Consider the following 1,153,433-nt stretch of genomic DNA (forward strand, 5'->3'; position numbering starts at 1 on the left):
GTTGATGTCAGTGTTAAACCATAATCTTGATGGAATGCTCCAGTTTTTTTTCAATTTCAGGGTGGCTATTTGATCAAGCATGGACATCATATTTGAGATGTAGTGCGAGGTCAGTTCAGTTCAGGAGAGGTGGTCATAGGCGCTGGGGAGGAGCGAGCATATATTTTCCTCTAGGTCGGCTATGGGAATCTGCCTTGGATTTCTAGACCATTTGTGGGGGTCTTGCGAGGGGGGCTGGAATAGAGCCTTTTAGGTTGATGTGGAATAGGATGTGTGGTGGCCTTATCAATCCACGAGGAGGATGTGGTCGATCGTAACTGCGTCACATTGAGCAATAATGGCATATAAGGTTGCTCCTTTAAAGTGCTTTTCTTCTGGGCAGAATAGGGTCAGATTGTTGTCCTGAAGAAGATTGTTTAGGATTAGAATTAGCGAATTGTTAACCTCATTCCAACGTAGGTTGAGGTCACCAAGAACTAGGTTGTTTGAGTCACCGAGCAAGCAGTGAGCAATCAGGTCCAACAAGTGTTCCCCGAAAGCAGAGGTGTTGCCTGGTGGATGGTATAGAAGATGGCAGAGTATTGTCGTTTGTCTTGATGTTGGTGGTAAGACATTCAATGGTGCTGTAATTGAAGGTGTCCATTTCCACAATGGCAATGGTGTTCTTATGTATGATTGCTATGCCTCCACCTCTTTGGTCTTTTCAGTCCTTGTTGATGATAGTGAAGCATGGGGGCACCAACATATCTAGGCTTGGTGCGGAAAACTCGTTTAGCCAAGTCTTGGTGATGAACACAATGTCTATGCATTGGGAGAGGATGGTTTCTGCTAATTCTGTTGCATGTTTGGAGGCTGATCTACAGTTTATGAGCATGCAGTTGGTAGTGGACTCTAATTGATGAGTTTCTGTACAAGGGGGGCCCTGGGTATGGTAGTGAGGAGGGCCGGGGGTCTTGGTGAGTTCAGGGCGCAGTGATCCCTTCCAAAACCGGTGATCACTTCGTTCTTGGATTTAGGGGAGGCTGTGGGGGGAGAGTCGAAGGTTAAATATAGCTCCACCACTTCCTTTGAGGACATAGCTGCTTTGGTTCTTCTAGTTCTGGTTCTCAGTGTCTGTTTCACTGGGTCTCTGTATCAAGGTCGCAGGGGGGTCGGGAACTCACTTGGGTTTGGCAGGTTGTCAGGTCTTAGATGGGTGGAGCTGTTCAAAGTGAGAGTCCGGAGAGGAGTTAGCGTAGTCTTGCTGGTCAAGTCGAGGTTGGTTAAGATTTCGCTCAGGCCCAGGGTTATCAATTTAAGGAGGCTTTCTAGAAGGGTGAGACGATGCTCCATGTTTATCCAGGGGGGGGGATATGGGGGACTTAGTAAGGACATCTTGGGAGAAGGTAGGCATGACTGTGTTGTGAGGCCTAATTGAGATAGCGCTGTCCGTGTTTACAAATGTAGGTAGGAGGAGCAGTGGGTCATGACGCCGTTTTGCCGTCCATTTGTCCACAGCAGGAGTGAGGTAGGTAGAGGTCTGAGATTGCAGGTGAGGGTCATTCCTACCTTGAATGTTAGGGTGATCGGGGGGAGGAGGGTGAGAGTGACACTCAGTGGGAAGTTGGAGCTCCTGAAACGTCGGGGCAGAGGTGCGAGTGGTGACTTGTGTAGGAAGGGTGGTTGTTCTGGTATATGACATGGGAATGGTTGATAGTCTCTTCTGGTAAGGTGAGCTAGCCGGGGGTACGGAGTAGGGCAGGGAAGGTAGAGGCATGTGCAAGGAGGCGATTCGCAGCGAGGGGAAGAGGGAGACAAAGGCCTCTAGATTCTCATTGTTGCATTGAATCAGGACTGAGCCGTTCGTGTAGATGGTCACCGAAGTGTTCCCGTTCCGTGACGAACAGTTAGTGAATGAGGTCGTCAGTTTGCAGCTAAAAGGAGTGGTCATAGTTTTGGAGATGGGTAGATGTGTTCTGAACGTGGAGGTCCAATTATCAGGTCGTTCTGTGTGGAAGATGAGGTCCATTTTTAATTGCCCTTTGGAGGAGCAGTGGTAGATGTCTGTGAAAAGTGTTTTGGGGTACTGTCAACGTAGTCTGTGTTTAAGGTTTCTTTTCGCTTTAAGTGAGAGGTTGGGGGGAAACTGATCGCGAATGAGTTTGGACCGTGAGGTTTCAGGTAGGTCAGTACAAGGGAGCTTGTGGAAGGTGGCATGCCGGGTGCCATTTTCTTTCTTTTTATTGATTGTATGAGAGGTGCGGGGGACTTTGATCTGCTTGTGGACATGAAGAAGTGAAATGGAGATCATTCTTGAGGGATCTGCTCTAGGTGGCCGATCAGGCTAGGTGAGTTAGTGCATTAGTCTGCTTCCAAATTGGTTGCCTGGTTGTAATGGAATGAAGACATTCTTCAGGGGTCAGATCTTGATGGAGGATCAAGCTTAATCTTTTACAAGCAATGCTTTAATTGCTGATGTGGCGTTGGGGAACCTTGGCGGGTGATGGTCCTGTTAGGTCACTTTCACTGGATCAGGGAGGTAGGGGTTCCTGACCTACTGAGCAATCCCTTAACTTCCATTCATGTTGGAGACTTCTGGTTCCAGGCGATGCTTGGTTGGGTGGACACCAGCCTGGACAGTTTAGTTGCAAAATTGCTGCGCGGTCCATTAGAGGGATTGTTGTGGAGTAGAGACGCTCCTCCCGTTGTCTGAGGTTGCTCCTAAGGGGTGATTAAGATTGCAAAGCCGCCATTTTAGGGTCAGGCATCCAGGTATGATTCGCAACGCGTCTGATTCATTGAGGGCAGGGCTCCTTCTCAGGGGCGAGTTGATGCACAAGGGCTCCAGAAGCTCACCCTTTCTGTGTATGGTAGGGTCACATCTGTGTGGTTATGCCGATCTTGGGCGTTCTAAGTCTTGGCTATGGACAGCCATTTTTGTACCAGGCAATAGAGTTATTTGTAGACTGGCCTGAGGTTCCTTGATGCTGGGACAGGCATCAGAGTTGTTTGTAAACTGGACCTAGGTTCCTTGATGTTGGGACAACCGTGGTCATCAGAGGGACGGTAGTTGCCTGAAAGAAAATCCTTTTTTTACAGGGGCTCGAGGTTTTGCTTGTGTAATCTTATTATCCGAGCGAGATCAATCGGTGGAGGGTAGTTGCCTAAAACCAAACCAAAAAAAAAAAAACCTTTTTTTAAAGGGACTTGAGGTCTCGCCTATGTGATCTCCTAATCCGAGCGAGATCCGTTGGTGCATCTGGGGCAGCCATATTGTGATTGGCAGAGACATATTTGTATTGTAGTGGTTGTGTTTACGCTCGTTCCTTTGACTGGAAATATCCCACAGGACTATGCTTGGTCTGAGGGACAGTTTAAGGTCTTGAAAGATGGGGTGTTGGAGCAGTGGTCCGATGTTCAGCTGTACCTGGTTTTCATCGGCGTGTGATCCATGGGTGAATCCATCTTGGGGTCAGGCAGTCTCCAGTTGAGGGACGGGTTCGGTGTAAGTCTGGTGGTAGCTACGTCTTAAACCAAGGTTGTGGAGGTAAAGGCTGAGCCTCGCTCCGATGAGTGAGAGCAGTGGTCCGATGTTCAGCTCCGATGTTCAGCTAGACCTGGTATTCGTCGGGGTGCGATCAACAGGTGCATCCATCTTGGGGTCAGGCAGTCTCCAGTTGAGGGACTGGGCTCGGTGTAAGTCAGGTGGCAGCTACGTCTTAAACCTGAGCTTCACTTCGATGAGTGGCGATGGGAGTTCTGTTTTTCAGCGGGACATAGTGCTCGTAAAGGAGAGCTCCATGGGATAGCCGTGCGCGGCCATCATGGGGTCAGGCAGTCTCCCTTGAAGGACGGAACTCTGTGCCGGACTGGTGGTGGCTTCTTCTCAACTCCGTATTTTGGGAAAACCGTGCCAGGTTGTCGGATTCGGGACTCTAGCGGGTCCCACTCTGGGCTGTCCAGGCGTCGCTTGTCTTTTCCGCTACAGTCACCTCTACTGGAACATTTGCCATCCTGGAGGTACTGGGGCGTGGATCGTCGTTTCCTAGGAGGACAAGCGTAGTTGGCATGCACGAAGTAGCCAGCGTCTTGTTATACGTGCGCATAAGGCTATCGTCTCGTTTTGCTTGCGCGCAGTGCAGTTTGAAGTAAAGGGTTTGAAGCGTCTGAGCTGTGAGGTACGGTAATGTGTATATTTAGCTGTATAGTAACATACTGAAGGCGCTAGTAAAGACCTCACAAACCTCCAGTTTGCCTGAGTATTCTTTGGAAGTCTTCTTATACCCAGTCTGAGTAATTTCGAAGTACGTGAAATATAAACATTTCCCAACAGTGGTTGACAATAGGAGAATTAAATTCACTTACCTTGTAAGAAAGGGTTGATAATCTGTAGTAGCTGATCTCTAGGAGTCTTAAACCTGAAGGAAGTAATAAAAGACAATTAGAGCAAATGAATCTAAAATACTACAAGAAAAGAGTAAAGTATGTATTAGAAAATTACAGTAAATACATGAGGACTGTTTAATGAGATTGCAGGATTAAGTAATCTATGTTATTATAGATTCTACTAACTATAGAGCACAGAAAGAAGAGAAAGAGAGAGAGAGAGTGCAGATTACAACTTAGAGGAAAAAGACACATGCAAAAAAAGAACAGAAGAGAGGCAAGAGCCAAGCGAATGATAAGTAGGCTGTAAAATGAGAATGGAGAAACACTAAAACATGAGAGTCAATGTAATATGTTGTTGCAGTAATCTACCAAAAACAACAAACAGAAGATAAAAAAAATCCAGAGCAAGTTCGAAGTTAGAAGAAGACCGATGAAGGCTTGTCAGTCTCTTCTCTGTCCCAATTCCCCTTTCCCCCTCTTGAGTTTCTTAGTCGTACAAGTAAATTATTGTCGACTGGAAAGTCGGAGTGGGGCATTGGGTTCTGGCATCGTTCTGCTCCTGTGCAAGAAGTCGAGCGCCATAACCTGACAGCCAGTCCTCTCTATATTGCGTCATGCGGGGTCCCTCCGATCCTTCAAGGAACCCCACAGTGTTTAAATTGTTTTGAAAGGATCTTCCCTCAGCATCTTCCGCACATGCCTGGAGATGCTACAAATGCTGACACAGTTGTAGAATCTGGACATTGTGTTCCTTCGAACACGGAGCGAAGGTTCCCAGTGCTGATTCATTAGCCTTGACTCAATCTGTTAATTTAGGGTGATCGTCTTTCAATAGGCTAATGTCTGTTGTGATCACCCCTAGTTGCTGTGCAATGGCTGCTTGAGATTCACAGATCTCTTGAAGGATACCATCCAATTTGTCCACTGAAGAAGTTGGGGAAGCACTGCCCCAGTCAAAGAGTGAGTGGGAGAGCCCTCGGATGGTTAGGAGTGGGAGCAGATTCGGGCCAGATGGGCTCCATCCTTAGTTTTAGTACACCCATTGTAGTCACCAAGGCGACAGTTACGTAGGGCCAGTGTGGGTCAGATGTAAAAAATATATAGGTAAGTTCGTTGTGTGCACTGCATGCACTTGATTTTAGTTTATGCTCCAAACCCTTGTTGCTGCGACTAACACTGTGGCCCAGTATTAAAAGGGTGCCATAGAGAGTAGCAGAGTGTATTACAGGGAGTAAGGCACGGTAGCACCCCATCTAGATGAACCAGCACTAGAGACATTGTAGCGGTCATGTAGTTGCTCTTTGATTAGTCACATGTGCACTCCTACATTAGGCTCAGTGGTCATTGTTTGAATTGATGTTAGTGCTGGGCATGGCCCCTTGTAGCAGGAAAAGAGTCTATATATTAGTGGTACTTTGAGGTAGAAGCAGGGCAAGCGCACAGCTTGTAGGTCAGCGCACCATTATTTTTCACCTGGTGGAAGAGGAAACCCCCAAGTATTAGCAGCCAACCACGGGGGTCGTCAATTCTCCACCCGTGAGAGCAACTGGGGGTCACAGATGCTCCCCCCCCCAGAACAACCTCTCACCTCAGGAGAAAGACCTTGGTGTACTGGGGTAGATCCACAATCCCAGTGTGCTTGATCCTTCGATCAGTCCACCCACTGCAGCTGTAGGGGCCAAGCTACTGTTCCCCAGAGACGACCGATGTGTTTCACAGACTCGGGCCAGACAGCTGTCTGATGCTACGGGTTAGCAGGGGTAATTACAGGAGGCCCCTGTAAACTTTCTTATTATTTAGTAAAGTAAATACATAAAAGAGACTGGCTCACCAACTCACAACCGTTGGAAAGTTCCAGACTGCATACACTCATACTCCTAAAAAGCAACACTCAGCATGTAACAGTCTGCCAATCACCTTGGAATAATAGCTTACACCACTTTGCCTCGTTATTCCTTCCTAAATGGCATACATTGTTTGCCTTCTTCTATAGCCCCCAAACAAGTGACTTGCCTTGAAGGCTGAAAAACATTACACCTGATGAAGCCTCACAGTACTTTGTACGCATACCAACAGATAAATATAGGCAAGAGGGCCCAATGTCCATACGTCAACAGTGTGTTCACAATTTAGCTGCCTAATGCTTTAGGATGAGAAAGCAAAAGCCACACAATTGATGGACTGAATGCAGAACAAATCAAAACATTCACCCCCAGTCAAGAGATCTGGGTAAAATCCATCATTCATTTGCTCACCATGCCACCCCAGTTTAGACCTGGCCATATGCAAATCAGTCTTGACCTGTGCCTCATGGGAACAGTACAGCCCAAACTGCTAAGCCAGGTCTTCCCTGGACCGGATACAAGCAACCTAGGAACGGTTTTAGGGTTCCACCCCTCTTCAGCCAGGATAGCTTGCTTTAGTCGTTCTCTTTCGGTGAGGGTTTAGTGTGCGGCTGGAAGCCATGGTTCCATTGGTACTGTTCCATGGTTGGAAGGAACACAATGCTTGCTGCTCTTCCTGCCCCATTTCCTACACCTTTCCCTCTCTCCAGTTCTTCCTTGTAGCTCAATGTACTTCTTTTCCTCACCTTTGACCTATCAACTCATCCCTTCCACCCTGCTAGTTGTTTGTTGACACCTGTAATAAAGCAGAGGCAAGGACTAGATGTCTAATGGAGATCTGAGATCTGCCTTTGCCAGAACAGTACTTTTGAGGATAGAACTTTGCTATCTCCTTGTAGCAGACTGTCCCTCTGTACCACCCCTCATTGCCCCACTGCCGGTATACCATTCTACTTCTCTTCCTGCCCCATTTCCCGAGTTCCCCTTCGGCACCTTTTTCTGAGTTTTTCCCATTCTACTCTTATATCCTCACGGAACTCTGCCCTATCTCTCCACTCTTTTGCATGGATTACCTAAACCTACCTGACCCTCTCCTTACGTCCTGCACCACCTACAAACATCTGTCCTGTGCACAGTCTGTTAGAGACAGTGCACTGAAGACTGCAGGGTTTTTTCTATCAAAGAAAGTAAAGACATGAGGATGCAGAAAGCTTTTGACATCCTGATACCACTCAAAACCACACAACAGAACAAAAGAAAAAAAAGCCTTGGAGAAAGTTAGAAATAAAAGACATAAAACAACAAATTAGAAAGCTGCAACATACCTGGCTCAACACAAACACCAAACAAGACAAACTTCACCTAAAGAAAATTAACAGATTATATACGTCGGCTATCAAAAAAGCTAAGAAAAGGTACTATTCAGACAGAATTCAAAACGCTAAATTTGCAAATAAAGAATTCTATAAAATACTCAGTGAATTTCGCAAACCAAATTGCCTAGAAGGAACTCACCCTGTTACTCAAGATTTCACAGACAAACTGGCAAATCATTACATGGACAAAGCAGACATGTTGGACTTGTACTTAAAACAGAAACAAATGTATATAAGCATTTGTTTTCACTATAGATTAGTATCTACCTTTGTGCATTACTTTGTATAAACATGTAAAATAATGATGTTGTTGAGAGAAAAAAATCATAATAATAAATATATAAAAATGACCTTTCGTCTACATGTACATACTTCCATTGTGCATCTATGTACCTTCCATGTAATTGGATCTGTGTGCCTGTTACTTTTCTCCTGAAAAACCATTTCGAATGCACTACCCTATTTCTCATTGTGTGTCTCTATCAACATCTGTAATCTACATATACTTACCTCCTTTATGTATCTATATACTTTGAATGTACTTATGGATCTATATATTTATCACTTTCTTCTAATTTAGCATTTCCAATGCACTACCCTATCTCTCATCCTATACATCTATCAATATATCCTCTACATTCACTCTCTCATTTATCCCAAACCCCATACCACTACTATGATCCCCAAAATAAACCTTTCTAGACTCTCTCCTACTCTACTGCTCCTTGCATCACCTGACACCTCTTTTTACTATACCGATCCCCTAAAACAAACCTTTCTAAACTCCTTCCCTGTGACTCCTCCTCTCCAAAACTCCTTTTTACTCATCCAAAAGCCTTGTCCTACTGCTAAGACCTAAACAATTTTTTTTAAAATCCTTTACTCTGTTATCCCTCCACTATCCTTTTCAATCAAAATTAACAGACTAACATGTGCACTTCTCAAATTCCATATTCAACTATACTAATTCACCACTAATCCTTTATTGGGTCCCAGAGTAGCGTGCTACTCGCCAATAAAGCGTCTCAACACCCCATCAGGGTTACAAGCGCTATATAAATGCAAACCTTTTCCCTTTTCTAGCCCTCCCGAACCCTTCTCATTCCAAATAACTGACTAACATATCCACCACTAAAATTACTTTCATGTTTCACCATACTAATTCAACATTAATCCTGATGGGTTCCGGAGTAGTATGTTACGTGCGCTTCAAAACCCCATCAGGGGTAGAAAACGCTTTATAAATACAAACCTCTTTCCCACTTCTATCCCGCCACCTACCCTTTTCTACCCAAATAACTGAATAACATATCCACTACTCAAATTACTTCATATTTTACTATACTAATTTTCAACAATCAGGGGTAACAAGTGCTATATGAATGCAAACCTTTCTTCCCTTTTATCCCTCCGCTAGCCTTCTCACTCCAAATAACTGACTAATATCCACCACTGAAATTACTTCATATTTCACCATATTAATTCACCACTAATCCTTTATGGGCTTCCTGAATAGCGTGCGTCATCACCCCATCAGGGGTAAGAAAACAAGTTACTTACCTGTAACTACAGTTATCCAGTATTGGAATCTTTCATAGATTCACATGCCTGATTCATTCCCCTTCGCCGAGGCGGGAGTCCCACGGTAACAATATATACAATAGCAGGGCCTAGAAATTTTAGTTTTGTAGTAAGCTGGAAAGACTATAGGCCCAACTAGGCCCAAAACTTAGAAGCCTATCTACCTCATTATGTAAAAAGAACTGAAACAGGAGTTCCAACCAATCAGCTGTCAGCACCCTCTAGACCCTTCCCTGGTGAGGCTGTTCTCCTCAGATTTTCCCAACACAAGAGAGAAGTATGTATCCCAAAGAAAGAACTGCCTTGCTGGGGTGGAGGGTGAGTGCATGTGAATCTATGAAAGATACCATTACTGGATAACTGTAGTTACAGGTAAGTAACTTGTTTTCTTATCCAGTATTGGGGTATCTTTCATAGATTCACATGCCTGAATCAGAATAGCAAGCAGTAAAACCATATCTGTTGTTAGCTAAAGGTGGGAGACAAACCGTAATTGTACATATCCCCCACACACCCGGAAGGTTATAGAGCACTAAAATGTAAATATACATATATGCAGAAAAAACCTTAATATAATTACGTTCATAATAAGGACAGCATTTGATAAGCAGAACATTACAGTAAATCATACATATTTCTATAACATCAATATAATGTGAGAGACCTAAAAAGTCTAACCTTAGTGAAGAAGATGCTGCAGCACCGCTTCTCCGACTGCTGTATCATCATGTGATGCCGACTGCAAGCAGTAGTGCTTTGTAAAAGTATGGACACTTTTCCATGTAGCAGCTCGGCAAATGTTCTCTAGCGTAAACCGAGCAAAAAAGGCTGTCGACGCTGCCATCATTCTGGTGGAATGTGCTTTAACCTTTCTGATTAAAGGTCTGTTAGCCTTCTCGTGACAGAATTGGATCACAGAGGATAACCATCTAGCTATAGTTGCTTTCGTCACTGCTTGTCCTAGCGTGACCTGTCCATAAGCAAGGAATAGCTGGTTAGATTTTCTTATGTCCTTAGTTTTTTGTAGATAGAACTTTAGACACCGTTTCACATCAAGTGAGTGCAGGGCCCTTTCTGCCGGTGTGACAGGATCCGGGAAAAAAGTCTATAGCTTTACCGCCTGAATAATATGAAATTGAGATGGTACCTTTGTTGTAAACGTATCTAGGACCCTAATTAAATATTCCCGATTTATGCCCTTATGTGGTTATAACAAATCATATCCTTATAAAGGCATAACAATCCTATCCATATTTAGTCATAGCCAATGCAGTCCAAATACGGCAAGGCTACTTCCTTAGACTCCTAGAAAAGGCAATGCGTTCTTTAAACAAACCAAACCTCCAGCAACCCGGGAATTCCCCCTGCTTTTGTTTTGATTTGTCCTAGTACTCCTGCGAGTCCTGAAAGAACTGCCAGTTCTTAGTGACAGTTCTTATTGACGTCTTATGTCCAACCATACGTCAAACACGGCACCTTCCAGGTATAAATATACCAGCATTTGCCTTAAGCAACACACAGTGGTTTGGAGAAGAGCGGCTATCTATTTACCCAAAGCCCAGCTGATGCGAGTGCCGAAGGAAGCCGTCCCCCCCATTTGACGCACTGAGAAAGACGCTGTCTTTTCTCATGCCGAGTAAATCCAGCTCCAGTGTTTCCAGTCACCCTTGCGGGTTACTGGGAGATCGATTCCTGAGAACGAGAAACAAGACCTCCTTCATTCTAAAACCAAGGTACGGAGCTGATTAGACCCAGATTCTTGGCAAAACTAACTTAACCTAAACTGCAACTCCCTTACTCCTTCCCACATACGAGGCTTAGGTTAGGTACACTGGGGTAGGCGTATTTTAGAAGCACCAGTTGAGTACGTTTAGTCAACTTTTATCATTGTATGTTACTGTATATATTTTATCCGTTTTAAGTATCATATGGCTCAGAAACCATATCAATGCTTTTACAGTATTATTTTATAATACTCCTTTTACTGTACGCGCTTTACTTTATGATAAGTATTGCAATTGTGGCAATTCACTTCTCTTGCATGAGAAAGAAGACTGCTCAATAAATAACACCTTTTATTGAAAACGCCCTTCTCTCTATTTCTCTGCACTCTGGTGAAACTAAGTATGCACGATTGACTGAGTGAAATAGCTATCTATTGTTTTCACACAACTCTGGAGATATACTCCTTATTCAGGAGGGAGCTAAGTTGTCATGTTTATGCGGTTGTCAGAAGCTAATCCCTTCTTGTCTAATCAGGGAAGTTAACTCCTCCCTGTTCATTCGAGAACGTTTCTAGTGAACTCTGAGCTAGTTGGCATACCTAATTAAGTCTAACATATTCAGTAGAGACCTAGTCGACCTCAGTCCTAAGTCTAAACTGCCGTTTATGTTATTCCAATGCGCAGAGCCTATTGGGAATATAGGAACTACACACATGGCGCCCAACGTTTGGTAAGGCGATAATCTAACGCGGAGATACTAGAGTAACTCAGTCGTGCTTTTTCACACAGACCCCTTTTCCCGTAAAAACTCCAATAGACGTCTGGAGTGGGTGAAAGGTTAATATCCGCCAAAACTTAATAGGAAGAGATTTCTATGTATTAGTTTTTAGTTTAGTCAACGTTAAAGGATACAGTGTTCCAAAATATTGTGCACCTAATCTTTGTTTCCTTGAAACTTGCTCTACAAACTTTCATTAAACAATGTCAAATCACGGCGACAACAACAAAACCGGTGGAGCCGCAGTAGATGCGAATCAACCGGTTTTAAACGTTACAGGGTTTAATGAAGAGAACGACCCGGATGCAATAATCATCCCGGCCAATATAAGAAAAACCATAAATATAAAACTTATAGAGAATGGAGTATCATCAAGAGGTGGTACAGTCGTATTTGTGGTAGAGGCACATGAATTTCGGCAGACAGAGGTATTCTATTCCTGGATACATTTTCCAGCAGCACATGCTGTAACACATGAGTTCCACTACTACAAAAAAGCGGAATCTCCAGAGAAATACTCTCCTTTCGAGGAAGTTGAAATTCCACTAAAATACGAAGAGTACCTGCTCTAGTTTAATGGCGCCCTAAAACATCAAAATCACATTAACAGGCTCGGTCCACTAGGTTGACCAGGAGCCACATGGTCGGTTCTAGCCAGCTATACACCACATCTCGACATTGAAAAAATGTCAAGCAAAGAACTCTTAGTTAAAATAAAAGAATTAACAAAAGCATATAGAGATTTAGTTCAATTAACAGTTGAAGGTACAACCTACCGACTAAATACACTAACTGAAAATCCTGAAAAGACTTTCATTAAAAATAATCTCAACCTTCAAAAGAAGAAGTGGGAGGGTAATAAACAAACCTCTCCCAGAGAAAAAAATTTCAGTCCAGAGGAAGGTCTCCCCAATGAAGAATTAGATCTCCAGAAGGGGGGGGGGCAAGTCTCCCCAAAGGGAGCCCTCTGAAAAAAGATACAACTTTAGTAATAGGGAAAGTTTGAGAAAACCAGACAGATATCAAGATATTGATACACGTCCCTCTCGATGTTTTCAGACTTCCTCACAGAAATCGGAAAGAAGAGGAGGGTCAGAACATAAAGAAGAGCACGTCAAGTCCAAAGACAAGGAACCTGCTCATCAAAGTTAAAAAATTACAATTTCCCAGAAAGAAGGTAGCCAGTATTAAAATAAAACATGCTGAGAATCCGGAGGACACAACTGAAAAACGGAGAGTGGGCCCAGACAATGCTAGACAGCGCAGCAGTAGTGACCATAGCTCGCAAGATCCTGATGAATCTTCTGGAGACAGTGGACAAGAATGAATACATTCAAGTGGAAACTGCAGACACCCAAGTTAGCGTGCCCCATAACAATATAAAATAACATTACGTATAGAGGGAGATAAAACTAGGAAAATAAAAAGTCTCTTTTGGGAGAATCTATCTAAAGGCTATGATATCCTTCTAGCAGAGAAAGACTGGCCACCAGAGTTTGTCAGGGAGTGCCCACATGGCGAAGAAATGATTATGCCTGCCTTCTCAAATCACATTCCAATTCATAAAAAATACACACTTGCTAGAAAATGGGCAGTGGCCCAACCCCCTGCATTATATAAAAATCATGTAGGGTGGGATGAGGATTCTCCTCACCATAAAATCCAGTTAAAAAATCAACCTACTGCACAGAGGCAGTATCCTGTTAAGCAAGAAGCTAAAAAACAAGTAAGAGAAATTTTAGATCAACTTGAATATCAGGGGGTGTTTGAAACATGCACCTCACAAATGAACAATCCTTTGTTTCCTGTCTCCAAGCCAGACGATTCATATCGTCTAGTTTTGGACGACAGACACCTAAACTCCTGCTGTAAAACATTTGCAGTACAAAACTCACACAGTACAGCACTAATGAATAACATTGTGCGCAAGAAATATAAAACGACATTAGATATTTCAAATGGTGTCTTCTGTCAGAACATAGCACCTGAAAGCAGATATTTGACCGCTTTCTCCAGCTTGGGGACCCAAAAACAATTTTGTCGTCTCCGACAGGGATTCAAGAACTGCCCAGGATTACATTCAGCCAGGGTAACAGAGTTACTACAAATTTATGATGATGAGGCATTATCCTATGTCGATGACAACTATCTTACAGACGATGACTTGGAGACTCCATAATACTTGGGTTCGCATCTGAAGGGTACAAATTCAACTTTAAAAAATCACGAATTGCCCATCTAACTGTCCTATTTTTAGGATATGAATTATCAAGTGAAGGCAAAAGCCTAGCAGACAACTTCTTAGAGAAGTGTGCAGTACTCCAAGCTCCAAAAACGCTGAAAAACTTACAATCAATACTAGGTTTCCTGAATTTCGGAAAAACATACATTCTAAATTATGTAGAGAGAGTTAAACCTCTCTATGAACTAATAAAACCTGATTTTAAACCAATTAATTGGACTCAAAAACACACAGAAATTTTAAGATCATTACAAACAGTCATGTTAACTAAAACAAAACTGCAAACACGAGCAAACAAACGCAACTTTGGAATCCGAGTCATTCCAGGAAGATACGGATTCACACACCTGACCTCTAATGAGGGAGAAACGGTACCAATAGCTTACAAATCACACTTGTACACACAAGCTGAAATTAAATTCAGTTCTACTGAGAAAATTCTAACTGCGGTTCAAACTGCTGTAGCAAAAGGAAGAGCCCTAGCCCAAGGGAAAAGGATATCTGTTTTAACAGCAGTATCAGCCCTTGAGGCAGTAACAAGACCAGGAATTCCAAATGCTATAGCTCTAGATCCAAAATGGATACAATGGGAAAATTCTCTTGCTACAGAAGACGTGAAACACGCTTTTGATATAAAAATGGAAAAACTAGAAAATCTGGAATACGAACATGAATGCCCCCTGTCAATCGAAATTCTACCTCTCGAACAGTGCACCAGTGTAATCTGCACGGACAGACTTGCACAACACTACGTTGTGGAAAAAAAATTTACAATGCTGCGTGCGCGATTGTTAAAGGTCGCTGGCGCTTAGGTAAATTCAGACCGATGGTCACTAAAACGGAATCATTCAGAAACTGTACAGCTCAGCGAGCTGAAATAAGATCTCTAAAGATGGCACTTGAAAATGCAGATCGCGAATTCCCGACACTAATAGTGTGCGATTTCCATTACTGCGTCCGGTCTTACAATAATTCCATGCAGACCGGGATAAAAAACGGTGACAAAGATGAGACAGGTGCCACAATAAAGCATAAAAGATTATGGAAACAAGTAGTTCTTTTGCAGAAAGGGCTACAAAAGACTCACGTGATACATACGCAGAGTCTTCAACGTGATGGCGTTCACGTTGCAGGGAATTCATTGGCTGACAGAGCACAGCGGCAGCTGATCACTCGACTTACGTAGCTACAAACAAGCGTACGAAAAAACAAAAAAATGGCGAAACACTGCTTGCAGTAATAACCTCAATGGAAGGCAATTATGCGCCGTTACCTCTAAACTATCCACTCGGCAATACATACATAATTGATGCAAACTCCGTTCCGTATGCTCAAATCCCTGGAGTGGGGATAGAGTAATTCCAAACAGGAACCGGAGAGTCTTCTTGATTGAAGAAGCGCACATGGGATTGGGTCTGAGGCACCAAGGGATCCTGAAAGCTCTAATACAATTACAATCAAAATACTGGTGGCCGGGGATGAGCGTGCAAATTTATAACTTTGCAATGAATTGTCAGGACTGCAACAGAGATAGCAGTTGTGAACCGGACCAGAAACTTGCCCAGACACCTCTATTAGACAGCATCAGGCTATCTATGCGCAGACATCCAGACGGAAAAATGCAATCCTATAATTATTAAGACGATATTCATTTAGATGTGGCCCCAGCGCTCGGCTGACGCCAGAACTGTTATGAAAAGATTTGCGAGTCTTTATGGCACATACGCAATTGGCGTGCTACATTCTGACCAGGGTCCTGCGTTTAGCTCTCGGGCTTACAAGGAGGCCATGGCCAGCATAGGCATTGCATAGCGGTATTCTAGTCCATTCCATCCAGAGGGAAATGCGGTAGTGGAGAGAACAAACCGTGACATAAAGCAATCTATAACAGCGAGGGTATTAGGTTCGGGTGACGCGTGGGTCAAACATCTAATAAGTGTCCAACGTAGTCTTAATAACATGCCAAGAAATTCTCTAGGAGGTATCAGTCCGTACAAACTTTTATTTGGTACTAGAATGATCATCCAGGATTTGGATTGTCAGACTTCAGTGGTGAAACAAAAAACCTTAGATATCAAAGATCATTTGGCTGTTTTATAGGACTTAAATGAAACAAGAAAAAATCTGAGTAACGAAAAGCTAAAGCCAACGACCACTGAAGAAAAACCACCTGTCCCAGCAAGACCTGTCTGGATTCCAAAGATTGGGGATCTGGTCAGAGAAAAAATCACGGTAAAGAAGGAATTTGGGCCTTCTTACAGAAAAGCAGTACCTGTCTTAGCTGTCAGCGGAACAAGATCAGTAGTACTACTGCCCCTTGCTGGTAAAAAGGAAAACCGAGTTGTATCAATCGACCTGGTGAAACCACAACCATGTGGGCAATAATTAGTAGTAGTCCCAGTGGACTCCCAAGAAATAGCAGAAGACCAAACCTTCCTACAATCCAAGAGGTTCAAACTGAGAGACTAATCACATTTGATAAACCTTCAGTGAATAATAAAGGACTATGCAAAAAAGCCATGGAACTTGTGCCTCTTGATACCCAAATCGCACCAGTTCGTCAAGAAACACCTGTCTACAACGATGTAGCCTCGGACTACACAAATGTAACAAAAGAAAATCCAAAGATCAATGGAAATCCGGAAGCAATTCCACCAATTGACAGACCTGCATCTCGCTACTTTATCAACTTTGATGACTTTTCCGATGATCCAAGGGAACATGGAGACAAGCCAGCAACAAAAACGTTCAAAGAAAAAATTACAGAGCTCTTTCATCAACTGAGAGAAATATATCTAACTTCAACATGGATTACATTATGGATTGTGTTAGGTGTACTTTTCCTCCTTCTATGGCTCAACATGGTTTTAAGTTTGGGTAGATTTATTGATGGAAAATATAGTACAATGGTCACAGCAAGTCAGAACATCAACTTGGTCCTGAAACCACACAGATCTTCTCACATCGAAAAAAGAGAACTATCATCCGTGAACATCACAGCCATCCCTATACCTGGTGGTATAGCATGGGACAAAACTGACTATGAAATCTATGGCCCGGTTGAGCTCTTGAAATATCCACACAAATTTAAAATCTCCTTATGTGACTTTGTATCACCTACTACTTTCTCTGATGATTGGGACTTTGACAATATTAATAATATGATGTCAGATTTAGAAATGTCAGCAAAATTTACAGAACATGATTATTTACAGGGTTCATTGAAATATGAGGAAATGTATTGTTTCAATCACTTTGGGCATCATTATCTGCATAAATCTGCTAATCCTAGAAATGTTTTCAGTTATAATCAGTGGGAACATTGTCCAACTCCGCCAAAAGGCAGTTCAAAAACATTTTTTGAAAATTTCCATACTTCTCAGGGTTTAATTACACTAATCCAGAAACGTTTTAATACAAAATGTTAAATAAGACAGGAGTGAAAAACATGTTGACAAATACTAAACTGATTTATTCTGAAACATTTTATGAAAAAATGTCTACATTTGGTTTTGAATTTTGGAAAAATAGCATTGAGACAAAAACCATCTGGGGTACAAAAGAGTGGCAGGTACAAGGTCTAGAATCATTGTTTAGAGCCTGCATGATCCCAGAACAAATAATGTTCCTGAATGACATCATTCAACAGACAACATGTCTTGGTTTAGCCAAGATAAAAGATTTAAACAACCCGTCTATACCAAACCCTATGCCTGATAGAAACACCGCTACAGATGAGGGGTTAGACGTGTCCTATATTTTAAAACAAAACAGAACAATTCCTGATTGGAACAAATGGTTGATCTGGCCCACAGACACAAATAACTGTCAAGATAGATTCATGAACAAAATACAGGGGTTCAAACAGAACAGGCCAGACCCAAGATATTCCCAGAGACAACATCCAGGGCTAGATACAACATACAGTGTAGGAAAACTATGCCTCGATTGGCTACAGAGATCCACACTTCCCGAAATTAAGCAACACTTAACTTTACTTAAAGAAGGTGCTGACTTGCGAGATTTCATAATGGGACCTCGCAAACAGCGTCAAAAACGTTTCATATACGCCGGTATATATGCAGCTTACAATGAAGCTTGGAAAGTAACACAAATTGAAACTGCGGAAAAAATATGAGAAATTGAACGTATTAATTTGGAAAAATCACTTTCTGTAGTGGACAATGGGTTAACGACTCTGTCCTCCAGAATGTATTCACTGGACAGCATTGTATCATCTGCTATTGATATAATAGAACAGGATATGCTAATGTTACAACATGGTCAATCCCAATTGCGTTCTATTGTACAGCTAGGCTGGACGTTACAAAACCTCCGTTCAGGCTACGTGCCATGGCGTCTAATCAACACGTCATTATTTTCAATCTTTAACCTTACTGATAGACAAATCTCCTTGGCACAAAAAGGAGCAGGCTATACGGTGCTGAGCATTGAAAAACTAGAAAGATTACCATTGACAATGTCAGAAAGACCTGTCATTGAATGGATAATACATAGCACCATTACAATCCCGATAACAACTTTTCAGTTTCAATACTGCCAAAAGTATATACCAGCAGGCCTGTATGAAAGGTTGGGTAAAGGATACATCAAATCAACCTGCAATTTACCTTATACACATAGATGTTATAGTGAAGGGAAAAAAGAGGTATTTCTTAGTGGTAACAAGTGTAAAAAATCACTAAGCAGTACACTTCTGTGTCAAGGTGTTAACTTGCATGGAGCCAGCGAAGGTTCATCAAACAACCTTTCATGTCATCTGAACGGCACCCCTGCTACACAGATAGAGCCCTTTTTCAGACAACTTTCCAACGGTAGCTATGTTATATTAAGTGACCACAGCTGTTGTGGCATGATGCCAGGAAAAGCCTATCTCGTGAGCGTTACTTCCAGGGTCATATGTTGTATACATGTATTGTATCCAAACAGCAATCCAGACATGGAGGCAGCAATATGGCCTTCTGTGAATATCTCTTCTATTCGAATTGATACTTTAAGCAGAATGAAGTCTATTCTTTTACAAACAACTGTGCCTTTAACGTCGACCAAAGAGACGTATGAAGGATTAGTTACTTACCTGTAATGCTAGTTCTCTTCCAGGGGTATCCTCATCAAAGTCAGAAGCATTAGAATATTCCCGCCCATGCGCGGGACCCTGGAAACACTATATTATATGTGCTCCACATATATATACTCATATATATATATAAAACTTATATATATATATAAACATGCAATAGCAGCCAAATAACATCAGAGCTGAAATATGCTGTGACGAATTTCCACCATAAATGAATAATAAGCATTAGAAACATGAGAAACAACACCAAAGATTGTTTAGAAACAGTTGTAATGCTCAGAAAGCAGCAGCAATTCTCATAACTAACTGAAAGCATAGAAAGCTTCCAGGCTGCATTGCAAACACACAGTCTAAAAAGACTGAAAAGCTAACCTGTAGCTGCATAGCAATAAACTGACACCGTGCCTTTAAGGCACCCATGACCCCGAGTATCCCATCATGCCTCAGGGGTGACAGTTAGGTCAGTTGTTCTTTTCGGAGACTAAAAAACCCAGTAACAAATAGGTTAACAATATCTCCTTATTAAAGAATGTCCTTTGCCCGGGGAGGCGGGAGGGTTGCTTATGACTTTGATGAGGATACTCCTAGAAGAGAACTAGGATTACAGGTATGTAACTAATCCTTCTCTTCCAGGGGATCCTCATCAATAGTCATAAGCATTAGAATAGAATAGCAAGCCTCACCTCACCTCCCTGAGGGCAAAGGAGTAACAATACAGTAATAACCATACTAAGCCTAGTAACAACTAGACTCGTACAGGCCGCAGGCTACCCAAATAGATTCCTCAAAGAGGCTTGTCCTACTTGAGTATCGGCCCTGGAATCAGATTCTAGACAGTAATGCCTCGTAAAGGTATGAACTGATTTCCAGTTTGCAGCCTTGCATATTTCTGACATTGGAATGTCATGCAAGAAAGCCACTGTGGCCGCTTTCCCTCTGGTAGAATGCGCTTTGGGTGACACCAATAAAGGCTTGCCTGCAAGCTGGTAGTCCAATTTAATGCAGGAGACAATCCATCTAGAGATGGACCTCTTGGTTGCTGGAAAGCCCGTTCTCATTGAACCATAGTTCACGAACAGCCGATCCGACTTCCTGATTCCCTGGTTTTGAGCACTCTCTTTAAATCCAAGGAGTGCAATGACCGCTCTGCTGGGGTCGCTGGATTTGGAAAAAAAAGAAGGGAGGGAGATGGATTGATTTATATGAAAATCAGAAACCACCTTAGGCAAGAAGGATGGGTGAGCCCTCAGGACCACCCTATTGTGATGGAAAACAGTATATGGTTCCTTCGCACAGAGCGCTTGTATCTCGCTTACTCTCCGCGCTGATGTAATTGCCACTAAAAAGGCTGCTTTCCAAGATAGATGTTGCAAAGATGCCTTGTGGATAGGTTCGAAAGGAGGTGACATTAACCTGGATAGAACCAGGTTAAAATTTCAAGGAGGAGAAGGATTTCGCACTGGGGGATAGACTTTTTTCAACCCCTAGAGGAAGTCCTTAACCACGGGAACCTGAAAGAAAGAAATCTGATTAGGCGATTTCCTATACGCTACTATAGCTGACAGATGCACTCTAATGGAAGCATATTTCAATCCAGAAGTTGCCAAGGAAAGGAGGTATGGCAGAATTACCTCTTTCTTCCCTTTAGTAGGATCCAGGTGATGATCCCTACACCATAAGTAAAACCTTTTCCACTTGAACACATAGGACGCTCTCGTGGAAGGCCTCTTAGCCTCCTTTAAAATGTTCATGCATTCGGGAGGCAAGTTCAGATGTCCATATTGCAGGACCTCAGGTGCCATGCTGTTAGGTTCAGTGATGGGAGGTTGGGATGCAGTATCCTCCTGTTCATCTTGCTCAACAGGTCCGACCTGCAAGGAAGTCGTCTGTGTGGACACACAAACAGATGCAGAAGGTACAGGTACCACCACTGCCGTGGCCAATCCAGAGCTATCAAGATCATCTCCATGTCCGACCTGAGGAGCTTGGACACTACCTTCGGAATCAGAGCCAGGGGAGGAAACACTTAAGCGAATGTTCCCGACCAATCCATCAGGAGAGCATTCCCCTGCGTCCCTGGCCGGTGGAACCTGGACGTGAAGGCGTGGCATTTGGCGTTTTCGTCGTCTGCAAACAAGTCTATGGCTGGACGACCCCAGCAACGAAAAAGCTCTTCTACCACTTCGTCGTTTAGCACCCAGTCTGGCTGATCTTCGAAGTGCCTGCTGAGTGCGTCTGCTTTTACGTTCAATTCGCCTGGAAGGTGCACCGCCACTACTGAGAGGCCTCGAGAGAGAAGCCAGTGCCAGATGGTTTGAGCCTCTCGGGAGAGTGGGCGAGACCGCGTGCCTCCTTGTTTGTTCAGATAGAACATGGTGGTCGTATTGTCCATCTGAACTTGGACTGAGTTGGACTCGATCGCTGGAAAGAAAGCTTTGAGAGCTAGAAATACCACTCTGAGCTCCAGCATGTTGATGTGGTATGTCTGCTCCTGCGCAGACCACTGACCTTGAATTTGAAGTGGACCCATGTGCGCTCCCCAGCCTTGCAGAGAGGCATCCGTCACTATAGACTGGGATGGAAGAGGTTGGTGAAAAGGCACTACCACCAGCACATTCCTCATCCGAGTCCACCATTTGATGGCATCCATCGTTGCTTGGGAAAGAGTGATACGATCTTCCCAACGCCCTGTCGCTTGGTCCCACTGGTCTTCGAGAGCCTGTTGCAGAGGCTGCATTCTCAGCCTGGCGTTTGGGATGAGAAAAATGCAGGACGCCATGGAACCCAGCAGGGATGCTACTTGTCGGGCTATTGGAAACCAAGACTCTAGCAGAATCCCACATTTCTGTCTCATGGAAAAAAGTCTCTCCTCCGAAGGAAACGCTTTTCCCAATTTTGTGTCCAGTACGGAGCCTAGGTAGTGGATGGACTGTGTCGGCCGCTGGACTGACTTCTCCAGGTTTACATGGAGACCGAGCCTGTGCAAAGTTGCAGATCGTGTGCTACCCGTACCCGCCGCCACCACTGCCATGCATTTGGTGAAGACTCGTGGTGCGGGCTTGAGTCCGAAGGGTAGCACAGTGTACTGGTAGTGTTTGTTCCCTACGACAAACCTCAAGTACTTGCGATGCCGCAGTGCAATCGGAATGTGAAAGTATGCATCTTGCAGATCCACCAAACACATCCAATCTCCGGTTTGAAGATGTGGGCATATTTGGTGAACAGCTAACAAGCGGAACTTTTCTTTGACAATGACCTTGTTCAAGAGACGAAGATCGAGTATGGGCCTGATCTTGTCCCCCTGATCTCTTTTGGGGACAAGAAAGTATCTGGAGTAAACCCCCTTTCCCTTTTGAGAGGGGGGAACTTCCTCTATAGCTCTTTTTTGTAGCAGGATTGTCACCTCTCTCCTGAGCAAGCTTAATTGGTGAGGGCAAGAGCTCTTTGGAGGAATGCTCCTTGGAAGCGCACAGAAACGTAGCATGTATCAATTGCGCAGTATATTCAGCACCCATCGATCTTTTGTGATGCTGACCCACTCTGCCAGGTGTTGTGAAGCACTTCCTCCCACTGGAGTGGGCAACGGCGCCAGAGGAAGCCACTGCTCAGGCCTTTCCTCCTCTCGTTGTGGTAGAGGACTGCTGGCGACCTCCTCTACCTCTGTTGGATTTTCCTCGAAACTGGGATTTCCCCTGGTTCTTATTTTGGGACCACTGAGGGGTTTGAACCCTCTGTTGAGCCCCTCTTCCCTTGCTGGTCTTGAAACGGCGTTTGAACTCTTTTTTCTTTTCCAAACCCACCGCCTTTACTGTATCCAGCTCTGTCTTCATACGAGTCATCTCTTCGTCAGCATGTTCTCCGAAGAGAGAGGACCCTGAAAAAGGAAGTTTTAGGATGTGATGTTTAGCATCCGGCTTCAAACCTGTGAGACGCAACCAAGCTAACCTCCTGGCACAAACCCCATGTGAGTAGGAGTGTGCCGCAAGAATTGCACCGTCCACTGCTGTGCTTATTAACTGGTTCGCCACCAGACATCCTTCTGTCATAGTTTCTTCGAAGTCCTTCTGGTCTTCTTTTGGAAGCTTTGACTTAAACCTCTCCATTGTGTCCCATAAGGCTCTATCATATCTGCCCAACAGTGCGGATGTACTCGAGACCTTCAGTGTGGAGACAGCTGAATTGCACACTTTGCGACCCCACGAGTCCTGTGATTTGCTGTCCTTATCTGGTGGTGCAGAAGAGGAAGCAAAAACTGCATGCGTCTTCCTTGCAGCTGCCACTATCACAGAGTCCGCTGGAGGGTCAAATTGTACAAAAACTGGGTCAGATGAAGCTGGTTTTTACTTCTTCTGTATGCGGGCCGGCACCGCTCCGATGGCTGCTGGGGTAAGAAAAACGCCCTTGACCGGATCCATAATCCCCGGGACCAAAGGCAGCAGCGGGCGAGAGACAGATGTTTTGTGCAAAGTTTCAAAAATTACTGTCGTAGCCACCTGGGGGACAGACATCTCAATGTTCAGATTCTGTGCTCCTCTTTGTAGGACATCTAGGTAAGTGCCTATGCCATCCACTGGAGAGGATCTAGATACAGGACTATCTGTTAGCGTAGGAGAGTAATTCCTCTTGGAGGACCTGGTAGAAGAGGTAGATGAAGTAGACAGAGTTCTTCGACGTCCACAGTGTGCACCGTGCCTCCTCTCCCGTGATCCTCTTGGGTGTTCTTCCCTTCTAGGAGAGCGAGATCTGACCAGATCTCTCTTTCTGGGAGAACGCGACCTTGCCGGGTCCTCTCTTCTGGGCGAATGAGATTTAACCGCATCCTCTCTTCTGGGAGAATGAGATCTAACCGGATCTTCTCTTCTGGGAGAACGGGATCTGGTTGGCCTTCTCACAGGCGATTTGCTTGCCTGGCGCCTGGGAGGACTGCGTCTGTCCACTTCCTCCACCAGCCTCTGGATAGGAGATCTGTGCTGAGGGCTGACATACTCTTGTAGTCGTCTGGTAGCCCCTGACTCTCGCCAATGATCCAATGACCTGTACCATCTAGGTGAAAGTCTGACCTCCGCAGCCGAGGGATCTAGCTGCCGCACAGGAGATCTGCGGACCTGGCTTCTGGATCTTGAAGATGTTGTCGAGGATCCAGAAGACTGTGACGTGGAATGGTGAGAAGCTGACTCCGTAACCATCATTACAGAGTTCCTCGACGACGATCGAGCTCTTTCTGAATGTCTTGACGTCGAGCGTTCCAGCGTCGAGTGCCTTTCCCTCGACGTCGAATGCTTCTTGGGAGTCGGAGGGAGCAACAATTTCGGCGTCGATCGATGCGAGGATCTACGATCTCTCGTTGCCGAACGGCGATGAACAGCTGACGGTGGAGCCTCCCTCGACGCCGAACGGCGATGACCAGCAGTCGACGGAGTCCTCTCTCTCGACGCCGAATGCCTGTGCGACGACGGCGGAGGGGTATTGGTCACCCTCGACGCCAAGCGTCGACGAGACGTCGACAGAGACTGCCTCCTCGACGCCGATCGATGTTTAGCTGTCGACGGCGGAGGGGTCTTGGTCCTCGACGAAGAACGTTGTTTCTTAGACGACGGCGGAGGGGTCACACTTCTCGATGCTGGTCGTTGTCTGGATGACGACGGCGGAGGAATGACCTCCCTCGAAGCCGATCGTCGCCGGGTTGACGACGGCGGAGGGGTCCTGGATCTCACCGCGACCATCGCCTGGTTGGCGGTAGCGGAGTCACATTCCTCGACGCCGGACGTCGCCCGGTTGACGACAGCGGAGGAGTGACCTCCCTCGACGCCGTTCGCCGCCTGGTTGACGATGGCAGAGGGGATTTCGACGACGGAACTGGATTCTTCGACATCGTCGACGTACCTGGTCTTCTCTTCGACGGCGAGCCCACCGTCGACTGTAGTTTTGAAGATAAATGACCCACCGGTGGTTCTTTTCTCAGCGCCGAGCCCGACGCTGAAGCTGAAGGGTGTGAAGACTTCTCTTTTGAAGATGTTTTAGTCTTCTTGGAGCCCTTCCTCACCGGAGACCTTCCTCTGGGTGACCTGTGAGCCAGGCCATAAATGCGAATCCTCTCCCTGTCTTTGAGAGTTCTTCCTGACAGGTGCTCACAATGAGGACCGGTGCCTGGATCATGATCCTCAGGCAGACACAGGATACAAACATTGTGGTTGTCTGATTTTGCCTTCTTGTTGCCACAACAAGGACATTTGTCAAAAAGTGAAGGCATTCTCAGTTGAAAATGCTCACTAAACTGACTGAAAAGGACAGTATCTTACTTGACAAGGTGTAAAATGTCAAAGTAAGTAAAAAAGTTGTTAAAAGTGAAGTAATTTTCCGTCAGAAACAGAAAATTAGTGGAGCTGTGTAACCAAGATCCTTCCTGAAGGAGCCGGAAAGAACAACTGACCTAACTGTCACCGCTGAGGCATGATGGGATACTGGGGGTCATGGGTGCCTTAAAGGCACGGTGTCAGTTTATTGCTATGCAGCTTCAGGTTAGCTTTTCAGTCTTTTTAGACTGTGTGTTTGCAATGCAGCCTGGGAGCTTTCTGTGCTTTCAGTGAGTTATGAGAATTTCTGCTGCTTTCTGAGCATTAAAACAGTTTCTAAACAATCTTTGGTGTTGTTTCTCATGTTTCTAATGCTTATTATTCATGTATGGTGGAAATTCTTCACAGCATATTTCAGCTCTGATGTTATTTGGCTACTATTGCATGTTTTTATATATATATGTTTTATATATATATATATATATATGAGTATATATATGTGGGGCACATATAATATAGTGTTTCCGGGGTCCCGCGCATGGGCGGGAATATTCTAATGCTTATGACTATTGATGAGGATCCCCTGGAAGGGAACTGCAAGTTGCAAGGACAGCGGCAGAGATACACACCCTATTATCGACAAATTGCCCCGTGCATTTCGTAGAAATGTTAAGCCAAATCTTAAACATGTCAGATACCAGATGCATCGCACATGTATTTAAGACAATTTTTTCGGGGCTGTTAGCACCCTTTGAAACAGTTCTGGGCATCTTACCGAATTTTGTGCATTCTCTTTTCGGTGGCCTGCCTCTTATTTTGGGACTCGTAGCAGGAATTTTATTTTTGTTCCTCCTGCTCCGATATGGCAAGCCAAGTCACAGACAAAACTCAGGCTACGATGGAAGAAACGATCCTAGCAATACGATCCCGAGACCGTATCACTAAGGTCCTAGGATTGGCCCGGTTAAGAGATCTGAATACTACCTGGTTTCTTTCATTCAGACCAATCTGGCAAAATTTCATCTTACCTGTGCTTCGATGTCTGCTATGCGGAGAAGAATGCGTGTTGGACGTCTGTCTTTCACTACCATCAGCAGTACCAATGGATATCGATGCTTTGCTTTGTCCGGTAACGACTCATGCAACGTGTTGTCCCCAGCGGCTACCGATTCTGATGGCGGCATTAGTTGAGACTTCACCATTACGATTAGGTGGCGGTGAAGTACGAGATGAAAGCGGCACCACACAGGTACAACCTTCTGTGAACATTGCTGATCTGAACACCGATGATGGCAATGCATCGCATATATGCACTATTTCTGAATTTTCAGCGTTGGCCCAACTTTCACCTACTGTTGTAGACAAATTTTTTACTGGCCTAGCTGAGGTAATGTTCTCTCCTAACAACGAGAATAATATTTGAAAAAACGAGCACACAGCATTCCCTGAACTCTGAATTCGGCCTTCACTTTTTATAAACAACACTACTGAAAACATTTGAAACAATTTTTTCGCATGAAAGCAAAATAATTTTTTCCCAATTTCCAAAATATTTACTTTTTTTTTGGCACATGATACTCTGCTTAAAGTAGAACTATTCTTAGAGAACAGAACTTCTATTTTTAGAGACTCTAGAGATAATATTTTTAAATCAGCCTCGAGAACATGTACAGTCTTGTATGAATATGTGATGAAATGGTCTCGACCTCTTTTTTCTGTATTAAGAGCCATTTCATGAATGTATATTTCGTGATTCATTCAGTCAACATTCTAAATGAACACACTTTTATTTGAATGATACCACTGCTTGAAAGCGTACAGTATAATACTCATTTTCGTGTATCTATACCATTTCAAATGCATTTGATGTATTTTGGGGTGGGCTGGAAAACACATGCATACCTATATGTTTATATATTGCTTAATATTTAGTAATGATGGACATTATACGTGGAGTGGGTGTTGTAAACGTATCTAGGACCCTAATGAAATATTCCCGATTTATGCCCTTATGTGGTGATGACAAATCATATCCTTATAAAGGCATAAGAATCATATCCATATTTAGTCATAGCCAATGCAGTCCAAACACGGCAAGGCTACTTCCTTAGACTCCTAGAAAGTACAACGTGTTCTTTAAACAAACCAAACCTCCAGAAACCCGGGAATTCCCCCTGCTTTTGTTTTGATTTGTCCTAGAACTCCTGCGAGTCCTGAAAGAACTGCCAGTTCTTAGTGACAGTTCTTATTGACGTCTTATGTCCAACCTTACGTCAAACACGGCACCTTCCAGGTATAAATATACCAGCATTTGCCTTAAGCAACACACGGTGGTTTGGAGCAGAGCCGCTATCTACTTACCCAAAGCCCAGCTGATGCGAGTGCTGAAGGAAGCCGTCCCTCCCATTTGACGCACTGAGAAAGACGCTGTCTTTTCTCCTGCCGAGAAATCCAGCTCCAGTGTTTCCAGTCACCTTTGCGGGTTACTGGGAGATCGAGTCCTGAGAACCAGATACAAGACCTCCTTCATTCCAAAACCAAGGTACGGAGCTGATTAGAGCCTTAGAGAATTCTTGATTCAGATTCTTGGCAAAACTAACTTAACTTAAACTGCAACTCCCTTACTCCTTCCCACGTACTAGGCTTAGGTTAGGTACACTGGGGTGGCGTATTTTAGAAGCACCAGTTGAGTACGTTTAGTCAACTTTTATCATTGTATGTAACTGTATATATTTTATCCGTTTTAAGTATCATATGGCTCAGAAACCATATCAATGCTTTTACAGTATTATTTCATGAAACTCCTTTTACTGTACGCACTTTACTTTATGATAAGTATTGCAATTGTGGCAATTCACATCTCTTGCATGCGAAAGAAGACTGCTCAATAAATAACACCTTTTATTGAAAACGCCCGTCTCTCTATTTCTCTGCACTCTGGTGAAACTAAGTATGCACGATCGACTGAGTGAAATACCTATCTATTGTTTTCCCACAACTTTGAAGATATACTCCTTATTCTGGAGGGAGCATAGTTGTCATGTTTATGCGGTTGTCAGAAACTAATCCCTTCTTGTCTAATCAGGGAAGTTAACTCCTCCCTGTTAATTCGAGAACGTTTCTAGTGACCTCTGAGCTAGCTGGCATACCTAATTAAGTTTAGCATATTCAGTAGAGACCTAGTCGACCTCAGTCCTACGTCTAAACTGCTGTTTATGTTATTCCAATGCGCAGAGCCTATTGGGAATATAGGAACTACACTACACCTTAGGAATGAACTTTGGATTGGTTCTCAGTGTTACATAGTCCTTAGAGAAATGTAGGAAAGGTTCTGCGATCGTGAAAGCTTGTATCTCGCTGACTCTCCGGGCTGAAGTGAGAGCTAGTAAAATAGCTACTTTCCAGGTTAGAAACTTCAGTTCAGCTCTGTGAATAGGCTCGAAGGGCCTCCTCATTAATTGGGACAAAACGATATTGAGGTCCCATTCAGGAGGTGGAGGTTAGATTGGAGGGAAAGCTCGGAATAACCCCTTAAGAAATTGCTTTATCAATGAGGAAGAGCATAGTGATGGCTTGTTAGAACTTTTCCTGAATCTGGATATAGCGGCCAGATGTACTTTATTAGAAGAGAATACCAGACCTACTTTGGCCAGCAACAGCAAGTAAGGAAGGATGTCCTCAGGTGGAGCCTGGAGCGGATGAATATTATTTGCTTCACACCAACTACAGAATCGTCTCCATTTAAAACAATATGTTCTGATGGTACTCTGAGCGCAGGCTTGAGATAAAATCTCTCTGCAGTCTGCAGAAATGTTGAGATCCTTAAACTCTAAGAAGTCAGGAGCCAGGCGTGCAAGTGAAGCGATTGAGGATCCGGGTGTAGAATCTGACCTCCTTCCCTTGTCAACATTGAAATTGTTGGTTTGAGACGAAGTGGAGGCTGTTGAGATAGCAGGAGTAGTTCTTGGAACCAGTACTGCCTTAGCCAGCGAGGAGCAATGAGGAGAAGAGTGCAATGTTCTCTCTTCATCTTTTGTAGTATCCTTGGTATTATCCTTGGTATTAAAGGAATCGGGGGAAAGGCGTATGCAAAGATTCCAGACCATCTCATCGACAGGGCATTTCCCCTTGACCCCCGTTGAGGAAATCTGCTGGCGTAGTACAGGCATTTGCTGTTCTGTCGCATCGTAAACAGATCCAGAGTTGGTGTGCCCCTTGTTTGAAAGATCCTGGCCACTTGATTCTGCTCTAGCTCCCATTCGTGGCAACCTGTGAGAGATCTGCTGAGGTTGTTGGCTAGAGAGTTTTGAACACCCTTCACATGTTCCGCTCTGAGGGTTATGCTGTGTTGTATGACCCACTCCCACATCTCTTGAGCTTCCGGTGAGAGGGAGAGAGATCTCGTCCCCCCCTTGTTTGTTGATGTAATACATGCTGGTGGTATTGTCTGTACGCACCAGCACTGAGGAATTTGCAATTCTCGGTAGGAACGCCTGCAGAGACAGGAAAATGGCTCTTAACTCTAGGCTGTTGATGTGTTTCTGCCGATATTGGTGAGACCATCGCCCTTGAATCTGAAGGTCCTGGAGGTGACCTCCCCAACCTTCCATAGAAGCGTCCGTAGTCAGGCTAAACTCCGGAATGGTTTGAAGAAACATGAGGCCCGGTGACAGATTGTTTCATCTTGACCACCAAAGAAGAGCTCGCCTCATTCTGGATGTCACCTTTATGCGATCGTGGAAAGAGCCTCCTACTTGTCGCCATTGTCGGTGCAATTCTTCTTTCAGAGGCCTCATCCTGAGTCTCGCCAATGGGACTAGACTGATCGCTGACAAGCACATCCCCAGGAGAGAAGCATATGTTCGGACCGAAAGTGACTTTTTTTGCTGAGATTAGTTTTGCCAGCTTTTGAAGTTTGATCTGTCGCTCCTGAGACAAGAACGCCTTGCAGCGTCGGGTGTCCAGCGATGCTCCCAGAAAAGTCAACACCTGACGGGGTTGCAGTTGAGATTTCTTTGCATTGAGAGTGATTCCTAGGTTTGAGAATAGACGGAAGGAGCTTTAGGCCGCTTGTCTTGTAGCCTGTCTCGATGGTCCCTTGAGCAGCCAGTCGTCGAGGTATGGGAAGACTTGTATTCCCTGCGACCTCAGTGCTGCAGAAACTGGGGCTAAACACTTTGCAAATATTCTTGATGCGGATTTTAGACCTTGAACTGAAAGTGGACGCCAGCCACTGTGAATCTCAGGTATTTGCGGTGTTTGAGGTGTATAGGGATGTGGAAGTAAGCATTTTCCAGGTCCAGAGAAGCCATAAAATCTCCTTCGTTAAGACAATTGAGCACATCTACCAACGTCACCATGCGAAAACTCTGTTTCTTTAGAAATTTGTTGAGTTTGCGCAGACCCAGAATTGGGTGCCACTTCCCCGACTTTTTTTTATGAGGAAGAAGTGAGAGTAAAATCCTTTTCCTTTTTGCAAGATGGGAACCTTCTCTATCGCATTCTTGTGGAGCATATTTAAAGATTCTTTGAACAGTAAGTGAAGACGAGGGGGAGGGGGACCCCATGGCGGGGTTGTAGGTGGTTTCTTTAAAAACTCCATAGTGTTTCCGTTCTTGACTAGGTCGAGGACCCACTGATCCGAAGTAATGTTCCGCTGGTAAAATGTGGAGATCTTCGCGCCCACAGGGAGGGGAGGATGTTGGACTGCCGTCCGGCAGAGCTCATTGACGTTTGTAGGAATCTCGTCCTTGATTGTTTGTTCATCGTCTTCCTCCCTGACGAGAGAAATTACTGGAGATAAGTTGTCTGTATGAAGATTGGTAGTATGGCTGTTTGTACTGGGATTGATACTGCCTGTTCTGTTGGTTGTGGTAATTTCCTCTGGAGGAAAAACCGCGACCTCTTGCCCCTCTAACAGAGCCTTTTTTATATTGCAGGGTACAAAGTGATTTGGCGGTGTCGGTATCTGTCTTAATTGCCAGAAAGGCGTTGTCTACCTACTTACCAAAGAGTGAGTTACCGTCGTAAGCCATATCCAAGATTTTAGTTTGAACTTCCGGTCTGAAGGAGGTAGCTAGGGCCAGCCCTGTCGTCTGAGGACTGCCGCACCTGCTAACTGTCTAAAGTTAGTGTTTGCGATGTCTACTGCGCAGTCTATTATTTCTGATGCCGCCCTCTCTCCTTCCAGCACTATTTTGAGTGCTTCCTGCTGTCGATCTCCTGGTATCAAATTTATGAACTCCGACCACATCTGTCAGTCATAGCGGGCAAGGATTGCTAAGGAATTCGCTGCTTTAACAGAGGCTGCAGCATTGGTGGAGAACTTCTTTCCTATAAGATCTAGTCTCCTGCCCTCCTTGTCCGACGGTGCTGAAATTGGAGTGGATGGATTATTAGACCTCTGTTGAGCAGTTTGAGATATTACAGAGTCCTGACGTGGATGGCCCAACAGACAAGATGGAGTGTCTGGCAGTGCTCGATACTTTTTCTCAGTACGAGGAAGAACTGCCGGAATAGATGCGGGGGTCTTCATAATGTTAAGACCTTACTTCCAGATAAAATCTATAATAGGTATAGCCCTGGTGATCTTCCTATACCCCTCTTTGAAATCATGTAAAAACAGCCTGCCTGCTCAACAGTTACTAGCAGTTGAAACCTTGTAGCAGCCCATTGCATAATATTATGAAAGCCGCCAATATCCTCTGGTGGGGAATCCGAGGGCTGCGGCACAGGAGGTGAAGGCATGGGGATTATGTAATCATCCCAAGGATCTGTAGGTGTATTGTCATTAGGCAACTTCCATCTTCATCTGAAGAGGAGGTATTCTGATCGTCTTGCGGTATAGGGTCCACGGTGTGTCTTGGTGACACTGGAACCTGTGGTGATGGAGGCCTAGGTACATCCACTGGTGCAGGAGGCACAGCTGGTGTGGATGTGTAGGGGGGAATCTTTGGCTGTAGTCTGCCAACATGGCCTGCAAGTCTTGAATTAAAGAAGGAGGGAGATGACTTGTCTCCGTCTCCTCCGAATGTGGAGGTCTGTAAGATTGTCTATAGCAAGGTGTAGACAATTCTTCCTGATAGTAATGCTCTTGCATATCTTCTTCATCCTCTTCCTGACATTTAATTCGCAATTCTGAAGGATAACCTTCTTCATCTTCATCCTCATCCGATTCCTCCTCTACACATGTTTCCAAAATGTGCGATGTGGGGAAATATTAGAATAGTCCTGCCTATGATAGGTCTTCATTTGAAAATGAGTATATTGCACTCTTGCAGGTGGCGTCTTGGTAAGCAGATGCGCTGAAAGAGGCTGGCTCATTGATGAGATTACCGCAGCCGAGCTCCTCGTCGACGGACTCGTCGTTGAGGGAGACGTTGTCGACGGTTTCACAGTCGACGGGACTGTTGTCAATGGTGACGTCGTCCACGGGGCTGGCGTCGATGGAATCTTCGTCGACGAGACCTCCGTCGACAGGGCTGACGTCGATGGGATATTAGTCGATGGGGCTGACGTCGACGGGACTGTCGACGTGGCTGTCGTCGACGGGCTCTTCGTCGACGATGTCTTTGTCGTCGACGGGCTCTTCGTCGTCGACGGCTTCGACGTCAATGGGGCTTTCGTCGACGATGCCTTTGTCAATGGGGCTTTCGTCAACAACGACTTCGTCGATGATGGCGTTGTCGTCATAGGAACAGTCGTCGACGATGTTTTTGAGGAAATATCCTTAGCCCCAGAAGATTTTTTAGAGAAAACCTTCGCTGACACCATAGGAGAGGTGATAGCAGAAGTAGACACCGTAACAGAAGAGCTTGAGGTCGTAGAAGTCACAGTTACAGTGTGAGATGACACCAGAGCAACAGTTTTAGCCTGGGCTGTACTCACAATTTTAGATGAAGATCCTGAAGTTGTAGTCGATGGAGATCCAAGGGGAGGAGTGGATGACCTCCTTGAGGGTTCTGTAGCTCTATGAAAGGATTTATGATGCTTCTTTCTCTCAGGAGAAGAGCAATCTTTGGATCTGACTCTTTTGCTTGAAGAAGATGACCTGTCTTCATCATCTGTAGAAGATGATTTGAGCCATAAAAGAACCCTTGCCTCACTGTCCCTGATAGTTTTGACAGGGAAAGTGCGGCAAATCCTGCAATCCTTCTCAATGTGAGAGGGATGAAGACAGTAGATGCAGTCAGAGTGCTGGTCATCCACATGGACCCTTTTTTTATTACAGGTCTCACAGGCCTTGAAAAGGGCTTTCTTTTCAGACATCCTGAAGAAAAAAGTAGAAAACTGAGTAGGCACTCAGGGAGACTCCCTTCCACACCACATGCGGTAAAAATCTGAGGAGAACTGCCTCAGCTGGGAAGGTTCTAGAAGGTGCTGACAGCTGATTAGTTGGAACTCCTGTTTCAGTTCTTTTTACATAATGAGGTAGATAGGCTGCTACGTTTTGGGCCTAGTTGGGCCTATAGTATTTTCAGCCTACTACATAAAAAAATTCTAGGCACTGCTATTGTATATATTGTTACCGTGGGACTCCCGCCTCGGCGACGGGGAATGATTCAGGCATGTGAATCTATGAAAGATACCCCAATACTTGATAACAAGCGCTATATAAATACAAACCTTTTTTCTCCTCTATCCTTCTGCTATCATTCCAAATCCAAATAACTGACTAACCTATCCACCACTTAAAATGTACTTGCATGTTTCACTATACTAATTCAACACTAATCCTCTATGGGTCCCGGAGTAGCGTGCTACTCGCCGAAAAAGCGCTTTGGCGCCCCGTCAGGGGTAGTACGTGCTATATAAATGCAAATTACAATACAATACAATACAATACAATTAATTCTAAAGTAAAAACAACATCACTATCACTGAAGGGGAATAGCTTGTGTGTGAATGGGCTCCTTGTGAGACAGCAAAATGCAGTTACTCAAAGCTAAGTTAACCAATGGCTTAAGTAGGCTGACCCACTGCCCAATGCTATGTGCTGTAGTGTGCAGAAGCAAAATATGAATGACACAACAACAGACCAATGAGGTGGCTGAAATTGTACATATTTTAGTAAAATCAAAAGTTCTTGGCTAATGGTGGACAAAGAAAATTATACACAAAGCGTAACTTCTTCATAAATTATTCACATATTTTATTGCTACAAGATCCACACTAGCAAATTACGTCAACAATAACTCCTTTTTTTAAACATAATGACGAGAACTGCAAGGACATCAGATTCTAACGGACGCCATGGGCTGACGTCAGAGCATCAATCGACATATCTTGTCACCCGGAAAATGCTCAAGTAGCACATCCACAAGTACAGGACTAAGATGCAGAGCTTGAAGGACATGCTTAGGTCCTCAGAGGGTGCGATACCTTGAAGAAGTAAGTCTGTAGGAGGAAGTGGGCTTTTACTAATTCGATTGAGGTTAGACCTGTCAGCCCTTTGGGTGGTCCCTCCTAATTTTTTTTTATTTTTATTTTACCCACCTTTTTGCCTTCTATTTTTTTTGTGTGTCCACTAAATTTTGGGTGTTGACCCTAGGTCTCTGGGCGCCTCATTATTACCCATTAGTAATGAGGTGTAGGTCCTCCTCTAAAATGGAGGAAGGTTCTCTCTAACAAAAAGGTGGCTTGCTAACCGGGGAGCTGGAGTCCAGGCTGTGGGTTGAGGAGGTGGACGAGCTGTGGAGGGTCTGATGGCCTCTTGGGGCTGCTTCCTTACCTGCTGATACCCTCTCTCAACCGTGGACCTCACCCAGCAGAACCATCCCCTAAGGACCTAACTGGAATAACAGAGGAGTGTGCCTATCCCAATAGGGTCCACCAGATAAGGGATAAGGAAGAACTGCCAGGTGAGGGCGGCTATGTCTGCCTCCTTTTAGGATTAAAACGCCCCTGTGAAGATAGTACCTATCTCGTGGAACTGGGTGGCTGGCACGAAAAGATACCCCGCTGTGGTCCTGAGACTCATCTGAGTTGCCCTAACCCGTGACTGCTGACTTACTTTGGCGTGGCTGGACTTCCGTGGTGCCGATTGCCCCGTGTCTGTGTGGCTCGGTGTGGCAGGTCTGCGGGGGCTCGTGAGGTGGGGAGGCGCTGCGCTGCGGTATTGGTGACGGCAGCGCCTTCCCGAGAGAGCCGCAGTGAAGTGAAGGGAAAAGGTGTGAGGCGGGCCCGTAGAGGGCTGGGTTCCCGATTGGGAGGAGCCTGGAGCTGTCGGAGGGCCTGCCCTTAGAGGTTCGTCACTTGCGGAGGGGTCCGGTGTGAAACTGACCCGGCGCTCGAGAGCAGAGCCCCCGGAAGAAGATAGGCGGAATCGGAGGAGGTCGGGAGTGGAGGAGTTCGGCCCGAAGGAGGGCGTGAGGAGAGGGAGTCGCACAGGAGTTGAAGCGCCGGAACGACAGGGAGACTCGCCTGTGGTATTGAGCCTGCTTTTTTCATACTGGGCCAGCTTTAATCTTTAACCCCTCCCCCGCCGAGTAAAAGCCAAACCCCTCAGGCCTTTGACAATAACGGGATCGACTCAGGACAACGTGAGACGCTCGAATTACTGAGAGAATTGCCATGGGGTGTTGAGCCTACCCTCCCCGTACTGGGCCCGTATTAACCCACAATTCCCCTACCCGAGCAAGAGCCCAAACCCTTCAGGCCTCTGTCAACGGCTGGGTCGACTCACTACCAAGTAAGCAGGGCTGTGGGTGGAGAAGTGGAGGCCACTGGAATCTCGCAGGAAATCTGTTCTTCCCTCATAACAAGTCAGTGAACTGAATAGGAACTGCGAGAGTGCCTACATTTGCGCTAGCCATAGAAAATGTACCAACTGAAAGCATGAATGTATATAAGATAGAAAATGTAACACAACTGAAGTAATGCTAAAGCTGTAACTCTTTTCCAAGCGCTATTGTGTAAATAAGAAAAGGTGTTCTTTAAGGGAAGCTGCATTGAAGGTGAAGCGATGGCAGGATCAGTTAATTGAACCTTTTCTTGTTGTAGGACAGCGGCTAACATCTATCGACGTTGGCTATGATGACATGCGAATGGTCTGTAACAATTCCCTTCACCAGCTAGAATCTTATTTAATTAAACCAAAATCAGAAAGGAGTGCTATTTAAAATTACTGTACTGAATTGATATAAAAGCTAAGAGAGGTACTCCAGTACTTTAGGACTTGTGCCAGGATGTATAATCACAGAGCCAAGTACCTTATATGGAAAATGATGAGATGTTAATGTGAATGCAACTAGAACCAAATTTTAAGAGTATATAAATCTTTTCTAAATTATTCTGAAAAGAAGGTGTGGTGTCATTTTTGAGTGGAAGTACGCTGGGCAACCAAGTTGAGTGTGACGCAAGTGCAACAATTTGCATTAGAGTTAGGCCTTACCACTCTGCTAAGCTACCCTAGATGGACCGGAGACCCCGGGTCCAACAATGAGTTGTTTTAGTAATGTTATAGCTTTGATTCTTTGTGTTTCCTATCCTCCGCCAACAGTGTGACAATAGGATCCACCCACATCTAAGACTCGATGAAGTAGTAGAGTCCCAACAATAAAGTACAGTTGGATAGTTGACAGTTGCATCCCTGCAAGCAAATTTGTTCACTGCAGTTTGTTTGTTCTCACACAAACACGAGGGTCTGAGGTTGAGGTTCGTATATTATGTCTGAGGTTGAAATGTTTTATGAATCACTTACTTTGATTTGGTGTCTGTGCATTAAGAGTGAAGCAGGGTGAATCCTGAGGTACTGAGAGAGAGTTAGTCTAAGGGATGGGGTGCTTACACTGGTATGATGGCTTAAGGGGATGTTCGCCTAATATAAGACAGTTTCTGAAGGCAAAGTATAATAAGCAGAGATCTAAAGCACAGGTCTAGAGAATTCTAGGTTTGTTTAAGCTTGAACCTTGATGATTTTACTTCTTTGCATAGTGTGCCCTAAATGTGGCCCTAGACATCATCATGGCAAAGCTGAATCTGAGTCTGCAGATGTAACACAGTAGGCACCACCTTCTGAAGGCTTTGTATGTGGTGGAGGGGAATTTCACCATGATTTACATTTTGCAAAACATAACTTAAAGCGAATGTAGGGTGTTCAAATTGGGTCAGGTTCTCAGGAGGTCTAGAAGCTTAATATCTCATACCCCGGGAACCGTGACTAGCTTTGCAGACGCCACAAGTTAAGTGTTGACAGTTGCTCAACACAGATCGCACTTTACAGCAGACCCATATGCTGGGCTTGCACTTTGGGCCATGACTCAGCACATTTAGTCCGAACACTCACTGTATATGGCCCTCCCTGAATATATCTGTGAACCACGATCAGTAGTCTCTAGACACAAGGGCTGAGTAAGTAACCCGCCCATAAGCCCTCTGAGTAAGTGGCCTTGTAATATTGGGGTGCAGTCCATCCATTACTTAAAACCCCTTCAAAAGCATCTGATTTCATTCGTCCTTTGGCTATGCCAAGCACATTCTGAGCACAAAGAATGGGTTTTGTTGAGACCCATTGTGCTCTGTGAGCTCACATCCCAGAACTATAAGGAGCAGGCAAATCACCCTGAGATAAGTATAGAGGCGTGTGATTGGGTTAGATACTTGAATCAGCTATAGGGTGAGGGTGAATCAAAGCCATAAGTGGCAACTGCTAATAACCCAATCCAAAGAACAACATTGTTTTCTGGCTATAGCAGGGCCGGACTGGCCGTAACGGGCACCGGGCAATCCCCCGGTGCGCCGCACTGGTGGGGGCCAGGTTTGGCCTGCAAAATCGGCGGCACCCCCAACGGGGGGGGAGGGAGGGCTGATCACTTTGCCAGGGCTGGTTCTGTTTCCCAGTCCGGCGAGGTGGAATTAGCTATTACTAGTCAAAAACAAATAAAGCACCAGGCCCAACTATTGTCCAGGGAGACTGTTATCACTCTGAGCCGAAGGTACAGGCACAAGATGTTGTAACTATGGTTCTTCATTTTGTGTCAGCAACCGGTGCTGTTCTGGGCTCATGGCAGTCAACAACAACCATTCCGCTTTATAAGAAGGGCAGCTGGCCAGCCCGGCCTACTATAGATCTATTTAATTGCTAGATGGATGCAAAATCGTAATCATGTTTACGTTGACTCTTAAGCCATCCTTTCTAATATTCTGTAGGATTTTAGGAAGGGTATTCAAATGGTCGACGAGGCCTTGAGGCTGTACTTGATATGTGTAAAATATATCAGTTTTAGCAGGAGCGTCTACAAGTCGGTGATTAGAATAAAATGGTTAGGGGTTCTGCCCACCTCACCCTCCCGTACCTGAGCAGGAGACATCCAAGGATGAAAAAGTAGAGAGAAATGGTACTGAAGGGATCAATCCACTTTTAATTATCAAACAAGAAACAATAATTTATCTTGTGATTAACACATTAAATCAAGGAAGAATATATATGAGTTCATATACACATATAAGGGCGGACAGCCAGAGAGGCACAACGGAAACCAGTGTATATACAGCACATCACATGTACATTCTATACAAATATACAAAACATATACAATATCAAGAACACTTCTATGTACCCTCAAGACAAAAAATATATACAATTATATATATATATACACACCAATTTACATATGTACCTCCTCTTAAAGTATAGTGGAGTATACAACTAAAAGGTAGTCCCAAATGAAAAGCACCAGGGGGTTAACACATATATCCAGCCTATATTTGTGTAGGTGCATCAATGAGAAAATCAAATCTTTCTTGAATTTAACTAAGGGACTCCGTTCAAAACCAAAGGTGTTGACGCAGTCGCGGTCGCATTTCAGCCAGATGATATAGACTTCATCAGGACATGGGTGCTCTAATAACAACAAATACATATATTATTTGTATCCTCTTTCTTATCAAAACAAGGAAACACATTACATTACAGCTGCAAAAAATAAAGATTGAAAAATCTCTCCCCCACAGGTGTGGAAATGCAGCGTCACTAGGTGATTCTATCAAAAAAGGTTTGGCAAGAAAAATAGATCAGACTAAATCAGAGATAGCTCCAAGATCAGAGATATTATTAAAATAAAAACCAAAGTAAAAGAGACTAAAAGCAAAGGACCACACCAACACCTTAAAGGCTGTAAAGCACAACCATGTGACAAGATCAAACACATTCAGCACAACAAGTTAAATTCCTTTAAATCCCAGAGTGTATAGGTACATGTGCATGCCAAGAAGTACATCACACATCTAATATCAGATATAAATACCTAGTCTTCAAAGCCCCGGCCCAGTCTAGGGCAATTTTATTAGCCAACCCACACTACCACCCAAGAGGGTGGGGTAGGTGCCACCTTCTCGGTTCAAGTCTCGAGAAATCTGCACGGGACAAACATATAAGGAGGCGAATCAATCACAGGTGCAGATCCATAGTCACAGATGTGTTCACTCTCACCAGATTATAGAGCAACAGTACTGGCAGTCATACCTTAATAACTTCAATGTGTCCGCCCAGAAAGATATATAGAATGAATGTAGTATGCGTCTCGGAAGTGGCTCAAGTCACACGATCTTCCTACCAACAATACGAGTCCTAGGAAGGGAAGAAGACAGGAATACAATACCCCGTCATAAGTCATACGGACCTCTTTCTTAGTCACACAATCACTCATGTCCACAAGGCACATAGTAAAGGTATACCGAAGAAAGACTACATACATCCAAGCTCTATCCTCAAAATGTCTCCCCACCAAAGATCACAAAGTCAGAGAGATGACTGTTTGTATATAGGGGGGGCCGGCTAGTTCCGAACAGATCTAGTTCAATACGGGGTAGAAGTAGTGGTTCTAAGTATAAAAAAAAAAATTTTTAAAAATCAATCGCATCGCCTACATTCAGTTCTCAGCCCTTTCAAGGGTCAAAATCGGGAGATATTACAGCCTCCCACTTGGAGCTCAAGGGAAACTTAAGCAGGCCGTACTAGCTTCTCCTCCCACAGTAAACTACACACCGACTCCTCAAGAACGGGCTCAGGCTAGCTAGCCGACGCGGCGTGTGCACACGGCTTGCAAAGGGCGGGGGATGGAGTACCTTAATTATCCAGCGGCTTTAGCAACGCGAGGAACCGACGTTCGCTGCAGCGTCTCTCATAGTGAATGCGCCCGCAAGAGTGCGGGCGGCCAGGTAACGCACAACCAAAAGGGGCGTGTCAACGTAGGACGGTGCGTCAAACCCGTCGATGACACAGAAAGGGGACTAAAGCTCTCAAATGGATCCGGAGGTCCGATAATTAGAAATGGGAGCTCATCTACCGGCATAAAACAATAACACGCACGGTATAATAGTCGACATCAGGTCAGTCTCGTACCATAGTGCCAAAGACACCACCAAAAAGGGATATGAATTCAAAAAAACAGAAATAAAGAATAAATAATAAATAGTCAATGAAAGAACAAATAAACACAGAAAAGGCCCCTAGTGACATCCACAAGTAGTGTGTAATCCATTATAACAAATTATAACATCTGCATTTCCACTGCTGGGTTCCCATTCTCAAGAAGACACCATGATCATACATGCCAGAAGCACACAAGTATCAAAAACAGAGTTAAAAGTAACCATAAATACATAAATGCCACTCATATTCAATCTGTGGCAGCGTGCAAAAAGTACATATTAGATACATAGTAAGATCACATCAAGATCAAGTATATATATATATATATATATATATATATATATATATATATATATATATATATATATATATATATATATATAAATATATGTATCTAACAGATCTATCCAAACATCAGTGAATCGGGCCATACCATATCACATTCTATATAGGCTCAATGAAGTCAAACACCAAAGTATAGGTTCAATGAATTCAGAGAACAGGATATATATAGTTCAGAAGTCAAGGCAAGGGGTCAATGTATTCAGATCAATGCCCAAATTTCATCACGCTCAATAAGTCCCTTTTTCAGAAGTATGGTATCTCTCTATTAGTCTTGCTTCTGTACGATTCAGCTTGGTGTCTAATTCTGTTTTATTTTTAGCCATGATGGTAATTAAAACTGCCCAAGTTAGATCTTCTTCATTGTGGTCTGCTTCCATATAGTTCTGCACTAGGGGCGCCCCAATGTACTTGCACCTTATGCGCGATTTGTGCTGTCCAATACGCATTTTAACTGCTTGCGTAGATTGCCCAATATAGGACAAATTACACGGACATGTCACTACATAGATAGCGTTCTTTGTGTTACAATTAGAGAAGGTACGCATCATATGTGTATGGCCATTGATGTCAATTACTTTCAAGTCTTTCGTGTTCGGACACACAGTACAATTCATGCAGCGGTAGTGTCCGATCACAGGTGGTAATCCTAATAGGCTCCTGGTATCTATTTTGTTAGTCGTCAATCTACTTGCCTTTACCAGGTGCTGCTTGATATTTTTTCCTCTTCGAAAGGCAAATAGTGGTTTGGGGCTATCTAAATGTTCTATAAGTCTCCAATTTTTTGAAATAATCTGTTTCACCTTATTAGCTTTTGGGTTAAATGTTAGGACGCAGGTCAAGGATGTGCCCTCTTTCTTTTCTTTGGGTGTTAACAAACTTTCTCGAGGCGTGTACTACGCACGTTTCAAAGCTGCTCTGACCAACTTCCTGGGATATCCTCTATTGCAGAGTTTATTCATTAGGGTATCCGCATTGTCAAAATAGTCGCTTTTGTTGGAACAATTGCGACAGATACGCAAGAATTGCCCATAGGGCAAGTTTTCTTTAAGGCTCCTGGGGTGACCACTACTGAATTCTAAGAGTGTATTACGATCTGTGGGTTTAGTGTATAGATTAACTTTCAAGTGACCTTCACTGTTATAGATCCATACATCGAGGAAATTGATTTTGTCATTACTGGCACTGATAGTGAATCTCAAATCCGTGGAACACGAGTTAAGCCACTCGTGGAACCTACTAAGTTCCTCATTGTTACTATTCCAGATGAGGAAAATGTCGTCGATGAAGCGAACCCATTTTGACACCAAGTGCCGAAATGGGTTCGCCTCACCAAAGACATACGTCCCCTCGAATTGATCCATCACCAGGTTAGCGATTTCCGGGGCAAAACAACACCCCATCGCGACTCCCTTAAGTTGTAAGTAAAGGGAGTCTTTAAAGGTGAAAAAGTTATTTTTCAGGCAGAAAGTCGGTGATTGTCGCATGCCAATAACAGCCTTATGGAATTAGGACTTGAGCAGCCCTGGCATAGTCTTGCACTTGTTAATGTACACAATGACTCTTTGATGCATACATACGTTACCTATAAGAAAAAGTTGCCTTAAACTATATTTAGATATGATCTAACCTGTAGGTCATACACTTTGTACTTTGAATTTAGGCTTAGTACATTACCAATGCAAGATTACATGTCCAATATATTTATTTATTTGTGGTATTTATAAATTACACATTCATTGCTGAGGGTATATCCCGGTACTAGAGCAAGATCTCATACAATAGAACCACAAGACAGAAGAAAGGCACAACACCCCAGAATAGCAAACTGCCAGGGATTCAACAATTTCCGAAGAAAAGCTAAATCAGAGGTATAGCACAGTTTAAGCGGAAAGGCGTTCCAATGGAAGACTGCCAAGTAAGAGACGGATCCTCACCATACAAATTCTAGTAATGCGTCTCCGAAGAATGATGGGCTGGTTTACTGATCTGAAGGATCTAGAGGGCAGACAGAGACAGGATCTGTTTCTCAGAACTCCAGACTGGTAGAATAAATTGCCCAATGCACATGACATATTAATTTGAAAACAGCTCTCTGTAGCATAGGCAGCCAGTGAAGACGTTTTAACCAGCCCTATGTAGGGGACCTACTGGGAAGATTGGAGATCAAATACACAGCCATGTTTTGTATGGTTTGCAAGCAGGTGGAAAGATAATTGGCCATCCTTGCATATAAAGCATTACCATAGTCAAGCCGACAAGTAACGAGTGCCTGGATTATAGTTTTGTTATTGACTCAGAATACAATAAAAAGTTCCACGAAGTAAGGGCAAAACAACTTCCACATATCACATTTACCTGGTCTTTCATAGAGAGGAAGATATCAATCTAGAAACCCAAATGTTTCAAATTTTTCAGCTTTGTGGTATGACCCAAAGCAGTAAGCCACAGAGAATCCACCTTGTTACTGTTAGCCTTCCCATATAATAAAATGTTGGTGCTCTCCCTATTAAGCTTTAGATAATGAGACCAAATCCAATCTGCTACTCCAGTGAGGCACCCCAACAGTCCCCTCCAATAGCTTCACAATTTTCTTAAATAGAGACATTTAACTGACTATCATCCACATATGAGATGATATTCATAACCCATGCTCTTACCATGCCTACCAAAGCGGTGATATAGATGTTAAACAGGATGGGACTATGGGACAAGCTCCATTTGTTTTTTTATAATAGTGGCAATATTAATATTAAGAATTCTTCGACTTAAAAGGCGGGCAGCTGAACTAACTGAGAGCGATTGCTCAAAAAAGAGCAACACCACTTCAAGATAATAGTATGCAGTCCAATCTTGGGCATTCTTTGCAACAGTAGATAGTAGGAAACCATATTAAAGGCTGCAGTAAGGTCTAGAAGGATAAGGGCGACTGATTTACATCCACACGGACCTTAATACTATCCATCACTGTCAACATCGTTGAATCAGTACTGTTATTGGCTCTAAACACTGTTTGTGAGGAATCCACCAAAATATTGTCCTCCAAATAGACAGTGAGTGTCTAATAGATTACAGAAGAGTATAGTAATGGCTGCTAAGACTGTTATTTAGGAGGTAGACCAACTATTTTACACTTCATTTTCTGCACAAAGTCACATACGGGAATAGAAAATTAGTCCCATCACTTAAGATCTATGGCGTTACAGAGTACACCAATGCATTAGATTTATGCTTTGGGCTGACTGGATATCAATATACTATGCTATGCGGGGATGTCCTCAGTTTGCAATACAAAGATGATCACTGACAGGGTCAAATTGTAGCTGAAGTGCTTACCTGTGTGTTGCACAATGCACTTTATATTTATTTGTAGAGTTAGACCTCATAATTGGTACTGTTGTTAATGTATCATTATTATTTGTATGCCTGCATAGTGTAGTTGATGCAATTAATGTGATACAATTGTACACATTGTTTTTTGGCTTTTAGCTGACAACAACAAAGACTGTCTGACTGACCCTGTGTTTTGCGCCTCTGCTAGAAATGCAGTTATTTGTGATGTTATTTGTGATGTGAACTGTGACACCATATGTGACAAGGTGTGTTAGTAGCTCTATGGGTGACTGATTCAGTGTGTGAATGGCTGTATGAGTGTATGAGTGGAAATGTCAGTGGCTGTATTAGTGAATGGGTGTCTGAGTGGCTGTGTGGTTGAGTGAGTGGATTTATGTGTAGATCTATAAATCAGTGAGTAGATGTGTACTAGTATGGGTCCATGAATGGGTTTGTGAATGGTAGTGTGGGAGTGGATGTATGAAAAATTCTATAGGGGTGTGGGTAGGTGCATTATTAATGTTTTGTATGATGTCATCAGTGATGTCATTTGAGATGTCATGAGTGATGTCACTGGCCATGTCATGAGTGATGTAATATGTGGTGTTATAAGCAGTGAATTGCGGGGGTGCGCGCGATTTATAGTTTGCTCAGATAACTATAACTGCTGAATTTCACTCGTTTTATACGAGTGAAATATGACCCTAACTATAACATCCCTGTGACCTTTGTTTTTTCAGTGAATCCCTAAGGTTTTTTAAATGCTAATTCCTAACTGTAACGCCCCTGTAACCTTTGGTTTTTTCAGTGAATTTCAAAGCTTTTTTACATGCTAATTCCTAACTATAACGTTCCTTTAACCTTTGTTTTTTTCAGTGAATTCCCAAGGTTTTTTTTTACTAGTAGTGGCGTTTGCTAAATGGTCGAGAAAAGGGAGCTGGCCCTCATACCAGTTCTCGGAAATTCCACTGTGTTGGTCTTTTAGGAAGTCCCTCTACAGTAAAGTGGACGTCATGCCCCAACCAGTAGTGTACCACGAGCCGCGTTTGCAGAGTGGTGGAGAAAGGGGACGTGGCCTCCAAAGACCTCTTAGCAATCCCGGTATGTGGGACTTATTGGAGATAAAAGGAGGGGTAGAAGGAGGCCTACTACCTCTCCTGTTATCCCCAGTAAGTTCCACACAGCAGGATTGCTAAGACCTGGTGGGAGGCCATGCCCCCTTTCTCTACCACCCTGCAAACATGGCTCGTGGAGCACTACCAGTTGGGGGATGAAGTCCCCTTGGCTCTTGAATGTCCGGCCAACTAGTCTTCCTGATACCTCCAGTAAGACCCGCACAGCTGTATTGCTGAGAGGTGGTCAGAGGCCATGCCCCCTTTCCCCACTACTCTGCAAACGCACCAGCTCGCGTACTGCTGCTTGGGGGAGGAAGTCCACTTTAGTCCTGAGGCCCTCGGGAGGCCAGAGGACCTCATCCCTCCATCAGCAGTGCGCTTGGAGGTGCATTAGCATAGTGATGGAAAAAGGGGGTGTGGCCTTTGACCACCTCTCAGCAGTCCCATTGTGTGGGGCTTAGTGGAAGTAACAGGAGGTCTTGTTCATCCGTAAGGACCGTCAGCAGCCAAGGGCACTTCATTCCCCCACTAGCAGCGTGCCAGGAGGCGCGTTTGCAGAGTGGTGGGGAAAGGCGATGGGGCCTCCGGCGAGTTGCCAGCTTTTTTTCTACTTTTGAGGAAGGGAGAGCGTGTTGCCCCCCTTCCCAGGACCATTTTGGGTCCCGGAGATCTCATCCACCAGGGCCTGACCCTTTTAAAAAAAAAATCTTTTTTTTTTTAAACAAAAACGAAAGGGGCCCCCCTCCTGGGCTACTTCGCCCCATCCCCCGGGGCATGACCCTTTTATTATTTGTATCTATTTTTTTCCTTTAAAAGAGAGGACCCCATACAGCCTCCCTCCTGGTCCATTTTTGGCCCTGGGGACCCCATCCTCCGGGGCCTGTTCATTTAAAGAGGGTGTCTCTAGGGCACCCACTCAACAATGGGACCACGGGGGAGCCTGAAGGTCCGCACAGTCCCGGCCAGCTCCCGCCTCCTGCGGAACCCGGCATTGCTTTTTATACACAGGGAGCTGCTGACATGCAGCTCCCTGTGTATAAACAGTAAAGTGCTCAACTTTCAGCAATCAAGAGTAAAATGCTCTCGCTTTTTGAAACTGGAGCACTTGTTTCCTATGGCATGGCGGGAGAGGTGCTCCCACCATGCCATCGCAAACTGCAGTGTCCCAGGGTTGGGGATGCCGGGACATTGCGGGAGCGGGCCCTGGGGGTGTGGCGGTCCCGGGGGCCAATTACGACTCTAGGAGGGGGGCGCGTGGCCCCCCTCATTCCTTGAGTTGGGTCCTGACCCGGGGAGGTGGCAGTCACTGGGGCACAGAACGGTCGGGAGGGGGGAGCTATACGGCCCCCCTACCATTTCTTAAATATAGAGTTTGGCCCGGGGAGGTTGTGGTCGCAGGGGCCGGGGGGCTGTGAGGCCCACCACATTAAACTGGTTTTGCCCTGGAGAAGCGGTGGTTCCTGCGCCCCCAGATTAAAATGTTAAAGCCCCGGGGACGTGGTGGTCCCCCCATATTAAAATGTTAAGGCCCGGGGAGGTGGTGGTCCCCTGGGCCATAGTGCCTCCCATACACCTTTTTAAAAAAAAACAATTATGGGAGGTGGCAGGCACCGGGGGTGCAGGGAGGGTGTGCTGACCCCGCACCTCTTTAATTATGTTTGCCTCAGGGAGGTGGCAAACCCTGAGGCACGGGGTGACTCATAGGCACCCGCGCATTAACTCATAAACTGCCCCAGGACCAGGCCCACCGGGGGTCTTTATTTAAAGAAGAGAGGGAGACAGAGCTTCATTTTTTTAAACATTTAAGTGGGAGTCGCGGACTCCCACCAAACACCTTTTCTTTTAAATTCTTTTTTGGCCTTAGGGGGGGTCCCCTTGGGACCTCGCCCCTGGAGACCTAGGGGGTCAGGTTGTTTCTACCCTGCCCCTTTTCTTTTCCTTTAATATTTTTCTTGTAACTCAGTTAACTGAGTCACAGGATGGCTGTCATCACTTCCTGGTTTGAAGTGTTGGCCGCCAAGCATATCTCAAGCACAAGATCGGAAGGGGTCACGGAGCCAACGTGGCCACAGTTGTATATCTGAGAAATCTAAAGACTGCTCAGGAACTACTGAACATATTTACACCATTTAACAAACAGTGTGCTTTCTCGACCAAGAGCTACCTTTCTGCCATATCTGGTGTAATTCGGTTCAGCAGATTGGGCTGTAGCCATGTCTAAAGTTTCCTATGGAAATTAATATGGGAAAAAAGCATTTTAGGACCTCCCTCCTTTTCTTGGCCTCTCGCTTGACAGACCACCCTGCGTAGGATGTTGAAGCATGATGATGAGACGGCGTTGATTTGTCTGGTCATCGATAGGGAGGAGTCTAGGATGAAGCCCAGGTTACGTGCGTGATCTGTAGGTATGGGTGCTGTGCCCAGAGCCGGTGGTCACCATGAGTCGTCCCAAGCCAAGGGGGATGATCCTAAGATGAGGACTTCCGTATTGTCCGAGTTTAGTTTTAAACGACTGTTCTTCATCCATTCGGCTACTTCTTTCATTCCTTTGTGTAGATTGGTTTTAGCGGTGTTAGGATCTTTGGTGAGGGAGAGGATCAGCTGGGTGTTGTCAGCGTAGGAGATGATGTTGAGGTTGTGTTGTCGCGCGATGGATGCGAGGGGACTCATGTACACGTTAAAGAGGGTGGGACTGAGTGATGACCCTTGTGGTACGTCGCAGATGACTTCGGTTGCCTCTGATTTGAATGGGGGGAGGCGGACTCTCTGGGTTCTTCCGTCGAGGAACAAGATGATCCAGTCCAACGCTTTTCCTTCTATTCCGATGTTGCTGAGGCGTTGTATGAGGGTATTATGACAGACTGTGTCGAAGGCGGCGGAGAGGTCAAGTAGGATGAGGGCAACTGTTTCTCCGTTGTCCAGTAGCTTTTGGATGTCGTCTGTAGCAGCGATGAGGGCGGTTTCGGTGCTGTATTTGGCTCGGAAGCCGGACTGTGAGGGGTCAAGTGAGTTGTTGGATTCAAGGAAGGCGGGGAGCTGACTATTGACGGCTTTCTCGATGACTTTGGCCGGGAAGGGGAGGAGTGAGATGGGGCGGTAGTTCTTAAGTTCAGAGGGGTCCGCTGTGGGTTTCTTCAGAAGGGCGTTGAGTTCGGCATGTTTCCAGCTTTCTGGGAAGGTGGCGGAGTTGAAGGAGCAGTTGATGACATCGTGGAGACGGGGTGCGAAGATGGAGTCTGCTTTGTTGAAAATGTGGTGGGGACATGGGTCGGTTGGCGATCCTGAGTGGATGGAGTTCATCAGGCGGATGGTGTCTTCAGTCGTGATTGGGTTCCAGGCACAAAGGTTGTGAGAGTGCTGTTTTGGTTCGGAGGTGGGTGGAGTGGGTTGTTCTTCGGACAGGTTTCCAAAGCTGTTATGAATGTCGGGGATTTTGTTGTGGAAGAAAGAGGATAAGGAGTCGCAGAGGTCTTGGGAGGGAGTGATGTCGTTGGTGCCGGCGGTGGGGTTGGTACATTCTCTGACGATGTTGAATAATTCTTTGCTGTTGTGGGTGTTGTTGTCGAGTCGATCCTTGAATGCTGATTTCTTGGTGGATCGGATCAGTTGGGGGTGTTTGCGGGTGGCGTCCTTGAAGGTGGTCAGGTTGTTAGTGGTTGGGTTTTTTCTCCAGGTTTTCGCGAGGGTACGACATAATTTCTTGGATTTCTTAAGGTCATCGTTGAACCAAGGGGCCTTTTTGCTACCTTGTTTGATCTGGTGGTTTTTCAAGGGTGCTAATTTGTCAGCGCTGTGGGTGATCCATTGTGTGAGTTTGAAGGCAGCTTGGTTTGGGTCCGATGATATGGCGGGGGGGTTTTGGTTAAGCGATGTGAGGAGTTGGTCGGTGGTGATTTTGTTCCAGTTTCTTTGAGGTATAGGTTGTGGTGGGATGTGGGTCGTGGTCTTTTTGTAGCTGAAGTGAACGCAGCTGTGGTCCGTCCAATGGAGAGCCGTGGTGTGGTCAAAGGAGATATGTTTGCTGGAGGTGAAGATAGGGTCAAGCGTGTGTCCGGCAAGGTGGGTGGGGGTGTCAACAAGTTGTTTGAGTCCGAGGTTGGCCAGGTTGTCCAGAAGGGTGATGGTGTTGTTGTCGTTATTCTTTTCCAGGTGGAAGTTGAGGTCTCCCAGTAAAATGTAGTTCTCGGAGGTGAGGGCGTGTGGGCTGATGAAGTCAGTGATGTCTTCATTAAAATTTTTGCGGGTTCCTGGTGGTCTGTAGATGAGGGTGCCTCTAAGTGTGGTCCTGGGGTCGGTGTGGATCTGGAAGTAAAGGTGTTCGGCGGTCGCGAGGTTATCGTCTGAGCTGGTTGTGATTAGGATGGTGTTGAAAGACCTTCACAGCGCTATTTAATATCCATTCGCTGTGATTTAAAAGCACTTCAGTGTGCTCCGGTTTTTGGATTCACCCGCATTAGTAGCAGCCTGCTGTCACCGTGAAGTGCTTTTAAATCACAGCGAATGGACATTAAATAGCGCTGTGAAGGTCTTCAATTTATTGGACTAGCAGGACCCACTGTGGGTTTTACATAAGTGTTTGGGGATCACGTGCTACAAAGCACCCAGGTTGCATTACTTAAATGTTAGCTTGAACTGCCTTTAACACTGCTTTGCCAATTGCCCCTGAGGAAAATGCGAAGTGCACTGAAACGCGTCGGGCGGACTGCAATGGAATGACGGTGATTGGTATTTCATCCTGAAATGCAATAAAGAACAGTTTTTTAACTGGCCTGCTGCCGAGTGATCCTTTGAAAACTGAGCCTTTGTGAAAAACAAATCAACACAACAGCTGCGTCGTGGAAGGAGCACCGCCTCAGGACGGTAGAGGAGCCGGTCTGCAGGGACCTTCCCTAATGGAAAAACGGTGACAGCAGGCTGCTACTAATGCGGGTGAATCCAAAAACCGGAACACACTGAAGTGCTTTTAAATCACAGAGAATGGATATTAAATAGCGCTGTGAAGGTCTTCAATTTATTGGACTAGCAGGACCCACTGTGGGTTTTACCAGTGGCAGCAATGACTTCAACTCCCATAAATGTTTGGGGATCACGTGCTACAAAGCATCCAGGTTGCATTACTTAAATGTTAGCTTGAACTGCCTTTAACACTGCTTTGCCAATTGCCCCTGAGGAAAGTGCGAAGTGCACTGAAACGCATCGGGCGGACGGCAATGGAATGACGGTGATTGGTATTTCATCCTGAAATGCAATAAAGAACAGTTTTTTAACTGGCCTGCTGCCGAGTGATCCTTTGTAAGCTGAGCCTTTGTGAAAAACAAATCAACACGACAGCTGCGTCGTGGAAGGAGCACCGCCTCAGGACGGTAGAGGAGCCGGTCTGCAGGGACCTTCCCTGATGGAAAAACGGTGACAGCAGGCTGCTACTAATGCGGGTGAATCCAAAAACCGGAGCACAATGAAGTGCTTTTAAATCACAGTGAATGGACATTAAATAGCGCTGTGAAGGTCTTCAATTTATTGGACTAGCAGGACCCACTGTGGGTTTTACCAGTGGCAGCAATGACTACAACTCCGATAAGTGTTTGGGGATCACGTGCTACAAAGCACCCAGGTTGCATTACTTAAATGTTAGCTTGAACTGCCTTTAACACTGCTTTGCCAATTGCCCCTGAGGAAAGTGCGAAGTGCACTGAAACGCATCGGGCGGACGGCAATGGAATGACGATGATTGGTATTTCATCCTGAAATGCAATAAAGAACAGTTTTTTAACTGGCCTGCTGCCGAGTGATCCTTTGTAAGCTGAGCCTTTGTGAAAAACAAATCAACACGACAGCTGCGTCGTGGAAGGAGCACCGCCTCAGGACGGTAGAGGAGCCGGTCTGCAGGGACCTTCCCTGATGGGAAAACGGTGACAGCAGGCTGCTACTAATGTGGGTGAATCCAAAAACCGGAGCACACTGAAGTGCTTTTAAATCACAGCGAATGGACATTAAATAGCGCTGTGAAGGTCTTCAATTTATTGGACTAGCAGGACCCACTGTGGGTTTTACCAGTGGCAGCAATGACTACAACTCCCATAAGTGTTTGGGGATCACGTGCTACAAAGCACCCAGGTTGCATTACTTAAATGTTAGCTTGAACTGCCGTTAACACTGCTTTGCCAATTGCCCCTGAGGAAAGTGCGAAGTGCACTGAAACGCGTCGGGCGGACTGCAATGGAATGACGGTGATTGGTATTTCATCCTGAAATGCAATAAAGAACAGTTTTTTAACTGGCCTGCTGCCGAGTGATCCTTTGAAAGCTGAGCCTTTGTGAAAAAGAAAAATATATATATATATATCAAAACAAGACGGCTCCTGCCGAGATACTGGGACCCGAGGAGGGGTGGCGTACACTCCGGCGGAGCGTGCCGGTGATTAATTATCCAAATCCTTTTAAGAAATCCAAACGTACGCTCTCAGGAAAATGAGTCAAAAACCACGAATGCTGGAACACAGGTTTATTCCATACAGCGCGTTTCGCCTTGCGGCTTGATCACGTGTAGAAAATTCAAAGACCAAACACAGTGATAAAGTTATTTACGAACATAGAAGAAGGACCAGCAGACTAGTAAAGTAAGTGGTGGCCATCTTAAGTTAGTCACATACTGAAGAAAACAGGCTTTGTTTACACAGTAAAAACATAATATGAATGTTCTCAGACAAGGAATATTGTAAATTACACAATATAAATTGTAAGTGCCCATATCTGATGAGAATAATCAGTGATCAGTACAATTAATATTGAGCTGCGACTCGTATCCATAGGTAAAATAATGGCAAGTGCCAAATCAGCAGAGGGACCATAGATTGCCATCTTAGAAATTCGTAAGACTAATTGTGCTACAACATCAAGTTGTTAAGATGTACAACAAAACAGATTGTCAAATCTAGTGAGAGCAATTTGATAATGTACACCACCGGTCATTGACTCAGAAGCAACCAATAATGTCCTCCGTCAACCAATGCTGGCCAGTGCCAAAACAGAAAGTCGATCGTCATCCTCTCTTAGATGTTCACAAATCAGTGAATAACATACGTGGTCTCAAAACAGGGAGTGCAAAGGAAAGGTACGCCCGTGAAGGTGAATGTTCGTGAAAGGGCCCCTTCCTTTCCTCCTAGAAAGAGAAGAGAGAAATAGAGTGAGAAAAAGTAAAATAAAAATAAAAAATCACAGAAATCCATATCTTCTAATGTTTCACATATTCAGTTTGCATTTTTTAAGAAACCATTAGAATATAGAAATATATGTGTGTGTATATATGTATGTGTATATATATATATATATATATATATATATATATATATATATATATATATATATATATATATATATATATATATATATATATATTGATTATGCGAGAACGAGGATTGATGTGTTTTGTTTTATCTGAAAATTGAAGCTCAAAAAATTCTTCACTATTAAAACTGGACTGGAAAAACCAACAAAAAGTGCACAGCCTGTTGAAACTGAGGCTCCAACGAGATTACAAGCATCAGATTTACAGACACTATTGACTATGCATGATCTTAGCAATGAACCAGGTGCAGTCAGTCCAACATAAATGCACATTGAGTCCACCCAACAAAGAATACAAAAAATCTATCTACTTCAAAAGGGAGCTGGAGAAAGCCCATACAAACCGAAATCCACATTTTTGCTGATAATGCCCAAAGACGCAGTCTAGACGTTTCTTGAATGCGTCACAGATGAAATCAAAGAATTACGCCGCCAAGTAAGCTACAAAAAAAGGCAAAATGGAACACAACAAAGTACAATTTCAAAACTTGATGAACAAACTAAGCAAAGATGTGGAAGTCGTTATTAAAAAATCAGACAAAGGCGGGAATGTAGGGCTGTGGCCGAGGAAGGACTACACACAAGAAGCAATGAGACAGCTTAACAACAAATGCTGTTATGAAAAAACAACTATGGAGGAATACAGCAAAGCAAAAGACTCTATAAAAAAGGAGTTGCAGCATTGGAAATGTGAAGGCTTGATCACCTCCGGTGAATTCCAATATATGTTTAATGAATATCCAGTCCTGCCAGTCCTTTATTTGTTGCCAAAGGTCCACAAAAATGTTACTCCCATTCCGGGTTGCCCTATAATTTAAGTCATTAAGAGCATGACTGAGCATGTGGAGGCATATGTGGATTATTTCTTACAAGATCTGGTTAAATCTCTGCCCTCATATGTGAAACATATGGGGGACTTTGTGAGCAAAATTGGGGACATTCAATGGACAGACAATCTGTCTCTAATAAAATTAGATATAGAGTCGCTGTATACCAGCATTGAACATAAAATGGGCATAATTGCTGTCAAACATTTCCTGGAGTCAAAATCATGGGAATACTACCAACATAACAAAATGCTATTGGCTTTGATTGAATGGTGCCTAAACAAGAATTTTTTCTCATTTGGTAAGGATATCTATCGGCAGATACAGGGTGTGGCCATGGGGGCCTACTTCTCTCCTAGCTACGTGTGTTTGCACGTGGGCTACTGGGAGGAGCGGGTCCTCATGGTTCAACACCGTGACGTTTTCTCAAAGAAAGTTTTACATTGGTTACGCTACATTGATGATCTTTTTATTGTTTGGAGTGACGGAATTGAAAGTGCGAAAGAATTTGTGAAAACTATTAATATTAACTGTATGAATTTGCACTTTACAGGGGGCGTGGCTTGGTGCCCGCGGATGGAAGCCGCCTAGATCGTAATTCTCCGCACCTGAGCCTGTATTTATCCTGTTGCAAAGACTCCCCGGACCCCCCTAACCCACCCAGGGGTCATAAGAAGAAGTTGTGACCACATAACACAATTTTGGTGCGGATCTGTGACTGTCGGCCCGAGAAATGGCGGCCTAACGGAGAAAGCGAAACTCGAGGTGGCCGGAGGCGCTCCAACACCAGCGCCCGGCGGAAACAAGTAACGGACGGCGGGTTGCGGGAAAAAGTGAAACACGACACGGAGCTGATGCTGCCAGAACGCGGGGTTTTTTTTTTATGGAAACAAGGGGGCCCCAAAAGGTAGCTAAGTACCAAGGGTATAAGTCATTTGAAGAAAACAAAGGTCCTGAGAAAATTTTTAGAGATATAAATAAATGTAATATAGAACCCGATAGGTACTATATATTTCTCCTGTCCAGCCGGACCAGGAATTTATTTAGTTGGAATCACAAGATAAAATTAAATACAAAGACAACAGTTACTTAAAGTAGGGCACAGTCCTGTACCGTACTAGTGAAGGAAACACAGTGGTAGAGAAAAGGAGAGGATTAGGAGAGAATTTTCACAGGCAAAGAAAGTGAGCAACCTGGACACTTTTTAAATCAGTGTAGGTAGTGTTCTCCAGAGTAGAGCATACACAATGATACACAATGGTTACATGTATGTCCACTTAAAAGAGTCGACGTTTCGACCAATTGCTCTGATTAGAAAGGATCATCATCAGGACTAAAAACAAGATTATATTGCCTGGTATAAATAGTACGTCTGTTTAGGGAAAGAACAGGGAAGGAAAAAGGACAATAAGGTTTTTTAGAAGGCAGGATTAGAGAGGTCAGCATTTTGAAGGGTTAGTACACATTTACAGTACTCGGAACCGCAGTGAACCTTTTGGTGTTATATCTCTTATAGTGCAGGTGCACAGGTGAGTCGGATCATGCAATCTACACAAACACATAAAATAACAGCACATTGTGACCCACATTGTGAAATGGTCGGTTTTACCGCGTGAACGTCGTGAGTGCGAATCGCTGTATTCAATTCTAGCGGGGGTTGTGACTGTTCAGGCGCATATACTCATGCAGTGAAAGGAGCTATGAACCGATAATTGTGCAATTGGCACTGTAACACCGCCAGGAGAAGTTGGGCGTGAGTATTGTGGGGTTGGTATGAGCAAGCATTGTAGATGCCTAGGAAACTATTAGGCTTACCTCACTTCAGAGGATATGCACTGCTGGGGGTTTTTATCATGCGGAACAAGAACCAGATACGGTTGCTCGGGGCTAAGAGTCTCAAATTATTGTATGGAGGCTGGCGCTGTTGATGAAAATAGAGAAGGGGGGGGGGATTAGTTAGCCCATTACGAATAATAAGTGCACTGGGCGCTGAGAGGGCTGATGACAGAGGACCTACCAAGGACTTCCGCCGGTCAGCAGCGTATTTAAGGAAGCAGCTTGGTATGAGATTAAACATAGCTGTGTGCGTTCTTGGGTTGATAGGAGATACGCTGTTGTGGGAAAAAAATGGGGTTATAAAAATTCATAACCGGACAGCCATAAAAGAAAGATGGCGGGAAACCAAGGTCGGGAGGGGAAGGGGGCTTACCGGAGTACTGAGCGATGTCAGGGTCCACGGGTCACGAGCGAGCGTGAATACGCCGGTGTGCTCTGTCGGCTTGGTAAACGAAGCGCAGCCGTATTGTTAAGGTCTGGGATCAGCAGTCAGGTGATCGCGGGCCTGGGTCACGTACATTAGGGGGTGTGAGGCGTAACAGGATGAGCATGCAAACGTGGTGGCCATCTTGGAGGGGTGAGTGATGAAGGGGAACTTGGGTCGTGAGTAACCGAAATTGTGCGTTTAAAAGACGGCGCAAGTGAATAGCGATCACTGGTGACAATCAAGTAAAATGTTAAAGAACTATTTAGCACATTCACATTTTTAGAGGCAATGTGGCAGTTGGTAAGTGTACAGTTCACATTGTCGAACTACAGAACAATTCTAGGACATTTCATCAAGGTGTAGGGTTCATTTTAAGCGGTCAAGTTTGTTTCTTGGTTCCAGGCTAAAGCAAGGTAGTCCAGTCCTCGCTCCTGTTCAAGCCGGTCCGTATGGTGTCAAATTGAATTATGCTCTTAAGTTCCTCGCGGTTCAAGAGTTGAGCTAGGTTGCCACCCCTTTGTGGCAATTTAAAACCTTTAGGATTGTCCACAGAATATCATCCTCGGTAGGGTTCTTTTCAGAGAAATGTTCGACCAATGGTGCATTAGGAGTCCTGCATCTAATGCGACTCCTATGTTGACAAATCCGGGTCTTGGCTTTCTGAGTTGTCTGTCCCACATACATTTTTGGGCAGGGGCACAGTATTGTGTAAATAACATTATTAGTATTACAATTGGAAAAAGATTTCAATTCAACAGTGACACCATTGTGACTGAAATTGCGTGCCTCAATTGTATAACCACAGACATTACACCCGCCACATTTTACATGTCCCAGCAATGGTGGAAGCCCCCAGTTTGATTCAATGGTTGATTTTGGTACACGGGGCAGGTAGGGCAGCTTTCACTAGATGGTCTTTGAGGTTCTTACTCTTACGGAAGGCAAAAAGTGGTCTCTCTAGATTAATGGGGCCAGCATTAATTGTGGGCCAGTGCTTGAGGATAGATTTTCAGATTTTATGCGACACAGGCGAGAAAGTGGTGACACAGGCTATTCTTTCTGATTTGTCACGTACTTTTGGTGTTAGTAAAACCTCTCTCGTGCAGTACCATGCCCTTTTGGATGCAGTCTTAACTAGCCTTCTCGGGTAGCCCCGATCTTTCAACTTGTTGGATAGGATATTGGCCTCCCTGAAGTAATCTGTTTTGCATGAAAAGTTGCGTCTTATCCGCAAAAATTGGGAATAAGGCAGAGATTCTTTTAGTGCCCTGGGGTGGTTACTGTCATAGCTAAGGATCGTATTCCGCTCCGTCGGCTTTCTGAAGAGGCGTGTGAGTAATTCACCTTCATTGTGGTAAATTGTAAGGTCCAGGAACGCAATTTGTGTTTTATCGTGCACAAGTGTGAATTTAAGATCTGCGCAATTATTGTTAAGCCAATGCAGGAACTGATGTAGCGCACTGATATCAAGATTCCATATAAGGGAAATATCATCGATGTAGCGGGGGGTACACTTTTTCTTGTATTGCAGATATTATACTTTTCTTGTGGGAACCAATCACTAAATCCTGAAGAAGGTGCTGGCTTCTAAAAAACATTATGCCCACCGAAACGCGTCTATGCCCTTTTTATTGAGCTTTCGTACTTTAGACTTCAGTGTAAGTAACTCTGGAAAAAGGAAGAAACAATTTGAGATCAGAGTGTAATTCTGATTATGGTCAACGTACTTGCCTCATGCGAATAGGATACATTTTTTTCCTTAAGCTTTGCTTCCCACCTGTAAGATGTTAATGGTCTATGCAATGATTTTTTAATATGATTTTTATTTGTGACTGTTATACGAACATGAATAGTCTTTTTTAATGAATTGTACTGTATTAAATAAATTATCTTTGTTTTAATTAAGTTTTCTTCATTGCTCTGGGATGAATGTGATGTGACAGCTATTAGCTTTGTGATCTTAAAGTGTACCCAAAAGGGAATTTTTTCCTGACGCACTTTACTTTATGACAAGTATTGCAATTATGGCAATTCACTTCTCTTGCATGAGAAAGAGAACTGCTCAATAAATAACACCTTTTATTGAAAACGCCCGTCTCTCTATTTCTCTGCACTCTGGTGAAACTAAGTATGCATGATTGACTGAGTGAAATAGCTATCTATTGTTTTCACACAACTCTGGAGATATACTCCTTATTCTGGAGGGAGCAAAGTTGGCATGTTTATGCGATTGTCAGAAGCTAATCCCTTCTTGTCTAATCAGGGAAGTTAACACCTCCCTGTTTGTTCGAGAAAGTTTCTAGTGACCTCTGAGCTAGCTGGCATACCTAATTAAGTCTAACATATTCAGTAGAGACCTAGTCGACCTCAGTCCTACGTCTAAACTGCCGTTTATGTTATTCCAATGCGCAGAGCCTATTGGGAATATAGGAACTACACTACATGGCGCCCAACGTTTGGTAAGGCGATAATCGAACGCAAGATACTAGAGTAACTCAGTCGTGCTTTTTCCCACAGACCCCGTTTTACCGTAAAAACTCCAATAGACGTCTGGAGTGGGTGAAAGGTTAATATCCGCCGAAACTTAGTAGGAAGAGATTCCTATGTATTAGTTTTCGGTTTAGTCAACGTTGAAGAATACAGTGTTCCAAAATATTGTGCACCTAATCTTTGTTTCCTCAAAACTTGCTCTACAAGAAACTTTCATTAAACAATGTCAAATCACGGCGACAACAATTAAACCGGTGGAGCCGCAGTAGATGCGAATCAACCGGATGCAGACCTTACAGGGTTTAATGAAGATAACAACCTGGATGCAATAATCATCCTGGTCAATATGAGAAAAACCATAACTATAAAACTTATAGAAAATGGAGTAACATCAAGAGGTGGTACAGTCGTATTTGTGGTAGAGGCACATGAATTTCGGCAGACAGAAGTATTATTTTCCTGGATACATTTTCCAGCAGCACATGCTGTAACACATGAGTTCCACAACTACAAAATAGCGGAAGCTCCAGAGGAATACTCTCCTTTCGACGAAGTTGAAATTCCACTAACATACCAAGAGCACCTGCTCTGGTTTAATGGGCCCTAAAACATCAAAATCACATTACCAGGCTCGGTCCACTAGGTAGACCAGGAGCCACATGGCCGGTTCTAGCCAGCTACACACCACATCCAGACATTGGAAAAATGTCAAGCGAAGAACTCTTAGTTAAAATAAAAGAATTAACAAAAGCATATAGAGATTTAGTTCAATTAACAATTGACGGTACAACCTACCGACTAAAACCCCAACTAACTGAAAATCCTGAAAAGACTTTCATTAAAAATAATCTTAATTCTCAAAAGAAGAAGTGGGAGGGTAATAAACAAACCTCTCCCAGAGAAAAACAGTTTCAGTCCAGAGCAAGGTCTCCCCAGCGAAGAAATAGATCTCCAGAAGGGGGGGGGGGGCAAGTCTCCACAGCGGGAGCCCTCTGAAAAAAGATACAACCTTAGAAATAGGGACAATTTGAAAAAACCTGACAGATATCAAGATATTGATACACGTCCCTCTCGATCTTTTCAGACTTCCTCAAAGAAATCGAAAAGAAGAGGACGGTCAGAACACAAAGAAGGGAACATCAAGTCCAAAGACAAGGAACCTGCTCATCAAAGTAAAAAATTACAATTTCCCAGAAAGAAGGTAGCCGGTATTAAAATAAAACATGCCGAGAATCCTGAGGACACAACTGAAAAACGGACAGTGGGCCCAGACAATGCTAGACAACGCAGCGGAAGTGACCATAGCTCGCAAGATCCTGATGAATCTTCTGGAGACAGTGGACACGAATGAATACATTCAAGTTGAAACTGCAGACACCTGAGTGAGCGTGCCCCATAAACTATATGAAATAACATTACATATAGAGGGAGATAAAACTAGGAAAATAAAAGGTCTCTTTTGGGAGAATCTTTCTTCTAGCAGAAAGGGACTGGCCACCAGAGTTTGTCAGGGAGTGCCCACATGGAGAAGAAATGATTATGCCTGCCTTCTCAAATCACATTCCAATTCATAAAAAATACACATTTGCAAGAAAATGGGCAGTGGCCCAGGCCCTGCATTATATAAAAATCATGTAGGGTGGGATGAGGATTCTCCTCACCATAAAATCCCCAAAAAAATCAACCTACTGCACAGAGGCAGTATCCTGTTAAGCAAGAAGCTAAAAAACAAGTAAGAGAAATGTTAGATCAACTTGAATATCACGGGGTGATTGAAACATGCACCTCACAAATGAACAATCCTTTGTTTCCTGTCTCCAAGCCAGACGATTCATATTGTCTAGTTTTGGACTACAGACATTTAAACTCTTGCTGTAAAACTTTTGCAGTACAAAACTCACACAGTGCAGCACTAATGAATAACATGGTGCGGAAGAAATATAAAACGACATTAGATATTTCAAATGGTTTCTTCTGTCAAAACATAGCACCTGAAAGCAGATATTTGACCGCTTTCTCCAGCATGGGGACCCATTAACAATTTTGTCGTCTCCCACAGGGATTCAAGAAAAGCCCAGGTTTATTTTAAGCCATCGTAACAAAGTTACTACAAATTTATGATGATTAGGCATTATCCTATGTCAATGACATCTAACTTACAGACGATGACCTGGAGACTCACTTGAAAAGAGTGAACACCATAATACTTGGGTTCGCAGCTGAAGGGTACAAATTCAACTTTAAAAAGTCACGAATTGGCCATCTAACTGTCCTATTTTTAGGATATGAATTATTAAGTGAAGGCAAAAGCCTAGCAGACAACTTCTTAGAGAAGTGTGCACTACTCCAAGCTCCAAAAACGCTGAAAAACGTACAATCAATTCTAGGTTTCCTGAATTTCGGAAGAACATACATTCTAAATTATGCAGAGAGGGTTAAACCTCTCTACGAACTAATAAAACCTGATTTTAAACCAATTATTGGACTCAAAAACACACAGAAATTTTAAGATCATTACAGACAGACATGTTAACTAAAACAAAACTGCAAACAAGCGCAAACGAACGCAACCTTGTATTCCGAGTAATCCCAGGAAGATGCGGTTTCACATACCCGACCTCTAATGAGGGAGAAACGGTCCCAATAGCTTACAAATCACACTTGTACACACAAGCTGAAATGAAATTCAGTTCTACTGAAAAAATTCTAAATGCGGTTCAAAATGCTGTAGCAAAAGAAAGAGCCCTAGCCCAAGGGAAAAGGGTATCTGTTTTAACAGCAGTATCAGCCCTTGAGGCAGTAACAAGACCATGCATTTCAAATGCTATAGCTCTAGATCAAAATGGATACAATGGGAAAATTCTCTTGCTACAGAAGAAGTGAAACACGCTTTTGATCCGAAAATGAAAAAACTAGAAAATCTGGAATACGAACATGAATGCTCTCTGTCAATTGAAATTCTGCCTCTAGAACAGTACACCAGTGTAATCTACACGGATAGATTTACACAACACTACGTTGTGGAAAAACAAATTTACAATGCTGCGTGCGTGATTGTTAAAGGTCGCTGGCGCTTAGGTAAATTCAGACCGATGGTCACTAAAACTAAATCACTCAGAAACTGTACAGCTCAGCGGGCTGAAATAAGATCTCTAAAGATGGCGCTTGAAAATGCCGATCGCGAATTCCCGACACTAATAGTGTGCGATTCACATTACTGCGTCCGGTCTTACAATAATTTAATGCAGACCTGAATAAAAAACAGTTACAAAGATGAGACAGGTGCCACAATAAAGCATAAAAAACTATGGGAACAAGTAGTTCTTTTGCAGAAAGAACTACAAAAGACTCACGTGATACATACGCAGAGTCTTCAATGTGATGGCGTTCACGTTGCGGGGAATTCATTTGCTGATGAGGCCGCGAAAGCAGCTGTACAAACGGCTTCCCTAGCTTCCATTACTCGGTCAAAAACAAAAATAGACAGCGAGATAATGTAAGCTGTCAGTGCTTCAGTAAAAGACAGTGGTAAGACACTCCCAAAAGGCTTTCCAGTAAAGTACCCATACAAAACTGATGCAACCAACGTTCCATTTGCTCAAATCCCTGGAGTGGGGGATAGAGCAATTCCAAACACGGAACACAGGTTAGGAATAATTTTAGCGGCACACCAAGGGCTCCCTTCTGCACATGCTGGTGTTTCCGCCACAGTATCATTATTAAAACAGAGATATTGGTGGCCACGCATGAGAAAACAGACTAGGGACTATGTTCTAGAATATGAAATATGCCAAAAAATGAAGGTATCAACAGTGAAACGACCAGCACAGACGCCCCTTCTAATATCAGATAAACCATTAGCATGTGTTTACCTGGACCACTGTGGTCCCTTACAAAGGGATGGCAACTATAAATATATCATGGTTGCAGTGGATTCCTACACAAGATTCATTTGGATGTGGCCCCAGCGCTCGGCTGACGCCAGAACTGTTATAAAAGATTTGCGAGTCTTTATCGGCACATAAGCAATTGGCGTGCTACATTCTGACCAGGGTCCTGCGTTTAGCTCTCGGGTTTACACGGAGGCCATGGCCATCATGGGCATTGCAATGCGGTATTCTAGTCCATTCCATCCAGAGGTAAATGCGGTAGTGGAGAGAAAAAACCGTGACATAAAGCAATCTATAACAGCGATTTGGGTGACGGGTGGGTCAAACATCAAATAAATGTCCAACGTAGTCTTAATAAGATGCCAAGAAATTCTCTAGTCAAGTCAAGTCAAGTCAAGTAGATTTATATAGCGCGCTACATACCCAGAGGGTCTCAAGGCGCTTGAGGAAGGGTGGGGAATTACTTGTCAAATATCCAAGTTTTAAGCTGCTTTCTGAATGCTAGGTGGTTCTGAGTGAGATGAAGGTGAGTGGGGAGTGAGTTCCAGGTTTTAGCTGCCAGGTAGGAGAAGGATCTACCTCCCATGGTGGTTTTATTGATGCGAGGTACGGTAGCAAGGGCTTGGTTGGAGGATCGTAGCTGGCGGGGGGGTGTAGAAGGAAAGTCGTGTGTTGAGGCAATCGGGTCCAAGTTCGTAAAGTGCTTTGTGTGCGTGGGTTAGGAGGCGGAAAGTAATCCTCTTATTGACGGGGAGCCAGTGGAGTTTTTTCAGGTGACTGGAGATGTGGTCTTTACGCGGGATGTCTAGTATGAGTCTGGCTGATGCGTTCTGGATGCGTTGGAGTTTTTTCTGGAGTTTTGCGGTGGTACCGGCGTATAGGGTGTTTCCGTAGTCCAGGCGGCTTGTAACCAGTGCATGGGTGACCGTTTTTCTGGTTTCGGTGGGGATCCAGCTAAATGTTTTTTTGAGCATGCAAAGAATGTTGAAGCAAGATGATGAGATGGCGCTGACCTGTCTGGTCATCGAGAGTGAGGAGTCTAGGATAACGCCCAGGTTCCGTGCGTGGTCCGTCGGGATGGGTGCTTTTCCAAGGGCCTCTGGCCACCAAGAGTCATCCCAGGCGGAGGGGGAGGTTCCTAAGATAAGGACTTCTGTTTTGTCTGAGTTCAGTTTCAGACGGCTATGCTTCATCCATTCGGCTACTTCTTTCATTCCTTCATGTAGGTTGGTTTTGGCGGTGTTAGGGTCTTTGGTGAGTGAGAGGATCAGTTGAGTGTCATCAGCGTAGGAGATGATTTTGAGGTTGTGTTGGCGTGCGATGGCTGCGAGGGGGCTCATGTATACGTTGAAGAGGGTGGGGCTGAGTGAGGATCCTTGTGGTACGCCGCAGATGACTTCAGTGGCCTCTGACTTGAATGGTGGGAGGCGGACTCTCTGGGTTCTTCCGGTGAGGAACGAGGTGATCCATTCCAGTGCTTTTCCTTGGATTCCGATGTTTCTGAGGCGCTGTAGAAGGGTGCTATGGCAGACTGTGTCGAAGGCTGCGGAGAGGTCGAGGAGGATGAGGACGACAGTGTCTCCATTGTCCAGTAGAGTTCGAATGTCGTCTGTTGCGGCGATGAGGGCGGTCTCCGTGCTGTGTTTGGCTCGGAAGCCGGACTGTGAGGGGTCGAGGGATTTATTGGTTTCGAGGAAGGCGGCGAGCTGGTTGTTGACAGCTTTCTCGATGACTTTGGCTGGGAATGGAAGGAGCGAGATGGGGCGGTAGTTTTTGAGTTCGGTGGGGTCAGCTGTGGGTTTTTTCAGAAGGGCGCTAAGTTTGGCGTGTTTCCAGCTTTCCGGGAAGGTGGCGGAGTTGAGGGAGCAGTTGATGACGTCTCGGAGGTGTGGTGCTATGATGGAACCAGCTTTGTTGAAGATGTGGTGAGGGCATGGGTCTGTAGGGGATCCTGAGTGGATGGAGTTCATCATGCGGATGGTGTCTTCAGTGGAGATTGGGTTCCAGTCATTAGGGATGTTCAAGGGGGGTGAAGGTCCTGCAGAGGGTTGGGTGGGTTGGTCTCCGGATTGGTTGTCGAAGCTGTTGTGGATGTCTGCGATTTTGTTGTGGAAGAACGAAGCTAGGGAGTCGCAGAGGGCTTGAGAGGGGGTGATATCGTTGGAGTTGGCTGAGGGGTTGGTAAACTCTTTGACGATGTTGAATAATTCCTTGCTGTTGTGGGCGTTGTTATCTAGTCGGTCTTTGAATGCGGCTTTCTTTGCAGTCCGGATCAGTTGGTGGTGTATGCGGGTGGCGTTTTTGAAGGCGTCCTTGGTGCTGGTGTTTGGGTCTTTTTTCCAGGCCTTCTCGAGGGAGCGACAGAGTTTCTTCGATTTCTTAAGATCATCGTTGAACCAGGAGGCGTTTTAGCTGCCTAGTTTGATTTGACGTTTTTTCAACGGTGCTAGGATGTCGGCGCTGTTGGAGAGCCATTGGGTGAGGTTAATGGCTGCTTGGTCGGGGTTTGAGGAGTGGACAAGGGGGTTTTGAAGCAGCGATGAGGAGATCTGGTCGATGGTGATTTTGTTCCAGTTTCTTCGTAGAGTAGGTTGAGGATGGTTGTGAGTTGTGGTCTTATTGTAGGTAAAGTGAACGCAGCTGTGGTCCGTCCAATGGAGAGCTGTGGTGTGACTGAAGGAGACATGTTTGCTGGAGGTGAAGATAGGGTCGAGTGTGTGACCTGCGATGTGGGTGGGGGTATTAACAAGTTGTTTGAGTCCGAGGTTGGCGAGATTGTCCAGAAGGGTGGTGGCGTTGCTGTCATTGCTATTTTCCAGGTGAAAGTTGAGGTCTCCCAGTAGGATGTATTCCTCGGAGGGGAGGGCGTGTGGGGTGATAAAGTCAGTGATGTCGTCGCTGAATTGTGCACGGGATCCTGGAGGTCCGTAGAGGAGGGTGTCTCTGAGTGTGGTCTTGGGATCGGTGTGGATCTGGAAGTGAAGGTGTTCGGCGCTGGTAAGGTTGACGTCTGAACTGGTTGAGATGCGGATGGAGTCCGTCCAAACTTTTATTTGGTACTAGAATGATAATCCAGGATTTGGATTGTCAGACTTCAGTGGTGAAACAAAAAACCTTTGATATCAAAGAACGTTTGGCTGTTTTACAGGACTTAAATGAAACAAGAAAAAGTCTGAGTAATGAAAAGCTAAACCAACAACCAATGAAGAAAAACCACCTGACCACCTGCCCAGCAAGACCTGTCTGCATTCCAAAGATTGGGGATATGGTCAGAGAAAAAATTGCGGTGAAGAAGGAATTTGGGCCTTCTTACAGAAAGGCAGTACCTGTCTTAGCTGTCAGCGGAACAAGATCAGTAGTACTACCGCCTCTTGCTGGTAAAAAAAGAGAACCAAGTTGTATCAATCGACCTGGTGAAACCCCAACCATGTGGCCAATAATAAGTAGTAGGCCCAGTGGACTCCCAAGAAAAAGCAGAAGACCAAATCTTGCTACAATCCAAGAGGTTCAAACTGAGAGACTAGTCACATTTGACAAACCTTCAGTGAATAATAGAGGACTATGCAACAAAGCCATGGAACTTGTGCCTCTTGAAACCCAAATCGCAACAGTTTGTCAAGAAACACCTGTCTACAACAATGTAGCCTCGGACTATACAAATGTAACAAAAGAATATCTAAAGATCAATGGAAATCCGGAAGCAATTCCACCAATTGACAAAAAAGCATCTGGCTACTTTATCAACTTTGATGACTTTTCCGATGATCCAAGTGAACATGGAGACAAGCCAGCAACAAAAACATTCAAAGAAAAAATCACAGAACTCTTTCATCAACTCAGAGAAACATATCTAACTTCACCATGGATTAAAATATGGATTGTGTTAGGTGTACTTTTCCTCCTTCTATGGCTCATCTTGGTTTTAAGTTTGGGTAGATTTATTGATGGAAAACATGGTACAATGGACACAGCAAGTCAGAACATCAACTTGGTCCTGAAACCACACTGATCCTCTCACATCGAAAAAAGAGAACTATCATCAGTAAACATCACAGCCATCCCTATACCTGGTGGTATAGCATGGGACAAAACTGACTATGAAATCTATGGCCCGGTTGAGCTCTTGAAATATCCACACCAATTTAAGATCTCCTTAAGTGACTTTGTATCACCTAGTTCTTTCTCTGATGATTGGGACTTTGAAAATATTAATAATATGATGTCAGATTTAGAAATGTCAGCAACATTTACAGAACATGAATATTTACAGGGTTCCTCGAATTATGAGGAAATGTATTGTTACAATCACTTTGGGCATCACTATCTGCATAAATCTGCAAATCCTAGAAATGTTTTCAGTTATAATCAGTGGGAACATTGTCCAAACCCGCCAAAAGGCAGTTCGAAAACATTTTATGAGAAATTTCCATACTTCTCAGGGTTTAATTACACTAATCCAGAAACGTTTTATTTCAAAATGTTAAATAGGACAGGAGTGAAAAACATGTTGAGAAATACTAAACTGATTTATTCTGAAAAATTTTATGAAAAAATGTCTACATTTGGTTTTGAATTTTGGAAAAACAACATTGAGACAAAAACCATCTGGGGTACAAAAGAGTGGCAGGTATAAGGTCTAGAATCATTGTTTAGAGCCTGCATGAACTCAGAACAAATAATGTTCCTGAATGACACCATTCAACAAACAACTTGTCTTGGTCTAGCCAAGATAAAAGATTTAAACAACCCGTCTATACCAAACCCTATGCCTGATAGAAACACCACTACAGATGAGGGGTTAGACGTGTCCTATATTTTGAAACAAAACAGAACAATTCCTGATTAGAACAAATGGTTGATCTGGCCCACAGACACTAATAACTGTCAAGATAGATTCCTGAACAAAATACAGGGGTTCAGACAGAACAGGCCAGACCCAAGATATTCCCAGACACAACATCCAGGGATAGTTACAACATACAGTGTAGGAAAACTATGCCTCGATTGGCTACAGAGATCCACACTTCCCGAAATCAAGCAACACTTAACTTTACTTAAAGAAGGTGCTGACTTGCGAGATTTCTTACTGGGACCTCGCAAACAGCGCCAAAAACATTTCATATACGCCGGTATATACGCAGCTTACAATAAAAGCTTGGAAAGTAACACAAATTGAAACTGCAGAAAAAATACGAGAAATTGATCGTATTAATTTGGAAAAATCCCTTTCTGTGGTGGACAATTGGTTAACGACCCTGTCCTCCAGAATTTATTCACTGGACAGCATTGTATCATCTGCTATTGATATAATAGAACAGGATATGCTAATGTTACAACATGCTCAATCCCAATTGTGTTCTATTGTACAGCTAGGCTGGACATTACAAAACCTCCGTTCAGGCCACGTGCCATGGCGTCTAATCAACATAACGTCATTATTTTCTATCTTTAACCTTACTGATAGACGAATCTCGTTGGCACAAAAAGCAGCAGACTATACGGTGCTGAGCATTGAAAAACTAGAGAGATTACCATTGACAATGTCAGAAAGACCTGTCATTGAATGGATAATACATGGCACCATTACAATCCCGATAACAACTTTTCAGTTTCAGTACTGCCAAAAATATATACCAGCAGGCCTGTATGAAAGGTTGGGTAAAGGATACATCAAATCAACCTGGAATTCACCTTTTACACATAAATGTCATAATGGAGGGAAAAAAGAGGTATTTCTTAGTGGTAACAATTGTAAAAAATCACTAAGCGGTACACTTCTGTGTCAAGGTATTAACTTGCATGGAGCCTGCAAAGGTTCATCAAACAAACTTTCATGTCATCTGCACGGCACCCCCCGCTACACAGATAGAGCCCTTTTTCAGACAACTTTCCAGCGGTAACTACGTTATATTAAGTGACCGCAGCTGTTGTGGCATGATGCCAGGAAAACCCTATCTCGTGAGCGTCACTTCCAGGGTCATTTGTTGTATGCAAATATTGTATCCAAACAGCAATCCAGACATGGAGGCAGCAATATGGCCTTCTGTGAATATCTCTTCTATTCGAATTGATACTTTAAGCAGAATGAAGTCTATTCTTTTACAACCAACTGTGACTTTAATCTCGTCCAAAGAAACATATCACCTGCAAGTTGCAAGGACAGCGGCAGAGATACATACCCTATTATTGACAAATTGCCCCATGCATTTTGTAGAAATGTTAAGTCAAATCTTAAACATGTCAGATACCAGTGGCATCGCACATGTACTTAAGACAATTTTTTCAGGACTGCTGGCACCCTTTGAGACAGTTCTGGGCATCTTCCCGAATTTTGTGCATTCTCTTTTCGGTGGCCTGCCTCTTATTTTGAGACTCGTAGCAGGAATTTTATTTTTGTTCCTTCTGCTCCGATATGGCAAGCCAAGTCACAGACAAAACTCAGGCTACGATGGAAGAAACGATCCTAGCAATACGATACCGAGACCGTATTACTAAGGTCCTCGGATTGGCCCGGCTAAGAGATCTGAATACTACCTGGTTTCTTTCGTTCAGACCAATTTGGCAAAATTGCATCTTACCTGTGCTTCAATGTCTGCTATGCGGAGAAGAATGCGTGTTGGACGTCTGTCTTACACTACCATCAGCAGTACCAAAGGATATCAATGCTTTGCTTTGTCCGGTAACGACTCATGCAACATGTTGTCCCCAGCGGCTACTGATTCTGATGACGGCATTCGTTGAGACTTCACCATTACGATTAGGTGGCGGTGAAGTACGAGATGAAAGCGGCACCACAAAGGTACAACCTTCCGGGACCATTGCTGATCTAGACACCGATGAAGGTAATGCATCACATATATGCACTATTTCAACTTTTTCGGAGTTGGCCCAACTTTCACCTACTGTGGTAGACGCATTTTTTGCTGGCCTATCTGAGGTAATGTTCTCTCCTAACAACAAGAATAATATTTGAAATAGCGAGCACACAGCGTTCCCTGAACTCTGAATTCGACCTTCAGTTTTTATAAACAATACTACTGAAAGCATTTGGAACTATTTTTTCTCCTGAAAGCAAAATTATTTTTTCCAAATTTCCTAAATATTTACCTTTTTTTGGCACAAGGTACTCTGCTTAAAGTAGAACTATTTTTAGAGAACAGAACTTCTATTTTTAGAGACTCTAGAGACATTATTTTGAACCAGCCTCTAGCACATGTACAATCTTGTATAACTATGTGATGAAATGGTCTCGACCTTCTCTTCTGTATTAAGAGCCATTTCATAAATGTAAATTTCGTGATTTTTTCAGTGAAGATTATAATGCACTACAGAAATTTTATCTGAATGATACCACTGCTTGAAAGCGTACAGTATAATACTCATTTCGTGTATCTATACCATTTCAAATGCATTTGATGTATTTTGGGCTGGGCTGGAAAACACATGCTTACTTATATGTTTATATATTTCTTAGCAAGTAAATTAGTAATGATGGACATTATACGTGGAGTGGGTGTTGTGAACGTATCTAGGACCCTAATTAAATATCCCCGATTTATGCTCTTATGTGGTTATAACAAATCATATCCTTATAAAGGCATAAGAATCATATCCATATTCAATAATAGCCAATGCAGTCCAAATACGGCAAGGCTACTTCCTTAGACTCCTAGAAAGTAGAACGAGTTCTTTAAACAAACCATACCTCCAGCAACCTGGGAATTCCCCATACTTTTGTTTTGATTTGTCCTAGAACTCCTGCGAGTCTGAAAGAACTGCCAGTTCCTAGTGACGGTTCTTATTGACGTCTTATGTCCAACCTTACGTCAAACACGGCACCTTCCAGGTATAAATATACCAGCATTTGCCTTAAGCAACACACAGTGGTTTGGAGCATAGCAGCTATCTACTTACCCAAAGCCCAGCTGATGCGAGTGCCGAAGGAAGCCGACCCTCCCATTTGACGCACTGAGAGAGACGCTATCTTTTCTCCTGCCGAGAAAATCCAGCTCCAGTGTTCTGAGAACGAGATACAAGACCTCCTTCATTCTAAAACCAAGGAACGGAGCTGATTAGACCCTTAGAGAATTCTTGAATCAGATTCTTGGCAAAACTAACTTAATTTAAACTGCGACTCCCTTACTCTTTCCCACGTACTAGGCTTAGGTTAGGTACACCGGGGTAGGCGTTTTTAGAAGCACCAGTTGAGTACGTTTAGTCAACTTTTATCATGGTATGTAATTGTATATATTTTATCAATTTTAAGTATCATATGGCTCAGAAACCATATCAATGCTTTTACAGTATTATTTTATAATACTCCTTTTACTGTAAGCACTTTACTTTATGACAAGTATTGCAATTGTGGAAATTCACTTCTCTTGCATGAGAAAGAGGACTGCTCAATAAATAACACCATTTATTGAAAACGCCCTGTCTCTCTATTTCTCTGCACTCTGGTGAAACTAAGTATGCACGATTGACTGAGTGAAATAGCTATCTATTGTTTTCACACGACTCTGGAGATATACTCCTTATTCTGGAGGGAGCAAAGTTGTCATGTTTATGCGGTTGTCAGAAGCTAATCCCTTCTTGTCTAATCAGGGAAGTTAACTCCTCCCTGTTCATTCGAGAAAGTTTCTAGTGACCTCTGAGCTAGCTGGCATACCTAATTAAGTCTAACATATTCAGTAGAGACCTAGTCGACCTCAGTCCTACGTCTAAACTGCCGTTTATGTTATTCCAATGCGCAGAGCCTATTGGGAATATAGGAACTACACTACAGGAAGGGGACCCTGGATAAATAAAGGCCACTCCATGAAGGGACATTTGCAATACTGAGACATTCTCCTTGGAAGGCCCGGTACATCAGAGAGCTGCAGGCTACAAACCTAGTATCCACGGACATGCTCCGAAGGCCAGCAAGGTATAATGCCATCGAGCTCTGGCCCCGTTGCATGGGCTGCGGGTCTGGTGGCTGGCTGCGGGACACTGGTGTTCCCCTCTGGTGGGGAAGTATACAAAAGCGGACAACTCATCAACAGGTATAGAACCGCCAAACCTTGGGGACATCATACACCGCCCGGCCTAATAACTTGCTACACTGGTAACGGGAAGCAGAGAGGGCGCCGACGGGGGAATCAGACCTTTAGCCCAGGGAGACCCACATACAGGGGAAAAGTTGCACCACCCAGGATTGGGACCTAATAGGGGGCGAACGACACACTGTTCTGGCTGTAGTGGGGGGAACGAGCGAGCCCTTTGACACTGTGAAACCCTAGGAACACTCTGGGCCAGACAGGTGAGAAGAGGGTCTCTAACTCTGTGACGACCCACCACGGGGAAACCTAGAGGCAAGAAAGAAGGCGCACAACAACAAACACAGAGATACCAATCACGGCGAAGAGGAAGAGCAGGACCGCCCATGCGACCCGCACCTGCAACTACAGTTAGACAAGATCTTGGCGGCGATAGTGGACACCAAGGCGACGCTGCAGCAAGATATAGCGCAGGTTGCCACGGGTCTAGGTCTCTTGCAAGCGGACCATGACAAGCTTGTGGAAAGAGTGACGGCGGTGGAGGACACGCTCCAGACCATGGGACCGGTGAAGACTGCCCTCAAGGCCACTATGACCGATGTTCTAGATCGGGTTGGAGCACTGGAGAAAAGGGCGGAGGAGGCAGAAGGGCGCAATCGCCAAAACAATATCCGCATAGTGGGACTGCCGGAAAAAACGGAAGGGAACGACATGGTGGACTACCTGGAGAATTGGCTCAAGACGGTGGTGGCTCCAGAGGGCCTGTCGACCTTCTATACATTAGAGAGAGCTCATAGAGTGCCGCTAGACCACCCCAACAGGGGCGACCCCCGTGACCAGTAGTAGCAAGGCTGCTACACTATCGCGACAGAGACCTCCTGCTCCAGAAAGCGCGATTGCAAGGCCCATACCAGGTGGGAAACAGCAAAGTAAACCTATTCCCGGATTACACATATGAAACTCAGCGGCGCAGGTCCTCCTTTTTAGCAATCAAGAGAGAACTGAGAGAAGAAGGGCTCCGATATTCGCTTCTGTTTCCGGCCAGACTGCGAGTCATTGTGGATGGCTCAACGAACTTCTTTGACACACCAGATGAGGCGTGTGTATGGTTGGAGCTATACAGAGCAGGTAAAGATGGAACAGGGCACAATGCGCAGATTACCACGGCACTTCCTCAGCAAAGGAGCTCAGGGAGGCTTCAACGTCATCAGAGGAGCTTAAAGAGACCGCTGTCGAAGAAACAGAGGCGGAACGATGAAATGCGCTCGATGCGGTGATGGCGCTGTCGAACACTCAGGGCCAACCATCTCCAGAAGGGACAGACTCCGAAAAAGACAGAGATGGCTCAGATGCTGACCAGTCTGAGGAGGATAGTGCACACCTCCCAAAGGCCACACCAGCCACGGCAGAGGGGTTTTCGGCCACTTGGACCATAAAAGATACAGGTCATAAAATCATTACATGTCAATGCTGCTTCTACATACTATGTTTTGGAAATATAATCAACATGTGGCACAGTGGCAAAGATAGCTAGGTAATAAAAAAAGCATTTCTTACTCTCAGCCTCTACACACTCAAAATTAACTAGATCATAATACATTAAAATTTAGTTTTAAAAACGGTTATAAATATTACATCATTAAAAACATCATACAAAAGGTGACCTCAGAGGGTAGATGGGAATGGCTAAAAAAAAGTTGTCACACAAAAAGTTAAAAAAGATAATAATAATCCTTATGTTATTTCAGCTTTGGGTTAAAATCTTGGGCTACATTTGACCCTAAAATTTCAGCCCCATTCTTTTCCTAATCAGGAATACATTAAATAGGAATCTACTTACAGAAAAGACTATAGTTTGTGATGAATCAGTTTTCAGTATGCGCTCAGCAACACTATAACGCCTTATGCCTAAAAGCTTACATAGGGTTCTGATCCAGCGGTTTCTGGCAGTTGTATACGCTGGGCAAAAAAATTATATATGGGCTTCATTTTCTATTTCTGATGCTACACATTTAGGACATGTGTTATTTCTTGAGCCCACCCCGTTTCCTTTCCAACTAGCCGTGTTGGAGCCTATTTGCAAGATACCATATCTAAACTGTAAGTATAAGGATTTAGCTAAGGGAGGTTCTATCTCATCCAAGAATGGCTCTAAGGAAGCTACATCTTTGAAAGCTAGAAATTTCACAGTTAGAGGCCCCACAGATGAATTGTGTATTAAGTTGTTATTTATGTGGGCCCAAAATATCATTATTAGCTGTTTTTTACCTAACCCCTTCAACACTGATGACGAACTGGGCTCGTCATGGCGTAGCCTCCTCGCACGCTGATGACGAGCCCAGCTCGTCACGTAAAGTGCGTTTTAAAAAATCTCAGCGTACGAGCGGAATTCCGCTCGCACGCATGAGGTTAATGATTGTAACTGTTGTGGATCGTCCCAGTAGTGTGGTAGGTCTAGCTTTTGCATCCACGTCATAACATGATTTAACCATGGAATATCCTTAGTTCGATTGGCCTTTAAGATTTCAACCAAGGAAGTTTTATAATGGATCAGTTCGGGGGTGGTCCAGATCCTGACCCGAAACAAAAGTGGTCTTAAAGCCGCATGATGGTCCGTACGTTTTATATTTAAATCCAAAGAAACTGGCAGCAAAGGGGTCCTGTTGGGAAGCTTTAGTATTTGCCTGTAAAATTTATTTTCTTCCCGCTCAAAGCTCTTGGCCCCAAATCTCAGCTCCGTAGAGCGCTGCAGATTGTGCTTTAAATTTGAATACCTCCAGTGTAGGTGAAACAGCCCTGCATGTGCTAGCCTCATGTTTTTTCAAAATTGGTACCGAGGTTCTGGACCATCATAATCCTGCTTTTTTCAATTTGACCTTTCCAGGTCATTTTGCTATCCAAGTTGATTCCTAGATAATTAAAACTGTCTACGTATTCCAGTGGCTGGTTATTTAAAACAAGGTTTTTAAAAAAAGATGTGTGGGGGTTTAGTGACATGTATTTCGTTTTACTGGAGTTTATTTCAAGTCCTTTTTGTAAACAATATCTGTCGAAGGTGTCTACTAGTGATTGAAGTCCCTTTGGTGTTTGAGATATTAGAATTGTGTCGTCGGCGAATAATAAAGCCGGTACCACCTCTCCCCCCAAACGAGGAAAATCATGCGTACTTTCTGATAGAAAGTCGGGGATGTCGTTTGCGTATAGTGAGAAGAGGGTTGGTGCCAATACGCACCCTTGCCTCACTCCTCTTCCCACCGGAATTGGTTTTGTTGATTCTCCCCCTGGCCCCCAACGCACAGTGGCATAGTTTACAGTATGTAACTTTATTAGTTGCCTTAGTATTTCCAAAGGGACCCCGATTTTCCTTAGGGTCTCCCATAGCTGAGAGTGAGGAACTAGGTCAAATGCAGCCCTTAAATCTATAAAGGCGACATAAAGGCTGCCCTTCCTAATTGTAATGTATTTCCAGTAAATACACATGAACCTAAAAACTTGGTCAAGTGTGCTTGTTTTCACTCTAAACCCTGCTTGAAACTTCGTTAAAATATCCACCTCATCCATCCATTCTGTTAGTCTATTTAAAATATGCCTAGCATAGATTTTTTGTAGTATGTCTAGTAAACTAATTGTGCGGTAGTTAGCTGGATCTTGGGGGTTGCCCTTTTTAAAAATCGTAACTATCTCAGCCCCTTTCCACGTATGGAGAATTGGAGTCCCAGCGGCTATCGAGTTGCACAAAAAATTTACATAAGGGCCCCAGACTTCTAAGTCGTGTTTTAATAAATCGACTGGGATCCTATCCGGTCCTGGCGCCTTCCCTGCTTTCATAGCAGGGAAGGCGCTTTAGTAGTCTCCTCCTGGCTAAAGTGCAGTACAGTGGCCAAACTATTGTCGTATATGCATTTTATTATTGTACATTCATCCCCACTATAATCCTGGTAGAGATTAGTGAAGTGGTCAACCCAGGTTTTCTCATCTAGGTAGAGATCTTTATTACTTTTCCCGGTTTTATTTCCCTTGGCAGTAAGGCACCAGAAGGCAGCCTGGTCTTTGCTTCTAGCGGCAGCTATTAGGTCCGACCACAAGTCGTTATCCCAAACCTTCCTAGCTTCTAGTAGTGCCTTTTTATACTTTTGCCTATACGTACTAATTTCTAAATAGCTCTTGTTTTTAATGGCATGTATAAGCTCCGTCTTAGCTACTCTACATTCCTTGCTGTACAGGGGTTGGCAATCTCATAGTGCTTGCTAGACCCTTTATCTTCCTGTTTGTACAATTTCGTCAGCAACGGGAGTAGAGCTTCTACTAAGGTGTAGTGTAAATGTAACACCTTATCGTCTCCTTCTTTTAATTCATGGAGTGGAGTAGCTATGTCTAAGAATGTGTTATAAATGTCTGCCATTTTATCATCTTTGGCTAGGATGTAGGGCCATTTTGTGGCTCTTCTATTGTTACTTATTTGTAGCTCTCCAGTAGTTAGTATACTCTCTTCCGCCCGTTTATTACTAGTTTTAAATCAATGAGATTCTAATACTAGTTCTAGAGGATAATGGTCGCTCTCCTCCCTGGTAATAATCCTCAGATCTATTGTAGTATACCATAGGTTTAAAGACAGCATTATGTAATCTATCTGGCTTAAGGAATTACATCTATGGAATGTCCATCTCCAGGTCTATCTGAGGGTAGGCGACCATTACACGCCCGTAGTTCGTGCTCTACTGTTAATTTTAAGAGTTGTGTCGCTGCTACTGTACATTTGGTCTCGCTACTATGATCAAGAGAGGGCATGTTATAAGCCAGGTCTTGTTCTTCAAAAAGGTCACCTATGCCTGTCATGGGTTCGTATTTGCAATCAAAATCCCCGCCGCAGATTACACCTGACTCAGCCTCTAGTAACGCTAGACAGTGATCCAGTTGTTCAATAACTGGTGATTCATTGCTACTGCTATGGGGTCTGTTATAAACATTGAATAGATATATTAACCTGTTATCACGCATTACAACTTTTAACCCCAATATATCAGGGAAGTCAATACATAAAGGGATTATATCTACTTCTAAGGTGATACTGATCCAAATGACTAAACCTCCTGAATCTGCCTCTACCACACTTACTCGGATTTACACTATATGTTTTCTAATCCATTAACACAGGTTTGATGTAAGACTGGGAAGGAGGGGGCAGCGGGAGGCAGCTGAGGATATGCAGGACTGGAGTTGCACAGGCCCGGAGGGACAGCCGGACTACAGACCGGACGCAGGCATAAACTCCTGGGTGTGAACTGTCAAGGGAGTTTGGCCCTGCACTGCTGAGGGGAGGGGGGCTATCAGAGGGGCATGACTGTAAAGGGCTCAGATGACCACTGCAATCTAGAGGAATGGTGGCGACTACCCATTGGTAACTAGTCCCCCCTCATTGCCCATAAGGCATGCCCGCAGTGTCTGCTGTTGGGCTTAACCGCTGTTTGACAGATGTCATGGTTTGGATGGGAACAGATGGGAGTTACTAGGTCCTGTTCTTGGGAGGGTGGGGGGTGTGGGACAGTTGGGGGGGAGTTGGGGAGGGTTCATTGCCGACGCAGAAACAGATGAATATTTTCGATTGAGCAGGAGGCTATGGGAGAATGGCTGAGTCAACTAACTTGAGATGTATAACCTGGAATGTGAGAAGGCTTCATACTTTGATGAGAAGGCACAAGGTTCATGCGTATTTAGTCCGCAGTGGAATACACATTGCGCTACTTCAAGAAACACACTTAACAAAGGCTGAAGGGATAGCGCTGCAGCGACGGTGGAGGGGCCAAGTATACATCACCACATACTCTGCATTCGCTAGGGGGGCATTGATTTGGATTAGAGCGGGGGTCCCTTTTCAGATGACTAGGCAGATGATTGACCCTGAGGGCAGATATGTAGCTATTGAGGGGAAGCTAAGGGGCAGGGACGTTGCCTTTTGTAGTGTATACGCACCCAATGTTGATCAGTTGAGTTTCCTGGCGGGGATATCTGGAACTCTAGCGCATTATCTTGTGAGTCCTCTAGTAATGATAGGGGACTTCAACTCCGTTGCGGATGTCTCCATAGACAGATCACACCCACCACTAGCAGACTCCCCAGTACATCGCTTGGCAAAGGTAGATTAGATTGGCAGACACGCTGGGGGCTGATAGACGCCTGGCGCGTGCAACACCCGAGAGACCGGACCTACTCCTATTTTTCTAGCATGCATGACCTGCACGTGAGGTTAGATGCGGTACTATGCTCCCCAGCGGTAATGCCAACTATTGTACGAACTGAATACTTAACCAGAACGATATCGGATCACAACCCCGTGTTAGTTACCATGGACTGGATGGCTGGGCTCTCATGCATCCCTACTTGGAAATTGCGCCCGAGGCGCTAGATGACCCACTTTACCATGCTGCGCTGGAAGAGGGGATAACACAGTATTTTGCGGAGAACGCTGGTACGACTGCGACAAGGGCGATAGAAGGGGATGCTTTTAAAGTGGTCATCAGGGGACTCTGTATGGGGAAACATGCGGGAATACGGACAGTACTCCTAACTGATCTGGACAAAGCTGAATCTAAACTACGAAAAGCAGAGAAAGCGAGACCTGGCCACCCTAAATTACAAGAAGAGGTTAGTGAGGCTAGGAAGGCAGTAGCGGTTGAAATGGAATGATTGCGCAGCTTCGACCATAAGGCATATACGATGAGAACGCATGCGGAGAGAGACAAAGCGGGGACCTTATTGACCTGGTTGGCCAACCCCACAAAGAGAGGTTCCCCCATACTAGCTTTGCAAACGGAGGGGGGTGACGTGGCCCATACCCGAAACGAAATTTTGCAGTGTTTCACGTACTATTATGAGACACTGTATAAAAGCAGACTAGAAGTCGGGGACCCTGCCATCAACACTTTCCTGGACGACTTGGCTTTGCCGGGACTAGGTCAAGATCAGGTGAAAGACCTGGGTAAAGATATAGAGCTCAGAGAAATTTGAGGTGCCATTAAGCGTATGTCCCATAACAAAACTCTAGGGCTAGACGGACTACCCATAGAATTTTATGGAAAATGTGTTGACCTGTTGGCGCCAAGGCTCCAGGAGGTTTATAAAGAGGCAAGGGAGTCGGGACAGTTGCCCCGGTCAATGCGTGATGCATTGGTGATTCCGCTATTGAAACCAGGGAGGGAGAGTGAGAACACTGCCTCATATAGACCATTGTCGATGTTAACCACCGACTACAAGATACTGAGCAGCATATTGGCTGCCCGATTGTTGCAGTACATGACCATGCTAGTACACAAAGACCAAGCTGGTTTCATACCAACGTGGAACACGACTTCGAACCTTAGGAGATTGGTGCGACTACTAGATGAAGATCACCCAGAAACCCAAAAACCAATGGTTCTGTCGGTAGATATCGAGAAAGCTTTTGATAGCTTAGAATGGGAATACCTATATAAAGTCTTGAGACGATTCGGTTTAGGGGAGGGCTATTTACAATGGACAAGAGTATTGTACACGTCGGCGGTGGCCAGAGTGCGAATAGGTTCACTGATATCATCGCAATACCCGACAGAACGAGGGACGAGACAGGGGTGCTCCCTGTCCCCGTTATTGTTTGTCTTAGCAGTAGAACCACCTGCGGTTGAGATTCGGACAGGGAAACACTACGGAGGCCTAGGAAGCAGAAGCGGGAAACAGTACATTACGCTATACGCGGATGGCCTATTACTCTTCCTTGACGCGGACAAAGCAATGGCAGGGGCAGAAAGCCTGCTCTCGGACTTTGGGGAGGTCTCAGGCCTGAAAGTGAATTGGTCCAAGACGTGCCTGTTCCCTGTGAGGCAGGGGGAGGCTGGACCCAACTTAGCCCGAGCGGTGCGATGGGAACCCACCTGCTTGAAGTACTTGGGCGTGCATGTCTATCACACGGCGGCGGACATGCTAGAAGGAAATGTGGGCCGCGGCGTGAGAGCGCTGAAAGGCAGCATGACCTTTTGGGCCATCCTTCCGTTATCGGTAACAGGCCGCATATCCCTCTTGAAAATGGTGGCACTGCCTCGCTTTCTATACTAATTTAGGACGCTACCTGTGTGGATACCTAGCTCCACTTTCAAATTACTGAAATCACTAATAGTGTCTTTTCTCTGGGGTATAGGTAGGCGCAGAATCGCACAGGCGACACTTATACGACCCAAGGCCTAGGGTGGACTGGCGGTCCCAGATTTTGAGCTATACTATATAGCAGCTCAACTGCAGATCTACACACAAGAAATAGCACGAGAATTCAGAGGACCAGAACACAAGAGGGGCAGAGGAACACTACGCCACTTGCTATCGTACATAGCTATGCAGCAGAATTTAGACCTCAGAGACCTTTTCACGGAGGAGAAAACAATCAGACTCTGCTGGAATCGTTCCCAACACAGAGCGGGAGTGTTGCATCCGTATGCACCTGAGATACCGCTTGGGATGGTGACGGCATCACCACACGGTGGAGATTGGTCACAATTGCAGATTTGGGAGGAAGCAGGGTTACAAATGCTAGGAGACCTGTATGAGGACGGGGCTTTGCTACCATACCATACTCTCCAAGAGAGGTTTGATTTGCCAAGAGGAGGTTACTTGTTACATGCCGCATTAATAGAGCGATACAGGCTCACTGGAAAGAAGGACTGATGGAACCTAAGACGACGATGGCCTGCCAGTACACCATGATGGCAGCAGGGACCTTTAAGGCGGTCACGGGCCTGTACTCTAGAATGCTCAATAAAGGCCTACCGCCCTTGGATACATTGAAAAGAAAATGGGAAACTGACTTAGGTAAAGATATCCCAGAGACAGCCTGGGCGCAGATAGTGCGACGAGCCTGAAAGAGCACGAGGAATGCAAGGTTCCAACTTGTTAACTTCTATATACTCCACAGAGCTACTTGACACCTGGGAAATTAATAGGGGAAAAGCCTAGAACCATGACAGGCACATCCCACGTTTCAACACATAGCCACTCCTGAGTATTCATGTTAAAAGAGAGCAGAGATGGTTGCCTGCGTCGGGGATGGAAAGTTAGGGGGGGGAGGGAAGTTATAGTTTTAGCAGAAATAAGGGAAAGAGATATGTCACAAAGGGTTCTGTTTCATCCGGTGTACCGATTATGAAGAAATAATATATCAACATGCCATATGAGATATAACAGCTGGGGTTTTTTTTGATCGATTCTTTGTGGATGCAATGACAGTTCTTGTGTAAGGATGTATGTCTGTTCTGCATAAATCCCAATAAACTACGTTTTGAAAAAAAAATTGAATTTGCACTTTACATCACATTTTAGACAGACCAGATTAGAATTTTTAGATGTTAGCGTTTTTACAAATGATGGTAGACTGGCTATCAATGCCTATAGAAAACTAACAGCAGGGAATGCAACACTGCATGCAACTAGTGCCCATCCTAAGCATTTAATTGCTAGTATCCCATTCAGGGGTAATCCTGAGATTGAAACAAATTTGCAACACAGTGGGGGAATTTGAAAGTTGCAAACAGGATACCCTGGCTAGATTAAGAAAGAGAGGATATACTAATAAAATGCTAGTTGATGCTGTCAATAACTCTGAGACGAGATCAAGAGAATCACTGCTGCCACAAAGAGATGATGGTGAGGTAAATCCTGTAGACACCAGTGTAGGCACACCCAGACTAATTACAAAGTATAGTCGACAAGAAAGGAAAATACAGTCCATAATCAACAAAAACTGGCCCATAGTACTGACTGATAATGTTTTGAATAGCAGACTCCCATCTAAACCAACATTCACGTTTTAGGAAAACACAAAGCATGGGGGCAATTCTAACAAAAAATAGTCCAGAGTTAGCAAGGGAAACCTGGCTGAAACCCAGACAAGGCTTCTTTAAATGTACATCATGTCGTGCGTGCAAGTTTGGAGTCAACACAACAGGGTACAAGACTCCTTTCAGAGAAAATGAGCTAATGTTCAAGGGCAATTACAACTGCCGAACGGATCAGGCAATTTATGTTCTCACGTCCATCTGTGGACTCAAGTACGCGGAAAGTACTAAACTGCAGGTGCATGTGAAAATATTGCAACATTTACGTGCAATTGTTAATAGTGATCCGGCCTATCGGGTCACTCGACATTTTAAAGAAGCACACAACAATGACGTCAACTGCTTAATGAACTTTGTCAAAAATTTCTAAGACAAAGAGAAACAAGATTTCTTTTAGAACTGGATAGCAAATTCGAACGGTCTTAACAATACAGAGGACATGCACACTTTTTTATAGTTGTATATATCTATGCCTTTTTTGTGATTTGTCTTTTTATGTGTTATTTTCGGACATTTTAACCTAGGGAGGTTGAGATAGCCTAGATATATTTTAACACATATTTTCTTTGTACATATTGAATATAAATTTTTGACATGTCCGACCCTGAATATGATGTTGAAAGTCAATCTGTCCAACAGGCTTGTTGGACAAATGAAGACTTTGATGGTACTAGACTTGTCCATTGTCCACCGGAAACTACTAGGGTGTAGACAACTTGCCTCTTGTTTTTAGACACCTTTTATATTACCTCTTTTTTTAATCAACACTGCATATATATTATTGGATATGCAAGTTCATTGCACAATGCACTTTAAAATGACATATAAACACGTAAATTTATGCACAGTTCACTTTATAAAATATATATGTATATACAGTTGACGTATACTATGGCACTATGCACTTTATATTTCAAGGAAACTTAATACTGTATTTAGCGGATATTAATTCATCTGTTTGTAGCTTTTAAAATTGCCATTTTGCACATTACTGTAGCCTCAAAAATACTATTTTGCTCACCATAGAAAGTTGATTACTAACGCATCTTAGCACTGCGCTCTATCTAGCAGCTGCTTACCTGGCTCGGTGCCCCCTGTTCCGTCGCGGCTTGTGCCATTTGTGCGGAGGGGATTACACCATCTTTGGAGGTGCCGCTTCCCCTGGAACAAAGAGGGTTAGCGTCCTAGCCTCAGCCCCACGCTTGCAGGTCCCGACCACAAAGCCCAGTGCGCCGAGCGGACGAGCGCAGCGGCGCGCCGAAGGCGCTCCAAAGTCAAGCCCGTCTGCGCCCGTCCGCTCCCGGCGACTCCAGACCTCTCGCGGACAGCACTGCAAAATGGGCAACATCAGGTATCGAGCGTAGAACTACATAGTCTCAATCCTCTCAAACGACTTATCTTTACAGCCCAGCTCCCCAGCACCCAACCAAAATCAACCATAGTTAAAGTACCAACACAAACAACCTGCCGCACAGATCACATCTCTAAACCCCAGTCCGACCTAGTTTGCCTATACTGCAATGCTAGATCAATAGCTAAGCACTCACAACAAATCTGGGCGCTCCTGGACTCTGTCAAACCAGACGCGCTGTTTGTTACAGAAACCTGGCTACAGGAGTCGTCCGGGCCAGACATCGCAGCAGCTCTGCCCCCAGCATACACAATACATAGGCTTGACCGCCCTGGCAATAAAAAAAAGGGGTGGAACGGCTATAATCCACAAGTCATCTATAAAAATCTATATAAATGACTCCTACCTCGAATGTTGGGGCGAGATGCTCATTGCCACTATGACTGTGGGCAATAAAGAATCATGGAAGATAGCCCTTATTTATAGGCCCCCTGGATCCAAGGCTCATTTCCTTGAGAAATTAGTGGAAGTAATAGCGCCCTATGTTCTTGCCACAGGAAACTTTCTTCTACTAGGAGATGTTAATTAGCATCTTGAACAAACCCTTGACCCTCACACCACAGACCTAATTACCAACCTGGATGCTTTACAGTTACGCTAGCGCCTCTGTGGTATTGTTAGCAGCGCTCTTGCAGAATTGTGCTTTGTAATTTCAGCCTTCAGCTGTGCCTGGCTGCCGCTTTGCTGTGTATGCGCTTTAACGTGATTGTGCTTACATTTTATGTTGCATTAGCGTTCTGGCCGATTTTGCTTCGTGATTACAGCCTCAGCTGTGCCTGGCTGCCGCTTTGTTCAGTAGGCGCTTTAACCTGATAGTGATTATATTGTTACTGCATTAGCGCGTTCTCCCCAAGCGCTCTGTTGTGCTCCCCCCTCCTCCATTTTGTTGTTGTTGTCGTGCGCAGCCCGCCCCGCCTCCCAGCTGAGCCGACCTCGCCCCTCCCCCCTTCACTATCCACTTATGACAGTGGCTTTTGCGCGCAGCGTTCACGCGCAGCGACCGCGCCCAACCCGCGCCGAAGGTGCGCCAAAGGTAAGCCCGTCTACGCCCGTCCGCGCCTGGACCGCGCCCAGCGCCATACCCCCTGGCCCCCGTCCCTCCCAGCCCTCCCGCATTACCTACGATGCCGCCACCCTCCTAGCCCTTAACCCCGGTCACGCCCCCAACTGCGTCCAAGCCGCTCCTGGACATACCCATGGACCTTTCTCCTGCTACTCCTGCAAATTCAGCGGCACCAACAACATCTCCGATACAACCACACCACAGATTCCCGACCCCAACCACCTACAATGCATCCTTCTCAACACCCGTTCGGTCCACAGGCACGCCATTGACCTATGGAATCTACTAGACACCATTTCTCCGGACATCGCCTTCCTTACGGAAACATGGATGAATGCTTCCTCCGCACCAGACATCACCATTGCCATCCCTGAAGACTATAAGATCACCCGCAAAGACCGTACCAGCCAAACAGGAGGAGGAATCGCTATCGTTCATAAGAAATCAATCCGCATCTCAACCAGCTCTGACGCCAACCTCGCTAACTCCGAACACCTTCACTTCCAGATCCACATCGACCCCAAGACCACACTCAGAGGCACCCTCCTCTACAGACCACCAGGACCCCGCGCAAAATTCAGTGAAGACATCACGGACTTCATCTCTCCACACGCGCTCCCCTCCAAAGACTATATTCTTCTGGGAGACCTCAACTTTCACCTTGAAAAGATAAACGACCACAACACCACCACCCTCGTGGACAACCTCGCCAACCTCGGACTTAAACAACTAGTCACTTCCCCCACCCACATCGCAGGTCATACTCTCGACCCCATCTTCACATCCAGCAATCATGTCTCCTTCAGCCACACTACGGATCTCCTCTGGACCGACCACAGCTGCGTTCACTTCACCTACAACAAGCCGAAACCCATCAACAACTCCCAACCTACCCTGCAAAGAAATTGGAACAAAATCACCACGGACCAAATCTCCGCATCGCTCCTTCGAAACTCCCCAGCCCTCTCTTCGAACGCCAACGAAGCCGCCACCAACCTCACCCTATGGTTATCCAACACCGCAGACACCTTAGCACCACTGAAAAAACGTCAAAGCAAACCTGGCAACAAGAAAGCCTCATGGTTCAACGATGACCTCAAGAAGTCCAAGAAACTCTGCCGCTCCCTTGAAAAGGCCTGGAAAAAAGACCCAACCACCAGCACCAAGGACGCCTTCAAAAGCGCCACCCGCACTCACCACCAACTGATCCGGAAAGCCAAGAAAACAGCATTCAAGGATCGACTCGACAACAACGCCCACAACAGCAAGGAACTTTTCAACATCGTCAAGGAATTCTCCAATCCATCGGCCAACTCCAACGACATCACCCCCTCTCAAACCCTCTGCGACTCCCTAGCCTCTTTTTTCCACAACAAGATTGCTGACATCCACAACAGCTTTGACAACCAACCCGGAAACCAACCCACCCCACCATCTGCTGACCATCTTCCCCCCGTGAACACCCTTAACGCCTGGAACCCAATCTCCACTGAGGACACCATCCGCCTGATGAATTCCATCCACTCAGGATCCCCCACAGACCCATGTCCTCACCACATCTTCAACAAAGCAGACTCCGTCATAGCACCGCACCTCCGAGACGTCATCAACTGCTCCTTCAACTCCGCCACCTTCCCAGAAGACTGGAAACACGCTGAACTCACCGCCCTTCTGAAAAAACCAACAGCGGACCCCACCAAACTCAAAAATTACCGCCCCATCTCGCTTCTTCTATTCCCGGCCAAAGTCATCGAGAAAGCCGTCAACAACCAGCTCGCCGCTTTCCTCGAAGCCAACAAATCCCTCGACTCCTCACAATCTGGCTTCCGAGCAAAACACAGCACTGAGACCGCCCTCATCGCAGCAACAGACGACATTCGAACTCTACTGGACAATGGTGACACAGTCGCCCTCATCCTCCTCGACCTCTCTGCAGCATTCAATACAGTCTGCCACAGCACCCTTCTACAACGCCTCAATAACATCGGAATCCAAGGAAAAGCACTTGAATGGATCACCTCGTTCCTCACCGGAAGAACCCAGAGAGTCCGCCTTCCTCCATTCAAGTCCGAGGCCTCTGAAGTCATCTGCGGCGTACCTCAAGGATCCTCACTCAGTCCCACCCTCTTCAACGTATACATGAGCCCCCTCGCGGCCATCGCACGCCAACACAACCTCAACATCATCTCTTACGCGGACGACACTCAACTGATCCTTTCTCTCACCAATGACCCCAGCACCGCCAAAACTAACCTACACGAAGGAATGAAAGAAGTTGCCGAATGGATGAAACAAAGCCGTCTGAAACTGAACTCAGACAAAACAGAAGTCCTCATCTTAGGTACATCCCCCTCTGCATGGGACGACTCCTGGTGGCCGGAAGCCCTCGGAAAAGCACCCATCCCGACAGACCACGCTCGGAACCTTGGAGTCATCCTTGATTCTTCACTCTCAATGAACAAGTCAGCGCCGTATCCTCTTCCTGCTTCAACATTCTTCGCATGCTCAGAAAAACATTTCGCTGGATCCCCTCCGAAACAAGAAAAACAGTCACCCACGCTCTGGTCACGAGCCGACTAGACTACGGAAACACCCTCTACGCGGGTACTACCGCAAAACTCCAGAAGAAACTCCAACGAATCCAAAACGCCTCAGCCAGGCTCATATTAGACATCCCACGCAACGAACACATCTCTGGTCACCTTAAAGACCTCCACTGGCTACCCGTCAATAAGAGGATCACTTTCCGACTGCTTACCCACGCACACAAATCACTCTACGACATCGGACCAGATTGCCTCAACTCTCGACTGTCCTTCTACACCCCCTCCTGCCAACTACGTTCTTCCAGCCAAGCCCTCGCCACTGTACCTCGCATCAACAAGACCACCATGGGAGGCAGATCCTTTTCATACCTAGCTGCTAAAACATGGAACTCACTCCCCGCTTACCTTCGCCTCACCCAGAACCACCTAGCGTTCAGAAAGCAGCTTAAAACGTGGATATTTGACAAATAATCCTCCTCCCCTTCCTAAGCGCCTTGAAACCCTCTGGGTATGTAGTGCGCTATACAAATTTTATGACTTGACTTGACTTGACTATGTACCAACTCTCCAAAGGTAGCGATCACACAGACCGACCCAGTTTTTTGGTCGGACCATTTCATTATAAAATTTGTTATAAATGGCTCTCAGGCCTTGGCAACTCGTTCGACCAAGCTGAAAAAGAGTAAGCCATGGAATAAGATCACCCTGTCTGCCTTTGCCGCCAATTTTTCCCCTCCTACCATTTCCCAAAGGACCAACCCTAGCCTAGCCACCATGAAACTTGAATCGGCAATCACTCTTGCATTAGATGACATAGCACCCATGCGCGAATCCAAACCTCCGAAAAACAACTCACCTTGGTTTACGCCAGAGCTGAAGCAAATAAAACACTCTACCAGGATGGCAGAAAGGAAATTGCGACACACAAAAAGTGTCCAAGACAGGGAAATATATAAAACCGCACATCGGCAGTATATGAAGGACATTGCTGAGGCAAAAAAAGTCTACCTAGGCAACAGGATCACATCAGCAGCCAACTCACAAAGAGAACTTTTTAACATTGTTAAGGAATTCACTAATACATCAGGAACGCAGCAGCCGCCCCGATACAAGGATTGGGTGGAATCTGTAGCCTCTTACTTTCATGAGAAAGTCAATGACATTCACAAACGCTTTCCCCAGTCAACGACAACAGACCAAACCACTACCCGGACGTCAATGGGCAAAACATCCCCAATGATCATTCTGTCACGCAAAGATAGTTCTCACCCTTTTTAGAAAATGAGGTGAACCAAATCTTGTTGAAAATGAAGTCTGGAGCCCCGGGAGATCCTGCCTCTCCGCAAGTTATATCTAAAATCTCCCCAGTACTGATCCCCATCCTAACCAACATTTTCAATCAATCCCTACTCCACTGTTCCGTCCCTAAGCACTGGAAGGAGGCAGTAATCAGGCCTATTTTTAAAAAAAAGACGGCTGACCCAGATCAACTTGTCAACTACCGACTAATCTCCCTTCTACCACTCTTTGGAAAAATGATGGAGGCTCTAATAAATAAACAGCTTATCACCCACTTGGAGTCCAACAAACTCCTTGACCCATCCCAATCCGGTTTCAGGGCATTCCACAGCACTGAAACGGCCCTGCTTGAGGTCGTGGACAATATAAGACTGTCTTTGGACTCTAAACAATCGGCTATATTGATCCTGCTGGACCTGTCTGCGGCCTTTGACACCATCTCGCATCGCGTTCTGTTAGAGCGCCTTGCAGAGGTCGGTGTCGAAGGCGCCGCACTTCAATGGCTGACAAGCTATCTCGGCAACAGGCGGTCCAGGGTCTAGTTAGGCTCCCACTCTTCCATTTTCTACGAAAATGACAAGGGTGTCCCACAGGGATCCATTTTGAGCCCGACCCTTTTTAATCTATATGTCTCCCCTTTGCGAAGATCATCAGAACATATGGTTTTGGAACCGTATCCTATGCTGACGATACCCAAATCCTCATCACTATCAACCAAAACCCTAATGATACAAAAATAAGGTTCAAAAACTGTATGGTCAGTATACAAGAATGGATGACCAGGAATTACCTTATGATGAACGCTGGAAAGACTGAGGTCATGCTATTCGGCAAAGCCGACCAAATCTGGTCATCAGACTGGTGGCCAGCTTCCCTCGGTCCTTGCCCAGTCCCCAAGCCCTTTGTCAGGAATCTTGGAGTAATCATAGATGATAAGTTAACCATGTCTGAACACATCAGGAAAACAGTGGGTAATAGCTACGGCCAAATGCGCAGTCTGAGGAAGATCTTCAAATGGATCCCACTTTCAGCACGTATGCCCCTAGTCCAAGGACTCATTGTCAACAGGATAGACTATGGCAGCGGTCTTCAATCTGTGGGGCCCGACCCCCAGGGGGGTCGTGGAGTCCTGGGAAGGGGGTCGCAGATTTTGCAGAGTGCATGGGCTGATCGAGGGTGCTCACGGCGGAGGCCTAATTCACACCGAGGTGTGAAAAACATCAACACCTCATTAACAATTAAAAGGTCTTTTAAAGACCTTTCAAGTACTTGGGTGTGACGGTGTGTGTGTCCCTGAAGCTGTTTCAGCCTGGCTCACATACACAAGCTGGGGGGAGCTGGGGTAGGGGGGGGCTGGGGGAGTGGCTGTAATTTAGCCCTTTGAGTTCAATGGATGTTGCGCACCTGGAGCTGTGGGTCCCATGACACGTCCCCCGCCCCCAGCAGGGAGGCACAGAGATGCCCTCCTATGAGCGGGAAAGAAGAAGGACGACGACGCAGAGAGATACTGATCCCCCACCCCCCCCCATGAGAGAGGCACAGAAAAGGTGGGTGGATGAATGATGGGTGGATGGATGGATGGGTGTAAGGCTGAAGGATGGATGGATGTGGATGGATGTAAGGCTGAAGGATGGATGGATGTGGATGGATGAAAGGCTGAAGGATGGATGGATGTGTGAAAAGGTGGGTGGATGAATGCTGGGTGGATGGATGGATGTAAGGCTGAAGGATGGATGGATGGATGTGTGAAAAGGTGGGTGGATGAATGATGAGTGAATGGATGAATTAAAGGGTGGATGGATGAATGATGGATGTATCGATGGAAGGATGAAAGGGTGGGTGGATGGATGAAGGATAGATTGGTGAAGGATAGATGTATGGATGGAAGAATGAAAGGGTGGACGGATGAAGGATGGATGGATGAATGATGAATGGATGGATGTGTAAAAAGATGGGTGGATGAATGAAGGGTGAATGGATGGATAAAAGGGTGGATGGATGAATGATGGATGTATGGATGGAAGGATGAAAGGGTGGATTGATGAAGGATAGATTGGTGAAGGATAGATGTATGGATGGAAGAATGAAAGGGTGGACGGATGAAGGATGGATGGATGGATGAAAGGGTAGATGGATGGATGGATGTGTAAAAAGATGGGTGGATGAATGATGGGTGAATGGATGGATGAAAGGGTGGATGGATGAATGATGGATGTATGGATCGGAGGATGGAAGGGTGGATGGATGTATGAATGGATAAAAGGTTGCATGGATGAACGATGGATGGATGTGTGAAAAGGTGGGTGGGTGGGTGGATGAATGATGGGTGGATGGAAGGAAGGGTGGATGGGTAAAGGATGGGTGAATGGATGGATGAAAGGGTGGATGGATGAATGATGGATGTATGGATGGATGGATGTGTGAAAAGGTGGGTGGATGAATGATGAGTGAGTGGATGAATGAAGGGTGGATGGATGAATGATGGATGGAAGGATGAAAGGGTGGATGGATGAAGGATAGATTGGTGAAGGATAGATGTATGGATGGAAGAATGAAAGGGGGGACGGATGAAGGATGGATGGATGAAAGGGAGGATGGATCAATGATGGATGGATGGATGTGTAAAATGATGGGTGGATGAATGATAGGTGAATGGATGGATGAAAGGGTGGATGGATGAATGGATGGATGAAAGGGTGGATGGATGAATGATGGATGTATGGATGGAAGGATGAAAAGGTGGATGGATGAAGGATAGATTGGTGAAGGATAGATGTATGGATGGAAGGATGAAAGGGTGGACGGATCAAGGATGTATGGATGGATGTGTGAAAAGGTGGGGGGATGAATGATGGGTAGATGGATGGAGGAAAGGGCGGGTGGATGGATGTATGGATGAAAGGGTGGATGGATGATGGATGGGAGGATGAAAGAGTGGATGGATGAAGGATGGATGTATGGATGGGAAGATGAAAGGGTGGGTGGATGTATGAATGGATAAAAGGTTGCATGGATGAATGATGGATGGATGTGTGAAATGGTGGGTGGATGAATGATGGGTGGATGAGTAAAGGATGGATGTATGGATGGAAGGGTGGATGGATGAAGGATGGATGTGTGGATGGAAGGATCAAAGGGTGGATGGATAGATGTGTGAAAGTGTGGGTGGATGAATGATGGAGGGATGTGATGAGGTCTAACAGGCGCATTTATGGTTGTCAAAAGTTGATGATGAGGAGTACCAGTTTCTAGAAACTTTTGTCGGAAGGGGGTCCTTACGCCTAAAAAGGTTTTACAAGGGGGTCTCGGCATCAAAAAGTTTGAAGACCTCTGGACTATGGTAATGCCCTTTTTTCAGCCATCAACTCAACACTACTGAATCGACTGCAAGTCCTCCAAAACACTGCCGCCAGGCTAGTACTAGATCTACCCCCTCGTACCCTTTCAGCCGCCTGCCTCAAGACTCTGCACTGGCTACCCATACAAACACGCATCAAGTTTAAATTATGCTGCCTAGTCCATAAAGCTGTAAATGGTCATGGACCTGTTTATCTCGAACACAAGCTCAAGACCCACGTCCCAAGCAGTACGCTACGCTCTTCCAGAAGGCCCTTCTCTCTGTACTCAGAGTTCGAACAGTCAGAAATGGAGACAGAGCTTTCAGTAAAACCGCCCCAGAAGCCTGAAACTCTCTCCCCATTCAGTTGAGGTTAGAGCCTGATCATGTGAAATTTCGAAGACAGATAAAAACCTGGACCTTCTAGCCAGTTTGAGCCCACCCTACTTCCTGGATCAGTTGGACATGAGGTTCCTTTGCCTGCTAGCGCTCTGAGACCTTCGGGTGATTTATGCGCGATACAAATGCAATAAAATGGAAAAAATGGAAATCCAAGCTCTACATGACTAATAAGCATTTAAGCCGAAATATGATCATTGCGTAATTTGCACATTGTTTTTTGGAATTAGGATTGTTATATATTATTGTGTGGTAATATGTATATTTTAAAATATTTTAGCATATTTATTTGAGTTTTAAATATTGAATATATTTGTTTATTATGTATTCAATCACATAATATCTATAAATGCGAGCATTCATGTTTCTTTAGCGACATAAAATACATGATATATGTTACCTCGTAAAAACAATGTGCCTAATATAAATGTAGCATAGTTGGTGAATATTATCTCAGTGCATTGCAAAAACGTCTCGATGTAAATAACATAGTATTTCTTCACTGATCATTAATAACGTGGTGTTGCATTTGAGAAAAGAAAAAAAACGTATACAAAAAATGGCTTACTGCTTACTCAGTATGTGATCAGGGGGACTTGATGCCCTAAACGCCTCGTGGAATGAGGAAGTGAAAAATTAAAAACTGCCATCTAAATGTCCTGGTGGTCCGTTTCTTCAGTTCGCCGTCTGGAAGTGCTGGATTATATCCTGTCATACGTTTAAACACTAAATGGAGGCAAAAGTTTGTCATTTTTGGAAAGGTGGGAACTTAACTATTTTCATTACACTTAACACTATGTAGAGAACAGCTCATGGCACCCCACTGCTATTACATTGAGGAACATATAACTCATAAGGATTTTATTCAATTGTCGGTTTATGTATTGTTACAGCAGGTGTTTTATCATGGAATCCAAACAAATTTATTTAAATCATTGTATGTATTTTCCTATGATGTTGGTAATTGTATTTACATATGTATTTATATATTTATATATATTTATATAGTCATAACTTGCTGCATTTATGCTGATATTTATTAATTTATTTATTTAAATTATTTAAATTATTATCAAATCCTCATTGATGCCGACAATGTGTAAAAGTTTGTAACATACCACTTTGTGAGCCACTATGGTAGTATTTTTTCCATATTCATTCAATACTATTGCCACCAATCAAAACACCAGGTTTTTTGCACTTGCACTTTAAAAACCAGCCTTCCTGTTCTCAAGTCGTCATGGGATCAAGGCCTCCGTTAAGGCTGAAACGCGTCATGCTGGCTGTTGTTGCTGTTTTCACTTGAAATAAAAAAACTTCACCTGCACTCCTGGGTCTGCTGACCGTTGTTCTCTTGGGAACGATCCTTCAAGCATCAAATATACGGGAATGGCTTTTCCGGTATTGAGCTGACCCCTTCTTCGCTACGTGGCAGATCAGCAGGAAGCATTCCTTTCGGGGACCCGGAAGTATCTCAAAAGGTTCCGGTGTGGAGTTGCTGTTCTTGCCCCCGGACCGCATGGACTGCCCCAACATCTAAAACGAAGACCGGAGCTGAGAGTCGGCTGACTCTCCTGGCGCTCAGGTACTCGCTGCGGTGGGCGCTTGCCAGCATTTTGGCCTGGAGAAGGAGTGTGCGGGTGACGGACTGCGGTATTGTACACGTAAGTCTGTCTCCCGGTGAGATACTGTATCTGATATCAACAGCAACAGCATGTCGGCGGATGCCTTGAGAAGCTGGGAGGAGGCAGCCGTTAATGTATTTGATGATTCCCCGGCTGGGGGGTCAACTGCATCTGTACAGACATCCGCGCTAACGGAGGGGGTCACAGGTTTGAGAGAACTTTATAAACGCCCTGAAAAGTTAATGAAAAGCGAACAGTCTAAGTGGTGGGAGCACCGATCCCTAAGTCGATACTTAGAAGTAGGGAGCATCCCACGAGGCCTCAGGGTCATGTTAGCGCCGAGCTACGAGCAACCGGATCCCAATATGTTAACTGATTGGGCTGAGTGCAATTTAGATTCATCACGCAAACTTGTAACTATATTGGTCAAATATGTAGAAAGCGACCGAATGGGGCTCTAAACCAAAATAGATGAATTGGAAGTGGAAATAAACAACTTGGGTGAAACTACTGAAGGGGCTAAGTTCAGAAAGGACATGCTAATGTGGCTAAGTAAAGAGGAAGACATCATTAAAAAACGGAAAGCTTTTAAATTTCAACGAGATAAGAACGACTACGAACAAGGTTGTGAATTTACGTTTGCCCGGAAATATGATGCCATCAAAGCCTCACACAAGCAGCCCCAGTTGCCCACTGGCTCAGCCAATGCAGTGGCAGCACAGCAACCAGCCTCTTCTTTTTCTGATTTGAGCTCAATTGCGGAGAGCGACTCTGACCCAGAACAAAATAGAAGCAGTGGCAGGTTGGGGTTTACAAGGTACTCCCTGGCGCAGGAGGTAGAGTGTATGCGCCAAGACCGACGGGATACCTTACCCCCAAGGAATCAAAAACAAACCAGCGGAAAAGAAGAAACCAAAAACGCTGGGAGCGCAGAAAAGCAGCAGCCCGCAGTAAAAACAAAAAAAAAAGAATTACAACAGTCGGTGGAAAAAACAATGAAAGATAGAATTATACCAGGAGCCACATCTGACAAGACTCAAGGGTTGACAGTGGACAATCTGGGCACCCTTCTAGACCTACAACAGCTGGGCAAAGAATCAGGAATTGTGCAATGCCCCACTTTACACAATGCTCCTGGCAGGACTAAATTCAACTTTGAGATGAAGTAGGCACTTGGCACACCTTATTTTCTCTTGATTTTCAGTTTTAAGCTTTCTTTCAGTCCGATATATTCAACCTATTGCGTGCTATCAGGTGTCATGGGGCTGCCTTTCCCCTATGTGCAAAGAACCTTAATAGAACGGGTAGTTACTCTATGACCTGATGCACAGCTAAAATTCATTAAACTACTATTCTTGATTAAACCACACTTTTACTCAGTTTTTTTCATTAATTTCACTTGGTTTTATTCACCATGTTATCTCTGTGATGAAATCATTATTCCATCATGTTTTGTCTTTTCATCTAGTTAATGACACATAAAGTATTGTTCATTTCCTATACAATTATTCTTTGGTGTGATGCTACTCACACATTAACACAACCCAAAAATGATTATAATCGACGATTGAGGAGTAGTTGGCCGATGCATTTCGGGACCCAGTCCCTTCTTCGGGGGCCTTCCTGTAAATGAAATGCATGTGTGTCACTTTATATGATTTTCAGTTTAACTTCTCAGTATTTACATATTTACATTTACACATTTAATCAAGGATCACTTTAAGTTTCAAATCGACCACCACTGCTACATATACTGGCATTTAATCTTTGCTCTGGAGTTTCTCTCTCATGTTTTTTGACTGTATGTTTCAAAATTCATCAGACTCTCTATCTGTGGATACTAGGCTAATGGTAGCTAACCGTTATCCTATAGTTGTTTAGAGATTGATATGTATGTCTGTACAAGTACAGAATTATCTAGCTGTTAGTTAGCTAGTTTAATACTAGGTCATATTTCCAAATTTTACGCAGCTGTTTAACGTGTGTGCAAAACCAAATAATCTGGATATGGGCCAGTTCGCCTAATGCTCATTTATGCTTCCAAATTATACACAGCTATTTAACGTGTGCTGCATTAGAAAATCTTTCCACGTTATATTCTGTAATGAAAAGATTTTTTACTCTATTACTGGTTTAGTGCTATAGTATATTAGAGATGTTTTTAAACTTTCTTGCTGATAAACAAACTGGATATCCTCTGTAGTACACTGGACTGATTTAAAAATGCTTATACACAATAATGCATAAAGACATAGATATCATATAGTGCTGTGATAAAGGTTTACCTTATCGTTCAGTGCTGTTTCCGTTGTGATAAAACAACGATTAGAGGTGTATGTATACGGGGAGCTGTGGGAAAAAATAAACCTAGTGTAACACAACAATGATAGCCGATCACTTTTGTGTAAAAGAGTTGTACGCTATACTGCTCATATCTTGCTGTATTCGGTCGCGTTCCTACATATACCCGCGCGAAATGGAATTGAAGCTTTCTGGTATTCCGTTCTTACTTCTACCTGTGGGGGTGAATGGGTATCGGTTCAGGACATTGCTACTTTTAGATGTAAAATCACTATTACATCCCAATCTGTATCTAGCTACACGTTAAGGCTGGATCTGCTTACCGGCTCGATGTAGCGTTCGGGGCTTGCACTTCCTCGTCAGTTACTCGATCTGCTGGGTGAATCTGACGTGTTGAAATCTCGAGAGATATTAAGCGCGTGACTTACATTTGAAGTACTTCCTATCTAGTAGATCAATCTTGATCTCTAATTTGGGCGCCATTTTGGAATGGTGTAAAAACGCGATGATTATAGAGACTAAAGGTTAAAGCTGTTCCCATGTGTTTCGTTTTAGGTTAAAAATATATAGAACATGTGTTGTTAGGGGTGAGTGTCTAATCTCGTTAATGGAATAGATCCTACTGATAAATCCTACATGCTGACAACTAATAAGTATATTAAATCCAGATTAGGGCGCCTAAGATTATCATAGTGCCAGGATTTTCTGTACACTAAATGGATCAGTAGCGGGATTATTTTACTACCTCATCTTTATCAGTTATATAAAATAATCATGTTAAGTGCATAACAGTGCATATGTTCTCCTGTTATAATGATCTCAAATGCACTGATGGAGTCAGTGGCAGGGCTGTGTTTATACCTGATTTTCATCAGTGGTATTAAGAAATCATATCATATACATACAGCACATATATTTTCTTAGTGCGTGGCCATTAGTATTACTGTTACTCAATATTACTGTCACTTGTCATTATATATATTATCAGTTCACAATGTAAGGTAAACAATTTATAACAAAATTATGAATGTACATTGTGCATATTTTGCACTTGCTCATATCAGTTATAGAAAACATCCCATATCCAGTTTATCATTTAACCCTAGCGGTTCCATAGTTTGGAATTTTTTAATTAACATTACTTCCCTTTGGGACAAGAATTTTTGATTATCCCTTCCTGGTTTAATTTCTATTTTCTCAATCACTACTAATCTTAACTGTGAGATGTTATGGTGCTTTTCTAACCAGTGGGTTGCTAGATTGGAGTTAGTGTTCTTATTTCTTATCATACTTTTATGTTCTCCAATTCTGATTTTCACCTTTCTTTCCGTTTTTACGATGTACATTAGTCCGCAAGGACATTTTATACTGTAGATGACAAAGTTAGAGTTACAATCTGCTGTTAATCTGAGAGGTATTTGTTCTCCTGTTCTAGGATGAGATACAAATGATTGTTGCATAACGTTGTTGCAGTGAATGCAATTACTGCATTTCTTCATCCCCTTGTATTGCAATATCTCTTTCTTGCTTTTTTTTTTCAATTCTTCCTTTAGGTTCCTGCTCCTTGTATATGCAAAGATTGGTTTTTCTTGAAATATGTTAGGAAATCCTCATCTTGTTGTAACAGTTCCCAACGTTTAAGTATGATTTTTTGGATGTTTCGAGATTTTGTTGAGTACTTGGAAACAAAAACATTATTAGACATTGAAGGTGATTTCTTTGTGCTTAATAGTAAACTTTCACAACTTAGTTTGTTCACTTTTTCTTCAGCTTTGTTGATGCACGTAGTGGGATATCCTCTTTGTTTAAATTTTACTTAAATCCTCCGCATGTCTTCTTCCTGAGCTTCAAGTGTGGAACAAATTCTTTTACTTCTCAACATTTGTGAAAAGGGTAGATTTTCTATCAATTGAGATGAATGAAAGCTTTTTAACAGTAATGTGTTGTTCCTTTCAGTTGGTTTAACATACGTTTGTGTGTATATTTTCATTTCTCTCTGTGGTATTTTTACATCCAAAAAGGAAATTTCTTCATTATTTATTGTATGAGTAAATTTTATCCTTGGTTTTTTTTAATTTAATTCCAGGATGTTGCTTTCAAGTGTCTCTTTTGATCCTCTCCAAATTAAAAATATGTCATCTATAAATCGACGATACATGAGTAGTGAAGTATTCCATTTTTTGTCTGTTAGGATATGTTTCTCTTCAAATTGCGCCATAAATATATTAGCGTACGTTGGTGCTCCTCCAAAACCCATGCTAGTTCCACTGATTTGTAAAAAGAATTTCTCAGATTAACAGCAGATTGTAACTCTAACTTTGTCATCTACAGTATAAAATGTCCTTGCGGACTAATGTACATCGGAAAAACAGAAAGAAAGGTGAAAATCAGAATTGGAGAACATAAAAGTATGATAAGAAATAGGAACACTAACTCCAATCTAGCAACCCACTGGTTAGAAAAGCACCATAACATCTCACAGTTAAGATTCTTAGTGATTGAGAAAATAGAAATTAAACCAGGAAGGGATCATTAAAAATTCTTGTCCCAAAGGGAAGTAATGTTAATTAAAAAATTCCAAACTATGGAACCGCTAGGGTTAAATGATAAACTGGATATGGGATGTTTTCTATAACTGATATGAGCAAGTGCAAAATATACGCAATGTGCATTCATAATTTTGTTATGAATTGTTTACCTTACATTGTGAACTGATAATATATATAATGAGAAGTGACAGTAATATTGAGTAACAGTAATACTAATGGCCACGCACTAAGAAAATATATGTGCTGTATGTATATGATATGATTTCTTATGAAAATCAGGTATAAACACAGCCTACCACTGATTCCATCAGTGCACTTGAGATCATTATAACAGGAGAACATATGCACTGTTATGCACTTAACATGATTATTTTATATAACTAATGAAGATGAGGTAGTAAAATAATCCCGCTACTGATCCATTTAGTGTACAGAAAATCCTGGCACTATGATAATCTTAGGCATATATGATATGATTTCTTCATACCACTGATGAAAATCAGGTATAAACACAGCCCTGCCACTGTCTCCATCAGTGCACTTGAGATCATTGCACTGTTATGCACTTAACATGATTATTTTATATAACTGATGAAGATGAGGTAGTAAAATAATCCCGCTACTGATCCATTTAGTGTACAGAAAATCCTGGCACTATGATAATCTTAGGCGCCCTAATCTGGATTCAATATACTTATTAGTTGTCAGAATGTAGGATTTATCAGTAGGATCTATTCCATTAACGAGATTAGACACTCACCCCTAACAACATATGTTCTATATATTTTTAACCAAAAATGAAGCACATGGGAACAGCTTTAACCTTTAGTCTCTATAATCATCGCGTTTTTACACCATTCCAAAATGGCGCCCAAATTAGAGATCAAGATTGATCTACTAGATAGGAAGTACTTCAAATGTAAGTCATGCGCTTAAAATCTCTCAAGATTTCAACACGTCAGATTCACCCAGTGGATCGAGTAACTGACGAGGAAGTGCAAGCCCAGAACGCTACATCGAGCCGGTAAGCAGATCAAGCCTTAACGTGTAGCTAGATACAGATTGGGATGTAATAGTGATTTTACATCTAAAAGTAGCAATGTCCTGAACCGATACCCATTCAACCCCACAGGTAGAAGTAAGAACGGAATGCCAGAAAGCTTCGATTCCATTTCCTGCAGGTATAGGTAGGAACGCGACCGAATACAGCAAGGTATGAGCAGTATAGCGTACAACTCTTTTACACAAAAGTGATCGGCTATCATTGTTGTGTTACACTAGGTTTATTTTTTCCCACAGCTCCCTGTATACATACACCTCTAATAGTTGTTTTATCACATACAGTCAAAAAACATGAGAGAGAAACTTCAGTATATGCCAGTATATGGAGCAGTGGTGGTCGATTTGAAACGTAAAGTGATCCTTGATTAAATGTGTAAATGTAAAGCACAAGTTACTACTTGTGTAACGATATATCTGTAAGAGACATTAGTTAGTGATAGATTCCTTACCTTAGAATATCCCCAGGCGTCAGACTGGATCCGGAAATTTTTGCGTAGCAATACCCCTGCGCGCTGTTAGGCGTCGTCTGCGGCTCCGCGTCCGTCGTCGGCGTCGTGAGCGCCGGGATGACGTCATCGGAGTATATAGACGGCGCCCATGCGCGCTGACGTCAGTTCTGATAACACAGCTTTTCCGCGCCAGATACGCAGAGCCATGATAGAACTAACACTGGTGCCATGAAACTAGGGCCCTGAAAGGGGATGACCTTAACCCTAAATATCGGTTCGCAGAACGGGGAGGATGGGAGGGCGGTAAGGAATCTATCACTAACTAATGTCTCTTACAGATATATCGTTACACAAGTAGTAACTTGTGCATCTGAAAGAGACACGTTAGTGATAGATTCCTTACCTTAGAATAGATACCCCAGCAATACCAACCCCGTGGTGGTGGGTCTGCGAACCAATATCACACCAGAAAGTCCTGGAGGACGGAACGGCCAAAGAAGCCATCCCTCCGGACTTGACTGTCCAGGCAGTAGTGTCTTGCGAACGTGTGCAGCGAGGCCCACGTGGCTGCCTGACAGATGTCCTGCAGGGGGACACCGCGGCCCAGGGCAGTTGTCGTTGCCGTGGCCCGAGTGGAGTGAGCCCGCAATCCAGCCGGGGGCTCCTTCCTCGCCATGGAGTAGCATGCTTGGATGCACAAGATGATCCACCTGGAGATGGTCCTCTTGTGTACAGCCTTTCCCTTCTTCGCGCCCACGTAACCAACGAAGAGTTGGTCATCCACCCGGAATTGGCGAGTGCGGTCCAAGTAGTAGGAGAGCGCACGTTTTGGATCCAGACGGTGGAGCCTCTCCTCCTCTTTCGAGGGATGCGGAGGCGGAAAGAAGGTGGGCAAGGTGATGGACTGCCCGATGTGGAAGGCCGTGACAACCTTGGGCAGAAAGGAAGGTCGTGTACGCAACACCACCTTATCAGGGTGAACAGACAGGAAAGGCGGAGAAGAAGAAAGAGCCTGGAGCTCACTCACTCTCCTGGCAGAGGTGATGGCAACCAGGAAGGCCGTCTTCAGCGTAAGGAGGCGAAGAGGACAGTTATGAAGTGGCTCAAAGGGAGCACACATCAGATAGGTGAGAACAAGGTTCAAGTCCCACTGGGGCATCACGAAGGGAACAGGAGGGAACATGTGTGTGATGCCCTTCAGAAATCTACTCACTATAGGGGACTTGAACAAAGAAGGCTGATCAGGTAGCCTCAAGAAGGCTGAAAGAGCAGAGAGATACCCTTTAAGAGTGCCCAGAGCAGAGCCCTGCTGGGCAAGGGAAAGAAGAAAGAGCAGCACTTCCGAAAGGGGTGCAGAGAGGGGATCCACAGCCTTTGCTGCGCACCATGCCACAAATCTATTCCACCGGCAGGCGTATACCGACTTAGTGGAGGGACGCCTGGCTGCCAGAATGATGTCACAGACTTCGGGAGGCAAGTCAAATGGCCTCAACTGCCGCCGCTCAATCTCCAAGCTTGTAGGTGGAGACTGGACAGGTTCGGGTGCAGGACCGTCCCCTGCTGCTGCGACAGAAGGTCCTCCCGAAGAGGCAGACGAATCGGGGGATCGACTGACATGCTGAGTAGCTCGGGATACCAGTATCTTCGAGCCCAGTCCGGAGCCACAAGGATAACCTGGGCCCGGTCGCGCTTGATCTTCTTCAGCACTCTGGGCAGAAGTGGTATAGGCGGAAAGGCGTACAACAGGCCGCAGCTCCACTCGCGACGAAAAGCGTCTCCGAGCGAGTGCCGCCTTGGAAACTCCAACGCGCAGAACTGCTGACATTGCGCGTTCTCTTCTGTGGCGAATAGATCTAACCAAGGCTCTCCCCACTGTCGAAAGAGACCTTGCGCCACGTCCGAGTTCAGACGCCATTCGTGATCCATCATGCACCGGCGGCTGAGTTCGTCCGCCCTGGCATTCAGAGAACCTGCCAGGTGTTGAACCACCAGAGTCACGCCCTGATGTTCCAGCCACTGCCAGAGGCGCAGAGCCTCCTGGCAAAGGGTCCACGACCCCACACCGCCCTGCTTGTTGCAGTACCACATGGCGGTGGTGTTGTCGGTGAACACTTGCACCACGCTCCCCCTGACAGAGGGGAGGAATGCCTTCAGTGCAAGACGAATCGCCCGCAGCTCCAGAAGGTTGATGTGGAGCCGGGACTCCGCCGGAGACCAGAGGCCTCTGATCTCCGCCTCTCCCATGTGGCCTCCCCAGCCCTGGAGGGACGCGTCCGTCACAACTACGTGCTCCGGCTGGGGTAGAGAGAGAGGTCTGCCACTGACCCAGTCGCGGTCCGTGAGCCACCACTGCAGTTGTCTCGCAGTGCCCTCCGAGATCAGGACATGATCGGACAGGTTGCCCTGATGCTGGGCCCACTGAAACTTCAGGTCCCACTGCAGAGCCCGCATCCGCCACCTGGCGTGACGCACCAGAAGGATGCAGGAGGCCATCAGTCCCAGAAGCCGCAGCGTCAACCTGACCGAGACCCGGGATAACGGCCCGAAGACAGGAATCAGAGCCTGAATATCCCGAACCCGCTGCTCGGGTGGGTAAACCCGAAACTGCGCCGAGTCGAGAACCGCTCCGATGAAAAGGAGCTTCTGAGAGGGACACAGGTGTGACTTCGGCACATTGATGGAGAACCCCAGCAAGTGCAGGAGGTCGGCCGTAGTCTGGAGGTGGCTGACGACTGTCTGGGGCGAGCCCGCCTTCAACAACCAGTCGTCGAGGTAGGGGAAGACTGACACCCCTTGCCTGCGCAGATGGGCTGCGACCACCGCCATCACCTTCGTGAACACCCGTGGGGCGCTGGTAAGGCCGAAGGGGAGCACGGTAAACTGAAAGTGCTCGTGGCCTACCGTGAACCGCAGGTAACGCCGGTGGGCCGGCAGGACGGGGATGTGGAAATAGGCGTCCTGCAAGTCCAACGCTACCATCCAGTCTCCTGGGTCCAGGGCAGCCAGGACCTGAGCCAAAGTGAGCATCTTGAACTTCTCCGTACGGAGGAAGCCGTTCACGTTCCGCAGATCCAAGATAGGGCGTAGGCCCCCTTTGCCCTTCTTGGGTACCAGAAAGTAGTGGGAGTAACAGCCACGTCCTACTTCTGGCCCAGGAACGCGCTCGATGGCCCTCTTGGCCAAGAGGGCCGAAACTTCCCCTTGCAGAAGTCGCAAGTGATCCCCCGACACACGGTGGCATTGAGGTGGCATGGATGGAGGGGAAGACTCGAAGGGGAGGGAGAAACCCCTTCGGACAATTTGCAGCACCCACCTGTCCGAAGTGACTGTATGCCAGTGGGAGAGGTGATGGCGAACCCTGCCTCCCACAGGCGTCACATGGGCCTGAAAACTCGGACTAGGAAGGTTTTGAGGCGGGGGCTGCTGAGGGAGGTGTGGACTGGCCTCGCCGCTGGCCCCGACCACCGCCACGGCGGTTCCCACGGCCGCCACCGCGTTGCTGAACATTCTGCGGCGCGTGGCTGACGGTCCGTGGTGGGGCGCCCCTTCCGTGGCCACGAAAGGAGCGAAAGGCACCCGATTGCTGGCGTGGGGCCGCAAGGCCCAAGGACTTGGCCGTGGCCCTGGAGTCCTTAAAACGTTCCAGCGCATGGTCTGCCTTGTCGCCGAAGAGGCGACGGCCATCAAACGGCATGTCCAGGAGAGTGGCCTGGACATCGGCCGAGAAATTGGCGGACCTCAACCAGGCGTGGCGTCGAACCGCCACCGTCGTTGCCATCGCCCTGCCCAGTGAGTCCGTGGTATCCAGCCCACACCGGATGGAAAATCGTGCCGCATCTCGGCCGTCCGCAAGGGTTTGGCTGAGTTTAGCCCTGACCTCCTCAGAGCATTGTGGCAGCACCTCCGCAACCGTGTCCCACAGAGTGTGGGTGTAGCGGCCCAAGAGACAGTTGGTGTTGACTGACCGGAGCCCTAGGCTCACAGACGAGAAGACCTTCTTCCCGAACTGCTCATATCTCTTGGATTCCCGATCGGGCGGGGCCGTCGGGAATGCGGTCTGGGAAGTGGAGGCCTGGATGACCAGGCTCTCGGGGGTGGGGTGGGTGGACAAAAAGCAAGGGTCGCCCGGTGCCGGGCGGTAGCGTCTGGCCACGTTCCTATCCACAGGGGGACCTGTGGCGGGCTTGGACCAAGTGCCCAGCAGAACGTCACACAAGGCCTCATTGAACGGCAGAAGGGGCTCCGCGGAGCCGGACTGCTGTTTGAGCACCTCAGTGAGGAGATTAGTCCTCACGGCCGCGACGGGGAGCTCAAGGTTTAGGGCCTTAGCTGCCTTCGTCAACACTACGCTGTAAGCAGAACCCGCCTCCGAAGCCACAGTCGGGGGCGATGTAAATCCAGTGTCTGGCGAGGTGTCAATACCACTGGCCTCCCCAAGCTCATATGTCCAGTCCTGATGTGACTGGCAATCACGTGCCAGAGGGTCCTCGGACCCCTCCCATTGCTCCTCGTCACCCAGCTCCTGGAGACCAGGATGAACAGCCAGGGCCTCCTCGTGGAGATAGAATTCTCCGATGGCCGACGGAATCGGCGCCCAGCGGCGCCCCTCCGACGCCTGAGGCGGACCGTAGGAAGCATTGGGGTCGGCAACCACTACGGCTGCCGGGGACGACACCTGAAGGGACGGCGCCGGTGAGGTCGTAAGGTCGACCGGCGAGGTCCCGGATCCGGAGCCGGATCCAGCGAGGTCGCGCGGCGCCGGGACCGAAGTCGCCAGCGGCGCCGGGCCCGAAGCACCCGACGTCGTCGGGGCCGAAGCGCCCGACCCGGAAGGACCTCCAGACGGAGCCGATCGGCCCGAAGGCGCCACGGGAACCGACTGAGGAGGGAGGGCCCTCATGGCCATGAGGTACCTCTCGACCTCCTCCTGCGACGCGCCGTGCCCAGGGACCCGAAGGTGTGGGGCAGGCGGCGACGCTTGCGACTCCCGCGGAGCCGCGTGGGCGGTGTCGCCCGAACCCCCGGCCGCATCGAGCGAGCGTCGGGGCGGGTCGGAGGACCGATGGTGGCGCTCCGACCTCTCATGCCTCTTACCTGAGGACTTGGATCCAGACGATCGGTGACCACTCCCGGAGCGTCGATGACTCCGACCTCGCGACCTGTCCCTCGACCTCCCGTGGGACCGGGACCGGGACCTGGAGCGGCGCGGGGCCGACTGCCTCAGCTCGAGACGCTTGCGGGACCGCTCCCGCCTAGCCTTCGACGTCAGGGCCCGGCAGTCGTCACAGGTTCGATCGTCGTGGTCGAGGCCTAAGCACTTCAGGCACCGGCGATGGGGGTCCGTGACCGACATGAGTCGGCCGCACTTCGAGCAAGGCTTGAACCCGGGCATCCCTGGCACCGATAGTCGAGAATCGACTAAGTAGAGGATCAAAAAGATCAAAAAGTTTTCAGTCAAAAAGTGACTGGGGGTAGAGCTTCTTCCGGATCTGCGCTAGCTGGCGCGGAAAAAAGAAGAACTGACGTCAGCGCGCATGGGCGCCGTCTATATACTCCGATGACGTCATCCCGGCGCTCACGATGCCGACGACGGACGCGGAGCCGCAGACGACGCCTAACAGCGCGCAGGGGTATTGCTACGCAAAAATTTCCGGATCCAGTCTGACGCCTGGGGATATTCTAAGGTAAGGAATCTATCACTAACGTGTCTCTTTCAGATTAAGTAAATACTGAGAAGTTAAACTGAAAATCATATAAAGTGACACACATGCATTTCATTTACAGGAAGGCCCCCGAAAAAGGGACTGGGACCCGAAATGCATCGGGCCAACTACTCCTCAATCGTCGATTATAATCATTTTCTGGGTTGTGTTAATGTGTGAGTAGCATCACACCAAAGAATAATTGTATAGGAAATGAACAATACTTTATGTGTCATTAACTAGATGAAAAGACAAACCATGATGGAATAATGATTTCATCACAGAGATAACATGGTGAATAAAACCAAGTGAAATTAATGAAAAAAACTGAGTAAAATTGTGGTTTAATCAAGAATAGTAGTTTAATGAATTTCAGCTGTGCATCAGGTCAGGGAGTAACAGTTGTTCACTACCCGTTCTATAAAGGACTAACTTAAAACCTAAGTCCACATATATGCCCCTTACGACACACGATAACATTGATATGTTTCAGGAACTAACAATCGCTATAATAAAGAAACTCCATATGAAAACCTTGGGGGACAGGAACAAACATGCAGAATTCAACAACAGCTACTCCCAGCTAGTGAGTAAATTACAGAGCAATGACAATATCATCGTGCGTCAAGCTGATAAAGAAGGAAATGTGATCCTATGGCCCGCACTCTATATATGGAAGAAGCATATGCACAACTTAATGATCATCAATGTTATAAACACTGCGACCTTGCCAGAATCAAATCAACTCAACTTGAATTCTATACACTTCTTATGGCTTGGAGGAGTGCAGGTCTTATCAGTCTTGATGAGTTTAAATTTATGAAAAATGACTTTCCGGTTTCCCCAGTAATTTATTTCATTCCTAAGGTCCACAAGGATATAAAGAAACCTCCAGGGAGACCAATTATTTTAGCAAGGAAGAGCTTACTGGAGAATACCACAATCTATATTGATGCCTTTTTGCAGGAAAATGTTAAATCATTACCCTCATATATTCAAGACACTAGTGACTTTTTGAGAAAGATATCTGATCTCACATGGCAGGATGATTATTGGTTCATCACCTTAGACGTTTCTTCCCTATACACTAGCATCCACCATGTGGATGGGTTAAGAGCCGTAAATCATTATCTAGGACGGAGGCTTATTGAGATGGCTGAGCACAACAAAATGCTGATCTGCTTAATATCTTTCTGTCTGAACAACAACCTGTTTTTGAATCAATATTTCCAACAGGTGAGGGGTGTTGCCATGGGGGCCTGCTTCTCTCCCAGCTATGCCTGTTTGCACATTTGTTGCTGGGAGGATAAGGTTCTTTATGGCATCCACCACATGTGTTCATCAAACATGTTGTACACTGGTATCGATTCATTGACGATATCTTTTTAATTTGGCGTGGTACAGAACTAGAGGCAATAGATTTTATATCCAAACTGAATGCAAACACACTCAACCTCACATTCACATCCAACATTAGTCAGGCGCAGGCATTTTTTCTTGATGTTGAGATCTATGTCAAAGACAAAAAAGTAGAGACAAAACTCCACAGGAAAATCACAGCTGGCAATACGCTTTTACACGCCACTAGTCACCACCCGGGGCACCTGATACGCAGCATCCCCTATGGGGAAATGCTGTGTATAAGACGTGTGTGCAGCTCTGACATTGAATGCCTTCTGGCCCAATCTGCCAGTAAAGATAGATTCCCGACTCGAGGTTACAAAGCTACAGTAATCGATTCAGCTATAACTAGAGCCAACAATGTTCCTAGGAATGACACATTGTTGAGTACAAAATCCCAAGTATCCAATGTTCCAGCTTCTCAACCGGTCAGACTGATTACAACTTATAGTCGGCAACACCAGTCACTTCGCAAAATATTGAATAAAAACTGGAGTCTGGTGTGTAATGACCCGGTAATTGGCCACCTCATGCCAGGCAAGCCTGATGTCGCACTTAGAAAAGCACGTTCCCCTAGCGATGCATTGGTTAAATCAAGCCCAGAACTACGCACTAATACAACTTGGTTAAACAACATCAAGGGCTTTAAGAAATGTGCAACCTGTAAGGCTTGCAAACATGGGGTTAACAGGACTAAGTACACAACTACTTTTAGTGATGTACCATACCACATCTCTAAACAGCTTACATGCCGCAGAGAAATTTGCAATCTATGTGCTGGTGTGTCCGTGTGGCCTGCAATATGTTAGTAACACCAATTTGCAGGTTCACAAACGGACACTTCAGCACATTCGGGCAATCAAAACCAGCGACCAGACATATCCAGTCGCACGTCACTTTAAGGACTGTTACGATAATAGGAGTGAGTATCTGAGGTACTTTGTGGAGGATCAAGTTTCCCCCCTATGTAGAGGAGGCAATCGCGAGTCCATACTACGTGCATTAGAAACTAGGTACATTATAAGGTTAGACACTCAGACTCCGCGTGGGCTGAACTCAAGTGAGGATTGCTTTACCTGCCTCTAGTATCCCTTTACTGTATGAACTATGGGTGTTCCCTGTCTGATACAGTTTCAATTTTATTCTATCTTTTTATAATATGTTACTGAAATATTTATATACATATTGAACTGCCCCTCCCTCCATGTATTTATCAGTATACAATGAGTATACTGTTTGAACCTGACATTTTATGCCATCATTTTTATTCTAAGATCTGTTTATCTGTTCTTTTTCTTCTATATTCACTTGCACTGAGCACATTATATCCTGTCATACGTTTAAACACTGAATGGAGGAAAAGTTTGGCATTTTTGGCAAGGTGGGAACTAACAATTTTTTTTACACTTTACACTATGTAGAGAACCGCTCATTGCACCCCACTACTATTACATTGAGGAACATATAACTGATAAGGATTTTATTCAATTGTCGGTTTATGTTTTGTTTTAGCAGGTGTTTTTTCATGGAATCCAAACAATTTTATTTAAATCATTGTTATGTGTTTTCCTATGATGTTAGTAATTGTATTTACATATGTATTTATATATTTATAACTTGCTGCATTTATGCTGAAATTTATTAATGTATTTATTTAAATTATTACCAAATCCTCATTGATGGCGACAATGTGTAAAAGTTTGTAACATACCACTTTGTGAGCCACTATGGTAGTATTTTTTCCATATCCATTCAATACTATTGCCACCAATCAAAACACCAGGTTTTTAGCACTTGCACTTTAAAAACCAACCTTCCTGTTCTCAAGGCGTCATGTGATCAAGGCCTCCGTTGAGGCTGAAACGCGTCATGCTGGCTGTTGATGCTGTTTTCACTTGAAATACAAAAACTTCACCTGCACTCCTGGGTCTGCTGTTCGTTTTTCTCTTGGGAACGATCCTTCAAGCATATATATATATATATATATATATATATATATATATATATATATATATATGTATATATATTTTGCGATGCAGAAATTCAGCAGGAAACAAGGAATTCAGGCGAGCCCACAAGGTAGTTGCAGCAGGTAAGTTTATTCCTGGCAAAAAAGACGACGCGTTTCGACCACGTCCGTGGTCTTGGTCACATGACCCACGTCTCCACAGTGCAGACATTTTAAAGGTGCATTACACATAGTCATTTACATAGATATAGAAGAAAGATTCTTTCAAACATGTTAAATGTCACATTTTGAAAGTATTATTAAAGGTGCATTACACATAGTCTTTTTTATCAATGTAAAAGAAAGATTCTTTCCAACATGTTAAATGTCACATTTAGAAAGTATTTTTGCAGTAAGTGATGACATTTGTGCATTAATTAAAACAGGGGTACTGCAAGTTGATTTGCAATGTTGCGGTCAGGGTATATTATGTTTAGAGTACATTGGTATACAATCATGGACGGGCAACATGGGTAACAGAGTTTAGACATACATGTCGAACAATGCATTGTGAAAGTATATCTATATCTATACTACTATTATAAAGAGAGAACTGTGTCTTTTGAGCCAGGTAAACTCGAAAAGTACACCACCAATCACAACACCCAATACAGCGTTGGAAAGGGGAGGTCCAGGAGATGGATATAGGCTATAGAAAACCACACCATATACAGTAGGGGGGGGGGGGGGACGTTAGGGGAAAAGTAGTCTGCATGGGCGTATGGATACAGTGATTGCGCGTGGCGTTCGGCGTCGTCACAGCGCTTGCGCGAGGCGCAATTGCGTGTGGGCGTGACGTCACGTCAACGAGACGTTCGCTGTCCGGACCGGTGCGCAGGAAGGAGCAAGGGAACAAAGCACGACATGCGGGAAGGAGCGGTGGCGCGGGACCGACACACAGCATTGGAGTGCCCAGCGTGGGGAGGAGCGGCGATGCTGGTGGGAGCGCAGGAAGAAGCAAGGGACACACACCCGACATGCGGGGAGGAGCGGCGGCGTGGGAGCTGGTATGTATGCTCTGCTGCTCCCGCTGATGGCCGCTCTGCTGCACATCTCCTGCAGCGGTGGGCCCCCAGCCCCTTCTGCCCCGGACAACGTCGGGGCGGGCTGCTAGTACTAATATAATAAAGAGAGAGCCCAAACCTTTGAGGCGGGTAATTTCAGGAATCACAGCACCAATCACAACACACAATACAGCGTTGGAAAGGGCAGTTGCAGCAGAAGGACATAGGCTATGCAGATGCCCACCATATACATTTAAAAGGTAAAAGAACCGTTCCAGCAAAGTACTCCCTTGTGGGCGTGTCTGCGTTGGGCTGTGGGCGTGTGCTGGGGGCGTGACAAACGCTGGGGGCATGTGCTACGTTCCGCCCTTCATGCCATGTCTCATATCATGTGCTAATCCCACCCTGCTCCCTTTAAATACCCCTGCACCCCATAATCATAACCCACCCGTACTCCTTAAAATACCCCAACACCCTTAAACACTAACCCATCTGAACCCTATAAATATACCCTGTACCCCAAAACCCAAACCTATCCGTAAACCCTAAAAATACCCCTGTACCCCAAAACCCAAACCTAGCCCTGAACCCTATAAATACCCCTGTACCTCAAAACCCAAACCTACCCCTGAACCCTAAAAATACCCCTGTACCCCAAAACCCAAACCTAGCCCTGAGCCCTAAAAATACCACTGTACCATAAAACCCAAACCTACCCCTGAACCCTAAAATACCCCTGTACCCCAAAACCCAAACCTAGCCCCGAACCCTTAAAATACCCCTGTACCCCAAAACCCAAACCTAGCCCTGAACCCTAAAATACCCCTGTACCCCAAAACCCAAACCTAGCCCTGAACCCTTAAAATACACCTGTACCCCAAAACCCAAACCTACCCCTGAACCCTTAAAATACCCCTGTACCCCAAAACCCAAACCTACCCCTGAACCCTAAAAATACCCCTATACCCCAAAACCCAAACCTAGCCCTGAACCCTAAAAATACCCCTGCACCCCAAAACCCATACTTATCCCTAAACTCTAAAACTACCCCTGTACCCCATCACCCAAAACTATATCTGTTATGTTAAAGTTACTTATAGAGCGCACTTACACCAAACGGTTTCATGGTGCTGTGAACAGGAGGTAGCAGAACCAGCAGCGAAGTGTTACTCGTGGGCCTGGCGGAACAAGAGAGTTTTCAGACGGGATCTAAAGTGGGGATAGGATGTAGTTAATCTAAGTTCCAGGGGAAGCGAGTTCCAACAAGAGGGGGCAAGGAAAGAGAATCTGAGCCCACTGTGCTTCTTGCGAATAAAAGTGGGAGTTGTGAGTAGAGCCAGGTGGGAGGAGCGAAGGTTACGAGAGGGAAGATAGCAGTGGAGCAAGGAGGAAGTAAAGGCTGGACCGATACCGGTCAGTGCTTTGAAGATGATACAGCCTAGTTTAAAGTCACAGCGTTTTGCTACCGGGAGCCAGTGAAGGCTTTTAAGCAGGGGGGACATGATGATGTCTAGGTTGGTGAAAAATGAGTCTGGCAGCCTAGTTCTGTATTAGCTGCAGATGGTGGAGCTGATAGGCAGGAATGCCAACGTATGGCATAGCCAATGCGGGAGATGACCAGGGCCAGAAGAGCGAGGGTTAAGGCCTCTTTGGTTAAAAATCTGGAGATCTTTCGAATTCTGCGCAGGTGGAAAAAGCAGGATGATACAACTGCGCTAATCTGGGGCTTCATGGATGGATCTTTGCAAATTATCACCCCCAAGCTTTATGCCGAATCAGCAGGGCAGGGAGGAGTGCCTAGGCGGGGGGCCTAAAGTTAGAGTTCCACGGGTTGGAGGGGCCTCCGATCAAGATCAGCTCACTCTTGTCGGGGTTGAGTTTTAAATGATTGGCCGCAATCCAGTCACTAATGAGGCACAGGGTGGACTGGAAATTATTAATTGAGTGATCTGATGGATCGATATCGAACACCAGCTGGATGTCATCTGCGTAATTAAAAGCAGTGACCTTGCTCCTGCGCAGGGACCGAATAAGGGGGGTCAGGTACAGGTTGAAAAGAAGGGGGGAGAGGGAGGATCCCTGGGGGACACCACAGGTCAACTTGACATTTTCCGCAGAGAAGTTGGAGAGACGGACGGCCTGAGGTCGGTTACTAAGGAAGGAGGAAATCCACCGAAGGGCCAGCCCCTGGATGCCGGCATCGCTGACACGGTCGATCAAGATGGTGTGGTCGACCGTGTCAAAGGCAGCCGGCTTTAGACCAGCTCATTCTACTGAGTTAGTTATTCTCTCAGTTATGGAGGCACTCAGAAGGGGAGCGGACCACAATATCAGCTAGGCCTTAGTGCTCCCAGATCTAGGAGCACTAAGGCCTAGCTGATATTGTGGTCCGCTCCCCTTCTGAGTACATCCATAACTGAGAGAATAACTAATGTTACTGGCTGATTCAAGCCAGTGTCTGACACTGGTAGCCTGACTGTCTAAGGAGTCCTGTTCAGTGGGGGGTGCGGCGCTAAGTAAGGTGCGAAACTCACAAGGTCAGCCCTACTCCAGTTTCTTGCCGAGAGATTCCCTGTGAGGACCTGTTTAGTATGGGGGGCACAGGCCAGGGAAAACATGATGATATAATGATCTGACCAAGGGCATGGCCAGTTTAAGGGTTGGGTGATTTCCAGATTAGATGTCCAGGCTTGATCCAAGATGTGTCCCTTAACATGCGTAGCGGATTGTATGTGTTGAATGCAGTTCATGCCAGATGGGAGGTCGGTAAAATCAGAGGAGTTGGAGCTCTCTTTTGAGTCTGTAGGCCAGTAGTTAAACTCGCCAATGATCAACATTTTAGAGTTATTGATTATTAATTGGGATAGCATATCACTGAACAATAAGGGGAAACCAGGCATGTGTTGAGGGGGGCAATAGACAAGGACACAGGTGAGAGGGGACAGGGAGGATACAAGTTTAAGAATGAGGCTGTTGACTGAAGGAATACCAGAGACGTTTAAGGCAGTGAACCTGAGAGAGTGATGGATAATGGCCGCACCCCACCTCCCAGCCTCCTTGGGGGTCTGTTGGCTTGGAGGATGTAGTAACCTGGGGGCACTGCCGCGAGAATGTCTGGAGTCGACTCCGCAGTGAGCCACGTCTCCGTGACGAACAGTATGTTGGGTCTGTCTTAGTCTAGAAGCTGGAAAATTTCTAACTGGTGTTTAACCAGGGAGCGGGTGTTTAGATAGCTGAGCAACAGGGTGGTGTTAGTTTTCCCTCTGAGAGAAGGGGTTGAGAAGCCTGGTGAGTGAGGAGGATTTGGGGGGAGTGAGCTACCGCAGGGTAACTGTGAATTCAGGAAATGTGGACCTAGTTCTAAAGACCCCCAGTGAGATGAGAAGGGCCTTAGTGCTAGGGCTAAGAGGCCAGTTGTCATGGAGGTGAATCAGCACTGAGGCTGTGTGGGAGATGAAATGGGCATAGCTCCCTGCCCCTTGCCCCGGTCGGCCGTGGACGGGCGCAGACGGGCTTGCCTTAGGCGAGCCTTGGGCGCGCCTGCGGCGGGCCCGCTGCCCGTGAGGAATGGCATGGGTATTAAGTAGGGGTAGGCTCTAGGTCATGTGACAGTCAGAGCACACCTCCACCGAACCCTGCCAGCTGCAAGCAATCTCCCACCGAAGTGCAGCTCGCGTCACCCTCCACAACAATCAGGGTAGGGGCCCTGTGGTGGAACGAGGTGCGGGCGCTCCTTCAAGGCGAAAGGGCGGCGGTAAGCGTTCCTGGGCAGGAGGTGAGTTAAAAAATGAGCAGCGTGAAGACAAGGTGAATTTAAAAGAAAGTACAGGCAGCGCGAAGATCCACTGACCTGGTCCGTTCACTGAGCGTGAGGAATGGCAGGCTACAAGTAAGGGTGGGCTCTAGGTCATGTGACCGTCAGAGCACACCTCCACCGAACCCCGCGAGCTGCAAGCAATCTCCCACAGAAGTGCATCGCGCGTCACCCTCCACAACAATCAGGGTAGGGGCCCTGTGGTGGAACGAGGTGCGGGCGCTCCTTCAAGGCGAAAGTGCGGCGATTAGCGTTCCTGGGCAGGAGGTGAGTTAAAAAATGAGCATCGTGAAGACAAGGTGAATTTAAAAGAAAGTACAGTCAGCGCTAAGATCCACTGACCTGGTCCGTTCACTAAGTGTGAGGAATGGCAGGCTACAAGTAGGGGTAGGCTCTAGGTCATGTGACCGTCAGAGCACATCTCCAACGAGCCCCGCCAGCTGCAAGCAATCTCCCACCGAAGTGCAGCGCGCGTCACCCTCCACAACAATCAGGGTAGGGGCCCTGCGGTGGAACGAGGTGCGGGCGGTCCTTCAAGGCGAAAGTGCGGCGATAAGCGTTCCTGGGCAGGAGGTGAGTTAAAAAATGAGCAGCGTGAAGACAAGGTGAATTTAAAAGAAAGTAAAGGCAGCGCTAAGATCCACTGACCTGGTCCGTTCACTGAGCGTGAGGAATGGCAGGCTACAAGTAGGGGTAGGCTCTAGGTCATGTGACCGTCAGAGCACACCTCCACCGAGCTCCGCCAGCTGCAAGCAATCTTCCACCGAAGTGCAGCGCGCGTCACCTTCATCAACAATCAGGGTAGGGGCCCTGCGGTGGAACGAGGTGCAGGCGCTCCTTCAAGGTGAAAGTGCGGCGATAAGCGTTCCTGGGCAGGAGTTGAGTTAAAAAATGAGCAGCGTTAAGACAGGGTGAATTTAAAAGATAGTACAGGCAGCGCTAAGATCCACTGACCTGGTCCTGAACCCTTAAAATACTTAAACACCCCAAAACATATACCTCAGTACCCCAAAACATATACCCCTATACCCATACTTACCTTATCCAAACATTTTTAAAAAACATGCTTTTACCATTCATGCATTTACAACGAATTTCGTTGTAAATGTATGCGTGGTAAAAGCATATAAAATGTAATGCCATGCGTTATAATGGCATTGCAGTCATGGTACTTTCGTAATGAAAGTATGCGGAGTGATGGTATGTAGAAAGAAAGTTGCAGAATAATGGGTGTTTACCCTCCCCCGGTAAGTACATTGGTGGCACGGCTGCCCACATCTCCAGCAACATACTCATATTTTTTCACCACCATTTGAAAAATTCACAGGTCTCTCTCATTGATGGCCAGCACCGACATATACTTTTAGACACAGCTCCCGCCACAAGTTCTAGAATTGCGAACTTTAGAGCTGGGGAGCTACGTTCGAATCTCGGCATAGCTCAACATCCTGCGATTTCAGGCAAATCACTTTGTCTCCCCGTGCCTACCACAAATGAATGTGTTCTTCTGTAATGTAAATTGTGCTCATGCCATGTTGTCGAGTTTGCGCTATATATTATTGCAAGGAAAAATAAAGTAGGGAAACTCGAGTTCACACACTACTGAACGCGCACTCTTAAGTGCCTTAGCAGTGCACTGTGAATCGGAGCATTTCACAGGCCTGTCACAGTTAAGAAATGCTATCAAAACGAAATCCTACAAAACAATATACTACTGGCCGGCAGCAATTTATACCCGGATAACGTCAGGACGGGCTGCTAGTATGTATGTATGTATATATATATATATATATATACATATATATATATTACCTACTGGCGATAGCCAGTAGGTATATATAGTTAGGATTTTTTTCCTATGGGACTTTTGAAAATTCTATGTCTAATAACTTTGGCGTTTGTGGACGGAATCGGCTGAAATTTTCAGGAAAATGGCACATTTTGTTTCTGAGCAGCTCCTGAAAATTTGGGGGGGGTTCGTCAAGGGGGGGCCGAGAAAAAAGGGGGGTCCCAAAACGCGTTTTTCCCATGTTAATTTCCATAGGGCGGTTGGACTCACTTTTAGCCCGAACGGCTGAATGGATTTCCACGAAACTTGGCAAAATTGTAGGGACTGGTACCCCGATGTGCCTTTGCTAGGTCTCAATATATGTGCTTCAGTGGATTTTGAGAAATTAACGTTTAAATCAAGATATATATCTGTAACAGCGCTCCGGGCAGCTAACCGGTTCGCGAACTTTTCGCGTATCGGAACTTTGCAAAGCGAAGCTGATTGGCTCTCCGGTGTCTGTCAACATTCTAAACAGTCCGGTGCGGCCGCCATCTTGTCTCTCGGTAGGATCGAGAGACAAGAGGAGGCCAAAACAAAGGGGGAAATGAAGGAAAGGGGGCAAGGTAGACCCCTCCTGACCCCCTAGGATTGATGAGGGGGATATTATAGAGCCACGCCGGGCCCAAAAAAAAAAAAAAAAAAATCCGATTTTTTCGCCGTAGAGACGCGTCTTGGTTCGCGAACCGGGCAGCTAACCGGGCAGCTAACCGGGAAGCTAACCGGCAGTGTAACCAAAAAAAAAAAAAAAAATCAGATTTTTTCGCCGTAGAGACGCGTCTTGGTACGCGAACCGGGCAGCTAACCGGGCAGCTAACCGGGAAGCTAACCGGCAGTGTAACGGGAGTCTGAGGAGTAGCTGATTGGCTGTCAATATTGTAAACAGTCCGGAGCGGCCGCCATCTTGTCTCTCGGTAGGATCGAGAGACAAGAGGAGGCCAAAACAAAGGGGGAAATGAAGGAAACAGGGCAAGGTAGACCCCTTCTGACCCCCTAGGATTTATGAGGGGGATATTATAAAGCCACGTGGGGCCAAAAAAAAACAAACGCCGTAGAGACGCGTCTTGGTACGCGAACTGGGCAGCTAACCGGGCAGCTACCGGGAAGCTAATCGGCAGTGTAACGGGAGTCTGAGGAGAAGCTGATTGGCTGTTATCATTGTAAACAGTCTGGAGCGGCCGCCATCTTGTCTCTCTGTGGGATCGAGAGACAAGAGGTGGAAAAAAAAAAGGTGTAAATGAATGAAAGGGGTAAGGCAGACCCCTCCTGAACCCCTAGGATTGATGAGGGGGCTATTAAAGTTCCCTGGGGGGTGAAAAAAAAAAAATTGCGATTTTCGCGGTAAAGGTGCTTCCTGGTACGTTAACCGGGCAGCTAACCGGCAGCGTAACGGTAGTGCGACATATTGTGTTTTTTGAACGTTTGTGATATGTGCACGTGTGGATTTTGTCTAATTAAGGTTAAAAAAATATATATATATCTTTAAGCGTGTTCTGGCGCGCTTACGTTTTGGGTTTGGTTTGCGCTGCAGAGACGATACGTCACGGTTATGCGATGCATCATGAGGCGTCTCACGGGCTACGTGATACGTCACTTAATAAAGAATATATTTTACAGCTATAGATATTAGCTTTTAAAAAACCAATGAAATTCACAGAAAAAACCATAGGTTATAGACCATATATAGTTAGGAATTTGCATTTACAAAACCTTGAAAATTCACTGAAAAAACCATAGGTTATAGACCATATATAGTTAGGGATTAGCATTTAAAAAACCTTATTTTATTTGCACAAAACCATTGAAATTCCATATATAGTTAGTTGCACTAACTATATATCGCGGACCCGCAATCCACTGCTAATGATGTCACATATTACATCATTCATGACATGGTCAGTGACATCACTGATGACATCACTGATGACATCTCAAATGACATCACTGATGACATCACTGATGACAACACCCAGTGACTGTATGTTTCTGTAAAGTTAAAATATGTCTTACATATTGAAGAATGAGTGGATGTATAAGTGTCTGGATGAAGGATTTAGTAGGTGCATGAATGACTGTATGAGAGAATGATTAAATGTGTCTCACTGAGTGCATGGGTTAGTGATTAAAGTGTCTTAATTTGGCAATCAATATTTATGTTCTTCTGTAAACTGCTGCATGTTTAAATCAGTAGCTATATCAGTAACTATATGGGTTATTGAATGGTTGCCCAAGTATTTGTATGGGAGACTGAGTGTGTGTGTGGGTGGCTGGGAGGTGTATAACTCTGTGCATAGATGTGTGAGCGGTTGATTCCCTAGGTGTATGGGTTCAAAGTGCATGTAGAAACAGCTGTATGGACAGTTGACTGTGTGCATGAGTATATTGGTGAGTGAATGGATATCTCAGTTCTACATGTCAAAGTAAGTACATATGTAAAACACACTCCATGTGAGAGTTGACATATATAAATAACTGAACATAAGAGTCAGTGAATGTGAGAGTGGCTGTATGAATCATTGTGAAGTTGTATCAAGGATTGTATAAGAGAGTAAATATGTGTTAGTATATGTTTGAATAAGTAAGGTGTGTATAACTGTATAGTTAAGGAAATGGAGATGTGATTGACTCTTTGCATGACTGAATAGGTGTGTGAGTAACTCCATGGATGTGTGACAGTCTGTGAGTGCCTGTTTACACTGAGTGTATCAAAGGTTATATTAGAGTCTGAAGATGTATTATCACATAAATGATATCATCAGTGATGTAATCAGTAATGTCAAATGAGATGTCAGTGATGTCATCAGTGATGTCATTTGAGATGTCATCAGTGATGTCATCAGTGATGTCATTTGAGATGTCATCAGTGATGTCATCAGTGATGTCACTGACCATGTCATGAATGATGTAATATGTGACATCATTAGCAGTGGATTGCGGGTCCGCGATATATAGTTAGTGCAACTAACTATATATGGAATTTCAATGGTTTTGTGCAAATAAAATAAGGTTTTTTAAATGCTAATCCCTAACTATATATGGTCTATAACCTATGGTTTTTTCAGTGATATATATATATATATATATATATATATATATATATATATATATATATATATATATATATATATATATATATATATATATATATATATATATATATATATATTTTTTTTTTTTCACAGAAAACACCATAGGTTTCAGATATGTTATAGTTAGGAATTAGCATTTAAAAATCCTTTGAAATTCACTGAAAAAACATAGGTTTAAGGCCTGTTATAGTTAGGAATTAGCATTTAAAAAACCTTCGAAATTCACTGAAAAAACCATAGGTTTTAGGGGTGTTATAGTTAGCTGGACATTTCACTCGTACAAAACCATTGAAATTCCTCCATTATAGTTAGTTGTACTAACTATAACTTGCACGCTCGCAATCCATTGCTGATGATGTCACATATTACATCATTCATGACATGGTCAGTGACATTACTGATGACATCAACAATGCCATCTCAAATGACATCACTGATGACATCATCCACGTGACAATCGGATACATCTCATCATACACTAGTATAACCTTTCATCACTCACTATTAAATATAAACCATTGACACACCAATACAAGTTTCTAACAACCCACTCAGTGATTCCTACATCCTAACTATAACATTTCTGAAACCTATGGTTTTTTCAGTGAATTTCCAAGGTTTCGTAAATGCAATTTTTAAATGTATCAATTGTTATATTTATTTTCTTGATACTGATTTACTACATTTTTTTAACTATTTATTTTAGATATTTTAATTTTAAAATTACATTATAATTACATTATAATTACATTATACATTACATTACAAAATATACTTTCTCAGAATGAATTACTTTAGTTTAAATACTATGCAAATAGGCAAAGGACTTTTAAGCACAGTAGTTACAGTTGTTGCGTTGGGCAACCCAATTTCAAACACAATGCAACATTGAGATCAATGTGAATTTCTAGTTAAATGCAATTAGTTACTTTATGGATTACTTTTCTAACCACAGGACTAGATCCTAGATTCAGTCCAAAGACATCTCCTGTAAACAGTTGAGTAAAAGCGTTTCGGTTACAGTAGTGATTTTTAAGGAATATTATTGTATTTTAAAAGTTGACAGAAATTTTTTCACATAGAATCACCAATGTTATCCTATGGGAGGAAACTCACTTAGCAGGTAAGTAGTGTTATCGTTACTTTTTCTTACTCAGTGGTGGATCCTGATGCAGCACTGGGTTCTCTCCTGATAACAGTTGAGTAAATTGGAATTCGTTGTTCGGATGATTTTAGGTGAATATTTAAAATTTCCAAAACTCGACACTAAGAAGAATTTCCAAATGAAACAAGTCAATGTTAGAGTACGGAAGGAAATTCAAGTTACTAGTAAGTATGGTTAGAATATCTTTTCAGAATCAGTACTGGGCTCAAAGATGCAGCACTGAGGTCTCTCCTGATAACAGGTGAGTTAAATCAGAATTCGTAGTACATCCAGTAAGCGCCACAGAGCTGCGTAGCAGAGAGATGTAAAAAGGGGCATGGCCTGCACCACCTCTCTGCAACGCAGCGCAGTGGCGCTTCCTTGAATGACCTGGTGGGCTACCTGGCCTCCATGGTCCCTCAGGTTTGAAGTGGAATTTTTTCCCCAACTTAAAATGCGCCACAGGGCGTGTTTGCACGCATCATGTCAGGCCACGTCTCCTCCCTTCAACACTGTGTAAACGCGCCCTGTCACCGTTCTAAGTTGAGAGATTAAGTCCCCTTCAATCCTAAGGGTCCCAAGGGTCAAACTAGCCCACTAGGTACCTTCAGTAAGCGCAACAGAGCTGCGTTGCAGAGAGGTGTAAAAAGAGGCGTGGCCTCTGAACACCTGTCTGCAACGCAGCTCCCTGGCGCATACTGGAGATACCTGTTGGGCTATTTGGCCCTCAGGGACCCTCAGTATTGAAAGAGAATTCATTCCCCAACTTAAAACGCTCCACGGGGCGCGTTTGCACAGTGGTGAAGGAAGGGGGCGTGGCCTGAGGTGATATGTCTGCAAACACGCCCTGTGGCACATTTTAAGTTAGAGAATGAATTCCTCCTCAATTCTGTGGGTCCCTGGGGGCCAACTAGCCCACCCGGTACCTCCAGTATGCGCCAGGAGGCTGCGTTGCAGAGAGGTGTTCAGAGGCCACGCCCCTTTTTACAATACTCTGCAACGCAGCTCCGTGGCGCTTACTGGAGGTACCTGGTCGGCTTGTTGGCCCCCAGGGACCCTCAGTATTGACAAGGAATTGATCAAGGGGCATGTGTGCAGAGTGGTGCAATGAGGGGGCTACAATCCAGTTAAAAAAAAAAATTAAGGAGGGATGTGTAGCCCCCCTTCTTTTTCAAATTTTTTGGCCCAGGGGACCCTATCTCCCAGGGCCAGCCCCCAATTTCTTTTTTTTATAAATAAAACATTGGGAAAGGGGACGCCTGGCCCCCCTCCTGAGGCCATAATCTCCTCCGGGGACCCCATCTCCCAGGGCATGGGCCTTTTAAAAAAAGAATTTATTTGGAGGGGAGCTGCCTTGCCCCCTCCTGTGGCCACTTATGGCCCCGGGGACCCAATCCGTGGGAAGGCCCTTTTATATATATATATATATATTTTTTTTAGGTAATTTTCATTTTGGAGACAGGGGCCGTGTGGCCCCCCTCCGGAGCCACTAATAGCCCCCGGGATCGCATCCCCCCGGGCTGGCCCACTCTGTTGGGGACAGTGGGGGGTCCCCAATCCCCCACGGTCCCAGCTGGCTCCCCGCATCCTGCGGGAGCCGGCATTGCTTTTCCACATGGGGAGCAGCTAACATGCTGCTCCCCATGTGGAAAAGCAATCTGCTTTGCTATTTGGAAGAGAGAGAGAAGGTTTCCTGCTCTCTCTTCCAAATAGCAAAGCAGTTTGCAATGACAGGGTGGGAGCTGCGAGGCTCCCTCCCTGTCATTGCAAATGGCAGTGTCCCGGGGGTGGGCACCCCGGGATACTGCAGGAGCCGGCCCTCGGGGGTGGCTGTCCCCAGGGACATCAAGGGCTCCAGGAGGGGGGGCCGCGCGGCCCCCCTCCCATCATTTGAAAAGCCCCAGGGGTGGTGGTCCCCGGGGCTTGGGGGTCCATAACGGACCCCCAAATTAGTGCTCTGGGGAGGTGGTGGTCTCCGGGGCATGTGGGGGGGCTCAAGCCCCCCACACAGGATTTTTTATTGAAAAAAATAGCCCTGGGGTGGCGGTCCCTGAGGCTCTGGGGGGCCGTGAGCACCCACATATATTACGAAAAAGCCCCGGCGACGGCGGTCCCCGGGGCATTGCGGTCCCCAGGGCTTAGGCGGCTTTTAAGCCCCCCACCCACTTATGAATAAGCCCCGGGGTGGCGGTCCACGGGCTTGGGGTCTTTTGATCCCCCCACCCACCCACTTATAAATAAAGCCCCGGGGGGTGGCGATCCACGGGGCTGTGGGTACCCCACCTTATCCAACTCATTGCTTCCGGGATTTGGTCCCCCCTGGGGCTAATAAGTAATATAGCGCGGGAGCTGCGCTTCTTTTTTTTTCCGATCGGCAAGATCCGCGCATCCTGCGTGGATTTTGCCGATTTAAAAAAAAATTGTGGGACCCCCTGAGCAGGCCTACGGGGTCAGGGTGTTTCTACCCTGCCCCCTTTTCGCGTTTTGCGCATTTTTGTTATAGGTTTCTTGATGGCTGCCAACACTTCCTGATTTGGAGTGTTGACAGCCAATTAGAATACAGCTCATGCACGGCAGGGTGCGCTTAGGGTGCGCGGTTTCACAGCGTCCATGGATATATATGTACTTTTAAATGTCATTTTCTCAGGAACTACTGAACGGATTTACACCATTTAAGCAAAAGGCACGAGTCTGAACTAAGGACTACCTCTTTGCCAAATTTGGTGTAATTCCGTTCAGCAGTTCGGGCTGTAGCTGCGCCTAAAGGTCCCTATGGAAAATTGAATGGGAAAAACACGTTTTAGGAACGCCCTTTTTTCTCGGCCCCCGCTTGACAAATGACCCCGAGACTTTCAGGATAGGAGCGGATCAGAGCGCCCCACAAGTTTTGAAAAGTTTGCGAAGATTCGTCAACCAGCGCCAAAGTTATTCCAAATAGAATGTTGCTGATTTCCTATGGAAAATAGGTCCTAACTATAACTACCTACTGGCGACCGCCAGTAGGTAATATATACACACATATATATACATTACCAACTGGAGGTCGCCAGTAGGTAGTTAGAGTTAGGACCTATTTTCCATAGGAAATCCGCAACATTCTATTCTCAATAACTTTGGCGCCGATTGACGAATCTTCGCGAAATCTTCAAAACTTATGGCCCGCTCCGGTTCGCTCCTATCCTGAAAGTTTCACAGTGATTCGTCAAGCGGGGGCTGAGAAAAAAGGGGGTCCCAAAACATATTTTTCCCATGCAATTTCCCATAAGAAACCTTAGTCGCAGCTCCAGCCCGAACTGCTGAATGGAATTACACCAAATTTGGCAAAGGGGTAGCCCGTTGTTCATAAAGGTGCCTTTTTGTTAAAAGGAGCACTGGCAATTTCAATAACTGCCAAAAGAAACAAAAAAAAAGAAATGGAGGTATGGACAAGGCGTTAGAACTTTATAATATCCAGTACTGTGAGTAAAAAAGCACTTGCACTTTGTATAATTGTCAAAAACAATAAGGCGCACTGGCACTTTAATTAAGTACAAATGATTCATTGACTAATAAATTGTGCAATGAATGGCCTGATACGTTTTAAAAATCAGATGTTGGCATTTAAGGAAATACAATAAAATATGCAAGGAATTACTTTTCCTGCGATGATTATTTTCTACTGCTACAATTATGGAAAACGTACTCTCCTGAGCAAGCATTATTAAATGTTGGGAAGTTTTAAATATTGGAACTTGCTGCATTTTAAATGTTATTTACCTTTAAACCAAATGTTTTAAGATGGCCGCCGAGTGTTGCAGTGTACTTACTCTGTGTTTACGTATAGGCTGTCGCCCATGTTCACCTTCCGAATTACAATTTTAACTGAAACAGATGATATGTCCACATCGTGAGCAAGGCAGCTTGAAGCTGTTGAAACGTGTCGATGTAATCATCACTAAAATAAAAATTGAGTGACTTTATCCTCCTGGAGTGCTGGCTGATTTCCGCAGAGTTACCGTATTTAGATATTGGAAACGTGGTGGATGTTTCTTTTCCGGCACCACTGGCGTTCAGGAAGCACGCCAGTAAAAATGCCAAACAGACAGTGGATCAATGAAGACAGGCATGCCCCCCCCCGTTTTGTTGCACTATAATACCGCCTGAAGCTGTAAGAAGTGTTTGTTTCGCGAGGGTGAACTCGGGAACGGTGGTCGGAGGATCACGGAAACGAAGGAGACTGCTCGCGGCTAACTTTGGTAAGCGAGGCAGGAGAAAGGTGCAGCGGGAGCCGGGTTGGGGAGTGGCAACGTAATGAAGTGAAAACTCGTGGCTTTAAAACGCCACTACCTGTACTAGAGGAAAGTCACCGAGTGGGGAAAAATGAGTGATGAGGAATGTGTAGCGAGGCAACAAGAAGCCTTGAAACTCTTTGATGAAGTAATGCGACCAGTGCAGTGTGATAGCGGGGTTGCCGCCCCTTCAGGATTGAATGATCTGGGAAAACAACTACATGAATTTGAGAAGCTGAAGAAAAGGGAAATCTCACGCTGGTGGGAAGTGGCATAATTGCGCCAATATTTACAGGTGGGGAGAGTCCCGTGGGGACTGCGAATGATGATTACCCCCACATATGAAAATCCTCAAGCTGAGATGAATTTCTGAATGGGCAGAAAATAGTGCTACAAGCTCCACAAATATGATACCTATTTTGGTTAAATATGCAGAATCGGAAAAAAATCAAGGAATTAAATGCGATTTTTGAAAAATGCGATGAAAAGGCTAAAGTAAATAAATTCAAAAGTGATATGAAAATCTAACTGGATACATACGAAAAGCGTATTGAGGATAGAAAAGCAACAAAGTTTATTCGCGACCGCCGTGATTATGAATCAGGGCGTATTCATACTTTCGCCAAGAAGTACGGGCTCAGAGCAAGAACAGGATGACCCAAGGGGAAGAGGTACAAGAGATGTAAGGCTTGTGGTCACAGATGAGTACCGTTTTATGCAACTGGAACAACAAACCGATCATCGCACAACAAGGGCCTGGGGAAGAGGAAAAAGCAGAGGAAGAGGAAACAGAGAAGAGGAAGGAGGAGAAGGTTACAGGAGGAGCGTCAGAATGGCATACAAACAGATCCATGTGCTCCCAAGGGAAGAAATCAACAAAGAAATAACTGATGGCAAGACAGTGATCAATTTGAGTACAATGATTTTAACCAAAGAGGATCAATCGGTGTTAGAACTGGGACTTAGCTCCTGTGATGAGAATAACTATGATTATCCAAACAGTGGCATGGATCTATACCGATTTATTAGAAAATTGAAGCTGTCAAAAATGCACCTAAACCAGAATCCTCAGACCCCTTCTAGAGTGGTAACTCATCCGAATGCACCCAATGACCCCAGTGGCCTAACTGTGAGTGATGTACCTGTCTTGGGAGACTTAATGGCACTATTTAACAATGATAGTCAAGAAGTAGAAAATGAAGCAATGGAAAATGCAGATTCAGGGGAAGCGCATAATGAGACATTAGGAAGAGAGGGTCATACCCCATTCCATTTACCTTCTAAATTTACACCACAAGGAGCACGAGATAATTTGGATATCTTTGGGGAGAATGTAATTAAAGATCTCAATAAATTGTATGGCAAGACGCTCCAAAGAAAAAGACAGTATAATCCTAGAAAATCTATGCGGCATAAAACAGTGGCAAGAATACAAAAAGAAGATGGTATACGAGTAAAACCCTCAGATAAGGGGGGTAACTTTGTGCTGTGGGGGCCTGAGCTATACAAAAAAGAAGCTCTAAGTCAACTAAATAACAGTGAGTGTTATTCCAAAAACAGTATGGTGAATTATAAGAGAATGGTTCTGTCAACATCATGTCAGGCGTATGGAAAAAAACAGAACAGTTCATTTATGATATGAAAGAAAGGGGGCGGAGCCGGGCGGGGACGCACCTGCGGCTGGCCTCCAACTTCATCTCCCACCTGGGCTTCCACCTTCTCTCCTGGACTTCTTGTCTTTTGTTCTGTCCTGACCGTCACCCTGCTGCTCTTGTCGGACAATTTCTCTGGACTCTAGCCCTCCTCCCACTCCCTCATCCTTAACCCTTTTCCCCGTGGATGATCCTCAAATGTTTCTTCCCTTTGCTTCATCTCCCACCTGGGCTCCCACCCTTAGAGTGTTTCCAGTCATATCCCTCCTGTGCAGATAGAAGATAACTCTAATGACTAGTATCCTATGTGACTCTTAGATTGTATCCATGTGTATCCCCTCCCTGTGTTTAGAGTTATAGCTGTAACGACTAGTCGCCTGTGTGACTGTTGGAATATAGCCAGATGTATCCCTTCCCCCGTGTGAAGAGATAACCCTACTCACTAGAACAAAAGAAACGCGCTCCTGAAATGTGTAACGTAATTGACTCTATGTAAAGTGCTTTGATAACATGTAACGGAACGGGTGCTATGTAAAGCGCTGTGATAACCTAATCGGTTCAAGTTCCTGAAATGTGTAACGTAACTGATGCTATGTAAACTGCTGTGATAACATGTAACGGAACTGGTGCTATGTAAAGCGCTCTGATAACCTAATCGGTTCAAGTTCGCGCTAGAGAAAACTCTAAAAATAAATAAAAAATAAATAAATAAATGAAGGAACAATTTTACATGAGGTTCGAAGAATGGAAACAGGATGAGCTAATCAGTTGGGATGAGTTCAAGTTTATTAAGAAAGGAAAACTTGTTTTACCAGTTTTCTATATGCTTCCAAAGGTGCATAAAAGCACCACTAATCCACCAAGGAGACCTATTATTTCCTCATGTGGTAGCCTATTTGAGAACGATTCAAAGTACATAGACTATTTTTTTAACCCCATTGTACGGACATTAACATCGTTTATTCAGGACTCAACAGATTTTCTAAAATGTATATATGATGTACGTAAGGACAAGAACAATATGGTATTAGTGACCCTAGATATTGCCACGTTATACACAAGCATAAGACATAGGGATGGCCTTAAAGCAACTGAGTATTTCCTAAATAGGAGACCTATAAGATTTGCGAAACAGAATTGAATGATTTTGGAACTAATGGAGTGGTGTCTAACAAAGAACATATCGCCCTCACTGATGCAAATTTACATCTTGGCTGGTGGGACGGAAAACAAAGTAGAACTGTTTATAAATTACCTGAACCAGAATATCCTGAATTTGAAGTTTGTGGGACATTTCAGTCGAGCAACTATAGAGTTCCTGGACATTTGAGTTATGCCACAAGGTGATAACATGGAGACCACTGTTTTTAGAAAACCGACAGCTGGGAACACCATCCTTCACGCTCATAGCTCTCACCCCGCACCATTAATAAGGAGAATACCTTTTGGGGAATTCTATAGGGCTAGAAGAGCGTGCAGCAATCCGGAGGAATACTCTAAAATAGAACAGGAAATTACCACTAGATTTATCCAAAAGGGTTATTCAGCTAATGTTATTAATGGGACAGCCATGAAAGCAAGAAAGCTAGAAAGACAAAAAGTGTTATTTGAACCATCAAAAACCCAGGTGAAGAAATTGAACAAGGGATCAGATGGTCAGAGAATTATAAAAACTTTTAACACTGAACATAAGGAAATCAGATCAGTATTAAAGAAACATTGGCATTTGGTGAGGGATGATCCGATTCTGGACCCCAAAATGAGTAAACACCCAGAAATAACGTTTAGGAAATCAAAATCATTGAAAGATCTGATGGTAAAGAGCGAGTTTCAGGAAAGGAAAAAAGGAACCTTTACTTGGCTCCAACAAACGATGGGTTTTGAAAAATGCTTTAAATGTATGGCGTGCCTATATGGGTTGAATCGCATGCATTTTAAGACATTTTTTAATAAAACTGTTGTGGTTAAAGGCTACCTAACTTGTAGATACTTGTTGCAATTCCCATGTTCAATGTATATATAGGGAGTACCACTCTTCTTGGCATAAGGTGGAAGACTCTGTTGGGATAGCCCAACACTGCTTATCCTCTGTTTTTCACTGGTTGGCCAATGCTCAGCTGAAATGCAATGAAGGGAAATCTGAGGTGCTGTTGTTTGGCTCCTTTCCTTCGGATTTCAGAGAGAGGCTTTGGCCTCCGGCCTTCCCTCATCCCTCAGAAAGAATTTGCGCCGTAAAAAACCTCGGCGTCTGGTTCGACCAAAATCTGAACTTTGTGACGCATGTGAAGAAACTGGCCGGCACCTGCTTTGGCATACTTAAGAGCTTGAGGAAGTTTCTTCCCCTATTGCCAAGTACTTCCAGAGAAACAGTGGTCCGAGCGCTAATTTTATCCCGCTTGGACTACGCAAATGCCCCCCTGGTCGGCTGCCCACGGTTCCTGGTTAATAAATTGCAGGTGGTGCAAAACTCTGCGGCCAGACTTCTTATGGGTCTGTCTCCCAGAGACATTGTACGGCCACATTTGTGTGTCCTGCACTGGTTGCCAGTTGAATTGCGCCTGAAATTCAAAATGCTGACAATTGCTCATCGTGCCCTGTATGTTATTGGCCCCATATACCTGCAAAAGAGATTTGCATTCTACGTGCCAGGGCAACTGCTTCGGCCTTCCACCCAATGGTTGATGCAGACCCCGAAGTTCAAGCGTCTCGGTGGCAATTCCTTTGTGCGCAGGGCCGGCTTAGCCTGGAATTTGTTGCCCTTAGCCCTGCGGATCATTCAAGACCCATTGATGTTCAAGAAGAAACTCAAGACTCTGCTTTTTTAATCAGTTGATTGGACATTGCCTTCTTTCGGGAGCTAGCGCCGGGACACTTCCAAGTAGCTGTGCGCTTCATAAATTTAATATAACATAACATCACAGACCTGTATATCAACGAATCCTACAGCACCGTAGAGCGATCATTAATAAGGATAGAACATATACAATTGCGAGGCACTTAGAAGCATATCATCAGAGCAATCCCTTGAGTTTGCAGTATAGCTGCTTAGCAGCAATTCCTAAAAGGAAGAAAGGGGGAGGCAGGGAAAGAGAACCTAGGAGACTTGAAACCTATTTTATCCTAGAGTTTAATAGTAAAGAGCCCATGGGCTAAATATTGATGAGGATCTGTACACCTGTCTTAATTACATGAAAGATGATATTAGATAGAATAGAGAAGTGCTGCACAGAAAGGAAAAATATGTTTTTACAATTTGTTATTTGAAATGGGCATGGGACAAAACAGACTCGATATTGAGCAATGATGAAAGTTTAAAATTGACAAAATGAAACAGTATGATGAATAAGTGCAATTGTTTTTATAATTTTGAGACGTTTTTCAGTATAGTAAAGTTGAACTGAGTGGATAGTAATATGTATAGGAATATAAAAATATGCATATGCATTTTAGAGAGAGAGGATATATATTTCTTATGAGATAGACAAGAGTGATCCCCTCATGTCTTTTGTTATGTTGTTTTTAAATAGTGTAGGATATTTATATATTTATTGCGATTTTAACAAAAATATATTTATTAGAACTATGCCAATAGAAAAATTACACTCTGATGACCATTTAGTTCATGAAGTTTTATGGAGTATGTAGAGAGGTACATGATTATATTCTTGTTTTTTTATAGAATTAATATACTGTGATGCACTTGTACTTTTAGTGAAGAAACTAAGGTATGGACAAAAAACAAGCACTTTATGATATTTTGTACTGTGTATGAATAAGCACATGCACTTTCTATAATTGCCAAAGGAAACAAAAAGGTAACTGAGGTATGGATAAGGCAGTATCACTTTATAATATCCAGTACTGTGAGTAAAAAAGCACTTGCACTTTATATAATTGTAAAAAATAATAGGGAGCACTGGCACTTTCAATAACTGCCACAGGAAACAAAAAAAAGTAATGGAGTTATGGACAAGGCATTAGCACTTTATAATATCCAGTACTGTGAGTAAAAAAGCACTTGCACTTTCTATAATTGTCAAAAAAATAAGGAGCACTGGCACTTTAATTAAGTACAAATGATTCATTGACTAATAAATTGTGCAATGAATGGCCTGATACGTTTTAAAAATCAGATGTTGGCATTTAAGGAAATACAATGAAATATGCAAGGAATTAGCTTTCCTGCAATAATTATTTTGTACTGCTACAATTATGGAAAACGTACTCTCCTGAGCAAGCATTATTAAATGTTGGGAAGTTTTAAATATTGGAACATGCCGCATTTTAAATGTTAGTTACCTTTAAACCAAATGTTTTAATTGGTCACCGAGTATTGCAGTGTACTTACTCTGTGTTTGTGTATAGTCTGTCGCCCATGTTTACCTTCTGAATTACTATTTTATCGGAAAAAGATGATATGTCCACATCGTGAACAAGGCAGCGTGAAGCTGTTGAAACACGTTGATGTAATCATCACTAAAATAAAAATTGAGTGACTTTATCCTCCTGGAGTGCTGGCTGATTTCTGCGGAGTTGCGGTTATCATATTTGGGGTGTGAGCAAGAGCACGGCTGTGCTTGAAACGCGTCGCAGCGGAGCAGGGCGTTAATAAAAAAGTATATATCGTGCATTCCGCCGTCTCACCTAGCTCCGGAGTAACACCCAGCCAGGGTAAGCACCACTCGGACACGGACAAGTAAAGTTTCTTTTCTTATTTATTCAGTGCAGAAAAAAGTCCATGACCTTTCGGCTCCACGAGCCTTGTTCACATGACAATGTCTGTTTGTCGGTGTCCACCTTTTAAAGTGCCAGTGATAATTACATTGATTACACGTGTGAGTGTTTGAGACATGGACATAGAAAACATACTCAGTTGAGGTTTTCAAACAACTTTTCAAATCGGGTACCTTAATTCCAATAAGACATAAATATCAGTGAAATACCAATGATACAAAAATCGGGTTTAGGTAAGTGCTTAAAGATATACATACATATAAATATACAGTTACTTGGGGATCCAATCCGTAACATTTAAACTCTGTATAAAAGTGTATGCACATATACAGATATGAAAACTAACTCATCCTGCACCGTTTTAGCCTTATATTCTTGGTAAAATACAAGTTTTATTCAAGGTTGCAGACATCAATTATAAGTCAATTAAAATAACATCACAGGTCTCCCCCAATTTTCAATGTAGAATGTCAGATGTAAATGATCAAGTTCAATACAAACTGTCAATAATAAAGTGCAAGTGCTTCTTTTGGTATTATACCAAATTGTGCAAATACGCTCATCAGAAGTGCAAATTTTGCAGTCATATATGTGCAAAAATAGCAGTTTAGGTGTGCAAAATCCACAATATGTGCAAAATATGAAGGTACTACTAATATCCAGTTGTATTGACCTAGTAACTGCAACAGTATCGATTAAACAGCAAACCCGTATGTATAACAACAATACCCTGTAGTACAGATGTGAATACCATTAGTATTCATGTTTCCCTTAATGAATAAACAATGCGGGGAGAATATTAGAGTACAGCCTGCCACCCTGTACCCACTAGTTTATATCCCTACCCTACAACAAAGTAACATACTGTTTTCCATAGTCCTGTTCAATAATTGAAAGTGAAAAAAATATTATATTGTGAATAATATTGACAGATTGACTGGGATTAAGAACCCACCACAATCTGAATATTTTCTATATGTGCTCCCTAATAATCAATGATTTCACATAGTTAACAGCAACATCAGTTTAAAATGAATGAATTTAAAAAATCGATCTTCTCTCCACCTGATATTTCCACAGTCTTTCCCATCAGGGTATTTCTGTATGAGAAAACCATTATGAAGAGTCCCTGCTAATTATAAAGGCAATTGTGTTTCTAGTTGATTCAAGGTAAACATGTGTATAGGTTCTCCGTGATGTTGAGGCCCATTGGTGACTTAGTATTAAGGAGTAGAATGTATTTGGTCTCCAGTTTCCTCAATTTAGCATCCCTGTCTCCACCTCTCTTACTGCTCATGATTGAATCAATCACCCAGTATCTGAGCTGAGTGTTGTCACTGCGATGGTATTCTTTAAAATGGCGGGCCACTGGGTAGGTGTTGTCACTGTTAGTAATGGCCCGCAGATGTTGAAGAATACGTATATGGACAGCATTCTTTCTGCTGCCCACACATTTCAGTGCGCAGAGGCATTCCAATATATACACCCCATACTCGGTTTTACATGTTAAAACCTGTGTGATGGGATGTTGAATATTGGTAAACCTGTCCCTATAAGTTTTTGTATTTTGTCCATGGCTGCAAGCCTTACAGGTTTTGCATCTATAAAAACCTTTATTTTCTTGCCACCAGGTTGATTTGACGTAGGGTTCGGGGTTAGTGACCACCACTTGGTCTCGAAGTGATGGTGCCCTGCTGAATGTGAGGGAGACTTGCTTGGGGAGGCTGTTGCCTATAACTGAGTCATGGGTAACCAAAGGCCAGTGTTTATTGAGTATTTTCCGGATCTGTTGATGTTGTCTGTTGTATCCGGTAATAACTCTAAAACAATTGTCATCGCCTGGAACCTCAGCCACTGTATTGTCTGACTTCTCCTCATACCTGCCGCTATTCCTAGTCAGCAGTTCCTCTCGAGAAAGAGCCATGGATTTATCCTTGGCCCTTTGAATCAGTCGGTTCGAGTAACCACGCTCCAAAAAGCGAGTAGTGCTCAGGTCCTGTGCTTTCTTTAAGTCAATAGGATTGCTGCAAATGCGTCTTAATCGCAACATCTCACCATAGGGGATGCTAGATATTAAATGCGGTGGATGTGCACTGGCCGCATGTAGTATGCTGTTACCAGTGGTTGCTTTTCGAAAAATCCTAGACTCTAACTGGCAATCCTTTATATACAATTCGGTGTCAAGAAAAGTCACACTTTCTTGGCTAAGCGTTGCTGTGAATCTCAAATTTAATTCATTCCTATTGATATCCTCAATGAATTTTGATGCATCATCCTTACTGCCCCGCCAGATAACCAAAATATCGTCAATGAAACGAAACCACTCAACCAAATTGTTGCGAATGTTGTGGCGATATTCATGGCCCAGGACCAGCTCCTCCCAAGCTCCCATGTGCAAACATGCAAAGCTTGGGGAGAAGCTGGCCCCCATTGCCACACCCTGTAGCTGGCGATACAGTTGTTGATTGTAGAGAAAGACATTGTTAGTAAGGCAAAATTTCAACATCTCCGGAAGCATTGCATTATGATCCTGGGCATCAATACCCCTTCTGGATAGATAATGTTCAATCGCATTTATGCCATCATCATGCGAAATGCTCGTGTAAAGCGAGGACACATCCAGAGCTATCAGCCAATCACCTGTAACCCATTCAACATCCTTGATTTTTAACAAAAAATCCCCGGTATCCTGGACATAGGAGCCTAATTATTGCACATACCCCTGTAAAAAATAATCTATGTAAACAGAAGTGTGTTCCAATAAGCTACCCCTGGCAGAGATGATCGGTCTGCCTGGCGGATTAGCCAGCAAGTTGCTTGTAAAGCAAAAAAGACGCACTCAGGAGTATTGCAGCAATCAGGATTTATTTGTCCAGATTTACACGCTACACGTTTCGGCAACAGCTATTGCCTTGATCACACATGAAAGGAAACATGCCGGAACAACATATTATACACCTTCCGGGTACAATCATCAACACAAAGGAGGTAACTGTGATTTGCCAAAAACACTCGGGTGAGGTTTTGACGATCTAACCTGACGAATAAATCCTGATTGCTGCAATACTCCTGAGTGCGTCTTTTTTGCTTTACAAGCAACTTGCTGGCTATTATGACTTTTTCGGCAGGAGTGGTCTGCCGAATGTGAGACGCCACCTGACTGGGGAGAAAGGATCCCGGAAGGACCCCGTTGTTGTTTTTGATATATATATATATATATATATATATATATACACACATACATATATATACATGACCTACTGGTGGTCACCAGTAGGTAGTTATAGCTAGGACCTATTTTCCATAGGTAAATCCGCAACAATCTATTCCCAATAACTTTGGCACGGGTTTACAAATCTTCGCGAAATTTTCAAAACTTATGGCCCGCTCCGGTCCGCTCCTATCCTGGAAGTTTCACAGTGATTCGTCAAGCGGTGCCGAGAAAAAAGGGGGGGGGGGCCAAAACGTGTTTTCCCCATGCAATTTCCCATAGGAAACTTTAGCCGCAGCTACAGCCCGAACTGCTGAACGGAATTACACCAAATTTGGCAAAGAGGTAGCCCTTGGTTCAGAAAGTTGCCTTATTGTTAAATGATGTAAATCCGTTCAGTAGTTGCTGAGAAAATCAAAAATAAAATCACATATACATTTAATGATAACAGTAAAGCGACACAAGTTTTAATGTTTAGCACAACAGCACTATTTTAGGTAGCACGCAATTTTACTATGAGATACAGTCATACCACGTTACGAATAAATTGCTTCATTGGGGCGTATATTCATGTATCATCAACGGTCTGGCATTTATGCAGCAATAGGAGCACTGCTCCGCAACACATTCAAATAAATATGATCTGTGACGTAGATGTATATGTGCCTAAAGTACAACCATGTTAATATTGAAGAAGGATGTTTTACAGCGCTTTTGCACAGTTTCTATGCCTATATTCCTCTAAGCCAGGGGTTCTCATAGTACGGCCCGCGGGCCTGGGGCGGCCCGGCAAGCCTTTCCTGGCGGCCCGCGGACCCCCGAGACATCAGACCTGTGTTTTACGTTTTTTTTTTAATTGTCTGCAGCAGCACGAGAGACTCTGCTGCTCTGTGGAAGCTGACGGCCGGGCGATCCTAGCAATGGCCAGAGTAAAGCTGCAGGGGCCTAAGAAGAGGTGAAATACAAAGGCCACATTCACATGCAAATGGTCTTTTAAAGACCTGTTAAGAGCTCGGGTGCGGCTGTGAGTGTGTGTGCGCCCCGGCTGGCACACAGGCAGGGTGAGATGACAGAGGGTGACAGAGGGAGTGGGAGGGAAAGGGAGGGGGACGAGAGGTAGTGAGTGAGAGGTAGTGAGTGAGTGAGAGGGAGTGAGTGAGTGAGAGGGAGTGAGTAAGTGAGAGGGAGTGAGTGAAAGTGAGTGAGAGTGAGTGAGTGAGTGAGTGAGAGTGAGTGAGTGGGAGGGAGGGAGAGGGAGGAGTGAGTGAGTGAGAGGGAGTGAGTGAGAGGGAGGGAGGGAGTGAGAGGGAGGGAGTGAGTGAGAGGGAGTGAGAGGGAAGGAGTGAGAGGGAGGGAGTGAGTGGGAGTGAGGGAGTGAATGAGAGGGAGTGAGTGGGAGGGAGGAGTGAGTGACTGGGAGGGAGGGAGGGAGTGAGAGGGAGGGAGTGAGTGAGAGGGAGTGAGGGAGAGGGAGCGAGTGAGAGGGAGGAGTGAGTGAGTGGGAGGGAGGAAGAGGGAGGGAGGGAGTGAGTGAGTGAGTGAGTGGAAGGGAGTGAGAGAGAGGGAGTGAGTGAGAGGGAGGGAGTGAGTGAGAGGGAGGGAGTGAGAGGGAAGGAGTGGGAGAGAGTGAGAGGGAGGGTGGGAGTGAGTGAGTGAGAGGGAGTGAGAGGGAGGGAGGGAGTGAGAGGGAGGGAGTGGGAGGGAGTGAGAGGGAGTGAGTGAGTGTGTGAATGAGAGGACGTGAGTGACTGTGTGGGAAGGAGGGAGTGAGAGGGAGGAGTTAGTGAGTGAGAGGGAGTGAGTGAGTGAGTGAGAGGGAGTGAGTGAGTGAGTGAGAGGGAGTGAGTGAGTGAGTGAGTGAGAGGGAGGGAGTGAGTGAGAGTGAGTGAGTGAGTGAGAGGGAGTGAGTGAGTGAGTGAGTGAGTGAGTGAGTGAGTGAGTGAGTGAGTGAGTGAGTGAGTGAGTGAGTGGGAGTGAGTGAGTGAGAGGGAGTGAGTGAGTGAGTGAGTGGGAAGGAGTGAGTGAGTGAGAGGGAGGGAATGGGAGGGAGGGAGTGGGAGTGAATGAGTGAGTGAGTGGGAGTGAGTGAGATGGAGTGAGTGAGAGGGAGGGAGTGAGAGGGAGGGAGTGGGGGGAGTGGGAGGGAGGGAGTAAGTGAGAGGGAGGGAGGGAGTAGGAGGGAGTGAGAGGGAGGGAGGGACTGGGAGTGAGGGAGTGAGTGAGAGGGAGTGAGTGAGAGGGAGGGAGGGAGTGAGAGGGAGGGCGTGAGTGAGTGTGTGAGTGAGAGGGCGTGAGTGACTGAGTGGGAAGGAGGGAGTGAGAGGGGTGAGTGAGTGAGAGGGAGGGAGTGAGTGAGTGAGAGGGAGTTAGTGGGAGTGAGTGAGTGAGAGGGAGTGAGTGAGTGAGAGGGAGTGAGTGAGTGAGTGAGTGGGAGAGAGTGAGTGAGAGTGAGTGAGTGAGTGAGTGAGTGAGTGAGTGAGTGAGTGAGTGAGTGAGTGAGTGAGTGAGTGAGAGGGAGTGAGTGAGTGTGAGTGAGTGAGTGAGTGAGTGAGAGGGAGTGAGTGAGTGAGTGAGAGGGAGTGGGAGTGAGTGAGTGAGTGAGTGAGTGAGTGAGTGAGTGAGTGAGTGAGTGAGTGAGTGAGTGAGTGAGTGAGTGAGTGGGAGGGAGTTAGAGGGAGGGAGGGAGTGGGAGTGAGTGAGTGAGTGAGTGAGTGAGTGAGTGAGTGAGTGGGAGTGAGTGAGAGGGAGTGAGTGAGAGGGAGGGAGTGAGAGTGAGGGAGTGGGAGGGAGTGAGAGGGAGGGAGGGAGTAAGTGGGAGGGAGGGAGAGGGAGGGAGTCAGAGAAAGGAAGTGAGAGGGAAGGAGTGGGAGGGAGGGAGTGAGAGGGAGGGAGTGAGTGGGAGTGAGGGAGTGAGTGAGTGAGAGTGAGTGAGTGAGAGGGAGGGATTGAGAGGGATGGAGTGAGTGAGAGGGATGGAGTGAGTGACAGGGAGTGAGTGAGTGAGAGGGATGGAGTGAGTGAGTGAGAGGGATAGAGTGAGTGAGAGGGATGGAGTGAGTGAGAGGGATGGAGTGAGTGAGAGTGAGTGAGAGGGATGGAGTGAGTGAGAGGGATGGAGTGTGTGAGTAAGAGGGAGTGAGTGAGTGAGAGGGAGGGAGTGAGTGAGTGGGAGTGAGTGAGTGAGAGGGAGTGAGTGAGTGAGTGAGTGAGTGAGTGAGTGAGTGAGTGAGTGAGTGAGTGAGTGAGTGAGTGAGTGGGAGTGAGAGGGAGGGGGAGGGACAGAGTGGGAGTGAGTGAGAGGGAGGGAGGGAGTGAGTGAGAGGGAGGGAGTGGGAGGGAGGGAGTGAGTGGGAGTGAGTGAGTGGGAGTGAGTGAGAGGAAGTGAGTGAGAGGGAGGGAGTGAGAGGGAGGGAGTGGGAGGAAGTGAGAGGGGGGAAGTGAGAGGGAGTGAGTCAGAGGGAGGGAGTGAGGGAGAGGGAGGGAGGGAGTGAGGGAGTGAGTGAGAGTGAGTAAGTGAGAGGGAGGGAGTGAGAGGGAGGGAGTGAGAGGGAGGGAGTGGGAGGGAGTGAGAGGGAGGGGGTGAGAGGGAGGGAGTGAGAGGGAGGGAGTGAGAGGGAGGGAGGGGGAGTGAGATGGACAGAGAGGGAGAGAGAGTGAGGTGGAGATAGAGAGGGAGGGAGAGGGAGGGAAAGGGAGGGAGACGGAGAGGGAGTGAGAGGGAGGAAAAGGGAGGGAGACTGATAGGGAGTGAGATGGAGGGATAGGGAGGGAAAGGGAGGGAGACTGATGGGGAATGACATGGAGGGAACGGGAGGGAGACTGATGGGCAGTGAGATGGAGGGAAAGGGAGGGAGACTGATGGGGAGTGAGATGGAGGGAAAGGGAGGGAAATGGAGGGAGAGAAAGAGAGAGAAAGGGAAAGGGAGGGAAATGGAGGGAGAGGGAGGGAAATGGAGGGAGAGGGAGAGAAAGGGAGGGAGACGGAGTGAGAGGGAGGAAAAGGGAGGGAGATGGAGAGGGAGTGAAGGGGAGGGAAAGGGAGGGTGATGGAGAGGGAGTGAGAGGGAGGGAGAGGGAGGGAAAGGAAGGAAAATGGAGGGAGAGGGAGGGAAAGGGGGTGAAAGGGAGTGAGACTGAGAGTGAAAGGGAGTGGGACTGAGAGTGAGAGGGAGGGAGACGGAGAGGGAGGGAGACGGAGAGCGAGGGAGAGAGAGGGAGGGAGAGAGAGAGTGAGAGAGAGGGAGTGAGACAGTCACAGTGAGACAGAGGAAGACAGGAGAGAGGGAGGGAGAGAGAGCTAGAGAGAGGGAGAGAGAGCTATAGAGAGGGAGTGAGACCGAGAGAGAAAGAGAGAGAGAGAGATGTGTGTATGCCGGGACGGCTCAGTGGACGAAGGCGTCCGCTGCAGGGATCTGTGATCAACCTCATGGTCAGTTTTATGTTGTTGCTCTAGCCCCGCCCCTCCCCCACTGACCCCGCCCCCACCGATGCGGCCCTCGGACACAAACCAAACTGTAAATTTGGCCCCCGAGAGAAAGTTTGTGAGTACCCATGCTCTAAGCATTCATGCAGCAAAGATTGATTCAGTTGGTTTGTTTGTTTTTTAAGTATCAGTATGAGTGTCTGTATGGTTTGGTGGGGGATATTACTTAGCATATAGATGCATGAATGAGTGACTCACTGTTTGTATGTGTTTTGAAGACAGCATGTGTGCAGAACTGTATGGGTGGATGAATGAGTGTATGGGTGTGTTAGTGAGTGAATGACTGTCTCAATAGTGTCTATATGAGTAATAGTTAACTATAACGGGGGAATTTCAATGGTTTTGTATGAGTGAAATGTCCAGCTAACTATAACATGTGTGAAACCTATGGTTTTTTTTTCAGTGAATTTCAAAGGTTTTTTAAATGCTAATTTTTAACTATAACGTGTGAGAAACCTATGGTTTTTTTCAGTGAATTTCAAAGGTTTTGTAAATGATAATTTTTAAATGTATTAATTGTTATATTGATTTACTATATTATTTTAAATTATTTACTTTTAGATATTTTATTTTTTAAATTACACTACATATTTTTTATATAAATTGAAAAATAAATGTTTTAAAAAAATTGAAATTGTAATATTTTTATATTTTTTTATATTGTTTTAATTTATATATATTTTATATAGCAGGCAATGATATCCTATGGAAGGAAATTCAAATACTGTAACTACGATTAGAATTACTTTACAGGATCAATAGTGGGCTGAAAGATGCAGCACTGAGGTCTCTCCTGATAACAGGTGAGTAAATCGGAATTCGTAGTTCGGCAGATTTTTGAGGAATTTTTTTAAGTTCCAAAACTCCACACACAGAAGAATTTCCAAGTAAAACATGTCAATGTTAGCCTATGAAAGGAAATTCAATTTACTGTAACTACGAATAGAATTACTTCTCAGGATCAATAGAGGGTTGAAAGATGCAGCACTGACGTCTCTCCTGATAACAGGTGATTAAATCAGAATTCGTAGTTCGGCTGATTTTTGAGGGATTTTTTAAAGTTCCAAAAGTCCACACTTAGAAAAATGTTCAATTGAAACCAGTCAATGTTAGCCTATGGAAGGAAATTCAAGTTACTGTAAATATGGTTACAATTACTTTTCAGGATCAGTAGTGGGCTGAAAGATGCAGCACTGAGGTCTCTCCTGATAACAGGTGGGTAAATCAAAATTTGTAGTTCGGCTGATTTTTGAGGAATTTTTTAAAGTTTCAAAACTCCACACTTGGAAGAATTTCCAAGTAAAACATTTCAATGTTAGCCTATGAAAGGAAATTCAAGTTACTGTAAGTATGGTTACAATTACTTTTCAGGATCAGTAGTGCTATGAATGATGCAGCACTGACGTCTCTTGTGATAACAGCTGAGTAAATCGGAATTCGTACTTCGGCTGATTTTAGAGGAATATTTCGCTCAATAGTGAAGGAAGGGGTTGGGGCCTGAGGAGACATGTGTGCAAACACGCCCTGTGGCGCGTTTTAGGTTGGGGAATATATTCCTCTTCAATCCTGAGGTCATCTGTGAGCCAACTAGCCCATCATGTACCTCCAGTTTGCTCCAGAGAGCTGAGTTGCAGAGAGGTGTTCAGAGGGCACCCCCCTTTTTACAACACTCTGCAACGCAGCTCTGTGGCACTTACTAGAGGTACCTGTTGGACTAGTTGTCCCCTAGGGGACCACTGGATTGAAGAGGAATATATTCCCCAAGCTAAAACGCGCCACAAGGCGTCTTTGCACACATGTCACCTCAAGCCCCATCCCCTACCTTCACCACTGTCCAAACATGCCCCGTAACGCGTTCTAAGTTGGGGGATTAAGTCCCCTTGCATACTGGGGGGGACCAACTAGCACACCAGAAACCTCCAGTATGCGCCAGGGGGCTGTATTACAGAGAGGTGTAAAAAGGGGCGTGGCCTCATTACACCTCTCTACAACGCAGCCCCCTGGTGCTTTTTCAGAGGGGGAACTAATTCCCCTTGCATACTGGGGGTCCCTGGGGGCCACCTAGCCCACCAGGAACCTCCAGTGTGCGCCAGGGGGCTGCGTTGCAGAGAGGTGCACCTCTCTGCAACGCAGCCCCCAGACACGTTTGCAGAGGGGGAACTAATTCCCCTTGCATACTGGGGGTCCCTGGGGGCCAACTAGCCCACCAGGAACCTCCAGTATGCGCCAGGGGGCTGCGTTGCAGAGAGGTGTAATGTGGCCACGCTCCTTTTACACCTCTCTGCAACGCAGCCCCCTGGCGCTTTTTCATTTTTTTTTTTTATTTTTTTTTTTTATTGATTCAGTTCAAAGCCATGTATACAAAAAATAAAGACATATCAATGTTTCAGATTAATAATTAACATATTCAACATACATAGACATAAAGGATTGAGAATGGTTTTAACATCAGATAAGTACAATCTAAACAGCAGCTTTATCTTATTTGAAAACATCAATAATAATAGCTAATGATCCATATAATCTATCAAAGTCTGCCATATTTTGTACCCTCTTTTCTTTTTCGTAATTGATTTAATGCGATAGAGATTAAACTCCAAATTAAAAATATTATAAAACTTTGCTCGCCACATTTCATATGTAGGTGCTTCAGGTTTTAACCACATTGATGATATACAGAGGAGGGCTACAGCCATAGCCATGAATATGATATATCTATTATCTTGATAACCTAAAAACAGTTCATTATCATTTGATAAACCAAAAATAATCATCTCTCTAGAGATTTTTACATCGCATTTTGTAATGTGTGCTAAAAAAAATTCTATGGATACAAAAAACGGTTTTAATATAGGGCAGTCTGAAAATATATGTATAATATCTGCCAAATCACATTAACATCTATAACATTTCCCACTGTTTGCATTACTCCATTTTAGCATTTTAAGTGGTGTATGATAAAGATTAAATAAAGTTTTATAATGTTGTGAATATAAATTGGCAGATAGAATAATTTTATCAGCCATGAATATTGATTCTTGAAAGGGTACTGCAGATGTACCTAGTCTCGTACACCATTTTGATACCTGCTGTTCCATATCATCCTGCTGTAAATTTAACAGGTAATTGTAAATGATCCCTATGTGTGTTGTTTTTTTTATTATTTCCATAAATTCATTAGGATATAGTGGTACAATATGTGGACGCTTTTTCAGAAGGGGAACTAATTTCCCTTGCATACTGGGGGTCCCTGGGGGCCAACTAGCCCACCAGGAACCTCCAGTATGTGCCACGGAGCTGCGTTGCAGAGAGGTGTAATGAGGCCGCGCCCCTTTTTACACCTCTCTGCACTGCAGCCCCCTGGCGCTTTTTCAGAGGGGGAAGTAATTCCCCTCGCATACTGGGGTCCCTGGGGACCAACTATCCCACCAGCAACGTCGAGTATGCGCCGAGGGGCTCCATTGCAGAGGTATAAAAAGGGGTGTGGCCTCTTTACACGTCTCTGCAAGGGAACCCCCTGGCCCATGCTGGAGGCTCCTGGTGGGCATAAGTAAAATCATAAGTATATATTGGAGGTGTTTACGGTAAGCTTACTGTAAGCTTACTGTACTCTGTACCTTCCCAAGCACGAGCTGCAACTGTCTGTCAACACTCCAAACCAGGAAGTATTGGCAGCCATCTTGTGCAGAATCGAGGCACAAGAAAGCTGAAAACAAACGCGCAAAACACGGAAAGGGGGCAGGGTAGACACACCCTGACCCCCTAGGCCTGCTCAGGGGGTCCCACAAGGACGCAGGGTACGCGTCTGTACACGTACCCCATAAAAAAAAAAAAAGCTGGTGTTATTTTTTTAAAAATTGGTATATTAAAAAAAAGTGTGGGGGGGCCCAACCGTGCTCCTGGGTCCCACGCTCTTCAACAGTCGTGCAGAGGCGGCTTAATTCTTTTATTATATTATTTTATTCTTCCCCGGCCCCCACCCCCACGCAACTCCCCCCAGCGCGACCCCACCCCGCGCAACTCCCCCCTCTGTTTTATTTGTGTTTATTTAACCCAAATTTCGGAAGAAGCAATTGAAATGACGCTCAAAACTGGCTTGAGGTGACGCATCTTTTATGAGTCCATATAGACATTTTAAAGTGCGTGTAATTTCCAAAGTAGCTCTCTAACAATGTTTACTTCTGACTCACTGACTTTAATGCCAGGGGTTTCTTCCTAAGGTGTGGGCTAGTGTTGCCATGATCAGGGCTATTTTGTTCTGAGGTTTTACATAGTGTTGGGGGCCAGAGATTCATTATTCTGCCCATTATTGGATGCATGCGATACAGTTTAACATCCGCTTTCATTTAACCGAAGTGTACTTCGAACATAACCTACAATTGTATTAAACTAAAGTACTGCACTTAAAGAACTGGTATATTTTTTGTTAAGGTGCTAAAAACGTTTCCAGGATGACGTAGTTAAGAAAAGTGCAGTGAGTTAGTGGCAAGGCATATAGAGATCTCAAGTTTCCCAGGTCCGCGCATGACTATCTCATCAATTCCAGGGTTTTTCTTTGCATTCTAAGCTTATGCATCATATTTTACAGCTGGGTAAACTGGACCACATTCCCAAGATGCAAAGGAAACACCTGAACTGGATGAGCTACGACACATGGACCTAGGGACACCGAGAGCTCTGCACGCAGGTTATTCAGAAGCTTTCCCACTATATGGACTGAGATACTTTCTTCTCCTTGCAGTAAATTGTCATTCAGTGTCTAACATATGGAATTGCAAAGTCACACACAAGCACACTACAAATAGAGAAAATCTGCCAGTGATGCTGTTTGTGATCTCGAGAGGGTTTTTCAGCTTAATGTGGTAGACCTCAGAAGTGATATTTCCCAACAAGAAACAGTATACAACAGCAGTTCAAAGGTCAGAGCATGTTAAGCTGTATATGAATTCACTGGGAGTGGTGCTATGGGCAGTTTTTGGCCATATTGCTTCTGTTGTTGGTCTGCACGTTTGGCGTCAGCATGTCTTTGTGCACGGATACTAGTTATGTTTTGGTAAGTATCAACATGCCTGTCCGTATTTTTGCTGTTTGTCCAACTATGTTTACTTGAGTCCCAAGCTGCACCCACCTCCAATGAGTTGTGAGATTTAACGGAAAGCAAACATGAGAGTACCCGGAGAAAAATCATTCAGTGTGTGTGTCATGACGTGAATATTGTGCTGTGTGTGCTGAGATGTACTGTGTGAGAGTTGGGTGCATTACTTGTGTGGGTGTGTTGTTGAGGGTATGTGGAAGTGGAAGTACTTGGACTAGCTACTAGAATTCAGAACCGGGAAGCTGGGTAAAACTGGGGGCGCTGTGGAAAACCAGAGAAAACAACATACAATAGGTGCAGTCTAGAGACACTAATAATGCTGTGATATGCAGTGCCGCACATCGGACTTCTAAGTGTATATGCAGTTTATGACCTGCTGATTGCAGGCTTCTGTGTGTATTTAGTGGGTGTGGGGGGGAGGACAAGTGCCTAGTGGGTGCGGGGAGGACATGTGCTGCTTTGCTACAGGGCTTCTCGGCCAGTAAGTCTTGTTCGGAGAGTTTATTTGGCATACAACTGGAAACCAAGCTGCACCTTAAAGGGCAGAATTTGTAGCGTGGGTACAAAATGCAAGGAGTTTGCGTGAGAGAGAAGTAAATGGTTAAAGTTTGCTGCTCGCGCCTGCCTCTGCAGCTACGAAGCATGTGTGGACTTGTAACCGGAGAGAATTAGCCAGGCATACAGCGAGACATGACTTGCAGATTAATATAAGATAGGAGACGGCAGCTGGGGGTGGGGTGGAATCAAACCTGGCAGATGTGGGGGCTGAACGTTCAGGCATGGAAAACAGGTGAGCAGTTGAGGATAGTACCTATGATGTTTATTAACCTTCTTGCTTTCTCAAATTTGCTTGAAAATGCACCACATTCCCACTCTTCTTTCAAAATTTTCTCGGATCCCCCTTAGGTTGTTTGGGCTCGCTTGCTCGCTCCACTCGCTCGCTGCAGTGAATGAATGAATGAATGATTACGCACTTGTATTGTGCATGGCTACCCGTAGGCATCCCAGCGCAGAAGTATCTAGCCATTCCTCCAGCTCAAGGAAACAAGAAGGTTTTAAGCTGTTTCCTAAAAGCCAGGTAGTTGGGTTCCCACCTCATGGCATCAGGGAGCTGGTTCCAGAACTTTGAAGCGTGAAGAGAAAAGCGACGGCCACCCATCCTAGTTCGCTTTATCCTGGGAATTTTTAGTAAATTCCTGTGACTAGATCTAAGATTTCATGGAATATGGTAGGGCAAGAACAGAGGTTGGAGCAGGGCAGGTCCAGAGGTAAAGATGGATTTATGAACTGTGCACATAGCTTTGAACAGAATCCTTTCCTGTACTGGAAGCCAGTGCAGCTGCTGTAAAGCGGGTTTGGCCGAACTCCGTGAAGGCATTCCCATGAGCAAGCGAGCGGCACAGTTCTGTACTGTTTGTAGGACTTTTGATGGTTCCCACAGGAGCACCCAAATACACTGCGTTCGCATAATCAAGGCGCGATAGAATAAGTGATTGGACCAGTAGCCACCTGGCTACAAAAGCGAGAAGGGTCAAAACCTTTCTAAGTAGCCTGATTATGCCAAAGCAGATTGCCGCTACCTTACGTGCCTGTACCAGAAAATTGAATTTTGGGTCCAACCAGACCCCCAAACTCTTAATTTGCTTCTTGGGGTCAGGGGGCAGACCTAGCGAACTAGGCCACAAAGGGTCTAAATTGATGGGTGCCAGATGTCCCAGCATCATGATCTCAGTCTTTGAGCCGTTAAGCTTCAAAAATGAAGTATCCATCCATTCTAGGACTTTATCAAGGCAAGCAGAGAGGTTGGGACCAGAGGTGTCATGTCTGGACAGGGCGACCACCAACTGGGTATCATCGGCGTAGGTGACCAACTGAACCCCCAGGGAAGAACCATTTGTGCCAACGGTCTCATGTAGATGTTAAACATGGTAGGGCTTAATGAGGATCCCTGGGGGATGCCGTACTGTAAAGGAATCTGTTTGGAGATTACCTCCTCCTCAAAGACAGCGATTGTTCTGTCTGTGAGGAAGGACAGGAGCCAGTTAAAGGCCAGCCCTGAGATCCCAACATCCCGCAGCCTCTGCATCATTATTGAGTGGTTGACTGTATCGAAAGCTGCACTCAGATCCAATAAAATAATTGCAGCACAGCTTCCGGCATCCACGATTTTCCTAACCTCCTCAATAACGGCGATGAGGGCTGTTTCAGTGCCTTGTTTACTCCTAAAGCCTGTCTGAGTGGGATGTAACATACCGTTAGTTTCCAGGAAGAAAGACAGTAAAATATTGGCGTGTTTTTCCGCCAGTTTGCTTATATCCGGTAGCAGAGAGATCGGGCGATAATTCGACCAGTCTTCTGGGTCTAGGTTTGGTTTCTTCAGCAGTGCCTTCACTCTTGCCTGCTTCCATGGAAGAGGCACCAGTCCAGCTGCGAAGGAGAAGTTGATTACATCTCGTAAAACTGGGGAAACAATTTCCACCACTTTATTGAGAATAGATGGAGGTGCAATATCGGCCGGAGACCCAGATTTCAGATTCCCAGAAGGACCTGTAGGGTGGGGAGGTCCAGGGGAGTAAATTCTTCTAGTTTACCGAACCTATCACAGGGGTCGAAGGTTCTGAAGGAACTGTCTGCTGAAACCTGGAATATATGTTGGAAACTTTTGCGGCAAAGAAAGCTGCTAACTCCTCACTGCGTTTCTGCGCATTAGAAGATCCTATAAGGGGACCTGTGGGGGACACCAATGATTTAAATATTTTAAAACCTTCCCTCGGAGAGTTGGAGGCAGAGATAATCTTGTCTGAGTAGTAGATGGATTGGGTGATTTTAATTATATTTTTATATACTCGAAGGGCGGCTCTATAGATGCTTTTATCAGCTGCTGCGAAGCCCTTCCTCCATTTCCTTTCCAGCTGTTTGCAAGATTGTTTGAGCAATTTTAATTCCGAGGAATACCATGCTTTTTTGTTGATACCAATACAATGGCAGACTTCTGTCTTAGGAAGAATAACATTCAATGAGGATTCTAACCAGTTGTCCAGAGATACATTAGCTATAGTGGGGTCAGAGCTAATGACTGGTGTGGCCTTACTAAGATTATTACCCCACTCCTCCAGAGGTAACTTCGACCAAATCCTAGTGAATCTTTTAGTTCTTGTAGCCGGAACTACTAGATCCTGAGGGGACCATACAAAGGACAGGAGCACATGGTTTAGTGCACTCAAACATACATTTTACACCTTACCACTTTCAAATATCACCAGCCGCCACTGGATTCTCGGAAAAAAGAACCTGGTGAGAGGCAGTCAAGTCACCCCATCCTGGATTACAATGGGTGTCTAGCTTTAAAAAATGTATAGGTTTGCCAGGTTTCCCTAGGTGCCGGCAGAGCTAGGGTTCAAAAACCACAGCTAGGCACTTTGCTAAAAAAGGGTCATTTTTCACTGTGAAATTGTGGTGAATCCATGTTGCGTTTTGCGCTGTTTCCTGTCACGGGCACTAGGCCTACCCACACAAGTGAGGTACCATTTTTCTTTGAAGACTTTGGGGAACTCGGGGTGGGTGGAAATGTGTGGATCCACGCAGATTCCAGAACTTTCCCCACAGAAATGTGAGGAAAATTTGTTTTTTTTTACAATTGTTTAGGTTTGCAAGGGATTCTGGGTAACAGAACTTGGTGAGAGGCAGTCAAGTCACCCCATCTTCGATTCCCGTGGGTGTCTAGTTTTCAAAAATGTTATGGTTTCCCTAGGTGCTGGCAGAGCTAGGGTTCAAAAACTACAGTTATGCATTGTGAAATTGTGGTGCGTTCACGTTGCGTTTGGAGCAGTTTCTTGTTGTGGGCACTATACCTACCCACACAAGTGAGGTACCATTTCTATCGGGAGACTTAGAGTAATTCAGATCTGTAAAGCAACTGTTATTACCTATCTACTTTTGATGCATTTCTGCCTTCCAAATGAAAGACAATGTGTAAAAAAGAAGTAATTTTGAAAAATTATTGATAATTCTCATGCTAGTATGAGTATTCCCAATTTCGGAAATGTGCAAATATCTACTGTTTCTAAACTCTAAATGTTGTTCCCATTTCAGAAATACATAGGTGTCTTTCATACCAATTTTTCCATGTATACATTTTCCCAGAATAATTGCTATATACCTGGTATATAATAAAAAAACATTGCAAGTCGCCGCTCAGTTTTTGGCTCTGGGTTCATCGGGTCCTTGGTGAACATACAAGTCATATGTAGCCCACAAACAGTAAGGTCCACCGGATGTAACGGTATATTGCTTTTAAAGAGCTGTCATAATTAGAAGCAGTTACAGGTGAAAACGTTGGCACAACAGGCTGTTTTTTTCAACTAATTTTCAATTTTTCCTATATTTAACTGTTAGTTTCTATAAAAAAAACCTTGAAGGATCTACACAAATGACCCCTTGCTGAATTTTGTCTACTTTACAAAAATGTACAGCTTTCCAGGATCCATTGTTGCTTTCATACCCATGTCTACCATTAACTGGAAGGAGGTTGAAAGCACAAAAAATAGCAAAAATAGGATATGTCCCAGAAAAATGCCAAAACTGTGTAAAACATTTAGTTTTTCTGACAAATGTCTATCATTCCCTAAAAGCTGGGAAAATTGTGATTTCAGCCCACAAACCCATTTTTTGATACCATTTGTAGGGAAAAACCCAGACGCTTTCCTTTGCAGCACTTTTTTCCCATTTTTCATCCAAAAACCAAAATGTTGCTGAATTTTGGCTAATTTCTGGGTCACCTCCAGGGGAATCCACTAACCCTGGGTACCTTTACAATCCCCAGGATGTTGGAAGAAAAGGACGCACATTTGGCATGGATAGTACCTTATGTGGTCAAAAAGTTACAGGGGCCTAAGCACGGACTACCCCAAATAGCCAAAAAAAAAAGGCTTAGCACAGAGGGGGAAAGGCCTAGCAATGAAGGTCTTAACAGGGGACTATCTTCTTGCCCTGAGAGACACTTTGATTATAAAGACACGAAAATAGGCATTTAAGAATACTTATGTAAACTTAAACTAACAAAAATACATGCGAACTGTCCATTGGAAGTAAATGAAGGAGATTCAATATCAGATCAACAAAATTAAGCATTGAACAGATTCCGGATATAAAACATCTCTTTGATCTGAGGTATGATCTTGATGACGATCACACCACGGAAAGTCAAGTACTACAAGAATTGGGACTGGAAGCAGCAAAGCATCCATCGAGCGGTCTGAAAAATAAATCTAAATTTTGCCCGTAATTATCTTCTGCCAATAAAATTGATCTGTTCTCAGAGAGTCATGAAAGAACTGGACAGCCTGGAGAAAACACGTAACAATAACAAAAGAGAGAACTTATAAAAAAAAACGTTTGGCACTGAAAACATTGATGCAGAACAGTAATATAATAATAAAGCCAGACGATAAAGGTGGAAACATAGTTGTACTAAACAGAGCTAACTATGTAAGGGAGGCTCACAGGCACTTGGACGATCTAACTTAGTATAAGAAGCTGGACTGTAATCCGATCAACAAAATGAACTTGAAACTCCAAATGAACTTAAACAGGTGGCGTACCTCAGGCTTGATCAATGATAATGAGCTTCAATTTCTTTTCAAGGAACATCCTACTATACCAACAATATATTTTCTTCCGAAAATTCATAAAACTCTGTGTTCCCCCAGGGAAGACTGATTGTTTCATCTTGTGAATCCCTCTATGAGAATATTTCATCATACGAGGATCATTACCTGGCATCAATGGTCCAAAATCTCAGTTCTTATATAAAAAACACAAGTGACTTCCTACATGTCTTGGCAAACACTACCTGGAACACCAACTTTATCATAGCTACAATCGACGTTGTATCATTATATACATCAATTGAGCATAAAATTGGCTTACAGGCATGTGCGTATTTCCCTAAACAATGTAATATCACAGAACTACAACACACAGCCATGCTTCTCACTATGATTGAACTATGTCTACATAACAAAGTCTTCCTGTTCAACCATGAATTATACCAGCATCTCTGCGGAACTGCCATAGGCTTTTCTTTCTCACCAAATAACGCTAATTTAACAATGGGCTGGTGGGAAAAAGAGGTTGCATGGGGTACAGAAAACCAACAGGCGCTTGATAAAATCGTACTTTGGGTACGATATATTGACGATTTATTCGTCATCTCAAATGGCAAAAAAGATGAGTTCATGGAATACTTTAACAAACTGAACCAAAATGATATTGGCCTGTCCTTCACATGTTCTATTAGTCTCACAAAGGTGAACTTCCTAGATACATCAGTGTACACTGACCAAGGACAAATTCACACAACTCTATTTAGGACAAGAACGGAGGCAAATAGTATTCTACATGGTACAAGTTTTCCCCCCAAGCCTTTACTTCATAGTATCCCTTATGGCAATTTTTGAGAATACGAAGGAACTATTGTTCTAAAGAAGATGATGCCAAAAATAAGATCCTGGAAAGTGTTGAGAGATTACAAAACAGGGGATACAGGCCAAGAGCATTTAAACACAAGCATACGCGAAATTGAAGAAATAACACGCACTGAGACGCTGATCCCAAGTGTGGCAAAAGAAAAAGGAAAAGAAACAGAGACACAAAAAGGAAAACAAACCCTGAGTTTTGCTAAACAGGTAGCTCCAAGATCGATTCTAATGTACAGTAACAAAAGTTCTAAGATCACACAAATTATTCAGAAATACTGGCACTTACCTGTTCAAGATCAAGACATTGGGGAAATTATCGGTGCACAAGCACCAGTAACATACAAAAAGGTACCCTCCCTACAGGACAAAATAGTCCAAAGCCAATGCCAAGAAAGACCTAAAAGGAATTGGCTACAAGAACAACAGCTGGTATTCCATAAATGCAACAATTGCAAAGCCTGCAAAATTGGGAGTAACACCAAAGAAATAAAGGACACAAAAGGAAGAACAATTCAAATCCACCACAAAATCCCTTGCACCCCCCAATTGGTGGTTTATGTTATCCAATGTGCATGTGGTCTAAAATACATCGGCAGCACCATCTGTATGCTTAAAAAATGGATTTTGAAATACATTCGTGCCGTTTCAAGCTTAGCCTTAAGCTTGCTTAAATCCTACCTTAATAATAGGTGACAGTTCGTTCAGATTGATGACTCTTGTTCGAAACATTTTTCACTCCCTTGTGGGGTCCCGCAGGGCTCATCTTTGATCCCTACGTTGTTCAATTTGTATGTCACCCCCCTACCGGATGTCATCAGGCAGTTTGGCTTCTCGCTAGTGTCCTACGCCGATGATACCGAGATTGTAGTTTCCATCTCAGGCAATCCGGATGAAACAGCGGCTCGCTTCAGACGGTGTATGACCTGCGTGGATCACTGGATGAGCACAAACTGCCTAAAGCTGAATGGAAGTAAGACAGAGGTGCTTCTCCTGGGCTCAGACTCCAACATTTGGTCTGAGAAATGGTGGCCCGACTATGGGAATACTTCCCATCCCAGTGCAAAAGGCTAAAAATCTAGGAGTCATCTTTGATGACAGCCTCAAGTTCCAATATCAAACCAATAAGGTCGCCTCTCAGGTACATCTAACTCTAAAACTAATTCAGAAGGTGAAACGTTACATTCCGCCAGCTGCAGTAACAACTTTGGCACTTGCTAGACTGGACTATAGAAATGCCCTTTATCTGGGCCTTCAGAAACAACCCCTGCTCAAACTTCAACGGGTTCAAAACTCCACTGCCAGGATGTTGATGAATATTCCTAAGTCCCAGTCTGTGTCCTATGGCCTAAAATAACTACACGGGCTACCAGTGAAGAAGAGAGTTGAATTTAAAGCTTTATGCTTAGCGTACAAGACCCTTCAGGGGACAGGACCCGAATACCTTAAACAGCACTTGTTATGGTATCTTCCAAACAGAACACTTCGCTCAGCTCCAAGCAAACTTCTTCAGATTCCCAAATTCAGGAGAGTGCGTTGGGGAGGAAGTAGTTTTCTCCTCCACACTGTTAAACTGTGGAACACACTTCCGTTATCAATAAAGAACTGCACAACTCTTCTTTCCTTTAGAAAGGCATTGAAAACCCGTTTTTTCTCGACCTAATCTATTTATTCACCTCTGGCATCCTCCTCCGCTGTAGCGCCTAGATGCCCCCGGGCATTCGAGCACTATATACATTTTACATTCAATTCAATTAAAAAATAAGGATTCAAATCATGCAACAGCAAGACACATAGCGACATGTCAGAACAATGACAGCCTTATCTTGGCTTTCATCCTTCCTGGCCCAACGGACCTATCAGATCTGGGAGAAGAACGCCCGCTCCTCCGAAATGCCCCTCCAATGTGGTGTGCCTCAGGGCTCTTCCCTGAGCCCCACATTATTTAATATCTATATGTCCACATTGGAGGAGGTTATCATCCCATTCGGAGTGAGCGTCGTCAGCTATGCTGACGACACACAACTAGTGGTGTCTTTGTCCCACCCCAAACAACAGAAAGCTGATCTCTTCAACTGCCTTACGCAGGTCCATCAATGGATGAATAGATCAGCCCTAAAGCTAAATGGGACAAAAACCGAGGTCCTCTTACTTGGCTCGAACGGAACCTCACTCCCCCTGGACATCTGGCCACCCTGTCTAGGTCCCCCCCCTGATCCAAAAACAGAGGTAAAAAGCCTGGGTGTATGGATTGATTCAGATCTCTCATTCACTTCGCAAGCAAAGAAGGTAGCAGGGACCTGCTTTGGTCTCCTAAAATCTCTGAGGAAAGTCCTGCCCCTTCTTCCCCCCAAATCCCAAAAACGACTAATTCAAGGTCTCATAATATCGAGACTAGATTACAGCAATGTGATTTATCTGGGCGCTCCTGAAGCGACCCTCAATAAACTTCAGAGAATTCAGAACACCGCTGCCCGGATTATCACAAACACCCCGGCCAGATCATCTGCTAAACCTGCTCTCAAACTCCTTCATTGGCTCCCCATAAGGGAATGAGTCAAGTTCAAGGCCTTGTGCCTTGTCTACAAAACTTTGCATAATCAAGGCCCCCCAGTCCTCAGCAACTTTGTCACCCCTTACATAACCACTAGATCCCTCCGTTCTAACGCAGAAAACCTCATCAATACCCCAAGATTCAGGAAAGCTCGATCAGGAGGAAGACGCTTTTCGGTACAAGCTGCTCGTCTTTGGAATTCACTCCCTCGCCTCCTGAGTCTTGAACCACAATATCTGCGCTTCAGGAAGCTGCTAAAGACGCATCTCTTTCCCTAGCTTTTTATGACCCCCCTGTTTGAACCCTCACCCCTGCTCTCTTCTGCTCTCAGCTCCTGGGCCTCAGGCCTGGTGAATTAGGGTTTTTAGCGCTGGGATACCTCCGGGTGACTACGCGCTTTATAAAAATAAATAATAATAATAATAATAATAATAATAATAATGACAGGAAACGCATAGAGTTGTATGGGTTTGAAACAGTTCCAAAAAGTGAAAGAGCTGGCGACAGAAAGAACATGCTTAGGCAACTGAAATCACCGTACATTATCAGGCTACACACTAAGATCCCCAAAGGCCTGAATAATGACGAGGAACTTCATGTGCACTTATGAACGCGTAGATGATGTTATTCTACTATAGAAATAATATCATGCCTCTTTTTCAAACAACTGTGCTAAATCAGGTAACAAGCTCCCTAGTACAGAGTTATCTATGTCAGCATGATCTACTACTAAGTATGACTATTAATGAGTATTGCTACTACTAGCATCGATGTCCGAACAACCTGTAGCCCAAGGCAGACTGGTAACAACACTGTGTTGAAAAATACGAGACTATATCAATATAATCACCAGTGGTTACTAAGAGTCATTCGCAGATCAAATAGAAGAAATTGTTGTGATAAGATTTCGGTATTCGAAAAAGCGATAGCATGCATTAAATTAATATAATGGAATAGTGACAATACTAAGCAACATAATGTACTGAACATTTAACTACTGCTTATTAACTGTATACAAGCTGATCCCATGTTAACATTTGTAAATAAGTCTGGCTTCTATAGAAAGGACTGGGTTTTTTTTGTAAAAAAACTACATCTCCCATAAGACCACATTATGGGCTGAGCAGGAAGTAGTATAAAACAGAATGAATGGTTGTGTCCTCCAACCGTGAGCAAGGTCCTGTGTGGCCGAAACGCGTCCGTGTGGCTCTGTATGTCACATAAATCATCTAAAGTCAGGATCCTGAGTGCTGCGTACCACACACTGTTAAACCTGGCATCTCGGCGTGGTTTCCCTTGACTTTTTACCTCTACTTCCCGTATTTTTATGCTGTACTGGGTTTCGTTATGCTGGCTTCGATGCTTTTGGCACTTTACCACTGCTAATCAGTATCAAAGTGCAAGTGCTTCCTGTGAAAATTGTTGTTACAATTGGTTCTCCCTGATTGGCATATTTGATTTACTGGTAAGCCCCTAGTAAAGTGCACTGCCACATCAGTGTCTGTACGCAGTTGTTAACTGTCATTTCGACTTGGCAACCGCACACACTTGTCAGGCCCTAACCATCCCTTTTTGTACTTAAAAGGCACTACCAAGGTACCCCCTGGGGAGGGTGCAGTATATGTGAAAGGTAGGACATGTACAGGTGTGTGTGACATGTCCTGATAGTGAAATACTGCCAATTTAGTTTTTCACTATTGAAAGGCTATCTTGCCCCATAGGATAGAATGGGAGTTTATTTATAACAGCTTATAAATATAACTTCCCATTGGAACAAGATAGGGAAAGTAAGTTTAGGCTCTCTGAACTCAGAATTTAATAACACATCTTTTAGTTAAAATGTTTTTTAAATTGCGAGTTTGAAAACCAGCTTCTAGAAAGTAGGCATTTTCTTGTTTAACCATTCTGTGTGCCTCTGCCTGTTTGTGTATTGACTGTCTGGTTTTGAAGTGACAGGGGCTGGGGAGGTACATTCTCTCAGACAGCCATCGGGGGGTTGATGAGTTTCCTGCCTTTCCTGAATGAGTCAGGGTGGGGCTAAATAGACCTGGGCTGCATTCAAAGTTGTGGGAGGAGATTTCCCTTGCACCTGAATAGGGCCTGTCTGCCTTACACAATGCTGTCTCCTCCTCCTGCCGGGCAGCTACACGAGAGGACAGAACTGGTTTGTACTGGGCTCAGAGACCCTTGCACAAAGAGAACAAAGACATTTCGGGGTATACGTATTAGACCTAAAACCCCTGAACTTAAGACTACTTCTGGAATCAAGAGGACCCTTTGCCAAGGAGAAGAGCTGGAGAAACTGAGAAGTACTGTTCCTTTGCTGTGTATCTAGGGTTGGCCTGCAGTAGCTGTTGCTGCCAAGGAAAGGAGAAGGACATTGCTGTGTGCTGTGTCCCTTGCTGGACGAAGATCTACAAGCGCTTGAGTAGAGTTTGCCTCCTGTTTTGAAGTTTCAATGGCACAAAGACTTCACCCCTGAACTTCCTTGCTGGGGGTTTTGACCTGCCAGGAGGTGCCTGTGACTGTTTTGGGCCTCTGGAGGTTGTTGCTGCTGTTGGGAGCTGGAAAAGCAAGACAACTACAAGAAAATCGACGCATCGCTCTTCTTGCTGCAGTTTTCTCGACGCAGCACCACAGTGCGAGAAGAATCTCCAAGCATCGCCGCGCCACTGCCGAAACCGACACAGCACCTCTCACCACTGCAAGAACCAATGCATTGAGGGATCGGAAATGAAGAAACCAACGCAGTGCGGCCGCTGCATCGATGGCCGACGAATCCCGGATTTTCATGCATCGTGCCTGTGCGGCAAGTTTTCCCGACGCATCACCTTCAGATCACAGTTGCCTCGGAATCGACGCATAGCTTTCCAACTACAGACCAGACCTGATGCACCGCTCTGCTGAGAGCAGCAGAACTGTTGCATTGTATCCTCAAGGTCGCAGGAAACTATGCATCTCTTTGTTTTTCGACGGCTCTCCTCGCTGCGGCAGTTTGGCCTTGTAAATTTTGTCGCCACATGTACATGAGAGAAATCACGCATCCATAGTTTTCTAAGGACCCAGTTGCTTAAAACCTTTTTTAAGTCATTTTATTAATACTTGTATGTTGGATTTTTGTCATTTTGTTCTTGTTGAGTTTAGATAAAGATACTTTATTTTTCTAAACTGGTGTGGTGTCCATTTGTGGTGTTATCACGCTAGTACTGTGTGTTTTGAGTACAATACTTTACACATTGCCTTTCGGATAAGTCTGTCTGCTCGTGCCAAGCTACCCGGCAGTGAGCAAGGGTTACCTAAAATGTGTATCCCCTTACCCTGACTAGAAGCAAGGGTCCCTATTTGGACAAAGGTATCTACTTCTGTCAACTAGAGACACACATTTCTATTATGCAGACAAGTCCACTATATTGCTACATTGGTTTCCTTCATGTGGACCAGTGACCAGTGAACAACGCCATGAAAATGACTTTTTTTAATTGTATTTGTAGACCAGTTTTGCATCTCTTTAATTTCACTTTCACTTATATCCACAAATTATTTTGCCTAACATGTCATCTGTGACTCCATGGTTGGTGAGGAATACCTTCATCTTATTAAACATTAAGCAGATGTGAGATGTTCTCAAAGTATATTAAGAGGTATATCTACACAATGGGGACTACACAAATCCTCCAACTGAAATAAAAACACATAAGCATTGTAATTAGAGATGTAACTGGCTGTTAAATAAGCTGCCTAAACAGTGAATATTGTAATAAACATGTACCTGAAGCAGGTGAAAGGCTAGGTCAAGCAAGAAAAACTTTTGTGAACGTGATAAAAAAAAAAATTTACCTTTCTACCACCGTTAGGTTCTTCTCCAGATTGTATGTCCAGTCTTTTAATTGCTTCGTTATATTCATCCCACAAGCCAAAGACTTTCTGCGGTGATTCTTTCACTAGAAGATGATCAAAGATTTTTTGTGAGGTTGCCCTAAGACAACTAAAAGTGCATTTTCTTCTTTTTATTCAGGATCATATTTCTTAACATCAATGTCAATTAAATAGTTTACAAAGTTTCTAAACCAAGTTTGCCATTTTAATAGTGGCTACCCTCGATTTTGTAAGAAGAGAAGTGGTTCTGCCATGTATTGGAGAGAAGCCATAAGTTAACGTTTATTATAGATAATAAAGATAATAATGGCATTCAAATAAATAGTGCTGAGACCAATGCCAAAGTGTTCTTAGAAAGCTATGTGAAATACTTCAAATCAAGGTTAAAGTGAGCACTATCTGTAAAAAGAGGCAAATAAATTAAAAGAACACCTTGGCAAAATGTGCAAGCACTACAAACGCAGTGTTAAGCATATGTAGTTGTCACGAGTAAACTGCTGACTTGAATGGAACTAGACAAAGCCTGAATGAGTTAACAGAAGCTTCATCATGTAAAGCAGTGTATTTTCCTCTAAAAATGGAAACTGCATGTTGACTATGATCTGTGTGAAAAGACTAACTTCACCTGGCACCAGTTAACCTCTTATAGATGGCCGGCATAAACAGAATAGATAAGTAGTGATGTACCAAGCTATAGGGTTGCATAGCCTTCATTGGAACCTGACATAACTCAATGGACGAGAAATAAACTCAGCAAGGATAAGGAGTCACATCTGACAGACTTCATTTACCTGCAACAAAAACTTTCGTTCATCAGATGCTCTGAATACCTTCCAAAATCCTGCCACAACCACTCAACCAGGAACAGCAGGGCTCTAGACGAGAAGAAAGCTGAAGATCTGTGGACGTTACTTCCTCCAGGTTGATGGCAAATATGTCATGTCTTGCACTGATTCAAACATAGTCGAAAGTTGATATACAAGAAACTTCTCCAAGTTTATTTGTCAGAAAGAGCCCACGATGCGGGTACACCCACAACTGATTAGTTTTTTCAACTGTCCCTTGGTTCCGGAATCTCAAGGGCAAGTTAAACTAGACATCAGAAGTACAAGTGCAAGAGCACAAGCCCAAACAGAACACAATAACATGCAGAAACCCAAGCTTGATATGATGTGGTGAGTAGATAGGTGAGCGAACAAATAATTATACAATTAAAGATTAAAACAATAAAACATATGTTCAGGGAGAATCGGATATACAACACAATTCTCTACAGACGGGGGATCTACAGATGGAATAAGAACATGAGCCAGTGGTCACTGCTAATGGCAAAAGGACAAAGAATATGTGTGAAGGTTACATGGGTTCACATAGGAGTAGGTCTGTGAGGGGTTTCTACATCCAAGGAAGATGTTTGAAGATGTTAGGTGAAAGGTAGACAGTGTGCCCGGGATCTGTGCATGAAGGGTTCTACAGTACACAATATGGTGCTATTTTGGCATGATAAGCCAGCCAGGTGTTGGCAAAGCAAAACTGTGGAGTGGGTGAGTGTCTCCATAAAAAGACAATGTGTGTGTCAGGTGGTCTGTGCAGATAGTGGTAGAGTTTAGTGCAATGCAAAAAGTCCACCTACTCCCCTTCACCTCTGAACTTCAGGAAATCATCTGTGGAATACACCAAGGATCTTCGGTCAGCCCCACCCTCTTCAAACCTTATATGACACCTCTGGCCAGAATCACCAAAACCCAACGACTATACAACATATGCTACGCCCACGCAACACAACTCTTCCTCTTTCTCTCCGCAGACACCACCAAGACTAATTTCCACCACTGCATGACAGACCGCCAACTAGATGAAGACCAACTACCTGAAGCTCAACATGTGCAAGACAGAGATACTGATTCTCGGAAACAAAACCTCCCCATGGGATGCTTTCTGGTGGCTCTCAGAACTCTGACCTACCCCTACTCCCACTGACTATGCTAGGAAGCTAGGCATCCTTCTGGACAACAATCTAACTGTGACAACTCAGGTGTACTCAGTCTCCTCGTCCTGCTTCTTCATCCTCCGCATGCTTTGTAAAATAGTCAAATGGCTACCCCAAAGCTCAAGATGCAACATCACCCAGGCCCTCATTTCCAGCCAACTGGACAAAGTCAATGCAGGGATCACAGCTCACCTCCTCTAATTACAGAACACTTCAGCCAGGCTTGCAGGGCCGGACTAAGAACCAAAACCGGCCCTGGCAAAGTGCTCAGCCGCCTCGCCCTCCCCACCCCCACGGGGGGTTGGGGATACCGCCGAGCTGTTTGCCAGGGCTGCAAAAACAGCCCTGTAACAAAAACGGCCCCCAGGGGCCCAAAACCGTTCCCCACCCGTGCGGCCCACCGGGGATTGCCCGGTGCCAGCTACGGCCTGTCCGGGCCTGCAGGCTTGTCCTGGAGCTCCCTAGAAAAACCCACATCACCCCCTACCTCAGGAAACTTCACTGGCTCCCTGTACAGAAAAGATACCAGTTCAAACTCCTAACCCATGATTACAAGGCCCTACACAACTGCGGACCCGTCTACTTGAACCACCATCTGAACTTCCATCAGCCCACTAGCCACCTCTGCATTCCTTTCTCTAACACTCAACCCCCTCACTCTTTCTCCTACAAGCAAAGACATAGAAGGAGCTACCCTTTCATATACAGACCTTCCCATCACTTCAAGAGTTCCAAAAGTCCATGTAGTCCTAGCTAGTCGGCTAATAAACTGGACCTTGCCAGCACCCGAATACCCTCATGTGAGAAAAGACGCACTCTACAAATCTACTGATTGATTGATTGAGATGTGGGGGGGGGGGTCTCTGGAGATTGGGCCCACTGCTTACATGACTTGTGTTTTTATGTTACCATATGTTTTTCAGACTACTTTGCTACAAAAGTGATATATGTAAGCATTTCATATTGCTCCAGCTGTTAAAGTCACTCTTTTGGCAATTAAGAATCATGAAAAATACTAATTTCTGAAATGAACGTCATGACATGGACAGAACTGTTTTTCTCAACACGTGATGTCCCTCTAAGTGTCACACATAAGTTTTTGCAAATATTACACAAACGCACACTGCAGAACTGTAAACGTGAGGAAACACAAAACTTCGTAGCAGTAATGGGTCAGCTGTTGAAGTTCAAGGTAAGGTATTTCATATATTCCACAGAACGATTTAGTACACTGAAATGATGTTTCACTATTCCCCTCATGCGGGAACGGATCACCGGCGGCCAACTGTCCTTCCTATTGCGACAAAAAATGTCCCCATTTGTTCGACACGAGAATGATCTCTGTCGCAGCACTTCTAGCTATGCGGCCTGCTGCGCTTCCCTCTGTAGGCCGCGGCTCTGACAGAGATACCTGACCTGCCCTTGTCAAAGACATTTCCACAGAGCTTGCTTACGCAGCGCTGCGCGCCGCAGGCCACGGCGAGGCCTATATAACGGCAGTCAGGAAGAGGAGAAGTGCGTGCATGCGTGAACGTGCTCGCGCCTGACGTACAAAAACCGCTGCCCTTCTTATTGGACCAAATACAGAAATCTCTGCCAATAGTGTCACAGGAATGGAAATTATAACGTAAAATGAGTATTTCTGAAGTGCGCCTCATCCCATTGTGTTTCAGCAGTCACCCAAGCAGGGCACAGGATAGAAATGGGTTGTGAGAGTTGGGGTGGTGGGCTGCTACAGACTGCATTGGACAAGCGATGCGGTCGTGAAATACGAGAACAGAAGAAAGGCTCCTCCAGCCAAGTTAATTGTGGCCGAGGGCCAAGCTCTGAAATGCATTGTGAAGATCGGCCCTTTACAAACATATTCATATTAAGGTAATAACATTAAGAATTCTAAACAAACTACAGTAGAGCTATGCCAACGTGACTATAAATAAAGCTTTTTTTTTCTCATAAATTAAAATAAAGGAAACTCAATTTGAATAAATAATTGGGGTGGAAAAATCTGCCTCCTTCAGCTGTGTGGCACGTTTAGCTTTAAAAAATATAAAGGTGCATCATTTGCCAGAAGTGTAACTACAAATTGGGGATAAAGTACCCCCTGATGTACATAATAAAGATATTGCAAGTCACAGAGTAGTTCCAAAACCATATAGAGGAGCAAGGACAAAGGCTGAGTTGCTTTATACGTTTATGGGACTGCAAGGTGACGTGCAATATCCTTGTAATGTATGGCAGGGGGTACTTTATCCTATACGATACATTGTCACACCATCACCTTTCCCACAAACCATTTAAAACCTTGGTGCGTAGCTCTTTTATATGAAAGAGCAAATATGTTTGCAAACATCAAGAATAAAAATAAAATCTCAAGTGCAAAATTCCACACATCAAAAAACCTGTTCAATATTTATTCCAAACAGATATGGGTAGAAACATGTATACCAATTCTCGCTATCTAAAAGAAGTGTAAAAAAGGAAATTTGGGTTGGTTTTTTGGCTACGCGCTAAACCAAGGGAAGACACAAATTGTTCTAAACCCAAAAATTGTGATGGTCGACCCAAGGGTGGTGAAGGGAGCGACATACTTGGGAGTCACAATTTCCTCACCGCTGGAGGAAGTTGTGGACATAAACCTCAAACCAAAGTTGAACACTATACAAAAGGATCTACGACGTTTAGATAATCTCCACTTATCTATTATTGGCAGGGCAAATGCAATTAAAATGGTGTATTTTCCCAAAATATTATACCTATTTAGGGCTGTCTGTTTAGAGTTCTTGAGTCAGTGGTTTACTATAATAGAACATACCTTTTCTAGATTTATATGGTCATATGCACAACCCCGCCGGCATTTAAATATCTTACCCTTCCTAAGAATAGAGGCGGGCTAGCTCTTCCCAACTTAAGGAGATATTACTGGTCATGTGTACTACTCTACAGTAAGGAACTACTGCAAGGGGGGGAAAACTCAGTGGAACATACCGCTTCAATCTTTCAGCTACTAGTGGGGAATTCCAGTTATGGCTATTTTTGGAGGCATACACACGACAGCTACCACAAAAAGGTCAAATTTCTGCTTGTCATTGCAAGCTACTAAAATAGAGCAGAAGAAAGAAAAGCAACATTCCTTTTTCGTTAATTTCAATAGCTGGTTCAGTTATGCTCTGCGACCTGACCTGCCTTTCACCTTGTCAGCTGGCTCTTGCAGTAGGCATTCTGACGTCAGAACTTGACTGTAATAACTTATAATAGTCAAGTTCTGATGTCTTTTCTTTATAATCGGCGATTGGGTGCGTTTATAAATAAATTAGGAACTGCTGTTTATACAGGGATTATCCCTTGTATTATAAATGAATAATCTTATTTTCTAGGCATCTTGGAAATTGAAACACATCTCCAATGCCACAGGTGTTCTTATATTACTATGGAAACAGTCAAGTAGGCAGAATTAAGTCATGACTGTGGTATGTGTTAGGTGTAATGCAGAATAAAACACTGATGAAAGGGAACCCAAAACTCATGTAATGTCATGTTGGCTCCACATTTTCTTATGAATCTGATGCATTGCTTCCTGAACTGAACTATCCCAAGCTGCCCGAGGACCAGATAGTTACTAGGTTCTGACCTCCCTTGTGCTTTTTCTGTTAAAAAAGTATAACTAGGAATTTTTCACAAGAAGTGTGATTACGTAATTAAGAATGTGGCCTAAAATATGAAATTCTAAATCAGAATTTAGAAGCTTTTATGTGGGTTTTCTATTAGTGTTGCCAAACATATCCTACAATACTGAAAGTATACAGTTAAGACTGAGCAATGGTCTTTACCCATGCTTAGTAACAATTATATTTATTCAATATCAGATGAATACTTAACAATAATATTATATAGTAAGCAATAGTATCATTGCCGTGAATAATTTAAACTGAAAATATTTCAATTTGGAAAATACGAGATTCTGAAAAATTCTGAAAACACAATTATGAAGAAAACATTGCAAAAGGAACTTTTTGAGTGTCTCAAATACTCTCGTTTTCCTCTTCTTATCACTTACCTATGCAATCTCTCCATTTTTGCTAGTCACTTGCACCCTTTCTTTCTCTGCACATCTCTCTTTCAGAGGTCCCTGAATATTTTGGGTGTCTCACACTTCATCTACTTCCTCACTGTCTTTTCTGTCTCTCCATCTGTCTGTACTTCCTTTTGTCTCGTCCACTATACCATCTCGTCATTCTCTCTTTCTCTTTCACACACACACACTTATAAATGCCCCACCTCTAAACACTGTATTTTCTTTTCTTTTTGCAAGATCAGCAATTCAATAGTTGTGTATATTCTTCACACACTTTCCCATATAAACGTAATGACAAATGGAACCTGTGGAACCATTGCTATGGGCATTCTGCAGAGGCCAAGGATTGAATGAACATGTAGTTTGAGTATCTTTATGTCCCAATGATAGTCTCTATCAGAAAGTCACACTGGCTTCGACCTCATCTCCAGACCTCTCAATTATGTCCCTCTATGAACTTCCTTTCATATCCTGAACTCACCCAGACATCTAGAATCAACTCAGCAAAGCAGCTGTATCTAGGACAAGACTTTTTCCCTATGTCAATGAGCTGAACCGGAGTCTGCACACACCTGCTGGAGCGCATCAGGCTTTCTCCTTGCATAAAGAGTGTTATGTTGCATAAGCCACCCATCAGCATGTCACTTGATGTCACAGGCTGATATGAGTCGACTCCACCCGTGCAGTTAAGACTGAAAAAGGGCGGAGAATAAAAGGATGTTTGGACACATATGGATGCCAGGCCATACCCAACACTAATGTGCCTGAGTGTTTACATGCAACAGCATTGGGGTCCCTTGGTGGTCGCAAAATCATTGACGGTCAGCCCGACAAGTGGACAGAACAAGGAGATGCTCGTCAACAAAGCTGATGCTACTCCCCTGCTCTCAGGGTCAGGTGCGGTTTATGAGCATAAATTCAAACAAAATTCCAGGGATAACAGTGTAAATTAGTTGTAGGCAGGTGGAGTGGGAGCATTTAATTACAGCAAAGGACACACAAATGATGGACGGAATGCAGAACAAATCAAGACATTCACCCCCAATCAAGAGATCTGGGTTAAATCCATTGTTCTTTTGCTCAGCATGCCAGCACAGTTTTTACCCAGACATATCCAAATCAGTTTTGACCCTGTTCCTTTTAAGAACCGTCCAGCCCAAACTGCCAAGCCAGGTCCTCCCTTGACTGGAAATAAGCATCCTAGGACCGATTTCGGGGTTTCACCCCTCATCAGCCAAGTTAGCTTGAATCCAGTGGCACAGTGGGCCCAGGACCCACATCTGGGCATACCGGTGCACTAAACAGCGAGAAAGCAAAAGACACATAAATGATGGAAGGAATGCAGAACAAATCAAAATACTCACCCCCAGTCAAGATATCTGGGTTAAATCCATCGTTTTCTGCTCACCATGCTACCCCAGTTTAGACCTATGTCCATCAATTGTTTTTTTTGCATTTCGTCATCCCGAGTGGGAAGGGTATGCCCAGACGTGGGTCCCATGCTCTCCATGCCACCGGAGTCAAGCTAGCCTAGCTGATGAGAGGTGAAACTCCAAAACCGGTCCTAGCATGCTTGTTTCCAGTCCTGGGAGGACCTGGCTTGGCAGTTCGGGCTGGACTGTTCCCATGGGGAAAAGGGTCAAAGCTGATATGCATATGGCTGGGTCTAAACTGGAATGCCATAGGGAGCAAAAAACGATGGATTTAGGCCCAGATCTCTGTACTAGGGTGAATGTATGACATTGTTCAGCATTCTGTCCATTCATTGTTCTTTTTGCATTTGTCACCCGGAGTAGGAAGAGTATTCCCAGGCGTGGGTCCTGTTCTCTTTATGCCACTTGAGTCATGCTAGCCTGGCTGATGAGAGGTGAAAACCCGAAACCGGTCCTAGGATGCTTGTTTCCAGTCCAGGGAGAACCTGGCTTGGCAGTTCAGGATGGACTGTTTACATAGGGAAGAGGGTGAAGACTGATAGCTGGGTCTAAACCGGAATAGAATGGAGAGCAAAAAAACTATGGATTTAGATCCAGATCTCTGTACTGGGGTGAATGTATGACATTGTTCAGCATTCTGTCCATCAATTGTTCTTTTTGCATATAATAACAGGCCAGATGCTGGGAAGGGGAGTTGAGCTCGGTCTGTACGTGCATGGCTCTTTACTTTCTATTAATTTTCTTATTTTTTTGTTATGTGTTTTTATTGTTTTTTAACATATTTATCCCCCCCGGACAGGTAGACATTCTACACATTAACATCATGTGTTTTACATTGTTCTTTTCATACATACAGAGTCCCTATTGAAAATTTACAAAATATATTCCCCGCATCACGGAAATCAACAAAGTAGTAACATACATTCGTAACGGCATAGATAATGATTAGTTTTGTGCGTCTCGCCATAAAGTAAGAGGAGTCCAGATTTTCATACCCCTTTTGCGTCGCAATCTGCCTTTTCGCTTATATATAGCTATCTCGATATTATACACAGCTAAAAGCCTGGCTAGCCACTGTTAAAAAGATGGTGGTAGCGGGTCAAGCCAAGCCGAGGCTAGGCATAGCCCAGGACTGCCATAGCAATGAATATAAAATCGTGGCCACTCTCAAGGTTGTCTGGGTCTTCTGCCCCAAGTACTCTTACTTCATGTGACAAAGTAACATTTCTGCGAAGGACTGAGGTTAAGAACCTCTCTATATCTTGTGTCAAAGGTGTTAACACTGGACAAGAGGCAAAGACATGAACGGAATCTGCTTTAACTAAATTACACCTCGGGCAGCATGTCCCCTTGCCGGTTCCCCATTTTGCGATCTTATCTGGTGTATAAAAGAGAAAAAAGCAGGTTTTGTAAAATTGCGTTTGGAGTTTAGTGGAGATAAGAATGGTTTGGGCTAACTGATAAGAATATAAAAATCCTTCCTTTGAGATTTCTAGTGTATTTTGCCACTTCATTGCCGTTTTATCTAAATCATCCGGGAGTTTATCCAACAATGAACCATAAACCCCGCCTATTGAGTCTTTCTTAGAATGTATTATTGTCTCTACTACCGTACATTTTTCCACGAATGTCCTTGCCCCATGTTTATGAATTAAGAAATCCCTTATTTGGAGGTACTTATATAAGTCCCGCCAGTCTAAGTCAAATTCTTCTTTCAGAACAATAAAGGATTTAATCCCTTGAGTAGTGTAAAAATCCCCTAACTGTGTTATTCCGAGATTATACCATTTATTCAAACAGTTATCCCTAAAAATTATTGGAGGAAGAATTGGATTGTTCAGTATCGGAGTGTAATGTGAAATTGGTCCTATTCCTAATATTTTCTTTACAACCTTCCATACCTTAACACTACTATATAATGTCTTAAATTTGACCTTTTTGTGGTAGCTGTCGTGTGTATGCCTCCAAAAATAGCCATAACTGGAATTCCCCACTAGTAGCTGAAAGATTGAAGCGGTATGTTCCACTGAGTTTTCCCCCCCTTGCAGTAGTTCCTTACTGTAGAGTAGTACACATGACCAGTAATATCTCCTTAAGTTGGGAAGAGCTAGCCCGCCTCTATTCTTAGGAAGGGTAAGATATTTAAATGCCGGCGGGGTTGTGCATATGACCATATAAATCTAGAAAAGGTATGTTCTATTATAGTAAACCACTGACTCAAGAACTCTAAACAGACAGCCCTAAATAGGTATAATATTTTGGGAAAATACACCATTTTAATTGCATTTGCCCTGCCAATAATAGATAAGTGGAGATTATCTAAACGTCGTAGATCCTTTTGTATAGTGTTCAACTTTGGTTTGAGGTTTATGTCCACAACTTCCTCCAGCGGTGAGGAAATTGTGACTCCCAAGTATGTCGCTCCCTTCACCACCCTTGGGTCGACCATCACAATTTTTGGGTTTAGAACAATTTGTGTCTTCCCTTGGTTTAGCGCGTAGCCAAAAACCAACCCAAATTTCCTGGCCTCGGCTTCGATGGTCAGCATTGCTACTATGGGATCTGCGGTAACTATGGCAATATCATCAGCGTATGCTAATGTTTTTGTAGCATACCCCTGTGATATAATAGGTGGTATGTTGTTGTTTTTCTCCAAGTAGCGAATAAAGGAATCTATGTATATTGCAAAGAGCAATGGGGAACAAGGGCATCTCTGGCGAGTTCCCCTAGAAATGATAATTTCCTTAGTTAGACTTCCATTGACAGATACGACCGCCCTAGGATTGATATACATTTTTTGTATTGCCTGGATAAACTTGGTTCGAAATCCCATTGACATCATTGCTTTTCAGAGAAACTGCCAGGAGACCCTATCAAAGGCCTTCTCTGCATCCAACAGAATTAGGGCCATAGGGTCTCCTGTAATCTCTGTTCCGTCAAAAAGCGTGATCACCCTCTGGACATGATTTATCGTTGACCTTCCAGGAACGAAACCGTGCTGACTTTTGGCAATTACCTCGTGTATTATGGGTGCAATTCGGTTTGCCAAGATTTTAGAATATATTTTCGAATCAGCATTTATTAGAGTTATTGGGCGATATGCCCCTAGATGTTCTGGGGGTTTCCCTTTTTCAGCGAAGATTAAAATTTTTGCCCTAGACAAGGAATTTGGCGGTCCCCCCCCCCGGAAAAAATATGGGTAATTAGATCTTTAAGACGTGTTTAATTTCGTCTATGAAGATAACATAGAACTGCGAAGGGATGCTATCCAGACTTGTTGCCTTCCCTTTTGGGAGGCTCTTGACTGCAGTCAATACCTCTTCCATATTAGGAGCTTGCTCTAGTGTCTGTTGCGTATTTACCTCGAGCTTAAACCTTCACAATTATCTAGGTACCTCTCAATTTCAATTGTGTCACCTTTGCAGTTCTCCGTATATAGTTCTTTATAAAATCTCCAGAATGCTTGCCTAATCAATTCTGAGTCTTTTAGCTGCCCTGCCACTGGATCTGTAATCTCCCTAATCAGATTTGCATTAACCTGTTGTCGCAATCGTACCGCCAGTTGATGACCCACTTGTTCATTAACTTCATAAATTAGTTCTTTTCGTGCTGTGGCTTTCCGGATTGCCTTATCTGTGAATATATTAGTGATTGCTTCCCAAGGCAGTTGCTACTTTGGCTAAGATGTTCTATAAATTTTCTGATGCTGTGCCCCGCATCAGGATGATGGTGTGAGTGCAAGCACATAGCATTTGAATGGCAGTGCACCACATTCCTTTCGAAATTTTTATTTATTAAAACAACCTTTAACAACTTAACAACCAAACAATATCCAGGAACAGTCCAAAGGTGGTCCTAGGGCCTGGTTTTCATAGTTATTAACATAACTAGTCATGCTGTCTGCAAGTTCACCTGATATGGTACATATGCTACAGGAAGCCCCTCGATTTTGGAGTGTACCTTTCCATGCCTGACCGGGGTCAGTTCTTACCTCTAGTGGAGACAACCTCGGCTTCTCACTTGCCAGACTTCGCTGGAGAGTTTCTCACTGGTACAGGACAATCCTCCCTTCTGTTCCTACACCTTTAATGGTTTGGGAATATTCCCTCATGCCACTTCTTGAATGCTGACATGTTCTTGGTTATTTGGCTTTTATCATAGCCTGCAGTGACCATGGTGCTGTGCCAGCAGGTAACAACCAAAGGGTTACTTCCAAAGGGCAGGCAGAATTTTCCTCCACTGTCTGACCAAAATGTCCGGCTCCTTCCCTTCCTTGGGGTGACTGGCTCGGTTGTTGTTTTGTTGTCTCCTCACTTTAGTGGCAGCAGCATCAAAGTAAACTAGTGTCCACGAGGGACCATGAAGCATTTCATTAAGTACTACTCTCCCAAACATGACACCAGCAGGTGATCGACTAGTCTTGCTGTGAGGGGTGTGCTGATCGGGGCAGAGGAACGTTGTGATCAACTTCTCAACATCCTTGTGTAGTTCCACTCCAATTCCAATCGGTTTGTTGGGGGTTCTAATTAGTGTTTCCCCTTCCATGTTGGCTTGTAACCAACACACAGTGATCTTCCGATGTGTAATAAATAATGAGGTTCACCAGGTATTCCTTAAAGTAATTTCCTTGAAAAGGCGGGCCGTTGTGTGGTTGCAGTGTCTTTGGCAGCTCAAGTAATGCAAACATTCGATGTAGCCAAGTACTGATCTGGTCAAATGTGGTTGTGGGGAGTATGTCAACCACTGTGATCTTGGAGTATTTATTGGATACCCCAATCATGTGGCACCATCAATGTCTTTTCACCTTCATTGAGGCTTCCCTTGATGATACGTGTGGGCCTGTTGAGCAGACTATGGACTTGGCACCACTGACATCTTGAAACTATCTCTTCCGCCCTTTCATTCATGGTGGGGAACAACACTTTGATGAGCCTGTTTTTAATTTAGTTTACACCTTTGTGCCCCCATGGGCAAGTAGTAAGATCTTTTTCCTGAACGTTTATGGAGTTATTATACGATATCCCCGAAGTACTATTCCCTCCTCTGTGCTGGTCAACTTGTCTTTTGTATGCCACAGGGGATTGAGCTTGTACAAAGATCAAGATTACACTTGACTGATGAGCATGCATATTGTGGGCGAGTGTCAGTTCTGGTTGCTTCTCCTATTTTTCCAAGGCTCGTAGACCGCGGGCAGCTTATTGATGTGGCCCACACAATTTATTCATTGACACCCCAATGTTCCTTCACTGTATTGTTTGACCTTTTGTCTGGGTGCCGTAATAGATAGTCCGATAAGTTTGAGCACTTGGGCTTTTATCCAAAGAAGAACTAGTACTTTTGAAGTTGCAGTACCCACTTTTCTATCCTTGGGGGTGGATGGGACACTGTGCCTGCAAACTGCAGAGTAGCAGAGTATAAGTTTGTGGAACATCAGAGTAAAGGTCTGTGGCCTGTAGTAACTCAGAAAATATATCCATACAGGTAAAGATGGAAATTGGTGCAGCCCCTCCGAATCGCTAATGCTACCTTTTCAATTTCGGCATATCGCCGTGTTAGTCATTGACTGGCTGGTGAATGTAATTGGTTGTTGCCCATCGTGCCTGCTTACTGAAGCAATACTGCTCCAAGTTCAACGGGGCTCACATCGACAGCCAATTCAGACTCCTTGGTAGGGTCGAAGCTGGCTATGGTTGTATCCTGCAGGAGGGCTGATTTGATACTCTAGAATGCCTCTTCCTCTTTTCATCCCCGGACCCAGGTGTTTGAGGTTTCGGACACGTTTCTGAGCAGACCAACCAGGTTGGTCTAGTTGGCATACTTGCCAACATTTTAGAAAAAGAAAGTAGGACATTTAAAAAAAATCGTTGGGAGAATGTATTTTTTTCCATTGACTTCTAATGAGGCCAGAATCTCGTCTATTGGAATATATCGGACATACAAGTGAACTGCTGCAGGATCTGATAACTTCAATGCAAACTTATGTTTTTCCCTACCTGTCAGGAGCACAGAGAAAGCTCAATGGCAGTCAGAGAGAGCATGAAATACATGTTTTGCACTGGCCAGCCTCTAGGAGCAGGTTATTGGCAGTGCATACTTATCTCCGAACACACAAGACCAGTCACTATTGTCTGAAGGCCGCAGAGGAATCGGGTTTCTACATGCAGAAATCGATAGGCAGGAGACCAGTCTTGAAATCGGTAGTCTCTCATCTGAATCAGGAGGATTGGTACGTATGAGTTGGGGATGAGAATCCTACTATAGGTTCCTAATTCCAAGTTGCTTTTTACTTGTCGGTTTCAGCCTCCTTGATGTCTACGACTTTAGCGGGTATATATTGATCACTTCATTTGAGAAAATGTAACCATAAAACTCCACTTCTCGCTGGTGGGATTTGTTTTTTGCTTTGTTGAGGGTGATCCCCAGGTCTGTAATTCTTTGGAGGGCAAATGCCAATTATTATTTGGTGCTCTCCAGTGGTGGGGACATGGATCAGAATGTCACTGCTGACGATCAAATCAATATATTAGGTGATATTTAAATACATTATCGTTTGTGTGCTGCATACTTTTATCAGTAAAACTGTATGAGAGTGCAAATGTAATGGTCATTTCAATTGAAGTTGTGTTGTCTGTAATGTTAGTGTGCTACTACATCATATATACTCCACGTTTCCCCACTCTACTCTGCACCACTCAACACCACTGTACTCTACTCTGTACCACTCCACACTGCGCCACTCTACTCTACACCACTCCACTACTTTGCCCCACTGCACTCTTCACAAAACCGCGTCACTTCCCTGTATGCCACTCTACTCTATTCCAATGCACTCTACTCTTCGCCACACCACTGTGCGCCATTGTCCTCTATGCTAATCCTCTCTCGCCACTCTAATCTACTCTGTACAATTGCACTCTGCAACAGTCTACTCTACTCTTCTACACTTGGGGCCACTGCACTCAGCACCACTCTACTGTACTCTCTTTCACTCTATGCCACTGCACTCTTTGCCAATACACTCCGCACCACTTCAATCAAAACCAAAGAACACTATGCCAATCTACCCTGCACCACTGCACTCTACACCACTATATTCTACACCACTACACTCTACGCCATTGTACTGTCACTGCACTCTACGCCACTCTATTCTACTCTGCACCACTGTGCTCTATGCCACTCTACTCTGTGCCAATGCACTCTACACCACTGCATTCTACACCACTCTACGCCAAGGCACTCCTTGCCACTCTGCTATACATCACTGTACTCTTTCACAGTATACTCTACAACACTGTACTCTCTGCCACTGAACTCTATGCCACTCTACTCTGCACCACGTTACTCTGAGGCCACTCTACTCTATGCCACTCTACTCTACACCTTTGCACTCTACGTTACTTTATTCTGTACCACTGTACAGCACTGCACACTACACCAATGCACTCTATTTCACACTACTCTATACCACTGCACTCTACGACACTCTACTCTACAGCACTGCACTCTCTGCCACTGAACTCTATGCCCCTCTACTCTGCATCACTTTACTGTATGCCACTGGACTCTATTCTGTACCACTCTACGCCACACTGCTGCACTCTACACCACTTTAATCTACTGTGCACCACTGCACTCTATGACACTGCACTCTGCGACACTGCACTCTGCTTCTCTACTCTACTCTGCACCACTCTACTATGCACCGCTGCACTCTTTACCACTGCACTCTACATCACTCAAGTCTAGGCCACTCCACTCTGCACCACTCCACTCTGCACTACTCCACTCTGCACTCTACGCCAACGCTCTCTATGTCACTACTCTACACCGCTCCACTCTACCCTGCACCACTCCACTCTACACCATTCACTCTACTTTGAAACAATCTACTCTACGCCACTGCACTCTATTCCACTCTGTGCCACTCCAATATATGATTAGTCACTCTACTTTACACCACTCTACTGTATGCCATTGTGCTCTACCCTGCATCACTAGACTCTAACCTGCACCACACCACTCTACTCTGAAACAATCTGCTCTATTCCACTGCACTCTACACCACTGCACACTATGTTACAACACTATTGCACTATATGCCACTGCACACTAAGCCACTCTATTCTACTCTACACCACTGCACTCTATGTCACTGCTCTCTCCACCATGCTAGTCTTCACCACTGTACCCTGCACTCTACACCCTAGCACTCAACGACTCTGCAACCTATGACCCTACCCTCTGACACTCTACTCTGCATGACTGCATTCTATGCCACTGCACCCTACTCTGCACTTCTCAACTCTACGCCACTCTACGCCACTATATGCCATAGCACTCTAACCCACTCTACTCTACCTTGCAGTACTCCACTCTACCCTGCACTACTTCACTCTATGCGACTCTACCCCACTATGCACCACTCCACTCTAAGACATTGCACTCTATGCAACTGCAACCTATTCTGCACCTCTCTACTCTCTGCCACTGCAATCTATGCTACTCTACACCACTGCATTCTATGCTAATGCACTCTTCACACTTTACTCAAAACCAATGCCCTTTAAGCCACTTCACTCTATGCCAATCTACTCTGCACCACTGTATATTACGCCACTTCACTCTGCTACTCTACTTTTATTACTACACTCCACTCTACCACACTCCATTCCATGAAACTCCACTCTAAGATTTTCTACTCCATTAAACTCTGGTCCACGCCACTCTACAGCAATCTACTCCACTTTATGCCATTCTACTACGCTACTCCACTCTACGACACTCTACGCAACTCCCTCTATGTCAATCCATGTCACTTTACTCCACTCTATTCTGGCACACTACTCCACTTCACTCTATGACAATCTACTCCGCTCTACGCCACTCTACTCTACAAAACTCTACTCCACTCTACGCAACACGGACTACACCACTTCACTCTTCTCTACACCACTCCACAACACTCTATGCCACTCCACCGTATGACACTCTACTCAAATCTGACACTGTACTCCACTCTACACCACTTAACTCTATGCTCTTCCACTCTACGACACTCTACCCACTTCACAACACTGCATGCTACTCCATGACATTCCAGCTCACTTCACTTGTCTCCACACTACACCACTCAACTGTACGCCACTCCACTCTATTCCACTTTATGACACTCCACTCCACGCCACTCTCCTTTACCCCACTAACGTTTAGCCATGCTGACCAGCAGCCACTCTGCTGCACAACGTTGCTAAAATATATTCCATAGGCAAGACCTATTGGCTTTGCCAGTGGTTGTTTTGTTTCAGTTGGCAAGTCTGCAACAACGTCCTATGAGCTGCTAAGGGCCCAAGGAAATCTCAAGATAGTGGAAACTCAGTAGGGTATAGAGCACTGTTTACTTTCATTTCCCGCTGCTACCCTCATGACCTCTGACCCTGGAAAAGAATGACCGCTCGTGCTGTGTCACGGGTAACAAAGGAGCAGCCAAGGGTAGCAGATGGTAACTGTCTATCTCTCATCGCCGTCCAGACCTGGAGGCCACGTGGCGCATCTTTTCACCCGACAGGAAGCAAACCTCCGCTGGATCCGGATTTGTAAAGATCCTTCGCCGGAATCAGAACGAGTAACACCCGATAATGATCTTCGAACAAGCGCGCCTATTAAAAGGCAATTATCGGAGCCTGAGTCAGAGCGGAGGCAGCTGCGCAGAGCCACGTGACGCGGCCCTCATGACTACATTAAATGGCTCTGATTAAACCATTACAATGAATACTAAATGACTTCCCGTACGGAGCCCTGCGGACCGCAACAGAAAGGAGGGTTCTAAGTGCGTCTGTGTCTATCCCCTGTGATAGCTGTATGGTTGTCAGGCGACCATTGGACAGATGTGGGACGGGCCCAAGTGTCCTATGACAAACGTAACGGCATCTCTCTTTATGCAGCGTTTCTTCAGTCACGGACTGTGACGGAATTAGATTTTTGTTGAAATTATGCAGCAGACGTATTATGCGGTAAATGCGGTAAAATCCATAATTATGACGAAAAAGCTGCAGATGCAGAATCGTAACATAACGTGCATGTGTAAAGCACACGTGAATAACTGATGTTTATTGTTACCTAATTCAACGGTACTCATGTTATCGACCTCAGATGGATGAAAGGCGGGGTGGCTGTGAAATCACATAATTTCAGTGGCTCTATAAACAGTGAAGGAGAGGGGGGGGTCTGGTACTGCTTGTGGCTGAGGACGATGGTGTGATATCCGTGGGCTCTAGGCCCACATGTTGTTGAAGGAGACATAAACGAACACCGGAAACCTAGTTGCTGGTAATGGCCACGAGTACGTGCACTCGGGCTCCTTTATTAGCAGGGGTCCTAATTGGCAGCACCTGTGTTGGATGGGTGTAGGTGAGTGTGTGGGCCAGCCCTCGAGGAAGTGGCTAGCAAAGCATTCAACTGTGTCCAACAGGACACAACACATGGGCTGGTAGTAGCAGACGCCTATGCCAGTATTTAGTGCCCAATCAAACAATTTTAATGATTATTATTAATACGGGCCAGTTAAAAAATGCAAGTCAGCAGCCAGATTTTATTTTACACGTAATTATGAATTTCCCATATTTATGTCATAATCTATTGTCTGAGGCTTAATTTGACAAAAACAATCTTCCTACCGAAAAACGATCAAAAGTTATTAACATGGCTGCACTCACGAGTACTGTCTCTGCAAAATAAAATCAACGGCTCATCTTTCAGGGACTGATTGCTGTATTCCAGGATTTTAAGAGGTGACAATTTTGCCCAGAAACTGTAAAACATTCCCAGTTAATGGACGGGGGCAACAGCTTTTGTCTGCAGCTCCAAAACACATTTAAATACTTAAGTGTATTCAAACAGGGTGGAAAGAACCATACCACCTTTGTCATAAAAATACATGTACTTTGTTTGCTGACAACATGTTAGGACACAAACCGGATCGTCCACGCTACGCTTTTAGGATCGTTCCGTTCTTCGAACTGCAATCCCCAGGACAACCACGCTAAGAACTACACTACCCAGAGGACCACGCACGGAGCATGCGCAGTACGCGCCGATATAAAACGGACCATGGACGCAGAGGACGGCGTCGGGTATTCTGTGTTTGTGGTGTCGGAACACAGCGCCTGAGCCTCTGACAAGGTGAGACCTCGCTTCCAGGACTTCTTCTTGGTTCCCCGGAGTTAGCTGTCAGGATTCCCCGGCCGCTGGTAGATCACTGCCTGCAGTCCGAGTCCGTAATGGGGCTTGAAAACTACAATACCCATGATTCCTAGCGAGGCGCGTCGGAATGACGCTATGCGACCGGAAATGGGATATCACGGCACTCGCGGAGAGACGCGCTGCCGATTATTCCTCCCGGCGAGCAAGATTGATTGCTCGAGTTACCAGTACTTATCGGTGCTTGTTGCTGTGGGCTGAGGTAAGCTCACGCCGTTTGTCCGTAGGACCTTGTGGATTACTTTGGAGGGGCTTAGGAAGCGCCCGTGTTGTTGGTAGCAGTGTGCTCGCTTCTTGGAGATTCGTGTCGCCTCCACCGGTGTGACACCTAACCTTGGATTACTTTGGAGGGGCTTAGGAAGCACCCGCAGCTCGTGTTGAAAGCTTCGTATCAGGTTTCCTCCGTTTGGGGGGTGCTTGTGTTGTGTACATTCTTGCAAACTACTTTTCCTCTGCTCTGAAACCAGATTGGGGTTGGTTTCAATCCCTGCCGGACACCTAGGTTTTGGGTGCCTATTGACTTGTGAGGAAGTTTTGTCCCTGCTTTATATTGCAGAGACGTATCTGCACTGAAGCTGAGTTCTACTCCATTTGTTTTGTGCTGGGCAGCTTTTCTTTTGTCGGTTGTTAAAAGGAACGTACATTACAGACTTCATAATAAGGTGGTGTATGAAACGTGAAGGGTGTTTGACACTTATGCGCATACTGTTCTGACCCCTGACTGTGCTGATCATTATTCCACCTCGGAGGGGAAAATATTTCCGAGAACTGTATTAGTTACCTGGAGAAGAGTGATAGGTGATCATTATATTGATCCTGGGGCTTTCAGGTCTTCCTCATTCCCATTTGGGTAGGTGTGCCTACATATCCTATTCTCTTGAAACACTGTCACCAGAGGTGGGAAGGAAGTTGCATATTTATGTTCTTCTTTGTTTATTTAAGTAGGAAAACCTGGGGATGAGAAGACGCCTATTCTATTACTCTCTGCTTCAGTATACCTGTAAGATATTTCAGGTGAGGAAAGGCTTAGCATATTGTGTAGATAGGTTATCAGCCTAGGGTTACAATTCCACTTATCCCATGCTTTATATATTTTCAGGTTTCCAGTTCCAGCCGCCCAGCTGTTCCCCTCCGGACCTATCTTTTTTCCCCCGCTTGATCTCCTTAATAGTCTGTGAGCCTGATAGCCAGACTTGGGATGATCTAGAGGAGGGCCCCCTTTTTAGCATCAATCCAATCCCGAGGATCAACAACGAAAGACCTGACAGAATAATCGGCCCACGAGTTCTTATCCTCCTGGTCGTATTGATCAAAGGGATGGCCTCCATAGATGACGTAATGGCGGCGTTAGGCCTAGTGCAAGCGGAACTAGCCGCCTCTCGTCAGGAAACAGCAGCGCTGCAAACTCGGGTTGACGCCTTACAGCGAAACCCTTTTGACGTAGGTGCCCCTCAGCCTGCCTCAGTAGTGGTAGAAATGCCTTCCCCTGTTCCGTTGGCTCCCCCTGAACGATTTCTGGGAGATAGAAAAAAGGTGCAAGTATTCATGACCCAGGTGCTGTTACATTTCACATGTAAACCCAAATTTTTCTTAACCAACCAAGCCAGGGTTTCTTTTCTGATTTCATATTTGGGTGGAGAGGCAGCTCAGTGGGCAGTCCCTATAGTCAAGAGTAATGACGCAATCCTATATGATTGGGATCTGTTTCAAACAGAATTCGAAAAGACCTTTGACAGGAGAGCCGAAACCTTTTCCGCTGATAAGGAATTTCTTGTCCTCAAACAGGGTACTTCCGATTTAGTCACATACTTGAATCACTTTAGGAGGTTGATAGCGGAAACAGATTGGCCTGAGGCAAAGCAAACAGTCTTGTTCTACCAGGGACTCACAGAGAATCTAAAAGATGTCATAGCCCAGGTTGAACCCCAACCTACGACGTGTGCTGCTCTTATTGATTTGGCCTTGCGATTGGACCACAGATTACGCGAAAGAAAAGGAGAGCAAGGAAGAAAAGACAGACAGCTAATCTTGGGTGACAAACCAGCCAGTGGGGAAAAGCATGAGGGAAAGACAGAACCAATGGAAATCGGAGTGGTACGAGCATCCCTGACCCCGAGTGAAAGAGAACATCGCCGCAAATCTGGGCTCTGTCTTTATTGTGGGAAAAAAGGACACTTCTTACGTGAATGCCCAGTGAAGCCTAAGGGAGGTCGCTATCGTGCAGGACAAGTAGCAGTGTCCGCAGTTGAAAAGGGGTCGGAAAACTCCAACGCTTGAGTTTAATGGAAGGGAGGAACTCGAGCAAACACTTCATCCCTTCAGTAACAGAAGAGGACTTCGCGGGAAACCATCTATTCTTTCTGGACATGGAATTGTGGATAGACCAAACCCCCAAGAACATCAGAGCCATGGTAGACTCAGGAGCCACAGGCTGTTTTATGGATTTAGCGGAAGCTCGTCGATTGGGGTTGACTCCTGTCACAAAACCAGTCCCTGAGGCTGTCTTTGCTGTGGACGGACATGAATTGGAATCTGGCCCTATCAACCAACATACGCCTGAGTACGAGCTGTGGTATGGGGGTTACCATACAGAACGTCTTTCGTTCAACCTTATTCATGCTCCTAATTATGGGGTGATTCTGGGACTCCCATGGTTGAAGAAACATGAACCCACCATTAGGTGGACGGATCAGTCCTTGGATTTCCTCTCCCCTTATTGTCAAGAACAATGCCTCAGAGAGAATCCCCGACCTTCCACGGTTCTGGCAACTACACATATCATTTCTACCGCAGCAGAAAAGGATGTAGCATTACCATGTTGTTACCAGGAATATGGGGAGGTTTTCAGTAAAATAAAGGCCGAGATGCTCCCCCCACATCGAGAATATGACTGCCGTATCGAGTTGACGCCGGGGTCTGTGATTCCATGTGGCAGGATATACGCTCTATCGCAACCCGAAACTGAACATCTCCGGGATTACTTGGACAACCTCCTTAAGTTGGGATTCATCCGACCTTCCAGGTCTCCAGCGGCTTCCCCGCTTTTTTTTATCCCTAAAGCTAATGGGGAAATACGCTGTTGCATCGACTACAGGGCATTAAATGCCATAACTATAAAGAACCAATACCCGCTCCCCTTGATACCGGTGTTATTGGAACAAGTGCGATCAGCCAACATCTACACGAAATTGGACCTTAGAGGGGCCTATCATTTAGTACGCATGCGAAGCAGCGACGAGTGGAAGACCGCCTTTAAGACGCGGTATGGGCTCTTCGAGTACCTTGTGATGCCCTTTGGGCTCTGTAACGCCCCAGCCTCTTTCCAGTTCTTCCTGAACGAGGTTTTAAGAGACTTTTTAGACATCTTTGTAGTAGTCTACATAGATGATATCCTGATCTATTCCAACGATGAACTAGAACACCAAAGACATGTATGTCAAGTGCTTCACGCCTTACAACAGAACCATCTTTACTGCAAATTAACAAAGTGCGAATTCCATGTTACCACTGTAGAATTCCTAGGAGTCATGCTCACTCCATCAGGTCAAGTGATGGCAGAACGAAAAATACGAGCAATTGTGGAGTGGCCTAGACCTAACAGCGTCAAGGACATTCAAAGACTCCTTGGATTCGCAAACGTCTATAGGAGATTCATCTCACACTTCTCTGACATGGTAACTCCACTCACTAAGTTGACCAGGAAGAACACCCCATTTGTGTGGGGCATAGCCGAACAAACCGCCTTTGACAGATTGAAAACCGCGTTCACTTCCGCACCGGTACTAACCCATGCCGATCCGAAACTCCCCTTTGTGGTGGAAGCCGATGCTTCAGAGCTGGCAGTCGGGGCGGTCCTCTCTCAAAGGATCGAGAGTACAGGTCATCTTCATCCCATTGCCTTCATGTCTCGCAAATCGAACATCGCGGAACGCAACTACACCATTGCGGAAAAAGAACTATTAGCAATCAAGGACGCTTTCACTGAATGGAGGCATTGGTTGATGGGCGCTTCTCAGCAAATCACGGTGTACACCGACCATCGTAACCTGCAGTTTATGCGAGCAGCCCGCCATCTAACCCCCAGACAACTTCGATGGATGTTGTTTTTTGCTGAATTTAATTTCGTGGTTACATTTCGTCCTGGATGTGACAACCGGAAGGCGGATGCTCTCACGCGTCAGGAAAATAACCCAGTGGTAACGTTAACACCAGAGAAAAGCATCATTGAACCCAAGAAGGTGGTGGGAGTGATACACACCGAGGAGTTTCTTCACAAGGTCAAGAGAGGTATACAAACCTTTGCTTGGAAAACATGGATCTGTCTACATCCGGAGTGGAGAATCCAACAAGGGTTGCCAAGAAAAGGCCCACAGTTGCTCCTTCCTACGCTAGCCTTGCGACAACAGGCTTTCAAATGGTGTCACGATCTGCCATGTGCTGGACACACTGGAGGAAAGAAAACCCTAGAGAAAATGCTTCGCACTTACTGGTGGCCTACTATTCGCCCTGATGTGTTTGCATGGGTACAACGGTGTACCACTTGTTCTCAGGCCAAGAGTGACCATCGCCCTGCACAAGGGCGTCTGCAAAACATGCCCACTCCTGTGAGTCTGTGGGAGAGCTTTTCTGTAGACTTCGTAGTGGGTCTCCCTAAGGATCAAGGCATGACAGCTATTGTAGTAGTAGTGGACTACTTAACTAAAATGGGACACTTCATTGCTTGTAAAGGGGTTCCAACAGCTAGCCAGCTTGCCCATTTTTTGCTCCTTCATATAGTCAGGTTGCATGGACTTCCAAGGGTAATAGTTTCAGACAGGGGAGCCCAATTCACAGCTAAGTTTTGGAAGGTCTGGTGTGACAGGTTAGGCATTGCTTCTTCCTTGTCCACTAGCTTCCATCCCCAAACGGACGGTCAAACCGAAAGGTTAAATCAAACCCTCAAACAATACCTGAGATGTTTTGTAGATACCACTACTGAGGCATGGGTTGACTGGTTATGGACAGCTGCGGTAGCATATAACGATGCTATACATTCCTCTACTTCATACACCCCGTTTTTCTGTACCTACGGGTTTCACCCTAGATTTGCCCCTTTGAGTGTCCCATCCACAGAAGTTCAGATCCCTAAGTTGCAATCTCGATTGGTGCAGTTACGAAAAACCATACTGCTAGCACGAAAGAACCTTGAGAAAGCAAAACAGAAATATAAGGCACAGGCTGATAAACATCGCAGGTCTTGTCCTGAATACAGTAAAGGGGATTGGGTATGGTTGTCCACTCGAAACATCCGTTTCCGCAAGTATAGTGTCTTCAACCCTAGGTTTATTGGCCCATACCAAGTGATCCGCCACATTAACCCTGTGGCTGTGAAACTGCGTCTTCCAGCACATTTCAGGATACATCCGGTGTTCCATGTATCGCTGCTCAAACCGGCGAAGTGTCCCCGTTCTAAAAACCCTGCGCCTGTGAGAGTGCAACATGATGTGGAGTATGAAGTAAGGTGCATCTTTGATGCACGTAGAGTGCGTGGCAAGCTCCAGTATTTGGTGTCATGGAAAGGATATGGACCGGAGGAAGACTCCTGGGAGCCTGTAGGTGCTGTTCATGCCCCTAGACTGGTGCGGAAGTTCCACCTGTCTCATCCTGGCAAACCTGGTGGCAGTCAGTGAATTTTGCAAAGGGGGGGTGTCCTGTCAGGATTCCCCGGCCGCTGGTAGATCACTGCCTGCAGTCCGAGTCCATAATGGGGCTTGAAAACTACAATACCCATGATTCCTAGCGCGGCGCGTCGGAATGACGCTATGCGACCGGAAATGGGATATCACAGCACTCGCGGAGAGACGCGCTGCCGATTATTCCTCCCGGCGAGCAAGATTGATTGCTCGAGTTACCAGTACTTATCGGTGCTTGTTGCTGTGGGCTGAGGTAAGCTCACGCCGTTTGTTCGTAGGACCTTGTGGATTACTTTGGAGGGGCTTAGGAAGCGCCCGTGTTGTTGGTAGCAGTGTTCATTGCTTCTTGGAGATTCGTGTCGCCTCCACCGGTGTGACACCTAACCTTGGATTACTTTGGAGGGGCTTAGGAAGCGCCCGCAGCTCGTGTTGAAAGCTTCGTATCAGGTTTCCTCCGTTTGGGGGGTGCTTGTGTTGTGTACATTCTTGCAAACTACTTTTCCTCTGCTCTGAAACCAGATTGGGGTTGGTTTCAATCCCTGCCGGACACCTAGGTTTTGGGTGCCTATTGACTTGTGAGGAAGTTTTGTCCCTGCTTTATATTGCAGAGACGTATCTGCATTGAAGCTGAGTTCTACTCCATTTGTTTTGTGCTGGGCAGCTTTTCTTTTGTTGGTTGTTAAAAGGAACGTACATTACAGACTCCATAATAAGGTGGTGTATGAAACGTGAAGGGTGTTTGACACTTATGCGCATACTGTTCTGACCCCAGACTGTGCTGATCATTAATCCACCTCGGAGGGGAAAATATTTCCGAGAACTGTATTAGTTACCTGGAGAAGAGTGATAGGTGATCATTATATTGATCCTGGGGCTTTCAGGTCTTCCTCATTCCCATTTGGGTAGGTGTGCCTACATATCCTATTCTCTTGAAACACTGTCACCAGAGGTGGGAAGGAAGTTGCATATTTATGTTCTTCTTTGTTTATTTAAGTAGGAAAACCTGGGGATTGAGAAGACGCCTATTCTATTACTCTCTGCTTCAGTATACCTGTAAGATATTTCAGGTGAGGAAAGGCTTAGCATATTGTGTAGATAGGTTATCAGCCTAGGGTTACAATTCCACTTATCCCATGCTTTATATATTTTCAGGTTTCCAGTTCCAGCCGCCCAGCTGTTCCCCTCCGGACCTATCTTTTTTCCCCCGCTTGATCTCCTTAATAGTCTGTGAGCCTGATATCCAGACTTGGGATGATCTAGAGGAGGGCCCCCTTTATAGCATCAATCCAATCCCGAGGATCAACAACGAAAGACCTGACATTAGCGTAGCAGGGGACGCGAATGCGCTCTACAGGTTAAAAGTCCAGCGAACCATTGTTTAGATCCCGCGGTTCAGAGCCGCTGTCCCCGCTTGAGGGTATTCGTGCGAGCAACACGCTCCTTGCCTTCAGGTTGTCCAGTCCCCGCTCGAGGGTTATCGAGCGTGCAGGACAAGGAGCAACACTGCACATTTGGCCCCAGTCCCCGCTCGAGGGTTATCGAGCGTGCAGGACAAGGAGCATTACTGCACATTTGGCCCCAGTCCCCGCTTGAAGGTTATCGAGCGTGCAGGACAAGGGGCATTACAGCACACTTGGCCCCAGTCCCCGCTCGAGGGTTATCGAGTGTGCAGGACAAGGAGCATTACAGCACATTTGGCCCCAGCCCCCGCTCGAGGGTTATCCAGCGTGCAGGACAAGGAGCATTACTGCATATTGGGTTGCCACAATCCCCGAGGGTATCGAGCAGGACCAGAGTTAGCCTTTGTGTTTTGCCCTCCGTTGGAGAGTGTCGGGACTGACACTAATGCGGAGGACGATAACAGGCGTGGAGACCAAAATCATTACTGAAGCCCTACACAAGTATTCGAGTGGCATTGTCGGCCACTGCTTAGCACGGTGCCCCCTGTTAGTGAATGCCGGGACCGGCATTCGTGCAGAGGACGGTTTGACGGATAGGGCTCAAACCAACACAGGGTGTCTTTAAACCCTGTAGCGGACCGTTGCTGCATTGTTTCCCTCTAGCAGTACCTGGAGTTAATAAATCTGGTTTACGCAACCCAACAGGTCTGTACTGTTTCATTACACTGAGAAGGTCGTTAGGGTGGTGTTCATAATGTACCCGATCCTGAGGAACCAGGGGATTACATAATATCCGACCATAAAACAAACTCTAATCATCCTCCCGGTTGGGTACAGGACCATGGCAGCTATGGAAGATGTGTTGGCAGCCTTGCTAGATGTCCAGAACGATCTAGCTGTATCCTGTCAAGAGACAGCGGACCTACGGGCTAGGATGGACATCTTACAGAGGAACCCGTTTAATGCTGGGGCTCCTAACACAGGACAGCCTGCTTAGGTTGTGGTAGAAATGCCAGTAGCAATACCGCTTGCCAGCCCGGAGAGATACAGCGGGGACCCCACCACGGTCCAGGTCTTCATAACGCAGGTGGCTCGACACTTCTCCTGCAAGCCAAAATCCTTTCCTACAAACCAGGCGAGAGTCGCCTTTATGATATCGTATTTAGCGGGGAACGCAGCACAATGGGCTGTGCCATTGGCGATTGGGAAGCCTTTCAAGAGGAATTTGTAAAGGTGTTTGACCGGAGAGCGGACTCCTATACCGCAGACAGAGAACTCCTCGAGCTGAAGCAGGGCACCACAGGTCTTGTCCAGTATCTGAACGAGTTCCGACGTCTCGTCGCAGAAACCAAATAGCCCCTGGCTAAACAAACAGCGCTCTTCCACCAGGGACTGAGTGAAGAGCTGAAGGACGTGATAGCACAGATTGACCCACAACCAGTGCATTGTGAGGACCTGATCAGCTTGGCCCTTCGCCTGGAACATAGATTGAGCGAGCACCGTGGTGGTGGTCCAAAGAAGGACAAAACACCGCCTGCCTCGGGCCATCCGGTAAACGCAGAATCGCAACTAGCTCATCGGAATGAACCCATGGACATAGGGGCAGTCAGAGCCAGCTTTACGGCTACAGAGAAGGAAACTCGCAGGAAACAAGGCCTTTGTTTGTACTGCGGAAAGAAGGGGCATTACGTCCGCGAGTGTCCGGCTAAACCAAGAACAGGTCTTTCACGCCCCAGCCGCTTGTCAACAGCGACTGTGGAAAAGGGGGCGGAAAACTAACGGACTCCCGGAACAAAGAAGGGGATTCCCGGAGTCATGGATACATCCCTTCAGTACAGCGGCAGGCTTCGCCCAGTCCCAGACATATGTTCATTCCTCTGCAGTTAAAGGTGCGGAAAGAGTGGGTCTCGGTCTCAGCAATGATCGACTCAGGAGCCACTGGGCTGTTTATGGATGAGAAGGAGGCACACCGCCTTGTGCAGTCCCAGAGGAAGTATTAGCGGTGGAGGAGCGCAGGTTGGTTTCAGGGCCCATCAGTCAACATACCGGGGATATCGTGGTGGGTTTCGGAAAACAACACAAGGAAGTCTTGGACTTCAACATCATCTGTGCTCCTCAGTACGGAGTCATACTGGGATTGCCGTGGCTGAAGAAACACAACCCTTCTATCAACTGGGAATCACAGGTTATACGAATGGACTCCCCTTATTGTTCCCGATTCTGCGGGTGGTTCTCGGGGTATCCAGCTTTGGAGGAGAGCCAGGGGTATGAGGTAGCCACAGCAGCAGAGAAGGAGGTGATCCTTCCCGGGTATATCTAGAATACGAGGACGTGTTTGACGACAAACAAGCAGAGGCTCTTCCTCCCCATAGGATCTATGACTGTCAGATCGATCTGGTCCCTGGTGCTAACATACCTGGCGGGAGGATGTACGCCTTGTCCGAGCCCGAGAACATCCACCTCCGTTCCTATTTAGACAAAATGCTGAGTCTGGGATTCATAAGGCCATCAAGATCACCGGCGGCCTCGCCTCTGTTTTTTTATCCCAAAACCCAACGGAGAACGTCGCGCTTGCGTGGATTTTAGGGCGCTTAACACCATCACAGTCAAGAATCGGTACCCCTTGCCACTCATCAACGTGCTCCTGGAACAAGTCAAGAGTGCACGGGTGTACACCAAGCTTGATTTGAAGGGGGCATACCACCTTGTCGGCATGCAATGTGGGGATGAGTGGTAGACGGCCTTTAAAACGCGGTTCGGCTTGTTTGAATACAGAGTGATGCCATTCTGGCTTTGTAACGCCCCTGCGGCATTTCAGTTCTTCCCGAACGACATAATACGGGACATCCTGGACGTGTAGGTCGTTGTCTATATCGACGATATACTGGTGTACTCGGATAGTTTGGAGGACCATGTGAGGCATGTGTCTTCGGTCCTACAGATCCTACGGGAGAACTCATTATACTGCAAGCTCAGCAAATGCGACTTCCACGTAACAACAGTGGAATTCCTGGGGGTCATGCTGAGTCCTGAAGGACAAACGATGGCTGAAAGGAAAGTGAAGGCTGTTGTGGCCTGGGCGGCCCCTAAGAACATAAAGGAGGTGCAGAGCTTTCTTGGCTTTGCCAACATTTACCGGAGGTTCATCGAGGGGTTTTCTGGTCTGGTGGCTCCCATCACACATCTTCTGAGTAAATCGTATTCTTTTCTGTGGACCACCAAGGCACAGGGTGCGTTCGATGCTTTGAAACACGCCTTTGTATCAGCCCCTGTTCTAGCTCATCCCGACCCGGAACAACAGTACATCGTGGAGGCGGACGCCTCTGATCTGGCGGTGGGGGCCATCCTGTCGCAAAGGAACCCTGTGTCGGGGTTGCTACATCCTGTAGCCTTCATGTCTAGGAAGCTGAACGAGGCGGAGAGGAATTACCACGTCGCCGAAAAAGAGCTGCTGGCCATAAAAGACGCCTTTACCGAATGGCGACATCTGCTGATGGGGGCCAAGCACGTGGTAACGGTGTTTACAGATCACAGGAACCTCCAGTTCATGACGGCGGCTAGGCAGCTGTCTCCCCGTCAGCTGAGATGGATGCTGTTCTTCTCCGATTTCCACTTCACCATCACATATAGGCCGGGTACTGAAAACAGGAAGGCGGATGCTCTTTCAAGACAGTCCACGGATTCGGTACGTCCTTCGCCGACCGTCAGGTCCATCATCCTTCCCAGTGCGGTGGTGGGGGCAATCCAGCCGGGGGACTTCCTCTGAGGGATTCAATGAGGCATCCGCACCTTCGAATGGAAGACATGGCTTCGTCGGCACGACGAATGGCAGGTTAAAGACGGGATTCCGGTAAACGGCCGTTGCATTTTAGTGCCCAGAGTACGGCTGAGGAAACAAGTCTTTAGATGGTGTCACGAGTCACCACGTGCGGGGCATTTAGGTCTGGAGAAGACGGTCGACTACGTCTTGCGTCAGTTCTGGTGGCCATCGGTGAGGGCTGATGTTCGAGGATGGATAACCTCTTGCACGGTATGTGCCGCAATGAAATCGGATCATAGCCGCCCTCAAGGACTCCTACAGCCGACCCCCGCGAGACCGTGGGACAACATCTTCTTGAATTTCATTGTGGGACTGCCAGTGGACCAGGGGTATACAGCCATACTCGTGGTAATCGACTATCTGATCAAGATGGGTAATTTCATCACCTGCAAGGGAGTACCGTCGGCAGGGCAATTGGCTATCACGCTCCTAAAAGAGGTGGTGCGTGTCCATGGCCTACCCAGTGTAATTGTATCGGACCGTGGATCGCAGTCCACGGCGCGGTTCTGGAAAACCTGGTGTTCGGCTCTGCATGTTACTTCCGCATTATCCACCAGTTATCACCCCCAAACGGACGGCCAAACCGAACGCCTCAACCTAACGCTGAAGCAATATCTCCGCTGTTTCGTCGAACAGGGAAAGTCAGAATGGGTTGAAAAGCTGTGGCTTGCCGAGATCGCGTACAACAACGCCACGCATAGCTCTACGAAGGTATCATTGTTTTACAGCAACTACGGGCATCATCCAGGGTTCCTCCCTCTAGTGAACCCCTCAACAAAGACAGGCATGCCTGAAACCAACAGACGGGTGGCCCACATCAAGGAAACGGTCGTACACACTAGGAGGTGTTTGGAGGAAGCCAAGAAAGTCTATAAAGCGTATGCGGACAAGCGACGGCGGCCGTGTCCGCTATACAAGGCAGGGGAGAAGTGTGGCTCACTGGTTAGAGCAGGCAGACCCTGAAGCAGAGGTCAGACCCGGGACCAGGGTTCAATTCCCGACGCAGCAGGGTCTTGAGCTCAAATGTCCATGGACTCGATAATTCTCGCTTTGGTGCCTGACCTAATCATGAGTTCACACGCTGCAACTCAGGGCATTAAGCTTGCTTAATCTCCACAACGGCCCCCCCTGCGGCGGCATGCCTGGCTTTCACCTTGGGTATGCCCTGTAGGGGCTATCTCACAGGGAAAAGCCAGGACGGGTTCCCAAGGCAAGCGTGGAGATACCCCTTCGGGGGTCGATTCAGGCGCTATATAAGAAACATAATAATAATAATATAATAATATTACATGTGGGTTTCCTCAAAAAACCTGAGGTTTCGCAAACACAGTCTATTCCACCCACGATTCATCGGACCTTATCGCATCAAGGAATGCATCAGCCCTGTGAACATAAGGCTGGAGTTGCCGGCCAGTATGCGAATCCATCCGGTGTTTCATGTGTCTCTGCTCAAGCCCTCTCGCTCAACCCGGACTTCAGTCCCTTTGCCGGTTTTCGTGAATGCCAAACGTGACTATGAGGTCGAGGGCATCAGGGATTCCAAGTGGAGCAGGGGCAAACTCTGGTACCTTGTTGCATGGAAAGGATATGGGCCGGAGGAACAGTCGTGGGAACCTGTTTCCGGGATCTGTGCGCCTCGCTTGGTGTCCGCTTTTCACAAGAAGCATCCGGGAAAGCCCGGCCCAGCTGGGAGCCCCTGAGGGAGGGGGAATGTACTGTTAGGACACAAACTGGATCGTCCACGCTACGCTTTTAGGATCGTTCTGTTCTTCGAACTACAATCCCCAGGACAACCACGCTAAGAACTACACTACCCAGAGGGCCACGCACGGAGCGTTCGCAGTACGCGCCGACATAAAACGGACCATGGACGCAGAGGACGGCGTCGGATATTCCGTGTTCGTGGTGTCGGAACACAGCGCCTGAGCCTCTGACAAGGTGAGACCTCGCTTCCAGGACTTCTTCTTGGTTACCCGGAGTTAGCGTAGCAGGGGTCGCAAATGGGCTCTACAGGTTAAAAGTCCCACGAACCGTTGTTTAGATCCCGTGGTTCGAAGCCGCTGTCCCCGCTCGAGGGTATTCGTGCGAGCAACATGCTCCTTGCCTCCAGGTTGTCCCAGTCCCCGCTCGAGGGTTATCGAGCGTGCAGGACAAGGAGCAACACTGCACATTTGGCCCCAGTCTCTGCTCGAGGGTTATCGAGCGTGCAGGACAAGGAGCATTACTGCATATTGGGTTGCCACAATCCCCGAGGGTATCGAGCAGGACCAGAGTTAGCCTTTGTGTTTTGCCCTCCGTTGGAGAGTGTCGGGACCGACACTAATGCGGAGGACGATAACAGGCGTGGAGACCTAAAGCGTTACTGAAGCCCTACACAAGTATTCGAGTGGCATTGTCGGCCACTGCTTAGCACGGTGCCCTCTGTTGGTGAATGCCGGGACCGGCATTCGTGCAGAGGAGGGTTTGACGGATAGGGCTCAAACCAACACGGGGTGTCTTTAAACCCTGTAGCGGACCGTTGCTGCATTGTTTCCCTCTAGCAGTACCTGGAGTTAATAAATCTGGTTTACGTAACCCAACAGGTCTGTACTGTTTCATTACACTGAGAAGGTCGTTAGGGTGGTGTTCGTAACATACCCGATCCTGAGGAACCAGGGGATTACACAACACAAGTCCATGTCTGCATCACAGCACTGTTCTTAAAGATACAGCTATATGAGATGAGTGTCAAACATGCTGTTTCTTGCTAGAACGCGATTTCGCTCTTACATTTTATGGGGTGCATTATAATCATGGGCCGATTGCCCCCCCATATAATTCTTTATTGTGATAACATTTGTGTGATTAGATTGTGTACTGTAATAACATGAAAAGTAAACTGTTAGGGGTATTTCAGTGTAAACGTGAAGGAATCAACATTGCAATTATATGTGGCTAGATGAAAACCTTAATGTGTAGAATTGTGCATGTGGCTAACGAAAATTTCCGTGATTAGTGTACTTTTGTAAGGTATTGATTTAAATGTGCTCAGTAATAGTGTTCACTTATGCATGTGCTTTATGAAATTGCATGTCATTTCTTATGTTGGATGATTTCTGTAGGCCTGAATTGCATTTGTATTCATGTGTATGTGGAAGCTGTTCTTTCTCTCGTTTCTATTGCAGGTGGAGAAATTCATCCTTGTTAGTTAGAATAATGTCTTTGTTTTAGGAGTTAGGTTTATGGAGGAGAAGATACATTGAACGGCTATGCTGATAATATGGGACGGTGTTCTTTCTCACTAGAGAGAGCCTGCGAACCAAGGTCATTGAGCCAAGGCCTTGGAGCATCACTCCCGCATGCAAAGTTACCTACAAGGAGGTGCCTTGCATGGATTGGGTGACGCTGAAATTAACCCTGGGAAGCTACCTGAAGTTCTTGAATTGAAGTTAGGGACAGACTCCGTGGATTTCTGCCTTGTAATGAGAAATAGAGCATCTTAGAACAAGCTCAGTAGCTTTATGCTACTTGAAACATTCAACGTGAATGGACTTCTTAGGAAGCCTTCACGAGCTGACACCTTTTTGGAACTTGCCTGGAAAATGCTAAGTAGGTATGCATGGGCATCCGCAGAAATTTTTCCAGGGGGGGCGGGGGCTAACCTGGCAAACGAAGGGGCGTGGCTAATGTTAATCAATAGGGGAGGGGCTAAAATGGCAGACAATCAGGATCGGGTAATGCTCAGGCCAAGATGAGAAAAAAAGTGGTGAATTCTGCATTTGAAACTGAACAACAATTAGAGCACACATATGAACCCTAATATTACCCCTATGGCCCCTTAACACTCATACATTCCTTGATCCCTAAAATTAGCCCCTTGACACCCCAAAACCCATACCCGCCCTGACCGCAAAAATTGTCTCCCTGGCACCCCAAAACCCATACCCACCCTGAACCCTAAAATTACCCCTGCCCCCCCCAAAACTCATACCCGCCCTGAACTCTAACATTACCCCTGGCACCCCAAAACCCATATCCACCCTGAACACTAACATTTCCCCTGGTACCCCAAAACCCATACCCGCCCTGAACCCTAAAATTACCCATGGTACCCCAAAACTCATACCCACCTTGAACCCTAAAATTATCCCTGCCATCCCAAAACCAATACCCACCCTGAACCCTAAAATTACCCCACTGGCATCCCAAAAGCTGAACACTACGGGGCAGATGTACAAGCCCCTTGTGACACTTTTGCATCACTTTTAACAAGGGAAAAGTGAAGCAAAAGTGGCCCAAGGGGCTTGTAAATCTGCCCCTACAAGCTTACACTACATTTGCATATTCGGAGGGGACTGTTCTCCTTGATATTTCCATGCATGTAAGTCTAAAACACCGTAACCTAGATATGCAGCCAGTAGGTAATGCTGGTGATGCTGTAGAATGCATTAAAGTTACTGTAACTTACTTAAAAACTGCTGCCTGCTCTTCTGATACTATTCAGTGGAGTCAGGCTAATCAGCGGCACTGTCATCCTGGCATCCAGCCCCTCCCGAAGGTCTCACTGTCTAGATAGGTGTGGGTCAAATATCTCCTGGATTCTCCTTGCCTGAGCCTCCTCTGCTTCTTCGTCGGTGCCCTTGGATGCAAAAGGAGACAGATCCATGGCCCTGTTCACCATTTATCTGGTGAGCAGCGCCGTGGATGTGTATTCCATACAAGTGCACAGACAGCATGGGGAAAGGGATGGCAGTGCAGGTGATGTTTTTCCTTTGTAAAGTCATTCCTGCTGGCGTCATAGCCCAAGGGGTGCTAATGTGTTGCTGCTTGTTTTAGTTCGCACTGATACGCTCACTTGGTTTTGTACGGGAGGAGTTCTTGAAGGAAGTGTTTCGGTTCTGTTATTTTGGCCTGAAAACACAGCGTTGGTTGTTGCCTGTTTACACAATGACACGCACACTGTAATGCGTGCATCATTGACACACACACTGTCTGGATGTTGAAGGTCTATTTCGTGGTTAGTGACATGTACATTTTGAATTTTCTCTAGTTCCAAAGTGTATTTGAATACCAAGGTGGACTCACTTATTTCGTTGTTGTTTTCTTTTCTTTTCTCATTACAAGTTTTATTGTTTTCATTGTCTAAAGACATGCAGTCAGTGAATCCACCGCTTCCATTTATACTGTCTTCATGTGAGCCGCCAATTAAATGGAGGATTTGGTATGGGGCTTTTACAAAATACTTGAGGGCTGTAGAAGGAAATCGTTACTGCCCTGAAAGGAAAAGGTTTCTTCTTGAATACAATTTAGGCTTTGAGGGTTAATCTATTTTGAACACCTTCCTCCAATTCAATTGTGGTGGTCAATTCACATGAGCTATGAAAGTGAAACGTAGAGATGTTTTATTATGTCTTTCTTCCAACAGAACCAGGAGGCTACTGACAATTTGGCAAAGCACATTCTGGTCAAAGAACATGGAATATAAGCCATCAAGTGTTCTACCACTGTCATACATCACGTTATAGATCACCATATGGAGATCAATACAATAACCTTTGAAGCAATAGACCAGAAAAAATTATGATCAAGAAGAATTGGATGAATATCAAGAAGCGGTTCGGAAGTTAGAAAAACAAGTTGATGTGATTCCTAGTCTAATTGATAATAGACATCATTTTTTTTCAAGAAAGCAGCACCAGGAGGAGTCCATAAATCCACATGTGGCAGCTTAACACGTATTACCCGCTGACTGTGAGTTTGAAGATTTCATGGATCAGTTGAGAAGGGACTAAATTGTCATCCGGGGCCATGACCAAACAGTGCGGGAGTAACTCCTTAGGTATAAAAATCTACCTTTGACCGAGACAATAGATGTTGTCAAAAGTATTAAAATATCTCAAAAGAGTTCGAGAGAGTTAGTAAAAAAGAGAGTATAGGGGCAACATTTGAACAGGGTTCAACTAATGGTGAGAATGGCAAGTCTTAAGTTCAGAAGAAGTTAGACTCTAGTAGCAGTGATAAGAAATTGTTTTTTAAGCAAAAGAATATTTGTTTCAGATGTGGGTATTCTCAACATTTTCCCAATGGACGAACTACGGGAGAGTGGGACATTTTGCAAAGGTGTGCCAAGCAAAAAAGAACAAAATGAATTGTGGTTTTTGATGAGGATACAGGTGAAGAAATGGCGGGTTGATTGTTGGAATGAAGGACATGGTGTTGGTTATACATGATGAAAATGAACAGGAGTGCAGGGATCCATATTCTTTTTTTTGTGTGGATGGAAACACTTTGAGATTAATCGTAGATTCTGGGGCTAAAATGACCATTATAAATGAAGATTTGTTCATGAGCACCTGGCATAACAATGTTTTGTTACCTCCTGACAGGTGTCCGGTCACATGTGATGGGAAAAGAATTGAGTTGGTTGGATATTTTGAATCTACTTCCCAATTAAAAGAAAAAAGAATTTTTGGTAATGCGTATATCGCAAAAAATGGCTTCATATTTTAGAGTGGGATCACCAAGGTTTGTATGGATTGACTGTGAGACCGGGTAAAGAAGTACAGGTGTCATTAGTCAAAGAGGGCTGTATGGATACTATTAATCAATGGATGGTGAAGTTTCCCAAGGTCTTTGATGAAAGTTTAGAAAAGGTTAGTGTATTCTGATGTAAGATCAAGGTCCAGGAGGATTCTTTTCCCGTCAAAAATAAACTTAGGATGGTGCTGTTTAGGAGTTGGCCAACATTCTGGAAAACATGTGTATTCAAGGAGTTATTGAACCAATAGAGTCTTCCTTATGGCTTTCACCTTTAGTTATTGCAAGGAAGAAAACGGTGTATCCGAGGATTTGCATTGACCTGCATAGTTTGAACAAGGTGATTTGGGTTGACTCGCATGTTTTACCTCGGATTGATGATATTGTGACTAGTTTTGCTGGTGCTGGTAGATGTTGTTGTACCAAGGATATTGTGCTGAAGTTATCCAGCACAATATCCTAGGTGCAACAACATCAAGTGTTGCATTGCTAAACACTTATAAGGCCCCAAAGGCGAGACCTATTTGCTATGCCAATGCTTGTTGGTCTTGTCTTGAGTAATTAAAAATATTGGATATTTTTCTAAACTGGTGTGGTGTCCTTTTGTAGTGCTTACACTGTATTACTGTTGGTTATGTGCAAATGCTTTAACACACTGACTCTAGAATAAGCCTGACTGCTCATGCCAAGCTAACAATTGGTGAGCAGGGGTTATTTTAGGAGTGTAACTCCCTTATCCTGACTAGGAAGAAGTGTCCCTATTTGGACAAAGGTACCTACCTCTACCAACTAGAGAACCCCATTTCTAACACAGCAACATGACAAAATTATGCACAGTGTTTTGGTAAGACTTGAACAAGCAGGTGTGGTTATGCCAAGAAATGTGAGTTTTCAAAGTCACAGATATTTGGGTCATGTGTTTTCTTCCAGGGGGTGAAACCGCACCCTAGTTTAGTGGAGGCTATGTAGGAGCCCCTGCTCCCAGCTGTAAGGAAAAGGTGTCATAATTTTTGGGTGTTTGGGAGTTTCATGCAAAAATTATTAAGAATTTTGCAAGCAAGACAGAGAATTTACAGAATCTGTTTACCAAATAAAATGTGTTCAAGTGGGATGAAAGGTATCAGGAGGAATTTGAAAAATTGAAGACAGAGATAGGTTCTGAGAGAATCTTGGCACTTTATGATCCAGGTAACGTGGGCATTCTCACTGTGGATGCAAGCAATAGTGGTCTGGGAGATACTCTTTCACAAAATGTGGATTCAGGTGAGCGCACAATTGGGTTTGCTTACAGGGCTCTGCGGGAAAACGAGAAAAAAAATTCTGCCATAGAAAAGAAGTGCATGCTTGTTGTTGGGCAGTAAAGTGTTTCAAGTGCTTTGTCTGGGGAAGAAAGTTTAAAATTCTAACTGATCACAATCCGCTGCTGGGGGTTTTGAGTGGGGATGTCGTTAGAGATTTGACTCCAAGGATTGCAAGACTAAGTGTGAAACATCTTCAATATAATTTTGAAGTGGAACACATTCCTGGTGGGAGGAATATTAGGGCAGACTATTTGTCACGGTCTCCTCAGAGTCGGTCTGAGGTAAAATTTGAGGAGGAGGGCCAAGAATGCCTTGTAACGGCTGTGGACTTTGTTTGGAGAGTTCTTTTGGCAGAGAGGAATGGTTGGAGGGTATGGACAAAGACAACGTTTTGAGAATGGTGCGGGAGTATGTTGTACGTGGATGGCCAGATAAATCTGTCCTTCACCCCAGTGTCCAACCACATTACAAGATTTCAGAAGAGTTAACATTAGATGACAATGATCTCATTATGAGGGGTGATAAGTTTTGTATGATAATATCTATGATGGTATATTGTTCTATATTCATGCACACAAAAAATCTTTGATAAACATATTAAAAAAAAAAAGAGGGGTGATAAGTTTATTCCCCGCTTTCTCTCGCTTATTAAGATCTGTGAGTCCTGTGACCTCTAGTAAGGTGGCATGAATCGTAGCCCAGTATGAGTGGTGCGCTGGGCAACCCCAAAACATGTGGATAAAGGACACGCACGCTTCCGTATATCTAGAGCATAGGGCGTGTCCAGGTAATACCTTTGGAGCTGTTCAGAGGGGAAGTATGCGCGGTGTAAAATATGATATTGTATGTTTTTGAACCGGTAATTATGGGACACCTTTTTTGGGAATTCCAGGGCTCCTTCCCATTCTTTGTCATGGAGGGGCCTCTGAAATTCCTCCTCCCATTTGTCGCGAAGAGGGGTGAGGGAGATCCCGCCCAGTTCATGCACCGCATTATATAACCAAGTCACTAAGTGAATCTGCAAGATTGTATGTAGAACTGGATGTGTCGGTGGCTCTGAGTCGAAAGGTCCACTGCGGCAGGAATCGCATATAGTTGTGTGTAGTGTTGCTGGAAGACGTCCAGGATGGACTCTTGCGAGAATACTAAGGTGCAGGCTGCGTTGTGAATTGCTGTAATCGCGGGTAGGGTGGTGTTTTGTTTTACTAGCCAAGCTAGCTGTGCGATCTAAAATTATATCTGCGAAGGTCCGTCAGTGTTTCTGCGTACGTCGTGTTGGTGCCTGAGTTCTTGATTCACATGTGCCTGCAGCACCTCTACATTATGCTGTTGCAAACCTAGTGCAGTGAAGGGTAATCTGTTAGGGGAGAACGTCTGGGATGGGGAACTATGTTAATTCTCGGGACCTAGCACAAACGGCAATACGTGCAAACTCATATTTGCACTCTAAAAGAACTGTGAACTACTAGGGGGGTGGCTGCTTGCTGCTGCTAGACGTCGCACATCATTGACATTTACAGGATGTTAGGGAGTCCACTTGGGATACCGTTTTATCACTGCCCTTTTCCTCCCCAGAAGATGTGGGGGACCACCGTCTGCGTCTGTGGTAGGTGAAGCTGGTCGAAGCTCCACTACCGCCTGCAAGGCCCTTCTTCGTTTGGCAATGATCTGCATTAGGTCTAGGGATCCGGTGGACTGTACTTTCCCGTCAAGGGTGGCCTTTCTATGCTATTTATTCGAGCAACGGCTGTTCCTGCGCTGCATCCTGGGACGTAGGTCAACTGTTTCAAGCACGTTAGGAAGCTTCCCACAGTGCATGTCATGCCCAGTTGCAGGCTTCTTATTGTTATTGTTATTGTTATTGTTATTGTTAATTTTGATTTATAGCGCGCCCAATCACCTGCAGGCCTCTAGGCGCTTGGAAATCGATGTCATTACAATAACTTGGTTCACTCCAGAGAGAGATGCAGCTACAGGACTACACTGTGATCAAGGCTCTTCTAAACAGCAGGGTTTTCAGAGATTTCCTGAACCGCAGGAGATTCATCTCCCTGCGTAGCCCCTCAGGCAGCTTGTTCCATAATTGGGGGGCCAGGACAGAGAAGGCTCTCCCTCCCTTAGTCACTAATTTGTAGCGGGGGCAGACCAGTAACTGAGCGTCTGATGATCTGAGTGTTCTTGTCGGGTTGTACACTTGCTTGTGAAGAATACTGTTGATTGAGCATCTATGACTTTAAGGCGGGCTGGAAACAGCAGAGAGTATTGTATTCCCTCTATTCGCAGGTGGCGCTTGACATCTAGGAATGTGGCCCTCTGTCGCTGCACCAGGCGGGCAAGGTCCGGGAAGAACATTATTTATTTGTTCTCTACTTGGATGGAGCCATGCTATCTGGCCACTCTGAGCGCCGCATCTCTATCCTTGAAATGTAGAAATTTCGCCAGCATCAGGTGAGGCGGAGCCCCCAATGGGGGTTTTCGTGCCAGTACTCTATGCACCCTCTCAATGGAGAAGAATTCAGTCTGATCTGCGGCTGGCGTGAAGGACTTGGTCCATGTCTCCATATAATTGACTGGGTCTGTACCTTTTACTCCCTCTGGGAGACCCAGGACCCGAATATTGAACAGTCTCGAGCACCCTTTGAGGTCATCAATGCACTCTCCAGAGTCGTCATGCACCCCAAGATGGTCTGAATACATTCTTGATGGGTTTTAAATGCGGGCTGCATGGAGTTAAGTACTTTTTCCCCTCCTGATACTTTTTCGAGCTTGCGATGGTCGTCCCTGATCAAGGTGATATCCGTAGTGAGGGACCCCAGCCTCTCCTCCATGGACACTCTCGAATGTTCAATGGCCGCTAACACTTTGTCCATCTTTTCGGAAACGGACAATTCTTGAGGAGTCATGGCGTCTTTGAGAAGGGACTTAGCACCCGTGGAGGTATCCTGTGTCGCTCCCGGAGGCATAGAGCCCATGGCTGCGCATTGTATACCCATGCTAAAGGCCTGAGGGGCGTTAAGTCTACCAGGGAAGTCCAGCCCCAACACTGCTGGGGACAGTCGTGAGTCCCGAGTAACGCGTTATGGTGGGGCTCACTTGCAATTCTTGGCTTGCTCCGTGCAGTCTTGCTGAGGTCACTTGCCAAACAGGCCACATTCCCGGGAGAGCCTTCCGGAACTTGGGGGATCCAACTCAGGCCGCTTCAGCTGTGCACCCCCGCTGCTTTCAATTGGCTAATTTCACTGCTGCACTCACCAGCAACTGGTGTGGGGGGCTCAAGCCGTGCAGGGTGCAGCTGGTAACTCTCAGTGCCTAGCTGTCTTCATGTAGATGCGGCGAGTACAGGACGGCGGCCACAGCTCTGCGATCACTCCCACATATCCAGGTGGATCCGCCTCTACCTCAGGCGCTTAGCAGTCTCAGGGGCCCCGGAGATGCTGGCGTGGGCCGCCCTGCCCTCCGATCACACAAGCGGTGTGCGCACTCACCACCACTGCCGCACCCAGCAGCATCCGTCGGGGATATGGAGCTGAGGTTTTGGACTGGCCGCACCAGACTTACTCAGCAAATGCCGCTCCTGGACTCGTACCACCTCTACTTCTGGGACATTCCACGTCAACAGCGATGGTCACTCCATAAGGTCCAGTGCTTCACGTGCACAAGCTGCTGTTAGAGCTTATTGCAGAGCTGGCGCCTCTAGGGGATGGGCCGCCATCTTAACTTCAGGCACAGTGAGATCCCAAGGGGCCAGCCGGTCCCGCAGCCTCTGCGCGCATTTCATAAGCAGCCACCATCCGCACTTAGGCCCCAGCAGCAGTCGCCCCCACCGTCCGCCCTCCGGTTGTCTCTGCTGGGAGCTGCCACACAGTCCCACAGCCAGTAATTGCCACAGCGGGGGAGGGAAGAGGGACCTGGGGCTTTGGCGGGCTTCGGCAAAAAGTCACCTTTCCACTGTGGGGACATGCCCTCACACCCCCACCTCCACAGCAGTGGCAATGCTGGGGAGTCTGAGAGCTGGATCCGCAATTGCAGAGCTGGTTCCCAGGGCAAATGTCAGCCCTGGCACCAGGCGGCCGCCATTTTGTAGACCGGAGCCACTGGCGCCTGCCGGCAATTATCTCTTTGTCCGCTATTATGGGACATGGCGCCAGGTCCCCACCATGCTCCGATATCAGTGGAGCCGATTTGTAGATCCCTAGGTGCACCATAACTGGCAGGATATTTACACTGACGGCGGTGCTCTAGCCCAGCATGTCTGTCATGACAGCTGGCTTGGCCACGCCCCCCTAATTCAAGCTGGTCTTGAGGGTCATGTGGGACAAACGGTCACCAAGAGAAGAATTTGTGCTGTGTATTGGTGGTCTAGTATGGACAGAGAGATTGTGGAAACTATCAGAGAATGTGTCATTTGTGCTACTACTAGTGATAAGACGCTTAACACTGTCATTCCACCTTTACATCCTGTTGACCTTCAGAAAGATCTTGGTCCAAACTTGCTGTGGATTTTATTGGACCTTTTTGAGTTCTACCGACTAAATGCAAATATGCTATAGTTCTGGTGGACTACTACAGCAAGTGGTGGGAGGTAGAATTTGTACAAGAACCGAACACCAATATTGTTATTTATTTCTTCAGCAAAATCTTTCAGAGGGAAAGTTTGTCAAAAGAATTGGTCTCTGAATTTCTATCTAAAGCAGGTATTACGTGCAAAAGGCTGACGTTGTATCATCCACAAGCAAAAGGTTTGGTAGAGAAAATGAACAGAACTTTAGTAGAATGCATCTAGCGGGCTGTTCATTATGGAATTGATGTGTGTGCTGCGGTGGAGGAAATGCATTTTGCTCATCACACTGGTTCCAGTGCTGTTTCGAACATGACACCATTTGAGATTATGAGAGGTCGAGGGCCTGCAAGTATTTTCTTTCCTGCATGATTGAAAGGGAACAGTTCTGGTTATTCTCATGATTGTATTATTGATAAGTCTATTTGCCCTTTGGTGAAAATAGCACAAAGTAAGGCAAAGCAGACTTTTGACAATAAACATGGTTGGAGCAAGCATGGCAGTGCCATCATGAAGGGAGTTGGCGATAATGGGGTCACCCAGTTGGCCGCACTTCACGAGCGATATTCAAGAATTCAAGTATTGATTATGCTCAACCCCCCACAGAGGCACCGCCCAACCTCCCTATACAAGAACAATTGATCCAATCAGGAAGGAGCGTACTAATAATACAATGTGCATATAATAGCTTAAATTCACAATAACTCTTCTCCACAAAGATGTCTTCTGTGTTTCCAAAGTTTTCTTTATTCTTTCGACTCAACAATTTTCATAGGATCACAATACAAATTTAATAGCCGACGCGTTTCGTCCCGTGATCGGACGTCCTCAGGGCTGTGAAAGAAAAATGTAAACACACAATCACAAACAAATTCATCTCAAAATAAGTCCACAAAAGCTGACTTCTAAAATTCTGTTTCTGTAAAAATCAGCATTGCGAGCAGACCATTTAAGCCACCATATAAATCCTAACAATGGTAATTATAACCACTTACAGATACAAAAAAATATAATACCACTGCCTAATGAACATTCTAAACATCCAAAAGGACTACACATTTTCCACCAACTGCAACAATAATCCCCACAGTTGGACCTTCGTAAGCTTCATGTTATAAAAACTACTTTCATGATTAACAACCTGTGTACTGTATAAGGGCTCACCATAAATCACTTTTAACATTCAATGTGTGACATGATCATGTATTTCTATCTTTTCGCAGATATTCTGAAGGCGACTCAAAATTTGAGATTAAGTAGAGGATCTAAAATACAGAGAAGGGTAATCAATGATTTCAACAATTACTCCAGATACAGTAACTCAAATGGGGTGTTCCTGCTTGTTCAAGATTTGATATCTCTTGCCCTACCCCATTAACTTCAATAGATCATCCAGGGCAATTCTTCATATTTTGGCCATTGTTACCTGTGTTGTATCTCTTGAATATTCATAAGCCATCCGTTTATTATAAATTCCACTGTTAGCCATAAAGACCATGTGGTCCTCCCTGAATACTGAGATGTGTCAAAAAATATCTACACAGGACCACATTATGATCATGATCCCACTAGAATGAAGGCTCATAGTACCCAGCTATAGTTGATGACTTACTTAGTATTAATATCGTCTATGTTTGTTACAACTGTTGGATCAACCATCATGAAGGGAGATTGGGTTGGCATAAAAGAACCTTCTTATGTGTCTAAGGGCCAGTCTAAATTCAGAGATACAGTACAAGTTGAGGCTCTGAGCGGTCATTCCATCAGGGTGAAGGGAAATCAGTAGTGGAATAGTTCAAGGGTTGTGAAGGTTCAACACAAAGATGTGGATGAGGCGTTTGGAGAGTGTGTGTTGGTTCGCAGTGATAGAGGGCTACACTGGCAATTGTATGTGACAGTTCTCTAGTTGGCTCACTTCTGACTCTAATGAATGAGGCCCTGGAGATTCAAGTTCTCAACACTTGGATTTTCAGTGTGGCCCTTGGGGACAGCCACTCCCCACTTGGAATGTACTATCTACTTGTGGCCAGCGCCATCTTGTCTACCTCGAGCTTCACTTTGTTTTTAAATTGGTCATTAGAATCCAGCTTCTGGTACACTGTGAATCTTCCACCCGTGTTAATCTTCGTTTTCAGCATTGGCGGTCTCTCACTATCATTTTAGGGATTCGGTCGAGCGCAGGAGCTGCAGCCCTAGTGCCATAATCCAAAATGATGATGCCGAATGTGTTGAGGATTCCCCAAGTTTCTCATGTCTCACAAATATTCATTTTCTTTTTAACCCCTTCGATGCTGATGACGAGCTCAGCTCCTCATCAGCCACGGGGGGTGTGTGCGGATGACGAGCTGAGCTCGTCATCTAACGCGGCTTAAAGGTCAATAATTAGTTGAGATCCCTCACTAGGAAACGCTTTAAATGGCCGACATCTGGTTCAGATGACCACTCTTATAGTATACTGTTCATCGTGGCTATTTTGGTTGTTATCATGCACCATAATAAAGCAATATTTAAAACAAATAAAACAAGGCACAACTCAAAGCGCAGTAAGGGTGGACGTTGCTCCCGTCATGAGCTATCTTTTATAATAAAAGATAGCTCATCCAGGTGACCTGGCTGTCCTTTCAACTGTTACAAACTTTCTGCATTGAGACTGTAGCGTTTTCTTTACAGAGAAAATGACTGCTATTAAGAAATAAATTACTGTTTCTAGTAATCAAGTGGCACTATCCTTGCTCAGCTTTGATACATGACATATTATTGTATGGCATGGTTGTGGACTCACTGTATAATAATGATGCAAATCCAGTCAAATTCATTTGTAAAATCTTGGCTCAGTTCGGGGTAGCTGTGGCTCAGAGCAGTCAGGCTTTAACAAAGGAACAAGCGTAAAGCATTAAGTAGTAACAACAACAATAAGTGAGAAGAAAATATGACACAAAAAAAGATGACACAATATTTAAAAATATGTTGTATGTTTATTTTTAAACCGGCCGCTCAACAAAAACATGCACTGGAGGGTTCTGGAGATATGAATTTTTCAAGACACAATACATCACTACTTTTCACTGAATGTAATAAATCTTTGTAATGTACTGCAATCACAGTTTAGGGTTAGCCACGACAAGCCACTTGAAAACAGCTTCTAGGCACTTTTAAACGAGCCAATTCAGTGAGGATCCAGTCACAGGGACCAATCAGGTCCAGGGGTATAGTTACCTGTCTGTTTTTCGTCGTGTCCAGGTCCAAGGCTTTAGGTCCTTGGAGTGTTTTGATGCAAGAGATACAGGATGCTGAAGATGTTTGAAGATGCTGAGGATGCTGAGCCAGTGTGGTTAGTCTTCTTGTGGACACCCTGTGGATCTTGAGCTTAGGAGTAAACTTTGGCCTCAGGGGTCATCAATCTCCCATGGTGTCCAGTTGAAGTCCAGCGTAAGATCACTTGCCACGGGTCTACTGGTCTTAGGTGACAGCAAACTCAGTCCTTTCCTTTAATTTGCAGTAACTTCTTTGCTGGGTGACCAAACTGCACTCTGGTTGCTCACCTGGGTCCAGCTGGCTTGGTGGTAGCGTTGAGGGTCAGGACAGTCTCCCAGGCTGCACCTCAGCATCCAGCAGCGGTCAGGCTTATTGGCGCGGAGGTCTCAAGGTGGCAGACCTCTCAACTTTATGGCCCAGTGGCTGTACCAGGGAGTCTTGGGGATCTTGGAGGCACATCCTCTGTATGGTACTCATGTGCAACATTTACATGAGTGGTGCATCGAAAGCACAGTCCTCTTATTGCTAGTCCACAGGTTCAGCAGGAGCTGTCCAGACTTTGGTGCAGTCTCACTTTGCTGGTCCAGGGAACAGCAGGGCAGTCCTTCTTTGGTTTTCTCTCCAGTACAGACATAATCCGAATTCTGGGTGCCAGGGGTGCTACATTTATGCCTGCTGTGAGCCTACATGGGGTGTGGTCACTATCAAGACAATGGGCTAACAGGTCCCTTTCCACCTGATAATGGCTTCCTGCTAAGTGTGGCATCTAGCTGTCCCAGAATGCACTATTCTGCCCACTCCCAACATGGTGAGACTCTTCTCTTGGCCTGTTGAGCTCCCCAGTCCAAATCAAAGATATGGCTACCTACAGGCTACACTACCCTTGAAAAAATGGTTTCGCAACTCCTTTTCCCCCTCTGCCCGAGATGCAGTGGCGGCTGGTCCATGGGGGTGTTTGGGCGCCGCCCCCCCTGTTTTCTCGCCGTGCGAGAAGGCAAACAAATGTAGTTATTATCACCAATGCTGCCTTGCCTTCTTGCACGGCGAGAAAGTAGAATCTGTGTGGGCGGTGTTACTCGAGGGCAGGGGGGAGCGGCTTGCCCACTGTTAGTAATACTGTCTGTTTGGGCATCCTGAGAGGCTACCCAAACAGACAGTATTAACAGAGTAGGCAAGCCGCTCCCCCCTGCCCTCGAGTAACCCCTCCCACTCTCCCCGTCTCTCTGTATGCTGCTGTGCTGCAGCATACAGAGAGAAATGACGTCAGTAGGGCAGCCGGCCGAACCAATCCCAGAGCTGGCTGCTGTGGAGGGGAGGGAGGCTGCCTGCCGCCTTCTAATGACGTCGGAATTCTCCAGCAACGGCGGGATTCTGAAGTCTGGATCGGATCCTCAGTCAGGATTCAAAGAAAAGCGGGAAGTCGTCAACTAAGCTTCGGAGACCCGAGCCAGCATTAATATTATTACTGCAGTGAAGTATAATGAGAAGTCGAGGGATCACTGAGAAATGTTCGGGGAAAACAGCTTGGCGACTCCTATAAATTAAAGTCTATGTCAGGGAAACCCAAACTCAGATGGGATCTCTCGGCATCAAACAGTTTCTTTTCTGTGATAAAGTTCCGACTGGAAACAGTTAATTTTAGATGAAAACTGTTTTTAAATGTTTCGCATCGTCATCGTGCATTGTTTTATTGAAATGTATTACAATTTCACTGTTATATTAAATTTAGCATGTAGTGTTAAACAGTTTTCATACTGCATCTGCCACCGGAAATGATTTCTTTAGGAATACATATTAAATGGGACCCCCAGAAGTGTTCTGACCAGTATTGTGATCCTTTAATCAGCGTGCTTGTGCAGTCCTTTAATAGAGTAGCCCGTGGTATTGATGCCTTTGCGAGGCAATTGGGTCGTTTGAATGTCAGTTTCACAATTGGCGGTTTATAAAGTAAAATGTGTCCCAACAGTGACATTTGGTTCTGAGATATGGGGCTAAAAGTCTTGCTTCCTCAGTCAGGTTGCGGAAAAACATTTTTTAAGGAGAATCCCGAGGATACCTCTGTCAGTACCTGGCTTATTAAGCAGGTTTGCTGGTTGTCACGGCTTTTGCTGCTTTGAAGATGGTGCGGCCGGTAAGGGAGCCAGTGGAGTTCCATCAGGATGGGAGAGGTGTGTTCCTACTTGTTCAGGCCCTGGGTGAGATGCAGCGGCAGATAAGAAAGCTGGCCGTCCTGTGCGGGTGACTGATGTGGTGTGTGTTAGCAGTGCCCTCCCCTCTGTACCCTCTCCCTGCATTAACTTGCAAATTGTGTGTGTGTGTGTGTGTGTGTGTGTGGGAGAGACTATCAGGCTTGCTCGCCAACAGGTCCCAAACATTTGCGCCCCACCACTTTCAAATGTCACCAGCCGCCACTGCCGAGATGCCAGCGTGTCTCCTTAAACAAAAGAGCAAATCCATCTTAGTGTGACTACTATTTGCACTTCCAAGGTGACTTCCCCATGAAGCTCACTTTTTGGGCTCACACTGTCTCTGGCGATCCTGCCAGGAGAAGATCACACCTCTTCGCTCAGCAGATACTTTGTTCCCCTCCCTGAGTCAGCTTGCCTCTCCACAAGAGGGTAGAGGGCTGTCTCGAGGACACCAGCTGTCTGCTACTGAAAACAGCTACTGGCCATCTATGGGAAACAAGGTGGTAACTTTGTAAAGTTGCCATTTGTGAATTCGACTTGAGCAACAGGTCCGGTTTAATGCAACAATTCGATTGATACCTTGAAGTACCAAATTTAGTAGTCCTACTTGGAAGTTAGCACAGCTGAGTTGTCAGCGGGTAACTCCATACTTGCCAAGAGGGCTACTAACCTCTCCACTGTAAAAATGACAATGCAGGGTTTTTACTGTCAAAACATGTAAAAACACATGTCCTTCTTCTTAATATAATGCACCCTGCCTTTAATGGACTTTTGGCCTGCCTTTTGGCCTGCCTTAGTGGTGACATATTTATCAAAAGGGAATCTTTGAATGGCAAAGTATGCAATTACTTTGTCACCCTTGTGGTGACACAACAGGTGCTTCAGTCCACAAGGGACACTTAACTTTTGGGCCCTGGGTACCCCTAGTGCCATGTACAAGGAACTTTTGAGTAAGTTAACTTATGCCAAATGAGGGTAAGCCAATTAAAAATACACTTTTAAGGGTTAGAGCACTGGCACTGAGTCCTGGAGGCCGATCTTCTCGGGAGCCTCAGCACCAGCCAGACTGTAGCAGTTGAGCGCAGAGTGCAGATCACAGATCATCGGACGCGTTGGCAGGCACGAGCCTTACCGTTTACCGTCCTCGGCCCCTCCGCCTCTCCGCCTCTTTCAGCTGAACTTCTGCCTGCTGTACCCTGCCTGTACCCTGCCCCCCCCCCCCCCCCCCAGTGCAGTGAGGTGCAGAGCACGAGGGGTGCGAGCGCAGGAGGCCGCCTGAGCTCACAGTTTACTTTGCAGCTGCGCCGGCAAAAAAACGGGAGCGGCCCGGTAGCGGCGGGAGCCGTTGTGAGGCTCTTACAGACGGCTGGAGGCAGGCGGCTGGGGCAGTGGAAAGCCTGCGAAAAACTTGGAAAAACTTTGAGGCAGCCTGGAAGGCAGTGAGGGGCTGCAACCACGGTTTGTTTGGGGCGGACCCGGTGGAGCTACAACGGGAGACAGTGCAAAGCCAGCGCCAGAGGAGCAGGAACACCGGGGGTGTCTGTGCTTTGCGTGAGCCCCGCTTACCCCCATCATTCCCTCGGTTTACCAGACTACCGCCTCCTTTGTGCCCCCAATAGGCTTGGTGTCAGGTGCCGCTGTGCTGTGCGGATTAGACGGACTGGCTTTGGCAGGGCGGACTACGAAGCCCAGAAGAAAAAGCAGCAGCAGAAGGGGCAGGGGCTGGACGGGCAGGAGATCCACGCCCTGCGTCAGCCACGAGGCAGGGGAGCCTGAACAGCCGCCCAGTGGGCACTAGTGGGCCCCAGGAGTTGGGGCAGCGTGACGCCAACGCCACTCCCACACGACACTCGCTACCGCAAAAGAGAAGACACGGCGCTGAGCGGAGGGAGCAAGGGTTTGTAGCCCACTGGGAGCCAGGAAAACGGGGAGCCAGTTGCCAGGAGACGGGGGTAAAACCACCAGAGAGACAGTGCGCGACAGCACCAGTGGACCCAGGACTTCGGGTGCCCGAGAGAGCCAGTGTACCGAGCCAAGGAAAACAGCGTGAAGCAGTGCGGTAAGGAGAGTAAGCAAGTTCATTAATCCCTGGGGGGGGTCCGTTTCAACTAAAAACTGATCTGGAGACAGGAGACCCCGAAGGTCTTGCACTTCAGGCCGCACCCCTACTCGCGCTTTCAACCACCCAGGCCAAGCCATTTACGGCCATCTCCTTATTAGCACACTTGTTAATACCACCACCGACCCTGACACGTCCCCGCCGAATCAGCCACCAACAGACACGAACAGTTCCCGAACAGTTCCCTAACAGGGTTAAAGGGATCGTGAGGTCACAAACGAGGGAAATGAGATCGGGGAAAACACGACAACCTGTGGAAAGTAAAAAAATCCCAAAGAAAAACAAGAAAGATGACTATGGAACCCAAAATGACAGCGGGAATAGGGCCAGATTTAAATCCCAGGGAAAGGTTGGTATCGGCACCAACCCCTGAGCTAAAATCAGATCCCAGAAGGAAATCCGGACTCCTGAAATATTTTTACCTGAAGGACCCAATGGCGGCGATTTACGCACAGACTACGGAGGCCTGTAAGTTACCAAGCCCCTTCGCGCCATCAAATGCACCCTCTCCACGGACCAATAACCTGCAGAACATGTCACGCAGTGACAGAGGGTGTGTATCCCCTACACTGTGTTTGGGTTCCTTTCGTCAAGGCAAACAAGAGTTGGTCACGGCCCAGGTGCACGGTCCCAACACTTCTTCAGCCTCAAATGAAATTGAGGGAGGCGGAGCCAAAAAGTACACTGCAGATAATTGTATTGAGATGGTCCACAGACAAAGCCAGGATAAAAGTGAAATAATCACGGAGCCACCAGCAAATAGCGACCACGGAATAGCGAGCAAGGGGGAGAAGGAGGTCAACACAGACTCTGAAAATCAATCCATCTTACCCGGACAAGAAGGAGACCCATGGTTAAAGCCTATCTTCCTATCAAACGACTCTCAACTCGAGGAACTTTCTGAGAGAATCACAAAGTATATAGATTCACAAGGAAGAGTGCCACGATTAGAACACAGTTTTGATGACCGACATCTGAGCCCGGGCATGCTGGTCTCAACTCCGCGCGGCCCAGAGACAAAAAGAGACCAACAAAAAGGATGCATAAATAACAGCATCACTAAGCAGGCTAACCAACTACTCCTCTCCCATATTGACCCAATCACAATTTCATCAGGGAGCTCGTTGGACTCAGAGCCTAAGGACTCAAGTAGAATCCTAAATGTCGAGCCCGCAACGTCATGGACCCAATCTTTGTTAGGCACCCTAGAGCAAGCAATAAGGGTGCTGAATTACCAATCTAACAAAATGGAAGTCCAGATCGACCTTATTACTTTGGTGGCAGGGCACATTTTGAGTATAAACGCAAAACTGGACTCCCTTTCATTGCTCTTGACAACTCAGGGGAACTCGGAGCCAAAAACCAGCGGGAAGAATTAACAACGAAACTGCGGATGTGAAAGTATCATAGAAAAGCTGGTAGCCTCTCGGCGATTTTGATGGACATTTTAGGGGAGGTAAAACAATCTCGTGGTCACAGCCAGACGTCAGAAACTAAGCATACCCCGGAGAAACCACAAACACCCACGAGAAAGGTCATAAACGGCCAAAAAAGAAGCAAACAAATTATGGATCATCTACATTTATCAAAGGAATGCGGCAAAGATAAACCACTCTCAGACGTCAAAGAAATTCAAGTTACCCAACAACCCACATCTGAGGACAACCCAACAAAGAGACAAAGGAAAAGGGCTAGGAAGGCCAGGCTCAAGTACAAGAACCAACCAAACGCAGAACCGAGCAAAATCTTCCCAATTTTTAACACCAATACCCACCACGAAATCAATTCCAGTCCTTTGAACGGGTCGTCAGTGGGTGAGGAAATCCCGACAGACCGATTTGACCGCCGAAACACATCACTCATATCTAGGGGCGAAAGCCCCAGGTCAGGAGTTAAATTAACCAGATCACCACACACAGTGGAAAACAGACAAATGGTTACAACATCCAATCAGCAACCATAAGCACAAGAACAGGGAAGAGATCAATCGAAATCAAAACAGGCGGTCAAACAGGGAGGCTGCGAGCAATATGGGCTGACAACAGCCCTGGCAAAAAATAGTTTAGATTTCAAATGCACTTTCAAAGAGGTCCGCAATTCCGGCACAAAAATCACTATTGAGCAACAACCACCAATAATACTTGAAAGAAATGCACACGAACTTCCTGGCCCAGCAGTAGCTCTTGAATTTCAAACTGCGTCATCCCCTATGCAAATCACAGTTTCGGAAAATAAACGTAAATGTTCATTAATACAAAGGGACCAAAGTACGGGCCAAACGAAGTCAATCAACAAAGCTAAAACCCCAAAAAATCCAAACTAAATTGAGGTAGAACAACAAGTGCAAGAACAACAACTAACCCTCCACGCCCACGAGAGAACGCAACCTTATAACCCTCCAGCTAATAATGCAGACACAACGCAAAAGGAGCCAATCACTCATCCAGAGCTGTCTGACTTAAAGCTAACCTTTATTCCCGAATATTCAACTAGGGGTCCACAGGACTTTTTAAATCAAGGCAATTTGTTAAAACTGTTTAACGAAATATCGGCTTTAAAAGAAATTACTTCCAAAGATCTCAACTCCGTCGAATTTCAACAAAATGTAATCAATGCGGCCATTGAAGAAACAGTAACAACTTGGGCCTCAAAGGACCTGGTAGAAAAGATATACCACGCAAGACCGCAATTTGAATCATGGGGAATATCCATAATGCGACACAAGCGTTCGAGATACCCCTATCCCTTACAACCAAACACATGTGTCCAAGACAAGGGAAAAGGGAGTAGAGGTTAATACACCTCTTGCCTACGCGGCACCAGGGCATCCACGCCGGAGCCATCAATTGAAAGTCACAAAGTACAAATAAACAACCTTCATCAAGCTGACAGAACAGATTGGTCTTGGATACCAAACGTCTTGTGCAATAAAACTACCTAACCCAGATCCAATCTTTTCCATAACCCAGCGGAATGAAACGCTCCCCCAGAATCAAACAACTAAATCAATAGTTTCAATTTGCTCGTGGAACGTGCATGGCTTTCAAGAAATGGCCCACGATTACGAAACCAGTGCCTTCTTCCAACAACAAGACATCATTTTGATCCAGGAGTCTTGGAAATTGCAATCAACCCCTATGCAAGGTTTCAAAGAACATCAAATATGTGCAGAAAGCCCCTGCATGCACGGCCATCCCCGTGGTGGGTTATCAACGTATGTAACCCACAAATACAACTGGGTATCAGAGGAGAAAGAAGTGGGCCTGAAGTGGGCCCAAGTGACCAGAATCACCGAAGCCTCGTCATCGAGGATTGAACCCTGGAAAATGATAATATTTAACGTTTACATCCATCCTGATAAAACGGTACAAATAGAAAAACATGCAACGCTGTTGTCACTTATCAAGGCCATGCAAAAGACCTTCCCGCGATACCCTCTGGTCCTCTCCGGGGACTTTAACAACGCCCTCATTGACCAAAACAAGGCAAAGGTGAAGATGACGGGAAATAGTAGTGGAAAAAAATTCGCATTAAGGTTAATCGAACATGGACTGACAATCCTGAATGGCAACATAAAGGGGGATATGCCAGCAGCTGTTACATACCTGAGCGGCAGGGTCCACTCAACAATTGACTACTCAATAGTAAGCAATGAGTTAATCACCAGCATCATATCATTTGGCATTGAAATACGAGCAGAAAGTGATCACTTCCCACAAATATAACTTTGAATATTGCACCAATTATGGCGCCAACAACGACCCCCCTTCTGCACCATGCATCAAAGTTTAATCTGAGAAAATTAAAATGGCATGGAGAGGGGTTGGGCAACATTACTGACTCAGTTAAAGCCCATATGGCCAACCTAGGAATTCAAAGGAAGGAGGGCCTAGTACCCAACTGGGAGAAAATAATTCAGGTCCTGCAGCAAAAGTTCCCAGCAAGGTCGGGGAACTACAGCAACCCCAACAACAAGAAGGAGCCTTGGTTCAACATGGACTTAAGAGCGAAAAAAAGAGAGGTGGCCAAGGAGGTCTGAGTCCTCGCAAGTCAAAAAAAGTCGGGGTATGTGGCAAACAAATCTAATCTGAGGAGAGCCAGGAACATCTACAGGAAGGCACTCAGGGCCGCAAAGTACTCATATAAAGAAACAATATGGAGCAAACTGTTAATTGCGGGAAAACATCCTAACAGCCGGGTTTTTTGGGGTATCATAAACAAGCTTAACCAAGGGGCAAAACTCCAACAAGAGGCTGTGGTCAGAAAAGAAACCTGGATCAGACACGTGCAAAATCTATACAGCAACAAAGATACAGGTCATGTTAAAGATTCAGGGGCAGCGAAGGTTAACATGGAGCAACTAAAAGGAGTTATGAACAGGGAATTTAGGGAACCCGAGCAGGAACTTCCTCAGAAGGGTCCTATAGACCTAGTTGACCTAACCACCAAAAACGAATTGAGGTCAAAAATTTCAAGATTAAAGTCTGAAGGTGCAGCAGGACCAAATGGGCTGCCGAATGCGATCTTCAAGCACGACCCGGACCTGTGGGCAGAGACCCTAACGCCCCTGTTCAACCAAATTTACAACCGAGCAGAATTACCATCCTCCTGGAAAGGAAGCATTATACACCCAATTTTTAAGCATGGCGATCATCGCAGCCCCTCAAATTTTAGACTGATATCACTAATCGATGTAGAGGCTAAACTCTACGGCTCCTGCATCCTATCAAAATTACAAGCCTGGATATCAGAAATAAAGATTATGCCAAAATTCCAAACAGGATTCAGGCAAGGAATGGGAACAACAACCAACCTAACTTGCCTGTCTATCCTAACGGACCAAGCAATAGCAAAGGGCACCCGTTTGTATGCATGTTTCATAGACATCAAGTCCGCATTCGATCGGGTGAACAGAGAGCGCTTGTGGAGCAAATTAGAGAGCTGGGGGATGCCATACCAACTTTTAAGAGCCGTCAAACCCTACACCACTGTACTTGGGTAAGAGGGAAGCTGGGAAATGGTGTCAGTACAACCAGCAGCATCCAAACGCACCAAGGACTAAAGCAAGGCTGCGTATTAGCCCCCACCCTTTTTAACCTTTTTCTCTCCGACCTAACAAATGCGATCGAATCTGCAGATAGCCATCCACCATCATTGGCAAATAATCCAATACATTACCTACAATATGCGGATGATATTGTATTATTGAGCAAGACTCCAATCGGCTTACAAAGAGCCATAAATAAATTAACCTTGTATTTAGAACGGGAAAGCTTAGAACTTAACAAGGAGAAAACCAAAGTGGTCCGCCTAGTTGACCGGCAAAATCTAAAGTACAAATGGATGGCCCAAGGGGCACAAGTGAAAGAACAAGAATACTATAAGTACTTGGGAATTACAATAACAAGAGGAGCAAACAACAAGGACCACAAAACAGCACTAAAAGCAAAAGCACAGTCGTTAATCTTTGCGTATCGCTCCCTAAAAGAAAAAATGGATTGCCCTAACCATAACCATCTTTTAAAAGCGATGGCAGCGCAGATTATGCCTACTTTATCTTACGGCCTAGTTACGTGGTGTGGCAAGGAGGTGGAACTTTTAAATGATTTACAGATCAAAATTTACAAAGCGGTTTTTACCCTGCCAAAATCCGCCTCAGCCTCCCAAGTTAGGCTAGAATTTGGTTTGCAAAACCAGAAGTTCCGGAGCATGAGCGGTTTCGCGAAATTCTGTTGCAAACTTAGATCTGCAGATCCAGATACATTGGACTGGCTAAACTGGGAGGAAATAAAAAAACGGGGGGAATCTGAATCTGTGAACAATTGGGGAAAGTATCTGATACTCTGCATGGAAAAGTTAGAACTGGAAGCCGTCTCGGAATCTGGGACCGATAAGGCAAGTCTAAAAAAATTAGTTAACTCGGCAGCAAAATGGAAATCTTTTGTGGAAGACAAAGAGTTATTATCAAAACGTCGGCATGCTTGGACCATCATGAACTCCTGTACAACCCCAAAAATAAACTCATATTTAACATCCCACTTCAGTGGTCATCTAAAAAAGGCTTTTATAGATTATCGGGTGGGGATGCATGTTACAAAGGATTTAATACCGGCGTGGAAAGCAACACACCAGATGTCCCAATGTCGCCTTTGCGGGTATAAAAACGAAACCCTCGTCCACCTTTTCTGTATATGTCCGGCCCTGACAATCCAGAGACGACTGTTATTGAAATCCATCTTCAATGTGTTAAACATTCGATCTTGCAGACACGCAGTCACAAGTTGGCTCGGAGGTACCTCCATAATTCTAGCATGCCGCGGAGTTAAATTCTTGGCAGAAGCAAGAAAACTTTTAGAACTAACAGAACAGGAGGACTCCCAGTTGGCGGGCAAAAATGGTAATTCCAACCCTCGGATTTCATGAACGCTGCCACAAACAAAACAGAGGCTGAGAGACAATAATTTTAGCATTTTAATAATAAAATTGTACTGTTATTTATTATGTGAATTTTGTAATAATTTTAACAAATTATGCAAATAAAACCTTTTTTGAGTCCTGGTGGCAAGTTTCAGTGCACTTTCAAAGTAAAAAACCCAGTAGCATCAGTCCCAAGGTTTGGGGGTGATCATGCAAAAATAGGTATTTCCTTACAGTGGGCAAATGTCCCTATTCTTTTACCACATGTTCCTCATCTAATGAAAAATGCCATTGGGTGATAGTGAATCTGCTAATTTATGTCCAGTTTTCTATTTTCCAAATGTAACTGAGACAGAATTAAAAGTCAGTCCCTCTTGGCTGAAGGACTGTGTAGGTTCCTCAAGATTTCATGCACTTTGTCAGGCAAGCGTCATGCAAGCATCCACATGTTGAGCTAATTATGAGTGTCTCTGTAACTGTGCAATCTTTATTGCACCAACTAAATACAATATGCTCTAGATAGTTATTTATAGGATGGGTAGTTGTGGGCAATTATGAGTTTTTGCCTGAAAATGGGACGTACCATGCGGATTTTGGTGCTTAGCAGATCAAAATCCAGATATCCTAGTATATGTTAGCACATTTTGTAGAGCGCATAGCTGCCTCAGCAAAGAGGCGTCCCAGCGCTAAGGCAGAAACATGGAGGCTGATGACAGTAGAGAGACACTAAAGCAGAGGGAAAAGGTGAGTTTTGCTGGCCTTACGGAAGGACAGATAGTTATTCATGGCATGGATGGATAGTGGCAGAGTGTTCCAAAGTTTGGCAGCCAATAAACAAAAGGAGTGCCTGCCCAACTGAGCCCTCCTAATTCAGGGCACAGCCACCAGGTGTTGTCCCATCGAACAAAGTTGACGTGAGGGAGAGTAGAATGAGAGCAGATTTGTCAGAATGCCAGGGGAGGAGTGTTAGAACTGGGGGTCTCCAGTCGGTATATGGTATTTATTTATAAAGTTTTTATAGCGTGAACAAGATCGCGAGTGATAACAGAGAGCTTTACAATATGAAGGGAGGAAGACAAAAAATATCTGAGGCAATATCCAAAAGAGTAAGGGAGAGAAAGAGAATACATTACAGAATACAACTAGGAGGGTAATGCAATAAAACAAGTGTAGGCGGGTAACAAGAGTGAAATACGATGTTCAAGGGGGAGCTGTAACAAAAAAAGAACAAAGTCAACAGGAGAAATGTCAACGGGCCTGTGCGACTAACCCTATTAGGGTATGAATTTGTTCATTAGGAATCTTTTGGCTTCCACTTTGAACGCCCTCAATGAGGAGATTCTGCGAACTTCCGGTAAGAGAGAGTTCCAATTCTTTGGAGCGGCTCCGGAGAAAGCTCGGTGGCAACTTCTCTTTTTCTTAAGGATACAGGGTTTCAGGAGGAAGGAAGAAGCACTTCTTGAGGCTCTTACTCCACAGGATAAGGTAAGTTCTTCTGCAAGGTACGTAGGAGTATTTAGGTGAAGGGCTTAATGTGTGAGAACAGCACTCTTTAATTGAATTCGTGCTTCGAAGGGCAGCCAATTGAGGGATTTTAGGACTGATGATATATGATCATTTTGCTTAGAATCCATAACCAGTCTGCAGCCCTTAGTGGGGCCAGAACGTATTTGGGAAGGCCACAGAGGGTAGCACTGCCATAGTCTAACCTCAGCAAGACAAGTGCTTGAACCACTTGCTTGAAATCATTTGGGGGAGGTTTGATATTTCTTAGAGTTCTCATCAAGTGGTTGGCTCCATTGCATACATTGCTGATGTAACCTTTCATGTTCAGGTGCTTGTCCATAGTGATACCAAGAGACTTGGCTGTATCTACGATAAGAGGCGTACAGTTGAATGCAGTGAGGTGGCTCAGCCAGAGGTCTAACTTTGGGATGAGATTCGGGGGGAGATGAGCAGTAATTCCGTTTTAGAGGTGTTGAGCAGTAGATGATTCTCTATCCCCTGCTCACCCCCTTGGAAGCTTTGCACGAGCAGACAGGTTTATCTCAGAGGCAGTGTGTTAAGCATTTGTAAATATACACAGTAATACAGTGGAAACACTACAGATGGAAACAACACAGGTTTTATAAAAATAAGTATTCTTTAAATAGACTTAAACACAAGACCACAAACGACAAAAATCCACAATACTACACTTAAGATTGCTTTAAAGATGATAAAAGTTACTTAGTTCAAGTTGATGATAAATGCGACAATGTTTTCAACAAAGTGCCTGGATGCGTAACGCAAAGTAAACAAAAAGGTTCGCAAAAGGGGAGATGCGTTGGTTCCGTGACCTGGGGGAAATGATGCATCGTGCCTCAATGCTTGCGCAGAGTAGGGGATGCGTCGTAATCCTTACCGGTGCGGGGGTGATGGGGAGATTCTAGGCCTGCAGGCCCATTGTGGTGTGCAAGATGGCGCCTTCATGGAATGCGATGATCCGGTTGCAATGCGAGAAGATGGCGCCCTTGATTCGATGCTGCAATGACGCTGCGATGATGATGTGTAGGCGCCCTGGCAGCCTTGCGACGACTCTGTACTTTGGAGCCGCGACAGGCCCTGCGACATGCTTCTCCCGTGATGCGATGCCGACTCTCTCGATGGTGTCACGCTTCTCTGGTGATGCAGGCAGCTTCGATGAACACACGCTTCCAGGGAGATGCGGCGAAGGCTCGCTTCTCGGGCGATGCGACAATTTCAGCTGCGGCAGCGACGCGCTTCTTCTCGATGCGTCGCGCTTCCAGCTCCCAGCGACACGCAAATGTCTGATGATAGAATTCCCAGCAAGGAAATTCAGAGGGGAGCTGGAGATGAAGTCTTTTGTTCCTGAGACTTCAGCAGGAGGCAAGCACAGTTCAAGCCCTGGAGAATATTCTGTAGATGATGAAAGTCCTTAAAAAGTTCCTTCTCCTTTTTTTTTTTGGCCAAGAAGCAACCACTTCAGGCCAACCCAGCAAACAGCACACTGGCAGAGGGGCATTCAAACTCCTGCAGCTTCCTTGGTTCTTCTTCTTGGCAAAAGGTTTCTTCTTCCAGAAGTGATCTAAAGTTCTTGGGACTGGGCCCCAATATTTATACTCCAAAATCCTTTGGGGCATATTATCAACAAATAGCAATATTTATCGCTATGTAAGCTTAGCGGCAATTTTTTTATCGCCACGCATCACTGGATTTTATCGCTGAGATAACGTGCTATTAGCAATGTTTATCTCAAAAGCGATAAAATTCCAGGCGATAGCAGCAAAATTCGTGAATATCGCTGAGAATACAGCGATATTCACGAATTATCGCTAACAGGGTCTTAGCCATTATATCCACCTCCCATTGGATATAATGGCTAAGAACTGGTCTGAGCAGGTGTTAGTTTTTGGAGATATTCTCGCTTAGCGCAAATATTTCCAACGCTACGCCTGTGTTGGTAATAGGCGATAGCGAGGTTAGCGACTGCTTTCAGTCACTAACAGGTTGGGAACGCCCACTTTGCATGTCATTAGCGATAAAAATCGCTGACATGCAAAGCGGGCCCCAAACCGCTCGCTATCGCCTACAAGCTGTCGCTAACTGCTGTTAGCGACCGCTTGCTAATAGGGCGATAGAATTATCGCCGCTTAGCGGCCGAAAACGGCTGTTAAAGCGGCGATAATTCCCTATCGCCACTCTTGATAATATGTCCCTTTGTTCTCTGAAGGCAGAGCGGCCTCTGCCTAGTCCAAACCAGTTCCTGAGCACTTTGTTTACATGGCTCTCTCCTTCCTTTCACTGTGCAGGGCAGAGACATCATCCGCCCCACAGGAGGTGGAGCCAGCACAGGGGAGGGGAGGCACAGCTCTGGAGCACTTTGTTGACAGGATTCCTTCTCTCCTTTCACAGTGCAGGGCAGAGACATCAGACAAGCCACAGGAGGTGGAGCCAGCATTGTAGAGGGAAGGCCCAACCCTATTCAGGTCCCAGGTGCAACTCCTCCCTCCCATCTAGATGCAGATCTGTCTATTCACCACTGGGCTGCCCCAGCCTGTATCCTGGAATCCCCCAGCACTGTCACTCACAAACCCAGACAAGGAATGCAAAACCTAGCATAGGCAGGCCTGGACAGTTAGGCAAGAAAATACCTACTTTCTAAAAGTGGTATTTTCAAACACATAATATTAAAACTAACTTTACTAAAAGATGTATTTTATCATTCTGAGTTCAGGCCTATTAAATTCGAATTCCTACCATGTTTCCTGAGTCAGTTAGGATTATAAGAATATAATAATTTAACTGCCCATTCTAGCCTATGAAGAACAGGTAGCCTTGCAATAGTGAATAACAAAAATGGCTATAGTTCACTATTAGTTAATGCTACACACACCAGAGCATGTCCTACCTTATACTTACAATGCACCCTGCCCTTGGGCCTGCCGTAAGAGTGTCTAATATGAAGCAATGGGAAGGTTTAGGGACTGGCAAGTGGGTACACTTGCCAAGTCGACATGGCAGTACTAGACTGCACATAGGCCTTGCAATGAAAGGCCTGAGACACACTTTACCAGCTGCTTCTGTGGGTGGCCAACCAGTGCTGCAAGCCCACCAGCAGTATTTGATTTACAAGGCCTGGGCCCACATGGTGCACTGTACTAGAGGCTGACAGGTGAATCAAATAACCCAATCATGGAATCACCAATTAGTACATCAATTTAACATAGGGAACACTTGCACTGTGGCACTGAATAGCAATGGCACAGTGCCCAAAGAATATAACCAGCAAAAACATATCAAAACAGAGGAGGCAATCCATCAAAATGGAAGGGAGACTCACGCCAGTGATGCCAGGTCTAACAAGGAGGATTTCAGAATTGTAAACGTGGTACAAAGGGCCTTAAACTCACTTGATTGGCAACAGGCAGTAAATGCAGCCGACAGATCGCATTGGAAGTGTGACAGGTTCTAGGGAGGCTCAGAAGAGTTCTGGCAGCAGTGATTTGGACATTCTGCAGTCTCAGGACTTACTTCAGTCTGGTTGACCCCTAAATAGAGTACATTGGCATAGTCCAGTCTTGACAAGATGGAGGCCTGAATAATCATCTGCCTGATGGGCGGGTCAAAGAACCCCAGCAGCGGTTTGAGCCCCCGTAATATGCCAAAACAAGTCCCTACAACTTTCTTGGTTTGAGACTGAAAGCTGAGGGCTAAGTCAACCCATACACCTAGGTCTTTCACCACCTGCTTAGGGGTGGGTGCACAGCCCAGTATGGCTGGCCACCAACGTTACCCCCATAGCACTGGGTCTCTCCATATCAGCAGAACCTCCGACTTACTGGAGTTCAATTCAAGGCAGCCGTGAGATCATACTTAAGCTTAGAGGCCTCCCCCACAGAGTCATCTGAGAGCGTGACTATCAACTGTGTATTATCAGCATATGATACAACTGTGAGCCCTCTGCTCCTCGCCAGGACTGGCAAAGGTTGGACATAAAGGTTAAAAAGAATGGGGTCAAGGCAGAGCCCTGAGGAACCCCTGGCTTGTTGGAGTAGGTCATGGAGGCGAATGGAGGGGCCACAAACTGGAAGGTCATTTCGGAGAGAAAATAGCAAACTAATCCAGGGCAGAGCCCACAATACCCGCATCCTTTAGCCTAAGCAGCAGGATCCGATGAGAGACCGTATTAAATGCGGCACTGAGGTCTAAAAAATCAGAGCCAACGTACAACCCTCATCTAGAACAAGCCTAAGATGCTCAATGACAGCTAGGAGAGCAGACTCCGTGCTGTGACCTGGGCGAAAGCCATTCGGAGACATGTCCAGGCGATTATTCTCCTCTAGAAATCTAGTGAGAATAGAATTGATGTGGGTCTCAGTGATCTTAGCGATCCACGGCAGGAGCGAGATAGGGCGACATTTTCCAGTTTGGCTGCGTCCAGGGAAGGTTTCTTAAACAGAGGAACCACTCTGGCTTGCTTCCAAGTACTGGAAACAACTGCTCTGGACAAGGATAGATCGCTCACCTGGCTCAGAGGTGACAGGAGCACAGGTAGAGATTTCATGAATTGGTCAGGCTTAAGGGGATCAGCAGGGGAGCCGGATATAATCTTGTTACATAGCAACCGTAGCTCCTCCAAGGAGACCAGCGGGAACGCAGCCAGTGTGTGTGTAGGGTGTAGTCCAGGCACATGGTCAGGACTCATGGCAGCATGAGAAAAGGTCTTATCAATATTCTCTACTGTTTTGACAAAGAAGGTGGCGAGAGCCTCACACTGCTCATCCGATGATATAGGAGGCACTGCAGGAACCCCCGGCTGTTTCAAATCTTTCAATATAGAAAAGATGGTTTTAGAGGGGTCACGACTGCTCCTGATCATGCTGGCAAAGTACACTGCCCGCTCTGTATGAATGTCCGATGATCATTTTTGAAAGCCGCCTGAAACTCTGCTTCTGTATTGAGTCATACTCCCTTCTCCATATCTGTTCCAGCCTTTTGCAAGTTTTACACAAAATGGCGAGTTTATCATTTTTGTGGAGAAGTGTGGCTCAATGGTTAGAGCGGCAGACCCTGATGCAGAGGTCTAGCCCGGGACCAGGATTCAATTCCCCGCCTCGGCGGGTCTTGGGCTCAAATATTCCACGGACCTGATATTCTCGCCTCTGTGCCTATTCCAATCATGGAGTCCCACTCTGCAACTCTGGGCAATAGCTTGCTTAATCTCCACAACGGCCCCCACAACGCTAAGGATGCCTGGCCTCCACCTTGGGGGTGCCCAGGAGTGGATGCCTCACAGGGAAAGCCAGGATGGGTTCCACAGCAGTATTCGTACAAGCGCCTTGAGACCCTTGCAGGTGAGTAGTGCGCTATACAAGTATCAATTTACATTTACATCATTGTACCACGGATTGGATTTGGAAATACAGTTTTTAGCCTTCTTCACAGGAATAAGTACATCAAGAGGACTGTAAATCCAGTCAGAAAGTGCTTTATCAGCGGCATCAGGATCTGTTGGCATAATAAAGGCATTAATGGAAAGGAGGTCATGAAATTGGTTGAGGTTAAGCTTATGCCAGCGGCGTTTTGAAAATAGACTTCTGAGGCAACCTCCGAGAAGGCACTCCTGAAAGAGACATGGGTACCAAATAATGGTCTGACCAACACATCTGAGTAGGGGTGTGGATTGAAAGGAGAGAAAGGTTAGAAAACACTGGGTCCAAAAATGGCCTGCAGAGTGAGTGGGACCCTGGACTAATTGCACAATGTTACCACCAGGTAAGTTGTGGTGCACTCGACCTGCCTAAATTTATTGGATGAAAAATTTGACTGGCTGTAAAATTCTGACAAACTCATAAATCTGACACCAGTCCGAACAGTAGTAACATTGTGACAGTAGTCAGTGTTCAAATTATACGAGGTGCTCGGGCAACGATGCAACTGCACTTGCTGCACAATTGATAGGAACGCCACTACTGCTGTAGAACAGAAGGGCAGATCCCACCAGTCGAAGTCAGTCTCTAGTCCTTGACGACAGTAGGTGTCATGTAAGTGTTAGTATGCGAGCCACCTGCAAAGTGAACTGGCATGTACCCCTGACCTGAGTTCCTGAATGAATGTCAAACTGGTATCCTAACTTCTAATTGGCCCTACTGTCATGATTATCTAGCATGTGCACAGAGGCCGTGATCAGCTTGATACTGAACCATGGGGATCCATTTTTTATGCCCCTGGTTTGGCATGGCACAAGATGGAGGATAGGATGAGGACTGCTTCACTAGACAGTGGAAGCTGAAGGCTGGAGGATGGAAAACCATAGACTGAAGTGATGAGGATGGATGTAGAGCTAACCTTTAGGAGCTCTTTCTCTCTTTTTTAAAAAGGAGCTGGTGATTAGTTCTTTCTGAGCATTACCATTTGTTTGATAGTAGAGGTGTGGTGCAGGCCTGAAGTTTCTATTGTTCAAGAAAAGAAAGTTTCTAGGTCAAGTCTGTCTATCTGACTGACTCTGATCAATGTTGTGCTGCAGAAAGGCTGATGACAGCCATAGGCAGAAACATTACACTTCATTGTGCCGATGTTGGGAGTGAATCTGCTTGGAGTCAACTCTAATGCTTCCTGTTGTGAGAAACATCCCTTTACACAAAGGCTGTATCCGTAGAGCTGCCTGCGAAGAATACTTGAAAAGTGGGCAAACCCAAACTGGGCCTTTAGATTGAGGCAGAGGATCACCTTCCACTGTCTGACAAATGTGTACAAAAGTTGGATCCCCTGGCAATCGTTGTGGGCTGTGAGGTGGTGTTGCTGCTGATGGCATGAGCTCTTGCCCCCACACTACCTACCTGAGAAGTTTGTCACTGCTACCCTGAGAGTTCAGTGTGGAAAGAGTTCTGTTTCGCCCAGTTTGTAGAGACATAGTAGGGCTGAACCCATGACCTTAGTGGCAAATGGCCTCAGCAACCACAGTTGGTGCTTATTAGACCCCCGTCTGCCCTGTGCCCACCTGAACAGTGGCAGCCGGCATGGCTCGCAGGTGGCAGGGCGGGTGTGTCATGGGGGGGCATAGTGCTCAGGGTGTAGATGCGTGGAGGTGGCGAATATAAAAACATAATAAAAAAGAAACTTACCTTGCCACCAGGTCCTGCGTCTTAGCTCCTGCTCTCCTCATGGAACTCGAGGAACAGGAAGCACAGCGGCCCCTGCTGATCAATCACAACACTGCAATGCAGCGTTGTGATTGGTTTTGACTGTCCTGGTTCAACTCTCAACCAGGTAATGGGGACCTGGGCATGTTCTCCATGCAGGCTGTAATGCAGCCTGCATGGAGAACAGGGAAAGCGTGCATGACTGTTTTGGGTAGCCGGAGGGCCGACCAACCAGTCATTGCGCACTGAGGAGTGGGCAAATCACTCCTCCCCTGCCCTGGCCGACCAACCAGTCATTGCACACTGAGGAGTGGGCAAATCACTCCTCCCCTGCCCTGGCCAAGAGCGGTACAAAAGGGGTTGGTGATGGACGGAGCCTCTGAATCAATCAGACACTCACACCCAGTCAAGAGATCTGGGTTTAATCCATCACCGTTCTTTAGCCCACTCTGCCACCCCAGTTCAGACATGGCTATATGCTAATCAGTCTGACCCTGTGCCTCATGGGAACAGTGCAGCCCGAACTGCCAAGCCATGTCTTCCCTGGACCGGAAACAAGCTTCACACTTATGGCGGCCAAAAGCGGTACAAAAGGGGTCCAGGGAAGACATGGCTTGGCAGTTCGGGCTGCACTGTTCCCATGAGGCACAGGGTCAGACTGATTTGCATATAGCCATGTCTGAACTGGGGCTCTCAGAGTGGGCTAAAGAACGGTGATGGATTAAACCCAGATCTCTTGACTGGGTGTGAGTGTCTGATTGATTCAGAAGCTTTGTCCATCACCACCCCCTTTGTACCGCTTCTGGCCAAGAGCAGAGCAGCCCCGTCCACCCACCCGCCGGCTAAGCAGCAGGAAGCATAACATGATAATAAAGCAAAGTTATTAGCATTTTATGATTCTACTACGCACTGCTTAAAAGCAGTGAGGGGTTACGCTCCTCTGCCATAGCGGAGGAGCCGCCACTGCATTTGAACACAGTTTGGCACTCAGGTTTGTAGTCAGACATGTATGTTTTGGATCGCTCAAATTATTGTAAGATCAATAACCTTGGCTATTGAAGTAAAGGGTATTTCATTGATTCTCTGAGTTGACTAGTGTGGTGGGGGGTAAGAGGGGAGTCAACAGACGGCAAGGGAAAATAAAATAACAAAAAAAGACAACTACTTACCTTGCTCTTGCCTTAACGCCGAGTCGCCAGTGGTTTTCTTTTTTTTAAAGTTTATTCTCCTTTGTCATCGTCTGTCGACTCCGCCACCACCCTGCTCCGCCATTCTTACCTGCACTGACGGCAGCTGTCAAAAAGCATTGATATGTTAATCTGATAAATAATGCCCCTACCCATATAGCTGGACTCCGGCTTAATCCTTTGTTTTCCAACCTGCAGGGCCTAGAGGTAGACTGCCCAATACCTTCATTACGGTCAGACCATTTGGCCATACCTGTCTCTATCTCGATTTCCTCTACTTCCATAGCACAGATGCTCCAACCCGGCCTCCTTCACAAGGAATTGGTCGAAACTCAATAAGTCCTTCCCTAGCTCTACTCTGCAGGCATATACACCTGCGTTGGGACATTTAGTGGAGTTTGATACCCTGACTATTGACAATCTGATCCAGTCTTCTCTTGGTTCCATTCTTCCCTTTGAACGCATAACTCACTGCAGATCCCTTGCCCCCGCCCGTGGATTAATGATGCTTTACGAGAAACTAAAACGAACTGTAAGCGCCTTCAAATAGTCTGGTGGAAAACCTACTATGAAGAAAACAAGCAGAAATACAGACTGGACAAAATAATTATAAAAATTGCGGCTCTACTAGAGCCTTCAACTACTCTGAGAAAATCACTGAGGCACAAAATTGTCCCCGAACACGATTTCAGGTATTTAACTCTTTATCCGATCCTACCATCATCTCCCCCTCCATATCACTCTCTCAGTCACAGGGCAACACATTGGGGGGCTTTTTCTGCAAGAAAGTGATCTATCGATATTCAGGCATCTCTATCTTCTATTTCCGTCACTCGCTCCCCCCAGTCACAAACAGAGAAAGGGACTACTTATACAACAACCGTGTGCTCCCAGCTAGAAGCAGAATTGATTACGTCTAGTTCTCCACCGCCCTGTTATTGGAGCACTTTTCTGCCCATCGACCTCCTGACATTCACCACCATACTCGCCACTAGACCCTCTTCACCTTCATATTTTAGTAAACTATGTCCTTAGGGGCAGATTTACAAGCCTGCTGCGCCTCTTTTATGCCACCGTTGTGTTACTTTTGTGATGCAGCGGCGGCGCAAAAGATGCGCCATGGTGCGTCACATTGTAAATACCCGCATCTCCCAGATGCGTCACGTTGTAAAGCCCTGCGCCAGAAGGAGGCGTTCCATTGCAGGGGGGACGTTCCGGCAGAGGAACGCCTTCCAAAAGTGGCTGAGTGAAATCTACAAGATTTCACTCAGTCACTTTTGGGCCCATGCTGCGTCAAAACCCTGCGTCTGCTTCAAGCAGGCGTAAGGATTGACGCAGCATTGTGGAGATAGAGCCCCCCAAGCCTTGCTGGAGCTGCGCCATGCTTGCGACGCAACTCTAGCAATGTGCCGCTTTTACGGCACAGATGTGTGACGCATCTGTGCTGTATTTTGCCCCAGGTGCGCCGCATTGTAAATGCAGCGCATCCAGGGTGGCGGAGTTGCGGCGCACATGGCTGATATGCAGGGATGCGTCAGTAATTGTAAATCTGCCCCTTAGTTTCTGGAAACGACGACTCAGCTTTTGAATTCCTCCCTCACAGAAGGTCGAGTTCCCAAAGCTCAGAAACATGCAATGGTAATGCCTTTGCTTAAACAGCTGAATCTCGATCTCCTTCATTGGTTTATTTATATGCCAATTTCGCTTTTACTAATACTTGCCAAAATTCGTGAAAAACATGTGAATCAGCCGGTTTTAGGGGCGGTCAGAGTACCGGGTCTGCTCAACTTTGAATCACCAAACAGCTTAGGCTGCGACTAGACTAGGGTGGGGCTGCAGCCTTGATCCTGCTTGACCTCAGTGTCACGTTTGACACAGTAAATCTTAAAATACTTTTCCAAAGATTGGAGAATATGGACAATCCAGGCCGGTACTTGACATGGCCAAGTACATTTTTACAAGACCGTCCCTTTCAGGTCCTCATCAAAACTCTACCCCTCCACCCCTCTACCACTATCATTTGAAGTACCGCAGGGTTTAGGTCTCAGCCTGACAGTATTCAATATTTATGTATAGCCATTCGCGGATATAGTGAAAAACTGCGGTCTTGCACTTTTTTCCTATGCAGTTGACACTCAGATCATTCTTTCTCTATCAGCTAAGGAAAATTGCAGCTCTGGCGCTCTAGATATCTGCCTTATGAATTGGCCGCTTAGATGAACAACAACTCCCTCAAATGGAATGGGGATATAACTGAGGTTCTGCTGGGGGGCAATCAACCTCATCTCTGGGGACCACATCTTTGGCCTGATGTTCTCTGTACTTTTCCAATTTCGTTCTCCGTACTCAAGAACCTAGGTTTTTGGCTTGATGAAAAGCTTTCAATGAACCATCAAGTCACTAAAATAGCCTCACTTGCTTATTTTTTTGGGATGGTTAAGAAAAATCTCCTGGTGTCTACGCATCTCTGCCAAAATACCAATACTACAGGCATGGAACATAATATTCTTTTTTTGAGGGCCCAAAGGCTTCACTAAGGTGACTCCAGGGTCCATATTACCGAACTGTCCCGGGGCCCAACGAATGTTAGCACCTACTGTGAGCTCCCATGGGGCACTTTTGTATTACAGAAAGGACCGTGGACGCTTGTGCTCCCCTTTCTGTACTACAGATAGCACTGTCGCACAGATAGTGTCAGCACTACCACCAGAGGGTGTTACCTCATTTGCATGGGGGCGTGGCTCCATGCAAAAAAGGGAATCCCTTTACCTCTGCACCCGTGCCGTATTATAGATGCATGTGTCAAAAAGAGAGATCCTGGACGGCGTTTAACTTGGCTGTTTATTTAAACAGACTTAGACCATTAAATCATTTAATGAATCTGATGTATTTCATTTACTTCTATTTGTTATATTTAAGCAAACCTAGACATTGTTAGGACATGTCAATGAAAGAGACTGACTGCCTGTGGCAGTACATGAATTGAAACAATAATTGACATAGACATAAAACAAACATTGTTAACAAAAAGCAATAAACATCTGGTGCATCAACCAGTCAATTTTGAACATTACAACCTAATTGTTGGTTTTTACAACACTATTGACGTTTTTTCCTCCTGGGGTATAATCTAAATATTATTCTTCTATGCAGAGCTAATTGTGTTAAATGTGTTCTCCCTCATAGATATATACAAAAAGGTGTACCCAGCAGGCTACAGTCTGAAAATACATAAAGCAATAGTGATGTAAAAACCCACAATCAGGCTGTAATGTTTAAAACTGACTGGTTGATGCACAAGATGTTTATTGGTTATTGTGTTCACTTGTTAAACTAGCCCTACTAATCTACATCTTTTACCCAAGCAGTGTTATTTCAAGTCAAAATAGCAAATTAATACTGCAGCAGAATGTGAAGCATTATATCTACCCTTAGTCAGCACTGTAGGAAGGAAGGATGGCTAAATTACCGGGAGACGGCCTTAACAACGCAGTCAAAACACTGCAATACATTTACTTTGCTGCTTTTACAATGCAAGTCGTTACCACGACTGGCACTGGAGGGCGCTCTAGACTAAGGAATAGTGTGATTTACTATTCCAACACCTTCCCTACTGTACGTAGGCTGGAGTTGGAATAGTAAATCCTACTATTCCTAAATCCAGCGCCCTACAGCGCAAGTCGTTGTAACAGCGATGTAATGTACGGCAACCTAAATGATCGCGTTGTAACATCATACATCCGCAGGTAAATCCTTTTGTTATTAAATGTTGAATCAGAACACAAAAAGCAATCATTTAAAACCACACAGCCCCAGAATATAGGTTACTTGTTTCTTGCTATTTTATTTCGCCTCTGTGACATGTTAAAGCCCAATGCGAACACAGCTGCATAAAGCAAAATAATACATCGCGCTATCTTATCTTGTGCTGCTATCTAGTGGCAAGTCGTAGAAACGACCGAATTTGTTTGGTAAAAAAAACAACAATGCAGTTTTCATTCAAATAAAGAGGCGTGAAGGGGGAGAACAAAATAAAATAATAATTGCACGCTTCACTGTACTTGAGAGTCTCTTCTGCTTCAGACACCCAGCACCTCAAACACTGCTCAGTCCAACCAAGACAGAATTACTATTATTGGCGAAGAACAACAAATAAAATACAGTACAGATCTGACTTAATGACATGAACCTTGACATTTTTGAACCCTACTCTCCTGGACGCCAACCTCATACTCAAGGAACACATTGACTAAAACAAAGAAGGCCTGGTCCCAGCTCTCTCTACCATAGAAAGACTAATCATTTCTTCCACAAAGCGACTACAGAACTGCTGTACTCGTTCCCATATACTTGCATCTGGATGGTGGTACTGACCTACTCCATGGCAGGGGCGGCCTTAGGCATGTGCAAGCTGTGCACCTGCACAGGGCCACCAAACCCCAGGGGCCACCACGCCAATATATATCCTTAATATAATAATCCTCTGAGGATGGATACATATTTGCATGGCGGCCCCTGGCAGGTATTTGGCAGTTCCACTTTCAAACACCCTGACCCCCCCTCTTCACTGGCATCCACACCCCGCCCCGCCCGGACCTTCTCTTCCGGGGCCCCCTACCAACGCTCCCTGCCCAGGGCCGCCATGAGCCTAGAGCCGCCCCTGTCCATGGTCTCCCAACCTCTACACTGGCATCCCTCAGGGGCATTCCCACAAGGTGTAGCATGTTCATCCAGGGTTTGAAAATATATGATGGCATCACCCCTATCCTGATGGAACTCTTTTGGCTCTCCTTCCAGTCGCATCATCTTCAACTCCAGCTGCATCCTTTAAAAAGCTATCACATAACCAAAATCCCCACTTATCTTCTTATACAGACAAGCTCATCCTCAAAGGTGGATTTTGCCATACCCCCAGCCAGGACACCATCAGGTTTCAGACTAAGAAGTATAAAAAAGTAGAATAAAGACAGCATGCCTTTTCCATCTGTGCACCTTTGATCTGGAACAACATCCCTGTATCCATAAGGACCGCCCATGCGCTGCTCCAATTTAAGGAACAGTTGAATACTCAGCTCTTTAAAGAACACTATGACCTCAACCCAACACCATCCCCTCTTACTCATTGACTTTATACTTGTCATTGACCTTGTACAGCGATCTGCTGCCTTTTGGCTAGATTTGGTTTATAGAAATGTCATATACATAATACATACAGCAGAGAGTAAGGGCTTGTTGAAATTTCATCAAGATCAGTCATGCAGATCAACAAAGAAGACAAATAGAGAAGATAAATACCATGAGGTGGTACCAAAAAAGTGACTAGGTTAGAAACCAAGCAAGTGATATGTGGTTACTGTGCTAATAGAGCCAATGTAAGCACAACCTACAGAGTGTGATTTACACTACTTTCAAATTTGAGTCATACTTCCGCGCAGGAAAATGAAGAGAGGAATTTAATTCACGTGCTTACATTTTGCAGAGATTTTCAAATGAACAATTGCACTGCAGAGGAGAAGAACACCCAGGACCGCTAATGCCTGGAATGAAGAGCTGGAGACACCAGGGGCCTCATTTATGAGGCCGCGCGTCACTTTTACGCCGCCGGTGCGTCACTTTTTGTGACGCACCAGCAGCGTAAAAAATGTACCTTGTTGCACCAAATTTACAAAGTGACGCATCTGTTATGTTATGTTATGTTATTTATTTGTTAAAGCGCAACAGCTGCCCCAGCAACGGAGCGTCCCGGCGTTGACCTAACCAGTACCAGAGGAGAAGATGGGATAGCCAGCAGAGCTAGATGACAGAAAAGAGATGGGTTTTGAGTTCCATAGCGGAGGAGCCGCCACTGCATTTGAACACAGTTTGGCACTCAGGTTTGTAGTCAGACATGTATGTTTTGGATCGCTCAAATTATTGTAAGATCAATAACCTTGGCTATTGAAGTAAAGGGTATTTCATTGATTCTCTGAGTTGACTAGTGTGGTGGGGGGTAAGAGGGGAGTCAACAGACGGCAAGGGAAAATAAAATAACAAAAAAAGACAACTACTTACCTTGCTCTTGCCTTAACGCCGAGTCGCCAGTGGTTTTCTTTTTTTTAAAGTTTATTCTCCTTTGTCATCGTCTGTCGACTCCGCCACCACCCTGCTCCGCCATTCTTACCTGCACTGACGGCAGCTGTCAAAAAGCATTGATATGTTAATCTGATAAATAATGCCCCTACCCATATAGCTGGACTCCGGCTTAATCCTTTGTTTTCCAACCTGCAGGGCCTAGAGGTAGACTGCCCAATACCTTCATTACGGTCAGACCATTTGGCCATACCTGTCTCTATCTCGATTTCCTCTACTTCCATAGCACAGATGCTCCAACCCGGCCTCCTTCACAAGGAATTGGTCGAAACTCAATAAGTCCTTCCCTAGCTCTACTCTGCAGGCATATACACCTGCGTTGGGACATTTAGTGGAGTTTGATACCCTGACTATTGACAATCTGATCCAGTCTTCTCTTGGTTCCATTCTTCCCTTTGAACGCATAACTCACTGCAGATCCCTTGCCCCCGCCCGTGGATTAATGATGCTTTACGAGAAACTAAAACGAACTGTAAGCGCCTTCAAATAGTCTGGTGGAAAACCTACTATGAAGAAAACAAGCAGAAATACAGACTGGACAAAATAATTATAAAAATTGCGGCTCTACTAGAGCCTTCAACTACTCTGAGAAAATCACTGAGGCACAAAATTGTCCCCGAACACGATTTCAGGTATTTAACTATTTATCCGATCCTACCATCATCTCCCCCTCCATATCACTCTCTCAGTCACAGGGCAACACATTGGGGGGCTTTTTCTGCAAGAAAGTGATCTATCGATATTCAGGCATCTCTATCTTCTATTTCCGTCACTCGCTCCCCCCAGTCACAAACAGAGAAAGGGACTACTTATACAACAACCGTGTGCTCCCAGCTAGAAGCAGAATTGATTACGTCTAGTTCTCCACCGCCCTGTTATTGGAGCACTTTTCTGCCCATCGACCTCCTGACATTCACCACCATACTCGCCACTAGACCCTCTTCACCTTCATATTTTAGTAAACTATGTCCTTAGGGGCAGATTTACAAGCCTGCTGCGCCTCTTTTATGCCACCGTTGTGTTACTTTTGTGATGCAGCGGCGGCGCAAAAGATGCGCCATGGTGCGTCACATTGTAAATACCCGCATCTCCCAGATGCGTCACGTTGTAAAGCCCTGCGCCAGAAGGAGGCGTTCCATTGCAGGGGGGACGTTCCGGCAGAGGAACGCCTTCCAAAAGTGGCTGAGTGAAATCTACAAGATTTCACTCAGTCACTTTTGGGCCCATGCTGCGTCAAAACCCTGCGTCTGCTTCAAGCAGGCGTAAGGATTGACGCAGCATTGTGGAGATAGAGCCCCCCAAGCCTTGCTGGAGCTGCGCCATGCTTGCGACGCAACTCTAGCAATGTGCCGCTTTTACGGCACAGATGTGTGACGCATCTGTGCTGTATTTTGCCCCAGGTGCGCCGCATTGTAAATGCAGCGCATCCAGGGTGGCGGAGTTGCGGCGCACATGGCTGATATGCAGGGATGCGTCAGTAATTGTAAATCTGCCCCTTAGTTTCTGGAAACGACGACTCAGCTTTTGAATTCCTCCCTCACAGAAGGTCGAGTTCCCAAAGCTCAGAAACATGCAATGGTAATGCCTTTGCTTAAACAGCTGAATCTCGATCTCCTTCATTGGTTTATTTATATGCCAATTTCGCTTTTACTAATACTTGCCAAAATTCGTGAAAAACATGTGAATCAGCCGGTTTTAGGGGCGGTCAGAGTACCGGGTCTGCTCAACTTTGAATCACCAAACAGCTTAGGCTGCGACTAGACTAGGGTGGGGCTGCAGCCTTGATCCTGCTTGACCTCAGTGTCACGTTTGACACAGTAAATCTTAAAATACTTTTCCAAAGATTGGAGAATATGGACAATCCAGGCCGGTACTTGACATGGCCAAGTACATTTTTACAAGACCGTCCCTTTCAGGTCCTCATCAAAACTCTACCCCTCCACCCCTCTACCACTATCATTTGAAGTACCGCAGGGTTTAGGTCTCAGCCTGACAGTATTCAATATTTATGTATAGCCATTCGCGGATATAGTGAAAAACTGCGGTCTTGCACTTTTTTCCTATGCAGTTGACACTCAGATCATTCTTTCTCTATCAGCTAAGGAAAATTGCAGCTCTGGCGCTCTAGATATCTGCCTTATGAATTGGCCGCTTAGATGAACAACAACTCCCTCAAATGGAATGGGGATATAACTGAGGTTCTGCTGGGGGGCAATCAACCTCATCTCTGGGGACCACATCTTTGGCCTGATGTTCTCTGTACTTTTCCAATTTCGTTCTCCGTACTCAAGAACCTAGGTTTTTGGCTTGATGAAAAGCTTTCAATGAACCATCAAGTCACTAAAATAGCCTCACTTGCTTATTTTTTTGGGATGGTTAAGAAAAATCTCCTGGTGTCTACGCATCTCTGCCAAAATACCAATACTACAGGCATGGAACATAATATTCTTTTTTTGAGGGCCCAAAGGCTTCACTAAGGTGACTCCAGGGTCCATATTACCGAACTGTCCCGGGGCCCAACGAATGTTAGCACCTACTGTGAGCTCCCATGGGGCACTTTTGTATTACAGAAAGGACCGTGGACGCTTGTGCTCCCCTTTCTGTACTACAGATAGCACTGTCGCACAGATAGTGTCAGCACTACCACCAGAGGGTGTTACCTCATTTGCATGGGGGCGTGGCTCCATGCAAAAAAGGGAATCCCTTTACCTCTGCACCCGTGCCGTATTATAGATGCATGTGTCAAAAAGAGAGATCCTGGACGGCGTTTAACTTGGCTGTTTATTTAAACAGACTTAGACCATTAAATCATTTAATGAATCTGATGTATTTCATTTACTTCTATTTGTTATATTTAAGCAAACCTAGACATTGTTAGGACATGTCAATGAAAGAGACTGACTGCCTGTGGCAGTACATGAATTGAAACAATAATTGACATAGACATAAAACAAACATTGTTAACAAAAAGCAATAAACATCTGGTGCATCAACCAGTCAATTTTGAACATTACAACCTAATTGTTGGTTTTTACAACACTATTGACGTTTTTTCCTCCTGGGGTATAATCTAAATATTATTCTTCTATGCAGAGCTAATTGTGTTAAATGTGTTCTCCCTCATAGATATATACAAAAAGGTGTACCCAGCAGGCTACAGTCTGAAAATACATAAAGCAATAGTGATGTAAAAACCCACAATCAGGCTGTAATGTTTAAAACTGACTGGTTGATGCACAAGATGTTTATTGGTTATTGTGTTCACTTGTTAAACTAGCCCTACTAATCTACATCTTTTACCCAAGCAGTGTTATTTCAAGTCAAAATAGCAAATTAATACTGCAGCAGAATGTGAAGCATTATATCTACCCTTAGTCAGCACTGTAGGAAGGAAGGATGGCTAAATTACCGGGAGACGGCCTTAACAACGCAGTCAAAACACTGCAATACATTTACTTTGCTGCTTTTACAATGCAAGTCGTTACCACGACTGGCACTGGAGGGCGCTCTAGACTAAGGAATAGTGTGATTTACTATTCCAACACCTTCCCTACTGTACGTAGGCTGGAGTTGGAATAGTAAATCCTACTATTCCTAAATCCAGCGCCCTACAGCGCAAGTCGTTGTAACAGCGATGTAATGTACGGCAACCTAAATGATCGCGTTGTAACATCATACATCCGCAGGTAAATCCTTTTGTTATTAAATGTTGAATCAGAACACAAAAAGCAATCATTTAAAACCACACAGCCCCAGAATATAGGTTACTTGTTTCTTGCTATTTTATTTCGCCTCTGTGACATGTTAAAGCCCAATGCGAACACAGCTGCATAAAGCAAAATAATACATCGCGCTATCTTATCTTGTGCTGCTATCTAGTGGCAAGTCGTAGAAACGACCGAATTTGTTTGGTAAAAAAAACAACAATGCAGTTTTCATTCAAATAAAGAGGCGTGAAGGGGGAGAACAAAATAAAATAATAATTGCACGCTTCACTGTACTTGAGAGTCTCTTCTGCTTCAGACACCCAGCACCTCAAACACTGCTCAGTCCAACCAAGACAGAATTACTATTATTGGCGAAGAACAACAAATAAAATACAGTACAGATCTGACTTAATGACATGAACCTTGACATTTTTGAACCCTACTCTCCTGGACGCCAACCTCATACTCAAGGAACACATTGACTAAAACAAAGAAGGCCTGGTCCCAGCTCTCTCTACCATAGAAAGACTAATCATTTCTTCCACAAAGCGACTACAGAACTGCTGTACTCGTTCCCATATACTTGCATCTGGATGGTGGTACTGACCTACTCCATGGCAGGGGCGGCCTTAGGCATGTGCAAGCTGTGCACCTGCACAGGGCCACCAAACCCCAGGGGCCACCACGCCAATATATATCCTTAATATAATAATCCTCTGAGGATGGATACATATTTGCATGGCGGCCCCTGGCAGGTATTTGGCAGTTCCACTTTCAAACACCCTGACCCCCCCTCTTCACTGGCATCCACACCCCGCCCCGCCCGGACCTTCTCTTCCGGGGCCCCCTACCAACGCTCCCTGCCCAGGGCCGCCATGAGCCTAGAGCCGCCCCTGTCCATGGTCTCCCAACCTCTACACTGGCATCCCTCAGGGGCATTCCCACAAGGTGTAGCATGTTCATCCAGGGTTTGAAAATATATGATGGCATCACCCCTATCCTGATGGAACTCTTTTGGCTCTCCTTCCAGTCGCATCATCTTCAACTCCAGCTGCATCCTTTAAAAAGCTATCACATAACCAAAATCCCCACTTATCTTCTTATACAGACAAGCTCATCCTCAAAGGTGGATTTTGCCATACCCCCAGCCAGGACACCATCAGGTTTCAGACTAAGAAGTATAAAAAAGTAGAATAAAGACAGCATGCCTTTTCCATCTGTGCACCTTTGATCTGGAACAACATCCCTGTATCCATAAGGACCGCCCATGCGCTGCTCCAATTTAAGGAACAGTTGAATACTCAGCTCTTTAAAGAACACTATGACCTCAACCCAACACCATCCCCTCTTACTCATTGACTTTATACTTGTCATTGACCTTGTACAGCGATCTGCTGCCTTTTGGCTAGATTTGGTTTATAGAAATGTCATATACATAATACATACAGCAGAGAGTAAGGGCTTGTTGAAATTTCATCAAGATCAGTCATGCAGATCAACAAAGAAGACAAATAGAGAAGATAAATACCATGAGGTGGTACCAAAAAAGTGACTAGGTTAGAAACCAAGCAAGTGATATGTGGTTACTGTGCTAATAGAGCCAATGTAAGCACAACCTACAGAGTGTGATTTACACTACTTTCAAATTTGAGTCATACTTCCGCGCAGGAAAATGAAGAGAGGAATTTAATTCACGTGCTTACATTTTGCAGAGATTTTCAAATGAACAATTGCACTGCAGAGGAGAAGAACACCCAGGACCGCTAATGCCTGGAATGAAGAGCTGGAGACACCAGGGGCCTCATTTATGAGGCCGCGCGTCACTTTTACGCCGCCGGTGCGTCACTTTTTGTGACGCACCAGCAGCGTAAAAAATGTACCTTGTTGCACCAAATTTACAAAGTGACGCATCTGTTATGTTATGTTATGTTATTTATTTGTTAAAGCGCAACAGCTGCCCCAGCAACGGAGCGTCCCGGCGCTGACCTAACCAGTACCAGAGGAGAAGATGGGATAGCCAGCAGAGCTAGATGACAGAAAAGAGATGGGTTTTGAGTTCCTTACGGAAGGAAGTCAGATTGGTTTGGGTGCGGATATGTAGAGGTAGGGAGTTCCATAGTCTTGCCCCTAAGACTTTAAAGGAACGTCCACCCGTTCTACAGAGTTTAGTTCGGGGGACCGTTACGAGGTGTTGTCCCAGTGAGCGCAAGGTGCGCTGGGGAGTGTAGGGTACCAGAAGCGGGCGTAAGAGCTCAGGACAGTCAGAGTTGAGGATTTTGAATGCCATGGTAAGGGTTTTGAAATGAATACGAGATTCAATTGGTAGCCAGTGCAAGTTGCGGATGGTGGTTCTGGCAGAGCACCTGCGTGGGAGGCCAACCACCGCTCTGGCGGCTGAGTTTTGGATACGTTGCAGTCTTGCTAGTTCTGCTTTGTTAGCCCCCAAGAGTAACACATTGGCATAGTCCAGCCGGGCAAGGATCATAGGTTGAATGATGAGCTGGCGGGTTCTGGAGTCAAAGAATCCAAGTATAGGGCTGAGGCTCCTCATTAGACCCACACACGTAGCTGCCACTTTCTTTGTGTGGGACTGAAAGTTAAGTGAGGAGTCGAGCCAGACACCTAGGTTCTTGACAACATTTTTAGGCACGGGAGTGGGGCCAAGCACAGAGGGCCACCAATGGTCGCTCCAATGGCTGGGGTTTTTGCCCAGGAGAAGCACCTCCGTTTTCCCGGCGTTTAGCTGCAAGCAGTTGAGCGTCATCCACTGTGCAACTGCCGCTAAGCCATCTCTGAATTTAGTCGCCAAGGATGATGGGCCTTCAGAGAGTGTGATGACCAGCTGTGTGTCGTCGGCGTACAACACCAGCGTAAGGTCCCATTCTCTTGCCACTACTGCGAGAGGCTGGACGTACAGATTAAAAAGGGATGGGCTGAGCGCCGATCCCTGGGGGACTCCCTGTCCGATGGAGTGGGGTTGGGAGATGTAAGGTGGGGCTGAGACTCGAAAGGACCTGTCCTTTAAAAAGGACCGGAACCATTCAAGGGCTAATTCACCAATCCCTATGGCCTCAAGTCGTTTCAGCAAGATATTGTGTGAGACCGTGTCAAAGGCCGCGCTGAGATCCAACAGGATCAGCGCGGCACTTTGACCAGCGTCCAGGACACCTCGAAGGTGTTCCGTAGTGGTCAGCAGAGCCGACTCAGTGCTGTGACCTGGTCTGAAGCCGTTTTGGGAGGGGTCCAGGACATGGTTTTGCTGCATGTGATGGGATAGCACTTTGTTTACGTGAGCTTCAGCCAGTTTCGACGCCCAGGGGAGCAGTGAAATGGGTCGGAAGTTTTCTGGCTTAGTGGGATCCAATGTGGGTTTTTTAATGATAGGGGAGACCCATGCAGATTTCCAACAGGTGGGGACTACCGCTGAGGAAAAAGAAAGGTTAAGTAGGTTGGCAAGCGGGGGAAGAAAGAAATCAAGTGATTCCAGGAATTTAGTTGGTCTCATGGGGTCTGCGGGGGAACCAGACTTAACCTGTCTACATAGTTTAGCAAGGTCGTCGGGCGATATGTCAGGTATTCTTAACAGTTTCGATGTATCCGCCGCCGCATAGGGGGTGTTAATGGACGTAGCACCATCATGTGGAAAGGACGTATCTAGGTAGATGCGTCACTTTGTAAACCCCTGCGCCACATTATACCTGCGCCAGGTATAATGTATTCAAGGGGGGCGTATTGACGCAAGGAAGGGTCATAGAAGTGACACAGTGAAATCTATGAGATTTCACTGCGTCACTTTTAGGACGCTGTTGCGTCACAGCAGGCGTAAGACTGACGCAAGCCCTTTCACATGGGGCTTGCCCCATGTGAAAGGACACATTGCTGGAGTTGCGTCACTTTTGTGACACACTCCAGCAATGCGTCACTTTTGCGCCTACAGATACGTCAGAAATACTGACGTATCTGTAACTACTTGCGACATGATGCGTCATACTGTAATTATGACGCATCATTGGTGTCGCAAGGAGGGCGCAGTGAAAAGTGACGCATCGCTGTTTTCACGCAGCGATGCGTCACTTTTCATAAATGAGGCCCCAGGAACAGAGATACTGATTCTGGCTGGTATCACTACCCCTAATTCCAGACACAATACGTTCAGGGCCCTGGAATGGGGAATAACATTCTGGACTGGAAATTACCAGATCTGTTTTCGAATGAGATTCTTAGTTTCAGGGCCTTTAACCACAGACATTTTCCTCCTGTAGGAGCCTGTAATTTTAAAGGGTGCAGTCCTGCACCTAGTAAAGTTGGCCCTGGTTTTACTCTGGCCCGCTCCTTAAGCACCTCAGACTTATCGCTCTGGCTAATTTGAATTGAGGGTTCAAATGTTTTCTGCAAAGTCAAATGTTTTCTACATAGAATATCTTTATAAGAAGTAATTTTGTAGCATTATACAAACATATATGCAACATAAACTGTCACAAAATTAATAATTTCCATGTTGCTGTCTGGAGACAAAAAACTCACAAACCTATGCAAATTTTCAGACTTCTTTTCAGACCTTCATGAATCTTGTAAATAAATGTTGTGGGTGAGTTTGCACCAAGGTGCAATGGTAGCTTAATGCGAGGTTTTACATCAACCATGAGGTTGGTAGGCACTCCTTGCGTGAGCTGAGCGCCTCTCGGATGAATACTGAATCCATGAGACAAGGAGAGCTGATAGTCCTGCTGGAGTACTAGTGAACAACACTCTGACCTCATACGCTGAGCCAGTGTTATGTAGTATGGGTGAGGAGTTTGAATTGTGCTCGTTTTTGAACGAGGAACTAGCCAGTGAAGCTCCTTCTGATGTGGTGTGATGAGAGTGCTGATTGGGAGCCATTTGAAAATGTTCCTCAGCATCTTTTTCAGGGTATGGATATTCATGTCGAGCTTTTTGTTGATGATGATTCTGAGGTTCTTGGCATGGTAATGGGGGTGGGTGCCAGTCCTGGCTCTGTTGGTCAGCAGGTGGAGTCACACGGTGATGTGCCCTTCCCAAAGATCACGATTTTTATGTGTATTTACCAAGACCTTTCTAGAATCACCCTGCAAAAAAGGAGAGTCTTCAAGATTAAATCAGACTACATGAAGAGCAGGGGGATCAGATATAAATGGGGCCACCTATTCTATATCTTTTTCGAATAGGAACTCCCTATCAGAGGCATGTGCAACTCTGGGTCTGGGTCAAGAATCACCACTGAATGACAATGGACACAACTGCCAGAAGAGCCTCCTTAACCAAGGATTCCTGAGAGGTGAAAGATCCCGCTAGTAAATGGACTGTGCAAATAATTCAAAATTTATTTCAATAGTAAGGAAAAAACATTTTTAATAATTCTATGTGATAGACACAATGATTTTAATTGGATTAAAAAAATCAGAACACTTTACTTGGTGATGTGCACATGATAACTATTTTTGCTAAAACCCAATTTCACACTTTGTTTATTTGCTACAGTTTTATCAATAAAACTTCATGTTAGTTGAAAAATGGGTGGCCATTTTTAATGGAATATGTGCTGTTTGCAAATGACAACCAATGAAGGCTAAACTGTTGCCTAACCTTTCATATGGATCGGAAATAATGATAGGCACAGAGGCCAGCCTCCTTGATAAAACATGATATAATCCTATAAACAAGTATTCCCGCTACCCAGATCAGCATCGCCCACCCAAATCTAGCTGGAGTTCCATTGACCAAGCGGATGGTTGTCAGGCCTACGGAGTTTAATAAATGCTGCCACAAACTGTGGTTAGCCACTGAGGGTACACTGGCTCATCTAGTCTGTTCTGAAATGTAACTGAAAGGGAAATGGTGGATATAAAAAATACCTTGAAAACAGCATTGAGATGCTCGAGTTGGGTGACTTGTGGGACCCTAATATATCAAGTCAAGCTTTTAGAAGAGCAGTAAATAAATCCATTAAATTGCAAAGTTGGATGAATGATAAAGATTAGGAGGCAGATTTATGTCGGATTTGCGCCGCGGTTGCGTCACGCAACGGCGGCATAAACGTTGCGCATCCCTGCGACCCATTTACAACGTGACGCATCTAGGCAGATGCGTCACGTTGTAAAGCCCTGCGCCACATGTGGACGTTCCGGTGCAGGGTGGGCGTTCCGGGGCAGGTGCGCCTCGTAAAAGTGGCTGAGTGAAATCTACAAGATTTCACTCAGTCACTTTTAGGCCAATGCTGCGTCAATACCCTGCGCCTGCTTGAAGGAGGCGTAAGGATTGACGCAGCATTGGACAGATAGGAGACCCCCGAGCCTTGCTGGAGCTGCGTCGCCCTTGCGACGCAACTCCAGCAATGCGCCGCCTTTATGGCACAGATGCGTCACGTATCTGTGCCGTTTTTGCCCCATGGTGCGCCGCATTGTAAATGCGCCAGGTATTGTAAATCTGCCTACCGGGGGCAGATTTACAAGCGGCGTCGCAAAAGATGCGCCATGGTGTGGGGTATTTACAACGTGACGCATCTGGGAGATGCGTCACGTTGTAAAGGCCTGTGCCGGAAGGAGGCGTTACGGCAAAGGGGGTGGGCGTTCTGGCGCAGGAACGCCTCCTAAAAGTGGCAGAGTGAAATCTACAAGATTTCACTCAGTCACTTTTAGGCCAATGCTGCGTCAAAACCCTGCGCCTGCTTGAAGCAGGCGTAAGGCTTGACGCAGCATTGGACAGATAGGGCCCCCCTGATCATTGCAGGAGCTGCGTCGCGCTTGCGAGGCAACTCCAGCAATGCGTCACTTTTACAGCACAGATGCGTCACACATCTGTGCCGTTTTTGCCCCATGGTGCGCCGCATTCTAAATGCGGCGCACCATGGGTGGCGGAGCTGCGGAGCACAATAACTGGCGCATCCCTGGGGATGCGCCAGTTATTGTAAATCTGCCCCAAGGTGTCCAAGCGGTCATATGGGTGGTTGTTAATGATTGCTATTCAAAAACTAATTGCCCAAAATGCCTAGACCATACACATTTGGAAGCTCATTGATAGCTTTTTAATTTTCAAATATTTAATATTTTCAACTCATGAAGGATTCAACATAGTTTTTGCTTTATAAGAGAAGCAATACCAAAAAATAGGGTAAATTGAAGACAAGGGGACCAATAAAAAATCACACAACCACTCATACATTCAATCACATTTACTATAACACAACATACCACTCACATCCAACCTTCAAGGTAGACACACACTACAAAAGTGGTTGCAATAAACCAATAGAAAAACGCATGGTCTGCCAAAACCACTGAATTAACAACAGAATTCTATCATTTGTATAACAGTCTTGGGATTCTCTTCAGGACCACAAAAAGATTGGTGTCTCAGAGACCAACACAAGGCTATGTTTCTAGAATGTTCTTCACCAGTGATTCTAAAGGCCTGCTCCAATGTCCTTATTCTTTCCGTAAGCGCAGTGGTCGCTATGAGATCACAATCAGTATATCAACAAATAATCTCCATCCGCCTTGCGGCGTGGTGTTGGATGTATTTCTTATCGCTTCTTGCTCCGTAATTATGTACCTCCGTACGGCAAACGAATAAATCAACCATTCGTTCTTGGGAATCCCTGCCGCAGCGTCGGATTGCAAAACAGCTGCGTCGTCAGGCTTAGCAAAATGGTTATTTTTGGCCTTTGCTTGGCCTGCGAAGGCTGAAGCTGTAAATTCAAGGTCTCAACCTTAATTTCACAAGATTTACTATGACACAGCAGAACATGTGGCAAAGCAATGTACCAGCTTTGCCATGAACAGAAAGAAACTAGGCAGCTTCACATTGGACAATTCCTGTTGTCACAATCAGACAATCTGTAAATGAGTCAGATTGTACTACTTAGGAAATGGTCTTAGTGGGGGGTCAGATTTCTTGAACATTTACAACTTCCCGAGCCCCAGTCGATGCGGATGGGTCCCAGACATACCTGGCCTTGCACAAGACATTCAGGCGGGTTATTTCAAGGACGAACACTGACGAAGCTCAGATGTGGCCAGACAAAGTGCTTTCCGCTCCGAGAAAGAGCCGCAGGTTGTGGTTTTGGCAGCTCGGCTACAAGTCGAGACAACACCTGCACACTGTACTGGCTGGGAAGGTCTAGCTAGCGTCCGACAGCCTCTCAATTCGTGTATGGTGGTTTGGGCGGGGGGCGAACTCAATGTGAAGCAGACAGATCTCCAGCAGTTTAAGCAGCGAATGAACGCATTAATCCCCGATCAATGGACGAGAAGGATTCTTAGCCAGGTGCAAGTGCACATGCAGCCAGAACACCCTATACAGAGGCTGGGGCATTTCACAGATGTCCACCATGCCACCACATGCCAGCATACATTAATATACAGGTCACCCACTAGTACGAAGCAAAACGCAAACAAGGCGGAGGGCATTGCTGTGGGGAAGGGGGAGGAGAAATGCGACACGGCGGGCAGGGGAGGGGGCGGAGCGGGGAGAGCGGCGATGAGGGTGTGAAGCAGCTAAGCTTCACTTCAAAGGTGTGGGAGGAGTGCGGCTGAGGGAACAGATGGCGATTTGATGATGTGCACGCGCAATTTAGGTCAATGCGCTTGCGCATTGACCTAAAAGCGCACGGGGACAGCACCAAATCGTCAGTTAGTTAAAGTCTGTTTAAAGCCCTATAGTCTCGCTCCGCTCAATGCGCATGCGCATTGATAGGTCACGAGACCTAAAAAGAATTAATGCACTAGGGATTAGATCCTGTAGAACAGCCCTGATTGAGTCATTACATCCAAAGGATACAATGCAGATCATTAGATTGGTACAGTTCCTCGACATTTTTAAATCACTTGAAAGGTAAACCTATGGACTTAGGTGGGGGTCAAGATAAATGGTGAAGTATTCCCCTGATAAAAAATGTTTTTAATGTATTTATGCTATGGTGGGCTGCTAGGGACTATGCATCATTGATGTTTCCTATCCCACCAGGGGTGTATCTGCTTGATACACCCCAAAGGTTCTTGTGGTTAAATATTAGCATTTTTGCACGTTTTGTGTAAATTTGCACACCGTGTAGGCCATGATCAGCACTCCACACTTTCTGCGTAATTTTGCTCTTTGTGTAGGCCCCAGAAAATTCCAGAAAATTCTGTATTAATTTCCATTCTCCAAACTAGAAAGAAGATTTTCATTATTGCACTTTATGCTCTTCCATATACATATGGTAATATTAGGATTAGCCAAACTGTTCCCTTTGCATACTTTTGCACATTGTATAGGCCCCTGCCGCTTTTGCACTAGTGCAGGTTGTTCTGGGATGCCAGGCAGGACTAGAGCTATCCAGCCTTTTCTCAGGCCACTGACCAAATAAGAAAAAAAGATCTGCATGGTTGCACATTATGCACTATCTTGCACACAGTGGCAACACTAGAACTATCCAAAATGCCCTTGTACATACGGGTTGTATATGATCACTTATTCTTCTCCAGATTTGTATGTATTTATATGCCTAGATTTGTATTTTTTATGATGTTTATGGTTTTTATTGACTAATAAATGATTACTTACAATTACTGCTACTTACTAAAGTGCAAAACCTCATCATTTTAGTAATATATTTATTGAAAGTGGGAGTTTGTAAACATGAACTGTGTACCTAATCTGTAGGCTACATTCTTTGAGTCAACGTTTTGTCTATTCAATCCAACAAAACAGTTTTTTGTATCTCAGAAATGCTAAACTCACATACTAGAAGGTGCTCTCGTATATGAAAATGAAGAATAAAGCGATACTGTAAAATAAAATGTTTCTCTAGGACCACACAATTTGAGATCAGTGAACAGGTACAGTGTACAGAGATTGCAGTTAGGTTGAGTAGATTATTCAAGTCACTAGACCTGGAGGTCTTGTAACAGTTTCATGATTTTTTGAGGCCTTATGTCAGAAATGTTTCATTCTATTTTCGCTTTTTATGACATGCAAAATTGCTTTTATTTTTCCATGCTGTGTGACTACTGTGCATATTATAAGTACTAAATTAAGATTGTGTTAAATTAAAAAAAATTTAATAAAATCCCCTTTGCTCCTAGTACTATTCAATATTCTTAACACCTTGCCTGCGGCCGGAATTTCAGCGCTGTGCTGAACATTCCAATCGCGGGTGTGGTCGTGACAGAACCATTCCGTCATCAGCACAGCTCAACCGTGACTGATGACGGAATGGTTCCGTCACCCGCATCGAAGGGGTTAATTGTGTTGTTCAAGAGCAAAAGATTGGATAAGGGGCATGGCCACGAAAGATGGCCGACGAGTCACAATCCTGTCGGCTCCCGCCAGTATTAATGCTCCGGTTACTTACCAGTAATCTTTGTTATCATTAGTCCACAGTCCTCGGCACAGTCAGTGATTCATGAGGTGCACACACCTAAGTTGGTAGGGTATACCCAGACGTGGGTCCCTTGCTCACTTTGCTACTGGATTCAAGCTAGCCTGGCTGATAAGGGCTGGTAGGCGGAAACCGGTCCCAGGATGCTTGTTTCCGGTCCAGGGAAGACATGGCTTCGCAGTTCAGGCTAGACTGTTCCCATGAGGCACAGGGTCAAGAATGATTTGCATATAGCTGTGTCTGAACTGAGGTGGCAAAGTGAGCTAAAGAATGATGATGGATTCAACCCAGATCTGTGACTGGGGGTGAGTGTCTGAAAAGTTTCACCACTCTGTCCATCATCTCCTTGTGTTTGCTTTGTTCACCCTAAATTGGCAAGGTATGCCCAGACGTGGGTCCCTTGCTCACTTTGCCACTGGCTTCAAGCTAGCCTGGCTCATGAGGGCTGTTAGCCCAAAATTGTTCCCAGGATGCTTGTTTCCGGTCCAGGGAAGGCATGGCTTGGCAGTTCGGGCTGGACTGTTCACATGAGGCACAGGGTCAAGACTGATTTGCATATAGCTGTGTCTGAACTGGAGTGGCGAAGTGAGTTAAAGAATGATGATGGATTCAACCCAGATCTGTGACTGGGGGTGAGTGTCTGAAAAGTTTCAGTGCTCCGTCCATCATCTCCTTGTGTTTGCTTTGTTCGCCCTAAGTTGGCAGGGTACGCCCAGACGTGGGTCCTTGCTCACTTTGCCACTGGATTCTAGCTAGCCTGGCTGATGAGCTGATGAGGACTGTTAGCCCGAAACCGGTCTCAGGATGCTTGATTCTGGTCCAGGGAAGACATGGCTTGGCAGTTCGGGCTGGACTATTCCTATGAGGCACAGGCTCAAGACTGATTTGCATATAGCTGTGTTTGAAATGGGGTGGCAAATTGAGCTAAAGAACGATGATGGATTCAACCCAGATCTGTGACTGGGTGTGAGTGTCTGAAAAGTTTCAACGGTCCATACATCATCTCCTTGTGTTTGCCTTGTTCCCCTAAGTTGGCAGGGTATGCCCAGACGTGGGCCCCTTGCTCACTTTGCCACTGGATTCAAGCAAGCCTGGCTAATGAAGACTATTAGCCCGAAACCGGTCTCAGGATGCTTGATTCCAGTCCAGGGAAGACAACACTTGGCAGTTCGGGCTGTACGATTCCTATGATATATCCAGAACAACAAGGGCACCCATACGAGTCAGCACCGGAACTCGGGGAACATATTTTCAAAACAACAGTGGTCCCATGCAAAAAGGAATACAAGGAAGCAATGAATATAGACCCAATGGAAGCTATATTGAGTAGTATGACTTGTCCAGCCGGACAGAGGTCAAGAATCTTTACTATACACTTATTCAATCAATAAAATACCTTACATTCTTTAGAGTAGGACACAAGCCTGTGCCCTAACGCATTACAGATTGGCAAGGTGAGGAAGTAGTAAAAGGACAGAGAGGTGTTTTTAGGCAGAAGTGAGCGATTTCTGTAAATACAACAATGACAGAAATTCAATTTACACCATTATAAGCATAGCACATTCGGTATACATTTTAAATATGGTGTTTCAGCAAGTCGACGGCGTTTCGATCCCATTTACATAATCCAAGGGATCATCATTGGGACAAAAATGATATGCCTAAACAGTTTAAGCCACAGTAGCCTAAGGGGAGAAAAAAGATTGAAAGATATTTTCAGAAGAAATTCAAAGGACTAGTGGTTGAGCAACAGTGAGGGTGATATCTAGTGAGCGTGAAATTAAAACGCACAAATCGTGAAGTATTCATTCCTCATACAATCAATAGCGGCAAGAATCCACGGGTACTATACATACGCGACAAGTGTCTAGGATGACAAGGTGAGGGGCGGTGAGGATCAAGGTGAATAACGTCTAGTACCATGCAGGCTGGGAAGTGGCAATGACCTAGATGACGGCGTGTCTAGACAGGATTCGACGGAATAGGACTAAGGTTTAAAAAAAGTGAAATTGACTCTAAGCGTTAACGCGGTGGATTATGAATAAAACTATGAGCCAGAGTTATTTAAAAAAACGGGCATGTCCCAGCAGAAACCGAAGATAAAAAAGACTACCTGGTAGACTAGAATAAGGTGGTCAGGTAGGGTAAGGGGACGCAAGGCTACAAGGCATCTAAAGTGAAGAAAATAGACAGTTAACCGCATGAAGCCAGAATTCATAAAATGTCCGTGAAAGAAAAGGGGATTTTTCTTACCAATCACGGTGGCTTGATGCATTACATGTGCCAGGGCTCGATTAAAGCAGAATTCTAGAGGGTAAAGTTTTGTAATCAACTTAGGGACCACAATCCTGTCTAGATCCTTCCATTCTAGGAGAACAACATCCATCACATGTTGATGGATAGTAAGAGAAGGTGCCTGGGAAGTGATAAATTGCAGTGAAACTGGTACTGTAGCAGTGGAAGGAAATTCTACAGAAGGAAACCCTAAATTATAACACACTCTGGACAGGATCTCAGATAATAAGTCTTTGTCGATATATTTGCCCTTAAGATCTGAAAGTTGAGAGGCATCCTCGGTACCCCCCTCTGACCTGAGGGAGAGGAGTCTGTTTTGGACTTACCTACTTTTTTTGCATTGTTCTTCAGCTCCCCCAAGTTCTTTAACAGAATACCTTTAACTCTCTCCTCAATTGCATCATCGCCCCAGGAGACCTTGCCCTCCTGGACCGCTTCCGGGGAGGAGACCTGGATCTAGAGGAGGAATCACTGCTGGAGCAAGAGGCCAGGTGTCTACTCTTCTTATAGTGTTTCCCTACGCAAGTACGCAGTACGCAAAGTACAGGCTCAAAATGCAGCAGTCAACCATGCAGCAACCATGCAGCAAGCAACACAGCACCTTACCTGTCGCCGGCGCTTCCCTTAAATGGAAAGAAAAAGGGCGCCAGCTGACAAAACCCATAGGCAAGCGCAAAGCCACAACCAGGCATACCACATGCTCCCAGTCATTCCAGAACTCCCTTTGTGCATGCTCCATTAGCAATTGCAAGAAGAAAATAAAAAGGCAACAATTCAGCCGCCGGCCAAAAGAAACACGCTGCCACAAGTATCTCCGAGGCACAGCCTTAACCTACATCCAGGTGAACACCCGTAAACATCCTTGCATCTCTGCCATACCTCCAGAAGGACGCAAAGCGCACCGGATGGAGAAAAGTTCCGATGGAGGTCTCACCTCCTCCGTACCTTCTCGCTGCTCCCTCGGTGGGTAGAAAGACCGCACTGAAGCCCAGCAGGGCACGGTCCTCATCTCAAATTTAGGCACGAAAACCCAAATCCTACTTCCCCATCTCGCTCCTCGAGACATGAAATAACCAGGAAGTGGGTTGGCCATGCCGTATACCACCCTAAATGGGTGGGATTAGTGCAAGTCCACTTCTACTTCATGGTTTTGGTCCTGTCAAGGAGGTGGACATGGGGATAATTTCATCATGCATCCCCCCCGCCCCAAAACACAATAAAAAACTGCTGGGGAGCCACAGGGTTGGGGCTGGGGTGCAGAACACATGGTTTGGGGTCAAGGACAAGATGTTTTCTATTTCTTTTGTCCCTGGGACAAGTAGGCTTAACCCCCTTCAGAACAATCCCTTTGGCTGCCAGATTACAGTGCCACATTTTGAATAAGGGAAGGGCATAGCCTGCAGGTAAGGTAACATTTGTGTCCATATGTTAGTGTTGTTCTAACTTGTATTTATGGTTAATTAATAAAAAGCCTTCATTATTAGGTAGAGCACTCTAAGGAAATGTAATTTCCGACTATACGACTGACAGTGATTCCAGTCTACAAATGTGTACACACGTTTGTAAAGGTTAACAATATGAGGCTACGTATAATGCTTAATGGGTGCTCTCTTATTAGATGCAAATATATGCAAAAGCTTGAAAGCAAGATTGATGATCCTTTTTTTTTCAAAATAAAATGTCCCTAAAAAAAAGAAATTAGGAAAAAATTATCTGCTATACTATGAATTTTAGGTGCCATTTCTTAGAAGCATCATTTAGTATAATGTGTTGATGCAAATGAGTATTTCCAAACTATATTCATAATGGAAAACCAGTGTAACCAGTTTTCACAAAATCACGGGGATTTATGAAAATAAACAAGCATTGGCAAAAGTATACAATATGTTTGGTCTCAAATACCACACATTGCCACAGTAGTTCTTGGCACTGAACAAAAAACTATGATACCAGGCTCATATAGATCCTGGCAGCAAAGAGGGGGAAAAGGGGAGTGGGAGGAAAAGAGATAAACGCCACGTCTTCTTCGGCTGGACAGACTGCTTCTATTCTTGTAGATTCTTCCTGTTAAAGAGAATTAACTCTAGCAATTTCCACTACACCCTTAATTCGAGTTTAGATTTCATTTACAATTATAAGGGTACCTGTCTCAGCTTAGAGGCTAACTGATCTCTTAATAATCTTTACTGGGTGACAGCTTCAATTATGTTTTTCTTGTTAACTACAATTATAAAGAGCAACTACTTAACTATATGTACTCTCTAGCTCTAATTATACTGTAAATACTCTTGTATTCGATTTTCCCTTACCTGTGTATCACCCAAGGAAGTAATATAATTCTCTTATATGTCTTTGCAGAATTTGAGAAGATATATGGCACAGATTTCAGGAATGCGAACAACTCGAAATTGCTTCTTTAGAGTTGCTTCTTTAGAGTTGGTAAGTATCTTTATATATATATATATAAATATATATATAACTACACATACGTATAAGTTCTTTGTACCAATATTCTCTCTCAGTACTTTCTTCTAGAAATGCTGGTTCTCTTTAATTCTAATACTCGAATTCTTTCCAGCTCCTTGCTTGACAAAAGTCTCTTGTGCAGGTTTCCAACATAAGATGTGTCTACTGACACCTTACAATATTTTCTTCATCCCGTTTCAGAGTAATCACTAAATACTAGTCATTGGGTTCTATCTCATAGCGAATTTTAACTCGGGAAAGGGTGGAAGACTTCTGTAACCCTTCTACATTGACCGCTGTACCTTAGTTTTGGAGTCTGGCAAATACGCTATACTGGAACAAACTTCTGTCAACTCCTTGTCACCAAATAATGGAAAAAACTTATCGCATCCGCTGTAAAAAATTCAGTCTCTCGGTCTTCACTAGAAAATACTCACAAACCCACCAAATTCAGAAGGAGGAATGGCGCGAAGGAGAATGCGACCATTCCTCACAGAAAGTCAGTTGAAGTGCGCATTCGAATTTGCGGGGTACCGCGAGCTCAGCTGCGCACTGAAAAGGCTGGAGACACTAGACCGGCAACCTGAATGGTTGCGAGCGGCCGCCATTTTGGAGTTCTTCTGCAAACGGTTCAATAGGGTATTTAACCTACAAGAAGACCTTCGTTTGGAAAAATACTTCTTGACTCGGTAATGTCGCTTCAGAAGATGTTTAGCCAGACCAGCCCTGACAGCTAGATACTCTTGGCGGAGTGAAGCAGATGCATCCACAAGCCCTCAGCTGCCAGTCAGCGCGATTACAGAGGCATTCGGCTGGCTCGTAGGTCCATGCTGGGACCCGGCAGACAGGAAGGATCTTGGTCCACCCGGATGGTACTTTTGAAGACTCAAACTATGTCCCTCATACTCGAGACTCCTTCTTGTGTCGCAGGGGAGATCATGACTCCCTGAGTGACAGCACAGGCCTGGGCTAAAGAGTGTAGTGGCAACCATGAATATGCCCTGGTACTGTGTGGGCCACCCTGGATCAAGGCAGCACACACCTGGACTGGGGGAACCCCTGTGAGGGAGCTGCAGGTGGCAGTTCACAGATGGAAAAGGTTTGCAAAAACTGTTAGTTCGCTGTTGTTTTGTGTACTAAAGTGATGTATTTCAATGATTTTAGAACAAGTACTGACTTGTGCAAAATTGGGGCGTGTTATTGATTTTATGTTGATGCTAAATCATGAAGGAAAATTCAGAATGGTGATATGTTATACATGCTCGCGGTCCATGGAGTACACATCGGCTGATGGTAGCACAGGGTTACAGTCCCATACGGGTGGTTTGAGCGCCATTGGCCTTGCTGCCCCTGCAGGATGCTAGGTCCTCAGGGTGATACAGTTGGGGAGTTTGAAGCTGCATCCTCCTAGGTATGGATGGGACTGCAGTTGCTGAGGGTTGGCCTGGAAGTTAAGGGCCGGAGTTGTTCAGGCTCACTGCCTGAGTGTGGTGGGGTATTTAGGGAGTTTGTGTTGATGCCTGTTATGGGGCTCAGGAGTCTGGGATTGCTCTAATGTGCAGGACATGTCAAGCTGTGTGTAAGATAAGTGTGGCTGTGGGGGAGGAGGGAGTGTGCAAGAGGTTGAGTGATATGGGAACGAGGACACAATACTTAGGACGGACCCCTTTTGGAAGTTCTTAACATGAAAAGTTCGCGGATTGGGGCAGCCTACCAAGAGGTATAGGGTGTACTCAAATTTAATTTCAGGGGCTTTTCCACAAGAGACACACACATGGGGGGACTGTATTGGCCAGTTGAGACTTAAGTGGAGGGGACAGCTATACGCAACCTCCTACTCTAGTTTTACTAGAGGGGCACTGATCTGGGTGGCACCATAGACTCTGTTTTGGGATAACGGGGTGATAGTAGATTAAGGGTGGGCGTAGTACGCGTAGTCGCCCTACGCGAAGCCGTACTCGCACCACGCGAGCTTCGCGAGCTTGCGTAGTAGCTTGCTGATCCCGTTCGCGAGCCGTTTTTCTTGCTCGGGAGCGCGTAGTGCGTGTTCGGGGCGCTGTCTGCGTGTTCAGGGGATTGTAGCGTGCGACCTTACACATGTGGTGGGCTATGGGCACGGCCATCTTGTTTTTTCAATTGTCCCGCCCACCCGCGTCCCCTACTTCCTCTTCCGGGTCGCGAATAACGCGTTCGGGCGGTGCACGTCTTGTTCGGGAACACAACTACTTGTTCACACTGACAAAGTGTGTGTTCGCGTGAAATCTCGTGCGAACTTACCCACGTGGTCGCGATGGGAGCGGCCATCTTGTTTTTCACACTCTATGCTATGGTTCTGGGCCTAGTTTTCTATCCACCTTATATCTGTTCAATCTTTACCTATTTTCACAGTTTTTCTTACTTTTTTTACTTCTCATCTATCTCTCTCTGGGCCATATGTATCAACAAACCCTTTTGCGATTCCTAAATAGCGATTTTTAAGGAATCGCTATTTAGGAATCGCAAAATGGTATGTATGAAGAAAATCGCTATTTTGTAGCGATTCCTTAATCTTCCTTATTTGCGAATTTGCATTTAGCGAATTCGCAATTAAGGAATAATTTCCAATGCATTCCTATGGGCCGGAAGGCCCATAGGAATGATTGCGAAATAATTCTCAAATTGCGAATTCGCAATTTGTTAATCGCAATTTGAGAATTATTTCAAGGGTGCAGGGGTGTCTCAAAGACACCCTGCTGCACCTCTTAAATGTACATGTGTGTGTGCATATGGTGCACATACATGCCATATGGGCATGTGTGTGCATCACATGCCACCTTCAAAAATGCCAAATTGTGCATTTTTTGAAGAATTCGCAAGTTACCATCAACTACGAGTTGGTGGTAATTTGCGAATTCCTAACCATAATTCACAACACAAAAATGCTACATACATAGCATTTAAGGAATCGCAAAATTGCGATTCCTTAAATACTATGGCAAAATAAGGAATCGCAAAACTTTGCTATTCCTTATTTTGCGAATGTTTCATACATCCTAAAACATGCAAAAAGGCCGTTTGCGATTCGCAAAGGCCGAAATTCGGCGAATTTCAGCCTTTGCGATTCACAAAAGGCTTGATACATATGGCCCTCTGCCCCTAAGTTTATATTTTGCATTTTATTTCTACTTTTTCACCTTTTTTTTTAGCTTTTCTACTGTTTTATTTTACTTCTTTATTTAAGCTCCTACTTCTTCCCCCTAACTTTTTTTCCTTTTGTTCTAACCTTTCTTTTCCACCTCCACCTCCACCCCAGAACCATGGCAAAGGGGAGCAGCAGAACCGGCTCGAAGGGCAAGGCGCCTGCGCCCAAGAGCCGGCTGCCTTGCGGCAGAATGCGACCTGCAGGGGTGCAGGCCCGGAATCTTTTCGGGGAGGCGGAGGTGGCCGCCCTGGTTTTTTTCATCCAGCGCCACCTCCCCTTGACCTTGGCAGCAGGCGGCAGGCCAAGGTCCAGTTACCTTCCAGAGGAGCGTCACCGCTGGTGGGCGAAGGTGCGCCGGGCAGTCTACCGTCGCTCGGAAATCCGGCGCACCCACCAACAGCTGGCCCACCGGTGGGCAGACATTCTGGACAGGGAGCAGGACCTGTTGGACCTGATAGGTGTTGATGTCATGGGGTTTGGTGAGTAGCTAGTAATATTAATAAGTTAATATATATTATAGTAGTATAGGTATTGTGTATAATTCTTGGAGGAATAAGTAACACAGTTACTGGTGCGCTTAGTTACATTGCAGATCAATTCCGTCTCAAATTCTTCTGTTATTGTATGACACAGGTGCTGCTCACCACTTCTCTTACTGGTTTGTAACTTAGCGCTAGCTTGGGCTGCTGATTATTGATGTTAGAGTTTTTAGAGAACTGAAGTTAGTTGATGCTATTGCTAGAGTCTAGTCCTTACATTGTCCTTTAGTGAAATAGTGGTGGATGGATAGTATTAGTTCATATTTTTTTAACGGTCTGCATGATGCCTCCTCTGTCACTGAATGCTTAGTTAGTTCTTATTTACCCCACCCCTCCATAGAACCGGTTTGAGCTTGTTTACTGAGTGGTAGGCTTAGCACAGCAATAGGTCAGGTGAGTCAGTAGCAGTTCTGACGCAAGCAACCAACAATTATGTGTATGTAAAAATTGAAATGCCGACTTACTGAACAATTGGCCCGTCTGGATTCTTGAATAAGTGGTGTAGGTCAGGTGGTACTGGCTTCGTTAGTATTCTGCAATCAGAATTTTATGGCACATTTGATTAGTGTTCTATAAGTAGACGGTCTGTGGATCTTGCAAGCCAGTAGTCATTTCGAAGTCAATTTTATTGGAATTGTTGTTCCCTAAAATGTTTGAGAGGATTTTTGAATGAGGTCTTTGTTTCACAGCACCTAATGTTTTTCTTTATTATTTCTTACATGATCAGCACCACCCAAGGGCAAGAAGACAGGGTCCGAGTTGGCGGGACAACCACAGGAGCGCTCCTCTACCGAGGATCCTGCTGCTGGCCCCAGTAGGTCCTACAGTGCTTATATTATTAACAATTATATTTCCCTAACTTTTTAACGCACCTTATTTTTTCCAACCTAATAATCCTCCTTCCTAATTCAATGTTAGCAAAACCTTCTTTGGTCTTAAATTTGTTTTCCAAATTTTTGGTAACTATCCAATGCCATCCCTGACTTTCAGTTCCTTCAAACTGCCTCTGCCCCAAGACTCTCTGTGCTACTACTATTAGACTGTGTGTAGCTAAGCTTGCCCTGTTGGCCACTCTTTAATTAAGGTATTCTTTTGAATAAAGCTGTGATAGAATAGCTGTAGCCACTGGGTCCACTCCTGTCTTTTGCGTTGTCCTCTGTAATCTCCAGTCTTTGTCAATTCCCACCAACAAAAATGCACAACCAGATGTTGGCCTACTAATTTTTGTTCAGTTAGTATACTTCGACTACTGTTGTAGTTATTATTCTCTGCACATACACAATCACATACAGAACTATGCACAAGAAAATAGGATGTTGTTGATGTTGGTGATAGGGAGGTTGGACCTTACACCCTGGTCACAGAACTCAGTCAGGAGAACCCATAATCCAATGACCGTCTAGTCTACCTACCTAAGTGTCTCGGTCATAGTCATGTGTCCCACTCCCGACCCCCACACGAAGATAGTTAGATATATATCCCCAATGATTTTACACAACCCAGGCCAGAACAGAAGAAGACCCTTTCGCTCACTCACTCGTTTCAGTCCACAACACCCCAGACACTGAAAATATACCACAGAGTCTATGTGCAAGTTCAAAAACTTAATTTTTTTAATAACAAGCTTTGTATTGTTGTAACTTGTAAGTATTTCCATGAAAAACATCCTGCTCCACCATGCAAAATGAAGAAGATTAAATACTGTACATTTTGTACATCTAGTGCACGATAGAGAAATGTGTGAATTGTGGGAGACCTCTCACCGTTGAACGTATACTGTTAGTGGTTACACATGCATCTTTCGAAAGCTCTGCAAATCCCTTGTTTTGTAGAAGGCAATCTTCTTCTCTTCTCATCTGCCTATGAGAAAAATGTGGCACGTTAGACAGTGAATACAACTATGCCAGTTTTTAGCAGTCATGGCAAAAAGTGCAACATTATGGATAAGCAAAAGGGACTAACAATACTGGTTTGTCAATTGTATGCAACACTCATGTGGCCTCAATGGTGTCTTTCTTACTGTGCAACAAGCTGCGAGGTAACATGGGCAAAGCAGTAGACCCGGATATAAAAATGGTTATATGGCTCAGGCTAACTTTCCAAAGACTAGAGTAGGAGTAGATTAGATGACCCTAGGGACCATCTAATAAATTTAAACTAAACTCTGTCTAATGTGACTGCTGTACATTAGGACGCAATTTGGACTAGTTACACTGTCACAACGATTCATGTTGTACGTAACTGTTTTTTCAATCTTCCTTCCTGGTGAAAAAAGTACAACTAGTAAAATAGGGGGAGGTGTGCAGGCATCTAAAAAGGTGTACTTGCTTTTATAGGTGCATAATCACTACCAACAACCAGTGCCGATGGGGCCAGTGGCGACGCGATTGCCATCCAGGAGGGGACAGAGGCTGCGGCACCTGCAGGAGCATCAGTGGGGGAGGAAACTTCCGCGGTGGGCGGTGGTAAGTTATATTCATTACTTATTTGCATTATTTACTAGGTGGAAGGGGGACATTTTTTTCATCACTGTGCTATGAGACTTATTAAAAAAGTATGAATTTGAAGTTGTACTGGACAATATACAATGGTTGAAGAAGACACCCTTTGTAGCATTACCAGTTTCAGTTGAGTAAACAAGGCCTCTTCCATCAGACTCCAACTCAGCTGTGAAACTTATGGAGAAGACTAAAAGTCAGATCAGATGACCTTGAGGGATGTGTTGAACAAAAAGGGAAAGAAGTGAACTAGGGTGGAAGGAGGAAGGACTAAAGAGATGTAATAATAAGACTAACTACCATAGAAGGATACTTTGGAAGGTTCATTCACATGGCTGGTATGAATCAGATGCATGGGTTGTTAAAGGATGGGTAGAACTGGAAGGTCAAAGAAAATGCAGGCCTGGTTGGGCAAAAGAATATCGGTGCATGAATACAGTGGATAGCAAGAATCATGAGCGGAGTTTGTGCCAATGAAACCCAAGGCAAGGAAGGAGTGGACGCATGGGTGGTTGCTGGTGAAAGTGAAACCAGCTAAGCCGATAATAAAGAATGATAAGACATTTACTTTTAATGGGTGGATGCCCCCTAAATGTATTTGTATTCATCATAGGTGAAGACTGTCACTGGAAGCAGAGTCTTACTTTGAAAAAATAAAAGGAGATACAAAAAAGACTTTTGTTCTTATGTGTACTCAAGGCCACCCAGTACTAGGGCAAGTATAATTGGCTGAAAAAACTTCAACAAATGCTACAGGCAGGGGAAGCAGGAGGACAGATTAGATAGATACTAAAAGTTGACACCAATTGTATGTACTGCGCTTGGTAGTGCTACAATGCCACAATGTATTGTTGAATTAATTATGAAGAGTTTCAGTTACAATTCTGTTTCTTTTTTATAGATACTCATACTCCTTCCTCAAAACCATCGCGGAAGGAGTTGGCAGCCAGGGCCCGGCAAAGGAAACTGCAGGCCATTGTGGAGGAGTACCGCAAGCTGGTGGCTGAGGCTGAGGAGGAGGAGGAAGAGGCGGCGGCAGCAGCTGCTGCCTCTTCCAATGCGTCTGGCCCCAGCAAGGCTCCACCTGCAGGAGTACGGCGCCGCGGCCAGGCAGCCGCTCACCGCCGGCATTTAACATCTGCCACCCCCACACAGCATGGATGCAAATGTAGGTGCCGTGCATTTTGGCAAAAACTTCTCCTCCGGGTGGCCAAGCTGGAGGACCAATTAGAGGAGCATGTAAAGATCATTGTGGACAAACACCTTAAAGCCCGCCAACTGTAATGGACCCGGACCCTGTTGATTTGCCCCTTTTTTAATACTTTTGTTGGTGGGTGGGAATTGGGTGTTGGGGTTATTTTTGTGGGACATTCTTTGGACTTGGACATTGGTTGGGGTTAGGGTGGGGATAGGGGTGGGATAGGAGGATATTTATTTTAATACATGAATAAATGTTATTTATTTTCAACTTACACATATGATATGATGTTGTTTTGTGGTGGGGTTACTGTTGTACGTCACAAGGTTTACTCTACATGCAGGGCAGCGGCCAGTGTTTGATTGAAATACTTTATTAATTGACCACATGTGTAACATGCAAACAGATAGATGCTGTGCCCCTCACTCAGTTATATTTGTCCTATTAGTACTACCAGCCTCTCCTCCATTATACCTCCCAGCAAACTTCTCTTCTTACCTGTGATTGATGATGATTACGTTTGGCACCGCAAGGGCTGCATGGTTTCCAAAGACAACTGAGAATATGCCATGGTTGTAGTAGACTAGACTCCTAGACACTGGCACTAGCATTGGAAAACAAAAACAAAGAGACAGTCATTTGCCTGAGAAAGAATGTGAGAGAAGTAGAAAATTACAGTACATAATACGGACAAAAAATACAAACAATATTGCAACTGCTAAACGAACTCAAAGAAATCAATGGTGTCGGGGACTGAAAAAGTAGAAGAAGATAACTGTAGTTGCGTTGGAGTCATTAAAACACAATACAAATCGTAAACGTAAATGCTCTAAAATTAAATTCAAACAATGCCAGCAATGATTTACATTTATTCGTTGGGTCACTTTGGGAAATTAATTGCCTTGTACACTATTACATAAAGTGAGCTTGGGTGGGCAAGCAGAAGAAAATCTTCGCCCTGCCTCATTGACATTTGATTTCATTAGTGTTGGTTTGATGGTTTCACCACATCTGCCCCAGCAAGCCTGTGATCAATTGTTGGTGTAGATTTAATGTAGTAACATCACACCTCAATATAAAACCACACAGCCCGGGGGAAGAGGGTTAGGGTTTAATGAATGGATGAGACGGGGGTTTGGGGAAAGGTTTGACAAAGAAAAAAACAGTACGCATGGAGAGAACAAAAGCAAAACAATGAAGACGATGATTGCTGATCCACAATTCCCCAATAAATGTAAAGTCAATTAAGAACAACTAAATGGATGCACGATGAAGGTTTATTATTAACTTGACGGTTAATAATAAGTGGTAATTACTTAACTACTACTACACAATTCAAAGGAAGTACTTCTTATGATATGATATGACTTTTGCCTAGGCTGTATGACCTCTGAGAAACCGTAATACCTGATGTAGCGGGCTAAAAGCTAGCAAACTAAATTTAGATAGTTTAAGTGAACAATCAATTACCAAGCACAAGCGTAAAATAAATGAAGAGGAAAAAGGAATCAAAGAAAAATATGAAAATGATACTAAAGTTAATGTATTATCCAGGACCAAATGTGTAGTTGTGTCTCGTCATTCATTTTTTCCTCCCTTCCATGGACACTGTTGTGACTGATTGATTGATGATATCATTCTTGGGCGCCTCTAGCAGGATGATGATGAGGAGGATTGGTAAGGTAAGTGTGAGTTGTTGCGCCACGTATAATAGCGCTGGGTGAAAGGCCGGCCTGTAAGTGTTGATGAAAGAAGAAATGGGGTATTACAAAATAAGTTAACAGAATGAAAACATAAAAATCAATTACGGTGTAGTGCAAAAAAGACAAGACTCGTGAGCGAGAAGATTTTCAGATTGAGGCTGCTTGATACATTGATTAACTATACTCTTCTAGTTGCACAGCAGTCATCGAAAAGAACAACAAGATAGGAGCCAGCAAGGAACAGTTACAGGGCCACACCACAGCACCGGGACATGAGTCTGTGGCCCAAACTCCATTTACCTACATTTTTCAGAGTTTCAGACAAAAGGCATATACATCAACCTAGTATTTCCAAAACAAGTGATTATTGTAAATCAATGCGCCAATGTCAGTCAATCATACCACTATTCCATTCCACCACTGCACACACATGTAGCCTAGGTCTGCTGTGCTACTTGTTGATTGGTTGTGTGTTTACCTTGTATTCCATTTCCTGAACATATTCCATCAATCATCTCTGATCAAAGTGACTGACAGCGTGCAAAGATGATATGGTGGTCATCATCATCATCATCCGGTGTGGCACGTATACGTGTTCTCCAACAGACCAAAAACAGCAACTAAGTCTGTAGTGAGTGACTATGATTAAGTCCAGACTGCACCTGCAGTAGTAGGAGTACAATTGGATACATAATATTAAACAACATGGAAACATTGACCATCACTTGAGACACAAGCACTTTGAAACTACTAGTATACTTCAACTTCATGCACATTTGCTCTGAGTCAGCTAGCAGCCAATGCAATGTATGGCATCATTTATTTCATATACCTGTCTTTCTCTTCTTTGTGGCTGTCAGATCACAGATGCAGCAGAGCTTCTGAAAGTGATGGCGAGTTTACTTTAATTTTGGAGCCCTGCTTAAGTTCTGACATTGAAGAGTTGTGTATGCCTGCAGACAGAGGTGTAGCCTTAAGGCAGTGATGCATTTCAGATTGGAAACAAAACAGAAGATGGCTGTAGTCACGTGCGTTTCACTTGTTATGGAGGGACTGTTAGAGGCTACATTATTGCACTATTGTCCATCTCCATCCAAAGTATGGCAAGATGGAAATGTATTTATGGTGAGTCAGGAAGATGAGCAGGACTCTGATGAGTGGAGTGCACAGTAAATGCTCAGATGTGCAACTCCAGTAGGTACTTAAAAGAGAAAGGAAGATGGTTTTGGTTTTCAAGTTTGAGTCAGAAAGACAGATACACACAAATAAGGAAGGGAGAAATAAAGGAAGGGAGAATGTAACAATTTTCAAGCCTAGTTGTCAGGGAAGAGGAGCTCGTTGTCAGGGAAGAGGAGGTCGTCCTCAAAACCTGGTGGTTCTTCTGACAGAAGTAGGTCCTATAACCAACTACTTATTTCTTCCGACTCGCTCTCCTCTTTCAGCTCTGATTCATGGACTTTGTAGTTTGGTGGTATCAAGTGCTGATTTATTTTTATCATGGTTAACCTCTCCACGCTTTTGGGCGAGAGACTGGTCCTTCTCACAGTCACAATGGCACCAGCAGCACTGAACACACGCTCAGAAGAGACACTTGCAACAGGGCAAGCTAGAGACTTTATCGCCAGCCTGCTGAACACTGGCCATTGGCTTCTTGTCCTATACCAATGGGCTTTGCTCCATGAACACTTCTGTTGTGTCATCCAGATAGGCCTGGACCATCCGCTCAATGTTCATTGGTGCTCTGGTTTGCTCGTCCTCTTTTTGCTTTGCGACAGCAACGGACTTCCCCATCCCTTTATGTAGAAATCAAGCAGCTATTTTTTTCCTTGTGTCTGATGAATCAGATCCTGTTGGTGCGGTTGCTGTTATTGTTTGTGTTTGTGTTGGTGACTGCTGGGAAGCAAACGCACTGCTCGCATGCTGTGAAGAAGAACTTGACTCTGTAGTATACTCAGTAGTACTTGCACTGTCCTGGGCTGGCACTGGCAGGCCTCTAATTGAGAGCCGTTCGTTTTCTAAATCAGTGGCTTCCTTGGCTATTACAGTTTTGTACTTGGAAACATCCCCTTCTGAAAAAGGAATTACTGCATTACTGTTCACAAATAATTTGTACCGTGGATCCAAAATTGTGGCAGTAATGTAATGCTGATGTGACAAAATCTTATTTTGAATCCTTGTATTCTCAGATAAGCGACTTGCTAAGGACTTCCCAAAATTACATGCTTCACGTTTTCCTTCCACACCTTCGTATGTTTCAGACACCTCCTTCAGCTCTTGCTCTAGCATGTACAACAATGGGATAGCTTGGCTCATAGTACAGTCCTCCCTGCTGACTGCACGTGTGAAGACCTCAAAAGGAAGTAGCATCTCAGTCAGGCATTTAATGAGGTCCCATTGCCACATCTCAACGGTCATGGCTTTAACAGTAGGATCCCCTGATCTTCTTGTCATGACATAAGCATTAAGTGGTATGTACTGCTCAAACAGCCGTTCGAGAATGAAATACGTAGAGTTCCAACGTGTTGGTACCTCCTGGATGAGTGCTTTGACTGGCATGTTACACTCACGTTGAATGACCCGTAGCTGCTTCCGGGCTTTAAAAGAATGATTGAAATGCGTGCAGATTCTTCTGCAAATGGTCAGTAAGTTGCTGACTTTGCTTTAATTTTTCAGAACGTCTTGAACCACAATGTTAATGCAGTGTGTCAAACACGGGACCCTGAAATAGCGGCCATCTTCCATGGCCTTAACTACATTACTGCCATTGTCGGTGGCAACAAAACCAATATTGAGGCCTCTTGGTTGCAGCCATTCAAAGACCTTGCTGTTGAACTCATCCAAAATGTTTGCAGCAGTATGTGATTTCTCCATAGCAAACATGGCTACAGTAGCATGTTTGCGAGTATCATTACAAATCTCAGTAGTGTCAATGCCTGTAGATATCTTGTCTCTAACACCTGAAAAAGAGATCCAGTGTGCAGTGATGCACATGTAATCTGTGGCTTGGCAACTGCTCCACATGTCTGTTGTCAGGTGGATACTATGCACAGCTCTCTGCTGCAAGGCTTTTCCAAGCAATTCCAGCACGTCGTGGTGTAGTGCTGTAACAGCAATTCTGGCAAAATAGTAGCGGCTGGGAACATTCCATTTTGGGCAGAGGGTTGTCACAAATTCCAGGAAACCCATCCCTTCAACAAAAGAAAAGGGAGAAGGTCCAGAGCTAACATTTTAGCAAGCTTAGCATTGTACAAACGTGCTATTGGGTGGTTGCGCTCGTACTTTCCCTCCTGCCTAAACATGCTAAGAATGGTACGCTGCTTGGTATTTCTTTCAGATATGCCCGGTGCAGTACTTCATGTCGCAGACTTCGCACCCGTACTCCTTGATGTCTCCGGGTTACTACTCTTACTCTGGTGCCACAGAGATGTTGCTGATCCGGAGGATCTGGGTTCTACCACTGCAGTGCTGGGGAGTGGGACAGGGGTGCTTAGTGTACCACTACCAGCTAGAATGTCTCCCTCTTCTTCCTGTCCGGTTACCCGTGGACCTTCTACTGCTTCCCACCAACATTAATGGTTCCTGCTTTTATGATACCTAGGTGGTCCTCCCACTGAATTGGGTGGTGTTTTTTCATATGGGTCATTTGGCCTCCGGTACCATAGTTTGTACCAAGCTTACCACGACTAACAGAGGAATGACAAATGGAGCATATAGCAACGTTGTCCTCATTTGCGCTAACTGTAAAGAAGTCCCACACTGGGGAGCTTAACTTTTGTCTCCTGCTAGAGGTGCCACTTCCAATGCCGGATGAACTGGAGGTTGTGTGGTGAACTTCACTATGTGGCTGCGCAGTATTAACACTACCTACTTCTGCTGAGGTGGACCTTGTGCTGGATGTAGGACGCTGCTGGCTTTGTGCAAATGTAAAAATGGAAGCTGGAGGTAGTTTTGGTGTGGCCTGTGTTGGTAGTATGCGTGCTACTTAATCCCTAGTTGCAGCCATTCTTGATAGGGTTAAAATGTTGGTCTCTATGTCCTCAGGGCCAGGAGTAATGCTTGTGATGACTGGGTCTGACTCATCATCACCATCATCATTATCCGGCTGCTGAACATTGCACTCCATAAGTGGTAGGCTTCCTGGAACCTTCCTTTTCCCTAACCTGGTCTTCTTGGGATGTCTCTCCCTCTCATGCTCAGATTGTTCTGGCTCCCAATTGAGGTCAAGATCATCAGAAGGGATGCTTGGCGAATAACTCCATGGACTAACCCTCCTTTTCCTTGGTGGGGATTTGGAAAAAAATAGATCTCCTGCAGGAGGTGCTGCCTCTTTTTGCTCTGCATCAGGCTCAATTTCCTGAACTGCCCCGACTTCGGGAGGAACAACAGCTACTATTGCCGGTGGTGGTTCTTGAACAACTATTGCAGGCGGTGGTTGTGGTAGTTGTTTTCGTTGAACATCTACTATTGCGGGCGGTGGTTGTGGAACAACTACTATTACAGGCGGTGGTTGTGATTGTTCTTTTCGTTGAGCATCTACTATCGCGGGCGGTGGTTGTTGAACATCTACTATTGAGGGCGCTGGTTGTTGTTCACCACTTTTTTGCTGTGTTCCCTCTTGCGTGGAATGTGTACTACTTTGAGATTGAGATAAGTTCAGGTCAGGCTCAGTATCACTGCTTTCCACCATTAGGCTGGCTACCTCTTCCCCATTCATCTGCTTGGGCCTGGGGTGGTGGCTTGGGCCCACTGATGCGGGGGTGCTGGCCCCAGCTTGGACCCCGGTCACTGCTGCTGCAGGCGTACTTTTTTTCCCAAAAAAGGTTTTCGGGTCAACACCAGACTTATGTGTCACTTCCTTCTTCTGTTCTTCCTTCTTCTCATCAACTTTCTTGGTCATGGAGGACCTGGTACCTGCTTTCTTTGGGCCCATCTTCTTCAGATGTCAGCAGCAGCACTCAGTTGCACAAGTTGCTGAGAATGATGTCTGGTCAGGTTAGTCACTCACACCACATGTGACGTAGTACAGAAGGACGTCCGTCTGGCAGTAGAACAGGCGATGAATGATGACAGACACCTCCTCTTCAGTCTTTTGTGCACCTACAAGCAAAGAAGGCAGAACAACATCAGTCGAATATGGATTTTTTTTTAGCTTTAATTACTACTAGAAGTATTAGTACATCCAGTAAGAGTAAGAATAGCAAAGAATTAAAATGCAAATGTAGTGGACGTGGAAATTGTTTATCCTTAAATTGTGCATCATTTTGGATGGATGCAGCATCAGTGACCTGCAGCAGATAGCAATGGGGATGTGAACAGTAGTAAGCCAACAGGAACAATGGCAAGACACAGGCCAATTTTCAAAAACAAAACAGCACACTACTACTACCACCACAGCTCCAAATGGGCACTCATCACAGGTACATGGGTAAAGGCCAGAAAAAAATAAACTCAAGCAGGACTATATCCCTCCCTATATGGCCAGAAAAAGGAGGATGCCTACATCACAGCTTAATGCAAAAAAGAAAATACCCATGGCTACAAGGTTTGAAAGTTACACAACAACACAAACAACAAAGGCATTTGGAGTTTTCCCCCAAACAGTTAACTACACCCCAAACACCACATTTGAAAATTCAATGCATTGCCACCCATGCCCTAAATGATGCTAAATTCAACAGACAAAATGGAAACCGCTACATCAAGCATCCCCGCTGACTATCTCTGGGACTCTAGGCCTACTGGCAGAAAAAAATCACACAACTTTGTAGGCCTGCGGCAAAAAAACTAAACCAAGATGGAAGGTCACACAAAATGGCCGCCCCCACATGGCCTGGCCAGTGCCACCCCCAAAAACATGAAAAGAAAGAGAAGACAGGCAATACATTCCTATGGCAAAAGGACAATGCTTGGCTTGACAAAATGGCCGCCACCAAGCCGCCCACATGGTCAGGCCACCCTCAAACAACAAGGTACATAGAGGACAGAAACAGTAAGTGGTCCATGCTCCAAAAACTACAAGCAAATGAAAACCTGAGGAGTTTCTTTTTGCAAAATGAACATAATCTACATTTTCGGGAACATTTTAGGCAACTCGAGAGATATTGCTCGCGAGAATGCAAACTCGGCGTGTTCGGCGGCGCGAACTGAACAAAACGTTGTGATCGCGCACCCGAGCACACACATTGAGCGCGCGAAGAAGACAAAAACTGTAAGGTCGCGTTGTAGCACTGTGCAAACTTACCAAAACTACGCGAGCTGAATTCTAGGGTTACTTAGTGCGCAGGAAAAAGCCATATTATTCAACACACACCCAAAACCTGCAATTCAACACCAAAAACACATTTTGCTAATTAATCCAAAGCTATCCATGACCTACATGATGTTACACTTACAACTTAAACACCCCTATAACAGTTGAACAACTTTCATGCACCCATGATGAGGAGGACTCTAGAAGTACCCTTGGGCCTACCTACTGGCACAGTAGGCCACAAGCTTGGAGGCCTATGGCAAAAACACAGAGGCTGCTAGTAGTACCAGGAATTAAAATGGCCGCCCCCACATGGCCTGGCCATCCCCAAAAACATGAAAAGAAAGAGAAGACAGACAATACATTCCTATGGCAAAAGGACAAGGCTTGGCTTGACAAAATGGCCGCCACCAAGCCGCCCACATGGTCAGGCCACCCTCAAACAACAAGGTACATAGAGGACAGAAACAGTAAGTGGTCCATGCTCCAAAAACTACAAGCAAATGACAATCTGAGGAGTTTCTTTTAGCAAAATGAACAGCATCTACATTTTCGCGAACGTTTTAGGCAACTCGAGAGATATTGCTCGCGAGAATGCAAATTCGGCGGCGCGAACTGTACAAAACGTCGTGATCGCGCGCCCGAGCACGCACATTGAGCGCGCGAAGAAGACGAAAACTGTAAGGTCGCGTTGTAGCGCTGTGCAAACTTACCAAAACAGTACAGGTCTCCCTCAATAATAATTTTTAAGAAAGATTGAGAAGCACAGAAAACTGTAGTTAAAAAAAAAATAACATAAAAACATTTACAGTACACCAATTCTCAATTCTCAAACTTACTTGTGAAAGAAAAGTTCAAATCCAAAATTCCTCAATAAATCCAATTAAATGCTATGATGCAGCAGACAAACACAAAGAGTGATCCTTCCAGCTACAATTCCAAATGAAAGTGAACCCCACATGGACAAAGCACTGGGAGGAGCCTGGTGGACAGGAACAGGACGTTGGAGACTAAGGGGCACTTCCTTTCTCTTGAAAAAAAGAGTAGAAACAAAAAGAGGACTCCTAGCCCAAAAATCCCAAGGGGTTAAATGAACATTTTTGAGAACATTTTAACATGCTCGAGAGATATTCTGTGCCAGATTGCAGTTTCTGCGTGTTCGGAAACGCGATCTTACATACATAGCGCTGTAAGGAAGATCGCGTCCTAATGACGTGTTCGCGCGTCCGAATATGTTATCGCGTTCTCACAGTCGGGTTGGATTGTGCGGCCGGATTCCAAACATCGTAGCGAACGCGACCGGGAGAGAAAAGCGAGAAAGCGAACGCAGAACCAAGGTAAGTCATTACCGCGCACGCGAGAATGCTATTGAGCGTGCGAGGAAGAAAAACTACTACGCTACGCTGTAGATTGCGAAGTAGGCGACAGCTTCGCGCTCTCCGCGAAGTGCGAAGTTGCTGAAAATTCGCAAACTCCACGAACAGAGCGTAGTTCCCCGCCCAGGGTTAGAGTAGATGTTGAGGGGAGGTATGTAATAGTGTCCGGACCCCTGGATGCCATGGAAATTTGTATGGTGAATATTCATGCCCCCAGTGTGGATGATGCTGACTTCTATGGGCCGGTGTTGAAAGTGTCGGCCGAATATCTAGGTCCGGAGTTGATGGTGGCTGGGGATCTGAACTGTGTGTTTGATGGCATGTGGAATATTTCTCCCTAGAATAGATAAACGTACCTGGAAGCAGGGGGGGTTGGAACTTTTGTACTTGGGGCTATACCACCCACCAACTCAGCTGCAGCATGCGGTGCATTGGTTCGGTGAAGGGGATAATTAATAATAATAATATTATGCAAGTTTATAAAGCGCCTGGTTACACTAGGCTAGTGTGTCCCCGTGCTATGGTACCAACAAGCAAGGAAACAGTTTACCCAACGCCATCCCCCCCATTCAGACCCAGACACCCATTAAGCTAATCAGTGGAGAATAGGAAGGTTTTCAACTTCCTATGGAAAGCTGTCTCCGAGGCCTCCAACCGGAGCCCCCTTGGGACTTTGTTCCATTGTTGAGCTGCCATGAAACAGAAGGAGCGCCCGCCCGTTCTTGCCCTCCTGACAGTGGTTATCTTGACCTGCCCCATCCCGCTAGATCTAAGTTGGCGGGAAGGGGCATATGGAGTCAGAAGGTTATGAAGATATGTGGGCCCCTTCCTGTGTAGAATCCTATGGCTCACACAGAGAGCCTCAAACCGGATTCGCTCCTTGATGGGGAGCCAGTGCAGGGCATTACTGGAGGAAGCTCTCTTGGGTAGCATCAGAACCATGCGGACTGCTGCATTTTGGATACGTTGAAGCCTCTGTATGCAGTTGACATTAGCACCCAGGTAAAGGACATTTCCATAGTCCATCCTAGAGGTTACCAGAGCATGAACCCTGGTTTTCCTGGCTGTGGTAGGCAGCAGGTCCAATGTCTTCTGGAGTCCGCACAAGACTCCAAAACATGTACCTGCCACCCGCCTAGTATGGTGCTCAAACAAGAGCCTGGGGTCAAGCCACACCCCTAAGTTCCTGACCAGTTCACTAGGCACAGGGATAGGACCCTACGTCTGTGGCCACCAAGCCGATGTCCAGACAGAAGGTCTAGCTGGTCCATGCTGACATTAGGCTTCTTTTTCAGCGGTCAGACCACAGCCTCCTTCCATTTCTAAGGCACAGTGCCTGAACTAAAGAAGAGCTCTAACAGATGCCTAATGTACGGTTAAAGGCACTCCATATTCCCGCTCAGCACCCTAGGACTAGCAGGATCACTGGGGGACCTAGACTTAATGCTGCTCACTATCTTTGTTAGGGTCTCGTGGTCAGGGAAGACGAAGGTATCCAGACCTTCTCCTCCTTTTATGTTACTGGGTGCCGCAACCTCAACACGCCCCACCCTAGCTGAGACCGGGAAGGTGGAGTATATTTTCTCAACCTTCTCAGCGAAGAACTCTGCTACCCGGTTACAGGAGATCTCTTTGTGGATGGTAAACATCTCTTTTACCGAGTTGTCAGCACTCTCGATTCTTTCCTTATAGTAGAAAGCTCTCGATTTCCTAATGAGAGCATGATAGCGGTTGAGACTCACTTTGTACTCGTTCATACTCGGAACCGATTCTCTATCATCGTTCCAAATGTTTACAGCCAGTTTTTGCCATTTTGAGCGCATCTCCAAACCAAGGGGCAGATTTTGCTTGCCTTCTGGACGCCTTAGCGGCCCAGGGTGCACAACTGTCAAGTGCCTCTGTGATGCGCTTATCTAAGGCCTCACAGGCAGAGTCAATCTCCCGCCCGCCCGGGGGTCCACCCTGTAAGAGGGCTTTGTTAAAGTTCTCTTGTGAGAAGCTCACCCATCTCCTGTGTTTTGTCCTGAGTTCCATAGTCTTTTGTGCCTTTCGAGCCGGCATCCGCACCTTAAATGAGATCACAAAATGATCCGACTAGGGGACCGGACGCGGCGGCTCTATATCTAGCGTATCCCAGTTAGCAAAGATTGGGTAGAGTAAGTGGCCCAGCAGATGAGTGGGGAGGTCGGATTTAAGAGTCATCTGTAATGCTGCCAATTCTTGACAGATCCCTTGTGCCCCTGACTCGGCAGCATCATGAAAATGCAAGTTCAGGTCACCTAATAACAGTAGTTTCTCATACCGCATAGCTGGATGGACCAGGCACTCAATCAGGCTGGGAGCAAACCGTGTGGAAGATCCTGGGGGTCTATAAACCAGAAGTCCCCATGCACGTGTCCGCTGCGCGTTCGCTGTGGCATGTGCTTTAATTAGGGATCTTTCCCCTCCCACTAGAGCGCTAACTGACGCTCTGCGCTGGGAACCCAGAAGTGCTCTGCCCCTCTTCCCAGCCCTCCGTACAATCGGCTCAAGATCGCTGCGACGGTCCAAGGCGTGGAGAGACTATCACTGAAGGACAGCAAACAAGCCCGCTGTGAGTAACTGTATTAACAAACAGCCCAGAGCAAATTAGTGCCAAAATTCAGGGCAATTTAAAAGCATTCACATTAAAAATACCACTTTGTGTGTCAAAAACGTCAGATAGAGGTAAAAGCAGATAGCGTTTTTGTTTGCGAGCCTCGTGTGGTACCCCCAATGCAGGTTAGACAGACCCTGCCATTGTCTGTCATTGCTGCAGTGCGTTCGCTGTGACCAGCCAGATGTGTCAAGCCTAGGAAAGGGCAGTCCGGCAGGTGCAATGGCACGCTCCGTATGCATCAGCCTTATGCATTTGGTCACTGCCCATTCGCGTTGATTGCACGGATGATGTCTGTGGACCGGTGGCGTGCTTGCGACACATTGCGGGATCTGTATCCCAATTATTGTTTTGTGACTCTGGCGGATGCAATGGAGACATTTAACTTGGTACGGGGGCAATGTTTGCACTTTGCCAAAATAACTGCCACAGTGCGTGGTATTTGGCCGCCCTTCCCGGACTCACCCAAGGAGTCTCAGACTCTGGTGACACTGCTCAAGATGGCGGGGGGTCGTTGATCTCTCATGTTTATAGGGCACTGCAGGAGGACCTCCCACTGCGGGCCCTACTGGTCCAGAGTAGGTGGCAGGAAGTGCTGGGCAAGCCTCTCTCGAATAGGGAATGAGAGGGCATACACGAACGGGTGAAAAAGACCTCTACCAACGCGAGATTCAAATAACTACAATACAATATAGTAGGCCAGCTCTATATACCTCACCCCAAACACATTGCATTCTATTTACCCTGGGTGGGCATCCTCCTGCCCACGCTCTCTACGGTTGAAGCAGATTTTGTACATATGCTATGGCAGTGCCCAGGCTAGACACTTACTGGCAGACAAAAATCGATAGATTGAATGTGGCTACGGGATGGACAGTCCCCAGAGATGTTAAACAGTGCTAGTTAGGGATGATTCGGGACCGGGAACAGAGATCTTTTAGTAGAAGATTCTTATTGCTGGGGTTGGTGCTCGCCAAGCGTAGGGTGGCTATTTGTTGGATGTCCCCTAGCCCTCTGAGGGTGAATGATTGGATGAGGGATATCCCTGAGTGGGCAGTGGCAGAAGAGAGCCACATGCAGCAATCCAATAGAGACAATACATTAGCGAACGACTTACAGGCTTGGGTGGCGATGCCTGGTGAGCTATTGGAGCCTCTGGATGCTAGGCCCCCGTGAAGAGCAAGTGTGGATCGAGCATAGAGTGCTCCTGAAATGAGAATGTGTGATTAGGGGTAGAAGTGCAAACTATGTAGGTGATATTTGTACTACACCAGTGATGCATGGTCAAGCGGGTGCCTGGGATCTCGCCAGTTCCCTTTGACAGCCACAGTGAGTATTCAAATGCTTTGTCTTATGCAAATTATCGCTGATCGCATTCTGGCACACACTTTACCACAACTATAACGTTTGTGTACTTTGGAGACAGAAAATTGTATCTAAGAGCGCTGATTCGTCTTCCCTCTGATTGGAAGGGGGAGGACACCACTTCCTGTTCGAACTGCTGGCGGTTAGCGCTCTAGCAGTTGAGTCTACCGGGGCTATTTAGGCTGAGCCTGATTCCATTGACGCTGCGGTAAGGGGTTGTGGCAGGACCTCCTGACCCGCTAGCTAGCCAGAGATTGTTATTCTGAGCCCTATCCTTATCACGCTGCAAAGTGTAACGCTGAAACGCTGAATTGTTTGCTTTTAAAAATTCTGTGAACAAAACGGAATACTTTTTTAAATTCTCGCTGATCGCATTCTGGCACACACTTTACCACAACTATAACGTTGACTAGCCAAAGAGTAGCCCGTCTGCGCCCGTCCGCGACAGGACGGGGCCAGGGACCACCCTCCTTGCCCTTGCCACTATGGACCGAGCCTTACCCACTCCTTCCATCAGGTACGCACCACATACTCTCAGGGCATTACAACCTCTTCAACAATATTGTTGTAAAAACAAAACGCTCACGTGTCCTGAGGGTCCTTTCTCTTGTATTAAATGCGGTTTTCAAGCCACGCCTTCCCACATCATCTCCGGACGGCCCACAGAGAATACAGACGTTCAGGGAAGCTGGGATAGCTTTTTGTTAAATGTCAGATCTCTCCCTAATCACTGTATAGAACTATGGGACACTATTTACAACACTCAACCTAAGATATGTTTCTTAACTGAAACATGGCTGAAACCCCACACTATCCCTACCCTTACCCTAGGGATACCTATGGGATATAAAATTCTTCGCCTTGACCGCCCTGTGAAGGTGGGAGGCGGAATCGCTATCATATACAGAGACACTCTGAATATTAGAGTCCTAGAACAAGTGATGCTCCCTACTATGGAAGTACTCATCTTTCATTTAAAAATAAATCCTAAAACACAATGGAAAGGAGCCCTAGTCTACCGTCCACCCGGACCCAATGCTGGTTTCTCCCTTGCCCTTACTGAATTACTAGCCCCCCATTTGAAAGCTAATGAAAACTTCATTTTACTTGGAGATTTTAATTTTCATATTGACATTGTTGACCATCAGGATACTAATGCATTCCTTACAGATCTTGCCTTGCTAGGGTTACATCCTAGAAACAGTGGCCCCACTCATTCGGGTGGTCACACTTTGGACCTGATTCTTACTACCCAACCTAATGTCCACTGCCATCCCCCCAAGCATATTAATTGGTCGGACCATAAACTGATTGACTTCTCCATACCAGACTTATCTAATTCCATAAACCGCCCGGCTACTCACCCTATTAAACGTAGACCATGGCACAAAATCACTCTTCCCAAACTTATTCAAACATGGGAACAGCCTCTACTCACCAATCTCGATAACATTGATACTGCTCTCTCCATGTTCAATTCCACTCTGATGACAGCCATTGACTCTCTAGCCCCTCAGAAAAATGCAAAAAACCCACCATAGCGAAAAGGGAAACATGGTATACGGAAGCTCTCAAAACAGAAAAGAAGAGATGCAGAAAACTGGAAAAATTCTGGAGACGTACGGGCAATAAGGAAGATAAGAGCCGCTACCTGGAGGCTATGTCCTCCTATTACAAAAATATCAAAAAAGCAAGAAAAACAAGCCTGACCACTCAAATTGCAGAGGCTGGCAACTCCACAAGAGAGCTATTTAAAATCATTCAAACTTTCACCAGCCCTGAAGTATGTGAAAGCCCAGACACCTTCACCCAAGAACTATGCAACGAAATATCCCAGTTCTTTGAGGACAAAATAGAAGGAATATATAAAAAAATCACTACAGTCTCAGACACCTTGGGAACTGAGGTCCCTGAAACTTCCCCGCAACTGACTTCTGGAAAAACTCTTTTGGATATTCCAGAAATAACCACTAAGGACCTGACTACTCTCATCAACCAAACTAAGTCCGGTTCTCCCACTGATCTGATACCAGCCAAATTCATTTCCCCGCTAAATGAGATACTAGGTCCTCATATTCAGAAACTACTCAACCTGTCTTTTGCCAAAGGTCAGCTCCCACTTGCCTGGAAGGAAGCGGTAGTGAACCCCATACGTAAAAATTCCACCTTGCCCTGGTCAGCACTCTCCAACCTTCGCCCGATTTCTCTCCTTCCTTTCATTAGCAAACTGGCAGAGAAGCACGTTAACACCACTCTTTCCAACTTCATCGAAGCGACAGGGGGCCTGGACCAATCCCAATCTGGATTCAGGCCCAACCACAGCACTGAATCGGCCCTCCTCTCTGTGACAGATCAGATCAAAATGTCACAAGATAGAGGGGGCTCCATGATTCTAGTGCTGTTGGACCTGTCCGCAGCCTTCGATACCGTGTCTCATAACACCCTGCTGAACCGGTTGCAGGGAGTAGGAATCGGAGGCGTAGCACTATCTTGGTTGGAGAGTTTCCTTTCCGGGAGATCGCAATCTATCAGCCTGGGCCCCTTTCGTTCCATCTCAAGGGGGCTCACGAAGGGGGTGCCACAGGGCTCATGCCTTAGCCCTACATTGTTTAATGTCTATGTGGCCCCCCTTGCTGAAATTGTGCGGAAATATGGGTTCATACCGGTTTCCTACGCTGATGACACCCAGCTCCTCTACCCGTTCAGCTCCCTTGGCCCCAAAACCAAGGAGAACTTTGCTGAGGGTATGAGAGCGGTGTCACACTGGATGGCGAGGAACTGCCTCCAGTGTAATGTAACAAAAACAGAGGTCTTGCTCTTTGGCAAAGCAAGTATCCTTTGGTCCCCTGACTGGTGGCCACTCGATCTCGGCCCAGTACCTACACCCAAACCTCACGTTAAAAATCTCGGAGTGAAGTTGGATCAAAAACTGACCTTGAAAGAACACACAAACTACATTGCGGGTCTGTGTTTCCACACCATTGGTATACTCAGGCGCGTCTTTCCTTTTCTCCCTGCCACATGTAGTAAGACACTTGTACAGGCCTTGGTAACCAGTCGCCTGGACTACTGTAACGGCCTGCTAACATTAGCTAACGCAGATGCAGTAGGCCGCTTACAGGTAGTCCAGAATACGGCAGCAAGACTGGTCATGGGTGTACCTGCCAGGACTCCTTCTAAGCCCTTGCTGAAAGAACTGCACTGGCTTCCCATACGGCAGCGCATCAATTTTAAGATCTGTTGCACAGTGCACAAATGCCTGTATGGAGCAAGTCCTAAGTACCTATTCCAGTCTCTGGAACTGTACCAGCCCAGCAGGTCCCTCCGCTCTTGCAACCAAGCCCTGTTAAAACCTCCCATCACAAAGAAAACTAGACAAGGAGACCGTGCTTACTCCTCTATTGGTCCTGCCCTCTGAAACAAACTTCCCATTGACCTAAGAACTACCATAAACCACTTGTCCTTCAGAAAGGCATTAAAAACCCTTCTCTACCAAGAAGCATTTCTATCCTTATAACTTCCTAGGCTGCTCTATCTGATAATTCCTCAGCTGGCAAAGCGCGGAGATACCCTTACGGGATTGATTCCTGCGCTATAGAAGAAATTAAAATAAAATAAATAAATAAGTGTTGAGGTAGAGCACAGTAGGAGTGGCCATGGGGTGATATAATGTGACACATATATTGATGTAATATGTTGTATTCTGGATTATTTCAAATGCCAATAAAAATGTATACCAACAAAATAAGATTGTCTGTATTAAAACTGTGTCCCTGAATCCTGAACGGGACTGATAAGTAACCTGATATCACTGCCCACGTAGAACTGCTTAGTGGGTTGGTGACAGCGCTTCAGTTTAAATAGTATTTTTTCCTCATCGTATTGCATTGAACAAAGTTTTTGCACTCCTGGGTTAGAAATCTGACCCCTGAAGATCTGGGAAAACTCAGAATTCGTATCACTGACTCCCTGGCCCCTCTCAATGTTTAGGAAAGCCATTAGATCCAGACTTCAAGCCAACTGGCACGTAGAGGAACTCAGGGAGATGAAGCGCTACTACAAACAATTGGGGTGCAGGTGGAGAAAAAGCCTAGAGAACACAACGGAACACCTACAAATCATCCCTCAGGTGCTACTTCCTGCAAATACAGACCACCAAATGCTCATTGCTCGCAGACCCCCTTGACACCAGCATCAACAGCAGCAATGAGATCTTTGCCACTATGAAAGATTTCACCTCAAGCGCAGCCACTGCCAACAGCATCATCCCCTCACAGGACCTCTGCAAGCAGCCCTCACAGTTCTGCAGGAAAATAATCTACATACACAACACCTTCAACCCTCACCCGGACAAGCAGACCTCGCAGCTAGACTACCCATCACGTTCAAGGAAACAACTATATCCACTTAGCCATACATCACCAAGGAAGAACCCCACCACCCTGTTATCCATCCACCCGTGGCCCCATCAGACCCTTGTCCCTCACCACTCCTTCAACAGAGGACATCTACCCATCAACAGGGCTCTCATCATGATCTTAAACACCTCTGCCACCTTCATGGATACATGGAAACATGCCTCAGTTTTCTTCCTGCTGTAAAAGCCTTCTGTGGACCCTCTGAGGATCACCAACTAAAGATCCTTCTCCATTCTTTCGTATCTGGCCAATGTCCTAGAGAAACACATAAATAAGTGCCTCACCAACCCTTTAAACCAACACCAACTCCTTGACATCAAACAGTACAGCTTCATATCCAATCAAAGCACCAAAACAGCCCTTGTCACGGCCTCAGATGAAATCTGTATGACAATGAAAATCTTTCTAGGCCTCTCTGCCTCTTTCAATACTGTATCCCACCCCATTCATTCGATGCCTACACAATATTGTGATGCAAAGATTCGCCCTCCACTAGATCTACTCCTTCCTGACAGGACGGACTCAGTAAGTCCGCCTGGCACCCTACACCTTGGATGCTCGCAATCCCATCTGTGGAGTACCATCAGGAACCTCCCTTAGCAGACCCTCTTTAACTCATACATTATGCCTCTTGCTAGTATCATTTGCTCCCACAACACCGATGTCCTCACCTAAGCTGATAACATCCAGCTCTTACTCTCCCTCTCTCAGACAAGTACCCTAAAACCTGAAACAGGTTCACCGCCCAGATGATCAAGCTCCCCGAATGGAAGAGGACCAACTGTCTCAAACTCAACACCAACAAGATAGAAGTTGTGATCTTCAGGAATAACCCATCACTGTGAGACTCCAACTTTTGGCCAGCTTAGCTAGGACCCGCCCCACCCCTACTTCCCACATTAAGAACCTCAGGATCATCATTGACAGCAAGCTCAACATGACTGCCCAATTTACAGCTGTGACAGCCTAATGCTCCCTCACCTTGAAGATGCCGAGGAAAATCTTCAAATTAGGGCACGCAAAACTGTCCTCATCACTAGCAGGTTAGACTACGGGAACATCCTCTTTGCTGGAATCAGCAAACAACTCACCAGAGGACTATTAGCCACCCAGAGCTTGGCTTTAAGAATCACACTTAACCTCCCAAACCACACACACACATCATGCCGCACCTCAAGGAGATCCACTGGCTCCCAATACACAAACAAGCACAGTTCAAACTCCTCACACACAACTTCAAAGCACTACACAACACCAGCCCAGCCTACCTCAATAGCTGTAACTACTTCCATAAATCATTCAGACACCTCTACTCGGCTGCACTATTTTTTTCACACATCCCATACATGCATAGGACCAGGTAAGGTGGTTGGGCCTGCTCCTGCATTGCCCCTAAAGCCAAGAATGACCAGCCATACACATCAGAGCCACCTAGTCAATTCCTGAATTCCAAAAAGAAGCTGAAGACCTGGCTCTTAGAATAGCTCCCTCACACCTCCCTAGGGAATATATGATGTTACAACTCAAACAATTACAAGTCATACTTTTACAACGCAGTTTTTATATCGCAACTACCATTTCATCGCATGGTTTTACAACGCATACCATTACAACGCATTTTTTAAAACTACCATTACAACTCTTCTATTAAAACTCATACCATTACAACGCATACCATTACAAAGCAAAATACTTTTAGAGCAACAGTAGGGTAAGTGTTGGATAATGTAGGGGTAAAAATTACTATTCCCACTCCAGTGAGTGCAACAGTAGGGAAAGTTTTGGATATTGTAGGGGTAAAGATTACTATTCCAAACTATCTCAAAACCCATATCCACCCTAAAACAAAAAAAATCTATAATACTTACCTTATAATGCATTGTAATGGCATGCGTTGTAATGGTATGCGTTGTAATAGCATGCGTTGTAGTGACATGCGTTGTAATGGCATGCGATGTAAAGGCAGTTGCGTTGTAACAGTCGCGTTGTAAAAGCACTGCGATGTAATGACTGCGCTGTAATGGATGTTTACCCTCCCTAGGTGAGGCTAGACTCACAGCTGCTCAATACCAGGATACCCACTTGAGAGACAGCGGCGGCTCCTCCGTTAAGGCAGAGGAGCGTCGCCCACTAAACAATTTGCCACAAAGATAGAATAATAAAATGGTAATAAAGTTCATTTATTACCATTTTCTTTTTCAAAACCCTACTTTGAGCTGACCATCAGTACAGAGAAGGGGGGACTTTCTGCTGCTGCCAGTCGGGCAGCAGTAGAAATCGGAGATAGGCAAGGCACATAAGTTTAAGGTGTGCATGTCTCTTTGGTCGGCCGTCTTGCAACGGCCACCCAGACATGCGCAGTTTAAACCTCTCTAACCCAGCTGCTGGGTTAGAGACAGCATAGGGTTCCAGTACCCTTGGGAGCAGTGAGAGAGAACGCTCCCTCCATCCTGGTGCTTTTCTCATGCAGAATTAGAGCAGCGCCAGGATTGGTTACTGCAGTTTCCTGGAGCCTGCCTGCCTGCCTATGAAGAAGACCTGTGCGAGGAGGAGAGTGTTGCGCCAGGAAGAAGGTAAGTGGAATGATTTTTGGTTTTGCCCTTGCTTTGCTGTCCCCACTCCTTGTGCTCTCCTTCAAGCCGTGCCACCCTGCCCATGCTCCCTACCACTGCCACTTGTGCCTCTCTGCCCATGCTATTTATCTAGGTCCCTTGAGCCTCCTTGCTCATGCAGCCTAGTCATCATTGGTTGTGTGCCCTCCGCACTTCCAAGCTCATAAGTTCCCACTGTAAATCCACACTTATGCGGTATTGGAACAGAAGTCATTCATCCTGCAGGACATTCAAGCAGTTTTTCTATTTATTCCTTTTGTGTGAGTGAAGGTTATGCTGTTGCTATTAATGCTGTACTGCTGTGTGTCCGTGTAGGTAGTTGTACCGCTGCCTACACTCACATGCATGTTACCTGTCTTACTGCAACTTCAGAAAACTTTTGCACTCTACAAAACCATAACCCCTGCACTCTGCCCCACTGCCATATGTATACCATATTGTCCCATACTGTATTCCATATCAGGACAAGAAAAGCCAACATACACGTTTGTCTCATGGTGGTCATTTGTTTGCCACAGTTTATTAGGAATACAAGTAAACATGTATATACTTTGCATATTTTGCATGTTATGTCATGCCAAATTTCCTTGTTATTGTCTCTTACCCTTCCGGGTCGTTTTCTTTGGTAGGTTGGTTTTGCGCTCACTTTGCGCGGGGAGGGAGTAGTTAGGCCACCTCGGTACCTTGTCTGACTTGTTCGGCCCTGCCTTCCGGCGGGGGCTGGGCTGCGAGCACCATCTCCATTTGCTACCCCCCCCCCATCTTTGGTAGGTGAGTGGACCTATTCGGGCATACCGCCCTCTGGTGTGCCTCCGTACCAAGCGATATCAGCGTAGTTCTTCGCCGCGCGGTCTGGGAGGCTTCGGTCTCCCCGCAACTCCCCCAACTATGTCCTGTTCTTCCTTATTTGCACCCTGCCAAGACCATCGCGCCCCACAGGTTGGCCCGGCTTGAGAATCTACTCTCTCTATCTTTCATAAGGCTGTCTCCTTCCGTTTTGCTCCCTCTGTGCCCAATCCGTGAGGCTACCTGAGGGGCCTGCAGGAGCATTGCTTCTACTGTTCCCATGGTGGTAGGCCGCCCTTGGCTCCCTCCATGCCCCTGCCGTGTGTCATCCCAATGACCTGTGTGATAGGAGCCTTCCCTCTACCTTTAGTAATTCCTTCCTCTCCTACATTTCTTGCATTCCTTCCTCTTCTATCCTGTGAGGAAGGGAGGGTGTGCACCCATCTGGGCCTGTTGCCCTTTATCTATCTCCCCCTGGATTGGGGGTGGGGGGTACTCTCCGGCCCTAGGGCGACCACTGCTGCCCCCCCTTTTTTGGTGGAAAAGCCTTCTGTAACTGAACCGTAGTATTACTTTAATCCTTTAACAGCCCGGCTAATTATTTGGTAGCACATTACTTTACGCCATTTGTAGTAATCTGTTGCCGTGTCAGATCTGTAAGCTGACAGTAATGCATTCCACAGGCCTAGCTTCCCTGACACAATTCATCACAATCCGTCACTGACTTGTTATCCTTAAAATGCGGTCTTGTTCTCGCATCCGAGTCGCTGTGTGCACCGGCCATCATTGTATTACGGCTCGGGCCCTGCGTGCTATGGAAGCTCTGGCTTTGTGCGCGAGGGGGGGGGCCTGCTAGCCTTCCCCGCAAACCTCGCTGTCCATGAATAAAGCATACTAGTTAGAGTTTTAGTATCTAATCTGCCCTCAACCTCTCAGCTAATTCTATCTGATTGCAGTGCCATATTACGGATTAGGGTAGGGGGCCCTAATTGTATCTCTGGTTCGTTAATGGCAATCCTTTATTCTTGGGGGAAGCGCTCTGAGTAGCTTTGCAAGCTCTGACTACACTCCTGTAGTGGTTCCAGTGTAAAATTGTGTATCCCCGTTTAGCAATATGACGCTATGTATCATGCTTCCTACTTGCTCCCTAATTTGATGCGAATATTCAAGCTGAGTGCCCGAGCTACTGTGGCAGTATGTGCCTTCTGCTACCAGAAACATTTGGTTTTCCGCCAATGCATTTTTACCCGATAAGGTTCCACGAGTCACCCGTTGACAGGATGAAAGACTGGCCGACATTTTTTGGACCTACTGGCTTTTGCAATGCTTGCTCAACTGTGTTTCCCATAGTCTTCCTGCAACCGGCTGAACTGTTTTTTCGCTTATGACTATTTCAGGCAGGTGCAGCATGCTTCAAAAACCTGTTACTAAATTATGCTGGCATGAAAGGGGGTACCTGAACTTTTTAGGATTGTTATGAACCTTTTATCTCAAAAGTGAGAATCGCACACAGCCCCACGTTGCGTGCCAATGTGCTTGGTGTGAAAGGGAAGAATGCTGTCCCTTGCATTGAGGCCTGTTGATACTGAAGGAGAGATAGCATTTTAATAAACTCAAAGGCCATAATGGCAACGGCCCTTCAGCTTACAGTACGTCTGACTACTGATAGTGGCACAGTATTATAATATGTTCATTGGGCTGCCAGCATTTCATCTGTACTGAACTCTGGCGATCGCTTTTCAGTGCTTGGCACTTAGTGACAAACGGCCCCCCATTTGTACTTTTAGTTTTAAGCCCCTTCCTTTGTAGCTACATAGTTGTAGCGGTTCTATCAGTCTTCGTCTGCGTAAGAGCTTTGTGGTATTTTTTTCTCCTATTGAGTGACAACCCCTTTTTTGTTAGGCATGCCTCCCAAATTTGCAGACACATTTCGATCAGGCAGAGCTTCCATTTATTGTCTTCCTGTAGGCCAGACCTAGCCACATTGATCCAGAGGCAAAACGTGGAAAAAGAGCAATGTCAATGTCTTAAATACCGCACTGTCTGTTATGCCTTATTTCCAAGTAGAAAAACCCGAATTACAGGTATTTACTACACCGAGTCTAGGCCTCCCTCGGGGTAATAGAGTTAACCAGGTATGGCAAATAGTCCACCCATCTTTCCCCACCTGGGCATGAGGGCCCTATGCTTCTTTATTGGCTAGCGTAATGGAGGACTCATTGTCGTTCTGTACTTGCACAAGAAGTCACTTTTAAAAGCTATGAGTGAGCCACAGTGTGCGTCTATTTGTAAAATACACAGTCCACTCATCCGTTAAATACAAAACCAACACCCAAACACCAGCACCCAAAGCCCTCCGCTGTCGTCCCCACGTCCTTTGCTCTGTAGGGCCCAGCCCAGCAGTCTGTCAATTACCCCACAGAACAGAACGCACTTAGGGCCAGATGTAGGTCGCCAATTACCGGTCGGTAACGGCCAATTTCGGCCGTTACCGATCGGTAATTGGTTTTTGAGATGTAGGGGCCATTATTTTACAGAATCGGTAAATTTACTGAATCAGTAATGTTACCAATTCGGTAAATCCCAGATGTAGGTAGCACTGTTTACAGTGCTACAGGCCTTCAGAATTCGGTATTTTATCACCCAATACAATTGGGTGGTAAAATACTGAATTCAGGTGTACATGCACATCTGTGCATGTACACTTGTGCCATGTAACACACAGACATGCCCTTAGGGCATGTATGTGTGCCACATGGCACACAAGCCTGGAATTGGGGTGCTACAGACTGTCAAAGTGAAACCCCGTTCACCCTTGCAGGATTCGGTATTTATCGATTCGGTAAATACCGAATCGGTATTTCCCATTGATTCCTATGGGCTTCAAGGCCTATAGGAATCAATAGGAAATACCGATTTGGTATTTACCGAATCGGTAAATACCGAATCATACCGATTCGGTAATTCTAAAATAAGAATTACCTACACCTGCCCCCTTCCTATTTACCTACTCTTAAATACCGAATCGGTATGATTCGGTATTTAAGAGTAGGTAAATAGGTATTACCTACATCTGGCCCTTAGCTTCTTCTGTCCTCCGCAGAGGTTGAAGGGTGTGACACACTGATTGATTTTAAGCCAGACAAGCCGTGATTCAGAGACTTGCCCGGCCAAGCATCTCAACCGTGTGGGTGTGTATGTGGTCTGGTGAGCCGGGAAAGATTTGCTGCCGGTTTGATTGACGTCTAGTCGAGTTTGTCAAAGATGAGTCTGCTGACGTATGTTGCAAAATAAATTGCCTGCGGAGCTCGTTTCCCGCCATTGCAGATAACCCCCTAAACACAGGCTGAAAGAACCATTTTCAGTCAGTCCGCGGCTGCCCGAACCCCCTCTCGCGCTGCTCCCTGTCAGTTCTCCAGGCAGCCTCACCTGACATTCTGGAGCTCTATGACATCAGCATTGCTCGACCTTTTCGGCTGCCAATCAAAAAAGGGATTGTCTATCCTGCCTGAAATGCTATTATCCATGTAACCAGGAGCCTCCCAGCCAATCCTCTAACGAAAAGGTGAATTATTTAAAAGGAGCTAAACTTGTATCATGAAATTCGGGTATACATGCGTTCAACCCAACCTTCAGCCGAATTAGTGCTGAATCCCGTTTAGTCGAAGATGATAACCCGAACATACTTGAGAGGAACCACCAAAGTAAATCTCCATCTATATGCTTAATGTAAAGATTCTTTGACGAATACATTTCAATTGACTTAATTTAAACATGGCCACAATCCCCTTGCAGTTGTACACTCGGGCCGATTTGCTAAGATTTCCGCTGTGTCCGTCATTTAACACTAGATGGAGTCATTACCCTGTCATGCAAGAACTCGAAGCACCTGATGGCATAATCCCAAAGAGGTGCTACTACCCCCATTTAAATTGGCACAAAACTTTAAGTCCCAGCTCTGCCATGCCCGCTCTGCTGAGCTTAACTATGCTTCGGGGGCACCGCCCCCAGCACGGACTGGTATGGGTTAAATTGCCTTTTCTGTTCCCCCATTTTTATCCTCATACAAAACCAGGATGGCAAGTGACCAAACTAATCCCTTACCTATCTACTGCAGGTGTCATTTATGGGGTACCACCTCCCTTCACAATCAAGTGAGCTAGTCCCTGGCTTTGTCCAGAACAAAATAATGTAGGCAATGGCAATTTTAAGCTACGCTCCCCCCATTCTGCTGAACTTACCTCGGCTACGCCGCTTCGGGGGCACCGTCGCCCGCACCGACCCACATCCTTTCCCGGCACTGCCATTCAGGCGGCAGGTGCTGGAAGTTTTGAATTTCTGCGCCTTTGTTAACGCCCACCCAAGGTGCCATGCTTATCCCATGAGGTGCCAGGTGAAACCCTATCTTTGCTGCTAGGCACGCCGTCCTTCAGCCCGTCTGCTCGTCTCCCGAGGTAGCTCGGTCTGCTCGATCGGGCAGGGTCCCTGCTGCTGATGCTGGGAGCAGAGTTTGGAAAGGCCGGGTGTTTTGAAAAATTCCCCAACGTCGCCCGCATAGCAGAATGCGAGTGTTCGCTTCATAGAACTTACAAGATACGTAACACTGTCTTCCTGCAGCGGGTCCACATCCTCCTCGGCCCGCAAGCGGCTTTTGTTCCTGACACTTGCCTTACCTGCAAGCGGCTTTTGATCAGCCGCACTCGATCTGCTTCCTTTCTTCACTGCCAGCAGCAGCGGGCGATCCTCTCCGCAGAACACCCGGACAAGGTTTTGCCCCCGGGGACTTGCCCGGCGTGCAGCGACGTTTCCACGAGGTACTGATGCCCGCGGGAATGGAGGCGGGAAGGGGGTTTGGGGGGGGGGGGAGGAGGGCCAGCCGACCCCTGGGAGGTCCCCTCCCCGGGCTGTTTGGGAGGTTTGGGTGGGGGCCATTTTGGAGCAGCCTGTCTTTTTGGGCTATTTTGGGCTTCTTTTAGTTGTTTATGGAGCCCAACCTATAAGTGTGTTGGGCTCCTCCTCCCCGCCACCATTTTAGGCTTAGGTGACCTGGTGGCCGGTTGGTATTGCCAGTCAGTTTTTGTCTAGCTTAGTTTGGTGTCATTTGTGGTAGGTTTTCTTAGCATATTAGAATGGCTGAGGAAGATTATCGCGTGCTTGAGGCGATACGCCTGCTTAGTGAAGCAGGCCGTTTGGATTTGGTGATCGGTGACAGGGAGCAGCCTGGGCAGCAGCGTCCCCATCGTGTGGCGTTGGAGAGAGTGTCAGCGGTGGTGGCGGCGTGCGTGTCTCCTAAACGCCGCCGTCAAGAGGCGGTAAGTGACCGAGGCCGCTCTAGAACTAGGAGAGCGGCCACGGGTGTGAGGGCTTGGCGGGGGAGTGGTTCAGGGCTCTCTGAGCCAATTGATGTGGGGGAGTTTGCTGCGGGCGGGCAGGCAGGTGTGGGGGGATTTCAGGCCGCGCCGGTTGCTCGACCGGCGCAAGCATTGCACGATAGAGCCGTTTCGTCTCCTATTCTGAGAGGTCGTCGTGCCTCCAGACAGGGTGGGTGTGATCGGCGCTCTGCCTCGGCCTCCGCGGTGACGGTTGGTGACGTCACTGGCAGGGGAGGGGCGGAGGCCTCTTTGGAGCGCGAGACATTGGTTTTTATGCCGGTGCAAAGTGGGCAGGTTAATCCTGTGTCTGAAGTGTTTTCTTCTCAGGGCGAGCATACGCAGGCTGCTTTTCCAGCGTCCGAGGAGTTACAAGGAGAGATATTACTTACTCCTCCTCGCACACATAGAGTTTCTTTTCCTGTGGGTCAGGAGATTGCTGTTTTGTCTGAAGGGATTGGGGAAACTGGTGCAGCCATGGGTCCTTTTAGCCCCTTATTGTTTTCTCCTCCGGTATCAGCTAGGGGTGAGGTGGTTTCTGTGTGCAGTGGTTCTGTGGGGGAGGGTGAGTGGGCTCAGATGGGGGGTCATGAGGGTTCTTCTCTTTTGCATTCAGGTCGCAGGGAGGAGGCTTTGGCATTTCCGCATGTTCCTTCAAGGCAGTGGACAAGGGTGTGGAGGGGTCTTCTCCTGTAGGGGGTCAGTTGAGTGAGCCTCACTCGGGGGTTAGGGTTCGGTCTTGGGGGGGCCTGGATATTTTTCCATCTTGGGCGGAAGGGCTGAGGGACGCCTCTAACTTACAGGAGAGTGAGGGTCATGGAGGTATGGTTGCATTGTCTTGTGCGGTGAATTTTCCAGGTTTACAGGTTGGTAGGAGGGGTAGGGTTTCAGGTGCTTTGGAGGGGAGTGTGGGTCAGGGTTCACTGGTACAGGGTCCGGCGTCTGCGTTGGTTCAAGCTTTGTTGGACTGTAGTAGTGATGAGGAGGTTTGTGACCCTTCCCCCTCTCCCCCTCAGTTGAGGGCTGTTCTTAAACGGAAAGATCATGTTGGTTCGGTTGATTTTCAGGAGAGTGGTCAGAGTGTTGGTAGGGCGGCAGTTGAAGTATCTTCAGCTTCTGGTTATTTATGTAGTAAGGGACCCGGCACATCAGTCCGGCCTTTTTCTTTTCAGGTTAGGGAGCGGTCTGGAGCAGCGGACTTGGTAGGGCGGCATGCAGCCCAGTTGAGCCAAGGTGAAGGGAGGGTGGAGCCTGGCGCGGCACGTCCCGTACCATCGAGGGATCCCGTCGTGGCCAGCAAAAGCAGGTTCAGTGCGACCTCGATGGCCCCAGCGAGGGAAGTCAACACAGGCAGTGTAAGTAGGTCAAGCGCGACCTTGCTGGCCTCATCGAGGGACTACAGCGCAGTTCATAGGAGCAGGTCCGGCGCGACTTCTCTTGTTCCTCAGGTTCTTCAATCTCACGAATTGATTTTGCCGGTGGAGAAAGCTTTTGTGAGTGATAACAGTGGAGGAGTGTACCGGCGAGTTCAGTCGGCCTCCCCGCCACGGTCACAGTTAAGGGTTGGTAAGGCCCGTGAGCGTTCGCATACCTTTGAAAAAGTTCAAAAGAATGTGGTGTTGCCTGCCCCTCCCCAGTTAGATGAGTCGTTAATTCTTGACTATGATGAGGATAGCCCAGAGGAGGGTGAAGTGCGGGACATGGTGTCTGGGGGGGGCATTTTCATGTCTCTCGTAGTTCTTTACAGGCACCGCTGGTGCAGACTCGAGCGGCGTTGTCCAGACCACGAGAGCTCGGCCCCACAGTGAGGGCTCCTCGGAGGGCAGATGACATTTCACATGTGGCATGGAGAGCGGAGCCAAGTCAGCCTCCTTTGTTGCGTCCAGGTGAGAGTGTGGGTCCTCAGGTACAACCTAAAATGGTGTCTGTTGGGATTGGGGAGGATTTGGTATCTGGAGGGACTGATGGTAAGTTATATAAGGGTTGCATTGTGAAAGACCAAAGTGTAGGTACTGCAGAAGATGATAAAGGTGTAGGTGCCAAGGTAGACAGTGGCACTTCCACAGTTGGGTTGGACACGGCAAAAAATGTCTTACATAGTAAGGAGTTAAAAATCAAAAAGTTGCCCTATATGGGCGTTACTAAGCCTTTGGGGGCTCATTTAATGCTGAGCACTAAAGAGAGGATATGGAATGGTGATTACTTTGAGCTTTTAAAGTTATTACATAGGGAGGTCCGTGCTAAAGAAGGTTCTAAAGAGGAGGAATACGAGCTAGCCAAGCGGCCCAAGGTCCCTTTGAATATTGAAAACTGGACTTTTGATTTATGCCAGCGTTTATTGTGAGAAGTTCCCTGAGCGCTGCGTCTCACTGTTTAAATATATGGATGTGATTAGAAAAGCACAAATCGCAAGGAATGATTTTGCATGGACGCAGTATGATGAGGAGTTTAGGGCGCGCATGGATTGGGACCCGGAGGCAAAATGGGGGGAACTGGACACGGATCTCTGGCAACACACTATGGGTTCCTCTGCTAGTGGTAAGACAATTTTTACAGCTAGTGGTTTTCCTTTGGTTTATCGCCCCTTTCAGGCGCGACCCACCCGGGGAGGGGTAGGGGCCATTCCATCAGCGCAGTCCAGTTCCGGGACCTGCTGGGATTTCAATAAAGGGGCATGCAATAGAGAGTTTTGTAAGTTCCGACATGAATGTTCCCAATGTGGAAGGAAAAATCACCCCTTGTCGAGATGCTGGGGGCCTAGGCCTTCAGGTGGGCAACAGTGGTCACAGCAGGGTTCGGGACCTCACGTCACACCACAGCCTCCTCCAGCTCCCAGGGGAGGGAAATCTTCGGCAGGGGTTGGGCCCAAAGGCTCATGCACCGGTTAATGTCCTTCATTTGGCTGACGCTTTGCAGGGTTATGAGTCTGCTGAGTTGCGGAAGTTTTTATTATCAGGTTTTCAGGAAGGTTTTCATCTGGGTTATGAGGGTCCTCGTCTGAGGCGCTGGTCTAAGAATCTAAAATCAGCAAGCGAACATACAGCTGTGGTCCAAGAGAAGTTAAATAAAGAAGTGTGTGAGGGCAGAATGGCAGGTCCTTTTGATGATTGGCCTTTGGAGAATCTAATCATTTCACCCATTTGTGTGGTCCCCAAAAAAGAACCGGAACAATTCAGGCTCAACCAACATTTGTCATGGCCAGAGGGTGGGTCGGTAAATGATTTCATTGACGATGAAGCTGCTTCTGTGTCCTATTCTTCTGTTGATGTGGCTATGGCATTGGTAGTGGCAGCGAGCCCTTCTGCTCTAATGGCAAAATGCGATATTAAATCTGCATTTAGACTGCTTCCAGTCCACCCTGAGGATTGGAGTCTTCTGGGTATCCATTTCCTTGGGAAGTGGTACGTGGACAAAGCATTGCCAATGGGCTGCTCCATGTCATGTGCATTGTTTGAAACTTTCAGTACGTTTTTACAATGGTTTTTCACACAACAATGTGGACATACGTTGGTCACACATTACTTGGATGATTTCTTTTTTGTGGGTGCTGCAGATTCTTCGGACTGCCAGAATGCTCTGTTTACGTTTCAAAAACTTATGGATCATTTGGGTGTGCCACTGGCTCCTGAGAAGACCATGGGTCCTTGCGCGACCATGTCTTTTTTGGGAATAGAAATTGACTCACAGTGTATGCAGGCGCGTTTACCACTGGACAAGAAACGGAAAATGTTGGAATTGGTGGAAATGATGTTATCTAAGGAGAAAGTTATGGTGAGGGAGGTTCAAGTTTTGCTGGGTCACCTTAATTTTGCATGTAGGGTGGTCAGGGCGGGCAGAACCTTCTGAAGGCACCTGGGCAGGGCTCTGTCTGGCCATTACTTGCCGCATCACCGAGTTCGATTGTCAGCGGGGGTCAAAGAGGATTTGCGTATGTGGATCACTTTTTTGCATTCTTTCAATGGTGTGCCTTTATGCAGGGAGGTTGACTGGTTGTGGGATGTTCAGATTTTTTCTGATGCGGCTGGGAGCGATGGTTTTGGCTTGTACTGGCAAGGAAAGTGGTGTGCGCAACAGTGGCCGGAGAGTTGGAAGAACGGAGGCAGGAGCATTGCATTTTTGGAACTGTTCCCAGTTGTTGTGGCAGTTACTTTGTGGGGCCAGGATTTGGCTCACAAGAAGGTTCTTTTCAGAATTGATAATATGGCTGTGGTACAAGTGATTAACAGACAATCTGCTAGGGACATGCAAATCCTGAAACTGCTCAGAGTCTTTGTGTTAGGTTGCCTCAAGTTTGACATTTGCTTTAGGGCCCTGCGCGTTCCTGGTGTGGACAATGACATTGCGGACGCTTTGTCTCGTTCACAGTGGGAGAGATTCCGTGGGCTCGCTTTGGAGGCAGACGAGACGCCGACTCCCATGCCGGAGCATCTGTGGACGGTAGGCAACACAGGGTTGTTCAGCTGGTGTTAGGTTCTTTGGCTCCTTCTACTAGAATTGCCTATGAGTTAGCATGGAAAGAGTTTTTGTCTTCTGGAGCTAGTAAGAGAGAGATTCTTTGGCAGAGGTCAGAAGATGTGGTTCAGTTTATTTTGTGGTTAATGGATAAAGGTTTATCTAGAGTTACTATTGCTGGGAAGTTAGCGGGGTGTTTCTTTTATGGGTAAGTTGTTCTGGGGCTACTCGCAGTCTGCTGGGGAGTTAGGTAGGAGAATGTTGGAAGGGTGGTCCCGGGAGCGGGGAGGTGTTCAGGCGGTTAGGTCCCCTTTGTCATGGCCGAAATTGTTAAGTATCGTAGCAGTGTTGCCTGTGGTTTGCAAAGATAGGGCGGAAGCTTGTCTTTTTGCTACTTTGATGGTTTGGATGTTTTTTGGAGCGTTTAGAGTGTCTGAGCAGTTGGGCAACACATTTAATAAAGGTGTATTGTGGGGGGATGTTCATTTGTCAGTTAGAGGAGTTCATATTTGGCTTTCTCATTCAAAGACGGATCAGAGGAATAAAGGCAAAGGAATTTGGTTGGAAGCGGTTTCCTCCCCGGAGACTTGCCCTTTGCGGTGGGCGCGATGCTGGTGGGAGTTTTCGGGTGGGATTGTTGAGCATCCTGTTTTTCAACACCTGGATGGTTCTGTGGTTACGAATTATCAATTGAGCATGGTGTTGCGTAAAGCGCTGCGTCATCTTGGCCTTGATGAGTCCTTATATGGCACACATTCTTTTAGAATCGGAGCTGCAACAGAGGCTTTTAACAGGGGTTGGTCGAGGGAGGACATTATGGGTCTGGGGCGCTGGACTTCAAACTGTTTTCAGCGCTACGTCAGACGGGAGGTTGGGGAAGCGCTTGCGTCTTCTTCTGTTTTGCCTCTCTGATACTTCTTTTTCTTTCAGGTTCCGTGGCTGGTCCACGCTCTGAATTCTTTACTATTTGGATTGTGGGGCACTCCTTCATAAAGAGAGCTCAACTTCAAGCTCGTTTGACTTATTTTGGCACTATGCTTGGCTTCAATGACCGTTTATTTAATGTTGTTTGGAAGGGAAGGGGGGGTATGTTGTGGAAAGACTTGATTCCAGCCCTTAACTCTTGGTTGGTAGGTGAGGTTTGTCCGGATGTTCTGGTTATACATCTTGGGGAAAATGATTTGGGTTTGGTTAAAGGTGTTGTTCTTCTTCGAGCTATGAAAAAGGACCTTTCTTTGTTGCATCAGCATTGGTCTGGGTGTCACGTCCTTTGGACAGAACTGATTCCTAGGAGGCTTTGGAGGAATGCTGTTAAACCTAAGGCTATTGACAAGTCTCGTAGGAAGGTTAATCTGGAAGTCTCTAGGTTCTGTAGAGATTTAGGTTTTGGTCGTATTGTTCATAGTGACATTCGTTATGATGCTGTGGAATTTGTTAAGAGTGATGGGGTCCATTTGTCTAGAATGGGGATGGATTTATATCTCCTGGAGCTGCGAGAGGTGCTGTCACGCTGTTTGACAATTCAAAGTTTCTTAGGTGAGTAGTGTTTTTCGTATGGTGTGCTTTATGCTTTGATCACAACCCCCCCCCCCCCCATTGCCAACAAGTTTCTTTGTCGGGGGGCAGAAAGGTGGGGTTCTGTTTTCTTCCCCCACTGCTTTCTGGGTGGCGGATTATTTTGGTTTGCCAGTTTTGGGCATGATGGGAGTTGATAGTTTTGAATTTGGATTTTGTCGGGGGAAGTTGTGCAGGTTGAATTTGGGTTTGGAGACATAGGTTGGGGGATCTGGATTGGCTTGGGCTGTAATTGGGGTTTTGAGATATGGCTTTGGGACATGTTGACGTTATAATGTTTTAATGGGATTGTTGTATGGTTTAATATGTGATTGGGTATGTACGGTGGGGGCGGGTTTGATGAGGGGTGAGGGGCGGGGGCGGGTTTTTGGGGGGTTGAAAACAATACAATCATTTAGTAAGGTTTAGATTGTTAGGCATTTGCCGAGGTTATTGTTGTGTAAATGTGCACCTGTTTCAATAAAGCGGCCTTTTTCACACTCTATTTGGTTTCTTGGTCTGCTCACTCCCCCCCACCCCTCCCTCCCAAGGGGGGCTTGGGGGGGCAGCCGACCCCTGGGAGGTCCCCTCCCCCGGGCTGTTTGGGAGGTTTGGGTGGGGGCCATTTTGGAGCAGCCTGTCTTTTTGGGCTATTTTGGGCTTCTTTTAGTTGTTTATGGAGCCCAACCCATAAGTGTGTTGGGCTCCTCCTCCCGGCCACCATTTTAGGCTTAGGTGACCTGGTGGCCGGTTGGTATTGCCAGTCAGTTTTTGTCCGTCCCTCCCTCCCTCCCTTTATAAGATGTTATTCCTTTTATTCTTTTCTTCTTTTGGCATTTAATTATTTCTTTAGGCTCAGCTGGTTGCAACAGGTGGACATGTTTTTTTTTTATATTGTTACTCCTTGTCGCTTGGAACAGGTGCGGTGCGGATTATTTTGGTTTGCCAGTTTTGGGCATGATGGGAGTTGATAGTTTTGAATTTGGATTTTGTCGGGGGAAGTTGTGCAGGTTGAATTTGGGTTTGGAGACATAGGTTGGGGGATCTGGATTGGCTTGGGCTGTAATTGGGGTTTTGAGATATGGCTTTGGGACATGTTGAAGTTATAATGTTTTAATGGGATTGTTGTATGGTTTAATATGTGATTGGGTATGTACGGGTGGGGGCGGGTTTGATGAGGGGTGAGGGGCGGGGGCGGGTTTTTGTGGGGTTGAAAACAATACAATCATTTAGTAAGGTTTAGATTGTTAGGCATTTGCCGAGGTTATTGTTGTGTAAATGTGCACATGTTTCAATAAAGCGGCCTTTTTCTTTTTTTTTTTTTTAATTTTTGTAAAACCTTTATTGTGCAGTATCAGCAAACAAATACGGGCCCACAACCATCCGGCCGGCCTCGACATCATTTGAAGCACTTTTGCAAGTTATGCGACAACTCAGTAGCACCTCAATACAAATTAACAGTCAGTCTGGATTACACTGGATATCTTCGTACTACCGAGAAACAGGAGAATTTAAGGTTCATTTTTAAAATTTTTATGGTATGTTTTAAAATATAGAAGCTAAGAAGGATCAGAGTCCGTACAATCCACCGAAGACATGAGTGGGCAACGTCTACCAAAAGAAATCCAACAAGCAGAAAAACATAATCAGAGCAGCGGCATAAGGATATATACAAAAGGATAAACAATCACAAATTATGTTGCATGCCGGTCGCTACCCACATCATACCGAACCACCCTACTGACCCAAAGACAGAAATAAGAAAAGAAAAGAATTCAAGAATGGAGAAAAAAATTAAGGCCCATAGAAACTGAAACGGACAAAAGAACCCCCCCCCCCCTTACCCCCCACCCTACACGCATGCAGAGGCTACGGCCTACCCCCCTTCCCCCTAGCAGTGTGTCTGTCGCCCAAAAAAGAGTACCCGAAATACAGACACAGAAAGAAAAGGAAGAAAAGAAAAAGAATCATATAAAACCGGAGGAGGGCCAAACATATGTGCTCCCGGTCTCCCCAGCCACGCATGTAACCCCCACCCCAGGAGCAAGAATCAGCAGTAGCAAGCAACAATTACGGCATGGGATGGGGAAAGTTATTACATATTGCACAGCCGAATGTGTCATAGGAACGTTCCAGTCCGAGCCTCCGCCAGCCAATCAATCACCAATCGTGAAAGGGAACCTACTAGCCCTGGCCTGTTCGTAGAAGTCCCCCTAAACATGGCCCCCGAGGAGAGCCCGTCCCGACCAGAACAAAGGAACAAAATGTCCACACTTGGCAGAGGAGAGGCGTGTGAAACCAAAATGGACGTCGCCATTCAACAATAGAGCCATGGTCCCCAAAGAACAGCGCCCCCAGGTTCGCCCGATGACACGCATTCCACAGCAGGGAGAGCAGGGCTAGCGAGGCGAAAGCAATCAAGGGTTCCAAGAGCTGCAAAAACGGCGTTTGAGACAATAGTAGCGACAACGTGAACGAAGTCTCAATCCTCGGCTGAGAGAGAAACACTGTTGCGCAGCTGGAGCTGGCGGACGGCAGTCCGCAGGCACTAATACAACCAGGGATAATCCGCTACCCTCTGCACTCGTGTGGTAACATAGTGGCCCCCTCAGGAACCGGCAAAGGCAAATCGTCGCGTCGCTGGGAGCAGTCCAGTCGTGTACGACCCAGTGTGAGCGCGACACCGTCTAGCTTCTTACCCAGCTCTCGGGTGCCATCTTGCCAGGCAGATCGTAGGTCAGCAAGAGCAGCCAGAACGGCGCCACAAGTTAGCGCAGGCTGCAGTTCCAACATCTCCGCAGCACTAGATGATACGCGCAATCCAGCACCCAGCTCAGCACTAGACAGGGTTATACAGTCTTGAGGCAAGGTAAAGCACGCCTTCCCAGTCAGGGAGTCATCAGCCATGTCCATCTCGTCGAGGAAAGAACGATAAAGTGGGGGCGAAATCGGCACAGGCAGGCTGCAGTCCGAGTGGCTGATAGTATCGTGGCACACTACTAATGAGCGACCCTCAGCAACAGCCATCCCTTCTCCGGCTCAAGCAGGGGCAAATTCAAAAGTGGTTCGCAAATGCCGGGCAAGCTCCAAAATGGGGTCGTCACAGCTCACCTCCAGCGTTCCACAAAGGAGAGGTATTCTCAGTGAGCTCCCACCTCGCAGATATATATCCAGGTCTCGTGTAGCGAGAAGCCGTGCTACAACAAGAAGATCTTTTCCGTTTCCCCTCCGGCAGGCAGCGAGCCTCACAGGACCAGCTCCGCCCCGGCTCAGCTGGCCGATGTTGTTCCAGCAGCATCCGGCGGGGTATGGCCGCTCGGGTCCCGGTTCCAGGGCTATGGAGGTCGCCAAACAACTTCGGAATATCTCAGGCTACCAGGCAGGCAGAGACCTCGGAAGAACGCGAACAAATACACCGCGTCTACACCGGCATCCCGCTGTAGCTCAACCATAGGATGGGGGTCAGGATTTCAGTGCGGGGCTCGAGGGCTTGCGGAGCCGGGAGCCTACGCGTCTGCTCCGGTCACCATCTTGGCTCCTCCAAAAAGCGGCCTTTTTCACACTCTATTTGGTTTCTTGGTCTGCTCACTCCCCCCCACCCCTCCCTCCGAATGTGGGTGGCAAATGGAAAACGCTCCGCTTGTTCCAGGACGCCGGGGTAGGCACCCGGTCGCCCTTTTGCAAGCCGCCGACTCAAGGATGGGAGCGGTAATGTGGAAGGCTGTTCCTGGTCGATGGACGGTGAGTCCACCACCAAGGTCACCGGGGTGGGCACCTGGTCGTCCTCTGCAGCACGACGGTCACCTGGACGGGCTTGGTTCAGGACAGGACTTCTCCCCGTGATCTTCCAACCGGTACTCCAAATAACACAAAAATCCTTGCAGAGCCACTCCTGCTCCCCCGCTCCACGAAGATGATGCGGCAGGGGGGGGCTCCTGCTAGCCTCCTTCCCGGGTGCAGTGCCCCCCCCCCCTCAATGATGCTGATGGGGTGGGCTCCCGTTCGCCGATTTTCTGCTCCTCCGGCGGGGAGTTCTCGACCGGCACTCCTTCTTCGGCAGGTGAGACGGGTGGGCACCCGAACGTCCCCGCAGGCCCTTGTTCCTTTCCAGGCAGCAGCCTGCTCCTCGGTCGGTCAGGGCTTCGCCTTCCCAAACTGGCTCCCTCTAAGCCCCATCCACAAAAATTTGGGCTCCGACGCCGGTGCTGCTCCCTCGCTCGGAGGAGATAGGAGCTTGCCTGGGGGATCAGTGCTCACATGCCCCCCTCCCACCATTCGCCTTCCAGACCAGGTAGGCCCCATTTCCATCGGGGGGTTTGTATCCCGCCTCGGCCCCCATTGACCGGGGGTGCCGGTGTCTCTTCGGCGGCCCCTGCGAGGTGGGGGGCGGCGTTTCCTTAGTTCTTGGTCGCTTTGCGCACCAAAAACCGGCCCCCACTAGTTTGTGTCCGGGGGGCAGGGCGCTAGTTATGGCACCGGCTCTCGAGCCCCCTTTGGGAGCAGCCTCTGCAAAAATGGCTGCCTTGCAAGTCTTTGTTTTGTATTGGGAATTCTGCAAGAACAAATTGCTCTCCAACCAGACCTAAGATTTCTTTAGTTAAAGTGTAGGGAATTAAAAAAAAGTTGTTTCCTATTCGCAATGAAGGAGACATAAATATTTAGGGGCAAATTCATAAGAAAGTCACGTAGCACAGCGTGGAAAGTCATTTTGCTGAGCTACGTGACAGGGAAAGGGCAGGAATGCGCCAGATTTAAAAGACTATAGCCCATTCCTGCCTTTGTCCCTGCACTGGAACTGTTTAGGCTGCCTAGCGCCAATGCAGGCACCCTTGCATGGTGCGAGGGTACCTGCGTTGTAAGGAGGATTTTTTTGTGCAGGAAAGGGCACCTTGGAGCGCTTACCTGGCGCAGAGCAACTCAACTCAGCGATTTGCGCTGCGTTGCGTTACTCTGGATTTATGAAGCCCCTCAGGGCCACACAGGATGGCCTTGCGTGGCTTCATAAATCACATTTTGAGCTTGCGTCACACATGCACCACATTGCCTATTGAGAGCGCCATGCAACCCCACTCATAATTATGCCCCTAAATATATGCACAGAGAATGGAACAGATAGGGGAAGCAATAATGCCGAGTGGGCAAGGGCTCCTACACTGGAGTCCAAGGAGTGTCTGTGAACAGAGGGGACGGGACCGGGGCAAAGGGGATGATCCTGCCCACCCTTATCTGCCATCAAATGCTATTCTTTTTTTTTTATATAATTTTTTATTAACATTTTGAGAAAATTGCATCATAAGTACAATAAAGTTAATAATAACGTACAATTTGAATGATATGAATAAATATACGGAATATATGAAAAAAAAACAAGAGAATGCATATATTATAAATACTATGCACTAATAAATAACACTTACCACTATAAAGATAAATAAGATATACTATTGGAATAAATATGGCAAATGCTATTGTTTTAAGGTTTTCAAACCACAACACACCGGATTAAGCGTTCAACCATATGAAAACATAAAGATTACATCCCGCAACATAACTGCTCAACGAATCCGAAATTTTGGGCAGCTCAGACGAAACCAGGGTGCGCACTGGGGAGAGCTCGGGAGAGCCTTGGCTATTGTTAAGGTGAATGGGTCGGATAATCCTGTTTAGTCAGCCAGGGCGCCGCCCATTGTCCGCCACGGAGGCGCGCCCCATTGCTCATATCAGAGAGAGGAGAGGCGAGGCTGACACCTCCCAGCATTGTTAAAAGGTCGAATACTTTCCACAGTAAACAGAACTCTAGGTCACCTGTCAGCCAGTTTCAGGTCACTCTTCGCCGTGATTGGACGAGAGTTCACCGGCCCGTACCTGGCTGGAATGTGTGTAGCAAGGTCCAGTGAAACAACGAGATGGAAAGAGAACTAGAACAGCGGCTGAGAAAATCATATGTAATGTCCACACTACTTAATGCTAAGCGTTAGTGCCCCAAGCCTCGCTTCTTATTGCATTTCTTATATCTGAGGCTGAATTCACCAAGTGGTCGGAAACCCTATGCTGGGCCTTTAAATGTTAGCTTTCAGTTTTCCTTGTAGCAGTAATCATTACATGCCAGAGCAGTGCTCAATCTAAGCAGGGCATCTTAATACATTTCCTGTGCTCGGCCGGCACCAAATTGTCAACACCGTACTTATAGCAGTTTGCCACATGGTGGCGCTGCTCATCTAATTTAGAGATGAGCAGAACAACGGTTGTTTATTATTTTAATAATATTCTTTAAAAATGACTAATACCTGCCTCTCTAGCCTTTAGCTTTGGGGACCTGGAGTAATCTGCACTGTCGCACTTGCAGGGGAGAGAGATGGTTTGTAGTTGTTTTGGTGGCGCCATTGGCAGCGATGCCAGGGGCAATGGGTGTTACAAGCTGCAGTGGCCTCCTGGTCAGGGCCCGGGCACTTATTATTTTACGAATCAAGTACTGTGCTAGAGACAAAAACACCGCCCTACATACAGGGTGACCAACTGGCATGGGTGTAAAATCAGGATGGTAAGTGTAAACATTCAGGACAAAGGGTACACATCAGAGAAAGTGGCACATTAGTAGAAGAGTAAGTAAATAGACAACCACTTAAGTACTAGTCAAAATAAGTTTATATTAGGTAGAGACAATCGTGCACTTCATATTTTATCAAACTTTGAAAAGCACCGCTTAAGAGTTTAAATCTCCACCATATGTGGGTGATAGAATTTGTAATCAGGAATGTTCCAAATGAAAAACGCTGAATCCGTAATTGCAAAAAAGTTCCAAGTTCTTTTTAATAGTCCATTTGAGATACCAGCCAACGCGTTTCGTTCTGTCAAGCGGAACTTCTTCAGGGCGCAATCGATGTCATGAACCGTATGTGTGTTTCGAGGAAAGGCGTCTGGTTGGAATATATCTGTTCCCTCTATGTGGGTGGTGGAAAATGCAGTGGATCACAAATAACGGTATCTCAAATGGACTATTAAAAAGAACTTTGAACTTTTTTGCAATTACGGATTCAGCGTTTTTCATTTGGAACATTCCTGATTACAAATTCTATCACCCACATATGGTGGAGATTTAAACTCTTAAGCGGTGCTTTTCAAAGTTTGATACAATATTGATTTTTCCCAAAGGTTTGGGATATACTCCTAGGACAGGGAGTATTTTGAAAATTGCACGCTATTCTAATGAAAACCACATACAAATATTGGTGACATGTGGGTTGGTGCTTTGAGTGTGTAAAAGTGGTCCACTGTCCACATTGTGTTGTATAAAATCGTGCACTTCATGTTTATTTTCGGTTTGCGCACAACTTTGAGCAACTGTGTAGGTCTTTTTGTGGTATTTCAAATGATAATAATCTATTTATATGGTTACTGCACTGGGTTGTCCAGTCTGATATTTAGTTTACAACTCAAGGTCCTGACCAGGCATATTTGAAGAGAGAAGTGGTCAGGAAGATCTGCTCGGATAGACTGTGTTAATAGCATCTCATATCTGAGTGCAATTGTGAGATGTAAAGCGGCACACATAGGTGAACTAAAGGGAGGATTGCTTTGATGAACACACTATATGGAACACACATTGGGTGTTTCAGAAAGTCGCACTTAAAATATGGACTCGGACTTTGCTTATGGGGGCTTCGCAGAGAGTTGCATTAGCTGACGGAAGTCACAAAGGTGCTTTTCCATGCAGCTTTCTTAAAGAAGGCACTGTCGATACACTATTATATAGTTTATTTTTGACGCCTTGCCTATTGCTACAAACACAATATACATCTAAAGCACAGCTCATGGCACTAAGAGGCTCTCCCTAAAACTTTACACCTAAAACAAAACATACAAACATTTAAAATTCCTAGTGTAACATTCAAGTACCAGTTGAGTGTCACTCAAAATGTCATATGAATGACGTATAGATCCCACACATAAGCACACAGCAAATACAGAATAATAGTAAAATATAGGTAAGGGAGTAGCAAGAAAATTTAAATACCTACCACCTTGAACTAAAGCTCTTATGGCACCAAGAAATCAAAGTAAGTCATCACAACCCTCCCCAGAAGAGGTCTCTGGTCCAAGGATCTAGCCATTCATCCTACCATCAAACCCCGGAAATTCACCATTTCAAATTTACATTCTGTCATCTAATAATTCTTTCATCCATCATTCAGTCTTTCACCATTCATTCTGTCCTTCCATCTGTGTGCCCATCCATTTCCAAACCTTTTCAACCATTTGCAAACCTAGCCATCATCTATCCTACCATCCATAATTTCACTCATCCATCCCTCCATCCACCTTTTCACTCATCCATCCACCCTTTCACCAAATCCATCCTTTCACTCATCCATCCACTCTTCCACCCATCCATCCATTCACTCATCCAACCATTTACCCTTTCACCAATCCAGCCATCCCTTCACTTACTCATCCATTCACCCAGTCACTTATCCATCCACCCATTCACCTTTCCCTCATCCATCCATCCATCCTTTCTACCAGCTCTCCACCCTCCCTTTCACTCATGTTTGCATTCTTTCACTCATCCATCTTTACATTCTTCTTTTCACTCATCCATGCACCTATTTGCCCATCCATTCTACCAATAATTCATCCATGCTTTTACTTATCCATCGACCCATCCTCCCTTTTTCTCTCCATTCCCCTTTCACTTAGCCACCCATCCTTCCATCCACCCTTCACCCATCCACCCACCCATCCATTTACTCATCCACTCATGAATCCATCCTTTGACCATATCATTCATCCATCCTTTCTCTCACCCACCCACCCTTTCACTCATCTATCCATCCTTTTGTCCATCTACCCTCCCTTTCACTCACTCGTCCATCCTTACATCCACCCTTTCGCTCATCCATCCATCCATCGATTCACCCATCCATTTACTCATCCACTCATGAATCCATCCTTTGACCCTATCACTCATCCATCCACCCTTTCTCTCATCCATCCACCCTTTCACTCATCTATCCATCCTTTTGTCCATCTACCCACCCTTTCACTCACTCATCCATCCTTACACCCACCCTTTCACTTATTAATTAATCAATCCATCCATCATTTCTCTCATCCATCCACCCATTCACTCGCCCATCATCCACCCTTTCGCTCATCCATCCATCCTTTCACTGATCTAGTCACCTTTTTACCCATCAGTCTACGCTTTCACCCATACATCCACATATTTACCCTCATCCATCCACCCTTCCACTCACTCATCCAGCCATCCTTTTTCTCATTATCCATCCATTCACCATTTCACTAATCCATCCAGCCATTTACCCATTCCTTCACTTACTCACTCACCCACCTTTTCACATTAATTATGAGCTGAGCCTTTGTCTACTGAGTGGCAGACAGAAGAGGCCCATCAAGAACTTCACCCTCCATGTAGTTCCTAAAGCAAGGGGTGGGTTGGGGAGGGATGGCAGAGGGTTCACAATGCCCCTGCACATAGGCATTCTGAAAACTTGGAAGTCATGAGTCATGCATGATGCACAGTGCCAGGACATGAGGTCACCGTGGCATGGTGTTGTTACCAGGATTTAAGTGGGATGAAAAAACTGGGGGTCTCTCCAAGAGGCGTTTCTGATGTAATTAAGGGCGTGGCTAAAAAACACCTAAGCTAAAAATATATGCTGAGCATAATGGGCCGCCCGACTGGTATTTTGCTGTTTCTATCATTGCATCCAGTAACATTAGACCTACAACAAACCATGACTAACAGCTTTGTGAATGGGTGTTAGATGCATAAAATAAATAAAAAAGCAGCAACTATGGCTTTGTTGTATATAATATAAAAAGAAATTCGTCTCTGAAATGATGAGACTGTAAAAACTATAACCTCTTCTTTTTAACTTCTAACCAGCTTCTTTTCATGAACTGGCACATAGCAGCATGGGTGTTTTTGTACATTTGTTTGTACATTTCTTCCAACTAACCATAACAGAATGCCCTGCCCTAGACTGCGGCAGGAGGAGGCCACCACATGGTGTAGCAGCCCAAACTGGCTCATTGTCAATCATCAGCCGCATACAGAATAAGAATGGGTGGGGCGGGGCTGCTCTTGTGCTCAGAGGAAGAGTGCGAGGCAGCCCCACTAGGGAGCCGAGGCCTCTTACAAGGGAACAGCTCTTCTCCCTGCAAGGCCCAAAATTACAGACAAAAGGCATCTGTAAAAGGGGTTCCTCACGTTCAATGGATGTGAGGTCCAAATTTCGGACGGTTTGTCACCCTACCTACATAAAGAGCCTCACTCCTTTTCCATCAGTAATCGGCTGTGCTGAAAAAAGGTAAGAGGGAATTGGTCACATGGCACATGTTAGACGTAGGCACACCCATCATCTCTGCACGTTTCCACCATTCTTCTACTAAGTCTTCCATAAACTCCTAGATAGTGGGCAAACTGCACCAGAATAGGTTGTCTAAGTGATAAATTTAAATACACCTACGGAAGCAATGGATGCTTTATTCCAGATGCCAGCTGATCCAGGAAGGACAGCATTTCAGATTTCCTAAATTAATCTGATTTTACTTGATACAATAGTACCATCCGCTGAACAACCCAGTAATGTAGACTGGATTCCTCATGTAAGAACAGAATAGAAAAGAATGCCAAACGCTCCACCTCCTGAATGCAATGACATTTAGATTTAAGAATTAAGCATGAATGTGTGATCTGGCTACAAGATAAAAGTATACTCACATATTATTAAGAAATAATCTTTCATCAAAAAGTACATTTGCCACGAAGTTGCTTTGCCGAAGGAATGACTGCCACATATATCTCCTCCCAGGTCAAAAATATTTTGCCACTTAAATCCATAAGATCAGACTGGGGAGGCTGGAAAAGCTGAATGAAGAGAACATATTGGGGAGGAATTTAAGGCTTTTCTGATAGTGTGGTTATTAAAAAGCAGCAAAACGTATTGCTACAAAAGGTTCATCTTGAAGGAGACTTCCCGCATTTCTTTGATAGCACCAATAGAAGCATGTTGACTCCTGAGAGCAGGCACTGAAAAACACACAGCAATTCTCTCCTTTAAGAAATGGAGTATCATGGAGATCAAAAGGGACAAAGAATCAAATTCCTTCATTGAACACCACCTTTATGTTGGAATTGCAATGCCAAATGTAAGGTTGAATAATTAAACAAAAGACATGGCAATACTGTATCTCTATTTAACTCGATGTCCATAAACCATACGAATTGCACACTATGGTTCGTTGACAAGATTTGTCTGAATAAATCTCATGTTTTATTTTTGGTTCATATTTCTCAAAAGGTAATTTCGTCATTATTATTTTACCACTTTTAGCATAAAATTCAAGACCTCCTATACAAATAAACACAAATACAAAAAAACTTTTTGGTTAATTCACAAATATACAGTCTTCATTCATTCAAATACAGTCATTCCCTCTCATACATACACAGCCATTAACATATTCATACATATACACACTGGAATTACAATCTTCACAGTAAGCCATAAAAAGTCACTTTTCTTCAATAAAGTTTTAGTTGAAAAAGTTCAAAATCAATCCTTCTGCTTAAATGGCACTAATAGTCTACGCGTTTCGAACTCTCAGTGGCTTGGGAGTTCTCATCAGGGCATCAAGCTCTTTTTGTTCAAGCTGAAATGGGAATGTGATTTCACCCAACGGTACACAAACGAGTATCCAGGACCAAATTATTTTGCTGTGAAATTGATTTTCTGGATGATTTCGGGGGGCAGCCTGACTTGTAAGTTGCAGCCGGCAGTCCTTTATGCAGGGATCTCGGTGGGCGGGTGTAATCTATTTTTGAAGCATTTTGGTTTAACCGCCGCACCTCGGAGCAGTCTCGTCTCCTACACTGGGCTCAGTTCCAGCACTTTCCCTCCTCGCGTACTTCCGGTTTCGCAAGGAATCATGGAAGTTGTGGAAACCTATTAGTGCCATTTAAGCAGAAGGATTGATTTTGAACTTTTTCAACTAAAACTTTATTGAAGAAACGTGACTTTTATGGCTTACTGTGAAGATTGTAATTCCAGTGTGTATATATATGAATATGTTAATGGCTGTGTATGTATGAGAGGGAATGACTGTATTTGAATGAATGAAGACTGTATATTTGTAAATTAGCCAAAAAGTTTTTTTGTATTTGTGTTTATTTGTATAGGAGGTCTTGTATCTATACTAATATAATAAAGAGAGAGCCCAAACCTTTGAGGCGGGTAATCTCGGGAACCACAGCACCAATCACAACACCCAATACAGCGTTGGAAAGGGCAGTTGCAGCAGAAGGGCATAGGCTATGCAGACGCCCACCATATACATTTAAAAGGTAAAAGAACCATGCCAGCAAAGTAGTCCCTTGTGGGCGTGTCTGCGTTGTGCTGTGGGCGTGTGCTGGGGGGCGTGACAAACGGTGGGGGCATGTGGTACGTTCCGCCCTTCATGCCATGTCTCATATCGGGTGCTAATCCCACCCTGCTCCCTTTAAATACCCCTGCACCCCATAATCATAACCCACCCTTACTCCTTAAAATACCCCAAAACCCTTAAACACTAACCCGTCTTAACCCTATAAATATACCCTGTACCCCAAAACCCAAACCTATCCCTAAACCCTAAAAATACCCCTGTACCCCAAAACCCAAACCTAGCCCTGAACCCTATAAATACCCCTGTACCTCAAAACCCAAACCTACCCCTGAACCCTAATACCCCTGTACCCCAAAACCCAAACCTATCCCTGAACCCTAAAAATACCACTGTACCCCAAAACCCAAACCTAGCCCTGAACCCTAAAAATACCACTGTACCCCCAAACCTACCCCTGAACCCTAAAATACCCCAAACCTAGCCCTGAACCCTTAAAATACTCCTGCAACCCAAACCTAGCCCTGAACCCTTAAAATACCCCTGTACCCCAAAACCCAAACCTACCCCTGAACCCTAAAAATACCCCTGTATCCCAAAACCCAAACCTACCCCATAACCCTAAAATACCCATGTACCCCAAAACCCAAACCTAGCCCTGAACCCTAAAAATACCCCTGTACCCCAAAACCCAAACCTAGCCTTGAACCCTTAAAATACCCCTGTATCCCCAAATCTACCCCTGACCCCTAAAAATACTCCTATACCCCAAAACCTAGCCCTGAACCCTAAAAATACCCCTGTACCCCAAAACCCATACCTATCCCTAAACCCTAAAACTACCCCTGTACCCCATACCCCAAAACTATATCTGAACCCTTAAAATACCCAAACACCTCAAAACATATACCTCAGTACCCCAAAACATATACCCCTATACCCATACTTACCTTATCCAAACATTAAAAAAAAACATGCTTTTACCATTCATGCCTTTACAACGAATTTCGTTGTAAATGTATGCGTGGTAAAAGCATATAAAATGTAATGCCATGTGTTATAATGGCATTGCGGAGTCATGGTACTTTCGTAATGAAAGTATGCGGAGTGATCTTATGCGGAAAGAAAGTTGCGGAATAATGGGTGTTAACCCTCCCCCGGTAAGTACATTGGTGGCACGGCGGCCCACATCTCCAGCAACATACTCATATTTTTTCACCGCCAATTTGAAAAATGCACAGGTCTCTCTCATTGATGGCCAGCACCGACATACACTTTTAGACACACCTCCCGCCACAGGTTCTAGAATTGCGAACTTTAGAGCTGGAGAGCTACGTTCGAATCTCGGCATCAGCTCAACATCCTGTGATTCCAGGCAAATCGCTTTGTCTCCCCGTGCCTACCACAAATAAATGTGTTCTTCTGTAATGTAAATTGTGCTCATGCCATGTTGTCGAGTTTGCGCTATATAATATTGCAAGGAAAAATAAAGTAGGAAAACTCGAGTTCACACATTACTGAACGCACACTCTTAAGTGCATCAGCAGTGCACTGTGAATCGGAGCATTTCACAGGCCTGTCACAGATAAGAAATGTTATCAAAACGAAATCCTACAAAACAATATACTACTGGCCGGCAGCAATTCATACCCAGACAACGTCGGGACGGGCTGCTATTTTTATGCTAAAAGTGGTGAAATAATCTTATCTTATCTTATCTAAGTTTTATAAAGCGCTCGCACACCCAAGGGTTTCATGGCGCTAACCAACAGGACACTAACTCTACTATGGAGACCATCAAACATTAGGCCATAGCCTGGGTAAACAGCCATGTCTTTAAAAGCTTCCTGAATGGAAGGAGAGCAATGCAAGAACAAATTTCCAAGGGGAGAGAGTTCCACAGCTTGGGAGCGAGGGTAGCGAACCTGCGGCCTCCTTTGCGTGATAGCTTATAACGAGGAACAATCAGGAGAGTTTGGGACGCAGACCGGAGGCTGCGGGAGGGGGTGTATCTGAGCAGGAGTTTCTGAATAAACTTAGGACTGCGAGTGTGTAGGGATTTGAAAACTATACAGGCCAATTTAAAGGTGACACGGTGTTGAATCGGGAGCCAGTGGAGTTGCCTCAAAAGAGGTCTGGCTGACTGGCATCGCGGGAGGCGGTGTATAAGTCGAGCCGCCTGATTTTGTGCCATCTGCAGACGTCTACTGAGTGTGACGGGAAGGCCAAGATAGATGGCATTGGCGAAGCCTAAATGAGACAACACCAGTGCTCTTACTACCTGGGTCAGAGCTGATCGAGTGAGCATCTGACTGATCTTTTTTATTTTCCGCAATTGAAAAAAGCAGGTGGACACAACTGAGTTGACCTGTGGTTTTAAAGAGAGCTCACTATCAATGAGTACCCCTAAGCTTTTGACTGATTTAGATGGAACAGGTGGGGGGCCCAATTTAGATGGCCAGTAGTGAGGGCCTCAGAATAGTTGACTATTGCCAAACAAAACTAGTTCCGTCATGCCCGGATTTAACTTGAGTTGGTTCTCATCCATCCACTGGCAGATGTGGAGCATGGTGTTCTGAAATTGATGGATCGAGTCAGGGGAATTATCAATTGTAAAGGTGAGTTGCAGATCATCTGCATAATTGAAAGTGGTAACCTTAAAGGATTGAAGAGACTGAAGCAGCGGGAGCATGTAAATGTTAAACAACAAAGGTGACAGTGAGGAACCCTGGGGGACTCCACTGTTGGTCTGGAGTTTGTGAGAGGAGAAAGGGGGTAAGCCGACCGCCTGAGTGCGGTCGCAGAGAAAGGATCTAATCCAATCATGGGCCAGGCCGCAGATGCCCGCGTATCTGACACGGTCGAGAAGAATGTTGTGGTCGACCGTGTCAAACGCGGCCGACAGATCAAGCAAAAACAGTGCCTGAGGGATTCCCAAATCTGCATTAAGACACAGAGAGTCCAGGACCGCTACGATAACTGACTCGGTCGAATGGGCTGGACGGAAGCCGGCCTGGGAAGGGTGTAAAACGTTAGACTGTTCAATAAAATTTGAAAGATGGGAGGTGACATGCGCTTCCAGTATCTTGGCCAGGTATGGGAGCAGGGATATAGGCCTGTAATGCGAGAGAGTAGTGGGATCCGCTCCTGGCTTTTTTAAAAGGGGCAACAAGACTGCATCCTTAAAGGATTTGGGTACTGTCCCTTGGAGCAGGGAGGTGTTGAGAAGTCTTAACGCCGGAGTTGGAAAAGCGGCAAATACCGTCTTTAGTATATAAAGGGGACAGCAGTCACGGGGAGAGCCTGATTTTACCCTATTCAGTAAGGATATTAAAGCTGGGACGTCCAGGGGGGGAAAATGGTCCAGAGATAGGGTGTTAAAGATGTGAGCGGGGACAGTCAGAGCAAGGGTAGTGACAGGAATACTGGATTTAATTGTGGCAATTTTGTCCAGAAAGTATTGATTCAGGGTATTACAGAAGTCTTGATAGGCAACAGGCTTGGGCTCAGTTCTACTGGGATTCGAGAGTTTTTTGACAATGGAGAAAATCTCCTTGGGATTATTATTTGACTGTTCAATTAGATTACAGAAAAACTTGGATTAGGCTGACAGAATAGTTTTCATGTAGTCAGCGCGTGCGGCTAGATAACTGGTCCTGTCAAGAGTGTTATAGGTTCTCCTCCATGCTCGCTCCTTTTGCCGGGCAATAAGCTTTTTTTCTCTCAGATCAGATGAAAACCATTTATGGGCATTAGAATGGCGAATAGTTTTGCATTTTTTCAAAGGAGCGTGAATGTCACTGGCAGCATTGAGCCAGTCGAAGACATCAGACTCGGCAGAATTAAGGTCAATGTTTGGTGCCGGTTGAGAGTTATTTAAACTTTCCAGAAAAGCTGGAGTGTCCAGAGTACCCCATTTCCTGATGAGTCCCTGTTTAGTAACCGCATTAATTTTGGGCTCAGAAATGAGAATGCTAAACTGGATCAGAAAATTATCTGACCAGATACACGGAGAAACAATAGGAGGGGATATGTCAATATTAGTGCTCCAAATCTGGTCCAAAATGTGACCTTTGACATGAGTGGCAGTGTTAATATGAGGCCGAAAGTTATATAAATAAATAATGACCAAATTACCTTTTGAGAAATATGAACCAAAAATAAAACATGAGATTTATTCTGACAAATCTTGTCAACGAACCATAGTGTGCAATTCGTATGGTTTATGGACATCAAGTTACATAGAGGTACAGTATTGGCATTTCTTTTGTTTAATTGTAGCTAGTGGCTCAGCCTTGCTGTTGGGGGCCCGGACCCAGTGGTGTTTTTTTCGTTTTAATTTTAAGGTTGAAGCATTGAAGAAAGTGCAAATGATGCATAATTCATGCTAACATTTTGGACAAGCTCTTGCACCATAGGCCCATCTGGCTACTTTCTCGAACCATTAGTTCCCCGTGCAGTTATTGGACTGCCCCATGACTGCTCCGCTGCACCGCAAGTGGAAGGGAACACAATCTTATGGCCAACACATTGACGTGTTGAAGAAGGAGGTATCTCCCTCGCCAATGCCAGAAAGGAGCTACCAGCAACAACTCAGAAAGGTGGAAAAAAGACCAAAAGCATCCAAGAGACCAGACAACCACTGCAGAGAAAATGTGCAAAACTGTAGCAGCTGAGAATTCTATATCGATGCAGGAAATAGTCTGCTCAGCTTCAACACTGTCTAACCTGCTGATATGTCAAGGTGAAAAGGATGGAAAGCAGTTCTTTTCCCAAGTTCCAAGGCCAAGCATCAGCGCTAACAAACTCAGCTGATCAGGGGGACCAAAGAGGAGCATTGGAAGACTAAACCTACATCACTATAAATCAATAATACAACACAAAATATACACAGAGGTTATAGTAGGAGCAACCAACTAATTAGTTGTACTCACAAAGTACAGGTCTCTTTGAAGAACAAAATCTTTGTTTTAACCCCTTCCAGGCTCATGACGAGCTCAGCTCGTCATGCAGTACACTGGTTGTGTGCTCATGACGAGCTGAGCTCGTCATGAACAATGGGATTTGAAAAATTTCAGCGTCCATGTAGAATTACCTCAGCATTGATGTGGTTAAGGACAAAAAAAACATTGCCCACCCGCAGGTGACATGCTTCATCATCGGGTTCCTCCTCCCACCAATAACGCCAATGGCAGTGGTGTGTACGGTATCTAGTTGATTCCGGGAATGCTGTAATAGATTGTGTGTTCACATTCCAGGTCCAGTGAGATGATGTATGTAAGGTTCTAATCACGCAGTTTGAGCCAGGATCTTGAAGGAGTTGGATGTGAGGTGCTCTTAATAAAGAACCTCTTACCTAACCCTGGAAGGCGTTATCTTTACAGTGGTGACGGCGGGGTCGGAGCACCTCGACATCACTACCACCGGATGTCCCACCACTGATATCCTATATTGCAAAAGATCTGCCAGGATTAATACTTTGTCAGGTTAACATCTCTTCTCATGCATTGCCTTAGGTGCAAGGGTCAAAAGATATTTGAAACTTTGCCTCGAAGTAGATAATGCTCAGAATGAATTCGATACATGTATTAAAAACATTGGATTTGCATTAATTTGCTATAGTCGGCACTGTTTTAGAGAGGTACCATTTTGGAATGAGAGAACAGAAATGTGGGGAAACTGTTGAAGAATATATACCCAACCTTAGGAAATTAGCATCGTCCTGTAAATTTGGCGTTACGGTGGAAGAGCGCATAAGAGATCAGTTTATGCTTCATTGTCGTTCTATCAAAATAAGGCAAAAGTTATGGTAAAGGATGATCCCACGTTGAATGTAATTACTATAGCTAAACCTGTGGAATATTCTTGAGCCTGTGTAGAAGAATTGGAGAAGGATAAGAAAACGGATGTGTGCAAAGATGGGTTAACGGAGAAGAAAGAAATACAGCTAAGTAGCCTGCAGTAACGAAATTTGAGGGGGTCTGTTACAGGAGTGGTGGGCCTGGGCATATTGCCTCATTTAAGAAATGTCCCACCTTAAATGCTGTGTGCAAAATGTATTCAAAGAAAGAGCACTTTTCCAAATGCTGCCATTCAGAAAAAGGGTCTGGCAAGATCAATGGTATTTTCTCTGAACCTAAAGAAGTTAACGAAGATTGCATCCTGTCTGTGTCTCCTGGAGGAGAAGAAAAAGAAACACCTGAAAGATTTTATTGCCATTAATGATTTTTGCTGCTATTGACCCCTGAGGCTTGAGCCGGGCGGTTATATTTTTAATTGTTCTGAATCTTGTTCTTAAAATTCTACTGTGTGCATCTCCCTTGTGTCCGCTCCCCCCCCCCCCCCTGCACTAGCGCTCGGTTCTTCGTGGCGCTTGGTGTGTAACTCGCCGATTTGAGGGTGAGATAAATGTATTTTACGGACTAACTGCACTCTGCCTTGTGTTGGCAGCTTTACCTACCTCTTCCCCGCAGTGACAGGCTGATTACAGAGCCGTCTTCCCTCGGGCCCGGGCTGAGTATTCAGCGGTGGCCATTTTGGGTAGGGAACCCCTCTCCTGGCGCTCTAGTCGCCACTATAAAAATATACGCCCATGGCTCCGCGCAGCGGACGCGCTCAGCGGACGCGCCGTATTCGCGCCGGAGTCAAGCCAGTGTCCAGCCCGTCTGCGCCCGTCCGCAACCAAACGGGGCCAGGGGCTGGGCCCCCGGGTCTATCCGCATCCTCCAGCACTGCGAAAACTCACAGGTACAGCCCTCACTACACCAGAAAAGATCTAGTATCTCTGTGTCCGAAACTCGCAGATAGCTGCTACCACTCTCTACAGGCTGACTCACCATCTCTCTTTTGTGAAACCTGTAATTACACTTCGTATCCTGCGAAGAGGACTAAGCGGGACAACGCTAAGCTTAACATGTCATTGTTAACCTGCAGATCTATGAAAAACATAAAACATAAATATTTGATTTGTTAATGAAGAGCAGCCTGGATGTGTTGTTCCTTACCGAGACGTGGTTAGACGAAGCATCGTCTCCTGGGTACTGCCTACTTAGATTAGATAGACAGAAGCAGCGAGGGGGGGGCTAGCTCTCATTTATAAATCTGATCTAGAATGTACCCTATTGAAAGCCCTGTTGCCTAACAGTGAAAGTGGTCTGTTTACAATAAAAACAGGGCCTAATACCGTTCTCAGCGGACTGCTAATATACCGCCCGCCTGGAAGAGCAGCACAGTTCGGCGACCAGCTTCTGGAACTGATTACTCAACCGTCACTCAGATATAAAAAGTTTCTTATTCTAGGTGACCTAAACCTCCACTTTGAAGATATAAAGTGAGGGGAGGCACAGGCTGTGATTGCAGTATTGAAATCCTTTGGGCTTAACTTGCAATCTGCAGCTCCCTTGCACCAACTGGGCCATCTCTTGGACCCTATTTTTGCCAATTGGGAGGGTATTAAGGTCTCTCCCCCGATCAGAACGATTTGGTCTGATCATTTCATTATTCCGTTTGAACTACACAATGTGCTTTTAGAAACCAGACTCAGCAAACCCTTACCCCAGAAGCGCAGAGATTTGAAAAAATTCAAGCTAGAGACATTTCAACTCGCCCTCCAGGAAAAACCCCCGCCCCCTAGCAATACTTTGCAGGAGGCATGGAGCAGGTTTGAAAAATGGGTGTCTGATGCGCTTGACACAGTTGCAACGTGGACACTTAAACCTCCTGCAAGACAAACCAAAACTGCACCCTGGTTCTCTGAAAAACTAAAAACTGCCAAAGCCAAATGTAAAAACTTGGAACAGAGCTGGAGAAAAAGCTATAATCCAGAATGCAAAATACACTATAGGACGGAACTAAAAAAATACCAGAAACTAGTGCGAGTGGAGAAGCGTATCCATCTTAAGAGCACAATTGAATTAGCTGACAACCCCACCGAATAACTTTTTGCCATCTACAAAGAGGAGTTAACGGTCCCGTCCAGACTCGAAGCCCAAGATAGCTATTCCAACGAGCTCTGTGATTCTATGGCTGATTTCTTTGTAGATAAGGTTGACAAGATCCATGCCACCTTTACAGACGATGCTGACCTCTCGAGTAAACAGTCTGAAGCTAGGGCTAACCACACAGGGAAATCTTATCTTACATCCTTTAAGATACCCGAGAAACAGGAATTATTAAACATTGCTAACAGCATCCAGTCTGGCTCTCCTTGTGATGTGTGTCCACCTGTACGTTGTAAAGGAGTCATGGAGAGTATGATTGATCAGATTAGTCATATTGTCACCCTGTCTCTCCAACATTGCCAGGTTCTAGATGCATGGAAAACAGCCCAGGTCATCCCATTAAAAAAAAAACCTAATATCCATATCTCTCAATTCCAAAATCTGCGTCCCATCTCCCTTCTTCCCTTTTGTTCTAAAATTGTGGAAAAGGTGGTCAACGGGCAACTCATGAAATATCTGGAGGAGGAGTCCCTCTTCCACCCCACTCAATCGGGATTTAGAGCTGGCTACTCTACAGAGTCAGCCGTTCTCTATTCTACTGAGTGCCTTAGACAGATGGCGGATGAAGGGCAGACAGCAGCATTGATTTTATTAGATCTGAGTGCAGCCTTTGACACTGTGCTGCACACAACGCTGCTGTCACGTCTCTCTGAGATGGGAGTGGAGGGATCGGCCCATGCCTGTATAAAATCCTTCCTGGCCAATAGGAGTTTTCAGATGCACTGTCCCCCTTTTAATCTTCTGTGAGGAAGTTGAGCCACGGGGTTCCTCAGGGCTCGAGTTTGAGCCCTACTTTGTTCAATCTATACATGGAACCCCTGGCTCACATAGTGGAATCGTTCGGGGTGGGTATTGTCAGTTATGCTGATGACACCCAACTGATGTTCAGGCTTACGCCTGACAACAGAGAAGATGCCACTAACTTTTCCAACTGCCTGTCATCCTTGGTATTATGGATGAACAATAATTGTTTGCACCTAAATGGTGAAAAAACAGAATTGTTGGTCGTCGGGAAGTCATCTTCAGCATGGTCGCATATGTGGTGGACCACTGAATTGGGTAGCCCCCCCTTCCTGCTGACTCCGTAAGAAATCTAGGAGTAATGCTTGACTCTGACCTCTCGTATAAGTCCCACGTCAGCAAAGTGACAGGCAGGTGATTCAGCATACTGAAAACTCTCCGAAAAATTTTAGATCTCCTCCCCATTAGTGCAAGAAAGACCATTGTCCATGCCCTAGTCACACCCCACCTTGACTATGGTAATGCTATACTAGTGGGTTTGAGTAAAAAACGCCTCCACCAATTGCAATGCGTTCAGAACGCAGCTGCACGCCTTGTACTTAACCTTCCCCGCAGAGCATCTGGGAAGACTGCTTTAGCCAAGCTCCTGGCTCCCCATCAGGGAGCGAATTAAATGCAAGGCCCTCTGCTTTGCGCATCGCATAGCCAAGGGCAGAGGCCCTGACTACCTGCAGAACCTTCTCACTATTCACCGCCCCACCCGGAATTTGAGATCGTCCGGAGTGATGCTGTTCAAACCCCCTCGTATTACCAGAGCCAGGATGGGCGGCTGCTCGTTTAGGTATCTGGCTTCTAAACATTGGAATGATCTCCCTCTCGACCTCCGTATGGAACCCTCTGAAGCCAGATTCCGCGGAAAACTTAAAACGCTCCTCTTCCCTTCGACCTAATTCTCTTCTGTGCTTTGTCCCTGCCCTTTTCGCCTTATGTTCTGCCTCTCGAGATTTAGCAGCATTTAGCGCGGGGACGCACTGTTTTTTGTGCAGCCAGGCGCTCTAGAAATGGCTTATTAGTATTATTATTATTAATGGTTTGTCTGCTAAAGCTCTGGTAGACTCACGGGCCTGGCTCACTTTGGTGTAAAATGAAGTATTTGACAAAGATTTGAGCAGTTAGGTGACTCTTAATGAGCTTGATGTCTACCTGGAGCTTATGGTGGGAAAACCCTAGAAATGAGTTTTTTGTTGTTGCAGAAATTACTTTCAAGAGCAGCAAGGTCAATGGGTAGGTGTATGTTTCTGTTGAAGGAGAAGGGTGTTCTAAGTTGCCCTCCTCAACGAGATCTGGGGATTTTGTTAGATCCCATTTCCTCTTAGGATCAGAGAAGTTTACATCAATAAAGTGTGTGAAAAGCATGTTCAAATAAAAACTGAGTCTAAGTACGCTGAGGAGTTTCCAGAGGTGTTTCATGAGAAATTGGGGTGTTTTAAAGGGTATGTACATCTGATAAGACTCAAGGAGGTGTCTATCTACACCTTTGGCGCACATGGTTAGATCAGTACCTATTTCTGTGAGAAGCGCAGTTGAATCTGAACTCAAGAGGCAATGTGCTGAAGGAGAAATTGAACCTGTGGCAAATTCTGAGTGGGTAGCCCCATGTGAGCGGTCACAAGTACTATGTGATAATAGCCACATGTTGGAACACACAGGAAAGTCTCAATTCTATCTGGCTTAGTTTTACGAATTCAAGTAAATGTACCTGCCTCGTAAGGAGAACAGAATTATAAAACCAAACCATGTCTTAGCGTGAAGTACTACCCGTGATGTTGTCATCTGTGAAAGTCGTGCATTTTGTAGACCACCAAGTAAGAGAGTTCATATGCATAATCTATATCCAGTAAGAGTCTCAGAGGAAGCTCCAACTGACTAATTATCAAGCCTGCAACAGTTACCGGAGGTAAACCTACTAAGGGAGAAGGCTTGAAGTACCATCTACAAAACTTGCTGTAATGAACCAAAAATGTCAGCCGCACACTGAAAGAAGAAAAAAGGGCGACAGCTATCCTCATGGCATGTGGAGGCGGCCATCTTGAAGGGTGTATGAGTGCTTCACAGACACGGTATTACTACAATATGCATGGCTGCGAAAACCTGTGGCAATCATCAAAATGTATATAAGGAACATGCTGGATGTGCCCAAGTCTACAATATGGGGAGCATTTTGAATATCTGCCATATGTCTGATAAAAAAGCGTGCAATTGTTACTATACCGATCATGGTCTCCTCATAATGAATGTATTCAATGTAGAAAGATGGGGCCTTATTTATGGGGTTTTGCCGTAGGGCTGCGCCGCAGGCCTCCCTGCTGCGCTGCCCAACGGCAAAAGAAAAGGGAAGGAATGCGCCATATAAATATCATATACAGCGCATTCTTGTCCTTTTCCCCTGTGCCAGCGCACAATTGGCTGCCCTGTACCAACGCAGGCATCTTTGCACCAAGGTGCAAGGGTGCCTGCATTGCGAGATAATTGTTTTTGTACAGGAAGGTAAAACTTCTTTCCCAAAAATAATCACAAGAGGTTTTTTCCTCTTTCTATCTGTGCTGCAGAATGCAGGACACCTAGAAAAGAAAAAACGAAAAATGACAATATTTCGACTCGATGTGCATCTCTTACGCCTCCCCTGGGGGAGATGTACGTTTTTGGCGCTGCCTCAGATTCACGATTTCTCGTAAATCTGGGGCAGTTTCAAAAAAACATTGATGTTGCTGGGAACACCACCGGCAACCCCCATTTGCACACCCATTTAGCGCACAATATTGTGTTAAAAGGAACAAAATTTACGAGGCAGCATTAAGCCCAAAAAAGTGGCTTAGTGCTGCCTCGTAAATATGGAGCAGGCTCCTGCACGACGGACCTTCACAAAAAGTGATGTGTCAGTGACGCAAGGGGCCTCATAAATGAAGGTCCATGTTGTTCAGTGCAACATACTGATTACAAAAGCTGCATTGCGTAAAAATATGTCAACAATGAATAAAAGCCAATTATCACTCTGTAAGGGATAACGAAAAGAAAGTTCCTTCAATTTCAAATCTCTTAATGTGGAAAAGTACTAGGGCGCGTTCATAACTGCTGTTGTTGGCTTCACTGGAAGCATGACATTTCTTTTGATCGTTCATACGTTACAGTTGTAATGTGTTCAACAATTTTATCCACACAATCTCTCTTTGTAAAATGTGTTTCTTCTTTTAGTAACCCTGCATTTGTTCAACTGAAATTGAAGGTGACTTGTGTTGTTTTTATGCTTATTCAAATGCACAGCTACACTGGATTTTCTATTATTGTTTCTAACACTGCTTTTATAGTCTGATATCCTCATTTTTACCTTTCTGCTCAGCCTTTCCAATACAGAGCAAAGCACAAGGACCTTTCAGTGAAGAGATACAATTTTTTTTCTGTCAACTGTGGTATGTCTTATAGTAATCTTGTGTCTTTTGTGAGGTTGAGTGATAGTGTTTCGCACAATCACATTTACAATGGACAAGTGCGACGTATGCCTCTTTTTTTAATTTAGAGTGTGATTCCTGTTTTTGTTGGTAATACTTTCTTAAATTGTGTGTGGACGTTGAAAAGCTAAATATGGTCAATCCTTAAAAAGGTCTCCAAAATCTTTTCTCCATAGGTAAGACCTCGCACCGTTTATTGGTGGTCTTCTTTATGGGTGTGCAGCTTGTGGAAAATTTAGCTGCAAATATGAATCTTGGTGCTATCCGAATTCTTTAAGAGTTCTGCTCTGCTTGTGTCAAGAATGTGATCAATAGAACCAGAGATGGTTTGTTCAGTGTGTCCCCATTCTCAAAACCTTTCTTTGCTCTCCTTTCTAATTCTTCATATTGAACCATGTTAGATTTTATCCTTTTTGTGGCAGGTAAATTAAGAGTATAGAAGATGTTTTTGAGTGTTCTGGATGAAACTTTTAAGCATAAGTAGATTTTTTTATCAGTAGGTTTTCGAAAAATAGTAATCTGAATTACAATGCCTTCTAACTTCACCATTTCATCAATAAACAGAATGTTGGTTTTGTCGCTGTGTAAAACGTGATGCTGCAGTTTTTGGTGTTTAAGTCAGTGATGTTTTCTTCTAACGCTTTCAGAGGGCCACTCCACTTGATGATAATATCATCACCAAATTTGAAATAATTTATTACTTTTTGGGACCACTGTTTGCTGTTATATATGTGTTCCTCTTCAAATTTGGCCACAAAGATATTGTTATAGCTTGTGGCCCAGGTGAAGCCCATGGATGTCCTATTCTTTAATCAAAATTAATCCTTTTGCCATTGAAAATAACTGAGATACAATGAGCAATGCAGTTGTTATAAGAGGAACATTTTATGGGTGCTTATTTATCCCCCTGGGAGGGAGGAGGGTGGGGGATTTGGGTGTATGTTCATGTGATGACTTTTCCACCCAGGACACATTGCACTATATCTTCTTTTGTGAGCATTTTTTGCACATTCGGAAGCGTTTTATCCTCTCAATCCTAAAAGACAAAGGTTTTCTACAAGTTAAACTAGCACTTTGTATTTACAGCTGCTATCTATTCTTGCTGCAGCAGTTAGAATAAGGAGGAATAAATGTAAATGATTTTTAAGATCTAGCTTATATTAATTAATTTTAAAAGAACTTGAGGTTTTATAATGTCACTGATCGTTTCTGATGATTACTTAATGTTTGATATTTTTGCTGCTAATTATTGTCTTATTAATCTAAATTTGTGTATAGAATGCTTTTATGGTTTTTAAATTAACCGAATAAAGTATTTTTGACTGACTGACTGGGTACTTATTTAATCAATGTGTAATAGAGCCCATTCCATAGCTTCTGTATCTCCTGTTTGAGGTATAGAGGATGAGAGCATTCACATTAATTGGACACAGAGATATCCCTTGTTCTTCAGTTAACTGGACAGTAGTTAATGTGTTCAGGAAGTTTGTGCTGTCTATAAAACAATCAGTTTCAGAAACTCATCTAGGATCATGGGTGGCCGCAGAAATGTTTTCGGGGGGGGGGGGGGGGGGGGTCGGAGGGGGGGCATTATTTTAACATCATACATCTTCCGACCCTTTTTGATGATGTCAAAGAGCAGGGACATGGTCACTAAAGGGCAAGTGAAAAATCCAGGGGGGGGGGGGGGGCAGGCCCCTTCACCTCCTACTGCAGATGCCCATGTCTAGGATGGTGATGATCTGTATTTATAAAGCGTGAATCGGGGTGTCCTGGCACTAAGAATAAGAAACAACTTACATTTGCTTGATCAGCTGTGTTTTAAACTATTCCAGAATCTCGTTCCTGACCGAAGATTTAGAGGAAGATTATTCCACTATTTGTAAGCCAAAACAGAAAGGGATATACCTCTCTTTTTCCCCAGCTTCAACCTCAGAATTAGAAGAAACTGGGCTCTCTAGACCTCAACATCCTACTTGGCTCATAATGTACTACCTTGTCCGAAATACTTGTTGGCCCTATTTAATAGAAAGCACGGTGGGCTAGACAGGCTATTTATTTATGATTCAGAGATGGCCAGTGAAGTGTTTTACCTGGTTTCTGAAGCTGAATCATATTTTCACCTTTCTTTGATGAGTTTCGCTGCCAGATTTTGGACTTGTTAGAAGCGGGACAGTTTTAATTGGAAGGCACAGATACAGAGCATTGCGGTAGTACAGTCGTGCTAAAATCAGTGCCTGGACCTTCCATAAAAGTCTTAAGTGCATAAATCATGATGCGATACCGGGGCTACTTGTTTATTCGCATTTAGTTCAGAATCAATAATTACTCCCAGGCTCTTAGCTGTTGGGACCTCTTCTAGCTCTTTTGGCCACCAGTTGGGTGCTTGGTTTAAAGACGGTGGCCGAAGCAGAGCATTTCAGTATTATCTCCACTAAATTGAAGTGCAGTATTGCACATCCATTTCTTCACCTCTACCATGGAGTTGTGAAAATTCCCTGCCGCCTTTGCAACTTCCACCATTGAAATGGCAATCTGGGAGTCATCTGTGTATGACATTAGTGGAAGCCTGAAACCTATTTTCAGAGACTCTATGGAGAGATATAAAAGTTCAAAAGGGCCAGGCTTAAAAGTGAGCCCTGGGAATTCTGCAGCTCATGGCCTTCTTGGTCGATGACTGACCCAATATTCTTACGGCCAGTGTCCGACTGTGTAAAAAGGACTGGCCCCATTTTAAAGCATTTCCTTGTAAACCCAGAATTTCCAATCTCTGAATTAAAATGTGATGGGAGACAGTGTTAAAGGCAGCACATAATATGGGTGTGGCACTTAGGCCCTTATCTAGATGTGTTCCTATGTTAGCTAGTAGTTATCAAAGCTCTCTCTCTACAGTGCACAGATCTAAAACCAACCTGTGTTTTATGGAATAAGTTGTTGACCTCACTGTGTTTCACCAGTTGTCTATTTATCTTTCGCCAACACCTTTGTAGGAAAAGTTAGACGAGATATGGGCCTATGGTTTGATAGTAATTCAGGATCCGCATTTGATTTTTTCAAGATCAGAAGGTTTTGGGCCTCCTTCCACAATTGGGGACATATGGCAGGTGCAGTTGATTTGTTTCACAGATTTGTTACTCTAGATCAGGGGTCCCCAAACCGGTCCTGGAGGGCAGGATCCATGCCAGATTTTTAAAATTACTACATGTATCTCAATGGGGATATACAAAATATCTGGCATGGATCCGGCCCTCCAGGACTGGTTTGGAGACCCCTGCTCTAGATGATAACCATTCGGCTCCAAGATGGAAATAGGTGGCTGGGCACGGGTTCAGGGGGAGCCAGATTTGAATTTCAGCAAACCTGCCACCCTTAACTTTGCCTCTCTGAACTGTCGTTCACTTCCCAAACATGCGACTCAGATCGCCGACATCATAGAAGACCATGGAATTGATATACTCTTCCTTACGGAAACATGGCTCGGCCCTCATTCACAATCCGACATGGTCCTAGCAACTCCACAGGGCTACTGTATTCAATCCTTACCCCGTCCTCTAGGCAGAGGAGGCGGATTAGCCATCATCCATCGTGAACACCTCCACTGCAAAACCTACGACGCACAGATTACCGACGCAGAAAGTCTGCATTTTTCTGTCACACTCAACCCAACCACCTCCCTTACAGGACTCCTCATTTACCGCCCTCCCGGCATCCCGGGTCCCTTCACCTGTTCGCTGCTGGACTTAGTCACAACGCAAGCCCACTCCCTATCAAACTATATGATAGTCGGAGACCTGAACATCCACCTAGAAGTCCCGGCCAACTCGATAGCCCATGATCTGATTCAAGATCTAGCGGCTCTCGATATCCATCTTTTAAACTCCGGAGCCACCCACACCAAGGGCCACCTTTTAGACCCCGTATTTACCAACTCGTCCACAATGCTAGCCAAGGAGGCCTTTCCCCTCCCCTGGACAGACCACTTCCTGGTCTCTTTTCAATTACCTGGAACCTTCACGAAAAACCGTACACCCCCTACCTTCAGCAAGGATAGGACCTGGCCCAGACTCTCCACGGACGAATGGGCTCAGACCCTAGAAAAAAACATCCCTGCGCGGGCCGAAGATCCAAATACGGCTGACAGAAGATTCAGAGACTGGATTACCGCCTCCCTAGATATTGTACTTCCACTCAGAAATAGGGAGAATAAAAACGGCAAACATGGCTCAGCACCATGGTACTCCGCAGAGCTAAGAACACTGCGCAAAAATTGCAAAAAGGCCGAACGACTCTGGAGAAAGACGTGGCAACATGCCAACAAAGAAGCCTACCAGTCTGCGGTCAAAATTTACAAAGAGGCTATCAAATCAGCCAAAGCTTCCTACTACGACACACGTATACAAGAAGCATCCAATTCAGCCCGAGAATCTTTTTTGATCGTCAAAGAGCTGACCAAGGTCCCCACCACCTCCTCCTCCAACACCCCCAAAGTTGACAGAAGTAACGAGCTAGCCAACTTCTTCAACGAGAAAATCACCCGTATCCTGGCCTCCCTCCCTCCCCCCAGCTCCCCCAGCCTCACGGAAAGTAGCACTTCCCCCGAACCAACTGAAAGCATCTGTCGTTCTTCGCTTCAGACTTTCCGACCTGTCACCCACGCAGAGGTTGAGCGAACCCTAGTAAAAATGAAAAGCGGATCTCCATTGGACCCAGCCCCTATCAGGTTCCTCAAGACCGTAGCCTCAGTAATTGTCCCTACCATTACGGACCTTATCAACTGTTCGTTCTCCCATGGAACCGTCCCCGACAGCTGGAAGAGTGCTGTGGTTAAAGCACTCTTAAAAAAACCCCAGCTAGATCCATCGGACCTGTCCAACTATAGGCCAATTTCCCTACTCCCTGGCATTAGTAAAGTCACCGAGAAATTGGTAAACATCCAACTATCCCAGTTCCTCGAAACGAATAAACTGCTCCGACAATCCCAAACCGGATTTCGCCCAGGCCACGGAACGGACACCGCACTCCTTGCGGTGATTGAAGAGGCAAGGGGCTTACTAGATTCAGGAGGATCAGTGGCAGTGATCCTCCTGGATCTAAGTGCAGCCTTCGACACGGTCAGCCACCGTGTCCTTCTGAGTAGACTGGCAAATGCAGGACTTACCGGGACAGCTATCAAATGGATTGAATCCTATCTTACAGAACGCACCTTTCAAGTATGGGATGACAGCCACCACTCATCCACCCTCCCACTCACTAGCGGCGTCCCCCAGGGCTCATCCCTGAGCCCGACGCTTTTTAACGTCTATATGGCCCCCCTCGAGGACGTGGTAACACCATTTAACATCAAAATGGTGAGTTACGCTGACGACACCCAACTAGTCGTCTCCCTGTCCCAGCTGATTGACCATCCTGAAAATCTGACCAACTGCCTCATAAACATCCACAACTGGATGAACGAATCATCATTGAAATTGAATGGGACTAAGACAGAGGTAATGTTACTCGGCAAGCAATGGACAACTATCCCTCCCACGATATGGCCCGATGTGTTCGGTGAAATCCCCCCCCCCAAATCTGAAATCAAGACTCTCGGGGTATGGCTAGAGCCACAGCTTACAATGAAGACCCAGGCAACCAAAACTTCGGGCACATGCTTTGGGCTCATGCGTACGACCCGTAAAATTCTGCCCTTACTCCCACCTATGTCCAGAAAGCTCCTTATCCAGGGCCTAGTGCTGTCCCGTTTGGACTACAGCAATCTGGTCTACTTAGGAGCCCCCGAGGCTACCATCACGAAACTCCAGCGGACACAGAACGCGGCAGCACGCATGATCACCAACACCCCCTCCAGAATATCCGCCAAGCCAGCCCTTAAAGCCCTGCATTGGCTACCTGTGCGCCAAAGGGTGCACTTTAAAGCAATGTGTACCACACACAAGCTTTATAACGGATCTGGCCCTGCGATCCTTAGTAAAATGATCAGACCCTATACAGCAACCAGATCGCTACGATCTCAAAATGAGAATCTAGTCTGCATCCCCAGATTCAAAAAAGTCCGCACAGGAGGCCGTCAATTCTCAGTTCAGGCGGCCAAGGGCTGGAACGCACTACCCCGCGCCCTCAGACTGGAAACCAACCTCCTTGCGTTCCGCAAAAAGCTAAAGACCCACCTGTTCTCCAAATAACGCCATTCGGCTACCTCCCCTCTCAATAGGATTCAAGTTACATAGCGCGGGGATGCCCTTGGGTCACCAGGCGCTTTAGAAATCGCTAAAATAAATAAAATAAATAAAATAAATTTCAACAATGACACATGTACATTCTCCTGTGTTAATTGCTCAAAGTCAGTTATTACTGACTCTACTTTCACTGGATTAGAATTATCTGGGATGGCCTCGGACTTGACTTCTTTAAAATTAAGATTTATTTTGTCGATCTTGTCTTGAAGAAATTCAGCAACATTCACATAAAAAATCTGAAATAGGGCGGTCAATAGTAATTAAAAGAAGCACAACACATTTTGTTTAGTATATTGAATATTTCCCTTATCTGCCACAAGTATTTTGTCAGCAAAACGGTCCTTTTTTGCACATTTGCATTATTTATTATACTTTTTAATCCCATGTTAAAGGGCGTGATTGTCCTGCGATGCTCTCCAGATCCTTTCAAATCTCTCTTTTTTTTTAACCTTCTTTTTATTGTTTTCCAAGGTAACAGTGTCATTATCAGCATCATACATCTTACCAGATCAGGTTCATTGCAACAGTACAAACATTTCTCAGCTTGTTCAGCAAAGTACTCCAGAGGTATATATCGACTGCGTCAACTACATACATTTCAGGGTATCTAGACATCCCAACGCTACATCTTCTCATAATTTTTCCAAATTATTTCTTATACATCCAGGTGCATCAGAGTATCAATATACCTACATGTCTGAAGTGTATTGCACTCACCTACATTTAGCAAAATTAGGCGTCTATATCTACGCAGTTGTCTCCCACCAGCCCATCTCGTGTCTAGTAGCACACTTTCATTTCCCGCCCTACAACAACATTCTGTAGCCTATCAGTTCTCATCTTGCGGGTTAGAAATCAAATAGCATCGCAAGGGAGCCCATATGTCTCTGGGCCTAGAGGCTATGGGTAGCAATTCTTATAAATCGTGAATTGCTCCTGGCACATTATCAGATCAGCAAGTCATTCCTTGAACTTGGGTGCCCGCCCCCTGCCCCACCTGCAAGCAACCCTCCTCTTAGCCATTAGGAGCGCCAGTGCGGCAAACTTACGGTGTTCAGCTCGCAGGGGCTTGACATATCCCAGTAGTGCCAACAATGGCGAAGCCTCTACAGGTGTATCGATCATGTTTCCCAATGCCCGGAACACCTGATCCCAGTAGTTTTGCACCCCAGGGCAGCTCCACGCTAAGTGTAAGAAACCAGCCCCCGCAACGTGACATCTATCACACTTATCATTATCTCTCAGCTTGAATTTACACATCTTGACCTGTGTATAATATAACCTGTGTAAGAATTTATAATGTATTATCCGGAGTCTGCTACTGGCCGAAATTCGCTCAGTTTGCAGACAACACTCTGCACAACACATTGCTCATCTGTCAATGACTGTCCTAGTTCCTCGTACCATCTCATGCGCGCCAATGAGGGAGGCAATGCCTTCTGTGTGTGCATCGTTTTATATAGTAGTTAAACCAGTCTTTTAGCCATATCTCTCTCCAGCATGAGGTGTAGTGGGGCTAGTGTCTGCGGTTCCGTCGAAAACTCAGGAGTAAGTGATCGTACCCCCTGCCGTAGCCTAACGTACACTCTTGGAACATGTAGTCTATATCGCGGAACTGACAATCATGATACAGGTCACCCCATGTACTAATATGTGTGCGGCGTTGAATGTTACGAAAAACACCCTCCTGCAACAGCGGCATAGCTGGATGGTAAGCAAGAGGCAGCAAAGGCAAATATAACATGGGAACATCCAGCATATGTTTTATGCGTTGCCATGCCGCTATCGTGCACGCCAGGGCATTGGGTGCTCTGTCTCTGGCTGTCACTGGCTCATAGAGTGCTCCCTCTATCGGCGTGGGATGCGCCAGCCAATGTTCCGCCACAACTTGAGGCATATATCTCAGCTGTTTTACCCAGAACCAAGCGTAATGGGCCTGCGCACATGTGAAGTAGAGCTCAAAGTTAGGTATACCAAATCCTCTCTGCGAATAAGGCCTCGTCATTACATCCCATTGTAGTCTTGGTTGCTTACCTCCCCAAACCAGACGTATCAGTTCTGACCTAAGTAATTTAAAAATATGTGCTCCCGGGCAAAACGGGATATTTAACAAAAGGTATAACATCTGGGGTAGTATCACCATTTTTATCAAGGCCGCTCGGCCCGCCATGGAGAGGGGTAGCGCCACCCGGCGCTTGACACACTCTGCAACTCGGGTTATGGCCATCCCATAATTCATCCTCATGAGTTCCTCTTTATCTCTGGTTACTCTTATGCCCAAGTACTTCAGCTCCTCCTCACACCACTCCAGTCGGTAATCCAGCGAGAAGCGCGCCGTGGCTGCAGTCAACGGAAAAATACTAGATTTCCCCCAATTTATCTGGATTCCAGAAAGCTGCCCAAATACTATGAATTCTCTAAGTATCGGGTTCAGGTTCTGCTGTGAGTCCCGGACATACAGAGTAATATCGTCTGCATATAACGATACAAGTATTGGCGCAGGTTACAGCAGCGGCGTCACTAGGTTTGGTGTCACCCAGTATGGTAACTCATGGGGTCACCCGTGCGGTCCGCACCCCGCTAGTGATGCCACTGAGTCACTGTGCTGCAGCGTGCCACTGCGCTTTAGTACTTTTGAACTGTTTGAGTAGGAACAACATTTTCTTTCTTATTAAAGCCTGCAGATTATGCAGCAGATGACGGATTAGGTGGCAAATGTGGCAAAAACCATAATTATGCGAAAAACGATTGTATAATTAAAGTGGCCATGAGTGCAGCAAAGATGTCCCTCATTAATGTTCTTTTTTTCTGGTGGTCAAGCGACCTTTTGAAATTAGGTCAGTTGGGAATTATGATGGTTTTCTGAGGACTAGTTTGCAGGTAGTTTCAGATAGTCGGCAGCTGAAATGAAATGAAATGAAATGAAAAGAGTCTTATAACGCGCGACTTAGCCCGAAGGCATCAAGGCGCCTAACAGAAAAAACCAGGGAGCAATATAAAAGTAACTACGGGTACGCCCTTGCAAACAGCCACGTTTTTAGTGCTTTACGGAAACGCAGAATGGAAGGCTGAGCTTTAATTTCACATGGAAGGCTATTCCATAGCTTAGGGGCGATTGAAGTAAAGGCCCTACCGCCCCATCTGCTCTTACGGAAACGAGGTACCACAAGCAAGTTCTTTGAGGAGGAGCGTAAGGGTCTGCCCGAGACATAGGGGGCCAGCAGTTTCTTGACCCCTCCTGCACCATTGCCAGAAAGTGCACTGTGAGTTAAGCAGAGCACTTTAAAAGTAAACACATTTTCAAAACAATAAGTAACAATTTCATGTTGAAATAAAGTAAATTAGTGTTAGATACAATCTTGCTAGCTCGTGCCACTCTCTCCGCCTTTCATCACGGGCTGCTGTGCACTTCCACAATCTCTCGCAACTCGCACTCTGATATCCTCCAACACGTTATCTCGGGCCTCGGAGGACAACAAACAGCCTCTTGCATTCTCTGGGAAACGCGCACAGCTGGGGAAGCATTTAGACACAACCTTATTATTATGAACACACAGGCAACTTAAACAAACCTACGGCGCGCAGGTATATCAAAACGCAGAGGAAACAAAATGAAGGGCAGGCCTTGCCCTTCACCGCGATGGCGAACAACAATGGGGAGAGAGGGCACCCCTGCCGGGTTCCCTCCCCTTGTAATGCCAAAAGTCTGTGATGTATGACCATTTACAAGTACCCTGGCCACTGGCAGGCAATACAACAGTTTTATCCATGATAAGAACAATGGGGGGAAAGCCCATGCGTAGCATCACCCCAAATATATAATCCCATTCTATGGAGTCAAACACTTTGGTAGCGTCTATAAAAAATAGCTGCCATCGGGAGATCAGGGGAAACGTTATTCAAGACAGCAAATAGCGTACTCAAGTTATAGGAGGTAGATCTACCGGGCACAAAGCCCGATTGATCAGGCAGGATCAAGTTCTCCATTAGCAGACCCAGGCGTGTTGCTATCACTTTGGCCAGAATGTTAGCGTCATAATTCAGGAGTGACAGCGGTCTATATGAATCGCATTGCTCTGTTGCTTTCACGGGCTTCAATAATGATAGTATGAGCGCCTCCCTCATTGTGGCGGGCAGACGCCCCACGTCTAGCGCGTCCTCATAGACTTCTCTAAGTATAGGGGCCAACAAATCTATGTATGTTTTATAGAATTCTGCCGGGATGCCATCCGTCCCCGTGGCTTTCCCAGACTGCAGTCCCATTATTGCTTCCCGCACCGCATCCAGGTCAAATTGCGCACACAAAAAGGACCTCTGCACATCACTAAGCCATCCCAGCGACACATCCCCCAGAAATCCATCCAGGTCAAGGCCGCCTGTCCTAGTTGTGGAATACAGTTTTTTATAATGGCTAAAGAAGGCGGTAAGAATGCTAGCTGTGTCACGGCACGCCCTTCCTTCCAGGTCCTCCACCTCCATTACATAGTTATTGCAGCAGGGTTGTCTCACTCTATGCGCCAGTACCCTTCCAGGCCTATCTCCCGCTCCATATTGCCGGGCCACCCAATATTTACCCCGAAACCTCGCTTCCCTTTGTGCTTTCTCCATGTACTCTGTGAGCTTATCTCTGAATAAAGCTTGTGTCGAGCCCCCCGGGACCCTCGCAAGTTCCACTTCCAATGCTTTAAGGTCTGTTTCCAATTACCGCAAGGAGATCCCTAAGAACTCCGGACCCTTTTGCAATGCAAAATCCCCTTATCGTTACCTTAAATGCCTCCCATACGATCTCAACACTATTCACAGAGTTTTTATTACGCTCAAAAAAATTGCTTATCTCCTCCCTCATCAAGTAGGATAGGAGCATGGAGGCACCAGGGGCTGTGTGGCATGTTAAAATCAAGAGAAGAGAGTACCTGTTCCACTGGTGCGTGGTCCGAGTAGGTTCTAGCTAAGTGTTTCACTGCTGTTATCGTTGGGACTCCCCCCTGGATAATCAAGTCGAGCCCAGGACTTTGCCCGCGCCGTGAAATGCGTGCCTTCCCGTGCGCACTGGTGTGTATGCCGCCAGGCATCAGTCAGCTGGTAAGCTGTGATAATGTCTCTCAGCACCGCCTGCGCCTTAGTGTGATGGTGTGGTGCGGGGTGTGATCTGTCCATTCTGGGGCAATATGTAACATTAAAGTCGCCTCCCCAAATGACAAGGGTAGAGTCCACCTCGAAGATCTTTGCCCATACAGTATCAAAAAACTCTGTTTTATCTGTGTTCGGCCCATAGCAGCATGCCAGCATGACGGATTTGGATCCCAGTCGGCCCCACGCAAGACAATACCTGCCCTCTAAGTCCCATGTGGCTCCCTCCAGCCTAAAGGGTACCTGTTTCCTTATCAATATCGCAGTGCCTCGCGCATACGTAGAATAAGAGGAGAAGATTCTATGTTCCGCCCATCTACTGGCAAAGTAGATGGGCGGGCAAAGTGAGTCTCCTGCAGCATAGCGATATATGTGTTATGCCTTTCCAGATATGACAGTATAGGCCTCCTCTTCCTGGGATCGCCCAGTCCCCTTACATTCCATGTAATAATATTTAGTGTGCCTAAGTTGACTTCAGCCATATCCCCCAGTCATCACCCCAGTCATCACCATTGTCCTGATTGTCGCCCTGTCAATGTTTCCCCAAGCTGACAAATGCCCATATCCTGTCATTGTATCAGGCTTTTGATGCTGTCCAACTCCTCTTCCCATAAGTACTCTGCCCTCCAAAGGGTAAAGCTTCTGCACAACTGGTCCTACAAAACGAACATCCCAACTTCTGCCCCCCCACCCCTCCTCCCACGGAAACAACCCAATCTTGCCAGTATTCGCATCCCTCCTCCATCCCTCAGCTCCAACTGAGTCAAATACTTTTTCAAACCCCCTGCACAGATTGTGCCATGTTCTGCCATAGGGGAAAACCCATTGTGGGACATAACTAGCCGGCAACGCAAATACTCCTCCCCCCTCAAGTTCCTTTGTTGTACTGTTCGGACACCAATAGGGGTGAAGAGGTGGAGCCTGGGATACAGTATCACTAGTCCAAATTAGTCCATTGGTAATGTCGCACCTTATGTCAGCCACCAATTCCGCTAGAACACATTAAGCTATTCAACGTCTCCTTATGGTGTGGGACAACGTCTGTAATGCATTCTCATTGCGAATCATCTTCAGCTCCTGTGGAGTTAGATTGCTGCGAGGCACCCATCCTGCTGCCGCTCCGATTCATGCGCTTCACTGACCGGAGAAAATCCTCTGCTTGCTGTGGGTTAGTAAAGAAACACTGTTTCCCCTGATGTGTAACCCTGAGTTTTGCTGGATACAGCAGCGCATAGTCGATTTTTGCCGCTCGCAGTTTCTTCTTAACGTCTATAAACTTTCGCCTTTCCTCCTGCACTATGGGCGTAAAATCGAGAATGTGTTACCATCAAATGTCAGCGTCTGCTTGTTGCGTGCCGCTCGCAGGGCCACATCTATAATTCAGCAACCTCAGGATGATGGGACGTGGGGGATTGCCAGGCGTTGGATGCGGTCCAAGGGACCTGTGAGCTCGTTCAAATATGAATTGCGTGGAAAATTACTCCTTTCCGATGGTCGCCAGCAGCAGTTTTTTTATATACTCTTCCATCTTACCGGTGTTAGTTTATTCTGGAATACCAATCAAGCAAATGTTATTGCACCTGATGCGGGCTTCCAAGTCCTCATTCTGGGCTGCGATTATTTTCAAGAGCTTATCCATTCTTGTGAACTGTGCCGTGTGGCTGGCGGTGGTGTCGTCATTGTCCGATATGCACCTTTCCGTCTCCCTGATACGCTCTTCGTGGACGTCTAGCCTGTGAGCTATAGCATCCATTCTCGATGACATGCGGTCTACCTTATCTACCACCGTCGCAAATCCTTGCTGCATCTCCTGTAAAATGCTATGTATACCCGCTGCTTGTGGGGCGGTCGCGCCACTGGTCTTCTCCGTACCTTCTGCTTCCAATTCATCCTGCACAGACCTGTTCGCTCTCTTCGCCGTTTCAAAATTCTATTTAGGTTGCCTGGTGTCAGGTTTCCCCTTGGTGCCCGCGACACTTCGTCTTAAGTGTCTGCTGTGTGGGCACTCCAGCCGTCTCTCGCCGTCCCGTCCATTGGTATTGGCCCAGACACAATATAACAACTTGGCTCAGTAATGCGGTTTCCAAACCCTCAGCCCCTGCAGGGACAGGCCTACCAGCACACTTTCATGCGCGCTTCTGTCGAGGACCACTGCCTCCAGCTTTGGGTCCTACTCTAAAGCCGCTTGTGTTCGCTCCCTTCTGCCAGTTAGGCCTCTGAATATCCCCGGAGTACTACAAGGCAACAGGAGGTTTTCTCTGCACTGTGGTATGTCCATTAGATGATTACTCCACTCCCAGGGCACATACAGTCGTCCTAGCCACCAGGGGTTCCTCCGTCCTTCTCAACAAGTCGGCAGGCCGGCCTCTTCTTTTTCCAATATGGCGCTACACAGACCACCACAGCGTGCTGCTGATGCAGTAGTGTGTGGGTCACTTGCCTCCTCTCCCCTGGTTTTTCTTCACAATGAGCAGGAGGGCGGGGGCAATTCATCCACGCTCAGCCCTAGCCTCTCCTCCTGCTCTCCCAAGGCCTCTGAGTGGACGCTGCCTGGCTCCGATTCCGCAATATGCGGCGGCACACAGTCCCGCTCTACACGCCAGTAGTGCAGCGTTTAAATGAAGGTGTCCCGGGTACCCTCTCACTTTCTTGCCCCTCCGCAAGCGCCAGTGATAAGCCCGCACGCAGGTCTTTTTCCCAGTCCACTGCTGTTGTGGTCTCAGCACTCCAGTGTGCAGTTCCGTTTCTCATTGCTCCGGGCACCAGCCTCGGCTATTGTCACCTTTTCCGTCGCCACGCGGTACTTCTTATCGCAGCCCTGGCCTCCAGTTGTCAACAACACATCCCAGCCCAGCTGCACACGTCACTCGCGTCACGCCACTCCTGCGGCCTGGTCACCTTGTGTGAGGCCCCGGTCTTGCCTGGTCTCAGGCCCCGCCTCACGGCAACACTCTGCTCCGGCAGCGGTCACGGTCACTTCTTTTCAGCTCGGTATGGGGGCACACAGCATAAGATCACTCCACTTTTTTCATCGAGTGACAAGGTCAATTAAATCTGTCGCTTGGCAAAATTATAGCGATGTTGCAGCTCATTTCAGCAGGATAAATGTAGGATTTTTATTCCAGGCAGCAGGAGCCTCATGTCAGTGCGGCCATTCTGCTTGCGCGCCCTCTAGTGCCCCCTCCTTTAAAATCTCTTGCATTGTCTTTTTGTACTGGTCAAATTCTTCTGGTATCATAGCACTGATGGGGTAGATCTTCTCGATTTCTTTGTCGCACAAGGAGCCAATGCTTTATTAAATCAAAAATTTAAATCAGTTGCCTGTTGTGATATATCCCTCTTCGGAGTTTTAAATAGTTGGGATATACTATATAAAGTCTGATTTAGTGATGCTATCATATATTTCGACCAGCATTTGCCTCTTTTCCAAGACTTCTTTGGTGACTCCCTAGTATTCCTAGGGATTTTTATGATTAATTGAATCCTATAATGATCTGACCACGTCATATTGACAGGTGTCCCACTGTCAGTCTTATGTATCCTAAAAATGAGATCAATAGTGAGCCCTTTCTAACGTGCGCAGGACATTACAAATTATTCCACGTTTAGGCCTACCAGAGAGTTTCGTAAATCTTGAGTATCACAGCTATTTACATCATGCCATCTTATGTTAAAATCACCTCATATGCAGAAATTGGGCCTTCCCTACATTCTTCTGCTATTGGCTATTTTCGACCTTCCTAAGCCCTCTCATATCCTCAATTGCTCCCTTCAAACTCCTCTTGATCATCCCCATGCTGACCCTTTTGTCATTTAGTTCCAATAGCTCTCCCCCAGAGTAGAGCTGTATTGGGCCTGATTTACGGGTCAAATGTGAAGTATGCCCGGCAGGCGGTCTTCCGGGCCACTTATGGGCACACACAGGCATGCTTTTGGCACAGCTGATGCCTCTCAAGAGTGCTGTGATGGTCGGCACATCCTGCAGCTATTTATTATGCATTATATGTATTTGTAAAGTGCACTATCACCCACAAGGATAACCTGGTACTGGGCAGGTAATTGTCTAGCCCTACCTATGATATGTTGATTAAATGAAAAGCCAGGCCTTCAGCTTCTGCAGAATTCAAGAAGAAACATAGAGGCTTTGGTGTAGAGTGGGAGGCCCTTCCACGCTTTAGGAGTGATGTAAGAGAATACCTGTCATCCTGTTCTGGTTCTGTATATGCTTGGGATGTGTGTGAGTAGGAGTCCTGCGTAGGACTAATCTGGCTGCTGAGTTCTAGATGGTTTATAGTCTTCTAGTGAGTTGCTTGGGGATCCCGGTGTAGAGGTTGGCAGCGCTGTCCAACTTTCTTGTGAGTAGGGCATGACTGACAGTTTTTGTAGTGTTGATGGGGAGCCATTGGAAGATCTTCCTCAGCATCTTCAGCGTGTGGAAGCAGGATGCAATGGAAGAGTTGACTTTTGCGGTCATGTCAAGTTTGCTGTCAATGATTATTCCGAGGCTCCTAGCGTGGGTGCTGGGTGTGGGTTCAAGTTTGGCCAATTACCAGTTGGAGTACCATGGTGAGGTGTTCTTGGCGAGGATCGCTATTTCTGTCTTGTCTGTGTTGAGCTTGAGAAAGTTGGCTATCATCCAGTTAGCGACTTCAGTCATGCAGGCGGTGAATTTGTTTTTGGTAGCGGAGGTCTTGTCCAATAGGGACATTGTGAGTTGTGTGTCATCAGTGTAGGAGAGGATGTTGGTGTTATGTGCGCAGGTGACATTGACCAGATAATTCATGTATGTGTTGAGGAGGGTGGGGCTGAGCGATGAACCTTGAGGATCTCTGCAGATGAATTTGTGGGATTCCGAGGATGCCAATCTTGTGCAAGTGCCTGATGAGGGTGGGAGTTAAACCGTGTTCAATGCTGTCGAGAGGTCCAGGAGAATGAAGGCTGCAGTATCTCCTTTGTCAAGGATAATGTGAATGTGGTCTATGGTGGCCAAGAATGCTGATTCGGTATTGTGTTTAGGCCTCAATCCAGACTGCGTGGCGCTGAGGAGCTGGAGGTTGCTGAGATGGTGGATGAGGTGTTGGCTGAATCATTTCTTTAAGATCTTTGCTGGGTATGGTAGTAACGAAATTGGTCTTTTTAGACCCGACATCCTTGACGTGGTATTCCCCTAAACTTTTTGCCTTCACCCCTCCTGCTTTGCTGAATTTGTTTTTGTTAGTTTTAGGACTCTGTGCCCTTTACCGCTGCTAAGCAGTGCTAAAGTTCTTTTGCTCTCCCCCTAAAACATGGTAAAACTGGCCTACACCTGAATGGCACTTTTAATTTACTTGTACTTCTCTAGTATAGGGTACTACATGTACTCAGGGCCCATAAATGCCACTAGTGGGCCTGCAGCACACATTGTACAACCCACTAGGGTAGCACTTAAAACATGTTTGAGGCCTGCCATTGCAGCCTATAGTGCATTTTTAAACGGCCATTTCTACCTGGCAAAATAAACCTTTTGCCAGGCCTAAACTTGTCTTTTTAATAATTTTAACTCACCCCTAAGATAGGCCCTAAAAGCTCATAGGGCAGGGTGCATGGTATTGAAAAAGTAGGACATGTGGGTTTAAGCTTTACGTGTCCTGGTAGTGAAAAGCGCCTACATGTGTTTTTCACTATTGCAAGACCAATCTCTCTTATTGGCTAACACTGGGTAACCTTTTTACATTTAATTCATGCTAACTTTGGTTTGGGAGCAGACAGAGGTATGGTCTTTAGACTCCAATTAATTTTAAATCCTCTTCAATGGTAAAGTCAGATTTTAAGTCATAATTCTGAAAATGTCACTTTTAGAAAGTTGGCATGTTTTGTCCTAATTGTGCCTTCTGCCAGTGTCCTGGGTCTGTGACTGTAAATGGCTCTGCTGTTGGGGTTTGTGTATTCCTCCTAGAGAGTGACACAAAGAAGATTAGGGACAGGATGGGCCACCCTGCCAGGGTGGCTAGGGCGTAGCCTCTCACTGCCCCACGTACACTTCAGAGGGGCTTACTTCCAGCACACACAAACAGAACCTGACACCAGTCTTTTGTCGCCCTTGACAGTTTGGAGCCTTGACAAGGGGAAAGGAAGAACTTTCCAAGACCAGATGTGAGGATAGAAAACCCTCACACACACGCAAAGGCCAGCACAGGTATAAAAATTGGACCCTCAGAAGCACTATTCATATCACTTCTGGGCCTGTGGAAGATTGAGAAGAATCTTCCACAGCACCACTGTCCTGCCTGATGCAAGGACTGTCCTGCTGCCGTAAGAAAGGAAAACTTAGCCTGTTCATTGAACCCAGGACTACCACAGTGACTCTAAGGGCTATTTGGCTGGTCTTCTGTCTGAGCTACAGGGACATAACAAGCTCTGAGGCCACAAACCCTGCCACTGGCCTTTGCTGAATTGAACCCTAACCCACCATTTAGTGCCCCCCAGGTCTTGGACCCTTGGTAGTAGTGTCTGTTGTACTTCTCCAAAAACATGGAGCTTAGAAAATATTTCACCAAAGCCTTCTCTGAAACCGACAGTAAACTGGTATCTAGCTGCAAATCAATCCAACGAAGGTGCATCACCAGTGGGATTGACCTCGCCAAAGCTTCCGCTACGCTCTTCTCCATAGCAGCACATCCATTTCAGCAGGACCTCTCAATGAAGGTCTCTGGCCTTGTGGAGTGCTCTTCAGCTACAGCCTGCAGCCTCGTCCCGCTATGGAATTTCGACTTCCAAAAAATTGCCTAAGTCCGAAAGTAGAAATCTCCCAACCTTATCCAGAGGCTCCCAAACAACGATCACTCCTCCTCAGACACAGCAGCCTTCCGCCTTGCCCCACTAAAAACTCTGGGGCATATTATCAAGGACCGGTGTTAAAATTATCGCTGTTTTATCGGCAGGAAACTGCCGATAAAACGGCGATAATGGACTTGATAATACGCCCTTGTTAATTCCCATAGAAGCCCATGTTAACACCATAACATGGGCTTCTATGGGAATTAACAAGGACGTATTATCAAGCCCGTTATCACCGTTTTATCCGCAGTTTCCTGTTGATAAAACGGTGATAATTTTATCACCGGTCCTTGATAATATGCCCCCAAATCTTCTCCTGAACTTCTTCAAGAATGTTTCTAAGTCCTACAGTAAACTGAGACCAGACCCATGTATCTGACCCGTGCTCCATAGTGGTCAGCCTTTACTTCTGACTTTGACCCGGTATGGCATGACCAGATACCTGCAGATGGCACTTTGATCTATGAGGCGCTAGATTTCACTAAAAACTAGAAAAATTCAAAACTGTGGTTCTAATGATTGGTTTTAATTTGTTTTAGTGTAATTTTATTTATTAAAATGTATTTTATTTTTCAAAATTTATTTTGGATTTTTCTAGTGTTGTGTTTTCATCTTATTACTGTTTATGTGCTGCATACATACTTTATACATTTCCCCTGAGTTAAGTCTGGCTGCCTTTGTGCCAAGATACCAGAGGGTTAAGCACAGGTTAATTCACTGAAATTAGTGGTTAACCGTGACAAAGATTGTGGTTGTTGTCGGAGTGGGGCTTTATCCCGCCTCAACCAATAACCCAATTTTTTTCTGGTCTGTAGTTCGAAAGTGTGTTGAGTCAGAATATGGTTTATTGAGTAGCAGCATGACAGTGGTATGTTTCCAGGTGTCCAGGAATGTGTCTGAGCCAATGGAGGTGTTGAGGAGAGATGTTAGTACTTCACTGATTGGTAGGAGCCCTTTAGCGAAGGCATGGTGGGGCAAGGATAAGTTGGGGCACCAAAGTGGATGATCTTCATGGCAGTAACTCTTTTGATAGTGGTGATGGCGGTCCACGAGCTCAAGCTTCGTTCTTCAGTCATGATGGGAAGCTGGGTTGTCATGATAATGGGTATGGTTTAGGGTCACAGTTGCTGTATATGGAGGTGTGGCGCCACGGCTAGGGCGACTGACTCCGGAATCTGGGCATCATGGTTCGATCCCCGGCACCGGTGGCAGATTAGCCCAGCACCATGTGACTCTGGGCAATAGCTTGCTTAATCTTCCCGACGGCCCCCAGCGCCTAGAGACCTTTACGGGTGATTGTGCGCTTTACAAATGTGGATTATTGTTATTATTATTATTGTTACATAAGAATTCTGAGAGCTTGCTGCGAAGGTCTTGTGAGGAAGCAGCGTTGCTGGAGGCTGTGAAATCTTTCATCATAGCAAAGATTTTCTTGCTGTTTTTAGTGCCAACTTAATGCGCTCTGCTAAAGCTGTGTGCTTGAAGTTCCTTATCGGCTGGTGGTATCAACTTAAGGCTGATTTGAAGATGTCTTTATCTGTAGTGTCTTGACTTGTTCTCCATTTGTTTTCCGGTTGCTTGCAACAGTGTTTCATCCACCTAAGTGCTTCTGTTTACTAGGTGGCCTGTGGTCAGATTCTTGCCATTGGGCCTTAAACTAGAGTTTTGCCCAGGGAGAAGTTTGCTGTGATGCGTATCTTGAACGTGAAGTATTCCAAGTAGAAGGTGGGGGTGTCCGTGTAGATGGTGCAAATGATGATATCTGAAGGGGAATCAACTTCCAGGCTTGTGCTGAGGGTCTTGCCTGGAGAACTTGTAGTCGGCACATATGGTTGTAGTGATGTCCAGTGCAGAGGTTGGGTTTAGCCATTTTTAAGTGAGGAATAGGTGGTCTGGAGCATGGTCGAGTAGTAGATCACATATTTATGTGGTGTGTTTGGTGAACGTGAGGTATTGAAGAGCAAGAATGCAAGTGTGGCATGTTGTGTGGGTCGTGTTTGGTCTGTGTGAGTGTGAGCAGTTGGCTGGTTTGTGTAAGTGTGTGCTAGTAGGGTGCTGGATGCTGTTGGTACTGGGGTGTAGGGTGTGGGAGTGCATGCAAACTTGCAGGAGGTTCTATTGTGTTGTCTGGTGAGGCAGCAGTGCCGCAAGCTTCAACCATGGTTGAATCAGTGTTCCTCGCCCTGTGCACGGGCCAGGTGTGGACGGCTGCAGACAGGCTTGCATTTAGTGCATGCATCCATACTGCATAATCTGCGCATCTGCGCTAGATATGCCAGTAAGCAGTTCCTGGAAAGGGGGAGGAGCGCAGTGTGCAGTGGGCAGGCAATCTAATGTTGTCACTTTTTGTGCATATGGATGATGTGAAATCCAGTGATTTCACTTCCTGTGCATATGGGTAATGGTAAAAGAAGTCATCTTTCTTGGCTTTGACAGGAAGCCAGATATGTCACTTCCCTTGCAGATGGATGACGGGAAATGCAGTGATGACACTTCCTATGCAGAAGGAGGATAGGAAATCCATTGATTTCACTTCCTTTGTAGATGGATGATGATATAAGAAGTCCTCTACATTGGCAACTTCTTTTAAAGAGACTTTTGGCAGAAAACCAAAGATGTCCATTTCTGTACAGATGGATGATGGAAATTCCAGTGATGCCTCTTTCTGTGCAAATGGATGATGGGAAATCCAATGATGTCACTTCTTGTGTGGATAGGCGATCGGAAATGAAGTCCTCTTGCTTGCCTTATTCTTTTAAAGACAAGGAAACCAAAGGTGTTACTTCCTGTTGGTGGGAATTCCATTGGTCACTTCCCACACCCACAGATTATGGGAAATCAATAAATGCTACTTACTATGCAGACAAAATGATGGAAAAAATCTGGATTGCAAACCCGCCGCCTGCTCCTCAAATGTCGGCTAACGAGGAGGGCAGATATCAGAGGGTAAGGTGGGGAGCACACTAATTGGAAGTGGCCGCTTCTTACACCCACCTTAGAAGCCCTCTAAACCACTAAGCAATAAGCCAAAGGTCAGTGTACCAGGACACTATTCCACAGAAAGTAAATACAGTTTTTTAAAATCGTAGCTGCAGCTTTAAATGAAACAAAACAATCAAGCCATCTTGTCAAACCACTTTTTTCGGTCATTAAAAACCATAAAAGTACAAAACATATTTCACAATAAACAATGCCATAAAAATATTTAACATCCGAATACTCAACTCATATGAGCGACATAAAAAATACGTAATAGTATAAGATCAAATTTCACTAAATCATGTAAAAATTCAGGCTACCGATATAACATAATTTTAACAATATAAATACAGTGATCGCTGATGACCTAAAAATCAATCATTAGGGCACAGCTTTCCAAACTTTTCATGTTGGTGACACATCTTTTTGTGGAAAGAATTTCAGGGGCACGGTAACGCGAGCCCGAACCCACCTGTGATGTCACAAGCTGTGATGTTACTTCATGCGATGTCATGCACATGTCACTTGTATCCTGCCACACACACAACCCCACCCACACACACAACCCCACACCCACACACAACCCCCCACACACACAACCCCCCCCACACACACAATTCCACACACACAACCCCAAACACACACAACCCCCCACACACACAACCCCACACACACACAACCCCCCATACACACAACCCACACACACCACACCAACACCCAACCCCACTCACACACACACAACCCCACACCCACACACAACCCCACACCCACACAACCCCACCCTCCCACACACACAACCCAACACACACAAACAAACACACAACCCCACACACACACACAACCCCCCCCACACACACCCCCCCACACACACACACACAACCCACCCACACACAACCCCACCCCCACACACAACCCCACACACCAACACACACACAGCCCCCCCACACACAGCCCCACATACACACAGCCCCACACACACACAACCCAACACACACAACCAAACACACACAATCCACACACACAACCCACACACACACTCCCACTTTCATGGGAAAACAATCTATATAACTGAGAGACACTCAACAGCAGTCCATAAAACCTTTGGGACTTCATTCATCATAAATAATAAAGTAGAGCGGGTTTGACCTGTATAAAACCTTTACCCCTTAAAATTGTAACTAAAAATCTCCTTCGATTGGCACTATAATGTTCACAGAACATTATAAAATGCATGGTATCTTGAGTTGAAAAATTGTCACATGGAAACAGGCTAAGCTTTTGCCATTGCTAAAGAAAACAGGCGCGGATCCAGCTGTGCCGAACAACTATAGACCTATTTCTCTTCTGCCAGCTATGGCTAAAATAGGTGAGAAGCTTGCATTTTCCCAGCTCAATGCCTTTGTGGAAACTTCAGGAGCGTTACATCCTGCCCAATCTGGCTTTCGTGCAGCCTATAGCACAGAGACAGCGCTGGTAGAGGTTACAGAGGCGAGTAGAGGGTGCTTGGACAGTGGCGGCAGAGCGGTCCTAATTTTATTGGACCTCTCTGCTGCGTTTGACACTGTTCCACACACACTTCTCTTGGCACGGCTGGCCGATATCGGCATAGTGAGTTCCGCTCTGGAATGGGTGAAATCCTTTCTTACAGATAGATCTCAGCAGGTCTGGATTCCTCCTTACTCATCCTCGATTAAATCCCTTACTACAGGAGTACCCCAGGGCTCTACTTTGAGCCCCCTCCTTTTTAATGTATATCTCACACCTCTTATTTTTTTAGCTGAACAAATGGGAGCAAAAATAATAGCATATGCGGATGACACGCAACTCCTGTTTACGTGGCCAGATGCGAACACTGACACTGAGGTTGTGCGTTCTTGCCTTTCCGCTGTGTTCAACTGGTTAGCAGCAGCACAGCTGAAGTGCAATGAAGATAAAACAGAAATCTTGCTATATGGCCAGTTTCCGCCCAATTTCAGAGAAACTCTGTGGCCTTCCGATTTTCCCCAGCCAGGCTCCGTCAATATCCCTGCTAAAAACTTGGGAGTCTGGTTTGGGGAGGATTTGCGATTCGAGGCACACATAAAAAAACTCACTGGGGTGTGCTTCGGGTCCCTAAAAGCCATGAGGAAGATTTTTCCTTATCTGCCGTCTTCAGCAAGAGAGTCGGTCGCAAGAGCCCTTATTTTATCACGACTCGATTATGCCAACTCTCTGCTGTGTGGTTCTCCGGCTTTTTTGGTCTCAAAGCTTCAGATCATACAAAATGCGACTGTTCGCCTACTGTGCAATGTGCCATATAGAGAAAGTACTCGGACTCACATGAAGGAACTACACTGGCTGCCAGTAGCGCAGAGGATAACCTTTAAAATTCTTACTATAGCCTTTAAAGCAGTTCATGACCTTGGCCCCTCTTATTTGAGGGACAGATTTTCCCGCTATGTCCCTACTCGGGCTCTGCGTTCAGCTGATTGTAATTTTCTAAGAGTACCCCGATTTCAGCGAGTTCGCTTGGGAGGCCAATCACTTGCTGTCACCGCGGCCAGGACTTGGAATACCCTTCCCCTTTCCCTGAGATTAACTGAAAATTTTGTGACATTCAAGAAGGCACTTAAAACTTATCTTTTCAGAATGGCTTATTAAATTTCTCATAGTAAAAGAAAATTCTGATCTCTTCTTTCTCTCCGGCCACATGCTTGTTTCTTTTTTACGCGCCAGGACACTCTGGTAGTATATGAGCGCGATATAAAACAGCTAAAATAAAACAAGTACAAGGACCTAAATCACATACCCTACTCCAGCCTTGCGAAGAGGGTATGGATTAAATTTAATCAAAACCTCATTAAAAGCTGGCGATGATAGTGCTTCCTGACAATTTTCAAATATGGTTCAATCAAAATTGTGGTTTTTAGCAAGAAATAGGCTTTTACTGTAGATTTAGTTAGCTCTGTCTCTTCCCGTTCAGCCGCCCTCAGGTTCAAGAATTGTATTCTGACCCTAATATAGCCACAGGATGCTATTAGCGTTCTCCAGGGCCACACAGTCCCTAATAATCTGATGATTAATAGTTAATTCAGGATTAAGCCATGTCTTTAACCAACAGATTACCAGGGCTAACCTCGCAAGTCTGTCACATAATCTGCCCCAAACTCTTGATGTATTATAAACGTTGAGGTACACTGTGGAACAGACAGGAGGAAGCATACAAATTGGTTTCCAACTATCTGTACCCCCTCTCCAATCTTGTAACCCCATAGAGCTGAGCCATATTAGGCGATAACCATGCATTTGGACCTTTAAATATTAAGCATGGCTTCAATTGGTCTGACCATTGTGCAAAGCCATAAAGAGCAGCAGTTGATCTTACCATCAGATTTGTTTTGACTATCTGCTGGGGGGCCCATGTTCCCTTCTCATCAAATAAACCCCCCAAATAGGAAAAAGAGGAAACTCTGGTCATCTCAACGCCTTCAAAGTAACACAAAAAAAGTGTCATTTTTTTGCCCCATAGACTTTGTTGAGATGTTGCTATATTAACTACAAGATCTAATGATTTCATGTAGGCCCCAAATGAGTCCAATAGCCTCTGAAGCCCTATGGCTGTATGGGCCACCCAGACGCATCATCTGCGTAAAGGAGCAAAGGAACCCCCATGTCCCCTATTTGCGGGATGTCCTGACTCGCCTTAGCTAGATTATTAATATATAAGGTGACTAGTAGTGACGCTAAAATGCATCCCTGTCGAACACCTCTACTAGTATTAAGTGCCTTGTGCATTTAGCTTCTTGATTTACCCTTACACTTGCAGAGAGGTTCCTATGCAAATCTGCCATGAGGTGGACCAGACTTGGATCAAAGCCCATATCTTTCAGGATCAACCACAACTTCGACCTAATAACCAAGTCAAAGGCCGAAGTGAGGTCCATAAAGGCCAAATGCAGTGACCCCAATTTGGCCTTTATATATTTTCCTGCTAGTAGATGTAAATTAAGGCATTGATCCAAGGTGCTCCTTCCTCTTCTAAAGCCATATTGAAAATTAGTTCAAACCTCTTTCTCATTCAGCCAATCCATTAAATTGGTTAAAATAACTCTCCCTAAAACTTTTACTGCGGAGTCAATTAATGATATTGGCCTATAACACTGTGGGTCCCCTCTCTGTCCTTTTTTAAAAACTGTGATAATCGTGGATAGTGACCAAGATAATGGGAAACCCTGGTGATGAGATACATTAAAAACGTTTGTCAAGAGTTTGGCCCAGAAGGCACGGTATTGTTTATATAGATCAGCCGGAACTCCGTCAGGGCCAGGCGCCTTATTACTGGTCATTTGCATTATGGCCCGTTGTACTTCACCTTCATTAAAAACAATTCTTTGAGAATCCCTACGGCACTCAGGGGTACCAGCGGAAACCATTGTCGGAGAGGCCTCATATATAGATTCAAAGTGAGAAAGCCACTGGGTATCAGTAATATTACTATCCAAAGGGGTATTCTCTATACCTAGAAAAAAAGGTTTATTAACAATAGTCCAAAATCTGGAACTATTTTTTAAAACCTCCACTGATAAAAGCTCCTCCCAAGCCTCATCCTTTATTTCCTTTTTACGCATAGCCGGTGTCAGCTTATACTGCTTCCTTAATATAGCTATTTGATCTCTATCTTGTGGGACCGTTTTTAAGACAGCAATTAATTTGCAATGCGCTATAGAGCACTTGCTGTCAAACCACCCTTCACCAATTTTTTCCTATAACTAGTTACTATGGTGAGGTCTGATGCTGCCTGCACACAAATTGCTTCAAAGGCTTTAAATACCTCCGCCCCCTCACTAAAATCATCTAGGCAGGTTTCTAGCTTATCCTCCACCTTCACACAGAGTTCTTTCAATAAAAAGGTCTGGGACTACCTTTGCCCACTTTAACCTACGTCCCTAGTCAGCTACCTTCACACAGTTGTCACTCCCTAGCTTTTTCAAATTCCCCTTTAGGCCGCATCCTCTAATCAAAGCAAGAATAAATAGGTTATGATCACTGTAGGAGGACCACCTAGCATTATAAAAAAACCTACGTGAGATAACAACATAGAAGAAATAAATATAAAATCTATAACAGTATCCTTCCCTCATCCTTTAAAAGTGGGAACCCTATCATTAATATCAAAATAACTTGGTTCGGAAAGGTCAACCAAGGCCAAAAGCTCCTCTAAACATACCCCACATTGTGTGGGCTCAGAATGAGGAGTTGGAGAGTTCCCTGGATCCAAAGGAACTTCTATTTGACAACTCATCTCACAAGCGTGCATATTAAAATCGCACATTAGTACAATTGAGTAAGAAGTGGTTTGCTTCACACGAATGTATGACTTTACAACGCATACATTCACAATGCAACTTTTACAACGCAGGATCCATTACAACGCATGCCATTACAACGCAGATGCTATTACAATGCATGCCATTACAACATAACTATAGGTAAGTATATAATTGTATTAATATTAATTTAGTTTTAATGTAATTACAATTTTTTTAAATATTTTTTTTAATTAATTTTTATCTTTATTTAATAAAATGTAATTTACTATTCTAAATCCAGGGAGTGTAAAAGTAGGGTAAGTGTTGGATAGTGTAGGGGTAAAAATTACTATTCTAACTCCAGGGGGGTGTAATAGTAGGGTAAGTGTTGGATAGTGTAGGGGTTAAAATTACTATTCTAACTCCAGGGGGGTATAATAGTAAGGTAAGTGTTAGATAGTGTAGGGGTAAAAATTACTATTCTAACTCCAGAGGGGTGTAAAAGTAAGGTAAGTGCTGGATAGTGTAGGGGTAAAAATGACTATTCTAACTCCAGGGGTGTGTAATAGTAAGGTAAGTGCTGGATAGTGTAGGGGTAAAAATTACTATTCTAACTCCAGGGGGTGTAATAGTAGGGTAGGTGCTGGATAGTGTAGAGGTAAAAATTACTATTCTAACTCCAGGGGGGTGTAATAGTAGGGTGAGTGCTGGATAGTGTAGGGGTTAAAATTACTATTCTAACTCCAGGGGGGTGTAATAGTATGGTAAGTGTTGGATAGTGTAGGGGTTAAAATTACTATTCTAACTCCAGGGGGGTGTAATAGTAGGGTAAGTGTTCGATAGTGTAGGGGTAAAAATTACTATTATAACTAAAGGGCGGTGTCATAATAGGGTAAGTGCTGGATAGTGTAGGGGTAAAAATTACTATTCTAACTCCAGGGGGGGTGTAATAGTAGGGTAAGTGTTGGATAGTGTAGGGGTTAAAATTACTATTCTAACTCCAGGGGGGTATAATAGTAAGGTAAGTGTTAGATAGTGTAGGGGTAAAAATTACTATTCTAACTCCAGAGGGGTGTAAAAGTAAGGTAAGTGCTGGATAGTGTAGGGGTAAAAATGACTATTCTAACTCCAGGGGTGTGTAATAGTAGGGTAAGTGCTGGATAGTGTAGGGGTAAAAATTACTATTCTAACTCCAGGGGGTGTAATAGTAGGGTAAGTGCTGGATAGTGTAGAGGTAAAAATTACTATTCTAACTCCAGGGGGGTGTAATAGTAGGGTAAGTGCTGGATAGTGTAGGGGTTACAATTACTATTGTAACTCCAGGGGGGGTGTAATAGTAGGGTAAGTGTTGGATAGTGTAGGGGTTAAAATTACTATTCTAACTCCAGGGGGGTGTAATAGTATGGTAAGTGTTGGATAGTGTAGGGGTTAAAATTACTATTCTAACTCCAGGGGGGTGTAATAGTAGGGTAAGTGTTCGATAGTGTAGGGGTAACAATTACTATTATAACTAAAGGGGGGTGTAATAATAGGGTAAGTGCTGGATAGTGTAGGGGTAAAAATTACTATTCTAACTCCAGGGGGGTGTAATAGTAGGGTAAGTGTTGGATAGTATAGGGGTCACAATAACTATTCTACACCAGGGGGGTGTAATAGTGGGGTAAGTGTTGGATAGTGTAGGGGTAAAAATGACTATTCTTACTCCAGGGGGGGTGTAATAGTAGGGTAAGTGCTGGATAGTGTAGGGGTAAAAATTACTATTCTAACTCCAGGGGGGTGTATTAGTAGGGTAAGTGCTGGATAGTGTAGAGGTACAAATTACTATTCTAACTCCAGGGGGGTGTAATAGTAGGGTAAGTGCTGGATAGTGTAGGGGTTAAAATTACTATTCTAACTCCAGGGGGGGTGTAATAGTAGGGTAAGAGTTGGATAGTGTAGGGGTTAAAATTACTATTCTAACTCCAGGGGGGTGTAATAGTAGGGCAAGTGCTGGATAGTGTAGGGGTAAACATTACTATTCAAACTCCAGGGGGGTATAATAGTAGGGTAAGTGCGGGATAGCGTAGGGGTAAAAATTACTATTCTAACTCCAGGGGTTTCATTCAAATAAATGTAATTTTAATTTAATTTAAATAAAATTAAATTAAAATATTCAAATGTATTACAATAAATTAAATTATAATTATTTTAAGAAAATTAATTTAAAAATAAATTAATATTATTTTAATTAAATACTTACCCATACTTACGTTGTAATGGCATGCGTTGTAATAGCATCTGCGTTGTAATGGCTTGCGTTGTAAAAGTTGCATAGTGATGGTAGAGCGTTGTAAAAGATGCGTTGTGATGGTTGTTTCCCCTTCACACAATACTCCTCTAAAAAAACATTTCAAATTACATAAATGGTCATTTAAAAAACTGCTTTCATCAGAATTGTAAAAATTAACAAACAACGTTTTGGTTGAATTGAGAGCAACAGACTCAATTATCAGAAGATTGTGGGAGCCCACCTCCACCATCCTGTTAGCACCTGCCATTTCAAGTGAGAATAACATTAATAAGCCCCCTTTGGGTCTACCGGCCGCAGAGGGACGTGCAGGAGTACTATATGTTTTAAAACCATCCAACCCAAAATTATTTTCCAAATCCCAGGTCTCCTGTAGGCTCACTATATCATAATTTTTTTTAAAGTCAAGCCACCTAAGGGTTTTCCTTTTTACTTCTTAAGCCTGCGATGTTCCAACTGATGATCTTACAGTCGGAGACTTCAATTTCGTCTAAGCCCTGCTCTGTAATATATTCCTCAGTCTGGGCCTGATGCTAACTTTGCTGCTCCAGTTAGTCATTCTAGTCTAAGAGTGATAATGGGAGGAATCTATTTTGACATACTAGCCCTTTCCCATCATCCGTTCTTTCTTAGCATCTGGGTGACAGTTGAGTAACACTAGTTAAATTCCCATTTGGGATTGTAGAGCGATTCTCCTACCTCATGCTTGAGTGAGGGGGGATAGAATTGCCCTGATTAGTCTCAACAGGGTTAGACCCCCATAGGTGTCCTCTTGATGAATGAAACCCCCATGTTGGTGGGTAGAAAAAACAAAGGGGCAAAGTCCTAATAATCCCCTGACTCACACTAGTACCTCCCTTAAATAACTCCGGCGCTATATCTGCCCTATCAAGGTTGATCACAACACAGTCATCTGTGCCCAGTTTAGGTCTATGACCAAACCTCCCTACAAGTCTGACCATTATGATATGTGATGAAACCTTGGTTCCATCCTTATATTGCTGGTCACACCAATATTTATTTTTTCGGAGCCACTCTTTAGTTGATTCTGGATAATTCTTTCTGAGTGGGGGGATCCCTGTGAGGATAGCCACTAAAGGATTAGCTTCTGGGGGAAAGTTAAGTACATCACTATTGGGCTCAGTGTTAACCATTTGTTCATAGCTATCCCTAATCTCAGGCAAAAGTTCTTGGTTGGCCAATGGGCTTTGAACTACATTTATTTGATTACAGGTACTAGCCCCTACATGTAATTACATCTATCTTAGTTGTAGCAGTAGGCCCACTCTTATTCCTTGTTGAGGTTTGACTAAAATGACTAGAGTGACCCCTCTCACTATTACAAGCGTTGGAATGCATTTGGATCTGATTAGATTAGATTAGCAGACTGGATTACGGAAACGCCCTCTACGCTGGAACCACGGCCAAACTCCAGAAAAGACTGCAACGCATACAGAACGCCTCCGCACACCTCGTCCTCAGCATCCCCCGCCACTCCCACATAACAGCCCACCTGAAGGACCTGCACTGGCTCCCCGTCAACAAGAGGATCACCCTCAAGCTCCTGACCCACGCACACAAAGCACTCCACAACGCCGGACCAGCATACCTCAACAAGTGTCTCACCTTCTACACCCCAAATCGCCAGCTTCACTCCGCCGGCCTCGCCCTCGTCACTGTTCCATGCATACTCAAAACCACCACCGGCGGCAGATCCTTCTCCTACCTCGCCGCCAAGACGTGGTACACCCTCCCAACCCATCTGGTTCTGACCCAGGACCTGATGACCTTCAGGAGACACCTCAAGACCTAGCTGTTCGAGCAGAAGCTGCTTAGCTGCTACCCTCACCCCCCCCCCCCCCCACCCCCTCAGCGCCTTGAGACCCTCACGGGTTAGTAGGATGCTTTACAAATGACTGATTGATTGATTAGTACTGATATTTTTGCCAATTTTATTGTCATTATTTGTGTCCCCCAGATGACAATCAGAGTGCTAAAATTTAAACATAATCCCCTTTACAAGTTTGTTCAATAGATCAGGTATATCTTTCCCAATGTTCATTAAAATGGGTTCCAGTCGTGACTTAAAGAGTTCCTCCAGTGTAATCCTAACGGTTGCTTGGGCCTGTTGTGCCAGGTCTTCAACATGGACCGGGCCGTTTCTGCAATTACAGTAACATGTCCAGGTTTACTTGGCCTTTTTCTCCCCATCTTTTTCCCTTGATGGATCGAGTAGGTCTTTAGTGGTGATAAATGCTCTCCGGGTATCTCCAAGTTACAGTCTACCCCTACATCCTTTAGCAATATGTAATTTTCTGGGGAATACCCACCCACCTTCACTCTGCTTAATCATTAGCACCGTAGGCTCAATAGGCACTGGAATTTTGGGGGTATGATTAGATAAGGCTATGGCCCTAACAGGGTCTGGGCTCAACCCCAATTCAACCTCCGTGTTTTGAATTTCCTTATTCAAGGTCTTCACCTTCGAGGTCAGATAAGATATGATAGATGCGGAGTCCCTGGGGACTTTCACCCTGTCTCGCCCCTGATCCTTTTATGGGCGCCTCCCGACACTAGCAGCAGTGGGGGTGTTGGCGGTGGGTAGCGAGACCGCAAGTGGTGCTGGGAGTTGTAGTCCTGATCCCAGCTCTTCCCGGACACCTGGCCCCAACAAAAAGCAAGGAACACTGCTGGCCGAAATTTGTCATTACTATTGATTTAAATCTAAAACACTGCCTCTATAAATTGTACCATGTATATTTCTATTAAAGAACGGTGTGGCTGTGCTAATCTGGAAAAAAAGTAATAACCTTGCGGGCATGCAATGGCTGCCTCTAAATAGTCCCATGACAGTTGGCACTACCCGCAGCTAGACCATCAAACATGCCTCTTCATATGATGGTGCCTAAAAAGAAGGGCGGATATTGAGGGTAATGTGGAGAGAGGTTTAACGTGAAGTGTCGGCTTTTTACACCCACTTTAGGAGCCTCCTAGAGTATTAAGCTATTAGCCAAGCGCAGTGTGCTAGGAATCTACAACTCAAAATCATGTTGGGTCTCCAGATGTCCCACAAGAAACAAATAGACACTTTTTAAATTGCAGACGCAGTTTCAAAGGAAAAAAAATCAAAGCAAATTATCATTACAATTCATGTAAATCTAAAACAATGCCTCTGATCTAGGTATCTAAGTCTCTAGGTAGAAATTCATGTATAGATCCAAAGGCAGAAACGATGGCTCGAAATAGGGGATTACTTAGACTTTTTGGGACCTTCAGAAGCATTTTTTTATTAGGGCTTCTGGGATATCATGTTTTCAAAAAAATCTTAGTTTTATCATAACCCCTTTCACATTCCATCACATTTTCTAAGATCTGGTCTAGTGTATTTTGACAAATCACTGTGAGATCATCTCACACAGGAATACAAACTGTCATCTTTGACATGAGTGTTAGATCTGGGGGTCTCTAGTTGGCAATGGTATTCACCTTTGTCCAAATAGGGACCTTTACTTCTAAGTCAGGATAAGGGTATTATATTCCTAGATAACCCATGCTCACTGCCTTGGTAGCTTGGCACAAGCAGACAGGTTTATCTCAGAGTGAGTGTGTTAAGCATTTGCGAATATACACAGTAATATAGAGAAAACACAACAGGTGGACGAAACACAGGTTTTATAAAAATAAGTATTCTTCATATAGACTGGTAAAAGTTGCTTAGTTCAAGTTGATGATAAATGCGACAAAGTTCTCAACAAAGTACTTGAATGCATAACGCAAAGTGAACAAAAGGCTCGCAAAAGGGGAGATGCGTCAGTTCCGTGATCCGGGAGAAAGGATGCGTCGTGCCTCAATGCTTGCGCAGAGTAGGGGATGCGTTGTGATCCTTACCGGTGCGGGGTTGATGCATGAATTCTCGGCCTGCTGGCCCGTTGCGATGCGCAAGATGGCGCCTTGATGCGATGCGATGATCCGGTTGCGATGTGAGAAGATGGCGCCCTTGAAGGGACGATGCATAGACGCCCTGGCAGCCTTGCAACAACTCTGTACTTTGGAGCCGCGACAGGCCCTGCGACACGCTTCTCCGGTGATGCGATGGCGACTCTCTCGATGGTGTCACGCTTCTCCAGTGATGCGACAGCAGGTAGCTTTGACGAAGACACGCTTCCAGGGAGATGAGGCGAAGGCTTGCTTCTCCGGCGATGCGACGATTTCAGCTGCAGCGACAACACGCTTCCTTTCGATGCACTGCGCTTTCAGCTCCCAGTGACACAAAAATGTCTGTAGATAGAATTTCCAGCAAGGAAATTCAGAGGGGAGCTGAAGATGAAGTCTTTTGTCCCTGAGACTTCAGAAGGAGGCAAGCACAGTTCAAGCCCTTGGAGAATATTATGTAGATAATGAAAGTCCTTAAAAAGTACCTTCTCCTTTCCTTGGCAATGAAGCAACCACTGCAGGCAACCCAGCAAATAGCACACTGGCAGAGGGGCAGTTAAACTCCTGCAGCTTCCTTGGTTCTTCTCCGTGACAAAAGGTTCCAGAAGTGAGCTAAAGTTCTTGGGACTGGGTCCCAATATTTATACCCCCAAATATTTGGTTCTCTGAAGACAGAGAAGCCTCTGCCTAGTCCAAACCAGTTCCTGAACACTCTGTTTACATGACTCCTTCCTTCCTTTCACTGTGCAGTGCAGAGACATCAGACGCCCCACAGGAGGCGAGCCAGCACAGGGGAGGGAAGGTACAGCCCTGGAGCACTTTGTTACATGATTCCTTCTCTCCTTTCACAGTGCAGGGCAGAGACATCAGACACACCACAGGAGGTGGAGCTAGCATTGTAGAGGGAAGGCCCAGCCCTATTCAGGTCCCAGGTGCAACGCTTCCCTCCCATCTAGATGCGGATCTCTCTATTCACCACTGGGCTATCCCAGCCTGTCTCCTGGAATCCCCCAGCCCTGTCACTCACAAACCCAGTCAAGGAATACACAACCTGGCAGAGGCAGGCCTGGACAGTTAGGCAAGAAAATACCTACTTTCTAAAAGTGGTATTTTCAAACAAAGAATGTTAAAACCAACTTTACTAAAAGTTGTATTTTATCATTCTGATTTCAGGCATACTCAATTTGAATTTCTACCATGTTCCCTGAGTCAGGATTATAAGAATGTAATAATCTAACATTCCATTCTGGCCTATGGAGAACAGGTAGCCTTGCAATAGTGAAACACGAAAATGGCTGTAATTCACTATGCTACACACACCAGGGCTTGTCCTACCTTATACTTAGAATGCACCCTGCCCTTGGGCCTACCATAGGGGTGTCTGTTATGAAGCAAAGGGAAGGTTTAGGGACTGGCGAGTGGGTGCACTTGGCCAAGTCGACATGGCAGTCACATACTGCACACAGGCCCTGCAATGGCAGGCTTGAGACACACTTTACAGGCTGCTTCTGTGGGTGGCACAACCAGTGCTGCAAGCCCACCAGCAGCATTGGATTTACAAGCCCTGGGCACACATGGTGCACTGTACTAGGGCCTGGCAAGTAAATCAAATAACCCAATCATGGAATCACTAATTAGTACATAAATTTAACATAGGGAGCACTTGCACTGTGGCACTGAACAGCAGTGGCACAGTGCCCAAAGCATATAACCAGCAAAAACATATCAAAACAGAGGAAGCAATCCGTCAAAATGGATGGGAGACTCACACCAATGATGCCAGGTCTAACAACAAAATATTATTTTTATACCTAAAACTCTGAATCCATAAACATGAGGCCTCCTTTCTTGTCCAACACATGAATTGTGATATCTTTGTTTTGAGCCAGAGAATGTATAAGCCCTCAATCTTTATTAGTCAAGTTGTTTTGACATTTTTTTATGTAGTTCAACAGTTGTAGATCATTGGATAGGAGAGTTTCTAAATGATCCACTTTTTTATGAGATGAGTAATATATATGAAATTACTATTCGCTTAGAATTCCTTTTTGGTTTAAATCTTTTATTGAAGTTTTAACACAATAGACATAGGACACATCAACATCTCGGGCGAGCATGCGGTCGCCTTGCCAAAATCTGTTACCCCTCTTCTCCCCATCGGCTGGGCCCATTGAAGCTACGTAGTACATGTCTCTTAGAGCCTGGGAGGCCCTGCAGTCGAAGTTGAGCGGTAATCCAGTCCAACAAACATCCAACTTCCCTCCCCCCCCATTCCCTCCCTTCTCCCACCCACAGTTCCCCCTCTCCGGTGTGATAAGTGCAATGGTATCAGTTTGTCGTTGCTGGCATGACAAGCGGCGCTTAGGTAGGTGAGCAAGGTTCCCCTTGGAAGTCGCTTGGGTGTCTGAGGTATTTTGGGCAAGTGATTTCATGAAACTCCTCAGAGAGGAGGGAGACGAGGGGCTGCCATGTATCCAGAAATGTGTCCCGTGTTTGGGTAAGGGAGGCCTGTATTTTCTCCATGCCCATAATATACCACAGGCGATGGAGCCACCCCGTGTGAGTAGGCTTCCAGGAGGTGCCCCAGAGTACCAGGATATGTTGGGTGGCCGCCCCCATCGCCAGCCCCATCTGCTTGCCCCTGATCGATTTCAGAGGGAACGTGATGGCGTTGGGAAGGCCGAGGAGCGTGTATGCCAGGAATCAGGGAATTTCGATATCAAAGTGTTTGTCAAAGCTGTGGAGCACCTCTTCCCAATACCCTTGAACCTCTGGGCATTACCATAGGATGTGAGTGAGTGTCCCTTGTTGCCCGCATCCCCTCCAACACCCGGGGTCTCTGCGTGGGTTACCCTGATGAAGCCGGGCCGGCGTGAGGTGCCAGTAGTACGCTATTTTCACCGCCGCTTCCTTACTGGCTACATTGCGGGCGGTGTGGTGAGCCCTGAAATAGATGTCCTGCCACTCCTTATCTGTGAAGGAGCGTCCTAGTTCGTGTTCCCATCTGTTCTGTCCCGCCGAACGTGCAGCAGGGGGAGGTGGGCTGAGCATCATGTACAGGTCAGTGATTGCGTCTCTATCGTTTTGTTTCGTGTGAAGCCATCGTTCATAGACTGTCAAGGGTCTGCCTACGTGAGGTTGCACATCTTTCTCCGAGAACCAGTGTCTAATCTGGAAGTATTGGAAGCGCTGTATCTGCGGGAGTGTGTAATAGTCTTGCAGAGTGCGGATTGGCATAAAGCCCTCGGGGTTGAAGAGATTGCCAGCTGCTTTGCATTCCGAGTCTCGCCACTGCGGGAATGACCCGAGGGCCATTCCCGGAGGGAACGCAGGGTTTTCAAACAGGGGGGACATTTGGGATGGGAAAGTGGTAAGGCCTTTTGGTACCGCTACTTTGTCCCAAACCTGCATCACCGTTCTCGTAATGGGGGATTTCTTGAGGTATGAGGGCCTGTCCGTGCGTCTCAGGAATGGGATTTTCCATAGGGACATCTGACCCATGGCGAGATCCTGAAATAACCACAGTTTTTCGGATTCGGGCCTGCTCCATTCTAGGAGGTAGCGGAGTTGTGTCGCTTGAAAATAGCGAAGTAGATCAGGCACTCCGAAGCCGCCGTCCGCCGTGGCTCACGTGTTGAGGTCTCTGCGTAGGCGAGGACGCTTATCTGCCCACACAAAGTGTGTGATGGAGTCCTGCAGTGGTTTGAGTATTCCGATCGGGGGCATTACTGGAATGGTCTGAAATAGGTATAAGATCTTGGGGAGCAGGGTCATTTTTACCGCTGCTACTCGTCCCAGCCAGGAGAGCGGCTGACGACGCCATCTCGCAAGGTCTCCATTGAGGGCAGTTATTAACGTGGTATAGTTCTCCTCAACCGTCTGGGTGGTGCTCGGGGTCAGAGCAATGCCCAAGGGGGGGGGTTGATTCAGAAAAGAGGGTGGTGATGAACAGAGTGTCTGAATTAAGCAGACCACTCTTACCCAGTCCAAAGATCAGGGCTTGATCCATCACCGTTTTTTAGCTCACTGCACCATCCCAGCTCAGAACCTGGCTACATGCAAATTAGTCTGTTCCTGTCCCAGTGCATGATGGGAACAGGGCAAACCAAACTACCAAGCCAATTCTTATACTGGGAAGGAAACAAGCTTCCGGGGACTGGTTTCTGGCATTTCAGCCGTCGTCGGCCCGGCTTGCTTGAATCCTGATGGCGCAATGAGCAAGGGACTCACATCTGAGTATACCCTTCCACGCCAAGTAGGGTATGGACATCTGAACTGTTAAGTCCCCATACGTTTGGTGGCCATGTCGTACCACTTTCGCGTTCCGACCCAAGGGCAAGACTAGGGATTTCTCCAAGTTCATCTTGAACCCCGATACCTCCCCAAAGCGCTCCACCTCCGAAAGGAAAGTCGGTACCGACGTTGAGGGATCCTCGAGGGCCGCCAGGACGTCGTCAGCATACAGGCTTATGGTCTGTTGTTCCCCGCCAAAATGGACGCCCTTTATGGACTTGTTGTCTCGGATCCGTTGGGCCAAGGGCTCGATGTACAGCGCAAAAAGCAGGGGCGGGAGAGGGCACCCCTGCCTGGATCCTCGTCTGATGTCTAATGGTCTCGAGCGTACCCCGTTAACCGAGATCCTGGCCTGTGGGGTGGCATAACAGCTAGCAACCCACGTGCGGAACCGGTCTCCGAATCCGTAGCGCATCAGGACGGCGTCCAAATAACCCCAATCCACCCTCTCGAACGCCTTCTCGGCATCCACCGACAGGAGGACCACGTCGGAGTCATTGTAATGAGTTTTATCAATGACATGGAGCAGTCGTTTAGTTTTGTCCGCACATTGTCTATTGGGAACAAATCCCGCTTGGTCCGGCTCAATAATCCTCGGTAGGCACGGGCCCAATCTAGCAGCCAGCACGCATGTGAACAATTTTAGATCGAGGTTGAGAAGGGAGATGGGCCTGTACGCTTTGCACTGGGACGGGTCTTTACCCGGCTTAGGGATGACCACGATGTCCGCGTCCAGCATGTCCTGGGGGATAGAACCTCTGCCCTGGAAGGAATTGAACAGTCTGGTCAACAATGGAGCAATTTGGGGGCAGAAAGCCTTGTAGAAGCTGGCCGAAAAGCCATCCGGGCCCGGGGCTTTCAGAGGCTTGAGACGCGCGATCGCAGAGATGACCTCCTCGGTTCTGATGGGCGCTTCGAGGGAGGCCCTGGTATGTTCGTTCAGGGGCGTTATCTCCGTGTCGCGGAGGTAAATGTCAGTGAGTATCGGCTCGGTCGGTGGTTCCGCCGTATACAACGAGGCATAGAACCCGCGGAAGGCTTCTGCTATCTGGACATCGTCCTGGGCGATCGTCCCATCCTGGGCGTGGACGGAGGATATTTTCGCCCTCAGGGTCTTAGCCTTGAGGCAACTCGCTAGTAGGCATCCCGTCTTGTTCCCCCCCACATAGTACGTGTGGCGCAGCCTCAGGGCTGCGTACTCTGCTCTGTCCAGGTCTAAACTGGCAAGCTGAGCCCTGACCGCCTTGAGCTGTCTCCATATCCTGGGAGCTCCGGTCCGGCTATGAGCTTGCTCGAGATCGAGCACCTGTGCTGACAAGGAAAGCCTCTTTTCCTTCCGAGTCTTTGCTTCCGCCGCGGCCACCGAAATCAGCTCTCCCCTCACCACAGCCTTGAGTGCCCCCCACACCGCGGTCAGGGAAACCTCCGGGGTGTCGTTAGTCTGTAGATAGTCTATGATGCGGTCTTGGAGTCGCTGTGTCACCCCCTCGTGTTGCAGGAGGGCGTCATTGAGTCGCCATCTACCTCTTCGTTGGTTGAGCGTAGGGGTTTGCATGCGCAGTAAAAGTGCGTCGTGGTCCGACAGCGCCGCCGGGAGCACTTCTACATCTTCTGCCAAAAAAATGATCAATGCGTGCGTATGTGCGATGTACGTGGGAATAGAAGGTGTACCCCGGGGAGGCGGGATGGCGCTCGCGCCACAGATCCGTGAACCCCTCCTCCGACAGCCAGCGGCTCCCCTCTCGTGTGATCGCCCCGGCAAACCCCTGTCGGTGGCCAGACCTGTCCATGTCGGGATTCATTACCAGGTTTGCGTCTCCACCCACCAGTACCACCTTAACATTGGGTTGCAGTGCGTCTGCTAGTGCCCCCTTTAGAAATGGTTCCTGCTTGGAGTTTGGAGCGTACAGAGAACCTACAACCATGTCCAGCCCTCCCATGTGAAGTGTGTAGGCTAGGAATCTCCCCCTAATTTCAGCCACTTTGTCTCCCACTGTCCCCTTAAAGTGACGTGCCACTAGTAAGGCCACCCCTGCTTTCTTCTCAATGGTCGAGGAATAATGTTGAGTCGGGAATGCCCTTGAGCGCATCCTGTGTCAGTCCTTGGAGAGTAAGTGAGTTTCTTGGAGCAGACAGATTTCGGCCCCTGAGTTTTCTAAAAAGGATAGGACGGCTCTGCGCTTAATGGGGTTGTTGAGCCCTTTCACATTTAAGGTGAGGATCTTCAGCGGAGGATTAGCCATTTACAGGAAGCGTGTAGGCAGTGTAGCGTGTACGGTTTGCCCAAGGTGCGCCAGGTCCCCGTGCCGGTTTGCGTCGACTTAAATGTACCACACTGGGAGGGATCCAGTACCTTCCTCCCCATCCACCCCAGACCCCGGCCCCCCCATCCCTCGACCCCCCTCTCCCCCTGACTCCCCCATGTCCCCATGCCCAACTCCCTTTCCCGCCCCTACCCACCCTAACCCCAACTTGTGGCTCCCAACCCAAAGTCATAGTCCCAGGCCTATCCGAAGTCAAATCAGGCCTGTAGGTAAAGAAAAAGGTGAAGTGGACTGTGGCAGTGGCAGCCTTTGTGGCCCCCTGCCCTCCTCCCCCTCCCCCCACTTAGGAATAGCAATGTGAGTGTGGCCCCCCACCAGTGCACATTTCAGGGTTTAGCGGTGGTGTCTCTAACGACCTATTCAATGGCCGCGGCTTTGTCCTTCGCGATCGTTCCTGGGTCCGGGCGGAGGTTATGTTTAGGGCCTCGACGTATCCTCACTTGTTGCCAGGCTCCCTCAGTCGAGTGGGTTCGGGTTGCTTGCGATAACCCCGGAGAGGAAGCCCCGTCGGAATTGTCGCCGGGGAGCTCAATACCCAACAGGGCGCAGGTGTCCTGGAGTGAGCGGAGTTGGTGCAAGGTTCCTTCCCATTTGAAGACCAGACAGAATGGGTGACCCCATGAGTAGGGTACCCCCTTGTCTCTCAGGAACGTGGTGACCACTCTGAAGTCTTTGCGTTTCTGCAGAGTAATAGCCGAGAGATCTTGATATAGTTCAATGGGATGGCCTCGGAGGCTGATGGGTTGTGCTTTACGTGCGTCTCTTAGGATCCTCTCTTTCAGGGGAAAGTCCGGGAGGAACGCTAAAATGTCCGGCGGGGGGGCCGGAGCCTGGCGAGGCAATCCCACCCGATGAGCTCGGTCAATGTGAATGGGGAAGTTGGCCGCTTCGTTGAGAACCTCTCGGAAGAGGTCTTGGAGATATTCCGTGACGCTGTTCCCCTACGCTTTCAATGGCACTCCCCGGACCCGTATATTGTTCCGCCGAGAGCAGTTTTCAAGGTCCTCCGCGTGGGCCTGGAGGCCTACCTGCTGCTCTTGAAGACGGATGACTTCCTGTTGGAGGAGCACCAGGTCGTCACAGCGCGCCTGATTCGATTCTTCCACCGCCATCACTCTCTCCCCTAGACCCTCCAGGTCCCGGCGTAGCTCCCTCTGCTCACTCACCATGTCCTGCTTTAGAGTCTGGAAGTCCTCACGTAGCGTGTTGAAGAGGGACTCTAGGAACGATTTTGTGATGGGAGCCTCCGCAGACTCCTTGATCGGGGTGACAGTCTGAGCTGCCGGCATTGTGGGCGTCGGGGATTTCTCAGATTTAGAGGAGGATTTCATTAGGAGTTCGTTAATCGGACGGCCCCCTCTGCGTGTAGTGTTCGGCATTGTTGGGCGAGAAATCGGGCAGTCCACGCCCCAGCGCAGTGGAGGTGCAATGTTAGGGAGGCCCACCGATCCAGGCACCCGCTTGTCCCGATGGTGTGGCTTGGAACGCTGGGGAGTGTGGCGTGAGGCCTACCTCCACCGGGGGTCCGGCCTCCACCCCCCGGGTAGAGGCTGGCAATTCAGATAGAGGGTAGTTGGTCCGCTGGGCTCTTAGTGCGGTACCAGGCGCAATTCAGGCACAGCCTTCAACCCCCCGTGCGCTACAGGCAAGTGTCCCAGGGCCCAACGCAGGGCGGGTCTCGGGCTCGCATCAACTCTCCTCCCGCCGGGGGCGTGACCACAGGCCCCCCGAGTTCCCCCAACTCCTCACCTTGATGAGCTTTGGACCGCCCGGGGTCTCCTCTGCTGCGTGTGGGGTCCGGCGGTCCGGCCTGGGCAGATGTCAGCCGATGTGCAGGCCCTAGATAGGGCGTTGTGCGGTGTTAGGGGGGACCAGGCGGGCTGCCAGTTCATGCGCGCCCACCGTCTCCCACCGCCGTGAAGGCCCAAGCCGGGGCCTAGCGTGCAGCGTCCCTCAGGCACAGTCCGCTTCGGGCGCCGGGCGCCCCGCCGTCCGTGGCAGAGCAGAGACCCAGAGGTCTCAGATGTGGTGTGTTGAAGCCCCGTCCGGTCCGCCGGTAGCCGCACAGCCGGGGTAGCGCGGGAGTCACTCACTCCCATTGGCAAGTCCGGGGTCCGCACAGACCCAAGCCATGTACTAAATTAGATGCTCTCCCGGGCAGCAATGCGGGCCAGCCCCGGGGCTGCCCGACCACGTCAGCGATGGCAGCGCAGGTCTTCTGTGCTCCGGGGGGGGGTCTCGCTGTCAGGCAGCGTTCTCCGACTCACCCGCGCTGCTCCGCAGCAGCGTCCAGCCACCCCGAGGCCGACGCGGATCCACTGAGCGCGGGGCCTGGTTCCCGGCACCTTCCCGCCTTGTGGTGCGGCGGCGGCAAAGACGTGCAGCGGCCGCCCTCAGGGGTCACTCTCCGGGGCTCCGGGTGCACCCCGCAGCGTGCCGCATGGGTAGTAGTGCGTGGGGGGCCAGATGCTCTGAGTTACAGGGCTTTAGTGGGGGTTACACGGGACCAGGGCGAGGAGCTCTGCGGCAACACGTCCGTCCTGGCCGCCATCTTAGCCACGCCCCCTAGAATTCCTTCTACAGTCTATTCTCCACTGGATGGTTATTGTTTAAAAAAAAAGTATTTCAAATGGATATTTCGTATGAATTTGAATACAGCTATTTCTGTTTCAGGTTGATTAGTTATATGTATTGGGACAAATGAAGAACATTTATCACAACTTCTCTATGCTGTTAACTTAGTGGATAAATGGAAATGTTCATCCCTAGACTTTTGCCTGACTTAGTAGATTCCTCTGCTCCTTGTCTGTCTTTTTCTCCTCCTTGTGTTCCATTTGCTTTTGGTGGTTCAGGATTCTTGTTTGCTGTTGGCTATAGCAAAAAAGGAATCTCCATTTGCTTGAGCCTGTCCTTTGGCATTCTGTATATCAGTGCTATCTTTATTCTTAAGCATTACCATTGCCTGCTTAGTGCTAGTTGATGCTTCCTACTCAAAAGTCTTTTTTATCAGAAGTTACAATTGTGGGTCTCTTATTTGCTTTAGTTTGTGAGTATACTTCTGCCCATGTATAAACTTCATCCATTTCTTCCAGTTTATAGTCAATAGTATCTCTCTTGAGTTTTATTTTCGGTCATTGATTTCTTTTGCATATGCATCCAATTTCTCAATAATCTCCTCCAGCACCTTTTGTAACTCAGCTGTTTCTAACTTAGCAATGTCTAGTTTGATGAGTGCAATCTCTTCTTCCAGGGTTGTCAGCATGCATGAGAGTGTTTTAAATTTTACGATAATCAAATCCAAAGAATACATTTTCAGGATTGAAGTGTAAGAAATTGCGAGTGCCAGCTGAGGGGGGTGAGTACCCAACTCAAATAATAACCACATTCCTTGTCAGGATGAATCACTAAAGTTACTCAATCAACCTGAGCTCAACTTCCTGATACCTCTGACACAGAGCAGATAGGCTTAACTTAGACAGGCTTAACTTAGAGGCAATGTGAAAAGTATTTATGCAGTACCAAACCAGTAATAAAATCAAAACACAAGCTCGAACTGCTGTCATCAGGTTGCACATGACCGGTACCTACGTGCAAGTTAAGGCCAACAGTGCTGGAGAATGGTCTGATACAGAAACCACGTTCAACTCGGTCGGGAGTTTTTTCTCTGGACTTAGGGGTAGATTTACTGACGTTTAATGAAGAGCAACATAGCAAGACAACTTGATGTGCGTCCCTGCATCAAATAGAGAGGGCAGGAATGTCTACTAAAATATCACACATGCCTGCTCTCATTCTGCACTGGCACACTAGTGGCTGACAAATGCCAACGGAGGCACTCATGTGTGGAAAAAGATTATTTTTCGTAGTTTATGTCCCATCATACACCCTCTCAGTCACGTCCCCGAGCCCACCATGTCGGAAAACAAGCAAACAAGAAACACAAGTAAACCCAATCACGTGCACACAAAGTTGCACATGCACTCTCCTTCCTCTAAAATTCAAAGGTACATTCTTATGGTTAGGGCGATGCAGAGAAACAACTTCCTCACTCAAACTGTACATTCCTATGGTTAAGCCGATTCCGAGAACAAGACCCCCCATTTGTAACCATTTCCCTATAATCGGGCCGATTCCGAGAAATAGGCCCCGTTCTGCTAAACCACGACAACCAATTCCGAGAAGAAGAGCCCCCGTTTGCTGAAAGACACGACACTAGACATCCTGTCAACGACCAGTTCTCCTTTTTATCTCTCTCTCTCTCACTCTTATCTAAGGAATCAGCCTAGAATTATTTCTTAAGGCTCTGCTTCTGCCGTGACTTCCTCATGATTAAAGACACAGTCACACTTCTTCCTGTCATGACTTTTGTATGATTTTGACACAGTACCGCTACTATGATTTCTGTAAAATTGTGACACAGCTATCCAAGTTTTACTGACTTCTGTATTGTTGCAAACACAGCTATCCGAGTTTTGCTCAAGGGAAGCTCCTTCCTCTTTTCTGTGTATAAATACCATGTCCTCTTTGATGAAAGTTAGAGATTCTTCCGATCCTCCTCAGGTGACGGAGCTCTCCCTTAACTCGAGTTACTGAATAAAGACCCTTTATTCGAGCCACCACGGACTCTGCTCTTCATACTTGACCTTATTGATATTATAGAAATTCCGATCAAGGTAAATTACTAAAATATTTACCACAACAAATTGGCGCCCGAACAGGGTCTTCCCTTTCTCCCCACACGCCGGTGATGCGGACCCAAAACGGTCTCTTTAAGATATCGAAGGACTTCAAAAGAGTGCACGCTGCAGGGTGTTCCTGCATGAACTCCTTCGTGTCCAAGAGAGGCTGTACCGAGGTCTGAGCATCCATACGAGGCGGTGAGGACGACAGCGGAAGTCTCGACCCAGAGCCCGAAACCTGTGAAGATTGCCGAGTCCGAGGTCTTCAGAATCCCGTCAAGTCCACCAATCAAGAGCGCAGCACAACTAGTACAGTATCCAGATCTTCAAGATCTTCAAGTTCTCTGCACCTCGGTGAGTACTGCTGGGGGGGTATCAAGACGGGTTCTGATTTATTCAGAGCACGGTCAAGACGGGTTCTGATTTTTCAGAGCACGGTCAAGACGGGTTCTAGGTTTCTAGAAAACGGTATGTTTGTATTCTGATACTCAGGATATATCAAGTTATCAAGTGTAAGTTTTTGTTGTTTGTTGTTGTCACAATGCCTTTGTTTTCGAAGTTGTGTAAACTAAGTACCCGGAGGGGATTACTGGAACAAGATGTACCAGTCCCCCCAAAGGATACTCCTGGTTTCCTTATGTACACCAAGTATGGCATAGGTGCCATTTTATATTTGGATTTGTGGAAAGAGTACACTCAAGATTTAGAAATTGCAATTAGATGGCCAAAGAGTGGCACATGGGATTTGAATTGTATCATGGCAGTTGAAAAGAAATGGTGGGAAAAGAAAGCAAGACCCTCAATGTTAGAGAGTATTGAATTATGGCGAAATGGAACACATCAAAGGGAACAGAAAGAGCAAAGGAAAGTAGAGAAAGCAAATAGAATGTCAGAAGAAAGTAAGATGAGAAAGTTACGAGAACAGAATGCGGATATTAATTTTGAACAAATAAAATGGGAGGCCTCGGCCTCCGTGACAGGAATGTATCCTGTTCTTTCACAAAAGACAGAGTCCGATGATAACCCTAGTACTCCCACAGCACCCCCATGTCCTTAGAATACTTCTGCTCCCAAAGACTTCATTACCACCTACTTAATGGAACCTCCTCCTGCTTATACCAATCAAATAACGGCTAGACGAATAGTCACCCAGACCGAAACCATCTCCGACACCTCAAGCAGGGATCCACCCATGTTAGAATGAGATTACGACCCGACCCCAGGGGAAGGTTCACAAGCAGATATCTCCCTTCGTCTACGAGAAGCCCTAGAAGGTATACGAGAGGTACCGAATGTTGCAAATTGCCTAAACAAGATTTACGAAACTCTCCGAACAGGAGAAGATTTAGAAGCCCTACAGGAAGCTATCAAAAATAGACCCATAGCGCATAGAAAATGCCTCTCACGATTCATGATCACCTGTTTTATCAAAATGATAGCCAGTGCAAGAAAAAGAATTCCTGATGATTTGTTACAACTAGATCAAGCAGTGGTTACAGGTAGTTATAATAAGATAAAAGAAATAGATCTCTTTATTCCACTCTTTACAAGCAAGTTTCTGACTTCCACCAAAAAGACACCCTTACTCAGGAAATAGAGAACGAGAGTACAGACAGGGAAGAAGAAAATGCTTTTCAAGGAGCAGTACGCTCCCATATCCCTCGTTCCCAGAATAGTAGACAAATAAGGATTAAAAATAAGAAATTGTCAGCTCCTACAGATAGGTTGTTCCAAAGAACACAAGACGCTCTAGATGATTGGATGGACGACGAACCTCCACTCACTACCCAAGAAAAAGAACTAGTCCGATCAAGCACCCATTGGGTATCTCAATACTCTATATATGGCCCTGATATAGTCGCTCAAATGTTTTTATTGATCCCTCTAACATCCCAAAGGCTAGCAAGCATCTATATGGTTCAACACCTCATTACGATGTACGAAGATACTGGTTTCCCGCCCAAAAAGTTACATTCTCTCTTACGAGACTGCTTAGAAGGGAGGTGGGTGACCAGGAGACAAGAATTCCTTAATATCTTCCTTGACCTACGACAGCGATATGTTCAATACTTTTCAGACAGTTATGACGCAAATCCCCATCACTATGACCAACAACAGTTCCCCCTCCGAGAAGTACATCCCGTTGTAGATTCTGGAGGAAAGCTACAACAAACATTTATCTACACACCCCTGACAAAAATAGAAATACTAGAAATGAAGAAAATTGTCCCTTCTCACGAAAAAGACCCTTTGGGTTTTCATAGGGAACTCAAGGATATTCTTCAAATGGGTTCCTTTACCTATAAAGATCTCAACATTCTCCTCAAAGTCCTACTACCTCAAGGGACATACGATAAACTAAAAGGAAAAGATTGGGAGGTAGAAGGGAAAAAGATAGTATGGACAGCTTTAGAAACAGAAGAAAGTACTCGTGCTGCTGGACAAGGCCTGGGACCTCTAGTCCTAGAACTCCCTCGCCTTCTCCCGAAAATACTCTCCCAGTTGCTGACTACTAAGAAAGAAGATTGGGATGCTATCTCTGCATGCAAACAGAAACCAGATGAGGATATAGGGGACTACTATACCAGGTTAGAGAAATGTTTTCTCATCAACAGCGGCCTCTCCTCAGGTGGAGACGCCTATAGTCGATTATTTGTCTCCAAATTCGTAGAAAATGCTTTGCCTTTGATCAGAAATAGAGTACTAAAGGTAGAGAGTACTTGGCAAGCAAGTTCCCCTTCACAAGCACTTCAGATGCTCCAATATCACCAAAACAGGATTAGAGACGAACAAGAACAAGAAAAGAAAAGAACGAAGGATACTAAAATGAAGGTATTGGTAGCACAGACTAATACAATCCAACAGACCCCTAAACAAGCTCAAGCGTCACAAGAAAAAGTTACTTGCAATTATTGCAAAAGGTTAGGTCACTTTGTGCGTGACCGTCCAATATTTACAGCATAATATTGCCACTGGGAAGACCCAACCCCGTAACTATCCCCCACGACCCTCTGTTCCCACATCAGCTCCTCCGACTGATGCTAAACCTGCCACCCAACTCTATCAGTACCCAGTGTCATCCTATCCTGAATTCCCCTCAATTTTATGAGACAGCTGGGAGGAACACGACAGTCGTCCACTGATCCCGGTCCCGGTCGACCAAAAGGGTCCCTATGTAAATGCTAACCTCTTAGGTAAGGAAACAATATTTCTAATAGACACCGGGGCCAGTAGGACCACAGTACAGCACAACGAAGTTCCCAAGGTACCCCTCTCTGGCTCGAATAGTATTTCCTTGGGTTTCTCAGGTACACCAGTCATCAATAAGGTTTCTGAACTAGTATCACTTCAAGTTGGTCCTCTCACAACATCCACTGATTTGGTACTTACTAAGTCATGTCCCGAAAACTTACTCGGCATCCAGACGTTAAAGGAACTGGGTGCTGTGATATGCTGTTCCCCGGAAGGAATACGACTATTTCTCCGAGATTTCAAAAGTCATTTCACCACACGAGCATTAGACATCAGACTAAAAGACATTCCTGCTACATTATGGGCGACAGATCCGACTGACGTAGGGTTCATGGACATCCCACCACACATGGTCACATTGAAAGAAGGTGTTGTCCTACCTCGTGTCCGACAATACAAGTTACCTCCAGATGCAGAACAAGCCCTCATCCATATTATCGATGACTTAATACAGAAAGGAGTAGTCAGAGAAGTACCTTCCAACATATGTAATTCACCAGTCTTACCAGTAAGAAAGAAAACAGATGACGGTGCACCACCCGTTTACCGACTAGTGGTCGACCTACGTGAATTAAACAAGTGTGTGGTACCACAATACCCTATGGTCTCTGACATCAGTACTCTGCTAACAGCTATAGATCCTGAAGCCACACATTTTACTGTAATCGACCTAAAGAACGCTTTCTTTAGTGTACCCATTCAAGACAGTCAGTACCTATTCGGATTCTCACTACAAGGTCGTAGCTTCTGTTTCACAAGAGCTCCTCAAGGGTACACAGAAAGTCCCAGTATCTACAGCCAGGCACTTAAAAGACAGTTAGATGACATTGTTATGCCCTCAAATACAACATTGTTACAATATGTCTATGACCTACTGATCACTGCACGCTCTGAACCAGAATGTGAACAAGCATCACGGATTGTCCTAATGTTCCTTGCACAACATGGCCACAAGGTGTCACCCTCGAAATTACAATTGTGTTTACAGCAGGTGGCCTACCTAGGACACCTACTGTCAAAGGAGGGTAGGGCACTCACACCTGAAAGAATTCAACTCATTTTTAACATTCCTGTCCCTAAGACACAGAAAGAAGTCTGTGCCTTTATTGGCCTTACATACTACTGTAGACAGTGGATTCCTCAATTTGCATACTTGGCCAAACCCCTGATACAGCTAATGACCACGACCTCTTTCCCATTGCCATGGACACCTGATCATACTTTTGCTTTCGAAACTCTTAAACAAGCATATGTTCTGCACCAGTCCTAGCTACACCCGATTATGCCAAACCTTTTGTCCTCTTTGTCACAGAACGGGAAGGTACAGCCTTGTCAGTGCTCACACAAACACAAGCCAACAAACATCGTCCCTGTGCTTATTTTTCTAGCTCTCTTGACCCTGTTGCACAAGGTTTGCCTGCCTGTCTAATATCTGTCGCAGCCACAGCTCTAGCAATACGACAAAGTGACTCAATAGTACTAGGACACTCGCTCGTAGTACAAGTTCCACATGCAGTAGAACTACTCTTGAATAGGACCCAGACACAACACTTGACCATAGCCCGCCTCACAGGTTACGAAGTCACCCTGTTCCAACCCCACATCATCATCAAAAGATGCAATATCCTCAACCCAGCTACATTACTGCCTACTATTCCAGTTGACAATCAGATTCACAACTGCTTAGAAGTAGTCGAACTAGTCACAAAACCCCGGTCTGATCTTACAGATGTCCCCCTAAGTACACCAGAACACACACTGTTTGTAGACGGTTCCTGTATGCGCCTCCAATCAGACGAACTGTCAGCAGTCTACCCTGTCACTACAGAAAATACAGTCCTCTTAGCTGCTAGGATATCCGTACATTCAGCACAAGCAGCAGAGCTAATAGCTCTCACACAAGCATGTGAGTGGTCTAAAGGAAAACGAGTCAACATCTACACTGATTCACAGTACGCATTCGGGGTCGTCCACAATTTTGGCATTTTGTGGAGAGATCAATATGTATGTATGTATGTATAGGCATTTATATAGCGCACTACTTACCCGTAGGGTCCCAAGGCGCTTCGACCGCTGCGAAACCCTTCCTGGCTTCCCTGAGAGATGGTCCCTTAATGGGTATCTCCAGGGTGAGACCAGGCATCCCCGGCGGTCTGGTGGGGCCGTTAGTGAAGATGAGGCAAGCTAATGCCCAGAGTTGCCGAGTGTGATCGCTGATCAGAGTGGGCACCGAGGCGAGAGAATTATCGAGTCCGCTGACCCTGGTCCAGAAACCTGCCGCGCCGGGAATCGAACCCTGGTCCCGGGCCGTCCTCTGCTCTTGGGTCTGCCGCCTCTAACCAGAGAGAGAGGTTTCCTAACCTCTCATGGAACAAAGATCCAACATGGAGATCTTATCCTCCAGCTACTAGAAGCAGTACACAGACACACAGAGTAGCTATACTAAAATGCAACTTATTTTTGTATTACAAAAGGTCCTCGGATTTTTATGATATCTAGAGAATTAATTTTCACAGGCTAAGAATAAAGACTGTGTTTTTTCCTTCAGTGTCCAGCCGGACCTAGAAGTGTTTATTTTTGAAGATGGTAAAGATAAACAGAATAAAGCGAAACAATTCGCACATTAATGACTGGGCACAAGCCTGTACCAAGTCAGAGGGAGACAATACAAAAAGAGAAAGACAAAGAATTTCACAGGCAAACAGGGAGAACAGGGTGGCTTATAGTACAATGCAAACAGTTCTTGAATAAGCACAAACCCACCGTAACTGCCCAGAGAATTAAAAATCATACAACGAGCAGTACTGCAAAACAGTCGACGAACGTTTCGATCCCTATCTCCAATAATATAGTGGGATCATCTTCAGGACTAAAATTTGACTTTGCCTGATTTGTCGAGTAAGCCTGTAGGGTATAAACAGGAAGAGAAAGAAAAGAAAAATTTCTGTATCAAATCTTAACAGAGTGAGTGCTAAAAGGCTAAAATGCTCGTCAACAACCGTTCTTGTCATGCAAAATGCCACATGTGCACATGCAGTTGTGTATTCCCAAAGGGCACGGATCTCAATGTGCTCGTGTTTGGGGTGCAGAAGACCGAGTAAAAAGGCATACCGCGTTCACTTATATGGAAGTGGTGCTTGGTGGCGGAGAATATAGTGTGTGGGTGAAGAATTATCGTGGTGAGTGAAGCATGGGGTCACAAGAGAGGAAATGGGGACCCGGTAAGAAAATGATTATTACCACGAGCAGGGCTGGGTGGGCCGGTCGTGGATGGAGGCACTTCCAAGGGCAATCAGTTCCAATTGTAGTTGATGCCTGTATGGAATTGTCTTTGTCATAAATTATGCGTATAGCAGGTAAATAAGACAAGAAAAGTTGAAAGCTATAGTTACCGGGTAGCGATTCAGCGGAATCACAAGGGGGATTAATACCAGCCAAAAAGGTCGAATTCGTTGGGACCTAAAAGGGAGGTTTATAATCCAAAGTTAAAATTGCAACAGTGGTAACAGGGTGGCGACTTAAGTGCAGTGAAAGTAAAACAACATTACCGATAGAGCCTAGCATTTAGCGTGGGCTCGAGGTGGAACTCCAATTTGAGAGTTGTAGCCTGTGGACAAAAACAAGGGCCATTGGTGGTTGAAGGAGAGTGAGGGGCGAGTGACGGCAGTTGGTGCAGGTAAGTAATTACCGTAACCGGTGGTCTGTAATCCACGCAAGGCGCTCGATAGCATAAGCCTTTTCCGTGCGAGCCTGCAATAAAAATACCAAGGGCGCACATAAAATATATATATATAACCGACTATACCGGACTCATTTCGATCCTTAAGGGAGCCGGGGTCATTCAAAAGCTTACCGTGATTCACTCGTAGTGGGGCCGCAATGGGTTCCCGTCTAGCAGCACAATGGCCAGATGCTTGGCGTCTGCATGCAGAGACGCCTAATGTGTTCAGTCAGGGTAGTGGTGGACAGTGAGGACGGACTACTCGAGAATGAGTTGTAGTGCCGGTATTGGTCGCCATCTTGGAATGGTGAGCTGTCCGGGCATTGAAATTTTTAGAATAACTAAAGAAGGTGCCACTGCGAGGTTCGCAGAACAAAGGTCTCAAGCTAATTAATTAAAAGCAAGCTGAGACGCCTACTGTGCTCCGTGGGAGTGGTGGTAAACAGTGAAAACGGGCGACTCGAAGGTGAGTTGTGCCGGTATTGGGCGCCATTTTGGAATGGTAAGCCACCGGAGGAGTGAGATTTTGGCATGAAGGGGACTGGCTGGTGAAGGTGCCACAACGCGGTTCGCAGTGCAAGGTCTCGAGCTAAATAATTAAAAACAAGCTAATTGGAACCAACTGACATTTCAGAGTTGTTACATTTAAGACCAGACAATTATTGCAACGAAAGGAATTCATTAGTAAACAGCGTATATTAGGCTGGTCCAGTCCTCTGCTCTGTTGAGGCCATCCTGAATGGAGTTGAACTGTATGATGGACTTCAGCTCTTCTTTGTTGAGTAATTGTCCCATATTGCCACCTCTCGGAGGGAGTCTCAGTACTTTCAAGACAGTCCATTTCAATTCACTGTCAGAATGTTTTAGAGCTGCAAAATGTTCCACCAAAGGTGCATTTAGAGTGCCGCACCGGATGCGGCTCCAGTGTTGTCCAATACAAATTTTTACCTTTTGGCTGGTCTGTCCTATGTACACTTTTTGACAAGGGCACACAATTAAGTAAATAACATTGCAGGTGTTGCAATTAGAGAAGGAACGACATTGTATAGTGATATTGTTAAAGGTAAAACTTTTTCCTTCTATAGTGTTGTCACAATTATTACAACCACCACATTTTGCATGCCCAACAATGGGGGACAGACCCCATACATTTTCAAGTGTAGTTGGTGGTAAGGGAGCAGGTAGAGCAGCCCTTACAAGGTGATCCCTAAGATTTCTACTCTTTTTGAAGGCAAATACAGGTTTTTCAATGGAGAGGGCACCTGTGTTTAGTATTGGCCAGTGCTTGAGGATACTCTTTCTTAGTTGATTTGAGATTGGTGAAAAAGTGGATACGCAAGGTATGCGTTTAGAGTCAGTCTTTTCCTTTGGTGTAAGTAAGACTTCCCTAGGGCAATACCATGCCCGCTTAGTAGCGTTTTTAACTAATTTCTTTGGGTACCCCCTATCTTTGAGTTTAGTTGCCAAGGTGGTAGCTTCTCGGAAGTAGTCATCCTTACAGGAGCAGTTACGTCTGATTCGCAAAAATTACGAGTACGGGAGTGAGTCGCGTAATGCTCTCGGGTGGTTACTGTTGTAGGCCAAAAGGGTGTTTTTCTCAGTGGGCTTACGGTAGAGACGTGTCAATAAAGAGCCTTCACTGTGATAAATTGACAAGTCCAAAAAGGAGATAGAGTCATGGTCGGTGGTGATGGTGAAAGTAAGGCCCAAACAGTTATTGTTCAGCCAATGTAAGAATTGGCGCAGGCAATCGTCGCCTCCATTCCAAATGATGAAAATGTCATCGATATACCTGCGCCAAAACTTGATCCCCAATAAGAAGGGATTGGTAGGATTGTTAATCACATTGGTCTCTATTTCATCCATAAACAGAATCGCCAGATTCGGAGCAAAAATTGCGCCCATGGCGGTCCCCTTGATCTGTTCATAGAAATTGCCATTGAAGAGGAAATTTTTTTTCGTAAGGCATATTTCTAGGAGCTGAAGGATAAACATGCTAGGTACAGCATGGGGTCGAGGCCGTGAGTCCAGAATCTTTTTAATCACTAACAGTGCTGTAGTCTGAGGAATATTAGTGTAAAGGGACTCAATGTCCATGGTTACCAGAGTTTCAATCATAGGGTTGTACGGATGATGCTCGATCATGTTAATCATGTGCATTGAGTCCTTTATATAGCATTGCGTGGAGGGGACAAAATCTTTAATGAAGAAGTCTACGTAGGATCCCAATGGTTCCAAGATGGATCCGCAGGCTGAGACAATAGGACGGCCTGGAGGTTATTTTTGATCTTTATGTATTTTAGGTAACGTGTATATTACCGGAATTCTAGGTGATTTTACATTCAGGAAATTATACTCTTTTTTGGATAGATAACCTGCTTCAAGACCTTCTTTTGTGATTTTTTGTATTAGGCTCTGTATTTCTTTAGTGGGATTGTGACTCAATCTTTTGTAGTGTTCCTTATTCTCAAGTTGTCGCATTATTTCTGAAATATATGCGGCTTTTTCTTGCAATACGATACCTCCGCCTTTATCGGCACTCTTGATTATGAGGTTATCATTAGTTTTGAGTTGGGAAATGGCATTTTTCTCTTCCCTAGAGATGTTATAGGGCATAAACATTTTCTTGTTTTGGAACTTCTGCAATTCCTTCAGAATCACCTTCTCAAAAGTAACCACTTCTGTGGGAATCATACTTGCAGAGGGCGAGAAGATAGATGGTGGACGGAATGGAGTATTGGTGACCCTTTCTGGTGTCGGATGCAGCTGAAAGAAGGCTTGTAGACGTATACGTCTAAAGAATCTCATTAGTTCGGTTTGTAAATCCATATAGTTGGGTGGGATTGTTGGTACAAAAGAAAGGCCTTTCATAAGTAATGATAGCTCTTCTTGTGCAAGTGTGTATTTAGAAAGATTAAAAATAGGAATGCTGTCAGTTCCCTGTGGCGGAGCTCGTATTCCTCTCACCATTGGTAATAATTGTTGCGAGTTCTGCGCTCGCCAGGTGGGTTGTGCCATCGTTGGGTTTTCTTGACCTTCCCGCGCTGCGGTGGGTCCTGGGCGCCTCTGGCTAAAAAAGAGTTTTGATGCAGACCACCTCTTCTCGCACCACTGCTGCCTTCCCCAGGATCAGAACTGTCAGAGGATTCGGCAGAGGTGTCTGAAAATCCCACCAAATTCTGGCGTCTGTTATAGCGGCCCCAAGGGCGGCTGTTTTGGTAGCGGGGATATGTTTTATTAATATAAAAATCCTTCTGCAGGTAAGGGTAAGTGTTTTCAATATTATATAGTTTCACTTCCTTTTTGATTTTATTTGACTTTTTATTTTGTTCAATCCTGTGGAACTCAGCCACAGTTTTGTCAATTTGCTCAAGTAGTTTTTTTGCGTCTGCACTAGGATCAGAATCCGTTAATTGTTTAAGGAGGTCTGCAATTTCTATTTCCAGAGATTTAAGAGTTTCACTCGCAATATCAATGCCAAGGGCTAGCCAATGGCGTGAACAGGTCGTGCCTATAAAGCTGAAGTTTTGGATATATTTCGGATTATCAGTGAAAATTCCCGGGATGTTCCGAACTTGTAAACCCAGTGGAATCACGTTGGCTTTTAGATAATCTGTCAGCATTAAAATCATAAGTTCTAACCGAACTTGCTTCTTTTTCAGTTTTTCTAGCTGGTCTGGGATAGAGTCATTTACTGAGATTGGAGCTTCTGGGGTCTCTGACAACAGAGAAGGGCGTGAGCATAGTTGTTTCAAATAATCGTCTGTATAGAGTGGTGTGTTGACTGACATATTAGGGAGACAAGTGTGGGAAGGGGATTACAGGATGTAAGTGATTGGGGAAGACAAGGTGTTAGGACTGGCCCGCCCCCTAAGAAGAGGTGGGCAAAGCACATACCAAAGTCATAGACTCTATCACTAGAGGCAATGCTCTGGCGGACGCCACAGCAAAACATGCTGCTCAGACAGGAACACTAAGCACTGAAAACATCACTAAAACTATCTGTCCAGTTATCGATCCCACCAAAGATATAGTAGACATCCAAAACCAAGCCACAGAGACCGAAAAGAGAAAATGGGAGGAAGAGGGATGTACACACACAGATCAAGGTTGGGTAACAAAAGACAAGTCCAAATGGTTTCTCCCTGACATAATGGTTCCCGTAATGATAGAAACTGCCCATGGCCCTGCCCACCTAGGAGAAAAAGGAATGTTAGACAGTCTGAATTTGATATGGCACAACAAGCATCTGCGTGCAACAGCCAAACAAAAAGTACGAACCTGTATGATTTGTTGTCAGTTCAATCCTGGGAAAAGTGTATCAGTTAAACAAGGAGGGTTTCATCCTCCAGATCACCCCTTTGAAGTCCTCCAAATGGATACAAGTATGTCCTCGTAGTGGTCTGTACCTTAACCCTATGGACTGAAGCTTACCCTGTCCCAGACTATAGTGCCCAAATGAGTCAAGTCAAGTCAAGTCAGAGAATTTATATAGCGCACTACATACCCGGAGGGTCTCAAGGCGCTTAGAAAGGGGAGGAGGATTACTTGTCAAATATCCACGTTTTAAGTTGCTTTCTGAATGCTAGGTGGTTCTGGGTAAGGCGAAGGTAAGCGGGGAGTGAGTTCCATGTTTTAGCAGCCAGGTATGAGAAGGATCTGCCTCCCATGGTGGTCTTATTGATGCGAGGTACAGTGGCGAGGGCATGGCTGGAGGAACGTAGTTGGCGGGAGGGGGTGTAGAAGGACAGTCGTGAGTTGAGGCATTCGGGTCCGATGTCGTAGAGTGATTTGTGTGCGTGGGTTAGCAGTCGGAAAGTGATTCTCTTATTGACGGGTAGCCAGTGGAGGTCTTTCAGGTGACCAGAGATGTGTTCGTTGCGCGGGATGTCTAATATGATCCTGGCTGAGGCGTTTTGGATTCGTTGGAGTTTCTTCTGGAGTTTAGCGGCAGTACCTGCGTAGAGGGTGTTTCCGTAGTCCAGTCGGCTCGTGACCAGAGCATGGATGACTGTTTTCCTTGTTTCGGTGGGGATCCAGCAGAATGTTTTCTTGAGCATGCGAAGAATGTTGAAGCAGGATGAGGATACGGCGCTGACTTGTCTGTTCATTGAGAGTGAAGAATCCAGGATGACGCCTAGGTTCCGTGCGTGGTCTGTCGGGATGGGTGCTTTTCCAAGGGCTTCCGGCCACCAAGAGTCGTCCCATGCAGAGGGGGATGTACCTAAGATGAGGACTTCTGTTTTGTCTGAGTTCCGTTTCAGACGGCTTTGTTTCATCCATTCGGCAACTTCTTTCATTCCTTCGTGTAGGTTGGTTTTGGCGGTGCTGGGGTCATTGGTGAGAGAAAGGATTAGTTGAGTGTCATCCGCGTAAGAGATGATGTTGAGGTTGTGTTGGCGGGAAATGACAGCTAAACAATTGGTTAGAGAATTTTTCCCAAGATACGGGTTGCCCAGAGTCATCTACTCTGACAATGGACAACCCTTCTCCTCTAAGTTAATGGAAGCAGTTTCCCTACTGTTAGGTTACACCTGGAAATTTCATTGTATCATACATTCCCAAGCAGCAGGCCTGGTGGAGCGGCACAACCAAACATTAAAAACCAAACTGGCCAAAATATGCGCTGACAAGCAAATAGACTGGGTGACAACTCTTCCAGTTGCCCTGTTCTACATGCGAATGGTGGCACATTCTCGGACGGGCCTGTCACCCTATGAGATCACATATGGGAGACCTCCAAATATCTGGGGTGTCCCATCTCCTAAAAAGCTAACTGACATTGATGCAAATGTACTGACAGATTACTTGGCTTCTTTATTTTATTTATTTCTTTTGAAAGTTTTATATAGCGCGAACAGGATCTTTGCAGATAACAGAGCGCTTTACATAGGCAAGGGGTAAGAGGTAGGGTGGGTACACGAGGGAGCATAGTTAGGAAGGTAGGTCATCAATGCAAGTAGTACAAATAAGAGGGAGCATGAACAATCGGGTAAGGTCGATAATACAAGTTAAACACATGTGCAAAGGGATCAAACAAGTAGTACAGATCGACGCAGAGTCTTAAAAGATCAAAAGTAGTAGTTCAAGTGTATTTAGCCATGAGGATAGCTTTAACTTCTTTCTTAAAAAGAAAAGTGGAGGAGATGAGCCTGGTTTCAGGAGGGAGTGAGTTCCAGATCCTAGGCGCCATTCCTGAGAAGGAGCGTTTGTAAGTTCTTTCCTTCCGGAATCTTCGAGGCTTCAGCAGAAGATTGTTTGTACTTCTGGTGGTTCTGGAGCTGCCGGAAATTGCCAGCTTCTGAGTGAGGTAGCCGGGTGAGTTCAGGTGTATAGCCTTGTGCGTCATGCCGGCAATTTTCAGATGTATTCTGGCTTCAAAAGGCAGCCAGTTCAGGGATTTAAAGTCAGGGGAGATATGTGAGTGTTTTTTAGATCCAGTGATGAGTCTCGCTGCTGCGTTTAGTGAAGCTCTTAGGGGTGCAGTTGTAGTTAGGGGGAGACCGCAGAGGGCGATGCTGCCGTAGTCTATGCGAGGGATGATTAGTGCTTGTACTGCAGTTTGGAAGTCTTTGGCTGGGAGGAAGTGTTTAAGTTTCCTCAAGGTATTTATTTGGAAGTTCGCTCCCTTAGTTGCCTTGCTGATATGCTGCTGCATGTTGAGATCGGCGTCAAGTGTTATGCCTAAAGATTTTGCTGAATCCACGATGGTCGGTTGGACATTGAGTGCAGTTAGGTGTTTAAGCCAGGTTTGAGTGGTAGATATTTTTGCAGGAGGTGAGATCAGAAGTAACTCAGTTTTCATAGCATTGAGTTTGAGGTGGTTATCGGCCAGCCAGGATTGGGTGCTTCTGATCGTTGAGTTCAGACGCATAATATCTTTGGGGGATTGTAGTTTGAGATATAGTTGAGTGTCATCGGCGTACATGTGAAAGTGTACATTGGATGCTTGTAGCAAGGTGGTGAGAGGTTCCATAACTAGGTTGAACAAAGTAGGGGATAGGCAGGATCCTTGAGGGACACCTAACGATACAGGTACTGGAGAGGACATCAAGTTGTTGCTCTTGAATTTCTGAGACCTGTTGTGTAGAAAGGAGGTGAACCACTGAAGAACAGTCCCAGAAAGACCCATTCTTGTGTTTAAGAGTTCGAGTAAGTTCTCATGTTTCACAGTGTCGAATGCTGAAGAGAGATCAAGAAGGATGAGGAGGCAGGTATCATTTTGATCTAAAATTTGGAGGGCGTCGTCAATTATGTGAGTCATAGCAGTTTCAGTACTGTGCCCTGCTCGAAAGCCTGATTGATGACTGTTGAGGATATCAAACTGTTCTATGTGCTTTGTCAATTGTAGTTGAAAGCATTTTTCCAATAGTTTGGCGAGAGTGGGAATGTTGGTAATAGGACGGTAGTTGTTTAGATCAGTGGGGTCGGCTGTTGGTTTCTTTAGTAAAGGTGTAACTTGTTCAACTTTGAGGGAGTCAGGGATGGTTCCTTGTTGAAGTGAGCTATTGATAATTTTAGTCCAGAGTGGGAGGAGCAAAGGGGTGAAGTCTTTTACAGTGTTAGCAGGAAGAGGGTCATTGAGGTGATTGGATGGATGTCTGCACTACGTTCTTGCCGTTCACAGGTGGCTGCAGCCTTTCCAGACAAGACCACGCCCGACGAGCACTCCCTTCAACCTGGCGATTGGGTGCTCGTCAGAAACTTTGACCGAACCAGCCCTCTGGAAAGAAGGTGGACGTCTCCCAAGCTGGTGCTGCTCACAACGAGGACCGCCGTCAAAGTCGAAGGACGAAAAGGATGGCTCCATGTGAGCCACTGCAAGCCCTTCCACGGACCAATTCCTTCGGACACTGTTGCTGATACCGAGACCAGAGACACTAAACCATCAGACTTTAAAGACACTGAAACGACAGACTTTATTTCACCCCTTCCAGAACTTTTGCCCAAAGAAGAGTACAAATCGCGGCTGCGATCTTATCCAAAACAGACTTGAGACATTGTGCCTGACCTCGACCTACCAGTGGCTAATTAAGCCCAAGACGGACGCTTGGTGAAGCGGTTGCTGTGAAGTGTCCGGTCACTGGCGCATACTTTACTCAGACTAAGCAGCCAAAATCATGAAGACAAAGACTCACTGCACAAAACTATCACAGAACAAAGTTCCCGTTTTTCTTTCTATCATGATTCTTATTTTCTGCATCATAGCTTGTCTAGGTTGGTTCCTTCATCTATTCTTCCCACTTTCTTCCCCTACGCTTTTGAACAACACTGCTATGCATTCACACGTAGATCTTCCCCCACATCTCGAAAGTAGGAAAAAAGAATTCTTCAATAACACATTCATCTCCCCACTCCATCAACACCAACTAGTTATTAACAAAACCAACTGTTGGGTCTGCGGCTTAATGCCACACTCCGTACACGGAGGTATGCCTTTTATCCCTCTCCCTTTCGGCTATGCTGGATCTACCTATGCTCTCTCTATGATATTCTTCGCCTCTGTTAGAAACATCCCTGAAACCAAGACCAAGAACACTAGTACCTGGAACGAGATAAAAACAAAGACTGTGCACGCTGTTCAAAAGATGGTAGATTTCACCATAACATGGGGACGAGCAGATAATAGGGAAAACACCAGTTATTCCCTCTTTAATGACACTACCTCCTTTAGAGAAACATTCTCAGTTCAGAAGAGACAGACAGAGCAGGGAGGATGGGCTGTGCCTCATAAGGGCCTGTTTTGTGTAAGAGGTAAGGGCAAGGGTCAGAAGATGGGAGACAGTGAGTGTAATAAGACGTACACCCTACCTGACTTAAACTTCCCAACAATGACCACCGCCCCCAACACTTATTTTATTTGTGGACCTCACGCACGTACTTGGCTACCTCAAGGCTGGTCCGGGAAATGCTACATTGCATTTCTCCTCCCCCTACCTACACCGCCCCAGCAGATTATCAACTAAGTGATCCTCCGACCGTGAATAATAGACGGCGAAGGGGGGTCATGGATGCTGAAGACACATTGGATCAAGAGGCTGGCGATTTCTTCAAAGGAATCATCCCTTTCTGGGGGCCCATGATCAATAGCCGCCACATAAGACAACTAACTTGTGTAGTTCAGGGAGCCATAAACGAAACCGCTGGTGCGTTAAAGAACATCACGGCTGAGATGGCTTCCGATAGACTCATGACGTTACAGAACCGTATGGTCCTAGATATCATATTAGCGGACCGTGGTGGCGTATGTGAACTGATCGGATCCAGCTGCTGTATATACATTCTAGATAATGCTCCCTCTGTATATGCTGCAATTTCCCACCTTCATGTACTTTCAAAGAAGCTAGACGCAGACACCGGAGCCTGGTCCCTAACGGGATGGCTCTGGGGCCTCCTGTCCTCATGGGGGTGGAAGATCCTTACGATACTAGGTCTTGCTCCAGCCATTCTCTTCACCTGTTGCCTCTGTATTCAGTGTGGCCCAGCTCTCTGTAGTTTCTGTATCACTACCTGCATTCCCAAACCCCAGTCCAGAAATAAAGAACAGGAAAGAATCATGTTACAGGAACAAGTAGACGGCCTAATGAGTATAGAAGTAGACTAATAAGAAGAAGAATTTTAAAGGGTATATTATGGGACAAGGAGGGAATGTGGAAAAAGATTATTTTTCGTAGTTTATGTCCCATCATACACCCTCTCAGTCACGTCCCCGAGCCCACCATGTCGGAAAACAAGCAAATGAGAAACACGAGTAAACCCGATCACGCGCACACAAAGTTGCACATGCACTCTCCTTCCTCTAAAATTCAAAGGTACATTCTTATAGTTAGGGCGATGCCGAGAAACAACTTCCTCACTCAAACTATACATTCCTATGGTTAAGCCGATTCCGAGAACAAGACCCCCCATTTGTAACCATTTCCCTATAATCGGGCCGATTCCGAGAAATAGGCCCGTTCTGCTAAACCACTACAACCAATTCCGAGAAGAAGAGCCCCCGTTTGCTGAAAGACACGACACCAGACATCCTGTCAACGACCAGTTCTCCTTTTTCTCTCTCTCTCTCTCACTCTTATCTAAGGAATCAGCCTAGGATTATTTCTCAATCCTCTGCTTCTGCCGTGACTTCCTCATGTTTAAAGACACAGTCACGCTTCTTTCTCTCATGACTTTTGTATGATTTCGACAGAGTAATGCTACTATGATTTCTGTTAAATTGTGACACAGCTATCCGAGTTTTACTGACTTCTGTATTGTTGCAAACACAGCTATCCGAGTTTTGCTCAAGGGAAGCTCCTTCCTCTTTTCTGTGTATAAATACCATGTCCTCTTTGATGAAAGTTAGAGATTCTTCCGATCCTCCTCAGGTGACGGAGCTCTCCCTTAACTCGAGTTACTGAATAAAGACCCTTTATTCGAACCACCACGGACTCTGCTCTTCATACTTGAACTTATTGATATTATAGAAATTCCGATCAAGGTAAATTACTAAAATATTTACCACACTTGTACCATACTTCTTCCTGCACAAAAATAATACTCTGAGGCATTTTCCTTTATGGGTGCTGCAGAATGCAATGCATGCAGAAAGAAGAAAAAAACTGGAAAAATAAACATATTTCTCCATGTTATGCGTCTCCTGAGAAGACACAGCATTTTTACTCATTTCCATGTTTACTGGGGTTACTAAATCTGGAAACATGCAAACCAATATGGGTGGATGCATGGGAACACCCAAACTCCACGCATGGAATGCCTTCCCAGTGCAGAGTAACATAAGGCTGCGAACTTGCGCTGCTTTGCATTACCCCAAGCCCCTGCCCTGTGGAACTCCAGATTTATTATGCTATGCATAGCCCTGCGTGGCATAGTAAATCTCACTTATGGGCTTGTGTTGGTCTTACTTCACCTTGCGTGAAACAGAGATCAAAAATCTTTAGTGGACAATGCAGAAGATTGTGGCTGAAGAGAGCTCCACATCGCCAGATAGCCATTGGACGATATCTTGGTGAAGCCTTTACTGTTCGTCGAGAACGCTCTGAGCGAAGAAATTTGAATTTCACGCCCAAGGAAGGTCCCACACTGGCTAGGCACTTTTTGCACCTTTGCCTGGTGAAGCTTGCTACCTTCGTACTTGGTCACTTTTTTGGAGCTTGGATTCCTCCAACTTGGCAAGGTTCCAGGCTGTAGCCATAGAGGGCCCCATGAGGCTGCATACCTTCTCTTAGAAGCCCAGCTGAATCGGATTTGCAACTGATATAAAGATCAGAGCGGAAGCAATCAGAATCTTTGGCCCAGCTCCAACATACCTTTGCCAGGTCAGCTTGGTCCTAGTCCTATGAAGGTCTCCAAAAACCAAATGTTGTTAAGTCCTAGGTTTCAAGAACCTTTAAGAGGAGTACACTGTGAAGCCAGCCATGGGTCCAGGGCCTTGGGGACAGCACTTGGTGATTACGACTCACTTCAGCATAGACCAGCAGCAGGGTCTAGGTCAGTCCCAGAGGAATTGTTTAGCTAACCCCATCTGGCTCCCAGGTGCATCCCAGTAGGCCGACAGTACCTCCACCGCCAACAAGGTCAGACGTCTGTCCCCAGGTGAGAACAGCCCTTCCCAGAAGCCAAGCAACCAACAGAGGCCATTAACAGCTGTGAGTATCAAAAACCAGTACCCTGGTTATCCACTACCAGGTAAAGGCTCAACTCTTGGGCCTTGGATAGGCCTCACTTCCAGTCGAAAAGCAGGCCAGGGGTCCCTCACTTGCTCCTGAGGTCTCTCTGGCCTCCTAGGTTTCTTAGAAAGGGGAGCTGAACGCTCAAGTGCGAGACACCCTCCTTCCATTCTTTCTTCCGCTATTTCCAGGTTGACACCTTGTAGATGGCCTTTCAGTTCAAGATCTATGCCCAGAAACTGAACAGGTGCCAGGCAGTTGAAACTTCCAGGTGGGACATACTGTTCCTTTCAAAGGTGATACACTCTGTCTGTGTCATGTAGGGATCTGTTGGGTGCAGGCCTCCTGTCATCTGTCTGTGTGACAGTCTTGGAGTGCTCTCCTCTCGGAGCAAGCAAACCCATAACCACTGATCCTCCCAGTGTGGATGGTATTCACCTCTTACCTCTTAGACTGGGCACTGTACTCTCAGTTCATGGATAGTCCTCCTAAAATCGTGTGTTTTTGGACTGCCATGGGCGACCGCCTAACGTGGCGGTTTCTTCAATGGTTGGAGCTCATTGCCAAGTATGCAGCTAATGGGCATCCGGGGACAGACAATGACCAATAAAGTTTCTCTCCCCGCATTGAACATGTGCTTCTAGAGACCGGACCTGCAATCACTCTCTGGGACTCTGTGCATACATAGGGCCACCTCATATGCTACAAACCACTTCTCTTTGCCATCCCCCACCACATAACTAGGCCTAGCTCTTTGGGTGTGGCTTATGTGTTACCTCTCCCATACATGCATACATTTTAGCGATTTATAAAAAATAATCGAGAGAATGTATTTCCTTTATTTCTATAGATGCAGAGGCAATTTCAGGCAAGAGATAGCCAAAATAAAGCCATTTTTGCCTTTAAAAATAGGGAGTCTTGTGCCTGAATCGGATTAACGTACGTGACTTCAAGTACGTGTCTTTTGGGATAATAAACATTTCTGACTTGGTCAGCACGAGCTTTCTAATCTAACTGCAAGTATTGGAACCAGGGGACCATGACATAGGTGTCCAATGCCATCTCTGTATCGCATTGGTACTGTTTCTACCAATAAAGTTTTAGGATTGAATATGACTACTTTCCCTTTAACAAACACCGCGGTCACATGATCGCAATGAGATGTAGAAACTAAGGAAGGCTGCAAAAAACCAACTAAACTTGCGGTGCCGATGTGTTTGTAACACGCATCAAATCAACGGTAAGCGGGGCTCTATTATTTGGAAAACCAGAGGAAAGCTGGATAATGTGAGGCTACTCGAACATGAGATCCTGTTTTTCAATTTATCCAGGATTCCGTACGTCGTTTTGACTAAACTACCGGACTCGGGCTTAAGAAGTTTTAATCGCCGGCAGATACAGACAGCCCCGGCTGGAGCTCAACAAACACAAACCGGGTAAGCCGCCCTCAGCAGATGCCTGATATTACTAAACACGCACAATCTTTCTAAGCAACGAGACCAATCTCCTCTTAATGCTTTCCCTCTAGGCATCCCCGCCCTACGCCCCACGTCAATCAGGTAAGCCTGTTTGTTTCTAATGATTTTCAGACAGTTAGTAGGAAAATGGGATGTGCACCTTTTTGTAATTGGTCTGCGTGATTATGTTTTTATGTCTAGAAGAGTGGGAGTACATCACATAACCCTGCCCTTGAGACACCATTGCAAGATTTGAAAGGTAGGCGATGTGAAGCCGGGTGGTGGCTGTTTGTTAGGTATTAGACTTGATTGAATAGAGATCCTAATTTGGTTTATGTATTTTTGTTTTTGTAGATTACATGTTGGTCCTGAGGAGAACCCCACAATAAGAGGATCGAAATGCGTTGACCCTTTCCCCCCTATTGGCCTATTGTCCATATCAAATATTAGAAGACTGTAGTAGTAAACTGTCGGAGTAATTCCAACTGATTCTGTTATACTACATCAACGAAACAATAACTAGGGCTCATTTTCATGTCTATTGAAGTAACTGTTGCGACAAAGGGCCATACCTCAGAGGTATAAGATGTTTTGCTTTTGTGTGTATGTAGGATGTATGTAGTGAATGAGTCTTGTTGAGGATGTGATGTAAATTTGTACAGTTAATGTTTGTTATTGCATGAAATGTATTCATTTGTATATAGTCTGTATATGCACTAAAAACTATTTCTGATAAAAATATAAATGATTTAGAGTAGTCAAATAAATGACTTAATAAACTAGTGACGTTAGTGAAAACGGACCGGAACAAAAGTGGCCTCACTTGTATTCAGGTGTGTTTCACCAGTGCAAGCTAGTCCGAGCAATTGACAATGACAATGTACACAAGTAGTCCGAGCATTTTTGTACCCCGCACGCCCCCTTTTTTTTAAATAAAAGTTCGCCAAAGCAGCGTTTTGCAAAGGCAATATGCAATGTAGGCAACTTTTTTTTGTATCTTGCCCGGGCCAATTTTTTAACCCAATCCAACCCTGCTCCTAGGCATTTCTGTGTTGCTGGCAGCATTATCACTGAACTCCAAAGTTCTGCAAGACCTCAAGTCCATCTGGCTCACACTCGTCTCGTGAGCTATTAGGGTGTTCTTCTCCAATTAAGTGTTACGTCTTTCTTAATTGTCAAAACTTCCACGTGTTAAATATACTTTTTTCAAAAAGTATGAAGAGGCTTTATAATATTTTATGTGGTGTTTGTTGTATGATTTACATGGTAACCATTTTCAGGGCAGATGTTTGGCTAAGCTGTGGCTCATCTCTTCCGGTTAATTTGTTTGCTACCCCACCTCTAGACTACACTTTGGCCTTCGCTGACTCTTCAAGCATGAACAAATGGCCGGTATGTTTGTTTTAGAAAGGTGACAACCCTAACATTGATCCCCAAATGTATGGGTTATAGGAGTATTTTTTTCCAATTCCAACAATGAGTCGGGAACTTCGTCCACCTCCAACTTGTACCCTGGTTAGAAACAACTCGAAATAAAATAAATTCACCGTCCTATGGTGGGCACTGCAGAAGTAAACGTGGCTCGTCTCCAATGGTCTATATCGGCCACTATTTGATTAGGCTACCTGCCACGCTACAGTTCTTCAATAAAAATCCCGGCGGTCCGCTACAGTACTCCCGTCCTCAGCGTTCCTGCTTCCCCATTGGTGCAACGGCTCTTTCGGTTGGCGCCTGCCCCGCTCCGTCCCTATGGGCGCGGCTTGTTTCCAGCCTATTTTATCATGCGGTTGCCCTTATTTCCCAATGGGTTGACAGCGCGCTCCAGAAGCCGGTGCCCGCCGTGCCACGTCAGAGGCTCGCGCTCCTGCCGGGCTGGTATCGGCGACCAGGGCTGGACACGTCGCCGCTCCCTCCTGCCATGATGCCGGACGACACGCCGCTCTTCGACCCGCGGCTGCTGCTCGACCTGGACTGGAGCCTGAACACGGTGTCCTTCTCGCCGCCCATCTCCCCCGCCGAGCCCGGCGACGGGCTGTCGCTGCGGCCCCTCTGCCGGGCCGACCTGGGCCGCGGCTTCTTCAAGGTGCTGAGCCAGCTGACCGAGGCGGACGGCGCCACCCCCGAGCGCTTCGCCAGCACCTTCGAGCACATGCGGCGGACGGGCGACTACTACGTGGTGGTGGTGGAGGACACGGGCCTGGGCCGGGTGGTGGCCACCGCCACCCTCATCGTGGAGCACAAGTTCATCCGGGGCTGCGCCGCCCGCGGCCGCATCGAGGAGGTGGTGGTCAGCGACGAGTGCCGCGGCCGGCAGCTGGGCAAGCTGCTGCTGTCGGCGCTCACCCTGCTCAGCCGCCGCCTGGGCTGCTACAAGACCACGCTGGAGTGCAAGCCCCTCAACGTGCCCTTCTACCAGAAGTTCGGCTTCTCGCCCTCCGAGGAGACCTACATGCAGAACCGGTTCGGACTGCCGCTCTGACCCCAGCCCCGGCGCACTTCTCACCCTAAAGGGGGAGCTGGACAGTCTGCCAAATAATAGGGGGGCAAAGCTTTATTCCCCCACAGGTCACAAAACTCTATCCATCATCCCCAAATAGGGGGCCAAAGCTTGCCCCACCCCAAATAGGGATCTAAGGTTTTACCCCCTTCAAAATGGGACCCAATGCTCTACACCCTACTCTTGGGTTGTTGGACACGTTATCTGTTGCTGCAGACTCTGAACAGGACTTGTTTTACATACAATTGTAGATATTATCAAATGATGCTGGTACCGAAGCTGCTTTAAATATTAATTTAAGTATTTGTTTAGAATGACGGGATAATGTTTAAAATTGGGATTTGTTTGTACCCAGATAATATATTTTTTATTGCATTGGCCTTATGTAACGTTTTTATTTGTCTCTTGGCCACTTTAGGGTGCGAATATTATGCGTCTAGCCTATTAACGTGATCGTAAGATTTCAGTGGGTATCCTATGGAATTCAGCCACATAGTCTCGGATTGCCTACGCCCTTTCTGGGTGTATGCTGTCCCTGTCCTTCTGGCACACTGTGGGGCGGAAGTAATACAAATGGGAGCATGTCGTTTAAGCGCTGCACAGGGATTTGGTTTGCGGCTAAAGGGATGTGCTTTAGATGTACAGACGTGTGTGAGTCAGAAAGGCTTTCCAACAGTTATAGTCGAATGTCCCTTTTTCATTCCCCCCGCTCCCTCTCACATAACTCGCTGAGTTACTCTAGGATGAATGCAGCCTGGATGTTGCTGAATCTTAGTTGATTCTGTTAATCTCTGTCGGTGCGGTGATGTTCTTGTTTGTTCGTTCATCCATCTTTGAGTGTTTGATAATGTGACCGCGTCTTTACTTCCACGTCAGTAAATCCTTGCGAAACTCAAAGAATGATGTGTATACTGCACAGCCGGTAGGTACATGCTTACGTTACTTCCTCCTGGAGAATTCCACAAAAGCATCACAAGCGTAATCAGAGTTGCTTTCATTGGCCTGATTTTGTCAAACATTTTTATCCCCCTCTTCTGTGCTGCTGAAGCCAGTTGTTTTAAGAGGTATTACAGGCCGGAGCTGTATTTGGAATCTAATATTTTCTGGCAGTCTGTTGGAAACTCATGTAACAACAATGGAGGCAGGTATGGTTCATTTGTTACTGTGTTTAGTGACCTTGCTCACAGGGCGTAGGCACTACTCGGCTTCTCACTGGATTTTGTCCTTTTTGGACGCATTTATTGTCTTACTGGCAAAGGGGGCATCTAGCTGTACGGGTCGATAGAATAATATATGTATGTATATATATTTTACACTCTTTCCCCCCCCCCCCCCCCCCCCCCCCGTTTGTGCTACATGTGCCAGATTCGCGATTTGTTTTACGTTGTGCTGAATCCCAGACTAGGACAGTGGATCCGGACAAACAGTCTATGTACCCTAACGCTCTTCCTAGGGTCGAAGAGTGCTGTTTACTGAGTTTCCAGTAAACTGAATTAGCTGCCTTTTCGATTATATCCACAAGTAAAGCAGGTTTATTCCTCGTTGCATCAGGCATGGCTGATCTGTTTCTTTAGGTTTGTTTCTGAGCTAGCATCTTGGTCTGTGTGCTTCTGTAAGTAAATGGGACTTAACACCACCCTGATATTCGAGTGTACAGACTTTGCTTTACATAAGCTCAGGGCATACATCCCTAAAAAAGAAGTGGGGGGGACTAACCAGGTTATTGCAAGTCAAATCATGATGCGTGCAATCACAGTGCATGATGTCTCGAGGCACGACATTGCACGTGGCCTCACAGGAAGTGACCTCGGATATTAAGACCTCACACATATGTTTATTAGGTATATCGTGAGCACATATAAGTGTATTATGATATTTAACAATTGAGATTTGGCCCCTGCAAAGCACATCATCTAAAACGCAGATGACTGCTTTTAACACAGAGATCATTTTGTTACCTGCTGTCCATAAATTCTAATCCTTGTAAAACACCACAGTGAGGTATTAAGGACATGCGACTCCTACACCTTGTAACACTCACTGTCTCGTGTAAGTCATCTTGTACATTGATTTACTCATGTACACTATTTATTGTCAATGTGTTTCTTATCAGAAGTGTGGTTTACAGTTGGAAGCTGGCTCTTTATGTGATATACCAATAATTGGTTATATTGTGTAAAGAGTCCAGAGAATCCCCCAGTACTGTAAGGGCTCCATTTCAACCCAACCTGCTCTATTTGTGGTCGAGCAGCTTCAGGTCTAACACAGAGGAGTGCAAGACATTTGTTATACACACAATGACTAATAAATGACACACGACTCCAAAAAGGAGACTCACACCAATTTTAGAAAAATAAGCTACTTTCTAGGTTTATTTTAAGATGTACGTTTAAAGGCGAGTACGTTATTCAACACAAATACTTTTCACTTTAAAAAGTGGACACTTAGTGCAGTTTTTCAGTTAAGCAATTTTAAACTATGTGAGAAAAACAAGAATGTAGTTTTTGCATTTAAGTACGTGACTTACAAATCCAGTCATCGGGGTTTCAGGTCAACACCGGGCAAGGTTCAAATTAGTACAGAGGCTGCATTACCAGTGGCGGCCAAGTGCAGAGGTCCAATTCTGAGTCTGGTGCCCCATGGAGACTGGGGGCTGCTCATGGGTAAGTAAAGCAGTGTCCGGGTTCATTCTCAGAGGGTTAATGTAAGAATGGGGCGGGGGACACAAGGCAGCAGACATACAGCACCAGGGCAGCCGGGTGCAGATTGCCAACACAGCGTTGGCTGCCCAATGCAAATCAACAGAGGAGTGGTTTTGGAGAAAGGCTCTGTCCAGCAGGCTTGATGAAGACAACCCACAGCTGCTCAGGTAAGTCCTGATGCCAGAGGACATTGGGACACCGTTGGTCCAGTGAACAGCTTACTGGGCAGGTTGGAGGGAGAGTCGCCGTAGAAAGGCTGCAGGCGTCTATGTGGGGTACAGAAGTGGTCCACCCACAATGGTATTACGCTCAGAATTGCCAGGGATCCTTCGCAGGACTGGTGGGTCCTGTAGGCAGTTTCATGATTCTTCAAGGCAGAGTTCTTCTTCTTTAAAGTAGATTTTTTTTTTTCTGGACCGGTCCGCTGTCCATTGGGGAACCTGATCTTCATAGCAGGCAACCTGTCCTCCAAGGGCTTAGGAGGTCCCTCAGCCTGCAGGACGAAGCAACTTTTGGAGCAATGGTGAAAGGCAGCCGGCAGGCCGGGCACCGAGTCAGTCACTGGTCCTCCTTTCTTGCTATTGCAGCTCGTAAGTGTCTGGGCATCATAGGTAGTCAGGAATCTAACCTCTGACTCTGGGGTGCCACCTAAATACTAGATTATCGGTCGTTACAGGGGAGTGAGGGGTAGGAGCCAATGGGTTCCTTACCTGGGGTTGTCTACACCCTCAATTATGCCACCCTCCTGTGTGAGGGGGCATAGTCCTAGCCCTCATTAAATAAGTACCACCACCTTGAAGATGGTGGGCATTGAAAACTGTGCTTCCCTTTGCCTCCAGCACCCTTGAGGTAGATTTGGGGAAGGGGGGGGGGGGGGCACACCTATTCTTAGTTTTCCTGCCAAAAGTGGGGGTTGAAATGGAGGCTGCCATCTGGGGGCATCTAAAGCTAGTCTGAGACAACACCAGGGATGTTAGTTTGTCAGGGGACACTTCTGAGGTGCCCTTTGGGTAAGTTTTAATAAATCTAACACTGGTATCATTGTGGGTTTATTAGGAGGAGTTGTTTGGTACCAAACACTCCTGGGTTTAGTGAAGCCACCATGGTGCTGGGGAACTAGTTTCTAGCCCACGTACGCTGTATGGCCTCCCTGGCCCATACAATATTAAGAATGACTTGTACATTGTAGGGGCATATCTGCTCATGCAGATATGCCCATACATGAGATATGGTGCACCCTATCGTAGGGCTTGTAAGGTCTGCTAGAGGGGTTACTTAGCCATACCTTAGGCAGTGCTACTTTGACATGGCACAGTGTGCCATATTGACTTTGTTGTTTTTGTCTGCACCAAGGCATGGAGGCTGCAGTGGCAGTCTGTGTGGCGTTGATTCGGGGTACGTAGGTGACCCTCTTCAGTCACAATCCCCTAGGTACCAGGGATACCATTTACTAGCGATTTACAGAGGGGTCTGAAATTGCCAATTGTTGTACAGTTTTTGGGATGGGTCTCTTACACAGGGGACCCTGTGCATTTTTTAAATCACATTTTCCAGGGAGGGGGGGGCGACAAGGAGTGGGGCTAGCCATGTCAAAAGAGGCACTTTATCTCCGAAGGGTAAATAGCGTTGAACTAGAGACCATTTTGCTGTCCCTTTGAGTCAAAGGGAATCACTGCTCTTTAACCTGACTTCCCTGGAGTTTGTGTGCCAAACCATTCCAGTTCCTGGCCCAATCCACAGTCTCAAATTCCTGTAATCAAGCTGCTAGCCTGAAGTAAATTTGAATTGATAAATGGGTCATTGGTTTAAATGTAAGACAGGTGGCTCACCTGGAGATTTTAGCAGCTGCCAAAGGAAGTTTATGAGCTAAACATGCAACAAAAAGTCGAATTTACAAAGCCAGTAGATCTGCCTTACACTCTTCTAGTGACAACAGTTTACTGTTCTAAAATGGTGGACACCCATCTTGAAGCATGAATTTGTGTGAAAGCACAGTGAAGAGATAGGATTGGCATTTCCTAGGCCCCCTCCCCTTGTATGAACACATCAGCAGGGTATTCGGTCAGAAATTAACGCTGGTGGGTAATGGATAGAGGAGGGGGGGGGGTGGGGGGGGGGGCAAGGCTGTGGAAAGTAGTGGCTGGTCAAGGGGATTTGTTTGAAAACCACATGTGATAGAGCAAGAAAACACACTTCAATGGAGTGCTAAAAGTAGTTATTTTTCTTAGTATGGAAGCATACAAGTCATTTATTCAAATGGATGGCAAAAACTATGCTGCCTAAAGGGACAAACACACGAATAGGAAAGCAATCCATTGAATAAAAAGCAAACGCATTGAAATCATAACTGATATTCACCATAGGGCATTCTGTGAATTACCTTTTTGTTTGCAGGCATAAACATGGCTTTTAGACTGTTTTGAGGCCCGCAGGAGTCCATTTGTTTTAGTGGGGAAAAAGTGCATGTTTACTTTAAATGGACAAGGAATATTTATTTGAACGCATGTTTCCTTGGAGTTCTTTTATTTCAACTCTGAGGTTGTAATTTATACGCTTCTAGAAGGTTTCCCCCCCAGCTTTAACACCTTCAACGTTGTCTGTGAATTTGATTGTTCTAGCGTAACACTAGGCACAAATAGCAGTAACCTGACCCAGCCCTGGCCTTTCTGCAGTTGTCCGTGCTAGAAATTATACAAACAGATCATGTATCATAAAAACAGCCCACAGTATAAGTAGGCTAGTCCTGTATGCGCAGCATATCAGAGGGAGTGGCATGAAAAATGATTGTAGAGTAAATAATCATCAACATAGACTGCGGATATCCGTGGGAGGAACCAGGAAACAACTGTGTAACAACCAGTTGCCATACGAAAATACAATAACTGCCATTTTATGTGTACTACTGTTCTAGAATAACACATGTTCACCAGAAGACACAGATGAACAACGAAGCCTATTTTTTTTGATAGTCCTACACTGTGCCAGGTTTCCTCCATACACTTATATTTACTATTGGTTGTAGATTGTTCAACTGCAGGATGGGTGTTCACTCCAAGAAAGGCTTCCTAATTTTACTTGTGGACTTTATACTGTCACAAGTTCGCACAAGCGAGGTTACGAAGCTGTTCTAGCGGGACTTTAGACACTCACAGTCATCTGGCTTGTTAGGCCTGGCCTGATGTATTGTTACCAAATCTTTAAAATAGAGAGAGGGTTCTGACTCCACCTAGAGCCGAAATATGTTCTTACCTCGTGCTTTTTGGGGTATCATTCCAATTTGCTGGAAGTGCTTCTATTGGAATGCTTGAGGGAAGGAACGTTTTACATCTGATAAGTGCACTGAAACACCACACTGTTGCTCACATAAAATTATTTTATCTCCAATACACATTCTATAAGAAAGCACATTTTAACACTTTGTTTCCTAGCAAATCCAACAGGGTTGTCCTTAATGTGATAGACAGCATTGCGGGTTTCAATGTGTGTAAAAAACATTTGCAAATGTCTGTGGTTACGTGCATTGGCACATTAAACTAGAAAATGCTTCTTTGTGGAAACGTCATTTCCATGTCCCAAGTAAAATGAGCAATGACATTGCCTGCAGAGCTCCTTTTCAATTAAGGAGGGATTGACAGCAGTAGTTGCCAATGTCCAGTACTTACCCAAAAGCGCAGGGAGCTGACTGGGACGCTAGTTCCAATCAAGCTGCTCTCGGTTCAAAGACTGAATGGTCAGCCAAACATGGTAGTGACATTTTTGCAGGCTTGCCTAGAGGGGCTGAGGCCACACCAAAAGGATTCTGGATTTGGTGGGATGGAGTAATATAATAATATTCACACTAGGAATCGGCCCTACGAGGTGCGTACTAATCCTACCATTACATTAATTCACACTTCATTGCGCCTGGTCTTATGATACAAAAATGGACTAGAGGCTAGTACACTGCCTGAAACTATACCCTATGAAAATAATATGTATGGGTGTGAGGCAATGAAATTGTTTACATAGAAGGAATCCTTTTTAACCTGTTGACTGCAGCACAAATTCAGCTGTGGTGCGGGCGAATTAATAAGTGGGTGGGTTCGGACGCCCTTGGCCGTCCTCCACACACTCCCACTGTGACGTCGGATTGCCAGGGGCCGTCCGATGCATGGAACGGGTTAAGGACGACAACCCTCACTCACCCTAGGGTGACCTGTTTCATCATTGGGTCCCCTCCTCACACCCCTACCGCAAGGTCCATGGTGTGGTCTACAACTCCCAATGTGGGAGGAGCAGAGTTGTTTTGATTAGCAATGGAAATAAAGTCAGAGAGGGACAGAGTGCTAGTGAAAATATAATGTGTGGCGTTTGTTAAAACTACCTCCAGAGGGACGAAATAACTTTATTTTGTAGGTCCAAAGGGGTACGGTTAAAATGAGGACTGGGGTTGTAAACCAAATATGCCCCTCTCAGTCATCAACACGTTTTTGCCCACTAGCAAACCCCAAAAGCAGTTCCAGGGCATTCATTAGGACCTTAATTGATTAGTCACTCTTCAAAGTGCTCACATAATGTAAACATTATTATTTATACTGGCCATTAAAGGATCAAGATGGCCATATACGGCATATATCCTCTGTATTTTATGTGTAGCAAAGGATATCTACGACCAATTAGTGCAAATACATGACAGCTAGCATGATGAGCAGATTGTGTCTTTCAATCCACACTCAAGCTGCTCACTGTAGCATTAAGATGTACGACAGTCCACAAAGTGGTGAAACAATAGGTCTCCCCTACCCATTCTGTACGTGAAGGGTTGGTCCTCACAAGGATTTATCAAGCACAATGCAAATTACATCTCATTCGACTCCATTATGAATTGTCTCACCCTATAGTAGTGGCCACAACGTGTGAGCTAGCGTTATGTCTAACCTCTTGCTAAACGTTACATCATGTATAAATATTTATGCTAAACCTGCTCCTCCGAGTAATAGAGGCACTTAGTTTCCCTTAAAAACCCTACATGATGTTCATGACGATCAATTTGCAAGAAGAATGTGGTTGACCTGCCCAAATTAGAATCACCCGCTAAGTGAGTCATACTCACAAAGACATAAAAAGATAGAAATAAATGTAGTATACACCTTGTGTTAAATCAGGAAGTGACTCGCCACATTACTATGGATGCAGCATAGTTGCGCTAGCATAATGTCTAGCTTTTTTAAAAAGAGTTCTTAAATGCGAGAAAACCTATTCACAAAGAAACCCATATCCTCTTGAGCGGGAAACAATAATAACAAGCCAGTGCTGAGCGCTGTGCCTCAAATGCATGGTGGGTCTAGCAAACCCGTTCTTACCTGCAAGTGCTGCTTCAGTCCTCTAAGGAGTCCCGGCGAGGGTGAAGCCGCTCTGTTCCTTCTGCCGTAAGTGAAGGCACCGGATGGTGCGCGTCCCAATCATGTGGTACGTGTCAAGGGCGTCCACCTGTAGATGGGAAATGTAGTCTGCATCGGATGCACTGTGTCTTAAGTTAATGGCGTGGTGGAATCGCTAGCATGAATATGGAATGTCGTATAGTGGTACTATCTCCGCAGAATCACTGTCTCATTCAGGAATTTTGAAGTATAAATTCAAGCTGAAAAAAGATGGAGGTTAACTTGTGAAAGGGTATACCTGTAACTGGCAGATGACTACACTTCAACACTGCCAAAGAAAATCACCATATGTATCAAAAAGTCATTTAGCGATTCTCAAATAGCGTTTTTTTGCGATCGCTATTTGAGAATTGCAAAATGCTATGTATGTAGGATTTGCAATAAATTTTGCGAATCCTACATATTCCTTAATTGCGAATCGCAATTAAGGAATACCCCCCATTCCTTCCTATGGGCCTAGAGGTCCATAGGAATATATGGGAAGACATTCTCAATTTGCGATTAGCAATTAACGAATCGCAAATTGAGAATGCAATTTCAAGGGTGCAGGGGTGTGAAAAGGACACCCTGTTGCACCCCTGAAATAAGCATGGGTGCACATGTGGCGCACATACATGTCCTAAGGGCATGTATGTGCTTCACATTGCACTTTGAAAAATGCAAAAAAATGAATTTTTCAAAGAAATCGCAAATTACCACCAACTTGAAGTTGGTGGTAATTTGCGATTCCTTAAGGCCAAATTGCACTTTTTTGGTGCTTCTTATATTGCATTTAAGGAATTGCAAAATTTGCGATTCCTTAGTTTGCACGCAGATTTGCCTTAATACATACCATTTGGCAAAATTGCATTCAAACGCCGAAATTCGGCAGCAGAGTCATGAAAAAAATCGACGATTGGCCGGAAACAGGGATGCGTTCTAGCTCAAAGTTTGTTTAATCTCTACCTCGAAAACTTAGAAAAACATCTTCTACAAGAGGAAAGCCATCCCCTTAGTTTGGCAACAGAGAAAATAGTATGCCGATGATATTGTCCTCTTGAGCCAAAATCAAATTGGCCTGCAATGTACTATGAACACAATTAAAACCTGAATGGACCAGCAAGGCTTAGAGCTGAACTTAAATAAGACCAACGCGGTCCGCCTGGTCAATACCAAGTATTAGTCATTTGCCTGGTCCATCGTGAGTAACAAGGACCCCCTGTAACATAATATAGTTCTTTGGGACAGGGCAAAAACACAGTGGAAAGCATCGTTTCCAAGCAACTTAAAATTCTTAGATTTAGAATTGTAATACAAAAAAATGAATGAGTTCAAAAAGATAAAATATAACAATCTTTAATCAAGGAGAACAAATACATTGGCAGTCTGATAAAAACACATTACTTAATGAAATTTCATTTTGTAAGAAATAATATTCTAAAAACAAATCTGATAACAATAAGTGGCAAAGATAAAATCTTTGCGCGTTTCGACACAAAGTGTCCTCGTCAGGAGTAGCCACTCATACACCAAAGATTTAATTAAAACACAATTTAGAACTCATTCGGATCATAGAAGCTATGTTACTGTCTGTCAAAGAAACAAATTTACATATAGATAAGTATTTTAATGGCAACTGATTTGCATCCAATATCAACAAGTCTTAAGTCATGGAGATAGTGCATAGATAGCAATGTGAACAGATGAAAGTGTGGAAGGAAAGACAAAGTTCCCATTGCATGACCTCTACTAGTCCGATTGTTTGTTTCTTACTTTTTAGTCACCCGTGCGGTAACAGAGAGAAAACATATTTAATTTATATTGTTTACTTGTCGTTTTTAAAATGTATATGGGAATTCTTGTAGTAGAGGACCCCTGGATATGATAAAGAGGTCTCACTCTGAAGAATCTAGGTACAACATGGCATTTCGAAAACATAGTTATTATCATATTAAGTATTAAAAGTTTTAAATAAAACTTTTTAAAATAGGTATGACCTACTTTAAGGTGACCAATGATGATGCTTGTAGGAGAGTAGGGTCTGCAATCCTATGATCACCCAGATTTTTTGCTTTTGTTTCACTGGTTTACGACTTTCTCTGGCTGTGGGCCCGCTAATCAGACCCACAGCCTGGCTGTTCTCTTTCTAAATTACGATATGTACCCTAGGTGCATTTACCAATTGGTACTGGGCCACCTTATCAGACCCCGTAACGCAGGGCATAGGTGTACCCAGGGCCGCCAGGGGCTGAAGCATGTATTATGCCACCCCTGGCTGGCCTCCTAAATTTGACACAACTGGCTGCACGACAGCTGGGGCGAAGACGTGTAACCACCCTTCGCTTTAGGTATAGTAACTCTATATCTAACCATACAATGGACACCCGAGTTCCTATCAGTCACTCCTATGGCAGGCCTTAACAATCCTGAAGGCAGAGTGCGTGGGCTCGTGTGAGCTAGGTTCAGGCCCGAGCCGAGCCCGGTTGCAGCTTGCGGAATCAAGACCCAATAGCTGTTCCATGATAACGCGTACCATATCGGTAACTCCGGTGTCGCGTTATCAAGACATGTCGAGTAAGGTGTCATACGAATCGGGGTGCTGCCCTCTGACCAACTCTGGCGATGAGGTTAGCATCCCACCCTTCTAGAGGGACACGACATGTACGTAACTGTGAACCCCGGTTAGAGTTAACGAAAGCCTCAGCTCCACAAAATGGATGCTGCCACCACAGACACGAGTCTGACCTCCTGCTGCTGGGAGTCCTTCCAGCGAGGAGCGCTTGGACAAAGGGTTTCCTGTCGAGGGCGGTGTTCGCACCGTCCCAGACAGGGTTTGTGTATTCTGGGTAGGTAGGGCTTTTGCGAGAAGGTGACTGCGGAGTGGCACCCCAGTGCTCACTACGCATCTGCCGGTTAGAACCAGTTCCAGGGGCGACAGCCCTGGCCTGGGGAAAGTCCGGCAGGGGAGAGGGGTGTAACTACCCCCCTTCCTGGTCCCACCCTTAGGGCAGGACCTAGTCATGTACCCACCCCTTTCTTTAGGATAAAGGCCGGAGCGGGGACCCTTCCAAATTAGATCATCTTTGAATCAAGAACTACTTTCTACGAAAGGACACTCAAGACTCTTCTCAAGATTTCTCCCTTGTGACTAAGGAGTAGTCACCCTGCATCAGCGGGCACCATCTAAGAACTCTGCGGTTTGCTGCAAGTCCTTCCTCAAGGATCCGACGGCCCAGCTCGACGAGAACCGGCTTCCCTGGCACCTCTGACCTCTACCCACGTCATCAGCTCAGCTGTGATCTGTGGGTGCGACGAGACCTCGAGGGACCGGCCATCATCAGAACCTGCACGCTCTTAAAAACCAGCACGACCATCGAGGTAACTCTCTGGTGAGTGCACTGGGGTCCGAGAAGCCCCGACCCTGAGCCGCTCTAGCACCGAAGTGCAGTCTCCCAGCATCTCCACGATCTGCGTGGGGCCCTTCTGCTCGCTGCTCAGCACGTTGTCAGGTCACTCGCCGCTGGCTTGTGCCCTTCTGTGACGACATCCGAGAATCATCACTGCTGGTCTGGTTGCTCCAGACTGGCCCTTGCTTCCATCTTTGCGAGAAGCACCCCGGACCCTCCTGGTCCACTCAAGACGCCATCTTAGGCCCACCACGTGGCCCTGAGATCTGCCAAGGCTTGTTGCCCCATCCTGGGCCCAGCGACGCCGACAGCATCATCCTTCGTGGGACAGCTCGCACCTCCACCGTGGTCGCCGACAACGCCTCCTGGTCCGTGAGACTGCAGAGCCTAGCGTCGCCCACTCACCTGGTCGAGGTGACGGCCAACCGGTGCCTTCCTGGTACCCTCTGACTACTGGCTAGTAGTACGAACTTGGTCCCCTCTGCTTTCAGGTTTCATCAATCTCCGATCCAGGCTTGGATCTCTACGAACTATTCAGCACTGGTCGCCGGCCAGCAACTCCTTTCTTCCGGCTCCTGGCTCGTCAGCGAAGACCCCGACGCCTGTAAGACTTGTGCAGCCGCAGCCCTCGTGGCTAGGTAACTCGGCATTTCGGTGCCTGCATAGCCTCCTTACTCTAGGGTCCCGAGTCCCTCGCTTCCGACTTGCCTTATCGGGTCCGCCCGAGACCTTAACCTTTCCGTGTCCTCGGACACTTGTTTTAAACTGTGCACTTGAAGTATTTGCTAAAGAGATTTGGTTGTGCTTAGTACCCTGTCCTCATAAAGAGTACAGGGCTGTTGTGATTCTTAATAAATATCCTGTTTATTTTCATAACACTTGTGTGGTGTCCTTTCACTGGGTGTTCAAGGGGTACATGTGTGGTAAACAGCTGGCTTAACGCGCCCTCTTGAGTCTTTAGCCTTAGACTGCTCGTATCCACGCTACTAGGATAGCTGGTCTATAGGTTGACTTACAACCAAACACCATAAGGGTCGTTGGAACGATACATAGCGGTCGCTAGAATAGCGAACGTTGCATATCGGGCCAACTTCTCACATTGGTGGCAGCGGTGGGATTTGAGCTTGCTGTTGTTTTACCACACGTATCCTAAGAATATCTTGTTGAAAGATCACATAAGTACTGTTAGTACATATAACTAAAGCTTAGAATACTCTGAGTTCTACTGAACCAGCTGTTGCAGCTCCTCAAGGCTTAGCACACCTTGGCTGCAACTCTTAGCAAGGGAACAGTAGGTAAACACGTAGTGTAGGTAGGTGCATCACTTACACCACACTAGAAACAGTATGTCGGACAAAGGAGGAAACTCTGGGTCTCCCCTTGTGTCAGTTGACCCTCCACAGGTCATCCCTTCAGGATATACTGTGCTGAGCTTCAAGGAGTTGAGACGGCTGTGTCACTCCAGGAAGATTCAGCAGGGGTCTAACCCTACAACGTCCTTTCTGATTGGTCTCTTGGAGACTTATGATGCCAGAAGAGCGGAGAAACTTCGTAGCTCTTCTAATCCAGAAGGAGACATGCCTCCCCTCGAGGGAACCCGAGACGATCCTGACCTCATCCACCTCGCAACTGAGAACAAAGATGGGGAGGAAGATGAGGATGAGGATCTCTCTGGGGATGAGGCAGATAAGGGACAGGTAGAAGTCGTCAGACTAAGCAGGTCCAACTTAAGCAAACATGATAGCGGTACTGGGGGACCCCTGGGGCCACTATCAGGTCAGCTTAACATTGGGAATGGACGAGCCCGATCTCTGTCAAGAGACTCTGGCAGATCCCTTCAAACCAATGGCTCTCACAACTCTTCTCAAAGAGGGATGACATCCCCTCAGAGGAGAGTGTACGAAGCTAAGGAAAGGGCAGCTAATCTAAGGATCGAAAGGGAAGAACTTGCCCTGGCCAAAGAGAGGCTTGCCTTTGCAAGAGAGCAACAGTTAAGTGGGGTAGTCCCCACTGGTGGCAGCAATGTACCTAGTAATAGGGAAAAGAGTTTTGATACGAAACACCTTGGTAAGATAGTGCCCCCCTTTAAACAAGGGGACGACATCCACAAATGGATTACTGCTTTGGAGAGGGCCTGCACTGTGCAGGGCGTTCCCCAGAGTCAGTGGGCAGCTATCTTGTGGCTCTCCTTTGAAGGAAAAGGAAGAGACAAGCTCCTCACCACAAGGGTGGAGGATGCTAACAATTACCAAATCTTGAAAAATACACTCGTTGAAGGGTTCGGCCTAACCACTGAGCAGTACAGGGTGCTGTTCAGGGATACCCAGAAAACGCAGTCTCAAGATTGGTCTGATTTTGTCGATTGTGCCACTAAGGCTTTTGAGGGCTGGTTGCTGGGCAGTAAGGTTACTGATTATCAAGGATTGTATAATTTGATGATGAGAGAACAAATTTTAAACAATTGTCAGAACCAGTTGTTGCATCAGCATCTTGTCGACTCGGATCTGACCTCTCCCCAAGAATTGGGAAAGAAGGCAGACAGATGGGTTCGTACAAGAGTTAAACAGAACCAGGGCCAGAATCAAGGTGGTCAGAAGAAAGCAGACCAGAAGGGTAAAGATTCTAAAGGGGAACAAAGTGACCAGAAGTCTTCGACAGGTCCCCAACAACCCAAAGAGGGTGGGGGTCAGGCTCCCCAAAAGAAGAAAGAAGGCCAATCCAAAAGATGGTGCCAGTACTGTAAAAGTAAATCTCACTGGTTTAGTGAGTGCACCAAGAAAGGAGGAGGGCAGACTCCTGCCACTACAGCCCCTAAGGCACCTGTGCCCCCTAGTACAGTCAGCAGTGGTAGTGCGCCTCCCAAGGGTTTAGTAGGGTTAACCCTGGGTTCTGAGGGGCGTGACAACTTAGTTGGCACACTCACTCAGGCTGTCCTTGTCAGTACAGGGGACGCGGACGTGTCCCCTGACATAAGTCCCAATACCTTGGGCAAATACAGACAGACGCCTTTCATAAATGGAAAGATGGCTCAGGCCTATAGGGACACTTGTGCCAGCGTCACCATGGTGACGCCTAACTTTGTGGACCCTGGACAGATCATGCCAGGTACAGAATTCCTGGTGACCAATGCAAGCAATGTCACTACCAATCACAGTATGGCAGTTGTAGCTTTCTCCTGGGGAGGGGTAACTGGCCAAAAGAAGGTTGTAGTTAGTCCAGACCTCCCAGTGGATTGTTTGTTGGGCAATGATTTGGAGTCATCACAATGGTCAGAAGTGGAGCACCGGACTCACATGGAAATGTTAGGTTTGCCAGCACATGTGTTCGCTGTGACCAGGTCACAGGTCAGGAAATGCCCCACTGAACAGGTGCTGGATCCTGGAACAACGGACCAGACACCTCCCAAGAAAAAGAGCAGTAGGGTTAAGGCTGCGCCTTCCCCCTTGCCCCAGGTCGAGGATCAAGTCTCAGAGGAGGCTGACCTACAGGAATTGAGGGAAACTGAGCCTAGGGAATTCGAACTTGATCAAGTTGAATTCTTGGGTTCGGGGGGACCCTCAAGGGAAGACCTGGGGAAGGACCAGTTAGACTGCCCTTCTCTTGAACCCCTCAGACAGCAGGCTGCTGCTGAGGCTGCTGGGAACGCCACAGGTACCCACAAGGTATACTGGGAAGATGGACTCCTGTACACTGAGTCAAGAGACCCCAAGCCTGGCATGACCAGGAGGCTGGTTGTACCCTTGTCTCAGCGTGGTTTCCTACTTACCTTGGCCCACGAGATTCCCTTAGCAGGTCACTTAGGCCAGACGAAAACGTGGGACAGGCTTGTCTCCCACTTTCACTGGCCTCATATGAACGAGGATACCAAGGAGTTTTGCCGCTCCTGTGTCACTTGCCAAGCCAGTGGTAAGTCAGGTGGCACGACAAAGGCCCCCCTTATACCAATGCCTGTGGTGGGGGTACCCTTTGAACGGGTGGGGGTCGACATCGTCGGTCCCATGGAACCACCTACAGCATCAGGGCACAAGTTTATACTGGTGGTAGTGGATCATGCCACCAGGTATCCTGAAGCTATTCCCCTTAGGACCACTACAGCACCTGTTGTGGCAAGAGCCCTAGTTGGAGTGTTCTCCAGAGTGGGCTTCCCTAAGGAGGTCGTCTCCGACAGAGGTGCAAACTTTATGTCGAGCTACTTAACTGCTATGTGGAAGGAATGTGGTGTTAACTACAAGTTCACTACACCCTATCACCCACAATGCAATGGGCTTGTTGAGAGATTCAACAGGACCCTGAAAGGGATGATTCATGGACTACCGGAAAAGCTTCGGCGTAGATGGGACGTCCTGATCCCCTGCCTCTTGTTCGCCTACAGAGAAGTCCCACAGAAGGGGGTTGGCTACAGCCCTTTTGAACTTTTGTACGGGCATCCTGTAAGGGGACCCCTGTGTTTGGTGAAGGAAGGATGGGAGAGACCTCTCAAAAAGCCTGCAACCAACATAGTGGACTATGTGCTTGGCCTCCGCTCGCGGATGGCTGAATACATGGAAAAGGCATCTGAAAACCTTAAGGCCAGCCAAGAACTCCAAAAAGCTTGGCATGACCAAAAGGCTGTCTTGACTGTTTACCAGCCCGGACAGAAGGTGTGGGTGTTGGAGCCAGTGGCCCCAGCAGCACTCAAGGACAAATGGTCCGGGCCCTACACCATCCTGGAGAAAAAGGGAGAGGTCACCTACCTGGTCGACCTGGGAACTCCCCGGAGCCCCCACAGGGTGCTTCATGTCAACAGGCTAAAAGCATATGTCGACAGGAAGGACATGAGTTTGCTCATGGCCCTAGATGAGGGACAGGAAGAAGAGAGTGACCCTCTCCCCGACCTGCTCACTCAGAATCCTGACGATGGATCGGTAGATGGTGTTGTCTTTTGTGGCAGCCTCTCCGAACATCAACAGAGCGACTGTAAACAGGTTCTTCAGTCGTTCAGACATATGTTTTCTCTAACACCCAGCCAGACCGATTGGTGCACCCATGAGGTTGACACTGGTGACAGCTTGCCCGTTAAGAGTAAAATCTACCGGCAGCCTGATCACGTTAGAGACTGCATCAAGAGTGAAGTGCAGAAAATGTTGGAGCTGGGAGTCATTGAACCCTCGGATAGCCCTTGGGCTAGTCCCGTAGTTCTAGTGCCGAAACCTCACACCCAGGGTGGTAAGAGAGAGATGAGGTTTTGCGTAGACTACAGGGGTCTCAATGCAGTCACTAAGACTGACGCCCACCCAATACCGAGGGCAGACGAGCTTATCGATAGATTGGCCTCGGCCAACTACTTAAGTACGTTTGACCTAACAGCTGGGTATTGGCAAATCAGGTTAGCTGAGGACGCCAAGCCTAAAACCGCATTTTCAACCCCTGGTGGGCATTATCAGTTCGTGGTGATGCCCTTTGGTCTGAAGAATGCACCTGCCACCTTCCAAAGGTTGGTGAATCAAGTCCTTACTGGGCTGGATGACTTCTGTGCGGCGTATCTTGACGATATTGCTGTCTTTAGCTCCACCTGGGAGGATCACCTGGTCCACCTGCGGAAAGCGTTAGAGGCCCTGCAAGCAGCAGGCCTCACTATCAAGGCCACCAAGTGCCAGATAGGGCAGATACAGGTTGTATACCTGGGCCACCTTGTAGGTGGAGGCCAGGTTCAGCCACTGGAGAGCAAGATACAGTCAATCAGGGACTGGGCTCCTCCAACCACCCAGACTCAGGTTCGAGCTTTCTTGGGCCTGACTGGTTACTATAGGAAGTTTGTCAGGAACTATGGTTCCATTGTGACCCCATTAAACGAACTGACAAGTAAGAAAATGCCAAAGAAGGTTCAGTGGACAGCGAGCTGTCAAAAAGCATTCGATGACCTAAAGCAGGCCATGTGCACGGCGCCTATCCTCAAGAGTCCGAACTACTCCAAACCATTCATTGTCCAAACAGATGCTTCTGAGTTGGGTGTGGGAGCTGTTCTTTCTCAACTGAATTTTGATGGTCAAGACCAGCCCATTGCTTTTATAAGCAGAAGGCTGACCCCTAGAGAGAAGAATTGGTCAGCTATTGAGAGGGAGGCCTTTGCTGTGGTTTGGGCCCTGAAGAAGCTGAGGCCATACTTGTTTGGCACTCACTTCAAGATTCAGACCGACCATAAGCCCCTCTTGTGGCTAAATCAGATGAAGGGTGAAAACCCCAAACTGCTTAGGTGGTCCATTTCCCTACAGGGGATGGACTTTACAGTGGAACATAGACCTGGTACTGATCATGGCAATGCCGATGGGCTCTCCAGATATTTCCACTTAGAACAAGAAGACTCAGCTGGTCAAGGTTAGCTTATTGTTCCGACGTTTGGGGGGGGGTCATGTAGGAGAGTAGGGTCTGCAATCCTATGATCACCCAGATTTTTTGCTTTTGTTTCACTGGTTTACGACTTTCTCTGGCTGTGGGCCCGCTAATCAGACCCACAGCCTGGCTGTTCTCTTTCTAAATTACGATATGTACCCTAGGTGCATTTACCAATAGGTACTGGGCCACCTTATCAGACCCCGTAACGCAGGGCATAGGTGTACCCAGGGCCGCCAGGGGCTGAAGCATGTATTATGCCACCCCTGGCTGGCCTCCTAAATTTGACACAACTGGCTGCACGACAGCTGGGGCGAAGACGTGTAACCACCCTTCGCTTTAGGTATAGTAACTCTATATCTAACCATACAATGGACACCCGAGTTCCTATCAGTCACTCCTATGGCAGGCCTTAACAATCCTGAAGGCAGAGTGCGTGGGCTCGTGTGAGCTAGGTTCAGGCCCGAGCCGAGCCCGGTTGCAGCTTGCGGAATCAAGACCCAATAGCTGTTCCATGATAACGCGTACCATATCGGTAACTCCGGTGTCGCGTTATCAAGACATGTCGAGTAAGGTGTCATACGAATCGGGGTGCTGCCCTCTGACCAACTCTGGCGATGAGGTTAGCATCCCACCCTTCTAGAGGGACACAACATGTACGTAACTGTGAACCCCGGTTAGAGTTAACGAAAGCCTCAGCTCCACAAAATGGATGCTGCCACCACAGACACGAGTCTGACCTCCTGCTGCTGGGAGTCCTTCCAGCGAGGAGCGCTTGGACAAAGGGTTTCCTGTCGAGGGCGGTGTTCGCACCGTCCCAGACAGGGTTTGTGTATTCTGGGTAGGTAGGGCTTTTGCGAGAAGGTGACTGCGGAGTGGCACCCCGGTGCTCACTACGCATCTGCCGGTTAGAACCAGTTCCAGGGGCGACAGCCCTGGCCTGGGGAAAGTCCGGCAGGGGAGAGGGGTGTAACTACCCCCCTTCCTGGTCCCACCCTTAGGGCAGGACCTAGTCATGTACCCACCCCTTTCTTTAGGATAAAGGCCGGAGCGGGGACCCTTCCAAATTAGATCATCTTTGAATCAAGAACTACTTTCTACGAAAGGACACTCAAGACTCTTCTCAAGATTTCTCCCTTGTGACTAAGGAGTAGTCACCCTGCATCAGCGGGCACCATCTAAGAACTCTGCGGTTTGCTGCAAGTCCTTCCTCAAGGATCCGACGGCCCAGCTCGACGAGAACCGGCTTCCCTGGCACCTCTGACCTCTACCCACGTCATCAGCTCAGCTGTGATCTGTGGGTGCGACGAGACCTCGAGGGACCGGCCATCATCAGAACCTGCACGCTCTTAAAAACCAGCACGACCATCGAGGTAACTCTCTGGTGAGTGCACTGGGGTCCGAGAAGCCCCGACCCTGAGCCGCTCTAGCACCGAAGTGCAGTCTCCCAGCATCTCCACGATCTGCGTGGGGCCCTTCTGCTCGCTGCTCAGCACGTTGTCAGGTCACTCGCCGCTGGCTTGTGCCCTTCTGTGACGACATCCGAGAATCATCACTGCTGGTCTGGTTGCTCCAGACTGGCCCTTGCTTCCATCTTTGCGAGAAGCACCCCGGACCCTCCTGGTCCACTCAAGACGCCATCTTAGGCCCACCACGTGGCCCTGAGATCTGCCAAGGCTTGTTGCCCCATCCTGGGCCCAGCGACGCCGACAGCATCATCCTTCGTGGGACAGCTCGCACCTCCACCCTGGTCGCCGACAACGCCTCCTGGTCCGTGAGACTGCAGAGCCTAGCGTCGCCCACTCACCTGGTCGAGGTGACGGCCAACCGGTGCCTTCCTGGTACCCTCTGACTACTGGCTAGTAGTACGAACTTGGTCCCCTCTGCTTTCAGGTTTCATCAATCTCCGATCCAGGCTTGGATCTCTACGAACTATTCAGCACTGGTCGCCGGCCAGCAACTCCTTTCTTCCGGCTCCTGGCTCGTCAGCGAAGACCCCGACGCCTGTAAGACTTGTGCAGCCGCAGCCCTCGTGGCTAGGTAACTCGGCATTTCGGTGCCTGCATAGCCTCCTTACTCTAGGGTCCCGAGTCCCTCGCTTCCGACTTGCCTTATCGGGTCCGCCCGAGACCTTAACCTTTCCGTGTCCTCGGACACTTGTTTTAAACTGTGCACTTGAAGTATTTGCTAAAGAGATTTGGTTGTGCTTAGTACCCTGTCCTCATAAAGAGTACAGGGCTGTTGTGATTCTTAATAAATATCCTGTTTATTTTCATAACACTTGTGTGGTGTCCTTTCACTGGGTGTTCAAGGGGTACATGTGTGGTAAACAGCTGGCTTAACGCGCCCTCTTGAGTCTTTAGCCTTAGACTGCTCGTATCCACGCTACTAGGATAGCTGGTCTATAGGTTGACTTACAACCAAACACCATAAGGGTCGTTGGAACGATACATAGCGGTCGCTAGAATAGCGAACGTTGCATATCGGGCCAACTTCTCACAATGCTGATAAAAACCAAAGGAAGAAACTTCTCTTTCAGGTTATGTATATTTGGTTAAAAATCTACAAACTACAGATCAAGAGAGACTTGGTAAGTAGTCGACATTTGAATGCATATTCTAAGTAATATCCTAATATAGCTAACATATATTGTTTAAACGGGACAATGTTATTTTCCTCTATGTAGCCATATAGTGTAGCTCTAATAAGCGACTAAGTTCCAGCTGTTAGTTAGTACATTAAAAATCTGGGGGTCTCTGGGTCTAACTACATAATGGGGTGACGTGAGAATGCGCCTATAGATAGGAAAAAGTAGAAGTAAAATATCTTATTGGCGTTCTCACGTTACTAATGAATTGCCCTAATATTAGCTTATTTCGAATTTCTACGGTATAAGTAATTCTAGATAGTCCTGGGATAGTATGCCGGGCTTACTGTAAAGCAAGTAAATAGGAGTGCAGATAAGCCAACCTACATCTTGCGTTCACGTTATGACGAAAGAATTCGTATCAAATATTGATTTCCTTTATGATCGGGCTAATGCGAAGACACAAGAAACAAAAAAGGAAAGGGGGAGCTAAATATAATGCTTCTTAGAAGGTAAAGAAACATCTTCAGATATTATATAAACTTTAAATACCTCATAAGTTTGTGTCTTCGATTCGGCAGAATACGGGTCCGTGTACGTTTTGTTAAAAAACTTTCTTATATAATTGGTCTAAAGTAAAGACACAATCAAAACAGAAGGAACAAATAATTAAATTGATGCTAAAGGGAGGCAGAACTACCCAAAGTCTAACGGGAGCAGTAAATACCTGATAAAACAATTCTTCAATGTTGCCGGTATTCGGGTCCCTGCTGGCGTGGATATCGCGCAGTCGACCCAGAAGTGCAAGTCGCGGCTGTTTAAATGAAAGCATATAATAGGTTCATAGAGTTACATGCTTCGTATGCAGCTTACATACTGTTATTACGTCTGCATCCACGGTATTGTGGTCCGTTATCGCTGTGTCTAGATATGGAAAACAGACTGAAACGTCAGTCCGATACTATCACAGAACCTATTTGACAAACTATTTATCTCAAATGAAAATACAAGAGTAACAAAAAAACGTAAATTACGGAATGAAGATGAAAGACGCTATAAGTGTCTTTACAGTACTTGTGAAAGGATACATTTTTCGTTATGTAATCTCATTTAAAAATATATATTTTCAAATTAAAAAACGGATTTCAAAAAATCAATAAACCAAAAATAAAAGGTACACCAATAATAAGTTATTTAATAGCTTAATGGAAAAAGATTTTAAAGCTTTATCTCTGTTGTCTATATAGCAATTCTGTGGCCTAATAAAGGAAGTTATCTCCAGAACACACACCACGTCTATAATATTATTGTGACTCAAAAAATAATAAATGGGTCATAGATATGGTGACATACTCAAGTATATGGGCTATAGACTAGGTACTCTCTGTGTCGGAATGGGATACTTAGATAATTGCATTCTCCCAGGGTAAATCATTGTTTAAGCCACATTTAAACGTATTCAATGAAAAAATCCAGTAGACTTCCCTTTTTTTTGCGGATTTGTAATCTGTCTTTATCATCTGGGGTTTTTCCAATATTCGCCAACTAATATCGTCAGATTTATGGTTGAACTCCATGTAATGTTTTACTAAAGGTGCCATTGTTTTAGCAGTTTTTATGGCTGACTGATGCTCTGTCAGACTTGTCTGAAATGGTCTGGATGTCTTGCCTACGTAACCAAAACCTAAGGCCATAGGAGAAGATAGATGACATTCTGGGTTTTACAGTTCCATAGTCCCCGTGCTTTAATGTTAATTCAAATTCATGCTTTCACCTTCTAATATTCTATCGTATGATTTACATGAGGAGCACCTTATTGTTCCTTTGATGGGCTTGCTGCCATCAATTGTTTTTTTGTACAAATGGGAGTTCTGCTTTTTTCGAAGTAAATCGCGAGTGTACTATCAAATCCTTGATGTTTTAATCCGGCGATGTGCTAAAAGTGGCTTAGCAATCTTTCTGTGGTCCCTATCGAAATAGCGAGTTCTTTTATAGGACTCCCTCACCAGCCGGTGAAGGTAGCCTCTGGCTAGAAATGTCTTTTTCATGGCTACTCCCTGTACATCAAAATCTGAGAGGTTGGTGCAATTGCGCCTGACTCTCAGAAATTGAGAGAAGGGAATACTTTGCTTTTGGCAGAGCGGATGATTACTTTTAAAATGTTAGTATAGTGGGGTGATTTATCTACCTCTCTCTAATTGTGGAAAAATGTAAGAAACAGGGAAAGGTATCCCTTGTCGGAACTAGGGATGCCTCACACAACAGGCTGGTTTAACAGCTGCTGTCATATCACCAGCCTATTGTCTCGTGTCATCATCGGCTTCCTGCTCCAACTTCAAGCCGGCGCTGCAATGCCTGACGGGTAGCACGTAGTGCTACACTTTGGTGGAGATATTTTGTTCCTAGCCGATGATTGGATGGGTGTGTGGGGCCCAAGTAATAAAGTAGTGAGCGTGGAGTGAAGTGCGTTAAAAAAGGTTAGTGTAGTCTACTCTGGTCAGTTTATTCGTGTAGCTAACTACCTGATGTGGGTGTCGGGTAGCCATCTTGGACTGGCTAGGGTGGTATCAAAAATAAAGAAAAATTCGAACTTTCCAAATGGTGTGTCCTTTCAGAATGGGTTGAGGGGCCCCATAGAGTGCCCTTGTTTGTGTATCCCTATCCCTGTCCCTGTCAGTGAGCGTGCAGGGATCACACGAGTTCAGCATTCCTCTCGGTGTGTCAGAGGCTGCAATGTAGGGATATAGGGTAGGGCAATTTCGCACACTGTATCTATCCCATGGGGGTATAAGCCTGTCGGTCTGTATTATCCTATAGAGAACGTTCATTATTATGTGGTTTTCTTTCTCTTCCTTCTTTTCTATAGGGCGGATTGCAACACAAGAACTTCCCCTGTTCCAGTCTCTGACCCGTCAGGTTGTTTCTGCTACACTCCTCAGCCCCATTCTTCTGGGTTTTTCTTTCTAGTTTATGAGCACAATCTAGGTCCTGACGAAGTGCCGTGATGGCATGAAACATGTTGACCTGATCACAGATGAGGGTCGAACGGGTTTCCCACCCATAATTTGGTTGAGTCCCTATACCCCTCTTATTTTAAATCAGGTAGTTAGCTACACGAATAAACGGACCAGAGTAGACTACACTAACCTTTTTTAACGCACTTCACTCCACGCTCACTACTTTATTACTTGGGCCCCACACACCCATCCAATCATCGGCTAGGAACAAAAGATCTCCACCAAAGTGTAGCACTACGTGCTACCCGTCAGGCATTGCAGCGCCGGCTTGACGTTGGAGCAGGAAGCCGATGATGACAAGAGACAATAGGCTCGTGATATGACGGCAGCCGTTAAACCAGCCTGTTGTGTGAGGCATCCCTAGTTCCGACAAGGGATACCTTTCCCTGTTTCTTACATTTTTCCACACTTAGAGAGAGGTAGATAAATCACCCCACTATACTAACATTACTCCTTATTGGAACTTTGTGCATCTTTTTGGATAGATGTTGTTGGGACGTGCACACTGGACCCCTCTAAATATTGTCCCTTCTTTGTCCCTCCCTGTTGTTTACTTTTAAAATGTAACAAAGTATTTCTCGCTGTGGGCTTCAAAAATAAATCTACCTCTGAATCGCCCATTTTATGTCCTATAACAATATCTAAAAATTCAACACTGTTAGTACTCCTATTGGCTGTAAATTTCAAATTATCATCTGTTAGATTTAACCATGCTAAAAATTGATGTAGAGTCTGCTCCCCATCGGTCCAGACAAATAAAATATCATCTATATATCTGGACCAATGGGAAACAGACTCATTGTGGATGTATTTGTGTTCAAAATGGGCCATATAGATGTTAGCTATAGGTGGCGCCACTGAAGCACCCATACGTTCGCTTTTTATTTGGCGATAGAGTTGTTGTCCAAACTCAAATATATTCTGCGTTAAAATCAGATGCAATCCTGCTTGAATAAATGATTTTGAACAGGGGATATTATATTTATCTATAAAGCTTCTTTCTGTGGATGTTACTATATAGCGACTCTATATCTAGACTCACTAATATATCACTAATATATCTGTTTGTGGATTAAATTTAAAATTTTCAACTTTTAAAATCATGTCACCTGTGTCTTTGATGAACAAATTTATAAGGGGTACAAAAGGTCTAAAAATCGTATCTATATATTTTGACACTGGTTCTGTAGGGGTTACAATGGTAGAGACTATTGGTCGATAAGGTGGGTCCTCTATATTATGTATTTTTGGAAGTCTATAAATACAGGATGTTTTATTTTTGGACATGTTCAGATACTCGTATTCTTTTGCTGTGATACTGCCTGCTTATAGTGCTTGATTTGTGAGATATCTAATCTATTGTATTATTTTTGCATTAGGGTAAACATTTATTTTAGAATAGAATGTCTGATCATTGAGCATATTTTGCATTTTACGTTCGTAGTCGTCAGAATTGACCACTACGATACCCCCACCTTTATCACAGCTTTTTACTGTTAGAGATTGGTTCTGGGTGAGTGCATTCAAAGACATAAATTCTTCTCTGTTCAGATTATATAAAAGTTTAGGAATAAAATGCAAGGCTTGATCAAGGCGGTTTAAAACTACCCGTTCAAAAATTTCCACTTCCGGTCCTACTTGTTCCAAATTTGGAGTAAAGGTGGAGGGTAACTGTAAGACCTGGGGTCACCAGCTCTTAAGGGGGTAGCATGGCTCGAGCAGGAAGGCAGCCAGGGGCTTGCGTGTAAAGCAGCTACTTAACGCACACATCCAATGTAAGACACAGTGGCGCAATAATGGAGACCACACCAGTAGTTGTATTTGAAAGAATCAAGATATTTTATATAGGCTTTCAAATAGAGCGTTGCATTATTAATTCATCAGCATTTCAGGTAAGCATTTCATTGAGACATTTCATGAATCACGTTCAGGTTACATTTCCTATGAATGGGTGAACATTTCATTAGAATAATAACCAGCTCATCAAGCATTGAAACACTAGCTAACCCCGCCTGTCGTATCAACCTCTCTGACAGGCAACGGGGCGACTGTATTAACCTGGAGGATCCTACAAGAAGCGACTATAGTAATGCGTTTAAATATCACATCAAACCTCTCATGGATGCTTTTCCTTCAAGGTAGTAAAACATATCGGCAAGTACTTATCAGTCCAACAAGGAACTCCAAAGAACATAACCTTTAATTATTTGTGACAAGCCTTTCTTCTTGTGAGTTCCGGTTGGCTTGCAACCTAGATCAGATAATCAGAATACTATGGAAGCCCACCTCTGCAAGAAAATTCAGTACAGTGAAGTGAATCTCCCTCTCAATTCAGGCTTGTAAATACGGTGCACGCTAAACATTTCAGGCTTGTAAATATGGTGCACTATAACATTTCAGGCTCCACACTCCATTCTTTTGAGGCACGTTCGAAGGGAGGGCCGACAGGGCCCCGTCTCAGAGAACCCCGGGGGAGGGGTGACCTCGGGCCTCTCCCGGCCTACCGCCCTCCTCCCCAGGGGCTTACCTCACTTCTTCGGCCCTCCAGGGCCCTTGCGTCGGCCTCAAAGGTGGAGAGGGGGGGGGGGTGTCCAACCCTCTCGTGGCCTCACCCGTCCCAGTGCAGTGCAGGCTCAGCTTTAGAGCACCGGCGCTGGGGACGAGGCAGGGGTCGCATGCGGCGCCGGACGGAGGGGGCTTCCGGACTCCACGGCCCCCCTTCCGCGACGAGTCCGGCCGGTCTCCGGGCCTCCGGTCACAGAGTCGGCCCGAGGACCATTCGGAGCAGGGGCCGGGGCTGCTGTCACTAATCGCGTGCTTCGCCTCGAGGGCGCGCCGGCCAGATCCAATGGCAGCGCGGCGCTCGGGGGTGGAGCGAAGGAGCTCCCCTGTCACGTGGGGTGCGTGCTGACTTCGGGCCTACCGCGGCCTGGCTCACTTGAAGCGGCGGCCCTCTCCTGGCGTACGGGGGCCGCCGAGGGGGCAATCACAGCGCTGGACACCGCGCGGAGGCAGGCGGCCGCAGGACAGGCCGGAGGCACCTCGGAGGTGTTGCGTGGGTGGCGCCGATGCCGCGATGGTGACGCGGTCTCCTCAGGCGCCTCGGGGGCTAGGCACAGCGCTTGAACCACGGGGGCACAGCTAGCTCAGGACAGGCAGTCCCAAATACAACGCTGGACAGGGGGAGCAGAATATAGCACTTTCCACACAGGACAGCAGATCAGTTCAGTCAGGGGGAGACAGGTAGGGCAAGGTGGGCCCAGTTGAAGGCAGGGGATGCGCAGGGCAGCACAAGTCCAGTACCTGGTCGATCACCCCAGCCGTCTCTGGTCAAGGAAAGGTAGACTTCTTGGCGCTTGGATGGCTCTGCGCCCTTGGTTGCTTGTTTCTTGAAGTTACTGAGAGGGGGGGGTGATGATGAGTTGAAGGCTTGAGGAGTTTTTCCTCAGTCACTGCAGATGGACCCTGGGGTTCCCTACCACTGGGCCAGATCAGAGGGCTAGCTTAGGACACCTCACCCAGCTTAAGAGGCAGCACCTAAATCCTGTCACTCCCAGTAGCATAGGTTCCTCACTAGGCCCTCCCGCCTAAAACTCCTGCGTGGGTTCCCCAGGTCAGTGATGCCCCAACTGACTAGAAAGTTTCCCTCCTTTTCCTTATATAGTGGCAGTTGGTGCCTCCCCTATTCTGGAAGGTTCCAGGAGCTTCCCTCATTCTAGCTATGGGCAGGCTGGTATGGCAACATTGTTCAAGGGTTCCAGCCAGCTCCTGGCTACTAGAGTGCGCCTATATAGACCATGCTGCAGTAGCAGGGGTCAGTGGCAGCCATGTTGGGGGAAGTCAAGCATCTGCATCTAGCATGGTTTTTAAATATAACCCAGGACATTTTAACCTTACAGGGCCTATACAATTACAGTACAAGGGGGGACATCTGGAATTAGGTGAAGCAAAAAGCGAAACATTTCCGGGAAAAGGGCCAAGTCCAACAGTAACAATACTATGTTATTGATCAAACCTTGATCATCTATAGTGTCTTCCTTTTCAAAGAATTTTTGTAATTTAATTTTACGAAAAAAAGAATGTATGTCTTGATACAATTCAAATTTATTCGCTGTAGCATGAGGGACAAATGATAAACCTTTTGATAACAGAGATATACTACCCTCATCTAAAATGTGAGAAGACGGATTGAAAATGGGGATTAATTCCCGTGTTTCCAATACTGTCTGTTCCTGGTTTCCAGGTAATGTTGGGGATCTGGTTGATAATGGTGACTCTAGTAGTTGTCTCTGATTTGCAATTGGAATCTTACTCGTTGGCGACCCCTGCGTGTCCCGCGTTGCTCTAAAAAAGGCTGGCGAGTTTTTCTGTTACTGTTGAAGATACTGTAAGGGCCGTCTGGTTCATAAACATGGGAACTTCCTTCTCCATCAGAGCAGGGTTGCCCCCTTTCACCACTAATTTTCAATCTATACATTGAACCATTGGCCAGAAGAATTAGAAGGGAATAGCAAATCACACCTTTCCAATATCAACATTGGGTTAAGAAAGAGGCTCTGTATGCGGAATGTGAGAAGTTGGCCTGGCATATGATGTCCACTATTTTAGTGGGCACCTTGCACCAGTCCAAACGACTCTTATTGATAGGTTTAAGACAACCGTTATAGAAAGCTTTCCTAGTGGTAGCTGTGGAGAGCAGCCTTCAAGCTAAATCTTGAAGGAATGTAAAGCAGCTTGTTTTACCAGTCTATAATCTCTTGAATGATCAAATGAAAGTACACCACACAAGGTATATATATAAAATATATGTATTTATTCTAAACACAACCCCTCTAGTCTCTTTATGAGGCTAGAGGCAAACGTACAATACAAGGACTTAAATAGCACAGTATACGTTTTGGCCTCACAAACCACATACTAAAAAAGTGGTATAAGAACCACGTGAGGGATAGAAGTGAGGGCTAGGGCCTGTAGAACCACTGGGGCAACCAGGAACCACCCAAGGAAGGGCCGCAGGAGACCCACGGGGGACGTGTGCAGTGTCTAAACACAGCCGGGATTCACCATAGACTTCTATGAGGAAAGTTAAAGTTAAAGATTTAGGACACTTAGGAGTGGAATGCGAGGGAACCCATTCGGTACTGGACACTTCAAGAGTCAAGACCATGGGAGCACCGAAGTACTCGTGTTACCTCACCCAGGGAAGCCAGGTGCATAGGTGTCTTTTCGTGTCGGGATTCGTCTTCGATTCCTATGGAGAGCTGCAAAGAAGTGCTGCAGGCCACCAGGAGCAAAGTGTCCAGATGGATCCAAGGGTGGATCGGAGATCTGAAGAACCTGAAAGCAGACGGGACAGAGTCTGGGTCACTAGCCAGTGACCAGGATGGCGACAGGTAGATGCCTGCCGATGTTGGGTGCTTTAAGGTGAAGTAGGTGAAGCTTGACTCTTCAGCCACGAGGTCCAGGAGGCGTTGACGAGGTCCAGGAGGCGTCGACGACGACCAGGAGCTGGATTCAAGCTGTCCCACGTCTGATGTCGAGTGCTGCAGCGTCGGTATCCGGATTGGACCCAACAAGCCTTGGCAACAGCAACTCACGCAGGATGACAAGATTGTCTTTGATGCAGACCAGCAAGGTCTGAGGGACTCACCCTTGGGGGAAGGAGGGTTGGGGGGGGGGGTGGGAGGAGGGTTGGGGGGGGGGGGGGAAGAGTCAGGGCACGTCTGGAGCAACCAGGAAAGCCCAAGAAACAAAGGATTGTCCTTTGTGAGGACCCACTAGCCAACGTACTAGAAATCGCGAAGGAGCCTCGAGCTGCGTTGAAGAAAACGGGCCCACGGAATACTCGTGGAGTGTAGGTGTAGGAGAGTAGGGTCTGCAATCCTATGATCACCCAGATTTTTTGCTTTTGTTTCACTGGTTTACGACTTTCCCTGGCTGTGGGCCTGCCAATCAGACCCACAGCCTAGCTGTTCTCTCACTAAATTGACATGTGTACCTTAGGAGCATTATCCAATTGGGACTGGGCCACCTTATCAGACCCTGTAACTCAGGGCATAGGTGTACCCAGGGCCTACCAGGGGCTGAAGCATGTATTATGCCACCCCTGGATGGCCATCTAAATCTGACACAACTGGCTGCACGACAGCTGGGGCAAGGTGGTGTACTCACCCTTTGCTTTAGATATAGTATACCTATATCTAACCCTAAAAAGGGACACACAGATTCCTATCAGTCACTCCTATGGCAGGCCTTGACAATCCTGAAGGCAGAGTGCTTGGAATCGTGTGAAATGGTGCTCTGGCATGAGCTGAGCCCGTTTGCAGCTTGCGGAACCAAGTCCTAATAGCTGTTCCATGATAACGCATACCATATACTCTTAAGTGCATTATAATCCTCGCGGTTAAATGCTATCTCTGGTATTGCTTTATCAAAACATGTCGAGTAAGGTGTCATACGAATTGGAATACTAACCCCTCGCCAATTCTGGCGACGGGGTTAGCATTCCACCCTTCTAGAGGGACACGACATGTATGTAACTGTGAACCCCGGTTAAAGTTAAACGAAGCCTCAGCTCCACAAAATGGATGCTGCCACCACAGACACGAGTCTGACCTCCTGCTGCTGGGAGTCCTTCCAGCGAGGAGAGCTTGGACAAAGGGTTTCCTGTCAGGGGCGGTGCTAGCACCATCCTAGACAGGGTTTTGTGTATCCTGGGTAGGCAGGGCTTTACAGGAAGGTGACTGCAGAGTGGCACCCCGGTGCTCACTACGCATCTGCCGGCTAGAACCAGTTCCAGGGGCACACCAGCCCCTGGCCTGGGGAAAGTCCGGCATGGGAGAGGGGTGTAACCACCCCCCCTTCCTGGTCCCACCCCTAGGGCAGGACCTAGTCGCGTACCCACCCCTTTCTTTAGGATAAAGGCAGGAGCGGGGACCCTTCCAAATTAGATCATCTTTGAATCAAGAAACTACTTTCTATGAAAGGAACTCTCGACTTCTTCTCAAGATTTCTCCCTTGTGACTAAGGAGTAGTCACCCTGCATCCGCAGGCACCATCTAAGAACTCTGCGGTTTGCTGCACGTCCTTCCTCAGGAATCCGACCGACCAGCACGACGAGATCCGACTTCCCTGGCACCTCTGACCTCTACAGCTAAGCTGAGAACCGTAGGTGCGACGAGACCTCGAGGGAGTGGCCATCATCAGAACTGCACGACTTCTATCCAGCACGACCGCCGAGGGATCCTCTGGTGAGTGCTTTGGGGTCCGAGAAGCCCCGACCCTGAGCAGCTCCAGCACCGAAGTCCAGCCTCCCAGCATCTCCACGATCTGCGTGGGGCCCTTCTGCTTTTTGCTGCTCACCGCGTTGTTTGGCTACTAGCCCGCTGGCTTGTGGCCTTCTTAACGACGCCCGACGATATCACTGCTGCTGGTCTGGTTGCTCCAGACTGGCCCTTGCTCCCTTCCAAAAGAGGAGCACCCCGGACCCTCCTGGTCCACTCCAGACGCCATTTTGAGTCCACCGCGTGGGCTTGAATTTGCCAAGACTTGTTGCCCCAATCCTGGGTCCAGCGACGTCGACAGCTTCATCCATCGTGGGACAGCTCGCACCTCCATCCTGGTCGCCGACAACGCCTCCTGGTCCGTGAGATCTGCAAAGCACAGCGTCGCCGAGAAGAGTACCATCCGGTGCCCTCCTGGTGCCACCTGACTACTGGCTAGTAGTCACGAACTTGGTCCCCTCTGCTTTCAGGTGTCATCCATCTTCGATCCAGGCTTGGATCACTCGAACTATCTTCACTGGTCGCCTGCCAGCAACTTCTTTCTTCAGGCTCCTGGTTCGTCTACGAGGATTCCCGACGTCTTTTGAGACATATGCAGCTGCAGCCCCTGGGCTAGGTAAACTCGGCATTTCGGTGCCCCAGCATAGCCTTACTATCCAAGGGTCAGGATCCACTGTCGTTTTCGATCTACCTTATCGGGTTCGCCCGAGAACACTAACTTTGTCTTTACTAGCTCCAATAGACTTTGTCCCGCATCCCGCGTGAGAGTGCACACTCTGCACCCGAGTCCCCTAGGCCTCCTACTAGTAATTTGAAGGTTCAGTAACGTAGTCCTAGCGATTCCAAAGCCTATTAGTACAGTACTTACCTGCTAGTAATTTCGCATTCCACTTCCATAGTATATGGTTTCCCGTGCCCCTCGGGCATTTGTGTAAATTGTGCAACTTGAAGTATTTTCATAAGAGTTTTGTTGTGTGCTTAGTACCCTGTCCTCATAAAGAGTACAGGGCTGTTGTGATTCTAATAAATACACTGTTTATTTTCATAACACTTGTGTGGTGTCCTTTCACTTGGTGTTCAAGGGGTATATGTGATGGTATAACAGCTGGCTTAACACGCCCTCTAGAGTTTAGCCCGAAGACTGCTCGTATCCACGCTACTAGGATAGCTGGTCAATAAGGTTGACTTACAACCAATCATCAATTAGGGTTGTTTGGACTGATACATAGTGATCACTAGTCAAGTCAAGTCAAGTCATAAAATTTGTATAGCGCACTACATACCCAGAGGGTTTCAAGGCGCTTAGGAAGGGGAGGGGGATTATTTGTCAAATATCCAAGTTTTAAGCTGCTTTCTGAACGCTAGGTGATTCTGGGTGAGGCGAAGGTAAGCGGGGAGTGAGTTCCATGTTTTGGCAGCCAGGTATGAAAAGGATCTGCCTCCCATGGTGGTCTTGTTGATGCGAGGTACAGTGGCGAAGGCTTGACTGGAGGAGCGAAGTTGGCGGGAGGGGGTGTAGAAGGACAGTCGAGAGTTGAGGCAATCTGGTCCGATGTCGTAGAGTGATTTGTGTGCGTGGGTAAGCAGTCGGAAAGTGATCCTCTTATTGACGGGTAGCCAGTGGAGGTCTTTAAGGTGACCAGAAATGTGTTCGTTGCGTGGGATGTCTAGTATGAGCCTGGCTGAGGCGTTTTGGATTCGTTGTAGTTTCTTCTGGTGTTTAGCGGTGGTGCCTGCGTATAGGGTGTTTCCGTAGTCCAGTCGGCTCGTGACTAGAGCGTGGGTGACTGTTTTTCTTGTTTCAGAGGGGATCCAGCGAAATGTTTTTCTGAGCATGCGAAGAATGTTAAAGCAGGAAGAGGATACGGCGTTGACTTGTCTGTTCATGGAGAGTGAGGAGTCCAGGATGACGCCAAGGTTCCGTGCGTGGTCTGTGGGGATGGGTGCTTTTCCGAGGGCTTCCGGCCACCAGGAGTCGTCCCATGCAGAGGGGGATGTACCTAAGATGAGGACTTCTGTTTTGTCTGAATTCAGTTTCAGACGGCTTTGTTTCATCCATTCGGCGACTTCTTTCATTCCTTCGTGTAGGTTAGTTTTGGCGGTGCTGGGGTCCTTGGTGAGAGAGAGGATCAGTTGAGTGTCGTCCGCGTAGGAGATGATGTTCAGGTTGTGTTGGCGGGCGATGGTCGCTAGGGGGCTCATGTATACGTTGAAGAGGGTGGGACTGAGTGAAGATCCTTGAGGTACGCCACAAATGATTTCAGAGGCCTCAGACTTGAATGGTGGGAGGCGGACTCTCTGGGTTCTTCCGGTGAGGAACGAGGTGATCCATTCCAGTGCTTTTCCTTGGATACCGATGTTTCTGAGGCGTTGTAAAAGGGTGCTGTGGCAGACAGTGTCGAAGGCTGCAGAGAGGTCGAGGAGGATGAGGGCGACTGTGTCTCCATTGTCCAGTAGAGTTCGAATGTCGTCTGTTGCTGCGATGAGGGCGGTCTCAGTGCTGTGTTTGGCTCGGAAGCCGGATTGTGAGGGGTCGAGTGATTTGTTGGCTTCGAGGAAGGCGGCGAGTTGGTTGTTGACAGCTTTCTCGATGACTTTGGCCGGGAATGGAAGAAGCGAGATGGGGCGGTAGTTTTTGAGTTCGGTGGGGTCTGCTGTTGGTTTTTTCAGAAGGGAGCACTAGAATAGTGAGCACTGCATATCAGGCCAACTTCTCACATTGGTGAGCAGCGGTTGGGATTTGAGCTTGCTGTTGTTTTACCACACGTATCCTAAGAATATCTTGTGAAAGATCACATAAGTACTCCAGGTACATATAACTTAGCTTAGAATACTCTGAGTTCTACTGAACCAGCTGTTGTAGCTCCTCAAGGCTTAGCACACCTTGGCTACAACTCTTAGCAAGGGATCAGTAGGCAAACATATAGTGTAGGTAGGTGCATCACTTACACCACACTAGAAGCAGCATGTCAGACAAAGGAGGAAACACTGAGTCTCCCCTTGTGTCAGTGGACTTTCCACAGGTCACTTCCAGATATGCTGCACTTAGCTTCCAAGAGATGAGACAAATCTGTACATCCAGGAAGCTAAAACAGGGTGCAAACCCTACCATTCCTTTTCTGATTGGTCTCTTAGAGACCTATGATGCTAGGAGGGCTGGTAACACAGAACCTTCTCATCCAGATGGGAACATGCCTCCCCTTGAGGGAACCACAGGTGACCCTGACCTTATTCATCTCTCTGCAGAAGGTGAAGAGGAGGATGAGGATCTAGAGCCATCTGAGGATGAGGCAGACAAAGGTCCAGAAGTACTTAGCCAGCTAACTAGGGACAACTTAAGCAGGCATGAGAATGGTACTAGGAGACCCCTGGGACCCCTCTCAGGCCAGCTTAACATTGGGAATGGATGAGTTAGGTCTCTATCTAGAGGCTCTAACAGATCCATTCGAACCAATGGCTCTCGGGCTCTTCTATAAGAGGGATGACATCCCCTCAGAGGAGAGTGTATGAAGCTAAAGTGAGGGAAGTCAATCTGAGGATTGAAAGGGAAGAACTTGCCCTGGCCAAAGAGAGACTTGCCTTTGCTAGAGAGCAAAAGTTAAGTGGACAAGATTCCACTGGTGGCAGCATTCCCCCAAGGGAAAACAGGAGTTTAGACACTAGGCACCTGAGTAAGATAGTGCCCCCCTTTAAACAAGGGGATGACATCCACAAATGGATTACTGCTTTGGAGAGGGCCTGCACTGTACAGTGGGCAGCTATCCTGTGGCTCTCCTTTGAAGGTAAAGGTAGAGATAAGCTCCTCACTACTAGAGTGGAGGATGCTAACAATTACCAAGTCTTGAAGAATACACTGATTGATGGGTTTGGCCTAACCACTGAGCAGTACAGGTTGCTGTTCAGGGATACCCAGAAAACTCAGTCTCAAGATTGGTCTGATTTTGTAGATTGTGCCACTAAGGCTTTGGAGGGCTGGTTGCTGGGCAGTAAGGTTACTGATTACACAGGATTGTATAATTTGATCATGAGAGAACAGATTTTAAACAATTGTCAGAACCAGTTGTTGCATCAGCATCTTGTTGACTCAGATCTGACCTCTCCCCAAGAATTGGGGAAGAAGGCAGACAGATGGGTCAGAACAAGAGTTAAGCAAAACCAGGGCCAGAACCAGGGTGGTCAGAAGAAAGCAGACCAGAAGGGTAAAGATTCTAAGGGTGAACAAAATGACCAGAAGTCTTCGACAGGTCCCCAACAACCCAAAGAGGGTGGGGGTCAGGCTCCCCAGAAAAAGAAGAATCAAGAAGGCCAATCAAAAAGGTGGTGCCAATACTGTAAAAGTAAAACTCACTGGTTTAGTGAGTGCACCAAGAAAGGAGGGCAGACTCCTGCTACTGCAGCCCCTAAGGCACCTGTGCCCCCTAGTACAGCCAGCAGTAGCAGTGCACCTCCCAAGGGACTAGTTGGGTTAACCTTGGGTTCTGAGGGGTATGACAACTTAGTTGGCACACTCACTCAGGCTGTCCTTGTCTGTACAGGGGATATGGATTCCTCTGTGCTGTGCTGCTGACTCCACGCCAGGACGGGCGCTGCTTCTGAATCCTGACCTGCACCTTTGGGAAACTGCTTGCGGAACCCGCTGCGCGGGTCCCGCTTCGCTTGGGGCTTCCTTCTCTGCCGTGGCTGCTGGGTGCTTGATTCCGGGTGCTGTGACCTGCAGGGCTGCGAGCGTGTTGTGGGCGCAGGACTTCAAGTCCCAGGAGCGCCCACAACTCCCAATTGCTGTCACCTGGGACGCTCTCCCTGCAGGCTCCTCCCTGGTGTCTGACTGCGGTAAATACCGCCTTCTCCTTCCTTCCAGCGGATTCCTCTGTGCTGTGCTGCTGACTCCACGCCAGGACGGGCCCTGCTTCTGAATTCTGACCTGCACCTTTGGGAAACTGCTTGCGGAACCCGCTGCGCGGGTCCCGCTTCGCTTGGGGCTTCCTTCTCTGCCGTGGCTGCTGGGTGCTTGATTCCAGGTGCTGTGACCTGCAGGGCTGCGAGCGTGTTGTGGGCGCAGGACTTCAAGTCCCAGGAGCGCCCACAACTCCCAATTGCTGTCACCTGGGACGCTCTCCCTGCAGGCTCCTCCCTGGTGTCTGACTGCGGTAAATACCGCCTTCTCCTTCCTTCCAGCGGATTCCTCTGTGCTGTGCTGCAGACTCCACGCCAGGACGGGCGCTGCTTCTGAATCCTGACCTGCACCTTTGGGAAACTGCTTGCGGAACCCGCTGCGCGGGTCCCGCTTCGCTTGGGGCTTCCTTCTCTGCCGTGGCTGCTGGGTGCTTGATTCCGGGTGCTGTGACCTGCAGGGCTGCAAGCGTGTTGTGGGCGCAGGACTTCAAGTCCCAGGAGCACCCACAACTCCCAATTGCTGTCACCTGGGACGCTCTCCCTGCAGGCTCCTCCTTGGTGTCTGACTGCGGTAAATACCGCCTTCTCCTTCCTTCCAGCGGATTCCTCTGTGCTGTGCTGCTGACTCCACGCCAGGACGGGCGCTGCTTCTGAATCCTGACCTGCACCTTTGGGAAACTGCTTGCGGAACCCGCTGCGCGGGTCCCGCTTCGCTTGGGGCTTCCTTCTCTGCCGTGGCTGCTGGGTGCTTGATTCCGGGTGCTGTGACCTGCAGGGCTGCGAGCGTATTGTGGGCGCAGGACTTCAAGTCCCAGGAGCGCCCACAACTCCCAATTGCTGTCACCTGGGACGCTCTCCCTGCAGGCTCCTCCCTGGTGTCTGACTGCGGTAAATACCGCCTTCTCCTTCCTTCCAGCAGATTCCTCTGTGCTGTGCTGCTGACTCCACGCCAGGACGGGCGCTGCTTCTGAATCCTGACCTGCACCTTTGGGAAACTGCTTGCGGAACCCGCTGCGCGGGTCTCGCTTCGCTTGGGGCTTCCTTCTCTGCCGTGGCTGCTGGGTGCTTGATTCCGGGTGCTGTGACCTGCAGGGCTGCGAGCGTGTTGTGGGCGCAGGACTTCAAGTCCCAGGAGCGCCCACAACTCCCAATTGCTGTCACCTGGGACGCTCTCCCTGCAGGCTCCACCCTGGTGTCTGACTGCGGTAAATACCGCCTTCTCCTTCCTTCCAGCGGATTCCTCTGTGCTGTGCTGCTGACTCCACGCCAGGACGGGCGCTGCTTCTGAATCCTGACCTGCACCTTTGGGAAACTGCTTGCGGAACCCGCTGCGCGGGTCCCGCTTCGCGGGTCCCGCTTCGCTTGGGGCTTCCTTCTCTGCCGTGGCTGCTGGGTGCTTGATTCCGGGTGCTGTGACCTGCAGGTCTGCGAGCGTGTTGTGGGCGCAGGACTTCAAGTCCCAGGAGCGCCCACAACTCCCAATTGCTGTCACCTGGGACGCTCTCCCTGCAGGCTCCTCCCTGGTGTCTGACTGCGGTAAATACCGCCTTCTCCTTCCTTCCAGCGGATTCCTCTGTGCTGTGCTGCTGACTCCACGCCAGGACGGGCGCTGCTTCTGAATCCTGACCTGCACCTTTGGGAAACTGCTTGCGGAACCCGCTGCGCGGGTCCCGCTTCGCTTGGGGCTTCCTTCTCTGCCGTGGCTGCTGGGTGCTTGATTCCGGGTGCTGTGACCTGCAGGGCTGCGAGCGTGTTGTGGGCGCAGGACTTCAAGTCCCAGGAGCGCCCACAACTCTCAATTGCTGTCACCTGGGACGCTCTCCCTGCAGGCTCCTCCCTGGTGTCTGACTGCGGTAAATACCGCCTTCTCCTTCCTTCCAGCGGATTCCTCTGTGCTGTGCTGCTGACTCCACGCCAGGACGGGCGCTGCTTCTGAATCCTGACCTGCACCTTTGGGAAACTGCTTGCGGAACCCGCTGCGCGGGTCCCGCTTCGCTTGGGGCTTCCTTCTCTGCCGTGGCTGCTGGGTGCTTGATTCCGGGTGCTGTGACCTGCAGGGCTGCGAGCGTGTTGTGGGCGCAGGACTTCAAGTCCCAGGAGCGCCCACAACTCCCAATTGCTGTCACCTGGGACGCTCTCCCTGCAGGCTCCTCCTCTTCCTCCCAAGACAGTATTTCATTAACTGGATATCCCGGCTGCGCGGGAGCGCGCGGGAGGGCCCCAGGAGAAGCCTGGGACAAGGGCGGGACCGTCTGTGGCCGTCAGGGGCCTAATGAGGCCGGGCTGGGCCATTCCCCTGATATTTGTCCATCGGCGCATTTCATAGTAAGTGACATCTAACTATTGTATTTTGCTGGCGCATAACAGTGCAATGTCTGCCTCCACAAGTAGTGTCAGTCCGCCAACCCCACCGGTTGAGACTGGCCCATTGGCAATTGGTCCATTGGATAAATTCTTTTTCAATCGTTCATCTCTATCCATTGACAAAGAGATATCACTGGCTGAGAACCGTCCTGTTTTTACAGTTCCCAAACCGATCCCACCACCCTTGGTAAAGCCACCACATAGGAAACCCCCAGTGAACCTTACTCCAGACTCTTTCCCCTACGTAGCCGTTCTCATAAATGTTCCACCTCTATCTGTAGGGCAGAGAGAAACCTTCCAGATGCTTAAAAATAAGATCATGCACTGGTTAAGGGAGAATCGTCCTCTCCCTGGAGACGTCGATGGGTTAATCTTAGGGGTTAGGAGAATAGATTGGATAGGGTACACAACTAAAAGTCTGGGTGGGGATTGTATTGTGGTGAACTTCCAAGATCCAAGGGTGGCTGGATGGATAACTAGACAGGGATGGGGTACAAACAAGGGAGGTATTGGAATTGTCGATCTCACCTTTTTTTACCCCCGCCCAACCAGTGTATTAACTAGCCTGCTTAATGAACCCATAAATCATCCTACCCTACCTTTGCCAATTATTCCAACATCAGCTCCACCTCCACTGTTCCAAAACTATACTACATGTATGAATTATAACCCTCCTGTCGGATGGCAGGATCAGAGTTGGGGTCGTTGACAAACTGTGCACGATTCGTGCAGTAGTATCGGAGGGTGTATCAACGAATCTAAAGGGAGATGTGATGATCATGATGATATTGCGGGTACAACCACAACTGTTGAGAAAACTGGAAATGGGAGTTTTATTGTGGCGGGAGGCGATGAGATAGCAAATATAAATGCTAGTGCTGGGGAACTATTAAAATGCTGGATTTGGGAATTAGCGATCTGCAACTGCTAAGAATCTCATCAGAAAAGGGGGTTTTAATGGACTTGTATAATGTTTATGCTAGAGGGAGTAACTCAGCTAATTCTTCCACTCTAGAGGCGCTGTCTGCTGCCTTAGAAACCAAGTCGCAAGATAGCAGGGTAATAGTAGCTGGGGATCTTAACAGGACTTTCGAACCCCTTGACTGTACAAATGACCCCCTAGGGAAAGAGGAGGATAATCTTTGGGGAGTACCACCTTTAACTCTAAATCCCATCACAAGGTGGACAAAGGATATCCTGTTACTAAATGCTATTTGTATGGAGCACGGTTTAAGAGCCCTGAATGGGAGAACCCCAGGGGACAAAGAGGGTAGTTGTACTTTTGATAACGGCAACAGTAGGAGCAGAATCGATTACGTAATATGTAGTCTCCAGCTGTGGCAGGGGGTTATTGATATGGCAATTAATCCTAGAATTGAAAGTGATCACAACCCCCTTTGTGTGACCCATAGGTGGTGGGATGTTGGACCTGAAAACTTGCATTTAACCCTTTCCATGCTCATGACGAGCTCAGCTCGTCATGATGCACGGTTGAGCTGTGCTGATGACGAGCTGAGCTCGTCATGAAACACTGACATCCTGCATTCTTCAGCACAGGAGGGGAAAACACCTAGCAGCGAAGGTGTTAAGGAATGACCAGATCCCAGTTATGACTAATGATGGACGTAGGCTAAAATGGCCAAGGGTACTGGCAAATGATGAAACAATGACCTACATTAACCTTGTGGTGGATAATGCAATTTCTGCCATGGAGGTGGTAGATTCCACAAATCCAGGGACTAGGGACATCACTGATATCCATAATAAGCTATTTTCCCTCCTAAAACCATGTTTTTTGACTAAGACCAATAAAGGGAGGAAAAACCCGGATGTTGGTAGATGGTACAATTGCCAGTGTAGATCCGCACGATTGGAATTGGGCCAAGCCATTAGAAATAGGGACAATGTTGCCATTAGAGTGGCAAGGAAAGCGTACAAATTAGCCATTTCTCGGGCAAAGAGGAAATGGGACGAAGATCATTGGGCTGAGTTAAAAGGGGCTTCTAGTAGCAAGGATTCTAGGCTCTTTTGGAAAATCATCAAGTGGGGTAGAGGAGGTAGCCCTGCAAGACCCGATAACAACGTAGCCGAAGAAGCCTGGGTAGAGTACTTCAGACCACAATATGCTGAAGTCATGCAACCCGGGGTAGGGGAGGGCATACTGCCAGTCTTTGCAGCTGACAATCTGTTCACCCACAAAGAAGTTGAGAATGCTATTAGCTCGGTAAAATGCGGGAGAGCACCAGGGTTAGACGGGATTCCCCCGGATATTTTCAAACATGATATGAGGAGGTGGGTGAAATATATTTTTCTGTTAGGAAATGCCTTAGCCAAGGAGGGGGGGGTGGTTCCCGAGTTATGGAAAGGAGCAATTATTATCCCCATTTATAAAAAGGGAGATCGTTCACTCCCCGCCAACTACAGGCCCATAAGTTTGATAGCAACCGTGCAAAAAGTAATGGGGAGAATGGTTACAAATCAACTTATGGACTGGGTGGAGGACAATAACGCTCTCTCGCCATTCCAGGCAGGATTCAGGCGAGCGACCAGCACTATTGACCAGGTCTTCCGCTTTACTATACTGCGGTGGAAGACGGTCTTACTTGGTAGGGGCTGCCTGTACGTCGCATTTGTCGACCTACGGGCGGCGTTTGACTTGGTCCCCAGGTTTAAGTTATGGCTGGTCCTGAAAAAACTGGGGATCCCTGCTGAACTGCTCACCTTGATCATGCGTCTGCATGAATCTAACTTTGCAAGAGTACAGTGGGGTGGGAATGGCGAGTCAACTCCGGACTTCCCGGTGGAAAGGGGGGTCCGACAAGGCTGTGCCATGGCACCCTTACTATTCTCATTATTTATTAATGGGATTGTTGAGCGAATGTTGGAAGCTAGCGTAGATGCCCCATCGTTAGCGGACGTCAGGGTCCCGATCCTGATGTTCGCTGACGACACCCTGATCATGTCAAAAACCCCTGTGGGGCTACAACGTGCATTAAATATATTCGATGCTTTCTGCAAAGAGCACGGCCTAGAAGTAAATGTGGGGAAGACGAAACTAATGGCCTTCTCCCCACACCGTAAAACTTATCCTAAGGTAACCCTGAATAATAGCAAGCTAGAGACTGTCAAAGAGTTTGTATATTTAGGGGTACAGATAGCAGAGGGCCCTGGTTGGTCACATCACTTGGAAAAAACGGCCCTAAAACATCAACAGCTATCAGGAGCATTGCGGGGGGAACATCGAAAATCTAAGACGAAACCGATCAAACCTGTTCTTATGGTTTATGACGCCAAGGTCTTAGGCGCGACCCTATACGGCGCCGAGTTATGGGCCTGAGACAATCTCTCGACTTTACAGATATCTGAGAACAAGTTTCTCAGAGGGATTACAGGCCTCCCACAGAGTACCCCCCTATTGCCACTGTTTTTGGAGTTGGGTAGACGTCCCATTAGTGATAGAGCGCGATTGCGCCCTGTCCTCTATTGGAGACGTCTATGGACAACCCCTGAGATTAGGCAATATGCTGAGGGTTTCCTTTCGATAATCAAGGAAGATAACTTCCACAAGATAAAGTGGCTAAAAAACTTAAGGTCCATGTTATTTAACCTTGGGTTCTCCAACCTTTGGACCAATCCACTTGGGGAGGTCTTCCCTAGTAAGGAAGCCCTCAAATTACAATATTGGGACTGGGTGGGCAGTAATTTGTTGAGAGGTGTTAGGTCTGACTCTATGGCGGGTCGCTTCCTGGAGACTAAAATCTATCCTATTTTAGAAAATTATTGGGATACTATTACGGTCCCAATGGATAGGAAGCTAGTCTTTCAGGTTAGATCTGGTTCTATTCCCCTAAAAAAAACTAACTGCAGGTTGGCAGAGGTCGACCAATACGTTATGCCCAGTATGCGAAACAGCCGAGGAAAGCCTAGGCCACTTTTTATTTGCCTGCAAAGCCTATTCTTCACCTAGGAAGGTATGGCTTACACCTGTATGTAAGAACCTCGGGACACGAGATAGTGCTGTAGCACTGAGAATTTTGTGCACTTCAACTCAGGAGTCGATAGTTATTGGGGTAGCCAAATACTTGGGGTGGGCCTGGGCAATCAGGCGGCGATTTCTGAGAGGGTCCAGTTAATCATGTTTTTAGATTTTTTTTTATAAAATCCAAATTTATTGTGTCATATATGTAAATTTTTTATATAGGTATTGTATGAGCTTGCACAAATGTTTACACGAATTTGTATTTGTCAAATGATATGTTTTTATTTTGTCATGTTTAATCTTATGCTGTGCTTTTATGAGAATTTATCTCGAATAAAGCTTGTACAAACAGGATATATCCCCTGATGTCAGTCCCAATACTTTGGGCAAATACAGGCAGACACCTTTAATCAATGGAAGAATGGCTCAGGCCTATAGGGACACTTGTGCCAGTGTCACAATGGTGACACCTAACTTTGTTGACCCTGGACAGATCATGCCAGGTACAGATTTCCTGGTGACCAATGCAAGCAATGTCACTACCAGTCATAGTATGGCAATTGTTGCTTTCTCCTGGGGAGGGGTAAATGGCCAAAAGAAGGTTGTAGTTAGTTCAGACCTCCCAGTGGATTGTTTGTTGGGCAATGATTTGGAGTCATCACAATGGTCAGAAGTGGAGCAGAGGACTCACATGGAGATGTTAGGCTTGCCAGCACATGTGCTTGCTGTGACTAGGTCACAGGCCAGAAAATGCCCCACTGAACAGGTGCTGGATCCTGGAACAATGGACCAGACACCTTCCAAGAAGAAGAGCAGTAGGGTTAAGGCATTGCCTTCCCCCTTGCCCCAGGTTGAGGATCAAGTCTCAGAGGAGGCTGACCTACAGGAATTGAGGGAAACTGAGCCTAAAGAATTTGAACTTGATCAAGTTGAATTTCTGGGCTCAGGGGGACCCTCAAGAGAAGACCTGGGGAAGGACCAATTAGACTGCCCTTCCCTTGAACCCCTCAGACAGCAGGCTGCTGCTGAGGCTGCTGGGAACGCCACAGGTACCCACAAGGTGTACTGGGATGATGGACTCCTGTACACTGAGGCAAGAGACCCCAAGCCTGGCATGACCAGGAGGCTGGTTATCCCCTTGTCTCAGAGAGGTTTCCTTCTTACCTTGGCCCATGAGATTCCCTTAGCAGGTCACTTAGGCCAGACAAAGACTTGGGACAGACTTGTCTCACACTTTCACTGGCCTCACATGAATGAGGATACCAAGGAGTTTTGTCGCTCCTGTGTCACTTGCCAAGCCAGTGGTAAGTCAAATGGCACAACAAAGGCCCCCCTTATACCAATGCCTGTGGTGGGGGTGCCCTTTGAAAGAGTGGGGATTGACATTGTTGGTCCAATGGAACCCCAGACAGCATCAGGGCACAAGTTTATACTGGTGGTAGTGGATCATGCCACCAGGTATCCTGAAGCTATTCCACTTAGGACCACTACAGCACCTGTAGTGGCAAGAGCCCTAGTTGGAGTGTTCTCCAGAGTGGGCTTCCCTAAGGAGGTTGTCTCTGACAGAGGTGCAAACTTCATGTCAAGCTACTTAACTGCTATGTGGAAGGAATGTGGTGTCAACTACAAGTTCACTACACCCTATCATCCACAATGTAATGGGCTTGTTGAAAGGTTCAACAGGACCCTAAAAGGGATGATTCATGGACTACCTGAAAAGCTCAGGCGTAGATGGGATGTCCTGATTCCCTGCCTTTTGTTTGCTTACAGAGAGGTCCCACAGAAGGGGGTTGGCTTCAGCCCTTTTGAACTTCTGTATGGGCATCCTGTAAGAGGACCCCTGTGTTTGGTTAAGGAAGGATGGGAGAGACCTCTCAAAAAGCCTGCAACCAGCGTAGTGGACTATGTACTTGGTCTCCGCTCCAGGATGGCTGAGTATATGGAAAAGGCATCTGAAAACCTTAAGGCCAGCCAAGAACTCCAAAAAGCTTGGCATGACCAAAAGGCTGTCCTGACTGTGTATCAGCCTGGACAGAAGGTGTGGGCGTTGGAGCCAGTGACCCCAGCAGCACTCAAAGACAAATGGTCTGGGCCCCACACAATTCTTGAGCAAAAGGGAGAGGTCACCTACCTGGTGGACCTTGGAACTCCCAGGAGCCCCCACAGGGTGCTCCATGTTAACAGGCTCAAAGCATATGTCGACAGGAAGGACATGAGTTTGCTCATGGCCATAGATGAGGGACAGGAGGAAGAGAGTGACCCTCTCCCAGACCTGCTCACTCAGAATCCTGATGATGGGTCAGTAGATGGTGTTGTCTTTTGTGGCAGCCTCTCTGAACATCAACAGAAGGATTGCAAACAAGTTCTTCAATCCTTCAGACATATGTTCTCTCTAACACCCAGTCAGACCAATTGGTGTACCCATGAGGTTGACACTGGTGACAGCTTGCCAGTCAAGAGTAAAATCTACAGGCAGCCTGATCATGTTAGAGACTGCATCAAAACAGAAGTGCAGAAAATGTTGGAGTTGGGAGTCATTGAACCCTCAGATAGCCCTTGGGCTAGTCCAGTAGTTCTAGTGCCAAAGCCTCACACCCAGGGTGGTAAGAAAGAGATGAGGTTTTGCGCAGACTACAGAGGTCTCAATGCAGTCACTAAGACTGATGCCCACCGAATACCAAGGGCAGATGAGCTTATAGATAGATTGGCTTCTGCCAACTACTTAAGTACATTTGACCTGACAGCTGGGTATTGGCAAATCAGGTTAGCTGAGGATGCCAAGCCCAAGACAGCATTTTCTACCGCTGGTGGGCATTATCAATTTGTGGTAATGCCCTTTGGTTTGAAAAATACACCTGCCACCTTCCAAAGGTTGGTGAATCATGTTCTCACTGGGCTGGATGACTTCTGTGCAGCATATCTAGATGATATTGCTGTCTTTAGCTCCACCTGGGAGGATCACCTGGTCCACCTGAGGAAAGTGTTAGAGGCACTGCAAGCAGCAGGTCTCACTATCAAGGCCACAAAGTGCCAGATAGGGCAGACACAGGTTGTATACTTGGGCCACCTTGTAGGTGGAGGCCAAGTTCAGCCACTGGAGAGCAAAATACAGTCAATCAGGGACTGGGCTCCTCCAACCACCCAGACTCAGGTTCGAGCTTTCTTGGGCCTGACTGGTTACTACAGAAAGTTTGTCAGGAATTATGGATCAATTGTGACTCCACTTAATGAACTGACAAGTAAGAAAATGCCAAAAAAGGTTCAGTGGACAGCAGGCTGTCAAAAAGCATTCGATGACCTAAAGCAGGCCATGTGCACAGCACCTATCCTCAAGAGTCCAGACTACTCCAAACCATTCATTGTCCAAACAGATGCTTCTGAGTTGGGTGTGGGAGCTGTTCTATCTCAACTGAATTTTGATGGTCAAGACCAGCCCATTGCTTTTATAAGCAGAAGGCTGACCCCCAGAGAGAAAAATTGGTCAGCTATTGAGAGGGAGGCCTTTGCTGTGGTTTGGGCCCTGAAGAAACTGAGGCCATACTTGTTTGGCACTCATTTCGAAATTCAGACCGACCATAAGCCCCTCTTGTGGCTAAATCAGATGAAGGGTGAAAACCCCAAACTGCTTAGGTGGTCCATTTCCCTACAGGGGATGGATTTTACAGTGGAGCATAGACCTGGCACTGATCATGGCAATGCAGATGGGCTCTCCAGGTATTTCCACTTAGAGCAAGAAGACTCACCTGCTCAAGGTTAGTTTATTGTCCCAAAGTTTGGGGGGGGGGGGGTCATGTAGGAGAGTAGGGTCTGCAATCCTATGATCACCCAGATTTTTTGCTTTTGTTTCACTGGTTTACGACTTTCCCTGGCTGTGGGCCTGCCAATCAGACCCACAGCCTAGCTGTTCTCTCACTAAATTGACATGTGTACCTTAGGTGCATTATCCAATTGGGACTGGGCCACCTTATCAGACCCTGTAACTCAGGGCATAGGTGTACCCAGGGCCTACCAGGGGCTGAAGCATGTATTATGCCACCCCTGGATGGCCATCTAAATCTGACACAACTGGCTGCACGACAGCTGGGGCAAGGTGGTGTACTCACCCTTTGCTTTAGATATAGTATACCTATATCTAACCCTAAAAATGGACACACAGATTCCTATCAGTCACTCCTATGGCAGGCCTTGACAATCCTGAAGGCAGAGAACCGTAGGTGCGACGAGACCTCGAGGGACCGGCCATCATCAGAACTGCACGACTTCTATCCAGCACGACTGCCAAGGGATCCTCTGGTGAGTGCTTTGGGGTCCGAGAAGCCCCGACCCTGAGGAGCTCCAGCACCGAAGTCCAGCCTCACAGCATCTCCACGATCTGCGTGGGGCCCTTCTGCTTTTTGCTGCTCACCGCGTTGTTTGGCTACTAGCCCGCTGGCTTGTGGCCTTCTTAACGACGCCCGACGACATCACTGCTGCTGGTCTGGTTGCTCCAGACTGGCCCTTGCTCCCTTTCAAAAGAGGAGCACCCCGGACCCTCCTGGTCCACTCCAGACGCCATTTTGAGTCCACCGCGTGGGCTTGAATTTGCCAAGACTTGTTGCCCCAATCCTGGGTCCAGCGACGTCGACAGCTTCATCCATCGTGGGACAGCTCGCACCTCCATCCTGGTCGCCGACAACGCCTCCTGGTCCGTGAGATCTGCAGAGCACAGCGTCGCCCACTCACCTAGTCGAGGTGACTACCATCCGGTGCCCTCCTGGTGCCACCTGACTACTGGCTAGTAGTCACGAACTTGGTCCCCTCTGCTTTCAGGTGTCATCCATCTTCAATCCAGGCTTGGATCACTCGAACTATCTTCACTGGTCGCCTGCCAGCAACTTCTTTCTTCAGGCTCCTGGTTCGTCTACGAGGATACCCGACGTCTTTTGAGACATATGCAGCTGCAGCCCCTGGGCTAGGTAAACTCGGCATTTATTATTATTATTATTATTATATGAAATTTGTAATGCGCTCAGCTTACCCGGGGGCATCCCGCACCGCATTTCGGTGCCCCAGCATAGCCTCACTATCCAAGGGTCAGGATCCACTGTCGTTTTCGATCTACCTTATCGGGTTCGCCCGAGAACACTAACTTTGTCTTTACTAGCTCCCATAGACTTTGTCCCGCATCCCGCGTGAGAGTGCACACTCTGCACCCGAGTCCCCTAGGCCTCCTACTAGTAATCTGAAGGTTCAGTAACGTAGTCCTAGCGATTCCAAAGCCTATTAGTACAGTACTTACCTGCTAGTAATTTCCCATTCCACTTCCATAGTATATGGTTTCTCGTGCCCCTCGGGCATTTGTGTAAATTGTGCAACTTGAAGTATTTTCATAAGAGTTTTGTTGTGTGCTTAGTACCCTGTCCTCATAAAGAGTACAGGGCTGTTGTGATTCTAATAAATACACTGTTTATTTTCATAACACTTGTGTGGTGTCCTTTCACTTGGTGTTCAAGGGGTATATGTGATGGTATAACAGCTGGCTTAACACGCCCTCTAGAGTTTAGCCCGAAGACTGCTCGTATCCACGCTACTAGGATAGCTGGTCAATAAGGTTGACTTACAACCAATCATCAATTAGGGTTGTTTGGACTGATACATAGTGATCACTAGAATAGTGAGCACTGCATATCAGGCCAACTTCTCACAGTAGGCCTCTCAGCTTCGGTGTAAAAGGTGATCAGGCCAGGGCAACAAATATCCCAATGCACAACTTCGGGAAGTAGGTGCACTTGCAAACTTGCAGGATGTCCAGGAGTTCCGGTCCTACGTCTCTCGTGATAGCTACAGGTCTCAGCTTCGCTGGGGACTCGTGTCAGCCTCGGAGATGTCTGGAAGTCCGGGTCCTGTGTTGCAGATTCTTCACGATCCGTCGGGAGCCTTGAAAATGCAGACCGGCAAAATGCTTCTTTGGTGCCTGTTAGAACAGGGGGGGTCACTCCTTGACCCCAAGGGCGATTTCTTCCGTCTTCCAGTTGATATGGAATGTCGAAGGTCCAAGATTTCGTCTTCAGAGTTTCGTCCAGGGTAATCTAAAGTCCTAGTGACTGGGTTCTTTTACTTATACTAAGTTTAGGGGTTCGACTAACTCTAGGGTCCCACCTATGGGAGGACCTGGGGAGGGGGTGGTTACACCCCTTCCCCATTGTCCAGTTTCACGCCAGAGCTGGGGCTGAGTGCCCTTGCAACCGCTTTGAACTGGGAAATGCATGGTGCACTTTGGGTGCCCCAGGCAGTGTCTGAAAAGTATTCACTGAATGCAACCCACCCTGCCCCAATACACTAACTCCTGTCTGGGGGGGGGGGTTCTGGCACCTCCCTGGACAGGAAGCCTATTGTCCATGCCTCCCCTGCTGGAGTTTCGTCCAGAAGCAGGAGGTCAGACTCGTGTCTGTGTCAGCAGCATCCATTTTGTGATGCTGAGGCTCTTTTAAACATTTACCAGGCAAGTAAGTGTGTACATGTCTTCTCCCTCTAGAAGGGTGGAATGCTACCCCCGCCGCCAGAACTGGGGGGGAGGGGGGTGGTAGTATTCCAAAGCGTACAACACCAAACACAACATGTTTTGATAAAGCCAAACCAAAGTTAGCATTAACCGAAAGGAATATAATGCACTTGAGAGTATATGGTATGGCTATATCATGGAACAGCTATAAAAGGATTTCCGAAAGCTGCAGAGGGGCTCAGCTCATGCTAGGGCACCCTCTCACACAAAACCAAGCACTCTGCCTTCAGGATTGTCAAGGCCAGTCATAGGAGTGACTTATAGGTTAATATGTGTCTATATATATATATATATATATATATATATATAGGTATACTATATCCTAGTAAGGGGTGCTTACACCACATTACCCAGGCTGCAAGTGCAGACCTGTGGTGCCATTTTGAAAGGCTTCCCAGGGGTGGCATAATACATGCTTCAGCCCCTGGTAGGCCTCTGGGGTACCTATGCCCTTGGTACCTAAGGTACCATATACTAGGGGCTCACAAGGTAACTCAGTAACCAATCTGGTATGTACCTAAAGTACATGCAATCAATTTAGAGAGAGAACAGCTAGGCTGTGGTCCTGATTAGCAGGGCCACAGCCAGACTAAAGTCGAAAAACCAGTGAAACACAGCAAAAAGTGGGGGTAACCATAGGAAGCAGACCCTACTCTCCTACAACGACCTCATGATATTCACACAAGATCTCGTTGGCGCTTATCCCATCATCATGGACACATTAACAGACTTTGGGAAAGTGTCTGGATATTTAATAAATGAGGACAAAAATCCCAAACTACAAAGAATGAATGCTTTTTTATTAAATTATGCTGGAGGTTACGTGCCTCTGAGAAGGGTTCCCTAAACAAACTAAGTTGGATGGAAATCAAGGAATGGTGAAGGACCAAACAAAAGCACTCTCATTGGGAAAAAACTTTGGGCAGCAAAAGATGAACCAGGCATCCGAAACGCATGGGCTACTTACATTGGAAGAGCAGCCTTTTGTCGGGTAACTAACTCTTCAACCAAATATCTGTCTCATTTAAATGATAAGAATTGCTTCACAAAGAGACGGCGTGCTTGGACAGTAATTAACCCCTACCGAAGCCTGAGATCCAGGAGTACGTTAGCCCACTTTTTACCGTCCTTAAAACACAAAGTTCATGCTATACCATTTCGGGCACATAGACATCAAAGATTCATTCCAACCTAGAAGGGCCTGTCCCCCAACCCATTACGTCGCTTATGCGGATACAAACAAGAGTCAGTATTACACATCCTTTGCTTATGCTCAGCGGTTATGGCCCAAAGCAAACAAGCATTTGCAATGCAATAGGTCTCGCATTAATTAAGTTTGAGCTATTGGCATTGCTAAATATTGCAACACCAATTGCAACAAACGTCTATAAATTGTAGGCCAAAAAAAGGTGTATTTATTTTTGTCGCAGTGGTGGCATGCTGCGTTTTAGATGAATATGTTTAAAAGTAAAGTGCGCCATACGGCGATTGCTACAATAGTTAATTGTGGATGCGTTAACAATTGATGTGTGCACTGATGGCTGGTGATGTGTGTGCCTGTAGAAATTGTGCAGTGATGGCTGGTGGTGTGTGTGCCTGGTGGAAGTGTGCACTGCTGGCTGTGTGCACTGCTGGCTGGTGGTGTGTGTGCGCCTGGCGGAAGTGTGCACTGACCGCTGGTGGTGTGTGTGCCTGGTGAAAGCGTTCACCGACAGCTGGTGGAGTGTGTGATTGTGGTTGTGTGTGTGGTTGTGCTGTGTGTGTGTGTGTGTGTGTGTGTGTGTTTGTGCGTATGGCTGTATGTGTGGTTGTGTGTGGTTATGTGTGTGTGTTGTGTTTGTGGTTGTGTGTGTGGTTGTGTGTGTGTGGTTGTGTCTGTAATTGTGTGGTTGTGTGTGCGCAATTAAGTAAACAATCTAGGTGATAGTTTAAAGACAACCTTTCTAGTAAATTATCTTATTGATAGCTATTAAGAGGATCCTTCTGAATTCTTTTGAGTGAATCTAAACTAACTTGTTTTACCAGTATATAACTTTGTTAATAACCATTGGTTGTGTGTGTGTGGTTGTGTGTATGGTTGTATGTGTGGTTGTGTGTGTGTGTGGTTGTGGTAGTGTGTGTGGTTGTGTGTGTGGATGTGGCTGTGTGTGAGTTTGTGGTTGTGTGTGTGGTTGTGTGTGTGCAATTGAGTAAACAATCTAGGTGATAGTTTAAAGACAACGTTTCTTGTAAATTATCCTATTGATAGCTATGGAGAGAATCCTTCTGAATTCTTTTGAGTGAATCTAAAGTAACTTGTTTGACCAGTATATAACTTTGTTAGTAACCGAATTAAAGGAGTGCCACACCATGTATGTATTATAAACATTTATTTTTATAAAACATACCCTACTAGTCTCTTAATGAGGTTGTAGGTTAAATAACATAAGTTTCACTTATTAGCACACTGCAAAATCAATCGCATAATATACATGAACCTTTAGAGGTGTATTGAAGTTATTTTTTAAAAGTGGTATAAGACCTATAACATAACTAAATGTAAGGCATTGAGCTTGTGTAATAGATAAAGCCATAGATATATTTGTAAATACTTTGTATTGTGATTTATAGTTGTAAAGATTTTATATTGTGAGAGTTAGAAAAACTAAAGTGTACCATGGCAACAAATGCCCAGATAAGATTGAGGCAGATGTGGTGTGACTGGGGAAGTAGCGAAAACATTAACAGTTAGGTGTCACTCGCACTGTTTTTGTAAACATGGCAGACGGTTGATCCTGCGAATTGTGGCATCCTTTCATCGAGTATAATATGTAAATGTAGGTGGCGCCAGTAACCTACAGACGGCTAGGTGGATGTAAGTGAAATGTAGATGTTTAGAGTGAGAATGTGCCTGTAGGCAGTTTGTATAGATGGAATCGCGCTGCAGGATATCGGGATCTGTGATAAAAATAATGTATGATGTTTGAGTGTGTTGGTGTTGGGTGGTGTTAGCCGTAAAAGTAATACAAATCCGAAGGTTTCCTGTTTTTTTTCCAGAGGTGCAAATGCTATGTGAAAAATATCCCTGTAATAATTATAGATAACGTAATTCCAGCGCAACGCATAAAGCGTATGTAATCGCAAAAAATGTTATATGTACAAATAGTCCCACTAATCTTTACCAACTTTGCTGCAGTAAGTCCAAATGATTTTTTTTTGTTCCTGCGCAAAGCGCACGCTCTTCTTTGAAATACATGTTTGAAATTACTGCAAAAACCTGTGTAAGTGGGTCTGTGTGCACTTATATTTTCTTTGTCAGCAAGACACAAAGAAATCGTGCTGCAGCAGCATTAAAAATGTTTTACAACAATGAGCGCGTTCCGTTAGGCACCGGTGAAAAGTCCGCACCGGAGTGCACGTGATGCCCTAACCAACTCTTTTAAACACATCCATTCATGTCGAGTTTGCGCTACATAAAATTAGTAAGAGGGAGTGGCATATCCATGAAGTATGTGTAACAGATATTCTCATGCCAATACATAGGTAATACCACATATCTGAACGCATCAGGCATAAGTATCATCAGCTGCATAAACTATGGTGGGGTTCCGCCACTACTTTTACCTAGAACGTGGTGCTCCTTACACAGACTGGGCACAGCAGCATCTGCGCTTCCACAACTGGGATGACCCTATTTCCAGTGATGTTTTCCTGAAGGCAGCACATTCCTAAGCGGAGGCCCCGTCCTGGGCTCGCACCGTAATGCCACCTTACAACTGATGGCCCCAATACCACAAGTAGGTGCCCACTGACATGTTGTTCAGTGAGTGTTAAAATATTTCACAAATCTACTTTCATGTTCGAGGTTTCTCTCTACATATAAAGAAATGTATCGAAGGTGTTCATGTAAAAAATGCAGTCAGCAATTTTTTCCCACGGTGTGGCACCGGTACAAACAAAGCCCCTGAATAACTGTGCGCAAAGAACTGCGAAACCTGAAGACAGTTTGTGTTTCTTTGAACGCTATTACCAAAACAAGTCTTCGCGGCTCGATGCTGTTTGGGAGGTGGGAGGGGAAGTGATAGAGATGAAAGCGCTAGCAGCCGCATGCTGGCAAATGGTGACCTGCAGAGCGCGTGAATGGGAAGAGCGGCCGTGGGAGGTGGGAGGGAAGTAGGAGAGTGGTGGGGGGCGGGGAGCGGCAGACTTTGAAGTGTGATGTGAGGCACAGACAAATGGTGGTTTGTGACGTGGCTGGTTTGTGCACGCGCATAGATCACATGAACTGTGGCTAATCCGCCGTTGGTAGACTGTTCTTTTGCCCTTACTATGATCTCCGCCAGCAAAGCGCAAGCTACTGAAGTCAGCATTCTCGAAACTGGACGGCTGCTCCTGCAGGCAACCCATAATCACTTGGTTGAGTAGAGCTTTCGTCCACTTGGCTTGCCAGGGAACAACATTTTTAAAACCGGTATTGAAACAAAGTGGCATTGGGGTAGAGAATGGACACAGTGAACACGCACTTTACATTAAAAAAAATGCTATTGCTACCCTACCTGAGCAAAGTCCTGGAGGCTCATGTTGCTAACTGCCTCAGCTCTTTTGTAGAACGGACTCACTATCTGGACTCTCACCAGGCAGGCTTTAGACCTGAATATTCCACTGAGTCCGTTGTCCTAGCAGTCCTGGACGACCTAGGAAGGGGGCGGACCAGGGCACTACCCAAGCCCTGGTGCTCCTCGACCTGCCAGCTGCCTTCGACACGGTCGATCACAAGCTTTTGGTCGACCGGGTCAGCAGCGCTGGGCTTCAAGGCCTGCCATTGAAATGGATCACCTCCTTCCTTAGTAAGCATTATCAATCTGTTCGCCTCACTAGTTTTAGGGCAGAACAACAAAAACGGACCTGCGGGGGTACCACAGGGTTCCTCCCTCTCACCCCTACTTTTAATATGTACATTCTCCGCTTGATCTTGGCCTTGCGTAAAAGAAAGGTCATTGTTTTCAACTATGCTGACGACCTTCAGCTGATCTTTAACATCGATTCATCAGCCTCATCTATCACAAACTTTCAATCTATAATGAATTTCATCAGTGATTGGGTGAACGCTAATCAACTTAAACTAAATCCAGACAAAACGGAGTTGATTCTCACTGGTGGTCCGGTTAATCCGTGGAATTCTAACTTTTGGCCCCCATCTTTAGGGAGCCTCCCAGCCTCTGCCTCTGCGGTAAAAAGTCTGGGAATCATGATCAGCAGTGATCTCACCAAGAAGGCCCAGGTCAGCTCAGTGGTCTCGGCATGCTTTTTCCATCTTCAAAGAATTAAAAGAATTAGCAGATTCCTCTCCATCGAAGCTCTGACCCAAGTTGTTCTTGCCCTGGTTATTTCGCGTATTGACTACGCTAACTCTTTGTACGTTGGCATACCTGCATACCAATTACATATGTTGCAATGGGTCCACAACCAGGCAGCCAGACTTCTCCTTGGGCAGCCAAAGCATTCTCATATGAAACCACTGTTGAAAAGCCTTCACTGGCTCCCTATACCCCAACGCTGCCTGTTTAAGTTAGGCTGTACCATCCACAAAGGCCTGTCGGGACGTGGTCCTTCCTTCATTGATCTAAACACTCTGCGGTATTTTCCTTCCCGTGACCTACGATCCTCCACTCCTTCAAATGAAAGAAACATGGCGGCGTTAGATACACAACCCTGGCCCCCCAATTCTGGAACGCTCTCCCCCTCTACTTGCGCATGGTGGACTCCTACACTCAATTAAGGAAACTACTCAAAACCTGGCTTTTCTCCCATGCTTACAATTAATATCCACTCACTGTCGGTTACTACTACCGTTCTGCTCATAGCGCGAAGAAACCGTTTGGTGAACATGCGCTTTATAAGTCAGTTTTAACATAACATAACACAAAAAGAAAAACGTCACAGCTGAAGGGGGCAGCCCATGTCCCAGGTTAAAGTCATGCAGGAGCAGGTTTCCGCCGTGCATAGATAAAATTCATTTTATTTAACCACAAACCATGACAAATGCGCTCCTTTGTACAATACGAGGATGGGTCCAAAACGAGCATAGTAAGAAACATGCTACATAAGGGTATCAATGGACTAGAATGTAAGATGTTAAACAGTCTAAAAAATGTATACAGTTCATTTTATTCATAAATGTTATTAAAATGTGTTTTATTCTATTGTTGCTATTATTGTAAGAATTGCTATTGCTGATAGTTTTTCTTGTTTTGTTCTAGTATTGCTTGCTATTATTGTAAGAACCGCTACTGCTATTAGTTGTATGCAATGGTCTTTATTAACTATGCACATAAACTTTTACGTACAGAATACTACATAAAACAACACAAAAATGAAAAATTACTTTGTGAATTCGGCATTTGACCTGGGCTATGTTTAGCATTGCTCCAACAATTTTCGGAGTCGGGGTGCTGGGCATCAAAATCACATTGCAAAAGCACACCAGCTGCGAAAAATTGAACTAAAACTTAAAGCTCAAATATACCAAATAAGTCAAACACAAACGGCGAAAGGGTGAGCAGAAATAGTGGGAATCCAGTAGTGCAATTTAGAGCACATGTTACAAAATTATGGCTGAAATATAGAAGGGTACTGGCATTTACAGAAAGCACTTACCCCACTGAAAGTGTAACAAAATCATCAGAAACAACCACTGGGCTGCAAACTCGGGTTTGAATGACTAAGAAAGTGTGAGGTCCTAATTTCCTACACAGCTTACGATGACCTGTTTTTGACACTGTGCTATGAGCCGCCCCCTTCACAAAAAGGATCTGTCCATACCTCTGTAAGTGAATTTTTGAATGCTGGCTGGTGTACTTTAACTGTCTGCACACCATCTCAAAAACCTCTTCACCTGTTGGGCATATCCAAAATTAAGGTTGTTTGTGATTCGGAGAAGTGTCTAGTGTTTACCCTACCTGGTAAAACAAGTTCCTCTTTCTCGGGAATATTTCCATTCCTCTGAATTCGAAAACAAATGGTGGATCAAAAAGGCATTGGGGGTCACTAGTTACACACCAAGTGGGTGGGGACACGTTTTGCGTAATTCTGTTGGCGGAGGTGTAATAGTGTTCATGCTTCTCCATCTAGTCCTGCTCCAGTAGATGCAGTGAGACATACTGAACCACATAAGCAGTTGAACTCTATCCTCAAAAACTCTGAAAATAATATCTCAAAAAAAGCATAAAGAGAATCTCCTGCACTGTTTAGCAAAGTAATAATCATGTAATTTTTGGCCCTCTACGACATGTTGACTCCAGACATCATAGCTGCATAGTACCATTATATCTAAACCGAGATGCTGTTTCTCAGTTATTGCCCCCTTCTTAAACACTACAGGAAGCAATAACTAAAACAAAATTATCACTTACAGAATTCATTGTTGATGCAGAGACTTGTTGTTCATGTTTCTAGCTTTACATTCCACTTAACGGCGGTCGAGCAGAAGCCCTCTGTACTACTGTCATTAACCGGAACATGCCTAGTAGTGTCGAATGCCGACTTAAAATTCCATCTAGACCAAACGGGCATCTTAGTGTAGTTGACTTTTATGATTTTGGAGCTATGGGGTTCACAGGCAAAACCTACAGTAACAGATCGTTTGTGATGGTGAGATCAAAATTACCACATTTTCTGGGCAAAACAAAACTGAAAAATGCTTAAACATCAATACAAGCCTTGATGCACGTCATTGACCAATATGTCAAAGTAATACCAAGATATACTAGGTTTTAACTTCTTGCTAGCATTATTAGTGAAATAATGACCACTGTAAGACAATTATACAAGAAACATATGCGAGGGATACCCAGGTCTACTTCTATCTCATTATCAAAATATCAGCATCAACGAGAGGACAAACAACAAAATACTTTTCACATCAGAAACATTAAATAAATAAATAAATAATTGACTTTTTAAAGTTTCTCTCGTTAAAGATGCAATCCCTAAACTAGACCTGCCTGATGCACTAGCAATATTCCTAGACTGGGTCACATAGCATCTTAAGTATGTACACTATTAGGCCTGAATATCCCTAATGTACATACCAAATGGTACCCAGTTTGTACTGAATCTAATTTACCACCAATCCCCAAAAGATGTGGTAGCATATTTGGACCTCACCTACATTCATAAGATCACTCTGACTATTGCTCCATGCAGGTTATGGATGTTGGGAAGAGCTCATTGTACCCCAAAGTGAGAATGCAACCGTAGCCTACGCCCTACATCATTGCTTCAACTGCACAGATGACAATGGTGACCTACAGCGTATAGCTACTTGAATGCAAAAAAAGTTCAGGCACTTTGGAGTGTCATAAAGCTCCAGAGGGGCAAGATACTGAACATCCACCTCAAGCTAGATTTTCCCACAAACACATTAAGCATATTCATGTCACCCTCTTTGCCACCAACGTCCGCAGCCTGACTTACCATTGTTAGGCCAGCGTTATCTACGAAAGTTAAGACAATGGAAACAATCATTGCATTTTATATATGGAAGGAATGGTGGTGCTTCATAAGGAGAGCTGGCAAAAAGATTGTCAGTGCTTCAAACAAGTTTTATTTGAAATACAGTGCAAAAATTGAAGTAAGAAATTAAGATTATAGTGGCTTGGGAGCAAAGGTCTAGACATAAAAGGTGTAGAAAACACCCCAAATGGTACTAAGATGTGGTTGTGTACATAGTGCAACGTGGCCATGCCATGGTTGAAGACAGGGGGGTCGAGGAACTAAATGGATTACAGTGCTATAAAAAAAGATTCAGATAGGGTTTTGTTAGGGAAAGTAAAAACACAATCGTATCTCATCTTGTTCTAGTAATAAAGAGGCAATTTATTCCTATACACTTACATTGGATCAGAACGACTGCTATGTCATGGGTTTTATTCTCCCCTCAAACATTTGGAAGGATTTAATGAGCACGTACAAAGTGAGAGTTTATCTTTTTAGGTGGATCCACCATAGCAACACTGCCATGCACCAAAGCAGAGATATTCTAATGCAGCAGGCAATGCTAGTGTCTGCTAACAGAGTCCGCACCATTCCTGTTACACCACTGCTACATAAAGGGATGGCATTATTCAAGGCTAAATCCACGGGTCAAATTAACAAAACCCACAGGAGTAAATAGCCACAACGACACCACCTTGGTACATACCTTACAGTGTAAGGCTTACACAATATTTATTTATTTTAATTTATTGATTGTCTTTGATACTTCCAGGCTGACCAGACGTGTTTTTTGTCTTATATATTGTCTCATTCTAGTGTTTAGCATATTCATAAGTAGTCACAACGAAGGCAATTAAGTAAAGTGAAGTGAACGAGATGGAAAAAGACGATATTAGAGAAGGATTATACAATTTCGAACTGTTTGGGAAACCGGGTTCCAAAGCTGAGCTTATTGTTCCATAGTTTGATATTTGTACCTAAACCATATTTCGCCATATGCAACTGTAAAGCACCGAGATATTTCAAGTGGGCTACTTGTGCAAGATAAAACCAGAAGAAATAAGGTTTATAACTAACAATCGTTTATGAGCCTTATGGCTTTTTAAAAAAACTGGATTCTGATGAACCATTTTGTTTTTTAAAGGACTACTTTTTCTGTTGTGGCCAGCCCTCTGCTTCTTACTGTTAGACTACCGTAGCCACTCGGACAATGCAGTCTGCCACAACCCATTGAAAATATAGTCCAGAGCTCATGATTTACAAATGAAATGGACAAATGTTTTTATATTTAAAAAGCATTTCAATATTTACATAATTTATTACATTATCATTTCCAATACCAGTTTGATAAGTTCATCCAGCAGTATATCAAAAAGGCCAGACTCCCCGTAACGTATCGGGTAGTGTTTAATATTTCATCATTTCCATGGACGAAGTCCATTAATGTCAACAAAAAACGTCTTTTTTTTTTTAAAGTCGAAGTATTATCGACATACAACTTTTCTTGTTGTCCATGCCTTTAGAAGGCAGCAGAATCAATCTGTTTTATCTGCAATAAATAGCAAAATAAATGTCCAAGATTAATGATACTGCATAGAACACAGGCACGCAGGTGGCAAACTTTTGCCGGTCCTTGAAGTGATGGCTCCAAAGGCTGCTTCTTCTAGTCCAATGAGATGATGTCCGACATGGCGCCTCCGGTGCTAGTGATGACTTCTGTGTCACTCCGACCTGAAGTGCTGGTTATTACTTCAGTGGTGCTCCTGCTTGAAGAACTGGTGGTTACTTCGGTGTCGCTCTTGCTGGATGAGCTGACGATTGTGCTGCTCTCATGGTTGCTAGTTAATGTACGAAGGTTTCCAGTTGAGCTGCTCGCTGCAAGCTTGGGTGAAAAACTATCCAAGAACATGGCTGAACAATACTGCTGGAGAATAACAAGCACAGATAAAAATCACTTGCAGGAAACAAATAGTTAATTAAGAGATTTATCAATCTAGATAAAACAAGAGCAATAACGAAACAAACAAGCATTTGCAATGCAATAGGTCTCACATTAGCTTGAGTTAAAGCTAGCTATTGGTGTGTTATGGTGTGTATGTATATGATGAGCATTGGAATTAAGTGGTTTGCATTAGAATTGTAAATTGTGGAATTGTGTGGTGTGGAGTGGATTTGTGTAGTGGTATTATGGGGCATTGCACCTTATGCCTGCAGCGCTCACCATCCGCTCGCCCATTTTATTAATCAATCGCAAGGCATTGTCAGAAAACTAATAGAGACTATTTTGGGATTTACACATGCTTTTCCAGGCTGCAGAAGAAGCAACGGTTTTAAAGGGAATTGTTTTTGTGCAACGTATTGTTTTCCCCAGTTCACAGAAGGGATAAAAAAACAATGAAAAAGGAAATGAAGAAAGTGCTGCAAATTCCCTTTGAAGTGTCCGTAATTATCTGAGAAAGTTAGATGGACAAACGACTTTTCCCCATGTATCGTGGCCTGTGCTGACGCGGTATAAAGGGCTCTGCTGTCTCAGACTCTAAACACAAAGGTGCAAGAAATGAAAACAAAACGAAAAAACAGACCCAGAAAGGAACAAGATTGTGTGGGGATGTTCTCCTTGTGAAAGACCAACATGCAGTTACTCAAAGTGAAGTTATTCAGTGGCTAAAGTGGGCTGAGTTTTTAAAAAAACACAAAAACCTCTTCTAGAACATTATAGAACTGTAGGTAATATATCCATTACTTTTTATATACCATCATTGTCCCACACAGCAAACGTTTTTAGAAAAACATATAGTTTTAAAATTTGAAGTCCATCAGTAATAATAGTTTCATAGAAAACGTTCTATATATATATATGTAAACCGGCCAACAACAAAAGACACAAATAGCTGATGAGAATGACGTTAAAAGCCTGCTAAAAAAATTGGAGAAACTACAGAGAAACGAACTTACTAAGTGGTGGGAGTGTAAATCACTGGAAAAATATAAAGAGGCTGGAAGGGTGCCTAGGGGTTTGAGCGTGTTAATAGCTCCTTCATTTGAAAAGCCTAATCCTTTGATGCTTAAGGAGTGGGTGATAAACAATTTAGAATGCTCAATGAATATGGTAACGATGCTGGTGAAGTACACCGAAATCGACAGAGTTGACATTGCGGCGGAAATTGATTTATTAATTAAAGAACTGGATGCACTTGACCAAAAGGATGTGGTAAAGAAAGGAAGAGATGAAATCCAAAAACGTCTCGATAAACATGAGAATATAATAATCGAAAAATAACTAAATTTGCACGTGATAAACGTGACTATGAGACTGGACGAATTTTTACTTTTGCAAAGAGATTTGATAACGTAAAAAAACTAGCGAGCAATCAAGTTCAGCCTCTTTTGATCTCAATTAATCAAAATACGGATGCTGGTGCCACATCTATTTCGGGTAAAAGTGTGCTATCTTGTAGCGTTGAATCTATTCCTATTGAAACTGACCAGCATTTAAACATGCAAGAACCCCAAAGCTTCACTCCCTCGGAAGAATTGGGGTTCATGGTAGAGGATCGCCGTCAAACCCGGAGATCGAGAGTACCCCAAACACATCCCCAAAATGCCGGAGGCGCAACCAACAGCGCAAAGAGAGGAGGAAGGCGCGGAGGCTTCAACAAAAAGACTCAATAACTCAGAAAAGTCAGTCAGAAGCGGCGATTGCATCAACTACGAATACTGTTATTAATATGACTGAACTTGAATTAAATACTGCAGAACTTCAGCTTTTGTCTTTGAGACTCTCTTTCTGTCCAAAAATTAATTTTAAGTATGTTCAATCGCGATTGCCGATCCACGGCTAGATATTATGATGGAGTAATAGACAACTATGTAATTTGTTGTTGTCAGAAAATATGTAAACTATAACCACACTACACTTACAAATGGCGCTTCCAAAATGATGTATGGTTGTCCTTCGTTTGTGTTTTACCTTTTGGTCCAGAAACAGGTTTAAAAATGGCACCACGCAAAGCGTGAATGTTTGACACCGAGGAAGGGAGTTTTCCCGAAACGCGTCTGTCTTTTTTTTTTTTTTTTTTAAATTTTTGAAAACCTTTATTGTGCACATGAAGGATACAAATACGGGCCTACAACCATCCGGCCGGCCACATGACATTGAGCACCAGTGCTAGCAATACGGTCCCCTAGCGGCATCAGGTGGCATAGCATCACATATCAACGGTTACACTGGTAAAGGCATGCCGTCTAGGAGAAGGAGCGCTGAAGGTTAAATTTTAAAGTTTTTTCCCGATCCAAAAAATCAATGAAGAATAGATGCAAGGAGAGCTGGATCCGTACAATAATTCCCCAACATGAGTAGGCAGCAGAAATAATAGCAACATTTGGGTTGAACTTCTCGTCAGAGTGACAATACAATAGAAAAACAAACCGAACAGCTGAAATCATGCCTGCGCCACCCCCCGCGCCACCCACTCCCTACTAGCCCCTATCGCAGACCCAGAACAGAAAATAGGAAAAGAAAGCGCAGAAAGTTGAAAAAAAGGCCCATAGAACTAAAAGGAAAAATAAAATCTACCCCCCCACCCTGCACCAACGCGGAGGCTACGGCCTACCCCCCCCGACAATGTGCCTGTCGCCCAGTAACGAACCCGAAATGCAGTCCAAGATAAGAAAGAGAAGAAAAGAAAATAGAAGAAAAAGAAGAAAAACTGACTCTTATATATAGAGAGTGAGAAAAGGCCACCCTAGTCTACAACTCTCACAAAATACAAATAAAGCGGGAGGAGGAGCACTTCCGAACATTCCCAGCCCCCAACCAAAGGCGCCATCCCCACACAATATAATACAACTCTGAGAGAGACAATACTACGAGAGCAGTGGGGAAAAGGCATCACAACATGTATGACTGAACAATATTACAGGTCCGAATCCCACCCAATTACCATATTACATACACAGCAATAAATGCGAAAAAACATAGACTCAGGTGGGAATCGGAAGAATGTGCCCCCGGACCCTCCATACCGCACGGAACCGCTCTCCCAACCACAAAAGAGCAACAGCCTGACCCCGTACTTTTTATCCATAAAGGGGAGAAAACAGCACACACATCGCAATCAACATTTACAGGATGTAGGCAAGCCTGGGTCCCCCCTTGTCGATTGGAGGGCACGAGACGCCACTACCACAAACTATCGAGAACCCCGGTCGCGAAGGCATCCACTATCCCAACCATCAACAACAGAATAGGACCAGCATGTTAAAACGGCAGTGCTAAGTGTGTGCAAAGAGCAAACCGGTAGAGACAATTCCAAACTAGTTCCCGCCCGCCGGCAAACCCTCACAAAAGTGGAAACCGCCTAGCCCTGGCCCGAACGTGGACGAGCTCCCCTCCCCCCCTCACACGGAAAGTCCAACCCATCGGGGACAAAGAGACAAGATGGCCGAAGTGGGGGAGGGGAAGGGACACAGTCACAAAATGAACGTCGTCGGTCTCCAGGAAAGTCACCGAAGCACGTTGAGAGTCTCATCAACCCAGCCAAATAATAAAAGTTCCACCACCGGGAGATGGGAGGCCCCGGGGATAAGGCACGTAGGGAAGGTTCAGGCCGAGCAGTTGCTGAGTCCGACAGCGGTAATGCTGAACGAGGCAGGAAGGCAGGTTCAATGTCGGAGGGAAACAAAGTATCACAAACCCATCTCTCAACTGGTATCGAAGAACAACAGGTAGCGGTGGATACAGTGGCAATATTGTCAGGGATCCCCGGATAGCTTGTATCCCAATCAGCCAGCTGCGGGTGCGATTTCAGGCTCCGCGATGAAAGGACTCTCTGCTCCCACTCCCGGTCAGCCATGAGGGCATCAAGCTTCTCGCCCAGCTCACAATAGCCACGTCTCCGCGCCGCTTTTAACTCACCCAGTGCCGCCAAAACATCCCCGTTTGACCACACCGGCTGTGGGTCTTGCAGTTTCAGGGCAGGGAAGGGCGAGCGGGGGCTGGTTTCCTGCCGGGACGTGGAATCGTAGTTCCAATGCGGGGGCAAGCCGTCGTCCTCACGGAGCAGGCAGAGAGGCGTCGCCATCTTGTAGGCAAAAGAACAACGGAGCCAGGAGTGGGGGTCCACGAAGTTGCACCGATCGACAATTTAAGCCCCCATCAACTCCGGGGACACCTCTCGGCTCACTGTTCCACGCGGAGCCAGAGCGACCTCCGTGTATAGTCCGGCTGACAGGAGAGGAGGGATCGCCAACCCTAAAACAGGAGCGACAATGGAGTCGAGGCAGCACGGAACCAACATCCAGTAAGGAGGTCCGCCTCGCCCCCAACCTAGCCACGCACTCGGGCTGTGGAGCGAATGCAATGTGAAATTCCGCCGGGCCGCCGGCCCGCAAATGGGATCTTCAACTGCAGACGACGGTGGCGCTGTCCCCACTGCAGTGGCGTACAAGCAGCCCGGCCGTCACGGTGCTCAGGGGCCGGCGGGACACGAAGGTACAAGCCGGGGTCCAGGTCAGCAAAGTCGATTCCGGGATTACTGCGGTTGCCGGGCAGTCAGAGGCTCCGGAGTAACGCTGGCGAAGTCAGCATACCATAACGCACATCCCGCTGACGAAATGGCCAAGGATAGCAAGCAGGATGAAGGTGCGGGAGACAAGAGCTGGCGGAGCCGAGAGCCTACACGTCCGCTCCGGTCGCCATCTTGGCTCCTCCCCCCGAAACGCGTCTGTCTTGAAAATAAATACTCATCTGGGCTGAAATCCCGGGAGTGCTGCCTTTCTTTTCGTTGAAATTGAAAAGGAGTTGAGCTTTGTTATGTTACGCGGTACACCACCGTGTTGCAGCACCCGCTTTTGAAGAGTGACTCGCTTTTGGTGTGGTTCGGAGCAGTGATATATATATGTCGCTCCTGTTGCACCAAACTCACGCACTCATACACGGGTGCTGCATGCGGGGGGTGCTCCCGCAATATATCACGCTCCTCGTCTTCTTCTTAGTTACAAAAGAGACACAGCACTCGCGGGGGGAAAGTCATAGATTTTATTAGACTTTCAAACGCACCAGACACGTTTCGGCATGCGCCTTCCTCTGTGGTCTCTTTTGTAACTAAGAAGAAGACGAGGAGCGTAATATATATATATATATATATATATATATATATATATATATGTATATATATATATATATATATATATATATATACACAAAACAATTTAATCAAATAAACACATCATATAGCCCCCAACCATACTCATACATTCAAACATCCTCTCAGTCAGCCACATCGTCATACACCACAACACAAGAACAATACAATTATAACAGCACCAAAAACTACAGAGAAAAACAGAAACAAGAATAATACAAGCAGAAAAAGGCGCCAACGCGCGTTTCGGAAAGGACAGATACCCACAGTTCCTTTGTCAGGGCGCAAGGACAACCAAAATAATTTCTTCCACGTAGTGGATTTCTTGAATTTTCGATATCTCAATCCTTTTAGAACGAGATACCAAAGTCACAAGGGCTATATCTTGAGGCTGATGATAGCGAGAAAGCGATCTCGGAAGCGCACTGGGGACGCCAAGTGTACTTTTCAATTTGTATATGAGTCCGCTTGCAAAAATAGTTGAAGAGACCGGTTTGCTGATGTTTTCCTACGCTGATGATTCACAGCTTCTCTTTTCCCTTTCATCATCAGGAAGTAATAACCCCTCCACATTAAATTTAGGACTAGGAAAAATTGCAGGGTGGATGCAGAAAAATTTCCTAAAATTGAACGGTGAAAAAACCGAGTTAATTGTCCTGGGGAAAAATAAAGAACTTTGGGGACCCCAACATTGGCCATCAGAAATGGGTACTCCCCCAACTCCAACTACACAGGCCCGTAATCTAGGCTTTATTATCGATGACTCGTTGAGTATGCACCAGCAAGCAGTTAAAACATCGGCCACTTGTTTCACTATCCTAAAGTGGCTAAAGAAAATTTGCTAGATGCTACCAGAACACACAATAAAACGGTCATCAACGCCTTAATAACATCAAGGTTAGACTATGCCAACGTGTTATATATGGGGGCAAATAAAGCTACAATCCGCAGATTACAAACTGTGCAGAACACAGCTGCGAGACTGTTAGGAAAAATTCCTATTTTTGCATCTACCACCAAATTTATCCGTGAGCTGCACTGGCTGAAAATAGAGAACAGAATTAAATTCAAATCCCTATGCTTCATGCACAAGATCTTTACAAAAAAAGCCCCCAAGTATTTACAAAATCTGGTACACCGCTACCATCCATCTAGGACTCTAAGATCTGCAACAGCCAACAATTTTGTTGTCCCTAAGATAAAACTTTCACGCAAGGGCGGCAAATCCTTCGCCTTCCTTGGACCCTCACTGTGGAATGCCATGCCACAGGCTTTGCGCGCTGAGGTGAACTACATGAAATTCAGGAAAGCCTTGAAAACCTGGCTATTCAACATCTAAGTCAGTTGTCCTGTTAGCTATTACTGAATCACAGCGCCGGGAAACCCTTTGTTGGGTAGCTGTTTGCGCTATATAAACTAAATAAATAAATAAATTAATTAAAATGGCTGCTCTATTATGGTAGTCGGGGGAGCTAAGAGCAACCGCGGTGCTCTAAGAATAGATTCAAGGGGGTCCAAACAGGGTACAGGAGCCCTCCAATACATCCAAATGGTCCCAGGCGGTCAGGGACAGGACGGTTCTTTAATATAAGGTACGGGGGCTGTAGTAACAGCGGAGATTCCCGGTACAGATTCCGGGCGCGGCAACATGTCTCTCTGCGATACGCCGTCGCAAGTGGGCTGAGTGCCTGCCTCATGCTGTAAGCGGCAGCAGGTGGTAGGAACATGTGAATGATGCACCAACAGATCAATGGATGAAGAATGCTGGCTGAAAGCTCCTTCGAATAAGGATGATAAATATATATGTATTTAAATGTAAAATGTCTTGGGAAAAGCCAGACCTAAAAAGATCTTAATCATGAAAGTCAGGCCATCAGTTTTCCTCACTGGGAACAAAGGGAGTACTAAAAATAATGATAATTCCTAATAAAGCTGCAGATGAGCACCATAACATTATTAATGCTTTCAGATGAGTACAGTTTTATTGTATATTGTTACATAGTGCACTGTCTGTCAGAATAAAGTTTATTTCCCTTAAGATCTATGGATTTTCATATCTTCCATCATAGATATATTAAAACAATTTCATACAGCAGCTAAAAAACATTCAATTATCCTATAAGAAAATCGCTTGCACTAAAACCTCTTTTAAAATGTTATAAAGGATAAACCTTCAATCTCTATTCCTCATTACTCAATCTATCCCTCCAGTCCCTATTCCATGTACAACCTTTTAACAGCCTGGATAAACTTTGCCACAGCTATGGCGATATCAAGGTGATGCATATCAGTGAGGCAAGCTCGATTGCTTGCAGACGGGACCTAATACTATATTGTATGAAAATCAGTCGTAAAAACAGTTTTCGCTGGGCTACTAATTTTTGACAATCCATTAATATATGCAAGCAATTACATTTCAAACCGATCCTGCATGTGCATCTGCTATCTGGACCCATCAATTCCTTTTTTATTTTGTCGTTTGACCGAGCTGGATTGATCCCAATTCTCACCCTTAAAAGTTCCATTCTAAGCCCCTGATTTGGTAGGGTGTCTAAATGGGTATACCAATTTTCTTTCCTCCAGCTATTTATCATGAGTTGCACCAACACTTTTTAAAAAAGATACTCCATATCATTCAGTCTATTTAGTTCCTTCCCCAGGTTTTTAAGCTCACTTTTTGATTCAGCAATATACAGGGACTGCGGATCCATTTCCACTTTTAGCTTATCACAGATTGAATACAGTTTCTTTCTTATTTCTTTCGCCCACCAAAGTTCACTCTGCTGAATCTCCTTCATACACCATCGTGACACTTTCATCTCTTCTCCTGTTCATAACCATTTCCAGAATCTTAACAAACCCACTTGTACCTGGACATCCCACGAGGTCACATCTAGCTCTAATCTAATGGATTGTAACATTGATGAGCTGGGTAATGACAACAGTGCTTTTAAACATTTCCCTTCTCTGTCCCAAGTACTTTTCCCTCCTAAACATAAGATTTGTGTGTGCACCGTACTGCATTTGTGGGGGGATCATTGCATTAAAGGCCTTCAGCAGTGGTCTATGGGACATGTCACCATAGCTACAATTGAACATTTTCAGCCCACAAACTGAAGCTAGGGCTTTAACTTTCTGGGCCTCCAGGTGCGTAGTCCATTTTAGAGACTTGTCAAACCATATTCTAAGGTATTTATACTGGTTGACAATCTCTAATTTCGTTCGCCCCAAAGACCAATTAAACTTTTGATTTCTCTTCCCGAAGCACAGAATTTTCGTTTTATCCATATTCACTGTAAGGCATTTAGTTGCACAATATGTGTAAAACACATTTAGCTTTCTTTGCAGACCCAACTCCGTTTGGTCTAATATTACTAAGTTGTCTGTGTATAATAAACAGGATAAGTGCTTCCCATTTACTTTTGGACTTGCACTTCTATCGGTCTTCAAGGAAGATGGTAGATCTGCGAGAAAGATTGAAAAAAAGAAGTGGGGCCAATACGCAACCCTGTCTGAGGCCATTGTTTATAGCTGTTTCCGGAGTCAAACCCCCATTGATTCTTTAATGACCTGTGCCCAGTTCTGTCTATGCAACTCTTGAATTATTGCTAGGAGATCCTCTGGAATATTATGGCTTCTTAGCGTCTTCCAAAGGCATTCCCTATCCAGAAGGTCGAATGCTGCACGGAAGTCAACGAAACAGCAGTATAATCTACCCTGCTGTTCCATGGAATTAGGTGCTAATGCCCATAAGGCAAAACAATGGTCTATCATTGAATGCCCCTCTTTGAAGCCTCCTTGTTCGACTGGTACGATCGAATGTGAATCCACCCAGTCTTCTAATCTGCCAAGTATTATTTTCGAGAATACTTTCACTCCAATATCTAGCAGAATAATTAATCTATAATTCTTAGGATCATTTCTATCACCTTTCTTGGGCAGAGGCCTAAAAACGCCCCCCCTCCAGGATTTTGGGATAATTCCTGAGTCTAAAACTGCTAAAAACATCCGAGAGAGAAATTGTGCCCACCAATCTATCTGAGTTTTAATTATCACAGCGGGTAGATTATCTGGCTCTGCGGCGCAAGTTAGATTTAACTTCCTGATAGTTTCCTTGACTTTTTCTACCGAGAAGGATGACATTAGCTCTTTTGCCTCCCTTCCTCTAAGGGCACTACCCTTACTTATTACTGGCACATGACTAGCCATATATAGTTGGCCTAAATACTCCTCCCAGGCTGCGTCATAAAGCTGCAGATGAGCACCGTAAAATTGTTAATGCTTTCAGATGAGAGTACAGTTTTATTGTATATGGTTACATAGTGCACTGACAACCTACAATCATTAAAGCGCTGTGCACATTTAGCATTTAAATGAGAAAATAAAATGAAGGTAACTTAAAATTGACCAAAAAAACAGATGTAGATAAATGTCAAATTATGGAGAGGTATGGGTACATATCAAAAACAAATATCATAAAAGTGGGATTTATATGTATACTATCTCAAAGGAATAAACATATTTCAGCATGAGTTACATAAACTCAGATGAGCACTGCTGAAATATCTTACAAGATTATAGTAAATCAGCAAATACTAATTAACCGAACAATTACATTTATTTGTGAAGAAGTTTGCTGTGTATACATACATTGGTTGTTTATACAAAGGTAGGAGGAATTTGAAACTTTGCCAAGAGTTCCTTAAGATAAGTTTTCTCGCCAAGATCTAAGGCTTTCCTAAAAAGGTTGATAATAAAACAAAGTTTGTTTTTCAGATTAAACCATAAGTGTTGCCTAAAAAATAGCATAACCCGGAAGCACTTGGAAGACGTACATTTATATAGCTCTTGAATTTTGTTGGCATAAATTTCTGCCACCCACAGACTTGCCCTTTTCATGCCATGTCTGAACGTCACCTCGCTGGTGTTCGGTCCTTGATCCACTTAGTATCCCTGATTCTCTGAATACTGCCTTCGCTTTTATGAATGTGGCAGAAGCAGACAAATAGATTGATAACTGAAAGCGTTCAGCAACTGGTTACATTTAAAGGAGCTGAAGTTTCACGGAGAGCTTATTCTTCCAGGTCAAGAGGCACTGGAAGGAGGCAGGGCTATGGTATGCTCCCTTCGAAAACATTCCCCGCCTGAAACCAATGCCAGCCAAAGAAATTAAGGATTTTCGATCAAGCAAAAACATTGTTCTTCCCTGGCGCAGACACAGTTGAGAAAGAGTACAGTGTATTTGGCAGTGACTGTCACACCCAACTCCTAATCGATTGACTGTTATTGCCAGGTACCACGAAAATATCCCATTGGGGGACATCCCGTTGCTTTCCGAGCAGTGGAGCAAGTTTGCAGCTCCTGCATGGCCTTAGGGGACACAGCTCATTAAGCCACAGCTGGATCCCCGATAGCCTCCCAGTTAATCTTTTTGCCCCGAGTGGCTGCTACTGCCTCAGCTGGATTCAGAAAAGGCTGTCCAGTAATATATACTGCTCAAAGCGGGCGCCATGCTAAAATATAAAGCGTGGCACCGGTGCACATTTAACTTACGTGCATGGCAGCCCGTGAAGCTGGTGCCATGGTTATTTAAAAAAAAAAAAAAAAAAAAGAACATGAAACCGGGTGCTGGGGTGACGAAGTATCAGTAGCACATTTAACCTCTGTGCATGGCGGCTCATGAAACAGGTGCCAGGGTTATAATAATTAATTTTTTTAATGAAACCGGGTGCGACGCAGTGGTGACAAACTATCAGTAGCACATTTAACTTATGTGCATGGGGGCCCATAAAGCTGGCACCATGGTTATATTTTAAAAAAATGAAACCGGGCGCTGTGGTGACAAAGTATTAGTAGAACATTTAACTTATGTGCATGGTGGCCCATGAAGCGGCCACCATGGTTATAAAAAAAACAACAAAAAAACATGAAACCGGGCGCCGTGGTGACAAAGTAGGAAACCGGGCACCGTGCTAGGCGCCGTGGTGACAAAGTATCAGCGTAATTAAACTGTAGTTGGTCGGTGCCCCTTCCAGTAAAATGGCAGTGATATTTCTGGAGCACCAGCCAATAAGAAGCCAGGAGAGAAGAGTCATGTGGGAGTTAACCAATGGTAAGCAGCCGGCGGGAATGCACTTGCTATACTGCGTACAGCAGATCTTGCAGACAGAGCACGAGCGCTGACTAGGCTCCATAAAGCTGGTGCCATGGTTATAATAAAAAAAATGTTTTAATGAAACCGGGCGCTGTGGTGTCAAAGTATCAGTAGCACATTTAACTTATGTGCATGGTAGCCTATGAAGCTGGCGCCAAGGTTATAAAAAAACAAAAAAAACATTAAACCGGGCACCATGCTAGGTGCCGTGGTGACAAAGTAGGAAACCGGGCACTGTCCTAGACACCGTGGTGACAAAGTATTAGTAGAACATTTACCTTCTGTGCATGGTGTCTCATGAATGGCGCCATGGTTATGAAAAAAAAAACCATGAAACCGGGCGCTGTGCCGTGGTGACAAAGTAGCAGTAGTAAAACAAGTAGTCCCTAAACACCACCGATGAATACTTACAACGTAATTAAACTGTAGTGCTTCTTCAGATAAAACAGCAGTGATATTTCTGGAGCACAAATCAATAAGAAGCCAGGGGAGAAGTTCATCAGCAGGCAGGATTGCACTCGCTATACTGCTTACAGCAGGTGCTGCAGACAATACATGCGCGCTGCCTAGGGTCGACCTAAAAAGGGGCTTCCTCTCTAGAAGAGTTTCTTGTGAAAACAGTAACTCCCTTGCAGAGCCTGCATATCTTAAAATTTGCAGGGTTCAAGAAATGCAGTAGCTCCAATTTTTTTTATCTTGATCATCTGGTAAATGGTCTCTACGGGAGCTTGGGGAAGGCTGAACAGGCCACAGGCTCCATAAGCATTATGGTTAAATGCCCTACAATCCCTCAAGCACAGCCTACTAGTACAATGAGTGCAGACTGCTGGTTGTTGCCTCTTATTAATAATATCTACAAGGTAAGTTGAGTATCAATATACAGAGATAACATTGTCTGGTCATATGTGTATTGGCTTATAAGAAATGGAGAAACATTTTTCTATGCAGCCTCAGACAATCCTGACTTGTTTCTGTGTAGCAGACCACAAGTGGGCTGGCACAGACCCAGCCTAAAGTTTTTCTTATAGGACAATTCATAATAATATCAAACTCTGAAAATATGGCTGCCAGAAGCTTCATTTCGCGAAAGTAAATAATAAAAAAAATATAAAAGCAAATACCATATCGTAACTCGAAATGTTTTTTTAGGAGGCCAACGCATTTATACTTTATCCCATCTCTTGCTTCCTCTCTACAGAGTTTGGTCCTGAGTGATGTGAGAGACAACAGTAACAGCAGTACATATTTTGTCCATGCTCCTCCAGAAAATCCACAGGAATAATGGGGATGGTTTTTTTTAAAGTTTTTCTAACACATCAGTTTTTGAAACCTGTTAAAAACCCTTTCAAAATACGTTGTGGAAAATGGGGTTTAAACAGAAGCAAAGGGCACAAAGTATTTCATATAAGCTTTCTGATTAAAAGCCAGTTCCATTTTGAGGCTTTGGCAGTAATTTCACTAATAAAGAACATTAACGAGAATTTGCAAAGTCATTAGGCGAAGCGTTGCCTAGAAACCATTTGCATTTGCCAAGATCTGTTTTCTTTCAAAATGTTTTATGTAAAACGTTATGACAAAAACCAATCAATGATGGCCACCCTTGCTTGCACTTGCAGCATGCAATCTTGAAATTATTCTGTAACAAAATGCTCCAGAAATGATTGAAAGGCCATGTATGCTTGCGCATGTGTGTAATCATTTTGAATGGTGTTGGGACGGTAAAGTCCTCTGCACGGTAAAAGGCGAATACCCTGTCCTGAGAACCCAACTGTACTGTTGTCTGGATTCCTAATGCTGATTTTTGCTTGTCATTGGCAAACATGGACCATGCTTGTGCACCATTACATAGGTCTATCTCTTCGACTGCAGTTTTGCTGGAGTGGGATGGGCGCCCTTAGCACTACCCTCAGAATAGTTAAAGAGTTAAGCATTCAATCAATCAATCAGCATGTGTACAGCGCAGCACTGTCACCCCTGTGGTTATCTGGGCACTGAGGGAATTTTTACCATCTTTTCAGTTAGCCTGGCGTTCCTTCTTTGACTTTATTGCAAAGATTGGACTGGAAAGGGACAGTGTCTCAGTTCAATGGTGCTGCTTGTTGGGAAGTATAAATAAACAGCGTCTCAACAGGTATAATTGAAAGGACTGATAATTAAGCATGCACAAAACATTGCAAGAAAAGAAGGTAGGGAGACTCATAATTCATTTGAATGTGCCCAAGGCATCATATGTTTGGATGAATACAAGCAATTTGCAGGACAAGATAAGAGAAGGATAAGGAAAAATTGGGAACAGTTGTAACAGCACTGTAAGCACGGTGAGTATCCAGAAAAACTTTGTGCACACAAGTGCTCGTAACACTCCAAGGTGGACAGCGAGGGTGACAAGTGAAAGCAGCGACGGCGCAGGTTGAAAACCTGATAATTATATACAAATGGGCTTCTGGTACACAGGTAATTATTTGCAAGAATATTTACAGATATAAGGCTTTTTAGCAAATTATGGTAAGGGGCGCCGGGAGTTCAGACTTTCTGCGGGCTGTTATTGAAGAAAGAAATGCAATGATAATTGCTCAGCAAGAGACCAAAGTAGCAAGTGATGTGGTAAAAAGTGACTATATGGTTTTTAATACGAAAGCTGTCAAGGGAAAGTTTAGCCGGTCTGTGGGAGGTCTAGCAGTAATGCTGAATGTAAAATACAAAATTGAGGGGCATATTGTATTTAAAAAATGTACTAATTTTCTGTCAAATGCTATCTCTGGTTTGTCAATGGAAAAGGGAAGAGAAAGGAGCTAAATGGTAGCCTAAATTCCACCTCCGAATAAAATGATGGATAATCAGCTTAAGGAGCTGGCAGTTCTTATGAACATGGTGAGTTTAAGGTTCCCAAAGATACCAATTCTGTTGTCAGGCAACTTTAATGCCAAGATTCCCCATAATCCAGTGAACAATGAGTTCCAAAGTGAGGAAGATGTCTTGGGTCCAGAATTCCAGGTCAGCTCTTGGGGCGTCATTGGGGGGATGGGAGAGGGAGACAATTCAGTACGTTGCTTGATAGTTTGAATCTGACAATTGTTAATGGCAGATGTGCAGGGGACCAGCCTGCTCAACATACTTTTAACAATGGTAGGGTGTCTACATTGATAGATTATGTAATTATTTTCCACAGAATGTTTTGGTATATTTATGGATTTAGAGGTAGGTGACCTAGTAGGTAGTGAGCACACGCCCCTAATTCTAACATTACGCACGGTTAAGAGATCTTTAGCAAAATGGTGCCCCAATCAAAATAGGATGGAGGGTCTACTGAAAGATTAGCCCACCCTGTCATGTCAGCTTATTGTGCAAGAGTATGAGAATGTAATAACTTTGATAGGTAATATGGCATCAATAGGCTTAAAGAGGGGTTGGGGAGGGAATGTTGTATCTGGTTCTGCTAAAGTACAGGCCATGGCTGTACATAAGGGAGGTCCTTAAGAGAGGTGGGGATAATAAGGATTGTTTGATTAAATATCGTAGGAGAAGCTAAAGAAAAGAACTTAGAAAAATAACTTGCGTCAAAAGAGAGAGCACATTGACAAAAGAAATTGTTTTATTGTGATCGGGTAGAACAATAGAGTTCTGGAAGATAGTAAACAGTGTGTAGGGGGTGGCTAAAAATATTGTTGCTGTGCCGGTTTTGGAGGAAAACTGGGTGACATATATATCGGAACTGTATACATTTAAAGAGGAGACTGTGGGTGGATTGGGGTTGCATTGGGTTGAGGCCTCGGACATGGGAAGAAAGGAAAACTATTTGACTCCGTCATAAGGGAGTATTGAATCCATATAATAGGCTCTAAAAATTCTAGGGCCCAGGACCCTGATGGTCTTCCCTCTGATATAATTAATCTTAACCCAATCCTGTGGGCTCAAGTTCTGGTTCCAGAATTTAGTGCAATAATCAGTGGGGAGGAGATACTGACTACTTGGTAAGGTAGTATCAGTGTCCCAGTGTATACAAAGGGGAATCAAAACTTTCCATCAAGCTATATGTTGATTACATTACTGGATATTCCCAGTTAGGTTTACTCGTAACATCCCCTGGGGTTGTTAGATGAGTGGGTAAATGATGATAATATTCTCCCTAAGGTCCAAATGGGATTCCATAAGGGCTATTCCACAAAGGACCGAAGTTTAACATTAAATCTATTAGCTGAGAAGTATGCCCGCAAGAAGAAACAACCATTATATGTGTCATACATTGATCAGTCAACCGCATTTGACAATATAAATAGGCCTCTACTGTGGGAGAAGATGAAGAAGTGGGAGTGTCCCCAGGGACTATTAAAGCTGATTATCCAGTTACATGAAGGATCATGGACCAGGGTTGAATTAGGGGGAAATGGGGCGTTGTCAAGAAAAATCAATACCCCCCGATGGATTGAGGCAGGGGTGTATGATGGCCCTGCTCCTGTTCTCTATATACATTGCCGACGCATTGGTAGGATTAAACCAGGTTTGCTCTTTTCCACCCAAATTATGTAATGAGGCCAGCTCAGTATCAATTTATGCAGATACGGTGTTGCTGGACCTTACACCAGTTTACCTCCAGAGACAATTAGATGCTTTTGCAAAATATTTTAAGGCGAATGATCTGAAAATAAATACGGCAAAAACTAAAGTGATGGTCTTTTCTAAAGGAAGGGTTCAGAATAAAAGGCTGAAGTGGTGGTTAAGTAGCGCTCTATAAGAGGTGGTAAAAGAATATCGTTATCTTGGTTTCCATTTTACAAATAACCTTAATTTTATGCCTCGTATTGACCATAAGGAGGCTCGTGCTTGCAGGTGTTTTGTATAGGATGACCTAGTATTGGGTCACAAGTCCATCGAAGTCCTCAGAGAGACCCATAATGCTAAAATTGTTAATCTGTTACTAAATGGATGTGAGGTTTTGCCAGTAAATTATCTGAGGAGGGTTCAGATCATTGAAATGAATATTTGGAAAAAATGCTTGGCCTGCCCAGAGGTTCTGTAAATAGTGCCCTGAGACGAACGCTAAGCCTTACTAGTGTAATATTAATATATAAACAGCATTTCCTCACTTATTGATTTAGTCTACTTAAGGCTAAAGTGGGTACCTTAAGGCAAACAATAACATCTTCTTTGCAGGAGCAGCAGACTGGGCAATGGGCCGTTAATGTCCTCGACATTAAAGTTTCCCTGGATGTCCCAGTAGGGGTAGAGCTTCAAAAAATGTCTAAAGCGTAGCAGAAACAAACATTAAAAACCCTAGTGAAAGAATGCTCTAGGAGTGAGATCGAGGATGTGTGCAAAAGAGATAATCTGTTTCATGTACAGGAGTCAAACTATCCAGCCTTACCTGCGGGACATAAAAAGTAGTTGTATCAGAAGGTGGGCCCTCAAAGTTAGATTGGGGCAGGTGCCAGCCTTTATAATAATGAAGTAGCCTAGACAGGCAGGGGATGAAAGTGCTACTTTTGTCAAAAAGCATCAGTATCCTTTTTGCACTTGCTTATAATTTGCACGTTTGGATAATGGCAGAAGAATATTGCTGTTGCTGGTTTTTAGATTGATGCAAGTTTGTCGTATATTTGATTTATGGGTAGAAATTTTAAAATGTGATAATATAACATTGTGCTAGGCGGTAGGGAATTTCTGTCTATAGTTGACTATTGGTCAATTGAACAGAGGCCTATTTCATTAGAAGGATAGTACAGGCTCTTCAAGGACAATCGGGATATATAGCAATCCTTTGGGTCCCTTTTGCTATAATAGCATTTTTTCCACAAATATACCTACTAGTGGTATAACCATGGTTCACTTGGCATAAAAGCAATGGTATTTTTTGCACAATTATAGCCTCTTTATACAACTATATCTACATGATGTATTGTTAGGGGTTTCTTTTGTATAAATGTAATGGTATCTCTCGGTTGCTCTTTCTAAATAATAGTATTTTTGTATAAATATATTTGTATGTTGTTATGTTTATGTTTTTATTCTCTATAAAGGTAATGGTATTTTGTATAAGACCAATGCCATGTTTTTAGATCAATTAGAGATTTATTTTAAGTAGTATTATGTATTTTTAATCTGCATGCATATGAAATGTTTGTGTTAACTTATTCGCACAATATCAAACTGTTGAACAAGTTACTTACCTTCGGTAACGCTTTTTCTGGTAGATACTATATCTGCCTGTGGATTCCTCACCTTGTGAATATCCCCCTTGCGCCAGCAACATTCGGAAATTCTTTTTCGTAGCCTCGCGCCGACGTGGATAGGACGTCACAGAGACACGGCTCCGCTCGCGACTCCGCTGACGTCATCGACGCCTATAATAGGCCCACGCCGGCGTGATGACATCAGTTCCGCCTTTTTTCCGTGCCATCGAGGCACACGGACGGACCAATGACATTAGATATATACAAAGTATACACAGTACACAATAATCAAGGCAAAGCACACAGTACCAAGCAAGTGCAAGAAAGCAAATGAAACATTTCCTTGACATCAAAATAAAAATACAATACATTACAATAACTCCGGCATAGAAGAGTGGACAACGGGGAGGCGGATGGGTCAGTGAGGAATCCACAGGCAGATATAGTATCTACCAGAAAAAGCGTTACCGAAGGTAAGTAACTTGTTCTTCTGATAGATACATCTGCCGTGTGGATTCCTCACCTTGTGAATAGAGTCCCACAGCAGTCCCCACTCCCGGAGGAGGGTGTCCACTCTTCTAAACCAGGAAATCCTGAAGGACAGAGCGCGCAAAGTGGCCGTCCCTCCTGACTTCGGTATCCAAGCAGTAATGCTTCGCGAAAGTGTGGAGGGAAGACCAGGTTGCTGCCCTACAAATGTCCTCCACAGGAACACCTCTAGCCAAAGCAGAGGTAGTTGACTTAGCTCTAGTGAAATGAGCCCTAATACCCTCTGGAGGTTCCTTACCGGCCAAAGAGTAGCAGATCTTTATACACAGAACGATCCATCTTGATAAAGTTCTTTTATGGACCGCTCTTCCCTTCTTGCAGCCAGCAAAGCCAATGAAGAGTTGATCGTCCAAGCGACAGTCTTTAGTTCTGTCCAAATAAAAAGACACCGCCCTCTTAGGGTCCAGACGGTGCAACCTCTCCTCCTCCTTGGAAGGGTGTGGGGGAGGATAAAAGGTAGGGAGGGTAATGGATTGACCAAGGTGGAAAGGAGTCACCACCTTAGGAAAAAAAGCAGCCCTGGTCCTTATAACCATCCGATCAGCATGTATGGTCAGGAACGGGGGCTTGGAACTAAGAGCTTGAAGCTCACTCACCCTCCTTGCCGAGGTAATTGCAACTAGGAAAACTACTGAGGTAAAATAAAAGGAGTAGGAGGAAACTTGTTTACAAGACCCTTCAAAAACCTCAAGACTACAGGAGACTTAAAAAGAGAGGGCTGATCAGGCAAACAAATAAAAGCCGACAGCGCCGAAAGATAGCCCTTAACTGTGGCAACCGCCAGCCCCTGTTGCGCCAAAGAAAGAGCAAACCGGAGCACATCTGATAAATGTGCTCTCAACGGGTCAATATCATTCTCACCACACCAAATAACAAACTTAGACCATCTATAAGAATAGACAGTCTTAGTGGAGTCACGTCTGGCAGACAAAATGACATCCACCACATCAGGTGTGAGAGAATAGGACATCAGGTTGCCCCGTTCAATCTCCAGGCATGAAGGTGCAATGTCTGGAGGTGGGGGTGTAGAACCTGCCCCTCCATCTGAGAGAGGAGGTCTGCCCTGAGAAGGAGACGGAGCGGCGGGTGAGAGGAGAGGTGGAGTAGATCTGTATACCACACCCTTCTTGGCCAATCCGGGGCGACCAATATAACTTGGGCCCGGTCTTGGCGAATTTTCCTCAGAACCCGAGGAATCAAGGGTATGGGAGGAAACGCGTAAAGGAGTTGATTTCCCCAACTCAACTGAAACGCGTCCCCCAAGGCTCCTTGCATCGGATACTGGAGACTGCAGAAAGACGGGCAGTGAGCATTCTCGCGAGTGGCAAACAGGTCCACCCGAGGAGTCCCCCACGTCCGAAAGACGTGACGAACCACCTCCGGGTGAAGCCTCCACTCGTGGTCGGCAGAGAACTGCCGGCTGAGACTGTCTGCACGCACGTTCAGAACTCCGGCCAGATGATTTGCCATCAGACAAATCTGGTGGTCCTGAACCCAGGACCAGAGACGCAGAGCCTCTCTGCAGAGACACTGCGACCCCACTCCTCCCTGCTTGTTGATGTACCACATCGCGGTCGTGTTGTCCGTCAGGACTTGGATCGACTGACCGCGAAGGGAAGGGAGGAAGGCCTTGAGCGCCAAACGTATCGCCCGCAATTCTAGAAGGTTGATGTGAAGCAACCTTTCCTCTGGAGACCAAAGACCCTTGACCTCCAGATCCCCCAGATGTGCACCCCACACTAGAGTGGATGCATCCGTTATCACCGTGGCCACCGATGGAGGTAGATGGAAAGGCTTCCCTTGCGACAGGTTGCCTTCCACGCTCCACCAAGACAGATCCGCTGCAGTTTCTCTGGAGATCTTCACCGACTCCCCGAGATCTCCATTGTGCTGATACCACTGCCTGCGGAGACACCACTGGAGTGCCCTCATGTGCCAGCGTGCATGGTTGACCAGGAGAATGCAAGAAGCCATCAGACCGAGCAGGCGAAGGACCTTCAGGACCGGAACGACAGCTCCAGGGTAAAACAAAGGAATCATTTCCTGTATGTCGCGAATCCTTTGAGGTGGAGGGAATGCACGACAAACAGTAGTGTCCAGTACGGCACCTATGAACAGGTTGCGCTGGGAGGGCACCAGGTGAGACTTGGGTACATTTATCGAAAAACCCAACCTGAACAACAACTGAGTTGTCTCTCGCAGAGGATGGAGCACCTTCTCTGAGACTCCGCTTTGATCAGCCAGTCGTCCAAATACGGGAACACAGGTATCCCCGACCTCCTGAGATGAGCTGCCACCACCGCCATCACCTTGGTGAAGACTCGAGGCGCAGTAGTAAGACCAAACGGAAGGACCGCAAACTGGTAGTGCTGCGACCCAACCGTGAAACGGAGATACTTCCTGTGCGACTTCAGGATGGGTATATGGAAATACGCGTCCTGCAAGTCGAGCGACACCATCCAGTCTCCTTCCATCAACGCTTGAAGAACCTGAACAAGGGTGAGCATCTTGAATTTCTGCTGCTTCAGATAGAGATTCAAGATCCTGAGATACAGGATTGGACGAAGCCTGCCATCCTTTTTGGGGATCAGGAAATAACGGGAGTAGCATCCCTGACCCCTTTCCTGCTCTGGGACCACCTCTATCGCACCCTTTCGTAACAGAGTTAGAACCTCCTCCTGCAGAAGAGACAGATGTTCCTCGGAGCAAAAACCTTGACAAGGAGGGTAAACAGGGGGAAATTCCCGAAAGGGAAGGGCATACCCATTTTCTACAAGATTGAGAACCCAAAGATCTGTCGTAACCGATTCCCAATCTTGTAGAAAATGGGTAAGCCGACCCCCAACCGGACCCACATGATCCTGAATGACGGATCTAGGGCTGCTTTTCTGCGGCAGGGGGGTTGGAAGAGGTGGAGGAAGAGGAGGGCTGACGTCCACGAGGACGCGCTCTTTGCTTTCCCCTGTACGATCTGTACACTGAATTCTGCTGTTGCTGCTGTTGCTGCTGCTGCTGCTGCTGTTGGCCTTGCCGGAAGTTCCGAAAGGAGCGACCAAAGCCCCTGAACCTTCTGCTGGAAGAAGTGCCCCTGATCTGGAGGCCCAAAGACTTCGCTGTTGCTCTGCAATCCTTGAATCTCTCAACAGCAGCATCCGCCTTTTTCCCAAAGAGACCTGAGCCATCAAAAGGAAGATCAAGCAGAGTCGCCTGTACATCAGCCGAAAAGTCAGATGACTTCAACCAGGCTGACCTCCTTGTGGCAACAGCGCTGCCCATAATACGAGCCACAGAGTCAGCAGTGTCCAGACCACTTTGAATAACCTGGCGGGCTGCCGCCTGAGTGTCACAAATCACCTCCTCAAAATCCTTTCGGTTGGCGTCAGGAATGTTTGGAGCCAGGATACGCAAGGAGTCCATTAAGGCATGAACATACCTTCCCATTAAGCAAGTGGCATTAGTTGACTTCAACGCCATGCTAGCCGATGAAAAGGTCTTTTTTGCCACCTGGTCCTGTTTCTTTGCTTCCTTCTCACAAGGAACCTGAGGAAAGGCACTAAGACTCTTCTTTGAACAGGCAGCCTGAATGACCAGGCTCTCTGGCGAAGGATGTGAAGACAGAAAAGCCGGGTCCTCAGGAGCAGCCCTGTACCTCCTCGCAACACTCTTCGAAACCGCAGGAGCCGACAAAGGTTTCTTCCACACTTCCATAATAGGATCAGTCAAGGCATCATTGAATGGAAGTAAAGGCTCAACCACAGAATTCGGAGAATGCAAGACTTCTGTGAGGATATTAGACTTGAACTCCACTGTAGGCAGAGTCAATTGAAGAAGTTCAGCAGCCTTCCTCATAACCAGATGGTAAGGCTGGATATCCTTAGAGGGAGCACCCGAGCCTGAGGGCAACTCCCACTCTGGAGAGAAATCAAGAGTCCCTGAATCCGCCAATTCCTCAAAACAGCTCTCCTCTAGTTCACCTTCTTCAACATCAGACTGCGAGTCCATGTACCTCTGCTCCTCCAAAAGGCGTTGAGCTTCCCTTCTGGACCTCTCCTTCACACGCCTCGCAGCCGGATCCACCTGCGGCTTCGACAGATTCGGGACCGGCACCGGTACAGAATCCGACGGCACAGAAGAATGCCCTCGAGGATGATCAGGAGCAGGCGACGCCGGAATCGGCGTCGACGACTTCGGCGGAGCCGGGAACTGCCAATGCGGCGTCGAAGCCGGCATGTAAGGCATAAACGGAGCCGGAGGATAGGAGTGAGGAACTCCCAGGCTGAATGCCAAAGGACCCGTGGGACCCGAAGGTGCACTAGAGGGGTACCACGCCCTTGAGAAGACACCATACATTGCGTTAAGAAACGCTGAAGGGTCCTGGCCTGGAGCAGGAAAGGGCGGCTGAAAACCATCAGGCCGGTCCTGAAGAGGGATCGGGTTCGGCTCTTCGACAGGCGCGGAATCCACATCCTCCCGGGCCTCTTCCTCTTCTCGGGCCGGATTCGGAACCGGAGAAGCATTCGGAGCCAGAGATGGAGATCGCCCACGCGACTCAGATGGCGAGGCCTCACCTTCATGCTCAGAGACTTCGAGGGTAACCACCTTCGAACGTACCTTCTTCGGTGACCTCGACCCCGACTGCTTACCAGACCGACGTCGGGACTCATGTCTCCTCTTCTTGTGCTTCTTCTTCGACTTCGAAACATGATCCGACGCCGACTTCGAAGACGACCTCTCTCGAGAAGCAGATCTCGACCTCGCCCTGGACTTCGACCTCGCCCTTCGAGAACGAGACCTCGACGACTTCTTCTTTCCAGCTTTCACCTTAGCAACCAGAAGTTTGGCTTCTCTCTCCCTCAGGGCCTTCGGATTCATCTTCCGACATGAAGAACAATCCTCCACATCATGGTCGGAACTTAAGCACCAGATGCAGTCTTCATGGGGGTCGGTAATGGACATCATTTTACCGCACTCCCTGCAGGGCTTGAAGCCGGTCTTCTTGGATGACATCTTCGAAGAAACAGGATACAGAGAAGCAGAATTAACCAACAAAACGGCAACAATGTACCAGAAGGCTACAGAGATTCCCGATAACCGTTAGCGTCGACGACGCGGAAAAAAGGGAACTGATGTCATCACGCCGGCGTGGGCCTATTATAGGCGTTGGTGACGTCAGCGGAGTCGCGAGCGGAGCCGTGTCTCTGTGACGTCCTATCCACGTCGGCGCGAGGCTACGAAAAAGAATTTCCGAATGTTGCTGGCGCAAGGGGGATATTCACAAGGTGAGGAATCCACACGGCAGATGTATCTATCAGAAAATAAAATCAAAAAAGTCTGGACAGGGTGCTGAGTATGCCATATCTCAGTCGAAAAGCCATGTCTTGAGTTTCTTTCTGAAATTCGCATGGGAGGATGCTGTTCGGTGGTGGAGGGGCAGGTCATTCCAAGCCTTGGCAGCGATGTAGGAGAAGGAGCGCCCCACGCTGTGACAGATGCGGGGGATGTGTGCTTGGGCGAGAGAGGCAGATCGCACATGTCTTGCGGGCAGGTGGAAGTTCAGTCGATGGCTGATGTAGGATGGTCCATGATTGTGTAGAGCTTTGTATGCGTGCGTGAGGATCTTGAACTGGCATAGCTTTTTGATGGGGAGCCAGTGGAGGTTCCTGAAGTGAGGGGTGATGTGTGTCCATTTGGGGAGGTCCAGGATGAGTCTGACTGCAGTGTTCTGGATGATCGAGAGTCTTCTGAGGACCTAGGTGGAAATTCCGGTGTAGAGAGCATTGCCATAGTCAATGCAGCTGGTGACAAGGGCCTGGGAAACAGACTTTTTGGTGTTGATTGGATCCATCTGAAGATTCAGCGTAGCAGGCGCAGTGTGTTGAACCAGGAAGAGGCAACTGCATTGACTTGTCGTTTCATGGTCAGTTGGCTGTCAAGGATGATGCCGAAGTTGCGTGCATGATCTGTCAGTGTGGGTGTTGGTCAGAGTTCTGCTGCCCACCAGCTGTGGTCCCATTCAGAGGTGTTCTTCATAAAGATCAGTACTTCTGTTTTGTCAGAGTTGAGGTTGAGACAGTTTGGCTACATTGCTCATGGTGTGGCAGAAATTGGGTTTTGGCGTTGGAGGGGTCCTCGGTGAGCGAAAGGATTAGTTGAGTGTTGTATGCTTAGGAGATTACGTTGAGTCCCTGGGATCTGATGATGTCTGCGAGGGGTTCATGTAGACGTTTAACAGGGTGAGGCTGAGAGATGATCCTTGGGGTACGCTGCATATGACGCCCTTGGGTGCGGAGATGAAGGGAGGCATTCAAATGCTTTATGTGCATCCTGAAAGAAAAGAGGCAATCCATTTGAGGGGATTTTGCTGTATGCAGACATTGTGGAGTCTGTTGATGAGGGTGTGGTGGGAGATGGAATCAAACGCAGCAGAGTAATTGAGGGGGATCAGGGCCACAGTTTCTCCACAGTTGATATAGTCTGAGACAGCAAGAAGCATTAGCATGGTGGTGGCAGCATACCATGTAGTAAGCAGTAGTAGTGAACAGGTCATTTTTATCCTGTGTCACTGGAGTGAGGCCTACAGGCTCACTCACCTTTTTAAAACTTCAGCTGCTGTGTGCTTAACTCTCCCACTTCCTACATCAGTGAGATGTTGAGTGCTGCACAGCGCAGGAGTGGTGACTCTGCCCTGGATGTATATGTTCCTGGGAAGGGTACAGTACAGGGATAGAGCTGTGGTGTGTAGAACATGCAAGGTTAGTACATGTATTGAGTGTGAGGAATACATTCCATGAAAGATGTAGCCATGTGCAGTGCATGCACATTGAAAGCATGTTCTGGGTGTTACGTGTGCTTGCTAGAAGTACATGAAGGTGAGGTAGTGTGCATAGTGAGTGCATGTGCTGGCAGTGTGAGTGCTTGCAAAGAGCACACCATGGCGCAATACAGAAAGGGTACATAAGTGAGTAGTACACACAGAGCTTGTGTGTGCAGGATGTATGTGAACCTGGGGTGGCACAATACATGGAGGTCACAGTACTGGACAGTATATGTGCTGTGTATGTACACTGAGTGCAAGTGTGCCTGCAATGGTACATTACATGGAGTACCCTGGGCTCCATTTTGGCAAGCCCAAACCTGCATTCCTGTGACCTGGGTGGGACACACTGGAGGAAGAAAGAGAGACACTCTCCCTGTACACTTAAAAAGAGTGCTCTTTGATTCAGTGATAGATCACAAGGAAGGGGCGTTAGACACATCTCAGGAAGGAGATGGGGCCGATAAGGGAATCAAAGCGTAGGACTGGGATCCCGGGATTAACCTTTAGATGCAAATATCAGGGCCCAAGGCCTGCCAATCACCCTGCTGGGTGAGGGGATATCTCCCAGGGAAACCAAGTCCACCAGCCCTGGAGTCTGGAGCACCAGCCCCTGCCTGTGTGCCAAGACCAGTGTGCGCTATGAGTAAGAGGAGAGTGTTGGAGGGAGCAAGGTTCAGTGGGGAGCTGTACTGAGAGGAATCCCAGTGTGAGGAGGCGGCTCTGCACTGATTGGGTCGAAGCCCGTGTGCAGGATTGATTAGGTGACCCCCGTATGCCAGGAGAGGGCCGCCGTGACTGACCAGTGCAGCAAGTGCTGTGCGGGGAGCGCCAAGCCAATACTGCCTCGTTGCAGTGACCCCGTATGCCACAGTGAGGGGGCATCCATAGAAGTGACTGTGCCGACAAAGTGGCAAGACTTGTGTAAGCCTTAGCGGCGAATCCATATGCCAGGAGGGGCCACCAGGATATAGGTGATTGCATAGGAGAGGTCTACGCCTTGCCAGCAAGTACTGCGGTAACCTCATATGCCAGGAGGGGCTGCCATGTGGAGTTTTGGTAGGTTCGGGCTATCGCCCGGGAAAATTGAAGCTGCAAACTGCAGCTCAAATTTGTGCATCGAGACATGCCCTCTGACTGACCTAATCAATCAATCAGTCATTTGTTAAGCGCACCACATACCCGTGAGGGTCTTAAGGCGCTGGGGGGGAGGTGGGGGCCGCTACTGATCGAACAGCCAGGTCTTTAGTGTCCTCCTGAAGGTCAGCAGGTCTTGGGTCTGTCGTAGGCTCAGTGGGAGGGTGTTCCATGTCTTAGAGGCGGGGTGGGAGAAGGATCTCCCACCGGTGGTAGTAATTCAGATGCGTGGGACGGTGGCGAGTGAGAGGTCGGCGGAGCGTAGCTGGCGGCTGGGGGTGTAGAAGGAGAGCCATCTGTTGAGGTAGGCTGGGCCGGTCTTGTGGAGTGCCTTGTGTGCGTGGATGAGGAGCTTGAAGGATATCCTCTTGTTGACGGGGAGCCAGTGCAGGTTTCTCAGGTGGGGGGTGATGTGGCTGTGTCGTGGTACATCGAGGATCAGTCGTGCCGAGGCGTTTTGGATGCGTTGTAGTCGATTGATGAGCTTGGTCGCGGCGCTAAGAGGACTTCATCGCTGGAATCTGGTTCAGGGCACAAAGATCAACCCCCTCCCCGCCATGAGGGAAAACTGAACTTACAGCGTCATCAGAAGCTAAGAGCAGCTACGATTGCTGCCGAGGCCAGCAGCGCTGCTCGGGAGACAGCCTGTCCTGCCAGGTGCTGCAGCCGTACGGCATGCAGCCTGGTTCTTTCATACAGGACCAGAACATGCTAGTGCCCGGGGTCGGGGTACCTATTGAAACCTTCCATGTTGCTTGAGTGGGTAAGGCTTGAAACAGGCCTGTCAGGCCCCCGGGGCACTCACTGCTGAAGGTGCTGCAGCTCCATACATACTTATTTCCTATTTCCCTATTTGCCTATTTCCTAAGAGTCAAAGCGGACTCCTAAAAAGGCCTATTAGTGAGCACACAAGTGAATGGGGATAAAACCCAACCACATTGCAAGGTAGAGGTTGGGACAGGGATTTGCCAGATAAACACTAGAGCCCCGACCTCAAGGGGATTGTGTTGTTGTTTACAAATGTTGTTGTTTCTTTGAAAGTGTAGACTTAGAAATAACATACTTCTCTTTCTATAAAAGCAGGTATTTGACTGGACATTGATCTATTGGCATTACTGAGTGCACTTTGAGTTATAAGATGTGTTCACTAGCGTGTATCTACAGTGTCCTCCCCAAAAGCCACCCCAGCCGCCCCAAGGCAGCCTTCGACTGCTCGTCCACAGCTACCACTGAAAGTCAAGTGCAGAAGGGGTACTTGACTCAGGTGCTCATACTCCAAAGATCATTTCAAGTGTTCCATAATGAATCATCTTCCAAAAAAAACCCTCTCCAATGTAGAGTATCCCAGGGTCCTCCTTAAGTCCTACCCTTTTTAATATTCATACCCATACCCTTGCTGAAACAGTTCTTCCCTTTAGAGTAAATATTGTCACATACGCTGATGACACCCAGCTTGTGATTGGGTTCAACAATAAGGAATGTAATCCCCCCAGCCTCAATCTCTGCCTTCAGGAAATAGCCTCCTGGATGAGGGACTCTTTACTGAAATTAAATGGGGATAAAAGTGAAATCATGGTTTTAGGAAATCGTTCCCCTCTTGATATGAGAGAAATCTGTCCCGCTGTCCTGGATCCGGCCCCCACCCCCAAAACCCAAGTCAAGAGCCTGGGTGTCTTGCTGGATCACGACTTATCTTTCACACCCCAGGCGCGGAAGACGGCCGCCACCTGCTATGGTCTTCTTCAAATCTCACGTAAAATCCTCCCACTTCTACCACTCAAGGCAAGAAAGACCTTGGTACAGGCCCTTGTCTTGTCCAGATTGGACTACGCAAATGCGCTCTATCTGGGTACCACTGCGGCTACCATCTCGAGGTTCCAGACCGTCCAGAATCGGGCTGCGAGATTACTGCTTAATTTACCTAAAATGCATTCTGCAAGACCAGCGCTCAAATCCCTCCACTGGCTTCCTTTCAAGGAAAGAATCAAATTTAAATCACTCTGCATTGCTCATAAATTATTTCACAACTTGGGTCCCCCCATCCTCAGAAATATCATCCATCACTACCAGCCCAACAGAGCCCTTCGCTCCAAATCCCTTAATTTGGCATCCATTCCCAAAGTCAAAAAATCTAGAAGGGGTGGTCGTCAATTTTCTCTACTCACCGCTAAACTCTGAAACTCCCTCCTCCCTTCCTGTCTTCGCGCCGAACCCAATCATCTCTCCTTTCGCAGATCCCTTAAAACACTGCTGTTCCCCTAATGTGCTGTGATCATCTGCCTCTCTTAATTCTAAGCGCTGGGAGGCCTCCGGGTAGCCATGCGCTATATAAATACCACTCAATTTCAATAGTGAGTCAGGCTTGGGACACCAGGAGTAAAATACCTCAACCCAGCCCTGCAGTCCCAGCTTTTTCTGTCCTGGGGCCCTCTGAAAGTGGTTCTGACATATGAATTTCTGTAAAGTCCATCAAATGCCACTGTAAGATGGACACCCATATGTGCTTCAAGCATGCACATGGGTGGGTGGCCATTTTGGAAAAAATGTTGGCCAAAAAATAATGTGCATATGACCATCCATAAGTGGCCCTGGGGTGGCTGAGCCCTTCGTAAATAAATAATAATGCCATATTTGAATGGATAAGTCCAACAAAGTCATTCAAAATGGCTGCCCATACCTGCCAATTGTTATTGCCATTGGTAATTGGGATTTCTAAAGTGCATTATCACCGCCAGGTCTCGAAGCGCTACGAGAGAGAGCCCAATCTAGGCCCTTCTATGGGAATGTGTCTAGAAACTTGGTTTAGGCTGTGCCCCAGGCTTCAATAAAAAGGAGAGTTTTTAGTTTCTTCCTGAATAGGAGGAGGATGGGTTCTTGACGAAAACTTGTTCCAGAGTGGAGGGATCATTGTGGAACAAGCTCTACCCCCTTTGGATGAAGTATTAAAGCGGGGGCAGGGCCAGCAGGCCAGTGTCTGAGGAGCGGAGGGACCACCCTGGCACCTAATTTACCAGCCGATCCTTAATATAAGCTGGGGCCTGTCCGTGGATAGCTTTGTGGGCTATACATAGCCCTGAACCTGGTTCTCTGCTTGAACGGAAGCCAGTGCAGCTGCTGCAGTAGTGCGCCCGCCTTGGGAGCCTAAAGATTTGTCTGGCAGCATCATTCATGATTATATGGAGTTTCATTAGTAGTGTCTCCGGGAGACCAATGTACAAGGAATTTTCCGTAATCTAATCAGGGCACGATCATGGCCAATACTACCATCCGGAGTGCCGCGAAAGATATGAGAGGGGCAAGTCTTCGTAACTGTCTTAGCAGGCCCACAAATGTTCCCACCACGGAGGATGCCTGGTGAGACACAGGAGCTTGGCGTCAATTTTTATGCCCGGGCTTTTCACGACCTGGGCTGGCTTGGGAATAGTGCCGAGCTCTTGTGGCCAGAAGAGGCCACACCAGGGGTAATATCCGATTTATCTGTTTTATCAGGGTTGATTTTGAGAGAGTTAGCTGTAAACCGGTTGACGGTTGATGTTCTGCATCCCTCCGTGGGCCGAGGGGGGAATTATCGATCTGGATGATGATTTGAGTATTATTCGCATAATTGAAGACTTGGCACTCCATACGGGTCAGTGCGGCCACCAAAGGCTGAAGATAGACATTGAAAAGAAGGGGGGAAAGCGCAAAACCCTGGGGGACCCCGCACGTTAATTTGCCAGTGTCGGACGTCTGATCAGCCAATTGAATCCTTTGGGATCGATCTGACAGGAAGGATAAGAGCCACTGGAATGCCGTCCCATGAATGCCTAACTCGGAGATCCGTGACAGGAGTTGGCCGTGGTTGACAGTGTCGAATGCTGCGGACAGGTCTAGCAGGATGAGAGCTCCTGGCTTCTTGTTGTCGGCCCTGATCCTGAGTTCATCCGTCACTGCCAGCATCACCAGGTCTGTGCTGTGGAGGGCCCTGAAAACGGCCTGCTTCATTTGAAGTAGCTGATTTCCCTCTATGTGATGTGATAAGGCTTTCAGCACATGCTGTTCCAGCACTTTAGCCAGAAAAGGGAGCTTGGAGATAGGCCTAAAGTTTTGAGGTTCTTTGTATCCGCCCCTGGTTTTTTCAGCAAGGGGATGACTTTAGCTTCCTTGAAGTTGGACAGGACCCGGCAGGTTTTAAGTGACCAATTAAGCAAGTTGAGGACCTTGCTTTCTATTCTAGGGAGTGCCATTCGAAACAACCTAGGGGGGCAGGGGTTCGATGGGGACCCTGATTTAACGTGTTTCATTAAGAGGCTCAAAGAGTCATGGTTGAGCTTTGGGAAGACAGTGAGGGGCTTGCCATAGGTGAGTGGGGTCAGCCACCGGGAGACAGTGGACGGCGGGAGTGTGGTGAATATCCGTCAAAAGGTCATTGACTTTGTTGAGAAAGTAGGACTAGAACTTGTTGCAGTCTTCCGGGCAGACCAGGGGTTTCTGTTCCTGTGACTGCCTCAGATCATTTAAAATCCGGAAGGTCTCTTTCTGTTTGTTGTCGGCAGGCAGGATCCTAGATTCGTAATATTCTGCTTTCCTGGCAATAATGGCTTTTTGTAGGTTACAAGCGCATGTTTATATTCAGACAGAGCCTCTGGGTCATATGCTTTACGCCAGGTTCTCTCAAGCTGGCGCAGGGTTTGTTTCTTTCCTCTTAAAGCCTCATTGAACCAGGGGGCCCCTTTACCTTTGTTCCTTACTCTTTCTCTACGTGCAGGAGCTACTGTGTCGATGGCATTACTCAGTCTGAGTGAGAGGGACTAGTTTTCCTGGTCTTGAGTTCCCTGACCTAGCCTCATTGGGGCTGATTTACGCAGGGTTCCGACAAGGTAACCTTCTTTTATTTTATTCCATCTACGCAGCACTTTCCACTTGGGGGGGGAGGGGTGCTGGGGGGGTGGATGGGCTCCTTGACCCCTGAGCGGGATCAGGCCCTTGAACAGAAAATGGTCAGACCAGGCACAGGGACTGATATTCGTCAGGCTGGCAGATGGATGGGTGGTCCAGAACAGGTCGAGCGTGTGACCCTTAACATGGGTGGGGGCATTTACAAGTTGTTTGAGTTCCAAGGTCGATAGTGCCTCATCCACGCACAGGTGGCCACTTTATAATGGCTTTTGTTGGAACAAATATTTAGATATGTGCTCAACATGAAGACATGTGAGTAGCCAGATAGAACTGTTGTGGAAGCTGCCATGCCCTTGCCAAAGAAAAGAGAAGAATATGTATATATATATATATATATATATACATATATATAACCTACTGGCGATAGCCAGTAGGTATATATAGTTAGGATTTTTTCTCTATGGAACTTTTGAAAATTCTATGCCTAATAACTTTGGCGTTTGTGGACGGAATTGGCTGAAATTTTCAGGAAAATGGCACATTTTGTTTCTGAGCAGCCCTTGAAAATTTGGGGGGGTTCGTCAAGGGGAGGCCGAGAAAAAAGGGGGGTCCCAAAACGCGTTTTTCCCATGTTAATTTCCATAGGGCGGTTGGCCTCACTTTTAGCCCGAACGGCTGAATGGATTTCCACGAAACTTGGCAAAATTGTAGGGACTGTTAGCCCGATGTGCCTTTGCTAGGTCTCAATATATGTGCTTCAGTGAATTTTGAGAAATTAACGTTTAAAACAAGATATATATCTGTAACAGCGCTCCGGGCAGCGCTCCGGTTCGCGAACTTTTCGCGTATCGGAACTTTGCGAAGCGAAGCTGATTGGCTCTCCGGTGTCTGTCAACATTCTAAACAGTCCGGAGCGGCCGCCATCTTGTCTCTCGGTAGGATCGAGAGACAAGAGGAGGCCAAAACAAAGGGGGAAATGAAGGAAAGGGGGCAAGGTAGACCCCTTCTGACCCCCTAGGATTGATGAGGGGGATATTATAGAGCCACGCCGGGCCCAAAAAAAAAAAAAAAAAAAAATCCGATTTTTTCGCCGTAGAGACACGTCTTGGTACGCGAACCGGGCAGCTAACCGGGCAGCTAACCGGGAAGCTAACCGGCAGTGTAACAGGAGTCTGAGGAGTAGCTGATTGGCTGTCAACATTGTAAACAGTCCGGAGCGGCCGCCATCTTGTCTCTCGGTAGGATCGAGAGACAAGAGGAGGCCAAAACAAAGGGGGAAATGAAGGAAAGAGGGCAAGGTAGACCCCTTCTGACCCCCTAGGATTGATGAGGGGATATTATAAAGCCACGCGGGGGCAAAAAAAAAAAAAAAAAAATCCAATTTTTTCGCCGTAGAGACGCGTCTTGGTACGCGAACCGGGCAGCTAACCGGGAAGCTAACCGGCAGTGTAACGGGAGTCTGAGGAGAAGCTGATTGGCTGTTATCATTGTAAACAGTCTGGAGCGGCCGCCATCTTGTCTCTCTGTGGGATCGAGAGACAAGAGGTGGAAAAAAAAAAGGTGTAAATGAATGAAAGGGGTAAGGCAGACCCCTCCTGAACCCCTAGGATTGATAAGGGGGCTATTAAAGTTCCCTGGGGGGTGAAAAAAAAAATTGCGATTTTTCGCGGTAAAGGTGCTTCCTGGTACGTTAACCGGGCAGCTAACCGGCAGCGTAACGGGAGTCCGACATATTGTGTTTTTTGAACGTTTGTGATATGTGCACGTGTGGATTTTGTCTAATTAAGGTTAAAAAAAAATATATATATCTTTAAGCGTGTTCTGGCGCGCTTACGTTTTGGGTTTGGTTTGCGCTGCAGAGACGATACGTCACGGTTATGCGATGCATCATGAGGCGTCTCACGGGCTACGTGATACGTCACTTAATAAAGAATATATTTTACAGCTATAGATATTAGCTTTTAAAAAACCAATGAAATTCACAGAAAAAACCATAGGTTATAGACCATATATAGTTAGGAATTTGCATTTACAAAACCTTGAAAATTCACTGAAAAAACCATAGGTTATAGACCATATATAGTTAGGGATTAGCATTTAAAAAACCTTATTTTATTTGCACAAAACCATTGAAATTCCATATATAGTTAGTTGCACTAACTATATATCGCGGACCCGCAATCCACTGCTAATGAGGTCACATATTACATCATTCATGACATGGTCAGTGACATCACTGATGACATCACTGATGACATCTCAAATGACATCACTGATGACATCACTGATGACATCTCAAATGACATCACTGATGACATCACTGACATCTCATTTGACATTACTGATTACATCACTGATGATATCATTTATGTGATAATACATCTTCAGACTCTAATATAACCTTAGATACACTCAGTGTAAACAGGCACTCACAGACTGTCACACATCCATGGAGTTACTCACACACCTAGTCAGTCATGCAAAGAATCAATCACATCTCCATTTCCTCAACTATACAGTTATACACACCTTACTTATTCAAACATATACTAACACATATTTACTCTCTTATACAATCCTTGATACAAGTTCACAATGATTCATACAGCCACTCTCACATTCACTGGCTCTTATGTTCAGTTATTTATATATGTCAACTCTCACATGGAGTGTGTTTTACATATGTACTTACTTTGACATGTAGAACTGAGATATCCATTCACTCACCAATATACTCATGCACACAGTCAACTGTCCATACAGCTGTTTCTACATGCACTTTTGAACCCATACACCTAGGGAATCAACTGCTCACACATCTATGCACAGAGTTATACACCTCCCAACCACCCACACACATACTCAGTCTCCCATACAAATACTTGGGCAACCATTCAATAACCCATATAGTTACTGATATAGCTACTGATTTAAACATGCAGCAGTTTACAGAAGAACATAAATAATGATTGCCAAATTAAGACACTTTAATCACTAACCCATGCACTCAGTGAGACACATTTAATCATTCTCTCATACAGTCAGTCATGCACCTACTAAATCCTTCATCCAGACACTTATACATCCACTCATTCTTCAATATGTAAGACATATTTTAACTTTACAGAAACATACAGTCACTGGGTGTCACTGGGTGTTGTCATCAGTGATGTCATTTGAGATGTCATCAGTGATGTCATCAGTGATGTCACTGACCATGTCATGAATGATGTAATATGTGACATCATCAGCAGTGGATTGCGGGTCCGCGATATATAGTTAGTGCAACTAACTATATATGGAATTTCAATGGTTTTGTGCAAATAAAATAGGGTTTTTTAAATGCTAATCCCTAACTATATATGGTCTATAACCAAGATTATTTTCAGTGAATATATATATATATATATATATATATATATATATATATATATATATATAAATAAGAAAAGGTATGGGCTAGTTTTTGTGCAGATGTTCACATTGTCCAGGAGCTGAATGTGGTCACTCACAGTGAGTGAGTGAAAACAATGACAGAAGTTGGCTGACCCTATACACCGTGCTGCATGCAGACTAATGGATGAAGACGGAGGACTGAAAGCCCATGTAGGAATGTGTTACATATATCTATATACTTTCTTTTTTTTTTAAAGAAATTGTGTTGGCTAACGTCTGACCTAACAAAATCTAAAAATCTGCAATGTAACTATATTAAATACAGATCACAGTAAGGTATTTAATTACAGAGAAATTAAACTGAGCTGCATCTCGACATATTAAATTACTTAGGACTGTGACATCTTTTATAAGTATAATGGAAAAAACATACACAGAGGTGTGAATTTTGTTATCAACTGAAATGTCTTACCTGAGGGTCAGCTGACAATAATGAAAGAAAATCCAGACCTAAAGAAAAAAGACGACCATTAATATGCATTCATATTATGAAATAGTTTAGTTACCTCCATGCACAAAACAATCTTTGCCCTGTACCAGGAGTTAATGCATGAAAGATCTTGGCTAACTAAAAGACCAGATACTGTTCTGTTACATACAACTAAAATGCAACAAGCCTGCTGTGAGGAATATTCACAATCCTAGATTCGTTATCCGTTTGTCCACAATTCCCAAAACTCTTGCCTTTATATGTACTGGCTCAGGTCTTTAAAAAAGTCATTTTGCATATGTGCAAAGTCAGAAAATTAATTTGCAAAATAATGCAAAATGTCAAGCCTATGAGTCACAAAATCTACGCATGTGCACTGGCACATCCAAAATGTGTACTTGAAGGCAGGTTATGGGATGTGGCAGGTATAGCTAGATCGGTTTGCATCTCCAATACTTAGTTTTATGCACACACATGGCCTGCTAAACCTCATCTTTCACAATAAGAATCCTGACTTGGTGCAGGAGTTTCACAGGAGAAGGAGCAATGCAGGCTGGGGACTATTATGCACACTGTCTACTTGGAGGAACTAGGACATCAATGCTGATTTCACACTCCTAATTTAAGGGCCAGCAGGGACATGGCAACCATGACATTTATGAATGGAAGGACAGCAGAAGCCCCCTGCAAAGTGGCTCATAGGAACCAATGAAGTGTAGTGTAACAGTATTCACAGAAAGGCAAAATGGCATTTTCCATTTCCTGGGTACCTGCGACCTATGTGCACTGGAACTGTGTACATGCAATTGAGGGTGACATGCTAATGTGCAGAGGTAGTTTTAAGGGAACTGCCTCTGTATTTAGCTACATTTATATGTGAAGTATGAGGAAAATTTGAAAATGAACAATTAGCTAGTCACAGAACTCGCCAGGCATTTTACATGAAATCAAATTTTGGGAAGCCACTGCCACCTCTAAAGTAAAGAGACATCTCCTAAAGACCCTCCTAAGCCCCAACTAATCACACCAACAATGGAGGTTCACTGGCAGCAAAGTACGGAGTAAATGCAACCCACTATAGACACATGCAAACCTGGATATTGCTGGTTCACAAAGAGAAATGGGTATCTATTGTTAGAGAACTACTGGAGTAGACCTAGGTACTCACACCAACACCTAACAGGGTTATTATAGTCTTTGGGCAAGGCCCAATTGAGGGTCAACTCCCTGAATTCCTTGAGGGCACTTGGAGGAAGGAGTCCTCTCCCAACGCCTTGGGAGGATAAAAGCATGCTTGTCTTCTGCTGCACGGCTGTGCCCGTGGCAAGGTGGGGTCTGTCTGCACCTGTCAGTGCCCGAAAGAGGCTGGGATGGGAGTTACTGGTTATTTCCTTAAAACACAACCACATTTTGTTTTACGAACTATGATCAATTTCAACTGAAGGAAAAAGCTAACTTAGGTTCTTGGTCCTTTTACCTCTAATGTTTAGCAAATCAATGCTGTAATATTTGCATTTTTTCTTGTTAAACCTTTTTTAAAATTTTTTATTTTGTATAATTTTATCTCCATGTTTCCTAAAGTTTACTTGTGTTCTTGGATTCTCTGAATGCAACTACTTTATTAATAAGGCAACCACTGCGAGCCCTGGCATATCTATTAGTTGGTCCTGATGCTACTAATGCAAAGAAGAACTTTAATAAATAAAAGAATAGCAAGGACCCTTCAGTAGGTGCAATACAACCTAAAACAAATACCATGGTTACAAAATTGAATCAATTTAGGCAGTGGAAGTATACGTTTGTTAGTGATTCTTCCAAGAGCCCAAACAGGATTCATGAGGAAAGTATTAGTTTAGTAAACCGGCTGTAACAATTCTTCAATAAGAGAAAGTGTGGCACTTGAACCCACCCAGCCACACATGCGGCAAGTACAAGGAAGCAATGCGTTCAGATTTTGGAAAGTGACGAGGAGCTTAGAAATATGCAAATAAAACACAATATTATGAAAAACCGGATATGTAAATGAAATGAATTCACTAGTGACGAGAGAAGCTGGCACAAGTGTAAACATCTTGTAATACCTACTCCCTATTGCAAAGAAACAGAGGTGAACATTTTTTAATAACTGCATACACTTCGTGGCAGGAGAGACGTGAATAATACCAGGATGGTACACAATTCGGACTCCCCAGACCGCTGCAAAAGTCACCAACCTAATCGGCGTAAATATATGGTGGGGGTGCCTAAGCTGGCCTCCGACACAAGAGAATAGGAAATCGCTTACTAATAAAGATGTACATTAAATTAACAACAACAGGGATGGCTTTTTGATAATCAGATCAGATATTGTTTCTGTGAAACAAGCTTCTCGTGATTCTGACCCTTTGGGCAACATTATCGTAAACCTTGCTGACACAGGCCTGAGGAAGTGGTTGCTGTCACTAGATGCCCGTAGAACCAACAATACCAACATTCAACTGAAATCTGCCTTATCAATACTTACGCTGGAGTTATTTGTTGTAAGCCTATTGCTCAGAAGAGGAGTTTAAGTATAAATCAGACACTCAATCGTTAAGGGCTGACAGTGGTTATTATTTGGGAGCCACTGATTGACTGCCATGCATCAGCATAGCTACTACCCGTATGCACAATTTGACTCCTTCAGCTACCACTGACTCAGCTCTAAAGATAATGCCTTATATCTTTCAAAGATTAATGGCCCAGACTGGCTGGAGCTCATAGATACTTATGAATATTTCAGGAGACTTGGGCTGTTTCATCTATATTTCGAGATGGTTTTGTTAACTAGCGCATTGACGCTTATGGTCATAAATTAGGCCCTCCGTCTGGTGGACTTGCCATATGGTCAAACTATTACCAAACTATGATATGAAATACATTTACACTGGCCTATAGTGTTTCATTATTAGATCCCCTAATGGTAATAAATTAATATTATTTCACATGTACACATTTAGAAAAACCAAGGGTTCTCTAAACCTGAAGAAACTCGATTTGCTATCTTCAAATAATAGAACTATGGAAGCAGGTGATCTTAATGTTACAGATGAACCGATCATCATGTTGTTATTAATCCAGGAAGAGACAAGGCGGCAGAACCGAGTATAGCTCAACTGGCCAAAACCAGGCAATTTGATATAATGTATTTACAAATGGCACATTAGCACTATCACATGGTTTACGAAAATGTAATGGAAAAACTTCTTCAGATAGACCAAGTAAGCCAACATTCAAAATGGGCCTTTGGTAGTAACCTATAAACTATGTAATTATTATTATTTAGGAGTTTTATATACCGCTGGGTGAACCCGAGGGCATCAGAGCGCTTCACAGCAAGTAACTTATGTGCAAATGGGCAGTACAGAGAATATAGAGAAACATAGCGAATCGGACATATAAGTAGTAAATGGTACCTGAACATGCAAACAACGAATACAATATACGTTCCTTTACAGAGTCATAGAGCAATTATCACCGTATCAAAAAACTCCCAAAAACGTCTGAGCATATTATGGTTCTGTCATATTACACAGGAAGATAAAAGCAGAGTGTCATCGGAGGTGACTTAGTTATGTAACATGATAATCCACATTCCTTGGGTCGAGTATCCAAAGAGTTTTCTTGTTCCAACAATACGAGTCTCTAAAAAGTTTTCTAGATCCGAATCAGTGACATTGGTCACCTAGTTAAAGTTAGAAGGGGTGCCGGTTAATGTACTTCCTTAGCTCCCATCTGCTCGCTTGAGAACGATCAAGGAAGAGGACTTTAAGCAGGTTTTTGAATTTTAGAAACAAGGGGATCGCTCTGATGTGTGGAGGGATGGAGTTCCAGATTTTGGGAGCATTTCCAGCAAACGATCTGGTCGCCGTTTTTTGTTTGAGAGTTTTCAGTGGGATGAGTAGTAGAGTATTGGAGCTCCTGAGGTTCCTGGACTGGCCGGCCCTTTTGAGTTTGGCGGCTAGGTATTCTGGTTTGCCTGTGTGGAGGGCTATGTGCGTGAGGCAGGCAGTTCTGAAGCTGGCTCGTAACTCAATTGGGACCCATTTAAGTTCTCTGAGTGCAGGAGAGATGTGTTCGAATATCTTAGTTCCGGTGACCATTCTGGCTGCTGCATTGAAGGTTGTTTTCAGGGGGGCGAGGTGGGATTTTGCAGTGCCAGTTAGAGCTGCAATCCCGTAGTCGATTCTGGAGAGCGCCAGTGCTTGGGTGGCTTGTTGAAGGTCCTTGGGTGGGAGGAAGGGTTTTATTTTGTACAGTAGTTTCAAATTAAGAAAGGCGCTTGTAGCGGATCGTGTAATGAGTTTTTTCATGTCCAGTTTAGGGTCTAGGGTGATACCTAGAGATTTTTACAGAATCCACCAGTGTGATGTTGCCATTGAGGGCGTCGATAGCTTTGAGCCGTTCTGCAATTTGGGGGTTTTCGTCTTTGTTGGAGATGAGGAGTATTTCCGTTTTCTCTTGATTGAGTTTCAGGTGGTTACTTGTGAGCCAATGTTGCACCACTCTGAGCTTGGCGTTGAGTCTCTGAAGGTCCTCAATGGAGGTGGTTTCTAGATATAACTGCGTGTCAACAGCATATAGGTGGAAAGGGATGTTGGATTTCCTCAGTAGAGAGGTGAGGGGTTCGATGTAAATATTGAAAAGATGAGGGGAGAGCACTGACCCTTGTGGAACACCCCTAGTAACGAGGTGGAGGTCTGATTCGAATTTTTTAATTTGTATTCTTTGTGATCGGTTGTAGAGGAAGGATGAGAACCAGAGGAGGACCGTCGCTTCAAGATCAGCCCTTTTTTGTAGAACGTTGAGGAGAAGCTTGTGATCGACTGTATCAAATGCAGCAGATAGGTCCAGGAGGATGAGAAGGCAGCATTGGTCCGAGTCAAGTGACTTGTGTAGATCATCTATGACATTGAGGATTGCGGTTTCGGTGCTGCAGCCTTTACTGAAGCCCGATTGATGGGGATTTAGAAGGTTGATGTTATCCAAGTGTTGAGTCACTTGAGGAAGTACACATCTTTCCATGATTTTGGACAAAAGAGGTAAGTTCAAGACGGGTCTAAAGTTATTCAAATCTTCAGTATCTAGTCCTGGCTTTTTCAGCAGAGGTGTGACTTAACCGAATTTGAGGCAATCTGGTACATCCTCATGGGTAATCAGGAAAGCTCGGTGCATTCAACATAGGGTGGCCATCATGGTGTCAGGCACTTTAGTGTTCTCAGGGTGGCCCTTGCAGTGTCGCTTCAGTCCTGTACTTCTGTGCGCTGGGGATCGGGAGCAGTCAACTTGCGGGGCCCTGGAGGCTGTCTTTGCTGGTGGGAACTTTATTTATTTATTTATTTTGAATGTTAGGGAGAATGGCGGCCATTACGGGGTCAGGCACTGTGGGTCGTGCTATGTTGCGTCTCAGGGCTCATCTCCTGTCTTGGGACGGCCTGTTAATTGTCGGGGTCAAGCAGGTCCAGCCTTACTGTAGTATGGTGGATCCAGGCCTCGTGGGGTCTACATGAGGCCTTAATGATGAACTTTCATGGCAAGCATTACAGGGTCAGATATCGAGAGTGCTTAATGTGTTGAGTCTTGAGGCTCCACTCCCACCTCGGGCCTCCTGTTTATCGTCAAGGGTCGAAAATGACCCGCCTTGCTGTGGTCGGGAGCTAGGCTAGTCTAGGCTTCCTGAGGGCCTCATATGTAATAGTTAATGTATCTGACTGGCGCCATACTGTAGGCATGATGATCTCGAAAAGCCAGATAGCCATCACGAGACCCTGAAACTTATTATCAAGGGTGATTATTTTAACAAACTAGACGTGGGCCATACTGTGGTATCTGAACAATTATCAGAAAATGATCAAAGGCAGATGAAGTGCGATAGCAGATTTACTACCAGTAAAGTATAAATATATTGTATCACTTTTGGAACAAAATATGGATCTCCCTGCACGTGATCCTTTCTAACTAGGCACACATGTTTCATTATTTTATGTATTGTCCAAGTATTTTTCTAAATCGTGTTTGCTAAAACTGAGACATATACCAAGAACTACTCATCCCTAACATGATAAGAGCTGCAAGATTAAGAAAGACAAGCTCCTATTCACTACTAGATAAAAAAAATAGAGATAACATAGCCTTGGCACGAGACAATTTAAAATCATAATACAGAAAAAAGATCAAAGGGTCCAGGAACAATAGATAAAACTTCTTTGTGCCATAAAGGCTAAAAAAACCTGAGTATTTTGGCACATTTGATCGCATGGCTCTATTTCTCATTCCATTAAGCCAGGAATGCACCGGATGCATATGTAAGGTGCATAGCTAATGCCACATTATTGGATAGAACATTTCTCAATACAAAGTGGGCTGGCTGATAAGGGTGAATTTCAATCTCTTCCCTGCAATTCAATTCAAAGTGATTATGACACTGAATTTAGCATTGAGTATGTCAACTCTGCTCTGAGCAGTTTTTAAAGTGGTAAAGCTCCAGGCTAAGAAATATACTTGCAGACTTGTAAGACCATGATCCAGAGATCTTGAGACTATATTCTAGCTATCCCAAATGAAATATTAAAAGGGGCTCCGAGTCTTGGAGCAGAAATTGTATAGGTCTAAAAAAGGATGACAAAAAGACCCACTAAATTATCGTTCTAATAGCTTAATAGATATCTTCTTAAGGTGTTTTGCAAAATGGTTTTGGTAAAATTAAAATTGTAGTTCACGGAGTAAGAAACAATTTCTCTGATAATTTTTTTACATCAATATTCTTCATCAAGGGCATCAGCCACTTAAACCCGAGTTTCTGATAGAGAAGGCAAAAAAATAAAATGTGAATCTCCAACTCTTCCACCAGTAGACAAAATGGCCATGATGTGATCTGGTGTGTCCAATGACCATTCAGAATGGAAAGGCGCTAACAATAAAGTACCTAATCTCAATTTTATGTACAGGGTTTTAGCCATCAGGGGTTACACCTCCCCTAAATACATTTCAAGTGTAGGGTTAGATTTAGTAGCCGAAAAAGCTTCAAATGTACTACCAGGATGGGTATTCTGGTACATGTTAAATGAAACAAGCATTGGCATAGCCAAAAGGTCTCACTTTTGGGACCTTCTAAGTATTTAGTTATGCAGCACAATATCCTTGGTGCAACAACATCAACTGTTGCGTGGCTAAACACTTATAAGGTCCCAAAGGCGAGACCTATTGGCTATGCCAATGCTTGTTATTTTTTGTTCTTGGGGGAAACCGGGCTAGTACCAGGAGGGTCAAGGGTGAGTGGGCAGGGAGGTGAGGAGTGAATGCCAGGAGGGACAAGGGTGACTGTCAGGCCATGGGGGTGAAGGGTGAGTGCCAGAGAGGTGAGAAGTGAGTGCCAGGGAGATGAGACATAAGAGTCAGGAGGGTCAAGGGTGAGTGCCAGAGAGGGGAAGGGTGAGTGCCGAGAGGAGGGAAGTATGAGTGCCAGGGGTGAGGGGTAGCTGCCAGGCCAGGAGGTGAAGGGCTAGTGCCACGGAATTGAAGGTTGAGTGCCAGGTCAGGGGGATTAAGGGTGAGTGCCAGGGAGATGAAGGTTGAGTGCCATGGAGGTGAGACGTAAGAGTCAGAATGGTCAAGGGTGAGTGCCATGGAGGGGAAGGTTGAGTGCAAGGGGTGAAGGGTAGCTGCCAGGCCAGGGGGATGAAGGGCTCGTGCCATGGAGGGGAAGGATGAGTGCCAAGGGGGCAAGTAGTGAATGCCAGGAGGGACATGGGTGAGTGTCAGGGAGGTGACAGTTGAGTGTCACGCAGAGTCAATGCTGAGTGCCAGAGAGGGAGAAGGGTGAGTGCCAGGTGCGAGGAGTGACTGCCAGGCCTGAGGGTGAAGGGTGAGTGCCAGGGAGGTGAGAGGTGAGGGGTGAGTGGCAGACTGCAAACAGTAGTGAGCTGTGGTCTAGAAGGAGGTGCAGAGATCATCACCCGGTGTGTGCCATGCTGGGACGCACCAGTGCCAAGCCAGACTTGGGTGGATGCAAGAGCCTCTGAAAGGCAGGTGCCAGGACACTCTTAACCTTAGTACAGGAGTGGGGTGCGCAGGAGAGAGTAACATCTTCAAACAAGAAACTATTCAAAATCCTGAATCCTCCACTTTATGTATACAAACAATGAGATTCTATCCTGTTTTTCTTATTTTTAATTTTACTGTGATCAGTGAAAAAGCTGTTAGGGGTCAATCACCCCCTTTATCCAAACTGACCAGCCTATTTTTGCGATCAGTCAACGTGAGATAATAGGCAAACCATATATCCACATCAGTATCCCAGAGTGTAGTAGGGATCGTATTTAGGTCCTGATGAGTAAAGCAGTGGGGACTGCTTACCCCTATGATGAAGCATGACACTATGGGATTAGTGTGTGAGGGGTATTTTAAAAACACAGTGCTTCTCCCTTACATTTCTAGGGAACAGCTTTTTCACTGATCACAGTAAAATTAAAAATAAGAAAAACAGGATAGAATCTCATTGTTTGTATACAGTCTGACTGGAGGTAGATTCTATGTATTAGAAACCTCTATCCTCCCTCTCTTAGTTGTTTTGATACTCCACTTTATGGTCTTGCAACCTTATGTGGAAAATAATTAGCAAATGAATGGGCTTCCGTAGCGGACTTGCAGCTTGTTACAGCAACTTTTTGAGATAAAGTTTGCATTGCAAATAAGCCAAAGCTAACACAATTTGAATTAGTAACAGTAAGATTCGCTTCGCAATGAACTAGAGAAAAGTTAAAAAAGCACCCCAGAATTGAACCGAGGATACAGAATAATAAAAAAGAAATAGGGTCAATATTGGTCTCCTTTTCACAGCTGACAGCCAATAAAAACAGGGTGTTGTGGAGGACTCGGATTCTGGTGGAATCATAATTTTTAAAAGAGTCAATTTTTCATAACATTTTTCTTTGCAGTTGTGCGTGTGGTTGTGTGTGTTTGTGAGTGGTCGTGGTTGTATGTGTGTGTGTTTGTGTGTGTGGTTGTGTGGTTGTGTGTGGGTGTGGTTGTGTGTGGGTGTGTGATAGTGTGTGTGGTTGTGTGTGGTTGTGTGTGTGTGTGGTTCTGTGTGGTTGTGGTTGTGTGTGTGTGGTTGTGTGTGTGCTTGTGGTTTTGTGTGTGCGCTTGTGGGTGTGTGGTTGTGGTTGTGTGTGTGTGTGATTGTGTGTGTGGTTGTGTGTGTGGTTGTGGTTGTGTGTGTGGTTGTGGTTTTGTGTGTGGTTGTGTGTGTGTGGTTGTGTGTGCTAGTGCAATGCCATGGCCACAAAATTATCCTTCCTGGAAGACAAAAGAAAATTGATCAAACATCACCACGCCTGGGCGGTAATACATTCATATACATAGCCAAAACAGCAAGCCTACTTAGCGGCCCACTTTCGACTAACATTAAAAAAGAAGCTTATGGTGTACCGATTAGGTGATCACAACTCAAAGGATTTGTTACCTACCTGGAAAAGCAAACACCAAGTTGAAAATTGTCGTCTATGTGGCTATCGTATAGAATCCATTTGCCACTTGATGTGTGTTTACGATACCTTAAAAGTCGAAAGAAGAAAGTTGCTAAAAGCATCTTCAAACGACTTAAAGATCCGCACTTGCAGGCAGGCTGTAATTAGCTGGATGGGGGGCTCATCAAACATTTTAATTTGTCTTGATGTAAAATTCATGACACTGGTGGACAATCTACTACTGAAAGCGGACAAAGAACAAATGCTCGGGGTAGGAACAGAACAAGTGTGTGTGTGGGGTGTGTGTGCGTGTGGTGTGGTGTGTGGTGTATAGCTCACCATACATCATGTCACAGAAAACTCAATGGTAAATGGCTTGAGTAAGCAGCGCCCCATCTGTCCTGCTCTTGGCACATTCTTATTAAACGCATGTACAGTTCCCTGTAAATAGGCCATATGTACAGTTCACTCTCCATTTTGAAAAAGGAACAGACATAGTAAACTGTACAGTCAACGTGTATTCACCATCCTGTCCTGGGAACGCCCAGGGTAAATAGGCTACATGGCTCCCGATATTGTCCAGTTTATACCATAGTAAAGAGGCTGCGTGCGCAGCTCATTCTCCATCCTGTACTGGGAACACCTTCAGAAAACAGGCAGCATGTGTATTTCACAAGTGTGAGTTCGCTCTCCATCCTGTTCAGTTAACTCTCAGTTCCCAGGCTGCGTGTGCAGTTCGCTCTCCATCCTATTCTGGGGACCCGTTCAGTACACAGGCTGCATGTGCAGTTCACTCTCCATCTTGTCACAGGAACCTATCAGTGCACAGGCTGCATGTGCAGGACACACTCTATCCTGTCATGGGAACCCCGTCAGTACACAGGATGCGTGTGAAGTTTGCCCTCCATCCTGTCATGGTAACTCCTTCAGTACACAGGCTGCGTGTGCAGTTCACTCTCAATCCTGTCATGGGAACCCCTTCAATACACAGGCTGCGTATGGAGTACACATACCTTCAGTAAACAGGCTCCTTGTGCAGTACATTGTCCATCCGGTCATGGAAACCACTTCAGTACACAGGCTGCGTGTGCAGTTCGCTCCCCATCCTATCATGGGTACTCCTTCAGTACACAGGCTGCATGTCCAGGACACTCCATCCTGTCCTGGGAACCCCTTCAGTACACAGGCTGCATGTGCAGTTTACTTTGCATCCAGTCATGGGAACTACTTCAGTACACAGGCTGCGTGTGCAGTTCGCTCCCCATCCTGTCATGGGAACCCCTTCAGTACACAGGCTGCGTGTGCATTTGCTCCCCATTCTGTCATGGGAACCCCTTCAGTACACAGGCTGCGTGTGCACTTTGCTCTCGATCCTGTCATGGGAACCCCTTCAGTACACAGGCTGCGTGTGCAGTTTGCTCTCGATCCTGTCATGGGAACCCCTTCAGTACACAGGCTGCGTGTGCAGTTTGCTCTCGATCCTGTCATGGGAACCCCTTCAGTACACAGGCTGCGTGTGCAGTTTGCTCTCAATCCTGTCATGGGAACCTCTTCAGTACACAGGCTGCGTGTGCAGTTCATTCTCCATCCTGTCCTGGGAACGCCTTCAGTACAAAGGCTGCATGTGCAGTTCACACACCTTCAGTACACAGGCTGCGTGTTACAGTTCACTTCCCATTGTGTCATGGGAACCCCTTCAGTACACAGATGGGAACACCTTCACTACACAGGCTCGTGTGCAGTTCGCTCTCCATCCTGTCATGGGAACGCCTTCAGTACACAGGATGCATGTTACAGTTCACTTCCCCTCCTGTCATGGCAACCCCTTCAGTACACAAGCAGCATGTGCAGTTCGCTCCCCATCCTATCATGGGAACCCCTTCAGTACACAGGCTGTGTTAGAAACGGGTAGCGTGGTGCAGAGCGGGAGGGCCAAACTCCGGAGGAAATGTGTAAAGCATCCGCGAAGCACACACAGGCGACACACAAGGCACACTACAAAAAGAGACTCCACACCAGGTTACATGAAAATAACTGGTGGATTATAAAAACACATTAGAATGCAGGACACCAGTGCATATCTTCCATACTTACCAACTCACAGGGGACTATTTACAAGGCAGGGCCAATCGGGCCGCTGCCAGAACCATCACAAGGTATAATCAGTAAATGTAGAGTCCATCAATAAATGTGCAACAGCCAGCAAATTCTGGCAAGACCATGCCCTGAGCAACATCATATTGGCATAAACCAAGTAAGCATGAACATGTAGCCTCATAACATTAGCATGGTAGAAATCAGGTTGGCCTAAAGAAGGAAAGAGCATTAGGCAACAGTAGCATAAAGGCACTAGGCATGAAAACCCATAATGCGTAACATCAGGCATAACATATATGAGCCTGGAGGCATAACCTTAGGCAAGCGTACATTTGCATAAATCACATTAACAGGAGGCCTGGAATGAAAACCTTAGGTTAGGCATAGCTATGAACATAAATGCAACAATAGGCATGGAAGCATTAGGCAGATGTTAGCAGAACTGTACTCCTCATCACATTAGCCTACGTCCGAGTAGGCATACATATGTTTGTTTTTTATTTTAATACGCATACGCATGTTATGCAAAACACCAACAAGGTAAGCCTTAGGGGAAAAGGAAAATGCTACTTACCAGTATGCATCTGTTCTTGGCATGTAGAGCTGCAGAGTTACACACTATGCATAGATGGCCACCTAGTGTTGGGCCCAGATGTTTGCAGTTTGTTTTGTTGTAGAAAAGTCTTCGGAAGTCACGGGATAGGTGACTCCTCCTTTGGATGCGCATGGGCATCGGCTCCATCCCCAGATTGTTTTTCGCCATTTTTGAAGTGATGGAGCTGTTCAAGAGGTAGTGATGTCCATGTGATTTGTATCTAATTAAGATAATACTGGAACAGATAAAGGTAGCCGGGGAGGCGGGTGGGCGTGTGCAACTCTGCAGCTCTACATGCCAAGAACAGATGCATACTGGTAAGAAGCATTTTCCGTTCGAGGAATATGAGCTGCAGATTACATACTATGCATAGATTGTATAGCAGTACCCACACCTAGCGGCGACCACCAGTATCTGTTGCAGTTGTTTGAAACAGTGTTTTTAGTACAGCCTGGCCCACAGTGGCTTGTTGTTTAGTTTGCACATCTACACAGTAATGCTTTGCGAATGTGTGCGGTGTAAGCAATGTGGCTGCTCTGCATATGTCATCTATGGGAATGTTCCCCAAGAATACCATTGAAGCCCCTATCTTTTTTGTTGAATGGGCTTTTGGAGGAATTGTTAACATACGTTTGGCTTTCTGGTAACATATTTGTATGCATTTAACAATCCATCTGGCGATCCCTGATTTTGATATGGGGTTGCCTTTATGTGGTGGTGAAAAACACACAAAAAGTTGTTTTGTTTTACGAAAAGTTTGTGTCCTTTTGATATAGTACAGTAATGCTCTTTTGACATCTAAGGTTTGTAGAGCTCTGTCTGCGACTGTTTGAGGCTGCGAGAAAAATACGGGCAGCTCAACTTATTGATTTAGATGAAATGGTGAAATGACTTTAGGAAGGAATTTAGGATTAGTACGAAGAACCACTTTGTTATGATGCATTTGCAAAAAGGGTTCTTGAATGGTAAATGCTTGTAGTTCACTAACTCTCCTGAGAGAAGTAATTGCTACTAGGAAAGCTACTTTACAGGTTAGGACTTGCAATTCACATTTATGTAATGGTTCAAAGGGAGGATCCATTAATCTTGTAAGAACAATGTTCAAGTTCCACACTGGTGCCGGTGGTGTTCTGGGAGGAATTATTCTTTTGAGTCCTTCCATAAAAGCTTTTATAGCTGGTACTCTAAAAAGAGATAGATGTTGTTTATTTTGTAAGTATGCTGCAATGGCAGCAAGGTGTAGTCTGATAGATGTATAGGCTAAATTACACTTTTGAAGGTGTAATAGATATCCTATGATGTGTTGAATAGACACGTCTAAGGGATTTATCTGGTTGTTTTGGCAGTATATGACAAAGCATTTACACTTAGCAGCATAACATGCTCTAGTAGCGGGATGTTTAGCTTCTTTAATGATGTTCATGCATTCTAGAGGAAGGTTGAGGTAACCAAACTCTAGGACCTCAGGAGCCAGATCGCTAGGTTGAGCTGAGCTGGGTCCGGTGTCAGATCTCTCCATGGTTCTGTGTTAATAGGCGTGGAGATCGGTTTAGTTTTTGGTGTGGTACTACAGACATCTGCAAAAGCGTGGTGTACCACGGTTGTCTGGCCTAAATTGGAGCAACTAGAATGAGCGTCAGGGAATGTTGTTGTAGTTTGCGTACCACTAACGGAAGTAGTGGGAGAGGAGGAAAAGCGTACGCAAATAGTTTTGACCAGTTCATCCATATCGCATTGCCTTTGGACAATGGGCGTGGGTATCTAGCGGCAAAGCTTGGGCATTTTACATTTTCGTGGGTGGCAAAGAGGTCTATCTGAGGTTGTCCCCACATTTGAAAGAACGGCTGAAGAACTTGCGGATGAAGTTCCCACTCATGGATCTGCTGTGTTTGTGAACTTAGCAGATCTGCCACAGTGTTTTGTACTCCTGGGACGTGTTGGGCTAAGAGGAAGATCTTTAGCGGTATAGCCCATCTCCATATCTGCTGAGCTAACTGAGAGAGCTGCAGAGAGAGTGTCCGCCCCTTGTTTGTTAATGTAGTACATAGCTGTCATATTGTCTGTGCGGACTAAGACAGCTTTGCCTGACACTTGAGTTTGAAACGCTTTTAGGGCTAGAAACACAGCTAGCAACTCTAACTGGGTGATGTGGAGTAGCTTTTGTTGCGGCGTTCACCTGCCTTGCGTGGTTAGATGCAGTAGATGAGCTCCCCAGCCGGAGAGCGATGCGTCCGCTGTCATGACTATTTGAGGAACTGCCTCTAGAAACAGTCGTCCTTTGGCAAGGTTTTTGGTGTTCCACCATTGCAGAGAACGATAAGTCCGACCGTCTACCAACACTAGGTCTGTTAATTGACCTTGAGCCTGGTTCCATTGCCGTGCTAGGCACTCTTGAAGTGGACGCATTTGCAGTCTTGCGTGAGGTACTACAGATATACAAGATGCCATCATTCCTATGAGCTGCATGAACACTCGAGCTGGTAGCGAGTGCTGCGGTTTGAATTTTGTTAGGAGAGTTTGTACACTTGTTATCCTGGCTGGAGAGGGATAAGCTAGTGTTAGTTGGATGTTTATTGTAGCGCCGAGATACTGTTGTATGTGCGCGGTTTGTAGATGCAATATGGTGTGATTTACTGTGAACCCTAAATAGTGAAGCAGTTGAATAGTAGCGTGAGTGTGTTGCACACACTGGCTGTATAAGCTGGCTTTTATGAGCTAGTCGTCTAGATATGGGAAGACATGAATATGTTGTCTTCTTAAGTGTGCTGCTACTACTGCTAGGCATTTGGTGAACACCCTTGGTGCTGTTGTAACTCCGAATGGGAGCACTTTGAACTGGTAGTGCTGCCCGTCTAGCACAGATCTGAGATATTTTCTGTGCGCTGTGTGGATGGGAATATGGAAGTAGGCGTCCTTGAGATTTACAGTGACAAGGAAGTCGTTTAGAACCAGAAGTGGAAGGACCTGTTGGAGTGTGACCATATGGAAATGATCCGACTGTATGTAAATGTTTAGAGGTCTGAGGTCTAGGATGGGTCTCAGAGATCCGTCCTTCTTCGGTATTAGGAAATATAGGGAGTATACTCCTTTGTTTTTCTGATGCTCTGGAACTATTTCTATTGCATTTTTCTGCAGGAGTGATATTACCTCCTGTCTGAGCAATGTTAATTGTTCTTGTGACATTGGACGCTGCTTGGGTGGTATGTTTGGGGGGTAGATAGATGTTAGTTCCAGGCAGTAACCTGATTGAATTATTTGGAGCACCCACCTGTCTGGTGTGATGCTTTCCCAGGGTGGCAGGTATTGTTGAAGTCTTCCCCCAACAGAAGTGGAATGGGACGGGGGAAGGGGAAGGGAGTCATTGGGCAGGGGTAGAGGCAGAGCGGGAGTTGTTATTTTTACCTCTGCCTTTGTTATTGTTACCCCTGTAACCACCCCTTTGGTAGCATTTGTTGTAAGTGGACTGTGTAGGGGCTTTGTATGAGGTAGAAGCTGTGTCTGACGAGTATCCCCTGGTGGCACCTCTATAGGATGAGCGACAAAATTAACTTCTGGGAGCCTGCGACTGCAGGGCTCCCATAGATTTGGCTGTGTCTGTATCCTTTTTCATTTTTTCAAGTGATACATCCACGTTAGGTCCGAATAGGTGTTGCTCATCAAAGTGTTGATTAAGAATGGCACTTTGTACCTCAGGTTTGAATCCTGATATACTTAGCCAGGCGTGTCTGCGTAGTAAAACGCTGGTGTTAACTGCCCTACAGGCAGTATCTGCTGCATCGAGTGCACACCGAATAGAGGTGTTTGTGATGTTCTTCCCCTCTTGTATAAGCTCATTTGCTCTATCCTTGTACCTGTCAGGGAGGTGTCTCATTAATGACTCTAGCTCATCATAATGTGCTCTGTCGTATCTGGCTAATAATGCCTGTGTATTTGCGATACGCCACATGTTTGCTGCTTGAGACGCTGTTCTTTTACCTGATGCGTCAAGTAGCTTAAACTCCTTGTCTGGTGGTGGAGCATCACCTGATGTTTGTGAGTTTCCTCTCTTGCGTGCATTGGAAACTACAAGTGAGTCAAGTATTACTGGACCTTTAATATATGCTGGGTCTGAGGGGGCAGCTTTATATTTTTTTTCTATACGAGGGTTAATAACCAGAGTTCTGACTGGGTCTTTGAAGACTTCAAGAGCGTGCTTAATAACTCCTTTAAGCATTGGTAAAATGGATGAGGACCTTTGTGCATTATCAAAGGTATCCATTAGGAAGTCTTCTTCTACAGGGTCTGTGTGTATGTCTACCTCATGATATTGTGCAGCCCTGTGGATTAATTCATTAAATCCTATAGTGTCTTCTGGTGGGGAAGGCCTTGAGGGGTATAAGTCATCCTGAGGGACATTTGGGACATCTGGGGTGGTATAATAATCCCACGGGTCAGGTGATCCTGTAGGCATGGCTGGATCAGGTATATGACCCCCATATCATCAGAGCTATCATCCCTGTTGTCATTGTGTGGTATGATAGAAGATGCTGGGGAATGCTGTGGTATGGGAGGATGTGGTGATGGTACAGGTGAAAGAGAAGGGGAAGGCAGTCTTAAGGGAGAGGTAGCCATGTCCTTCTTCTTTGAATGCGCAGTTGGAGCTGGTGTGTCCAGTGGTCACTTTTTTGAGGCCAAAATTAACTGTCCAGTAATTGGATCTTCAGCTAGAGTCTTTTGAGCAGGGTCTGGAGATGATAAATCCTCTGCAGGAGGTCGATCTTTTGGTGCGGAGGAAGGTTTCGGCACCGAAGCGGTTTGTTTTGGTTTCTTGACAATGTCTTTTACCGGGGTAGGAGTCTTTTTCGGCTCCGAAGCATTTTCGGTTCCGAGGAATATTTCGGTTCCGGTATGGTTTTTGGATCCGATGGTCTTTTCGGATCTGGTAGTTTTTCGAATCTGAAGCGCGTTTGCTCGGTTCCGACCTGGGTTTCGGTGCCGAGGTAGCGTAGGCATGCTTTGGTGTTGATTGTTTTGATGTCGACGTGGAAGCTGATGCTGTCTTTTTTGGTGCCGATGGGTGTGCGTCGGCACTGTGGGGAGGTCGGCTCGAGCCCGAGTCGCCTGAAGGCTTCGATAGCTTCTTAGCCAGGCCCGAAGGTGGGGCAGTAGAAGCAGTGTCTCGGTGTGCACCCAAGCCCGAGGGCGAGGGTGTGACCGGAGCCTTTTTTGGGTGTGTCGAGGAAGGGTTGTGGTCGACAGTCTTACTTACGACCCACTGAACTGGAGTAACTTCTTCGACATCGGAATCTTCTGCCTTGGAGTTGCTCTCGACGCCATGTTGTCGTCTGGAATTGGAGCTGAAGATCGAGCCATTGTTCTCCTGGCTCTTCGGTCCCGGATCGTCTTTTTGGAGCGGAAAGAGGCTCTTTAGCCTCGTGCTCCAGGGAGAGGCAGAGGTTACACACCTCATGAAGGTCTGTGTGGGGAAACTTCGACCCACATTGAGGACACTTTTTAAATGGCGTCCTTTCCATGAGCTGGAGTCGAGGCCTAGTTAGGCCCGACGACCGGAATCGAAGTTCTCGATGTGGAGAAGTAGCGTCCACTGGAAAAAGTGTTTGAAACTAAATTGTAGAAGCCGGTGAGGATTGCGCGCCAAAGGAAATCAGTTCCAACACGGAGTGCTGGAAACACATCAGAGCCCGGTGGAGGAAAAAACAATCTTGGGATGGAGCCAATGCCCAAGCGCAGTACCATCCAAAGGAGGAGTCACCTATCGCGTGACTTCCAAAGACTTTTGTACAACAAAACAAACTGCAAACATCCGGGCCCAACACTAGGTGGCCATCTATGCATAGTGTGTAATCTGCAGCTCATATGCCTCCAACCGAACAAGTTACTTACATTCGGTAACGCTTTTTCTGGTAGATACAGTATCTGCCTGTGGATTCCTCACCTTGTGAATATCCCCTTGCGTCAGGAAATTCTTTTTGTAGCTTCGCGCAGACGTGGACGAGGTCATAGAGGCACGGCATCGCACGCCACTGCGCTGACGTCACCGACACTACAATAGGCCCACGCCGGCGTGATGACATCAGTTCCGCCCTTTTTTCCGTGCCTTCGAGGCACACGGACGGACCATTGACAGTAGAAATATACATAGTATACACAGTACACAAATATCAAGGTAACACACACAGTGTGAAACAAATTCAATAAAACATTTGAAATAAACAATTCCTTGACAATAAAGTAAATACATTACAGTAACTCTGGTATAGAAGAGTGGGCAACGGGGAGGCGGGTGGGTCAGTGAGGAATCCACAGGCAGATACTGTATCTACTGTATCTACCAGAAAAAGCGTTACCGAAGGTAAGTAACTTGTTCTTCTGATAGATACATTTGCCAGTGGATTCCTCACCTTGTGAATAGAGTCCCACAGCAGTCCCCACTCCCGGAGGAGGGTGTCCACTCTTCTAAACCAAAACATCCTGGAGGACAGAGTGCGCAAAGTGACCTTCCCTCCTCACCTCGGCATCCAAGCAGTAATGCTTCGCGAAAGTGTGGAGGGAGGTCCAAGTCGCGGCCCTACAAATATCCTCTACAGATACACCCCTAGACAAAGCAGAAGTTGACGACTTTGCTCTAGTAGAATGAGCTCTTATACCCTCTGGACAAATTTAGACCATCTGTATGAATAAATGGATTTAGTGAAGTCACGCCTAGCCGAAAGAATGACATCCACCACATCGTGTGGGAGAGAAAAGGAATTCAGGTTGCCCCATTCAATCTCCAGGCATCAAGGTGTAATGTCTGGAGGTGGGGGTGTAGAACCTGCCCCTCCATCTGGGAGAGGAGATCTGCCCTGAACGGGAGACGGAGCGGCGGGCGAGAGGAGAGGTGGAGAAGAGCCGTGTATCACACCCTTCTTGGCCAATCCGGGGCGACCAGAATAACTTGGGCCCGGTCTTGGCGAATCTTCCTCAGAACCCGAGGAATCAAAGGTATGGGAGGAAACGCGTAAAGGAGTTGACTTCCCCAATTCAACTGAAACGCGTCCCTCAAGGCTCCTCGCATCGGATACCGGAGACTGCAGAATGACGGGCAGTGAGCATTCTCGCGAGTGGCAAACAGGTCCACACGAGGAGTCCCCCATGTCCGAAAGACGTGACGAACCACCTCCGGGTGAAGCCTCCACTCGTGGTCGGCCGAGAACTGCCGACTGAGACTGTCTGCACGCACGTTCAGAACTCCGGCCAGATGATTCGCCATCAGACAAATATGATGGTCCTGAACCCAGGACCAGAGGCGCAGAGCCTCTCTGCAGAGACACTGCAACCCCACTCCTCCCTGCTTGTTGATATACCACATCGCGGTCGTATTGTCCATCAGGACTTGAACTGACCGACCGCAAAGGGAAGGGAGGAAGGCCTTGAGTGCCAAACGAATCGCCCGTAACTCTAGAAGGTTGATGTGAAGCAACGTTTCCTCTGGAGACCAAAGACCTTTGATCTCCAGATCCCCCAGATGAGCACCCTAACCTAGAGTGGATGCATCCGTAATCACTGTGGCCACCGGGGGAGGGAGATGAAAAGGCTTTCCCTGAGACAGATTGCCTTCCACGCTCCACCAAGATAGATCCGCCGCAGTTTCACTGGAGATCCTCACAGACTCCCTGAGATCTCCGTTGTGTTGATACCACTGCCTGTGGAGGCACCACTGGAGCGCCCTCATGTGCCAGCGTGCATGGTTGACCAACAGAATGCAAGAAGCCATCAGACCGAGCAGGCGAAGGACCTTCAGGACTGGAACGACCGCCCCATTGTAAAATAAAGGAATCATTTCCTGTATGCCGCGAATCATTTGAGGAGGAGGGAATGCACGACATACAGTTGTGTCCAGTACAGCACCTATGAACAGGTTGCGCTGGGAGGGCACCAGGTGAGACTTGGGTACATTTATTGAAAAACCCAACCGGTACAACAACTGAGTTGTCTCCTGCAGATGCTGGAGCACTTTCTCTGACGACTCTGCCTTGATCAGCCAGTCATCCAAATAGGGGAATACTGGAACCCCCACCCTTCTGAGATGTGCAGCCACCACCGCCATCACCTTAGTGAAGACTCGAGGCACAGTAGTAATTTCAAAAGGAAGGACCGCAAACTGATAATGTTGCGATCCCACCGTAAAACGGAGATACTTCCTGTGCGACTTCAGGATTGGGATGTGAAAATACACATCCTGCAAGTCGAGCAACACCATCCAGTCTTCTTCCAGCAGCGCTTGAAGAACCTGCGCAAGGGTGAGCATCTTGAACTTCTCTTGTTTCAGATAAAGATTCAAGATCCTGAGATCCAGGATTGGACGAAGTCTGCCATCCTTCTTGGGAATCAGGAAATACCGGGAGTAGCATCCCTGACCCCTTTCCTGCTCTGGAACCACCTCTATCGCACCCTTTCTTAATAGTGTCGGCACTTCCTCCTGCAGAAGTAAGAGGTGTTCCTCCGTGCAAAAACCTTGACAAGGAGGGTAATTAAGAGGGAATTCCCGAAAGGGAAGAGCATACCCATTTTCTACGAGATTGAGAACCCAAAGATCTGATGTAACCGATTCCCAATCCCGTAGAAAGTGGGTAAGCCGACCCCCCACCGGACCCGCATGATCCTGAATGGCGGATCTAAGGCTGCTTTTCTGAGGCTGGGGGGTTGGAGGAGGTGGAGGAGGTCGAGGCTTGACGTCCGAGGACGAGCTCTTTGTTTACCCCTGTACGACCTGTACAAGTGATTCTGCTGCTGCTGTTGTTGCTGCTGACCTTGCCGATAGGAGCGAAAGAAAGAGCGTCCGAAACCTCTGAACCTTCTGGTAGAAGAACCCCTGGTCTGAAGCCCTAAAAATTTGGCAGTAGCCCTACTGTCCTTAAATCTTTCTAAGGCTGTATCAGCTTTTTTCCCCAAAGAGTCCAACACCATCAATCGGCAGATCCAACAAAGCAGCTTGAACATCTGCCGAAAAATCCGAAGATTTCAGCCAAGCTGATCTTCTTGTGGCAACCGCAGTACCCATGATGCGTGCCACCAAATCCGCAGTGTCTAGCCCACTTTGTATCACCTGGCGAGCCGCTGCCTGGGCATCCGTCAACACCTCCTCAAAATCCTTCCTGCTGTCAACAGGGATCTTAGGTGCCAGAAGACGCAGTGTATCCATGAGAGCATGCACATTTCTCCCCATAAGGCAAGTGGCATTGGTTGATTTTAATGCCATACTCGCCGAAGAAAAGGTCTTTCTTGCAACCTGAACTTGTTTCCTGGCATCCTTATCCCCAGGCACTTGAGGAAATGCACCCACAGTCTTTTTAGAACAGGCCTTCTGGATTACTAAACTTTCAGGTGAAGGATGAGAAGTCAGAAAAGCAGGGTCTTCAGGAGCGACCCTGTACCTTCTTGCCACACCTTTGGAAACTGCTGGTGCTGTAAGAGGATTTTTCCAAACTTCCATAATAGGCTCTGTTAAGGCTTCATTAAAGGGGAGCAACGGTTCCACCACAGAACTGGGTGAATGCAGAACCTCATTCAGTAGATTCTACTGTAGGTAGAGTCAAATTCAAAAGTTCCGCTGCCTTCCTCATAACCAAGTGATAAGGCTGAACGTCTTTTGAAGGGGCATCAGACACAGAAGGTAACTCCCACTCGGAAGAAAAGTCCAGGCCACTAGCCTCCGCCAGATTCTCGAAACAGTCATCCCCAAGCTCACCTTCTTCCATTTCAGCTTGAGCCTCTGTATATCTCTGCTCCTCCATGAGGCGCTGAGAGCCTCCCTCCTGCGCCTTTCCTTCACACGCCACGCCGTCGGATCCACCAACGACTTCTACGGAGCCGGAACCGGCGTCGGTATCTAATCCGATGGCATAGTGGGTTGATCTTGCGGTCGACTCGGAGCAGTCGACGACGGTATCGGCGTCGACGACCTCAGTGGAGCCGGGTATGGCCACGGTGGTGTCTGAGCCGGCATGAACGGCATAAATGAAGCCGGATCATAGGAGTGAGGAACCCTTAAATTGAAGGCTAGTGGACCCACGGGACCCGAAGGTGCGCCACAGGGGTACCAAGCCCTTGAAAATACGCCATACATAGCGTTCAAAAACGCTGACGGGTCTTGGCCTGGGGCCGGAAAAGGTGACTGAACCTGCGACTCCGAAGGCGAAGCCTCACCTTCAGGACCCAAGTCCTCCTCCGGAGAAATCACCTTTGAACGTACCTTCTTGGGGGACTTCGACCTCGAGTCCGAATCTCTACCGGAGTGACGTCGGGACTCATGTCTTCTTTTCTTATGCTTCTTCTTTGACTTCGAAGCATGATCTGATGATGACTTCGAAGTCTTCTCCGCTCAAGGCCTTAATCTCGACCTCGCCCTTCTCGAACGAGACCTCGAAGACTTTCTTTCCTTGTCACCTTTCAGCTACGCCACCAGTAGTTTGGCCTCTCTCTCACGCAGAGCCTTCGGGTTCATCTTCCGACAGGAAGAACATCCATCGATATCATGGTCCGAACTTAGACACCAGATGCAATCTTCGTGTGGGTCCGTGATTGACATTATTTTCCCACATTCTCTGCAAGGCTTGAAACCGGTCTTCTTTGTCGACATCGTGAAGGACACAAAGAAACAGAAAAGTGAAGAAAATAGCAACAAAGTTACAGAGATTCCCCGAAACCGTTAGCGTTGACGACGCGGAAAAAAGGGAACTGATGTCATCACGCCGGCGTGGGCCTATTGTAGTGTCAGTGACGTCAGCGGTGTCGCGTGCGATGCCGTGCCTCTATGACGTCATCCACGTCCACGTCGGCGCGAAGGTACAAAAAGAATTTACGAATGTTGATGACGCAAGGGGATATTCAGAAGGTGAGGAATCCACTGGCAGATGTATCTATCAGAAACATTGTTATTAGCATGGAAGCACTAGGCCTAACTCTTAGATGTAGAACACAGTAGGCCTTCTATCTGCATACGTCACAGTGTGCATGAACACCTGAGCATGAGGCCAAAACATGTGGACCCAAGGCACCCTCCTTAGCCTCCAAGCCTGAGCAACACATAAGGCAGTAAATCATCAGCATAGATGCATTAGGCACAACAATGGGCATAGGAGCTGGAAGTATAGGCACCTTATTAGCACAAGACCCATTGCATAAACAAGACTGCAGGCATAACTGTAGGCATGACAACCTCATCAGCCTAAACTAGATTATACTTGTACAAATGTCCTTCCCAGAACGTTGGCAGGGCACCTTCTGTAAATACACCGGAGCACGAAATCATTAGCATGAAGCAATCCACAATGAAATCAGCAGGCAACACCACGTGACCCCAACAATTCACAAACTGGAGCCCCCATTCTGGAGACTCTCATGCGGAGGAATGCCCAACCGTGGCAGCTGCCCACTGTCCTGCGGGGCAGTTGTGGAAAATAAATGCAGAGCTTTCCGTGGTATGCAGGACTAAGAGTCCTGGGGGCTGGAAAACAGTTGAAGCACTTCACGAGGCGCTAGACAGCAAGCAGAGCACAGTCAATGCGAATATAGCACTCTGGCAGCACAGCGCTGCAGGAACCACGCACCTTCTTCTCCTGGGCATGGGCCAGAGGCAGCACTCACAAGCCGCTAGATGGCTCACAGTCCCAGGGTCCCACTCGAGGGAGTAGCGCCCACGCTCCTCACCTCCTTGGAGTGCAGGCAACCAGAAAATAGAGGTTACAAGGCGCTAGGCGGCAGGATAGTTCTTAGGGGCTTGGATAGCGCTGCAGCCCTCACAAGGCACTAGGCAGCAGGAAGAGCCCAGGCACTCCAAATATAGCGCCCACAAGGTGCTAGGGGAACATGCAGGGGGACTCCCTCACCAGACGTCAGCTGCAGGATCCACGCTACTCCTCTCTTTGGGGATGGAGATATAGCGCTATGACAGCACTGCGCTGCAGGCATCAGCTCCTCCTATGGCAATCAGGAAAGTAGTACCTCCCAGGCGCTAGGGAGCTGGCGAGGATCCAGAGTCCCACCCAAGGAAGTAGTGCCCACACTCCTCACCTCATGGAAATACAGGCAGTCAAAGTATAGTGCTCACAAGGCGCTAGTGCAGCAGAGCAGGCAGGCCAGGCTGGGCAAGATCAGCAGACAGTGGGCCCTCATCAGTACAGGACAGCAGCTCCTAGAAGCAGTCATCCCCCATAAACTGGCACTCCTCCTGACATAGCAATCTTCACTCCAGCAAAGGCTCCCACTGGCCCTGTGGACAGCAGAGGGGTACAGACGGACTCATGGGCCAGCACACAGGCCCATGCGGCGGTACCTCCTGACAGAGTGTCCCCTCTCATTCAGGTCCATGCTCAGTCTGAGCACATGGCATCTCTACTGCTCTACATATACACCCCATCTCCCACCTACCAGAAAGAGCCAGAAGCTTCTAGAAGGTCCCTGGCAGTTCCAGCCTCAACTGTCACTGTGGGGAGAGTGCAGAGCACCTTGTCACTTCAAACACTAGACCGTCAACCCACACATAGTGTGGATGTGTTGCTTGTTCATGCTGTTAATTCCCTTTATTTTTTGTAATCTTGAAAATGCACATGACCAGCATCTTGCCTATACGATGTATTATTTATAACTGGGTTTTAGAAAATGTATTACTCACGACTGGGTAGAGCTTGCCCTGCTATAGGATTATATGCTGAATGGAATACTCTTACTAATATAGTAATCACTTTTTCTTTTTGTAATATGGGTCCGTGCACGATCTAACATTGGCTTTGTTTGACTTTATTAGCACAATTGATTTTTCACACACATTATTATTTTTGTTTCGTTTTATGTGCACTGTCTATTAAATTGCTTTGATGGTTGATTTAGTAGAAAGAATTAGGTATTATATTTGGCTTACGCTTTGATTCCGGTAAAGGGTAATTTACTTGCGTGGTCCTGTGTTTTTAGATGCACACCTTGAGTGCTCAATAAAGTTTTCCGACCTAGACTGCAGACGAACACGCAACACTGGGCGCCATTTTGGATAAGTCTCAAACCTGGGAACAATTGGTCCGTCCTTTGTGTCTGAGACGTAGTATATATAGACATTAAAAGATGGCGCGGGTGCTAGACGCCGTACTCGTGCTGCCATCGTGATTGAAAATAACAAAAACAACATTGGTAAGAGCATTACGAGAACTTTTATCCCCTCTGAACCCTTAAACTGTAAAACTGATCGTTCTACCCGTTTTTGAACGATTGTCGAACACCGTTACGATAATTTGGAAATACTTATTACCTGTTTGAGAGGTTGTCCATTAAGATAATTTAACATGCCCTGACTCGAGTATGATAAATTAGATCGGGTAGGGCTACTAGACAATGATTTTAATTACTGCTTGTCAGATACTTCAATGGACTATAGCGCTGGGGTTTTAATATTATTATCCCCTTTTTTTAGATGTGAAAATCGGACTTGCCCTGACGAGGGTCTCGATCATTAATATTAATAAAGGTGCTACTTCTTCGCTGACTCGACCGTTTGACTACGATTTTAGTGAGTATTGAGGTCGGACTTTTGATTCTGTTACGAAGTGAGATGAGATACAGAAGTGGGAGTGTTAATGTCACTCCGTGGTCGAGTTGCACTTCATATGGTAAAATCCTTTTTTATGATTTGTCTGCTGTATAGCTTATACATAACGCCCCTTGGAACAGAAAGTTAGTGGTGACGCCAGTTTCGGAAATAAACAGACTGGTGAGGTTTGACCTCAGTTTCACACTTTTGCACGTATTGTGATCCATTTAGGGTTTGGAGGCATCTGGAATTTACCTTTTGAATAGCACTTGGTTGGACGTGCTCTTTTTAAATTCTTTTCTTTTTCACTTTAATTAATTTTAATTTTGGTTTTTCTTCCTCAGGGTCTTTCAAGTCTTTTTTGCACTTCTTTTCCTCATAAACATAATTAGGACTTTCTGGTTTCGTTTGGTTCACTTGAAAATGGTGAATTCACACTGGGGTGTTGTTTTAACCTACTACACTGACACAAAGGTGAAATCTTGCTCTGAACGCTCCTGTCAATTGTAGTGACAATGCTGTGATGCGGTTCAGATTAAAACTTGTCTTCTCTAAATTGCTTTTTTTTGTAAATTTTTTTATTTATTGCATAGCAAGTAAAAAGTAGGAAATGGAGAGAAAGAAAAAGACAGAAGGAAAACAGGCGGCAGATTCCAGCATTATTCCAGCAGGTGTTTGGTAGGAATCTCAGACAGAGGCACGTGCAACAATACCCTACATCAATCAGGGCCGTCCTGAAGGCCAAGAATGTCAGTGAGAGTTAAGTAAATAACCAGTTGCTTCCTGAGGCCTCGGCAGTCCTTATCCAAGAGGAGAGGCATTCCAGTATAATCAGGGTGCCGCGAATGCCCTCGGGTAATTAATATCCTCCGTCAGCTATGCGGTGCCGCAACAAGTAATAAACAACCGCCCCGACCCCCCCCTTAACCCCCTGTTCCCCCCCTCCCCCCAAGGTGGTGGCGCCAACACACGTTCTCAATCCCAATCCCTCAGTCACACAGTCTGATTAAATCTGGAAAAGGTGGAGAGCTCGCAGAGCCGATGGGCATACCGCAGATGGCAAGCCTCGTGACAAAAATCGGACCAATGGTCCCCATCGAAACATAAAGTTCTTAAAGTTGCCCAAGAAGATGTCCGCCACTCTCTCCATGCTCATCAACCTCCACAGTTTCGAGTGCCATAATGACATAGCTGGGGGCGTTGATTTCTTCCAGGCCGCAGCTAGCGTAAGCTTCGCTGCTCCCAGGCATAGCCATAAAATCTGCTTATCCGCCTTCGTTTGGTGTTCCAACAGCGGGTCCCGAAGGCCCAAGATGACAAAGGACAAGGAGTCCGGGATCGGATATCCTAATATGTCTTTGATATGAGACAGAATTTCGGCCCAAAATGGCCGAATGACCGGGCAGTCCCACCAAATGTGGCGGAAGTCTCCCAACAATCCACAGCCCCTCCAACATCGGTCCGAAGAAGCCGGGAATATGCGATGTAGTTTTGAAGGGTAGAGGTACCAATCTAGCATGGTTTTAAGATGGGCTTCCCGCAGGTCCACAGAGTGATTGTGAGTCCCAATGTCTCGCCAGAGACCCTTCCATTCCTCCTTGGCTATGTCCCGACCCAGGAGAGCCTTCCAGAGGTCCATGTAGCGAGGGGAGACTACAGTGGTTAGCAAGAGCTTATATAGAAAGGAAATCGTCCCCTTCATCGTGGAGGTCCGTAGAAGAAAGGCCTCGAAAAGCGAGAATGGTCTAGTAGCCGCCTCCCTCAGTCCCGTCAAGGTTGCCCAGTGAATCAGCTGAGCATAGCGGAAGCGCTCCGTAGGCGGAAGGCCATAGTCACGCATGCAGTTATGAAATGAGAGGGGTTCCGTGCCATGGAATAAGTGCGTAAGGGCTCTACAACCTCCCTCTCTCCATAGTCGGAATGGTCCCTCCTGTAGCGCCGGTGGAAAAGCCGGGTTAAAATGCAAGGGAGTGAAGGGAGAAGGGAACGTTGTCCAGCGCTCGTCTCCCGTGACCGAGTCCCACACCTTTAATACCGTGCCAGTGGGCGTACTGATGTAGGCGTTTTTGGCCTGTCCACCTTGGGTTTCCAGGCCAGATCCCAAATCGATCTCCCGGCCACACTCCTGTCCATATGTAACCAGTGTTTCTCAGACTCTTGCTGCGACCATTCCACCAACACCCGTAGCTGCGTGGCTTTATAGTACAAGTGCATGTCAGGGAGACCCACTCCTCCCTCCTCCCGTGGGCGTCACAAGGTCGCAAAGGAGAAGCGCGCCCGGCCTCCCTGCCAGATGAATTTTAGCAGCAGAGTCTTAAGGCGCCGGAAGAAGTCCGTCTCCATAGGAATGGGGAGGGCCTGGAAAAGGTACGGAAATCTAGGGAGGAGGACCATCTTGATGGCATGGACCCTACCCAGCCAAGAGATATACTTCGGCTTCCATCGGTCCAGTTCCCTGCGTACAGCCGCCAGCATAGGCGGGAAGTTGGCTGTGAATAATGATCCTATAGAAGGACTCAGGCGGACCCCCAGATGTAGCAGGGAGGCAGGCGCCCATGCTAAAGGCGTGAGCAAGCACATTCGTTCCAGCTCTGCTGGCGGAAGGGTTAAATTTAAGATATACGATTTGTCAAAATTGACCTTAAATCCTGCCACTTCTTCATAGTCAGACAGCAGAGTTTGAACGTGTGGTAGGGATTGAGCCGGGTCCCCTACCGATAGTAACACGTCATCCGCTAAAAGGGAGATTTTATGCTGTTCACCCGAGAAGGGGAGCCCCTGTATCTGCTCTCGTTCACGCACCGCAAGGTCCAGAGGTTCTATGCTTATGGCAAAGAGAAGAGGGGAAAGGGGGCAGCCCTGCCTTGTTCCCCGGGAATGGGCGAAGCTGGCGGAGCGGTGTCCATTAATCATCACCCTGGAGTTGGGATTGCTGTAGTTCGCCCGAATCATGGTGACGAAGTGATGCGAGAAGCCAAAGGCCTCCAGGGTGCGGAACAAGAACCCCCAGTCAACCCGGTCAAAGGCCTTTTCCGCATCTAACCCCACCAGCACCGCCGGGATGCGAAACCGGGTGGCCTTCTCAATGAGGTGTACAACCCTCCTCAAATTGTCATGGGTCTGACGGCCTTTAATAAACCCTGATTGATCCGGATGGATGATGGCCGGCATCAGATCTTGGAGCCTGCGCGCGATGATAGTGGAATATAGTTTAGCATCAACATTGAGGAGTGCTATCGGGCGGTAGGACGAGCATTGAGAGAGGTCCTTATCCGGTTTGGGAATCACGGTGAGCACAGCTTCAGCCATGGTGCCTGTGGTCCGCCCCGTGACCGCCATTTCGTTGAAGAGGGACACCAAAAAATCGCAGAGCTCTGCTGCAAATGATTTGCAAAACAAAGCTGTATAACCGTCTGGTCCCGTCGCCTTGTGGAGCTTCAGATCTTTAATAGCATCCAACACCTCCGATCTGGAGATGGGGGCAGCCAGGAGTTCATTCCACTCCTTCGATACATGCGGGATGGGAAGGTCGGCCAGAAAGCGGTCCTGAGCCTCCTGATCTAGGGAGTCCCCCTTATAGAGTGCCCCATAAAAGCGGCCAAAGATATTCACCTTGTCCTCATCTCTGTGGTGTAATGAACCAGAGGAGTCCAGTATTCCACCAATATAGTCCCTCTCCCTCTTGTCCCGGAGCGGACGTGCCAAGTGCCTACCTATTTTGTTCCCCTGCGAGTAGGAAACACGCCGGAGCCGCAGGAGGGTAAATTCTGCACGGTTGTTGTAGTGGGCCTTCAATTTACCCCGCACGGCAGTCAATGGTCTAAGAGTTAATCTAGACGGGTTGGTTTTGTGGGCTTGCTCCAAGACAGCCAGTTCCGCTTCCAAGGCCTCACGTTCCTTCCTCCTCAGTCTATTGAGGTTAGCGTTGAGGCTTAAGCAGGTGCCCCGCAAGGAGGCCTTGCACGCATCCCACGTATTAAAGAGGGAAGTGTCCGCAGCTGGATTGAGGGCCAGAAACTCGCCTATCGCTTTACGCAATTCCTTGCAGGAGGTTTCATCCCGGACTAGCGCCGGCGGGAAATACCATTTCCTCGCTCCATCACCTCTGGCCGGCCAATGGAGCCCTAGAACCAGTAAGCTATGGTCTGATACAGAGAGAGGGAAGACACTAGAATCTCGGACATCTCCCCTGAGGGCTTGGCTCACAAAGATATGATCTAGACGGGAATAAGTATGATGAACATGGGAAAAGAAGGTGTAATCTCGCGCTTGTGGATGCAGGAATCGCCAACTGTCAACCAATCCAGCTCCCCAATCATACTCTGTGTTTCCGGAGAAAAAACCCCAGCGTCCGCTCTCTGGGCTCGAGAGCTGTCCAAGTCCCTGTCCCACACCATGTTGAAATTCCCCATCAGCACCACATGCCCCTCAACAAAGCCCCCCGCCCTATCCAACAGGTCTCGAAGAAAAGCATTCTGCCCAGAGTTGGGAACATACACCACCACAAACGTACAGGTCCTACCAGAAAGCACCCCCTTTACCATCAGCTAACGTCCCTCCTTGTCACAGCTGATCCCCATAGGTTGGAAGTGCAGGGATGCTCGGAACAAAAGTGCCACCCCTCTATGTTTAGTAGCTGCGGAAGATCTATAGATGAGTGGGAAATGTCTATGACGTAAGCGAAGTTCATCTTTCCGCGCCAGGTGGGTCTCTTGGAGCCCCACAATATCTAAGTGGTGGTCAGATAAATATTTCCAAATTTTCTGGCGCTTCTGAGGGGAATTGAGGCCCTTTACATTCCATGTCCCTATACTAAGCGGCATGGGAGACATTCAGAACCCAACCCTGCATGTCCGTCTCAAAAACCTGCCAACCCTCCCGCCCCTCCAAAGGCAGCCAAGCAGCCCCTCCAATCCCATCTGTCACTAAGACCCCCTCGCTCATTCCACACCCCCCAGGTCCCGACTGCCCAAGCTCGGCAACTACTCCTGACCAATAATCGGTCCCCCCCAGAGGACCGGCAAGCAAGACCTCAGTCGACTCATATGTAGAGAGAAAAAAGCATGCAACACATTCATTCCGGACGCCACCACCTCCCAGTCCTCCCCCCACCCGTTCCCCAACAACCCCCCCCCCACGCCCCCCAAGTCCTTCCCACAACCCCCCCGCCCCCAAGACCAAAACCAAAACCAAAACAGTGTACTTAGCAGTCCCAGTGGGTAGTAGTTTGAGGAAATCCTCCTGGGACAGGTTCGGGGCACCAATGTTGGAACCCCAAGGGGCCACAGACCGGGGTGTCTTCTCCAAAAGTACAATCAAACCTACGGTACTTGAGGTCATGTGCCCCTCCGGCACCAACCAGCTGGCGGCTTAAGGTTCAAGCAGCTCCTGAGCTCTGCTGGGAAGATGCCAAAGTCGCTGAGGCCACCGAAGCCACCGCATCCCCCCTCTCCTGTAGGCTAGCTGTTCAATCAGGCCGCCTACGGTCCATGTCCGGGCCCACTCTCTGCCATGAGGAAGAACGCCTTCGCCTCCGCGGCGGCGAGCCACCAGCTTCCTGTGAGGGAGTCACATCGTCCAAACCCAGAAGATCCTTCGCCACTTGGAGGGAGCGAATCTGCGCCAGCCTGTCCTCCCACCTGAAGATGATGCGAAAGGGGTGACCCCACGAATAGGAAATGCCGCGTTCCCAGAGGAAGGCGGTCACTGGACGGAACTCCCGCCTCTTCTGGAGGGTTGATGCCGCCAGGGCCTGATAGAGTTGCGGGTGGTGCTCTCTGAATTGCAGCGAGGAGATGGTCCGTGCCTTCCGTAAGATACGTTCTTTGAGCTGGAAATCATGTACACAGACTAAGATGTCCGGGGGTGGCCCCCCCCCTCTCCTAGGAAGACCGACCCTGTGTACCCTGTCCATTCTAATTTCCTGAACATCATCGTCGCCCAACACCTGCAGGAAGAGAGCTTGGACATATCCTCGCAGATCACCTGCTTCTCCGTCCCACGGCACAGCGCGAATGCGGATGTTGTTCCGGCGGGAGCGGTTCTCCAAATCCTCCGTGTGGGACTGGAGGTCCAAGTTCTGCTCCGTGAGCCGGATGATGTCTTGCTGTAGCTGGTGGACATCATTTGCCATGCTTAAGTCATGATCCTCCAAGGTAGACACTCTTTCTCCGATACCATCCACATCTCTCCGCACTTCACGGAGGTCCGAAGAAAGCTGGGCGCGAAGTTCCGAGATATCTTCTTTGATGGAGGCAAAGAGTTCCGTCATGAAGGCCTTGGTTGCTGGAGCCTCATCGTCCAACTTCTTGGGCGATACGCTGGGTCCGGGGGATACCGGTTGCGGAGAGTTTTTTGCTGCGCCGTCCTTCCCAGGCTTCCCCTTGCTCAACGTGGAGGACATCGTGGCACCACCTAATCCAGATGTGGTGCAGTGCACCCCCAACGTCCGGCCAGCCATCCACTGGTTGGCGCGATCGGTACCTCAACGATCCGCCGCTGCCTGTCGAAGTCAGATGCAGGTGCTCCCCACGGTGCAGTGCCTCCAGTTCCCACTCGCTGGTCCTCCCAGGCTGGACCAACCGCCGTAGCAGCGCGACTCTACGGTACCTCAGATGCCGCACCAGGAGGAAAGCGCTACGGACCCCCTGTGAGACCTTCCCGGGTACCAGACAGCGATGCGGGTCACCGCAGGGTGGGGGGGAAGAGTCCTTGCGGCCACAAAGTCAGCAGTGCGCTCAAAGCCTTGCTTGTAATGACCACTCTCCAGCTCTAGCAGGCCTCTCACCAGGGTAGCCCCCCGCTTCATCCAGCGCAGCACAGCACCCCCTGGTAGTTGACACGCCGAGGCTCAAAGTCCGGGGGCTCCCTCAGCTACAACTCCGCAGCTACCACAGTCTCTCCCCCCAGCAGTGCAGGAAGGTCAGGTCCTCTCGCTACGCAAGGCCGAGGATCACAGGCCTACAGTCCGCTGGTTACCACAGCCCCAGTCCCAGACGCTGCCGGGTCCAGACAAGATGTGGGGCCCCACCACTCCACTGCGGGGGTACCGCCTGCGGGGGGAAAGCCTCCCGGCTCAGCAGCCTCGCCCGAGCAATCGGGCAAGAACGGAGGGAGGAGGGGGGGTAAGGGCGCCGCCGCTCTGCCTGACCTCACCGACCCGCACCGCTAGAGATCATGCGGCAGTCGCGGCTCCAGTCCTGAGCGAGGCCTCACCTCCCAGGCAGCAGTCTCGGCAGGCCACCAAGCAGGGGCCACGGGTGCCAGGTCCGCTCCCGTCTCTCCACAGGGTCCGCGCCGAGCAGCCGTGAACAGGAAGTCCAGCCCCTCCGACACGCAAGGCCGGGGATTACAGGGCTGCGTGACGACGCCGCTCCAGGGACCTCGTACAGCCCTCCACAACTCTCGCGCGCGGCACCGGAGCCGACCCCCACTCTCCGGAGAGCCGAGGATGTCCAGGTAGGGCAGGAGCAGCACGCCGCAATTCGTGCTAAACAAGGCTAAGCTGGGCTCGGCGCCGGAGGGACTCAGAGAGACGTCTCACTCCGTCGCCATCTTGGCCACGCCCCCCCTAAATTGCTTTTAAATATGTATTATTTGACATATTTAGCTTGTAATTGTTGTCTCTGTTATACATTCTAGCCCTGATGAAGTCTAAATGCATAAACTGCTATAAATAGACGAAACACGTGTTGGCTAGCAATCAAAAGAGATGCTGTAAAGAACATTAAAGAAGAAGACTGACACCTATTCTGGAATATGATGTTTTATTCAATAGTTGTTTTGTATACATTTTGATTCTGCTCGGGATACATTGTATATAATTTTGTTAATGTGGTTTACTACATTATTTATGACGATAGATAGACGTCATTATTATCGATAGTAGCAGCTCTAATAGTTCTACTTAGTACTGTTGACAATAGAGTGCGAGCTGACAACCTATTGCTTTTCATTTCCCTTCAGTACACAGGCTGCATGAGCACTTTGCACTCGATCCTGTCAAGGGAACCTCTTCAGTACACCGGCTGCGTGTGGAGTTTGCTCTCCATCCTGTCATGAGAACCCCTTCAGTACACAGTCTGCGTGTGCAGTTCACACACCTTCAGTACACAGGCTGCGTGTTACAGTTCACTTCACCCATCCTGTCATGGGAACCAATTCAGTACACAGGCTGCGTGTTACATTTCACTTACCATCCTGTCATGGGAACCCCTTCACTACACAGGCTGCGTGTGCAGTTTGCTCTCCATCCTGTCATGGGAAGCCCTTCAGTACACTAGGCTGCATGTGCAGTTCACATACCTTCAGTACACAGGCTGTGTGTTACAGTTCACTTCCCATCCTGTCATGGGAACCCCTTCAGTACACAGGCTGCATCTGCAGTTCACTTCTCATCTTGTCATGGGAACCCCTTCAGTACACAGGCTGCGGGTGCAGTTCGCTCCCCATCCTGTCATGGGAACCCCTTCAGTACACAGGCTGCATGTGCAGTTTGCTCTCCATCCGGTCATGGGAACCCCTTCAGTACACAGGCTGCATGTGCAGTTCACTTCCCATCCTGTCACGGGAACACCTTCAGTACACAGGCTGCGGGTGCAGTTCGCTCCCCATCCTGTCATGGGAACCCCTTCAGTACACAAGCTGCATGTGCAGTTTGATCTCCGTCCTGTCATGGGAACTTCTTCAGTACACAGGCTGCGTGTGCAGTTCGCTCCCCGTCCCGTCATGGGAACCCCTTCAGTACACAGGCTGTGCGTGCACTTTGCTCTCGATCCTGTCATGGGAACCCCTTCAGTACACAGTCTGCATGTGCAGTTCACTCTCCATCCTGTCCTGGGAACCCCTTCAGTACAAAGGCTGCATGTGCAGTTCACACACCTTCAGTACACAGGCTGCGTGTTACAGTTCACTTCCCATCCTGTCATGGAACACCTTCACTACACAGGCTGCGTGTGCAGTTCGCTCCACATCCTGTCATGGGAACCCCTTCAGTACACAGGCTGCATGTGCAGTTCACATACCTTCAGTACACAGGCTGCGTGTTACAGTTCAGTTCCCATCCTTCCTGTCATGGGAACCCCTTCAGTACACAGGCTGCATGTGCAGTTCTCTCCCCATCCTGTCATGGGAACCCCTTCAGTACACAGGCTGCGTGTGCAGTTTGCTCTCCATCCTGTCATGGGAACCCCTTCAGGACACAGGTTGCGTGTGAAGTTTGCCCTCCATCCTGTCATGGGAACCCCTTCAGTACACATGCTGCTTGTGCAGTTCACTCTACATCATGTCCTGGGAACCCCTTCAGTACACAGGCTGAGTGTGCAGTTCGCTCCCCATCCCGTCATGGGAACCCCTTCAGTACACAGGCTGCATGTGCAGGACACACACCATCCGGTCATGGGAACTCCTTCAGTGCACAGGCTGCTTGTGCAGTTCGCTCCCCATCCCGTCATGGGAACCCCTTCAGTACACAGGCTGCGTGTGCACTTTGCTCTCCATCCTGTCATGGGAACCACTTCAGTACACAGGCTGCGTGTGCACTTTGATCTCGATCCTGTCATGGAAACCTCTTCAGTACACAGGTTGCGTGTGCAGTTTGCTCTCGATCATGCCATGGGAACCCCTTCAGTACACAGTCTGCGTGTGCAGTTCTCTCTTCATTCTGTCCTGGGAACCCCTTCAGTACAAAGGCTACATGTGCAGTTCACACACCTTCAGTAAACAAGCTGCGTGTTACAGTTCACTTCCCATCCTGTCATGGGAACCCCTTCACTACACAGGTTGCGTGTGCAGTTTGCTCTCCATCCTGTCATGGGAAGCCCTTCAGTACACTAGGCTGCATGTGCAGTTCACATACCTTCAGTACACAGGCTGTGTGTTACAGTTCACTTCCCATCCTGTCATAGGAACCCCTTCAGTACACAGGCTGCATGTGCAGTTCACTTCCCATCCTGTCATGGGAACCCCTTCAGTAAACAGGCTACGGGTGCAGTTCGCTCCCCATCCTGTCATGGGAACCCCTTCAGTACACAGGCTGCGTGTGCAGTTTGCTCTCCATCCTGTCATGGGAACTCCTTCAGTACACAGGCTGCGTGTGCAGTTCGCTCCCCGTCCCGTCATGGGAACCCCTTCAGTACACAGGCTGCGTGTGCACTTCGCTCTCGATCCTGTCATGGGAACCCCTTCAGTACACAGTCTGCATGTGCAGTTCACACACCTTCAGTACACAGGCTGCGTGTTACAGTTCACTTCCCATCCTGTCATGGAAACCCCTTCAGTAAACAGGCTGCGTGTTACAGTTCACTTCTCATCCTGTCATTGGAACACCTTCACTACACAGGCTGCGTGTGCAGTTCGCTCTCCATCCTGTCATGGGAACCCCTTCAGTACACAGGCTGCGTGTGCAGTTCGCTCTCCATCCTGTCATGGGAACCCCTTCAGTACACAGGCTGCATGTGCAGTACACATACCTTCAGTACACAGGCTGCGTGTTACAGTTCACTTCCTATCCTGTCATGGGAACCCCTTCAGTACACAGTCTGTATGTGCAGTTCTCTCCCCATCCTGTCATGGGAACCCTTCAGTACACAGGCTGCGTGTGCAGTTTGCTCTCCATCCTGTCATGGGAACCCCTTCAGGACACAGGTTGCGTGTGAAGTTTGCCCTCCGTCCTGTCATGGGAACTCCTTCAGGACACAGGCTGCGTGTGCATTTCATTCTCCATTCTGTCATGGGAACCCCTTCAGTACACAGGCTGTGTGTGCAGTTCGCTCTCCATCCTGTCATGGGAACCACTTCAGTACACATGCTGCTTGTGCAGTTCACTCTCCATCATGTCCTGGGAACCCCTTCAGTACACAGGCTGCGTGTGCCGTTTGCTCTCCATCCTGTCATGGGAGTGTAGAGCACCGTGTCACTTCAAACATTAGACCGCCAACCCACCTCAGGCAGGCCGCACAAGCAGACAGAAATGGAATCAGTCTTAAAAGTGGCATTTTACAAAGGTGCATTTCTACAATGGTTGAAATAAAGGTGCGTGCACCTTTGCACAACCTTTCTTATTTTCAGTTCAGGCACAACATGTCAGTAAAATGGCTAGGGGGAAAAGCGAAAAATTCTAGGACAAAAAGGGCCAAGTCCAAGAGGCTGCATGTGCATCCTGTCATGGGAACCCCTTCAGTACACAGGCTGCGTGTGCAGTTCACTCTCCATCCTGTCATGGGGACCCCTACAGTACACAGGCTGTGTGTGCAGTTCAACCTCCATCCTGTCCTGGGAACCCCTTCAGTAGACGGGCTGCGTGTGCAGTTCGCTCCCCATCCTGTCATGGGAAACCCTTCAATATACAGGCTGCGTGTGCAGTTTGATTTCCATCCTGTCATGGGAACCCATTCAGAGCACAGGCTGCGTGTGCCGTTCACTCTGCATCCTGTCATGGGAACCCCTTCAGTACACAGGCTGCGTGTGCAGTTTGCTCTCGATCCTGTCATGAGTACCCCTTCAGTACACAGTCTGCATGTGCAGTTCACTCTCCATCCTGTCATGGGAAACCCTTCAGTACAAAGGCTGCATGTGGAGTTCACACACCTTCAGTACACAGGCTGTGTGTTACAGTTCACTTCCCATCCTGTCATGGGAACCCTTTCAGTTCACAGGCTGCGTGTTACAGTTCACTTCCCATCCTGTCATGGGAACCCCTTCACTACACAGGCTGCGTGTGCAGTTCGCTCTCCATCCTGTCATGGGAACCCCTTCAGTACACAGGCTGCATGTGCAGTTAACATACCTTCAGTACACAAGCTGCGTGTTACAGTTCACTTCCCATCCTGTCATGGGAACCCCTTCAGTACACAGGCTGCGTGTGCAGTTTGCTCCCCATCCTGTCATGGGAACCCCTTCAGTACACAGGATGCGTGTGCAGTTTGCTCTCCATCCTGTCATGGGAACCCCTTCAGTACACAGGTTGCGTGTGAAGTTTGCCCTCCGTCCTGTCATGGGAACTCCTTCAGGACACAGGCTGCGTGTGCATTTCATTCTGCATCCTGTCATGGGAAACCCTTCAGTATACAGGCTGCGTGTGCAGTTTGATTTCCATCCTGTCATGGGAACCCATTCAGAACACAAACTGTGTGTGCCGTTCGCTCTGCATCCTGTCATGGGAACCCCTTCAGTACACAGGCTGCCTGTGCACTTTGCTCTCGATCCTGTCATGGGAACCCCTTCAGTACAAAGGCTGCGTGTGCAGTTTGCTCTCGATCCTGTCATGAGAACCCCTTCAGTACACAGTCTGCATGTGCAGTTCACTCTCCATCCTGTCATGGGAAACCCTTCAAAACAAAGGCTGCATGTGGAGTTCACACACCTTCAGTACACAGGCTGTGTGTTACAGTTCACTTCCCATCCTGTCATGGGAACACCTTCAGTACACAGGATGCGTGTTACAGTTCACTTCCCATCCTGAGAGCAAACTGCGTGTGCAGTTTGCTCTCCATCCTGTCATGGGAACCCCTTCAGTACACAGGCTGTGTGTGCAGTTTGATCTCCATCCTGTCATGGGAACCTCTTCAGTACACAGGCTGCATGTGCAGTTCGCTCCCCATCCTGTCATGGGAACCTCTTCAGTACACAGGCTGCATGTGCAGTTCGCTCCCCATCCTGTCATGGGAACATCTTCAGTACAAAGGCTGCATGTGCAGTTCACATACCTTCAGTACATAGGCTGCGTGTTACAGTTGACTTCCCATCCTGTCATGGGAACCCCTTCAGTACACAGGCTGCGTGTGCAGTTCGCTCTCCATTCTGTCATGGGAACCCCTTCAGTACACAGGATGCGTGTGCAGTTTGCTCTCCATCCTGTCATGGGAACCCCTTCAGTACACAGGTTGCGTGTGAAGTTTGCCCTCCGTCCTGTCATGGGAACTCCTTCAGGACACAGGCTGCGTGTGCATTTCATTCTGCATCCTGTCATGGGAAACCCTTCAGTATACAGGCTGCGTGTGCAGTTTGATTTCCATCCTGTCATGGGAACCCATTCAGAACACAAACTGTGTGTGCCGTTCGCTCTGCATCCTGTCATGGGAACCCCTTCAGTACACAGGCTGCCTGTGCACTTTGCTCTCGATCCTGTCATGGGAACCCCTTCAGTACACAGGCTGCGTGTGCAGTTTGCTCTCGATCCTGTCATGAGAACCCCTTCAGTACACAGTCTGCGTGTGCAGTTCACTCTCCATCCTGTCATGGGAAACCCTTCAAAACAAAGGCTGCATGTGGAGTTCACACACCTTCAGTACACAGGCTGTGTGTTACAGTTCACTTCCCATCCTGTCATGGGAACACCTTCAGTACACAGGATGCGTGTTACAGTTCACTTCCCATCCTGAGAGCAAACTGCGTGTGCAGTTTGCTCTCCATCCTGTCATGGGAACCCCTTCAGTACACAGGCTGCGTGTGCAGTTTGATCTCCATCCTGTCATGGGAACCTCTTCAGTACACAGGCTGCATGTGCAGTTCGCTCCCCATCCTGTCATGGGAACATCTTCAGTACAAAGGCTGCATGTGCAGTTCACATACCTTCAGTACATAGGCTGCGTGTTACAGTTGACTTCCCATCCTGTCATGGGAACCCCTTCAGTACACAGGCTACATGTGCAGTTTGCTCTCCATCCTGTCATGGGAACCCCTTCAGTACACAGGTTGCGTGTGAAGTTTGCCCTCCGTCCTGTCATGGGAACTCCTTCAGGACACAGGCTGCATGTGCATTTCATTCTGCATCCTGTCATGGGAAACCCTTCAGTATACAGGCTGCGTGTGCAGTTTGATTTCCATCATGTCATGTTCTAGCTTTTGGAAGATGATTCACAGGCTCCAACAGCCAAACCACAGAGGTATTACTTCTGAAATACCGGAATCGGTCTGGGCCAACTACTTAACAACTCACTTTAACACAACTGATCCCGCAAAAAAGAAAGCCGAGGGGACAAACTCGGAAAAGGGAGCTTCCCTCCAACTAGGAAAAAATGATATTCAAGCCAAAAAAGAAAAACAAGCATCAAACATGGAAACAACCGGGCCACGCATTCTAGCAGTGAACGATGCCACCTGCAAGATAGTCGATTCTAGTAAAACAGAACCCGGACTATCGCTCCAAGAAACAACAGACACGATCCTCAAACAAATTTCAAAGGGAAAACTTGAGGGGGCGCCAGGACCAAACGGGATCCCTCCTATACTATATAAACAGGATCCGGCCTTTTGGTGCTCCACATTGACCCCAATCTTCCACGAAGCAAGGGAAATAGGAAAAATACCAGCTTCTTGGAGAGGCTCGATAATAAGCCCAATCTATAAAAAAGGCGCAAGGATCGACCCAAGCAGCTACCGGTTGATTGCCCTGTTAGATGTAGAAGCGAAGTACTACGCAAGCCTCATTTTGAAGGATCTAATAACATGGGCAACAAAAGAGAACATCATTCCAGCTACTCAGACGGGCTTTCGGACGGGTCAGGGAACCCTAACCAACATCATGGCATTAACCCTACTGTCCGACGCAGCAAAAACGGCAAAAAGCTCTCTGTTTGTATGTTTCATTGACTACAGTGCCGCATTCGACCATGTAGATCGACACAAACTATGGCGGAAGCTGAGCTCATGGGGAATCCCTGGCCCCCTTCTACAGCAGCTGGAAATGCTGCATACCGATACATGGCTCCAAATAAAACTGGGATCCGGCACACATCTATCGAGGAAAATAAAGACCAGCAAAGGCCTAAAGCAGGGCTGCGTCCTAGCACCAACACTGTTCAACCTCTTCCTTGCGGATCTTCCCGAAGAGTTAGAAACAGTCACATCACACGCACCCCGGCTAGGAAATATCACGCTCTCAAATCTGCTTTACGCAGACGACCTGGTCCTTATCAGCCGGTCTCCCATCGGCCTTCAAAACCTTCTAGATAAAACAAATACATTTTCCAAAGCAAACTCCTTAACAATTAACCTGGACAAAACCAAGGTCATGCCAATGAACTACAACAAAAAACAGAAGCCCGCATGGTATCTGGACAAACAAAGACTAGAACTGGTAGCCTCTTACAAATATCTAGGAGTCATAATAGAGGGCAATGGCTCCTCCAAGCACCAACTAGATGCCATTCGCAGGAAGGGCATGACCTTTCAAATATCAATAAGACCCTTGCAGAAAGTCCTTCCCGACAGGACACTAGCGCCACTTCTTCAGGTAATCAAAGCTCGCCTACTGCCAATGCTCTCTTACGGCAGCGAATCAATGCGGGGTAATGATGCAAGCACTCTGGACAAAACCATCAGTCATGCATATAGGGCAATTTTCCATCTCCCAAAAAACTCCTCGCCTGCCCAAATTCGTCTTGAATTCGGATTATTGAAACAATCGGTGGAGAGGAAAGGACAATATGTAAAAAGTTGGCGCAAAATCAAAGAATCGGAGCAGGGATCGCTAAATGCGAACCTATGGACCGAGCTTCACGCCAAAGAAATCTCCCCAGCAAGGGCCTACTTAATAAACTCATTGGAGAGCCTAGGATTAAATAAGCTCTGGGAAACAAGTACGGACTTCGGGACCTTTAAGAAAACGGTGACAAAGGTCACAAAACTGGTCTCCTCACTCGAGGATAGAGCCACCCTGACCAGGAGAGCTCACGGATGGGTAGTGCTCGAAGGCTATGGAGCCATCAAGCCACAAGAATATCTATTAAGGGGCCTTACACAAAAAATAAAAAGCAAGTTCTTAAACATGCGCCTAGGCAACATACCCATAGCACATCACCTGGAACCTTGGAAAAGGCCAGATCCGTCCAACACATGTCGCCTTTGCCAATCTGCAACGGAGGACCTTATACATATTATATGCATCTGTAAAGCTTTTGAGGATATAAGGCGGTCAATGCTCCGGCCCCTATGGAACCAGAAGGGTGTAAGATCATGTAGGCAAGCAGTAATGCTCTGCTTCGACCCCAACGAAACCCAGTTAAACTGTAGAACAGTTAAATATTTCGAAATAGTGGCCAAAAAATTAAATGAAACAGAACAAGGACGCGAAAAACCAACCGCACTGGGACAAAGGTAACCTTCTCATACGACCCCTTAATAAAAGTATTAAGACTGCTGAGCGAAAATTAATTAAACCAGGGGAACATAGATCCTGCAATTACTTAATAACTACAAGAACTACAACTAACAATAGCAGCGATCAACAGGACGATCCACTTAACCGATCACACTCTTCGAGACTTTATTTATGTGCAACATCCTTTTCGCTAGGAAAAGTTTTACATAGTCAAAAGACTTTTAAATTTATTTTAATCTTTGTGTAAAATTGTGAGTTTTTATTAACTGTGCAATAAACAAATTCAAATTCAATTCAAATCCATCCTGTCATGGGAACCCATTCAGAACACAAACTGTGTGTGCCGTTCGCTCTGCATCCTGTCATGGGAACCCCTTCAGTACACAGGCTGCCTGTGCAGTTTGTTCTCGATCCTGTCATGAGAACCCCTTCAGTACACAGTCTGCGTGTGCAGTTCTCTCTCCATCCTGTCATGGGAAACCCTTCAAAACAAAGGCTGCATGTGGAGTTCACACACCTTCAGTACACAGGCTGTGTGTTACAGTTCACTTCCCATCCTGTCATGGGAACACCTTCAGTACACAGGATGCGTGTTACAGTTCACTTCCCATCCTGAGAGCAAACTGCGTGTGCAGTTTGCTCTCCATCCTGTCATGGGAACCCCTTCAGTACACAGGCTGTGTGTGCAGTTTGATCTCCATCCTGTCATGGGAACCTCTTCAGTACACAGGCTGCATGTGCAGTTCGCTCCCCATCCTGTCATGGGAACATCTTCAGTACAAAGGCTGCATGTGCAGTTCACATACCTTCAGTACATAGGCTGCGTGTTACAGTTGACTTCCCATCCTGTCATGGGAACCCCTTCAGTACACAGGCTGCATGTGCAGTTCGCTCCACATCCTGTCATGGGAACCTCTTCAGTACACAGGCTGCATGTGCAGTTCGCTCCCCATCCTGTCATGGGAACATCTTCAGTACAAAGGCTGCATGTGCAGTTCACATACCTTCAGTACATAGGCTGCGTGTTACAGTTGACTTCCCATCCTGTCATGGGAACCCCTTCAGTACACAGGCTGCGTGTGCAGTTCGCTCTCCATTCTGTCATGGGAACCCCTTCAGTACACAGGCTGCGTGTGCAGTTCGCTCTCCATTCTGTCATGGGAACCCCTTCAGTATACAGGCTGCGTGTGCAGTTTGATCTGCATCCTGTTATGGGAACCCATTTAGAACACAGGCTACATGTGCAGTTGGCTCCCCATCTTGTCATGGGAACCTCTTTAGTACACAGGCTGCGTGTGCAGTTGGCTCCCCATCTTGTCATGGGAACCTCTTCAGTACACAGGCTGCGTGTGCAGTTTACTCTCCATCCGGTCATGGGAACCACTTCGGTAAATAGCCTGCATGAGCAGAAACATCATGTTCACCTGTTTATCGGAAAGTAATAGTGCAGACTGGATTGGGGGTCAATATTATGCCCAAATAAATAATTGGGTAACACGTATAAACAGGATTACCTAGGCCAGCAGCCATGAAGGATATAAATGTTTTGAACGTTATAAGGAAAAAAAGTAATTTAATCAAACGTCATACAATAACATAATGTGATTACAGGCTCACTGCAGTAGTGCTGCATGGAATTACTGACATGTAAATGTTTTTAGGGTCAACCAACCCAATTGTACTCATCTAGCACAGGCCCCTTCAGTGGCTACATTATTGTAATGACCAATGGGGAAAATGTGGAATTAATTTTTAAAAGGGCAACTTTGAAAAACTTCTGTCCCAAAGTGCTACAAACAGGCCCCGTTCTCTGTGCTCCTCATATCCAACCTTCAGTTCAGTTTTGAGCCCCTCCCTCCCCCCACAGGCCCCCGCATCGAAGGAAGCAGCAGCAACGCGGGGGTGAAGGTGGCGGCCTGCTCTTGGCAGCAGTACAACGGCGTAAGGAAGCTCAAGGGGGCCCCCTGCAAAGTGCACTTTTGTGCTCATTCCTTTTACAACTGCACATCAAGTAATGTTCATTTCACTGCTATGCGTGACGTCTGCAATAAACACCCGGAGGGACCAACGATAATGGAAAAGAACACAGACGCCATACGTAAAGGTGACAACGTGACTGTACAACTAAAGACAGGCAGACAAAACCGCTCAGAGGACGTCAGGCAACCAAGGGGGGCAGTCATCCAGGCATCTAACGCAGGCAGTGACTTCCATCCTGGTGTCCAGCCAGGAAAAAGACACATTTCTCTCTCTGTGCTTAGTACAAGTATTTCCAAGAAAAGTGAGTGAGTCAGAAAGCTACGGGATTTTTGGCTTCCACTAGGATGTCTTCTCGCCCTGTAATTGAAGGGTCCGCCTAAAGGAGATTTATGAATCAGACATGAGGTATTGAACACAAACCTATGGGCCTGCAATACGTGTAAGTTTCAACGTCAGAAGGTCCAGGCGCTCTCTTCATTCTGAGCCTCACCAAATGGATCAGTGTTTGGAAAGACCCAAGTGCAAAGGCCGGGCCATGGTGAGGTAACACAAACAGCAGTCATGGTAGTCTAGCCTATGCAAGATTACTCAATGTGCAACCAAGGCGTTTAATCATTGTCCACAATGGAAAGGAAAACACCACTTATGCTACTAAAATAGGAGTGTCTGCTGCTGTATGGAAAGTTACTCAAGGTTTTTGATGGTGCTTCGGCTTGTGTTGAAATTTTTTATTGGAGATTTTTCAGATAAAAGTACAGATACAAAAGATAAAGCAGGGTAATATCTTTGACAAGTAAAATAATACAAATGAGGAAAGGCATTACACGAAGTATGATAAATATGAGGACATAAAAATGTGCTTCGGTTTGGCTTGTCCATAAAAAATACAGTTCAATCACAGAAGGCCCAAACCCAAGGTTAAAAACTCTTTCAATTAAGTTTACCCTCTTGAGTTGGATATCAAAAATGATTTTTGTCCACTGCAAAGGCAAAAAGAAACGGTCTATGTGGTGGTGCAACGAGATTGCGAGGCAGTGTGAAATTAGATGTCGTACAGAAAGTATGATAAGATACAGAAGTGAGACGGAAAATACTAATGAACAACTTTATAAGGCGACTTTGACAGAAGCACAGGTGGAAATGGTTCCACCTGTCTACCAATAAAAACATGGATGCTGTCTTAATCGCAGAGCCCTGGTTGGGAGACTCCTCCTACAAGCCGGATCTTGAGGCTGCTATTTAATTTAACTTCAAGGTTCTGCAGCATAAACGTATCGGAATGTGGCCATAATTTTCAGCGAGACATCGAACTTTATTATTTTAACCATGCCTGGACACACTCCTTGAAAGAATGACATGAAGTTGTCAGACTTCTCCCTTCCTGCTCTCAAGGGTGCTGTCCAGTAGTCCCCCTGATATGGGTCATTTCTATATTGATAAATTCATGCCCCTGTCCAGTGTGGTTGAGCTGTTCTAGGATAGCTGGGGATTATAATCAGCAAGTTAACATTGCAAGGACTATGGAGGAATTGCCACTGATCTACCCGCCCCATGGGCTTCAGCAATGGATTTAAGAACATCACACGCAGTAGGTCTAGCACTCGATCAATCACTGCCTGTCCCTCGACCATTTCACTTTTGAATGACCTGTTATGTTGTCGGATCACACTGCGATTTCTTTAAAAGACCTCTCACAGACCCTTCCTTCCTGCTGATGGGGTTATCCAAAGGAGATTTAGCCAATTCCGATGCAATGGTGGCCTCAGTGAATTCTCCATCCTAAGGACTGGCAGAGAATGTCTCTAAGAAGATGAGCGCCCTGTATTTGCTAATTGACAATATGTTTGATCAATACTTTGCTCCAATGTCTCCCCTACCTATGATCTCCACTAGAAGCAGGTACAGGAATGTTAATTCTTGCAAAATCTGCAGATCGAGAGTTTGGAAACGAGAGCGGCCATAAGAATCTGGCATCGAGGATTCTCAAAGAAAGCATGAAATTAAATAAAGCTCAGCTGACATTACAAAACCAGACTGCATATTGTGAAGCATACATTACCACTAGCTAGGTACCATTCTCTTGCAACACTTACGAGGATCTCTCTATATCAAGTATGCATTTATGTAGCCTATGAGTAGCAGCTCCAACACTGTTTCCTACATAGGTTTTGAATATTTACATTAAATCATAAGCTACTCAGAGCATCAGTGGGTGGTATGAGGCTCTACATTGCTGTTAGCCAGCCATCACAGATACTGAAGTCAACAGAGTCAGTCTGTGAATATTTAAGGTACCCCGGATGACCTTTATACAGAAAACAAATTTGAGGCACTATTCCCACAAATCTCGAACTCTCGCTCTAACATCATCTACTTCTCATTAAAATCACCCTCCATATGAGAAGTGTGTAAGAACGGAGTGATCAGCCTCCTTCTTAGGACACTATTGCCTCTCATTTCCAAGACCATGAAAAACAACTAGCCAAATGTCTCAATCACAATTTGCACAACTACGTTCTACTTAAGTGGCTGTAGGCCACCATGGACAAACTGTGTTTCATCCCAGATGAGGAGGAGCAGGTGTGAATCGTGTTGCACTGTCTCTCTGCAGCCTTTGACATAATCAATCACAATATCTTCACAGGCCATTTCAGTGCTGTGGGACTCACTCGTTCCTCCATGACCTTTTTTAGATCCATTCTTGGCGGCCGGATGGAGGTGGTGTCACTACCACTCTTATTCTTGGTATAGCAGCATGTCATTTGTGACATTCTGCAAGGGTCTGCCCTTCCCCATATTCTTTAATCTTTTATATACAACCTCTGGGGGAGTTAATTTGTCCTACAGTTTAAAAACAATCTCACCTGCTGATGGTATTCTGCTTCTAAAATTCAAGATGCCAAAAACTCCAGTGGCCGGCTAAGAGAGGGCCTTGTTGTTTAAAGACAACTCCTGCAGGTTGAGTGGGCGAGGGCCTGATCTTCTAGGGCTCCCTACCTTTTCCAGTTACAAATGTAAAAAATATGGGCAAACTCTCCAACACTGACCTGTAAACTGAAGTTCTGGTCCAAACACTCTCGGTATTGTTTTTTTGCCACTGTAGCTGCTCTACACAATTCACCTGATTGGTCAGCATGCCATGGCATTACTCCTATGACCATCTTTTTGGATGGGCTCTACCTAGTCCTTTCAGAGTCAATAGGCATACCAAGATTCTGGAAATCCAAAACATGGCAGAAAACAGAACAGTAGCCTGTGGGAAGTTCTAGTAAGATCGGGTTTCCCGAGCCCTCTGCTCACTGTACTGGTTTCCTGTAAAACAGACCGGGAATTCTTGAAGTCATTGTATGATCCATAGGGCCTTACACAAGAGACTTCTGCTCCTGTGCTAAGACCCACGACCCAGGAAAGCCTTCTAGACCTTGTGCTCTGCACCTATTGCAAAAGTCCCAGCTTTAAGTGCTTTATTCTGGGTGTTGAACCCTCTGCGTCCCCGTCTGTTAACAATGGAACAACTTGCCACAATATATCTGCGGTTTCTCTCACAACCTGTCGTGCCAGTATTCATTGACAACTTGACTTTTCTATTAAACACCCCCTGTTGTCTCCTCAGTCTCCTTTTGCAGCCATTTTGTGATTCCGTGTGCAATGAGGTCCACAGGTGACTGTTCAAGATATACAAGTAATTAAGTCGAAAATAAATACTGAAATATGTCCACCATTCACCAATACATTGTTGAATTAATTAAATGTTTTAGTAGCAAAACGAATCTTAGATATGCCGGTACTTTACTGGATTAAAACTACCCAGGCCAAGTGTCTTTAAGAGGGGTATCCATCCTTCCAGAGTCGTACATTTTAACAACATTAACTAAATACTGGAGGGCCACTAACTAGAAACCTGTTACTGTTTTTGATTGGTACGGGTCAAGAGGGGAACTGTTAGGTTTATATTTCAGAAATGTCTCATTCTTCAAAAGCAAGGTGAGAAATAGGATTTGAAAGTCGTAGAATCTGCTGAGATATATACATTTATGAGGGTTACCTTTGAGGGTGCTCAAAGGGAAGCACTCAGACAAAAATTGTTGTGCTCTATGGGTAGTTCAGTAATTATAAAATATATGATTGGGATATTTATGCCAGAACTCTAAAACACTTCCTCCAAGTTCAAAGATACAGATAACCTTGAGGTACAGAAAGCTATATTTTGGCCTTTCAAATGTTAACTGTACGGAATAGTAAGTAGTTCCAGCTCCAGTTCTTGTAAAATCTTATGTCCTTCCCTCCCACATTGTGAACAGGTCACCAGGTGGATACTGGGAGTTTCTACATAATTAACTAACGCATTCAATCGTGTCAGAATTATGTCTGGAGAACTACACACAAGTTAAGTATCTATGGGGTAGGTAGCTGTGCAGTAGCATTAATTATTCCCATATTAAAAAATATCTGATGTAGTCTGTGAGCTACAAAAACTGCTGACAGGCGGGCCTGTGTGTGCCAGTTTTTCTAAATTAAAAATCTTGCTTTCACTACTTAAGAAAGGTTTGGAAACAGTGACCCAGGTATGTCGGAGCAATTACACAAGTTGGTCCGAAAAGACTAAACGTGAAGATAGAACTAATGTAAACTTTTTAGTAATTTTGCTATGAGAGTCGGAGAATTGCCCCGTCCTACAGCACACTCCCAGAGCAGAAAATAGATGACCTAATGGGGAAAGTGGAAATGGGACAGTGAGAAGTAGTTGTTGACTTGTTTAGGCTCATCTACCAACTGCAAGCTAGTTGTCCTTTGTCAGCCCACTGGACCTTCAAAAAAACATGTAACTGGGAATGAAGGTGCACTGGACCTTCAAAAAAACATGGAACTGGGCATGAAGGTGCACCAGCTTGGCTACAGCCAAGAACAATCTCTCCTTGCCTGCTGGAGGAGTAAAACTAACATTTTTCCAACCTCTAGATCAGCCTATGCGTCAAAGCTGTACCTCCAAGAATTGTGAAAAGCAGGTTCCTGATTGAACACCAGGGACAGTTGAATGTTTGTCTGCTTGAGAACAAACTGCACAGGAAATTTGCAGATAGAGCCTGCAGTGCAGAGGGAGCAGAGATAGTCCAGATTTAAAGGAAGGTACCAATGAGTTGGGACAATTCCCATTTAATCAGTGTGATACCAGCCAGACTTTGTAGACATTTTGATTGTGGGGAGACATCTCTGTCCTGGAGGACCAAGCTCACTATGATCATCAGTTCTAAGGCCCTGCAAGAAGACCCATTTTGGTCCCTTGACTGCGCCTATTTACGGACCAGTAGAAAAACAAACTTTGTCTTACTTCCCGCTGAAAGGCAGATGAGACACTACTGCATCTATCCAAAAACAGATAAAACTTCAACATGCAGGGAAGTGTTTTGTTTTAGTCAGAGTCATGCCCCATAACCTCTGCAAGAAAAGAATAATCGAGAAGGTTCTAAGTGTATCGGAAGACTGTCAGACACCGAAGGCCACTGTGTCCTGCTTGAAGCCTTTCCTTCAAGAGAAATCCTGCTTGACATTTCGGAACAAGTGAAGCCCTGCTCAGCTAAGAGGCCCATTCTCATGTCACTGGACGCATTTTATGCAATAATAATTTACTCTAAGTGCTAAATGAAATGTTCATTCATATTAATAAATCTCCCGATGCCATCTGGCATCATGCACTTGTGGGTCGGTATAACCTGGCACTAGACCCCAGTCACATCTCTAGATGACACTTGGTATTTTTCATAATTTTCAAAAACTGCTTTTGCAATTATTGTAGAACTTTAAAACTGAACTTATTGTGAAAATGTTGGACCTAATTTCCCCAACCCTAGTACCCACCTAAGCAAGATCTGAACACAAGTCACAAAATGAGTAAACAACAGGTGCATTTAAAACTAACTCCCACACGCTTAACGCATAACATACACACACACACACATGCTGTTCTCTTTACTGCTGAGTGGATAGAATATCATTTGATATTATACATTTGTGGGAAATGGGAAAACAACAACAGTATCTTTGCATTTTGGTGAAAGTCGGCATTTTCAATGCTATACAGTATTTCACCGGAAATGAGACTGATGGCTCAATTACCACATACATTTTGTAAACATGGAGTAACTAATAACCTTGGTGTGTGCAGCACAGTGAAGCACTCCCACTTTGAGAACTAATGTTTTTATTTTAGATTTCAATAACACTAACATAAAAAGTTTTAAATAGTTAAAATGTTCATTTAACAAGACTCAGAAACGCGTTTGGGCCCGATTCCCAAAGAAAATGCATAAGCATGGGTGGTGTTCCAAGGTTCTACATGAATGTGCTGTTACACTTTTTTTCCAGTTCACAAAATACGCCTAAAAAGTCCCTCCATGCACAAGTGTACTGCTGCACCTGTCTTCTTGCTATATATTCCCCCGTGAGTGTACATAATTGACAAAAAACGCAAAAAGAATGTGATGGCGAACACTGTGATGCCAAACTGGGCACCCAGCAAGTCCTTTATAAGAGATAGCCAGCCCTCTTGGCAATCATATGGGGTACACTCTACCACAGAATACTAATTAGATTGGATGAGGAAGCTTCAATCACTTGGTCGTGGCATGCTTCATTATTGGCTACCTCATCCCACCCTGGTATGATGATACTTCCAGGGTGGACTCAACCTCGTTGTGAGGGAGTTCTTAATAGCAATAGAAGTAAGCTTACTGGAAGGGATCCAGAACAACTAAAAGTACCTTAAGGTAAACCCAGGGTAATACCTTTAAGAACTCCCTCTCAATGTGAATGAGTCCACCCTGGTAGTATCATCGTACCAGGGCGGGTGGAGGTTGCTGATAACCAGTGGTAGAGGCTTCCTCATCAAATTTAATTGGTACTCTGCTGTAAAGTATACCCCATGTGTGATTTTCAAGAGGGCTATCTCCGATAAAGGACTTGCTGGGTGCCAACGGGTGGCTTTACAGTGCTCGCCATCACATTCTTTTTTGTGGTTATACTGGAGGGTGTGCATTGGTGTACCTCCATCTCGCCCTTTGTGATACGTGGATATAATTCTACACAGGAGGAAAGTCAGTCGAATGTGCAAAAGAACACTTTTTGGAGCGCCAATTCAACAGTGTTTCAAGGAAGTTATAGGAATTCTTAAATGCATGTATAAACTCATTTCCATTTAAGCCCTTTTTAATATGCTAGGTCTCTTGGCAAAGTGAGACATCTTATCAGAAAAAAGAACATACAAGCTCTGGCCTTTGCTATGCCTTTTCTCTCTAATCCTGTTAGATGTCGACCAAGCTTATGTACACGCTATTAAGGGCATGTTAACCCAACTGGTGAATGAACTGGGTAACATCTGATTAAGTGTGAAAGTTAATTCCGAAGCTCCAATCAAAGCAGACAAAGGAGTGACACAGATCTTAAAAAGAGAGGGCATAATGCTGAGGACTAGCACAACCCACATGATACATCTTGCATTACTATGTCTGATCTGTTCCATGATATAAGAAGCACTGCAGCCTCCCCACACTCAACTTATGTTTCAAACGGATTGTTTTCAAATGCACTTCGCCTTGCACTGTCTTTAAAACTTGTGTTTGTGTTGTTTTTCCTGAGAGGCACATCGACTGTACACATGGACAACTCCTGGCCTGCAGAAAACATGCGCCTTCGCTGCGCCCCCTCGTACCAGTTCTCCTTTGTTTAGGTCCTTACTATAGTTCTTCTGCAAACAACTGTCTTGTTACCTTCAATTGGACTCAAAAGGATGCTACCTCCTCAATATCTTAGACTCCTGTCCTGAAGAGAACGCTATGATTCTTATTGTTAAGGTCGAAAAGTGGCCATATCAATAACTGAAGTGTTTTCCTTCCACTGATGAAGGAAATAGAGGGTAATTACTCCTGTAGTGCATTCATTAGCAACTGATAGTCCGACACTGCTGATGTCACATGTGCTTCAATGTTACTTTTTGACCCATTTACATTTTTGAACCAAACAAGCACAGTGCCACCAAACACCACCAAATATTACACTTTTGTAGCACGCTGTGTTTTAATTTATATGACTTATTTTAATACACACTTTCTACTGCTTTATTCTTTCTGTGCATCTATGTGTTTTGTATTTACTAAGAGTGACACCTGATAGTCTTAAAAGGTTCAATTAAATTACACTGCCATTATAATGAATTACATTTACGAATACAAAGGAATAATTTCCGGGGGATATTGGGCTATTTATTTAATACGGTTTCCGTGCAGAATAAAGGGCAAAATCTAGATTGTTGGAAGTCTAGTACACAGCAAGATTTGACAAACTCGCAGAGTTGGGTGTTCATTATGCATGCTATGATTTTAGCAGTGAAGGGGATCAATTAAGTAGGCTTGTAAGTGGCCATAATATCATGGTCAGATGTATGTTTCTTCAAAGGACCTGAGCTATTTTCAGATGAGGGAAACCTCCCAGGCGCTACAGAAATATTAAAAAGTTTTGTGAGAACTGGCGTAATGGAGGAAGCCAGAGTTTTAACAGTCTTCATAGGACATCATTCTAGTGGTAACCTCTAGGAGATTAGTGAACATTTACAAAGAGTCAGATCTTCTGAAGCTTCAGATACGGGATTAAGAATTTTGGAGATTGTATCATGGAGAAAGTTAGAAAGCTAAGAGCAGAGAGATTGAAATGGGGTAATTGTGCAATCACAAGAGGTGTGTGGGCACAATATTACAATTGGAAAAGATCTCTTTAGTGCATTTTTGCGCCTTTTCAATGTGCATAAGATTATAATTGGCTTTTGCGTGTCGGTTAGCTTTTTTATACGCGTGCCGTTCAATTGCATTAGTTAAAACATTTGTTCGCAGCATTTTACTAACTAACCTTCTTCACCACAAATAAGTATACGAGATTTTCGACTCAAGGATTGTCTGCAGATCTTAAAAGTTCTTTGAGTGTTCCTGGGAACTTGCACAATGCATTCATGTTTCTGCTTTGCAAAACTCTGGAAGGGGGCATGATATCACCTGTTCTGTGAGATCTTTTCCCTCCTTTGGCTGTGTTCCCCAGATATCAACTGACAGTTAATCTTTATTCACTGCTCATTTTTCCAGGGCATGCTCATGCTTATCTTGACGAACCCCAGTAGACGCAATACCTTATATGGCAGGCACCTTTTGGTTATTTTTCATCTGTGCCACCTGATATTTTCCTTTTATTAATGTGTGATTCTAGAGGTAGAGACTTTGTCACTGCACTTTCTGGGCCATGTCTTTCTGTAGCTGCCTCTGTGAACTACACTGCACTTATTTCTGGCTATGTTAAGTTATGTTGATTTGTAGAGAACCCTATCATTCGGAGCTGAGCAGGTATGATCATTTGTGTATTTGGTTTTGGTGTTTCCATGTAGTCTGCTGCTCCAGAGGCTGACCTCTCAGCATGCGTATATATGCATTGTTCTCTTTAGATTCTACTCGACTCTTCTGCAACCACATGACATCTATCCATGAAGTCATCAACCATGCAGATGCACTCTTTGAACTTGCTGAATAATCATGTTTTACTAGGAAACATGGATGGTTACGCTCTGGCTATTACTTTCTTCCTCAAGGGGCATTCTCAAATGTCAGGAAATGTGTATTCCGGCTACATATGAGAACTTTTCTAAGATGGTCCATTTCATCCTCCTCTTGAAAGGTTTCGGAGTAGACGTTGTAGTCTAAACCTGCAGGTTTAGCCTATACTATAAATGGAAGGCTCAGAACGTTCGACAGAGACTTTCAATAGCACTCGTTCCTGGATTGCTGCCATCATTCCTGGAGTTGTGGTACTTCCTTCTTCGGCATTTTGCAGTCCAGCTTACAGTTGCTTCTTCCTTTTTGGCCATCAGAGGTTTTTCCCGCTCTCATGTGTGATGATATTTTCCAACGAAGATCGATTTACCAGTTTTGGTCAGCTCTCATGTATCTGCTCCAAGGTATTACTCGGGAAACAAGCCTGGAAAAAGCAGATAGTCATCCATATCCAAGCAGAAATCTGTCTCTCACAGACATTTTGTTCTTCGCATCTGTACTGGAGGGGATTATTTTCATTCTTTGTATTTAGTTTTTGCTCTCATACCATGGATCTCCTGGGGATGGGAAACACGGGCAGTAGAAAGTTTCTCTCCCATTTTTAGGGAGAAGATGACAGTGCTTATTGTAATTTTCAATGCCACCTGTCAACATTTCTTAATGTTTGTTTCAAATCAGATACTTTTTGGTTTGTATGAATTTTTTTACAACTATTTCTTATCTGAAATAATTGTGTATGGCTTGCATTTGCTGTAAAGGCTTGTTTCTATCCATAAAGGGCAGTTTGTGCAATACATCTTCCCATTATCACTAGTTGTGCTTCATTTAGATACTTGTTTTCTTTTCGTTTTTATGTATTTTGGGTTTCCATTATTATCTATGTAATTATTGCTATTTTATGTTCCAAATTCAATGTATTTAGCAGTCAGTTTATGCTCCTGTCTCTCTACACCATACACTTGCTCGTTTGTCCGCAAACATTAATGGAGAAAAGTATACGAATACAATGGCCAGCAAAGAAGATTCGTTTTGGCACCACAGCCTTTCTACTAAAGTCTTGAGGTGAGTGCAGGGAGAAGAGAATTATAGTAAATTAGAAGATGATAAAGAACATCACTCACCTGGCAAATCTGCTGGAATACCCGACATGGATGAGCGATGAAAGGGCACTGCAGAGTAGTCTGACAATGACGTGCGAAGAGATGATGTGTCGATCGTTGTCAACCCTGGAACTCTTGCAGTAGAAGACTGATATGCAAAGGTCCTTTATAAGAAACATGTATATGTTAGCGGAGTTACAAAAGATAAGATTTTACTTATTCCAGGGCTTAAAGGTACCCGAAATACTAATAGTAAATACAGAACTGTACACATTTCTGTAACGTTTATTGGTATGATTACAGCTCTAAAAGTGGGGTATATCAATAATTGATCTCATTTTGTGTTTTGTACAACTGGAAATGGGGAGTAGTTTCCTAAGGACTGCACTGAATACTTCCTCACTAATGTTTCTTTCTGATTATTGGCAAGAAGGCATTCAGGAATCAGGTAAATGTACAGGCAAACTGAAGACTCTCCCTCTCGAGAAACGAAACAGTATACAGCAATGCCACTTTGTTTTATACACTTAATTTCATACCGCACTGCTATACTCTTTGATTCATAAGTGCGCTTGATAAATAAGAAATAACACAATACAAGTAATGAAGGCATCTTATGTAAGGACGCGAATAAGCAAAAAACAGAGGCTGGAGAACAAGGGTTATCATCCACATTCAACAACGCCCAAGATGGTCCAGTTGTGTCTTGAGGAAAGACAGTAAGAATTCCAATAGATGGTAGGTCCCAGAAAGGGTCTGCTTTAAAGCGAGGAAAGTGTTTAGATTTGTAATTTATAGGAGGAGCACGCCATGACTACAGAGCCATGTTGATCCTTCTCTTACACCACCAATCCTTAACCTTTTTTCACTAAACTTACCATTACTTAGGCCTGCTCACGTTTATACTAAGCATTAACCATGAAATAACTAAAATGTTAGCCCTAGCATTAACACAACCTTAGCCCGACCAATAAACTAACAGACTGAAAATATGTAATTATGTTATTATAAATTACACTGGAATAAAAAAAGTAATCATTTTAATAAAAGGAAATAAAAAATATGTATGGTCAATACTTAGAGTAAATAAAATGGTTAGCCTAATCCTACCCCCTATTGAAATATATTAATATGAATAGCATGCAATTTAATTAAATTAGGAAATTCTTATCCCTATATTAATGCAAAAATTCAGTTAAAATGCTTTAGTTAATTCATTTAATGTAATAAATTATCGTATTTATTTTTGTTGAATGAAACTTTTTTAAATTAAAATGGGAAATGAATGTCTAGAAACATTTCAAGTGATTTAATTTAATTTTTAAAAACCCCCATACATTCAATATGATTCTTATAGTGTACTTTTACTTTTAAACTAATGTGTAACTTTCCTGAATAGTCTTTGGGCCAGATATACGACCCTCCAATTTGCGACTCGCAATTGGCGACTTGGAAATTAAGATGTAGAACATTGTCTCAGACACTGTTAACGATTCCTAATGGGGTCGCAAATTGCATGCCTATTGAATATTGATGAGGCTGTCGCAATTTGCGACCCCATTAGGAATGGCTAGCACTCCCAGGGATGGTGGCCTGCTGGGGTTAGCAGACCACCATGTCTGGGACTGCTTTTAGATAAAGCAGTCTTTTTTTTTTTTAAACGGCATGCATTTAAAATAGAAAAATGTAACTTTTCAGTTACATTTTTTAAGAGCAGGCAGTGGCCCCTTGGACCACTGCCTGCACTTAAAAATATTTTCTCACATACTTCCCGTCTGCGAGTGGTTTACCACCTACTAGAAGTAGGTAGTAAACTGGAAGTGTTTTGCGGCAATCGTACATAGCATGGTGATTCGCTATTAGGAAGGGACGCCCCTTCCTAATAGCGGGAGTCCCAAATGCTATTTTGCGAGTCAGTACATGCCATTACCCTTTTTTGCGGTTGCAAATGGGAGGATCTCCCATTTGCAGCCTGCAAAAAAGGGTCATACATCTGGCCCAAAGAGTAGATACAATCGTAGAAATAACTGTCAAAGTAATGGCACTGAATATAATGGTATAGGTCAAAGTAATAGTATTGTTTTAGTCTTAAGGAACAGTTAAAGATATTTTGTATTTAGCAATTTCTTGAAATTAAGCAGACTTCAGATAACCTGAATAGTGTTTTGTGTACATCACCGCCCGCTTTCCTCTCTTTAGTTACTGGGTGAGTCGCTGAAACAGTAAACCACATAAGGCACAAAATTAGAATGGGAGTGAACCTACACTGATAAAGCAATGTGCGAAGATGATCCGATGGGAAAGAACAAAAGTTACTTACCTGTAAACTGTGGTACCCCAGTATTGGTATCTTTCATAGATTCACATGCTTGAATCATTCCCCGTCATCGGAGTGGGAGTCCCACGGTACATAAAAATAGCAATAAATATGCATAACATAGCCATATCATAGGTAAATTAGAACCTGGAAGTAAAATAGCTAGAAGTTAATAGGAAAAAATCTTCCACTTTCATGACTCGTCAAAGTCATTATATATAGTCCAAACTACAGCCAATCAGGCGACAGCATTCTCCAGAATGTTCTCCCTAGAGGCTCAGGCTATCAGATTTTACAGCGTGATATAAGAGCCTCTGAGGGGAGGTGGGTGGTTTCGCATGTGAATCTATGAAAGATACCAATACTGGAGAACCATAGTTTACAGGTAATTAACTTTTGTTCTTCTACAGTATTGGGGTATCTTTCATAGATTCACATGCTTGAATCAAAGTAGAAAGCAGTAATTCCATAATGATGCTTGTGAGATCATCAAAGAAATATATATATACAAAATATACATATATATATATATATGTATATATATATATATATATAAAGCAACACCAGATAAAATAAGCATATGTATATCTATAGCAATATTTAAATATATAATTATAAAAGATAACTATATAAGAATGCATCAAAGAGGAGGGAAGAATAGAGAATCGCCTTATTTAAAAAGATTACGGAGAACCGCTTGTCCCACAGACGTGTCTGCATTGCTGGCAGCTTCCAGGCAGTAGTGTTTGGTAAAGGTGTGCCTTCTGGATCATGTTGCAGCTCTGCAGATTTGATGACGAGGCACACCAGCAAAGAGAGCAGTAGAAGAAGAGATTGCTCTAGTAGAATGTGCTCTCGGAGTTGCCTGCAGCGGTCTACCCGCTTGCTGATGACAGAAAGAGATTGCCGCAGAAATCCAACGAGCTATGGTCTGTTTGGTTATTGAGTGCGCTTTGTGCATTTTTCCATATGCTATAAAAAGCTGATCAGATTTTCGTATTGAGGAAGTCCTTTGTAAATAAAATTTTAGACATCTTTTGATACCAAGGGTATGTAAAGCCCTTTCCACAGGTGACTGAGGATTAGGAAAGAAAGTCTTTAAAATAACTGGTTCATTGAGATGGAAATCAGAAGGTACTTTCGGCATAAAAATGGGGTTAGTGCGGAGCACTACCGAGTCCCTGATGAATTGAAGGAAAGGTGGTTTAATAGTGAAGGCCTGAATGTCACTGACCCGCCTGGCTGATGTGAGAGCTAACAGCAGAGACATCTTCCACGAAACAAACTTCAAATCGGCCCTATGAATAGGTTCAAAGGAGTGCCGCATGAGTTGTGACAGAACAATGTTAAGATGCCAGGGTGGAGGTGGGCAGCGGATGGGAGAAAACATACAAAACAATCCTTTGAAGAATTGTTTTGTAAAGGAGTAAAGAGATTGTGAACCATCCTGTCGGAATCTTGAGATAGCCGCTAAGAATACTTTAAGAGTACAATGGGAAAGGCCTGATTTTGCCAGATGCAAAAAGAAAGGCAAAAGTTGTTCCGGTTTTGCAAGGATTGGGCGAATGTTGGCGGAATGACACCAGAGGCAAAATCGCTTAGGTTTTTATTGTGGAGGGCGCTCTAGCATTAGCTAAGACCTCCCTGCATTCTGAAGGAATGTCTAAGTGAGCAAATTCAAGGTGTTCAGCAGCCAGGCTGCTAAGCGCAAAGATGCAGGATCCGTATAGTAGATCTTGTCGATTCGGATGGATAGGAGATTTGGTATTGGTTGCAACTGAATGAGATTGAATTCGGATAGAAGGAGGAGTTTGGTAAACTAAAAACTGGCGAGGACACCTGGGAGTTATGAGGAGTAGGCGACAAGGCTCTTTCATCATTTTCCTGAGAACCATGGGAACCAACGGTATTGGCAGAAAAGCGTAGGCATAGATCTGTGACCAGTTCATCAAAAACGCATTCCCGTGTGAGTCTTGTTGGGGAAGCCAACTTGCGTAGAATGGGCATTTGCGATTCAGACTTGTCGCAGACAAGTCCAAATCGGGTTCACCCCACTTCTGAAATATACGATCCAACATTGGTTGATGGAGCTCCCCCTCGTGGTTGGACGCTGTCGACCTGCTGAGGAAGTCCGTGAGGATGTTGGATACTCCCGGAACATGGACTGCTGCCAGAGTCATTTGATGCCGGATCGCCCAATCCCAAATTTGCTGGGCTTGCTGGGACAGCAGAGTGGATCTCGCCCCTCCTTGTTTGTTTAGGTAGTGCATTCTTGTTGTGTTGTCCGTCCGGATCAACACTGATCCCCCAAGAATGATGATGGTGCGAAAAGATTTTAGTGCCAGGAAGATCGCTAGCAACTCTAAAAGGTTGATATGCCAAGTCCTTTGTTGACCATCCCATTTGCCGTTGACTGTCAGTCCTTGAAGGCGTGATCCCCACCTTTCGAGGGAGGCGCCTGTAGTGATGACGAAACTTGGAGCTTCCACTAGGAATGAGAGGCCTGCTGCCACGTTTCCAAGTCCACCAGAGTAAAGCTTTTCGTATCTGAGGAGTGATGCGGATGAGATCATCGAAGGACCCTGAAACCTGTAGCCATTGTTTGTTGAGCTCCTCTTGCTGGGGTCTCATCTTGAGATGACAGTTGAGGACTAGGGGAATGCAGGATGAGAGCATCCCAAGAAGTGACTTGAACTGTTGGGCAGAAACGCACCTTTTTGATCGTAGAAATTGGGCAAGCTTGCAAAGGTTTTGTTGTCTTTCGTTTGAGACAAAGGCTTGTGTCCGTAGAGTGTCTATGGTGGCTCCTAAGAACATTCTTGTCTGCGATGGGATGAGTTGAGACTTGTCTAGATTGATGGAGAGACCCAGAGATTGGAAGAGTGACAGACATTTCTGAGTATGGGCGCTTGCAACTGCGATAGAATTTGCCTTGATAAGGCAGTCGTCTAAATAAGGCAAAATTTGAATTCCTTATAGTCGAAGGTGTGCAGCCACTGGTGCCAAAACCTTGGTGAAGACACGGGGCGCGGAACGTAGTTCGAAGGGAAGGACTTTGAACTGGAAGAGCCTGCCAGACACTCTGAACCTCAAGAACTTTCTGTATCTGGGTAATATCAGGACATGAAAGTAAGCGCCTTGGAGGTCGAGGGTGGTCATGTGATCCCCGCAGTGAGGAGTTGTAGGACTTCTTGGAGAGTCAACATCCGGAAAGATTGTTCTTTGAGATATTTGTTTAGGGAACCAAGATCCAGAATGGGGTGCCATTCCCTCGATTTCTTTTTATTAGAAAAAATCTGGACTAGAAACCGGTGCCTCTTTCTAATTTTGGAACCACTTCGATCACTCCCTTCTTTAACATCAAATTTATTTGGGGGAAAAGCTATGTGAAATGAGCTGGAGGCGGGCCTTTGGGAGGAGAATTCGGAGGAAGTTTGACAAACTCTAGAACGTGGCCTCCGGCCACAATGTCCAAGACCCATTTGTATGTTGTTACAGAAGACCAGGTTGAGTAAAAATGGGAGATCCTTCCTCCAACGTTTGTAGGAATGAGCGGTAGAGCAGGTGGCAGGTGTCACTGCTACTTAGACGTATCCCGTCTGCGGTAGGATGACTTCCTTCTGTTCTGTGCATAAGACGCAGTTGATTGTTGCCTGAAGGATTGTTGACGTTGAGAAGAGTAACATTGGCTACCCTGATAGGACTGGTATTGTCTCAACTGGTTATAGCCTCCTCGACCAGCGAAGGATCCATGTCCTCTAGTGCCACGAAAAGGCGGTTTTTGAAACGGAAAAGTACTGAGAGATCTTGCTGTCTCTGTATCTTTTTTTAATGGCTTGGAGGGCATCGTCAATATGCTATCCAAAAAGAGACTCGCCATCAAAAGGCATGTCTATTACCTTCGTCTGAACTTCCTGACGAAATTATGTGGATTTCCACCAGCTCTGTCGCCGCAGGACAGCAGCACCTGCCAGTTGCCGAAAACCTGTAGACGCAAACATCCACAGCAGAATTGATAATCTCAGCAGAAACTTGCTCTCCCTCCTGGAGGATCTTGAGCGCTTCTGCCTTGGAGGGTTCAGGTAACATCTCGAGGAAGGAAGAGATGTCCGACCACATCTGTCTATCATAGCGGCCTAAGATGGCCAGTGAGTTAGCTGCATGGACAGTAGTGGCCGCCATGGTCGAAACTTTCTTTCCAGTGGCGTCTAGACGTCGCCCATTGCCAATGGACAGGATGGATTCCATGCTCAGCGTTGTGCTGCTTGGGCGATAATGGAATCTGCCTTAGGCTGATGTATCAGACATGCTGATGAAATATCCAGTGCCTTATATTTCTTTTCGAGGCGAGGCAGGACCACAGGAATGGAGGCAGGAGTCTTCATGACTTTCAGCCCTTCTTGCCAAATAAAGTCAATAATTGGGATAGTTTGTACTTGTTCCCTCGGCTGGTCTTTAAAATCATAAAGGAAACAATCATCTTTCTTTGTTTCTATGGGAAGGAGGAACTGTTGTGCTGCTCTTTCCATCAGAACCAAAAAACCTCCGAAGTCAACTGCAGGTGAGTAAACAGGAGCAGGAGTCGAAGGAGACGGAGTTTGTATTTGATAGTCATACCATTCCGTAAGGAGTGATCTGTCATCCAATTCTCCTTCTTCCCTGTCATCATCCGTGGTGTGAGCTTCCTGAGGATGATGAGACAACGAAGGTATAGGAGATACTGGTCTGGGCGACCTCAGCACTGTTGAAGATTGATAAACGGGTGTTGGTGGGATAGAAGAAGCCGATTCAGATGGAGGAAATCGGCAATAATAGTCATCCAACATGTACTGCAAATTGTTTAGAAGTGATAGAGGCAATTGTGCTGTAGGGTTTGACACTGTAGCTGAAGGAGCAGTTTCAGGGTAGTAGTCCTCTTCTTGATCTACGTCTTGATATTTAATGAAGAGCTCTGAATGGCTCCTGGCAGTATGAAATCTGTCATCCTCCTCAGATTCCTCCTCATCAGCCCCATAATCCAATACCTGCTTGGGCAACGCAAGAGGAACTCTACTGGGGGAGGTGTGAACAGGAGAGTGGACCTCCAAGGAAGACCTGCGCCTTTGAAGCAAGGAAGGCACTGTCGTCGACGGTGGCAATTGTGTAGACGGTACCATAGATGACTTTGAGGATGCTGTGGCCGTAGACGAAGACCAAACTTGAAGATCAGTGCAGGATGATAGTTGCAGCGTCGACGAGGCAGTCATCAATGAGGCGGGTTAGACGAGGTTACCGTCAACGGGGCAGGAGTCGGCGAGGCAGGCGTCAACGAGGCAGCCGTCGATGAAGCAATCATCGACAAGGCTTTTTTATTCTTCGTCGACAGAGGGACGTCGACAGTAGACTTCAACTTCTTCGTCGACGAGAAGGCAGTGACTGACGTGGGTGGTCTCACAGAGACGGACACCAGCGTCGAAGCCGACAACAGTATCATTGGAGGCTTTGGAGATGAGAAAGTTGCAGTAGACGTCATCGCAGCGATTGCAGGCTTCGTCGACGAAGACGTCGTCGTCGAGCTCGTCCACAAGGGACCCTGTTTCTGAGGAAAATCTCTGTCAGAAATGGGTTTAGAAGCCTGAGATTTCAGTGTTTCTCAGGGACATAGAGGGTAGAGTTTTACCCTTACTAGGTGAAGGAGCCTTTTTGGAAGTGGAAGGCAACTCAGCACTCTTAGAGGTGTGCTGTTTTTTCAACACCTTAGCCCCAGGAGATGTCAAATCTGTGTCGCTAGTCCTCTTCCTAGAGGAAGAAGTCCTGACAGAGGAAACACTTCCAACGTCAGATAATGGGTTGTCTTGATTATTAATCTTCTGTAGCCACAGAAGTAGACCTCCCTCTCTGTCCCTCAGAGTTTTTTGAGGGATAGTTCTGCAGATTTTGCAGTCTCTCACATGGTGGTCCGGGTACAAGCAGTAAATGCAATTCTTGTGGGGGTCTTCAGAAAACAGCCGGAGCCTCCCAAAAGACTCACAAGGTCTAAAGAGAGATTTCTTAGAAGAAGACATCATGAAATGAAGAAACCTGAGAAGTACTGAGCAGAGCTCAGGGAGGTTCCCTTCACACGACATGCAGTAGAAAATCTGGGAGCCTGAGCCTCTGGGGAGAACATTCTGGAGGGTGCTATCACCTGATTGGCTGTAGTTTAGACTATATATAATGACTTGGACGAGTCATGAAAATGGAAGATTTTCTCCTATTAACTTCTAGCTATTTTACTTCCTGGTTTTAATTTACCTATGATATGGCTATGTTATGCATATTTATTGCTATTTTTATGTACCGTGGGACTCCCACTCCGACGACGGGGAATGATTCAAGCTTGAGAATCTATGAAAGATACCCCAATACTGGAGAATTGGAAATAACTACTTTAACCCTTCACTTCAAAGGGGTGTCTCGAGGATGCTATTATGCCATATATTACATATATTAAATATATATATATACACATATATATATATCCAACAAAGTTTGCCCAAAGCAATGAGAGCGCACACGATTTCAGAGGAAACCATCCGGTTTATTTCAATAAAGAAACGAGCAGCAGCATTCATGTTTAAAATTCGTTTCCGTCCGACGCGTTTCCAGGCTCCTGCCTCTTAATCATGGACTTTTCATACACCCAGCAGCTGACTCTGATGATTTCATTTTGAGCATGCCTCCTTTACACACCCCCAGTGAGCCTCGCTGTTTGCGTCACTTTCTTCAAGCATGCTAGGATTTGTAGTCCTAATCAGAGTAAGTAATTACCTTCCAGTAGGTGCTGCTTCATGTATGACCTTTTTAAAGTTCATTTTTGGAAGTTCGTATTCCCCTCCAGTGGGTCATGTTTGCTGAGTCCGTTTATATTTTGTATTCCTTTGAAATGCTGTAAATCAAGTGTGGCACAGTTCCAACTTGCAGCCTCTCACTCGTGAGTTTGGAGATGGCGCAGCTCTCCACGGCAGGGCTGCCGTGTAATTAAATCCAACAAAGTTTGCCCAAAGCAATGAGAGCGCACACGATTTCAGAGGAAACCATCCGGTTTATTTCAATAAAGAAACGAGCAGCAGCATTCATGTTTAAAATTCGTTTCCGTCCGGCGCGTTTCCAGGCTCCTGCCTCTTAATCATGGACTTTTCATACACCCAGCAGCTGACTCTGATGATTTCATTTTGAGCATGCCTCCTTTACACACCCCCAGTGAGCCTCGCTGTTTGCGTCACTTTCTCCAAGCATGCTAGGATTTGTAGTCCTAATCAGAGTAAGTAATTACCTTCCAGTAGGTGCTGCTTCATGTATGACCTTTTTAAAGTTCATTTTTGGAAGTTCTTATTCCCCTCCAGTGGGTCATGTTTGCTGAGTCCGTTTATATTTTGTATTCCTTTGAAATGCTGTAAATCAAGTGTGGCACAGTTCCAACTTGCAGCCTCTCACTCGTGAGTTTGGAGATGGCGCAGCTCTCCACGGCAGGGCTGCCGTGTAATTAAATCCAACAAATTTTGCCCAAAGCAATGAGAGCGCACACGATTTCAGAGGAAACCATCCGGTTTATTTCAATAAAGAAACGAGCAGCAGCATTCATGTTTAAAATTCGTTTCCGTCCGACGCGTTTCCAGGCTCCTGCCTCTTAATCATGGACTTTTCATACACCCAGCAGCTGACTCTGATGATTTCATTTTGAGCATGCCTCCTTTACACACCCCCAGTGAGCCTCGCTGTTTGCGTCACTTTCTCCAAGCATGCTAGGATTTGTAGTCCTAATCAGAGTAAGTAATTACCTTCCAGTAGGTGCTGCTTCATGTATGACCTTTTTAAAGTTCATTTTTGGAAGTTCTTATTCCCCTCCAGTGGGTCATGTTTGCTGAGTCCGTTTATATTTTGTATTCCTTTGAAATGCTGTAAATCAAGTGTGGCACAGTTCCAACTTGCAGCCTCTCACTCGTGAGTTTGGAGATGGCGCAGCTCTCCACGGCAGGGCTGCCGTGTAATTAAATCCAACAAAGTTTGCCCAAAGCAATGAGAGCGCACACGATTCCAGAGAAAACCATCCGGTTTATTTCAATAAAGAAACGAGCAGCAGCATTCATGTTTAAAATTCGTTTCCGGCCGACGCGTTTCCAGGCTCCTGCCTCTTAATCATGGACTTTTCATACACCCAGCAGCTGACTCTGATGATTTCATTTTGAGCATGCCTCCTTTACACACCCCCAGTGAGCCTCGCTGTTTGCGTCACTTTCTCCAAGCATGCTAGGATTTGTAGTCCTAATCAGAGTAAGTAATTACCTTCCAGTAGGTGCTGCTTCATGTATGACCTTTTTAAAGTTCATTTTTGGAAGTTCTTATTCCCCTCCAGTGGGTCATGTTTGCTGAGTCCGTTTATATTTTGTATTCCTTTGAAATGCTGTAAATCAAGTGTGGCACAGTTCCAACTTGCAGCCTCTCACTCGTGAGTTTGGAGATGGCGCAGCTCTCCACGGCAGGGCTGCCGTGTAATTAAATCCAACAAAGTTTGCCCAAAGCAATGAGAGCGCACACGATTTCAGAGGAACTTTGTTGGACATATATATATATATATATATATATATATATACACATTGATGAGGTAAAAGGATACCACGAGCCAGACAGTCCTGTTTTCTAACTCCTTCTACTGCAGGCAATGCTGGGAAGAGTTTTGTCGGAGCCCAGTCCCCTCTAGACATTGGCAAACTCCTGAATGAGTTGGGTGGGTGCACACTTCCAGGCCACACCGTTATCGTGCACCTGACATCTTGAGTGATACTACACACACATATGATTGTACCTGGGAGGGATTACCTACTCCCGGCAAATCTAATCCAAAGATCGAGCCAGTGAGTTAAGCTACAGAGAGAGCTATGGCCCCAGCCATGCTCAGTAGCTCAATCCATTTTTTCTGGTGGTGGGAGGGAAGGGAGACAAGAGAGAGGGGGAGGGGTAGCCAACCTCCTTCCACTCCGCCAACAGAAGCAATAAACCCTAGTCCACTTTCGGTCCCTAGTGGAGACTGAAAGTGAACATACAGGGATTGTTCCTATCCCCTTGCCTTTCACTTTCTACTTCCTGATTCATTTTCAAACAGCTCCTTCATCTCGGAATGCTTTTCTGTCCATAAAAATCATTCTTAGACAGAGTAGGTGTGTGTCTGTGCCCCAGCAAGAGCCAAATACTTTTCAGATTTTTTTAAGCCTAGGGAAAAAATCCAAACAGTAACTGGCTCATTTCTGGGGCACAAACATACAACAATTGTGTGCCCAAACAAGGAGACACATGCTGTCTGGCTTCTTGTTGGAGCAGACAGACATGCCTGAGTCCCAACAAGGAGCAATAGAAACATCCTTGCCAAGGACTGACCACCAACTTTGTTTCACCAGGGTCTCATAAGCGTGAGTGCATCAGTTTAGGGTGCTCACAGACTTATTTGTCTTTACTCCAGAAAAGAGTCAATGCTGTTTGGATTCTCTTAGTTTAAGAAATAATCCAAACAGCATCTGGGGGGCGTGGTCTGGCCACGCAGGAAGATGGCCGCCTGACTGCGAGGCTCCGCCGAGGGACGGACCCCATACGAGCTTTTTGCTCTCATCTCCTGTTCTGGATCCTGCTGTCAGTGCCCCATTGCAAGCGGGGACTTTGCTGAGCCCAGCGGTGCTTTTCCGGAGCCCTCGGGGGCGCTGTATCCCTTTTCTTCTGGCATGAGCACGGGGAGCCCGTCTGTCCTGCGGTGCGCACCGTGAGCTGCGCGCTAATGATGCCGCGCCTCTCCTCAGGGTAAGCCGCGCCTCCTGCTAATTTAGGACCGGGCTCTTTCATACATTAGGCCGCGCCCCCTCAAACGACGAGGCCGTGCTCCTCAGCTTACGGAGACCACAATGAAGCCTGCATAACATTGTGTATCTTCTTAATACACGGCGCCTTCATTCAAAGAGTTTTCCAGTTGATTTCTTTGAAGTTTTGTAAGAGAATCCTCTCAGAATTATTTCCACACGACGAATATCACCAACTGGAGGCTGTTTAAAGTACTTTCTACCGGATTTTCTGTTCTGCCTCTCTGCACTTTATACTTTTGGAACCCTTTCAACTGTATTTTACATACATTAATGTGTTGATGCCACAGACACATGGACTATTACTGCACTCATGCTGTTGAAATTTCACAGGCTGGATTATCAGCCTTATGCCCACTTTAAGAAACTTTTCAGTCAGTTTTCTTATTTTGCCTTACTACCAGCTATACCTTCAAGTAACTTTTGACTCTCATTCACAGTCATTGCTTTATATGCCAACACCATAATCTCATGTTTTCTTTGTGGCAGTCCTGAGTGTATGATACTTCTACTCTTTCATATATTACCTTCCATTTAAGAAACGCTTTACCTTCAGATTCAGTGCGTACTCTCACATTATGTACAATTACTTTGTCATCACTGCATTGCTGATCCACTGTCGTGCTCATTTACTGTATTTCCATGCTTTGTTTCTGAGGTACTTTTGGTACGCATGACTTGGCACTTCAGCACTACCTTGGTTTAGTGGCATACTATTTGTTATTTTGTGGCAATGCTGTAATGATTTTTTCAAATTTCAGGCATTAATTGTATGCTGTTAGTTTTGGACATTCACTTGCTGCTCATATTTTACTACTTTCCTGTTATTTGACATATTTCATCATTGCCTCATATTCCAATATTTCCTCTATTCGCTATTGTAGACCACCACTACAACGGTGCACGGAAATGTCTAATAATAGAAATGGTGGTCGTGGGCCTAAACAAACACTTTTTACTGATGTGGTTAAACAATCCTCTACTTCGACAGCTAAAGGTAATGGATCAGCGTCACCACCTACACCGCAAGCTGCATCACCTCAGAGCGACAAATCCTTATCTAATACTATGCAACGCATTTTGCAAGAACTCTCTGGAGTTAAACGACGACTGGAAGGTCTGGATATTGCCATGACTTCGTTAACTGCAGAGACTAAGTCTATCAGGGCAGAACTCACTACTTTCCACACAAGGATTGACGTCATTGACTCTAAAATAGTGGATATAGAAGGCCGACTAGATTCTGTTCAGGGTTCAGATCAAGATCTACTTTTTCTACACAGTAAGATCATCGATTTGGAAGATCGCAGTCGTAGAGACAATATCCGCTTTTTTGGTTTTCCAGAAAATATCGAACAGCAAGATATGAAGTCCTTTCTTTGTAATGCCCTTCCCACTTTGACTGGAATTTCTTTTGCTCCTCCTCTTAAGCTCCAACGTGCTCAGACTGGGCCCACCACGTTCTGGTCCTTCGGCAAGGCCCAGGCCAATTATTGCTTGTTTTCTTCGGCATGAGCAAACCAGACAGATTTTATCATTGGCTCGCACTCATGGCTCCTTCCTGTTTCAAGGTCATACCATCCATATGGCTGCAGACTTTTCTAAAGAAACGAAGGAACGGCGGAAAGCGTTTCTTTCTATGCGGCCCCAGTTACGTCAAATGGACATCAAATGTGGATTATTTGAACCTGCACGTTTTCGTATTAGCAGGAATGGAGAGTCCAAAGACTTTTATGATCCTGCACTTCTACAACAGTTCCTGGACGATATCAAATCCAATGATATGGAAACTCAGTCTCCTTCCTCTGCCCAACCTCCTCAGTCCAAGTTCTCCTCTATGACTCTACCAACATCTCAATTATACACCTCTCCTGAATCTAGACAACGTGGCAGGGATCTCACTCGTCTGTCTCGCTCTCAGGAGGACAGGGATTCAGCACTACATTCTGTCTCCTCTCTCACTAAAACACAGCAAAGATACAGGTCTAGATCGCCTCTTAAGATGCCTTCTGATGCTGACTGAATTCTCTTTTATGTTCTAATATTTCTAATATTTTCTTTCTTTTTCTTATTCTATAAGTTTATAGCAGTATTTGTTGTTCATAATGCTTTGTTTAGTCCACTGAGACTTTCATGCATGGTATAATGAGGCTCCTTATACTTAGTGTTCTGTATAATGCCTTATGCCTTACTGTTATTCTATATTCACTATTAATATGTGATTTTCAGTTTTACAGTCATTTAATCATTTTCAGGTTTTGCTTATTATATACTATAAGGCTGTTACCTTCCCGCAGGTAGTTTTTCTTTCTTCCTATCCATTCTCCCTGTTATAGTGATGTTATTGTTGTTCGGGTAACCACTCAATATTTCATTTATTAATTATTTCGCTTTTGAATGATGTCTATTTGTTTCATTGTTTTCTATGTTTAGATTGTTTTTAATCATTTTCTTTTGTTTCTCTTCCATTGCATGATTTTATGGTTTTCCCTCCTTGTCTTTACATGCTATCTCTTTCCCTCTTTTTATGTGCCATTGTTGGTTTGTCTCCTTTTCGTGTTTTTCTTCTTCTTTTCCTTATCCTAATATTCTCGTCTAGGTCTTATTCTAACGCCGTCTTTCTTTTTGTGGTGTGATAACTTCTGTTCTCTGTTTCATATTGTGTTTTTTACCTCCCTGTTCTTTCATGGTTTTACACTACGCGTTCAGCCTCCTCAGAGTATATCTCTGTTTGTAGGCTTGCCTCAAAATTGTTACCTTTACTATGGTGGTCCTTTTTCCAATGCATTCCTTCCTTATGATATTATACTCGTTACTTAACGTGACATTATTCATTTCCTTCAGGGGCACACCGCTTTGGATACTTTCATATATTTCTTAAAATAGGTTCTGGTATTTTCCTATGCTTTTATTCCCATGCATTATTATCTGTACTTTCTATTCTCTTTTCTCCCCCTCTTTATGATGGTGCTGGATTTCTCTATTCCTCTCATCTAACTTTCATATTTCTTTCATTCTATCTTTCGCACCTCTTTTATTATGTAATATGTCTTGTTTTTATTCCATTTCCCTTGCTTTTATTTTTTCTCCCCCTGTTATTCTCTTATTGTATGGTTCTTATATCATGATTTTTTCTATTTCACTGCCTATATTTCATGATAATGGTATATGGTTTTCCATATTATTCTTGTTGTAATCATATTCTAAATACGTTTTACATATTCAGTTTTATTAATTGTTCCCCGAATCCCCATTCTTCTTTGCTCTGAGGGGGTCCGGCCTCCCTTGGTGCTGCTGTAGGTGTACCCAGACCCGTAGTTAACAGTCTAGGTTTCTTTTTTCTTTTCTTTCTCTTTCATTCTCTTCTTTGCATCTTTAATACTTTTCTCTCTCTATTCATTTTTGCTTGTCTGTTCCACTCTTCACGCTGCCTTTATAATCTACGTTCCCTTTTCTTTTTCTTCTCTCTTTTTCCTCCTTGCCCAGAGTAACAAACTTCTTCTCTTATCTCTATTTATTTATTTTCTCTTTTCTTTTTACTGTCATGTCTTCTACCCATCCGTTGTCGGTGATTTCCTGGAATGTTCATGGCCTCACCCATTATATTAAACGAAAGAAGGTTCTTTCTTATTTGCATTCTAAACATGTAGACATTGCCTTACTGCAGGAAACCCATTTGGACGATATCGAATCAAGTAAACTTAGCAGGGATTGGGTTGGTAAAGTCATTCATAGCAGTGTTTCTAAACCGGATCCCACTAATCCCAACCCTGTTCGTAAATGTGGGGTTGCCATCCTCTTTCGAAAGTCACTTCCTTTTACGATTCTCAAGACATGGACTGATCCGGATGGTCGGTATGTATTTGTTAAGTTGAAACTTCATTTGTCTTGGTTGTAAATGTAAATGTAAATGTATAGGCATTTATATAGCGCACTACTTACCCGGAGGGTCCCAAGGCGCTTCGACCGCTGCGAAACCCTTCCTGGCTTCCCTGAGAGATGGTCCCTTAATGGGTATCTCCAGGGTGAGACCAGGCATCCCCGGCGGTCTGGTGGGGCCGTTAGTGAAGATGAGGCAAGCTAATGCCCAGAGTTGCCGAGTGTGAACGCTGATCAGAGTGGGCACCGAGGCGAGAGAATTATCGAGTCCGCTGACCCTGGTCTAGAAACCTGCCCAGCCTGAAATCGAACCCTGGTCCCGGGCCGTCCTCTGCTCTCGGGTCTGCCGCCTCTAACCAGTGAGCCACACTACTTCACTCTTGGTTCTGTCTACGCTCCATTAGGTTCCAAAAAGCAATTTTTCCTTCGACTCAATCGCCTCCTCACAGAAATAAATGCTACCCAATTTTTCATTGGAGGTGATTGGAACTTGGCTCCAGATCCTGCCCTTGACAGAACAGGTTGCCTTGATACCGTCAATGCATCCGATAGAGCCATTTTGCGTGACATTCTTACTGATACTGGTCTTGTTGATCACTGGAGACTCAGTCACCCTGAGGATAAAGAATACACATTCTTTTCTTCTACTCACGGTACATTCTCCCGTCTCGACTACTTTCTTCTTTCGCAACATACAGTCCGGCTAGTTACAGAATCGAAAATTCTAGAAGCAGCCATTTCTGACCACTCCCCTGTTTTCTTGTCTCTTGATCTGGGTCTTTCCAGTCCGGGGCGCAAGTCCTGGCGTTTAACCATCAATAAATATAAAACACCAACAGGTAAACTTCTTTTACAGTCACACCTGCGGGACTACCTTTTGAATAATGAGGACTCAATTCCCTCTAAAAGAACGGTATGGGCAGCTGCTAAGGCAACTATCAGAGGCCAACTTATGCGGGACGCTGCTCTATATAACAAGAAAAACGCTGCCAAACAGGCTGATTTGGAAAAAGACATTTGCCGACTTTCCCAATTATATGTTTCAAAACCAACCCTTCAAAATCGTAAATTGTTGGAGCAGGCACGCAAGTCTCTTAATAGTCTTTACTTCTAAGGCCGAATATGCCTTACAAAGGATGAAAGGGCGTCACTACGAGCAAGGGGAAAAAGCTGGCCGGCTATTGGCTGCGCAACTGCGTCAGAGGGAGGCTGCTATGGCAATTCCCGCTATTAAATCAAGTTCTGGCGATATGATTATTTGACCGCAAGAAATCTTTGATGAATTTGCTTCATTTTACAGATCTCTCTATTCACCAAGCACTCACACAGACACGTCAGAGATGTCCAATTTTTGGGACACGGTACATCTTCCACGACTCTCTGATGATGGTAGAGCTCTACTTGACGGAGCTATTACGAAGGAGGAAATTTCCTCAGCTATTGCTACCTTACGTACCATAAAGCACCAGGTGAGAATGGTTTCCCCCCCTGAATTTTTCAAGTGGACTGGTCAGAGTATGGTTGATACTCTACATGCTGCATTTGCAGAAGACATAGAGGAATCTTCTCTTGGTTCTATTTCCAACAAGGCCATCATAGCTGTTTTACCAAAACCTGGTAAAGATCCTCTGCTGTGTGGTAGTTACCGCCCCATATCTCTTTTAAACTCTGATGTTAAGATTCTTGCAAGTATCCTCGCATCACGTCTTCGTAAGGTTTTACCTTCTTTAATCCACAATTCACAAGTAGGCTTTGTTCCTGGTCGTTCATCTCGAAATCATTTACGTACTCTCTCTCATGCTTTATGGTCAGCTAAAAATCTCGCTAACGATGCCCTACTCCTTTCTTTGGATGCCGAAAAAGCAGTCAACCGTATTGAGTGGGAGTATCTTTTTACCATAATGCAACGATTTGGTTTAGGCGACCAGTTTATAGCTAAAGTGCGTCTGTTATATGATAGTCCTTCAGCTCAAGTTAACTGCGGCAGTTTCCTTTCTACTCCATTTCCAATAAGACGGGGTACTCGTCAAGGTTGTCCTCTTTCCCCTCTTCTTTTCCTTCTGGCACTGGAACCTTTGACTGCTGCAATACGTCAATCACCCGCAGTGGTTGGAGTTCCTCTTCCAATTGGTCATTCAAAAATGTATTTATACGCGGATGATATTCTTCTCACACTTACTGATCTTCCCCGCTCTCTCCCTGCTCTCCTTCGCATCATAAATAATTTCTCTTCTTTTTCCGGTTATAAGATTAACTGGGATAAGAGTGAAGCATTGCCCATGTCCATTGGTACTACAAAAGCTGCAATTTCTGGTTTTCCATTTCACTGGCAATCTTCCCGCCTTAAATATTTAGGAGTATTGATTAACAGAGGATTGGATAATATAGTTATGGACAATTTAACACCATTGATTGCACAAATGCAACGTGATTTCGATAAATGGAAAGTCCTCGGCTTATCTCTTTGGGGGCGGGTTCAGGCGGTTAAGATGGTCACCCTACCGCGATTTCTTTATGTTCTAGGTATGCTCCCTCTAAACATTCCCCTGACTATTCTTCGGTCCATTGACTCCAAAAGTAATTTTTTTATCTTGGGTACGGCTAAACCGCGTCTTACCTTGGCCAAACTAAAATCCTACTAATTACACGGCGGCTTGGGTCTTCCCTCTATTGAGCATTACTCACTCGCCCTCCATCTTTCACAACTTTCCTTCTTTTTGCCCAAGTCTAAAGACATACCTCAATGGGTCCCACTTGAACGTCACTTATTATCTTCTAGTTTTGGCTTGTCCCTTTTATATGGTAAAGGTCCCAGTTCTTCCGACCCTAAAAATCCTATCTTATCTGCTATGTATAAATCTTGGCAAAGAAGTCATCGTTTACTTAAATCTAATCCGCGGCTTCATGTCAAAGCTCCTTAATGGTCCAACTCGGCTATTCGTGTTCATGGTCGCATGTTATCATGGCCTCTGTGGCAGGAGTGTTCACTCTTTGGAACAACTGTTCCATGACAACAACTTTAAATCTTTCTCTCAAATCAGTGAGGAATTCCATTTACCATCCATACAATCCCGTCAATATACTCAACTTCAACAAGCCATCACAAAACATTTAGGTTCTCCACCCGAATTGTTGGCCGCGTCTCCTATTTTGTCTTACTTACATTTGTGGGGAAATTTTAAAGGTGTGACTTCTGGTCTTTATAAAACTTTCCTGCATCCTCTTTTTTCGCAACCCCTCTCGAAAGCTCTTCAATTAAAATGGCAATCTCGCTTATCAGTTACATATTCCATTACTCAATGGGATCAAATTCTGGAAGGTTTACATAAGGGTGTCCGAGAGGCTCGTCTCAAATTTTGCATTTTCAAAATCATTCATGAATGGCACTGGTCACCATCTAAACTACATCATGCTAAATTGATAACACACTCTTTGTGCTGGAGATGTTCTGCTTCTGGCTGTGATATTGCACACATTATTTGTGAATGCCCCCGTACTAGATCATTTTGGCTTTTTATAAGAAAGGCTTTGGCATCTACTATATCATTACCATTACCCTTTACTTCTGCAAATATTATTTTACATGATTTTCGAGGTCTTCCGACATTGTCTTCTTCATACTGCTTTGGCTACGGCCAAAATCTGTATATTACGTCATTGAAAGTCCTCCTTATCTCCTTCTCAGGAAGAGTGGCTAGTGGCTATGGTACAAACAGCCTCTTATGAACGTGTAATTTATAACTTGCAAGATCAGGCTTCTGTTTTTCTTCAAACATGGTCCCCATTCCTAGAAGCCACAGTGGATAGTGACTCTGTCTCCATTCCTTCCTCTCCAACGTCTGTTATCCCGCCTTAATTGTTTTTATTTTGCGTTTGTGTACTCTTCCTGTTTTTTTCTGCTCCTTAATCCTTTTCATATGTCTCGGTCTCATCTCCTTTTCTCCTTTCTCTTGTTACTCTGGGATTCTTTGTTCTTTTTCCTTTTCTTTTCTCTTTTCCTTTCATTCTTTCGCTTTCTTCTTTTCTGCTATTTTTTACTTTATAGCTTATAGAATATTTGCTATTTTTGCTTTTCCACATCCATTGTATCCTATGTATAATTATATCATTTTCATACCTGTATTATGATTCATTTATCAATATCTTATTATCTATTTACATATGTACGTATTTCTATATTTTCATCTAAAAACTTTTTAATAAAAAATTTCAACACAAACAGCATCTGACTCCTTTCCAACACGTAGGCAAGGTTAACAACCCTTAGCCTTTAGTTCTCCTCTACCATGAAAAATCAAAAAAGTGCTGTAGATGTGCACTCTGCCCCCAGAGGAAGACTTCCTACCTCGCAAGCACGGCCTGGATGCCAATCTCGACTTGTTTTACTTCAATTGTATATTATAGCTAAAGTTAACCAGGAGATGGAAGCAGTATGTGGGCAATGCACACGTCAAACAACCAAGACTTAGAACTTGTGCTTACTATTAAGACAAAATGTTTTATTCCCTAGAGCCCTACCATTCACAAAAATTGCGAGGTAGTAATAACAAGCGCTGAAGAAAAGTTACAATGAAAAAGGTTTTACAGAAACGTCTAAGCAAACTGAGCATCCACAGACTAATATTTACAGAATGCACATTACTCCGGGAAAGATGTCTTTGGAGAAATTAGAACAATGTGAATGAGCAACATCCTTTCTGAAGAGCATTTATGTGATCTTAACCAATATGCAATACAGAATCAGTAGTCACGAGAAAGGATAGATACCAATGACCTCGGGTCTTTTCATTACTCTTTTTCTCTATCAATATTCGAACAGTCCTAAAAATGTATGACATTAAGGTCAAAACACAAATCCTGGTCGGGGAGCAAAGAGAACTAGCTTGGCTGAGTGTTGAGAAAACTTAGAGGACTGAATGGGATTAAGGATGGGAAGATTTTGTACTTCCAATGGCATTTTACAAGTCCAATCCACGGCAAATCCGTGTCCGGTCAGAGGGATACTATCTTGATTTTGTCTCGTGTTAGGAACCATTTTACTCTGAATAGTTAAAGGAAAATATTAAGACTCATAAAAGCACAACTGGGAGGTCCTGCCTGTGCAGCCACTCCACTTCCTTGGTAGGGTGGGGCAAAATTGTTCTAGATGGAATGGAGGCACCACCTTAGTAGGAAAGTCACCTTGGTTCGCAGTAGGAGTTTGTGTGAACACTCCTAGCCTGCAGCCTGCTGAAACGAGAAACTGAAAATGCAATCTTTAAAGTAAGTAAGCTCACCTAGCAACTATGCAGGGGGTCAAATGGAGTACCCATTAAGATTGTCAACACTAAATTCAGGTCCCACTGGCAGAAATAAATTAATCAAACCTTTCAAAAATCCGGTAAACACCAGTGATTTCAACCAGGAAGTTTGATCTGTGAGACATTAAAAGGCTGACAAGCCCACAATGTACACCTTAATTGTGCCAACAGCACAACCATCCCGAGGACAATGCGAATTGGAGAATAAAGGGCATAGAAGCTTTAAAGGGATCAATGCGTCTGCTTGTACACCTAGCTATAAACTTACTCCATCTCCAAGAATAGACCAATTTAGTTGAGGGGTGACAAACAAATTGGATCATGTCAACCATTTCCAGTGCAAGCTGAAAGGAACTCAAATTGTTCCACTCAACTTAGTGTTGACAGTGTAACCCTTTGAGACTGGAGTGCAGGACATTAAGTGAATGGGAAATGAATGGGAGCGTATAGGGAAATGTGCCAGAGGTCTGTGTACCACATCCTTCTTGTGCATTAAGGGGCCATTAGAATGACTTGGCCCAGTACTGGTCAATCTTCCTCAGAACATGAGAAAATAAAGGTATGAGAGGAAGCTCGTTGCAAAGCGGAAATTTCTATTTCAAGTGAAATGCACTATCCAAAGCTAATGCTGGAGGGTACAAAATGTCATCAATGGGCATCGCGGAATGGCAAAATTATCCACCTGAAGCCTGTACCACAGGGCAAAGATGTCCTGAACCACCCTCGGAGGATGGTGCCTCTCGTGTGTGGCATGATGACACCAAGCCTGTCTGCTCTGACTTTGAGTGAATCTGCCTAATGGTTGGCTAGCAGCCACAGCCCTAGTTGGTGCACCCAAATCTAGAGCATCAGTGCTTCCCGACAGAGGTGAGAACCAACTCCTCATTACTTGTTAACACGGTCATGTTGTCTGTCAAGATCTGGATAAACAGATAGACCATGACGGGACAGGAGGCACTACCTGAGCACCAGCCAAATTGCTCCTGAGTTCCAGCACACTAATGTGCAATCTTGCGCTTCTCATGAGCAGAGACCTCTGATCTCCAGTTCTCCCAGATACGCACCCTTTGTGCGCCCCACCAAAAGGTGGATGAGTCCATCACTACTGGCGAAGGACAGAAAGGACTCCTTCAAGACAAGTTCTCCTCTGTTCCCTAATAAATTAAGTCAGCTGCCGCATCCCTGTAGATCATGATGGAGTCTACCAGATCTGACGCCGGGCTTACCCTACGGAAGCACCATTGGAGAGCCCCATGTACCAGTGCTGAAGCAGGACCAGGAGGATGAACGAAGCAAAAAGGCCAAACAGGATCGAGAATTTCAGGACTGGAATCCGAGCTCCTACCCGAAACATCAGAATCATATCCTGTATTACCGGATCCTCAGTAGAGAAGGGAAAACCCTGAGCAAAATTGTATCCAATCCAGTCTCTATCAATAATAGGAGCTGGGAGGGCCCCAGGTGCGACATGTGTGTGCCTTTTGAAAAATGCACGTAGAACAGCAGTGAAGTTATCATCTGTAGTTGGTACATCACCATCTGCACAAGCTTTGAGAAGCCAGTCATCTTATTGGAATACGGTTACCCCTAACATCATGAGATGGGTCGTGACCACCACCACCATTACCTTGGTGACGACTTGAGGTGCTAAGTCAATCCAAATGGAAGAAGCTTGAATTGATAGTGAGTTAAACCTGCCACAAAACGAAAGTCTTTCCTGTGTGGCCGCATGATTGGTACAAGAAAGTAACCATCCTGTAGGTCTAGAGACACCATCCAGTCTTCTCCATCCACTATTAGCAATACCTTGGAAAGAGAAAGCATACTGAACTTATCCTTGGGCAACTACCAGTTTATGAGACTCTATGCAGTCTAGGAATGGACAAAGAGCACCGTCCTTCCTTGAAATCAGGAAGTACTGAGAGTAGCACCTTTGACCAACTTCCTGCTCTGACACCAATTCACACTGCTCCGATCTGCAGCAGAGCCACATACCCCTCCTGCATGATGCATTGATGGTCATCAGGAATAAAGAAGTGTTGGGTTGGGAGGTTGTTGCTGAAAGGGTAGGGAATCTCTTTTCTACAATGTGCAGGACTCACTGATCTGAAGTAAAGATTATACACACCGCCCTCTCACCAGCATCACATGCTCCTTCTCAGAGGAACTACTGTTACTTCCCTGGTGGTGCAGGGAAGAGGGGGAGAAGGCTGGACTTCACAGCTGCATCTTTTGCTTATTTGCTGCTATTGACCGGTCAGTACAGACTGGCTCCAGGATCTGAACTGAAATCCTCTGTGAAGGTTTTGAGCCTCGGAAAGAAATGAAAATCCTTTGACGGTGATTGAAGTCACAGAGATCTCGCTGTGACTCTGCTTCTTTGAAGCATCCAAGCGCTAGAAGAGGTCATGGCCCTGTGCGGCCGCTTGTGTCCATACCTGCTCTGATAATGTGGAAGGAAGCATCCTGTCCATCCCAGACTACTTCTGCAAAATGGCCCCTGAGGTGTTCCAGTAGAATAACAGGCACTAATACCACCACATCACAAAGGGCGTGGGAGTACCATCCCAAACGGCTAGCTGCTTTCAATGAGTGTGACACTAGAATTCCTGCCGAAAATGTCTTCCTTGCCAACACCTTCTAATTTTTCCCCTTTCTCATCAGTTGGGTGAGTAAGAATAGCTCCCAGATTTAACTTAGTAGTGTGGAAGACCTATATCGCCAAGCTCTCGGAGGAGAGATACATAAACGAGAAAGTTGGGAATCCTGGGGATGGGCTATATCATTGGGCTACTGTCTGGTTTACCACTAGACACTGGCTTAGATCACGGATCCTTTAACAGCTCTATAATGGCTTCATTAAAGTAGACTTGCTCCTTCGCTGTGCAGCTCCGTCTTGTAGCTGCTGCTGTCCCAGTCATCTGCTGCTGACCCAGAGGTCAGGAGTTCGAGGAACTCCTTCACCCGCAGGCTCCTGCCTGCGCCTCATCCCTGGTGGTCCAGTGGTAGAGCGCCACAACTCTGCTACTTGACTGCCCATCTGTCCCTATTTGCTGTTTCTGTCCCTCTCTCTGCTTTTTCTTTTCTTTTTCTGTCTTTGGCGTTGTTTTTTTCCTCTTACCTTCTCGCTTTATTCTCTTTTCTCGCACGCTTTTTCTGTCCTTTCCCTCATGGCCGCTGCGATCCTCCATGCCCGCCCCCTTCCAGTGTTCTTTCTCGTGTTTCCCGCCTCCCAGCTATCCGGCCCTCCCGCAGCACTAATTAGTGGCGGCCGCTGCGCAAAAAGACAAGCCGGTCTGCGCGCATCCGTGCCTGGACAGCACCCAGCACAAGGGACCCTGCTTCTCGAACACTCCACAGATACGGCATTAGCACCCTCCATGCCCTCAACCCTGGACGCCACACCGCACGCCATTTAGCATCACAAAGAAGACTCTTGGACCCTTCACCTGCTGAAACTGCAACCGCACCTTCAGCCACGCCATCACTCCAGCTCCTCTCGCTACCCAGCCAACCGACAGCGCACCTGTCCGTCTCAAATGCATCCTTGATGTGTGTTCCCTCCACAAACATGTCACAGAAATCTGGGACCTCCTCGATGCCACCTCTCCTGACATAGCTCTCCTCACTGAAACCTGGACCAAACCCTGCTCCAGACTGGACATCGCCATCCCCGACGGCTACAAGTTCACCAACAAGGATCGCCCAGGAGGAGGCATCGTCATCGTCCACAAAAGCAGGCTCCTACTGACCACACACTTTAACGACTCAACTACAACCATGGAACACCTCCAACAGATCCGGACCAACCCAAACAACACCCTCCGCAACACCCTCATCTACAGGCCCTCTGGCCCCTGACCCCCCTTTACCGACTCCATCGTAGAACTCATTGCACCCTAAGCTCCCGCATCCACCGACTACATCCTACTCGGAGACCTCAATTTCGACCTGGAGAACCCCGATGACCAGAACACGCCTCCCTCCTGGAAAAACGTACCAACATCGGACTCAAGCAGTTAGACACTGCACCGACCCACACAGCCGGACATATGCTTGACCCGATCTTCTCTGTCAGCACGAACATCAGATACAGCCACACCACCGAACTGTCCTGGACTGACCAACACTGCGTATATCTCGCCTTCGACACACTTACCGTACACCACGGTCATCATTCCCCCTCCCCCCAGGTGCAGGTGGATCAAGGCCACCAAAGAACTTCTCATCAACTCCCTTAGCACAACTACTCAGTCAACGCCCACAGACACCAACACCGTAGCACACAACCTCTACCAATGGATCTTCAACTACGCCAACACCGTGGCACTCTTCAAGTAAAGACCAGGCAAACAACGCTCCAAGGCAGCCAGCTGGTTCACCCCTGCCCTCCACGAGTCCAGACGCACTTGCAGATGTCTCAAGAAGAAATGAAGGAGCAACAAAACCCCGGAAACTCACACAACCTTCAAATCAGCCGTCAACGCAAACCATCTCCTCCTAAACACCACCAAGAAAATGTCCCTCCAAGAAAGGATCAACGCAAACGCACACAACAGTAAAGAACTCTTCGCCATAGTCAAGGGGTTTGCCAGACCTAACAGCTGGACTACAGACGTTCCCCCCTATAAAGACCTCTGCAACAAACTCAGCACCGTCGTCCTCCAAAAGATAAGGAAGATCTACAACAGCTTCAATGCCCTAGACCCAGCCGCCACCCCTGCCACCATCGCACACAACCAAGCCGCCCCCCCATCCCCAACCAGGCTGTGCTCTGCTCGACCCTGCTCACTACAGAGGACACGCTCCAGAACATGAACAGCATCCACTCAGGACCCATGCCCGTACCACATCTTCAACAGAGAGGCCGCCGCCATCACCCCCCAGCTTCACCACACCATCAACTGCTCCATCAAAACCACCACCTTCCTTGTCGACTGGAAACATGCTAAGATAAACCTCTTGCTAAAGAAGTCATCCTCAAATCCGATGGACTTAAAAAATGTCAGACTGATCTCCTTGCTCCCATTCCCAGCCAAGGTCATGGAGAAGACCATCAACGCCCAGCTCTCTGAGTTCATTGAAGCAAACCATGTCCTGGACACCTCCCATTCCGGCTTCCGAAGCAACCGGTCCTAGGATGCTTGATTCCGGTCCAGGGAACACATGGCTTAGCAGTTTGGGTTGGACTGTTACCATGAGGCATAGGGTCAAGACTGATTTGCATATGGCCATGTCTGAACTGGGGTGGCGTGGTGAGCAAAATAACGATGGATTAAACCCAGATCTGTGACTGGGGGTGAATGTTTTGCCAATGTGCAATATTCCGTCCATCATCTTGTGTGTTTTGCTGTTCATCCTATGTGTGAAGGGTATGCCCAGACGTGGGTCCCGTGCTCACTATGCTACCGGAGTCAAGCTATCCTGGCTGATGACGGCTGATAGCCAGAAAGTGGTCCTAGGATGCTTGATTCCGGTCCAGGGAACACATGGCTTGGCAGTTCGGGTTGGACTGTTTCCATGAGGCACAGGGTCAAGACTGATTTGCATATGGCCATGTCTGAACTGGGGTGGCGTGGTGAGCAAAATAACGATGGATTAAACCCAGATCTGTGACTGGGGATGAATGTTTTGCCAATGTGCCACATTGGTCCATCATCTTGTGTGTTTTGCCAAAGCAACCACAGCACAGAGACTGCTCTCCTCACCGCTACAGACATGCGCTCCGTCCTCGACTGGAGCAACACTGCAGCCCTCATCCTACTAGAACTCTCGGTCACCTTCGATGCAGTCTTCCACCGCACCCTAATCACCAGACTCCACGACTCCAGCATCCGTGACAAGGCTCTGGACTGGATCCACTCCTTCCTCACCAACCGGATCCAGCGAGTCACACTACCACCGTTCCTCTCGGAGCCCACAGAGATCATCTGTGGAGTCCTCCAATTTTCTACCCTGAACCCCATCCTCTTCAACGTCTACATGGCCCCCCTTGCAGTCATCGTCAGAAGCCATGTACTCAACATAGCCTCCTACGCCGAAGGCACCCAGCTGTCCTCTCCTTCACCAACAAACCCACAACCGCCTGAACCAAAAGGGATGAAGGCCATTGCCACATGGATGAAAGACAGATACCTCAAGCTCAACTCAGAGATGACCCAAGTACTCATCCTGGGACCCACCACTTCAGCCTGGGACAACTCCTGGTGCCCAGTCTTTCTGGGATCTCCCCAGACCTCGACAGACTACGTACTCAACCATGGCATCATACTGGACTCTCCACTCACAATAAACCGACAAATCAATGCAGTTTCCTCAGCCTGCTTCCACACACTCCACCTGCTCCAAAAGACATTCAGATATATCCCCACAGAATCCAGAAGAACGGTCACCCACGCACTCATCATCAGCAGACTCGACTACAGCAACGAACTCCATGCCGGCGTCACCCAGAAGCAGCTCAAGAAACTATAGAGTATCCAAAACTCTGCCGCCAGACTGCTCCTCCACTTCCCCCGCCGCAGCCACATCACTCAACACCTCCGGCAACTTCACTGACTCCCAGTCAACAAGAGTCACTTTCAATCTCCTAACTTACGTCTACAAAGGTCTACACGATGAAGGATCAGCGTACCTGAACCACCGCCTCACATTTCACGTACCAAACAGACAACTCTGATCTTCACAACTCGCCCTTGCGTCCATCCCCAGGATCTACAAGACTAGAAGCGGACGAACATCGTCCTCCTACTTCGCAGCCAAGACCTGGAACACCCTGCCCCTGCACCTCAAGCAATCACCGTCATTGACCCAATTCAGGAAGGACCTCAAGACCTGGTTTTTCGAATGATCCGCCTCCCAGTCAGGCCAGCAGCTCCCCTCCTCCAATGTCTTGAGACCCTCAGGGGTGAGTAGCCGCGCTGTACAAGTCCTTGATTGATTAAAAGGAAGCAGAGGCTCAAAAGTAGTAGCATTTGAATGTTGGATGTCACACAAGATCCTTAGCCCATATTCCACTGAAGGAAGTTACAAAACCTCAGCTGCTTTCTTACGCACTGCATTGAAGAAGGCCATTTCACAGATGCTGTACCAGGCAATGGGTCGATATCAATGACAGGCAATGTGTCCAGCCCTCTGGCATTCTGAAGAGCCAGTAAATGAGAGGTGTCAGAGAAGGGTAAGGGGTCAGTGTGGATTAGTTACTTACCTGTAATCCTAGTTCTCTTCCAGGGGTATCCTCATCAAAGTCATAAGCATTAGAATATTCCCGCCCATGCGCGGGACCCCGGAAACACTATATTATATGTGCCCCACATATACATACATATATATATATATAAAAACATATATATATAAAAACATGCAATAGCAGCCAAATAACAGCAGAGCTGAAATGTGCTGTGAAGAATTTCCACCATACATGAATAATAAGCATTAGAAACATGAGAAACAACACAAAAGATTGTTTAGAAACTGTTTTAATGCTCAGAAAGCAGTAGAAATTCTCATAACTCACTGGAAGCATAGGAAGCTCCCAGGCTGCATTGCAAACACACAGTCTAAAAAGACTGAAAAGCTAACCTGTAGCTGAATAGCAATAAACTGACACCGTGCCTTTAAGGCACCCCTGACCCCCTGTATCCCATCATGCCTCAGGGGTGACAGTTAGGTCAGGTGTTCTTTTCGGAGACTGAAAACAAACCCAGTAACAAATAGGTTAACAATATCTCCTTATTAAAGACTATCCTTTGCCCGGGGAGGCGGGAGGGTTGCCTATGACTTTGATGGAGATACCCCTGGAAGAGAACTAGGATTACAGGTAAGTAACTAATCCTTCTCTTCCAGGGGATCCTCATCAATAGTCATAAGCATTAGAATAGAATAGCGAGCCTCTCCTCTTCCCTGCGGGCAAAGGAATGATAAGACAGTAATCTCATCAACAAGTCTGAGTAGGCTATAGACTACCCAAACAGATTCCTCAAGGAGGCCTGCCCTACTTAAGTATCGGCCGTGGAATCAGATTCTAGACAGTAATGCCTCGTAAAGGTATGAACTGATTTCCAGGTTGCAGCCTTGCATATTTCTGACATTGGAATGTCATGCAAGAAGGCTACTGTAGCGGCTTTCCCTCTAGTGGAATGCGCTTTGGGAGACCCTAACAAAGGCTTGCCTGCAAGCTGATAGGCCAATTTAATGCAAGAGACAATCCATCTAGCGATGGACCTCTTGGCCACTGGAAAACCTGTTCGCATTGAACCATAGTTCACAAACAGTTGATCCGTTTTCCTAATCCCCTTAGTCATTTCCAAATAGAACTTGAGCACTCTCTTAAGATCTAAGGAGTGAAGTGACCGCTCGGCTGGGGTCGTAGGACTTGGAAAAAACGAAGGGAGGGAAATGGACTGATCTATATGAAAATCAAAAATGACTTTAGGCAAGAAAGATGGACCGGAACTTGAAAGAAAGAAATCTGATCAGGTGATTTTCTGTATGCCACTATGGCTGACAAATGCACCCTAAAAGAAGTGTACTTTAAACCAGCAGTTGCCAGGGAAAGGAGGTATGGTAAGATGACGTCCACCTGCCCTTTAGTCGGATCTAAGTGATGATCCCTACACCGTAAGTAAAACCTCTTCCACTTGAACGCATAGGACGCTCTCGTGGAAGGCCTCTTAGCCTCCTTTAAAATGTTCATGCATTCGGGGGGCAAGTTCAAATGTCCATATTGCATGACTTCAGGAGCCATGCTGTTAGGTTCAGGGAAGGGAGGTTGGGATGCATTATCCTCCCGTTCATCTTGCTCAACAGGTCCGGCCTGCAAGGGAGTCGTCTGTGTTGACACACAGACAGATGCAGAAGGTCCGGGTACCACCACTGCTGCGGCCAATCCGGAGCTATCAGGATCATTTCCATGTTTGACCTGAGGAGCTTGGAAACTACTCTCGGAATCAGAGCCAGGGGAGGAAACGCGTAAGCGAATGTCCCTGACCAATCCATCAGTAGAGCATTCCCCAGCGTCCCTGGCGGGTGGAACCTGGACGCGAAGGCGTGGCATTTGGAGTTTTCGTAGTCTGCAAACAAGTCTATGGCTGTACGACCCCAGCAACGAAAAAGTTCTTCTACTACTTCGTCGTTTAACACCCAGTCTGGCTGATCTTCGAAGTGCCTACTGAGTGCATCTGCTTTTACGCCTCGCCTGGAAGGTGCACTGCCACTACTGTGAGGCCCCGAGAGAGGAGCCAATGCCAGATTGCATGAGCCTCTCGAGAAAGTGGGCGAGATCTTGTGCCTCCTTGTTTGTTCAGATAGAACATGGTGGTCGTATTGTCCGTCTGAACTAGGACTGAGTTGGACTCTATCGCTGGAAAGAAAGCTTTGAGAGCCAGGAATACCGCTCTGAGTTCCAGCATATTGATGTGGTATGTCTGCTCCTGCTTAGACCACTGGCATTGAATTTGAAGCGGACCCATGTGCGCTCCCCAGCCTTGCAGAGAGGCATCCGTCACTATAGACTGGGCTGGAAGAGGTTGGTGAAACAGTACCCCCACCAGTAAATTCTCTCTCCAAGTCCACCATTTGATGGCATCTTTCGTCGCTTGGGAGAGAGTGATACGATCTTCCCAACGCCCTGTCGCTTGGTCCCATTGGTCCTCTAGAGCCTGCTGTAGAGGACGCATTCTCAGCCTGGCATTTGGGATGAGAAAAATGCAGGACGCCATGGAACCCAGCAGGGATGCTACTTGTCGGGCTGTTGGAAACAGAGACTCTAGCAGACTCCCACATTTCTGAGTCATGGAAACCAGTCTCTCCTCCGAAGGAAACGCTTTTCCCACTCCTGTGTCCAAAACGGAGCCTAGGTAGTGGATGGACTGTGTAGGCCGCTGGACTGACTACTCCAGGTTCACATGGAGGCCGAGCCTGCGCAGCTGGTGTAGGCACAGTTGTAGATCTTGCGTTACCTGTACCGGAGATGGGCCTTTTAGGAGCCAGTCGTCCAGGTATGGGTAGATGAAGAGCCCTTTTTTTGTGAAGAAAAGCCGCCACCACTGCCATGCATTTGGTGAAGACTCGTGGTGCGGACTTGAGACCGAAGGGTAGCACCTTGTACTGGTAGTGTTTGTTCCCTACGACAAACCTCAAGTACTTGCGATGTTGTTGAGCAATTGGGATGTGAAAGTACGCATCTTGTAGGTCCACCGAACACATCCAATCTCCGACTTGAAGATGTGGGCATATTTGGTGAAGCGCTAGCATGCGGAACTTTTCTCTGATGATGACCTTGTTTAAAAGTCGCAGATCGAGTATTGGTCTGAACTTGTCCTTCTGATCTTTTTTGGGGACAAGAAAATATCTGGAGTAAACTCCCTTACCTCTGTGAGCGGGAGGAACCCCCTCTATCGCTCTTTTTTGTAGTAGGACTTTCACCTCTCTTCGGAGCAAGCTTAGCCGGGGAGGGCAGCTAGCTCTTTGGAGGGATGCTCTTCGGAGGCGCACGGAAACGTAGTCTGTATCCATTGCGCAGTATATTCAGCACCCACTGATCCTTTGTGATGCTGACCCACTCTGCCAGGTGTTGTGAAGCACTTCCTCCCACTGGAGTGGGTAACGGCGCCAGAGGAAGCCACTGCTCAGGCCTTTCCTCCTCTTGTGGTGTTAGAGGATTGTTGGCGACCTCCTCTACCTCTGCCGGGTTTGCCACAAAACTGGGGTTTCCCCTGGTTCTTATTTTGGGACCACTGAGGGGTTTGAACCCTCTGTTGAGCCCCTCTCCCCCTGTTGGTCTTGAAGCGGCGTTTGAATTCTTTTTTCTTCTCCAAACCCACCGCTTTCACTGTGTCTAGTTCCGTCTTCATTCGGGTCATTTCTTCGTCAGCATGTTCCCCGAAGAGAGCGGAACCCGAAAAAGGGAGATTAAGGATGCGATGCTGAGCATCCGGCTTCAGACCTGTAAGGCGCAACCAGGCCGACCTCCTGGCACAAACCCCATGTGAATAGGAATGTGCCGCAAGGACAGCACCATCCGCAGCCGTACTTATCATCTGATTCGCCACCAGACATCCTTCTGTCACAGTCTCTTCAAAATCCTGCTGGTATTCCTTTGGCAGTTTGGATTTGAACCTTTCCATGGAGTCCAATAAGGCTCTGTCGTATCGACCCAGCAGCGCAGCCGCACTAGAAACCTTAAGAGTGGATGCAGCTGAGTTGCAAACCTTGCGACCCCAGGAGTCTTGAGATTTGCTGTCCTTGTCTGGTGGGACTGAAGAGGAACCGGCAACTGCGTGCGTCTTCCTCGCCGCTGCCACAATTACAGAGTCTGCTGGAGGGTCAGATTTTACAAAGACCGGGTCGGAAGAGGCCGGTTTGTATTTCTTCTGAATGCGGGCTGGCACCGCTCTGATAGCCGCTGGAGTTAGGAAAACCTCTTTGACAGGATCCATAATGTAAATGTAAATGTACATGTATTTATATAGCGCAAATCGCCCACATCGCAGGCATCTATGCGCTTGCTTAGGGAACCCGTCCTGGTATTCCCCTGTGAGATACCCCGGCAGGGTATCCACAAGGTGAAAGCCAGGCATCCCGCCGCGAGGGGCCGTTGTGGAGATTAAGCAAGCTATTGCCCAGAGTCACAGAGTGTGAACCCGTGAGTCGAGTAGGCACCGGAGCGAGAATTATCGAGTCCGTGGAATTATTGAGCCCAACCCCCGTCGGGGCTGGGAATTGAACCCTGGTCCAGGGCCGATCTCAGCTTCCGGGTCTGCCGCCTCTAACCCCTGAGTCACACTTCTCCCCGGGACTAAAGGCAGCAGAGGACGGGAGATAGCTTTTTTTGTGTAAAGTCTCAAAAATGACTGTCGTTGTAACCTGAGGGACAGACATTTCAATGTTCAGTTTTAGTGCTCCTCTTTGCAGGACATCTAGATACGTGCCAATATCATCCACTGGGGAGGATCTGGACGTAGGACTGTCCGTCAACGTAGGGGAGTAGTCTCTCTTGGAAGACCTGGTAGATGTAGTAGACGGAGTCCGTCGACGTCTATGGTGAGCACTGTGCCTCCTCTCCCGCGATCTTTTTGAACGCTCCTCTCGTCTAGGAGAGCGAGATCTGATTCGATCTTCTGAACGCGGTCTTCTTGTGGGAGATCGGGGTCTTCTGGGAGATCTGGTTGGTGTTCTCGCAGGTGATTTGCGCCTGGGAGGACTACGCTTGTCCATCTCCTCTACCAGGTTCTGAAGAGGAGTTCTGTGCTGTGGGCTGGCATATTCCTGCATCCGTTTGGTAGCCCCAGAATCTCTCCAATGGTCCAAAGACCTGTACCATCTTGGCGATAGCCTGACTTGCTCAGCCGAAGGATCTGGCCGACGCTCAGGAGATTTGCGCACAGGACTGCTGGACTTCGAAGATGCCGTTGAGGAGCCAGAGGACCATGAAGTGGAATGACGGGAAGCTGACTCCGTTACCATAACCACATCTGAAAATCTCGACGTTGAGCCTTCTTCCCTTGCCGTCGAACGCCTTCGGGGAGTCGGCGGGTCAAATAATCTCGACTTTGACTGTCTATGCGAGGATCTATGGTCTCTCGACGTCGAGCGGCGATGACCAGCCGTCGACGGAGTTCCCTGTCTCGACGTCGAACGGCGATGACCGGCCGTCGACGGAGCTCTCTCGACGTCGAACGACGATGTCCAGTCGTCGACGGAGGCTTCTCTCTCGACGTCAAACGACGATGTCCAGTCGTCGACGGAGCTCTCTGCCTCGACGTCGAACGGCGATGACCAGCCGTCGACAAAGTTCTCGGTCTCGACGTCGAACGGCGATGACCAGCCGTCGACAGAGCCGTCTGTCTCGACGTCGAATGTCTGAGCGACGATGGCGGAGTGGTATTGGACACCCTCGACGCCGAGCGTCGACGAAACGCCGACGGAGACTGTTTCCTCGATGCCGATCGACTTCTCCCTGTCGACGGCAGAGGGGTCTTGGTCCTCGACGCCGAACGTCGTTTCTTAGACGACGGCGGAGGGGTCACACTTCTCGACGCCGGTCGTCGCCTGGATGACGACGGCAGAGGAGTGACCTCCCTCGACGCCGATCGTCGTCTGGTTGACGACGGCGGAGGGGCTTTGGATCTCGACGCCGACTGTCGCCCGGTTGACGGCGGCGGAGTCACCTTCCTCGACGCCGAGCGTCGCCCGGTTGACGCCGGCGGAGGGGATTTCGACGACGGAACTGGATCCATCGACGTCGTCAACGTACCTGGTCTTCTCTTCGACGGCGAGCCCGCCGTCGACGGTAGTTTAGAAGAGAGATGATCCACTGGTGGTTCTTTTCTCAGCACCGAGTCCGACGATGAAGTTGAAGGGTGTGAAGACTTCTTTTTTGAAGAGGTATGAGCCTTCTTGGAGCCCTTCTTCACCGGAGATCTTCCTCTGGATGACCTGCGAGCCAGGCCATAAATGCGAATCCTCTCCCTGTCTTTGAGAGTTCTTCCTGACAGGTGCTCACAATGAGGACAGGTGCCTGGATCATGATCTTCAGGCAGACACAGGATACAGACGTCGTGGTTGTCTGATTTTGCCTTCTTGTTGCCACAAGAAGGGCATTTGTCAAAGAGTGAAGGCATTCTCAGAAGAAAATGCTCATCAAACTGACTGAAAAAGGCAGTATCTTACTTGACTAGATGTTAAATGTCAAAGTAAGAGCAAAAGTTGTTAAAAGTGAAGTATTTTTCTGTCAAAAGACAGAAAATTAGTGGAGCTGTGTAACCAGGTTCCTTCTCTGAAGGAGCCGGAAAGAACAACTGACCTAACTGTCACCCCTGAGGCATGATGGGATACAGGGGGTCAGGGGTGCCTTAAAGGCACGGTGTCAGTTTATTGCTATTCAGCTACAGGTTAGCTTTTCAGTCTTTTTAGACTGTGTGTTTGCAATGCAGCCTGGGAGCTTCCTATGCTTCCAGTGAGTTATGAGAATTTCTACTGCTTTCTGAGCATTAAAACAGTTTCTAAACAATCTTTTTTGTTGTTTCTCATGTTTCTAATGCTTATTATTCATGTATGGTGGAAATTCTTCACAGCATATTTCAGCTCTGATGTTATTTGGCTGCTATTGCATATATATATATATATATATATATATATATATATATATATATATATATATATATATATATATATATATATATATATATATGTGGGGCACATATAATATAGTGTTTCCGGTGTCCCGCGCATGGGCGGGAATATTCTAATGCTTATGACTATTGATGAGGATCCCCTGGAAGAGAACATCTGGATTCCTTTGACCACCTGGAGACTGTTGGTCTGAGTCAGATCCAAAGAAATTGTGGCTTGTCCCCCAAATATTGCACACCAGAGTTGTTTTCTTGGCACTGCTTCTCTTCCACAAGTCATTGAGCTCTAGGTTGTAAGAGTTGTTCCTGAAGTGGCAAAGGCCGAGGTGGCAGTGCCGTACTGCATTGGAGGCAGCACTCGGGTCTCCGTCAGGACAAACACTGATGCAGTCAACTCTGATGAGGAGCCAGCAGGGGGCCGAGGAAGATGGCGAAGGCAGGACTCTGAGTGGTGCTCCAAAGAGTCTCATAGGACTGAAAGGCGCACCTATGAGGACTACTGCGCCATTGTACATGTCTAGCACAGCCTGGCAGTAGAAGGCTAGATCATTACACAGTGATGGGAACTTGGGGTACTCCAGTATCATTCTCGACACTGGAAGTGGAAGCGTTAGCGAAGCATGAGTGGGCAATGCCACTAACTCTGGATGGGGGAGGGTCAGAGGCAAAGGTCATGGCAATGACTGACCCTTGGATATTCATCTCCTGGGAGAAGTGGAGTGTTTTTTTTATTATTATTAAGGTGTCTTATCTTTTCCCACAAAGACAGGGATGACTGAGAAAGTGACCTGGATCTCGTGCCGGCTCTTGACCTTGTCCTCAGCCTCGTGCGACCCCAAGAGTCATCCTTGGTGTGGGCCATGAAGAGCTCAGCCTCCCACTCTTTGTACTGGGAGTAGGCCCCTTCCCCAGGCAAGCCACGAAAAAAATCTGGGTGTAAAACTAGACCAAGAGTCGTCCATGAAACGTCATACAGCCACAATCTGCGGGGTTCGCATTGCTACCATGTGGCTACTGAGGAAAGTCTTTCCTTGGCTACCATTGTCTGCAAGAAAAAGCTTGTCCAAGCACTAGTTATACGTTGTCTCGCCTACAGCAATGCTTTGTTTTGTTTATGGCAGCCAATAAAGCCCTACTGTCCGAACTCCAGGTGGTGCAAAATATGGCTGCCCGCCTCGTCTGTAATCTCCCAGCAGGCTCTCCCTCTGCACCTATTCTCAAAGCTTGTCTTTGAATTTCGGTCACAAAATGCATGGTTTTTAAGATATGCGGCCTTACCCACAAGTCCTTGATGGGAAGCACTCCCATGTACCTAAAGGACGCATTACATTACCATTGCTCCACAAGAACTCTAAGATCTAGTAATAAGGTGCTACGGACCGTCCCCTGTAAGCCCACTTCCAGATATGGCGGCACACTCTGCGACTCTGGGCAATAGCTTGCTTAATCTCCACAATGGCCCCTCGCGGTGGGATGCCTGGCTTTCACCTTGCGGATACCCTGCCGGATACCCTGCCGGGGTTATCTCACAGGGGAATACCAGGACGGGTTCCCTAAGCAAGCGCTTAGAAACCGCTTGGTGATTTGCGCTATATAAATTCCTGTACATTTACATTTACATCTCATCTGCAGTGGATCTTAAACTCTGACTTATGTGGTGAGAATGAATTGCTAGCACTACACCAAAAATAATTTACAGAGCAAACGTTTTTCCCTTCAGAGGAGAGAAGCTCTGGACCTGCATTGAAAGGAGCAGAAAAAATAGAACGGACATCAGGATGCAGAGGAGGGTGCTCTCTGGCTCTTATGATATCTTAGGGATGTCACTTCTACTGTCAACATAGAGCCAGCACCCGCTACTGGCGCTGGAGAGCTGTGACAGAGGTTTCCAGGTCCAGGCTAGCGCCTGGGCTATTCAAAAGTGAAGAGTTTGCGGGCAGAAGTATCTGTCAGAAATCGAAAATTGCTTTGAATGAAGAATAGGAGGAGACAGTAATTTTTCATTAGGGGGAACTGGAGTAATGGCTGTAACCTAGAACAACCTGGGCAGGTTGTGACCTACACGGGTTGCTTAGATGAGCACTGAACTGCTCACCAAAGAAGATGTGGAAAGCTCAAGAACACTGTATCCAAACAGGCAACCAATTTTTTTAGGTGTGTGCCGTGGTCCCAGAAATACATCAAATAGCACTGAAACTGATTCATAGGAAAGAGGGAAACAGACAATAGGATGGTTATGGCCTAAGAACAAAAGCCTTTGGCCATGGCCAGAGGGTTTTAGCATACCCTTCAATCAGTTTCCTTGCCCTGAGTACCTTCTGGATGAAAACTTTGTTTGTGCCAGGCAGGCTCTGGGGAGTGTGTGCCCTTTTGTCATGACTTGCTCTGAATTCCCCTGTCCACTGTGCACCAGTCAGCACTGCCGATTCAGGTCATTCAGCTGTACACTGGAGCATTTGGGCACAGCCACATACTGGACTGAATCTTCATGCCTCCAAAGACTGCTTGGCAGTTTATGCACCCTCTTCAACAGCACAAGAACTTGATATGCATTAGATTCAGCCACATCAGCTGGCTCGGAGTGTAGTAGATCAGGAATATAGTAACCCCATAACATAATTCAGAGGCCTCTGATCTCCAAATCCCTCAAATGGGCCCCTAAGTCAAAAGTGATGCATCCATCACCATTGTAAGCCAGGAGTGGGGAATAGAGTGCAGCCTGCCGCAGGAAAGATTAGGACCGGTTAGATCATGGTCCATATCCTCCGAGACTTGGATGGAATTGGAAAGGCAGCCTTGATTCTGGATCCACTGGGATATCAGGTTCCACTGAAGGGCTCACATGTCCACCTGATGTAGTTGACAAAGAGGATGCAGGAGGCTAACAGGCCAACAAGCTTCATAGCGACCCTCACCCAGATCACCCAATCAGATCAAGCCTAAAAAATCAGGATCATAGGCCAAATGTTCTGGTTTTGTTTTGCGGGAGGAATAGCCATGAACTCAACCACGTCAAGATCTACCCAATGAATGGAAATCTGTAATGGAATGAGGTGGGACTGTGGCCCATTATAGTAGATCCCAAAAATCGTAGGCGTTTGACCATCATCTGCAGGTGATCCACAACTGACTACAGCGAGTCCGCCTTCATCACACACTCATTGAGGTATGGGAACTGCTAAACTCTTGAGATGGGCAGTGACCTCTGCCTTCACTTTCATCAAAATTCGAGGGGCTTTGGTGAGGCCGAAGGTGAGCACAGCAAATTGAAAATGCTCCGGAAACATTCTGAACTGCAGCTAAAGTCTATGGGACAGCAAGACGGTAATATGAAAATACCATCTGGTAAGTCCAAAGACACATGGGCCCATTCTCCGGAGTCCTGTTTTTAGGGGCAATGAAATATTAAGAATAACAATCCCTCCTTCCTCCAAGTACAGTACCCTTTCTATGGCATCTTTGGAGAGCAACAGGTTTACCTCCGGTAGCTGATGGACAGATGCCCTTCTGAAATTTGCTCCGGTGTGGTAGGGATACTGGGAGGGATCAGAAGATATTAAGGTTACGGTACAGCCTTTTTGAACAGTTTTCAAGACCCATCTGTTTGACGTGATGGATCGCCAACTTAAGAGAAGAGCTAGATCCTGCCGCCCACGGATTTGATATGCACAGCAGAGAGTAAACTTGCTTGTTGGCTATTGTAGCAGGAAAGAGGAGTTGGAGGGTTGGTGCCCCTGCGGGCCCTTGTGCCGTTTGCTGGTTCTACATTCCCATCCTCATCCTCAAAGGTACTGGGCTGGCAGCTGCATCACTAACAGTGAAGGCTTGTATACCAGCCCTCTAGAATAGCTCCTAAATTTGCAGAACTGATATGGAAATTGATTTGCAGATTTCAACAGATAACATACTTGGCTGTGTTCTGCCCATCAGGATTTTCTGAGCTAGAGAGTCACCAAGATCCGCCGGGACTGCTGCCAAGATCTTGCTGACCATGTCCCCAAGGGGCATGTGTATATTGGCTCAATAGACAGACTGCATTTATGGATCGCAGAGCCAAGCTGGCTGAAGAAAACATATGTTTGGCAAAGGCATTGATCCTTTTGGATTCGCTATCCAAAGGATTAGAAGGAATTAATTAGGATTCACCTTACTGGACAAGACCTGTACAATGAGACTCTTCAGAGCAGGTGGCTTGGTGAGGAAATCCAGATCACAGAGGGCCGGACTATGGAGTCTGGCCACATGCCGTCTAACAGGCAAACAAGAAAATGGCTTTGATCAGGTAGCCATCGGGTATTTGAGAGGGCAGTATTTATTGGGAGTAAGGGCTCAGATATTTCAGTAAAAACATGCGTATTAGTCTTAACATAGAGCAATTGTAATTAAAGTACCTTGGCTGCCCTCCGAACCACCACTACAAATGAGGCACTTTTTTTCACTGGTTGCTCATCTGGCGAGTCAAGCTCTGACCCAGGGGAGGTATCAAGCCCACTGGTGTTTTGTAAACCAAGGTATAAGGCATCATCAGAGTAACGAGGACCCCTCAACTTCATTATCATGATCAATATCATGGGGTGCACCCTACTTTGGCAGCAGATCAAAGCAGAGCTAAAAAGATAATGGAGATACAGGCACAGACTTGGGAGTCAAGTTGACTGACAACTGGTTGAGCTTTAGCAATTTCATAATGCAACATCAATCAAGCTCGAGACGACATCAGTTCAGGATCCACATGGACGCCTGCATCCGATCATCCACCAGCAATAATGGTGCCAGTGCAGCATGGATACCCGAGTCGGAAGACTGTTCTAGAGTCAGTACAGACCTGATAACCAGTCCTAAGGGGACAGATGGTGCCAGGGGGGGATCTGCCTGTTGTATCCTAACTGGAGACGCCAGCGGTTCAGTCGATCCCAAAGGCAAACCAGGGAAGACCAAAGTGCACTTAAACATTTGCAGTGTGGCCTCTTTGAAGGCCTCAATCTATTGCTCTGGTTCCAGTCTGGCATCTAACATTCTAATGTGAGAAATCTGCAGTTAGCTGTATCCATCAAAGGATCTCCTCATGTTGAGATCTACTAAAAAAGGTAAATGTCCAGATTAGACTTCAAACAACCCCATTTTCTGGACTACCTAAAATGCCAACATTAATGCTTGATGCTGTGTATGTGGCAACAACCTCATCACCAGGTCAAATCGGTTCTTCCATATAAGCCCTATCATGCCCTCACTGCACTGCACTGTGTCTCCGTTAAATCTTAGCTCCCCTTCAAAATCACATGCCTTTCACACACAACAATTTATAGCCTTTTCCTTCTTCAAAAGAACTAGTACATTTAGTGAAGGCAATCATAAAAAGATCCACATATCACAACAGCAAAACTCTGGAAGATTAACTTTATGACAAATATCTAAAATATTACACTCCCTACATACTTAGCTGGGCCATTCAAGATTGGCACCATTCCATGAAACGTAATATCCATAATTTTAACTACAACAGGACAACTCTTAAAGTATACCTAATTTAACCTAAACCCTAGCATGACCCATTACAATTTCCCTGTGAGGAATATTGAAGAGCACTGATGTAATCATGGTTAAAAAACTCTTCTAGCAAAGAAAGACAATATTATCTAAGTCATGCATTAGAAACACTAATGGTCTGATGTCATTTAGGCCAAACTTTCCGAATGATGTCTAAGACTTCACAGACTTATTTAAAAGGAATTGGAAAGAGAAAAGGGGACATTCAAGTGACGGTATTAAGGGCACATGCTCCATTCACTACGCAATAAACTTTCATTCGAGGAGAACTGGATTTCAAAGTCAATTTCTTTACTTTGTGGCACTTTCTATTCCTTGGCAAATTAAATAGGGATTGATAAGAAACAGGCTAAACAAATTCAGTAACTTCTTTATAAATATCTGGAAGTGAGTTTATAAAGGAACTACCATATGTGTATTTCTTCACTAACAGTATATTCTAATATTTTTATAATGAATATTAAAACATTCAGTTATATACAAAAGTAAACACTTCAGTCTTTGTAAAAACATATTAGTGACTTGTCTTCCTAAACATTTAAAACAGTTAGTCTAATTAGCATGAACATAAAACGTACCCTTTAGTTTGGCTCTCCTTTGTTTCTGCTGGGAATACACACTTCTTTTTTAAAGGAGGTTCCTCTTCTTCTTCAGAACTATCTATTGTCAAGTCAATAACATCTACTTTTTTCTGGTTAACCTCATTTGCAAATGCCATTGAACAGGACTTGCTGAAAATAGTGGAACCTGTGAAGAAAATGTATTGGGCTAAACACACAATGCACTAATTAAATGTACCTGCAGAACATGTCTAAGATGCCTATGGACATCAACATACACATAAATATTATTGAAGTGGTTATTGCTAATGTTGTTTGTGTAACACACATTATTATGGCATCACGTTCATCAAGTTTTGAGTATTTGGTGAGTGAGACCGGATTGCTGAAACAAACTGCGAAAGTATTTCTTTGGCTGTTAAAGGTACCCAGGGCGTAGCAAATTATACGCATGCTAAGTGGCTATAGGTACCCTAAAAGCCATTTGCTGGAATATTTTTGTTGTATGTTAAGAGTCCTATCTTAAGACGTTTATTTTTTAAGGAAGCACCTGTCCTTTAAGGGACCCAGGCTCCTTTAACAGAATGTTTCTAGATTAGGACAGCGAAAGCAGGGTTTGAGGTTTACTGGCCTCTGACTGCGAAAGATGCATTCATAGCGTGCAGCAAACTGCCTCAAGCCTCAATTAATGTTTAAGGAGAAAGAGATTTTTGAGAATCTGGAGAACATACATACTTATGTAACTAGTTCGTACATTAGTACATCAGTAAAATGCATCCCAATTCACAAACCATTCTACGTATACAAGTCGATAGAAAAGGTGCGAAAAAAGTATCAGAATACACCACACGTATGTCAATACCTGTGCTGATTTTCCAAATGTCTCAAAATATATTAGTGATCCAAACTTTCCATTTCCTAGAGCGCATGGCGACTATTCAAAATCTAAACAGAACTGTAATTCACCAGTTATAGTGAGTAATGCAAACGTAACTATCCCCATTCCATTGCTTTTGGACTCACTCATGGCAGAGGACAAACAAATTACATCACTGATAAAACCATTGAAGCTGTTAAATGTTGTATGCACAGGGTTGTATGTCAGGACGAATAGTTTCTTACCTGTCGGTGTAGTTTTGCAGCTTGAAGATCTTTCTAGATTCACTATGCTGTGCATTATTCCGCGGTCTAGTGGTTGGGTCCGGAATCGTAGTCTTTTCTTTGTTTTTTTTGTTTTTTCGTAGCCCAGATGGGCGTCGACGTCCCACCTTTTGGTGTCCTTCCTGTGACGTCGGCATGCTTCCTGCGGAAACTCCCACCCTTGGGCGCCATCTTCAGATTCTTTTTTCTTTTCTGTTAGTGTTCTGTTTCCGAATTGTAAGGCAATGTTTATATCTTTACCTTTTAACACTTTTTGTTTGTAGTTCCATGAAGTCTTTATTATATATATATATATATATATATATATATATTTTTTTTTTAATTCGAAGCAGTGCCCGTTTTCGGAAGAAACCTCCTGGGACAGCAAGTGAAGCTCAATTCATTTTAATAGCAGCTTGCCAGCAGAGAGTATTTCAGGCGAGTTATACAGCGAATCTTGCCAGACGCGTTTCAGGACAGTTCATCCTTTCATCAGTGGCTTGGAAAGGCAGTGGAAAAAGCGTTTCTTGGCGCGTGACTATTTAGTTCAACTTACTCCCGCCCTGATGGGCGTAGCCACTCGGCATCCTGGGAGATGTAGTCAGCGCGTATTTCAACCTTCGTGGGTGCGTTTCCCAAAGTCTCAATGTCCATAAATATTCATGCCCTCTGTCTTGAAACTCTCTGCCCCGCTTTACAGTTGCCATCTGAGCTGTAACTAGCTTCTTACTGCATCGAAGCCAGCCGAGTCCATTCCGTTCACACAGCACCTCTTTAAGCACTGACACGGACCCACCGGAGTAGTGGGCTCCTTCCACGACCTCGAGCCAGGCCGTCAATAATTAATTCGAAGCAGTGCCCGTTTTCGGAAGAAACCTCCTGGGACAGCAAGTGAAGCTCAATTCATTTTAATAGCAGCTTGCCAGCAGAGAGTATTTCAGGAGATTTATACAGCGAATCTTGCCAGACGCGTTTCAGGACAGTTCATCCTTTCATCAGTGGCTTGGAAAGGCAGTGGAAAAAGCGTTTCTTGGCGCGTGACTATTTAGTTCAACTTACTCCCGCCCTGATGGGCGTAGCCACTCGGCATCCTGGGAGATGTAGTCAGCGCGTATTTCAACCTTCGTGGGTGCGTTTCCCAAAGTCTCAATGTCCATAAATATTCATGCCCTCTGTCTTGAAACTCTCTGCCCCGCTTTACAGTTGCCATCTGAGCTGTAACTAGCTTCTTACTGCATCGAAGCCAGCAGAGTCCATTCCGTTCACACAGCACCTCTTTAAGCACTGACACGGACCCACCGGAGTAGTGGGCTCCTTCCACGACCTGGAGCCAGGCCGTCAATAATTAATTCGAAGCAGTGCCCGTTTTCGGAAGAAACCTCCTGGGACAGCAAGTGAAGCTCAATTCATTTTAATAGCAGCTTGCCAGCAGAGAGTATTTCAGGCGAGTTATACAGCGAATCTTGCCAGACGCGTTTCAGGACAGTTCATCCTTTCATCAGTGGCTTGCAAAAGGCAGTGGAAAAAGCGTTTCTTGGCGCGTGACTATTTAGTTCAACTTACTCCCGCCCTGATGGGCATAGCCACTCGGCATCCTGGGAGATGTAGTCAGCGCGTATTTCAACCTTCGTGGGTGCGTTTCCCAAAGTCTCAATGTCCATAAATATTCATGCCCTCTGTCTTGAAACTCTCTGCCCTGCTTTACAGTTGCCATCTGAGCTGTAACTAGCTTCTTACTGCATCGAAGCCAGCCGAGTCCATTCCGTTCACACAGCACCTCTTTAAGCACTGACACGGACCCACCGGAGTAGTGGGCTCCTTCCACGACCTGGAGCCAGGCCGTCAATAATTAATTCGAAGCAGTGCCCGTTTTCGGAAGAAACCTCCTGGGACAGCAAGTGAAGCTCAATTCATTTTAATAGCAGCTTGCCAGCAGAGAGTATTTCAGGCGAGTTATACAGCGAATCTTGCCAGACGCGTTTCAGGACAGTTCATCCTTTCATCAGTGGCTTGGAAAGGCAGTGGAAAAAGCGTTTCTTGGCGCGTGACTATTTAGTTCAACTCACTCCCGCCCTGATGGGCGTAGCCACTCGGCATCCTGGGAGATGTAGTCAGCGCGTATTTCAACCTTCGTGGGTGCGTTTCCCAAAGTCTCAATGTCCATAAATATTCATGCCCTCTGTCTTGAAACTCTCTGCCCCGCTTTACAGTTGCCTTCTTAGCTGTAACCAGCTTCTTACTGCATCGTAGCCAGCCGAGTCCATTCCGTTCACACAGCACCTCTTTAAGCACTGACACGGACCCACCGGAGTAGTGGGCTCCTTCCACGACCTGGAGCCAGGCCGTCAATAATTAATTCGAAGCAGTGCCCGTTTTCAGAAGAAACCTCCTGGGACAGCAAGTGAAGCTCAATTCATTTTAATAGCAGCTTGCCAGCAGAGAGTTTTTCAGGCGAGTTATACAGCGAATCTTGCCAGACACGTTTCAGGACAGTTCATCCTTTCATCAGTGACTTGGAAAGGCAGTGGAAAAAGCGTTTCTTGGCACGTGACTATTTAGTTCAACTTACTCCCGCCCTGATGGGCGTAGCCACTCGGCATCCTGGGAGATGTAGTCAGCGCGAATTTCAACCTTCGTGGGTGCGTTTCCCAAAGTCTCAATGTCCATAAATATTCATGCCCTCTGTCTTGAAACTCTCTGCCCCGCTTTACAGTTGCCATCTGAGCTGTAACTAGCTTCTTACTGCATCGAAGCCAGCCGAGTCCATTCCGTTCACACAGCACCTCTTTAAGCACTGACACGGACCCACCGGAGTAGTGGGCTCCTTCCACGACCTGGAGCCAGGCCATCAATAATTAATTCGAAGCAGTGCCCGTTTTCGGAAGAAACCTCCTGGGACAGCAAGTGAAGCTCAATTCATTTTAATAGCAGCTTGCCAGCAGAGAGTATTTCAGGCGAGTTATACAGCGAATTTTGAACTAAGTAGTCACGCGCCAAGAAACGCTTTTTCCACTGCCTTTCCAAGCCACTGATGAAAGGATGAACTGTCCTGAAACGCGTCTGGCAAGATTCGCTGTATAACTCGCCTGAAATACTCTCTGCTGGCAAGCTGCTATTAAAATGACAATCATATAAGTAAAGAAGCTTTTGCCGGTCTCCCCTCTAGTGTAGGCGACAATGGCTGCTAGGTGTACCCTTAGCGATGATGAGCTCAGGTTGGTCTCGAGCAGGTGCGTGAGGTGCTTAAGGACTGTAGAGTCTCTTGTCATCTTGTTGTGCAGACCCTCCTTTCTGCACCATAATGTGAACCTCTTCCATTTGGCCATGTAGCACTTTCGTGTGCTTGGTCTTCTTGCCTCTCGAAGTACCCTCAGGGTGCTCTCAGGTAGCTTTAGGTGTGCGAACTCTATGTCCTCAGGAGCCAGGCTGCTAGGCTGAGACTTTCTGGCTCTGGATGCAACACCTCTCCGTTTTTCATGGAGAGTATGTCTTTCCTCCTCCCAAATTTGTGTGGTGCACTCTGTGTCATTTCCATAATCTGCGAGTACCATGTCTGCCTGGCCCACTGGGGTGCTACCAGTATCAGGGTCATGTTGCTTGTCCTGCACTTGGTGAGTACCTTGTGCATCAGGGGAATCGGGGGGAAAAGCGTAGGCAAATGTCTTTGACCAGCTTATCCATAGGGCATTCCCCAGCGACCATTTCCCTGGTTCCCTCGATGCGAAGTGTTGGCATTTTGAATTCAGGTGAGTTGCAAACAGGTCTATTGACGGTGTTCCCCACCTGTCGAACAGCTTCTTTGTTTCTTGTGCATTTAGCTCCCATTCGTGCGAGGCCGATGTCTGTCTGCTGAGCCAGTCCGCTTCCACGTTGTCTTTTCCTGGCAGATGTATCGCCAGTAGATCTATTTTCAAGGGTACCGCCCATTTCCATATTTCCTGCGCTAGCTCCGACAGCGGTGCGGATTGTGTTCCTCCCTGTTTGTTTATGTAGAACATCGCTGTAGTGTTGTCCGTCTGGATTAGCACAGTTTGATTGTACAACTTTGTCTGGAAGGCTTCCAAAGCTAGGAGAACGGTCTGTTTGTGTCCACAAGCCCCTCACACGTAGTTTTTCCATGTGTGCTCCCCATCCCTTTTGGGATGCGTCCGTGGTGATGGTCACTGTTGGTGTTGGTGGTGTTAGAAGTTTCTCTTTTGTTATGTTTCCTTTGTTCCACCATGATATCTCCTCTTGCACTGTGTGCGTTACAACCACTAGGTCCTCCCAACACCCCGTCGCTTGTGACCATTGGTCCTATAGCCACTCCTGGAGTGGTCTCATGTGTAGTCGGACATTTGGTATTATGTGGATGCATGATGCCACCATGCCCATCATCTTGCTCACCGTCCTCACTGTCAGAGCTTGCCCCTTCTGGTAGAGGCGCGCCTCCTTCAACAGTGCCGTCGTTCTCTTCTCGCTGGGGAACACCTTCCCCTGAACGGTGTTGATTTGTGCCCCCAGAAATATCTTGACCTGTTGTGGGTTTATCGAAGATTTCTTCCAGTGAATGGAGAACCCTAGGCCGATTAGTGTGACTGTCACAATTTGAGCGTGCTGTTTGCACGTGTTGTATGACTTTGCCTTTATGAGCCAATCGTCTAGGTAAGGGTATACATGTATCCCCTCCCTTCTTAAGTGTGCTGCGACTGCTGCCAGACACTTTGTGAACTCCCTTGGTGCTGATTTTAGCCCGAAGGCCAATGCCGTGAATTGATAGTGGTCTGAGTGGATTGCGAATCGTAGCAGATGCTTGTGCCATCTGTTCATTGGGATGTGAAGGTAGGCATCCTTTAGGTCTATGGTGACCAAGAAGTCCCCTTTTTGAATCTGTGGGAGTACTTCTTGCAGGGATGTCATTTTGAATTTTTGTGTCTTTATGAATTTGTTGAGGAACCTTAGGTCCAGGATGGGTCTCAGTGTTTCGTCTACCTTGGGTACTAGGAAGTACGTAGAGTACACCCCCTTGTTCCTTTCCATGGGAGGTACAGGCTTGATAGCCTCCTTTAGTAGCATTTCCTCTGCTTCCCTTTGAAGAAGCTCTAGTTCCTTTTTCCCTAATGCTCTTTTCTTTGGTCTTCTGCTTGGTGGTGTTTTTTCTAACTCTATGCAGTACCCGTACTGTATTGTGTTGATGATCCATTTGTCTGTTGTAATCTTTCTCCACTCCTGGAGGAAGAGTTTTAATCTTCCTTCCACTGGTGTTACGTGCTCGTGGTGTTTCGGTGCGTGCGACTCCTGTTTTTTGTTTTTGTGCTCCACCCTTGGAGTTTTTTGCAGGGTGGGCACTGTCAATGTGGCCGAGTCACTTGGAGGTGGTTTGCTGTCCACCCCTCCTGGTGTTTCCACGTCCACTCGCCCTCCCGCGAAAGGACTGGCCCCTATGTTGGTATTGCCACTGCTGTTTGTGCTGGCCATGTTGTGTATGGGTGTCGCTTTGGTGGGAATGTTGGAAGGACTGATGCAACGTTCCCGGCTGGTTCCCCCCTCTCCCATGAGGTCTCCGTGACGGGGTCCCTCTCTTCGCTCCTCTGAATTGCAAGGCCCCCATGGATCTTGCGGTATCATTATCTTTTTTGAGCTGTGAGAGCTTGTCGTCCACTGTTGCTCCGAACAGTGATTCACCGTTGAACGGAGTGTTCAGAATGTTGTGTTGCACCTCCGGTTTTGAGGTTCCGTGACGATTTGAACCCGTGTTTTCAAGTTTGTCGGAAATACATAATATTAGTATCAGCGAACCGCAAATGATCCATTTAGCATATCCTGGTGTTTTCGCTACGAAACGAGCAAGAGCACTCCTGTTATGAACACATTTCTGATCTACCCATGGCATCCATCTTAGATCATGGCCGCCATTTTGTGTTTCCTTGCCCTCACATATGCAATAGCCTCTGATCACTTCATTCACTCCACTTTGATTAAGGACACGTAGCCTTAGCCGGAGATTCACCTCTTACATGACATGGACACCTTAAACCAGATCACGCTGAAGCTGCATGACTCAACAAAGGCTGCCTCCTCTGCCCGAGGCCAGCCCACCTGAACTGGTTTTCCTGTCCATTGTCCCGATCATGATTAGGCGGCCGAAGCCGGTAGCCTTGCCCATTTACAACCCACAAACATCTCTTATCCCGTTTTTCTATCTTCTGCACCTGGCTCTGCTCCTTTCCTTCTGGGCCTTTATTAGGGGGAGGTAACGAACTTTACGATGAGGCGGTCCGGCTCTTGAATGCGATATTGACAAGGGATTGTGATGGACTAGTGGGAACCCCTCTTCGTGATGTTTGGCATCAGATATTATCGACAGTTCCTGTGTAACGCCAAATATTTATTGTTTAAGACACAAAGGTTTGGGAATGTACTGACATGTGAAATATTTGCCTAAAGCACAATTTTTGGTATATAAGGAGCAACCCTCAATGTACAAATCGAACAGTCTCCTAGTCTCTGCCCGTGTGTAGATTCTGTGATTTCTGTGTCCCTGCAGTAATAAACCTTTGGTCTTTGACGCCACCATCGAGAAGCCCGTGTTTCTGTTCATTTGCGCACCAAGGCAGGTGGAACTCCGGGGTCTTTGGGTGTTGTTCCCTGACACCTCTGGACGGAACCAAAAAGTCCAGAACTCCAATTGGCGCCCAACGTGGGGCGACGTCACTCGGTACCGGTCCAAAAGCCCGAAGAGTTCGAGAAGCTTCGTGTGAAGATTCCTGAGGGAGGCGCCCCACTTCATCGATCCCGGCATATCGCAAAAGTGGCCCTGAAGTTCTCTTCCACGAGGGTTCCCGTTCAGGACGGCTGCAGTGGGCCGTTGCCTTGACCGTCGCCCTGTCTTGGACCCGAGGTGCAGCCTTAGTACAGCGAAACGTGACGGGTTTCTCCTTGGTGACGTCTTCAGTGCCTCAGTTAAGTATTTAGTGATAGCTAGCTGGTTACTTTGTGAGGATTGTTAAAAATCCTTGATCGGTTCTTGGTTTGGTTTGGTTTCGTAAGATTATCACTGGTTGTTCTGGTTACGATAATCTATTTGGTTCAGTTTGGGTATCGATACATTACTTTGGTTTTGGTAGGCCTAAGTTCTTGGTTCAAGTGCACATATTTGTTCTGTGTTTTGTTTGTTTTGTGTTCCAGACTGAAAATGGTAAGTCGGAAAATGTTGTCTTGTTTTGGTTGCAACAATGACTCACGATTGGAGGATTCTTGTCTGGTTCCTCCAATTGGGACTCCCCTTTATGACCTATATTGCAAATTTGGAGTGGGTCCTATATCCTATAATGAGATATGGGTCCGTTATTGTAAGAAGGATGGTGTCCTTAGTTGGCCACTACATGGTAGTTTTGAACCCGAGATCCTTGATAATTTAGAAGCGAAATTGTTTAGTAAGAAAGCCCGGCCGGCAATGTTTGATTCTTTCCGTTACTGGCGAAAAGAATCTAAACAGAGAGAAATGAAAAGGTTGAAGAAAGAACAAAAAGAGCAAGAAGAGTTAACTCTAGAGCAAGCAACTAAACAACTGCAAGATAATGAGTGCGAAAAGGCTATAGATGTAGCAATTAGAGAGCATAATTTAGCGATTGACAAGTGCTACCCTGCCTTGCCATCGAAAACAGCTAAGATACTGGAGGATCCCGAAAACGATCCTCTGTTGTCCTATCTGTTACGTTCACCTCCACCGTACGCACAAGGTGCTACGGCTCAACTTGTACCGAATGTTCAATTGCCGGTTGCTGGACAACCTGGTGTTCTTGTTCCTCAGAATCTAGTTCCTGTACCTCCTGTGGTTAATGTGAATGTTCCTACGGCTCCTCCTCTTCCTGGGTTGCCGACTTCTATACCTGTATCTGTCTCGCTTACACCTACTACTTCACAAACTATTTTCATCGATACTCCTACTGCTTCGCAATCTGTTCCTACCTCTACTGTGTTCTCTACGTCTGCAAGTGTATTAACTCCACTTTCTGTACGTCGAAAAATAACTGATTCTGTTGCTAATATTCTGTCTCCTTTATATAAATCCTTAATTAAGACTCCTACTTCTGATTCAGTTCAGAGACGTAGTCAGCTACCAAGTACTGAAGAACGGGGAGTTTTAGATTCCACGGCTCTCAGATGGATTACCAAAGTTAGAAGATATAATACGAGAGATGTATTAGATACGTTTATGCAGTGGAAAGAACCAACACAACGATACGTCTTTGATGAGATGTGCTCGTTGTTACGTGAGGAAATAGAGGAAGATGATGTTGAATCAGACTTGGAGGATTTAATTAAGGTGCAAAAAGAGTTTGCTGCAGGAATGATAGTGGGTGATAATATAAAAGAAGCGATGGAACTTATTTTGAGTTTTAGGAATGATCCATCACTTCGTTCACCGAGAGATTTAGAGAAAGGTAAAATGAAGCTAGTACGCCAATATCCTATGAGGGAGGTTCCTCCAATCTGGCGCGAAGCAATACAACGTGATGATAATGCAGGTATTGCGGCTGCTCCAGCACAGTTCCAACGAGTGTGGATACACATTCCATGGAAGCGAGCTGAAGTGTTAGCAGTGAAACAGGCCTTACCAGATCCGCGTAAGAATCCGGCCGGATATTACAAGGAATTGACACAGACAGTTGAAGCTTGTATAATGAATTTGGCAGACATTGACATGCTATTTGGCAATGTAGTTCCACAACCAGTGTGGGCTAAAATTCGTAGAGAGGATCATCAAGCAGCCTTAGGTGGTGATTGGGCAGCTATCACTGCAGCGGATGGTCAGCAAACGGGTGGTGCGAAACCCGAACCCCTAATTGCTAATCTTCCAGGTAGAATAATTGACTTAATGAAGACTCTGATGCCTGCGTTACGTGTTAATTGGGATAAATTATCCGCATGCAAGCAAAAGAAAGATGAAAGTGTCTCCGACTTCTTCACGAGGTTCGAAGAGACTTTTGTAGACCATAGTGGTCAGGATATGAGCACTGAAGGAGGACAGAGATTGTTTGTCGATAAATTTGTGCATAATTTGTTACCTGAATTATGCAATAAATTAAAGGATTCAGAAAGTGCGTGGGCTGTATCTACAACAGCGCAAATACTTGCGACTGCGCAGTACTACGAAAATAGGGATAAAGAGGAAAAGGAGAAATCAGAGAAGAAAACGAAAGATTTAAAGACTAAAGTTCTTTTACAGCAGGCGTATCCGCCTCGCACGAACCAGACTAATATGCAACAGAATTCGTATCAAAGGACAGATTATAGTTCAACCAGGCCTCAATATCAGTGGAATCAGTGTGCGTACTGTAAGAAAGAGGGTCACTACAAGAATGAATGTCCGATTTTAGCGCAAAATAATGCAGCAGCAGCTCAGAGAGGTCGTGGTGGTTTTGCGCAGAATTCTAGAGGTCGAGGGCGAGGTGCTATGGCTCCGCAAACGAATGATCGTCCCTCTAATCACTTTGATCAACGAAACGTACAGTCAGCTCAACAGAATAGATCTCAGCAATATCTTGTTGAGGATTATTGTGAAGTTGATGAGGGATTCCAGCAAAATGGGTACTAGGACAGCCATGGACAGAGAGAGGGAGTAGTATCAGTTCCAGTGGATCAGAGTGGGCCTTATGTCGCAGTAGCAACATCAGGTGTAGTCGAACCGTTTCTGTTGGATACTGGTGCCGCAAAAAGTTCTATCATTCATGCGAAACTCCCTGGCGCACCTTTGTCTGGCTCAACAAATGTTTCCGTAGGTTTTTCAGGCGCCCCTGTTTACAACCCGATATCTAATCCTTTGTCTATTTCTGTTGGACCATGCCAATTGAAAGCACCCTTGATTTTGACGACAGGTTGTAATGAAAATCTGCTTGGTTTAGATTTGTTAAAACGACTATATGCGACATTGTACTGTTCTCCGGAAGGAGTACAGCTTACTTTGGGTAAAAGACTCACTTCTCCGATGTACTTGTCAATGGACGCACTCCCGCCAGAGCTGCGCTCACTCCCTAATTCTCTTTGGGCGACTGGTCCTAATGATGTAGGCCTTTTGGAAATACCACCGTATGTAGTAACTTTGAAAACAAATGTAAAATTTCCCAGAATTCCCCAATATAAAATATCGAGTGAAGGAGAACGTGCACTTTTATTGATTGTGCAAGATTTGATTAAGAAATGTGTGGTTGAAGAAACTCGAGGAAATGTTTGTAATAGTCCTGTATTGCCAATTCTGAAACGAACTGATCCTACGAAGCCTCCAGTATATAGGTTTGTCATAGACCTTAGAGAAGTTAATAAGATTGTGGTTCCGCAGTTTCCTGTGGTTCCAGACATTACTGCCTTGTTAACATTGATTCCTGCTACAGCCAATTGGTTCTCAGTCATCGACTTGAAGAATGCCTTTTTCAGCATTCAGATAGCCGAGGAAAGCAGGGATATTTTTGGCTTCTGTCTAGGAGGTCGAAGCTTCAGATTTAAACGCGCTCCGCAAGGCTACTGTGAGAGTCCATCTATTTACAGTCAAGCATTAAAAAATCAGCTAGATTCTTTTGTCCTTCCTCCAGGTTCTACCCTAGTACAGTACGTAGATGATCTTTTAGTGGCTGCCGATGACAAGGAAACTTGCAAAGCAGCTACAGTATCATTGTTACATCATTTGTCTGATTTGAATCACAAAGTATCACCTTCCAAGATGCAATACTGCTGCCAAGAAGTGACCTACCTAGGTCATCTCTTGTCAAAGGAGGGAAGGAAGTTGACCCCAGAAAGAATAAAAGCAATTACGCAAATGAGTGTTCCACGCACACAGAGAGAAGTACGTGCCTTTTTAGGTATTACCTCTTACTGTAGGCAGTGGATTCCAAATTTTTCTCTTTTAGCGAAACCATTGGTAGCTTTGACTGGGAAAAATGTTCCGAGTCCGGTACCATGGTCTGATGAATGTCAGGAGAGTTTTTCTGAGTTACGAAAAGCATTGTGTTCAGCTCCTGTATTGGGTACACCTGATTACAGTAAACCATTCACGCTCTACGTTCACGAGAGAGAAGGTTGCGCGTTGAGTGTCCTGACACAGAAGTTTGGTGATAAACAACGCCCTTGTGCGTATTTCTCATCAACATTAGATCCGGTAGCCAGAGCGTTGCCTAGTTGTTTGAGGGCTACAGCGGCAGCTGCGGCTTCCATTCGGCAATCTGCTGGTTTGGTGATGAACAACATGCTAGTGGTCATGGTTCCTCATGCGGTGGATACACTCATGAACCGAACGAAGACACAACACCTTACCAGTGCGAGATTATCTGGTTACGAACTGACACTACTAGCGAGTCATATTCAGATCAAAAGGTGTAATGTATTGAATCCAGCAACGCTGTTGCCGACTGATCAAGAGTCGAGTGATTCTGAGCCACATGACTGCTATTTTAAAACGGAGGAAGAGACAAAAGGACGCATTGACCTGAAAGATACTCCGTTACCCGATCCGGATGGTACGCTGTATGTGGACGGGTCATGTTTTAAATTGGAGAATGGTGATGTGACTGCTGCTTACGCGGTGACGACTTTGAAGACGATTGTAGAGACTGCAAGAGTGAGTCAGAATTCTGCCCAAGCTGCAGAATTAATAGCTCTAACGAGAGCATGTGTTTTAGCTGAGGGAAAGAGAGTGAATGTGTTCACAGATAGTCAGTACGCATTTGGCGTGGCCCATAGTTTTGGCCGGTTGTGGAGAGAAAGAGGTTTCATTACGTCCCATGGGACTAAGATTCAACATGGTCAGCTAGTTAACGACTTGTTGGAATCTCTAACCTTGCCAACTGAAGTTGCAATTGTAAAGTGCAGTGCTCATAAAGCAACCACGGATGATGTTGGACGTGGGAATGCTTTTGCTGATGAAATTGCTAAACAGACAGCTAGAGATGTGATGAGTAAAATGTATGTTGCAACGTCTGCAAGATGGATCGCTGAGTCTGGGATGTGTGAAGATACAATGGAAAGTGTGAAGGAGATTCAGAGAGAAGCAACTGAGGAAGAGAAACGTGTATGGAGAGAAAATACGGGCAAGTTGGACTCGAATGGATGTTGGATTGATCTGACAGAGCAGCAACGTTGGATGTTGCCGGATGCATATGTGCTTGCAGTAGTGACAATGGCGCACGGAGTAGCGCATATAAGTTCTAAAGGTATCTGTAAGACGTTGGCTCCGGTCTGGAAGAATGATGGGATCAGTAAGTGTGCAGAGAGAGTGGTGAAAAATTGTATGGTGTGCTTGATGCATAACCCTGGCAAGGGAACTCCAACTCCAGCTGGTCATTTCGCTCCTCCTTCCTGTCCCTTTGAAGTGATTCAGTTAGATTTCATTCACATGGAACGCTGTAATAATTTGAAATACGTCCTGGTGGTGGTTTGTGCTTTTTCCAGGTGGATAGAAGCATACCCACTGAAGGACAATACCGCCTTATCAACTGCCAAAATTCTGCTCAAAGAATATTTCCCTAGATTCGGTATGCCACGGATTGTATGGTCAGATAACGGAAGTGAGTTTATAGGGAAAGTTATGCAGAGTGTATGTGCAGGCCTAGGTTTGAAACAAAAATTTCATAGTGCGAACCATCCCCAGTCAGCTGGTCTAGTGGAGGGTTATAATGGCACCCTCAAGCTGAAGATAGCCAAAATACAAGCATCCACAGGTTTGGCTTGGCCAGACGCACTTCCTTTGGCCTTGTTATCAACGAGAGCAACAGTGCATTCTAGAATAGGACTTTCTCCATACGAGATTGTGTTTGGCCGCCCGGCAAATATCTGGGGTGTGCCAAGGCCTAAACAATTTTGCTCCATTGAATATCCTATGTTGATAGACTACCTTTACGACTTGACTGCTAAATTGAGTCTTATTCATCAACAGGTTTTCGATGCACTACCAAAGCCTCCGGAGAGTCCAGGGCATCAACTGAAACCCGGCGACCAAGTGGTGGTCAGAAACTTCGCGAGGACAAAGAATCTTCAGCCTCGCTACATCGGCCCCTTCCAGGTCCTGCTGGCAACGAGGACAGCCGTACGTGTTGCTGGCCGCAAGCACTGGATTCACGCTTCTCACGTAAAGCGTGTTCCGTTGCCGCTGCCTTACGACGACTGGGTGAAGAAGGGAATTGGTGCCTCCGAATCTGAAATCACCCCGAAATTTATCCCTTTCAGCGATGCCGATTTGATTACTGACACTTTGAAACCTGACTCTCCTCCTGAAAAGACTCTTTCGAACACTGAACATTTGTCTCCAGCATCAGAAGAAACTTTGTTATCTGCGAACTTAAACTCTACAACAGCTGCTAGTGATACACTATTTTCCGATCAGACAGTACCAGCGAAGAAGAGATACAACCTTAGAAGCCATAAAAAAGACAAATAAAGCAGGCAACTGCATATTGTAATTTTGATATATATATATATTGAACTTTTGCTTTTCAGCCAGGAAGTTTGCTATTTGTTTATTGTTTTTAAAATTGCCTTGCCGTCTGGGTAGCCGTAGGGTCGTGGCTGTGTGCCTAGTTTGAATTTGCAGGGGTCTGACACAAGGTCGATCTTTCTGTTGGTTCTGGGAACTCCCAGGGCTGACAGAGGCATTTTCATCTACGTACACATCATCAGTGGTCGCGAGCGGATTGTAGAAGATGGAGCTTCCTGCGCTGCAACGAGAAAATGTGATTTATGTTCGCAGAAACAGACTGTACAAAATTCTTCGTAGCAAATGCTTTTTGATGCAATGTGCCGTTACATTTTTGATTATTTTAGCAACATTGGTGGGTGGAATCGTCTTCAGTATTAATCTGATTTTTGTGCCAGTTACTACAGTACCTCCCCTTGATCCTGCTACTTCTACTGTTTCTTCTATACACTCTTTTCACTCGTTTCCTGAACATGAGCAAGCCCGACGCACAGAGTTCATTAACAACACTTTTGTACAGCTCTTGCACCAACACCAACTGGTAGTTAACACTACAGACTGCTGGGTGTGTGGCTTGATACCCCACACTATGGATAAAGGTATTCCCTATCTGGTTCTGCCTTTCAGCCACAATGGATCATTTCAGGCCCTTCAAACCATCTTTGCTTATGCCCTTGAGACCTATCCTCCGCGTCCACCACGTTCCACTAAATATAACTCTGCCAACAAAGCTTTAGTCCAAGGAATTATTGACATGATCAAGGATGTCAATAATACTCCATCATACCCTAAAGACGAACTACGAGTGTATTTGAGTTGGAATACTTCAGAGTATCGCCTTAGTTTAGGAGAAAGCAAGCGTAAAAGCTCAACTCCAATCTGGGTCGTACCTCACCGAGGTCAGGTCTGTTTGCAAGGTAACGGGAGAAATCCGAGAGCTCAGCTAGGGAGGAGTGAGTGCGTTGAGACTTATGTGTTTCCGGCTAACTCTTCCCCTGCCTTCCTCACTGCTAGGGGTACCTATTTCATTTGTCGAGACCGAGCTTATACATGGTTGCCTGCTGACTTTTCAGGTTCATGCTATATTGCTCGATTGTTGCCTCCAACATACACTGCTTCATCTGATTACCACAGAACCAGAGTAGCGAGAGGTGTCTTCAACAAAGAAGATACTGCTGGTCAGGAAGCTGGAGACTTCTTCAAAGGCTTCCTTCCGTTTTGGGGGCCTATGGCCAATAGTAGAAACATACGTCAGCTAACACGGGTAGTTGAATCTACTATTACCGAAACTGCTGGTGCCCTTAGCAACCTGACAGCTGAGCTTCAGGCGGATAGACTCATGACGTTGCAAAACCGTATGGTTTTAGACGTTATCCTTGCAGACCGAGGTGGGGTATGCAGAATGATCCAATCGAGCTGCTGTGTCTTTATTCCTAATAATGCTCCAACAGTCTATGAGGCAATCTCTAAGCTACACAAGATTTCCGACTCTATACATGTAGACAAGGGAAACTGGTCCTTTATGGAGTGGGTTTGGACTCTGATCTCAGCGTGGGGATGGAAGGTTCTAATGGTCATTGGTGTCATCTTAGTATTCCTCTTCTCATGCTGCCTGATTATCCAGTGTGGTCCAGCCCTGTGTAGCCTTTGTGCTGCAACCTGTTTTAGGAAACCACCTGCGTTTGGAGAAAAGGCACGAGAAAGGATGATGATACAACAACATGTCACTGACCTGATGAGTATAGAACTAGACTCTGATATAGACTGAGTAATTGCCTATGTAAGGGCAAAAGGAGGGTCTGAGGTTCCGTGACGATTTGAACCCGTGTTTTCAAGTTTGTCGGAAATACATAATATTAGTATCAGCGAACCGCAAATGATCCATTTAGCATATCCTGGTGTTTTCGCTACGAAACGAGCAAGAGCACTCCTGTTATGAACACATTTCTGATCTACCCATGGCATCCATCTTAGATCATGGCCGCCATTTTGTGTTTCCTTGCCCTCACATATGCAATAGCCTCTGATCACTTCATTCACTCCACTTTGATTAAGGACACGTAGCCTTAGCCGGAGATTCACCTCTTACATGACATGGACACCTTAAACCAGATCACGCTGAAGCTGCATGACTCAACAAAGGCTGCCTCCTCTGCCCGAGGCCAGCCCACCTGAACTGGTTTTCCTGTCCATTGTCCCGATCATGATTAGGCGGCCGAAGCCGGTAGCCTTGCCCATTTACAACCCACAAACATCTCTTATCCCGTTTTTCTATCTTCTGCACCTGGCTCTGCTCCTTTCCTTCTGGGCCTTTATTAGGGGGAGGTAACGAACTTTACGATGAGGCGGTCCGGCTCTTGAATGCGATATTGACAAGGGATTGTGATGGACTAGTGGGAACCCCTCTTCGTGATGTTTGGCATCAGATATTATCGACAGTTCCTGTGTAACGCCAAATATTTATTGTTTAAGACACAAAGGTTTGGGAATGTACTGACATGTGAAATATTTGCCTAAAGCACAATTTTTGGTATATAAGGAGCAACCCTCAATGTACAAATCGAACAGTCTCCTAGTCTCTGCCCGTGTGTAGATTCTGTGATTTCTGTGTCCCTGCAGTAATAAACCTTTGGTCTTTGACGCCACCATCGAGAAGCCCGTGTTTCTGTTCATTTGCGCACCAAGGCAGGTGGAACTCCGGGGTCTTTGGGTGTTGTTCCCTGACACCTCTGGACGGAACCAAAAAGTCCAGAACTCCAGTTTAAAGCCTGATATTCTGAGCCAGGCTTGTCTTCTTTCTGTGATGCCCAGCATCATAAGCCTGTTGGCCGTGTCTGCCCCGTCCAGCGCTGTTTTTAGGCAAGAGTTTGCCAAGTTCTTGCCCTCCTCTACTAGGTGCGAAGCCCTTTGTTGTTGCTCCTGAGGGAGGTATTTCACCAATTGCCCCAGTTCCTCCATGATCTGGTAATGGTGTCTGTTGAGTAGTGCATTGGAATTAGCCATGCGCCAGTGCATAGCGGCATTCCTTTCGATTTTTCTTCCTGTTAAGTCCATCCTTCTGCTCTCTTTATCCGGGGGTGGACCCGAAGTAGTTGGCACATTGGCCCTTCTTCTTGCTGTTGCCGTGATGATAGAGTCAGCAGCGACCGTTCCCTGTATGTAGGCTGGGTCATTTGAGGAATGCTTGTATTTTTTCTCCGTCCTTGGCGTGACGGGTTTACAAGTAGCAGGCTCCTTGAATGCCTCTCTTCCTTGCCCCTTGATGCTTTCAAGCATTGGCAGGTACTAGCTCCTAGTGTGCATTGGAAGTAGTGTTTCTACTAGTAAGTCCCCTTTCGGCACCTCCTCTTCGAGCTTGACCCTGAACGCTGTAGCTGCGTTCTTGATGCATTCATTGTAGAGCCCAATGTCGTCCGGTGGCGAGGGCCTCGCTGGATATGTATCCACTCCCTCTTCTGGACTTTCGGCTTCGACGTCCTGCCAGCCTAACTCCTGTGTATCCGAGAATGACGATTCTTAGTACACCCTCTGTTCATCATCTCTCTCCTCCTGCTCGTAATAGGCGTTATCATCTTCCTGATATGCCAGATCTTCCAAGCTCTCCGATGCTTGTTCTACCTCGAATTCTTCCTCTTCTTCCTCGACCAACTGTACTTCTGGTGACTTTGGCCTCGAAGGAATTGTGTAAGATTTCATCTTTTCTTCGAAATCTTTCTTTCGCTGCAGGATGTTCTCCATCTCTGCTTCGAGTCTCCTCTTCTTTCTTTCCATCTCCGCCGCCTGTTTGGCGTCGAGTGGTTGTGCCGGTCTCTTTGGCGCGCTATATGGCGTCGAGATGGGTTAGGCGGCGAGGCTGTTTTCGGCGCGAGACTGGTCTTGTGTCTTTCGTCGTCGACTTCGAAGATGTTTTCGTAGTCAAGCGCTCCTTTTCTTGGAGGCTTTTCGACGACTTTGGTTGGTCGCCGTCCCTCGGCGCCAGGGAGTCCTTCTGAGAGGATCCGCTGGGCCTTAATGTCGCAGCGGACGCCGAAGCTTTCGGCGTCTGCGCTTTCTGGGTCTTGCCTTCGATTTTTCGAGAGTCTTGGGTTGACTGTCGAGAGTCTTTCGGGCCTTTTTGGGGCGTCGAGTCAACTACCTTTTCAGTAGTCTTCTTATTATCGGTCTCTGCGACCGTGTAGCCGAGGTCTTCTTCGGCGACGTAGTCCTCCTCGTCGGTCGAGAGTCCCAGGTCTCGAAGGGACGGAGGTTGGCCCTTGCCCTGCATGGTGTAGTTTGCTATACTTTGCCTCTCTCTCAGTCGAAGGGTCTTCGGGGTGAATGCGGAGCAGGCGTTGCAATCCCTGCTTTCGTGGTCGACCGGCAGGCAGAGGTTACAGACTGGGTGTTGGTCCTTCTGCGCGTACTTATGATGGCAGTTGCGGCAGAATTTGAATGGTGTGTTGTCCATGTCTTACGTTCAGGGGGTTCCCTGATTGCGCATTCTCCTCTGGACGTCGAGAAATCTTGGAATCTTTCCCTTCTTCGTCGTCCTTTCGATGGTGTAGTCTTACTTCGTCGTCTTCAATGTTTTTCCTCCAAAAACTCGAGTCTTGCTTCTTCTTTTCTCCAAATCTCTGGAGCCCTCTCGGGAACGATCCAGACCCAACGGCGGAAAAAAGAATCTGAAGATGGCGCCCAAGGGTGGGAGCTTCTGCAAGAAGCATGCCGACGTCACAGGTAGGACACCAAATGGTGGGACGTCGACGCCCACCTGGGCTACGAAAAAAAACAAAGAAAAGACTACGATTCCGGACCCAACCACTAGACCGCGGAATAATGCACAGCATAGTGAATCCAGAAAGATTCACGCTGCAAAATATCATCTACAGAAACATCATACGACAAATATTGTACTGTGTCCTACATTTAGTTTCCAACCAATATTGTCCCACTGGGTGTAGATTTTCTATTATAACTCCAGACGATATTCTGTCTGCGATTTTCTGATATGCAGCCACCAGAGGATCTGGTTGAAAACCAGCTTCTTTGCTTAAGAACTACTGGGTGTAGCCAAGTACAGTGAGCTGTAAATAGAGTAGTGCTTAACTACCGACTGGAGTGTATGGTTTGTAGCCAATGCCTTGACATGTGTAAATGTAAATTGTTTTTATCTTCTCAGAATCATAACTTCCATTCATACTTCTTTTACTTTAAAAAAAGAAAGATCCTTCGTCCCATGCTGACATGTGCCCTGCCCCTACACCCAGAGCACAATACATATGGCTTTTGACCATGTACAGTTGGTTCTACTTCCAGGACTAGACTTCAAGCCAGGAATTGCACCTAGTCCCCTTGTTGCCCCAGAACCCACTTTGCAGGTCCTTTTGCTAGGCCATGTGCATATTCTTTGGCCAGGCCGTGTGCACATGCCTCCAAAAACCTAGGCAATGCACAACACACTTCATCCACCACCATTCCCTGCAGATCATGCTCTGCATACGGCCTCCAGCTGTCCGGAGTGGACATCAGGCACAGGTGTGGCCTGACCATGATCTTCATCCAGTCAACATGCCTTTGAACCATGGCAACAATCTCTGCACAAAACCTGGTCTTCTAGTCATCACTGGGGTCACTTTTTATACATTTTTTTTATAGTCTGCAATTCTCAATTAGAATCAGCAGATATGGAATTGTGGCCACCAAACTCCTCGGATCTGTGATGCTCGATTTGCAGCTGCTGATATCTACTGCCTATTATTTTTCAGTAATATTAAATGACTTTCCTGATCGTTTGACATCTATCCTCCATGGTGTCAAAAGATGCTCTATGAACTCCCTAATATTCTCCATTCTCTCAGTGCCAGGTCAGTGATTAACTGCAAGAGCACCATCTTTCAAAAAGGCTGCCCTGGATATCCTTTAGTCCTTCTCCTGTGCTGCAAACCCACTTTTTTATAGAAGAGCTGGTTATGACTTTATGGCATTACTAGCTCCTGCATCTAAATGTTAATTTCACCCCTGAGAAGACCTGGTCGCCCAATGAGTAGGGTGTCTGGTATTGCAAAGTAGAACACCTGCAATATCAGCATGTTCCTCCACTGATTAACTCAAAAAACGATTTTTACTGGCAGATATGGATCCTAAAAGGTCAAATTACAGATTACGAAATACAGGAACCCTGTGTCAAGGGTCCAGAGACCTGGTAGGTATTTGTATGGTCACTGCTTATTAAGTCAGTGTGTACCAAAAAATGTGTAAAAAAGAAAAATTTCTTTTTAGAGTCCCCTCACTCACCGGGGTTGCCCCACGGTGACATGCTTCATCATTGGGGCCATCCCAGTTCTCTACGAAAAGGGGCGTGCTGCGACAAGGCGACTACGCAGGAGCACTGGTTTTGTGAGATGACTATGTGTGGTGCATGTGTAATGATGATGGAGTGGGTGTGGAATTAAAAATACCGTGCTAGTGGGCCTCAACAATTTATTTCGCTCCTAGTGTGGTATAAAAAATTAAAAAGGGGTAACACTGTTATCCAACTTTTATTGAGTTAGATCAGTGTCAAAGGTCAACATGTTTCAAGCTCCCCCAAGCTTTTCTTCAGGACCATACAGGGTCCAGCCCTGTATTGCCACTCCTGTTTCTCAAATGAAAAAGTATTGCTAAAAATACTTATTTACAATGAACGCTGTTGTCAATAAACATGCGTGTTGTTATACATACGTTTTGTATTTCACTTCGATTTCTGTAAAATAGAATAACAGTTGTTTTTTGATGGACACCCCTTCCAAGAAGGGGAACAACTCACATGCATCTCATTCTAACTAGGGCGTGAGTGTGCCCTTGACATCATAATGATGCGTGCTGGTTTTCAAACCGGTGTAGAGAAATAAATCACTGTGAATAAAGTGGTTTAGTGGTTTCACACATAAAACACAGAGACTAAATGTGACTATCGACAAAACACACAACATATACACACGAAATAATATGGCAGATGGTTATATTTACATAAATGAGTATATAATTACACCCCATGGTCTTAGGCAAGGGCAGGAACGCCTCGTGGAAACATTGCTGAAAAGGATTATCAAAGTTTAAAGTTAGAAGGCTCTATTCCTGATTGCCATTCGAAATTGCCGGTTTCCTTGCAATCTTTCGCAACCCATACACTTACTTCCTATCGGCAGACCCGCTCGGTACTACCTGGTGTCTCCTCGCCGGACCGCATACTGATCTAAACCCGGGCTCGCGGTGTATTTAAAACGCGCATGCTTCCGGGTTGCCGGGAGACTAGAGCGCTCACTTTGGGCGGCCATCTTGATGGGATGTGATCGCGCTTGGCGCGAATGTTACCCAAAAATCGGGAAATATACTGAATAACGCTGGGTTGAGGGATAAGAAATAATTTACAGTGATACTGTTGACTAGGGCATTTTAATACAATAATTTAGAACACAGGTATTTTTCTCGGTTAGATGAAGTTTATTTGACAAAGGGCTAGGCTTTATTCATAAAAACGGGTTTTATTTACATTTGAAAGATAGGTAGGTTAGTAACTATCTTCTCAGGGAAGTCTGTGCCTGATCTTTTGATTTTTATGAAAAGGTATTTTAGGTGATGGGTTATGTTATTGGGTGGATGAAGTTTCTTATGGGAAGTATTACCATGATATTACAGCCGGTGTGGTTCATACCATCCCAAGTGAATTCATTAAGGAAAAGGAGGGGGGTCTATGGGCGGAAGGCTCCCCATGGGATTTCATCATTAAGTCCCTGGGTGTCCGTATGTAGGCGAAACACCCATCTTTGTTCTTTTTCGTGGAGGACTCGTTCCTGATTGTCTTTGTTCTTCACTGTTTCTATGACCACCCAGGTTAAATCATTTGGGGTGTGGTTGTGTTCAATGAAGTGGGTGGTCATTCTTGTTGTAGCTCGCTTGCACCTGATGTTGCTTCTGTGCTCTACTATGCGAGTACTGACCTTCCTAGTGGTCATTCCTACATAGTGAAGGTTGCATGTGCAGGTTATTAAGTATACAACCCCACTGGTATTGCAATTTGAAAATCCCTTCAGTTCCCATTTCGTAGTGTTGTTAAAAATTACGTTCTTGGTTGGGGAAGTCAAATGACAAACACTACAATTGTTGCATGGAAAATGCCCATCAGGTAGTGGTTGGGATCTCACTGTTTGGGTTATGGGTGTTGGTCGGGTATGCACCAAATAATCCTTCAGATTTTTACCCCGCCTATGACTGAACATGGGAGTGGGTATGTGAAGGCCACCGCTGTTAAGTATTGGCCAATGTTTTCTGATTATTTTTGACACACTATCAGAAACCTGATTGTATGTGGTGATACAAATCGGTTTTTTGTCCTCAGGTTGCGTTCTCTCTTTTGGTTCCAGTAGTGCTTCCCTATTGTTGTTAGCTGCCCGTTTTTTAGCCTCTTTGATTAGTTTATCTGGGTATTTTCTGTATCTCAGCTTGTTGCTTAAGTCTTCCGCTTGGGTTAGGTAGTCAGATTTCTTGCTGCAGTTCCTGCGCAACCGGAGGAATTGTCCAAATGGCAGGTTTTGTTTGAGATGGCGAGGGTGGAAACTGTCAAAAGTTAAGACGCAGTTTCTTCCTGTCTCTTTAAAATGGGTTGTGGTCACCAGTTTGCCTGACTCAGCATGAATGTTTAGATCTAGAAAAACTAGATCAGTCTTGCTCATTGAGCAGGTAAATTTGAGGAAGGGATCCTGTGTGTTGAGCCAGGAGAGAAAGGTCTGAGCTTCTTCTTCTGTGCCTTGCCATATCAACAGAATATCGTCGATATAGCGTTTCCAATGTAGGATCTGGTGTCTGTGTGGGTTCCTTTCATTCAGTATCTTGTTTTTCTCCAGTTGATGGACGTACAACCCGGCTATGCTCGGCGCAAATGTACTGCCCATACTGGTCCCATGCTGTTGTTTATATAGGGTAGACTCGAAGCGGAAAAAGTTTTCACACAGTGCTAGTTGGCAGCATTCGAGTACTACATGGCGAGGAGTATGGAATTCCCATTCACTTTCGTATAATACTTCCTCTAGAATCTGTAAGGTCTCTCTGTGTGGCAAGCTGGTATATAGACTTTCGACATCCAGACTTATCAGAAGGCTGGATGTCGCGTCAAAGGTTAAGTCTTGTAACAGGCATAGTACGTCCTTGGTATCCCTCAGATATGTGTCTGTTTTTTGCACAAGAGGTCTGAGAAAGGCATCTGCGAATTGTGAAAGAGGCTCTAGAATTGAGCCTATCCCCGAGACTATGGGCCTCCCTGGTGGGTTCTCCAATCTCTTGTGTATTTTGGGGATAGTATAGAAGTATGGTATTGTTGGTTTTTTGTTTGTTAAGAACTCAATTTCTTTTTTACTTAGCCAATCATTGGCTTGACATTCCTCTGTCAGGTATGCAATTGAGATTCTTAGACGTTCTGTTGGGTCTTCATCCAGTTTGGCGTAGTTTCTTGTGTCCCCTAGTAAACGGAGACATTCATTCCTGTAATCCATGGTGTTCTGTAGTACAATTGCCCCGCCTTTGTCGGCTGGTTTTATGGTAATTTGGTTGTTTTTTGACAGTTCCTGTAACGCGGATTGTTCAGCTTTGCTGGTGTTATGAAATACCTTAATAGCTCGCGGGTCTAACTCCTGAACTTCTCTCATGACCGCTTTTTCAAAAGTCAGTACCTCCACAGGTAGGCTGTGTGATGGAGGGACAAAGTTTGATTTTTTATGTAAACCTGTCTACCCTATATAAACAACAGCATGGGACCAGTATGGGCAGTACATTTGCGCCGAGCATAGCCGGGTTGTACGTCCATCAACTGGAGAAAAACAAGATACTGAATGAAAGGAACCCACACAGACACCAGATCCTACATTGGAAACGCTATATCGACGATATTCTGTTGATATGGCAAGGCACAGAAGAAGAAGCTCAGACCTTTCTCTCCTGGCTCAACACACAGGATCCCTTCCTCAAATTTACCTGCTCAATGAGCAAGACTGATCTAGTTTTTCTAGATCTAAACATTCATGCTGAGTCAGGCAAACTGGTGACCACAACCCATTTTAAAGAGACAGGAAGAAACTGCGTCTTAACTTTTGACAGTTTCCACCCTCGCCATCTCAAACAAAACCTGCCATTTGGACAATTCCTCCGGTTGCGCAGGAACTGCAGCAAGAAATCTGACTACCTAACCCAAGCGGAAGACTTAAGCAACAAGCTGAGATACAGAAAATACCCAGATAAACTAATCAAAGAGGCTAAAAAACGGGCAGCTAACAACAATAGGGAAGCACTACTGGAACCAAAAGAGAGAACGCAACCTGAGGACAAAAAAACCGATTTGTATCACCACATACAATCAGGTTTCTGATAGTGTGTCAAAAATAATCAGAAAACATTGGCCAATACTTAACAGCGGTGGCCTTCACATACCCACTCCCATGTTCAGTCATAGGCGGGGTAAAAATCTGAAGGATTATTTGGTGCATACCCGACCAACACCCATAACCCAAACAGTGAGATCCCAACCACTACCTGATGGGCATTTTCCATGCAACAATTGTAGTGTTTGTCATTTGACTTCCCCAACCAAGAACGTAATTTTTAACACTACGAAATGGGAACTGAAGGGATTTTCAAATTGCAATACCAGTGGGGTTGTATACTTAATAACCTGCACATGCAACCTTCACTATGTAGGAATGACCACTAGGAAGGTCAGTACTCGCATAGTAGAGCACAGAAGCAACATCAGGTGCAAGCGAGCTACAACAAGAATGACCACCTACTTCATTGAACACAACCACACCCCAAATGATTTAACCTGGGTGGTCATAGAAACAGTGAAGAACAAAGACAATCAGGAACGAGTCCTCCACGAAAAAGAACAAAGATGGGTGTTTCGCCTACATACGGACACCCAGGGACTTAATGATGAAATCCCATGGGGAGCCTTCCGCCCATAGACCCCCCTCCTTTTCCTTAATGAATTCACTTGGGATGGTATGAACCACACCGGCTGTAATATCATGGTAATACTTCCCATAAGAAACTTCATCCACCCAATAACATAACCCATCACCTAAAATACCTTTTCATAAAAATCAAAAGATCAGGCACAGACTTCCCTGAGAAGATAGTTACTAACCTACCTATCTTTCAAATGTAAATAAAACCCGTTTTTATGAATAAAGCCTAGCCCTTTGTCAAATAAACTTCATCTAACCGAGAAAAATACCTGTGTTCTAAATTATTGTATTAAAATGCCCTAGTCAACAGTATCACTGTAAATTATTTCTTATCCCTCAACCCAGCGTTATTCAGTATATTTCCCGATTTTTGGGTAACATTCGCGCCAAGCGCGATCACATCCCATCAAGATGGCCGCCCAAAGTGAGCGCTCTAGTCTCCCGGCAACCCGGAAGCATGCGCGTTTTAAATACACCGCGAGCCCGGGTTTAGATCAGTATGCGGTCCGGCGAGGAGACACCAGGTAGTACCGAGCGGGTCTGCCGATAGGAAGTAAGTGTATGGGTTGCGAAAGATTGCAAGGAAACCGGCAATTTCGAATGGCAATCAGGAATAGAGCCTTCTAACTTTAAACTTTGATAATCCTTTTCAGCAATGTTTCCACGAGGCGTTCCTGCCCTTGCCTAAGACCATGGGGTGTAATTATATACTCATTTATGTAAATATAACCATCTGCCATATTATTTCGTGTGTATATGTTGTGTGTTTTGTCGATAGTCACATTTAGTCTCTGTGTTTTATGTGTGAAACCACTAAACCACTTTATTCACAGTGATTTATTTCTCTACACCGGTTTGAAAACCAGCACGCATCATTATGATGTCAAGGGCACACTCACGCCCTAGTTAGAATGAGATGCATGTGAGTTGTTCCCCTTCTTGGAAGGGGTGTCCATCAAATAACAACTGTTATTCTATTTTACAGAAATCGAAGTGAAATACAAAACGTATGTATAACAACACGCATGTTTATTGACAACAGCGTTCATTGTAAATAAGTATTTTTAGCAATACTTTTTCATTTGAGTAACAGGAGTGGCAATACAGGGCTGGACCCTGTATGGTCCTGAAGAAAAGCTTGGGGGAGCTTGAAACATGTTGACCTTTGACACTGATCTAACTCAATAAAAGTTGGATAACAGTGTTACCCCTTTTTAATTTTTTATACCACACTAGGAGCGAAATAAATTGTTGAGGCCCACTAGCACGGTATTTTTAATTCCACACCCACTCCATCATCATTACACATGCACCACACATAGTCATCTCACTAAACCAGTGCTCCTGCGTAGTCGCCTTGTCGCAGCACGCCCCTTTTCGTAGAGAACTGGGATGGCCCCAATGATGAAGCATGTCACCGTGGGGCAACCCCGGTGAGTGAGGGGACTCTAAAAAGAAATTTTTCTTTTTTACACATTTTTTGGTCCACACTGACTTAATAAGCAGTGACCATACAAATACCTACCAGGTCTCTGGACCCTTGACACAGGGTTCCTGTATTTCGTACACATACTGGAGGACGACCTGGTTTGGTTTAACCTCCTTCTCCCTCCTTTTTTGTTTATGCAAATTACAGATTATACACTTTAATCTGTAACTTATGACCAGAAAAAGCTAACAGTCATTCAAGAACTATTTTCTTATATTTATTAAAAATTCAATTAATTGGTTAAGCTGTTTTTTTATATTGAGATAAAGCACAATTCAGAAAGTTACCTTTTCCCTGCATAAAGCTTCTAAAGGCTAATTTGCATTAACCTGAAATCAGCTGCTCGGCCACTACTTGATCTTATTGAGGTGTAGAAACTGCTCCTCAAAAAGCAGAGACGACATCCAAGGTCTGGTGACCGGATATGGAACGGGGGTAGACAGTGCGATACATATAATCACATGAAGAGCAGCTGGGGTGGTTTCAGAAACTTAATAAACTTGATAGACGACAAAAGAGGCACGAAAGAAACGTATCAGATTAGACCACACGTATGTCAAAACTTGTGCTGATTTTGTCTCAAAATATATTAGTAATCCAAATGAACCATTTCCTATGGTAATGCTACTATGCAAAATCTACACACAGCTGTAATTCAGTGTTATAGTGAGTAATGAAACTGTAACAATCCCCGATTCCATTCTGTCATTAACTTGACAGGGACAGAAGTGATGCCTGCCCATCATATTTAAATTTTTACGGACGTCCTAAGGAAAGGCAGCCTTTGTTCATTCAGCCCAAGGTAGACAGTTGGGCACTAGCTAGTGGTATACGGAGTTGGTCCCAGAACTAGGTTTTGGTAGCTGCAAAGGAGGGGAATGCTTTTGTTTGTTCTGCGTTCTAAGGTACTTTGAGAGAAAAGTGTTGTATTTACCATCTACAAGTTTATTTTTGCAACAACCCTTTTTAAAGACATTCTACTGAGTATCTGTATGTTGGATTGTTGTCGTTTTGGTCTTGTTTAGTTTAGATAAAGATATTTTATTTTTCTAAACTGGCGTGGAGTCTATTTGTGGTGTTTTCACTGTGTTACTGTGAGTGTTGGTGCAAATACTTTATACATTGCCTTTCGGATAAGCCTATCTGCTCATGCCAAGCTACCAAGGGGGTGAGCAGGGGTTATCTAAAGTGTATTTCCCCCTAACCCTGACTAGATGCAAGGGTCCTATTTGGTCAAAGGTATCTACCTCTGCCAACTGGAGACCCCAGTTCTAACATTGGTGGTCAGCGGTGAGGATTTGAACTTGTATTGTACTTGACCCACAGTGATTGGTGTGCATCACTGGACTAGTACAGACCACTACGCAACCACATACTGTGTTTTTTTTGGGGTTCTATTTTTGATCTGATCCCGGAGTCATCCATGCATCATGTCTCAAAATGGTAAAGCATCAAATGAGAAGGCAGAATTGGAGTTTTGCAATGAGGATTTGTATTCCTACAGAGTAGAGCAACTCAAGCAATTTTGGAAGGATTTGGGATGTCCCGCGAGGAGTAGCTCTATAAAGGAGGAACTATAGAAGGCTTTAAAAGCGACCTATGACCCTGCTCGCAGGCAGGTCGCTCCCCACGCTGCTGCACGGCTCTGCCTGCATTGTTTTTGCCTAATCTTGTATTTTTCCCCTGTGCCTAACTTGCTTTCTTGCCCAGACTTGTTTTATTCCCCTGTGCCTGTACTTGCTTTCTTGCCCAGACTTGTTTTTATTCTCCTGTGCCTGTACTTGCTTTCTTGCCCAGACTTGTTTTATTCCCCTGTGCCTGTACTTGCTTTCTTGCCCAGACTTGTTTTTATTCCCCTGTGCCTAACTTGCTTTCTTGCCCAGACTTGTTTTATTCCCCTGTGCCTGTACTTGCTTTCTTGCCCAGACTTGTGTTTATTCCCCTGTGCCTGTACTTGCTTTCTTGCCCAGACTTGTTTTATTCCCCTGTGCCTAACTTGCTTTCTTGCCCAGACTTGTTTTTATTCCTCTGTGCCTGTACTTGTTTTCTTGCCTAAACTTGTTTTTCCTTCCTGTGCCCAGTTCTCCCGCGGCCCCGCCCATTTTTTCCCGCCGCTGCGCCCCGCCCACCTGCAATCCCATTCGTCGCCCGCTCCCGCCTCCCAGCTGCTCCTTGCTCCCACATCCCCTCATATGGAAGCCGCTACACCGCCGAGCTCAGCAGGACCCCACTGGCGCACCTAAGGCAAGCCCGTCTGTGCCCGTCCATGCCTGGACCCCACGAACGTCACGACGCCCGACAGCGCTACGTTGCCAGAACCCTCCACGCACTCAACACCGGACGATCACACACCTGCTTCCTGGCTGCCCGAAGCGCACCCACGGAGCTTTCACCTGCCGAAACTGCAGCTTCACAAGCATCTGCCCCACCATGCTGCCGACCAGGAAAGAACCCAACCACTTCAGATGCATCCTTCTCAACACCCGCTCCGCCCAAAAACATGCAATTGAACTCTGGGACCTACTTGACTCAACCTCCCCAGACGTCGCCTTCCTGACGGAGACCTGGCTGAACCCCACCTCAGCACCCGACATAGCCATAGCCGTCCCGGAAGGCTACAAGATCACCCGCAAGGACCGCACCAACAGAGCGGGAGGAGGAATCGCCATTGTCCACAGGAACACTCTCAGAGTCTTGACCAACACCGACGACACCCTCAGCACCGCCGAACACCTGCAATTCCAGATCCACACCGACCCCAACACCACCCTCAGAGGAACCCTCATCTACAGACCGCCCGGACCCCGACCACAGTTTAGTGACTCCATTGCCGACTTCGTCAGCACACACGCCCTCGCCTCCACGGACTACATCCTTCTCAGGGATCTGAGCTTCCACCTCGAGAACAATGACGACACCAACTCCACCACCCTGATCGACAACCTAGCCAACCTTGGAATCAGACAACTCGTCACAACACCCACCCACTCCACCGGTCACACGCTTGACCCCATCTTCTCTGCAAGCCCCCACGTCTCCTTCAACCATACCACCGAACTCCACTGGACCAACCACTGCTGCATCCACTTCACCTTCAAGTAACCCACCACGCACCACTGCACCCAACAGATACCTCACCACTGCTGGAGCAAAGTCACCGAAGACCAGCTAACCACCACCCTCGCCCAGAACCCACCCGCCGACCATACCAACTCCGACACCGCCGCCCGCAACCTCAGACAGTGGATCAACGACTGCGCCAACACACTTGCCCGATCAAGAAACCCTCCAACAATCATACCAACAAGAAAGCCAGCTGGTTCACTGAAGACCTCCGGGCCTCCAAGCAAACCTGCCGAAAGCTGGAGAAGATCTGGCTCCGTGAACGAACACCAGACAGCCACGCCGCCCACAAGAATGCAACATGCAGACACCATCACCTCATCAGATCCGCGAAAAGGGCCTCCTTCAAAGACTGCCTAGACAACAACGCGCACAACAGCAAAGAGCTCTTCAACATCGTGAAGGAACTCTCCAACTCCAGCTCCAACACCAACGACGTCCCACCCTCGCAAGACCTGTGCGACTCGCTGGCCACCTTCTTCCACTGCAAGATCACAGACATCCACGACAGTTTCAACGCCACGACCGCCCCGACAACCACTGAGACCTCCGCCCCCACGACCACCATCCGCACCAACCGCCTGCACTACTAGACCAACATCAACGACGATGACACCATCAAAATCATGAACACCATCCACTCCGGATCTCCGTCAGATCCATGCCCACACCACATCTTCAACAAAGCCAGCACATCCATCGCACCCCATCTCCGGAAAGTCATCAACACCTCCTTCGAGACAGCAACCTTCCCGGAGAGCTGGAAGCACGCCGAGATCAACGCCTTACTCGAGAAACCCAAGGCGGACCCCAAGGACCTCAAGAACTTCCGGCCCATCTCCCTGCTCCCGTTCCCGGCAAAGGTCATCGAGAAGACCGTCAACGAACAACTGACCTAATACCTCGAGGAAAGCAACATCCTGGACCCTTCCCAGTCCGGGTTCCGCAGCAACCACAGCACCGAGACTGCCCTCATCGCCGCCACCGATGACATCAAGTCCCTGCTGGACAACGGAGAAACGGCGGCCCTCATGCTCCTGGACCTGTCAGCCGCCTTCGACACGGTCTGTCACCACACACTACGAACACGCCTCCACAACGCTGGGATCCAAGAGAAGGCCCTGGACTGGACCACCTCCTTCCTCTCCGGCAGAACACAGAGCGTCCGCCTTCCCCCCTTCCGCTCCGAAGCCACCAAGATCATCTGCGGCGTACCCCAGGGCTCATCCCTCAGCCCAACTCTGTTTAATATATACATGGCACTGCTCGCCCACGTCGCCCATCGGCACGACCTCAATATCCTCTAATACGCCGATGACACCCAGCTGATACTCTCCCTCACCAAGGACCCCCACACCGCCAAAACCAACCTTCACGACGGACTGAAGGCCGTTGCTGAATGGATGAGGAACAGCCGACTGAAGCTGAACTCGGACAAGACGGAGGTCCTCATCCTCGGATCCAACCCTTCGGCCTGGGACGACTCCTGGTGGCCGACCGCACTGGGAACCGCTCCAACACCCACCGACCACGCACGCAACCTAGGGGTCATCCTCGACTCCACCCTCTCCATGACTAAACAGGTCAACGCCGTCTCCTCCTCCTGCTTCAACACCCTCTGCATGCCCCGTAGGATCTACACTGAAACGAGAAGAACAGTCACCCAGGCCTTTGTCAGCAGCGGGTTGGACTATGGAAACACCCTATATGCAGGAGCTTCGGCCAAACTCATGAGACGGCTCTTCACGCCTGATCCTCGACATCCCTTGCCGCAGCCACATCACACCCCACCTGAGAGACCTGCACTGGCTCCCGGTCAACAAGAGGATAACCTTCAAGCTCCTCACCCACACACACAAGGCACTCCACAACACCGGACCAACGTACCTCAACAGACGACTCAGCTTCTACACTCCCACCCGCCAGCTCCGCTCCGCCGACCTCGCTACAGTCCTCCGCTTCCGAAGAGTGACCTTAGGCGGCAGATCATTCTCCCACCTCGCCGCAAAGACCTGGAACACCCTCCCCATCCACCTACGGCAGACCCAAGACCTGCTGACCTTCAGAAAACTCAAGACCTGGCTTTGAGAGCCCAGATCTTTTGACTGGGTGTGAGTGTTTGATTGATTCAGATGCTCCGTCCATCACCACCTCCTTTTGTACCGCTTTTGGCCGCCATAAGTGTGGCAGGGTATGCTCAGACGTGAGTCCCTTGCTCACTTTGCCACTGGATTAAAGCAAGCCGGGCTGAAGACGGCTGGAATGCCAGAAACCGGTCCTCGGAAGCTTGTTTCCGGTCCAGGGAAGACATGGCTTGGCAGTTCGGGCTGGACTGTTCCCATGAGGCACAGGGTCAGACTGATTTGCATATAGCCATGTCTGAACTAGGGTGGCAGAGTGGGCTAAAGAACGGTGATGGATTAAACCCAGATCTTTTGACTGGGTGTGAGTGTTTGATTGATTCAGATGCTCCGTCCATCACCACCCCCTTTTGTACCGCTTCGAGCAGTAGCAGCATTCCCCACCCCAGAGCCTTGAGACCCTCACGGGTGAGTAGTGTGCTTTACAAATGATATGATTGATTGATTGATTGATTGATTGATGGGAGACCAAAGAAGCGGAGGAGACCGAGAATGCAGCGGTGGATGAAGATGCACAAGGGGATAGGTCCAGGACACAGGATTTGCCAGTGCCAAGGACAACCTCAAGGGCTGCCAGCTTCCATTCCGCAGGAGGTTTCTCCAAAGAGGAGCGGGAAGAGAACCAGAGAGCATGAGCTGGAAGTTTTAAAACTGAAGAACAAGACCAGGGTGGAGGAGAGGAAGAGCGCTCTCGCTTTGGAAGAGAGAAAATGCTTTTGGCTCATGAGTTGAGCATGAGGGAACTGGAACTCAAGGCCAAGCAACTGGAGTCCAGCTCAAATGGTGGCAGCGCACAGCCAGTGCATGGGGGTAAGGTGTATATACCCAAGGATTTAGTACAGAATTTCCTGAAGGGAGATGATATCTATGCATAGTTTGAGTCTTATGAGCTTGCATTGAAGATGAATGAGGTGCCTGAGAAGAACTGGGGGGCGGGCCTATGAAAACACTTTGTGGCTTCAGGTAGGGATGTCTTACCACCCTTAGAGAAGGTGGGTACCCTGACTTACGTCAATATGAAGGAGGCCTATGCCTCAATTATGGATGTACCCCAGAATAGTACAGAGTGAAGTTCAGGAATTTCAAGAAGTACGATTCAAATACCTGGGTTGAATGTGTGAGGTTGTACACGCCTGCACTGTAAGGTTGGATGAAGGGAAGCAAAGAAACTGATTATAAGGGGTTGTGCTATTTTATTAGTGGGAGCACTTGAGTAGTCTGTGTGTTCCAGAGCTGCGCCAGCATCTTTTGGACAGTAAGATAACTAATCCCAGTGAGCTTGCTATGGAGGCGGACCGCTGGGCTAGGACCATAGTCCACAAGGGGATTGTGGGTATCACCGCCAAGGTTGGGCAGGGTCCCCAGCAGAAGAGTGGGGGGGACAAAGGTAACCAACATGAGTTCTCTAAAGGGCTCCAAAACAGTTCCAAGGGAAAGGAGTCCCAGCCCCCCCAGCCTAAGACGTTACAACCCCCTGAGGGTCGGCGTGACCAATGGGGTCCCGCCATCTGTTACTCATGTGGTGAGAAGGGCCACATTGCCCCTAGGTGCCCCAAGAAATCCCAAGCACCCACTTGTGCTCAGACACCGGGTTTAGAGAGTGTAGCGTTGGGGGAGGAATTAGTTTCCAGTGAAGGGGTTGGAGCAAGCAGTGATGACCCTTGTCTCTTTAGGAGACAGAGAGATGGTCCAGGAGTCCTACTTGCCTGAGAACACTAAAAAGTACAGGCAGTGGTTGACCATCAAATGGAGGAGGGTGGAGGCTCTGAGAGACACAGGAGCCAGTGTGACATCTGTCAGGTGTCAATGGGTGTCTGAGGAGCAGGTTATTCCCAATGCACTTCACCCTGTAGTTGCAGCAGACACCTCTGTGCACCTATGTAAGGTGGCGCTAGTTCCCATTGAGTGAGGGGGAGGAAGTGGGGGTCCCTAAGGTTCCTTGAAGGTCGTCGTTAGTCCATCCATGCCTGTAGACTCGGCTTGGAAATGACCTGGAGGGTTCCCCGTGGAAGGAGGTGGAAAGCCAGGCTCATTTGGGGATGTTGGGACTGCCTGAGTGGGTCTGTGTAACTACTCGGTCAATGGCAGCCAGTAGGAGTAATCAAGAATGAATGAATGAGTACAGATTTGTATAACGATAACGCTGGCTACCCGGGGGCATCCCAGCGCTTTAGACCCGTCTCAGACAAATCACTCAGCAGAACAGGAAGGTCTTCAGCCGCTTTCTAAACTGTAAATGATTAGGCTCAAGCCGCAGGTAATCAGGCAGCTGATTCCAACTTTTTGCTGCCTGTACTGCAAAACGTCGGCCCCCTGTACGAGAACGCTTGATCCTCGGGACAGAGAGCAAATTGCGGTGGTTGGATCTAAGAGCTCTGGGCCCTTGATGGTGCCTCAGGAGAGGGCACAGAATGGCAGGGCCCTTGTTGATTATTGATTTGTGGGCCATACACAAGGCCTTAAACTGGATCCTTTCCTGAACAGGTAACCAGTGTAGAGCCCGGATGGCCGTCTTCGCCGAGCTGTGTCTAGGGACATCCATAAGCATTCGGGCTGCGCAGTTTTGGACTGACTGGAGTATCTTAATGGTCCCTAATGGTGCCCCCAAGTAGACCGCGTTCCCATAGTCAAGCCGCGAGAGGATCAGGGACTGAACCAGGATCCGTCTTGCCTCGAACGGAAGAAGGGTCAGGACCTTCCGTAGGATCTTCAGAAGGCCGTAACAGGTAGCGGCGACCTTACGGGCTTGAACTTGAAAACTAAAGGTCGGATCAAGCCACACCCCCAGACTTTAAATTTGCTCCTTCGGGGGAGGGGGCGGACCCAAACATATGGGCCACCATGCGTCAAGATTGATGGGGGCCTTATATCCCAGCATCATAATCTCTGTTTTTGAACCGTTAAGTTTCAGAAAAGAGGCGTCCATCCAATCGAGGACCTTGGTGAGACACAGGGAAAGGTTATTGACCCCGGAATCCACAGCATCTGCCCTAGCCAGGGAAACCACCAACTGCGTATCGTTGGCGTAGGTGACCAATTGGATTCCCCAGGGAAGGACTTCATTAGCCAGGGGCCTCATATAGATATTAAATAGGGTCGGGCTCAATGAGGATCCCTGGGGAACGCCGTAATGCAGTGGGAATTGTTCGGATGCTGCTTCCTCCTCGAAAACTGCAAAGGATCTGTTAGCAAGGAAGGACCAAAACCAATTAAGGGCGGTCCCCACAATGCCAACCTCCCGCAACCGCTGGAGAAGGAGTGTGTGGTTTACAGTATCGAAGGCTGCGCTGAGGTTCAAAAGGACCTCCGCAGCGCAGCCTCCTCCATCCACAGTTTTCCTTGCCTCCTCCACTACTTCGACCAGAGCAGTCTCAGTTCCATGCCTCATTCTAAAACCCGTTTGGGTGACATGCAAGGCGCCCTCATCCTCAATAAATGTTGATAGTATGCGGTTGACATATTTCTCTGCAATTTTGCTAACTCATGGCAGGAGAGAGATAGGTCTATAATTGGACCATTCTTCTGGATCAAGGCTAGGTTTTTTTAGCAGAGCTTTGACACTGGCCTGCTTCCACCGAGGGGGAACTACACCTGCCGCCAGAGAGGAGTTAATAACATCCTTGATAACAGGAACAACCATGTCAGAGGCCTGTTTTAAAACTGAAGGCGGGGCAATGTCAGAGGGGGAGCCAGATTTAAGGTTCCTGAGGAGCCCTTCAGCCGTAGGTAGATCTAGTGGCGGAAAGGACTCGAGTTTCGTGAGGGAGGTCGGTCCAGAGGGAGGGATCGTGGACTCAGTGACACGTGGGGGTGGAAAAGCTGAGTATATGTTGGCAACCTTCTTGGCGAAGAAGTGGGCCAATTCGGTGCACCGTTTCTGGGTATCATTTACCTCAATAGACGGACATGGTGGAGTAACTAGAGATTTAAAGATTTTAAAAATTTCCCTGGGTGAATTGGCGGCATCAGCAATTTTTCCTTGTTAATAGGATGATTGTGCCATTTTAAGGTGCTTCTTATAATCCCGGAGTACCATCCTATACTCATTTTTATTCTCGAGGGAGAAGTTCTTTCTCCACTTTCTTTCCGCCCTCTTGCAGCTCCGTTTAAGATCCTTCAGATCAGTGGAGTACCAAGGCAGTTTATTCCCGCCGGTGCGATGATTAATCTCATTTACAGGCAGGATGGGATCGAGAGAGGTCTCTAGCCACCTGTTGAGCGCCTCATTCGCTGCGATAGGATCGGCACAGAAGGGAGGGGGAGATTTATTTAATATGGATAGCCATTCCTCTAAAGGGAGTCTCGACCAAATACGCCCCAATCTCTTAGAGGTTATGGTCGGACGGCTGACATCGGCCGGGGTCCAAGTGAAAGATAGCAGCGCATGGTCTGACCAAGGGACAAAGAGTGACTCATCCCAAATAATCTCATCCAGATTAGTAAAGAAATTATCAATTAGATGCCCTGCCAAATGGGTAGGTCCCGCTACAATTTGTTTGAGTTGCAGCATCCCCAGTCCTTCCAATAAAGCTTGCGAAGAAGGGGCAGATGGATCGTCTAAATGTCCTGGAGGACCTGCAGCCTGAAACAATGGCCCAGGTGCAGGCCAGGAGGAGAAGGGGCAGGGGGCGTGGGAAACCAGCCCCAGCCGTTTCCACGTTCCAGGACGAAGCAGAACCTGAGGGGGATGCCCTGGAACCTACAGGGGAACAGGAAGCCAAACTGGGAGACCTGCCTGAGCTGACCCATTGGCAGCAGGAAGGAGGTCCCTCCAGGGAGGAATTCTGCAAGGCGCAGATGGAATGCCCTTCTCTCAGTAGTATGCAGCAACAAGCTGCAGACCAGGCGGCAGGTGGCGAGTCCAAGACTCTTCTCATTTACTGGGAAGATAGATTACTCTATAGTGAGCCTAAGATCGCTGAGCCCGGTGCAGCCCCTGTGCTGGTGGTACCGGAGTGCTTCAGAACCTTCCTACTGGGTCTGGCTCATGACCTCATGACGTGCCTTTTGCAGGACATTTGGGGTGCAACAAGACCTTTCAAAGGATTGCCACCCACTTTTACTGGCCACAAATGAGGAAGCACGTCAGTACACACTGCAGGATCTACCAGACTTGCCAGGCAAGTGGCAAGAGTTGAGGGAAGTGTAAGGCTCCCCTCCAACCCTTTCCCGTGGTGAGCACCCCTTTTGAGCGGGTAGGCATTGATATTGTGGGGCCACTGGAACCCAAGACAGCCTTAGGCAACAAGTTTATCTTGGTGGACCATGCCACCAGGTACCCGGAAGATGTCCCTCTGTGGACAATCACAGCCCCCGTGGTGGGCCGTGCATTGATGAGGATCTTTTCCCATGTGGGGTTCCCCCGAGAGGTGGTCTCCGACCGGGGTACCAACTTCCTCTCAAAGTACACGAAGTCTTTGTGAAAGGAGTGTGGGGTAACTTACAAGTTCACCACTCCTTACCATCCTCAAGGAAATGGGTTGGTTGAGAGATTCAACCGTACCCTGAAAGGCCTGATAATGGGCCATGCAGATCCCCATGAGATGGAAGTGGGATGTCTTTTTACCATACCTGTTGTTTGCCTACAGGGAGGTACCTCAGAAGTCCTTGGGGTTTAGTCCCTTTGAACTCCTGTACGGTCACCCTGTGAGAGGACCTCTGAGTCTGGTGAAGAAGGGTTGGGAAAAGTCCCCTGGTAAGACCCCCCAGGATGTGTTCAGCTATGTGCTGGCCTTCAGGAACCAGACTCAACGCTTCAGGAAACTCGCTCAGGCAAACCTGAAAGCTAGCAGGAAGAAATGAAAAGATGGCACGACCAGAATGCCACTCTGGTCGAATTTCAACCTGAGCAGAAGGTGTGGGTGATGGCACCAGTGGAGCCCTGTGCGCTCCAAGACAAGTGGACTGATCCATATGAAATGGTGGTGGAGCGCGATAGCAAATTAACCTATCTGGTTGACTTGCAGCCTCCCAGGAACCCTTTAAGGGTCCTACATGTGAATCGCCTCAATCCACACTTTGAGAGGTCTGATGTGACAATGCTCCTTGCTACAGCTGATGGGATGGAGGAAGAGAGCGAACCTCTTCCTGACCTCCAGTCAGCAAAGGAGCAGGATGGGTCAGTGGATGGGGTGAACCTCTCGCCTACCCTGTCCCCAGGACAGCACAGGGACTGTCGCCATGTGATGGGTCAGTTCACCTCCCTGAAACCAGGAGTCACCAATTGGTGCATCCATGATGTGGACACTGAAACTGATGTGTGAAATAGACATTTTACAGAGTAGCTGACAAGGTCAGGTGCAGCATCAAGGAAGAGGTATTCAAGATGTTGGCACTCGGGGAAATTGAGCCCTCCAGCAGCCCCTGGGCTAGCCCCATGGTCTTAATACCAAAAGCTGCTGCACCCGGTTCCACTCTAGAACTCCGGTTTTGTGTGGACTACTGTGGGCTCAATGAAGTCACCAAGACTGACGTTCACCCCATCCCCAGAGCTGATGAGCTCGTGGATCGGTTGGGTGCTGCCCAGTACCTCAGTATGTTTGATTTAACATCTGGGTACTGGCAGATTGCTTTAACTGAGGGGGCCAAAGAGAGGTCAGCGTTTTCAACACCTGATTGCACTTTCAGTTCCGTGTTATGCTCTTTGGGTTGAAAAACGCCCCTGCCACCTTTCAGGTACTGTCCGGGCTGAAATAATTCAGCGCCGCTTAGCTGGATGACATTGCTGTGTTCAGCTCCAGTTGGGAGGAACATTTGCAACCCCTCTACGAGGTGTTTAAGGCTCTGCAAAGGGCAGGCCTCACTGTCAATGCGAGTAAGTGCCAGATAGGGCAGGGATCTGTGGTGTACTTGGGACACCAAGGGAGAGACCTGGTGGCGCCCCTATAAGCAAAGAATGATAACATTCTGGCTTGGTAGCCCCCCAAGACCCAGACAGAGGTAAGAGCTTTCATAAATCTGACCGGGTATTACAGACGGTTTGTCAAGGAGTATTGGCACCATTGTTGCTGCCTTGACAGAGCTGACTTCAAGGAAGCAGCCCAGGAAAGTGATCTGGACTGATGCCTGCCAGACCGCATTTGATGCCCTAAAAGCTGCCATGTGCACTGCACCCGTGCTCAAGGCGCCTGATTTCTCCAAAGAGTTTGTGGTGCAGACAGATGGGATGGGAGCAGTACTCTCACAATTGAACGACGAGGGCTTGGACAAACCCGTAGCTTTCATTAGTAGGAGGCTACTTCCCAGGGAACAGAGGTAGAGTGAAATTGAAAGGGAAGCTTTTGCTGTGGTCTGGTCACTGAAGAAGCTAAGGCCCTACTTGTTTTGGACTCACTTCCGGGTTCAGACGGACCTCAGGCCCCTCAGATGGTTAATGCAGAGGAGGGGTGAGAACCCAAAACCGTTGAGGTGGTCCATCTCCCTACAGGGAATGGACTTTATGGTTGAACACTGCCCTGGTACAGAACACGCCAATGCTGATGGTCTGTCCGGGTTCTTCCGCCTTAGTGATGAGAACTCCCAAGAGGGTGGGTAGTTCTCCCCACTTTTCAGCTGGAGGGTACACGTGTTAGACCTGGCATCCTTGGAGTGGTTACCCCTGACTTTTTGCCTGGACCTCCTGTATTTTTGACACTGTGCTGGATTTCGTTTTTTTTGGTTTAGATGCTTTAGGCACTTTGCCACTGCTGATCACTGCCAAAGTGCACGTGCTCCCTGCGTAAATTGTTATTGTGATTGGCTATTTTGTCTTACCAGTAGGTCCCTAGTAAAGCACACTAAGTGTGCAAGGGTTGGTAATTCAAATGCTACTAGTGGGCTTGCAGCACTGATTGTGCCACTCACATAAGTAGCCCCGAAAAGAAGGTCTTAGACCTGCCACTGCAGTGCCTGTGCGCGGTTTGTTAACTGCCATGTCGACCTGGCCAGTGTACCCACTTGCCAGGCCTTACCCTTCCCTTTTCTTACACCTAGACACCCCTATGGTAGGCCCAAGGTCATAGGACATGTACTAGTGTGGGTCACATGCCCCGATAGTGAAATACTGCCTATTTAGTTTTTCACTATTGAAAGGCTTTCTTGCCCATAGGCCAGAATGGGGAATGCTGTGTAACATGTTTACCTTCATATCTTCCAATAGAAGTGAGATAGAAAACTAGAGTCTGGTATCCCTCAACTCAGAATTTAATAACACATATTTTAGGAAGGATGTTGTTTTAAATTCTGTGTTTGAAAATAGCACTTTTAGAAAGTGGCTATTTTACTGTTCAACATTTCTGGGTGCCTCTGCCTGGTGGATTGACTGTCTGGTTTGAGAGTGACAGGGGCTGGGGTGGCTCCAGGAGTCTGGATGAGTCAGCACTATGCTGAATAGCCCTATCTGCATTTGGAGTGGCGGGAGGAGTAGCACCTGAGCCTGAATATGGTTGTGCCTGCCTACCACAATGCTGGCTCCACCTCCTGTGGTGCGTCTGATGACCCTGGCCCACACTGACAAAGGAAAAAGTTTTGCGCATTTGCAGAGTGCACCCAGAACTGGCTTGGACTGTCCAGGACCCCTCACACATAGAGAACAAAGACTTTTGGGGTATAAATATGAGAGCTGAAACCCCTGAAAGTCAGACTACTTTGTGATCAAGAGGAATCCCTGCCAAAGAAGATCAGCTGAAGAGACTGAGGAGAAGTACTGCCCTTGCTGTGTGTCTGGGGTTGGCCTGCAGTTTGCTGTTTCTGCTGAGGAGAGGATCAAGGGACTTTGCTGTGTGCTGTGTTCCCAGCTTGAAAAAGGACTTTGCTGTGTGCTGCGTTCATCTGAAGAAAAGTCCCCAAGGGCCCGAGAAGAGCTGGCCTCCTGTTTCCGAAGTCCCAGGCACAAAAGGACTTCACCCCCAGCTTCCCTGACTTTCTTGCTGGACGTTCTGACCTGCCCTGAGGTGCCAGTAACTCTGTTTAAGGCCCTTGCTGCTGGGAGCTGGAAGCGCGACGCAACAAGGGAGAATCGGGACACTGCCGCAGCAGCCCCTTTGCATCACCAAGGAAGCGTGTTGCCCGTGCTTGCCGTTGCATCACCGGAGAAGTGTCTCGCCGGACCGTCGCATCGCTAAGGAAGCGTGTCGCTGCTGCCTGCCGTCGCATCCCCGGAGAAGCGTGTTGCAGGGCCTGTCGCGGATCAAGAAACCCTCGATTTTGTCGCACGGCCATCGGCGTGCAAGCATCGCATCCACGTTGTCACATCGCAGCAGAGACGCCATTTTATCGCATCGCACCGGATCGTCGTAACACATCGAGGCACCATCTTGTCGCATCACAACAGGAGCGCAGGAAGGGTCGCCGCATCGCCTTCTCTGCGACCCTGTTGTGTGTTCTGGGCTAAGCATCTAAGGTACATTGAGAGACAAGTGTCGCATTTACCATCTACAAGTTCATTTTTGCAACAACCCTTTGTAAAGACATTCTATTGAGTATCTGTATGCTGGATTTTTGTTGTTTTGGTCTTTTTTACTTTAGATAAAGATATTTTATTTTTCTAAACTGGTGTGGTGTCCATTTGTGGTGTTTTCACTGTACTACTGTGAGTGTTGGTACACATACTTTACACATTGCCTTTGGGATAAGCCTGTCTGCTCGTGCCAAGCTACCAAGGGGGTGAGCAGGGGTTGTGTATCCCCCTACCCCTACTAGAAGCAAGAGTTCCTATATGGTCAAAGGTGCCAACTAGAGACACCCATTTCTAGCACTCCTTAATTAATAAAACTATATACCCTATACTGTTATGATAAAGCATTTTCACCTTAGGGGTACTGACTCAAATGCATGGTGTCAAGCACCGCAGAGTAACATTTTACATCAATGTCCGCGACCCTGTAGCTGCTGGATTACCACCTTGCGGGTGTGTGATGGCACCAACTGCCACCAAGGCAGAACCCCCCTCACTGTAGCCATCCCGTACGCTGTTTTGTCCCTTTTACTGAGAATTATCCAATGCCAGACACACCGGATATCAGAACCTATTGTTATCTGCAGGTCACATTTCTCTCAATAGGTATCCAGTACTGAACATGAGTCTCTCCTATGCCATTTTTCAGGCTCACGTTTTTTTTTTAGACTTCAGTCCAATGCCTTAGGTGGAACAGTCATGCCTAGACATGGGTCGGGCATGTCCATACATGGGCCCCATGCACCTTGTGTCACTAGAAACAAACTATACCTGTCTGTCAAGCCCTAATAAGGGTGACACTCTTTTTGGATTTCTTGTGTACGTGTTCAGGGAGGACTTGGCTTGGTAGTTTGAGCTGCAGTGTTCCTAGTTGAACAGGGTCAAGACTGATTTGCATATGGCTGAGTCCAAACTAAAGTGGCATGGTGTGCAAAATAACAATGAACTGGGATGTGGCTGAGTAATTACCAGTGGCTGAGATTAATTCATTCAAGCATTCAATTCATCACATTTTTGTATACTTCACTGCAACGCCCTAAGAAGCAAGGTATACCCAGAAGTGATCGTTTGGAGGGCCAGGTTGGCAGAGGAGAACATATGCTTTCTAAATGTATTAGGTTGTTTCAACTCTCTGTCCGGATGAGTCATGAGGAAAGAGTTGGTGTTGACTCTACTGGTGAAAGCTTGAATCACCAACCTCTCTGGTGCAGTGTGCAGTGCCGGAATATCAAGGTCACCTGGCGCAGGCCTGTGGCATCTGGTAACCTGCCCCATTAGTGGTGGGCAGGAACAGGCTTAGACCATGTGCCTGTGAGGGTTTCCGGCTTATGAAGTCTGAGCAGTTTGTAAAATCTGTGTTTAAACAATGGTTTTGCTCGCCATAGTAGACAACAGGAAGTCTAAAAACTCCACCACATGTCTCATCACAACAGTGAAGGAGGCACTCACTTCTGTCAATGTTCAGGAGATAAACACTACCCTATGTCTGCAGCATTGTGCAACCCATTGGCATCTTTCAAGCAAAGGTATAAAACATCATCCTTTTAATGTTGGAGAAAATACTTTCCCTTATCACAGTTCTCATCTTCAAAGGTAGGTTGACTCTGGTCAGAGTCCAAACCAAAAAGCTGGTGAAGCGCTGGGGTAAATCTCTGAGATACAGGCATATTTCTATCTGAATCTGAAGGAACTGGGGCTGGGTATGTTGGTACGGTGTTGATAAGAGACCTCAGTCAGGGCTGGAATAGGTTTGGTTGTAAGTTAGAGAGGATGATAGAACAAAGCATTCCTTTAGCACCAGTGGTTTTGTTGCCGGTATTCATGTCACAGGGACTGGCACGGACCTTAGTGCCAAATTAGGAGTAGGCACCGGCACTAGAGCAGAACCCAAAGCAGGTTCTGGAAGCACAAACATCACAAAGAACGGACATACCAATGGTAACCAGAGGACTGGACTTGCAGTCTGTGATTTGAAAGGAGGCCTGAAGGACCGCCACTGCACCCTCTTGAAACCGGGAGGTAGACTCAAAGGGCCCATTGGCTTACTTCCTGTGTAGTTACAGGGACACAACTAGCTGGAAGAAGTATTTTCCTTGAAGTTGCGAGTTTACCAGTACCAACTTGACCTGGACACAACGTCGCTAGTGGCTTCTGCTGGGGAGAGTTTTAGCTCCTAAAGAACAAGTTCCCTTCCTTCGGTAACGATATATCTGCTAGAGACATAGATTAGTTAAAGATCCCTTACCTTGTGAATTACCCCCAAGCGTCAGACTGGATCCGGAGAATTTTAGCATCAGCAGTACCCTTACGCGCCGAAAGGTGGCGTTGGTTGCCTCCGCGTTCGTCGTCAGCGTCGTGGTCGACGGGATGACGTTGCAGCAGCTACTTAGATGCCACCCGCGCGCACTGACATCAGTTCTGTACACGACTTTCCACGCCAGAAGCGCAGAGCCATGCAACACACTGACCACTGGAGCGCAAAACTAAGGCCCTTAAAGGAAATCCTTAACCCTAGAAGTCAGTTCGCAGAGCGGGGAGGATGGGTGGGTCGGTAAGAAATTTATAACTAATCTATGTCTCTTACAGATGTATCGTTACCAAAGGTAAGTAACTTGTTCATCTGAAAGAAACAATTAGTTATAGATTCCATACCTTGTAAATAGATACCCCTACCCCAGCAATACCAACCCCGGAGGCGGGTCTGCGAACCAAGTTCACACCAAAAAGTCCGGGAGAACAGAACAGTCAAACAAGCATTGAAAATGCAATAGGTCTCGCCTTTGATTAAGTTAAAGCCATTTGCTTTGCTAATGGTATTGTATAGCAAAGCAAATGGCTTTAAGTTAATAAAAGGCGAGACCTACCTATTGCGTTTTTAATGCTTGTTCAGAACTGGAGCAGTGATCTGCGTACGGACACTAGGCGCCTGCGAGCCAGCCACAACAGGGCAAGGCACGTCAGACCCTAGTTTATGATGCTCTCTCCGAGTCAAGTCTGTTCCTCGCGCATGGCTTGACGCAGCACCGTGGGGTGAAGTCTCAGAGCTGGTGCTGATGCTACAGAAGCCGGATTGGGTCCACATCAAAGGCCGAGACCCTGCAGAGCCGGGCACCCACTGTGATCCGTGACCCCTGCCAGAGAACAGAAATAAGCTACGGATGTGCATTGGGTTACGCATGCACACAGCTGAAATCAGCCACTATTGTCTTGTTGCTAATTCCAGTCTCCAGAGAAAGTCACAGAGTTAAGTATCTGAGCGGGCTGCAGCATCTAACTTACATTTAAGTCAGAACCTGTTGTGTATATTCCATAACATGCGTTGTTCCCAAATGAGTCTGAAATTAGTAAAATATGCACTGCGTCACATGGAAAGTAGTTAGAAAATTACATTTGTTTACATAGTTTTTCTTTATATTCTTTTCACCACATTCATTCACACCACCAGGGCTCAATTGCTTCATAGTTCTTTAAATGTCTGCAATAGGATAATTCACGAGAATCCCTTCCTTTCCATTTCTCATTCTGACATTCGTAGCAATGACTAATTTGTTTAAAAAAAAAAAATCGAAAGCACAGTCTTCTTTCAAAGGCTCTAATGGTTGTTAATCTTCGAGAGTCTACATTATCACGATGGGATCTGCGACAATATCAGGGCACATTTACTCACGGAAAGACATGTGTCCTGATAAAAATAAACATAGATTTTGGAATACCCATTGGAGCTTTGAAGAATTGAAAATTGTGCAACGGGTTTCTTCTTGCCCTGAGTTGCAGGCTGGGCTGGTCTGTGCGCAGGGCCACAGAAATTATTTGCAGGGAAAGCAGCCAGTCGAACAATGCTCGCGTGCCAATGATTTCATTAGCGGAGACAGACAGAGCTCTGAGGGTCATAAAAACACCAGGGGATGCTTAGGACAGGGGTCAAAGAGGTTGTTAATTACCCTGAGACTACAACACACACACAGAGGTTCATTATAGATATGCGTTTTACTACTAAGTATATGAAATTGTGGCGTATAATTACGCAATAGTAAAAATATTGATGCTGCACAGGTTTTTTTTTTGTGGATGGCTGGTAGCCGTAAATGATGCACTGCTTGTGAATCGGGCTCATAGGCTGTCGGCAGGTCTCGGTGTGATCTTTGGAGTATAATGTTTATCTGTTAAGACGCGAGAGCTCCCCCTGTCAAAGCCTGACCCCAAAAGGCTTTCAATCTTCGGTACTGCGTACAGATTCGGTGGGACAGAAGATGTGCAGCGGAGACTGGCTTTACTGGCGGCGAGAAAAAAAGTCCAGAGTATCACGCCGCCAGTAAAGGGACCAATACCCACGTGCACATCTTTTGTCTTGTTTGTCTCCCTGCGTGCACGCTCGAATCTTATCGATTCAAAAAGTGCTCTTCATGGCACAGCAGCTGCGAATAATTCTTTATTGATTGGGTAAAAAAAAAAAAACATTTACAATTTACGACATGACAAAAATTAATAGAAATAATGTAATAAAAACTTTAAAACAATTAATTTGAAGTAGTATAAAATTCGAGGGCCAATAAGATCGGATAATGTTCTGATACAGTACATAAATCTAAATTTCTTGTAGTCTCTGATTTGGATGTTGTAACTCTTTAACTCGACCGCTCTGCTATGCTGGGAAGACTTTTAGGTTGGGGAGTGGCTTCGAGGAGTTTTAACGCTTTATGGACAAATTTTGCAAGCCCAATGTTTAACTTGGTGTTGTCAGGGTCAAAAGCGGCCATTATTGCTTGACGGCAAGATCGAACTCCCAACATAATACATTGGCCTCGCAACAGTGACCGTCTGGCTATGAGCAGTGCAGGACATGCACAGACAATATGTTCCATAGATTCTGAATGGTAGCCTCACAATCTACATTTTGTGCTACTACTCGCCCGCCGCCATTCCGGAAGGTTCATCAGAAAGGGCCATTCTCCCATCCTCAAGGCTAGAAACTTGTGTTTCCAATAAAGTGCATATGTGTTTGACAAGTAGAGCGGCTGAACACCCATTTTAAAATTGCCAATTACAGCCCAGGCGTTGCCTCCTCTTTGAGAGTATCCCCTGTCCGAGTGAAAGGACCACAATCTGACGGATATTTTTAGTTTTAAATGTATTTTATTGAGCCGATAAGCATAGTAAAGCATCACATTACAGTGTACATGCCACAGGTAAACCAATCGAAAAGGACAGGTAGGCACGTGTACAACATGCTGCGCGATATGGCAGAAGAGGTGGTTTCCTGATGAGAGCGTTTTGATGCTCAGAAGGCAAATGGTAAGCAATATCAGCAAACAAGTTTGGTCAAACAACTCCCACAAACCCCTCCCTCCCCCCAACTCTCCCCTCCACCCCCTCCCTCACCAGTGTGCCGTATATGGGAGATCCATTGTTCTCCGGTCAAAGAAGAGTTGTTGTGATTAAACTTGAGGTTCCTGAATTCCAGTGGTTGTGTCCGTGAGGCGCAGCAATCAGAGATATTTCGGGCAAGTTATTTCATTGAACTCCTTAGACAGGAGAGATATTAACGGCTGCCAGGTCTTTTGGAATGTATCTGTAGTTTGTGTGAGGGTAGCTTGGATGCGTTCCATGCCCAGGGTAAACCAGAGTTTGTGTAGCCTTCCGGTATGTGTGGGTTTGGTTGGCAATCCCTAAAGTGATAGAATGTGTTGTGTAGCTGCCTGCATGGCAATGCCTATTTGGCGACCCCGGGTAGATATCAGGGGAAAAGTGAGTGCATTCGGTAGTCCCAAGATGGCGTAGGCGGGAAATCTTGGGATTTCGGTGTCAAAGGTTGCATCTATATCATTCAAAACCGTGTCCCAGTAACTTCGAACCTCACCACATTCCCAGAGGATATGCGTCAAAGTGCCCCGCTCCCCGCACCCTCTCCAGCAAAGGTCGCTCTGGGATGGGTTACCTCTGTGAAGCCGGACTGGTGTAAGGTGCCAATATGTTGCTAATTTTACAGCTGTTTCCCTGCCCATTGTGTTGCGTGTGGTATGTGATGCCCTGTAGTACACCTGGCTCCATTCCTTAGGTGTTAGTGTTCTGCCCAGTTCAGCTTCCCATCGTTTCTGACCCGCTGTTTTGCTTAGTGCTAAGGGGGGTGTGAGCATTTTATATATGTCCGATATTAGATGCCGGTCAGTATCTTTGGTCAGGAGCCACTTCTCGAAGGGGGTCAGTGGGCGTCCCACCATGATAACAATAGCAGGGTCAGTTAGCCAATGACGTAATTGAAAGTACTGAAAAAGATGAGGGTCTGTGATATCATAGCCTTGCTTGATGTCTGAAAGGGTGAGAAAGCCTTGTGTGTCGAAGAGGTCCCCTGCGCACTTGCATGCGGTGCCCCGCCATTGTGTGAAGGCGTGAGGGTTGTTGCCCGGCGGAAAGTCTGGATTGTCCAAAATTGGGGTGAATGGAGAGGGAAATGTGGTCAGACCTCTTTTGACTGCTACCGCGTCCCAGACTTTAGTGACGGTGTGTGTTATAGGCGAGTTGGTGAGGTAAGGCGGTCGGTGTCTTCTGGGTAAAAAGGGAACTCCCCAGAGGGGCCTCTGAGCCATGGCTCTATCTTGAAAGAGCCACCTTTTCTCTGATTCAGGTCTATACCATTCCACCAAGTATCTGAGTTGTGTGGCTTGGAAGTACTGTAGTAGGTTGGGGATACCCAGGCCCCCCTCATCCATACCTCTGTGCACCAGTTGTTTATGTAGACGCGCCCGCTTTCCCTCCCAGATGAAGTGATGTTGTGCTTTTTGTAGATCCGAGATGGTACCCTTCGGGGGAGCTACTGGGAGGGTCTGGAAGATATACAGGATTTTAGGTAGGGTTGACATTTTCACAGCCGCGACTCTTCCCAGAAGGGACAGAGGTTGCTTGGACCAGCGCGCTAAGTCCGTTCGGATCTGAGTGGTGAGGGACTTAAAGTTGAGAGCTACTGTCGATTCCGTCGAAGAGGTAAGGGTAATCCCTAAGTATGGGAGTTCTGAGGTTATTTGAAGGTCACATCCATAGGTGGGGGCCCGTGTGTTAGGGTGAGCGTTTCCCCCCAACGGCAATATTAGGGATTTCCCTCTGTTGATCTTGAAGCCTGCGACATTGCCAAACGTGTCCAATTCCTTCAAAAAGGCGGGTACTGAGTGGCTAGGTCGATCAAGAGTGACTATGATGTCTGCATAAAGGCTAATTGTATGTGGTTCTCCGCCAAAGGTGACACCATCAATGTCGGGGTTGTCTCGGATTTTCTGCGCCAAGGGTTCAATGTAGAGGGCAAACAGAAGGGGAGACAGTGGACAACCCTGTCTCGTCCCTCGTTGAATGTCAAAGGGGTCAGAGCGCATACCGCCCAGTCGGACCCGAGCTTGGGGGTGATGGTAACAGCTGGCGATCCAGGAACGAAATCGGTCGCCAAGTCCGAAGCGTAGCAGCACCTGCTGTAAGTATGTCCAGTCGACGCGGTCAAACGCTTTCTCCGCGTCAATGGCCACGAGCACAGCATCGGATCTCTGGAAGTTTGCCTTATCTATGAGATGCAGCATTCTCTTGGTGTTATCGCTGCATTGGCGGTTGGGCACGAAGCCTGATTGATCAGGTTCCAGGATTCCTGGTAGGAGCGGACCCAGGCGAGCTGCTAGTACTCCGGTGAAGAGCTTTAAATCTAGGTTCAGCAAGGAGATCGGTCGGAATGCTGAGCAATGTGTCGGTTTCTTGCCCGGTTTGAGCAGGACAATCACTTCAGCTGCCAGCATATCAGGGGGAATGGAGCCCGGTCCCTCAAAAGAGTTAAAGAGCCGGTGAGGACGGGAGCCACCAACTGGCAAAATGACTTGTAAAACCCCGCCGAGAAGCCATCCGGTCCGGGGGATTTAAGTGGGCGAAGTCGGGATATAGCCACCGTTACCCCCTCTAAGCGGATGTGGGTGTCCAGTGCGTCCGCGCTAGTCTGGGACAACTCCGTGATTGCCGCCGAGGACAGGTATGCGTCAATACCCCTGGGAGAAGTCTTGTCTGCGCCATATAGTGAGGCGTAGTAGGTACGGAACGTGTTTGCGATCTGGGTTTCCTCTGTGAGTATTTCCAGAGCCATCTGTGAGGTCAGCGATTTTCGTGCGTTGGGATTTAGCTTTGAGGGCGCTGGCCAACAAGCGTCCTGTTCTGTTGCCTCCAACATAATATGTGTGTCGAAGGCGGAGCGCAGCGAATTCTGCCCTATCCGTGTCAAGGGAAGGTAATTGAGCTCTAACAGCTTTCAATTGTCGCCAGATCCGTGGAGCGCCCGTGCGGCTCTGTACCCTCTCTAATTCGGCAACCTGGGCCGTGAGTTCGGACCTCTTCTCCTTCCGATCCTTAGCCTCTTTGGCAGCAATCGCAATCAATTCCCCGCGAACCACTGATTTTAAGGCTCCCCATAAGGCCGACAGTGACACCTCCGGCGCGTCATTAATAGTCAGGTAATCGACAATGCATTTATGTAGGCGTTTGTGGACTTCTGGTCGCTGTAACATGGTTTCACATAGGCACCATGCACCTCGGGGGCGGGAAGGTGTAGGGGCAGTGATTGTTAGTTCTATTGCGTCGTGATCTGAAAGCGCAGCGGGCACAATGTCAATCTCAGCCAAGTTAGAGACCAACTCGGATGATCCTATGAAGTGGTCTAGCCTGGCGTAGGTATGGTGTACATGGGAGTAGAAGGTGAATTGTGTTGCGTTCGGGTGTGCGGTTCGCCATAGGTCTACCAGGCCTCTATCTCGCAGCCACTCCGTCCCCGCCTCAGTGATAGCGCCGGAGTCCCCGTAGCGGTGTCCAGATCTTTCTTTGTTAGTGTCCATGACTAAATTAAGGTCCCCCCGATAAGTAAAAGTGTGTTGGGTGATTGAAGAGATTCAGAGAGTGCACCCTTCAGAAAGGCTTCCTGTCCCGTGTTGGGAGCGTAAACGGACCCTATTGTAAGGCTCATGTCTCCAAGCTGGAAGGTGTGTGCGAGAAGACGGCCCTTAACCTCTCCTGCCTTGACCCCTATCCTCCCGCTAAAGTGTCTAGATACTAAGATCGCCACCCCGGCTTTCTTTGTGGGAAGGGAAGAAAAGAATTGTGGAGGAAAGGCGCGTGAGCGCATCCTGTGCCAATCCTTGGACAAGAGGTGAGTCTCTTGAAGCAAGCAGAGGTCAGCCCCGGAGTTTTCCAAATAGGAGATTATCGCCCTTCTTTTAATTTATTTATTTAATTTATTTATTTGCGTGCTTATATAGCGCTATGAATAAACCCCCGAAGGAGTATCTCCGCGCTTATGACACCTGGGATAGGAAACTTAAAAGAAGCCACATGGAATATGATTTATAATCGAGGGCCTCGTATGAACCAGCAGATAATTGTTTAACATGAACTAAACAAAAAAAAGTTTTCAGGCATTTTCTGAACTTAAGGTGATTCCTACACTGTTTTAAGGAAAGCGGGAGGGAGTTCCATAAACTGGGGCCTACCACAGACAGCGCCCTACCTCCTTGCCTGGATTTGGTGATTTGGGGAATTTTTAGCAAAAGTTGTTCGCCAGACCTAAGGGTACGGGTAGGAGCGTATGGAGCAAATTTTGTAGCTAAGTACTCTGGTCCCAATTCATTAAGGCCTTTGTGAATAATACAGCAGGTCTTAAACTTTACTCGTTGCCGTATGGGCAACCAGTGTAGTTTATGCAATAAAGGTCTGGAGGGAGACCTCGGAGGTGCATTAAGCACCAACCTCGCTGCTGTATTTTGTACCACCTGTAGGCGGTTAAGAACCTCTTCATTAGCTCCTGCCAGGAGACCATTGCAGTAATCAAGACGGCTGATAATCAGAGCCTGAACCAGGGTTCTCCTATAAGAATCAGGGAGGAAAGGAAAAATCCTCCGAAGGAGACCTATTACGTGAAAGCATGTTCCTACAGTAATGGTGACGTGATGTTTCATAGTCAACTCTGGTTCCAATCTGACTCCTAGATTCTTGATCACTGTTTTGGGCTCAGGAACCGGGCCCAGATTAATGGGGTTGTTCAGGCCTTTGACATTTAATGTCAATAACTTCAGTTTGGGGCTAGCCATTGTCATGAATTGGGAACCGAACAGCGTCCAACACAGCAGTGTCTCCCATCCCAACAGTTGGGGAATAGATTGGGCAGAGCGAGAGGAGCTTCGACTGCTGCATGTAGCATAGAGTGTGTGTGTACTATCGGCGTGACTGTGCACAACGTCAGGAACGCCCGAAGGGTGAGGCGTAGCACTGTATTACGGATATATGGCGTGGCTGTTCCATTAGTATCAGTTCCCCTTCGGCACACTGGTTCCCATCCCAACTCCCACCCCAACTGTACCCCCAGAACACCCCATTCGCTCAAGGTCAAGCTCCATGGCAGAAAACTTCTGTCAACAATCCCCCCCACCCCCCTCCCACTCCCCAAGCCCCAACACCCAAATGTGAGTAGGTATAGTCCCAGTCCTGGTAGTCCACACAGGGCTGTGGTAAAGGTCTTCATCCGGGTCATGTCCAGTGGCGGTCGCATCGCCCCACGCCCGGTTCCCACCCCCCTCGTGGGGATGATGCAAGCTGTGGTAGATCTCCCTGAGTGTGCAGCCATCAACCAAAGGAAGAGGACTCCTTGGCCACCTCCGCCACCGCCGTCGCTCGCTCTTGCGTGATGATAGAGGCATCCGTCTTCAGGTGGTGCGAGGGTGACCGCCTGCAGCCCACTGTCTGCCAGTCTCCCTCAGAAGGCCTCTGAGATGAGCTCGGAGTGGGCTCGTCAACGTCATGTTCAAGGCCTAGGAGGGTGCAAGTGTCTTTAAGCGAGCGCATCTGGTGTAGTTTCCCGTTCCATTTGAATATGAGTCTAAACGGGTGGCCCCAGGAATACGGAGTTTCATGTTGCCTTAGGAAGTCCGTTGCCTTCCGGAATTCTTTGCGTTTTTGCAGGGTGGTGGTCGACAGGTCCTGATATAAGGCTATAGAGTCACCTTGGAATTGAAGAGGTTGAGCCCGCCGTGCTTCTCGAAGGATCCGCTCCTTCAGCGGGAAATCTGGTAGGAAGGCCAATATGTCTGGTGGCGGAGCGGAGGAGCGGCTAGGCAACCCAACTCTGTGCGCCCTGTCGATGCGTATTTCAAAGTCTGCTGGTTCTCCCAAAACGGACCTGAATAAGGTTTGCAGGTAACCAGTGACATCAGACCCCTCCGTTTTCTGAGGAACTCCCCGGACCCGTATGTTGCGACGGGAACGGTTCTCAAGATCTTCCGCATGGGCTTGGAGGTCCATCTGCTGGTCAGTGAGCCGCACTATTTCTTGCTGAAGGTGCGTTATTCCATGCTTCTGGTCTGATCTGCTTCCTCGACTGCTACCACTCGCTCCCCAAGACCCTCCACATCTCGTCGGAGCTCGCGGACCTCCCCCGCCACTTCCTGCTTTAAGGACCTGAAATCGTCCCTAAGGGAATTAAATAGCGTCTCCAGGAATGTTCTGGTGATGGGCGCCTGGTCATCTGCCGGCGCAGGCGTTGACTTCGCGGCCGCTGGGGAGGGTGGGTCTTTGCTGGGTTTCGGCTGAGTTTTGGCCAAGAGTTCTGGGAGCGTCTGCGACCCCTTCTTCCCTCGCTGTCCCGCCATTTTGTAGCCGGGGCCCCGGCGGCCCGCGAGCCCGTCAGTTGGTGTGTCGGGGCGCGGCTGCTTAAGTGCAAAGGTGAGACTTGCAATCCCGGGGGGGTATGTCACCCCTCCGTCCCCGGTAACCCGGCCCGCGGAGGGCGTTGTAGTGTCCCCCCTGTAGTGGTTGGTGGAGTGGCCGCGCAGAAGTCGGCTTCAGGGTGCAGCTAGGTAGTGGACCAACGTTTAGAGCGGGCAGTTGTGGCATGTACTAGTGGGCATGGCTGTAGGGTCTCTGGGCAACGCTGGGTGGTAAGAGTCTAGCTTAGGCTCAGGCGCGGGTGCGCTCGCTCCGTTGCTATTACGGCGTAATCTGTAGGCCCCAGGGGTCCCCAGCGCCGGAGGCTCGCTCTTGCCCCCCAAGTCTCGTGGCCCAGCCCAATCACCGCTCTCCTCACCTGGGTGCGGCTGCTCTGTGTGGTGGCTCAGGGGTGGTCTCTCCTCTCAGTCGTGGTCCTATGGCGCCTCGCAGTACCGCCGGGCTGTCTCTGACCCGTTTCCCCTCGCAGTCCCGGACCTCCAACACCGCCCAGACCAGTGGAGTGCGGCCTCGGTGTGCTCTGTTGACTCTGGTGATACTGCCGGGTTGGCGTGGGCCACCCGCGTCCGTTCCGGCGATCCCGGGAGGGCCGCCCCACCGCCAGCCTCTGTCGAGGCCCGCCTCCGCTCCGCTGGGCCCGTTCGCTAGGCCGTGCAGGAAGGCCCAAAGCCGGGAGATCGATTTCGGCAGTACCCGGTCGGCTCACAGCACACCGCCGGCCAGGCCACGGGGGCAGAGGCGCACACCAGCCCGGGCCGCAGAATCTTTGTTCACGTCGGGGTCACCACCAGGCAGGCCCTCCGATCCGCAGCAGGACCCCTCTAGGGCTGGGAATAGTGAGCGCGCCGGCCCACTCAGGATCTGGGCGGCCGACATTACGCGGCCGCGGTCCGCAGTCTTCAGCGCCTAGAGTCTAGTGCTCGGCCCAGACGGCTGGCAATCGGGGCCCCGGAGGTCTCAGCGCAGCGCTGGCATCGATGTCCGTGGATCTTCGATGCCGCAGGGAGATCTGGCTGCGCAATTAGGTGCAGTCAGGCGGGATCGGGCAGGGAGCCTCCGGGATCTGCGACCGATCACGCCGCCATCTTAGGCACACCCCCTGATGGATTTTTTGATGGCAGACTTAAGCACCGGAAAAGATGGGTTAATGTCCCAGAGGTCTTTTGCGCCTAGTAACTTTAGGCTGTAACCCAGGAGTTGCCGATGCTTGTGGCTTGTTTTTGCTGTATTTCCTGCCAAAGTCGGGCCTCCAAGGAACCCTCCCGGGCAAGGCGCAGTCTATGACAGATGAATGCACCTGCCTCCACTCCGTGCTGATCTTGGAGACCAAATTCAAGTCTCACTTGAGCTGGCGAGGCAGATTTTGGCAATCCAAAGGCTCTTTTAAAAAATGTTGTTATTAACTTGTTTATTAATATACTGGTTATGCCTTTGGTGATCTCATGGCCATACGTCAAAGAGTTGATTACTTTGGCTTTCATTACTTTCAGCATTGGTGTTAAACTGGGACCTAGTAACTGTTTGCCAATTTTGCAGCAGATTGTGCTTGTTGAAGGAGCCTCTTCTATCCAGAAAGATGCCCAGGTATTTGTAGCTGGGGGTTGAATCTAGCTTTGTTTGGTTGAAATACCACCTTTCAGTTGACCTTTTTTGCTTCCCAAAAGAGATGGTTTTAGTTTTTGACAAGTTAAGCTCTAGCTGGTTTCTTGTCGTATAGGGTAGCAATTCATCCAGTAGTCTCTGGAGACCCACTTTTGTGTGGCTTAAAAGCACCAGATCATCTGCGTAGAGCAAGTTGGTGATACGTGTCCCATCGAGTTGGGGAGGGTGGCAGTTTACACTGTTGAGAACTGGAGAAAGGTCGGATATAAACAAGTTGAAAAGAAATGGGGCCAATACACACCCTTGTTTGACTCCTGTTTCAGTTTGGATCTTCCCGGAGACTTGGCAGCCTTCGCCTAGTTTTATTCTTATCCACGTTTCCGTGTGTAGTTGAATTATTGCCTGAAGAAGAGGCTGTGGAATGCCCCATGTTTTTAGTTTCTGCCATAACAGGCCCTTGGGCACACGGTCGAAGGCTGCTTTGAAGTCTATAAAGCAGCAGTGCAGCTGGATATGTTGGCAGGTTGCTTTTTCCATCAAGACGGTTAGCGTTAACAAGTTGGTTGAGGTACCGGAATTAGCCACGAAGCCCGTCTGGTTGAAGGGAAGGCGTCCGGTTGATTCGGTCCAAGCCTGTAACTCCTCCAATAGAATATTGGCAAATTACTTAGACTCCACATCAAGAAGCGCTACCATTCGGTAATTTTTTGGCTCATTTCTCTTCCCGCCTTTGAAGATTGGGTGAATGATTGCACCTCGCCAGGATTCTGGGACCGTGTTGTTTAGACTGCAGTAGAGAAATAAAGGAGTCAAGTATTCTGACCATAGGCTTATGTCAGATTTAAACATGGCTTGAGGGAGGCCGTTTGGGCCAGGGGCTCCGTCGGCTCTGGCTTTCCCTATGAAGCTTGAGATCTTGTTTTTTAAGGCATCCGGCGACACCGTGGGCTCTAGTGAAGTATCACACCGTTTCATTGGTTCCTTGTGAATCTGATCTTCAGATGGAATGACTGCAGGCCAAGCCCGCCTCGAGCTCTCCAGACCCGGAATAAATCTCAAGAGGTTGACAGGGCCGGCAGAGTCAGTGCTGTTTGTGTTGGTGTCTCTGAAATGAAGAGATAAAAACTTACACCAAACTGCTTCGCTGATATTTGCGTTACCATATCCACTTGCGCTTTTGTTTACTCCTATTTACAAGAGACAAGAATTGCTTCGGGTTAGGATTTTTACTTTCGTGGATCAGCTTCAGCCAGAATTGATCCGAGGCCGCTTGTTTCTCCTTTTGTGTGGCAGTTCTGAAGGCAGCTTGAGCTTGCTTATAGTTATTGTAATACGTTTTATTGCTGGGGATCTTTCTTAATTGGCGGAGTGCTCGATTCCTCTCAGTTCTTAATTTCCTTGTGGCTTTTGAGATGTAGAATTGAAAAATTTGGTTTCTCTGCCCCCTCCTTATTGGAAGTTCATTGAGAAGGAGATTTGTAAGAGAGGTCCAGCCACTGACAACATGAGTATTTAGCTCTAAAGAATATTGTAATAGGGCTTTGCTTTTTGCCGTCAGGGATGGGGCCGAGGAATCTGACCACTTTATTCGCTTTAGGTCCTCTGTGTGGCAGCCTGAATGGGAGTGATATGGGTTGCTGGTGGAGAGTGTTATTATTTGTGCCCGATGGTCGCTCTCTCCTTGTGGAGCAATTTGATAGTTCTTGATCAAGGGCAGTATTTCTCTACTCCCTAGGGTAAAGTCCAAAAATGAAAGCGATCTACCATCTGACCCGGTCCATGCGGGAGGGATGTCAGGAGAAAAACGCCCATTCAGTAAGGTAAATCCTAAGCTGTAGAATTGCATTACCACATATTCACCCAATGGTGATGATTTATTTCCAACAGGAATTGACTGGGGTGCAAAATGTGGCGGAGTTCTGGAGAAGTCGGATCCTGGATCGTCGGAAAGATTGCAGAAAAAATTAGTGTTGAAATCACCTGAAATTACACTTGGTGTACTGCCATACTTGAATATTAGATCGCAGATGGAGTTGATCAGGCTGTCCATTTTGGATTTTTTCATAGTAGTGCAGGAAGATATATAAACATTGAGAATGAGCAGCTGCGGGTCCATGGGTGATCTTCCCAAGATTATTCCTGAGAGCCAATCCTCCTCAAATGTAATCTGTTTAATACAATTGGTTAATTTTGTCGATACATAGATCGAGAGACCACCACTTGGTCTACCGAACTTGGACTGCATGATAGCAGGAGTCATAAACTCCAGATAACCCACTATTGGGATGCTTTCTCCTGCCCATGTCTCCTGTAAAAGGAGGATGTTGTGTTCTTTTAAAAAGTTTAGAATGGCGGGAGATTGTTTTTCCAGGCCAAATCCATTGATGTTCCACGAGCATATCGTCAGACTATGGTTAATGGGGGTTACTGGACAGAATCCCCGGCAGCCATAGCCAGTCTGTTTCACCAAGATTTCGTTGGTCAATTGCTTGGTCAGTGGTTCCAATTGGAGAACTGCCTCTTGCGGACCTCAATACTGAATATGGGGTTAAGGAGGGGCTAAAAGTGCCTGCCTGGTTGTTTTCCAATATTGAGGGGTAACGAGGGGCACTTGGTATTGTAATTGTTATACCCCAGGTTTTAAATTGGTCGGTTTTCGTCAGGACCAAATCCCTGATTGCTGGTGATGCCAGTGTTACTTGTGTAGCTTCACCCGTGTTGTATCCGGTGAATGGAACAAATTTGATAGCGATTATATCTCTCGATTGTAGATGATTTAGTTCTGATAGGGATTTGAAGAGTTTCGATATAAGCCCTCGGTTAAGAATGTCGTGGGGGCCCCTTGAAGTAAATTCTGGAATAAGCAGCAGTTTGGTGTTCTCGTTGCTGCTTTGGGACTCACTGGGTTCATTGACCATTACTGGCTGTTTTTGTTTTTCCTCGAGATGCTTTCTTGAATATGTGGGTATGGTGAATGATAAAAGGGGCAATTCTTTATGGTTGGTATTGAAGGATTGTTGAAGACGACTTTTGTTAGTGGACACCAATTTGCAACGGCTTGATGAGTTGGTATCGTGCTTACGACCTGATTCTATAACTGTGCTCTGTGTACATAGGTTATTCTCCTCGACAATAGGAAGTTGAGGGAAACTAATTTCCTGGGCTGGCATGCGAATAGTTGCTGGACAATGTTGCTCTGCTTTCGATTCTGGAAGCTTAGAGAATGATTGTATGGAACTAGAATTTACTTATGTGGGTGGCAGAAGAGGGTTTCCCAGATCTTGAGGTAACGCTGACAACTGAGTGGTCCCAGTTGAGGGTTCTGTCTGAGTGGGGAGCTGGTTCGATAATAATGGATGATTGGTCGGATCTCCTTTCAAAAATAGTGCCGATGCGACCAGTGGAACCTTTCCTGGAGGGAGGTGCTGTGTCGCTCCTAGGAGAGTTGCTTATAGTTAGGTTTGATGTGCCAATTTTTAACTTATTCCGGCTTTTTCGTTGTCTTTTCTTTTCCCTTTTCGACAATCGATGTAAATTTTGGTTTCTAGATGGTTCGATGGTGAGTGATTTAGCTACTGCTGATTCTGTGGTGGTTGGTGAAGGTGGACTGGAGTGAACTTTCGTACAGGGTGACTCATGTGCTTGGCTTGAAGCCTTAGATTTGGAAAATGACAACTTGGACTCTGAGGGTTTCTTTATTTCCATTAGGACGGCTGAAAGGAATTTGGGCAAAGATGAGAGGGAATCGATTATAGGGGAGCAGCAGCACACTGATTGCACCAATTGAGTTTGGGCTTGGGCTTTTTTGATGAGATCGTTGAGCGCCTCCAATTTTTGGTCAATCCCAGCCAGCAGTGTACACCGCAAGTGTGTTTAGTAGGTGTACCTGCATATCCATCTTATCTGAGTGATATGTTAGTGCCGCTGACGTTGTTTGAAAGGTTTGCAATAATTGGGCCCATAGATTATTAAGGTTAGCCGAGGGAGAACTGTCCTGCCTTTCGGACTCTTTTAATTCGGTATTAAAGAACGATAAGTCCAAAGAGTTATTAATTTTGTTGATGTTTGACCCTTCTCGGGTGACCTTTTGATCGGCTTCTTCCCCTTGATTTTCCTTGTCCAAAGAGTAATCTGCTTCACGCAAAGCTGGGATACAAAAAAATGCTTGTGGTTGGGCCCCAGCTTGTGATAATGGGGCTTTTGGACTCTTTTGTGGCTTGTAAGATTTAGAATCGATTGAAGGGAAAAGTGCAGATGGGGAAAGCAGGCTTAAATTTAATAATGGTTGAAAAGTTGGCGGATCGACGTTGCTGTGCGGTGATACATTGAATGAAAATTGTTCTAGCGGAGTTGAATCATGGGCTGAGGGTTGGAGGGGAGCCTGTTGAGGTTGGCTAAGGTCCAGGGCTTCTAGGCCGCTTTTGCAGAGGGATTCTGTTGTTGTTAGTAAAATATTAGATTGCCCTAGGTCGAAATGCCCTCCCTCAACACTGTGGATCGTTGGCTGAACCGTGATTTGGTATGGCCATAGCTCAAAAGTGCTCTTCATGGCACAGCAGCGCATGTGCTGCTTTTTGCCAGGCCGAGACCTAAAAAGCAGTCTCTCTAGACTTAGCTATCCAGACAGTAGTGTTTTGTGAACGTGTGCAAAGATGCCCACGTCGCTGCCTGACATATGTCGTTGAGGGGGACTCCCCGTCCAAAAGCAGTGGTAGCTGCTGTTGCCCTGGTGGAATGGGCAAGCAGCACCACAGGAGGCTCCTTCTTTGCCAAAGAATAGCAAGCTTTGACACACAAAACAACTCATCTAGCGAAAGTCCGTTTGTGTACTGCCCACCCTTTTTAAGCGCCAACGTAGCCAAGAAAGAGTTGGTCATCCACCCGGAATTGTTTTGTGCGATCCAAGTAAAATGAAAGGGCACGTTTTGGATCCAGACGGTGGAGCCTCTCTTCCTCTTTAGAAGGATCCGGAGGCAGAAAGAAGGTGGGCAAAGTGATGGTTTGACCAATGTGGAAGGAAGTAACCACCTTGGAAAGAAAGGATGGACGAGTGCGAAGGACAACCTTGTTCGTGTGAACAGCCAGAAAAGGAGGTTTTGAAGGGAGCACACATAAGATAAGTAAGAACCAAGTTCAAGTTCTCCTGAGGTAATACGAAGGGAACAGAAGGAAAAAGATGAGTAATGACCTTAAGAAAGCGATTTACAACAGGGGACTTGAAAAGAGAAGGCTGAGCAGGAAGCCAAAAAAGGCCGAAATGGCAGAGAGATAGCCCTTAAGAGTGCCCAGTGCAGGGCCCTGCTGGGCCAAAGAAAGGAGGAACAAGAGAACCTCAGAAAGAGCCTTTGCTGCGCACCCTGCCTCAAATGTGTTCCATCTGCAGGCATATACCGTCTTAGTGGAGGGACGCCTGGCTACCATCACAGACTTCGGGAGGAAGGTCGAAGGCTGTCAACTGTGGCCGCTCAATTTCCACGGAAGGAGGTGAAGGCTGGAAAGGTTCAGTTGGAGGACCATCCCCTGCTGCTGCAATAGAAGATCCTCCCAAAGAGGCAGTCTGATCAGATGATCGATGGCCATGTGTAAAAGCTCGGAATAACAAACTCTTCCTGCCCAATCCCGAGCCACAAGTATGATTTGTGCCCAGTCGTGCTTGATCTTCTTCAGCACTCGGGCAGCAGTGGTATAGGCGGAAAGGTGTATAGAAGACCGCAAATCCACTCACGCCGAAAAGCGTTGCCTAGGGAGTGCTGCCTTGGAAATTCCAACGCACAGAATTGCTGACATTGCACGTTATCTTCGGTGCCAAATAGATCTAACTAAGGCTCTCCCCACTGCAGAAAGAGACCTTGCACCACCTCCGAGTGTAGATGCCATTCGTGATCCATCATGCACCTGCAGCTGAGTTCGTCCGCACTGGCGTTCAGTGAACCTGCCAGGTGTTGAACCACCAGGGATATGCCCTGATGTTCCAGCCATGTCCACAGTCAGAGAGCCTCTTGACATAGGGTCCACGAAGACAGAAGGTTGATGTGGAGCCCAGACTCCACCGGAGACCAGAGGCGTCTGATCTCTGCCTCTCCCATGTGCCTGCCCCACCCTAGAAGTGATGCATCCATCACCACTGTGAACTCTGGTTGGGGAAGGGAGAGGGATCTGCCGTTGACCAAATCCTGGTTCGTTATCGACCACTGCAATTGTCTTGTGGTGCCTCCGAGATTATAACACAATCGGACAGATTCCCCTGATGTTGTGGCCACTGGAACTTCAGGTCTCACTGCAGAGCCCGAATATGTACCTGGCATGATCTACCAGCATGATGCAGGAGGCAATGAGGCCCAGCAGCCTCAGGGTCATTCTGACTGAAACCCGGGATAGAGGCTGAAAGATCGGAATCACAGCCCGAATATCCCGGACTCGCTGTTTGGGAAGATAAGCCCGAAGCCCAAAGCTGTGTTGTGTCCAGAACCGCTCCGATGAAGAGGAGCTTCTGAGAGGGAGTCAGGTGTGACTTTGGCACGTTGCTAGGGAACCCCAGCGAATGCAGGAGTTCTGCCCTACTCTGCAGGTGGGAAACGACTGCCTTGAACAGCTAGTCGTCCAGATAAGGGAAGACTGGTACCTTTGATCTGCGGAGATGAGCTGCGACCACCGCCATCAATTTCGTGAACAGCCGAGGGGAGCTGGTAAGGCCAAACGGGAGCACGGTAAACTGAAAGTGCTCATGGCCTACTGTGAACAGCAGGTAAAGCCGGCGGGCCGGCAGGACGGGGGAGGGGGGGTGAAAGTAAGAGTCCTGCAAGTCCAATGCTACCATCCAGTCTCCAGTGTCGAGGGCAGACAAGACCTGAGCTAGTGTCACCATTTTGAACTTCTCCTCCTGGAGGAAGCGGTTGACGTTCCTAGGGTCCAAGATAGGACACAGGCCTTTGTCCTTCTTGGGCACCATAAAGTAGTGGGACTAGCAACCACAACCTACTTCTGGAACAGGAACTCGTTTGATCGCTCCCTTGGCCAAGAGAGCCATAACCTCCTGTTGGAGAAGAGGCAGATGATCCTCCAACATGCAATGGTATTGAGGTGGCATGGATGGAGGTGTTGTCCCGAAGGGGAGGGAGTAGCCCCTTCGGACTATCTGCAAAACCCACCTAACCGACGTGATGGTGCGCCAGTGGGGGAGATGATGGTGAATCCTGCCGCACACTGGTGAATGGTGGCCCTGAAAGTTCGGACTAGGAGGGTTTGGAGGCTGCTGCAGAGGAGGTGGTGGTGGACTGGCCCGCTCGCTGACCCCCAGACCCACGGCGGTGGGTACCACTTCCCCAGCAGGCGCAGAGAACGCAGCGGGACTTCCATTCCGTAGCCACGAAAGGGGAGAAAAGCAGACTGCGCAGGACAGGTGGTGGAGAGGACAAGGGACTTGGCTGTAGCCCGAGAGTCCTTGAAGCGCTCTAGAGCGTTGTCTGCTTTGTCTCCGAACAGGCAATGGGCATCAAAAGGCATGTACAGCAAGGTAGCTTGGACACCCTCGGAAAAAACAGTCCACCTCAGCCAGGCGTAGCGTCGAAGGGCTACTGACGTTGAAATTGTCCTGCCTAGCGAGTCAGCGGTGTCCAGTCCACATCTTATGGTGAACTTGGCTGCGTCTCTCCCCTCTGCGACTGCACGGGAGAGTACGGCCCGGGACTCCTCCAGGCACTGTGGAAGCACCTGTGCTGCCGTATCCCACACGGAGTTGGTCTAACTGCCCAACAGACGTGCAGTGTTCACCGACCGCAGTCCCAAGCTGGAGGAAGAAAACATCATCTTCCCTAGATGGTCTAGCTTCTTGGATTCCCTATCAGGTGGTGCATTAGGGAATGCGTCTTTCGACGTTAAGGCTTGGACCACCAAGGTCTCAGTGGTGGGGTGTTGGGAGAGGAAAGAGGGGTTGCCCGAAGCCTAGCGGTGGCGTCGTACAATCATCCTATCCACAGGAGCGCCTGTGTTGGGCCTGGACCAGGTGCCCAAAAGGATGTCATAGAAAAGGCAGCAGGGACTCCGAAAAGGCCACTGCCGGTTGAAGCACCTCCGACAGGTGATTAGTCCTGACCGCCACCGTATGTAGCTCAAGGTTGAGGGCCTCGGCTGCCCTACACAACACCACTGAGTATGAAGCACCCTTCTCCATAGCCAAGGTAGGAGGAGACAGCATACCAAGGTCTGGGGAGGTATCCAGACCACTGGCTTCCCCCAACTCCTCTCTCCAGTCCAGTTCATCTAACTGGTCAGCCAAAGGGTCTATAGACCCCTCCCAGTCCTCCTCACCATCCTATGGTTGCCAATCTGGCCTGTAGGAAACACCAGGGTCGAACAGAGGTAAAACAAGTACTGCTCGGCGCCAGATCCGGCATCGGTCCGGCTCCATGTCCAAGTCAGGAGGAGGCCGAGGTCGACGCTGGCTGGGGAACCAGCCAGCGTCGGGAGCGGACGATGTTCCTGTGAAATAGGTGCCGAGGGAGGTGTTAGAAGGTTAACAGGCGCCGATCCGGATCCAGGATCCAAAGGGACCCTGTGGTGCCGGAGCCGCCAGTGCTCGGTGCATATTCTCTTAAATGTGAGACAGTCAAATTTTCACAAATACTACACTTAGCTGAGGATCCTGATCATCCAAGGAACTGGATTTCAAACACTCCTACAAGTATATTTAAAACACATGGCACAGCTATGTAATTTTATTATTTTCAACGTGTATATAAGGTAATTTGTGTTTAGAGGCAAACCAATTTGTATTGCTTTGTAAACCTACACATTTTTGTTGTAAGGAAACAAAGAAGGTGCGGTACGCGTAAAAACAGTAGCGCTATGAAAAGCGTTAATAAAGAAATAAAAAGTAGTTAGAAACAATATGTTAAAATGGCCGCTGCATATATTTAGCAGTAGTTGGCCGTGCTCTTGAGAGGGCTAAACAATGGAAGAGACATGACCTATGCATGCCCTTGACAAATGGGAAGGATGTTAAATGGAGTGATGATGATGCCAGTAAATGGCAAAACTATGGGCATGTCTCGATTCGAGACAGTGCATGCGCGAAGTCTAGAGCCAAGACCTAAAAAACTTTCAGAAAAGGCAAAATGCAGCAGAAGAGGGCAATGCAAAGGGCAAAAGAGCGTGCAGAAAAGGCAAAACAAAAATTAACAGAAATGGCAAAACAGAGCAGAAGAGAGCAAAACAGAGGGTAGAAAAATAAGCAGAATAGGGAAAACAGGGCAGAAAAACGAGCAGGAAAGGCAAAATAGAGCAGCAGAACGTGCAGTAAAGGCAAAACAGAGAGTAGAAGAATGACCAGAAAGACAAAACAGAGGGCAGAAGAACGAGGAGAAAAGGCAAAATAAAGCAAGAAACTAGCAGAAGAGGCACAAACAGAGGGCAGCATGCAGCAGAGGGGAGCTGGCTGCAGGCATGATGGACAGGAGAACTATCGCAATGGGAGCTGGCACGAGGAAATCACACCTAGGTTCCATCCAAAACTTCCACAGACTATCATTGGCATTCAGTGCTTTTTGGTGCCATTTCTCTTTAACAGTTTAAAAGATTCATTTCTACACTTCCTCTTATTACATATTTATTGTTTTGTTGTCATTTTGTTTTAATTCAGTTTTGAATTTTTATTGTTTGATGTTAGACTTTATTACTATTTGATATTTTACACATTGCCCTAAGTTAAGTCTATCTGGTTTGTGCCATAGCAACCAGTGGGTTGAGCTGAGGTGAATGTAATGAATTTGAGGTTCACCCTGATAAGTTCATATTATTTCTTGAACTGGGGACCTGCATACCCCAAATAATACTCCAATCTCTTAAAATCATCATCACAGCAAAGTTGTTACTGAGGATCAGTTTTCCTCCAATCAGAAACAATAATTCTTCAAATGTTCCAACACGGAATCCGCAAATGAACAGAACATATATGTTATGCAATCTCCACACTCATTAGGCAGCGCCATGTACTACAATTTTTTCTAAAACATGGTTTGCTAAAATGTTTACAAAACATATTTAACATTACCATTATCTTTCTACAATATTTATTATTTTGACAAAAGGGATTATCCCTTTTTTCATTTAATTTATCACTCACTACACACACCCATATGGATACATATATGTAAAATGTATACACACACACAGACATACAGCATACAAAGTGCTATTTGCTGACATGTTGTGAATATATTTTAAAGTCTGATACTGTGTATATTTGTATTACGCTAATTGTAATAGTTATCGTTAGTTCAGAGTTTTCACACGAAAGGAATTTTTATTGGTTTCTTAATAATATTGTACAATACATACTCTCTGGGTTCAAGCAAGTTTTGTGTAGATCCATCAATCAGGGCAGAGAAAAAAAGCATTTACAATGCAATGGTCTCGGCATTGTTAAAGTTAGAGCTATTGGCATTGCTCATGACATTATTTTTATTTATGTTTAAAACATATAAATCAATGGCATTGTCATTTACAATGCCAATAGCTTAATCTCTCACAAATGCGAGACCTATTGCATTTGCACCCACACACAGAGCCACACACACACAGACAGAGCCACACACACACACACACAGAGCCACACACACACACACACACACACACACACACACACACACACACACACACACACACACACACCCACAGACAGAGCCACACCCACAGACAGAGCCACACACACAGACAGAGCCACACACACACACAGAGCCACACACACAGACACACAGAGCCACACACACACATAGCCACACACACAGACACTCAGAGCCACACACACAGACACACAGAGCCAGACACACAGACACACGGAGCCACACACACACACACACACACGCAGAGCCCCACACACATACACACACAGAGCCCCCCCACACACAGAGCCCAACACACACACACACACACAGAGCCCAGCACAGACAAACACACACACACACAGAGACACACACACACACACCCACAGACAGAGCCACACACACAGAGCCACACACACACAGACAGAGCCACACACACACACAGAGCCACACACACACACAGAGCCACACACACACACACAGAGCCACACACACAGACACACAGAGCCACACACACACATAGCCACACACACAGACACTCAGAGCCACACACACAGACACACAGAGCCAGACACACAGACACACACACACACACACACACACGCAGAGCCCCACACACATACACACACAGAGCCCCCCCCACACACAGAGCCCAACACACACACACACAGAGCCCAGCACAGACACACACACACACACAGAGACACACACACACACACACACACACACACACGCACACACACACACACACGCACACACACACACACACCCACAGACAGAGCCACACACACAGACAGAGCCACACACACAGACAGAGCCACACACACACACAGAGCCACACACAGACACACAGAGCCACACACACACATAGCCACACACACAGACACTCAGAGCCCCACACACAGACACACAGAGCCAGACACACAGACACACAGAGCCACACACACACACACACACACACACACACACGCAGAGCCCCACACACATACACACACAGAGCCCCCCCACACACAGAGCCCAACACACACACACACAGAGCCCAGCACAGACACACACACACACACACACACACACACCCACAGACAGAGCCACACACACAGACAGAGCCACACACACACAGAGCCACACACACACACACAGAGCCACACACACAGACACACAGAGCCACACACACACACATAGCCACACACACAGACACTCAGAGCCACACACACAGACACACAGAGCCAGACACACAGACACACAGAGCCACACACACACACACACACACACACACACGCAGAGCCCCACACACATACACACACAGAGCCCCCCCCACACACAGAGCCCAACACACACACACACAGAGCCCAGCACAGACACACACACACACACACAGAGACACACACACACAGACATCCCTCAGTCTATGTCAGCCACACGCCCATCTCAAGAAAAAAACGATCAGAAGCAGGGAACAGAGGCAAGAAAATCGAGCACAAGCAGGGAACAGAGGCAAGAAAATCGAGCACAAGCAGGGAATAGATCTGTACAGCAAGGCCTTCCAGTGTACACCAGTTGTTCAAATCTCCAGCAGGGCAGACCCAGGCACCAAGCAAGACCTCACAACTCACCTAGAGGCAACAATGGGAGTAGCCTGCCACCAGTCCCCCCACCAAGGAGTTCAGCAGGCATGTTCTGGACCAGCCTCTCAACTTCTGTATGACCTCAGTCCAGCAACTATTTTCAGTGGCCCAGTTCTCCCCCCCCCCCACCCCCAGTGGTGAACCAGCAGCCACCCTCTCCCTCCCTGCACACCAAGACCTTGGTTATCAGTCTCGCTCCCAGAACAGGCTCATGAGACAATAGTTATCCCGCACAGTAATATCCATCAACGAGGGCCTTCCTTCTCTTGCGCACACCAGAAGTCACCGTGTATCCCTTCCTCCCTGTGGGCATGAGCGTATGTTGTACGAGGTCCAAGCCTCACCCTGGATTTCCACTGTCCCGACAGTGTGCTACTGCCCTTCACCCACCAAGCCGCTGTCCTATGGTGGGTCCCCCTCACACACCAGTGTGCTCCCCTTCTCACGCTCGCACACTCACTGCTCTGGTCACGGGACCCAGCCGTGCCCATCTGTCTTCAGCACCTGTTCGCTCGGAGACTGAAATTCATGCCACTCCCTCAGGCCGTACTTTTGTCTCGATGCTGTGATTAATGGCAGATCCCACTAGTAAGTCCAGCCTGTGGTCTACCAGCCTGCCCCAATGCCTGCGCCAAGCCCCACTATAGACAGTTTAGGCATACCCTTCTGGGCACAACCGCAGCTTCTGCGCTCCGTCCCACTGCTCTCCACACATCGTACTCCCTCGTCGCGCTGCCTCGGTCTTCCCCCCCGAACTGGCCGCAAGTGATTCCCGGAGGTGGCCCGAGTTGGCTGCAACCTTTTCTTTGAAGCAGCGTGCCACCGCCACTATTCACAGTGGGCTAACGGCGCAGGTCACAGCCTCATCCACTTCTTGCCTCACCTCAAAGCGGGCCACGCTCCCACCGCCTCCACAGTACGTCTGGGCTGGCCCGGGTCTGAGTCGCTCCCACAACCACGGTCAACTCCTCTGGACGCAGCCCACCCTTTCCGATCATTATCGGGTGGCACTACGCGCAGTCTTGAATGCCGCTTTTGGCCGCCGTGAGGAGAAGCGATGCGCGTCTCCTTCCCTCTGCTCCAGTGCGGAGGCTGCGTCCCTGCACCGACGACGCCACAGACTCCAGGCCGCACTTGCCTTGCCGGGGCCGGACTCTCTCCCGCTACGCCTTCACAACTAAGGCCTCGACGTTGTCGCTTCACCCCGGGTGTCCGGAGGGCTCGCCCAGCAATCCCCCACGGTGTCTCGCTTCAGATGCCTTAAAAAAACTGAGAAATGTGTCGGATTACGGGGATTAGAAGAACGACACACAAACATGGTGACACGAGCCGGCAAGAACGACACAGAAACATGGACCGGACCGGGGTAGACCAGGAATAGAAAAAAATCGAAATTAAAAAAAAAGAAAGGAAAAAAGAGAACGTGCTGGCTTACCTTAAAACAGCAAGGAACCCAAAAAAAAGCCTTTAAAAAAAAAAAAAAAGATTTAAAAAAATGTAAATAAACAAAACGCCCACCAGTCACAAAGAGACGGGCTAAAGTCAGAGAAAGAAATGCAAAAAACACGCCCCTTAATCCGAAACGGACGGGGCTTAGCTACAACAAATGACGTCACAGAAACCTCTTCCCCAATGGCTGGCCACCGTTTAGGGAGCCGGCCAATGGAGAAGAGGGGCGGGTTTAAACCTCGCTACTCTAAGACATAAGATCTCGCCAGCGAGACTGCACATGCGCAGCCTACGCTAGCCGAGACCTAAAAAGGGGAGAGGGTGGCAGAAAAGTGGCATTTCCTATTTTATTTCCCATAGTAATTTTTGCTTTTCCATACAGAGAAAAACGTTAACTACACCAAATTTGGCACAAAGGTGAAACTTTACTCGATATGATATGAATGTCAGCAGCCCTACATGCCAAGAACAGATGCATACTGGTAAGTAGCATATTCCGTTCGAGGCATGTGGGCTGCTGAACTCATATCTGTGCATAGACTGTATAGCAGTATCTCCTTTAGCGGTGGTTACCTGTGCTAGCTGTAGCAGTTTGAAAAAGAGTTTTGAGGACAGCCTGGCCTACAGCAGCTTGCTGCTTTGCTTGCACATCTACACAATAGTGTTTTGTGAAAGTATGTATGGTAGTCCATGTGGCTGCTCTACATATGTCTTCAAGAGAATGGCCCCATTTTTCGCGTAGAGTGTGCTCTTGGGGGGACAGTTAAAGTGCGTTTAGCCTTTTGATAACATATTTGAATGCATTTAACGATCCATCTGGCTATTCCTGACTTTGATATTGGATTTCCTTTATGTTGTGGTGAAAAAGCAACAAATAATTGCTTTTTTTCCTAAATGATTTCGTTCTGTCCACATAATAAAGCAGAGCTCTCTTTACATCGAGTGTGTGTGGGGCTCTTTCAGCTACTGACTGTGGATTTTGGAAGAACACTGGCAGTTCTATTGATTGATTAATATGGAAATTGGATATGACCTTTGGCATAAACTTAGGGTTTGTTCCAAGAACCAAACTGTTAGCATGTACTTGCATGAAGGGTTCCTGAATTGTTAGTGCTTGTAACTCGCTAACTCGCCTGAGTGAGGTAATGGCAATCAAGAATGCCACCTTCCACGTTAAGAATTGCAGTTCGCATGAGTGTAGAGGTTCGAAAGGAGGTCCCATAAGTCTGGTAAGTACTATATTTAGATTCCAGACTGGGGAAGGTGGGTGTCTTGGAGGGATCACCCTTTTAAGACCCTCCATAAAAGCCTTTATTGCTGGTACTCTAAACAGTGAAAGGTGTTGCCTGTTTTGAAGGTATGCTGCTATAGACGCGAGGTGTAGTCTTATGGAAGAGTACGCTAGGTTGTATCTTTGAAGATGCAGCAGGTAACATATAATGTTCTGCATGGAAGCATCTAAAGGGTTGATTTGGTTATTGTTGCAGTAAATAACAAATCGCACGCTCTCGTAGTTGGTCGTCTTGCCTCTTTAATGATGTTCATGCAGTCTGGAGGCAAGTTGAGGTATCCAAATTCTAAGACTTCAGGAGCCAGATCGCTAGGTTCATCTGATTGGGATCTGGGTGTCTGATTTCTCCATGGTTCTGAGTTAGAAGATGGGGTGCGAGGTGCAGCCTTTGATGAGGAACTACTGAAAGTTCCAGGAACGTTGTTTACCATGGCTGTCTCGCCCATGTGGGAGCAACTAGGATCAGTGTGAGTGACTGCTGCCGCAGTTTGCGTGCAACCAGTGGAATCAGTGGTGCTGGGGGCTGGGGGAAAAGCGTACACAAATCTGCCCGACCAGTTCATCCATATCGCATTGCCTTGTGACAACGGATGAGGGAACCTGGCGGCAAAGTACTGGCATTTTGAGTTTGTGGCAAACAGGTCTATCTCTGGGTGCCCCCACTGCCTGAAGAATGGTTGGAGAACTTGGGGGTGAATCTCCCATTCGTGTAGTTGCTGGCTGTGCCTGCTGAGCAGGTCTGCAATCTGATTGTCTCTCCTTGGGAGGTGTTCTGCCAGGAGAAAGATATCTTTTGGAATTGCCCACTTCCATATGCTCTGTGCTAAGTGGGACAGTTGTGGAGAGTGTGTTCCTCCCTGTTTCTGGATATAGTACATTGCTGTCATGTTGTCCGTCCGGATCAACATAGTCTTGCTGTACAAGTATTTTTGGAATGCTATCAGGGCTAGGAATATCGCTAGCAACTCTAGTTGGTTGATATGCAGTTTCTTTTGTTTGACTGTCCAGAGCCCTTGTACTGTGTAGTGAAGGAGGTGGGCTCCCCAGCCTGTCAGTGATGCGTCCGCTGTTAGTACTAGTTGTGGAACCGGCTCTTGGAACAGTCGTCCCTTGGAAAGGTTTTGTGGGTTCCACCACTGCAAAGAGTTGTGAGCGCGACTGTCTACCAACATTAGGTCTTTTAGTTGTCCTTGAGCTTGGTTCCACTGCCGTGCTAGGCATTCTTGCAATGGACGCATGTGAAGTCTGGCATGGGGGACAATGAATATGCAGGAGGCCATCATGCCTATGAGCTGCATGAAGACTCGAGCTGGAAGAGAGTGTTGTGGCAGAAATTTGCGATGCTGGCTATCCTCGCTGAGTTTGGCTACGCCTTTGCCACTGAGGTATCTATAGTAGCTCCCAGATATTGTTGTATATGGGATGGTTGTAGATGCGATTTTGGGTAGTTTATGGAAAACCCTAGGCTGTGTAGCAGCTGAAGTGTTTGAGACGTGTCTCTTGCACACTGTTGGTACGATTTTGCTTGTATCAGCCAATCGTCTAGGTACGGGAACACATGGATGTGTTGCCTCCTGAGATGTACACCTACTGTCGTTAAGCATTTTGTAAACACTCTTGGAGCCGTGGTCACCCCAAAGGGGAGAACCTTGAATTGGTAGTGTTGACCTTCTATTGTGAACCTGAGATATTTTCTGTGAGCTGGATGGATGGGTATGTGAAAATACGCGTCCTTGAGGTCCAATGTTGCTAGGAAGTCTCCTTGCTGTAGCAACGGGAGCACTTGCTGTAGTGTGATCATATGGAAGTGTTCCGACAGTATGTATTGATTTAGGGGTCTGAGGTCCAATATTGGTCTGAGTGAACCGTCCTTCTTGGGAATAAGGAAGTATAGGGAGTATACTCCTGTCCCTTGGTGTTGGGAAGGGACTGGCTCTATGGCCCCCTTTTTCAGCATGCATTTCACCTCTTGTTGTAGCAGGGTGATGTGTTCTTTGGACATAGGACGGTGTCTGGGTGGTATGTTTGGTGGAGTAGAGGTGAGTTCTAGGCAATAACCATACTGGATAATTTGTCTCACCCACCTGTCCGTGGTAATTGCGTTCCAGACAGGTAGGAATTGTTGGAGTCTGACTCCAACCGGTGTTAGGTGGTCTGGAGGTAGCGTGATTAAGTCACTGTTTTGTGGCAGTGGAGGCTCTGGTGTTATTGCCTCCACGTCCTCTCCCCTTGTTATTGTTGCCCATATAACCTCCTCTGTTGGAGTTCTTGTTAAAGGAACCTTGGGTGTTGCCTTTGTATGTAGATGAGGTCTGTGAAGTATTGCCTCGGGTAGCTGCTCTGTATGAGGAGCGTCGAAAGGAACCAGTGTGTTGCTGAAGCTGCAATGCACCCATTGATTTTGAAGTTTCTGTGTCTTTCTTCATTTTGTCTGGAATAGTGTCAACTGCAGGGCCAAAAAGGAAGTCTTGATTGACTGGTTGGTTAAGAATGGTGGACTGCGCCTCGTTCTTAAAGCCTGAAATACGCAGCCATGCATGTCGTCATAGTAAAACGCTAGTGTTAATAGACCTGGCTGCAGTGTCAGCTGCGTCAAGCGCACATTTGATGGAGACGTTTGTAATAAATGTTCCCTCCTGTATGAGGTCATTAGCTTGGGCTTTAAAAGGCTCAGGCAGGTGTTGCATTAAGCTTTCAAGCTGGTCATAGTGTGCTTTGTCATAACGAGCTAGCAGACCTTGTGTATTCGCAATGCTCCATGAATTGGAGGCTACTCTTTTACCCGAGGCCTCTAGTATTTTGAACTCTTTATCAGGAGGAGGAGCCTCCCCTGTTGTCTGTGAGTTGGCCCTTTTCCGTGCATTAGCCACTACCAGTGAGTCTAATGGTAACTGACCTCTGATATAGGTAGGGTCTGTAGGGGCTGCTCTATATATCTTTTCAATCCTGGGATTGATTACGCGTGCCCTGGCTGTATCTTGAAATATATCAGGCGCGTGTTTTAATACCCCTTTTAGCATAGGAAGTGTTCTGATGTTTTTTTCCGAAGTAGGGAAAGTGTCAAATAAGAAGTCTTCGTCTATAAGGTCATTGTGCATGTCAACGTTGTGGTACTGCGCTGCCCTGTCTTTCTATTAGTTGTTTGAAGACAATGGTGTCGTCAGTAGGTGACGGCTTTGTTGGGTATGAGGGGACGTCAGGGATGGGATGCGTGTCATATGGGTCAGTGGGTTCCCCCCATGGTGCATTTTGGGGGTTAGGATCCTCTGGATAGTCATAATCATGCTGAGGATCTTCCCCTGTCCCGCCCTCATTGTCCCCATAGTGAGAAGAAGAGTAAGGAGCCAAAGGCGTAGTAGGCATAGTGGGATAGAAAGGAATGAAGGGTCTAGAGGGAGAAGTCTCTTCTTTCTGTGTAAGATTGTGACTTTACCAGTCTCAGGATTAATAAATATTTTAGCCTGGTCGTCTGATGGATCTGGATGAAAGAGTTCTTCTTCCACTGTCCGTGGCTGTGTTTTCGATTTCTTAGTCTGTTTTGGATCGACTATTGCCTCTGGGTCGATACCCCCTTCTGTGTCGACGACTTTTGGTGGCTTATTGGTTTTTCTCGGCTCTGACCCTTTGGTCGGGTCGACGAGTGATTTTGGATCGACCGGGTTTTTTGGTTCCACACGCTTTTTGTGCTCGACAGGTTTTTTCGGTTGACTGTCCTTTGTCGAGTCGATGGGTTTTTTGGGATCGACCGGTCTTTTTGGAGCACTTGTCTTTGGTTCGATAGCCTTCTCCGGCTGGATCACAGGCTTCGATACGGCACTTTTTACGTCGGCGACCTTCTTTGGTTCGGCGACCTTCAGCACAGCGGGCTTTTTTGGCTCTACGGCCTTCTTCGGGACGGCGCCCTTCGGCTTGGTGGCCTTCTTAGGCTCGACTGTCTTTTTAGGTTTGGCGCCTTTTGGCTCGACTGACTTCTTTGGTTTGGCGCTCTTTGGGTCGACGGCCTTCTTCGGGTCGACGCCTTTAGGCTGTACGGCCTTTTTCGGTTCGACGCCCTTCGGGTCGACAACCTTTTTGGGTTCTGGAACCTTCTTTGGGATCACGTTACTTGGCTATTGGGGTCTCTGAAGGCTTAGGTTTCGGAGCGGAGCTGGACGGCGGGGCTGGCGAATGTTTCTTCGGATCTTGGCTAAGGCCTTTTGACAATGCTTCGATCGGAGCCTTCGGTAACAGGGTAATCGGTGTCGGTGGCAGTGTACTCACGATTTGCCCCGGTGGGATCTTGTCGTCTGAGTTCGAGTAGTCCTCGACGGTGACGATCTCTAGGTCCGAATCTTCAGCTTCTGGAAGTTCTTGGCCATCATCGAAGATGTTGTCTGGTTCCAGTGCCTGTCGCTGCACCTCTTGCCTAGTGGCCCGTCGAATCCAGATGGTTTTCTTCTAACGGAATTGGGGACAGGCTGGGCAGGTTTCTTCCTTATGTTCTGGTGATAGGCACTTGTTTCATACTGAGTGTTTGTCAGTATGCAGGAACTTGGAGTGGCATGGTGGGCACCTTTTGAACGGGCTCCTTTCCATCGGCAGCAGGCCCACGTGGCGTCGAAAAGGCCCAACGGCCCGCGTCGACGACCGGTTCGAGATGGAAAGTTCGATCGAGTCAATGAGTACCGAGCGAAAACAATACCGTCGAAGTCGAAGTCTTTTTGGCCTTTAGAAAAGTTTTGTTTCGATTCCGAAGTTGGAGTATAGGAATAACATCCGAACCCAATGGCGGAAAAAAACTATCTGAGGATGGAGAAGATGCCCATGCGCACTGTAGTCCAGGGGAGGAGTCACCTATCTCGTGATACTTCGAAGACTCTTCCAGGACAACAAGGTGCAATCATCCGGACCCAACACTAGGCGGCGATCTATGCACAGATATGAATTCAGCAGCCCACATGCCTCGAACATGTATTTATATCTACAACCAGACACTTCTTCCAAATGCTATGGCACGTTGCTTGTGGACGAGCACAGCAGATTCGTGGTCCAAGCTGTGGCTTTTAGTCATGACCTATGCACAGTCTTCCTGTTCTCGTGCTCACACGAGCACCAAGGACTTCCAATTTTTCGTTTAAAATCCACTGAACTCCTGTAATGCTATGCATGTGCAGCAATCATTTTTCAACTGTGCTATAATGTGTACTGACGCAAATCTCTTAATAAAGTTGGTTCTAAAAAAAAAACGGCTGATCTCAAATGAAATTTGTGGATCCAAAATGCTTACCATTGTTTCTGGGACCTGCTTGGCCAATACAGAGCCAAAGGGTCCCAGGTGCCTTGTTCGAGTCTTTGGATCCAGCAACTCACTATACATTACGCAGTGGCGTTCCCCACTGAGTACATATATGGCTCAGATTATTTTTGATTTACATATAACTTTGCCTCCTGCGAACAGATCTCCACAACATTTGGCAATTGAACAATGTAGTCGACTGCGTAGATATGTGTGCACTTCATTTCCTACAGAGGGAATGTATGGTTGTACACTACTCTGGTCAAGAGGCGATTAAGTTTTGAGGCATTCCTTACTCATTGTGTTGCTTTGGTGCAGTGCTATATGCATGCACTTTGTGCATAAAGGTGTGGTAACATTTTCTTTAGGATGGTTGATACATAAGATTAGTGAGAGCGTATGGATGTGTTGTTGAGGTGGCAAACGCTTATTACGTGATTCTGAGCCATATGTGTACATGATGTGGTGCCACGAGGTGGGTCAAATGTCAATTACAAAAGCCATGCAGAAAATTTAATTGAACTTACTTTCAACTTTAGGGCACTGTGTGCTTGATACACTCAAACCTTCCTTCTTCTGCTTCATTGGAAACCAAGAACCATCCTCCTGGAATTTGATCTCCTCTGCATCAGAGCACTGACTGAGTATTTCCATAAAAAGCCTGTAAAATATTCGTAGATGGCCTATTAATATTAATTTGAAAAGGATTTGGCATAATAAATAAGAGGATATAGTCATTATTAAGTGGAAGAAAACACACGCTGTTCATTGCTTATAACAAATTACACACGCACAACGGTTTCAAACTCTTACATTTTTCTATGAATGGATCTTATAAATCTCCCCAATAATATTTCAAAGTCAGAACTTAGTTTAAGGTTGAGACTACAGAAATAAATGCATATTCTAGTCAGGTCAAAGAATTACCTCTCTGTATCTTTTCAACCTATTTTTAACTTGTGGAGCAAGATCAGAAATGGCCTAGCAGAGGACAATATGCCATAAAAAAATATTTTATTCACACTATCCTTGTGGGTAAACTTTGCTTAGAAACTACCTTCAAACCATTCATAATACCAACAACAACCAACCTGAACTTGGCTTTCGGGCAATGCATATAATGGCAACAAATCATGAGTCAAAAACAGCAAGTCAATTTTGAGATATCTTTGAAGCCAAAGTCAGGAGTGTGCTACCACATGGGCAGAACTATACTGGAAATCAATGGAGACAAATAGGATAAAGAGACAAACAATAGGAACATGAGCAAAAGAGACTATGGGCTAAGTTACTGCAACTTTACCGTGACTTTTCCGGCATCCTGGAGTACAATTATAGATACATGGCCCTTAAAATGATAGAAAGGAAGCACAGAAATATGCTGTAAAAAGATCTGTATCTCTTAAAACTAACCTCAAGGAAACCTGCTAGGCAGGATTTGTAAAGCAAATCTAAGACCCAACGGTCTAAGAGTTTGCAAAAGGAAGGCTGAGTTCAAAGCCCACTTAGAAATGGTCCTGTTGTTAAGCAGTTTGCTAACAAATGCACTACTAAAAAGAATGTCAGGTGACAGCTACAAAAGAACACAGAAAGATAATTCGATCTGTCCTTCTTAAAAAATACTTTTTGGATGCTTAGGTTTTAATTTATGCTGGGTCCGAAATTTTAATTCCTGTAAGGTCTGTTTAAAACGTCATTCCTGTAGTTTTCCATGCAGCTCTTGAATTTGCACTTCTACTCTGCCAAGTAGTCAGAGCACCTAGTAGACACTGGAAGAGTTTCAGATTTATTAACTTTCCACCTGTAAAACTAACTATAGTTGTACATACTATCAGTACAGTTAGCTGGCTTCAATATGAAGTAGTTGCTGATAAATGGCTTTTAACACTTACAAAACAAACAAGCATTGGAAATGCAATAGGTCTCGCATTAGGAAAGTTTGAGCTATTGGTATTGTAAATGACACTTTTTTTATTTATGTGTTGGTTTTGAAAGTAGCCAAATTAATAGCTTTGTCAGTTTTATTTATTTATTTATTTATTTATGGGCTTGTAACGCGCCGGCATCACACCCGAAGGTGTATCTCCGCGCGGTGCTGTGAAGAACAGGACAGACAGCGCTCCAACTAGAATAGAGTTGTCTTTAGGAGTTTCCTAAAGGCTAGATGGCTCGGGCACTCTCTAAGGGAAAGGGGGAGATTGTTCCATAGGCGCGGGCCCATAATGGAAAGGGCACGACCTCCCTGTCTGGTCTTGTAATGTCTAGGAACCTGGAGTAATAGTTGGTTGCTGGACCTGAGATTGCGGCAGGGGCGGTGGTATACAAATTTCTCGGCCAAATAGTGTGGACCGAGGTTGTAGAGACTCTTGTGTACCACACAACAAATCTTGAATTCCACCCGTTTCCGGATGGGAAGCCAGTGGAGGGCCTTGAGAAGGGGCAAAGATGGAGTTCTAGGGGGGGCATTGGTCACCAGGCGGGCCGCGGTGTTCTGAACCACCTGAAGTTTATTAAGCACTCCTTCGTTAGCTCCCAAGAGAAGGCCATTACAGTAGTCCAGGCGGCTCAGAACGAGGGCCTGGACCAAGGTCTTTCTTGTGTAGTCTGGAAGAAGGGGGAACACCTTCCGAAGGAGGCTTATAATGTGGAAGCAAGATCCCGCCGTGGTGCTGACATGATGGGCAAGGGTGAGGTCGTGATCTAGACGAACCCCCAGGTTTTTCACCACCTGTTTAGGGGAGGGGGCCTGACCCAGACTGGAGGGCCACCAGTCAGGGGTCCACAGGATTTTTGCCTCTCCGAATAACATGACCTCAGACTTTCCCACATTGCACTGGAGAAAGTTTGTGGCCATCCAGCTGGCGGTCGCAGTCATGCCGTTGGAGAAAGATTGTCTTATCTCCGGAGTAAATTTTTTAAAAGTGAACAGCAGCTGCGTGTCGTCAGCATAAGAGATGGGCATAAACCCGAAGGACCTCATAATATTAGCCAACGGGGAGACATATACGTTAAACAACGTAGGGCTAAGACAGGAGCCCTGCGGGACTCCTCTGGTGATGCTGGCCGAGGGGGAGCTGAAAGAGCCCATATTCACCTTCTGGGTACGCTCGGAGAGAAAGCTGGTAAACCACGCCAAGGCAGATCTATCAATACCAATCTCCTTTAATCTGGTAAGGAGGATGGCGTGGGATATGGTGTCGAATGCTGCGGACAAGTCCAACAGCACCAACACCACTGACATTCCTCTGTCCAGGGACAAGCGTATAGCATCTGTGACGGAAAGAAGAGCCGTTTCGGTGCTATACCTAGGCCTGAACCCTGACTGAGAGTGGTCCAGACTGCCGGTTTGCTCAATGAAGCTGGAAAGGTGGTGATTCACATGCTTCTCCATCAATTTGCTGATGAACGGCAAGAGGGAGATTGGCCTCAGATTTGTCATGTCTGACCAGGGGGTGGAGGTATTTTTCCTAATGGGCTTGACCATGGCCTCTTTCAACTCCCGGGGGACCCGTCCCTCAGAGAGGGAGCGGTTGATCACCATCTGAATGGAGGGACTGAGGACACTCCCAATGAGGTGCATGATACGGGCGGGTACAGGGTCCGCTGGGCTGCCTGATTTAATAGTCCCAATCAGGGAGTTGACTTGTTCTAAGCTGATCTCGGGAATGGAGGACAGCGTAACAGAGACAGCGCTGATTGTTCCGGGCTGGAGGCTAGAGGAAGGGGCCATTTCCTCAATAGGTGGGCTTGCTAGGGAGATGTTTCGATAAATAGAATCGATTTTATCGGCAAAGAACCCAGCAGTATCTTCACACAGTTTTTGGGTCAGCATTTCCGGACTGTCACAGGCGACGGGCTTGGTAAATGTGCTGAGAACCTGGTACAGTAATTTTGAATCATTGCCAGCCTCAGACAATTGGGAGACAATGTGGGATTTACGGGCAGCTCTGATGTTTTTATGATAAAGTCTCATGGCAGAGCTATAGCGATCTTTATCGGCCGTACTGCGTGAGCTTCTCCAGGATTTCTCCAACTTCCTGCAGACCTTTTTCTCCGCACGCAGTAGGTCCGTGTACCATGGTTCCTGCCTGCGGTCAGAGCGCCGGTTACAGCGTCTTAAAGGGGCAATTAGGTTGACCGCCGTGATCAAGGCATCATTGTATTTAGACAGGGCCGAACTGGTGGAGTCAGAGGTGAGAAAGTCAGGGGGTACGAAAGTAGTTTTAAAAGTGTCAGCGGACACCTTGTACCACTGCCTGCGCCATAACGGGAGGGGAGCAGGTTGGGAGCGTTCTTTGATAAGGGTAGGGAGGGAGAAGTTGATGACAAAGTGGTCGGTCCATTCCACCTGCATTGGAGGGTAACAAGTCAAGGAGTGCGAGTTGGACAGGATTAGGTCGAGGGTGTGACCAGCCCGATGGGTCGGACCTCTGTTGCACTGTTTAAAACCCAGGGCAGATAGATCAGCCAGCAGGTTACGCGCTTCTGCATTGTCAGACAGTTCACTGTGGACATTGAAGTCTCCAAGGAGTACAAAATTGGTCCCTATGCTGATATGAGGAGCTAGTGTCTCCAGGAGGAGGGTAGAAGCCTCGGCACAGGGGCCAGGGGGACGGTACACCAGAGCTCCCTTCCAGCAAGCTTGTGAGGAGGAACCAACTTTGAAAACCAGGACCTCAATGTCCTTAGTACAGCATTGGTCGAGAAAGGTGACAGTGAGGGTGTCTTTGTAAATTACAGCAACCCCGCCGCCGGTTTTGACTGGGCGGTCAAGCCTAAGAATCTTGTACCCCGAAGGGATCCCCAAGGTGATAGCGGGGACCAGATGGGGCTTGAGCCAGGTCTCCGTACAGAAGCAATAATCAGGGCGGGTCGAGTGGATTAGGTCCCAAACCTCCGAGTGATGCTTCGGGAGGGATCTTATATTACAGAGTATGCTGTTGCCCCGGGGAAGGCTGGAGCTGGAGTCCTCCGGGGTCAATGTGCCTGTGGGGGGAGGGCAGGGGTATGACTGGTAGCGGCAATGCTTGCATGAAAATGGACCTCCGGGACAGAAGCCGGGGTCCTGTACACAACCTTTCTGCGGAGGTAACCACAAATTTAGTAGATCATTGGAGGAGTACCTGAGTATGTCAGAGCCGCTAGCAGGGGGTGCCGCTAGGACAGGGGTCATGGCCCCTGGCCCCGTGCGGTCACGGACGGGCACAGACGGGCTCCTCTCTGGCTCGTCTCAGGCGCGACTAAGGCGCCCCCGGCGCGCAACCGCTGCGCGCTTGGGCGACGAGAGGGCATAAATGCCCTGCCTGGTGGGTGGAGGTGGTGGTGGTGGAGGTGGTGGTGGAGGTGGTGGTGGTGGTGGATGTGGTGGTGGTGGTGGAGGTGGTGGAAGTGGTGTATGTGGTGGTGGTGGTGGATGTCATGGTGGATGTGAAGGTGATGGATGTGATGGTGGATGTGGTGGATGTGGTGGTGGATGTGATGGTGGATGTGATGGTGGATGTGGTGGTGATGGTGGATGTGGTGGTGTTGTGGTGGATGTGGTGGTTGTGGTGGATGCGTTGGTGGATGAGGTGGTGGATGAGGTGGTGGATGAGGTGGTGGATGTGGTGGTGGTGGATGCGGTGGTGGTGGATGCGGTGGTGGTGGATGCGGTGGTGGATGTGGTTGATGTGGTGGTGGTGGATGTGGTGGTGGATGCGGAAGTGGTGGTGGATGTGGTGGTGGTGGTGGATGTGGTGGTGGATGTGGCGGTGGATGTCATGGTGGATGTGATGGTGGATGTGATGGTGGTGGTGGTGGATGTGGTGGTGGATGTGGTGGTGGTGGATGTGGTGGATGCGGCGGTGGTGGTGGATGCGGTGGTGGTGGTAGTGGTGGATGGGGTGGTGGTTGTAGTGGATGTGGTGGTGGGTGTGGTGGTGGTGGGTGTGGTGGTGGTGGTGGTGGTGGTGGATGCGGTGGTGGTGGATGTGTTGGTGGTGGATGTGGTGGTGGTGGCTGTGGCGGTGGATGTCATTGTGGAGGTGATGGTGGATGTGTTGGTGGATGTGATGGTGGTGGTGGTGGATGTGATGGTGGATGTGGTGTTGATGGTGGTGGATGTGATGGTGGATGTGGTGTTGATGGTGTATGTGGGGGTGGATGCGGTGGTGGTTGTAGTGGATGTGGTGGTGGATGTAGTGGTGGTGGTGGATGTGGTGGTGGTGGATGCGGGGGTGGTGGATGCGGTGGTGGTGGATGCGGTGGTGGCTGTGGCGGTGGATGTCATGGTGGATGTGGAGGTGATGGTGGATGTGTTGGTGAATGTGGTGGTGGATGTGGTGGTGGATGTGGTGGTGGTGGATGTGGTGGTGGTGGATGTGGTGGTGGTGGATGTGGTGGTGGTGGATGTGGTGGTGGTGGTGGTGGATGTGGTGGTGGTGGATGTGGTGTTGATGGTGGATGCGGTGGTGGTGGATGCGGATGTGGTGGTGGTGGTGGATGCGGTGGTGGTGGTGGATGCGGTGGTGGTGGTGGTGGATGCAGTGGTGGTGGTGGATGCAGTGGTGGTGGATGCGGTGGTGGTGGATGTGGTGGTGGTGGATGTGGATGTCATGGTGGATGTGGAGGTGATGGTGGATGTCATGGTGGATGTGGTGGTGGATGTGGTGGTGGATGTGGTGGTGCTGGATGTGGTGGTGGTGGTGGATGTGGTGGTGGTGGATGTGATGGTGGATGTGGTGGCTGATGTCTGATGGCAGCCTTTAGTGTATATGACCTAAAGAACTGCGCTGATGTCTGATGGAGCCTATAGTGTCTATGACCTAAAGAACTGCGCTGATAACTGATGGAAGCCTTTAGTGTCTATGACCTAAAGAGCTGTGCTGATAACTGATGGGAGCCTTTAGTGTCTATGACCTAAAGAGCTGCGCTGATAACTGATGGGAGCCTTTAGTGTCTATGACCTAAAGAGCTGCGCTGATAACTGATGGAAGCCTTTAGTGTCTATGACCTAAAGAGCTGTGCTGATAACTGATGGGAGCCTTTAGTGTCTATGACCTAAAGAGCTGCGCTGATAACTGATGGAAGCCTTTAGTGTCTATGACCTAAAGAGCTGTGCTGATAACTGATGGGAGCCTTTAGTGTCTATGACCTAAAGAGCTGCGCTGATAACTGATGGAAGCCTTTAGTGTCTATGACCTAAAGAGCTGCGCTGATAACTGATGGGAGCCTTTAGTGTCTATGACCTAAAGAGCTGTGCTGATAACTGATGGGAGCCTTTAGTGTCTATGACCTAAAGAGCTGCGCTGATAACTGATGGGAGCCTTTAGTGTCTATGACCTAAAGAGCTGCGCTGATAACTGATGGGAGCCTTTAGTGTCTATGACCTAAAGAGCTGTGCTGATAACTGATGGGAGCCTAGTGTGTCTAAGTAACCTGGGTGACAGTTCTGCTGTCTTTATTGGACCTAAGGAACTGTGCTGATGTCTGATGGGGCCTATAGTGTCTTGGTAACCCAAGGAACAGTTCGGTGGTCTGCTGTCCATAATGCGAGCGGGCTGGTGCAACCCGAGGGTAGCTCTTTGTATCATGAGGGGCAGCTCTACTATTTATGATATTCAGGTGTGCTTTTCTTACTTAAGAAATATCTATACTTTTTATGATGCGAGTGCATGTTTATGTAACCAGAAATATTACTCCACTGAAATTTACAAGCCTGGAAAACAGCGAAAAGTTACTAACACCCTTCTTCAATGACTGAGTCAACCTTCCACTTTTGATGTATTAGCTTGTAGGTGATTTAAAGGTAAAACAAACCCTCGAAACATAGCTAGGAAGGAGTAGATGCTCCCACAGTATATGCAATGCAATGGTTTTGGATAATGTACACAGATGAAGAGATCGTGAAGGGTTGGGGGTGGGGGAGAAGTTTTTGGGCTTAGCCCTACTGACCGGAGGAACTGAATATCCGGAGGATGCAACTGACTGTTTAACTATAAGCGTTTTATACTAATGCTGTCCATGGTTTGTGATAAACCAAATAAATCTTGTAATAATAAAAATAAAAATTATACTATAATATAATGTACAAATAAAAACAGTAGCTATAAGAAAAACGTGCACGTTCTAGTGAGTTGCTGTCCTGTTTCCTGTGCTGCAGATCACCATCGTACACCCTGAACTCGAACACAGAGCATCTAACAAAGGGTAACGCAGCTCGGCGAAGGTCCTCGTTCAGCAAAGTGCGCGAAAATTGCCGTACAATTCCATTTGCAAACATGTTTACCATCGCATTATATGTATTATATATTTCACGAATGCGTGCAAATAGGTTCTCCCTTTGGTACAACGAGCACCAGGTGTATGCATACGTTTATAAACAGTAGACGCATCACTACATCAACAGCTCCCTGAGTTACAGATTAATATTTTGAAATGTAAAGCCAGGCGTACAGAGCCGTAGGGGGCGAGACCTGTTGATATATAAAAGCATTGGTACAATCATCACAACAACGGCACCCTGACGGGTAGAAAGGGTGTAGCTGGGTAGAACGAGATGCCCATTTAGGCGCTAGGCCCCGCACCCCCTCGCTCCCCGTCTACCAGCGGGTCCACGTGCCCCACATTTCAAAGGTGAAAGCCGGGCCCGGAAAAAAAACACGTTGTGTGCTAGATAGCGCTGAGACAGTAAAAATGCAACCCCTGGGGCAGGGGCGTGGCTACCAATAGCGCAGCATGTGCAGGGGCACCAGGGCCTGGATGAACGCAACAGTGAGTTCTAAGGACGCCTGTGTGAATAGGGTACTGCGGGGAATTGTGCATTTAGGCTTGTGTCCACGTGCATAGTGTTCTGTATGCAAGCGTCGTGTAGGCGGTGGATCACCATCGTACACCCTGAACTCGAACGCAGAGCATCTAACAAAGGGTAACGCAGCTCGGCGAAGGTCCTCGTTCAGCAAAGTGCGCGAAAATTGCCGTACAATTCCATTTGCAAACATGTTTACCACCGCATTTAACGCTACTAATTTTAGGACAAGAGTCAGAACGGATTTTTTGCATGGATAATGTGCCCGATCTACGCACCAATGTATCACCAACTTATAGGTGATGATAAATGAAAGTTTAAAACCTAGGGGATCCTAGTGTTAAAATGAATGCAAAACATATTTTGCACCAGTTATTGTTGCCCACTTCATAGCGCCAAATGTAAACGAAGCCCTGAGTCCGAGCTGAAGTGACGGGAAGATGGTTGGAGTATTTAGAAGGGAGCAAAAGAAGTATGAGGGACAGAGCGAAAGAAGGAGAAACACGAGAGAAGTGAAAGTATGGCCGGCGGAGGGCATTGCTGTGGGGAGAGGGGAGGAGAAATGCGACACGGCGGGCAGGGGAAGGGGCGGAGCCCGGAGAGCGGCATGAGGGTGTGAAGCAGCAGGGGAGGAGTGCTACTGGCGATTGACTGGCGATTTGATGATGCGCTTGCGCATTGACCTAAAAGCGACGGGCACAGCATCAAATCGCCAGTCAATCGCCAGTCTAGGTAAAGCTTATTTAAGCCCCTATAGAGCTTCGCCAGCTATGCGCATGCGCACAGCAGGCGAGCCCTAAAAAGGACCTATAATTTAGTGAATCTCAAAGTAAGAATAACCGAAGTGTGCACTTTTGTAGCAAAAAAATAGCTAAAACTCTGAACATCTAATTTCTAAATGGCGGTGCCTGATTTAATTATTAAGACACAAGAGTACTTCTAGCTAAAATGGAGAATTCTTCAAAAATGGTTTTCGTTTCGACTGTTTGATTTATAGGCATTCATCTAGGTATTCTAGGCTATATAGGTTTTGATAAACAGAGGGAAACAGGGCCTGTGTCAATCATGGAATGTTTCTTGGCTTCACATGTCTTGTTGCTGGTAAATGCTATGACTCGAACATCGTTGTGTGTCTCCAGATGTAGCTACTGCTGGGCGTGCAACTACAAATTATGTGGAGTGGTAGAATCCTCCAAATTATACTAGGAACAGTTGTGAGGAACGAACTGGTCCTATATGGACTGTAATTATATTTTGGATAGAACAGATCACTGGCAACCCGTCCTGATTATTCATGAATGCAACAACTCAAAAATCCAGGAGAATTATCACAGAGCAGCAGCATTCAACCATTCAAATTACTTTATCCTTAGCACCAAATCTCAAGTGCCACTTTGTGGTTCATTGAGGCCATTTAGTAGGCATATAATTATTATTTTTTGTATTTAATATTTCCATTCAGTTCAACTTATAACACAATAGTTAGAAAATTCATACATCAAAAGACTGTTTTTCACACCCTTGGAATATTTGTGCTTTGTATCCACCCATCTGAATCCAAATGGCCAAAGAGGTATTTGTCCTTCAAATAACCTAGTTTCTAGTTGCTTACATTTTCGAGTTTTGACCCTTTTCTAAATTAATATTTGTCATTGCATTGTAAGCTCATGTTTCACAGTTGCTTAATTTTTCTTATAAAACGTTAGTTTGATTTTCACTCAAACTCGAGGATATTTGAAGTTCGTGCCGTTTAATGCACAGTAGTAAAGTTTGGGGGTTTTTATGCTGCACTTACCTTTGTGTCTCAGGCCAAGGGATACATGATCAAAGATCATGGGCTAAACTGGGAGCCATTGCCAAACTGGACGTCTCAACAAGAGAGGTGAGATGGCAGGCATAAAAGAAGGGAAAATGAGGCAGTTGGGAGAAGAGGGGGTTTAGTAAGAGGGGAAGGTGAAACGTGAAAGGGAAATTATGGGCGTGTTAGAATAGTCAGAAGGAGAAGGGTGGGGTACATGGAATGATTTGTAAAAGTCTACAGACCCTGTGGCCATGTGAGGTCATCAGCAGCTAACCTCAGGCATTACAACAATATGTCATAAAGCTCCAAGAGTGCTCGGGACCGAATGGGAACGATGCATCTTCCCACCTCTCACCACAACTGATCATACATATGGTACGACAAATGGTAGACTGGGAAAGGGAAACCGGATAGGAGCGAAAACAGAGACACTGGATAACTCCCTTCACTTCATCACTCTCCTGGGCATAGATATCTACAGACTAAATGGTTTTCCACAGGCAAATAGGAAAGCTTTCAATACTCTGCCATGAACATCTAGCCTCAACAGTGAAAGAATATACCTTAAGGATAGCTCTGTGTAACCAGCTCTTTGCGTCTTTAGTGTGAAGCAGGCTTTTCTTAAACTGAACTATTACAGGACATAAGTGGCCCCTAAAAGGCTGGTCAAACTCCCTCCCTAGTGACATACCTACTTCTAACTTTATATTTATGAGCGTTCTGAGATTAGTTGAATTAGTTTCTGATTTGTATATGCAACTAAAAAATAACTTACATTCGCTCATAATCTATTTTGTTAAACCTGATGACAGATGTGTCAATTACTAAACACAGCTTGTACCTTAAAGGCAAAGTCCTTACATATATCATAATCAATGGTTCTTTGACAAAATCCTTTCTGTCACTTCACACAAAGTTCAAAAGACTGAAATTAGTTCCACGTCCTTGAATATAAAAGTTTAAATAAAAAAAAAACAGTTCTAAGTGCCTCTTCCCAAACGATTTGGCTTCTAGAATGATTCTCTGTAATATAGATGCCTTGTCAGGAAGATATTGTTCCTGTAGCATACATCACAAATCTCCAAAAACAAAGGGGCCCTGTCTGCAGCTACACAGTAATTCAATTGCCTAGCAAGGACTCTGTGACACTGAGGAAAGGTATATCTGGCAATCCAAGATAGCTGCTGTCATCTCCACACCTCATACGAGCTTGGGACTCCTGGGAACTGTAGTTCCTGGTTAATCACATGAAGTACAGCCTCCATGAGAGCAAAACCTTTTGCCAGACAACACCATCAGCCACCAAAAGACTTGGCTCAGGGGGGCATGGAGCACAGCGCCCACAATATCTGAACGTTCAATAGTAAAGCCTCGCTCCTGACACAATATCATTTTGAAGTGTAGAATTGTTTTCTTATAGGAAAATAATGTAAAAGTCTAAATTTCACTATAACTATCCAACTTATGTTGCATTTTCAGTATCCAATGCTGTTTTCTAAGCCTGTTCATTCGGTGGTTCACTTTGTCGTCGCGATTGCTGGAGCAGCTTCCAGTATCAGACTGGGATGCAAACAGATAGGTTTGAAAAGCCTTCTTGAAGACCTAGTGTTCATCTGTTGAGTGACTAGGGAGTGAAGAAAGCGATGTAGGAATGTTTGTCCTGACCTGTCTTTCCCTAACAGGGCATGGTGACTTGTAGCATCTGGTTTGATTATATTATGCAGTTAGGAAGGCATTATTATGATGTGCTCTGGAAGACGTCTGTGTTCAAGTCCAAGCATGACAGTCAAAACTTTAGGGATTCTAACAGTTAAGGACAAACCACTGACAGCAGCATGTGGACCTAGAGTGTGAAGGTGAAAGAAGAATGCATTGAGTAATGTTCCAGCAACATGCCAGAAGCACAGCTGATACACCCACAAGTCCTATCCCCAATCAAACCATCTAAGCTAAGAGTTAAAGAAGGTTCGGGAAAAGATTGCTACAATTGAACTTGATGTATCACAGCTCAACCTCAAGGATGAAGTAGCACAGGATACAAGCATGACTATATGCTGTCCTGTTCTCAACTGCCTAATGCATTATATAACTTTCTTGCTGCACGCCAACCAGTAAGTAGCTGCTGTGGTTGCTAAATGGCATCTTCTCTGAGCTAACTCAGTTATCAACGTAGTCAAAAGGCCCTATTGCAAAGGCTTTGCTTTAGAAAAGCTCTTTGTACAAACTCATTGTCTTAACTGTTGACACAGTTGAATACAATTATTTAGCCCATGTCTGTGTGTTTAAGGAGTTAGTTACCTTGAGTTTGAGTTGGTTCTTTATCATTCATCTCTTTCCTCTGCCTTCAGTTTCTACTGCTATTTATATGATACACAAATTCTGATCCACCTTTTCAGAATTCTGTCATTGACAATAGCTTGTTCGTGGGACGTTTTGTCTTCTGTTCATTCCTAGATGCACAACAACTTTCTTAAACTTAAGGCTGACAAGACTACGATCCTGCTGAGCAGAAGTGGTAAGAATTGCCTGAAATCAACGGCCTGATCTCAGGAACGTGGCAACCTACCAAATCCTGCCAAAGCAGTAACAAATATAGAGTCAAATTTATGAAAAATCTCTTTCTCACCCTGGATCAACACAGAAATCTCTTTTTTTATATTCTACTCTTGAAACAGATGTCCACTAACTTCCTCTGACCAATACTGGTCCATGCCATTATCTCACACAAAATGCAGTTCCATTGCTATGCATTTAGAATTTAGGCTGCCCAAATTGGTATTAGTGATGTTTGAATTTCATTCAATGGCCAGAAAATCACAGGAGTGTGATACAACAGTGTTCCTGTCTATGTGGTATGTGAGCTGGATGCAGCCAAAGTTTGTAAGGAGTTATGAGAAGAGGGAGATGAGCTTGTAAAACGGTGTGAAATCACTGTTTGAGAGCGGGGTATTTGAGGAGGAGCATCAACTTGGCACTTGATTAGTTTAAGAATGATTGCCATATGCTGAAAGAAGGTAGACAGGATTCAAAAGGGTTCTATGTATACGTTAAGTCAGGATGTTCTTGTAAGGTCTGGCAGACGTAGGCCCTATAGCAATCCTACCACTCTACTTGCTTTTCATATTTCTGTTAGTTAGTTGTAGGAAATGAGGAGGATGGAGCACCCTGCCATGATTAGTTTCCTTTCTTTTATAGTAACTGGCTGGGACTTTGTATGATGGTACTGGCTGGCTCTTCCAGACATATTTTTAAACTCACATACTTGGATATGTAAAACGTTTCAGCTATGCTGGGTTCTCCTTATTATCCTAGCCTGATCCTCACAACCTCTTATTTTCTCTCTCTCTTACTGCTTGACAATTATTACATGCTTTCGATATTATAGAATTCTTCTGTGCTCCCCCTTTGTTCTTAGGGCTTGCATTAGCAACAACCTTTTGTTTCCATCAAAGCAGACCTTAAAAAGACATACTTAAGAGGGACTTTCAGTCAGGCATCTTCCTCCACTGATCTTTCACATATTTCTTTTACCTACCACACGTAAAATATAGGGCAATGGGTCAGCCAACTTAAAATTGGCTCATCTTACTATGAGCGACAGCAATTCTCTATGCTCATTTACCTGAAAATTAGCCCCCTTCTTTGGCTGGGACTATTGCACCTAAACCTTACTTTGTCTATGCTTCTTTATTTCCATCCCATATCTATTTAATTTTTCTTTGCTTATGTGACATTCAGTGCTATAAAACGAATTCAAACAACAAACATGTTCTCAGGGAAAGATACTTATTTCAAACAAAGAAGATTTGGAAATTATATTTGTTGTGTTAAAAGCTTATGTGGTGTGGTGTTGTCAGTGCCCGCTGAATGACGAGTTCTTTCACGGGTGCAGATGAGGTTTTTGAGTCTCTAGTTAGCAATGGGACAGGGCAAATTCATTTAGGGGCCGCTATTGTAGAACAAGTTAATTTTCTATATTACATTTACGTATTTTGCATAAGGAAATGATATGCAGGAGGAGAAAAAGGTGAGAGTATTGTATTGAGATTTTAGAAACAGAGCTTGCGAGATAACAATTTCCTCCAAATTCTCCCTACTATATACATTATTATTTAAGAGAAGACCTTTTTTGCAAAGTGCATGGCTATATCTGATGATTTCATCTGATGGGTTTTTTCTATCACGGCTCCCTTAACTGTTTGCTATTTTGCTTTTAGGAAGAGATTTTCAGCATCAAAGTAATTTTCTATGTTATGTTTCAGAAGATTATAGTAACAAAAAACAGCATACTCTTTCTATATTGACAAATTACGCTGCATTTAAAAAAGGTTTTAGCTTCTTTTAGGCGTGGTTCAAAAGCAGGTTTTAAAGTCTATAATGAAAGGACTCAAAAGAACTCAGGAGCTGTGCATTTGCATTTCATGTGTAAAAACATTAATAAATATGAAATCAATCCTTTTCTTTACAGCTCCTTGATAACAAGGCTTTGCACAATTACAGTAACTATGTTTTAATTAAATGGCAAAAGTGGAGTTAGAACTTTCTGTTGCTAACCCAATTGAGGAAGGATCTCAAGACCTGGCTCTTCGACTGAACCCCGGCGCCCAGAGAGATCAGCAGCTCCCCTCCCCCTCAGTGCCTTGAGATCCTTACGGGTGGGTAGTCGCGCTATACAAACCCCTGATTGATTGTTTGATTGATTAGGAACCCAAGTTTCCATGGTCAGAAATATAGCCACAGTCAAAATATGAATAAAAGGGTTGCATATAATGAAGGCCTCAAAGATCAGTAATAATCCTCTCAGCTCATTGATCATTTAAAGATATAAGAGAAAACAATTACAAACCTCTCAGGTGGAATGAATGTCTGCTGAGGATTCCTTCTAATATTAAAGTATTATTGTACCATTTCATTCTTCATAAGCAAATATAAATACTCAATTAGATTACAAGACCCACATGTTACTTGTTACTCACCCATCTAATATTAGACTTTCATACACTGCCTTTTTATCACACACAGGGCAGATCCATGTGGGTTTCTTTTCATTCATTTGCAGATAAAGTGCAGCGTCAAAGCACTGTAAATGTGTGCAGGTAATGGCACGACATGGGATGGACAGCCTCATTTTTCCCAGCTGAAGGACAAAAAAATTGCATTATTTTGTAGCACACGTCACCCACATGCACACAAAAATGGTTATCCACAGTGGGGTATACATTAAACGATGCTTGTGTAATATTACGTGCCATCAAGATACATCAGTGATTAGAAGACATAGTACATTAAGCTGCCAAAAAGTGCACCAGTGAAATAGCTATGTACGTGATACACTAGCCAAGAGAAGATGAATTTATTGGAGTCCTTGCTTAGGAGATAAACCTATCCTTCCAATTTTCAAGGGTGAAAAACTCATATCAAAATATTCAACTTTTCTATCTGGTAAACAATTATATCAAGCCTGTCCCACATGTCAAAGGCGATGACTCTTCCTTTCTAATGGATACAGGACACAGACAATCAAGACTTGTGGGAAGTTCAAAGTGAGCCGCAGCCACACTCTTCTACTGTTAATAAGACTAGGGACCACAATACCTAGTGTAGATGCCCATAGTGCCAACGATTCAACACATTTCAAAACCAACTTGATGGCCCATTGCAGTAATTTTGAGGAAAAGGAGCCTTTGAGACATATTCTCATTGTGACATTCTTAATCACTGCCCTCTGATATCTGAGAAGAGTAAATGCACAAATGTACAATAAAGTAATTAAAGCATGCACAACTTTGGGTACTGGTGAATTCAACCAAAACAAAACTTTTGATTTGGTTGCACCTTAACCATTCTACCGGTGTACAAAATGCCACTGTAATGTTGGAACATGTTAGCCAACATCCTTGCTAGAAGCCCTCTTCGCCGACACGATCACCGACCTTGTCGCAACCCACGCCATCGCCCCCATGGACTACATACTATTCGGAGACCTGAACTTCCACCTTGACAACCCCAGCAACCCCAACTCCACCACCATCCGAGACAACCTCGCCAGCATCGGAATGAAACAACTCGTCACCACACCAACCAACAAGGCAGGACAAAATCTCGACCCCATCTTCACAGGAGGAAACAGCACCAACTTCAGTCACACCACACAACCCCCTTGGACTGACCACCACTGCATACTCTTCCTCGTCAACAAACCCAAGCCACCCAAACCCTCCCCACGCCCCGCAAAGAAACTGAAGCAGGATCACCGAGGGCAACTGAAATCCACCCTCAACCGCACAACTTCCCACCGATAAAACCAACTACAAACACGCAGCCAGGGAACTCCACAGATGGATCTCCACCTGTGCAAACAAGCTCACCCCGTTATGCAACCCCAACAAACAGCGTCCAAGGAAAGCCGCCTGGTTTACCACTGACCTCCAAAAAGCCAGACGCATCTGCAGACGCCTGGAGAGGAACTGGAGAAACAACAAAACACCGGAAACACCGGAAAACTACACCACCTACAAGGACGCCTTTAAAAAATACCACCAACGCAACAGAACCACCAAAAGGACCTTCATCCACAACAAATTCCTTGCGAACTATAGCCACTCCAAGGTATTTTTCAGCGTCATCCAGGAATTCACCGAACCCTCCCAGGACCTTTGCAACAGGCTTGGATCCGACTTCCACCTGATGATCAAAAACCTCTACGACAATTTCAACAACCATATGCCCAATCCCGTAGCCATCCCGACCGCCGGCAACACCAACCAGCTAACCATATCCTCCTGGACACCTATCACGACCGAAGAAACCGCCTCAACCATGAAAGGCATCCACTCGGGGGGCCCTCTCAGACCACTGCTCACCACACATCTACCACAGAGCTGCCACCACCATCGCACCCAATCTACAACGCACCATCAACACCACCTTCGAGACAGGCACCTTCCCCAATGACTAGAAATGTGCAGAAATCAGGCCCCTGCTCAAGAAGTCCTCAGCAGACCCGGCGGCCCTGAAGAACTGTTGGCCCATCTCACTTTTTCTGTTTGCAGCGAAAGTCGCGGAGAAGACCGTCAATGCAGAATTGACAAGGTTCATCGAAGACTACGCCCATCCTCGACCCTTTCCGAGTCCGGATTCCGCAGCAACCACAGCACCGAGAACGCCCTACTCGCCGCCACAGACGACATCCACACCCTTCTAGACCAAGGCCACACAGCAGCCATGATTCTACTCGACCTTGACACTGTCTCCCACCGCACTTTCACAGCCAAACTACACAACGCTGGTATACATGGAGCTGCCCTTGACTGGATCCAGTCATTTCTCACTGGCAGAAGCCAAAGGATCAGGCTGCCACCCTTCCTCGCCGAACCCACATAAATCAACTGGGGAGTCCCACAAGGCTCATCGCTCAGCACAACCCTCTTCAACTATCTACATGGACCCCCTCTCTGCCATCGTCTGTCAGCACGGCATCAACACAGTATTCCAGGCAGGAATGCAGGACATCGCAGCCTGGATGAGAAACAGCTGCCTAAAGCTCAAGTCGGAGAAGACAGAAGTCCTCATCCTCGGAACTACCCCATCGGGATGGAACAACACCTGGAGGCCCACTGCCGTTGGCACCCCCATTACCCCCACGGACCACACTAGAAACCCTGGCATCATACTCTACTTCTTCCTATCCATGAGCTGTCACCTCCATCTGCTTCAACACCCTCTGGATCCTCCGTAAGACCTCCAAATAGATCAAGTCAAGGAAGACAGTCACCCATGCACTCAGCACCAGCAGGTTGGACTACGGAAACGCCCTCTACGCCGGCATTAACAAGTCTCTACTCCGCAAGCTCCAGATGTATCAAAACACCGCTGCCAGACTAGTCCTCGGTATCCCTCGACACAAGCACATCAGCCAACACCTACGAAAGCTTCACTGGCTCCCTGTCGAGAAGAGAGTCACCTTCAAGATACTCCTCCATGCCTACAAATGCCTGGACAACACCGGACCCCAATACCTTAACAATAGAATCACCCTCCACGTGCCCAAAAGGAACCTCCAATCCGCCCACCTCGTCCTCCCCTAAACCCCATCTTTCCACAGAACCAAAGCAGGGGGAAGATTCTTCTCCCAAAAGATTCTTCTCCCACATCACGGCAAAGACCTGGAATAAGCTCCCGATCGACATCAGACACGCCCCGTCCCTGAACACCTTCAGGAAGGCTCTCAAGACCTGGCTCGTCGGGTGAACAGAACTGCTGACCCCTCCCCCACAGTGACTTGATTGACTGATCTTGCAGACAGAACATCTATAAGATCCCAAGCACTAACTGAGTTCTGGCATTTCCGATTTAGGAGCAAAAGTGGTCAGCATAAAGAAAATGTTGATAAATACAATGACAGTTGTTCCTAATGGGAATATTTCTGTAAAATAATAAACAATTAATATATCTGCCAATATGTGATATTCAGAAACACTTAACCAAGAGAAAATGTTTTCAAACAAACAAATGGAAAATGAATGTGTATTCAAAAGGAACATTTTCATCTTTTTATCTGACGGCGTTTATGAATACAACAAAGTCAGCAATAACAATTCTGTATTCATAGTTACGTCTCACACAGCCCATAGGATTGGTATTTGTTTGAATCGAAATTTGCCTAGCTTAGTACCGGTAAGTTTCAATTCTATTAAGGACACGGAGGCGAGGATTATGCTGTTCTTTCTTCGCTTTAATTATAACATTTTCTCACAGCAGCTTAAGAAAAGTCATCAACATTTTTATCCCACTGAAGGGAAAAACAATCAATATGAAAACACAATGAACTACAATATCCATGAGTCCATAAGGTACTATCAGCCATCAGTCCGTCCACAGTGTCTACATCTCCAAGAAAGACCCTCATCAACATTGTCCTTCCTCCTTTTTCGCGCGTACGCCTTTGAGTCACTGATCTTGTGTGGACGCATCATGTCCTGAAACCTAGAAAATACAGTGTAAAGAGTCTGTAAAGCCGGTATTGCTAAACAGAACCCGCATTCAAGGAACACTGCCAGCAGAATTACACATACTATGCAACAAAGCAGAAAAAGAATTACTTACCGCCATACGGGCGGGTTCGCACCACAGTGCCGAGGGTGGGATAATCCTTGCCTCCGCGTCCTTAATAGAATTGAAACTTACCGTTACTAAGCTAGGCAAATTTCGATTCTATGTCAGGACCGGAGGCTCCGATTATGCTAGTTTAAAGCTTACTCACCACTAACTGTGCAAGATCCACTACTGGTTTAAAATAGAACCGTTTGAACGTGGAGTCCGAAAACCAATCCGCGGCTCGCATCAAGTCTTCCAAGCGAGCTCCAAAGAAAAAAGCCTTTGAAGCCATTGCACCCCTAGCTGAATGGGCGGCGAATTGCTTTGCGTCTATACCCTCCTCCTGCATGGCCCAACGCACCCACCTAGCAATGGTGGGGGAAGAGACTGCCTTGTGAGGTTTCCTTAATGCAATAAGAAGTTGTCTTTCGCCCGGAGGGCGTAACTCCGAGGTTAAGTCCTCGTACGACTTGAGGCACTGCTTGGGCATATCGACAATAGCCAGATACGAAACTGTCCTGGAAGCGGATTTCGCTCTCTGACCAATCATAAAGGTCGCCCCTTCTGGGGAAAAACTTGTGCCGAATGTCCAAAGCCGGCACATCCGAAACTCTGCGACAAGAGACCAAACATAAGAGCATTGCCAATTTAGCCGAGATTTCCTTCAAGGAAAGATATTGGTTAGGCTGGCAAGACAAAAAAACAGATTAAGGACTAAATTGACATCCCACAAAACCAAATAACGCGGCTCCGGGGTTAAAGATAAACGTATACCCTGCAAGAGTCGACGCACAAAAGGATGTTCTCCCACCGGGGAACCATCAATCGGCGTGTTACCTGCCGAAATAGCGGAACGCATAGCGTTGATGGTCCGATAGCCCAGACCGTTGGACGTCAGCTCCACCAAGAAATTCAAGATCGGAACGATTCCTGCGACCACGGGATCCAAATCCCGCCGAAGACACCAACGTAGCCACTTCGTCCAGGCTGACCGATAGCGCTTAGAGGTGCTGCTAACCCAGGCCCTCAGCCGGTCCCAAAAGGCCTGGGAGCGACCAGCGTCTCCTGAAAGGCACCATACCATGAGGCGGAGAAAGCCCTGAGCGAACAGATGATTCTGCTCTCTGTCCGGATTCCGAAGAAGATGAGGAAAGAGGGGGAGTAGGATTGGAAAATCCCAAGAAAGTTCCAGAAGAACTGGAAACCAAACTTGGTACCTCCAAAGCGGCGTCACCAGTAACACATCTGCCTTCTGATGGCGGAGCTGAGCCGCCAACCTCACTATCCTGGAGAAAGGAGGGAAAGCATAACTCCGTTCCTGACCCCCACTCCTGCAGGAAAGCGTCCGTAGCCTGTGCTAGAGGGTCCGGTCTCCAGCTGAAGAACCTCAGAAGCTAATGGTCCAGACGAGACGCAAATAGGTCCATCAAAAAAGGGCCCCTGAGGCCGACCAACCACCTGAAAATCTGCGCATCCAGCTTCCACTGACTGGAGTCCCGCAAATGACGGGAATGCTAGTCCGCAATCTGATTGGCTTGGCCCGGCAGATACTCTGCCATTACTGAAATGTGGTGAGCCTAACAGAAACCCCAAAACTCCTTAGCCAAGTTTGCCAGGGCTTGAGAACGAGGTCCTCCCAGGTGGCTGATGTAACGCACCGCAAAGTCGTGGTCCATTCTGAGTAGGACACATGAACAAACCCTGTCCCTGGTCCAGCACTGGACCACAAACGAACCTGCCAGAAGCTCCAGACAGTTGAAGTGGAGCTCTTGTCCGTCCAGTCTATCCGTCAGCGCCAGGACACCTCCGGGTATTAGAGCGCTCTATAAATTTGCAAAATAAATAAATAAATAAATAATGACCAAACGCCTCCAGTAGAAATATCGCCGCAGCGGGCTCCCTACCCCAACCTGCTGGCGTCGGACTCTGTGATCCCGAAGATGGCCCTGCCATTCCAGGCGTCCATATGGGCAAGCCACCAGGACATCTTCTCCTTTGACCTCGTCTGACAGAAGAACCAACTGGTCGTACGACAAACCTCTCCTGAGGTGGTGCGCCTTGAGGCGCTGCAGTGCACGATAGTGCAGGTGCCACGGAAAGATTGCCTGGATGGACGAGGAAAGCAGCCCCACCACCCGGGCAATCTCACGGAGGGTGTGGTTTCTGGAGATTGTTTGACGCAACTGATGCCGAATCTTGGCGGGAGACGGGAGACTCAGAGATGCGTGGATCGAGTCCACTACGAACACCAAGAAGACTATGTTTTGCGTCGGGGAGAGAACTGACTTGTCCCCATTGATAATGAACCCCACGCTCTGCAGAATACATACCGTCTGCTGCACCAGAGCGGTCAACGTTTGAGGGCACTGTGCCATGAGGAGGATGTCGTCCAAGTAGACAATCATCCGAACCCCCTGACTCCGCAAGAACTCCACTGCAGGGTGAAGGATCCTTGTGAAGCACCAGGGCGCGGTGGACAGTTCGAACGGAAGTACGGTGAACTCGTAAACCTGTTGCCTCCTTTGGAACTTTAAAAACCGGCGGTGCGGAGGATGGATCGGAACGACCAAATAAGCATCTTTTAGATCCAACCTCGCCATCCAATCTCCCGAGAGAACATCCCGGAGGAGATGGATCCCCTCCATTTTGAAGTGCCGGTACACCAACCACCCATTAAACTCCTTCAAGTTGATGACCGGCCGTCGTCCCCCCGTCGGTCTTCTCTACCAAGAAAATATTGCTCAGAAAACCACAGGGATGTAGATCTGACCAACAGATTGCCCCTTTGCATAGGAGCTTGGAAAGTTCCTCGTCGATAAAATGAGTGTCTACTAAGGAAAAGCTGATGGGACGAGGAAGATTTGTTTGATGAGGTGAATCGTAAAATCCGGTGTGAAAACCCTGAATGGTCTGTAAGACCGAAGCATTGCTTGTCACAGTTCTCCAGGCCTCTTGAAAGGCCGCTAACCGCCCCCCGATACGGACTTGAGAAGGGGAGATTAGACTTACCGCTGGGTGAAGGACCGCCTGCATTGTTTTTGTATCCTCCACGGCCACAGAATCTTTGCCCTCTGGCCGGGTAAAAGTTGGTGAAATTGGTGGAAGTGTTCTACTGACCCCGCCTGGAGCCTCGTCCCCTACCAGGATTGTTCTGTCCACCACGGCTGGTCCCTTGGCCCCAACCACGGCCAGCCCCATTGGAAAAACAAGACTGGGCCTTGTCCAAGCTCGTGAAAGTGGCTAAAAATTTTCCAAGTTCCTTCACAAAAGGGTCTCCAAAGAGGCCCCATTGTGCCACCACACCTGCCTCAGAGGAGGCCAAGTCTCCCAACAGAGCACAGTTGGCGTTACCTAAAAAGATAATCGCCCACTGAGCCCAGTTCGAAAGAACCTCGGGGATATGGTCGATCCTGTCACCTACGTTTCCTCGGCCATATCTAAAATCTTTGTCATTGGCCCAACCGCGTCTAGGAGCTTGTCCTGACAGGAACGCCAGGAGCGGTCCATCTGCTTACGGGGATCCTTAGTAAACTTAGCCATGAAGGTGGCCAACTTGGAGTCAAGCTCCGGAGTATGGGCCACCTTCCCTTCCAAAGTTGGACGAGAGCACTCTGCCCTCAAACAACCCCTAGCCTCCTTCTACAACGGCTCCTGGAGGCGGCCCGCTACAAACTTTGCCACCTTGTCCCCAGGAGTCCAGGCCGCCGACCGCGGATGAATAATCTCTTCCGGGTCCAGAATGCCTGAGGAATCCTGAGGCTACTCGGCAGAGGAACTGGCTGGGCGCCCAGACCATGATGACGCTTCCTCATCATCGTCCGAATCCGCTGGCGAACCACCATCAGGTGATGGGGATTCCGGAGCAACGTACCCTACGGAAGTCGGGCCGGGTAAGGTACAGGGGGTGGGACGGACGTCTTTGCGAGGAACGCGCTTTTAAGGTGGTCAAAAGTGCTTTCATCCAGCCCTTGGCACTTCCCCGGGCTCTCCTCAATGCGGCCCTTGTTAGGTACTGAGGGACCCTCCCCCTGGGGTACGGTGGGCGCTGGTCTCTGGGGGTCCAAGTGGGAGTAAGCCAACTTGGCGCATTACGCTATAATGCGATTAGATAAACTCTCCTCCATAGGGCCTACCACATCATTCGCTGCCTCAAAAACTGATCATCTAAGGGCAAGTATTGAACCTGCTCCTCCTCATATCATTCCTCGTTGCTCATTGTCTAGAACCAGCTCAGCCTGTACTCTAAAAAGGTAGGTAAATGTTTTTATCTCTAGTTTGCCACCAAATGCTGAATTGAACCAAGGGGAAAAGGACCGCAAAACCTGGCCGCAATAACCCTTCTGTCCCCTTTGAAAGGATATGACAGACAACAGTACCGCCAAATAGCCAGAACACTGCAAAGAAGAAATGGAATTAACCAATGGGAAAAAACAGACACTAATTATGTATCCACTATGAACCTTCACTTTCCCCTTTCAAGTGTATGGGCAGACGTCAGGACTGCAAAGCCTTTTCGGTCGGGAATAAAACCCGATAGAAGGCTGCAACCACCTCCAGCGCGCGCGGGCCCCCAGAGAAAACTGCCGGGACCTAGCCGCCACCAAGCGCGTGAAAGAGCTCCCCGAACTCTGTGCCTTTAAAACTGGCCCGCAGGCGTTTCACTGGGCTACGTCGCAATACAGACCCCCGCCGGGGTGTAGAAATGTGTAATAAGGAGAAATACGGACCCCCAAAGGGGCGTTCAGGTTGACGGCAAACGGGGACACTGCTCACCGGACCATAAGTCTTGCGGCGCATCTCCTCCTCTGAGGAGACACGTAGCGAAGACCAACGAGACGCAGGAGCTCCCCCTTGCAGTCGGAAATGAGGACCGCACTCCAGGGACGGCCGCGAAAGGAGCGAGGAACGCTCCCGCAACCAGGGAATCTGCAAGGGAAAAAAACAGTGATCCCCACGGACGTGAAAGGGTCCAGCCTACAGAGAACGCAAGGACCCGACCGCCCAAAACCTCCACAGTAATACAAACACTCAGACAGAGAGAGCACAAAAGTGACTTAACTGTTGCTGCAGAGCAGCGAAGAAAGAGGAAGTACAAAGTTGATGTGGGGTCTTTCTTGAAGATGAAGACACTGTGGAAGGACTGATGGCTGGTAGTACCTTATGGACTCATGGATATTATAGTTCATTGTGTTTCCATATGGATTGTTTTTCCCTTCAGTGGGATAAAAACATTTTGATGACTTTTTAGAAGCTGCAGTGAGAAAACGTTATAATTAAAGCGAAGAAAGAACAGCATAATCGGAGTCTCCGGTCCTGACATAGAATCTCTAATAACTCTAGTACTGATTGACAAACACTTTGAAAGTGTAGCAAATCATAAAGATCAGTCAAGAAGATCCAAAAACGTGCTAAAAACAAAAAATAAAACGCTGAATGGAGGTTCACCAAACCTGTTTGGCCCAACTCATGATCCTTTCTTAATTCTGTGAAAATCCATTCAGACATTTTTGGAAAAACTCGAAAATGTCATTGGGCTGCCACTGTGGTCATGCTAAGTTTGTCAATCACAAATTGAAAAATAAAGGATTTTCCTTAATCAAAAACAATTTACAAATCCAGTTGGGTACTGCTGGCCACGATGGATTCTTTTTCTTGTGGCTGTTACAACAGGTTGTATGGCACGGGCGTGGCTTGGGAGCCGATGAGTGAGGCGGCGTGAGCTAAAGGCTCCGTATCAGATCCCAAATTAATCCTGATACCGCTCCTGAAAAGTGGCGGAATTCGAGTAGCAGCTGTCGGAACCCAAGGCCCATAACATCCGGCCGACATTGCAGCGGTAGGAGATCCCAGCGCAGCCCAGGACCGGACTGAACAACCTGCATACCCCGAGGACCTGGGACGATAAGATGGCGGCGCTGTGGAGCCGATGAAGGCGAGCGACCTGGCGACTCTGGATGCACGATCGCGACCGGCCCCAACTAGGGGGGGGTACCTCGCTGACAGTGCGGAGCGGAGGATTGGGTGCATCACCGGGGTTGCCGGTGAGTGGAGCGGCTCGATCACTGCCGGGAGACGGAGGACCCAGACGGCGAGGCTCCTCAAAATGCGGATGGAGGCAGGGCGGCTGCATGACCTGGGAGCCTAGCACCGGCTCACGGGTGACAGCGAGTGGTGGAAGCAGGCCAGAGGCGGCTCTACGGCGGTACGCTGCTCCAGTACTGGCGGAGTAACGCTGAGACGGAAGCGAGCTAGCGTGTGGAGCCCACCGGTGACTGTTGTACGTGGAACCAGCTCGGCGGACCGGCGGACGCACATACGTGCCCTGTAAGATGCAAACGAGCTGGTGAGGGGATCGTGGCCCCGCAGGAGGCACAGCGCAGAATCCGAACAACGGAGGCACGCGAGTCCCGGTAAGTGATGTCGAACGGGTCTGCACCCAGCGCTGCGGAGGTGGGGGCAGGTCTGTGAAGCCGCACGGACCTGGGTAGAGGTGCCACTGGAGGGAAGTGAGCGCTACGTACATGCGGCAGCGAGTCAATTATTGGGGCCTCGAGATTCACGGCACACACCACGAACACACCACGAACAGGGGCTGCATATCCAGAAGCTGGAAATAATAGGGTGTCCAGCAGGAGGCCTTGAGGAGTGGGATACTCGAGCGCTGGCCCATCGGCACCTTGGACGCACTGCAGAAGGGGGACTATACTGCGAGCCGCCGCATGAGCTCTGCAGCCCTGGAGACACCGGTCTAACCAAAATTGGAGACCCTACTATTCTTTCGGGAATGACCGAGGGGTGCTAGGGCTGTGATCGGGACCTGGGCAGAGACAGCCCGTCAGTACACCCGCAGGAAGGTCCTACCGACCTATGGAGAAGGGGTGACCGCGGTGGCTGGAGCATATCGGTCCTAGACTGAATCTTCATTGGCAAGCACTCTAGCTCAGGGTCCGGACACTGTGAGGGGGCACATATCCAATAGTGACCGACTTGACCAATTACGATGAAACCAAAACTCAAGACAGGGGACACCACGATGCAGGATGATAACCAGGGCGCTGCAGGTGGATCGGAGGAAGCGCTCTCTGAAGTAGGGCTGCGTCAACGCCTTGACATGATTCTGGAAGCCATAGCGACGAGAGACTATACATCAAGACATAGCGCAAGTCGCGTCGGGATTGGGACTCCTTCGTGCAGACCATTAAAAATTAGCGGACAGAGTGAAAGATACTGAGATAGCCATCCAAGAACTGAAACCAGCGCAAAATGTCATGGAAAAACAACTGAAGGATGCATTAGGACGCCTGACGATGCTAGAGAAGAGGGCGGAGGACTCCGAAAGTAGAAACCGCCGCAATCGGCTGAGGCACCTGAGAGACCCCCCCCAAACACCCTCCCGCCCGTGGAAAAATCTGGACATAAACTCCTGGGCTCAAGTACTCTCTTCCACCATACCAGTACTGGACCCAGATCCCTCTAGAGCAGATGTCCAACTACACGAGTGGATTAACCAATCCCTCGACGTTACCCTGCCTGTCAAATCCCTCCCCAGTATCAAGAAAACAGCCAAATCCCCGTGGTTCACCCAAGAATTACGAAATCTCAGGAAGAAATGCAAAAAACTCTAGCGCCTTTGGAGAAAAAACTGGACGACGGAAAACAAAAACGAGTACAGGGCCGCCATCAAGCACTATAAAAACTGTATAAAAAAAACACAGGCAACCTTCTTCGAGGAAAAGATATCAGCGGCAGCCAATTCTGCGAAAGAAACTTATCGCATCGTACGCTTACTCACCAAAATTCCAGACCCCTTACCCACACCTGACACATCGGGCACCAGATGCAAACAGCTTGCCGAGTTCTTTTCATCAAAAATTGACAAAATTCTTATTTCACTTCCTAGCCCCAATTCCTTTCAAATCCACGCCATCCCCCCCCCCCCTGCCCCGAGGCGCCACGCCTCCGAACCTTTCCCCAGATCACCACAGAGATATTTCTGTCCACCTTACAAACCGTAAAAAGTGGTGCTCCTTCAGACCCAGCTCCCATGAGCAAATAAAAATTGGTCGCCTCCACGGTTGCCCCTCCTCTTACCCACCTCATTAACGCCTCCTTTAGACTGGGCTCTGTTCCTGCCAACTGGAAGAAAGCCACTGTCAGGGCTCTCCTAAAGAAACCCCACCTTGATCCCATGGACCCAACCAACTTCAGACCCATCTCTCTTTTTCCTGCTATCAGTAAAGTGGCCGAACGAATCGTCAACCACCAACTCTCTAATTACCTTGAAACCAATAAACTCCTGCGCCAATCTCAGACAGGGTTTAGACCGGGACAGGGAACTGACACCGCTCTGCTAGCCGTGGTCGAAGAGGCAAGAACCATCATGGACGCAGGAGGATCAGTGGCAGTGATCCTCCTCGACCTGAGTGCCGCCTTCGACACGGTGGATCACGACATCCTCATCCACCGGCTAAGTCTGATAGGAGTCGCTGACCTGGTTTAAATCCTTTCTGGAAGAAAGAACCTTCCAAGTGTCGGATGGCACCGCCGTGTCCAAAGCCCTGCCACTTCAGTGTGGGGTCCCCCAGGGCTCCTCCCTGAGCCCCACACTTTTTAACGTTTACATGTCCCCTTTAGAGAACATTATCGCCCCATTTGGCATAAAAACAATCATGTATGCCGATGACACCCAGCTGGTGGTCTCTATTAACCAGCTGAGCAATAGCCTAGACAATCTGGCAAAGTGTCTCGAGAGCGTTTTCCACTGGATGTGTGATTCTCGATTAAAACTGAACGGAGAAAAATCTGAGATACTACTCCTGGGAAACCCACACAAACTCCCTCCATCCCTCTCTTGGCCGCCATGCATGGGAACGCCTCCTACCCCCAAACCCGAAGTCAAAAGTCTTGGCATTTGGTTGGATCAAGACCTCAACTTCAAAACTCAGGCCAGAAAAACCTCGGGCACCTGCTTTGGCCTCATTCGAATGGCGCGAAAAATCCTCCACCTGATCCCCTTCCAATCAAGGAAACTGCTGATGCAGGGGGTTGGTGAACTCCAGACTGGACTATGGCAACGTCCTGTACCTGGGGGCACCGGCATCAGTTATTTATAGACTGCAATGCGCCCAGAACGCTGCTGCCAGACTCCTAACTGGAACCAAATCGAGATGCTTGGCTAAACCAGCACTTGAAAGCCTACACTGGCTCCCAGTCAAAGAAAGGATTACCTTTAAGACCCTATGCATCTCGCACAAAATAATGCAAGGCAGAGGCCCCCCGATTCTGAGACCCTTCGTTAAACCCCACCATTCTAACAAACAACTAAGATCAGACTCCCTCTCCCTCGCCAGCGTTCCCAGAAAAAAAAAGTCCCGATCCGGGGGGCGCTTGTTCTCCTACAACGCCCCAAAACTGTGGAACGCCCTCCCACTTGCCATGCGGAGAGAACATAATCTCCTGGCCTTTCGGAGGCAATTAAAAACTTGGCTCTTCCCATAAACCACACCACTTGGAGTCAAGCTAGCCGGGCTGATGAGAGGTGTTACCTCGAAACCGGTCCGGTCCTCGGATGCTTGATTCCGGTCTGGGAAAGATATGGCTGTTGTAGTTCGGACTGGACTGTTCCCATGGGGCACAGGGTCAGAGCTGATTTGCATAATGCCATTATCTGACCCAGGGTGGTGTGGAGTGCAAAAAACGATGGATTTGGGCCCAGATCTTTTGACTGGGGGAGTGTGTGACATTGATCCACATTCAGTCCATCACTTGTTGATTTTGCAATTGCCGCCCTAAGTGCGCTGGGGATGCCCAGACGTGGGTCCCAGGCACTCCACACCACTTGGAGTCAAGCTAGCCGGGCTGATGAGAGGTGTTACCTCGAAACCGGTCCGGTCCTCGGATGCTTGATTCCGGTCTGGGAAAGATATGGCTGTTGTAGTTCGGACTGGACTGTTCCCATGGGGCACAGGGTCAGAGCTGATTTGCATAATGCCATTATCTGACCCAGGGTGGTGTGGAGTGCAAAAAACGATGGATTTGGGCCCAGATCTTTTGACTGGGGGAGTGTGTGACATTGATCCACATTCAGTCCATCACTTGTTGATTTTGCAATTGCCGCCCTAAGTGCGCTGGGGATGCCCAGACGTGGGTCCCAGGCACTCCACACCACTTGGAGTCAAGCTAGCCGGGCTGATGAGAGGTGTTACCTCGAAACCGGTCCGGTCCTCGGATGCTTGATTCCGGTCTGGGAAAGATATGGCTGTTGTAGTTCGGACTGGACTGTTCCCATGGGGCACAGGGTCAGAGCTGATTTGCATAATGCCATTATCTGACCCAGGGTGGTGTGGAGTGCAAAAAACGATGGATTTGGGCCCAGATCTTTTGACTGGGGGAGTGTGTGACATTGATCCACATTCAGTCCATCACTTGTTGATTTTGCAATTGCCGCCCTAAGTGCGCTGGGGATGCCCAGACGTGGGTCCCAGGCACTCCACACCACTTGGAGTCAAGCTAGCCGGGCTGATGAGAGGTGTTACCTCGAAACCGGTCCGGTCCTCGGATGCTTGATTCCGGTCTGGGAAAGATATGGCTGTTGTAGTTCGGACTGGACTGTTCCCATGGGGCACAGGGTCAGAGCTGATTTGCATAATGCCATTATCTGACCCAGGGTGGTGTGGAGTGCAAAAAACGATGGATTTGGGCCCAGATCTTTTGACTGGGGGAGTGTGTGACATTGATCCACATTCAGTCCATCACTTGTTGATTTTGCAATTGCCGCCCTAAGTGCGCTGGGGATGCCCAGACGTGGGTCCCAGGCACTCCACACCACTTGGAGTCAAGCTAGCCGGGCTGATGAGAGGTGTTACCTCGAAACCGGTCCGGTCCTCGGATGCTTGATTCCGGTCTGGGAAAGATATGGCTGTTGTAGTTCGGACTGGACTGTTCCCATGGGGCACAGGGTCAGAGCTGATTTGCATAATGCCATTATCTGACCCAGGGTGGTGTGGAGTGCAAAAAACGATGGATTTGGGCCCAGATCTTTTGACTGGGGGAGTGTGTGACATTGATCCACATTCAGTCCATCACTTGTTGATTTTGCAATTGCCGCCCTAAGTGTGCTGGGGATGCCCAGACGTGGGTCCCAGGCACTCCACACCACTTGGAGTCAAGCTAGCCGGGCTGATGAGAGGTGTTACCTCGAAACCGGTCCGGTCCTCGGATGCTTGATTCCGGTCTGGGAAAGATATGGCTGTTGTAGTTCGGACTGGACTGTTCCCATGGGGCACAGGGTCAGAGCTGATTTGCATAATGCCATTATCTGACCCAGGGTGGTGTGGAGTGCAAAAAACGATGGATTTGGGCCCAGATCTTTTGACTGGGGGAGTGTGTGACATTGATCCACATTCAGTCCATCACTTGTTGATTTTGCAATTGCCGCCCTAAGTGCGCTGGGGATGCCCAGACGTGGGTCCCAGGCACTCCACACCACTTGGAGTCAAGCTAGCCGGGCTGATGAGAGGTGTTACCTCGAAACCGGTCCGGTCCTCGGATGCTTGATTCCGGTCTGGGAAAGATATGGCTGTTGTAGTTCGGACTGGACTGTTCCCATGGGGCACAGGGTCAGAGCTGATTTGCATAATGCCATTATCTGACCCAGGGTGGTGTGGAGTGCAAAAAACGATGGATTTGGGCCCAGATCTTTTGACTGGGGGAGTGTGTGACATTGATCCACATTCAGTCCATCACTTGTTGATTTTGCAATTGCCGCCCTAAGTGCGCTGGGGATGCCCAGACGTGGGTCCCAGGCACTCCACACCACTTGGAGTCAAGCTAGCCGGGCTGATGAGAGGTGTTACCTCGAAACCGGTCCGGTCCTCGGATGCTTGATTCCGGTCTGGGAAAGATATGGCTGTTGTAGTTCGGACTGGACTGTTCCCATGGGGCACAGGGTCAGAGCTGATTTGCATAATGCCATTATCTGACCCAGGGTGGTGTGGAGTGCAAAAAACGATGGATTTGGGCCCAGATCTTTTGACTGGGGGAGTGTGTGACATTGATCCACATTCAGTCCATCACTTGTTGATTTTGCAATCTTCCCATAAACCTGTCAATTCTTCTACTCTCCCCTCTGGAACTTAGGTCATGCCAGCGCTGGGACGCCCTAGGGTAGCTACGCGCTTTACAAATCCCAACTCAAACTCAAACTCAATAATATCCGTGTGGTGGGCCTGCCGGAAAAAATCAAGGGGCCTGACATGATTACATATTTAGAGAACTGGCTTAAAACAGAGGTAGCACCGGAGGGCCTATCTACTTTCTTCATACTCGAAAGAGCGCATAGAGTGCCTGCTCAACAGCCGCTACCTGGTCGCCCACCACGGCCAGTGGTGGCTAAGCTCCTCTATTACAAAGATAGGGACGTACTTATCCAAAGAGCGCGATCTGCGGGGCCCTTCAAGGTTGGCAATAGCACCGTCACAATATTCCCAGATTATACCCAGGAAATACCGAGACGCAGGGCCTCCTATCTAGCAGTCAAAAAGGAACTCCGGGAGGAAGGGATCCAGTACTCCTTAATCTTCCCAGCAAAGTTGAGAGTAGTGGTGGATGGCACGACCCAGTTCTTTATGTCTCCGGATGAGGCATGGACGTGGCTTGAATCGTATAGAAAGGGCACGGATCGTCAGACACATAGATAATCCGAGCCGCCCAAACCCTCCCAGGTGCGCAAATCCCAACGGCTTAGAAAACGGAACAAAAACCTACAGAGGCAACAGCTGGCTCAGATGGCAATGGACAGACAAGGGGCATTGGCGGCTACAACGGAGATGACTGGCTCACAAGGACCAGCCTCGGAAGCAGGAGCAAACTCTGATAAAGATAAAGGGAAGTCAGACGCAGAAATCTCAGAAACGGACAGTGGTAGAGGGCCTTTGCTCACACCGGGAACAGCAGATGGAATGCTAGATGAATAACCTGTTTTGTGACGTTCTACCGAACACTGACCCGTGGGAAACTGCCTAGTATTACACTTGGGCATGGCTCTAATGCGCTCCACATACTGATAGAATGCCACTGAATGGGATCTGTGGTGGCGGAGCTGGGATGCGAGCTGCCGCTTGTTGACGCCGGAGCGACCCCTCACAGCCCTTAAGGCAACCTACAGTGACTACTGTGGGATAATATTGTGTGTATTGTTGTGAAGTTTGGATGGGGACTGATAGTTTGATATTGGGTCCTGTTCTGGGGGGGAGGGTCGCGGGTGTTATATGGGAAGTTGAGGAATGGGGATTCAGCAGTTTTGGTGTGGGCAGGAGAGACATGCAGGAGGAGGAAGTGAAAGGGGATCGTAATGGGGACGTTACCTGAGTTGAAGTGTATTACATGGAACGTACGTGGATTGCATACCATGTCTAGGCGCCATAAGGTGCATGCGTATTTGGTTCGACGTGGGATCCAGATAGCGTTGCTTCAGGAGACCCATCTTACCAAAACGGAGTGTACTGCCATACAGCGGCGATGGCGAGGCCAGGTGTTTGGCACGACCTACTCGGCGTTTGCCAGGGGGTCTTAATATGGGTGAGGGCAGGGGTTCCCTTTCCAGGCTATGAATCACGTTGTTGACCCAGAGGGCCGATATGTGGCGGTAGAGGGGAAATTGCATGGCCGAGATGTAGTGCTCTGTAGTCTTTACGCCCCAAATACAGATCAGGCCCGCTTCCTGGACAAAATGTCGGGGACATCGGCACACTATCTAGCAGGTCAGGTAATATTGGGAGGGGATTTCAAATCCATCACAGATATATCATTAGATAGATCACATCCACCACTAGTTGATTCCCCGATCCATAGACTTGCTATGCAGAGGTCTGACTGACAGGACAGGTGGGAACTAACTGATATATGGCGAGGGCACCACCCTGGTGATAGGGACTATTCCTTCTTTTCAGCACTTCATGAACTACATGTTCGGATTGACACCATCTTATGCAGCCACTCAATAGCTCCCTTGGCAACACACTCTGAATATTTAGCTAGGTCCATTTCCGATCACAATCCCCAATTGGTGTCCCTTAAATAGCAACGTCTGAGGGCCGCGGTCCCCACTTGGAGATTGCGTTCGGAAACCCTTGAGGATCAGGCCTTTTGCGCAGAAATTCAGGAGGCCATTGAACACTACTGCGCCGAAAATAGAGGGACAGCATCTACAAGAGCAGTAGAATGGGATGCATTTAACGTAGTAGTGAGAGGTATATGCATTAGTAAATACTCAGGTGAGAGGACAGTGGTATTTGCAGACGTTAAAAAGGCACTGAGGGATATAGAGAAGCAGAGACCGGAACAGCCGGTGCTGCAAACGCAGCTACTGGAGGCTAAAGAATTAGTGGCTGCGGAAACGGAGAGATTGCGGAGCTTTAATTATAGACAATATGCAGCGATGATACACGCTGAGGGGGATAAGGTGGGCACACTTCTAGCATGACTGGCGAACCCAGTTCCAAGAGGTTGCCCTATTATGAGCGTGAGTACAACCACGGGAGAACTGGTCTATTCCCAAACTGCAGTCCTCTCGCGCTTCTTGGATTACTATACGACCCTATACCAAAGTACCTTGGAGGCTACCGAGTCAGACATAGAGGATTATCTAGCGGGGAACCAGCTCCCACAACTGGATGAGGAGAGTGCTAAAGCACTGGACCAAAACATAACATTGACTAGGATTAGGAGTGCGGTCAAGCAGATGGCCCGGAATAAGACGCCGGGGGTAGACGGACTACCAATAGAATGTTATGCAAAATATGTAGATATTTTAGCACCCCACTTATTGGAGGTCTATACTGAGGCTGTGGAGCAGGGAAGTCTGCCTAAGTCAATGAGGGAAGCGTTGGCTGTTTCCCTTTTAAAACCTGGGAGAGAGAAGAGTGATGTGACCTCCTATAGACCACTGTCCATGTTGACAGTGGACTATAAAATCCTGAGCCGCACATTGGCTACCAGACTGTTGCCGCACATGACCGCATTGATCCATAAGGACCAAGCTGGGTTTATCCCGACCAGGAATACATCGACTAATATCCGTCGCCTACTACGGGTGCTAGGGAGCGACCTAGGAGCAGAACTGATGCCTGCCGTGTTATCAGTAGATATAGAAAAGGCTTTCGATAGCCTGGAATGGGGATACCTCCATAGGGTGCTGGAAAAGTTTGGCCTGGGCGTTCAATTTGGGCGCTGGACGAAAGTTCTATACTCCTCAGCAACTGCCAGGGTGCGACTGGGGTCAGTGATATTTTCCGATTATCCTGTCCGGAGAGGGACGAGGCAGGGGTGTTAATTTTCCCCCTTGTTGTTCGCTTTGGCGATTGAGCCTCTGGCGGCCCAGGCTAGGACAGGGATGGAATACAGGGGTCTTGAGTGCTGTGGGACTCCGCACTGCATATCACTATATGCGGACGACCTGCTGTTGTTCCTAGGGGACACGGAAACAGCATTGCAGGGTGCGATGGGTATGTTGTCGAGATTTGGACAATTGTCGGGCCTTCGGGTTAACTGGAGTAAAACATGACTCTTCCCGGCACGAGCGGACATGCCCCAACCGCAGTTAGCTGAGGGCATTATCTGGGAACGGTCATGTTTCACCTACCTGGGAGTCCGTATCTATCACAGAGTGGATGACATGTTGGAGGGGAACATAGGACGCTGCATAAGAGCCCTGAGGGGCTGCATGGCGTTCTGGGCAACACTTCCTCTTTCAGTGGTGGGGAGATTGGCACTGCTCAAAATGGTGGCTTTGCCGCGGCTGCTCTACTATTTCCGCACGCTACCGATATGGATCCCTCAGAGGATATTTAGGGAACTAAGAACACTAACCACGGAATTTTTATGGGGGCATGGAAGGCGACGGGTAGCACTGCCTACGCTGATGAGGCCTAAAACGGATGGGGGAATGGCAGTTCCTAATTTTGAACTTTATTATTTAGCAGCGCAACTGCAGATCCTCACACAAAGTGTTGCGGTAGAGTTTAGGGGCACTGACCTGGTCCGCGGAGCCGGGATACAAAGGCATGTCCTCTCGTATATAATCATGCAGCAAAAGCTGGACGTACGGGACTTGACATTGGAAGAGAAGACCCTGCGCTTATGCTGGAACAGAAGCCAAAGGAGGGCAAGGGTGGCACACCCATACGCACCAGAAATTCCTCTGGGTATGTTAACAGCGTTACCGCACGGAGGAGACTGGTCCCCACTTATGGACTGGGAGGAGTTGGGGATTCAGATGATAGGCGACCTTTATACTGATGGCGAGTTATTGCCATTCCGGGTGTTACAAGACCATTTTGGCCTCCCTGATGGGAGTTTCCTCTTACATGAGGCTATAACGAAGGCGATCCGGAAACACTGGAAGACTGGGCAGGTGAAACCACCGACCACCATGGGTTGCAGTATGTAGTAATGGCGGCGGGAACATTCAAAGCGGTCACTTGCCTGCACTCACAAATGTTAAACGAGGGCTTAAATCCACTGACAGCACTGAAACTAAAATGGGAGGAGAGTGTGGGGCGGACTATACCGGACACGACATGGGGCAGTATTCTCAGGAGGACATGGAAAGGGAGTAGGAATGCTAGGTTCCAGCAGGTACATTTTTTTATAGTACATAGAGCATACCTCACTCCAGGGAAGATCCGGAAGTACTTCCAAGTACAGGATGCAGCATGCCCCAGATGCTTGACACCTGATGTGGAACTGGATCACATAATGTGGGATTGTCCGAAGCTGGGGCAGTACTGGTCTGAGGTGGGGGTGCTCCTTAATGAAGTCACTGACAGGGAGGTAGAATATGACAAAGCTACTTGTCTGTTGCTTGGGTTTCCCCACATGATTAAATAAAAAATTACTAGCAAATTCATTGATTTAGGCCTGATTCTAGCCCAGAGGGAAATAACCTGGCATTGGAAGTTGAGGGTGGGTCCCTCTAGTAGGAGATGGACAACTGAATTATATAAATGGGCCCGCAGTGAGAGTACTGTCAGACTTAGGCAGGCCACCCGTACAGCAAATGAAAAGAGTTTGGAGATGGCAAGGGCATGGGAGGCGTTAGTGCAAGCGTTAAGGAACTCTCAAGTAGAGGAAGACGAGTAGAGGGGGAGAGTACTGAATTGAGTTCCATGGGATGCAGCTATAGATAGGTTTTGGTCCATTAGGTTTCTTCTGACTGCTGTGATATATGCTTGAATTGTGCCCACACCAATAGCAGTGTGGGGGAGGGTAGTTTGTGGGGTTAGTTGGGGGCTTTAATGAAGACAATGGGATGACTGAATGTATAATGTGTCATATGTTGACCCTTGTGATGTTTACCCAATAAAATATGTTTTAAAACAAAAACAAAAAACAGGTTGTATGGCACTAAAGTGGGAATCTTGAAAAAAAATGTGGAGACTAACAGGATCGTGAGGGAGATCCACCCAGTCCCAGGTAGGATGCTTGCTTGGACTCAAATGGACAGGCCTTGCACTCTTTCCCTAAATATTTTGTATTGGAGCCTCCCAGTGGCTGTATCTGCACCAAAGGGTAGCACTGAAAATATTTTTTTTAAATAACTGAAGACAAAATTTAAAGAAAATGCCACATGCAGTTGTGCATGGCTGATGGCTGTGCACAGTGGGATGGTATGGTCCCAGCTTGCTGTTCACAGGCCCAGCCATGTGCCAACAGCCAACATCCATATGCAATTGGGTTAAGTGAGACAGGGGCAGGAATACGGTCTGCAACTTGGAAATTCTCTCACCCTGTCTTAGGAAGAGTTGTCCCTCTGCTGGGACCAAAGACAAATGCCAGAATGAGCCATGGAGTTGAATAGCTGTCATGTGGGTCCTTTTATGGTATTTTCACATGACAGTGAATAATTTGTATAACCACACGTTACTGTGACAGCCAGTTGAATCATTCATGCTAAGTGATTGGTGCTTACACCACATCTGCCTTAATGCTCTTAAAAGTGCCTATGTTATCCATTAGGAGCCTAGCAGTGAGAACACCTAATTAAGATGCATGCAGCAAAACTACGCTTTAGTAGGATTTTATCACGGAGTGAAACAAGTCCAAACATGGTGCCTCGCATTGTAAGACCATGTATAAGCAGAGGCACTGTACTATAACTCTCAAAGAGGAATTACAGAGTTTCCTAATATAGACAGGCTCAGTGTTGGAAGGCTAAGGAACATGAAACATAGCACATAGCAAAAGCTTGACCACTAACCATCGTGAGCGTTGGACTTGGCCCTTTTTGCAGGGTCATCCCTGAACTTTCTGCCTTCCTCCTGTATTTTGTCTGACCTGTTTTTTTTGGTTTTATGACTCTGGGCACATTACCACTGCTGACCAGTGCTAAAGTGCATATGCTCTCCCTATTGTAAATTGATGTATGGATTAGTGACTCCATGATTGGCTGATTTGGATTACTTGTCAGACCCTAGTACAGTGCACTGAGTGTGCCCAGGGCTTGTAAATGCAAATGCTGCTAGTGGGCTTGCAGCACTGGTTGTGTCACCCACAGAAGTAGCCTGTAAAAATGTGTCTAGGGTCTGCCATTGCAGAGCCTGTGTGCAGTCTGGTACTGCCATGTTGACTGGGCAAGTGCACTCACTTGCCAGTCCCTAACCCTTCCCTTTTCTTCATATCAGACACCCCTATGGTAGGCCTAAGGGCAGGGTGCATTGTAAGTATAAGGTAGGACAAGCCCTGGTGTGTGTGGCATGTCCTAATAGTGACTTACAGCCATTTGTGTTTTTCACTATTGTAAAGCTACCTGTTCTCCATAGACCTGAATGGGCAGTTAGATTATTACATTTTACAATCCTAACTGACTCAGGGAACATAGTACAAATTCGATTTTAGTATGCCTGAACTCAGTATGACAAAGGAAAATGCTACTTACCAGTATGCATCTGTTCTTGGCATGTAGAGCTGCAGAGTTACACACTGTGCATAGATCGCCACCTAGTGTTGGGCCCGGATGTTTGCAGTTTGTTGTTGTCCTGAAAAGTTCTTTGGAAGTCACGAGATAGGTGACTCCTCCTTTGGACCACATTGCGCATGGGCATCGGCTCCATCCTCAGATTGTTTTTCGCCATTGGGGAAATGATGGAGCTTTGCAAGAGAAGGATGGCCATGTAATCTTCATCAAATTAAGATGATACTGGAACAGACAAGGGTAGCCGGGGAGGCTTGTGTAACTCTGTAGCTCTACCTGCCAAGAACAGATGCATACTGGTAAGTAGCCTTTTCCGTTCAAGGCATATGAGCTGCAGATTACACACTGTGCAAAGATTGTATAGCAGTACCCACTCTTAGCGGCGACCACCCCTATCTGTTGCAGTAGTTTGAAATAATGTTTTGAGAACAGCCTGGCCCACATTAGCTTGTTGTTTGGTTTGCACATCTACACAATAGTGTTTTGTGAATGTGTGCGGTGTAGACGATGTAGCTGCTCTGCAGATGTCATCTAGGGGAATGTTCCCTAAAAAATGCCATTGAAGCCCCTATCTTTCTTGTAGAGTGGGCTTTAGGAGGAACAGATAACGTATGTTTAGCTTTGTGCATTTGACAATCCATCTAGCTATCCCAGATTTTTAAATGGGTTTACCCTTGTGTGGTGGTGAGAAAGACACGAAAAGTTGTTTTATCATACGAAAGGGTTGTGTCCTCTCGGTGTAATATAGCAATGCTCTTTTGACACATAGTGTATGAAGAGCTCTTTCTGCTACTGTCTGTGGCTGCGAGAAGAAAACAGGCAGTTCCACAGATTGATTGAGGTGGAAGGGAGAAATGACTTTGGGAAGGAATTTTGGATTAGTACGTAGAACGACATTATTATGATGCATTTGCAAGAAGGGTTCTTGATTGGTTAGTGCTTGTACTTCACTAACTCTTCGCAAAGAAGTAATAGCTACTAGGAACGCAACCTTCCATGTTAAAAATTGTAATTCACATTTATGTAATGGTTCGAAGGGAGGTCCCATTAGCCGTGAGAGAACAATGTTTAAATTTCACACAGGTGAAGATGGCACTCTGGGAGGAATTATTCTCTTTAGACCTTCCATAAAGGCTATAATAGCAGGCACTCTGAACAGAGACAGATGCTGTCTGTTTTGCAGATATGCTGCTATTGCGGCAAAATGCAGTCTAATAGACGTGTATGCTAAGTTACATCTTTGTAGGTGCAGTAAGTATCCTATGATGTGTTGAATAGACATGTCTAAGGGATTAATATTATTGTTGTGACAATATATTACAAAGCGTTTGCACTTGCCTGCATAACATGCTCTAGAGGTTGGGCGTCTAGCTTCTTTTATAACATTCATGCAATCTGGAGGAAGGTTCAGATATCCAAATTCTAAGACCCCAGGAGCCAAATCGCTAAGTTGAGCTGCACTGGGTCCGGGTGCCTGATCTCTCCATGGTTCTGTGTTAAAAGGTGTGGAGACAGGTATAATTTTTGGTGCGGTACCACAGACAATTGTAGCAGTGTGGTGTACCACGGCTGTCCGGCCCACGCTGGACCAACTAGGATGAGGGTCAGAGAATGCTGCTGTAGTTTGCGTACTACTAGTGGCATGAGTGGTAGAGCTGGAAAAGCGTACGCAAATCTGTTTGACCAGTTCACCCTTATCGCATTGCCTTTAGATAGTGGGTGTGGATATCTGGCGGCGGAGCTTGGGCATTTGGCATTTTCGTGTGTGGCAAAGAGGTCTATCTGAGGTTGTCCCCAGATCTGAAAGAATGGTTGAAGAACTTGCGTATGAAGTTCCCACTCGTGGGTCTGTTGTGTCTGACGACTTAAAAGATCTACTATGGTATTTGGTACTCCTGGAACATGCTGGGCTAGAAGGAATATGTTTTGAGGTATGGCCAGCTGCCATATATCCTGTGCTAGTTGAGAGAGTTGCAGGGAGTGTGTTCCGCCCTGTTTCTGTATGTAATACATGGCTGTCATGTTGTCCGTGCGGACTAACACATCTTTGTTTGATACTTGCTTTTGGAAAGCTTTTAGTGCTAGGAATATAGCTAATAACTCCAGATGATTGATGTGGAGTAACTTTTGTTGCAGTGTCCACCTGCCTTGCATGGTGTGTTGCAGTAGGTGGGCCCCCCAGCCGGAGAGCGATGCGTCCGCTGTCAAGATTATCTGTTCACAACTAGTGCTTTTAATGAAAAATCTAAGCTTTTGACAAGTTTTCACTGTTTTAGAATATTTAGCATGTACCACTCAGCCTTGTGGGCTGCCAGCATAAAATCAAAGATGAACAACCTACAGACAGAAATAGGTGCTAAGACCTTTTCAGCCCTTTGAGTGGGAACAAGACCCTGCCTATTCAGCCTTTGTGTGGGAAAAGGACCCTGTGTCAGCTACTCCCTCATTTCCCGCCTAGGAAGAGCCACCAGAATGCAGATGAGTACCCAGGTGTACCTAATCTTCCTGTGTTTGTGGCAGCCTTGAGGGAATGCACAAAGTGAAGCTGTTACCCACCACACATGTGTACTTGAGACAGGCTGCAGGCACACACAGCCGTAAGAACAAAGAAAGTCCACTTTCTAAAAGGGACATTTCTACAATAGTAATGTTACATCTACCTTTACCAGTAAAGATGATGTATTATTACCATGCCAAAGATATAAAACATGACACAGCTATTCCTTTCTAATCTGGAATTTCCCAATGATACTGCAAAACTTAAAAGTACATGTCGTACCTTTTACTTACACAGCACTGTGAAACATGAGCTACCTAGTGCTACCTTAGGGGTGAGTTATGTATAATAAAAGGGGAATTTTAGCCTTGGCAAAGGGTTTTAAATGACAAGTCGAAGTGGCAGTGAAAAGGCACACACAGGCTTTGCAGTGGCAGACCTGAGACAGGTTTATATGGCTATTTGTGTGTATGACAGAATCAGTGCTGCAGGCCAACCAGTTGCATTTAAACTACAGATTAGGTATATAGTATACCACTTTACAAGGGACTTGCAAGTAAAATAATATGCCAATTGTGTATACACAAATATTACCATGCTTATGGGAGAGGCACATGCACTTCAGCACTGGCCAGCAGTAGTAAAATACTCAGAGTCCTATGGCCAACATAAATATTACACGAAAAGAGGTAGTATGCAGGCAAAAGTTTGGGGAAGATCCCCAAAAAATGACAGATCTAACAGTTAAGGAAAAATGCCGGTAAAAATGACCATCTTCACAGAAAGTCCACACCTTCCACACACCTTCTTGGGAGACTAAGCATTATGTAAAACCTTACACTCATTAGCTGTACAGAAGCTATATAAAAAATGTCCTTTAGGTGAAGTTCACCTATCAGTGCCAGAAACTATCACATTCACTGGATGATGTCTTCTGTGATGTCATCAATAACGTAATTGAACATGTCATGAGTGGTGTAATATGTGAGGTCACAAAAAGTGCATGGTGGGGGGCCAAGAACGCCCAACTCTGGGGCAAATTGTATATGTTCATTTTACATTTGTGGACCTATTCTGTTTGTAACATTCAAATTATTTCATTACAACATCATTATTCATACATTTTAATTTCTTAGTTTTCACCAAAATTCATTTTATGTACTAAGAGTCATTAATTCTTCATGATCATCTCAGAACTGTAAATTGCATATACATTTACATTTGTACATAACATTATTTTCCATAATACATTTCAAAATCAATCAACATTGACATTTAACACGCCCGCCCGATGCATTTCGGTACCCCCATGGCACCTTCCTCAGGGGCAATACTTGTTAAGGGAGATATCTGCGAGGTCTCCCTACTGGTGCTTGTTGCTGGATCTAATGCTGCGTGTAATGTTTACTCATTCGGAAACCTGGAAAGATGGTGATTTGCGTGTATCATGTGCAGATGTCTTCTCAACTTCTCTCACGGACGCCAAAAGTTCCCGGTACGATGTGCTCGTTCCGGGAACTTTTGGCGTCCGTGAGAGAAGTTGAGAAGACATCTGCACATGATACACGCAAATCACCATCTTTCCAGGTTTCCCAGAGAGACACTTGTGTGTTACTCTTGTGTGGTCCCACGGAAAAAAGTAAAACAATTGAGGGGTAGATTAATATGGGATGGGGGAGCAATGGGGTCTTGGGCACCAGCATGGGATTTGGGCACCTGGGTGAATGACTTGGCCGCCGGCCAGACTCTGCATGCACATCAAAAGGCCATGGGCGTACCGGGTCAGGCGCTTCAAAGTCAACCAACTCAAGACTATTTCCATAACTGCACTACTGCAAATTTGCACCAAAATTCTATATAACACCAATTCTATTGGTACCATTGCCATTTACACCAAAATGTTGACTGACAGTTTCAACGACCAGCCAGTGTAAAAAAAAAATGTTGTTGCTATTTTCAAGTGGAGCAAATGTCTCTGCAAAATGTTCACCTATAGGACCGGGTCACGTGGTCACTGCTATATTTTCTATGTAGTAAAACAAACATGCTTGCCAAGGGGTACACAGTTTCATTTTAAAAGCGGTGTATTTAAAACAATGACTTAATTGTGTAAAGATGAAGTCAGGCGAGTGCCAAAATTCTGAGACTTTGAGATGGAGAAGCTGTGATTGTAATACAAGACTTCACTGTGTGTTTGTGAGTGGACAGTGTGTGTACTTACATATGCTCTGCAAATTACTTTAAGCAGAGGCTGAAATCTTAGGGGGAAGTGATCAGACTCCATAAACTGTATCCGGCAGTGATGATAATTGGACCACTGCCTTAATAAAGCGGAGGCCACATATAACAATAACTGTCCTTTCATATACAATGCTAATAATATATGCCTGAGCCTACAGGCTGCAGTCCAATCGCTGCAGCAGGTGCACTAATCTATTGAGGTAATCCAACACCTAACAATTTGAGTAAGGAAAGGCTTGGAAAGATCAGTGGAGATATCAGCAAAAATGAGTCCTCACACGTGGTATTTGCAGACGTTCAATCATATTGGATCTGTAGCCTACCCTGTCACCACTATCAGACAGCTGTGGTCTTTGTTTTTATTGGGAGATGTTTTCTGACATTTGTTGTGAATCAGAAACCCGAGAGCATGGGTAATACAAAGGCCAATAGAGTGTGAGCAAATAAAAAACCACACGCACGTGTGGTCCGAGTTAGAAGTCTTTACTAGAAGACTCGCAGAGGAGCGCATGCGCGCTCGCTCAGGCGAGACCTAAAAAGAATACCCAAATTAGAGCTCACAATGCCCTGAGATCACTACAAATAGCAATCAAATAAAGCCTGCAGACAAGGGCAGCAATACTGTTATTTTAAATAAACAGGATTATATTGATGAAGTACTCCGCCAACTGAACAACAGAGAGAACTATACAGTGCTAAATCACAATCCGACCAATGATCTTGCCATTGAATTAGGTCAGAAATCAAAAAATGGCATGATGATGGACTAATAAGTGATGATGAAAGAAAATTCCTTATGGTAGAGAATCCGGTAGTGCCAACAATCTCCTTCCTACCAAAAGTACACAAGACTTTAAACAAACATCCAGGCCGACCAATAATCTCTAGCTGCGGTGATTTGTATGAGAACGTTGATTTTTTTCCTGGCAACCATTGTTCCTAGCCTGATCTCTTATATCAAGGACACAGGGGACTTTTTGAGGATTTTAATGGGCACTACCTGGCAACCGGACTACTTATTAGCGACAATTGATGTAGTCGCATTATACATGTCCATAGACCATGACATAGGAATGAAAGCGACATTACATTTCCTTAAACAGAGACCAGTAGGGGAGTTCAAACACACTGCCATGCTAATGATGATGATCGGACTTTGTCTCAATAATAACATTTTCTTATTCAACAAAAAAATGTACTCTCAACGCTGCGGAACTGAACTTGAATTTTCTGAATATATGGAGATTTTAAACAACAATGAGGTAGGATTAAAATTCACCCATAATATCAACCGTAAAGAGATTGACTTCTTGGATACAAAGTTGTTTATATTAGCAAGAACAAAATACACACAACAGTCAACAGGAAACAGACTGCGACCAAAAGTGTGTTACACGGTTCCAGCTTCCATCCTCAATCACTCAAAAGGAGTATCCCTTATGGGGAATTTATACGGATGAAAAGAAACTGTTCAGAACCAAGTGAGATGGAAACAAAATTGAAAGAAACTATGAAAAGATTCATTCAGAGAGGATACAAACATAGAGATTGTAACCAAGTATTGGAGTGTCCTGAAAAAAAAGATCTGGACATTGGTCATCTAGTAGGAGATCGTCCATTGATCTCATATCGGAAAGCGCCATCACTATCCGACACACTTGTAAACAGTCACTTTGTGATGAAGAAAGAGGAATCATGGTTGCAATCGAGACAAAAAGGATTTGTGAAGTGCATGGTGTGTGAGGCCTGTAAAATAGGACAAAATTTGAAATCGATTACAGATCCGAAGGGGTGAAAGTTTGAGATCAAAGAAACCATAACATGTGATACACCATACGTGGTATACCTGATTGAGTGTCATTGTGGGGAAAAATACACTGGCAGCACGATCTGCCCACTCAAGAAGAGGATACTAGAGCACATACGAGCCACCATAAATCAAGACATGTCATATGCAGTGGCGAAACATATGGCCACTCATTGAGGAAAAACTTGGCTCGATATAAAATACTCTGGTTTGGCGACAATTCAGCTACATGAGAGGGGTGGCAATAGAACACTCAAGCTAAAGCGCCTCAAATCTAAATAAATTATCAGGCTAAAAACCAAGATTCCTACAGGCCTGAATGGAATGAGGAAATGTATGTCCATCTATGAGTTACTAGTGCAATCAACTTGTATTCGTGGACAATTTACATCGGTGGACATATAGGTAGACAGACACTGCAGAATTATTAATTAATTGTCAATCAAAATGTAATCGTAAAGTTCAGTATTAGTAGTTTTTTCTTTTCCAAGGCGTTTTTTGTCATGTCCATTGGTGTTCATGACTGAGGTTGGATAATTGATTTTTGAGAAATTTTGAGGCAAAAAGCTAGCACATACCTATAATGTGTATTTAGGAGCTTGTCATTGGGACACTAAGTCCACAAATCATGGAAGGATAAACAGCCATATTGCTATTTAATATCACATTCAAGAGTATGCTCATTAATTGATAAGGTAACCTGGCATGTAAATAGGGAACATTGTGATTGGGGGAACTCAGCCCGGATCACCAACCAGGTGTACAATGTGTAATATGCACACTACACACAAAACATGTGCAGATATTAAATCGCAATGTGGTGTACAATAATGAATGTTAGTAATGAATAACTCTTGTTGTTTCCATCTGAGCTCTATTTCACAAAAATGAAACATGGCTGTAGGAAATGTGATTTACACAAAAACGTAGATAAATATGTAAAATTGATGAAGGGTAAAAAATACAGAAAATGTTTTATTATTGCCTCCATTTGAAATTCTTTATTTATACTTGCAGCACGCCTGGAAAATTTGATCGATAAAGTTGCATTGTGATTGAAAACTACTAGTACCACAATGCCTCATTATGGGCACAAGTGGATACATAGTTTATAAATAAAAACAGATTAGGGACTCTGTAAACTACTGTCAACAAGATCGTGAAGATTGAAACGCTTAGGGGGGAGGAGGAGAGCTCTTTGACCTAATAAAAGAGCTGAAAACGTTCGTGGTGTGTGCCGTGATTCTTTTCTTGGTGAAATATAAATATATATATATATATATTTGGTGCTGCACCAAACTTGCACCGAGTCCTTGCACTCTCGGGCGGGTGCTCCCCAGCGGATGGTGCCCTCCGCAATATTTTCGCTACAAGATTCCTGCGGTACTCCCCCGCAAAGAAGACAAGCACTCAGGGTGGCGAGCTCAAAGGTTTATTTCAAGAGCTCACGGTGTCCAGGCGCGTTTCGGCATTCGCCTTCGTCGGTGGTAACATGGCGGTGCCGAAACGGCCGTTTTTTATGTTTATTCGTCATGGACATTGTTAACGGACCATCATATCAAACCATGGTCGCCATCTTGGAACATGCATATGGTTATTTTACATTCATCACATATTCTTAAAACAGGATGAATCAACATAGATTGCATTTCAGTGTATATTAATTAAAATACATTCATGAATATTCCTCGATAAGCGTTTTTTGCAACATCGAATAATCCGCCACTATCGCCCATAGATGGGCCATCAGAAGTATTCACTTCCTATATCGTCATATAGCCCCTAGATGGGCATACATCCTGTCACTATCCATAATAGCATGTTCGATGGACAAATACTGCCCGTAATCAATGTTCCACATCACCATCAGTTAACAATCAAACTTCAATGATTACATCTCCTTTTACACAGCTACCTAGTCACCCAAATGTACAGCCAATTCTTCATGTGTATTAAGACCTCCTGGTGTCTTCGTCTGGAGGTCAATTATGTACCTTGATTCAAACCTCCTGAGGGTCATGAGTCTGTCCCCTCCTCTGGGGTTGGCGGGCACATGATCTAAACAGAAGTACGTTAACAGCTCCCTGTTCCCATTATGTAGAGCCTTGAAATGACGTGCCACAGGGTACGTCATATCGCCATTTGCTATTGCCCTTGCGTGCTCCAAAACTCTAATTTTCGCCTGATGGATGGTACTTCCTACGTACTTCAACCCACACGGGCATTGCAAGCAGTACACCGTGTAGGGAGTAGTACAAGTTAGGAATTTATTTATTGCTTTCGGTTTCTCTATCCCTCTATCTTATAAGTGGCCACTTTTGTACTGCTTTCACAGGCCTTGCACTTTTTACAGGGATGGAAACTTTTCACATCCTTAGCAAATCCTTTCTGTTCCTTTCTCTTGTAACTACATGTGAGGCTGTCCCTGAGTGACCTGGCTTTACGGAACGTCAGGAGGAGTCTCCTTGGAATCTCCATTCCAAAGATAGGGTCCATCTGTAATAGGCCCCAATGCTTCCTGAATATCTTTCCGAGACTTGTGGCATCCTTTGAGAATGTAGTAATCATTCTAAAACCCAGATTTTTATCTTCCCTTTTATTGTCCTTAGTGTGTGGTTCTACCAGTTTCTCTCTTTTTAGATGTTCCACTCTGGTTTTAGCTCCCCTCAAAGTTAGTGCATTGTACCCCCGGTTCTGAAATCTCTTCATGCACTCCCCCGCATCCTTTTGGAAGTCAATCTCACGTGTACTATTTCTTTTTATCCGGAGTAGCTCTCCATATGGGATGCTATTTATTAGCCTCGGGGGTGCCCACTGCGGGCATGCAAGATTGAATTTCCCGCAGTGGGTTTACGGTACAGCTTGGTACAGATCTTGTTCTTGACCACTGTGACTTCCAGATCTAGGAAGTTCACTGACTGTGTACTCATCTCCACCGTGAATTCCAAATTATAAATATTGTTGTTTAGAATTCTTACATTTTCTTCAGCACTCTCTTTCGGACCCCTCCAAATGATGAAGAGGTCATCGATATACCTGTGCCAGGTGACTATCTTCTCTGTCCATGGCCCCTTATCTACTGCCCAGGCTACCTGCTCCTCCCACCAGCCCACAAATAAATTTGCGTAGCTGGGGGCGAAGCAGGTTCCCATCGCAGTCCCTGCCACTTGTTGGAAATGGTGATCTTAGAAGATGAATATGTTATATAAACAAAATTTTAGGAATTCCAGTAGCATGTTATTATGCTCGGTGTACTTTGCCTCCCTGTTACCTAGATAGTACCGTACCGCCTCTATGCCTTGGGGATGTGCAATACTGGTGTACAAACTCGTGATATCCATTGCTATCATCAAGTCCCCTTCTCTCCAAGTTATCCTTTCAAGTTTCCCCAGGAAGTCTTTCGTGTCCCTAGTATATGATCTTAAATTGATCACGAACTCAGATAGAAAGTGATCAATATAGATCGAAATGTGTTCCGCCAGGCTCCCTATAGATGACACAATTGGTCTGCCTGGCGGACTAAGAGCATTCTTGTGTACTTTGGGTAAATGGTCGAAACAGGGTGTGATTGGGTTCAATTTTCGCAGGAATAAATACTCTTCTGTTTCTAACATCCCCTTCTCATACCATTTCCTCAACATTTCATGACAGTCCCCAATGCTTTTTTCATATACGCTTTTCTTTATTCTAGCATAAGACTCTTTGTTGTTCAATTGCCTCATTGCTTTTCTATTATATGCCTCCACAGTTTGCAAGACAATATTCCCCCCTTTATCAGAAGGTTTCAAAATTAACATGGGGTCATTGGTTAGATCCTCGATTGCCTTGTATTGTTCTCGCGTAAAGTTACAATCATTTTTATGTCTATTCTCACAGTCATGAATGTTCATAAGGTCTTTAGTGACCCTTTCTACAAAAGTGTCTACAATGTCATTTGGCATTTGAGGAACAAAAGTGGATACTGGCCTGAAGTTCGTTAAGGCACTTCTCTGTTCGATACCCGCAAATCCGGCCGGACTTGCTACTTCCACTGATTCTCTTTGTAGCTCCTCAAGTAACTGTACTGCCGGTACATCCCGTGCTGCTAGAATATCTGTGTCAAGAGCCGGTTGTCTCTTATCACGGCCATCTGTTTTTTGGGGGCGTAACTTAAATTTTTTTTTCGCAACTTTAATTTTCTGGCAAACTTGAAAAGATCAATCCGCGTTTGCGTGTATTCCATTCTCTTCTTGGGGCAAAAGGTCAATCCCAATTGTAGTACTTCCTTCTCAGTCTCTGTAAGAACACGTGGAGTCAAGTTAACAATAGTCAAATTATCGGACAAAGTGTCACTCATCGTCGCCTGTTGTACTTCTTCTTGCTCCTGGTCACCATTGGGGAACCTATTTCTTCTGTTCCAGTACCCCCCTCTCCTGGTTTTCCTGCGTTTCTTAGTTCCAGGGGTTTCCCCCTTATGTTTTTCTGCCATGACTGTCAGATTACTTGAAACTCGTCCTGAAAAATCCCTTGCTTTCTTCCACCACTCCCCTCTTGTTGTAGGTTATCTTCATCTGATTGTTCAGATAAATTTGCATCTGACTCACTTGTTGCCGGTTCAGTGGCAGGCTGCACTGTCGTTTTACTCCGCAATGCTTTCCTCGGGGCATCATACTTTTTAGCAAACGTCAGTATTCTACCTGACGTATAATCACGTTCGTCCCGCTCAAATTTCTCTTGCTTGCGGGTGCGGATTTTGGCTTCATAACTTTTGAGGCGTTCCTTCATCCCCTCTCTTAGAGTCTCTTGCTTTGCGATATCAGTGTCCAAGCCGATTTCACTCTCCAGTTTTGCAATCACCTTCTTGTGATCACTTCAGGCAAATTCTATCAGTATCAGCAACATCCCTTTACTCGAATGTGCAGTATGTTCCGACCACTTTTCAAGGAGGAGCGGGTACGGGTTTTCGTAAGCGGGGACTGTGTATATTCTGAGTCCGTGTGGGACTCTCTCCACTTCCACATAATTCTGCAGTGATGTTCCTTCCCACCACTTACGAATCTCGAGCTCCTAGAGCCGTTCTAAAGCCACAAACTTTGTGGGTTTCTCTTTACTCTCTCGGGGCAAACTCCCCCCGTTGATGGTGCTTTTTTCTTAAACACTTCCAAAGCCGTTTCGTCGCGGTCCACGTCACAGTACATTTTTACGTGTATCTCTTACACCGGTTATCTCCTCAGTTCGTATTTCGGAGATTCAGCCATCTCGCCCTACCCACGGAATGGAATCACTGAGACCGCCACCTCCTCGGTTCTCGTCGTCCCTCCATTCGATTTCATATCCGTTGTCGCGGTGCAAGGAAATAAATACTGCTGCTCCAAACTTGCACCGAGTCCTTGCACTCTCGGGCGGGTGCTCCCCAGCGGATGGTGCCCTCCGCAATATTTTGGCTACAAGATTCCTGCGGTACTCCCCCGCAAAGAAGACAAGCACTCAGGGTGGCGAGCTCAAAGGTTTATTTCAAGAGCTCACGGTGCCCAGACGCGTTTCGGCATTCGCCTTCACACACACTGACGAAGGCAGAACGCCGAAACGTGTCTGTGTGCACCCCCTCCGCTAAATAAAATCTAGCGTGTTGAAACATTCTACCTTTCGAGTGCTGTCAAGTCAAGTCAAGTCAAGTCAAAAGATTTGTATAGCGCGCTACATACCCAGAGGGTCTCAAGGCGCTTGAAGAAGGGTGGGGAGTTACTTGTCGAATATCCACGTTTTGAGTTGCTTTCTGAATGCTAGGTGGTTCTGAGTAAGGCGAAGGTGAGTGGGAAGTGAGTTCCAAGTTTTAGCTGCTAGGTAGGAGAAGGATCTACCTCCCATGGTGGTTTTGTTGATGCGAGGAACAGTGGCAAGGGCTTGGTTGGAGGATCGTAGCTGGCGGGAGGGGGTGTAGAAGGATAGTCGTGTGTTGAGGCATTCGGGTCCGATTTCGTAGAGTGCTTTGTGTGCGTGGGTTAGGAGCCGGAAAGTGATCCTCTTATTGACGGGGAGCCAGTGTAGGTTTTTCAGGTGATCAGAGATGTGTTCTTTACGCGGAATGTCTAATATGAGCCTGGCTGAGGCGTTCTGGATGCATTGTAGTTTTTTCTGGAGTTTTGCGGTGATGCCGGCGTAGAGGGTGTTTCCGTAGTCCAGTCGGCTCGTGACTAGAGCGTGGGTGACTGTTTTTCTAGTTTCGGTAGGGATCCAGCGAAATGTTTTTTTGAGCATGCGAAGAATGTTGAAGCAGGATGAAGAAACGGCGTTGACTTGTCTGTTCATTGAGAGTGAGGAATCCAGGATGACGCCCAGGTTCCGTGCGTGGTCCGTCGGGATGGGTGCTTTTCCAAGGGCCTCTGGCCACCAAGAGTCGTCCCAGGCGGAGGGGGAGGTACCTAAGATGAGGACTTCTGTTTTGTCTGAGTTCAGTTTCAGGCGGCTGTGCTTCATCCATTCGGCTACTTCTTTCATTCCTTCGTGTAGGTTGGTTTTGGCCGTGTTAGGGTCTCTGGTGAGTGATAGGATCAGTTGAGTGTCGTCGGCGTAGGAGATGATGTTGAGGTTATGTTGGCGTGCGATGGTCGCGAGGGGGCTCATGTAAACGTTGAAGAGGGTGGGACTGAGCGAGGACCCTTGAGGTACTCCGCAGATGACTTCAGTAGCCTCTGACTTGAATGGTGGAAGGCGGACTCTCTGGGTTCTTCCGGAGAGGAACGAGGTGATCCATTCCAGTGCTTTTCCTTGGATTCCGATGTTTTTGAGGCGCTGTAGAAGGGTGCTATGGCAGACTGTGTCGAAGGCTGCGGAGAGGTCGAGGAGGATGAGGGCGACTGTGTCTCCATTGTCCAGTAGAGTTCGAATGTCGTCTGTTGCTGCGATGAGGGCGGTTTCGGTGCTGTGCTTGGCTCGGAAGCCGGACTGTGAGGAGTCGAGTGATTTGTTGGTTTCGAGGAATGCGGCGAGCTGGTTGTTGACAGCTTTCTCAATGACTTTGGCCGGGAATGGAAGGAGTGAGATAGGCCGATAGTTTTTGAGTTCGGTGGGGTCAGCTGTGGGTTTCTTCAGGAGGGCGCTGAGTTCGGCATGTTTCCAGCTTTCCGGGAAGATTGCGGAGTTGAGGGAGCAGTTGATGACGTCTCGGAGGTGCGGTGCAATAATGGAGTCTGCTTTGTTAAAGATGTGGTGAGGGCAAGGGTCTGTGGGGGATCCTGAGTGGATAGAGTTCATCAGACGGATGGTGTCCTCGGTGGAGATTGGCTTCCAGTCATTGAGGATGTTCAGGGGGGGTGGGGGTCCTGCAGGGGATTGGGTGGGTTGGTCTCCGGGTTGGTTGTCAAAGCTGTTGTGGATGTCTGCAATTTTGTTGTGGAAGAATGAGGCTAGGGAGTCGCAGAGGGCTTGAGAGGGGGTGATGTCGTTGGAGTTGGCAGAGGGGTTGGTAAATTCCTTGACGATGTTGAATAATTCCTTGCTGTTGTGGGCGTTATCTAGACGGTCCTTGAAGGCTGCTTTCTTGGCATTTCGGATTAGTTGGTGGTGTATGCGGGTGGCGTTTTTGAAGGCGTCCTTGGTGCTGGTGGTTGGGTCTTTTTTCCAGGCCTTCTTGAGGGAGCGACAGAGTTTCTTGGATTTCTTAAGGTCTTGTTCTTCTATCAAGCTTGGAAGGATTTTGAGCAATATATATATATATACACATATATATATATCCATCGCATGCAGGCACACCATTTTGAGAGGAACCACACGGCAAATGTAGTTCAGTGAGGCTTTAATGGCACAATGCTGGTACAGGGTGAAGCGGCAGTTCTTTCACATAAAATAAAGCGCCGGACGCGTTTCGAGACTCCTCATCTCTTCATCTGCGGCGTCAAAATGTCAGTTAGGGCAGGTTCCTCTAGGCACTGACACACACCTGCGTTAATGCCTGCCTCCAAGGCGTGGCTAAACGCACGGCCTCCTGGATATCGTAGTGCGTGTCTGCATTTTCCCAAGTGGGTTTGGCCTGTCCTCCAAATGGCACCAATTGTAACCCCATCGGGCATGTGGAAGAGCAACCGTCACTCTATGCCCTGCTCTGCGTGTGTCACTCCTGGTAAGCGAGCGCCGTCCTGCTCCGGCTGCCAGCTTACTTGCCGTTTCTGGAGGTCCCAAATGTCACACCGGACATGCAGGTAGAACCGCTGACTCGCGGGGGCTCCATCTCCCGACTATGTCAGCCGTTAAAAATCCATCGCATGCAGGCACACCATTTTGAGGGGAACCACACGGCAAATGTAGTTCAGTGAGGCTTTAATGGCACACTGCTGGTACAGGGTGAAGCAGCAGTTCTTTCACATAAAATAAAGCGCCGGACGCGTTTCGAGACTCCTCATCTCTTCATCTGCGGCGTCAAAATGTCAGTTAGGGCAGGTTCCTCTAGGCACTGACACACACCTGCGTTAATGCATGCCTCCAAGGCGTGGCTAAACGCACGGCCTCCTGGATATCGTAGTGCGTGTCTGCATTTTCACTTTTAGACTCCAAAAACGCCACTTCCAATTCCACCCAGGACCGGCGAAGCAAGGTAGGAGACGGACCACTGAAATTCACAGATCCTTTATTGCAATGTCAGCTGGCAAAACAGGAGGGCAATACGCGTTTCGGGCTCCACGAGCCCTTGTTCACATGCAAAGATCTAGTCAAACTTTTTTGTTTTTATAATGCTTAGTGACTTGTTTAAGCCACACCTTCAATGTTGTCACATGACCATAGACATAGAAAACATGGTATGTTTTGAGATATTTCTTGTGCAAATACGCAAAATAAGTTAGATACATATATATAACGTACCAAGACAATTTTAAATTCATAAATGACATTTTTTTTTTTTTTAAAGAAACAGGTCTTGGAGCGAAGTTTGTAAACATATGACTGGATAAATCCATAAAATGTTATGTCTTAGAGTATATAGTGAAAGTCTTCAACATTTGCAGAGGCAAAACAAGATATCAAAGTGCAAATAACAGTGCTGCTAGATCAAAGTCTAGTTGTGCAAAAAGCAGTAACACACGTGTTCAGGGAGAGCGAATATGTGTAGTGTACACAAAGCATGATAAAGTGACCCTTGTATAAAAATGCAATGATGCTTATATCAACAATTAGGATAAAATCACAATTTTGTCATTTAGAAAGCAATATTAAAACATTCCATACAGGTATAAAAATATTATCATGTTAAAAGTGATAAAAACACCCCTTAAAAAGTGCTAAAATGTGTAAAATGTGATAATATGAATATACAAAAGGAAGTGAAGAGTTCCTTGAGTTGGTTGCCGTGACTAACAAGGAACTTGACTAACCACGGAAACTGTCATATGTAGAAACAGATATCATTTAGATCAATACATCGGACAATATGTCAATGGGAATGTTGTCTAGGTAACAGGGAACCTGACTACCTAGACGGATGTTAAAGACAGCACTGTCCAATACGGCATCAGAGCTGTATAAGGAGTCAGAGAAAATTGCGTAGATCATCAGTATTATTTAGCCCGTTCGTATATATTTGTGGCAGAAGGACGTCTTGTAGCAATCCAGCAACAAAGGACGAGGCAAACCCAAATCTGGTGCGTTGAAATTTTATTGTGCTCTACACCATTCCGCCATAACGCGTTTCTGCCTGAAGAGGCCTCGATCACATGATAACATACAAAAAGTACAAAATGCCAAAATTATGGACATAAAAGACATACTGTCTTATTTTTACAAAGCGCAAAGTCTACACAAACAATTAAAGACTGATTGAATAAATTCAGTTATTCAGAAAGCACAGGTCTGTGAGTCTGTTGTACTTATCAGCAATTTAGAATAAATATAAAACATATAAATAGATAAATAAATATGTTTAAAATTATATAAATATTCCACAACATTACTGATAAAATTGCTGTTAATGAAAAATCACATGACTAAAATAGTCGCGAGACCTAAACAAAGCACCCACACATGAGTGTGGGACTTCAATCTTCGGGTGCTTTTCGTTTGGATTATGTAGCGGCCAACCCTGGTCGCGGAGGCCCCTGCCGCGGAAGTGCGGATCCGGCGCCATCACGAATATGGTGCCAAAGGAACATCGTGTCATTTTGCAAGGGAGAAAGAAACAGCAGGGCAGCATTTTCGTGGTGAGATAGCATCCCACTGTGGAAATAAAACTGTATAAAGAGACTTGGCAGCAGTACCTACTATAGGTTTACTATTTTGAAGACTCCAAGTACCAGAAAGAATTGAGCGAACACGCCCATAGGGCGGGACAACAATTCAAAACTTCTTTAATACTCACCTGTTATGCTGCCTCACTCAAGAAGCCATCCCCGTGATCAAAGGCGGGAGGACGCCTGAAACGCGTAAGGGAGTTTGATGGCAAACTAATCAGCTGTACCCATGGAATTGATGAGCCATGCTGCCTGGCAAAATAAATAATTTGAAACAATGAGTGTGGGGCTTATATATATATATATATATGTCCCCAGTTTGGCTCCGGTTTGGCAGACCCCTGGCGCTGCTTAACTCCGGTGCGTGATCCTCGGCCGAGCCCAGCCTTAATTAATTGTGTCCAACTCTCCTCCGAGAAGAAGAAATGAAAACGCACTCCTGGTGTCAATTAGTTTTCCTTCGATTTATTTACCAAATGGCATTCAGTTATTCAGCAAAAAGCACCGACGCGTTTCGCTGTGCACTCACAGCTTTCTCACGGTCAATACAACAAACATTAGTGAGCCCCTCCTATTTCAATAGGGTGCCGCCAAAAACATTTACAAAACGTCACTTCCTGTGTTTGTAATAGAAGTGACATGGGAATTGTAGTTCTTATTATCATCTAGACTACTATTTTATAATTGATGCGAGTTAAGCCAGGGAATGTTACATATAAGTCATGTAGTCAAACTTTTTAAAAAATCAAGTAACTGATTGTTAAAAAGCGCATAATTAACGCATCTTTTTATGACAACCCGTGAGTGCCCTCCAGTGGGCTCCCGCTCCCTTGATATGCATATGACTTTACTGCCCTCTAGTGGGCTGGTCGTCTGTTATTTGCCCTCCAGTGGGCATACCTGTAAATGGACGTTTTGTAAATGTTTTTGGCGGCACCCTATTGAAATAGGAGGGGCTCACTAATGCCAAACCGGAGCCAAACTGGGGACATTAACATAGAGCGGACCCGGTGAACACCAACAAAGAAAACACCAAGTGTCAACGAGGACGTACCCTGGGAAAACAAACACGAACCGGCGGACCAGCATCGGAAGGTGAAGGTAAGCACGGGGAAGGTTTGTCGGACCAGGAGGGTGCAATTAACGTGACACATAAAAAGAATATTCAATTGTTGGTTTACTTTGCAACTAAGGATTGTTCAGTCACCGAGTAAAATACCGCAGGATAGATTGAATGTCCAATCAGCGGAACGAATTTAAACTACGATAGTGACACAGCAAACAACCAAGTTGCACGGAGTCAATTTCCTGGATTACTTTCAAATTCCCTGTTGAGCAACAAACGGGGGATACAAATTTGGCAATTATATTCAGTTTTTCAGTTTATGAGTCAAAGTTAACCAAATGGATAGAAGGGAAGCCAAGAGAACTGAACTATTGGACGCTGCCTTCTTTGAACAAAGGACAAGCACAACTAACAAGGATAGAAATAAACAGGATAATTCCAAGACGGACACGAGGAGCAAAATAAAACTGTGGGAAAGGCTGAGCAAAAAGGAAATAAATAAGTGGTGGGAACTCATCACACTCAAAAAATAGTAGTAATACTAGTAAAAAGAGTCCCCCGAGGCTTACGCTCATCATTAATGCCGAGTCAACAAGATGTTTCGGATGCATTATTGAAAGAATGGGGAGATCATCTCCTGGGTTCCTCTCTCAGCCTGATCACAATTTTGGTGAAACATCTGGAGGAGTCCTTGGGGAAAATCAAGGAAGAATTGGCTGAACTAGAAAAAGATCTAGCAACCATAGAAATGAGCCCGGAAATGTCAAAACTAAGAGAAGACCTAGAAAAATACGTGGACAAACATGAAGAGATTGTGAGAAATCGGAAACAATCTAAGTTTCAACGGGATGCTGATGACTACACATATGGGAGAATATTTACCTATGCAAGGAAATTTGACATTTTTAAAAGCCAAGGAGAGAAAGGGTCAGGAGCAACAAGTGAGACTTCTCTAATGTCTACAGGTACATCGGAAGACGGATCGGAGATTGGAGATCAAGCCACAAAAGATTTTTTAGGCGACATGAGACTGGTTTTGAAACAAAGATCGTGGGAACTAAACCAGCCTCAAACAGCAAGAGGAAGAGGAAGAGGCCGGAGATGGGTACCAAAATCAGGCACAACACCAAGAAACCAACAAGAAGAAGCCAAAGGAGAAAGTGGCCCCCAAAATGTGGGAACAGAAACCAGATCAATGCGCAGGAAAAATCAGAAATAGATTGGCAAGAAATATCTGACAAGAAAGAAGAATTAGAAATACTAAATTTATCCAACAGGACAATCAACGACAATGAGATCGCACTTTTGAAAAAAGGCATTAACTTTTGCCCATCTGAACCTATGGACCTGGCACAAACCCGAATTGATGTATATAAATACATAAGAAAAATAAAATTGGCAAAAGTGTTTGAGGAAAATGAACAAATGTCAAAATTCACTAAACAAAAGCAGGACAAACGACTAACAGGAATAGATGAAGAACGAGGTCTAACAACTAAAGATATTCCAGCATTAGTATTATTAACAAACTTAGATGTAATGGATGAAGAAGAACCAATCTCGGAATCAGGAGTATGTCCACAAAAAGGAGCAGGACTAAGTGGTATGAAAAGACCCTCAAAATTCTACCCACAATTACCACCAGGTAATAAAATTGATATATTCCAGGAGGCGATCACCAAAGAAATCTATAAAATCAAGGGAATAAGATATAAAGATAACCTTAAAAAGGAAGAGAGAATGGCATTGAAGGATTTGACAGAGGATAAAAGTATAACCATAAAAATGGCGGACAAAGGAGGCAATGTGGTCATCCTAAATACAAAGGATTACGTAGCAGAGGCTCAGCATCAACTGGGAGATAAGAGCTACTACAGAAAATTGGATAATAACCCTGCTGAACTATTCAAAAAGAAATTAGATGACAAACTCAAAGCCTGGACAGAACAAAACCTATTAGATCTGGATGAGGAGAAGTTCCTAACAACGGACCACGCAATACTCGCCACAATATACTTTCTTCCGAAAGTCCATAAAAACCCACGAAAACCACCAGGGCGTCCTATTGTCTCTTCCAAAGGATCACTCATGGAACCGATAGCCAATTATATTGATTTTTTCTAATGCCCTTCGTAACCAATTTAAGTTCCTACCTACGCGATACCACAGACTTGTTAAAACAACTGGAAGAATTACCATGGCAACCTAATTATATGCTTGTCACCATGGACGTAGTATCATTATATACTAACATTGAAAATGATATTGGACTAAACGCCTGTGCTTACTTCTTAAAAGACCGGGATATACAATTTAAAAGACACAACCAAATGTTAATGGAAATGATTGAATTGTGCTTGACCCAAAATACATTTTTGTTTGGAGAAGAGTTATTTCAGCAAGTCAAGGGATGTGCTATGGGCTTCGCCTTCAGTCCGGCATATGCATGTCTTACAATGGGGTGGTTCGAACAACAAATTGCCTGGCACCCTGACAATGATTTTTATGTGAACAAAATTGCCAAATGGGTCAGATACATTGATGACCTTCTCATTGTCTGGGAAGGTACGAGTCAAGAATTTGAAGCATATTTCCAAATCTTAAACTCATCCAGTACCAACTTAAGATTCACATACAACATCGACAAAACAAAAGCGATATTCCTGGATACGGAAATTTACATCCACAATGACCGAGTAGAAACGACTCTACACAGGAAAGAGACTGCAACAAACTCAACATTACATGCAAGCAGCTTTCACACACCTTCGGTGGTACAAAATATTCCGTATGGGGAATTCTTAAGATTGCGAAGGATCTGCTCGGAAGATAAAGAATGGAAAAAGACAAGCTTTGAAATGGCACAAAGGTTCATAAACAGAGGATATAACAAAAAAGTCATTGAGAGATGTTGGAAAAGAGCAAACAATAAAGTAAGAAGGGAAGCACTCACATCCAAAAAGAAAAATACTGAACAAAACATACAAACAAATGACAGAAAAATAAGATTGATCCTTGACTATACGAGGAAATCTAAACAAATTGTCAATATAATCAGGAAAAATTGGAAATTGCTACAATTAGATCCTGTTACAAGCAAAATAGTGGGCAAGCACCCAGAAGTAACATATAGAAGATCAAGAAATCTAAAAGACAGATTAATACAGAGCCATTACAGAGACAACACCAAAAAAAAGAAAGGCATACAGTGGATGAAAACAAAAGGTTTCATCAAATGTCAACACAGCAAGGTGTGTCAAATAGCGGTGAATAAAAAGGAAGTGACAATGCCTAACAACAAAACATGGAAAATAAAAGAACTCATAAATTGTGTAAGCACTCATGTGGTATACGTGATAGAATGCCCGTGCGCACTCAAATACATCGGGAGCACTAAAAAGGAATTTAAAAAAAGAATTCTGGAACATGCGAGAGCGACAGTGAATAAAGATCGTAATAACGCTGTGGCCAAGCACATGGAACAACTGCATAATGGAGACTGGACACTTCTCAAGTTCTATGCCTTGGAAACAATCCTCCCACATGATAGAGGGGGGGACCGAGAAAAAACCTTAAGATGCCGAGAGTCACGACAAATTTTTAATTTCAGGACGATGACTCCGACAGGCCTTAACCAAAGTGAAGAACTTTATGTACATTTATGAATTTTGACTCTTTACTTTGAACTATGATCCTTTGTTTCAATGCAGACGGAATGGACAATAGAATTCAGTGTGTTGTGGAATACAAGTGGGAATGTGGTTCAAGAGACTATGAGGGATTATGTGATTATGAAACAGTGTTGTAACGATTGTCACGGAATCAGATAGATCTGTCAATGATACATAGTATGCAGGTATGCCCACTGGAGGGCAAATAACAGACGACCAGCCCACTAGAGGGCAGTAAAGTCATATGCATATCAACGGAGCGGGAGCCCACTGGAGGGCACTCACGGGTTGTCATAAAAAGATGCGTTAATTATGCGCTTTTTAACAATCAGTTACTTGATGTATAAAAAGTTTGACTACATGACTTATATGTAACATTCCCTGGCTTAACTCGCATCAATTATAAAATAGTAGTCTAGATGATAATAAGAACTACAATTCCCATGTCACTTCTATTACAAACACAGGAAGTGACGTTATGTAAATGTTTTTGGCGGCACCCTATTGAAATAGGAGGGGCTCACTAATGTTTGTTGTATTGACCGTGAGAAAGCTGTGAGTGCACAGCGAAACGCGTCGGTGCTTTTTGCTGAATAACTGAATGCCATTTGGTAAATAAATCGAAGGAAAATTAATTGACACCGGGAGTGCGGAGAGTTGGAATATATATATATATATATATATATATATATATATATATATATATATTCCACGCCACTTCCAATCCCCCACGTGGACCGGCGAAGCGTTAACCGGGAGACGGACCACTGGATCAGTTACAGGTTCTTTATTTCAAAGGTACAGCTGGTAAAAGTGCATAGATATATAGATATATATGGATATATATGCAAAAAGGAAGGAGAGAACTCTGGGTAGTTCTCAAGTTTAGGTGGAAAGTAGCTTTTATATATATCTATCTATATATGATCAAGGGCGGCATTTGTGTTGTACACGGAATAAACTAACGCAAAGTACCTGATTGGGTCCGTGTCTGTTTTTTACCGACGGAAAACTGGAAGAGTGAAACGGATATATATATATATATATATATATATATAGATATATATATATATATATATATATATATATATATATATATATATTCACTGTAAGCATACTCCAGTTAAGGGAAGACACCCATGCTCTCAGCATCAGCAGAGCCAGACGCGTTTCAGGATCACTCCCTTTTTCAAAGGCTTTTCTGCAGTTGAATGACAGCCCGCTGCACGACCATAAGCGTACGTCCCTCCTATATTTCCATGTCAACAATTACACTCAGGTGAGTTCAACATCACAAATGCATTCTGGGGCTGATCGTTCGTAAAATAGAACCCAAGTGGGCTGCAGGCAGTCCATTCAACCACATATTAAAACATCATAGGGGCACAGGCAAAGTTCTTACCCGTTTGAATTTCATGCTAATCAGTCCAACTCCGCTGATACAACGCACCAGCAGCGGGACCGCTAACTTCTGCGGCAGTGCTTCCTTCGACCGGGTCGGTATATATGCACACATCGGATTCAAATTTCGTCAAATTCCACAAACAAGCGGAGCCAACTCAACTGAGGACATAGACACTCAACTGAGGACACAGACACACACGTTGTATCACACTTTTACCTTTTCATCTAATGGACAGAGTTAATATGAAGTTATGGTTAGCTGTGGTCATAACACCTTAGTATATACATGTTTTAAAGACAGCTGACATTCACTTAAAATCCCAACTGAAGTGCACCTCTGGTTGCAAAATTAAGCTGAAAAAACCTTTTAAGGTTTCCAGAAATTATAAGCTCGCAAACCATAGCTTGCACACCTGTGATGCAAACCATAGGTCACACAGGCGACATTTATAATGTGAAGTACTGCCATGAGGCTACTCCATCTACCTGTCCTGTGAGAAGTGATACCAAAAAATCATTCAACTTTGCATGGGGGTTGGTGGTCCTTTACTGTATGTATAAATCAGGCAAAACAACTCTTTTTCACAATGATAATTTACTTACAGGACACAGCAACGATACTCGTAGACTTGTTGTGGCAATTTCACTATCAGGGTCTGCTGTAAGTTTTTCTTTAACTAAAAAGAAAAAAAAAGTAACAGTGACTATAAGTGTAGGCACTGGAAAGAGTAAACAAAATAATGGACTGTTGTGCACTGGTTACTTAGTAACATATAATATACTGAGGTAATCAACTCACATGCTTTAACCTGGAATGTTGCAAAAACAACAGTTGATGGACAGAATGCAGAACAATGTCATACATTCACCCCAGTACAGAGATCTGGGCCTAAATCCATTGTTTTTTTTGGTCACCACACCACCCCAGTTCAGACATGGCCATATGCAAATCAGCCTTGACCCTGTGCCTCATGGGAACAGTCCAGCCTGAACTGCCAAGCCATGTCTTCCCTGGACCGGAATCAAGCCACCTAGGACCGGTTTCTGACTGGCGTGGAGAGCACGGGACTCACGTTGTTCTGCATTCTGTCCATCAACTGTTGTTTTTTGCATTAACCTGGAATGTTAGAATGTTATATAAAATGTAAATATTTAATCTAGGGGCTGTTGGGTGATGACTTGCAGAGCAGTTGAAGGAAGAGGTTGTTGCCTATAGTCCATCTGGGAAGTTGGCAAGTAATGGATATCAACATACAACACAGACCAACAGGGCTCCTTAACAGCTGTACCCATAAGAAGTGCCAGTGTAGCTTTAAGGTGTCCCCTGAAATAGACATACTCGAAAAGTGGGAGTTGTGCCACCTTGGAGGCACACAACTAAGCTGAGAGTTATAGTGGAACATGAAACCAGGAGAAGCTCACCTAAATGGCCAAAGAAGGAGAGGTTAAAGATGATGGCATGATCCGGTACAGAGATATGCTGCCAAGTTCTTGAGATGTTAATCATACCCAGCAAAGCATGTAGAACTAGGAGAAGGATGTACATGCTGTAACCAGGATAGGACATAGACACCTCACCAAACTGCAGCTACACCAACAGAGGAGGTAGTCAGGGATTGGATGATCCACGTGCTACCAGAGAACAAATTTGAAGTCATGAAGAGGGAGTTCCGAGAGCTCTCATTACACGACAGAGCGCTCTGAAGAGGCATTATATAAGCCAGTTATTTGCAGATAGCCAAAGGTGGATTGTATTATGTAGGGTTAACGCAGTTAAGGTCTAGGTGGTGTAAGATCTCTGTTGTTGGCAAGACAAGATAAATGTAAAAAAACAGTAAGAGTGCTTTGGCGCCACCCAAAGCGTGATTTACATGGGTACTGAGGTGGTTAATTGCAACTCTCTATCAATTTGCTTGATTGAGCACCATGGTGGGCAAGAGCAATACAGCAATAATGAGCAGTTGGGCTGGGACACCAAAATAAGACGAAGTACAATCAGAGATGTTAAGGGACAAAGGCCAGTTAGACAGTGTTGAGAATACTACTACACAATAGTCGCTATCTGGTAGAATGTATGTTAGTAAAACGGATCTCCAGCAAGGCAGTTATGCAGAGCCAGAATGCAGTAGTGGAAGCGGAAGATGGTGATCATCTAGGAGCAATCTAGTTACATGGGGACACCGATTCGAAAAACTACTGTAGCAAGTAACACCAACAGAAAACCTCCCTTGATGGCTAAAGTGGGTAATGCTATAGGAAGGGCAACACATGCAACCTTAGCAACTGGACCGTTAGTGTTGAATTCCACAGTATTTTACAAAACATTATTCTACTATACTATTTTTGATATGTGGAGAAGTGTGGCTCAGGGGTTAGAGGCGGCAGACCCGGAAGCTGAGATCGGCCCTGGACCAGGGTTCAATTCCCCGCCTCGGTGGGTCTTGGGCTCAAAAATTCCACGGACTCGATAATTCTCGCTCCGGTGCCTTCTCGACTCACGGGTTCACACTCTGCGACTCTGGGCAATAGCTTGCTTAATCTCCACAACGGCCCCTCGCGGCGGGATGCCTGGCTTTCACCTTGTGGACACCCTGCGGGGGTTATCTCACAGGGGAATACCGGGACGGGTTCCCTAAGCAAGCGCCGATAAACCCACTGCGGGTAGCTGTGCGCTATATAAGCTCAAATACATTTACATATATAAGCTCAAATACACATACATAGGAGTTGGATTGTTAAGGAAAGTGGTTCTGATCATATTTTTTTAGTTTAGCTTTTTTATTTAAATAAATGAGCTTCTGACTTGCCTCACTGCATATGCCCCTATTATCAACACCCCAAGAAAAGCAGGCAGTAGTAATTCTGAATATATTTGGATTTGAGAAAAATAATACAAAAGGCACTGTAGTTGTTATAAATGACAGAGAGAGGCAAGATATTTTATCTGCTGATTGGGCGACCCTGCTAAATACGTTTGACATGTACTTGTAACATTTGCTCAATGGTAATAAAACACATCTCACTTGTTCTTGTGTTACTCATACAATCTGCTATCTGACCTGTCCCAAACAATTAAATGCAACCTTTATGGATGTAATATATATCCAAAATGTGCTCTGCTATATTTTAGGAAATGCAGTAGTCTCAGATTTACTGAACACTAATTCATACCAAAGAAAGCTAGGCATTCTAAAGATATACCCTATAAAGAACAGAATGCGTCAAATGGTACTAAGTTGGTTCTCATCAATACGAAAAGAAATCTAAACAAGCATTGAAAATGCAATAGGTCTCGCCCTTGATTAAGTTAAATCCATTTGCTTTGCTAATGGTATTGTATAGCAAAGCAAATGGCTTTAACTTAATAAAAGGCGAAACCTATTGCAATTTTTTAATGGAGCGGATTCCACCCCCCCCCCCCCCTTTAGAACACAAAACTGCGCATGCACATTGCGGGCCTTAAAATATGCCCCCTTTTGCTACACAGGGTGCACAGTTCCTGTTTACATAAACCTTAGCAGTATTTTTTCCCCTCACGAAAACGTTGTTCTGTACAAAGCAGTGAACAGCTTTTGGAACGCAACACCTTACAGGGAGCACCGAGAATGTGGTATTTATCTTTGCAGGATTAAAAATCAGCACATTAAAGTTAAATAATTTATCGTACCCTACTCTCTGGTTTGCTTTTTGATTGTTTCGCGGGTTTTTACAGCCGCACACATGCCTTCTTTAAACCCAGTTCTGGGCAAACAGGCTTTCTCTCCCCCTTCGAATTTTGTTTGCACTTTTAGTTGATTGTTCGTGATGTTTTTCCCTCCTTCACTTACAGATTAACGCAAACACTTCCACTACTTCGAGAGAAAGCCCCAGGCTGCTGAAAGGTCGTGTATGTTGGAAAAAACAAATAGGGCTTTGAAAAACAAACGCCTCTGCATGGCTTCCCGCCGGTGAGGGCAGAGGGCGCGTTTCGCCAGGGACCCCATTGTCATGCAGGAATGTGCGAGGGACTTTCTTCTCATTAGGAGGTGGGGTGGCGGGGCCGCCGGGGCAGGGCGTGATGCTCGGCAGGAGATGCTGGGATAGAAAGAGAAAGGGGGCTCTGTGCCTCTTTCTGAGCCGGGCTCGCCTTCTATGTCACTCACCTGGGAATATTTTAAGTGCGCAGTATGGAAATTAGAGAAGCCGTTTGTTTTATGCTCAAGTGGCAATATGATTTATGTTCATAAAGCGCCTCTCTGCTCCATACGATCGGCATTATTTATTTGTATTCCTTAATACGTATATGGCGCAAGTTGGCGACGGAGAACTATTCCGAAATAAATTAATGACAGTATGATTATCATTATAGACATGGTTCCTACAGTGTAACAAAAAGTGAGCCACTGCAGCAAACACCAGGAAGAGGCTGAAGGTGGGAGGGCAGGGGAGATACTCTCCCCTGCTACAGTGTCTGCCAGCAGACGCGGGGAGGGAGAGCCCGGCCGGGGTGGGTGGGGTCGAGCTGCACTCTCCGTGCCCCCTGCGCCTCCGCTCTCCGTGCCTGCAAGAATTTTCTTATCTGCTCGTTAAATAAACAAGCGGATAAGAAAAGTTTTCACGACAAGCCGGAAAACAGGCCACAGTGTCCGTAGTGGCTGTCTAAAAAGCAGACAGGGCGGCAACTGAAAACCCTCCTTTTCAATGGGAAGCCAGCGTTTACCCTAAACACTGACGCTACCCAATGAAAAGGAGGGGCGGGGCTTACAGTACCCTTTTTCTTACAACATCTCTCGCAGGGTGTGGCAGCAGCGTTGCTGCGCCGCCCACGCCTCTGCGAGACCTAAAAAGGAAAAAACTGAATTCATAAACAACAGCCACATCTTAAAGTTCATATGAAAGCTACATGATAATATGTCTAGTATGCGCTGGGGGTCCCAGAGTCTGGCCCTGGCAACAAAGAACTAGGCTGCCTAGAATTTCAATACATTCAACACTCAAAGAATCCAATATATTTATTTCTTCAAATTAATTTCTCCAAACACCTTCGGTTTAGCTAAGTAAGCAGAACCAAACACTAGTGGTTTGATAGCAAATGTAAAATATATGTTGTGACTATCACACACCTCATGAAGTATGGGTAGAATCAGGGGAAATGCAGCTATTTCCACCAAGAAGAGCAGGCCATGAAACATGGCCTTTAAACAGTGCTGCCAGTTTTGTTTTAATGGCGTATTAATTTACTCATTGGGAACAATGATTATTACACAGGAGTTGAACAGGGTGCACTTTGGCTATTTTGCTGGGATCTCAGTGAGCCAGTATAACAACTAAAGTTAACAGCACCACACAAAGCAATTCCAGCTTGCAGGGCAAAGACAATTGTGCCACATGATCATCTACAAATAATATGCAAGACTTTCGACTCATAATCCAATTTACATCATGAAAGATCTACCTAAAATAGGTACTCCAAACGCCATTTCAACATATTGTCTTCCTCTGGGATCCCCGTAATCCTTCACCTCCAACACGTTTGGGCCACAATCACCGAAATTAGTAACACATACACCTCTGCACATTATATAAAGGAAATAGATTGCCTAATTCCATTACTGAACAGATGACTAGAATCATTAGCGTGCTTCGCTCTTCGATGTCTTGTTTAAATAATGGTGCAGAACAACGTCTTCATGCTATTTAATTCAGCAAACACATTTTTCAAATGTGTAGTAATTGAAAAAATAGTTATCCAAAGACCAATATGTCCCATCCTCTCTCTTCCTTCATCTCATAGGACTATAATCAATGTTCTATTCATTACAACTAATTTTGGTACAGATCAGTCTCAGGCATTCTGTCTAGCATGCCATGGCCCATAAAAGCAAGTCTAGAACGATTATGAGTGACTGCACTGCCAAACTGTTTAGTCAGTCCTTATAATTATTGACACCTATATCAACATTTTCCGATAGACAACATATTTGTTTTACAAACTACCACATTTCCTTATTCTGTATAACACATTCCTTAATCATGTATACTTATTCTTGTCTACTCAATCTTGGAACTTCTTGTCTGCCATAGTTACATACTAAATATTGACCACTTCTTCCTACTTTATTATCCTACAGTACACCTAAAGCACAAGTTGCTTACCTGCGGTAACGATATATCTGCAAGAGACATTAGTTAGTGATAGATTCCTTACCTTAGAATTACCCCCAGTTGTCAGACTGGATTTGGAAAGTTTTCGTCAGCAGTACCCCTACACGTCGGAAGGTGGCGTTGTGCAGCTCCGTGTCCGCTGTAGGCGTTGTGATCGCTGGGATGACGTTGCAGCAGCTACTTAAGACGCTGCCCTCGCGCGCTGACCTCAGTTCTGTACACGAGTTTCTGAGCCAGGAACGCAGAGCCATGCAAGATGCTGACCACTGGTGTATTGAAACTAGGATCCAAAAAGGGATGACCTTAACCCTAGAAATCAGTTCGCAGAACGGGGACGATCGGTGGGGTGGTAAGGAATCTATCACTAACTAATGTCTCTTACAGATATATCATTACCGAAGGTAAGTAACTTGTGCATCCGAAAGAGACACGTTAGTGATAGATTCCTTACCTTAGAATACATACCCCAGCAATACCAACCCAGGTGGTGGGTCTGCGAACCAAGATCACACCAGAAAGTCACGGAGAACAGAGCGGTCAAAGAAGCCGTAAAAGTGTGCAGCGAGGCCCACGTGGCTGCCTGACAGAGGTCTTGAAGGGGGAAACCACGTCCCAATGCCGTAGTAGCTGCTGTTGCCCTGGTAGAATGGGGGCGCAACCCCACCGGAGGTTCCTTTTTAGCCAGAGAATAACACGCTTTTATACACAAGATGACCCAGCAGGAGATAGTCCACTTGTGCACAGCCCGGCCTTTCTTGGCGCCTACGTAGCCAACAAAGAGCTGGTCATACACACAGAACTGTTGTGTGCGACTGAGGTAAAATGAGAGCGCACATTTTGGGTCCAGAGGGTGGAGCGTCTCTTCCTCTCTGGAAGGGTGCGGAGGCGGAAAGAAAGTGGGCAGTGTGGAATGCAGTAACAACCTTTGGCATGAAAGAAGGACGAGTGCCGAGCACAACCTTGTCCGGATGAACAGACAGAAAAGGAGGTTTACAGGAAAGAGCCTGGAGCTCCTTACGCGCCTAGTGGAGGTGATGGCAACCAGGAAAGCAGTCTTAAAAGTCAGTAATCGAAGAGGACAGTTGTGAAGTGGCTCAAAGGGAGTGCACATCAAATAAGTAAGAACCAGATTTAAGTCCCACTGCGGCATTACAAACGGAATAGGAGGGAAAAGGTGAGTAATGCCTTTGAGAAATCCATTTACAATAGGGGACCTAAAAAGAGAGGGCTGATCAGGTAGCCCAAAAAAAGGCTGAAATAGCAGGAAGGTAGCCCTTAATAGTGCCCAGAGCAGAGCCCTGCTGGGCTAAAGAAAGAAGGAACAAAAGGACATCTGAAAGAGGGGCAGAAAGGGGATCCAACGCCCTCGCTGTGCATCATGCCACAAATTTGTTCCACCTGCAGGCGTATACCGATTTAGTGGATGGACTCCTGGCTGCTAGAATGACATCACAGACTTCAGGAGGCAAGCCAAATGGAATCAATTGTCACCACTCAATCTCCACGCAAGGAGGTGGAGGCTGGACAGGCTTGGGTAAAGGACCGTCCCCTGCTGCTGCAACAGAAGACACTCACGAAGAGGCAGTCGGATCGGGGGATCCACGCTCATACTGAGTAGCTGGGATACCAAACTCTTCGAGCCCAGTCCGGAGCCACAAAAATGACTTGGGCCCGGTCGCGCTTGATCTTCTTCAGCACTCTGGGTAGAGGTGGTATAGGCGGAAAAGCGTACAATAGACCGCAACTCCACTCGCAACGAAAAGCGTCGCTGAGCGAGTGCCGCCTTGGAAATTGCAACACGCAGAACTGCTGACATTGCACATTCTTTTTGGTGGCGAATAGATCTAGACCAGAGGTCTCTGATCTCCGCCTCTCCCATGTGGCCTCCCCATCCCAGGAGGGACTCATCCGTCACCACTGTGTGCTCCGGTTGGGGAAGGGAGAGGGATCTGCCGCTGACCCAATTCTGGTTCATGAGCCACCACTGCAACTGTCGTGCAGTGCCTTCTGAGATCTGAATGTAGTCGGACAGGTTCTCCTGATGCTGCGCCCACTGGAACTTCAGGTCCCACTGCAGAGCCCGCATATGCCATCTGGCATGATTGGTCAGCAGGATGCAGGCGGCCAAGAGGGCCAGCAGCCTCAAAGTCATTATGACCGAAACCCAGGACAAGGGCAGATAGATCGGAATCATAGCCTGAATGTCCCGGACTCGCTGTTTGGGAGATAAACCCGAAACTGCGCAGTGTCCAGAACGGCTCCGATAAAGAGGAGCTTCTGAGAGGGAATCAGGTACGACTTCTGAACGTTATTGGAGAACCTCAGCAAATACTGGAGGTCGGCCGTGGTCTGGAGGTGTGAGACTACTGCCTGGGGTGAGCCCGCCTTCAACAACCAGTCGTCGAGATAGAGGAAGACTGAAACCCCAGATCTGCGAGGGCCTCTGGTAAGACCAAAAGGGAGCACGGTGAACTGAAAGTGCTTGTGGCCTACCGTGAACCGCAGGTAACGCCGCTGGGCCTGCAGGACATGGATATGAAAGTCCAATGCTACCATCCAGTCTTGCGAGTCCAGGGCAGACAAGACCTGAGCAAGTGCGAGCATCTTAAACTTCTCCTTCCGGAGGAAGCGATTGATGTCACCTAGATACCAGTTATCCCAACAACTTTAGACCATATTCCAGGTTACCCCTTCCTGCTAATCTTATTGAAAGTATTCTGAACACCCAACTCAACAAATTTCTGCAGGACTCACAAGCCCTTGATCCAACACAGTATGAGTTTAGAGAGGGCCACAGTACAGAAATGGCGCTCCTAAAGTTCACCGAAGAAATTAGGGCCATTCTGCATAAAGGGGGAAAGGCCGTATTGATCATATTAGACCTATCTGCAGCTTTCGACACGGTCCACCACGTTTTGTTGATGGACCGATTGGACAAGTTAGGGATAAAAGACACTGCGTGGAATCTTCTTAAATCGTTTCTTGCTGACAGAAGTTAAACAGTGACCTTAGGTTAATTCAAAGCCAAATCATTTCCCCTGCCCTGTGGAGTGCTGCAGGGCTCATCGCTGAGCCCAACATTGTTTAATGTTTACGTGTCATCATTAGCTCCCCTGATTCAGACCTTTGGGTTCACCCTAACGTCTTATGCTGATGACACCCAAATTGTGGTGACATTATTACCTGGGGACATACATGAAACTGCGACAAAGTTGCAGGAATGTATGAAAGCTGTGGGAATTTGGATGGCCCAGAATTGTTTGAAGCTCAACTCCGATAAACCTTAGGTAGTGCTTTTTGGTAACAACCCTACATTCTGGACTCCCAGTTGTTGGCCGGAAGAGATGGGATCTCTACACATGCCAATCAAGAAGGTAAAAAATCTAGGAGTTCTGATTGACGATAAACGGAGTTTCAGGGACCAGGTTAACCATGTTGCCTCTTCTACTTCGTACATCCTTAAATCCTGCAAAAAAATAATGCCTCTTCTGCCGAAAGAAGGGCAACAAATGGTAGTCTCCGCCCTTATAATGTCTGGATTTGACTATTGTAATAGTCTGTATTTTACGATCCACAAAGGGTAGATGAACAAACTACAGATGCTGCAGAATGCGGAAGCCAGACTTCTAACAGCTACACCAAAGTATAAGTCCATCTCAGCTAAAATAAAACAACTTCATTGGCTCACAGTCAGTAAACATACTCAATTTAAGTCTCTGTGTCTGGTATTTAGAGCCCTTCATGGAATCGGATCAGAATTTTTAAAAAGCTGTTTTCATTGGTACCTTCCAAAGGGAGCACTGCGGTCAGCCGACGCAAAACTCATTAACGTTCCTCGGGTAAAAAAAGCTAACTGGGGCGGTAGTGGTTTTACGGTCAATACGGCTAAATCATGGAACACCCTACCATTGGCCCTCAGAAACATTCCTAACCTTTTGCCTTTTAGAAAAGCGGTAAAAACATGGCTATTCTCGAACTGATCAGGCGGCCCTGCTTTCACCTAGCCCACAGTAGGTCTTCTCATAGCACCAGGACACCTTTGGATATCAGTTCGCGCTTTATAAGCATAATTAACATTAACATGTTCCGACGTTCTAAGATAGGACGCAGGCCCTTGTCCTTGTTTGGAAAGAGGAAGTAGTAGGAGTAACAACCACGATCTACTTCTGGCGTCGGAACGCGCTCAATTGCCCCCTTGGCCAACTTTCTGCTGGAGAAGTGCCAAGTGATCCCCGACATGCGGGGGATCTTCTTATTTACCTGCAGATGTCTCTTGGTCCACAATTTTTGCCTTTGTGAAAAATTGCCAACAGGCAGTTATCAGATTTGCTGACATATTATATAGATATATACTTGCGTAAACAAGTTAGGGTAAACAATAAAACTAAGCTCATAATATGCAGCGGTCAGCAGTAAATTGAAACTTATACCCCTTATATTCACATAAGTCATACTACAAGGGCTGTCCATCACCAGCCCCCTACACCCAAATAAATCAAACATCACAAAATAAAGAGGCATGGAATATCTGAAGAGATCTGTCACACATTGCTGGAAAATTCAAACACTTTAATATAGCCCAAAGCTGCAGGTCCCGACTATCACACACTTCTTTACAGCTCACTATGACACTCAGATATGGGATGATATGAACAATTCCCATCACAACAGATCTCTTCACTTCTCTCTCCCACCAAACATGCCAGCCAAAGACATTGTATGGAATGATTCCCCTATGCGCTGGCGAGCCGTAGGTGCTGCAACCGTTGGATGCTCCTTCAAAATTGCGTTTTTACTGCATTTTGGATCTGCTCATTTCCTATCTTGTCCCTCCCTACTATGGCCTCATCCTGTATGGTCACTCTTATTATATATTAGCTCATTCCATTACGGAAGTGCTCAGCATAATTCTTTGCAATACTTAAACACCTGCTTAGATTACAATGGCCCTTATGGGCGTTGACTAGCCTTTGGTACTGTAAGCGATGGATGCTCATCTATATGGGTTTTTTTGTTGTGTTCATCATAATAAATGATACTTTGTAGCTGCAAATACAACATCACACTTTTTCGGTGTGATACATAAACTTTGGAAGTGTTAATATATATATTGGGCAATTACATGAACACATTGACATATAGTCAGAGGTGAAAGTTCAAACCTCTGATACATTGCCTCCTTAATTATGATATATACACCGGGTTACTACATGAATATATTTACATACTGCTTTGCTATTAAAATGTTATATTTTCGGCATATTGGTCAGGTTTATTACACATGCCATGCTTGTACTATCTGTGTAACCAGCTGGGTAACATGGAAGTGAATTGGCTTCCGTACCTATTATGGTACACAGGGTTTTGACCGGCGAATGATTGATAGTTCCAATATGGCTGCCATGGTACATATTCCGGCTAGTTTATCTTATTGCTCCACAGGAGTGGGACATCCCGACTTATCTTGGTCGCACTACAAGGGAAGTCTCCTTCTCTTTTCTTTTATAAAGATAATCTATATTGGGCTTGGGCATTATGGTGATTCTGTGGACTTAATTATGCATTTATGCCGATTAGATATATATGTATATATATATATATATATATCTATATATATACATATAGATATATATATATATATAGATATATATATATATATATACACGTTTCGCCCTTAAGAACTTAGATAACCTTTAACATAGACTAAGCATGTCATAATTCGGGGTGTTGGATACGGGATTGGCTTAGTGTTGCTTTATATTTGGGTATCCTCACTCCTGATGTTAACATCGCATGACTATGGCATATATATATTGTACCGGACACAAATTTGGTTTGCATGACTCCCCCCTTGCATTTAAATGGCTATAACAGGATGTACGAGATAGATGTCTGTGCCCTTTGTACTTGTGACAGTGCGGGGATAAGGTAATTTAATATTGCAGCTTCATGGACTGTCTGATGACTGATATATGCCGGTTGTGTTCTCTGATCGTAGGGACAGCAGGGCGATGGTTTGTAACTATCAAATGTTGCTGTTAGCCATCAAATAGGCTGCCCTCACATTTATTATTTTAATTCTTTCACAGGCTATATTGGGTGACTGTGCCATTACTCCTGGCCCACCTTATCGTGGTGAGGCCTCTGAAATGTCTCAGAAAGGTGCTATCCTGCTCTGGATTATGCTTCTCACTGCAAGAGAAGTGTCTATATTCATTATTAGTAAGTTAAGATATTTGAACTCGGTATAGTTAAATACTCTCTCTCTTTGAGCTCACATGGTTACAGCTTTTGATTATATTTCTCTGTTTTAGCACAGTTCCTGTTGATACGAGGTTTGCATAAACTCAGTCTACCCCACCACTGATACGCTTTAGGAGTGCCCGGCTCCTTAATTGCATGGTGGGTATCTTGGATAGAAAGTGGCTAAATAAATCTAGTGTCTCTTCTTTGTACCTGTTGGATATGGCCCTTTTTGCAGGGTTATCCCAGAACTTTTGCTTCTTCCTCCTTTATTTTTCCTGACCCGTGGTCGTTGGCAATAGGACTCTGGGCACTTTACCACTGCTGATCAGTGCTAAAGTGCATATGCTCTCTGTGTAACTTGTTATTGTGATTGGTTATCCATGATTGGCATATTTGTTTTACCAGGAAGTCCCTAGTAAAGTGCACTGAGTGTGTCAGGGCTGGTGATTCAAATGCTACTAGTGGGCTTGCAGCACTGATTGGGCCACCCACAGGAGTAGCCCTAAAAAGGTTTTTCAGGCCTGCCACCGCAGGGTCTGTGTGCAGTTGCTAACTGCCATGCTGACCTGGCCAGTGTCCACACTGACCAGGCCTAACCCTTCCCTTTCTATACACATTGGTCACCCCTATGGAAGGCCCTAGGTAACCCCCTGGGAGGGTGCAATGTATGTGAAAGGTAGAGCAAGTTCTAGTGTAGGTGACATACTCTGGTAGTGAATTACAGCCATTTTCGTTTTTCACTATTGTAAGGCTATCTTGCCCGTAGGCTATTATGGGGAATGCTGTGTATAATGTTTATCTGCATATCTTCCCAAGGGAGCACGATAGAAAATTAAAGTCTGGTATCCCTGAACTCAGAAGTTAATAACCTATATTTTAGGAAGGATGGTTTTTAAATCCTGTGTTTGAGAACAGCACTTTTAGAAAGTGACTGTTCTCCTGTCTGACCTTTCTGTGTGCCTTGGCCTGTTTGTGAATTGACTGGTTTGTGAGTGACAGGGCTGGGGGATTCCAGGAGACAGAATGAGTCCGCCCAGTGGTGAATAGAGAGATCTGCATCTAGATGGGAGGGAGGAGTTGCACCTGGGACCTGAATAGGACTGTGCCTGCCCCCCACAGTGCTGGCACCACCCCCTGGGGTGCGGTTGATGTCTCTGCCCTGTGAAAAGAGAGAAGGAATCATGTCAACAAAGTGCTCCAGTACTGTGCTTTCCCTCCATAATGCTGGCTCCACCTCCTGTGGGGCGTCTGATGTTTCTGCTCTGCACTGTGAAAGGAAAGAAGGAGTCATGTAAACAGAGTGCTTTGGACTGGGCAAAGGCCCCTCTGCCCTTAGAGAACAAAGAGAATATTGGTATACAAAGGGATACCCAGACTTCAGAAAATTAGATCATCCTGGAATCAAGAAGGAACCTCTGCCAAGGAGAAAGCTGGAAGACTGAAGAGGAAATAGTGTCCTATTGTGTGTTTGTGGGCTGACCTGCAGTTGCTTTGCTGCCAAGGAGAGGTGAAAGACTTTGCTTTGTGCTGTGTTCCCTTGCTTGAAGAGATCTCCAAGGGCCTGTAGAGCTGGCTCCCTGTTAAGAAGTCCCAGGAACAAAAGGACTTAATCCCCGGCTTTTCCCCTGAACTCTACTGAGAGAGTGCTGTCCTTCCTAGAGTGCTTGGGCCAGTTGTGGTGCCTCCGGAAGTTGTTCCTGTTGTTGGAAAGCTGGACAATAAGAAAGTAAAGACATTCTGCAAAGTTTCACGCATCGCTAGCTTGCGGAGCGCATCCCCGACAGTGCAAGGAAATTCCCGCCACCGCGAAGATCGAGATCGTCGCAGCGCCTGTTGCCGCTGCAAGAACCGACGCATCCTTCGCTTGCGCAACGCATCGCTCCAGTGCGGGAAGATTACCATCACTGCGAGTATTGTCACAGAGCCTTTCGTCGCTGGGTGAGATCGTCGCACCGCTTGCTTGCGGACCGCATCACGTCGCTGCGAGAGTCGTCGCAGAGCCATCGCATCGAGGGGCCGCGAGAGGAGAATATCGACGCTGCGCATCGCCGCCACACTTGAGATTGTCGCTCTCCCGAAGATCGTCGCATTGTACCTTTGTGAGACGCTTCCTACAAAACCTGCACACCGGAATTCGTACAAGGTATCGCATCCCTCCCCATACAGACCAGAGTCACCCCAACATACCCGCTGCGTCCAGCTGGGTTGTCGCATCGCCTCCCCAGGGTCTCAGGAGTGACTCATTGCTTGTTTTTCAACGCTGCAGCTTTCATTCGGAATTTTTGACGCATCTAAAGGAACTTTTGGCTAAAACGTGACGGAACTGTGGTTTATTGTAACACAACCTTAAGAACTCTTTTAAAACCATATTCTTGAACTGTGTATGTTGGATTTTTGTCGTTTTGGTCTTGTTTAGTTTAAATACGTTTATTTTTCTAAACTGGTGTGGAGTCCATTTGTGGTGTTTTTCACTATGTTACTGTGAGTGTTGGTACAAATACTTTACACATTGCCTTTGACAAGCCTGTCTGCTCATGCCAAGCTACCAAGGGGGTGAGCAGGGGTTATCTTAAGAGTGTATCCCCCTTACCCTGACTAGAGGCTAGGGTCCCTATTTGACACTAGTACCTACCTGTGCCAACTAGAGACCCTGAAATCTAACAGTACCATTAAGTCATAATTTTCTCTCTCGCATTGTTCTTTGGGGATGGATGGTGTGGCTGGTCATTTATGCCAGGCAACTATATCCCCGATACCCTTACCACACTTATTCCTCTAAATTCTTGACATGTTAAGAAGGAGGCGGTCTTCACGGTACCTCGTATACTCAACTTAAGATCGTCTAACATATTTCTCTGCGGCGTGTTCTTCCTTTCTTGCCTCTGTCCTTCTCTCTCCCTTTCGCCTTTTTACTTCCTCTCATTTTTCCTGGCCCTCTTTTTCTGTATATATTTATTGCATATATGGAATGGCATATCTTATGTAGTGATGTATATAGTTGTAGTAAGGACATGTTTTAAAATATGATGGCAGTTAAGCTGTCATGGTTTTTGGATTTAGTTGATGTATGGATAGTTAGTAAGGGATATGTTATGTACATAGCAATCCTGTCTCCATAGTCATACATGTTTGTATTTCTTAGTGTGTTAAATGTAAGTTGGCATCTGTATTTTGTTTATGTGTCTTTATATTTATGTGTGTATATATGTTTGGTCAATTTACAGCCCTGAAGAAGTCCATCACTGGACGAAATACGTTGGCTGTGCTGTATTTTTTACAAAAAGAATATTGAGAATAAAAGAAGAGACTTAAAGAAAAACGCTAAGTACAGGGACCAGTGATTTCTAGTCTTATTGTCTAGTGGTGCACCTTTACAATGTGTTTTGAAATTACTATAATTCTGTATTGGATTGCACAGTGGCAGTGGCTGCATTAACAGTGTGCATACATGTTGCAAGGGAGAATCACATTGAATATATAATAATTGGCGGTAGCGGGTCAGGTGCTAAGGCTTTACAGGGTACACTGTCATTAATTTCTTATGCCAGCCAAAGACCACAAATATACACAAAATCTCAATATTGGACAACCCAGGGCTGTAACTACCAAAGCAGACTATAATCATAAGAAATACCATAAAGGGACATGCATATCTGTTCCAAGCAACCAGCATACAGAAAACCATACAACTGCATGCTTGTCTCTCACACTTCATCATCCACCACGCTGCTACACGTTGCGTCCCATTACACAATAACCACATGGGAGGTCATCAAACAGGACATGGGAATACTTCCCACTTAAGGTTAAAATAAAGACAACATCCTACCAACCACAAACTAAACACGATGGAGCATGCTACCCATGTAGGGATAGTAAGCACTACAAATTCGAAAATAATAATAGAATATTCGATGAAAAAAATACAGCCATGCCCTTCTTGGCATCAGCAAGACCAGATGGGCACAGTCCTGAGAGAAAAGACTCATCCAGGAACAATGCTGCTGTATTCTGGAAATGAAGAAGAGAACACCACACATACTCAGGGAGACGCACTAAAGCTAATGTCAGCAACCAACAGAGCTCTGATTGGATAGGAAGCCCACGGTCCCAGAATCATCTCAGCAACCTTCTGCACAAGGGTCAACATGAATGTTATCCGGTGGTATGCATCCACAAATGACAGCAAAGAAGAGGATAAAGCACAGTTTTACGACAGACTCCAGATCTCTGTGCAGGGCTGGACAGGTAACCAAAACCGGGCCTGGCAAAGAGCTCGGCCAGTACTGCGGGGAGGGGGGAGGGGGGTTGCTAGTGGAAAACCTTGTGCCGCTTTTTGCTTTTGTTACAGGGGGCAGATATTGCTGCAAAACTGGCCGCGGTAACAAGAACAGCCCCCCCCTCCCCTCCTCCGGGTCTAAAACCAGCCCCCACCCTGGCCGCCAACAGGGGAAATGCCCAGTGCCCGCTACAGTTAGTCTGATCTTGTCTCTCTGCCCTGAACAGTCTGATGATAGGCGGCAATTCATTCCTGCAAATAAGAATACACCAGGCAACGTGGGTGTCACCAGGCCATTCAAAAGAGAATCAGATCAACCATGTCTGCATTGCCAAGATGATCCGGAGGTTCCTGAGGGATGTGAGAGTGATGAGGTGGAGTCAGACCATCAACCTTGTCATGGCCAAGCTAAAGCTGAAGAAAGCATGGATAGAGCTGATAACACCACCCTCCTCAAAGATGCACAGAAATGCAGTGAATACTCAGTCACCCTCAGTAACAAGTTTCACATCCTGCAAGAACTAGAGAATGACCGAGACCCAGTAGAAAACCAGTAGGAGGAGATCAAAGAAACAGTGACATCAACCTGCCAGGAGCTACTGGGTACCTAAAACAACAGCATAAAGAATGGGTCTCCACCAAGACTCTATGCAAAATCCAAGCAAAAAATGAAAGGAATTCTGCAGTCAACACGCGCTGAACAAGAGCAGAAAAAGCAAACGCTCTGTTACCACGATCACTGAATTGTCATGGTTGCCATGTTTAGTGATTGCTAGAAACCATTTTCTCCATGTTCAGGTTAGAGGGAGTTTATGTCTCTTTAACCATACAGGCTATACCCTATTACTTTCCCAGTCCTGGAGATGTTTTCCATAAACACACTTATCATAAGGGTCGAAACGTCGACTTACTGAACAAGATATCCCGTAGTAACATTTCACATAGTGATGTCTAACGTCAAGGCTACATGTGCTAAATAATGGGCCAAGTTATTGTGGATGCTTAGTGAAGATTCCTTCCCTTTCCCCTTTTTCTCTCCAGTCTACTGTAAATGTTCAGGGTTCATTTTTGTATATTGCACGGCACATGCTTATGTATGTAAATGTTTCTGTATGGTTTTTCACTTGTTTACACTTGTACACATAATGCGAGATACAGTATATGACTAATAATATATCGTCCACTTTCTGGAATTTACTGTGTCAGTCTCAGTTCGTCCCTTTGCCTGTACTGTATGGTAACTGTATACCATTGATTCGTTTTTCCTACTGATTAGGACCAATACAAACAGTAAATAAATTCTGTCTGGCACGACAGAGCCAACCATCATCTTATACAGTCATAGTACACCAGGTTCTGTGAGATAAAGGACCGCCCACTTAATGTTTAATGGAATCAGTCTAGGCAACTCACCCTAAGGTTATGTTTTCCACAAACGTGCAGATCCTTCAAATGATTGGGAACTACACAACAAGTCCAGACCTTCATCAACACCCATCTGAGGAAAATCCTCCAAATCTGCTGGCAAAAACCATAAGCAACAATGACTTATGGCAGCAGACTTTCCAACTCCCTAAATATGAAGAAATCATGAAAAGACACTGGGGCTGGATAGGTCACAGGCCCTGCAAGTTTGCATCAAACACCACTAGGCAAGCCCTCCCCTGAGCTTTCAAGGACAAAAGAAAAGAGGAAGGCCAAGAAAGGATTTGTTGGTGACTGCAAGGCGATGGGTTACAACTGGAGTCAAACTGAAAGAAAAGCCAGGACAGAGATAGCTGGAGAGCACTGGCATAACCCGCAGGGGTAGCAGACATAATTAATACAATACTGTGTGTGCCAACTTCATTAACGGATGAAAGACAGTAGGATTGGATGTGTTTTAATTGTCTGAAGTTAAACTATTTAAGATAGCCCTCCATCTTGTACTCCAACTGGTGACATGAAGAGCTGGGCAATGCGGTCAGAAACATTTCAGTAATTACAGATGATATTTGCTTGCTTTCGCCCCAAATTGAGAAAGTCACATCTTCCTGTTTTTGACATTTAAAGGTCTTAAGGAAAGCCATGCTGTTTATTCCTACATCAAGCTTGTCACTCTTATTCATGGGTTGGTTGGATGTCGCCTTAACTATGTCAATGCGGTCTACTTGGGGTTTCTGGTATACCAAGTTCGACATTTCCAATTAGTGTAAAACTGTACACAACATTTCCTTTTCATCTTAAGGCATTTCTGGGTGTTTTATTGGCTGTGTGGCAAGAAAAGCCTTTTCCTTAAACAACTGCATTTGCTTTCTAGCTTTTGTTAAGCAATTGTTTTCATGCCATGTTGCTTGTCAAACTATTCATCAGGTCCCCAACAGTAAAAAAGCACGTCAAGTGGCAGGTTGCAATTACGTGGAATTTGCTCCGCTTCAATCTGAGATGTTAAACCAGATTCAGAAAACAGCTTAATATCTGGATGTTTGGGCAATAGTCCACTCAGTAGTTGTGATTGTCTGTTGATCTCCATTCAGTGTCGGGACACTTTTGCGGAGAAACACTCTTCACAAACACCATAAATAATTAAAGAAAGAAAGAAAGAAAGAAATACCTATTTGGTATTCAACTAGATCGGAGTACCAAGAGTACATTATCCTCAGCCGTGAGTCCCTCACAAGGGCAGCTAAGGAGTAAGCTACCTCAGAATGGAGGTTGTCTGCTGTATCAAAGCACTATAAAAACCTTTTGAGTTAAGCCCAAAGACGATGACGTTGAGGGGTCCTACATAGGGCTTTTTGTGTTATCCCAGTTTCAGTCTCTTGCTGCCATTCTGCACTAGAATTGAGCACACATGTTTCTGTAGGCCGATGACACGATCCTAGTGTTCATATCTGCTTATTCCCTGTTGTACTTCATTAAAAATACTTATAGATTTTATCAAGTTGAACCCCCTGAGATACCGCTACAATTAGGGGAGATCCTGATGCAACATCCTCTATGCGATTATTTCCAGCTCTTCATATAGTTGAAAGAAACAAAGGAATCCTTGTATACTGAGATTTATCTGTCTTTTAACATATCACTTATTGTTAAAAGTAATTATTTCCAACTAAAATAACTGTTTTGTACAGCTAACAAACATTAATGAATTTGCGTGGTCAAGGCTGGATTGAGGAAGTGGAGTGACAATTTATTATACTGCTTCCACCACTTTCTGGTTGTTGCAGTAAATTGTTTCAATGTCTCTAAAAACTATATGAACAGAGGTAAATAATGAAGAAAGGCCATGCCTGAGTATAAGAGTCATACAAAAGGGGGTGGTGATGGAAGGAGCATCTGAACCAATCAAACACTCACACCCAGTCAACAGATCTGGGTTTAATCCATCACCGTTCTTTAGCCCACTCTGCCACCCCAGTTCAGACATGGCCATATGCAAATCAGTCTGACCCTGTGCCTCATGGGAACAGTCCAGCCTGAACTGCCAAGCCATCCCTTCCCTGGACCGGAAACAAGCTTCCTAGGACCGGTTTCTGGCATTACAGCCGCCTTCGGCCAGGCATGCTTGAATCCAGTGGCAAAGTGAGCAAGGGACTCACGTCTGAGCATATCCTGCCAACTTACGGCGAACAAAAGCAGTACAAAAGGGGGTGGTGATGGACGGAGCATCTGAACCAATCAAACACTCACACCCAGTCAACAGATCTGGGTTTAATCCATCACCGTTCTTTAGCCCACTCTGCTACCCCAGTTCAGACATGGCCATATGCAAATCAGTCTGACCCTGTGCCTCATGGGAACAGTCCAGCTTGAACTGCCAAGCCATGCCTTCTCTGGACCGGAAACAAGCTTCCTAGCACAGGTTGCTGGCATTACAGCCGTCTTCAGCTCGGCTTGCTGGAATCCAGTGGCAAAATCCAGAGTGGGCTAAAGAACGGTGATGGATTAAACTCAGATCTGTTGACTGGGTGTGAGTGTTTGATTGGTTCAGATGCTCCGTCCATCACCACCCCCTTTTGTACCGATGAGTATAAGAGTCAAGCACATCATTTGATTCGGAGTAATCAGTATGGATTTAAGTATCGTCTCTCATCTTATAATATTCACCTACTCCCTCAGTTTTGTTAAGTTCTTTGATTATATTCTCTTATCTCCAACTACTTATCAGACAGTTTAAGCCTGAGCTACCTCTGAATCTAGCTCTGAGCTTCAGAAGGATAAATAAAACAAATCAGATATGTCCCATTCTTCTGCAGGAAGTCAGAGGTGCACATATGCAATTTGAGCATTTTACTTGTGCTGGATCTATCGATACGGACCAAATTCATTTTTATTTAAGAACACCCTACATTCTACACACATTTCAGTATACAGTTCGCCTGAAAATATGTTCATGACATTAGACTTTTGATTGCCTTTAGCACTGTTAACTGTCACTGAACAAGATTAAAAGTCTTTTTTGGACCTTATAGGACATTGGAAATTAAGACCATCAACTCATAAAGAATGCAAAACTACAATTTAACACATTCTCCTCATCAAGACCTTAAAGGCAGTTGACTTTGGATAAAAATGTAAAAATAAAAAGGTAACCTAGGAGTTGACACTGTTATGATAATTTGTAAAAGAGCGCTATCTCCCCGGAGAGTATCCTGGTGCTGAGCAGGTAACAGGTTAGTCCAATCAGGGGACACAAGAGATTACTAAAAGAGGCAGGTCTGCAGCTTATGCGGAATTAGAGAAATGTGGTGGAGGCAGCAGGTCATTCCACAGTTTAGGAGCAATATAGGAGAAGTCATGACCTCCTCATTTGGTTCTCTGTATGCCTGAATGTTTGTGAGTAGGAGTCTGGCCGTGCAGAGTTTTATGGGGGTCTGTGAAAGAATATGCAATTGTTAAATTATGCGGGCCAGAGTTAAGTAGTGCCCTAAAGGTGTGGGTGAGAAGTTTGAATTGTACTATTTTTTGTATGGGCAATCAGTGTAGTTCCTTGAGGTGAGATGTGTTTGTAGCGTGGAAGGTTTATGTTCCTAAGATCACGAAAACCAGGTTGGGTGGAAGAGCATTATCTGTTGTGGGTCCCAAATTGTGGAACTCACTTCCGTTGTCACTAAGGCAATGTAATGACCACTGTCAATTCAGAAAACATTTAAAAACGTTTTTGTTTGGTTCATTTTAAATTGTTCCTTGTTCACAGTACTTTTAACTATGTGCTCCCTTTTTCAGTTTTGCACCGGCAGTTACAGCGCGGAGATACTCCCTTGGGAGTTTATTCATAGCGCTATATAAGCCCATAAATAAAATAAATAAATAAAGTGTGAGCCTAGTCGCATAGTCCAAAATGGCCTGCAGCCTTGTGATGAGTTATTTCTTGATCCTGGCATTAAGTGTGTTCCCATTATCCAATTAGCTTGTGACTAGGAAGTGGGTAACAGTTTTCCGGGTGTTAATTGGTAGCCACTTGAAGATCCTCCCCAGAATCTTTAGTCTGTGGAAGCACAAGGCAGTGATGGTGCTAAATAGGGTGGTCAAGTCGAGTATGAATTTCATGATTATCCCAAGTGGGTGGTGGGTGTGGGAGTAGGGCCTAGGTCTGTTGGCCACCAAGTGGAGCAGGTAGATGGGCTGTTGCATAAGACTAAGACTTCGGTCTTGTTGGAGTTTAACTTCAGGCAGTTGTTCCTCATCCAGTTGCTGATTTCAGTTACATATGCCGTGAAGTTGTTTCAGGTGCTGGGTATCTTGTTTGTGAGGGACGGAAGAAGTTGCATGTTCTTGGTGTAGGAGAGGACGTTGATGTAGTGAGTACTGATAATGTAGGCTTGGGAGGGGGTCATATAGGTGTTGAGCTTAGGGAGGATCCTAGCAGGACTCTGCAGTTGAGGTTAAGAAAGTTGATGTGAAATGTGTGCCAGACTGGGACCTGGCAGTCAGAAAGAAACAGATCCATCTGAGTGCAGGTCCTTGGATTTCAATGTTGTGTAGAGGTAGGATGAGGATGGGGTGAAAGACCTTGTCAAATGCAGCAGAGAGGACCAAGAAGTTAAGGGTGGCCATGTCACCCCTGTCTAGGATCATGCAGATGTCATCTGTGGAGGTGGAAGTTTCTGTACTGTTGCTGCATCTGAAGTGAGAGTGGGTGATGCTGAGAAGTTGATGGTTATTGAGGTTATCAGTGCAGTGTCTGTTTATGATCTTTTCCAATACCTTGTCACGGTATGGAAGCGGGGGAAAATAGCAATGTAATATAATGTAATATAATAGTTTAAACCTTCTTTTCACTTACATCATAACTTCTTTATTGTTCAGTAGTGATTCTGATTCTTTAAAAATATCCATCTTGTTGTAACCCTTTCTGGTCTAGTGGCCACTGAGGGAACCTTGCCTCTTTATTCCCTTTTCTGCCTAGTCACATTTAGGTATTTTCCTAGCCTGATTTGTGTCCATATTTTTCATGTCCATGATTTTACATTTGTAAAGTTTAGTAGTTTAATAGTAATCCTTCGCTCCTTCAGCTCACGCTGCGAAGGCTTTACACACGTGGGCTATGTCTGGTAACACATTTTCAAATTATGTTCATTCAATGTCTTGAAAGACTTTTACTGGTCGTAATGTGTGAAGTAATATGATTAGTATCAAAATTAAACTCAGTCCCTGAGTTTCTGTATGCTATACATCTATGGTCACATGCGAACCAACAGAAAATGATAGAATAAGAGAAGTCTAGAAATAAAGGCAGTTTTTTTAGTACATGTAGCAATGATGAAAAAAATATAGATTAATACTAACATTCTAATGCTTGCCATAGAAACAGAGCATTTAATCAAGAGCTAATCTCATTGTCAATGTTATTTATTTGATCTGAAGGTAAAAGTACTGTAATTAGTACTAAGAAAATGAATTCGATTGATTTCCTGCAGTGCTCCACCCAACCTGCAAAATGTTTACACATTGGTGATATACTTACTCAGTGCCCTGGAATGAACTGCATTTCTGATTCCTCTCATTTTCAATTTCTGTAACAAAACTGCTGCTGAAAGCTGCCGTACAAGGTATACAGACATGGAATAATTCTAAGGAAAGAAGAAAGAAGGTAATGTTGCAAATATTCTTTTAAACCTTTTAGCAATTCTCTTTACCGCAAGAATACAAGGCCACTACTTATCCTGATGAAGTACAATATCCTTCCATGAAAGGACCACCACTGTCTTATGTTTAGAGTTTAGCATACACATCTTTAAGCGTACCAATGCTACTTTATTTAATATTAACTCCCCATCTATGTCATGAGTATAGCATCAATACAATATTAATTGATAGTGAATGCTACTTAATCCTATAAGAGATACACATTATGTCATACCTCACCATCGTTTTACTTTATGTTTAGCACTATTTTCTCTGCCTCTCACTCTGTTGATGGAAGAGGCTGTTGTCACAGTATTAGCAGGAATGACTGCCAATCTGTACGAGAAAATTCCAAAGTCTCAATATATCTGCAAGGATTACATTTGGTTTCACAGAGACATCTCAATTTAGAGTACAATCACAAGAGTGAAAATGTAAATTATTTGCAACATGGCCTTGAATGAAGCCAAGAAATAGCCAGGCAAACAAATACCCTGTCATTGCTCTCCTGTTCCTCCCCCAAGTAATGAGACCATCATGTTTTTGTAATAGAAGCACCACCAGATTTCAATTATACTGATCTGAGCAAGGAGAGACATCTATAAATCCTACAGTACCATATACTGCAAGTTATTCGGCAATCCGTCAGAATAAAAAAAAGTATTAAAAAAAATTCAGATGCACATTCAAAGGTATGCACAAGATGCCAGAGAAACAGGAATGCAGGGGAAAAAAACTTTACAAACAAAACTGGTGGAGAGCAGCCTTTTGGAGAGTACTCTTGGGCATTGCCACACTTCTCTGTCAAAGGCATTCCTTAGTCATTTCCTAGAAGTTGTAGCTGGATATGAAAAGATGTAGGCATGGCATCTCCACAAGATGCTGTGAAGATGTCCTGTGACTTCTTGATCGTTGATACATGCTGAGGAAGGTAGTGTTAATAAAGGCTTCCATGATCTTATGTCATACATTTTATAAACTGCTTTTTTATTTACTTAATGATCATGTGTTTTATTGAGTGGGAGTTTAAAGGCTAATTGGTAGTCATTAGCAATATATTATTCCAAATTGTTTCCTTAGTGTCGAAAACGTTTTTCTATTGCAAGTGGGTGTCCGTTTTATAGAGTAGTATGTCATTTCAGTCTTCCATTTAGCATTAGCTGAGTGACCTACAATCCTACACAAGACGATTCATTGCTAACGAGGGAGTAGGGGTTCCAGAGAAGGACAAGGGACAGTTTTTGAGGGAGATGAAGGGCCCTCGGACAGGGAATTAAAACAAAATTGACAAAAGGTTCAGAAACTAAAATATCTAACGCACAAATTAGGCCAGTAGTCTATTGCACTGAGGGGGTTACTTTATCTGCAGATGTGCATATTTCATTACAAGACCAGAAGCTAGCATTATGCAATATACTTTTATTGCTGCCCCAACATGCAGCCCTTTAAGGAACATCAATACATCATAACCATTTAGAATGTTCTGAAAGAAGTATATGTATCCAGTGCACAGGCCTATCTTCCTCTTTTATTAGCTGCTCCTTAACAAGATAAGTATAACTTTACCTGTTGAATATATATTAAGCAATTGTCTTTTACCTAAAGTTTCTAGATTACCCTTTTACCAATTTTATTACCAGGATGGACTATCAGCATACCTTTTCTTTTTTTCTTTTAGAATTAACAATTTTAATTTACATCAGGTTAATTGTTTATAATTCACACCATATCAGTTTACAAGCATAATTTATTTGTGCCCGCCTTCCAATTTACGGTCGGCCTAGGTGTCCTTTGGCGTAATCTAACGCGTTTAACAAACATGTTTAATGATGTTAAATACTGCGGAGTTTTTTTTGTTGCAAATCAGACATCTTTAGCAAGTTCTAATGTCTAGTTTGAAAGTCACGAGCACCGGTGTCTCTTATGATCGCTGCACCCATTGATTTCCAGTTTGAGGCCTTACCTGGTCTCCATTTTATTTATAAAGTTTTATATAGCACGAACAAGATCTCGAAGGATATCAGACCGCTTTACAATATGATGGGAGGAAGAACGTAAATACAATATCAACATCCGGGAGGGAGAGAGAAAACAAACAAAAAAAGACTGGAATGGTTGCAGAATATTGCAGGACAATTGCGCCCAGGAGGGTAATACAATAAGCAGGTGTACACGGGTTTCTCGTGGCCCATACAAGGCCTTCCCCAGTCACCATGGCGTTGCGATGTCTCCATGAAACCTTTCCCGGTCTCCATGGCATTGCGGATGTATTTACGACGCCATCGCGCCACTCCTCAAGCCAGCATTGTATCCCTTCTGAGCTCCCATCTTAGGCAACCAGGAAGACAGCTAGTCCTTCTTTCCTGTTTGGCCTTTCCCCTGCGGGAACCTTGACAACTGTAACGGTGTGGTCAGAAGACGGGGAAAAACGAGCAATAGACGAAGCGAAGAGTTTGTACAACTCTTTGACACCACCTAGTGGACTTTTTACCAAATTGAAGGAAAGCTCTTTTTAAGGAATATATATATATATATATATATATATATCTTATTTATAGATTGAAATATCCATAGTTACATAACTTGAAACCCCCCCAAAATAAATAACTAAATAAAGAGCGAAGTGGTCTATTATCTTATAATTTATTAGAACAAAGAGCTAACTGGTTGAATTTATTAACCTTTTAAGCATTTCCCCCCTTTTACAATGGAAATGAATGACAGTCAAGCAGAATCTGCGCTTTTGGGGGACAACATTAAGAAATTCCTTCAAGGACTGAGATCCTCTGTTAAAGAGGCAGTGGACGCCACAATTTCAAAGAGAAAGAGGAGATCGACCGCAGAAGAGAATTATTATTCTCTTTCTGATGAAAAGCTTGCCTCTACCTCTGAACAGCAAAAAGGTGGTAAAGTTAACCAAAAAAGGAAAAACATGGAGAAGGCATACACGGAGAAGGGATTTCATCACCCCTATGGCACCGGCAGCCCCTGCGCTGCAATAGATAATGGTGCTTGTAGTAGCACAAGAGAGGATGCCCACCTAAACAGTGCCCAAAGAACAGTTCCCCTCAGTGGCATGACCAGAACGAGTGACCTTATTGGTACAATAAATCCTTCAGATAACTTCAACTCTTCCGGAGATGATATTACCTACGACTTGGACATAGATGAGTTAATCTTTGATCCACAAGACACGTTTTAAATATTGGATGATATAGAGGTGGTCTTAGACCTACCCTCAAACTCTCAAGAGTTCAAGGACCCCTTTGTGGCGAAATGTACAACCACACCACAATTAAACACCCCCGTAGTTTTGAGTGGTGTTTCTTAGAACACGTCTACAAATATTTAAGCCATTGGGTTAGAAAACCCCTAGATAGAGATACATGCAATCTTCTTAGAAATTAATGCCCAAGACCCTCCAGAGGGGACAAAATATTTAATACTCCTAACTTAGGTCCCAAACTAATTACCTTTCTATTTACGTTCTGGAAAGATCCTAGAAAAGGTACTGAGAAATGCTTTAAGCAATCTCAAGACAAACTCCTCGATGTCCATGGCCCACTCACACGTATACTGGATAAGGCCCCAGGGGGGAGAACGTCCCCATTAATATAGAACTCCTCGGGGATGGGCACAAAGGGCATTGAGCATATTAGGTAATGCCAACGCCAACCTAATTGTGGAGAGACGCAAAGCCGTGCTGATGAGAATGAATCGTAAGTTGGCCGATTTATCTTCCAAGTAAGACATGGGCGACACTAATGTGTCCACTTTCACGGCCTTCAGTAAAGCGCAATCCAATATGCACAGAGTTTTTGGCTCACGCTCCCTTTTTGGAAGGGTTGACAGGAGGGGACTGGCTGTCAGCCATGGAACCTTTAAGTCCCAATTCTACACTCAAGAACACCAAAACCCCTCGAACTAAGGGAAAGGATACAGACAGAATAAAAGGTTCTACCCTCAAAGGGGAAGAACCCCAAGAAATCGTGGGGGAATATCCAGACCTTCAACCCAAGGATATCAAGATGAGCAACATTTCTTCTTCAACCTTAATGTTAGGGGGAAGAATAAAGCAGTTTGCGCAAAACTGGAAAAATATAACTCAGAGCCCTTGGTTTTTGGAAAAAGTTACAGGATTCAAAATTGAATTTTGGGAGACCCTATTCCAATTAAGAGAACCCAAGGAATAAATCCTAGAGTCAGAAAAGATGACCCGTATAAATGTGGAAGTGAGACAGATGCTAGACAAAGGAGCTTTGAGAGTAGTGAAAAGCCAGGAAAAGACACAAGGTTTTGTAAGTACACTCTAGTAAAAAAGAACGACAAAGGCTGGCGTCCAGTCATAAACCTGAGAGACCTAAACAAATCTTAAGTCTACAGACATTCCAAAATGGAGGGTATACATCTCTTGAGAGATATACTTCATGCCAAGGATTGGTTAGTAAAACTAGACCTCAAGGACACCTACTTTACGATTCCCGTGGACGAGGACAGACAACATTATTTCTGCTTCACATGGAGGGGAGTGTTCTATCAATTTCTTTCCCTTCCTTTGGCCTGTCTTCTGCCCTTGGTGTTTCACAAAAGTACTCCATCCAGTAGTAACTTACCTCAGGGAGAGAAGAGCGCGTTAATCAAATACCTAGACGACATCCCCATCATGTCTAAAGACAGACTAGAAGCTCAGAAACACTTACTAATGACAATGGAAATCTTAGAAAATTGGGTTTCATTATAAATACAGAGAAGTCAGTCTTAACACCCACTCAATGAATAGACTTCCTGGGCTTCCAAGGGGACTCCAATCTATCCCTACTAATTTTACCTCACAAGAAGGTGGTAAAAGATAAAAAAAACTCAAACTCAATCCTACTCGGGGATCTTACAAGTGTTCTAGGACTCCTTTCTTCCTTCATTCAGGCCATCTCCCAGGGTCCATTACACTACAGAGGCTAAAAGCTTTAGGTCTAAGGAAAGGACTATGGTACAGAGACTCTATAAATTATCACCGGACTCACAGGAAGACTTAACTTGGTGGCTAAACAACCTCGAGGCATGGTATGGCAGGGCCATTTTCGGGAACGTCCCAGACTTAGTAGTAGAGTCAGATGCGAGGAACAGAGGATGGGGAGCCCGGATAGAGAATACAGAGACTGGGGGAAGATGGTCACTAGAGGAACAACCACTCCATATAAATTGCCTGGAGATGTTGGAGGCCCTGAATGCCAATATGAGCTTCAAGAAAGTTCTAAAGAATTCAAACACATTAATTCATTTAGACAGCTTCTCTGCAGTATCATATGTAAACAGATTGGGGGGTTGCAAAATCCAAGATGCTCTCAGATTTAGCTAAACAAAACTGGTATGTTTGTTGGGAACACAAAACCGATTCAAGAGCAGAATTCATTCCAGGGGTTCAAAATGTAAGGCAGACTGAAACTCTTGATTTCTCAGAGATTCCAGCGATTGGAAATTGCATCCAGGAGTCTTCTCTTTTGATACAGGATCTTTGGGGTCCAATACAGGTAGATATCTTTGCGAGCAGGTTAAATTTCCAAGTTCTAGTGTATTTCAGTTGGAAACCGGATCCAAGGGGAAAACCAATAGATGCCTTCCTTCAATCATGGAGCAAGAAAATATCTTATGCTCCCCCCTCCCCTTCTCCCTGATTCAAAGAATTCTGTGGAAAGTGAGAGTAGAATTCAGCAGTATCACCCTTGTGACTCCCTTCTGGAAAACCCAAGTGTGGTTTCCAGGAGTGATATAACAAGCTATAGACTTTCCACACCGAATACCAGTATCCTTAGGTCTCCTTCAGGGCCCAGACAGAGAGGAACATCCTTTGGTCCTAGAGGGGAAAATTAACCTTCTTGTCTGGAGGATCTCAGGGCACCTAATAGATATTCAGACATTTCATCAGAAGCCAAGAGCTTGCTGGATGAATCTTGGGCACCAGGAACAAGAAAAAGATATAGAGGTATCTGAAGAAAGTGGTGTAGTTGGTGCTTGGAGAGAAACTTGGATCCCTTGGAGGCTCCAGTACAACAAACAGACAATTAAATAGCGTCTCTCTTTGATTCTGGCCTCTCTAATAGGACAATTAATTGCTATGGGCCAGCTATTTCCTCTGGACATGCTTTCGTGAATAACCTAGCAATTGGTAGCAATTCTCTAATCAAAAGCGTAATGAAGGGTGTTAGACTAAAAAGGCCACCCAAAGCTCGATACGAATCCACATGGAATGTCAGTTTGGTATTCTTAATATTCATATCTTGGCAAGATAACACATTCCTTTCTCTTAAACAGATGTCCATGAAACTAGCCACATTACTTTGCTTAATTTTTTTCAAAACAGTTTCAGGTATAAAAGCACTTGAATGATATAACAGATTCTACTCCAGTGAGGGTGTACACTTTGATATTTGGAAGAGAACAAAAACCATGTCTGATCCTGTATTCTTCCCTTTTTCCCATGACTGTGAAAAATTGTGTGATGAGATGTATGAAAGTGTACGAAAGTAAAATATCTGAATTTAAAGCGAAGGATTTTGACAAACTTCTCCTATCCTATGTCAAAACCCATAGACCAATTTCAACAGCAATACTGGCAAAATGGATACGTGCGATTATGAATAATACAGGCAGAGATCTCTTAAGATTTTAAGCCCATTCTTCAAAAGGAGCCATGTCTAATACAGTCTTTTAGGCAGGAGATTCCCTAGCAGAATTTCTTAGAATAGCTGACTGGTCAAATGCGAAATTTGCGAAATTTTACCTAAGACCAATAGAGCATGTCAGAACTATAGCTTTGATGGCTTAAAACATGCATAATGGTAGCCTCTGAACTTGTAATGAAATGACGATTCTCCAATTGTTATGCAAAGAGAATATTGACTTCATTAAAGACAACTGAGGCTAACATTATCCCCCCCACCACTCACCCTTGAGGGGAGAATATACTACAATGAGAACGTAACATTTCTTAGATTTGTATTTTTGAATTAATCTGTCTAAATGCCCTTTTATCTTCATCCTTTTGACATTTGCTCATTATAAGCATACTTAATTTTCAGTCCATATTACCATTACTTTGCAAATCTTTTTTTTGTTTTCAGATAATACCATTTAGGATTCAGGAAGAAAACAAGATGGGCTGTAAAATTCCTTATACTTACAACCGGAAGTGGATATTAGAGTGCTTTTGTGTTCGTAGCTAGAAGAGGAAGATAGGTCTGTATACTGGATACTTCTACTTCTTTCAGAACATTCTTAAATGTTTATGTTGTATTGATGTATTTTAAAGGGCTGAATGTTGGGGCAGCAATAAAAGTATATTGCATAATTTTAACCTCCGTTGTCTTTAATGAAATCAAGATTCCCTCTGCATAACAATTGGAGAATCGTCATTGTGCACATTGTGCACTATTACTCACAGTGAGATAAGCAAAGTGATGAAGTTGACTACCCCTTTGCTTCATGCTGTATGCTGTAGAGGGTCGAAAAAAATGTGAATGATACAACGGATGAAGAGGACTGACTGAAAGCCCTTGTATGCATGTATGTATGAATGTATAAGTGTTTTTTTTTTTAAAAAAGGTTCTTGCTAAAGCTAGACTTAATTAAATGCGTGGCAATTTCAAACTAGAGGTCTAAAGAGATGGGGACACAAAGAAAAAGCACCATATACAAGGCCTCAACCAAATAAGATTTACATGTAAAACATGCAGAAAAGTATGCCAAATGAAAAAGATAACAGACGAACAAGGTAAATTAAAATAGGCACAAAATGCAGGATGCTTTGGGGTCAGTGTTTCAAGCCTAGCATAGGTATGAAATAGAGTGTGTTCAATGGTGTGAATATTGAATGGCATGTGATTGAAGGGGATACAGAAAGAGAGCAGAAAAAATATGCATAAAGCGTACACCCTCAGCATAAAGACGTGTTACTGAATAATCATAGCAAAAAACACAGTTGATGGACAGAATGCAGACCAATGTCTTACATTCACCCCAGTACAAAGATCTGGGCCTAAATCCATCGTTTTTTTGCACTCCACACCACCCTAGGTCAGACACTGGCTATATGCAAATCAGCCTTGACCCTGTGCCTCATGGGAACAGTCCAGCACAAACTACGAAGCCATGTCTTTCCTAGACCGGAATCAAGCATCCAAGGACCGGTTTCTGGCTATCAGCCTTCTTCAGCCTGGATAGATTGACTCCAGTGATGTGGAGAGCCTGGGACTCACGTCTGAGCATACCCAGCCCACTCTGGGTGAAAATTGCAAAAAACACAGTTGATGGACAGAATGCAGAACAATGTCTTACATTTACCCCAGTACAAAGATCTGGGCCTAAATCCATCGTTTTTTTGCACTCCACACCACCCTAGGTCAGACACTGACGTGAGTCCCCTGCAGTCCACACCACTGGATTCAAGCAAGCCGGGCTGAAGACTGCTGGAATGCCAGAAACCAGTCCTCGGAAGCTTGTTTCCGGTCCAGGGAAGGCATGGCTTGGCAGTTCGGGCTGGACTGTTCCCATGAGGCACAGGGTCAGACTGATTTGCATATGGCCATGTCTGAACTGGGGTGGTGTGGAGTGCAAAAAAACGATGGATTTAGGCCTAGATCTCTGTACTGGGGTGAATGTATGACGTTGTTCTGCATTCTGTCCATCAACTGTGGTTTTTAGGTCTTGTGACCTACAATGCGCGCAAGCACTGATACCGACGAGCGACTCCTGAGGCGGAAGCCGGGAGCGCTAAAGCTTTTTTAAAAGCTTTTTAAAATTGTTTGTGATAACCTTGTTCTTAATCTCACCAAGCTCCTTGCACTTCCTGTTCCTTGTAAACAGCGGTCTTACGCTGCAACGATTCCCTGATTCCTGGTCGCCATTCTCGAGGGCGAGGTGTGCCACGAGACACGCCCTCCTCGGTTGGCCACGCCCCCTCGCCAGTGCTATAAATAGTGCGCGCAGCTCTAAGGCGCGACACTGATACCGACGAGCGACTCCTGAGGCGGAAGCCGGGAGCGCTAAAGCTTTTTTAAAAGCTTTTTAAAATTGTTTGTGATAACCTTGTTCTTAATCTCACCAAGCTCCTTGCACTTCCTGTTCCTTGTAAACAGCGGTCTTACGCTGCAACGATTCCCTGATTCCTGGTCGCCATTCTCGAGGGCGAGGTGTGCCACGAGACACGCCCTCCTCGGTTGGCCACGCCCCCTCGCCAGTGCTATAAATAGTGCGCGCAGCTCTAAGGCGCGACACTGATACCGACGAGCGACTCCTGAGGCGGAAGCCGGGAGCGCTAAAGCTTTTTTAAAAGCTTTTTAAAATTGTTTGTGATAACCTTGTTCTTAATCTCACCAAGCTCCTTGCACTTCCTGTTCCTTGTAAACAGCGGTCTTACGCTGCAACGATTCCCTGATTCCTGGTCGCCATTCTCGAGGGCGAGGTGTGCCACGAGACACGCCCTCCTCGGTTGGCCACGCCCCCTCGCCAGTGCTATAAATAGTGCGCGCAGCTCTAAGGCGCGACACTGATACCGACGAGCGACTCCTGAGGCGGAAGCCGGGAGCGCTAAAGCTTTTTTAAAAGCTTTTTAAAATTGTTTGTGATAACCTTGTTCTTAATCTCACCAAGCTCCTTGCACTTCCTGTTCCTTGTAAACAGCGGTCTTACGCTGCAACGATTCCCTGATTCCTGGTCGCCATTCTCGAGGGCGAGGTGTGCCACGAGACACGCCCTCCTCGGTTGGCCACGCCCCCTCGCCAGTGCTATAAATAGTGCGCGCAGCTCTAAGGCGCGACACTGATACCGACGAGCGACTCCTGAGGCGGAAGCCGGGAGCGCTAAAGCTTTTTTAAAAGCTTTTTAAAATTGTTTGTGATAACCTTGTTCTTAATCTCACCAAGCTCCTTGCACTTCCTGTTCCTTGTAAACAGCGGTCTTACGCTGCAACGATTCCCTGATTCCTGGTCGCCATTCTCGAGGGCGAGGTGTGCCACGAGACACGCCCACCTCGGTTGGCCACGCCCCCTCGCCAGTGCTATAAATAGTGCGCGCAGCTCTAAGGCGCGACACTGATACCGACGAGCGACTCCTGAGGCGGAAGCCGGGAGCGCTAAAGCTTTTTTAAAAGCTTTTTAAAATTGTTTGTGATAACCTTGTTCTTAATCTCACCAAGCTCCTTGCACTTCCTGTTCCTTGTAAACAGCGGTCTTACGCTGCAACGATTCCCTGATTCCTGGTCGCCATTCTCGAGGGCGAGGTGTGCCACGAGACACGCCCTCCTCGGTTGGCCACGCCCCCTCGCCAGTGCTATAAATAGTGCGCGCAGCTCTAAGGCGCGACACTGATACCGACGAGCGACTCCTGAGGCGGAAGCCGGGAGCGCTAAAGCTTTTTTAAAAGCTTTTTAAAATTGTTTGTGATAACCTTGTTCTTAATCTCACCAAGCTCCTTGCACTTCCTGTTCCTTGTAAACAGCGGTCTTACGCTGCAACGATTCCCTGATTCCTGGTCGCCATTCTCGAGGGCGAGGTGTGCCACGAGACACGCCCTCCTCGGTTGGCCACGCCCCCTCGCCAGTGCTATAAATAGTGCGCGCAGCTCTAAGGCGCGACACTGATACCGACGAGCGACTCCTGAGGCGGAAGCCGGGAGCGCTAAAGCTTTTTTAAAAGCTTTTTAAAATTGTTTGTGATAACCTTGTTCTTAATCTCACCAAGCTCCTTGCACTTCCTGTTCCTTGTAAACAGCGGTCTTACGCTGCAACGATTCCCTGATTCCTGGTCGCCATTCTCGAGGGCGAGGTGTGCCACGAGACACGCCCTCCTCGGTTGGCCACGCCCCCTCGCCAGTGCTATAAATAGTGCGCGCAGCTCTAAGGCGCGACACTGATACCGACGAGCGACTCCTGAGGCGGAAGCCGGGAGCGCTAAAGCTTTTTTAAAAGCTTTTTAAAATTGTTTGTGATAACCTTGTTCTTAATCTCACCAAGCTCCTTGCACTTCCTGTTCCTTGTAAACAGCGGTCTTACGCTGCAACGATTCCCTGATTCCTGGTCGCCATTCTCGAGGGCGAGGTGTGCCACGAGACACGCCCTCCTCGGTTGGCCACGCCCCCTCGCCAGTGCTATAAATAGTGCGCGCAGCTCTAAGGCGCGACACTGATACCGACGAGCGACTCCTGAGGCGGAAGCCGGGAGCGCTAAAGCTTTTTTAAAAGCTTTTTAAAATTGTTTGTGATAACCTTGTTCTTAATCTCACCAAGCTCCTTGCACTTCCTGTTTCTTGTAAACAGCGGTCTTACGCTGCAACGATTCCCTGATTCCTGGTCGCCATTCTCGAGGGCGAGGTGTGCCACGAGACACGCCCTCCTCGGTTGGCCACGCCCCCTCGCCAGTGCTATAAATAGTGCGCGCAGCTCTAAGGCGCGACACTGATACCGACGAGCGACTCCTGAGGCGGAAGCCGGGAGCGCTAAAGCTTTTTTAAAAGCTTTTTAAAATTGTTTGTGATAACCTTGTTCTTAATCTCACCAAGCTCCTTGCACTTCCTGTTCCTTGTAAACAGCGGTCTTACGCTGCAACGATTCCCTGATTCCTGGTCGCCATTCTCGAGGGCGAGGTGTGCCACGAGACACGCCCTCCTCGGTTGGCCACGCCCCCTCGCCAGTGCTATAAATAGTGCGCGCAGCTCTAAGGCGCGACACTGATACCGACGAGCGACTCCTGAGGCGGAAGCCGGGAGCGCTAAAGCTTTTTTAAAAGCTTTTTAAAATTGTTTGTGATAACCTTGTTCTTAATCTCACCAAGCTCCTTGCACTTCCTGTTCCTTGTAAACAGCGGTCTTACGCTGCAACGATTCCCTGATTCCTGGTCGCCATTCTCGAGGGCGAGGTGTGCCACGAGACACGCCCTCCTCGGTTGGCCACACCCCCTCCAACGCCCCCCCCCAATCACCATAAATCATGTGCCTTGGCAGGAAGCGCAGCGGACGAGCGCAGCGGGCGCGACGATTGCGCGCCGAAGGCGCGCTAAAGGCAAGCTCGTCTGCGCTCGTCCGCGACCGGCCGGGGCTAGGGGCATGCCACTCTGCCCGCCTTACCAGCTATTCCTCTCCCCAACTACGTTGCCTCCAGGGCCCTTGGCCACTACCTGCTTCAACCCATTCTCGCATTATGTCTCTTGGCCTATCCCCTTCTGCCTCTTCGACTGTCCCTTCCCCCCAACCTACCCCTCCTTCTCCCTCTGGAGGTAGCGCCACTCCTGCTGCCCCCAGAACCCTTACGGCCATCTATTTAAATACTAGGTCTGCAGTAGCTCATGCCCATGAGCTTTCTGTTCTACTGGACCTTCAGGCTCCCGACCTGCTATTCCTAACGGAAACATGGTTCTGCGATGACTCCCTCCCTGTCCTCTTGGCTACTCTTCCATCGCCATATTACGCGATCCGCGCCGATCGCTTAAATGGCAGAGCCGGGGGCGGGGTGGCGGTCATTGCCCGAACCGACCTCCCATTCCAAACCTTATCTCTACCAGATATTGCCACTTCGGAGTATCTAGCCATCCGTACCACTTCCATCTCACCCCCACTCACCTGCATACTCATCTATCGTCCCCCCCAATCCCCGCTATCGTTTCTCACGGACTTTTTAGAAGTCGTAGCTACAGCTACCGTTAACAATTCTTCCATCTTGCTCTTGGGTGATTTTAATTTTTGGCCCTCCGACCCAGCGGAATGCTCATCTTCCAAAGAATTTTCAGAAACTCTTCACTCTCTTAATTTCATCTCGCATATTCAATCTCCAACTCACATCAAGGGTCATACACTTGACCAGATCTGGTCTCTTAACTGCCCAGTAGAATCCCCCTCTGTATTACCTTGCACTTGGTCTGACCATCATTTGATTTCTTTTTCTCTCCCCATCCTCCCCCAGGTCAAACCCCCACTCCCGAAAAACATCTGGATGCGAGCATGGGGCCGAGTGGACCCGGATAGTCTAGTTTCCTTACTTGCCACTTCCCTTCCCTCTTTGGAAAACCTGCCTACTCACTCCCAGATTACTGCCATTGGTCAATGGCTCTCTACAGGTAGTGATTCTGTTGCCCCCCTGAAGCGGGTCACCACCAAACGAGAGAAGGATGCTAACAAGTGGTTCAACCAAGACCTTAAAACCACTAAACTAGCGGTTCGCCGCGCGGAGCGAGCCTGGAGGAAAAATTACTGCCCTTCTTTGCGACTAGAGTTCGTCAACATCTTGGCTCTCTACAAAAAAAACATCTTGGAGGCAAAAACCATCTATTTTTCCTCCAAAATACTCGCAGCGGAAAACAAATCGAAGGAAATCTTCTCGATTATCCACAACTTGGCATTCTCGGACAGAACCTCCCTCAAACCTACCCCCTCACTGGATCTCTGTCACTCCCTCAATCACTTCTTTATTCAAAAAATCGCTATTATTAAAGCCAATATCCCCGCCCCTTCCCTTTCTTTTGTGGACCCACAATGCCCTCCCCCTAAGGCACATCTCACTGCCTTTCCACCTCTTACCCAAGAATCTCTGGCTGCTATAATTCCACTTATCAAAACTGGCTCCCCTCTGGATCCCTGCCCGGCCCATATTCTTCGTCACATTTTCCTTAGCTGTCCTGACCCCCCCCTCCACGCTCTCAATAGTTCTCTTTCTCAGGGCGTGGTACCTGAATCACTTAAGTCTGCCGTCATTGTCCCCATATTGAAGAAACCGGGCGCTGATCCCTCAGTTCCAGCCAATTTCCGTCCCATCTCTCTCCTGCCGTTTCTGGCGAAAGTTCTCGAGCGCTATGTTACCTCTGCCTTGAGCTCTTTCGTGGAGAAGAACGGGATTCTTGCCCCCCGCCAGGCTGGGTTTCGCCCTGCACACTCTACGGAGTCCGTAGTACTTTCGGTCCTTGACAACCTCAGGGAGGGTATGGATACCAACCAACCGCAGGCCTTAGTCCTCCTCGATCTCTCAGCCGCTTTTGACACGGTGGATCATTCCATCCTGCTCTCCCGTGTCAGGGCGGCGGGGATCGGGGGCACGGCTCTGGTCTGGCTATCCTCCTTCCTGAGGGACCGCACCCAGGCTGTCCGCCTGGGTGACTTCACTGCGGACTTCCGTAATGTTCAGTGCGGGGTTCCCCAAGGCTCCTCCCTTTCCCCCCTCCTATTCAACCTATACATCTCCCCTCTTATTTTTTCTCTGCAACAAATGGAGGTCGCCGTATTTAATTATGCGGACGACCTCCAGCTTGTCTTTAACCTCTCTTCTTCCCCTGACTCTGCTCTCAACCTCCAAACCATTATGATCCATATCCGGGACTGGATGAACCACAATCATCTCAAACTCAACCCAGACAAAACAGAGCTGGTGTTGACGGGTGGTTCATCCAGCCCCTGGTCTCCCATCTTTTGGCCCCCTTCCCTTGGTCCTCCGCCTGTCCCCTCTACCTCAGTAAAAACCCTTGGCATCAAGCTCAACTCCCAACTCACCCTCCACTCCCAGGTGAGTTCTGTGGTTTCCTCTTCCTTTCTGGCACTACGTACCATACGTAAGGTGTCCCGCTTTTTTTCATTTGATGCACTTAAACTAATTACCCTTGCCATGGTCGTGTCTCGCCTGGACTACGGCAACGCCCTATATGCAGGTATTCCTGCATATAGTCTTCGGCGGTTGCAGCAGGTCCAAAACCAGGCGGCACGCCTGGTGCTTAAACTCCCTAAATCCCACCATGTCACTCCCCTTTTGAAATCCCTACATTGGCTCCCGGTCTGTGCCCGTGTCCAGTTCAAGCTTGCTTCTATCACTTTTCAAGCTCGACTGGGCACGGCCCCGGCTTTCATTTCATCTGAAATTATCCCCTATGTTCCCGCCAGGGAACTGCGGTCTTCTACCCTATCTCTCCTTACGGTCCCACGGTTCCGGAGGAAGAAATGGGGAGGCTCTAAGTTCGCGACCCTCGCCCCGATTTTCTGGAACTCACTGCCTCTTGAGCTCAGAGCCTCCACCTCGTACCTACTGTTCCGGAAACAGCTCAAGGCACATCTTTTCGCAAAATTCCTCAACTAACTCCCCCTGCTTCTCCCCTCATGTTTAGCTCTCTGTCAGTCTAGCGCCATGAAACCGCTGGTGTACGTGCGCTGTATAAATATTTTTAAATAGAATAGAAATAGAAATAGAAATAGAAGCGCATTGAGGGAGCGAGAATTCAAGTAGCCAAAATCCACGTCAAACCAAGGGCTTTCTGCTGCGGTTTTGAATCACGTGAGCAAACAAGCACGCGCATTCACGGCCTACTTTCAGTTTCCCGGCGAAGGCTTCTCCTCCCCTAATTATTCATGGCCGGCCGCACTTTCAGTTTCCCGGCCGCTCACAGCACATCAAAGGGCTTCGCCCAGCGTGCGCTCTGCGGCTTCTCCTCCCCTATGCCTGTTTATCTGCACTTCTCCTCCCCTTTCTTCGCTTCATGCTGTCATATCCCTCCCCGTCCGCCTCATCTCAAGTTTCTAGCGTGAGACCAGCGGTCTGAGGTTCGTGGCTTTCAAGTTTTGTTTAACATGCGCACACAGCATAAAATACATTTGTTTTTACAGACGCTAACATTCGTTAATATTCGCTCTGATGTACCTTGCTTGTCATCCACCGTGCCTCACTGTTGCCCCATTCCACCTTCATCCTGACCCAAATCAAGCGCTGGCTTACTCTGCTGCACCGCCATGCAGTCTTCACTTACATTTTATACCGGTCATGAGATGTTGGAGTCAGCAGGCCCTGTCACATTACTGCGCTACTACATGTGATTGACTCCACAGGGCCTTATTGGGCCCAGTGCCATTAATCACCGTGTGACACAGGCCCATGTCAAACTTGCGGGCAGCTCTGAATAAATACAACTACGCCACTGCTGAATTAGCAAGCATCAGAACAGGATAATGGTAGATTGCCAGAGTGCAGCGCTAAAAATGGACAGACTAATTCGTTGCCAACTAGTGAGCAGCAAGGATGTGGCTAAACGACTAGAGCGGCAGACTGTAAAGCTGGGCACCCGGGTTCGAGTCTGGCAGAAGGGTCAAACATCCTGTGATTCTGGCCAAGTCACTTAATCACTCCGTGTCCAGAAATGTATGTGTCCGTCTGTAATGCAACTGGTACTCATGTAACACCAAGGAAGGCAATGTGGGAAATGGACATGAAAGGATGATTGTGCCTCACCCCACAGCCTTTCTGAAGAACTCTTGAGCAAACATTTTCAAGCAGCAGGAGTTCTCTGATGTTTTCTTGCATTTAAATCACACACACGCACATACAAATTGAAACTTCACACCTGGCAGCATCTACCGTGCACTGCACACGGCTTCAACAACCTCACACAATTCTTTTAAGAAAGTGTTTTTTGTCCGTCTCGCTGTGCGCTCCCTTTCGTGTGTGCAGTGTTTGGGGTCAACAATCCCCGTCATATCAGCAAGGGGGGTCTCGCTCTCTTCCTTCTTAAATTCCTCTATTAGAAAAATCATATTCTTGCCTTTGATGAGTTTTATGCTCCAACTTAAAAAAGTTGCACACGTTAGTTACATAAGTACGACGTTTGTACTGCACCTATATATGTACTTGCAACAAAAAACAAGTCCTGGTTCTCGGTCCTGGCGGGTGAAACAGAGCAGAAAAGATACGATTGAAAATAATCTTCCACTGTTTGAAAAGGAAACAAGGTAGCAAAGACCAAGTCAAAGGCTACGAGCGCCTTTGAACAGAATAAATAGTTATTTTCTTTCTGATGGCCCAGGCCTTAAGTCATTTTCAGAGACTTCAGCTGCCTGTTTTTTAAAATTATTTTCTGACAGAATATGCATTCCAAACTTCTCAACTTGTACCATGAAAGAACGCAGAAATATTAATAAGTAGCAACACAAGCACTGGCGTTGCCAATAGGTCTCGCAGTAGGAAAGTTGGAGCTATTGGTTTTGTAAATGACAAAGCCCTTTATGTTTTTAAAATGAAAACAAAGAAAAAGGCATTGTTATTTGCAATTGTAATAGCTCCAACTTTCCTACTGCGAGACCTATTGGCAACGCCAGTGCTTGTTGCATTTGTCACCCCAAGTGGGATGGGTATGCTCAGACGCGAGTCCCATGCAGTCCACACCACTGGATTCAAGCAAGCCGGGCAGAAGACGGCTGGAATGCCAGAAACCTGTCCTCGGAAGCTTGTTTCCGGTCCAGGGAAGGCATGGCTTGGCAGTTCGGGCTGTACTGTTCCAATGAGGCAAAGGGTCAGACTGATTTGCATATGGCCATGTCTGAACTGGGGTGGTGTGGAGTGCAAAAAAACGATTGATTTAGGCCTAGATCTCTGTACTGGGGTGAATGTATGACATTGTTCTGCATTCTGTCCATCAACTGTGGTTTTTGCACTGAATAATCATAAGCACAGACTGACAGTGTGGCTACTCGTGTAGTGGGAAATGGGATAGGATTGTTGGTCCTCTTCTACTATGGTTGTGCTGTTTGCCTCTCCACATCCTGCTTGACTAGTGACAGCTTTTCACCTGGCATGAGTAACCATGATTTCTCTGTTCAGGTTGTAGGGTTCTTGCTGCTGGGGATGGACAGCTTTCCCCTCTACTTTCCATGTTTTGAAACAATGTCTCTTCTGATTGTTCCATCCTTTTGAAGTACGCCGGTCACTCATCATCAAGTTAAGAGATGTCGGCATGGTAGGGATGCTACTCCACTGTTTGTGTGATAGGGATACTGATTCTTTCCTGGTGTGAAAAGGTTGTCCCTTTAGTTGTCCTTTATTGCCAGAGCCTGGTTATCCTCCTAGCAATGGACCAATGTTTCTCCTTGTGGTGATCCATTTACAATGCAGTAGAGCTGATACTCCACTAATGGTGTGGTATTGTTTATTACACTACTTTGCCTTTATTCTAGCAGTGGTGCAGATATATGAATGAAAGGTAAACTATTCCTCATCCTCTTAAACTTTCAATGTTGCACAGGAACCATTTAAAGATTAATGTATGTATTGTGTTATAGGAATGGCTCCTTGGATTCTTTTATGGTATCGCAGTAAGTCCTCTCCATAAGTATTGTGTCTAACAATTCTCTAAAGTTATAGGTGAACTGTTACTTTTTGAGGCCCTGCTATCACAATCGGTTGATGATCGTAGAGAAGTTACCTCCTTTTGGATGAGACTGAACTCTTGGTCTCCGTTCTCCTTTATGAAAGTAGGCTTATCACTCTTACCTTGAAAGGAGTAGGACTGTGGTTCTTTTTAAACGAGAATCAGAGCGGGACTATTCATTGAAGAGGACAGGATTCACTCCTATGGAAAGAGCCATCAATGATAAAAGTAGTACGTTTTTCACAAGTGAAATATCCTTAACAATGGAATACATTCACTTAATAAAGCAAATGTCTGCAGGTAGTCCAGGCCGCACATCTCTGATTGCCTCATAATGGAAATCCCAGCATGTCCATTTTAAACTGTTTATCTGATACTTGGTTAGGGTTTAGCCAGTCAAGGTTACAAACTGCAGTATAACGTGGAGTGATGCTATTTATGATCATTCTCAAAAACATTAACCAATCGAAAAGTTAAACAAACAAGTAGTTTTAAATCATTACCAAGGTCCAGTTGTTTGAATAGCCTATGTACCCTTACAAGCTCCAGCAAAGCTGGATTGAGGACAATCAGATAAGGTTTGTCGACCAGATCATAGTACATACCTGGTTCAACGCTTCACGAACACAGCCCTTTTCTTTGGATACTGTTGATTACGTGGAGTTGTTTTGCATTTTGTTGCTAAAGTCTATGAATCTTACATAATCTGTATGCAGTAACTATACTCAGTGGTTTCCTCGACTCTCCTGTGGTATATCTGAACTGATCATGCATTCAGAGCCTAATCCATGAGTGGTGGTTGTGAAGAAGCAAATAAAGCTATGACAAACAAATAAAGTGTCAATGTCCACTCAGAGTCCTGCCAATTCCTCTATGGTTCTGTCAAAATGAGTCCCAGATCATCAGAGATAGTTCATCAAAAGGGCATTCCCGGACGATCCGGGGTGGGGATGCCAACTTGCGTAAGATGGGCATTTCCGCTTCTCCGGTGTTGCAAAGAGATCCAAGGGTGGATGACACCACCGTCGAAAGACTAGGTCGAGTGTTGGTTGGTGTAACTGTCACTCGTGGGTGGAAGACGTGGATCGGCTAAGGGAATCCGCTAATATGTTGGAGACTCCTGGCAGATGAATGGCAGTCAGGGTGACGTGGTGACTGATTGCCCAATCCCAGATCGACTGTGCCAGACGAGACAAGGGAGGAGATTTGGTTCCGCCCTGTTTGTTGACATAGTGCATACTGGACGTGTTGTCCGTTTGGATAAATACTGACACCCCCTTGAGCAAAGGATGGAACGACTTGAGTGCTAGAAAGATGGCCATCAATTCCAGCCGGTTGATGTGCCAAGAGCACTGAAGCAGCGTCCATTTGCCTTTGATCGTCAGTACAACAAATGCCTCTCGCGCACATCCAGATAACATGAAAGTGTATAAGTTCTCCGTCTTGATAGACGTAAAAGATGTGATTACAGCTGCCAGAGAAACACAAAGAATATCTGTGATGTTATCTTCATTTAATGTTCAAAACTGCCAGCCGACACGTGTTTCGTCCCGGGGATGTCAAGTCACATGAATCATCAGGGCTGAATCGTCAAGGATGTGACGTAATAGGTCGCTAGGCCGATGATAATTCCAACCCGGCCCTGCTCAGAACCAGAAGATCGCACACGCCTCGTTACTGTTGACCAGGCGCCGTAGGTATGTGAAAAGAACTAAAGTGAATTGCCTAATTTCCAAATCAGATTGTTTCGCCCTGATTGAGACAGAGGTTTGGTCGCAGCTTCCAAGTAGCAAGCACGTATCTTGAGGGTGGCTAGATCGAGTGCTTTAGGCTCTCGGTGTATCCCTTGCCACAAAGACAAATCCATGGGCCAATGGGTTTAAAGGTATTGAAGGTAACTCCTGTGGTTATCAGTCCCCATGGATTAGTGGAAGGGCGGTGCCCAATACGATTTCAATGTGATCTATAAGCACACCTCGATCCTGATGAAAGGAGCCCCGGGTGCGCGGGCTCGCACCGTCTCGTTTGCCCCGAGTCGGGGAGAAGAGGCGGCTTCTGATTATGTTTCTCGATCGCAACTCCGGTTCTGGGTGCTGACCTGCCTTTGATCGACAGACCTTGAAGGTGAGCACCCCACCCTTCTAAGGTTGCGTCCGTCGTCAGCGTGAGTTCCGGAGCGGTGGTGAGGAAAGTAACCCCTGCAGCGATGTTGGACTGTTGCACCCACCACTGGAGAGCCGCTTTCATGCGAGCGGTGACACAGACTATGTCGTTGAAGGATCCGGTGACTTGACGCCATTGCCCGTCCACTTCTTCCTGAATAGGGCGAGTTTTCAATCTGCAATTCGGGATCAGAGAAATGCATGATGATGCCATCCCCAGAAAAGACTTCAAGATCCGGACTGAAACAGACTGTTTTGTGCAAATACAAGACACGAGGCAAAGTATCTTCAGCTGAAGCTCGTGAGACACAAACGCTTTGGCTACGGAGGTGTCCAGGGTAGCGCCCAGAAAGGTTCTGCAGATAGCTGGGACAAACTGGGACTTCTCGATATTGATTGAAAGGCCGAGGGAGTGGAAGACCTTCTGACAGTGTTGAGTGTCCCGAACCAACTGGCTGCGAGTTTGAGATTTGAGAAGGCAATCGTCCAGGTATGGAAAAATTTGGACGCCCTGGGGCCGCAGGTAGGCTATCACAGGAGCTAACACTTTCGTAAAGACACGAGGGGTGGAGCGTAGGCCAATAAGCAGCACCCGGAACTGGAAGTCTCTCCTTCCCACTCGGAAGCGCAAGTACTTTCGATGACGTGGAAGAATTGGCACATGAAAGTAAGCGTCCTGGAGGTCGATGGAGGTCATGTAGTCGTCTTGGGAAAGAAGACGCAAAATCTCCATGAGCGTGAGCATACAAAAGGATTGGGATTTGAGATATTTGTTCAGCACTCGTAAGTCCAGAATCGGACGCCAGTCTCCTGATTTCTTGAAAATATGGAAAAAACGTGAATAGAACCCCCTTCCTCTTTGAGACTTTGGAACCACTTCGATGGCGCCCTTCATAATCATAATCCGAATTTGTTGGAACAACTCCTTGAGGTGGGGTGGAGGCGGGCTGGATGGAGGAGTGGGAGGTGGAATCTTGACAAACTCCAAAGCATGGCACTTCGCTACAATGTCCAGAACCCAACGGTCTGAGGTGATGGAGGACCATTGAGAAGAGAACAGGGAGATTCGACCTCCAACTTTTGGGGGGAAAGGCAAGTCATTGTCGTTTAGAGGTAGATCCTCTATATGCAGACTTTCCTCGATAGGATTTGGAGGACTGCCGACGGGAGGACAGCTGCTGCTAGGAAGAGTAGCGCTGATTACCCTGGTTATAGGAACAGTATGTTTGATGAGATCCTCCACGAAAATTGGAGTTGGTGCCGCGTCCACGTGCGCCACGAAAAGGTTTTTTTCGGAACTGTAAGGTCCCTAAAGAGCGAGCAGTGTTGGTGTCCTTTTTAATAGCTTGGAGAGCCTCATCAACATGTGCTCCAAAGAGTGATTCTGCATCGTACGGCATATCAAGGATCTTTGCCTGTACCTCTTGACGAAACGAGGTGGAGCGGAGCCATCCCTGTCGCAGCAACACAGCTGCCCCTGCAAGCTGTCGGAAACCAGTCGATGCGATGTCTACTGAGCAGTCTAGGATCTCCTCAGCTGCTCTCTTTCCGTCCTGCAAAATTTTCAAGGCTTCAGCCCTGGAGGGCTCCGGGATGAGGGCTACAAGGGCAGCCATGTCAGACCACATCTGACGATCGAATTGCCCTAGAATAGCTAAAGCATTCGCTGCTCTCACCGTGGTAGAGGCCATTGATGAAAATTTCCGCCCAATGGCGTCCAGGCGATGACGCTCCCGATCTGGAGGAGCTGTAATAGGTGATGCTGGGTTCCTTGAGCGTCTCTGAGCAGCTTGGGTGACCACTGAATCAGGCTTCGGCTGCATAATCAGGCACGCAGGGGAACCAATGGGTGCCTTATATTTCTTTTCTAGGCGAGGCATTTGTGCAGGGATGGTATTTGGTGTCTGCAAAAGTTTCAACCTTTCGTTCCATATGAAATCAATAATGGGGACTGTATGGACCTGCTTAAATGGCTGATTCTTAAAATCATACAGAAAACAGTCCTCTTCTCTTTGGACTCTTGGCAGTTTAAAGCGTTGAGCCGCTCTGTCCATTAACTGATGGAAGCTGGCAAAGCCCACTGGCGGAGAATCCCCAGGCGTCACTGGAAGAGGGGACGGCGTCTGGATTTGGTAGTCATCCCAATAGGCCATGGTGTTGTCGTCGTCATCATCCTGGACTTCGCCCTCTTCACGATCAGGGCGAACGTCATCCTCGTCATCGGCATACACAGTAGTGTGTATCCGGACTGACGTCTAGACTTGCGGGGACGGTGCAGAAGGTGGTGGTATTGGATCTACAGGAGGAGGTACTATAGGCACAGGTGCTGCTGGTACTGGCGAACCCTGATGTGATGGGGGAAATCCCCTTTTATAATCCTCCAACATATGTTGTAGGTTAGAAAGGAGAGACAGAGGCAGTGTCGCTGTTGGAACCTGCACCGCTTGTTCTTCATCCTGAAAATAGTTCTCTTCAGGTTCCTCACCATAGTCCTGGCACTTAATGACTAATTCCGAAGGACTGCGTGCTGCCCTAAAAGGGCCACCGTCTTCCTCTTCTGAACCAGAGTCCTCTTCAGAGCCAGTGGCAAACAATGGCGAAGGTGGCTGCTTGTTGTCTGGAATAGACAACTGGTCTACCTAAACCTGGCGATGTTGGTGTAGTGGGCCGACGTTGGAAAGACCAGAACCTGACATTGGAAGTGGCAGCAATGGCAACGATGCAAAAGAGGAGGTAGTCACCGTCGACGAAATCGTCGCCGACTTAGCTGATGACAACGGCAGAAGCATTGACGAAGAGGCAGATGAGGATTCCGTCGTTGACGGAGTCACCGTCGACGGCGCGGTCGACGATGATGAAGATGCTGCCGTCGACGAAGCACTCGTCGACGGGATCGACGACAAAGATTTAACAGCTCTCGTCGATGAAGATGTCGTCGACGACGAGAGAATTTTCTTTTTCATCGACGAGAGGATAGGTATCGTCGACGAGACAGGTCTAGAGCCCATAGATACCTTCGTCGACATAGATGACGTCGACGTAACCGTCGTCGACGAGCTTCCTGGCTGCTTTAGAAGTACTAGACATAAGGCTGTCAGCGTCAGAAAGAGGGTTATCCTTGTCCTTAAGTCTCTGCAACCAGAGGAGGAGACGACCCTCCCTGTCTTCAAGGATCTTAGTAGAAAAGGTCCTGCAAAACTTACATTTGCTCACCTCATGGTCCGGGTAAAGACAATATATACACTTGCTGTGGGGATCTTCAGAGTATAAGCGCAGCTTCTCACAGGAAGAACATGGTCTAAATAAAGACTTCTTACTTGAAGACATGTCAAACACTGCAATCCAGAAGAAAAGTTGAGAAAAACTGAGCAGAGCTCAGGGAGACTCCCTTCACAAGACGTGCGGTAGAAAATCTGAGAGACTGAGCTCTGAGGAGAAGGTTCTGGAGGGGTGCATGCACCTGATTGGCTGCAGTTTGGACTAACATAATGACATGGATATGTTGCAAGTGTTTTTCTCTCTGCCATGTATTCCTATGTAGGAATTATGTCTTGGTATCTCTATGCATTTCTACTGTGTATTTTTATGTGTTATGTTTTTACATACTTATGTTATTAGCATCTTATTGCTATGATATTTACTGTGGGACTCCCACTTCGACGACGGGGAATATTCAAGCATGTGAATCAATGAAAGACACCCCAATACTGGAGAAAAAGAAAAAGAAAAAGAAAAAAAGAAAGAGAGAGAGAAAGAAAGAGAGAGAGAGAGAAAGAGAGAGAGAAAGAGAGAGAGAGAGGGAAAGAGAGGGAAAGAGAGAGAAAGAGAGAGAGATAGAGAAAGAGAAAGAGAGAAAGAGAGAGAGAGAGAGAGAGAAAGAAAGAGAGAGAGAGAGAGAGAGAGAGAGAGAGAGAGAGAGAGAGAGAGAGAGAGAGAGAGAGAGAGAGAGAGATATATACCGAGATATACCTATATGGTTTCCACATATATGTTTCCGGGGTCCGGCGCATGGACGGGAATATTCATGTGCTTATGACTATTGATAAGGATCCCCTGGAAGAGAATGTTAATATCTGGAAATAAACAAAGTGATCAATAAGGGGCTGTGTCTTGGCTCCTTCACCGTGACAGAAGGGTCTGATTAGTTAAAAAGAGAAAGACACCATTCTGTGATCCCAGATCTTTCTGTGATCTGTAGCCCACCTTCAACTAAAAAGTTAGCTATACTGTAGAGGTTTGATTTGACGTAATACCTAGAGCATGCTGCCCTACATATGGCATTATTATGGAGTTCCCACATCTGGCCCCATTAAATCCACTCCTGTCCCTCAGAATTACTGATACATGGGTACCAATCACTCCTATGTGTGGAGTTAACAGGTTGACTAAACAATTGGAATTATTGGCAGAATTGGTAAATCTGGGGGATTTCCCTCGTAATTCTTGTAAATGTAGATGTACATGTATTTATATAGCGCAAATCGCCCACATCGCAGGCATCTATGCGCTTGCTTAGGGAACCCGTCCTGGTATTCCCCTGTGAGATACCCCTACAAGGTGAAAGCCAGGCATCCCGCCACGAGGGGCCGTTGTGGAGATTAAGCAAGCTATTGCCCAGAGTGTGAACCCGTGAGTCGAGTAGGCACCGGAGCGAGAATTATCGAGTCCGTGGAATTATTGAGCCCAACCCCCATCGGGGCGGGGAATTGAACCCTGGTCCAGGGCCGATCTCAGCTTCCGGGTCTACCGCCTCTAACCCCTGAGCCACACTTCTCCCATGGATCTTATAATGTTGACAGAGCTGGTAACTTGTTAATAGCCTCAACGAAATTATGATGGACCTTGTAATGAGGCCTATCGAGGCTGTTGAAGTTCAACAAAAGTTCTGCTTGTTTGGAACAATAAGAAGCAATCAGCAATCCACAGTGGATACATGTACAGTAAAAACATTCAGAAATATTCGCTTTGTGAGGGAAGCTTGCAATGGCATGATCTATCTAGTTTTGAATGTGCTTTATAACACAATATACATAACTTGTCTAATGGTGTGATTCCATTTGGCAGATAGTGCAGACAGGACAAATCTCATTTGATAATCTTTCAAGATTTCACAATCTTAAATGTTTTAGCACAAACAGAAGGGGGAAACGAGAACTGAGCCAGAAATACCTAAAGAGATCTGCTGTGCTAATCTGTTCTCAGTGAAACAAACAGTGAAATGAGGCACAAAAGTATTGCCAGAAAATACGGGAAACAACAGAATCTGATGATATCGGAGTGGTCAGTGGACATTACTTAAAAGGCCTGAATGTAGATTTTACCTTTCCAATCTCAGTTGCCCAAGAAATTGAGATTTGGTTTGGCACTGCCGACGACATCCGAACTAAAGAAGTGATATTGAGTGGGCGTCCTTGTCGCTTCTGCTCAATGCCATTTTTGGGTGGTGGTGCATATCCCTTTGTAAAGAAAAAAAAAAGACGAAAAAATAAAGTTTACTTCCAGGTTATGTAAATAAGCCGAAATCATCTCACATTCAAAACATGTTAAATGTTTTAAAATGTTGGTAAAATATGATGTACTTTTTCTCAACCGGAAACGCATCATTATTTGTGAATGTATTTAATATAAAAAGATGCCTTTGTGGATTACACAAAGTCAACACTGAAAGCACACTAAATATTACCATTTATAGCTCGGGAACAGTACATTGCAAAACGGCAGAAGCAAGATTCTTAAAGCTATATAAAAATGCTTTACTGGTGTTATTAATATTACTGGTCCAGAGCATAGTAGAGAGCAGGGTTTTTCAACGCCAGAGTAAGGCACAGCTGGACTCAGAAGAAAACTGTGAAGGGGTAACCAGAAGTAGAATAGTTCAAACATGTGGAAGCCACAGTTTGAGGTATCTTACTCTTACATACTCATATTCACCAACTATCATGTTGGAGGTCATCTAGACGCCGAAGCTAAATGTGACCTGCGCACTTGAAGGTAAAATAAGGCAGAATGTGATATGCGAATCGTATGCCTATTAGGCACCTTTCAAGGCTTTTGTGTCCTGTTTTACGAACACTTTATCGTTGTGGGCTTGAGCGCTACATTTAAGCGAGCACAATTACTCTTAAACACACAATCAACATATGCTACAACTAGTTACTAAATTATCTGCCCCCACTTTTGCACTGGTTTGCTCATACTGAATCTAACTGAATTACTGCAAGCCACTGAGATATATGATGCAGACTGCATCACATACCCCAATGGCTTTATTACCTTGACACTAAAGGCTAGACATTAATGTAATGTATTAAATATAACCAGCATGTTATTACTACAAAGCAAATTGCTGAAACAAATATGCAAATTTGATTTCGCTCTTGTAATACTTAATCTAATTTTTGCTGATGCTAATCAAAAACTCAGTAAGCAGATATTTTTAGAAATAGTTCATTAATACCTTAGTAAATAACAGTAACAAGCACAGTCAAAGATAATGTGTCTGGACTTTGCTGCTGGGCATCAACCGATTTAATTTGCCAATGTTTTTTCATAGTTGGTTTGTATGTACATATATACACACAACAGCCATCTTAAAATGGAGTTTCATAAAACAAATTTCATTAAAAGAAAGTTTCATTGTATGCATGGCATCCATCTTGTAATGATGTTTCTTATTTTTCTAACTTCACTAGAAGACCCTTTGTAGGAAAGTGCATCTTTTTGACATGGTCACCCCCACTTTTTGCCTGTTATCTGAAGCAATTTTGACAGAAGAGCACTGGGTTCCTGCTATCCAGGCCAGAACGCTTTCCCTACAACTGTACAATTGTTCCCCCAATTGCCAATATCTTTAGCACCATTTGTAAGTCCCAGGTAACTGGCACTATCTAGGGCAAGGAGGCTAAAGAGGGCCCCTAAGAGCTGAAGCACATATTGTGCCACACTAAGGGAACCCTCAGTCCCACCATGCAAACTGCCATTGCATGCAGAGAAAAGTGAAGACCCAACATGGCACATCTCCTGTATGCCATGCCTGCATACACTTCATGCAGTATAGGTAAGTCGCCTCTACAGCGGGTCTTACTCGATTCTTAGATATTACAAGTGAACTGAGAAGCCATTTTCAGTACTGTGTAGGAAACTGGTATTTATTAGTTCCCCAGCTACACGTCCGCACCCGTCACGGACCAGAGAGGCCGGGCTGGGGCCCCCTCTTGGCTCTAGTGCACAGAAAGAGTAAGTAATTAACCCCTGCGTTCCATCAGCCTTTCTCCACTTTCCTCATACTCAGAAAGACAGCCCTATCATCATATGGTGAACCTATATGATTGTCCACAATCCATTCATCAGTAAGCTTCAGTCTACTAGAAGGAGGAACTGATTTTCCCTCTTTTTTCTGGACACATTAGTTGAGTGTCAAGCACTGGGTTTGTTATTGACAGGCGTTGGTAGGTAGAAAAACAAGATTATTTAGACAATTGTCCATAAAATAAAAACTCAATTGATAAAATCATTAATAGCCCCTTCCTAACTAACCATCACCCCCTACCCCACTACAGTTTATCATTAAAATTGTGTTTAACAGACCGTACAAACCGAGCAATTCCATCCTCCACATGAAAATAGCACATTTCTGACAATAGCTCCACCGCTTTCCTCCTATGGCGAACATCGTATTTAAAAAAGAAAAGTCTTAAAAATGTAATTTGATTTACAAAATAAAATACGCTGTCCATAAGTGTATACAGAAGGGAGCATTTAACTTTCACGGGGCACTATTATTCTGCACCCTGGTCCAATGTGGGCAGGATGAATAGATTGAATTACATCCCACCCTAACTCTTAATATTTCATTTCTCAAACCTGGGTCTGGTAACTACAATAAATAAGGGAAAACGGTGTCCTGGCACCGTGTATAGATTGAAAAGCTGATGGAAGGTTTCTTGCTTAGGGACAATAGTTCAATTGATTCAGATACTAGAGCAACAGATTCTCTCAATGCATGCTTGCCTGGGAAGGGGAACCAAGATGTAATTGTTCTACTATCTGAATGTAGGTTCCTAAGGGAAATTAGTCTGGTTCTTGCGGCCTTTGCCCACATCCTTACACTACATTGGATCTCTTCCCAGCGCAATTTGGAAACTTTAAATCACCCTATTATAACCCCAGAAGTGTGTTTTTATTTGTATAGCCCAACATTCATCCCAAGAGACATCAAGGCGCTAAGAGAGCATAATCCTGAAGTGGGGAAGACAAATGTAATCAGTTTCAGGGTGAGGCATCAGTGGATAATCGGTTGCTTTAGTTATAGTCTAGGAAACGGGGAGGCTTTTCATTTCTTCCTGAGAAGCGGATATTCCTCTGTTGGTGGTAAGTCTAGTGGAAGTTCATTCCATTGGATGGCTCCAAGTTTGGAAAAGGATCGGTCTGCTGCCCTAACTCAGGATCGGTCTGCTGCCCTAACTCTTTTGGTCCATTTGATCTACGCCAGGGCCTGATGGCAAGACCTCAAGTTTCCTGGGGGAGCGTAAAATTCTATCTTGTCTTGCAAGATATGGGGCCTCTCCTGTGTAGCGCTCTGTGTGCGTAGCAAAGGAGCTTGAACTTGGCCCTTTTATGTACTGGCAGCCAATGCAGCTCCCGTAGACTATCAGATGCCGAGCTAGGCTTGCTTTTATTGCAAACCAGCCTAGCAGCTGCATTTTGAACCAACTGCAGGTGAGAGAAGAGAAAGTCATGCATACCCACACAGAGCGCATTCCCATAATCCAGTCTGCTAGAAAATAGGGCCTTAGTAATAGATTTCCTGCAGTTTAAGTGGATCCAGGAAAAGAGTCTACAAAGTAGTTTCAGTGTAGCTAAGCTTTTTTCACACAGCATTCCTACTTGATCTTGCATGGACAGTGCCAAATCAAAAAGGATACCCAGATTTTTGGCAACTCGCTTGGGTTCGGCTCCCAGCACCCAGAGCCACCAGGTACTGTCCCAGATTAGGTGTGCTCCACCGAAAAGCAGAATCTCCGATTTTACTGCATTTAACTTTAGACAGTGTTCTGTCATCCAAGTTGCTAGCTCAGTGAGACAGTTAAGTTACTGTTGGTGTCCACATGCTTGTCATCCAGGGAGATTAGTAGTTGTGTGAGTATCTTAGAGCAAGAGTAGAGCCCAACATATGAATGGGACAGAATAGAAGGGGTAGTGCTCATCACTCCCCAAGGCACCATGGGTCAGGTTGCACTGTCTCCTTATGGCCTGACCCATGGTGCCTTGGGGGGCGTGATAAGCACTACCCCTTCTATTCTGTCCCATTCATATGTTGGATCAAGGGAAAAAAACCTCCTCCAAACAGACCTAGTGGAGTTATCTTCCCTTCGTAAGCCCTTAACAATTGAATATGTGAAAGCCCCCCAAATCTAGTATTAAATCTTGATAGACAGCTGGCCTGCAATAGGGCCTTCTGCTTGGTGCCATCCCAGTGTGTACTCCAATTCAGATTCCTCCTGAAGGTTAAGCCCAAATAGCTATATTGATCGACTTGCCCTACCTCCTGTGTGTCTAAGTGCCAGGTTACACTCTTTGCTTTTTTTTCAAAAACCAAAATCTTGGTCTTTTCCAAATTAAAGTGGATCTGGTTCAGCTTGCTAGAAGTTGCCAGGGCATTTAGTTTCCTCTGCAGACCAATAGGGATATAATCCAGTAATACCAGATCGTTTGCATAAAGCAGACAGACAATGTGCTGGTTTCCGATTTTAAGGGGGAAAATAATTAGATTGGGAGATAAAAGTGGGATTGTCGGCCAAAAATCAGCTAAAAAGCAGAGGTTCTAAAACCACTTCTGGCGCAGGCCGTCAATGGGAATTCTTGGTGATAATCGACCTGACTTATCTAACTTCAACTAAGCCCAATTACCAGAGTGCAAGGATTGAAGTGCAGTAAGGAGGTTTTGCTCGAGGTCCGAAGCAGCAGGTTTCCCCCACAAGATATCACTATCAACAGAATCAAAGGCTGTCCGGAAATCAAAAGCACAGCCTTCGAATTTCCTCCAGGGCATTTCGAATAATGGCCCATAATGAAAAACAGTGGTATATAGTGGAGTGACCATCTCGAAAGCCCCTCCTTTTCTATTGGAATTCTCTTGGTTTCAATAGCTAAGTCATAAAGATTGGCTAAAATAATCTTAGAAAAGATCGTTAGTGAGATATCAAGAAGTCTAATAAGCCTATAAGGTGTAGGGTCAGTACCACTCGCTTTTTTAAAAATAGATTTCACAAATGACTCTTTCCAGGAAAAGACCGGAAGAACAAGTTACTTACGTTCAGTAATGATATATCTGTAAGAAACATTAGTTAGTTATAGATTCCTTATCTTGGAATTACCCCCAGGCATCACACTGAATCCGGAAAGTTTTTCCGTCAGCAGAACCTCTGCATGTCGGAAGGTGGCTTCGGTCGGCTCTGCGTCCGTCATTGGCATCGTGGTCGCCAGGATGATGTCGCAGCAGCTACTTAGACAACACTCTTGCGCGCGGAGATCAGTTCTGTACACTACTTTCCGCACCAGAAACGCTGAACCATGCAAGACACGGACCACTGTTGCACAAAACTAGGGCCCAGAAAGGGCATCCTTAAGACTAAAAAAATCTGTTCTCAGAACGGGGAGGATGGGAGGGCCAGTAAGGAATCTATAACTAACTAATGTTTCTTACAGATATTTCGTTACCGAAGGTAATTAACTTGTTCATCTGAAAGAAACACGTTAGTTATAGATTCCTTACCTTAGAATAGGACTGAAGCAATACCAACAATGGAGGTGGGTCTGCTAACCAAGATCACACCAGAAAGTCCTGTAGAAGAGAAAGGCCAAAGAAGTCATCTCTCCGGACTTGATTGTCAAGGCAGTAGTATTAGTTGAATGTGTGCAACGTAGCCCATGTTGCTGCCTGACAAATGTCATTCATAGGAACTCCCTGTCACTAAGCAGTAGTTGCTGCCGTCGACCTGGTGGAATGGGCGAGCAGCCCCACTGGGGGCTCCTTCTTTGCAATGAAATAACCGGCTTTGATACACAAATCGACCCATCAGGAGATAGTCTGCTTGTGTACGGCCCAACCTTTTTTGGTGCCCATACAGCCAAAAAAGAGCTGGTCATCCACCCGGAACTGTTTTGTGCGATCCAGATAAAGGGAAAGTGCATATTTTGGGTCCAGACGGTGGAGCCTCTCCTCCTCTTTCGAGGAATGCAGAGGAGAAAAGAAGGTGGGCAAAGTGATGGTCTGCCCGATGTGAAAGGCAGTGCCAACCTTGGGTAAGAAAGATGGACAAGTCCTGAGAACCACCTTGTCCGGATGGACAGATAGGAAAGGAGGCTTGGCTGAAAGGGCCTTGAGCTCACTCACCCATTTGGAAGATGTGATAGCTACCAGAAAAGCAGTTTTAAGTTTCAGAAGCCTTAAAGGACAGTTGTGAAGCGGCTCAAAGGGAGCGCGCATTAAAAAAGTTAAGACTAGATTCAAGTCCCACTAAGGCATAACAAAGGGGATAGGAGGAAAGAGATGAGTTGTACCTTTTAAGAAACGATTAACAACTGGGGACTTGAAAAGAGAAGGCTGATCTGGAAGCCGAAGGAAGGCAGAGATAGCGTAAAGATAGCCTTTGATAGTGCCCAGAGCAGAACCCTGCTGGGCTAAAGAAAGAAGGTACAAGAGAACTTCAGAAAGAGGGGCAGAAAGGGGATCCACAGCCTTTGCTGTTCACCATGCCACAAACTTGTTCCACCAGCAGGGGTATACCTGCTCAAAAGAAGTCAACTGCCGCCGCTCAATCTCCACGCAAGGAGGTGGAGGCCGGACAGGTTCGGGTGGTGTTGTTACAGTAGATCCTCCCGAAGAGGCAGCCTGATCGGAGGATCGATCGCCATGTTGAGCAGCTCGGGATACCAGTCTCTTCATGCCCAATCCAGAGCCACAAGAAGGACTAGGGCCCGGTCGCGTCTGATCTTCTTCAGCACTCTGGGCAGAAGTGGTATAGGTGGAAAGGCGTACAACAGACCGCAACTCCACTCGCAACAAAAAGCGTCGCCTAGCGAGTGCCACCTTGGAAATTCCAACGCGCAGAATTGCTGACATTGTGCGTTCTCTTAGGTGGCGAATAGATCTAACCAAGACTCTCCCCACTGTCGAAAGAAACCTCGCACCACCTCCGAGTGAAGACGCCATTTGTGATCCATCATGGACCTGCGGCTGAGTTTGTGTGCCCTGGCGTTCAGGGAACCTGCAAGGTGTTGAACCACCAGGAATATGCCCTGATGTTCCAGCCATGTCCAGAGGCGGAAGGCCTCCTGACATAGGGTCCACGACCCTACCCGCACTGTTTGTTGCAGTATCACATGGCAGTGGTATTGTCCGTGAACACCTGCTCTACTCTTCCCCGGACAGAGGGAAGGAATGCCTTAAACGCAAGACGAATCGCCTTAGCTCCAAAAGGTTGATGTGGAGCCCGGACTCCCCCGGAGACTAGAAGCCTCTGATCCCCACCTCTCCCATATGGCTGCCCTTCGCAGAAAGGATGCGTCCGTCACCACTGTGTACTCTGGTTGGGGAAAGGAGAAGGATCTGCCGTTGACCCAATCCTGTTTCGTGAGCCACCACTGCAACTGTTGAGCAGTGCCCTCCAAGATTTGGACACAGTCGGACAGATTCCCCTGATGCTGCGCCCACTGGAACTTCAGGTCCCATTTCAGAGCCCACATATGCCACTTGGCATGATCGACCAGCAGGACGCAGCAGGCCATGAGGCCCAGCAGCCTCAGGGTCATCCGGACCGAAACCTGAGGCTGAAAGATCGGAATTATAGCCCGATTATCCCGGACTCGCTGTTTGGGAGGATAAATCCGAAACTGAGTTGTGTCCAGCACCACTCTGATGAAGAGGAGCTTCTGACAGGTGTGACTTTGGCACATTGACTGAGAACCCCAGCGAATGCAGGAGGTCAGCCGTAGTCTGGAGGTGGGAGACGGCTGCCTGGGGCGATCCTGCCTTCAAAAGCCAGTCGTCGAGATAGGGGAAGACTGGTACCCCTGACCTGCGCAGATGAGCTGCGATCACCGCCATCACTTTCGTGAACACAGTGGGGCGCTGATAAGGCCAAAGGGGAGCACGGTAAACTGAAAATGCTCATGGCCTACCGTGAACTGAAGGTAACGCCGGTGTGCCAGCAGGACGGGATTTGAAAATGTAAATGTAAATGTAAATGTATTTGAGCTTATATATAAATAAGCGTCCTGCAAGTCCAACGCTACCATCCAGTCTCCAGGGTCGAGGGGAGACGAGACCTGAGCCACCACTGCAACTGTTGAGCAGTGCCCTCCAAGATCTGGATGCAGTCGGACAGATTCCCCTGATGCTGCGCCCACTAGACCTTCAGGTCCCACTGCAGAGCCTGCAGGACGCAGGAGGCCATGAGGCGCAGCAGCCGCAGGGTCATCCGGACCGAAACTCGAGATGGAGGCTGAAAGATCGGAATCATAGCCCGAATATCCCGGACTCGCTGTTCGGGAGGATAAACCCGAACCCGAGTCGTGTCCAGAATACTCCGATGAAGAGGAGCTTCTGACAGGGAATCAGTTGTGAGTGACTTCGGCACATTGATGGAGAACCCCAGCCAATGCAGGAGGTTGGCCGTAGTCTGGAGGTGGGAGACGACTGCCTGGGGCGATCCTGCCTTCAAAAGCCAGTCGTCGATATAGGGGAAGACTGGAACCCCTGATCTGCGCAGATGAGCTGCGACCACCGCCATCACTTTCGTGAACACCCGAGGGGCACTGGTAAGGCCAAAGGGGAGCATGGTAAACTGAAAATGCTTGTGGCCTACCGTGAACTGCAGGTAACGCCAGTGGGTCGGCAGGACGGGGATGTGGAAATAAGCGTCCTGAAAGTCCAACGTTACCATCCAGTCTCCAAGGTACAGGGCAGACAAGACCTGAGCATGGGTCAACATCTTGAACGTCTCCTTCCGGAGGAAGCCGTTGTCGTCCCCGAGATCCAATATAGCACGCAGGCCCTTGCCCTTCTTGGGTGCCAGAAAGTAGTGGGAATAGCAACCACAACCTACTTCTGGGGCTCCCATGGCCAAGAGAGACAAAACTTCCTGCTGGAGAAGTGCCAGGTGATCATCTGACAAGCAGTGGTATTGAGGTGGCAATGGCTGGAGGGGTATCCTCGAACGGGAGGGAGTAGCCCCTTCAGACTATTTGCAAAACCCACCTGTTTGACGTGATGGATTGTCAGTGGGGGAGGTGAATGCGAATCTTGCAGCCCACTGGCATTTGATGGGCCTGAAAGGTCGGACTAGGAGGGTTTGGAGGTTGCTGCAGAGGAGGAGTTGGTGGACTGGTCCGCCCGCTGGCCCCCTGAACCACGACGTTGGTTCCCACATCCCCGGCCGCGCGAAGGTTGGGAAACTCGCTGCGGCCTTTGGCTCTGGGAGGGACGTAGTGGGGCACCCCTTCCATAGCCACGAAAGGGGTGAACAGCAGACTGCGCTGGGCGTCTGTAGAGGCCCATGGACTTGGCCATAGCCGGGCGGAGAGCCCTGGAGCATTGTACGGTTTATCGCCAAAAAGGCGATGACCATCAAAGGGCATGTCCATCAAGGTGTGCTGGACATCCCCCGAACAGCCAGTCGATCTCATCCAGGCATAGCGACGAAGGGCTACAGATGTGGAAATTGTCCTGCCTAGAGAGCCGGCGGTATCCAGCGCACAACGGATGGTAAACTTAGCAGCATCCCTCCCAGCGGCTACAGCCTGGGAGAGCACTGTCCGGGCCTCCTCCGAACACTGACGCAGCACCTTCGCAACTGTATCCCACACAAAGTGGGAATAACGGCCCCATCGACATGCAGTGTTTACCGACGAAGTCCCAAGCTGGCGGAACAGATGATGGTCCAGCTTCTTGGATTCCCTTTCCGATGTAGCAGTAGGGAAAGCGCTTTTGGAAGTTGAGGCTTTGACCACCAAGTTCTCCAGGGTGGGGTGTTGGGAGAGGAAAGTGGGGTCGCCCGGATCCGGGCGGTGGCGTCAGGCAATCATCCTTTCCACGGGTGCCCCGTGTTGGGCCTGGACCACGTGCCCAAAAGAATGTCGGTAAGGGCCTCATTAAACGGCAGCAGGGGCTCCGAAGAGCTCGTTGCCGGCTGAAGCACCACTGTCAGGAGATTAGTCCTGACCGCCACCGTAGGAAGCTCGAGGTTGAGGGCCTCGGCCGCCCTACGCACCACAACGGCGTATAATGCTCCCTCCTATGTAGCCACGTCAGGAGGAGACAACATGCCAAGGTCAGGGGATGTGTCAAGATCACTGGCATTCCCCAGTTCCTCTCTCCACTCCTGCTCAGATTCCAGCTGATCAGTTAATGGGTCACCAGACCCCTCCCAGTCCTCTTCCTCACCCTCAGGTTGCCAATCTGGCTGAAAAGGGACCCCAGGAGTGAACAGGGGCACAAAAACCCCACTCTGTGCCGGATCCGGCAACACCGGACCAGCTCCGGGTCCACATCGGGATGGAGGCTGGGGTCGACGCCGGCCGGGGGACACGACCAGCTTCGGTTGAGGTGCCGGAGGAAGCGGAGCAGGTGGAGTTATAATAAGGTCAACCAGCGTCAATCCAGATCCAGGCCCGGATCCAATGGGGGGCCTGCGGTGCTGTGGCCTGAGCCGACGGTGGAGGAGGCCTTGGCCCCCCAACCGAGTCCGCGGGGCCTGAATGCGGCCGGCGGGTTCGGGTCACCTAAACATGACATGCATCGCCTCGTAAAACTTACGAAGTTGGGCGGGAGTCGCTCCGGGTTCCGGGAAGGGAGGAAAGCCCAGATTCGACTCTTCAACCTCCGCGCACAGAGCCGCAGGAGTGGCACCGTCCGCATCCCTGATGCTTCTCCGACTTCTGTTTAGCTTCGACTTACCAAACCCAGAGTGCGAAGACTTCAATGACTTGGGCGAGTGGTGATGGCTCCGCGACCGGTCCCTCGACCTTCCTCGCGACCGGGACCTCGAAAGGCATGGAGCTGACTGCCGGCGCTCAAGCAGTCTTCAGGACCGCTCCTGCAAAACCTTCAGAGCCATCGACCGGCAGTCGGAGCATGACTTAGGGACGTGGTCACGCTCCAGGCAAAAGAGGCACAAGCGATGCGGATCTGTAACAGACATCATTCGGTTACGGGAACCCCATGCCTTGAAACCGGGCATCCCTCGTGCACCAGGACTCACAGACTCAAAAAAGAAGTCTACAAAAGTCTCTCAAAAAAGTCAGTCAAAAAGTGACTGGAGGTACCGCTCTCCCGGATCTGCTTTTGGCTAGCACCGAAAAAGAAAGAACCAAAATGAGCGTGCGAGGGCGGCATCTAAGTAGCTGCGGCGACGTCATCCCAGCAACCATGAAGCGAACAATGGATGCGGAGCTGACCGGTGCCACCTTCCGACATACAGAAGTACTGCTGACGGAAAAACCTTTTAGAATCCAGTCTGACGGCAGGGGGTAATTCTAAGGTAAGGAATCTATCACTAACGTGTTTCTTTCAGATATGGCAAACCAAGTAAACAAGGAAGAGTAAACCATGGCCTACCAATCACTGTTAGTCTTAATTATTACAGCTGGGATGTTATTGGGCCAGCGGCTCGGGAGAGCTTTTCTCAATCGATAACGGCCTTTACTTTCTTTATTAAAAACCATGTAACAGTAAGTTTTTGCCTGAGAATTTTATGGGGTCTATCCCCTGTATAGGTCTGTCAAATAAGTAGCCCACTGAGCCTCCGGGATCATACAAACAAGTCCCTACTTTGACCACTAAACTCATTGACCTTTGCCCAAAACTTTAGCTGATCTTTGAGGAGGATAATTTCCTGCATCTCATCCCACTTACTATGGTAGAAGGGGACTTTTTCTGTCTGCACAAGAGATTTATACTGACGTTTAAGTTTAACCAGCTCCTGGCAGGTAAAGTGTCTGGATGACACCTAATGCTCCTAGCTCTCCGTCTCACCAATCGTTTCAACTTTTGACAATCAGAGTCGAACCAGCCCCCAAGCCCCTTGGGACGAGATTCTGCCCGCACACCCTTCTCACATAGGTTTACTGTGATGAGACCCAAAACTTGTTGCACCATATTATTGTACCACACAATGACATCATCAACATAGATAGGGGGATATCGATCTTTTCCTCTAGTTGAAGGGTGGCTAGCTGTGGAGATGCAGCGGCATCCAAACGTGTTGTGAGCCTACGGGATAGGGCATTCCTAGAGGCAAAACCCTCTCTGGAGACACTGGCTCACACAGGTTAAGGACTGCTGTGATTGTCCAGTGATCACTACCCTCACATTTTACCACCTCAAAACTCTTAAAAAGATTGAATTGCCAAAGAGACTTGAATATGTAATCAATAGCGCCTAAAGATTGTCCCCACCGGAATCATTTGTAAATTGCCCATTTAAATTAATCAGACCAGCCATTGACTAAACACTTTAGCCTCCTTTTTAATGATACAGGGAGGAACCTGCGCTGGGGGAATATTATAAGAATCCAAAACTTCCTCTAGCTGCAGATCCAGCTGTACAGGGTAGAGAAGAGCATTAACATTCCTGGCGTTATCACTGCTTCAGGATATTTTGCTACCAGACACTGGAAAGGGGATTCAAATAATTTCAGCCAGCATGTAGATTACGTTGGAATAGTGCACCACTGAACTTCTGTCCCAAGATACACAATATATCGACACGAGTTTCCTCTTTTGTTTCTTCTTTATTCAAATAATGGTAATGCAAAAAACTCCAGCTAACGCATTTCGTTTAAGAGAAATTGAACTTCTTCAGGGCTTAAACACAAGGTTGATGGCAAATCGATCTGATCAAAGACGGGCCGGAGACTAGACATCTTAGAGACGTGGCTGAGGTAATGATGATAGGCCTGTGCCCGATAGGATAGGGTAATGATGATAGGATCTGTGCCCGATCATGGAACTATTCCACATTTGACTGAAAGCAGCATTGATGCCCACAAAGGAAACCATGGGGATATAAAACACGTTACCATTAATTTACTACCATTTTCGTTACCCCATACTGGATTTGTGATCAACCTAATGTTTAAGCCCTGAAGGAGTTTAATTTCACTTGAGCGAAACTCGTTGGCTGGAGTTTTTTGCATTACCCTTATTTGTATCTTGGAACAGAAGTTCAGTGGTGCACCATTTCAACATAATCTACATTCTTGATGTGCGTTGCAGTTGCACCCAACAATGGCAGGAGCAGGATTTGTTGTGCACCCTCTTATTGGTTAATGCAAGACATTTCACATAAGAAACGTAATAGTGAGGTGCGGTCCGCCGTCACTTTATCCTTTTCTAATTCCAGCCAGCATTTCCTTTGCTGATGTTCTTCTTTATGAACATATACAAGTAGGAAGTATCTGAGAACATTACACCCACTTCAATCACTGAAAACTGCAGACCACTTGATACATTTATAACCTCTAATAATCTCTTGATCACCTTGGTAGATATTAACGTTAGAACACCAGCAGAAGTTCTCCCCTTACCCCGGGTCTGGCCATTGCTATTCAGTGCAATAAAACCTTCTACTGATTGGTCCTCTCTCATCCAGGACTCCTGTTGGAATTCCAGATGGTAGGGTTTCAAACTTTCTTCCAATTCACCACTGTTCTTCAAGCGTTCGAACCCATGGATATTCCAGCTCCGGATTCTCAGGTTTGGAGAGGACCCCTCATTTAAGGGGAACTAGGCCTGGTATTCCAGTCGCCATCCTTTAAAAGGTGCTGCAAGGGAGAGAACCTATTAACCTGAACCCATACTGATTGCTTAGGCAGTGAGAATAATCTATCATTTACTATAACCACTCTTAAAACAGTAGGTGGTTGGCTACTTTGCCATGTACCGTCGGGCCTTAGAGGAGGATCATTGGACAGCAGATAATCCGCTGATATAATATCAGGCGGAATAGAGCCCAACTGGGGGGCAGATGGCGGAGGGCTCTTTTTTCAAGGTATAAGGCTTGTACGCCTGCCTTACATAAGTAGTCTTCAGCCTTAAGCACTAAGTTTGCGATACAGGGCGAAATAAAAGACTCTAGAAACTTCTCTACCTTGTTCTCGAAGTTGAAACCCAACCGACGTTAGATCCATCAAAGATATCCCTGAAAGGGAGGGAATTTGGTGAAATATATGGAGAATTTTGGAGAGATTCAAAGGTCGAAGTTTCTTTGCTTTTTACCCCTGACGGGAAATATCCAACAATAGCTCTGAACTCACCAATTGCGACCTGAGGGAGGATTCAAAAGAAGAAAGGAGTTCTTTATGGGATTTAACCACCTTGCTGCGGGCTACTGGGTCTTTATTATTAGGGGTGGGACGGACTACCAGAGGTGAAGGAATGGGGTCCGACCTGATTTTAGGCCAAGATTTTACATTTGGTTTTGCACTTTTGTATGAGGGTGTATCTACAGATCTGTCAGCCTGGGGCCTCGAGTATTGGCCTTGGGGCAAACATTGTTACTGGCTTTCCTTTTCGTACAGGCTTTGGGGGTTGTATTAAATTTAGACAGCCTCAATTAACTGGAGTGGACATGGGCAAGAAGAAATATAACGCAGACGCCAAACATAGTAGAGTTAGACAACATATCCCACCAAGTTACAAACCCCATTGACAATATGCACTCACCTAGTTTTACACCACTTCCGCGGAGCCGCATTTGTACCCCAGCACAAGTTTGGAAATCTAAATGTGGTGCTCGGCCCAAACAGCCCAGCAGTATTACTGCCACACCACAGGAGCCATTCCTGCAGGTTGCAGAATTGGTGGCTCATGAACCCTCAACGATACCATCAACACACAAACCCCAATGTTAACAAACTCCTATCTAATCTAGGGTCATTAGGGCTTACTCAAAAAGTTAAAGGCCCTACTCACTCGGCCAGCCACGCCCTGGACTTAATCTTTTCCAGACAATCATGTTAGGCCCATATTCTTCAGGCAAAATGCAGTTGGACAAGGGTGTTCCTCGGAGATCATGCCTTAGCCTGACTCTGTTCGATATATATATGGCCCCGCTGGCAAAGACCGCAGAGCAATTCGGCTTTGAGATCATCTCATACGTTGACGACACCCAGCTTATGTTTACCATGGGCCCAGACCTAGAATCAGAGAAAGAGCGCTACTCGACCGGAATGATAGCAATCCTAACTGGACGACTGAGAATCGTCTCCAGCTTAATCCAGGAAAAACTGAGATTATGCTACTCGGTAAAACTCCGGCCATTTGGACAGACAATTGGTGACCCCACCAACTGGGTGTCATCCCCGTGCCTAAACAAAAGGTAAAAAACCTAGGCATAAAACTGGACCAAGCCCTAACAATGAAAGACCATACTGTTGCCATCACAAGCTCCTGCTACTACAATATGCGTCTCCTGCGCAGAATGTTCCCCCTTCTCCCCACAAACGCCCGTAGAACCCTGGTCCAAGCAATGGTGATCAGCAGACTGGACTGTGGGAATGCACTACTGGCTGAAATGGGTGATACCCTGCTGTCAAAGCTGCATGTGGTCCAGAACACCGCAGCTAGACTTATTCTTAACCGCCCTGCCGCACCCCTTGTGCGCCCCTGATCAGGGACCTGCACTGGCTCCCAGTGAAGAGGCGTTCCCATTTCAAAATCTGCTGCCTCACGTATAATGCCCTGAGAGGCAATGGTCCACTCTATCTTTAAAAAAAACGTACTGCCTACATTCCCAACGAAAGTCTTCGATGAAGTACTCAATCTCTTCTGTGCGTACCCCAAATCCGTCACCCCTGCACCGGGGGTAAGGCTCTCGTACTGTGCCCCACAGTATTGGAACAACCTGCCCATAGCACTCCGAGAGACCCCCACATATAGCAAATTCTGGAAACAACTAAAAGCTTATCTCTATTAAAATACCTGGTCTGCTCCTCCGGCCATGTATCTGCAACAGCGCTGAGATGGTCCTGGTTGATACATGCGCTATAGCAAATAACACTAACATAACATCAAGCATAGAGGATTAGCTATTTTAATTACCTAGGAGTAACTTTTAGTCCTGGCATCTTCAGTTAAGTAGTTCTTGCCTCAAACTTAGTAGACCAGCATGAGAAATATGCAATCTTTCTAGGCCTAGGGGAAAAGGGACTATTTCTCCTCTTTTTAAAATGTAGAATACCCAGTGTGTTACTGCTGCTATGTATACGGGGGACAGGTATGGGGTTACAATAGCACTCTTCTTCAAGCTGAGGAAAATCATATTTGCTGAAGTTTATTGTACCTCCCGCTGTCTGTACCCCCAGTTTTGTTTATTTTCTCAGAGATAAACCAAGGCTATATTGCAGAAAAGGTTAATCTGGCTCCCCTATTGCTATGGGTCAGTGTATGGGCTAACCCAGAGTCGTTACTTTTAAGGGATATAATTTTGGATTGCCTAAACTGGGATCAAGGGATCTTCTATCCTGTGGCTGAGCTACATTTCTTGACTCCTTGGGGCTATCGTCTCTGATTACGGATCCTAGAAATATTGACTTAGAGGACAAATTAAGGGTTAAATTCAATTTTCTGGAGCACTGCGAGGAAGTAAGATTGAAAATTGAACCATCCAAACGAAGTGATGGCTTATTATAAAACTCTAGCATCAGAGGAACCGGCTATTTATTTAGCATTAGAACTTACACATCGGGGGAGATCCCTTCTTTTCTGTTTCACAGCTGGTACGATCAGGCGTCTTTTGTGTTTTAATAGAGTGTCTGATTTGTTGGGAACGCAGCACTGCCTTGCCCATGTGACAATGGTACTTAACAATAATTGCTGCACTTTATTTTTCTCTGCCGTTTTTATAATTTTCCACATAAGCACTTTCTGAAACCTATAATAAAGAACCTAGAGCATCCCAGGCTTAGAATTATTGAATTCACCTGACATATGTTTTAGTTTTTGTTCCTTTTTTAAATCGGCAATTAAAACCAGAAACTCACTGGATGTGTAATCTCAACCATTCTATTCTTTATTGGCTTGTGTTAACTTTTATAATTTATAAACGTCACTTATCAGCTGCCCATGATATGAATTTTACGAGTGGGAAAGAAGGATTAAGGTGATAGGTGATATATTTTAACCATATTAGATGCTAATTTACCAACTAGTGTTTTCTGACTGTTATTCCTCTTTTATAAGTGTACCTGAGTGTGTAATCTTTGATAATTATTTGTATTTATGTATCCATTATGTAGTTTCTTTGATGACCTAAACAAGTTGAATAAAGATCTATTGCTTGATTGATCAGCATATCAAGGCAGGAGGCTTCCAAGCCCCCTGCCTCCTTTTGATATGCAACTCAAGGCTTCCCCAGACAGGGAAACGCCATCCACTCCCCCCCCCCCCCGGGCACAATTGGCACGAGGACTGGTGGGAAAATTAGCTAGGTAGAAGGTGTGTCCCTCTCTGAGGCTCGGTCCACCCCTAAGATGGTCGACCTGATGTAGACACAGCTTTAGAATTCCACCATCTTACTTTTGGCGGAATCAGGCTCTCTGGGTCAGGGTTGTGCTCACTTCCCACAGGAAGTGTTCATATAGGGGTTGAAGACACCCTAAATGTAAGTAGCCATTGGCTAATACCTGTCGCTCCCCTTAATGCCCCAAAATTGAGTATTTAGGTGGCACCCCAGACACCAGGGACTTAGATTCCCAGATCAAGAAGAGAGGATAAAAAAGAGTCACAAAAAATAGAAGACTAATAGCAGACTTTTGGTGCCTACACCAAATCTCGACAGCCGCGAACCACGACTCGTCCTTTAGCTGACCAGCTTCCAAGAACCCATGGGAGATGGGCAGCCGCTCACAAATTGCCAGCAATCTCTTAGAGCAGAGAAGCTACTCCCCAGCAGTCCGCAGGCACCGAAAAACAAAGTCTGATTTCACAGAGTTGCGACTCACTAGCCAGCCCATGACCACAGCCCTCCAGGAAGACGTACCCATGATCTGTCCCCCCACCAAGTGATAGTGTACCAGAACCAACCGGAACCAATACCCATGGTACCGGACCCTAGGCAGCAAACAAAGATCGTGAGAGTCCAGTCGGAATTCCAACGACACCAAGACTGATAGGAGTTATTTTCCTAAACTGGCTTGTGTGTCTCATTTACTCTCTGTGAGTACAAAAGCTTAACCTACCCTCTAATAAGCCTGCTCGCCCACATTACCACAAAAGAGAGCATTTGGGTTATCGTTTGTGCTTCTGTAAACCAATTGGGGTTTGACTGTACTATTTACACACTGTACCCCGCTTTGGTCCACTATATAAAGTTCCAACTTATACATTGGTGGTTCAGCAGTGGACTTTGCATTTGCTGATACCATTTGGTCAACAGGGGACTCCACAAAGCAAATCCACAATGAGCAGTAAAACAATATTTTTTGAATTTTTTTGAATTTTTGTCGATTTTTCAAAATTACTAAGCTTGGACTGTTAGGGCCTTGGTTAAGTCCCACAGACCATTTGTATCCTAATTTTTATAAAAATCCCATAGGCCTTCAAAACGTGTAGTCTGCTAGATTTTTTTCTAATTTTCTAAAAAGTTCCCAATTGATCCAATGCCATGTCTGAGACAGAAGGTAGTGGCCAGACCTCGAGGCCCTCGCTTTCGTCCACTACACAAAAAGAGCCAGCTTTCTAAAAACCTGCTGTGCATGCGCACAGCGGGAGTCAGTAGTGGCCACATCCAGCACTTTGGTAGTAGAGGGGACGGGAGAGGGGGGTGAATCTGGGGCATTAAAGGTGAACAAAAAACAGTGGAGAGTTTATCTAAGGGCATAACTCAAAGCTGCAGAAAACCTTCCACGAAATGTCATGGCTCTATAGGCACCCCACTCAAGCAATGCCAAGTTCCAAAATATGCCAGCAGCTGCTAAAACCCACTCTTTTGTACTGGGTGCATGTGGTTATGTGTTTGTACATTTATTGGTAAAACAGGGTCTCTGGCATCAGGTACATCTGTTGGATGTAAAAATGAAGGCATGGTCACTGCACTATTGAAACTGCATCACAAAACATGAAAAAAGGGCTCAGCAACTCTGGGAAAATACACAGCTCTAGCTGACTTTGATAATAAACCTTTCCTAAAGTTAGAAATCTGTGTCGGTTTTGTAAGTTCTACTTTTCTAAATTTGATGAACAAATTTTAAGCACTTTATATTTTTTCTGTCTCTATATAACTAGTGGCCAAGGGACCGATTTACAAAGCTGTGAGTAAAAGTCTCTAATTTATTACCATAGGTTTTCTCATACATTTGGAAAAGATCTACAACTTCCATTTCATAAACAATCCAGTAGCTACCCTGGATACGTGGTAGATTTCTAGGAGTGCTTCAACTGTGAAAAGTAATTCTTTATAATCCCTAAATCCTCTTCCCCAAATTTACAGTTTTCGGTTTGTGATAATTTCAGACAGGGTAAATAACAGTGATTAGACATTTTAGAGAAATTACATGTAGGAATTACCATGATAAATCATGCATTTTATTTTCTGGTAGCATGCAAAACCTCTGGCTGGAATACCACTCACCAGTGGGGTTACTACTAATGTCCAATGCAACAGAATTAAGGTGAGTGTAAGTTGAAATTGCTCATGAGTAAATGCTACTCCTGATGCGGTGGCCACCAGGCTTAGACTGGGACGTGGCTGAGATTCTACTGTTTTTTAAGAGACTACATCTCAAATTTAGTGCAGGTTTCTCCACGTTTAGGGTGTCATTTTTCCATGTGACTTCCTCTACTGATCTGTTTCCGTGTGTGGAGTTGTCAGCCTTCAAGACGAAATATTGCCTCAAGTAAAGCTCTGCGACTCTGCTGTAAGCTCTGTAGCAAACGCTTCTACACACTCTGACTGAGCAGTTTGTATTTTTCTCCCATGCTAGCCACATGTCTGCCAGTGCTCCCTTGCCAAACAACAAATAGCAGTCCTCTGTGCCAGTCAATGGGACCAGACTGGACTATGACCATTTAGTACAATTTACAATGTGTCACTCATTAGAAGGCCTACATGTAGCCTGTTGTTCTTAGTATACTTCTGTTATCAGTTACTTTGTTACTATTGTTACATGTAATTTTGCAGACTACTTTTTTATTTAATTATGTAGAAGTATTATAAAAATGTATTCTGCTGCACAATACCTAGAGATACCTTTCTCAACTCGCACACTTGCCCACCATTTACTCTGCACAATCACCCAGACATTACGCTGTTAGTCAGATAATGCTCACCCGCCACTCACAGTGTTTACTTACTCATATTCCCCTCACCCTCCACCCACACCTCCTACCCTGAACTCAAACCACTCATCCTGCACTTATACTATTGACATACCGCTCACCCTATACTCGCACACATATTACCTTGTATGGGGTAACATCTCTCACCATGTACAATCACACTATTCTCATTCTGCACTGAAAACACATCAATCACCATGCATTCATGCACCACTCACCCTGTACAGAAAGCACTCACACCATTCTCCCTACACTCATACAATGCTTCCACACCTCTTATTAATCCCATAGGTAAAACCGAATGCATTTACAAAAGCTTGTTAAGTAACGGTATCGCAAAAAGACAGAAAATAGATTGGCTGCAACATCAGGAGACAATTTTGGAAAACATCTTGTTCTGGATTCACAATAGGCAGTTATCAGGCTGTAGAGGTGAGGTTTAGCCAAAGAACAAAACAACATTTTACTGTGCCTAAACAGAATGACCTCTCAATCCGATCAAAATCAAATAAGTAACAAGAGGTAGGAGTGAGAAGCCATCATCATTTTCGTAGCATCAATGTTCGAGCAAACTGCACCCAGACCCTGGTATGCATTAGCCCATCGTATGCTCCCCTTCGGAAGCAGCTAGCATACTACAATATCAAACACTATTTCAAACAACAATACACCACTTCAAACCGTTCAACCACATCATAAACCACAGGATTGTAGACAGAACACCAGAGCACACGATTCACCACACCACACAAAATGCAATACATCGCTTCAGATCACATCACACCACTTCAATCATCACAAAACTCATAATCACTACTCAACACCAATGATACAACCAGACGCCTACCCATTTAATACTAATACACATCAAACAACATCAAACTATATTGCTTTCAAACAAGGTTATAAGCCTTCACACACAAACACCAATAATTCACTGCCACCAGAGATTAGCCTAGAGAGGAGGTGATGGGGAGATAGACATTTGAGGACATACTATTAATAATCTAAGAAGAGAACAAGGATTGGTAAAATGAACAAAGCAGAAAAACAAAGTATAGATCATATCCTGTCACAGTTCCAATCTTCCAGCTTCGACTGCAGCAAACACACTAACATTCTATTACATCATTCAGTCTCAGTATTAGACTCTCAGTATAACAGACACCAGTACAGACATACAGGAAATGGGAATGCAGGATCCTACAAGCATTCTTTTAGATTCTCTTTTGTGAACTCATTTGTTGCATTCTTTGCTTCTATAATAAGCTTTTTAAAAGAAGATGTTTGCGGCCGCTCCAAGGGTCTAAAGGAATCAATATTTACCTGTCTGGCTCTCCTTCCCCTTGAGGCAAAGGTGGAATTAAAAGTATTTCTTTTGTAAAGCCCCTACATGCACTCTTCATTAGTTCAAGACTGATCGAGTAGTACCATAACCCCTTATGGTCAATAGTTTTAAAGTCTAAGGCATTAGTCTCCCATCCACACTGTCTGCTCTATGCTGGCAGGGGGTGAATTACTAGCCCATTCGCTCATCTGATTTTCACCTAGATGCTTTTATTACTATGAGATTTTCACATATAATTTCTGCAGACAAGAGCCACATACTTTACTATATTCCCACTTAAAGTATCTACCAAATGTCATCGATTACCACACTGATGCAAGGGGCTCTTTATACCATACATACTTACTGAGGCAGGTTCCCACAGACCCTTTTCAAGAGTTCAATCAGTGCCTGCCGCCAGAGATATCTCTATGGTGCCATAAATATTGATTTCTTTCTATGGCAACATCTGCAGTCCTGTTTACCTTTCATACGCTTTAATTGCATATCTTGGGTCTTAAGGGTTCTCAGCAGTGCCCCCACCACTGTTCTTAGGGGGGTGTATAGAGCCTGGTTACTTTCAAACATTTTCCCAGGTGACACAAGGTTTAGTCTGTGTTGTGACTGAGGGCTGCATTGAAGCCAGCAGGCTGGTTATAAGGGTCTTGGGGGAGTGGATGGTGGGGGCATTGGGGGAAAGGTGGATGTTTGGGAAGTGAAGCATATACATCGAGTGGCTAAAGTGCACAATGTCAAGCCAGGACACTTGGGATTAATCCCTGCTTCTCCACTTCTTCAACAAACTGTGTGATCATCAGGCAATTGTTTTATTTCACTTTCCCTCCTTTTTCTTTATTATCACATATAAGAGGACCTTGAAATACATGACTCAAGGGTGTGCACTGTACAAAACCTTCTTCTCCGTTTGATTTAACAACTATATTGTTGTTCAAGCATAATAGGAACCCACGACACCCAAACAGTGCTCATAATAACTGACTTGAGTCTTAGTTCACTTTGGCCTTGTTGTCAGGATGGGGTGGGGAATAAATAATGTTTCTAAATTCAGGTTTCAAAAGTATCAATTTAAACAAAAACATTCTCAATGCACTGATATAATCTGAAGTATTATCGTAAATGGTTCTACATGTTCCTAAAATACATTTTTTGAACTCTGAAGAGACTTTATTATACTTTTTCAAATTTCCTGCAAGAGGGCTTCAAAAAGGACAGTGTTATTAAAGTTAAGGGGTGCAGTACAACCTAGTGGCTTCCTTTCTTTCACTTCAATTAACCTTTAAACACATGCTTGCTGTTTATTTATTTATGTTAGTTCTGAGTGAAGTAAGCAGTAGCCCAGTGCTGCTGTTAACCAGGGGGCAGGCTGTAGAGGTCAGGAGGGCCGCATGAACATGTGTGTGATGCCCTTCAGAAACCTATTTACAATGGGGGACTTGAATAAGGAAGGCTGATCGGGTAGCCGTAAGAAGGCGGAAAGAGCAGAAAGGTATCCCTTAAGAGTGCCCAGAGCAGAGCCCTGCTGGGCAAGGGAAAGAAGGAAGAGTAGAACTTCAGAAAGGGGTGCAGAGAGTGGGTCCACAGCCTTTGCTGTGCACCATGCCACAAATCTGTTCCACCCGCAGAGGTATACCGACTTTGTGGAGGGGCGCCTGGCTGCCAGAATGATATCACAGAATCGGGAGGCAAGTCAAATGGCCTCAACTGCCGCCGCTTAATCTCCAAGCTTATAGGTGGAGACTGGACAGGTTCGGGTGCAGGACCGTTCCCTGCTGCTGCGACAGAAGGTCCTCCCGAAGAGGCAGACGAATCGGGGGATCGACTGACATGCTGAGTAGCTCGGGATACCAGTATCTTCATGCCCAGTCCGGAGCCACAAGGATAACCTGGGCCCGGTCGCGCCTGATCTTCTTCAGCACTCTGGGCAGAAGTGGTATAGGCAGAAAGGCATACAATAGACCGCAACTCCACTCGCGACGAAAAGCGACTCCGAGCGAGTGCCGCCTTGGAAATTCCTTTGTGTAAACAAAAAAAGGTGCCAATACTGCCGAATGAGTACGCCTATTTTCTATATTCAACAATATTAAACTGTTGATATATACCAAGGACAAACAAATGTCAGATTAAATCAGTTTTTTATTTTTTATTTTTTTGAAAAGTATATTTTGTTATTTTATGATAAAGTTGTGAATATTCAATTACAAACAGGGAGAGGAACTGGAATAAATTCTTTTATAAGTAGAATAGAAGAACACACAAAAGATGTGGGTGTGGCAAGTGAATGGTATCAAAACATCAAAGCTCAGAACATACAGACTCATCACTCATCTAATCCTCAGTGCACACAACATTCAACCAACAATCATACTGAAAACCTTACATACTGTGTCAGACTCGCAAGTGAGATGAAAACTTGAAAAAGGAAAGAAAGAAAGGAAGGACAAGAGCCTTTTTTAATACCCTCACCTAGAGTCAGGGAATCTATTATTGATTTTAGGGGTGGGGTATTAATGAAGCTAGTTTAACGAATTTTGACAATATATTTCAATCAAAAATACAGGCCATCAACAATTTTTTACAATCAACCGAAAGTTACGAGTAATCTACTCGTGTGATTGGCCTGGAGAACAAGAAAGGGTCTACGCGTTTCGATGCCCCTTAATGCCGGGGAATCTCCTCAGGACCTTGAAGGATTGGATCCTTATCCTCTTCAAAGTGAGAACGGGGGTGTTTAAATCCAACGTCCCGTATATCCTAGATGGCGGAGTCTTACTCTATGCAGCACCAGCAGGCTTAAAACCTGGTCTGAGTCTCGTGATCTTGACCAAGGGCACTCGTTTTATATCGGCTGTAACATCGTTCCCGGAATCTAAGTCTAACCGGGTCTCCTCTCCTCTACGCGGCGTCTTCCTGATCAGCCGTCGGATCAGCCTTGGAAATTCCAACGCGCAGAACTGATGACATTGCGCGTTCTCTTCTGTGGCGAATAGATCTAACCAAGGCTCTCCTCATTGCTGAAAAAGGCCTTGCACCACGTCCGAGTTCAGACGCCATTCGTGATCCATCATGCACCGACGGCTGAGTTTGTCCGCCCTGGCATTCAGAGAGCCTGCCAGGTGTTGAACCACCAGGGTCACGCCCTGACGTTCCAGCCACTGCCAGAGGCGCAGCGCCTCCTGGCATAGGGTCCACGACCCCACCCCGCCCTGTTTGTTGCAGTACCACATGGCGGTGATGTTGTCCGTGAACACCTGCACTACACTCCCCCGGACAGAGGGGAGGAATGCCTTCGGTGCTAGACGAATCGGCCGCAGCTCCAAAAGGTTGATATGGAGCTGGGACTCCGCCGGAGACCAGAGGCCTCTGATCTCCGCCTCTCCCATGTGGCCACCCCAGCCCTGGAGGGACACGTCCGTCACAACCACGTGCTCCGGGTGGGGTAGGGAGAGGGATCTGCCACTGACAGTCGGTCCGTGAGCCACCACTGCAGTTGTTTCGCAGTGCCCTCCGAGATCAAGACATGATCGGACAGGTTGCCCTGATGCTGGGCCCACTGAAACTTCAGGTCCCACTGCAGAGCCCGCATGCGCCACCGGGCGTGATGCACCAGAAGGATGCAGGAGGCCATCAGCCCCAGAAGCCGCAGCGTCAACCTGACCGAGACCCGGGATAAAGGCTGAAAGATGGGAATCAGAGCCTGTATATCCCGAACCCGCTGTTCGGGTGGGTAAACCCGAAACTGCGCCGAGTCGAGACCCGCTCCGATGAAGAGGAGCTTCTGAGAGGGACACAGGTGCGACTTCCGCACATTGATGGAGAACCCCAGCAAATGCAGGAGGTCGGCCGCAGTCTGGAGGTGGCCGACGACTGTCTGGGGCGAGCCCGCCTTCAACAACAAGTCGTCTAGGTAGGGGAGGACTGACACCCCTAACCTGCGGAGATGAGCTGTTACCTTCGCTATCACCTTCGTGAACACCCATTGGGCGCTGATAAGGCCGAAGGGGAGCACGGTAAACTGAAAGTGCTCTTGGCCTACGGTGAACCGGAGGGAACGCCGGTGGGCCGGCAGGACGGGGATGTGGAAATAAGTGTCCTGCAGGTCCAACGCTACCAGCCAGTCTTCTGGGTCCAGGGCAGCTAGGACCTGAGCCAATGTCAGCATCTTGAACTTCTCCTTCCGGAGGAAGCCGTTGACGTTCCGCAGGTCCAAGATAGGGCGCAGGCCCCCTTTGCCCTTCTTGGGAACCAGAAAGTAGTGGGAGTAACATCCACACCCTACTTCTGGCCCAGGAACGTGCTCGATGGCCCCCTTGGCCTAGAGGGCCGTGACTTCCTCTTGCAGAAGTTGCAAGTGATCCCCCGACACTCGGTGGCATTGCGGTGGCATGGATGGAGGGGTCGTCTCGAAGGGGACGGAGTAGCCCCTTCGGACGATCTGCAGCACCCATCTGTCCAATGTGATAGTGCGCCAGTGGGAGAGGTGATGGCGAACCCTGCCCCCCACAGGCGTCACATGGGCCTGAAAACTCGGACTAGGAAGGTTTTGAGGCGGGTGCTGTGGAGGGAGGTGTGACTGGCCTCGCCGTTGTCGCCGACCGCCGCCACGGCAGTTTCCACGGTCGCCACCACGCTGTTGAACATTCTGTGGCGCGTGGCTGACAGCATGTGTGGGGGCGCCCCTTCCGTGGCCACGAAAGGAGCAAAAGGCACCCGATTGCTGGCGTGGGGCCGAGAGGCCCAAGGATTTGGCCGTAGCCCTGGAGTCCTTAAAACGTTCCAGCGCATGGTCTGCCTTGTCGTCGAAGAGGCGACGGCCATCGAACTGTATGTCCAGGAGTGTGGTCTGGACATCAGCCGAGAAGTTGGCGGACCTCAACCAGGCGTGGCGTCGAACCGCCACCGTCGTTGCCATTGCCCTGCCCAGTGAGTCCGTGGTATCCAGCCCACACTGGATGGAATATTGGGCTGCATCTCGGCCCTCCGCAAGGGTTTGGGCGAATTTAGCCCGGACCTCCTCCGGACATTGTGGCAGCACGTCCGCAACCGCGTCCCACAGAGTGAGGGTGTAGCGGCCCAAGAGACAGGCAGTATTGACTGACCGCAGCCCTAAACTTAGGGATGAGAACACCTTCTTCCCGAACTCTTCATATAGGGAAGCTCACGGTTTAAGGCCTTGGCCGCCCTCGTCAACACTACACTATATGTAGACCCCTCCTTCGAAGCCACGGTCGGAGGGGAGGCAAATCCAGTGTCTGGCGGAGTGTCAATACCACTGGCCTCCCCAAGCTCATATGTCCGGTCCTGTTGAGACTGGCACTCCAGTGCCAGAGGGTTCTCAGACCCCTCCCAATCTCCCTCGTTACTTGTGTCCTGTAAAACAGGATTAGTAGAGAGGGCATCCTCATGGAGATAAAAATCTCCAAAGGCCGACGGAATCGGCGCCCATCGGCGCCAGAGTCGGACCGCAGGAAACATTGGGGACGGCGTCCACAGTGGGCGCAGGGGGCGAGACACATGGGGCCGGCGCCGGTGAGGTCGTGAGGTCGACCGGCGACGACCCGGATCCGGAAGCGGATCCGGTGAGGTCCTGCGGCGCCGAGACCGAAGTCGCCGGCGGCGTCGGGCCGAAGCACCCGACCCGCTAGGGCCTCCAGTCGGGACCCTTGGGCCCGGAGGCGCCACGGAACGCGACTGAGGACGGAGGGACCTCATGGCCATGAGGTACCGCTCAAACTCCTCCGGCGTCGCGCCGTGCCCAGGGACCCGAAGGTGTGGGGCAGGCGGCGACGCTTGCGACTCCCGCGGAGCCGGTGTCGCCCGAGCCCCCGGCCGCATCTTGCGAGCGTCGGGTGGGTCGGAGGAACGATGACGTCTCTCCGACCTCTCATGCCTCTTACCTGAGGACTTGGAGCCTGACGACCGGTATCCACTCCCGGAGCTGCGATGACTCCGACCCCGCGACCTGTCCCTCGACCTCCCGTGGGACCGGGACCGGGACCGGGACCTGGAGCGGCGAGGGCCGACTGCCGGAGCTCGAGCCGCTAACGGGACCGGTCCCGCCTAGCCTTCAACGTCAGGGCCCGGCAGTCGGAGCAGGTGCGGTCGTCGTGATCGAGGCCTAAAGACTTCAGGCACCGGCGATGGGGGTCCGTAACCAACATCAGTCGGTCGCACTTCGAGCAGGGTTTGAACCCGGGCATCCCTACCGGCACCGATAGAGTCGAAGACTCGAAGAAAGAAATGATCAAAAAGATCAAAAGTTTTAGTCAAAAAATTACTAGGGGTAGAGCTTCTCCGGATCTGCGCTAGCTGGCGCGGAAAAAAGAAGAACTGACGTCAGCGCGCATGGGCGGCTAAGTACTCCGGCGACGTCATTCCGGCGCTAACGACGCCAACGACGGACGCGGAGCCGCAGACGACGCCTACCGACGCGCAGGGGTATTGCTACGCAAAAATTTCCGGATCCAGTCTGACGCCTGGGGATATTCTAAGGTAAGGAATCTATCACTAACGTGTCTCTTTCAGATATGTAACTAGCTTAGAAAGATAAGGAGGATCTGTGCTGCCAAATCTTTTGAATACATGAGTGAGAGCTTGCACTGCCATGTTTATGACAGAAGCATAACCCGTTAATTGTCAATGAAATGTGAAATTATTTAGCCATGTATAGAGAATAACTATTGAGCCGTTCTACTACCAGTAATTTGTTACAATAGTACAGTTGATATATAACTAGGGAATTGATCATGAACTTTTGCTCGAATGGGAGATGCAGTGTTTTCATGGGAGAAAAGATGTCAAGAATTATGGGCTTGATTATGACTTCATCGGTGCAAACGCCAGCCTGCCACGGCGGTGGGACTGGGTACTCCGCCGAACAGCCAGCTTCTCTGTCTGTCGTATTTCGACATTACTTTGGGGCTGGTGGTTGCACAATGGAGAATGAGGCTGGCGTGAAATGCATGCCACCCAGGGGACTGCATTACAGATCTGGACTGTGCTCCTAGCCAGTCAGTGTGTGTTTTTTAACACATAAATGACTGCCGTGGGCACAGCGCCATCCGACCTGACGGAATTGGTGTGCTTGCAATTTGCACCAGTGTTATGACCCGTAGGCAAATACGCCCTCAGGTCATCATTTGCCAATTACTATCGCCTTCCCGTCGACTCGCAAATGGCAGAGTACACACCAGCAAAATGTCTGCAGTACAGCAAGTTGTGACATGGATGACGATACACATCGCTGCACTGCCACCATTCGCCACTCCCACCTCTCCCGCCGTCGCAGTGGTGTCACCAATGTCAGCGGAGGCAAAGGTCGCATTAAATTCCTCCTACCAGCTTCATAATCCAGGATTCAGACTGCCAGGTAAGTGGGCGGGAAGACTGCCAGAAAGAGACAGCAATCATCCGGACCAGGGTCGTAATTGCAGCAAAATGCATCTTTGCCAAGAATGAGCGCTACGCTTGCGAGGCCCTCCTTGGACTGGCTTATGCTCTAGGATTTTAAGTAAATTTTGATAAGATGGTTCACTACTAAAGACTATTAGGGACCACCCCCCATTGCCATCCCACAGAGACCCATTTCAGTGGGACTAGTCACGCTTTCCTTTTCTCTTCATACAAGATCATGGTCTGCACAGTCAGCTATAGACTTTGTTCCTGGTCTGATTACTGCCACTAATTTGCCACTATCTGCTTCCTATATTTGAGAGGCAGTAAGTGTTTGGATGTGTATCTGAAACAGCGCATATGATTGGGAGAGAGCCTATGTATACGTAACAGGTGTTGAGCATGCAACAATGTGAGTGAGCATGAGGCAGTAGCAGTAAGTTAAGTAGGCGTTATAATATGAATAAACATGTGAGTAACAACAAGTTTGTGTCTTTGACTAAATGTGGTACTGTGGAAGTGTGAGGTCTTCCAGCATCATGCGGGATGCATAAACATGGATATTGAAATAGAAAGTTCAATATGGAGAAAGTACAAGGCGATGTGGTGAACTCTCACAAAATCAACCAAATAACTTTTCTTCCATCCCATTAGATTTTGGCAATCGTGACTAGTTCAACATTCTTACTAATCATCTGTTAATAAAACATCATGATCAGTAATATTTGAATCAGGTTACGTTTTGGTAAAGTTGCTAGCTCAATGTACTGTGAAATAAACACTATGAAGGTCATTTTTCCATGATTCACAGAGATGGGCAGCAACTAACGTTCCATGTAGAAACATCTATTAATATTGGCATATTACAATATTACTAGCCTCTAACATGGAATTTTTGTAAAATATCCCTTGGGAACTCAAGTGTAAATTGATTTTATTTAGGTCTTTAGCACTGTAAGAGAGAACATGTTAATATTTGGTACTTACACTACAAAAATCATGTGGATGTTTCAATATATTCTGATGCCTCAATAGGCTGTACACTGTAGGAAATAATTCACAAGTCATCATCTATACCTCTTCGATAGATCCTATGTGTCTTATCTTATTGATTGCAAATTCAAAAACTTTACATGATGAACAAAGGGGATAATATATAATAACTTTTTATACAACAGACAATAACGACTTACAGGCAAAGGAAACAGCTTCCCATTCACTTTTACGCAAAGCCCACTTGGATAGTTATCCTCCTGAGGACAGCTAGTTTCTGCTAGACACAATCTGCAGAAAAAAAATAGTTTTTATTCCCAAATGGTATTCTAAATATGCGTAACAGAGTGGTTTGTATCACACAAAAAATACAAATGTAAATAAAAAACCTAAAGACACCTTAGCTGAACTTGAACGGTGTAATCCCTTCTTACGCCAGGAATAAAATCCCTATTGGAGAAAAAAAATACATTTTAGAAGCAGCAGTAAAACACAAAAATACTGTTTTGATACCATTAATTAAGAAACATTAATTCTTAAAAACTCTTTATAAAACATTATATTTTGCATTTACGTTTTTTTTTACAAGAGACATTCAATGTACAGAAACTGCAGAGCTAGGAGAAATTGGAATTCAGTTGTATCTGAAGAAAGGAAGACTTGAACATTCTAAGAACATAACTTGAAAACTTGATGTCTAATAGAGTCACTGTCACCATAGGCCAGTATTGCTATTGACAGCTTATTATTGCAATCAATTGCTTTTGTGAGGTTATCAGGGATAGTAAGGAGTGATAATACCATTTCTTGTTGGAAGATAGCTTTTCCATGGACAAACTGTTTTGAGATGGCAGATTTATGTTTTGTTTGTGTTGCTTTGCGTCATATGGGAAAAGCATTATTTTGATAGCGGTTCATGCTTTTGGAGACTTCTAGATTGACCTTACTAAGCAATGCTAAAAAATAACACCGGAAGAGTGGTAACAGCTGAAACCTCTATCAAAGTGTTGATTGTAATTCACAATGATATGGCAGCTATTGAAAGTATATGACATAAGATGACCAAGTCCCAGAATAGGTTAGCAAACATGTGTAGTACATACAGCAAATAGTGACATACTTCCCACATTTGATAGCCGTCACAACCAGAATCTTAGCAACAATACAGGCAGAAAGTGTTCTCTTACCTCGAAATGCATATTTCTCTCACTTGTTGAGGTGTCAATGCAAAAATAAAATATTTCTCTTGAAACCTCTGAATATTACTTTGCACTAGAAAGAAAATATATAAAGCACATTCACAATCTCATTTTCTGAAATAAAAAAATTAAAGGAAATTATGCAAACATGCTAATTGTTGCACTCAAACTTTTCAATCACATAACATAGATATTTGTAATCTCCCACTAAAATTAATACCTTCATGTTTCCGCGTCTTATGAATTGACTAGAGAATTTAACATACAACAGCATTCCTATAGCAATTAGGTCAATGCCCATTAGAAATACATGTTTATAACCACACATCTCAATGTTTTCCTATATTCTTTAGCATGTTCTCAAACATCAGAGTCTTCATTTTGTTTTTAAATGGTCTCTGAACATGATTTTACTAAAAACAGTACCTACTAGAGGGCCGATGAGGTTAACCATACTTCATCAATTGAGATGGTAGAAAAAAGGAAAATGTTGTATACATGTTACATTTTATTCTCTGGCATGTATATCTTCCAAAGAAGAACATACTAGTTTCAGCAGGCCACATTCCCCACGTTGTTTCATTTGAGAAAAATATGACTTTAAAGAAATCCTCAGATTGTAAGCTTTATTATTTTTTACCAATATAAATAATGTTATACAATGATATACATATTAAGCTAAAAGCCTCAACAGCATCATTGTGCTATTAATTTGATGCCCCTACTGTGCTGCAGCATCTAAATAATGAATGCCGCCTGGATTAGAGCGAAAGATGCTACAATATTGGAAAAGAAAGGAAGTTAGCAATGTTGGAATTCAGAACCACCCTGTAAAGCAGACCTGCACAAGACTAACTGTCATCTCTATCCTTATGGAAAAAGAGAAAAACGTATCTCAGATGCCACTCATCTTAAAGGCAGAATTTATAGCAACATAAAAACAGGAATTAAAAAACAAATCAGGGTTGCGGGAGGATTAGCCAGAACAACATTTTGCATTAACATATGAAAGGGCATTGCAATAAGAAAACATAAAGGAAGAAAGTTTGAAGAAATTGCATATTGTCAGTCAACAAAAAATCTAAATCATAATCAAGAGGAGTAGATAAGGAACAATTGTATGTAATATTTGAGGATGAAGACAAATTCAGAAGACACAGGAAAATGTCTCTTCTTGTCCTACTGGAATCTGGTCCTCTCAAAAAACTAAGAATCTCTATTATAGTGCAACATTTATAGGCCAGATTGATAAGGCAAGGGAGGCAAAGAGATGCAGAAACTTGCAGTGGCAGATTTTTTTTCAAAGTTCCTAAACTGTGGAGAAAAAAACCGCCCTATGAGGAGATGGGTACTAGATTTCGTTCAGAATTACAGGAGGGTTTTCGCAATTCTAGTGGCGATGGGGATGGTGTGAAAAAGCATTCAAAATAATCTTCAAACATTAAAGCGGTGCCATATAGAAAGAAGGGGTGAGCATCAAAATTGCTCTACCCATGCAAGTGCAACGAGAAATAATTGCTATGGAAACGGTACATCATTTGCATATAGTAACTTCCATACGAAGGGTCTTATTATAGGTACGGTGATCCTCAGGACAGCCGTACTCGTGGTGGAGGCCCGACTTTCACCACACTGCGGTCATCCTGCTGTATTCTGAGTGTGGCAGTCGGACTAACACTAGACCGCCGACTCCGCTGGGATCAAGGATCCCACTGGGCCAGCGGTCTGAAATCGGCCTGAATATCCTGGTAGTGTTGAGCATACTACAAGGGCCCCCTGACAGATCTGGATCTAGGGGTGCATGCAAGGGTGGGTGGGGGCACATGTTGTGCCCCTCTGTAATTGTACTCCAGTTCAAGAAAGTGTGGCAGACGTTGTCACAGAGGCGGGCTGCATGTTAGGATCTCCTATAAGCCTAACAGCCCAACACCATGAGAGCACCGCCCGCCCGCCATGGATTACGCTCGTAAACCAGCGGGCTGGCGCACTACGGGCTTGGCAGTACTCATGCTGGAGCAGCATAGCCGTGACTCTAATACTCACCAATCACTGAAGAATGGTTCAAGGAAACAGAATTGTGCACTATCTTCTGTCACGTGCTGGCCAAAGTGTAATACAACTCAAATAGTTATTGGGAAATACGTATGTGTGGCTGGGGCATTCAATCATCATGGACCAATCATCAGAAAAATGTTGAGGCTGAGTACCCATCATAAGAGTATGTGGACCTCCAAGTATATCTTGTCACACCTTGGATTATAATATATAATATGGCATCCATCCGAACAAATGCTATTTAAAGGCTGACAGGTAGACAATGGGAGCTCAGAAGGGATACATGCTGGCTTGAGGAGTGGCGCGATGGCGTCGTAAATACATCCGCAATGCCATGGAGACCAGAAAAGGTTTCATGGAGACATTGCAACGCCATGGTGACTGGGGAAGGCCTTGAAGGGGCCACGAGAAACCTGTGTACACCTGCTTATTGTATTACCCTCCTGGGTGCAATTGTCCTACATTCTGCAACCATTCCAGTCTTTTTAGGTCTCGGGCCTAGCGTACACTGAGCAAGCAGTGTCGCTCAGCCAGAGTCCTTTTCCTGGGGTTTTGAAAATGGACCTGGAAATTCCACGCAGCTCGTGCATGTTATTTCCTAGGTCCATTTTCATTGGCCTTTGCGTGTGTGTACTTTTAAAACAAAACACGCAATAGGCCATGGGTGGTCGCGTAGCTCCGCCCATGGCCTATTGGTGTCTGTTACGCGCACCAAAGGCCATTATCGCTGCCGTCACGACCGCGATAATTGAAGACAAATGCCTGCGGTGGCGCGCGCGCACACCACTCGCAGGCTTTTTTTTTTTTTTACAATAGCAACTGCGAAAGCGATTGCTTTCACTGCTGCTTGTCTCATCAGCAACCAAAATCATCCGCGGCATACCCCAAGGATCCTCTCTCAGCCCAACACTCTTTAACATCTACATGAGCCCCCTCGCCACCATCGGAAGAAAACACAACATCAACATCATCTCCTACGCCGACGACAACCAGCTGATACTCTCACTTACCAAGGACCCAGCCATCGCCAAATCAAACTTCCAGGAAGGAATGAAGGAGGTAGCTAACTGAATGAAGCACAGCCGCCTCAAACTCAACTCGAACAAGACTGAGGTCCTCCTCCTTGGACAATCCCCCTCAGCATGGGACAACTCCTGGTGGCCCTCGGCACAGGGCACCGCACCGACACCCACAGACCACGCACCCAACCTGGGTTTCATCTTGGATTCGTCGCTCACAATGACCAAACAAGCCAACGTCGTCTCTTCCTCATGTTTCAACACCCTGCGCATGCTCCAGAAGATCTTCCGATGGATCCCCACCGAAACCAGAAGAACAGTCACCCAGGCCCTCGTCACCAGTCGACTGGACTAAGGGAACGCCCTCTATGCTGGAACAACCACCAAACTCCAGAACCGTCTCCAGCGAATACAAAACGCCTCCGCACGACTCATCCTTAACATCCCCCGCCACAGCCACATCTCAACCCACCTGAGAGATCTCCACTGGCTCCCCGTCAGCAAAAGGATCATGTTCAGACTGCTCACTCACGCACACAAAGCACTCCACAACCTGGGCCCGGAATATCTCAACAGCCAACTCACGTTCTACACCCCCGCCCGCCAGCTCCACCCAGCCAAACTCGCTCTCGCCACCATCCCACGGATCCGCAGAACCACCACCGGAGGAAGATCTTTCTCCTACCTGGCAGGAAAGACCTGGAATTTCCTCCCCACCCACCTACGACTGACCCAGGACCACCTCAGCTTCAGGAGGCACCTCAAGACCTGGCTATTCGAGCAGTAGCAGCACCCTTCACCCCCAGCGCCTTGAGACCCAAACGGGTGAGTAGCGCGCTTTACAAATTTTATGATTGAATGATCATTAGATCACAGCTTTCCAAACTGTGCGTCGCGACACAGTACTGTGTCGCGTCCCATGTGTGAGTGTGTCGCGCGACGATAACGTCTGCGTGGCCGATTAGGCCTCTGGGGAATGCTTTCTAGGACGTTGAGTTTACTTTCGGTTCGAAGTACGCGGTGGAAGGAGCAGCATTAGGCGAGCGAGACCTGAGGAACACAGCCGTGTTCCCTTTCAGAAGCAGTGACCACAGAGCCCCATTCCAGGCACTCGGTAAGTTTGTCCTGTAACTTGTTTTTTCGGTGGGCGCATTGTAATTGCCACAGTTTGTTGGTTTCTGCCCTGTGGTTTGCGCGTGAAATCGGGGTATGTGTTATGAGGGGAAAGGTTCCACATTCTCGATCGATTTGCAATGTTTATTTTCGAGCACTCCTTCATAGCTGCGCTTACCTTGCCGGCTGTCCCGGTGCCACACAGCACTAGCAGGAGCAGATAAAAAAAATTACCGAAAGTCTGGGCCACTGAAATTATGCCGTTTTTTGGCTGCAGAACTTTGTGCATGATTATGGATTTGCCGTATTTACCACATAATCCATCATATCCTGCATAATCTGCAGATTTAACAAAAAAATAGTTTCTAACTCAAATGGATCAAAAAGATACTATGAATGTGATGACATGTTGCTGCGCAGTGGAAAGCCCTTCCCAAAGGTTGACTGGCCACCTTTCTGTTGCTTATCGCTGCATTTGGGTGTTAAACTTGTACTAATGGGGGTGAAACATTTGCTCCGACAGTGTTAACGTGTAAGAATGACAAAAAAATTAAACTATTAAACTATGCCACATTATGGAGCATAATTTGCATTTCCTAGGCACATAATTTAGTCAACATCAAGGATGTTGAAAAACAGAATGCAAATATAGCGTGGATACATTTTGTGGGAAAAAAGGTATAAAGGTTATGTGCGATCAACCCCACACATCCAAAAATGGGGCTTAGCACGATGCGTGAATGGGCGAATGTGGTAGGAGCCCTAATTGTCAAGTGATTAAAAAACGTTCTTATGGCCTGTAGAATCAAAACAAATTAGCTACATTCTTCTTATTGTTGCAGTTAGTTTGTGGCTGTTTATGTGGAAATAATATGGTTTACTATAGCACAAATATATTTGCCATGCTTGTCTGTTGCACACACACTGCCTGTGTTCATCGTTACTGTTTATAGTTGGAGTTTTTTTTGTCACTTCTGCTACCTTAAATTGTACAATGGTGGACAGCCTGCAGAGAAGTTACATGATATATTTTGATGTCGATAAATGTACATTTCAAATGGACTGATGGTAAGTATGTTAACACTTAAGAAGAAAATTAATGAATTATGAATAAAAGATTTTAAAACAACTTTGGAGTGTGCAGTGTCTGTCTGTGTGGGCGGCAGGAGTCATCAAGATTTAGATGGAATATGTGGAGTATATAGGCGGTTACTGCTTTTGGTTAGGGGCACACTCTATTGATAATGTCTTTAGCCGATTTCATGCTTAACAAGTGAGAAGGGGTGATTTGCGGAAAAGGGATGAAAGGAAATAAAAGTCTTCTTTACCACAAAGAGATGTAATTCTCAGTTAGATGCACAGCTATGGTTTACGCCTTATTCTGAGTGCAATGTTACAATTGGGTGCAAAAACTCCTGGGGAAATACAATTTCTGTGTGCCACTAGATCAGCTCTTGAACCGGATTCAAAATTTTGACGCATGCAATACATAATTTGACAATGATCTTTACTGCATTTTTCACACACAGTTCTTCTCTTCATTGCACTCTTTAGCAGACACAATTTCCTCCAGGCAAGGAAAGGAAATTAAAAGCCTAAAATCCCTGTGATGGAGCATAAATTTGCACAAAATCCATAATGTTAAGCAAGTGTAGGGCAGCACTAGAAATTAAACCATTAGTGTTTTTTCAAAGATTTATTGTACTTTGGAGAATAACTAAAACACAAGAGGGCAGCGGCTTATTGCTCCTCCCAGTGCTTCTCTGTAGCTTGAAATAACAGTGTCTGGATCACTTTGGACTGACACAAGTGTAGCTCTATAGCAATCAAATAAATTTAGTTCACTAGGTTGTGAAACCTATGAGTGTTTGGGTGGAAATACCCCCATAGTCCCCTTTCCACACTTCTACACCCCTCACCCACTCCGCTTTCTCCATCATGTCCATATTTTGCAGCTTGCAATCTTCTCCGGAGGACAGAGGGCCGCCCAATAAAACAAGAAAAGCTGTAACCTGCTCTATGCATGGCAAGGGCGTGCAGGAGATCTGGTGAGGCCTCTCCGCTCTTTTACCCGCAGAGTACAGAGAGGGCGTGGCAAGGGGAGCAGGAGATCTCGCGGGATCCCTGCTCCTCTCTTTTACCCACGGAGAACAGACAGGGTTTGGCAAGAAGGTACAAGGTTTTGGATTGCGGTCAAAGTAAGATTACTATTTTTAAAGATCTATGCCACCTCAAACTGTGCGGTGGTCACAGTCACTGCTATACATGCAGATAGTCCAGCTTTATTTTAGCCCCGCTGCTGGCTTTGGGACAGCCCCACTCCCAACACCTAGGCCTGGCACGCTCCTATGTGTATGGCTGAGTCACCCAACTGCGCACCTGACTGTGCCCCCCCCCCCCTCCCGAGAGCCAGTCTGGAGTTCCAAGGCCAGGGGCCCACCGCCAGTGCACAGCGCCGGAGGAGCCCTAGAGAAAAGTGCATAGCTGCCAAGGTTTTAGATTGATTGCCATGTGTGACCTTCTCATCATTTCAATGTAAATGTGAGTGCCATTTCAATGACTATGCGTGACACTTTCTAGTGAGCAAAAATAAAGCAACGAAGATGAGGGTAACACAAATATAAGAAATTACACCCCTTTGAGCAAGGACAAACTCTAAGTTGTCTGCTGCAAAGCTTAAGAATAATTGTTAGACGGCTTTCATTTATCGGACTAGCCAAAATTGCAGCAAATAGATCAAGCGGTCTGGAATGCATGTATAATTATAATCAGCTGAGTGCCTTGCAGATTCCCTCGATTGCCGCTGGCTACACGAGAAGTAAGCATGGCTGCTTTGGAAAGCTGCGAGTGGGAGGCACTCATTTAGTTCACAGGCAGGCTTCAAGCATATTTTCTTTTATAGACAGATGAGATTACGATTTGAAAAGGTCTGTGCCACCTCAAACTGTGCGGTGGGTGTGGCATGTCTGCCCCTGAACAGGATTCATTGTGGCTTGACTGGTGTGATCTGATGTACTGGGTGTGGACTTGTGTCACCTTGTTGCTCACTCCCTCCATTTAATGCCAGTTTATGTGTTGTGGACAGTGGTGGCTGCTGATATTTAAAAGTGGTCGGGCATAAAAGTTTTAAAAGGTGGAAGTTATGTCAAGAGCAAGCCTAATTGACACAAAAAGGGGTTTGTGGAAGGGAGTTCTTCCCCAGAGAATTAAAAAAAAGTTTTGGGCAAATGGTGCATTTTAATTGTTCCAGCGCCACTACTCTCTCGCCAGCCTCCTTTCTCTGCCATTATCCTCCTTTGTATCGTCACATTAGTTACCACTGCAGCTGTGAGCCATGAACCTTAAGCAGTGCTTTAAATGGAAAAAGACACGTGCCTCTACTCACTACATTGCTTGGGGTGGGTCTGGAAGGGGCGTTTATTCGAGGCTGGCATGTGCAATATTAGCATTTGTACTACCCCCACTAATGACATGCTTCAGTTCGATTCTTGTAATCACTGGATAATGATATTCTGCTGCGCCCGACAATGGTGTGGTGCCGGGTCTTACTCTTATACTTGCGTTGAATCTGCTGCCATTCATCATGAATTATTTCCTTTCTGAGGACCCGTCTCTTCTCAGTTATATTGTCATGTTATTAGCCAAAATACTTCCAGCACAGAGGGGTTACGTTGGTTGTATATGTCACACTTTTGGAAGCTTTGTTTACAACCATGGTCCCTGTACTCTTCCACTGGGTCTCTGCTGCTCGCCGAACCTTACACCTTTTAAGAAGAGCATGCTTCTTTTCTGTTAAATATACATTAGGTAAGGGAGTCGCAACTTTAGCTCTGTTTCTAGACCATCTGTATTGGAAATATATGTGTGTTATATTACAAATCATATATATATATATATATATATATTTTTTTTTTTTAAAAGACCTTTATTCACAGAATTTAAGCAATCAGTACATGGTACATAACAGTATATGGTAGATCAAGCAACACAACTTATTCATCAATTGCAATAATGGTGGACACAGCCATTCAGCCGGCATCCCGGGGGCTCGGCGGCGTATAATGCTGCAATCTGCTAGGAGCAACAATGCTCAATCTCTTCTCAATGGCAAAGCGCTGATAACCATGAATGTTGCAATGAAACGAAGTGGCGCGTGCGCCCAAAATCCACAATGAGGTGTGATAGGTCTAGGAACTATTGAACTACCCCAACATACCCGAACCCTCCCCTGTGTGCCAGCTAACATGTACTCAGTGATGTACACCAAACAGTGTGATCGAGATGTTCATACTACGTTGCCTACAGCTATCTCTCTGGGGGTACCAGTACGTGATCTGAGTGACCTAAAGAGGGACACACTGGTGCTTTAGCAAGCCCCCACCTCCCCCCACCGCAGCTCCCCCCACAAGCAACTACATCAAATGTTCTACCTGACCCCCTCGGGAATCCAGAATGTCCGATGTGCCGTCATCATCCGAGTTTACTTCCTCAGTCTGTTGTGCGTGTGCCTGGAAGAGGCCCCATAAGTTCTTGGGTCTACTCCTAGGGGGGAGTAACTCACTGTAGAGCTCCGACTGGGTACAGCAGTAGAGCAAGTCGCCCGCCCACCTCCTCTTGGTAGGGAGAGGCCCCCTCATCCAACACTGGGCCACCACCCTTCTGGCCACTAGTAGTGCCATGTCTACCGGCCGGCGTTGTGCAGTCGGAAGCGGCTTAGAGTATCCCAGCAGCGCCAGCGCTTGTCCGCTAGGCAGGTCCGATCCTAGTACCGAGTTGAGCTCTGAGACGATTTCTGCCCAGAATCTCAGAACTCCAGGGCAGTATCATGCCACGTGGATGAAGTCTGCAATTGGCGCATGGCAACGCTCACATTCTGCAGATTGTCTGAGGCCGTAACGATGCAGCCTCTCCGGTGTGTAGTACACCCGCTGGAGAAACTTAAAGTGCACCAGTCTATGCCTACCATTAAGGGAGAGCTTTCTCGTGTTTGCGCAGCAGTATCTCCACATGTTGTCATCTATCTGCATCTGCAGATCCCTTTGCCATTCCTCTCTGGCTTTGGAGTGCTGGATCTGCTGGTGTGCGATACCTAGTTTATTCATATTGGAAATCAGTTTACGTGACGACGCAGTTTTAATGACATAAGTGAGCTCTGGTCCCTCAGGGGGTTCCTCCATGGTCGGGCCCAGGACATCCTTGAGTGCACTCCGGACCCTATGAAACTGGAAGCGCTGCAAGAGCGTAGGCCCTTCAGGAGAAGGGGGGAGTTGTTCCCAGGTTTTCGCGACCCCTGCAGTAAACAGATCCTCCATTTTCGTGAGACCCAGTGCGCGCAGAGCTTCCGTAACTCCCTTTTCCCTAAGTGGGCACAGCCACAATGCCCAGTCGATCTGCATTTGCGGTGAGTACAAGAAGCTGCTGTCTCGTGCGAGGGTCAAGGCATGCCATGCATGATTAGTAGATTTAAGAGAATCTAATTGGCCAACAGTGCGGTCTTCCGGGAGGCAGACCGTGGCTGGCAGGTGAAGAGGCTCCGCGAACAAACGTTCCAGCGTCACATGAGGTATACGCGGGTCCCCGTGTATCCACGAGTGCAGATGGGCAGCCTGTGCGATACGATAGTATCGTTCCATGTCGGGAGCCCCCAGCCCCCCCTCTCACAAGGAAGCATCAGCGTCGTCCACTTGACTCTAGGTTGTTTACCACGCCACGCCAGCTTGGTGAGCACCTGCGTGAGCTGTTTGAAGAAGGCCTTTGATAAAACCACCGGTATGTTGTTGAAGAGGAAGAGAAACCTGGGCAGCACTATCATTTTCATGAGAGCAATCCTGCCCATCAGGGAGAGCGGCAGTTTACACCATGCATCCACATCCTCCTCCAGCCTAGCAAACGCTACGCCATAATTTTCTCTGATTAAAACTTCAGGGTCTGTGTGTAGCTGTATGCCGAGATATCTAACTGAGTCTGTCGTCCATTTCAGGGGGCACTCCATGTCGAAGGGTCGAGTTACAGGCGTCAGTGGGAAGGCGATAGACTTATCCCAGTTCACTTTCAGCCCTGAGAGAGCGCCAAAGCGCACAACCTCACGCAAAACCGATGAGAGGTTCGCCTCCGGGTCGCGAACATACAGGAGAGTATCATCAGCGTACGTTGAGCGAACCTATTTTGTACGTCGGGAAATTAATGCCTTCCAGGCTGTGGTATTCTCCGATTGCACAAGCCAGGGGCTCCGCCACCAGTGCGTATAGAAGGGGCGAAAGGGGGCATCCCTGTCTAGTACCTCTGCTGATGGCGAACGATTCAGTCACTCTGTCCCCTATCTTGAGTCTCGCCATAGGTTGAAAATACAGAGCCCCCAACATCTGCAGGAAAGGCTCTCCCAGGCCCAACTTCCTGAGGACTCTGATTATGAAGGGCCATTCCACAGAGTCAAAAGCTTTTTCCATATCCAGGAAAACTGTCAGAGCAGTATTTTCCTGGCGCACGTGCTGCATTGTCCCAAGAACTGTGCGTATATTGTAAGTCAAGTTCCTATTGGGAACAAAGCCCGCCTGCTCTGGGGCTACTAGATCCGGTACCAGGAGCGCCAGTCGTGTGGCCAGCACTTTGGCAAAGATTTTTGCGTCGACATTTAGTAGCGAGAGCGGCCTGTAAGAACTGCAGCGCTCCGGGGGCTTCCCAGGCTTCAAGATTGTGACAAGCAGAGCCTCCCTCATCGAGGGGGGCATACTCCCCTCTTCACAGATGTCATCAAAAAGAGTAATCAAGAGGGGAGGAGCCAGGCCGGCGACAGCGATGGCCGCTCAGGCGCCCGGCTCCGTAGACCTCTCCGCCCGCGATGATATCCAGACCGAGATCCTGTGATTGCACCGCAGATTCGGAAAGATTAATGGTTGTGCTCACCGGCCGTGTGCCTCCGGACTCTCTACCTGCTGCACTGCCGGAGATATGCCCCGTCTTTGATCGCGGTCTGAGATGGCGCCGGAGCCGGGGCTTTGTGTGAGGCACTGAGCCGATCGCTGACGCAAAATGGCGGCCACCAGCTGCGAGGCCATATCGATCACCTAGAGCGGGAGATTAACTTGCCTAGCTCCGTCGGCAGCAACTCATCCTCGCTATTGATGCCACTGAAGAGGGCCTAGAACATCGTCTTCTTGACTGTTGTTTGTGACTCGCTCCCGATCCTGCACGGGGCTGGATACGTACCGAGCTGCAGCTCTGGTCAGCAATACCCTGCCTCAGGTCTTCCAGGGTGATTGTGTTCTCGGGTCAGGGAGATACGCTGGAATTGGGGCGTATTGCGACGAGATGGAGCTTGGTGATCTGGTTTTGGCCCTTGGCGCCCTTCGAGGTGCCCTGGATTATGATGCACGGAATCTGGGGGACAAGCTGGACGCCATTATTGCCATCCTCAAGAAGGGGACGCCACTCGTACCTTGGGTGAATGAAACCCTGCCCGATCTCGCATCAGTGGGATGTGCTCCTGACACCCTGTTAACAAGCGAGGCTCAGAGTGACACGACCGCTACAACTCCTGGCCGGCCAACGGAAGGTTCGCACGAGGCGGGGAACAGTGGATTTGTACTGCCGGAGGGGCCGGAAGATCACGCAGCGCCCCTGGATGAGCTGGCACGGCTCAGACAGTGGACTCAGACAGTGATTCTTCCCCACTTGCTAAGGACCCCATGCTCAGGTCTGTCACGTTCCTTGGTGCACGTATTGGGGCGGACTGATCCCCGCAATGACTCCTTTTTAAATGGCCGGCTGTTCTTGCTTCTTGGGGTGCCTGAGCCCTCCGACACGACCTTCTCTGCGGCTGATGAGCGTGAGTGAGCTCGATAGGGTGGGCCAAGGTTAGGGATGGTACCGTTGTACTGGGACTGCCACCTGGCTGACGGCGGAAAAGAGACTCGGAAACGTCCTGTGACTATGTAGCTTTGCGGGCGCAACAACGTATCTTATTCCCCTTTGTGGACTGACTGCATTCGATTTCATATTGTTTACTGTATTGAGGGTTTTGCGCGGGCGGAGTAGGGCCGGGGGCTGGCCTGGAGGTCCCCCTCCACTTTACTGGTATCTATTTCTTTTCCTTTCTTGTAGATTAGTTCTGTTAGTGGGTTTTCAAGGGCGACAGGCACACTGTTAGGGGGGGTAGGCCGTAGCCATCTACAGGAGTGCAGGGTGGGGGGTTGGGGAGATGGGCTTTTGTTAGTTTTGGGATTGAAAAAAACAAGGACCCCCTGGACACTGATAGCAGTGAGATTCCTAGGGCAGGGACAACAATATGTGAATAAACACCCTAGGCAATCAGTAATAGTGGCAAACAAGTAACAACAATTGACAGTAAAAACTCAAGGTGCACAAAAAAGTTATTTTATATTAAAATTGGTCAAGATTTTAATGCAAATAGTTAAAAAAAATACACATATATAACATTTTCATAAACTTACAAAAAGTACAAACTGAACCTAACAATAAAAAGCATACATTTCATAACTAACAATACATTCAAAAATAAGACTCATTTAATGAATAAAAATCACACTGTGGCGAGTGTATTTCGACGCGCGTTTCGGCGTGAGAACGCCTTCTTCAGGAGCCACCAAAACGTGTTGGTATCTAAAATATACATTAAAAAATATTATCACGACCATATAATATGTATTCCGTTTCATCATTAACAATGCATAACAACCTAAAATACATTTATAAACACAAACATATAAACACCTAGGAGATCACTGTCAAAAGAGAATGAAATATCATGTTGCCAAAACCATCCAATGTGGTTATAGAAAAGAATTATGCCATACTCGTTCATCAACTAATTTCAAAAAATGCATATATACATATAGCTCCAGCAATTTACAATCGTATATTCATTTAAGAGAAGTACGGCTGTATACTAGGCATGAACATGTATCTAAGCATAAACAGTTAACTCCAATATCTACATGTTTATACAAAGATCTTGGCCGTCATTATCCGAATATATCCCATCAACTTTGGACATTCAAACTAACAGGGATTCTTCAAAGTTTCGAGTGGTATATGTTACTCACTGTTATATGGAGTCTCATGGACTGTATATGTTGTCGAGACATTCAAATATATAGGATGATCAGTAGGTGTCTGGTTCATCAGGTAATAAATTTACCTAGAAGGATAAATTATATCGATTGTTCAAAGAACATATCGCTTATGGGTCCAGTGAGCACTCAACATTTTTCCAGAAAAGTTTTTATGGTCGATCTCACATAAGATGTCATTGACATGTGGACTCAATTTAAAAAGTGGAAGGGGACATATGGTGGTATATTGTATCTAATAGTACTCATCAATCATCGAGTTACTTTATGAAGGACTTCAATGACACTTGGTTTTGACATGAGATAGACAAACATGTGATACAAGCTCGATACATGACTCGATAAAATCAAGCACAGGGCCTGATATGCATATAAACCCTTAAAATATTGAGTTTACTCATTTACGCACCTTTCAATTAATTCATAGAAGGCCTACTTGGACGCTATGTTGCTAGTGATTCCGCACAGTAGAATGGTGTAGAACGATTAAAATCTAGGCACCAATAAGACAAAGAGACGGAGAAAAAATGTAAAATATAAAAAACCATATCGCAATATATTGTTGCGATATTTAATACATACAGATGGGTATTGTAGCTACCTTAAAATAAAATGATCTTGTAGGAAAGAGGACCCGAAGTTACAGGGAAAACTTCTGTTCCATAATCAATTAAATCGACTGGTGAACGGTATTTGGAGAACGAATGCCTATATGAATTCAATGAAAAAGATTGAGATTATTAAATACTCTCAATGGGGGAAACTATTACACCCTGCACTTATCACAAAAATACATTTATCGGCGGTTTTTACCTTTCAAGGTCCGATCAAGAAAGTGCGGTATTTAAGTAAAGGCCGGATATCTTTTATGACCAAGCCGTCACTCGATCAGCAACTAAGAAGAATAAAGAATAAACAAGGGGGAGATGAATTAGAAAGTATATGCCCAGGGTCACGCACACGAATTAGGAAACACGTCAACCGAGTTTACGGGGAAAAGCGCTTACCTCCATAAATTGCAAATATAAGTCTGATAAAGCCCTAGAAGACGCGGCGGGATAACGCCCGCGTCCGTCGTGCAGTCCGTGTAGCAGGAAAATGATCAAACTTACCTGCTGAAGCGGGTGTATAAATACGATGTAGGCGAATAGTTTAACCGGGCACACCTGTGGCTTAGTGCGAGATAAACAGCGGACTACCAGGTGAAAACGAGGTATGTTTAACAGCCACCCTGGTAACGGTAACGGACTTCTCGTATACTTAATCAGTAAGTATAGATGATGGACTAATGGAAAGAGTCTCAAAGGAGACCGCTATCAACATAAAGGATGGACTAGCGCGACCATAGCACTTCGACTGGAGACACTACACAGTAATCCAACGTAGTGTTTATAGTTACAACTCGTCTTTCAATCGTTTTATAGACGCTCAATTTAAAATGTAAACTACACATAAGTCACAATTATGGAATGCAAATAAACAGAGAAACAGAAAAAAACGCAGAATTATCTAAATAAAAAAACGGATTAAAGATATAGACCGATGAAAGAACCGCGGTACATGGAGTAATAGAGTTCAAAATTCTAAGGCCAGCTGAGAGACCCAAAGATAATTTTTTCAAGGGGAACAGGCAGATGTCAGCAGATTGCTATGTTCCACAAATTATCACTGCTGAGCCCTGTTATAGAGGTGCCCAGTCGAAAAAGGCACACAATTTGTTAAAAATCTAGATTCAGAGTGCAGGCAAGGGGCCAAAATTCAAAATGGACAGGCAGATGTCAAAAGATCGCATTTTCCCACGGAATATCAATATTGAGCCCATTTTTGAAGGTGCCCAAACTGAAAATCCAAAAGACCTCTCTTTTCTTACGGACCTTGCATCCGCCCTTACTGTCTGGAAGCCTAATCTTTTCAATAATTCGCCATCTGAAGTCCTCAGGGGCATGCTGGTACTCAAGAAAATGTTTGACAAGAGGGGCTGCGATTGTTTTAGTGCGTATCGCTGAGCGATGCTCAGTTAGTCTGGTTTGTACAGATCTCGAAGTTTCACCCACATAGCCTAAATTACATGGGCATAGGATGAAATAGATACAATTTGAAGTTTTGCAGTTCCACATGTCAAGCGCATCCATGCGACACCCGTTGTGTTCAAAACTCTCACCACCTAGAATTGTACTGCATGATTTACAGGTAGAACATTTAACAGTACCTTTAACCGGAAAATTACTGGCCAATGATCTTTGTACAAATTCAGATTGCACATTTTTAGTGGTGAACCGGGAGTGCACTATCAAATCCTTCAAATTTTTGTTTCTTTTATGAGCATATAAGGGCTTTGGAAGTTTATCTTTAGATGTGGGATTGGAATTCAATATATGCCAACTGGCATTTATGATCTGTTTTACACTGTTATCTAGTGTGGAGTGCTTGGTAATACAAACTAGTTGGTTATTCTCTTTAGGTATTTTTGCTCTCAAAAGATGATCACGATCGTAAAATCTTGCTCTTTTGTAAGAGTCTCTTACCAATCTGTGTGGATAGCCACGGTTCATAAATTTTTGCCTCATTATAGCTGCCTGTCGATCAAAATCTGCCAGGTTGGAGCAGTTCCTTCTAACTCTCAAGAACTGAGAAAAAGGTATACTTTGGCGCTGGCTCCTCGGATGAAAACTATTAAAATGGAGTAGGGTGTTACGTGCCGAGGGTTTCACATAAAGGTCAACAATAAGTTTGCTGTCCTGATGTTTAATTAGCAGATCCAAAAACTCGACACTATTGACATCAAAATGCGCCGTAAATTTAAGATTAGTATCTGTTAAATTTATCCATTCAAGAAGTCTTCAAGAGCATCCATCCCACTGGTCCAGATAAAAAAGATGTCATCAATGTATCTGGACCAGTGGGATATCGACTCAAAAAATGGGGCCATTTCATTGTAAATGAATTTAGCTTCAAAGGCAGCCATGTAGATATTAGCAATGGACGGTGCCACAGAGGCCCCCATGCTGACTCCCTTTACTTGGCGAAAAGTAGTATCACCAAATTCAAATATATTCTCCGTCAGGACTATTTTCAAAAGGTCTAAAATAAACATCTTGGGGCATGGTATAGCGTAGGTGTCAATAAACCAATTGGTTGCTCCAACAGCTTCAAGCTGTGGAATGTTGCTGTAGAGCGCTTCAATGTCTAATGTTACTAGAATGTCCCTTTTGGGATTAAATGGGAGATTCTCCACCTTTTTTATCATGGATCCTGTGTCCTTAACATAAGAAGTAATTTTAGATATATGGAGACACAGATGGGAATCAATAAATTTAGATAGGGGCTCAGTATTAGTGCCGATAGTAGACACAATAGGTCTATAGTTTTTTTTCTCTGTTTCTCTGTTTATTTGCATTCCATAATTGTGACTTATGTGTAGTTTACATTTTAAATTGAGCGTCTATAAAACGATTGAAAGACGAGTTGTAACTATGAACACTACGTTGGATTACTGTGTAGTGTCTCCAGTCGAAGTGCTATGGTCGCGCTAGTCCATCCTTTATGTTGATAGCGGTCTCCTTTGAGACTCTTTCCATTAGTCCATCATCTATACTTACTGATTTAGTATACGAGAAGTCCGTTACCGTTACCAGGGTGGCTGTTAAACATACCTCGTTTTCACCTGGTAGTCCGCTGTTTATCTCGCACTAAGCCACAGGTGTGCCCGGTTAAACTATTCGCCTACATCGTATTTATACACCCGCTTCAGCAGGTAAGTTTGATCATTTTCCTGCTACACGGACTGCACGACGGACGCGGGCGTTATCCCGCCGTGTCTTCTAGGGCTTTATCAGACTTATATTTGCAATTTATGGAGGTAAGCGCTTTTCCCCGTAAACTCGGTCGACGTGTTTCCTAATTCGTGTGCGTGACCCTGGGCATATACTTTCTAATTCATCTCCCCCTTGTTTATTCTTTATTCTTCTTAGTTGCTGATCGAGTGACGGCTTGGTCATAAAAGATATCCGGCCTTTACTTAAATACCGCACTTTCTTGATCGGACCTTGAAAGGTAAAAACCGCCGATAAATGTATTTTTGTGATAAGTGCAGGGTGTAATAGTTTCCCCCATTGAGAGTATTTAATAATCTCAATCTTTTTCATTGAATTCATATAGGCATTCGTTCTCCAAATACCGTTCACCAGTCGATTTAATTGATTATGGAACAGAAGTTTTCCCTGTAACTTCGGGTCCTCTTTCCTACAAGATCATTTTATTTTAAGGTAGCTACAATACCCATCTGTATGTATTAAATATCGCAACAATATATTGCGATATGGTTTTTTATATTTTACATTTTTTCTCCGTCTCTTTGTCTTATTGGTGCCTAGATTTTAATCGTTCTACACCATTCTACTGTGCAGAATCACTAGCAACATAGCGTCCAAGTAGGCCTTCTATGAATTAATTGAAAGGTGCGTAAATGAGTAAACTCAATATTTTAAGGGTTTATATGCATATCAGGCCCTGTGCTTGATTTTATCGAGTCATGTATCGAGCTTGTATCACATGTTTGTCTATCTCATGTCAAAACCAAGTGTCATTGAAGTCCTTCATAAAGTAACTCGATGATTGATGAGTACTATTAGATACAATATACCACCATATGTCCCCTTCCACTTTTTAAATTGAGTCCACATGTCAATGACATCTTATGTGAGATCGACCATAAAAACTTTTCTGGAAAAATGTTGAGTGCTCACTGGACCCATAAGCGATATGTTCTTTGAACAATCGATATAATTTATCCTTCTAGGTAAATTTATTACCTGATGAACCAGACACCTACTGATCATCCTATATATTTGAATGTCTCGACAACATATACAGTCCATGAGACTCCATATAACAGTGAGTAACATATACCACTCGAAACTTTGAAGAATCCCTGTTAGTTTGAATGTCCAAAGTTGATGGGATATATTCGGATAATGACGGCCAAGATCTTTGTATAAACATGTAGATATTGGAGTTAACTGTTTATGCTTAGATACATGTTCATGCCTAGTATACAGCCGTACTTCTCTTAAATGAATATACGATTGTAAATTGCTGGAGCTATATGTATATATGCATTTTTTGAAATTAGTTGATGAACGAGTATGGCATAATTCTTTTCTATAACCACATTGGATGGTTTTGGCAACATGATATTTCATTCTCTTTTGACAGTGATCACCTAGGTGTTTATATGTTTGTGTTTATAAATGTATTTTAGGTTGTTATGCATTGTTAATGATGAAACGGAATACATATTATATGGTCGTGATAATATTTTTTAATGTATATTTTAGATACCAACACGTTTTGGTGGCTCCTGAAGAAGGCGTTCTCACGCCGAAACGCGCGTCGAAATACACTCGCCACAGTGTGATTTTTATTCATTAAATGAGTCTTATTTTTGAATGTATTGTTAGTTATGAAATGTATGCTTTTTATTGTTAGGTTCAGTTTGTACTTTTTGTAAGTTTATGAAAATGTTATATATGTGTATTGTTTTTAACTATTTGCATTAAAATCTTGACCAATTTTAATATAAAATAACTTTTTTGTGCACTTTGAGTTTTTACTGTCAATTGTTGTTACTTGTTTGCCACTATTACTGATTGCCTAGGGTGTTTATTCACATATACTTTTGTTAGTTTTGTCCTTTTATTATTTCTATGGCCCCTTTTCTCTTTCTTTTTCTCTCTTCTTTTCTGGGATCTGGGTAGGGTATTTCCATACTTCCTGTTAGCTTGCTCAACTGGGGAGGATAATAATACGATGTTCATAGGCGTGCCGGAGGAAAGTTTTAACGGTGCTACGAGTATGGTTTCTTATTGATTATCCTGTTTCATGTGCACCGGCACCGAAGATTTAAATCATAGTGATCCTAATTGTGAATATCCGGTGATAATGTTATTCCTTATTCTCTTACTGACTGATTCTACTGAACCGGATCCTGTTTTGTCTTTACGTCTTATAAAAAAAAAAAAAAAACCTTCCTTGGTCCTGATATATGTATGTTATGCCTAGTGCTACTGTAATCAGCTTTGACGTGGGGCCTGCGGGTGGCGGACTACTGCTTTTCGCTTGATGCTTTACTGTGTTGACCTACCCGTACTAGCGGCCAGCCATGCGGGTTGTAGGCCCATACCTGTATCTGATTAATGCAACAATAAAGGTTTACCAAAAAAAAAAAAAAAAAGAGTAATCAAATGTGGGAGCAGCTTGTCCTTAAATGCCTTATAAAAGCCAACCGTCAGACCGTCCGCCCCCAGGGCACTACCCGATCGCATGCTCGCCAGCGCTTCCAGTATCTCGTCCTCCTGTATGGGAGATCTCAGGAACTCCCTGTCGGAGTCCGGCAAGAAAGGCATGGCTATATGCTCAAGGTAGTCGTTTATCTCCTCCTCGACATGTAATGATCTGGACTTGTACAGCTCCGCATAGTACCGCCGAAACGTTTGGAGGATCTCCTCCTCATCAGAGATTACCTCACCCTCTGGCGTAAGCAGTTCGTCCACAACCAGAGGTTTCCTGGTGCTGCGTACCATTCTGGCAAGCAACGCACCCGGCCTCTCGCCCTCCCCGTAAGCACGCGCCGTAGCGTATTTGCCCATGTGCAGCACTTCCCTATCAGCTAGGTCGTGGTATTCCGTCAGTAGGAGTTTGATTTGGGAGTCAACACTAGAGTCCGGATCGTCCGGAAGATGACCCTCCAACTCCGACGGTGGGGTTTCAAGTAGTTTCAAATCACGTCTGATGGATTTAAGCACACTCGAGTGTTTAGACATCGCCATACCCCTGATGTAGGCCTTAAAAGCGTCCCATACGGTCTGAAAACTGTCAACAGAACCCACATTTGTCTCAAAAAAGGAGTCTATATCAGCAGCCAGCTCACCTCGAAAAGCCTCATCGAGTAGGGAGTAGGGGGGAAATCTCCAGGTGAAGGGGGGAATCACTTTCTTCGGAGCACCAGGTGGAGCAGCACGGGGGAGTGGTCCGACAGCGTACGGGGGAGTACCTGGCACCCCCTAATACTGCCTAGTAAGGCTTGAGAGGCAAGCCAGTAGTCAATCCTGGTGTGGGTATTATGGAAAGCTGAGTAATGTGTAAAACCCCCCTCTTAGTGGGGTGCTTGTGTCTCCAAACGTCTACCAGATCCAATTTAATCAGTTCAGCCTTCATGTGTAGAGCCGAGGCCACTGGCCTCCGCACAGGGCCCCTCGATCTATCCAGATCAGGGTCGAATATAAAGTTAAAATCACCCCCCCACAGCATTCTCGTGGGAACGCATGACCTGCACTGTGTCGACAGCTTTGTGAAGAAGTCAGGGCAGTCATAGTTCGGGCCATACACATTAACCACTTGCAAATCAAGACCCCTGCCCACGCATCTGGCAATGACAAAACGACCCTCTGGGTCTGACACCAGCGGCACCAGCTTCAGTTGTGAGGCAGGGTTGGCCCAAGTAATGACGCCCCTGGAGTGTGTCGTGAACCCCGCTGCCACTATGTGTCCCCCCAGACCCCTGGCCTGCAGCATCTTACTATGAAGTGGAAGGTGAGTCTCCTGCAGGAGTGCTAGGTCTACTCGGTCTCTATGCAAGTAACTGAGTACCTTACGCAACTTCCGATGATCATTAAGCCCCCGCACATTCCATGTCATCATTTTCAATTTCTGCAGAGTATGCAGGGCATTCCCTCCATGTGTACTCATCATCCCATCGACGACAGCCATGGCGCGCAGTAAGCAGTAGTATCTTTCCGTGTACTCACTTTAAACAAGGAAACAGGCAACACTTTGTTTGGCAGTAGATTCAGAATCCCGCAGTAACAACAGCTTGAACACCCCCCCCTCCAACACAGTTCCTCCTTCGCCCAAAGTAGGAGGTTCCATATGGAAAATAACCAATACAGTCCCCAATTATGTCCCCCCCCCCCCACCCACAGCAGACCTCCCCCAACCTGGCCTGACATGACCTACTCCCACCCAGTGGCATCAGAACTCCCTACCACTCCCCAACACCTCCGCTATCCCGCGGAAGCAAACCCCAGTTCAACTCTCTCCAGAGCCTGTGAGCCAGAGGCGCAGGGGCAGACGTTGCCGGCTTAACAGTTATCTCGCAAACCAAATCCGCTCCGCTAATGCACCCCGGCATTTAGCCCCCAACTAGCGTTCCGTGCCTTAAACAAAAAACACCATGCACAAGTCATATAGTGTGGCTCCCATCCACCCTCAATGGCGTCGCTCCACCTCTAGGCTCAGCCACAGCACAGGCATTCAGCGCTGCCGATTCATACTGCTCCAGGATGCCGCCAGTTCAGCGAAGGGATACTCCCGGCTTCCCGCACCCCCAAAGTCAAACCAGAAAGATCTCACCCAGCTAGAGATCCAGAAGCAGTGATCAGGCTCAGGCTATGCCGAGGAGTCGGGACCCCCATCTTCGCACCAAGGAGGCCACGGCTACCAGTAATGGCCCGCAGGAGGCAACGCACAGGTAGTCGCAAAACAGAAAGTGAGCCAGACAAGCGCCAGATGTTAGTCCTGCTCTTCCAGCAGTGAAGAGGAATCTTGTAACCCCTGGTCTCTCCTCTGGCTGGTTCTGCGCTCTTTGGACCACTCCTTCAGAGATTTCTGCAGTTCCCTGGGGTCGGTGAAAAAGTGCGAATGCCCTTGCCGATTGATACGAAGCTTGGCTGGGTACATCATCGCATAGTCCAACTCCAGTTCACGCAGTTGCTTCTTATAAGGTGCGAATTGTTTCCTCTCTTCCTGGACCTTTGCTGTGAAGTCCGGGTAGAGTGAGATGTCCATCCCCTCATATTGCAGCTTACCCTTGTCTCTGGCTAGGCGAAGCGCAGTGTCTCTGTCCCTGTAGTTCAGGAGCTTCGCTATAATTGGCCTCGGGTTCGCCCCCGGTTTAGGTCTAGGCCCCAGCGTACGGTGTGCTCTCTCCACTATAAACATCGGGGAGAAGGCCTCGTCCCCGAGTAAGGCTTTCAGCAATTTCTCCACGAAGAGTTCCATCTTGCCAGTCTGTGTAGTCTCCGCAACACCAGTTATGCGAATGTTGGATCTTCGCGACCTCGCCTCCAGGTCCTCCGACTTGTCCTGGATCACCTGCAATAGTCTGCCGAACTGCTTGCGGTCCTTGTCCCACTCCATTTGGGCTTCCTCCGCCTCGGTCAGCCAACGCTCCGCCATGTCAAGGCGTTCAGCGTGTTTGTCCACGCGTTCCGACATGCGGTCCATGCGGTAGGACAGAGCGTCGATTTTGGACCCGACTGTCGCGATGCTGTCTTGTATCCCTTTCTCCATTGCGACCAGAAGTTCGCGAATATCCGAGCTGGTGGAGCTCTCGGGAGTTGCTCCCTTCGGGGAAGCTGCCTGTGCCGGCATCTCGGATCCCTTGGTGCGGCGTTGCTCAAATGTAAGCTTGGGTTGTGACCTGTCGTTTTTGCCCATGGCTAGTCTGGTGGACATGTAAGCAGTCCTCACCGTAGGTGGCCGCAGGTCATCGCGACCGGCTCAGGTACCACTAGGCTTCCACGTGTACCCCAAGTTCCAGGCGTCAGCACCCAGCGGGCACCCTATATCTGAAGGGCAGAGGAGGCTACTCGCACCGCGCAGTACAAGCGGGGAACGGCTCTTCCCAGGGCCCTCAGTGCCCGGACAGGCCGCCAGTCCCGGGCGACGCGTCTCCCACGTGCTCTGCCCAGTGAGCTGGGCAGGCCTCTGGCGCACCAGGTATGTTATCCACGGGGTCCCACAGTCTCACAGCGTTCAAACAAAGTACCTCGGATGCAGAGCACAAGCCTTCCTCCAGCCGTCTGCAGTCGCCACGTCCTTCCCACTCGTCGTGTCTTGGCTGCGCCGTCACTGACACCACCATGCAGAGGGCAAATGGCCGCCGCAGCACCAGGTCCGCGTCCAAAATGGCCGCGTGTAAATGCGGAGGGATGTGCCAGCAGGGCCTCGCAAAAAAGCACCAAGGGTCCAAGGCCGGTGTCACGTACGCTCTCAACAGGGGAGTCGTGGCGGAGGTTGCAGCAGTAGCCCTGGTCAAGAAGTGCGGGCATACCCCAAAGCCCCGCACTCGCCCGGTCCCTCAGTGTCTACGCACAGGCCGACGGCCTCACGTTATCCAGCCTCCGGTCTCGAGGGGCCACCGGGACCCACTCAGAGCGTCCGCTGTCCGGAGAGTCACTGCGCCCGCCCGGGGGGCCACCAAGCACAGGCAGGTCAGGAGAGCGGGATGTGTACAGGAGTCAAGGCGGGGTACCGTCAGGAATGTCTCCGAGCATTTGGGCACAGCCCCGCCAGCCTCCCCTATGCAGGGGCAAAGTCGCCGACACTGTCGTCTGCTGCCGCTGTTGTGGCGTCGGTAGGCGTGGGGACAGACTCCACCCTCCGCCGCCGGGTCCGGGTCTCCGGGTCTCACTGCACCGCACTGGCCGCACGTCGTGCGACGTCGGCGGGACACACCACCAAGCAAGGTCGCGGCTTCAGGCCTGGTCCGCCACACCACACGGCCTCCTCCGGGGCACCCCCGGCAGCAGCCGCACCGCTCGCGTCCGGTCCGCCCAGGAGCACCATAAGCAGTGGGGGAGCACCCCACCTCCAAAGCTGCTATTCCGGCACCGTAAGGATGTGGTAGAAGGATAATTCCGGGGCTTTAGCCGGGAGCTCCGCGCTTACACGTCCGGCATGGACGCCAGAAAGCTCCGCCCCACAAATCATATATTTTTTTAAAAAAATCAATTAAATGTTTTTGTGAGATATGTTGTGTCCCATACATTTTGATATTTTCAATCTCTATGAAATATATGTATTTGTCCCTACCTCTTATATGCAGTTCATTCTACCTCAAAGTGCTGAATGGAAAAACATATGACTCGTCTTATTTTCTGTTGCCTTTTGGCGCGCTGCGTGGAGAAAAGCAGTCCCAACCGAGTTCAATGCACAGAGACCGGCTGATAAGTTGCATGATTGTTTTATCACTGACATTTCCCCCCTTCCTGAACAGATTTTTGTATAATTCATATTCAGCAAGGCAGCAGGCGGACTTTGTGCATGGTTGTAAGAGTTGGCAGTGCATGCAACCGCCCTTTTTGTGCCGTAAATCACTGGGGCATGTGTCAACGTGTGCATGATTATATTCTTCTTTCATGCACAAACCTAACCTTGCTTACACTCAGTTTTGCCAGTCACTGTCTTTATTAGAACAGATTCACATTGCTTTATTTACTTTCCTGCTTTCTCAAAATTTGCTTGGAAATAAACCATTTGCCCACTACTTTTTCAAAAATTTCTCGGGGGGAGAACCCCCCCAAATCCCCCTAAGGCCGTTCGGTGTAGCTCGCTGCGCTCGCGTTACCGTGTCCCTAAAAAAACATTCCCAAAAAAGGTGTGTAACCAACATCAAAAGTTTAGAAAGCTGTGCATTAGATAAGGACTGGTCCAGTCAGCATTGAACCACATAAACCAGTACTTCTTGTATAGTGGAGAATTCGCTCTTCCCCAGCAGTGCCTGCCATGAACCCGGGATTCATCTAATTGCAGTGCCCTCTGTGACAGCCTTTGTTTTCCCCAACTCGCTTTCAGCCCGGAGCCGCTATGGTCGTTTCACGTTAGCCCTGGGCGAAAAGCTGGAACCGAACGATAAGGTCTACCCATGGACCATGGATAAAGCATGCAGCGGCATTAAAGTGGACTCACGCCTTGCCTAAATTTGATTCACCCCTGAATGAAATACTTTTGGTTTCTGCAGTTTGAATTCATCCGTGTACCCGGACCCGATGATTTTCTAAAAGAAGTGTGTGTGCGTGTATTTGGGAGGCACTGGGTGGTTTCTCACCTCCTGGGTGGGCCTGGCTTTGTTCGCATTTATATTGGGAATTAAAGTTAACTTGAACAATCCGTGTACAAGCCCGAGCTGTGGATTTTGCTATCACGCTCCCTCACTTTGTGCAATTATTTTTGGTCTATGTGCTATTGTGTACACAACCCTGCGCACTTCTCTGCCCTCACTATGATGTCTGCGGCTTCTATAATCATGTTTATCCAGTGCCTTTTTATGTGCAATCACCCCACCACGATGTTTTGCTAAACTCTTCCCACGGGTGATTTCTCGCCTCTATCACCTGTGCCGCGGCTTCTGATCTGCGTGCCTCCCATGGTGGCAGATCTAGTATCAAGAAGTCAGTGGCTCTGTATCCACGCATCATGCTGCTATCTTAAACGCCGCACACATGGACTCTAGGGGCAACAATAGCAGAATGACACCAACCGAGGCCGGGAACCCTCGAAGAGTGGGCAGTGGATCCTGGACTCGAGTCACCATCCTCAATTAATTCCAGATGGCCTCTTTCACGTCACGTTATTCATGCACACTGACTCAGTATTATCCCCGTCCTTCCAAAACAGTCATTTATCCAGGTGGGCCAATAAAACCTCTGGGCACTGCGATTTTTGTTCACACCTCCCAAGCGAACCCGCATGGGAAGTACTGACGCCCCACTGCACACCATCACTTCTAGTGTCACCTTTGTGGCAGACAATGCACCTTTGCGCCGTGCTAGCCAGAGCCGCTGGCACGGCAGAGACTGTCACCTTTTTTAACCCCATGTGAACCAGTCCCAGCTGTTGGCAAATACTGTACCTATCCCTGCGCCGTGCTAGCTAGTGCTGTTCAAATGGCTGCTGCCATGTTCATGCCAAGGACCACCACTTGGCAGGCATTTAAAGCTTATTTCACGTTATCACTGCCGGTGCCGCTCGCGCTGCAGTCTTTTTTCACACCATGGCAGCTACGACCCCCAAGATGGGCTCCTGCTCTGTGAAAGGGCCATTGTTATGCAAATGACCCTATTCATTTTAGCCACGGAAGACTGGCAGCTCTGTGCGCATGTTCGGTTGGATTACAGTCCGGCGTTAGCTGCTCGCCGCTTATCGAGGATCACAGGAGAGGCCACTAATCAGATAACCAGTTGGGGATTAAGCAACCACTGAGATACGGCGCCAAGCATGGCGCAGAGTTCGGGTAATAAATACGGCACGCGCTCCCACTGGTGCATGCATCGAGGCCAGGCGAGTGCTGCCCGCTGTAGCAAGCAAGGAGAGGTAAAGGCGTGCCGAGGCCACGAACTCACTGAGACAGACAGAAAGATAAAGGTGTCTCTCTAAGCCATACAGACACAATAGGCCCACCTAGGTCGTGTCACCGGGTTGAGTGGTGATGTAGGCGATGTGAGTGGAGTGGTGATGTAGCCGTTGCGGGTTGAGTGGTGCTGTACACGGTGGGGATTGAGTGATGCTGTAGGCATTGCGGGTTGAGTGATGTGCGGAGAGACACAGATACAACCTATTGAGGCACGTGCACCAGTGAAGCAGCTAAACAGAGGCCAACCAACCCACCAAGGCACACACGGATCACCAAGAAATGCAGATATAATGTCACCCATTGAGACACATGCTGACCCCTCAAGCATGCACAGAGTCAGCATATAGGGACTTTTGAGCCTACTAAGATGCGTGGGCCAGTGAAGTTGACCATGAGAACCAAAGACATACAGAGGTCCTGCAACCCACACAGGCATGTGCCACCCACTGAGGTGTCCACTGAGGCACCTACTGAGACATGCAGGGATACCTGGTCAGTGTAAAGCACTGGGGCACGCATCGCCCCATAAAGTATACCTGGAGAGACTTGAGCATTCTTATACTCTTCAGGGACGGCATTCATTCAAGTTTTTTGTTCAGTAGTTACGTAAGTGTTTTGATAGAACAATTGGGTTCCATAATCATTTAGTTTATAAGTTCTCATTGCGGGTTGAGTGGTGCTGTACGCGGTGGGGATTGAGTGGTGCTGTACGCGGTGGGGATTGAGTGGTGCTGTACGCAGTGGGGATCGAGTGGTGCTGTAGGCGTTGCGGGTTTGGTGGTGCTGTACGTGGTGGGGATTGAGTGGTGCTGTAGACGTTGCGGGTTGACTGGTGATGTAGGCATTGCGGGTTGAGTGGTGATGTAGGCGTTGCTGGTTGAGTGGTGATGTAGGCGTTGCTGGTTGAGTGGTGATGTAGGCGTTGCGGGTTGAGTGGTGATGTAGGCGTTGCGGGTTGAGTGGTGCTGTACGCGGTGGGGATTGAGTGATGCTGTAGGCATTGCGGGTTGAGTGATGCTTTAGGCGTTGTGAATTGATTGATGTAGGCGTTGCGGGTTGAGTGGTGATGTAGGCGTTGCAGGTTGAGTGGTGATGTACGCGCTGGGGAGTGAGTGGTGTTGTAGGCGTTGCGGGTTGAGTGGTGTTGTACGGGGTGGGGATTGAGAGATGCTGTAGGCGTTGCGGGTTTAGTGGTGCTGTACGTAGTGGGGATTGAGTGATGCTGTAGGCGTTGCGAATTGAGTGATGCTGTAGGCGTTGCGGGTCGATTGATGTAGGCGTTGCGGGTTGAGTGGTGATGTAGGTGTTGTGGGTTGAGTGGTGCTGTACGCGGTGGGGATTGAGTGATACTGTAGGCGTTGCGGGTTGAAGGATGCTGTAGGTGTTGCGGGTTGATTGATGTAGGCGTTGTGGGTGGAGTGGTGTTGTAGGCGTTGCGGGTTGAGTGGTGCTGTACGCGGTGGGGATTGAGAGATGCTGTAGGCGTTGCGGGTTGAGTGGTGCTGTACGTAGTGGGGATTGAGTGGTGATGTAGGCGTTGCGGGTTGAGTGGTGATGTAGGCGTTGCTGGTTGAGTGGTGATGTAGGCGTTGCGGGTTGAGTGGTGCTGTACGCGGTGGGGATTGAGTGATGATGTAGGCATTGCGGGTTGAGTGATGCTTTAGGCGTTGTGGGTTGATTGATGTAGGCGTTGCGGGTTGAGTGGTGATGTAGGCGTTGCAGGTTGAGTGGTGATGTACACGCTGGGGAGTGAGTGGTGTTGTAGGCGTTGCGGGTGGAGTGGTGTTGTATGCGGTGGGGATTGAGAGATGCTGTAGGCGTTGCGGGTTTAGTGGTGCTGTACGTAGTGGGGATTGAGTGATGCTGTAGGCGTTGCGGATTGAGTGATGCTGTAGGCGTTGCGGGTTGATTGATGTAGGCGTTGCGGGTTGAGTGGTGATGTAGGTGTTGCGGGTTGAGTGGTGCTGTACGCGGTGGGGATTGAGTGGTGCTATAGGCATTGCGGGTTGAGTGGTGATGTAGGCGATGTGAGTTGAGTGGTGATGTAGCCGTTGCGGGTTGAGTGGTGCTGTACACGGTGGGGATTGAGTGATGCTGTAGGCATTGCGGGTTGAGTGATGCTGTAGGCGTGGCGAGTTGATTGATGTAGGCATTGCGGGTTGAGTGGTGCTGTTGGCGTTGAGGGTTGAGTGGTGTGTACGCTGTGGGTATTGAGTGGTGCTGTACGCGGTGGAGATTGAGTGGTGATGTAGTCGCTGGGGGTTGAGTGGTGCTGTAGGCGGTGCACGTTTTCAGCAGGCACACTCCTCCAGCCGTCAGTGCACACTTTCACCAGGCACACACCACTATCCGTTACTGCACGCTTTCACAAGACATGCCCACCACCAGTTGTCAGTGCACGCTTTCACCGGGGACAAACACCACCAGCCGTCAGTGCACGCTTTCACCGGGGCACAAACACCACCAGCTGTCAGTGCTGCTTTCACCGGGGCACAAACACCAACAGCCGTCAGTGCAAGCTTTCACAGGCACACACACCACCAGCCGTCAGTGCACGCTTCCACCAGGCACACACACCACCAGCCGTCAGTGCACGCTTCACCAGGCATACACACCACCAGTCATCAGTGCACAATTTCTACAGGGACACACACACCACCAGCCATCAGTGCACACATCATTTGTTAACGCATCCACAATTAACTATTGCAGCAATCGCAGTATGGCGCACTTTGCTTTTAAACATATTCAGCATGCCACCATTGCTACAAAAATAAATACACATTTTTTGGGCCTACAATTTATAGACTTTTGTTGCAGTTGGTGTTACAATATTTAGCAATGCCAATAGCTCAAACTTAATTATCCCGAGACCTATTGCATTGTAAATGCTTGTTTTTTTGTTTTTCTCTCTCCCTCCCGGATGTTGTATTACGTTAATGTTCTTCCTCCCATCATATTGTAAAGCGCTCTGATATCCTTCGGGATCTTGTTCGCGCTATATCAAACTTTATAAATAAATTCCATGGTTAAATGTGATAGACCGAGCAACTGTAATGCACAGCACGAGTCCACAAATGACCAAAAATCTTTAATAGAAACATCTCTCACTTGTGAATACCAGGTGTTGAGAGGCAAACAATACTACACAGTAGACAAACAGGCCCTCTTTTTCCCCCTTTCATTAGAAAGAGTGTAAACCTAGAATCGGTACCTTAGGCATAATAGTATTGGGATGGCATTCCTCTAATTAGGGAGTCGACAATGCCAAGTTCTTTTCAAAGGAGTACGTTCATGCGGCGCTGTGCATTGATCAAATGCTACAGGACCTCTGATGGCAAAGCCATGCTATAACTTCCTTAAAAGGATTAAAGATGAAGTGCACATACCTTCATCTCACAGGCGTACACCTAATGTATTCACTAAATCAGCTTGCAGTACCAGTACCTAGATCATAAAGTATTTTCTGCTGAAAAGTAAATGGTCGCCTTCCCGGTAACAAGGGCAAGTCCCAAGGGCAACTTGGACAAGGCGTGCATCACTGTAAAGAAATATACCTTACATGTTCCACAATTAATAATCACATTCTTATAATGTATTTAACTAAACCATATTTATTCCAAATAACTGGTTAGTCAACGTGTTGTGCTGATACAACATTATTTAGGCTAAACAATATACAAATACCAACATCTTAACACAGAAATCATAACTATTCAACACCTACAATTAATCTGCATTAATGACTCGTGCCCAATGCATTTCGGGACAATTCGGCCATTTGTCAGGGGCCAATCTGTGAAAAATAAAAGAAGAAATACAAATGTACAGGGATGGTCGATATACAGTTCACCTGCATGCTTGTATCGTAACAAAAGTTACTTTACCATATAACAACTACACACATTCTGATGGTTTGTTTGTGACTCAAGACCTGTGTGTTATCAGTGCTGGTCAAGAATATCCTGTGTGATCTACACCTGGTGTCTTTTGTATGTCTTATGCCAATTCCGAACGTAGACCACCGTGACTTCCAAACCACAATCCGCCATGCATCACGAGCAACAATAGCGTACTCACTAATATAGCGCAATGTGAATACCAAATGATTTCTATAAAAGTCAGGGGGCAAATCAGCAAAATTGTTGAAAAAAGAAGCAAATGACATAGTAACGCTTACCAATCACATCTCGATCTGACCCCACTGTACAGCGTCCCATCTCTGTCAGTCAGTCAACGGCAATACTGTTCGTTCAATTCAAATATGGCTGTAAGCAGAAGTTCACTCTATTCGACAAGCCTGACGACGGAACTAGTCAAATTCTTCACTTCGATCTTTCAAAAGCGCCATGTTAACATGTACCAAACATGTATACTGATTCCCAGTGCATGCCAGAAACTGTGCTTTATGCCCAACTTCCTAGATTCACTAAACGCATAAAGAGTGCTGGTTGATAATAATACCAGTTCTCGACTGGTATTATTATCAACTGTGCTAACTACATAGCCCGAATGTCCTCAAATACATCATCCAAACCGAAAACGCTTGTACATTATTTCTGGTGGCCTATAAAGTGGGCTAGAAACTGTTGTAAAAGGGAATTAATATCGAAGTAATTTGCTCAATTTTTTAAACAATTGTTGACTTTGCTAGAAACATTTGGTATTCACATTGTGCGATATTAGTAAGTACGCTATAGATGCATGTGATGATGCATGGTGGATTGTGGTTTGGAAGTCATGGTTGTCTACTTTCACTTGGAATTGGCATAAGACATACCGCCACATGGGTGGGGGGCGGGGTCGGATCACCACGCCCGCATGGTGGTGGCAATCCGCCCGTGATCCGACCCTGCCCGCCACCTATTTCCCCCCGCCATATTTCAACGAGTTGACCGGGCGGAAAAGGTCAACTCCACCAGCCATATTAACATGGGTGCGGAAAGATTCCTTTCCGTGGCGGGAATAGACTGCGGGGGCCCGTTGCGGGCCCCGAGGGACTCCAGGGGGTGGGGGGTGCACATGCCGGGTACCTATGGTACCCCCTGCAGTTCCATGCACAACAAGGTAGACACTGCACAGTGCCTGCCATGTTGTGCATGGAAGTGCACAACATACCTTCTTGGCATTGTGGCGGCTGGTGCTGCGTGCACCGCCCGCCACAATGACAGGAATGCAGGATGCGCCCGCCACTGTGATGGGTGCATCCTAATTGCCCCCACGGGACCCCCGCCCTTATGGCGGGCGGTCCAGTTTCTCGATAGGGTGGCAGGCGGACAAAGTCCGACCGCCATCCTAATGACCCCTTAGGTGTATATCATCCAAGCTATTCATGACCAGCACTCATAACACACACTTCTTGCGTAACGAACAAACCATCAGAATATGTGTAGTTGTTATATGGCAAAGAAGCTTTTTTATGATACGAATATGCAATTGAACTGTACATCACCCTTCCAGTACATCTGTGTTTTTTCTTTTGGTTTTCGCAGATTGGCCCCGGACAAAGGGACAGCCCCAAAATGCACTTGGCACGTCATTAATGCAGATTAATTGTAGATGTTGAATAATCATGATTTCTGTGTTAAGATGTTTGTATTTTTATATTGTTTAGCAGAAATTATGTTGTCTCAGCACAACGCGATGACCAACCAGTATTGTAGAATAAATACAGTTTGGTTGCATACATTATAAGAATGTGAATATAAATTGTGGAACATGTAAGGTATATTTCTATACCGGGGTGCACGACTATTCCAAGTTGCCCTTGGTTCTACGCCTTCTTCTCACATGTATAGCACATGCTTGGCTGCAGTCGTAGAGGTGTAACACACTGATCATTTTATTACGGATTAAACTGCACAACATTACACAAACGGGAGTGCACAACCTACATATCTTACGGCTTCCCAGTAACGCCATACAGACTCTAGTTGGATTCAAACCATACACCCTTGTAAATCAAACGTACACAAGGTTAAAGTATATGCTCCCACTAAAACCAAAAAAATCTGATGGGGACTTGTTCATATCCTTCTTTTTAGCACTGAAAGTTGATTGCCTTTGGGATTTTATATTTCTTCTGACAGGTTAGCTGCTTCCAAGAGAGTAACTACCTCCCATCACACTAGTGTAAATGAGGACCATTGAAGACTGACTGATGATAATGCTGCTAGTGCTCCAGTTCCAAACTCATAAGGGGACTTTCTCGAATTCCACTCTTTTTCCTCCAAGAGTTTTCCAGGACTCTTGGGTAAGACCCTATTTCAGGAATACAAACCACTGAGGCTGATCTGACAAAGTAGTTGTAGTGACTTTGGAGGACAAACCAGATCACCTGCCCTTTCACTGTTGACTCCTTGGTGCAGGCTGGCAGGGAGGTCAGGGAACTTTCCCCATATCCTTGTATTACGCCACCATCCGGGTCCCTTTCTTGTGGAAAACTCGGTTTCGAATCTCTATGGCATCAGACAGGAGGTAAATTCAGCTGTCACTAATGAAGATGAGCCAGGAGCAAGGTTAATGAATGGACTTCAAGCACGAGTGCTCAAAAGTTAAGGTAGACCTGGTATCCCTGTGATCCGACCATCCTGGGAATGCATGATTCTTCATGGCACATGTCACAATAGCAGCACACAGAGAGAAGGCCTAGCACTTTTCTCCCAAACTAGATCTAAATGTGAATTTTTTTTTAGGGTCAGCTTTAGGAAAATGTGATTGAACTAATAAGGTGCCAGAGCTAGAAGGGTTGGCAAAGAAGCAAAAACAAAATGCAGGTCATCAAAGTGTCTGGTGGTACAAAAATGCTGAGCATGAGAGATGCAAGATCCAGTGCACATCGCTCATCAAAAAACAAGACATGTATCAGTCACGGAAATAATATTTTATGGGGCAAGCAAAACAGAGTTTCAGGGTAAATAAAGGCTCTCCTCTACTTCAACAGCTTTGAGAATCATTTTCTGGACCTGCAAGGCAGTCATTGCTGGGAATTAGAAGTGAGCCCAGATGTAGCATATGCCGATGATACGCAACTCGTGATCTCCTTCTCCAACAACTCTACACAGAACCTAGGTGAATTCCACCACAACATGGTGGTTATTGCGGAGTGGATGGCGGCGAACTGCCTACAGTTAAACTCTAGCAAATCGGAAATTCTTCTCTTGAGGAGAGATATCCACCAATGGGGCAACCACTGGTGGCCCCAGCCCAAAGTGGCAGTAGATAATGGTTGTCTGGATCAATAGCGCCTTGACTTATGAAGCCCAGGCAAAATCGGTGGTAGGTGTCTGTTTTGGAAACCTACGAGGACTAAAACCCATTCTGGTATTTTTTGACTCTCATACTCGCCAAGTAATTATCCATTCCACTAAACTTTCTAGCCCGCAATGCGCTGTATTTGGGATCCAATAAGACAGTGACCAAAAGACTTCAGCTAGCATGTCTTTTATTTGCCCACCCTAAGTTCTGTTCAGTTTCCAGCTTTAAGTACAATCTGCATTGCCTTCCTGTGGATAAGAGAATTTATTTCAAGGCTCTATGCATTACTCATGAAATTACTTACATCTCAAGGGCCTTCCATTCTATCCAATCTGCTCCACCAATATGTCCCTTTGCGGGCCTTGTGCTCAGCTACGCTTACTCTAGCCTGTGTCAGAAAAGCGAGAGCAGGAGGGTGCTCTTTCTGTGCAAAAACTACCGCCCTTTGGAACGCTCTACCTCTGTCTATTAGGAGCATTCAGAATCACTGGGTCTACAGAAGGTCCATGTGGACCTGGCTATTGTGTGTTTAATCCTCCATATATGTTCTTTTGCCCTCCTTTTTAGATCTCACGCCTAGCATTGCAGTGCGCAGCACTGCCCGCACAGCGAGAGACTTTATGTAGGGGGCTTCTGAAAGCTGACCATTGCTACCAAGCGGACCCCATTGTATGAACCTCAGAATAGGTCTCAAATTTGTTAAAGTTAGTGCTGTTGGCCATGAAAATGACACTATTTTTTTACTTTTGCTTTGTTATACCAATGGCAATAGAGCTATACAAATATATTTACTCCATTGCACATAAAACAAGCATTTGCAATGCAATAGGTCTCGCAGTTACGAGAGTGTAAGCTATTGGCACTGCAAATAACAATGCCTTTTATTTTGGTTTTCTTTTTAAATACCTAAATAAAAGGCATTGTTATTTACAATGCCTATAGCTTAAATATATTTACTCCATTGCACATAAAACAAGTATTTGCAATGCAATAGGTCTCGCAGTTACGAGAGTTTAAGCTATTGGCATTGCAAATAACAATGCCTTTTATTTTTGTTTTCTTTTTAAAAACCTAAATAAAAGGCATCATTATTTACAATGCCAATAGCTTAATATCTATTGCATTGCAAATGCTTGTTTACAACTGAAACCCCTGTGTGCTTGGTCCAAGCACCACTGAAATCCCATAATCCATCTACACTTGTCAAGGAACTGAAAAATGCAGGGTGGCCAAAAAAAACGAGCAGCAAAAGGAAAGCTTTGTAAGACCTGATTGGCTTTCAAAGAAGATTGATAATGTGCACTTTCTGACAAATCCTTGGATCGGAAAATATAAGTGTGGACATGCTTTGCTTTCTAGAAAGAAAAAACTATTCAGAAAATCCATTTGTAAATGACCTGTAATTGGCAATTGGCTTGTTTTTTAATGCCTACGTGTAAGTCCACTTGTATACAGCGCATCTTAGCCACTGCGACATAGTCAGACTTGGCAAAAAGCATATGCACCCTTGGCGACAGGCTTGTACTTAGAGACTGATCAATAAGTATCAATTGCCTCGGACTGAACCAGTCCAGTACAATGACAAAGGATGAACCGGTCTCAAGAGTGATTTAATATCCCTGGGGCGAAGGGAGAAGAAAACACGGGTTTGTTGTATATATTGTGAAGATAAAAATGCCAGTCACTGGGAATGAGTCTACTGTATCATAGTGCTGTGATACACGAAAGGCGCTTGCCATACCCTATTAATAGAAAGTAAATGCCAAATTTGCAAGGTTTGTCCCCTCTACCTCCCCTAGCCGGTTGCACCCCAAGACACCAAACGGACCCGTGGATGTGCTAGCATTGGTACTCCTCGCTCCACACCCCTCCTCGGCCTCCGTACCAGCCCTGGTGCGAGTGCTGCTCCGATGAAGTATGACAGGACATCGCTTCTCCCACTCAAGTGAGAACACGCCAGATACCCAAGAGCCGGGCCCACCGCGTCCACACGAATCTCAGGGCAAATTTGACATTCAGAAGGTTACTACAGCGGGGGCACTCCTAATGGCCCGGAGAGCTCTCCTACTGGAAGCGGGGGGCCGCTGCGGTCACAAGTGCAGCAGGGGCATTGGGACAGGGGTCCAGGGATGGCACCACTACCAGCAGCCGACAGTGCAGCTCTCACCCACCTGTCCACAGCAAAGTTAGGGTGCTGCTGCAGTTCCCAGGGGCCCTGCACGAACTCTGTCAGAGGGAATGGGTGGACGAGAGAAAAGTATCTGGCACGCGCCGTTTTGCGTTTATTAGTCATGCAGCAATTTTAATTGTTGGCAAGCAGTAGTCTATCAGAAGGGGCGGCCACGCCACAAGATTATCAGGTTCAAAAACGCCATAATCCCCTCCCTGCCTCCAACAGAGCTCCTTTCCAAGGCCCGGGCAAGCAGCATAACATAACTAGTATTATTGTTTATAACGATTGTCTTTATTAGTTTTAATTGGGTGATATTAAAGAGTGATATTTAAGAATAATCCTCACATTTATCTACTGGGTGCCTTCGTCGAAATAACAAAGGTTCTCATTTGCCTGACTTAGGATGCAAAGTGAAAGATACAACACAAATCATAAAGGAGAAGGCGCTTACGCCACAAGAATCAAACAGCTGTAAGACTTTAACTTTAATATATGGTGAAGCAAGTGGTGGTGGATGCAGGTGGAGCAACAAGAGGTAAACGGGCATCGGCGTCTAGTATCATATTTGTTGTCTGCTTTATACTTATGTGTCCATTGTGAACGCCTTAGGCTTATTCACTGCTCCACTGTGCCAGGCTTTTCTTTCAAAACGTTAAATGGTGAAGACGCCGACGTGTGGAGTGCCAGAGGTTGACCGAGCCATGTCCAGTCAGGCAGCTCTGCTCAATTCTTCACCTGTTCATCGCAATTGGCAGAGCGGAGTCCTGCTATCTGTGCCTCTCCTCCGCGGCTCCCTCAGAGAGCACTGCTGATATTGCCGAGACCTCAAGGGGGGGAGGGGCACGGATGAAGCAGTTCTGACACTCGAGCGTCGGCCACAAGCACAGAAACTCAACCCTCCACAGACATGTTGTAACGGGGAGGACTCGGGTCCGCCAGGCTTACCTGTCTCACCTCTCTTTGACCAGCATACAGGGACCTGGAGAGACACCGACGTCCTGGAAGAAACGGATCCGGAAGAAAGCGGCGAGCCCTGCTTCTTTAATTGGGCGGAGTTAGAACGGGACAACGTCACAAGACACACCCCCTCGACCCAGGAAAAGGCCGGTCAGGAATCATCCCAGGTGTGTTATACACTCGGAGGAGAGAGGAGTTGGAAGGAGGAGGACGATTGCGGAGGAGAGAGGAGTTGGAAGGAGGAGGACGATTGCGGAGGAGAGAGGAGTAGGACGGAGGAGGATGAGTGCGGAGGGGAGCAGAGTCGGAGAACGAAGGCGGAGGAGAGGCGGGAGCTGAGGAGAGACGTCGACGGCGGAGCGGAGCAGAGGCAGGAGGCAGAGGAAAGAGACCATCGGAGGAGTGAGACGGAGACGAGATCGGAGGAGGGAGAACGGCGAGGGACTGAGACGGCGGTCGGAGACGAGGACGGAGAGAGAAGCGTTGAACCGGGAAGGTCCAGAGGAGCAGAGTCCACCAAGCCAGGAGGCCAACAGGAAGGCGCTTCGCCCAGCCACACTTCATCGAGGGAAGTGTGGCTACCAGAGGTACGATGACGGCTTTCGGGCTGGGCGGGTTTTAAGTGGGCTAAACCCCCTTAGCAAAAGATCTTAAACTCACGCCCTGTGCACTTCCCCTCCCTCACTATCCCAACACTGTGGGCCATAGTCTGATACAAGTGCACGTGTGATCCCTCACTCCCTTCCCCGTGCTGCTACGTCGAACAGTACCTAAAACTCCGTTGTCTTTCTTCCCTGCATGGGCGAGACGCCACGACATCGTGGAGGAAGAAGGGCGAACCACCAGTCCCAGAAGACACCGGGACGAGAGGCGGAAAGCAACGGAGAAACGCCAACAAAGACTGTCTGACGACACAGAAACCCCCCTGCCATATTACAGGAAAACCATCCACAGAAAACGAACATTTAAAACAATAAAACCTGCTTTACCCAGAGTACCCGTGTCAGTAAGTCCATTCGAGGGGTCAGTATCCCCGATCACCCCAACGCCAGTCAGTCAGGGACACCCCAAGGCGCCACAAGTGGTGGAGAATACGGGCAACACAGTAACCATCTGGGACTCTAAGATGGAAGAGCTGCTACAAAGACTGGTCAAAGGGCAGGAGCAGCTGGGGTGGGCGGTGGAGCAACAGATAGCCACCGCTCAGGCTGACCGGGACAATTTCCGAGACACCGTGGTGAAGCGACTGGGTGAACTACAACCTATAACGATCGACCCGGCAGGCAACCCAGTGCGAGTGATAAGACAACACGTACCCACACCATTCGGCATATCTCTACAGAAATATATCGCTGGAGAAGATCCAGACGCATTTGTCGTCAACTTTGAGAGAGTTGCCCTTGCCTGTGGTTGGCCATAAGAGAAATGGCCATTCTTTCTCGCGCCATTGTTAACAGGGGAAGCCCAGGCAGCCTATCAGGTGGCCAATGGCAACGGGCAGACCCCTATGGACAAATAAAGAACATAATCCTAGATCATTTAGGATTAGACGCAGAAGCATACCGCGTTCGATTCCGCAAGGAGAGAGGGACCCCAGGAGAGAACCCGAAGACCTTGTTCTTTCGGCTGAAGTCAGCGGCCGATAAGTGGCTAACCCCCACACAGAGTACAAAGGAGGCTATAATGGATAAAATCTACTTGGAGCAATATCTCGAGGCGCTGCCATTCGGGACACAACGGTGGTTGAGGCAACACTCCAACCTGACCACTGCACAAGCAATGGAAATGGCGTCCACATTTTCACGGGCTCAACCTAGACTACATCCGACGGAGCCCGAGAGAAACGTCAGAGCCCCTATTCGGATGGACCGCAAACCACGACCCCCTCCAGGGCTTCCTGGTCCCAGACCACCAACCCCGGATATCACCCCATTCAGAGGCCCTCAATGCTTTGACTGTGGCACCTGGGGCCACATTGCTAGATTTTGCCCTCGGAAGAGGAACCAGGAAGAACCCATGGAGGTGGGGTATCTAACACGAGCAGTAATGTTCTCCGCTGAGCTTGGAGGGGCTTATCACGTGAGTGTCCAGGTGAACGGGAGAAAAGTCAAGGCTTTGTTGGACTCGGGGTGCAAGCAATCAGTGATTCAGGGGCGGTGTGTGTGTGAACCCCAGGTAATGCCAGAGTCCCTAGTGCATATCAAGTGTGTTCACGGAGATATAAAAAGCTACCAGGTCGCTTACGTCCCTTTGGAGTAAGAGGGGGGGCGACGCATAGTGGTGAAGGTAGGGCTGTTAGACAGCCTCCCCGAAGAGCTCATTATCGGGACAGACAATCCCCACTTCCTAGACCTTTTTTCAGAGACCCTTAAAATCGGGACGGCAGGCCCCAAGAAAGTGCTCACAGCCCCTGATCCGTGGGAGGGTGACCGCAGTTTCCAGTTCGCCCAACCCAATGACGCCACTTTGTTTAATGCCTGGGAACAGGCCCACGCCGACCAGGATAACCCCTTCCCCAGGTACCCACGGTTCATGATCCAAGAAGAACTCCTCTACAGACAAGGGAGGATAGACGAACCCAAGCAACTTCTTGTACCAGTATGCTTCCGGGACCAGGTGATGTTTTATGGCCATACCCACCTCCTAGCAGGACACACAGGCAGCGAGAAGACCACCCAGAATATCCTAAAGAACTTCTACTGGCCGAGAGTCTATCAAGATATCAAGACCCACTGCCAGACCTGTGACGTCCGTCAGCGCAAAAACGTGCACAGACCCCCGGCAGTGCCTTTGCAGCCGCTACCGATTATTGGGACCCCGTTTGAGAGGGTGGCCATGGACCTCATCGGCCCCCTCCCTAAGACTCGGAAGGGGAACCAATACGCCTTGGTCATTGTGGACTATGCCACCAGATTCCCCGAAGCCTTCCCCTTGAAATCCCCCACGTCCAAGAACATCGCAGAGAAGTTCCTAGAGCTCTTTTCACGGGCCGGGTTCCCGAAGGAGGTCCTTACGGACCAAGGCACTCCCTTTATGTCACGAGTGATGAAAGAGGTGTGCCTTCTATTAGATCTACATCAAATCAAGACCTCCATCTACCACCCGCAGACAGACGGCCTCGTGGAAAGATACAACGGGACCCTAAAGAGCATTCTGAAGAAAATGCTCACGGCCAACAGAACGGACTGGGACATGTTGCTACCCCTGGCCCTCTATGTCATTAGAGGACAGACCCAAAGTAGTCTTGGGTGTTCTTCCTTTGAAATGCTGTACGGCAGACGACCCCGAAGTCTCCTAGATATGACCAGAGAGTATTGGGAGGCCGAACCATCCAGAGACACGAAGACTCTACTCGAGTATAGCCAGAATCTTAAAAACCAGTTGGGGAAGATAAGGGAATTGGCATACTCCCAGCTAGAAAAGAGCCAAACGAAACAAAGAACACATTATGACAAAGGAAAAAAATGGAGAAAACTCGAGGGGAACGACTGGGCCCTGGTGTTGTTGCCATCCACCACTAAGAGGTTTCATACGGAATGGCAAGGTCCCTACCAGGTTCTGGAAACCATCGGTAAAACGACGTACCGGTTACGGCTAACGGGAAGGAAAACCCAGATCTTTCATATTAATGTCCTCAAGAAGTGGCTGGGAGCCCCTCCCCTTTCTGCCTTTACCACCCCTGCCCAAGACAAACAAAGGGAGACCACGGTTAGCCAACTGGTAATCAACGAAGAACTATATCTAGGCCAACAAGAAGGATTACAGGAAGTCCTTAGGCGGTGTTCGTCCATCTTCTCGGACCTCCCGGTGTCGACGTACCTGGCAGAACATCGGATTGAAACACCGAAAGGGACCATCGTGAAGCAGCGACCCTATCGGATACCCGCCGCAAAAAGGGAAGCCATCAGCCGGGAGGTGAGAGAAATGCTCAGCCTTGGTGTCATACGTCCATCCAGAAGCGAATGGTCCTCACCGATCGTGATGGTGCCGAAACCAGACGGAAGCAGTAGGTTCTGTATGGACTTCAGGGCCTTGAACGCGGTCTCCTCATTCGATGCTTATCCCATCCCAAGAATCGACGAGTTGATCGAGAAATTAGGGGAAGCTCGATACATCAGTACCCTCGACCTCACAAAGGGGTATTGGCAGGTGCCACTGCGAGAAGAAGATCGCAAGAAGACAGCATTTTCCACACCTGACGGATTGTTTGAATTCACAGTCCTCCCCTTCGGATTACACGGAGCCCCCGCAACGTTCCAACGATTGATGAATGAGGTACTCCGGGAACATCAGGAATACAGTTCGGCGTACCTAGACGACATCATTATCTTCAGCCCCGACTGGGAGACCCACCTCAGACACCTGGAAACCATCTTGACACAGTTAGCCAAAGCGGGACTCCATGTCAATGCGAAGAAGTCAAGGATCAGCTTCCAAAAGGTGAAGTACCTGGGGTACGTCTTGGGGCATGGAGTCATTGAACCTCAAGATAAAAAAGTCCGAGCCATTGCAGATACCCCTTTTCCCAACAACATCAGGGACATGCGAGCCTTTCTAGGATTAGTGGGGTATTATCGTAGGTTCATACCCTCCTCTGACATAGCCGCCCCGCTCACCGATACCCTGAAGAAGCAAACCCCAAAAGCTGGGTTCAGGGAACCAACCCCTGAGATGAGAAGGGCCTTCCACATCCTAAAGGAGATAATCACCACCCATCCCGTGCTCTCATCCCCCGATTTCACCAAACCCTTCATTCTCCACACAGACGCCTCCGATTTCGGGATAGGGGCAGTGTTATCCCAGACGTCGGAAGAAGGAATAGAGCACCCCATCCTGTTTATAAGTCGAAAACTATTCCCTAGGGAGGTGAGGTACCCCACGATTGAAAAAGAATGTCTGGCAATCAAATGGGCAGTTGATAAACTGCGGTATTACCTGGAGGGACACCCATTTAAACTGTACACTGATCACGCGCCTCTCCAATGGATGAGTCGCAACGCCTCCAACAACCCAAGAGTAATGAGGTGGTTCCTATTGTTACAACCTTTTTCCTTCCAAGTATTACACAGAAAAGGGAAGGACAACGCTAGCGCTGACTACCTCTCCAGGTTTCCTCTCCCCGATCGGGAGAATCCAAGGGGGGAGGGGAGTAACGGGGAGGACTCGGGTCCGCCAGGCTTACCTGTCTCACCTCTCTTTGACCAGCATACAGGGACTTGGAGAGACACCGACGTCCTGGAAGAAACGGATCCGGAAGAAAGCGGCGAGCCCTGCTTCTTTATTTGGGCGGAGTTAGAACGGGACAACGTCACAAGACACACCCCCTCGACCCAGGTAAAGGCCGGTCAAGAATCATCCCAGGTGTGTTATACACTCGGAGGAGAGAGGAGTTGGAAGGAGGAGGACGATTGCGGAGGAGAGAGGAGTTGGAAGGAGGACGATTGCGGAGGAGAGAGGAGTAGGACGGAGGAGGACGAGTGCGGAGGGGAGCAGAGTCGGAGAACGAAGGCGGAGGAGAGGCGGGAGCTGAGGAGAGACGTCGACGGGGGAGCGGAGCAGAGGCAGGAGGCGGAGGAAAGAGACCATCGGAGGAGTGAGACGGAGACGAGATCGGAGGAGGGAGAACGGCAAGGGACTGAGACGGCGGTCGGAGACGAGGACGGAGAGAGAAGCGTTGAACGGGGAAGGTCCAGAGGAGCGGAGTCCACCAAGCCAGGAGGCCAACAGGAAGGCGCTTCGCCCAGCCACACTTCATCGAGGGAAGTGTGGCTACCAGAGGTAAGATCACGGCTTTCGGGCTGGGCGGGTTTTAAGTGGGCTAAACCCCCTTAGCAAAAGATCTTAAACTCACGCCCTGTGCACTTCCCCTCCCTCACTATCCCAACACTGTGGGCCATAGTCTGATACGAGTGCACGTGTGATCCCTCACTCCCTTCCCCGTGCTGCTACGTCGAACAGTACCTAAAACTCCGTTGTCTTTCTTCCCTGCACGGGCGAGACGCCACGACATCGTGGAGGAAGAAGGGCGAACCACCAGTCCCAGAAGACACCGGGACGAGAGGCGGAAAGCAACGGAGAAACGCCAACAAAGACTGTCTGACGACACAGAAACCCCCCTGCCATATTACAGGAAAACCATCCACAGAAAACGAACATTTAAAACAATAAAACCTGCTTTACCCAGAGTACCCGTGTCAGTAAGTCCATTCGAGGGGTCAGTATCCCCGATCACCCCAACGCCAGTCAGTCAGGGACACCCCAAGGCGCCACAAGTGGTGGAGAATACGGGCAACACAGTAACCATCTGGGACTCTAAGATGGAAGAGCTGCTACAAAGACTGGTCAAAGGGCAGGAGCAGCTGGGGTGGGCGGTGGAGCAACAGATAGCCACCGCTCAGGCTGACCGGGACAATTTCCGAGACACCGTGGTGAAGCGACTGGGTGAACTACAACCTATAACGATCGACCCGGCAGGCAACCCAGTGCGAGTGATAAGACAACACGTACCCACACCATTCGGCATATCTCTACAGAAATATATCGCTGGAGAAGATCCAGACGCATTTGTCGTCAACTTTGAGAGAGTTGCCCTTGCCTGTGGTTGGCCATAAGAGAAATGGCCATTCTTTCTCGCGCCATTGTTAACAGGGGAAGCCCAGGCAGCCTATCAGGTGGCCAATGGCAACGGGCAGACCCCTATGGACAAATAAAGAACATAATCCTAGATCATTTAGGATTAGACGCAGAAGCATACCGCGTTCGATTCCGCAAGGAGAGAGGGACCCCAGGAGAGAACCCGAAGACCTTGTTCTTTCGGCTGAAGTCAGCGGCCGATAAGTGGCTAACCCCCACACAGAGTACAAAGGAGGCTATAATGGATAAAATCTACTTGGAGCAATATCTCGAGGCGCTGCCATTCGGGACACAACGGTGGTTGAGGCAACACTCCAACCTGACCACTGCACAAGCAATGGAAATGGCGTCCACATTTTCACGGGCTCAACCTAGACTACATCCGACGGAGCCCGAGAGAAACGTCAGAGCCCCTATTCGGATGGACCGCAAACCACGACCCCCTCCAGGGCTTCCTGGTCCCAGACCACCAACCCCGGATATCACCCCATTCAGAGGCCCTCAATGCTTTGACTGTGGCACCTGGGGCCACATTGCTAGATTTTGCCCTCGGAAGAGGAACCAGGAAGAACCCATGGAGGTGGGGTATCTAACACGAGCAGTAATGTTCTCCGCTGAGCTTGGAGGGGCTTATCACGTGAGTGTCCAGGTGAACGGGAGAAAAGTCAAGGCTTTGTTGGACTCGGGGTGCAAGCAATCAGTGATTCAGGGGCGGTGTGTGTGTGAACCCCAGGTAATGCCAGAGTCCCTAGTGCATATCAAGTGTGTTCACGGAGATATAAAAAGCTACCAGGTCGCTTACGTCCCTTTGGAGTAAGAGGGGGGGCGACGCATAGTGGTGAAGGTAGGGCTGTTAGACAGCCTCCCCGAAGAGCTCATTATCGGGACAGACAATCCCCACTTCCTAGACCTTTTTTCAGAGACCCTTAAAATCGGGACGGCAGGCCCCAAGAAAGTGCTCACAGCCCCTGATCCGTGGGAGGGTGACCGCAGTTTCCAGTTCGCCCAACCCAATGACGCCACTTTGTTTAATGCCTGGGAACAGGCCCACGCCGACCAGGATAACCCCTTCCCCAGGTACCCACGGTTCATGATCCAAGAAGAACTCCTCTACAGACAAGGGAGGATAGACGAACCCAAGCAACTTCTTGTACCAGTATGCTTCCGGGACCAGGTGATGTTTTATGGCCATACCCACCTCCTAGCAGGACACACAGGCAGCGAGAAGACCACCCAGAATATCCTAAAGAACTTCTACTGGCCGAGAGTCTATCAAGATATCAAGACCCACTGCCAGACCTGTGACGTCCGTCAGCGCAAAAACGTGCACAGACCCCCGGCAGTGCCTTTGCAGCCGCTACCGATTATTGGGACCCCGTTTGAGAGGGTGGCCATGGACCTCATCGGCCCCCTCCCTAAGACTCGGAAGGGGAACCAATACGCCTTGGTCATTGTGGACTATGCCACCAGATTCCCCGAAGCCTTCCCCTTGAAATCCCCCACGTCCAAGAACATCGCAGAGAAGTTCCTAGAGCTCTTTTCACGGGCCGGGTTCCCGAAGGAGGTCCTTACGGACCAAGGCACTCCCTTTATGTCACGAGTGATGAAAGAGGTGTGCCTTCTATTAGATCTACATCAAATCAAGACCTCCATCTACCACCCGCAGACAGACGGCCTCGTGGAAAGATACAACGGGACCCTAAAGAGCATTCTGAAGAAAATGCTCACGGCCAACAGAACGGACTGGGACATGTTGCTACCCCTGGCCCTCTATGTCATTAGAGGACAGACCCAAAGTAGTCTTGGGTGTTCTTCCTTTGAAATGCTGTACGGCAGACGACCCCGAAGTCTCCTAGATATGACCAGAGAGTATTGGGAGGCCGAACCATCCAGAGACACGAAGACTCTACTCGAGTATAGCCAGAATCTTAAAAACCAGTTGGGGAAGATAAGGGAATTGGCATACTCCCAGCTAGAAAAGAGCCAAACGAAACAAAGAACACATTATGACAAAGGAAAAAAATGGAGAAAACTCGAGGGGAACGACTGGGCCCTGGTGTTGTTGCCATCCACCACTAAGAGGTTTCATACGGAATGGCAAGGTCCCTACCAGGTTCTGGAAACCATCGGTAAAACGACGTACCGGTTACGGCTAACGGGAAGGAAAACCCAGATCTTTCATATTAATGTCCTCAAGAAGTGGCTGGGAGCCCCTCCCCTTTCTGCCTTTACCACCCCTGCCCAAGACAAACAAAGGGAGACCACGGTTAGCCAACTGGTAATCAACGAAGAACTATATCTAGGCCAACAAGAAGGATTACAGGAAGTCCTTAGGCGGTGTTCGTCCATCTTCTCGGACCTCCCGGTGTCGACGTACCTGGCAGAACATCGGATTGAAACACCGAAAGGGACCATCGTGAAGCAGCGACCCTATCGGATACCCGCCGCAAAAAGGGAAGCCATCAGCCGGGAGGTGAGAGAAATGCTCAGCCTTGGTGTCATACGTCCATCCAGAAGCGAATGGTCCTCACCGATCGTGATGGTGCCGAAACCAGACGGAAGCAGTAGGTTCTGTATGGACTTCAGGGCCTTGAACGCGGTCTCCTCATTCGATGCTTATCCCATCCCAAGAATCGACGAGTTGATCGAGAAATTAGGGGAAGCTCGATACATCAGTACCCTCGACCTCACAAAGGGGTATTGGCAGGTGCCACTGCGAGAAGAAGATCGCAAGAAGACAGCATTTTCCACACCTGACGGATTGTTTGAATTCACAGTCCTCCCCTTCGGATTACACGGAGCCCCCGCAACGTTCCAACGATTGATGAATGAGGTACTCCGGGAACATCAGGAATACAGTTCGGCGTACCTAGACGACATCATTATCTTCAGCCCCGACTGGGAGACCCACCTCAGACACCTGGAAACCATCTTGACACAGTTAGCCAAAGCGGGACTCCATGTCAATGCGAAGAAGTCAAGGATCAGCTTCCAAAAGGTGAAGTACCTGGGGTACGTCTTGGGGCATGGAGTCATTGAACCTCAAGATAAAAAAGTCCGAGCCATTGCAGATACCCCTTTTCCCAACAACATCAGGGACATGCGAGCCTTTCTAGGATTAGTGGGGTATTATCGTAGGTTCATACCCTCCTCTGACATAGCCGCCCCGCTCACCGATACCCTGAAGAAGCAAACCCCAAAAGCTGGGTTCAGGGAACCAACCCCTGAGATGAGAAGGGCCTTCCACATCCTAAAGGAGATAATCACCACCCATCCCGTGCTCTCATCCCCCGATTTCACCAAACCCTTCATTCTCCACACAGACGCCTCCGATTTCGGGATAGGGGCAGTGTTATCCCAGACGTCGGAAGAAGGAATAGAGCACCCCATCCTGTTTATAAGTCGAAAACTATTCCCTAGGGAGGTGAGGTACCCCACGATTGAAAAAGAATGTCTGGCAATCAAATGGGCAGTTGATAAACTGCGGTATTACCTGGAGGGACACCCATTTAAACTGTACACTGATCACGCGCCTCTCCAATGGATGAGTCGCAACGCCTCCAACAACCCAAGAGTAATGAGGTGGTTCCTATTGTTACAACCTTTTTCCTTCCAAGTATTACACAGAAAAGGGAAGGACAACGCTAGCGCTGACTACCTCTCCAGGTTTCCTCTCCCCGATCGGGAGAATCCAAGGGGGGAGGGGAGTAACGGGGAGGACTCGGGTCCGCCAGGCTTACCTGTCTCACCTCTCTTTGACCAGCATACAGGGACTTGGAGAGACACCGACGTCCTGGAAGAAACGGATCCGGAAGAAAGCGGCGAGCCCTGCTTCTTTATTTGGGCGGAGTTAGAACGGGACAACGTCACAAGACACACCCCCTCGACCCAGGTAAAGGCCGGTCAAGAATCATCCCAGGTGTGTTATACACTCGGAGGAGAGAGGAGTTGGAAGGAGGAGGACGATTGCGGAGGAGAGAGGAGTTGGAAGGAGGACGATTGCGGAGGAGAGAGGAGTAGGACGGAGGAGGACGAGTGCGGAGGGGAGCAGAGTCGGAGAACGAAGGCGGAGGAGAGGCGGGAGCTGAGGAGAGACGTCGACGGGGGAGCGGAGCAGAGGCAGGAGGCGGAGGAAAGAGACCATCGGAGGAGTGAGACGGAGACGAGATCGGAGGAGGGAGAACGGCAAGGGACTGAGACGGCGGTCGGAGACGAGGACGGAGAGAGAAGCGTTGAACGGGGAAGGTCCAGAGGAGCGGAGTCCACCAAGCCAGGAGGCCAACAGGAAGGCGCTTCGCCCAGCCACACTTCATCGAGGGAAGTGTGGCTACCAGAGGTAAGATCACGGCTTTCGGGCTGGGCGGGTTTTAAGTGGGCTAAACCCCCTTAGCAAAAGATCTTAAACTCACGCCCTGTGCACTTCCCCTCCCTCACTATCCCAACACTGTGGGCCATAGTCTGATACGAGTGCACGTGTGATCCCTCACTCCCTTCCCCGTGCTGCTACGTCGAACAGTACCTAAAACTCCGTTGTCTTTCTTCCCTGCACGGGCGAGACGCCACGACATCGTGGAGGAAGAAGGGCGAACCACCAGTCCCAGAAGACACCGGGACGAGAGGCGGAAAGCAACGGAGCAACGCCAACAAAGACTGTCTGACGACACAGAAACCCCCCTGCCATATTACAGGAAAACCATCCACAGAAAACGAACATTTAAAACAATAAAACCTGCTTTAACCAGAGTACCGGTGTCAGTAAGTCTATTCGAGGGGTCAGTATCCCCGATCGCCCCAACGCCAGTCAGTCAGGGACACCCCGAGGCGCCACACATGTGTAATTGTGGGAAGACAGCCAGAACTTTAATCACATTTCTCTTAGAGCACAGCCAGGGATTTGAAAAAGGCTGTTATTCCAAGAGATGACCCAAAAGCGCTGATTAATCAAAGCCATTGCTGGGGCCCAAAAGCAACTTGCAGGGTTTAATAACAAGAGTTCGCAATCAGTATTGTAAACAAGCGGGCGGGGAGAGAAACTGAAAGTGCACGCCACAAAAGCTAGTCGTGCACACACGCTTACGTACTGAGCATGCGTGCTTCCAACCTTGCCTGGGACATGAGCGGGGATGGAGCGCGCAGCAGTGTATGGGGCTCCTGTGAGCTGAGGGAGCCCCGCGTGAAGGAGCGCACCCCGCAGAGAGCAGTCCCACGGAAGCCCACCCCGACCGGTAAGTGGGGCATGGTGTATGTGTGAAGCGCGCGGCATGGTGTATGTGTGGAGCGCGTGAGATCATTTAAACAAGCAAATAGGCCGCGGTTGAACCCTGCCGGGCCCAGCCCGACTGGCAATGGATCCTGGTTGAGGAGTTAAGAATTCTGAGGAGCCACTGTGGAAGTGCTCAATTGTTTTCCCTATAACCAGGACTTCAAGTAAGTCACTTCTATAGAAAGAGTTTACTTAGGATAGCTTAATAATGCAAATATATGTGTTTCACCTGTAGGATACTGGTTTAAAGGGACTGTGGGAGAAGGCTGTGGGAGTGCAGGAAACAGAGGGGACAGCGGGAGGAGGGTGCAGATGTGGTGGAAACACAACGGATAGTAGGATGAGGGGGGTCGGATAGGGGAAACACAACGGACAGCGTGATGAGAGAGAGAAATTAAAAAGTAAAAAAAAAAAAGAAAGAAGAGTAGCTAAAGGAGGCTGCGGCCAGTGAAAGGCCACTGTCCACAGATAGGAAGCTGTACTTGGTCCATGCCCCATGATGGGGACAAACAGAGAAGCTTGAGGAGGAAGCAAAGGTGAGGAGGAGGCTCTGACCCATAACAGGCAAGGAAACTAGAGCGACATCGGAGAAAACCAATGGTAAATAAGAGGCCGTTTTAAGCCTTTTTTTTGTTTACAAGGCATTTGGCAAGCGCTGTGCAGGCGACCTAATAAGAAAGTTTGCCAGTTGGGAAAGAAAATTATTAATGTTCTTATGCAACTTTTGTACCATGTGAGAATAAAACGCCAGTAAATTAGCAAGTTCTGTCACATTTTTTACGGAAAGAAAACTATAGCACAAATTAACATCTAGCATAAGATCAAACTATCAATCTCATTTGCCATGGTCACTATTTGAAACTTTGCAGCCAGAGGACAATGGTTCACTACATAGTGCCCGTTCCTTTTTAGGTCTCGTAGCGATACAGCGCGTAAGCGCTGTACTCGCCGAGATCTATTGTTACTGACTCTGCTTCCCAGGAGACAGCACCTGGCCGCGCGCATCTCTCAAAAGGCGATCGGCGCAGGCCACGCGCGCGCGAATGCCGTGGCTGTCTCCTGGGAAGCGCAACAAACAAACACAGGCACACCTCCCCCTGAACGCATGCGCACACACATACACGCACGGAGAGACATTCCCCCCCCCACCCCACCCCTCCGCCGTCGCGCACACAGACACACACACACGCACAGGCATCCCCCCCTTACCCGCTCACCGGCACTCCGGACTTGTGCCGCCTCTGACCGCGGGCATAGGAGCCCCGCGTCACCACTGCGCCTCCAGGCACTCCGTGGGCGCGGGCTTCACAAAACAGAAGTCCCGCCCCCACCATAGGTTTCGTTTTTAGGAGTGCGCGCGCCGTAGCGTCCTCCTCCGTGGATCCAATAGGTCACAGAGACTCCCCGCACAGAAGCAGGCCCGACAACACCAGGCACAAAGGGGGAAACCGACGCACCCAGATTGGTAAAAAATCAAACGCAAACCTCCCAGAAAGCAGCAGGCAAATGCAGACAAAACCTGTTGCCTGAAGCCCCTCTAGGAATAGACCAACCCACACCCAGAGTACGGCGCACCAACAGAAGCCAGACCCATAGCACAGCAACCGGAGACAGTGACGCTGCAGGATAACCACGTGGGGTGCATGCATGAGCAAGTCCACCAAAACCGGAACAGTGGAGGCTACGAGCCGTAAGGCGACAGAACCAACGCACCCAGAACCATAATGCACACCGCACCATGTACAAGAAAGTCAGAGCGAATCCCAAAAAGAGGAACACACAAGCCGCATGCCGTCAGCCAGAGGGAAGGGAGAGCATGCGGAAACATCCAGGACCGGGACCCCCTGAGACAAAGGCAGCAGCCCACAACCCAAGCCGGGCAAGCAAGATAAATCCCCCCAGCAAAGCCCGCCTGCGCAGGGCTGCAACAGGAGAAATCCCCATACACCAGAGCCCACAAAGGCAGGGCAAAGCACCCAAGACGCAAGCAACTCGGGGCTTCTCCCGTCTCGTGGCCCCCTCGGAGCTTGGTGCATGCTGGGTTGGTGTTATATATCATGACAATAACTGATTTATGCGAAGCCCTTTGAATTGGGTTTTGCTGAATTCAAATGAAAATGAAATGATGATTGTGATATAATGATGGGTGCTAGACAAAATTAGTGGGTTTGTTGCTGAAGGGTTTCTCATCCTAGGGGGTTTAGGGGTATTGAACCTCCGGTCCTGTGCACCATAGTCTGGCTTACATTATTCCAATAATTAGATTGGTGCAGTCCCAGTTGCCTTAATCCCCATGAATTGTTTGAATTTTACGTCATCTCGACGTGGACTTCTCAGCAGGAGCTTCGGGCACCGGCACTCTTTCATTTACAAATTAAGCACTGCCGGTTGTACTACTGTGCCCCCCTGTTGCACAGTGCCCACGTGCTGCTGGTGCCCAGCCCAGGTCAGACCAGAGTCCACGGGACCGAGCGCTCCCTTGAACCCCGACTTCCTCTCTCTCGAGTCGAGACATCTGTGTTTTGAAGGCTCGCTCCGGCTGAGGGGATGCGTTTGCCAGCTGTGCGCTGCTTGTTTCCTCTTCGAATAACTGTGCTATGATGTCAGTCTGTAAAATACAATTTTGGTGCTGGATAAGGAACAACCAGGTGCCGAGGAAGACCTTAGGAATTGTCTTGCAGCGACATTCAAGTGGATGAATAACAACCATCTAAAGTGCAACGCCGGAAAAACGGAAATTTTACCCATAGGGATCAATAATCTATTTTCCCCTTCAGTATGCTGGCCATCGGATGCAGAAGCTCCACCTAACACAATTGCATCCGCCCGTAACCTAGGCATAAAGTTTGACAACTGCCTATCCTTTAAACCTCAGGCTGTAGCAGTGGCAGGTATGTGCTTCCAAATTATCAAAGCACTTAGGAAATTTTTTGACCTCCTTCCCCTTTCGGCGAGGAAAACAGTCGCAGTGGCCTTAATAAATTCTAGGCTAGATTACTGCAATGGACTTTATGCTGGAGCAAACAAAATCGTGCTCCACAAATTGCAGATGATCCAAAACGCGGCTGCCCGCCTCGTACTGCGTCTGCCCCGTAGATCATCTGCCTCTGCAGCTCTAAATATCTTACACTGGCTGCCAATAGGAAAGAGAATTCTGTTTAAACTTCTCTTGATTACTTTTAGGGCCTTCCATCAACGTGGCCCGACCTATTTACGAAGGGCGTTCAAAAGATACTACCCAGCACGCTGCCTAAGATCCGCTAGTCAGAACTTACTTACCATTCCCCGTTTTAAACTGGCTACAAAGGGTGGCAAATCCATCTTTGTACTAGGAACCAAGGCCTGGAATAAACTCCCCCTTCCCTTGCGTTCCTTCTCCCAAGAAGCCCCTTTTAGGAAGGCACTGAAAACTTGGATTTTCTCCATGTCTGACTCTATGTGTAGAACCCTAGTGTAGTGGCTGTGTTTAAGAAACTGGACTTCTTTCCCTATCCAACTCTTCCACCTGGGTTGTGTAAGCGCCAAGATACTCCTTGGAGTGGTAGCAGCGCTCTATAAATGCCCATTACATTTACATTTACAATTCCGGAGATATCCAATGTTGCTGTGATGGCCCGCCTGGGCTTTGTGAATAATAGCTGCGTTAGCCCTGTGGTGAGGTGCATCATTAGAGCTGTGTGAATAATAACAGCTGTGAGCAACAGCATACTCTTGCACACACTCAAACTGCTCACCAATTCAAAGTTTACTAAAAGATTTATGCAACGCATTGTCATACACAATGCCAATAACTCAAACTTTAATGCTGCGAGAACTATTGCATTGCAAATGCTTGTTATTCAATGTGTTTGCCTAAAAATAATCTCACTTCTTCGTGTGTCCTATTTGACAATTTGACAAAAGCACAACTCTATTGACGCTATGGAATATCGATTCTTTTTCTGTGCACGCCCATTTGACCTTCCATCATGCAGTTTTGTTTTCTTTAGTACCACAATTAAGATGTGTCTGCATATTTCTACAACCTTTCACCCCAGTAATCTGGAGTACCTTACATATCCTCCAATACTTCAAGACACAGTAATGTAGGTGCTATCGAAATATAATGCCAGAAGGGCTTAATCTTAGAAACAGCAAACAAGAAGTCGGCAGATTAGTGTGCAGTGGGAATTTTGCCCAAGTGTCATTCTAAAAAGCTTGCTTCAAGCTACATGGGGATTTAGTTTTTTTTTAAAGCCCTAGATGCTTTTCAGTTGCCGGTGCGCCCGACTAGTTCATATAAACTTCTGCGCATGTGAAAATATCAAAGACGAACTTCTGAAGGAGTCCAGTGAAGGTGGGAGGAGCCAACTGCTTGCTTGGGGTTCTTTTGCTTTATGTTACTTGTATTTAGGGTTCACAAAGCCAGTTTAGGGAGGCAGCTACGACTTCAGTCAATCTGAATGATCAATGGGAGTGTCATGCAGACTGGCTAAAACTCCAGAGTATCAAACTTGGCGGATTGTGACCAAAGACATTTGTTTGAACGTCGGAGGAGTATGTCTGGCTTTGTGGATAGGTAAGCCATGGATAGTGGGGTGCAGAACACATGATCTGTGACAACGTCTGTGCTCTGCAGCAGGGATCACTGCAGGGTTTTCCTGTCTCTGAATGCTGAAGCAAAGCACGGGCACTGCAGATCTGCAAGATAATCTGCATCTGCTAATAAGACCTGAAAAAGCGGTGCCGAAAACCTACACGTGTCTAGTCACCTACAGAAAATAACTTATTTCTAGACACCACAAATTCCTACACAGGTTTTCATCTCTCAATGTGGGATACACTTTCCAGGATTGTTGGAAAATGTATATACAAAAAACAGAAAGACTCCATGCTTGACATTTTTCATCTAAATAAAAAAAAATGTATTATGCTATGATGGTATAATTTAAAGTCCTACTGACATCTTATTCCGACGACAATTTCATCCACACGCAGGAAAACGTATTTCAATTGTGAAAAGATCCAACAATTGTGTCAAACTTTACAATACTCCTTGGATAATTTTTGATGTGTTACAGTTCAAACAATCCCTCATGAAGTGTAAAAAAAATGTTTTGCAAACAGAATAGGGCTAAAATCTTTCAACAGAATTAAACAAGCATTGGCCGCGCGGGCGTAAAAGTAACGCCGCTCGGCCGTGAAATGAAAAAAGAAAGCAACAAACACGAGCGCCTCGCACGGGGTGGCTCTGGAGGAGGGGGCGGGTGCGATTCACTCGCGGGAGCAATAATTGCGACCAGATGGGCCGCGGGCTCCCGCGAGTGGATCTCCTGATGTGCAAGCGTTGCCATTCAAGGCAAAGGTATGCGTGCACGTGCTTGGCTGAAAAACCTTTGCGCTGGCAAAAGGTATTTTTTCTTTGCAACGCATGCGCGTTGCGAAGGTCGAGACCTAAAAATTGCAATTGCAGGAGGCTGACTTGCCTCGGAAGCGGGACAGGAGACGTGCACACCGCGTGGCTCTACGTTAGGATGCACCTGCTCAAATCGCCAAAAGCTCTGCGTGTGCCCATCTCCTGTCCCACTTCCGAGGCAAGTCCACAACAATAAGCCTCGCTGGTGACAGGGCTTCGCGCTGCGTACGCCAGGCTCGACCTAAAAACAAAAGTAAAAAACACTGTCATTTTTAAAGCCAACAGCTCTAACTTTAACAAAAGCGAGACCTGTTGCATTGCTAATTCTTGTTTAGACTAGCGATGGGACGCTCCGTTGCTGGGGCAGCTGTGCTCTTTACAAATACCTTAACATAACATGTAGGAGTGAATAACTTAACATGCTGCTATTGATAAAGATGAGCCCTCTTTTGCGTTTCAGAGGAGCCTTTTCACTTCCATTAAATATCAAAGTAAGGTGGATGAAGACCGCACTCTACATATGAACCCAACTAAACTGAACAAGAAGGATGGATTGAGGGGTAGACCGGTTCTACATTGCTTTCCCTGGGAATTAGTGAACAAGAGATGGATGTAAGGAAGAAGATATATTGCCAGTAAGTCAAGGATCCACTATCCCCACAACATCTACCTCGAGGAACCTTAGAAAGAAGTTTCGTGTGTAGCAGGCACGGGCCATTCATCTGTGTCAATAGCTTTGTTCGCTAGTAAGAGTTGACAAGGCAGAGGAGGCTGGAGGAGAGACTTTACTTCATTCAGTAATTCCTGCTCTTATGAACTGTTTCTCTCTTCATAAACCCGGTTAAGTCACTGTAACATCATTACTGATCATGAAAAAAGTAGTAGTACAACAAGCTAACTAATTAAAACGCTAGAAGAAGGTCATGCGATATGGGAGACTGAAAGAGCACAGAATTTGATTTTCATGTGATTTATTTCTTTACAGTGCCCATGTATTGGGTAAATAAGTAAATACATATAGATCACTAAGCCACAGTGGTATGAAAGGACTGGACCTGTCTATACATGTTTTCAACAGAAACGTTTTGTTTAGGAAGAAAAATCATTTTATTCTGGTCATATCACCAAATTTGCAGAATGTAAATTATATTTTTATAGGTTACTCTCACTACTTTAATCATCTTTCATATTACTGCTTAGTGAATATCAATTTCAATACTGTGCATACTTTACAGGAATGGATTGTAGACCTTTAATATATCTGCCAGTCCTCACACCACAACCAAATAATATTGTTTTAATCAAATGCATCTCCAAAAGTATAAAAACGTCATCCATGCACACTCTAACTTCAAACTCATGGGCTGGCTCCCTCTTATGCACAGATGCTACGTCTGCGCAATCGAAGCAGCCACAAAAAAATATGATACATTCAAAAGTAATATATTAAACCTCTCCAAATGCACTACACATTCCCAGTGATAATGGAATAGGAGAAATGAAGGGACACTCCTACCATGGAGAAAGAGGCAAGTACTATAAAAGTCTCTTCATCAAAGCATAAACCACATAAGTTTCTGGTTTGCCAAACTGGTGGGGAGTTTATTTTTTTCTTTGAGTGCACCTATACCAAATCAGAGGAGTATACCCACCAACAGCAGGCTTAGGCAAATGAAAATCATTTCACATAGTGACAAAGGGGTGTTTAGACAAAATAGCGAGTTTAAAATACCGGGAGACATAAATATTGTAAATGAAATATGTGACACACAGATATTGTGGTGCATAAATATTGTTTACTAGAATAACGTTTTTTAGGAAACTAATATTGTTTTAAGGAATAGCTATGTTTTTAATATAGTTTTCAGTAATGTAGTTTTTAAAAATATTGTTTAATTATTTTGTTTTCATTGAAATAATAATGTTATGGATTACTTTTTTGAAAATACAGCTTGTAATTCAATAATTAATATTTATTTATAGTGGTTTAGCTGTTATTGGGTTTGTATGAGGAGTAGGGTGGGAAGTTAATAAGGTAATATAGGTGAATTATTTAACTGATTTTATTTAATTATATGATTGATATTTATTATGTAAATTATGTAATACCAATTTATTTTCATGATATGTAATTTGCAGGCTGTTAGGTTTCTAGCGATATGGGGTGGGATGTTAAGTTATAATTAAATAACGATTGCTAATTATTTAGGTTTAAAGCATTTTTTATTAAAACAAAAGAAACATGGGGAAGGGAAGTAGGAGGTCAAGGTTACATACAGTACAATGAAAGAAAAAAAGACATGTTGCAGCAGTTCTGGTCAAAAGGGGGAGGTCGGTGGTCCAGGAGGGGAAGGGAAGGCATCAGCTGTAAGGCAGTAAGGCAGTGCGCACAACCCTCCTATATTCCCCAACCTCCCAACCAAAGCTAAGCGCGAGTAGCTTCCTGCAACACAGCAAAACACAACGCAGTCTCTCCGAGCCCCCCGTCCCCAGAAAAAGGAAAAAGAAGAAAACAATACCCCAACATCCCCGTCCAATAGCCCGTAATAGAAATATCCGCCCCAAACAGCCTACCCCCATCCCCTAATCCCTCCAGCCCCATCCATCCTAATCCGCCGGGGCCGCCGGTGGTGTCAGCCTAAGAAGGCGCAGGTACCTCGGACATGTGAGCTCCCGGAATTCTGTGGACAGTAGTGCCAGGAAGGGGTGCCAGAGCTCCTCGAACTGATCCACATTTCCAGCCACTGTAAGCGACATCTTCTCCATACCCAGTACCTGCCAGAGTCTATGTAGCCAACTAGTGATGGAGGGGGCAGTGGAGGTGCGCCAGTGGACAAGGATATTTTGGACCGCTGAGCCTAGCGCAATAGCAATCTGTCTACCCCTGCGGGACTTCAGCGGGTACATTAGGTCGTTGGGAAGGCCTAGCAAAACATACGCCGGGAAGCGCGGCAGTTCAATCTCAAAATGTCTATCCACCTCATCCAAGACCTCTTTCCAGTAAGCAGTCAGTACCGGGCAATCCCAAAGAATGTGCGATAGAGTACCCTCCTGTCCGCAGCCCCGCCAACATCCCTTGTCGGCGAGTTTGTGCATCTCATAGAGCCTCTCCGGGGTGTAATACCAGTAGGTGGACACCTTAGTAAAGGTCTCCGTCAGCCCAGTGTGGTACGCAGAGTGCCTCGCCCGATATGCGATCTTGTCCCACTCCTTGTGGCTCAGGGTCCTGCCCAACTCTCTGTGCCAGCGCTCCCTCCCCGGATTATGATAATGAAACGTCGGGGGTTGGAGAAATTTATACAGATCGGTAATGAGCTTGGCATCCGAGGTCCGGGTCACTAGCCACCGTTCGTAAGGTGTGATTTGACGGGCTGCGACGTCGCGCACTTGGGGTTGGAGAGCCCAGTGGCGGACCTGCATGTAGCGCAATCTGACCTCCGTCAGACCAAATTCCTGTCGGAGTTGCTGGAAAGGAAGCACGCCCTCCGGCCCGTAAATCTGAAAAAGTGCCCTGCAACCTGCACTTACCCAGTGGGAAAAAAGCTCCCGGCTCCAAGCCCGGAGTAAAGTCCGGGTTACCAACTATGGGCGTAAACGGCGATGGGAAGGTAGTGAGTTCGCGGGGCCCGCAAACCGCATCCCAAACCCGCAGGGGAACCCGGGTGACAAAGGAGGCGTAAAGATTAGCCGGGCGATGCGCGCATCGCAGGAATGGAACCTCTTGAAGGGTACGTCCCGCCACCGCCTGATCCTGAAAGAGCCAGTGCTTATCAGATTCCCACCTGCTCCTTTCCACCAAATATCGGAGTTGCGCCGCCTGAAAATACTTCCGGAGATCCGGGATACCAAGACCCCCCGCCTCCGGAGCAAGCGTGGAAAGAACCCTCTTCATCCGAGGCCTGCGGCCTTGCCAAACGAAACGGGAGATGTCAGCCTGCGCTTGCTGTATCCAACCCACAGGGGGCTGGAGAGGTAGAGCGCGAAAAAGGTACAGGATCTGAGGCAGCACAGTCATCTTCACCGCTGCGATACGGCCCAGCCACGAAAGCAGGCCCTTGCTCCATCGGCCGAGTTCCTCCTTAATCTTCTTGCTAAGAGAAGAGTAGTTAGCTTTGACCATTTCAGGCAGCGAAGGCGCTAGCAGGATCCCCAGGTATGGCACCGTGGACGAGGACCACTGCATGGGGAAAAGACGCTGGAGGTCTCTCCTGGTGTCCGCGGCGAGCGACACGTCTAGGGCAGCCGATTTGGCCATATTCATTTTAAAGCCGGCCACGTGTGCAAAGGCGTTCAGTTCCTGGACGCAAGCAGGGAGTGACCTCCTGGGGTCATCCAGGGTCAGCAGGACATCGTCCGCATAAAGGCTAACAGTATGGGTATACTGACCCATCTTAACCCCAATAGCGTCCGGATTATCGCGAATCCTCTGGGCAAACGGCTCCATGTAGAGGGCGAACAAAAGCGGCGAGAGGGGGCAGCCCTGTCTCGTACCGCGCTCAATGACAAAACTACTAGAGCTGTGCCCATTGACCCGTACCGATGCTGATGGTCTTTTATAACAATTGAAGACCATGGTGCGGAACTTCTCGCCGATTCCCAGTTTCCCAAGAACCAGCTCAAGGTACGGCCAATGAACTCTATCAAAGGCCTTCTCCGCATCGACCGACAGCAACATCCGCTCTCCCGGGACGCGCGAGGCCTTTTCTAATATGTGCGTCACTCTTTTGGTGTTGTCAACTGTCTGTCTACCGGGTACAAAGCCAGCCTGGTCCGCCTCCACCAGGCCCGGTAGGTGCAGTCCAAGCCTGGCCGCTAGGATCCCCGTATAGAGCTTAAGATCAACATTCAGAAGCGAAATAGGCCTATACGAACCACACAGGGTCTGGTCCTTCCCGGGTTTCGGAATAACCGACACAGTCGCGGAAAGAAGGTCCGGCGGGAAAGCGCCCGGTTCGGAGAAGGAGTTGAAGAGGCGAGCCAGGATTGGTGCCACAGTGGAGCAGAAGGTCTTGTAGAACAAGGCCGTGTAGCCATCCGGGCCCGGGGCTTTACCGTGTTTCAATCGTGCTATAGCGGAGATGACTTCCTCCACATGGATGTCCCTCTCTAGGTGGTCCGCCTGGGCGGGCTCTAGCACCGGGAGGGTCACAGACTCCAGATAGTCCTCAGCGTCCCCCGGTGAGGAGGGTTCCGCGGCATATAACTCCTCGTAGAAGCTACGAAAGGAGTCCGCCACCTCCCCGTCACCGGAAACAGAAACCCCGTCTGCACCCACCAGCTCCTTCACCACATTGCGTTGCTGTGCAGCCCTGAGCCGATGGGCCAGGAGCTTACCGCATCTGTCCCCGCCCGTGTAAAAGGCATGCTTCAGACGCAACGCAGCATATTCCGCCCGATCTAGGTCCAGCGCAGAAAGGAGTTTCCTCGCCGCTTTCAGCTGCCTCCAAACTCGAGGAGCCCCCGTACGGCGGTGGACCTGCTCAAGTTCCCTGACCTGCGCAGTAAGTTCGTCCCTCCTACATTGCCGCTCCCTGTTCTCGGCCGAGGAGATGGAGATAAATTCCCCCCTGAGGACCGCCTTCAAGGCTGCCCACTGCGTCGCTTGTGACGTGTCGGAGTTGCCATTGTGGACCAAATAATCCTGAATGAACTCCTCCACTCGCTTCACAACCGACTTCTTATGTAGAAGAGTATCCCGAAGCCGCCACATCCCTCTGGAGGGGGAGGCCGCCGGCCACGCAAAGACGCCGGAAACCGGCGCATGATCGGACAGGGACAGAACCCCAATGTCCGCCGCCGTGGCGGCCGTGCGTAGCGGTCCACTCACCAGGAGGTAGTCCAACCGCGAATAAGTGCGGTGCACGTGGGAGAAATAGGAATAGTCCCTATCGGTGGGATGCATAGCGCGCCAGAGGTCGTGCAGATCCATCTCTGCAATCCGGTCTTGTACCGCGCGGGAAAGCTCCCCCGCCTGTGGGGAGCGCTGTGCAGACCTATCCATAGCCGAGTCGAAGACAATGTTCAGGTCTCCCCCCAAGACAACATGGCGATCGGGCGAGGCAGTGACGTCCACCAACACTGATTCCAGGAAGCGATCCTGGTGATCATTCGGGCTGTAAACGGAGCCAACCGTGAAGGCAATACCCCCAAGCCGCATGCGATACGCTAGGAGCCTCCCCTTTTGTTCGGCATATTTGTACAACACCTCGCCCCTGAAAGAGCTAGCTAAAAGAATGGCTACGCCTGCAGTCTTGGTCGCCGCCGAAGAAAAGAATTGGGTGGGGAACTTGGCAGAGCGCAGCCTATGACAATCTTTGGGTAGCAGATGAGTTTCCTGCAGTAGGCATATGTCCGCTTGCGTCCCTTCTAGCAGGGAAAGGATCGCTCTGCGCTTCACAGGGTTGTTCAGACCCTTAACGTTAAGGGTCACTACTTTTAAGGATGGCATCTCCCCCGGGGAATCGAAGCGCTGTGCAGCAAGCGAGGGATCAGCGGAGGGGGCGCGTGGGGCAGGCGCGCGGGGAAGGCCAAGACCGGCCACGCGTGTGTTTGGGTAATATCGGACGGGACCCCACCAACAACAGAACAACTCTTAAGCCCTCCCAGAACCAACCCATGGCAACTAGCCAAAACCACAAACAAATAAAAACACCCCATTGTCTCAGTCCAGCCTGAACGGGCAAGTCCGTAGAAACCAATCAAGTGGACGTTCAGCCACTCACCTCCAACCGCTCCCTCCCAACCCCCAGCCCCAACCCAGCATCGTAGAGGCTAAGAATCTCTCCCCCCGGAGTGAAGTTAGGCCGTCAAGGCCACGCCATTGGAGTCAGGCAAGGTCCTGGCCGCCGTTCTCAGGGCTTCCGCCATATCCGCCCTGATGGTAGGGGAATCAGGGCGACTCACAGTCGCCGGCGACTGTCTCCTCGTCGATCTCCGCGGCTCCGTCTCTCTGAGCGCCTCCATGTGGGCGTCGCTCCGTCTTCTTCCGTGGCCGTGAGTCCCAACACTCCGCAGATGTCTTGGAGGGAGCGCAGCTGGTGTAGCACTCCGTTCCATCTAAAGATTAGGCGGAAGGGGTGACCCCAGGAGTAGGGCGTCTCGTGTTCCCGCAGAAAGTCCGTAGCAATCCTGAAGGACCTGCGCTTCTGCAGCGTGATGGCGGACAGGTCCTGGTAAAGCGCCACAGGCCGCTCTCTGAAAGTTAAAGGCTGCTTCCTGCGGGCCTCTGCCATGATGCGCTCCTTCAAGGGAAAGTTGGGCAAGAACGCCAGAATGTCCGGGGGGGGTGCTGATGACTGGCGCTGTCGGCCCACTCTATGCGCTCTGTCTATGCGGATCGGGAATTCTGCATCCTCTCCTAGAATCTCCCGGAACAAATCCTGTAGATAGGCCACCAAATCTGTCCCCTCGTCCGTGGATGGGACACCCCGCACCCGGATGTTGTTCCGTCTGGACCTGTTCTCGAGGTCCTCAGAGTGGGTCTGGAGCTCGACACACTGCTCTCGGAGACGGAGAACGTCCTGTTGGAGATGGACTATCTCCTCATCTCGGCGCTGGGCCGCCGTTTCCACCATGTCAACACGCTCGCCAAGGCCCTCTACCTCCCTGCGCACTTCTCGGACCTCGCTGGCCACTTCCTTCTTTAGTGTCTGGAAATCGTCCTTGAGGGAGCTAAATAGGTCCTCCATAAAAGGACCTCGTGACCGGCGGTTCGCCCCCAGTTGCGTCTGCCGATGCCCGGGAGGATCCTGGCGACGGTTGTGTTCTGTCCCGCAGCTGCTGGGCCCTGCTGAGCATGTCCGGCAGGGTGCGGTCTCCCCTTTTCGAGCCTCCTCTCCCAGTCATCGTGGCCGCTGCAGTGGGCAAGGTTCAGGCCCGGCCGCCGCAGATGCGCCCAGTCGCTCGCGGGCACCAGATGTGGAGACCCTGCCGAAGACAAGAGTGCCGCGTCACAAGCGACAAAATGGCGGCCCAGGCCGGGGCGAGACAGTCGTGGTTCCGACCAGGGTGGCGATCGGGGGCCAAAGTCAGGGTCTCTCAGCAGTGCACCCCTCGGGAAATTAGTTCAGGAGCCAAGGCGAAAGTAGGCACCCGCCCGCTAGAGGCACGGGTGGAGGTCGCCAGCTCCAGCTCCTCAGGGATAAAATGGCAGCAGGGCGGGGCCCGGGAGAGCGGCCTGGGCTGGCGGGACCGCCGGCGACCCCCGGGGCACAATAAGCAAGGAAAGTCCGCAGCCAGGGTCTCACAGTTTCATCGGCGGGTCCACCCAGGTCGGCTGCCGTGTAGATGCCTCCGGCCTTCGCCACCAGATCTGGGGTCCGTGCCGCACAATGCACCGTCGCCGGTAGTGAAGGGCCCAAGCGCCAGCTAAGGTCCAAAGTCCGCTGTGTATCGGTGACACCGGCCACGTAGGCTTCGGCCGGAGGGCTCTGTGATTCCTCGGAGCGCGTCGGGTCCGATCTCTCGGGATCGCCAGCTTTCAGCACCAGGCCCAGCCGAGGCGCCTGGACAGCACTGCAATTCGCTCCGCCTCCCAGGCTCTCCTCCGTGCTCCGATCTTTGAGCAAACTTTCGGGATACTTCCTCCGGGGCGATAGGAGTCAAAGTAGTATCAACATGTGCACCAGGAACTCCGGCACAGTCCTCTCACCCGCAGGGCAGCTGCGGGGGGAGAGAAGCGCAGAAAACGGGGCTCGAGCTGAGCTGGGCCGGAGGAGCTACGGGAGGAAGCGTCCGCTCACCCCGCCATCTTGGCCACGCCCTTGTTAATTATTTAATTGATTTTTCATTACGTAACTTATGGAATACTTTTTCATCCTACTCATATTTTAGTTCTGAGCTGCTAGGTTTGTAGGGGTCTAGGGTGGGAAGTAAATATCTGAATAACAATCATTTATTAATTGATCATTTTGTTATTGATTAGTAATTATGTAAATTGTTAATTTAATGTACATATATATATATACAAACATATACACACACACACACACACACAAATATATTATATGTTTTTGCTTAGAGTGCAGTAGAAATAGTACAATTAACCTCTTCAAAGTTAAACTCTTTCTCTACTGTTGCCCTTTTTGGAGTTGGAATAGTCCATTTCAATTTCAAATGTCTTTATTTCGATTTGATTGATCATAAAAGGCAGATTGTACAATAGGAGCAGCTGCAAGGAAACGAACAGTAAATCATAAATTTAGTTAAAACACAGTTTCCATAGGCTAAAAGCGTTAAAAATAAGCATGAATAAAACAATTTTTAAAATTCAAATACACACAATGTACAAGATAAAAAGTTCAGTAAAAATAGATACTACACTGATTCCGGCCTGGATCTAATAATCCATACCCATCCTAAAAATGTTGCTACGGCGATTACAATTGGTTCGCTTGTATCATACCTTAGGATCCTTACGGCTACAGATCCCACCTTTGTACCCAGGTTTCGACAAATCGGTTTTAACCATTTAACCCGAGGGGCCACATAGGCCAGACACTCAAAAAATATGTGGCCAATAGATTCCCTGCGCTCCTTACACCATCTACAGGATTCACCAGCTTGTCCCCGCCAGTTTTTGGTAAATGAACGGATGGGAAGACAACCAACCCTAAGCTGATGGTATAATATCCTGTCACTGGACCTACTAATAGTGTCCCGATATTCTTCTAGTAGTGGTTCACTTTTTAATTCCAGAAATATCCCAGTCAGTGAGGTGGCCAGAGTCTGACTGAAGTGTTTCTGGCCTATCATAGTCCAGTACTGCTGTTTAAACTGCTTTTTAGGTGGGAAGAGGCTGTTAACAGGGTCAGACCATAAGTTTCCCAATCCCATAGCCTCCAAGTACAATCTGATCTGCCTAAACCATGGGAGATTTCCCGAACCCACAATGGAACGGATATCCAAAACTGCCTTTGCGTACATAACAAGTTCTGGGGTGGACCATAGCCTCCTCCATAGAGCTAAAGGTTTAAAACGGGCAATGTCGTCTATGGCGTGGTACCCAAGGTCCAATAATAACGGTTTTGTGGGGCTAGAACCTGGGAGACCTATTAAATTCCTTAGAAATTTGTGTTGGGCCTTGGCCAAAGAGGAGAGGTCCGCAAAGCCCCATAGGTCCGCTCCGTACAGGATCGCTGAACCTATCCTGGAGTTATATATTTTCAGAGTTGGGCCTATCCTTTTGGTCTGAGACGTTCTCTGTTCTTTTATCAGACATCCTGTGAGTTGGACAAATTTGAGGGTCAAGGTGTCAATTTGTGGCTTCCAACTCATTTTACTCTCAAGCACATTACGTTAGTCTGTCGTGTTTGAGACATTAACCTGTAAATTGTGGTCTTTACAGAAATCATCGAATTTGTATAGGGCGGCCTGCAGGCCCGTCTGCGTCTATGACAATAGAAGCGTATCATTCGCAAACATTAATAGCGGATATTTGGTCCCACCCAGGGAAGGGGCGTCCGTTGAAAAGTTTACAAAATACTGCACAACCCTATTAATGTATAACAGAAACAGGGTTGGCGCAAGGAAGCACCCTTGCCTAACACCCCTTGACACTGGAAATCTGCTTGTGACCTGCCCTTGCTTGCCCCATCGCACTTGAGCGAAATTTGACTAATGAAGTCTTATAACAATATTCAGAAGTTCCGGGGGCATACCCATGCTATCTAGGACCCCCCACAGTTTGGCCCTAGGGACTAGGTCGGAAGCAGACCTAAGTTCAACGAAGGCGGCGAACAGGGTACCACCGCCAAGGCTGACTATTTTCCAGTAGATAAGTTTCAACCTGAGGACCTGTTCGATGGTACTGGTACTTGATCTAAACCCGGCCTGGAGTGGTGATAGAATTTCCTCCTGCTCAATCCAGCTCTGTATTCGAGCCAGGACCATCCTTGCAATTATTCTTTGGATGGTGTCTATCAAACTAATTGGGCGATAGTTCCCCGGGTTTGAGCAGTCCCCTTTCTTATATATTGGTAATATCTCGGCGCCTATCCACGACTCCGGTACATCTGCGCCCTTAGATATGGCATTGGCCAGAAATGTAATATAGGGAACCCAGTTGTCCTGGTCATGTTTGAAGAGGTCCGCCGGGATACAATCAATACCCGGAGCCTTTCCACTAGGGATCTTACTCAGGGCCTCCTCAACTTCTCTACTTTCGAAGACTAGGTCATGCATATTGGCCATATCCTGGGAGACAAGGGGATTGACAGCCTCATTCAGATTTAACCCTGAGAATTGGGACTCAAAGTGCTCGACCCATTTATCAATAGGGACATGATTTGCGGGTACCTGCGAGTTTTGGGAGTTGCCCTATTTCACGATGTGCCAGAACTTGGTCAAGCTTTTGTGTTGACTCGCAATAAGGAGGTCGTGCCAGTGGTTATTATCCCACTCTTGCTTGGCCTGGGTTTTGGCTTTGCAATAGTTCCGCCTGACAGATCTGATAACATCCATATTTTTTGTTTTAATGGCTGCGGCTAAATATTTTTCCCTACACTGTTTGTTATACCAGCTTTTGCACTTGGGTTGGCCCGTTTTTTCCTTGCGGTTCTCAGATTTAGTAAAGTGCATTTTTAGGCCAGCAAATAGGTCCACATGAAGTTGTGTTATTTTTCTGTTTATGTCTGCCTGTGTTGGGAGAGAGCGCAGGATTTCAAGGGCCCTAGTTACTTTGATATTTATCGCATCTAATACCCCCGGGTCAATAGCAACCTTCGCCCAGCGCACCCTACGTTGATCATTTGTTAAAAGGGCATCAGCCGTAACTATCTCCGCGTGCTCTTTACAACGCAGGTCACCGCTGAGCTGAAAGGTAGCTACAAGGGGATTGTGGTCGCTCTCAGGGCGATCCACAATCTCCATATCCCTTAAGGTTGACCAACACTCAACTTTGATAAGGACATAATCTATTCTATTTTTGCGCGAACCATTTACATATGTATCCCTGCCCATTTTGTCGGAGACGGTCCGCCCATTTGCTGCCCTAAAACCACGTTCTAAACAGAGACCCATCCATTGCAGGGCCGATTCTGTCCATTTCTTAATGGGTGTAAGTTCAAGAGGGGGGATATTCCATTGGGCGTCTGATTCTGTCAAAAGTATATCCCCATCAACATGCAGTGGCTCAAAAGAACAATTCAGGTCCCCTGCTATTATTATGTTTATACCCGGGCTAACTGAATCCAAAAAACTATCAAGGCTTTGAAATGTAACCGTGCCACGCCCGCCAGGCAGGCCTCTATTATAAACATTGCTAATGAGTATTTCTGGGCCGCCGGAAATATGCAACTTTAGAGCCAAAAGATCCGTGTTGTCAATGGCTAATTCCGTGGGGCTACATTTGATGGTTTGCCTAACCCAAATACTCAGGCCTCCCATTGGTCTACCCTTTGCCCCTTTGGCTGCTGCTTTGTGAAAATTTAAAAAACCTGGTAGACAAACCGGGTCAACTGCCCATGTCTCTTGGAAGACTAGTATATCAAATTTTTCCGCCCAGACAGACCACTCTCCTATAGAGATTTTACTCCTCAGACCAGCTATATTCCACGAAACCAAATTAATTGCTTGAAAAGGCGAAGCCTGCTGGGAATCCCTGAGGTCAATGCTACCCATGTTTTTACACCCTGTCATACGTGGACCGCGGTTCCAGGGTCTGGACTCATCATTACCCAACTTGGATCCACCAACAGATAGGGCCACCCCAGGATTTAGAGGTCTAGTATAAGATGAATTAGTGTCAAGGGTGCTCTCCTTGGGGGGAGTGTAGATTGTGAGACTTGAGCGGTCTTGTGATACTAAAAGGGAGGAGGTTTCTGTGTCCGTTGCTGCGTTTCCAACACCCAATGGCTCCCCATTTAAGGCACTACTAGGTACCATCTTCTCATCAATTTTAAGGGCTTTACCAATATGCATAGCTATACTGTTTCCCCTGTTACCATGGGTCAGTCAGTCCACACACTCCAAACTGCTCAACGCCTCAAAGCGGTTAAGCAGAGGGAGACAGTACTTCTGACCACATGGGCCATAGGGGCGTCTGGAGAACATATCCCACCCACTGAACTGATCAAATGTCTCTTTTCTACAATAGTGCAGAAAAAAGTAGCCCAGGTCTAGGGTGAAGATTCCCTTTTCACCCCGATTGCTATAGTAATCACCAATGAGCCTAACCATGATTGGGTCCCTGAAGTTTATGATTATACAATCCCCCTCCAGGTCATTTCTTCTAGTGCCCAACCAACTTACCCTTCTAACAGATAAAATTTCTGCTCTTATGTTGGGGGGAGTGGCCTGTTCACATTAAGCCAGTGGGTGACCTTGATTTTGAGCTCTCTGTGTGACTCTAGCCTGTCTTGGTGGAGCCCTGGAACACCTGCCAAGAATAATGTGTAGGGTACTGCCTCTGGGGGTAAATTTATACAGGGCGCTTTTTGTGGAATGGCTTCATTTCGAGGGTGGTTTTGGCCTCTTCTAGTGGATTCAATTTTGAGGTCAGTAGCTACCCTCTTTCTATCCTCAACAACAATTTGGTCTGCTACCACCCTAGATTGAACTAGATCTTGCGGTTTATTAGCGCCTTTAACAACAGGAGTGGGATGCTTGTTCTCACTGTGGTTATGTGGTAAAGAATGGAAAGTACCATTTGGACCATTTGTACAAGCCACGGCCGAGTCGGGAATTGGTAGGGGCCTATGTCCAGTCACAGGCGCCACAGCCCTTTCCAAGACAGCAGAGTTTGCTATTACGATGTTTTCCAGCCTCCCTACACTCTCACTAAGAAGTTTGACTTTCTCGAGTAATGGAAGTAGTAATGATTTTAGGAGTTGCTCTAGGGTTTCTACTGTGCCTCTTGGAAGGGGGTTTGATACGGATTGTTTTGGAGTGAACAAGGTAGCTTGGTTGCTTGGGCCATTAGCCAGTGTTTGGTACAGTATGTGGGGGGGGGGGGTCTGTTTGGGTGGTGGTGGTGGAGATTGTTTGTACTTTGACACGTCCACCTTTCTGTGACCCTCTGCCACGCTTTCTCTTGCCTATAGTGGGCTGTATAGGATTTCTCTTTCTTGTTTTTTCTACCCTGGGATTAGTCTCAGTACACGGGTTACAGAGAGAGTGGAGATTAGGTTCAGGTGGTCTACTCCCCAAAATTGATATACTATCGGTGGTGGAATCTAGAGAAGAACTAATTCTCGAAGTGTCATCCCTCACCCACTCCGAGAGGTTACTTGAATTTTGTTCACTGGGAGCCGGCAGCCGCTCTGGTGTAACAGCAGTCATGATTTTACCCAGGGAAGATCTTTTAGCAGCTAGCTCTTGGGATAGCCTTTTTTCGGTGAGTGAAATTTCATACTCAAGAACATTTGCTGCTCTCGTTATGATATGCTCCAGAGTCCCTGATACAGAGCCCTCCCACACTACCCTGTACAATCTTCCTCCCATTTCTTAAGTGTGACGCCATTTTCTAGTACTCGATATAGGGTGTAAACTACTAAATGAATAAAGTGAAACTAGCATTAACGGCAACAACAACTCTAAAAGAAAGAAAATATGGGGGGATTGCACACAAATAAGAGTCAGTTTATCCACTACCACTAGTAGACTTCTAAAGGTTTGAGCTTAATGCAATGACACGTGCAATACTCGACCAGATGATATAGCCCAATGTTGATAAAGTCTTACTTAACGGGAACAAAGATGGAAGGGGGGGGGCCCGTCCCGGCCTCCATTGGGGAGTCAGCGGGATTTAAAGCGCCTACGGGCGCGGGGAAAGGTGTGGGTGTCTCCAGCCGCTAGGGTCCCTAGTAGAGTGAGTCCTCCATTCGGCGGCCACAGGGTGGTGTTATCGCGGCGGCAGGAGGGCAAGGGATCAGGAAACAGCGTCCCCGCTCCGGTAAAGCTGTCAAGGTGAGGAGGCAAGAAAATGTCCCAATGTTCTGGCTGACACCCGCTCTGCCGGGAGTCATCGGGATTTAAAGCGTCACCGGGCGCGCAGAAAGGTGTGGGCGTCTCCAGCCGCTAGGGTCCCTGGTAGAGTGAGTCCTCCACTCGGCGGCCACGGGGTGGTGTTATCGCGGCGGCGGGAGGGCAAGGGATCAGGAAACAGCGTCCCCGCTCCGGTAAAGCTGTCAAGGTGAGGAGGCAAGAAAATGTCCCAATGTTCTGGCTGACACCGGCTCTGCCGGGAGTCAGCAGGATTTAAAGCGCCTCCGGGCGCGGGGAAAGTTGTGGGCGTCTCCAGCCGCTAGGGTCCCTGGTAGAGTGAGTCCTCCACTCAGCGGCCACGGGGTGGTGTTATCTCGGCGGCGGGAGGGCAAGGGATCAGGAAACAGCGGCCCGCTCCAGTAAAGCTGTCAAGGTGAGGAGGCAAGAAAATGTCCCAATGTTCTGGCTGACACCCGCTCTGCCGGGAGTCAGCGGGATTTAAAGCGCCTCCGGGCGCGGGGAAAGGTGTGGACGTCTCCAGCCGCTAGGGTCCCTGGTAGAGTGAGTCCTCCACTCGGCGGCCACAGGTGGTGTTATCGCGGCGGCAGGAGGGCAAGGGATCAGGAAACAACGTCCCCGCTCCGGTAAAGCTGTCAAGGTGAGGAGGCAAGAAAATGTCCCAATGTTCTGGCTGACACCCGCTCTGCCGGGAGTCATCGGGATTTAAAGCGTCACCGGGCGCGCAGAAAGGTGTGGGCGTCTCCAGCCGCTAGGGTCCCTGGTAGAGTGAGTCCTCCACTCGGCGGCCACGGGGTGGTGTTATCGCGGCGGCGGGAGGGCAAGGGATCAGGAAACAGCGTCCCCGCTCCGGTAAAGCTGTCAAGGTGAGGAGGCAAGAAAATGTCCCAATGTTCTGGCTGACACCGGCTCTGCCGGGAGTCAGCAGGATTTAAAGCGCCTCCGGGCGCGGGGAAAGTTGTGGGCGTCTCCAGCCGCTAGGGTCCCTGGTAGAGTGAGTCCTCCACTCAGCGGCCACGGGGTGGTGTTATCTCGGCGGCGGGAGGGCAAGGGATCAGGAAACAGCGGCCCGCTCCAGTAAAGCTGTCAAGGTGAGGAGGCAAGAAAATGTCCCAATGTTCTGGCTGACACCCGCTCTGCCGGGAGTCAGCGGGATTTAAAGCGCCTCCGGGCGCGGGGAAAGGTGTGGACGTCTCCAGCCGCTAGGGTCCCTGGTAGAGTGAGTCCTCCACTCGGCGGCCACAGGTGGTGTTATCGCGGCGGCAGGAGGGCAAGGGATCAGGAAACAGCGTCCCCGCTCCGGTAAAGCTGTCAAGGTGAGGAGGCAAGAAAATGTCCCAATGTTCTGGTTGACACCCGCTCTGCCGGGAGTCATCGGGATTTAAAGCGTCACCGGGCGCGCAGAAAGGTGTGGGCGTCTCCAGCCGCTAGGGTCCCTGGTAGAGTGAGTCCTCCACTCGGCGGCCACGGGGTGGTGTTATCGCGGCGGCGGGAGGGCAAGGGATCAGGAAACAGCGTCCCCGCTTCGGTAAAGCAGTCAAGGTGAGGAGGCAAGAAAATGTCCCAATGTTCTGGCTGACACCAGCTCTGCCGGGAGTCAGCGGGATTTAAAGCGCCTCCGGGCGCGGGGAAAGGTGTGGGCGTCTCCAGCCGCTAGGGTCCCTGGTAGAGTGAGTCCTCCACTCGGCGGCCACGGGGTGGTGTTATCGCGGCGGCGGGAGGGCAAGGGATCAGGAAACAGCGGACCCGCTCCGGTAAAGACGCCTTCGCTTAGCCTGAGTCGTGCCGGAGTCCTGCCCGTCTGCGCCCGTCAGCGTCCCGGAGGCGCCGGGGCGGCGGGGGACTCCGGTCTGACGAAGATGATCCACTATTCTTCGGCGACGCTCCGCGCCTTACGCACTTCTTCTTGCCTGTGTCACTCTGTCTTCCCTGGTCGGTACAAGGGTAAACGACACTGTCCGGCCTGCGGCTGGTCGCCTGTTAGGACGCTGGGCACCGCCCCTATGGGGGCCAAGGTGCACGCTAAGCATCTGTGTTTGCTACTGAACACTAGGTCGCTTGGAAGACATGCCCTGCATATCTATGATCTCTTGGTCAGGGAGAATCCTCTTTGTCTACTCCTAACCGAAACTTGGCTGGGAGAGGCGTCCAACCCGGACATCTTCACTGCGATCCCTCCAACCTACAACATCTTCCGCCAAGACAGAGCTAAGGGCAGGGGAGGTGGAGTCGCGGTGGTGGTTAGGAAGAACGTGCCTTGCTCTGTTCTTCCCGGGAACCCCATTGGGAGCTCTGAATCCCTCGCTTTTATGCTGAAACTGTCTCCGAGCCAGGCGCTCAAGGGTCTGTTAGTTTACAGGCCTCCTGGTCCGGCGGGCACCTTTTGGGGGGACTTACAGACAGCCATCTCGGAGCTGGCGCTGTCGGCACAGCACTGTTTGCTGGCAGGCGATTTCAACTTTCATCTAGATGTCTTGGACGATTCGGATAGGGCTAAACTGCTGGACATTACATCACCACTTGGTCTGGCACCGTTTGTGTCGGGGCCTACACATGAGAAAGGGCATACCCTCGACCAAGTGTTTTCCTCTGTCCCTATTGTCGACATTGAAACGCGGCCTGTGCTCTGGTCGGACCATAAGCTGATTGGGTTCTCTGTGTTAGAGGTAGGACGCTCTGACATTTGCGCGCCGTTGGTGCCCAGACCGGCATCGAGAGCATTACACAGAGTGACGCCAGCCATGTTAGAGCAGGCGCTCACGGAACATCCTTGCTCTCTCTCGGGAGATCTGGAAAGTGACACGGAGGCCTTGCAGCAATGGCTGACTGAGAGGTTGGATGACCTTGCTCCTAGGGTAACCCCCCGCTCCTCGGCGAAAAGGCAATCTGCGCCCTGGTTCACAGAGGCGCTTCGCATGGCTCGCAGCCTATGCAAGGTTGCTGAGCGGGCCTGGCGCCACAGATATGATGGGGAGGCCAAACTCGCTTATCGATCTGCGGTGAAGGCCTATCATCACGACATTCTTGTTGCCAAGCGGGAATATCTCGCCAGGAGGATTGAGGCATCAGTGAACTCCTGCAAGGAGATCTTCACGATTGTGAAGGAGTTCACCTCTCCCTCCTCTTATTCACCCCCGCCTGTGTCACCCGACACGTGGGCACGTGATCTTGCCATCTTTTTCACCGACAAGATTAAGGCTATTCAGGCCTCCTTTTCGGAGAGCACAGTGGAGGCTTGCTGTGATCCTGGAACAGGACTAGGAACATCGGCCACGCCTGTGGCGATCCTGGAGGACTTTCCACCTGTCTCCAGTGATATGTCCTGTACACTGTTAGCCAGCCTTAAATCTGGATCCCCACTGGACCCCTGCCCCGCCAAATTTTTGGCTGGGATGGCGGCAGTGGTAAATCCCCTGGTTAACCCGATCCTCAATGCCTCCCTGAGTGAGGGGAGTGTCCCACGCTCCTGGAAGAGGGCGATGGTGATCCCCCTCCTGAAAAAGCCAGGTCTTGATGCCGAGGTCTTGGCTAATTATAGGCCAATCTCACTTCTTCCGGCTTTGGCCAAGATCACCGAGAAACATGTTCATGGCGTCTTGTCTAACTTCTTGGAGACTAACAATCTGCTCCACCCATCCCAATCCGGTTTCCGTCCGAATTTCAGCACGGAAACGGCGCTGGTGGAGGTCTCTGAAATCATCAGGGAGACCTTGGATGGGGGTGGCAAGGCCATGCTAGTCATGTTGGACCTGTCGGCGGCTTTCGACACCGTCCCCCATAAGGCGCTGCTCGCCAGGCTCTATGACATCGGCCTACGGGGGACGGTGCTCAGATGGTTTACATCTTTCCTGGAGGGCCGCCGCCAGACGGTCTGGGTATCCCAGAGCTCAGCCGAGATGCCGCCTTTGGGTGTTGGGGTTCCACAGGGCTCTGTGTTGAGCCCGACATTATTCAACATCTTTATGTCCCCTCTGGCGGCTATGGTGGAGGCCTACGGAGCCCAGATCGTGTCCTACGCCGATGACACACAACTCCTCTTCACTTGTGAAAAAGATCAGACATTTGATGGGGAGAGAATCCGGGACTGCTTGGACAGGGTCTTCAGCTGGTTCCAGCTCAATTGTCTGAAGGCCAACTCCAGCAAGTCGGAGGTTCTTTTCTTTGGCTGTGCCTCCGATCCCGAGTGGCGGCAGTGGTGGCCGGCTGCCATGTGTCCTCCGGCACAATCATCCTTGGTCGCCAAGAACTTGGGTGTCAAGCTCGACAATCAACTTTCTCTGAGAGCGCACATCCTTGGCCTGTCCGGCACCTGCTTCGGTATCCTCAGAATGCTCCGCAAGTTTCTTCCCCTATTGTCTGCGGAGCACAGACGGATTACGGTGCAGGCGCTTATTGGATCTAGGCTTGATTATGCCAATGCCCTTTTTCTAGGCCTTCCGGATTACTTAGTCCAGCGTCTGCAGGTGGCACAGAACTCGGCAGCCCGGGCAATCTTCGGCCTGCATAGACGGGCACGGGCTTCTGTGCTATTGCAGTCACTCCACTGGCTGCCAATTCGGAAACGGATTGTTTTCAAAGCTATGACCCTGATGCACAAGGCTCTTTTTGGCTCAGGCGCTGGCTATTTGAAAAAAAGACTAGCTTTCTACCGCCCGGCCCGCTCACTGCGTTCTGAATCCCTCTTCACTGCTGTGGTTCCACGCGTGAGGAAGGCTCGCACTGGGGGGCGCTCCTTCAGCTTCAAGGCTTCCCAGATGTGGAATTCGCTCCCTTTGGCACTGCGTAGTACCCCAAACCTGCTTCATTTTAGGAAGAACTTGAAGACGTGGCTTTTTAACTCTTCTGTTTAGGTGGTTTTTCTTTCTTTCTTTTCTATCGGGGTCTGTTTTTATCTGTTATGTTGATCAAACACTGCAAGTTGCCTGTGGAAAGCGCCGGGACACTCTTTCCGAGTAGCCGAGCGCTATAAAAATGCAATCTAACATAACATAACATAACAAAGCTGTCATGGTGAGGAGACAAGAAAATGACCCAATGTTCTGGCTGACCTAGAATTACTAGAATAACGTTTTTTAGGAAACTAATATTGTTTTAAGGAATATCTATGTTTAGGTCTCGCCTCTCAATGCGCATGCGCATTGAGCAGAGCGAGACTATAGGGACTTAAACAGACTTTACCCAACTGGCGATTTGGTGCTGGCGATTTGGTGCTGTGCCCGTGCGCTTTTAGGTCAATGCGCAAGCGCATTGACCTAAAATGCGCGTGCACATCATCAAATCGCCATCTGTTCCCCAGCAGCTCTTCCCGCTCCGCCCCACAAGCTTCCCCAGCGTGCGCTCGGCCTCAGCCGCACTCCTCCCACACCTTTGAAGTGAAGCTTAGCTTCACTTCAAAGGCCCCTGCTGCTTCACAACCTCATCGGCGCTCTCCCCGCTCCGCCCCCTCCCCTGCCCGCTGTGTCACATTTCTCCTCCCCCCTCCCCACAGCAATGCCCTCCGTCTTGTTTTAAGAGCCTGGAACTCTCTTCTCGTGCAGTGCAGGCAGGGTCTAGGGATACTCTTCCCAGGGAATACAGTGCATTCCAAGAATCAAGGCGTCCTTCGTAACCAATAACGAGTCCGCCCCATCCTACCAGCATTAAGACACACCCACCTCTGTGCAATGACTAAGTGAAGACGACTCATCCGGGAAAAGGCCCTGCTAAGCCAGGAATTAATTATATATATATATATATATAATTATATATATATATATATATATTATATATATATATATATATATATATATATATATATATATATATATATATATATATATCTCCAGAGCCTGGCAGCCATTACAGATACACTTCAGATTACTGTTAACACCAGCACTGGTATACGGAAACGAATAGACGTACATTGTGACTGTAAAGGGAAAATGTAGTGCTTTATGCCTGGTCGTGCATTGTTCTCGAATCACTAGATTGACAGATTTGTTTGTAAGACAAAGATAAAAAGATTGCTCAGGGTCACACGGTGCTAGTGACTGCTCAGGGTCACACGGTGCTAGTGACTGCTCAGGGTCACACGGTGCTAGTGACTGCTCAGGGTCACACGGTGCTAGTGACTGCTCAGGGTCACATGGCGCTAGTGATTGCTCAGGGTCACACAGTGCTGCAAAGTCAAGTGTGAACAAATATATTTGAACCAAAATCTCCCGCTTCCACTGCCGACTGGCTCGCCTCCACCAACCAGTCCGATCCGTGAAGCACCTCCAGGCGCTGGAACATGAATAGAAATCTCTCCAAAATGAAGGCTACTCGCTCAAAGCCCCAATTAACAAACCTCTCCATATCTCCACAGCCTCCAACCAACCTCAAAGTGAATACACCCCAGTATCCCTTCTGTTCACTGCACAGCCCCGACCCCGTGCTGATATCATTAACAAGCAACCCGCTATTACAATACCTGCTTGTGCATTTACTGTGCTTGTCGCACACACTCGTCTAGGTAAACAACTCCAGGAAGCCGATCCGGTTTACTGCTCACATTTAATGGCAGTGCCGCGTGATCCCAAATCCGGGGTGGTGGGATCGGGCTCTAGATTCCAGATGTGCCTAGAGTTGATTCGACACATACTCTGAGCTACGTGAGAAGAGTTGTAATATCGGCTTCCCTCTACACTAAACTGTGATTCTGGGCAAGTCACTTCCTACCCATGCACCCTTATCTTGCAAAAGCAGCACCGTTCAACAGACCCGAGTCAGACAGGTTATTCCCGAGTTTCAAAGCAAACAATGGCTTTATCTATGCTCTCTCCCGCCTAAAATTAACGGTTTTAATAGGAGTCAGTGGGGAAATATATAACCCTATTTTTATCGGCGCAGCTCTTACATCATCTGGAAGGTTCCAGATGGCTGCCTTTTTTGCTTCTACAGCCCCTCACCCTCACACCAGCTCACCCTCAAACCATCTCACCCTCACACCCTCTCACACCCTCACCCCCGCACCCTCACCCCATCACCCTCGCACCCTCACACCTCCTCACCCTCACACCTCCTCACCCTCACACCTCCTCACCCTCACCCCTCCTCACCCTCACACCTCCTCACCCTCACACCTCCTCACCCTCATCCCCCTCACCCACCCTCACACACCCTCACTCATCCTCACCCCTTCATCCTCACACACCCTCACTCACCCTCACACCCCCTCACAACCCTCTCACCCTCACTCAGCCTCACACACCCTCACCCCCCTCACCCTCGCACCCTCTCACCATCACCCCTCTCACCATCACCCCCCTCACCCTCACACACCCGTACCCTCATCCCCTCACCCTCTCACACCCTCAGTCACCCTCACACCCCCTAACCTTCACCCCCTCACACACCCTCACCCTCACACACCCTCACATCACCCTCACACCCCCTCACTCACCCTCACCCTCACACACCCACTCACCCTGACACCCCCTCACACCCCTCAACCTCACACCACTCAGTGCTACAACACATATTGTGTTACAATAGGTGTCACATTTGCAAAAGATAAAACTATTGGCATTGTAAATAACAAAGCTATTAATTTCGCTATTTTCAAAACAAGCACATAAATAAAAAATGTGTCCTTTACAATACCAATAGCTCAAACTTTCCTAATGCGAGACCTATTGCATTGCTGTGCTTCTCTCCCCTGCTGCACTCTCCTGCTCTGTAGAGATGTGGCCTAACGACCAGAGCTGCCATCTAAGTCACGTAAATACAAAACATGTTGCATTCCAAATGCTATAGGTGTCACATTCGCGAAAATTATAACTATTGGCGTTGTAAATGACAAAGCTATCAATTTAGCTATTTTAAAAACCAACAAATAAATAAAATATTTGTCATTTACAAGACCAATAGCTCCAACTTTTCTAATGCGGGACCTATTGCATTTCCAATGCTTGTTTTAATATAGTTTTCAGTAATGTAGTTTTTAAAAATATTGTTTATTTATTTTGTTTTCATTGAAATAATAATGTTATGGATTACTTTTTTGAAAATACAGCTTGTAATTCAATAATTAATATTTATTTATAGTGATTTAGCTATTATTGGATTTGTATGAGGAGTAGGGTGGGAAGTTAATAAGGTAATACAGGTGAATTAGTTAACTGATTTTATTTAATTATATGATTGATATTTATTATGTTAATTATGTAATACCGATTTATTTTCATGATATGTAATTTGTAGGCTGTTAGGTTTCTAGCGATATGGGGTGGGATGTTAAGTTATAATTAAATGACGATTGTTACTTATTTAATTGATTTTTCATTACGTAACTTATGGAACTCTTTTTCATCCTACTCATATTTTAGTTCTGAGCTGCTAGGTTTGTAGGGGTCTAGGGTGGGAAGTTACTTAAGTAATAATTAACAGTTATTAATCCTTAATTATTTGATTGATTTTAAATTTGTAAATTATGGAATACTTATGTTTTAGGTGATATTTAGGGAGTGGGCTGCTAGGTTTGTAGGGGTATAGGGTTGGAAGTTAATAACTGAATAACAATTATTTATTAATTGATCATTTTGTTATTGATTAGTAATTATGTAAATTGTTAATTTAATGTATGTGTATATATATATATATATATATATATATATATATATATATATATATATATATACATACATACATACATATACACACACACACACACACACACAGAGCCACACACACACACAGAGCCACAGCCACACACACAGACACACACACACACACAGAGCCACACACACAGCCACACACACAGCCACACACACATATATTATATGTTTTTGCTTAGAGTGCAGTAGAAATCGTTCAATTAACCTCTTCAAAGTTAAACTCTTTCTCTACTGTTGCCCTTTTTGGAGTTGGAATAGTAAATTTCACCGCTCCGGAATCCAATGCTTTCCCTAATGTTGCACAGATTGTAATGGGAATAGTAAATGTAACGCTCCGAAGTCCAACACTTTCCCTACTGTTGAGCCTTTTGGATTGGAAATAGTAAATTCAATCCCCACCCCCGAAGTCCAATGCTTTCCCTACTGTTTCACACACTGCATTAGAAATAGTTATTGTAACCCTCCAAAGTCCAACACTTTCCCTAATGTTGTGCTGTTTGGAGTGGCAATAGTAAATGTAACCCCTCTGAGTCCAAAGCGTTCCCTAATGTTGCACAGAATTAAGTGGGAATTGTACATTTTAATGACGATGGGCATACCTGCCGGGATTCTAAAGGAATTCAGGACACCTTCCTGCAACACTACAAACGGCTATACTCCACACAACGGGTGGGCGAGTTGGAGTTCGGAAACTTCCTAGACGATATAGCACTCTGCTGGCTAAGCGATGGCGACAGGGCGTTCTTGGGATGCCCTTTCGAGCTGGACGAGATTAGGGAGGCGATCATGTCCCTCAGCAATGGCAAAGCTGCGGGGCTGGACGGTCTACCGGCCGAATTCTATAAGTGCTACATTGACATCATGGCACCGGTACTAAAGGAGGTCTTTGAGGAATCGCTAGAAGTGGGGATATTGCCGGGTTCCATGAGAGAGGTGGCGATCACTTCGCTGCTGAAGCCAGGAAAGGACCCGATGGACACCGATGCCTATAGACCCCTGTCGCTGCTAAATTGCGACGCTAAGATTCTCGCAAAAGTACTGGCGACTAGGCTGACCCTGCTTATGAATACTCTGGTGCTGCCGGATCAATCTGGCTTTGTCCCAGGGCGGGCCACATCCCATAACCTCCGCACGCTATTCTCCCTTATACCTACCATTTCGCCCGACTTGCCGGTCGCTGCTGTGTTTCTGGGCGCCACCAAGGCATTCGATTCGGTGGAGTGGGGTTATCTGTTGGCTATCTTGGGCAGAATGGGGTTCCCCCGGATATTTATCGCTTGGGTGACGCTGCTCTACACCTCACCGGTTGCTAGGGTCGTCATCAATGGTGTGCTCTCGGCACAGATGCCGATCACAAGGGGAACTAGGCAGGGGTGCCCCCTGTCGCCCCTCCTCTTTGCCCTGGCAATAGAACCACTGGCTTGCAGGATTCGGCAGTTGCACAAGGCCAGTGCCTTTAACTGTAATCAACGACAGATTGGAATTTCCCTCTACACGGATGACGTCACTCTGTATGTTAGGCACCCACAAGAACACCTCAACCCACTTCTAAGAGAATTTGTAGCGTTTGGCGGCATATCCGGAGTGCACATTAATTGGAAGAAGTCGCAGTTCTTCCCCCTCACGGCCTCAGTTACCCGTTTTCCGCTGGATTACCCCTTGGAGTGGTGCAGCTCTGACTTGAGATACCTGGGCATTGAGGTGTCGCTCAATAGAGACGACACCATCCGGTTGAATTATGGGGTGGCTATCTCACGGTTGACTGATAACGTGACCCGCTGGTTGGCCCTCCCGCTTTCGATGGCAGGTAGAGCCTCCCTGATTAAAATGGTCGTCCTCCCACGTTTCTTATACCTATTCCAAAACATACCCTATTATCCAGGTACCTACTTTTTCAGAAGACTTCGATCGGAGCTGCTTCGCCTTTTCTGGGGCGGTAAGCAGCCGCGCCTTAGTTGGGCGGTCTTGACGCAGCCATATGATAGGGGCGGTTTTGATGTACCCGATCTGGAAGTGTATTACCTCAGTGCTCAGGCTCAGCACGCTTATCACTGGGTTAACCCCGCTCCCTTTATGCCACAGGTCGCTGCTGAGGATTGGATCGTGCATCCACTCCCGCTCAAGGGCATGCTGATGGGACTGGTTGGGGATGTTGAGACGCCTGCTACCACTGTTACCTGTACTATTGATGCGTGGCGGAGAGTACCTAAACTGCTGGGTGCCCCTATGCTTTATTCACCGGCGATGCCCCTTGCATACCACCCGAAACTATCGCTCTTGGTGGAAAACGGATTTCGTTCCATGTGCAACCGCGTACACCTTAATACATGGGGGGATACATGGGGGGACTTGTTTCAGGATGGAATGTTCCGCACCAAAGATCAGATATTCCGGGCTTCTCCCCCGACACCCATGGAGGTGTTTTATTATATTAGACTCTGTCAGGGCATGCGAGACATTCTCCCTAGCTTTCCGGAGGAACCAGGGACGGTACTGCCATTGCATATCTTGCTCGTATCGGATGGCAAGCACTTGGTGTCCAAACTGTATGCTGCTGTTCGTGAGCAGCGCCCACTGGTTCTGTCCAAGGCGCGTGCTGACTGGGACTCTGAACTACCTATTGCGCTCACTGATGAGCAGTGGAGGTATTGCTGCTCGGTCACGGCTAAAATCTCCTCCAGCTGTCGGTTGAAAATCATTCATTACAAGTTTGTACAGAGATACTATTATACTCCCGTCAGGAAGTTGCGCTTTCGCCTCTCAGAGGACGATAGGTGTGCTAGATGCCGAGCGGAGGGCGCGGGCTTCCTCCATTTGGCCTGGGAGTGTGGAGCAATACAGGCATACTGGGAGCAGGTACATGCTGCGCTCCAAATAATGATCGTTGGCCCTCTTCCTTTGGAACCGGTGGTGATGCTGCTGGGATATACCAGAAATGTACCCAAGTCAGACCGTAGATTTGTCGATATCGCGCTGCTCCTCGCTAGGAGGAGGATTGCTTGCAGATGGGGGAGGGGCAGGGCACCAAAATTTAAGGAATGGCTGGATGACCTTACGTACTGCCAGGACCAGCACGGCGTCTACGCGGAATTGTTACCTGCCCGCTGTACACCCAACGACTTTTGGTCCCCTTTACAGGTATACTGGATGTCTCAGGCGGCTCACAGCGACTCCTCTGGGGATGACGAGCCGATCTCGGGCCTGTGAGCGTATGAGTGCTTTACACCACACTCGCCATACTACATCTCACACGATGGGTGGTGATTCGGCCCTCCTTGATTGGGGTAGGGATGGCGCGCTTGTTGATGGACTGTCGATGGGCGGTCTGGGATAATTGTGGGTCATGAGATACTGCTTAAGGGGTAGACCCCCCTCACCCTCCCAACACTTTGGCACAACAGGACGGTGGGGACAGACGTACACACTGGGGCCTGAGCTTGCACGTCGCTACAGACAACATATAGGTCGGTGAGTGTCGTGCACCGCTTTCGATATACTGCATTCAGATTGCCTTTATACTGGACGCTAGCTGTGATGCCGAGTGGTGCTGCGCTCTCTCGACGCACACATGACATACTACTGCACATAGTGACACAGCTGGTTGACTGGTTGTGGCGGAGACGATGGGGGTTCGAAGGGCTCTGTGGTACCTCCCTTGCTTGCTTGCCATCACACCTGTACACGAAGATGAGGTGGTCTCCATCTTCTCTCCACCCCTGACTGGGTGTGGGGGATGGATTTTTTCTGTTGATTGGCCTCCCACTGCTGGACGTTGAGGAATGTATTTACATTGTACTAGCCCCTGAGAAGATGCTGGTTTTCCTACTGAATGTACCATGGTCATTGCTTTCTTGGATTGTAAATGCTGTCACTGTCATGACTCTGTGTTGAACGCAACTAATAAAGGTTTAAAAAAAAAAAAAGAATTGTACATTTTAACCCTCCGAAGTGCATCACTTTCTCTACTGTTGCTCTGTTTGGAGTTGGAATAGTAAATGTTATCCCTCTGAAATGCATTGCTTTACCATTTGTTGCTTAGACTGGAGTGTAAATAGTCAATTTAAAACCCTGAAGTCCAACACTTGCCCTACTGTTGCATAAACTAGAATAGGAATAGTATATTTAATATTCTTAGCCTTCAATAATTTTCATTAGATTCGTTAAATAGATTTTTTTTCATGAATTATTTGTTTTTATATCTATAAAAAATTAACAGTTACTACTCAACAATTTATATTTAAAAAATCTATCTTTTATATATTTTTGGACTATATTAGCGTCAAGGATATTTTTTACGATATTTCTGTACATACCATTATAAGTATAAGAGCATGAAATTGCGGTAAACGAAATTTTTGACAAAACTTTTGTCAATAATATTGTTTACCACAATATAGTGTCAGTGAACCTACAAAGGCAAGACTATGTATATCTATGTACTTGTAGACTGTGATAAGCTTGTGAGCAACAAGCAATGAGCAGTGACCATAGGTCTTTGGATATTATTCAAGATTTTTTACAGTAGACAGATTTTTCAAAGGTTATGAATCTGTGGCCAAAAACGCTTTGAGGAGATGGGTACTAGATTTCTATCGGAATTGCAGGAGACTTTCTAGTGCTGATGGGGAAGTTGATCTAGATGCCTAGTGTGGAACTAGAGAAGGCCTGCCTTCTAGACTTCTCCGCCTTACATTCTTCAATGCCAGTCACTGGTTGTGAGTTTAGCACATTCCGACTAAGGTGGATGATTGCTTTGCCAGGAAAACATGGGTGTTTCACTCATGGCCTAGTAAGTAACACAATCTTCCTGGGGGTAGAGATGAGGACCTCTATTCTTAGTGATGAAAGGCTAGTCACCCAGTGCCAATTTATAGAGAGCTGATTTATTGGTAGAAAACAGATCCAGCCTATAAATGCATCCATGTCTCTGACAATACATGGTGCAGAACTCTTTACAATTTGTCTTTTACATGGCTTTGTGCAGCAAATTGCAAGCCTCCAGTTTCAAACTAATTAAAATAGTTAGAGGGTATTTACTTGGAGAAACCTTAAATGTGCCATAACATCTGTGGACATTACATACTGATCTTGTGACTCATGTAATTGCAGTCGATCTGGTATCTCAGGCCTTCAGGCTGTTGTCCGATCCATAAATTACACCTTCAATCTTTTTATATAAAACTTTGAATGAACCGGTTTCACTTGCTCACTTGGTGTCCAGTAACAGTTTTGTTCAGAAACCAGATTTTTTCAAAAACAAACTTTCATGAGTTTTGTCCAATAGAAGACGTGGAACTCTGTGAACATGCCTATGAACTTATTTCTATGTTGGAGAGTGCCCATAGTATGGGTTGTGCTGGAAAGACTCTTTTGAATGTAGAAAAGTGAAATACTGCAGAGAAAAAGGCAATGATGGAACTAGGAAAGAGACGAACTAGGAAAGAGACTCAGCTAGAGCAGCTAGTGATGGGATATAGAGTCCATTCTCAGAAGTTATGTGAAGAGGGGAATTCAATTGATTAATGGTTGGATGCGTCACAATACGTTCACAACTACTCAGAGGTGCAATAGAGTTGCTTATGTTTATTTACAGTTTTGTTAAAGGGACAAAGCCAGACAGTATGTTTGTCAATAACAGCTCACAAAATGCTCTACATCTGGTAACATTCTGCCATTAATGGGAAATGATTTACACTTTGCCTCAGCTGGATATGCTGACTAATTGAAAAATGACCTGAATTACAGCAAGTGAGGCACAATGGTGCATAAATGAATAGACTCCTTGTCACAGCCTCAAAAATGTATTTTCAAACTAATCCCATAATAATACAGGGTTATGCAGATTACTATGTCAACTCTGGTACTAAAATATTTCGAGAAAATACATTTTTCGAGGTTGTATACATATTATCTATGTATGTGCTGCACAGACCACATGCAACCTTGAGGAAACAGCACAGGATGAGCACCAGCAAGTAAGGATATGACTGCTGGGATAGAGGATTCAGCTGAGAGCAGAAACGCCATCAACAGTTCCTCAGGAGCTTACAGTGTAATATGGATCCAGCTGCAGAGGCATTTTCTAAAGAGAAGATATATTTCTCTCTGGTCCCCACTGTAGAAATTTGCTCACTCCGTTCTCGAGCCCTTTACTATGGGGCGTGCCATGCTTCCTTATATTTAAGTACTGGCTTCCAGCCTCTTGGACAATATTCTTAACCTGGCTTTCATTTGAGATCCAGGTCAAGGTATGGAACAAACAGAATGTGTTGCCTCCGGAAGACTTCAATTTGTGGCATATCTCAAAACTGACCTTTCAGCTTCCTGGAAAACATTCAAGACTTAGGGGCTTGAATACGATCTTGGCGGAAGGGTTATTCTGTCACAATCGTATATCACGTCGGCGGAACTATAAATCCCATAGGATATAATAAGATTTATTTTACAGCGGACGGGATATAAGTTACTATCGTGATAGAGTAACCAGTCCGCTGAGATCGTAACCAGGCCCTTGATTTCCATTTCAGATTTACAATGTTTTTGTAGCAACATGTTTGCTTTACTTGACAAACTTTTCAACCGATATATTACCTGCTCACTGCTTCGATTCCGCCTGCGCAGTCTAAGAAGATGGAGGATTCGGTAAACATGTGGCTGGGCGGTGCTTGTCTGGGTTTCTGATGATTGATATGCACTGGCTCTTGTCTCCCCAATGCTAAGCATTTTTATACCACTGAATGTCAACCTGTTTTTCTTTGCTTTTCTTTGCTCTAATCTGTTTTTTTCTTATGTTTCTTAGATACCACCTCTTGCTAAGGCAGCCTGTATAATATATTATAGCTTTCTGAAGCGGACCCTCAAAAATATGGCTCGTTATCCTTAGTGGCATCTGTCAGTAGTGTATCCTTATTCGTTGAAAATGGCAGTCTTGCAGAGCTTCTTTGTATACTCAAACAGCATTATTTTGGAGTGTGTCCTTGTTTTAAGAGCTCGTACTGTTTCACTACTTCTTCAGTCCCTGCCTTTCTTTCTCAGCTTCCTTGGTTCCCAGTGCATTTCCTTCCTATCCCAGCCGCCTCAGTTCCAGTTTATGTTTGATTAGTTTTCTCGCATTACGCCAAAGGTTTCCTTTCCTATTAAGCACTATGGCTCAGTAGCTTTTCGTCTAGTGTGGCTTTGTATTCAGTGACCACCCCTTACTGTTACCACATTGCATGTTCCTGTTTTGATTTGCAGGCAAAGCTGGCTACCTAGGATTCCCAATCACTGTGAGTACCGGCTTTACTTTTCCTTTCATAACATCAGCACCACAGACCATGCATTTGCATGTATATCTCACATGTGGTTATCATGTAGGCAGTATGTGTAATAACAGTTGTAGATGATTAACTTATTTCCAGTAAGTCTGGTTGTGAGCTCCTGAGTGCTGTACGCTGCATCTACTTTCGTTATTTGTATATCTTGAATGCACTTAATGTGTTACTTATGGTGAATGCTTAATTGCATCTTTTTCAATGCTTGCTCTTAATGACGATTTACTTTCTTTGTTTCCTTGCATGGAGCTTCCCGATTGGATCCCTTCTTCTCTTTAACTCCCTGTGTGATATTGGGTCTCTGCTACTAATCTTATCATCCTTTCATTTCCCTTGTCACAAGTCCCTGACAAACCCTTGCCAGATTCTTGCAGCTGAAAGTGAACGGGAATGAAAGAAATGGTTCAGAATCCGCAGCACAAAGAACCGAGTTCACCAAAGAGGTGAAGTTTAAAATGGCATTTTTCTTGAGTAAATGCTCACGAGAAAAATGTCTCAAAGATTAAGGAGAACGAGGGTAGAAAATAAAATACTTACATTGGGTTCATAACAGGGTTAAACTTAGTATTAGGATTCCAATAGAGTTATTTTTTAAATGTATTTAAATAGATGAAAAAGTAGTATTTGGATTACAAATACATTCATTTGGCAGGATCGAGTGAAGGTGGGGAAGTAAAGGCATGAAAGTAAAGATGCACAATTAAAACAGCCAGTTACACATCATATTCCTTCTAACCAGTTGTCTGGTGTAGGGCAACAAAAACAAAATATCATGCAACAGAATGTGCTTGCGTGACGTGGCTGGGGAGAATATGTTAAATGTGTTCAATCTGGAGAAGTGTGGCTCACTGGTTAGAGCAGGCAGACCCTGAAGCAGAGGTCAGACCCGGGACCAGGGTTCAATCCCCGACGCGGCAGGGTCTTGAGCTCAAATGTCCACGGACTCGATAATTCTCGCTTCGGTGCCTGACCTAATCATGGGTTCACACTCTGCAACTCTGGGCATTAAGCTTGCTCAATCTCCACAACGGCCCCCCGCGGCGGGATGCCTGGCTTTCACCTTGGGGATGCCCTGTAGGGGCTATCTCACAGGGAAAAGCCAGGACGGGTTCCCAAGGCAAGCGCTTAGAGACCCCTGGGTGATAAGCGCTATATAAATCCAATATACAATACAATACAATCTTTGGTATATCTGGCAGATTATGGGAAATTCTTGTGGGTAAATGACATAATTGGAAGGAGGAAGACGTTTCATCTCAATTAAGATTCGCATCAGTTAATATACATATCTTTATGCAGCCTGATGAGTGAGAAGAATGTATTCAACAGTGAAACAGAAGAACGTATTTAAAAAAGTGAAACAAAGTATCTTCGACATTCGAAGACGCACGGTATTTTGTGTTTCCAATCACAGAGTAAGTGTTGCAGGTCACACAAGGGCATAGATTTCTTTTAAGGTATATTAGCATTACTTAATAGTTTAAAGATATCTGATGGTTACACGCTGAGTCTCTCTAACAAAATTTGAAATACAAGGATAGATTTTTTTTTTTTTTTTTAAAAGATCACTGCATATCCAAAAATTACTCCATGTCACTCAGCAACACATATGTTCTATATGTTATATAAACATTTAATGCCTTGGGTATATTCGATGGGAAAATAAAATCTTTGTTACAACGTAGGGCATGCTTTCAAAGAAGATAACGAACAACAATTTCTAGAGGGCAATGGTTATAATAAAAAGGTGTCCTGGCAGTGGCCTAGCCTGAAAAGCTTACCAGGCTGGCTTAACTGGAACAAAAACAGACAATAGCCAAGTATAAAACATTTTCTGGGAAAATCTAAGTTTCCTGAGAACGGACAGCAAAACGGATGGCGTTCTAGCATTTGACAAACAAAAAAATAACTTTCTGGTAAGAAAGTTTGAGTTGTGTTTGAAGGACAAGAAGAGCAGCTGATGATGGAACATTTAGCAGGAAATAGATGCTGCAGAAAAGATGTGCTAATGCCATAGTCAGCTATCTGGAACACACAGAGATTCTTGAAAACAACGTACTTTTACTATGGGAAGCCAGTGGACATTCCTATGGTCACTTGAGGTGGCCAAAATAAGGCAGGCAGCTGCATTCTGGAGGGTAGGAGGAAAGATATAAGGTATGGAGGCAAAAGAGGGGATATCCAGAAAATCCAAGAGACAAGAAGTCCAGTAGTGAAGACTGGAAGATATAATCAGTAGTACCACAGCTTAGTCCAGACACAAAGAATCAGAAGAATCCTTCTAGAAGAATCAAAGTGGCAAAGTAAATGGAAGTTAATTTGAGGGCGCAGCGAGTGAGTGCCGGCAAAAAGGAACCCCATACTGCGTATAGTATTGACCGGTGAGATTCGACAAGACCCCATTTTAGGCAGCCATCACTCAGAGGACCAGGTAGTAGATGCAACACCAACTACCAGCACACAAATTTTGTCCAAGTTGAGCTTGAGCGAATTGCTCTTTATCCATGTGGAGATGGTTGATAAGTCTTGAACACAGGACAAAACCAACACTCGATTAGCAGGTAGTTAAATAACAATCTTCAGCATAAGAAAAGTAATCAGGATAGAGCAGCAAAGAGAATTTAAGGAGTCCCATCACAATGTTGATGACCATCATGGTTGTTCTACTAGAATTTAAAAAGGTACACTTTGTAGTGAGAGGCTTAACTGACCTGATTAATTTTTTTTATTACTGTTTAGTGTGTATTTAGAATTACTCTGTTTCATAAACCATAGTTGTTCTAGTTTCTTGAATGCATTGGTAGCAGCAAACAACTAGGCCGGAAACTGTGTAGATAACAGACAAGAACGATATGTAATTTAATATTCAAGAGATTCAATGTATTCAAGTCATCAAATATCAAGGAGTTAAACCTCAATTATGGAATATTGATTACTCCTTTTTCTTGGTAAACATACATTAAAAATAACTATTTAGGTCACTCCAAAGTAATAGTGTGCTCTCCCTAATGCAACATTTTCTCTTGATTTATTTCAAATTTTAGGAAAAGGCACTTTTTGTTCCGGGGTAAATTTCTTAAGACAGAGGCTGTGCCACACTGCCATTAGACATATGACCGAAACCATGTTAATAGTTATTAGATAGACGGAATAAAAAATTGTGTTAGATATCTTAGATCTTAAAACCTAGTTGATAAATGGTGTCCAACATAGGTAATGGAGGACAGGATCTATGACAGATTTTAAGGATAACTAGTGACCATATAAAAGGAGTCATATTTTGAATAGTAGCCTTATGCACATTTTCTAAAGTGGATATACTGAAAATCTTTGATGAAAGCAGGAATCCTGGACTAATGCTTAACATGCCACGTTGAGCCTGGAATCGCCCTATTACCACCATAAAACCTGATGGGTTATTTCTGGAATAGAAAGACTTAAAGTGAATTGGATCTAGTGTCATATGCCCAGGGACATACGTTTTCTTGAAGTTATAAAAAGGTTATCTTAGGTGTACCGAAGAGGCAATTTTTCTTGAACAGATAAATATGGATTCTATAAAAGCACTTTCTTCTTTATTTTTAATGGGAGATTGTGCATCAGAATTTAGAGTCCAAAATCGTTTATGGGAAACTGTGAATGCATTTTTATATAATGCAAAGAAAATCCATAGCTCTTCAATTCTCATTGGGCTTGTCCTAACTGAATCGGTTTTAGGGATAGTATCACACAGTGTGGAGTTAGTATGAAGACAATTCAAAGATCTACAATATGGTTTATTCTCAAAAAGGAGTTTGTAACACTTAAAGTGTGGTGTAAGGGATGATAATGCAGTCAAGTACATGCAATGTAGGGAAGTTATCTAGAGTAGTACAAATCAATGTCCCAAAATATTCAAAATAATAGTTGTTCTCAGGTCACAGCTGATATCTCAACTGAAATACCAACTCTATGTCTGATGTCACCTCTGCAGATTGAGGAGTCTGTAGTGTACTTGGAAAATGTGTCAAACATGTAGAGAAATGTAATCTGTAAGGTGGAAATCATTTGTTTCCTCACTCTGAAACAATTCTAGGTTTACTTTGTTAAGCCTGGGCATGCTGCAGAAACAGTCACTTTTTGTGAGCATTAATAACAGTGCATAAGATGGTTCAACATTTTGGTTTTGTGCAACTGCAGAGATACATTTTTAGGCAATTAACTAATAAGAAATATGAGGTATTCTGATAAATGCACAACGGTTTAATAAATGCACAATTGGTGACAGGCTACTTTAGGGGGTTTGATCCAACTCTGGAAGAGTGAAGCAACTAATCAATTTTGTTGTTTAAAAAAGAAAATACTAAATACTGAATAACATCATTATTACAGGTAAATAATCTATTTCCCCTGCAGCATACAGTGGCCATTCCACCTGGACTACACTATCAACAGGTCTTGGAACTCTATTAATCTGTAAAATAAGTATCAAGTTGGTCTAGGTCTTGCATCAGGTACAACACTTCCTAGAATTTCTGAAGCTGGACTCTCACTGTTTAAAACTGCATACATAATGACAATCCTCACAAATAGCTCCTGGTACTGCATCTTAAACACCGCTGAACAAGTCTGAGCCGTACTGCAAATTCAAACAACACTATACGCAGCCAAACTGTTTTTTTTTCTTTTCCATACTTACCTAAACTTGTAGGCTTGAGGAGGACATCTAGCACATCATAAAATGGGAGGCTTTTCATCTGCACATCTGGATGTACAGGCGGGATTGGGGTCAGCTGCAAATCAAAATGAGATTTTGTATCCTGAAGAAGAATTGATCCAACTGGTGAGGACGAGGACTGATGTGTGGACGTGGAAGGATGCAAATGAATGTTAGTTAAGTCTGTTGCTAGTGACGACTTCATGTCCAAGTTGAATACAGATGATTTGATGTCTGGCAAATTTGCAAGACTTTCTAGTGTCCTCGGGTAGCGGCGACGATAGAGTTCCTTAATTTTAATCTGAACAGCAGGACTGCAGCCACTTTTCAAAAGATGCAATGCCCTCACCAACAGTTCATGCTTCCGTCCACTTTTGTTACGTCCTGCATATCCAAGCAAAACCTGCAGCTCTGAAACCCGAAAACTCGAGACCATATTCTAAACAGGGAACAAAATTAGAGAGAACATAGTTAAGTTCATTTAGTACATTTACAAATGGTCTAGTTAAGCATTATTATAGTATTTTATGTTTTTATTAAAAAAATAGGAAGAAAGCATTTCTCATCTTCCATATGTGATTGCAAAAGGTGTGTAATGGAACTATAACTGCACAGCCAATGTAGGGTTAGGAAATACTGGAGTCCCAGAGTGCAGTAAGCACAGTACAACTAAAATATTGAACTGCATAATAAAAAAATTTTTAAACAGCTAAAATAGAAAGCCATATTACTTCAGCCGGGTGAGATTTGGGAACACTGAGTGAAAAGGGAAATCCTTCCATTTTGATAAAAGTCAGGAAGACACTACCTATATCACACAACTGTACACCATGCAGGTGACCTTCCTGTCCCAACAGAGGCGCCAATAATAACAGAGTTTAGCGGCAGCTAGAATTCAGCATGTCTCCCTCACAAAAATACAAGTTGAAAAATAGCATGTTGAGTTTATCAATCACAAATGTGCAGAGGTGGAACAAGAAAAAATGTTGTTAAACTAGTAACCATGCCACCCATAGTCTAGGTATCATTTGATTTTCTGGGCCAAAAATTGTCCAATAGCAGTCTAATTATAAACAATGAATTCGGGGGAGGAGAGGAAAGTAAATCAGACTTCAAGATGCTTATCTTTTTGGAAGAAAAGCAAAAAGAACACATGATGGACAGAATGCTGATTAATTCAAAATTCACCCCAGTCACAAAGATCTGGGTTGAATCCATTGTATTTTTGCTAAACCTGCCACTCCAGTTTGAATCAAGCCGTATTCAAATCAGTCTTGACCCTGATCTTCATGGTTATCCCGTGAAGATCAGGGTCAAGACTGCCCTAACTGCCAAGCCAGGTCCTTCCTGGACCGGAAACAAGTATACTAGGACCGATTTCAGGGTATCACCCCTCATCAGCCAGACTAGCTTGAATCCAGTGGCGCTGTGAGCATCGGACTCACATCTGGGAATACACCTCACAATTAGGATGAAAAAAGGACTGTTCCCATGGGGAGCAGGATCAAGACTGATTCGCATATGGCTGGGTTTAAATTGAAATGGAAGGGTGAGCAAAAAACCGATGTATTCAGGACTAGATCTCTGTACTGGGGTGAATAGTTGACATTGTTCAACATTCTGTCCATTAATTGTAATGGAAGCTCTTTGATAACAGGTGCAGCACTGGGTAACATGGCACGTTTTTAATGCCCGCAAGGGGAACACCCCTGTTGGGACAGGAAGGTCACCTGTATGGTTTTTCAGTACAGAACCTATCACACCAACAAAATGATTCAACAAGGACTTATAATACAGTTTTCATGAAATTCAACACAGTTACGCCAATGAAGAAAATTAAGGTTCTTTTAATCTCAAAGGCTTTCCCTCAGTCCAGCCAACACGTGTTTCGTCGATAGGGCGGAAACCCACGACTTCATCAGGGCTGATATCAGTTTCTTCTGGACTTATGTGCCTTCTGGCTGGTTATATTTCCGGCCCAGCCTTATGTGGCGTGGGCAATCCTTTCTTGTCAGATCTTGGTCTGTGTTAATGCGGACGCTTCAGATCGGTAACTCTTAATGTTCTCCGTATATCGGTAATAATGATATGATTCCGGAGTATATATAAACAATAGTAGTGTCCTTCCTCCAGTGATATTAGTGGAGTGAAGTTGCTTCCCGCTCCCAATATTATGGAGTCCTGGAGCGGCAAAATCCCACCAGTGTATCGAGCGGTCTTCCGTATTTTGGAAGTCCAAAATACAAATGTGCGGTCTTCCGTATTTTGGAAGTCCAAAATACGGAAGACCGCTCGATACACTGGTGGGATTTTGCCGCTCCAGGACTCCATAATATTGGGAGCGGGAAGCAACTTCACTCCACTAATATCACTGGTGGAAGGACACTACTATTGTTTATATATACTCCGGAATCATATCATTATTACCGATATACGGAGAACATTAAGAGTTACCGATCTGAAGCATCCGCATTAACACAGACCAAGATCTGACAAGAAAGGATTGCCCACGCCACATAAGGCTGGGCCGGAAATATAACCAGCCAGAAGGCACATAAGTCCAGAAGAAACTGATATCAGCCCTGATGAAGTCGTGGGTTTCCGCCCTATCGACGAAACACATGTTGGCTGGACTGAGGGAAAGCCTTTGAGATTAAAAGAACCTTAATTTTCTTCATTGGCGTAACTGTGTTGAATTTCATGAAAACTGTATTATAAGTCCTTGTTGAATCATTTTGTTGGTGTGATAGGTTCTGTACTGAAAAACTTTAATCTGTGGATTACTTGTGGGTTAGGATGACAACCCATGCCTAGGCACCCAACGACATATATACTCATCACTGTAGATATTAGCCTATAAACTGTGAAGCGCCAATTCCACCAAGATTAGTCATCCTTCTTATCTTCGTCACCTGTATGGTGTAAAGCTGTGTCCGCTGCCCCAGGCGCCTCTACTGCGAATATGTGGTGTTGCCATTTTTGGATTCTGGGCTAGGTTCACGCTAATCTTGAGTTTGTGCAAAGGCTTAGGCCAGCCTTTGACAAGAGACTGGGCCTGAACTGGCCCAGAACTTGTTTTGAAACTGGAGGGGCGCACCAAGTAAGGCTTTGATAGTGGCAAGTAAGCAGAGTGTCATGGGTTCATGCACTTAGTGAAAAGGTGGCAGATCTTTTATCTATCACAAGAGTGAAAGCCTAACAGAGCACTCATGTAAAATGACATTGCTGGTGCTGAACCAGGTCCTGGCACTGAGATCCCAAGCGCACAGTGGCACAAGCTTACAGGTGCCATTTTGGGAGGTCTGGCCTGTTCCTGTGCAAGAGGTAGAGGTGATGTTACTTTCTCAGACGGTGGAAATGTATTGTTAGCATTCCTTAGATTGGAGGGAGAGAACCTATTCATTGAAGCTGAGAAAAAGCAGGAAGGTTTCCCCTTTGAATGTAATCCGATCCTTTTATAAAGAGGGCTGCTGATTACGCTTCATGGAGATTGTTCATTTGATGGATAGTAGAAGATAAGGGTGGGACTGCTGCTCCTATTTTCAGGATGTGAAGTGTCTTTAGAAAAGAGCCATCTTTTTGTCTCTTCCTGATCATTCTCAGGTGTGGCTGTGATAGTCCGTTTCAGACTGCTCACTCCTCTCTGTGCCTCTGTTGTGTTTACTCCAGCCTGGAGACAACCCTGCTGGACATAGTCTGGAAGACAGCCAGAGAACACATGGAAAGAATACAGGCCCAATCTGGCGCTGAAGGAGCAGCCTGAGAGTACACATCCCCTGCCTGATGTACCTGTATAAGAGTAGGAGCTGTTATCCCATCTGTTCCAGTTCCAAGATCTCTGTAACCAAGGAAGGGTTTTGCCATAAAGTAGACAGAGGACTATTGTGCAACCAGAGCTGGAGTCTCTATGGCGAGCAGGTTCTCAGGTGTGAAGGGACATCACCTGCAATCTGATTTGGAGGAAGAACTACTTTCCATGTCTTGGAACGCTGGAGGAAACCTGCCTTCATGAAAAGGGAAGTTGTAACTTGACTCTCCAGGAGGAGCGGCCTATTGCTATGGACAAGTGCAGTTGACCATGATCCTGTTGTACTTCCAACAGAGATTCAAGAAGTGTGTGTCTGGTGTGCTCCGAATTTGGAACCAGTCACTGAACATGAGCAGAGGATCTACCGCACTGCTGAAGGGGGCCTGAAACAGTCCTATTGTCATCCTAGCCATCGCATTTGTGGCACCAGCTCGAGTGTGCCTGATCGGTCTACACTGCTGAAGAACAGATTGGCATTGACCTTCAGCACTCATTTGTGCACCCAAAGTGACTGTTGTCAGTGTGACAATGTCACTTGTCAAGTTGTGGACGAGTGGTCCACACCACTGAAGAACACTGCGAACCAAGGACACATGCTTCAGAAAGCCCTGAATGTACTGGACATGGGGCTAGGCACACACTTGCCATTGTATGCCGCACAGGCTACACCTTAAAAGAGAAGCTGCTGCCTTAAGGCACTTTGTCCCTGTAAGCCAAAGCAGTGATTGACTGCTAGTGGAGCTAACTCTCAGAGTGCTCGAATGGACATAACCATTGCTGCCAAAAGCACTTAGAAGGTGCCAAGTCGCCTTTTTAAGACCTGCACCTGGAAGGAGGACCGCATCACTGCTACACGCCTGGGAAACCCCGTGACTATCAACAAGATTCATCAGTTTGGAGGGAATAGGCCTGGACAGCCACGGGGACCACCTGCTGCCTACACCATCAAGCCAAAAAGAGGGCCATAATTTAAGACAACCTACGCTGCATCTAGGACACTGCTCTGCAGCCTGCACCTGCCCAAGTTGATGAGAGCAGGAGCGTGGCTGGACCATGACCAGCAAGCCTACAGTGAACACAATCTGAGAGCTGGAGGTTGATGTGTGCCCTACTGCAGCCCAAAGAACAGGTAAGAGACTAAAAGCTAAATGTAGCCCTGAAGAAACTAATAATTAAAGGGTAAGCAATGCACACACACTGTTTTAAACACCAGCCCTGAAAGACTTAAGTATACGAGAGAGGCCGTAGTAGGATAAAGGGGGGTGGCAGCCTTACTGGTTACAATAGCCTAGCATCCACATTTCGGATATTTGTGTTGATGTGCAGTCTGAACAATCACCCTATTGTGCTGCTGTTTGTCTGATGAGTTAGGAGTCTGTTTTATGATGCGGCTCTACACTACCCTCTCTGAGAAGAATGTAACTGCTCACCATTGGTACCACTGAGAGCCAAGTGCAAAAGGGGTTGTCCTTGGCCAAGTTTGCAGAGCCATCATAGGACAGACCCCGAAAAAGTAGAGGCAAACAGCCCCAGCCCCCACAGTTGTGGTCCAGCAATCCTTGCCTTTCTTCAAGAGAGAGAGGATACATTTTATTGCCAGATAGGTTAAAACCATTGCAAAACAAGATCAAACAATCACATAGCCACAGTGTAATGCCATACTACAACCAATGGTTTGTATTATGTAACATAGTAAGAAGATGCTCAGTACATACTTTCTCCCTTCTAATGTACCACGCGGTTTAGTCTTAAAGGAGATTAAAAGGCAGCGTTGGTCGAATGATCGATAAAGTTCATCTGTACAAACTATTAAAGAGTAATCAAAAAAGGTACGGTACTGTGAGATATTCTTGTAATTTTTTTTTTTTAAAGCGTGTGTGCGTGAAATTGAAGATAAGGATCAGGAGGCGGACTTGCAATAATTACAAAAGCCCACCTTACCTGCCAGCTTAAGGACAGTCCAATCCTCAATTGTGAAAATGTTCAATTTTCCGTACATCTCTCACCGGAAAAAACTCTGTCGGGTATACTTATATACAGACCCCCGGGACCTCTTGAACAGTTCCCTAACTCTCTGGTAGAGACTGCCACCTCCCTAGCCTGTCTATCGTCCAATTTTACTGTGCTAGGAGATCTCAACATCCACTTTGACGATCCAGGGAACAAAATAGCGGAAGACCTCAAGGAAGATCTTTCAGCAATCAGCCTCTCCTTGAAAAACCTCCTGCCCACTCATAAAAAGGGCCACCTTTGGGACCCCATCTTTTCAAATATCCAAGAACTTTTCACCTCCTCTCCCCTTCCTATTCCCTGGACAGATCACCACATTATCTTCCTCAGTATCCCTATCACCAGTCTAACCAGCCCCAGCCTTCCACCCGAAGCGCCGTCACGCCCGTGGAATAAACTAAACACGGTTGCCTGGACCCACCAGCTCATAGCTTCCACCCCTACCTTGAGCCAAGATCCCTCGCTAGCAGACATCCAATTCCGAGACTGGATAGAATCGTCTCTGGACGCAGTTCTCCCCGCTAAACAGCTCCCAAGTAAATGGAACGCACCAACACTAAGAGCCTTCCTTCCCGTCTCCACAGAGAGGCTGCTGAACACTCTCAACCGTGTGAAGAGTGGATCCCCAGATGACCCAGTCCCCATGAGCAAACTCAACTTAGTAGCCACCACCATAGCTCCCCATCTCACGAGGCTGATAAATGCTTCTTTCTCCTGCGGCACAGCCCCCGCCAGCTGGAAAAGTGCGGTAGTTCGCGCACTCATAAAAAAACCTCACCTAGACCCATTGGACCCCTCTAATCTCAGACCCATCTCCCTCCTTCCAGGCATTAGTAACGTGGCAGAGAGAATCGTAAATGAACAACTCTCAACATTTCTAGAGTCTAACAACCTCCTTCGCCACTCACAGACAGGGTTCAGACCTGGACAGGGGACTGATACCGCCCTCCTGGCAGTGACTGAGGAGACAAGGTCATTCTAGACGCAGGACGATCAGTGGCAGTGATCCTCCTGGACTTGAGCGCTGCCTTCGACATGGTGGACCACACCATTCTTCTACACCGTCTCCAAAAAGCGGGCATTTCAGAGACCGCTTTGGCATGGTTAAAATCTTACTTGGAACACAGGACCTTCCAAGTAGCCGATAGCCACGGCCACTCTAAATCTCTCCCCTTGAACTGTGGAGTCCCTCAGGGCTCCTCCCTGAGCTCCACACTTTTTAATGTTTACATGGCCCCCCTGGTTGACATCGTCCCTCCATTCGGCATAAAGGTGGTCATGTACGCTGACGACACACAATTAGTCGTCTCCATCAACCAGGCCGATCAATCAATGGACAATCTAGTCTCCTGTCTGCACAACATATCTGTATGGATGGGCGACTCCAGGCTCAAACTCAACGGAGAGAAATCTGAAATCATGCTTCTGGGCAACCCAAACAAACTTCCCAAAACCCTTGCCTGGCCAGCTAGTATGGGCACCCCCCCCATACCAAAACAAGAAATCAAAAGCCTTGACTTCTGGCTAGACCAGGATCTCAGCTTCAGAGCCCAAGCAAGAAAGACAGCCGGCACTTGCTTTGGGCTCATGCGAGCAGCCCGTAAGATCCTTCCGCTCATCCCCCCCAGTCTGGGAAAATTCTGATTCAGGGCCTCATTATATCAAGATTGGACTACGGAAACGCCCTATACCTAGGTGCACCTATAGCTGCCATAAAAAAACTGCAGCATACCCAGAACGCCGCAGCAAGACTACTGACTGGAACACAATCTAGATGCTCAGCTAGACCCTCCCTCAAGGCTCTTCACTGGCTTCCCGTCCAAGAACGCATTTCCTTCAAAGCCTTGTGCATTTCCCATAAAATCCTACAAGGCAAGGGCCCTCCAATACTGAGACCCCTAATCTAGCCACACAAATCATCCCGACAGCTCAGATCGGACACCCTGTTTCTAGCAAGCGTTCCCAGAATAAGGAAAGCTCGTGCTGGCGGTCGCAGCTTTTCTTATAACGCTTCTAAGCTCTGGAACAGCCTCCCCCTTAACATCCGAAAAGAAAACAATCTTCTCTCATTCCGCAGACTGCTGAAAACCTGGTTGTTCCCCAATAATCCATCCCCAGGAGTACTGTCAAGCTTTTACGATAGCGCTGGGACGCCCGAGGGTAGCTACGTGCTCTAGAAATCCTAAATCAAATCATCAAATAAAGTGCTGCAGTGCGAACACTTCAAAAGTCCATTCAGGATGTCTAAGTCAGTGTGCAAAGTTACAAAACAACAATAGTAAATCAAAGCATTACTATAGGTGCACCATTTAACGCTGAGCACTTGCTGCAAGACATCGCAGAGTCTAATTTGACCTAAGCGTCTCTTTCGTGCGTCATGCCTTAATGTCCACTTTACCTGCAACATCAGAAAGTGTGTATATGTGATGTGCCATAAAACATTATCCAGTAAAAGCATTACTGCAGGTGTACAGATTGACGCTAAGCACTCGCTACATTGCATGTGGGAGTCTAATCTGACCTGAGGGTGTATTTCATAAAACATGCCTGAATGTTCATTCTACCTGCCTCACCATAAACAAATAATGTAAAAGTAAGGGTCTCGAGGCCAGGCATTTATTCCCCTAGTATGTAATTTGTATGAACCTTACTGTAATGATAGAAGGATCACCTTGCAGGCAGAATATTATCGCATGTCAGCATGTTCCGACTCCAAATTGATTAAAAATCTTACGGACACAGAAGCGCCGGCCGTTCAGCAAAATAGGACACGTACATTAAATGTGTGCTAATGATTCTTCCTGGTTGTTGCAAAGTCGGCACATCTTTGGAAAGGGTTTCCGTGACCGCTTCGGCCGATGGTCAAGAGTCAATTTATTCCCAAAACAGAGATGGATCAGCTGGATCTAAAATTGCATATATCATTCTCTATCAGATATGACTGTGGCAGCAAATGCTTGTGCTAATGGACATTCGAGAATGACTTCGAAATCTCTCCTTGCCGCTGATGAATTAAGTGAGTCTTACTTGTTTATTGAGGTAGTGTTTAGGTTTAAAGTATTTTATTCAGCATGACACACCAAGACAAATACACAGTATCATGGAGCAACCTGTGGGGGCTGGAAGAACCCCGTCCTTGGCAAAGAGCTATTAGGCGCAGTCCATATGTGTTAATCTAACACGGCAGTAGAAAGAATGCATTGTCCCAGTATGAAACAACATTTTCGTTGCAAACACCCCCCAAACTCCAACTTCCAACTCCCCTAACCCTAACCTACCCCCGTCGTCCAGTGCACAAGCTCTATCCAAAGCGTACATCAAAGCCGCCTCTCACGGGGAAAGTGAGTCTCGTATCAGTTCACTGGTCAGGCGCTGCTGGGCTCGTGAGCCTCATGAGGCGGAGGTATTTGGGACAGGTAAGCTCCCTAAACTCTGTGAGCAGTAAGGAATGAAATGGTTGCCAGAGTTCGTTAAATTGTGCTATGTCCCCTGCCACCATGAGGAGCAATTTTTCCATACCCAGCACATGCCACAGTCTATGGAGCCAGCCCGTGATGGTGGGTGTTGTGGTGGGGCGCCAATGTATCAAGATGTTCTGGACCGCGGAACCTAGGGCGATGGCTATTTGCCTACCTCTACGGGATCTGAGTGGATACATCAGTCCATTCGGAAGTCCCAGCAGGGTGTATGCAGGGAAGCGCGGGAGCTCAATGCCGAAATGAGAGTCTATTTCATCCAGCACCTCCTTCCAATAGGCGTCCAAGAGAGGGCAATCCCATAGAATGTGCGTACCCCGGTGCCCGCACCCTCGCCAACATGTGTCCTCCTTACTACGGTCAAATTCGTGAATCCGCTCAGGTGTGTAGTACCAATAGGTGGAAACCTTGGTCAGTGTGTCAGTGAGGCCCATGTGATATGCTGAGTGTTGCGCCCTAAAGGAAATGTGCTCCCACTCCCTGGGGCTTAACGTTCTTTCTAGCTCTCGCTCCCAGCGTTCTCTCCGGTTGTAGAAGTGCGTTGAAGGTTGTTGGAAAAACCTATAGAGATCCGTGATCAATTTCGAGTCTGATGTACGCGACAGTAGCCATCTCTCATACAGTGAGAAATGTCTATCTGCCGTCTCTTTCACCTGTGGTTGAGGAGCCCAGTGGCGGGCTTGCATATAGCGATGCCGCTCGGTCTCGGGGAGGGAAAACTCCTGACGGAACTGCGTAAAGGGGACAACCCCTTCAGGGCCATACATATGACACAGAGCTCTACACCCCGCCTGCCTCCAGTGTGTGAATGTCCCCTTTTCCATTCCCGGGGTAAAGTCCGGGTTGTCCACTAACGGCGTGAGCGGCGGCGGGAACGAGGGGAGGTCATACTTGATGCAAGTAGCATCCCAGACCCTCAGAGGTACCATAGTGATAAAAGAGGCGTACAGATTCTTAGGCCGGTGAGACCGGCGCAAGAACGGGACCTCCTGCCACCGCCTGGTCCTGGAAGAGCCAATGCTTATCAGACTCCCATCTACACCATTCCACGAAATACCGCAGATGCGCTGCCTGGAAATACTTACGGAAGTCAGGGATTCCCAGACCTCCCGCCTCAGGGGCCAGAAGTGAGAGGGCCCTGCGCATTCTGGGCTTATTTCCCTTGCCAAATGAAACGCGCCACATCTGACTGCAGTTGCGGGATCCACCCGACCGGCGGCTGGAGCGGCAAAGCCCTGAACAAGTAAAGAACCTGCGGTTAAGACCGTCATTTTAATGGCTGCAATCCTGCCCAACCAAGAGAGGATGCCGCGATTCCATCGACCTAATTCCTCCCTGATCTTTGCCCCCAGAGCTGTGTAGTTAGCCGAAACCATAGCCGGTAACGTGGGGGCTATCTTGATCCCCAGGTAGGGTACCGTCTTTGACGACCAGAGCATGGGGAATCTATTCTGCAGGTACGTCCTAGTGGCCGGCTCCAGGGAGATATCTAGAGCCACCGACTTCCCCATGTTCATCTTAAAGCCCGCGACCGCGCCAAAGGAAGCCAGCTCCTCTATGCAGGCCGGTAAGGCTGTCCGGGGCGCAGCCAACGAGAAGATGACATCGTCAGCATAGACGCTGATAGCGTGCGTGAAGCCTCCCATCCGTATCCCTGCCACAACCGGGTTGTCACGGACCAATTGAGCAAACGGCTCCATGTATAAAGCAAAGAGCAAGGGCGAGAGTGGGCATCCCTGCCTAGTGCCCCTTTCGATGTTAAAGGCCATAGAAGGGTACCCATTCACGCGGACCACAGCTGTCGGCTCCCTGTAGAAGTGAAGGATCATGGAGCGGAACTTTTCCCCTATGCCCGCCTTCACCAGGACTCGTTCCAGGTAGGGCCAATGCACTCAGTCGAACGCCTTCTCTGCGTCCACTGCTAGCATCATTCTTTCCCCCGGGATCCGGGAGGCTTTCTCTAGCAGATGGACCACCCGTTTCGTATTGTCGACCGTCTGCCTCCCCGGGACAAAGCCAGCTTGATCAGGATCAATAAGACCGGGTAGGTGAGGGGCTAGTCGACTGGCCAAGATATCCGTGTAGAGTTTTAAGTCTACGTTCAAAAGGGATATCGGTCTGTAGGACCCACAGTGCTTTGGGTACTTCCCTGGTTTAGGGATGACTGTAATGGAAGCTCGCAGGAGATCATGCCCCGGGTTCCGCAAATGAGTTAAAAAGACGAGTAAGGATAGGGGCTAGCGACGTGCAGAACGTTTTATAAAAGAGCGCGTTGTAACCATCCGGGCCCGGCGCCTTGCCATGTTTAAGCCTGGAAATGGCCGACACCACCTCTTCTATTCTAATATCCCTATTCAGGTGTTCCGCCTGCAAAGGATCCAGGGAGGGCAAGGTGACCGAATCCAGATAGGAGGCCATGGCCGCCTCGTCCGGTGGGTCACCGGTGTAAAGGTTCGCGTAAAACCCGCGGAACACGGCCGAGATACGAGCATCCTCCGTTTCCACTGCCCCTGCGGAGTCAGAAATCTCCCTCACTAGCTGGCTCGGACGTGCAACTCGGAGCCTATTGGCCAACAACTTGCCACAACGGTCTCCCCCTGTATAGAAGGCGTGGCGCAGCCGGAGTGCCGCGTACTCCGCCCGATCCAGATCCAGGGCTGCTAGAAGCTTTCTCGCTTCCTTGAGCTGTCGCCAGATCCTGGGTGCCCCCGTCCTGCGGTGTATCAATTCAAGCTCACAAACCCTATCAGTAAGTTCTTCCCTCTTGGCCCGTCCTTCCTTGTTTTCGACTGCAGAGATCGCTAAAAATTCTCCCCTGAGGACTGCCTTCAAGGCCGCCCACTGTGTGGCCCGGGCGGTGTCAGCGTTATCATTGTGGGCCAGATAGTCCCGGAGCACATCCTCAATACGGTCCACCACCACTTTCCTATGTAGCAGGGTATCCCGGAGACGCCATGTCTTTGGAGGATGAGATGCTGGGGGTAGACACAGCGTGGCCTCAACCGGAGCGGGGTCCGATAAAGATAACACACCCATGTCTGCCTCCGAGACCAGCGCCTGCACCGGAGACGTAACCAAAAGGTGGTCAAGCCTTGCATATGTCTTATGTGCGTGGGAATAATATGAGTAATCCCTGTCCGTGGGGTGCATATGACGCCAAAGGTCCAGAAGGTCTACCTCCGCTAGCCGCGCTTTACAGCAGGCTGAGAATTCCCCGACCTGCGGGGAGCGCTGCGTCGATCTGTCCACAGCAGAGTCGAAAACCATATTAAAATCTCCACCGAGAATAATATGTCTGTCTGGCGAGGCAGTGATATCCTCCACCACTGACTGCAGGAAACGTTCCTGTCGATCATTAGGGCTATAGAGGGATTCGATCCTGAACGTGAGTCCCCCCCATCCTGAACCTGTGCGCTAGCAATCTGCCCTTCTGTTCGGTGAACTTATGGAGATATTCCCCCTTAAAGTGTCTGGCTACGAGAATCGCCACCCCTGCTGTCTTAGTGGTGCAAGAGGAGAAGAATTGGACGGGGAACTTATGTGAGCGTAGTCTATGTGTGTCCTGCGGCAGCAGGAGCGTCTCCTGAAGGAGGCATATGTCCGCATGAGCATTCTCCAAAAGGGAAAGCACTGCCCGCCGCTTGACGGGATTATTCAAACCCCGGACATTCAGGGTCACAACCTTAAAAGTGTAAGGAGGCATAATGGACTGTGTGTGTGAAAGCGTAACTACTCTGTTCGGATGCTGCGGAAGGTGTGAGCACCCACCCCAGTGTCAGAAGCAAAAAGGCAAAGAAGAGACAGAATGTGGTCCCGCAACTTCTCCCGCTAGGCAAACTGCGATGTGTGGCCGACTCCAGAGTATCCATTAGCTGCGCAGCGCATTGTGCAACCATTTCCCTTTTCCCCGCAAGCGCACAGTGTCCCCATCTGGCCAAGACAAGGTAAATGAAGGCCGCTAAAGCAGCTAGTACCTGCATGGTGCACCGGACGACCCCATCCCCCTCACCCAACTCCCGGATCCCTCCCTGAAACTCCCACACCCCAACTAGACCCCCCGACAACCCACACCCCCCTTCCCCCAAACTGTTCCAAAGGAACCATTGTCCCAGTCCGGTCCATAACGGACAAGTCTGTGGAAAGTCACAGAAGTGGACGTCCAGCCACTACGCAACTACCCGCTCCTCCCCCCCTCCTCCGGGCCCCCAAACCTGCAAAGCCATGAAAGCGATGTTGATCTCCCCCCGGAGTTCTTCTTAGGCAGTCAGCGCAACCTCACCGGTTGCCGTATCTCTGGCCACTCCTCTCACTGCGCTATCCATTTCCGCCCGGATAGTAGGTGAGTCCGGTCTTGCCGAGGAGGTAGAGGGCCGGCAGCCAGGGACCGACCGCCAGCCATCTCTAGTGACACGTCTACGGCGTGGGGTGGGCGCGTCTTCGTCAGTTGCAGTGATGCCCAGCACCCCGCAGGTGTCTTGAAGGGAGCGCATCTGATGCAATGTTCCATTCCATCGGAATATTAGGCGAAACGGGTGGCCCCGCGAATAACGAGTGTCATGCTCCCGTAGGAAGTCAGTCGCTATTTTAAAGGACTTGCGTTTCTGCAACTTGACTACTGAAAGATCTTGGAAGAGGGCCACGCGTGTGACCCCTAAACTCCAGCGAAGGCTTGGTTCGGGCTTCGCGGAGGATCCTCTCCTTCAAGGGGTAGTCCGGCAGGAAGGCCAAGAGATCGGGGGGGAGCTGAGGATAGGCGCCGCAGGCCCACTCTATGCGCCCTGTCTATCCTGACAAGAAAATCGGTTGGCTCACCCAATATCTCTCTGAACAGGTCTCGCAGGTACCCCGCGGCGTCCTCCCCTTCTTCTCCGAGAGGAACTCCCCGGACCCGAATGTTGTTCCTCCGGGACCGGTTCTCAAGGTCCTCTGCATGTGATTGAAGATCGATTTGTTGGTCCCGCAGCCGTATCACCTCCTGCTGGAGTTGCGTGATCTCTTCATCTCAGGCGTGTCCGGCCTCCCCTACAGAGGTCACCCTCTCACCCAGGCCATCGACCTCCCTCCGCACCTCTCGAACCTCCCCCGCCACCTCCTGCTTCAATGTCTGAAAGTCCTCTCGCAGGGAGCTGAAGAGTGATTCAAGAAAAGACCTGGTGACCGGCGGCTCTCCTCCACTCGTCCCCTGGGAGCTGCTCGATTGTCCTGGGGAATGCTGTCCCCGATCCTGCCTCGCAGTGCCCCTGTTCAGCATATCCGGCAGGGTACGATCACCCTTCCTATTCCCTTTGTTGCCGGCCATTCTGCGCGGTACACTGCACTCCTTGGCTACTTGCAGAAACACTGAATGGCCGCAGCCCCTTGCCGCGCCCCCGGGGCACCAGCCAATCGGCCCGCACTGCTCTCTCGGATCCCCTGTGCCCCTACGCCGTCGTCTGCAGTCCACACACCCCAAAATCCGGCTAGCTCCTGAGCTTTCTGTTCCACTTGCCAGGCCGGCACTGGTCCTCACTGTCTCAACTGTGGGTAATGAAGGCATGGTGTCCCCCACCACTCGGTGCGCAACTCAGTTACCACCATGCACCACCTTCTAAATCGCCGACTGCTTCCCGGACCAGTGCCATTACCATCAACGGCCCCTCAAGCTGAGTGGGAACAGGGCGCCCTCGTTCCTGGCGCAGTCGCGTACTGGGGGTCAGGCCAGGCCAGCCGCCCTCTCACCGCGCCACCTCACCTCCAATGGGCCTGGAAGGCCACTCGCCAGACTGGGCCAGCAGGCACCTAACCTCTCCTAGGCAATGCGGAGGGAGAGCCGAGCGGGGCCCCCTCCACTCCAGCCAGCGAGGCCCGCCGTCCACAGGCAACTCCGGAAGTGCAGGCCACAGCCGCGGCGTCGCGTAGGTTCCTACGCCGGAAGGCGTCCCGGTCCACAGCTGTCCAACCGGGCCTCTCACTCCGCTGCCCGGGCCACATATGATCAAGGGGACAAAGCTTCAATCCCTTCTTGGCTCCACCAGCAGCCTCTGCCGGTCGAGGGCGTCTCCAAGCCCCCTCCGGCCTCCCGGGCACCCACTGAGCAGGGCACTCGTCTCCAGCACTTCCCTCCCTGTGATGAGGGTCGCCTCCGGATCAGGCCTTACTTCCCGGGACCCGCCAGGTCTTCAGGCCAGGCCTGAGCAACCCACCTCAACTCTCGGTACAGTCACGCAGGGGGGCAGTGCAGTCCACACTGCGAATGCGACCCGCTTCTGCACCCCCACTAAGTCCTGGAGAGCACTCGCCAGGCAGGCCGCGCTAAATCAGGACTCCTTCCAGGCCCGATGACGTGGGACGCCAACACAGCGGACAGGATCAGGTCCAATGGAAGGGGGCAGAATGCGTCTGTCTGCGTTAGCTCAGGAGGTTTGCCCGCTTCAAACCATCCTCGGGGCGAAGCCGGGGGCGCGGGCCGCAGCCGCGGCGTCGCGTGATTTCGCCTTTTCAACGGCGGCCCAATATTCGGCTGACTCCCGAAGGCCTCCTCCTCACCGTTGGGGCCACTCGCTCCCACCGGGACGCAATTCCACTCCTCCCCGGCACCTCCAGTGGAGCGAGGCAGATCGAGGGTTCTTCCCAGCGTCACCTAGGTCCGGCGCGCGGGCCGCGACCCCGGCCCCACGTAGCGACCGGTCCCGGGCCTGCACCCCCTGCACCTCTGCACTTCCGCTTCCAGGGATCAGCCGGCCGGGCCCATCGGGGATATCTGCGAGATCGGGTATGTGTTGCTCCCGTCTCCGGGGAAGCTCCGCAGCTTCAGGACACCCTCGGGGCTCAGCCACCGCCGCGGGGCCAACTCGGCTCCACCTCCGGCCTGCGTCTAAGGCCGCTTCCGCTCCCGACACTGCCTCCGGGGCCCTCCGATCGCGGCCCCAAGCTTCTTTGTCTCTCGAGACCGAGATACAAGGGTCCCCCCTCACCTTCCGCTGCCGACTGATAGCAACGTGGGGGGAGATCAGCGTGATTTCAGCGGCTTAGGGGCCCAGGCTCGGAGAAGATCGCGGCGAGTGCGACCACTCACTCCGCCATCTTGGCCACGCCCCCTTGAGGTAGTGTTTAAACTGATTTTTGTTAGGTATTGTTCCCACAATGACGCAGCCTCAAGCTTTATGACTGCATCTTTTAGTGCAGTTGCTCGAGCATTTTTAGATGCATTTGTTAGAATTTCTTCCCAGATTATGGTTTTTGAGGTTTTCAGTGTCTGTCCTGCATAGCACAATGAGATATTTCAGAAGCCCTGACTTGTGGGTCAGGTATTGGTCTATCAGCCCAAATTCAAGCCTACTTTGGGACTGCCAAGCATCTCCTGGAAGGCCAAAAGACTACGGAGGACTTGACATTGCGCAATGTTTAGAAACAATGTTAACTAGTTCAGAAAAGATTGAGACCCATAGGCCAGAGTTAGAATACGTTTTTCCTTTACCCCCTGAATTAACAGATTCAGAAAGTTTGGAGTATTGGCCAGGAGTTCCCAAAAGGCCAAAAATAGTGAGGCAAGCTCGGGCTTCACAGCGTTCGAATGCTTAAGAGGAGAAGCGCGGTCCTGAAGCTAGACTCACAGATAGATAAGAGATATAAATACATGAGGATGTCGTTATCCCAATGTGTGACAAATGCGGATTTCTGGTGGACTCATGTCTTTGAAATGAGAAATGGTGATATCTTGTCTCATCTCCGTTACATTTGAGCATTTGTGCAGCACGATTTTAATCAATTTTTATTAATTGTTACTATTTATATATAACAAATAGGCTGGCAATACAATGTGCAATTGGCGCCGTGTTTCATTTGCCTGATAAGTGATCACTATGGCAGGCAATTTAAAGTTCATGTTTATGTGCCTATTGAAGATAAAAAGGTGCATATTATGCTGGTTTGGAATTTAGCTGCGAAATGTAACATTATTTGTGCTTATTTTTTACATACTCGTTGACCAGTGTTGTCATAGGCATTTACAATACTGCATTTATGCTGTTACTAGCGGCCCGTCCCGACGTTGTCCGGGTAAAAAAAGGCTAGGCAGCAATGGTTTTAATATCATTGTACATTCGTCCCACATGATAAGAGACACATTTTGAAGCAGTGTCCCCAAAGGTCCGTTTTTCCGAATAGAGCATATTGAATCCCTTTCAAGGGAAACTGTTAGAGGCAGTTCAAAGGTAGAATGTGCTGTTTTCCCAGCTGTTAGCAAAGTGGCAGCTATTCCAGATGAAGCAACAGCTAGAGCCAAATTCCCAGAACATCGAACTTTGGCAAGTATGAGGTTGATTAGTTAAGTCTTTCCTGTGCCACCGGGGGCGTCTATGAACAATAGTTTGCCTTGCTTCTTTTCAACACTATCAACTATGGTGTTGTAGGCGAGTTGTTGATCGGGAACTAAGTTAGGCAAGTGTTGAGCAAGGTAGTTATTTAGCTCTGGAATATTGTGTGCGGTAGCGAAATTGTGGTATCCAGTTAGGTTAGTTCGGACTGCTGGCGGCAGGCTGAAATCTTGTAAGGACTTCTCGCTTAATAGATACAGTGAGTCTTCAATTTATATAAGTCCTTGGTTTATGATTTCATTGTTGATAGCAGCCCGTGCCGACGTTGTCCGGTTATGAATTGCTGCCGGCCAGTAGTATATTGTTTTGTAGGATTTCGTTTTGATAGCATTTCTTATCTGTGACAGGCCTGTGAAACGCTCTGATTCACAGTGCACTGCTGATGCACTTAAGAGTGCGCGTTCAGTAGTGTGCGAACTCGAGTTTCCCTACTTTATATTTCTTTGCAATACTATATAGCGCAAACTCAACAACATGGCATGAGCACAATTTACATTACAGAAGAACACATTCATTTGTGGTAGGCACGGGGAGACAAAGCGATTTGCCTGGAATCACAGGATGTTGAGCTGATGCCGAGATTCCAACGTAGCTCCCCAGCTCTAAAGTTCGCAATTCTAGAACTTGAGGCGGGAGGTGTGTCTAAAAGTGTATGTTGGTACTGGCCATCATTGAGAGAGACCTGTGCATTTTTCAAATGGGTGGTAAAAAATATGAGTATGTTGCTGGAGATGTGGGTCGCCGTGCCACCAATGTACTGACCGGGGGATGGTAAACACCGATTATTCCGCAGCTTTCTTTCCGCATACCATCACTCCGCATACTTTCATTACGAAAGTACCATGACTCCGCAATGCCATTATAACGCATGGCATTACATTTTATATGCTTTTACTACGCATACATTTACAACGAAATTCGTTGTAAATGCATGAATGGTAAAAGCATGTTTGGATAAGGTAAGTATGGGTATAGGGGTATATGTTTTGGGGTACTGAGTTATATGTTTTGGGGTGTATGGGTATTTAAGGGTTCAGATATAGTTTTGGGTTATGGGGTACAGGGGTAGTTTTAGGGATAGGTATGGGTTTTGGGGTACAGGGGTATTTTTAGGGTTCAGGGCTAGGTTTCGGTTTTGGGGTATAGGGATATGTTTAGGGTTCAGGGGTAGGTTTGGGTTTTGGGGTACAGGGGTATTTTAAGGGTTCCGGGCTAGGATTGGGTTTTGGGGTACAGGGGTATTTTTAGGGTTCAGGGCTAGGTTTGGGTTGTGGGGTACAGAGGTACTTTAGGGTTCAGGGGTAGGTTTGGGTTTTGGGGTACAGGGGTATTTTTAGGGTTCAGGGATAGGTTTGGGTTTTGGGGCACAGGAGTATTTTTAGGGTTCAGGGGTAGGTTTGGGTTTTGGGGTACAGGGGTATTTTTAGGGTTCAGGGATAGGTTTGGGTTTTGGGGTACAGGAGTATTTTAGGGTTCAGGGGTAGGTTTGGGGGTACAGGGGTATTTTTAGGGTTCAGGGATAGCTTTGGGTTTTGGGGTACAGAGGTATTTTAGGGTTCAGGGGTAGGTTTGGGTTACAGGGGTATTTTTAGGGTTCAGGGGTAGGTTTGGGTTTTGGGGTACAGGGGTATTTAAGGGTTCAGTGCTAGGTTTGGGTTTTGGGGTACAGGGGTATTTTTAGGGTTCAGGGCTAGGTTTGGGTTTTGGGGTACAGGGGTATTTTAAGGGTTCAGATATAGTTTTGGGTTACAGGGGTATTTTAAGGGTTCAGGGCTAGGTTTGGGTTTTGGGGTACAGGGGTATTTTTAGGGTTCAGGGCTAGGTTTGGGTTTTGGGGCACAGAGGTATTTTAAGGTGCAGGGGTAGGACTGGGTTTTGGGGTACAGAGGTATTTTATGGGGTTCAGGGCTAGGTTTGTGTTTTGGGGTACAGGGGTATTTTAGGGTTCAAGGGTAGGTTTAGGTTTTGGGGTACAGTGATATTTTTAGGGTTCAGGGCTAGGTTTGGGTTTTGGGGTACAGGGGTATTTTTAGGGTTATGGGGTAGGTTTGGGTTTTGGGGTACAGGGGTAATTTAAGGGTTCAGATATAGTTTGGGGTTTTGGGGTACAGGGGTATTTTAGGGTTCAGGGATAGGTTTGGGTTTTGGGGTACAGTGGTATTTTTAGGGTTCGGGGCTAGGTTTGGGTTTTGGGGTACAGGGGTATTTTTAGGGTTCAGGGGGTAGGTTTGGGTTTTGGGGTATAGGGGTATTTATAGGGTTCAGGGCTAGGTTTGGGTTTTGGGGTATAGGGGTATTTTTAGGGTTTAGGGATAGGTTTGGGTTTTGGGGTACAGGGTATATTTATAGGGTTAAGATGGGTTAGTGTTTAAGGGTGTTGGGGTATTTTAAGGAGTAAGGATGGGTTATGATCATGAGGTGCAGGGTGGGATTAGCACACAATATGAGACATGGCATGAATGGTGGAACGTACCACACGCCCCCAGTGTTTGTCACGCCCCCAGCACACGCCTCCAGCACACGCCTCCAGCACACGCCCACAGCACAACGCAGACACGCCCACAAGGGACTACTTTGCTGGCACGGTTCTTTTACCTTTTAAATGTATATGGTGGGCGTCTGTATAGCCTATGTCCTTCTGCTGCAACTGCCCTTTCCAACGCTGTATTGGGTGTTGTGATTGGTGCTGTGGTTCCTGAGATTACCCGCCTCAAAGGTTTGGGCTCTCTCTTTATATTATTAGTATGGATTAATGTAAAGATCTGTTCGCAAGATTTTTTTTCTATGTTGATGCTTGCGCTTGGTGGGAAGGGCTTTAAATACTATGCATTTTTGGCGCCAATTAGATTGAGAAAGCCTTCTGCGAAGGCGAAACGCGTCTCTCTGAGTTCGGGGTCGAGGGAGACAAAAGGCCTTCAAACAGACGTAAAGTGACTGACTTTTGCAGATTGATTTTCCCACACGCATCTGACGTGCTACTAGATTATCCAGTTTACTTGAATTGGGCCTAAAGCCATTGAAGGGAGTTAGCTTTTCAGATACCGCTAACGATTGTAGGTCGTACAAAAGAAGCCATGCAAAATATTTAGCCTCCATATCCAACAAGGCAATCCGTTGGTTGCTCTCCAGATTTGTGTAAGATAATTTTTCATAAATTGGGTGCAGCATCGAGCTATGTCAAAAATCAGGGACTCAGTTAGTTGCCAAACATTTGCTGAACAGTTTAAAAAATGCTGCTTCCCAATATGCTATATTTTGTTTAAGAATCATCGATGGCAGGATATTTGGGCCAGGGGTGCCATAACACTTGCTTATGTAATTCTGTACGTGTTTTTCACTGGTACTGCATAGGTGGTCGCGAGAAGCAATGGTGGACTGGCTGCGAGTCAGGTTTGTTCCTAAGATACAATGATTGGATGTGCTGTAACCAGAACAAAGGCTCCACAAAAATCCTCTCAATTCTTGAAGAGTTGTTTTGGAATCGCCTGATCACATTTCAAAAGAATTGCAGGGTTTTGCTGGGACATGCTATGAGGAGTTCTATCAAAATAACATTTTTCTTTGCTGCCCAAAATGATTTTTTTGTAGGCTTTCTTAAGTAATTGTTTTCCACCTCTTGGATCTCCTGAGGCGTGCATGGTCTTGGTTTGCTTGTCAATATTTTTCTTCTCTTTTCCCAACGTTTTACTATACCAATTCTTAGTTTGAAGTTGTCTTTGGGTGTACTGAAGAGTTATTTGCATTCCAATAATTTTTTTAAGATCTATTTGAATTTGATCGCAGATGTGGTTAGGATTTCCAGAGGCCAAGAGTGGGGATGCCACCTGCCATTCCTTATAATTGCCCTTCAATGTCAAGTTCCAAAGAACACTCCCTCCTGAAAGTGTGTCAGTTTATAAGACAATGTGTAATTTAGGGATATGGGGGCTGCAACAATTCTGAATTAATATTTTTGTGGAGAATGGTCAATTTTACATCTGGGTATAGTTTCAAAGGAGCTGATCTTGGCAAATAAGGGCAAGGATACAAAAATGTAATCAAATATTGAAGTGTGCTTGCTTGCATTGTGAGTGCAGGCCTTTGGTGTATTGGCAGTTATGCAACCATTACAAGCTTGGATGCCAATACCCTCTAGGAAGCTAAGGAAAGAATGATCCAGCTTGGGCAGGTCTGCTGCGGAACTCTCCATATGGCACCTACTTTATACAAGAAACCCTCCCTCGTGCCTTGATAGGCTGCATTTAGCTTAAAGTTTCATGCTAGTTTTCCAGGAATGGGACCATTTACAAATAGTTGCTGTTGCAGTAAGCCCTTTATTCATGTCATTGTACAATGCTTTTCAGGCGGCCTCGGGTTTATGTAGATATTCGGAAATAAAATCAGGCCTGTGGCCATGGTGAATTTTTCATTGCTAAGAGTTACACTGATTAGATAGAGCCTTATTAATTGCTACATAAATTGAGCGCCCTCCCTGCAAATGGCCTCCTTTTTTTCCCTGCTCGGCGGGCGAGTGGCATACTATACAACCCGTGAACGGAAAATCCTTCGCCCAGGTTTCCTTTAAGCACATAATCTTATTAGATAATAAAAAAACCTTCCAGATCTGGGTTCAACAAGATCTATTTTATTCCTGCTATATTCCATGAGATCACCGAGAGGTTGTGTTGTATGTACATGGAGTTTTCTCACGGTCATTGATTCACGCGGAGTCATTTTGGTTGAAGGAAAATGGGATCCAGCCCCAATCATTTTGCAACATGTTTGAGTCATGCAGTAGTTTACAATTGCGTCCTTGAGTTTGCGACCATGGAATCATTAGGGCTGCTGCTGGTTGAATGTTTTTGGATGGATTTGGCCCTATTGCATCTCTTAGCATTGAAGATTTTTGTTGTGTTTGCAATTGAGGTCTTAAAGGCTCCTTTAGTAAAGGTTAGATGCCAGTGAGGGAATCCTTACCAAAAAGGAAAGCAGCTGGATACTTGGGGAATAAAACTTGACTTACTTTTATTCCCACTCTTCAAAGAGTTGACATTTTCCTAGTATTTGACTGGCAGCAGGAGCAGAAGAACATGTTATGATGGTAGTTTTGTTAGGAAGTCCTCTGAAGGTGGTCTAATCACTATTGTTGCAATGTCTAAGGATTCCAGGTGGCTAATATTTGTGTGCGCCTAATAAGCGTGAGAAACTACCTCTATTCAGGATGTCCTAAAGGACTCTTGATTTGTATTCTGCAGGGCTCGAAAAATCTACTTGCCCACTCACTATGGCGAGCCAGATTTAATCAGAACAAGCTCTTTTTAGAGCCTACTTGCCCATTCTGGCGAGCTGACAACAGGTGTACTGCTTGCTCACAAAGAGTGAATGAATAAAAAAAATTCCTTTCCATCTTGTTATCTTGCCACATTTGCTTGGCTTTTACAGAAAAAGTCTGTTTGTGTTCCTGCATTTACTTTTCTTTCTGTGACTGAAGTTAGAGGATTTTGTAAAGTGTGACAATCACACTATGTAAAGCATGATAAATGAAGGGATGTAACATTTCAGTTTTTTTTACTAACATTACACTGAAATAGCTAATATGTGAACTGTTCCACATTTCAAATATATTTATGAAGACACATTTTTGTAATTCTGTGGTGAAAAAAAAGATTCTTACAGGATCAAAACAAATCAGAACACTTTACTTGGTGATCTGCAAATGTTAAATATTTTTGCTGAAACCAAATTTCCAAACATTGTTTTTGTGCCATAAAGTTTTATCAATAAAACTACATGTTAGTGGGAACGTTTTGTGGCCAATTCAGTGGAAAATGTACCATCTGTAAATGACAGTGCACTACCACATACTTTTTAGTACTATAGTAATATAGTTATGAAAATTGAATTTTAAACATGAACTGGGAAACATTCCTGCTCCTGCCCAGATGACAATGCAATTTGTGAACTAGGAGGCAAGCCAGGGATCGTGCGGGCCCTATAGGTGGGCTCAATTCTTTTTATGCATGAAGCAAATGTTTAGTCTAGTAAATAAGGAGTTTTTTGCACAGCAGAAATAGTAAACTTGCATATTTGAAGGTGTTATCTTATCTAATATTGAAGAAAAAGCCAGCTCCATAAGACAAACTATTTGCCTAGGATCACACAATTTGAGACGAGTTTACGGTTCAAGTACATTACAGTTAGTTCGAGTAGATTATTGAAATTACTAGATCTGCAAGTCCAGTAACGTTTTTATGATTTTTCTGGCCGTGTTCTGGACAGAGAGAGGTTTTGTTTGTTAATGGTTCTTGAGGCTACAGGGTTTACCTGGAGGGGACAACCAATGAATTACCACTCAAGGGATTAATTGGATTTGCTATTAATATATTTTCTAATCCCAAGCCAAAATTCTCAATGGACTGGATGGATGATAAGGGGGATTATCATGATTGGATTGCCAATTCCCCCTTGAGGCCTCTCTCCCCGGTGACTGTATGTTCTGGGCACATTTTTTTTGAGGCACTGGAAGCTTCACACATTTACTAGGTGTCATTTAGAGAGTTGCAAATTCTGAAGTACAAATAATTGGAATGTGAATTACGTACCCCAGTGTTGATACTCATTCCCTGTGCTGCTGTGGGGAGGCGGACCCGGGGACTGTGCGAGAGGTGGCAAAGATCAGAAATTATTTGGCTATTGCCTGTTTTAATCATAAAGCTTTCACTGCATTTTTTAAGTAGTTTCCTTCGGCTGATGTCTCTGCTGATTCTAGGGACAATACCTGTGGTGCAGAGACACTTTGTGAGTGTTCTTCTGTGGTCATATTTGAAGAATTGTGATCATTATTAAATCCATTAGGATTTTCTATCATTAGATGTTCTTTGGGCCCGTGGAATTTTTCTTGATGTACCAGAGTGTTGAACTGTGGTTTAGCCGCTGTATATTGTCTAAGGGATTACGCCTGTGATGTAGCATTGGTATGCTTGACCTCATTAATCAGACTAACCAAGAGATGGTGAAGATGCTTATTTTTTTAAAGATAGGTCCACATAGGCAAGGTGTGTGTGTGTGTGTGTGAGGACGATATAGCCGACTCTTTCAGAAGGGCTTTTACTGTCGCCAAAAGGTGTTCAACCGATGTAATATTTCGAGCATGTATCTCCAGCAAAGTGATCTGAATGTCTAACTTATCGGATTGGAATTGGAATGCCCAGGAGATTGCTCCCAATGTACTGAGAAGTCTCTTCAATATTTGCTCCCTCCTGTGATTGGCATGCACTGGGTGAATCGAAGGAGGCTGAAAAACCATCAAGTCCATCAAGCTCTACGCAAAGATGGAGTGGCCCCATTGTATTCTTGATTATTCATAGTGTCGTCAATCGTTACCAAATTGAGTGGTTGGGGCCTCCTGAGATTAAGAAATATTGTCTACAGTTGGAATAGGCTGCTCAATATCCAGAGTAGGCACATAACTCAGTGAGTGGGGCAGAGGATATTGTGAGATTCTGTCCTCCAGATCTTCTCCAATAATGTGGGAAGTAGTTTGATAAGCCCAGGCCAAATGGTATGATGCATTCTAGCTGCTGGAGTCGTTGGCGTTGAAAGTGCTGGTTGTTTCAAACTTTCTGGGTAGTTTCATTGTTTTAATTGAAACACCTTAATTAGAGACGGGTGGGTAGGATCTTTTGAGTGTTCTCAAAAGGATTTGTGAGTATGTAATTGGCTTCAGGTAGTTGATGGAGCAATACATGGGTCAGACGAGGATCAACTTTCAGGGAAGCCAAGAGCTGATGGAGGAGTGGTATGATCAGAAGTCATGCTGTCTGGGTACCAGGATGGTCAGTAGATGCTGGTGCCGAAGCCCATTTAACCCAAAGCTAAGTAGTATGGACATGGTAGTGCACAAAGTGTCTGATGTCTACACAGGTTGTACACCTCAAGGGCATTATTACATCAAATAGGCCGTGTCGACACCGACCACTATGCAGAGGGGTTCGGTGAGGTGGGCACCTTTTTCACTTATTATGGGCATGCCCCCGAATTCATCAGTATTGGAGAGGTAACACAGATAATGTCCGAAGTGGTGGAACAGGAGGTCTCACTGGAGGCTAGAAGGCACATACAGTGTGTAAAGGGTGAAAAGACAGGTAGCCCAAATACTTTAGGATATGGCTTATGCTAGCAGATATAGTGGCCAAAAGAAATGTAACAAGGACGTGGGGTCACACCATACTCCTGGAGTTGCATATTGGATAAAGGATGTAGACTGGTGCTACACAGCAGAAAAAGTGGTGTTCCAAAGCAGAGGGTGCCCGAGGAAATGGGACAAGATCTGAGGAAAATGGGAGTGATATAGAGGCTTTTGGAGTCAGTGCAGCTAGCAATAATTGACTGGGGATGGGTCCCCTGGGCCTCCGGATGCAAGAGATGGTCATTTATGATTAAATGTCTATTTTTGTATTGAATTGGGAAACGGTACTGTACAAGGGAAAGGTCCAGACCACCCTCGTGGAGAACGAAGGACAATACTGTATCAGTGGTGGTACTGCCAAGCTTGTGTCTGATGTGAACTACTTTATGGACACTGTGTCACAAGGGAACCAGGCGGGTGTCGTATGTGAATTGGATTGAGCCTTAGCTCTAGAGGGTTTAGGCAGTGAACAATGTAGTTATGGCAGAGAAAGTAAAGGAGATAAACTTCAGACGAAGAGAAAGACCGATTTCATGCCTGTAAGGATACAGGAATATCTCAAGGCAAAGGTGGCCATGATATTGGACCTGGGGTGATTGAGCGTTTGCTTTGCCCTTGGGCTAATCCAGTAGTTTTAGTGCCCAAACAAGGTTGCCCAGACTTGAGCTTTTGTGTGAACTACCGCAGCACCAGAGAAGTCACCAAGATAGCTATACATCCAAACCCCAGAACTGATGAGCATGTGGATCTGCTGAGTGCTACAAGGTTCCTGAGCATCTTTGATCTGACCAGCAAATACTGGCACATTAACTCAGCAACAACTGCCAAGGAAAAGACCAATTTTTCTGAGCCAGGCGGATTGTACCAGTTTAACGTAATGCCCTTTGGGTTGTAAAATACTCCGGCCGCTTCTTAGCACCTGGTGAACCATGTTCAACATGTAGCCTACCTGGGTGATTTTGCAGGGGCCAATTCACAGAACTAATCTGAGACAAAATCCTAAACTTACTACTTTTGGTATTCACAGAAGGTATTTAGTAGTGGTAAAGTTAGGATGTTGTCTTAAAACCAAAACTTAAGTTTAATTTAACACAAAATCCTAATTTAAGACAAAATCCTAACTTTACTACTACTAAAATGTCTTCTGTGAATACCAAAAGTAAAGTTAGGATTTTGTCTTAAATTAGGATTTTGTCTTAAATTAAACTTAAGTTTTGGTTTTAAGACAACATCCTAACTTTACCACTACTAAATACCTTCTGTGAATACCTAAAGTAGTAAGTTTAGGATTTTGTATCAGATTAGTTTTGTGAATCGGACCCGCAGTGTTTTATTGCCAGTCCTAGATTTCACTGAAGAATATGATTCTAGATTGAACCATAAGAACGCAAATGGATGTTCCTGTAGGTTATGTTGCTCTGACAGCTGAATTTCCCCAAAAGGTGGAGTAAGGTTCCGTGTAGTCTAATCTGGGAAGGGCGCATGTTGGGACAGGATTGTCCCCAGTTCTCCATGACAATCTGCAACTATCTGATATCCTGATTTTTTAATGTGGACTTCTAAAAGGTAGAGAAAGCGCGATATTGATATCCAAATTGGAACTATGTTTCAGTCTAAAATGTATGATATTACCGACTAGGTAATCGTGCTAACTCAGTTTTATGGTTAGGAGGGGAGCAAGCACTTGATAAAATGCAGTTAATGTGAGTATTAGGAGTCTTTGGTTTTAGGCTTTTCTCAGGACTTTCAGGGTGTTCTAGTGGCAAGGAAGGGAGTATGTAAGAGAATGTCCAGTCCTTGTAGTTTTTGGTGAAAAGAGGAGTGAAACACATAGGTAAACCAGGAAAGCTATTAATTTCTGAGTGGTAGACTACATTCAGCAAGACGTCATTTGTGGAGACTGCTCATGGTTTTTCCAAGCAAACTAAACACTGAAATCAATAAATGATCAAAGTTTCCATAAAAAAATAGTTGGGACATATGAACATATTGATGCCCTAAAGAAGTTCTTTTCAGAACTAAACGCGTTTGGCTCTGGCAGTTCACCTTTAATGGAGACGTATTACTAAAGAAGACTGAAAGAACCAATTGACTATTATTTTTGTGCAATGCTTCTGAACATTGGATTTATACAGAGTACTTACTTCCTGGTTAATGTTCTATCATTTCTTCAGCACCAGCAGCAGCACTTCTTATAGCTGTTCAGGTTGTGCACCCTTTGACTACTGTAGGAACGGGCTAGGATGTGCTGTCGCTTGTTTGCCTTGGCTGCTTTGAAATAATAAAAACAGGTACGAAAAGGTAGAAACAGATGATGGTTTTCATCTGTAATTGTTTGCTCCAATGGGCAATTTAGGAAGGTAATAAACACTTATATCAGTCAGAGTACCTGGTTACAAGCATATGTAGTGTTTGTTGGCTGTCCAAAAACATGCAATACCAAGAGCCAACAATGAGTTACAGCTCAAAATGATTTTCCGTTGTGCACCAACCATGCATAAATTCATATGGTAAAATCTAATAAATGGAAAAGGAGTATGAAGGAAACCTAGGCAATGTTTTTAAGTGCCAAAGATTTTGAGTTTAGGAATAGTGGTTATTTGTACAACTGAGTTTGTGGTCACCCATATTATAATGTGATTCAGAAGGCACTTTGCCAAACGTGTTCTTTATTGCACATCGGTTTATATTTCAAAGCCAAAAATGGAGTGAAATTAAATTGTTAATAACAAATTACACACTATTCTGTGTTCCCACACTTCTTCAAATTAAAACAATACCCCATTATTTTAATACAAACTAATTCCATGGTATCTAATAGGGATGGCAGAATAGGGTAAACTCCCAATCTGTCCTTCTCCAGAGGGGCAGAAAGACATTGCGGCAAGGCATGATGCCAGGTCAGGCAACCTTTTTTTTAACTATTCTCTGGCATCTAGTAGCATTTCTGTCCCATCACCCATGGGGGAGGCCAGATCTACCACCCAGAGGGTAGAAAGACATTTTAGGTGGACACTTATCCATGCTCAAAAGGCCAGTCCTCCCCAAAACCACTACATTCCTGATCCACTTAGTGGGTGGATCATTCCTTGGCGAATCACCCTCCAGAGGCAATCCCAAAGACGGGAGAGGTACCACTGAAAAGGAGACAATGCAGTTGACTATAAATGTATGCCCTGCCACTCACCTAGGTGCATGACTTCACCGCAGATGTGATCTATTTGCTCCTTTGTTTTGTGATTCTTATTTTCTTTTTGGTGAACACATTTTTAGATTCAACAAAAGCTGGAGTTTTCTTCCACACGTCTACGCATTACTACGATAAACAAAAATAACATCAGCCTGAGAAAAGTGAAACTCTTCCTACATGAAACAGACTTCAGAACAACAGTACAATCTCTGGACCTCTCCTAGATGTACGGCGGCAAAACTCTGCTCAGCCTTAACCGAAATCCCTCTGGCCCATCTGAAATGTCCCATACACACAGGGGTACAGCTTATCAAAAGCATGAATAAGTTCTAACAAATCCTGCTTGTATTGAGAGGTCTCTACCGGGGCTGTCTCCAAGCCCACATCGTCTTCGAGACCAGTTGCATTATTTACAAAGCCAAAAGAAAGAACACATCAGCATATCAGGAGGAGAAACTCAATACTTCAGATGGAGATAGTCAGACTGGAGATGAAGAAATGCAAAGAGCAGAAAACATCCATCCTCCACCTGAACACCCAGGACATGGAACAACGTCTCAACATTAAAACTGCTTATATCCTGCTATAATACAGAAAGAATTTTAAAACAAATATTTTCAATTAATACTAGCATCCTACACAACAATAACCCACACTTTGCCTGCTGCTTTATATGCAATCCTATATCATATTTCAGCGCTCTCGCATTACTTGCCAGCTAGATTGGTGCTGTATACATATCACTACATGCACTATCAAAATTGTCCTTAAAAATTGCCAATGTTAAACGAAATCCAATTTGAAAAACAAGAAGCAATACAATGTGGCGTAACAGCCTTAGCTGTCGACTTTAGAAAAGGTGGGAACCAGGTTTGAGTCTCGGCGTCAACGTCCTGTGATTCTGGGCAAATCACTTAATCTTCCTGTGCCTACAATTCAGCGCCTTGACCCGCACTGGTGATTTGCCATGCTTTACAAATCCTGGATTTATTTATTTTATTACTTACGTTTCTAAAGCCCACCACAACCTGAAAATTCCCTAAAGTCTTTTAAAAGCCACAGTAAATGGGTTGAGATGATAATCCCAAGAAGGTTCAATAAGAAACACACAACAAACAAGTCAAATCAGAATTTATATAGCGCACTACATACCCAGAGGGTCTCAAGGCGCTTGAGGACGGAGGGAGGTTTACTTATCGAATATCCAGGTTTTAAGCTGTTTTCTGAAGGCTAGGTGGTTTTGGGTAAGGCAGAGGTGGATGGGAAGGGAGTTCCAGGTTTTGGCCGCTAAGTATGAGAAGGATCTTCCCCCCATGGTGGCTTTGTGGATGCGCGGCACAGCGGCGAGGGCTTGGTTGGACGAACGCAGTTGGCGGGTGGGAGTGTAGAAGGAAAGGCGTGTGTTGAGGCAGTCAGGTCCAAGTTCGTAGAGGGCTTTGTGTGCGTGGATGAGGAGACGAAACTTTATCCTTTTGTTGACGGGGAGCCAGTGAAGGTCTTTCAGGTGACCGGAGATGTGGTCTGTGCGGGGGATGTCTAGTATGAGTCTGGCTGAGACGTTTTGGATGCGTTGGAGTTTCTTCAGCAGTATTGCGGTGGTGCCGGCGTAGAGGGTGTTTCCGTAGTCCAGGCGGCTTGTAACCAGTGCGTGGGTGACCGATTTTCTTGTTTCGGTGGGGATCCAGCTAAATGTTTTTTGAGCATGCGTATGATGTTGAAGCATGATGATGAGACGGCGTTGACTTGTCTGGTCATCGAGAGAGTGGAGTCCAGGATGATGCCCAGGTTCCGTGCGTGGTCCGTCGGTATTGGAGCTTTTCCAAGGGCTGTTGGCCACCAAGAGTCGTCCCAGGCGGAGGGGGATGCACCTAAGATGAGGACTTTCGTTTTGTCCGAGTTCAGTTTCAGATGGCTGTGCTTCATCCACTCGGCTACTTTTTTCATCCCTTCATGAAGGTTGGTTTTGGCGGTGGTTGGGTCTTTGGTGAGTGAGAGGATCAGCTGTGTGTCATCAGCGTAGGAGATGATGTTGAGGTTGTGCTGACGTGCGATGGTTGCGAGGGGGCTCATGTAGACATTGAAGAGGGTAGGGCTGAGGGAAGATCCTTGTGGAACGCCGCAGATGACTTCGGTGGACTCTGACTTAAAAGGGGGGAGGCGGACTCTCCGAGTTCTTCCAGCGAGGAACGAGATGATCCAGTCTAATGCTTTCCCTTGAATTCCGATGTTGCTCAGGCGTTGTATTAGGGTACTATGACAGACTGTGTCGAAGGCTGCGGAGAGGTCGAGGAGGATGAGGGCGACTGTGTCTCCGTTGTCCAGTAGTGTTCGAATGTCGTCTGTTGCTGCGATGAAGGTGGTCTCGGTGCTATGTTTGGCTCGGAAGCCTGACTGTGAGGAGTCGAGTAGTTTGTTGGTTTCGAGGAAGGCGGCGAGCTGATTGTTGACGGCTTTCTCAATGACTTTGGCAGGGAAAGGGAGGAGCGAGATGGGTCGGTAGTTTTTGAGTTCGGTGGGGTCAGCTGTGGGTTTCTTCAGAAGGGCGCTGAGTTCGGCGTGTTTCCATTTTTCTGGGAATGTGCCGGATTTGAGGGAGCAGTTGATGACGTCTCGGAGATGGGGTGCGATGATGGAGTCTGCTTTGTTGAAGATGTGATGGGGGCAAGGGTCTGTGGGGGATCCGGAGTGGATGGAGTTCATTAGGCGAATGGTGTCTTCTGTGGTGATTGGGTTCCAGTTGAGAAGGTTATTCGGGGGGGTACAGGTTCGGAGGTGAGAGGGGTTGACTGGTTTATGGGTTGGTTGTCAAAGCTGTTATGAATGTCGGCGATTTTGTCATGGAAGAAAGAGGCGAGGGAGTCGCAGAGGACTTGAGAGGGGGTGATGTCGTTGGAGCTGGCGGTGGGGTTGGTGAATTCTTTGATGATGTTGAAAAGTTCCTTGCTGTTGTGGGCGTTGTTGTCTAGTCGGTTTTTGAGTGCTGATTTCTTGGCTGTCCGGATAAGTTGGTGGTGTTTGCTGGTGGGGTTTTTGAAGGCGGCTTGGGTGATAGTGTTTGGGTCTTTTTTCCAAGTTTTTTCAAGGGAGCGGCAGAGTTTCTTGGATTTCTTAAGGTCATCATTAAACCATGGGGCATTCTTGCTTCCTTGCTTGATTTGATGTGTTTTCAGGGGTGCTAGTTTGTCGGCGGTTTGGGTTAGCCATTGTGTGAGGTTGATGGCGGCTTGGTTAGGGTTCGTTGAATAGGCACGGGGTTTTTGAAGAAGTGATGTGGAGATTTGGTCGATTGTGATTTTGTTCCAATTTCTTCGCGGAGTAGGTTGGGGGTGGTTGTGGATCGTGGTCTTATTGTAAATGAAGTGGATGCAACTGTGGTCCGTCCAGTGGAGGGTTGTGGAGTGAGTGAAGGAGATATGCTTGCTGGAGGTGAAGATGGGGTCGAGTGTGTGTCCTGCATAGTGGGTGGGGGTGTTAACAATTTGTTTGAGTCCGAGATTGTCGAGATTGTCCAGGAGGGTGGTAGTGTTCTTGTCGTTGCTCTTTTCCAGAACGAAATTGAGGTCTCCTAGAAGAATGTATTCTTCTGAGGGGAGGGCGTGTGGGGTGATGAAGTCAGTGATGTCTTCGCTGAACTGTGTACGGGGTCCTGCATTTACAAAGCAACGGTCTCGGCATTGCAAAAGTTAGAGCTATTAGCATTGTAAATGAACGCGAGTTTAAGGTCTTGACATTGTAAACGACAAGGTCTTTTATTTATGTTTTAAAAACCAAAACATAAATAAAAGTCATTGTCATTTACAATGCCAATAGCTCAAAGTCGCGTAAATGCAAGACCTATTACATTGCAAATGCTTGTTTTCAAATGTTGGCAACTACAAATTTAATTAACTGTCGTGGACCATTGCACTCTTGCAGTGTCAGCCATTATGTCAGTTGTGGTTAATCGGTGTTAAAGTGTACATGCGGCGGATTCGCCTCCACTGCCTGAGAGTGGGCAAGTTAGATGTAATATGCAATTAGTCCAGCACAGAATGTTTTTGAAAAGAAGCACATAGTGCCGAAAACGGAAAGAGACAGGTAGTGTAACCGAGGAAAGAAAAAAGTAGACTATACAGGGTATGAAAGGATAGAGAATGGGAGACAGACAATGCGTGAGAGGTGCCTGTGGTATTTCTAGAGACCCCTCTGACTTAGTCTTGCCAACCCTGCTTAATTTGAGACAGTAGTTTCCGGTGCTCCACGCAGCTCTTAATTGTCAGCACTGGTGCTTGTGACAGTCTGCCACATGGCGGCGCTGTCTGGCACATCACCACCGCAGACGTATAAACTACTATTGTATGTGCTGCAAACACACACCTGACACTGCTAACTCTCGGATGATTATAGCTCACCTGCAAAAAGTGCTGAATTATAGAACAGTATTTCGCAAACTTCAGAAGTACATTACAAAACATCTGCACACAGTGCCGACCTACACATCATAGTAAGCGTGCACATGCTTCACAAATACACACAGCGGTGACCAGCAGATGCTTGCGGCATACTGCTGACTCGGCAATGATTCACGGCTCTATTAATAGAACTGACCAGTGTTTGGAGAGAATGAAAAGGACACGAAGGACTGCTTTCGTTCAACGTAAACAGCTCGTCTTGCACTTGTAAATGCGACAATGGGGCTGCAAACACATGGGATGCGTGGGGTCTTGGGCGACTTCTCTCGGATGGTTGTGTTCTTCATTAGGGAGGGTGTAGAGGCGGTAAGGTCTATAGTAAGAAGAGGAAAACATGCACGGGCCGTACAAAAACAAGCGCACACTGGTAGGGTCGACCTCAACCTCAAACACGAGGGCATACTGCGCTCAGATTACGAGGAGCAGCACTGTAGGCACACGCATGAATCCCGGTCTGTCGCCTCTGTCACACATTACTAAACACCGCAGATTAGCGCTGCAGAGATCATTTACAAGCCCTGCCTACCATACAGCATAAAACACGAAGGATACTCATTGAACCCTCAGGAATCAACATCAGGACAGAGCACTTAAGGGGCGCCGGCGTTTGTTCCCAGGCAGGTCTGCCATAAGCAGAAGTGCTAGCTAACCTTTAGTGAAACAGCAGATAGAAAAGCAATCAAGGAATGAGACTATCCGCCACAAAAGCAGCAGCATTAGACGTGTGCGTTTCAAGAGTCACCCTTCCTGCTCTCAAATGTCTGACTTGACACACACACAAAAGTACCATAATACAAGACCGGCTGACCAGGCTCAAAATCAGAGTCCACGTGACGCAACACTTGGATCAACACTTAAAACAAGGTCTCTCTCGGCTAGTCTACAGGGAGGCACCGAATAAACACTTGGTCATGCACATTTATTTCTAAAAGCAGATAAAAGAGGGAAGCGCCGGCAGTATCATTCACTGACGCCTTAATCGGCATGCTTTGTAATTTGAATCCAGCCTGCATTCCACGCTCAGAGACGGCACGAACAAAAAAAAAGCATGGCTGATTATCAGCGCCGCGCGCCTCTCTGCAGACTCCCCCTGCATTCCAGAGAGGCGCGCGACGCGATCCGGTCAGCCCTGGAATGCTATGGAGACAAGGCCTGGCCGCGCGCACAACGTTATCCTATGGGAAAACGCTGCGCACGGCCAGGTCTTGTCTCACTTCGGTGTTCTCAGACTGCTGAGACGCCGACAATAGTTCTCTGGTGAGAACGCGCTTTCAGCGCGTTAGTAGCCGAGACCTAAAAAGGAGGCAGGTAAAGGAAAAGGCGGCAGATGGGCATGCAAAGGAAAAAGGCACAAGGTTGCCAGGTAAAGGGGAGAGAGGGTGAAAGATGGAAAAAGCAACAGAGGGGGCGTGGGAAAGGGTAGTAGAGGAGCTGGTAAAAGTAAACCTGGTTGACTGAAAGACTCTGAAAGACTCTGAAAGGAGGGTGCTGACGAACTCTTGTCTGTGACCTGCTGAGAGTCTGTAAAGACCCTGCAGCTTGCACGCCGGTAAAGCCTGTTTGAAACACTGTGCCCCTGCCAGTATGTATTCGATCTGCTGAATAGCAGCCCTACTTATCGTGCTGGGGGGATGAAGTTATTTAAGGGGACACTGGACTACACATTGGTACCGCCACATTTGGAGCCTAAACCCCTGTCTGTGCAATCCTGCACGTGCTCCTCGCCTTTGACCAGTCACCCTCGTTTGCCTGTGACAAGTACCCTATATTCTAGTGACTACCCACTTCTCTTACCTCCTGTGTAGTGTACGTTCCTCATTGAGCCCAGACTCCCTCTGGACCGTCCTCCGTGTCAAGCCCTGCGCCTTTCCTTTCCGTGACTAGATCCCCCACGCTGCCTCGAAGCACCCTCCTTAACAGTTCTAGCCCCCTCCCTCCGTGCCTGTTACTATTCCACATCCGTGCATGTGGGCAGTCTCTCTTATTGCATTTGACCCCCCCCCCCCCACTGTGGCCATTCATCTTGTGCCTTTGGGATCACTCGCCTCCATCTACTATATGTGACCTCTTGTCTCTGTGTAGGACCTCTCTCATGTATGATCCCTGGTCCCTGCCCTATTACCACGTATATTTTGTGGGCAGGGACACTGACACCTTGCCTTTGACCCCATCCCATACCTCGGAATCCCAATGAGTGACACGTGATGTGCCTGCCTCACTCCAAGGTACCCTAATAACTTCCCCGTAAGCCGGGCGCCGCGCCGCCGGTTCTGACCTGTCTTCGCGCCTGCTGCAGCCCGTGCAGCCGCTGCTGCAGCTCCCGTCCCTAGTTCTGTCAGGGGTGTGGAATTTTATAAAATATCTTCTTGTCCGAAGGACAAAATGTTTCAGAAATCTACTTGTCCTTTAAAAAAATCTACTTGTCCCATTTGGTACCAAACAATGAGGTTTCAATTTATGACTGCATTCTCATATAAGGGTTTGGATAGCAACCTTTCTGATTATGTCAGGGCTCATTTTACTACATTATTAGAGACAGCGGTCCCGGTCATGGGAAATATAAGAACATATCCACAAAACTGCAATCAGCGTTTGGTGTACTATTGTCCCAATGGAACGGATTACATTTATTTACTTTTTCAATAAACACGAAAAAACATACAGTAACATATAGTGAGCAAAACGTAAAGGGGTTCTGGAAATCAAAAGATTTCCTGACCTCAGGCATGTATTAGTAGGGTGACTTTTAAGTGATACATGGATTACAATAGTCACGATAAAAGAACATCTTGCACTCCACATCAATCAAAAGTTGGAGTTAAGATGTAGTTGTCAACGTCGTTTTGATCCTCAACAACGGTTATGGGATCATCATCACAACAGGTCAATCTAAATGCCTGCGAAGTGAGTTATGGTAGGGGAGAATGAGAGAGCGAATGGAGGGGGGACGGGAGGGGAAAAAAGGGAATGAGTGAAGTTAGGGAAGAACATAGGAGTATGCCAATAAGAATTCTTAAAACACAAGCAAGGGTGATGTTAGTATAAGCATAACATTTTACATCACTATTTATATTCTTATATTCTGTTCATGCCACCTTTCTGATTGTACAGGACTCTCAACACACTAGGTTTTTATGTAAAATATTTGAATATTCAGTCTCTGTTTCAGTGAGCTCTGCTCACGGTCATGGTAAGCCTCTGAATATATCAGCACTTTCATTATATTGAAGTTCACTGCCCTAATTGTATCAATGCTCTCTTTCTAGTCAGAGGAAGAGACTAGTGGACCACCCTGACAATTATATGTGTAAACATTCACTCATTTTCACAAAATGTTACTGTAAATAAACTTAGATTCTACTTCCAGTCCAGTGCCTCAGTTACCAACTGAGGATCAAGGAGACTGCCCCTGTCTGACACTATTCACATTGTAATTTGTGGACAGTTCCCTTCATCTCACTCTAGCTTGGCTCCCTGGTTTGCTAGAAATGTGATCATATGCCAAGCACTATATCCGTATTCAATATGTAGACTTCCATAGTTTGGCAAGAATTTGTAGGCAATCTAGTTCCAGAGTCAAAATGTACGTTTGGCTTAGACACACAAAGATTGTGTTTGTACCTATAAAAGTATTCACTAGCAAAAAGAGTTGTTTTTTCTAGACCTGGATTGCAGTGCAAATGTGTGCATGCGTGCAACATACATTGTTTAACGGCACCATAAAGTCCTCTTTAACCCCCTCTGCACCCTGAAAAAGGTAATGCATTATATGTTTGTAAAGAGTGTGTTTACGAACATGGAACTGTTGTAGGTTTCCAGGCCAACTTATGTAAACGCTTATGAATTTCTGAAAGTCCTAATTCTGCACCCATGCAATTTAATAGATCTTGCATGCAAATTTGTTACATTCTTTTATGAGTGGGGTCCCTAATTATTTTTCTTTCAGTAGTTTTACTTTGATTTGCCTTTATTTTATTTTTAAAATATTGACATGCATCAAAGGTGATGTATTAAATGATTCCTTATTGCAATGGTAGTTAATGTTTTCAAACTCTGCATTGTAGCTTTCTGCACACTACAACCATTTTTAAGTTGCAAATATTGTGCTCTCTTCATCGCTTTTTCAAGGAGCACATTGTTTGGGGGTACATTGTCTGTTTTCAAAATAAAATCACCAGTCTTGAGTTCCATTCTTCTTTAAACACTTGCACATAATAAAGGAGCCTTCTTTAACCTATACACATAGCCACAACTTGTAAATGTATCAGACCATGCACACCTGCTTTTATTGGATCCCCTATCAGTAATGCAAGCGGAGATTCCTGCTGACTGTGTTTGAATGTATCTGACTTGAATTCTCTGCTCGACTGAACTTTAATGCACTTGACCCATGAACATGTTACACAATTTTGTTTTAAAAATTAGCACCCCGACAAGCCGAATAAACTGTGGGCGACCTTACCTCTAGCAAACAAATGCAAATGTGTCACTATATTATTTCCCTAAGAAACTACCAATTTGTTTCAGAGGCGATGGGGGGATTTGAGGAAACCAGCAAGAAAAAATGCATCAATTAGAAAACCCCGAAGACGGGCCATTTAACAAACTATTAAGGTACTATGGTTACAGCAGGCACTGACTTGTTATTGAAGATGTTAAGAAAGGTCATGCCTTTCACAACAATTTACTTATTTGCCTCTTCCAAGTCATACCATGCAGATTTCATGCAAAGTAAAGCTCAAACTCCACACAGCTAGTGTTCTGCATAGCTCCTGCACAACCCACTGGCATGACACACCTCATCTCTAGAACAACTTATATCCTCTATAGTGCATCTCATACACTTTACACCTTCAATTTACCAATTCCCTCATGCACTATCCCTTCCCCTTACATGAATCATGCACAGCACTGTTCATACCTATTATACAGCTCATGTACTGCACAGGTCACTGTAAAGATCATACGCAGTGTAGCTCGGGTACCATGTGGGTCTCATGTAAGACATAGTTGAGCCTTGCATTACCATTGTTCCTAGCATCTTCAGTATAGTGCACAAATCAAGCTCTGCACAGGCCACGCTTGCACAGCTTATTCCATTTGCACAGGTAGTATCCTCTATGTGATGAGTGATACGAAGGTGGGGTTCTTATAAAAAGAAAAGATTATGGTGTGTGATTTACAGTCGTACTCTGCTGCTAAGTAAACGGAAAAGCCCTTTGATGGTTTTATTCAAGGGAATAGCCATAAAGTTAAAATACCCCCCACTTTGAACAATACTCTGACAGCACCAAGCAAGTGATGTAAGTGAGCTCAAACCTCCCTAAAACTCCTTTGTCACTTCCATCCAAGCATCTGTCCATTATTCTTTCATGCTACATCTATCTGCTCATGTCCATTTCACATTTCCATTCTGTCATTCATTCTTTCATTCATTCACTCTTCCCCGTTCCATCCATCCATTGGCCATTCCATATATCTACCCATCTGTTCTCCCATCCACAATCTATGCACGCATCCATCCACCCACGCATCCATCATTTGACTTGCCCATCAATCAATAATGCCTTCCAGCCATCAATTTTTCCTTTTGCCATTCATTTATTCATCCATCCGCTCAGATTTTCATTTACTTGCCATACATCCATCCTCTCAGATTTTAAATTACTATGAAATCCTTCTATCCATTCAGACTTTTATTTATATTTATTTACTTGTCCATCATTTTACCCACCGATCCATCCATCCATCCATCCCTCTCAGATTTCCATTTACTTTGTCAACCTTTCATCCACCCAGCTACACATTCTTTCACTCACATACACAGAGCAACCCATTCTCTTACCTATCCATCTTTTCACCCACTCATCCACCCATCCCGCCGCCAAATATCCATCCACCCTTTCACACCCATCCACCCTTTCACACACCCATCCACCCTTTCACCCACTCATCCATCCTTTCACCCAATCATCCATCCATCCTTTTACCCACTCGCCCATCCATCCTTCCATCCACCCATACATTCACCCACTCATCTATCCTTTGCCCCTCTTCCATCCTTCACTCCCTTTTCTAGCAACCCATCTTAAATTTCTTTTAGTTAATCATCTCTTATATGCCAAGTTGTAGATGAAAGGCCCATAAAAACTCACCTCTGCTGTAGCTGCTGTAGGCAGGGTTTCACTATGCCTCAGGTTTTATTGGTGGGGGTCCCTTAATCAGTAGATTTAGCTTTAGAACCTCACAAGCTTTCAATTCACTAAAACTTTAAAAAGTGTTGTCAAAATCCTATAAAATAATGCACCCATGCTCACAAACACACGCATAAATAAGTTTAGTGTGGTATTTTATCAGAGCTCAGTCCACTAAGTAGGAGAGTCAGCAACAGCGTGGTAAAAATATAAATATAAATGCTTAACTCGCATTTGTAAAGATGAATTTTCCATAAACTTAATGTTATAATATTGTGCGAGGCCCCACATCAAAAAGTGGATTTTGACAACACTTTTTTGACGTGGGGCTGGGCACAATATTTTTTCGACCGTCAACGTTTATGGAAAATTCAACTTTACATATGCAACTTTTATCATTTATATTTTACTACGCTTTTGCTGCCTCTTACCTAGTGGGCTGAGATCTGACAATAGCTCCGATGATCACAGTAATAGCCACAGTGGGAGGGGGTTTGGGGGGAGAGCATCCGCGATCTCGGCCGCTGGTGGTGATGGGCCACATGCTTTACACCAAGGGCAATGACCTCTGAAGGAAGGGGCCACCGAGGCAGGCTTTGGGGAGCGCAGAGACTCGGAAACATAGGATTATTGTGAAAAGCAGTACTTGCGCATTCTGCTTGCAAGCAACAGTGACGGACCTAAATGCTTTCAGAGTGCAATTGTGAGTGGCAGCCTTCGTGCTAAATGAAACCGTGTAAGCAGAGAGATTTTTTTTCTTTTTCAAAAGCGTAAGCCAGACCAGCCCTGCAACCTTCAAAGAGAGGTCAGTGCCTTGCGCTGTGCTCAGAAAGGAGGAAAACACTTCTGTGCATTGTCAGTGAAGCAAAGGACTATTAAGTCGTACAAAGTTATCATTAACTCGGCACGCAATTGGAAGCAGCTTAGCAGGATTTTGAGAGTTCTGTTCTGGGAAAGGTTTCTGCTGCAGGAAGTTGAGCCTACTTGTCCGAGGGACAATAAAAACATAAAAACTTGTTGTCCCTGGCAGCAAACAATATGTCCTGGGCGTCGGGCGATATGAATTCCCCACCCCTGTTCTGTGCAGCCTCGATGCTCTCCTGGGCTTCCTGCAGCAGGGCTTCCGCCTCTATGTCCATTGGTACGGCTAGGCCAGTTGCAGCACCCGCTCAGCACGCTCTGTCGCCGGCTGCAGCCGCCCCTCTCCCCGGGCGGATACGGAAGCCTCTACCCGCAGAATGCCGAGGCGGCGCCGCTGCTGTCAGCCCAGCCCGGGGCTGCAGAAACTTTGAGCTTTACTTTTGAGCGGGCAGCGGAACTCTCAGGCATGCGGCGTGCCTGGAGCGGCATGACGGAAGCTTGTGACGGCATGTCGTACGCGTAGGGTCTCAGATACAGACAGGGAGTTTTTCTTTTATTTCTTTTATTTAATGCGATTTTATATAGCACGAACTTTACCCAAAGGTGTCAGCGCGTTTTACGAAAGGACCAGTTACATTACATAAGGACTTCGGAGTCCATGAGTTACATAACAGACACAAACAGAACAAGGTCAATTTGAGATTCGGTTCAGAAACGGGGGTGGTGATGAACAGAGTGTCTGAATTAAGCAGACCACTCTTACCCAGTCCAAAGATCAGGGCTTGATCCATCACCGTTATTTATCTCACTGCACCATCCCAGTTCAGAACCTGGCTATATGCAAATCAGTCTGTCCCTAGCCCAGTGCATCATGGGAACAGGGCAGACTAAACTACCAAGCCAATTCTTCACCAGAAAAGAGACAAGCTACCGGGGACCGGTTTCTGGCATTTCAGCCGTCGTCGGCCCGGCTTGCTTGAATCCTGATGGTGCAGTGAGCTAGGGACTCATGTCTGAGTATACCCTGCCACACCTATAGTGGCCAAAAATGATTCAGAAACGGGGGTGGTGATGAACAGAGTGTCTGAATTAAGCAGACCACTCTTACCCAGTCCAAAGATCAGGGCTTGATCCATCACCGCTTAATTCATACACTCTGTTCATCACCACCCCCTTTTCTGAATCATTTTTGTCCACCATAAGCGTGGAAGGGTATACTCAGATGTGAGTCCCTAGCTCATTGCACCATCAGGATTCAAGCAAGCCGGGCCGAAGACGGCTGAAATGCCAGAAACCGGTCCCCGGTAGCTTGTTTCCTTCCCAGTATAAGAATTGGCTTGGTAGTTTGGTCTGCCCTGTTCCCATGATGCACTGGGCCAGGGTCAGACTAATTTGCATATAGCCAAGTTCTGAGCTGGGATGGTGCAGTGAGCTAAAAAACGGTGATGGATAAAGCCCTGATCTTTGGACTGGGTAAGAGTGGTCTGCTTAATTCAGACACTCTGTTCATCACCACCCCCTTTTCTGAATCAATTTGAGATTCGGGGCGTGTTTTTCGCCCTCTCCCCTTCCCATTGGCTGGAAGGTAAAATTCCAGCCAATGGGAAGAGGAGAGGGCGGGTCTTTAAAAAAGACCCAGAAACGCCCCCGAATCGCGTCAAGGCGGGCCCTGAACTGAGTGACGCTCCTCTCCTCCAATGGCTGGCCAGCATTTACGAGGCCAGCCAATGGAGAAGAGGGGCGTGTTCAGGCCCCCATACAACACACATAAGATTTCGGCTCCGCCCACTGCTTACGCAGTGCGACGGTAGCCGAACGTAAAAATAATGCAGAGAACTGGAGAAAGAAATGTTCGGGAGCAAGTCAAAAGGGTACATTATTTACAATGAAACACACCTACTTTGTAAAGCCCTGGAAATTAATCAAAAGCAAAAGGGCCACACAGCCTCCTTTTCATGTGAGCCATGTTCGTATTCATTGCACTAACCCATCTAAATGAGCTTGCATAATTTACACCACCCAAGCAACGCCCCAGATTCAGAACTCAGTCACTTCTCCTACCATGCACGTACAACCAATGAATCCAGCTCTACGTCGAAAGACACACATTGTCTAATGGCAGCACTCAAACACATGTAAACAAACCAAAGCTCGATCCATGCATATTCAACCGTATCTCACAATCACGAAAGAAGTATTTGCCAAATCAGGGAAATCTAAAGTCAGCCGTCCGATTTGTAAAAACCACAGTGAGGCTCCACCTACCACCTTCATCTAACTCGGACTCCATTTTAAAAGTAGCTGCCAAGATCAGGCCCCTATTGCTAAGTCTGCAAGGCAGAAAACAAATGTATACGCTTACCTAACAGTCCAATCGTGTTATTAGCCTGCTGACAGTTCACTCAAATTAACTATCATCATTGTCATATGGATACTTCATTACATATATTGCGTTAAGTTAGCATGAGTGTATTACATGTTTAAACAGCCGTTTTGCCTTCGGCTTCAGTTTTGCACACGACACGTACTTGTTGTTGTAGCTTTCACCCTAGAAGCTGTGAGGTGTTTTATTTGAGAATAATATGTTATTCCTATGCTATCAGCTTTGCCTCGTACACTTGGTACAACTGTCTGCACACTGAGAGCTGCACACTCTAAGATTAACCTAACACAAGGTTGCTGGGAAGTCTGATCCTCGCACCACATTAGACATTAGACATAACACAAATAATGTTGATGCCAACATTTTGGGCTCTACGCGGGTTTAAGATAGAGTTACACGGAATGAACGCAGACACTTGGTGCTGCGCATGGAGAGAGCTGGTAGCTGTTGATGTGAACTATTCCTACTGACATTGAGAGGTATGGGGTCGCCCTGCTAAAGCCCGAATGAGACCTTCTTAGATATAAAATAATATACTAGATAGGGTGCGCGAAATATAGGTGATATCGATTCTATAGGTTTTGCATTATAACATGCTAGCACCTTTTGCTTACTATGGATTAGTGACTATGCTGCTAACTCTGATTTTTATAATCTGCATTTTGGTATTATACAAGATACTGCGTTTGAGAACTTTGCATTGAATAATAAATATTTCAAACTTGCATGTGTGTTCTTTGACTCCCAGTTTTGGTTTGAAATGATTATATAACGAAAGAGTGTTCATGTGTTCCACGACTCCTGAGGTATTCTAAAGATCATGTTCGTCTAAGAATTGGTTCATTCCATAATGATCCATGAGACACTGTAGCTAGCTAGGTAAGGAGATTCCTGACACTGAGATGAGTTTTGGATCATCCTAACTCACTAAGGTTCTAGATCTCTATGCACAGTTCTGTGGGAGAACGGAAACCCTGCAACATGGCGCCCAACGGATTGGTTGGCAGTATTTCATGACACTCGAGTAGTATATCATTCAAAACCTTAACACCTTCATACCCGTTTCCGGTAAACGGTGGTGTCGGAAAAACCTACCTATTTTTGAAATAGGTCTTTTCAAGCTTGAATTCTTCTGTAAACGGTTTCTTTGAATTACTACCCAGTTGTGCTACAAATTGTTCTTTGTCTCTTTTCGCTTCCTTTGCTGCCATGGCCGTGGAAATTGCGCAGCATAGCCGCATCGCGGTTCGCGACCACTTGCGGACATACAATGTCCCTGTGGACGGCTTGGCTGTGGTTCTAGTGGTGAGTGCGGAACATGCGTACCCGTACGAATTATTTTATTCCTGGGTAACATTTCCGGCTGTGGACGCTAATTCGGGCGTCTTCCATTCATACACTGCCTCGGCAGTACCGGCGGCTTATGCTCCGTACAGGGCACTGGAAGTACCTATAGACGCTTGGCAGCACGGAGTTTGGTTTGGTGGCGCCCTACCCCATTCTTTGAACGCTACGAGGTTAGGTCCTTTGTCCATTCCGGGCACAAATTGGCCCGCCTTGGGTGGATTTACTCCTCATCCTAATCGCGCCACTTGTAACGTAGGTGACCTGAGGCGTCTTCATGAGGTCTCGGTTGGCGTGATTAGGGCGCTTGTTCATTACATTAGTCGTAATATTCAAGGCGCAGCTCCCGCAGGTGCGCAGCTTCGTGCAGAACAGGCTGGTTTGAAAATCAGTCCTGTCTTGGTGAATTCCGTTATGGGCAGAAAGCCAGATAGTACGGATGAATTTCCTTACTGGCTTGCCGAGAAATTCGACCAGTTAGAGGCTGTGTTTCCTAATACGACTCCGAGTGAAAAACACCGGATTCTTACGCTTAGTTTACCGAAGGAAATAGCCCCGGAACTTGCTGACTGTGAGACATGGGGTAAGACTTTTGCAGCGGTTTACTCGAGGTGCTTTGGCACACCGTCAGTTTCGAACCTGTCTGCGATCCTCAAACGTGTTCAGGATGATCACGGACCTGAGTCGGCGGTTGAGTTGGGTATGCGCCTGAACGGTTCATTTGAGACAGTTTGCGGTATTATCCTTGCCAATGTAAAAGGGGATGCAGTGAACTTTCAGGTGGCCAATGGTCTGGCGTTAGTACCCGATGCCGAGAAACCCCGTCAGCTGGCAAGAATTATTGTGGCGGCTTATAAAACGGTTGGCCGCAATTCTAAGGGTGCGAAGGTTTTTCTTGAAAAAGAAAAGAAGCAGCCCCAGGGGCAGTCTTCGGAAACAGGTGGACAGCCCAAGTCCAAAAAACAAAATTGGCCTAAAAAGCAGAATCAGGGTAAGCAACAACAACAGCAGACACAGGTTTCGAGTCCAGCGCCTTCACAACCTGCGCAGTCAGAGCGAGTTTATGAATTGCGCGATCGCGCTACGATTAAATCGCCTGAGAGATATCAGGCATCTGACCAACGCTCTCCTCGTTCCTTTCAGGACTCATCGGCTCCGTCAACCGGTGGTGGAGGGGGCGGCAGGGGCAGGGGTGGCCAGCAAGGACGTGGCCAGCCCCGCACACGAAGTGAAGGGGATCAGCGGGACGACTCTACGCCAAAGAGACCGCAGTTTGCCAAGAAGAATGTCGCTGCCTTAACGGCGCATCGATATGCCCCAGATAGTGAGAACGCGGCTTCGGAATCTGACGTGGGCTCTGACCTTGCTGGACAGCGCGGCGGAGATTACCATAGTGAGAGAGGCCCTCCGTCCACTGTTGAAGGTGACAGCGACTGAGACTTTTATTGTGATTGAAACAGCTGATACACATGTTGCTCCCCCTGAAAGACTTTTTGAAATTGTCCTGTTAATTGAAGGTGACATGCAGCGAACTGTAAAAGGGGTATTTTGGGAAAATCTTTCGGATACGTATGATATTTTGCTTTCGGAGGCTGACTGGCCCCCACCTTTTGTTCTCGCAGCTCCGCGAGGGGAGGAGGTAATCCTCCCCAGTTTCGCGCACACTGTGCCAAGAATGGAAGCTCTGCATTTTGCAGAAGAGTGGGCTCTGGCGCTTGCGCCGGCTGTGTACCGGAATCAGTGTGGCTGGGATAAATTGTCCCCGAGCCATGAGATTCCGTTACGGTCACAGCCGCAGCCACAACCCCAATATCCCATACGGCGTGAAGCAAAGGCTTCGGTCGCGGCTATCCTTGAACAATTGGAATATCAAGGTGTAATTGAAACGTGTGTGTCACCGATGAATAATCCCCTTTTTACTGTTAACAAGCCGGACGGATCATATCGTCTGGTTTTGGATTACCGGCATTTGAACTCGCATTGCCGTAACTGTGCAGTACAGAATACTCACGGCTCTGCCCTAGTGAATAGTCTTGAGCGTAAACGGTTCAAAACCACGCTTGACATTTCCAATGGTTTTTATGCACATAGATTAGATGGTCTAAGTTCCCAATGGACCAGTTTTACGTGCGGCGGCGTACAAAAAATGTTTAAACGACTCCCAATGGGATATAAGAATAGTCCTGGAGTGTTTTCCGCCCGCATAGTCTCTCTTTTGGAGCGATTCGATCCAGTTGCATGTTCGTATGTGGATGATATTTATCTCACAGACGACGAGCTTTGGGTGCATCTGTGTCGAGTAAACAGCATAATTTGTAACTTTGCAGACATGGGTTACAAATTTAACTTTGCAAAATCACACATTGCGGAGTACACAGTGTTGTTTCTAGGTTATGAACTTAACCATGAAGGAAAGGGGTTAGCACCTCACTTCCTGGAGAAGTGTGCGCAGTTGCGCTCTCCGACAACGCTGAAGAAATTACAGTCTTTACTGGGTTTTTTGAATTTCGGGAGAACATACATTCCGGAATATGCCCAGCGTATCAAGCCTTTATATGCCTTGGTACAACCATCTTTTTCCAAATCATGCTGGCTGCCTGAGCATTCAGCCATTCTGCAGTCCTTGCAGGCTGATTTGCTAACTTCTGACTACTTACAGACTCGTGATAACCAGACCAACCTGGTGATAAGAATTATCCCTGGGACGGTGGGTTTCACGTACCTGACTTTTAATGAAGGGGATACTGTACCTATCGCTTACAAGTCACACTTGTACACTTCGGCTGAACTGCGTTTTTCCACTGTGGAGAAAGTTTTAACGGCTGTGCAGATGGCAATTCTTAAGGAACGTGCCCTGTCGCAGGGAAAGCGCATGTTGGTTGTCACCCCGTGTCCAGCCTTGGAGGCGGTCACGAAAGCCAGTGTACCAAATTCTAAAGCTTTGCACCCTCGGTGGATTCAGTGGGCTACATCCTTGACATCTCAGGATGTCACGTTTATTTTTGACGCCGCTTTACGGTCGCAGGAGTATTTACAGTATGAATTTGTTCATCCTGCTCCTTTAGCAATGAGACCGTTGGAGGATTTCCACTGTATCATTTACACGGATGGTTCGGCGCAGGTTGCGCATGGCTCTAAACATGCCTACGTTTCCGCTTGCGCCATTGTGGTCGGTGCCATGGTGAACAATGAGTTCAAGTCCAGTGTTGTGCACACGCAAACGCTAGGGGACTGCACCGCACAGTTAGCAGAGCTTCGTGCTCTTATGCTTGCGTTGGAGTACGCTGATCCTTGTGTGACGACTTTAATCGTAAGTGATTCTTACTACTGTGTCCAGTCTTACAATGAGAACTTGTTTTTTTGGATTCAGAATGATTTTCGTGATTCCAAGGGTAGCACAATAAAACATAAAATGATCTGGGTCCGAGTGGCGGAACTTAAAGAGAAACTGCCGCTCGTGTTTGTGATTCATACTCTCGGCCACCAGCGCGTGGGAGTCCACGCTGTTGGCAACTCGCTTGCTGATGAAGCAGCGAAGTCAGCGGTATCAAAATACTTAGTTGCAGCGGTCACGAGGTCCAAAAGCAAAATAGATGATGACATCTTGGCGGCTGTTGCTGCCACAGCGAAGGGAGGTAAATATCCTGCGGGGTTCCCTTCGAAGTACACATACCACTTAAGTCCCGATAAGGTTCCTTATGTGAAAATTCCTGAAGTTGGAGAGCGTTTAGTTCCCAACTCGGATCGCAGAGCTTCTCTGATTACAGCGGCTCATGAAGGTGTGGCGTCTGCGCATGCGGGCGTCTCAGCCACTGTATCTCAGCTACAACAGAGGTTCTGGTGGCGGGGACTGTACAAACAGACGCGCGATTATGTCCTTATGTGTGACATTTGTCAGCAGATTAAGCCTTCTACTGCTGCGCGTCCGCCTCAGACACAGTTGTGCATCTCTAATAAACCGCTTGGTTGCGTTTATTTGGATCACTGCGGTCCTTTTTCTTCTGATACTGCTTGTAAATACATCTTAGTAGCAGTTGACTCATGCACACGCTTTGTGTGGGTATGGCCGCATCGAAGCGCTGATTCGCGAACTGTCATTAAGGATTTGCGTGTCTTTGTGGGAATCTTTGCTTGTGGTACTTTCCATTCGGACCAGGGTCCGGCTTTCGCCTCTAAGGCGTATAAGGATGCTATGGTTTCGTTGGGAGTACAGGTGAAGTTTTCAAGTCCCTACAGGCCTGAGGGCAATTCTGTAGTAGAGAGAATGAACCGCGACTTAAAGCAATCTTTGACAGCACGTGTTATAGGCACTGGTAGAAACTGGCTGACCCACCTCTATGGCGTGCAGCGTGCGCTTAATAATCTCCCTAGAAGGTCTCTGGGTGGGCGGACCCCATACGAAATGCTCTTTGGTATCAAGATGTACGTCCCTGACCTTGATGGTGCAGACTGCCAGGCCCAGGCCGCGGCCTTTGACGTAGATGAACATTGCAATGTTTTACAGGATCTACAAAAGACCAGAGACAGTCTTGCAAAGGAACACTTGCCCTCCACGTCGGATGATGCGTTGCAGATCCCGGTAGTTGGCTGGCTACCCCAAGTTGGAGAACTGGTTCGAGAGAAGATCGATAACAAGAAAGAGTTTGGTCCCTCATTTAGAACGCCGGTTCGAGTCCTTGGAGTGAAGGGCACAAGAACAGTCATTTTACCACCACTTCCAGGTCGTAAAGAAAACAGATTTATTTCTATTGACAATGTCAAGATACACAGGGTGGCCGATTCTTCATAGTATGACACCGGCTACATCCTGTCCTTCCATGGTGAGGAACTCTGTGCTGGCTCTTACATCTGGTGCAGATCAGGAGGTGTCCCTCGAGATGCCTGCTTTATCCAATCCTTTATTAAATACAATTCCTCTTGCTAACATTGATGAGCGGACATATGCAGATCCTGCTGATTTATCTATGTCTGATCTAAATGCTCGTTTGGCTAACCAGTCCAGATTCTCTTTTGACTCTGTTTCGGAACTTTCAAAGAAACCATCGACTATTGCAAAATATGCCACGTTATTTAAAAAACATTTTTTAATTCCTCCTTGGACCTACGTTTGGCTGATACTATTTTCATTTTATCTTTTTATGTCAATTGGTTTTGTGTTTTATTTTTTCCGCTTGATTGATGGCCATTATGTGAAAGAAAGAACAGGAATTCGGTACCTTAATGGAACATTGGCCCCTCTATCCTCCTCACATTCAGCACACAGGCTAAGGAGAGACTTGAAAACAGTACAAATTACTGCTTGGCCTGTCCTTGATGGGATTGTGTGGGATGCAGTTAGATTTCAGATACATGGCCCCACAGAAGTTATTAATGTTCCTAATGTGCTTAGAGTAAACATGGGAGATGTGGTTAAGCAAAATATTCATTCTGATGACTGGGATCTTCAGGCCGTAGAAGCATTGTTCTCTGATTTAAAATATTATTCGGCCTTTGATGCTGAGGATTTGTACTTAGATTCTGTCAATTATGGTGATTTGTTTTGTTATCAACATTATGGAAATCATTTCTTACACAAGACAAGTTCCAGGAGGGTTCCTGTGAATTACACTCAGTGGGAACATTGCCCTGCTCCTTTACAGGGGAGCTCAAGTACGTTTCTGGGAAAATACTCTTATTTTACAGACTTTAATCAGTCAAATCCTGAGTCGTTTTATTTTAAAATAAACCAGAAATTCATGCCCAAAGTCAGACTTACTGATACAAAATTGCTGTATTCAAAGTCCTTTCTAGAAAGGTTATCTGTAGATGGCTATGAGTTATGGAAGGATACTATTGACCTTAAATCGGTTTGGGGTACCAAAGATTGGCAGGTACAAGGCACTGAGGCTTTGCATCGTGCATGTCTCATCCCGAATCACATGTTGTTTTTAAATTCATCTATTTCCCAAACAACATGTTTTGGATTGGCTACATCTAAAAAGTTAAATACCCCTACTATCCCTGATTTGGAAGAATATTCAGGTTGGAGTAATTTCAGTACATTGTCCATCAGTGAGATACAAGCACTTTTGCAGAACTCCTCCTTTAATGTTTCCCATTTCGACCCGGAGGGGTGGCTCTTGTGGCAGAGGAGCTCTGATGCTTGCCAACGTCGTTTTTTGGGTTTGTCTGAAGGGTTTACACACGTCAGGCCAGATCCCAGGTTTGAAACAGATCACACTGTTACTACTTATTCAGTAGGAAAATTGTGTCAGACCTGGTTACAACATTCCACTTTGGCTGCAGTTAAACTGCATCTGTCCCAGTTGAATGAAAATATAGACCTAAATGATTTTATAAAAGGCCCAGCTAGGGGTAGATCTAAACGCTTTCTTTATGCTATATACAATGAGATTTGGAAATTTTCACAAGTTGAGGCAGCAAAACGCCTGAGAGCTATTGATCAAGCAAATTTGGAAAAAGTGCTTGCAGTGGTCGATAACAGTATTAACATGCTTTCTTCCAGAATTTACACATTGGATAATATTGTTTCTTCTGTTGTTGATATTGTACATGATGAAGTGTCCACGTTATACCATGGTCAAAATCAATTGCGTTCTGTGATGCAGTTTGCATGGACGCTACAGACTCTTAAGGCTGGTCGAGTTCCCTGGACCTCATTGAACGTTTCATCCCTTTTTGCTCCTTTTAATCTTACTGAGAAACAGCGCATGCTTTCAATGCGTGATGCTTCATTTTCTATGCTACATATTGAAAAGCTGGAGTCCTTGCCTTTCTCTGTTGCTGAAACCACTACTGCCACATGGCTTATTCATGGATTAATTACATTACCATTCCCTTTATATAAATTTACTAACTGTATGCGTTATATTGCTATAGGACGATATGAACCGCTAGGCAATGCATTCCTACATGAGGCATGGTCATTGCCATACACATACAGATGTCTGAAAGATGGAAAAGAAGTTAATCTTAATGGTGAGGAATGCACACAGTCACCTGACCATTCATTGATATGCAGACACATTCAGTTACACGGTTCTTGTAATCAGGACCGCCCAAATTTAGCATGTGTTTTAAAAGGCACGCCAGTTCCAGCAGTAGTGCCCACATTTACATTATTAGCTAATGGTAGTTATTTGCTTTTAAACAACGAATTATGTTGTGGTTTATTAATTGGTGTGGCTTATATAGTTACTGTATCAGAGCGTGTAGTGTGCTGCAAGAACGTGCTATACCCACCCACGCATGGCTCTTCAGATGTCTCCATCTGGCCACGGATCCCAACCTTGGAAGCGAAATTCAATGGTTTAAGCAGAATAAGGGCCCTTTTGTCTCAAAAACAAGTGACCCTGAGTTCGGCCCGGGAAACTTATGTCCTTCACATAGCCAACACCCGCACAGAGGTGCAGGCGCTCTTAAACACTGATTTGCCATTTCATTTCTGCGAGCTGGTACACCAGATTTTTAATGCTTCTTCAACGAATGGCCTTGCACATTTTTTTAAACTAGTAAGCAGTGGCCTCGTGACTACTTTTGAAAAAGTTTTTGGTATCATTCCCACGTTTTTCCACACTATTTTTTCGAGTTTGTTTGGTGGAATACCTGTTTTGCTGGCTGTGGCCGCAGGCTTTCTGTTGGTGTTTTTCTTCATAAAACATGGATGCCCATCCTGCGCAAGACGCCGTTCAACGCCTCCTGACCCTGTGTCGTAATCGGATGCTCAATTACTATGGAACATTGCCGCTTGCAGCATTAAGCACGGCCTATAGATTGTCATTTCGGTTCACCGACTTCACGTGTGTCCAACCTGTGTTTCACTGCCTGAGCTGCGAGTTCGATTGGGCCATTGATTTATGCCTATGCTTGAGGACTGCTCCTGACGTCGATTTTGATCAGCTAATGCGTCCCGTTGTGGCTCACGAGCTGATCTGTTCTGGCGAGAGAGTTATGGCCTTGGCAGCGATAAATGGAGTTCTGGGCCAATGGGAGATCTCTGCAGCGGCGAATGCCTTTCTGACACACAGCGATCTGGTGAACCCACCGAGTTGTCCTCTGACATTGCAGGAGGATCCGATGCTGGAGGAACAGGTATGTTCTTTCCAATTGCTAAATTGGATGGCTGAACTATTTTCGGATGATGGCAGTGATTTCATACTGGAGGCTGTTGCGACTTTCTTTGCATATACTTTCAAATCGTGCGATGCCTAGAAGGAATGCATTGTTGTGAAATATAACTTTCCCCTCGCTGAATTGGAGGGATGGACTATGTTCAGCTGATGGAGAGTTCACTCACGTGATGTCGCTGGAGATAACGTCTAGGTGGCACATTGACTTTGGATATCGGATAAGTGCCTTGGTTTTTTCTCTTACAAACAATTGAAAGGATGCGACCTGGTCATACATCTCATAATTTTTGGACCTGGCGGAAGACTTTTGGTTCAAGACTTTTGCTATTTTTTAGATTTGAGGCCACTGTAGGCATTCATGCATATTCATTCATACATATTCATTCGTACATATTTTTAGCTTATTTTAGCTCAAGATTATTGAATTTTGCTTTCAATTTTTGTATCTGATTTAGTATTGCCTTTTCCCTTATGATTGGCGGTGCTCGGACCAATGGGGGGGTGTCATATGGATACTTCATTACATATATTGCGTTAAGTTAGCATGAGTGTATTACATGTTTAAACAGCCGTTTTGCCTTCGGCTTCAGTTTTGCACACGACACGTACTTGTTGTTGTAGCTTTCACCCTAGAAGCTGTGAGGTGTTTTATTTGAGAATAATATGTTATTCCTATGCTATCAGCTTTGCCTCGTACACTTGGTACAACTGTCTGCACACTGAGAGCTGCACACTCTAAGATTAACCTAACACAAGGTTGCTGGGAAGTCTGATCCTCGCACCACATTAGACATTAGACATAACACAAATAATGTTGATGCCAACATTTTGGGCTCTACGCGGGTTTAAGATAGAGTTACACGGAATGAACGCAGACACTTGGTGCTGCGCATGGAGAGAGCTGGTAGCTGTTGATGTGAACTATTCCTACTGACATTGAGAGGTATGGGGTCGCCCTGCTAAAGCCCGAATGAGACCTTCTTAGATATAAAATAATATACTAGATAGGGTGCGCGAAATATAGGTGATATCGATTCTATAGGTTTTGCATTATAACATGCTAGCACCTTTTGCTTACTATGGATTAGTGACTATGCTGCTAACTCTGATTTTTATAATCTGCATTTTGGTATTATACAAGATACTGCGTTTGAGAACTTTGCATTGAATAATAAATATTTCAAACTTGCATGTGTGTTCTTTGACTCCCAGTTTTGGTTTGAAATGATTATATAACGAAAGAGTGTTCATGTGTTCCACGACTCCTGAGGTATTCTAAAGATCATGTTCTGGTTTGTCTAAGACATGGTTCATTCCATAATGATCCATGAGACACTGTAGCTAGCTAGGTAAGGAGATTCCTGACACTGAGATGAGTTTTGGATCATCCTAACTCACTAAGGTTCTAGATCTCTATGCACAGTTCTGTGGGAGAACGGAAACCCTGCAACATCATAGCAAGTTATCATTATATGACAATAGGCAATTCCAACTTCCTGACAACAACCCTTTGCCTTATATTGGGTAAGGTGAAGGAAATCAGTCTACCCTAGTAAGAGCTATCCTGTCTTCTTATGTTTGATTTATGTGAGATCACGTTTTCCATCTTTTTTCTTTCCTTTCATCCCAACAACAGATTTGGCATTCGTCTGGGGAATCTACCCTTTAAAGATTGGTGGTAGGGATAAATAAGCTAGTTGTGGAGAGAGGGATAAATAAAAAAGCTGTGGATGGGAGCGTTGCACCCAGAAGTAGGTACTGTAATTTCTACCGTTTGTCCTTTTTTGTTCATACAGTTACCAGCACCACAGTCGCCAAATGCTGCCCTGAGCACATCTGCTAAACCAAGCATTGTAATGATGTTCTATGACAAACTATGTTTCAGAAAGATCACAGGAGTTGAGGGCAGCGATTACAGACATTGGGTAAAGATATGCCAGAGATCACAGTTTGTGGATGGGGTGTTCTACTGACCAGACTGTGGCTGGTGGAATGTCTGTGACCTAAAATGGAAGCTTTGCCTTCGACTGCCTTTGACAGTATGTATTTCAGAAGGGTGTTCAGAACAAAATATTCGCCCAAAAGGCTGATGGAAGAAAAGCCTCACTCGTCAAAGTCTGGAGTGGGAGTGGTGTGTGTTGGGTCAGTTGGCAGGATCTGTGAAGCCTCGAGCTTCCTCTACTCATGAACCGTAGTAACGTATGAAATATTTTAATCACACCGCTTTTGAGTTACTATCGTTTTCACAGAACATTGCTTTTGTGAAAAATATGTAAATTTGCTAATCAAACTATATTTTCAGGTATATATGTGGTGAAGGTCAACAAATAGACAAGATGCATGAATTTACAGAAATTCTTGAGGTGTGCTGACTGAGATGTATGCGGTTAATAATAGCTATCCTTTGGCAATGCTGGAGGGTTTTCAAATTCTCCAGCTTTGGCAAAGCTATGTGTGGCAATGATCCATGTTAAAAATATAGAAAAATTGACATCTATACTTTACAGATTGCCACCTCTACCGCGTCATTGCCACTGGACCTGAACTGCTACGCTTAGCAACTGACTCACTCGCACTTGCTCTTCGACGTCCCTGGTTGGCGTTGTTCCTTCTGCCCTGCCGTTGTTTTCCCCCCTGCCGCCGCAGCATTTGCAACACCTGGCGCGGCCGCAGCAGGGGGGGGGGGGGGGGGGGGATTACACTGCCCAGAGTTCTTAGCGGCAGGTAGCCGCTCACTCCTCTTCCGCGCCCGGAGGCGTATAAATATCAAGGTGAGCCCCGGTGGAGCAGGGGCTCTACCGCGTCATTGCCACTGGACCTGAACTGCTACGCTTAGCAACTGACTCACCCGCACTTTCTCTTCGACGGCCCTGGTTGGCGTTGTTCCTCCTGCCCTGCCGTTGGTTTCCCCCTGCCGCCGCAGCCTTTGCAACACCTGGCGCTGCCGCAGCACGGGGGGAACTACACTGCCCAGAGTTCTTAGCGGCAGGTAGCCGGTCACTCCTCTTCCGCGCCCGGAGGCGCATAAATATCAAGGGGACCCCCGGTGGAGCGGGTGCTCTACCGCGTCATTGCCACTGGACCTGAACTGCTACGCTTAGCAACTGACTCACCCGCACTTGCTCTTCGACGGCCCTGGTTGGCGTTGTTCCTCCTGCCCTGCCGTTGGTTTCCCCCTGCCGCCACAGCCTTTGCAACACCTGGCGATGCCGCAGCAGGGGGGGGAACTACACTGCCCAGAGTTCTTAGTGGCAGGTAGCCGGTCACTCCTCTTCCGCGCCCGGAGGCGCATAAACATCAAGGTGACCCCCCGCGTCGCGGGTAGTGCGCAGGCAGTGCTGGGCTAAGCCAGGGACAAGGGCAGGACCGTCTGAGCCCGTCCGAGGCCAGACGAGGCTGGGCTGGGCGCTTCCCCTGACATTTCTGACATTATGGTCAGTAGTAGTTTATAGTTTATATACGGTGGCGATTGGCGAGTTTCTGAGCTCATTTGAAAGGACTATCTGCATCTACTTACTCTGAGTTACTAGAGCATGTATTGTAATAGGAGGGCCTTGCTTATGTTTACGCTGGTCTTAAGTTCCGTGCCCCTCATTTAGGTATATTGGGTCGTATAATTGCCTGATTTTGGGGGGATAAAGAAAGCAAATTAAAGTTGATGGTAGATGATAGAGTGCTACACTTCTAATTCCTGATTGCACGCTGTAATCACCACTACACTTAGGCCCATTTCAGTGCTTCCCAGATACTTATTAGCTCCTTAAAGTACATGATAAAATCTCCTTTGAGCGCATTTGGATATTTTAAATTTTCATAAGGTGTGTAGCGCAAGTCGGGGGTCATGGCTTCTAAGTATAATGGACTGGGGCTAAAATCAGGGGTTGGGGGAAGTTTTGCTGGTACTATGGACGCCATTCTGGTTAGAGCTGGGAATATGCTCCAGCAGGAAATAAAGCTAGCAGAGAAAAGGCTTTCATTAGGAGTCTATGCTGCTCAAAAAAGATCTTCTATGGGCCATATTCAACTTGTTAAGTCCCCAGAGATTACGGCCCAACCTTTCATTCATGCAGATATTTTAGATCATTCACAGGGGGCTACGGGGGGTATAGCCCGAAGTCCAATAATTGAAGTGAGGGCTGGGCATAATCAATCATTTGTTGAGTGTATTACTGATGTGGTAAATACTGTTTCTGTGGCTGTTCAAGATAGGAGTGTGACACCTCTAAATCCCCCTATTGTGTTCAGTCGTCCTGATGATATTAACTCTGACATTAACATCCACGCAACTACTAACACAAGGGAAATTTGTGAGACTCGATCCACTAGGCCCAAAAGGCCGGCCAGTGAATGTATTGAAGCAAATGGCGGGCGGGTTGAGCCCTTGACAAAACGTACAAGGGGTGGCCCAGCAACTCGGTCACAAAATAAGACCAAAAGGAAAAGTGAAGCCCCAAAGGCTAAAACAATAAGTATTTTTGATGCCAGGCATGATCACGAGGAAGCCGTTATCTCTATTGGAAGTGACCCATGTGATCCAGGGGGCTCTCAGGCTTTCTGGGTGCGCATGGAGTCACTGATATCGTCCTCTCTCGCCCCCTTTTGGTCCAAGCTCAAGGTCTTGGAGAGTAAGATTAGTAGTTTGGCCAAAGATTTTAAAGAAGGAAATAGCGTACACCAATTAAATGCGAGGGGAGACGGCATACCCTCCACTCCTATAGGGAATTTAGAGTTAGGTGGGACTTTGGGCAAGCAGGGAAATGTTACCGTTGCAAACCCTCTGAACACTGGGAATGTTAGGAAAATTGCCCTAAAACCACTTGTGTAAGATGGGAGTGTGACTCTTGATAGCCAGACATGAGCAGTTGGCTAATCACAGCAGAATCCAGCCCAAAAAGTAATCTACAACAACCAGGGGTGAATCATGTGCAAGCTGTGAATAACCCACCTGGACTAAAAACCGTGCCCAAAATAGGGCAAGCATGCGGGCCTGACAACCAAATCCACGGCTGTGGGCCGAAACCAGCTCAAGACATTATAGATTTATCCCCAGCAGCAAGCCCCCTGGTGGTAGTCTTGGCTGGCGTCCCCTCATTGAGGGTAGACCAAACTGAAACTTGGGCCGAGCTAAAGAACAAAACTGTGGATTGGCTTATTAAGCACAAAGGCTTTAGACCCTTTCTTTCAAACCATATATTGATGGTTCGCAGAGTGGCCTGGCTTGGGAACTCGGCAAAAAAACATAAGGGGCGACTGTGTCATTATTAATTTTAATAGGTGTGATTTTGTTCAAACATTTTGGAAGCACAGGATTATTCTTTTATTACCACATGTATTGCTGCTCTCCCTTTGGGCTATTTTTATAAACCACAAGCAAGATTACAAGGGGGGAGTAATTTACCAACTCCGGTATCAAACAGATATGAGGTTCTATCTGGTTTAGACGACCAAGGCTGACTGCAGGACAGGCATGAGCCCGAAATGCTACAGCCAGTTACTAGACAAATGGCAGAGGGGAGTTTGACGCCCATTATATCTGACCATGATACGGACCCTACTCACCAGCCTGCCCAATCTAATTTAGTGAGTACACTGACCTTGGGGGAAAATAAACCTGTCACGATCGCGCTGCGGTAGGAACTACAGTTCCCGGCAGGATGCGGTGGGGAAACTACCGCTCCCATGCTCCTTTGCTGTCTCGCGAGATTTGATCGCGGAAGCTTAAGGAGGACGGTTTTGCAACGCACAGCATCGGGAATTCCTCCGGTCCGAGCTGTCCGTGGAATAGCGGTTCATCGTTGGGTGCGGTAAGGGTGCTTGCACCTGGACACGTTTGAAGTCGCCTTTCTGGAAACTTTCTTGGTACTATGTAGGTGGCTTCACCAGAGCCACTTGTGTCTGTTTGCTTCGGGGTCTTAGCCCCTTTCTGGTCTAAAGGATTTGTCCCGGTCGGCATTGTCGGCCGACGGTGGTAGTGGATGCGGAGTTATCCACGGAACCCTGTTACAGTTATATTTTGGTTTCTGTTCTTTCTACAACTTTGAGGAGAACAAGAGTTCTGGGTTCCTGTACTTGATTCTCGAACAAGGGGCAGTATCATAACATTGAACGTTCTTGTGTGAGGTTAACACAGGGACGACATCATATGGTTTCTTTGCACTGCGATGAATGGGGTTTGATAATTATGGTGTTTAATCCCTATGTCTTTTAACTCCTTTATTAACAGGGATTGATCAGGAGTGGGTTTCTAAACTCTCGATCCCTGTGAAGTGTTCAAGGAGTGAGTTAGGGGTATGTTAGAACCTCATTAGACCATTGGTGTTTATTATCAAATCTGCTTGCATAACAGGAGGTTACAAGTCACTGTTGCTTTTGTATTCTTACAGTTACACCTCTATCCCCTCATCTGCCATCACTTACCTCTCCCCTGAAGGATTCTTTTTCTTTACAGGTATATGATAGGGTTAGGTGTACGTGAGAATTCTGTATGTATAATTGTTAGAAAAGGAAAGTTACTCATGAGTGTTCTCTTTGTCTTTTCCAGATCTCCCTCCCTGCTGTCCCCTTCCTTTCCTTCCTGGTTCCTAACATTCCCCCCCCCCCAACATCCCTCGCTTAATTTGTTTGATGTGCTGTGCCATAACGGCTATTCCAGCCTTTGAATAGATTGAGAGGTGGAACATAATCTTCAAACCGATCCCGAGGACTCCTAGTACAACAAAACCAGGGCAGACCGCAACCGCAAATAAAGTAGAGATACTCTCATGGAACATCGCTGGGCTGCGGTCAAAAAGAGGGGATATAAATTGGGAGGGCTTTCTGTCTACATGTCATATCATTGCGTTGCAGGAAACATGGGAGGCTAGAGATAGTTATCATTTAGATAGTTATCTCTCCTTTAATAAGTTTGCTGAACCATCGTCAAAGTAAAGATCGAGGGGGGACTTTTGTTATTATTTAGTTTCAAATTATTATATAGCCCAGAGTTGTGTCAAACTCTCCAAATATTTTAGCAGTTAAGTTGGAGGGAAATAATAATCTCCCAGCCTCACTAGTGGTACATTTTTATAATTCTTTTACCAGGACAGATGAATTAGATCATTTAAAAGCACTGTCCTCATTTTTAGACGACTTTGAAGCAAATAATAATGCTCCTTACCATCTTATAATTCTTGGAGATTTTAATATCCATGTCTGTCCCCTAAATTGCGTGCAAAGTATGGAGTATGAATTCGCCCCGCAGGGGCTCATACATTTTGAGCATACGAGAAGCGGGTTGCATCTAGAGAGTCTTTTAGCTGCCCACTACTTGTTTTGCACTGAGCAATCAGACATTTTAAACCCGATTCCAACCTATATAGGTCAAGGCCATGACAGCATTATTGATTGCATTCTAGTGTCATGTCCCTTGATGGACCGTATTGGCTCTTTTGGAGTTAGACAGGTTGGGATGAGTGATCACACTCCCCTTAGGATGGACATTAAAATCAAGGCCCTTAAATGTGAGTTCCCTCTGACTCTTATCTCAAATTCTAATATAGTTGCTAATTGTCAGGGTCGAAGGCTGAGATGGGAGGTAATTGCTCCGGCGGATTTTCTTGGTAACTTGTACAATAGTAACCATGAAGATTTTAGCCTCTGTTCCAATATGGGCGCTGAATCCAAAGAAATTTTAGGTGCATTTGACCGCATCACTAATCAAATAGCAGTCAATCTGACTCGGCGGGGCAAACCAAGGCCAAATAAATTAAAAAATTGGTTTGACCAAATATGCACAATTGCACACAACGCCCTAATGGTGGTCCTGAAGGATCCTGTAAGGGACACTATTAGGATTCAGTTTAAGGTGGTTATGGTCCATCCACTGTTGTATGTATAACATTGTAGCTTCAAAGTCCACACCAGAGCCATCAGAGCCATCTATCTTAAAGCCCAGCTGTAAGTCATCTGCATAATGGAAAACTGTCACGTTTCTTTCCTTCAGGGATTGTATCAGAGGGGAGATGTAGATATTAAATAAATGGGGGACAGTGCTGAACCCTGTGGGACTCCACATGTGGTTTTGTGAGGGGGGGCAGGAAGGGCCCTTGGCGGACCGCCTGAGACCTATCATCCAAAAAAGAAGAAAGCCAACAGGCGGCAGTACCCTGAATGCCCGCAAGTTCGACACGGTCAACCTGGGTGGCATGGTCGACCGTGTCGAAAGCGGCAGATAGATCTAAGAGCACTAATGCCCGAGGAGAGCCCTTATCAGCATGGTCTCGGAGAGTATCCAATACTGCCACGATGACAGTTTCTGTGGAATGGGCCGGCCGGCACCCTGCCTGGTGAGGGTCAAGATATTTAGATTCCTCTAGAAAATCAGAGAGGCTATTAACTACATGGATCTCCAGTACATGGATCTTTGCAAAAAATGGAAGCAGAGAAATCGGGCGATAGTTGGATAAAAGCGTGGGGTAAGCTCCAAGTTTCTTTAATAAAGGTACAACTATTGCCTTTTTAAAGGCTGAAGGAACTTGACCCGAAGAGAGGGATTCATTCAAAAGAGCAAGTACAGGACCCGGGAGGGCTGTGATACAGTCTTTGAGTATGTGGGGCGGGAAACAGTCTGAAGGAGCGCCTGATTTAACCTTCAATAATAGTTTATGGAAGGTTTCAGTATCAATAATAGGGAAGTAACTTAGAGTATTGTTATTTTTAAGCTGAGCAGAGGGACTAGAAATGCGTGGATGCTTGGGAATATTGTTTTTAATAGCAGTGATTTTGTCAATGAAGTAATCATTGAGGGAATTACACAATGCCTAAGATGGTAGAGCCTTCAATAGTATTCTCTCAAGATTAGAGAGTTCATTGACAATATTAAATATTTCTTTGGAGTTATTGTTAGAATTAATGATGCGTGTAGAAAAGTGACCAGTTTTGGCTGTGAGGATGTTTTTCTTATATTCTTTCCTAGCGGCAGTATATATACGTTTTTTATCCAGGCAGTACTTCAATCGCCACTGTCTCTCCAATTTACGGAGCGACAGTTTCTGGTTTTTAAGTTCAGTAGAGAACCATCGCAGTGCGTTAGTACAACGGGCTGATTTTAGTCTAGTAAGGGGGACATGTTTATCACTACCATTGAGTAGCCACTTAGATATATTTGTTTCTATAGTCTCCATATTTGTCCCACCACATGGAACAGTGTCGGCTAAAGTACAGAGAAAATCTTCTTTATTTACAGTATTCCATTTCCTAGCAAAACCGCCTTTGGTAGTGCTAGGTTTCTCCGTGGACGGGAACCTTAAAGTAAATTTCAGTAAGTGATGATCAGACCAGGTGCAGGGTACGATAATGGGAGTGGAAATAACCATACCATTAGTCCAGATTTGATCCAAAATATGCCCTTTCTGGTGGTAGGGGACAGAACCTGTTGAGTAAAATTCAGGTTCATGAGAAGGTCAGTCATTTCCGCCGAATGTGGCCCGTCATAAGGATCTTTGTACCAATAGTTAAAGTCTCCCACAAGTAAAACCTTAGCATGATCAGTGGCAAGTTTTGCCATCTGATTGCTAAGTTCCAAGGGAAATGAGGGGGTCTTGTTGGGAGGCCTATAAAGAAGTACACAGACAAAGGAATCATGGAGGGATTCAAGTTTTATTACTATATTCTCAGTGTCTTTGAGAGAAAGGCTGGGTAGGGAGCAGAACCTATAATCATTATGAATGATCGCTGCCACACCCCCCCCTAATTTATCAGATGGACGGTCTACATGGATGATATAGTAATTGTTAGGAATGGCCGCCAACATATCAGGGCCTGAGTCATCAGTGAGCCATGTCTCAGTCAGCACAAAAATGCTTGGTTTATCCGAGAGCAGCAGGGAGTGAATGTCTAGCTGATGCTTAACAAAGGAACGGGTATTCAAATAGTAGACCACTAGGGGCATAGTTCCCGACATGTCCTGGTTCTGTGGAATACACTCATGAACTGTGCAGGTCGATATTTCAGGAAAGGAAGTCCTTTTTATAAAAATGTCATTCAGACAAGAGAGACAATGTATCACTAGTAGGGTACAGACAAATAGAGTGCATACCATTAAGCGTTTCCGCGGTGTAGGTGGGGACAAGGGCATTATAACTGGACCCTGGGCACGTCCGGGTGCGGACGGGCGCAGACTGAATTGCCTTTGGTGCGCCTTCGGCGCGCCGCCGGCGTGCCCGCTGCATGCGTCCGCTGCGCTCCAGCGTGACGTATTGCATTTTAATCCGAGTCCCCACCCACAGCTTCACCCTCATGCGACGAGATTGGCTGCTTCCAGATGAGGCTCTAAACAGTAAGATTCGTGGTCTAGCGGGCTCGCGCAGCGTCCCAGTTAAGTAGGGCGACGTGAAACAACTAGACCGCACCGTCTAACAAAGATGGGGTGGCGGTCTGAAACTGCACTATAGATCAGGGTTCAATTCCCCCTCTTGCTCCCGTGAACACAACCAAATTAAAATTCCCACACAAGTAATCACAACAATATTTTTTTTTTAAACTTTGAATGTTTCCCCAAATTTTAAAATCAGTTGAGGCAATCGGAGGTAAGTAAGAATAGCAGCGTGTTGTAGCGAGACAGAACGCTAGTCTGTCAGTTTCGGGGTCCTTTGTAATTTGTATGCAATAAAAGGACAGCTAGAGTTAAGTTGCCAACTCTGCAATTAGATACTCAGTTGGGCGGTTTGGCACTTCCAAATATTCGTTTATATTACGATTCATCATTTTTTGATTATGTAGCATGTTCATTGTCTAATCCGCAACAGGTCGACAATTTTTTTGTCCACAAAATGATTCACGAAGCCGGAACTCAACTTCCTACTTTTTTTTTTTTAAGACATCCAAACTCCCAAAGAGAACAAGATATAAAACGTTAGTAGACTTTTCAAATAGACTTCGTACTATATTTTTTAAACAAAAAGATTTCTCTGGTTTTTTTTTCATTAAAATTAACTAAGTGTCGAGATCTAGGTTTATATATTCATTCTACTCAATTGAATGATTCTGGCTTGGGGACAGTTAATCAATTTGGTATTCAGGGCAGGATGATTAATTGGGAAGAAGTACAGGCCAGAAGCCTTGGTCCCAATAAACTTTTTTTTATATTTATTCATTTTTAAAAAAAATACAATCTTATTTTTAATATCCCCCCAGGAAGAATTGCTTCTGCATTATATATATCGAAACTGTCTGGAGTGGGCAATTGGTATCGTTTAATGAACTCTCAAGACGAATCTCTGTTGGTTTTAAAGATGCTGGAGAAAATCACAGTTCAAACACAATGTGTTTTTTCTTATCAAGAATGGCAAAAGATTACAACCACAGGAAACAAGGTTTTGAGAGTTGATAACTATAAAAGAATGGCATTTCTTGCCCACTGGGTGGCATATTATACCCGAGAAGCATTAAATAAAATATATACAGCGGTGGCAGATAGTTGTTTTTGCTGTGGTACTCTAGGGGAAGGGGATGGGGGCATATTTTTTTTCCTTGCCCCAAGCTGATAACATTTTGGGAAAAAATATTTGCATATATTAGCAGGGCGATTAAAAGAACGTACAAACCCTCAGCAGAAGCTGCTTTGTTCGGGATAGCTACTAGGGAGGCTATACTATTGAAAACCGAGGGACTTTTTCTTGCTATTGTTATGTTGTTTGCTCGTTCATTAATGTTACAAAACTGGAGATCATCGAAAATACCTTTGGTTGATGAAGATGAAACTAACTAAGCGGTTCGAAGAAGCCTATGCCAAACGGCTGGGGGCAATTAAGACATTTTTGCAGGTTTGGGAGTTTTTTGTTGATTGTTAATTTTCCTTTTTTGGTCTGCTGCCATCGGTAATCAATGATTAGTGAACAAAGATTTTGTATTTTGGTTTAAGCTTGAAGTATTTGTTAAGTGTAAATATTGGATGCGTCTTGATGGCTCTGCTCAATAAAAAAAAATAGGACTCAGTCATATGTATATCAGTCTTGACCCTGCTCCAATGGGAGCAGTCCAGCCAGAACTGCTAGGTGCTTCTTGATCTTGCACACAAGAAACCTAAAATCGGTTTTGCCCTCGTTAGGGTTCTTCGGCCAGGTACAGCTTGGTTCCAGGAACCCAGTCTGAAGTGGAGTCACGTTTGTGCCTAACTGTCTCACTTAGAACTCCAGCAGCACAATTGAAAGCTCTCCAATTGGTCAGTTCTAGCACTAGCAGCTGGGGGATTCATTTTACAGGTCCAGGTGCTGGGTTGCAGCAAAGGCACAGTCAGCACAGGTCCTCTGGTCTTCTTCTGTGGTGGTTTTTGGACCAGGAGCACTGGTGATTCATAAATTCACATTAGCTTACCTTGGATACAAAGGAAGACCCCTTGGTCACACTCAAGCCAACTCCAGGCACACTCCCACATAGTTGTTCCCTTCTTCTGAGATGCTTCCCTCTCCGTACTTGGCAGCTGTACTTATCCTCCTTGGGCATTAGGGTCCTGCAGAACAAGTCACCTTCTCCCATCTCAGCAGGAAGGCTCACAGATGTAAGGGAGACCCACAGCTTTCCTTTATGATGTGCAGCATTGAGGTGATGACCCCTCACTCAAGGGGACTTGCCAGCAGCAATACTAGCCCTGGATTATAGGAGCTCTCTGAATACTCTCAGGAGTTCTACCATTCATAGTGATGAAGATTGCTACAGGAACAAAGTGGGAACATGTGGCTTATACATGATTTTCGGACACAGGATGTGGATCCACTGTCTAAAGTCCAGGAATTGGTTTGGTGCATTTCCGTTTCCCACTTAATTTTTGCCAGCAATGTGTAGGGTGATGGCTCGCCCAGCAGGTAGAGGTGAGGCTCACACAAAGTAGAAGTACCTGAGCACAATAGGTATGCAGCTATGCAACTCGGATGGACCACTCAAGGGAAAAAAAGAAGGACCAGGCCCTTTCCAGAACACTTCTCTCCTAACAATTGAATCTGCTGACTCAACCCCCTCACTCCCCGCCACCCCCATGAACCCCAATGGCAATTTTCATGAAGGACTAAAGAAAATCAGGATACCAGTTTCACATGTAGTTGGGTTACTCACGACAGGGGTGGACATCACTTTACTATGCTGTCTACTCAAAATCAAGTGCTGACACGAAGCCCACTCTGTGTAGTACTTATTACAAAGCTGCCTGTAGCAAGGTCTTATAAATCAGTATTGGAGCAGATGTACTGCGATGCAGGATCTTGGAGCACTGGCAGACCTTGGATAGCAAGTAATTGATGCAGGAATGGCAAGTGTTGCTTCAGGTCAGAGTTTAGTCACATCGGCAAGAGAAGTGTGGGGACACGCTATGCTACCCACCCAGTCTTGATCTGCAGCAAGCAGTGATATGCTCTGTTCTAAGCTAACAAGTTAGTTTCCACTAGGCACCTCTAACCTGCTATGTGTTACATCACGCTATCTAATACAGGTTGCTACACTGACCGTGGACCTCGATTCTGATATGCAGCTTGAACTGTTATTCCAATACTGGTGATACAGGAAAACAACTCTAACTATACATCTAGGCCATGCACCCCTCTTCTAGTGCTCCACTACCCACATAGCTCCAACAATTCACATATAGTTTGACGTATACCCATCACACCTATACTTATTAATCAGATAGTCACAAAGCTATCATAAAGTACTTTATACTAGAGGTGAAACGTTCAGCCTCTGCACTGTGATCCTCGAAGATCTCTTAAAAGCGAACCTATAGCAATTGGAAGTTAAGGAGCACCCCAATCTATAGTTTGAAAGCTTAATGGGTAAATGCGCATGCTCCATATTTCTGTTTGAAAGCTGAAAAGGTCCACCCTGAATTGGCAATTACACATCATGGCGATTCCTTTGAAACATGCAATACAATTTTCATTTAGTCTACGTATCAGTGTTTATTAATATAAACTACTGCATAGCAACATGTGGTAATGAAGTGCGTGAAACAAAAGACTGCCAATGCCTTGCACAGTATCTACAGATTTGAGGCGAGAGGCCACTAAAACATTAGGTTTCGGCAGACTCCCCCGTTCACAAATAGCCAATCTTATATTAGGAAGATATACAGATAAAAAATGCACTGTATTCATGGCAGAACAACGAATAGAAGTTTATTTTCACGTTAAGGTTTCAAAGCAGCAGAATACTGCTAAGCCACGACAAGTAAGATGTTTATGTTTTGAAACATTACGTGTCTGTTCACAGACTGTGGCTGCCTGACCCCTCCTCTTCAGATCACATGACATATCATAACATTGAGGTAAGTTACCTGCTGGCCACATTATATGTCTGTGATGCACAGATACAACCAACATGCCTCCATATGCTCAGCAGACTAGGGGCGGGCCTGAAATCTTGCGATGGAAGCAACTAGTTTTCTGGATTGTAGTGTCCCCCACTTCCACCTATAATACCCGTAATCAGGGCACGAGTCGGGGGTGCACGCAGGTACACAACGTCCACCCACTCTTTTCACAGGGTGGACACCGTCCCCCCCTCCCAAGTCGGGCCCCACAGAAATATGCTAAACATGTCTGGTGCATTTTTTAGACACCGGGACACATTCATCAGCGCCTGCACGTTGTCTGCTTTCGATAGCCAGCAGCAATGTGCGGGCAGTGTGGGAGATTCTTGTTCACTTCCAGCTGGGCCGATCTTAAGGGGCCATCAGGCCTCCTTTTGTTTGAATATCCTAACTGGAGGTGGGCTGGAAGCTCACACTTCAATGTACAATGTACACTTCAATGTACATCATATCCTCTGCACGATTTCGCGCGCAAAGGCTTATTCACAGGTGGCTTGCTGAACGTGAGGTCCCTGCCCAAACACGCTCACGAAATCGCCCAGCTCATAGATAATCATCATCTTGATGTCTTATTCCTAACGGAAACATGGACCCACTCCGACTGCAATATAGAACTGGACTGGGCCTGCCCACAAGACTTCAAAATCTTGCATCTCCCACGACCTAAGGGGCGGGGCGGTGGTGTTGGTGTAATCTATAGAGCATCATGGACAGTAAAAACTATTGCCATGGACCCAGTGGTCGGGACCGAAATACTCGGCCTTTCCATCGACTGTCATCTTGGTACTACCTTCACGGCGGTGATTTGCTACCGTCCGCCGGGAGCGTTTAACGCTACTCAGCAGCAGTCGCTTCTCACCACCCTCACCAATATGGCTACCTCTCACAACAACCTGATTGTCTTGGGCGACTTTAACCTTTGGCCCAACGGCAGTCTCGACTCCGCCCTCAACAATCTCCTAGTCTCTTGTGAAGGAATGAAACTCTCCCAGCTAGTGAACAAACCCACACACGCAGCAGGGCACCAGCTAGATTTAATCTTCTCCTCCCCCCAGCTAGCTCTTCTGAGCGACATTCTACCAATGTGCTGGACTGATCATGCTCTGATCAAATTTCATATAGTAGGTAGCAGGTCTGGCAGACCGGCATTCCACGGTCATATACCTCCGTACAGAGACTGGAAGGCCTTGGACAAACTCAGACTGAATGGCCCAGTGTTTGAAGTAGAAGACAGTTTCTCCATTACGCAATCAGTGGAGGCCAACTATCTATCCCTTTGTTCAAGGATTTCCAGCACCTCGGAACGCCTCGTCCCTCTGAAAAAGGGTAAACCTCAGAGACGAGCACCGGCCCCTTGGTTTGATGACTCCTTAAGAGCTCTCAAACTAGCATGCAGACATGTTGAGAGAAAATGGAGGCAGGGTTACTCTGACACTCATAAAACCCTCTGGAAAACACACCTCCGGGAGTATAAAACTGCCATCGCCCTAAACAAGGCCAAACATTATTGCTCCATCATAACTAATGCCACGAACAGTTCAAAGAGTATTTTTCAAATTCTCAAAAATCTGACCAACCCGGACTGTGTCACCTCTACACAGCCTCCCACCCAAGCCCTCTGCGACAATCTTGCAGTGTTTTTTATCAATAAAATAAACACCATTATTCACAACCTGAAAACACCCCCCTCCTCAGAAACTTCTAACTCGCTGAGACCAGACACCAGCCTGCGGAACTTGTCGCTCCCTGGCTCTGTCCTTCTGGCTAGACTGGGGGAATTCCCTCCGATCCCGGCCGTCGAGTTTGAAAGACTTGCGCTTGGTATCACCTCGGGTTCCCCACTTGACCCCCTACCTCCAAAAATATGGAAAAATTTTGGGAAGGAACTTTTTGACACCATGCGCCTAATATGCAATCAGTCCTTGCAGAGTGGCTTTGTTCCAACCCCTTGGAAACAGGCACTAATCACTCCTCTTTTAAAGAAACCCTCCCTGAGCCCAGACTGTCTTTCCAATTACCGACCCATCTCTCTGCTGCCTTTCCCAGCGAAGGTCGCCGAGCGTTGGGTCAGTTCATGCCTGTCCACCCACCTAGAACAAAATAACCTCCTTGACGATCACCAGTACGGGTTCCGTCCTGCCCACGGCACAGAAACAGCAGTTTTAACTGCCATGGAGGATCTTCGAATGCGTGCAGACAGGGGCCAGCCAGTGGCATTGATACTGCTGGACCTGTCTGCCGCATTCGACACGGTCAACCATGCTAGGCTGCTGCAGAGACTTAGGGAAGTGGGAGTGGAAGGCACTGCATTGCTTTGGTTTCATTCCTATCTTCGGGACAGAAGACAGGCTGTCTCTCTTCCCCCTTTTCAATCCGCCTTTGCAACAGTACCCCAGGGAGTCCCTCAGGGCTCCTCCATCAGCCCCATCCTCTTTAATGTGTATCTCATCCCGCTAATCAAATTGATCCAATCCTTTGGGGTCAAAACAATAAATTACGCGGATGATACACAGCTTATTCTCTCGTGGGAAGGTGAAGATGCCATTTCTTTCTCAACCTTCCACGACTGCTTGAGAGAGACGGCTGGATGGTTACATAGTAACTCCCTCCAGTTCAACTCCGCGAAAACGGAGGTCCTGTTCTGTTCAGGCACTAAGATACCCCGTCAGTTTCCGAACGAATTCTGGCCCCCGGAGTTCAGAGACAAACCTCTGCCAGTTCCTTCGGTGCGCAACCTGGGAGCCATGCTGAACAACAAATTAAGTATGGAAACCCAGGTGACAAAAACCGTGGGGGTCTGCACTGCCCTGCTTCGATCACTGCGGAAAATCATGCCTCTTCTCCCGGCACAAGCCAGGGCGTCGATAGTCAGGTGCACGATACTCAGTCGCCTTGACTATTGCAACGCCCTGCTCCTGGAGTCTCCAGTCACGATACTGGACCGACTACAGCGAATTCAATCTGCCGCCGCCAAGCTGGCTCTTGGCTGGACGAGAAGGGCCTCAGCCACAGCAGCTCTGGCTGAGCTACACTGGCTACCCCTAAAACAAAGAGTGGCCTTCAAGTCCCTCTGCATTGTCTTTAAGGCTCTGCACGGACTTGGACCTAAACCTCTACAAGCCCTGTTCCGGTGGTACACTCCTGCCAGAGACCTACGTTCATCTTCTGCTTGTCTGGTAAAGGTACCCAGATTTAACAGAACTAGAACAGGGGGCAGATCATTCAGTGTAGCTGCGGCCAAGCTGTGGAACCGCCTGCCCACTGACATACGTCAGATATCACAGCTTCTTCCCTTCAGGAGACGCATTAAGACATGGCTCTTCCCCAAATAAACTGTCCGTCTGACTGTTCTTCCGGTTTACCGCTAACAGAGTAATTTCCAGCGCCAGGAAGCCTGCAAGGTGTCAGTTGGCGCTTTATAAATTCTCAAAATAAATAAATAAAAATACATACCACAATGGGGAAAAAAGTCACACAGCTTGTTATCTCTTCACAAGTACTTAAGAGAGGCAGCTTTTGCCTTTGTTCTGTCCCTGTATATAAGTGCATGCACTATTAGAACGTCAGGTGTGTTTCTCTGCCCCAGTATATACACAAATAATTTCAATAGCACTATCTTATTTCTTTTAGGCGTCAGTGCTCTTTACATAACATACACCTTATACATTGACATTCCAGGCCCCGCGTGGTGCGCATCTGCCGGTTGAGTGTCTGAATGCAAGTGAAACCGAAGAAGAGCCAAATCTCGTGGGAGACGAGATCTCCATAGCGGCGGCCATTTTGAAGTCAGGCTATTGCTCCCATTCCCTATCAAAGACATAGGGCGGCCATCTTAAAGTCAGGCAAATAAAAATGTTACAACAAAAAAGAGCAAGAGTCAAATGCAATAAGCACAGGCAAGTGCAAATTTCAAATTCAAACAAGCACGATCAAATGCATGAGTCAATTTAAACAAGCATAGGCAAATGCAAATTCCGAATGCAATAATCACAGGCAAATGCATAGCTTAAATACAACAAGCACTAGAAAATGCAAACCCTGAACGCAACAAGCACGAGCAAACGTAAATCGTGAAAGCAAGAAGCACGAGTAGAGACAAGACCTGAAGGCAACAAGCAAATGCAAGTCTCAGATGCAACAAGCAAATGCAAGTCCTGGATGCAACAAGCACGAGTAAATACCGGTCCCGCATACAACAAGCAAATGCAAGTTTCGAGTGCAATAAGCACAAGCAGATGCCAGATTTACATACAACAAGCACAAGTAAATGCAAGTTTTGAGTGTAACAAACACAATCAAATGCAAGTCTCAAATGCGACAAGCACATGCAAATGCAGATCCCGAGTGTAACAAGCACGAGCAAGTGCAAGTCCCGAAATACATTTTCAGCACCAAGTGAAGATAAGTAACTGCAACTAAAGGGACAAAGAAAATAAATGATCTAGAAACACGAGTGAACAAGTGTCTGGGAAGCTGTCTCATCAAAAAAAGTGGCTGGTAACCCGCGTAAGTCTTAAGAAAAGGAGCAGGAAGTTGACGTCGACAAGTACCAGTGCTGAGGAAGCATAGATCACCTGCAGCTGAGTGGCGACCATTTTGAACTCAGGCAATCCAAGTCCACCTCACTGAAGCCTACTGAGACAGACACAAAAGCTGGAACATCTCTATAAGGAAAAGGTGACGCTGGGGGACACAATACAGTGGTCACCTGTGAGTGAGTTCCCCAAAATCAAAGGAAAATAACTATACGCAAGATCTCGACAGAAGAAGGTCAGCAAATAATACAGGAAGCATCGTGAACAATCCTATGACATTTCCATACTAGCACATTCCACCATCATGTCAGTGAAAAAAGACATAAAAATCTAACCCCTGCATTGGAGTACCACCCCCAGTGACACAGACCGGCACCCAGAGTTTGGGTCCCAAATGGAACCGGTGGCCGGAGTCCCTGGATGAATTTCTTGAAGCAACCGGTGAGCGAAGAGATGGAAAACGTCTGCTACTACTACTCCAGCTGGTGGGTCAGGAAGGCAGACGCCTAATCAGAACCTTTTAAGCAAAGGACACAGAAACATATGGAAAACTCAAAGAGACACTACGTGCTCATTTCGACACAAATAAAGATATGGATCACAAACGCATCATCTTCAACGTCGCACAGCAGGAACCAGGGGAATCATTACCAAACTTCATAACAAGGTTACAAAGTTTGGTAGGATACTGCCATTTCAACACATTCACAAATGAGGAAGCAGTTCGACTTCGGGTAATTGAGGGCTGCTTAATACCAGACACGAAGCGCAAGATCCTTCAAAAGCAACTCTAGGTAAAAGAACTCATCAGAAGGGCTGAAGTTGGAGAGCGGGTCAGAGCAAGAGGATTGCACCTCAATGCAAGGAAGGTAGACAAGAGAAAGGAGATATCTCTCGTGTCAGTGAATAAAGCTCAAGAAATCAAAAACGCCAGAAAGATGGAGGGCAAAGACAGACCAGAGACAAGACACCATGAGAGACAAAGTGACATGAAATCCTCAGATTTAACAATACAAAAGAAAGTGGAGGATGGCAAACAAAAGACCAGGATGATCCAGGATTATGACAGTCTCACTGATATAACTTCAAGGAGTCATTTAACGTCAAGGAGTCACTCAACAAACGTTACAAACTATTCTGAAGAAGCATCAAGTGGGACAGACCACACAAATGGAACAGATGACAGCCTGCTCAACAAGTATGAAGGAAAGACAAATTACAGAAGACTGGACCAGTCATGCCAACCCTGGAAACTTGTACCCGAACACACCCGAGCAACCCACTGTTCATCAAACTTCGTGGACGAGTCCGAAGAAGCATCAAGCAGTGGGAGACGTGACACCCATGGCACAGATGTCAGTGCACCCAACAGGCGGGAAGAAGACACAAACCACATAAGACGGGGTGATTCACTCAGACACCAGAAAGGGGTAGGCAAATACACTCAAGATACCTGTGACAACGAGGAAGCTGAGAGGAGACAATTAACATCATACGAGAGAGACAGAGACAAAATGTCCTGAGATCAAACAAAAGAAATAGTCGTGTGGCTATCAAACAATCTCTCCACTGCAATAGCACAGAAGATCATTCGAGAGGTGTACCAAAGAAATGTCCCAAAGATAGCTCTGACTCCAAGAGCAGTTTGTCACAGCCTACCAGCTTAAGGGACTTACCAGTCAAGACACACCGAAAAGAACGTTCTCAAAGGAAATCAGTAAAAGACTCCTCTGATTCAGAAAGCCGGTCTGTACAATCACTCGGGTCAACAGAATCAAGGTCACGAAAACGCCCATGGCATCGATCACCCGAATGCACAATGGAAACAGAGAACGTTCTCCCCGTCCAGAGCAACATATCTCATGTTGATGACCCAAAATATTCGATCACCCCGCCACGCAACATGTCACGTCAGTCACAGTTATATCAAGACATGAATAATATACCGTCACCCCGGATGGGGTCAGCGAGGCTGACTCAAAGTGCTTGCAGAAGGAAAACGAATATATGGGACATTACCAACCATGTTAGGAAAGGTCTGTCATCACCCTGCAAGGAAGGCAAAATGTGTTGACAGATAGATCATTCTCAACACACAAAGGAATGAGAGAGGAACATGCACATGCCCGGATGGTCAAAGAGTTCAACATTTCCAAACGCAAGTGGGAGTGGGTGAGACAAACAGTGCCAACAAATGAGTCCCAGAACCGAATCAGGACACACATTTCAGATAATGCCTTACCGTCCGACGTGCATGACTTTGAACATGAGGACATCGCTGACTCTGACCGGAAAAGACAAAAGGAAGTGGAATAATTACAGGCGGATGCTCGGAAGAAAGCCAGAACCCCATCCACTCATGAAGGAGATCGAGTGTCAATCGAACAAGAGCTACAAAGGAAGACAGACTGCCGCTATCGAGCTGGGTCATTAATAGTCACCCTACAAGAGAGAACTATAATCGCATCAGAGTCTGAAAATGAGTGGATTGCGAGAAACGTGTCACGCTTCTAAAAGTGCCCATCTGCAGTCAAAGACGCCCTTTCTAATCCGTCGAGGACCCTGGGTAGTGAGAATGACATAGCTGGCAATGTTCGGCTGAGACCCGATAATCTCGTTGAGTCCGAAGGCAAAAACTCAGAAACTTATTGGAAACCGCAACTAATCATTCGAAAATGTGCACGGCTGACTGAAGAACTGTAAACATGCCCACATCCTCACCGAAGTAGCAAGCTGTTATCAGCATGATGGACTGTTGCATTTGTTCAAGAAGAAGGGAGGTGTAATAATGTGAGTTAGCAGTCCAGTAGTTGGTGGGAGGAAATGTGGGAGGGACAGGAAAGGGCAGTTAGAGTAGGGACGAGATGTAAGAAATAAAGCTCCTTGAACTAAAGTAGTGTCCGCCTATTATTGCCAGGACGACACTACATGCGTGTCAGATGATTTGCTTTGCAGGAGACATTCATCTTCTCTACTACTTCAATTCTGGGACTTCACAAAACACAGATCTCTCCAGCAAGTTCATTAATTACCAGAGTTATCTCACCATTATTACTATTCCCTGAGATTTACTGGGCACGGAGAAGCCTTAACCCAATCAAATAGACTTGGCAAGATCTACTACCACCATGCTTTTCCTTGTGCTAACTTCTTTGTTTCAGGGTTTAAAAATATTTATTAGGTGCGGCCCAGATTTTTCTACAGGATTTCTTCACTTTTTTGGCACAACTTCAACGCCAAATCTCATTTGTTAAATCTCATAGTGCGCTTAAATGTCCTTATGATATACCTGATAAACGTGTGAGGTCTTAATATCTGATGTCACTTCTTGTGATGTCACTTCCAGTGAGATCATATCCTCTGATGTCATGTGCAATGTCACGCTTCGTGACATCATGCGCTTTGATGGCACACGTCATGATTACACTTGCCAACTTCCTAAACTGGTCAGTCCCCACACTTCTTGTTTTAGGACTTGTGCCTTGCCCGTAATTATTGAGATTATAATACTGGGAGAGGAGGTGGTGATACGGTCGGCGCTGCCGACTTTGAAACAGGGGGTGGGGGGGGAAATCAGGTCTTGGAGTGAGCACAACATGTTGTGATTCTGGGCTTTTCACATGATCTTATTCTTCCCATGTCTAAAAGCAAACAAGGCATTGTGAAGTGTGACCGTTGCTCGAGTAAAGCGCTCCGGTGCCAGGAGTTTGAGCTCGCGCTATACAAAACTGTAAACATGAATAAACATTGGTGGAAGGCAAGTCACTGGTCAAGGATGCGATTCTGGGAATGTCGCCGAGCCACAACCTTGCCGTGGTCCTGTTTCTTATTTTACAAACCCCTACACACAAATAATAAAGCACCAGCTTGCCACTGAGCGGAATACAACAGGCAGAGGGAACGTCGCTATTCGCAAACTATTTCAGTCCAATGACATCCAGTTTAGATTTCACTTCAGCACTATCCTGTATCACGGTCGACGGTTAAGCCCCCTAGGTAGGAATGGCTTTATAAACAACGAAAACCTTGCGGATGCGTCTACTTGCTGCTGACGCTGGTGGCCTGTTCCCCTTTCCCCCCTTATAACCACAGCGCCCCTCATGGCCTCATCCCCACCCTAGAAGCGGGACCCGCCCCGCTCCCGCCAGCCAGAGCCGCGCCCCCAAAGTCGCCAGACGCGCACACCCCTCACCCGAAGCTCGGAGAAGTCCGCCATTTTCAACCCGCAGACATCCTCGCGCTCTGCGGCCGCCGTCGTCACGTGACTTTGGAGCAGGAAGTGGCAGCAGTGTGAAACAGCTGTGCAGCCCCGCCCCCTGCTCCCGGGCGCCTGTCAGCGTCAGCTGCTGACCCCACCCCTAGTCGCAAGGACGTACACATTGTGTACTGCGTGCGACGTCAACAGCTGCAGAAACTGACACCAGTGACCAGGACATTGCTCACTTTATGAATGCCCTGGTCAATACTCATTTACTACACTGGAAAAGAACTGCGCCTGCACGCTCCAACATTTGATTACAAATATGTTGTGTTTTGTAAATAAAAGACCCCTGAAATGAGGACAGATTGTGGTTCAGGGCTAGTAGCAGACTTTGAAGTGGGAAGCCATGTTCGAGTCTGGCGGGAGGCTCAAGTATCCTGTGATTCTGGGCAAACCACTTGATCTCCCTGTGCCTATTAAAAAAAAATCAAGCATTGAAAATGCAATAGGTCTCGCCTTAGATTAAGTTAAAGCCATTTGCTTTGCTAATGGTATTGTATAGCAAAGCAAATTGCTTTAAGTTAATAAAAGGCGAGACCTATTATTGTTTAAACGATGCCATTGGCTTAAACACACACGTGTTGTTATAAGCCAAATTTGGGGTGTATAACACTGTGTTTGCCCATTCCTTAGTATCTTGGCTCTGCAACAGCATAGCCGATGTTGCCAAAGGAGTATTTTTGTGCGTTTGTGTGTTGGGGGGGGGGGGGGGGTTTACACAGAGTGTGCTCGTATTCTGCAATCTTCAGCTTAAGTCCTGTGACCAGAGTGCCTGTGGGTGGAGGCGGTACCGCTCACATTATTGTGCCATAAAATGAAGGGGTGACCAATTTCTTGCAAACAGGTATATGGTGCCCATGACAGACCGCCCAGTGAAGGTGAAGTGCGATGATAATCGTTTAACAAACGGACTACAGGCCAACGTAATCCTCAAGGGTGGGGGAGATAAAGACATAACCTCATAGCATACACCAGCCTCCCCTCTTAAAGCGGCCATGTCTCTCCTTTTATTATGAACAGTTTTCGAGAACAGGGTTTTCGTAAAACAAAAGAATGCATTACGGGTGTTTTCGCTGGTTTGCTTCGAAGGGCAAATCTCAACGAACAGCTCTGCTTTGTAGCTGAAAAGACCAGAAACCGCGTTTTTGATAACCTGCAGCGAGGTAGCCACCTTGCCGCATACTTCATGATTGCATAACTGCATTATAATTACGAGTGCTTTATATAAAAACAATAGATTGTATAGGTGCAGCAGTTTCCGCTTTTGTAGTGCTATAACAAGTGTTAACATCATCACCCAGATCCGATGTATGTCGGGCAAGCTCAGTACATCCATGTGTAAACATCTCACCGACAGCTTGAGCAGACATGGCTAATCACTCATACAGTCCCCTAGAGTTTCTAACCATGGAAAACAGTTTCCTACTCACTCAGCTATGCTACTACCTCTCAGACCTGTGCCTCTGGCGCGTTTGGTGTAGAGTGATTAATGTAGTTTTGTCTCAATTCCATGAGAGGATGTTGTCTCCCAGCCAGAGCTGCCAACTCTGGAGCTGGGACACCAAGGTTCCAGCCTCAGGGTCCACTCAACATCCTGTGACTCTGGGCAAATCACTTAATCTCCCCGTGCCTACATAAATAAATGTATCCTTGTATAACGTAACTGGTGCTTGTGTAAAGCGCACCAATGCCTTCCGGTGGAGTTCGCGCTATATAAATCTGCATAAAGAAAAAGAGAGGTAGCAGTAGTTTTGCCTGCTATCCCTTACTGCTACCTACCCTTAGAGGAGGTAGGCTACAGATAAACAAAAAAGATACAATGACTCTCTCCCTAGGGCGATCTAAGAAGATGGCTCCTGCCCTCAAATGAAGAGATGGGTACTGCCAGTAACTCAATGCTGAACAAGAGGTATTACGTTTTGTATTTCACTTGAAGGTCAAAATAACAAATACATTTCACATTGCAACAAGTGGAGGATCACTCTGGACTTCAAGCTAGAGATTGATAACAGATTACGATTGTGCTGGTATTAATTACCGCTTTGGATTCAATAGCTAGTAGTGATCACTTTTGAGTGGTACTGGACAGGACTTATCTCTCACCTCTTTATCCTGATAGAGTGCTCAGCCTGGATAGGTCAATGGGTTGTGCGCCTACTGCAGAAATCGCCCTGTAGCCTCCAAGCAGTGGTTCTAACCCCAGCTGGACTAACCTTGCCCTTCATCCTTCTGAAGTCCGTGCAGTGGGTAGCACAGTAGTGGGTGTCTGTCACATACTCAGGAGAGACATTGCAGGTTCTGCTAGTGGTGTGTGAGTGCCCGGGGGGACCAGAGGAGTCACGCCCCGCCTGCCACTGTTTTCAAAAGCGCCCAGCTATGAGGAGCACACAGCAGAAGTGCATTGATCCGGCCGTCACTCATTAACACTCATTGATCGAGGCGCACAAACGCAACAGATTAAAAAAGCGCTCCGTAGACGATCAGTCTAGGCTCGAGCGTGGACTACTCGCTCCAGCAGTAGTGGAAAGCGCCCAGTGGGCGTGGCACAGGCAATACAATATAGGAGCTTGCTCTTCTTCTGGGGAGCGCGAACAGGGAAGGGTGGCCCTTGAGCGAGGAACCTTAATACATGTGAGAGCTAGCTTACCTCGAGCTCGCAACTCGCCATCGACTGCTACCATGACTCCTTCCCGACGATACGGTGTGATCTTGTGCAAATCACGTCAAGTCTATCATTCTCAGTCAATTCTTGAAGCTTTCAAAACAACAGGACCCCAAAGTTAAATGTCAGTACATGGCTGAGTGGGTTAAGTATCGATCTAGGAATCGGTACTTCACGCTTGGTCGACTCAACCTTTCATCCAACTACAATGCATGTCAAGAGAGCCCCTGAGCTGGGACATAATAACAGCTTCTACGAGGGAGTCTAGGTCAGACTGTTACTGCAACCGTGACTGGTGTCACTTTTGACATATGTATTGATAACGGGTTACTTAAGTACGACTGCCGTGGCGTTCGTGTGATCCACCCCCGCTAGGTTTCCATGCAACTGAGCATATTGTGTTTCTGTGAGAAACAACACAGTCCACTCACGTTCGTTCCGGTGTCTTGCTTCATGTGGGCAGGGAGGGCTGGTCAAGTGTTGGATCCCCGCCCCTGTTGTGGGGAACACAAGGAATGCACCATCATTTCACTCCTTACACTATAGCGCTACAACGCACTCGTGTTTTCACCAGCGCTCGCAGGAGTGCAGAGCCGTCACGTTTCCCCCTAAGGCAAATGCAGTCTGAAGTGCATCAATACACAACAAGCTCTCGGCTTTGGCAAAGGCAGCTGCGTGTTTATAATTGCATTGCGCTTTCACTTTAAGTGAAAGCGTGATGCAAATGCTAACAAAAAAGTGCGTAGCGGCTAATTAGAAGACACTGTCTCCCGCCACCAGTAAGAGATCCAATCCCGCTGGGCGTGGATCAAAGGAGACAGGGTAGTTGACTGCCTCTTGTTGTAGCCACGCCTTGCCCTGTTAAGCCTTGCCGAGTAGAATCGCACAGGAGGTACGAGGAGTGACGACCCGGAGCCGCTCGGAGCCGTACGCAGCCCAGACAGTTGAACGCTGCATGTGGAGGACGCTCGCTGACAAACAAACAGCGCGGACCGGGCCGACCCGGTAAAGGGAATATTTATCGCGTTAAACGCCGGACGCTGCGGTTTGCATAACGCAAGAAGGAATATTAAAGGAAAAAGCCAATTGAGGCTTGCACGAGCCGCTCATGTGGCTAAGCTGGGAACGGCACGGAGAAGCGGTGGGTGAGTGGATTCAACCCACATTCACACCCCGCGCCTCCTGCCGAGATAAACACCGCACTGCCTGTTAAAGCTTGCTAAAGCCCCCAAGTGCCCCAGGTTGGGGCTGAGGGGCAAAAACCAGAAAAGAAAACCGGAAAAGACAGCCAGAGGAGAAAAGAGAACATCATTCAACCCTCGGCAAGGCAGGCTGGCGGAAGTGCACAACAGAGGTAAGTGAGTAGGTGTGTGGAGAAGTGTATGTTTAAAGTTGGAGCATTCAAGTACTAGCTGGGTATCACCCACTCATATTGGAAAGCAAGAAGAATCCAGGGAGCCCAGAAGGGATAAAGCAAATAACCCCCTTAGTATAATCCCCAAAAAAGGATATGGGCCCCAAACCTAGGCAGAAAGCAAGGAAGGGAACGTATGAAAATAGCCTGGAGACGAGTGAGCTACCGGCAGGATCCAGGTCATGGGAAGAGAGCCAAGAGAGTCTGATTTCCCATGGGAACACTTCCGAAGGGGGACGAAAGAAAGGGAAATGCAAAAAAGGAGCACAAAACGCCCCGCAAGCAAAAAAGGGGTGCACATTAACATCTACTAATAAAAAGACCACTGCGCCCACTAACCCCGTAAAGGACTTTCTAGGTAAACATTATAAAGCCCAAAGCCCAACTGCAATTAACGTGAGTCCCGTCCAGAGACAACAAATAGAGAAACTGAAGATGTGTTCCAAGTGGACCTAAGCAAGAGGGGAGCACTAGAAAAAGAACAGGAAGATGAGCTATTGGATCCTCTATTAATACATTTATCAGCCCACAGCCAGAACTCAAAATTGTTGGAACCACTGCTCTCTTCATCCCCAAAACTGTTTTCTCTCCAAACATCGGGGAATGAAGAGCATGCGAGAAGAGAAAGTCTCGAGACTAGCTTTGTTTGGGGGGCAACCTCCAACCAAGTGATATCGAGTCAAGAAAGGAGAAACAACTCAAACCGGCAGAATCCCGGGAGAACCGTAAGCCAAGTAAACCCAGAGAGAAACAGCCCACAAGATCCAGACCTTTCAGCAGCCCCAACTACTTCAATGATGGACCTACTGCTAATGCTACAGAAAACACTGCAGGGAATTCTTGAAGTATCACTATTGAACAATGGGGTATTGAATGCACAAAAGCAATTCCTAAAGAAGATTGAAGCTGAGCTGACGGGAATTAAGGGACAAATGTCTACCTTGTTAAGACCAGCAGAAACTGCCAATATTAGTGATCAAAGTTTAGGAAGTGAATTGGTAGAGCCTTCAGATGATGTGTATATATCTAGGCGTCCAATGCTGGTAAGAAGGAGGTGCGAACATGTATGAGCCCGCACCAAGGGTAGGGCAGGAAAAAAACATGCCCCATGGGTAGTGCCAAGGGAAAAGAAGAAGCAAAAGGAATCTGGAGGTACACTAAACGCCACGGCTCAGTCCTTTGTGCCAACCAGACCCTTGGCAATAGAAGCCATAAGGAAGGCACAAAACATACAAACGAAGTGTCAGAACAGCAAGGACCCAAAAAAGAGAGTTCAAAATAATAAACCCATAAAGCAGGGAATAACTCCATCATTAAAAAATAAAATGCGGACCCTCCATGAGAATCATATTTTGGAGGTAACCCAAAAGTCAGAAATGAGATCAATAGAGAGGAAAGAGTCAAGACAGACAATCATAGCGCCCCCAGAGAAAAAATATGAGCAGGGGAACAACAAATGGGTCTACTTAGAACCAGCTGAAGAAGGCCAAAGGGGTAAGAAATCAAGAAAAATAAAACCCTTAAATAGATCACAAATTCTGACGATTTTCTCTAAATGTACAAGCCTGAGTGGGATTGACACAAAAGAGCTAAGACAGGTGGGCTTCATAGATAGCACGCCAGGTAGGGAAATAACAAAAGTATTGTTATACTCAGACCTGGTAAAAAGGGCAATTATGGGAGCAGCTAGCGAGATTCTCCAAGAGGGAGTAAGGGTGATAACTGAAAAAGATCTAAGGGGTAATGCTCTACAAGGAAGGAACTTCCTAAACTGCCATGCAGGCCTAAGGAAGAGACAGGTGAGACTACACAAGGGTAACGAGGAAGGGGTCAGCCGACTGAAGGTAGTGATAAACAATACTGTGAAAGAGGATTGGTGGGGTAACTGGAGTCAATGCAGTTATGTAGGTGATTCAATTGAGTGCGATCTGGATGGAAGTGGAGTAGCTGGTGGTCTAAGCGAGATAGAATAGGAGAAAGGGGTGCCTCCTGTCCTAAGTCTCTTAACGTGGAAAGTAAATGGGTTAGGCAATGATTTAAAAAAAGAACTTATAAAGAATCGAGTAAATGAAGTAGAAATTGCCTGCCTATAATAGACATGGGCATGCGGCGAAACCCCAATTTTCGAGGGCTACTACCAGTTAAATCGACTGGCGACGAGGCAAAAATGTGGTCGCCCCTCGGGGGGAATAATGACACTTATCTCAACGAGAATATTAAGAACTGTAACATTGCTTAAAGTAAAGTGTAAGTGGTTATTGGTTTGCAGGATAGATCTTCTGTCCCAGGATAACACATGTGAAAAGTCAATTGTTATAAATGTATACATGCAGTGGGAACATTTGGGTGACTATGCAATTGAGATGAAGAACTTCAAACAGGATATAGATGATATTCATGAAATGTATACCTCAGATATATTGATAATTTTAGGGGATTTTAACCATAAGTTACATCCAATGAAGGCCGACTGCTGGTATACTGAATCATTGGACACATATGGAATAAGATATGCTGGCTTCCCAATATGCGTTCCTTCGAAGCTGGACCGGGAACTGATCAATTATTTGGGGGAAAAGGGCCTTTTTTGCTTAAACGGCAGGTTTAAAACAGACTGCCCAGCAAAGAAGACCTTTAAAAAAGGACTACAAAACTCTCCAATTGACTATGTCTTTATCCCAGCTTGGAACTTCCCCTTAGTGCAGGATTTTAAAGTACTTCACAGCGAGGGTAGTGACCATAACCAGCTCGCCGTGAGGTTAAGAGGGGGAAGGATGGAACCAAGGGAAAAGGTGATTCAACAAGAAATGGATTACCCAAAACGGGTAACAACAAGATTAACCGAAGAGTATGTGGAAAAGTTAAAATCGTTCCAACATAAGACAGAATGTAGATTTTCCTAGTTATTATGACGGAAAGTCTTAATTTTATTAAAGACACGGAGGCGAGTATTATGCTTTCTTATCTTGCATTTATTTCTATAGCAGCCAAGATAAGTGTAAGTACTACAGTTCCCAGAGGGCCAGGCAACAACTGGGCCATGGGAACGAGAAAAAACGAGAGTACAATAACCAATCAGCAGTCACAACATAGATAAGAGTACACACTGACTGCGCAGCTTCCTTTTTTGCTGAGAGCCAGTCAGATAACATATGAAAATAAAGGAAAAATAGACATAACCAGAAAGAACGCCAAAGTCCAGGAGCAGAAATCCTAATCACTGGAATCCAGAGCCAAAGTCCAACGATAGTATCTGTAGAAGGAGCTGGAAGAACCGGAGGGGAAATCCAAGCAGGAGATGAACGGAGCAGCTGGAGGGAAGATCTTCTATGATGAGGCAGGCGGTAAGGCCGGATTCGCTGTTGGGAGGGAGAACATATGTTAATAGTGTAGCTGCGGGATAATACTCGCCTCCGTGTCTTTAATAAAATTAAGACTTTCCGTCATAATAACTAGGAAAATCTACATTTTATGGTAAGACCGGAGGCTCCTATTATGCTTGTTCAAAGCAAATCAACAACATCAGAAGCAACAGAATGAATAGGCTTACAATAAAACATGCGGAAAATACTGTCATTGGACCAATCTGCTGATCTCAGTATGTCCTCTAAGCGGGAGCCAGACCAAAAGGCCTTAGAAGCCATGGCTCCTCTAGCCGAATGTGCTCCGAAAACAGAGACATCAATACCGGCAAGGGACATAACCCAGCGGACCCACCTGGCAAGGGTAGGGGAGGAAACAGGAAGGTGGGGTTTACGAAAGGAAATGAGGAGTTGAGAACAAGAGGGCGTTCTGAGGGGGCGTGGCTTGGGCGCCGATGGCGATGGTCGCCTGAGAGCTCGGCTCCGGGACTAAGCCCGAGATTATCCTGAAAATCGGAGGCTGCGGGGCACCCCAGACCCCGCATTCGGCTGAGCGAGGCGACGACACCCTGCCGGGGGCCTTGGTGGAGTTTGGACGAGTGTTGCTCCGAAGAAATGCCGAAGTTTGCGGAGTTGCGGAGTGCGACCCAACATGGCGCCCGGACTCCTTTGTCCCCTTGATCGAAACTACTGAGTTGAAGAGGTGTCGCGGGTGTCGACTGGCGCCCGGCTTCACCATCCTCGGTTGTTCTGGACATTGGACATTCACAGGATTGGACCTTTTGCATCGGGTTCATACTTGGTTGGACGGCCGGACGGGTGCCCGCGCACTGGAGGGCACCGGGTGCGGGTGCCCTCTGATCCAGGCGGTGGACCACATCGCGACTCCGCAACTAGCTACGATTTTCTGGCCAGTCCAACTACATGGGAGGCGCGACACTCTGGCGCCACAGATCAACCGAGGGAGTTGGTGGCCCTCACCCCGGAGCTATAGTGGGTGAACGGGTCTGCCCGACCCGGCGACGGTTGTCTCCGCCCCCTCATCGGTGCCCTCGGACGCCGTGGCGGTGGCGTGAGCCGAAGCGGCGGAGTCTCCACAGGCTCTGGAGAAGGAGATCGCCCATACCCGACGTGAGAACGAACACCTGGGAAGGTCGTGATCGACACCTGTACACGGAGACGCCTACTCCGGGACCCTCACGGAGAGCCCCTGGCAGCATGGGGAAACCTAAAGGAGCCAAGGGATCCAACCAGACCACCTCGGACTCTGAAGCCCAGGACAAGGAAGAGCATGGGGACCCGAAAAGATCTGGTAGCGCACCACTGCAGCAACAGTTCGACCGTGTACTGGAGGCGATAGAGGCTACGCGGTCGGCCCTCCAACAGGACATTGCTCAGGTGGCGACGGGCCTGGGCCTCCTTAGGGCGGACCATGGCAAACTCTCAGACCGGGTCAAGGAGGTGGAGGGCACGGTGAAAACTTTGGAACCGGCGTAGAGAACCTTGGCTGCGACGATAAAGGACGCCTTATCCCGAATCGAGACCCTCGAACGGAGGGCGGAGGATGCGGAAGGCCGCAACAGGAGGAATAACATCCGAGTGGTGGGCCTGCCGGAAAAAATCGAGGATGGCGATATGGTGCGATACTTGGAGACCTGGCTCCGAGACACGGTGGTCCCGGAGGGTCTGTCCTCCTTCTACACTCTCGAACGGGCCCACAGAGTCCCAGCACGGCCCCTACAGCAGGGACGTACCCCGAGGCCGGTGGTGGCGCGGTTGCTACATTTTCGGGACAGGGACTTGATCCTCAATGCCGCCAGGCACAATGGCCCGTTCCACGTTGCGAACAGTCAGGTGAACATCTTCCCTGACTACACCTACGAGACGCAGCGCAAGCGGTCCTCCTTCCTAGCGGTTAAGCGCGAACTCAGGAGTGAGGGCATTCAATATTCACTCCTATATCCTGCAAAGCTCCGCGTCATTGTCGACGACAAAACCCAGTTCTTCGACACCCCAGAGGAGGTCTGTGACTGGCTCGAACTGTACCGGACAGGGAAAGATGGTTTTGGCTCCTCGACCCAACAGGCGGATGAGCCGGAACAACGGAGGCGATCCAAGAGGGTCAGGAATCGCCGCGGCCGCACCGGAGGGCCCTCGACTGCGGAGACATCATCGGAACGGAGGGGAGTGTTGGAAGTTCTGTCGGAACTGTCGGGAGCAAGAGACGAAGCCATCGAGGAGGAAGAAAACCCGGGTGCTCAGGGGGCACCATCGGACTCGGAGGATTCAGTGGCAGACAGTACCCATACACCGGTGATCACACCGAAATCGGTGGAGGACCTTCTGGATGGACAAGGGTAACGGGGTGTGCTGCCTTGTTTTGGGTGGGGGCCCGGCAGGGGGGAGGCGGTTGCCGTCCTTTATCGCTGACAATGAAGGAGAGAGGGTTGGGGGGCCTCTGCTCTTGCCCCGGAAGGTTTTGACACTGGGGGGGGCTTGTTATAGTCCTGGTAGCCTGGGCGACGAGGGCCCGCTGCCTCCGCCCAGCCCGCACCTGGCCCATAAGGCCTTCCTACGGTGGCGACCGTAGGACTAGTGGGGGTTCTGGGGTTGATATACGTCGAGGTTTGGATGGGATCTAGATGGTGCAGTTTGGGTCCTGTTCTGGGGTGGTTGGGGGGGGGCTTTGTTGGTTTTTGGGTGGTTTGGTTTTGGTTGGGGAAAATGGCCGCCATCAGCGCTGGGAGGATTGATGCTTCTTCTTTGTGGGGACCCGAACGGGGAGACTGTGCAAGAACACTCTGGGACAATGGCTGATGTTGCTAACTTGAAATGTGTTACTTGGAACGTGAGGGGGCTTCACACTATGTCCAGGCGTCACAAGGTCCATGCTTATTTAGTGCGTAGGGGAGTGCAAATGGCGCTGCTGCAGGAAACGCATCTGAACAAGGCGGAAGGGGCGGCGCTTCAGCGTAGATGGCGAGGGCAGGTCTTTTCCACGGCGTACTCTGCTTATGCCAGGGGGGCGCTAATATGGATCAGGGCAGGGGTCCCCTTCCAGGTCACGAGGACAGTGTTGGACCCAGAGGGGCGTTTCGTGGCCATCTCAGGCACTCTAGGAGGGAGGGACCTGAACGTTTGCTGTGTGTACGCTCCTAATGTAGACCAGACTGCCTTCCTTTCCAGGTTATCGGGCTCGTTGGCCCACTTTTTTGCCGGGCCCCTCCTGCTGGGGGGAGACTTTAACTCCGTAGTGGATGTGGACTTGGACCGCTCGCATCCCCCGCTCCCCGATTCCCCGGTCCGTCGCACGGCTAAGGGTCGTCAAGATTGGCAGACCCGCTGGGGTTTGACGGACGTTTGGAGGGCGCATCACCCCGCGTCTAGGGATTATTCATACTTCTCGAGCCTCCATGAGCTGCATGTCAGGCTAGATGGCTTTCTTGGTTCGCCCGAACTAGTTTCGGCAGCGGTCCGTTCAGAGTACTTATCGAGGACCATCTCGGACCATAACCCCCTCCTGCTGGACATTCGCTGGTTTCCTGGGACGCCGGCGGTACCCACCTGGAAGATGCGCCCCGAGATCCTCGAGGACAGTGTCTTCAAGGCGGACCTAGGGGAGAGAATCTCGGATTATTTTGCGTCCAACGGCGGTTCCGCGAGTACTAGGGCGTTCAAATGGGACGCTTTTAAGGTAGTGGTGAGGGGCTACTGTATCTCTAAGAAGGTGGGCATGAGGCGTGTTATCCTGGCTGATTTAGACACAGCGGACCGGGCACTCCGCGAGCTTGAAGTTAGCCGCCCCGGACACCCGGAATTGCAAACACAAACGGTAGAGGCGAGGGAGAGGGTAGCGGTGGAGGTCGAGCGGCTCCGCTGTTTTGATTATAAGGCCTATACGGTCCGGTCTATTGCGGAGGGAGACAGGTCGAGTGCGTTGCTGGCGTGGTTGGCCAACCCTACGCGCCAGTCCCAGACGACGACAAATATGCGTAGGGCAGATGGGACCGAGGTATGCACCCAACCGGAGATTCTTAGTTGCTTCCGGCATTACTACGAAAGTTTATACCGCAGTCGCTCCGCACGTGACCCAGACCGGCTTGATAACTATCTTCGCCCACTGGAACTCCGCACAGTAGGACAGGAAGTAGCGGAAACCCTGGGCTCTGATATCAACTTGGGGGAGATCCGCGGGGCCATCAAACGGATGGCGAGGAACAAGACCCCGGGCCTAGATGGCCTTCCGGTGGAGTTCTATGCAGCTTACGCTGACCTCTTGGCCCCTCGGTTACTGGTGGTCTACAGGGAGGCGAAGAGGTTGGGTCGACTCCCTGGCTCGATGTGTGAAGCGTTGGTGGTTCCTCTCCTCAAACCGGGCCGAGACTCATCTGACCCGGGGTCCTACCGTCCCCTATCAATGCTGACGGTAGACTACAAAATATTGAGCAGCATCTTGGCCTCGAGGCTGCTGGGACATATGAGTTCCCTAGTACATGAGGACCAGGCCGGCTTCATCCCACGGCGGAATACGACTATGAACATCCGAAGGTTGTTCCGATTGCTTGGGGAACCACTTGTGGATGCCCCGTCCCCGGTAGTCTTGTCGGTGGACCTGGAGAAGGCTTTTGATAGCCTAGAGTGGGACTACCTATGCACGGTGTTACGGAGATTCGGCCTCGGGGAGGGATTTGTCAAATGGACTGCGGTCCTCTATGCTTCCGCTTCGGCCAGGGTTAGATCGGGCCCTTTGATTTCATCGCGATATCCGGTGGAACGTGGTACGCGGCAGGGGTGCTCCTTATCCCCGCTTCTTTTTGCACTAGCGGTGGAGCCACTGGCGATGCACCTTCGCTCGGGAGCCCACTATACGGGCTTATGGACGGCAGCGGGCCCGCATTATGTTTCGCTATATGCGGACGACCTGTTGCTCTTCCTGGAGGATCCGGTCGACGCTTTGCGGGGAGCGGAATTGGCGCTAACGGAGTTCGGAGCGGTTTCAGGCCTCCGAGTGAATTGGTCTAAGACCTGTCTCTTTCCGATGCGCAGGGGTACCCCCGCCCCTGCGCTAAGTAGGGAGATCAGATGGGAGCCCGACTGCTTTAAATACCTTGGGGTATTTGTTTACCACGACCAACCCGACCTCCTAGATGGGAACATTGCCCGTTGTATTCGAGCACTTCGAGGTTGCATGGACTTTTGGGCCACGCTGCCGCTCTCAGTGGCGGGACGTATCGCCCTGCTCAAAATGGTGGCGCTCCCCCGGCTATTGTATTACTTCCGAACTTTGCCGATCTGGGTCCCACCGGCCACGTTTCGTCGCTTACGTTCTATGGTGGTCGGGTTCCTCTGGGGAACGGGCCGGCGGCGGGTGGCCCTCAATACCCTGATGAGGCCGAAGGACGAGGGGGGGCTTGCTGTGCCGGACTTCGAGAAGTACTATCTGGCGGCGCAACTCCAGACCTTCGCCCAGGAGATAGCCAGGGAATTCAGAGGCCCGGAAGACGGTAGAGGGACGGGTATGGCCAGGCACGTCCTCTCCTTTATCGCGCTGCGACAACGCTTGGTCCTACGGGACTTGTCGATGGAGGAGCGGACTATCCGACTATGTTGGAATCGGGCTCACGCCAGAGGCCGCCTACGGACGCCATATGCGCCTGAAATACCGTTGGGGATGCTGACGGCCCTCCCCCACGGAGGGGATTGGTCACGATTGGCGGACTGGGAGGATTCCGGTTTACAGCTCGTCGGGGATCTGTATGAGGACGGAGCGCTCCTGTCCTTTCAGGATCTCATTGACCGCTTTGGGATCCCCCGGGGCGACTTTCTGCTGCACTCGGCCATTGTGCGAGCGATCCAGGCGCACTGGCAGAACGGGCTGGAGGAACCCCAATTGTCTCAGGTGTGCCAGTACGTGATGATGTCGGCGGGCACGGTGAAGGCGGTCACTTGCCTCTACGGCAGGTTGATTACCGAGGGGTTGGTTCCTCTCACCACATTGAAGTCCCGCTGGGAAGAGGACATTGGTAGGGAGATCCCGGAGACGACCTGGGCCCAATTGGTGAGACGTGCCTGGAAGGGTACACGTAGCGCCTGTTTCCAACTGGTCCACTATTATGTTCTCCATAGAGCGTACCTGACCCCGGTAAAGATCAGGCGTTATTTTGCCACGGCTTCAGCGGAATGTCCTAGGTGCCCGGCTCAGGAGGCGGACCTCCTACACATGTTATGGGCCTGTCCGGGACTGACGTCCTACTGGCAGGAGGTAGCGACGACTCTGGAGGAGGTGACGGGGAGGCACTTATCATTCGATGTGGCGGTAGGGCTCTTGCACTGGTTCCCCCACACCCCCCGGAATAAAATCTCCAGTAAATTTATCGACCTGGGGCTCCTACTTGCTAAGCGAGAGGTGACCAGGAACTGGAAGGCACGAGCTGGTCCGGCAGGTAGCAGATGGCACAGTGAGCTTTTGAAATGGGCGGCGGGTGAGAGCGCGCTGAGATACCAGCTGGCTTGGAGGCAGGGTAATGAGAAGGCGCAGGAGGCCGCGTTGGAGTGGGAAACGCTGGTGCAGGCCCTCAGGGATTATTGTGCCCCCAGCGACTCCGAAAGTGAAGAAGCGACTCGCCCCGAGTCCCGATGAACGTCAGCATTGACAGTACTATTACCTTCCCCGTGGGTCAAGTAGTGGATCCTATGTTGATAAGCTCCCTGGCGCTGATGGTGGGGGGGGGGGTGAGGGGGGGTTCACAGTTAAACGGGTATTTCGAGGGGGGGGTTTATTTTGGGGGTTTTGGGTTTGTTTAGAAAAGCAGATGACGGACAGTGTGTTATCCGGACCAGCTCCAGCATTCTACTGACCCCTGTTGCATTTCGCCGCCCAACCCTAGGGTTATGGGCTAGTTGGCTGTGTACAGACTTTACGGAGGGGGGTCGGTGGGCTTTATTCTGTATATGTTGCTTATGATACAATGCTGGTCGCTACTGTATTGATTTACTGATTCCTGCAATAAAAATATATTTAAAAAAAAAAAAAAAAAAAAAAAAGAGGGCGTTCTGAGATCAGCGGTCTTTTGTTCATACATTTTCAAACACTGCCCCACACAGAGTTGGGGTTGATCGGGGAAATAGGGATAAAAAACAGAGTCTAAGTGAGTCTTCGTGCGTCTGCGAATCTGGAACAGCACACCTGTAGGGGAAAATTGGCGAGAAGAAACATCCAAGGCTCTAACATCAGAAACTCTTTTGATAGACACCAAGCAAAGTAACATAGTAAGTTTGGCCGATAACATTTTGAGAGACAAAGCAGAATTAGAGGGCCAATTCAAAAACAGTTTAAGTACAACAGAAACATCCCACAAAGAGGTATACTTAGCCAACGGTGGTTTAGAGCATCGAACACCCTTGAGGAGGCGACAAATCAGAGGATGAGAACCTACAGGCTTACCATCAATTTGAGCGTGATTGAGGGAAATGGCAGAGCGGTAGAGGTTGATAGTACGATAGGCCTTCCCAGCGCTGGCCTGAGAGGCTAAGAAATTGATAATAAAATCTAGAGGGGCTGAAATGGGATCGAGAGACCTTTCCAGACACCAGCTTGCCCAAAGAGACCAGGCGGATTTGTAGGCTTTGAAAGTGCCTGGAGCCCAGGCCTGGCTGATAAAGTGAGCAGCCTCTTGTGAAATGAAGAAGTTAGAAGGGGAAGGCCGGAAACTTTCCAGGCCGACAGAGTGAGGGAGTTGTCCAAGATCAGACTGTGACGCTCGCCTTGGGGATTGAGAAGAAGATCGTCGAAGGACGGCAGAAGTACAGGAAAATCCATCGCCATTTCTAGAAGAACAGGGAACCAGATTTGAGCTTGCCAGAAAGGGACTATCAGTACTAGAGAGGTTTTCTGACGGCGGACTTGCGCCAGCACTCTGTTGATCATAAGGAAAGGAGGAAAGGCATAATTGAGTTGACGAGACCAATCCTGGAGGAAAGCATCCGTGGCTAGAGCTAAGGGGTCTGGTCGCCAGCTGAAAAACTGGGGCAATTGGGAATTGAGGCGAGAAGCAAAGAGATCGATAGAAAATGGACCCCACAAATATGAAAGAGAAAGGAAGACGGAGGGACAAAGCCTCCAGTCGCTGGAGTCGCGCAGGAACCTCGAGTGCCAATCCGCTACTGAATTGAGGTCGCCTGGAAGATACTCCGCTGTCAAGGAGAGATGATGGGCTAGGCAATATTCCCACAGACTTTTCACTAAGTCTGCTAGAGGCTTGGACTTGGTTCCGCCGAGATGATTTATGTAGCGAACCGCAGAAACATTGTCCATGCGTAAGAGTATGGAACAGCGGATCCTGTCTTTGGAAAGACTTTTGATCGCAAAGGAGCCAGCAAGCATCTCTAAACAGTTTATGTGCAGTCTGGACTCGTCTCTCGACCATGCTCCTCCAGTTGAGATTGGACCACAGCGGGCGCCCCAACCCGATAGACTGGCGTCGGATTCTAATACAAGATCTGGGGATGTGGCGAAGATAGTGCACCCGTTCCACGCATCTAAATGGTCTATCCACCATTGCAGTTCTGTGCGGGACTCTTGGTCCAGAGCGACGATGTCTGCATAAGCTAGACCTTGGCGAAGGTGTCTGATTTTCAGGCGTTGAAGGGCCCGATAGTGCAGGGGGGGCGGAAATATTGCCTGTATTGAAGAGGAAAGAAGACCGACAATCCTGGCCAGAGATCCGAGGTAGATGACAGAAAGTTGGAGTACAGAGGCAATCTCCGCCTTGATTTTGGAAATCTTTGAAAGGGGAAGGCGTAAAGACGCCGCTACCGAATCCACAAGGAAGCCCAGAAATTCCATGTTCTGAGAAGGGACCAGAGAAGATTTCTCGAGGTTTACAAGGAAACCCAAGTCCAGAAGAAGACACTGAGTGGTTTGGAGAGCTGCAAGGAGGCCCTGTTTGTCTAAATTCAGGATTAAAATATCGTCTAAGTAGATTATGAGTCTGATACCCAGAGAGCGAAGAAAAGCGACCACTGGCTTCAGAAGTTTTGTGAAGCACCATGGTGCAGAGGAGAGACCAAAGGGAAGAGTGGTGAAACCGTAGTTCACTCCTGACCACTGGAATTGAAGGAACTTCCAGTGAGACTGGTGGATAGGAACTGTAAGATAGGCATCTTGGAGATCCAAGCGAACCATCCAATCGTTTGGCCGAAGGGTATCCCTCAGATGAAGGATCGTCTCCATTTTGAAATGACGATACACCACAAAGGGGTTGAGCCATTTCAAGTTTATGACCATGCGTAATTTCTTGTTTTTCTTTTGGACCAGAAAAATGGAGCTTAAAAAGCCTGTAGAGTCGTAGGGAAAAAATTTGAATGGCTTGTTTCTGTAATAAGGACTTTATCTCGTTTGATATGAGGTTTGCCATGTGCGAAGAGAACACGAGAGGAGGAGGGAAAGAGGTCTGGGCAGGAGGAGAGTAAAACTCTATAAGATAGCCTTGAACTGTGTTGAGGACCCACGGGTCTGAACTTATGGAATGCCATTTTGGTAGAAACAGTTTTAATCGACCCCCTACAGGAGGGAGAAAAGAAAGGCTTACCTTGTTGATTGCAGTTGGTGTTGCGATAACCTTTACGCCCTCTTCCGCGGAAACCACGGCCTCGCTGTGGATACAACTGCGGTTTGTATTCTTGGGTGTTGTCATAAGAACCTTTGGAGCCTTGATTGTAGGGACAGCCGGAAGAGCGACCCCTGCCTCGTCCGGCCCGGCCAAAAACCCGAGGGGCGAAAGTCTTTTTTATGGATTGTTGGGCCTTGTCAAGAGAGGCGAAGGTAGAGACAAAGCGGCTGATGTCGCGAACCAAATTCTCCCCAAAGAGGAGGCCATTTGCCTTAGAGCCGGGGTCCATAGGAGCAAGGTTGGCTAACTTGGGGTCCAATTTGATCAAAAGACCCTTACGTCTTTCGTGGGTAATGGCTGCGTTGGCATTGCCCAAAAGGCAAAAGGCACGCTGGACCCACATGGAAATGTCATCGGCTGAAAGATCAGAACCTTCAAGACGGGCAGACTCTGACATGTCGAAGATACGGGCTAAGGGACCCACGATGTCCAGCATTTTGTCTTGGCACGTGGACCATGCCTTGTCAACCCTGCCTCGAGGGTCTTTTCCAAATTTTGAAAAGAAAGTAAGGAGAGGTTGGTCGATGGAAGGGACAAGGGTGATTTTATCAGGGAGGGCAGGTTTGGGACATTCAGACTTTAACCTGGAACGCACAGCTGCCTCTAGAGGGAGACGAAGGCGGGCAGAAATGTATTCACCAACATGATAAGAGGGTAGCTATTCAGTCGAGTTGGGATGACGGATGGAGGACGGGTCAAACATTGGGAGACCCTCCGAGTCATACACTGGATCAAAGTTAAAGGAGTCACTTTTGGGAAGTTTGGGGGGAGGGGGGTCTGTGACATCAAAGATATCGAATAAATCGTCAGCATCAGCCATATCGTCATCCGTGTCCAAGATGGTGGAAATTACTAATTTCTTAGTAGGAGACTCTGTGTGCTTAGATTTTTGCTTCTTTTTGCCCTCTGAACCGACAAACCCCTCCTTAGCAGGAGGCCTGGGAGGCACTATATCCTCATCCATTGGCGAGTAAGACTCGCTAACCATTGCTGACGCCTTTTTTGGCTTTTGCACAGAAGCAGAGTGGTCCACCTTTCGTTTTCTGCTATCCCCCGCAGATTGGGCCAAAACCTTGGACAACATGCTGACCATGGAATTCTCCATATTTTTTTACATTCTCTTCATAGTGACTTCCACTGCCTGTTCAACAGAATTATTTATAAATCTGTGCAGGTCCTGTTTGAGTGACCCATTATCCATATTTGAGGTATTTTCCTCAGAAGAGCTCTCTATTTCCATGTCAGCCAAGCAAGGCAGGTAAGGGTTAATTTTGTGAGAAGAAAAGAAGGGGCGTGAACAGGGGAGTGTGCAAGGGCGGGCGACTCTGAAAACAGAGCGAGGAGACCGGGCTTGTGGCAGGTAGGAAGCCAGCTCCGAGAACAAAGAGCAAACGCTACAAAGCGGGAAGCGGAATGCAGAATACAGCCGGGCTGAAAGCAATAAGGAAGCCGAAAGCAGGCTCCGGCTCCGGTGAGGCAGGAAATGCTCCGAAGGCGGTAAGAAGCTTCGCGAACAAGCGCGAGGACCGCGGAGCAGACGAAACCACTACAAGGGGGTAGGGGGGGGGGGGGATGGAAAACGCCAACAGCCGTGAAAGAATGACCTGAAGCGCGCGAAGCGCAAGTCAAAGCGGCGCAATAGCGCGAAAGTGAAACAGGATCAAAACCGTTAAATAATGCACAAGCAATAACAATAAACAAGCAAAGATTATCAATAAACACTGTGAGCATAGATAAGAGAACACTTATCTGACTGCGAGCAGCAAGAAAAGAGGAAGCTGTGCAGTCAGTGTGTACTCTTATCTATGTTGTGACTGCTGATTGGTTATTGTACTCTCGTTTTTTCTCGTTCCCATGGCCCAGTTGTTGCCTGGCCCTCTGGGAACTGTAGTACTTACACTTATCTTGGCTGCTATAGAAATAAATGCAAGATAAGAAAGCATAATAGGAGCCTCCGGTCTTGCCATAAAATTAATAAATTACGAGAGATTAAATTTGGAATGGTACGAGGAGAAAATAGCCCAATTAGTCCAATGCCTCCGGATAGAACTAAAAAAGGATAAAAGAAAAGGGACAATAAACCGCGTTAGCCGACCGAAATGGTTCTCAATGGACTGCCAAAATAAAAAAGAGGGAGATAAGGGCAGAAGCTAGAAAACAAAAGAAAAAATTCAACCAAGATAGGAAAAAACATATTATCTCTCTGAAAGTACAGTTTAAAAAAATGGTCCTCGATACAAAAAGGGAGTATAAAGAGAAATGCTGGGGCAAGCTGCTAGAATCAATTGAAGATAAGAACTTGAGACAATTTTGGAAATTGATAAAATCAGCATCGTCTCCCCCAGCTGGAGACATGATTTGCGTAGTAAGTGAGGCAGCCTGGTACAAATACATAAGGGAACTATATGAAGCTAGATTAACTTCAGGAGCTAGAGTGTCCCGAGGTTGGCAGGAAATTTCAGATGAATTTAAACTAAACTTTACAGAAGACCTGGTTGAAGGAATAATTAAGAAGCTGAATCTAACCAGGGCTGCAGGGCCGGATTTTCTCCCAGCGATAATTCTTTAGTCCCAAACAAAATGGTGGGCAAAGTTCTTTTCCCACCTCTTTCAATTAATACTAACAGAGGGAAAAGTACCATTAAACTGGAAGGGTGCAATAATTAGACCTATCCACAAAAAGGGTAGCCCCGGTGACCCGCAAAATTACAGACTGATAAACCTCCTTGATATAGGGGAAAAGGTCTTCTCAAAACTAGTCCTAAATAGACTAAATGACTGGGTTGAGGAGAACTCAATAATACCTATTGAACAGGGAGGATTCAGGGAGGGACATTCAACGATAGATCACTGCTTCACATTATGGGCAATGGCAAGGAAGTCGACGGAGCAGAATGGTAAACTCTGTTGCTGCTTCGTGGATTTCCGAGCCGCATTTGACTCTGTGGATAGGGACTGCCTCTGGGAAATATTAATAAAGAAAATTATCCCGCGAGACCTGTTGACGGTATTAAAAGAATTACACCGGGACAACTGGGCTCAAGTGATTAAGGATACTGAGGGGTCATTGACGCCAAAAATTCCTATCGAAAATGGACTAAGACAAGGCTGTGTTCTGGCCCCCCAGCTATTCTCCATATTTCTATCAGAATTACCAGAATGTCTCGAAGTGAAGGGTAGTGCCAGCCCAAGAATGAATGACAAAAAGGTGCCGTGTCTGTTATACGCAGATGATCTCGTAATTGTAGATCAAACAGAACTCGGCCTTCAAAGGAAATTGAACTCTTTTAATGAATATTGTAAAAAGTTATTTTTAAAGGTAAATCTAGACAAGACAAAAATCCTGTGTTTTGGGAAAAAAGTGATCAAGTTTAATTGGTTTTTAGGGGATCTTAAATTAGAAACTGTAAATGAATACCGATATCTAGGTGTGTGGTTTGACAAAAGATTAAATTGGCAAACACACCTTGAAGCCCAAAAAGCGAAGGCCCAAACCTCAATCGCTGGTCTAAAAATGTTTAACCGGGACTATGGGGATAAATCTCATCGACCAATATTAAAAGCTTTCAATGCAATGATCCCACCACAAGTACTCTATGGAGCAGAAATTCTTTATTTGAGTGGTAAGGGAGTCTGGGACCTAGAGGAAGGAAAATGCTTGAAAAATCTCTTATCCCTTCCCTCATCAGCAATGGTGCAAGCCATAAGAACAGAGTTAGGGACAACAGCTTGGGGGGTGCAGGCACAAAGTGCAGTAATTAGATTTTGGAAACGCCTTGAAAACAATCAAAAAGTTGCACATTGGTGTCGGAAAGAAATACAATGGGCAAAAATGTGTAGGAAGAAAATGATTCAGGCCTGCAAAAATATAAAAGTGGATATATGCTGTGATTCCCTAATAATAGAGTGCTCAAAATATGACCTAAAAATTAATGGACAAGTTGCCACTAGAAGCATGGATAGGGAATATCTTGGTAAGAAAAGATCAGTGGCATTTATGATGAATGCATGGGCAAAGGAAACCTGGTTCCCATACTTAGATCTCTTGCCAAACCTGTGGTTTAGACAGGAGATCTTAAGGTTACGTATTGGGATTAACCCATGGATATCAAATAAAGAAGTAAAAAACTAAATGTTAGACCTTAATGGACATTGTAAATGCAGGCTGGGTACAAAAGGAGATACCGTGCACGTTTTGTTGGATTGTGTAAATATCTTAGATCAACGTAAACTTTGGCTGCGTCCAATCTTTATAAAATATGATATAAGAACTAGGAGACAAGCACTTGAGCTACTTACAGAACTCCCAAGTATCGATATTGCAATTGCACTTGGACAATTTATAAAGATTGCACAGAGTTTTATAATAAGCCAGAAATAGATTTTAGAGTTTTAAACAGAATCTTGTCTAGAGTTAATTGTTTTTATTAATTTTAATAGGATAACAATCATTTGGAGGAATCAATTATATGTGCACCCAGTTTTAAATGTCATATCTTGGGGAAGATCATTTATATTTATTAACTAAACAAAAGGAATGAGATTTTATCTACGAATTGTTGTTGTTGGGAAACATTTTAACTCAATTAAGTGTGCTGTATTGGTTTAAAGATTACGATCTAAATAAACTTACCCTTTTGACTTGACTTGACAGGGTAGCAACAATTAGGGCTTGACATGCCTTCAGTGCAATCATTGCACTGCCTTTGACATCATTTGTGACGCAAAATGACGCGCACAAATCAAAACTTAAGGGGGAGCTGGGACGAAGCTTCTGGAATCGCATCGATTCCTAGAAGCCTCGTATGATGAGAGCAGCGCTTGCGCTGCTTACGTCAGGCCGAGACCTAAAAAGAATGTGTTGGTCAGTAATGCAACTAGTACTCGTGTAAAGCGCTCTGCTACCTTTGGGTAGAGTTTGTGCAATATAAAATTGCAAAAAAATTACTTTTGGATCTCACTGTACTCCTAGGGCTGTGACGTAAGCGTTGGCGAGATGAGTTGAAGGCAGGCTTAGAATGTTGAGTTCTGACATACAAAGCGGATTAAACACGCGTAAAGTTACTCTCCGTGTGTAGAGTGGTTATTGGCGAGGACCTGGGCTTGCAGGACGCTACAACTGGTGATGAGATAGGGGATAGGAAACTAGTACACTGAAAGCATTCTTCCAGTGAGTTTGTCGCAGTTGAAGTGCAGAATCAATGGTGGCACCAGTGGAGTCTCAGTGCAACGCCAGCCTGTGTAAAATGCTTAAAAATAAAGAAAGCAACATTGAAAGTCTTATTTGTTAGTGGCCAGGACCTGAATGAAGCAGCCGCAAATAAAATCTACTGCGTCATTACGTAAATTAATGACATACACTCAAGGACGTCGTATCACCCAAATCCCTGGGGTAGCAGAGGTGACATCATATACCCTTTGACCTCAATGATGTCACAGGAAGTGACATCATATGACCTTTGACCCTGAATCATCCCAACCCTAATCCAGACGAAATTCCAATAGTTAACATTGCTGAAGTTACATAATAATTGCACAATTAATATTCTATATTCTTCTAGGGGAGAACAGCCATAGGCTCTGGCTAAACAGTCACTAACTATTCAAATCCGTTCATGGTGTGCTTATCTAATGAAACCTGACAGTCGCCATGAATTCACCCAACTTATGCCCCCTTATGTAGAAAATTACCTGATTGCTAGGACCAGCTCTTTGCTATTGGTGGACACATTAGCCCAAACATTACATACAATATACCAGTGCCAGAATGTTCCTAATACTGCTTGGCTTGCACTATGTATGTCCCTTATGTCAAAGAATTATGTATAATATGTTGTGGACGGCATTTTGACATGAATGGCCCAATGATATTGCCAAAGTTGTCCTCCCATATGTCAAGAATTTCCTCCAATGTGCCTTCACCGGAACCTTGCCACAGGTGCTTCCTTTGCCAAGGATTTCCTCCAGTAGGCCAGCACTGACATTTTTTCATGGGTGACTCATGCCAACATTGAACTACAGCGTACCAGCACTAGCATTTTGCTGAGGGTACCTCATAGGCAAGTATTGTTTCCAGTATGCCAGTACCAACATTTTGCTAAGGGTGCTTCTATGCGCCAAGAAGCCTACCAGGTCCAACAGCGGATTTGCAAGCATAACAACACAGGTTCACCTACATTCACTTAATCATACGTTCTCTCATTAGCACTCAGTTGTACTAATTCATTTTTACCTAGTGTCTTGCACTCACTCTCACCCTAAATCAATCATTTGCACTGTCTCTGACTGACTTATACTTACTTACTCATTTTGACACCCACACACTCACAATCTCACATGCAAACATACATGTTCACACATATATACGCCCTCTTTCATGAACTCCCTGCCACCCACATGCATGCACACACCATACATTTAAATCCATTTCATTTTTCTTATCTCAGATGCCAGTGAAGGCCCAGATCATGCTCCTCCACTTTTTATTACACTAATGAATAATAAACTATTATGCATTATTAGTGTAATACAAATAAATGAGCAGAAAAGAAGGTTAGGGCCTGACTCCAATAATGCAAGACACCCTTGTATTCTTAGTACTGATTTTGCAACCTCTGGGGCCAGGAGTCGCAAAGGCAGTGCGAGGGGTAGCAAGGGGCAAGCTAGGGGTCATAGTTGCCGATGCATATGCTATATGGAGTAAGTATGGTAATGGCAGATGCAACCAATTTGCAAAAGCAGCGCACAGTAATGGTTCAGTGCAAATTAAGCTGAAATTCATGTGCTATGAAACAGAGATTAGCCAGGTGTTTGTGAAAAAACATTTAAGCACAAATCCAACCATTGTTATTGGCTTCCATGGGCTTGCAGTGTACAAATATTTATTTAGTTACCAAAACCGTTAACAAATAATTGTGCTACAACGTGCTGCGAAGCCCCCCCTAAAAAAGGGTTGAAGTTGAGCTTGAGGAGCTGTCCCCAGACGAATCGGCCCACCACCAAACCTGCCACGTAGGGGCTCAGAACAACTCCCTAGGCCGCCATCAAGTAAAGAGCTCAGATGGAGAGCCAAGGTGAGATACAAGCTCCAAAAGTCATTACGGCTAATTCCAAAGCCAGCATGTCACAAGGCGCAAGAGAAACTCTGTCTGATCGATTTCCACAAGAAGCACGTGAGGGACGACTACTGTCCGCCAATGTATATACGGCATTCTTAATACTGCCAACTGCATTTGATACTGCCAAAAAACACAATATTGACAATAGGTGAATTGCATGGATAGAGAACTTTAAGATTTAATAGATACAATAGATGAAAAAGATTATAAAGTATCTGAGGAAATTGGCTGGTGAAGGACTGAAAGAAGCCATTAACAAGATACCACAAGAAGGTGAAGCAACGTGCGATCATATCAAAACAGCCTTGAATGTCAAGTTTAATCCAGTGCCAAATGTGGATTATGAAAGATACATATTCAGTCAAGAATGCCAGAGACCAGGTGAAACCATCAATGAGTTTGTTGAGAGACTGGATGTTCTAGTGAAGTACTTTATATTCAATGAATTTAATGATGAGGAAGCTACCCACCTCAGAGTAATCAATGGATGTCTGTCAGATTGATGATACTGTTATGATTCATTCCAAGTTAAGGTTTGGTGACTGAAAGAGTTGTAGAGTGAAGGATGAATGTGGTTTATACTGTACTTGAATAAATCATTGAAATTGTGACATGTAAGTAGCCATCGAACAGGTCCAAAGACGCAAGAAAAATCTTTATTTTGGAAAGGATTGTCAGAAGTCAAATCATTTTGAATGTCACCTGGGGGATGTAACTGTTCATATCTTTGGGGTTTAGAACATGCCTGTAATCCCCTAATGTAGGAGTCTACAACCTTTTTTTGGAGTGAGAGATACTTCTGATTAGTGAAAATCATTGTGAGCTACTGAAGGCTAAGCAACTTGGGCATTGTTACCAGGCTACATTGACTCTAAGCCTAATGTCCATAGAACCAGATACTATGATTTGATCAAAATATTTTGACTATGACAGGACTTCCATGTGTGTCAGTGAGTGTGGTATTTGGGGATGTATAAACATGTGTATGTATAAATGGGATAAATGTGTATTGGTGACTGTGAGCCTATGCCGTATGTACTTGTGGCACTGGAATAAATTTCATCATATGTGGCACAGTTACATGTATAATACAAACATATAACCATTATTTTGAATGGAAGATGTAAAGTGCAGAAAACCTTCAGCAAAAATGTTCATGATATGCAACATTTTCTGCACTTTAAATTTCTCGCACTTAAAAGAGTAGGTGCATTTTTCAGTTATAAATATAGTACTGTGTCTACCAGCCACTGGGAGCAAGATGTCTTTTGTGTGTAAAGGAGACACTTTGAAATGGGAGAAAATTAAATTGAAGAGTAAACTTTATGTTTATACGGATTCCATAAAACGCATCATTTAAATTTCATCCTATTTCCAAGTGTCACATTTACAACCACGAGGCACTGTGCTACCAGTGGCAGAAACTCAGTCTTCCCACAACTGGAAGCTGATGAGGATCCGTACCATACTCATGTTTTTGGATGGGATGCAGTAAGAGTTTAAACTGCCACAGGCTGTGACCGGGACGTGTCTGGGAAAGGGACTCCCCAGCTATGTCCTCTCTTATAAAAGCGTTACTTCCAGATAAAAAGAGGTGCCAAACTCTCTTTGTGATGGGAAAGTCTTCCATACCAATGGAGGCCTTGTTAGAGCCATCAGCTTTATGTCTTCAATGAATTTCTTAACTAGAATTTCTAGTGTTGTACCAAACGGTTTTGTTCCAGCGAAGGGTATGTGCATTAGCAGATTCTTCTGAGTTTCATCAGCCTTTCCGGCCATCACCTGAATTTGTCTCTTAGCAGCAATAACTGACCCAGGGCCGAACTGGGAACCAAAACCGGCCCCGCAAAGTGCTCGGCCGCCCCCCCCCCCCCTCCCCACTCGGGGGGTTGGAGGTGCCGGCCGAGCTCTTTGTCGGGTGCCGGTTTTCCGCCGATTTTGGTACAGGGCAGATTTTGCAGCAATGCCCAAAAACGGCTTTGTAACAAAACCGGCCCCCAGAGGCCCAAAACCGCCCCCCACCCATGCGGCGCACCGGGGGATTGCCCGGTGCCAGCTATGGCCAGTCCGGGCCTGAACTGACCCTCCTGCTGCTGCTGCACTCAATGATTCAAAGAAAATATCTAAAAAAGACAGGACTTGTTCCATTACAGACAGCAAAGTGAACCCTGGTCAGTCTGTTGCATGAGTGTCTAAAAGTCTTTTAAAAAGACTGGATCAAGTCAAGTCAAGTCAAGTAAGAATTTATATAGCGCGCTACATACCCAGATGGTCTCAAGGCGCTTGAGGATGGAAGGGGAATTACATGTCGAATATCCAGGTTTTAAGTTGCTTTCTGAATGCTAGGTGGTAATGGTGTAAATGGTGTAAGCTGATGCCTACACTTCAAAATTAGAGGCAAGGAACAACCTCCTCATAGCCACTTCTACTCAGATGTTCACTGGATCCGACAGTGAAGCCTTGTTCGTGATTATTGGCTGCAACAGTGGTAACAGTATTTGTGGCAGTTGCCCTGGTAGATGCACCTCATACAAAAGAGGAGATTTCTACTTCTGGTACTCTCGCGCAGATACACTTGCCCCCTTAGTGACCCCAGCTCTTGGTTCTCCTTTCCCAAGCTCCTGAGGTGTTGGTCACACAGGAGTTGGCATAACCTGATGTGGCAGTGGTCTTGAATTAACTAAATCATCTAAGAACCCCATTTCATCATCATCTGACCCTGTGTACCTTTCTGTTGTTCTTTAACCTGACTGTCTTTCTTCACAAAACGTTTCTCCAGCACTCTCAAATGAAATAAAAGTGTAGTCTTTCAACTATCTGATTTATTTTCTTCAAGAATCTTTATGTATTGTTCAGTGCATCTGCCCACAACTTCAGCCAACACGTGTTTTATCCATGCAAATGAATATGGTAAAATACTTCATGAGGGCTAATGTTAGGTAGTTTAGAGCTAGAATTATGATAATGGTGTTTCTTAGTATCTATTTATCCAAGTCTTAAATGCATGATTCATCACACAGAATGAAGAATATAAAAATGGTACCAAGTGTCTAATCTCATGTAAGAGTTTTTCCCGGTCCTTTCCGATTCATTATCTTGTGTAATTCAATGTAGCTCCAAACTGCCTAACATTAGCCCTTATGAAGTCCTTTGCCATAGTCATTGGCATGGACAAAACACGTGTTGGCTGACTTGTGGGAAGATATACTGAACAATACATAAAGATTCTGGAAGAAAATAAATAAGATCGTTGAAATACTATACTACACTACGTGATTTTATTTGAGAGTGCTCAAAAAACTATTTGTGCAGGCGTGGACCAGTTCCAACAAAGAAGAGAATTTGGTGGCTCTTCTCTTTTCCCGAACAACTAACTTGGACTCTATACAAAAATTTGTAGTACTAGTGACTGTACAAATAACATAGTGTGTGCGCAGAGATAACGAGCTACCTTCCTTCTACTTCTGACTGTCTTTCTTGTCTACTTCACTCTCTCTCACTGCGGCAAGATAAACAGCTACACCTTCAAACATGTCTTCGCGCCATACTCACTGTCTTGAATTACAAATATTGTGCATCTAACAAATTAGTAACAGAATGTCTAATCTGATTCTTCATTCTTTTGCATTCCTTCTCATGTGCAGCATGCTGCCATGTATTCAGTGCCTCATACTGAGCAGGTCTAGGACGGGGTTTCATTTCATACATCACCTGTCTCAGAGCCTCTAGGCTTCTCACATTAAAGGTACCATGGATAGGATTTTGCATGTCCTTGTCATAAGTAGTGCTCTTATTCCAATGTTTTATCCACAGGCAAGTATGGAAACCACTGTAGGGAAAAACAAACAAACAGAGACTGTTTGAGAGCGACACACTATTCACAAGCTCCCGTGGGATGCTCCTGTTGAAACACAATTCCTTCCTCTGTGTTATATATATATTCGCTTTTATACATCAAAACATATGTTCAAAACAAATTGTCCATAAGACTCCTGATGCTTGCCGAAGAGACCAAAAAAACTCAAATGCTTGAAGATGTCATCATTTTAATGACTGTTTTCTTTCTTGTGTATTCTTCTTTTAGTACATTACATCATGTACAATAATTCATCTCAACATCATTATTGCAGTCAATCCCAATGCATTTCGGTGTTAGAATACCTTCGTCAGGGGAATACTGAAAATTAACATAAACAATAATCAGAACACTGAATGGGGAGCTGTGGACCCCACCTCGTGTACATGCAAACACTCGTGTTATTCTATTGTAAACAATACCATCTCTGTGAACACACTAGTATCTCTGTGCCTCTGTGACCATAATAGTATATAACCTCTGACATGCCAAACTCCCCTGTGTTATGCCACGACCACATGCTGGTCAATAACAAAATAACCGTACCTGCTCTGATGGTTCTATTACTGGCCAGTGTTTGATTAGTATCTAATAGCAAGCTTAGAGGTTTTCTGAATTTAATACGCCCCTTTTCCTCAGTATCAACATGGCAAAAGTCGCCGCGTGACTTCGATTCTGACAATGAAGAGAAACCGCGTTACTAGTTGTGGCAACACGCCCTGTTACACGGTGAGAACGCGTAGCGAAAAGGTGCTAGTGGCGCGAACGCGGCCAGCGTCTCTTACCTAGTGTCTCTACTCTCAACCTGCTCCTGAGTCTCTCGTGTTGAGTGTAAGCTGTCTTCCATAGCCTGCAAGTATCCGCCTGCATCAGGCCAAACATAAATGACAGACTACGTATGTATTCTTAATAACGGGCGCCATCTTAAGATGGTAAACAATGACGATGTGGAATATACTGTTGCATCTGAACCTATTAGGTAGGAAAAGTGTGGACTGTTATATACCCTGGATACTAACCTATAGTCAGACTAAGGTGTTTACTATAGATGGTAATGTATAACAAAGTCCTTGTACTAACAAGGCAGCATTTACATGAAAAGAAAAAACATGTTAAACATGATAAACATGATAAACAACAACAGTGCTTAATCAGTACATATTACAACATTCATGATTACAAGTTATAAAAACCCCATATATTCAATTTTGTCATTGAGACCACATGGCTCAAGCGTATTCAAATTGCGGATCCAGTATGTTCCCTTTGGGACAATTGGCGATTGGTATCAGCATGTACCTTTTTATCTATGCTCTCTAGCACTGTGTATCGTAATTGTGGTATTGTGTGTTGCCGTTCTTTCCAATGTGTGGCCAAGTTGGATTTGGGGTTGCAAGTTCTTATCATGCTCTTGTGCTCTGTAATCCGCACCTTGACCTTACGTGTGGTTTTCCCTACGTATACCAGCCCGCTGGGGCATTTAATGGCATACACTACCATATCAGTGTTACAATCAGATGTGTGTCTGAGTTGAATCTGTTTGCCTGTCTGAGGATGTGGAAAAACGTCCCCTACCATTACATTACCACAATATCCACAATTGTGACATTTCACCATACCTCTATGGTGATCAGTGGATGTATGAGTATGAACCTGTTTTAATATTTCCTTCAAGTTTTTAGATCTAGTGTGTGCAAACAAAGGTTTGCCTACAAACACAGTCTTAAAATCGGCTTCCTGTTCGATAACTTCCCATCTTTTGAGAATACTTTTCTTGATGGACCTGCAAGCTGTAGAATATTTGATTACAAACACCTCCCTTTTGAGTGGTTGTTTGGTGGTTTTGACTAGAAGTTCTTCTCTGTTTTTTTATCTGGCTTTGAGTTTAGCCTGATTGAGTACCTCGTCCGGATACCCTCTGTCTTTGTAAGCCTGTGTCATAATCTCCATCTCTTGTAACCCCTGTGTTTCCTGAGAACAGATTCTGCGGGCCCGCAAAAACTGAGAGAAGGGTAGATGGTTTTTTAAAGACATGGTATGGAAACTACTGTAATGTAGTGCATTGTTGCGGTCGGTGGGTTTTTTGTACAATCTTGTGTGTAATTCTCGACCATGTTTTTCAATAAGGATGTCAAGGTAGTTGATAGTTTCAGCATGTATGGAATATGTAATTTTGATCTGATCATGACAATCGTTCAGCTCGGTCAAAAGGTTTTCTAAAACATTGTGGGAACCATTCCACACCATTAGAATGTCAATATACCTGACATAAAGTTTCAAGTGCTGTGTCCATGCCTGATTCTGTAAAATGTTTTCTTCCTCATACTTTGCCATAAATATATTGGCAAATGTCAGCGCCCCAGTAAAACCCATGGTAGTTCCTGTTCTCTGAAGCTAGAGGTGATCATCCCATTTAAAGTACCCGTGATAGAGGCAAAAATGAAGCAGCTCTAAAAGAAATACATTGGTGCCTTCGTCATAATCATGTCTAAGTAACATCCATTCAACCGCCTCTATCCCCTCCTGGTGAGGGATAGAAGTGTACAACGCCGTTATGTCTACAGTGCATAGCCACATATTGTCTTCTGGGGTGATGGTGACTTCGTTGATTCGCTTGAGGCAATCTGTCGTGTCTTGTATGTGCGTACACCACTGTTGTACTAGTGGCTGCAAGTAATGATCTAAGAACTTTCCTAAAGGTTCATGCAGTGACCCACATCCCGCCACAATTGGCCTGAATGGTGGGTCCACCGGATCTTTGTGCATTTTCGGCACCATATATATGTGGGGTCTCTTAGGGTACTGTGTTGTCAAAAATCTGTGGGTTTGCTCGTCTATCCATCCTATCTTTTGAGCTTTTTCAAGAATAGTCTTTAGAATGGATTGGAATCGAACCGTAGGGTCCGCATCCAATTTGATGTAAGTGTCCTCATTGGTAACATGCTGATGAACCTTAGCCTGATAGTAAGTGTTGTTGAGCACCACCAGGGCGCCCCCTTTGTCCGCAGGTACTATCTTAAGGGTATCGTTCTCTGCTAATTTACGTAGCGTGATTTGTTCCTGTCTAGTCAAATTGCTTTTGCTTTTGTATGTTATAGAAACCTGTTCCATGTCCTTCTTGACTAAAGTTTCAAATAAGTCTAGGGTCTTGTGTGAAAAAGGGGCCACAAATGTACTTTTAGGTCTAAAGGTCTGTGGTGTTGGAGGTGTGGTAGTGGATGCCATAGGTTCTTGATCAATTGTATGAAAAAACCATCTTAAACGGAGTTTCCTCATAAACTTAAATAATGAAACCTCTGTTTCCAGTTTGTTGGTGATGTACGTGGGTACAAATGACATGCCCTTATTTAACACTTTCAGTTCTTGTTTACTTAATTGATAATCCGAAATGTTCATCACAAGTTCCTCTTGTTTCTTGGCTTTTTTTTAACCTTGTCCCCTCCTTGTCCCTACCTTGTCCGTTTGGTTTTGTTTGGAGTTGTTCCGTGGGGGGGTGATTGGATGTTTTGCTCCCCTCTAAAAAAGCCTACCTCGGGCCGGTGTTTGAATCTCCCTGTGCTCCTGCCTCATTGCTAGTACTGGGGGTGACGACAAGTGGTGCTCGAGTGGGTAGGGTATCCTGTTCGGTCGCTACACTCCACTTGGATGTAGATGCTTGAGGTTTCTTAAAGGTTCTTCTCTGTGCGTATTGATCTGCCCAAGAATAGACTTCGTCTAACTTGTAGTCTATTATGTCACGCTTAAACTTAAGTAGTTTGCGTTCATGTACCTCCCTTGTGTGTGCTTCTAATTGATCATGCTCTTATTCAAATGTTTTATCTACAGGCAAGTATGGAAACCCCTGTAGGGAGCCATGTCATGGGCAGGTGTGCCTTTGGTGGCATTTTCTCTCCGTTGTACGCAGGAAGGGCAGGTTTCTTAAGCACAATTCCCATCTTCCCGTACTGAACTCCCTCTAATCACATATCACAAACAACAGCAATCTACCAATCTAAAATAGCAGCCAGCAATAACTAACCAATCCTAGTGCGGCACCAAATTACATAATCAGTCAAACACAGCACGACTCACAGCACAATCAACCAATTGCAGTGTGTTCAGTTCAAAGGTTAACCAATCGTAGAGCGCCTCTGTGTTTCACCCTAAGACAACTAACAAATCACCAAGTGGCTCAGTTAACTTTATGTTTTCAAATTAAATGCATTGCACTAATTTAAAATCAAAGTCTAGCTTTTTTCTTAAAAAAAACTTTTTGATAAAAAAATATAAAAGTCTAGCTCAATGTATTTTTACAGTCAAGACAATGACCTTACCAAGAATATTAATATTTAGTTTCGGCAGAATTGTACACGTTCAAGGTTTCACCTGACTGTCTCAGCGGATTTACCCAAAATGTAGCAATTTTTGCTCTGGTACAGGTGATGTCTGTAAGAAGCTCACTTTTGTTAATTATGAAAGACTTTAAAAATGTCTCTTCTAGCAAGTGTTTTAATCTATTTAATGCTGGATCGCTTATTCATGTTGTGAATGTGGTGCCCGACAACCCACACCTCACTTTAGAAGACAAGTACCAATAAAAGTTTATATCCCAAGATCTTGGATTTTTAAACAGCCAACACATTAATAACAATAAGCACATTCAATAAACTTAAATGAACATCAAACATTTCATTGCAAACACCTAGCTCTTCTGGATCCATTTAGTGGAACAATCAAAAGTGGAATAAACAAATCAAAATCGAGGTAACCAAAAAACGTACTATGCCACAGTTGGAACCTGCATAGCCAAAAGCTCACTCCTGCATACATTTATCATGGCTATGAAAACCAAAACTACAAGTCCCATAATGCACTATGCAATAATTAGGGGTGGGCGGAATTTGCAAAATTGACTTTCGCAAATTATTGCGAAATTGCTCAAGATCTCCGCGAGCACGCGGAACTTTCGTGAAGATGCAGAGATTGCTTTCCCCCCCTTTCACGATGTGTTTTTGCGTGTTCGCGGGGACATTTATCTCTAACTTGCCCATGCGGTCGCAATGCTTATTTCCTGTTCCGGGTCGAATGATGTGTTCCCAAACTCTCGCGGGATAGCGCGACCGGCTACCAACAATCCAACAACTCGTGGTGCACGCAAACGGATAGGGAAACTCATCGGCAAACGCAGGGTCCCGGTAAGTCACTACCGAGTGAGCGAGAACGCATTTTTAAAGCGCGAACAAGAAAATACTTCCATTGCGCTGTAGATTGCGAAAGTTTTGACATTTTCGCGCTCTCCGCGGAACGCAAAAGTGTCAAAATATCGCAAATTCCTTGAGCAGAACGAAATTTACCACCCAGGCCTAGCAATAATACACTCTCAACAGCACTCAATAATGAATTCTACCCTGTTTATACTCACTTTTCCTTAACCCAAGGAACAGCTTTAGGAACACAAAGTGTAGTCTGAATGAATGTAGTCTGAATCAGGGTAAATTTAGTTTATGGGTCTGATTTTCTGAACCATAAAGGTCCCTCCAAATCCAATTAAACCTATCCAGATACAGATGACATCATCCTCTGCTACTTCATTTTTTATTTAGTCCTTTTCTCTAATTTCAAATTAAAGTGCTTCTGACGGACCGGGAGCGGTGTTAATCCCCTTAGGATTTTGTTGCTCCTCTGTGGATTTTGTCATTCAAATCAATTCAATTTCAATTAATATTTCAGGTTTAAATATACAGCACATTAGGCTTCACAATTAAAACTGACAAGTATTATAGGGAAAATCGTGAAGCTTTATTAAAAAGTTAAAAACTTTACAGAAAGTGAACTAAATGGCAAGGAATAAGTCAATTAGTAATGTATCAGATATAAGTATGTGTTACAATGTTAAATGTACATTGTAAAATAAGTAAATCCAATAATAGTAGGTATTCTTAAGTTGGTTTATTAGACATAGTTGGTAGTAAGGAAGGCCCCACCGGGAGCAGCATCCAGCTGCTCAGCCCCACTCACTCAAACTGACCACACATTCAAACCATGCATACACGAAAATTCTAATGACATCACACACACAGGCTGAGCAGCAGAGAAGGAGAAGACCAGAATATAACACATCTCCCTCTTTTAAAACAAAGAAAAGAAAAGAAAGCAAGAGGAAATAAATACAGTATGCCCTGACGATGACAAGGTCAGGATTTCAAATAAGCAGTCAACACAAATAAATGAATGACTACAAATAAAAATTATGAAATAGCAATATAGCATAATATATGAATTCTTGCACAAAACATGAAAAGAGGCATAATATCACCTCGCATAAAACCAATGCCAAAGACATCACATAACAATAAAATCTGACAAATTAGACCTCACATAACCACCATCCCCCATCACAAACCAAAACCCTAAATATCACAAATCATGCCAGTTGGCCAGACTGTCACAAAAAGCAATAGACAGGGAACCAAACTAGATAAAATGGCGTCCTAATAGAATAACAAAACTAGGATGCAGAAGTCCCCACACACTACCCGAAACACACTTAAAATAAAACACACAGCACAAGGCGCATAACTCCTAGTGCATGGGGTACATGACACCCCAAGTTAATGTACTCAAATTACAACATTCCGCACGAGGTACATGACTCCCCAGCGGCTCTCTGTATAACTGAACACCTCTAACTGAATAGAGCACTTACGTGGTTCAACAATATAAATCATGTATGAAACTGAGCATGAACACAACTAAGGACTATACAGCCCCATATAATTTAACCTGAAACGGATGAAGCACCTCAATCAATGAGCACCTATGTGGCTCCGCAAAAGATACACACTAAAAATACAAACTTGAAAAACTAATCTTCAGAAAATTCACACTGGGATTGAACACCTCAAAACATTTTGAGCACTAAAAGTGGTTCAATGCAATAGAAGAAAAATGTAGCCCCTGCACAACTCCTCACAGTAAAAATGTGAACTCCTCTATTACAATAGAGCACTAAGAAAAAGTGGTTCATCAAAAACATACACCAAAATAAATCTCAACACCTACCAATAGTAGTTCCAAAACATATAGCAGAATAACACGCTCCTACTAAGAATCACTAGAAATAATTTAAATTGAGCATCCCAACTCAAATAACGCACTCCTATGGCTCAACCAATTAAAGCCAATACTGCAAAGAATGAACTCCTCAAATAAATTGAGCACAAATGTGGTTCATTACCATAAAATAAAAATCTAGCACTTCCACGACTTTGCATAGTAAAACATGACCACTAAAAATCATCACTTAAAGAAATCAAATGAGCACCTGAAAAAAAGGTTTCAGTACATAAGTAGCTAAATTCAGTAAACGTAAATAATCAATTAAAATGACAGTAAAGGAGCACATTAACAAATATCTCAGCATATAAACAGTTCACGTAGTAACAGTAAATCAAATCAGACTCTCTGAACATAACATGTAAACAAGCGTAAACATATCATCACAAGTAAACATGTGATTAGCAAATAATTGAAAAATGCAGTACGTAATGTTGGAAGTTTCCGATGAAAACAGCTCCGGTGAGCGATCTGTGGCATCTCGGTCAAAATGTCAAATAAAACAGTACCTTTCACATGAAGAACGCTTGGAAAATCAGCTCGATGAAACTGAGGAGACAGGAGCACAATGAAGGAAAGACTCAGTCAGTCATGCGTAATCTCGACGCTCCATGACGCTGACGTGACAGTCAACAATGCTTAACCCTTCGTGACGCTGACGTGACCTGAGGAGAGGCGCAGTGTGTTCATAGATGACGACGCACTCCACAGAATCACCGATATCGTGGTGACATTCTTTTGCGTCATCAGTCAACACACAGCTGGCAAAGAAGCAGGTCCTCAGCTGAACCAAACGACAGTTGGAGAAGACGGTGAGCAAAATCCATTATCTTACATACGGCAACAGAGTGCAAGGTCAAACTTTTCACTAAACCAGTGGTCAGCACTCCGGGGCTCGATGTTGGCCCCCGATTACAGCTATAAATCTTTCAATCTCTCCAACATGTTTAAAGTTGCCGCCTCACACAAACTGCTGAAAGCTTTCCAGGCATACCAGCCACGCAATGTTTTACACTGAGGCTCGGTCTAACTCTGAAATACCGACGGCCTCGATAATAAATCAGCAAGTTTAAAACAAATAGGGCACACAAAGTCCAACGCTTGAAACATACCTTTAAAAAGGATGTCTTCAGTAGGCTGTCAGATGTAACATGACACCGGTGGGGCATCAAAAGCGTTGTTAGTCTTCTTAAAGTTTTTGTTACAGTTAATTTGCAATCATCTTTGTAGTTCCATGTTTCAAGTTCCAAAAGTAGTTCCTGCACACTTAGTTCTTTCTCCATTGTCGCCATTGTTACAATGTTAAATGTACATTGTAAAATAAGTAAATCCAATAATAGTAGGTATTCTTAAGTTGGTTTATTAGACATAGTTGGTAGTAAGGAAGGCCCCACCGGGAGCAGCATCCAGCTGCTCAGCCCCACTCACTCAAACTGACCACACATTCAAACCATGCATACACGAACATTCTAATGATATCACACACACAGGCTGAGCAGCAGAGAAGGAGAAGACCAGAATATAACAGTATGATTCCCAGAATCAAATACAATTAATAAAATAGCAGAGCTTAGAACAGAGTATAGTTCAGCACCAGTAATATAAATAAATCATAAATCAGAGGTCGGACCAACATAGTTCCAAAGCCTACATTGTCCATTGTTAAAACAAACACACCTTCTTAACAGAATATCTTGTCTTCATTATGTTTCAATCACATTTGTACTACAAATATGCATTGTATCAAAAATCCTTTTTCAACTGTCAATGCCAAAAAAAGAAAGATTTAAGTTCCAGAGTACCTCATAACATTGAAGCACTAATGTGGACTGCAGATATAAGTTGTGGGGAGGTTGTAGTGTTGTTATGATGTCTGGCTTCCGGTTGTGTCCCTCTCCAGTGTGATGATGCCTAGTTCAGAACTGGGAAGTGACGCTGTAAAAATCAGTTCCTCTTCAATTTTGTATTAATCTTCTTTATTGGCAACTCCGCTTCCAGATAATCATTACAATTTCACATAACATCAACTCCCTTCTGACTGTCCCTCCCAAGAATCCCCTGTACATTCTTTATTCTATTGATGATCCCTGTAGCATTCCAAACACAGAATGCTCCAACATAACAGACGCATGCGGGAACGTGGCAGGCAAAAATTAGAAAGAGTGAGAACGGTGCTGTGGTGTTCTTTTCTTGCCAGGGAAACCAGTCTAGGTCACAGCATTCTAGAACACTGAGGTGCATAGTTGTCAAAACCTGAGAAAAAAAATCTCTGGACACTTTGAAGCACAGGTCTGCTGCAGATAGAAAGTTCCTGTTTGCGTACCTATGTGTAATAAAGAGGAACAGTTTCTGCAACAATATTACCTGGGGAAATCTCCATCTTACCAGGAGTGTCCCGGCAAAAATGGGACAGTTGGCAACTATGAATGTGAGGGTCGCCCGAGTGGCAGTTACTCTTGTTTCAGTTGGTGGCGGAGGCCACTAAAACGTCTCATCTTCTTACCTCAAAGCTGCACGTGCTTCATTTCAGGCACCAGAGCAGGACGTTGGCACGAGCGCCCCGTCTCCATGCAGACCCGCTGCGTGCAGGATTTATGTTAATCTGCATGGCATACATTTTAGCATGGGCTGTGATTGAGACTTGTAACTACAGTCAACTCTAAATAAATCCGGTTGTTAAGCATCGTCTTTGTTTGGCTGCCTTATAAGTACGTCTGGTGATTCCCGGCCATGCCTGAAGGTGAGATATCTTACTCTGCCTTTCTATGAATTTCTATATACAGATTAGATTATCAGTCAGACCAATTGACTTTGTCAGAGTGAGTTTTTAAAAAAAAAGACTGTTAAATGCCACACTGAAAGGGTGTCGGCTGCTTGGTACCTTGATAAATGACTATACTCCTGTACTTATGCAACACTGTTGCACGTGTAGAGGTGTTACAGGTATTACAAGTTACAGGTGTAACAGGTATCCTACAATAAATTCTTCAGCTAAAACATCCCCCACTTGACTTGTGGTGTGTGCAGCTTAACACTAGTGATGTCACACCCCTGCCAATTACCAGGCATCAGGCGTTAGGCACATTTCAGTGTTGTGGTCCGCATTACTGCACTGAAATGCAGTCACGCATAATAGCGCCTTTAAAACTGTCAAGCGCAGTGCCAGTACTCATGCACCAGTATTGACTGATTGAAACTAAAGCTGGTCTGCAGTGGTAGCTTCCGGCAGGCTTAGGAGCTGGCTAAGAGTCTACAGCTCTAAATGCTACAATGTAACATGATCATTCACTCAACATCGCTTCGCAGCGTGATTAATGATTATATATTCAGGACTGACTCTGAGAGTCAGTTCCCAATGGCTACTACCGAGACATCAGCCTGGATAAGGTCAGGTTGGAGTTTTATGACATACACTGTTTAATAACTGGTCGCATGGTCCTGCGCTTGCTCGCGGCGACAAAAGTGATGAGCGTGCGTCTTGGCTGCAGTTGGAATAAAGTTTTGGCAGGCTGCAGGCAGTGGCAATGGCAGCAGTGCTTACACCGGGACTGCATTGTGCAGTGGTTATTTTATCTAAAAAACTATGATCATGTGACGGGACCCCAACCGCAGCTCAGCTAAACCCCCCACAGACCGCATCAGCTGCTGGAGTGGTTCCTCAGCACAGCAGCCCCTCCCTGTGCAGAATCATGTACTGGCTGGCATTTGCCATGTGAGCCATTGAGGCGAGAAGGCCCTTACAAATTGCTGCTTGCAAATTAAGTGGTGCCTCAGTGAGGTATCTCTCTCACTGTTTCAAAATGTGCTTTCAATTATTAATAAAAGGAACAATTGATGGACGGAATGCTGAACAATGCAAACATTCACCCCCAGTCACAAGGATCTGGGGTTAATCCATTGTTTGTTTTGATCAACACACCGCCCCAATTTGGACTAAGCCATATGCAAATCAGTCTTGAACCTGTTAATCTTGGGAACAGTCCAGCCTGAACTGCCAAGCCTGGTCCTCCCACGAACAGAAACAAGCATGATAGGACCGGTTTCGGGGCATCACCATTCATCAGTCAGGCTAGCTTGACTCCAGTGGCGCAGTGACCACGGGACCCACGTCTGGGCATACCCTTCCTACTTAGGGCGACAAAAACAAAAGAAATAATTGATGGACGGAATGCTGAACAATGCAAACATTTACCCCCAGGCACAGGGATCTGGGTTTAATCCACTGTTCGTTTGCTCACCACGCCACCCCAGTTTGGACCCAGCCATATGCAAATCAGTCTTGACCCTGTCCCTCAAGGAAACAGTCTAGTCCGAATTGTCAAGTCAGGTCCCCCCAGGACCAGTAACAAGCTTCCTGTGACTGGTTTCAGGGCATCACCGATATCAGCCAGGCTAGTTTGAATCCAGTGGTCCAATGAGCACAGGACCCACGTCTGGGCATACCCTTCTCACCTAGGGTGACAAAAATAAAAGGATGATGCCCGAAACCAGTTGGAGGATGCCTGTTTCTGGTCCAGGGAGGACCTGGCTTGGTAGTTCGAGCTAGATTGTTCCCATGAGGAACAGGGTCAAGACTGATTTGCAGATGGCTGGGTCTTAACTGGGGTGGCGTGGTGAGCAAAAGATCGATGGATTTAACCCAGATCTGTTGACTGGGGATGAATGTTCTTCGTTTGTGTGTGTTTTGCTTTCTCGCCCTAAGTGCGCCACGGTATGCCCAGACGTGAGTCCTGGGTTCAGTGTGCCACTACATTGAACCTAGCTTGACTGGTGAAGGGTAATACCCCAAAATCAGTCCCAGGATGCTTGTTTCTGGTCAAGGGGAGGACCTGGCTTGGCAGTTTGGGCTGGACTATTCCCATGAGGAACAGGCTCAAAACTGATTTGCACATGGCTGGGTCTGAACTGGGGCGGCATGGTGAGCAAAAGAACAATGGATTTAACCTAGATCTTTTGACTGGGGGTGAATGTTTGATTTGCTCTGCATTCAGTCTAATATATGTGTGTCTTTTGCTTAAATTATTAATAGCACTAGCACGCTGCAGCACTTGTGCTGGTCCAATTACTTTCAGCTCTAGCAGCGTTTAGTCATGGCCTTGAGACCCCATGGGTGAGTAGCCATGCTTTACAAACTTCTGGTTGATTGATTGATTGATTGAGTGCAACCTGGTCAGCGCCAGTGGTGTGTAGTAGCTCTGTGACAGCCGCTGACTGAGGGGCTGTATTGGTTTTTCATTTGTTTAACAGTACGATCAGGTTACAAGGGCATTAGGTTTGTGCTCTTCCATTTCTGGTGCTTGCTTGAAGCAGTTTTAAGATCTTAGAGTTTCTCGTAGTTCAAATGGGTGTAATTTCTGATATTTAATGTTTCCCTCATCTTCATTGCTTGATTTTGCACACAAGAAAGAGTCACTCATAGTCATTGAAATGTCACTCATAATTATGAAAATGTCAAACACAGCACTCCTAAACCTTGGCAACTATACCACGAGTGAGTCCTAACTGGGGACAGGAAACAGGATCACCACCAACTCCTCTAGAGCTAAGGCTGGTCGTCAGCCACTGTGTTTAAACCCATTACTGTTTCATGCAAGTACAAATATTGCTCTTTTTCCTTTCTATGTATTTCTATATACAGATTAGATTAACCTTCTTTAAGATCCTCATGCAGCTGGAAAGGATGACGCAGGACACAAGGATGTGGAAAAGAGGTTCACGTTTATTCCAAAAAGAAGGAAGACCCATCCAGGCCACAGCCAGTCAGGATAACAGCTCACAAGCATTTCAAATAAAACATTTTAACCCAGGAAACTAATAAGATAATGGAACCATGGTGAGGAACCAAGGGTAACCATGGCACCATAGCACCATGACATCATAGACTTACAAGTCTCAGATGCCACACCTTCAGACCAATTGACCTTGTTAGTGTGTGTTTTAAATGCAAAGACCATGAGACCCACGCTAAAAGGGGGTCGGCTGATTAGTATCTTGATCAATGGCTATACTCGGGTAATTATGCAACAGTGTTGCTCATCTAGAGTTTTCTAAGGCTCTATTTCTAAGAAGATGCACTAAAGTCCGGGGCACTGGAATTTTGTGATTTTGCAGGGTTTTCTACATAATAATGGATGCCGCTTGCATGTCACAAAGCCAGATCTTCTTAATGTAGGGATTAGAAATCACTTGGTGTACACAAGGTAAAATTTACAAAAGTAAGTAAATTGCTTTAACGTTTGAGTGAAATGCTTATTACAAAGGTAGATAGTGACAGATGATTGATGAAACTGTCCCAGAGGGAAACATAAATAACTTTGAATAATACCAAATCTGAACATATTTAATAAGCTTTGATCCCAAGTCTTATCTAACATATCCAAATATGGTTTACTCCCAAAGTTGAGCAGATCATAAGGTGCTAAAAACTGGCACTCTTTGCTAGTTCTACGACTTCACTTCCCTAGCTTCCCTCTTTAGGGCTATAAAACTTGCTTTTAGCCATGCTACATCATTGGAGTTTGAGCCCCGGGGATTTGAAAACAATCGAACATGTACCCAACTTGTTGGCTGTTTGTTAGATATTGAAAAGGAATCGAGGTTCCCAGTTCCCAAGGCAGGCAATCCTCAACGCCTTCCCTATTAAATGTAGCTTGTGGGGGGTCACACTAGATCGAGTCACATAGTAATTTCATATGGCCATTAGGGTCATTGTCGACATTGCTAAGTAAGCATGAGCTCTGCTGCCATGATGCTGCTTTTGTGCACGTTAATACATACCTTTATTTTGCAAAACTCTGTGTGTACCTTTCACATGAGAACCGTCTGCTTTCCGTGTTCTCTGCCTGTTCCTGGAGTTTACTCTGAACACTAGGTGCAAGGTCGATAAACAATGCCCCTTGTTATTCTGTTCTGGTCAGCCCCTAGCATCTAGACAAAACATGCTAACACAGCTGATACTGCTGGAAACTCGTGCTTTGATATTGCGGGGATGCATGTTGTTCTAAAACACACTTGGAGAAGGACCTTTCCAGGGAGAAGAGCTATGCTGTTCCTATGATGTAAAACTACCATCTAGGCACTAAAGTATGGGGTATGCTGACAAAGCCCAGAGATCTTCCTTTATATAATAAAATTTCTTCTTACGAAGGGGAGGGTGGTTAGCCCTTATAGTCCTTTATCCACTGGCTATATACAATGACAACCCCCTTTATATTCAATGGAATTGCAACAATGCTATCTGTTTTAGGTTTTGCGTTTTGCTGCTGGTAGTGGCTCGTATACTGCATTACAGAGCACTATAGTTAAAATGAACATTTTGAACTATAACAGTGACTCTGTCAATTCTTTTTTTTTATTGTTTAACAACTGCTGTTCCACAACCCTGATCTTTCGCTGTATACCCGTTATCTCTTCCCTTCTTTGTTTATTTTTATGGACTGCACAGAGATTATTTTCCCCCTTAGGAAAGCTTTGTATGTATACCACACTATACTGATCGAAGCTGCACCCAAATTATCCTTAAAAAACTCTTTGTTTTCCAGTCTAAGCTTTTTTACTATATCATCATCATCAAAGAATATGGTGCGATCCATTTGCCATCTTTCTGTGCAACATTTTTTGAAGGTGTCAAGGACATAGTTATGGCTGAATGGTCAGACATATGTGAACCCATATGACTCACACTACCAACGTGTTCTTTCAAGATACAACAAAGAAAAAAATCAATTCTAGATTCATGTCCGTATTTTTTGTTATTGAAAGTGTAGCTCCTAAGGGGGCCCTTCCTCTCTCTCCAGATATCACACCCGCCTATATCTTTCATTGCATATTCTATTAATAATTGTGTTTTATTATTCAGCAAGGCCCTGCTTCGATGGCCATGATAACAGGATCAGGAAAATCTAAGGGGATAGGGTCATCTAAATTTGGGCCAGTATAGCCCACCACTGTATATTCCTGATCATAACATCTAATCGTGGCAATTGTCCATCTGCCCGCCCTATCTACTTTACTCCGCTCCATCACTATCTGGGGATTCGTTTTGACCAGAATCGCTACCCCTCTGATGGTAAGCTGCTGATCGGTAAATACTGTTTTTTGTAGCCAATTTCTTGATTTGACAGTCTCTTTCATCTCATCCCCAGTTAGATGAGTCGCTTGTAAAATTATGATCTGGGCCGGGACATCTTTCAAATATTGCAGCAGCCTCTCCCTTCTGCACTTCATTCTAAGCCTGTTAACATTCTATGAAATTAGCTCTACTTGCTTTAACTAGCTGGCTGTCATGCTAAGTTCTTTGAAAACATTTGTTTTTTTTATTTGAGGCTTAAGAGTATATTTTTCAATGAGGACTAATTTTTTTCTGTTTTTTCCCACTACTCTCCCACCCTTGTACTAAAACCTATTTGTGATCCCCCTATCCCCCCACCCTTGCAAAACCCTCCTCAGACTTTATTTTGGCCTAAAGCCTTAGGAGGCCCCCGTACTTGAGGATTCGAAAATAAACTTTAAAGATTATAAATTTAACAAAAAAAAAGAGAGGAATAAGAGAACAAAGAGAAAGAACACAAAAGAAAGCTTCTCTATTATTTAAATGGGGAAAACATGGCGGCCGCTTGAGACGTGGTCGAGGAGGCTCCTGAGCTTGAGGAGGTTATTGCGGTGCAGAAGGACGATGCGGACAATGCGGACATGACACGTTGAGAGGAATTTTCAAAGAAAGATTTGCGGTGGTAAAGTGCTCAAAACGGATGTGTTGTTCTGTGGAACAGAGACACTATAAGGCGCGGTAGAAAGGCTGTCTTACCTGGAGTTTTCTTTTTGAGGCGTTTCAGGTCGGCATAGTGTGGTCTGCTGAAGGAAATGCCAGAAACCGGGCCTCGGAAGCTTGTTTCCGGTCCAGGGAAGGCATGGCTTGGCAGTTTGGGCTGGACTGTTTCCATAAGGCACAGGGTCAGACTGATTTGCATATGGCCATGTCTGAACTGGGGTGGCAAAGTGGGCTAAAGAACGGTGATGGATTAAACCCAGATCTGTTGACCGGGTGTGAGTGTTTGATTGGTTCAGATGCTCACCACCCCCTTTTGTACCGCTTTATTCGAAGGAAGGAGGGCTGGCGGCAGAGGAGAGAGGTAGCGGCGGCATGTTCTGAAGCCCGAAGCTGCTTTGGATTGGGGCACAGGCTCTGAAATGCAAAGCTTTCTCTGGTCTTGTGCAGCAAGAGAGGTGGGGAGCGGGTCAAGGGTGGTGGCATTGATCTCCCTTCAGGGAAGTCAGGGCAGAGGCAGAACTAGAGCAATAGAGTGCTCTGGTGTGCAAAGGGAGAGCACAGGGATCTCGGAGCCTGGAGTGAAGTTTTGACAAGAGGGTCCTGAAAGTTACGGTAGGAGATGAGCAATTCAGGACATTGTAGAATATGTAATTACAAATAGGAACACAATAACACCGGCAATAATCCCAGGTCAGTGTCATATTGAAGTGGAAACTATAAATTAGAAACAGTTAGCAAAAGTGGAGGACGCTGAGTGGGAAGGCAATTGTGTTTTTGAAAGAGATATTGAAAGTGAAGAAGGCGGTCACGTTCAGACACAATCCCAGTTACAACCTGGAATATCTGGATTACTACCCATATTAAATCAGGTCCTTAGCCCCTTACCTAGTCTCTTGCCTAAGCAGACAGGGAAGTTATTAAGAAGTAGTGTGGCAGCGAGAAATCAGGGAAAAGTGGCATCAAGCAATTTGGGCACGTGGGGGAAGGTCAATACCAAGAGGGGGTTGTAGATAGGGGTAAGGGCCGAAATAGGTATCAATTGAGGAACCAGAAAAATCCTGGTAAGGCATTATTTGATATAAACTTAGATAACGATACAGGTTTCTCCACCATAGAGGAGGTAAATGATTCTGGGTGTTCTGACCTGAAACAACGTGGAAAGGAAAGTGAGTGTGAGATTCCAAGGAAAAGGAAGCAGAGAAGTAAAAAAGGAGAGCTACCGACAACAAACTTAAAAATTACTCCGTCCCTAAGAACTTTTTTCAAAATAGTACAGAAAGCCTCGGTATTGAAAACTCCACTACAAGTTTATACAGCATATAATCAGAGTGGGAATAAAGAGACAACAAACCCGAATAGATATCAGATTCTGGCAGATATCCCAGACCCTCAAGAGGAGGAGGCTGTGTTGAAGCCCAGTATATCATGGTCGGAAGAGAGACTATATCCCTGTGTTACAGATATGGAGTCTAACAGCTCACCTTCTGCTGAGCCACAGCAAGAGGTAGGGGATGAGTTAGCATGAGCGATGAAGGAAGGCTTTTCATTAACCATGGTGGAGCGAGTAAACACAGACCAACTTCAGTGCACTCTACCCCATTTGCAGTACAATCTGAACCACAGTTTCACCCTCAATCTCATTCTGTTGTGGATCTATTCAAGGTATTAACAACGGAAGTAAGGAACAGGTTCGACGTTTCTGAAGAGAATCAGAAAGAGATCAGATCTGAGTGTGATAGTCTAGAGAGGAAAATGGATGACCTTGCTAGTAGGACCACTCAGCTGGAATTTTCAGTTAGAGAAGTTACATTCCAAACTGAGGTCAATACAAAAGAAATAAAAATATTAAAGGGGGACGAGATGATCTGGAGAGATAAAATGGAATTATTGAAAATAATATGAGAAGCAATAATCTCTGGATCCTAAAAGTCCCAGAAGGAGAAGACCTTAAAGCCTTTGTTGCAAGGCTCCTAAAATCATGTACACAAATTGAGTTCACTGTGAATGAATTGATGGAAGATATCCAGAGGGGCCATAGAGACCATTTTAAGGCAGCCCCGGGAAAGACTAAACCTAGGAAAATTCTTGTCAATTTTAAAACATACAAAATCAAAGAACAAATATTAATAAAAGCCTTAAAACAGAAAAGTTTAACAATGCATGGAATGACTTTTGAGATTAGATCTGACATATCCCAAATAACAGCGAATAAGCAGTGGGAATTTGGCAATATGATTGTGTCCTATAAAAAAATGGGAGCAACGGCTCAATTGAGATTTCCGGCCAGTGTTCGGGTGATGCATACCAACAAACTACACAATTTTAGAAGGGTAATGGATGCAGCCGAATTTTTGAAGTCATTGGAGACAGGGAGGACCTAGGGTCTCTTTTTAGAGTGTAGCGGACATTCTAATCATAAGTAGGAGATTAATATTATACGTTGTCTATTTCTATCCCTTTTTACCATCAGCCTGTTATGAGGTAATAACAGAGAAGCTTTCTTTTGTGTTCTTTCTCTTTGACTCTGTCAATTCTTATTGTGGACAGAAACTAGTGAGTGAACGAAAGGGTATGACTTGCTACCGCGATTCCTGAGAGAGTCTGGAGTTTTGTGTTCTGGGTTGTCTAATGATTTGTACCTTCGTCATTATGTAGGAGAACGAATGAGACACTATAGCTAGTCGGTTTGGGGATTTTGGGTACTGAAGAGGTAGGAAGGCTCAGCCCCTATACACCGAGGTCCGGTTTTCCTGCGCATAGTTCTGTGTATGTCCAGAATCCCCACAACAGTAACAGAGGGGCAAGCTTAATCAGATCTCCCATGTGCACAAGTCACATTTCCTCATGGATTGCATAACTAGGTCAGCAGGCTGGTAGGCCCAGAATATGTCTAAAGTTCATGTTTTCCTGTACCTGAAGGGCTCTCCCATTATTATTTACCCCACACACCTGAGCCATAAGTTAGTACAGCTAATCGCTTTCTTTTATAAACCTCTAAGAACGGACTGATGGATTTTTTCCAATAGAGTATGTCAAATTATATAAGAACTCAACAGAGTTTAAGAATCTCAGGGTGCATTTAGTCAGGCATGATGCCCAGAGTCCATGTGAATTGAAAGTTATCCCTAGGTAAGGAAATGTGTGTGCTCTAGCTATGGACTTGCCCTGCATAGTAAACTGCTGCACGTGAGATTCTTGGGTCCACATGCCATAACAAAGGCTTTGTTTAGATTACATTTTCCCATAAAGTCAACAAAAGTATCCAATAAAAGTTTAGGCCCATTAGAAGCTCTTGTGAGAAGAACAGCATCATCTGCATACAATAGTACAGGAACAGCCTTGTTCCTAATCATGTCCCTGCCCACCTTAGAGCAGCTTCTAGCCCATTAATTTACAGCAGAAATAGCACAGGGGCAAGCACACAATCTTGTCTCACACACAAGATAAACCAATAGGCTCTGTACATTCACCATTCAGGCTGTATCTCATAGAGACTTCACGATCACAGAGTAGTGCATGTAAGAAAGTAACAATACCCTTTTCATCCCCTCAAAGTCACCAAGATTTCTTGAGGCTAGATTTCACAACACTGTCGAAGGCACTTGAAAGGTCCATGAAGAGCAGCTAAATGTGACTATGTTTGGCAACAGTATATTTGCATATCAAGAGATGAAGATGGAGACATTGTTGCTTGGTGCCAAGACCCTCACTCAATCCATACTGCACCCTGGAAAGAATTGTATTATTGTCCATCCTAGTTATCAAACGATTAAGCACCATCCTGCCCATAACCTTCACAACTGACTCTAGTAATGGGATTGGCCAGTAGCAGCTGAGACTAGCAAGGTTACCCTTTTAAAAAACAGGTAGATTAATTGCACAATGCCAACAATGAGGAAATCCAGAAGCACACGCAGCATTGAAAAACTTAGCTACCCTGTTCATAAAGTTGTCCTGCGGGGTTGTTCATTCGCTCCTCTCTTTCCCTGTGTCTAAATGAGGACAGTATAAACCTTTGAATCCTTCCGCCAATGATGCCCCCAACCTGGGTGGAACTACTACTGTGACACTTTTGATTGATGATGAGGCTCTAATGGTTTCCAAGATGTTAGAAGACCTACAGAATGTATTAGAAATATTTGGTGAGTTGTGCACCACTTATGACCTGACCATCAAAGCATCCGAATAAAATGATGCTTCATCCGCCTAGAGGTGTTAAAACATCTCACATACCTAGACATAGATTTTGCCCATGATTTAAAACGGAAAGCCATATGAGCACATCTAGGAGCCACCTTACATGTTGCACAGCAGAGGGATGGACGGTTGATCCATCAGGGTGTGGGAAGGCCTTTTTGAAGCAATTGCTGAGATGACCTTTTAGCACCCCCATAGTATATTTTCTCCTGGAGCTTGGGATCTTAAGCATCATACAGAGACCTTTTTCATGTTGGGTCAGACACTAAGCTCGGCCATTATAGGGAGGCACTGCAAGAAGCGGAGGCCTTGAGGGCAGCCAAGCTTGGGGCTGGTTGAGGAACATCAGCGAGTTGCTTGGAAAGTTAAGCATTCCCCAGATTTGAGCCTATCTACTGACTCTGGTTTGGCACATGAGATCAAATCAGCATACATTAAAACTGTCCCTGTGGTTGATGGTTCTAACCCCATCCAATCGAAGTCTAGCCAAGGATTTCATCAGTAGAAAATCTCCACTCAAACATGATTTTTACTTGGATGAAGGCGAACATATGGAGACCAAAGCCTTCTACTTATAGTTAAGGGTAAGCATTATATCCTTAAACTATACACAATCTTGCCATATCTGGCCAGACCAGGTGGAGGAAGAAATGCATTTTCTGCATTTTCATCCAGCATGCCAGTCCTATGGCTTAAGTAATAACTGAATTATAAGGGTATGTTAAGGGTGAAAGGATTAAAGGGGCTTTTTAAAACCACATTCCAAGCCTGATGGAGTTTACATTTCATGTTTTCTGTTGGCTGCACTGAAACTCAGGGAAAGTGATGCCAATGATTAAAACTGACCTATTCATTTTTCACGTGAAATATTTAATGGATTCTTTTAGTATCATATCAAGTAATGGGTGGAAATTACTAACTGTCAGATGATTCATGTTTACAGTTCTAGCTTTTATATAATATATATCTGTACTATTCATTTTGTTGCATTGTTCTTCAGTTTTATAGCAATTTAACTAAAATAAATTGTTTAGACTGAGAAAAAAATGGATTTGTCACATAATTCATCACCTGCTGCATAATATGTAGAATTTAAGAAAAATAATTACGTTGTGGACATTTGTCACTTGGGTTAGCCAGGGCTAGAGCTGATCGTTGTATTCTAGTTTAGCAAGTTGGAGGAGCTGGCGGGACTGGATGGAGCTGTTGGTGGTGTTACAGGTTAGATCCTCCAATAAATACGTCGGCTACATCTTCCACCATTCGACTTGTGGTGTGTGCAGTTTAACAATGACGACGACTGAGGCCTGACTGGCGACATCCAACGGGATCACCACCAGCTACCCTAGATCTAAGGCTGCTCATCAGCGGGCCATGTTTGAACCCACTACTGTTTCATGCAAGTACAGTTATCACTCTCTTGCTCCTGGTTTTGAAGGGCACCATTCCTGGGACTGATAGTGCCTGTTGTTGCATTTATTAAATAAAATTTAATTTTGTTATTGTTGCATTCATTAAATGAAATATAATTTTGTTACTAGGCATGAGACAGATGTGTGGATTCCAAAGAACGCTAGCAAAAGACGCAAGCATCTATTTGGAGTAGGGTGACCAACTTGGATGGGTGCAAATTCAGGACAGGGAATGTAAAAATTCAGGACAAAGGGTCAAAATTCAGGACAAAAATTCAGGACAGGAGTTCAAAATTCAGGGCAAAAGGTAAGTTTTACAGACACATCAGAAGAGGTTGCGCCATAGTATGTTAGTAAATAAATAGACAACCACTTAAGTTCAAGTGAAAATAGGTTTGTATTAGGTTGAGACAATTGTGCACTTTATGGCTATTCAGTATGCGCGCAGCTTTAAACAAAAGTGCAGGTCTTTTTGTGGTAACAAAACTGCCCCCACCCCACCTTTCCAGCTCGCAGGGAGATGCCCGATGCCGGGTCCGGCCAGTTGGGCCATGCTACCACATTCCAATGGTGCCCCTCATCTTCACATAGACCTTCTCTCATGTGTATTTAATTTCTTTTATAGTGCTACTCATTCGACGTATGTATGGCAGGGTGCGTAACATCACACACATATTATATAGAGACAATGACTCATATAAACGCGAAAGTCAATGTATAGAAAATGTTGCTTAAGAAAATGGGGCTTACAATGTATAATCAACTTTCATCTATTATTTAGTCTTTCACCATTCATTCTGTCCTTCCATGTGTGTGCCCATCCATGTCTATTTTCAACCATTTACAAACCTATCCATCACGTATCCTTCCATCCATGATTTCACTCATTCATCCCTGCATCCACCCTTTTACTCATCCACCCATTATCCATCCATTCACTCTTTCACCCTATCCATCCGTACACTCATCCATCCACTCTTCCACCCATCCATCCATTCACTCATCCATCCAACCATTTACCTATCCAGCCATCCTTTCATTTACTCTTTCATTCACACAGTCACTCATCCTTCCACCCATTCACCCGTTCAGTCAGCCATCCACCCATCCTCCTTTTCTCTCTTCATCCCCCTTTCACTTAGCCGTCCATCATTCCACCCACCCACCCATCCATCTACTCATCCACTCATGAATCCATCCATTGAACCTATCACTCATCCATCCTTTCACTCATCCATCCACCCTTTCTCTCATCTACCCAGCCTTTCACTCACTCATCCAGCCTTATATTCACCCTTTCACTCATCCGTCCATCGATTCACCCTTTCACTTATCAATTCATCAACCCATCCATCATTTCTCTCATCCATCCACCCATTTACTCACCCATCCTCCACCCTTTCACTCATCCATCCAGCCATCCATCCTCCCATCCCTTACTTACTCACTCACCTTTTCACATTAGTTATGAGCTGAGCCTTTGTCTGCAGAGTTGCAGACAGAAGAAACGCATCAAGAATTCCACCCTCGGTGTAGTTCCTAAAGCAAGGGTGGGGTGGGGTATGGGAGGGTTCACTATGCCCCTGCACATAGGCAATCTGAAAAAGTGAAAGGCATGAGTCGTGCATGATGCACAGTGCCCGGATGTGAGGCGACTGTGACATGGTGTTATTTCCAAAGCTTTAAGTGGGATGAAAAAACTGGGGAGTCTCTCCAGAGGGGGTGTTCGATGTAATTAAGGGCTTTGTTTAAAACACCCAAGCTAAAAATCTGTGCTTAGTATAATGTGCCGCCAGCATGGTATTTTTGTTGCTTCTGTCATTGCACCAAGATATATAATACAACAACGTTACACCTAGAACATGTAACATTACACCTACGACGAGCCAGAACTTTTGGCTTTGTCAATGTTGTTAGCTGCATAAAAAAAGCAGCAACCAAGGCTTCCTTGAATATAATATTGAAAATGTGTCAGTTCTACAATGATGAGATAAGAAAATACAAAGCACAGACCACAGAATCACATCATAACACCACAGTAAATCTTCCAGAGGGGGGGTGGGGATTAAAAGACATACAGTATCTATAACTCACGGGGTTGGAGGCAAATCAAATACAGAATCTCTAGGTGGGACACAGACCTCTCCCCTATATTTATTCCAGAGCCCCCAAACAGATGCCCATTTTCGCGGCCGGCCTCTCGCTATATCTACAGACTTCTCCCGAAACATACACCAATCCAGGTCTTCCTTTCAGCTCTCAAGGGCAGGAGGTAGCTCGGATCCCCACTGCTGTGCGATATTCCTTTTTGCTATCATAAAACCCAGTGTGGTCCATTGTGTTTGCGCGTTATTCAGGTCAGTAGGTTCCCATATATTAAGGAGGCATCTCCTAGCCTCCGGCAGCAAGGTTACTCCCAAAACCTCCTGCATACTGCTTTGGATCCTACCCCAGTACTCGGCAACATACCGACACTCCCAAATGATATGCAAGAATTTACCCACAAGCCCACACTTCCGTCGACACAATCCTACTTCCAACAATCCCATACGGACAAGGCGGGGACCCGTGATATACACCCTATGTAGAATTTTTAGCTGACCAACCGCAGTCTAGCTGGGATCGCAACCACTTTTGGCGAGGATACAGCCGATTGCTAGTCCTCATCATCCAATTCTATTCCATCTTGTGTCAATTTATCCCTCAACTCACTAAGTAATTCCGCCCTTTGATTTATCAATTTCTTATAGATCAGGGAGATAGTTTTCTCCGGGAGATGCCCATCCAGAATTCTATCCTCGAGCGGGGAAGCCTGAGGCGGATCCGCCCCATCAGGCAGGGACGTATGCAATGGATGTTGGAACTGTGCGTAGCGAAAGTACTCAGTTCCCATTAGTTTGAATTCGATCTGTAGTTCCTCGAATGTCTTAACTTTCCCCCTACCCCAGACGTCTTTTATAGTTGAAATCCCTATCAGATCCCACTTATCAAATCCTCTTGTGTTCCAAAGTTTACCCAGGCATTCCGAATCCAACAGTGGGGTGGCTAAAGTCAATCTGTCTTTCCATCCCAACAAGCTCGAGGCATCATGCCAGATCCTCACCGCGTGTTTAGTAGACCCTGTTAAGTTCAACTTGGTTGACTTAGAGTACAGCGCCCTGTTATAACTACCTCCAAGTTCAAGTTCAGGAATTTGTATAGCGCACTACTCACCCAGAGGGTCTCAAGGCGCTTGGGGGAGGGTGTGTGCATTACTTATCCAATAGCCAGGTTTTAAGCTGCTTTCTGAAGGAAAGGTGGTTCTGTGTAAGGCGGAGGTGAGTGGGGAGAGAATTCCAGGTTTTGTCCGCTAAGTAGGAGAAGGATCTTCCTCCCATGGTGGATCTATGGATGCGCGGAATTGCGGCGAGGGCTTGATTGGATGATCGTAGTTGGCGGGTGGGTGTGTAGAAGGACAGTCGTGTGTTGAGGCATTCGGGTCCTAGGTCGTAGAGGGCCTTGTGTGCGTGGGTGAGGAGACGGAACGTTATTCTCTTGTTGACGGGGAGCCAGTGGAGGTCTTTCAGGTGACCGGTAATGTGAGCTTACGGGGATGTCCAATATGAGTCTGGCTGAGGCGTTTTGAATGCGTTGGAGTTTTTTCTGTAGTTTGGCTGTGGTTCCAGCGTAGAGGGTGTTTCCATAGTCCAGTCGGCTAGTGACCAGTGCGTGGGTGACAGTCTTTCTTGTTTCGGTGGGGATCCAACAGAAGATTTTTTTGAGCATGCGAAGGACGTTGAAGCATGAGGATGAGACGCCGTTGACTTGTCTGGTCATCGAGAGGGAGGAGTCTAGGATGAAGCCCAGGTTACGTGCGTGGTCTGTAGGTATGGGTGCTGTACCCAGGGCCGGTGGCCACCATGAGTCGTTCCAGGCAGAGGGGGATGATCCTAGGATGAGGACTTCCGTTTTGTCCGAGTTTAGTTTTAAACGGCTGTTCTTCATCCATTCGGATACTTCTTTCATTCCTTCGTGTAGATTGGTTTTGGCGGTGTTAGGGTCTTTGCTGAGGGAGAGGATCAGCTGGGTGTTGTCTGCGTAGGAGATGATGTTGAGGTTGTGTTGTCGCGCGATGGATGCGAGGGGACTCATGTAAACGTTGAAGAGGGTGGGACTGAGTGATGATCCTTGTGGTACTCCGCAGATGACTTCGGTGGCCTCTGATTTGAATGGGGGGAGGCGAACTCTCTGGGTTCTCCCGGTGAGGAACGAGATGATCCAGTCCAAAGCTTTTCCTTGTATTCCGACGTTGCTGAGGCATTGTATGAGGGTGCTATGACAGACTGTGTCGAAGGCGCCGGAGAGGTCAAGTAGGATGAGGGCAACTGTTTCTCCGTTGTCCAGTAGCGTTCGGATGTCGTCTGTAGCTGCGATGAGGGCGGTTTCGGTGCTGTGTTTGGCTCGGAAGCCAGACTGTGAGGTGTCGAGGGAATTGTTGGATTCAAGGAAGGCGGCGAGCTGACTATTGACAGCTTTCTCAATGACTTTGGCAGGGAATGGGAGGAGTGAGATGGGGCGGTAGTTCTTAAGTTCAGAGGGGTCTGCTGTGGGTTTCTTCAGAAGGGCGCTGAGTTCGGCGTGTTTCCAGCTTTCTGGGAAGGTAGCGAAGTTGAAGGAACAGTTGATGACATTGCAGAGATGGGGTGTGATGATGGAGTCTGCTTTGTTGAAAATGTGGTGGGGACATGGGTCGGTTGGCGATCCTGAGTGGATGGAGTTCATCAGGCGGATGGTGTCTTCAGTAGTGATTGGGTTCCAGGCGCAAAGGTTGTGAGAGTTCTGTTTTGGTTCGGAGGTGGGTGGAGTGGACTGTTCTTCGGACTGTTTTTCAAAGCTGTTATGTATGTTGGCGATTTTGTTGTGGAAGAAAGAGGATAAAGAGTCGTAGAGGTCTTGGGAGGGAGTGATGTGGTTTGTGCCGGCGGTGGGGTTGGTAAATTCTTTGACAATGTTGAATAGTTCCTTGCTGTTGTGGGCGTTGTTGTCGAGTCGATCCTTGAATGCTGATTTCTTGGTGGATCGGATCAATTGGTGGTGTTTGCGGGTGGCGGCCTTGAAGGTGGTCAGGTTGTCAGTGGTTGGGTTTTTTCTCCAGGTTTTCTCGAGAGTACGACATAACTTCTTGGATTTCTTAAGGTCATCGTTGAACCAGGGGGCCTTTTTGCTACCTTGTTTGATCTGGTGGTTTTTCAAGGGTGCAAGTTCGTCAGCGCTGTGGGTGATCCATTGTGTGAGTTTGGTGGCAGCTTGGTTTGGGTCCGATGATATGGCAGGAGGGTTTTGGTTAAGCGATGTGAAGAGTTGGTCGGTGGTGATTTTGTTCCAGTTTCTTCGAGGAACCGGTTGTGGGGGGTTGTGGGTCAAGGTCTTTTTGTAGTTGAAGTGAACGCAGCTGTGGTCCGTCCAATGGAGAGCTGTGGTGTGATCGAAGGAGATGTGTTTGCTGGAGGTGAAGATAGGGTCGAGCGTGTGTCCGGCAAGGTGGGTGGGGGAGTCAACAAGTTGTTTGAGTCCGAGATTGGCCAGGTTGTCCAGAAGGGTGGTGGTGTTGCTGTCATTTTTCTTTTCCAGGTGGTAGTTGAGGTCTCCCAGTAGGATGTAGTTCTCGGAGTTGAGGGCATGTTGGCTGATGAAGTCAGTGATGTCTTCGTTGAATTGTGGGCGGGTTCCTGGTGGTCAATAGATGAGGGTGCCTCTAAGTGTGGTCCTGGGGTCGGTGTGGATCTGGAAGTGGAGGTGTTCGGCGGTAGCGAGGTTATCGTCGGAGCTGGTCGTGATTCGGATGGTGTTCTTATGGACGATGGCGATGCCTCCTCCTGTTTGGTTGGTGCGGTCTTTTCAGATGATCTTGTAAGCGTCCGGGATGGCTATGGCGATGTCGGGCGCTGATGACGTGTTCATCCAGGTTTCTGTAAGGAAGGCGACGTCCGGCGATGCAGTGTCGAGTAGGTCCCAGAGTTCAGTGGCGTGTCTGTGGACCGAGCGGGTGTTCAGCAGGATGCACTTCAGGTGGTTAGGTTCGGAACTGTGTTTGGAGTTAGTGGATTTGGTGTGGGTCCTGATGCAGGCGAACTTGCAGGAGTGGCAGGCGAAGGGTCCATGGGTGTGTCCTGGGGCAGCTTCGCAGCATTGTGGTGTGCGTCCGGGGTTAAGGGCAACGAGGGTAGCGGCGTCATACATTATGCGGGTGGGTTGTATTTTGCGGGGCCAGAGGGTCTGGCGATGGGCGCGGTCCAGGCGCGGACGGGCGTAGACGGGCTTACCTTTGGCGCACCTTCGGCGCACATGGGGCGCGACCGCTGCGCCTGAACGCTGCACGCAAATGCATCTGTCATAAGTGGAGAAGTGGAGGGGGGAGGGGCGAGGGAGGATCAGCTGGGAGGCAGGGGCGGGGTGTAGAGGACGGGCTCCGAGGCACAACAACAACAAAATGGCAGCAAAAGTGAAACTAGAGACAGGCTGGGGCACAAAGACAAATTACAGAACTTAGACAATCTGTGATGAAAGCGCTACAAATATCGATGCACAAAACAAGTAATGCAATTTCCAGTCAAAGCAACACAGCGAGCGCTACAACTGGGACTGCGCAAATGAATAACACAGTGCTTAAGTCAGCTAAAGTGCTATAATTATTTCTAGTACTCGGCAATGCTTATCGCACTACAGCGCTATGAGAGACAGCAGCCAGCAGTTTTAAAATGAGCAGATCAGAGCAAAGAGCGCAGCCCAACGATACCAAAGGAGAGCAGGGAGCGTGGGGAGCGACCGCTACTGAGAGCGTCAGGACGGTCACAGCGCTCCTGGAAGAAGCCACCTATTCACCGCATATTTGGGATCGGCAACGGGCTCATATGTTCCCCGGTTGATCGCAGCCAACTGAGAGGCCCATTAATATCTTTTTATGTCTGGGAGGGCGATGCCTCCATCATACCAGGGAAGCGTCAATTTAGTCAAAGCAATACGGGGTCTGCCCTCCCATAATAAGCTACGCTGCAATCCTTCCAACTCACGAAAGTAACTGGCCGGTACCACATCCAAAGTATTCTGAAGGGCGTACAAGAAACGAGGCAAAGACATTATTTTAAAGAGGGCTGCCCGTCCCAACAACGAGAGGGGAAGTCTCTTCCAAGTAGCAATGTCGCTCCTAAGCCTCTGCAAAGGGGGAAGGAGATTTTTAGCATACTGGACCGCCAGGTCTAGCGACACGAAAATCCCGAGATATTTGAAACCGCCCGAGCTTACCTGAATAGGACAATTTCGTGGAGGGACGGGGGCCTCTCCCTTAAGAACAAACAAAAGAGATTTCCCTCAGTTGATGGAGAGCCCAGAATTTCTACCAAAGGAGGCCAACACATCACAGACTACAGTAAGGGACTTCCTAGGCGATGTCAGGTAGAGTAGAATATCATCAGCATACAATGAGATCCGGTCCTCCCAATCAGGGGACCACCGAATGCCCCGAATTGATGGCTCCCAGTGAATCCAGGCCGCCAGGGGCTCCAGGGCCAGGGAAAAAAGAAGGGGAGAAAGGGGACAACCCTGCTGAGTACCCCGACCGGGAAGAAAGGATGTCGAGACACGATTATTAACCACTATCTATGTGAGCGGCTCGGTATATAATAAACGCACCCAGTGAATAAAATCAGGGCCAAATCCAAATTTAGACAGGACTGCCCACAAATATGGCCATTCTACGGTATCGAAAGCCATTGTGGCATCAAGTGAGGCGATTATGGCCGATTCTTGCAGGGTGTGGGCTCTGGCAAGCACTCCATGCAACCTACGTAGATTCAGGGCCGTATTCCTGCGGGGAATGAAGCCCGATTGATCTGGGTGTATCAATCCATTAATCACTTTAATGAGCCTATTTGACAGAAGTTTGGCAAGTATTTTGGACTCCCCATTCAATAAAGAAATAGGCCTATAAGAGGCGCAACTAGTTTTTGGCTGACCTGCGCTTGACCCAAGACCATCTCTCCTTCAGGAAGAAGCTAAAGACCTGGCTGTTCGAGCAGTAGCGGCACCCCCCCCCCCCCCCCCCCCAAGCGCCTTGAGACCCTACGGGTAAGTAGTGTGCTCTATAAATGTCATTGATTGATTGATTGATTGGTTTACCCTCCTTATGAATTACCACCACCAACGCAAGTCTCTGATCATAAGGCAGTATCTCCTTCTCCCTGGCCTCAACAAACATCCCCTTAAGGTGAGGAGCCAGCTTATCTGGCCTAAGCTTATATAGCTCAATTGGGAGTCCATTGGGCCCCAGCACCTTACCCGAATTCAAGGAACGGATAGCCTGGGCTATTTCATCAGTTGTCAAGGCAATATCCAGAAAATCACGGTCCTCCTTGGACAAGCACGGAAGCTATATATCCCGAAGCAGCAAGTGAGAGTCCTCTTCCAGCCGATCCAAGACCGAGGTATATACCGTTCGAAAATATGCCGCGAAGCTATCAACAATGCTCTGGGGATCGGTAATCAGCGCTCCCTTCGCCGTCACAAGCTCTGGGACTACGCGTTCTGCCCTATCCCTTCTGTCCAACCAAGCGACAAGTTTTCCTGCTTTATCTCCGAGGTCGTAAAGCCTGCCCAGCTGGTCCCTACCAAGAGCTCTTGCATTATTAGTGACCAAAGATTTATAATCATGCTGTTTCAGAGTCAATATATGCAGTTTAGCCCGAGTCACCTCCCGTTCTAGTTCTCCCTCCAAGCGACCAATCTCAGCCTCCGCCTCAACGACCTTCTTTATTCGTTTTTTTTTTGTCCCAGCTATCAATGATAGAGCCTGACCTCTGACGACCACTTTAAAGGCTTCCCAAAGAGACACCTAACAGGGTATCGACCCTTCATTGTCCAGAAAATAATGGTCTAAAGCCGTAATAAGATCTTTACGAAGTCTAGGATTCTGCATATACCAGGGGCTAATCGGGGCAATTCTACCTGCCGATCCCGAAGCGACACAATACCGAAACCATAGCGGAGAGTGGTCAGAGATACCCCTGGCCAAATGAACAGCCTCCGCCATGTACGATGCATGGGCCGCAGGTACCAAGCAACAATCTAGGCGGGAGAGACTTCCGTGGGCACCAGAATGGAAAGTGTATTGCCTCTGGTCAGGGTGGAGCAGCCTCCAGCCATACACCAAACCCATTGCTTCAAGAAAATCAGGCAGCCATCGTTGGCCCGGCCCGTATACTGCTGGGGATGCCTATCCATAAGTCCCGAAACCACCACATTGAAGTCTCCCCCTAAGATCAAGAGCCCCACCGGCAGGTTCAATAGGAGCTTACCCAAATCAACAAACGTAGTAGCCTGCATACCCGGGGGGACATAAGCATATAAGAGGGTTAAAACATATCCCTCCCAGCGACCCGTCACACCAACATATCTACCTCTGTCGTCCTCTATCGTGGAGTCAATAACCAACAGGAGCACCTTCCGAAGAAGGATGCCCATTCCCCTGGATCCCGACGTGAATCCCGCGTGGGCCACCAACTTGTACCCCATTCTATGCATTGCCTTACACAAATTCCCAACTAAATGCACTTCCTGGAGCCGGACCACATCAGGTGCATGACCTTTAAGATACTGAAGAACACACTGCGTTTAATATTATCCCCCAACCCATTCACATCATCATACATGAAAGGAACACAAAAACCCTCTGTCTGTAGCAAATTAGTCAAACATAGTGTAGTGGTGCCATAAAACACAAAACAAAAGAAAGAACAGCACCTACCCAAAAATATTCCCATCCCGCCTCCCCCCACCCTGCACCCCTGCACTAGGCTTCCGCCAACCCCCATTTCGCAGTGTGCCTGTCGCCCCACACTCTAACTAAACAACTATCTAACTAAAGATCAGAGGAGGATGCCAGAACCCTGCGCTCCCGCTCCCGCCCACCGATAACTTCTCGTGTACCATAGACAAAATACAATTTAAAGGTACTGTAGCAAAAGCGATATCTGTTACGCGATCCCCTCCCCCAACCTGCCCCCACTGCCAACATAAGTTCAATACTTATCATTCCTGTTCCTGCGCACCATGTCCCTCTTCAACTCCTCCACTACGAGGCTCCCCCCGAGGGGAGAGACTCTCCAACCAATCAGAAGCAATTTCGGGGTTATCAAAGAACCAAACCCTCCCCTCGGTCTCAACTCTCAGCTTAGCTGGAAACAACAGCATACTTCAGGCCCCTATCCCTAAGCCGCTTCTTCACTCCAAAAAACTCTGTCACTGTCTTTAGACCATCTGAGTAAAGTCCGGAAAAACGTTAAGGGTGGAATTCTCATATTTTAGGGGGCCCCCTGACCTGGAGGCCTGCAGGATAGCGTCCCAATCTCTAAAACTGAGCACCCTTGCAATCATCGGGCACGGTGGGGCCCCGGGCCTAGGTCTCCCTCCTGGGACTCTATGCGCGCGTTCTATCGTAAAAAAGTTCCCCAACCCTTTTGCTTTCAAATGGTTGGGGACAATATCCTCCACAAAGAGGTCCGGGCCAGACCTTCGGCCTTCTCCTGGACGCCAATTATGCGCACATTATTCCTCCGAATCCGCCCTTTGTATTCATCGAGCTTGCGTTGTGCTGAGGCACTGGACGTCTTGAGATCTCGCACATCCTGCTGCAACTGGGATACGTCGTCAGTCAAGCTAGCAGTTTTGACATCCAGCGATTTGACCTTTTCACTAGTTTTAGTGAGATCAGCCTGAATCAAATTGACCTCAATGGTTACAGTGTCCAGTTTATGGTCTAGCGAATCAATCTGCTGGCCCAGGGAAGTCCTGAGGCCATCAATAGCTGCCATCACATCCTGCAGTGTAGGCTCTGAAGCCGAGTCAGTAGATTCTCTGCCTCCCTCCAATGCCCACCCGGATCCAGAGGGAGAGCCCCATGGCAGTGTATAGCGGTCAAGCTTGTTGGACTGCACTGCGCGGGAACCCTTAGTAGACCTGGAGGTTTGTTTCTCACACTCAGGCCGTGAAGCCATCGCAGATTCAAACGCGGATAGCGCCAATTCACCGGTCCTGCTGCAGCAGCAGTGATAGTCCTGAAGGCAGGCCCGACACCACCCCGGGTCCGAGCCCACTAGTCCTCCAGTGCGGGAATCTGCACAGAGACAACGCGATAATCACTCAACCGGGTAGGCAAATAAGACAGGTCCACCGAACGACATCAAAGTCTTGGTCTGACCCTACTTCCCATGGAGACGCCGGCATCAGGAAGGGAAGCGTACACATAAGCAAGCGTACAGAACACAGCTGGTTAGCAATACAGAACAAAAAGGGAGAGAGGAGGGGGATCCAAATCACACCCACTCTGGACTGTTAAAGCAGGTACCCCAAGGCCTCAATACATAGAGCGTCAAAAGAGTGCAGACATTTCGACTCCGGAGGGGGGCTACGCAACAGAGGTTCAGGCTACTCATCCAGGCAACAGCCCCTCATACCAACACATTGCTCCGCCAGCGGCCCAAAGAGCGTAACCGCCAATCAATTAGCCCGGATGGAGGGGTTCATCAAAAGCACAGAATATAACCAAAAGCCTTGTGCTTGACTCCACTTCAGCTCCCGCACAACACTTGGAGCCCAGCACTCCGAGGGCCAGCCGGCAGCAGAGGGTACAGGAGACAACACTTGCCGACAACACCGACCCCACACGACTTGGATAAAGTCAATTCTGGCTCGGGGGGGGGGGGGGGGCCTCGCCACTGTAAAACAGGTGCCCAGATAAGCTGCACCTTTACCGCCGTCCCCGATACCAACACCACCGCCCCCCCCCCCGGCACTTCCGGTATTCTACCAGCGTCCAATTCAGCCGGGTCTGCTGTCAGATCGTCTTCCACCCTCAGAACTGCGAGACACCTCACATGGGCGCTTCAAAGGCCGCCAGGCCCCGCCAATTAAATCGTCACACCAGATCCGTGGCAAGGCCGGCGACTTTCGGTCCTCCTGTCCGCTGTTGTGACTGACACTCGGGCCGGCAGTCACGTCTACGCGAGCCCCCGGCTCCGCTTCCAGCCGAGGCCCGAACTGCACAGGCTCACAATTCCAGTTCTCCGCCACTGCGGGAGTCCGGAACAGGATCAACGCACTCCGCTACTCCTTCGCCGGCCAAAGCACACAACGGTGCCACCAGGATATCAGCAGGATGATGAGGGCGCGATGCGGGTCACCCGGAGCTAGAGGCCTACGCGGCCATCTTGAATGAGCACGTAGCTCCTCCCCCTAGCCCGTTCTTTTTAACTACTTTCATTGCCTTTGTTTGATTAACTGGATTCTCAGGTAGCAGCAGCATGGGCATTGCGAGGCTGACTTAGACAGGGTATGTAAGGCAGGTATTTTAGAAGAGATTGAATTGTCAGAATGGTTGGTGCTAGTGGTGTTGGCCCCAAGGATGATGGGAAGCCTATACGGATGTGTGTCGATCTTAAAGATCTCAATAGGTGCACATTTATTTATTTATAAAGTTTTATATAGCACGAACTTGATCCCGAAGGATATCAGAGCGCTTTGGGTTGATTGTCAGGCACTAACCAACATTTCTAAGTCTCTTGCTAATTTTTCTGGGGCCAATAAATTTAGTGTCATGGATCTGTTGTTTGCTTACCACCAGGGAATGTTACATGAAGAGTTGAGGTATTGAACTTTGTTTGTTAAACCATTGGGTGCTCACAGATTTATAAAGATGATGTTTAGCTAGGGCTCTGTGGCTGCCTGTTTTCCAAGAATTGTAAAGATTGTTTTGGAATGGATTCCACGTGTGCTGGTTTTCCAAGATGATATTTTGGTTTACGGCAAAGAAAAATGTGAACATGATGAAACGCTGCGATTGGTTTTGAAGAGATTGGCAGAGAGTCGGATGTTAGACTTGGCTTTTTCTTGGGTTTACCCCAGACTTTTTGGCCTCCTGTTTTTGACCCATTTTCTGTTGGTTTTAGGAATTTGGGCACTTTACCACTGTTAATCAGTGCTAAAGTGCATATGCTCTCCAGGTAAATTGTGTAGGGATTGGTGTTTCCATGATTACCTTATCTGATTTGCTATTAAATCCCCAGTAATGTGCACGTGTGTGCCCAGGACCTGTAAATCAAATGCTTCTAGTGGGCCTGCAGCACTGATTGTTCCACCCACACCAGTAGCCTTTCAAAGGGGTTCTCAGTCTTGCCACTGTAGTGTCTGTGCGTAGTTTTTACTGCTTTGTTGACCTGGAAAGTGCACCCACTTGCCAGGCCCTAACCTTCCCTTTCTTTACATGTAAGACACCCTTAAGGTAGGCCTATGGTACCTTTGTGGGCAACACAACATCTTCGACTCCTCCCAACCTGGCTTCAGAAAATACCACAGTACGGAAACCGCCATCCTCGCTGCAACAGATGGCATACGCAACCTACTGTACAAAGGAGAAATAGCAGCCCTCATCCTCCTCAACCTTTCAGTGGCACTCGACACAGTCTCTCACCGCACCCTAATACGCAGACTTCACAACACATAGATCCAAGAAAAGGCCCTCAACTGGATCTGCTCCTTCCTCTTCGGCAGAAGGCAGCGGGTCAGACTCTCCCCTTTCCTCTCCGACCCTACACCTACCATCTGCGGACTTCCCCAGTGGTCCTTCCTCAGCCCTACACTCTTCAACGTTTACATAGCTCTGCTCGCCCCCATCGTCAGAACCTACGGACTCAACATTGTGTCATACACAGACGACACCCAACTCATCCTCTCCCTATCCAACAAACCCAATACCGCCAGACACAATTTTCGAGAAGGCATGGAAGCCGCAGCTAAATGGAGGAAAAACAGCTGCCTACAACTAAACACCAACAAACCAGAAATACTCATCATGGGCCCAAACCCCGACGCATGGAACGACACCTGGTGGCCCCACCCTCGGAAGCCTGCACACCCCCACCGACCATGCACGCAACCTGGGAATCATCCTGGACTCTGAGCTCAAAATGGACTGCCAGGTCAACTCCTTCTCGTCCTCCTGCTTCCACACTCTCCGCCTCCTACGTAAGACCTACAAATGGATCCCCCTCAAACACAGAAAGACCGTCACTCATGCCCTGGTCACCAGCAGACTCGACTATGGCAAAGCACTCTACGCTGGAATAAACAAAAACCTCACCTGCAAGCTACAGAACATCCAGAACGCCGCTGCAAGACTGGTCCTCGACCTGCCAAGACACTGCCACATCTCCCAGCACCTGTGCACACTCCACTGGCTCCCCGTCAAAGCTAGAGTCACCTTTAAGATGCTCATCCATGCCCACAAGGCCCTCCACGACACCGGACCAGCATACCTGAACAGCGGACTCAAATTCCACGCACCCGAGAGGACCCTACGATCCGCCCAGATCTCCTGCGCTGTGATCCCCTACATCAGAAAGGCCAGTTCAGGAGGCCGCTCCTTCTCCTTCTTCGCGGCCTGAGCCTGGAACGCGCTGCCACTCCACCTCAGACAGACAACATCGCTCCCCATCTTCGCAAGAAACCTAAAAATCTGGCTCTTTGACAGACACCCCCCCGGCCCCAGCGCCTTGAGACCCTTACGGGTGAGTAGTCGCCCTTAACAAACGCATGATTGATTGATTGATTGATTGAGGGTGCAGTGTGGAGGAAAGGTAGGCTGGTGTTTATTACATGTCCTGTAGTTAAATACTGTGCATTTTGTTTCAACTATTGCACTGCTCTCTGTCCCATTATTTAGGATAGTCAAAAGGGTGATTAGCAAATTGCTGACTATTGGGTATTTTGACATGAAAAGAAAGAGTATTTTGACTACAGATGCATGTTTGAAGGACTTGGGGGCTGTTCTATCGCAAATGGTTGATGGAAAAGAAAGGGTAGTGGCATTTGCCTCGGGCACCTAAAGAGGCTGAGTCATAACTTGTTGATTGAGAAGGAAACGTTGGATATTGTGTTGGCAATACGCCATTTAAATTCCACTTATGGGGCTTGACTTTATACATCAAAACAGACCATTGTGCCCTAGTTCAAATGTTCTGCTGTAAAGGGAGTGAAAGATTAACACCTAGGTTGATAGGATTTAGAGAAATTAAAGTACAACATTTACCACTTAGGGACAGACCAGTTGATTATGTGTCTTGTCTGCCAGTGGAAGGCGAGAATGATATAGGAATTGTTGATGCTCAAAAAGTGTGTTGGAATACGGAGAGTGCTCAGTCTCAGTAGGAATAGGAGGAAAGTAAAGCATATGATGCCACATTGCTAATCAATTACCAATATATTGTTCAGGGCTGGCCTGATTGTAGAACATTAGATCCTTTGGTGTATTCCTTTCGAATATGATGGATGAGTTGACAGTAGAGGGTGATACACTTTTGAGAAGTGAAAGGATACTTAGTCCTGAAGAGATAAGAATTAAAATGATTAATCTAGCACATGATGGGCACTTGGGAAGGGATTTAACTAAGGCAAGAGTGGGAGAATGATATTGGTGACCCTGGGGTGGACTGTCAGGAAGAAGTAGATAAAGACTGCTAACTGTGTGCTTAAAACACTAAGTTGTGTGTGACACATCAAGTTCTTTTATTTACTGTTGAGGTACCTGATAAACCAAAGGAGAAGTTAGGATTGGATATAATTGACCACTTTGAATTGTTGATTGAACACAAGCGGTCCTGTGGGAGAAAGAAATCCAACCAAGGATGTACTACTCCCTGGCCATACAACAAGCATATCTGGTCTCTACATAAAAAGGGGAATGAAAACACTAGGTGTCTGTGGGAGAATGTTTCTTTAAGGACAAGAACCATCACTCACCCAGGATGTCATGCTTCATCATGGGGTTTCCCTCTCACACCAAGACCGGAAGTTACCTGTGGAGACTACAACTCTCCAATGGAATAGAGCAGAGATGTTTTCAATAGGATGAGCAGAAAAATGGTTCTACGCGAGAGGCAGAGTGCAAAGAAAAATGTATGCTCAATATAATTTTCTCCTGATGGGCTGAATCTATACTTTATTCTGGGGCCAACAGTGGATAGGGTTAACATGCAAGAGAGGACAGTGGGTATAGAAAAATGTCGCCTCTATGTGGTCGACATATTTCTGCCTGTAAATGACCCAATAGAGGGTTCAAAGGCATTCATCGGGACAAAGGTGATAGCGTTACTCTGCAAATAGAATAAAAAGGTACCGGCCTCACAGAGGTAAGCCAAGATAGCCCACCATGAATCACAGGGTCCAACGTTGTACCAGAGCATGTCAGTAAATTATGTTCTCAGAAAGCTGATTACACCGTAGAGCTTAAGAGTCTTTGCTAGTAACTTTAGTGGTGAGCCCGGCGAGAGTCCAGCGCTATGTGGCGGCGGTCACAAGCTCACGTCTTGGTCTATGGTTTGCAGAAGAGGGCAAACAAGACAGCTGGGCCACTCATAAAGGGGATCTCACTATCCCTGAAGTCCCTCAACATGCAGGTTGGACTTCCTCTGCATTGGTGTCCGGTCTGAGCACAACCAGCCTTAGCTGCTGCAAGAGGTCCAGTACCCCAGGTATTGGTCCTCTGTGGCTCCGGTTGGTCCTGGTGTCCTCTCATTTAGTGGGGGGGGAGGGCAGATCTGACCTTTAGGAGCACAGGGTCCTCTTTCTGGAGAGATGCTGAGTTGGACTGGCCGGGGAGCGACAACTCGGTGGACCACACCTTGTATCTTTGGTGCTTGTAGCTGCAGGGAAGTAGATCCTCTACTCCAAGGGAGTTTCTTCAGGCAATATGCAAAGTACTGGCAGCCCTCTGGGTTTCCTGGAGACTGCACAGTGGCAGAACGAGTCTGCTTTTTCTATGATTGTTGGGGGCAGCAGTCAGGCTGGCAGGATTGGCACCAAGTCTGTCATTGCTCCTCGGTTCTTATGGCAGGACTACTCTTCATTCACTCCTTCTCTTTATCCATTAAAATATGAGGTCCTGGTATCAGGGGGTCCCCTAAATACTCAATTTATGGGTGTTAAGGGGAGTGAGGGGTCGTAGCCAATGGACTGCTTACCCCTGGGGTCACTGCACCCCCTATATAACCACTTCCTTTGTGGCATAGGCATCACCTGTTCCAAAATCCCTAATTACACCACACTCACTTCCAGCTGGTCACCCTCGATGTATCCAGTTTGGCAGTGCAACACGCCACCTGCATAGCTAATGTTTCGCCTGTCCAGGTGACAAATGGCTCTGGACAAAGGGGGACAGCATCCTCTCCTGTGAGGAAATCCAGATTTGTATACCAAAGGTGGGGGGCTCTTTGAAGCTTCCCTGCCTTGGAATGCTAATCTGTAGTTCATCCTGTGGGAGGGTGTTTAAACACCCTCTGCCTGAGCAGACTTTGTCTCTCACCTCCTGAGAGCCATGGCCTTCACACTTGAAGGGCCAGAAACTTGTCTCTGGTGTCAGGCTGGCAAAAACCAGTCAGTCAGCTCATCAGTAGCTGGTAGGTTTTCAGGGTGCACCTCTAAAGTGCCCTTTGGGTGCATGTATTAATAAAGCCATAACTGGAATCACTGTAGGTTTATTAATATGGGGTGTATGATAGCAAACACCATATGTTTCAGTGAAGCCATTATGTAGTTGGGAAACTCATTTTGACCAGTGCCCAAAACATACCGTAACCTCTTCCATGTGTCGGACGGACCCCGTCCGTCCATCGTCATGGTGGGCGTGTGCATCGGATGGCCAGGGGCCGTATGATCTGCGCACGCGTTGAATTTGCCTGCATAGCTGGGAAATATTGCGCGCAGCGAAGTGGTTAAGATGGCTTCCCTGCTCACTTGCAATATCTAGTAATAGAACTAGACATCATAGGGCATATCTGATCACACAGATATGTCCAAAGATACAATATAATGCACCTTGCCTCGGGGATCAAAGGCCTGCTGTAGGAGTGACTTACATATATTAGAAGCAGTGACTTTGGCTTGACACACAGGAGTGTGTCCTGACATGTTTTCACTCATGGTTTGAACCATGTCAAGCAGCCTGCAATGGCAGTCTGTATGGAATTTATATTTGGGTCCCTTAAGGTTATATAAGTAATGCTGCAGCCCTTAGGGACCCTCTTTAGTACTCATGCCCTAGGTACCTTGGTTACCATTTATTAGGGACTTACAGGGGACCTAAAGTAATTTGCCAATTGTAGCACAATTAGACAACATCTTGTTTTAGTGAGGGACATTGTCAGTGCATTGTCAGAGTCGAAAATCAGCATCTAGTAGCTAAATAGGGGGTGAACAATGTGTGTGTGTGGGGATGGTAACTGCAATGAAAGCCTAGTTTCTACAGTAAGCATTCTAAAGCTGGTGGGTGGATTCTTGATGAGATAGTTGAAGTAACTGGCAGAGAATCTAAAGCTGTTGGTGGTGTTATAGGGACCCTGCAATAACATGCAAGCAGACGACATTTTAGAAAAGGTAAGTAGGAGATTAACAAAAATTAATTGTGAGAATGTAATTCCCCCATTTACTTCTATTGAAGCAGAGGCAATTTCAGGAGTCTCCCGCCTGAACAGAGTCTGTTGGCATGTATGCAATTAATACTTCAGCTACAACTTCTACTATTTGTCCTGTAGTGTGTACAGCTCAACAAATTGTTTCTATCTCAACTAATCATTAGTTACTACAAACCAGGCGACTATTGTACCTGATACACTCAGGTAGTCTGGACACATCTGTGTCCTTGAAGTTATGAGGTTTTATGTTTTATAATGATACGAGTTTATTTGTTATTTGTATTTCTTTCATTGTCATTACTTATTGGTAGTGTGATCTCTTGCTTGTGCCTATGATTCTGATATGGAGTGTCTGTACTTGAATGTAAGAGTTCCTGACCTGTGCATGCTTCGGTGTTGGTCAGCTCAGTTACTGCTGAGCAGGCGGTGCAATAGGTGCATTGGTTGTGGGCTCCTTGTTCTGATGTACTGAAGTTTTATAATAAATTATACAGTTTACACTTGTAGTGTTGCGCTCTAGCTTCCGACGCCTCAGCGTGATGACGCAGTGCGCCGGATGGAGAGCGGAACACTGGCGCATGCGCAATGGTGCTGGAGAAAGCGCGCGAAGAGATCGCGCGCCAGAAGCGACCGGAGCCAGTCGTGCTTAGACGCTCAGCGCTCTTTTGCATAGCGAAGTTCTAAGTTAATAAAAGAACTTGACAGAATTACCTGGCATCTAGGTGTCCTCTATTGGGGGTAAACGTACAACATCACAGTGGCGACGAGGAGTGGGATCCCCCACCTACTTCACCCCAGAAAAACAACAATCGGAATTGCTGCAGCGGCGATGCCAGCCACGCACCAAGGTCAGGAAGCGTTGAGGGGACACTAGTGGAGAGAGCACACCACAGGGTACGAGCACGATAAATGCAACAGAGGTCAACAGCAGTGCACAAACCCAGAAACAATGGCACCACGAGGCCCAGAGCCCTACCACTGAAAGTCTCCTAGGTGCCAAAAAGGAGCGGTGATGACACGCAACTGAAACCCTGGCAGAAAAAGGAGACAGTGGCACGGGGGATGAAAAAGGGCACCTCCCCAGCAGGTCACGAGACGGAAATTCCAATACACCCGGCAGCCCCAGGAGCCAGGGAGGAAACTCGGACCGTGAGGAAATGAACAGTACACCAGGCAGCCCGGGGAACCGAGGTGAAGGACCTGAATTAGCACCCAAGATGAGCAATCAAGTGACAACCCTCACTGCACCCATTCCATTCCTGCCAAGACCAGGCGAACCCCTGATGAAATGGGAGGATTGGAGGGAATACTTCAAAAACTACGTGGAAGCCTTGGAAGACAAAAATGGAGAACCATTTCCCAGTGCCAGAAAGAAACGACTACTGCTACACAACCTAGGCCCGGAAGGCATGCGAGTGTTTGCCAACATTGTCCCCGCGACGAGACCGGCAGCGGACGACGATGTCTTCAAGCATGCTCTGGAAGACCTGGATAATCACTATCGTCCGGCGGTGTGTGTCTCCATCGATCGCTTCAACTTCCAACAACGGAAGCAAGAAGAGGGTGAATCCATAGATGATTATGTTGCAGCGTTGCGACGATTAGCGATCACGTGCCAATATGGACAACTTCAGGACGAATTCATCAAGGATCAGATCGTTATGCACACCACAAACAGATCAGTCCAAGATAAATTGTGGGCACAAGGAGAGGCAACAGTCAAAGAAGTGATCGCAATGGTAAAGAAGGCCGAACTCTCCAAACGTTGCGCTGAAGCGGCGAAAAAGGAGAACACACAAAGACAAATGGTCAACAAAATTGATGAAGCTCCAACCCCAGACAGGCAGAGAAAATCCACTGGAGAGGGGAAACACGAGCTCAAGTGGGCAGGCAAACAGGGACAACCAGGGAGACAGTCCACGGACAGCAGATTCTCGTGCTACAGATGCGGAAGCACAGCACACACGGCCCAGGACAAGCGATGCCCAGCATTTCGCGCCAGATGCACGTTCTGCGGGCTGGTCGGACATTACGAGAAGTTGTGCCGCAAGAAGGGGAAGAAGCCCATGGTGAAATGCATAGCGCAATCCCAGTCAGAGGACCCGGCGGAAGAAGAGCTAGAGGACGACGACGACATGGTCCTATGTGTCGAAGAACAAGTATTGGAGGTAACGGGCAAACGCTCAGACAAACCACGTACTGACATGCTGATTGGAGGGGTGAAGATTCGCATAGCGATAGACTCTGGGTCGCCATACTCCATCGGGCAAAGATCAGTGTGGGAGGAAGAATTCAGGCCCAGTCTTGGCCCGCAATTAAACCCGCCGGACATACGACCGATTTCGTACTACAACATAATCCCCATGGTAGGATATCGCACCCTGAAATTCGAGTTCAGAGGGAGATCGGCAATGTGCAAGCTGTATGTGGCAGAGCGAGGACCCTCGGTGCTGGGTTGGAGAGACCAAGGTGACCTTGAAATAAAATTAGACCCGGGAGGCAAGGAACAAATTCCACTTACGGAAGAAAGCGGTTGGCCAGACCTGGAGAAACTGAAACAAGTCTTTCCAAGAGTGTTCGTAGGCACGGTCGGCAAACTTGAGAAATTTGTGCACAAAATACAGCTCAAAGAAAATATGAGCCCGGTGTCCCACAAAGTCCGAAACATTCCCATTGCAGTTAAGGAAGCCGTCCAGCAGGAACTACAGAGACTGAAAGTGCAAGGGATAATTGAACCAATCGACAGCTCGGAATGGTTGGCCCACTTGGTAGTGGCCAGAAAACCCAACGGCAAGGTACGCTTATGCGTGGACCTGCGCGAACTCAACAAATGCCTTATAGTTGAAAAATTTCCATTACCAAGGATTGAAGAAATGTTGGCAAGAACGAGAGGGGTGACGTGGTTTTCCACCATCGATCTCACCTCAGCGTACCATCAAATAGACTTACACCCTGCCAGTAGGAGGCTCACGTCTTTCCTCACACCCTTTGGGTGTTATCAGTTTCGCCGCATGCCGTTCGGACTGGCGTCCGCAGAGGCTGTTTTCCAAAAACTGATGTGTGTAAATGTAAATGTAAATGTATAGGCATTTATATAGCGCACTACTTACCCGGAGGGTCCCAAGGCGCTTCGACCGCTGCGAAACCCTTCCTGGCTTCCCTGAGAGATGGTCCCTTAATGGGTATCTCCAGGGTGAGACCAGGCATCCCCGGCGGTCTGGTGGGGCCGTTAGTGAAGATGAGGCAAGCTAATACCCAGAGTTGCTGAGTGTGAACGCTGATCAGAGTGGGCACCGAGGCGAGAGAATTATCAAGTCCGCTGACCCTGGTCCAGAAACCTGCCGCGCCGGGAATCGAACCCTGGTCCCGGGCCGTCCTCTGCTCTCGGGTCTGCCGCCTCTAACCAGTGAGCCACACTACTTCACCGCCTGTTTAAGGATCTAGATGGTGTCCAATACTTTCAGGACGACATCCTGATAATGGGGACAAACCGTGAAGACCACGATAAGAAGCTGACCAAGGTGTTGACGGTACTACAAGAGAAAGGCCTCACCGCTGAGTGGAACAAGTGTAAGCTGGGCATGTCGGCGGTCACCTATCTCGGACATGAGATTGGGAGTCAAGGAATCACACCAAAAAGACAAAATGTGAAAGCCATTTGCGACGCCAGGGCCCCAGTCAATAAAGATGAAGTGAGGTCGTTCCTAGGAATGGCGGAGTATTATAGTAAATTTGTCAGACATTTCGCCACCAAGACTCACAGACTCCGACAACTAATAAGAGACAAGACGACGTTCCAATGGGATGGAGAAGCCCAAAGTGAATTTGAAGAACTGAAACTCAACATAAGTCAAGCAATATCCCTGCATGGATATGACCCCGCGGGGCGCACCATCTTGACAACCGACGCCAGTGAAAGAGGCTTGGGAGCGGTGCTAGCCCAGGAGAGGGATAATGACACAGTGGAAACACTCAGCTTCGCCTCCAGGGCGTTGTCTCCCACAGAACAGAAATTCAGTGTCATCGAAAAAGAGATGCTTGCTGTCACATGGGCCATGAGCAAATTCAGGCAGTTCCTGTGGGGCACCCGCTTCAAACTGCAAACGGACCACAAACCACTGGTCAAAGTACTTACCTCAAGCGGGCATGATACAGCAACACCTCGCATAGCAAAAATGACTCTTAAATTGTTGGACTATACCTATGACGTTGAGTACTTACCAGGAACACGCAATAAGGTAGCGGATTATCTTAGCCGGGCCTCAGCCATGGAAGAGGCACCAATAGTCTCGCCAGGGACGGACGAAATGATGGATGCGATGGCAGACTCAGAAAAGACCATCAGCAGGCAGGAGTGGGCGCAGGCCTATGAAAATGACAGTGAGATGAAGGACATCAAACACTATCTGATTGCAGGGTGGCCAGAGAAGAAGAGGCTTACTGAAACCCTGAGGAAATACTACGAAGTGCGAGAGGAATTATCAATGAGTGATTCCGGAATCTTCGTGTACCGCGGCGACAAGGTGGTTCCCCCCACAACATTGACCATCCTGTCCTGTGCAGAAGCGGTTGCTGCCCTCACCTCCTCTGACCCTGATATTGCATCGCACTGCCTCCTTGGAAGACGCTTTGTGTATTTGGTATCGTAGCGCTTTACCTCCTTTTTATAAGCTTTGTGCCCCATTCAGTAGCGCTTTATCCCCTGTTTATAAGCTCTGTGCCCCATTAAGTAGCGCTTTACCTCCTGTTTATAAGCTCTGTGCCCCATTCAGTAGCGCTTTGCCTCCTCCTGATAAGCTTTGTGCCCCATTTTAGCAGCGCTTTGCCTCCTTTAATTCGCCTTATGCCCCATGTTAATTTCGTAGCGCTTTGAATCCTCTAAACACGCTTTGTGCCTGCACCGCTGATCACGCGCTCGACTGCACGTTATCTTATTGCATTGTGGTTGGTTTTGCAGAGTGTTAAACTGTTCAACTGCTACTTTGCTTTTAGCGCGACACCACTGCTGCCTAGAATTAAAAGTCACCCATAGCGCTCCATTGTTTGTTTTTGTTGCTGCCATTTTGTTTGTTGTGCCGTCCCAGACCGTCCCTCCACCTCGCTCTTGCCTCCCAGCTGCCCCTCCCACCCACTGATACTATCTGCCGACCTCGCCCTCGTGGAGAGCTGTGACCGTCCTGTCCTGTGCAGAAGCGGTCGCTCCCCTCACCTCCTCTGACCCTGGTATTGCATCGCACTGCCTCCTTGGAAGACGCTTTGTGTATTTGGTATTGTAGCGCTTTACCTCCTTTTTATAAGCTTTGTGCCCCATTCAGTAGCGCTTTACCTCCTGTTTATAAGCTCTGTGCCCCATTAAGTAGCGCTTTACCTCCTGTTTATAAGCTCTGTGCCCCATTCAGTAGCGCTTTGCCTCCTCCTGATAAGCTTTGTGCCCCATTTTAGCAGCGCTTTGCCTCCTTTAATTCGCCTTATGCCCCATGTTAATTTCGTAGCGCTTTGAATCCTCTAAACACGCTTTGTGCCTGCACCGCTGATCACGCGCTCGACTGCACGTTATCTTATTGCATTGTGGTTGGTTTTGCAGAGTGTTACACTGTTCGACTGCTGCTTTGCTTTTAGCGCGACACCACTGCTGCCTAGAATTAAAAGTCACCCATAGCGCTCCATTGTTTGTTTTTGTTGCTGCCCTTTTGTTTGTTGTGCCGTCCCAGACCGTCCCTCCAACTCACTCCCGCCTCCCAGCTGCCCCTCCCACCCTCCGCCCCCTCCACTCTCCATTTAGGACAGATGGACCTACGTGCAGCATCCACGCGCAGCGGTTGCGCCGAAGGTGCGCCAAAGGTAAGCCCGTCTACGCCCGTCCGCGCCTGGACCGCGCCCAGCACCAGACCCCCTGGCCCCCGCAAACCCATCACCTCCCGCATCACATACGACGCCTCTACCCTCTCAGCCCTTAACCCCGGCCGTCCACCAAAGTGCCACCAAGCCGCCCCAGGTCACACCCATGGACCATTCACCTGCCACTCCTGCAAGTTCAACTCCCTCAGGACCCACACCAAATCCACAAACCCCAAACAGAGCCCGACACTAACCACCTAAAATGCATCCTTCTCAACACCCGCTCGGTTCACAAACACGCCATCGACCTTTGGAATCTACTCGACACCATTTCTCCGGACGTCGCCTTCCTAACAGAAACCTGGATGAATGCCTCATCAGCCCCAGACATCACCATAGCCATTCCGGACGGCTACAAGATCATCCGAAAGGACCGCACCAACCAAACAGGATGAGGCATCGCCATCGTCCACAAGAACTCCATCCGCGTCACGACCAGTTCAGACGATAACCCCACTATCGCCGAATACCTTCACTTCCAGATCCACACCGACCCCAAGACCACACTCAGAGGCACCCTCCTCTACAGACCACCAGGACCCCGCACACAATTCAGCGAAGACATCACTGACTTCATCACTCCACACACCCTCCCCTCCGAGGAATACATTCTACTGGGAGACCTTAATTTCCACCTGGAAAAGAGCAACGACAGCAACACCACCGCCCTCCTGGACAATCTCGCCAATCTCGGACTCAAACAACTCGTAAACACCCCCACCCACTTTGCAGGGCACAAGCTCGACCCTATCTTCACCTCCAGCAAGCACATCTCCTTCAACCACACCACAACTCTCCACTGGACGGACCACAGCTGCATTCACTTCAACTACAAAAAGACCACGATCCACAACCACCCTCAACCTTTTCTGCGAAGAAACTGGAACAAAATCACCACCGACCAGATCTTCACATCGCTTCTCCAAAACCCTCCCGCCAAGTCATCAAACCCTAACCAAGCAGCCATCAACCTCACACAATGGATCACCCACAGCGCCGACGAATTAGCACCCATGAAAAACCATCAAATCAAGCAAGGCAGCAAAAACGCCCCCTGGTTCAACGATGACCTTAAGGAATCCAAAAAGCTCTGTCGTACCCTTGAGAAAGCCTGGAAAAAAGACCCAAACACTATCACCCGAGCTGCCTTCAAAAACGCCACTCGCAAAAACCACCAACTAATCCGGACAACCAAGAAGTCAGCATTCAAAGACCGACTAGACAACAACGCCCACAACAGCAAAGAACTATTCAACATTGTCAAAGAATTTACCAACCCCACCACCAGCACCAACGACATCACTCCCTCCCAAGTCCTCTGCGACTCCCTTGCTTCATTCTTCCACGACAAAATCGCCGACATCCACAACAGCTTTGACAACCAACCCGGAGTCCAACCCACCCCACCCACCTCCGAACCTAAACCCCCCTCGAACATCCTTAACGACTGGAACCCAATCACCACTGATGACACCATTCGCCTGATGAACTCCATCCACTCAGGATCCCCAACAGACCCATGTCCCCACCACATCTTCAACAAAGCAGACTCCATTATCGCACCCCACCTCCGAGACGTCATCAACTGCTCCCTCAACTCCGCCACCTTCCCGGAAAGCTGGAAACACGCCGAACTCAGCGCCCTTCTGAAACAAGCATTGGAAATGCAATAGGTCTCGCAGCATTAGAGTTAGTGCTTTTAGAATTGTTTATGGGTTTTTTTGTAAATCTTTAGCATTTTTGTTTCCTGTAGCCAATGCTAAAGAATTAAAAAAAAAAAGCCATAAACATTTCTAAAAGCTCTAACTCAAATGCTCCGAGACCTATTGCACTGTGTGAGGGTGAGGGGTTGAGGGTGAGTGAGGGTGAGTGAGGGTGAGGGTGGGTGAGGGTGGGTGAGTGAGGGTGAGTGAGGGGTTGAGGGTGAGTGAGGGTGAGGGGTTGAGGGTGAGTGAGAGTGAGGGTGAGTGAGGGTGAGTGAGGGTGAGTGAGAGTGAGGGTGAGTGAGGGTGAGGGTGAGTGAGGGTGAGGGTGAGTGAGGGTGAGTGAGGGTGAGTGAGGGTAAGGGTGAGTGTGAGTGAGGGTGAGGGTGAGTGAGGGTGAGGGTGAGTGAGGGTGAGTGGGGTGAGTGAGGGTGAGTGAGGGTGAGGGTGAGTGAGGGTGAGTGAGGGTGAGGGGTTGAGGGTGAGTGAGGGTGAGTGAGGGGTTGAGGGTGAGTGAGGGTGAGGGTGAGTGAGGGTGAGTGAGGGTGAGTGAGGGTGAGTGAGAGTGAGGGTGAGGGGTTGAGGGTGAGTGAGGGTGAGTGAGGGTGAGGGCAAGTGAGGGGTTGAGGGTGAGGGGTTGAGGGTGAGTGAGGGTGAGGGGGAGTGAGGAGTGAGAGTGAGGGTGAGTGAGGGGTTGAGGGTGAGGGGTTGAGGGTGAGTGAGGGTGAGGGTGAGGGGTTGAGGGTGAGTGAGGAGTTGAGGGTGAGGGTGAGTGAAGGGCGCCAAAGGGATTGGGGGGATGGGGCACCAACGCAGGCAGCCACAGAAGACCCGGCGTAAGGGGTAAGTGGTAGGAAAAAGGGGTCGGCAGAGTAAGGAATTGGTAAGACAAGGATATCCTGCACAAGTATATAAATAAGTCCAGACAGGCCACTCTGGATGCACACCTTCCCCCTCGCACGGCGCATGCTCATAGAGACAAGAAGCCGGACATGTAGGGGAAAGGTTTTGTGCACTCCCGGGGTGGGTACCGATCGTGAGCATTTCTTTAAGTAGGGAGGAGGGAGGAAGCATGTCATGGTCCAAGAGGGCAATTAAGGGGTCTAGCAGCAAGGAATGTCCCACGCGGCCTAGCAGATTACAAAGGCCTGGTCTCCTTAACCTGGCAGCGTGGGTGGGAGGAGCTGCAATAGGCAGGCTGATTTTGTCACGGGGAAAAGAGAAAGCACGGCGCTTGTGAATGAGCAGTGTGCTGATAAGAGTTATTAAACAAGCGCGCAAAAGGCAGGCTGATTTTGTCCCTGGGAGAAGAGAAAGTGCTGCGCTCGTAAAATGAACAACGTGCTGAGAAGTGTTATTAAAAAAGCGCGCAATAGGCAGGCTGACTTTGTCACTAGGAAAAGAGAAAGCATGGCGATGTTGTGCAGCTAACACTGTATTAAAGTTCACTTTTACCCAGTTTCTGGTGTGCAAAGCACTAGAGCCATGAGAGCTGTTAGCCTGCCTGGAAACGCCTACAGTTATTTAAATGCAGATTCCGGGGCGGGAAGTTTTGTTGGGGCGATCCGGGGAGATTAAGTAAATTGCAAGCAGTGCCCTAAGCTGCTGCAAAAAGACACCTGCTACTCAGAGGGTACTCCACTCACTAACACAACAAACCTGACAAGTTGCTTTCCCACCTGGACTGCACATGATAGGCATAAACTGCAGAACAATGTATTGTGCACAACGGAAGACTGCATTATCACTGAGACATGAAAGTTTGGAAATCCAAAAAAACAACAACCCACTTTCTATCACTTTTGCTGCAACATTAATTTGATGCTTGGTGGATAACAAACTTCTGTACCACTAAAAGCGATTCTCTCCCACACTATGTACAAGAAAGTTGAAGCTTTGCTTATATGAACTAACAGTCAGACCCACAGAACCACCGGAGGCTTGTGCAGTGCCGTTACAGGTCTCTCAATGGCTCTGGCGCTTACTTGGATTTAGTTAAGAGCGGTCTGCATGGTCTCTGATGGTAGAACCTGTAGGTGAAAGAAGCTTCTCTTGTCTTGGTTGTGACCCCTTGCACTGGATTGCAGTGCACCTCGAGCCCTCCTGCCTGTGGGAGACCTAGACTTAAGCTACTGCCATGTTGCTTGGAAGGTGCCTTGTTGGAGAGCACGATATCGGCAGGGAGGGCGGGCCTTGGATTAAGGTAAAAATAGAACGGCTGCTGATGGATAATAAGGACAGCCCCGTGGAATTAGGTTTTTTGAGCGCCTATTGTAAAAATAAAGCGTGACCTAAACAGCTGTAGCCAAGGCGGGGAACGGGGGAGCAAGCGCCACGCTTTTTTGTAAATCTAAAGGTGCCACCATATTTTAAGTTAAAGTGCGGCATGCGGCGAGAGAGGGGAGGGGGGAGGAGAAATGCGACACGGCGGGAAGGGGAGGGGGCGGAGCGGGTTAAATTAAACAAACAAACAAGACGGACGGAGGAGAGGGGAGGGGGGAGGAGAAATGCGACACGTGAAAGAAGCTTCTCTTGTCTTGGTTGTGACCCCTTGCACTGGATTGCAGTGCACCTCGAGCCCTCCTGCCTGTGGGAGACCTAGACTTAAGCTACTGCCATGTTGCTTGGAAGGTGCCTTGTTGGAGAGCACGATATCGGCAGGGAGGGCGGGCCTTGGATTAAGGTAAAAATAGAACGGCTGCTGATGGATAATAAGGACAGCCCCGTGGAATTAGGTTTTTTGAGCGCCTATTGTAAAAATAAAGCGTGACCTAAACAGCTGTAGCCAAGGCGGGGAACGGGGGAGCAAGCGCCACGCTTTTTTGTAAATCTAAAGGTGCCACCATATTTTAAGTTAAAGTGCGGCATGCGGCGAGAGAGGGGAGGGGGGAGGAGAAATGCGACACGGCGGGAAGGGGAGGGGGCGGAGCGGGTTAAATTAAACAAACAAACAAGACGGACGGGGGAGGGGGGAGGAGAAATGCGACACGGCGTGAAGGGGAGGGGGCGGAGCGGGTAAACAAAGACGGACGTGCACGCGCTTTTAAGCTCAATGCGCATGCGCATTGAGCTTAAAAGTCACGGGCACTGCAAGGAATCGCCACGATTCCTTGCAGTGTGGATAAAGAGCGGATAAGTCCCAATACTCTCGCCTTGCTCGATGCGCATGCGCATCGACAGGCGAGACCTAAAACCCCACAGCAGACCCCACCGAACTCAAAAACTACCGCCCCATCTCGCTCCTCCCATTCCCTGCCAAAGTAATTGAGTAAGCAGTCAACAGCCAGCTCGCCGCCTTCCTCGAAACCAACAAATCCCTCGACTCTTCACAGTCCGGCTTCCGAGCCAAACACAGCACCGAGACCGCCCTCATCGCAGCAACAGACGACATTCGAACACTTCTGGACAACGGAGACACAGTCTCCCTCATCCTACTTGACCTCTCCGCAGCCTTCGACACAGTCTGCCATAGCACCCTCATACAACGACTAGGCAACGTCGGAATTCAAGGAAAAGCATTGGACTGGATCATCTCGTTCCTCGCCGGAAGAACGCAAAGAGTCTGCCTTCCCCCTTTTAGATCAGAGGCCACAGAAGTCATCTGCGGCGTACCACAAGGATCTTCACTCAGCCCCACCCTCTTCAACGTTTACATGAGTCCCCTCGCATCCATCGCGCGCCAACACAACCTCAACATCATCTCCTACGCAGATGACACACAGTTGATCCACTCCCTCACCAAAGACCCAAACACCGCCAAAACCAACCTACATGAAGGGATGAAAGAAGTAGCCAAATGGATGAAGAACAGCCGTCTAAAATTGAACTCGGACAACACAGCAGTCCTCATCTTAGGTACATCCCCCTCCGCCTGGGACGACTCATGGTGGCCACCGGCCCATGTGAAACGCACCCGTACCTAGGGACCACGCACGTAACCTGGGCTTCATCCTGGACTCCTCGCTCTCGATGACCAGACAAGTCAATGCCGTATCATCATCATGCTTCAACATCCTACGCATGCTCAAAAAAACATTCAGTTGGATCCCCACCGAAACGAGAAAAACTGTCACCCACGCACTGGTCACAAGCCGGCTGGACTACGGAAATACCCTGTACGCAGGAACCACTGCCAAATTTCAGAAAAAACTCCAACGCATCCAAAACGCCTCAGCCAGACTCATATTAGACATTCCACGCAAAGATCATATGTCCGGTCACCTGAAAGACCTTCACTGGCTCCCCGTCAACAAGAGGATAACGTTCCGTCTCCTCACCCGCTCACACAAAGCCCTTTACGAACTTGGACCCGAATGCCTCAACACACGCCTATCCTTTATACCCCCACCCGCCAGCTGCGATCGTCCAATCAAGCCCTCGCAGTTGTTCCACGCATCCACAAAGCCACCATGGGAGGAAGATCCTTCTCCTACTTAGGGGCCAAAACCTGGAATTCCCTTCCCATCCACCTCCGCCTTACACAAAACCACCTATCCTTCAGAAAACAACTAAAAACTTGGATATTCGATAAGTAAATTTCCCCCCCTCCCTCAAGTGCCTTGAGACCCTCTGGGTATGTAGCGCGCTATATAAATGTTGACTTGACTTGACTTGATTGATCCCACTGCTGTTGACCCAACTACATGAGGGGCACCTTGGCATCGTGGAAACGAAGATGCGAGTGAAACAAATGTATTGGTGGCCTGGCATGGACATTCAAATAGAGAGACAGGTGAGAGGGTGTGACCAGTGCCAAGGAGCAGACAAAATCTTGAAACCAATGAGACCCGCCTTGGGCACGTTTGAACAACCTCGCAACCCATGGGAAGACATAGCAGTGGACATCTTGGGACCAGTGCTTGACACCAGAGGAACAGCCAAGTACCTGTGCGTCGTTGTAGATAAATATTCCAAGTGGCCAGAGGTAGACGTACAGGAGGTCATGGACTCCGATGCGGTGTTAAAATTCCTCACCTCTGTGTTTCTACGTGAAGGAATACCAAGGACAATCCTAAGTAACAACGGGCCACAATTTACGTCAGAAAAATGGTCCAGATACATGGAGAGGAACGGGATTAAGTCCAAGCACACTGCCGTGTACCATCCCGTGAGCAACGGACAAGTAGAACGGTTCAACCGTGTTCTTATGGGGTCCATACAAGCCGCAATAATGCAGGGCAAAGATTGGGAAGTGGAGATACAGAGTATGCTGTGGGCCTACAGAATCACCCCGACCTCGATAGGTTACAGTCCCTTCCAGATATTGAGGGGTAGACTCCCCTTTATGAGAGACAACGTTGTCTGGAGAGAGAAGACAATAACGAGCAAGTCGTCACCAGCGGTGGTACAACACAACCTGGAAAGAGCCCAAAAAGTGTACACAGATCATTACAATAGGAGGCGAAATACTAAAGACACCGATCTAGAGAGAGGGGAATGGGTGAGAGTCAAACTTGCCATCCTCAGAAGGAAAGGAGAAAGCAAATACAGCGAACCCCTGCAAGTGGAGGAAGTGTATGGAAGAGCTGCTCTACTGAGTGATGGCAGAGTGTGGTCCCAAGACCGCATGGCGAAAATCAACAGGATCATGCAGTGGCCCCCCGGTCAAGAGAAAGACCTAAGAGACCAGAGTCAATCCAGTGGGACTGAAGAGATATTAACAGGAAGAGAAAGTCAAGAGGAAGGACAATTGCAAGTAGAGAATGAAGAGTGCGAGTAAGTGAAAGGGAGAGCGTGACCGCAAACAAAACCACCGTCACTGAGAAAGAGACCGGGACACCGAGGAAGGTGGGGAGTACCGCATGCGAAGGAACCAGGGAAGAATCTACTCCGGTAAGACGCACCCGATCTGGGAGGATACTCGTCCGACCTGCTTGATTCAAAGACTTTGAAGTCAAGGACTATTGTTCTTGAGGACTTATAATGTTTATTGTGTTGTTGGAAAAGAGGAGATATGTAGTGTTGCACTCTAGTTTCCGACGCCTCAGCGTGATGACGCAGTGCGCCGGATGGAGAGCGGAACACTGGCGCATGCGCAATGGTGCTGGGGAAAGCGCGCGAAGAGATCGTGCGCCAGAAGCGACCGGAGCCAGTCGTGCTTAGACGCTTGCCGCTCTTTTGCATAGCGAAGTTCTAAGTTAATAAAAGAACTTGACAGAATTACCTGGCATCTCTGTGTCCTCTATTGGGGGTGAACGTATAACATCACAACACTCTACCTGAAGAAGTCTCTTTTCAACAGCGACACATGTTGCAAAGGATTGGAGAGCCCTTCCCAAAGGTTGGTTAGTCACCTTTCTGTTGCGTATTGCTGATGACGCAGTGCGCCGGATGGAGAGCGGAACACTGGCGCATGTGCAATGGTGCTGGAGAAAGCGCGCAAAGAGATCGCGCGCCAGAAGCGACCGGAGCCAGTCGTGCTTAGACGCTTGGCGCTCTTTTGCATAGCGAAGTTCTAAGTTAATAAAAGAACTTGACAGAATTACCTGGCATCTCTGTGTCCTCTATTGGGGGTGAACGTACAACATCACAACACTCTACCTGAAGAAGTCTCTTTTCAACAGCGACACATGTTGCAAAGGATTGGAGAGCCCTTCCCAAAGGTTGGTTAGTCACCTTTCTGTTGCGTATTGCTATATTTTAGTGTTAAACTGGTACTAATGAGGTAAAACCTATGCCCAGACAGTGTCAACAAGCGTAAAAATGACAAAATAATGAAATATCACAAACTGTGCCACATAATTTGCCTTTTCTTGCCACATGATTTAGTCAACCGTTCTGCATAATTTGGTACTCTGCTGCTGCAAAATTCCAGTAGCCCTGGCTATTGGTCCTAGTCCCTCCTTTGTGTTTACAGTGGTGATTGGTTGATAGGGACCGCACTAACTTGTTCCTCTTCTGTTTCTATGGCTCCATAGGAACCCTGCACAGCTCTTCTGTTTGCTTTCACTGCCTGCCCCAGACACTGGAAGACCACAATGGAACTCTCGTATCAGGCGATCAAGACGGCATCCCAAACCCGGGAGGCGGTGAGATGGGGTTTAAATTGGGTGGGGTGCCTTCGGACATTTAGGGGCAAAGAACGATGGAGTTTCGGGACAGTGTCTGTTGACAGGTGTCTGGTGCTGGGCTCAGATCCGTATCCTTTGGTATACGTCTTCGTTATTGCAGAATAGCTTTAGGGTTTCTGCGCACAGTGTAAAGTTTATAGTTGCTATGGCAACAGTGCATGCCTGGTTGTGTACAGGAGCCATCAGTGTGGGAGAAGCTACATTATTGGTAGGCACCATGTTAGGGTCAGGCAGGAATACTGTTCCATGAGGGCGCAGGCTTCTGAAATAGACCGCTAACCCAGAGAGCGCCAATTACTGTATTTAGTAAATATTGCCTCAAAGGGACAACTGATACCGCCATAACGCTAAGACTCTAAATTTTCCAAAAAACAATATGGATTTGATCAATATATATGGGACGTTATAAACATTCCCCCACATATTTTCGGATCTGTGATGTCCTGCACTGTTTTGAAGATTGCAGTTCCCAAATATTCTAGCGCTTGTGTTCGTATAATGATTTAGGTGTTTTCATGCTCAATTGCTGCGCTAATGAACAGTAGTTTTGCCTGCTGGCCAATATTAGGACTGTATTCTTTCTGCGCATGCGCAATGTACTAGTTAGCTAATTAAGTGAAGGAAACTGTTTCCCACGGACACAAACATGCTAATGCACAATTAGCTGTCTGGTTTCATTTCAGCGTGTCTGATATTGCGTGCTGTCTCTGAAAAGTTTTACAGTGATTGTAGGAGTATCACTATCTTAATGAAAGGGCACATTTCCCGTTGTAGTTTCGTCAAGGTTCTTATAATTTTATCATCGTAATAGTTTCGATCGCTCGTTAAACCCACAGTACACAGCAGAGCAGATTTGCGATATTTTCTCTTTAAACCACTGGCTTTAGGAAAGCCTCCTATTTTTTTCGTTTGCATTTCACCCAAATAGATGTACTCTTAGGCTTCCATCTGAGGCTAGTGTTATGTCATAAAGTTAGACAGCAACCTCTGAATCAGCCACAATCCAACTAATCCAGTGGTTGCCGAGGACCTGAGCAATTCTATGTCAGGACAGGAGGCTCCGATTATGCTTTCTCATTTCTTTATTAGAAATGCTCAGCAGCCAATAGAAAAACAGTATATAAAAAATAAAACTACAATACCCATGAACCTCCGGGTATCACATGACATATCATAGAGTCACTGGTATAAAAGGTGCCATAGAGAATACCAAATCCTCTTTCTTTGCTGCTCTGCAGCCAGTTATGTGCACTTCTTATATATTGATATTCAATGTTATTACTGCATGGTTTTCATACAATTTTTTGTCCTTGCTGTGATTGATGCGTTCCAGCGCTCTGTGTTAGCCCTCGACCGGCGCTCTGTTTATCCTTAATTCTGCCGCTTTGTTTGTTTTTGTGTTTGCGGGTCGCTTCGCTTTCGGGAAGCTTGTCTGGGAGCGCGCGCTGCCTCCTTGGTTCAGGCGCTATTAATTAATTGCAGGTTTATATAGCGCTAGGATCGACTCCCGGAGGAGTATCTCCGCGCTTCGACCGCTGCGAAACCCTTCCTGGCTTCCCTGAGAGATGGTCCCTTAGTGGGTATCTCCAGGGTGAGACCAGGCATCCCCGGCGGTCTGGTGGGGCCGTTAGTGAAGATGAGGCAAGCTAATGCCCAGAGTTGCCGAGTGTGATCGCTGATCAGAGTGGGCACCGAGGCGAGAGAATTATCGAGTCCGCTGACCCTGGTCCAGAAACCTGCCGCGTCGGGAATCGAACCCTGGTCCCGGGCCGTCCTCTGCTCTCGGGTCTGCCGCCTCTAACCGGTGAGCCACACTACTTCACTTCTTCACTACTTCACGCTACGCGCCCGCACCCTTATTTGTTGTGGAGCGGTAGTTTGGGGGCAGAGTAGCTCACGTGCGGTGTGCGTGAGCTTCTCTTCTTTGGACTGACAGGCGGCCGTTCCGCGCATGTCCGGCGGCCATTTCCCGGTGTTTTCGCGTTTCTACCTGCACCGGAGCACGGATTTGAACGGCGTTTTCGCCTCTTTAAGACCACAGCCTGCAGCTTGCCCCAACTTACGCCCAGACTACGAAAATATTGCGTTTGGGCTGTATTATCTTCATAGGCTTTGCCTAGAGTGGCTATTATAAGCAAGCCCTCCCTCCACATTTGAATTTAACTTTCTTCACAGGTTCTGTCTGTGTATTTGACTTGCTTTGGGTTTGGCCACTCCCCTGCATTGTGCCTTTGGCCACTTTGGTTTCAGTCTCCTCTGTGGGCATTATTGTTGCATTTTGTGTGTAACTATGGCAGACTATTATGAGGAGGATGACTATTACTATGAGGATAACACCTCTGGCTCTATGGAGCAGGATTTGGTTGAGGCTCTGGATCAAGGAGTAAGTTGGATTTTCAAACGTTGGTGAGATCCTTGTCTTCTGAGCAGTCATCTGCCAAGTCCTCAGTGGGGTCTTCCACGTCCCAGTTTCATGATACTGACTCTGATGATACACATTCCTCTTCAACCTCGGATCAGGTTGGTCCTCCACTCGCCGAAAAGGCTCGTAAGGAGCATTATGTTGATGCTCCCACGCATCCTTCCCTTCTCACTTTTGAGCCTTCGGGCATCATTCATCCAAACTCTTCTTCATGGCTATCGTCCCCGGCTGTCGCGGAATATGTTCAGGCACATATTCGCCGGCCCTTTGAAGAAGATGTCAGGGCTCGTCTAAGGTCTGAGTGCCCTCGTCCTGATCTGGCCGACAATTTGGCTGACACCCCGGAGGTTGACCCTACCATGGTCACATACCTTAAAAAGTATGCTAAGGACCTGAAGAAAGGAATTGACCGAGCATGGCGTTCCTGCCAGGATAAATTGCTGGATTTATTGGGTCCTCTTACTAAGATCTTGGACCTAGGTTTTCAGGTCAAGGAATCTTCAGGTCTTGTAGATCCAGATGACTTGATCAAGTGGGCCCAACGAGCCATTTGTCAATTGGGTAATGCCAATTTTGCGATTTCATGTGAGCGTCGCCGCTCCATCCTTCAGAAGTTGGACCAAAGTTGGCTGAACTGTCTTCATCCGAGTCCGACCATTGGCTCAGGGACTTCTTTTTGGCCATCCTTTCCTGAAGGAACTTACAAAGTTTGTGGCTACCTTTAGTGGGCTCGATAAGGCTCAAGCTTCTCTGCGAAGAGCCTTTCGACCGGTTTTTGCCAGGGCCGGACGACACAGGGGACGCTCGTTCGGCCGGGGATCTCAACAGAATTCCCAGCGGGATTCCAGTCCCAAAGAGGCGTAGGACAGGATTCCGGTTACAACAACCGTTCAAATTTCTACCCCTCTCTCAAAGGGAGAGGTCAGTATAAGAAAGGAAGATTCAGCGACAATCAGGGAGGACATAACAATTCCAACACTTCAGGTGAGGTTGATTCCAGCTTCGGAAGTTGTATTGGGGGGCAGGATCCAGTTTTTTCTGCACAATTGGCGTCTGATCTCCAACGATGCATGGGTGCTGGAAACTGTTCAAGGTTACAAGATCAATCTCACCCTCCCACCCCATTAGTTTTCTCCCTTCAAGATCAAAAGTTCATTTCGGCAGAGATAGATTCCCTTCTGGACAAAGGAGCGATTCTTCGAACTTCCCGCCATCCCAAAGGGTTTGTGAGCACAGTTTTTCTGGTTCAGAAGAAAGGGGGCGGGTCCAGATTAGTGCTGAATCTGAAGAATTTCAACAGAGGGGTGGTTTATCGCTATTTCAAGATGGAAGGCATCCACCTGTTGAGAGATCTGCTTCGAAAAGGGGACTGGATGGTCCGTCTCGATCTCAAAGATGCGTATTTGTCAATTCGAATTTACAGCCCGCATCGTCGGTTCCTGTAGTTCCAGTGGCAGGGGAGTTGGTACGAGTACAAAGTTCTCTCGTTCAGCCTCTTGTCAGCACCTTGGTGCTTCACGAAGTTTCTGAGGCCCGTCGTGGAATCTTTGCAGGCTCGGGAGTTCGTCTAATTATATATCTGGATGACATTCTGATCATGGCGGATTGTTCTCGCACACTCATGATGCATCTAGAGTGGTCTGTTACTCTCTTACAGTCTCTGGGATTTCTGGTGAATCCTCAGAAGTCTGTCTTCCTTCCTTCTCAGGTGATGGATTTTCTGGGCTTCCAAGTCAATTCCCTTTCTTTTCTACTTTTGCCCAATCAAAAGATTCGCTACATCAAGAGAGAGTTTAGTTCTGTTCTCTCCAGACCGCTTGTATCGTTGAGATCTATAGCTCGAGTAGTCGGTCTGTTGCCATACTCGATTCAGGCAATTTTCCCAGGCCCTCTACACTACCGGGCACGTTTGAAGATCCTTCATCTCCAGAAAGGCCTTCGCTATTCAGATCTGGTTCCTCTTTCAGAGGAAGGGAGGTGGGAGATGCAGTGGTGGTTGGACCACATGGATGCCTGGAATGGGCGAGCCCTGTTCAGACCGTCTCCGGAGGTGGTGATAAAGTTCGATGCCAGCCTGTGGGGCTGGGGAGCCCGGTGCGAGACCGTTGTCGACGGGGGGTCGGTGGGCTCAACAGGAGTTGTCTCTCCATATAAATTGCCTGGAACTCCTTGCGGGGTCCTTTGCGATCTGTTATCTTTCTCCTCGCCAGTCCAATTGTTGCATTCTTCTCCGCATGGAAAATGTTTCGGCGGTTCGCTATGTCAACAAACTGGGCGGAACGAAGTCCAGGATTTTGGCGGAGATCGGCAAGGATTTCTGGCATTTTTGTCTCCAGAGGGAAATCACTGTTATTGCCGAGTACCTTCCTGGTCGCAACAATCTGATTGCGGACTGGAACTCACGCCACCTTCGAGACTTCAGCGATTGGAGGCTTCATCCTCGCATATACCGTTCTCTCCTCCGTGTTTGGGGCCAGTGTCAGATCGACCTGTTTGTCTCTCGTCTCAACACTCCGCTTCCCCTGTTTTACAGCTGGAGACCGGACCCGGAAGCCCTGGCCACGGATGCATTTCTGCAGACCTGGCCACCGCCCCTGTGTTACGCTTTTTCCCCGTTTATGATGATTCACAGGGTCTTGGCTTGCACACAACGTTATCAGTCAGAGCTGATTCTGATCACTCCTCTTTGGAGGGCTCAGGCTTGGTTCCCAGTACTACACCAACAAAAAATAGCAGTAAGTCAACCAACTAACTAAAGCATGTATCTGTGTGTGTCAAAGAAAATCTTAACTGTGGAAACTCATCCAAATATGCAAGTTCCCATCAGTCAACTAACGAGACCGCCCTTCATCATCTGGAGACCCTCATATTTAGAAGGTCGAGTATCCACAATAGATAGGCAGATGTTATAGGCCTAATCTATACCACACGTATCGTGAGGGAAGGTAAGAGTGTCTGTAGATGACTGAATAGCAGTGCAAAAAAAGGAAAGTGTGAAGGTGAATCGGTGAACAGTAAAGCAAGATTATGTTAAGATTGGGTAGTGACAGGGGAAAAAAACATTTATTCTGTACCCCATTCAATCCCAAAGTCAATAAAAACAGTGCAGGTAGTAGTGTAACAAATAACTACTAGGAAGTATCTTAGGTCGACATGTTTCTGCAGACGAACGGAGCCAGGTGGTCTCCTGCTGCTTCTTCAGGACCATTAATGCTACTGCTAATGATAAAAAAGAAGTAATATCACCTTAAACGTGATCTGTTACCATCTTCCTGGCTTCATAATGCAAAAGTCCAATGTGAAACACCAGATGCATACAAGAGAAAGGACAGACAAGGCACTTTTAGTATATTATTTACCATGTGCAAGAATCGAATAATTTGTTTTCATATAGATGCTGCTTTTCTATATACTGTGTTAAGTTAGCATGAGTTTATTAAGTGTTTAAACAACATATTTTCCTTTGGCTTCAGTTTGCACACGACACATAATTGTTATTGTAGCTTTCAACCTAGACGAAAGATGTGATTTATTTAAGAATAATATGTTATTACTCTGATATCAGTCGTGCTTGGTACACTGTCCGAACAGTGAGTTCTGAACCCTCTAAGAATAACCTAACACAAAGTTGCTGGGAGGTCTGATCCTCGCACCACTAGACATAACACAAATACAGTTTCTGCCAACATTGGGCTCTAAGCGGGTTTAAGATAGAGTTACTGAGAATGCAAAAACACACTTGATGGTGCGTCGCATGCAGAGAGCTGGTAGCAGATGATGTGATCCTCTCCTCCTGACATTTAGAGGTATGGGCCCGCCCTGCTAAAACCCAAATGAGACCTTCTTAGATATAATATAGTATGCTAAATAGGGAGTGCGAGAAATAGGTGATATAAATTTCTATTGATTTTTGCATTATAATATGCTATCACCGTTTGCTTATTATGGACTAGTGACTATGCTGATAACTCTGATTCTTATAATATGTCTTCTTGTATTATATAAGATACTGCGTTTGAGAACCTTGCATTGAATAATAAATATTTCAAAAGTGCACGTGTCCTCTTTTACTCCACGTTCTGGTTTGAAATGATTATAGAGCGAAAGAGTGTTCATGGGTTCCACGATACCTGAGGTAACCTAAGTTCATGTTCTGGTTTGTCTAAGTCATTGGGAGATTGTTATGACCAATGAGACACTGTAGCTAGCTCGGTAAGGGGATTTTGGATACTGAGGTGAGTTTTGGGTCACCCTAATTCACTGAGGTTCCGGATCTCTATGCACAGTTCTGTAAGAGAACGGAATCCCTGCTACATGACGCCCATACGTTGGTGGTCTTATATTATGACACTCGAGTAGTATATCATTCAAATCTTAACCCCTTCATTGCCGTTTCCGGTAAGCGGTAGTGTCGGAAAAACCTACCTATTTTTAAAATAGGTCTTTTCAAGCTTGAATCTATATGAAACGGTTTCTTTGAATTACAACCCAGTTGTGCTACAAAGTTTGCTTTGTTGTTTCTCTTTCCTGTGCTGTCATGGCACAAGCCGTGGACATCCCGCTGCATAGTCGCATTGCGGTGCGTGATCATTTGCGGGCTTATGATGTTCCTTTGACAGGCTTGGCTGTGGTTTTGGTGGTGAGTGCGGAACATGCTTACCCATTTGAACTGTTTTATTCGTGGTTGACATTTCCGGCGGTGGACGCAAATTCTGGTGTGTTCCACTCGTACACTGCATCTCCTGTACCTGCTGAATATGCTCCATACAGAGCACAGGAAGTACCTATCGATGTTTGGCAGCATGGAGTTTGGTTTGGTGGCGCCCTACCCCACTCTTTGACCGCTCCGAGATTAGGTCCTTTGTCCATTCCGGGCGCAAATTGGCCCGCTTTGGCTGGATTTACTCCTCACCCTAATCACGGTAATTGTTACGTGGGTGAACTTAGGCGACTTCATGTAGTCGCTATTGCCGTGATTAGAGCCCTTGTACATTACACAAGTCGTAATGTTCAAGGGGCAGCCCCTAGAGGTGCAGCCCTTCCGGCAGGGCAAGCTGGTTTGAAAATCAGTCCTGTCATGGTGAATTCCGTAATGGGCAAGAAGCCCCAGGATAAGGATGATTTTCCTTTCTGGCTTGCCGAGAAATTTGACCAGCTGAGGGCTGTGTTTCCTAATACGACTCCTGGTGAAAGCACCGGATTCTAACGCTTAGTTTGCCGATTTAGCCCCTGAGCTTGTTGACTGTGAGACCTGGGGTAAGACTTTTGCAGCGGTATATTCGAGGTGCTATGGCACCCCGTCTGTGTCCAATCGGTCTACGGTCCTTAAACGTGTTCAAGATGATCACGGGCCGGAGTCTGCGGTTGAATTGGGTATGTGCCTGTGTGGTACCTTTGATGTGGTTTGCGATCTGGTCCTTGCGAATGTTAAGGGGGATGCAGTGAACTTTCAGGTGGCTAACGCGTTAAAGGCGATTCCCGATCCCGAGAAACCCCAACAGTTAGCGAAGATAATTGTGGCGGCTTATAAAACGGTTGGCCGCAATGCCAAGGGTCTTAAGCCTTTTTCTGATAAAGAGAAAAAGCAGCCCCAGGGACAATCTTCGGTAGCGGCGGTTCAGCCTAATCCCAATAAAAACTAAATTGGCCTAAAAAACAGAAACAGGGTAAGCAACAACAACAGGCTCAGACATCTCGCCCTGCGTCTCCGTTGCCTGCGCAGTCGGAACGTGTTTATGATTTGCGCGACCGCGCGATGATTAAATCTCCTGATCGTTTTCAGGCTTCTGAACAACGCTCTCCTCGTTCCTTTCAGGACCCATCGGCCCCGTCAACCGGTGGTGGAGGGGGCGGCAGGGGCCGGGGTGGCCAGCAAGGACGTGACCAGCCCCGCCCGCGCAACGGTGCAGACAAGCAGGAGGGCTCTACGCCCCAGAGACCACAGTTTTCCAAGAAGAAAGTCGCTGCCTTAACGGCGCATGGATATGCCCCAGATTGTGAGAACGCGGCTTCGGAATCTGATGTGGGCTCTGACCTTGCTGGGCAGCGCGGCGGAGATTACCATAGTGAGAGAGGCCCTCCGTCCACTACTGAAGGTGACAGCGACTGATACTTATGTTGTAATTGAAACAGCTGATACACGAGTTGCTCCCCCTGATAGACTTTTTGAAATTGTCCTGTTGATAGAGGGTGACATACAGTGTACCATAAAAGGGGTATTTTGGGAAAATCTTTAATCTACGTATGACATTTTGCTTTCGGAGGCTGACTGGCCCCTACCTTTTGTTCTCGCAGCTCCAAGAGCGGAGGAGGTAATCCTCCCCAGTTTCGCGAACACTGTTTCGAGAGTGGAAGCGCTGCACTTTGCAGAAGAGTGGGCTCTGGCGCTTGCACCGGCTGTGTACCGCAATCAATGTGGCTGGGATAAATTGTCCCCAAACCACGAGATTCCTTTACGGTCTCAGCTGCAGCCTCAACCTCAATATCCCATACGACGTGAAGCCAAAGCTTCAGTCGCGGCAATCCTTGAACAATTAGAATATCAAGGTGTGATTGAAACATGTGTGTCACCGATGAATTACCTCCTCTTTACTGTGAACAAGCCGGACGGCTCATATCGTTTGGTTTTGGATTACCGGCATTTGAACTCGCATTGCCGTAACTGTGCAGTACAGAACACCCACGGCTCTGCCCTTGTGAATAGTCTTGTGCGTAAGCGGTTCAAAACCACGCTTGACATTTCCAATGGTTTTTATGCCCATAGATTGGATGGTCTAAGTTCCCAATGGACCTCCTTCACATGCGGCGGTGTGCAAAAAATGTTTCGGCGTCTACCAATGGGCTATAAGAATAGTCCTGGAGTGTTTTCCGCCCGCATAGTCTCTGTTGGAGAGGGTCGACCCAGATGCTTGTTCTTATGTGGATGACATCTATCTCACAGACGACGAACTTTGGGAGCATCTGTGTCGAGTGAACAGTATTATTTGTAACTTTGCAGACATGGGTTACAAGTTTAACTTTGCAAAATCGCACATTGCAGAGTATACAGTGTTGTTTCTAGGCTATGAACTTAACAATGAAGGAAAAGGTTTGGCTCCTCACTTCCTGGAGAAATGCGCGCAGTTGCGCTCTCCGACAACACTGAAAAAATTACAGTCTTTACTGGGCTTTTTGAATTTCGGAAGAACATACATTCCAGAATATGCCCAGCGTATAAAGCCTTTGTATGCTTTGATACAACCATCTTTTTCCAAATCATGCTGGCTGCCTGAGCATTCAGCTATTCTGCAGTCTCTGCAAGCTGATTTGCTCGCTTCTGAATATTTACAGACTTGTGATAACCAGACCAACCTGGTGATAAGAATTGTCCCTGGGACGGTAGGTTTCACGTACCTAACTTTTAATGAAGGAGATACAGTACCTATTTCTTACAAGTCACACTTGTACACTTCGGCTGAAATGCGATTTTCCACTGTGGAAAAAGTTTTGACGGCTGTGCAGATGGCAATTCTCAAGGAACGTGCCCTGTCACAGTGAAAACGCATGTTGGTTGTTACCCCGTGTCCTGCCTTGGAGTCAGTTACGAAAGCCAGTGTACCAAATTCCAAAGCTTTGCACCCTCGGTGGATTCAATGGGCTACGTCCTTGACATCCCTAGAGATCACGTTTATTTTTGACGCCACTTTACGCTCGCAGGAGTACTTACAGTAGGAATTCGTTCATCCTGCTCCTTTAGCAATGCGGCTGTTGGAGGATTTCCATTGCATCATTTACACTGATGGTACGGCACAGGTTGCTCATGGCTCTAAACATGCCTACGTTTCCGCATGCGCCATTGTGGTAGGTGCCATGGTGAACAATGAGTTCAAGTCCAGTGTCGTGCACACGCAGACACTTGGGGACTGCACCGCACAATTAGCAGAACTTCGTGCTCTGATGCTTGCATTGGAGTACGCCGATCCTTGTGTGACGACTTTAATCGTAAGTGATTCTTACTACTGTGTCCAGTCTTACAATGAAAACTTGTTCTTTTGGATTCAGAATGAATTTCGTGATTCCAAAGGTAGCACGATAAAACATAAAATGATCTGGGTCCGAGTGGCAAAACTTAAGGAAAAGTTACCACTCGTGTTTGTGATTCATACTCTTGGCCATCAGCGTGTGGGAGTCCACGCTGTCGGTAATTCGCTTGCTGATGAAGCGGCGAAGTCAGCAGTATCAAAATACTTGGTTGCAGCAGTTACACGGCCCAAAAGTAAGATAGATGATGACATCTTGGCGGCTGTTGCGGCCACTGAGAAGGGAGGTAAATATCCTGCGGGGTTCCCTTCGAAGTACACATACCACTTAAGTCCCGATAAGGTTCCTTATGTGAAAATTCCTGATGTTGGTGAACGTTTAATTCCCAACTCGGATCGCAGAGCTACTTTGATTACAGCGGCTCATGAAGGTGTGGCGTCTGCTCATGCGGGCGTCTCGGCCACTGTAACTCAGCTACAACAGAGGTTCTGGTGGCGGGGACTGTACAAACAGATGCGCGATTATGTCCTTCAGTGTGACATTTGCCAGCAGATTAAACCTTCAACTGCTGCGCGTCCGCCTCAGACACAGTTGTACATTTCTAATAAACCACTAGGATGTGTTTATTTAGATCACTGCGGTCCTTTTTCTTCTGATACTGCGTATAAGTACATCTTAGTAGCAGTTGATTCATGCACACGCTTTGTGTGGGTATGGCCCCATCGTAGCGCTGATTCACGGACTGTCATTAAGGATTTGCGTGTCTTTGTAGGGATTTTTGCCTGTGGTACCTTCCATTCGGATCAGGGTCCGGCTTTCGCCTCTAAAGCATATAAGGATGATATGGTTTCGTTGGGGGTCCAAGTCAAGTTTTCGTCTCCATACAGACCTGAGGGTAACAGTGTAGTGGAACGAATGAACCGTGACTTAAAGCAATCTTTGACAGCTCGAGTTATAGGCACTGGCACAAACTGGTTGGCCCATCTCAATGGCATGCAGCGTGCGCTTAATAATCTCCCTAGAAGGTCTCTGGGTGGGCGGACCCCATACGAAATGCTCTTTGGTATCAAGATGTATGTCCCTGACCTCGACGGTCTAGACTGCAAGGCCCAGGCTGCGGCCTTTGACGTAGATGAACATTGCAATGTTTTACAGGATCTACAAAAGACCAGAGACAGTCTAGCTAAGGAACATTTGCCCTCCACATCGGATGATGCGTTGCAGATCCCGGTAGTTGGCTAGCTACCCCAAGTTGGAGAACTGGTTCGGGAGAAGATCGATAACAAGAAAGAGTTTGGTCCTTCATATCGTGCACCGGTTCGAGTTCTTGGAGTGAAGGGCACGAGAACAGTCATATTACCACCACTTCCAGGTCGTAAGGAAAACAGATTTATCTCAATTGACAATGTCAAGATACACAGGGTGGCCGATTCTTCATAGTATGACACCGGCAGTATCCTGTCCTTCCATGGTGAGGCATTCTGTGTTGGCCATTACTTCTGGTGCTGAGCCAGAGGTGTCCGTCGAGATGCCTGTTATTTCCAGTACTTTATTAAATACTTTTCCTGTTAATGACACTGATGAGCTGAACTACACATATCCAACTGATTTATCAATGCCGGATTTGCAGACACGTTTGGCCACACAATCCAGATTCTCTTTTGACTCTATTTCAGTACATTCAAAGAAACCCTCAAATATAGCATTATATGCCACTTTATTTAAAAAACATTTTTTGGTTCCCCCTTGGACATACATTTGGATGATTCTATTTTCAGTTTATCTTTTTATGTCAATTGGTTTTGTGTTTTATTTTTTCCGTCTGATCGATGGCCACTATGTCAAAGAAAGAACAGGAATTCGGTACCTTAATGGAACATTGGCCCCTCCTTCCTCTTCACATTCAGCACACAGACTGAAAAGAGATTTGAATCCAGTTCTTGTCCTGTTCTTGATGGGATTGTGTGGGATGCGGTTAGGTTTCAAATACATGGCCCCACTGAAGTTATTAATGTTCTGAATGTGCTTAGAGTAAACATGGGGGATGTGGTAAAACAAAATATACGTTTAGATGATTGGGATATTCAGGCCGTAGAAGCATTATTCTCTGATTTGAAATACTATGCTGCCTTTGATGCTGTGGATTTATACTTAGATTCTGTTAATTATGGTGATTTGTTTTGCTTTCAACATTATGGTAATCATTTTCTGCATAAAACAAATTCCAGAAGGGTTGCTGTAAATTACACACAGTGGGAACATTGCCCAGCTCCATTGAGAGGCAGCTCCAGTTCATTTCTGAAGAAATACACTTATTTTACAGACTTTAATCAATCAAATCCTGAGTCATTTTATTTCAAAATGACACAAAAGTCCATGTCCAAAGTTAGACTTACCGATACAAAATTGCTGTATTCGAAGTCCTTTCTAGACAAGTTAGCTGTTGATGGTTACGAGCTATGGTAGGGAACAATTGACCTTAAATCGGCTTGGGGTACCAAAGATTGGCAGGTACAAGGCACTGAGGCTTTGCACCGTGCATGTCTCATCCCGAATCACATGTTGTTTCAAAATTCTACTATTTCCCAAACAACATGCTTTGGATTGGCTACTTCTAAAAAATTAAATACACCAATTATCCCCGAATTGGAAGAATATTCAGGTTGGGGTAATTATACTGAATTGTCCATTCGTGAGTTACAAACTCTATTGCATAATTCATCCTTTAATTTATCCAGTTTGGATCCAAAGGGTTGGCTGATGTGGCATAGAAGTGTTGATTCTTGCCAACGTCGTTTTCTGGGTTTGACTGAAGGGTTTACACAAGTCAGGCCTGATCCCCGTTTTGAAACTGATTATACTGTCACAACTTACTTTGTGGGGAAACTGTGTCAGAATTGGTTGCAACATTCCACGTTAGCTGCAGTTAAACTACATCGATCCCAGTTAAATGATAATGTGGATTTAAATGATTTTATAAAAGGCCCGGCTAATGGTTGATCTAAACGGTGGATTTATGCGGTTTACAATGAAATTTGGAAATTTTCACAAATTGAGGCTGCTAAGCGCCTAAGGGCGATTGACCAAGCAAATTTGGAAAAAGTGCTTGCAGTTGTCGATAACAGTATTAACATGCTTTCTTCCCGAATTTACACGTTGAATAATATTGTTTCTTCTGTAGTTGACATTGTGAATGATGCGGTGTCTGTATTATACCATGGTCAAAATCAATTGCGTTCTGTAATGCAGTTTGCATGGACACTACAGACTCTTAAGGCGGGCCGTGTGCCCTGGAGTTACATGAACGTGTCCTCCCTCTTTACCCCATTTAATTTGACTGACAAGCGGCGCATGCTTTCAATGCGAGATGCATCATTCTCTATGTTACATATTGAAAAGTTAGAATCTTTACCCTTTTCTGTAGCTGAAGCCGCTGCTGCAACATGGATTATCCATGGATTAATTACGTTACCATTTGCTTTGTACAAATTTACTAATTGTATGCGGTATATTGCAATAGGGCGATATGAACCACTAGGCAGTGCATTCCTCCATGAGGCATGGTCTCTACCATACACATACAGATGTCTGAAAGATGGAAAGGAAGTGAATCTTAATGGTGAAGAATGCACACAGTCCCCTGACCGTTCATTAACACCATCGATGCTAGTGTTATTTTCCTCCTGTGCTGAGCTTTTGGGTTTCCCATTGTTCATGACGAGCTCAGCTCGTCGTGAGTGTATGAGAAGTTATATCATGACGAGCTGAGCTCGTCATGAGCGTCGAAGGAGTTAATATGCAGATACATCCAGTTGCATGGTTCTTGTAATCAGGACCAGCCTAATTTAGCCTGTGTTTTGAAAGGCACGCCGGTTCCAGCAATAGTGCCCACATTTACATTATTGACAAATGGTAGTTATTTGCTTTTGAATAACGAAGAGTGTTGTGGGTTAATGGTCGGTATCGCTTATGTGGTTACTGTATCAGAACGTGTGGTGTGTTGCAAAAATGTGCTATATCCTCCCACACATGAGAATTCAGATGTTTCCATCTGGCCGCGCATCTCAACCTTGAAAGCGGAGTTCAATGGTATGAGTAGAATAAGAGCTCTTTTGTCTCAAAAGGAAGTGGCCCTGAGCTCGGCCCGTGAAACTTATGTCCTTCACATAGCTAACACACGCACAGAGGTGCAGGCACTTTTAAATACTGACTTGCCTTGTCATTTCTGCGAAATAGTTCATCAAATCTTTAATGCCTCCTCCACGTCTGGCTTAGCTCATTTTTTTAAATTAGTTAGCAGTGGTCTCGTGACTACATTCGAAAAGATTTTTGGTGTCATCCCCGCTTTCTTCCATTCTATATTTTCGAGTTTGTTTGGCGGATTCCCTGTTTTGCTGGCTTTGGCTGCAGGCATTTTGATATTATTTTGCTTCCTAAAACATGGATGCCCGTCCTGCGCAAGAAGCCGCTCAACTCCTTCTGACACTGTTTCGCAACCGGATGCTTGATTACTATGGCACCCTGCCGCTTGCGACCTTATGCACGGCATTTGGATTATCGTTTCGATTTTCCTATTTCACATGTGTCCAGTGTGAGAAGTTGGCCCGATATGCAACGTTCGCTATTCTAGCGACCGCTATGTATCGTTCCAACGACCCTTATGGTGATTGGTTGTAAGTCAACCTTAGACCAGCTATCCTAGTAGTGTGGATACGAGCAGTCTTCGGGCTAAACTCTAGAGGGCGTGTTAAGCCAGCTGTTATACCATCACATACCCCTTGAACCCCAAGTGAAAGGACACCACACAAGTGTTATGAAAATAAACAGAATATTTATTAAGAATCACAACAGCCCTGGACTCTTTATGAGGACAGGGTACTAAGCACAAACCAAAACCTCTTAGGAGAATACTTCAAGTGCACAATTTAAACAAGTGTCCGGGGACCCGGGAAGTTTAGTGGTCTCGGGCGGACCCGATAAGGCAAGTCGGAAGCGAGGGACTCGGGACCCTAGAGTAAGGAGGCTATGCAGGCACCGAAATGCCGAAGTTACCTAGCCACGAGGGCTGCGGCTGCACAAGTCTTACAGGCGTCGGGGTCTTCGCTGACGAGCCAGGAGCCGGAAGAAAAGGAGTTGCTGGCCGGCGACCAGTGCTGAATAGTTCGTAGAGATCCAAGCCTGGATCAGAGATCGTTGATACCTGAAAGCAGAGGGGACCAAGTTCGTACTACTAGCCAGTAGTCAGAGGGTACCAGGAAGGCACCGGTTGGCCGTCACCTCGACTAGGTGAGTGGGCGACGCTAGGCTCTGCAGTCTCACGGACCAGGAGGCGTTGTCGGCGACCAGGATGGAGGTGCGAGCTGTCCCACGAAGGTTGATGCTGTCGGCGTCGCTGGGCCCAGGATTGGGGCAACAAGCCTTGGCAGATTTCAGGGCCACGTGGTGGGCCTAAAATGGCGTCTTGAGTGGACCGGGAGGGTCCGGGGTGCTCCTCTCAAAGATGGGAAAAAGGCCAGTCTGGAGCAACCAGACCAGCAGCGTTGGTTGTCGGGTGTCGTCAAAGAAGGGCACAAGCCAGCGGCTAGTGACCAGACAACGTACTGAGCAGCGAGCAGAAGGGCCCCACGCAGATCGTGGAGATGCTGGGAGACTGCACTTCGGTGCTGGAGCGGCTCAGGGTCGGGGTTTCTCGGACCCCAGAGCACTCACCAGAGAATTGCTTCGATGGTCGTGCTGATTAAGAAAGCGTGCAGGTTTTGTTGATGGCCGGTCCCTCGAGGTCTCGTCGCACCCACAGATCACAGCTGGGCTGATGACGTGGGTAGAGGTCAGAGGTGCCAGGGAAGCCGGTTCTCGTCGAGCTGGGCTGTCGGATTCCTTGAGGAAGGACTTGCAGCAAACCGCAGAGTTCTTAGATGGTGCCCGCTGGTGCAGGGTGACTACTCCTTAGCCACAAGGGAGAAATCTTGAGAAGAGTCTCGAAGTCCTTTCGTAGAAAGTATTCTTGATTCAAAGATGATCTAATTTGGAAGGGTCCCCGCTCCGGCCTTTATCCTGAAGAAAGGGGTGGGTACATGACTAGGTCCTGCCCTAAGGGTGGGACCAGGAAGGGGGGTAGTTACACCCCTCTCCCCTGCCGGACTGTCCCCAGGTCAGGGGCTGGCGCCCCTGGAACTGGTTCTGACCGGCAGATGCTTAGTGAGCACCGTGGTGCCACTCCGCAGTCACCTTCTCGCAAAGCCCTACCTACCCAGAATACACAAACCCTGTCTGGGACGGTGCGAACACCGCCCTTGACAGGAAACCCTTTGTCCAAGCTCTCCTCGCTTGGAAGGACTCCCAGCAGCAGGTTGTCAGACTCGTGTCTGTGGTGGCAGCATCCATTTTGTGGAGCTGAGGCTTTAGTTAACTTTAACCGGGGTTCACAGTTACATACATGTCGTGTCCCTCTAGAAGGGCGGAATGCTAACCTCGTCGCCAGAATTGGTGAGGGGGTAGCATCCCGATTCGTATGACACCTTACTCGACATGTCTTGATAACGCAATACCGAAGTTACCGATATGGCACGCGTTATCATGGAACAGCCATTGGGTCTTGGTTCCGCCAGCTGCAACCGGGCTCGGCTCGGGCCAGAACCCAATTCACACGATTCCAAGCACTCTGCCTTCAGGATTGTCAAGGCCTGCCATAGGAGTGTCTGATAGGAACTCGGGTGTCCATTGTGTGGTTAGATATAGGGCTACTATACCTAAAGCAACGAGCGGGTACGCTACGTTGCCCCAGCTGTCGTGCAGCCAGTTGTGTCAGATTTAGATGGCCATCCAGGGGTGGCATAATACATGCTTCAGCCCCTGGTAGGCCCTGGGTACACCGATGCCCTGAGTTACAGGGTCTGACAGGGTGGCCCAGTTCCAATTGGGTAATGCACCTAAGGTACACGTATCAATTTAGAGAGAGAACAGCTAGGCTGTGGGTCTGATTAGCAGGCACACAGCCCGAGAAAGTCGTAAACCAGTGAAACAAAAGCAAAAAGTCCGGGTGATCATAGGATTGCAGACCCTACTCTCCTACATGACCCCCCCCAAACGTTGGGACAATAAACTAACCTTGACCAGGTGAGTCTTCTTGTTCTAAGTGGAAATACCTGGAGAGCCCATCTGCATTGCCATGATCAGTGCCAGGTCTATGCTCCACTGTGAAGTCCATCCCCTGTAGGGAAATGGACCACCTAAGCAGTTTGGGGTTTTCACCCTTCATCTGATTTAGCCATAAGAGGGGCTTATGGTCGGTCTGAATTTTGAAATGAGTGCCAAATAAGTACGGCCTCAGTTTCTTCAGGGCCCACACCACAGCGAAGGCCTCCCTCTCTATAGCTGACCAATTTTTCTCTCTGGGGGTCAGTCGTCTGCGTATAAAAGCAATGGGCTGGTCATTACCATCAAAATTCAGTTGAGATAGAACAGCTCCCACACCCAACTCAGAAGCATCTGTTTGGACAATGAATGGTTTGGAGTAGTCTGGACTCTTGAGGATAGGTGCCGTGCACATGGCCTGTTTTAGGTCATCGAATGCTTTTTGACAGCTCGCTGTCCACTGAACCTTTTTTGGCATTTTCTTACTCGTCAGTCCATTGAGCGGAGTCACAATCGATCCGTAATTTCTGACGAACTTCCGGTAGTAACCAGTCAGGCCCAAGAAAGCTCGAACCTGAGTCTGGGTGGTTGGAGGAGCCCAGTCCCTGATTGACTGTATCTTGCTCTCCAGTGGCTGAACTTGACCTCCCCCGACGAGGTGGCCCAAGTATACAACCTGTGTCTGCCCTATCTGGCACTTGGTAGCCTTGATAGTGAGACCTGCCGCTTGCAGAGCCTCTAACACTTTCCGCAGGTGGACCAGGTGATCCTCCCAGGTGGAGCTAAAGACAGCAATATCGTCAAGATACGCCGCACAGAAGTCGTCCAGCCCAGTGAGAACGTGATTCACCAACCGTTGGAAGGTGGCAGGTGCATTTTTCAAACCAAAGGGCATCACCACAAACTGGTAGTGCCCACCAGGGGTAGAAAATGCGGTCTTGGGCTTGGCGTCCTCAGCTAACCTGATTTGCCAATACCCAGCGGTCAGGTCAAACGTACTTAAGTAGTTGGCCGAAGCCAATCTATCGATAAGCTCGTCTGCCCTTGGTATTGGGTGGGCATCAGTCTTAGTGACTGCATTGAGACCCCGGTAGTCTACGCAGAACCTCATCTCTTTCTTACCGCCCGGGGTGTGAGGTTTCGGGACTAGAACTACGGGACTAGCCCAGGGGCTGTCCGAGGGTTCAATGACTCCCAGCTCCAACATTTTCTGCACTTCGTTCTTGATGCAGTCTCTAACGTGATCTGGCTGCCGGTAGATTTTACTCTTCACGGGCAAGCTGTCACCAGTGTCGACCTCATGGGTGCACCAATCGGTCTAACTGGGTGTTAGAGAGAACATATGCCGGAAGGATTGAAGAACCTGTTTACAATCCTCCTGTTTATGTTCGGAGAGGCTGCCACAAAAGACAACACCATCTACCGATCCATCGTCAGGATTCGGAGTGAACAGGTCGGGGAGAGGGTCACTCTCCTCCTCCTGTCCCTCATCCATGGCCATGAGCAAACTCATGTCCTTCCTGTCGACATATGCCTTGAGCCTGTTGACATGGAGCACCCTGTGGGGGCTCCGGGGAGTTCCCAGGTCTACCAGGTAGGTGACCTCTCCCTTTTTCTCCAGGATGGTGTAGGGCCCGGACCATTTGTCCTTGAGTGCTGCCGGGGCCACTGGCTCCAGCACCCACACCTTCTGTCCAGGCTGATAAACAGTCAAGACAGCCTTTTGGTCATGCCAAGTTGTTTGGAGTTCCTGGCTGGCCTTAAGGTTTTCGGATGCCTTCTCCATGTACTCAGCCATCCGCGAGCGGAGGCCCAGCACATAGTCCACTATGCTGGTTGCAGGCTTTTTGAGAGGTCTCTCCCATCCTTCCTTCACCAAACACAGGGGTCCTCTCACAGGATGCCCGTACAAAAGTTCAAAAGGGCTGTAGCCAACCCCCTTCTGTGGGACTTCTCTGTAAGCGAATAAAAGGCAGGGGATCAGGACGTCCCATCTACGCCGAAGCTTTTCAGGTAGTCCGTGAATCATCCCTTTCAGGGTCCTGTTGAATCTCTCAACAAGCCCATTGCATTGTGGATGATAGGGAGTAGTGAATTTGTAGTTGACACCACACTCCTTCCACATAGCAGTTAAGTAGCTCGACATAAAGTTTGCACCTCTGTCGGAGACGACCTCCTTAGGGAAGCCCACTCTGGAGAATACTCCAACTAGGGCTCTTGCCACAACAGGCGCTGTAGTGGTCCTAAGGGGAATAGCTTCAGGATACCTGGTGGCATGATCCACTACCACCAGTATGAACTTGTGCCCTGATGCTGTTGGTGGTTCCATGGGACCGACGATGTCAATCCCCACCCGTTCAAAGGGCACCCCCACCACAGGCATTGGTATAAGGGGGGCCTTTGTCGTGCCACCTGACTTACCACTGGCTTGGCAAGTGACACAAGAGCGGCAAAACTCCTTGGTATCTTCGTTCATGTGAGGCCAGTGAAAGTGAGAGTCAAGCCTGTCCCACGTCTTCGTCTGGCCTAAGTGTCCTGCTAAGGGAATCTCGTGGGCCAAGGTAAGGAGGAAACCACGCTGAGACAAGGGGACGACCAGCCTCCTGGTCATGCCAGGCTTGGGGTCTCTTGCCTCAGTGTACAGGAGTCTATCTTCCCAGTATACCTTGTGGGTACCTGTGGCGTTCCCAGCAGCCTCAGCAGCAGCCTGCTGTCTGAGGGGTTCAAGAGAAGGGCAGCCTAACTGGTCCTTCCCCAGGTCCTCTCGTGTGGGTCCCCCTGAGCCCAGAAACTCAACTTGATCAAGTTCGAGTTCTTTAGGTTCAGTTTCCCGCAATTCTTGGAGGTCAACCTCCTCTGAGTCCTGATCCTCGACCTGGGGCAAGGGGGAAGGCGAAGCCTTAACCCGACTGCTCCTCTTCTTGGGAGGTGTCTGGTCCGTTGTTCCAGGATCCAGCACCTGCTCAGTGGGGCATCGTCTGACCTGTGACCTGGTCACAGCAAACACGTGTGCTGGCAAGCCTAACATCTCCGTGTGAGTCCGTTGCTCCACTTCTGACCATCGTGATGACTCCAAATCATTGCCCAACAAACAATCCACTGGGAGGTCTGAACTAACAACAACCTTTTTCTGGCCATTTACCCCTCCCCAGGAGAAAGCAACAATCGCCATACTATGACTGGTAGTGGCGTTGCTGGCATTGGTCACCAGGAATTCTGTACCTGGCATGATCTGTCCAGGGTCCACAAAGTTAGGCGTCACCGTGGTGACGCTGGCACAAGTGTCCCTATAGGCCTGAGCCATTCTTCCATTTATTAAAGGCGTCTGTCGGTATTTGCCCAAAGTATTGGGACTGATATCAGGGGATATATCCACATCCCCTGTACAGACAAGGACAGCCTGAGTGAGTGTACCAGCTAAGCCGTCACACCCCTCAGAACCCAAGGTTAACCCAACTAGTCCCTTGGGAGGCGCACTACTACTGCTGGCTGTACTAGGGGGCACAGGTGCCGTAGGGGCTGCAGTAGCAGGAGTCTGCCCTCCTTTCTTGGTGCACTCACTAAACCAGTGAGTTTTACTTTTACAGTATTGGCACCACCTTTTCGATTGACCTTCTTGATTCTTCTTTTTCTGGGAAGCCTGACCCCCCCCCCCTCTTTGGGTTGTTGGGGACCTGTCGAAGACTTCTGGTCAGTTTGTTCCCCTTTCGAATCTTTACCCTTCTGGTCTGCTTTCTTCTGACCACCCTGGTTCTGGCCCTGGTTTTGCTTAACCCTCGTTCTGACCCATCTGTCTGCCTTCTTTCCCAATTCTTGGGGAGAGGTCAGATCCGAGTCGACAAGGTGCTGATGCAACAACTGGTTCTGACAATTGTTTAAAATCTGTTCTCGCATGATCAAATTATACAATCCTTGGTAATCAGTAACCTTACTGCCCAGCAACCAGCCCTCAAAAGCCTTAGTGGCACAATCTACAAAATCAGACCAATCTTGAGACTGAGTTTTCTGGGTATCCCTGAACAGCAACCTGTACTGCTCAGTGGTTAGGCCGAACCCATCAATCAGTGTGTTCTTCAGGATCTGGTAATTGTTAGCGTCCTCGACCCTTGTGGTGAGGAGCTTATCTCTACCTTTACCTTCAAAGGAGAGCCACAAGATAGCTGCCCACTGACTCTGGGGGACGCACTGTACAGTGCAGGCCCGCTCCAAAGCAGTAATCCACTTGTGGATGTCGTCCCCTTGCTTAAAGGGGGGCACTATCTTATTCAGGTGCTTAGTGTCTAAACTCCTGGGTTCCCGTGGGGGAATGCTGCCACGAGTGGGAATCGTCCCACTCAACTCTTGCTCTCGGGCAAAGGCGAGTCTCTCTTTGGCTAGGGCAAGTTCTTCCCTTTCGATCCGCAGATTGACTTCCCGCTCCTTTGCTTCGTACATTCTCCTCTGAGGTGATGTCATCCCTCTTCGAGCAGAACCTCGAGAGCCATTGGTTCGAGCGGATCTGTTAGAGCCTCTCGACAGAGACCTAACTCGTCCGTTCCCAATGTTAAGCTGGCCCGAGAGAGGCCCCAGGGGTCTCCTAGTACCAAACTCGTGCCGGCTTAAGTTGTCCTGAGTTAGCTGACTAACTATGACTGGACCTTTGTCTGCCTCGTCCCCAGATGTCTCTGGTTCTTCGTCCTCCTCTTCGCCCTCGGCAGAGAGATGGCTAAGGTCAGGGTCACCTCGGGTTCCCTCGAGGGGAGGCATTTCCATTTCCGGATGAGAAGGGTCGGTGTTACCCGCCTTCTTGGCATCATAAGTCTCCAAGAGACCAATCAGAAACGGAATGGTAGGGTTTGCACCCTGCTTAATCTTTCGAGACGTACAGATCTGTCGCATCTCATGAAAGCTAAGCGCAGCATATCTGGAGGTGACCTGTGGAAGGTCGACTGACACGAGGGGAGACTCAGAGTTTCCGCCTTTGTCCGACATGCTGTTTCTAGTGTGGTGTAAGTGATGCACCTACCTACACTATGGGTTTACCTACTGAGCCCTTGCTAAGAGTTGCAGCCAAGGTGTGCTAAGCCTTGAAGAGCTACAACAGCTGGTTCAGTAGAACTCCGAGTATTCTAAGCTAGGTTATATGTACCTGGAGTACTTATGCAATCTTTCACAAGATGTTCTTAGGATACGCGTGGTAAAACAACAGCAAGCTCAAATCCCAACCGCTGCTCACCAATGTGAGAAGTTGGCCCGATATGCAACGTTCGCTATTCTAGCGACCGCTATGTATCGTTCCAACGACCCTTATGGTGATTGGTTGTAAGTCAACCTTAGACCAGCTATCCTAGTAGCGTGGATACGAGCAGTCTTCGGGCTAAACTCTAGAGGGCGTGTTAAGCCAGCTGTTATACCATCACATACCCCTTGAACCCCAAGTGAAAGGACACCACACAAGTGTTATGAAAATAAACAGAATATTTATTAAGAATCACAACAGCCCTGGACTCTTTATGAGGACAGGGTACTAAGCACAAACCAAAAACTCTTAGGAGAATACTTCAAGTGCACAATTTAAACAAGTGTCCGGGGACCCGGGAAGTTTAGTGGTCTCGGGCGGACCCGATAAGGCAAGTCGGAAGCGAGGGACTCGGGACCCTAGAGTAAGGAGGCTATGCAGGCACCGAAATGCTGAAGTTACCTAGCCACGAGGGCTGCGGCTGCACAAGTCTTACAGGCGTCGGGGTCTTCGCTGACGAGCCAGGAGCCGGAAGAAAAGGAGTTGCTGGCCGGCGACCAGTGCTGAATAGTTCGTAGAGATCCAAGCCTGGATCAGAGATCGTTGATACCTGAAAGCAGAGGGGACCAAGTTCGTACTACTAGCCAGTAGTCAGAGGGTACCAGGAAGGCACCGGTTGGCCGTCACCTCGACTAGGTGAGTGGGCGACGCTAGGCTCTGCAGTCTCACGGACCAGGAGGCGTTGTCGGCGACCAGGATGGAGGTGCGAGCTGTCCCACGAAGGTTGATGCTGTCGGCGTCGCTGGGCCCAGGATTGGGGAAACAAGCCTTGGCAGATTTCAGGGCCACGTGGTGGGCCTAAAATGGCGTCTTGAGTGGACCGGGAGGGTCCGGGGTGCTCCTCTCAAAGATGGGAGCAAAGGCCAGTCTGGAGCAACCAGACCAGCAGCGTTGGTTGTCGGGTGTCGTCAAAGAAGGGCACAAGCCAGCGGCTAGTGACCAGACAACGTACTGAGCAGCGAGCAGAAGGGCCCCACGCAGATCGTGGAGATGCTGGGAGACTGCACTTCGGTGCTGGAGCGGCTCAGGGTCGGGGTTTCTCGGACCCCAGAGCACTCACCAGAGAATTGCTTCGATGGTCGTGCTGATTAAGAAAGCGTGCAGGTTTTGTTGATGGCCGGTCCCTCGAGGTCTCGTCGCACCCACAGATCACAGCTGGGCTGATGACGTGGGTAGAGGTCAGAGGTGCCAGGGAAGCCGGTTCTCGTCGAGCTGGGCTGTCGGATTCCTTGAGGAAGGACTTGCAGCAAACCGCAGAGTTCTTAGATGGTGCCCGCTGGTGCAGGGTGACTACTCCTTAGCCACAAGGGAGAAATCTTGAGAAGAGTCTCGAAGTCCTTTCGTAGAAAGTATTCTTGATTCAAAGATGATCTAATTTGGAAGGGTCCCCGCTCCGGCCTTTATCCTGAAGAAAGGGGTGGGTACATGACTAGGTCCTGCCCTAAGGGTGGGACCAGGAAGGGGGGTAGTTACACCCCTCTCCCCTGCCGGACTGTCCCCAGGTCAGGGGCTGGCGCCCCTGGAACTGGTTCTGACCGGCAGATGCGTAGTGAGCACCGGGGTGCCACTCCGCAGTCACCTTCTCGCAAAGCCCTACCTACCCAGAATACACAAACCCTGTCTGGGACGGTGCGAACACCGCCCTTGACAGGAAACCCTTTGTCCAAGCTCTCCTCTCTTGGAAGGACTCCCAGCAGCAGGAGGTCAGACTCGTGTCTGTGGTGGCAGCATCCATTTTGTGGAGCTGAGGCTTTAGTTAACTTTAACCGGGGTTCATAGTTACATACATGTCGTGTCCCTCTAGAAGGGCGGAATGCTAACCTCGTCGCCAGAATTGGTGAGGGGGTAGCATCCCGATTCGTATGACATCTTACTTGACATGTCTTGATAACGCAATACCGAAGTTACCGATATGGCACGCGTTATCATGGAACAGCCATTGGGTCTTGGTTCCGCCAGCTGCAACCGGGCTCGGCTCGGGCCAGAACCCAATTCACACGATTCCAAGCACTCTGCCTTCAGGATTGTCAAGGCCTGCCATAGGAGTGTCTGATAGGAACTCGGGTGTCCATTGTGTGGTTAGATATAAGGCTACTATACCTAAAGCAACGAGCGGGTACGCTACGTTGCCCCAGCTGTCGTGCAGCCAGTTGTGTCAGATTTAGATGGCCATCCAGGGGTGGCATAATACATGCTTCAGCCCCTGGTAGGCCCTGGGTACACCGATGCCCTGAGTTACAGGGTCTGACAGGGTGGCCCAGTTCCAATTGAGTAATGCACCTAAGGTACACGTATCAATTTAGAGAGAGTACAGCTAGGCTGTGGGTCTGATTAGCAGGCCCACAGCCCGAGAAAGTCGTAAACCAGTGAAACAAAAGCAAAAAGTCCGGGTGATCATAGGATTGCAGACCCTACTCTCCTACATCCAGCCTGTCTTTCATTGCCTGAGCTGCGATTTTGACTGGGCCATTGATTTGTGTCTCTGCTTGCCGATATCTCCTGACATCGATTTTAATCACCTGATGGGCCCCGTAGTTGCTCACGAGTTGGTTTGTTCTGGCGAAAGGATTATGGCCTTGGCAGCGATGCATGGACTAATGGGTCAGTGGAACATACCCGATGCGGCGCATGAGTTTCTGGCACATAGCGTTCTTGAGAACCCACCGAGTTGTCCTCTGATGTTGCTAGAGGATCCGGAGCTGGAGGAGCATGTATGTTCTTTCCCATTGCTTAATTGGATGGCTGAACTGTTTTCGGATGATGACAGTGATTTCATGTTGGAAGCTGTTGCTGCCTATTTTGCATATTCTGTCCAATCATGAGATGCTTTGGAGACTTTTATTATTATGGCACGTGACTTTCTAGTATATTTGAAAGATTCCTTTTTACTTACGAACATTTGACTTTATATGATTTAGGCCTATATCTTTATACTGGGCCTCGAGTTGAAGACTTTGAATTAAAAAAAACATTTTTTGGGCCACCATAGGCATTCGTACATATTTTTATATAATTTCTGTATACACATTTAGCTTGGCTCAATATTGTTGAACTCTGCTTTCATGTTATGCCTCTATTCTAGTATTGGCCTGTGTTTTTTGACCGTCCTCAGATCATTGAGAGGGTGTCATATAGATGCTGCTTTTCTATATACTGTGTTAAGTTAGCATGAGTTTATTAAGTGTTTAAACAACGTATTTTCCTTTGGCTTCAGTTTGCACACAACACATAATTGTTATTGTAGCTTTCAACCTAGACGAAAGATGTGATTTATTTGAGAATAATATGTTATTACTCTGATATCAGTCGTGCTTGGTACACTGTCTGAACAGTGAGTGCTGAACCCTCTAAGAATAACCTAACACAAGGTTGCTGGGAAGTCTGATCCTCGCACCACTAGACATAACACAAATACAGTTGCTGCCAACATTGGGCTCTAAGCGGGTTTAAGATAGAGTTACTGAGAACGCAAAAACACACTTGATGGTGCTTCGCATTCAGAGAGCTGGTAGCAGATGATGTGATCCTCTCCTCCTGACATTTAGAGGTATGGGCCCGCCCTGCTAAAACCCAAATGAGACCTTCTTAGATATAATATAGTATTCTAAATAGGGAGTGCAAAAAATAGGTGATATAAATTTCTATTGATTTTTGCATTATAATATGCTATCACCGTTGGCTTATTATGGACTAGTGACTATGCTGATAACTCTGATTCTTATAAAATGTCTTCTTGTATTATATAAGATACTGCGTTTGAGAACCTTGCATTGAATAATAAATATTTCAAAAGTGCACGTGTCCTCTTTTACTCCACGTTCTGGTTTGAAATGATTATAGAGCGAAAGAGTGTTCATGTGTTCCATGATACCTGAGGTAACCTAAGTTCATGTTCTGGTTTGTCTAAGTCATTGGGAGATTGTTATGACCAATGAGACACTGTAGCTAGCTCGGTAAGGGGATTTTGGATACTGAGGTGAGTTTTGGGTCACCCTAATTCACTGAGGTTCTGGATCTCTATGCACAGTTCTGTAAGAGAACGGAATCCCTGCTACAGTACTAATTCATTTGTTGGCTGAGGTATTATCAACCGTAACAGGCAATGCAGTTTGCCATCTCATTCTCCTACTCGCTGACCTTGTTAGCAGGAAGGAAAGGCCCCACCTCACCTGGCTTCAGCTCAGGTACATGGAGCACCGCTCTGGCGAAGGGAATAAAAAGCTCTTTACATTATGGAAATTAATCAAACAGCAGTGATATGCCAGTCTTTAACGACCCACCAGGTTCTGCCAAATCTCTCCCCATAAATTTTTTTATGGCGAAATTTGATGTCAGGGCTTCAAAGCAGTTACTGCCTCAGGCGGCATATTCATCTAAAGGGTACAGCGATCTCAAATCATGGGTGTTTTGTTGCGGCTACAATCCTGTATTCTGCTTATCGCATCTACGCACTATGGCTAATAGTCATGAGTATGATGTCATCCGTCTTACGGCCCTTGCGGTTCAACATATCTATAGTTAGTCTTAGACCTCGTTATTAGCGGCGTCTCGGCAAACACGCTTGAGAGTCAAAACCTCGCAACTCTCTATGTCACCGCAATGTGTGGCTGACAGCAATATAAAAAGATGATGATGGGCACTCACCTCTCCGTCGGTACCCCGGGCGTCCCTCTGGGCTGTCTGTTGGGAAGGTACCGACGCGGCGAGGATTCGAACCTTTAGTTCGTTCTGACGGCAGCGTCGCCATTACGTCTGACGTCATCGGAGCGTTCCGTGCTTGGAATGGAGGGTAATGCAGTTCTACAGACAATTGTTTGTAGTTCTTGCCATAGATGCGGTTAGATTGGCAAAAAACGGGCATGATCTTGTTAACATTTCTTCAATTTAAATGTTCAATGCCCACTCGATCAAATGCCAATGGAACCTGATAATAATTCGAGAAATCGTCAGGGAATCTGAAATAGATGGCACATGAATTATGCGATCTATTGTGGGGGGGGAAGGGGGAAAGCACCCCTAGCAATGGACCCCTCGCCTAGACTTAGAATCATGTTTAAAATTGGGCTCATAAAGCAGACTGTAGGGGCCAACTCTAGTCAAGTAATAGTGAGACTAAAAAGGCAATTAGAGCGACATCCAAGGGATGTCTTCATTTAGCCCTATCTTATCAGTCTTAAGCCTAAACACCCATTTTTGTTCACACCTGAACAGGAAGGCAGAAACATCTGCCCCAGGTGGGATCAATGGTTGGTCTAGTACTGTCCAGTGGAGGTCAGTCGGTAGATGTCCTACTTCTAAGAAGTGATTGGTTAGTTTAGTCGCTTGTTTGGAGCACCTAATCGAACTCTTATGCTCCAGAATCATCCTCACCTTGACCTTTCTGGTCGTCATCCCCACATAGTTCTTATTACAGGGGCAAGTGATCAGGTAAATCAAGTTCGTGCTATTGCAATTGGTGAACCTTCTTAACTGCCAAGGGCAATCTGTGCCTATGTCAATGTTTAATGTTTTCGATGTTTGTGGGCACACGGCACAGTTGCCACATGGGTGATGTCCAGTGACAGCTGGCAGGTCCCAGAGTGTCCCTACAGCACGGGGAATAGTGTTCTTGGGTCTGGTATGAACGAGTTGGTCTCTCAGACTCTGTCCCCTTTTAAAAGCAAACAAAGGTTGTGGCAGTGCATCAGTGCCTGTGTTTTGGATCTTCTAGTGTTTTCTCACAATCTTTTGGATTTGATTGGATTGTGTACAAAATGTGTTTACACACGTGATCCGATCTTGTTTCGGCTTGGGGGGCATGATATCTAGTAGGCTCTCTCTGTTATTGTTGGAGGCCCTCTTCTTAGAAGCACGAATTAGATGTTTCGGATAGTTTTTTGTAAATGTAAATGTACATGTATTTTTATAGCGCAAATCACCGACACGGTATCTAAGCGCTTGCTTAGGGAACCCGTCCTGGTATTCCCCTGTGAGATAACCCCGGCAGGGTATCCACAAGGTGAAAGCCAGGCATCCCGCCGCGAGGGGCCGTTGTGGAGATTAAGCAAGCTATTGCTATAGTCGCAGAGTGTGAGCCCGTGAATCAAATAGGCACCGGAGCGAGAATTGTCAAGTCCGTGGACATTTTAGGACTCAAGACCCCGCCAAGCCGGGAATTGAACCCTGGTCCCGGGCTGACCTCTGCTTCCAGGTCTGCCTCCTCTAACCAGTGAGCCACACTTCTGCTAGATTCGCCGCCAAGGTCTTAGAGTGGGCCTCAAAGGCAGACTTCGTGGAGCAATTCCTCTGAATACGGAGAAATTGCCCAAATGGCAAATTGTCCCTCAAGGCCTTGGGGTGACAACTTCAGTAATCCAGTAGGGAGTTTCGTGCCATGGGTTTACGATACAATTCAGATTGAAGGCCAGTTGGAGTAGATATAATGAGCAGATCCAGGAACGCCAGTTGGTGTCTATCAAACTCAATGGTAAATTTGAGAAACCTGTTCCTCTCATTGAGCCAGGTATGAAAAAGCTGTAGGTCCTCCACCGTTCCTCGCCATACCACTAAGACATCGTCTATATACCTTTTCCACAGTCGCAGACAACATAGATGGGGATTGGTGTCTGCGAAAATGTGGTCCTGCTCAAACTTGTGCATGTACAGGTTAGCGAGACTAGGAGCAAAAACGCCGCCCGTGCTAGTCCCGCTAACCTGCAGGTAGATGGACTCCTCAAACTGAAAAAAAATTTCAGTCATGGCCAAAGTGGCCAAGGTCATGATTAGTCTCATAGGCAGGCGTGATAGAATTCAGATCTCTCTCTGCTAAAAGGCCTTCGATCAATTCCAGCGTCTCAGTCTGGGGGATAGCTGTATACAGACTTTCGACGTCAAAAGATACCAGCATGTCAAGATCTTTATTAAACTCAATATCTGGGACAATTCTGAGGATGTCCTTGGTATCTTTAAGGAATGTTGGCATTTCCCTAACTAAGGGTTGCAGAAAAAATTCAACAAAAGTTGATAAAGGTTCTAGTAGTGAACCTATGCCCGATATAATTGGAGAAGAGGTCTTTAGAAGAGGTACTACTGCCAGGTGGGGACGGTACCCCTCCCCTGGCTGGAAACACTGGCCCATCCAGCTGACCCCACCAACTCATGGGCATTTCATGCTTCTACCCAGTCCCTCAGTTCCTTTTGGTAGTCATCCTTTTTGGAAATGCCTAGTGTAGCAACTTTCAATTTCTTGCAGAGATGCTTGAGCTGCTTCAAAGTGTAGGTTTCCAACGTCTCTTCCTCGAAATCTAGATCCATAGATGCAACAGATGCCGGCCTACTCATTGCAGTAAAACTGGCAATTCTCAGGAAAAATAAAAGTCCACAGAAAAACAATATTCTACCAAAAAAAAGTATGTGGTCGCGTTTGGTCTGCACTCACTAGTAGTGTACACCAATTACTGTATATGAGTCACAAATACAGGTCCAAATCCTCACCGCTGATCACCAGTGTTAGAACTGGGGGTCTCTAGTTAGCAATGGTATACACCTTTGACTAAATAGGGACCCTTGCTTCTAAATCAGCGAGAGGGGATTACACTACTGGATAACCCCTTCTCACCCCCTTGGTAGCTTGGCACAAGCAAACAGCCTTATCTCAGAGGCAGTGTGTTAAGCATTTGTGAATATACACAGTAATACAGTGAAAACACTACAGATGGACACAACACAGGTTTTTATAAAAATAAGTATTCTTTATATAGACTTAACACAAGACCACAAATTACGAAAATCGACAGTACTGTACTTAAAATAGGCTTAAAGATGGTAGAAGTTACTTAATTCAAGTTGAAGATGAATGCGACAAAGTACTCACAAAAGTACCTGGGTGCGTAAAGCAAAACAAACAAAAAGTTTGCAGGAAGGGAGATGCGTCAGTTCCTTGCTCCGGGGGAGATGATGCGCCTCGCCTCAATGCTTGCGCAGAGTAGGGGATGCGTCTTGGAACTTATCGGAGAGGAGGTGATGCATAGATTCTCGTGATGTGTTCCAGTTCCGATGCGACTAGATGGCGCCTCAATGCAATGCGACGATCTGGTGCGATAAGATGGCGCCCTTGATGTGACGACGTGAAGACGGTGCGTGCATGCCCGGCGGCATTGCGGCTAACTCTTTAGCTTTGGAGCCGCGACAGGCCCTGCGACACGCTTCTCCAGTAATACGTCGGCGACCTTGCGGCGGCGACACGCCTTTCCCGTGATGTGTTGGGTAACAGCTTTGAACAAGGCACGCTTCTCTGGTGATGCGGCGGCAACCTCTGCGGCTGCGACACGCTTCTCCGGTGATGCGACGGCAACAGCTGCGACTGCAGCAGTTGTGGCCAGTTGTGGCCAGGTGAGGCATGTATTGGGGAGGGTAGATCCAATATGCCGAAAAGTGGGCCAGAGCACAGACAAAGTACAAATCTATATCCGGGACCTCTAATCCTCCGTCCTCAAAAGGCCTAGTCAGGATTTCCCAAGCCAGTCTGGGCTATTTCCCCACATGATAATCTAATTAGATGTGTTTTGACGCAGTTAAAAATCCCTAAGGACATTTCAGGACTCCTTGGCGCCTTGTGAGCGCTAGATTGTTTTATTGCTGGAATCCCCCAAGAAGAAGGACTTCAACCTTGCCTGAGAAGAGGAGCGCTATATTTCTACCCCTTTGGCAGGAGAAGTGTGCGTGCTTTGAGGCGCGCTGTTAAAGAGTCTGGAGGAGGGAATCCCAGCTTGGAGATTCCCCCGTATGGCCTGCAGAGCGGGAGCTCGCCCTGCATTTTCATCTCCCACCCCGTTTTTGTACTTATTTAAAACAGGAGCCTACCCCGTATTGCCCCAGCACAAAGGAATCACCAAAATCACTGCCGCGGCCCGACCCGGAAGCCAGGCAAAGCCAGCCTGACTGTGGGTCGGGCTCACAGCAACGAGACCGGCAGCTGAACCGCCCACAGAGAAGCCACCGGAGAGGTGCTGCTGTTGTTGGCGGGGCTTCTGTGAGATGAGGAGAGCCCCGAGTACTGAGCCTGCTGGAATGAGGCGCCGAGGGAGAAGACCGGAGCCTCGCAGGCCCCCAGTGACTGCAACAAGAAGAGTCTGGTGAGTGGGACCGGGAGGAGAGCAGCATTGGTAGTGACACCAGAAGTGGTGTTTCTTTATGCTCAACTGCGCCGCACAAATGCGGGCAGCTGCAACGAGGGCGCATTCTTCTGATCCAGAGCCCCAGTGGGGGCCCCCAACATGCCAGTTTTCTTTTGGGCTACAGAGTGGCGCCGCAGTTGTGGGCCGCTGCAAAGTTTGGGCAATATTATTTTTAGAGTCCCAGTGGGGGCTCAGGAGGCACGGTAGTGCCAGGTGGCATTTGCTCAGCTGCACCGCAGTTGCGGGGAGCTGCAACATGTGGGCAAATCTGTTCTTTCAGAGTCCCAGAGGAGGGGCTCCCCAGGCGCAGTGGCAACAAAGGCTAATCTGCAACAAGGGGGGCAATTTCTGTTTGTCAGGAAGGGGTGATGCGCCAGTGCGCTGGGGGCTTGGGGCGTAAGAGTGATTCACTGCATTGGCAGGCAGAGGGCCAGTAGACGGACCTGTAGGAGCCCTGATTTTTTGGGGCATTGAGCCCCCCTAGAGAAAGCCAGTTGGCCTGGGGGTCATTTGGGTCCCTGTATGTACCCGAAGGGCGCAAGGCCCTAGGGGAAGGTCTTGTTTGCCCCTGATGCTTGTACTGCTGATGTTTATGCATAATGTATTTTATGCCTACAGTAATGATGCATAATGTGTTCATGCCCAATGTGATGTAGGTGTAATATGGTTTAGGCCTCATGAAATGTACAAGTTGATTTATTGCCTAATGTCATGTTATGATATTTTAGGATGGTGTCAATGCTAATGTGATAATGCTTAGGTCATTATGGTACCAGTAGTTACTGGTTGTGTTTTGCATTTTCTAACCTGATCTGACGGTTCTGACCGTGGCCCAATTGGCATGGTACTGCACATAATCCCCTGTGAATATTGCCTAGTGCCAGTTGGCACAGTGTAAATGTGTGATTATGTTTCTAAGGTGTTTATGACAATAAAAAGGCTATTTTTATATAACCTTGTGTGGAGTTTCTTTTATGGTGTGCCTAGTATGTTGCTGCTGTGTGTGTGTGTGTTGCGCAAACACTTTACACATTGCCTCTGAGATAAGCCTGACTGCTCGTGCCAAGCTACCAAGGGGGTGAGCAGGGGTTAACATCAGTAACTCCTTTGCCCTGACTAGAGTGGTAGTTTCTGCCTGGCTTTGGCGCAAGCCTTAGCCAACCAGAAATCCCATTTCCAACACTACCAATTCCATTTTTCACTATTCCAAGATCTATCTCTCCCATGGACTATAATTGGAGATGCCTTGTTACATCTTACAAGTGTAACTTTCAATTGTGAAGAGATGGAGAATTGGAGTTTGGTCTCCCTGAGCTAAGAATCTAAAAATACATCTTTTAGCGAAGTTGGTTTTTAAATTGTGTGAAAATGCCACTTTTAGAATGTGGTTGTTTGTGCATTCACTCTAGACATTCACACCAATGGAACTGATGTGTGCCCTGCATATCCTGATGGCCCATCACCAGGCCAATAGGTCTTCCTGAGCTGGAGGGGTGGCAGGAGTTGTCACTGACACCTGATTAGGGCTGTGCCTGGCCTCTCACAAAGCTGTCTCCACCGCCCCCAAGGCTGGATCTTGTGGACAACAACAACTTTCCTTTGAAGTATGCCTACCTCAAAGGCCAACAGGGGTATAAGTATTGCTCCTTGAACCCACATTTTAAGAACACTTCTGGATGGAGGACTCTGCCAAGAAGAAGAGCAGTCAGGAGCAGCACTTCCCCTTCGCTGTATGCTGCTTTGCTTCTGTCTGTGGCCACCAAAAGACCTAAACTTTGCTTTTGAATCTTGCTTTCCCAAGGTTCTCCAGGGGCTTGTCAATCAATCAATCAATCAGAACATTTGTAAAGCGCACTACTCACCCGTGGGGGGTCTCAAGGCACTGGGGCGATGGAGGGGGGGGGGGAATGCTGCTACTGCTCGAATAGGCAGGTCTTGAGTAGTCTTCTGAAGGTTAGCAGGTCCTGGGTCTGCCGTAGGAGGATGGGGAAGGTGTTCCAGGACTTGGCGGCGAGGTGGGAGAAGCCAGAGTTCGCTCTTCGGATCCGGGGGACGGTGGCGAGGGAGAGGTCGACGGAGTGGAGCTGGTGGTTGGGGGTGTAGAAGGTGAGTCATCTGTTGAGGTATGCTGGTCTGGTGTCGTTGAGTGCCTTGTGTGCACGGGTGAGGAGCTTGAAGGTGATCCTCTTGTTGACGGGGAGCCAGTGCAGGTCTCTCAGGTGGGGTGTGATGTGGCTGCGGCAAGGGATGTCAAGGACCAGGCGTGCAGAGGCTTTCTGAATGCGTTGAAGCCGTTTCAGGAGTTTGGCCAAGGCTCTTGCGTAGAGGGCGTTTCTGTAGTCCAACCTGCTGCTGACGAGGGCCTGGGTGACCATTCTTCTTGTTTTGGTGGGGATCCACCTGTAGATCTTGAGGAGCATGCAGAGGGTGTTGAAGCAGGAGGACTAGACGGCGTTGACCTGCTTTGTCATAGAGAGAGTAGAGTCGAGAATGAACCCCAGGTTGTGTGCTTGGTCGGTGGGTGTTGGTGCTGTTCCCAATGTGGTCCGCCACCAGGAGTCGTCCCAGGCCAAGGGGATGGAGCCGAGGATGAGGACTTCGGTCTTGTCCGAGATTAGCTTCAGGCGGCTGTTCTTCGTCCACTCGCGACAGCTTTTATTCCTTCGTGGCGGTTGGTTTTGGCGTTTCTTGTTGAGGGATAGGATCAGCTGGGTGTCATCGGCGTAGGAGATGATGTTGAGGTCATGTAGTCGGGCGATGTGGGCGATCGGTGCCATGTAGATGTTTAACAATGTCGGGCTGAGGGATGAGCTCTGTGGTACGCCGCAGATGATTTTGGTGGCTTCGGAGCGGAAAGGTGGGAGGCGGGCGCTCTGGGTTCTGTTGGAGAGGAAGGAGGTGGTCCAGTCCAGAGCCTTGTCTTGGATCCCTGTTTCATGGAGGCGTGTGCATAGGGTGCGGTGGCAGACCTTTTCGAAGGCAGCTGACATGTCCAGGAGGATGAGGGCCGTGGTTTTGCCTTTGTCCAGCAGGGCCCTGATGTTGTCGGTGGCGGCGATGAGGGCAGTTTCGGTGCTGTAGTTGTTTTGGAACCCGGATTGGGACGGGTCCAGGATACTGTTCTCCTCGAGGTAGCGGGTCAGTTGTCTGTTGATGGTCTTCTCAATGACTTTCGCCGGGAACGGGAGAAGGGAGATGGGCCGGAAGTCCTTGAGGTCCTTAGGATCAGCCTTTGTTTTTTTTGAGTAAGGTGTTGATCTTCGCATCTTCCAGCTCTCTGGGAAGGTTGCTGTCTCGAAGGAGATGCTAATGGCTTTCCAGAGATGGGGTGCGATAGTGGTGCTGGCTTTGTTGAAGAGGTGTGTGCATGGGTCTGACGGAGATCCGGAGTGGATGGTGTTCATGATTTTGATGGTTTTGTTGTCGCTTATGTTGGTCCATGAGAGCAGGGGATCGGTGTGGATGGTGGCCGTGGGGACGGGGGGTCTCAGTGGCTGTCAGGGCGGTTGTGACGGTGAAGCTGTCATGGATGTCTGCGATCTTGCAATGGAAGAAGGTGGCAAGGGAGTCACACAGGTCTTGCGAGGGTGGGATGCCGTTGGTGTTGGAGCCGGGGTTTGAGAGTTTCTTCCCGAAGTTGAAGAGCTCTTTGATGTTGTGTGCATTGCCGTCTAGGCGGTCTTTGAAGGAGGCCCTTTTGGCGGATCTGATGAGGTGATGGTGTTGGCGCATAGCGTTCTTGTGGGCTGTGTAGTTGTCCGGTGTCGGTTCACTTTGCCATTTCTTCTCTAGTTCTCTGCAAGCTTGCTTGGAGGCCTGGAGGTCCTCGGTGAACCAGCTGACTTTCTTGCTGGTGTGTCTGTTGGAGGGTTTCTTGATCGGGCGAGGGTGTTGGCGCAGTCGTCGATCCACTGTCTGAGGTTCCGGGCAGCGGTGTCGGGGTTGGTGGAGCCGGAGGGTGGGCTTTGGGCGAGGGTGGTTGTTAGCTGGTCTTCGTGACTTTGCTTCAGCAGTGGCAAGGGATCTGTTGGGTGCAGTGGTGCGTGGTGGTTTTACAGAAGGTGAAGTGGATGCAGCCATGGTCGGTCCAATAGAGTACGGTGGAGTCGCTGAAGGACATGGGAACTAGCGGAGAAGATGGGGTCAAGCATGTGGCCGGCAGAGTGGGTGGGTGTTGTGACAAGCTGTCTGAGTCCGAGGTTGCCGATCAAGGTGGTGGAGTTGGTGTCGTTGTTCTCGAGGTTTAAGTTAAGGTCCCTGAGGAGGATCTATTCTGTGGAGGCGAGGTAGTGTGTACTGACGAAGTCGGCGATGGAGTCGCTGAACTGTGGCCGGGGTCTGGGGGGTCTGTAGACGAGGGTACCTCTGAGAGTGGTGTTTGGGTCAGTGTGGACCTGGAAGCGCAGGTGTTCAGTGGTGCAGAGGGTGTCGTGGGTGTTGGTCGAGAAGCGTGTCTTGTGGACAATGGCGATTCCTCTTCCTGTTCCGTTGGTGCTGTCCCTGCGGGTGATCTTGTAGCTGTCCAGGATGGATATGGCGATGCCTCAGTGCTGAGGAGGGGTTCCTCCAGGTCTCCGTCAGGATGGCGACGTCTGGGGAGGTTGAGTCGAGTAGGTCCCTGAGTTCAACGGCGTGTTTGCGGGCGGAGCGGGTTTTGAGAAAAATGCATATGAGGTGGTTGCGTTAATTCATGGTGGGTGGCTTGGCAGACCGGATGCTGGTGAAGCTGCAGTTCCTTGGGTAGGCTTCAGGGCGGCCAGGCAGCAAGTCTGTGATCGTCCAGTGTTATGTGCGTGCAGGGTGCTGGCATCGTAGCGGTGTCGGGTGAAGTGGCATTTGCGGGGGCAGGGGTTCTGGCGCTGGGCGCGGTCCAGGCACGGACGGGCACAGACGGGCTTGCCTTAGGCGCGCCTGCGGCGCGGCTACACAGCTGCCGCCATAAGAAGGGGAGGTAGGAGAGAGGAGCAGCAGAGAGGAGGGAGTGGACGAATGGGCGAATGGGGGGGCGGGACGCAAGGGACGCAGCGGCGGGAAAAACGGGGGCAAGAACGGCGAAGGAACAGAAGGCAAAGAAGGGCACAGGGCACAGAAATACAAAAGGGGAAGGAGGAATCTAAAACAAAACAAAAAAGGGCGCAGGGAAAAGAAATACAAAAGGGGAAAGGAGGAATGAAAAACGAAACAAATAAACAATTAAACAGAAGAAATACAATTACAAAAGCAAACCTACGGCCTACCACTGACTACCAGGAATGAGGCACAGGTGGTAGCCTGCGAGTGGAGAAGGGCTTCGAACTCGTGGCAGCAGCAGCGAGCTAGGATACACGGGCACAACAGGTGATGCTGTTGTGGCATGGGAGCGACCTGCCCGGACAGGGTCAAGAGTCGCTCTCCTCACCGCGCAGCGGCTGCCATAAGAAGGGGAGGTGGGAGGGAGGAGCAGCTGGGAGGAGGGAGTGGACGAATGGGCAAGCGGGGGGGACGGGGACGCAGCGGCGGGTAAAACGGGCAAGAACGGCGAAGGAACAGAAGGCAAAAAAGGGCACAGGGCACAGAAATACAAAAGGGGAAAGGAGGAATGAAAAACAAAACAATTAAACAGAAGCAATACAATTACAAAAGCAAACCTATGGCCTACCACTGGCCACCAGGGATGAGACGCGGGTGGTAGCCTGCGGGTGGAGGAGGGCCTCGAACTCGTGGCAGCAGCAGCGAGCTAGGATACACGGGCACAACAGGTGGTGCTGTTGCGGCGTGGGAAGCAACCTGCCTGCAACAGGCAGGTCACTTGTGTGTGCTTGTCTCCTGTTGAAAGTCTCGGGCCATCAAAGATTTGACATGCAGCATCCCTGAACTCCACTGCTGGGAGTTCTGGCCTGCCAAGTGGTGCCAATTCCTGTTCTGGGCCCTTGGAGGTTATTCCTGCTGCATAAGACTGCAAAATTGATGTGTCGTCCTTCCAGCTCTGTTTTTCCAATGCAGCACCGCATTCAGGAGAAATTGCCAAGCACTGCCACGTGTGGCCCAAGAAATCGATGTAGTGCCTGTCTGCGGCTTACGAAACCCCTGCAGCCGGAGTCCAGAGCCTGCACTCCAAATTCAGCATCAACGCATCTCTAGCCTCTGACTGGAAGAATCAATGCAGTGCCTGTTTGCCGCCACCACAACGACCTCCAACATGTCCCAATATCCACGTGTCACACCAGTGCGCCAAGATTTCCACCGCAAAACCTGCAGACCAGAAAAGTCTTTGGATTTCGACGAATTGCTTCTCCTTACTGTCCGGAACTGATGCAACACATCTCCTTTGTGCTGCAGAATTGACTCCTCTCTTCTCCAGGGACTCAAGAACCGACACATCGCTGTGTTTTTGAATGCTTCCCTCCTCTGCAGCTATTTTCCTTGCGGATTTGACACATCAAAGGCACTTTGTGCTAAAATCACTGCATCCTTGGAATTCTATGGACAGAATTGCTTAAACCTTCAAAACGTGATATTTAGTATTCTGTATTTCGTTTTGGTCTTGTTTGGTTTAGTTAAAGTTTGTTTATTTTTCTAAACCTGTGTAGTGCCCATTTGTAGTGTTTTCACTGTATTACTGTGTGTGTTTTGTACAAACGTTTTACACATTGCCTCTGAGATAGGCTTGACTGTTTGTGCCAAGTTACCAAGGGGGTGATCAGGGGTTATCTTGGGTGTGTAACACTCTTACCCTGACTAGAAGGAAGCGTCCCTACTTAGACAGGGTGCATACCACTGCCAACTAGAGGCATGCCATTTCTAACAGTGAAAAAAGAATTAACCCTCTGAGTTATGCGCATAAAATATTATTCTTTGATATGCATAGTACATGTTCTTTGCAGCCGGCATATTAACCCTTGGTGCTACTTTAGATGATTCAAAACTGCCACTAGACAAAACTTTCATCTCTCTCTAGCAGGTACATTAATTACCAGAGTTAGCTTGACACTTTTATTGTTGCCTGAAAACTTTTAAATATACAAGGAACTTTCCAGTGCTTTTAATACTGCGGCACTACTACAAAACCGGCCCCCTACCCTTCTAGCTTCCTGGAGAAATGCCCGGCGCCTGGTATGGCCAGTCCGGCCTTGCCTGCTGTTCGAATGGATAAGAGAGTGTTAAGGAGAGGTCAGGGTTGACATGGTTACGCTGCGAAGTGTCTCTTCCCTATGCAGAATTCAAAATTTGCAAACATTCGTGACAAGAATTTTCAATTCTATTAAGGACAAGGAGGCGAGGATTATGCTTTCTCATTTCTTTAATGAAATGCTCAGCAGCCAATCAAAAAACAGAACTACAAATCCCATGAACACTTGGGAATGACCCTAGAGGAAACACTATATAAGGTCCATAAATCAGTCCTTCTTCCTCTTTCTTTGGGTAATCAGTTCGACATCAAAAAACAATCCAAGGTAAAGCAACAGCATCAGCTCCAAGCAAGCCGCCGAAATTCCCAGGATCTTGCAGACGAAGAGGGAAGTATCCGGGATTCGTGCGCAAGGAGACAGAGGAGACTCACGAGGTATATCCACCATATCACTTCTGGTCAGAACCTGAAACAGAGACAGAGCTGTAATATCCCAAAATCGAGAAAATAAGATATACAGGGGAGGGAAAAAATCAGAAAATTTCATAACTGTAACAGTATGCAATTTTATACAGTACATGAGAATACTAATAAGTACAATCCGGGTAGGATAATCCTCGGCCTCCTTGTCCTTAATAGAATTGAAAATTCTTGTCACGAATGTTTGCAAATTTTGAATTCTATGTCAGGACAGGAGGCTCCGATTATGCTTGTTTAAAGCTCGTCCACCACTACAGAGGCAACACTAACAATTGGTTTATAATAGAATTGCTTGAAAACAGAGTCCGAAGACCAGTCTGCAGCCTTCATGATGTCAAACAAAGTAACACCCATGGAGAAGGCTTTGGAGGCCATTGCTCCCCTAGCAGAATGCGCCCCAAACACAGAAACATCAATGCCTGCCTCGGACATGAGCCAGCGCACCCAGCGAGCTAAAGTAGCTGGCGCAACAGGACGAAAAGGCTTCTGCAAAGCGATCAACAGTTGACCTTGCATATCTGCGCGCAAAGAAGCAGTACTCACCTCGTAATCCTTCAAACATTGTACAACACACAGATTGGGGTGATCCGGGAAGGAAGGATACGTTATGGATGAGGTGTTGGTTTTAGTCCTTCTAGAGAGAGTGAAAGTAACACCTTCGGGAGTGAAGGAGCGGCCCGCCAGGTCTAAAGCCCGAATATCCGAAACACGTTTGCAAGAAACTAAACACAATAACATTGTTAGTTTTGCAGACAACTGTTTCCGGGACAATAGAAGATTAGAAGGCCAGGCCTCCAAGTATCGCAGGACAATCGAAACATCCCACAAAGACACGTACTTCGGTGTGGGAGGTTTCGCAAGGCGAATTCCTTTCAACAGTTTGGAAAGCAAATGATGTTCCCCAACAGGCTTACCATCAACGTGGACATGACCCGCCGAAATGGCCGATCGAAAACCATTAACAGTCCGATATGCAAGACCGGACGTGGCCAAGGAAGTCAAGAAATTAATGACTAGACTGATATCCGCCGAAACAGGATCAACTTCCCGTTGAACACACCAATCACTCCAGCGTTTCCATGCTCCTCGATACCGCTTGTGGGTATTGGGAGACCAGGCGTTACTAATGAAGTTGGCAGCTTCGCTAGAAATGCCTGGGATCGACCAACGATCCCCGAAATTCGCCACGCTAATAACTGGAGAGTGCCGGCGAGAATGAGGGGATGCGGATATCCGAGAGGATCCTGCAACAGATTCCGCTTCTGGGGAAGAAGGAGAGGAGGCGCGCAGCACATTTCCAGGAGAACCGGGAACCATGCCTGAGCTTTCCACAAGGGAGCAATCAGAATCAGCTCCGCTCGAAAGCGTTTGGTGTAAGCCAGGACTCTGGGAAGCATCATAAACGGGGGAAATGCATAGCAAAGAGTCGAGGGCCACTGTTGGAGAAAAGCATCCGTGGCCAGAGCTGATGGGTCCGGCCTCCAGCTGTAAAACTGGGGAAGCTGCGTATTGAGGCGAGATGCACAAAGGTCTAGGTGACACTGGCCCCAGTGATGAAGAATGGAGCGGAAGACTCGAGGGTGAAGTCTCCAGTCGCTGAAGTCCCGAAGATGACGGGAGTGCCAGTCCGCAACCTGATTGTTGCGGCCCGGAAGATACTCGGCAATAACTGTGATCTTTCGGTGAAGGCAAAAATGCCAGAAATCCTTGGCAATCTCCGCTAAAATCTTGGACCGTGTCCCGCCCAACTTGTTCACATAGCGGACTGCCGACACGTTGTCCATTCGGAGAAGAATGCAACAATTTGCCTGCAGGGGGGAAAAACACCGAATCGCAAAGGAACCCGCCAGGAGTTCCAGGCAATTGATATGGAGAGATAATTCCTGGGGTGACCAACGACCCCCCGTCGAGATGGACCCGCAACGGGCTCCCCAGCCCCATTGACTGGCATCCGATTCGATCACCAGTTCCGGAGAAGACCCGAACAGGGCTCGACCGTTCCAGGCCTCCATGTGGTCTAGCCACCATTGCATCTCCATCCGCACTTCCTCCGAAAGAGGAATTTGATCTGAATATCGGAGACCTTTCCGGAGATGTTGGATCTTCAAGCGTTGCATCGCCCGGTAATGTAAGGGACCCGGGAAGATCGCCTGAATGGAGGACGCTAGAAGGCCCACTACACGCGCTAACGACCTCAACGACACAGTCTGTCTGGAAATAACAGACGTCAACTCTCTCCTGATGTAACGGAGTTTCTGGTTGGGTAAGAGTAGTTGGCAAGTCAACAAATCTATCCGAAAACCCAGAAAATCGATAGACTGAGCGGGAACCAAAACCGATTTGGGAACATTGACTAGAAAACCCAGAGACTGTAAAAGAGTGATGGACCACTCCAGATGCTGTAGGAGCTTGAGAGGACAATCTGCCATAAAAAGAATGTCGTCCAGGTAAATAATCAGTCTGACCCCCCTGGAACGAAGATGCTCTACAACTGGCCTTAGCAATTTCGTGAAGCACCACGGTGCTGGCGAAAGGCCGAACGGGAGAACTTGATATTCGTACCATTGACCCAGCCATTGAAACTGGAGAAACCTGCGATGGGGACTGTATATCGGTATGGACAAATAAGCATCTTTCAGGTCCAGACGGACCATCCAATCCCCTTCCCGAAGGAGATCCCGCAGAAGATGGATGCCCTCCATCTTGAATTGCCTGTACACAACCCCGCTGTTGAAGTCTTTCAGGTTGAGAACCAGGCGAGATCCGCCTCCCTTTTTCTCGACCAGAAAGACTGAGCTGACAAAGCCCTGAGGATGGCGCACTGTTGGAACAATCGCCCCCTTGCTGAGGAGCACCTTTATTTCCTCCGACAGACAAGCCTGAGAGTGACTGGAAAAAAGCATAGGGGTCGGCAGACGGGTTTGATGAATTGGGTGATAGAACTCGATCTTGAACCCTTGAACGGTGTCCAGCACCCAAGCATCGCTGGAGATTAAGCGCCAATTGTTTAGAAAAAACTGTATCCTGCCCCCCAGCATCACATCGCATGCTTGAATTAGGCTCACCTGTAGCTCCGGAATCCTGATATTGTCCCTGGTGGCCACCAGACCTCCCTTTGCCGTACTGGCCTTTACCTTTCCGGGAAGGATAGAAGTGTGCGCGGGTGGAGTAACCGGAGTCGTACTGACCACCGCGCTGCTGTGAAGAACCTCTGTGGGACTGCTGCTGCGACCCACGGCCGAACGACCGTCCCCGTCGTCCGGCCTTGCTGAAAACCGGACGCATGGCCCGGCGCAAAGAAGCCTGCGCTTTGTCAATGCCGCTGAAGGCGGAAACAAATTTAGTCAATTCCTTGAGGAAGGGTTGACCGAAGAGAAGGCCCTGCGCTTCCGGACCGGCCTCTGGTGTAGCTAATTCGGCCAATTTTGGGTCTAGTTTGAGAAGAATAGATCGTCGCCTTTCGGCAGAAATGGCGCAGTTCACATTGCCAAACATGCAAACAGCTCTCTGAGCCCATTCAATGAGCTTGTCAGGATTGACGGTCGCTGAAGCCTCCTTTGCCTTGTAGCCCAAATCCAGGATCTTTGAGAGGGGGCCTAACATGTCCATTAACTTGTCTTGACAGGACCGCCACGAGCGGTCGAGGCCTTTCTTAGGGTCCTTGGAGTACTTCTTGAGGTAGGTCACCATCATGGGGTCCACCTCTGGGGTTTCAGCAATGTGGTCCTCAAGGTCCGGTCTCGGACACTCAGAGCGCAGACGAGCCCTGACCGGCGCCTCAAAGGGATGGCGAACATGCGCCTCAAGATATGCGGCCACTGCCGGAGCTGGCAACCAGGACGTGGAATTAGGATGGATGATATCCTCCGGTTCAAAATTCAAGAGCAGGGGACGCTCAGGAGCGTCAACGAAACGCTCCTTGCGGAGACGCTTCTTTGGAGGCGAAGAGTCGTGCTCGGAAGAGGCCTGAGCCTGGTCCGACTCATCCACAGTATGTGACGCAGAAGTCTTGGGCTTGTCGGAAGACAAGGTCCTTGCCAGTCTTTGAAAGTCCGATTTGTGCGGGTTATGAGGAGATTTTACGGCCTTTTGAGAAGGCGGCAACCACCCTTGCTGAACAGCATAGTCATTTAGATGACGTTTTAGAGGGGTTATGGCTCTAACCAAGGCCTTGTTCACCGAAAACTGAACACCCTTGTCCAGTTCTTCGACCAGGTTGTACTCCATAGAGTCATCCTCCTCCTCGTCATAATAGCAGTCATCATCTGCGTCGTAATATTCAGACATTGTATCAAGGTACAAAAATTAATGCCCACTAGATGACTGACCAAAATATTGAGTATCAGTGATACCAGTAAGGGGGAGTGATAACCCCAAAGCAGGCCCGAGAGAGGTTGGAAAAAATACCCAACTCCAGAAAAAACTATAGAACGTGGAGGGAGAGAGCCTGCCAACAAAAAACCACTCTAGGCAGAGCCTATGCAACAAGTATCAGCCAAAAGACTTTCCTGTGCTCCGGCGTAGACGGGGTCGAAAGTTCAGGGCTGTGGGCGTGAGCGCTGGTGAGAAGCGTTCCTTCACTCGACCGGCGTGAGGCGAACAGCCAGAAACCGGAAACAAGCAACGCGCATGCGCGACGTTGCTGCCGCTGAAACACCGGCTCGAGAGCGCTCGCGCTCTCCCAAGAAGCCGACGACCCCTGCTCCCACTCCACAAAAGCAACCGGGCACAAGGACGCGGCCAGGCGCAGGGAGGTGAACACACGCTCCCAGGAAGACACGTCGCCAACGGACGCAGAAAAAATATCGGCAATGAAGCCGAACAAGAGTACATAAGCGACGCGCACAAAAGTACAAGCAGCGCAATATAAGGCAAGTGTACACAACCAAAGCAGAGCAATAACAAGTAAAGCAATGCAAGTAAGGTAAAAGTGACTTAACTGGCTGCGGAGCAGCAAAGAAAGAGGAAGAAGGACTGATTTATGGACCTTATATAGTGTTTCCTCTAGGGTCATTCCCAAGTGTTCATGGGATTTGTAGTTCTGTTTTTTGATTGGCTGCTGAGCATTTCATTAAAGAAATGAGAAAGCATAATCGGAGCCTCCTGTCCTGACATAGAATTCAACAACACTACTAGTGATCAGCACTGCTTTGAAGTTTAGATAACTGTGCTGAGAGGCATTTACTTAAAAAAAAAACGTTTGGCCCCAGCCTTGACGACAGTGCCATTAAAGAACTATGAGGTAAGTCTGTACACAGTTTTATAGTCCGAATCAGAATCATCTTTATTCGGCTGTCAACCATCCATAAAAGTAATTTCAAAAATCAAGTGCAAAATGGCAATAAAATACATATAAATCATAAACGGCAGCCAATAAAATGCATACAATCTGGCATAATACATCAAACTGAAAAAACGGCAAATCAAGTAGTCTAAAACCATTGACCTCCTTGACCCAACCGCTGCTTGAAGAAATTGGGTCACACGATAACATGTTTCAACATTTGACAAGGCCAATAAGCAGTGATAAGCTTGTAAACAAAACCACCAATACCTAGACCTAAATAATGGTACGAGAAATTTCTTTATATAATATTCACAAAAGAAGAGAAAGTATAATATTATTTTTTTGTACAATTTTCCGCATGGACATACTCTTGTGTCAAGTTTGGACTGGTGTCTAGCAGAGAAACAAAGTGAATATTTCACAGTACCAGCCTGAAAGCTGAACAGTAAGGATCTTTCCCAACTTTTGCTGATGTTCCGCCAATAATCAGTGGTAATGGTCCCAGGATTAAAATATAACTAAAACTTAACTCTTGGTTTCTGATCTCCAGCCCTTAACCTCTGTTCTTTAGCTTGTTCTAACAGTAGGGCTTGCACTTGCTTTCTGCCAACACCCTCCTGTGGTATTCTCTTCAAACAAATATCGCTTGTGTGTATGTGATCATTATTAGTGTATTGGGGCCTGGGGCCCCAACACTTTACACATGGCCACAGCAATAAGATTGGTGCAGCTCTCTGACCCTCATGCACAACTCCAGTGGTTCCAACATCAGCTACACCAAAGTCACCCATCTCACCAACCACTCACAGGAGCAGGCAGGCAGGCTGCAAAGTTTCGGACAAAGCATCCGAACACTCAACACTCTAGCGCCAAATCCGGCACCCACTGAAGTAGAAGCACCTTATACAGGCGAGAATACAGTTAACACTTTCAAAGTCTCCTGATAATTCATCAAATTATTTGTCATTATGTTAGATCGTGTACATAACTACGAGACGCCTCTTCATTCTATCTAATGTCATTTCATGATGCTCATCTCAGTTTATTCCACTAGATGGCACCAGAAACCAAGACATTTCCCAGTGTTCATTATCGCTCCATTCTTCGCAAAGAATGTTTAGTTTGGGTTCTTGACAGCAAGTAATACGGTAAAAAGTGGTGAGCAAGTAGGTCCGGGATGTCGTGGGAAGAGCAGCGCCTGGCGTTCGTCTGAGCTCGAGGAGCCACCCACGCTCTAACGCCATCCGTGAAGAATTAAAGACAAAGCATAACGTTGATGTAACACGAAAGGAGGAAGAGATACAGGACTAGTGTCTGAATTGGAATGTGAAACCGGAAAACCTGGGCTCAATCCTGGCTTGGTCACTTGACCTAACTGTGTAATTCTATGCAATTGTGTTATTTCACTTTGCCTCTTTTTTCTTCATTATCAGAGCACCTTGGAATACATGTGTTCAGGATGTGCGCAGTACATAAGCTTCTTTTGGATTTAATTTAATCAACTAAATAAAGTTCATGTATAGTGACAACCAAACAGTGGCGGCCGGCAGAGGTAAGAGCGGTGAGCAGGGCAGTGTAGGGGTCAGGGAAGGCGACATACGATGGGATAAGTTAAATGAAATAAAAAATAAATAAAACCACTTACCTTGTGGCGCATCGATGATGATTTTTAATTTAACTTATCCCGTCATATGCAAATCTCTTTGCTCCCCCGCCCTACCGATATTACCTCTGCCAGCCGCGACTGCCAAGTTGTTTCACAGGGTGAACTCAACAACTGACTTGCTTGTTAGTCCCCTGTCGACATTAGGGGGCCCATTAGGATCGCGGACGGACTTGCGTCCGTCCGCGACCCCAGAGTAGGAGGGAACCTCAGCATGGCCTGTGGAGATCCCTCCTGCGAAATTAGGATGTGACCGCCACCCTGGCGGTCACTTCCTCCATTTTTACCATTGTGGCGGGTGCGGCTTCAAGCTGCACCCGCAGCAATGGTAAAAATGCATACATTGCATTTGTATGCAGAAAGCGGCAGGCACCGTGCGGTGCCTGCCTATTTCTGCATACAAATGCAGGGGGGTACCATAGGTACCCCCCATGTGTACCCCCCACCCCCCCCCCCTTCACCCAGGGGACCCGCAACGGGCCCCCGAAGTGAAAGTCCGTATGCTTTTCCACGGCGGAAAAGCTGCCGTGGAAAAGCATGTATTCACCACCATCCTAATATGGCTGGCGGTGTCTGATAGACACCGCCAGCCATGTTAGAGCTTTTCCGCCGCGGTCGGAAGGCGACCGCGGCAGAGAAGCTGCAGACGGAATTCCAGACCCACCAGCCATCCTAATTTGGTGGTGGGTCTTTGGAGGCTCCGCAGCGGTTTTTCCTAATCCTTCGGGCCGGCGTAAGCCACAGCCGGCCCGGAGGATGAGGAAAAACCACTATCATAATCGGCCCCTATGTTGGCCCCCTGTAACAAAAGCAGCAGCAGTGCTAAAGCGGCCGGCAGTTGTTAAATATTTTGTCCACCCTAAGCGTGGAACGGTATACTCGGATGTGAGTCCCTTGCTCATTGCACCATCAGGATTCAAGCAAGCCGGGCCGACGACGGCTGAAATGCCAGAAACCGGTCCCCGGAAGCTTGTTTCCTTCCCAGTGTAAGAATTGGCTTGGTAGTTTGGTTTGCCCTGTTCCCATCATGCACTGGGACAGGAACATACTAATTTGCATATAGCCAGGTTCTGAGCTGGGATGGTGCAGTGAGCTAAAAAACGGTGTTGGATCTAGCCCTGATCTCTTGACTGGGTGAGAGTATTCTGCTTAATTCAGAAACTCTGTCCATCACCACCCCTTGTTGTTAAATATTTTGTCCACCCTAAGCGTGGAAGGGTATACTCAGATGTGAGTCCCTTGCTCATTGCACCATCAGGATTCAAGCAAGCCGGGCCGACGACGGCTGAAATGCCAGAAACCGGTCCCTGAAGCTTGTTTCCTTCCCAGTGTAAGAATTGGCTTGGTAGTTTGGTTTGCCCTGTTACCATCATGCACTGGGACAGGAACAGACTAACTTGCATATAGTCAGGTTCTGAGCTGGGATGGTGCAGTGAGCTAAAAAACGGTGTTGGATCTAGCCCTGATCTCTTGACTGGGTGAGAGTATTCTGCTTAATTCAGAAACTCTGTCCATCACCACCCATTGTTGTTAAATATTTTGTCCACCCTAACCGTGGAAGGGTATACTCAGATGTGAGTCCCTTGCTCATTGCACCATCCGGATTCAAGCAAGCCGGGCCGACGACGGCTGAAATGCCAGAAACCGGTCCCCGGAAGCTTGTTTCCTTCCCAGTGTAAGAATTGGCTTGGTAGTTTTGGTTTGCCCTGTTCCCATCATGCACTGGGACAGGAACATACTAATTTGCATATAGCCAGGTTCTGAGCTGGGATGGTGCAGTGAGCTAAAAAACGGTGTTGGATCTAGCCCTGATCTCTTGACTGGGTGAGAGTATTCTGCTTAATTCAGAAACTCTGTCCATCACCACCCCTTGTTGTTAAATATTTTGCCCACCCTAAGCGTGGAAGGGTATACTCAGATGTGAGTCCCTTGCTCATTGCACCATCAGGATTCAAGCAAGCCGGGCCGACGACGGCTGAAATGCCAGAAACCGGTCCCTGAAGCTTGTTTCCTTCCCAGTGTAAGAATTGGCTTGGTAGTTTGGTTTGCCCTGTTACCATCATGCACTGGGACAGGAACAGACTAACTTGCATATAGTCAGGTTCTGAGCTGGGATGGTGCAGTGAGCTAAAAAACGGTGTTGGATCTAGCCCTGATCTCTTGACTGGGTGAGAGTATTCTGCTTAATTCAGAAACTCTGTCCATCACCACCCATTGTTGTTAAATATTTTGTCCACCCTAACCGTGGAAGGGTATACTCAGATGTGAGTCCCTTGCTCATTGCACCATCAGGATTCAAGCAAGCCGGGCCGACGACGGCTGAAATGCCAGAAACCGATCCCCGGAAGCTTGTTTCCTTCTCAGTGTAAGAATTGGCTTGGTAGTTTGGTTTGCCCTGTTCCCATCATGCACTGGGACAGGAACAGACTAATTTGCATATAGCCAGGTTCTGAGCTGGAATGGTGCAGTGAGCTAAAAAACGGTGTTGGATCTAGCCCTGATCTCTTGTCTGAGTGAGAGTATTCTGCTTAATTCAGAAACTCTGTCCATCACCACCCCTTGTTGTTAAATACCCTGTAACAAAAGCAGCAGCAGTGCTAAAGCGGCCGGCAGCAGTGCTTCTCGCTAGCACTTGCTCGCATCGCCCACCCCAGCTGAATTGCCAGGGCTGGTTTGTGTTCCAGTCTGGCCCTGGGGAGGCATAAATGTTTCCAAGCTCCACCTTCTTTCTGGCTTTACCAACCTTTTTTTTTCCTCATTTATCAACCCTTTTTTCACCACCTTCTTGCACTCCAAAATCAAATCGTCCCCTTTTTCAGTCTGAAATTTAGAGACCCTTTATCTCCCACCTTGCTACAGACACTAGAACATACCGTCTGTCCGTGGATAATACATAGGGCTGATTCTCACGCTGCATTTTGTAGTATGCAAAGAAGTCCAACTGTAGTACTACTCCTTACCACAAAATGCAATTCACAAACCTATGAGTGTAAATCACCAACTTCACCTCTCGTATCTTTTCCTATGTAGTAGTAAATGTTGGAGAGATTGGGGGAATGGCTGGTAAAAGAGGGGTACTTGCTACTTCATGAAAGGTATTTAGGGATGAGTAAGGAAGGGTTCAGAAACTGGGTTAGAGAGGAACAGACCCCCAACCACAAAAGAGTAAGCCCAATTCTATTCACAAACTGCACTTCTAAAGTCACTACAACGAAAAAAGACCCAAACCAGTAGTGAAGGTACTCCAGCTCAGGCCAGGTGTAGGTCCAGCACCACAAATGACCAGCCACTGTGACTGCAACACTCTCCTATAGAAATTAATGGAGGCAGGGACTAAAAATAGAACCCCATGGGCAATAATACCTAAATAGAATAATTTATTTTGTCATTTTAAATATATATATATATATATATATATATATATATATATATATATATATATATATATATATATATATATATACACACACACCACAAAGATGCCCTAAGCTTTTGACAGGGCACACAACATCACCCCAGCCATCCGGCATAATGCAGCGCACCGTGATTCACTTTCTTAATTAATTCTCGCCAACGCGTTTCAGGGCACTGCAGACCCTTCTTCCTGGGCCGCTTACAAACAACACTGAGGCTTGCAATTACTTTTTCCTTGGTTTTTATTAACACCACATGTCCCTGCAGCGGCCCCTCCCATCTCGTGCTGCTGCAGTGTTTGATGGGAAAAGTAGTCACCAAATTGCAAGCAAACATATCCTTTAAGTAAGTTCAGTAATTGTTTGTCATTTAAAAGCACATTACATTCGTCTTTGACGAGCTGTTTTGTTCGCATTGGGGCAATGTGCTGACGGTGAAGATCCGTTCCTCTACCCAGCCTCTCCTTATTCGAGATGGTGCCCCATCCATGGCAGGGAACAGCCGTGCACAAACATTTGTCGAAACGTGTCCGGGGAAGAGCAGAATGCTGCCTCTGTGCACTTGAAATAAAGCTTGCAGTTCACAGACTTGAAGCCTCGACATTTCTTCTTGTGTGTGGTTTTGAAGGACAGGAGACTCCTCGCCTGTTCATACGAGGCCACCCTGCAGGGACGGAGGCTCCTAGTAAAGTGGAGAACTGTTTCATGATTAAATTTGGGGAGCATGTCCCGCTCGCCCCTCTTTGTACCATAATGGCATTTTCCTGGTGATATGCAATTAAGGAGGTGAGAAAGGGGAACAGGATGGAAGTTTTCATCTTGTCACATCCGTGAAAAACTGCGTTTTTTGAACCGATTTAATATGGCAACATTGAGCTGAACTGCTATTTATTTTGGAAGCCTTCCTGTGCAACTCGTGACTGTTTGAAATCATGCTGCACCTTTGAAATATAAAAAAAAGCACTTTGCTATAATAAAGTTATCGAGCTGAACACTGATGACAGATCTTGTATTCACAATCATGGTGCATCATGGATGATGTATGCTGATAACTGAGGTCACATGTGCAGGGTATTTAAGGCCAATTATATCAAGCACCATGTTTTAGCTCACCTGTGAACAAGGCAATTATTTGTCGAAACGCGTCAGGGAAAGAGCAGCATGCCGCCGCTGTGCACTTGAAATAAATCTTGCAGTTCACGTACTTGACGCCTCGACATTTCTTCTTGTGTGTCATGGTTCTCCTAGACCCTTCTATTCCCCCCCCCCCTGTTCCGCTTGCCGTGGTCAGTGTGGATGTTGCGAACACTCGTATGGGTCCATACAATCCTCACTTCCGGCCGTCGGCAAGGTAGCGGTGCAGTCGACAGCCGGAAGCGCAGCCACATCATCCGTACTTCCGGAGGAGGTCTCTTATAAGACGCGACTCCCCGTAGTACGGCGCTTCGTGTACTTACTAGGCGGTTCCTGAAGCTGTCCCTCGTTCACCTCAGTCCGGATCCTGACCGAGCGGTGGCGCTTGTCTTTTTCAGGTGTGGAGCGCAGGAGCGTTTCCCCTTCCTTCGTTGCGCTAAGGAGCGCATTGACATTTCCTTTTGCAGCGGCGCAGGAGCGCTTTACTTTTCATTTTCACAGCGCTAAGGAGCTCGTGGCATTTCCCTCAGGGCAGCGCAGGAGCGCATTGACATTTCCTTTTGCAGTGGCGCAGGAGCGCTTTACTTTTCGTTTTCACAGCGCTAGGGAGCACGTGGCATTTCCCTCAGGGCAGCGCAGGAGCGCATTGAAATTTCCTTTTGCAGCGGCGCAGGAGCGCTTTACTTTTCGTTTTCACAGCGCTAGGGAGCACATTGACATTTCCTCAGAGCAGCGCAGGAGCGCTTTACCTTTCCTTTCTTCAGTGCTACCAAGGGTTACTCTTGTTTCGTTTCTTCCAGGGCAGCTATACAACTGAGGAGGTAAGCTGTGTCCCATATGAGTGTTTGTGGTATGTGATGACTGAGCAAAGGAACAGTAGTTAACCAGTGTTCCCTTGTTCCCCCTGTCCAGTGATGTAATATGTGACATCATCTTCAGTGGATTGCGGGCGCGCGAGTTATAGTGAGTCCAACTAACTATAACGTGGGAATTTCAATGGTTTTGTATGACTAAAATGTTCAGCAAACTATAACTAGTGTGAAACCTATGGTTTTTTCAGTGATTTTCAAAGGTTTTTTAAATGCTAATTCCTAACTATAACGATTGTGAAACCTATGGTTTTTTATTGAATTTCAAAGGTTAATAAAAACGAATTCCTAACTATAACGTTTCTGAAACTTACGTTTTTTTCAGTGAATTTCATAGGTTTTTAAAAGCTAATTCCTTTGTATATCGACTTTGTAACCTATGATTTTTTTATAAGCTGTTTTTCTCCGTGGTGCGCTCAGGGTGCGCGTACCGGAGCGCGCACCCAGCGCTTACCCCGCGAAATCTTTTTTTTAAAAAGTTTTTTTTGCCCTTCAGGGTCCTTCTAGGCCCCCCTCAGAAAACCTAGGGGGTCAGGGGGTGTCTACTGTGCCCCCTTTTAATTATTTCCTCCTTTATTTTTCACCTCTTGTGTCTGTTCTTCAGAGTCACAAGATGGCGGATTATGCAGACCATTTAGAATGTTTACAGACACTCAAGAGCCAATAAGGTTTTGAAATTTAGAACCAATTAAAATGTTTCTTTGCTTTTGAATTTGTGTGTGATGAAGTTTCATTGGTTTACAACATGAATATACATGAGAAATGAGAGGGAAACACAGCCATTTTGTGATAGTACTCTTTGAGGTACATTTGTGAGGATTTTTGGTGTTTTATTTCTGGTGTGAAATTTACACAGTACTAACTCTTCTACTGCTTTCTAAAAGGTGAGTTTTTAAGTTGTAAGGGGAATTTAATACTTGATGACGCTAGTTTTATATTATCTATTACTAAAAACGAAAAATTAAAGTGATTTTTTTTTCCTTCAATTTACAGCAAGAAATTTGAAAAGAATGAGGATACCGTTGTTATTAATTTGGAAATTTCTGCGACTTTTGTTGAGGCGAGTTTTACTGAGGTCTTGAATGATCCTGTTGATAACACTATCCATGATGAAGACCTTTTTTTGACAGGAGATGGAATGGAGGATTTTAATGATGAGACTTTGGATGCTGAATTAATCCAATGTTTGGACTATATTGAGTTTCAGGACTCGTGTATGGAGACTTCTGATGAGGAGATTCCTGATCAGTTAATGTTAGAAGTTCTTCTAAATTATGAAGATTCTGAAGAATAAATTTATATTAAGAGATTATAAATTGTTTAAGACATTTTTTATTATTCTATTTGTAATTTATGAGATATTAGCAAAATGATTGTGGTATAAAGTGAGACTTATAGTATAGAGTGCAACATTTCTGTGTTACATAGTACGTTTACTCACAGTTACTTCCCTTCTCCCACTATATTTTCTCAAATGTGCATTTCACATCTCTTCTTCATCTCATGCCTTCTTTCTCTCACTGTCTCTCTCTAATGTACACTATTGCCGCCATTTTGTGTAAAGGAAGGGTAAGAAAAGAGCAGTCATGTGTAGGATGCAGAATATTAAAATTGGCACCCAGACAAAAATATAAAATGATGTGAGAGATGTTTAAAGCTTTTTTTAAATGGCATAAATTGAGATAGAATATACAAAAAAAGAGAGGCATATTTACAAGCTGCGTGCACAAGCTTTGACATAGCTGTGTGTTTATAAGGTAGACTTTCACAATGTTACCATCTCTCACATTACATAAGGTAAGGTCATGGGCTTGCCCCATGTGAAAGGATGCATTGCTGGCAATCATTTTTTTACTACACTGTTTTGCCCTGTGGTGCGCTTGAGGGCCTCATTTATAAGTCCTTGCGTCACATTTACTCCGCACCAGTGGTGTAAAAATTCCACCTTGTTGAGTCATATTTACAAAGTGACACATGTAGGTAGATGCGTCACTTTGTAAACCCCTGTGTCACATTATACCTGCACCACGAGGACAGAGGGAGTAAGAGAAGGAGTTAATGAAGTGGAGTAAGGAGAGTAAAGGAAGGGAAAAAATAAAACCAAGAAGTACAAGCAGAGAGAGGAAAGAAAGTAAAAGAGAAGGCCTGAAAGAAGGTGACTGTAAGAGAAGAGTGTGAAAAGAGAGAGTAAATGTGGGGATTCAGAATAAGTGAGGCAAGCGCAATAAGGGAACAGAGGTGTGGGAGTATCAAAGAAGAATAGTGAGGTTACAGAAAACAGTATAGAGAAAATAAATATTGTACATCAAACTTACCTTATAAGTAATGTAAATTTAATATTATATTTCCATTAAATTTTATATCTGTGAAAGACAAAAAATTATTCGAATATTTATAATATATATTTTACAATACAAGCAAATTAGCTTGAGACAAAGGAAGTGAAAGAGTGAGAACATAGAGGTAGTGAAGGAAACACTGGCAGAAAGAAACTGAGTAAGAGATCAAAGAAAGATAAGTAAGAGAGTGTGGGTGAGTTTTAGGTAGTAAGGATGACCAAAGAGGAGTGAGAGAATAACAGGATCGAAAGACTGAAACTCAGAGACAGGGAGTGAGAGAAAGGGAGTGAGGATGTGAGAGGACAGAGGAAGTGAGAGAAGGAGTGAGGGAAGTGTAATAAGATGAGTGAGAGAAAGGGAATTATTGAGGAAACAAAGAAAGAAAACAAGGGGAAGGGGAGTGAAGTAGACTGACTGAAGGAGTGGTTAATGAGATTAAGTGAAGAGAGTGGAATATGGGAAGAGAGGTGAGGGAGAGTGAAAAAAGGCCAGTGAGGGTGAGTTAAGAGGAGTGATAGAGGGTGGAAATAGGTGAGTGAGCATAAGAGAATGGGAAAATAATATATTTTTAATAATAATTGATATTACAAAATTATTTCAACATCATGTTAAATGGTTTATTTTTGCTGTTATCAGAATATATTGAATTTCACTTAAAACAGTGACTTCAATAGTACTCATCATATAACAGCGGGCAAAAAAAACACAATCAAAATTATTGTGTTTAAAAAACCCATTGAATAATTTCTCAAATAATGTAAAATTTTAAAAAGCATATCTAAACTCACTTTTGATGCATCCACTTTTCCACGTGGCCAAATAGTATATGGAAAGTCATTTTCTATGTAAATTAGTCCACTGTTTTCTTAATGTCTCATTTACCCGACTTTCTGAAAGAAAAGCTCCAACACCTTTTACATTATGAAACAAGAATTTTACCTCCACCTCTACCTTACTTTTGATAAATAATTTGTATAATACTCACAGCACACACTATATGATAAAAATATACTATCTCTGTGAAAACTACATGTTTTTTATTATCTTCATCACTCTCATTCAGAAAGTAATTTTGAAGAGCAAACTAAGTTATATTAACTGCTGCAATCTTCATAGGCCAAATACCTTCCCTAAAAATTCGGTTGTAAGAACACTAGGTAAGAATTTAGTAAGTCAGAAGGCAAACGTTGTTTGAAACTCAATTGAGTATCATTACAGAGCTTCCACCCTTTTTGACATTTTAAGTAGCATGTGTAATGTCCTGATGTTGTTGAAGGACCATCATGGTAAATAATTGCTGCAGTTGTAAAGGTTCTTCCTGAAATTGATAATTGAGAAGCCACAACATTTTTAATTAATGTTGTCAATTTAGTTCCATCAGGTCTACATCGTTGGAACATTAAAATAACATACTGTCCATATCTTCTTAAAAATAAAGTTGATAGCATTGCAGATTTACATTGACTACAGACCATGTTTTGATTTGCTGCTCTAACTACATTATTAAAAGACACTGATTTGCAGTCTGGTAAAGTTAAATATATAAATCTTTCAGTGTCTACTGCAGTACTACTTGAAAAGGAGCAATTGTCACAGTCATGTTGCCGTTTATAAGAAAGGCCAAAAAAGATTTTCTACATCTACACCTTTACCTTGCAAAACAACAAGCATATACATTAGAAATTCCTGACAATCTTGCTGAATATTCTGTGAAAATTGTGTTTGACCAGAATATATGTCTAAAACCTTTCGAATTTCAGAAACACTTTGTATTTTTGTTCTATCACTGCTACATTTCTCTAATACTGAATTTAATAAACAACAAAGTGTTTGATCACGATTTTCAGCAATCTGTTCTTTTACAGTTTGGAGAAAAAACAACAACATTAACCACTACATTAGCAAAGCAGTTAACACCAGAACTATTTTCAAACTGAAATCCAACAACATCTTTAACTGAATCCATTTCGTTTCTGCTTATAATTACTGTTTCATCTACTTTTTTTCTTTTTGCTACAACTTCACTACAATTTTTCTCATTTCTTCTTTTTCGGCCAACGACACGCTTTTCAAACAGAGGATATTGAGGTAAATTTGGAGCATACTCTCTTCTTAACCTATTATATTCTTTTACACAATTTAGATCTGCATTAATCTTTGTCTCCTCAAAATCAATCAAGAACAATCCAGATAAAGTTCTGACTCGAGATGCCCTCCTTGAACACAGAATTTCCAATATTCACCAAAGCACTATCAACACTTAAACCTTGAGATTTTTGAATAGTTACTGCATATGCCAAACAAACAGGAAACTGTTTTCTGCGTACATATAAATCTTTCACTAGCAAAAATCGGGCAGAACAATGAACTTCTTCAATACCATCAAATTTAATTTTTATAATTTCAATTCCATCTCTATTTCGGTAATTCACAAAATCCACAACATGACTCATTGCTCCATTTACTAGACCTTTTTCCACATCTAAATTACGTCGTAAAATTATACGACAATTTAAAGATGCATACAGAGTCTTTTCCATACCAGCAGTTATAGATATTGTCTTCTCTAATGAATCTAATTTTGATTTCAACTTCTCTGACAAAATAATAGTTGCTCCTTCATGTTCTATTTTATCAATAGCTTCCAGTTTCACAATTTCTTGATTTTCCAGCTTTAACATTTTGGTGTTGAAGATTGAACATTCTTGCAGAGTTGGCATCAAGCATATGACAGATTTGTTTTCAGGAATTTTCTTAAAAATATTCTCTGGGAGAATGTTTTCTTTTGGAAACAAATTTGAAATTAATCGTGCATGTAAAGCTGCTTTCCCATGTTCAGTTAGTTTCCCAATTCTTACATCTTGTAGAATATTTTTATAATCTTCATCCTTTGCCTGTCGCATATTTTGAAGTAGTTCTGCATATTTAAAATGTAGCCATATGTTAACATTTCCAATGCTTCCTAAGCACTTCCTGGTATCTTCATGCGTAAGCATTTTAAACACTGGCTATCCTTTCACTGGAGTTAGTTGCAGTAGATCTCCAAAAACAATGATGTGTTTGCCTCCAAATAACACATCATAGTCTGTTTTAAGAGTTTCTTGCATTATTAAATGCACAAAAGCAAGCATTACATTTGACACCATGCTTACTTCATCAATGATAAGAAGTTTCATTTTCTTTAAGACTCTTGAAACTTCAAAACAAGCTTCTCCAAATAGCTTGTGGTATTGTAATTTGTTGTCATGCTCCACTGGCAGCATCAATAAGCGATGTAAAGTAATCCCTTTAATCTTGTGTGCTGCCAACCCAGTTGGAGCAGTAACAGCCCAAGAGAGCGATGATTCCGTTGTTTTCTTCAAATATGTTGCTATCACTTTAATCAGGAAACTTTTCCCAGTTCCTGCTTCTCCGCTCACATACAGTCGGATAGGTACAAATGAAGTACATGAGCACTCTTTTTTCTCATGAGATAAACCATGCTCAATTTGTTGTGTGACTTGATCATATATTTGTCTCTGCTCAACGTTTAGTTCTGTTTCCAAATCTTCTAAATCAACTCCATCCTCCTGAGCTTGTTCCATGGCTCTTTCAACTTCATCCATGGCAGTGGCAGCTTCATTTTGCATAATTGGTCCTCCTAGTGGATCCTGACTCAATGAAGCAGAACTCTGACTGTCTTGAGAACTGTCTTTAGCAATCTCTGCTGCAATTGTAGCTCCTTGCTGTATTTCCTGGTTCAACATTTCCAGATAATATGAAAAAAACAGGACATTCTATGGTATCCTTGGTTGCATTGAACATATCTTCATAAGTAAGAAAATCTACAAGTAGTTCCTCTTCTCTACGCCAAGGTTTAAAGAGTTGTAAAAGAGCTAAGTAATAAAATTCCCTTTGTCTGGAGAATCACAACTCAATTTTCGATGATTAATCAAATTGCCTTTTCTTTGTTTTACTAGACAGCCTTCACATCCAATTACAGCATATACACCTTTATTGATGTCTTCTGTGACGTTCTTTTTAAAAATGTATGTTTGCAGAACTTCATAGAGACAAGCATTCTCAAGGTGAGTACTTCTATTTGGATAGTATGTATCCAACATGTTTGTCTTCAAAATATCTGTACTGTCTGGTTCTTTCTCCGCCAAATACTCAATTTCTTGTACAGATTTCAAAACTTGGTTTCGTGTTGCAGCAAGACCTAGACTCACCCAAATGATGGTTCTAGATTTGGCATATAGACTTGCTGATGACAACCGATCAGAACATTCATATGCTCCAATTTCTCGATGCGACAACATCTTCAGACTGTAACTGTATAATTTCTTGCTTAGACTCTTTTCATGTGAAATTTCCTCCCACATTTCCTTCAGTTCTGTCTTTTCTGATTTTGTGATGGTAAGATGTAACATATCGAGCCACAGCAATAGAGTTGTCAGCCACATATTGAATATCCATGTTAGCATTCCACATGGACAAAATGACTGGGTTGTGGTCATTTATGTATTTGGATTCCTCATTTCTTCTTAGGTTGTATGTTTTTTTGGGTGATTTCCTTGTCACAGTATGTCGCAGAGAAGACATAAAATTGTTAACTCTTCCTTTCGATGTTACTAGACGTGGAAATGCAAAACGACATTTTGTGTAAAACTTGTCCTTGGATTTGTATTTTCGATGACAGTATTTCCCACAACGATGGCTTTGAAAGCGTAAAACCTGATGTCTTAAATTGTTTTCTTCTGTACTTTTTGGAACAGCACATGTAGAATACTGCTCAATGAAACTCATCACTTTCTCATCTGAATCTGTTCCAAATGTTGGTGCATCTTTAATCCATAGCAGCATATGTATATGAGGAGCACCTCTTGCTTGATACTCCTTTCTCCAAAAGAAATCCAACATCTCTCCAAGTGGAGGATTTATTTGTTTGTAATAAAGGACATCATAGCTTCAAACCTATGATTGAAATACCTGCATACATTAACTGGATCCAAAGAGCACAGTTCTCCAGGTGTCTTGTATTCAATATTTTCAATGTTTTTATTTGCCTCTTGTAGAAATTCAAGTAAGTCTTCCCAAGCATACTCAGCACAGCTAAGAGTGAGGAACCATGTAGGAGTTCCTAAGTTTCTTAGCATACATTTCAATTCCCCATGACGACGGTACCAATACTCATTAGTACCACGCTGACATGCCATGAGATTAATTAGGTGAGATTCCAAAACACTGTCTTGCAGTTTCACTTTATCCATAAAATCCCTTGCTGAAACATTTTGTAGATGTGTTTCACTTTTCAGTATATGGTTTACTGCATAGGAAAGTCCAGACAAGTCACTCTCAAACAGTAGATGGAACAAATATGGAATGCCTTGACAAAACCTTGGATCTTCTGCATATAATCTTGAAGTCCGGTATTCAGATGCTGGAATTTGAACAGGTCGGTCGTCATATCGTCCACCTTCACCTGTTGGAAATAACTGTGGAAAACAACGAGCTTCTAAACTTTCTTCCCATACACTAATGGGACTTCCTTCAGCTTTTTTCATCTGAAACAAGCCAATAGCATTCCCCATAACTTCTTTGGAATGCAATGGATGAACACTATAATGTTCGCAAATTTCTTCACTTCTAGAGACATCAACTTTTTCTATTTGTCCAGCAGAGACATCAGTGTTGTCTTGTACAGTTGTTTCCTCATCTCCCACATACACATTTTTATAGTACTGATTATTTTTTACCAGATACAACGTTGCCTTTTTGACTTTTCTAACATCCACTAATTCTTGCCAGATTTTCTTACTTTTTGTCGGAACACCATTAACTTGAATAACCAGAGGTTCCTCTTCTACTTTTTCAACACTAATGGTATCAATATTATTCTTAAAATCTAGAGGCAAATAAACAACTCTTCCCTTTAATCCTCTCTGTAAATCTGAAGGAGGCAATTTCCCTGTCTTAGGCTCCATGCGAACCATAGCCTGAAAAGGATGCACACATTGAATCAGAATAGACTCACAGGTATTTAAATCCATCAATTCAGAAGGAATGTCTACCAACTCCAGATTATTATCAACAGCTCTAGCAGGCATTTTGTTTTCATTTAATTTATTATAGCAATATGTACAAATACGTTGATCAGAGCCTAAATCAAAACAATTTTCACCCAACAAATAAGTTGCAAAATCCTTCCACTCATTATTATTTATCTTTTCGCTTTTTTACATATAAATCAACTAATCTAGTCTGATGCTTATAATGAGTCCGTCGACAACAAACACAAGAAAAATTAGGCCTTTCACTTGAATTGACTTTAAACTTTATAATTTCATTTTCAAATTTTTCTGTACTTAAAATCTCTACATTCTCTTCTACATTACCTTCCATTACTAGATCAATTTCTATACTAACCTCTTTTTCACCAAAGTAACAAAATTCAATTTCATCACAAATGTTTTTGACATCTAATTCAGTTCCATGCAAAAGAGCACTGTTTAACTGTTTTAGTTTAAGTGCTGGACTTTTTGCATAGTACAACCTTCTCACTAATTTCCTCACTTTATAATGATGCACTGCTAACATCCTAAAATGGTAAAAAAACACTGACATACTTTTCTAGAAAGACAAGCCAGTGAATGACCATGCAAACCTGTTTTTTCCCTCACTCTACAAGGATCTAACTCTTGTAAAAATTTCATTTTTTGTTTCACACTTTTTTTAGTATATGTCCGTAAGAAAGTGCGAAACAAATCAATTGATTCCTGTCGGATACTACAAATACTACTACAATTCCATATATATACTGGAGCCCTAGAACATCTCCCTAAAACTTCATCAGCTAACACCTCTTCTGTATTTCTAGGCACAATCTCTTCTTTTTCAACCGGACAACCATCCTTCACCTCATATGCTCGACCACTGGTGTCAACTGCATGCACCAAATCATTATCCTGAAAGTAACTTTCTTCATTAAAAAAATGGCTCAGAACTTGAACTATGCTTCTATTCTCCAGAAAAAACCTCACAGAAATTAGTTTGATTAATTACTGTCCTCCACTTACATTTTGATTTAAACACATTTTTTATCTTATCAATTGTACGAATTATATTCAATACTTAACAAAACAATTTATTTTTCACTTTAAATGCTTCATCCACGATCTTAACTATGTTTTTTTTTCTCGTAAAAAGCTGTCTTTTTTTATACCTTTTTACATTTTTTAATAAATTTAATACAATTCTGTTGCAAAACATTTGTCTACGAATGTCAGAAAATTGTTTGCTTCTTCTATTGCTTTGCAAGATATCGTCTTCTTCTACACGTCTAACATATTTAGAAGGACATCCTGTCTTTTTTGAAATTACAGGTGCTTCATTCTTCTTAGTCAAAAAACTTTTTTTTGCTTGACATTTCAATAACTTCCTGAGAAAATTTTTACTTTGCTTACCAGGAGCATTTTTCTTTTTCTCTGAAGATTTTATTTTGGTTGGTTCTTGATTTTCTTTTTCCTTAGAACTTAATTTTCTCTTATAATTTTTTTCTCTTCTTGTTTTAGAAGGCATCTTTTTGTTTGTTTGTATAGATGATTATAATCTGTGGAAAACAAAAAATAACGAAATCTATTGCATTTTCAATGCTTGTTTACTTTGGTTCCATCAAGAAGGCATTCAGATGTGTCACACATTTGCCATAAATTCTGATTGTTTGACATTAATGTTGGTCCAGAGATAGTGTAAAGGTTTCATTGGCATACTTACAAGCCGCTTGCGCAATGTTAGATATAATTTACAAATTAATGTTATATCTTGTTTATATATAGGTGGCCTGTTTTTAGACTGTAGGTACAGAGAAATAATTTGTGCAGAGACACACATACTGCTTGCAGAGACAGAGATGGTAGATTACATGTAATATCGTAGACATGTGCCTAAGATCACACCAAATCTAATGCATTTTCAATGCTTGTTTACTATGGTTCCATCAAGCAGGCATTCAGATGTGTCGCACATTTGCCATAAATTTAGAATGTTAGCACTCTAGTTGCTCATTATTTCAAGCTTCACTCACAGTGTAATCTTAGGCAGATTAATTGGATTTTAGATATAATGTACCATGTCTGTCACTGCCATCAGTATGTTTGACACCGAGGGCGAGATCTATTGCATTTTCAATGCTTGTTTACTTTGATTCCATCAAGAAGGCATTCAGATGTGTCACACATTTCCCATAAATTCTGAATGTTTGACATTAATGCTGGTCCAGAGATAGTGTAAAGGTTTCATTGGCATACTTACAAGCCGCTTCCGCAATGTTAGATCCAATTTACTAATTAATGTTATCTCTTGTTTATATGTAGACGGCCTGTTTTTGACCTGTAGATACAGAGAAATAATTTGTGCAGAGACACACATACTGCTTGCAGAGACAGAGATGGTAGATTACATGTAATATCGTGGACATGTGCCTAAGATCACACTGTGAGTGAAGCTTGATTTTAAATGGATGTGGGTGTATCCGCTTTAATGTCAAACATTGCACACGCAGCTTAAAAATATGCAAATGAAACCAATACACAATCTCTGTATCAGCTTTAATGTCAAACATTGCGCAAAAGTCTTGTAAATATGCCCCTCTTTATCTTATATTCCATCTCAATTGATACCATTTCTGAAATACTTTATGCATCTCCCACACCATTTCATATGGTTTTCTATCTGCTATTCCTATCCATCTCCATACATACACTGCTTCCACCCATGCTAAAGATTGCACAAGGTGCTTCAAAAAAAGGGAGCATATTTACAAGTCCAATGAAACCATTATACAATTTCTAAACCAGCATTGAATCCAAGCATAAAAAACTATTTATAAAGAAGTCTACCTTATAAACACACAGCTATGTCAAAGATTGCGCACACAGCTTGTAAATATGCTTCCCTTTTTTTGTACATTCTATCTCAATTTATGCCATTAAAAAAAAGCTTTAAACATCTCTCACGACATTTCATATTCTTGTCTGGGTGCATATTTTATTATTCTGCATGCATTTTCTGCTTGTACCCATGTCAAAAATTGCGCAAAAGTCTTGTAAATATGTCCCTCTTTATCTTATATTCCAACTCAATTGATACCATTTCTGAAATACTTTATGCATCTCCCACACCATTTCATATGGTTTTCTATCTGCTATTCCTATCCCTCTCCATACATTCCCTGCATCCACCTATGCTAAAGGTTGCACAAGGCGCTTAAAAAAAAGGAGCATATTTGCAAGTCCAATGAAACCATTACACAATTTCTAAACCAGCATTGAATCCAAGCATAAAAAACTATTTATAAAGAAGTCTACCTTATAAACACACAGCTAACATTATGGAAAAAGGTAAAAATATAATTCCTTAATTCACACAGACACTTACTATGATACGTGTCAAAAATCTTTAAGCTCTCTATCTTTTTTAATAGAATCATTACTCGCCTTTAAAAATGCTTTGGAAGATGTCAAACAGTGTCAGTCACAGTCAACAGATATTCTTAACCAGAATCTCGGACTAATGCTTCCTTCACTGGAGCCTTTCAATAATGGCACAGATTCTTTCTCATTTCAGAACCATATTCTTGTACATAGCCAATAAAAATTGTTCCCACACAAATTCAAAACCAAACTGCACATTTTAATTGGTTGTACATTTCAAGACTTTGAAACTCACATAACATTCACCCATCCACCCAGTACTCATTCACCAAGTAACCATGGTAACTCCCTCTTAAACCAGCACACAGTTCACAAGTTCAGCATACTAAGTTGCAAAACAATCCTTCAAGGCTGTTTGAACTCTCAATCTACTAGCTAATGAAATGCAATGTTTCTTTAAATGACTTTTTCTCAACCATTGAAATGACTTCTTACAAAAAAAAGCATGCACCCTAATTTTAAGTGGAGATTTTTAACAAAGCACCAATCATTTCTGGTTATTCAACTGCACTGATTCCCAAGCACTTTTAATCATAATCAAACTGCCATTTCATTTTCACAACTCATCTGACTAGAAGCACATCCACCTTCAAAATGACAAAAGTCTGGTTTGTGGATTCTAGCTATGTCCACTGGAGTCAAAATTACGCAGCTACGCAATCTTGATTTACCAAATGTGGACATTGTATGGATTGGACAGAGAGGATTGAGGAGTCACCAATTGATACCATTGGTAAAATCCTTTATGCATTTACCAAACCCTGACCTTATAATTGCGCACTGTGGTGGAAATGACTTGGGCACTTTGACTGGGGTAGGTCTGGAAATGCTTTTAAAGGACATCTTTGGGCAATTGATGTCACTTTTTCCAAAAACTGCCTTGGTATTTTCTAATATATGCCAAAGGCAAAAATGGAACTGGTTCAACCAATTTTGTCCACAGATTGAGAAAGCAAGGAAACATGTAAATAAATCTGTTTCTGCGTACCTCAGAGACTTTGGTATGGGTTCCATTTTCCACAACAACTTGCGTTACAACATGCAAGACATCTATAGGAGAGATGGTGTGCATTTTACAGATGAGGGGAATAGAGTTTTCCTCTTGAATATAAGACTCTGCATTGGTACCTACTTGTAGGTACAAAAAACACCCACTTGACACAACAGCTCTTTTCAGAGCTAACTTACCTCTAAACACTCTACATTATTTTTTTACTCTATTTTTTTACACTGTTTTTCCCCGTGGTGCGCTCAGGGTGCGCGTATCGGAGCGCGCACCTGAGATCGCAGCCAGCGCTTAACCCGCGAAAATTAAAAAAATAAAAACGTTTTTTTGCCCTTCAAGGTCCTTCTAGGCCCCCCTCAGAAAACCTAGGGGGTCAGGGGGTGTCTACTCTGCCCCCTTTTAATTCTTTCCCCCTTTCTTTTTCACCTCTTGTGTCTCGATTCTACCGAGACACAAGATGGCGGACTCTCCGGACTGTTTAGGTTTAAAGCATTTTTTATTTGAAAGGTACAGCAGCATATGAAAACAAACATACAAATATGCAATGGTCGCGACAAGAGGCGTCCCAGGATCAAGGTTCTAGTGTCCCAGCCCCGAGAGGCTGCCTCGATATCCTGCGTTGTGCATGGAAATGTGCAAAAGAAACGAAGAAGCATTGCCCCAGAGTCCTGTACCCCTCCTTAAGTAAACAAAACCCCCCAACAATCCTCCCCCTCACCACCCCCCTGTCCAGTGCTGTGCAGTATGGAAGTAAAATGTCATCCCTGTCATCCTTCCCGAACCCTTTCTCGCCTGTTGGGCCGTGCTCCCCCCCCCCCCCCCCCCCCCCTCTCAAAGGAACAGTGCTTCACAATGGAGGCGTGAGCCTCATCAGTCTCAAGTATCTCGGGCATGTAATTTCCTTAAATTCTGTGGTCAGTAGCGAGTGAAAGGGTTGCCATAGCTCCTCAAAACAAGTCACATCCCCCTTTAGTGTGAGTGACAGCTTTTCCATCCCCAGAACATGCCACAACCTATGCAGCCAACCTGTGTGGGAGGGAATGGTAGGCGTGCGCCAGTGTATCAGTATGTTCTGGACCGCTGAAACCAGCATAATAGCAATCTGCCGTCCCTTCCTAGATTTCAGCGGGTACATCAAGCCATTTGGGAGACCCAGCAGAGCATACGCTGGAAATCGGGGTAGTTCAATCTCAAAGCATGCATCAATCTCATCTATCACCGCTGACCAGTAGGCTTGCAACACGGGGCAGTCCCAGAGGATGTGTGTTAGCGTACCAAGCTGCCCACACTCTCGCCAGCATTTGTCACTAATGAGCCTGTTCATCTCGTGTAATCGTTCTGGGGTGTGATACCAATAGGTGAAAACCTTAGTAAAGGTTTCCGTGAGGCCTACATGATAGGCTGAGTGTCTCGCCCTATATGAAATATGGTCCCACTCCTTAAGGCTAAGTGTCCTCCCCAGTTCTCTGTTCCAGCGTTCCCGACCAGGAATGTAGAAGTGGGAAGACGGGAGCTGGAGCATCCTGTACAGGTCAGTTATGAGTTTGGCGTCCGAAGTGCGGGTCACTAGCCACCTTTCATACGGTAGCAACATCCTGTCCGCAGATTCTCTAACACTCGGCTGTAAGGCCCAGTGTCGGACCTGCCAATATCTCAAGCGGTCTGTCTCTGCCATCTGATAGTTGTCTTTAAAGCTCTGGAAGGGAATAACCCCCTCTGCAGTATACATGTGGAAAAGTGCTCTGCAGCCCCTTTCCCTCCAGTGTGAGAAGGCCCCTGGCTCTGTCCCCGGTGTGAAGTCAGGATTGTCCACAATCGGTGTGAACGGCGAGGGGAATGTGGTGAGATCGAATGCGTGATAGGTAGCATCCCACACTCTCAGCGGCACCCGTGTTACGTACGAAGCATAGAGATTTGGGGGGCGGTGTGACCTGCGGAGGAATGGTATTTCCTGTAAAGGGCGCCCGGCTACTGCTTGATCCTGGAAGAGCCAGTGTTTATCGGACTCCCACCTACTCCATTCCACCAAGTATCGCTATTGGGACGCTTGGAAGTATTTGCGGAGGTCGGGGACTCCCAGTCCGCCGGATTCTGGCGCCAGGGTCGTAAGGGCACGGCGCATTCGGGGCTTACGGCCCTGCCACACAAAGCGGGACACTTCTGTTTGCATCTGTTGAATCCAGCCCTTGGGGGGCTGTAGGGGTAGCGCTCGGAATAAATACAGAATTTGGGGTAAAACTGTCATTTTGATCGCTGCCACCCTGCCAAGCCAAGAAATCGTCCCCTTGTTCCATCTCCCAAGTTCTTCCCTCACCTTCCTATTCATCGCCTCATAGTTAATGGAAACCATGGCTTGCAACGTTGGGGCTAGCGCAATCCCCAGGTATTGCACCTGATCCCGCGACCAACGTAGGGGGAAGAGCTGCTGTAGGTCGCTTCTCGTTGCCGGAGTCAGGGATACGTCCAGAGCTGTGGACTTCTCCACATTCATCCGAAAGCCAGCTACACTCTCAAAAGCTTTAAGTTCAGCCATACATGCGGGCAGGGCCCGCCTCGGGTTCTCCAACGTGAAAATTACATCGTCCGCGTAAAGGCTTATTGCATGGGTGAAACCACCCATTCGTACCCCAGTCACGTCCGTATTCTGCCGCTCGTTGAGCAAAGGGCTCCATGTAGAGCGCGAAGAGGAGGGGGGAGAGGGGGCATCCCTGTCTCGTTCCGCGTTCGATATCGAACCGCCGGGAACCACAGCCATTTACTCGCACAGTCGCAGAAGGGAATTTATAGCAGTTAAACACCATGTTCCGGAATTTCTCCCCCATTCCCAACTTTGCCATCACCCGTTCGAGGTAGGGCCAGTGCACCCGGTCGAACGCTTTCTCAGCATCAACCGAAAGCAGCATCCTCTCCCCCGGAATGCGTGAGGCCTTTTCTAAAATGTGTACTATCCTTTTAGTGTTGTCCACAGTTTGCCTTCCAGGCACGAAGCCAGACTGGTCCGGTTCAATCAAGCCTGGGAGGTACTGTGCTAATCTCGTTGCCAGGATCCCCGTGTAGATTTTCAGATCTACATTTAGTAAGGAGATCGGTCTATACGACCCGCATTGCTTCCTGTCTTTCCCCGGTTTGGGAATAACTGACACTGTCGCCTGCAGGAGGTCCGGAGGGATAGCCCCGGGGTCGGAGAAAGAGTTAAACAGCCTGGCCAGAATAGGGGCTAGCGTCGCGCCGAACGTTCTGTAGAAGAGGGTGGTGTAACCGTCCGGGCCTGGGGCCTTCCCTAATTTAAGCCTAGAAATCGCTGCTATCACTTCTTCGGTTCTGATCTCTCTCTCTAGGTAAGCTGCCTGCTCCGGGGTTAGGGATGATAGGGGCACCGAATCAAGGTAGTCGTCCGGTTCCTCCATCCGCTCGGCCTCCGCTGCATACAGGTCGGCATAAAATCGGCGGAAGGCCTCGGCAATTTCTGCGTCGCCAAAAATCCCCTGTCCCGCGCTCCCCACTAATTCTTTCACCTGACGACTCTGATGTGCCACTCTCAGTTTGGCGGCCAGTAGGCGGCCACATCGATCCCCTCCCGTACAATAGGCGTGCTTTAGGCGCAGCGCAGCATATTCAGCTCTATCTAAATCCAGTGAGGACAAGAGTTTCCTAGCTGCCTTCAACTGCTTCCAAACTCTCGGAGCCCCAGTGCGACGATGTACGTGCTCTAGCTCCCTGACCTTCTGTGTGAGCTCGTCCCGCTTTATTTTCCTATCTCGGTTGTCTGCGGTTGAAATCGCAATGAACTCTCCCCGTATCACCGCCTTAAGCGCCCCCCATTGAGTCGACAGTGAAGTATCAGAGTTAGAGTTGTGCAGTTGAAAATCCTTCACCGAGTCTATGATACTCTGCACTACCGCTTTTTTATGTAGAAGCGTGTCTCGAAGCTGCCAAACTCCTCGCAGAGCTGAGCTCGGCGGGAGAAGGAAGGTCCCCGTGACCGGTGCATGGTCCGAAAGTGAGATGACTCTTATTTCTGAAGCGGTAGCCAAGTCACGGACAGGCCCAGAGACCAGCAGATGATCCAGCCTGGCGTATGTCTTGTGTGAGTAATAGGAAAAGTCCCTATCGGTTGGGTGGAGCCCGCGCCAGAGGTCGTGCAGGTCTAAATCTGCCAACTGCGTCTTCACTGATTGCGAGAGTTCCCCAGTTTGTGGGTGTCGCTGCGCTGGTCTGTCTTTTGAGGAATCAAAAACCAAATTTATGTCTCCTCCTAATATTATGTGTCTGTCCGGTGATGCTGTGATATCATCCAGTGCTTTGCGCAGGAATCTATCTTGCTGTTCGTTTGGGCCATAAACTGTGCCTACTGTAAACACCAGGGTTCCCAATTTAAGTCTGTAGGCCAAAAGTCTCCCTTTTTGTTCTATAAATTTGTGCAGCACCTCCCCCCTGAAGGATTGGGACAAAAGGATAGCCACCCCAGCCGTTTTGGTCGTGTTGGAGGAAAAGAACTGTGTAGGGAAATGGCGGGACCGCAACCTGTGACAATCACCGGCCAATAGGTGGGTTTCCTGGAGCAGACAGATGTCTGCCTGGGAGTTTTCCAATAATGACAGGACAGCCCTCCTCTTCATGGGATTATTCAGTCCCTTAACATTCAGGGTAACTATCTTCAACTCTGCCATGGACGATCGGGATTACCTAGCCAATGTGTGCGATCCAGAGTGTGTGGCATCACAATGACTTCCAAGCGGACGTGTGTGTCTAGACTAATACTTGCAGACACCTTGAAAGCACTGGACAGGGCAGCCCCCAACTTCCCCCCCCTCGACTCCTCCCCTTCCCAACTCCCAACACTCCCTCCCCCCCCTTCCCCTTGACTCACACCACAACTCCCCCAACCTCCCCCCCGCCCTCTTCAACTCACACCCCAGCATCCCAACTCCTCCCCTTCGCCCCAAACTTCCCAAAACTCCCTGAAATAGTCCCAGACAGGCCCAAGCGGACCAGTCCGTGGAATGTTACCTTTGTGGACGTCCAGCCACACGTGTTCAAACCATCGCCCCCTCCCCCCCACTCCAAGCCAGCAGTTGAAGTAGTGCCATGATGAACTCCCCCCGGAGCACTTTTAAGCGGTCAAGGCAACCTCCCCCGAACCTCCAAGCTCCTCAGATGCTGTCCGAACAGCGTCCTCTCATTCCGTTCTGATAGTTGGAGACCCGGGCCTCCGCGACACCCCCGTTGTCCTTCTTCGTGCAACTCGTTGCCAACCTCCGTCAGCTGTGCGTCGCCTTCTCGGTGTGTGGGATTCCTCCTCCTCCGCGGTGATGCCCAGGATTTCGCAAGTGTCCTGTAGGGACCGCAATTGGTGTGTCTCTCCCTGCCACTTAAAAATAATACGGAAGGGGTGACCCCAGGAGTAGGGCGTGTCGTGCTGCCTGAGGAAGTCCATCACTATCTTAAATGCTTTACGCTTCTGAAGCGTGAGTGTAGACAGGTCTTGATATAGCGCCACTGGGTGGTCGCGGAAGGGGAGCGAGCGTGCTTTTCGTGCCTCCGCCATGATCCTCTCCTTCAGCGGGAAGTCTGGGAGGAACGCTAGAATGTCCGGAGGGGGGCCGTTAGCTCTTCTGGGGGGTCCCACCCTGTGTGCCCTGTCGATTCTAATGAGGAAATCGTTCCCCTCTCCCAGGATCGTGCGAAAGAGTTCCTGCAGGTACTTGACCACATCTGGGTTCTCCTCCGATGATGGCACACCCCGGACCCTAATGTTGTTCCTTCGTGACCTATTCTCCAAATCCTCGTTATGCGATTGGAGGTCTAAGTGTTGTTCCCGGAGAGTCAGCACTTCCTGCTGTAGAAAAGTGATCTCCTCATCTTGTCTGTGCGTGGAGCTCTCGATAGTGGCCACCCTCTCACCTAAGCCGTCCACTTCCCTGCGAATTTCTCTCACCTCTCCTGCTACTTCCTGCTTCAGGGCCTGGAAGTCTTCCCTCAGCGTGCCAAATAGAGACTCCAAAAAGGATCTGGTGACCGGAGGTTCCGCCGCCGCCCCAGACTGCAAGCTCCCAGCCGCTCCAGGTGAGGAGGAGTTCTTGTCCCCCTTGTTCTGCTGTCTGTTGAGCATCTCCGGCAGCGTGCGATCGTTGCGTTTACCCCCCCCGTTGAGCAGCCATGATGCAGGCCCTTCCACTAGCCTTCGTGCCCGTCTCTGCCTTTCTTCACGCCGACTCCCACACCCCCAGGAGCCCGCCTCTAGTCCAGGGTGGGCGTCTGTCTGCGTCAACCTCAAAGACCGCGGCCGATCAGGGACAATAACTGCACCCCAGGCCGAAGCGGGGGAAGTTACGCTTGTTGTCCCTAAGGTGTCCCCGGTGCCGTGCTTCTGGGGTGGACAGTGGCGCAGGGGCTCCACCGTTGTTTTGATGTCCAGCCGGGGCCCGGGGTCAAGGCACGCACCACACTAGCACGGTGTCCCGGGGTGCTCTATGCCCACTCCTCCACAGCCCTCCAGTCGTGTCTCCGTGCCTGCCTGGGCCTGATGTCAGTCGCGGTGTCCGCTGGTAATGGCCGCCACCCGGACCCTCGCTGTCCCCCCCCCCAGGTACTTCGAGGCGTTTGCGGGGGAGAGAGCTGCCTCGGGGGTGTGTCCATTGCCCTTCCGCCGGTATCTTCACGCTGGGTGCGAGGCCGGTTTGCTGTGGGCCCCGCAAGTGACACAGCCACAAGTATGCTGGTGTACAGGGGTGCCAAAGGCTCGTTAGGTGTCCGTGTCCTCTCGGTCCCAGCAGCGCTCGCTAGGGCCGTAACTCCGCTGCGTGCCGCTCCTGGCCCCCCGCACTGCCCGGGGAGGCCTCCAAGCCGGCCACTTGCGTGACTCCCACCCCGGTCAAGTCAGCACCCCGGGGTGGGGAGATCTGCAGGCTCTAGCAAGTGGGCCCGCTGCCTCCGGCTCCCCGCCCGCTTCGCTGCCGAGGGCTCCCACCTGATAGCGGGGATCGACTGCTCCAGTCGGCGCACTCACTGTTCGGTCTTCGGGCCGTCTGCCGGTCCGGGCGAAGATCCCCGGCCTCAGTCCGCCGCCATCTTGGAGCTCAAGGAGGAGAGCGGAAGCTCCCCGGGCACCGCGCTGCGCTACACCTCTCAGTCCTCCGTTGCCGACGAGCCTCGCTCACTCCAGTCGGCCAGCTCCTCGCCTTCCTGCTGTTCCGTGGTCCGCTGTTCCGTTGGGACGGGGGTGCTGCGCCAGCCTCGGTCGGCACCGGTCAGCAACTCGACACTTCGAACTCGGTGAGTTCGTGCTCTGCGGGGCTCAGGCGGCGGCGGTCGGTGGGTCACCGCCTCCCCTGATAGCTCAGCTGCACAGTGTGGCTCCGGGGGGGGAGATTTAGCTGAGATCAGGGCTTGGGGCCTCGGATGGGGTCAGGAGCTCCGGCAGACACGTCCTTCTACCCCGCCATCTTGGCCACGCCCCCCTCTCCGGACTGTTTAGAATGTTGACAGACACCCGACAGCGGACTCTCCGGACTGTTTTGAATGTTGACAGACACCCGACAGCCAATCAGCTTTCCGCTCGAGCAATTTTCACCAAACATAGCAAAGGCACATCTGCGTACCAGTCCCTACAATTTTGCCAAGTTTGGCGTAATTCCGTTCAGCAGTTCGGGCTGTAGACTTGTCAGACCAAAGGATAAGAGGGTAAGTGGAGAAGTGTGGCTCACCAGTTAGAGGAGGCAGACCCAGAAGCAGAGGTCGGCCCGGGACCAGGGTTCAATTCCCGACGCGGCAGGGTTTGGAGCCCAAATGTCCACGGACCTGATAATTCTCGCTTCGGTGCCTACTTGAATCAGGATTTCACGCTCTGCAACTCTGGGCAATAGCTTGCTCAATCTCCACTACGGCCCCTGCGGCGGGATGCCTGGCTTTCACCTTGGGGGTGCCCAGCTGGGCTATCCCACAGGGAAAAACCAGGACGGGTTCGCAAAGCAAGCGCCGAGATACCCTTTGTGGTGATACGTGCGCTATATAAGAAACTACATTAACATTAAGTCTTTCTTTATGACATAGTCTGTCATCAGGATATTCCAATGCTTACGCATATTGCATTTCAGATCTGCAGCGTTACTGGAGTAGGTCGTTATGAGTCTGAACGCCCCCCCATTCGTTTTTACTTTTTTGTTTTCTAGCCGCACTTTCCTTTCTAGATTCTACACCTTGCTCAAAGCCTGCCTGAGTACCCCTTCTTTGTACCCTCTTGCTTTGAACCTTTGTATGCTGCTACTAGCCGCTTTGCGGAATTCCTGTTCATTGGTGTTGTTCCTCTTAATCCGGAGCAATTCTCCATAGGGTATACTATTGACTAAAACTCTTCGGGTGGCTGCTGGTCGCAAATAGAGTAGAATTCCCAGCAGTCGCCTTCCGAAAGAGTTTAGTTTGCAGACTGCCATTCTCAACAAACACTGTCAAGTCAAGGTAATTGACTTCAGTTTGAATTACTTCTCCTGAGAACTTCAGATTATTGTGATTAGTGTTTAGTACCTCCATATATTCTCTGGCCAATTCGACTGATCCCTCCATAATTATAAAAAGGTCGTCGATATACCGGTACCAACACCTCACAAGATCATTCAATTTCTTGTTAGCGGGTGGCCAGGCCACCTGCTCCTCCCACCACCCCACGAAAAGGTTCGCGAAGCTGGGGGCGGAGCAGGTACCCATCGCCACTCCCGTAAGCTGTTTAAATAAGTCCTTGCCAAAGAGAAAAATGTTATTGTTCAGGCAGAATCGCAAAAATTCGAGCAGCATCTTATTATGCTCGAAATATTTCACTGGTCTACTCTCTAGAAACCAGGAAATAGCAGACAGCCCTTCTTCGTGCGCAATACACGTGTGCAGGCTGGTAATGTCAATAACCAACATAGTATACCAATTACACCATTTGATACTTTCAATACAGTTCAAAAACTGTTTCGTGTCCTTCAAGTATGATTTCAGATTCACCACATGTGGAGAAAGGAAAAAGTCTATATATAGACAAATGTTCTGTGAGGCTGCCTTGCGAGGCTACAATAGGCCTACCCGGGGGATTTACTAGGTCCTTATGTACCTTAGGTAGGTAATAGGTAGGTAATAAAAAGTAGGAGTTACTGGATTCAGGCATCTTAAAAATAAATGTTCATCATAATTCAGCATCTCTGTTATACCACTTAAGGATCATATCATGGTATTCCTTAATGCTGGTGTTGTACACAGATTCCGTGACTTTTATGTATGTGGTAGAGTCATTAAGCTGACGTAACGCTTCTTTTTCATACTGTTACTTAGTGAGCAAAACAATATTCCCTCCCTTATCCAAGGGTTTGCACACCAAAGAAGAGTCCTCACATAACTTTTTAAGTGCCAGATGCTGTTTATTAGTGAAGTTTTGATTCTCATGTTTGAATTTCATAGTACTCCTTAAATTACGCTAGTCTTGGATCACAGCCTCCGAGAAGGTGTCTATAGCATCTAACCCCATCACCGGCATGAAAATAAATTGATTTTGACATCTGGACACCAGAGTGCTTGCCGTTTTTTCGACCGGATTGGTTGATTTGTGCTGCTATATATATATATATAGCAGCACAAATCAACCAATCCGGTCGAAAAAACGGCAAGCACTCTGGTGTCCAGATGTCAAAATCAATTTATTTTCAAACCCCCTTCACCCCCGACAGATGCGTTTCGCTAAAAAGCTTCGTCATTGTCAGTTTGTGCAGACATACGATCGCCATTTTAAACCCACCCAGCTTTTCAATGTCATCAATATAAATGATGGTAAATTGCAATGAAAGTGGCGGCCATCTTGTAGTGTAGTATTACATAGATTACACACTGGTTAAAATAGCGAATATAAAGTGCTCAAGTGCAAAATTAAAACCGTTGACAACAACAAACATTTCATTATTATTGTGCACACTCTATTTCATTCAGATTATCAAATATAATGTCCCATTTCATCCAAATATCTCCGAGATTGAATTCATTAGGATTCCCAAAGATGTTATACTGGGGTGTATCCCCTAAGATCAGATAGTGTTAACAAACTACAGAGCTTCACAGTTTGTTTACATTTTCGTTATGTAGCCCTGTATGGGCTTGAATCCTAAACATATTTGATACAAATATTTACATATTTACAAGGTTATTCATGGGAGTTTTGCAAGTATACAAAATACAAATAGGACTGTATTTTTGTTTTTGATTAGCACATTTAGGGCTGCAACTATTATTATCTCACAGGTGTACCCACATTTCTGCGTCATTATTGAGACCCCATGGTGTCATTGTTTTGAGGTCCATGATGTACCTAGACTCTGTGATGCGTAGTACTTTCTCCCTGTCCCCACCACGTTCTGACCGGAAAAAAAAAAATATATATATATATATATATATATATATTTATCCAACACCAGAGCCTGATCATATGCACTTTTCCAGCACAGTATATAGCAACGGACCACAACATAGGAACGGTTTTTCTTCAGTGCAATTTATTGTCCCAGATCACAACATGACTCGTTTCGACCGGGTCACCCTGGTCTTGATCACATGACATGTTCAAAACCACGTGTGATTTAAATACCAGTGTAACAACTTATCCCTCCCCTATGGATGACATGGAGATAGAAGACAGACTATGCCAAAGAGTCAAAAAAATGAAAGGGGTACCCATTCGTTATACTGTCATTGCTATTGCATTTAAAAACAATCTTTTCCCACAGGTAATCCTTTCCATTTTTTATACATGCATTAAGTAAAAGTAAATACATAGGATTTCCTCAATACGACTCCATAATGTAATCTTGCAAAAATTAGTGCAAATCGGTAATATTGGGCAAGTGCCCATAGGAACTGGTTATAAGTCTGTCAACACAATAAAGTGCATAGTGCCTTAGTTGTAGTACCTAGTATTGAAAAGTGCATATATTCAAAGTGCAAATTCATATCAGTCAACTATTAAAATTATAAGAGAACACGATAAAATTAAAGTCGCGTTTTAAGCAGATATAGCGGATGCTATTAATGTTTCATAATCCTACAGAGAAAAAATTCTCCCATATTTCACTGCCCGAGATTAACAGTATAAATTCATCAAAATTGGGAATGTGTAAAACAATCGGCGTTAAAGTGCTGGTCATATAAACAAGAATACTTACAGATGTGAAAAACAATACTGCATCAGATCATATTGACATAAAAGTTCACAGACAATAATGAGAATATAAATATATATATATATATCTAAGAATGTGCAAAACCAACTACCATTAGATCCAAATACCACACAGACACCGAATTAAAAGCAGTAAAACCAGCAATCTAGTAAAACCAGTCAAATCTGATAAAAGTGAGGCTAAAATCCAATAAATAATCAGTTCATTACACATAAATAAATACACATATCTAAAGACTCATCAAAAATATATTTCATCATAGATAAGCAGCAACAGGAATCAAATTTATATCGGATTTACAGAAAGTTGTACAAATCTTCTCCTGTATTCAAACCTTTCGGCATTTTGGTGTCCAACCGTAAAATGTACCGACTCTCTAATTGATGCAGTTTTTCTCTCTGTTAACACTCCTAATTGATTTAGGGACTACATCAATAAAAAAATAGCTGAGGTTTTTAAAATTGTTTTGAGGAACCAACTTGAAATGACGCGTGACTGGATAGGTGGAATCTGAATTAACAATCGCGCGTAGGTGCTGCAAAATACGATTGAAAACTGGAAGTTTAGTACTACCTAAGTACTGTAGGTGACAAGTACATTCCAAAACATATACTGCATGGTCCGATTTACATGTGTGTAGACCCATTATTTTATATGGGGTAAGGGGAAAAAGCATCTAAAAATTCACTCTTGTTTACCTCAAACCTGCACACCCTACATGTACTACATTTATAGAACCCCTTTCTACTTGCCAGCCAATTACTACTTTCGATCACTTCAAGACTGGTTTTCACTAGGGCACCCTCATAGAGTAAGCCCTTCTGAAAGCGATGGTTGGCAAAGGTTCAAGTTCTGGGGCTAAAGTGATATCGGTTTTCAGAATGGGCCAATTTTTATTCATGACTTTTCTAACCTGCTTTTCCTGACAACTGTAAGTAGTGATGAGCCTAACCACCGATTTCTTACTGCCTTCATTATGTGGTGTATCTCTTACGGGTGCCTCATCACTATTTAACTGTGGATGTATAGTTATTTGATCCGGTACTTTAGAAAGTGCAATCTGTAAATCTTTTATCCTGTAACCGCGTGCCTTGAATCTATGCCCTGACTCTGATAGGCAGACATCAAGGTCAGTTTTGTTACTGCATATCCTTTTAATCCTTAAAAACTTCCCATAGGGGATGCTTTTAATCAGGCGTCTTGGATGGTTACTGCTGGCATGTAGTATAGAATTGCCAGCTGTTGCCTTTCTATGTAACTTAGTATTGATGATGTTGGATTCTACATAAATTTCCACATCTAAAAATTCCACTCTTAAATTGTTGATGCAGTGACTTGCATATTTTTTTTTTCAGAACAAAGTTTTATTGTTATTTGAGTGAGATTGCATGACATTCACAGTACTCAGAACACCGGAGGGGCTGTGAGTATAAAATCAAAATGCAAAGAAAAGCAATCAATACAGTAGTCAAGATAAAACATTGTTATCGAACATCCCTCACCCCCCCCACCTACCCCGTATGAACCATTCCCACCCGGGTCCCACCCCAGCCCCGTTCACGATGTCCATCCAGATTCAAGCAAAACAGTCTGTATGAAGTTGATAATACACTTGTACCCTTGCCCAGGTTCTCATGACAATTGTTCAGTGAATTGCAAATTTAAAGTGTTTTCATTAATGTCATCCTCAAATTTCTGTGCCGACTCCTATGTGCCTCGCCATATCACACACATCATCAATAAACCTCCACCATTTGATGACATGGTTTGAAAATGCGTCACCGTGAGTGGACTCTAGAACATGCTTTTCCCACCAGCCAACATGTAAACATGCATAGCTGGGGGAGAAGCATGCTCCCATAGCCACTCCCCTCAACTGTTGGTGTACCTCTTTATTCAATAAAAAGAAATTGTTAGTGAGACATATCTCTGTTATCCTCAATAACATCTTGTTGTGATGATAAATACACACATCTCTGTTAGAAAGAAACTGACTTACAGCATTCAGGCCATCATGATGATTAATGCTAGTGTAAAGGGAGCATATGTCCATTACTATGAAGTGGTAGTCCTCCTCCCATGTGATTTCTCTCAATTTCTCCAAAAAATGACTAGTGTCCCTGATGTATGAGGGAAGATTTTCTACATAGTCGTGAAGGAAGAAGTCCACATACTTTGACATAGATTCCAACAGACCCCTTTGAGCGGAAATTATAGGGCGGACAGGGACATATATATATATATATATATATATATATATATATATATATATATATATATATTCACTGAAAAAACCATAGGTTTCAGGCCTTATATAGTTAGGAATTAGCATTTAAAAATCCATTGAAATTGCTCCTATATAGTTAGTTGTACTAACTATATTTCGCGCACCCGCAATCCACTGCTGATGATGTTGTGCTGTATTTTTTGCCTTCTGCTCCCTGATTGTGCCGTATTTGTTGCCTTCTGCCCACTAATTGTGCAGTTTTTTCTTGCCTTCTGCCCCCTGATTGTGCCGTTTGTTGGGCCTTCTTTCCCCTGATTGTGCCGTTTTTCGTGCCCCTGCCCCCTGATTGTATTATCTTTGCCAGTGTTTCTTCGCTGCTGATATTGCCTTTGCCTGTGTTTCTTTGCTGCCGTTATTGTCTTTGCCAGTGTTTTTTTTTCTGCCGTTATTGTCTTTGTCAGTGTTTGTTTGCCGCCGTTATTGCCTTTGCCAGTGCTTGTTCGCTGCTGGTATTATCTTTGCCAGAGCTGTGTGGGCTGTGAGAGCTGTGTGGGCTGTGAGAGCTGTGTGGGCTGTGAGAGCTGTGTGGGCTGTGAGAGCTGTTTGGGCTGTGAGAGTGTGGGCTGTGTGGGCTGTGTGGGCTGTGAGAGCTGTGTGGGCTGTGAGAGCTGTGTGGGCTGTGAGAGCTGTGTGGGCTGTGAGAGCTGTGTGGGCTGTGAGAGCTGTGTGGGCTGTGAGAGCTGTGTGGGCTGTGAGAGCTGTGTGGGCTGTGTGGGCTGTGAGAGCTGTGTGGGCTGTGAGAGCTGTGTGGGCTGTGAGGGCTGTGAGGGCTGTGAGAGCTGTGTGGGCTGTGAGAGCTGTGTGGGCTGTGAGAGCTGTGTGGGCTGTGAGAGCTGTGTGGGCTGTGAGAGCTGTGTTGGCTGTGAGAGCTGTGTTGGCTGTGAGAGCTGTGTGGGCTGTGAGAGCTGTGTGGGCTGTGAGAGCTGTGTGGGCTGTGAGAGCTGTGTGGGCTGTGAGAGCTGTGTGGGCTGTGAGAGCTGTGTGGGCTGTGAGAGCTGTGTGGGCTGTGTGGGCTGTGTGGGCTGTGAGGGCTGTGAGGGCTGTGAGAGCTGTGTGGGCTGTGAGAGCTGTGTGGGCTGTGAGAGCTGTGTGGGCTGTGTGGGCTGTGAGAGCTGTGTGGGCTGTGTGGGCTGTGTGGGCTGTGTGGGCTGTGAGAGCTGTGTGGGCTGTGTGGGCTGTGTGGGCTGTGAGGGCTGTGAGGGCTGTGAGAGCTGTGTGGGCTGTGTGGGCTGTGTGGGCTGTGAGAGCTGTGAGAGCTGTGTGGGCTGTGTGGGCTGTGTGGGCTGTGTGGGCTGTGTGGGCTGTGAGAGCTGTGTGGGCTGTGAGGGCCGTGAGAGCTGTGTTGGCTGTGAGAGCTGTGTTGGCTGTGAGGGCTGTGTGGGCTGTTTGAGCTGTGAGATGTGAGAGCTGTTTGGGCTGTGAGAGCTGTGTGGGCTGTGAGAGCTGTGTGGGCTGTGAGCTCTGCTTCTTTTGTGCCTTGGTCTACCTAGCACAAGATGAATGCTAACACTTCCTGGTTAGAAGTGTTGACAGCCAATGAGCATGCTGCTTTCCTGTGAAATGCATGTTGATTGGCTGCCACTGTCTGTCAACACTCCAAACCAGGAAGTGTTGGCAGCCATCTTGTGCCTCGGTAGAACCAAGGCACAAGAAAGCAGTGAAACAAAGGTGCAAAACACGCAAAGGGGGCAGGGTAAAAGCACCCTGACCCCCTAGGCCTGCTCAGGGGGTCCCACAAGGCTCCCCCAGGCCCAAAAACAAGTTTTTATTTTTGAAAAATCATGGGGTGCTCGTACGGTACTCGTACGGTACTCGTACTGTGCACGCACGGTGCGCGTACCCCTGCAATTTGTTTCGAAAAAATAAAATAAAAATTGGGGCCTGGGGGTGCCTTGTGGGACCCCCTGAGCAGGCCTAAGGGGTCAGGAAACTTCTACCCTGCCCCCTTTTTAGTTCTATATGTTTGTTTTTCTGCTTTCCTGTGCCTCAGTCTACCGAGGCACAAGATTGCTGCCAACAATTTCTGTTTTGGAATGTTGACAGACGTCCAACAGCCAATCAGAATTCCGTGCTCGCACGCTAATGTCCGCGCATGTGCAAGGACGGTGCAAGGACGGTGCGCTCACGAGCGTGCACCGTGTCCCGCCTATAGATATATAATTTGAAAAAAGTCGATTTTCTCAACAATTACTGGAGGGATTTTTACCAAATATACAAAATAAATTATTGCATATCAGTCTTTACAATTTTGCCAAGTTTGCAGTAATTCCATTCAGCCGTTCGGGCTGTAGCTGTGTCTAAAGGTCCAATGCAAAATTGCATTGGACTCATTTTCACATTCAATTTTCTCAGAAACTACTGGATGGATTTACACCAAACATACAAAAGGCACTACTCCATACCAGGCTCTACCATTTTGCCAAGTTAGGTGTAATTCCGTTCAGCCGTTCGACCTGTAGCCTTGCCAGATGTCCCTATGGAAATTAACATGGGGAAAACATGTTTTGGGACCCCCCTTTTATCTCGGCCCCTCTTGACGAATCCCCCCGAAACTTTAAGGGAAGGAGCGGAGCGCAGCGAGACAAGTTTGAGGAAAATTACAGTCAGATCCCTCAATCGGCGCCAAAGGTATTCCCAAAAGAAAGTTCGGCATTTCCTATGGTAACTAGGTTCTAACTATATATACCTACTGGCTATCGCCAGTAGGTAATATATATATATATATATTCACGAGCAAATGTCCCAAGGTGGGGGGAGCAGCTTGAAGCCGGTGCTGGCGGCGAGGGTCGGGACAGCCTCGCTGTTAATTGGTGGAGCAAATAATTCTTCAGTAAAGAAGACGCCGCACACCACTTTGGATTACGCTAGTTTGTTTATTCTCCTGTAGGTTTTACCCCACCTACGCGTTTCGGACTGTTACACGTCCCTGATCACGGTTTTCAAACATTTGTCCTTTGTTTATGTTGCATATTTATACTGGTTAACCCAGTCAGCACATTATGATGCATTCTGGTAGCAGTAGGCAAACTAATTACTTGCTAATGTTGTTAGCATGGTCACTGTGAAGGAATGCCGCTGTTTGGCGCTTTGCATTACTTTATTTAAGGATGTTTGTCCAAGGATTTACCCTTGATATATGCATTAAATTGGCGTTTAGAACGTCAATATCCAAAAAACATAAAGCGTTATCAATTGGAATAATGCTTAGACATTTAAATATCATGTCATAAAATATTTGTGGCTGAGTGCCAAATTTAAATCCAGTATATGCATGCGTCAAGCTATACAGCATCCACCTCACCCTGACAATATATACATTTCGATTAAAACCTTTGTATCATCTCTGTCATATTTAGTTCATTTAAGCAAGTTAAAGCATTACTATTCATACATATAGGTTTCAGCAAGGAATATCATTATATGGTTCAACATTTGATTTCAGTTTTTGATTTACATTTTTTCACTGTTCATGAAGAATAGAGTGATGCCATAGTTTATAAATGTACATGCATCTCCTCATCCCCATTCAAGCCCATAGGGGTTCTGGTTTTGAATCTAATTATTAGTTTAGATTCGAGACGTCTTAATTTGGTAAGCCGATCACCTCCTCCTTCATTTTCCTTTATCATTGCTATTCCTGTGTATTTCACATCCATCCAGGTTTTGCCAGGATGAGTTTTTAGATGTTTGGCAATAACATAGCTATAATCACAGTTTTGAAACGATCTTATGTGTTCCAAGATCCTTTTTTTAAGAGGACATGATGTTGAGCCAATATATTTCATTCCACAGAAACATTGAAGTTGGTAAACCACGAATTGTGACTCACATGTTATTTTTTCTTTTATTTCAAAAATTCGTCCTTTTGGGTCTTTTAGAATTTTCAAGTTTTGGCCAATTTTGCAGGCCTTACAGAATTGGCATTTGGTAAAACCATACTGTCTTTTTTCCAGCCAAGTCACTGGTTTGATAGTTCTGAAATGACTGTTGACCACAGTATCCTGTATTGAAGGTGCTTTGCGAAAGGTTATCAATGGTCTTTCTCCAATAAGAGTGCCAATTTCAGTGTCTTTTTTAGCACACTCCAATATTTGGTTAAAATTTGTCGAATTTTGAAACTTTCCTTAGAATATGTGAGAATCATTCTTGGTTGATCATCGGGTTTTAATTTCTTATTTTTGGGTATAAGCGTTTCCGCTCTCGTTCTCAGTCTGGCTCTTTGTTCTCCTTTTATGATATCAGAATGTTTGTATCCACGGGCGATGAAACGATCTTTGGTTTCTTTGAACTTATTCTCCATTTCTTCTTCTTCTGAACAGTTTTGTTTCATTCGCAAAAATTCACCATATGGTATAAAACCAACTTGGGGTTTGCTAATAGGTATATATAGTTAGGACCTACTTTCCATAGGAAATCCGCAACATTCTATTGGGAATAACTTTGGCGACGGTTGATGAATCTTCGCGAATTTCTCAAAGAAGATGGCCCGCTCCGCTCCTTCCCTGAAAGTTTTGGGGGGATTCGTCAAGGGGGGTCCCAAAACGTGTTTTCCCCATGTTATTTTCCATAGGACGATTAGACACGGCTACAGCCCGAACGGCTGAACGGAATTACATCAAATTTGGCAGAGAGGTAGAGTTCGGTTCGCAGATCGCCCTTTTGCTTAAATGGTGTAAATCCCTCCAGTAGTTCCTGAGAAAATCAAAAGGAAAAAAATGTACATATTTCTTAGAAGCGCGCACCGTACGCGTACCGTGCACGGACCTTCGCGTGCGAGAGCTGCATGCTCTATTGTTTGCCAATATATATATATATATATATATCTCCTACTGGCGGTTGCCGGTAGGTAGTTATAGTGAGGACCTATTATGCTTAGGAAATCTGCAACATTCTATTGACAATAACTTTGGCTCCGATTGATGAATCAAGCGGGGGCCGAGAAAAAAGTGGGGTCCCAAAACGTGATTTCCACATGCCATTTCCCATAAGACCTTTAGCCACGGCTGCAGCCCGATTGGCTGAACGGAATTACACCAAATTTGGCAAAGAGGTAGTCCTCAGTTCAGACTTGTGCCTGTTGCTTATTTGGTGTAAATCTGTTCAGTAGTTTCTGAGAAAATGGGCTCGGAGGGTCCGCGTACCCTACGAGTAGCCTGCACGCACCCTGCCGTGCACGAGCTGCTTTTTAATTGGCTGTCAACACCCAAATCAGGAAGTGTTGGCAGCCGTCTTGTGCCTCAGTAGAACCGAGGCACAAGAAATCAAACAAAAACGCAAAAAACACGAAAAGGGGGCAGGGTAGAAGCACCCTGACCCCCTAGGGCTGCTCAGGGGGTGCCACAAGGACCCGCGCATCCGAGCGATATAAAAAAAAAAGAATCGCGGTCTCCCGCTGTAAATATGTTAATTTGCCCCCGGGGGGGCCAAATCCCGGGGGCATTATTGAAAAAATAGTGTGGGGGGACAGCTTACCAAAAGGCCAAGCGTGTTTCCCACTGATTTGGGTGATTTGTTCTTGATGCAGATGAATACGAGGACATCTCCACTAAAGAAAGAAACACTTACTTCATATATTTAGGAGGAAGTACCTCTGTTTGGTGGAGATTCACCCCTTTGTAGTCAAGTCATCTTATACTGACCGGATTCATGTTATCACAGATTTTTTGATGAAGACGCTGCAGAATCAATTACATTGATGAAATTACATGCACACAAGGTACCTGGAGACATTACCTTGTGGTCCTTTATGCAGCTGTAGTGTAGAATATTCACTAGACATTTACCAGCGAAGGTAGCACTTACCAATTAACCAGTAGAAAATACTACAGTTAGGTAGACATTTTCGCTAAAATTATGGACTCTTTGTAGACAAAAAATGAGGTTCTATTATGGCCCTGATGTTCATTTCACAGAAATTAAACCTCAACTGCAAGCACTTACAAATATAAACTTAACAGGTGAGCCAGCTGAAGCTCTACTTCTGTTAACCACAAATGATCCCAACTTCTTGGACTTCACAAAAGCAAAGCAGGTGTGTTTTCTCACGTACACCACGCTGAAAAATAATATGGAATCCTTAATGGAGGTGAATCTATTGTTGATCTATTGGAGCGCAATCTGATCTGTTGTGACTGTGACAAGTGGTTTCTTTTGTCGTCTTCTGGTGAGAGAAGAGTTCATGGTTAATCCTTTTAGATACCCTAAGTATGCAAATGTCTAAAAACCTTAGCACCACTCACACACCCACTCACCTACACACACAGGCCCTCACATGCCCACATAGTGACTGACAGACCCACACAGCCACTGACATACCCACACAAACTCCCACTCACAGACCCTCAAAGACACTCACACACCCCCTCACAGACCCATTGCACCACTTACAAACCCACTCACAGACCCACACAGTCACTCACACACCCACTCACAGACCCACACAGACACTCACACACCCACTCATAGACCCATAGAGCCACTCACAGACCCGGGCAAGCACTCACAGATCCACACAGGCACTCACACACACACTCCCAGCCCTTTACAGTCACTCACATACTCACTCACAGAACCATACAGCTACTCGGGCACCCACTCACACATCCATACAACCACTAACAAAACTACTCATCGACCCATACAGCCACTCACACACCCACAAAAACACTCACTCACAGACCCATAGCACCACTCACAGACCCGGACTGGCACTCACAGACCCACACAGGCACTCACTCAAACACTCCCAGACCTTTACAATCACTCACAAATTCACTCACAGACCCATACAGCTACTCGCACACCCACTCATCGACCAATACAGCCACTCACATACCCACTTATCGACCTATACCGCCACTCACACCCACTCTCAAAGGTTAGTTCGGAAATAAATAAAAAAATACAACAATTTAAAAAACGTGGAAATTCACTAGCAAAAATTTAAATTAAAGGGACATTATAGTTAGGAAATAGAATTTGAAAACCTTAGAAATTCACTTAAAAAAACAAAGGTTACATCAACATTATAGTTGGAGTCCGATTCCACTTGTACCAAACCATAGAAATTCAGCAGTTATAGTTACCTGAGCTAACTATGACGTATGCCCCCGCAAATCACTGCTTATACCCTCACATAATACATCACTCATGACATGGTCAGTGACATCACTCTGGACATCTCAGATTACATCAATTTTGTAGTAGTGAAATCTGAGCATAACTAGAACACCCCTGTAACCATTGGTTTTTGCAGTGAATATCTAAGGTTCTTTAATTTTATTTTCTAACTATAATGTTCCTGTAACTGTTGTTTTTTTGTGGAAATATTGGTGTATATATGTATATTGTGTTTGTGTGTGTGTATGAATATATATATATTTATATTTATATATCACACATTTTTCTCACAATAAAACAATGTTTTACATTATTTGTTTCAGGGTTCTATTTTAAGTCCCTCCCTCCATTATTGTTCGGGACAGGGAGTCACATTACCCATGGTTGGCAATGTGTGGTGCTGGACTTGCACCAGGTCTGAGCTACTACTGTTTAGGGTTCTTTTTGACTGTAGTAATTTATTTGGCTTCACCCCCTGTTTTTGTACTTTTGGAAATTCATTACTTTCAGTGTAAAATTACTACAAAGAGTAGACTTACATGGCTACTCTTTGTAGTAAATTTACAGTAAAAATAATGAATATCCAAAAGTACAAAATTTACCACAAAAATGTAATAGGTAAATTACATGTGTAGATTCACTCACTAGCAAATTCACCTTTGTGAATAGGTCCCCTATTAAATTCTTATTTATATAAGGTGCTTCATACTGCAGATTTAAGATTTCTAAGCACTGTAAATAACATAAGTGTCAGTTGCCCGTGTTATTCAATGTATCACTTCCAGAATGATGCAACGTCAAATTGATCTTCCTGAGATTCAAACAGTGATCTGGAGACAAAACCAAATATCTATAGCAAGTACTTCATGTGCTGAACCATTTTCTCCTTGGATTCCAGAATTCCTTCCTGAAAGTCAAGCTGTCGATGCAAAAGTTCATTGTCCTTTCTATTCTCAAGAAAATTAAAAGAAATACTGTGGAAAGTAAATTGTATATGAAGCCTGTATTCCTGTTTAAATGGGGACAGTCACAGTGCACCTATTAACATTATGGTCACAGGTGTGTATTTCACATAATAAAATACCATCTCTTCCCTACCACCTTAACTGAACACACAAAGCAGAATAAGGAGCTAAACAAATGCAGCTGTTTCTCTGCTTTTCTCCACTTCACTGTGTTGGTCAAGGTACTTTCCTTAGCGAAGCAATAAGGGGAACCAGCACACAATGTAGCTTGAGTAACGCATCACTTGCTGCTGGTTTAGAGTCTTTCCCTGTTAAGTGGTGGAATGCTATTGGTGTTAATAGACTTGTTGTCTTGAGCTAGAGCCAATAAGGGGGTAAATCACCACTCCACCTTTATGGGCTGTCTTATGCGGCTAGGGTCCATAATTACCGAAAAGGGTCATTAACAATCGTTATTTCCTGCTCCTGCGGGCATTGACCTATAGTAAATGTTTTTTTATATCCACTGAATTATAAATGAGATCTTTTTAGGTGTATTTCAGTTGTCTTGGAAGAGATGCTGTGCGAGTGACACTGTCTCAGCTGCCATCGGGGAGTAGTGTTTACAGGGTCCCCCATGCAGTCTCACTGGCTGCATTGATATTCATCTACACTCTATCCCAGTAAACCGTGAAACTAAACAAAATCAAATATTGTTTTACAGGAAGAAATGCGCACGGAAGCGCGCCGTAAGAATCTCCTCATCCTCATAGTACATTATTTGATGCAAGAAGGGTAAGTGACATCGTGACGTGTGTCTGTTGGTGGGACCTTTAGGCTATTGAAATGCAGCTGTTACATGACTTTTCCAAACCCATCCATACTCTTGGCAGCCTAATTTCTTTTTTTAATAGTAAATATATTGTTCTTTACTATGAATGTTTTACATCTGCTAGAATTATTTTCAAGACGTCTTTGCATCCATGTTATTTTATTATTTTGATATGCATCAGATTGCCTCTAGTGTGTGACCTTTATTTATCTCATGCTACCGGAGGTGACATCAGAGTAGAAGAGGAAGTACATCAGAAGCAAAGCGGTGATAAACAATGTTACAATATCTTTTGGTTTTACTAACACATTCATGCTGTGTATCCTGCTGCTTATCCCAGTTGGTGTCAATCCTACCCCTCTCTCCTCTAAAGATGTATACTCCCTTCAAGTCACGTCCACCCACCCAGAAACAAACACTTTGAAATCCCTTCCAACTTAGGGGCAGGTTTACAAGCCCCGTTCGCCACATTTGCGCTGCCGTTGCGTCACTTTTGGGACGCAGCGGCGGCGCAAAGCCAGCACCATGCTGCGGGGTATTTACAACGGGACGCATCTGGGAGATGCGCCACGTTGTAAAGCCCTGCGCCACAAGTGGGCGTTCCAGCGCCCGGGGAGGCGTTCTGGCGCAGACATCCAGGAATAGTATAAATATTAGAAGAAATAAAGGCAACACTAGTAGTACTAGTAATGTTCACTACAGTAGTGCTAAGAGTTGTAATAGTTTTAGTGATAGAAAAAAGATATGCGTTAGTGTTACAAATGGGGTCTCTAGTTGGCAAAGATAGGTACCTTTATCCATGTAGGGACCCTTCTTCCTAGTCCGGGTTCGGGGATACACTTCTAAAATAACCCCTGCTCACCCTCTTAGAAGCTTGGCACAAGCAGCCAGGCTTATCTCAGAGGCAGTGTGTAAAGCATTTGTGTACACATACAGTAATACAGTGAAAACATTACAAATGGACACCACACCAGTTTAGAAAAATAAGTAATCTTTATCTAAATCAAAACGAGTCCAAAACGACAAAAATCCACAATTCAGTAATAAAAATATGACTTTCAAATGGTAGAAATAGTTCAGTTCAAAGCAACTTGCTGAGGCGACGCTTTTCACACAAAGTACCTTGGATGTGTCACGTACATAAACAAAAAGAGTCGCAGGAAAGGTGATGCGTCAGTTCCTTACACTCAGGGGAGGTGAGACGTCTGTTCCTTGCTCTGGGTGAGGTGATGCATCGGTTCCTTACTGCTGCTCGGGGAGGTGATGCATTGGTTCCTTACCGGAGAGTAGCTGATGCATCGGTTTCTTTCTGCTTGGGGAGGTGATGCATCAGTTTCTTACTGCGACCCCCAACGATGCAACAGACTTGGTGCCTCAATGCGATGCGACGATCTGGCACGATGCATGGGTTCTTGCAGCCTCACAGCAGGGCTTGCGTCTGAATGGATGTGGCGCTCTCGTACTTCGGAGATCGGTGCACTCGATGTCGCGTGCAGCAATTTATCGAGCCGCGGGCAGGCGCTTCGTCGATTTCTTCGGCGATGCGTCAGAAACAGGTGCGGATGCGTCACGCTTCTCGTTGTTGCATTGCTTTTCCAGCTCCCAACAGCCAGAACAACCCCCAGAGGCCACGAACAGCTACAGGCACCTCTTGGCAGGTCAGAATTCCCATCAAGGAAGGACTGACTAGTAAATCAAATATACCAATCATGGAATCACCAATCCATAACAATAATTTAAAAAGGGAGCACTTGCACTTTGGCACTGAACAGCAGTGGCTATGTGCCCAAAGCATCTAGACTAGCAAAACGAAGTCCAACACACAGTGAAAACAAAGTGGGCAAAGGCAAAAATAGAGGGGAAACCCACAGCAATGGTGCTAGGTCTAACAGTTAGAAGTAAAATATGCACCTACTAACAGTACAAGTATAAGTGCGTAGTATTAGTAGCAGCAGAATTTATACCATTGGGTGTTGCAGAATTAGTAGTGGTTGTTTGATGAGCTAGACCAGCGTGATTTCTAAGTATTTATATCTTTGGGGGTTTAGATGTAAACAATATGCAGATATATTCCTGCACATGGTATGAAGGCAGAATCAAAATGTATATCATTCTATGCTATGGTACACACAGGAACATGACTAGCTAGCTAGGATAGCTGTTGGGGCTATCCTCATTGCCATCTGGTCACCATCAGAGTGCTGGACTCGCTCGACCTCCCTCCCGCCGCCGTTACACACCCTTGAAACGGCCGCCTTGTGGAGGAGCAAACTACCCGCCCCAGAATCCCTAGCGGCGGGAGCTGCCACCGCGAATCTCGCACTCGGAGGCGCTATAACATCTTGCACAGCCCCCGCGTCGCGGGACGCTCGCGGGCGTAGCTGGGAGAAGCCCGGGACAAGGACGGGACAGTCTGTGGTAGTCCGGGGCTGACCGAGGCCGGGCTGGGCCATGGACTTTGGTTTTTGCGGTCCAGACGCACCCCAGAACTGTGCGACTATCTACGTTATGTATTAATGTATCCTGTTTTAGTATATTTATTTATTTATGTATTTATTTATTTTCGGTTTTTGTAGAGCGCATCACTCATCCCGAGGGATATCACGGCGCTAAGAACCAGGAAAGCTGCTGAGGTGTATACTGAAAGCTTACGGCTTGGGGAAGAGATACGTTTTAAGATTCCTTCTGAACTGAAGATAGTTGGTGGTATGTCTTAGGTCAGAAGGGAGCTCGTTCCATCTTTTGGCTGCTAGGTGGGAAAAAGAACGTCCACCTGTTCTGACCTTATAAATACGTTTAGACTTCGCCAAAGCAGATTGGCATGATCGCAGGTTTCTGTTAGGTACGTAGAATTCGACCCTTCCTTGGAGTATCGAGGGGCCTGTTCCATGTAGGGTTTTGTGAGCATGGCTGAGTAATTTAAAGGCAGCCCTCTGACGCATCAGGAGCCAGTGAAGTTTACTCAAGCACTCCGATGCTGAGTCACGTTTACCTTTGTTGAGGATGAGTTTGGCCGCCTGGTTTTGCACAATCTGTAGGCGGGAAAATAGCTGGTCATTCATCCCATTAAAAAGTGTGTTGCCATAATCCAGGCGACTGACCAGTAGGGCCTGGGTGACAGACCGTCTACAGTCCAGGGGTAGCCAGGGGAATATTTTGGCAAGGAGTTTGAGTATGGCAAAACTCTTGCCGCAGAGGGATCTAACATAGTCTTTCATGGAAAGTGCATCATTCATGATGATTCCCAGGTTCCTGGCATGTTGTCTGGGAGTGGGGGCCGTTCCTAGTGAGGGTGGCCACCATGTGGCATCCCACACGTGTTTTGCTCCCCCAAACAATAAGATCTCCGATTTCCCTGCATTCAATTTCAGGAAATGCTTGTGCATCCACTGTGCCATTTCTCCCAGACAGTTGTGTAATTTGGTTTTAATGACCTCAGGGCCCTCGTCCATAGTCACCACCAGCTGTGTGTCGTCTGCATATGAGCAGACGCCAATGCCCCACTTCCTTCCAATGTCGGCCAGAGATGAAACATAGACATTGAAAAGGGTGGGGCTCAGAGAGGCGCCTTGCGGCACCCCACAGCTGATGGTGTCCGGTCTGGAGTGGAACTGTCCCATATGTACAGACTGAGTGCGATTGGACAAGAAGGAATGGAGCCAGTCCAAAGCCTTAGATTGGACTCCCTTACTTCGAAGTGTGAGACAGTATCAAACGCTGCTGACAGGTTGAGCAATATCAGTGCCACCGCTCCACCTTGATCGGTGGAGGATCTGATACTGTCCGACACTGCCAACAACGTTGCTTCGGTGCTGTTATTGGCTCTGAACCCAGTCTGAGATGGGTCCAGGAGGGAGTTATTTTCAAGATACCTGGTCAGCTGTATGTTGACCAGTTTCTCCAATGCTTTAGAGAGAAAGGGAAGCTGTGATATTGGTCTATAGTTCTCGGGATTTAGGACGTCGGTTCCTGCTTTCTTTAATAGAGGGGTTACAGAGGCGTGCTTCCAGGCGTGGGGGAAAGTGGCTGTGGTTAATGATTTATTAAAAAGTTGGGTAATTAAGGGACAGAGCGTGGATGCAATTTTCGAAAACACAAAGTGGGGACAGGGGTCTGAGGGGGATCCAGATTTAATTGTGTTCAAAACTGCTAGGACCTCCTCAGTTGAGAATGGCTCAAAGCTGGTAAGATGAGGCCCAGTATCTAGGTCTAAAGGGTCTGTGCGTGTTTCTAACGGGGGAACAGTTTTAGAGGAGGTGTCGGGAGGATTGATGTTTTGGGGGATGAAGGTGGAGTACATTTTTCTAATTTTTTCCGAGAAGAACGTACTGATGCGTTCACAGGCCTCTGTTGAGGGAGTAAGTGTTTGTGAGGTCCTGGAAGGTTTACCAAGTTCTTTCACTATTTTGAATAAATCTTTTGTTGAGTTACAGTTGTCTTGGATGCGTTGTGTGAAATAGTCCTTTTTTGCTTGTTTTATGGCAAGAATATACTGTTTCCGTGTGTTAACGTAATTTAGTCTGGCTTCACCATCTTTGGACTGCCTCCATAGATGTGTCTTTATTTGGCAGTTTTTTTAAGGCTTTTTAGGCTGGGAGTGTACCATTTCTCTGATATGGTTTTAGTTCTAGCTTTTCTCAGCGGGGCTAGTGTGTTTAGTGTTTGCAATATACCCTCTTCAAGTAAGGCGACATTAAGGCAGATAGAAGAATCCTCCGGGAATATGACCTTGTCTTTTGGGAAGTTAGAGTCAAAATTTGCTTCGTTAATCAGCCTCCAAGCCCGTTTGGATATCTGTTGAGCGGTCTTGGGTTTAGGAGTTCGTCCAGGAAGAGTAAACGAGAAAGCTATAAGAAAGTGGTCTGACCAGGGCAGCGGATTGATCTCTTTAAGGCTAGTAGAATCAATGTTGGTGAATAGTAGGTCTAATGTGTGGCCAGCAGAATGCGTGGGCCCCACAATCCACTGCTTGAGTTGGAGAATTTCCATATCGGATTTCAATTGGGAAAATCCTGGGGCATCAGTTTTTTCGTTTTGAATGTTAAAATCTCCAACTATCATGTAGTTTTTGTATTTTGAACATAGTGGCAGGAGTTGTTTTAATAGATTTGCGCCAATGCTTGTTTGTTGTCCTGGGGGGTTATAAACCACTGCGCCAGCTAACATAGTGAAACCATCCAGGAGTATTTTGAACGGTAAAATTTCATGTTCAATGTGGGCGGTCGTTGGTTCAGTCAGGCAGGTTAAATGCTCTCTGAATATAACAGCAACCCCGCCTCCTCTCCTTTTCCCGGCTCTGTCTTTAGAGATGATTTTATAGTTAGGGGGGATAGCAATTGCCAGGTCTGGGGCACTGGACTCAGATAGCCAGGTTTCTGTTACGAAAACTAGGTCCGGGGTCTTAGAAGTAATTAGCTCCCAGATATCTAGAGCATGTCCCGGTAAAGATTGAAATATAGACAGTTCAGTGCAAGGTTGTTATCCATATGGGGTGAATGGCTGTTCGGTGGAGTTGGAGTCATACTGGACCAGTGACAGGCAAGGCCCGAGATGGGTCCATAAGTGGAGCCTGGCCTCATGCGGGTACATTGGTGTCTTTTAGTACCTCTGTTATCTTTCTGGAGAGTTAGCAGTTCGCTTCGGGAATAGCGAATGGGCATCTGCAAATGTTGGACAGGACTTGCAGGGGGTGTCGCCCCTGGCCCCGGTCGGACGCGGACGGGCGCAGACGGGCTTGCCTTTGGCGCGCCTTCGGCGCCCGCTGCGCGCATCCGCTGCGCGTCCGACCTAGGCACATTTTATCAGGTTGTAGTGAGGGGGCATAGCCTCAGGGCGGTGGGCGTATCCCACTGTCCTCGCAATTAGGCAGCAGCTGGTTTCCCCGCGGCAGCGTTCAATCGGCTGCGCGGCGTCACTACAGCGTTTAGAAGATGACAGGGGAAGTGCACAGAGCAACGTGAAAGGTGAGTTTTAAAAGTGTCACATACAATTTTAAAAAGAGCAAGGCTCCCGGCTTCCGCCTCAGGAGCTGATCTAGTTCTGACACGATTTAGATCCTTAGTTATCGCAGTTTATATCAGTGCGCGATATTCACGATAGCTACGGTGTTTTTAAATATTGTTTAGTAAGTTTTATTTTGATATATAACAATGTCCAAACTTAGATCTGCTAAAACCCCCTTAGTGACCGCAACGCTGGATAACTACTTGGTTAAAGTTGTACATAAAATTAACAAAGACAGGCGCCTCTCATTAACCCGGGTAAGTCCTCCGGCTTCACCCACAAGCCTGCCTGCCCCCCCAGAAGCTCCTGTTTTAGACCACAGTTGTAATGAAGGCTTTCAAACAATAATTAATAATGAAATATCTGGTTCCCCAATGCAAAGCCAGGTAGTGTTGGATGACCCTTTGGATATTTCACAACAATCTTCCCCTGCACCCTCCCCGGCACCCTCCCCAGTACGTAGAGTAGTAAGGGCCTGTAGGAAGTTACCGGCTAAGCGGAGGGTTAACTGGAAATCCAAAAGAGTTGGCACCCCATCAAAAAGTTCAGAGGGAGTTAATGAGGGAGTCAATGAGACCCTGAAGAAGGTTGAGATGATCAATTTAAACCCGGATCGATTTGATTTGTTGGCCAGTATTATTGAAACTAAATTGGAATTGATGATCAAACCCCTAGTGGCCAAATTAGACCAGGTCTCTAAAGAAGTAATTAGATTGGGTGGCCTTTTTAACTCTCATATTGCCCTGGCCAAAACAAATAAGGTTACAAAAGTGGGTAGTAATGTAAATAAGGATGTAGTTGTACCTCCCAACGGGAGGACCAGGGCTATCCAAACAGTACCAGCCAATCAACCACCCCCAGCGAGTGTAAGTAACCAACCAACCACAGTAGCGGAGAACAACGAGGGGTGGAATGAAGTAAGGAGAAGGCGGCCTGCTAATCTCCCCCAGATTGCGCTCCATACGTGGTTGTTCTAACTAATGTACCTGGGGTGGACTCCCATCTTACTGAGTCTCGGCAAGAAACCCACGACTCCTTGAAAAATAAATCCGTATCATGGTTGCCTTTTCAAATGACATTGTATCTACCCGAAGTCAAGTCAAGTCAAGTTTAAATTTGTATAGCGCACTACTCACACAGAGGGTCTCAAGGCGCTTGAGGGAGGGAGGGAGCTTTACTTATCAAATATCCAAGTTTTTAGTTGTTTTCTGAAGGAAAGGTGGTTCTGTGTGAGGCGGAGGTGGGTGGGGAGGGAATTCCAGGTCTTGGCCGCTAAGTAGGAGAAGGATCTTCCTCCCATGGTGGATCTTTGGATGCGTGGAATTGTGGCGAGGGCTTGATTGGACGATCGAAGTTGGCGGATGGGGGTGTAGAAGGACAGGCGCGTGTTGAGGTATTCGGGTCCTAGGTCGTAGAGGGCTTTGTGTGCGTGGGTGAGGAGGCGGAAGGTTATTCTCTTGTTGACGGGGAGCCAGTGGAGGTCTTTCAGGTGACCGGAAATGTGAGCTTGGCGGGGGATGTCTAGGATGAGTCTGGTTGAGGCGTTTTGGATACGTTGGAGTTTTTTCTGTAGTTTGGCTGTGGTTCCGGCGTAAAGGGTGTTTCCGTAGTCTAGTCGGCTTGTGACCAGTGCATGGGTGACCGTCTTTCTTGTTTCGGTGGGGATCCAACGGAAGATTTTGTTGAGCATACGTAGGATGTTGAAGCATGATGATGAGACGGCGTTGACTTGTCTGGTCATCGAGAGGGAGGAGTCCAGGATGAAGCCCAGGTTGCGTGCGTGGTCTGTTGGTATGGGTGTGGTTCCCAGGGTCGGTGGCCACCATGAGTCGTCCCAGGCGGAGGGGGATGATCCTAAGATGAGGACTTCTGTTTTGTCCGAGTTAAGTTTTAAACGGCTGTTCTTCATCCACTCGGCTACTTCTTTCATCCCTTCGTGTAGGTTGGTTTTGGCGGTGTTTGGGTCTTTGGTGAGGGATAGGATCAGCTGAGTGTCGTCTGCGTAGGAGATAATGTTGAGGTTGTGTTGGCGCGCAATGGATGCGAGGGGACTCATGTATACGTTGAAGAGGGTGGGACTGAGTGAAGATCCTTGGGGTATGCCGCAGATGACTTCGGTGGCCTCTGATCTAAAAGGGGGGAGGCGGACTCTCTGGGTTCTTCCGGCGAGGAATGAGATTATCCAGTCCAATGCTTTTTCTTGTATTCCGACGTTACTGAGGCGTTGTATAAGGGTGTTATGACAGACTGTGTCGAAGGCTGCGGAGAGGTCGAGTAGGATGAGGGCAGCAGTTTCTCCGTTGTCCAGTAGAGTTCGGATGTCGTCTGTTGCTGCGATGAGGGCGGTCTCGGTGCTGTGTTTGGCTCGGAAGCCGGACTGTGAAGGGTCGAGGGATTTGTTGGATTCGAAGAAGGCGGCGAGTTGACTGTTGACGGCTTTCTCAATGACTTTGGCAGGGAATGGGATGAGCGAAATGGGGCGGTAGTTCTTAAGTTCAGTGGGGTCTGCTGTAGGTTTCTTCAAGAGGGCGCTGAGTTTGGCGTGTTTCCAGCTTTCCGGGAAGGTGGCGGAGTTGAGGGAGCAGTTGATGACGTCTCGGAGGTGGGGTGCGATAATGGAGTCTGCTTTGTTGAAAATGTGGTGGGGACAAGGGTCGGTTGGCGATCCTGAGTGGATGGAGTTCATCAGGCGGATGGTGTCTTCAGTGGTGATTGGGTTCCAGGTGCAAAGGTTGTTGGAGGGGGATTTTAGTTCGGAGGTGGGTGGGGTGGACTGGTCTCCAAACCTGTTAATTATGTCAGCGATTTTGTTGTGGAAGAACGAGGCTAGAGAGTCGCAGAGGTCCTGGGAGGGAGTGATGTCGTTGGTGCCGGCGGTGGGGTTGGTAAACTCTTTGACGATGTTGAATAGCTCTTTGCTGTTGTGGGCGTTGTTGTCGAGTCGATCCTTGAATGCTGATTTCTTGGTGGATCGGATCAGTTGGTGGTGTTTGCGGGTGGCGTTCTTGAAGGTGGCCAGGTTGTCAGTGGTTGGGTTTTTTCGCCAGGCTTTCTCGAGGGTGCGACAGATCTTCTTGGATTTCTTAAGGTCATCATTAAACCAGGGGGCTTTTTTGCTGCCTTGCTTGATTTGATGGTTTTTCAAGGGTGCTAATTCGTCAGCGCTGTGGGTGATCCATTGTGTGAGGTTGGTGGCTGCTTGGTTTGGGTCCGATGATTTTGTAGGAGGGTTTTGGTGTAGCGATGTGAAGAGCTGGTCGGTGGTAATTTTATTCCAGTTTCTCCGCGGAATTGGTTGTGGGTGGTTGTGGGTCGTAGTCTTTTTGTAGTTGAAGTGAACGCAGCTGTGGTCCGTCCAATGGAGAGCTGTGGTGTGATTAAAGGAGATGTGCTTGCTGGAGGTGAAGATTGGGTCGAGCGTGTGTCTGGCAAGTGGGTGGGGGTGTCAACAAGTTGTTTGAGTCCGAGATTGGCAAGATTGTCCAAAAGGGTGTTGGAGTTGCTGTCGTTGTTCTTTTCCAGATGGAAGTTGAGGTCTCCCAGTAGGATGTAGTCCTCGGAGGGGAGGCCGTGAGGGCTGATGAAGTCAGTGATGTCTTCGCTGAATTGTGTGCGGGGTCCGGGTGGTCTATAGATGAGGGTGCCTCTGAGTGTGGTCTTAGGGTCGGTGTGAATCTGGAAGTGAAGGTGTTCGGCGGTTGTGAGGTTGTCATCGGAACTGGTCGTGATGCGGATGGTGTTCTTATGAACGATGGCGATTCCTCCTCCTGTTTGGTTGATGCAGTCCTTTCGGATGATCTTGTAGCCGTCCGGGATGGCTATGGCGATGTCGGGCGCTGATGAGGCGTTCATCCAGGTTTCTGTAAGAAAGGCGACGTCCGGCGATGTGGTGTCGAGTAGGTTCCAAAGTTCAATGGCGTGTCTGTGGACCGAGCAGGTGTTGAGTAGGCTGTACTTCAGGTGGTTAGTGTCGGAACTCTGTTTGGAGTCTGTGGATTTGGTGTGGGTCCTGATGCAGTCGAACTTGCAGGAGTGGCAGGTGAAGGGTCCATGGGTGTGTCCTGGGGCGGCTTGGTAGCAGTCTGGGAGACGGCCGGAGTTGAGTGCTGAGAAGGTAGCGGAATCGTACGTTATGCGGGTAGAGAGGAGTTTGCGGGGGCCAAGGGGTATGACCCTGGGCGCGGTCCCGGCGCGGACGGGCGTAGACGGGCTTACCTTTGGCACACCTTCGGCGCGCATGGGGCGCGCCCGCTGCGCGTGAACGCTGCGCGCAAAGGCATCTGTTATAAGTGGATAGTGAAGGGGAGTGGGGCGAGGGAGGAGCAGCTGGGAGGCGGGAGCGGGGTGGAGAGCCGGGCAGGGAGGCAAAACAACAAACAACAAAATGGCAGCAAGCCAAAAGCGAAACAGGATTGGGGCACAACCTTAATAAACGCTATGAAATGGGCAGTGGCACCGGCACAATCAGGCACAAATGAATTAATCAGGCAAAGGCAGCAAAGCACAATTGAATGATAGTGAATGCGCACTTTAGCAATATAGCGCTACAATACAAATATCATCAGCAATCAGGCACTAATAATTGCAGGAGCAATGCGAGCTAGCAAAGAGCAGTCTGGCAGTATAGCGCTATGATACCACAATCAGAGCAGGGAGCAGCGTGAGGAGTTGGATAGGTAACTCCAGAAAGAACAGTAGGTGGGACTGTATCATTGTTAATTTTAAGCACCCACAGCATTTTGCCACAGTTCTGCTTAGAGCGGCTTCCTTACCAATTGCCGATAACACTGTATGTGCACGTCCTCTTGGCTTCTTTTACAGCCACCTTAGCAACATACCACACACACATATTAACCAGCCCAAGACAATTTCATCCTTACCTAGGTTGGTTTTCCTACCCCACTGCAAAATAGAATCCAAACCTTAAATAGCTTGGATCCATATTGTAGGTTGCCTAGAAGCGAGTTAAACTCACAGGCTATAAATGAATTTCTAATTCCCACGCAAAATAGATATGGGCCGCTCAGCAACCTTGAGGAAAATTACTGACTGGATCACCCAGCAGTAGACGAGCCTATACAATCCAGAGGGGTAGCAGCCACTGAGCTGCCCTCTTTAATGAATACGCCAATCAGAGATAACCCAGCAGTAGATGAGCCTATGCAATCCAGAGGGGTAGCAGGCATTGAGCTGTCCTCTTTATTGAATACGCCAGTCAGGGCTACCCAAGCAGGGACCAGGTTTCTTAGTTGGACATCGCAGGATTAAACTCCAAAGCAAATGACCCAAAGTGGAGTAACTGCCTTATAGAGTGTGATATTATTGGTCTCCAGGAAATGTGGGATACCAAAAACACCTTTCTCCTGGATGGATATGCAGCATTATACTCACCGGCTGTAGCAACCCATATGGGAAGGGCGAAGGGAGGGCTCTTAACCCTAATCTCTTTGAGAATCCAGGGAACCTACACCTTGGTAGAAACAGGATCACCTTACTGCCTGGCCGTCCAAATCTCAAGTAAAGCTGTCGGCACTTGGGTTGTGTTCAATTTTTATAATTCCTTTGATAAGGCTTATTTTAATGAGCATTTAGTCAATCTTCACGATTTTTTAGATTCATACAGCAAAAACATTGCAAGCTGTTATTCGCTCATAGTAATTTGTGACTTTAATGTTCATTCCTGTACAAAAAACTGTCATGTCTGGGACTGTCTGGGCCCGGCTGAGCAAGAAAATATACACTTTGAGCATACCCCAGCGGGGTCTTATTTGGAGAAATTGGTGGTGGGAAATGACCTGACTTCACCAAGACAATCAAGGGGGGAAATTCCTACCTTTAGAGGAAATGGTCGGGGCTCAACCATCGATTACATTTTCGTAAGCTCCGCTGTGGCAAGAAGGGTAACGCAATACAGTGTCTCCTGGACAACTTATAGTGACCATAACCCGGTAACATTGACATTGGAGGATGACCTAAAGAAAGAGGGCAAAACCTACACAACAGTTGGCAAGTTAGACTTCAGATCAACTGACCGGGGCCCGGCGACTAAAATGGTGCCGGGTGGTGCCTGAGGAGTTTCATGAAAATTTACGGGCAAAGGTTGGGCACGAAATCTCCCTCTGCTTAACAGACGGCAAATTAGACAATGAGGTCCTGGAGGCATACACTAAAATCTGTACCCAGATTAGCAGTGCAAGGGCCAGGAAAGGACAGGGGAGAAGTGGTTTGACCACAACTGCTCTGCAGCCCATCGCAAGCTGTTGGCAGCATTGAAAGCAGTACCCTCTGACAAACTAGAGATAGCTACCCTTAGGAAACTATATGAAGATACACTAGGGAAGCGGAAAAAAGAAATCCGGGAGGATGCCTGGAATGAGCTCCTTATTGTAAATGTGGTCAATAACAGCGCCAAATTCTGGGCGGTGGTCAATCGGCCCTTTTTCCAAGACACAAAAAATAGCGAGCTTGACTGTGGGATACAGGAAGAAGGATGGCTCAGACATTTTAAACAGGTATATGATGGAGATAGAAATCCTGCAGATTCTGTTTTTAATATTGAAAAATATACCCTGTCCTTCACAGAGTCGAATGTATTAAAAGCGATAACTCAGATGACTAGCAATAAGGCCCCGGGCCCTGATGGGGTCCCGGCAGATTTTTTTAAATCAGATATTAAAAGGTGGGCAAAAATACTGTATAACGTGTTTGTAAACGCTTGCCAATTGGGTCTGCCTAACACATGGGCACAATCAGTAATAGTGCCAATATTTAAGAAAGGTAACAGAGGAGACCCAAGTTGTTATTGCCCGATATCACTTATAGACTCCTCTGTAAAGGTACTAGGAAGGGTGGTGCTCAGTCAATTAACTGGATGGTTGGAGGAGACGGGCTCACTATCTGAGGCACAGTACGGCTTCAGAAAAGGGATGGGCACCATAGATCAATGCCTAAACCTGCAGTTACTAGTAGGGAAACTCACAGTGGCAAAGAAGAGAACACTCTTTTTGGGCTTCATGGACCTGTCCTCGGCCTTTGACCGAGTGAACAGGTCAAAGCTATGGTCCACCCTTCTAACCCTGGGAGTTGACAGAAATATTGTCCACTTTTTAGCTGATTTACACAGGGACTTATTTGCCACTGTGAGATATGACCAACAGGGGAGCTACACTGAAGGAATACCGATTGCCTCAGGTGTTAGACAAGGCTGTATTTTGGCACCATTGCTATTTACACTATATATTAACAGCCTAGACCACACTCTAATTGCCTCTAGTGAAGACCCCCCCGTGTAGGGAAACGCATGATTCCCGCTTTGTTATATGCAGATGACGCCGCACTTCTAGCTAGAATGGCGGTAGGACTCCAGCTACTCTTGAATTCCTTTGCAGCCTTCATGAGATCATTGGACCTGGGCATCAATTTTGCCAAATCTCATGTAATGGCTATTGGGCAGAGAAATTCAAAGATGAGAACCATGTATTGTGAAGGGAATATATTAACTAAGGTGCCAACTTTCCCATACTCAGGAGTCCTATTTGATGACCGTGGCATGTGGGGCACTCAAATTTTAGCTAAAAAAAATGTCCTGATCAGGGCCACGGCGGCCGTTCTAGGATTCACCAGGAAACTAGGAGCTAGGCCAATGAAGGCACTTTTTCAAATATATAGAGCAAAGTGTCTTTCACTTGCAATGTACGGGGCAGACCTGTGGGGCATTAAAAATGCCAAGTCAATACAGATAGTCGAGGACAGGTTCTTAAAAAATATCTTATCTGTCCCGCAGTCAACAGCCAACTACATCGTCCATCAGGAGTGTGGAATTGGCTAGGTTGAAGATGCTATTGCAGTAGCCCCGCTCCTGAAATGGACAATGACCTGGTTAAACCCTGATTTATCATTAAATCATAAAATTATGAAAGACTGTGTGGTGTTGTGTTATTGTTTGAAATGACGCGCGTGTATTCACGCGCGTCATCAACAAACAATATGCGTGTCTGGTTGTTGTTTGAATGTGTGAGTGTCGCGTGTTGTGTTTCGCGTGCTGTGTGTATGGAGCTTTTGTGTCTCGTGTGCGTGTTGTGGTTTGAATGGATGTGGGATGTATTTAGTGGCGGACTGACGGTTTACCGGCATTCATTACCGGCATGTTCATGTAACTGCATGTTAAATAAAGCGCTCTTACTTCATCAAAGGATTCAGCTCTTCTCTTCTTGAAGTGTGACCTTAATTACTTCTGTAACACTGTCGACGATCGGAGCACTTATCCTACGCGTGTTAAATTTGGATTTCTTCGAAGGATTCACTGATTTTTTTTTTCTTCTTGGGTGATACTCCGTTTTCATTGGCTATTCACACGGAGGAGTTTTGTTTTACCCTTTTTCATTGGATGTTGTAATATCTTCCTTACTGGTTGTTGCAAAGCGCAAATTTCAGACGAATTTTCTCATTGGACATTACCTGCAATGCCACATTTATGAGGAATCGTTTTTTCAGTTCATCAACAACTGTGGAGATATTTACAAGGAGGAAACACACTACAACATAATGAATATGCGGAACATTTTCGATCTTTTTTGTGGGGAACGAAATTTGTTATCAAATCAGATCATAAACCTTTGGTGCACATATTGTCACCGGGTGGGGGACGTGCACTTTCTTCTAGATTAGCAAGACTTTCTTCTAGATTACAAAATTTTCAGTATTCTTTGGAATACATTCCTGGGAAATCTAATGTTCATGCTGATTGCATGTCAAGACTTCCATTGGCGTGCAAGGAATCTGATGTGATTGATAAAGATGAGTGTGAAGTTGCAGAGAATTCAGTAGCACAAGAAGAGACATGGGACGAAGAAATGAACAAAGACTTAGAACTCAAGGTAGTGAAAGAGTATATATTGAAGGGTTGGCCTGAAGGAGAGAATTTTACCGGAGGCTTAATGAGTTATCATAAAATTAAGGAGGAATTGGCAATAGAAAATGGCATCTTATTAAGAGGTGATAAATTTATTCCACCTTTTGGTCTCAGGAAGAAGTTTCTTGATTTGGCTCATGAAGGGCATTTTGGCATATCAATTACTAGAAGGCGTTTAAAAAACAATTTTTGGTGTCCTGGTATTGATTATTTTGTAGAACAAGAAGTGAAATTGTGTGAATTATGTGCTAAAAGTGACAAAACAGCTAAGGCCTTGCCTAGTGTACCACAACCCGTTGAGTTACCTGTTTCACCTTGGAATAAACTTGGCATTGATATTATTGGACCATTTAGTGTGTTACCACAACAATATTCTTTTGGCATAGTGCTGATAGATTATTTCTCAAAATGGCCAGAGATAAAGATGGTCAAGGAGGTTACCAGTGATGTCAGTATACAATTCTTGGATGATGTTTTTTGCAGAGAGGGTATTCCTCAAGTGGTAGTTACGGACAACGGTCCACAGTTTGTTAGTAAGCAAATGGAAAGTTATTTCAGTAGGTGTGGTATTTCTCATAAAAGAATAGCAGTATTCCATCCAGAGGCTAATGGCCAGATTGAGAGATTTAACAGAGTAGTCAAGGAAGCCATTCAATTGGCTGTCAAAGGTGGTCTATGCTGGAATAGGGCGTTACAGTCCATGCTATTGTCCTACAGAACTGCTCCTAATGCAGTTACCTTATTATCTCCTTTTGAGTTGCTAAGAGGGCGGAAACCCAGTAACAATCTTGTTCCTTGGTGGTTAAAGAACAAGGACAGTGGTCGAATTGATTTTGCAGAGGTCGATTTTAGGGAGATTCGCAAGAAAGTTGATGCCTACAAAGAGAAAATGAAGAATGATTTGTCAAAAAAAGAGACAAGAATTTGTGTCCCTATTAAAGTGGGAGATTTTGTGAGATTAAAAAAAGGGGGTTATGTACATAAGGGATTAGCCAAGTGGTCTAATCCAATTGAAGTAGTTGAAGTATTTAAGAATGCTGTAAGAGTACTGGATGGAAGCGTTTGGCATTTTAGTAGAGTCTCAAAGTTTGAATATAGCAAGCACTTTTCTGAGAATGATTCATCTAATGTGTTTGTGGATGAAGATGATTCATCTAATGTGTTTTTGGACGTCAATGCCAATAGTTCAAGTTTGCCAGAGTCAACTGTTGTCTCTAGTAGTTGTGGTTCTAATGCACAAGAATTGTCAAGAAGTTCAAGAAGTCGCAGGGCTCCTGTAAGGTTCAGAGACTTTATTCTTACTTAAAAAAAAAAAAGGAGGGAGGTGTGTGGTGTCGTGTTATTGTTTGAAATGACGCGCGTGTATTCACGCGCGTCATCAACAAACAATATGCGTGTCTGGTTGTTGTTTGAATGTGTGAGTGTCGCGTGTTGTGTTTCGCGTGCTGTGTGTATGGAGCTTTTGTGTCTCGTGTGCGTGTTGTGGTTTGAATGGATGTGGGATGTATTTAGTGGCGGACTGACGGTTTACCGGCATTCATTACCGGCATGTTCATGTAACTGCATGTTAAATAAAGCGCTCTTACTTCATCAAAGGATTCAGCTCTTCTCTTCTTGAAGTGTGACCTTAATTACTTCTGTAACACACTGCATGGCACTTGATCATGGGCACTGCATTCCCTGGCTCAATTATGTCCACAAGCTGTCGCACAAGCTGGGTAGATCAGAACTCATCGTTTCTTACTGACAAGATTCAGATTGAATCAGCTTCATTACCTGATTGGTGAAAAGCTAGGTTGGAAAAGGGTCGAAGACCTCGGGTTCTGCTCCTGTGATAACTTCTCTGAGCAGGACACCTTGCACTTCATGTTTTTCTGCGACCACCTCATTGATAGTAGGAAGCGTTTTATTATCCCAATTTTAGTCAACAAAGGCTTCATGCAAGCTAGGGCAGTTTTAATCTATCTCCAAATGCTGACAAATGTGGGGGAAATCTTCAATATTGTTAACTTTCTTGCTGCTGCTGTTAGAAGCCTAAAGAGACTGAATTGTTAACATGAAATTATGTATGTTGTAGTGATATAGTTTTAAGATGAAATATAAGTACAAATGATTTTACCTGGAATTTTAACTAGCACATGGCAGTGAATTATTTGTTTTTAATCATGGTCTCTTGTTTACTGTGCTAAATTGTTTTATAGTATACTTTTATGGTTTGTTTTTAAACCGAATAAAGTGAATTGACTGACTGACTAGTATGAAAACATGATATTGGAAAAATAAGAGGGCATTCAACCAAATACTTTCAAAGTTTTCAGTGGTGGATTTACAAACCACACTTTGTCATTTACCGGTGTTACTTACTGTTTCATGTGTTGAAGACAATTCACAAAAAGAAAGACAGACTAAGCAGCAACCAGCTTTGGCAAAACCAGTAAGTCTAACTTCAGTGTGCTACAACTTGCAAACACCAATATACAGAAATGCTCGTTTCATTAGCACATAAAAGTATCCAGCCTGCTCCTCCTGATGTTGTTTTTCCAAACTGAAAACACCAGCAGCACTTGTTCCTTTAAGAAGCACAGGAGGCTTAAGACGTTTCTGTTTGGAAAAATAAACTCCGGGGTGGTAGTCTGATCTCCCTTGCAGGCCACTATTCCTGTGTTTGTAGCCAATATCCATGGGTTGCAAATTGGGACCTGCCTTATTAATATTCAAATGGAGGTTGTTCTGCGACCCCCTACGAATGATGTATTTGCAAACCCAACTAATAGTTGAGGTTGGTTTCCAAAATCAAAGTTCATTCACAAAAAGTTAGTGCACAGTTTCTGCCCACTTTTTGCGGATGGGCTCTGTGTACATTTGGGCCCAGGTTCCTTGCTTTCCTGCGTGTAGTACATTTGATAGAATTAGAGCAAATCAAACAACAATTGCACAGACAAAGCATCTTTCATCTAGGCTATCAGAGAGCCTAGCTTTCCATTGCAGACTTGCCCATTTCTTTCCCTCCTGTTTAACTCGCATCCACTACACACTTGTGATTGAATCCAAAGCAGCACCAATGCTGAGAGTGGGTGTGAGCCCCAGTATTTGTGTGGAAGTCCAGGTACCTTGGGACTGTCGGGTTGGACAAACTGTGCCTCCTTCAGTTCCTCTGCCTCACACTTCTGGCTGCCCAGCAGAGCACCATGTCATCCACAATGCTCTTGGTCGGCTTCTTCATCTTGGGTTTGGAGGCTTGTTTCGCTGCTGGAGAAGAAATATCCCCATGTGTGCTTAGGGTCCAAGTCATAAGCAAGGCAATGGATGTAGACACTGCTCTTACTTACTGCTGTACTTCTGGCTGGCACTGCCCTTACACCACACAGTGCCAGTCTCTGCTACAGTGACCAGCTAGAAGCATGTGGACAGTTCACATGAATCCCAGGCTCCACCGGAGCAGAGGTCAGAAGGGGGAGTCAGCGATGGAGGCACGCACAGAGGACAAGGGCCAGACAGGATTCAGATGGTGCGCTGCACTGCTCAGTATGCATTGCAGCATCCAAAAGTCACACTAATTTGCCCATCAGAAAATTAAACGGATGGGGGCAGGGTACCAGGGAGCCAGTAGCCTAAAGCCAAGATGGCTGCTGCCTAAAAGAATTCTGATTCTCTGTCTCCCAGTCCTTTAGAAATCATTAGGTATTTTGAAGTTACACACTTAAATCAAGACGGAATAGAAGAATGGAAAAAAAGAGGAGCCCAGTGATCTAATTACAGCTTGTCTGGGCTGTATGTGTATCTCAAACCAATACTTAAGTAAGGCCTGTTTGCCGCATTGGAAAGAGGGGCTCAGCAGTGTTACAGGTCACCACTGGACTTCGGTGATTGCCCCAGTACTGAGCACTGAACAGCTCTGTAAAGATTGAGTGACCAAGATCCACTAATATAATGCTTTCCAGAGAAGAACCTCAGGACATCTGAGTGTTGTGGGAAGATACTAAGAGGCACATGAATAATCGAAAATACTGGTTGAAAACGGCCCCCTTTATGACCAGTATTTTTGCAAATGCAAAATCGCAAAATAGGTAATCGCAAAATTTGCGATTATCTATTTTGCAAATTCCTTTAGGGAATCACAAATTGCGATTCCCTAAATGCAATGCATCATGCACTTCCAAATTGTGATTTTGCAATTTGGATTCGAACATTACCATCAAGTTCAAGTTGATGGTAATTTGCAAATACTTTGAAAAATGCACAAAAGTGCATTTTTCAAAGTGTCATGGCGCACACACATGCCCTTGGGGCATGTATGTGCTCCACATGTGCACACATGCCAATTTCGGGGTGCATCAGGGCATCCTTTTGGCCCCCTTACACCCTTGAAATTGCATGCATAATTTGCGAGTACCTATTCGGTACTCACAAATTGCGACTGTAATTCCCATGAGTCGCCACAAAAAGGGTGCCCGGGAGGTGCTGTGAGGAGGGCTACTAGAAGCCCACTTGGACATTGATAGTGACAGGTGACCTCTGACCCTGCTCGCAGGCAGGTCGCTCCCCACGCTGCTTCACGGCTCTGCCTGCATTGTTTTTGCCTAACCTTGTATTTTTCCCCTGTGCTTTCTTGCCCAGACTTGCTTTTATTCCTTTGTCCCTGTACTTGCTTTCTTGCCCACACTTGTTTTTATTTCTCTGTGCCTATTCTTGCTTTCTTACCCAGACTTGTTTTTATTCCTCTGTGCCTGTACTTGTTTTCTTGCCTAAACTTGTTTTTCCTTCCTGTGCTCACTTCTCCCACGGCCCATACCCGTTTTTCCCGCTGCTGCGTCCCTGCGGCCCGCCCCCCTGCAATCCCATTCGCCGCCCGCTCCTGCCTCACAGCTGCTCCTCCCTCCCACATCCCCTCATATGGAGGCTGCGGAGCGGGCGCGCAGAGCGGGCGCTCCACTGGTGCACCGAAGGCACGCCTAATGCAAGCCCATCTGTGCCTGTCCCCACCTGGACCGCGCCCAGCACCAAGACCCCTGGATCCCGCGAACGCCACGATGCCAGACACCGCTACGATGCCAGAACCCTCTACGCACTTAACACCAGACGATCACACACCCAAAAGCATCCGCCCCACCATAATGCCGACCAGTAAAGTACCCAACCACCTCAGATGCATCCTTCTTAACACCCGCTCTGCCCGCAAACAAGCGGTTGAACTCTGGGACCTACTCGACTCAACCTCCCCAGACGTCTCCTTCCTGACAGAGACCTGGCTGAACCCCGCCTCGGCACCCGACATGGCCATAGCCGTCCCGGAAGGCTACAAGATCACCCGCAGGGACCGCACCACCGGAGCAGGAGGAGGAATCTCCATCGTCCACTGGAACACTCTCTGAATCTCGACCAACACCAACAACACCTTCAGCACCGCCGAACACCTGCACTTCCAGATCTACACCGACCACAACACCACCCTCATAGGAACCCTCATCTACAGACCTCCCGTACCCCAACCACAGTTCAGCGACTTCATCGCCGACTTCGTCAGCACACATGCCCTCGCCTCCACGGATTACATCCCCCTCGGGGACCTGAACTTCCACCTCGAGAACAACAACACCAACTCCACCACCCTGATTGACAACCTAGACAACCTCGGACTCAGACAACTCGTCACAACACCCACCCACTCCGCCGGTCACACGCTTGATGCCATCTTCTCTGCAAGCCCCCACGTCTCCTTCAACCACACCACCGAACTCCACTGGACCGACCATCGCTGCATCCACTTCACCTTCAAGAAACCCACCATGCACCACCGCACCCAACAGATGCCTCGCCGCTGCTGGAGCAAAGTCACCGAAGACCATCTAACCAACACCCTCGCCCAGAGCCCACCCGCCGACCCCACCGACCACGACACCGCCACCCGCAACCTCAGACAGTGGATCAACGACTGTGCCAACAACCTCAGCCCGATCAAGAAACCCTCCAACAGTCACACCAACAAGAAAGCCAGCTGGTGCACTGAAGACTTCTGGGCCTCCAAGCAAACCTGCTGAAAGCTGGAGAAAATCTGGCTCCGTGAATGAACATCGGACAGCCATGCAGCCCACAAGAACGCTACCCACAGACAGCATCACCTCATCAGATCTGCCAACAGGGCGTACTTCAAAGACCGCCTAGACAACAACACGCTCAACTGCAAAGAGCTCTTCAACATTGTGAAGGAACTCTCCAACCCCAGCTCCAACACCAACGACGTCCCACCCTCGCAAGACCTGTGCGCCTCGCTGGCCACCTTCTTCCACCGCACGATCACAGACATCCACGACCGCTTCAACGCCACGACCGTCCTGACAACCACCGAGACCTCAGCCCACACGACCACCATCCGGACCAACCGCCTGCTCTCCTGGACCAACATCAACGATGACGACACCATCAAGATCATGAACACCACCCACTCTGGATCTCTGTCAGACCCATGCCCACACCACTTCTTCAACAAAGCCAGCACAGCCATCGCACCCCATCTCCGGAAAGTCATCAACACCTCCTTCGAAACAGCATCCTTCCCGGAGAGCTGGAAGCACGCCGAGATCAACGCCTTACTCAAAAAACCCAAGGCGGACCCCAAGGACCTCAAGAACTTCTGGCCCATCTCCCTGCTCCCAAAGGTCATCAAAAAGACTGTCAACGAACAACTGAACCGCTACCTCGAGGAGAACAACATCCTGGACCCTTCCCAGTCCGGGTTCTGCAGCAACCACAGCACAGATACTGCCCTCATCGCCGTCACCAATGACATCAAGTCCCTGCTGGACAACGGAGACACGGCGGCCCTCATCCTCCTGAACCTGTCAACCGCCTTCGACACGGTGTGCCACCACATACTATGAACATGCCTCCACAGCGCCGGGATCCAAGAGAAGGCCCTGGACTGGACCACCTCCTTCCTCTCTGGATGAACACAGTTCGTCTGCCTTTCGCACCGAAGCCACTGAGATCATCTGCGGTGTACCCCAGGGCTCATCCTTCAGCCCAACTCTGTTTAACATCTACATTGCACCATGACACCCAGCTGATCCTCTCCCTCACCAAGGACCCCCACGCCACCAAAACCAACCTTCACGAAGGAATGAAGGCTGTCGCTGAATGGATGAGGGACAGCCGACTGAAGCTGAACTCGGACAAGACGGAGGTCCTCATCTTCGGATCCACCCCTTCGGCCTGGGACTACTCCTGGTGGCCGACTGCACTGGGAACCGCCCCAACACCCACCGACCACGCAAGCAACCTAGGGGTCAGCCTCGACTTCACCCTCTCCATGACTAAACAGTTCAACGCCGCCTCCTCCTCCTCCTGATTCAACACCCTCTGCATGCTCCGCAGGATCGACAAGTGGATCCGCACTGAAACGAGAAGAATGGTCACCCAGGCCCTCGTCAGCAGCAGGTTGGACTACGGAAATGCCCTCTATGCAGGAGCCTCGGCCAAACTCCTGAGACGGCTCCAACGCATCCAGAACGCCTCTGCACGCCTGATCCTCGACATCCCTCGCCGCAGCCACATCACACCCCACCTGAGATACCTGCACTGGCTCCCGGTCAACAAGAGGATAACCTTCAAGCTCCTCACCCACGCACACAAGGCACTCCACAACACCGGACCTCAACAGACGACCCAGCTCCTACACCCCCAGCCGCCAGTTCCGCTCCGCCGACCTCCACCTCGCCACAGTCCTCCTCTTCCGAAGAGTGACCTCCGGCGGCAGATCGTTTTTCCCACCTTGCCGCCAAGACCTGGAACACCCTCCCCATCCACGTACGGCAGACCCAAGACCTGCTGACCTTCAGAAAACTCCTCAAGACCTGGCTTTCCGAGCTAGCAGCATTCCCCACCCCAGCGCCTTGAGACCCTCACAGGTGAGAAGTGCGCTTTACAAATTATATGATTGATTGACAGAGGAACATCAATGTAATTTGCTGGTAGGTGGTTTTTGCTTCTCATCAGGACCTGAGCTTATGAGCCCTGGGAAAAGAAAATGGGAAGGTAAGTTAATTTTAAAATATGCCCAATATGATGTCCCAGCTCTCTCTTAACCGCTTCATTAAATCTAAGATACTCAGCCCGCTGCGACAACATAGCATCAGATATTAGACTAAGAGCTGAAAACAAAAAAGCAGCCACTGACTGTACGGATTCCTCAAACCCTGTACTAGAATCACTTACTGATGCAATGCTAAACCTAATGTGATTAAAGTAAAACCAGGATAGATAAGGATACCCAAATGAGCGTGTGTTAAATGTGAAAGCTTCTGTTGGTGTGGTAGAAATGACAGATCAGGACAGTACATTTCTAGCTTTTATTGGGCAGTGGCTGTGAAACAGGGGAGAGATGGGAAACAAAATAACCAAAAACAGGCAAAACTCACCTTTGATTTAGTCTTTCCTCCCAGACCATTGCAAAAAACTGAGTATACAATGTCATGAACAGAAGATGCTTGCCTGAAATCTGGTGATACAGGTTAAAAGGCCTTCTTATTAGACATGCAAAATTTCTTGCACACAATAGATGGGAAGATTGACACCATCCCCAAATGTGTCGACCATATGAAAGACATGACAACTATGGTGAGTGGCTGGATAAGCTGAAAATGTTTGTCAGTTGTTGGAGATCATGCAGATGGTGAGAGGTGAAATACTCAAAAGTAATAGAAATCCTTCAGGTCAAGAATAAAGACTTTGAAGCAAGTTTAAAAAGCAAACATATTTGAACTATGAGGATTCCTGAGTGAACACTGGGAAAAGGGATACATACTTTGAAATTGTATTACTACCTGATTTTATGGGACTAAATCCATATTCCTTGTCTGATATGATTTGAGATGAAGAACCCGATCCAATATTTACTTTTTTCATCCCTTCAACATTGAGTAAATAGGTTTCCCTAGGGAATCGGAATCCTATCCCGTATGTAATCATGAGGCCAATGTGATACCAGTACTGAAAGTCCACACTGCTGATGACCTGATCTGGAAAACCCAATCAAACTGTTGCCTTCTGATCTCACCTCTCCTTCTGCATCTCAACAGCTTATTTTGAACTGTAACCTCATGCCCCAATTCAACCAAAATGATGGAAATTGTACCCATGCCCATCTGACGCAGCCATATCAGTCTTGGTACTGGGAGCTTACCTCCACCTTTAGCAAACTCTGTCAAACCCAAGGACGGACTCCTCCCCATCTCTCTTACCCTCCTAGAACATCTGGGCTCAATACCTATCTATGATTCAGTGTATATTTGTAGCTCCTTTCTAGATCTGAATCTTACCAAACACAGACTACAGCTGCCAAATGGTGGAACACACACAACTGTCTGACAGGCTGGATCAGGACGAAGGCACTTGGATGCCTCATAATGTTTAAATCAGTCCTACTTTTAAAGCTGTTTGTATGCTGCTGCACCTGCACCTGCACCTGCCCCTGCAGCTGCAGGCTTCCTTGACCGTATCTTCTGGATACTCGGAGGATACTCACAGGAATTAAACAGAATTGCTTGCAACATAAAGCAATTAAAATTTTGAAAGATACACATGCAATAAAGCGGACAGTTCATATTAGAAAAGAAGAATAAGTAAAGCAAAGAAACAAAGTAAAAGGATAAACCATAGAACATGGCACATATCCCCTTCCCTTGGGGAATTTTGAGAGAAAAAAGAAGTATAGGAAAAAAAAAAAAATTTTGACATTAATAAATACACCCTGAAAAATCCTATAGTAACATCAAAGCATACACCATGAATAAACAAATAAACTAACGCATCTTAACACCAGAGCTTTCTCAAAAGCTAAACTAACACATCTTAAAATCTTTGCTTGCTAAACAAGCTATTTAATAATTAATCTAACGCGCCTTACTACCTGCGCCATTTAATAATTAATCTAACGCGTCTTACTACCTGCGCCATTTAATACTTAGTCTAACGCGTCTTACTACCTGCGCCATTAAATACTTACCATAGCGCAATAGAACTAAAGATGGGTACACTGCCCAAAGCGCAATAAAACCAAGGATGGTTACACTGCCCATAGCGCAATAAAAGCAAAGATTGGTAATCAGACTTTTGCACACTGCAAGAAACAAAACAACTAGTACTGTTACATGGTCATATATAAAGAGTAATGTGAGAGTGAGGAGTATGTAAGGCTTAAGCTGCTAGGCACACAAATCTAGGGAGAATAAAATCAGTGGAAAGGGTGTGCACTACCCACACTGAAAGAATATAATAATTATAAGAAGACCAGCTCCTATACAATAAATCCCCTAAGTAGAAGTTCTAGCACCAAGAAAATACTAGCCATTAGAAACAAACTCATAATCACTTAAGCTCTCACTAAGGCACCAAAGCCTGGAAAAAACATAGCACATGTAAAAAACTGACCCAGTGCGCTTGACGTAACACACAATGTAACTAAGGTGCCAAATAACAAAACAGTAAGTAAGCTGTATGCAAACCATTAAACATTGTTCAGGAAGGTAACAATATTATATAATAAAAAAAAACATATGTGCATTCTACATAGTACAGTAAATGAGAAATAAGTACTCATTGTGATCTGACGGTAAAATAACAAAATGTCGAAGTAATGTGAAGCAATAGTTCCACAAAGAAGAAATGTTGTCCTGGTCAGCGGTATCTCACCCGATCTGAAATGGAGACTGAGAAACAAGGAAGCACATCTTGTGTACACTTTCAGTCAGTGTAAACACGGAGCAATGTAGATGTATAAACACGGAGCAATGTTGATGAATAGCCCAATTTGCCAACGGGAAATCAAGGAGAACCAGTACCTGTGAGAAGGCTCGTTAGTAGCAGGTGAAGACGATTCAATGTGGGATAATACCCGACAGGAATGCCAAGCGGGAGACTTGAAGATAAGCAACAAACAGTACTTTGGAGCGCAACAGCTGCTGAGAAACAGTAGAACCCGAAGATACAGTGCAGATCCAAAATGGCGTCACGCTTGTTGACGTTATGCCGAGTGGTTCACCGCACACCAGAGCAGCAGAATGTCATATCAGCAGCGCAGACAACGTCACTGAGGAAGCCAGGGACGCATCCACGGGACAAAGGTAAGTGCGTGTTTGAGCTCGTGGCGCATTTTCAAAGTTCAAAACTGGCAGTTGCTAATAAATGTACACGACGGGACAAGGACTAAATCCAATCTTGAATTAATAAAAACATGTCTCACCTGTCCATCGGTACTGAGCATAGACAACCAACCAAAAGCGATCGAAACACACAGTAGGAAATGGGTCAAGTAGGCGCTTTTTTCCTCGCAGCGCTTTTTTTTTTCCTCACAAGACCAACGTTCACTGCAGATTGCACTCTCCATACTGTACACTCATGAGGAAATAAGCGGGCAAACAGTATTAGTGGTAAATAAAGATAACACTGTTGTATGATCACTTGCTTCGTTAAAGCACTGTCTCCAATTCCAATGTAGTTGGTGCTAGCTGCACAGTGAACACAGTTACTCCCCAATGAAACGAAATCCAGATCAAGATAGATCGGTAGTTTGCTAGCCTTCATAGTAATAGTTGAAGCTGGGTTGGTACCAAACAGATATGTAAATTTTCTCGGCAAGCAGGATAATATCAGCTTAAAATGGAATGTGAATCGCCCTGGGCAGGTTGTCCAGGTGGTGGAGGACACTGGTGGGACTCAGGAGGGCGTTCTTTTCCTTGTATTTATTTTCAAAGTTGCTTTGCCTTTTTTTCTTGTATAAATAAAGTTCATTATAAATTGTAAGTTTCCTCACCTCCTATATTCTTGTGGCCAAAACACATAGGGTTGCTTCAAGACCGTCGCCAAAATGTTGTAAATAAATGAAGATATAAAGTAGATGGTAGCTAGGTAATTAATCCAAGTAAGATGTTTATTAGTTGGTTTCAATAAGATAAGTATTAGGTCCCACCAGGAGCTTGATGGATGTTGCTCAGCCCTCACTCACCAACTGACATTCTCCACACACACCAGGCACACACACACATTCTATTCACTCTGACATCACACACACCAACATTCCACGCAGACATCTCACTCATTCTGGCTGAGCAACCTAAAAGGAGATAAATCTAGTTACAACAACAAGCTCTCTTCCCTCGCTATACTCCATCACACCGTCTTAGATCCTCCAATGTGGGACTGGTGTCATGCCCTAAAGATAAATAGAGTGAGGTGGGGGGAAAGCGATTTTCATAATTAGCTGCAAAATTGTGAAATTCACTTCCGACACCACTCTGACTTCAACCAAGTGGAATACTTTTTAGTAAGCAAATTAAAACATGGTTTACTCTCAATGCTAACCGATCTAGTCGCACTCGCAGGTACCTTATCCTAGCGCCAAGACGCCTCAGCATTAGTGCGCTTTATAAATGTCTAGTCAGTCAGTCAATATGGCTTCGGCCAGTGATTTGGTTGTTAGCAAAGCTCTGTAGATAACCTTGCATAAAATATATATATTTTTAAATCTTTATTTTTGGGATTTTCAACAAAGCAATACACCATAGCATTCAGTGCAAATCAACTATGCAGGCCAGTAACCCTCCGACCCGCTACCCCTTGCTCCACCCTGCTGAGGAAGAAATAATGTTTCGTACACAACCTGCAAGCAAGAATATTGTATACATTAGAGTAATCCACACCAGGTGATCCCATCAACAGTTTTAATATTTCTGTCTTCATGAGCTCACAAACCATTCCTAATCAGAGTCCGAATCTATAGTCCCACTTGTATTAAAGTTGTCTATTAGTTGTCTCAAGGCCGCCACAGTTTCAGGGACTTTCTCATCAGTGCGGGAATTGCGTATGTTATGTACTTCAGCACTTCCCCTTTCCAAAACATCATGCACCCATAAATCTATACTCGGCACCTTGCTCCCCATCCAACCCACAGCAGCTCTGCGCTTCGCTAGAAGCAGCGTAAATTGCAGAAATGTGTAAGACATTTTACGTTTTTGAGGTTTCTTTATTATCCCCAGCAGGCATGCCACAGGCAACCAGGGAATTCCAATGCCTGTGGATTGCCCTACTCTGGGAATCGCCTCCCCCCAGAAATTCAGAACTTTTGCACAGTGCCAGGCCAGGTGAAAGAAACCTGTATCATGCTTCCCAAAGGAAACACATCTCATTGTCTAGGTGGGATCTATCCTATGGAGCCCTACAGGCTTATGTAGGCACGATGCAATTAATTGAAGTGCCGCAACTTGAGTCTATGATTACACAATACTTTCTGCACCAAGCTGCATGCACGGTCCCAATCTTTATCCTCAAATGGTTCACCCAGATCTCCCTCCCATGCTGCAATACTATGGTATGGAGGCTTAGTGGCTTCCTCCCTAAGTGCCCTATGAAAAAAAGAGTGATGAGATGTCTACCCCACCCCCTTCATGTCATCAGTCCTCCCAGCGTGTGAGAGGCAGGTGTCGCAGCCGGATACGTATTCCAAATTCCCCCCACCATCCAACTTGGCGTAGCGCAGGAACTGTGCTTTTTCCAAGTGCCTGAAATCATGCTTACAATGTATTATTAAAGGCGCCAGAAACATGTTGACCTGCAGCTGCATAGATTTTATGGCTAGAACGTGAGCCGATAAGCTCGAACAACAGCTACCTTGTTATGATAACCTTGGAGGCTTTAGCACTCAGTGTGCAGACTAGAGTCACGATGTAAGTCTAGGGGTGCTGAAAACAAGCCAGTCTCATGTGAAGCATTTCACGCAGCCTAACTTACAACAACAGTTATATGCAGTGTTGTGTGCAAAAGCAGCAAAAAGGAAAAATGGCATTTAAACTTCTAATAAGCCTATGCTAACTAAGCAGTGTGAATAACAAGGCCCAGCCCACACTACAAGATCACCCTCCAGGGGGTATCCCCCTCTCTCCACCTCTCCATGGACATGTCACGTTTGATGGCTCGAAAGGGTTAGAGATTCCAGATACACAGTACTCTAACCTTGCATAAAACATTGATGTGAAAGTATACATGAGCTTGCTGTTGAGTAAAGTTGAGCTTTAATGAAAAGCTCTTTTTCCAAGATGACAATTTGGTTTACCTCAGTAACTGGGGTGGGTAATGGGGTAGTTCATCTAAAACGAATGGAATGAATCTAACTATAGTAAGACATATCCCCAGAATTGTAAGCCAAATGTGTGTGTATGTTGATAGGGGATCTACAGGTCTTAATTAAACAAATGGAGGAGTACCACCATAGAGAATCAGAAACATTCCTAATGGGGTGTGTAGAAGACAAAAGGAAGGGATTTATCCTTTTGTAAAAAAACCCTCACTCACCAAACTAGTGGTGACATGCTTCATCATCGGGGTCCACCCTGATGACCTAACGCCACCAGGGTGTGCTACAACACCTGAATTACAGTGGAGCAGGTTGTGGGTGTAAAGTGCAAAAAAAGGTGTTAAAAATTGTCCTGGTTTAACTTGGTGGGAAGATAAATTTTATTTACAAGCAACTGGACAATGTTAAAAAAAGTGATGAGATACTGTAAGGGTAGTTATGACCCAAAGTATCTATGTATGTGATCTGGTCTACATGTTTCAACCTTAAAGGAATGTGCCAGGTTTTCGTCAGGACCAAGAACAAGGAAGGTGGACGGTCTGCGCCCCCTATAAGACGCACCCAGTCCTATCTCCTTGTGACCATGTAAGCAAAAAATCGCTAATGGTGAAAGCTCTAACCACACTGGGTGAGCGTGGTGAGAAAAGAAAAAAGACTCCTATTGTAGTATCTTTTAGCATCGGAGGGCAGGGGGTGGTGTCACCTCAGTTAGAAAACTATTAGTTTTGCCGTGGTGGTTAAGGCCATTACCTACATCCAGACCGCTGCCCCGCTTTATATTTAGATCGACAGGTCTTCCCTGTCGTCTCATGCCAAGATCAATATTGTTTGCATTGATTTTTAACTGCTTGGCTTGGACCCAACCTTCAACAATAATGAGACAAGTCCTTAAAGCTGCAGCGAATTAGTCTTAGTCATGATTACTAACATTTTAAGGGATATCTCTGCTGTGGCATGCTGATATTTTGCAGCGAATGTGGCTGTAAATGCTAATGTCCACCTACAGATTGTGATTGGAGGAAACTGCAGTATTGTATGGAGGCCTGGTATATGCCTATATAATCTTCCTAGGGTGAAAAGGGAGATTGCTACAAAATGAACTCTAGTAATGCTTGATTTAGCCGGAAGTAACGTGGCTACAGGAGTAAGAAGGAATGAAGGGACCCAACTAGAGCAACAAGCAGATTACATTTATTGCTTCTTTTGTTACACTGCGTCATTACTGTTTGGTTATGATAATAGCTGCTACTATGAACTCCCTAATTACACCACATTCCAAAGATGTTGTATATAGTGTGGATCCTTTTCCTTTTCTTCATCCACTTTCTTCTAATTGTTTGCTTGCTTATGTCAATTTTCAGATACTCCAATACTGCACAAGCTCTGGAACAAGAGACCAAAATGGGTTTAAGACGCTTTGAAGTTTGTGACAATATTGATCTAGAGACTATTTTAATGGAGTATGAAAGTTACTATTATATAAAGTTCCAGAAGTACCCCAAAGTTACCAAAAAGGTGTTGGATAGCGGTATGTAGACCTTGTCACATTTCTCAAATTACTTTTCATTCTATTATAGTTTTGCAAGTAGTAACTCTAGAGGTGCTTATATTAAATAAAGTATGTAAATTAAGCAAAAAGTATATAAATGAAGCAATAAAGTAAACATTTAAAAGTTGCCCAAGGTTGACAGTGGTACATTTCTAGAGAATCGTGATTTTCTTTTCTTATTGTGTAGTCATTATATGGTCATTTTGAAATTTGTTTAGTGTTTTTTTTCTGGCACAATAGGAGAAAGTTATAACAGCATCAGTTAAAATATATTTCCGGATAATTTTCTTGGATTTATCTGAAACATCCTCTTGGGCTAACTACTGCCCAAATGACATTACCATCACCTTTTTAACCATGTTGGCATGATCCATATTACTCAACTCTGTGATGAATTTGGTGATAGCACTTTTTTTCTCTTTATGTGCAGGGGATCCCTTGCTAGCTTTTAGGTGCAGGTTCATCATAAATTTACCCCATCATTCTGACTTGTTGCACTAACGCAAAACCTCCACAGCTCCAAAACTGTGGAGTGACAGTAGGAAAGGAATCCAACTGTGTGTTGGTGTGATTTGTTGGTAATTGATGCTCAGTCCATTTCACATACACAGTTTGTCTGCACACCAGTGCATTAGTGATCTGTTAAAGAACTGCAGCCTTCAATCTCTGAACTCCTCTTTCTAGCAAAACACTGTACATCCACACTCTATGAAAAATGGCGGAGCCCACATTGCACATGGAATGTGATTGACAGTTAAGGCTTGTAATACAGTCACAATTTAGCACACACCTGTATAACAAGCCCTGTGCTGTCAATCACACTATCCGTGTGTACACAGGGTCTGCCATGCAGCATTATATAAAACTATGATTTGGATAGAGGTGTGTGTGTCTGTGTGTGTATGTGTGTGTGCGTGTATGTGTGTGTGTATGCGTGTGTGTGTGTGTGTGTGTGTCTGTCCCCTGCTACTTGAATGGGTCTCCAAGCAAACCTAATTTTACAGCCATGCAACCATCACATTTAATACCCCCCTCCCACTCATACAGGGGGTATGTCTGGCATAACAATGTTTTTTTAACATATTGTCCCGATTCTTGCTGTGTGGGTGCTGCCCATAAACAGATGCCCAACAAACCACAGATGGGCCTCTTGCTACTGGGCCCACTTGACAGTCCACTTACCCACCTGGGGCTGTATTACACTAATTCCCCCGGGTGCGCAACAGTTGTTTACGTCTGCTTTGTGGGCCCCAGGGTCACTTTGGTATTACAGAAGGGGCTAAAAATGCTTGTGCGGCCCCTTCTGTTATACCAAAAGCGCTTGTGCGCATAAAGCGCCAGCGCTATCTTCAGTGGACATTCCCTCATGTGCATGGGGACGTGCCCCATGAAAATGAGGGAATCCCTTTGCCTCTGCACCCGCACTGTATTACAGAGGCAAAGAAGCTCTCAAAGGGCTCACTGACAGGCACGAGTACAGCCCTCTGGAGGGGGTAGAGGGGTCCCATGGACCCCTCAGACATCCCCTTGCAGTTACTGACTTAACCCGCCTGCATGGGGATCTCTAATCCTCTTTGAAAGTGCATGCAGATTGCCGCCTGCACTGTGAAAACACGGAGCTGCTTCAAAGCAGCTGCTCTGTTTCACGAGTTTGCGGCTGCCCTGAGAGCGGCGGATTCATCATAATACGGAGCATTTTCCTTTATTGCTCCTGGCGCACCTTTTAAAAGGTATGCCCAGCTCAATGAAGGAAAATGCACTGCATGTATAATGCGGCCCCAGGAGTTTACTTTGACATGATGTTAGCATTAGAATTGACTACTCTGGAAGACATCTGTGAGATTCTGACGGAGAGTGGCCCTCAGAAAACAGAGTTTGTTTGTGTACCATTCTCTGGCAGACTGTTCTTTTTTTAAAAGTTTGAGTTTATTAAAGAATAACAAGAAAAATAACAGCAATACAATGAATCAAACAAATCTTATTTAACATAAAGATGTGAAGTAAAATAAGAATATATAAGGATAGGTTCATCAAGCTGTACACAAAAGGAAATATACACAATATAAACAATGAAGGGAAGGGGCAAGGGAAGGGAAGCAATATGAAATTAATTTATAACAATTGAGAGATGCAACAATGGAAGCCTAACAATAACTGAGTTTAAATAACATGGTATAAACATAGAGGTGTGCATAATCTTCCAATCGTCTAGGAGTAGAGTGGCAAATGGAGAGCTTAAGGTGGTTTCCGTACATCATCTGGAACATTGGTAGTTTTAACTTTAGAAGAGGCAGACAGAGATAAGTATGTTGTTAATGGAAGCCATAAAATATATTTTAATTGCTAGAGATGTAGGGGAGACACAATTAGTGTCTGGTCGGTGATGGAAGCAAACAGCGTTCCACCAGGATCTGAAAGTGACTTTATTTGCCTGTTTCCAGTTTGAGGTCATTAAATGAAAGGCAATGGCTAGCAATAAATCTAAGAGTTTAAAGCTCAGCGATGATTGGAGCTATTGGGGTGATAATGTGCCTAGGAATATATTTGTAAGAGAAAAAGGTATCCGAACTTTGAAAATTATCTTAACTTGGGACTAAACCCACTGCCAAAATTGGTGGATAGGGGGACATTCAAACAACGTGTGTTTTAAATCGGTGGAAGGACAAGGGCAGGACCACCAAGTAGAGGACATATCTGATGAAAAAGATAATAGGGTTGATTGAGAAAATAGTACTCGTTGATAAATGAAATAAAGGGTTTGTGTGGTATTTGCAGCACAAGAAGTTTTGTGAATCTTAGACCATAATTTGTCCCATAAAGGGATTGGCCAATCTTGTGATAAATTATTTTCCCAAGCCAATTCAATCTTAGGTTTGTGTCTGTCCGGGGGAAATTGTAACAATTTGTATACATTGGAAGCAGGGGGGGGGGGGTCAAGTATTGAAACCCGTTTTTTGTAATTTACAGGCAAGCTACTAGTTCTTGGTAAATTTAGAAGATATTGATTGAGGGAAGGACATAAAAGATTATATTGCGATCTAAAGGACGTTGGTAGAGAGAATTTAGTTTGGAGATCAGAAAAAGAGAGGGGTTGATCATTAAGTATAAGCTGAGATATCCTCGTAAACCTTTAGAATGCCAGGTTTTCCAGTATATAGATCAATTGTG

At 46.3% G+C, this 1,153,433-nt stretch overlaps 4 protein-coding genes and 1 pseudogene across 6 annotated transcripts in view; 4 read left to right on the forward strand and 1 right to left on the reverse strand.

Moving 5' to 3' along the window:
- Positions 1-370,012: 370,012 nt before the first annotated feature.
- LOC147726254 (uncharacterized) lies at positions 370,013-371,496 on the forward strand (annotated as a pseudogene).
- A 2,271-nt stretch (positions 371,497-373,767) lies between these two features.
- On the forward strand, positions 373,768-375,440 carry LOC147726255 (uncharacterized). Its single transcript, XM_086963442.1, has 5 exons — positions 373,768-373,832; positions 374,833-374,997; positions 375,090-375,120; positions 375,220-375,277; positions 375,373-375,440. Exons 1-5 carry the CDS (start codon positions 373,768-373,770, stop codon positions 375,405-375,407), a joined length of 354 nt encoding a protein of 117 aa, XP_086819568.1. The 3' UTR covers positions 375,408-375,440.
- Positions 375,441-376,804: 1,364 nt separating this feature from the next.
- GNPNAT1 (glucosamine-phosphate N-acetyltransferase 1) lies at positions 376,805-377,895 on the forward strand. The gene has a single exon (XM_086960350.1). It carries the CDS (start codon positions 376,937-376,939, stop codon positions 377,495-377,497), a length of 561 nt encoding a protein of 186 aa, XP_086816476.1. The 5' UTR covers positions 376,805-376,936; the 3' UTR covers positions 377,498-377,895.
- Positions 377,896-434,617: 56,722 nt separating this feature from the next.
- Positions 434,618-949,837, reverse strand: PIAS2 (protein inhibitor of activated STAT 2). 3 transcript variants are annotated; one of them, XM_086960354.1, is made up of 15 exons: positions 949,727-949,801; positions 903,300-903,428; positions 874,280-874,736; positions 784,555-784,639; positions 783,767-783,817; positions 783,568-783,658; positions 753,621-753,755; positions 727,823-727,928; positions 704,808-704,881; positions 658,233-658,393; positions 643,198-643,331; positions 567,379-567,547; positions 525,784-525,926; positions 471,244-471,281; positions 434,618-436,455 (listed from the first exon to the last, which is right to left on the reverse strand). In XM_086960354.1, exons 3-15 carry the CDS (start codon positions 874,731-874,733, stop codon positions 436,195-436,197), a joined length of 1,902 nt encoding a protein of 633 aa, XP_086816480.1. In that variant the 5' UTR covers positions 874,734-874,736; positions 903,300-903,428; positions 949,727-949,801; the 3' UTR covers positions 434,618-436,194. The 3 variants fall into 3 exon arrangements, with proteins under 3 accessions (XP_086816480.1, XP_086816477.1, XP_086816478.1); XM_086960351.1 differs by lacking the exon at positions 903,300-903,428 and having other exon boundaries at positions 949,727-949,837; XM_086960352.1 differs by lacking the exon at positions 903,300-903,428 and having other exon boundaries at positions 434,618-436,452; positions 949,727-949,819.
- An 82,536-nt stretch (positions 949,838-1,032,373) lies between these two features.
- The window catches only part of KATNAL2 (katanin catalytic subunit A1 like 2), a 306,132-nt gene continuing 185,072 nt past the window's right edge, over positions 1,032,374-1,153,433 (forward strand). Inside the window, exons 1-3 of the mRNA XM_086963443.1 lie at positions 1,032,374-1,032,475; positions 1,119,573-1,119,643; positions 1,150,078-1,150,244. Coding sequence (XP_086819569.1) covers positions 1,032,425-1,032,475; positions 1,119,573-1,119,643; positions 1,150,078-1,150,244 — 289 coding nt within the window. The 5' untranslated portion in view covers positions 1,032,374-1,032,424. The remainder of the gene's footprint in view (positions 1,032,476-1,119,572; positions 1,119,644-1,150,077; positions 1,150,245-1,153,433) is intronic.

Source organism: Lissotriton vulgaris, chromosome 3_1, assembly GCF_964263255.1.
Source record: "Lissotriton vulgaris chromosome 3_1, aLisVul1.2, whole genome shotgun sequence".
NCBI classification, from domain to species: Eukaryota; Metazoa; Chordata; class Amphibia; order Caudata; family Salamandridae; genus Lissotriton; species Lissotriton vulgaris.

Excerpts from the sequence above, each read along its gene's own strand:
- LOC147726255 (XM_086963442.1), top strand. The coding sequence starts at position 373,768 with ATGGCCTTTCAGTTCAAGATCTATGCCCAGAAACTGAACAGGTGCCAG. Across the intron at positions 374,998-375,089 it reads GCTCAACAAACACAAACCGG|GCATCCCCGCCCTACGCCCC; the intron begins GTAAGCCGCCCT and ends CTTTCCCTCTAG. Across the intron at positions 375,121-375,219 it reads CTACGCCCCACGTCAATCAG|AAGAGTGGGAGTACATCACA; the intron begins GTAAGCCTGTTT and ends TTTTATGTCTAG.
- GNPNAT1 (XM_086960350.1), top strand. The coding sequence starts at position 376,937 with ATGATGCCGGACGACACGCCGCTCTTCGACCCGCGGCTGCTGCTCGAC.
- PIAS2 (XM_086960351.1), bottom strand. The coding sequence starts at position 949,750 with ATGGCGGACTTCTCCGAGCTTCGG. Across the intron at positions 643,332-658,232 it reads GAAAGTCTAATATTAGATGG|GCTTTTTATGGAAATACTCA; the intron begins GTGAGTAACAAG and ends AATATTTTACAG. Across the intron at positions 471,282-525,783 it reads TATTCCAGCAGATTTGCCAG|GTCTGGATTTTCTTTCATTA; the intron begins GTGAGTGATGTT and ends TTTTTTCTTTAG.